The following is a 1,153,433-nucleotide window of genomic DNA, read 5'->3' as shown; positions in this document are numbered from 1 at the left end:
GACCACCCTGTGCAAGCAGGCACCATCAAGCGCTCAACGGTTTGCTTTATCGTTGCTCCCGCCGGAGCTCGAACGACAGAGCCTGACAAGACCCGGACTTCCAGACATCCAACAGCCCGATCCACAGCCACAGCAAAGCTGAGACCCGTGGAGGCGACGAGAGACGTGGGACCGGCCATCTTGGAAAACCAGCGAATTGCTTTCCGTGCATTGGGGATTGAGAAGCCCCAGCCCGAGCATCCATTGCACCGAAGATCACCTCTCCACACTCACCGAGTGCTGCGTGGGGCCCTTTTGTATTTTCCTGCTCGACGCGTCTGTCCGGTCACTTGCCCGTTGGCTAGTGGCCTTTGTGACGACGAACCTTTGAATTTTCAATGCTGGTCTCGTTGCTCCAGACTGGCCATTGCTCCTCTGAAAAGGAGCAGCCCATCAGACCTTGCTGGTCTGATCCAGAAGCCCCTTGCTCCTCTGAAAAGGAGCAGCCCATCAGACCTTGCTGGTCTGATCCAGAAGCCATCTTCGATTCCTGCGTGGGTTGCATTTGCCAAGGCCTGTTGATTCCGAATCGAGAACCGACACCACCATCAGCGAGAGCCTTCGTGGGACAGTCCGTGCCCAGCTCCTGGTCGTCATCGACACCTCCTGGTCCACGTGGCAGTGGAGCCAAGCTTCACGACATCACCTGATCGCAACCCAACATCGCCTGCTTCCTTCCTGGTCACTGGCTGGTGACCCAGACTCTGTTCCCTCTGCTTTCAGGTACTCTACATCTTCGATCCACCCTTGGATCCAACCGGACTCTTCTCTCCTGGTCACCTGCAGCATCTTTTCTCCAAGGCTCCATAGAACTCCACGACGAAACCCGACACTTTGACACCTATGCACCCGCTTCCTGTGGGTGAAGTAACGCGAGTACTGCGGTGCCCCTGTAGAGGTTTACACTCCTAGTGTCCTAGTTTTAAGTGGTTAAGTTCTAGTCCAGTCGGAAGACTTCCAAATCTGCAACTTTCTAACTTTACGCACCAATTGACTTCTATGGGTGCATGCGTTTGCATTTAGACACTGCACCTGCATCCTGTGGGCCTCCAGCTCCCTAACTACTGTTAGTCCAGTGTAGCCCCAGCGATTCCCATGGCCCTAGGCCTTACCATTGTTTGTGACGTGGTTCTTATACCACTATTTTAGTATATGGTTTAGCGGGCCACCAGGGCCTATCCATATTTGTGCAACTTTCGTATGTTCTATTCAGTTACTCGTTATACGCTTGTGCTCCTGTGCTCATAAAGAGTTAAGGGGATTAATTTAGAAATAAATACATATATATTTTGAATATATAACCTGTGTGGTGTCCTTTCATGTGGTATTAAAAGGTTTGCATATGGTAAAACAGCTGGCTACACAGGCCCTCTTGAGTTTAGCCTGAGACTGCTTTTGTCCATGCTACCACTAGGATAGCTGGTCTATAAGGTTGACTTTACAAACATCACCATAAGGATTGTTTGGACTGGTGCAAGGTGCTCACTAGAATAGTGAACATCATATACCAGGCCAACTTCTCACATGGGTTAACAGGCGTTATTGGAGAAGCAAGCTATTATACCAGTTCCACCACAAAAGAAAACTCAAGGGTTTTACTCTGCACTTTTTCTGGAGCCAAAACCAGATGGTGCTTTTCGAACAAGGCCAAAACTAAAACCACTGAACAAGTATGTGCTGTAAAAGACTTTTCAGATGGTCCACCTCCACCTTCCCCCCTCCCGTTGAAAGTCACAAATCCCACTGATAGCGGTAGGTGACTTCTTGGGGACAACGGACTTGCAAGATGCTTACTTCCATTTCCCTACTCATCAAGACAGTCAAACATTTTGGAGTGGGGGCTTGTCATTTCCATTTCTGACATTTGGTCTAGCAATGTTTCTGAAAGTTTTCACAAAAGGTACTGGAGCCAGTGTAAGCATATCTTCAATTGAAAGGGAGTTCAATTTATGCATATCTTAATGATTGGTTATTTGCTGCCTCTTCTCTTCCTTTTCTAAGCAAACACAAGGAGATGATGGACAGAGTGCTGAAGCTTTTCAGACACGCACTTCGCCACCCCAGTTCAGACCCAGCTATATGCAACTCAGTCTTGACACTGTGTCTCATGGCAATGGTCCAGTCCCGAACTGCCAGGTCTTCCCTGAACCGGAAAAAAGCATCCTGGGAAAGGTTCGGAGTAACACCCCTCATCAGCCAGGCTAGCTTGAATCCAGTGACAAAATGAGCAAGGGATCTACGTCTGGGAATACCCTACAAATTTAGGGCGAACAAAGCAAACACAAGGAGATGATGGACAGAGTGTTGAAACTTTTCAGACACTCACCCCCAGTTCAGACCCAGCTAAATTCAACCCAGATCTCTTGACTGGGGGTGAATGTTTTCATTTGTTCTGCATTCTGTCCATCAATTGTGTGTCTTTTGCTTTCTTGCCCTAAGTGCGCAAGGTATGCCCACACGCCGGTCCCGGGCTCACTGTGCCACTAGATTCAAGCTTTCCTAGCTGATGAGGGGTGAAACTACGAAACCATTCCTAGGATTCTTGTTTCTTGTCCAGGGAATACATGGCGTGGCAGTTCGGGCTGGACTATTTCCATGGGGCACAGGGTCATACGGATTTGCATATCCATGTCTGAACTGGGGTGGCGGAGTGAGCTAAAGAATGATGATGGATTAAACCCAGATCAGTTGCCTGGGGGTGAGTGCTTGCAATGTTCAACACTCAGTCCATCATCCCCTTTGGTTCTGCTCAGTAATTTTGGTGGCACCATTTTGGCCCCAACATCCATGGTTCTCGCTTCTGATGTCCCTCTCCAAAGGAGAATTCCTTCATCTCTCCCATCAACCTTCCCCTCTTCAGTTCCCGTGCCTCCTGATGTCACAGCTGAAACATCTGTTTGAAAACGTAGAACTTGAAGGGGTAAGCGTGTTACATTTAGGGTGTTCAGCAGACGTGCTAAAGATATTCAGGAGTCACAGAAATGAAGGAAAGGGGGCAAGGTAGACCCCTCCTGACACCCTAGGATTGATGAGGGGGATATTAAAGTGCCCCGCGGGGCAAAAAATAAAAAAAATAAAAAATTTTTGCGATTTTACGCCGTAGAAGCGCGTCCCGGTACGCGAACCGGGCAGCTAACCGGGCAGCTAACCGGCAGCGTAGCTGTCAACATTGTAAACAGTCCGGAGCGGCCACCATCTTGTCTCTCGGTAGGTTCGAGAGACAAGATGTGGTGAAAAAAGAAGGGGGAAATGAAGGAAAGGGGGCAAGGTAAACCCCTCCTGACCCCCTAGGATTGATGAGGGGGATATTAAAGTCCCCCGCGATTTTTCGCGGTAGAGGCGCTTCCCGGTACGCGAACCGGGCAGCTAACCGGCAGCGTAACGGGAGTCCGCCATCTTGTGTTTTTGGAGCGTCCGGTTCGCGTACCGGGTAGCGTCCCGGTAAGCGTAACAAGGGGAAGAAAACCTAGAGAAACAGTAAAAAAAAAAAATGAAGGGAATAGATTTCCAGCAAACTTGGCAAAATTGTAGGGACTGTTTGTTTGATGTGCCTTTGCAAGGCCTCAAGATATGTGCACGTGTGGATTTTGTCTAATTAAGGTTAAAAAAAATATATATATCTGTAAGCTAGCTCCGGCACGCTTACGTTACGGGTTTTGTTTGCGCTGCAGAGCCGATACGTCACGGTTATGCGACGCGTCATGAGGCGTCTCACGTGGCTACGTGATACGTCACGTAATAAAGAATATATTTTACAGCTATAGATATTAGCTTTTAAAAAACCAATGAAATTCACTGAAAAAACCATAGGTTATAGACCATATATAGTTAGGAATTTGCATTTACAAAACCTTGAAAATTCACTGAAAAAACCATAGGTTAGAGACCATATATAGTTAGCTGGACATTTTATTGACATAAAACCAATGAAATTCCATATATAGTTAGTTGCACTAACTATATATCGCGCACCCGCAATCCACTGCTGATGATGTCACATATTACATCATTCATGACATGGTCACTGATGACATCACTGATGACATCTCAAATGACATCACTGATGACATCACTGATGACATCTCAAATGACATCACTGATGACATCATGACACACCAATACCAGTTACTACATACGCACTCACTGATTCCTACGTCTACACACACATTCACTCATTCACCCATACAATCACTCATACATACAGTCACTCATTATTACAACACTATCATATGCACTCATACACCTAGTCAGTCCTGTGAAGAATCAATCACACTTCGATTTCCTCATCTATACAGTTAAACACAGAACACCATACTTTTTCACACATATACTAACACATACTTACTCTCTTATACAATCACTGATACAAGTACACATTGATATGCACAGAGTCACACACCTCCCAGCCAGCCACACACACACTCAGTCTTCCATACATCCACTCATTCTTCAATATGTAAAACATATTTAAACTTTACAAAAACACACACACTAGATGATGTCATCAGTGATGTCATTTGAGATGTCATCAGTGATGTCATTTGAGATGTCATCAGTGATGTCATCAGTGATGTCACTGACCATGTCATGAATGATGTAATATGTGACATCATCAGCAGTGGATTGCGGGTGCGCGATATATAGTTAGTGCAACTAACTATATATGGAATTTCATTGGTTTTATGTCAATAAAATGTCCAGCTAACTATATATGGTCTCTAACCTATGGTTTTTTCAGTGAATTTTCAAGGTTTTGTAAATGCAAATTCCTAACTATATATGGTCTATAACCTATGGTTTTTTCAGTGAATATATATATATATGACTACGATCTCAGCATTCTCTCACCAGAGCCCAGTCACGGATTCCATCGGCGCAGAAGAAGAGAGGAAGACCCAAGTGCAGGTGAGCAGTATTTTATTCAATAGTTTGGAGAGCCCACCTCGACATAACGTTTCGGCCTAAATATATATATACATACACACACACACACACACACACGTTGCCTTGTGTTTCTACATCTGAACACTTTGGGAAGAGATTCATTCTGAATCTTCTCCTACCCCCGAACCACCCCCGTCCCCCCCTTCCACCACAAATTGTACATAACTGCCAAGTTTCCTGGGTCAAGGACTAGTGACAAGTCACGCATGGACCTGGAAAACTTGGAAGCTGTACACATACCTCTACTCCTCTGCAGCATCTCGAATGGGAAGCCCGACCCCACCCCACTCCCTGTTCTTTGGAGATTGGTGTTTACATTTTTTCTTCTGCCTACAAAGTGAGAGGCTTTTGTAAAATCAGCTGTCTGATGAGCTTGCCGTGGTTCAAGGGGGTGTGAAAGGAAAGTCTGAAGAAGGGTCAATTGCTTTTCTAACACATAAGACAATATTAACACATATAAATTAACTGTACAAATATTTCAAAGTACATCAGCAGTTCTTAAATCACGAATCAAGCACATTCTTTAAATTCTGAAGTGATGGAAACAGATTGTAATAGGATCAAATCAAAACACTTTACTTGGTGATGAGGAAATAATAAAAATTCACTGAAACGCGATTTCCGCAAATTATCATTTGTGCGCCATATAGTTTTATCAGTAACACTGCATGTTTGTGCAAATGTAATGACTATTTCAATGGAAAATTAGCTGTCTAGTAACAACAGTGCAATACCACAACATGCTTTTGTAAGATATTACCCACAATGTGCTTCTAAGTGCACCAGCAGCTACCTCACCAGGCCCCTAATTAATGGGTGAGGTTCATTTGCTGCACTCGTTAGGTCTCGCTGAGTCTGCGCAAGCGCTGCTCTACGAGACATTTTGTAAGCAGGTTTTAAAAGTGCTGCTAGCACAGGCTTGGCCACCAGCTTGCGATTACACGCACAAGTTCGCGCGCCGCGCTCCGTCTCTCCAATGCAGATTGCTGTGACTCATGCTGGTTTGCTCGCACTCCCCCTCCCTTCTTCCCCTCTGTTTTCGTCACTTTCATCACTCCCCCCCCCGCCCTTCTCGTAACCCCTGCTTGCATTACCTCCTCCTTTGGCCCCCTGCCGTTCTCGTCAGCTCTTTTTTTAAATTGCTGTGACTCACAGTTCCTGCCACGCAACCGGTATACCCATGAACCTACCTCCTCTCCTCCCCTGGAATGCATTAGATTTTCCCACTTAGTAACGAATGTTGTTCGCCCCAAGTCACTCTGGCTGAATTAATATAAGCCAGTCCCCACTCCACGGCAGCATTTGTTGCTTTATCCATACATTTTGTTTCTTTACACCATAATACACCATCCATTAACATCACTTCAGAAGCACAGCGCCTGCCCCCGACCGGTGTACCCACATAGCTCGACCCACTCCTCCCATGTAATACCATATGTTTCAAACTTTGTTAGCGAATGTTGTGTGCCTGAAGTAACTCCGGCTGAATTAACATGAGCAAATTTCCGCCCCATGAAGTATTACCATGGGAACGAACAATAACGCGCACGCTGCTTGCGTGCCTTTATCTTGTTGTTTTTATTATTTCCACATTGCCTATCTTAGACCTTCTAGAAATGCTCATGTTTTGGTCTCTGGGCCTTTCTCATTAAATACTCTTCTTGGACAGCATTGTTACATGCCCAGCAGATAATATGCCATAAAAATAATTTGCACACTGTCCCACCAAACAGGGAAAAAATGTCGAACAAAGATTAAACATGTTGTGTGCTTTGAAACTCTGCGTTTACGCCGTGCTTGTTTAAAACACCAGCCCTCCCAGGCTCTTCCTCCTTCTCCTCCTCCCCCACTCATAAGGACCTGCTACAGCTGTCTCAGGCTCGAACTCAATCTCTCTCACGCAGAAAAAAAATTAGCTGACTCCTACTCCCCACCTAGCCCTTCAATAAATTCCTCCTCCCACCACAGTCCCTAAACTTGCAACAGCCAATCCCCCACCTCAGGGTCTGTTTTTTCAACCCCAGCCCTCCCGGGATCTTGAAGTCCCACTCCCCGTCCCACTCCAAAGATCTTGCTGCGTTCTTCCTCTGCTCAAACCAGGGCTTTAAGTGGGATGAAAAAACTGGGGGGTCTATCAAAGGGGCGTGGCCAATGTAGTTAAGGGCGTGGCTCAGAAAGACCTGCGCTAAAAAATCTGTGCTTAGCATAGTGTGCCGCCCGAACTGTATTTTGCTGTTTCTGTCATTGCATCCAGATATATGATACAAGTAAAATCATACCTACAAGACTATTGGCTTTGTCAATGGTTGTTAGTTGCACAAGATAAATTAAGCAGCAGCTTTGTCTTGTACATAATATTGAACAAGCATTGGCATATCCAATAGGTCTCGCCTTTGGGACCTTATAATTGTTTAGTTATCCAGCACAATATCCTTGGTGCAACAACATTAACTGTTGCATGGCTAAACACTTATAAGGTCCCCAAGGCGACACCTATTGGCTATGCCAATGCTTGTTTTTTTATTTGCCACATGGATTTTTCAAACTTCCCATGACTTTAGTGATGTAACATTGTTAGGAGCTCCCCGTAATGCCCCCTCCCCCCGCTCTGAAAACTGTTCCAGCTCCACTGAAGGGGAGTCTGGTCTACACCTTCCCCAGACCTATTGTATACACATTGTGCGCTCCTGGGCAGCCTCTCGAATGGAGTACCGTGTAGCCTAGTTCCACCCAGTTTTGTAGCACACATACCTTGTGCTCCTGGGCAGCTTCTCGGATGGGGAGCACCGTGTGAGGCTTGTGATCACGTGACACGCTGCAGACCATACAGATAGGCTCCTGGTCGTCTTCACAGAACAGTTTCAGTTTCTCTTCGTGTTCTCGGCACAGATTCCCCTCCTCGGGGGTCGGACTCGGTATCTGAAGCTGTTTGGTAATTTCCACCATGTTCGACATCTGCCTATTGGGGCGGAGGGTTTTACTTTGAGATATTTCCCTGCACTGAGGACAGGGGAAGTCTGTCTGCAGCCCCTCCCGGCACCTAGTGATACAGGACAGACAGAAGGTGTGTCCACACTCCAAAGACACGGGGTCTGTGAAATATTCCAGACAGATGGAGCAGGTGGCCTCCTCCTTCAGGCTCCGGAGCTGGTTTGCTGCAGCCATGTTCCTTACTGCCCGACCCGGGAGGAAGTGGTGAAGTTAAGTTTTGTTTCTCTCAGTTTGTGAAGTGGGAATGTCTGTCTCTCTCTCCTTACGCCCCTCCCACCTTCACTGGCTGCTGCACCCGCACAGAACTGCCCTGAGAGTGCCTGCAGCAGAGAAGGGACTGTCTGTGGATAAGCTGTGGTCTCATGCAGCAGAGCTGAAGCGTCTGCCTCTAACCTGAGCATATGTGCAGCAGAGCAAGGAGTGTCTGTGGGTGAGCTGCGATCGTGTTCGGCAGATCCGAAGCGTCTTCAACTTTATCTAACCTGGAAGTGACTCTGTGACTGTGTGCACCAGAGCAAGGCGTGTCCGCAGGAGAGCTGGGAGTATCAATATATGACCTCTGAGTGTCTGCATCTGAGCTGGGAGCGCCAGTAGTTTACCCGGGCCAGGATCATTAGGATCTGTACTGGAGGTGCCTGCAGGTGTGTAAGCCTGGACCTTACCGCTCCTGCGGTGCAGGGCCAGCCTTTCAGGGGCCTCACAAACTCTCAGGGGGTGGCTATATCTGTCAAAACAGTCAGAATACGCGGTCACAGCATATTGCGGAACACGTGGAGTCACCCAATCCTTTATTGGTTTAATCGGCAACACGGACGTGTGGATTGTGGCTGGAGATCTTTTAAAACTGTCCGGACTCGCGGCCACAGTGCACAGCGAAACATACGGAGTCACACAATCCTTTCTTGGTTTAATCGGCAGCGCGAAGGTTGAATTGCGGCTGGAACAAACTCATTAACCTGATACTTCGGGTCAAGTGATGACCGGAGTTCCCCCTGGCGAAGGGATTCCCGAAATGCACTGGAAACACACATTGTACACTTCACGTTGAATTCACGAGAAGCAGAATGTTATGATCAAAGTATATTGTATGCCCAATATATTAGACACAAGAAATGAGTCAAGAAGAACCGTTTTCAGTTCGTTATTATTATGAATAATTTAGTTGATGCATTGGCCAACTAATGAAATTGAGAAAAAAAATATGAAACATTATTGGAAATTGTTTACTTAAATCACTGCACCACATGGGCATGAGTAGTGCACCGTGACGTATGTGACAACCACTGGTGACAACCTCACGCACCTCCAAGTTCAGGGTGCCACAGCCGTCGCAATTTGTTTGCCATACGATGCACTTGATGCAAGGGATTGGTAGTAGGTAATACCTCTATGTTCTATACATTGCAACTACTTCTGCCAGGATTTGATAGGATTTATGGGCTGACGGACCAGGAGAAGGATAGGCTCACGTCCTGTGGCCATGTTACTTGGCCACTCCCTAAGAAGGTCATAGATAAGACCACTTTGTATTACTTTGGGTATAAGGCACTTCAAAATAGCGCACCTAATTTTCCGGACTGTGGGAAGCTTGCTCTCTATACTGTGCACTAAAACTAAGTACAGCCAAACCTTATTGGTTTACTGAGGCCAAAATGATAACACTAAATGCTCTCTTTTGTAGTAGTGTGGGCAAGCAGTTTAGGCTTCTTAAAGAGTAGTGCTAAGCATTTGTTGTTCTCGCAGAGGCAATCAATGAGAAACACACAAAAATAAATTTGAGACCAATTTAGGAAAAATAAATATTTTTATATAAATTTTGATACCAAGAATTTTATCAAGTACTTTTGTAAAAATCAATTTTAATAGGTAAGTAAAATAGTCACTTATATGCATCTTTACGCAGCAACGCTTTCTAATGGGGAAAAAAGCATATGTTGCATACAGTTATTTACGGTTGGTTTCCGGGGGTCTCCTTCAGGACTAAAGGTTGTAGGGCGCCAAGGTCCAAAGTACCACCTGCAGTCACTCCTTATCTGGCCTGAGGCATCCAGGTGCAGTGGTGCTGGTCGGGTTGGTAGCTTTGAGTGCTACGTCCCTGGACAAAACGGAGGGCCAGCTAGAAACAGGCAGCAGAGGGGGACTTGAGGACAAGTCCAGGAACTCCCAACAGGGGGCTCAGGTCATAAGGGTTCTGGGAGCAAGAAAGCATAGTTGATTCTTTATAACCCAGGCTGGGCCACCCAGGTTCAGAGTAGATAGGTCGTCTGGGCTCGGTGTGTCAAAGACCCTCGCAGTTGTAGGTCTCGCCGGTTGAAGGTTCAGAAATCAGGATAGTTGGGCCACTCTGGAAGTGAGTCTCAGCTGTACTAACGTCCCACGATGGCTACTCAGTTTCGATGCAGTGGGAATCTGGACTGGACTCAAATGAGTTTCGTTTGTTGAAAGGGGTCTGGTATACCATGTATTGGAGCTGTGAGGTTCCGGTCGATCCTGGTGTCCTCTCACTTCTGGAGTACAGGTGCCTCTTCCTGGATAGCTGCTGCCTCTAGTGGGCCAGTAAGCTGCAACACGGTGAACCCGACTCCGCTTCTTCTGAGCCTGCGGATTGAAGGGGAGTAGTACCTCTACTCCAAGGGAGATTGCTGCAGTTTGTGAAGGGCTGGCAGTCTACCAGGGTTCTTGGCAGATGCTCAGCTGCAGGATGAGTCACGCGGACTCGATTATTGAGACTAGTGCAGGCAGACAGAGTTTAGCGCCAAAAGTCCACAACAAGTGTTAAGTTCTCATTCTCTCATGGATCTCCTTTATCTTCAATAACACTACAAAGGGCTACCGGTCAACACAAAGTAGGACAAGAGAAATGAAGGTACAAAGTCGTGGAGCAATACAAACACAGTCTTACTGACTTAAAGAGAATCCCATCAGCCCACCACTCTAGCGGAGCATCGTCATTTGGGAATGTTCGCATGAACTCTGTGCAGTCCACCTCTCATTCGAGGGAACATAGCTGCACTTGGTTCAACCGATGGAGGCCCATCCTATAGCAATGTAAACAAGGGTCGACATGTTTCAGTCGTCTAGGTAGTAGTAACCCGGCTTTCTTCAGGACCAGAATAAATATTGACCAAGCCTTCCCCTTTGGCTTGGTCAATACCCTCCAAGCCCAGAACCTATTATGCAAAACCTATGGCCATCCACGTGCGCTCTAAAAATCATTTTTATCATATCATATCATCTGAATCCAGATAAGGCAAACATCCAGCCCGAGCTAGGGGAAAACCCGGCATTTACAGCACTGGAGGGGTACAAGTTGATTCAGTCAAAAACAGAGCTCCTTTTGTTTAACTGGGCAGAGGATGACCTTCCGAAGGGCTAAAATTTCTGCCATTACGCACCATTAGATATTTGGGCTTATATGTTACACCTGATTTTTCTCAATTGTTTCAACTAAAGTACGTAAATACACTTACTAAAATAAAAAAAACCTTTTAGAAGGATGGTCACTTTTACCTCTGACTATAGTAGGCCGAGATTCCCTAGTACAAATGTCTATACTTCCTTTGCTGGTATTTCTGTTTCTAAATGTTCCTTTAAAAATACCAATCTCATACTTTAATGAAGTGAATAACATTATCCGTGAGTTTTTATGGGCGTCCCCCTGGTCAAATTATCCATTTTACAATTAGATGTAGAGCAGGGGGGGCTTGCACTACCTCACTTTTCCACTTATTATCAAGCTGCGTTAGTATACTAACTCAGCTAGCAGCCCCTTCCTCGAAAATTGATATTTTTTTGTCAAGTCTTATGCTAACAGAAAGCGCAATTAAGCTACCAGCATTTTTGAACACTACAAAATTACCTAAGAAAACAAGATTTAAGGTTGTGAATATAATTGCAAATCGTACACAGCGGTTCGATAAAAATTACAATGTTCCAACATGCCACGCATACACCTCTCTTCAAGACTGTGAGTTATGGGGTCTTCAGCTTTCGTGAAAGGGAATGCAGTCATAGAATAATCTAGGCTTTCGTAAGCTAGGTGATTTCTATAACGGTACCAATTTGATAGCATGGGAATCATTTGTATTGCAATTCGAACCTCAAAGTCAAGATCTGTGGTTAAGCTTTAGGCAAATAACATGCTTTCGTATAAATAATTATGCAATAACTAATGAGCATGAAAGAATATTCCTAAAAGCATCCTTTGAGTTGAATCTGAGTGGTGTTGGAAATTGGTATCGGCTACTGCGCCAGGGTCCGAATAAGAGAATCATTGAGGCAATGCTTCCTAAAATTGCCCAGGTAAATATTTGTAGATTTAACATTCAGGAATGGCAGCGAGTGTGCCAGTTTGGGAGTAAAGCACTGAGGGCGGCCAACTTCAAAAGAATGCCTTTTCTTTATAGATGGTTTGTCTATTATACTCCCCTTAGGTTACATAAATGGTTTCCCTCAATCCCGAATTAATGTTTTAGATGCAATTTGGCTGGGGCAGGAGACTGGATACATATATTTTTAACATGTCATAGACTGTAACACTTTTGGGAGGAGGTGTTTAAATGTATTAGCTGTTGTATGTCTTTGGTGATCCTACCCTCAACGTCGCTGGCCTTATTTGGCTTTTCTTGCACAGGTAGCCAGCTACCAAAACATAGGCAATAGTTTGTTTTCATAGCAATAGTGGTAGCCAGATCCCTGGTGATGCAAAACTGGAGATCACCGAAGGTACCTACAATGGGCCAGTGGTTTCCTAAGTTGGACCGGACCTACCAATTTGAAGAGGCTTACTCAAAAAGGGTAGGGGGCGCATAGTAGATTTAGGGTGACTTGGGAAGGCTATTTTCTGGTCACATATGCAAATGAGAACGAGCAAAGTAGGCTATGCTCAATGTCAGTAGTTCCCAACTGTGCGCCGCAGCTCCCCGGTGTGCCACCAAAACCAGCCAGGGGCGCCGGGGCCGCAATTACTGAACCGAGTCCCTTATGAATTATTCTGGCCTTTTGGGTGCAGGCCGGGTATGCTGAGTCTGGCGTCCACTATGTGGTGCATTTGTTGCAACGTGAGAATATTTCATACCTAATCATGAACATCATTTATTTGTCCTGGGGGCTCTCGGAAAGCAGTTCTGCCCATCCAGAACAAAGTACATTACCCACCTGTATTTATAACAGCATCAAATAAGTTTGTTTTTAGGTGTTTGAAGTCACTCAAAGGTGTTTTCAACATAAAATATCTGTGCGAGTTAGGCAGTGCGTCATATAATTTTATTATAGCCTTATAGCCTGCCTTAGCGGGCAATACCGTCTATTAAAGGCCTGCTCCGAACGTTAAAATCCCGAGCCGAAGGCGAGGGACTTTAACAAGGGACTGGTATTTTAATAGCCGGTATAGCCCTGCTACGAAGGGCTATAAGGCTATTAGGACATTCTGCCACTAGAGGACAGAATGGTCTAACAAATAAAACGAAGGCCTCTCGGAGCTCGAGGGGATTTCAATCCCCTCGAGCTCCGAGAGGCCTTTGTAAAACATTGGAGTATTGCTCTGCGGGCCTTTACCGGACTGTAGAAGCATGGAGCACTCCATTGTCTACAATGGAGCTCCCAACATTAACATTCCAATGTTCTAATATATATTATAGTGCTGGCGCACCAGTGAGCCTCTTGCTATAAAAACAAGACAACATTGTGAAACATGACTTAATCCACTTGTCATGTAAGTCTCAGCTGACGTATTGCTTGGCTGTAGGGGCAGGGAAGACTGTACTGCAGTATGCACTGTTTGACATTGATAAAGAGCCTTCTGTTAACATGCAGCACTTTGTATTCCAGTAGGGTCAAGTAACAACTTGTTTGAAATAGGATTATCTTTGTGAGACCTTCAGCGCAATGAAGGAAGTTTTACTTGTGACTGCACTCTACAATCAATGCATACTTGTTTAAGCAAACTGCAACTTAACTCTGACTAAAATACTTTTTAAATGAAAAATAAGCAGACTGTAGCAGTGCTTTTCAGCTGTCCATTGAGCCCAAAGGAAACAATTATCACGGAAATAAATTAATATTGATGTGTATGCCTAACTAAAGAATAACCGGCAGAATACCTTTTATGTGTGAAACCTTTTCATACATGTTTAAGTCATGTCCCCAAGGTTCATAAGATATGTCAATTATGCAATTATGTATTTCAATCTGATGTTTTGAAATATAAACTAACTTGCACAGGGTTGTCATTTATATAACTTGACACTGGAGTTTTTGAGTACTTCACAGTCTCTTATAAATGGGGAGATATGTTTGTTGACTCCTCGTGTACTTAGTCCAAACCATCCAAAATGGATCCATCAAGTTTATATAAGGTTTCTCTAGTCTCGGTAATGCAGGCGTAACCTTTTTTTTTTCCATTCCGAAAAAAGGAGCAATAACTGGGGACACTGAGGACAGAGCTAAGAAAAAATATATACCAGAAGCAAACAAGCATTGGAAAAGTAAATAGGCCTTGCTTAAATGTGCTAACAAAGTCAAACAACATTTATACCATCATTTGTTTGCATGCTGCACATGCTGTATTTGCATGCATTAGCACAGTGTTTTTTAAGCTTTTGACATGTGTGGACTCCCAGTGAATCATTATTGGAAGCTGAGGACCACCCACTGAGTCGTTATTGGAAGCCAGGGTCAGCCGGCCTAAGCAATTTTTGTGAAAAAATACAAAAACACCAAACAGATACTCAAATATTCAAATATTTTATTTAATTCAAAAGCAAATATAGAAAAAGTTTACAATTTAGCATTTTTATTTATATGTACGTTGTTAATTTTCTATTGATTCTATTTTAATAATATTTAACTTTGTAAAGCATTTATGGACACCTTGAGTAGGCCTCACGCACCCCTAGCTCTGACCACAGGTTAAGAACCACTCCATTAGTAAATTAAAGCCAAACCTGTTAGCTTTGCCAATGCCTGCCATCCAAAGCAATCCGTTACTAATGGCCACTCTTGAGTCAAAAAGATACAGTATAGCAAGCCTTTATTAGAAGTTACCAAAAAAAAGTAATGTAATGGGGAGCCGCGGCCACTGGCCTATTGGTCATGGGAGCCGCTGGTCAAAAAAGTTTGGGAACCACTGCTCTATGTAATGAAATACGAGGTGTTCTATTCTACAAAGTTTTTTTTAACCATTAGATCATTGTCAGTTTTTAGCAATTTTCTTTGTATTCTTTTATCTATTTTCTGGGTAATTCATGTTTTGTTATAAAGAATGCTAGTTATATATTATGTAAAATAGAATATGAATTTATGCTATTTATTGTCTAATGAATTGTGAGATAGTTTTTTTTTTTTTAATGTTACTCTTTTATGTACCATGATTATTATGCCTGCTCTTTTCCGCTAAGAAAAAAGAATAAAAAAAAAATCCCCCGAAAAAGTTTGAATTAATTTCATTCAGATGTTTTTGGTGTAGTAGACAGCAAAAGTTCCAACTGTACGTGGAATAGAAAAATATGCTTTTAACCTCTCTTTTACCATTACTCCCCCCAGTTGCGTCCACTTGGTAATAGTTATACACTCTAATTTTCTACAGATTCATCAAAGTTATTAGTAAATCAAAAAGTCTTTTTCAAGGGAAAGCAGACATTACCATAACCACAGAGTGATATACGTATGCATGAGAATTAAAGCAACCAAAATTTGATGTAGACTCTGAAGTGCACCTCATTGCTCAGAATTGATTTCTTTAATCAATTATTAAAATTGCAATCACTTCTTAAACAAAACAAAGAACTGTAGTCTTCAACATATATTCTCTCCTCGGGCTGATTCTTTTACAGATGCCAGATTTTGTGAACTGAAACTTTCAATACACTTCAGTTCTGATAGATGCCATTTTCTCTTCTGCAAAAATATGAAAAACAATATTTACTGAGGTTAGGTTTTCAAAGCATTTGAAGAAAGAGAGCTTACATCTTATTTTGTTTTACTTTCCAATATTTACACAATACGGTGCATAAACTCTCTCAATTTCCAAACAGAATAAAGGGGTTTTTGGTTCTATCATAATGTACTGACATTTATCAGACCTTGAACGTTGGGAGTTTCATTCGGGAAGACAGAAAAAATTTGGATAAGGATCTGAACTGGTTGTTATAGTTTTATTGAGCTGTATTCAAATTACTATACTAATAAGGCCCTTATTATGAGTTTGTTGGGTTTTTTGTGGGGATACTGGAGGGTTAAAATTTCCAATGCTAGATGGTATTCACACACTTTAATTCCATAGTTTATAGTTTTCTCCCCGGAATAGTAATTAATCGTATGGTCCCAGAGATACTAGGTCCATTTCAATTCTCCATCATGGGAATCTTCAAGAAAGTAAAAAATAACTATACAACTCCCAATACTCCCGGGTGCAAACAACAAAGACGGACTGTGTTGTGTCCTGTAAAGGTAGACACCAGCAGCCAGGTAGAGTTTTCAAGTCTTCTTTATTATGTATCAGTCGAGGTTACACAAATCTTAAGACCAGCCAGCTCTAGGGTGGTACCAGCCGCACCAGGAGCAGCCTGCCTAGCTGCTCAGCCCATATCCCACACTGGCACCTACGCATTCCACGCATCACAGTCACACCAACATTCCATTACCATCTCTCACTCTGGCTGAGCACCTAGGAGGACCTAGGCTGATTACATGTAAATGTAATACTTAGGATCTAACATTATCCCTTTCCTTTTAAAAGTGAAAACAAAAATTACAATTCTAAAGAACTATACACAAGAACACGTAATGTTCGGAACTCAGGGATGCAACTAGTAGGGTAAATTCGACATATAAAATGTGCATCATTATCCTCCATCCTTCCTCATGAAAATGATTAAAACATTTCAAAACGTGAAATAAATGTTTTAATCACAAACAATTTTACAACGGAGAGAAGCCAAACAAATAGCAACTTCGCAAGAGTGGAAAGACTGCGTATCTTTTGGAAGGAATAAAATTGTCAAGCAATAATAAATACCAAGCAATAATAAAATTGCAAGCAATAACTCCATCCTTCCCCCAAAAAATTGGAAAAATAAAGTAGTGAAAGGTGGACACACCCACGACTAACACCCAAGGCCAGAAAGTGACAACAAGGGTGAAGCAACAACAAAAATACACGTGTAGCACAATATGGACCACACAGAGGGTACACACAGTGAGGCGCAGGGCGACTTACACCCGACAACATCTGAAGCGTGGGCGATTTACACAGGACAACACATGATGCGCAGGGCGACTTACACACAACACTGCAACATGTGATGCGCGGGGCGACTTACACACATACAAACAGACAAGACGTGCAGCGCAAAATGACTTACCACACATCAGACCACAGAAAAGAGAAGACGTACAGCGCGAGAAGACAAACACAACAAAGAGAAAAATGGGACTACGACCCGTGGACAGACGCCCAATAAAGGGATGTACCCTACCCAACCCTGTAAGGGCTAACACCATAATCAGGTACAAGGGAGCTCATCCATATACCTACCCCCATGTAGGGATCACTAGCTGGGGAAAAAAAACGGTGATAGAACTGTTGCCTTTGTCCCAAACACATCCCTCACTTAAGGGAACAACTGTGATGACCACCCTCTAGAACACATAGACGACCAACTTAAAACTGTGGCATCACGTAATTCAAATGAAACTGTACCATAGATAATAAAAATACAATACGATTAACTATACAACTGTGACCTCCCTCCCGACCAGTACTTGACAAGAACATCCCTTGCATAAGGATACCTATGCTTACTAAATAAATGAGCAGCTAAACCTATGACCTAATCCTACATGTAAGGGATGTAACAACAAATGTAGAAATGTAACTACAAAATGTCATATTATACACTGCCATGACGTCCATGCAATGAGCAACAAGTCCACGAAAGAAATGACCCAACATAGAATGTAACTGATCTTAGCAAAAACATAAAATTGACTATCAGATACAGTGGCGTAACTCATTTAAGACTACACAAAGTATTATCCATCAGTCTTAGATGCAACCCACAAAAGCCAGGTGCATCTCAAGCTCGATGTAGTCACACGCATCAGGGTCATCACCCTGCGCTTGACTCTAGCAGCATTTAACAGACCACTGCTAAATTATTCCACACACCAAGGCAATAGCAGACTCCCAGCTACTCCATGTATTCTCTCAAGCTGACACCTCGCCCCGCGGACTGTCCTTGCCCAAGTCGACTCTCCACCAATCTGCAGACAGTCTTGATCAATATCAAAATTCCCTCACTTGTGGCAACACAAACCGCTTTGTTGAACTTTTAACCACTTCGTTGCACTATTCACATGAAAGACTCTCGCATTCCAATCTTCATACTCCCAAAGATGGCGGCACGTAGTTACGGCCATGCTGGGTGGCTCACGGCACGTAAGTGCACTAAAACGTCCAAAGGCATAGCTGAACCTGCCAGGAACGTCACAACTGAAGATTCCACAATCGTGATGGAAGGATGTCACTGAAGAAACAGCACACAAACACCAAGTTGAAGGTAAGCTTGATCGCGCATTCCATTTTAAAATACGCTGTTGCAGTTGAACTGCCATTGCTGCCACAAACGTAAGAAAACCCATTGAAAATCCACAAAACATGTATGTTCAAGTATTGTAGAAATGTGAGCAAGAACCGGCTCCAGCCACAATTTTAATTCCAAACGAAGCAAGAGTTCCATATGTAGTGTAGTTCCTATATTCCCAATAGGTTCTGCGCATTGGAATAACATAAACGATAGTTTAGACGTAGGACTTAGGTCGACTAGGTCTCTATTGAATATGTTAGACTTAATTATGAATGCCAGGTAGCTCAGAGTTCACTAGAAACTTTCTCGAATTCACAAGAAGGGATTAGTTTCTGACAACCGCATAAACATGACAACTTTGCTCCCCCAAGAATGAATATGCTACTTACCAGTATGCATCTGTTCTTGGCATGTAGGGCTGCTAACATTCATATCTATTGCATAGATCGCCGCCTAGTGTTGGGTCCGGATGATTGCACATTGTTTTTTTTGGTTTTTTTTTTAAAACCTTTATTTGCATCAATAGGATAGACAAGCGTGGGCCCACAACCAATCCGGCCGGCCACAAGTCAAAAAATGATCAAAGGCAAAACAAGCGATACAAGGCCAGCTGGCAGGCAGGCAAACATATTTAAAACAGTGCTAAGGATAGGACAAGCGACATTAACGGCCCAACATCAGGATCAGTAAGGTCCATTTTATAATAAGGGGACAAGGCTCATGGCAGACTCATAAAAATACAGGAAAAACCAATAAACAAAAATACACCCTCACCAAAATGGGAAGAGGAGGGGGGGGGTAGGAGGACGTGAAGACACGAGTCTATCGTAGCCCAAAACAAACGCAAAATATAGTAAATAAGCATACAAGTACTACCAGCATCTCATGCCCCCCATCCGATAACACGCTAACCAAGGCAAGGGGAGCGGATAAACTGCACGATCGAAACCTACTCGCCATACGAGCCTGGGGAAAAAAAGGGGGAGGGAAGGGGGAGGGAAAGGGGGAGGGAAAGGGGGAAAAAATAGGGGAGAAACAAAGGGGAGGAAACCAATAAGGGCAAGAACAGGGAAAGGGGAAGAAGAAGGAACATAAAAGGAGAAACACAATCGTGCAAGATCGGCGCCACCCCGGGCCAGGCATCCCGCGGCTAATAATACAGAAGAAAGTAGAGAGCTAGCGAGAAAAAGGGTGTGGCAGTCGCGACGGAGCATCGAAACTGATAAAAGTGGCATAGCAACAGACCCCAACCCACTCATGCCAGAGAAGCGAGGACAGAAGCGGCACCGCTATAAAGGGACAGAAAAGGGCCATAGAACCAAAAAAGAAACATATGAAAGACCCCGCCCACCCGTCCAACCCCCACCCCTGTAGAAGGCTACGGCCTACCCTCCAAACAGCGTGCCTGTCGCCCTAATCCGAAACCCGAAATATAGTAAAGAAAGAAAGTAGAAATTGCACATTGTTGTCCTGGAAGAGTCTTCGAAGTATCACGAGATAGGTGGCTCCTCCCCTGGACTACAGTGCGCATGGGCATCGGCTCCATCCCCAGATTGTTTTTAGCCATTGTGGCAGAGATGGAGTGAAATAGTGTAAAGGATGTCCATGCTAATGATGAATGCAAGAGAGTGTCTGCAGCCGCTACGGGCACCGGGGAGGAGGGCGGGCGATATGAATGTTAGCAGCCCTACATGCCAAGAACAGATGCATACTGGTAAGTAGCATATTCAGTTCGAGGCATGTGGGCTGCTAAATTCATATCTATTGCATAGAATACATAGCAGTCCCTCCATTAAGGGCGGTTGCCCGTGCCAGCTGCAGAAGCTTGAAAAAGTGTTTTGAGAACAGCCTGTCCTACAGCTGCTTGCTGTTTGGAATGCACATCTACACAGTAATGTTTGGTAAACGTGTGTGGTGTAGCCCAAGTGGCTGCTCTACAAATGTCTTCCAAGGGAATGTTCCCCAGGAACGCCATGGAGGCCCCCAATTTGCGTGTGGAGTGCGCCCTTGGGGGTATTGTTAAAGTGCGTTTAGCTTTTTGATAACAGATTTGAATGCACTTAACGATCCATCTGGCTATTCCTGCTTTGGAAATGGGGTTGCCTTTGTGCTGTGGTGAGAAGGCAACAAAAAGTTGTTGTGTCTTTCTAAAGTGTTGAGTTCTGTCAATGTAGTACATTAGCGCCCTCCTAACGTCTAATGTATGAAGCATTCTTTCTGCTACCGTTTGTGGGTTTTGGAAGAATGCAGGCAGGTCAATAGTTTGGTTGATATGAAACTGTGACACCACCTTTGGAAGGAATTTAGGGTTAGTGCGGAGCACTACCCTGTTGGAATGTATTTGGATGAATGGCTCTTGGATTGTGAGCGCTTGCAGCTCGCTAACACGTCTGAGCGATGTGATAGCAATGAGAAAAGCCACTTTCCACGTCAGAAATTGAATTTCGCAGGAGTGCAGTGGCTCGAAAGGTGGGCCCATCAGCCTAATGAGGACTACATTGAGGTTCCACACTGGAGCTGGTGGTGTTCTTGGAGGAATGACTCGCTTCAGTCCCTCTAGGAAGGCTTTAATGGCAGGCACCCTGAAAACAGAGAGGTGCTGCCTATTCTGGAGATAAGCCGCTATGGCGGATAAATGTATCCGAATGGAGGCGTACGCTAGATTGCATTTGTAAAGATGTAACAAATAGCAGATGATGTTAGGAATGGATGCATCCAGCGGGTTGATATTGTTGTCAGTACAGTAAATGACAAACCGCTTCCATTTCGCTGCATAGCAAGCTCTGGTCGTTGGCTTCCTTGCCTCGCGGATGATGTCCATGCATTCTGGAGGCAGGTTGTGTGATGTATTCCTATAGGTTCTGAATCGATCCCCCTATTCCTGACCCTATTCTGGTTAGTAAACTAACAAGTTAACTAGTAATCAGCCCATGAGGCAGAAAATCCCCATGATGCAGATACCGTTATCTGACGCAGTCACACTATGGCACAGGAACGTGTTATCTGATTAGGTCATAACGCTTGCGATCTAATTAGACAAGCGATATTCCTCCAGCCCCTGATAAGGCATACGGAGTTCTCATAACAAATCAAACCTATGACAACCTGGGCAAAACCCTGCGGCCATTGTTTTGATTTCACCGAGAACTTCAGTAAAAGAATGTGCTAACGAGCAAGTCATATGACATCCTTATTGACGTATCTATGTCCATCCTTACGTCAATCTCGGCACCTTAAAGGTATAAATATTACCGATCTTGCCCTATGCAAACACACGCGTGGTGACGAGACGGAGCAGCCATACTTGCCGAAGCCAAGAGCAGAGCAGACCCCGCTGGCAGCAGCCCCGCCTTCCTGACGCGCTGAGAGACGCGCTGACTTCTCCTGCCGAGAAATCCAGCCCCGGCGTTTCTGGGTAGCCCTCGCAGGCAGCCTGGAATATCGAGACCAGAGAGAGAGATACCATTCCTCATTCATCCTAACTTCCAGGTACAGAACTGAATAACCCCTCACAGAGAATTCTTAAGTTATTCACTTGGCAAAAACAAACTTAACTTAAACTGTAACTTTCTATTCCCGCCCACGTATTAGGCTTAGGTCAGGTACACGGGGTAGGCGTATCTAGAAACACCAGTTGAGTACGTTTAGTCAAATGTATATGTGTATGTAATATATTTTATTCATTTTAAAACATCTTATGGCTTAGAAACCATATCAATGTTTTTACAGTATTATTTTATACTATTGCTTTTAATGTATGCACTTTACTTAACTATAAGTATTGCAATAATATCGATCCATTTCTCTTGTACGAGAAAAGAGACTGATCAATAAATAACACCTTTTTATTGAACACGCCCGTCTCTTCCTTTTCTCTACATTCTGATGAGACTAAGAATGCACGTACTGACTGAGTAAAATAAATTGCCTTTTGTTCACACGACTCTCGAGATATACTCTTGATTAGGGGAGAGCAAAGTTGTCATGTTCTATGGTTGTCAGAAACTAAATCCCTTCTTGTCTAATCAGGGGAGTTAACTCTTTCCTGAACATTCGAGAAAGTTTCTAGTGAACTCTGAGCTAAGCTGGCAAACCCAAAACTTTAAGTCTAATATCGACAGTAGTAGACCTAGTTAACATCTGGTCTAGGCCTTTACTGCTGTAGGTATTATTCCAATGCGCAGAGCCTATTGGGATGATAGGAACTACACTACATGGCGCCCAACGTGTTTGGAAAGGGCGATAAAACTAACGTAAGACATTTAGAGTAACTCAGTCATGCTTTCTCACTCAGACCCCTTTTTCCACGATACTCCAAAGACGTCTGGAGTGGGTGAAAGGTTATATCCGCCAGACCTCGCAGGAGGGAACTCCTATGTATGGTTCTTGGTATAATCAACGTTGAAGGATAAACAGTTCCAAAATATTGTGCATCTAAACTTTGTTTCCATAAGAAACCTGATCTGCAAACAAACAAAATAACCATCCTGTCAGTAAAATGTCAGACAATGAGGATGAAAGAGAGGCAGTTAGATTAGCAACTGAACTCGCAGCAGCTGATGCTACCATGCAAGACGCAGACCCGGATATAATACTCATCCCGGTCATCAAAAGGAAATCTATAACCATAAAACTTATAGAAAATGGACTGACACCTAGAGGTGGCACAGTCATATTCGTAATTGAGGCACACGAATATCGGCAGACAGAGGTATACTATTCATGGATAAATTTTCCAGCAGCAAATCCTGTAACAAAGTACTTCCACTATTACAAAATAGAGGAACCTCCTGAAACGTACACTCCTTTCGAGGAGGTGGAAGTACCACTCAAATTTCAAGAGCATTTGCTCTTATTTGATGGCGCCCTAAAACATAATAATCACATCACCAGGCTCGGTCCTTTAGGTAGACCAGGAGCAACGTGGCCGGTCCTAGCCGGATACACACCACATCCAGACATCAATGAGATGCCAGCAGCAGAGCTGTTAACACAGCTAAAACAACTAATAAAAATACACAGACAATTAGTCCAATATGTGATGCGGACTTCAACAATTCAGCCAGCGATTAAACTCCCACAGCTGACCCCTCACCAGGGGAACACAAATAAAATTACACCACAGAACATCCAGTCCTGCCTAGGTAAAGTACCGGCTAAACGGGAACAAATACCATTCTGGTTGGCACAGAAAATTACCCAAATAGAGGCGGTGTTTCCTGACACCACCCCATTAGAAAAACACAGGATTCTGACTATCTGTCTTCCAATGGGAATCGCACCACACATTGAGGACTGTGACACTTGGGGTACAGTCTTTGCTTCCATCTACACAAAAACGCACGGTGTTCCATCCATTTCGGTAATACCAGATGTGCTAAAACAAATTCAAGATGAATATGGTCCTGAACCCGCTTTAACTCTTGGTATGAAATTACTGAAAGACTTCAAGCAGGTCTCGGCTATATTACTAGCCAACATAAAAGGTGAAGCAGCAAACGTGGCGATCCGCCAGAGGTTGAAAGAGACAGATATAGCAGACCAACCAGCGGAAATTGCCAGAATCATAGAAAAATCCTATGAGGAACTAGGTAGAGATAGTTTAGGTGGAATACCAGTAAAACCGCAACTGATTGAAAGTCCAGAAAAAATATTTTTTAATAATAAATCTACATCACCAAAAAAGAACTGGGATGGAAACAAACAATCCAATCCTAAAGAAAAGAAATTCCAGTCCCGAGGAAGGTCTCCTAGGCGAAGAGAAAAATCTCCGAACCAAAGACACAGGTCACCCCAGAGTGACCCCTCTGGGAATAGATATAACCTTAGAAATAGGGATAATATTAAAAAGCCTGATAGATATCAAGACATTGATACACGTCCCTCTCAATCTTTTCAGACTTCCTCGCAGAAATCGGAAAGAAGAGGACGATCAGAACAAAGGAAAGAGCACGCCAAGTCCAAAGACAAGGAACCTGCTCAACTACAAAAAAAAATTACAATTTCCAAAAAAGAAGGTAGCCAGTATCAAGGTAGTTAACAATGCCGAGAATACTGAGGACACAACTGAAAAACGGAGAATGGGCTCAGACAATGCTAGACAGCGCAGCAGAAGTGAGCATAGCTCGCAAAGTCCTTATGAATCATCTGGAGACAGTGGACACGAATGAATATCTTCAAGTGGAAACTGCGGACACCAGAGTTAGCAAACCTCACAAGATATACGAAATAACATTGCGTATAGAGGGAGATAAGACTAGGAAAATAAGGGGACTATTTTGGGATAATCTCTCCAAGGGCTATGATATCCTTCTAGCTGAAAAAGACTGGCCACCAGAGTTTGTCAGGGAGTGCCCTCATGGCGAAGAAGTAATTATGCCTGCCTTCTCAAATCATATCCCAATTCATAAAAAATACACACTTGCTAGAAAGTGGGCAGTGGCTTTAGCTCCTGCTTTATATAAAAATCACGTGGGATGGGATGAGGATTCTCCTCCTCACAAAATCCAGTTAAAATCACAACCTACTGCACAAAGGCAGTACCCAATTAAGCAAGAAGCTAAAAAACAGGTAAATGAAATACTAGATCAGCTAGAATACCAGGGGGTGATTGAAACTTGCACCTCACAAATAAATAACCCTTTGTTTCCGGTCTCCAAACCAGACAATTCATATCGTCTAGTTTTGGATTAACGACACCTTAACACATGTTGCAAAACTTTTGCAGTGCAAAATTCGCATAGTGCTGCACTAATGAATAACATAGTGCGCAAAAAATACAAAACAACCTTAGACATTTCTAATGGATTCTTTTGTCAAAACATAGCACCAGAGAGCAGATATTTAACTGCGTTCTCAATATATGGCACTCAAAAACAATTCTGTCGGTTAGCCCAGGGGTACAAGAACAGCCCGGGGGTATTCTCAGCGAGAGTAACCGAATTACTACAACTATATGATGATGAAGCATTATCTTATGTCGATGACATTTACTTAACAGATGATGACTTGGAAACTCACTTGAAAAGAGTGAACACCATAATACTTGGGTTCGCTGCAGAGGGTTACAAATTCAACTTTAAAAAATCCAGAATTGCCCATCTGACAGTCCTGTTCTTAGGATATGAATTATCAAGTGAAGGCAAAAGCCTGGCTGACAATTTCCTAGAGAAATGTGCCGTAATCCAAGCACCTAGAACACTAAAAAACCTACAGTCGATTCTAGGCTTCCTAAACTTCGGAAGAACATACATTGCAAATTACGCAGAAAGGGTCAAACCCCTTTATGATCTGATAAAACCAGATTTTAAAAGATCCAATTGGACTCAAATACACACAGAAATTTTGAGATCCCTACAAACAGACATGCTAATTAAAACAAAATTAGAAACACGTGATAACACACGCAATCTTGTGATTCGAGTCATCCCAGGGAGATGCGGATTCACATACCTGACCTCTAATGAGGGAGAAAAGGTACCAATTGCATTCAAATCACACTTGTACACTAAGGCTGAAATGAAATTTAGCCCTACGGAAAAAATTCTAACTGCAACACAGACAGCTATAGCAAAAGAACGAGCCCTGGCACAAGGTAAACGAATAATAATCGTGACACCGATACCAGCCCTAGAGGCGGTAACAAAGGCAAGCATTCCAAATGCTAAAGCGCTCCATCCAAGATGGATACAATGGGCTAATTCTCTTGCTGCAACGGACGTGGCATACGAATTTGATCCTAACTTAAAAACACAAGAATTTCTCCAATATGAATTTGAATGTCCTCCGCCGACCGAAATTCTGCCTCTAGATCATTACGGCTGTATAATATATACAGACGGATCAGCACAACCCGCAGTCAGGGGTAAACAAGCTTATAGTGCTGCGTGCGCGATTGTTAAAGGTCGCTGGCACGAAGGGAAATTTAAACCAACCCTCACTAAAACGCAATCTCTAGGAGATTGCACAGCTCAGCGAGCTGAACTACTGGCATTCAAGATGGCGCTTGAAAATACCGATCGAGAATTCCCCACGCTCATAGTGTGCGATTCGTATTATTGCGTTCAGTCTTATAATGAATACTTGCAGATCTGGCTTCAAAATGGTTTTAAGGATGCAAAAGGAGGCACAATCAAGCATAAAATGCTCTGGGAACAAGTAGTTCTTTTACAGAAAGAACTACCAAAGACTCACGTGATACACACACTGAGTCATCAACGTGATGGCGTTCACGTTGCAGGGAATTCATTGACTGATAAGGCCACGAAGGCAGCTGTGCAAACGGCTTCCGTAGCTGCCATCACCCGGTCAAAAACAAAAATAGACAGCGAAATATTACAAGCTGTCAGCGCTTCAGAAAAGGATTCGATAGAAACACTCCCGAAAGGCTTTCCAGTAAAATACTCATACATAACTGATGCAAACAATGTTCCTTTTGCTCGAATCCCTGGAGTGGGGGATAGGGCAATTCCAAACATGGAACATAGGTTAGGACTAATAATAGCGGCACACGAAGGGCTTGCTTCCATCCATGCTGGCGTCTCAGCCACAGTATCATTATTAAAACAGAGATACTGGTGGCCACAAATGAGAAGACAAACAAGGAACTATGTTCTAGAATGTGAAATATGTCAAAAAATGAAAGTATCAACGGTGAGACGTCCAGCTCAGACGCCCCTTCTAATCTCGGATAAACCATTAGCCTGTGTTTATCTAGATCACTGCGGTCCCTTACAAAGGGACGGTAACTATAAATATATCTTGGTCGCAGTGGATTCATGCACGAGATTCATATGGATGTGGCCCCAGCGAACGGCTGACGCCAGAACTGTTATAAAAGATTTGCGAGTCTTTATCGGCACATACGCAATTGGCATGCTGCATTCGGACCATGGTCCTGCTTTTAGCTCTAGAGCTTATAAGGAGGCCATGGTCAGCATGGGCGTGGCATTGCGGTACTCTTGTCCATTTCACCCTGAGGGGAACGGAATTGTTGAAAGAAAAAACCGTGACATAAAGCAATCTATAACGGCAAAGGTATTAGGTTCGGGAGCTGGGTGGGTCAAACATCTAATAAGTGTCCAACGTAGTCTCAATAACTTGCCAAGAAATTCTCTGAAGGGATTCAGTGCGTACAAATTATTATTTGGAACTAGGATGTTGATCTCTGACATTGATAGTCAGATTTCAGTGGTAGAAGAAAAATGCTTTGATATCAAAGACCGTTTGGCTATTTTGCAGGACTTAAACAAAACAAGAAAAGACCTGAGCAACATAAAGTTGAAACAACAGCCAACAACCACTGAAGAACCACCACCTGTCCCAGCAAGACCTGTCTGGATTCCAAAAGTCGGGGATCTAGTCAGGGAGAAGATCGCGGTAAAGAAGGAATTTGGGCCTTCTTACAGAAAAGCAGTTCCTGTCTTGTCTGTCAACGGGACAAGATCAGTTGTACTACCGCCACTTGCTGGTAAAAAGGAGAACCGAGTTGTATCCATCGACCTGGTAAAACCACAATCATGTGGCCGATAACAAACAGTAGGCCAAGTGGACTCCCAATAAGTAGCAGAACACCAAGGTTTGCTACCAGTACAGAGGTCCTAACAAAGAGGCTCATCACATTCGAAACGCCTACAGAAGAACAACATGGACTATGCAACAATGCAATAGAACTAAGACCTCTGAAATCCCAAATAAAAACATTTAGCAGAGACACACCAATCTATAATGAAGTACCAAGTGCAAATGCAAGAAACAGTAATCCTGAACCAATTGGAACGATTGACAGAACAGCATCCGGCTACTTCATAAACTTCGATGATTCCTCTGAAGGCTTCAGTGAATCAAAGACACAGCCATCATCAAAAACCTTTAAAGATAAAGCTAAAGAACTTTTGAAACAACTGAAAGAAACATATCTGATTTCCCCATGGATTGAATTTTGGGTGGGTTTTGGTGCATTTATCCTCATACTTTGGCTCATCATGGTACTAACTTTGGGACGCTTCATTGAGGGAAAATATGCTAAAATGGACACAGCAAGTCAGAAAATCAACTTGATCCTCAAAACCACACACATCTTCACACGTCGAGAAAAGAGAACTTTCTTCAGCCAACTTCACAGCCAATCCGATACCTGGTGGGGTAGCTTGGGACAACACTGACTATGAAATTTATGGTCCGGTCGAGATCCTGAAATATCCACACCAAATTAAGATCTCCTTGAGTGACTTTGTAAAACCAAACTCATTTGCTGATGATTGGGACTTCGAAAGCATTAATAACATGATGTCTGACTTAGTAATGTCTGCTAAATTTACCAAACATGATTATTTGCAGGGTTCTACAAATTATGATAGTATGTATTGTTATAACCACTATGGTAACCATTTTTTACATAGATCTGCACAACCTAGAAATGTTTTAAATTATAATCAATGGGAACATTGTGCAACACCTCCAAAAGGGAGCTCAAGAACCGTTTACGACAAATACTCATATTTTTCAGGTTTTAACACAAGTAATGCTGAAACATTTTATTTTAAATTGTCAAACAAAACAGGGACCAAGACCATGATAACCAACACAAAATTGTTATATTCAGACTCATTCTTTGAAAAAATGAATACTTTCGGGTTTGATTATTGGGACAAAAATGTTGAATTGAAAAGTGTTTGGGGTACAAAAGAATGGCAAGTACAGGGTATAGAAGCTTTGTTTAGAGCCTGCATGATCCCAGAACAAATGATATTTTTAAATGACACTGTTCAACAAACCACCTGTCTTGGCCTAGCCAAAATCAAAGATTTAAATAAACCGTCTATTCCGAAGCCAACAATGTTTAGCAACACTTCTACAGATGAAGAGATAGACGTAAACCATATATTAAACCAAAACAGAACACATCCTGATTGGAAACAGTGGTTGATCTGGCCCACAGATACTAATAACTGTCAAAACAGATTCCTGAACAAAACACAGGGGTTCAAAATGACCAGGCCAGACCCTAGATATCCTCAAAGACATCACCCAGGGATAATAACAACCTACAGTGTGGGCAAATTATGCCTTCAATGGCTACAAACTTCCACACTGGCAGAAATTAAGCAACACCTAACTTTACTTACTGATGGTACTGACTTGCGTGATTTCACTTTGGGACCACGCAAACAGCGTCAAAAGCGTTTCATAGCAGCCTCTGTATATGCAGCATACAATGAGGCCTGGAAGGTTACTCAAATTGAAACAGCAGAGAGAATACGGGAAATTGACCGTATTAATTTGGAAAAATCACTTTCTGTAGTGGACAATGGGTTAATGACTCTGTCCTCCAGAATTTTTTCTTTGGACAGCATTGTGTCTTCAGCAATCGACATATTATCGCAGGACTTACTGTTATTACAACAAGGTCAGTCACAATTGCGTTCTATTGTACAGCTTGGCTGGACGTTACAAAATCTGCGTTCAGGCTATGTGCCTTGGCGTTTAATCAACACAACGTCACTATTCCAAATCTTTAACCTTACTGATAGACAAGTCAGTATGGCACAAAAGGGTGCTGATTATACAATCCTGAGCATTGAGAAACTCGAAAGATTACCAGTGACAATGTCAGAACGACCTGTCAGTGAATGGATAATACATGGGATAATAAATATTCCAATCTCAACCTTCAGGTTTCAATACTGCCAAAAATATATACAAGCTGGCATGTACGAGAAATTGGGAAAAGGATACCTTAAAACAACATGGAACCTGCCCTATTCACATGCATGTGTCAGTAATAAAGGACAGAAAGTGTTTCTTAGTGGCAACAATTGTGCGATGTCACTAAGTGGCACACTTCTGTGTAACGGAATTAGTTTGCATGGAGCCTGTGCAGGGAATTCATACAACCTTTCATGTCACAAGCAAGGCGCACCTGCAACAGAAATAGAACCATTCTTTCTAAGACTCTATAATGGGAGTTACATTCTAATTGTAGACCGCAAATGTTGTAGTCTTATGCCCGGGACTCCTTATCTAGTAACTACGACTGCGAAGGTCAAGTGCTGTGGACGCTCATTGTTCCCCAGCTCCTTTCCAGACAGGGAGGCAAGGGCATGGCCCAATTTGAAAATTACTTCTATTCGAATAGATACTTTAAGCAGAATGAAAACAGTGCTTCTTCAGACGCCTACAAGGCTCACGTCATCAAAAGAAACGTATGATCTACAAGTCGCAAGGACGACTGCAGAGATACATACATTATTATCAACTAATTCCCCCGTACATTTCGCGGAAATCCTGAATGAAATCTTAAATATTTCTGATACCAATGGGGTCTCAAAGGTATTTAAGACAGTATTTTCGATGGCATTAACACCATTCAAAGCCATACTGGGTATTTTTCCAGATTTCGTCCATTCGATTTTTGGTGGACTTCCCCTGATCCTGGGACTAATTGCAGGAATCCTATTTTTAGTCCTTATTTTTCGTTATGGCAACCCATGTCACAGACAAAACTCTTGCGACAAGGGAAGAAACAATCCTAGCCATTGGATACCGGGACCGGATATCAAAAATCCTGGGACTCTCCCGGCTTAGAGACCTAAACATGACTTGGTTTCTATCATTTCGACCAATGTGGCAAAGATGTGTTTTACCTGTATTGAGGTGTCTGCTATGCGGAGAAGAATGCGTGTTAGACACCTGTCTGACGCTACAATCGGATGCGCCGATGGATGCAGAAACATTGTTGAGCCCGATCAAGGTTCATGCTTTGTGCTGCCCTCAAAGGCTACCAATCCTGATGACGGCATTCGTGGAAGCTTCACCACTACGATTGATGGGTAGTGAAGTTCAAGATGAAAGCAGCATCGAACAGGTACGACCTTCTGTCAGTAATGCAAATCAGAATGTCAATGTAGACAATCATGCGCAAGAATGCATGATTACACCTATTTCCGAGTTAGTGGAACTTTCCCAGGAAGCTGTTGACAGTTTTTTCGAAAGCCTGAATGATATGATGTTCTCTCCAGAACAGAAATAGAGACATTTGAGCAGGCTAGCACACGGCGTTCCCTGAATTCGGCCTTCAACATTAAAAATAAAGTCACATGAACAATTTTCCCTCCAGTTCACGGACAGCAATTTTTCAGCAGCCCCAAATATTTTTGCATATTTTTCGGGACACTATCTTCTGCTTAAAGTAAGAACTATTCTTAAAGAACTAAGGTTATAGACATTAGCTGCCCGCTGATACGTTCATAAATATTTTATTCTGTGATGGAATGGTCTCGAACTTTTTTTCTGTATTAAGAAGCCATTTCATGTGTAATTCTCATATACCAGATAAGCAATAATGTATACAAATGCGATTACTTTGGCATTTTTCTACAGCTTGAGTGCATACAATATATATGTCTGCAATTTTTCCGTATATTTGAAAAATTTCAAAATGCATTTATGTATTTTGGGGTGGTAAGGTATACACTATACTCTATAGTATGTTGTACTATGTTATACTATGCATAGATTAGTAAATATGTACATAGTTAGCGTGGAGTGGGTGTGATGTATTCCTATAGGTTCTGAATCGATCCCCCTATTCCTGACCCTATTCTGGTTAGTAAAGTAACAAGTGAACTAGTAATCAGCCCATGAGGCAGAAAATCCCCATGATGCAGATACCGTTATCTGACGCAGTCACACTACGGCACAGGAACGTGTTATCTGATTAGGTCATAACGCTTGCGATCTAATTAGACAAGCGATATTCCTCCAGCCCCTGATAAGGCATACGGAGTTCTCATAACAAATCAAACCTATGACAACCTGGGCAAAACCCTGCGGCCATTGTTTTGATTTCACCGAGAACTTCAGTAAAAGAATGTGCTAACGAGCAAGTCGTATGACATCCTTATTGACGTATCTATGTCCATCCTTACATCAATCTCGGCACCTTAAAGGTATAAATATTACCGATCTTGCCCTATGCAAACACACGCGTGGTGACGAGACGGAGCAGCCATACTTGCCGAAGCCAAGAGCAGAGCAGACCCCGCTGGCAGCAGCCCCGCCTTCCTGACGCGCTGAGAGACGCGCTGACTTCTCCTGCCGAGAAATCCAGCCCCGGCGTTTCTGGGTAGCCCTCGCAGGCAGCCTGGAATATCGAGACCAGAGAGAGATACCATTCCTCATTCATCCTAACTTCCAGGTACAGAACTGAATAACCCCTCACAGAGAATTCTTAAGTTATTCACTTGGCAAAAACAAACTTAACTTAAACTGTAACTTTCTATTCCCGCCCACGTATTAGGCTTAGGTCAGGTACACGGGGTAGGCGTATCTAGAAACACCAGTTGAGTACGTTTAGTCAAATGTATATGTGTATGTAATATATTTTATTCATTTTAAAACATCTTATGGCTTAGAAACCATATCAATGTTTTTACAGTATTATTTTATACTATTGCTTTTAATGTATGCACTTTACTTAACTATAAGTATTGCAATAATATCGATCCATTTCTCTTGTACGAGAAAAGAGACTGATCAATAAATAACACCTTTTTATTGAACACGCCCGTCTCTTCCTTTTCTCTACATTCTGATGAGACTAAGAATGCACGTACTGACTGAGTAAAATAAATTGCCTTTTGTTCACACGACTCTCGAGATATACTCTTGATTAGGGGAGAGCAAAGTTGTCATGTTCTATGGTTGTCAGAAACTAAATCCCTTCTTGTCTAATCAGGGGAGTTAACTCTTTCCTGAACATTCGAGAAAGTTTCTAGTGAACTCTGAGCTAAGCTGGCAAACCCAAAACTTTAAGTCTAGTATCGACAGTAGTAGACCTAGTTAACGTCTGGTCTAGGCCTTTACTGCTGTAGGTATTATTCCAATGCGCAGAGCCTATTGGGATGATAGGAACTACACTACAGTTGAGGTAGCCAAATTCTAAGACCTCAGGAGCCAGATCACCAGATTGAGCTGTTGCGGATCTGGATGCTGAATGTCGCCATGGTTCTACGTCAAGAGCCTGGATGTGAGATGCAGCCTTTGATGCGGTACCACGGAAAGTTCTAGAAACGTGGTGTACCATGGTTGGCGTGCCCATGTTGGAGCAACCAGGATGAGAGTCATCGAGTGTTGCTTTAGCTTTCTTGCCACCAGCGGAATGAGAGGCGCTGGGGGAAAAGCATACGCAAATTTGCCTGACCAGTTCATCCATATCGCATTCCCTTGCGATTCCGGGTGAGGGAACCTGGCGGCAAAGCTTTGGCATTTTGCGTTTTCCCTTGTGGCAAACAGGTCTATCTCTGGATGACCCCACTGCTGGAAGTACGGGTGGAGTACTGATGGATGTATCTCCCACTCGTGCATTTGATGGCTGTATCTGCTGAGCAGATCCGCCATCTGATTGTCCTTGCCCGGGAGGTGTTCTGCCATGAGGAAGATGTTCCTCTGAATGGCCCACTTCCACATGCTCTGAGCCAGATGAGACAGATGTGGCGAGTGAGTACCTCCCTGCTTCTGATGTAGTACATGGCTGTCATGTTGTCCGTCCGGATCAACACGACCTTGTTGCACAGATGTACTTTGAAGGACTTGAGCGCCATGAAGATTGCCATCAATTCCAGGTAGTTGATGTGCAATCGTTGTTGCTGGGTTGACCACAGTCCCTGCACCGTGTAGTGGAGCACATGCGCTCCCCACCCTTGGAGAGATGCGTCCGTTGTTAGGACAATCTGTGGCACAGGCTCTTGGAACGGTCGTCCCTTGCAAAGGTTGTGTGGATTCCACCAATGCAGAGAGTTGTATGCCCGACCGGTCACCAACACTAGGTCTGTCAGTTGTCCCTGAGCCTGTGTCCATTGATTTGCTAAGCATTCTTGGAGGGGACGCATGTGCAACCTTGCGTGCGGGACTATGAAGATGCATGAGGCCATCATGCCTATCAACTGCATGAACACTCTCGCTGGCAGGGAGTGTTGCGGTCTGAACCTCTGGATCAGCGACTGAATGCTGTTGATTCTGACTGTGTTTGGTTGAGCCATAGCAGTCAGGGTGTTTATTGTCGCGCCCAGATACTGCCGCACATGGGCTGGCTGAAGGTGCGACTTTGGGTAGTTTAGGGAGAACCCCAGGCTGTGAAGGAGTTGAATAGTGTGGGACATGTGTGAGGCGCACTGTCTTTCCGACTTTGCTTGAACGAGCCAGTCGTCGAGGTACGGGTAGACATGTATGTTTTGTCTCCTGAGGTGCGCTGCCACTGTCGCCAGACACTTTGTAAACACTCTGGGGGCAGTAGTCACCCCGAAGGGTAGGACTTTGAACTGATAGTGCTTGTTGAGAATGGTGAACCTGAGGTATTTTCTGTGGGACGGGTGGAGTGGGATGTGGAAGTAAGCATCCTTGAGGTCCAAGGTTGCTAGGAAATCCCCTTGGTTCAGAAGGGGAAGGATTTGTTGCAGTGTCAGCATGTGAAAATGTTCTGACCGTATATACATGTTGAGAGGGCGTAGATCCAGAATGGGTCTGAGGGATCCGTCCTTCTTTGGGATGAGGAAGTACAGGGAATAGACCCCTGTTCCTTCCTCCTCCACTGGCACGAGTTCGATTGCTCCTTTTTGCAGCATTACTAGTACCTCCTGCTGCAATAAGTGCAAGTGCTCTGCCGACATAGGACGGTGTTTTGGGGGAATATTGGGAGGAGTGGATATTAACTCCAAACAATAACCGTACTGAATTAGTTTTCTCACCCACCTGTCTGTGGTGATGGATGACCAGACTGGCAGGAACTGCTGGAGTCTTCCCCCGACAGGTGTTGGATGGTCGGGGGGCAGTGACAGGGAGTCACTGTTTGTTTGTGGCAGAGGAACGTGAGTTGTTGTTTCCTCTGCCTCTGCCTTTGGCACTGTTACCTCTGTAACCCCCTCTACCTTGCTTGGGGTACGAGGATTGCGCACCACCTCTTGCGAATTGTGTTTGTTGTCCCAAGTGTCCTCTGGTAACACTACGCGCACCTGAGCGACAAAGTGTTGCCCCATAACTGTTGTGATTGGAGAGCCCCCATGGACTTAGCAGTCTCGTTGTCCTTCTTAATCTTTTCAAGTGTGGTGTCTACATCAGGGCCAAACAGTCTGTCAGGATTGACGGGCTGGTTGAGGATTGTAGTTTGGATGTCAGGCTTAAAACCAGATATACGAAGCCAGGCTTGGCGCCTTAGCATGACGCTAGTGTTAATCCCCCTAGCCGCTGTGTCCGCGACATCAAGTGCACACTTAATTGCAGCATTTGATATAAGCTTTCCCTCCTGAATGAGCATTTCGCCTGCTTCTTTATACTCATCAGGTAGATGTTGAAGGAGCTGTTCTAGGGTGTTGTAATGCGCCCTATCGTAACGCGCCAGTAGTGCTTGTGTGTTTGCTATACGCCATACATTGGCAGCCTGCGCAGCCACCCGCTTGCCAGAAGCCTCAAGCACTTTCGACTCCTTGTCTGGGGGAGGAGCTTCACCCATTGTTTGGGAGTTGGCCCTTTTGTGGGCATTTGCGACCACCAATGAGTCCAAAGGCAACTGTCCCCGAATATATGCAGGGTCTCCAGGTGCTGGCCTGTACTTTTTCTCAATACGTGGGTTTACCACCCTTGCTCTTGTCGGTTCCTTAAAGATCTCTGGTGCATGTTTAAGGACACCTTTCAGCATGGGGAGTGTTTTGACTGTTCTTTCTGAGACAGAGAAAGTGTCAAACAGGAAATCTTCCTCCACCGGGTCAGAGTGCATGTCCACATTATGATTTGCAGCTGCCCGTTCTATTAAAGCAGTGAATGCTGCTGAGTCCTCAGTAGGTGATGTACGTGATCCAAAAACCTGAGGGTCCTGTACCACCTGATGGCTGTCCTGGTCCCCAGCGTCGTCATATGGGTCCTGGTGTACATCAGGGTCATTTCCAGTAGGGAAGTTATATTGGTCATCTTGTTCATCATCCTCACCCCCTGATTGGTGGGGGGAAGGTGTTGGACTCCTCCTTGGTGGAGGCTGAAGAGGTTCAACAAGTGGAGTTATGTCCTGTGCTGGCATTTTCTTTTTTAGTGGAATAACAAATGATTCCAATGGTTGGGAAGTGATCTTTCTTTTATAAAGTGTCAATTTCCCCGTGTGGGCATCGATGTAGTGCTCCGAATTGTCCTCCGACGCAGTTGGCCGAGGCAAATTGGGACTGGGCGTCGAATAATCCGGCGTTTCGGTGTTCTTTGAGACCGTTTTGGCCACAAACGCCTTCGGCGCCACCTTTGGTGGTAGAACGTAGAGAAGCTTGGAGGACGACTTTGCAGGTATGTCCACCGGTCTCGGATCCGACGGTGCGGTAGACGCCGACGTCAGGGCTTTCTCCCGAATTCTCTTGAGGGAGTCGGTGACCTGTTTCGTAAAGGAAGCCGAGGGTTTGGCAACCGATGCTTCATGTTCGTCCGCTTCGGAGGACTTCGGCGTAGCAGAAGTGGCCACCGATGATTCCTGGCCTCCCACGGGACGCTGCCCTGTGGTAGTTTTAGGCGCCGACGCCGTTGATGCCGTTCCGGCATCCTTGTGCCGATGAGTAGTGGCTCCGGCCGTCGGATCCTGGGCCTTAGTGGACTTGGCTTCGACCGTGCGTTTGGTGTTAGACGCTGCAGACGTCGAGGTAGGATGGACGACCTTCTTGGAGGACGTGTCCTTGGCCACCGTTTGAGGCGCCGGTGAGTCGACAGTCTTCTTTGACTTCGTGGGGCCCGAAGGCGACGGAGTTGAAGACGGAGCAGGCTTCGATGGCTTGGACGGGACGTCGGCCATTTTAGATGTTGTCGAAGCCGTAGGTTTCGGTTTCGGTTTTGCCGAGTCGGCGGCCATTTTGGGAGCCGTGGAGACCGATGGTTTCGGTTTCGTTTTTGGCGTGATGTCGGCCATTTTAGGTGTTGTCGACAGCAATGGTTGCGGTTTCGGTTTCGATACGCGCAACGGTGGCTCCTCCGGTGTATCCGTGGCCGGGCCCGAAGGCGGGGCTGGGGATACCGGTGCAGGGTCGTGGGTAAGGCCGAGTGGCGATCCCGTGACCGGAGCCTGAGTCGAGTAACTTTTGGGGCATAGCTCGTCCTCTGAGCTATCTTCCGCGGCCCCATAGACTTCTTCGTCGTCCCCTACCTCCTCGACGTATTCAAGGTCTTGGCTCCGTCCTTCGATGTATTCTTCTGGATCTGCCTTGACCTCCGTCGATGGTGGTGAGATTTGAAGATGATGGCTGTGGCCTTCTTCTGCGGGGTCGTCGAATATGTCGTCGGGTGCCGGGGCTGCGTGTAGGGCTTCAAGTCGCGCCGCGCGCCGATGCTTGAGCGTCTTCTTTGACCTGAATTTGGAGCAGGCCATGCAGTTGTCCTCGTCGTGTTCCGGCGATAGACATTTATTACAGACTGGATGCACGTCGATGTGTGGGTATTTAGACCCACACATGGGGCAGCGCTTGAACGGACTCCGTTCCATGATGAAGTCGCCGGGGTCTTGCTGCGAGTACAGGGCCTCGATGCGCGAAGAGTAAACCACTCCGCAGAAGTCCGACCCGAAGAGTCAGACGATGCTCGGGACCGATCGCAAACAATACCGACGCGAATACCGAAGGCCTTTTGGCCTTAAGAAGTAAGTTTCTTTCGATTCCGACAAGGAGCCGTCGAAATCACATCCGAACCCAATGGCGGAAAAAAACAATCTGGGGATGGAGCCGATGCCCATGCGCACTGTAGTCCAGGGGAGGAGCCACCTATCTCGTGATACTTCGAACTCTTCCAGGACAACAATGTGCAATCATCCGGACCCAACACTAGGCGGCGATCTATGCAATAGATATGAATTTAGCAGCCCACATGCCTCGAACTAAGGAGTACATCTCCAGAGTCGCGGAAACAATAGATAGCTATTTTACTCAGTCAATCGTGCATGCTTAGTTTCACCAGAAGTGCAGAGAAACAGAGACACGGGCGCTTTCAATAAAAGAGGTTATTTATTGAACAGTCTTCTTTCTCATGCAAGAGAAGTGAATTGCTACAACGCAATACTTGTCATAAAGTAAATTGCGTACAGTAAAAGGAGTATTATAAAATAATACTGTAAAAGCATGGTATGGTTTCTAAGCCATACGGTGTTTAAAATAGATAAAATACATACAATGATAAAATAATGACTAAACGTACTCAACTGGTGCTTCTAAGATACGCCAACCCCGGTGTAGCTAACCTAAGCCTAGTACATGGGAAGGAGTAAGTGAGATGTAGTTTGAGTTAAGATAGTTTCTGCCAAGAATCTAAATCAAGAATTCTCTAAGGGTCTAATCAGCTCCGTACCTTGGTTATAGAATGAAGGAGGTCTTGCATCTCTCTCTCAGGACTCGATCTCCCAACAACCCGCAAGGGTGACAGGGAAACACTGGAGCTGGATTTCTCGGCAGGAGAAAAGACAGCGTCTCTCTCAGTGCGTCAGCGGGAGGGTCGGCTTCCTTCGGCACTTGCTACAGCAGGGTGTTGTGCAAGTAGATAGTCGATCTGCTCCAAACCACCGTGTCTTTTGCTAGGGCAGATGCTGGTATATTTATACCTGGAAGGTGCTGAGTTTGACGTAAGGTTGGACATAAGACGTCACTAAGAACTCGCAGTTCTTTCAGGACCCCGGGAGTTCTAGGAAAAATCAATACAGAAGCAGGGGGAATTCCCGGCCTGCTGGAGGCTTGGTTTATCTAAGAACACGTTGTGCTTTCTAGGATTCTATGGGAGTAGCCTTGCCATATTTGGACTGCATTGGCTGTGTCTTAATATGGGTATGATTATTATGCCTATATCGGGATATGTTTTGATTTAACCAAATAAGGGCATACATTGGGAATAATTAAATAGAGTCCCAGATTCGTCTACAACACATGTGCCTCAGAGTAAGCGAGTCATTTCTGGTGAAAGTATATCATAAATCAGCATTTGACTCACCTAGATGGACCCAGCTTTCAGCAGGCAGCGAGACTAAGCAAGGGAAAGTGTCCTCAGTTGCATGACGAGTAAAACTTGCAGAGACACGACATGTTTTGGAGTTTCAAACCATAAGCCCACGTTGTGCAGCCATTCTAACAGAGTAGAAGCATCTAATTTACTTGTAACCCCTTACTAAAGTGGTACTACATGTAGCCAAACCTGTAATGATACTTGTCGGCCTGCAGCACTTATTGTGCCACTCACGTAAGTACCCTTCAAAACATGACTCAAGCCTGCAGTTACAGCCTGTGTGAAGTTTTAAAGTGCCAATTTGACATGTCAAAATGTATTTTTAATACTCATAAGCCACCCCTAAAGTAGGCTCTAAAGAGCCCACAGGGTATGGTGAATTGCATTTAGAAAGTGTGACACATGCTTTTAAGCCTTGCATGTCCTGGTAGTGAAAAACTCTCAAATATTTTTTTCACTACTGCAACGTCTACATCTCCCATAGGATAACATTGGGGTACCTTATTACATTTAATAGGTGGTATCCTTTGATTAAGAACAGGTAGAAGTGTCATAATTCCATCAAATTAATTGTAATTTGAAACACTTCAATAGTAAAGTCAAATTTTAGGTCACAATGCAGAATATGCCTCATTTAGAACGTTCAAAAACATCACACTTGCCACTGCTGATGTGCTTTCACAATCTCACTCAAATTCTTGATCTCATACCCAAATTGTTATGATCACCATTTATTTGTTACATTTTTGGGAATTTGTTTGAAAAAATGTCTTTAGTTACACATTAATTTCTTGAATTTTCCACATATACTTGACAAACATATACATACATATTCAAATAGTCAAAAATTCGAAAGTGTGCATGATTAATACAAAACAAACATATATGAACAAAAACCGATCATTTGGCAGACTTATACAAACAAACCAACCTGACATTGCTCATGTTCTGTACATGCCCCAAAGCAGATTTTTTGATTTTTTTAAACTACTCCTATACTACTACTACTACTATAGAGATTACAAGCTCCAGTAGTATTCTGTTTTAAATGCCCTTGTTTGGTATTACATGTACATTTAGATAGTTGGCATATTCTTGTCCTAATCATTTGGTGCTTGCTGCCTGTGTCCTGTGTCACGTGACTGGGTGTAGTTGGCCTTTTTGTATTCCTCCCAGAAAGTGAGACAAAGGGGGACTAGGTGCTGGCAGGATGGGAGTGTTCCCTGCCCCACTTATATTTTAAAGAGGCTGCCTCCAGCACACTCACAAAGAACTTAACACCAGTCTTTTGCCACCCTTGACCCATAGCTGCCAAGTTTTCAGTTTGCTTATGAGTGACACTCCATGTTTTCAGTGTGCTTATGTGTGACATATCAATGTATTGTGTGTGACACTTTGAGTGAGATTATATCATGAAGGGATCAAGGCAGTTATTCATTTCAGAAACTGATCTTTTACTAAAATGCACTGGACTAAATGGTGCCTGAAAATTGCAGGTTAAAGGTGTAAAATTGATAGTTCTCAGATGAAGCACATAGCCTTTCATGGAAGCTCACTCTCAGTATTCTCAGCCTGCAACAGCTTGACTCGGGTGATCACTGTATTGGTATATAAGATACAACGTGCAAAAATCTAAATGTTATGGCTACAGGCAGGCACAGTATGCAGAAGAAGAAACTGGGAGCCTTTCTGATGAATCACAGTCTGTCAAGAGTCAGAAACAGATGAAGAGTTGAAGGTAGAGCAAGGAGACAGAGCCATAGTGCAGGCAAAGAAAATAGGCATCCTTGATTAGTTATATACAACAATAATCATGGTTCAGTTGCGCACTCAGGCCCCGCCCAGTGCACCATGACAGTTGAACCATTAATAACTGCACCCAAGAGAAGAGCCCAGGGCAGCTCCTGACCTTGAGTACAGCAAGGGTTTTGCCAAACTGTCCCTGTTGTGAAGGAAATGTTCCAGGTTGAGTTCACAAAATCATAAATGAAGTTCCTGGACAACTGGGCCACAAAGGGACTCAGATAATATGTATGTGGCACTATCTATCCTTCCCATCTTTTTACAGATAAGAAAACTCAATGCTGCCACACCCCTCTCCATATGTTGATTTACTGTTCACCTCTTTCTTCTGTTGCTTTCTTTCTCTTCACTTTAATTTCTTACCTTCCTCTTTTTAGTTCTCTCTGTCCACATATACTCCATTCACTTTCCCAAATAGGTCATTTTTCTCCTTTCACCCAAAATACCCTTCCCTTTTCCTCCATTTTCTCTCTCTGGTTATTTTCCATTCTCCATCCTTTTTTCTCCTTTGTAACTTTTACACTCTCCTTCAACTCTACTTCTCTAGTGCTGATCTTCTCCCTCCTACCATTCTCCTCGTACCAACCTCAGACTGTCTTCACCCTCTCAAGTCACATCCCTCTTTCTTTCCTTTCCTCTCTGTCTCCAATTTCCTTTTGCCATTCTCAGTTCTTCAACATCACCTTCCGCCCATTGTTTCATTCGACTTTACTCTCATGCTGTCCATCTCCTGCTCTGTCTCCCCCTTTTTCGGTCACATCTCTCTTTTCCCACCTCTAATTCTTGTACCTCATGTCTCCCTTTTCTTGCAGTCCCCACTCTCTCTTTTCTCTGTCTTTTACTTCCCTACTCATCTTTTACTTTCTTCTTTATATTTATCTCTCTCCCAGCTTAATTGACTCCAGTGCAAATGTGGTCCCACATGTACACATGTTTGTGTGAGGAGAAAAACACTGTTTATGTGAGGTGATGGTCAGATAACCTTCTGCGCGTGTGTGCACATGGTTTAAAATGTATGTGTAGTACCAATAGCATGAAGCCACTGGAGGTGTTGCTATGGTACAAACTCTGTGAAGTTAAATTTAAACTATTGTCAAAGGCTGGTGATTTGTGTTCTTACTTCGGTGCTTGCCTGTCTGACCTGGGAATATTGGCAGCCAGGTTGTATTTCATTCTTCCGCCATCCCTAATGTCACCCATGACTCGTTGCTGTAGAGTGTAGAGGAATACCATTTGAATGGATGCAGCAAGTTCAACCAATGGCAGCGATGGGCATGGCATGAGAAGTGTGGTAATACTTTTGCCAATGGGAGCACAAGCAGAACCATCCAGTGAGGCTGAGCACTGACCCTCTATCCTCACTTAGCGCAGCATATCAGCCACATGTGTGCTTGCACTGCCTGCAATCAGAGTGGAACAAATTAATAAATTGGCTAAGCACACCCACAACAAGGTCAAACAGTCAGCTTATGGGCTCAGCATATTGCATGACAATGTCATATACTAGCGGCAATGCGGGGGATCGTTCAAAAATGCGTTATTCCGTCTGATGCGTGGGACTTGGCAGGGCTGCTACATGTCCTGTAGCCTGGGAATGGGAAGGGGTAACATTTCCAGAACTAGATGTTGGCACCAGGTATAATTATTGTACACTCAGGCCAACTCTTCAGTTAACTCCTGGACCTGCGGAGGACCCCCAGAGGACTACCCTACTCCTGAAGCCTGCCTTGTACCCTCAGAGGAATACTCCAAGGGTCAATTGGCTGACCTCCTGTTCTGAAATTCAGAGACTTCCCTGCAGGTGATCAGCTGGCCTGCTGCAACTGACCATGGCAGAACCCCACAACTGGACCTGCAGTTGAACCTCCCTAAACCCTGCTGGCCTCCGCTGAAGTGAGCTCCGGAACCCCAAGAGGTGCCTCCCTGAGTCCTGGACCGTTGGTTGGCATCACTTGAGCTCCTCCTGTGAAATCCTGAAGTTTTGAACTCTGCACGCCGGACATTGAGAAGGTAACCTTTTCAGAGGGACTTGCTTGGTCCTTGTATCCAGCCCACACTCTGGTGCAGTTGTCCTGAACATGTGACTTTGTCATCTTGTAGCATAACTAGATATTCTCAAGTTACCCCTTTCTGCTTCTTGGCGCTCTTTTTACTTAAACGGAATACTGATTGGAGTTATATGGTTTTACTTTCATTGTGTTTAGAAAAATTAATACTATTTTTCTAAATTGGTTTGGGATTATGTTTTGTTATGCTTTCACTGCTATTAGTGTTTGTCTGCACAAAAAATACGTTACACATTGCTTCTAATTTAAGCCTGACTTCTTTTGTCGCAACCTACCAGAGGGTTATGTACAGGTTGATTTAGTGACTTTTGTGGTGCACAATGACAAGGATTGTGTTTGTTGCGCGATTGAGATTTCCACCTTCTTAATCAATAACCTAATTCTTAACACACTCTAAAGGTTTTTAGTCAAAATCCATTCTATTTTGAGTATTTTGGATTTATTTTAACCAATTGATATGTTTCTTTGCAAACCCAAGATATGCTGAGTTGCTATAATCTATGTTATTGGATTAAGGCGCTGATAGAAAGAAAAGGGAGGATTCGTCCAAGAGTCCTAACCTGGTGATGTTGCTGTTGATTTGTTTTCCTATATTTAGCTCTGAATCCAGAATTAGGCCAAGGTTTCTCACTGAGAGGATAGGAGAGGACATCCAACAAGGAAGGCCGTAGGGATCCTTCCCAAAATGGATGTATGTCGTTACAACGCATGCTTTTTCCACGCATGCCTTTACAACGCAGGTTTTACAACGCAAGTCGTTACAACGACTTACGTTGGGGGGCGCTGGATAGTGGAATAGTTTAATTTACTATTCCAACTCCAGTCCCCGTGGATAGTAGGGAAGGTTTTGGATAGTAAATTAAACTATTCCCTATCCTACAGCGCCCTCCAGCGCAAGTCGTTGTAACGACTTGCGTTGTAATACCTGCGTTATAAAGGTACTGCGTGGAAAAAGTTTAGTTGTAAAGGATGTTTCCCTCCCAAAATTCCAGTTTGTTATCGGCCAGAAGAATCTCCAATTTGGAAAGATTTAATTTGAGATAGTTTTAATTCATCCAAGCACATACTGCTTCTAAGTTCAGGAGAAGCCTAGTAATGGTGCAGATGAGAAAGTTCCTAGTTGGACTTCCTGAGTCCTATTAAATATAACAGGCTTTATCCACTGAAATGCTAAATAGTCGTTGAAACCTTTACCTTGTCCTACATTAATGTCTAAGCTCCATACAGTCACTTCGGGTGCAGCTATGTCGACTATCTGCATTATAAACAACAGGATTAGCACACGCCTAACCTTCCTGCACACAGCGTTAATGGCATAAGAAGTTTAACTTTTGAACATTTGCCAACAGTTGAACATCCTGTCACGTCCTACCAAAACATACCTGTGTAAGGGGACAAACCAGGGTCTTCTTTATGCTTGAAGAGAGGAGCTAATGTCAACATCTCTTTTTAAATGTGTTTCTCAGCCTTATTTCAAGTGAGGAATTGCCTCTTTGAATAGGCCTTAAACTTTAAGGTGGCAATAAGTCTCTTGACTCAAGATATTTTCACCATACCTTGATTCTAGAGGAGCCATCTTATGTCTCAAAGCATGACATTTTCCATGTTGCTTCCTCAGAAAATTAGAAAGACCCATCACTGCTATCTATCACCGGTGCTCCAAACTACCCAGTGTTGTCAGAGAATTTAATGTTTCTTTCTCACATTATTTGGAATTCTTTATAAACCACATATTGGTGATAGAGTGCATACAGCACTCTAAATGGTATGGGTGCATTATATTCATGGTTCAAACACACTCACATGCATTTTTATCATTTGCAGTGTTTTATGTTAATCAAATGCATTTACTCGACATAAGCATTAAAATGTAATGTGCACCTTTAAGTAGAATTTTATATGTATTAGAGACACTATCATTCTTGTATGTATGGGGTGCAGGATGGCATTATATTCATATAATTGTAACCGTGTGTCGTTTAAGTTGCCGGCACTTTACGCCAAATATTGTAGGTTGTTGTTGAGTTTCTCCTGGGTTGCTCAAGAATTAATTAAATTAATAATTTTCTAGAATGAAACAGTATGTCTCATCCTACTGCAGGTGCAAGAATTCGACCTTGTTATCCTTAGATTTAAGGAGATACCTGGAATGTCTTTGAAGAAGACTGGAAGGCGAAAAGTGAGGATGCTTTTCCTGTCTGCCTGTTCTGAAGCATCAAGGTCACAGAACAGGAGCTGGATAAGATGGTTTTGTGGCAAACAACAAGGAGCGAATGGAAAGTTTTAGATGATATAGTGTAGGCTGAAGATTGTCTTTTTTTATGATGCACAGGGACCGAAAGATCAGACTTCTACATTTTTTCAGAGGAGAAGGAGCATCTTAGAGCGAGCTCCATAGCCTTAAGCTATCTGACCCACTTAACGCGAGTACTTCTTAGGAATTCTACACATGCTGACATCTTTGGGAGTTGATGTAAGGGAAATAGACAGGACCCTCAATAAGCGTAGTGGAAGGAAAGATAGCTTATGTTTTCCTTCCTAATGAAAAAAGATTTGGACTACGCTTCATTTCTTTGTTGCATTTTGATTTTGGAGTTTATCACATTATGCCTTCAATGCCGAATTAATTATATTCGTAGGTTCGGTTCTGTATTGATTTTCATCTATATTCTTTTGATTCTCAGATGAGTTTATATCCAATTATTCTTGGCCTTATAATAAAATCCATAAAATGGAATTCGAAGTCTGTGGTCTATTATGCATAACTAAATTGTAAGTATAATCCCAATTTGTTTTGCTCCCCTCAACCACTTTCAGCAGGCAAATAAAAGACCATCTGTGCTGAATTTAGTAGGGAAGGCAAGGACTAAATTTAGCGTAATCAAATGGTAGCAGAGGATGGTTTACCTCTAAAAGTGAGGGGAGAATGAGTAATTAGAGTAGACGTGGAAGAGAATTTGGGCTCTGGACTTGGAGTAGACGGCGAAAAACGAAGATTGAAGGAGGTCGGCAGATGCTGATGGTGCAGCGGAAACAGTGGTAGCGCGAGTATGAAATTGTGTGGTGTGTTAGATTGCAGGGATGAATTAATTGTGTGATGTCTTGCGTAGTTGGGATGAAAGTGGAGTGATTGTGGGTTAATCGGTTTACTGTTCCGGACAAGTGCGAATGAGGAAGTTTGGTGAGCGGACTCAAGAGAAGTCCAAGATCCCAGGATAGTTTTGTTTATGTTATTGTCCGATCAAAACTGTGGGTGTCGTGAAGCGCTATCGGCGATCCACTTGTGATAGAGAACTTTGTGTGAATGAAGGAGTAAAGTCGCGGTAGAAAGCCCCAGGGTGGACTACAGCGATTGGGTGACCGACGCAGGTTGGCGGTCACAACGGATGTTCTTGTGAGAGTGTTCTTTCGATCTTTTAGCGGACGGACAATTACTTGTTTTATGTGACTAAGTTATTGTGGCTGTAGTAGGAAGCAGTTACTTGGTTAATAACTTTAGGTTATACAGTTACTCGTAGTACGAATGTGTGAGCGAATGTTTGAGGTGAGCTTGTAAAGGAGGGTAAACCGCTGCAAGGAGGGAGTTGTGAAGTCTGTGCGAGCCGCGCTGGGATAGGTCGATTGGTCTAACGCCGCCCTGGGAACCGGTGGAAGATTTCTTACGAAGTTGAACATTGAATTCTAGATTGCAAATAATTGACTTCACAATGACCTGTTTTAAGGTGTTGCGTGATTTATGTAGAGGTGACGCAGGAGTAGTTACTCGGTGGGAGAAGAAGCTCCACCCGAGGACACTCTGGCACATTACATGGCAACTAACGCAGGACTCTATACTATACTGTGGTTGCAAAATTGGCATAACATCACAGACAAAGAGAATTGGCTTTCCCTCGTCATGGGTCCTGTAGGATGGAGGTGCTGTATCAGCTGAGAGGTGTGATGGCTTCTTTATAACCTCGGCCCAGACAAACACAATTTGAGGCATTAGATGCATAAATGAGAGCAGCAATTGCAAAAAGAAGAGAAGCTTCACAAGTAAGAATGAAGAAGGCAATGAAAGCATATAAGGATGCTAAGTGGGATACACAGCTGAAAAGATGGAGAGTAGATACCATAGAGGGAGAACGATTATATCCGTTTAGGTTACTAGAAGAAGGGTCTGCAAGAAAGAGAAAGACAGTGATACAGATGATAGCTTTCTGGAAAGATTGCTAGCAGAATGTCCTCCGCCTTATGACTTCAGATCGGAGCCGGAGAGAATGCAGCATACTGGGGAAGCTTTAGGAGTGGGACGACTGGGTCCAGAAGAGCAGATAATAGGAGTAAAAGGGAGAATGGCAGTGGGAATAAGAATTCCAGAAGGATCTGGAGGGCCAGGATATGCAGACACTGAGCAAGATGGAAGAGCAAGTACCATGCAGCTACCGGACTCACTAACGGTACCAGTTACAATTGGACCTGTGGTTTCAATCTATAGTCCTAAAGAGAGAGCAGGTGAAAGCCAACAGCAAACACGAGGAGGGGAAGAGACAATATCTGGAGGGAGTCTTATAATAAGTTGAACAGGCATGGCGCAGAACCCAGTGGAAGCTAGTACTCCGTTGCCAGACACTGCTGATCCATCAAGCATGGACACTGGGTCAGTACGAAGACGAACAGGTTTTTTGGCCAATTCTAGGTCAGATATCAGAATGTGGGTTCCACCAGTGAGAGAGTCAATGCTACCGAGAGAGGAGCGGGATATGATGCATGAAGCTCCTAGAGTACTATTCCAACCGCAGGGTTTGTGTGAAGGTAACCATTGGAGAAGTCGAAGTTGTGAGAGAGAAGTTGAGTGTTGAGAGCGGAGGAGAGTGTAGGTCCAAGGAGAGCGCAAAGTTGTGGCAGGGGAGAATTAGGAAGTGAGAGAGAGCAGAGAATTATACAGGTGGCAATGAAGGCACCGCTGATAGATGTGGTCAGGCTAAAAGCAGAAATAGATGAGGTAATAGAAGGGAATTTGCCATTGGATAGAATCTACACAAAAGACCCAAGCAAATTTTTATTTGTGGCTAAGGATGTGACTAAAAAGGGAAAGCGAGCTAATGAAGCATTGGTACAGTTGGCACGCAGGTATGATGTAGAATTGACTAAGACAAAATTGACGCAAGGAAGCTGCAGATTGAATTAAACTGATCAAGATTTAGAGAAAAAGTGAACGACAGGATTAAAAGCACAAATTAGAGATTTGATTATAGCGATGCGACCATGGAGAGAATGAGATAAATTGGAAGAAAGATGATCTAAAAAGATAAGTGCCAAGAAGGTGATAGGAGATACTCCACCTCCAGGTGGAGGGATGGGAGCATCAGGAAACTACCCTCTGAGAGAAGTACAGAACGGGGGTTAGGTACATGTGCCATGGAGCAGGGGTGATTTAGCAGCTTTCACAAATGATTTTCTTCGGCTGAGGAAGAAACCGGCCGACTGGTATAAACAAATTGATTGTTTGTTAACATTTCTAAGTTATTATGGATTGATTTGGATACCTTGTTTGATGTTGTGGTTCCAGGTGATTTATGGACAGCATGCAAGGTCGCCGTTGATTGGCCCACTGCAGAACCAGCTAGAGATGCAGTGACGCATGGTCCTTCGGCTGAGGTAATGAAAAAATATGAACAAGTAATTACGTGGTTGCAGTCTAAAGCAGCTCCTCAGACTGTTGATTGGCTTAAAATCGATCGTACTACTCAAGATCCTAAAGAATCAGTACATGACTATTATGAGAGACTCTTGGTGGCTTTTAAACAACATAGTGGATTAGATACCGTTGAGCCAAAAGATATGGGACAGTTTGTTTCAAAGTTTGTGTCGACGAAATTTAGCGTTAGGCTAAATAATGCAGTGAACAGGTAGAGGCAGCACAAAAGAAAACAAAGGAGAAATTGATGATGGTACAGTTGAGGAATGCCGAAAGGCCTGATTGGGTGCAAGGGGTTGGAGGAGCGATGGGTCGAGGACGAGGAAGTGGTAGAGGAATGAATCAACAGACAGTATCGCAACCTGGACAGGGTAGAGGAAGGGGTGTAGATGTCCGTGCGGGAGCAAAGTGGGTGAAAAATCAAAAACATGTAGCAGCGTGCCACTATTGTCATAGAATCGGGCATTGGAAGCACGAGTGTCGATTGAATCCCGCAAATCAAATGCAACATGAAGAGGGACAGATGTCCGACAGTGTGAACACTGTGACCTGATCCAGATCCATGTATGGGGGAGTTTGCGAATCTCAAATGCAGATCCCTCAGCCTCCGAGAATATCCATGAGTAATCAGGTATATCATCAGATGCCTTACTTTGAGATACAAGACGGATTAGATTAATTACAAGGTTCTCATGAGTGTCAGAGGGGGGTGCAGGGAGAGTGCACTTTGGGTGCTGCCCTGGAAGTGGATGAAAGTGGACCATTTGTAGATGCAGAGGTGAATGGACATCCTGTTACCTTTTTGTTAGATACAGGAGCTGCGCGCTCCACAGTAAGGAGAGAAGTGGTCCCAAATTTGTCCCTTTCAGGAAGATTGATTCAAATAGTGGGAGTAACCAATTTGAAAATGATTAACCCGTTAACAAATGAGTTACCTGTGAGAATACGACCATTCAGAGACAAACACCAATTTGTGGTGTGTGATTCCAGCCCAATCTGTTTATTGGGACGAGAACTTTTGTGCAAACTTAATTGCACCGAAAGGATCCTGGCAAGATGGCGGCCAGCTCCCTGGCCGAGTGAGCTGGTACTCGCGTCGCTCCCCTCCCAGGAGCTACTGCCTGCAAGTATCCTGTAAACGCGAGGCTCTAAACGGTGTCGAACCTTACCTTTGCTGCGTGATTCGGAAGGATGCTGCGGCAGCTTTCAGGCTTGCGCCGTAATTCTTTAAGGCGGATTTTGGCACATTGGTTCTCAGGCGGAGCTCTCTCAGCCCATTACTGGGATCAATACATTTTTCCGGCTCGTGTTTCCTGGTCCTCCAGCAACAGGATGCCTCCAAAGAACCAGTCAAAGTCCCTTCCACGGGCCGCGGTGAATACCCCTATCTCAGCAGCGGCAGCAGGAACACTGATACCGGCGCCTGCACCCACGTTAGCCGTAGCGATACCCCGCACTACTCTGCAATCGGACACTTCAAAGAAGGCACAAACAGGGGCTAGCAGAATTGGAAAGACGGCAACTCCAGCGGCAACCCCAGCGATATTTAAGCCTCGTGGGAATCCGGCAGGAAAAAGCGCTTTCAACGCAGCAGTTTCCCTCACTGCTCTGGCAGCGCCTGCAGCTGTGGCTGAGACCGGTAAGACGGACGCTGGTACTTTGTTCCCCTCCCCTGTAGCAGCATGTGAAAAGGAACTTGGGGGCAGTGCAGGAGCTTTAATCGTACAAAGTGGTAGTGCGCAGGCAGCGGATAACTTTCCTGAGGGACCTTCAAGCACTGACTCTGTTTTGGGTTTGGAAGCATTGCCAAAGGGGGTTCTGGGAGATGTAGTCCCACAGAGCCCAACGCTAAATCCACAGATTATAGTTTCCCAATGCCCCTTATTAGGGACTCTGGCACCCTCCGCAAGCGCGGATGGGGACATAGATGGTGACTTTTTTTCCTTGTCGGATCACACGGGGTCATCAGTTGATGGATTGGACAAAGAATGGACAGATGATGAGGAGGGCAGCGATCTAGGTGATTGGCGCACTAATGCAGTATTGAATGGACTATCTACAGTACGCAAGGCGCCTCAGGATTCTGCTATGGCGGTGGGCTCTCTTGCTTGGGACTATTAATTTCCTAATCAGCCAGTGCTACAAGGCATACCTCATGAACAAACGTCTTATGCTATGGATTCTAATATTGGTTCACCCTCTGCTGAGATATCGCTGGCCGTTATCTATCAAACTATAATGGCCCATCGAGAAGAAACACGCCAAGAGAGCGCCCAAGTACAAGGGGCTTGTCAGAGAGTCCACAACTCTTTGCGCAGGGTCATGAAGACGTGCACGGATATAGCCTCCAGGGTCACGGAGGCAGAAACAAGGATCTCTACATTAGAGGACGACTTGGCGGCACAAAAAAGCACTTTGGATGAAATTCAGCAGCAGAGGGTGGACATTCAGGCAAAACTCATTGACATTCAGAATCGGGCACAGAGGAACAACTTACGAATTTTGGGGGTTCCTGAGGGGCTGGAGGGGTCAGATGCTCGCCAGTTTGTTGTTGATTTATTTTCAGAGGCCTTTCCCGAAGTAAAGGATTGGGACTGGCGATTGGAGATTCAACGCGCTCATCGCTTCCCCTTCAAATTGAAGCAGCGTTCGGGTCAAACAGAGAATAGACCTCGCGCAATCATGATTTGCATGCAAAAATTTCTAGCAAGAGAAAGAATCTATGATTTAGCCAGACCTGATAGGCAAAGGTCAGGAAAAGGTTGTCAGTTTTTTGTGAGGCCGGACTTCTGTCCAGCCACGGTAGAACGGAGGTGGCAGCCCCATCAGCTGATCACCCCCTTTCAATCTAAGGGGGCACAGGTCTATCTGCTCTTTCCATCTAAGCTTAAAATCATCTACCAAGGTCTGACAAAATACTTTAAATCCGAGATCCAGGCCAAAGCATTTTTGGATGCAATGAAATAGATGAGTTTGCCTGGTTTCGGGACATGAATTAACCTCCTTTTTTTTAAACTATCAGCAGGGCTATAGTTTCTATTAGGTTGAATAGTAATATTTTGGTTGTTTAATTTAGGGATTCCTGTCAGAGAGCAGTTCTCTCGTAGGTATGATTTTGTGTGTACATAGAAAGCAGTATTACTTGTGGGGGGGACTCCGCTTAAACCAGTCTCGCCATCACTAGCACTTCGGTTCTTGCCTAGTGTGGGGGGTGGTAGGGGTAGTGGTAAGGGTGGGTGGCTGTCAGAGGGGGGGTTCAGTGGGAGGGTAGGGTTTGGGGTGTGGGCGCATTCAAAAATAAATTTTCATTATAGTAGTCATGGCAATGAAAGATTAAATCATGGAAGAATTCTAGTATTATTGTTTTCTTTAAAGTTCCACAATGGCGTCACCTAAGGTAAATATAGCCTCGTGGAATGTGTGCGGTCTAAACAACAGAAAAAAGCACGCTTTGTTCGCACGCGTAATCCAAGCACTGCACTTAGAAGTACTCTGTCTGCAGGAGACTCATGTCCCCTAGAATAAGAGGGACTGCCTTTAAAATCCCTGGGTTTGATTTAATAGTATGTTTGCAGCAGTCCTCTATGATACGGGGCGTTGCAATCTTGATGAAACGTGGGTTGGGCTCTTGTGTAAGATCTAGCCAAGACCCCGGGGGGAGATGGGCAATGGCGGAGCTGCGTGTTAACTACTCATCTCTGACGCTCTGCACAGTGTATGGTGCTAACTTGGATGATCCTGCGGTACTAGAGCACCTAAATGTTTAACTGACCTTATGGCCTCAGCCCGTATGCCTGTGTGGGGATCTCAATATCAATCTACCTGCAAATTTCGATGTGGCGGGAGGTCAGAGCTATGTCGGACAGAAACCAAGAGTATATAGAGCTTTACAAGGTTTAGTTCTAGAACATCGTATGACTGATCTTTGGTTTCACCACTGTAAGAACATAGATGGCACCACATATTTCTCTGCCCCTCATAAAAAAATGATCCGGTTAGATTATTTTTTTATTTCAAATCAATTAGCAGATGCCACATTAATTTCTATGTCCCTTAGAGTTATTTCGGACCATAAATTATTGACCATCAATTGGTGCTTGACAGGGTCTGCTAGAATTCCTAGACCATGGACATTCGAGAGGAAGTTGTTGCTAGAAGCACCGTATTTAGATCATATGAGGCCCTCGGTTATTGAATTTTTGAATATTAATAGAGGCTCAGCCCCTAGCAACATTGTATGGGACTCGTTGAAGGCAGCTGTTCGCGGCGAAACTAAAAGTTTCTCTTTTTTTGCCAGAAGCAAATTAAGGAAATAATTAAGCTCCGTATGGACGAACTACGTCATGCAGAGGTTCAGCTCACGGCTGCTATCTCAGGGGGGTTCGATATATCTCAGGCGCAGACACAGGTTGCATGCATTAAAGCCTCTCTGCTTGAGTTTCTGGGCCAGGACCTTGCTGCCAAATATCTACAGTATAGATCAATGATGTATGAGCATGGCGAAAGATCTGGCAGGGTACTGGCCAAGCGGCTTTATCAGCGAGGCATGTCTAATCACATCGATAAGATCCAGAATGTTCAGGGAGTTATTCAAGATACCCCAGCGGGGGTTTTGTTAGTCTTTTCGGAATTCTATCAATCCCTATATACCGAAGAAGTCAGTGCGCAAGTGATAGAATCAGAGTTTGGCTCTTTCACTGAGGAACTTAGTACCATAAGACTCTTGGATCATCAAAATGTGATACTCGCAGCACCCATTAAGTGGGAAGAAGTAGAGGCAGCTCTAAATTCATTAGCTAGTGGCAAGGCAGCTGGCCCACCTCTAATCCGTTGGAGTTCTATAGTATATTTCGGATGGAGCTCAGGGAGGACCTTCAAATAACTTTAAGAGATGCACAGCAGGGCAGGATTCCAGACTCCTGGCGGTTTACAACAATCATCTTGCTGAAAAAAAAGGATAAGCCGGAGTTGGAACCTGCTTCATTCCATCCAATCTCACTTATTAATGCGGACAGCAAGCTTTTTTCCAAGATACTAGCGGCTAGATTCGCGAAAGTGATATCCCCTATAGTCTCTATCCGGCAACATGGTTTTATCCCCGGAAGAGACACGGCGGATCATGTCCGCCGTGTCATAGCTCTTCTGGACTGGGCTCAAGCTACGCGATCTCCCCTTGGCGCAATCCTGTTGGACGCCGAGAAGGCGTTTGACAGGGTTGCATGGGCATTTCTATGGAGAGTTATGCGTTGGAAGGGATTCTCTCATAGCTTTATCTTTGCGCTGCAATCGCTGTATATCGCGCCACAAGCAATTCTGTCTATCTCTGGCTTGCAATCGAGGCCGTTTGACATCAATAGGGGCACCCGTCAGGGTTGTCCCTGTTCGCCTCCTTTATTTGCCCTTTACATTGACTTGTTTATCAATAAATTGGAGCTTTCCGATGAAATTATTCCGGTAAAGGTAAACTTGGTTGAATTTAAAGTTCTGGCATACGCAGATGCTTTAAATGTTTTAACTAGCAATGTTTCATCAGCATTTCCAGATATTAAGAAACAGGCTGAATCCTTCGGTTGTATATCAGGGTACAAACTTAATGTCCAGAAAACACAGGTGATTCAGTCATCCACCATGGGTCCTTCTGACGCACCAATTGTCCAAGCTACAACCTATTTAGGTGTTAAAATCACGGCTGCAGTAGAGCAGATACCGGAGATGAACATCTTACCGATAATAGGGACTGTTAACTCTACTCTCCGTAGGCTGGACAATTTGCACCTATCATTATTTGGCAGGAGGAATGTGCTAAAAATGTTGATTTTGCCGAAAGTTCGGTACATTTTTAGGACTATTCCGCAGGAATTTGCTCAGACTAGTCTTAACAGTGCAGAAAGATGCTGCAATAGGTTCTTATGGGGCTACCCCCACCCTCGAAGGGCTGCCAAATCGATGTGTCTGCCATTAGAAAGGGGTGGGTGGGCAGTTCCTAGTCTTTTGTTGTACAATTGGGCGGCGTTCTTTCAACATCTTGCCCAGCCTCTCTTTGGCATACACTCCCCACTCCCACCAGCACTTAGTCCCTCTATGTTTGAGATCGGGTTAGTGGAGGAGGCTAAGGGGATTCTTTCTTCAGTCCTACAGCCCAGTTACAACAAAAAGACTAAGTTCAAGGTAGTTAAAGCACTGTATTCAGTTTGGAAGAAGGTACGACGGAAATGGTCGATCCCTAAAATTAATTTTTTACACCCCTCGCTGCTGCCAGGCTGTTGCCCTCTATTTTTCAGGACTCAGTTGTAATAAGGTGGAGGTTCCATGGTATTCTTACGCTGGTGGACTTAGCTTATGATGGTAATATGGCTTCCTATACCTTTTTGAAAGAGAAGTTTGGTTTGGGCACACATGAATTTTAATATTTACAACTGCGCAGCTAAATAGGTACTCTCCTGCAAAATTCTCCAACCGCACTAGGTAAACAGCCACTTATGAATTTGATCTTGAGGAAGGCTCGAATTGGGGCCCTGTATCAAAATCTTCTGTTGGGTCTCCCTGATGGCCTTCACTCCCAGAATTCGAAGTTGGATTTGAAATTCGGAACAGTTGGTACGGACGCTGGCCAGGCCCTGGAGCTCGCAAACTCAGCCCTAATTTCAGGGAGCCTTCGCTCCCAAAGCTATATGGCACTATTCGATTTATATTATACCCCAAATAAAATATCTAAATGGGAAGGTGGTGGGGCTCAGTGCTGTCCAAGGTGCGCATTGCCCGCTGTTAATGACGTACATATGTTCTTTTCATGTGTTAATTTGGATACATTTATACAAGATGTCGTTTATTAATAACTCTCTAAAAATTCCGGTTGTACTCATGGCGGAGCTGGTAATAATGGGTTCTAAAATGCAAAGGGCTAGATCAGCCTATGAATCTGCCTTCCTCTCCATTGCAATGGCATTATTGCGGTTGTGCATAACTTCTGAGTGGATAAATCCAGTCTCCCCCACCTTTCCGAATTGGAGAGCAAGGATACTGGCTACCCACAACTTGGAATCAGCCGTGTTCTTGAGAAGCAGCAGGAGGAGAAGTGAGAGGGGCTTGAAAATATGGGCACCATTAAGGCAATGGTTGAATAATTAGTTTTTTCCTTTTTTTTACTGAATTTCCCTACTTTAAGTCTCATTATACTTTGATATTATGTTGTCTAAAGAATAGGATTGGATTTGTGATCATTGTATTAGATTGCCATGAGGTAGTTGCTTGCTTTTGTTTTTCTTTTAATGTGTTTTGTTCTGTGTTCAGTTTTTGCATGTCTTCAAGCTTTTTAATAAAAAAATAAAAGCAAACTTAATTGCACCATATCTTGCACTCCGAGGGGTGTGGTGTTGCAAACCTATGATGACGATGCTGATTTTAAAATGGCCAATATGAGCTTATGTGCAGAGCTGCTCGTGCTTCTCACAATAGAAGTTCTACCATATGATTTGAGAGATTCAGTTTCTTCAAAAGTGTGGGATTTCTCGGGAGAAGAGATAGGATTGATTCGAGGAGTTGAACTAGTTAAGATACAGGTTAAACCGAATGTTGAATTCCCACGAACTCCGCAGTGGGGAGAGTCTGGAGGGAGAATTATTTTAAGAATTTGTCACAGTCTGTTCTTGTTCTAGTGCTGACATGTATACTGGGCGGTGTAGTAGGAGGCAAAGGTATTTGCTATGTCAGCATTTGCAGTTTGTATGCCCCAGACTCATCTCTAACCCCAATCACCCATGCTCTGTCCCTCTATCTTCTTTCCAGCCAAGCCAGTAGTTTAGAGGCCTTATCTCCTACATCATAGAGACGGCGTTGGGTCGATGGAGCCTAGGACCTCACTGCATTGTCAGCCAAGGACCTCAGGTTTTGTTGGTGTAATTGTGGTTTATGACTTATTTCTTGGCCTCCACCCCTCGTTACCTTACTCTCCAAGGCCATGATGCCACTCTCAATGGTCTTGCATTCCAGTGCAGCCAACATCTTCTCCCCTCCTCCACCAAGGCCTGGGCTTGTCCTCGTATCACGGTCTTAAAGGCTTCCCAAAGTGTGATTGGGGACAACACCGACCCCTGCTTCTCTACGAAGTATTGTTCTGGAGACATACATCATTTTTAACCTTAGCTCTTCATCTCGGAGATGTAGGGGCCTACAAGGGTAACTCCTATCAGTGAATGGTCTGATATCCCTCTAGCATAGTGTCTCGCGTCTGTGAAGGAGCCCACCTGATTATGAGGCGTTCATAGGTAGTCAAGATGTGCCGTAGAGCCATAAGGGACAGAAAAAAAAATTATACTGTGATTGGTGGGGGCTGTGGAGTCTCCAAAGATCCACCTTCCCCATTGCCAACACAAATGTCCGGAGGGTCCCTTCATCTGGCGGATATGAGCCACCCCTATCTATCTTGGGTGGGGAATATCACCACATTCATATAGCCCCCATCAACAACGTGCTTTTCAGGTGTTCTAGAAGAGCCCCTAATTTTGGAAGGACCTCAGAATGCAATCTGAGCGGGACATACACAGAGCAGAGTAGTGCCCTCCCATGTGCCCAATATGCCGCATAGCAGCCCTGCATGTCGCACCATATCTTGAAGACTACAAATGGTATAGAGGCTTTGATTAGAATACCCACCCCGTGCATCTGTGGAATATCCTGCGTGTATTAGGAATTTGTACCCAAAGCAGTCTAATGCCTTGTATTGATTGCCCCTAAGGTGTATCTCCTAAAGCAGAACAAAATCTGGGGAGTGGCGTTCAATGTGCTGGAGGACCAAGGTTCGCTTAATCTTATTTCCTAGCCCATTCCATTCCATGACCAAATGTGCATCTGGCTAGGTCTTTTTGTCAACATCGGTATTTTTCGGTTCTTGAGCATCAGTTGGGCAACTCAGTATCAGTGACCTCTCCATCCATGCCATTCTCAACCTCTGTTTTAGATGAGCATAACCTTTTAATTGTGTAACAACTTCAAACTTCCCCAAACAATACCCCCCTCCCTGCCTCCCTACGTAGTGAGCTATCTGAATTCCACTTCACCAAACTGCAGAGTGTCTGTTGCCCAAACTTGTGCATGAAACTGTGGGGGCACGCTACCTTCACCACCAATATACACACATTAACATTTGTATCAATAGTCACCCCTATGCATTAAAACTTCATCATTGCCCTTACTTGTACGTAAGCCTCTTGCTTCTCTCTTTTAAACGGCGAGGCTGAGTCACAAGTAACTCCTGGCCACGCTTGTCTAGGCACAGACCACCCGACCCCCAGTAGGTTTGAATGTAAATGTAAATGTCAAGGTACTTATAGAGCGCACTGTCACCAGACGGTCACCTTGCGGTGTCGCCTATGCGGCTTCCTGGCGCTGATACTCATAACCGCTGTGGAACCCCTCCTGGCTTTCCCTGTAAAGTGTCCACTCCTGGGCACCCCCAGGGTGAAGCCAGGCATCCTTAGCGCTGTTGGGGCCGGTGTGGAGGTTAAGCAAGCTATTGCCCAGAGTTGCAGTGTGGGGCCCGTGATTAGAATAGGCACCGAGGCGAGAATTAACAGGTCTGAGGAAATTGAGCCCGAGACCCCGCCGAGGCGGGAATTGAACCCTGGTCCCTGGCCAGAACTCTGCATCAGGGTCTGCCGCTCTAACCATTGAGCCACACTCCTCCACACAGGTTTCCCTCCCATCCCGAATTAGGCCCTATCTTACAACTGGTATTATGCATGTTCACTTTAAAGCTGAACCAGTCCGGTGATCCAAAGGGTTGGATGGATGTTCTAGATTCTGCGGATCTGAGGTCTCGCCTGGCCCGGTCTCTTTCTTCTTGTTTCGCTTGAGTTCCACTTTACTCCAGCCTTCTAGCCAGACCCATGTATCTTCTGGAGACACGAAGAAATGCGACTTACCCTCCATGATTATTCGTAACTTGGCTGGGTACAACATCATGTATTTAATGTTTTTCTCTTGGAGGGCCTTCTTAATAGAGTCAAAAGTTTGGCGTTGGTGCTGTACCTGGAAAGTAAAATCAAGGAAGAATCTTGACAGTTGCGTTTCATATTTTACGTCTCCTTGCACCCTGACCACCTGCAGAATATCATCTTGATCCCTAAAATTAAGGATTTGAGCTATGATCGTACGTGGGGGTGCCCCGGAGCGTGGTGGTGGCCCCTGCAACCGATGTGCTCTTTCCACTGAGAAAATGGATAGCCTTTTCGGGCAGAGAGTGTTGAGATCAACAGACTGTCCCTCCGCCCCTTTGGAGACCCCCCACCAATCGGATATTGTTCCAGTGCGCTCTCCCTTCTTGGTCTTCTAGCTCGCCAGATCTTCTCCTTGTTGCTTGGTCAGTCTGGTGACTTCATCCTTGAGTCGTTTCGTTTTAGATTGTAGACTCCCTATATTTTTTTCTGCCATGGCCACTCTCTCTGCCATTCGACGGAAATCCTCACAAAGTAGGTTTACCTCCTCAGTTACCGCATCCAATTTGTGTTCAAGGTCTCTAATTGCTTTAATTATTTCTCTGAGAGTGGGGTCTAATGCTCGAGTCATTTCTCTGGGGGGCCTTGACTGCCTGGCGGTATCTGTGGCCTCTTCCGCTGCTCCCAGAGAGATGGTATACCAGTCTATTTCGTTGGATTGGCCAGGGTGGGGCCTTTTCTGCACACCATGGTTAATGAGGGCTAAAGATCAAGCGCGTGGTCTGTAGTGTGAGGCCCCCAGATCACCTATGACTTTTCTTATGGCTGGATTCGGCTCTCTTGGTCAATACTTCCAGCTCTCTGAGCTGTATTGGGTCCACTTTTCTCACATTCAATTATAATGGAATATTGGAGGCCTCGGGGCTTTGAGCAGACCTTTATGTTTCCCCAATTTATTCCAGCAGCTTCAGATCAGGTTATTAAAATCAGTATGAATTGACCCCCCCCCCCCACAATGGCTATGGTAGCCGCCTGTGTCTCAGAGAAGAGAGGGGGAATAACCCCCCTCTCCGGGGAACTATAAAGTCCTTCCATGGGGCATCCTTACCGTCCCAAGAGCTTGGCTTTGTTCCTGCTGTATAGTTATGGGTGAGCCCTTTCTGTTTCAGCGTGCTGTCCCTCAAAAATCTTGCTAATGACTCTGGGAGGCCCAATGGTGCAGTCGGCTGCCTCACCTTTTCACGGTCCACCAGGGGGCCGGGATGAGCATCCGGTGCTTTGTCCTTTCTCCGGTGGGCAAGTGCCCCTCCAGAGTCTCTGAGCCAACAGCCCTCAGCTCAATTCCCCGAGCCGGCGCCGCACTGACGCAGACTCAGGAGGCGCGTCAGTCACATCCGTTTCAGCCACTTCCTCCTCAGGATCGGTGCTGTCAGGGATCATCCACGGCGGAGCCCACCAGACCTCCCAACGGCCAAAGTCCTCCAGATACCTTTATCTATGAGGTGTCAGTGCCGCATCAGGGCCTGGAAGCCGGAGGTGAGTACCGCCATTTTGATGATCGTCGCAGCCTGCTTTAATCACTCCGATCATCCCAGCTGTCACAATCCGAGTGGTGGGTCCGCTTCTGTGGTCTAGGTTGCTCCCCCTGCAATCTTGAAGGGGGAAGTGCAGATGCAGACAGATTGTGATGGATGGTGCGGGGTTACAGCTCAGCAATTAGAGGAGCTGACTCAATGTGCAGCCATTCCTCTGGGCAGCAAGCCACACCCCTTATAATAGATGATCACACCGTTACCCATTCCACAAACCACAAAAACACTTTTGTGTTTTTGTCTTTCACTTGAAAAATGTAAAAATTATTTGTTGTGAAAAATAAGGGAGAGAAAAAAAAGCAGTTCGCCTCAACCAAAATGTTAGCCAGCTAATGGTGCTCCAAAGACCCTGAAAGGTTTACTTCCAAACCATCCGGTTATAGGGCACATACACTAACATGGCTACGTGGAATCATTTCAGAACAGTTAAGAAGGTTCACAGTGCTGGCCCTGACTAGATCAACAACCTCTTCTACTGCAATGACAACATAGACGTTTATGTGTCCACACTCCCATGCTTCTCTTGTCCCAAAGATATTCTGCTACCTCTCTGTTCTTATTTGCTGTCTGATGATACCCCTTCTTCACCTAAACCAAAATAAAGTTATAAGTTGCATACATTGTATGCTGGTCAATATAGGTGATGCAAATGTATATGATTATGTATAAAAGTAAAAATAATAACCATAATTAGAGACCCTCAAATATGGTACAGCTATTTATACATTTTTCAACTATGGGTATTTTGTTACCACTACTGGTAAATGGTGATGGAACATTTTATTGTCATTGTTCATAAAGAATTGCCATCATAACGTTATTAAAAAGAGCAGTAAGTAATTTGTTGCAAATATATATTTGAGTTTAATATAAGTCAAATAAAAAGAATGCTGTAGCTCAGAACTGTAAGAAAGATTGTGGGTCCGATTCACAAAGGTAAATGTAAATGTTGATCTAAACTAAGACCAAACATGTAAGTTTTTGACTTTGGGAATTAACAAATGGCATTTACGAGAACTATCTTTATGTCCACACTCGGGACGTGGAGCCAGCCAGAGTGAAGACATAAAGATAGTACTTGTAAATGCCCTTTGTGACTTCCAAAAGTCGTAAAAATAGACGTTGGGTCTACGTTTCGACCAAACGTCTTTGTCTAAGTTTACCTTTCTGAATCAGGCCCTGTATATTTCCAGTAAAAACTCAGCATGCAAAAAATAAACATGCTACCATATAGATCTTCTTACTAATGATCATTTTTCATTTTATAAAAACAGATCAGAGGAATGAAAGGCCAAGTTTTGTTTTCATTATTCTTTCACCTTAGCTGGTGGCTCTAGCAGCAGGCACTATATTGTCATGACTCAAATGTAATAACTTATTACAGTCACGGGTACTAGCCTACACCTCCTCCCCTGAGGAGGCCTTGAATAGCTCTGTCTCGCTAGCAAGAGAGAGTCAGGTGCTACAAACAGTTTCTTAGTTTCCAGTACAAGAAAGGTTGTTGATTTATTACTTGAGTGGATCAAGTGTGCACTAGATCAAATTGCATCGGTAGCTGATCATACCATCAGAAAACTGAAGCCTTTGGTGGAATGGCTCAATGAAGATCAAGCTGTTCAGAAAAAGATCTGCAACCATCTAGAACGCATCTGGTGCAAAAGCTTTGATCTCATTGACCAGGCCAATTATTGCGCTGCCCTGAAGGACAATCAATGACCTATCACGATATTGCAACACAACTTCTATGCAGGCCAAAATGAAATGCCACAGTACTCCTCCCAGGACCCTTCCCCAATAATAAAATCTCTCTCTGCTCTTGTTTGTGACTCAACAGAGGCCCTGCTGTCTGAGGACCACTGCAATGTCATGCCTCAATATTTTTATGACATATGTCACGTCCATCTATTCAACATTTCCCGAGAATGTCAGAAATGCTCCCTGCCTGAAGGTCTGGTTTGAAACTTCACCGAATAGTGATGCACTCTTTTTAAAAAAAAACATTTTTATTTTCATTTTATCATATGGCAACACAACAGTCATGTCATCACAGGTCAACTTATCACCCCTTCCGACCCTCCACTCCCCCAGCCGAACCAATACAGGCATTATTACAATGATCATCTCCCTCCAATCACCCAGCCTCAATTGTGTCCATGTCCGCCATACCTCATCATAGTATCCCCCGCACCTCTAGAATTGTGTGTGTGCCTGCATCTCGCCTTGCTCCTCAGACCCCCATCGAGGACCCGGTATTTCCTCCATTTACCCCACACTCTCCCAAATTTTTTAGGGCAGCCCGCGCCTTGTATGTCACCCTTTCAGCAGCCATATAAAGGTCCAGGCCTCTCCTCCATTCCTTTAGCTTTGGTGTCGTAGTTGCCCCCCACTACTTTGCTATATCTCTTTTCACTCCCACTAAGGCCAGGACCAAAAAGATCCGTGTTGGGCAGGCAAGGTCTACATCGTTAGTCATATCCAGTAGAACCAGTTTTGGATCTGTTGGCAAGGGGGTCTCCAATACCTCCCCCCAATTCTCTCAGAATCCCCCCCAGTATACCTGGATCAGTGGACATGCCCATAGTGTGTGGAAGAAGTCCCCCACCTCTCGGCCGCGTCTCAGACAGTTCGTATCACCTATCTTTCTCATTCTATACAGGCGTTCCCTATCAAAGTAGATCCTCTGGAGGACATTAAATTGTATAAGCCTCAGCCTTGATTTAATTGCTACCTCTCGTGGATGTATGGGTACAGTGTTCCAATCTACTTCGTCCATGTCACCCACATCCGTCTCCCATTTACTTCTAAGGGTCCCTAGGTCATCTGGCATGTTGTTCATAAGAGTCCTATATGTGAGTGACACTGCTCTCTCAGGTATGCATTCCTGCAGTAGACGGCCCTCCAGAGGGGCATATTCCGGAAGCGAGTCCACTGGGATCCCCTCTGCCCTCCACGCATGTCTTAGCTGCATATATTTAAAATATTGTGTGGGGAGCAGACCAAACTCCTCCTTTAGGACTGAGAACGGCTTCAGTTCCCCTTTCGCAAGCATGTCCCCTACCGACGAGATCCCAATGTCGTCCCACCTCTGGAATCCTTTCAGTTTATTCAATTGCGGCAGCCAGGAACAGTGCCATAGGGGTGTTTGTCTGGTGGGCCTCTTCTCCCAGCCTAGGGTTCTGTTCGCTCTGTGCCATAGCACCAATGTGAGCCTAGTGGTGGGGATCAATTTCCCCCTCCCCCTGCCTCCGTAGAGGTAGTAGTTGTAGGAGCGGGTACCCATAGCGTGTCTCTCCAGGGCGTACGTGGGATGCATCGCCGGGGCATGGAACCAATCATTAACAACTATCAAGTGTTCAGCCCAGTAGTATGCTTCGACGCTGGGAAGAGAGATCCCCCCTCAATACTGGTGTCTCTGTAGGGTCGACAGTGCTACCCGAGGCTGCTTACCAAGCCAAAGAAAAGTGCGAAGTTCTGAATTTATGTCCCAGAACACCCTGCGGGGAAGAGTGTAATACTCGTTCTGGAACGCGTATAGGAGCTTAGGCAGCGTCACCATCTTGAACATGGCCGCTCCACCTAAAAGTGTTTCTGGACGCGTTATATAAAGGAGCACTTTGGACGAGATTGATCCCTCATTTTCTGCTATGGAAACCTTTACATCCGCCCTAAGGCCCTTCAACACAGTCGGGTTCTGCAGGTCCCCTGCCTCCGAATCCCTCTCCCCACCCTGACCATGAGCGGAGAGTGGTCTGATATTCCCCTCGCTTTGTACTCGGCTAAGTCATCTCTTGCTACGGCATGTCGGGCCAACCGCCATATATCTAGTAGTCCAATAGTAGTTATCATGTTAAAGAGGGCGGTCGGGGTCTGGTCCCTGGGCCTGTCACCTGTTCTATCAAGGGTCGGGGACATCACATCATTGAAGTCCCCCCCAACACCTGTATAGTATCTGATGTGTGAAGTAAAACCTCTGTAAGCCCTTTCAGTGTGGCTGCCTGGAGCTTAGGCGGTGCATACGCCGACACTATCGTGTAGTCTTTCCTCTTCCAAGTGCCCCGCACCTCTACATAGGTCCCCTGTGGGTCCGTCCATGTCCGTACTACCCGGAACAGTTGGTCCGTATCAGTATAGCCACCCCTCGAGAGCCTTTTGTAAACCCCGCATGAGCTAGTACTTTGTAGTGCCCTCTCGCTAGGAAACCACAGTTGCTCCCCATGAGATGTGTTTCCTGTAGCAACACAATATCTGGACCAGCCCTTTTGATATATGCATTCACCAGGCCTCGCTTGATCCTACTGCCTAGCCCATTTACATTCCATGTCAGAATCGAGAGCCCCTCCAGGTCTTGTCCCTTCTCCATGTGACTACCCTGCATCCCTCCACGATCTGCTGTGAGTGCTGTACCAGCCGGTTGCCAGTGGAGTGTCCTGTAACTCGGTGTGTGTGACCTGTCTGACATGTTCCTGACCCTCCCCCTCATCCCCTACTCCCCCCACCCTCCTCCCCATTCATTTCCTCCACTCCCCAAAACTGTAAACTCACAAAACTCTCCCCCCTCCCCACCGCCCCCCCTTCAGTCCCATCATCCACAGAAATAGGACCGCCGGTGGAGAAGGTCTGTCGCCCTCCCGCGAAACCCCCCCTCTTTAACCTACCACTGCGATCTATGGAGTGGGTGTGTAACACAATCCCGCCCAATAAACCTGAAAGATCAAGAGAACATTATATACCCATACAGAACAAAACAATATGTAAAGGGGTGTAACAACTTGCGTGCCCCTTCAATGATGAGCTGCATCCCCAACCCCGCCTGCTCAGTGCCCGTTCAAGAATGGGAGTCCTGCGTTTCAGTTCTCGGATCATCTGTCCGGCCAGACACATTGTGCTCCATTTCACAGATCGCCTCCACCAGAGGATGCACAGAGCGGATTTCCTTCCCTTCCCCTCCGGAGGAGCGGCCCCCATTGTCCTCTTCTCCCTCCGAGCGAGCATTCCTTTCCAGGCAGCTGAACCTACTGCCCGTCGCGTCTCCCCTCCAGGCCAAGCTGAGTTTCAAGCTCTGTCTCTCTGACGAGCTGTGTCTTGGATAGGGCATTGTCTGTATCCGTCTCCTGCTCCTTGCTTTCTTCGGTCTCTGAGACTTCGGCAATTCCCACCGGAGTCCACTGTCCACCAGCCTGCCCGACACCCTGGTACCTTCGGCCGCTGCTCTGCGGAATTGAGGGCGCTCCTCCAGCCACTGTCATGCATCAATCGGGTGGGTGAAAAAATGTGTTTTGTCTTCATATATCACCTTCAATTTTGCCGGGAAGAGGAGCATGTACGTGATATTCCGGTCCCTCAGTTTCGCTTTAACCACATCAAAGGAGCGCCGCTGTTTTTGGACCTCTTGGCTATAATCTGGGAATATCATGATGTTCGTATGTTCTAGTCGTATCTCCCCCAGCTTTCTGGCCTCTCGCAGTATCAGGTCACAGTCCGCAAAATTGATGAAGTGCACAATGACTGGTCTTGGCCTCGCGCCCTCTGGTGGCTTTACCAACAGAGCCCTGTGCGCTCGTTCAATTATAAAGCAATTTGAAAACTGTGTATTCGGGAAAGTTTTCTTCAACCATGTCCGACCCCTCGATGCCTTCTCTAAAACCTACAAAGCGCAGGTTTCTCTGTTTTCTGTACCGTCCGCTTTCCACAGGAGTTGGCGATGGGAGGCCCGGAGTTCCGCCATGTCCTTCCGGAGGATGGTAATCGAGTCTGCCGCTTCGCCAAGCCGCGTCTCCACCGTCGTCACCCTCTCCGTGAGATTTCGGAAGTCCTGTCTCTATAATGTCACTTCTGAGCCCACCTCACCGATCTTCACCTCGAGGGCTGCCCGGGACTCTTGGATGTCAGTCCTCCACATCATTAACTCAGTGTCCAAGCGCGCACCTGAGGCAGGGGGTGCGGCCTCTGTCTACGGCCTGGATGTGGCGTAGTTGTCCATAGAACCCTGCCTAGAGGTCTTGGCGGCCGTTTCCCTTTTCCCCATGTCCGGCACCTCAGTGGGGTCCCCGTCTCCTAGGACTTCGTCTCGCACCCATCGCCACCTCCACCCCTGCTGGCCATGAGGGGGGGGCGGTCTTCCTATGTCACTTCCTTGGAAGCGCCACACGGCCCTTGCGCTTCTCTGCCACCGGAGTCCTCTCTTATTTCACAGGCCGCCACCTCCTGCTGTACCTCGCCTGCCTTGGTCCACAGGGATCTCCTGGCTCTTCCCCTACTTCTCTAAGGCCAGCGGCCTGCACATCCGCAGCCACGGGCAGCTGGGCTGCGCAGCCCCACCCGCTCCTTAACGCGCAGGCCTTCCGACTGTAGTGCTTCGGCCTCCCCCAGACTCAATCAGCGCCGAATCTCCGGGTGTTTCAGTGCCCTGGGCGTCTCCCGCTCTGTCTCGGGGTCCAGCGCCTATCCACAGTGCAGGCTTTGTTGTTGCCTCGCCCCCTATGTGCCAGCGGGTGTGCAGGGTCCGTCTCCCGGTCCCGCCTGTGGGTGAGGGACCGCCTTCACATAGTTATTTCTGGGAGGCAGGGGCGGATCATCAATGCAGTCCCTGGGCGGCCTCCCTGTAGTGCAGCCCCTCGGTCCTCGGGGCCCACCCACCTCCTGGTTCGAGAGCCCCCGTCTCCGGGCCCACTTACATCGGCCGTGGGACCCCCCTCCGGTGTTTCAAGGCAGCTGGGCCTGTTCGAGGTACTTTCTGCATGGGGGTATGAGACCTGATGTCAAGGCTCCGTGCCTGCGGTCTCCGGCCCCTGACCTCGCTCCCCGGCGTCCCCCAGGGGCACCTCCCGCACTGTGCCGGGTCTGGAGTTCCGCGCCACCGGGTGCGGCTGGCCCGTATGACTGCTGGCGGGCTCGGCTCTGCTGCCGCTCCTCCCTTCAGTCCCGGGGGATCGGTGTGAGCTTCGTATTTCCCCTGGGCCGGGTCTTCGACCGCACCGCTCGTCCCTAGGCCGAGGTGGTGAGCAGTTCCACCCGGTCAGGGGCCGGGCCTTGCGGGACCTCTGCTCGTGGCTCGTCTCCGCACCTGGTCCGCCGCTCGCAATGTCCGGCCGTCATCTTGGGACTCGTTTCCTCTCATCAGAGTCCGAGAGCTCCGTGTTCCGACGGCTCCCATATTCCGCTGTTTGCCCCCCGGGCCGTCTGGACCGTTCCGTTCTCTCCCGTTTCAAAACTGGGCCTCAGGGCGGTGTATTAATGTCGGATTTCGAGCAGCTCATCCAGAGCCGTGGCAGAGCACGTCCTAACCGGCCATGCTGTTGGCCACGCCCCGATAGTGATGCACTCTTGAGTAAAAAATCGGTCACAATGGAGGATCTTCTCCCGAAACCGACGTGTGAAATTAGGGGCCCCCTGCCACCACGCTTCTCCCACCATCTTCGAGTGGGGCTTGACCATCATAGCTCCAGTACTATGCAATCTACTTAACAGCTCCTTCAAAGAGGTCCAGGTCCCTCAATCGTGGAAACACGTCACTATGGTCCCTCTGCTAAAGAAGCCACTTTCTGACCCCACCAAGCCGGAGAACTTTAGGCTCATGTCATTACCCCATTTTTTTATCCTAAGATGGCGGAAAAATATATGAATCAACAGCTCTCCTCCTTTATTGAAGCAAGGGATCTTCTTCACGAGACCCTATCTGGCTTCTGTCCCTAATAAAGTACAGAATCTGCACATCTTCTTGCCTCCGAATCCATCAGTCAGGTTGTTGACAGAGGAGACACTACAGCACTGCTCTTGCTGGACCTCAGCGCAGCCTCGGACACCTTGTCCCACAGCCTTCTTGAACGACTGTGTACGGCAGAACTGGTAACAAGGCGCCACTGAGACTGGCCTCCTTTTTACAGAGCCCTACTTTTCAGGTTGCACAAAAACTGTTCTCTTCAAAGGTTCTCTCTCTGCAGCAGAGGGCGCCCCATGGCTCCTCTCTGAGCACTACATTACTCAATCTGTATATACCCCCCTGGCTGATATTATACTGCTGTTGTACTTAGATCTTCGCTGATGGAGGTGGCTGAGTGGATGAGCCTCAGCTGTCTCAAGCTTAATGCTGGGAAGACTGAAGTTCTCCTCATTGGCAAGCAGTCTTCGATATGGTCATTAGCCTGGTGGCCTGATTCTCTTGGCCCTCTACCCGTGCCCAAACCCAAAGTTAAAAATCTAGGTATCTGGTTTGGCTCCACTATCATTTGACAGCCAAATCAGAAGCCTAGTGGGACAATGCTTAGGGATCCTAAAAACCTTGAAAAAAACCTTGGTTTTCTGCCAGAGGCAGCCAAGAAGACAGAGGTCCAGTCCCTGGTCATGTCCAGACTGACTACTCCAATGTTCTATATCTGGGGGTCACAGAGTCATGAGCAGAAGCCGCAGGGTGGCTCCTGCTAAACCTGCCTAGATGCTACCCTACAGTCCCCACTATTGCAAAGTGCTTCCCTTGAAAGAAAGGGTGCCCTTCAAAGCCATGTGCCACTGTCATCGAATCCTCAATAGTTGAGACCCTAGGTATCTGCAGCCTTTAGGTACATCCTATACCCCAAGAAGAGAATTTAGATCTGTCTGGCTCTATGGCCTGTATTTCCAGCATTAAAAGAGCTCGCATTGGAGGACGTGGCTCTGGTGGCCAAGATGTAGAACTCACTTCCTTTTTCGCACGGGAAGGAAAAATCAGAGCTAGCTTTTCAAAAGAAGCTAAAAACATGGCTTTTTAGACTGGCATAGTACCTTAGGGCTCACCTAATCTGGACTTTGGGAGTGAAACCGTAGCTGGGGGACTTTAGTTGAAGTAACTATGCGCTTTATAAATCCTTTTATTATTGTTACTTGAGAAGGTCCCTCATTTTGATCAACTAATAACTGAATTCCTTACATTGGTGGGTTTTGAGCGCAGCACCTAGTTTCAGCTGTGCGCAGCGTGGGGTTGGACGACTGTGGAGTTTGGGTGCAGCCATGTGCAAAAAGGAGGTTGGCTGCAAATTGCCCAAGAGGGTTGGGCGTATGCCCACTTTGAATAAGATAAAAACATTCATTAGGTAGAAAGAAATTCACTGACAAAAACATAGATTAAAGTGACGTTATAGGTAGGTGCTTAAATGACATAAAAACCAACATTTAACAACTGAAACACTATTGAAATTCACTAGTTATAGTTTAGTGAACTAACTGTAACTTGCACTACCATCATGCACTACTTATGTCCTCATATATTACTTCACTCATGACGTTAAAAGACATCATTGATAACATCTTAAATGACATCATTGATGAGATCACTGAAGACATCTCAAAAGACATCATACTTGATACTGCTATTCATAATACTCCATAAGCCCTTACATCACTACAGAGTTGTTAGTAAAAGGCCTGTTGTCACGTACAGCACAAAGTGACAGAGTAGGAACATGTGGATGTTCTGAATGTACAGAGTGTAAGCTGAGGAGGCAAGTGTGTTTCTGCCTGTTGACAGGTATAAACTGAAGTATACAAAAAAGTGAGGGATGGAATGCTTAAAATAATCCCAGCCACCGGTAATTACTCAGGCTACATCCTAGTCAATCATTATTTTGTTCACCATGTCACCTAATGCTTGAAATGTAGTCTTTCCAACAACAGGCGAGCAACCATGCTACTGGAGTCAAGCTATCATAGCTGATGAGGGCTGAAAGCCCAAAACCGATCCTAGGATGCTTGTTTCCAGTCCAGGGAAGACCTGGCCTGGCAGCCCAGGCTGGACTGTTCCTATTGGGCGCAGGGTCAAGACTGATTCACATATGGCTGGTTCCAAACTGGAATCGCATGGTGAGCAAAAAAAACATGGATTTAGGCCCAGATCTCTGTACTGGGGTGAATGTATGACATTGTTCTGCATTTTGTCCATCAAATGTTCTTTTTGCATTTGGAACGGGTATGCCCAGACGTGGGTCCCGGGCTCTCCATGCCACTGGAGTCAAGCTATCCTGGCTGATGAGAGCTGAAAGCCCGAAACCGGTCCTAGGATGCTTGTTTCCACTCCAGGGAGGACCTGGCCTGGCAGCTTGGGCTGGACTGTTCCTATTGGGCGCAGGTTCAAGACTGATTTGCCTATGGCTGGGTCCAAACTTGAATGGCATTGTGAGCAAAAAAAACGATGGACGCCCTCGCCCCGCTCAAGAAACCATCAAACAGACGCAGCGACAGAAAAGCCAGCTGGTTCACCACCGACCTCCAGGTATCCAAGCAGGGCTGCCGGAGGCTTGAGAAGAAGTGGCACCACAAACAGACATCAGACAGCAACACAGCCAACAAGAGCGCCATCCGCAGACACCACCAACTCATCCGAACCGCCAAACGGACCTACTTTAAAGAGTGCATTGACAACAACGCACACAACAGCAAAGAGCCCTTCAACATCATGCAGGAACTCTCCAACCCCAGCGCCAACTCTAATGGCATCCCGCCATCACAAGACCTCTGCGACTCCCTAGCCAACATCTTCCACCACAAGATTGCAGACATACACAACAGCTTCAGCAACCGGGCCCCCCAACAGACACAGACACCTCTGACTCACTGCCCCCCAGCCACATCGACCCCCCTGCTGTCCTGGACCCACGTCAACAATGAAGACGCCATCAAAATCATGAACACCATCCACTCCGGTTCACCATCAGACCCCTGCCCGCACCACATCTTCAACAAAGCCAGCTCCACCATCGCACCCCATCTCCACAGGATCATCAACAGCTTCTTCGAGACTGCCACCTTCCCGGAGAGCTGGAAGCACGCCGATATTAACACCCTACTCAAGAAACCCAAAGCTGACCCCAAGGACCTCAAGAACGTCCGGCCCATCTCTCTCCACCCGTTCCCGGCAAAAGGCATCAAGAAAATCGTCAACTAGAAACTGACCTCCTTCCTAGAAAAGTACAACATCCTGGACCCATCCCAATCCAGATTCCGCAGCAAGCCCAGCACCAAAACAGTGCTCATTGCTGCCACCGACGACATCAGGGTCATGATGGACAACGAAGAAACCGCAGCCCTCATCTTCCTGGACCTCTCGATGGCCTTCGACACCATCTGCCATCACACCATACGCACAGGCCTCCACAACGCAGGGATACGCGACAAAGCACTGGACTGGACCACCTCCTTCCTCCCCGGCAGAACTCAGAGTGTCCGCCTCCCCCCATTCCGCTCCAAAGACACCAAGATCTCCTGCGGCGTACCTCAAGGATCGTCCCTCAGCCAGAAACTCTTCAACATCTACATGGCACAGCTCGCCAACATTGCCAGATCGCACAACCTCAAAATCGTCTTATACGCTGACGACACTCAAATGATCCTCTCCCTCACCAAGGACACCACCACCGCCAAATCCAACCTCCACAAAGGAATGAAGGCCATCGCCAAATGGATGAAAAACAGCCGCCTGAAACTGAACTCGGACAAGACGGAGGACCTCATCATCGGATCCACCCCCTCCGCCTGGGACTACTCTTGGTGGCCGACCGCACTGGGAGACGCACCTACACCCACTAACCACGCACGAAATCTGGGAGTCTTCCTGGACTCTGCGTTGTCAATGACCCAGCAAGTGAACGCCGTCTCCTCCTCCTGCTTCAACACCCTCTGCATGCTCTGCAAGATCTACAGATGGATCCCCACCGGCACCAGAAGGACAGTCACCCGGGCCCTTGTCAGCAGCAGACTGGACTACTGCAACACCCATCTCCACAGGATCATCAACAGCTTCTTCGAGACTGCCACCTTCCCGGAGAGCTGGAAGCACGCCGATATTAACACCCTACTCAAGAAACCCAAAGCTGACCCCAAGGACCTCAAGAACGTCCGGCCCATCTCTCTCCACCCGTTCCCGGCAAAAGGCATCAAGAAAATCGTCAACTAGAAACTGACCTCCTTCCTAGAAAAGTACAACATCCTGGACCCATCCCAATCCAGATTCCGCAGCAAGCCCAGCACCAAAACAGTGCTCATTGCTGCCACCGACGACATCAGGGTCATGATGGACAACGAAGAAACCGCAGCCCTCATCTTCCTGGACCTCTCGATGGCCTTCGACACCATCTGCCATCACACCATACGCACAGGCCTCCACAACGCAGGGATACGCGACAAAGCACTGGACTGGACCACCTCCTTCCTCCCCGGCAGAACTCCGAGTGTCCGCCTCCCCCCATTCCGCTCCAAAGACACCAAGATCTCCTGCGGCGTACCTCAAGGATCGTCCCTCAGCCAGAAACTCTTCAACATCTACATGGCACAGCTCGCCAACATTGCCAGATCGCACAACCTCAAAATCGTCTTATACGCTGACGACACTCAAATGATCCTCTCCCTCACCAAGGACACCACCACCGCCAAATCCAACCTCCACAAAGGAATGAAGGCCATCGCCAAATGGATGAAAAACAGCCGCCTGAAACTGAACTCGGACAAGACGGAGGACCTCATCATCGGATCCACCCCCTCCGCCTGGGACTACTCTTGGTGGCCGACCGCACTGGGAGACGCACCTACACCCACTAACCACGCACGAAATCTGGGAGTCTTCCTGGACTCTGCGTTGTCAATGACCCAGCAAGTGAACGCCGTCTCCTCCTCCTGCTTCAACACCCTCTGCATGCTCTGCAAGATCTACAGATGGATCCCCACCGGCACCAGAAGGACAGTCACCCGGGCCCTTGTCAGCAGCAGACTGGACTACTGCAACACCCTCTACGCAGGAACCTTAGCCAAACTGCAGAAGCGACTACAACGCCTACAGAACGCCTCTGCATGCCTCATACTCGACATCCCCGACCACAGCCACAGCCACATGACAGCCCACCTGAAGGATCTGCACTGGCACCCCGTCAACAAGAGGATCATCTTCAAGCTCCTCACCCACGCTCACAAAGCACTCCACAACACCGGACCAGCGTACCTCAATGAACGACTTAACTTCTACACCCTGAACCGCCAGTTCCGCTCCGCTGATCTCACCCTCGCCACCGTCCACCGCATCCGCAGCAGATCGTTCTCCCACCTCATCACTAAGACCTTGAACACCCACCCCATCCGCCTACGACAGACCCAGGAGCTGCTGGCCTTCAGGAGACTCCTCAAGACCTGGTTGTTCGAGCAGTGGCAGCACCTCCTCCGCCTCAGCGCCTTGAGACTCTTACGGGTAAGTAGTGTGCTCTACAAATAAACTGACTGATTGATTGATTGATTGATTGGATTTAGGCCCAGATCTCTGTACTGGGGTGAATGTAAGACATTGTTCTGCATTCTGTCCATCAATTGTTCTTTTTGCAGCAGTCAGCATGGTCACAGGGCGTGGAAAAAGGGGCACTGGTGCAGAGGAAGACACAGAGAGGAGAGAACTGCATTTACAATCCGGTTACTGTAAATAGTGGCATCCTTGAGGGACACAGATGCGGAAAGAATAAAAAAGAGGTGAAAAGAAAACTATTTTGTTGCTGTGGGGGACATGCTATTGAGGGATTCAGAGGGTAAGAAGGTTCACAAGTCCGTTGGAATGGTTGATGGGGGGGTACTTCACAGGGAATTAACTAAGGGAGATAAGGCTCAGCAAACTGGGGAAAGGACGGCAGAACAGGGACAGCAGGCAAAGATGAAATGGGGCAGGTTTAAGAGAAGGATGATAAATCTGTCAAAAAAACAGGTGAAGAAAAGAATGAGGGTGGCTGAATAAAAGAGGAAATTGCCACACATGGGTATATTAATGCGACTATGAGCTCATTTATCAAACACCACAAATTAAACAATTTGGAAAGGATATTTCATCAATAGGTTTTCACCTGAGTTATCAAAGCACTTAAGTGCGAAGTTTCACTGACAACCTCAAATCTGCCACACATATGCCACACAATGTAACAACCAGGTTTTCAAAGAAGTGATGGTGGGCAGAATGGCAGGGTCATTTAACAATTGACCTACGGCGAATGTAATGGTCTCTCCATTACATGTGGTCTATAAGAAGATGGCAGGTTAATTACGTATGATTTCTCATCTGTCGAGGCCCAGAGGGCAGTCAGTGAACGATTTTGTTAGGGAAAACCTGGCTGGAAAATTAACTTCAAGGGATGTGGCTGTTGGCTTGATTAGGAGTTGTGCTAAGGGTACACTCTTAGCTACGTTTGACATTAAATCAGCCTTCAGGCCTGGGAACTCATTAGATTTTGAGCTTCGAGGAGTATTTATTTTTGAAGGCCATATTTTGGTAGATATGGTGTTACCCATGAGGTGTGCCATATCATGTAAAGAGAATTTCAGTTGCTTCTTACAGTGGTGATTTTCTTTGAACGGGACACTGTGGAGTTATGTGGACGAATATCAGTTTCTGGGGTATACCCATTGTGATGACTGTGGTAGAGAACTTGGAATTTTGAGTTGTTTACAGACGTCCCCCTAGTCCCGGAAAAGACAGACACTAATGTTTTTTGGGCACTGAATTTGGCTCAGTCGCCATGGTGGCTCATCTTCCAAAGGCAAACTTTCAAGAATAAACAAGGTTGTGCAAAAAAAAATGGAACCAAGAAAGATGCAAAAGCTGCAAGGTCATCTAAACTTCTAAGCATGCAGAGTAGTGAGAGCAGAGAGAACTTGCTGCAGATGGCTATGTTTTGCACTGTCTTATGCTTCATTGCCACATCACAGAATTCACATTTCATCAACAGTTACAGGAGATTTAGAAACAAAGCTAACTGTTCTAAAACATTTCAATGGTATACCCTCATGGCTCCTGGAATATACATTTCTGTGGCCAATCCAAGTTTTTTTTAAGACGTGGCAGGTGCAGATGGCTTTGGGTTGTTCTGGGACAGCAGGTGGTGTTCTGAATGATGGCCTCAGACTTGGCTACAACAGGGACAAAGCACAGTTTCTCTTGAAATATTTACCCTGTTGTTGGCCATACTACTATGGGGCCAGGAATTAGTTAGCAAGAAAGTGGCTCTTAACATAGATAACCAGACTTTAACTTGTTAATGAACACAATGTTTGAGCCCTTAGATTGCTGTATATGTTACAGAGGTTCATGGCATTTTGTTTAATGTTAAACATTGAATTTAGAGCAGGACGTGCCAGGTGTAGCGTCCTCCCCAGCCTGGTACCCGGCAATTACTACACCTCACACGGAGCTTGGTATTACATGTCTTTGTCTGTGTGTTACTGCAAAGTCAACATTCTAAACTTGCATTCACTTGACTACGCTCTAACACTTGGGTCACAATCCTATGGAGTCCATCATCGGCCAAAAGGGTTCAGTCATTGCTAACTCATACAACACTATATCTGCCCCTCTGTCAAATATTTTTTGCTAATATATACACAATCATAGCTCTTCAATGAGCCTTTGGGGTTCTCTGATTACTCATCAGGTATTCGGAAACTGGCAGTAGAAGTGTCTATAATCTGCTTTGGTGATACAGGAGCAACAGCAGTTAGGGAGTTATCAATTGTCCTTTCAGAAAGAGTCTCTACGTTGATATCAGTACCTGACGAGCATTGAGCCACATGTAGGAAATGTGAGGGTCTTGCCTAATGGACTTCCCAGGATGTTAGGCAGTCACCATCTGTCCTTTATTGGTCATGATGTAGAATTGCTCAGCATCGAAGGGAGCATCACACTTCGTTTTCCCAACTGAAGAACAAGCACTCGATCTCCTCTAGTGAAAATGGTATATTTTGCACGTCGTCCCTTGTCTACATAGGCCTTCATTTTCCTTTTACGAACTAAGTTTTTTGTACAAGTTTTTTCCTCAGTATGTGATCTTCTGTTGGTCTACTGAGGTAACTTAGTTGTCACAGCTCTCCCGAACATCAAGGTTGCAGAGAATTCACCTGTGGTCGAGTGAGGGGTCAAAGGGAAAGCTTGCAAGGTAGAATTCAACACAGTTTTAAGGTCAAGCTTTTCCAACATAGCATGCTGAACAGCTTTCTTTAATGTACTCATAACCCATTCAACAAAGGCATTGGCTTGTGTCCATAGAGGTGTCCTTTTCTGATGCTTCACATTAAGATGATTGAGAAAGTCTCTGAATTCTAGACTTTTAAAAGGTGGGTCATTGTCAGATTTTAAAATTGCAGGAACACCCCATGTCGCAAAGATGCTGCCTAATCTCGCAATTACTTTCTTGAATGATAGGGGAGGGATCGTCTATCAACAGAAAATGGGAGTATCCGTCAACAATCACCAAAATGTGATCTCCATTTTCAAGGGGACCGAAGAAGTCAATGGCAATTGTTTCCATGCATGCTTTGTTATCCTTGACAGGTTCAAGATGTGTTGAGTAGTTTTCAATGATAGCTAGTTGCATAGGTGACAGGCCTTCAGCTCTCTTTCAACTCTCCCATTGAGATGAGGAAACCAGACTCGGTCTCGGAGAACTTGTTTTGTGGCAACTAGTCCACGATGGCCTTCATGAGCCACTACCATTATCTGTTGTTGGAAGCTTTCAAGAATGACAGTTCTCAAACCTCTCAGGATAATGCCTTCTTCAGTAACAGACACTTCAGCATAATCGACCTTTTGCCAGTAACAGTGAATACCAGAAGTTATGTTAAAGATGATCCCAAGACTGATGTGTGATAGTGGCATGTTAAAGTTACAGGGCATTATCTTTGATCAAATGAAATGGCAGCTGGTGTGTTTAATTTCACAATGAAATTCATGTAGGCTTCAGCCATCTTGGAAGGGGTAATACGACCATGTATAGGCACTTTTAAGAAGTAGTCGCCAGGGTTTTGATCTTGTGTAACTGTATTCTCATAATCGTAGACCCCAAAGTTCAATGTGAGGAGGCATCTTGGCCTTTGGATTGCCAAAGATGGTCAATAATGATTGATGATCAGTCACACATGTGGAAGGCTTTCCATATAAATATGTGGAAATGTTCCCAAGCCCACATGACTGCTAAATATTCTTTCTCAGGTTGTGAATAATAAGGTTCTGTTTGGCACAAACTTCTGCTTGCATATGGCACAATATGCTTTCCAGCACTTGAGTGTCCACAGTGCTGTGCAAGGATTGCGCCTAACCAGATTAGGCTAGCATTAACAACAAACTCTGTATGAAGCTTTGGATCAAAGTATGCCATTTCATTAGCATTCTCGATAGCTTGTTTGAATTTCTAAAAAGCTTTGCTCACATTCATGTGACCAATGAAATGAAACATTTGTTTTTGTCAAGTCTTTCAATAGAGCACTTTTGGTAGCAAAGTATCATATGCATCTAGAAGAGTAACTGGCCATACCAAGGATTGAACGTAACATGGAAACATCTTGTGGGGGACTAGCAGTTGACACCTCTTACATTTTAGCTAGATCTGGTGGCATGCCCCCATCAGAAAAGATGTGGTCAAAGAATGTTAGCTTGTTCTAATGTAATTTACATTTCTCAGCATTCAAGGTTAAACTTGCTTCAGCAAGTAAACAACACACTTTGGTAAAAGCTTTATCGTACTCCTTCTGTGTAGCTTGGAAAATCAGAATGCCAAACTATAAATGAAGCAAAAGACACACAACTGAAAGCATTCATGACAGGTCTTGGAAAAAGCTCTGCGGCTGATGACACACCAAAATGTAGTCTTTAATATCAGGAAAGACCAATGTGTAGAAAAGGTTGTAATGTGCCTGCAATTCTCCTTAAGTTCTAACTGATGATATCCTTTATTTAAATCAAGGCGCGAGAAGATCTTTGAACAATTCAAATGTGTTATATTAGCAATGTGTGGACCTGATATTGTTCTCTTTCAATTGCCATGTTCACTTGATGCATATCAACACAGATGCATATAGCTTCTTCACTGTCCTTTTCCTGTACTACCACTTTGGAAGAAACCTATGGCACTGGAGCAGTAGAATGCTCAATGATACCATGTTTGAGTAACAATTCAAGTTCTTTTTCAACAGCTTCTTGTAAATGAAAGGAAATTTGTTGATGTCTTTGAGCAACAGGACTTCACTTGACTACGCTCAAACACTTCTGTCACAATCCTACGGAGTCCATCGGAAGCCAAAAGGGTTCAGTCATTGCTAACTCACACCACAATACACCAGGTGTGAACAATAACATAGCTGGTGCTTTATCTCGTTCACAGTAGCAAAGATTTCATTGACCTTCACTGGCAGTGGCTGATCAGAATTCTGAAGTACAATTAGAGGTCTGCGCTCTAGGAGACAAATAATTCTTCAGTAGACGGATCAGTCTTTAGCACCTTGTCAGGGGTACGCAAAGTACGGCCCGCGGGCCAGTAGCAGCCCGGCAGGCCTTCAGTGGCGGCCCGCGGAGCTTGAGACATCGCACCTGTGTGGTTTTTTTTTAACTTCAGCAAACACCTCGGGGAGCAACAGTGCGAGTCAGAGACACTGCTCTGTGGGAGCCCGGGCCATTCCAGCCACAGTCAAGAGTGGAGCTGCAGGGGCGCTAAGAGGTGAACAAAGCCTCATTAACAAACAAATGGTCGTTTAAAGACCTGTTAAGTACTGGGGTGCCCTGGAGGCTGTGTCAGCCAGGCTGACTGCACAGGGGAGAGGGGAGGGGAGAGGGGATGGGAGGGGGGAGGACAGCAGGAACTGAGAGCTGGGTGAGGTGGGATGGCAGAGCAGGGAGTGAGAGCCCGGGTGAGGGAGGTGGAGGGCAGAGCAGGGAGTGAGAGCCCGGGTGAGGGAGGTGGAGGGCAGAGCAGGGAGTGAGAGCCCGGGTGAGGGAGGTGGAGGGCAGAGCAGGGAGTGAGAGCCCGGGTGAGGGAGGTGGAGGGCAGAGCAGGGAGTGAGAGCCCGGGTGAGGGAGGTGGAGGGCAGAGCAGGGATTGAGAGCCGGGTGAGGGAGGTGGAGGGCAGAGCAGGGATTGAGAGCCGGGTGAGGGAGGTGGAGGGCAGAGCAGGGAGTGAGAGCCTGGGTGAGGGAGGTGGAGGGCAGCAGGGAGTGAGAGCCCGGGTGAGGGAGGTGGAGGGCAGAGCAGGGAGTGAGAGCCCGGGTGAGGGAGGTGGAGGGCAGAGCAGGGAGTGAGAGCCCGGGTGAGGGAGGTGGAGGGCAGAGCAGGGAGTGAGAGCCTGGGTGAGGGAGGTGGAGGGCAGCAGGGAGTGAGAGCCCGGGTGAGGGAGGTGGAGGGCAGAGCAGGGAGTGAGAGCCCGGGTGAGGGAGGTGGAGGGCAGCAGGGAGTGAGAGCCAGGAGAGGTGGGACGGCAGAGCAGAGAGTGAGAGCCCGGGTGAGGGAGGTGAGAGGGCAGAGCAGGGAGTGAGAGCCGGGTGAGGTGGGAGGGCAGAGCAGGGAGTGAGAGCCCTGTGAGGTGGGAGGGCAGAGCAGGGAGTGAGAGCCCGGGTGAGGGAGGTGGAGGGCAGAGCAGGGAGTGAGAGCCCGGGTGAGGGAGGTGGAGGGCAGAGCAGGGAGTGAGAGCTGGGTGAGGGAGGTGGAGGGCAGAGCAGGGAGTGAGAGCCGGGTGAGGGAGGTGGAGGGCAGCAGGGAGTGAGAGCCTGGGTGAGGGAGGTGGAGGGCAGCAGGGAGTGAGAGCCCGGGTGAGGGAGGTGGAGGGCAGAGCAGGGAGTGAGAGCCCGGGTGAGGGAGGTGGAGGGCAGAGCAGGGAGTGAGAGCCCGGGTGAGGGAGGTGGAGGGCAGAGCAGGGAGTGAGAGCCTGGGTGAGGGAGGTGGAGGGCAGCAGGGAGTGAGAGCCCGGGTGAGGGAGGTGGAGGGCAGAGCAGGGAGTGAGAGCCCGGGTGAGGGAGGTGGAGGGCAGCAGGGAGTGAGAGCCAGGAGAGGTGGGACGGCAGAGCAGAGAGTGAGAGCCCGGGTGAGGGAGGTGAGAGGGCAGAGCAGGGAGTGAGAGCCGGGTGAGGTGGGAGGGCAGAGCAGGGAGTGAGAGCCCTGTGAGGTGGGAGGGCAGTGCAGGGAGTGAGAGTCCGGGTGAGGGAGGTGGAGGGCAGCAGGGAGTGAGAGCCGGGTGAGGGAGGTGGGAGGGCAGAGCATGGAGTGAGAGCCCTGTGAGGTGGGAGGGCAGTGCAGGGAGTGAGAGCCCGGGTGAGGGGGAGGGCAGCAGGGAGTTAGAGCCGGGTGAGGTGGGAGGGCAGCAGGGAGTGAGAGCCCGGGTGAGGTGGAGGGCAGCAGGGAGTTAGAGCCTGGGTGAGGGAGGTGGGAGGGCAGCAGGGAGTGAGAGCCGGGTGAGGTGACAGAGGGCAGCAGGGAGTGAGAGCTGGGTGAGGTGAGACAGATAGAGACAGATAAGGACAGATAGAGGCAGAGACAGATGGAGACACGGACAGACGGAGCTAGATAGGGTCAGAGTCAGGGACAGACAGAGACAGACAGCGATAGAGACAGACAGCGATAGAGACAGACAGCGATAGAGACAGACAGCGATAGAGACAGACAGAGATAGAGACAGACAGAGAGAGAGAGAGACAGAGGGAGAGAGGGAGACAGACAAAGGGAGGGAGACAGACAGACAAAGGGAGGGAGACAGACAGAGGGAGGGAGGGACAGACGGAGCTAGATAGGGTCAGAGTCAGGGACAGACAGAGACAGACAGCGATAGAGACAGACAGCGATAGAGACAGACAGAGATAGAGACAGACAGCGATAGAGACAGACAGCGATAGAGACAGACAGAGAGAGACAGACAGAGAGAGAGAGAGAGACAGAGGGAGAGAGGGAGACAGACAAAGGGAGGGAGACAGACAGACAAAGGGAGGGAGACAGACAGAGGGAGGGAGGGAGACAGACAGAGGGAGGGAGGGAGACAGACGGAGGGAGGGAGACAGACGGAGGGAGGGAGACAGACAGAGGGAGGAAGGGAGACAGACAGAGGGAGGGAGGGAAACGGAGGGAGGGAGACAGAGGGAGGGAGGGAGACAGGAGGAGGGAGATAGAGGGAGGGAGGGAGACAGACAGAGGGAGGGAAACGGAGGGAGGGAGGGAGACAGAGGGAGGGATGGCGACAGACAGAGGGAGGGAGGGAGACAGACAGACGGAGGGAGTCAGAAAGACTGAGGGAGACAGACAGAGGGAGACAGACAGAGGGAGAGAGACAGAGGGAGAGAGACAGACAGACAGAGGGAGGTAGACAGAAAGACAGAGTGAGACAGACAGAGGGAGGGAGGGAGACAGACAGAGGGAGGAAGGGAGACAGAGGGAGGGAGGGAGGGAAACGGAGGGAGGGAGGGAGACATGGAGACAGACATAGGGAGGGAGGGAGACAGACAGAGGGCAGACGGAGGGAGGGAGACAGAGGGAGATGGACAGTGGGACACAAATAGAGGGAGACAGATGGAGGGAGACGGAGAGAGGGAAGGAAAGAGAGGGAGGGAGACAGAGAGAGAGACAGAGGGAAACAGAGAGAGAGGGAAGGAGGGAGCGAGAGAGATAGAAGGAGGGAGACAGAGGGAGGGAGAGATAGGGAGAGAGAGAGAGAGAAAGAGAGATGTGGGTGTATGCTGGTCTGTTGGCTCAGTGGATGAACGCGTCAGCTGCAGGGGCCTGTGTTCAACTTCATGGTCACAGTTTTTTTCTTTCTAGCCCCTTCCCCCTCCCCCACTGACCCCGCCTCTACCAGTGCGGCCCTCGGCCACAAACCACACTGTAAATTTGGCCCCCGAGAGAAAGTTTGTGAGTACCCATGCTCTACAACAAGCGCTTACAGTCAGGTTTGAAAGGCATATATTGCAGGAGGGGCGCAGTGGAGAGATTATGATGAATAAAGTTTGGTGGCAACGCACAAGTATGTGGTTTCTTTTATATTGCAGTTTACTGATAAGTGTTTGTCTGCTGTCACTATAGGAGGGAAAAGAGCATGTATTGCATTTTATAGCAAGATGTCCTGCGGTTATTAACCATCGGCGGACGAACACCGCAGTCTATTTTGAAAGGATTGGGGAAAAGAGCAGGACAGGTCATTGGTAGGGAAGCGATATCAGCGAACCGGCTGGTTTCTAGCTTAGTTTAGTTAGAGCATATATGATTTTCATTTTTATTTAAAATGTTCTTCTTCAAATTCTGCACGGTATAGATGTTCTTTTGGTATTTACAGTTTCCAAACTGTTGTTGTCAACTTCTTTGGCATGACATTTACACAAGGACCCTCAGTGTTTCACTACTCCCTCCTTTAGGATAGGAACAAGCTTTGAAGTGTACTGGGTGGGCATATGGGTGGAAGATATCAGGAGGATTGAGAAATGGAAGTCAGACTGTTGTTGGGGCTATATTCGGAATGCCGATAATGCTTGATGGCAGGTTAATGTATCTAATTTGTCTCATCTCATTTCAGGCTACTTTGCGTGCCTTGTATGGTGTTGTTTACCATTGAATCTTTGATCATTCTTTTATTTGGTGGTTGGAGAAGCAGATAAAGAAGATGCATTTTGGTGTTGGTCTGCGCTTTCACTTTGCTTCGAAGTTAAATGGTGTGGTAAGAGCTTGGGCCAGTTGTTACAGTGGGACTTTCAGAATTAACAGTGCCTCATGCCTGGACATGTTGTTAATCCATCTGGGAGAGAATGGTTAGTTGCAGGTTATGGGTTTAGTTTTGTTGAAAAGTATGAAGGAGTATTTGATGTTGTGGGGATTGTGGTGTGTTATATGGTTGGTTGTGTGACCTCATCATGTAAAACACTTATGAAAACTACTTGGATCCAGTCAGGCTCATTTGTAAAACCTCAAGCACCACGAGTCAAGTTTTAGACAAAGTAACAAGTGTGGAGCTTTTAAATGCAGCGACTCAAAAAAAGTAAAGTAATGCAACATGAAAGAAATATGCTACCAAATTATAAAAATAGGATGTATTTTTCTAAATTTGTAGCCCCCTAAATAAACAAAATCCACCAGAGGATGCCGGAGTTTTAGATTTTCAAAAAACAAGAAATCAGTGCTGTTCACTCAAATGTGCAACAAGCATTGGTAACTGCAAAGTTGGATCAGGGTACTCGGGCTCCCATTGGGTGACCAATCCCAACAAGTAGATTGTCAGGGGGGTTGTCGAGGAGAGAAATAGTGAGTTTTAGGACAATTACCTCGCCTGTCGTCCTGAAGCTACTCCTCGGTCTAGGTGGGGTGACGTTGGCCACAGGAGTCGACGCCACTTGAAGTCCTCTCTTTTCCAGAATAAGTCCAGTTGCCACTGGACTGCTGGTCTCTGGTTTACAGCGGGACCAACAGATTCCTTTAGGATTGGCTAGTGTCCATCATGAGCAAACAAACTGCACACTGACAACTCTCCCGGGTCTAGCGTACTCGGGTGCAACTTTTGAGTATCAGGGGTGGTTGACCTGGGCTCTCCATCGGGGTTCAGAATATTTGGGCTACCGACCAGCCACAAAGGGTCACATCAGCTTTTATGACCCTGGACTGCAACAGGAAGTCATACGACTGACTCTTGAAGTTCACCTTTTTGGTCTGGAGCTCAGAAGTGACTTTTCCTCGAGCAGGTACCACAGATGCAGTCCTCTCTTTGCTAGTCCAAGGAGCAGCAGGTGCAGTTCAGTGGTTGGTGCAGCCTCTTTTTATAGGTCCCGGGCAGTCCTTTTACGGTACTTCTTCTCCAGTCCAGATGTGATGGGAGGTCATGGTGCTAGGGGTGCCATATTTATGCCCAGAAATGGCCCTTGGAGGGTAATGCAGCCACTAGCCAGTGGGCTACAAGATCCCTTCCTGCCTAGTGACTGTATGCATCTAGCTATCCCAGAGTGCAAGCACACCCGCCCATTGGAAGAAAGTTTTGGCAACTGATTTCCCCTCTCTGTCCCTGATGCCAATCTGTCTGCATGAACACAGCCCCTCTCAAGTATGTCCACCATTTGCTCTTCAAAGGCAGCTTCACTTTGAAGTTTGCCTTTTGAGCTCACATCTTTTGTGGCTTCCTGCTTGGTTGGGGCGATACCTCTTTCAGCAGCAGGCCTCGATTGTTTCTCTACCTGGAAGTCACTTACACTAATCCCTGGGGGGGCAGCAATGGTACAGCCCACCATAAAGATGCCTTGGCATAAAAATTACATTACATTCAACTTTGGCAACAAGTCAGGTTTACTGCAATGATTATTTGGATGCCAGGAATCATTGTTCCTCTTTGCCCATTCAGAAGTGAGCACGGCTGAGTGATCAGTGTAACCCCATACTTGCCAATGGCTTTCCAACAGTAAAATAAAAATATAGAGGGTTTACTGTTCGAGCATATGTTACATGTTCCACTTGTTAAAATACAGCACCGACCTTAGAGCTTGACAGGCAGACCTTAGGGATGACGTACATATATTTTAGGGAGATATGGTGACTTTCCCATGGGTTGAATCGCAAAGTTGAGTATGTCAGTCAAATGTCTGCAGTGGCCACATGGTCATGTTTTATTTACATTGTCACTCGCATCACTGGAGGGACAGTGTCATTTGAAGATCCATGACTTTGTCATGAGTGACATGGCGAGTTAGCAGTCTTAAGCCGTTTTTAGGTTTCGCCTCGTTGAAAGCTGCGCCGCGAAGCTTTTCGGCGCAGGCGAAAACCTTTTGTTTACCAGTATGTGGCTTATTCCCGCCTCTCTGTTCCATTGGCTAGCTCCATAAATGGAGGCTAGCCATTGGAAGAGAGAGGCGTCCGTCATTCTGCGAGGCGACTCGGGGGCGTTCCTGAGATTTTTTCTCATGCAGCCCCTTTTAGGACGTCAGTGCGGCGGTGGGCAGGGTTTATTTTTTTGCTCGTCCATGTTTCTTTTGGTCATTCCGCGGCCGACTGCCGCCGGAGGAAGTCCAGGTCCAGGTGAGTGCTTTTGATTGTGGCCGTTCCCGCCGCCCCCCCTCCTGCTGTCCGTGTTCCCGTTCCTTCCCCCCCTCCCGCTGTTTGTGTTCCCGCCCCCCTCCCGCTGTCCTTTCCCGCCCCCTCCCGCTGTCTGTGCCTTTCCTGCCCCCCCCTGCCCCCCCTCCCGCTGTCCATGTGTGCCCGTTCCCCCCCTCCCGCTGTCCATGTGTGCCCGTTCCCGTCCTCCCCCCCCCTCTCGCTGTCCGTTCCCACCCAAAATTGGCCTCAAACCATCTTCAATGTTTGCTATCTTTAAAATACGTGATTTAAAGTAGTGACTGCAAAATCTGTGCATTTTTAGAAAAACATATCATGGGGAGCAGGAAACTTAGAATCCTAGCTTCCCCACTTTGTTAGGAATTAACATTGGCAAGTGTGCTTCATTCTGGTTCGTGCATTTTCAGTTGAACCCTTAGCGTCAAAATCCGTACTTTCCTGATGCTCCCTAAGTGGGATAAGGAGGAGCTGGGCCCTCCCATCATTGCTTGGCTTACTTGCTGTGACCACGCCCCCTTCCCACTTCCTGGTTCCTGTTCGAGTTGCTTTGCTGCCGTCTAGAGCTCTGCTGGGCTCTGTCTTCTAGTCGCCTGATACCTGATTCTCCTGACCCTCTGCTACTCGCCTTTCTGCCCTGTGAGTGTGCGTGTGGTGTCTGGTTGTGAAAGCGGTATTCTTTGCCGCTTCGTTTTCCGTGAACGCGACGCCCTGCTATTCCTCACGCATTTTGCGGGCGTAATCGGTTCACTCTCTGCTTTATACTGGTTTTGCTACCACTGTTACCTCTTTGGTTTGCCCCTTTGCTTTAGTGGTTTTTTCCTCTTGAGAGTGAGCGCTCCGCCCTATCCTCCTAGGGGCCGGGTGTCTCACCTCCTGAGTGGGTGCTGCTCCGCTGTATTCGCCCCCTGTGCAGCCGGTCGGTGCCCCTCACTCCTTTTCTGTTTTGTGTGTGTTTTGTCTGGTGTTTTGGTGTTACTGCTCCGCTGGCCTGGTCCTCTTTAGTCAGCCGGCCAGTTCACCTCACCTACCCTTACCATTTGCTTTGCGTCAGAGGTGTGTTGAGTCCTTCGTGAGTCCTGTTTGGACCCCTCCCTGATTGCCTGGACTCATCGTTGACGCCGGCCCGATCTACACTTGGGGTAAGATCCATGAGTGATCACACTTGTCAATGTTTTATGGTGTTTCATGTAAGCATAGGGATTGTGTCTATTCCTAACTTGATCTTTGTTTCCTAGCCTGGACCACCCCCCCCCGGAGACGCCTTTTCTACTATTCTGTTACCCCACGTATGAGGAGAGTGGTGGACACTCCTTGGGTAAATTCCCTCATACTTTTAGGATACAGCAGATTGGAGTGTGGTCTACCTTGTTAGCGCATTCCTGCTGCTGTGTCTTGGAGGTGTGGGGATTTGTCTTCGCTCCCGTGGAAGTTGGCCCTTCTCCTAACAGAAAGCCAAGCCCACGAATTTTCCTTCCCCTGAGCGAGGATGAATTCCGACACATCTATGGAGGCGTCAGGCCCTGTCCCACAGACCCTTTCCATGGAAGACTTAATGGCAGCTTTTGTGGCCCTACAGACAGAAGTAGGAAGATTAGGTACAGAAAATAAGAGGCTAGTTGCGGAAGTCCATCAATTGAGAACAGGCACCATCCCTAAAGTCCGCAAAAGTTATATCCAGCCTGCCAAATTTACACTTTCCCCAACAGAACAAGACCCACAAGCTAGCCCTGATCCTCAGGCCTCCCCTGTGCAAGTCACGGTAAACACCCCTAACCCTGTGCCCCTAGCCATGCCCGAAAGATTTACAGGGGATAGCTCTAAATACGAAGTTTTCATGAACCAGTGCCAACTCCAGTTCTTGTGCAAAGCTGCATCCTTTCCGGACGATTCTGCTAAGGTAGCGTTTATCATATCCTATCTAGTCGGGAATGCAGCAGAATGGGCGGTGCCGCTGGTACGGAATAACAATCCCTTGTTATATGACCTTGACCTGTTCAAAGAAAAAATGAGAAGTCTTTTTGCTAAGCACGCCTACATGCAAGCCAGTGACACTGAGTTACTAAACCTTCGACAAGGGTCGAAGGATTTGCTCTCGTACATAACCCAATTTAATCGCCTAGTAGCCGAAACCCACTGGCCTGAAGACAAGAGAACTTCTTTGTTTTACAGGGGGTTGAGTGAAGAACTTAAAGACCTACTCTCCCAGATAGTAGATCCACCAGAGGATTGTGCTTCCTTTATTGACCTGGTTGTTAAATTAGACCATAGATTGCATGAGAGAAAAGGAGAAAGGCCTCGCTCTGTTGGGCCCAAAATGGTTTTCCACAGAACTGAGAAACCCATAACCAGAGACGCCCCTGAGCCCATGCAAATAGGGGGAATACGCGGGCCTCTATCCTCGGAGGAAAAAGAGAAAAGAAGGAAGCTCAATCTGTGTCTATACTGTGGCAAGGGAGGGCATTTTGCTCGAGAATGTCCTGTGCGTCCAAAAAATCCAAGGCAATCAGTAAGCAGCCTTACTAGTTCGGAAAACTCGAAAGCTTGAGGAACAGAGAGATCGATTCCTTAAGCTCAAAACCTCCACAGATCTCCTCTAAACCCGTCCTAGTGGTTAAACATTTTATTGTACCCATTACTCTCACGTATTTAGAGAACAAACCCTACACCATGTCAGTTCTCTTAGATTCCGGTGCTACAGGTAATTTTTTTGACATCCATCTAGCCAAACAATTGGGGCTTGCCTTTGTAGCTAAACCTCAGCCTGAAGCCATTTGGGCCGTAGACGGTTCGGAATTATCCTCTGGAATGATTAGTTACCAAACATCTCCACTGACCATTGTGTTCAATAACGGACATTCCGAGTCCCTGGTATTTGACCTAATTGATGCTCCCAATTTCGGTGTCATCTTGGGTGTCCCTTGGTTGCAGATCCACAACCCTGCGATAGATTGGGAAAAACGAACGGTTACGTTGGGTTCTTCTTTCTGTAGGCAACACTGCTACCAAGAAGCCCAGGAACCAGATTTGCCACTATGTTGTGCAGTACAAGCAGGGGTGGATGCATGCTTACCTGACCAGTATGCCGAATACTCAAACGTATTCAGTGAGCAGGAAGCCACCAAATTGCCTCCACACAGGAGCTATGATTGTAGGATTGACCTGATACCCGGTGCTGACTTACCCTGCAGTCGCATTTATGCCTTGACTCCCTCAGAAAATGACTATCTAAAAAACTATCTGGAGGAAATGCTTGCTAAAGGCTTCATCCGTCCTTCCTCGTCGCCTGTTTCTTCCCCTTTGTTTTTTATTGATAAGAAGGAAGGAGGGCTCAGGGCATGCCTGGATTATAGAGCCCTGAACAAAATCACCATAAAGAACAAGTATCCCCTTCCTCTTATTCCTGTCCTTCTAGACCAGATAAAAGGGGCGAAAATCTTCACTAAAATCGATCTCAGGGGTGCCTACCATTTGATCAGGATAAAACCGGGCGACGAGTGGAAAACTGCCTTTCGCACAAAATATGGTCTCTATGAATATTGTGTAATGCCGTTCGGGTTATGCAATGCCCCGGCGGCATTCCAATATTTTATTAACGACATTCTGAGGGAGTACATCGATGTTTTCGTTATAGTTTATATCGATGATATTCTTATATTCTCTCAAAACGAAGCAGAACACATAGAGCATGTCCGGAAAATCTTACAGAAGTTGCAGGAGAATCAGTTATATGCCAAACTGGACAAAAGCACCTTTCATATCTCAGAAGTTGATTTCTTGGGTTTCACCATCAAACCTGGTGGCCTTCAAATGGACCCTAAAAAGGTAGAGGCATTGACACTATGGAAAAGCCCCACTTCAGTTCGAGAAATACAATCCTTTCTAGGATTCGCCAATTTTTATCGGCGCTTTATTGATCGGTTTTCTGACACGGTTTCCCCCATCACAAGACTGTTGAAAAAAGGGGTACCGTTTGTTTGGACATTGGAGGCAGAACAAGCATTTTGTGCCTTAAAAGAGAAGTTCACTTCAGCTCCTATTCTCCGTCACGCAGACAACTCTCAACCTTTTTATGTGGAGGCTGACGCATCACAATATGCTGTAGGAGGGATTCTATCCCAGCGAGACACAGATACAGGTCAAATGCATCCCATAGCTTATTTTTCCAAGACCTTGCTGCCTGCGGAAAGAAACTACACCATAGGGGAGCGTGAACTGTTGGCCATCAAATTGTCCTTTCAAGGATGGCGACATCATTTGTTAGGGTCTCCTCATGTGGTCACCATTTATTCCGATCATAAAAATCTGCAATTTTTCTAATCCGCCAGAGCGCTCACGCCCAGACAGATGAGGTGGTTATTGTTTTTTAGTGAATATGATTTTGTGATCACTTACAGGCCCGGCACACAACAGGGGAAAGCAGATGCGTTATCCCGGCTAGGACTAGCTGACCATTCCAACAGAGAACAACCGCTTCCCATCATCCCAGAAAATAAGATCCTTGGGGTGGGAGAGAAAGATCACACACTTCTAGAAGACCTCAAAAGCCTACTACCCACCATCCCATCGGATGAATGGTTACAAAATCCTCTTCACACCATCAAGGAAGGGATTTATTACCATGATAACAAGATGTTTGTGCCTGCTTCACCCTTGAGACAAAAGATCATTGTATGGTGTCATAGTAGCCCTTTGGCCGGCCATACGGGTGGGCGGAAGACTCTTGAGTTATGCCGCCGATGGTTTTGGTGGGAGTCATTGTCTCAAGACGTCTTGGAATATGTACACGCTTGCGCCATATGCGCCCGCCAAAAGGCTTCTCATTGTGCTCCTACAGGGCTGTTAAAGCATATAGCCATACCCCCTGCACCATGGCATACTATCAGTATGGACTTTATGACTGATTTACCACCATGTCAGGGCTATACCACCATTTACGTAGTAGTAGATCTCTTGTCTAAAATGAGTCATTTCATCCCTCTAAAGAAAGTGCCTTCCTCTAAAGAACTGGTGGCTGTTTTCTTGGACTCTGTGGTGAAACTACATGGGTTGCCCACAGTTATCATTTCCGACCGCGGTCCCCAATTTGTCTCTAAGTTCTGGAGAGGAATGTGTGAGGTGTTGGGAATCGATCACAGGCTTTCTACCGCATATCACCCTCAAACAGATGGGCAAACCGAAAGAACCAACCAAACTTTAGAACAGTTTCTGAGGTGTTTGTTAACTACTATTCCATCTACCTGGGTTCAAGCACTCCCTTTAGCTGAATTTGCTTATAATAATTCCAGTCATGCAGCCACCAAGGTCTCTCCCTTTTACTTTGTTCAAGCCCAACACCCTAGAATGCTCCCCATCGTGTTACCCCCTGATGACACAGTACCCGCTTTAGAGGAACAACATGCCCGCATACAGAGCACATGGGAAGCGGCCAAGACAGAGCTAGAAAAGGCTAAAGAAGCAATGAAGAGACAAGCAGATAAACATCGTAGAACGGAACCAGTATACGTGATAGGAGAGAAGGTGTGGCTGTCCACAAAAAACCTTAGAATGGAAGGGTCCAAAAAGTTCCAACCCCGCTTCATAGGACCCTACCCAATAGAGAAAATTCTCTCTCCTGTCACACTTAAACTCCAGCTCCCCCCATGTATGAAGATCCATCCTGTGTTCCACAGTTCCTTGATCAAAAAATACATACCTTCCCTTGTCCCTGAAATCCCTCCCCCTCCAGTACAGATAGACGGAGAAACAGAATATGAAGTCAGCAAAATATTGAATTCCAGACGAATCCGAGGCAAACTCCAGTACTTCATTGATTGGGTGGGATATCCCCCGGAAGAAAGGTCTTGGGAACCTGCTGAAAACATACATGCAGTGCGGTTGATCCGACAGTTCCACAGATTGCACCCCACAAAGCCAGGTCCTGTGAATAGATCTTTAAGGAGGGGTACTGTTACGAATTAACATTGGCAAGTGTGCTTCATTCTGGTTCGTGCATTTTCAGTTGAACCCTTAGCGTCAAAATCCGTACTTTCCTGACGCTCCCTAAGTGGGATAAGGAGGAGCTGGGCCCTCCCATCATTGCTTGGCTTACTTGCTGTGACCACGCCCCCTTCCCACTTCCTGGTTCCTGTTCGAGTTGCTTTGCTGCCGTCTAGAGCTCTGCTGGGCTCTGTCTTCTAGTCGCCTGATACCTGATTCTCCTGCCCCCCTGCTACTCGCCTTTCTGCCCTGTGAGTGTGCGTGTGGTGTCTGGTTGTGAAAGCGGTATTCTTTGCCGCTTCGTTTTCCGTGAACGCGACGCCCTGCTATTCCTCACACATTTTGCGGGCGTAATCGGTTCACTCTCTGCTTTATACTGGTTTTGCTACCACTGTTACCTCTTTGGTTTGCCCCTTTGCTTTAGTGGTTTTTTCCTCTTGAGAGTGAGCGCTCCGCCCTATCCTCCTAGGGGCCGGGTGTCTCACCTCCTGAGTGGGTGCTGCTCTGCTGTATTCGCCCCCTGTGCAGCCGGTCGGTGCCCCTCACTCCTTTTCTGTTTTGTGTGTGTTTTGTCTGGTGTTTTGGTGTTACTGCTCCGCTGGCCTGGTCCTCTTTAGTCAGCCGGCCAGTTCACCTCACCTACCCTTACCATTTGCTTTGCGTCAGAGGTGTGTTGAGTCCTTCGTGAGTCCTGTTTGGACCCCTCCCTGATTGCCTGGACTCATCGTTGACGCCGGCCCGATCTACACTTGGGGTAAGATCCATGAGTGATCACACTTGTCAATGTTTTATGGTGTTTCATGTAAGCATAGGGATTGTGTCTATTCCTAACTTGATCTTTGTTTCCTAGCCTGGACCACCCCCCCCGGAGACGCCTTTTCTACTATTCTGTTACCCCACGTATGAGGAGAGTGGTGGACACTCCTTGGGTAAATTCCCTCATACTTTTAGGATACAGCAGATAGGAGTGTGGTCTACCTTGTTAGCGCATTCCTGCTGCTGTGTCTTGGAGGTGTGGGGATTTGTCTTCGCTCCCGTGGAAGTTGGCCCTTCTCCTAACACACTTGTTCAGCTTCTGCGATGTTGGGAAAAGGACACCCTCTCTGCGCCTTGATTCAGTGTAGCAAACTAGCGACATCGCAGCCTCCTAGCGATTTCAAGGATGGGAAAATGAGAGCTGCTCACCCCGGGCCCGTGCGTCAGTGACCTCTGGTGACTCGTCGCTGGTACAGGTGATACGCATGCGCAGTTATTCTATAAAAAACAATCTCTGATTGAAGCTGCCCTGTGTGGATAATACTAATGATAAAATAATATGCTGGGGCCCTGTCCTGAGTAATAATCACGAATATAAAAAAAAAAATAAAAAAAAAAAAATGACATTTTCGCTGAGGAAGGAGTCTTTAACATGTCGGTCAGTGATTGAAATATATGTGTCGATGCTGAACAGTAACCATATTGGTGGTGGCATGTATCTTCATTTGTGTAAACATTACTTGATAGTACAAGCTCCCATGCCTCTGTAAATATCGCTACTAACATGCTTTTTGCAAAGAAAAGTTTTCCGTTACCACAATTAGTACATGGTTGACTTTCTGCCGCTTGTTTTATATATCCACTATACAGCGCTATGAAACCCACTTGTGTGGAGTCTGCGCATAAAAATAAGTTCTTGAAGCACTGTACTCGGAGTTGGCACATGAAGGACGCATCACTGTAGCATTAAGGAGCCCCGGGATCAGCCTCACATCCGCTTATGCAGCTGCTCTGCGTGCACCTGCTTCAGAGGAGTGCACTTGAGCTTCTCTTATAGAGAATATGGGAGCATTTTCTGATGCGCCTCAGAGTGAAATGCGTAGCTTTCACAAAAAAAGGCAGGTGCGGCTTCCATTCTCAGTCGCTTTGTAGAGTTTCCACAGAGAATCTGCCTGCAAATTGTTCGTTGGCTGCCCTAAACTCACTGCGAGCAGCAAGCCCTCCCATCACTGAAAACTATTCTCCATGACTATGGAAGTGCCTTCCCAGTGTGTTCTGGTAGCTTGAGTGTTTACCATTTATTGCAGTATTATCCTTGTACCTGTGTATGGTACCCTTTTGTAACTTGCACACGTCACTTTTCTCTTGTAACACACTGTTTGCTACCTCTCACATTTTGTTTGCATTTGAGTGATCACCGGGGCAGTTATGGTGCGCTCATGCAACCCGGGGTGCACTAGAGCAGCAATGTTTGTGCATCTCGGGAGAGGCAGGTGCATTTTAGGGAATCGCTTGTGCAGCCCTTGGAGGAGACTGGTGCAGGCAGTGGGGTTGCTGATGCGAATAGTGGAAAAGAAAGATTTGAAGATGTATTGATGTAGTGCTTTGGGGTCACTGGTGCAACGCTGGTTGCACCAGAGCAGCAGTGTGTGAGCGCGTGCAGCTCGGGAGAGGCAGCCATTGTCGGCTCGAGTGCAGAGGTGCAGCCCTTGGAGGAGACTGGCGCCTGTTGCTTATTAATACTGGTGCAGCTGTGGAGAGCTGGTGCACTCCGCGTGAACAGTGGTGCACAGATGGGGTGTAGTGCAGTTAAAGAACACTGGTGCAGCTGTTGGGGGTGCTGGGGCTCCTGCAGGGTGCGAAGGCTGGTGCACTAGTGCACAGATGGGGTGTCGTGCATATAAAGAACACTGGTGCAGCTGGTGGGGGTGCTGCCTGGGGCTCCTGCAGGGTGCGATGGCTGGTGCACTAGTGCACAGATGGGGTGTCGTGCAGTGGAAGAACACTGGTGCATAGCTGGGGGGTGCTGACTGGGGCTCCTTCAGGGTGCGATGGCTGGTGCAGTTGTCTATGGTGCTTTGTAACACTTTAATGGTGACACAGCTGCACGTGTGTTGTAGTGCTGGATAGATGTGTAGTGGGGTCTGATGCAGCTGCAATAGGTCTCACATTTGTGAGATTAACTATTGGCATTGTAAATGACAATGCCATTTATTTATCTGCTTTCAAAACCAACACATAAATACAAAATTTGTCATTTACAATGCCAATAGCTCAAACTTTTACAAAGGCGAAACCGTTGCATTGTAAATGCTCGTTTCAGCTTGCAGTGGCAGGCTAGGGGTCACGTTTTACATTGTCACTCGGAGGGTGGCAGGCTTGGCAGTCAAAGGGAGGCACTAGAGGATAGGAAAAGTGAAGGCAATGTTTGAGGTTGGTTGAAAGAACAGTGATTGAAAGGATGCGTGAAGATTTCTTCACTTTAAACATTCCCTCATTAAGAATATAAGTTTGTTTGTTGTTTGAGAGAAAAAACTGAGTCTGATGTTAAAATAGCCGACTCAAGTGCACAGAATTTCTGGCTGTCCATAAGCTTAATTGTTCAAAACAAAATCTATTTACTGAGATTTTTAAATGTTTTGTTTCAATTCACATATTACATTTTACATTAATATGACAGGAGTACGTATTCATAGAGTGCAATATACATTTGCTATTTAACAGAAAAATCCTTAGGGGTACAGCTGGCGCTTTCTAGGACCAGTCTTGGCACCTGGATACCCTCACGGGTGACAAGCAGCGCTCTACAAATCCACCTTACATTACATGACATTGGGCTGAAGGGCTGTTGGCAGTTTGAATCCCCTTCCAATGCTATACCATCTGTTGGCAAGAAAATCAGTAACTGAATCAACCAATATGTGATCACAATAAACAGGTCCAGAAGCTTCAAACCGCCCCTAATACCATCAAAGGAAGTCACTGAGTCGCTAAGCTAGCCTTTTTTTATAGAATGTCTTAGATTACACGTGAGGTCACTTGACACATCTAAGTGACATTTGTGGAAATCTTAATCCCCTGATAAGATTTGTCCTACAATAAGAATTCACATTACTGCACGAAAAATGTGTGTGATTGAAAGGCTGGTCTCTATCAGACCCAAATCTCAGTGTTCTATTTGTCTCTCTTTTGATCTGACATACAATGGCACGAGGGTTACTGCTACTGGGTCTATAGGAGTTTTTTTTTAAATTTTAGTCTCAACAGGTTCTCCGTTGTGCCTAAAAAAGGCTTCTCAACAACAGCTACTTTTCCTTCTTGCAGCTCTGTACTGTGCTTGCAGCACCTACTCCACTGTTCATAAATATTTTGATAGTCGACTAATGTCTTTGTCTATATCAGTCTCACACAGTAGCTGCCTTTTGAGCTGGGCATTGCTATGGCATTGTGTGCATTTTGAGACCAAAAAATATTAAAATTTTAGCCAATGTTTTGTTAATGACCAAGGAACAGCAGGTCCCCCAAGAATATCATTTTTACAATAAGCATTACAAAACAAACATTCACAAAGCCAAAAGGCTGGCAGGCAACATTGTATGGACTGGCTTTCTCAATGGTTGTTCTCTATTGTTTCTGTAGTCACCTCTTAACTGGCCTTCATCCATCATTTTAAGTCTGGGACAGAGATAGCCTTAGCAGTCTTGCCAGCCTCCTGTAATCAAGCAATATACAAGTAAATACCCTACCAAGGGCTATTTCTTTAAATTCCGTATTCTTTATTTCTAAATCATTTTTGTGTATTTAAACAATGTATTCCTCTCAAAGTGAATAAAAGTCAATAGCACCTTTTCCTTGCACCTAAAGAATAATTGTTTCCAGTGATATTCACTGAAATTACACTAGGTATACTTGTACAACTGCCTGAAATGAAGCATTCACACTATGCAATTGTGGTTATTTGTTTCTTGTAGATTTAAACTTTTATTGCTATCATTAGGGTGTCGGGTTTAGGCAGCTGCATGTTTTCTTTTTTTCTTCTTCTTTATGTTGCATATGCTTGTAAAAAAAAATAACAAAAAAAATAAAAACGCACCAGTTCATCAATGCAGGACCTATTGGCTTTGCCTATGCTTGTTTTATCATAGCTGCTAAGTGATACGTGTGATAGGTGACACCTTCAGCCAATGCCACTTCCCATAGCCTTCTCTTTGAGCCTGTAGAAGAAAAGGACAATGCTACTTACCAGTATGCATCTGTTCTTGGCATGTAGAGCTGCAGAGTAGTACACTTTGCATAGATCGCCATCTGGTGTTGGGCTCGGATGCTTGCACCTTGTTGTTGTCTTGGAAGAAGTCGTTTGTGGTCAGGAGATAGGTGACTCCTCCCTTGGACGATAGTGCGCTTGGCCATCGACTCCATCTTCAGATTGTTTTTCGCCATGAAGGGAAAGATGGAGTTTGCAAGAAATAGAATAGATGTCCATGTAAGTGTATCTAAGTAGGATAACAACTGAAACAAATACAGGTCCGGGGAGGCGGGTGGGCGTGTACTATTCTGCCGCTCTACATGCCAAGAACAGATGCAAACTGGTAAGTAGCATTTTCCGTTCGAGGCATATGAGCTGCAGATAGTACACTTTGCATACACTGTACAGCAGTATCTCCCCTAGCGGTGGTTACCTGTATTTGTTGCAGTAGTTTGAAAAAGTGGTTTAAGAACAGCTTGGCACACAGAAGCTTGTTGCTTGGCCTGCACGTCAACACAATAGTGTTTAGCAAAGGTGTGTGTAGTAGACCAAGTTGTTGCCTTACAAATGTCTTCTAGGGGAATGTTCCCTAAGAATGCCATGGAAGCCCCTAGTTTGCGTGTTGAATGTGCTCTAGGGGGAATGGTTAAAGTGTGTTTTGCTTTTTAGTAGAACATTTGCCTATCCACCTCGCAATTCCTGTTATGGAGATGGGGTTGGCTTTATGAGGTGGAGAAAAAGATACAAACAGTTGTTTTGTTTCCTAAAGGGTTTAGTTCTGTCTATGTAATAAAGTAAAGCTCTTTTGACATCGAGCGTGTGAAGAGCTCTTTCTGCTACGGAATCAGAGTTTTGGAAAAACACTGGTAACTCTATTTATTGATTGATTGAGATGGAAAGCAGAAATTACATTTTGAAGAAATTTTGGAATTGTTCTAAGAACCACTTTGTTTGGATGTATTTGTAAAAATGGTTCTTGTATCGTTAAAGCCTGGATCTCACTTACTCTCCTAAGAGATGTGATTGCGACAAGGAATGCTACCTTCCATGTAAGGAACTGTAATTCCTGCATTTATGTAAAGGCTCAAATGGGGGGACCCATGAGTCTAGTAAGAACAATGTTCAGGTTCCACATCGGAGATTGTGGCAGTCTGGGTGGAACTATCCTTTTAAGGCCTTCCATGAAGGCTTTGATAGCAGGTACTCGAAACAATGACAAATGTTGTCTGTTTTGTAAGTAGGCGGCAAGGGCAGCCAGATATAATGTAATTGATGAGTATGCAAGATTGCGTCTTTGTAGATGGAGCACATAGCAAATAATGTTTTGTATTGAAGCCTCTAATGGGTCCATTTTGTTGTTTTTGCAGTAAATAACTAATCTTTTCCATTTGGCTGCAAGCTCTAGTAGTGGGGCATCTGGCTTCTTTAATAATATTCTTACAGTCCGGTGGGACGTTCAGGTAACCAAACTCTAAGACTTCAGGAGCCAGATTGCTAGATTCAGTTGTGCTGGATCTGGGTGCCTTAGTTCTCCATGGTTCTGCGTCAGCAGCTTTGGGGAGAGCCGTAATTTTTGATGAGGGACTAGTGATAGTTCAAGTAGTGTTGTGAATCATGGTTGCCGTGCCCATGTGGGAGCAACTAGGATTATTTTGAGAGACTTTTGTTTGAGATTGCGTACTACTAATGGAATGAGTGGGAGTGGCGGAAAAGCATACACAAATCTGCCTGACCAGCTCATCCATATCGCATTGCCCTTCAAAAGCGGGTGTGGGAACCTTGCGGCGAAGGTTGGGCATTTTGCGTTTTTTGTGTGTGGCGAACAGATCTATGCCTGGTTGGCCCCACATTTGGCAGAAAGGTTGAGGAACTTGTAGATGAAGTTCTTATTCGTGTATTTGTTGAGTCTGTCGACTTAACAGATCCACTATCTGATTTCTTACTCCTGGGAGATGTTCCGCCAGAAGATATATGTTTTGTGGAATGGCCCATTTCCATATGCTTAGTGCTAGGCGAGAGAGCGGCAGAGAATGTGTTCCGTCTTGCTTCTGTATGTAATACATTGCTGTCATACTGTCCGTCCGGACTAAGACAGTCTTGTTGAGAAGATGTACCTGGAATGCCTTTAAGGCTAGAAATATTGCTAGTAGTTCTAGGTGATATGTGGAGCAGTTTTTGTTGGGTGATCTACCTGCCCTGAGTTATATGGTTTAGGAGATGGGCTCCCCAGCCGGTGAGTGATGCGTCTGTTAGCACTATCTGTGGAACCGGCTCTAGGAACTCCAGCCCTTTGGACAGGTTTTGTGTGTTCCACCACTGCAGAGAACGATGTGTGCGGCTGTCCACCAACACTAGATCTGTAAGTTGTCCTTGAGCGTGGTTCCACTGATGTGCCAAACATTCTTGTAAAGGGCGCATCTGAAGTTTTGCGTGAGGTACGATGAAAATGCAAGAGGCCACGATTCCTATGAGCTACATAAACACTTGTGCTGGGAGAGAGTATTGGGGCTGAAACCTGTTGATGAGGGTTTGCATGCTGGCTATCCTGGCTGGATCCCTGTCCTTGGTGGTTGTTTAAGCTGTCTCCTTATAATAAACCTGTTACTACCATCTTCCTGTTTCATCGTGATTTGCAACACTAGAGCTTTGCATGAGTCTATTGTGGCTCCTAGATACTGATGTATGTGGGAGGGTTGAAGGTGTGACTTGGTGTAGTTCAGTGTGAACCCCAAGTTGTGTAACAGTTGAATTGTTTGATAAGTGTGGTGAACACACTGGTTGTATGAGTTGGCTTTTATGAGCCAATCGTCCAGGTATAGAAATACATGAATTTGTTGTCTTCTCAAGTGTGCTGCTACTACTGCAAGGTGCTTTGTGAACACCCTGGGTGCTGTGGTCACCCCAAATGAAAGGACCTTGAAACTGATTGTGCTGGTCATCCACTGTGAACCTGAGGTATTTTATGTGAGCAGGGTGTATGGGAATGTGGAAGTAGGCGTCCTTGAGATCTAGTGTGGCAAGGAAGTCACCTTGTTGAAGCAGGGGAAGAACCTGCTGAAGAGTGATCATATGAAAATTATCTGATTGTATGTATAAATTGAGAGGTCTGAGGTGCAATACTGGCCTTAGGGTCTCGTCTTCTTTTGGGATTAGGACGTACAGGGAGTGAACCTGTTCACTGATGTTGTATGGGAACTGGTTCTTTTGCATGTTTTTGTAGCAGTGAAAGAACTTCTTGTTTGAGGAGTGTTAGATGTTCCTCGGACATTGAGCGATGTTTGGGTGGTATGTTGGGTGGAGTAGCAGTAAGTTCCAGGCAGTAACCATACTGGATAATTTGTCCACCTGTCTGTAGTGATGGAATTTCAGACAGGTAGGAACTGTGACAGTCTCCCCCCGACCGGAGTGGAATTGTCTGGAGGGAGTGGAGGGAAGTCACTGCCTATTACTGGAGGAGGTGCGAGTGTTGTTATTACCTCTGCCTCTTCCCTTGTTGCTGTTTCCCCTGTGTCCACCTCTGAAATATCACCTATTGGGGGGATGTTTGTGTGGTGTTTTTGCATGAAGCAGTGTCTGTATTGATATTTTTGGATGCTCCCCTATAGAAGGAGCGTTGAAAGGAACCACATGGGGATGGAGACTGCAATGCTCCCATGGATTTAGCAGTCTCTGTGTCCTTTTTCATTTTCTCAAGAGCGGTGTCTACAGCCGGCCAAAAAAGATGTTGCTGATTTTACGGCTGATTGAGGATAGTTGTTTGTACCTCCTGCTTGAAGCCAGAGATGCGCAACTAGGCATGTCTTCTGAGTAACACGCTAGTAGTAATGGCCCTAGAGGCGGTATCTGCTGCATCAAGGGAGCATTTGATTGATGCATTAGTTATTAACTTCCCCTCCTGAATTAAATCAGCCTTGGTCTTATATTGAACAGGTAAATGTTGCAATAGGGTTTCTAGTTGGTCATAGTGAACCCTATCATACCTAGCAAGTATTGCTTGGGTGTTGGCTATTCACCAGTTATTAGCAGCTTGGGCAGCTATTCGTTTGCCAGAAGCATCTAATAATTTAGACTCCTTGTCTGGAGGTGGCAAGCCACCGGAGGTTTGAGAGTTGGCACGTTTTCTAGCGTTAGTTACCACTAGGGAATCTAAAGGGAGCTGACCTTTGATGTAGGCGGGATCACTGGGAGCGGGCTTATATTTTTTGTCAATCCTGGAATTTAGGATTCTAGTCCTAACAGGGTGCTTGAATATGTCAGGGGCATGTTTAATGGCACCTTTTAACATTGGCAGTGTTTGTACAGTCTTTAGTGACTGTTCAAATGTATCTTGTAGAAAATCCTCCTCTGCAGGTTCTGAATGCATTGGAACACCATGGTATTGAGATGCCCTATTTACAAGCTGGTTAAAACCAATATTGGTCATCTGGAGGAGACAGCTTTGTTGGATATGCATGAGGATTAGGGAGTTCTGGAGGATCTACTGGGTCATCATAATCGTCCCAATCATCCTGTGGTACGTCTGTGTCATTATCAGGGTCATCAAAAGGGTCAGTGTTGTGTCCCCCCTCCCCTAAATCATCATCACCAGGTGGAAGTGGCGAGTTTAGTGGAAGTATAGGAGAGTGTAGAGGAGAGACAGGCTTAGAAGGAAGAACAGGAGAAGAGGGTTGCAAAGGTGAAGTAGCACAGTCCTTCTTCTTTACAGGCACTTCAGGAATGCCTGGGGTGTCCAATTTCCTTTTGTTGTGTGGAACAGTAGACATGTCCTGTTTTAGGGTCTATGTGGAGTATTTTTATGTTTTGGATCGATAGGATCCGGTTGAAAAAGTTCTTCCTCTTCTGTAGGTACTTTCGGCACCGATTTTTCCGGGTCCGATCGAGGTTTGGATTTCTGCTCCAGAGCCTTGGAGGGTGTTTTCGGGTCCTTTGGCTTCGATGTGGAGGCGGAAATCTTTTTCAGTTCCGAATGTTCCTGTTTCGGATCCGATGCCTTTTCCTTCTGCACGGGGGTTGTCGGTGCCGAGGTCTTTTTGGGAGTAGGTTGCACTCCGTGCTTCAGTGCCGAAGGCACCTGTGGGACAGTGAAATGCGGTTTGCTCGGTCCCGAGCTACCAGAAGGCTTGTCTTTTGTCTTCAGAGCCGAGCCCGAGGGTAGGCTCTGAAGCTTGTTTTTGGTTGTGACTGGGGCCAGCAGGCGAAGTTTTGACCAGGGCCTTCTTTTTTGGTGGTGGGATTGGGGCTGGGCAGTTGTACTCACTTGTTGACCTGGAGTGATGGGGTGGTCTGAGTCATCTGCTTCGGACACAATGTGCAGATCCTCAGAGTCCTCTTCCGGAACATCGGGCCTTCATCGAAATGTCCACCGGTGCCGGAGATGCTCGTTGCGTCATGATGTGTCGTCGGGCCCGGCGATCACGAATGGTCTTTTTAGATATAAAGGAGGCGCAGGCCTGGCAATTCTTCTCACCGTGCTCAGGTGAGAGACACAGGTTACAGACCTTGTGGTGGTCACAGTGTGGGAATTTTTCTCCACACTGGTGGCATTTTTTAAATGGTGTCCTTTCCATGATCCGTAGGCCCGAACGATGTTGATAGGCCCAGCGGCCTGCGTCGCAGACCGCGTCGAAGATCACGCGATCTAAAACAATACTGTTGAGTCTAAGATGGTTTTGCGCGTCGAAAAGGTTTGGAGAAGATGTGCCGAACCGGAGCTCAGAAGTTACATTCAAATCCGATGGTAGAAAAAAAACTAGATGTAGTCGATGCCCACGCGCACTATCGTCCAAGGGAGGAGTCACCTATCTCGTGACCACAAAAGACTTCTTCCAAGACAACAACAAGGTGCAAGCATCCGAGCCCAACACCAGATGGCAATCTATGCAAAGTGTACTATGTGCAGCTCATATGCCTCGAATTTCCCATAGTGCCTCCCATTTCCCATAGTGCAGTTTTCTGTTAGGTTCTAATGAAAACCCAAGACTTCCCAGAAATGTTACACAAGACATTTAGAAGCTACGTTCGTGTTTCTGTCATTCACGCGCTTGCTTGCTCTTCACCCCTTCTTCCTAAATAAGTAACATTAAGTCACAGTGCCAGTCGCTTTGCATCAGTCCCGCGAGGCAGATTTCAAGACTGACTCAATCCTTCCCTCAGAGTTTATGAGGGAAGAAGACCTATGGGCACCAGAACTCAGTCTCTGTGCTCCAGAAGCAGGAGTGTTTTTCCCCTTCTCATCTGCTCCTTGCAGTGTACACAAACTGAGATTGTATTTGCAGTTTTATATCCCACAAACTTGGCCCAAAGGCACTGGAGCGCTTTACATGTCACTGGTTACGTTACACAAGATCAGATTTTAGTTAAACACTGGGAGATGAAGTGATTTTTACAGAATCACAGGATCTTGAGCCGACGCCAGAACTTGAACCTGGTTTCCAACAGTAGCGGCTGGCAGTGGAGGAGCGGGTGAAAGGTGGGGTAGCAGGGGGGCATAAAAAAACACCATTTACTTCTTCCGCCGACCGTCTCGCCTGAGTCCGGGAACCAGGAAGCACCCAAACTCCCCATTGCCAATCACAAACCTGCAATGTAGCGTTGTGAATGGCTCCCCTAAGGCTCAGATGGGGACTGAGGCCCTGGGCATGTTCCTCACCAGTGCTGTGTAATGCAACCTAGTGAGGAACATGCTAAGTGGGCATGACTGTTTGGCCGGTCCCAGACTAGTGTGTACAAAACACTCCTCCCACTGTGCCTCCAGCCCCGCCTCACCCTAATACAGCCTGAACCTACAAAAAATAAAATGATTATAACTGTGTTATCACCTGTGTTTTTTCAATGCCAAGTTGACCTCCGGGACAGAGCCCTGAGCGGGAGCGCCGGTGCTTCAGGATCAACTGTGTCGAGAATCCCACCCTGGCCTGTTCCCATCGATGCCGTCCTGGGTCCTGAAACCCTGCTTACCTCTGCGGTGCATCAAATTGCGCCCTGGTGTAACGGCAGACCCCCTCCTTGGTCGGCTGAACATTGGGCCCTCTCCTCGGTGGAGCCTCTTCCGGCTGCTTCCCGGGGCAACGACGGGGGCGGAGGCTGAACTGCCCGGACCCTGTTGTGAGTGGATTGGGCGGCTCTCAGGGCCGGAGTTCCGACTCCGTGAAGGCCCGTGAGAGGAGATGCCTAAGCAAATGGCTCACACTAGTTGCGGCGGAGTTTCGAGTTGAACATTTGACCATGTTGGAACCATGGCAGCGGCTCCAAAATGGCCGACGCTCCCGATCGCAGCATATGGAGGTTCATCTGCTTTCTACGCCGAGCGGCCGATTCCTGTGGATGGAGACCGTTGTGCCCCTCAGCTCAAGGTACCCTCAGGTCGTAGCTGTATCAGCAGTGTATTCGCCCTTCACAGTGATAGCTCGCGTGATACCGCCTGTACCTGCCTGACTTTGCATTGGTGGCCTCAGTGTCCCACGATGCCCGTCCTCACAAAACTCACCGCAATTGTTTGTTACCCTGAGCGACGGCTCCCCTTAAGGATGGCCCCTCAAAGATGCTCAGGCCATTTTCCATTCCAGGTACCCATTTATTTCCTAACTTAATAGCCCAATATGATCTGTGGTGCGATCAATCCCTCAAGCGCTGCCTGACCCTAAAATGGCGACCGCACTAGCAGCGCTCGCACAATACCAGTTCTCTTTTAATTGTGCACACATCTAGGTGAGGTAACGCTGTGCCTCTCTTGTGCCAAATTCATAACTCATTGCTTGCCAGCAGCCCATTTGTTGTTTGGGTTCTATATTGATCGCAACTGACCTCATCATCACTGACTCTCTTCTCCCTACAAATAAGATGGCGCTCGCATAGTGGAAGCCTGACATTGCACATCATTTGTGATTTTACACACAGCAGCAACGCACTTCATACCAGATAATGCAAAAGTCTGCCAAACATCTCTCCACCACTTTGATGCATCCCTCTAGAGTACAGGAACTATTGGTGACTCCAGCCACGGATCTGGGAGTGAAGTGCACAGACCCTGACGATCGGTGGGCAGCTTTACCCTGAGGAGAGCGAAGAGTCATCTCAGCTATTCAGGCACTGGACTACTGCATGCTGTCTGCTGTCAAGACTATGATTACAGCAGCGGTGAGGCCTAAGTACGAGGTGGGGGGCAGTACCTACCTATGTGAATCCTGTCTACACTGGGGGTTGTTGATTTTCCGGAACCCTTCAGGTATTTTCTTATTTCTTATGATTCATTAGTTTTACTAGTTAACAGGTTGACTTAAAAATGTCCACCAAAAAGACGCCCAATGCCTTAATCCACTATTTCTGACTTGCATGACCTTAAGATGGCGACTATCCACGGACTCCTCATTTCACATTCACTTCTGCCAAGAGGGCTGATGGCAGGAACGAGGGGTTGCCCCACAACTCTGCATACTTTAGAACTGTCCCCTCCATTCTAAAACTGTTTCACCATCCAATGCACCATTATCCCTACAGTTACCACCATGGTGTGTGCCCTTTACCATAGCACTCCTTTCTCCCCTTGTTGGGGAGGGATCCAGCATTTATTCCCTGGAGTCTCAGAGATCCACTTGAGAGAGTCCACAGCGTAAAGGGGGGCACACACAGCGGAATTGTGGGAATTACACCATTTCCACTGGGATCACAGCACTTTGGAGGTTGGACACTGTTTTTTCTTGTCTCCCGGTTGCATTTCCTTCACCCCCCACCTCTTTCCCTCTTTGTCTACCTCCCCTGCTCCTATCCTCTCTCCCCTTGCCTGCTTTTTCCATTACGTAAATATTTTTAACACATGTAACTACGCTCCAGCAACTTGTAAATGGTAACTATGCTCTGAAACAATGCTCGTCCTCATGTAAAGTGCTCTGATACCTCCGGGTCTAGCCAGTGCTATATAAAACTTTTTCAAACAACTTTTTATTTTTCTTGCTCAAAGAGCAGTGAGGCGAAACTCCTCCGCATTAGCGGAGGAGCCCCTCCTGGTTTTCCAGTCGATATTTGTGGGTGTAGCACCACATCCTCTGTGATATTACTACTCACCTGTATGATAAATCACACAGTAACTTTCCCTGGAGTTAGAGACAATAAGTTACATTACACACAGCTCCTTTCCCTGGTTACAGCGCTCTCTCACCTCCACTGCAGACAATCTCTTCACTCTCGTCCTGTCACCTGCCGGATCCGCAGCGCCCCCGGATTCCTCCCTCCCTTGTTGAGTCCTGGATAGAAAAAGGGCCGCAGGGTGACTGGGAAGGAGGCCCCGGAGAAGGTGAAGAGCAGAGACCGATCATCCACATTGTACACTGAGAGCCTGCCCGCCCCATAGTCCAGGAAGAGACCCACAGCCCTGGGGGGTACACGGGGGGTCAGGAGGGTGGGAGGGGAGGTGAGAGCTCTGTATTCTCCATCTCTGAGCCACACTGTCCAATATCCATTCTCAGGTGTTAGTGTGATCTTCCCCTTCCTGCTCACAGCCTCGTCACACACCCCCAGGGTCCAGTCCGTCTTGTCCCCCACCTCCACCTCCCAGTAATGCCTCTCGGAGCTCAGCCTCTCCCTCCCCAGGACATTGAAGACAGGATTGTATCTCTGGGGCGTGTCAGGCAGATCCTGCTCTTCGTCTCCCAGCCTCACGCTCCTTCCGTCCTCGGACAGGAGGAGGCTCCGATGAGCAGTGTCCGGATCCAGGGTCACCGCAGCTGCAAAACAGAGAAGCAGAGGTTAGATTTCATCAACCAATCACAGTAGTAATGTCTCTCTGTGGCTCTGCACTGCCGGGGTTTTTAATAATCGGTTCTGGGTGTCTGGTTCTAGATTCTAACATTGCGGGGAAAACTTTGGATCAGAATGTGAAATGCAAGTAATGTCAGTAAACATGTTCCGACTATTATCAACGTTAGACATCTGTGTAAGAATGTCGTCATTCCTATGGAGTGCTTTTTATGCCAGAAAGAATGATGCATCTATTCATAACCCCTGTTTTTTTTTACTTGTAATATTAATTAATCGTTATTAGATTAGGTGAGCGGAAACAGGATTGTATGGCGGACCCAGATCGGAGGTATTTACCCTTCTGTATTTATAGCTATGATTATATGTTTAGAATTTTAAGTGGGCAAAGGCCAATGTAACTTATAGATGATTTTTAGACTTGGTATGGAAGGAATTGTTTTTAAGATTGATGTATGATTTGTTAGGAATTGGTATTTTGTATTATATATATGAAGTGCTGAGTGTGGAGGTTTGTGCATTGAAGAAGTGTGAAGAGGTTTGAGAGCTTTGTATTTATTCTACATTTTTATATAGTGCTAACAAGCCCTAAAATTGTACCCGAGTGGTTGACATATTAACAGTTACTACTGCATTCAAGCAGTTTACTAAAAAACAGTTACTGGGATATACAAAGAACAGAAACAAATTACACAATTACATCAGTTTAAACAGACGTTGCACATTAACAGTCACTGAATTATCTAGATATGCGGTGTCTGTTAAAAAGAAGCCCAAACATTAAAGAAGACAAGACTGCATAAAGTGGAAGGCTGTGCAGAGCGAGGAGGATGTGCACTGAAGGAAGTGTGCAGAGGTGTCAGGACTTTGCAGAGTGTTGAGGGCTGGGTAGAGAGGAAGGTTCTGTGCACTGAAGGAAGTGTGCAGAGGTGTCAAGACTTTGCAGAATGTTGAGGGCTGTGTAGAGTCGAAGGTTCTGTGCACTGAAGGAAGTGTGCTGAGGTGTCAGGACTTTGCAGAGTGTTGAGGGCTGTGTAGAGTGGAAGGTTCTGTGCACTGAAGGAAGTGTGCTGAGGTGTCAGGACTTTGCAGAGTGTTGAGGGCTGTGTAGAGTGGAAGGTTCTGTGCACTGAAGGAAGTGTGCAGAGGTGTCAGGACTTTGCAGAATGTTGAGGGCTGTGTAGAGTGGAAGGTTCTGTGCACTGAAGGAAGTGTGCAGAGGTGTCCGGACCTTGCAGAGTGTTGAGGGCTGTGTAGAGTGGAAGGTTCTGTGCACTGAAGGAAGTGTACAGAGGTGTCCGGACCTTGCAGAGTGTTGAGGGCTGGGTAGAGAGGAAGGTTCTGTGCACTGAAGGAAGTGTGCAGAGGTGTCAAGACTTTGCAGAATGTTGAGGGCTGTGTAGAGTGGAAGGTTCTGTGCACTGAATGAAGTGTGCAGAGGTGTCAGGACTTTGCAGAGTGTTGAGGGCTGTGTAGAGTGGAAGGTTATGTGCACTGAAGGAAGTGTGCAGAGGTGTCCGGACCTTGCAGAGTGTTGAGGGCTGTGTAGAGTGGAAGGTTCTGTGCACTGAAGGAAGTGTGCTGAGGTGTCAGGACTTTGCAGAGTGTTGAGGGCTGTGTAGAGTGGAAGGTTCTGTTCACTGAAGGAAGTGTGCAGAGGTGTCAGGACTTTGCAGAATGTTGAGGGCTGTGTAGAGTGGAAGGTTCTGTGCACTGAAGGAAGTGTGCAGAGGTGTCCGGACCTTGCAGAGTGTTGAGGGCTGTGTAGAGTGGAAGGTTCTGTGCACTGAAGGAAGTGTGCAGAGGTGTCCGGGCCTTGCAGAGTGTTGAGGGCTGTGTAGAGTGGAAGGTTCTGTGCACTGAAGGAAGTGTGCAGAGGTGTCCGGACCTTGCAGAGTGTTGAGGGCTGTGTAGAGTGGAAGGTTCTGTGCACTGAAGGAAGTGTGCAGAGGTGTCCGGGCATTGCAGAGTGTTGAGGGCTGTGTAGAGTGGAAGGTTCTGTGCACTGAAGGAAGTGTGCAGAGGTGTCCGGACCTTGCAGAGTGTTAAGGGCTGTGTAGAGTGGAAGGTTCTGTGCACTGAAGGAAGTGTGCAGAGGTGTCCGGACTTTGCAGAGTGTTGAGGGCTGGGTAGAGAGGAAGGAGTTGTGCACTGAAGGAGAAGTGTTCAGAGGTTTGATTATTGGATTACTGTGCAGAGTACGGAGGGCTGTGTAGAGAGGAGGTTCGTGTTCTGAAGGAAATGTGCACAGGTTTTAGGACTGGGCAGAGTGTAGGTTTTACAGAGAATGCAGGAAGGTGCAGTGAGGATGTGTTCAGAGTGGTGGATTGCCGAGAGTGCAGATGGCAGAGCTGCACAGAGAGTGGAGGTGTGTGTGAGTGGAGGATGCCTGTGAGAGACTGAGGGCTGCACTAGTACTGGTGAGTGGCAAGAGTATGATACGCAACATAAGTCCTACTCTTTGGACCACAATCGTCCTTTTGGAGTCTATCAGCCTGGCCAGCTATCATGGGCCCTACCCCACCCCCCTCCAGTGGAAAAGGCTCGCAGCTTGGGAGTGATCATGGACAATAAACTCGTCTCTACACATCATGTAAATAAACTTACTTCATCCACGTTTAACACCCTTAGAATAATTATAAAAGTTATGCCTTTTATACCTGCTAATTTGCAAAAGACATTAGTTACCTCCTTAATACTGTCTAAAATAGACTATTGCAACAGTCTGCTTCTAGCTACCCACAAGTACAATACAAATAAACTTCAGGTCCTGCAAAACGCTGTAGCTAGACTTTTGTTGAAAATTCCTACATTATGCTCAGTGCCCAAAGAATTTAAAAATCGGCATTTCTATTAAACAAAGAATCACTATTTAGGTGTTATGTCTAGCCTACTAGGCATGTCATGATCTTGATTCTGATTTTTTGAACCAGAGTTTCAAACAGTATCTCCCTACTAGAAATCTTTGCTCAGAAAATGCTAAATTATTATCACTGCCAAGATTTGAACAAGTGCGATGAGGTAGAAAGAGGATTGTGCTTGAAGCATCCAAAGCATGGCACATATTTCCTCTCTGCATAAATACAGCATCTAGTTTTCTTTCTTTCAGGAAAGCTGCGAAGACCTGATTATTCAGGTATTGGTACATTTTTGCAGACCTTTGACACTTGCAGCCGGAACTGAATAGCTCTTAGATGCCTCTGGGAGGTAATGCACTTTAAAAAATATCCAGCTTATAATAACATAGCATAGCACACAGCACTGCACAGGGCTAGGAGATGGTGCAAATAGAGCAAAGCTGCGCTGAAGGCGGTGTCTGGTGAAGTGCAGGACTGAGTATATGCCCTGGAGTAACAGGACATAAAAAAGCATAAAGTTTATATGATTTGCATGTATTTTTGTGTAGTTCTGTCCGTGGGTCAAAATAATCAGAGTGGAGGTACAGACTAAGGCTGTGAAGGGGTGTGCAGAAAGTGTAGAAAGAATAGGATGGTTACATGTGATTGGAGTGGAGTTCTCAACTAGGTGGAGGCCGGTCCAGTGTTGAACGTTGTGCAGTGTAATGGGTGGCTGCGCAGAGTGTGGGTGTCTGTCTACCGAACGGGAGGTTAAGGGCTGTGGAGAGTGTGGCTGTTCAGTGATTGGGGGTTGTTTTCTTCATGGCTAGAGGCTGACCAAGAGCCGGGGGGCCTGGAACAATTTTCAATGTGGAGGTGTCAGCCACTATCGTCACCCCAATAGAGGCACAGGGTATGTGAAAAATCGAACTGGTGCCTACAAAGGGAGCGTAGAAAATGGCACCACTACATGGCAGAGAGCTTCCATGCTGCAGGATCCAGTGGAGTATTCAGATAGTATTTCCTGATGCATATATGTCACTAAATGTGGCGTGGTAGAGTAATGCGATAAACCAATGTCATCAGATTCCTTAGAAATTACACTTTTGTGCAATTAAATCACCCAAAGCAACCAGTGGACTAGAAACTCAGTTGTGACTCAGGAGAAGCAAGTTCCTGATCACTTTCAGTGGTTTTGACTGGTTTAAAGCCAAGGCTGGAGATCCTGGTGTCTGACATGAACAGGCCCTGTGGTATGAGGCCGGCCACCTACAAGCGTACGAATGATTGTGACTTACGAAGTTATCTGCATAATTCTGTAGCTCGAGTTGTAATATTTCTCATTCCCCACTAAAAGACCCCTCTTTATTAGGAACCAAACCCCCCCATAAATGGGGAAAACATAAGTATGACCTCACAAAATCATCCAATAATTGACGATTTCTAACAAAGCACCTGGTGCATTACTTCTTGGTTCCTCCAAAACATCCTTATTTCAAACAGAAATACTTTCTGCCCATTGTGTTCTTTCAGAACTAGTTTAATTCAGAAATACTGAACCAGAGCATGAATAGTGGGTCAGGTCAGGAGAACCAGTGGCCTCAAAACTCACCATCCAATCCCCTCCCACCCCCAATAAGGCTGACAAAGTGATCATTTAAAGCAGGGCCCCATGTTTCCAGTTCTTCCCTTTTGTGGAACCTAATTGTTGGGTGCTTTAGTCACGCGGTTTCACTAAAAACAAATGAACATACAATGCCATACCTAGTTTGTAAAGGTAAATCCAGGACTCCAAACAGGGCGCCCTACTGACATGGGACTTGGAGGGAGATCTGACAACCCCAACACTGCAAACCATGGACAGAGCTGTTTCCAAGCCCGGCCTGTGCTGAACAGCACCACTGCTCAATGACCGTCAATGCACAGGAGCCCGGGCTGGGAGCAGGGGCAGGGCTGACGCAGAGCCTGGTGTATGCTGACCAGCACCACTGCTCAATGACCGTCAATGCACAGGAGCCCGGGCTGGGAGCAGGGGCAGGGCTGACGCAGAGCCTGGTGTATGCTGACCAGCACCACTGCTCAATGACCGTCAATGCACAGGAGCCAGGGCTGGGAGCAGGGGCAGAGCCGATGCCGACCCTGGTGTATGCTGAACAGCACCCCTGCTCAATGACCGTCAATGCACAGAAGCCAGGGCTGGGAGCAGGGGCAGAGCGGATGCCGACCCTGGTGTATGCTGAACAGCACCACTGCTCAATGACCGTCAATGCACATGAGCCAGGGCTGGGAGCAGGGGAAGAGCGGATGCCGACCCTGGTGTATGCTGAACAGCACCCCTGCTCAATGACCGTCAATGCACAGAAGCCAGGGCTGGGAGCAGGGGCAGAGCGGATGCCGACCCTGGTGTATGCTGAACAGCACCACTGCTCAATGACCGTCAATGCACAGGAGCCCGGGCTGGGAGCAGGGGCAGAGCCGATGCCGACCCTGGTGTATGCTGAACAGCACCCCTGCTCAATGACCGTCAATGCACAGAAGCCAGGGCTGGGAGCAGGGGCAGAGCGGATGCCGACCCTGGTGTATGCTGAACAGCACCACTGCTCAATGACCGTCAATGCACATGAGCCAGGGCTGGGAGCAGGGGAAGAGCCGATGCCGACCCTGGTGTATGCTGAACAGCACCCCTGCTCAATGACCGTCAATGCACAGGAGCCCGGGCTGGGAGCAGGGGCAGAGCCGATGCCGACCCTGGTGTATGCTGAACAGCACCCCTGCTCAATGACCGTCAATGCACAGAAGCCAGGGCTGGGAGCAGGGGCAGAGCGGATGCCGACCCTGGTGTATGCTGAACAGCACCACTGCTCAATGACCGTCAATGCACATGAGCCAGGGCTGGGAGCAGGGGCAGAGCCGATGCCGACCCTGGTGTATGCTGAACAGCACCCCTGCTCAATGACCGTCAATGCACAGAAGCCAGGGCTGGGAGCAGGGGCAGAGCGGATGCCGACCCTGGTGTATGCTGAACAGCACCACTGCTCAATGACCGTCAATGCACATGAGCCAGGGCTGGGAGCAGGGGCAGAGCGGATGCCGACCCTGGTGTATGCTGAACAGCACCCCTGCTCAATGACCGTCAATGCACAGAAGCCAGGGCTGGGAGCAGGGGCAGAGCGGATGCCGACCCTGGTGTATGCTGAACAGCACCCCTGCTCAATGACCGTCAATGCACATGAGCCAGGGCTGGGAGCAGGGGAAGAGCCGATGCCGACCCTGGTGTATGCTGAACAGCACCCCTGCTCAATGACAGTCAATGCACATGAGCCAGGGCTGGGAGCAGGGGAAGAGCCGATGCCGACCCTGGTGTATGCTGAACAGCACCCCTGCTCAATGACGTCAATGCACAGGAGCCCGGGCTGAGAGCAGGGGCAGAGCTGATGCCGAGCCCGGCCTGTGCTGAACAGCACCACTGCTCAATGACTGTCAATGCACAGGAGCCCGGGCTGGGAGCAGGGGCAGAGCTGATGCCGAGCCCGGCCTGTGCTGAACAGCACCACTGCTTCCTGACCGTCAATGCACAGGAGCCAGGGCTGGGAGCAGGGGCAGAGCGGATGCCGACCCTGGTGTATGCTGAACAGCACCACTGCTCAATGACCGTCAATGCACATGAGCCAGGGCTGGGAGCAGGGGAAGAGCCGATGCCGACCCTGGTGTATGCTGAACAGCACCACTGCTCAATGACCGTCAATGCACATGAGCCAGGGCTGGGAGCAGGGGAAGAGCCGATGCCGACCCTGGTGTATGCTGAACAGCACCCCTGCTCAATGACCGTCAATGCACATGAGCCAGGGCTGGGAGCAGGGGAAGAGCCGATGCCGACCCTGGTGTATGCTGAACAGCACCCCTGCTCAATGACGTCAATGCACAGGAGCCCGGGCTGAGAGCAGGGGCAGAGCTGATGCCGAGCCCGGCCTGTGCTGAACAGCACCACTGCTCAATGACTGTCAATGCACAGGAGCCCGGGCTGGGAGCAGGGGCAGAGCTGATGCCGAGCCCGGCCTGTGCTGAACAGCACCACTGCTTCCTGACCGTCAATGCACAGGAGCCAGGGCTGGGAGCAGGGGCAGAGCCGATGCCGACCCTGGTGTATGCTGAACAGCACCACTGCTTCATGACCGTCAATGCACAGGAGCCCGGGCTGGGAGCAGGGGAAGAGCCGATGCCGACCCTGGTGTATGCTGAACAGCACCCCTGCTCAATGACCGTCAATGCACATGAGCCAGGGCTGAGAGCAGGGGAAGAGCCGATGCCGACCCTGGTGTATGCTGAACAGCACCCTGCTCAATGACCGTCAATGCACAGGAGCCAGGGCTGGGAGCAGGGGCAGAGCTGATGCCGAGCCCGGCCTGTGCTGAACAGCACCACTGCTCAATGACTATCAATGCACAGGAGCCCGGGCTGGGAGCAGGGGCAGGGCTGACGCAGAGCCTGGTGTATGCTAACCAGCACCACTACTCAATGACCGTCAATGCGCAGGAGCCCGGGCTGGGAGCAGGGGCAGGGCTGACGCAGAGCCTTGTGTATGCTGACCAGCACCACTGCTCAATGACCGTCAATGCACAGGAGCCCGGGCTGGGAGCAGGGGCAGAGCGGATGCCGAGCCCTGCCTGTGCTTAACAGCACCACTGCTCAATGACGGTCAATGCACAGGAGCCAGGGCTGGGAGCAGGGGCAGGGCTGGGAGCAGGGGCAGAGCTGATGCCGAGCCCGGCCTGTGCTGAACAGCACCACTGCTCAATGACTATCAATGCACAGGAGCCCGGGCTGGGAGCAGGGGCAGAGCTGACGCAGAGCCTGGTGTATGCTGACCAGCACCACTGCTCAATGACCGTCAATGCACAGGAGCCAGGGCTGGGAGCAGGGGAAGAGCCGATGCCGAGCCCGGTCTATGCTGAACAGCACCACTGCTTCATGACCATCAATGCACAGGAGCCTGGGCTGGGAGCAGGGGCAGAGCCGATGCCCAGCCCGGCCTATGCTGAACAGCACCACTGCTCAATGACTATAAATGGGGGGGAACTCCTGTTTGCTGCTTAATTTTGGAGAAACTCTTGCCTTGCCATCAGGACATAGTGCAGCTTCGCCCTTTAAACCATCTGTGAGACACCGGAGCTGCCCCCGCCTGCCTCCCGCCGCCTCTCTAGTGCTTGTCATCTGCCTAGTGTGGCCGCCGAGCGGAGTGCGGGCTGGGACCACATTTCTCATCACCCCATGCGCTCCGCGCTTCAACAAACCGCGCCAGGAGGCACATAAAAAGAGCGTAAGCCCCTGGCGAGTGGGGAACTCCTGTTTGCTGCTTAATTTTGGAGAAACTCTTGCCTTGCCTTGCCTTCAGGACATAGTGCAGCTTCGCCCTTTAAACCATCTGTGAGACACCGGAGCTGCTCGCCTGCCTCCCGCCGCCTCTCTAGTGCTTGTCATCTGCCTAGTGTGGCCGCCGAGCGGAGTGCAGGCTGGGACCACATTTCCCATCACCCCATGCGCTCCGCGCTTCAACAAACCGCGCCAGGAGGCGCAAACAAAGAGCGCAAGCCCCGCCTCGCGGGACACCGGGCAAAGCCCGGGCCAAGGGCGGGCCCGTCAAAGCCCGGGTAAGACTGGACTGGGCCACCTTTCTAACATTTCGACTTATATCTATTGACTGCGACTTCATTTTTGCTTGTTTGCACTACCGCATTGCTTTCTGGAGCAAAAACTGTTTGTTCGCTCTTTTAATAACTGGTCTACTGTGTATTGTGAAATATGTCAACTAGAGGTAGCAGGAGCAAAACGATAAAAAGTTTGGCTCAGATTATTGGCCCGATCGACCAATTCATTATCAGGGCTAATGAAGCAATAGACCAGGGTATAATACTCCTGGACCGACGAGTATCGCAAGACCTAGCTCAAGCAAAACGGTCCTCGTTAGGTCCCTTGGCGCTAGCGCAAACTCCTATTCATCAGCGGGAGAAGGTTGCTGTACTGGAAACACGCGTAGACATCCATGGTATGCCCAACTTGGTGGATTTGTCGGCGTCCATATCGCTGCTGGACTCGTAATTGAGTCGGGCTCTTGAAACAACGCCCGACATCTTTGCTAGCCCAGTTCGGGTGGATCCTATACAGGTTCAACCAAGGGGGATAAGGGAAGGTGCAATCCCGAAGCGGAGGAGACCAAGTAAAAAAACAAGTAAAAAACACATAAAAATGCAGCTAAGACACTGTCTCACACTCATGGGGTGGGAAGAATTACATCAGATTTAAGGGAGCAGAGTAACCCTCCGAATGAACGGAACATTGAAAATGATACAACTAATCCCCTCTTAAGTATTGTGGACCCCAATGCTACTGATAACAACACCGAGGCTGATAACACGGGTGGTGACACGGGTGGCGGATGCAAAGTATGTGAGGTCAACAATCAATTATTGGCCAGGATAGAAGAAATAATTAAGATCCAACTACAGCCAATCCAAGTGAGCCTCACCACTATCGAGAAACAACTAGCAGCAATGACCCTAACCGTGAAGAACCCGAACAACCAGAAGGGTTTAGGGTTGGCTATTGCAGGGGGCACAAAAAATAAGACTGCTAATACCACGTCAGGGCAATGTACCAAAAGTATTCCTGTCGGACTTACAGCTTCAAAAGTAAAGCCTCCTCAAGACTCGACTAAAAAGGTTCCTGAATCACAAAAAAATCCAGCCCCAATAAACAACCCTACCAAAGATCTTCCAAAAAAATGCTGTCTTAAGTAACCATCCTTCGAGACATAACCACATGGGAGAACGGGCTAAGGGAGGGGGTAGCCAGCCCACAAACCCTCCAATAAATCTTCCGCCCGAAGCGAGTCCATTCGTAGTTATTATGATGGGGGTTCCTGAGCTAAGTTATAACACCGAGGAACCCAGTTGGTCCCTAAAAAATAAGGTTCACCATTGGCTGAATATCAATAGACCACTGCCACAAAATTGTGTCAGCAGGATTATCACAGTGCGTAGGGTTCCCTGGAGTGGCCACGAACTGAAAAGAACCTCGGGTGACTGTACTATAGTCAATTTCGAGGATCCCCGTGTGGTGGATCATATCTGCTCATGGGGCTCCTTGGAAAAAAAGGATGGAATAAGTACCAAACGCCTATCTTTCTTCTACCCACCAGTAGCCCGCTACATCGAAGGACCGGATTGGTCCTGGAATCAAGCGGGTAACTGGGATAAGGGTTGGAACCAAGTAGGCAATAGGTATGGGAAAAGTGAACGGGCAGACTGGTCAGGCAATGACAGGAGAGATTTAGTGTTATGGGAAGGTTGGTGTGGTATACCAACTTCTAATAGATACAACTGTTTAGAGATGGTTGATTGACCATCATTATATTCTGAGCAGGTTTGTGCAGGTCCAAGGAATCACGATGACAAAGCTGCTCAAACATCTGAAAGCTCTATAAACGACCGATCTCCTGAGACAACTTTTATACCAAATGACACACCAATTCTATCCAATAAGTCTTTTATTAAACTAAACACATTAGCTGCACAAGAAGAAGAGCTAGTAGCATTAGAGAATACTCACAGAATTTTTAGTATTGAAAAAGATAGCCTATACATAGGCATGGGCAATCAGGTGAGTAGAACCATCTCCACCTGCTGGGGCCTAATTCACACCTTACGAAGGATCAGGAAATACGTCTCCTTGCAGTCCAGAAAGCAAATAGCTGTCGCACTCATTGGCTCACGTCTGGACTACTGTAATGCGCTATATGCGGGGCTTAATAGGAGCCTCCTGCAGCGCTTACAGGTAGTTCAGAACGCCACAGCCAGATTTGCTCTGGATGCTCCTAGACGCTCTTCGGCCACGCTGGCCAGGAAAGCGTTGCATTGGCTACCGGTAGAACATCGAGTTCGGTTTAAGGTTTTATGCATGACCTACAGAGCCATTGCAAAAAATAGTGACACAGGAGTTGGGTCCATCATTTCCCACTATATTCCTGGAAGGAACTTGCGTTCTTCCGGGAAATTGCTCCTGACAGTCCCCCGGATTCGAAGAGCCAAGTGGGGTGGCAGGGCCTTCTCCACCCTTGCCCCCAAATGGTGGAATGATCTTCCTCTGGATCTCAGATCCCTACCTTCCCTTCAGAAATTTCGAAGGGCTCTCAAAACTCGCCTCTTCCTGCAAGCCTATGTGTAAGGATGTATGTTTCAAATTTTGATGTGTTTGTTAGGCGCCTTGATACCTGCGGGTTATTGTTTTTGCACATTATAAATTTTTATCAAATCAAATCATACAGTTTGGGATCCCCCTCCAAAGCAGTAAATAAAGCAATAACAAGAGACCCCACCAAGAGAGTGACACAAGATAACTTGCAGACTCAACACATGCCTTCTTTTTCCAAAACACCTGACTCGCAATTAAGGATAATGTTTTGGAATATAGCGGGTCTAGCCCCAAAACACACTGATAATAGTTTTTTGAATCTGGTAAATTTGAGCAATATAATCTGCTTTCAAGAAACGTGGCTTAACGATCCGATCCACCTATTGGGCTATAAGACATATTTTTCTGCAGCAAAAAGATCGACCGCTGACAGAAGTAAGGGTGGTCTAATCACATATGTCTCAAATATCCTGACCTGCGAGGAAATTACCCCTCTAAAGCTAGAGCAAAACTAACAACTAATAATTCTACGAAGAAATAGACAAGCTGTTTATATTCTCGTAAACTTTTATAATAACTTGAACTCAGGCGAAGTAACATTGTTGATAAATGAGATTTCTCTCTTGCTGCAGGATCTACGAATAAAGTATATAAACGATTCCCCTACACTAGTTTGGGGTGGTGATTTTAATTTACATCTATGCAAAAAGAGTAACACCCTTAATTGTGGGATCTTTGACGATGAGGAAAATGGTTTAACACATTTTACACATACGGTAGAGGGCAATAAAATGAATGAGATAATGGTTGAAACAGATATGGGGTTTGCTAATGAGCTAAAGACCCCCCCAGTTAAATTTTTTCCAACATTTAATGGAAGGGGTCTGAAAAGCCTAATAGTCTATGTTGTAGTTTCGTCTAGTAAGGCTTTATACATCGATAACTTTGAAACTGTCAACAATGTGCTCAGTGATCATTTCCCCATAAGTGTTGCCTTACAGGAAGTCCAAAGTAGAGAAGAAATTTCTCAGTTAAACCTGTTAGATCAGCAGGAGCTAACATTAGACCGGTTAAATGGATTTACGTTAAAATGGGGGAAACTTGACCAGGAATCTGTAACTACTAAAATAGTTAGACAAAGCAAGCAAGCCATAGAAAAGTGCCTCGACCCTTTGGCCACCCCGAAACAAGTTTTGGCTAGCTACAATGGGATTGTCAAAAATATAAAGAAAGAACTAACCCGAAACTGTAAACAAAATAAGAAAGTTAAAAAGGGTTGGTTTAGTTCAACATGTACAAAAGCGTACACGAAGCAAAAAAAGACCCTAGCCAGAGAAAAAAGAGATAGGGAGGAGGTCAAAAGATTAAGAAAGGCTTATGCATTAGCCTTAAAAATTAGAAAAAAGGAGGTACAAGATAATCTATGGAGTCAACTCCTGAAAAGTAGTACACTAAAGGATAGTGCAGCCTTCTGGCAAATAGCGAGGTCCCCTTTTTTACACGAGAAAGTAGACTCACCATCTTTAGATGTTGCAATTGATGCTAAAGAATGGGTGAAGTATTTTGCCCAAGTATTTAGCCAAGAGAAAGGGCATGGAATAGACCCCTCAGAACCTTTGATCCAAGTCCAATACCCACTAGGCCTCCAGTTTTTGCATAAAGAAGTAGTAAACGCAATAAAAACCTCTAAATCCGGAAAGGCTCCTGGACCGGACGGGGTCCCAGTGGACCTCTTCAAATATAATTCAGACTTATGGTCCCCGATACTTACCAATGTGTTAAATGCTGCTAAAGAGGTTGGCTTAATCGAATCTTGGTCAACCTCAACACTGGTTCCTATTTTTAAAAAAGGAGATAGAAATAGCCCATCTTGTTACCGACCCATTTCCCTCCTGGATTCACTCGGGAAGATGGCTGGACGCATTCTTCTCGACCGTCTCCAGGAGTGGACTAACAATCAGAACGTAATCTCAGACTTACAACATGGGTTTAGGGAAGGATTAAGCACGGTGGACCAGGCCTTGCACCTGACTTTGTTGGCAGGAAAGTACGTCCAGGCCAAGGGAAGCTCCCTACACATGGTATATGTTGATTTGTCCGCGGCATTTGACTGTGTTATACATTCAAGGCTGTGGACAATCATCTTACAAATGGGAATAGACCCTTCAGTTGTCAACTTCCTGCGAGAATTATATACAGGAGCTACAGGAAGAGTAAGATTTGGGACCAAAGGCCAACTAACGGATAGTTTTGTGGTGGAGAAGGGGGTCAGACAAGGGTGTGTGCTGGCCCCCTTCCTATTTACCATGTATACCAACGGACTTGAGGTTGCCATGCTTGAGGGCAGTGAAGATCTTCCCGCAATTGGTCGTCGGCAGATACCAGCTTTATTATACGCCGACGACGCGGTCATTCTTGCCAGAACCCCAGTCCAGCTCCAACGGGTTCTCGATGAGTATTGTTTGTTTATGGCAAGTCTGAATCTTAAAGTAAATATAAGAAAAACCTATGTGATGCATACTGGCCTAAAACGTAGAAAAGTTAAGAATATTATGTGAATAATGTGGCCCTTGACCGAACAACAACATACCCCTATTTAGGGATTTTAATTGACGACACATTTAAGTGGAGGGAAGCTATTAATTCAAGAAAACTAGTATTCCTAAGGGCCACAACTGCATTGAAAGCATTTGCGCAGAAACTGGGAAAGAGACCACCAGCAGAAATGCTCAAGATATATAGCGCAAAATGTGTCAGTGCTGCAACCTATGGAGCAGGGGTTTGGGGATGTGTAAATGCTGACCAGCTCCAGAAAATTGAAAACTCATTCCTAAGATACTTGCTGGCAGTGCCGAACAGTACCACAACATACGGGTGTCATCTTGAATTGGGGTTGGATTACATATCAGACACCATAAAAATCCAACCAGTTATGCTGTGGCGCCGTATTTGGGTTACGGAACAATGTCATTTGACAAGATCGATTGTGCAGGACTGTATGAAGCTTGAAAACCTGGGGAAGATTAAATGGTTTGCATATGTTAAGGCATTTCTAAAAGATATAGGTCTTACAAGATTTTTTACCGACCCAACAACAATATTGGACCTTTCAAGGAAAGAATTAAAGACAGCCTGTTTGACACATCTGGGACAACTGCGTTTATTAAATGAGATAGGGAAATCCTCTGTCCAACAAATTTGTTAGCGCAAACTGTTTTTACTATCCAGCCATACTTACAGTATAATATAAATCAGTATGGAAAATTTTTGTTGACCCGTTTTAGGTTTAATATGTTCCATCACATGATTTCTTTTCCCTCCCAAAATGATTGGTCCTCAAATTTGTCGTCTTGTCCCTGTGATTTTATTTCCCCACAATCTACTATACATGTACTCTTTTTTTGCAAGTTTTATATAACACCACGCAGGCAATGGATAATTCCGCTTCTGAAAGAACTGGGGATGCGTCAGTGTCGCCCAGCCCCTTTGGCTCTCCAGTACTTAGAAAATGAACTTATAGCGAAATCTATAGTCCACTTTCTCAAATTCTGTATTAGACATCGTACCAATCTTTGACAAATGTACAGCTCTATAAACTGTGATGACTCTGATCAGGTTGGAGTAGTTGTAATACAACTAACAAGCGTAAGCGTAATTGACACTGTACTTCATACGATGTTTTATAACCTACCCATGAAACTGTAAATATATGTACAACTAGATTTTAACAGACAATAATGTCAAATTGGTTTTATCTGTTTTTAAACAAACTATGTAAATAACGTACTTTATGAACTTTTATGGTATTTCGATAACTATGAAAAACCGAATAAAGATAATTTGATTTGATTTGATTTGACTATCAATGCACAGGAGCCCGGGCTAGGAGCAGGGGCAGAGCTGATGCCGAGCCCGGCCTATGCTGACCAGCACCACTGCTCAATGACTATCAATGCACAGGAGCAGGGGCAGACTCCTGTGTGCTGACATTAGCAGCCACTTACCAACGTATTCAGCCTTCACTGATCATAAACAAGCTGTGATAAATATACAATTTTAGGTTAATGTGCTTTTCTATCGACTGTATCTGATACTGAGGGTTTGCTATTATCATGTATAGTAAAAGTGTAAACTCTACTCCCTGATTCTTGCCAGAGAGTATGGTATGAAATGTGTTTTCATTTTTCCATAGCACCTACCAGTGTGAGTTTGGTAAGGACAAGACGCCCAACATCCTACTAACATGTCATTTAAAAATAGTTCTGTGGGTTAATGCACCTGCTTAGTGTCTCAAACAGAGGGAAACACTAACAAAAAGAAAAAACATAACATAGGATAAATAGGCACGGTAAGAAACTCAAAGGTTCCATATTACTGGCCAGTGCTAAATCAGGAGGTAAACGCCGCTAACAGACATCAGAAACATACAAAACAATTGCACAGCACACAATTCTACATATTTGTTACTCCACGTCACCTCCTGCCTTTGCAGATGCTAATGCAAATTCTTGTGTGCTGTGTTGCATCTTTACTTTGTACTCTGTGTGGGACAAATGTGACTGTTACACAAATATTCTAGTAGCAGACCCCTTGCCAAATCATGAAGTCTGGGTGACAACCCATATTGCTATGTTATAGACAGTGTTAGTAAAAACAAAATGTATTGGCTAGCTCTAAAGCTAAACAAACTTTTGGTCAGAAGTTGGCTGCCAGACTCCTTACTTTGCCTGTTCTTTTTTTGGGATGTTTATGTAAATCTTCATTACAATTTTATAAAGAGGGATGTTATGAAATGTTATATACGTTTGTAGAGCGTAACGGTTACCCGAGAGTATCCTGGTACTTATCTCAACAGTCAGTATAGCAGGATAGCACAAAGACCTCGGTCAGCACCTAATTACTGAATAGCCATGTGTTCAGTGACAACAAGTCAGGTGAGGCTCGGATATGCAATAGAAGTTCATTCCATGCCCTAGAGGTGCAGGTAACAAAGTTTCTGCCTCCCTAGTTGGCTTTTTTAAAAGAAGGCACTATTACCATCTTTGCTCCTAAGGAGCGAAGGGTTCCATTTGGGGTGTACCAGCTAAAACATTGCCAGAGAAGATCTGGTCCAGCTCCATGCAGAGCCTTGAAGGCAGTGCAAAGAGATTGAAATCTGACCCGTTGCCTTATCGGCAGCCAATGGAGCTTTTCGATTTCATTTTTTACTGATGAAAATGTAGGGGTCCCTGTAAGCAGCCTGGCTGCTGCATTCTGTAACAAATGCAGTTTATTCATCAGTTGCTTTTGGATGTTCGGGTATAAACCGTTGCAGTAATCCAGTTTTGATAAAATAAGGGAGGTGATCACTATACGTTGGCTGTCCTGGGGTATTAGATGCAATATTTTCCTTATTTTGAGGCACTGGAAAGTAGCAGTAACAGCGTTCACCTGATCCCTATAGGTGAGCCTCTCGTCAATTATTACTCCTAGATTTCTTGCTTTCTTGACAGGCTTTGGGAGAATACCTAATTCTTCCGCCCACCACCTAGGTGACCAGACGTTAGAATTGTTTCCAAAAAGGATAACCTTGGTTTTGCTTGAGTTGAGTTTCAAACAATGAGACATAAGGCAATGTGAGCCCCATATGTAAACTTGCTATGCAATCCAGTGCCCTCGTGAGCCGTAGTGCCAGATACATGAAGAGGAGCTGACATTGGCTCCAATTTTTAAAAGGGCAACAAGCAAGACCCTGCTAACTACAGGCCGAACCGTTTAATTGCTACCTTTCAAAAAACATTAAGCAAAACAAGTTTAATTAAACTCAGCAATTGGATAGATGAGAATAACATCCTCGCACCATACCAAGACGGGTTTACATCAAGAGTCTGTACGAATTGTCACGTCTTTTTAGACTTTTATGCATAACATGGAAATACCTTAAACTGAAAGGAGGACACTTGTAATAGCTTTCATTGACTTGAAAGCAGCTTTTGACCTGGTCACGAGAGGCTCTTTATGGGACTCAGAGACCCCAAGGTGTTCCCAGCGACCTTTTGGTATAGATAGTTTGACTCCACCAGCTAAATATGCCAGAGCTCGCTGGGGTCATGGAGGAGAACTCACTGATGCTAATCCCATTAACAGGGGTGTGAGGCAGGGATGCGTGTTAGCACCTACTCTTTTTTCACTATAAATCAATGACATTGTGCAATATTTACAGAAGTGCAATCACGATTCCCCGAAATTTGGGGCGGTTCCAGTATCTGCATTATTGTTTGCTGAAAATACAATTTTATTATCTCAGACACCACAAGAGCTGCAAAGGCTATTAGATTTCTTTAACGATTACTGTTACTTAAAGGGTCTAGAAATCAACTCCCATAAGACAAATATATGGCCATCAGGCCACAAGGGAGCTTTAGAAAAAATATTGCTGTCCACCAGCAACAACAGGGGTACAGGACCAATTTTAGTTATCTGGGTATTACAATAAACACACCAATAAACAAATCCAAAACAGTTCTGCTCGACAATTCCATGATGATTGTACAAGTACACCGAGCCAACAAATCAAAGGCAGTGTCACCAGCCTTGATGGTATACAAATTTAGGGTCCAAAAAGCGGCCCTTAATGGGACAGAACTGTGGAGTGGGAATAATTTGGATACACTCACCGTGGGCGGAAATAATTGTGTAAGGATGCAACTATCCCTCCCCAAGGGCACACCAATGATACCAGTGTTTTACGATATCAGGTAAAAGGAGATTAGAACATCTAGCCCCTTTTAGACCCCTATTATTTTGTGTAAGGCTCTCGGTCACACATGAGCTCACTTGTTATAAGGAGTGACTGAGGGAACTCTTGGAGCTTGATGCACACGTCACCTATCCATGGTTTTGCCATGTACAGGCCTGGTTTAACAAGCTAGTTTTAGCTGATTCTCGAATTACCCTAATTCACTAACAGTTCATTCCAAGAAGGTCTTGAAACAAATCCATTGGGAATTCATATTAAACAGCGTCCACTGTAATCCCAGTTTAGAAAGGCTTTCAGCACAATTTTAACCCCTTCCGCGCTCATGACGAGCTCAGCTCGTCATTAGTGACGACGCTCGTACGCTCATGACGAGCTGAGCTCATCATGTAATGCGTTTTTTTAAAAAACGCAGCGCACGGCGTGAAAACCGCTAGCGCGCATGCAGTTAAAGTTTTAATCTGCTTCCAAGTTTGGAACTTTATATGGAGCAATCTCACTGACCTGGTCAGTGAACTGCTTCCCTTCCCACACGGCTTTGCCTGGTAGCTGCTGACCCTTGCTGGTCAGTGTTTGAGGCTCTACTCCACCTGTAGGCACCCGGCTGCGCCTAATCCATGGTGGTCCAGTGGGGAGCTTCCCTGCTCTGCTGAAGGAACTCAAGACCTGGCTCTTCGACTGAACCACAGCACATTCGACAGACCAGCAGCTCACCACATCATTGCCTTGAGACTCTTACATGTTAGTAGTCACGCTCTACAATCCATTGATTGATTAATTGACAATGTACAACCGCAACTAGCAAAGATGCTTTTTATGAAGTTTCATTTTGATATTTTTCATATCAATTCAAACATGGGCAGATGGTCCTCTAGTTCCAGTTTTTGGGGGTAAGCGAATTGCACACTATACACTTTAAACACTGAAAAGAATCTTGCATGTCTTGTTCTTTTGTCCGACATACACTAACCCGAGAAGGAAGTGGATCAAACCACTATGCTGTAACATGGGGGCCAGGAAATCTTTAGAGGCACTGAGAATCTTAACATCTGACAAGTCCCAGCTCACAATTTTTGGTCTTAGTAGATATCTTTTGACTGAGTTTAGCACGGAAGAAGAAGGGCTTTAAATGTTAAATGTGTTGATTTAATATGATTTTTATGGTGCTTTTAACATGTTTCATTCCAAGTAGCACTTAATTTTAATGTAAGTATTTTGTAGTGATACGAAAATTTGCTCTCTATTGTACTGTATTACATGATGTATGTGCTTTTTTACAGCGAAATAAATGCTATTTTTATTATATTGATAGCTATGGTTGCAAAGTTAGAGATAAATACATAGTTAGTGTTGCAAAGATATAGATAGACTGGGTTGCAGATAGGTAAAAAGTATGGATTAGGATGCGACCAGAGCAATTGCAAGTGGCTGAGATTAATCTAAGCATTTCATCCATTACCTGGTTTTTGATGCCCTAAGTGATTTTGGAATACCCAGACGTGAGTCCTGTTCTCACTGTGCCACTGGAACGAAGCTATATTTGGCTGATGAGCCCTAATAAGGGAGAAACCAATGTGGGTTGCTTGTGCTCCAGTTAAGGGAGGGTGGAGGGGGTGATGGTATTTCTGGCTGGACTGCTCCCATTGGAGGAGGGTCAAGCCTGATTTGCAAATGACTGGTTCCAAATCAAGGTGACATTTGGGCAAAAAGTAAAAGATGGTGATGCAGCCATGAGAGATTACCAGTGGCTGACATTAATTCAAGAATTCCATCACCTTGTAGTTGACGCCCTAAAAAAAATAGCAGCAGTATGATAAACAAAGGCCACTCCTAAAGTAATTTACAGAATCATTAGTAGGATACAGAAACTGAAAGCTGAAATGTACCCTGAGCTCACATCAAAAGTGTCCTGCTATCACTACAGCCTCTAAACACAAAGGCATGACTAAAGTAATAATTAAGTAAAAACCAAAAACACTGAATGGAACTATCTTGTTTGTGGGTGCGCTCATGGTGAAAGAGCAAAATGCAGCCTTTCAATGTGAAGCCTTTAACTAAAGTAGGCTGACCCATTGCCCAGTGCTGTACGATATAGTGGGCAGAAACAAAATGAGAATGACAACAAACAAATGAAGAGAGATGGCTGAAAGGCCCTTTCAGTAAGTATGTTATACATATAATTTTAGTAAAACCAAAAGGTCTAGGCTAACGCAGACCTAAACAAGCATTTGCAATGCAAAAGGTCTTGCATTTACACAAGTTTGAGCTAGTGGCATTGTAAATGACAATACCTTTTATTTATGTTTTGTTATTTAAATCCTAAATTGAAGGCATTGTCATTTACAATGCCAAGAGCTCAAGCTTGCGTAAATGCGAGAACTCTTGCATTGCAAATTCTTGTTCTCTGTGCTCTCAATTCACACTGTCACAGACTCACACTCGAGGACACAGCAGTGGAGGAAGACCTTACCTTGTTATAACCCCAATGACAGCATCAGCTTTGTATCAACGAAGGGCCCAGAGTAGCGCCTGTCTACCCTCCATTAAGCGTTCTTGGATGTATTCGGAGTGGGCTTAAAGTGAAAATTGGGCCTTGGTGAAATGTTAATTATGCCAGCAAAATCCCCAGAATTGAACATCATACAGCTTACGCAAAATTCCCAGAACGATGCTGTTAAGCCATGTTGCATAATTACGCTACTGTTCCTGGCAACCATTTTGTTTTTCATGGTTTTTTGGGTAAAAATGTGTCTTTCTGTCAAAAATATAGTGAGAAATGACAGATTTGTATTTCTCTTAATTGTGAGTAATATTGCATAATGTTTCTGAAATTTCCCATAATTCTATAAATTTCGCTCACCCCTTGTAAGAATGACAAATTTGTTTTGACTCCTATTGAAAAATACTGGCAGGAAACAAACACATTCACATCAAGCTGTTATATACTATTGATATAAAAAATACACCTATTAGAATTAATTTACGCTGAAGAAACGGATATATTTTGTTCAACTGCTTATTTAGATGTAACTACTAATTACAATCCTTTTGCATAAAAATGGTGCTCTGAGTAATTGCTAAGCTCAATTATACCATCGTGTTTTGAAAGCACACGCATGAGTTGCAAAAAGTAATACAAATAAAATATAAAATGTTCTTGGATTTCTACAGGGTTCATGCAGTCAGAACACCACATCAGTACAGTGGTGAAAATTTAACATGATCACAGACCTTATGAGCCATGTCACGAATTTCAAAATGTCTGTCTGGGAGAACGGACTGAAGAGAGGTTTGTGGAAACACACACACAAAAAATCAGACACCCAAATGAACACGGCCAAACAAAAGCACACACACACACACACACACACACAGACTCACACGCACACTTGAACAAATGTACTTCAACGTGTAGTCACAGACGACAGAACTGAGGCACACATGTATACAGAGTGCATCTTTTCACGCAGGCATAGAAACCCAGATTCAAACAAATGGGAGGGGTAGGGGGAGTGCGGCCGAGAGCAGGGACATTTAATGGAAATGGAGCCGTGAGTGAGAATTTATTATGGTTGAATAAAACCATTACTTTAAACAAACAAAGCAAATATGAAGATCTCTTTTATATACAAATACTAATCCATACGCAACATCCAAAAGGCTAAAATAAAAACCTTATAAACATTTTAAAGCAGAGCAGACTTGGACAGTCAGCATTAAAAATGCGTTAAAAAATGCACGTGATTAGCATGGGTTAAAAACTGCACACATTTTTAATTAATCAGAGTGCTAAGGTGATGCACAAATAGCAGTTGAGTTACTAGAATGTTTTACTGCAACAACTCATCCTAATAAAGTGACCTTGTACATAAACAGATCCTTTATTTCAGAAAATAAAACAAGCAATTACCAAGTTGGTTAAAGGAAATTAGTCAGGTTGCATGAAGACTGTGGAAATAAGCCGCAAATTAGTAAAGAATACATTACAAAATAATCGCTGCTCAGTTTGCATACGTTTTCTGAGCGGATTATGCGTGTAAAGTGCCAAAGTGCCAAGGTGTCCGAATGCCGCCCAGCCCCGTAGGAAACATGAAATGTTGTTGAAGGTAATAACTAGTTTAACTTTTTCAAACGCCCACAACCAAACAAAAGCACACACACACAGACTCATGCGCACACTTGGACAAATACACTTCAACGTGTAGTCACAGACGACAGATCTTTTCACGCAGGCACAGATACCCAGATTCAAACGTGGGAGGGGTGGGGGAGTGCGGCCGAGACCAGGGACATTTAATGGAAATGGAACCCGTGAGTGGAGCGCGAAGTGGGAGGGGTGGGGGGAGTGCGGCCGAGAGCAGGGACATTTAATGGAAATTGAGCCCGCGAGTGGTGCGCACGTTAATAGAAATGGAGCCCGTGAGTGGTGCGCGCGCTTGGGAGAGCAGTTTGCTCATTTTCAAGCACTGCACTCGTGCTTGTGGCGCGCCGCTGCTCGCTCCCGCAAGGTGGATGCCGCCACAAGCACGAGTGTGTACTTGAAAATGAGCAAAGCGGCGGCTAAAGGCGCTCCTATAATGGAAATTGAGCCCGCGAGTGGTGCGCACGTTAAAGCCGCCACAAGCACGAGTGTGTACTTGAAAATGAGCAAAGCGGTGGCTAAAGGCGCTCCTATGCAGCGCATGCGCGCTGCGAAGGCGAGACCTAAAACGGAGCATTGAAATGGAGAAATACATTTAAATGATTAAAAAATGTTATGTATTGCAGAAAGTAAACTTAATTTCTTTTGACCATACAAAAACCATAATATGGGTGATAATTAATATGCCAGAAACCTTGGACCACCTTACAGACCGATTGGACGCACAGATAGGTCTAATGAAAGAGGATGACTGGTGCGATGCCTTGATGTCACCAAGAATTACCATGATCTGAGCGATCTGAGCGAAACATAGCACGGAAACAGCTATGACACACATAATTGATGACGCCCTCCAAATCCTTGACCGTAATGATTCCTGTCTCCTCATCCTTCTTGACCTATCGTCAGCTTTTGACACGGTCAAACATGAGAACTTATTGGAGCTGCTAAGCACTAGAATGGGTCTTTCGGGAACTGTTCTCAAATGGTTTTCTTCTTTCCTTCATAACCGGTCGCAGAAGTTCAAGATCGACAATGTGCTATCTAAACCAGTGCCTGCAGATCTAGGTGTCCCACAAGGATCCTCCCTCTCCAAACACAGCACTGAGACCGCCCTCATCGCAGCAACAGACGACATTCGAACTCTACTGGACAATGGAGACACAGTCGCCCTCATCCTCCTCGACCTCTCTGCAGCATTCGACACAGTCTGCCACAGCACCCTTCTACAACGCCTCAATAACATCGGAATCCAAGGAAAAGCACTTGAATGGATCACCTCGTTCCTCACCGGAAGAACCCAGAGAGTCCGCCTCCCACCATTCAAGTCCGAGGCCTCAGAAATCATCTGCGGCGTTCCACAAGGATCCTCACTCAGTCCCACCCTCTTCAACGTATACATGAGCCCCCTCGCGGCCATCGCCCGCCAACACAACCTCAACATCATCTCTTACGCGGATGATACTCAACTGATCCTATCTCTCACCAAGGACCCCAGCACCGCCAAAACTAACCTACACGAGGGAATGAAAGAAGTCGCCGAATGGATGAAACAAAGCCGTCTGAAACTGAACTCAGACAAAACAGAAGTCCTCATCCTAGGTAAATCCCCCTCTGCATGGGACGACTCTTGGTGGCCGGAAGCCCTCGGGAAAGCACCCATCCCGACAGACCACGCACGGAACCTAGGCGTCATCCTGGATTCTTCACTCTCTATGAACAGACAAGTCAGCGCCGTATCCTCCTCCTGCTTTAACATTCTTCGCATGCTCAGAAAAACATTTCGCTGGATCCCCTCCGAAACAAGGAAAACAGTCACCCACGCTCTGGTCACGAGCCGACTGGACTACGGAAACACCCTCTACGCAGGTACTACCGCAAAACTCCAGAAGAAACTACAACGAATCCAAAACGCCTCAGCCAGGCTCATATTAGACATCCCACGCAACGAACACATCTCTGGTCACCTTAAAGACCTCCATTGGCTACCCGTCAATAAGAGGATTACTTTCCGACTGCTTACCCACGCACACAAATCACTCTACGACATCGGACCAGAGTGCCTCAACTCTCGACTGTCCTTCTACACCCCCTCCCGCCAACTTCGCTCTTCCAGCCAAGCCTTCGCCACTGTACCTCGCATCAACAAGACCACCATGGGAGGCAGATCCTTCTCTTACCTGGCTGCCAAAACATGGAACTCACTCCCCGCTTACCTTCGCCTCACCCAGAATCACCTAGCGTTCAGAAAGCAGCTTAAAACGTGGATATTTGACAAATAATCCTACTCCCCTTCCTAAGCGCCTTGAAACCCTCTGGGTATGTAGTGCGCTATATAAATGTTATGACTTGACTTGACTTGACTTGACTCCCCCACACTGTTCAACCTCGTCATGGAACCACTCGCCACCTTGCTCCAAGCATCCAATGTTCAATTCCATATGTACGCCGATGACACACAACTTTACCTAAAGCTACAATCCCCGGAAGATATCAAACTACTGAATTCCACACTTAGCAACACTCAATCCTGGTTGGCCGTTAATCACCTCAAACTAAATGCGATGAAAACTGAGTTCCTACTCATCTCACCCCCGGCGAAAACTTCCACCACCCAAACGTGGCTCAATAACCTAACAGCACTCAATGTCCAACCTACTATCGTTGACTCAGCGAAATCCCTAGGCATCACAGTTGACGCCAAGCTCAACATGCAACAGCACGTTAGCATAGCCACAAAAGGGGCTAATTTCCAAATCAACACACTGAGGAAACTCAAACCCTTCCTCCCTGCCAAAGACTTCCAAACTGCTGTACAAGCTTTAGTCATCCCTCGCATAGACTACGGAATTGTGGCCCTCAGCGGACTCCCGCTATCCACAACAGCACCCCTATGAGCCTCCCTGAACTCTGCCGCGAGACTCATTACTGGCTCAAGAAAACATTCGCATATTTCCCCAGACCTAAAATCTCTAAAATGGCTGCCTTTTGAAGCCAGAATACAGCTAAAAAATGCAATAATGACACACTCGGCCGTGCACCACAAAGCACCCAACTACCTCGCGCAAAAGTTGTCTATATCAGGAGGGTCGAGATCCAATCGTAGTACAAAAAATCTACTTCTGAAACCTAGTAGATTCCGGAAAGAAAAAACATACAAGCGCTCCTTCTCAGGAATGGCACCCAGGATCTGGAATGCGCTCCCTCCGGAAACGAGGCTTATCTCCTCCACTGCACTCTTCAAGAAAGAGGTGAAGAGAATCCTTCTGGCCAAGATCTCCTGAACCTTACAGAGACTGGAACTGAGTCTCTGCATCGCGCTGTATCACTGATCACCCTGCCCTTTGGCACTATCCTCCTACCTAGGGGGTCACTACTACGCTACTCTCTTTCTAACGACCAATATATGCTACTCTTTGCTGTATTTATATTACTTGTTTACCTGACTGTATTTTGATAGGTTTTGATATGTTTCTGTACATTATTGTTATCTTCTATGTTTAGTGACTAATATATTGCTCCCATTATCTTGTTCATTCCTGTTGCCCTTGCCCCTGTCTCTGTGAAGCGCTCTGATATCTGTAAGGATCTTGTTCGCGCTATATAAAACTTTGAATAAATATAAATCTTTTCCAAGTTACACTTGGTCTAAACATACTACTTATACGGAGCCAATCTCTCCCCGGGTTCAGATGTATCAGATGAGACTTCTCCCCGAGCCCTCTTGACTTCGTTTCTGCCAACTTCTATCATTAGGTCTGCCAGTGACCTATAATTCAAAGATACTGGTCTGCAGTGGTGGGAGAATTAACTGAAGTGCTATAATGCTCCTGCTGGGTTTCCTTGAAGGTGTTGGGGGTATGAAGGCAGACCGCTCATTTTTTGGGATGGCTCTTATGGATGCCAAACGGGGCATCGCTGTCAAGGAGGTCCCATTCTTCGGCCACCCTTTCACAATGGTGCCGAGGGTGGATTGGTGTGCCCTGCTGGAGCAATCACTGTACATAGCCAGGGGTGGCCCCATTTAAGCATAGCAGAGTACGTGGAAGTGGTTGGGTCAATAAATTGATGGTACTGTTCAAGGGTGAGAATGCCAATGTTATTGTTTCTTTGTAGTGGGGTACTATGCCAATTGTGTGCCTACTCTTTGGAATTACAGGATGTGACTTTCCTTGCTGAGACCCTACGACATGCTGCACATTGTTAATAATTGAACTATATCAAATGAATGCACAGAGAGACTCTTAGGTGCAGCACCTTGAAAACACTCATAACAAGAAGAACTAAGAAGTGAGGAAACCAAAAGGAAGGACTATCTTTAGTTACCTGCAAAGCGGCGGGCCAACCTCCACTCTAGAAGAAAAAATATAGGACATTAAAACAGTATAAATACATATGAAAAATGCATACATTTGGATCTACAATCAGGGTTTACAATTAAAAAGATATTATATGTGGAAATTTTCTGAAATCAAATTCACTAAAAAAGGCAATTACCCCTACCCCTAACCAATGCTTTAATCTCAAACTCCGACTGCTCCCCATCCCTTAGTCTATTCCTAATCTTAACTAATTCATAAACGTAAACTAGTCTAACTCCATTCCCGTTAGGCTTTTGCCCGATGTGAATAAGCCTCTGCCAACTATGGAGGTAAGATTCTGATCAGCAAGAGGCTTGTTTAACTTTAACAAGGCTCTTCAGTGTCTTGGGCCACGGCGCGGTTTCAGTTCTGTAACCGCAAATCCTTGAATTCACAGTTTTTTTGCTTGCACGTTTCTGCAGCGCCACATGGACTTTTCTATGACCTAATTTTCGTAGTAATGTTGAAGTGAAGGCGCTCCTTTGATGCAAACATATCAATCAAGCCCAGAATTTCATTCAAGATCCTGTGCATCATAAACAAGTGCCTGGAAGGCTGAACACCTCTTCCCTAAGGATAAGTTACATCACTTCCGCCCTCCATCACTTACCATTCAGTCCAATTAAACCTCCAAGTGGTTTTTGGAAGAAGGTGCTAGTCTCTAGAATAGTCTCCCATGGATGTCTGCACCCAAAGTCTTATGAGCCACAGAGAAAAATAACTTGTTCTTATTTTACTCCCTGCATTGATCCAGTACATCGGTGTTCTCCGACTAAAATGCTTAAGATATCTATTCTACTGATCAGTATAAGTGATATCAAATGCCATTAGTTCTTGGAATACGAGCCTCTTACATACGGTAAGAATATTGTAACCTCAAGTACCATGGCTAGGAGGCAAATGTCTTTGAAAATATGTTGTCACATTGAGAGCTACATGCAACGATTTTAGTATTAAATTATTGTGAGTTTTCTATAGTGCTGTGTGCTGCTTTTCTGTACTACACAGCGGACCACATGCAGATAAGTAAAATGACATTGGAGAGTTGTAACTGAAGACTGGAACCCGTGTCCGAAGTTCTACAATTGCAGTACACAAAATAATAAACATGCACAAAGGTATCTTTTCATGAAGTTCTGGGATTGTACATTCTTTTGATGTCCTGAGGTACATAACCTACCACGTATTAGAAAGGATTATGTTACTTACCTGTTAGCATCTGCTCTTGGCATATAGTGCTGTAGATTCACATGCTTGTCATAAGTCCGCCATCTAGAGTTGGGCTCAGATGATTGCAAGTTGTTTTTATTCAAAGAAGTCTTTTTAAGTCACAAGGCTGTGTGACTTCTCCTCTTGGTGATATGGAGCAAGCACATCAACTCTATTGTTAGATTGTTTTGCCACAGGTGGGTGAGAATGGAGTGTCAGTAGTTAGAGTGTCAGTAATGTGAAGCCCATGCAAGTAATGTGAATGAATGGAAGTACAAAAGTAAACTGAGAACTACACAGGCACCCGGGGAGGAGGGTGGACGCATGTGAATCCACAGCACTACATGCCAAGAACAGATGCTTATAGGGTAAGTAACATAATCAGTTTGAGGCATGTCGCTATAGATGCACATGGTTAGCATAGACTGTAAAACAGTCCCTCTTCCAAAGTGGTGACTAGCCTGTGAGGGTAGCAGTTGTTTGCAAAATAGTACGTAGCACTACTTGTCCACCATTTGACTGTTGGGGTGCTAATACATCCACACAGTAATGTTTTGTGAAAGTATGTGAGTGGACCACGTTGCTTCTTTGCAAATGTCAATAATGGGTATGTTCCCCAGGAATGTCGTAGAGGCTTCTATTTTGCGAGTTCAGTGAGCCCTAGGGGGAACATGTAAATATCTTTAGCTTTAGCATCACTAGTTTGAATGCATTTGACTATCCATCTAGAAAGTCCAAGTTTGATATTGGGTTTCCAGTGAGGGGAGGTGAAATAGCAACAAATAATTGCTTGGTTTTTCTAAATGTTTTGGTTCTGTCGATATAATACATTAAAGCTCTTTTTATGTCTAGAGTATGAAGAGCTTTCTCCACAACAATTTTAGGTTGCGGTAAGAAGACAGGTAATTCAATTGATTGGTTCAAATGGAAAGCTGAGACTGCTTTGGGAAGAAACTTTAGGGTTGTTCTGAGTACTACTTGTGGAGTTGGAAGAATGGTTTTTGGTTGTCAGTGAGCCTGGAGCTCACTGACACGTCTGAGGGAAGTGATAGCTATTAAAAATACTACCTTCCAAGATAAATATTGGAGTTGACAGGAATGTAGTGGCTAAAATGGTGGCCCCATGAGCCTTGTTAGTATAATGTTGAGATTCCAAGCTGGTGCAAGTTTAGGTGGATTTACTCTTTTAAGTTCTTTCATAAATGCTTTAATGACTCATCTTAAAAAACATATATTTTGTAGAAAGGCTGCAATGGCTGCAAGGTGTAAGCGTATTGAAGTGTAGGCTAGATCTAAGTTTTGGAGATGCAGGAGATAACAAATGATGGTTTGTACTGGTGCATCTAATAGGTTTACTTTTTGACACCGACGGTAGAGGACAAATAGTTTCCATTTGGCAGCGTAGCACATTCTAGTTGTAGACTTTCAAGCTTCTTTAAGAATATCCATGCACTACCCAGTTTCACAGACTTCAGGAACCATATGGCAAGGTTCATTTCCCTGGGATTGGGATTTCTGGTTTCACAATGATTGTGTGTGAGACGGTCCGGGTTGAGAGAAAGTTTCTTGTGTGGAACTTGTGAGAGTTCCAGTAGTGTGGTGAACTATGGTTGATGAGCCCAAGTTGGAGCTATTAGTACTTAGGTGAAGGAGGAATGACTAAGCATTGTGACCACAAATGGAAGTAGTGGAAGAGGTAGAAAAGCATAGGCAAATAATCCTGACAAGTTCATCCATAGAGCATTGACATAGGATTGTGGGTGTGGGAACTTGGACGGAGAGTTTGGGCATTTTGCGATTTGTGTGGTTGCACAGAGGTCTTTGTGTGGAAACCCCCACTTGTGAAAGTATGGTAGGAGGACTTTGGATGGGAGTCGCTATTTGTGGACTTGTTGCTGCATCCTGCTGAGGAGGTCTGCAACTTGATTGCTTGTCCCCGCCACGTGTTCTGCTAGGAGATTAATGTTGCGATGTAAAGCTAAGCGCCAGATGGCCTGGGTTAGGCAGGATAATTGTAGAGAGTGGGTTCCTACCTGTTTCTGTATATAGTACAAGATTACATTGGAGGTTAATAGTGCCTAAAAGGGTATCCAAAAAGTTAATTTTAATAAGTGATCCCTAAGGCACACAACAGGGAGTATTATGTGTCTGAATTTAGCTGCCAAGGTATAAGGGTTGGTTAAATTCAGAAATACTAATATTAATGATTCTTAGTCAACATGTTTCTGCCATATGGGTGGTTTGATTTTACCAAGGCATTCGTCAGGACTAAACCCCGGCGGTATGGACTCTCTAACCGCCCACCCTAACCTGGGGACGTGAAAGTGAAAATTAAAAAAGTGAAAAAGTGCTTAAAAAAGAAGAGCGAGTTGCTCATTCCAAAAATACTCCAGGTTTTGGAGTGTTACAGCACCTGAAACGTGAAAAGACATAGACAAACAGAAGACAAACATACATATTATTAATATCAGCCTAACTGTTTAGTCATAGTGCTCCATAATATGTGGCATATGTGGTGTTCCCAAAGTAAACACTGATTTTTAACACCATCCGAATAGCCCCTAGAGGATGATAATGGGTAACTCTGGGAAGTGAAGTGCTAAAGGTGTCTATTTACAAGAATTATTCTAAAAGGGGTTAAAAACACAATCTGTTTACTCCTTATGAAGGGATCAATGGATCAAAAGGTCCGTGCCCCTCAAGATGGTATCTCAAACTAATATCTCACTTTAAAACAGGGCGCTACTTGCACCATGGGTCTCGGGAGGGGGGTTGGAGCGAACCTGGCACATCCTGGAAGGAAAAGAGGTATGGTTGAAAATACCATGTACACGAGTAAACACTTAGCTTGTTTTGCAGGAATTCGGCGATCTCGACAGCGGTGTCTACTCACGCCCTCAGCGCTCACAACCCGCTGTCGAACCTAGCTGTGGCCTCAAAACCGGACCCCGAAGATGACAACACGGGGCCGGTAGCACAATGTTTAAAGGTTTCCATTGCCGTGCGTACTGCTCTTCCGGGTGGGCAGGTCGAGGCTTGGAACACGCCCGCCCTCCCAGGGAGGCGCGGTTAGGATCCAGAAGGAGGCTTGACTGCCATATCCAATCGGATCCCCGCGTGTGCCACTAGCGCGATGTTAAGTATTGTATTGGGCATAGGTTCATTGGTTGTGCATCTCGGGAAAACGAAAATATAGTAGACAGAGAAACTATCTAGATATGCCTTGATCCACTCAAAGTTTTGAATGTCAAAGCACATGTTTTTTTATACATCATTGGAGAATATAAAGAACCTATATGAACTGATGGCAAAATTAGAGTTGTTTGAAAGGAATTCTACAATTGTAGAGAACATTGTAGAGAAAATATGAACAGGTGAACAGAGTCACAGGTGTTGAAAAGAGCACTGCTTCAGTTGGGTTAGCCACTGTGGATAACATATGCACAAAGGAACAGGGTCATATAGATTAATGGGCAGATCCCAGTGAGGATGCCAATGGATTCATTAGGAAGTTCTCAGATGGTAATACTATGGGTATGAGAAGCAAGAGATAGAGCTCAAGATAGTACTGTATTCCATGGGATGTCATCGTTCAGGCCATTTGAATTCGTGCCCAAGCGATACACCCAGCGTTGCTCCTTTTCAAAGAGTCTACTGGTTACGTTAGTTGTGCCACTCACGACTTCAATTACCGTCCACCTCATGTCATTTGGAGTATGGTTACAGTCCAGAAAGTGACGGCTCGGTTTGGTAGTTGCTTTTTTACATCTAACATTGCTCCGATGTTCGCAGATGCGTTGTTTTATCTTGCGTGTGGTCATGCCAACATAGCGTAGCTGGCAGGGGCAAGTGATCAAGTAAACAACATTCATAGTGTTGCAATTAGTATGTTCTCTTTGTGTCCATACTTTTCCCGCTTCAAGCGACAGTGTTTTGGTTGCTTCAGTAAGGTGGCAAACATTGCAGTCAGAGCACGGGTAATGCCCGATGACTCTAGGCATACCCCATGCAGCGGTGACTGTGGGTGTGGAATGGGGTGGCTTTTCCCTGGGGCGAGTGTGCACCAAGGCATCTCTCAGGCTCCGTCCTTTCTTGAAAGAGAAGAGGGGTTTCTCCCAGTTTTCTTTATAGGAAGTCAATATGTTCCAATGTTTGTTAATTGATTTTTTTGTCAGATTAGAGAGACTACTGTATGTGGTAACACACGTGAGTGGTATCGAGTCAGAGTTGGTGATCTTTTCTTCTAACAGCACCTCTCTAGGTTGGTTCCTTGCTCTCTTAAAACCCTTGGTTAGGATAGGCGCTGGATAGCCTCTATCTTTCAGTTTTTCCGTGAGACTCAAGGACTGTTCTTTGAAATCCGAAAGAGAACTGCAGTTTCTCCTCAGTCTAAGGTATTGCCCATAGGGGAGATTCTCCTTCAGAGGGCGAGGATGGAAACTGCTAAACTCCAGAAGGTTGTTTTTAGCTGTGGGCTTATGGTGGGTCTTGGTTGTAAGTCCAGCTCCATTCACAGAGATTACAACGTCAAGGAAGACTATCTCTGATCTGCTTTTGGTATTTGTGAACCGCAAGCTGTGATCTAGAGTGTTAATCCATAACAAGAAGGATTCCAGGTCGGTGTCGCTCCCTATCCATAGGAGTAGAATGTCATCTATGTAGCGCTTCCATAAGAGCATTGATGACGAAAAAGCTAGTGTAGGTGGCAGGATGTATTTTGCCTCAAAATCAGCTACATACAACCCGGCCACACTAGGAGCAAAAATACTGCCCATAGATGTCCCTGAGCACTGAAGAAATAGCTTGTCTTTAAAAGAAAAGAAGTTTTCTTTTAGTGCTATGGTGGAACACTCGATGATGAAGGCCTTGGGTGTCTGATAATCCCATTCGATCGAGTCTAGTGATTCTGTCAAGACCCTAATAGTGTCGTCCTGTGGGATACTTGTGTAGAGGCTTTCTACGTCCAGAGTCACTAAGGTGACTGAGTTTTCTGGAAAGGTCACATCTGATAGTAGTCGTAGGAGGCTCTTAGTGTCTTTGAGGTAGGTAGGGGTGGATTGTACTAAGGGTTTGAGGAAATAGTCACAGAATTGTGATAAGGGCTCCAGGAGAGATCCGATGCCTGAGACGATAGGACGCCCAGGAGGTGGCAATCTGTTTTTGTGCATTTTCGGTAAAGTATAAAAGTATGGTATGACACGATTAGTGTTCTTCAAAAATGCTGCTTCGTTTTTGGACAGGTGTCGCGCGATAACCATAAAGCCGGCCGATAAAAGTGGAGGCATTGTCATCCAAGACACTATTGACTATGAGAGGACTTGCAATCAACTACTTGGGGATACCCACAATTATACCCCACTGACAACAGACCCTACTGCAGCTCTCACCAGTAGAATCACGACCCTTGTCCAACAGGCTGAGGAACAAGGACAAGCTATTTCTTCAGTGCTCAGGGACATCTATGGGCAGTATTTTTGCTCCTAGTGTGGCCGGGTTGTATGTAGCTGATTTTGAGGCAAAATACATCCTGCCACCTACACTAGCTTTTTCGTCATCAATGCTCTTATGGAAGCGCTACATAGATGACATTCTACTCCTATGGATAGGGAGCGACACCGACCTGGAATCCTTCTTGTTATGGATTAACACTCTAGATCACAACTTGCGGTTCACAAATACCAAAAGCAGATCAGAGATAGTCTTCCTTGACGTTGTAATCTCTGTGAATGCAGCTGGACTTACAACCAAGACCCACCATAAGCCCACAGCTAAAAACAACCTTCTGGAGTTTAGCAGTTTCCATCCTCGCCGTCTGAAGGAGAATCTCCCCTATGGGCAATACCTTAGACTGAGGAGAAACTGCAGTTCTCTTTCGGATTTCAAAGAACAGTCCTTGAGTCTCACGGAAAAACTGAAAGATAGAGGCTATCCAGCGCCTATCCTAACCAAGGGTTTTAAGAGAGCAAGTAACCAACCTAGAGAGGTGCTGTTAGAAGAAAAGATCACCAACTCTGACTCGATACCACTCACGTGTGTTACCACATACAGTAGTCTCTCTAATCTGACAAAAAAATCAATTAACAAACATTGGAACATATTCACTTCCTATAAAGAAAACTGGGAGAAACCCCTCTTCTCTTTCAAGAAAGGACGGAGCCTGAGAGATGCCTTGGTGCACACTCGCCCCAGGGAAAAGCCACCCCATTCCACACCCACAGTCACCGCTGCATGGGGTATGCCTAGAGTCATCGGGCATTACCCGTGCTCTGACTGCAGTGTTTGCCACCTTACTGAAGCAACCAAAACACTGTCGCTTGAAGCGGGAAAAGTATGGACACAAAGAGAACATACTAATTGCAACACTATGAATGTTGTTTACTTGATCACTTGCCCCTGCCAGCTACGCTATGTTGGCATGACCACACGCAAGATAAAACAACGCATCTGCGAACATCGGAGCAATGTTAGATGTAAAAAAGCAACTACCAAACTGAGCCGTCACTTTCTGGACTGTAACCATACTCCAAATGACATGAGGTGGACGGTAATTGAAGTCGTGAGTGGCACAACTAACGTAACCAGTAGACTCTTTGAAAAGGAGCAACGCTGGGTGTATCGCTTGGGCACGAATTCAAATGGCCTGAACGATGACATCCCATGGAATACAGTACTATCTTGAGCTCTATCTCTTGCTTCTCATACCCATAGTATTACCATCTGAGAACTTCCTAATGAATCCATTGGCATCCACACTGGGATCTGCCCATTAATCTATATGACCCTGTTCCTTTGTGCATATGTTATCCACAGTGGCTAACCCAACTGAAGCAGTGCTCTTTTCTACACCTGTGACTCTGTTCACCTGTTCATATTTTCTCTACAATGTTCTCTACAATTGTAGAATTCCTTTCAAACAACTCTAATTTTGCCATCAGTTCATATAGGTTTTTTATATTCTCCAATGATATATAAAAAAACATGTGCTTTGACATTCAAAACTTTGAGTGGATCAAGGCATATCTAGATAGTTTCTCTGTCTACTATATTTTCGTTTTCCCGAGATGCACAACCAATGAACCTATGCCCAATACAATACTTAACATCGCGCTAGTGGCACACACGGGGATCCGATTGGATATGGCAGTCAAGCCTCCTTCTGGATCCTAACCGCGCCTCCCTGGGAGGGCGGGCGTGTTCCAAGCCTCGACCTGGCGGGACACGCCCACCCGGAAGAGCAGTAAGTACGCACGGCAATGGAAACCTTTAAACATTGTGCTACCGGCCCCGTGTTGTCATCTTCGGGGTCCGGTTTTGAGGCCACAGCTAGGTTCAACGGCAGGTTGTGAGCGCTGAGGGCGTGAGTAGACACCGCTGTCGAGATCGCCGAATTCCTGCAAAACAAGCTAAGTGTTTACTCGTGTACATGGTATTTTCATACCTCTTTTCCTTCCAGGATGTGCCAGGTTCGCTCCAACCCCCCTCCCGAGACCCATGGTGCAAGTAGCGCTCTGTTTTAAAGTGAGATATTAGTTTGAGATACCATCTTGAGGGGCACTGACCTTTTGATCCATTGATCCCTTCATAAGGAGTACACAGATTGTGTTTTTAACCCCTTTTAGAATAATTCTTGTAAATAGACACCTTTAGCACTTCACTTCCCAGAGTTACCCATTATCATCCTCTAGGGGCTATTCGGATGGTGTTAAAAATCAGTGTTTACTTTGGGAACACCACATATGCCACATATTATGGAGCACTATGACTAAACAGTTAGGCTGATATTAATAATATGTATGTTTGTCTTCTGTTTGTCTATGTCTTTTCACGTTTCAGGTGCTGTAACACTCCAAAACCTGGAGTATTTTTGGAATGAGCAACTTGCTCTTCTTTTTTAAGCACTTTTTCACTTTTTTAATTTTCACTTTCACGTCCCCAGGTTAGGGTGGGCGGTTAGAGAGTCCATACCGCCGGGGTTTAGTCCTGACGAATGCCTTGGTAAAATCAAACCACCCATATGGCAGAAACATGTTGACTAAGAATCATTAATATTAGTATTTCTGAATTTAACCAACCCTTATACCTTGGCAGCTAAATTCAGACACATAATACTCCCTGTTGTGTGCCTTAGGGATCACTTATTAAAATTTACTTTTTGGATACCCTTTTAGGCACTATTAACCTTCACTTTATTTCATAGCACGCCCTCCCCACACAACCAGCTCCGCAGTCTTTCTGGCGTCTCAGCACACCAAAGAGGCACTCGGCCTCTTTGGTGGGGCCCGATGATGAAGCATGACACTGACTAGGTCGGTGTGTGAGGGCTTTCTTCACCACCCAAAGTGGGTGTGTGTACCTTGTTTTGACTCCATCTCTTGTGGTTTTCAGAGATTGATTTGACCTCTTTTTTCTTGTTTATTTGCATTTAACTGGGGATTGAGAGAGTGTCCTTGATTTTCCCTACCTCTCCCATTGTTGTTGTGTATAGTACAAGATTGTCACATTGTTTGTCCGGATAAGTACAACCTTCTCTGTTGGGTGAGTTAGAAATGCTTTAATGCTAGGTGAACAGCTTGAAGCTCTACGTAATTGATATGGAGACCCTGGTGTTTGGCATCCCATACTCTCTTAACATTAGAGTTTGACGGTGAACCCCCCCAAACCTGTCAGAGAAGCATCCGCTATAAGAATGGCTTGGGGAACTGGTCTAGAAACAGCCGCCCCTTGGACAGGTTTTGGGAGTTCCACCACTGCAGAGTGATGTGTGCGGCTGTATCTCAATACTAGATTGGGTAGTTGAACCTGTGACTGATTCCAATGATGTTAGAGGTATTCTTGCAGCCATCTCATATGTAGGCGGGCATGCCGAACTATTACAATGAAGGATGCCATCATGGGGAAAAGACGCATGACTGCCCGGACTGTGATTTAGACCCAGTTTGAAACTGTTGGGCCAGTGTTTGAATGTTTGGTATTCTGCCTGTATTTGCGTATGCTAACCCACAAGTGTGTATACTAAATATGGTTGAATCTGTAATGGTTGGTAGTGCGATTTTTGCACGTTGATGGTAAACCCTAGACGATGTAGTAGGATGATTGTTTTTTGTGTATGTTGGTTGCAAACGTGGGAGACGTTTGCTTTTATAAGCCAATCGTCCAAGTAAGGAAATATGTGAATGATATTTTTGCGCAGATGTGCTGCTACCACTGCAGGGCATTTTGTGAATGCCCTTGGGGGGGTGGTGACTCCGAAAGGAAGCACTTTGAATTGATTGTCTTGTCCCTGGAAGACAAACTGTAGGTATTTGTAATGAGTGGGGCAGATGGGTATATGAATATGAAAGAAGGCGTCCTTCAGGTCTAATGCAGGCATGAAGACACCTTTTTGTAGCAGTGGTTTAACTTCCTTAAGGAGGACCATGTGGAAGTGTTCTGACAGAATGTAGTGATTTAGGGGTCTGAATGTGTTTCAGTGAGCCGTCCTATTTGGGAATGAGAAAGTATAGTTTCTATCCTCCTGTTCCATTATGTTGAGGTTGGAGTGGCTCCTGTGAGTAAGAAAGCAGTTTACTCTTGTTTGAGCAGAGCTTGGTGTTGCATGGAAAGTTTGTGTTGGAATATTTAGAGAAATTGTAACGAGCTTCAGACACTAACCATGTTGAATACCATCCAACTCCCAACTATCTGTTGTAATGGACGGCCATTCTGGGAAGAACTGTTGTTGTCATCTCCCGACAGGTGTTAGATGGTCGGGGATAATGCTGAGGGAGTCACTGCTGGGAGGTTGTGTTTGCGGTAGGAATAGCATTTCCTCGTCTACAGCCTTTGACATTATTTTCTCTATAAGTACCTCTGTTGAAGCCTCTGAAGGTTGATTTTGGACCTAGGATTTGATATGAGGACCCTTAGGTTTCTGTTGATGTAGATCTGATGCCCTGTTTGAAGTTGGGGCGAAGAAAGGACCCACAAAAGGAGGGAGACCGGAGAGCACCCATAGATTTTGCGACATCGGTGTCCTTTTTCATTTTTTCCAGTAATGACCAGAAGCAATGGTCCAGTAGATAATAAGCAGATGGAGTCAGCAAGCCAATAACAAAGCAAAAGTTACCCAAAGGGAAGGAAAGCAGAACCCTTCTGCATCAGAAGGAGTCAATGGCAAACACAATCACTACTTCTAGGTATGACATATCACTAGCAACGACACTTGTCATGCTAACGAAATGCAGCAACCAACAAAATTAATCTGAATCATCGACCAATCAAAGGTTCAAACATGAAGTATACCAGCAGAAAGGAAAGCCACAAAGCACCTAGGAAAACAATACATAAGCTGCTAGATCCTCAAATATTCAACAGAGCCCGAAAAGTCAAGGATGGTTGCAAAATGCAGGCAAAGTCCGTAATCCTTCACACAACAAAAAACACCCTGGTAACAGAGTCAAGATAACTGCTACCTCAAAGGTGCATGCAAATGGGATTCATTGGCCTGTATAAATGTGTAAAGGAAGTTGCACCATAGCCAAAACGATGTCAAAACTCATAGCATCAACTCCAGAAAATGGTAACAAATACCTAGTGAATACAAGACTATATAACCTGGGGACAGCTGGGCCACCAACAACAGTGATGGACCACCATCAGCTCGATAGAAAATAGAAACAAGGGCATCCAATCTGAAATAATTCACTTGCTCACTCGAATGCAAAAGAGCCAAGCATAGGCTGAACTCATACCCCGCATCCCCAGTCTCTGATCCAAGGACATTAGCAAAAAGAGTCAAACAACTAGGAAAGAAGAAGAACCAGCTACCATGGCTGGTCCTACAATGTGTGAGCATCATCATCCACCAAACTAAAAAATAAGCAATTTCAACTTTGAATGTCCAAATCACCATACTTCTACAAGGTGAATCCCATGACATGTAGGAGAGTGAACCATTTGATGTTACCTGCCTCCAGGTTAGAAGGCATCAATCTGGAAGGAACCAAACTAAAGCTGCCCGCAGTCAGTAAGCAAGACTCCGTACTGCAGTGCCTAATTTTCCTGTTACAAACTATAGCAGTCATCAATTCGAACTGTCCAGTTTTCCACAGAAGAAAGCCAAGAAGGCTTCAAGTGACCAGATGGCAAAAGTAAGTTAGGAGGCAGTGAGGAAGTCCGATAATGGGCAAGCAGCCCACCGCATATTACACCAGTTTTGACATGCCACATCCTACCACTATAGCCAGGCTGAATATGCGGGAGAATAAAACAAGTAGTTCCACTGAGGCAATTGAAGAACAGCACTAAACTCAGAACAGGAATCATCTGTCCAGTCCTTTACCTCAAAAGGGCAGGCAAAAAGAAGCCCCAAACCCTGGAACAGGACCCCAGAGCGGTCACCCCTAAACAACATCTGCCCACAAATACAAGCATACCATTAAGGCGGTGGGACTGCATGACCAGGGAGGCAAACAAACAAAAGGAACAATCGAACTAAGACCCCTTATTCCAGCCCAAGAAGATGTGACCCATTACAGAAACCTCTACCAGAATTAGGACACGATCTCCAAGAACATAAGGAACAAGATTGAGGCATACTTTTTCCAGGCACAACACATGAGTGCAGGTGCACTAGACTGGTGCAAATTAGAGGGCAAATCTAGAAAAAGGGCCCCAGAAGATATTTTAGGGATTCCGCAAGACATGACACATCCTATCAGCACCACATAATGGGTGACGGTTTTCTCAATGTTCAACAGTAATGCATATTCTATACAGCTCTTGAACAACAGTCAGCCTCTCTGTACATCCTCTAGGACTTCTGTATAGATATTAGCAACCAGGATGGAATAGGTCAGTCTGAGCCCCTCTAGAACTTATCCAGCTCCTGCTGTGAGGCATTGAAGGGTCAATCGTGCAAGTCACTGTGCAACCATTGGAACACCAAACCTGACCCTAAGGCCAGAGATATGGTGCACTGTAGGCTTTGTGAGTGCAAACTTATTTCCTGCATCAGGCTAGAAGTGGATCATTTAAGGATAAGAGGGCCCCAAAGAAGTTTCCACTTTAAGGGGGAAAAACAATTAATAATATCCAGCATACGCCGGGAGCTTTGTCCTCAGTTTGGGTGGATATCGGTGGATGTCTTCTCCTCAAGACCAACGAGGTGAGCTGCTGAAAGGAGGGTGATGGGACAGCCTTTCTTAAATCTGGCTTCAAGACTTTTTTGAGAAACGTAGTTCAACGTCTTTATTATTCATGGGAACTGAAGTCACGCATCACGTCATAGCAGTGGCGGCTTGTACACTTTGGAAAGGGCATAAACAGACATGCAATACATTGCAATACATGATCATAGGGCTGCCTATATTTATATACTTTGTAATCCTGCCATAACATAGAGGGTTTGGGTGTGATAGAACAACGTTGCTGTCTGTGCAAAGCCAATGGCAATTGCTGCAAAATGTGTTACTTCTTCCCAATATAAAATCGGTCAACTGTGGATTTCATTTTCCATACCTTAGCATGGGTTAGCAGCTGCAGATGTCTCAAGCTGACCGTGATACAACTGTGTCCCGGTCCTCCCCACAGGCAAGAACCATTACAGCCAGCGGAGGGGGCAAGACTTTTGGAACCCCGTCGCAGCATTTGTGTTTTTCATTTAATTCACTTCACACACGCTAGTCATCGGGGTCGATTCACCAAAATTCCAAGAGTACCAGAAGTGACATCATCCAAACATTCTGCTGCTGATGGCATTACAGGAAGTGAGAGCACATTTATTTTTGACCCTGGTGATGTTAGAGAAGGGGCTGCTGGATGACTTTTGACATAATGGCATCAGAGTACTGACATATCTGCTTTAGAAAGCTTTTGCATTATTTTATTGGTCTATAAATTAATATATTTATAAAATACACATTCGTACAATCCTCATGATTACAGGTTATAGGAAGCCCCTTTCGTATTATTTGTGGCCTCCTTGTGTGCCCCTAAAACTCCCTTCTAGAGACACTGAGGATATAAACAAATTAATTAAATGCCCCAATTTAGGATCAAAAGTAAATAGGGCACATAAAACCATGTTTTCCTTCAATTCCTGCTACTGCCTTTGCTTTGGAATCTCTCACACCAGGGGGCAAAAAGATAGTGCCAGGCATTCCAGTGAGCAAGCCAGGGGTCGCACGGGGGCAAGATATGACAGATATGACATGACGTCCACGGCACTAGTATGCTTCTCCTCTCCTCGGAGGCGGAGCCTTGCAGTACAAAATGTGAGGAGACGGGACCACTCTCTGAAGTCTGCCATCCTCATATCATGACAGTGTGGGGTGGGGTCAGTGAAGCTTGTTCGTGTCATTCCACTTTATGCTGAGAGGGAAACGTTGTTAAGAGTCTGAGCTGATTGACGTGAAGCCACACACTGGACTTCTGTCTGCAAAGGCGAAGCAATCATCTAGATGCAGCATTGCTTGCCTGCACCACCCACTGATACAAAACAATGTAATAGTATTTGTGAAGCACGCGGCTGCTTCAGAAGAAGGTCCCGGAGCTAGCGGCAGGAGTGCGGAACAAACAAGAACTAACAGACCCCAGTAAAGAAAGCCTATGCATCAGAAATAAGTCTTCAATAGTTTACGAAAAACGGATTCAGAAGGAGTAAAACCCATAGCAGTCGGCAGGAAATTCCAGAGTTTGGCAGTTAGAAATGAAAAGGAAATGACACCTCTTCTTGTCTTGCGAACCCTGGGAAGGCGCAGAAGCTTTAGAGTGTTGGATCGCAACGATCTGCCCTGGCGTTAGTTAGGCAATCTTCTTAAATATAAAGGGCCTTTTTGCTCCAAGGCTCTATAAGCGGAGATGAAGGCCTTTTATTTAATGCGCTGACAATGGGCAGCCAATGTAGACTGCGCAAGGAGGCAGCTACAGATGAGCGAGCCGGGAATCAATCTTCAAAATCAGACGTGCTGACATATTTTGAACCATCTGCAGACGATGCAGCAAGTAAGCCGGTACAGCCAGATACTAACTGTTTGCATTGTCAATCTTGGAAGTAACCAAGGCATGGATGATGGTCTTGCGATTGTCCTCAGATACCAGATGGAGCCTCTTCCTGAGAGATTCCAACATATGGAAACAATTAGAGGAAACAGCTCTAACCTGCGGTTCGAAAGACAGATTAAAATAAGATTTGTAGCCTAGATTTCTTACTGATGTGAATGGGAAGGGCTGCACAATATAAGCCTGATGTCATTGCATCACTCCTATACCTAAAGGGTGTGCATTGATGCCCAGCCCTTACTACGAGCGAGACTCAGAAAGGCAGTCATCATTACCTTCATATGCTTACTGTCAGAGTTACATTCACGAAAACACGATAACCGGGTAGCAAATTAGGGGGCCGATTATGATGGCGGACGGACCTGAGTCCGTCCGCCACCATAGAGCAGGAGGGAACCTCCGCATTGCCTGCGGAGTTCCCTCCTGTGCAATTAGGATGTGACCGCCACCCTGGCGGTCACATCCTCTATTTTTACCATTGCGGCGGGTGCGGCTTCAAGCTGCATCCGCCGCAATGGTAAAAATGCATACATTGCATTTGTATGCAGAAAGCGGCAGGCACCGTGCGGTGCCTGCTGATTTCTGCATACAAATGCAGGGGGGTACCATAGGTACCCCCCATGTGCACCCCCCCACCCCCCTTCACCTAGGGGGCCCGCAACGGGCCCCCGCAGTGAAGTTACACATGCTTTTCCACGGCGGAAAACCCGCCGCGGAAAAGCATTATTTAAAGCCCTTCCTAATATGGCGGACGGTGTCTGAGAGACACCGCCACCATATTAGAGCTTTTCCGCCGCGGTTGTAAGCCAACTGCGGCGGAAAAGCTGCGGACGGAAACCAGGACCCACCAGCCATCCTAATGTGGCGGTGGGTCTTTGGTGGGTCCGCTACGGTTTTTCCGCATCCTCCGGGCCGGCGGTGGCTTCGCCGGCCCGGAGGATGCGGAAAACCCGCAATCATAATAGGCCCCTAGGTGCGGAGGTGTAGCCTCATCCACCTACTCAAGAAGCCCCTACTGTAGTATAGGGTGACTTATGCACCCTTTGTATGACTAATATTACGTTCTATATTAGATTCCTGTCAATTAAATATGATTTGCCTTAAGATGACAACAGAGACACTTACTTCAGTCACTGAATTGTCTATATTGAAAAGGACACTATTCAAATCACGGCAGGTCCACTCTGCCTCTTTTCCTTATGATGCTGCTGCTCCAAAGTACATAACATTGGGTAAATAAATATATAGGTATTTTACAAATATTCAAAGATGCATGCCTGTTTTATAAAGTTGTCTTTAATTACTGCATTAGTTTTATTACCAGCATTAAAGCTCCTTTATAAGTTGGGATTTAAGCCCCTTAGTAACAACACATTTCCCAACTAAATATATTTGCGAGATGATAAATATTGGCATTTACAGTTTAAAACTCAGGTTGATGGGGAAGGAAATATCCAATGCACAGGACCAAAACTACCTTGCAAATAAAATATCGATTTGTTTTATGGCTGCTGCATGGAAAAATGACCAATGCTTCCCTTATATTGATAAGCTACCGGATTGTCAATTACGAAAGGAGGTTTTGAGGGTAAGAATTGGGGTAAATCCTTGTTATATGAACAATCTGGTAAAGCACGCTATGATAAACAAGACGGGAGGCTGCACTTGCTCCTTGGGCACCCAATGTGATCTGCCGCATATTCTAGTTGATTGCCTGAAGTTCCTGGACTTACGTATTATGTTTTTAAAACCAATATTCATGAAATATGAGATTAAAACAAGGACCCAGGCTGTGACATTGATGACCGAAATGGCCTATTTAGATATTGCCGTGACCATGGGGAAATGTATGCAAAAAGTGAAGGCAGTTGTATATCTTTTTAATGATTTTTAGCTAGTTTCCCGTAATTTAGGTAATAGTGGGTTTTTAGATTGAATCTGTTTTTAGGATGTATTTATGCATGTCAATGGATGTTTTTTTTAGATTTTTATTGATGAGATGTATTGTTTGTGGACCAATGGTCCGAATAAACGTGAAATAAACTGAACTACAATTTATTGGGCATTCTTTATAGGTAACACTATTGAAAGGTTTGTGGTTTCTCACCCAATGATTCAATTATCTTCTTCTGTAGGTCCTCCCCTTCCTCTTCCGCCTCCTCCTCCATATCTTCCTCTTCCTCCTCGTCCATCTCCTCTTTGTTCTCTATTAAGGTATAGACATCAGTTTGCTGAGCTTTCATATTTTCATACCTTGGAAAGAGACAAGTGGAGATGCTATGAAATTCCCCTCTGCTGAAAGGGTACGGGTAGAAGAACTATGCATTGAGTCAGATAAATATGAAGAAATTTTTAAAAAGGTAGGGATAGGATAGGGAGCATTTATTAAGGGAAATTAAGAATGGAATACCAAGACACACGAAAAGAGATGTATCTATACTAATAAAATAAAGAGAGAGCCCAAACCTTAGAGGCGGGTAATCTCAGGAACCACAGCACCAATCACAACACCCAATACAGCGTTGGAAAGGGCAGTTGCAGCAGAAGGACATAGGCTATGCAGACGCCTACCATATACATTTAAAAGGTAAAAGAACCGTGCCAGCAAAGTAGTCCCTTGTGGGCGTGTCTGCGTTGTGCTGTGGGCTTGTGCTGGGGGCGTGACAAACGCTGGGGGCGTGTGGTACGTTCCGCCCTTCATGCCATGTCTCATATCCTGTGCTAATCCCACCCTGCTCCCTTTAAATACCCCTGCACCCCATAATCATAACCCACCCTTACTCCTTAAAATACCCTAACACCCTTAAACACTAACCCATCTTAACCCTATAAATATACCCTGTACCCAAAACACAAACCTATCCCTAAACCCTAAAAATTCCCCTGTACCCAAAACCCAAACCTAGCCCTGAACCCTATAAATACCACTGTACCTCAAAACCCAAACCCACCCCTGAACCCTAAAAATACCCCTGTACCCCAAAACCCAAACCTAGCCCTGAACCCTAAAAATACCACTGAACCGCAAAACCACCCCTGAACCCTAAAATACCCCTGTACCCCAAAACCCAAACCTAGCCCTGAACCCTTAATACCCCTGTACCCCAAACCTAGCCCTGAACCCTAAAGATAACCCTGTACCCCAAAACCCAAATTTACCCCTGAACCCTAAAATACCCCTGTACCCCAAAACCCAAACCTAGCCCTGAACCCTAAAAATACCCCTGTACCCCAAAACCCAAACCTAGCTCTGAACCCTAAAAATACCCCTGTACCTCAAAACCCAAACTTAGCCCTGAACCCTTAAAATACCCCTGTACCCCAAAACCCAAACCTACCCCTGAACCCTAAAACTACCCCTGTACCCATAACCCAAAACTATATCTGAACCCTTAAAATACCCAAACACCCCAAAACATATACCTCAGTACCCCAAAACATATACCCCTATACCCATACTTACCTTATCCAAACATTTTAAAAAAACATGCTTTTACCATTCATGCATTTACAACGAATTTCGTTGTAAATGTATGCGTGGTAAAAGCATATAAAATGTAATGCCATGCGTTATAATGGCATATGCGGAGTGATGGTATGCGGAAAGAAAGTTGCGGAATAATGGGTGTTTACCCTCCCCCAGGTAAGTACATTGGTGGCACGGCGGCCCACATCTCCAGCAACATACTCATATTTTTTCACCACTCATTTGAATAATGCACAGGTCTCTCTCATTGATGGCCAGCACCGACATACACTTTTAGACACACCTCCCGCCACAACTTCTAGAATTGCGAACTTTAGAGCTGGGGAGCTATGTTCGAATATCGGCATCAGCTCAACATTCTGTTATTCCAGGCACATCGCTTTGTCTCCCCGTGCCTACCACAAATGAATGTGTTCTTCTGTAATGCAAATTGTGCTCATGCCATGTTGTCATTCGCGCTATATAATATTGCAAGGAAAAATAAAGTAAGGAAACTCGAGTTCACACACTACTGAACGTGGACTCTTAAGTGCATCAGCAGTGCACTGTGAATCGGAGCGTTTCACAGGCCGGTCACATATAAGAAATGCTATCAAAAGAAAATCCTACAAAACAATATACTACTGGCCGGCAGCAATTCATACCCGGACAACGTCGGGACGGGCTGCTAGTGTATGTATATTTGGTAGATCTATAGCACAATCCTATCCAAGAAGCAGCTTAACACTATACTTGGTCAAAGACTAGAATAAAGTCCATGAGGCATAGGCGCACAGAGATGTTGTTCCAGATCCTGGGTGCATTTATGGAATATGCTCTCTCCTAAAGATACCTGTGCGTACCCCCACAATCCCGATGATGTTAGACCTCAAGATGAGGCGCACTGATCACCACGCAATACTTAGACCACTAATGTTCTGGGTACGGTTATGGACCACACCGGCACTCCTTCATTATAGAGCAGAGTTAGAGGAGTTAAAAGATCTGGATATCTCTAACTGTATCACATGGTTCACACACATAAGAGTATGGTTTGAGAGGGTAGGACTGTCACATTTTTTAAATAGCCCAAATGCATTAACCCCTAACTCGAGAAGGACATTAAAAGCTATCTTTTGGGTCTATATGAACGAACACAGAACTAATGATATATCAAATGGCTCCCTAACCAGAGAATTTCTGTTGTTCACTATGAATCCTTCCAGAATGAAGTGAACCCTCCACTAGCTAAAACCCTATACCTTAAATTTAGGTATAGAATACTCTTGTTAAAAAGTTGTGTTGCAAGGTGGAACAAAAACAGTGATGATAAATGCACCATGTGTAATGGAGGTGGGAGGGAGGACATTACGCATGTTCTGTTCTTCTGTCCTGCCTACAAGGCTCAAAGGATAAAGTGGATTAAACCTCTTTGTATAAATCTAGGAGTGTGGAGGTGCAGCGATGCAGAAAGAATCCTATTAACAGATACGCGTCAGGTTCTTGTATTTGGCATTAGTAGGTATCTGCTTGCAGTGTATTTCATGAGGAAAAAAGCGGGAGAAAATATATGAACTGTAACAAGATTACTGATCACACCTGGTACCGATTATGTCTATAGGAAATGTTTACATAGTGCTTTTTTAAAACTTTAAAGTTTTTAAAATTTTAACAAAAAACTCATTTTTTATATTCTATATTGTGATTAATTCGATTAACCAAGACATATGTAATACCTGTATCTAGTGTAGTACTTATGTATATAATGGTTTTATAAATATTTTTATGACTGTATTTTATTGTACTTCCTATGAACTTTTATGATACCTTTTATCGAAATAAAGTTAATTGAATTGAATTGAATATGCTTGCTGCCTTGTCTTTAATCTGTAGTCTGATGGTGTCCTGCTGCAGGTGTGCAGAGAACACCCAGAGACGAGGAGTTTCTCTGCAAGATAAGTGTGGATGTTGGTTGTGATGCGAGATGAATAAGGATTATATGACTTCTGATTGTAAAGGAACGGTCAAGGAATTCAGCTAGGTCAATGGAATAAACAGAGGGATCTCACAAAGGGAAGTATCCGACTGGGAATCTATACTGTCAAACAAAAGAAATGAGATGCAGCCATAGGACTAGGCCTTGACCCCATGCACTCCGACCACACCAGAAACATGGGTATCATCTTGGACATCAGACTTACCATGAGACATCAGATCCAGCCCGTCACCTCCGCCTGCTTTCACATTCTTCTCATGCTCAAAAGAAATAAACATCAAATAGCTTCCTCCTGACAACAGAAAGATTGACACCCAGGCCCTTACCACACGCATACTGCACTACAGCAACACCCTCTACTATGGCATCTCCACACACCGGTGGCACAAGCTACAAACCATCCAAAACGCCGCCGCCAGACTAGTACACAACCTTCCACGCTGCGCACTCTTCACGCCGCTCCTCCAACAACTTAACTGGCTCTCCATCCAGATGCAGCGTCAATCTTTCAGCTGGGGACAGGTCAATTCCTTCAATATGGGAAGATAAATCAAGTCGCAAGAGAGATCTGGACTTCCGCCCCAGAAAAACCTGCGGAAATCAGAAGTTGCAGGTTATACTATATATGGCACAGGGGAGACACTTCATTACGCACTTAAATAGGGCGTTGCGAGAGGATTTGACAGTTACACCCCTACCAGTTCAGGCTAGATGGGAGAAGACACTTGGGGAGCCCCTGTCTAAAAAAGACTGGATTAAAGTACACTAAGGGGTCAAAGCTATACATTTTATTGTTAGGTTTAAGCTAGTCCAGTATAACTTTGTACACCAGGCATATCTCTCCCCAAGAATACGTAGTAGGATCTTTCTGACAAGATCAGATAGACGCCCCAGATGTGGAGTTGCTGACTCCGATTTTATACATATGGTATGGACATGCCCGAGGCTGTCTCAGTGTTGGACTTCGATATTAGAAAAAATAAAGGAAGTGGTGGGATGGTCCGTGCCCAAAGGTATACGGGAGGTGTTACTGGGTCACCTTTTTACTCCAAAGAAAAAGAAATTGAGTAGAAAAGTTGTAATCCTTGGGTTGGCATTAGCCGAACGACAAATTGCTATATCATGGATGGGTACTACTCCCCTGAATATTGAGTCATGGTTGAAAGATATGGGCTAATGGGCAGCGCCGGAGGCGGTAAGAATGAAGAGAGTAAGATGTGATGAGAAACTGGAGGACGATTTACTGGCAGATGTAAAGGACCTACAAACACCAGCAATAACATGCCCTATACCAATCCCTCACAAGACGGACAATGACGCACTGTAACTAATTAGACATTAAGGAGTCAAAATAGAGAACACCAAGAACTAAATGGGTATAGGACATAACAAGCATTGGCATAGCCAATAGGTCTCGCTTTTCGGACCTTATAAGTAGTTAGGTATGCAGCACAATATCCTTGGTGCAACAACATTAACTGTTGCATGGTTAACCACTTATAAGGTCCCAAAGGCGAGACCTGTTGGCTGTGCCAATGCTTGTTAAGAAAGGTGATAGCGGTTTACCCAAATGCTATAGGCCCATATCTTTGGTGGATAGTTCTAAAAAAAGATATTGGGGAGGGTCACTTTTAAGCGCTGGCAGGCATGAGCCATAGACAACAACATTTTATCCGTACATAAATATGGTTTTTGACCTGTGCGGAGTACAGTGGATCAGTGTCTGAACCTATATATGATAGTAAGTAAATACACTGTCGCCAGGCGCTGCCCACTGCACCTAGCCTTTATCGATCTTTCTACCGCTTTTGAGAACGTCAAAAAAACTAAACTATTGTTGATGTTAATCAAAATGGGGGTAGACAGTGCATTGGTTAATTTTCTGAATCATTTACTCAGAAATCTGACTGCTAAGGTACAATACGGCAAATCAGGAGAACTGTCTGATTCTTTCCCTCTAGCCAGTGGCGTGAGCCAAGGGTGCGTGTTAGCACCATTGCTTTTTATCCTGTATATTAATGATTTGGGTATGTTATTATCAGCCTCCACTAAGGATGCATCAAAAAGTGCGAACCTAGCTGTTCGGTCTCTGTTATATGTCCACGAGAAGCTGCAACTATGCGCTTGTAAGGGCATGGCGGAACAGTCCGCTACATTTTATGTTTTTCTGTGGCTTTTACTGGCGTTTTTTTCAGTCATTCCTTAAACCGATACTGGTTAAATTAGCCTTTTGGAAATGTAGGGCTGCACTAACCTATCTTCAAATGTTGGATAGTCCAGAAATGTGTCTTATTGTTTGTTACTTTCTTAAGCCAACCATTCACAGTAGAAAAACAATGGAGGGGACGTAATGGGGCATTTAATTGCTTAAGCAGGTTTTACATGATCTATGTTTGATTAATTATTATGGTTTTAATATTCTTATTTATTGTATTGCACTGAGACAATACATTGTGATAATGACCTAATGTATCTTTTATTGTAATATTTTATCTTGTGCTTTTTTTTTTAATAAACATTTTATTGGGATTTTACAGGTGGTACAAAACAATCATATAAAACACTTGCCGAGGTCCGGTATACTCTTAGGCGAGTGATAGAAGGGAGAAAGGACCGGACCCTTATTCCTTTTAAGGGAGAAGATGGCTCTCTCAATTTAGGGGTCAGTGATGTTCTGCCCTAGCGTTGCTGCCTCTGAGGGGACGAGTTTGGGGAGATTTAAGCTTGCAAGGTATCTGGTGCATTCTACCTGGTTAAAGCTTTGGTCTGAGTTGTAGTCAGCGTAGAACTCTAGGAAAGTGTTGAGTATGTCTTTGTGACTCGTGTGAGTTTTGTTCCTAGTGTCTGTTATTGATGCAATCGTCCCCTGATTGCGTTTGTGCTTCAGGTACGATGCGAGTAGTTTCCCTGCTTTGTTAGCCTCACACAGACTGCGTGCTTTGAATTTGTTGAACCAGAACCCCGCCCTTTCACTCAGGATTTTATTGTACTCATATTTATGTTTTGTGAGAGCGTTAAGGAGAGTTCCGTTCTTTGGGTCTTGTGATTGTTCTAGTTCTAGTTTTTTTTAATCTCCGCTTCTAGTTGGTCTATACGTATATTCGTCTTCTTATTTATTCTCGCCTTGATACCTATTAGTTTGCCCCTGATTGTCACCTTCAAGGCCTCCCATAGGGCCTCTGTGCTGGTGTCCGGGATATCGTTGTGGCTTATGTATTCTTTTATGGACAACTCTATTTACTTTCTGTGCTCTGGGTTAAGGGTGGTTTCCTTGTTAAAGCGCCACCTTCTAGGGGGTCGTCATTGTGGTGCCCGCTTAGTTTTAGACTAATGGCCAAGTTGTCTGATACTAGTCTATGGGCTATGTCTGAGTGTTCTATTAGGTGTGAGTAGGTCCATGAAATCAATATGTAGTCAATTCTGGTGTAGGAGTTGTGAGGGAAGGAATAGAAGGTATAGTCTCTTGTGTTGGGGTGTTGCAATCTCCATGAGTCTTTGAGGTTGAACCTTATGCAGATGTTTTGGAGTGTTGTGTGTGAGCGCGTGCTATGATATGGGGTCGTTGACTGTCTGTCCAGGGTGTGGTCTAAGGGGATGTTCAGGTCTCCCACTACGATTCTGAGCTTGGGGTTACTCACTTAATCTGATTTTAATACATTTCTATAATAATGTGGCCTTAGAAAATTTATCATGAATTATAGATGAATTGAGCCACACAATTATCACCCTAAAAGAATCTGAAGGCGTGTCCTTGCTTGGCTGGGTGATTTTAATTGCAATATTTGCCAGCATGGCCCGAAGGGAATTTGTGGCCTTGGCTCCCTTTTGGATGATACTCCGAATCATTTTACTCATTCTAAAACAGGGGACATTTTAAATAACTTTTTCTTTTATTTCAATTTGTCATATATTAACGATCTATGCTCACCTTCCGTACCTTTTCAGCCAACGTTTCATGGGAGGGGTTCTAACACTGTGTTAGATTTTACACTCTTTGCCAAATCACATGCTCATTTACTGTCATCATGGAAAACTTTAGATGATATTTACGGCGACCATTATGCAATTGCATTTACTATTAATAAGCCCTTACATAAGCAGGTATCTAGGGATAACTGCCCCACCTATCAACAACCCATTTCCGTTGGGCGCACCAACGGTTACACCCTTAAATGGGATAAGGTTGATCCCGAGGGGCTTCCTGATAAATTATTTATGGCAAGAAAGGAAGAGATTGACATTTGTTTATCTCCATCAGAAGACCGTTTAAAAATCTTGGATTCTTTTTCAAGGATACAAGCATCGTTAAAACACCTACTCTTCCGTCAGTTCAAGCCAGGCCCACACAAACCCAAAGGGTGGTTTGATAAGAACTGCACATCTGCATTAAAATCCCTAAAAAAGGCCTTACATGCCAAGCCTAGATCCCCACGCGAAGTCGGTCAGGCCAGACATCAGTATCGCTGTGCAATTAAGATTAGGGAGAAAACCCTGAAACATGAGGCTTGGCAAGCATAAATTTCTTCCTCCAAAAATAGGGATCCAGCTGCCTTTTGGAAGGCTGTAAACGCCCCTTTTGTCCGGGATAAAAATTCTGAGCCGATAGATATAGCTATTAATGGGGATATCTGGGTGGCCCATTTCCAAAGTTTGTATGGTAATTCACTCTCCACCCATTTATCTCACTCGGCTCTTACTACATCTTGCGACAACACCGGATCCTGCCTGGGAACCCTCCCATTGGATATTGTTTTTACTTGTGAGGTGGTCTTTTTGGCCATAAGGGAGAGTCCTTCAGGCAAGGCACCGGGCCCGGATGCGATACCTATTGATGTTTTTAAAGCAGAACTTAATTTCTGGGCCCCATTATTAACCATTGTGATGAATTGTGCTAACACCCATGGACTTATCGCAACGGGGTCAGAAGCGATAGTTGCTCCTATATTTAAAAAGGGGGACAGGCATGATCCATCTTGCTATCGTCCGATTTCCCTGCTTCACGCCTTAATGAAGGTAGCTGGCCGTATTATTTTAAAAACGTGTGCAACAATGGACTGAGGATGCCAACATTTTATCGATTTTTCAGTATGGCTTTCGCGCTGGTATGGGAACGGTTGAGCAGAGCCTACATTTGTACTTTTTAATCTCTAAGTATACCCAAGCTAAGAAAGGGAACCTTTTTATTACTTTTATTGATTTGAGTTCAGCCTTCGATTGTGTTGACCATGACCAGTTATGGTCCACACTTGTGGACCTGGGTATGGAACCTTCAATCCTTAATTTTATCAAGGAATTATACAGGGATGCTGGGGCGAGGGTGTTTGGACAACGAGGGGAGTGCTCCTCTAGATTCTCCATCAAGAGGGGGGTGAGACAGGGGTGCATCTTAGCGCCCCTACTCTTCTCCCTCTATATTAATTCTATTGGCGATCACCTTAAAACTTTTCAATATGGATTACCCTTCAGTCCAGGGCCACCCCGTCCCCATCCTTTTGTATGCGGACGACGCTGCTATTATTTAGCAAACCAGGCTGGGCCTACAGAGGGCTGTCTCAAACTTTACTTTTTTATGAGGGAAAAGGGACTTAAGGTTAATATATCAAAAACCTTTTCCACGTCCTGTCGACATGGAACAAAGAAAGTACCTAGTCCCATTTTTATCGAGGGTAAAAGGATAGAGACTACAGATCAATTCTCCTACCTTGGGATTTCTTTTTACAGGAAGTGCTCTTGGCACACAGCAATTACAGCTAAAAAATTTGCATTTTCTAGGGCGATTGGAGCTTTGCAGAATTTTGCGGCTAAAATTGGGGGTAGACCCGTCAAGGAGTTGATTGTAATATACAAGGCTAAATGTGTATCCACGGCCACTTATAGCTCCGGTATCTGGGGGATTGATACCTCAATTTTAATTCAACAATCCGAAAACTGTTTCCTCAGATACCTCTTGGGTGTCCCCAAATCTACAGCTAGTTATTTTGTACATATAGAACTGGGTCTCCCCTATATCTCCGATATTATAATGACTGAGCCTATCTTGCTATGGCACAAGCTGTGGCTACCTCCAGAGACAGCCTTTAATCGTAATATAATATCTGATTGCCTAAACCTTGATGGTATAAAGCAAGTTAAATGGCTGTCATTTGTGGAAGCAATGCTGACCGAGATTGGCCACCCCGATTTTTTTAAGAATCCACTTAGTATGGAAACGATGCCGAGGAAAGTCCTGCGTAATCTGGTAATGGACCATCTAGCGCATAAAAGATGGTCCGCGGAAAAACTGAAAAAATCTGTGTTAGCTTATCAGCAAATTACTATAGAACAGGGACTGCAATTATACCTTGCAAGTGACCTTTACTGTTATGCTAGAATGCTTCTCACAAGGTTTAGATTGGGATCTTTTTATTGTCTAACTACTTTCCCAGCATGTAATGACTGGTCGAGAGATTTACTGCCTTGCCCCTGTGATGATCTCGCCCCTCAAACTAATATGCATTGTATTTTATTCTGTAAATTTTACGAGGTTCCAAGAAAGATCCTACTTAAACCAATTCTTAAGGAGTGGGTCCTCCGGTCTTGTAGAAATGCTTTTCTTAGACTACAACGGCTAGAAAATATGGAAGTGGCCCACACTCTAGCTAAATTTCTGAAACTTTTGGTTAAGTTTAGGAACTCGATGTAACATATCATATGTTTTTATGTATCTTAGAGTTTTTTAAACCCATTATATTTTAATGACTGTTTTATTTTTATCTTTTGTTTTTTAAATGCACTTGTCACTTCCTGATAATACCCCTGTTTTTAAAATGTATGGTGTACCCATAATGGAATTATACTTGCACTTTGCGACTTATATTTGTTCTTAATAATGTATGCTTTTATGATATTACTCTGTATATCGAAATAAAGCTTTTTTGAATTTGAATTTGAATTTGAGCTTGTCTTGAGGTAGCTTGTCTAGCGCCTCCAATACCTCCTCCCAGAAGATTGAGTTGTCTGTGTTGGGGTCGTATATGTTCACTATGTGGTACCTTTCTTCCCCCCTTGACATGTTGGTAATTAAGAGTCTGCCCTCTTTGTCCAGGGAGTGTGATTCTATCCTGATCTTAGATTTTTTGGTGACTAGCGTTGCCACCCCGCGTTTCTTTTTGACTGCCGGTGAGCAGACTGTGTCGGCTATCCAGTTGGATCTGATGAGCTTTATATCCTCTGCGTCAAGTTTAGTTTCCTGTAAAAGGACTATGTCACGTTTTGTTCTTTCCAAGTATCTTATTATCTTCCTACGCTTGATGGGGTGGTTCAGACCTTGGTAAGCTTAGCGATTTCCCTCTGGGTGGACCTCACTTGCTCTCGGGCTTGTATGTGCCTCCATGTACGGGGTGTCCTACTGGTGGGTCTTGGTCAGCATTGTGCTCTAAGGAGTGTGTGCATACTCTGGAGTGTGGTCACAGTTGTGCTTGGGGTGAGACAGAGAAGTCTTGAAATATAGTAAAGGTAGGAAAAGAGCAAGATAGAAAGAACATTCTAGAGAGCCCCCTACTCCCTCCTCTCCTACCCTCCCTCTCCCCCCCCACTTGCTTGTAGGAGGTGCGACGAGAGGATCGCCGTTCCGCCTCCCGGAGACCTGGTCATCTATGTTACTATTCTCTAGAAGTTCTGAGGTTAAAAAAAAAAAAGGTCAAAAGTTCCTTCAGTCCGAAGATTGTACTCTTGTGGCCTGCGATCGATATTCCAATTGTAAAAAATCTCTGTTACCCAGGCTTGCTGGGCATCGTGAGGTAGGTGTGTTGGCTCTCTGAGGTAGATGGTACCTGTGAGGTAGTGTATCTAGGTCATGCAAGGTTTACTGGCCACTGTCACCATTGTCCTCCCCGCTTGGAGGGTCTGAAGAAGGGCTTCTCTTTGCCGAGGCTTGTTGATAGACGTCCATGCCCTGGGCCTTTGTGCCATTCAGAAATCGCGTCAGCTCCTTCGGTTCCGTAAAGAAGTGGTTTTGTCCCCTGTCCATTATTTTGAATTTTGCGGGGCCTACAAAGGAGAACTGCATGTTTGAGCCTTTGATGGATGGCCAGGAAGCCTTTCCTGTCCTCCACCGTGGGTTTAAAATAGTCCTGGGTGAGGATGATTATGTGGCCTTTCCAGGTTATCTAATGGTTTTTCCTAGCATAGTTGAAAATGTCCTCTGCATGCTGAGACCTCAGTGGTTTGCATATGATGGGACAGGCAAAGTTGGATGCTGGGTTCTTGAAGGCCGGGACTCTGAAAGCCTTGTCTATTTCAAATTGGCGGTGGAATTTTAGGTTGATGATCTTAGGGATTAGGTCCTCTAGGAAGGCAGCGCATGATTCTGCAGTTTCCTCGGCACCCTCTGGGATCCCTAAGATGCTGATATTCCCCCTGCGGCTTCGGTCCTCCAACTCAGCTGACTGCCTTAGTAGGTCACCAGTAGCTTATTTTATCATCATCACCTCTCTGCTCACTTTGTTTGAGTTATCTTCCACTTCACTGATCCTCTGCTCTGCCTTAGTCAACCTAATATTTACTGCGTTTAGGTCCGCTCTTACCGCCGCAATTTTGATTTGTATTGTGTCCGTGGTGAGTTTTGTGGTCTTTGCCAGATCATGTACTTCTGCCAGTTTCTTTAGTATCATTTCAAGCATGCTGCTTATGTCTTGCTTTTCTTTGATCGGCGAATCCGGGGCTCCTCTCCACCGCGTTTGTTTTCGGTGTTCCTTGCTACCCACTCATGGCGCCTCGCCTCTTGCCTCAGGGCTCATTGGGTGGAGCAAGGCTTCCGATGCTTGAAACTTCTCTCCTTTTCTCAGTTCAGCTGGTTACAGGTTTAGTTATACGTCTCGCGGGTCTCCGTTTCGGAGCATCGGCAGGAACAGACAGCCATCAGGCCTGCCGTCCAAGCCATGCTTTTAAGATGGAATAAAGATGAATTGACAGACTGACTTGACTTACAATACACCTCGCGTGGGAAAGCCGCGTGTGGCAAAGGGATATACGTGGTAAAGGCACTGCCTGGTAAAGGCAGGACATGGTAAATGATACATGGTGAAGACGTGCGATGTAAAATCATGCAACCCTTCAGGACACGCTGCTGCTGCTTCAGAAGCCCCCTCTAAGCCATCTTTGTACTGCAGACTGCCTTCGCACTGAAGGGTAAGTCATGATAACAAGGTGGAGGCCTCTACCAACAGCTAAGAAATGCTTTTCATTCTAAACCGCCACTAAAGGAAGAATCCGTCGGTAAGAGCAAACCCAGTCACTCCCTCAACTCCCAGCACACTCCAGAGCACGCCTTGCTCGTCTTCACCGAATGAATGCACACAGCGAGCTAAAAGGCGGGACCTGCAGGAGGGAGCAGATAGAGTGACAGAGAAGAGGGAGCGAGGGAAGAAGCAAGACTGATAGAGGGACGAGAGTCTGAGAAAGAGCCAGAGAGAACGGGAGAGCTAGGGGAGCAAGGCAGAGAGAGTCAGCGAGAGAACAGAAGGAGAAAGAGAGACACAGAAAGAGAGAGCACGAGGATTTGAAAGGACCAAGAGAAAGAGTTATCGAGAGCGAAAGAGGGCAGCTGATAGAGAGAACAAGCGGCTAAAAGTAAAACAAGCAAATGGTGCGAAAGTGACGAGAGAACAGAAGGAGAAAGAGAGACACAGAAAGAGAGAACGAGGATTGGAAAGGACCAAGAGAAAGAGTTATCGAGAGGGATAGAGGGCAGCCGATAGAGAAAACAAGCGGCTAAAAGTAAAACAAGCAAATGGTGTGAAAGTGAGGCGGCCGCGCGGCGGCAAAAGTGATCGCAGACGAGATGGCGCCTGTGCTCGGTAGTGCGCGCCTGGCGCGTAACCACAAGCTCTAGGCCGCCACAAGCAAAAGCGTGTGGTAGCATTTTCTGGAGCCACACATTAAAAGTCTCGCATCGCAGCGCATGTGCTGGCTCAGCGAGACCTAAAAAGGGAAGTGACGCTGAAGAGTTGCAGTTAATATGAGGAAGGGAAGAGGAAGGGTAGGGGCAATTGGGGAATTGTATAGTTATCCTTTGAGCCAGGAAACAAGCTGGCATATCGGAACAAGTATAAACCTGACGTATCAGTGTTTAAAAATGTAAGTATACTGTATTGATGGAGCAAGGATTCGCATATTACGCGCCTTGCTTGAATTCATGACCCTCGATTAATATTAATCAAGTAACCTCATATGTTTGTCTTACTAATTTTCCTTTATTTTTGACATTGGGGTGTCCTAGTGACGCTTGCCTATGTGTTTACTAACTCTATAACGCTCGTAACTAAAAATGGCCGCTGCTTGGCGGGGTTTCCTTCTGCGCATGCGTTAGTCACACTTACGTGACGTACTTGCAGTTCTGGTGGGAATCTTTGCGCTTGCGCATTGGCTTTAAAATGGCTGCTGTATGTCCTCACATGGTGAAGCTTGCGCTGATGTTTTCATGTCATTGTCTGTTGCACTAAACTCTAACGCCATAGTATATTTTTAAGTAAAGGGGTATAGAGTAGCTATTCATGGTATACAGTGTATTCATTTATTTTCTGTGTTTTAATTTGTTTTCGCTTACTTTTCATGTACCGCGTTCTTGAGGGTCTGCGAGACACGCGTGAATCCATATTGAATTACCGTACTGCGCATGACTGTCTCCTGCCGGTGGCATTGAATGACTGCCAACCAGAGGTCGCGGCCAAAATGTGCCTGGGAAGATGCACCTTCACCCAGCCGAAGAAGCTAAAATGTCCTGCAATAGTTACATTTGTATTATTTTCCATTGTGTTCTGTAGAGCATGCCATAGGAACCCCAAATTCAATAGGCGGTCCCAGAAATGTAAATACCGGCTTGTAGAAGTCAAACGTGATTGGTGTGTTTACCTATCCTACTTGGGGACCAATCGAAATTGGGGATTCTGACACTTGCAACATTTGGGGGGGTGGTACACTGACCCCTAAAACAGTATAACTAGCCTAGGTTTAGCTAGAGAAATTGTCCGACTTGTCCGAATAGCTGACCTGTCACTGACCCAACGCACTCAATAGGTGACTGATACCTGCGGAGCACTCTGTCCATAATTTCCATAGACTCAAGGGGTTCTTGCTAAGAAACCCTAAGTGCTGGCGGAGCACTTTGCTGGGGAATTCGCTAACCCAATCGGGGTTCTGACTGTTAGCTGCAGAGAGGGAGGAACGCAGGCATTTCGTCCAAACTGCGGGTGCTGGTCGTGCCTTGGTGGTCCTGTCCTGATCCTAATCTGGGTTTCCTGTCCTGTCCTGGGGTGTCCATTCTGCACCTGCTGTCCCATTGATGACTGTCCTTCTTTGGGGTTTTTCCTGTCTTTAACTGATCCGTGGCCAGGGTTGGTCTTCACACCATTCTAGGTAAATATAGTGCTGAAAACTCTATACTGCACCTTCTATTTTTCCTGTCTTTTGCTTTAATAAAGACATACCTTTGCATATGTTGATTTTCCATGCTTTACGCAAACTACTGAATGAAGAGCTCATATGATATTGATGTTATCTAGCATGTTCCTATTTTTTCCCCTTCCTTGAAGTACCTTTGCTCGATATCACTTATAAAATATAGATGCGTTTCATTCTTTACCGTTAAACTGACTCGATGATGGTTCTAATATTCTAGTATTTGTTCCACTTCTTCCCCTCCTATAGGTATATGTTATTTTAAAATTCTCGTGATTCAAAGTTCAAAGTCTTTTTACATCTTCATTTGATCCAAAGTATAGGTTCTCACTTGTGATATTATAGTATGTTCTAAAATACTTTCCTGAGTCTAGTTATTCCCAGTCATAGGCTAACTCCGGGTTTTCTGAATTTAGCTGTTTTTCCCTGTTCATAGATTCATAAATGATTAGTTTAATTTACTTCTTTCATGGATATGTGCTCTTCATTATTTTGATTATTGATTGCCTTTTGGTTGTAAGCTTGATGCTTTCCGAATCTGAAATTTAGATAAAATCTTTAAAACTTCCCAGTAGTCTGTGGTCATTTAATGAAAATATAAAAGAAATATATTTTGGTATTTTGTTAGCATTTTTCTTCACAGCTAGCTCCCTGATCCATTGAGGTCATTAGGTACCCGTAACGGTGGATTGGTAAGTCGGGTACAGTAGGAATAAATAGGAAGGAACTAGGGTTACTGGTAGTAGAGTGTAAGGTCACCTGATTAATGTATAAGATAAATTGAAGTTTATGGGCCCGATACACATATGGTGAAATTGTTGGTTGGGTGACCTGCGCGCTCGATCAGTAATTTTCTGGTAGCAGAGCTATGGTTAGGGACTAGTTAAAGTAAGATAGGACTAGTTAAGGTAGCTAGGTAGGTCGGATGCTGCTATAAAGTTTTTTTTTGCTGCTAAAATTGTGAACATATTGTTGATAATAATTGATCGATCACGTGAAATGTTTTTGCTTTGAAAATTATGAAATGTTTTAAATTGTTTTTCTTACTATTATATTGATAAATGTATTAACCCATTCGTTAGTGATTGTTTAATGTTTGTCTGGAATCCCCGGGGAATTGAATAGCGAGTGGTGAAGAGAATCCACTTCGCTTTGAGGTCACTGGCTAGAGGAAAATTGGTGCAGGTTAGGCAGAACTGGAAGCACTAATTAGGGTTTTCTGAACGTATGCTTGAATAAATGATAGCAAAGAGTTCGCTGGCAAAACTTCTATTGTGGCATAACCTAGTAAGGGTCACACGGGAGGAGTAGCAGGTTCATCTGAGCTTGGGTGACAGCAAAGGGGTTCGCTAGTGAAACTTTAGACTTAGTATATATCCCGAAAAGAAGTGGATGAGTCAAAGAAGTAGCAGGTTCCCTAATGCTTGAGTGAAGGGTAGGCGGAAAAGATCTATCCGTAGTGTGTGAAAAGTAGACAGAAGAGGTTTACTTGCAGTAAAACGTATCTTTTCTTTCTAGACACTCTAGTACAGTGGCGAATGTGTTTTCGTTGTTAAATAACTAAAAGCACTTGCACTTTAAGAGAGAAATTAAGTTTCCGTTACCTTGTGAGGGAGGGAGTCAGTTGCGGAGCTGCTCTGACGTCACTCTGTGCCGCGCTGGTATTGGTCGAAACAGCGGGTGTGTAGCGGAGCTGACATTGTAAAGGAGGGGTGAGTGCCGAAGCGTGAGAACCTGTCTCGCGAAAAGGCCGCGCACCCATTGGTCGAATTATTTGCAACCGTGCACTTGATTGGTTGCACGAAAATAAAAGACGCATTTGGATTGGGAGTGATTTGTAAACAAAGTCGCTCGCAGAAATCGTATGTGGCACACGTATAGACCAGTGACTAGACCTGATCCACGACATTTAGGGTTTGAAAACGATCAGTGGAAAGGGCATAACACCAGCATGATGTACGGAAATAAGAGAAAATTGTCCCTTGTAAACAAAGTGAAGAATTTTTTCAAAAAGGACAAACCTATTAAAACTAGAGAAGGTGTTGTCATTCCGCCACCTAATACTCCCGCATCTTTTATGATGTTTGATAAAGGGTACCACTCATGTGTATGGTTGGAAAATTGGGTGGAATACACGAAAGATGACGGAATTTTGGCCTTTCCGTTAGAGGGTACATTTAATGGCAGGATTCTATTTAATATGAGAACCCGAATGAATGATTTACATCCCAGACCTAGATTAACGCAGTATGAAGCATTAGAGGAATGGGAAATCGAGGCTTTTGAGAGAGACAAGCCCGGATTAGACAAAGGGTTAACAAAATTTTATCTGAAACTGAAACAAGAAACCCGAGATAAAAAGATGAAGCAATGGAGACAGAATATGATAGTCGAAGGACTATATCCAATGATGGCAATGGGTGGTTCAGTGGGAGAGAAAAAGACAGAAAAGACCAAACACTGGGTAACTAGTGGGGAATCAGATGACGATTATTTGGAGGACTTATTCATGAAAAATCCGCCTCCTTATAATGAAGGACCCAGATCGTCTAGTGTAGGGGATACTTCCCAACGACCCCCGTGTCAGGAAGGGAATAGATCTGTAAACGCAAGAGACAGCTGTCAGATACCTTCCTATAACGAGGGCCTAGGACCCATAGGTCCAGAGACACCTGTCTAAGACCACCATTTAGTGGAGAATCAAGATATTCAGGTGAAAGGGACTTTTGTCCAAAAACCCCTTATGAAGAAGAACCGAGATCCTTAAACACAGGAAGCCTGTTCCCGAAACCTAATTATGGTGAAGGACCAAGTATCACACATCCAACTGCCCCAACATTAACTCCGCAAATAGTACCTGAAATAAGCCTGGAAAGAATAATGCAGGAAAGAGAGCGAGAGGCTCTAGCCCAACAAAGAACCGAAATAATTCAGAAAATTTCCCAGTTAAATACAAGTCCTGAAGCATTGACGATCCCAGTGACTATTGGACCAGTGGCTCCTTTGTATGGGAATAACCAGGGAAGTCCAAAGACTCCGATCATTACCCCAACTGTAGTACAGACAAGAAAAGAGCCCTTAATCGTAGATGATCAGACGAGTGAATGTGAATCTGAGGTCTCTTTAATGGATTTGCCAATAAGGGACACAGGAAAGAGTTTGCAGAAGAGACATAATCCTTTCAATACGAGAGAGATTCAAATGGAATCGACTTCAGGTACCAAGAGTGTATCCTTAGTGACTCCTGAAGAAATTGAGAGATGGAGTCGAGAATTAGAGACAAACTCCTCAGTCAAAACCCTTAGACATCTACAAGCTGGGAATAGAAATAGAAGAATTAATGGCAGGAAATGTGGGGTTAGACAGATTAAATAACTATTCTGAGGAAGAGCTTCTATTTATCTGTAAGAGACTTACTCGTGATACCAGAGTGTTCCATGAAAAATTGACAGATACTGCAGCTAGTATGGGAATAGATATTGGAAAATCAAAGCCCTTGCAAAAACCCTACAGAGCAGAATTCTCAGACAAGGATCTAGAGAATATGAATGTGTCAGGAAAGAAGGCACAGATCAAGGAATTGCTGTACGTGTTGCAAAAATGGGGAGACTTAGAAAAGTGGAAAGCCAGGTGGGCAAAGAAAAAAGAAGAGGTTAGATCCAAACAGACAACTTCTGAGTTTAATTTAAAGGAAGCAGACAAGCCAGAACAGTTATACCCTATGCGAGAGGTGCCAGGTGGGAAGTATGTGCACGTTCCATGGTCCAGACAGGATATTGTGTCCTTTACCAATGACTTTCAAAAATTGCGAGAAAAGCCCGTGGAGTGGTACAGACAGGTTGAAAGGTTTGTAAAAGTGCAAAAATGCCTATGGAAAGACCTGGATGGGTTTTTGGACATAGTGGTTCCCGTAGATTTATGGACTGAGTGTAAGATTGCCGTAGATTGGCCTAATAAGGAATACACGAGGGACCCTGCTACAGGAGCTCCTTCTGATGAGGTAATGAGAAAATACGATCAGGTAATGTTACACCTGAAGAAAAAGGTGCCTGCAAAGGAAACTGATTGGACCAAAATAGATAGAACTATGCAGGAAAGGGATGAGACTGTGCATTCCTTTTATGAAAGATTGCTACAGGTGTTTAAAACATATAGCGGAATAGATAACATCGAGATGAAGGATATGACCCACTTCATTTACAGGTTTGTAAACGGGTTGAGACCTGAAATTTGCCAGTGGATCAAAGACAATAAAATCTGTTGGTAGTCAAAGAAGATTGATGAGGTCTTACGGTACGCAAAGTACTGTGAAGACGAGATGGCTGATAAGCGAAAGGCTCTGAAAGAAAAGGTCATGTGGGCACAAGTAAAACTAGCGGAACAGCAGGAAAAGCAATTGGATAAAATGAATAAGAATTCCCAAAATCAAGGTTCTGGGGGAGGAGGGAAGCCCAAAATGAAAATGAGTCGAGAGGAAGCCAAAAAGAAGTTCCCCTGTCACCTGTGCGGAGAAATAGGGCACTGGAAAGACGAGTGTCCATATGCTCAAAACAATAACCCCCAAAACACTGATTTAAATCCACAGACGCAGAATGAAAGACCAAGAAAGACCCAGCAACAGGTAAAAGCGAGTCAGTTACCTCGTGCTCCTAAACCGAATTATAAAGGGAAGACACTGCAAAGTGAAGACATAGAAATCTGGGGAGGACAGGAGGATAGAAATGCAGCAACTTCGCAATTTTTATTGAATGATACTTTCGTCTGTGACGACCAATACTGACGGGGCCTGAGAGGGGAGGACGAGGAGTGCGTACTTGGCGCCTCCTTGCGGGTAGACCAGTCAGGGCCATACATTGAAGGAAAGGTTGAAGGCAGTGATGTCACCTTTCTGTTGGACACTGGTGCTACCCGTTCTACTGTGAGAACAGCAGACGTTCCAAACCTACCCCTCTCGGGAGAAGCAATCCAAGTCGTGGGTGTATCTAATCAATTGATTAGTACCTCAGTTACTGAGCCCATGGAGATTACAATAGGGAACTTCAAAGAAATGCATAGATTTGTAGTTTGTGATACCAGTCCAGTAAACTTACTGGGACGTGATTTGTTGTGTAAAATGAACTGTACCATCTTTTGCACACCAAAGGGCATCGAAATTCAAACCCCAGACGAAGATTGAATATACAAATTAATGTTAATCAGACCTGACTCAGAAATTAAACCCTTGACTATACAAGACTTACCTGAAGAACTCCAACAGACAGTGAAACCAGAAGTATGGGACTTTACTGGAAAGGATGTAGGCTTGATGGCAAACGTTGACCCAATCAAAATAGCCATGAAAGAAAATGCAGTTTACCCCAATACAAAACCGTACAAAATGAGTGCAGAAGTGAGAGCAGGAGTTGCCATTGAAATAAAAAGATTGCTAGAAGCCAACATAATACAAGAAGTGATGAGTAGCCCATGTAATTCACCCATAATTGGAATCAAGAAACCTAGTGGCAAGTACAGGGTAGTACAGGACCTGAGAAAGGTAAGCAAAATCGTTGTTCCTTGCTGTCCTATTGTTCCAAACCCAGCAGTGATCCTGTATCAAATTCCCTGGGATGCTGAATGGTTCACTGTGATTGACCTATGTCACGCATTCTTTTCGATCCCATTGCATCCAGATAGCAAATTTCTTTTCTCATTTGCATTCGACAGTCACGTGTTCATTTGGAATCGCGTCCCTCAGGGGTACACAGAAAGCCCCTCAATTTTTAATCAGATTCTGAAAAAGTGCCTTGAATCTTTAGTTTTACCTGGAAACTCAGTTTTGGTGCAATATATAGACGACCTCTTGGTGGCGTCTAAGAGTCAGAAAGACTGTGTTGTTGACACCATTGCCCTACTAAATCACTTAGGTGAAGGAGGACACAAAGTATCACCTGACAAACTGCAGTTCTGTACCAAGTCAGTAAAATATCTGGGGCACCAGATAGAGAAAGGTATCAGAAAAGTTACTTCAGAAAGAATCAGAATAATTCGAAACATGCAGTTACCCAATACTCAGAAAGAAGTCAGAATGTTCCTTGGAGTGGTAGGTTACTGCAGGCAATGGATTGTGGGATTTGCAGTCCTAGCCAAACCGTTGATAAAAATGACAAAAAAGGGAGCAAAGGACCCAGTAGAATGGGATGAGGAAAGCTTGACAGCATTAACTAAATTACGAGAATGTCTGTGTACAGCCCCTGCTTTAGGAATGCCTGATTATTCTAAAGAATTTGCACTATTCTGTGACGCACAAGATAATTGTGCACTGTCAGTCCTAACTCAAGAGCATGGTTTGACTAGACGTCCAGTAGCATACTTCTCTGCTACCTTGGATCCAGTGGCTGCTGGATTACCCGGATGTCTAAAAGCAGTAGCTGCAACTTGCACGAGTCTTGAGCAAAGCGAGTCCATTGTTATGGGACATCCTGTAACTGTGTATGTTCCACATGCAGTTGTAATCCTACTGACCAGAATGAAGACCCAGTATCTCACACCTAGTCGGCTGACTAAGTATGAAAGGATCCTAGTAGGTGCTGCAAATGTAGTCATTACTCGGTGTAACATATTGAATCCAGCAACATTGTTACCTGAGTCACTGATTGCAGAGCAAAGGGAGAGGTCGAGCATGACTGCATTGACCTGACTGAGTTCAGTACTAAACCACGCCCAGATATCAAGGAGATGCCCCTGCCTGTAGAAGATTACGAGCTGTTTGCAGATGGCTCATGTCTGAGACATGAACTTGTAGGCCTAAGTGCTGCTTATGCTGTAGTCACGGTATCACGCACTATAGAAGCATCCTGTCTATTTGGAGTATAGTCTGCACAAGTAGCTGAATTGGTTGCATTGGCAAGAGCCTGTAAAATTGGGAAAAATAAAAGAGTAACCGTATATACTGACAGTCAGTACGGTTATGGGGTTGTGCATGACTTCGGCCAGTTGTGGCTGCAGAGGGAGTTTCTGACTTCTTCAGGTACTCCTATCAGAAATGGAAAAGTTGTACAAGAATTACTGGACGCAATCCAGTTACCAAAAGAATTGGCAGTGGTCAAGTGTGCTGCTCACAAATCTGGCACTGATCATGTGACAGTAGGGAATAACTATGCTGACCGAGTAGCCCAACATTGTGCCAGACATCGAATGTCTGTTAATATCAAACTGGGGGGATATGGAAACAGCTGCCAACTTATGGTGTTTGAGGATGTGCCTACAACACCAAAAGAAAAGGAAAAATGGAGAAAGCTAGGTTGTCGACAGAGAAGCGAGGATGGTATCATTGTGGGCCCTGACAGTATGCCTGTGTTGCCTAGACGCCTACTTGCTTCTATGGCGACTGATACATGGAGAAACACACATTGGTAGGGATGCCATGATACGTATTTTCCAACAGACATGGTACAGCACGAAGTTCAGGAAGGTAGCAGAGTCACTCTGCCAGAGGTGCTTGACATGTCAGCAGTTCAATGCTGGAAAGAGAACAGTAGTTGAAATGGGTAAAATTATGAAGACAGGAGGTCCCTTTGTAAGATTGCAGATTGACTTCATTCAGTTGCCCCTTTGTAAAGGAATGAGATATGTCCTTGTCATTGTCTGCCTGTTTTCAAAATGGGTGGAAGCTTACCCAGCCAAAAAGAATGACGCCATCACTGTAGCCAAGTTGTTACTGCGAGAACTAATACCTAGGTACGGGGTTCCAGTCACAATTGAATCAGATAGAGGTGGGCATTTCCAGAATGAAGTAATTGACCAGCTCTGTAAAGCATTCAAGATTACCCAAAAGCTGCACTGTGCATACCGTCCAGAGGCTTCTGGAGTGGTGGAACAAGTAAATGGCACTATCAAATCAAGATTAGGGAAGATGTGTGAATCTACTGGCATGAACTGGATAGAGGCTTTACCTCTTGTTCTGATGGGAATCCGAAGTATTCCAGACCGAAATAAAGGCCTGAGTCCCCATGAGATCCTAATGGGAAGAGTGATGAGACAAGCATGGGTACCAGGATACAAACTGATAAGCATTTCTGATGATTTGGTACTTGAGTACTGCAAGCAACTGGGTGACCAAGTGCGTTCTATCTCTCACCAGATTGGGGAAGACGCCGTGGCCAGTCCAACAACTCCAGTCCATAAATTGGTTCCAGGCAATTGGGTTGTACTCAAGAAGCATACTCTGTCAAATTGCCTTGCACCGAAGTGGGGAAAACCACGTCAAGTGATACTGGTGACCACGACAGCGGTGAAGTGTGCTGGCGTTCCAAAGTGGATATATGCCAGCCATACCAAGAAGGTGACTGAAGACGAGAAGACTGACGCTGAAGGTTGTCCAGCTGAGGGGTCTCCAGACGTTGGTCCTGAAGTAGCTGATGACGAACAACCGAGCACCAGTCGAGATGAGTGGATACCCATAATCGACCTGACCGATGACCCAATCAGAACCAGAAGCCAGAATTACTCAGACAGAGAGTGGAATAGTGAGGAAGAGACAGGAATAGGAGAAGACCATCAGATTATCGAAATCCATGTCAAATCTGAAGGAGAAGAAGATCAGATAGGGACAGAACAGGTGATCGGCACACCTCCAAGAACTCCTGAGATTGAAAAGGGACAGACAGAAACTAGTGTGAAAGTTCAAGCGGAAAAAAATCAAGGGTTCGAAGTGCTTGAACAGGATCAGATAGAAATAGACGAACGTGTTCAGGACACAGAAATTGAAACGCCCAAAAGTCAAATTCAGTCTACACCTGAACAAGGCCAGCTTAGTGACGAGGCAGAAGAAACAGATATAAGACCTGGGACTAGTCAGGCAGGAAGGGAAAGAGAAGAAACAGAAGTGCCACAAACAAAACGAGAATAAAAGAGCATTAGAAGAAAGACAAACCACAGTGCCAGCCAAAAGACTCAGGAAGAAAAAAAAAAGAACCAAGGTTCATTAAAAGACTGAGACTGAGACTAAAAACAGTAGAAGAAAAACTTGAGCAAAGAAGGCAAAGTACCCGTGTAGCAGAACAAACTGGAGGAAAACTCAAAACGAAGAAGTGATCGAATAAAAAGACTGAACGAAAAATATCAAGATCCTGAATGGACTTATTTGGTGTTGGAGGAAATTGAGGATCTTGATATAACTGACGAAAGTGACAAAGAACAGACAGCTGACCAGTCTGCTGAAGAAGACGAACCAACCTGAAGTTGCTCAGTGTAAGCTACCTGTGCAAAGTTACAAAGAGGGGTTGAGAACTTCTTCTAAGCGAAAATGTCTGATTCAAATGTGAATGGAAGGCCTAGACGTAATTGTTGTAAAACATGCTGCAAAGTATGTATATGTAGTGTAGCCTTAGTGTTAATATTATGGATAGGACTAACCATTACTATTCCTTATATGATGAGCAAAAGTACTAATATTGACCCTACAGAGACTGTGACAAAAGACACTGAAGAACTGACAACACGAAGTGTAGAAAGACGTGAGAAAGCACTTAGCATTAGACAAACAAAATCAGACTTAGAAGCACCAGATGAGGAAGGATTACATTATCACGGAATTAAGAACCAGACTCATTTAAATGTATTTGCTAACCTTTTAGTGCATTACGTAGAAACTATGGAGATAGAGGATTGTTATGTGTGCATGAAGCTACCTACTTCTGTAGCTGAGGGAGTGACATACCATCATTTGCCACTAACATATGGAATTTCCTGTAGCATTTTAGCTAGCTTATTTTACAAAAGAGGACCGTTACAGTACTACTACTCTAACTCAGACGTGATATTTTCTGAACTTCCTATACGTGGAAATCTGAACCCTGTACATACAAAAAGTGACGTGACACGTTATATGGGAGAATACTTCCTGACTATAGGTACCATAGATTTAGGTGAAGCACACAGAGATAACTTGACCTGTTCATTACATGAACAAGAGAAAATGTTTTTAAACATGGCAGAGAAAAGAAGGGAAGTTTCCAAAGAAAGGCAAATGATAAAAGACAGAAAACTCCTAAGTGGGCTGAAAACATGGAAAGCACCTCAAATGGTGGGGCTAGTCCTGCTTTGTTGCTGGATTTCGAGAGAAAAGGGAAGCTTTGTCTTCACCGAGAAAAGACTAGTTATTATAATAACATTTTCATTGGTTCCAGTCAATGTGAACACAATTACAAGGTAATTGGAGGTTGGGGTTTCAAAAATGGGTCAGAACCTGTGTTTCCCGGAATTTATTATATATGTGGAAACAAGGCTTATTTCAAATTGCCGGATCACTGGTATGGAAGCTGCTATTTTGGAATTGTCTTCCCGAAAATATACCATGTGAATGAAATTGCTGGAAGCAGTGAAAACCCTAACAGTTTAGTGCGTAGTAAAAGAGAAAGTGTAGGTTAAATAATGGGAAGTATTTTTAGTGCATTGATACCTGCAGTGGGAGTGGTTCTAAACACACACAGAATCTGCAAATTGTCAACAATAGTGGATCGGTTGTCTACTGACACTGCTAGCGGATTTCTGTTGGTCAATACCGAAATGGTTGCGATCAGATCTATGGTTTTGCAGAACAAACTTGCTCTTGACACCTTATTAGCGAAAGAGGGCGGAAAGAGGGCGGAGTCTACCGGATGTTGAAAGCGCAACATTGTTGCACTTACATACCGGATAAAAGTGTGCAAATCAAAAGGTATGTAAGGAACATTACACATTTGGAAAAAGAACTCAAACCACTGGAGGTTGATAGCGCCTGGAAGAGACTCACTGATGGTCTCTCCGTTCTAGGTCATTGGTTTTCTAATTTAGGTAAAGGTTTTTTGTTAAAGGTACTGATGCCAATTGCAGTAATAGGGTTCATCATATTCCTCATATTTGTCTGTTGCAAAAAGAAGTACACTGTGAATAAGAGAGGTGTGAAACGGAATGTGAATGAACTTGAATTAGAAGAACTGAATAATCGGATTTATAAAAGGGTGAAAAATTCTCACCCTAATAAAGAGATGAAAGAAAAGCTGAATAGAGTGTTGGAAGAAATTGAAATGAACAAAGTGTGAGAAAAGTTGGCATCTGATTCCACTAGTTTTGTGATGATAGTAAATATCATCAAAGAGGGGATTGATGGAGCAAGGATTCGCATATTACGCGCCTTGCTTGAATTCATGACCCTCGATTAATATTAATCAAGTAACCTCATATGTTTGTCTTACTAATTTTCCTTTATTTTTGACACTGGTGTGTCCTAGTGACGCTTGCCTATGTGTTTACTAACTCAATAACGCTTGTAACTAAAAATGGGCGCTGCTTGGCGGGGTTTCCTTCTGAGCATGCGTTAGTCACACTCACGTGACGTGACGTACTTGCAGTTCTGGTGGGAATCTTCGCGCTTGCGCATTTGGCTTTAAAATGGCTGCTGTATGTCCTCACATGGTGAAGCTTGCGCTGATGTTTTCATGTCATTGTCTGTTGCACTAAACTCTAACGCCATAGTATATTTTTAAGTAAAGGGGTATAGAGTAGCTATTCATGGTATACAGTGTATTCATTTATTTTCTGTGTTTTAATTTGTTTTCGCTTACTTTTCATGTACCGCGTTCGTGAGGGTCTGCGAGACACGCGTGAATCCATATTGAATTACCGTACTGCGCATGACTGTCTTCTGCCAGTGGCATTGAATGGCTGCCAACCAGAGGTTGCGGCCAAAATGTGCCTGGGAAGATGCACCTTCACCCAGCCGAAGAAGCTAAAATGTCCTGCAATAGTTACATTTGTATTATTTTCCATTGTGTTCTGTAGAGCATGCCATGGGAACCCCAAATTCAATAGGCGGTCCCAGAAATGTAAAAACCGGCTTGTAGAAGTCAAACGTGATTGGTGTGTTGACCTATCCTACTTGGGGACCAATCGAAATTGGGGATTCTGACACTTGCAACATTTGGGGGTGGTACACTGACCCGAAAACAGTATAACTAGCCTAGGTTTAGCTAGAGAAATTGTCCGACTTGTCCGAATAGCTGACCTGCACTGACCCAACGCACTTAATAGGTGACTGATACAGAGGGCTGCGGAGCACTCTGTCCATAATTTCCATAGACTCAAGGGGTTCTTGCTAAGAAACCCTAAGTGCTGGCGGAGCACTTTGCTGGGGAATTCGCTAACCCAATCGGGGTTCTGACTGTTAGCTGCAGAGAGGGTGGAGCGCAGGCGTTTCGTCCAAACTGCGGGTGCTGGTCGTGCCTTGGTGGTACTGTCCTGATCCTAATCTGGGTTTCCTGTCCTGTCCTGGGGTGTCCATTCTTCACCTGCTGTCCCATTGATGACTGTCCTTCCTTGGGGTTTTTCCTGTCTTTGACTGATCCGTGGCCAGGGTTGGTCTTCACACCATTCTAGGTAAATATAGTGCTGAAAACTCTATACTGCACCTTCTATTTTTCCTGTCTTTGGGTTTTCTGAATTTAGCTGTTTTTCCCTGTTCATAGATTCATAAATGATTAGTTTAATTTACTTCTTTTATGGACATGTGCTCTTCATTATTTTGATTATTGATTGCCTTTTGGTTGTAAACTTGATGTTTTCCGAATCTGAAATTTAGATAAAATCTTTAAAACTTCCCAGTAGTCTGTGGTCATTTAATGAAAATATAAAAGAAATATATGTTGGTATTTTGTTAGCATTTTTCTTCACAGCTAGCTCCCTGATCCATTGAGGTCATTAGATACCCGTAACGGTGGATTGGTAAGTCGGGTACAGTAGGAATAAATAGGAAGGAACTAGGGTTACTGGTAGTAGAGTGTAAGGTCACCTGATTAATGTATAAGATAAATTGAAGTTTATGGGCCCGATACACATATGGTGAAATTGTTGGTTGGGTGACCTGCGCGCTCGATCAGTAATTTTCTGGTAGCAGAGCTATGGTTAGGGACTAGTTAAAGTAAGATAGGACTAGTTAAGGTAGCTAGGTAGGTCGGATGCTGCTATAAAGTTTTTTTTTGCTGCTAAAATTGTGAACATATTGTTGATAATAATTGATCGATCACGTGAAATGTTTTTGCTTTGAAAATTATGAAATGTTTTAAATTGTTTTTCTTACTATTATATTGATAAATGTATTAACCCATTCGTTAGTGATTGTTTAATGTTTGTCTGGAATCCCCGGGGAATTGAATAGCGAGTGGTGAAGAGAATCCACTTCGCTTTGAGGTCACTGGCTAGAGGAAAATTGGTGCAGGTTAGGCAGAACTGGAAGCACTAATTAGGGTTTTCTGAACGTATGCTTGAATAAATGATAGCAAAGAGTTCGCTGGCAAAACTTCTATTGTGGCATAACCTAGTAAGGGTCACACGGGAGGAGTAGCAGGTTCATCTGAGCTTGGGTGACAGCAAAGGGGTTCGCTAGTGAAACTTTAGACCAGTATAAGATGTTGAAATGAATATATGCAGATGTCTGATGTATGTAAAATGAACAGTGTAAGTTCCTAAAAAGGCAATAAAGAAATATATATTTTTTTAAATATATTTTAAAACTGGCTCTCCATCCAGAAGCATTGCCAGTAGAAAGACTCCCCCATGCCTACACAGCACTACACAACCTGGGTCCCACCTACCTCAACCACCGGCTACACTTCCACCAACCAACCAAGAACCGCCACTCAACATCACTGACGCTCGCACACACCCCCAGTATCCATAGAAGCAAGAGAAGAGGCAGGGCATTCACTTACTTCGCAGCCACATCTTTTATAGAGCTCTGTAAAACACTGAAAACCTGGCTCTTCAACTGGACCATCTTGCATACCCCGCACCTAACCACCGCCTGCATACCCGCACGGGTGATAAGTTTGCGCTCTTCAAATCCACATTGCATTACATTACAAAGGTAAAAAAGGGACTAAGAATGTATGCAGTGGGGAAAATAAAACTGTCAATTGTTCTGAACAACACTAAATATGTTAATGATTTATTTGATATTTAGCAAATGTGCGTAAATAATATATCAATGCTCTGAAAGTTAAACAGTAATAAAAAAAGTACATGTTAGAAAATTGACTAATACTACCGTTAGTAGCTTGTCATTATGTAGCACATCACATCACACTTCTACTGTTTCTAGGAGCTGTAAAAATTAGGGTTATAAACCATTGTCATGTTATTTAATTTCCCGATGCCGTAGGGAGGGAAGCCTGAGTCTGCGGGTCTTTAGAATAGTGCATGGTTCAGCAGCAACTATTTAAACCAATAAGCTATACAATGAATACTAAAATACTGCCTCATAATATGAAATAAGAAAATTGAGATGAAAGACAATCCAAGAAGGGGATAAATAATGTAGAAAAGGAAGAAACTAAAGAAAGAGTTAAAGAAAAAAAATGTAAAAGATAGACTAGAAACAAAGAAAAAGAGTAGTGTATAAATGAAGGTTGAAAAGGACAGAAGTAAAAAAGCAACAAACAATAAGCAGAAAGTATGATTATAGGCCACATTAAGAGAGTGGAAATTAGTGCATGAAATAACAGGAAATAAAAAACAACAAAACAACCAGGGGCACATAAAGGAAACTCTAAAATTGAATATAAACTAGTAGAGGAAACTATGAAAAAATAAAGACTATTATAAAATAAATAATAAACATACAAAGGGGAAATAAAAGGAAAAAAGAAAACGAAGAAACTATGGAGGACTGCAAACTAATAAAAGAAGAAAATATGAAGAAAAAATATCATCCTTCATCTCCGCAGTTGAATACAATGTTTCCAAGATAGCATGGTCCGTACGATCTTCGCACCTAACTAAAATATAGGGAGCTATTGAAAGATTATCTCACAGTAGGGGCAAAAATATATAAAGAAGACTGCAGTGTGACATACTTAATTTTAATGACAACTCTTTAATTTTTTGATATGGTGAGCTAATCAAAGAAGATAATCATACCTGTTCAAAACGGTCTTCGCATCCTGGAGAGTAAAACATAAACAGAACAAGTGACAATAGAGTTTACGTTCACAGTAAAATTAACATTATAACACAGGTATTCACAAGTTTACTAATTACAAGTAACTATACAAAAATACAAATATGTTCCTAATTAGCACATATTTCTATTATTGACCTTCGCAGATAAATTATAAAGCGCAGATTTACTTGAATAATCCATAAACACATTCAATCCAATAGAGCTCTACAATAATAGTAAAGTGCACAACAAAAGTGATAAATGGTACTTCCTGAATATAAGATTAGACCACATACATAAAGAACAGATGAGTATATGGAGGCGAAGTAAGTTCCAAAGGATGTGTAATCAGTTTCTCAGGGCCAGATGTAGGTAGAACTTATTTGCCGATTCTTAATTACCGAATTTCACCGATTCGGTAATTAAGAATCGGTAAATAAGAAGGGGGGGTATGTGGAACATCCAGATGTTCCATTTACCGAATCGGTAAATATCTGTATTTACCGATTCGGTAAATACTGACCGGTAATGCTCCATTCATTCCTATGGGCTTTGAAGCCCATAGGAATGAATGGGGCATTACCGGTCGGTATTTACCGAATCGGTAAATACCGATTTTGACAAGGGTGCAGGGGGTGTCACTTTGACACCCTCTAGCACCCCCAAAAAAGGTTCGGGGGTCATGTGGCAGGCATACCTGCCCTAAGGGCAGGTCTGCCTGTCATATGGCACAGGTGTGCATGCACACATATGCATGCACACCTGAATCGGTATTTTACCATCAAATTGAATTTGATGGTAAAATACCGAATTTGTAGGGCTTGTGGGACTCAGAAGAGTCCCACCTACATCTCAATTTTACCGATTCTGTAAAAATACCGGTCGGTAAATTTACCGACCGGTATATTTACCGAATCGGTAAAATTACCGAAATGGCCTGTTGCAATCCCCCTACATCTCAAAAGCCAAATACCGGTCGGTAACGGCCGAAATCGTCCGTTACAGACCGGTATTTGGCTACCTACATCTGGCCCCTAGTCTCTCCAGGATCCTTGGACTCTATATGGAGGAGGGCACTTCTTTTCCTGGGCACAGGAACGGGTACGGATTGCAGACATAAATGCATGAGGTATCTAAACCCTCCAATGCTGTTCAATGTGGCCCCACTCACGATCCTGCAGTAGGAGTGGTCAGTACCTTTGCAGCAATTAACTGTGGACATGTTAAGACTGTGCCACATTGATCAGTGGGGTAAACCACCACACTATGCCATTAAATATCATGGGCTATGGTCCCATGAATAATATTCACAGTGGGGAAAAATGGGTAAACAAACCTTTGACAGTACCGCAACACAGGTCAATTGAGATACTCTATATGTAAATAAAGCCAATGGCACCTCTGTAATTTAGCACGAAAGATCACAATAGAATATAACACGTCACTTTACACTAAGAACTCTTAGGTATACATATAAAGGGTTTGCATTCTCAATGACAGATACTTGTGGGGCAAAGATGAAATCTCTAGAATCTCAGGGAGAGAAAAATATATACTTCCTCAGTTAGAAAAATATGTGATCATTACTTCATGTGCAATTAAACACCCTTACTGGCAGCCTGTCCCAGGAGGGAGTTAACTTTTAAGGCTAATTGACACAAGGGACAAGACAGGATTGAATGTCTTGTCTCTCAGTTCTAGGCAGCTGGATGCTCTCCGTGATGTACGTGATTCTGTTTGTCCCACAACTTCTCTGCTTCAATTTACTCTCAAAACAAAATGTGCTGAGAAGTCCCCTCCTTATCTGTGCTCCTCTACCGGTATGGTGTTGCTGTAGAGGGCCTATGATCTTCCAGTTACTACTGGGTCTAGGCTCTCAACAGCTGTGAATGCCTACTCTGCTCCAGGACAGATACATCTCTTCTTCTCTCTTCAATCAGAAACCTCACAGGGCTCTCTGTTGGCTAAACGTCTGACCCAGGCACTCCCTCACACCTTGAAGAAACTCGGACCACTCTAGAATGTTCTATTTTCTCCAGATCTATTGCACTGGGAATACTGGAAATACATGTTTCCCGTTCCAATGCTTAACAGAGTTCTTTTAGGGTGCATTGTATCTACTTGCATTTCCAAATATGAAAAACAGTTTCAAATTTTCGATCCTGTGAGGAAACAAAGAAACATCAGACCTATTCTAATCTCCACGTCTTAGGTCCCTCAGACCACCTCAGTGGTGCCAGCTGAATGGCAAGACGATATACAAAAGTGTATGTGCAGGTTCTGCAGGTTCAAACAAATATCGGTCAATAAGGGCTAGTAAACTCAAAATTAATCAGAGTCCTGAAAGCAGCTAAAACACAAATCCACCCCAGGATTTGCGAAGGGGTAGCACAATCTTTGGATCAGAAGAATTGATGAGATCCATTACAAAATCCTGAACCCTGGTGCTGTGGAATCAGTGAGCGCTCGGTTAATCATTAAACAAGTTTTGCTACTCTTTTGTTCCTTAAATGTTTCCTCGTCACTGCACGATCTTGCATAGCCTGGGTCATGAAAGTCAACAGGACTGGATCCTATTACCCTGGTCAATGCTTCAATGAGAAAAGGCATTGAAGTAGAAACAATGGAACGAGCAAGGGTGACATAAGTTCTTAGACAAACCCCATCCAACATCAACTAATGTCAATGTTGCCTGTGTATGATGAGGCGTTGGAGGAAGTGACCAATGGACAGTGAACTTTCATGAAAATTGAAAGTCAGATTAGAGTAGGAGACAACCAAACCATGAATCTGATGTTACGATATATCTGCCTGCTATCTCTTTGTTGCTGGGTTAAACCTTGGTTGATAGGCTATGATCAGGATGATTGCAGTGCATTGTAAGCAGGATGGTAATGTTGACGCCTGAATCTTTATTCGGATTCCCCAGCTTTAGCTAGATGTTATGCTAGAGGCAGACCACAGACTCGGTCTTCATCTTCCAATACCAGTCTACACAATCCGATCTCACTGGATCTGGGAAAGAACAGGAATCCCTCAAGAGCCTCAGACCTCATTTGGACTACTGCCCTCTGTTCTCAGACCCATTCTGGAAGGTCACAAGGCAGATAGGGGCTACTGGGTCTCACTGTAGGGGTTGAGGATGTCTGCCACTGGTGTCAGAGACATACGTCCAGTACTTTTCTTTTAAGAAAATAGAATATCTTTTAATTACATAGTAGTATTAAATACTACAAAATGTAACTTGATATACAAGCCAGTGATCTGATTGCAAATCTCCTGTGTGGCTTTACATCTGTTGAGCACCTTCATTCTAATCCCATCCCCGATGACTCCTTGATGGCTGGTTTCCCCAGTAGTTACAGCAGAAGCATGAATGAAGCTCAGGTGCAGTCCTAATGACCCCCACAAATCAAAGAGAACAACGTTCACATTCTTCAGCGAAATACAGTGCCAGGAGCCACGGAGGTGGTCAGGCAAGGTCCACGTGTGGATACATGTGGCTGCCTGGCTTTACTCTGCAGAGCAGAAGCCCTGGCACTAGAGCTGCCAGATTTAGAAGTGAACAGATCATTGGTGTAACCACAGAGGAGACTACTCTTTCACTACTATGTTTGGTGACCTCTATGTCCACCCACCTAATTTAGATGGCCGGATGCTCAAGTCAGTTTTTACTGCCCGTCACCACCAGGAAAACCCTGGCTTTAAGAGGCAGTGAACACTGATCTATGTTTCTCTCACTATAGGGGAGAACTCCAATGGGAAGGGGAGCATTTTGTTTTCCCAAAAAAGAAAATCTCATATCAGGGAAAATAAAAACAAAACTGTAAGTCTGGTGGATGACTGTCATGTTGACGGAGCCATGCATCAAGCTTAAATCAAAAAAAGCATTGACAGGAACCCCATGTGACAGACACCCCTGCCAATGTTTTCAAAATGACCACCAGCTTGGAGGTAATGTCTAAATTTGGGGGGTGAAGTATGCTTTGCCTGTTGGTCAATAAATCCTCCGCCAGGCCAAAAATTTTAATCGGACCAAGAGTTTCATTATCTGGCGATATGGGTTGTTTAAAGGTTTACCATGTAACATATTAGGTGCTGTAGCATTAATCATAAAATTATTAAAGACTTTCTCCCTTCTTTAGACTGCAATGCTCCTCCAGTTGAAGGCAGTGCCCAGCTGTGTTACCAGTCAAGAGTATCGATATCCTGTGTCTCTGTTTTTTCTCTTATCCTAGACCCCTTTCCCTGGGTTTACTTCTAGCCAATATATTACTTTGTGTACTTTTTGTAGCGGGTTCAGAGAGTTGTAGAAGAATACATCGCTCCCACTCGATCTGGCTTACAATATTGGTGCTCTGACACTAATGAAGGCTTGCTGATCTTCTTGTGCTCTAGATTTATAACCTTTTCTTACCTTCAATATCTCCACATCCTGCTGCTGACATGTCAATTCAATCTCGGTAATCCAGCTTCCTAGGACAAATTGCTGTTCTTCTAATTTTGATACAATCTCCTTGATGCTCTGCAGACTTTTCTTCTCTTCCTCCTCCAGGATGCTGAGGTGACGAGATTTTTCCTTCTCCAAAAACATCTGGAGCTGCTCAAACTCCTTAGTGATTTGTTCTCTCTGGCTCTTGAAATTGGCCTGCAACAGAAAACAAATCATATATTCACATTGCTGCCACCTCAGAAATATGTATTACATTTATCAAGGGACGCTGGGGCTGACATATGATGTCTTGTCATTCACTTGGTGATTGAGGGCCATCATATATGTCATACCAAAGACAGGGGTGTCTAGCAAGACAGCAGAAGATAAAGAAATAGTTATTTCCCTGCACGAAGCTCAGCTGTTCTGCTCTTGACACACACTTTACAATACATGATAAATACAATACTTGATCAAAACTGACTTGAGACAGCAATCTGTTTCCAAAAAACCTCACAACCTATGGATCTGCACTCATCCTTGCCTGGCAAAACATCAGAGATCTCACAGTTAATAAATTATTTCTAACCACATGGGCTACAATATGAATCCCTTAAATGTCCATCTACAAATCCATGTCATAGACAAACCTAAGCACCTGCTACATGAGGCAAACATTACCAAAGCTAATAGGTCCTGTGAGTGAGAGAGTATGAGTGTGTGTGTGTGTGCACGATTCTTTCCATGCTCAACTCACAATAAAGACCTTCAGGTTCTATATCAAGGAGCTCAACTCACAGCAGGGAGAAGTCTCTTTATTATTGAAGGTTAAACATCCCACTCCTTCTCCTGTCCCATCTTCAATCCTGCTCCTGCACAGAGCAGCCCAGGCAGGCCCATGCCTACTCCGACCTCGAACCCTCCCTGCTTCATTCCAAAGTCAGTAGAAGACACAAGAGAATTGTTGTGTTTTAAGCAGCTTCTGCTTTCCACAGTTCTATTCCTGTACTGCTGGAATACAAAGTCTTCATATATACAATTCTACTCTGCCAGTCTAGTTTTTGCAAAGTCGCGGTGGACTACACTATGTCTGCTAGGGCTGGGGCAGCCGAAATCCCCCAATACCAGTAATGATGTGTCATTCAAGGTCTTACAGTTTGGTGAATTTAATATGGGCGAGGCCCTGATGAATCAACTATAATATTCACCCACAGAACATCAGGTCAAGGTGCTGTGCCTAGACGTATAAATGTATCTAGACTGTGAATAATTTCTCAGAAGCCTGAAGATGTAAGGCTTCAAGCGGTCTCTGGGCAAATGCCACTTACAAATCTCTACTCTGATACCAGCTCTGGAGAATGGAATAGAGGTGAATCCAGCTATGGTGGACTCTCTGGGAGTCTCCCCTCGGTGGTGCACCCTGAAGAAATGATGGCTGCCAGAATTTAGCAACAATAACATTTCAATAAGTAATATTTTACAAATCAGCAATATTCATTCACCCAGCAATTAGAGTGGACTGGTTAATATATTTTAGAATAAACTAGACTGCCATCCCTTGTTTCATGCACACCCTTTTTGTATTGTCGGTGTGGTTTCTTGAGTTGAAAGAGTTGTTTCTACTTGGTTCTTGCAACAAGGACAAACACACTGTAGTCAAGATACAAATCGTAACACAGCACAACCCTCCGTGCAGTGTCACCCCATACCCAGCAAAGTACAAAGTAGTTTTTATTAGGGTTGACCAATTTGGTTTTGAGCTTGTTTGGGTCTTTATTTTGTAGCAATACTACTCCTATGTTGATTGGTTAATGAGTTTTCAATAATCTTCATTTTATTGTGGAAGTTTAGGGGGAAAATCTAAATATTGAAAGAAAAAATGGTAACAATTCGGATTTTTCATTCAAATATTGTCTTTACGCATTTCTGGCGCCTCTTGGTTTTTGTCAGGAAGACACTTAAGGCATTAAGTTTAAACCTACAGGCAAACGATAAAAAATAATAAATGCCTCAAAACCCTTCATGTATTTGCATGAAAAAAACAATTTCCACACTTAGTATATATGAAGGGAAAATGAAATTTATTTTTACTTGATACTGAGAGCCATTTCCAATGAGTGAAGAAATATAATATTTTTCTCAATGAATTCAATGACACTATTGGTATCATTTGGAGAATGAGTGCATACACATACTACAGTGTTTATAAATTCTCTAATGCTGGAGCATTCAGTGCACTGTGCGGTACCACTGCCTATCGAGGCTTAATTAAGTCTTCTTATGAGTTCTATTTTCATACTCCTTTCCAAAATCGCTGCTGTTGGATCTGACGGCAATGATGATCGCGCTGCATGGTGCTCTGGAGGCTGTGTCCAGACTCTATAGCACGCGCCACTACCCATATGTATGATCCATGGTATGACACCGCGATTGGTGCATGAGTGCAGACTGGAGCTCTACTGCAGGACTTGGGGCATACGAATTGAGGGGCCACCTGCATACTTTTGTATGATGCCCGATGGAGCTACCTCGTTAGCTATGGGGGAGATTGACTTTGGGCTCCCTCCTTTGACTATCACCTACCCAGCCGGACTTCGGACTAATGCACCCGAGTCTCTCCTGACCTTACCTTCCCGCTCCCACTTCCCCCAACCCCCTCCTCCGCTCCTACTCTTTCCAGCTTCTATCCTCTGCCCTCGCATGCCCCTGCCCTTTGTCCCCACCCTGTTTTTCTGTGAACCTCTTCCCTCGCCACTTGAGACTGAACTATTTTGTATGATGCCCGATGGAGCTACCTGGTTTTAGCTATAGGGGAGATGGGCCGTGGATTCCCTCTTTGGTCGTCACCTACCCAGTCGGTTTTTAGACAGACTTCCTCTCGTCTCTACGGTTGTCTCTTCCCTTATCCTCACTTTCCCTCCTCCTCTACCCCCCACTACTTTCTCTCTCCTTTCTCTCCTCCCCTAATTGTATTGCTGATTGTTTGATATAATGTTTACTTGTTGATCTTTTCTGGTATATTGTTGAACCACATTGTTACACTTCCTTTCGTCTCTCCTGTCGTCTCCTACGGCATCCTCCCTCTATTTATGTCTCTCCTTCTCTCCTCTCTCAATGTATTGAGACTGAACTATTTTGTCTGACGCCCGATGGAGCTACTTGGTTTAGCTATAGGGGAGATGGGCCGTGGATTCCCTCCTTGGTCGTCACCTACCCAGTCAGTCTTTAGGCAGACTTCTTTTCGTCTCTCCTTATTGTGTCTTCCCTAGCTCCTATCCTCTCTCCCCTGAATCTCTCCCCTTGTCTGCCCTGGGATCACAGCTTACTGGACTTTGGACGTTGCCTTGACTCGTCTACCGGTTTGTGTCCCCATCACCCTTCCCCTCCTCTTCCCATGCTGTGTCTCTCACCCTCCCCTCCCCTTTCCCGCCCTCATTATCTGTCTACTTCCCGTGCTCCAACCCCCCTCCCCTGAATCTCTCACCTTGCCTGCTTTTCCCCTTTCGTATTTGTGCTTATTTTTTATCTTGACCTTACATGTAACTATGTTGCCATGCTCTAAGAACTGTGTAACCTTTGTAATGATGTAACCTGTAACTATGATCTGATGCTCATGTAAAGTGCTCTGATAGCTCCGGGTCTAGCCAGCGCTATATAAAACTTAAAAAAAAAAATAAAAAAAATAAATAAAAATAAAAAAAAATAAGTCTTGCTGATCTCTCGAAATCTTGAGTGACAGGTCCAGCAAAGGAAACAGGTAGAACCAGCAATTCTAGGTTTTGGATCTGCAGGAGAGAATGATGTACACTTCCTGCACAGGCATTTATGTAGCCCTAAAAAGAACCAGCCCTTCAACCGCGGAAAGCTACTTGATAGCTAGGAGTCTATAAAAAACACAAGGAGTCGGTTTTTGTAGAAACAATGTTACACTATCGGCATTCACGTGTGTTAGACAGTATCCACAACTCAAATGATTTAGCCAGTAGTTCAGATTTTTTACTTTTCTTTTAGAATGCTGCTTACACAGTACCTTTGCCAGCAACCAGGCCTAGACCTGTGAGCAGCAGCATAAAAGGAGCAAGTGCATGCTGGTCAAATGGTTTGCCTAGGACGGTCCTCTGAGACCTGATTGTACTGCACAGTGAGGGTGACAACCTCCGAGGAGCAGACAGGCTAGTGGGTGGGGAGGATCAACAAATCAACTTCGAGGAGGGTGTAGGGTTAAAGATAAGGCTCCACCACCTTGAATAGCAAGCGGCTAAGAACAGAGATTGAACCACATTGCACCTGATAGAAATTACCACCTTTGGTATGGTATTCGCTCAGATTCTATTACAAGACCAAAGTTCTAATAAGCTTTCTTTTCTTGCAATTAGTTAAATAGCAGCCAAGATAAACTACCGTCCCATCATGCTTGGAGAAAATAAACTACAGTATGCAATCAAAAAGATAACAACCAATCATCTAAGAGCAACCCTAAAATCCATTGACTTGAGGCAACAAGTCCTCTTTTCTTGATGCTCGCAGTCAAGATAAGTACTTTATCATCCTTTATTTCCTAATGAAACTTAATTGTGTTCTTATCTCCGTTTAAATTCATATTTCTGCTGTTTGGTTAATATATATTTTTACCTGATTTTACTTCCTGATTGGTGCAGTCCAACTGTCACTTGTGCCTCAGTGAGATACTAATACTCAGGAGCCTCACTGATCCACACACTTTCTGCTGCTTTTCACCCTCTTCTCAGTGCACTGCGGCCACTCAAACTCTCTCTTCCTCGGCAATATGTCAGAAGGAAGCTGGCCTTCGAAGTGTGTCTCCCTCACTTTATCCGTCCAAGAAGCTCCCTTTCAGAAATGTGTCTCCTTCGTCCTTGGCCTGCCTCCCTCCCTGCACCACACACAGGGACCCACCCTTTGTTGGAGCCTGCCACTCCACTCCCCCTTTGATTTTCCACAGGGAGGTCTCAACTGCACGAGTTCGAGAGTGCTCCACTAATTTAAAAAAAAAATGCTTGGGTATTTAAATTCCCCAAATTTAGAATAACTGCCCTCAATTCCAACTTCAGTTGCAGTTATTTATAATGGAGTCATGTTCTGAAGAAGAGGAGCTCAAATCCTCAGAGGCAATATACAATCTTTTATTATTAGACTCTGTACAGCAAGCTGTCTCTGGTTCCCTGCCAAACGTTTCTTAAACAGTCGAAGCTTCTGTGCAAACAATGTTGGCAAGAGATGCTAACTCAAAAGCGATTTGTTCAAAAAGGGTTAAAAAAAAAACGAATTCAGAACAAATGAATAAACTCAAAGACTCTTAGAACTCAGTACCGCTCTCTGAGGTTGGTAATCTAGCTAACAAATTAAATAACCTATTCATATTGTACAATTACATGCAATGGATAACGTTGTCTGTCATACAGATAATGAAATGGATAAAGATGATCTAGACCGAACGATCTGACCTGGGACTCAGGAGAAGGGTGAAAAACTTCTCTTAATGAATTGAGAGTCTACTTCTTCCTCTAATTTTCATTCTATATGCACCTTGAATTCAACCTCTGTTTTACCTCATTTTAATACCCTACCCAAATTTTAATTGAGTATCTATCACACTATATGCTACCTAAATTGAGACAACCTTTGGACAAGAAAACTCTTAACAGACTCTGGTCTGAATGCCCACTGCCCTTGTTACCTAATAACTTAACTGCTACTCAAAAATAGATCCAAATATGCTGCTTTTTTAAAAACAAATTTCATAACGATCCCAAAAAAAGGAATAGATAAAGCATGGACTAATTGCTAAGATAGGATTTTGGTTTCCACTGGTCTTCTTACCAAAATCCTGAATCTAGCAGAGGATGCAAGAATTGAGGGCAGACAAGTGGATCCTTAACCAATTGTATTGTGTGCAGAGAGAGTGATCTGTATCTTAGGCAATGCCAATCCGGCTGAGGCTCAAGAACGGCGCAAGAGCTTACTCTTAAAGATTGATAGCAAATTGGAAAAGTTGGCAACTAAAGAAGTGGGTCAGGAAGATAAAGGATTACTGTTTGGTGTTGTCTTTATCAAAGACCTGAGCAAATATCTGGTTACTTTTGCATCAATAGAAAATGCACAGGCTTCCTTATAAAAATATTTTGGGCATTAGGTTTTTGGCAGGTCCGGCAGAGGCAGGAGCTGCGTTGCTGGCCGCTATGCCTCAAGAGGTGGATTCACCCAAACTAGAGGCTCCTTCGCAAGGCAACAAGACCTTAAACAGCAATTTTACCCTTAGAGAAATAGAGGTTTCAGACAATGTAGTTTCCTGAATAGAGGATCCCCAAACTCAGGTGAGTACTTTACTTCCTGGCCATCCTCCAGTGGAAGGAAGCTTAAGTCTGTTTTTTCTGCATGGCAAATGATACCTGCAGACCTCTTGGTACTTTGTACATTAAAGGGTTACTGTATAAAGCTTTATGCTACACCAGTTAAAAATTTAACATCTCATTCTCTTTCTTTTCCCAAAGAACAAGAGCTTTTAATGACTCAAGAGGTTCAGTCTCTCCTTCACAAACAGGCAATAGAGATATCTCCTTTTGACCCATCAGGGTTTGTAAGTACAATATTTCTGGCTCAAAAGAAAAAACAAAAAAATCCGGCCTGACATTAGTTTGAAAACTTTCAACAATCATGTAGTTTATCATTATCTTAAAAAGGAAACGATAATCCACATCAGGGATTTACTACAGAAAGACCGGACGGTATGCTTAGATCTTCAGGATGCTTTTCTACTGGTTCTGAATCACCAATCATTCAGGAAATATCTACAACTTGAATAAGGAGATATTTTTTCAGTTCAAAAGCCTACCCTTCGGTCTTTCTTCGTCACCTTGGTGTTTCACCAATGGTCATGAACAGTCATAAAGCACATCAGAGCACACCTAGACTGCTTTCATCTTTTAGCCCTGGACAAAGACTTGTTATCTAAACTAAAAGCTTGTGACTCTTCTCTAGAATCTGGGATTCTTTATCAACACCCCCCCCCCCAAACACACACACAGCGCCTTGAGACCCTCACGGGTGCGTAGTACGCTTTATGAACCCCCTGATTGATAAATCCCCCGAGTGATCAACAAAGACAAACCTGCAGTACAACCTGCCCAATAAATGGAGTTTCTGGGTTTCATAATAGACTCAGACAAATCGATTCTTCAACCTCTAAAAGAAAAAGTTTCTCATAAAAAGGAGATAACTCAAGTTTTAACTCAATCAACTTTTTTCCCCAGGCCTTTAGTATGAATTATGGGTCTGCGATCATCCTCGATCCAAGCTAAATTGTTCAAGTCCCCTGTGATTAGGCCGGGATCCGCTAACAAAATTTAATGAGGAACCCTAGGTCGATATTTATCTTTATTACCTGCTGAGAAGTGTAAAGGGGAGACTCATTTTAGGTAATTCAACAGTCTGTAATAACTATGACTCAAAAGAATCACAGACTTCGAACTCCAATTTAGTGGGTTTATTACAAAGCCAAAAACAACTGGATGTACAAACACCTCAAGACGAGGTTGTAAAAATAAATGGGAAATAATACAAAACCATATCTACCAGTGAGCTTAATCCAGTGAATCATGTAAAGAATGAAAAGTTCAAAGAAAAAAACACACACAAGGACTGCTCCAATATTTAAGTCATTACATCGAAGGGTAAACCCAAAAGTACTGGGACCTGGGTATTCAATGTTACAGGGATAGTGGTCCCAGTATGCACTTATTAAAGAACAAAAACAATACTTTATACTTAATCTAAAGTGAAAACAATGACACAATTAATTAACGAGAGATGTTATTTAATCACATCCTCATCAAAGCATATGTATGACAAAGAGTCTTCACGAAGTATATAGAATGTGCCCAGAAGGAAAAAGGAAGTGGGGTACTGAGGGGTCTTCCTCAGGACTGAGATTCATTCCAGCGACAGGGATGTCTCCCGCGATTGAGGCACGGGCAGTCCGACTTTGCAATTGAGTTTCTAGGCCACCGAGGATCGATCCACATGTTCAAAATAGTCAATACGCATACTTACCAGAGGGGATGCTATGCTCTCTTGTTTACTAGGAGCCTACCGGTCCACCTTGTCTCGTTGAATCTGCGCCACAAATGAGGCGGATTTTTGGTGCCCTCACTCACCCACACCACCAGGCCCAGTCCTGAGGAAGACCCCGTAGTAAGGTGGAACTTAACCTACGTCTATCAGGGGTCGAAACGTCGACTTCCACATCCTTACCTATCCATGAACAACAGATTATTATTACTGTGTTTCAATATATGGCCTAGGTGTATCATTGATCTCTTATGTGGCTTAGTAAACATGCTTGTGTGATGTCAACGATATATTCGGTGACCTCACTGGATCTCTTAAACTTTCCACTAAACCCCAATCCTCACAAAATACCACTCACCTACCCCACTTCCTTTTTCCTTCTGGGCACATTGTATATACTCAGTGAAGACTCTTTGTCATACATATGCTTTGATGAGGATGTGATTAAATAACATCTCTCGTTAATTAATTGTGCCAATATTTAAGTCAGCCTTCATCTGTGGCTGAAAAGTGAAAAGCATTAGACTATCCCTACTCTATCGCTAAGATGATATCCCTACTTAGCGTTTCCCAGGCAAGATCAATTAAAGGTGTCCGCTTGTGAAGAATTCGTAAGAAGTACACTCACATGTATGGGTCAAGTAGTCAATGCTATAGAGCTTGTTTTAAAAGCTCTTTCTAGATCGATCTCCTCATCCCCTCTCCTGGCTCATCCTGTCTCCTTCTACCTCTCCTCCATTGGGACACTGTCCCTAATACAAAATGCAAAGACGTAAAACACGCCCACAGATCACCTCATCTCAACGGACACCTCTTCTAGGTAATATTCTGTCGTCTTCCACGCTCCTTCCAATGTTCAGCACCATGACCTGGATTCCCAGGCCTTTTTCAGCAAGAAAGAACACCGGATCACCGGCTCCCAATTATCGGCCTTCCTTTTACTTTGTTTCTCCTCCATGCCTAACTCCTAAAACAAAGAGCGTTAGTTCTAACAGAGGCAGCTTCTTCTACCTGCAACCGAAACGTGAGAACAGAACAACCTTGCATACACAAGAAATTCACTGACTACCTCCAAATGTGAGAGCTTACCAGGGAAATTAAATTTTCAGGCCTACACAACCCGGCTAACATAAGAATAAACAAATAAGCCTTTCATATACACAACATGAACATTTCATTTAGGCCTCTACACGTCAATTATACATACATGTTAATGCTGCTTTGCGAACACCTACAATAACTACACATTAAGCACAACTTGTCATCTCCACGTGCAATCTTCATCATGGTGCACGTTTAAATAGAAATGCACTACATTCACATGAGCTTTTGTTTAGGCAAATGCCATTTACTAAAAGTTAATCTTTCCATGGATGTGATTTCATTTCTCTTTGCATGGCACAAATACTTTTTCTATTGATTTAACATCACATCATTATTACAACACATCTTCTAATAACCACATGTTAATCCAACACAGGAATATATGCTGGTACGGACTATCCATGATTATGATGCACCCCTACAATTTTAGAGCACCATCGTGCTCCATCACCTGCAATACTGGTCCTTGCTAAGATTCAAAATTTGACATCTCTGACAGAGTCTCCTATTGTGATATCATTCAGTTATATCAAGAATCATGTCTGAGCTCCAATGATGGTTAGACCACTTAGGAGCGGCGAACAGCCACTCAAATTTCTCTACCGTACCAGATCTTGTTTTAGAATCCAATGCAAGTCGGACTGGTTGGGGCTCAAAATATGATCAGTTCTCGACTGGTGGCACGTGGTTGCAAGAGGATCATGTTGCACATCAACTGTTGATGCTTGCAGGTTCCTGTGTGAAAAACAAAATATGTGGCCCTATTGTTTTTCTTTCAATGGACAATCTCTCAGCAGTTCGGTACATAAACTGTCTGGGAGGTACAACTAAATGTTAATAGCTCCAAGAATCTGTGAGAACCTTCCAGCCCAGTGCCTAATGGCCAAACCCTGAAGAAATAACAGTTATATGTGTTTTTCCACTAATGCAATGTCAGTGCTTTGTCAGGGGTAGTAAGAACTATATAAATGCAAATGTCTAATGAATAAAAACCGTTATTACTTTTATCCTTCCCACCCACAGTAATCAAGCTGCACGGTAAGCAGAAACCACCGCAATGGAGCGCACACCGCTAGCCCCTCCTCCGGATCGCCCCTCGGGATTCTGGTACTTGTAGTTCAATAGTGGATCACCCAGGTGGGTGCAAGTCGGTACTTGTTGGACTGATGAATCTCTAGACCCGATACATGTCCCGGGTTTTTGGGTATCGCCCGAGACATGGCTCGGGTTTCGGGATAACTTCCCTCATCAGTAGAGAAATGGTTAGGGGTGGAGGAGAAGGCCGCCAAACAACCGTCAATGGCCTCGATGCCCGAACCGGCACGCAGGGCAGCATCTGGAGACGCCCTGCGAGCCAGAGAGGCATCGAGGCCTGTGACGGTTACTTGGCGGCCTTCTCATCCACCCCATACTTGTTCTCTACTGATGAGGGAAACTATCCCGAAACCCGAGCCATGTCTTGGGTCTAGAGATTTTGGGAACAACGAGTACCTACTCGCACCAACTTTGGTGAACCACTTATGAACTTGACTTCTATTCTTCGAACTACACGCACTTCAAACACCAGAGTGCTTAGGGGCGACCCGGAAGAGGGGCTATCGGAGTGCGATCCATTGCAGAATTCTACTTATCGCTCCCTTGAGCGCCAAGCTGACGAGCTTCTGGAGACGCCCTGCGAGCCAGAGAGGCATCGAGGCCTGTGACGGTTACTTGGCGGCCTTCTCATCCACCCCATACTTGTTCTCTACTGATGAGGGAAACTATCCCGAAACCCGAGCCATGTCTTGGGTCTAGAGATTTTGGGAACAACGAGTACCTACTCGCACCAACTTTGGTGAACCACTTATGAACTTGACTTCTATTCTTCGAACTACACGCACTTCAAACACCAGAGTGCTTAGGGGCGACCCGGAAGAGGGGCTAGCGGAGTGCGATCCAACTGCAGAATTCTACTTATCGCTCCCTTGAGCGCCAAGCTGACGAGCTTCTGGAGACGCCCTGCGAGCCAGAGAGGCATCGAGGCCTGTGATGGTTACTTGGCGGCCTTCTCATCCACCCCATACTTGTTCTCTACTGATGAGGGAAACTATCCCGAAACCCGAGCCATGTCTTGGGTCTAGAGATTTTGGGAACAACGAGTACCTACTCGCACCAACTTTGGTGAACCACTTATGAACTTGACTTCTATTCTTCGAACTACACGCACTTCAAACACCAGAGTGCTTAGGGGCGACCCGGAAGAGGGGCTAGCGGAGTGCGATCCATTGCAGAATTCTACTTATCGCTCCCTTGAGCGCCAAGCTGACGAGCTTCTGGAGACGCCCTGCGAGCCAGAGAGGCATCGAGGCCTGTGACCGTTACTTGGCGGCCTTCTCATCCACCCCATACTTGTTCTCTACTGATGAGGGAAACTATCCCGAAACCCGAGCCATGTCTTGGGTCTAGAGATTTTGGGAACAACGAGTACCTACTCGCACCAACTTTGGTGAACCACTTATGAACTTGACTTCTATTCTTCGAACTACACGCACTTCAAACACCAGAGTGCTTAGGGGCGACCCGGAAGAGGGGCTAGCGGAGTGCGATCCATTGCAGAATTCTACTTATCGCTCCCTTGAGCGCCAAGCTGACGAGCTTCTGGAGACGCCCAGCGAGCCAGAGAGGCATCGAGGCCTGTGACGGTTACTTGGCGGCCTTCTCATCCACCCCATACTTGTTCTCTACTGATGAGGGAAACTATCCCGAAACCCGAGCCATGTCTTGGGTCTAGAGATTTTGGGAACAACGAGTACCTACTCGCACCAACTTTGGTGAACCACTTATGAACTTGACTTCTATTCTTCGAACTACACGCACTTCAAACACCAGAGTGCTTAGGGGCGACCCGGAAGAGGGGCTAGCGGAGTGCGATCCATTGCAGAATTCTACTTATCGCTCCCTTGAGCGCCAAGCTGACGAGCTTCTGGAGACGCCCTGCGAGCCAGAGAGGCATCGAGGCCTGTGACGGTTACTTGGCGAACCTTCTCATCCACCCCATACTTGTTCTCTACTGATGAGGGAAACTATCCCGAAACCCGAGCCATGTCTTGGGTCTAGAGATTTTGGGAACAACGAGTACCCACTCGCACCAACTTTGGTGAACCACTTATGAACTTGACTTCTATTCTTCGAACTACACGCACTTCAAACACCAGAGTGCTTAGGGGCGACCCGGAAGAGGGGCTAGCGGAATGCGATCCATTGCAGAATTCTACTTATCGCTCCCTTGAGCGCCAAGCTGACGAGCTTCTTGAGACGCCCTGCGAGCCAGAGAGGCATCGAGGCCTGTGACGGTTACTTGGCGGCCTTCTCATCCACCCCATACTTGTTCTCTACTGATGACGGAAACTATCCCGAAACCCGAGCCATGTCTTGGGTCTAGAGATTTTGGGACCAACGAGTACCTACTCGCACCAACTTTGGTGAACCACTTATGAACTTGACTTCTATTCTTCGAACTACACGCACTTCAAACACCAGAGTGCTTAGGGGCGACCCGGAAGAGGGGCTAGCGGAGTGCGATCCATTGCAGAATTCTACTTATCGCTCCCTTGAGCGCCAAGCTGACGAGCTTCTGGAGACGCCCTGCGAGCCAGAGAGGCATCGAGGCCTGTGACGGTTACTTGGCGGCCTTCTCATCCACCCCATACTTGTTCTCTACTGATGAGGGAAACTATCCCGAAACCCGAGCCATGTCTTGGGTCTAGAGATTTTGGGAACAACGAGTACCTACTCGCACCAACTTTGGTGAACCACTTATGAACTTGACTTCTATTCTTCGAACTACACGCACTTCAAACACCAGAGTGCTTAGGGGCGACCCGGAAGAGGGGCTAGCGGAGTGCGATCCATTGCAGAATTCTACTTATCGCTCCCTTGAGCGCCAAGCTGACGAGCTTCTGGAGACGCCCTGCGAGCCAGAGAGGCATCGAGGCCTGTGACGGTTACTTGGCGGCCTTCTCATCCACCCCATACTTGTTCTCTACTGATGAGGGAAACTATCCCGAAACCCGAGCCATGTCTTGGGTCTAGAGATTTTGGGAACAACGAGTACCTACTCGCACCAACTTTGGTGAACCACTTATGAACTTGACTTCTATTCTTCGAACTACACGCACTTCAAACACCAGAGTGCTTAGGGGCGACCCGGAAGAGGGGCTAGCGGAGTGCGATCCATTGCAGAATTCTACTTATCGCTCCCTTGAGCGCCAAGCTGACGAGCTTCTGGAGACGCCCTGCGAGCCAGAGAGGCATCGAGGCCTGTGACGGTTACTTGGCGGCCTTCTCATCCACCCCATACTTGTTCTCTACTGATGAGGGAAACTATCCCGAAACCCGAGCCATGTCTTGGGTCTAGAGATTTTGGGAACAACGAGTACCTACTCGCACCAACTTTGGTGAACCACTTATGAACTTGACTTCTATTCTTCGAACTACACGCACTTCAAACACCAGAGTGCTTAGGGGCGACCCGGAAGAGGGGCTAGCGGAGTGCGATCCATTGCAGAATTCTACTTATCGCTCCCTTGAGCGCCAAGCTGACGAGCTTCTGGAGACGCCCTGCGAGCCAGAGAGGCATCGAGGCCTGTGACGGTTACTTGGCGGCCTTCTCATCCACCCCATACTTGTTCTCTACTGATGAGGGAAACTATCCCGAAACCCGAGCCATGTCTTGGGTCTAGAGATTTTGGGAACAACGAGTACCTACTCGCACCAACTTTGGTGAACCACTTATGAACTTGACTTCTATTCTTCGAACTACACGCACTTCAAACACCAGAGTGCTTAGGGGCGACCCGGAAGAGGGGCTAGCGGAGTGCGATCCATTGCAGAATTCTACTTATCGCTCCCTTGAGCGCCAAGCTGACGAGCTTCTGGAGACGCCCTGCGAGCCAGAGAGGCATCGAGGCCTGTGACGGTTACTTGGCGGCCTTCTCATCCACCCCATACTTGTTCTCTACTGATGAGGGAAACTATCCCGAAACCCGAGCCATGTCTTGGGTCTAGAGATTTTGGGAACAACGAGTACCTACTCGCACCAACTTTGGTGAACCACTTATGAACTTGACTTCTATTCTTCGAACTACACGCACTTCAAACACCAGAGTGCTTAGGGGCGACCCGGAAGAGGGGCTAGCGGAGTGCGATCCATTGCAGAATTCTGTACGGTAAGCACTTGCCGCCTTCTCTGATAAATAGGATCTTGAGCCCCTTTAATGGACTGGATATTCTAAACGGCTAAATATTATTAAACACATTCCCACTTGCATCAACCTAAATGTCAGCCACTAGAGTAAAGTAAGTCCAGAAATCAACCATTACTGGCATAAACACATTGTTATGAAATAAAGATTTAAAAAAGGATAACAGAGTTTGAGTTCATTTTAAACAATTGCTTAATTACTTAAAACCCCTGCAATGTACAGGATATATATTTACATAGTGAGCTAAAATCATTGGTAAAATCTTGCGATTCAGTTTTTCAAATATAACAGATTTAAAAAGGGAAATATGGTAGTTTCAAATTAAAAAATTGAAGATGCTGTTACACAGAAGCATTTCAATTCATATATATGCCAATAGATGACAATAATAATAATAATAATAAATCCACATTTGTAAAGCGCACAATCACCCGTAAGGGTCTCTAGGCGCTGGGGGCCGTCGGGAAGATTAAGCAAGCTATTGCCCAGAGTCACATGGTGCTGGGCTAATCTGCCGCCGGTGCCGGGGATCGAACCGTGATCCCCAGATTCCGGAGTCAGTGGCCCTGGCCGCGGCGCCACACCTCTTCCACAATCCGCCCCTAACAGCCTACCAATTAATGTAATCATTTGATAGTAACATATATATACACACATACTAAAACCTAAAATTCACGGGGAGGCAAAATTCGAATATAAAATCTTTAGTATCAAAATATTTCCAATGGTAGGAGGCAAGCGTAGTCGTGATTTAGGCAAAAGGAACATTCAAGGAAAGTATTCTAGTTCATTGGTTGTCTTTATGGGGATTCAGTAAGAGTTGATGGTTCAGCCCCTAATAATATTATGTGGACTCTAGTTTGCTTCTAAAGTATGACAGCTAAATTGCTTCTTATGTCAAAAACACTGGATCATTTTTGAGTTCTTTAAGCCTTTGCTCCACTTTTAATAGAAATTTGACAAAACGTCAATTTAGTTGAGTGTCCCCTGGGTCGAAGGAAGCTAAGATAGCCTGTCTTCTTGTTCTTATTCCTCTTTGGTTAAAGGGTTTCGTTAACAGTGGTTTCCTTTATTTCCTCAACGGGATTACAGGAGCAAACCAAATGCAAAATATCCTCCTTGCCGCTCCCACAAAGGCGACAAGTAATGGGTTTTTTACCTCGTTGCCAAGGTGCCATGTGTTCTTTGGCTGGTAGTAATTTTCCTAGTTTATGCATAGCCATTTAGAGCTTACATTCCTGCACTGCACTCTGAAATCTTCCCTTTTGCCTCAAGCACCAATGTAGCGCTTTCGTATAAAGCAATAGAGAAGCAAAAAAAACTCTTATACTGAGTATAAGCTGTTGTTCACAACCCATTCTTGTCGAAGGTTTCGCCTTTAATAACTCAGTTAAGCCAACATATATGTCAGCTACTCTGTACAGAAGCTTTGTACAAGGCAGTCGGAGCAAGATTGTATCTACTACTTGGATTAAAGACTGAATAGGCTGACTGACACATGATGACAGTTCGGTACATATGTAACTTCTGTTAGTACAGTTCTATCCTTCTTCCAGTCACATGGTTGTAAGCACCTATATGACTGACAACGGTCGACTGCTCCAACCATACTCACACTGAGCATTAGGCACTGTTGGCATAGAATGAATAATTGTTCAAAGACGAGTACTGAAATAAGTAAAATTGTATACATGCTAACTAATATGAACAGATAGCTGATGATTCTGGAATTAATATTAAAAGTACACCAAATAATTTGAAAAACATTTTAACTGAAAGAACAGGTGACGTGGACATATGTCCTGATTGCTTACGTTTTGAAGATGAAAAAAGGTACCAACCGAATTGGGGGTTATGATTGGCCACTATGCTCGCCTCTAGGGGGTTATCAGTTGAGAGAAGTATTATTGCTCTTCATTCATTTATTAAAAAATTGGGGGCGAAGCCGATCGACATAGTAGTAAAGGTTTATGCAGCTAAATCAGTGTCGGTAGCAACTTGCGGGTCAGGCTTATGGGGTTATGCTAACCCCTCTCCCCTCCAAACTATAGAGGACCCTTTTTGGAAAAAACTAGTGGACCTCCCCATAAGCTGCTCCAACTTTATTGCCCATACAGAGTTTGATGTCCCATATGTTACTGATACAATTAATTTGGCTCCAATCACCTTGTGGCATTCCATCTGGAGAAGGGAATGTATTTATGTCACCCAAAATTTAATTGAAGACTGCCTATCTCTGGAAAATGCCCACAGGATCCCGGGGACCACCTACATTAAATCCGCACCTTTCTTCTCCAGACCTAGAGCTTCTATTTGATGCCCCTAGTAACTGTTTGAACATCTCAAAACAGGAGATAACATCCTATTTCCTTAAACAAAGGACTGCTGCAAGATTGAATACAAACTGCACAAAAGTATCGGTCAAATCATACTTAGAGGGGCCAATGACACAGAAAGGGTCAGCATCATACTTATTTACAGTGACAAACTCACGTCATAGATTCTTTTTAATCAGATTCCGACAGAATGTTATCCCTTGTATGTTGGCCTATCCAGCTGGAATATATTCCCTATATGAAGCACCATTTTGTCCTTGTGATGGCGTTTCTGTAAATTCAAATTTACACATTTTTTTCATTTGCAAATTTTACATGGAACCTCACAAAAGTTTTATTTTGCCACTGATGTGTAAATAGCATTTTAAAGAATGTCATTTAGCAATGTATTTTTTACAATCTTTGCTTAATCCTATGGTTGGTTTCTCTTAGGTGTTTTTTTTAATTCAATCACAAAAGATCAGGCAATTATATAATATTTGAGAATACATTTCAAACCGTTGTTTTTTATCAGCTGGGTTTTATCAACTGTCTCCTAAATGTGAATGTTACGCACTTTTTTTAACCATTTTAACTTGTTTTGTAGATAATTTTCTCTTTTGTATATATGTTTATAATTGTACTTATCTGTACTTTTACGATCTTATTTTAAAAGCATTGAATAAAGTAAATTGACTGACTTGACTGATTGGCCACCTGCCTTTACTAGCATCCATGGGCGGATTTACGACACAGGAGGATAGAACAAACGTTTGAAATTCCAGCTCTGCTGGACATCAAATACACACTTTGGACTTGAGGGGAAATGTAAGAAGATATGATAGTGCAGGCTGGGAAGCAGGGCAGCTGTGTCATCCAATGCTTGCACCCAGTAGGCTGTGATCCTGGGACACTCCCATAGCAAGTGTGTCAGGGTACCTAGGGAACCACAGTCATGCCAACATATGGGGCTGGGAGTGGGGTTCCCCTTGCGCAGTCAGGCGGGGGTGAGATACCAGTGAGTAGTGATTTTGGTCGATGTTTCTATATTTGCCACATTACGAGCGGTGTAACGTGCGCGATGATAAATGTCTCCCCATTCCCCCTGTGTGAAGGAGTGGCCCAGTTCAGACTCTAATTTTCTCTGGCCTGGAGATATAAGAACAGTTAGCGGGAGGCCGTATAGTTTGGATAGAAGGTGAGCATCTGAAGTGTTGGAAAAGCAGCCACCTCTCGAAAGAGGTGAGATGGCGTTGAGCGTAGGGTCGGATTGTGGAGTGCGTCACCCAGTGTCTAATCTGGTGGTACCGGTAGCGTTAAATTCAGAAACACCCTGTTGTGAGTAGAAGACCTCGAACGACCGGGGGAATGGTCTCATCACAAAGATGTCCAATGGACCTAAGAGTATTTTCTACAGCATGGCCATCTTTACCGCCGCTATTCGGCCTAGCCAAGAAAGGGTGTGAGGTCTCCAGCGGCGCAAGTCCAATTGTATTTGTCAAAGCAGGGTGGCATAGTTAAGGGACACCATGCCTTGAGTATTCGTTGTGAGCTGTAACCTGATGTAGGGGGATTGAGGCTGAGCCTTCTGGATATGGTAAGAGCATTGTAACTCGGTAAGCGTGGGGGCCCGGAGCAATAGATTGAGAGCTTGGGACTTAAAAGGATGACCTTAAATCCCACCGCCTGTGCGAATAGCTCGAGTTCAGCCTTGAATGCCGGGTGGTAGGTCAAGGGATCTTCCAACGTAGCCATGACGTCATACGTATATAAACTAATTGCATGTCTGTGTCCCTCTAGAGCGAACCCCAGATATAAGGGGGCTGTCACGTATCCTTTGAGCCATAGCCTCCATATAAAGGGCGAGTAAGAGGGGAGACAGCGGACAACCCTGCCTCGTACCTTTACAGATTGGAAAGGGGACGGAGGAGTCACCATTAACTCGCACAGATGCCGTGGGAGTGAGTTTTATTTTATAAACATTCTTCACTCCACATCTATTTATTTTGCAGCTTTATGTAGTTGTGGAGTTGAGAGTAGTAAATCTATACTTACTTATAACTACTTAATTTCATGTTATTCTATTAATCAATTTTCTGGAAATTATATTTTGATATGACAGTTTATAACTACTAGTAATCCTACAAGATGTTGCCACTACAATATTGTATTTGATGTGGTCACTATTGCAACAGTGGTCAAAGTCATAAGTAGCTCTGGATTATTGTCACTGATCAGAAGTAGCTCTTGTTATAGCAAAGGATGAAGACCTCTGCCTTAACATGTAGTGATGTACTTCGATAATATCCTTGTAACCATCGTCACCACCCCGAAGAAGACCGCTAAGCATAAATCGGAGATACAATTGATCACCTTTACACAACATCCGAATAAAAACGCTGGAAAACCCTGTGGTCTTAAAGTGACTTAATGCCTTTATATTCATGGACGCTGCAGGTGATAGTTTCAAAGCACAGTCAGAAAAGAAAACTAATCTAGGTTTTGTGGCCAACCCCTGATAAGAATTCTGTAGTCATGCTGGAAATTTGTAAAGCAAATCAATGTTTGGAATGCTTTCTCAACCCTACTGGTATATCTGTTACTGTTCTCTTACCTCCAGTTGTGTCATTTTCATCTCTTTTTTGTGATGCAGTTCTAGTGAATCCTCCAGCTCTTTCTTCAAACAGTCTAGATAACTTTGAAACTTCTCCTAAAAGAAAAGAGTATATATTTTCAAAACCATAAACATATTGTGTATGTCATTAGAGCAAAAGATGTAAGGGCTTGCTAAAAAGACACACTACCTAGGCAGTAACTTCTAAGGAATGTTATCTTGGCGGTACATATTACGTTTTGTCTGGGTAGTAATTCTGTAAGCCATACTTTCTGGGCAAACACCTCTCAGAACATGTTGTTCTCTGAGATTCATCAGAACAGATTTTTTCTAATTTCTGGCATAATCTTAGGTGCCATACTGTGACGATTTCATATTCTTGGCATACAAATGCTGATAATAAACATGTTATTAAGCACATGATTTATCATGGCGTGTAGCCATTGGGAAAGGAATTTTGAGGCTTTCTTCTCTGATTGATGTGTTACCAAAGATATTATGAAGCATGGGTTGGATAACATAGAATCTATGATTATCAAAAAGGCGATTAACCGATAGTTTGCTAGACCTGGCTTGTAAATATTGAATGTAGGATTGCCCCCCTACAGGAGTCCGGCATTGGCTAATTTTTCAAAATGTGATTATATATCGGCATCAGTTTTGTTGACCAGTAGGTTTGTTTTCAAAAGAACTTGAGGTAGACCATTGGGTCCTGGAGCTTACATTGCAAGGATTTTTAGCAGTAATTTTTCAAGTTGTCTTTCTTTATAACCGGTCAAGATGTTGTCATTCTGCTCTGTGCAGATGACTTAAAATTTTCAAGAGAGAGACACAATTGTTCTTCTCTCCCAGCAATAATATTGGTATCTTGATACTTTCCAATATATTTCGAGCTAAGATAATTAACCCTAATGTTGGCTCGGAGATGTTAGCATTGTTTGCAGTTTAACAACCTTTATCCGTATGGTTGATAGTTTTTCAGAATTCCTGCAGACACATACTATGGCTGCCGTATAGCAGTTTAACCCTGAACTGATCATAATATTGCTTTTTTTCTGCCCAAATCTCTTTTTTATAATCTTTTCTTATCTTCCTAAATTTTGCAACTTGTGTTAAATCACATGGATATTTCTTTATTAGTCAGAATTCTCAGTTGACCTTTTTCAGCTCTGTTTAAGGGCCTGAGTGAACCATTTAATTTAATTATTTATTGGAAGTGGTGTTATGATACAGCAGAGGATGTTTCTTGGTGAATTTCTCCAAATCTTGCATAGGATAGACTCAGCGCCTTCTTCCACCACAAAATCAAGACCATCTACGACAACTTCAACCAAGACAACCAATGCACTGAACCCTCACCAGCCACCCCCGACACCCTGAAACCAACGATTGGCAGTTGGACAGCCCTCACCACCGAAGACACACTGAAGTTTATAAAGTCAATCCACTCCAGGGCCCCCACGAACTCCTGTCCCCACCATATCTTCAACAGACACCATCGCACCCATGCTTACCACACCATCAACAGCTCACTAGCGACCGCGTCCTTCCACGATGACTGGAAACACGCAGAGGTCAACCCCTCCTGAACAAGCCCTCGGCAGACCCCACCAACCTCAAAAACTACAGACCCATTTACCTGCTCCCGATGACTAACCCAGCGAAAGTCATCGAAAAAGCCATCAACAGCCAACTTGCCACCTTCATCGAAGAGCACAACATCCTCGACTCCTCCCAATCCGGCTTCAGAAAAAAACCACAGTGTAGAAACCGTCCTCCTCGCCGCTACAACATACGCTCCCTACTGGACAAAGGAGAAACAGTAGCCCTCATCCTCCTCGACCGCTCAGCGGCCTTCAACACAGTCTCCCACCGCATCCTAACATGCAGACCCAACAATGCAGGAATCAGGGAAAAGGCCCTCGACTGGATCCACTCTTTCCTCTGCGGCAGAACGCAGCAGGTCAGACTCCCTCCCTTCCTCTTGGACCCTACACCAACCACGTGCGGAGTCCCCCGGGGGTCCTCCCTCAGCCCCACACTCTTCAACGTCTACATGACTCCGCTCGCCCCCATCGTCAGACCCCACGGACTCAACATTGTTTCATACGCAGACGACACCCAACTCATCCTCTCCCTATCCAACGATTCCAATGCAGCCTAACACAACTTTCAAGAAGGCATGGAAGCTGTTGCCAAATGGATGAAACGAAGCTGCCTACAACTCAAAACAGAAGTACTCATCATGCACCTACACCCCGATGCCTGGAACGACACTTGGTGCCCCCCCCCCCCCCTCAGAAGCCCACCCACCCCCACAGACCACGCATGCAACCTTGGAATCGTCCTGTACTCCGAGCTCAAAAAGAACTGCCAGATCAACTCCGTCGCATCCTCCTGCTTCCATACCCTCCGCCTCCTACGCAAGACCTTCAAATGGATCATACTCGAGCACAGAAAGACCGTCACTCATGCCCTAGTCACCAGCAGACTGGACTAAGGCAACACACTCTACGCTGGAACAAACAAAAACCTCACCCGCAATCTACAAAACATCCAGAACACCACCTTGAGACTGGTCCTCAACCTGCCAAGACACTGCCACATCTCCCAGCACCTGCGCACACTCCACTGGCTCCCCATCAGGACTAGAATCACCTTCAAGATCCTCACCCACGCACACAAAGCCCTCCACAAAACCGGACCAGCATACCTGTACAGCCGACTCAGATTCCACGCACTCCAAAGGACCCTACGATCAGCCCAGCTCTCCTACGCAGTGGTCCCCCGCGCCGGAAAGACCAGATCAGGAGGCTGCTCCTTCTCCTTCCTCACGCCAAAGCCTGGAATGCCCTACCACTCCACCTTAGACAGACATCACTCTCCATCTTCATGAGAAACATCAAAACTTGGCTCTTCGACAGACCCCCTCCTTGATGGACTGGAACCTGCACCTCCCCTCCTCCACAGCACCTTCAGACACTTACGGGTGAGTAGGTGCGCTTAACAAACACATGATTGATATAGAATTACTTTCAGAGCTGCTCTCGAAGGAGTGCGCATTGCCCCTCGATGTCCTCGGTCAGCAGACCATTCTATTTCAATCTCTTAGGATTTGCTGTGTATATGGGAGTAGGTAGGTTTGTTGCTTGAGGATGGAGAATAGACCTAGTGGATACCAGTCACCTGGGGAAAATGGTCAATATCCAAGCAGCAATCCGTTTTGAAAAATTAAATGTGTTTACTCAAGGAAAGTGTTACTAACATATACTGAGGCGGAAGATTGATCCTCAAGGATTGTTCCATTTATAACATGTATGCTGGTCGAGATATATGCAGTCAAAATATTTTCTCAGATTTCATCTGGTCTCTTGCGTGGCAGTGCAAACCCGTTGGGTCAATTCCACATAAAATATTGGGCTGCCATTTTGTTCCTCTTTATGTGGTAGATAGAGCAGGTTTCCGTAAAGGCTCCCAACAAAAATATTGCAAAAAAGAACAAGTGATGGACTGAATGTGGATCAATGTCACACACTCCCCCAGTCAAAAGATCTGGGCCCAAATCCATCGTTTTTTTGCACTCCACACCACCCTGGGTCAGATAATGGCTTTATGCAAATCAGCTCTGACCCTGTTGCCCCATGGGAACAGTCCAGTCCGAACTACAACAGCCATATCTTTCCCAGACCGGAATCAAGCATCCGAGGACCGGACCGGTTTCGAGGTAACACCTCTCTTCAGCCCGGCTAGCTTGACTCCAAGTGGTGTGGAGTGCCTGGGACCCACGTCTGGGCATCCCCAGCGCACTTAGGGCGGCAATTGCAAAAAAGAACAAGTGATGGACTGAATGTGGATCAATGTCACACACTCCCCCGGATGCTTGATTCCGGTCTGGGAAAGATATGGCTGTTGTAGTTTGGACTGGACTGTTCCCATGGGGCAACAGGGTCAGAGCTGATTTGCATAAAGCCATTATCTGACCCAGGGTGGTGTGGAGTGCAAAAAAACGATGGATTTGGGCCCAGATCTTTTGACTGGGGGAGTGTGTGACATTGATCCACATTCAGTCCATCACTTGTTCTTTTTTGCAATTGCCGCCCTAAGTGCGCTGGGGATGCCCAGACGTGGGTCCCAGGCACTCCACACCACTTGGAGTCAAGCTAGCCGGGCTGAAGAGAGGTGTTACCTCGAAACCGGTCCGGTCCTCGGATGCTTGATTCCGGTCTGGGAAAGATATGGCTGTTGTAGTTCGGACTGGACTGTTCCCATGGGGCAACAGGGTCAGAGCTGATTTGCATAAAGCCATTATCTGACCCAGGGTGGTGTGGAGTGCAAAAAAACGATGGATTTAGGCCCAGATCTTTTGACTGGGGGAGTGTGTGACATTGATCCACATTCAGTCCATCACTTGTTCTTTTTTGCAATTGCGCCCTAAGTGCGCTGGGGATGCCCAGACGTGGGTCCCAGGCACTCCACACCACTTGGAGTCAAGCTAGCCGGGCTGAAGAGAGGTGTTACCTCGAAACCGGTCCGGTCCTCGGATGCTTGATTCCGGTCTGGGAAAGATATGGCTGTTGTAGTTCGGACTGGACTGTTCCCATGGGGCAACAGGGTCAGAGCTGATTTGCATAAAGCCATTATCTGACCCAGGGTGGTGTGGAGTGCAAAAAAAACGATGGATTTGGGCCCAGATCTTTTGACTGGGGGAGTGTGTGACATTGATCCACATTCAGTCCATCACTTGTTCTTTTTTGCAATTGCCGCCCTAAGTGCGCTGGGGATGCCCAGACGTGGGTCCCAGGCACTCCACACCACTTGGAGTCAAGCTAGCCGGGCTGAAGAGAGGTGTTACCTCGAAACCGGTCCGGTCCTCGGATGCTTGATTCCGGTCTGGGAAAGATATGGCTGTTGTAGTTCGGACTGGACTGTTCCCATGGGGCAACAGGGTCAGAGCTGATTTGCATAAAGCCATTATCTGACCCAGGGTGGTGTGGAGTGCAAAAAAACGATGGATTTGGGCCCAGATCTTTTGACTGGGGGAGTGTGTGACATTGATCCACATTCAGTCCATCACTTGTTCTTTTTTGCAATTGCCGCCCTAAGTGCGCTGGGGATGCCCAGACGTGGGTCCCAGGCACTCCACACCACTTGGAGTCAAGCTAGCCGGGCTGAAGAGAGGTGTTACCTCGAAACCGGTCCGGTCCTCGGATGCTTGATTCCGGTCTGGGAAAGATATGGCTGTTGTAGTTCGGACTGGACTGTTCCCATGGGGCAACAGGGTCAGAGCTGATTTGCATAAAGCCATTATCTGACCCAGGGTGGTGTGGAGTGCAAAAAAACGATGGATTTGGGCCCAGATCTTTTGACTGGGGGAGTGTGTGACATTGATCCACATTCAGTCCATCACTTGTTCTTTTTTGCAATTGCCGCCCTAAGTGCGCTGGGGATGCCCAGACGTGGGTCCCAGGCACTCCACACCACTTGGAGTCAAGCTAGCCGGGCTGAAGAGAGGTGTTACCTCGAAACCGGTCCGGTCCTCGGATGCTTGATTCCGGTCTGGGAAAGATATGGCTGTTGTAGTTCGGACTGGACTGTTCCCATGGGGCAACAGGGTCAGAGCTGATTTGCATAAAGCCATTATCTGACCCAGGGTGGTGTGGAGTGCAAAAAAACGATGGATTTGGGCCCAAATCTTTTGACTGGGGGAGTGTGTGACATTGATCCACATTCAGTCCATCACTTGTTCTTTTTTGCAATTGCCGCCCTAAGTGCGCTGGGGATGCCCAGACGTGGGTCCCAGGCACTCCACACCACTTGGAGTCAAGCTAGCCGGGCTGAAGAGAGGTGTTACCTCGAAACCGGTCCGGTCCTCGGATGCTTGATTCCGGTCTGGGAAAGATATGGCTGTTGTAGTTCGGACTGGACTGTTCCCATGGGGCAACAGGGTCAGAGCTGATTTGCATAAAGCCATTATCTGACCCAGGGTGGTGTGGAGTGCAAAAAAACGATGGATTTGGGCCCAGATCTTTTGACTGGGGGAGTGTGTGACATTGATCCACATTCAGTCCATCACTTGTTCTTTTTTGCAATTGCCGCCCTAAGTGCGCTGGGGATGCCCAGACGTGGGTCCCAGGCACTCCACACCACTTGGAGTCAAGCTAGCCGGGCTGAAGAGAGGTGTTACCTCGAAACCGGTCCGGTCCTCGGATGCTTGATTCCGGTCTGGGAAAGATATGGCTGTTGTAGTTCGGACTGGACTGTTCCCATGGGGCAACAGGGTCAGAGCTGATTTGCATAAAGCCATTATCTGACCCAGGGTGGTGTGGAGTGCAAAAAAACGATGGATTTGGGCCCAGATCTTTTGACTGGGGGAGTGTGTGACATTGATCCACATTCAGTCCATCACTTGTTCTTTTTTTCCCAACAAAAATATAGCAGCATTATTTTGTCTACTTTTAGGTGTATCATTACCCAATGTAGTTTGCTCATAATTTCCCGGTTTTCGTTTTGTGATAAATAAATATAGATATAAGCTAAAACTGGAGGGAAATGCTGCTCTAATGACCACCTCTAATTTTCACTACTAAGATCCAATATGCATTTGTTTTTATCAGAGTCCCATTCACATTAACATCCGTCAAGACATACATTGGTAGTCCACCCTTTGGTCGTCCTAATTTGTCTCTAAAGGTAAAGTTATTAAAATCAATGTTTCAGACTAAAGGGACTGGCTGTTAAGTCCACGTCTCTAGCAGTAAGAAGATTTGAAATTGTTTCTAGTATATTATCTTCTTGTGGTCTTCTATCATCTTTATGAACCTTCCCACATTTCAGGAGCATAGTTGAATTAGCGCAATACTTTGATTCAAAGCAGCTGATCTCAGCGTCTGATCCATGTTTCAGCTCGTTGTTCGATGATATGCTTCTGGCAGCTAGTTCGAATCATTTTTAGGGTTTGTGCAGCTCGCCTGCTCGGTACCTTGATTTTCATAGTGCAGTATTGGAGATCTGTACAAACCGAGACCTTTCTTTAATGGTGATCACAGTGCTTCCTACTGCATTCCTCAGGATCGATTGTGGGGCCTCCCTGATTGATGACCGAATGAACTATCAAATGTGAATGATTTTGAATCAGAAGCGCTAGCTAACGTGGGCAGGCATTCTCCGTATATTTAGCAATTTTTATTCACCAATTTCTGAATACATCTTTCTTGGAATAAACCTGTAAAGTTACGTCTGAGGAGACCCAATAAACTAAAGGTGGCTTGTTTGTTTCTGTCCCTTGTGGTGTTAGGAATTATGTGGAGACTGTCTATAGGGTTTATATGGGAGACTTGGAGACTCTTTGATATTTTGACAATAATGTCCGATTAGGAATACTGTAGCACCTCTTGGAGACATATTCACATATACAGGCATTATTAATAACATGGTGTTTATGTTGGGGGGCGTGGCTACGGCGCAACGCGGAACGGCTGCCTCGTAAGGGAGCTCCGCGCGCCGGAATACAATACCGGTCTGATACCATCCTTTTAGCCCCTATCTGTGACTCGGAATTACCCCTGGGGAGCCAGGGAGAGACTTGGCACCGGTTGTGGAGCAGTGGGGAGCTCGGGCGCCACGCTCTCAACCCAAAATCCTGGTGAGCGATCGCCGGACGCGGTGGGACAAGATGGCGGCTTCGCGCCTGGGACAGTGAATGGGGCCGGAGGCTGCTGTGACCTTGCCTTGGTTGAAGTAGGCATCGGAGTGTGGGGACAGTGAGTCGGGTCTGCCCTGCGTTGATTGCGGGCCCGCCGCTGCGGAGAAGGCGACCTCCGACGGACTGGCCCGGCTGCGAGGAGCCCTCCGGCGATTTCTGCCTTTGAGAGCCGACGAGTGCCGTGGTGGTCTGCCGACAAGGTGGGTGGTCGGGAACCTCCAGGCGGGCAGGTGCAGGTGTGGAGCGGGTCCGCGAGGTGCTTGCCGGTAAGTGGGGGTGCTGAGCGGGGCCGGGCTCGCTGGGGATGGCTGCGCGGGCCAAGCGGGGCGCACGGGGCAACGACTGCGCTCAGTGGGGCCTGTGTGGCGTGTCCTGGGGGGGCTGAGCAGGAGCAGTGCCAGGCGCGGTGTCTCAACGGTCTCCGCGCTTTCTGGGGTCACTGGGGAGTGCTGCTGATTGGCTGCCTCGTGGTGCCCCAAGTGGCTGCGATTGCCCGGGAGCGAGCGGGTAGCTTTGGTGAGTGCTCCGTAGGGCCTAGGGCGGCGGGGGTGCTCGGGGAGGCACGGCGCATGCCACAGGTTGGAGAGCGCTGAGGGAGCTGCACGATACCCTGCGGTCTGCAGATTCAGGAACTGAGGATGCGCTGAGGGGGTCGAGCGGAGCAGTGCCAGCTTGGGTAGCCCCGCGGTCGTGACGCAGGAAACGACAGGGCCCCGGATCACTTGGCTGCTGTAGAAGGCGCACTGCCCGATCACTTGGGGCGCTGTGTTGCTCGAGGCCCCAGGGAGGTGAAAACTCCTGACCTAGATTGACCCACATGGGCAAGACGGAGCCCAGGCAGGCCAAGCTGGCCTTCGAGACCAGGCGGCAGACACGGCTGCCGGGAGAAACGCCGGGGTGGATTGACTCGGGGGGTGGGTGCCTCCTCTGTACCGGAGGGTTCTGAGGACGACACCCGCACGATCCTTCTGGAATTGCGGGCAGGGATGAAGACCATCGATGGCAAAATAGATGCCCTTGCGACCGGGCTGGATGTCATGAAACGGAAGGTGGGAAAGCATGAGAAGCGGCTCGACGTCTTGGAAAACAGAGTGTCAGACTAACAGGACTCCCAGGCTGAGGCACGTACACAACTTTTACAAATGGAAAAGGTCCTAGAAGTGATCAGTGCGAAGAATGAAGATTTAGAAGCACGCTCTACGCGCAATAATGTGCGAATTCTTGGCCTTTCGGAGACCACACCGATATCTAAGATGGAGACCTTCATTGACGGCATGCTACGTGAGCTGTTTGGGCCGGCCCTGTCCAGTGTGATGATAGTTGAGAGGGCTCACAAGTCGTTGGGACCCAGGCCGAAGCCTGGCGCACCACCGCGACCGATCATTGCCAGGATCCTGAACTACGCATACCGCGACTCGATCCTGCGGGAGGCCAGGGCGAAGGCGCCAGTGCAGTATAAAGGTGACACGTTGTCCTTCTTTCCCGATTATACCCCAGCAGTCCAGTCTGCACAGCGTGAATTTGTCCCTGTGAAAAAACTGCTCCGAGAGGCGGAGGTGCCTTACGCCATGCTGTATGCCGCGAAATTGAAGGTGACCCATGAGGAGCAGGCTAATTTCTTCATGGTTGCCAAATCGGTACTGAAGTTCACGAAACATATATGTAAGGGCAGACCACGTGGGCAACAGACAGCGCCAGAGAGACAGGAGTCGGGTCTGGAGGACGCTGATTGAATGACTGAAGTTTATGATACTGGACCTTTATCTCCCATTAGTGAACTGGATGTCTTCTTAGTCGCTGCTCATTATGGAAGCTGTTGTACTGGTCAGTGCTGGGGGGGAGGCGTGGCGCTGATCTACACTTGTTCTCTCCCTGGGTTCCGAGTGGGGGCTGCATGGCTTTTTTTTTCCCTATGTGACTGATTGCTGGAGCCTAAGGGGCGCTGACAATGGACCTCTTCCGGCAACCTCACTTCGGTGCGAGTATGCGCAGCTGTGCTTCTTCCCCCAATGGGTATTACCCACAAAGTTGTTGCTCAGGGGGGGGGGGTCTGGACCTGTTTGGGAGGTTGCAGTGGGTGGAGGGTGGTGGCGGGGTGGGCTGCTGAAGTTCTTGTTTATTTTTTGTTGTTTTTCTTGTATAATGATCAATCCACGGTGCTTGCGAGGTTGTCTGTGGCAAGTGTTGCTTATTTTCCTCCAACTACGATTGAGTGTGCTTATATGGTCCTACTATAACTATCTGATACTACTGTTACTTCTCACTAATGATGTCTGCTGACGGTGCTCTGTTGACCTGGAACGTGCGTGGGCTTAACTCCCCTAAAAAGGGTCGTCAGGTGGCGGCTTATTTGAATAGACATGACATACAAGTGGCTTTTTTGCAGGAGACGCATCTGGCCTCAAGTACGATCTGTGGGGCACTCAGCCGATAGGCGGGCTTTCAGTTTGCTGCCCCTTATTCTTCCTACGCACGGGGAATGCTAATTCTGTTCAAGAGGGGAACCGATTTCCAAATGTTACACATGTACGCTGATAGTGAGGGGCGTTGCGTGATGGTGTATGGGAATCTCTGTGGCACGCTTCTGGTGTTTGTAAACATGTACGGACCGATAGTGGATGATCCGACATGTGTGACCCGTATGTGTGATCAGCTGCGAAAGTGGCCTGAAGTGCCCATAGTCTGGGGTGGAGACTTAAACACTTATCTGAACGTGCAGTTAGACAAGTCTAATCCAGATACGCATCGCACTCCCAAGGTAGCAGCAAGTGTATTACGGGTTATGGAAGAGTACGGATTGCACGATGTGTGCAGGGTGCGGAACCCAGAAAGACAGGAGGGCACGCCTGCAACGCCTGTGCATGGTAGCTGGTCTCGATTGGACTATTTGTTGGTGGGAGAGGAGCTGCTTGAGTGGGTGAGGGATGTAGTGCCAGTGGCCCGCACGCTGTCAGACCATAATCCGGTGCGGCTGAGCTTAAGAAATCCGTCTGGAGTGCGTCGCCCTTTCACTTGGCGGCTGTGGGCCGAAGCGCTTCTAGATCCCATTTATGATAAAACCGTGCACGATGCCAAAGAACAGTACTTTACGCTAAATAAGGGAACGGTGGACCATGCGGCCACGCTGTGGGAGGCTTTCAAGGTCACTATCAGGGGGACCTGTATCGGAACGACGGCAGGTATCCTTCGCGACATAAGATCGCGGCTGCAGTCCTTGGAGTCTGAAATACGTGCCTTGGACTGCGAGCATGCTCATCGGCCAGACCTGGCCATTTTGGCCAAGATTACGGGACTAATTGCGGAGTATAATGAGCAGGCAGAAGCGGAGATTAAGTATGTCTCTCGGAGACAGGTGGCTCATTGCTATGGCGAGGCAGGCAGGCCGGACACTGGCGTTCAAGATCAAGGCGAGATCGGAGCAGCATTGGATCGATAGGATAGTGGACGAGAAGGGTAGAGTGCATCATACCCCGGAGGCTATAACTGACCAATTTCGTGGCTATCATACGGATCTCTATAACACGCGTGGCGAGCCATCTACTGAGGACTTAGATGAGTATCTCGATGGCATTGCATGTGCTTGGCTGTCTGATGCGCAACGTAAGTATTTGTGCCTTCCTGTTGATGAGCAGGATGTTAAACAGGCGATAGCAGCGCTTGCTAATGGAAAGGCGCCGGGCCCCGACGGGCTGCCGGTCGAGTTTTATAAGAAGTACGCAGATCTGATTGCGCCGCATCTCCTGGAGGTCTATGCAGAGGCACAGGATGTCGGGATGCTCCCTCCGTCCCTTCAGGAAGCACTCATCGTCACGTTGCTCAAAAAAGACAAGCCCCCGGAGCGCTGTGACTCTTATCGCCCGCTGTCACTAATCAATATTGATGCAAAGATCCTGGCGAAAATTATCGCTACTAAACTGCAACCCCTGATGCATGGCCTGGTCTTGCCGGATCAGTCGGGTTTTGTTCCCGAGCGATCCACTTCGCACAATTTGTCCACGCTCTTTTCCAGGTTTCATGTGCTAGAACCTTCATTGGAAGCCGCGGCAGTGTTGCTCGACGCTGCCAAGGCATTCGACTCTGTGGAGTGGCGATATATGCACTATGTTCTTGGCCGGTTGGGATTCCCCCCTCTATTCCTGCAGTGGATCAGTGTGCTATACACGGCGCCCTCGGCAAGAGTGAGGGTCGGTGGCTTGACGTCTGAACCATTATGTATAAGGCGGGGCACTCGGCAGGGTTGCCCGCTCTCGCCTATGCTTTTTGCGATAGTTCTGGAACCGCTAGCGTGTGTGATTCGACAGCGTCATAGAGAGACGGCACTAAATTTCTATCATCGCCCGGTTTCAATCTCCCTTTATGCAGACGACATGGTGCTGTTTGTGCGTGACCCGTCTCGCTATTTGATGCAATTACTGTGCGAGCTGGTGCGATTTGGACGTCTTTCGGGGCTCCAGATCAATTGGGATAAGTCGCTCATGATTCCGCTCACAGCGGGGACCAGATGTCCTGAGCTGGAGTACCCACTGGTGTGGTCGGAGGAACCTGTCAAATATCTCGGGGTGTGGGTGCATCGTGATCCAGCAATTGTTGTCCGGGACCACTACAGCAGGGCCTGCGCGAACGTAGAGCAAACGGTTGAGCGTTGGCTGTTGTTGCCGCTGTCGGATCGTATAGCCCTCATAAAAATGGTGGTACTGCCCCGGTTTTTGTATTTATTTGTAAATGTGCCTATAGTGCTAAATCTGTTCTCTTTTCAGACTCTCAGGGGACACCTGCTCCGACTGGTGTGGGGAGGTAAGAGTGCGAGGGTTCAGTGGTCAATACTCACCCGGGGGTACGAAGACGGGGGTTTCGCGGCCCCAGATTTTTATGTATATTATTTGAGCGCACAGGCCCAGTATCTGTACTACTGGTACAGACCACATGCTTTTACGCCCCATGTCGCGGTGGAGGAGGGGGATGCAGCTCCAGTCCCACTGCACAGCATTGTTCCGCATACCTCGCGGGGTACTCCTAAATCGGAGATCAATTCAATCGATGCCACGATAACAGCATGGCAGCGCATAGGGCGGCTGGCGCGGAAGTTACCACTGTATGCGCCGGATCTGCGCTTGGAATGGCATGGGTGGTTGTCGGTAACTGGTGAGGGCCCGTCCATGAGGGTGCTCAAAGAGGCGGGATTCACTCACCTTAGAGATGTCTACCCGGGTGGCGTCTTCTTGGACCAAGGGGACCTCGGTCATGTGTCGAATCAGTCATTCTTGTTTCGCTTTGCGATCCATCGACTACGAGGGAGCATTATGTCACCTTCCCAGAAGAGCCCCCGGTTCTGAAGTCGCTGCAGGCTGTTCTTACAGTGCCTAATAATAAACGATTATTATCAAAATTGTATAGGATAATTAAAGATGAAGCTGTGGAAGGAAACAATAAAAGCTGGGCCAGGTGGAATGTGTGTCTGGACGTTGCCATCTCGGAAGACAACTGGCGGCACGTCTGTGGGCTGACCGGGTCGTTGAGTATGAATGGTAACCTCAGAATTATTCACTTCAAGTTTTTACATCAGACGTATCATACACCGGCACGCTTGTATAAATACGGCCTGCGGGACTCGGCGAGGTGTGATAGATGTGGTCAGGATGATGCGGATTTTCTGCACCTGGCGTGGAGCTGCCGGCCGGTGGCTGACTTCTGGGAGGCAGTTGTGAGTAGTCTGAGTGAGATGGTTGCTGTGGACATCCCCTGTACGCCGCTGGTGTGCCTTCTTTGCTGTGTCCCACACATCAAGGGTATGAATGGCAGGCTGGTATGACTGGCGCTGCTCATGGCTGAGAGGAGGGTGGCGATGGCATGGGGGAGAGGGAGGCGCTCGGGTTTGAAAGACTGGCTAGCTGATTTGGTGTATTGCCGAGATAACCTGACTGTGTATGCTGAGGAGCTGCCCCAGCGGTCCAGGCCGAGTGACATCTGGGAGCCACTGCGCCTATATTTGCTTGTACATTCTGAGGGGAGTGCGGAGTGAGATGTTGGAGGGGGAAACAACCTTTACAACGCAATACTTACCAATACTTACGTTGTAATGGCATGCGTTGTAAAAGTACTTGTGTTGTAAAAACATGCGTTGTAATGGTATGCGTTGTAAAAGTTTTTGCGTTGTAAAAAATTTGTTGTAACGGTATGCGTTGTAAAAGTATGCGTTGTAACATCATACATCCGTTGGAGGTGGGACCCACTCAGTGACATTGGAGCACTTCTAGATTTGGATTCAGGTACTTGGATAGTATTGGGATTGAACTGTTTAACGTTATTGTACTAGGATTGCAATGGGGTTTGTTTTATGTTTTTCTTTTTCTGTTCAATGTTTAAAGGGGGGGCTTGCTTTAGCGTTACCTCAGATCTTAGTCCACATATGCAATGTTTAGTACGGTAGTTGTGGTGTACCTTGCTTACGTTATCAAGTCTTGGACCATCTCTTGGTTTGATAGATTGCAAGTGGTTGTCTTCATGTGAGACTTGTAACCTGCTCTATAATGTGCTGCAAATGTGGATGTATAACGCCTTTGTTCCTATGTATGGCAATTTGTATTTTTTTTTTTAAACTTGGTGTTTATGTTATCGAGTAACTATCTCATGGTTGTTTATCTGGGTTTGAGTTGATTTGTTGCAACTGCTCTAAAATATTCTTGGTATATATGTTGTTGCGAATTTTCTTTAAAAGGCCCGTGTTTTGGTTCTTTGTGGGCTGAATTGTGGGAAATGGATCCTTCTCCTGATCAAAGGCTTGATTCTCATCACTAGTTGATGGGTGTGACTTGCCTTCTTGAGTGATCCTGGTTGTTACCTCCCCGTCTGTTTGTGTTTATCTTTACATTGGATATTTGAGCGGTATTTATGTTTTGGAACACATGTATTTGGGGCGCTTTAAGGTTTAAAGGGTATGTGGTCTGTTTTTCTACCAGGCTATGGTGGAGTTATGTATGATACTTGTATTAGGTATTTCTGCCTATGGTCCTCCATTTATAATTCCATTTAACGGCTGTAGATGTTTAAGTGACTTGAATAACATTTCTTGATTTACAACATCTTTTATGAAATATTGGAAACAATGTCATGAATTTTGATTAGTTGGAGTGGCTTATGTGGTAACTGTAGTCAGGTGGTAATATCTTGTGATTCACGATCTTTTCTCACTCACGCTTGGTTGTGGCTTAGTATTACTATTTCATTTAATTGTATTTCACCATCTGGATTTCTGCTTGATTTGCACATTTCCTGTCTTGCTACTGCAAGTGCTGTTTTTGAAATGCCTTGGTTAGCCAGTGAATACTATATTGTTTTGTACTAGATGACTGATAGCGAGGTTCTCAGTGAAGAAGATGTGCCATGATGAGAAAATGAATCGTGGAATAGCTGGTTGTACCCGACAGCCTGTCCAGTGATACAACCAAGGACATAGTAATGCATGGACCGTTCTGTTGTCCTGACAAGGAGGAAAATTCACCTGCTCCTAGCCAGTGCTCATATTTGATTGGCCCACAAGTGTGAGAATGGGCATTAATACTGCAATGAGAACATAGTTTAATCTTATTATGTGTTCCTTAGACTACCGATGCAGATGCTTTCCTGACTTCGAGCTGAGAGGACCTATCCGGCCTCCACTGAATTCCCCTGTCTGAGTGTAAGGGCTTTATGCTTAAACACTTTTATTCTCTAGCCAGAGATCTTAATTTGGTTTCTGAAGCTGACACCTTATCTATTTTCCCCACGTTAAAGCCCCTTTGGACACATTCCTGCTTAACTTTAGATTAGACAACTTTCCTTTATGGAACACATATTTCAGATATTATTCATGCTTCATGTGGTTTTGGTAAATGTCTTATTGTTTGTTATGCTAAAATATAGATTTCTCGATAATGTGAACCTATACCGAAAATGCTGACTTTAATCTAACTCATTTTGTTTACCAGTCTTTTCATCTGATTTGTAACTACTCTTATCACTTACTGTGAAGCCTCATTTGTTTCACGTTATAAGGAAATGTATACATTTCTCTCCATGTCGACGAACCAAGGTCCATACAACCAGTGGCAGGGTTTGTATGAGGATTACATAGTGCCTGAGGTTCAAGAATCCCGGCTCCATCAAGTGGTAGCAGAGCAGATGGTTCTGTACCTAGAGAGTAAGGAGTTAGAAATGTGCAGAAATATCTAGACTTTACCAGACATTGCGCAAGCCTAAATTTGCCCATGTCCTAAAAGTCCATGGCTCTACTTTGAAGACTGATGGTGGTCTGGCGGTTCTGAAGGCACACACAGTGGTGGAGAAGTGAGTATTCATAGGGTTGTAGGGTGCAATTATTTATGTCAAGCTTGCAGTGTTGTGTTGAAGTTGTGTGTAGTGCACTGTAGAGATGCTTGTGGCATAATGGTGTGAATATGTGTGCGTTTAGTGCTGAGCAGTTGAATTTGTTATCTGACTCGTTGCAGTCCAAGATCCCAGGATGAATAAGAGTATATTGTTTTTTACTTGTCTGGTAAGGTTTGTGGAGCTGGGCTGTGAGGTCACATCAACCAGACTGTAACACAGGTACTTCTAACTGATTGTTGAGAGTGCACTCTAATAGTGATTGATGCTGGTAGACGCTACTGCATTATTCAGGGTAATTTCTCTGCTGAGAGGTGTCACGGGGTAAGGAGGGCATGGGGTCCTTGAAACTTCCACAGTATGGCACATTTAATTTGAGAGTCATTGAGAACTTGAGGGGAGTACTGTAGGACATGAAGGCTCCCCTAGACCAGCACAGTATGAATGCTTTGGAGCCTGCTGCCCATGTGAAGGAGAAGTATCAGAATAAAACTAAAAAAAACAGTTAGTAACTTATGCAGATGCTCAGTAAAAATAAATTCTAAATCCGGTATTTGTAAAGCGCAAACTACTCATCGCTAAGGGTCTCAAGGCGCTGGAAGCTGTAGAGGAGATTTAGGGCCATATGTATCAACACATTTCCCCATAGACACAGAATGGGCAAAACCCTTTGATACATCTGGCCCTAAGTGAGCTATTGCCAAGAGTCACATGGTGCTGAACTGAGCTGCCACTGGTGATTGAACCGTGAGCCATGCGCTCCGTAGTCAGCCACCCTAACTGCTGCGCCACACCTCTCCCTTAGTGGCATGCGGAGCAGCACATGTGAACCAGAAAATCATTCAGTCAATGAAACCTACAAAACATTTAGAAAATACCATTCCCTCCCACCTACAGAAAGGGATCCACCAATCTGTCACCCCCTCAGGGACGAAAATCGTGAACACATCTCTTCAGCAAGAATCCCTTTCAGAGCGCCTGAAGAAGGCCAAGTACCTCTTCCATTAAAAATAAGCGGGCACTGACCAGAGTGACTTAAAAATCCTCCGACCAGTTTCCAGTCTGCCTTTCCTGGGTAATTGGTTGAAAATTGAGCCCATGATCAGCTTTGCGAACACATTAAGAATTGTGTACCTAGTGACCTATTAGTCAATCACCAATCCAGCATCAGGCCTGGACACAATATTGAGGTGGTCATTCTAAACATCCTAGATGACATACAAACTTCACTAGACCAAACCGATCCTATCTGCTAATACTTCTAGATTTATCTGCTGCATTTGACACAGTAAACTACAAATGACTCAAAGAAACTCTTAAACTCAAAATGGGCCTATCAGGAGCTGTCCTTAAATAGTTCATCTCCTTCTTGCACAGCTACCAAAGAGTCAAAATGGGCACCACCCTACCGGAGGTAGCAGATATTGACTGAGTGGTGTTCCTAATGGAGCTACAATTTCAATGTTCTTCAATCTATACATGGAACCTTTCACTGAACTCCTTAAACAATCAAACATCCCACATGTATACTAATGATACTCAGCTCTACATCAAACACTCAACTCAAGAAGAAATATCAGGAGACTGGATGAGACAGAACCAGTTAAAACGGAATCCAGTGAAAACCAAGTTCATTCTTTTCTCCCCACCCCTTAAGATACCCACAACTGCAACCTTGGTCTTTTCAACTCAAATCACTAAACTGCATCCCAACCATCTCAGACTCCGTAAAATCACTAGGCATTAAACGTGACTCAAATCTAAACATGCAAGTGCACATACAAGCAGCAACCAGAAGCACCAACGTACATGTGCACCTTCTAAATGAATCGAAAACCATTCATACTACTTAATGACCTCAAATAGGCGATTTAATCTCTAGAGCTCTCAAGACTGGACTATGGAAATTCTACTCTCAGTGCTTAATTTGAGCCGGAACTTTCCGGTGCTGAGCACGGCACTTAATTAGTTTCCGGTGCTGGGCACCGGCACCTAATTGTCAACACCACACTTGGGGCAGTCTGCCACAAGGTGATGCTGCTCTTGAAATTTAGAGAGGAGCAGTATAACAGCTGTTTAGGGAAACAACATACATAAAAAAAATACTAATACCTGCCTCCCCAGCCATTCCTTTAGCTTTGGGAACCTGAAATAATTTTTACTGTTGCATTTATGTGCGAGAGAGTGGGTTAGTAGTTGTTTTGGCAGCGATGACAGGGGCGATGGGTGGTGCAAGCTGCAGTGGCCTCCTGGTCAGAGCCCTGGCACTTAATATTTTATAAATTAAGCACGGTCTACTCTCATAGGTCTACCTAAATCCAGTATAGCTCCAATGAAAGCGACAATAAATGCAGCAATACTTGTAACAGGCACACGTCGTTATGATCGCATTTCCCCTTCACTCAGGACTTAAAACTGGCTTCCAGTTGAAGCTAGGATCCAACTGAAGCTTGCATGCATAACACAGAAAGCTCTACAAAATTCTGGTTCCAAATACTAGGCAAATAGGATCAAAATATCAGGAGGTGGAAGGGATTCCAGCAATGTTAAATCTCTCATCTTAGAACCAGCCAGGTTAAAAAAAAACAGAAAACTCATGGCCGAGTTTTCGCAGGAGCTGCTACAAAAATACACCCTACCACCATCAATGAGAGCAAATACCTCACTCAGGCTTTTCAAGAAGGAAGTTAAAGATGTACTACTTGAAAAAAGTTTACATAATAGAACTATTATGAAACAGTTGGTCACCTAATTGTATCCTATTATATTTATATCAAGCTCCTTAAATTCTATGTACAGCGGATATTAAGTAATAGTTATTTTTACTATTCAGCAACCCTCATCTGCTCGCTCTTTGTACAGCTCTCTAATACTATGATAGTCATGTTCGCGGTTTATAAAAAACAATAAACAAATAATTAAATAAATCAATAGGATGTGTAGGAAAGTAGGATCTGCTTCTTATGGTTACCCCCACTTTTTGTTTGATGTCTCACGGTTTTGAATAGTCTGGATAGGATCCTGCTAATCAGGACCCCAGCCTATCTGCTTTCTCCCTTAAATACACATAGATGTACTTTGGTACACTCCAGATTGGATACTGGGGTACCCTTATCATTCCCTAGTATCTGGTACACATGTACCGAGGGCATAGGTACCCCAGAGGCCTCCCATGGGCTGAAGCATGTATTATACCGCCCATGAGAGGCCATGCAAAATGGAACTCCAAGTCTGCTACTGCAGCCTGTGTCAGGTGGTACTTGCACCACTTACTTGAGATATAGGTTCACTATATCTAATGGTCACTACACTTAAAACTCATAGGTCACCCCTATAGCAGGCCTTATCAATCCTAAAGGCAGGGTGCTGGGTTTTATGTGAGAGGGTGCCCCTGCATGAGCAGACCCCTCTGCAGCTTTCAGAGACCATTCTCCAGGGTTGTCTGTGACTCAGCCGGACATATAGGTAGAGGTGCATTCTAACATCGCGGTGAATGCTATCTTGAAAACGTCTGCATAGAAACATATTGAGTTTGGTGTCAAACACCTCAAAATCATACCTCCACACCAGTAACTGGTGTGGGAGGTATGATTCCACCCTTCTGAAGTGAGCTTTGTGGGGTCACCGGTCTACCCGGTACCAGCCTTCTCGGCCCGGACAGCACAAAATGAATGCTGCCAGTCAGAGACACATTTCTGCCCTCCTGCTGCTGAGCCAAGCTTGAGCAGAGGAAGGCAGCACAATAGGCATCCTGTCACAGGGAGGTGTGACCATCTCCCAGACAGGATTTAGTGTAATGGGGCTGGGTGGGTGCACTCTGAGAGTGCCTTAAAGTCTGCACTTGGGCCCCATTTGGTGTCCCTGTGCATAGTCCAGCTCAAACCAGTTCTGTGAGCCATTGTCTCCTGCTCTGGTGCAAAACTGGACAAAGGACATGGGTGTAGCCTAGGAGGGTCCCCTGAATCTGTCCAACTCTCTCCTGTGGGTATAACATTGGTTACCTGGCTACAGGACATTGGATCTTGCATGGACAAGATTCTACAAAGAAGAAACCACTGACCTTCAACCGTCTGGACAACTGGACTTCGCTGGACCTCAACTAGGCTTGACTTCGTCCCCCTTTCCGTCCAAAGCTTAGTTTGTGCTGTGACTCCATACAGGCTATGTGCAGGACCAGTGGGGCACTTAAGACAACAGAAGAATATCCCTTGGAGTGAAGGAGTCACTCATCTGTTTCGCAGGCACCTAAAGCGAAACTGACCGGTAGCTGCTCCTGAGGACTCCGAAGATTTCAGCAACACAGGAGGTGGGTTCCTGAAGGTCCCCGAGGTCGATCTGCCCTCTTACTGAGTTTGAGGCCAGTATTCCTCATAGGGGCTGTGCACCGCATCCATTTGCAAGTGCATATGCTTGTTGGCGATTCCTGAGCTTGTGCATTGGACCCCGTGTGGTCCTGACCCTGAGCAGTATTTGCACCAAAGAACTCCGGCTCCTCACACCGTGTGCTCTGTGGGATGGTACTTTGCAAACTGACTTGAGGTCCCCTCGCGACTCCTGGTCCTTTGGCCTGTGGGTTCCCCTGAGGGTCATCTTGATTGTTCTTGGGGTTTCCTGATTGCTCCAGATGTGCCCTGACTCTCCATTGCTTGGGGAGTCCCCGGGACCTTGCTGGTCCACACCGTAACCGGTTTGTCCTTACTGCGTGGGTTGCTGTTGCCAAGGCTTGTTGGTGCTCCTGCCAGACAACCAACCCCTCAGCACTCGACATCCTTCGTGGGACAGCTCACCTTCGGCTCCTGGTCATCCTCGACATCTCCTGGTCCTCATGGCTGCAGAGTCAAGCATCCCTTCTTCGCACCTGAAATCAGTGGGTATTCGTGTCCCGAGCCCTTGGTCACTCTGAAGTGACCCAGAATCTGTCCCCTCTGCTTTCAGGTACCTTCCATCCAGAATCCAGGCTTGGATTCCACCGGACACTTTTTACCTTCACGGCAGCAGCACTTCTTCACTTCCTTCCATAGAGAAAGATGAGAGTTTCTGTCGCCACTAATGACTTATGCACCTGGCTTCTCTGGGTTAGGTAACTCAAATACTACAGTATCCACGGGTGGGGTGGCTCTTTAAACTCTTAAGTTCCGAAGGGTTTGCTCGAAGTCCTCCTAGAAGGGTCCTTAAACTTTTTTTTTTTTTATTAGCATTTTCAAAGACATAGAATATCCAAACCTGCGAACAACATACTGACCGTTGTACAACAACATCCATCATCCAGTTGCTGCGACTTTACAATGTTACCTATAAATACACTTGCTACAGTACCGTTATGCACAATGAATCAACTTGGTGCGTTTGCAAATATTCAGTCAAATACTTCCAGTAGTCTCTGGGCTTGGAACCACTAGGCAGCTCCTCCTCGTAAGTTTTCAGAGTATCTGTACAATATGTCATATCCTGAATCCACTGTCTAATCTTTGGGATCTCTCTACTGCCGGAGCACATCGAAATTGTATGCTTAGACAGAAATAAAGCAATTATGCAAAATTTGCGCTTAGTAGCGCACACATCACGTACAAGGCCTAGCAAGCAGGTACGGATAGTGCATACAACCTTAATACCAACCATGGCACCCAGCATCTGTATTACTTTTACCCAATAATCATTTACTGCTGTGCAGGACCATGCAAGGTGTATAAAATCTGCTATTTTGGCTTTGCAGCATTGACATTTCGAATCTGTGCGTAGACCATATTTGCAAAGCCTAGCTGGGGTATAGTAGGTTTGGTGAAGATACTTATAGTGCAACATACATAAATTTCCATTGGGCGTTAGCATACCAGTTAGGGAACACGATGTAGCCTATTCCTCCTCTGTTAGTGGGTCATCCAGGACAGCATTCCATTTTCTTACGGCATTGTGCGTGGTGTCTGCTATGTCCTCCTGTAGTTTGATGTACAGTTTGGATACCATGTGCGTGTAGTAAGCATCCATTGTAATGCTGACAGCTGTGCTGGCTGCGTGGGATACGAGGGGTATAATTTCTCGACCGCTCCCTGTAATCTATGATATGTGAATCTAAACAATAAAGTCTGATTAATAATGTATGTAAGATTAGGTGCTTTAAATGTGCTATTATCGTATAATTCCTCCATGGTATCGATGCCCACTTGTTTCAGTAGACCCATGCCTATTTCCTCCTGAGTAACCGATAATTCTGGGTGATGATGTAGTGGCAGTGCAGGGCCATATAATGGTAGTTTATGCGCTAGTCTACCCATTTTACGGCAAGCAGTGTTTGTCGTATCTATAGTATTTATATCTCGATCATGAAGAGGGGGCCGGCGAGGAGTTATGATAGCGTTTAACGTGATTGGGAACGCATCTCCCTCTTCAATTGCCACACGAGTGAGGTACGGGAATGGATGATACAAAAAATGTGTGTATTGTGCTTGTGCACATAAAAAATAAAGCAGAAAATCCGGTACTTGAAACCCTCCACGTGAGTAGGGTAGTGTAAGAGCGAACGCGCGTTGCCATGAGGTGGTTGCGTGCCAGATGCTTGATTAGTGCGCTATTTTAACAAATGATTTTAAGTTTGCATCATTATTGTGTTTGGCACTTGTATTCTCTTTAAAATCTATTTTCGCTTTACCTGTTGCTCCTTCTCTCTTCCCCCTACCCCAATCTACCGCAGGCTTTGCCCGACTGATGTGGAGGGTAGTGTGGGTGTTCTCACTGTGTTTTTCCCCACTTCCGGGTACGAGGGTGGAGTCAGGGGTTAGCGGGCTAGTGTACTTAAGCCCAAGGAATTCGCAACGCGCAGCGGACGCGCGTTGCCATGAGGGTGGTTGCGTGCCAGATGCTTGATTAGGGCGCTATTTTAACAAATGATTTTAAGTTTGCATCATTTTTGTGTTTGGCACTTGTATTCTCTTTTTTAAAATCTATTTTCGCTTTACCTGTTGCTCCTTCTCTCTTCCCCCTACCCCGGTCCCCCGCAGGCTTTGCCTGATTGACGTGGAGGGTAGTGTGGGTGTTCTCACTGTGTTTTTCCCCACTTCCGGGTACGAGGGTGGAGTCAGGGGTTAGCGGGCTAGTCTACTTAAGCCCATGGAATTCGCAACGCACAGCAGGCGCGCCGCTGTCGCGCCCGTCCGCGCCTAGTGCCAGTTGTGCTGCCGGTTGTCTTTCCATCTCTAGGCGCCACTGGTCTAGGTCTCAGCTTCTGAAGTTGAGCAACGGGGCCTGCACCCCTAGGGTACATTGTAATCTTGCGGAGCCATTATTACCCCTTTTTAAATGTAAATGCTCTGCTTTTACTCTGTCCACCACAAGAAAACGTGCCTGTGCACAGGTTAACTGCCCTACGCCTCCTAGCCATGCTGGAACCTTTACGGCAGGCTTGCTTAATTGTCGCTCTCTCCCTCGCCACTCAAGTGATATTTGGTTATTGCTCTCCACCAATGCCTGGGATATGCTCTTTCTCACAGAGACGTGGATTAAGGATTTCTCTAATCCTGATATCAATCTGGCTATCCCTCCCGGCTATCGTCTAGTGGGTATAAATCGTGAGGGGACAAAGACTAGTGGAGGAATTGCTGTTATTCTATTATCGCACCTAAAAATCATCACTAGGAAAATCACTAATATAGGTCTCATTGAAGCGATGTACTTCTCTATTCTGGATGCCTCTATGGCCATCTTTTCGGGAGTCCTGGTCTACAATCCCCCAGGAGCTCTGCCATCTTCATTGGCCGCCCTTTTGGCCACGATTGCAGATTTATCGCTAAAACATCCTCACTTCACAGTGTTAGATGATTTTAATCTTCATGTAGATGTAGGCACATGTACACGAGCCAACAATTTGTTGGAGACCATGCTTGGCCTTAATTTGACTCAGTGGGTACGGGATCCACACATCTAGCGGGCCACACTCTTGATCAAACCATGCTGGCCTTACTACGCTATCTTCCCTACCCCTTACCTGGTCTGATCATTACCTGATCCCTTATGAGTTGACTATGCCACGGCCCCCTGCTGTTCCATCTAAAATCAGGGAGTTTGGCAGAAAATGGCACAAGGTTACTTGTAATGCTCTTGACCCGATTCTCTCCAACTTGATAGGTCAGCCTTCCAGTGATCTAAATGCTGATGTATCCAAATGTAACTCCGGTCTCTCTTCCTCGATTGATCTAATTGCCCCTATGCTACCACTTACCTCTTTAAGATCTAAACCATCGGCTCCATGGTTTTCATTGGAATTACGGGAGGAAAGAAGCAAAAAATTAGAACGCATTTGGCGTCGGTCATATGATCCGGTCGCCAAAGCGCTCTATAGAACGGCCCTTAAGAACTTCCATAAACTCAAACGCAGCACTATGAAGGATCATTTTGTAGAGAAAATTAAGACTGCTGCAAATTCAACAAAGCCTCTATTTAACATCATTAAAGAATTCTCTAACCCCCCCAGCCTTGGCATGCCCGATTGTCCCTAGTAAGTCCCTGTGCGATGGTCTCTCGGATTTCTTTCACAAGAAAATTATGAATATCTCGGCCACATTTAACCAGAATAGGATCTTGTCAATGCCTGATCTTAAAATCACTCATGACGATACTTTTGTTTCGTTTAAACCCTTAACTGCGGAATACGCATTGACTTTGTTTCACCGGTGCAAATCAGGGTCTCCTCTTGATCCGGCCCCTGCACAGGTATTGAGTAACCTTGCCCTATTGTTGATCAATCCGCTACTTGAGATTTGGAATTCCTCCTTACTCTCGGGTCGGTTTCCCTCTTAATGCAAACAGGCCATGCTGATTCCAATTCTTAAGAAGGCGGATGCTGACCCGTTGCTCTTTAGCAACTATCGGCCTATTTCACTTCTCCCTAAGCCAGCGAAAATCCTAGAGAAAGTGGTGCAGGAGCAACTGTCGGAATATCTAGAATCGCAACAACTTCTACATGATGCACAGTCGGGGTTTAGGCCGGGCTTCAGCACCGAGTCTGCTCTATTGGAGGTATCAGAGGCAATTCGTGAGTGCGTGGATGTGGGTGAGGAGGCCATGTTGGTCCTCCTCGACCTATCCGCGGCTTTCGATACCGTCTCGCATGACATCCTTCTAGAATGTCTGCGCGATATTGGTATTGGGGTGACTCCATTGGCGTGGGTGAAATCTTTTTTGAGGGACAGATCGCAGCAGGTCTTTCTCAGGCCTTTTGTTTCCGCTGAGAAACCTTTGGTGTGCGGGGTCCCATAGGGCTCTGCATTTAGCCCTTTATTTGTTAATGTCTATCTTGCCCCGTTTGCAGAAGTGGTGGAATGCTAGGGGGTTAGAGTGATCTCTTATGCTGATGATACGCAGCTTGTATTTTCATTTAGCGATCACTCTGACGGCAACATGTCTAACTTCCGACGTTGCCTTGTTAATATCTCCTCTTGGATGACTACCAATAATCTGAAACTCAATACGGATAAGACGGAGGTCTTATTTTTCAATCAGAAATCCCCTCTTCCAGCTAATGTGTGGTGGTCTATGGAATTAAATCCTCCCCCAGTTCCAGTTCAAACCGCCCGTAATCTGGGTTTTCAATTTGATACTGCGTTGTCTTGTAAAACCCACATCAACAAAGTTTCTGCAGTCTGTTTCGGTAAACTTCGGATGATTAAGAAAATTGTTCCTTTCCTTCCGCTGGACTCATGGAGGACGGTGGTTCATGCCTTAATCACTTCCCACTTGGACTACGCGAACAGCTTGTATGTGGGAGCCCCTGCTTACCTGATTAAACGACTGCAGATTGTGCAGAATGCCGCTGCTAGGTTGATCTGTAACATCCCATATCGCCATTCTATCACTCCGTATCTAGCTAAGCTGCATTGGCTGCCGGTGAGCTACCGCATACAATTTAAGGCTCTGGTCACTGCCTTCAGGGTCCTCAATGGTCTAGGCCCTGCCTATCTGAGACATAGACTTAAACCGGTCCGCTCGGTTCGAGACCTTAGATCGAATCATCTCCGCCTTTTGCACGCCCCTCGTTTTCGCCGTGCGAGAACGGAAGGCCGTGCCTTTGCGGTGGCCACTGCAAAGTTTTGGAGTCCCCTCCCTCTTGATCTTAGACTCATTACATCAGAATCATTGTTTCGGAATAGACTCAAGACCTGGCTGTGCTCTAATATCTAGTTCACGTTGTACCCCTATGGTGACGATTGTCTGAAGCGCCGGGACACCCCGGTCGGGGGTAGCCGTGCGCTTTATAAGCTTCAAAATATTAATAATAAGAGCACGCAGCTCAATGCGGGCCTGTTTGCCCGCCCATATCAGGCGAATCACCATTGCTGATAATCTTCGAAAAACTGCAGTTGGGGGAGTAATAGGGATATTATTAAAAAGATATAAAAAATTTGGCAAAATGACCATCTTGACAATGGCCAGGCGATCAGCCAATGATAACGGTAATTGAATTCAACGCTCTATTTTTTCTTCCATTACAGTAATCGCCCTGCCATAATTTGTGCGGATCACTACTTCTGGGTTCTGGTGATACCAGACGCCGAGATATTTTACTGGATCTGATTGCCACTCTAGTAGGAACTCCGTTGGGTGTGGGTGTGTGGTGTCCGTCAATGGTATTATGAGCGATTTGGACCAGTTAATTTGAAGTCCAGATTGTCGTCAAAATGTAATATATTCCCTTAATAGGGGGGCCAAATGTTTCTCTGGGTCTTGCACATATAACATCAGCTCATATGCATATAGAGATATATGCAATGGTCTCTGTGGGAATTGGAGTGCTGAATAGTGATGTCCCTGTCGGATCTTACAAGCCAGCGGCTCAAGCGCTATTGCAAATAATAAAGGGGACAGTGGGCAACTTTGCCTAGTCCCTCTAGCAATTGGTATGGCATTGGAGATGTATTTGTTAACTCTGATACGTGCTGTTGGCGCAGTGTACAGTATTTGCACCCATTGCAAGAAGATGGGTGGAAATCCCATTTTCCGTAATACAGTATGCAAATATGGCCGCTCGATAAAATCAAACGCTTCCGCCGCGTCTAACAAAACCGCAGCGGCTTTAGTGTTTGGGATTAAATAATGCGAAAGCACGAAAAGTGTTCTGGTGTTGTAGGCTGTTGATCTAGAGGGTATGAACCCTGATTGATCGGGCAATATTAGATTAGTCAGCAGTGGCTGCAAGCGGGTGACAAGAATTTTGGCTAATATCTTTGTATCTACGTTAATTAGGGACAAGGGTCATTTGAGTTGCAATATTCTGGGTCTTTGTTTGGTTTTATGAGGGCAATTAACATGGCTTCTCCCAATGTGGGTGGTAACAGCTGCTTATCATGAGCATCACCGTACATCTCCACCAAATGGGGCGCTAGCTGATCAACAAAAGATTTATAGAATTCACAGGTAAACCCATCTGGGCCTGGCGCTTTACCATTTGGAAGTGATTTAATGATTTCTGTTACCTTCTCTACTGTTATCGGTAAAGACAGATATTCTCTTTGCGTGTCTGACAGCCACGCTATTGCTACATATTCTAAGTATTCCATGATTTCAGAGGGTGGGGCAGTGGGTTGCGATGCATATAATTCACCATACGTCCTCATACATTCACGCAAAATTCCCTGTGCATCATGGTGCAGTTCCCCATTGGCATCTCTGACAGCCAGGACTGTTTGTGGTGTACGACCCGCACAGATTTTAGATGCCAATACTCTACAAGGTCTACCCCCTTCGCCGTAGGCTCTCGCCGTCTGACGTTTTGTTACATACTTGAGTTCATCTTCTTCATAGGATTGGTATTCCTACATTACAACTCTTATGTCACCTAATATCTTTGCATTGCGTGTGCGCTCATGCTCACGCTCCAGAGTGTTTAGTTTAGTTTCCCGCAGACTAATTTGCCTATGTATGCCTGCGTTGGTGCTTATACAGACACCTCTAATCATATCTTTAAAAGCTTCCCAAAGCAAGCCAGGGTTTCAGTGGTGGGTTTGTTTAGCTCAAAGTACTCTGTGATAGCCTGACTAATGGTGTCGGTATATACTGAGTCTAGCAACGCCTTCGCATTAAACCTCCAGCTACATGGTGGCAGCATATAATGTGGTATATTCACGGAAATCAACACTGGATTATGATCCGATAGTGTTCTAGGTGAGTGACTTATATTCCGCGTCCACAACACTACGTCATCAGTGCCCAGCCAGTAGTCTATACGAGACCAACTATTATGCGCTGCTGACGAGTGCGTGGCCTCCATACGCCCTGGATTTCGGGGTCTCCATATGTCGTTAAGGTGTATGTCAGTCATAATGTCTTTTAGCTTACCCATCGCCCTTCGGTGTGACTCTGTTGACGTGCCTGATCTGTCAAGATTTTCGTTCAGAGCGAGATTAAAATCACCTCCCCAAAACAAGGTCGTGTCCGGCAGATCATTGATTTTACGCCAGATCGTGTGATAGAAGTTTGGGTCATCAATATTTGGGCGGTATGTATTAATTAACGATAATCTCTGCCCTCTGATTCTCCCTGTGATAATATATCGCCCTAGGTCATCAGTGATAGTGGTGTCTATGCTAAACTGTGACCCCTCTAGAATAGGAGGAGTACGACAAACTGTGTATTGTCTCCGCCCATTTACGCCCAATGTGACTGTTAGAGTTAGGTGCAATGTGTGTTTCCTGGAGGAGGGCGATATCAATATGGAGTCTGTCGAAATACGCTAATATTTGTCAGATTTTTTTCAGGTTGTTAAGCCCCCTAACATTCCAAGTGACCAAATTTAAATGCGCTGGTTGTAGTCTATTAGCGGTCATCTTTTAGTTATTAAAACATAGTGCAATACAGTGTAACCTTGGTAGCGTTCGCATCTCCTGTTTCTTAGTAAAAACTCAGCAACAACATACATAGTGACGATAGTACGGATATCCGCGAAGTTTCTCAAGTACCACAGTCTGCATAACATTTCCCAACTTCATCCCTCCCACCCCCCACCCACTTCAGCATCCAAACCATGCCAAAGACAGCCCCCTATGTTAAAGAACAACATAACAATACAACAATACAATATTTGTAAAGCGCGCTACATACCCGTGAGGGTCTCAAGGCGCTGGAGGGGCGGGGGGCCTGCTACTGATCGAAGAGCCAGCTCTTGAGAAGTCTTCTGAAGGTCAGTAGGTCCTGGGTCTGTCCTAGGTGGGTGGGGAGAGTGTTCCATGTCTTGGCGGCGAGGTAGGAGAAGGATCCGCCACCGGCGGTGGACTTCCAGATGCGAGGGGTTGTGGCGAGGGCGTGGCTGGTCGAGCGGAGGCTGCGGGTGGGGGTGTAGAAGCTGTCGGTCGTTGAGGTATGTAGGTCCGTTGTCGTGGAGGGCCTTGTGTGCGTGGATGAGGAGCTTGAAGGTGATCCTCTTGTCGATGGGGAGCCAGTGCAGGTCTCTCAGATGGGGTGTGATGTGGCTGCGTCGTGGGGCGTCGAGGATCAGTCGGGCCGCGGCGTTCTGGATGCGTTGGAGCCATCCCAGGAGCTTGGTTGTTGTTACTGCGTAGAGGGCGTTCCCGTAGTCCAGTCTGCTGGTGACAAGGGCGTGGGTGACGGTCTTTCTCGTGTCGAAGGGGATCCATTTGAATATTCTGCGGAGCATTCAGAGGGTGTTGAAGCAGGACGCGGAGACGGCGTTGACTTGCTGGGTCATGGAGAGGGTGGAGTCGAGGACGATCCCCAGGTTGCGTGCATGTTCAGTGGGTTCTGGCGGTGTTCCTAGCGAAGTGGGCCACCAGGAGTCGTCCCAGGTTGAGGAGGTGAAGCCGAGGATGAGGACCTCCATCTTGTCTGAATTCAGCTTCAACCTGCTGTCCTTCATCCATTCGGCGATGGCCTTTATTCCTCTGTGGAAGTTGTCCTTGGCGGTGAGGGGCTCTTCGGTGAGGGATATGATCAGCTGGGTGTCGTCGGCGTAAGAGATGATGTTGAGGTTGTGTCGTCGTGCGACCTGGGCGAGCGGTGCCATATAGATATTGAACAGCGTCGGGCTGAGGGAGGATCCCTGTGGGACGCCGCAGATGATCTCGGTGGTCTTTGAGCGAAAGGGTGGGAGGCGGACGCTCTGGGTTCTGCCGGAGACGAAGGACGTGGTCCATGCCAGGGCCTTCTCTTGGATTCCGGCGTCGTGGAGGCGTGCTGTCGGGATGCGGTGGCAGAACAAAACACTTTGTGGGGAACACCCGCCTGGGGGGTCCGCCAAGTGCACACAACTCCATCCAACATAGTGGATGTGATCAGGTATACAGTATTGATGCAGATTGAATATTTCTTACAACATATGAGTTACCACAAAAACCGCCAAATTTCTATGCATAACTAAGTTTTGTACGATGTAAAGGCACACTTTTCTCTTCCCCGCATATTCAGTACAATTCACAGGGACGCTCGACTTGGGGGATCAGTCACATTCTTATTAAATTGCACCTCACTCCCCCAGTTCCCTGTTACGGACATTTTACTATACACTTGGGGCAGCTTAGTTTTTAGTTCATCTTGACGCAGAAGTCAAGTGTTCAGTGTCCCAGAAAATATTAAGTACAGCAAGCTTGTCTATGTGATCAGGACTGCAGCGTTCATTTTCTCCGCTTAGTTCAGAACATTATATGTGTAGTGCATACATTACCGCCTGGTGCTTTCATCATCGCCATTTGCTACCATAAATAGGTTGTCTAGCCGCAGAATGTCCAATCCTCCCCTTTTTTGACCCTATGTAGGCTTGGTAGCTTATATGTCTGGCAGTAATCTCATGGAGTGATCTCAATACACTTCCAGTTCCATGGACAGAATAAACAGCATGAATGGTCCTCCAGTTTTGTCCATTGTCTCAGTCCCAACATTCCATAGCAATAGGTGTCCAGGGGTACACTCCCCTTCAGTCTTTGTTTATTCCTAATCTTGGCTTTGTTCAGCACGTTTTTGCTCTTTACGCTTGCTGGCAATTTTCTTAATGAAATCTTGCGCTGCCTTTGGTGTTTGGAGAATCGTAGAACGACCATCACATGTTACTTTTAGCCAAGCTGGGTAAAGCATAGCATACTCTATACCCAATACGAGTAATTTCTTTTTTTGCCGGGTTGAAGTCTTTTCGCCGCTAATTGTACTGTCATCGTAAAGTCCGGGTAAAATGCTAGTGTGTTGCCCTGGTAATTTATTTGCTGCTTTTCTCGTGCCATCCGCAAAATTGCAACTCAATCCCTATAATTAAGTATACGGGCGGCGATGGGCCATGGAGTGGCGCCCGGTTGTGGCCTTGGGGCCAGGGACCTGTGTGCCCGCTCTACAATAAGGACGGTCGAGAAATTGTCAGCACCAAACACTGCACGAAGCATATCCTCTACATAGGTCTCCATCCGTCCTGTATTTGTGGACTCTGGAAGTCCTGCAATTCTGATGTTATTGCGACGGGATCTTGCTTCTAAATCCTCTGCTTTGTTTTTTATAACCCCAACAATTGCTCCATGTCTGTGCACTTACTAGTCGTGGCATGTGAATCATCCTCCACTGCAGTGATACGATTCTCGGCCTCATCAAGGCGTTCTCCTTGCTTGTCCAATTTCGCTGACATTTTGTCAACCCGTTGGGTAAGAGAGTCCAGCTTTCCATTTATGTCTTGTAGACTTTATTGTATCGCATCAAGAACATTTTCCATGACGTTGCCCAACGCGTTCTCTGTTTCTAGTTCGGTGTCTGAATGCGCAGTTGCGCCCTTGGCATGTCTTTTCGTTTCAAATGTCAGTTTGGACTGCTGCCTGTCTGGCTTGCCCATTATGTCGCTAGCCAGTACCCCAGCTAATGATGTACGGTGATATAGAATACTTCGGCCTGAGTGCAGCGCTGCACGACTACTCCACCTCCCAGAATATTGCATCCCTAGGCTGTTGAACCTTTCACTGTCCAATAACAAGGGCTTCACTGGACCGATCACAAGTAATCGTTATCAGGAGTGATATCTGGCAAACAGTATCGTTTTGTACTAAGGCTAACCCTCCGCACCGTACATGTAGATTATCCGATGGGGTCTCCGTGTGCGCAACACCTCATTTCACGTCTGCGCTGTGTGTCAGCCACTCGTCACAAACATCGCTATCCAGCAACTCTGTTTAGCTTTGGGCATCGGGCTACAGTCTGTGTGGTGGAGATCATCAGTGGAGGATATCGTGTATCATAGCCTTTACCCTTCCACCTTGCCAGTTCACAACAGCGGCAGCACCCTCCTTTCACGTGGTTCAGATCCTGCACACATGGAACCTCCCAGCACTTTGACATTACCCGCCACACCTCAGCGCTAATGCGATCTTTTCCAGTAATCTCACTCATCTGGGCCTCAGTACTCGGTGGGGAGCAGTGGACATGAGGTTTACAGCATACTCACAACTCCCAACAGCACAAATAGCGCAATTACAGATATCGCGCAGCACTGCACAGGGCACGTTCAGGAGGCAGGTTGTCCAGTATTGCAAATCATATATGCCTTATATGCGCATCGATTTGTGGAATCATACTGCTTCTGACGATTAAGAGGCATCGGTCGTGTTTCTGCCGTTACTGCGGTCTGCCATTTTGTAGAGGCATTCCGACCTCCTCAGCGTTCGTGTCTCTTGTTTTGGTTTAAGCTCCCCTAGTGTGCTCCGAAAGAAGAAACTGACATTCTTCTCCCTGGGGATGTGTAATCTATCAAATGCTCCCGTCTCCGGCGCCCCACACAGCATCACCTTGCTCCTCACCCGTTCCGTCACAGCCGCATCTCAGGGCGCCGCCATTTTGCTTGCTTCAGTCTCCGCCGCACGGCCAGCTCGAATAGACGATTTTCCAGCTTCCACGACGTGCCACAAGTCTCCCGTTATGCACAACTTGGGGACGCTTCATTACGATTTACATTTTTGCAATCAGCGATCAATTTGGAATCTGCATAGCAGCCTTTATCTCCAGAGGTTGAGCCTGACCGACGGAGCCGTCTCAGAAGGCAGCCATTCCGCAGTGTGCCCTCTAGCACCCCCCATTTTTGGTCCTTAAACTTTAACTTTGCAACCTCGACTTTCCCATAGAGTTGTATGGAGCACGTGGTCGTGTTTCCTCACTGCACCCATCCTCCGTGGGTCTACTGTGTCATCACCATGGGTGGTTCCTTGGGGTCCCAGCGATTCTACGTGCGCTAGGCACTGTATCTAGTCAAGTCGTGATTGTTGTACCACTATTTCTATTAAGATCCTCAATACCATCTTCAGGACGGAGTTGTTTTTTTCAAACAAGTCCCCGTTTGTTTTGGTCGTACGGTGGATATATTCAGAATTTATTGAAAGATTGTGTGTGCAACAACTCTGTCCTGAAGATGTACTCGAGGATCTTCTAGACCATTAAGAGACCGAAACATCGACGCTTTTGCACTTTTTTGCTTATATTTATGTGTTTGATAGGCAGAATGAAAATAATATGAAAGGTTCTGTTTAATTCTGATATATTGTGTTTTGTTATCCATATGTATATAAAAGCAAAAGGTGTTGGATTACTACTGTAGAACAAACGGATATTATCAGTAGTATGTAAGTTGCCGTACTTGATGTGATAGAGAGAAACTGGATTAAAGCAGTTCTTTATATAACTTGGTGTTTTTGAAGAAATTCCCTGTATTTAAGAAATGATGTTCACTTTTGTGACACTATTGGAAATAAGAAATAATATTGAAAGATTCCATGTATATCTTGTGCTAGCGGTCCAACATGGCTGATGTGCTTTAGGCGAGGTCCTGTAGCCCCATACAAAATCCGCCTGAATCCTGCCACCTCTGCACACATTATCCTTCTGGTCCTACCCACCGACACCCAAGACCGACCATCGCTAGCCGAGAAGAAGCAGCACTCCCATTTTGCTGCAGAGAAAAGTCCCTATCTCTGTCTGCGGAGATGGCCAGCGACCTCATGGGAGTGAGGCCTGAGTGCGCCTGAAGAGGGACTGGCCCTCTGCGCTGAGCCTGCTGCAGATCCACACCGGACCTCTGGTGACGCCCCGAAATCCACGGCCAACCGGGTGAGTGGGTGCCCCGAAGCTCGAGGTCCCCATCCACGCAGAAACACAGCAGAGGCAATACAGCGGTGCTCGCGGCGTGTCGGCGGCAGCCTGCCAGACACCTGAATGCTCGTACTAGGCTGTGTCGAGCCGCAGCGTGGTGGCCCGTTGTTACTGGTGGGGGCCAGACACACCTATTTGCCGCCATAGGTGGCTAGAGCTGCTCACTGCAGAGACGACCGGCGGTCTGGGTAAGCGAGGCCCAAGCATGACACCAAAAACAGTGAAGCACCTCCGCCTGGGGATGGCCAAGTAGCCGTGTTGGAACCCATGTGGTGTCTTGAGCACTAGGGGCACTCGGGCGGTAGGAGCCTGGAGCAGAGTCTCTTGGCCAAGTGCCTCAGCCGCACAGTGGATTGCCCATGGCAGCTGCGCCGACCGGGCGGTGCCGGATGCCGCTCTCTGGAGGTGAGTCAATGGGTGGCGCCTGTTTGAGGCCGGGAGTGGTGACTTTGGCAGCTGTGCAGGGCCGCGGTGCGATCCTCACTGAGGAGGGTCTGGGGAGGGAGAGTCCGCCCCAGGAGACCTGAACGGCCTTTGGAGGTACCAGCGGAGGTTGGCAGTCAGTAGCTGTGGCCTAGACTCCAAAACACCTGCCTTGGTCCTTGCTGTGCCACACGCACCGTAGTAGTCGCTGCAGTGGCCCGCAGCTGGAGGCGATGCAATCAGCCCGTGAGGTGTGAACAACAGCAGAAAAGAGCCAGAAACAGAGGTGTGCAAGCCTGGAGTAATGCAGGCCCCAAGGGAGGTTTACTGGGCTTGGGTAAAGCCTGAAGCACCGGCAAAACGTGGCAGAGCCCTAGAGACAGATTGGGCCTGAGAGAGACCATAATAGAGACGGTTTGCCTGGGTCTGGAGTGACCCACATGTGGAGAGACCCATTCCACGACCATCTGTCGGCAGATACCGGGCCCCCCCGGCGGAGATTAGTCCCCCCCCAGGGCGATTTCCTTATTTGGCCCGGCTTGCCGAATACCTCTGGGGCCGTTTGGGTGCCCTCCATCCTGGAGCGCCCTGAGCCTGCCTTGCCCAGCTCCCCCACATAACAAGCATTTGCAATGCAATATGTCTCACATTCACACAAGTTTGAACTATTGGCATTGTAAATGACAATGCCTTTTATTTATGCTTTGGGTTTTAAAATCTAAATAAAAGGCATTGTCATTTACAATACTAATAGATTAAACTCTTGCAAATGTGAGACCTACTGCATTGCAATAAAGGGCCTTTTTGACCGCTTGTTAGATTGTAAATATTAGAGGAAGAGACCGGCCTGCGACGTCTTCAAAGTAGTGATAAATAGTGCAGTGAAGAAGATGTGTAAGTGTTGTAAATTACAAAGACACAAAGTGTGAAGTGAGAGTTACATATGATCCGAGCTATAAAACACTAAGAAAGCACTCCAACACCTTTCGCTATCTGATTACACATTTGCGGCTCAGGAGGAAGAGCGAGGGGGGGTATTTCCTGCCCTCTGCTTGATTTGAGTGTGCAATGTGGCACTGCATAATGTCATTGCTATCTTTGGCCTAATTAAAATTACTCCAGCTGTAGTAGGGCCCTGGCTTCATCTCCTGGTGCAGGGTGGGCTGTGCTTTATGGCAGGCATCGAGGGAGTGAGGGATGGTCTCGGCTGCAGCTTCGGCCTCGTACAGTGCCCATGCTATTACTAGTGAGCGAGTGGCGCTGAGGTGGTGGTATTGGTGGTGCTGGTGGTGGTACTGGTGGTGGTAGTGGTATTGGTGGTGGTGGAATTGGTGGTGGCGGTATTGGTGGTGGTACTGTTATTGGTGGTGGTACTGGTATTGGTGGTTGTGGTGGTATTGGTGGTAGTATTCGTATTGGTGGTGGTGATATTGGTGGTGGTATTGGTGGGGGTGGTATTGGTGTGGGTGATATTGGTAGTGGTGGAGGTATTGGTGGTGGTATTGGTGGTGATATTGGTGGTGGTGAAATTGGTAGTAGTGGTATTGGTGGTGGCGATATTAGTGGTGGTGGTATTGGTGGTATTGTTGGTGGGGGTATTGGTTATTGGCAGTGGTGGTATTGGTTGTTGGCGGTGGCATTGATGGTGGTATTGGTGGTGGTGGTATTGATGGTGGTGGTATTGCTGGTGGTGGTATTGCTGGTGGTGGTATTGCTGGTATTGGTGGTGGTGGTGGTAATGTTGGTGGTGGTATTGATGGTGGTAGTGGTGGTATTGGCGGTAGTGGTGGTAGTATTGGCGGTGGTGGTGGTGTTATTTGTGGTGCTATTGGTGGTGGTGGTATTTGTGGAGGTGGTGGTATTGGTGGTGTTGTTGTTAATAAAACAGGCGTTTGAAAACAACCCGTCAGGTGGCTTTAGTACAGATGACATGTGTGAGAAGTTGGCCTGATATGTGATGTCCACTATTCTAGTGGGCACCCTGTATCAGTCCAAACAACCCTTATGGTGATGGTTGTAAAGTCAACCTTATAGACCAGCTATCCTAGTGGTAGCATGGACAAAGCAGTCTTAGGCTAAAACTTCAGAGGGCATGTAAAGCCAGCTGTTTTACCATATGTAACCCCTTGAATACCAAATGAAAGGACACCACACAGGTTATATATAAAATATATATGTATTTATTACTAACACAACCCCCTGAACTCTTTATGAGGTCAGAGGCACAAGCACATAACAAGTTACTTAATTATCATACGTTAAGTTGCACAAAATACAGTAGGGCCCTAGGGTACGCAAAACCATATATTAAGAAAGTGGTATAAGAACCACGTCACGGACAAAGAGTAGGCCTAGGGCATCGCTGGGGCTACACTGAACTACCAGTTGCTAGGAAGTAGGAGGCCCACGGGATGCGTGTGCAGTGTCTAAACACACACGCGGGTGACCATAGGGAATCAATGGGAACGAAAGAATTAGAAACTAGTTCTTTTAGGACACTTCCGGATAGACTAGGAGAAAGCTACTGAAAACTAGGACACTAGGATAGTCAATACCCACAGGAGCACCGAAGTACTCGCGTTACCTCACCCACGGGAGCCGGGTGCATAGGTGTCAAAGTGTGTCGCGTTTCGTCGCTGAATCCTATGGAGACATGTAAAAAGATGCTGCAGGCGACCAGGAGAGAAGTGTCCAGGTGGATCCAAGGCGGATTGAGGATGAAGAGTACCTGAAAGCAGAGGGGACAGAGTCTGGGTCACTAGCCAGTGACCAGGAAGGAACCAGGCGATGTTGCGAAGCAATCAGGTGATGTCTTGAAGCTTGTCTCTGCAGCCACGTGGACCAGGAGGTGTCGACGCCGACCAGGAGCTGCATACTGACTGTCCTACGAAGGCTCTCACTGTCGGCGGTGTCGGCTTCCGGATTGGAGTCAACAAGCCTTGGCAAATGCAACCCATGCAGGAATCGAAGAGGGCTTCTGTTGCAGACCAGCAAGGTCTGGGGTGCTTCTCCTTTTCAGGGAAGCAAGGGCCAGCCTGGAGCAACCAGTCCAGCAGTGGAAATTTAAAGTTTCGTTGTCACAGAGGCCACTAGCCAACGGGCAAGTGACCGGACAACGCGTCGAGCGAGAAAATGCAGAAGGGCCCCACGCGGCACTCGTGGAGTGTGGAGGGCTGATCTTCGGTGCAGATGGTGCTCTGGACTGGGGCTTCTCAGTCCCCAATGACAACTTCGAGGGTGCCTCAGAAGTTGCACGGGAAGCAATGTGCAGGTTTTCCAAGATGGCCGGTCCCACGTCTCGCGTCGCCTCCTCGGGTCTCAGCTTTGCTGTGGCTGTGGATCGGGCTGAAGGAAGTCTGGAAGTCCGGGTCTTGTCAGGCTCTGTGCTCGGGCTCCGGCGGGAGCGTCGACAAAGCAAACCGCTGATCGCTTGATGGTGCCGGTTTGCACAGGGTGGTCACTCCATGACCACAAGGGAGATTTTTCAGTCTTCAAGTTGCAGTAGAATGTCGAAAGTCCAGAGTTTCGTTTCAAGTTTCAGTTCAGGATAATCTAAAGTCTCTAGACTCAGCTCCTACCTATATACTAATCTAAGGGGCTGGATTACCTGCTAGGTCCCTCCTATGGGTGGGACCAGGGATGGGGGTGGTTACACCCCTTTCCCTTTGTCCAGTTTCGCGTCAGAGCTGGGGCTGGAGTGCCCCAGCAACTGGTTTGAACCGGGCTATGCATGGGACACCATGTGTGCCCCAGGCAGAGTCTCATTTCATTCAGCCCTCCCTGCCCCAATACACTATGGCCTGTCTGGGGTGGTGCTAGCACCTCCCAAGACAGGAAACCTATTGTCCAAGCCTCCCTCGCTGGAAGGACTCTCAGCAGCAGGAGGTCAGACTTGTGTCTGTGGCAGCAGAATCCATTTTGTGATGCTGAGGCTCTGGTTAACTTTAACCGGGATTAATAGTAGCAACATGTCTTCTCCTTCTAGAAGGGTGGAATGCTACCCCCGTCGCCAGAACTGGTGAGGGGGTAGTATTCCAAAGTGTTTGACACCTCACACGACATGGTTCGATACAGCCAAACCAAAGTTAGCACTAACCGCGAGGATTATAATGCACTTAAGAGTATATGGTATGGCTATATCATAGAACAGCTATAAGGACATGGTTCCGAAAGCTGCAGACAGGCTCAGCTCATGCTAGATCCTCATCTCACATAATTTCAAGCACTCTGCCTTCAGGATTGTTAAGGCCTGCCATAGGAGTGACTTATAGGAGTATATGTGTCTATATAGGGTTAGATATAGATATACTATATCTAAAGCAAAGGATGATTACACCACCTTGCCCCAGCTGAGTGATCAGCCAGTGGTGTCATTTTGGATGGCCAGCCAGGGGTGGCATAATACATGCTGCAGTACCTAAGGTACACTATACAGGGGCTCACAAATTTTATTTATTTAAGAAGCTTATAAAGCGCGCAGCTACCCCCGGAGGGGGTGTCCCGGCACTACAGAATACATGCCAGCAGAGAGGGAAAACTGCTTTAAGAGGTAGTGAACAGCCAGGTTTTGAGTTTGCGGCGGAACACTAGCTCCGACTCAGCGAACCTAAGATCCAGTGGGAGGCTGTTCCAAAACTTGGCAGCAGCCACTCCAAACGTTCTGCCCCCGCTCCTGGCAAGGCGAAATCTGGGTACCACCAGGAGACGTAGGCTGTTTGATCTCAACGCTCTGACAGATACGGATAATTTGAGTCTTTTACTCAAATAGACCGGGCCTGATCCGTTAAGAGCACGGAAGGCAAGGATCAAAACTTTAAACTGGATGAGGCGGGAGATGGGAAGCCAGTGCAATTCTTTCAGATAAGCTGCTCAAGAGTGGCGGAAAGGGATATTTCCAATTAGTCTTGCGGCAGCGTTTTGTACAACTTGTAACCTTTCAATGAGGTAGAGGGGGGCGCCAGCATAAAGACTGTTGGCATAATCTAGATGCGACGTGATCAGGGCATGGACAATAGTCTTACGGGAGTCCAAAGAGAGGTAAGGAAAAATCTTCCTGATCATGCGTAGTTTGCCGAAGCAGGCAGATGTAACCTTGTTGATCTGGGCCTTACAAGACATGGTATTATCTATCAAATTGGAAGCCCAGGTTACGAGCTGACTGGACTGGGATCGGGGGGGGGGATTCAGAACAATAGGCCACCACAGAGTAGCGGGCGGAGCAGTTTTTTGGTTAAAAAATAAAACCTCAGTTTTGTCAGTGTTCAAAACCAGATGGTTAGAGGCCATCCAAGAGCAGATGTTGGCAAGGCAGTTGCGAAAGTTGGAAAAATGGGTGTCAGAGTGATCACTAAAAGAAAACACAAGCTGTGTATCATCAGCGTAAGAGATCACCCTGACACCCCACGACTCAACCACCCTGGCAAGCGGTCCTAGGTAGACCTTGAACAAAAGAGGGCTCAAGGCCGAACCCTGAGGCACTCCACACAAGAGAGGTGTAACCTCTGATTCAAAGGGCCGAAGAAATACCCTCTGCATCCGCCCAGTAAGAAATGATCTGATCCAGGTCAGTACAGTGCCTCCAATTCCCAACTGCTGCAAGCGGTCCAGTAGTATATCGTGGGACACCGTATCGAAAGCGGCGGACAGGTCGAGGAGGACCAACATGGCCTCCTCGCCCCTGTCCACACAAAGGTGACCCAATATCCAATTAGAGATGTACCTAAAGTACATGGAGTCCATTTTACAGTGAGAGCAGATAGCCTGGGGCCCTGATTAGCAGGATCCCAGGCCAACTAAGTGGAAAGCCAGCTAAACACTAGGCAAAGAATCTGGGGTAACCATAGTCAGGTGTCCACCTTCCAACAACATGTAACACAGATCTGCTGTTGTCAGCTTCAGCCCATTAGCACAGGATTATGTGCTACCTGGAATTCACATGGCTTAATTTGCTCATCATTTCTATCCATTTTACTGGGGGGTTTGAAACAGACACAAGTTAATGCTGGGTTAAACTGGTTGAAAGCAAGCACCCGTGTTACGGGGTGGCCGTGCTGCTCAAAGAAACACACTGTTTCCGCTGAAGCAGCGTATGTACGGCCTGCATAAGAGAAACTCAATAAAGTAAATAGTGCTTACAGGCTAAATAATAGGTCTTGTGTAACAACTGAAGTAAAAGGGCCAGTCGCCATGGGAGGGTACAATTGAAGACAAGGCCGTACTAAGGAGGGACTAACAAGTCTACTAACAAATCCGAAGGCAGTATTAACGAAAGACAATGACACAAGCCAATTTCAAATATGGGAGGAGAGTGGGCGAGCTTCTCTCCCATACTCTACGACAGCAGTCTCGTAGAATGAGCAGCGCATGCGGCAGCCTCTAGGCTCGACCGAAAAAGCCATGATGCTGGATAAACCCATAGGCAATGCCGCCAAACAGAGCACAATCAACAGATTCACAGGAGCAAGCCTCCCATGCCGCAGCACAGGGGGATTCCGCTGGTGCCATGCCTGACTATGCTGCCCTCATGGCAGCCATCACACAATCAAGAGACATGCTAGAGGCCAAGATAGGAGCTGTTGTCTCAGATGTGACGCTCATAAAACAAGACCTGCGCAACGCAGTGGCTAGAATCACCGAAGCCGAAAGCAGGATATCCAAGGCTGAAGACACGGTCACCTCCGTACAAAAAAAGGTATCCTCCTTGGAATCAATCACAAAGGGTCTGGTGGTGCACGTGGAGGATGCAGAGGGTAGAGCCAGTAGACACATCCTCCGATTTGAGGGCTGCAAAGGGAATGATATGTAACAGTTACTCGCTGACTGGCTTCGAAGATGGCTCCCATCCACCTCCATGTTGCAATACTTTATTATTGAGCGCGCCTATCAGGCCCTGCTTCAACCCCCCCTGCCCCCGACCATCGTCAGGCGATGTAGTTGTCAATCGAAACTTAGGGACAAGAAGAAACACAGATCACGATCAGCACGCAGATCCAGGACCCACAGCAAATCACATCTTTGTTCGACAGATACAAAAGGAGAATAAAATACGTCAGTACAAAACACTAGAGCGTAGATATTTCTTTGGCTCTGATAAACACACAGGGCTACTCCTTTTATAGGAGCATTTCTTCATCTCAGTGACAATTACAAGATCATGGGTAGTTCATTGGGGATCCATTAGCAGAGGAGGACACCTGGCTCCCGTTGGGGCTGGGGTCCCTTCCCGGCCGCAACAGATACTTCAATGCGTTTGAGGTATAGTGGAGGGGCGAAGGGTGGGTTCAAGGGGCAAGTTACTTCTGTTCGATGTGCCATGTCTTCCTATCCCCCATATCTACTGTACACCCCACATACAGCCATGCCTAGATCCACCCATACACGCTCGACCCAACAATCAACAAGCCATCCACCATGACAAATGCTTCAGGGACGGGGCTCAGAATAGTCAGCTGGAATGTCTGGGGTATACTGGATAAGATCAAAAGGGGCGCCGTATTGAGACAGGCCAAGCGATATTATGTGGACATCCTAATACTCCAGGAAACACACCTCATGGGCACAAAACCAGCCTGCCTCTCCCGATTCAGGTTCATCCAAACCTTCCACTCAGGATTTATCAGAGGATCTCGAGGCATGGCGCTATGGATCCACCGCAGAGTCCCATTCGTACATATCAGGTTGTAGCTCGACCACCAAGGGAAATACACATAGTGGCAGGAATACTATATGGGGAACAGATTATCCTGGGCGGTGTATATGCCCCCCCCCCAGACCTTCATTGAATACCTGATGAAGGTGCGAGCGTAAATCCCAGACGGGCTGACTGTGGTCGGGGGAGACTGGAATGATGTAATGTGCCCCATGCGCGACCGGTGGCGGGCCACGTGGAACTTGACATTGACGCAAGACTCATGACTCCAATCCTTAGTGGATGGCTTGACATTTGGAGGAGACTCCAGCCGACCCTTCGGTTGTATGCATACCACTCACAAGTACACAAATCTTTCTCTGGCCTAGACTATATGTTCATAATCTTAGCTGGGGCTGACGGGGCGACAGCAGTGGAGATACTGCCTAGTGGTATGTCTGATCACTCCCCAGTGGAATTGAGGCTCCTGATCGGTCCAGACCTCCTCCTATTTAGATGGCAACTCTCAACATGGCAACTACACGACCAACAATATAGAACACACATACACCAAGCGTTCACAGATTATTTTACATGTAATGTGGGAATAGTTGACTCAGACGCGATACTATGGGAGGCTATGAAGCCAACCCTACGGGGAATAGATATTTCCTTTTGCACGGTGCAACGTAAGCAGCAGCGGAGTAAAGTGATCCAGCTAGAGGCACAACTCCTAGATCTAGAGCGACGGAGCCAGGGGGAAAATGAGACAGGACACGCCGTCAATTAATATATACACAGCAAATATACGCTGGGGAACTACTAGATGAGGCCAAAGCGGCATGGCTGGCATCTTGAAGCCCAATATATATCAGTGGGGCAACAAATCAAGCACTTTACTACATCGCCTTTGCCAGCGCGAGATGTACCCTATAGCTCTCCCTGACATCAGCAGCCCAGATGGCATAGTACTATCTGACCCGTCCCAAACTGCGACACGTTTTGCAGAGGACTACTCTACCTTATATGCCCCATGCGAAATCCTGCTGGAAGAGACAAGACTGCCCAAGATATACCCAGGTTCTGAGGGACACAGGGTTACCCCATTACTACTAATGGAAGAGACAAGACAGCACTTTTTGGATGATCTACCCCCAAAAGCGCTCCCCGACGCAGCCAGAGCAGAATTGGACGTTCCACTAACAGTGGAGGAGCTGAGCGCAGCCTTGATGGACCTGCGCTCCGGCAAAGCCCCTGGACCAAACGGATTTCCATGTGAATTTTTCAAAAAATTCGAACCCCGGATGGGGGCCAAATATCTTGCAGCGCTTAATGCCGCTCTGGAAATGGGACGCCTCCCAATAGATTGAACGCATGCTGAGGTGGTGTGTTCCTCAAGCCTGGCAGACCCCCGAACATCATGAATCCTACAGTCCAATCTCCCTCCTAAATGTAGAGGCGAAATTGTTAGCTAAAGTCCTAGTATCCTACCATATATTACGGAATGGATACACCCGGACCAGGTTGGGTTCATGCCGGACCGCGCCACTCGACACAATATTCGCCGAGTTCACAATGCCATACCAGCAGTGGACAACCTTGACAGCCCGGCTGGCCTAATGTTGGCAGACATAAACAAAGCTTTTGACTCACTGAGCTGGACATACCTGTTTGCGCTTCTCCAATGGTTGAATGTCGGTCCCAGATTCCTCGCATATGTGCAACTGCTATATACAGACCCTACTGCATCCATATGAGTGGCTGGCTCGGATTCGTATGTGTTCCCGGTCAGGCAAGGTACTCACCAGGGCTGCCCACTGTCCCCATACTTATTTACGCTCTCATTTGAGCCGCTGGCGGCACGGATCAGGATAGATGCCAAGGTTCAGGGCTTCGAGTGGCCGGGAGGGATATCGGATCGAATAGCACTCTACGCGGATGCGGTCTTATTTTTCATGCTGATCCAAACAGAACGGGTCCGAGATTGCTCCAAATAATGCAAATCTTTGGAGAGGCCTCGTGTCTGCACATGAATGCTTTCAAATCGGTTCTGTGGCCATTGCACGGTGAGAGTGACGTGGTTCATGGTCTAGAGATCAGACAATGTTTCCTGGAGACATCTGGATACCTCGACAACACGCAACACGGTTTTAGAAAACATCACAGTACCGAGTCCGCTCTCCTCTATGTAGTCGATAATATCCGACGCAAAGTGGACTCTGGTCTCACCACGGTACTGGTTTTGTTGGACCTCACGGCCGCGTTCGACACCCTATCCCCGGCCATTCTTACATCTCGGCTCAGGGAAGTTGGTGTCGCGGGGTCGGCCCTGAGTCTCCTCAATTCCTTCCTGTTGGACAGAGAGCAGAGAGTGATGCTTGGGAACCACCTCTCCCCTGCCAAGTCTTTGCAGTGTGGGGTGCCACAGGGGTCGGCCTTAAGTCCGACCCTGTTTAATATCTACGTGGCCCCCCTTGCAAGACTAGTAAGGTCTCAGGGGATGGAGGTGGTGTCCTATGCAGACGACACCCAGATAATGGTGTCACTGGCTCACTCCTCCGTCAGTTCATCTGCTGCCAGTTTCAGGGTATGCATGCAGTATGTGGCAGACTGGATGACTATAAACTCCCTGAGACTGAATGGCGAAAAGACGGAGGTGTTGATTTTTGGGAAGGACCAAGATGCCTGGTCCGATGAGTGGTGGCCATCGTCTCTTGGCATCTGCCCCACTCCCGTCCAATCTGCCAGAAATCTGGGTGTAATATTCAACACCTCTCTCTCTATGAACCTTCAAGTCAACAGGACCGTGGCTACCTGCTGGGGTGTGATTAGGATACTCAATAAAATCCGTGGGTATCTGTCCCCCCAAGCTCGGAAACAAGTTGCTGTTGCCTTGGTGGGATCAAGACTAGACTATTGTAACTCTCTCTACAATGAAGCCAATAAAAGTTTGGTTCACCGACTGCAGATGGTGCAGAATGCTGCAGCTCGGTTTGTCCTGGCTCTTCCTAAATCCTCCTCTGCCACTGCAGCCAGGAAAGAACTTCATTGGCTTCCTGTTCATCAAAGAATCTCTTTTAAGATTCTATGTCTGGTCTACAGAGCCCTTATGGAAGGCCCTTCGAGCGCCATCGGCTCCTTGATCACGCGATATGTCCCCACACGAGATCTTCGTTCCTCTGGACTATGTCAATTGGTTGTTCCTCGTGTCAAATCAGTTAGATGGGGAGCCAGAGCTTTTTCTGTTGCTGCTCCAAAGCTCTGGAATTCTATCCCCATCCTAATCAAAACCCTTCCTACATTGGATACATTCAAAAAAGCCCTTAAAACTTGCCTCTTTAAGAGGGCTTATCATTGAGAGAAGGTTGCAGAATGGGGGATTTTTTTGCTGTTATATTTGATTTAGGCGCCTTGACGCCCATTGGGCTAAGTATGCGCATAACAAGATTCGGTTCATTCATTCATTCATTCATTCAAGTGCCTGGAAGTACACCTGGCAGCCTCCCAATCTATCTCATGTGACAGGAATCTAGCTCCTTTGTGGCAACACGGTAAAGAGGAGACATGATCCTGGTCCCATTTACCTTTGCCCCTAACGGTTAGGTCTGCTATTTTCAAGATGTCTCCCTCCCCCGCCTTCTCTAACCATTTGCAGAATCACCCCTTCAACATTCAGACCACATACTTCTGACATATAAATGTGACACTCTGTCAATTCTTTGGTGAGTGGGTACCGCCAGAGTGGCCTTGAGAACCTACTTTCAGTCTACGTACTGTGTGGGAATGACTAAACCTGATATCCAGTCATACCATGCTGCGTCCCACTTACTAGTACTCAACGAGTGGTGGTACGGGGATAGAGGGGACCCGGATTATGCTGTGGAGTGCTGGCTCATGGGCGATACGTCCCTTCACATGTATCTATACACAAAACCGGGACTACAAACGTTGTCACCAGTGACAAGGGTGCTGTTCGAGGTCTGGAAGTAATCCCTACCCCGTATGGGGTGGTGGGGTAGGTTGACTGGAGAGACTCCCTTATGGCACAATGGCCTGCTTCCCCAACCATCCACATTAACTGGCTTTAGGCGGTGGGACGATATTGGTGTTTCCACACTGGGAGTTATTCTCCGAGATCAGACATTAAAGTCCTTTCAAGAGCTCCAGAAAGAATTAAGCATGCTCCACACCCAGTTTTATAAATATTTAAAACTTTGCCAAGCACTATCCCCATATATATAAATAACCTGGAGGAACTGCCGGATTTTAACCCAATAGTGGCAAACGTTTTTATGGGCAATCTGGAGGAACATAAGATTACAAAGATTTACCAGTCACTCATCACCAACAGAGAGGCGTGGCAGGTAGATATTGGCTCAATAACAATGACGACTGGACCGAGGAGCTGGCATCCCCGCGAGATGCGTCCATAGCATTGTATCTAAGGCTTATACAATTTAAATACCTTCACCAAATATACTTTACATGTCATAAACTGTGGCAGGCGGGTTTAGTAGCGTCCCCACTTTGTCTGTGGTGCAGCAATAGTGAAGGAACTTTCATACACAATACCTGGAACTGTACTGCACTCATCAAATTCTGGACACAGGTCACAACATGCTTGTCCGAGGTACCAGAGTGGAATGTTCCCCTGTCCCCGAGGTTAGCCCTACTTCATATCATGGAGGGAATTGGGGTAAGTAGATGCAAGTGCCACTTGTTGCTCCTAAGCTTAACATTGGCAAAGTGAGACATAGCCAGGGCCTGGAAGGAGGAATCCCCCATCCCTTCCTGCGGGGTGGGAAATAGGGTCTAGACTTCTGCATTGGACTGGAGATTCCCATATTTAAAGCAAGGGGCTGCCCACAAAAACACCTTAATATATGGAAGAGATGGGCAGATTACCAGGGTCTTTATCTGGAGCCCCCTTGCTCCTTCACTACAGGATGCAGAAATATAAGGGTGGAAGTGTGGTGGGTTACTTTACCAAGCTACAATTTCACGATCGATCCAGCAAGATGGCTTGGGGACGACCTCATAAGTGACTGTAATGTTAACATGGCACAACAGTTTAAAGTTATGTTTTTGCATAAACGGGATAGAATTGATGCTGATATGCTATGTGCCGCACTGTACAATGTCGCTCCAATGTTGAATATCTCAACAACACATATAGTTAAGGGGGACCCAAGGGCAGTTTAACGACCAGCTCTGAATACAAGCCCCAATTACATTTATCACAAAAGAGTATCAGAGGGTCAGAATCCTACAGGTGATTACTGTGAACAGGGGTGGTTACCAAAAAGCCAAACAGTGAAAGTTATAACAGCCAGGTCAGGTTTGCGTCCGATCTCTGGCACCCATCAGTCACCACTCGGAACCGCCCTTCATCATTTGGGGCTCCGAGGACAAACAACACACCTGTTATTTTCTCCAACAGAGAAGGACTAGCCCTCCTGTTGGGCAGGGATGGTTGATGAAAGTTAGAAAAGTATATACTCACAACGTGGCTGACGGGGTAAAAAAAGAGTGCAGTGCTAGGAAAAAGTAATACCAAGAGTAATAAGGAAAGTGAGTAAAATTGGTTTGAGGAGCAAACGTATTTTATTAAAGTGTAGCTCCCGATACCAAGGTTAAAAAATAGCCAAGACAGGGGAATTAATAAACTGTCTAGCGGTGGAACGTGGTCGACATGTTTCAGCAATTACTGGCCCTTTGGCCTTGCTTTCTTCAGGACCTAGAAATGACGCTACTGCAAACAAAAAAAAACCCTATAGTGAGAAAATTTGTGTTCTATAAAAAAGAAGAAGAATACTGGAACGATTTTGTTATTGGTTTAAATGTCACCTGAAACTTCTAGGTGTACTCGTTCCGATACTTCTTACGAATTCAGTGTTCGACTGAAAAAGAAATGCATGGCATAAGTACAGCACCCACCACCTGTCCAAACAGTAAACTACCTTGTTCACCATCGATCATTCTTAACGTTGGTGAGATCTATATCCAGGACATTCAATCAATACACACTGTATTCTACTAGTGTCATCCCATTTTGTTAGAATTTGAAAAAGTTTTTTACAAATTTCACGAACAACTTCTTACCTGATTTGTAAGAAGTAAAGACCTCACCCCACCTGGCTGCGGCTCAGGACATAGGTGAAGCACCGCTCTGAAAAAGGTGAATAAATCCAACAACTGAATCACTCACCAAAATGTCAACACAAAATTCATTCATTCGTCACCGAGACATACTGTCATAATATCAGGCTGGGGCACACAAGAGTATGGTAATGTGCTTGTGTGACCCCGCAGAACGGTATAATTGTTGTCATTCCCGTTCTCAGCCTGTTCAACCAAGTGTCCATCTAGATTTCCACTTGTGAACATGGGATTATACCATAGTTTAAAGCCAGCTCTCAGCATACTTTGTATTATTAGGGTATATCGTATTACTGCTAAACGTGTGCCCTAAGGCAGTGATACCACTTGCATGTGTGCATGCAGTAGCGGTAATCCCTTTGTTGATATTAAGAAAGCCAGTATTTTAGCGATGCAGCATAAAATGGAACCATTTCGCCCAAGAACTAGCTCTGTGTAAGTAGTCAAACAGGGATGCTGCGACCTGTAGTAATGTGGAGGCCAGCAAACAAACCGAGGAAAAGTGCTCAATGCACTCGCGGAAACCTTACCTCTCCGTCGGTACTCCAACGCGGCATCTGTGCCGTCTGGGGAGGTGCCGGCAGTGTGTTTACACGCTCTTTTTGTTTAGTTGTGTCTAATTGGCCCAATATGACCACGTGATGCGCGAAGGAGCCGCGTCACGCGTTGGTTATGCCAGACGCGCTGTGATTGGATGAGCGCTAGAAGGATTCAAACTATAGCGTGCAAGGATTGGGTCAACGCTAAAGGAAAACGACCAATAGAGGGCAGACCCCGCGTTGTTATAGAAATAATAGGTAAATAAACACCGGACTACAGTATTTGCCTGTACGATGTTAGTGATAGAACAAACCTTATAGCGTGCAGGGATTGGGTCAACGCTAAAGGAATCCGTCCAGTGGCAAGCAGCCCCCGCGTTGATATAAAGATTATGGGTAAATAAACGCCGAACTACAGTGTTTGCCAGGGTGCAAGTCTGTATGATGTTAGTAATAGAGCAAACCCTAGCCCCTCTGCGACTTTCAATGGTAGTAAGTGTACCCCAGAAGTTAGAAGGTCACCAGAAAAGTAGCATTTTGCTCTGTGATCCAGGATTGACCACTGAAAAGAAAATTTAATAGAAAATTTTGAAAAGATTTTTATTTTGCACATTTAGATATTTGTTTGAATCTTGGTCACACAGCAGAATATTAATCAGGTAGTAGTATCAGAACGAAGACCAGGGTATGTCATCGTTCAAACCTGTACAGTCAGTGCCAAGGGTCAAAACCCATTTTTGCTCTTTCTTAAGCAGGAAATTGCTCACATTAGTGACATGGGACGGGATGAACGGTTTCTCTAGGACCGTCCATTTAAATGACGTCGGTGGATGATTCAAGGTGATGAAATGAGTGGTAAGTTTTGTTGCCTGCCTCTTGCAGTTGATGGTACTTCTGTGTTCAGACAGCCTCACCTTGATCTTGCGAGTAGTCATCCCTACGTATCTAAGGCCGCAGGGGCAGGTGATCAAGTAGATTAATTTATCGCTATTGCAATTGGTAAATCTCACTTGCCTCCAGGGTCTAGATGTACCAATGTCAATTTCTGTAGTTTTTGACGTTTGGGCACAAGATTGGCATGTGCCACATGGATGATGGCCGGATACCGGAGGGAGGTCCCATAAAGTACCCACTGCTCTAGGGGTCTCGTCACGTGGTCTAGTATGGACCATTCGGTCTCTCAAATTAGGACCTCTCTTGAAGGAGAATAACGGCTGTGGGGTCGAGTGGGGTCCTGAGTTCAAGATCGACCAACGTTTCTTTACTGCTTTTTTGATGTTGTTTGATAATGTGCCAAAAGTGTGTACAAAAGTAAGTCTTTCCAGTGGTGGTTTCGGGGGAGTTGGTTCCAGTATTGCTGCTCGGCTGTTGTTACTAGCCCGTTTCATGGCTCGATGTACCAGGCGAGGAGGGTGTTTCCTATTGATGAGTTGAGTCTTAAGTGCCGTAGAGTGCATCTTAAAGGCTGTGCCAGTGGAGCAATTTCTCTGAACTCGCAGGAATTGCCCAAAAGGCAAATTATCCCGTAATGACTTAGGGTGATGACTGTCATAAGCCAAGAGGGAGTTCCTGGACATGGGCTTCTTGTATAGTTCTGATTGTAGACCGGTTGGAGTGGCATTGATCATGAGGTCGAGAAAGGCCAGATTGCTACCACCAATCTCTATGGTGAAACGTAGGAAAGCATTCCTGCTGTTTAACCAGCCTAGGAAATCCTGACAGCTGTCCTTTGTGCCCCGCCAGACCACCAATATATCGTCGATATATCGTTTCCATGTTTTTATGTGGTCAAAGTATGGATTGGACTCAGTCAGGATATGTCGTTGTTCGAAGTAGTGTACGTAAAGATTCGCCAGGCTGGGGGCATAAACGCTCCCCACACTGGTCTCAGACACTTGCAAGTATATATTCTCTTCGAACTTGAAAAAGTTTTTCTTCATCGCCAGGGTTGCACAGGCCATAATGAAGTGCACCGGAGTGATGGTGTCTAACTCCTTAGATTCAAGTAAAGAATGGATCACTTCAAGGGTTTCGTCCTGAGGTATGGAGGTATATAGAGCCTCTACATCGAACGACACCAGCAGATCAGTGGTAACATCAAAGTCCAACCCCGGTAGAAGACGTAAGACGTCCGTGGTATCCTTCAGGTATGAGGGCATTGTTTGGACCATTGGGCGTAGAAAATGGTCAACAAACGTCGACAAGGGTTCCAAAATGGACCCAATGCCTGAAATGATCGGTCTCCCTGGCGGCGGGCGTTGCTCCTTGTGCACCTTTGGTAAGATGTAGAAATATGGAGTGACTGGATGTTCTGTATTGAGGAATTTGGCCTCGGATTCGGTCACCCAACCTTCAACAAGTGCTTCCTCTGTCATGTTACGGATCGTTCTTTGTAGGTCCACTGTTGGATCCTGATCCAGGAGGCGGTAGGATCTGACGTCACTCAGCTGACGGAGACATTCAGCTCGATATGTCTCAGTATCCAGGATAACAATAGCCCCGCCTTTGTCAGCTGGTTTGACAATTATTGATTTGTCAGCTGACAAAGTTTTAAGGGCTTGATGCTCCGCTTTAGGGAGATTGTGAAAAGGCCTTTCATCTCGTTTAAACAATTCTTCAAAATCTCTTTCAAGGGCCTGTTCAAAAGCCAACACATTGGCTGGCATAAGATGAGTCGGTGGGTTGAAAGTCGATTTTGGTTTAAGCCCTGTATTCGTGATTACCTCCCCTTGTGGTGATCCATCCCTGTCCATGAAAAAGAAGTGTAGTCTCACCTTTCTGATGAACCTGGCCAGTTCCAATCGAGTTTCAAAGTGTTCATTTCGAAAGGTGGGAACAAAACCCAAACCTCTGTTAAGGGCAGTCTGTTCAATCTCAGTCAAAGGTGGTGGGTTACTTTACCAAGCTACAATTTCACGATCGATCCAGCAAGATGGCTTGGGGACGACCTCATAAGTGACTGTAATGTTAACATGGCACAACAGTTTAAAGTTATGTTTTTGCATAAACGGGATAGAATTGATGCTGATATGCTATGTGCCGCACTGTACAATGTCGCTCCAATGTTGAAGCCTTGTCTTACCTATTTTTGCACAACAATTGACACAATAAAATCTGTTTTAAAAAAAAATAAGCACACGCCTAAGTTCTTAAACTAATCTGTAGCATGCAAAATACCGTAAGCAAGCTAAATATTTTATCAGATTTAAAGGCACACCCTGTAATAAACACAACTTATCTGCAGTAGTGTTTTAAATTCAATACACTATGGGGCAGATTCCGATTCGGTAAAATCCCTTACAAATAGCCGTACGGAGCATTTTTCCCATACAAATCGTACCCTTCAATGTCCCCGTACGTACGATTAAGTACGATTTGTACCCAAAGCAGATCTCTGTACGAAAGACCATACGACTGAAAAGTACGTACGAACCGTACTCAGAACATGCAGTACGCGAGATCCGTACGGCTCGAAGCAGCTTTTTCCGACCCAGCAAGTACGATTAGTCTCGTCAACACTCCGTATGACTCTTTTTCTACGGGAGCTCAAAACGTCTGGATAAGCATATTTTGACTCGAACCGTGTACGCGACGTACCCCCCATGACTGCAGGGGTACGGTGCATAGGGGTACGGTGCGTAGGGGTACGGTACGTAGGGGTACGGTGCGTACACACCCCATGATTGCAGGTGTACGGTGCGTATGTGATTGTGTGGCTCTCCGTACGAATTGCTCATGCACGATGTTTTTCGTATAAATCGCATTCTGATTCCCCGGTCTGGATCGTTCTTGTCGGGTCGTACAGCATGTTTACGATTTGTACGGTTCACTTTCAGGGTCCGTATCGTACGGATTTTCCCTTGCTTTTCGTACGGTGCGCATAGATTCTGACGTATTTATTTCCTACAGATCGTACTACGCGATTCGGACGGATTTTTACGATTCGTACGGAAAGGGCTACGAATTCGAATCGTCATATGGATTTGTTTCCCGAATCAGGAATCGGACCCTATATGTCTGCAGTGAAAAATGTATCAAGACAGACTCACATTTCTATTAATAGGAGCATATTTAAAGAATTATCCAAGAAAATATTCTTGTTTTTATTCTTAAAATAAATCTCATATTTGAAACTGACAATATATTTTAACCAAAGAATCCAAAACATGTGATAGTCTTCAGAGGGTGTCAAATGAATGTTTACCAAAAAATGGTTTGTTTTTATCTTGCCATATTATCCCATGTAGCTGCCAATTGGCCTTATGGCATGAGTAAAAGTTTCAGACAGTCCTGGGATTTTAACCAAAATTAGCTAGGATTATGAAATTTATGATCCAATGCTCACAAATTTAAAAGCAAAACTACAAGTCCCAAAACGCAATGTATTGCTGGGTAAAATACCTGGATTGGCTGAAGGTGTTGCACATGCCATGGGCCCGCTTGACAACTCTGAAATAGAAGTAAGGGGGTATTGCAACACGCCCAAAATAATTATGCTGGAGCTCAGAAGGTAAAAGAGCAATGAAGTTGCCTTTAAATGTTGATTTTATCTTGTCACATTGGTGTGCATTCAAATACAGAGGGCAAGTGTCAGTTAATTTCTTAGGACATAATGCTGTTTATTTTATTTTTTCAACATGGACATAACGATTTTGTATAGTTCACTATGTAACAATCTTGCTGTTGTACAGGAAGTGTGAAGGAAATGTTTTAGGATGTCAATTTCAATTTATTTTGTGACACATAACATTTAAATACATGCAAATTAACTGTAAAATATTTCAAAATATAATCAGCCGTTCGTGAAGCACAAACTTGTGCTCTACATACTTTTATCAGTAAAACTGCATATTAGTGCAATTATAGTGGCCATTTCAAATGAAAATGTGCAGTCTTCGAATGACAGCGCACTACCACACCATGCTTTAGTAATATATTTGTGACAATGTGCTCCACAGTGCACAACCAGCTACACACACACTCTCCTGCTGAATGGGTGTGGCTCATTTGCTACACTTGTTGTTTGTGTGATGCTTGGATTTTTCACAATTCCTGCAACTTTAGTGATGTAACATTGATGGGAGCACCCCCACTCTGGAAACTGTTCAAGCACCACTGAAGGGGAGTACTGTGGGAGGCGGGTCTACACCTTCTCCAGATGTATTGTATACACAAGGTGTGCTCCGTGGCAGCTTATTGAATGGGAGTACCGTGTACCCTGGCTACACCCGTGACCCAACTCTGTGGCACACCTACCTTGTGCTCCTTGGCAGCAGCCTCTGGAATGGGGAGATTGGGGTATCCTGTCCCAGGCTCTGACCCAGACTAGAAGCACACACAAACACATACATTGTGCTCCTGGGCAGCCTCTGGAATGGGGAGATTGGGGTATCCTGTCCCAGGCTCTGACCCAGACTAGAAGCACACACAAACACATACATTGTGCTCCTGGGCAGCCTCTGGAATGGGGAGATTGGGGTATCCTGTCCCAGGCTCTGACCCAGACTAGAAGCACACACAAACACATACATTGTGCTCCTGGGCAGCCTCTGGAATGGGGAGATTGGGGTATCCTGTCCCAGGCTCTGACCCAGACTAGAAGCACACACAAACACATACATTGTGCTCCTGGGCAGCCTCTGGAATGGGAGTACCGTGTACCCTACCCCTGCCTAGAAGCACACACTCACTCACATTCCTTGTACTCTTGTGCAGCCTCTCAGAGACAATACAGGCCATTTGTTCACTTTTTAATGTTCTGCAAGGCCCGCACATACAACTTTATATCAAATAGTCTGTGTTCATGGACTTCCTGTCTTTGTTTACTTTAATCATCAGTCGGGGATCATTACAGCAGTTGTGGAACATAATATAAAGTGATTTCTTCTTATATTTAATAGTTAACGTTTGCACTGATACGGGGTAAAAAAAACACATAGAAGTTATTTTCTCAATGTTTGTACCGGCTGGAATATTGAATATTGGTCATGCCAGCTGGCAACCGTAAACACAGTACGAGGCTGGACTTCCCCATCTCTAGATCTACTGTATACACATCGTGTGCTCCTGGGCAGCCTCTTGAATGGAGAGTAGCATGTAGCCTTTCACAGCCTCTGTCTGACCCACCTCTATAGCACACCTACCTCGTACCCTTTGGCAGGCAGCCTCTTGGAGTGCTGTACTCTGGTTCCACCCCAGACCCACCTCTGTAACACACATACCTTGTACTCCTGAGCAGCCTCACGAATGGGGAGCACCGTGTGCTGCTTGTGATCACGTGACATGCTGCAGACCACACAGATGGGCTCCTGGTCATCTTCACAGAACAGTTTCAGTTTCTCTTCGTGTTCTCGGCACAGATTCGCCTCCTGGGGGGTCGGACTCTGTACCTGAAGCTGTTTAACGATTTCCACCATGTTCGCCAACTGCCTGTTGGGTCGGAGGGTTTTATTTTGAGATATTTCCCTGCACTGAGGACAGGGGAAGTCTGTCTGAAGCCCCTCCCGGCACCGAGTGATACAGGACAGACAGAAGGTGTGTCCACACTCCACGGACACCGGGTCTGTGAAATATTCCAGACAGATGGAGCACGTGGCCTCCTCCTTCAGGCTCCGGTGATGGTTTGCTGCAGCCATGTTCCAGCCCGTCCCAAGGGAAAGTGGTGAAGTTTAGTTTCGTTTCTCTCCGCTTTTGAAGTGGGAGTGTCTGCCTCTCCTTCCTTACACGCCCACCCTCTGTACAGAGCAGCTGGGAGTGTCTGCAGCAGAAAAGGGAGTGTATGTGGTTACACTGTGTTGTGTGCAGCAGAGTTGAATTTATTTATTTATTTATTTATTTATTTATTTATGCGTTTTTATATAGCGCGGACTTTACCCGAAGGTGTCAGAGCGCTTCACAATAGAAACACAACTGATACATGAGAACATTACAAGTGAACAAGATATAAAAGCAAACGTTACATTAAATGAAGCAAAAATGACAGTCGTGTGCCAGCAAAATACAAGAGGTAGCAAACGGTGGGTGCAATACAAAAGTGACAATCGTGAGCCAACAAAATACAAGAGGTAGCAAACGGTGCATTACAGGAGGAAAAAGTGACGTGTGCGGGTTACAAAAGCGTACGTACAAAATAAACAGAGGTATAATACTGCAATATATAGAGGACACTCAAGCACAAGCACAAACGTAACGTAGGCACTGGTGGCACTTGTGCAGGTATCGAAAACAAACAAATGTAAGAGGTAGAAACAGTGTGTTTCAAGAGAAAGTGACTGGTGCATGTTACACACGAGCTGTCTGCCTTTAACCTAGGAGAGCAAGGAGTGTCTGCAGCGGAGCTGAGATTATCAGTTTACGACCTCGGACTGTTTGTATCTCAGCTGGGAGTGTCAACAGTTTATCTGGGAACAAAGGAAGCTGTATTGGGGGTCCCTGCAGGGGTGTATCCCCGGCCCCTGAGGCAAGGGGGGCATATTTTAGGAGCCTCCCAAACTTTCATGGGGGGCGGTTCTGTCCAATGCCGCTGAATATCCGTCAGGTATGGGAAGCTCGGGGGTCTTCTGTACATTCTGCAGGGGAGGAAGGCATCCATTATGTGTAATGCCACGGGATGTCGCCAGATGACCCTATCATTGTTTGAGCTTGTACTTGGGGTGTCTGCAGGTGACCCAAGAATATCTGAGCCTGTAGGGTGGGGGTCTGTATCTTGGGGTGCCGGAGTGTGTGCTGTGACTGGACAGGACTGGAACACAGTTGTAAAAATGTAACGTTCACCCAAGAGGGCATCTCGCTCAAGAACCACACTCCACGCTGTTACTTGAAGTGTAAAAGGCCATTTTATTAGGACACGGTTGCAATCTTTTCGACTTTATTACATAGTACATAAATGCAATAAATATACTCTCCCCATCTCCTTCCGACTCACTCTCCATTCCTCTTTCTCAAACCATCTCACCTGTTTGACTCTTCCCCATTCACTCGGTGACCTCCTACCTCTACCCATTCTCACCTTCACTTGCCCTCCGCGCATCCTCTGTTGAATTTCCTTCATTGCCTCCCGCGCCCCGCTATCAGTCACCCGTGTACCGTTCTCCCCCCCGAGGGGTGGATCCGCCCGTATGTGACTCACCACCCCTCCAAAGAACCGCCAACCAGGGAACCCCCGGAGGGCGGTTCCCTGCCCCACCCCCCGTGTGCATCAAATGCATCCGCCACCCTGTGGTGTCCGGTGGCTGACCAGCCACCACCCTACCGTTCGTCTCGGGCACACAAATAACCTAATGCGAAGCAATCCCCGAACAGGAAGAGGCCCCCCATTCGCGGTAAAGGACCAAGCCCACTCTTGTTTGCAATCCGTGTAATCCGACCTTCGTCGTGCCAAACCATGTCCGTGACAAGAGTCCCTCTTCGCCGGTGAACGACCATCCACCACCTGTATCCGTGCCCCAGATTCTCAATCACATCCCCAATCAGTTGTCGGGCAGCTGCCTGCCTTTCCCAAGGTGAACGACCATTCACCAACCATCACTGCGTCCTGCAACAAAGCACATTTTCCGGGCCATTAGTTGCTAAAGGTGCCCCCCCATGGTGACTGACCATCCACCACCATGCCTGCCCTCAAGGAAGTAACTAGGAAGTCTGTCCAACACTGAGCGCGACTAAAGTACCCCTCCAGATGAAAAAACGGGCATCCACCCTCTGCTCGCCGCCAGTGCAGCAGAGAAAAATTCACAGGCCAAACATCCACCCCCTGCTTGCCGCCAGGGCAACCGATAAAATTCACAGGCCAAACATCCACCCCTTGCTTGCCGCCAGTGCAACAGGGAAAATTCACAGGCCAAACATCCACCCCGTGCTTGCCGCCAGTGCAACATAGAAAAGATTCACAGGCCAACCATCCACCCCCTGCTTGCCGCCAGTGCAACAGAGAAAAATGCACAGGCCAAACATCCACCCCCTGCTTGCCGCCAGTGCAACCGATAAAACTCACAGGCCAAACATCCACCCCCCTGCTTGCCGCCAGTGCAACAGGGAAAAATTCACAGGCCAAATATCCACCCCCTGCTTGCCGCCAATGCAACAGGGAAAATTAACAGGCCAAACACAGTCTCCAAAAAGGCGCCCCTCGCCTTAGTGAACGACCATCCACCGTTTTTGCTTGCCCCCCATTCGAACCACCAGGATTCTCGGGCCAGAACCTTGCTCATGTCAAGCTCCCCCTTTTCAGTGAACAACCATCTCCATATTGCGCGCCTCCATTGGAAAACAAATTTAAATTAACCGGAACTGTGTGCGTCACAAGTGCACCCCCCCCCCGCGGTGAGTGACCACCCACCCATTTGCTCATTCAAATAAAACATATGGGATCCTTGGACCAAAACCCCGCTCATAGAAAAAACGAGCCCCATTTGCGGTGAACGATCATCCACCCTCTGCTTGCCTCCAATCGAAAAAAACGCCAGGACTCTCACGGCCGAGACTTGCTCCTGTCAAGCGCCCCATCAACGGTGAGCGACCATCCACCCGATCGCTGGCCAGCACTAAAACAAATTTGACTGGGACCGCAACTTTATGCGTTATCAGTGCACCCCCCAGGGCGGATGACCATCCCCCATGTACTCATCCCAATTGAAACAGATAGGATTCACTGGCCATACCTAGTTAGTGCCAAGTCCCCCCTCCGTGGTGGACGACCATCCACCCCCTGCCTGAATGCAGCGTATCCAAAATCCATGCGGGACCAAAGCCGCATGTGACAAGCAACCCCTCCAAGGTGAACGACCATCCACCTCACAAGGCTGCCTCCCGTATACACAAACAGCATTCTTGTTCTCCATTTCAAACTGTGCCAAGCTCTCCCATTGCGGTGAACGACCATCCACCTTCTTGCCTGCAACCAGTAACGGAAAAATCCGTGCCCAACTGGGATGTTGAAAAGATCCCCCTCCTCGGTGAGTACCCATCCTTCCTCTAGCTTGCTTCCAATGTAGATAGATAGGATACTGGGACCCCAAAACCTCACTGACGCCAAGGGTCCCCTTCAGGATGGACGACCATCCACCCTCCTGCTCGCCACCATTGTAGACAGAGAAAATTAAATCAGGCTGAAACTTGGTTCGTGTCACTTGCCCATCCAGCACCATGGCCCGCTCCCAATTGCTCCAGTAACACGTATGGACGGGCCGCACTGCCCTTGCAGGTGACCCCCTCCAGCGCAACTCACTACCCCAACCTGTACCTCCATCATGCAATGGCTCCCCTTGACGACTTATTCCGCTGCGAGGCCCAATGCCAGCACAGCGACCTGCTTGTCACCATCATCCGCTTCCTCGCACCATACCCCACTCTGTGCATCATCTCGTGAAGCCATACCAAAATTCTCCCTGCAGACATCCGCCTCCCATTCGAAACGTTGGAATGGGCGACTCCTCATTTCACACGCACACTGTCAGCATCCAAGCCCAAGCCCAAAAATACGTCCCCCACAGTCCTAAATCATCGTACAGCCCTTTGGCAACTGGCAAAATCGCCTCGTCTGACGTTCCATGCCCAGGAGAAAAAAGGGGGGGGGGGGACCACACCCGCCAGGCGACCGCCCGGGGTCCTGCTCCACTCCCAACTCCTGTAGTAGAAAAGAACAATTAGTCCTGCATGAAGTGCTGCCTCCGTCCCTTAGCCCCCCCGTCCGACAAATGTCCAGTCATTACGCCGACCAAGAAACACCGTGGCGAACACCCGCAACCCTGAATCCTGCAGGCACTCCCCCCCCCCCTGCCTGTCAACCCTGAAACGGCCCCCAGAAACACCCATAACACGCAGTCCACTGAAGCAGCCCCCTAGCGTACGAAACCTAAAACGATCTACGGCAACGACTCCCACCACCGTTCTTCGAAAAACCAACACTCCCAGTCCTATGCCCCCAATCACAAGAATATAATCTCAGTGCCCGTGGAGATCGCCCTCCCCCCCGCCGTAACCCTGAAAACCACCCAGATTCCAGGCACCCAGCCAACCATCCTCACAAAGCGCCCAAAGCACCAAATTCGCCCTGCTTGAGAATCAGGTGCCCCCAGCATGTACCTCCAGCACACCGGCCACAACGCCGAACACCCATCCATCCGCTGCCCGGCGCTGATCACTGCAAAAACCACCTCCAAGGGAGAAACTAATGCACCTCCAAGGCTCCTGTAACTCATGATAAGAGCACCGTGCCAGAGTCTCCCCTCCACAGCCCTGCGCGCAGGTTCCATATAAAATGTACTTCAACAAACAGGGGCAGCATATCCGGCAAACCCATCTCCTCGTAGCGCGTCCCCGGGTCCAAACCTGCCTCCCGGCCTCCTCCCCATGACAGTGAAACGCCATGGACCCCCACGGCCTCGACCCCATCGCCAGACTTCCCAGCCCCCCCCAATCCCCCACCCGTCAGGCCGCGTATTCCACCTATTACCGTGTTGCAGCAATCGGCCCCTCCGGCCCCCAAGCGCTTCCCCCACTCCGATAAATGCACCGGGACCCTTGGCAATGAATGTCAACCCCGCCGAACAAACAAAAACCCTTTTCTTCAACAATCGAACTAGCACCCGGGGTGCCCAGTCAGTCCCCAGTCCAGTCCCATGCCTACCCATCACCCGACCGTGAACCGTGCACCAGCCTCCCTCGTCCCCCCCCCCCACCCCCCAATGCGCCCCGGCCAACCAGCCGTAGAACCTCGCCCCATCTATAGAGCCGTACCTGAGAGTCCATCCAGGACCTCCGTCGCCTTTCCAGTCGCTGGCGTTCCCGCATTTTCCGTCCCCGCGTACGCTTGTTACCGTACTTGCCTCCTTTAGTAACATAAACAAACAAATTACCTGTAAACCCCCCCCCCCGCCCCTTGGGCAAACCTCCTGTACTGCATCCTGCACTCCCCTAACCCACTCCCTGTTCACACAGCATACCCCGCACACATGTCCGCACCCTTCACCTCCTCAGCAGACCACCATGCCACACGTCAACTGTCACACACTGGTCATTGTGTCAAATCAATACAGAACACTGCAATGCTTGAGCTGCGCGATCCCACGATGGAGGGCAGGCCGCCGCGGACCCCCCTACTGCTTCGGGCCAGCGTCCGGAGGCCGTTGTGCGCCCCACTGGCATCCTCTTCTGCCGGAACAATCCGGTCCTGGATTCCCCCACCCCCCCGCCCGCCCCCCCCCACCAGGTCGCTCCAACCAGGTGGGGGCCGAGCACCACCGGGCCTCACGTCGTACTGGCGGTCCCTCAACACTACCCCAGCGCCCCAAACCTCACCTGCGCACCCCGACTACCCCCCCTGGCCCTCCCACGCAGCACTCCAACGAAGCCCCCGGCAAGCACAAACGTCGCCACACTCCAGGGTGTCATGCGCCAAAACTGGCCTAAATCAACCACTAGCAATGCCCCGCTGTATGAGGGGGGGGGGGGGGGCGCAGCTGCAATAAAAACTCCATAGGACGCGTAACCCCCCCCCCCCCGGGTGCAGGACCGCGAAAGCCAGAAAGCAAGCCCCAGCCGAGCCCTGCCCCCCCCCCCCCGCTCACGTGCATTCTGCCTGGCCATGCAATTAGGTAGTTATTCATGTATTTATACTTGTGCGTTGTTACATAGCGCGGCTTACAAAAGGTGTCAGAGAGCTTCACAGAAGTATCATACCGATACATGTGAACATTGCAAGGGGGCAAAATACAAAATATACACGGGCGGGGCCCTGCCCCGCTATCCCCACCACAGGACAGCCAACTCCCATCAACACCGGCCGGCAACGCCCCCCCCCCCACTTCCAGCGGCCAACTTGCCCAAAACGCGGCAGAACCCGGCCCCCCCCTGGGCCACCTCCAGCCCGGCGCCGGCCCGCACTCGCCATAAAGTCACCCCCCCTAGGAATCAAGCAACGTGCAGGCAGCCCATGACAAAACCGGGCCTGCCGCCCCCCGCCCAAACTCCCGCCGGACGCCAGCACGGGGGCCCACCCAGCTGTCACAGCCCCTGTCGCAGCATGCGCACAGCCACAGCAAGACCCACGCCGACCCCCCGTCGGTGCCTCCGCCCATCCCTTCACCCGCCCGATCAACACGCCGGCAGCAGCCCCCTCCACCGCCCGCACCGCAGGTCGCAAACCGGAACCGGGTGCCAGCCCAACAATTTCTTAGAGCGTCACAGCACTATGCCCTACAAACCGGAGCCAGTAAAACGAAAAACCTCTCCCCGCCGAACGAGGATTCGGCCCCAGCCCCAAACTCCCCGCCTACCGACCACAAAGTTTTCATGACCCCATCCCGGTGGTGCTCAGGAGTATGAAGAGGCTCTTTCCGCCTCTTCCGCCTCCTTATGGCCTCCTAATCCCACCCCTTCCCCTTAACCCCACTAATCCCACCCTCCACCTTGTCCTTCCGGTCCCGCGCGAATTCCCCAGGGGAAGACTGGTCTGCGACCTTTACTTCCCCTGGGGGCCGCATTGGCGCCAGGAATGAAACTAACTTAAAAGAGAAGACAGAGGGGCATGGCTTAGGCGGCGATGAGCTAAGACGTGCCCTCTGAGAGCTGCGGCGCCCTGCTGCCTGTTTTAGCAATTATTAGCGGATTTTGGGGGCTGTGCTGGGGGGACCCCCGGAGGGAGTAATCACTGGCGACGTGACGGCGCGGCGGAGCGCCTTGCTGGGAGCGCTGAAACGGCTCGGTGCAGTCCCCACGGGCGACCCGGACCCGCCATTTTGGCTCCCTGATCGGCAGCAGGCCCCTGCATTCTGGACTCGGCCGTGGGCTGTCTGTGGGTCCCGGCTGGGGCCTGGACGGGCGGAGGAGAGCGCCGGGGTGTGACCCTGCTGGCGGAGGCATCGGTGTAGCCCTGCAGAGGCAGGGGCCTGGGCAGCGGCCCCGAGACCCGACAGAGACTGCGAAAGCCTCGGCCTGCCGCAACCAGAGGTGGGCTGTGAAACGAGCCTGCGGCTTGGTCCACTCGGGGCGATTGGGGAGCCCCTGGAGTGTGGAGAGGCCTGATCGGACGGCCTACGACTGCTGACAAGGCGAGAGAGACCCCACCCTGTGCGCCGGCGCCCCGGTGCAGAGCTGTGCCCGCCATTTTGATGCCCCGGAGCTGGAGGGGTTGCCTGTGTCTGCGAGGAGCCCGGGAGGCGCGACAGTGGAGAGCGCAGTAGCGCCGGTGGACTGCCTTTGTGGGGGGCCCTGACCTGGTGTGACCGACGGCGCTCCTGGACGGGGTGAGCCACGCGCTCCGGAGCTGAGAAGGGCGCCGGGTCTGGAGGCGGGCGCCCCCTGGAAGTGGCGGAGCGGCCTGAGGCGGTGAGGAGTCCTGGTGCTGACCTGCCGGGGGGCCGCGGTGTGGCTGTGTACCGAGACCGGCGCCGGACGCTTCTGGTGGCGAGCGGAGAGGCCTGTGAGCGCGGAGACCCTGCGAGCTGGACTGTCTGGGGGACGCAGCAGCGCTACAGCGATGAGACGGGCCCGGGGTGACGCTGCAGCTGCCATCTTTGTCCCTGAACCTCGTGTGAGCCACGACTGGCGGTGGCATCATCGCGTGGCTGTGGAGCCCTGGGACACTGGAGAACGAACTGAGGTGAGGCGTATCCATTGGGGGTTACGGGGGGAGCGGCTGCATGCGAGGGGTGCCCCTCACTCCTGGTGCCCCTGGAGGACCTCGACCTGGACTGCTACCCTGCCCCCCCCTCCCCCCACGAACAGGGGCCTACTTTGGCAGCTGTGCCCGGCGAGGGAGAACTGAACACAGCGAGCCTCTGCGGCGGGGGACGCTGAGCACCACTGAGCCCTTGCCACCTGCTGCCCTCCTACCTGCGAGTCCCTAGGGAAGCGAACCCTCCCTGTGTGGGATACACCTTGGCCCAGGGCCTCTGGAACTTGTGCTGGTCTCGCTTGTCTGGGGCCTGTCCTCCCCGTCTGGTGGCATGCATTTAGCAGGGGGTACGAGGGGCTACAGCCGCCTGGAACTGTTGCTGGGTGCGATCTGGTAGTGGGGTGAGGTGCTGCCCGCCGCTGGGCATTGCCCTGCCCCTCGACACTTGCAGGCTTTGCTCTGGGTGCGGTGGGGTGCTCTTGGACTGCTTGGGTGGAGGAGCCGGTTAGAGGGTTTGTTGGAGCCGCGGGCTTTGGGACCTAGGGGGTGAGGGGGACCTTGCCCCGGTCTCCTTGAGTGGACTGCTTCTTCCCACTGCGGTGCTGGGGGCGTTGCGTCGCCTGGGGCCTTGACTTCTTGGACTGTGTGTGCACTGGCTTCTGGTCCCCTGACGGCCTGCTGCTTTACCCCGGGTGCGACGCACTGACCTCCGCCCTGAGCTGTTGGACCCTGTCTTCTGACTGCACTGACTGGGGGCGCCCTCTCCTCTGGGCCTGTGGCAGACAGGGGCACTGGTCGCTGGTCGCTCGATTGCTGCCGCCTGGAGACACGGACACTTAGCTCTTCGCTGCAGGCCCGACGATGACGAGATCCAAAGGGGGCAAGCAGGAACCGGCGGCGTCGGCCAAGGACACGTCGGTGATGGCTATGTGGGGCAAGACTGGAGCGGTGGCACCAACTGAAGTCCCCTCGTCGATGACTGCGGACTCACCGCCGGTGAATCAAGCTTTCATGGCCTCCTTCATGTCTGATCTCAAGACGGAGATAGGCTCCTTGCGCACGGAAGTCCAAACTTGCGTTAAGGAGCTGCGCAAGGAGGTCACTGAACTGGGTGATAGAGTGGACGGCTTGGAGAAGATAGTTGATGCGCGCACGGAGGACCAGGAACAGCTGTGGCAGAGGGTGGCGGCCCTGGAAGAGCAAAACATTGAATTGCAGGTCAAGCAGGAGGATCTTGAGAACAGGAGCCGCCGGAACAACCTCCGAATCCGTGGCGTACCGCTCGATGAAGAAGGGACGGACATTCTGACCTACGTGGCACAACTCCTGCACGAGGTGTGGGGGGACGAGGATGCCTCCCCCCTGACTCTGGATCGTGCCCATCGGGTGTATGGACCGGCGGGTAGAGCGGGTAGAGCGGGCCCCCTCCCGGACATCCTGACACGGGTGCACTACTTGCGGAGAAGGAGGCCATCCTGAAAGCGGCCCGGGACAAACCCAACCTCACCTACGGAGGCCAGAAAATACGGATTTTCCAAGACTTGGCTCCTAACACCTTGCGACGGCGAAGAGCTTTTCGTCCAGTGACAGAGTAGTTGAGGGCCCTCAACATAGCCTACCAATGGGGCCACCCCCTTGCCCTCATCTTTCACTGGGAGGACAAACGCAGGGTCCTTCGATCCTACAGGGAGGCGGCGCAGCTTCTTAAGATGCCGGAATCGCCGGCCCACAGCCCCTCAAGATCCCGGCACAAGGAGAGGGCCCCTGCCCGCCCGGACTGGACCCAGGTTCGGCGACGCCGTCGCTCACCCCCCAGTGGATGAGAAGACCGCGTCACAGGCCAAGCAGGACATCATAGTGCACATCCGCTCCCTAGAGGGTGACCGAGATGGCCGGACCTCTCTTCCGCCCACCCCATAATCTGGGTCGTGTTGCAACGTCCTTTCTGGTGGTCCCCTCCGTCGCTCTGGGAAGCTCCACTGATCTTCATTTCAAGATCCTGTTCTGGCAAGCTGCCTCCACCGACGCCCTAGTAGATACCTGGACTCTTGCACCTTGCTGAGGTAGCCAGTGCCCTTGAGTCACAGGCAGCATACGCTTCCAGGGCGCCTCGTCCTGACCTGCACCTGGCGACTTCACTGCTCCTGACTCCAACGTGTGGGCCCCCCCGGAGCTGCTTGCGGGATGGACCTGGTCCCAGTGGGGCTCTATTTGACTTACACAGCCTGGTCTGCCACCAGGGGCTGAGCGATGACAATTGATATGCCCGACTGCTCCACTTAGCTAGGCGATGCCCCTGATCCTGGTTCGAGCAGCGGGGATGCCGGGGCCGAGGTCTTTTCTTCTGCCTGTGGGTACCCCCTCTACTACCCCATAGGGAGTGACATTCCTGAGTGCGTCCAAACCCTCGGTTAGAAGATGCCCGGTGACTGGGGTAGTCCGATATGGCCCTGTTGGCCTCTTCTGTTCTTGGTATGTCTGGGGTGTTTTTGGCCTCCGGCTGTTTCCTCTCTCTTTCTCTTCCGTTTCCTCTTCTCTTCTTTGCTTTCCCTCCTCTGGCCTTCCCCTCTGTCCCTCTCCTCTGGTCTGGCGGGTGGTGGGGTAGGGTTGGGGTGGCGGCCGTTGTCTGGGTGGTGGGAGCGGGCTCTTTGGCACCTTCCTCTGGTCTCCTTCTCCTGCGCTGGTGGGAACGGGGTATATAGGCGGCCCCTGTCCGACGTTTGCTATGGCTGCGACTATACCCAGTACCCTGAACATTATATCACTTAATGTCAAAGGCCTGAACTCCCCTAATAAGCGTAAGCAGGTTTGGCGCTATCTCCTTCAACAAAACCCTGACATCATTTATCTCCAGGAAACCCACTTACTGCAGGGGGATACGCACCGCATGGCCTACCCCAAATACCCTCTTCAGTTCTGGGCAACAGCGGACACCAAAACTGCGGGGGTGGCCATACTATGCAGGACTGGCTTCAGGCGGGGGGACTCCCGACCCTTTAAGAGTGGGGATGGGCGCTTCCTCAGGGCTACGGTGTGTGCGGGACGACGCAGGTTCACCTTATGCAATGTGTACGCTCCTAACCAGCTACAAGACCGCTATCTCCAGACACTCTTGAGGGAGCAGGTACCCTGTGGAGATCCGCACACGATACTGGGTGGGGACTTCAACCTGGTGTGGGAATCGGACCTGGATCGATGCGGTGCTACCTCCAACGCTTCCGGGGTGATGTCCTCTGCCCTGCGCAAACAGATTGCGGACCTGGGACTATTCGATGTGTGGCGCTACCACAACCCGGACCTTATAGACTACTCATTCTATTCGCACTCCCACAGGTCTTACTCCCGTATAGATTTCCTCTTTGTGTCATTGGGGCTGCTCCGCGACACGCTGGGTGCCTCCATCTCAGATATTTCTCTGTCGGACCACGCTCATGTTGAAATGTGTCTTCAGGATCCGGCGGCTTCTCCCACATGAGTCGCACGCTGGTCCTTCCCACCGAGTGTCCTTCGAGACGCGGACGATGTGGATAGCATCCGGGAAGCCATAGAAGCCTACTTTGCTTCTAATGATACCCTGGACATGCCCTTCCCGGTGGTTTGGGATGCTTTCAAGGCCACAATCCGGGGGCACATCACCTCCCTGGCGATTGCACGCAGGCGAGCCGCCTGCAAACTGGAGGCTGAGTTGGCAGCGGATATCAGGAAAGCTGAGATGCAGGATCGGGAGCGGTCGTCTCCAGACACTAGGAGGAGACTGGCCACACTTAGAGGGCAGCTACGACTGCTGCGCACCAACAAGGCGGAAGGTGCCCTGTTGGCCTTGAAGCAAAAGTACTTTGAGGGAGGCGACAAGGTAGGCCGACTGTTGGCGGGACGGCTGAGAGCACGCGCTGCCAAGGCCCACATCACTAGTGTCCAACTGCCGGACGGATCGAAGGTAGTCTCGGAGGCCTCCAAGCAGACTGCATTTCTGGACTATTATACATCCTTGTACAGGAGCGATCCTGTGTCGGTGGATGCGATTGCAGCCGTCCTGGATGACTATGAGGGGCCGACGATATCGGCTAGGGACGTGATGGAGCTCGAAAACCTCATTTCGGAGGATGAGATCGCGATGGCGATTAAGAACCTGCCTCTGGGAAAAACGCCGGGCCCGGACGGCTTGCCGCTATCTTTCTATCGCACATTTCAGGCCCAGCTTCGGCCTCACCTCCTCAGGCTGTTCAACTCTTTCTCGGAGGAGATGGGTCCATCTCGTGACATGGGCATGGCAGAGATTGCGCTAATACCGAAGCCGGAAAAGATCCTGCGTTGTGTGCGTCCTACCGCCCCATCGCCCTGCTTAATACGGATCTCAAAATATACACTAAGCTCCTCGCCCAACGCCTAGATCCTAGCTTGTGGACCCCGACCAGGTTGGATTTATCCACGATCGCCAGGGGGCAGACAACGTACGCAAGCTTGCGCACCTTGTAGGGAAGGTGCGACATTGAAAAATCCCGGCCTGCCTCCTCTCCCTGGACGCAGAGAAGGCGTTCGATCGGGTGGATTGGGCCTTCCTCAGGGCGGTGCTTTGCAAACTCGGACTAGGCCCGAAGATGATTGCTAGGACTATGGCTCCATACATAGGGCCCCACGCTCGACTTCGAGTTAATGGGGACCTAACACCGGCCCTAGCGATTCACAGGGGCACTAGACAGGGGTGCCCCCTCTCACCCCTCCTATTTGCTCTTGCAGTGGAGCCCCTCGCGGAGCTCATATGGCGAGACTCGGACATTCACGGGATAGCACACGGGGGACGGGACAACAAGGTGGAACTGTTCGCGGACGACCTAATCCTTACTCTCATGCGCCCGCGGGACTCTCTGCCGGCAGTCCATAGAGCGCTCTGCCTCTTCGAAAGGGCCTCCGGCCTCAAGATTAATCACGACAAGTCCTGGACCCTGAACCTTACCATTCCGACGGACGAGCTCCCCACCCTGAGAGAGGTTGTGCCCTATCAGTGGGCCGAGCGTCACATCAAGTACCTGGGTCTCACCTTGACCCCCTCCCTTGAAGACTGGAGCTCTGTTAATTGGCGGGTCTGCCGGAGGGAGGTCTTAGAAGAGTTGCGGCGGTGGAAACCCCTAATGCTGTCCTGGTTAGGCCGCCTTCATGCAGTCAAAATGTTGATCCTCCCCAAAATTCTATACGTGTTCCAAAGCCTCCCCACTCCCATTCCGCTACACTGCATACGGAGCTTACAGCGCGACCTCACATCCTTTATCTGGGGTGGCAAGCGCCCCCGTTTCTCCCAGAAAATCCTCATGGCCCCACGCGATAGGGGGGGGCTGGCCTGTCCTAACTTGGTCCACTACTACTGGGCTGCGCACCTCCGATTTGTGATAGAGTGGGGGGTACGTGAGAGTGAAAAAGGATGGCTGCACATGGACAGGGCGGTGACGGGACACACCATTTGGGACCTGCCATGGCTTCATCGAGCGGCCCGATCCAGAAGTGCGTACCTTGCAGTGCCTACGAAAACGGTACTGGGCATTTGGGATGCCGTCGCTGTTTCCAGGGGTCTAACAACGTTCCCGTCCCCGCATACCCCCATTGCGGCAAACCCTCACTTCCCGCCGGCCCATCGAACCCGGGCTTTTGAGAACTGGGTGCAGGGGGATTGTAGGGTGCTTTGCGACCTGTTCGACGGGGGTTCCTTCAAGTCGTTCGACCAATGTTGTGAGGAGTTTCACCTGCAGCCTGCTGCGCGGCTACAATACGTCCAACTGCGACACTGGGCCTCTGGAGATAATGTGTACAGGGCTGTTACGCGCGCCTTCACCCCCTTCGAACGCTTGGCACGCACCTTAGGGGGCTTGAAACGGTTGGTCTCCCAGATCTACCACATTCTACAGCACCCACCACTCCTTCACGCTCACCCGTATCAGCGTCAATGGCAGACGGCGGTAGATACGGATATTACGCCTTCACAGTGGGAGGCGGTGTGGAGAGATATCCCCAAGGTGTATCGGAGCATTCCGCAACGGGAAAATGCCTATAAACTTTTAACTCAATGGTATTACACTCCCCTGCGACTCCACAAGATGCTCCCCAATGCTTCGCCGCTGTGCTGGAGGTGTCGGGCTGCGACGGGGAATTTCGTGCACATATGGTTGGCGTGTCCGCTCCTCACTGTCTTCTGGAAGGAGGTCCTTAGCCACATCAGGGGGGTGCTGGGATTCCCTTTGCCTGAAGCCATAGGTACGATTCTGTTGGGTATCAGACCATCAAACCTTAAGGCCCTAACCCATAGCGACTGGATTGTAACACTACAGATGCTAGGTGCGGCCAAGCAACTCATAGCCTTGTATTGGAAGAAGACTGACGCGCCTCCAATAGCTTCCTGGTTTGTGCGGCTGTGGCACGTCCTGGCAATGGAACTCCTAACGGCGCGACTCCAGATGCGCCCCACACGCTTCGATACAGTTTGGAAGCCCCTGGTGCGCTATTTGTGCTCCACAGAGCATGCACGACACATGCCCACTAGACTCAGGACCCTACATCTCTTTGAGGATGCCATCGCCCCTACAGATCCTACTAGGTTGCTCCCGTAGGCGATTCCTGTACCAGCTGAGCTCCGGAGGCAGACCCCTGCTACCTAGTGCTGCTCCCCATCCGCTGGCCTGCCCGCCACACCTGCTAGCGTGATCACCCTTCTATTTTCTGTCTCTGGCTTACTTCCCCTTCGCTTTCCTCTTCTCTCTCTCCTCTGTAGCTCTTTTATGTTCTCATGGACCCCTGTTGGGTCGTTAGTAATTACTGGGCTTGTTGCTCTCTCATTTACTCCCCCTGTACTGTAATTGGGGTTCTCTCAGCGCTGAACAACTTCAACAGCTTCTTCTCAGCCACTCGGCCGGCCCCTCGGGGTTGTAGGCAAGGCGCTGTGTTAATTACTCTGACTTAACGAATTCTGTTGCGCACTCTTCGCGGCCGGCCTCAGATAGAGGTTGTGGGCTTAACGCTGTATTTTTGTGCCCTCCCGGGGGTTTTGTTCCAAAATAAAACAGACTTGTAACAAAAGAGAAGACAGAGGCTTCGTGAGGTGAGAGCGAGTGCAGCAGGGCAAGGAGTGTCTGCCTGTGCGCCGGGAGTGTCTGAATGTTTGCTATGAGCGCCACCATCATGAGGTCTCTGCATTTACTCTGACTGGCTGCCCCGGGACACCAAAGGTGGCCACCTACGAGGGCGGCCACCCTTAGTGCCAGAGGATGGCACATACCTCGGTACGGTCTAGTGTTGGGGGGACCGGATGGTCCCCCAGTGATGTCACTTCCGGTTGGGGAGGGGTCCGAGGAGGCTATATAACCTAGGGGGCGATGGTCAAGCGCCCTCTTTGTTCCTGGCCGCTGCTCGCGCTGACCCTCGCTCTCCCCTGCCCGGACCCCGAGCTGGTGACTGCCCGTTGCTGTTTTTTGTAGGGAGCCCCTTTGGGTGCGGCATGTGGGGTCGCTGCTGCTCGGGTTTTGTGCATCTTGCTGGTGGGGAGTACGGGGGGTCCGTTCCGGGGGGGGGGTGCTCGCGACGTGGTTGTCTCCGGGGGTCTCTGCTGGTGTCACGCTGTGTTACTGCCTCTGCGGGGGGGCGTGGGTGAAGGAGGTGGGGGGTTTATCGGTGCTGGTGGCGCATGGCACCTAGCGCTCTGGTCCTTCGGTGTGCTGGTCTGGGTGAGGGGTGGCAGGGGGGGAGGGTTGGCGTTGCCGGGTGTGTGCACGGGAGGAGGGGGTCCAGCAATCGTTTGTGCGGCCTCGCTTGCATGGGCGGGTTGCGTGGTGCTGGTATTGCTCCTGGCTCGCTGTCTCCGGGGATGACGTTGTTGGGGTGGAGGCGGGATGCCGCGTGAGGGTGGCGCTGCAGGCAGGGGGGGCACCTTGCTTCTGCGCTGTGCCGGCGAGGGTCCAGGGCCTCCGGGTGGCAGGGATCTCCTAGGGGGTGGGGAGGGACGCTGGGGTGGCCGGTGCTGGTTCCTCAGTCTTCTCCTCTCATAGCCGGCGGGAGAGGGGGCACGGCTTCCTCGTGGCGCTTCTTCAAGGGCAGCGTGCACCTCTCCTGTGCGAGCGCTCTCTGTGGGGGCCGTCCAGCGGCGAGGCATGCCCTCGTGGTGTCGGGCATTCCCAGGACAGGTTTTGGCGCTTCTGGCTCTAATTGAGTGGGGGTGATACAGCTTTTGGGCAGATCTCTTAGGCGAGTCGAGGATCGGGCGTTTTTCCCTTGCCCTGGTTCGGTCTTCGTGGTTGGGGCCCTTGTGGGACTTGTATTTAGCGCAATATGGCCGCTGTCTCGTCGCGGACTCGCGCATGCGCGGTCCTCGACCCTTGTCCGATCCCCCCCCCCCCGCAGCTTCCTTCGTCACGCGCGTCGTTGCAGCGGGGATGGGCTGCCCCCCCTTGCACATCGCAGTACAGGGGGTGGGCTGGCTTGTCTAGGTTTGGGCATTTGGTCATTCTTGGTTTTTTCTGTGCTTCACACGCGGGTTTCAAGTAGATGGGGGAGAACAGTGTCACCTCATGGGTCCCAGGCCACATCGTTGTGATCTGCAGCTGAGCCTTATCATGTTTAACGTCGTTGGGGGGGAAGGGGGTGGTGGGCTTGGGGAATTTTACGTGTTGTTTTGTCTTTCAGCAGACGGGCGGCAAAGAGAAGGTCGACAAACACGCAGGGAACGGGGCAGTGTGGGGTAGTGGGGGGGCGGGCATAAGGTATTGATCACTTTCAATTTTATCACTGCACGACTTCAGCGAGATGAATTTGTAGGATCCCACATCGTGGCTGGAATCGCATGGGTAATTTGGTTTGTCCCACTGTTTCAGTGGGCCGGCTATACTGGACACAGTTGCAGCTTGATTGTTTGCCAGGAAGTGCGTTTGCCACTGGAAATGTTGTCATATTTATTCTTAATTTTGCTTGTACAGTCTGTGCTTGCTGTGCTTGAGATTGTGTGCCTTCTGCCTGTGTTGCTTCAACTCTAGGGCCTGCTAATTTTGTTGTTCTATTCCTGTAACAGTTCTGCTTGTGTTGCTTCAACTTTATGGCCTGCTAATTTTGTTTGTTTATTCCTGTAACAGTTCTCTCATGAAACGTAACTGTTTATATTGTTCAGTGCCCTGACACTTTTGGGTCTAGCTATGATGATGAAAGTACTCTTAACATTAAACTACAAATAAGTTAAATACTGGCAATAGTATTGATACAACTGTAAGTAGTAGTACATATTTAAGGGCAATTTTATGGATAGTTATTGTGGTACAACCACTGTATATATAGGTCAGGTAGCTTATGTGTGCTACCCAGGGACGAGTTAGTTGATGGGTGAGTTTAACATACGTTATTCCTCATTCGGCGACGTGGTTCTGCAGGGGTCAGGTAGTCGTATTAGGTCAGGATTAATTTAGGTAGCTCATCAAAAAAGGTGGAGTTGGCGTAAACATATATGCTCCTGTGGAGTTGATACTATACATACCATATTTACACATGCAAGCTATTTCTACAGTGGCCAGTGCGGCCTACCACACTCAGCAACTTGTATCTCCCTTTTGCTTCCCCAGCCTTTCTTTGTGTTTTCAGCCAAACCAAGGTCAACACATACCCAGGGAGCTCCGAATCTAGCGGCTGGTATGTGAGCAAGTGTAACTTTTAGCTGCAGTTATCAACCAAATCGAGCAGGTTGGCATGGAACCTCCCCCACCTCATCCGCATGTAATTTTATCCGCAATAGATATATGGCTGTACTATGCATAGAGAAACCACTTTGTGGACTGACAATGTACAATTTAAAAGCATTCTTTATTGGTGACATGAGAGGGCAATAGTACTCTTTTCTACATGCGTCTGCCACTACACCTGTAAGACGGCAGGAGCCTCTTTAAGTGTAGTGTTATTTCATGACATAGCGTTTATTGTTACTAGGGAGAGCTCTTAACACCGGGCAACACACTGCTGCTGTACCCAATGTTAATATTATTCCAGTGGTCATTGTTGCTCATTGGGATTAGTATTGCTTTTAAGGAGAACATAGAATGCTTCACCGTGTTTTAGTTGGTGATATTACATGAATAGGCATTAGGCATGCCTTAGAATTCTATGCATATGGGGAAGTGTTGTGTCAATTATACGATTACATGCCGAAGGTAACTCAACACCATGGGGGTTCTCGAGCCCCGCCAAGGGCTTGGATGTCTTTGTTTATATCCATGCAGGTATCGTTCAGAGGAGGACGTCGTGGATCACTTCATGGCAGCCATCGAGTGACCTGTGTTGTGGTTTGGCATGTGTACAAAGTAGTAAATTGATGGTGGTACATGCCTTGTTGCAATTTACTTAACGTCAATGTTCTTCATGGCGTGTAAGGTCCACACAAACACTGTCTAGGTGGTGTGTATATAGCATATCTTATGAATTACATCGTTAATAACTGATGCCTATCAGCATCATTGATCAGTATGAGCGTATTCTTGGTGTTTCGGAAATAGTGTCTTCATCCATCATTCCTGGCATGATATGCTGGTGCGAGGGTAACCATGCTATCAATGAATCAAAAGTGTAACAAGAACATTGCGGGGCCTACCAGGGGAGATTGGGCCTTGCATGAGGATATTAGTGCATGAACGCTTAACAACTTGAAGCCGAGCTATTGGGGAGCGAGAATAGATTTAATCGTGGATTGACTGACCCAGCTTCAATCTAGAGACCCACCGCCGAGTAGACGGTGTAGTTTTTAGAGGTGAAAGGAACCTCGTTGCAGGTCTCTGCAGTTCTATGCGCCTGGCGTTGGAGCACGGACTTTGCCCGATGGGGGTCAGAACGCTTCTCAAGGGGGACAGAACGGATACTCCCATAGGTGTTCTCAGTACATAGCTACGCGAAGCTATAAGAAGCAAGTTTCAACAAGAGCTGATAGTAGAAGATGTTTGTACTGGGCATTACAGGAGGAGAATGGGTCTTGGGTGCCAATTACATTAGCGTATATAGTACAAGTGAGGTACATTCAAGGCGGTCAGTCTAACGTAATAATCAAACGTTATTTAAGCATTGGGGCAACTCGTGCAAACCCCGGATCTAAACAGACTGTTAGAGGTAGCAAGCTGTGTGTTACCAGAGGTTGGTGACGGGCGCATGCGACAACAGAGGATCTACTCAGTTAGAGGGATAATACTGCAAGAATGGGCAGCCTCTCTAGGCATCAGAACACTTGGGTAGACACCTTCAGAGACAAGGAGAGGAGTGTTTCGTTTATGAATGGACTTCCTTCAATTAATAAGAGAGGACAACTTTAATTGTGGAAGGGTGCAGGTAATGCTGACTAATTAGTGCTCGTAACCCCAACTGGCCTGGGTAGCGTGTGGGGTATTGAGGGCCATGTCTCATTGCAGAGAATGCAGATCGTGGATCGGGGGGGGGGAGACATTTTAATGAATGTTTTCTGTCTCTAATGCAGGAACCGCGCACGAGAACCGCCCCACCCACATGGGGGGCCACCTGAATTATCAACAGGTATAAGGATCATAGCACACTGGAGGCAGTGTGTTAGGGTCTGGGATTTCCATGTTCTCCCCAGTTGTCATTACTATGCGGGGTGTGGGGCGCGTGCTGGTTTCACTCATGGAAGTAATACATGGATAGTAACGGGGAGCTGGGACATATTAGGCAGCCCTGTGCAGAATTGGATGTTCTTTCTTACCTGAGTCTGGACAATGTGTTTTACGGTGCAATAATTGGGGTGTTCGCGCTGGATGCAGTGGCAAAACAGGGGCTAATCATGCATTTCATGCGAAAGATAATGGGAAATGTGTTTTCAACTCAACAACTGGTTGATTTGGGCATATCATGCATCTCATGTGCATTAATGGATTGCTGTGCCGTTTGTTCTCTAATAATTTTATTAGCAGTTTGAACAACTGAGGCCCCATCCACTGAGGGACGGGTGGGTGCTCCGACACCCGTAGCACATTGGAAAACCCATGTTGGGACTACTCCCTTGGCACAGGCTGATCAGTTCAGAATGGTGGAATTTTGTTTTCTTCCACGATACCCACAGTTATTGCTTAACAACATTAGGCAATGACCAAACAGCAACAATGTCTTATTTTCCTGTCGGGCCACAGCTCCTAGGTGACTGGACAAGTAACCTGATGGGTAGAATGGTAGAAGACTGGTCGGGTCCTCATTGTGGGGTACATGGAGGACTTCTCTTAAAATCTCCGGTCTCACGGGGCCAGGCAGTTCTGACTGACTGTGTAATTTTGTGATACTCTGTTCCATCTGAGCTACGCAGTCTCATTCAAGACCAGGCACTTTTACTCCCAAGGTTTCGTGCATAGGTCACTGTCTCACACATGCACACTCCAAGCTATGGAATATCTGACAAAAGCAGCCTTAAATCCTTGGTCTGCCTAGAATGCTTGTGGGTCAGATGGACGTAATTCTGACATTGGGTCCCCCTCATCTTCAATGTTGTGTGCTAGGTAATATTACAGGGAGGCAATTGGCATTGCGGCTATATACCAGGCAATATTCAGCACATTACCTGAACAAGCTGGATAGCCCTGCAGATTAGTTGGGCCTGCATAAGCCACACATTGACTGCTGCATCCTGGCCCACGCTGAGACAATCACATAGTTGTACCACAGCATTGCCAGTTTCCTTTACTCTGGCCCATTGGCACTATGGGGATGCATTATCAGGTTGCACAGAATTTTGGGCCTGCATTAGCCACACTCATACCTCCTCCAGTCTGATCCCACTAAGACCTCTCAGCTCTGCCTCCACTTTGGATCAGGCTGATACAGTAAGCCTCTAACTTGTTAATTCATGGGACAAATGTTGGCACATATTTGGCCATGTAAGCGATTGGTTTGGCTGGTTTTATGTGAAGGGCCGCAAGTGGGCAGGCAATTTTAACAGCTAAAATTCAACAACAAGGGTTGACACGCAGTGGAAAGCCCGGGCTAGGTGCTCGGGTAAGCTTTCACCTAGACAGTATTTATTTAGTTGTTTTCAGGTACTAAAGTAGGGATTCCTTTGGCAGTGTTCACATGCCAGAAAGTAAGAGTGAGGAAGGATTAGTTCCTCTAGTTGCACAACTTGTATATACAGTTGTATAGGCTACTTGTTACAAGCTTCATAGGGTCCATCGAAGGTCAGGCACAGGGGGATGACTTGTAAAAGTGTCCAACATGAGGAGATCCTCTACACAGTGTTTTAAGCCAACACCAGAACGCAGTTGGCAGGCATACTTGAGAGGTCATGGACTTACAATTAGGTTCCCATGGGTTGAAGGTTACGTGTCGCCCCAGTGAGGCTAAGCATTGCGAGGAGTTTGTTAGCCTACAGTAGGGTCGGCTTTATGGGAGTGAGCCGTCTGGCGGGATCTTGATGCTGAGTATGTCCCTAGTATGTCTAGTAAGGGTGTGAGGCCATATGCTAGAAAGGGAACGCCATGCCACTGGCAGTGGAGTTGTTGACCTGATAGGGGCTTGTTGGTTGCTGGTCAGCCAGCTGTACAGAATAGGAATAGAGTGGGGGATGGAGCACTAGATGGACACCTGCAAAGCACAGTTTGCAGTTAGTTGTGAAGTTCAGGGACAACACTGTTTCAGTTCCTTGTCCGGTGGGTGGCAGATGTGAGAAGGAAGTTTGGTGGCGTGCCAGCTTGGCGGTGCTGAGGAAGAGAGCAGACTTGTCCTTGCCTGAGCCGAGGGAGGCCGGCGATTGCAATTGTAGTGCAATAGGTCCATGGCGCCAAGGATAGGTGGATAGTGTCGCCCGATGAACTTGGGAGTAGCTTGAAGCATAGGAGAACTTGTTTCATCAGGCTTGGGTTGCTACTTACCAAATGCACTGTGTGCTTTGATGTAGACGGGGTTCTTTTACCCGAAGTTGATATGGCATCTTTTGCTTGATATAGCAGAAGCACTGGGAGCAGCAAGTTGTACTAATAAGAAGCTAGTGTGTGGGGGGACTCTGGGGTGGCGGCGGCCACACCCAGAGCCATGGCGGAGTTACAGTGTGATCCAATGCAGGAAGGTACAGAGGGGTACCCTCTACAGGAGCACCGGAAGGGTGCGAGAGCAGAATTATCCCCAGGGAGATCCACGCTGTGATGGATCTTGGAGGACTGACGGCACCCCGTTAGTCGTTCGGGCAGTTGTAGACCTGAGCAACCTGGGATTGCAACAACGCTCCGCCCCCCGAGGGGTAGGGGCATGAGCAAGGGGCGGAATAGAGGTCCACCGAGGGGAGGGGCTAGACCTTCCCCCGAAACTGACAACGCCCCTGCGGTTAACACCCCGGGGGGTTATGGCTCATCAGGTGGGCGGGTCGCGAGAGGCGGCCTGCTCTTGGATCGCCCGTAAGATAATCCAACATGTTGGCATAATGTATGTGCTAATAAAGCTGCAACAACTTTCTCCAACAAATCATAGTGTGGTGTCTGTTATTTGGGAAAGTTGGAGGAGGAGCGGTCCGGGGTATGGGCCGATATTGGCACTATGATTAGTGACACCATGACACGCGTGACACCTTTTTACAGTCTTGACCTTTTACTGAACTGTATGTACCTTGCACGCTGGGATTGAATGGTAAAGCAAAACCACAAGTCCCAGGATGCAAAGCAATCTTATCGGCTCTGGGTCCGACCGTCCGAGTACCTGCCCCTGTAGTGTGAGGGTGTGAGTGTCTCTGCGCTGTGATTGGAGTGTCATCGACTGAGATGGGAGTTGTAACTGGAAGTATCAGCAACTTACTGAAAAGTCTTCAACTTCAAAATGTGAAATCAATGAAGCACTTTCAAAGCTAGTAGGTTTGGCTTGTAAGCGATGCTTCCATCCACGAAGACACTTATCCCTCTGTACACACCCTGAGTCACTCATGCCTGCACTCATGCTTGTACTCGTCCACCGGTTGACTCAGTCTTGCAGTCACCCACTCGCCCATCCAGAATGACACACACAACTCACACATGAATCAAGAGGCCTAGTTTGCTGTGCTGCCAGTTTGTGAGGAGTGTGAGAGTGCTATCGGCAGAGTCTGACTGCTATGCAGTGAGGGGTGTGAGAGCTGTCCGCAGTGTGTAAGTTTGACACGGTTATTATAAGTGCTGGGTAGGGGACATGGGGTTCCGCTGGCATCCTCTACTCCTGTGCTTCGCAGCGTGTGTCTACTCAAAACCACATCTCCTTCAGAAAAGAACTTAAAACCTGGCTATTCGACAAATAATTAACCCCTTCCCAAGCGCCTTGAGACCCTCTGGGTGAGTAGTGCGCTATATAAATGCCCGAACTTGAACTTGAACTTGTCTACTCTAGTCTCGGTGAAAGTAACCAGCCCCCACCCATCCATCAGGAGAGGACCACATGTGCCCCTAAGTAAACAGCACACAACTCTCACTGCAGATAGAAAATGACTGCCCCCTCTAGAGTAGAGGACCCTAATCCCTAAGAGCAGCTCCTGCTCCTGGGGTTCCTCAGCATCCTTCCACAGCAGCGTTGAGTCCCACTGGACCTCCCACAAGACTCCCAAATCTCAGGCGCCACCTTGTGGCCACCAGTATCAATGCCACGGCCACCAGCCTAGCACCGTACGTCTAAACAGCGCAATCCAAAGAAGACGCACAGACCGGACCGACAAACCTGTCAACCTCTAGACTCAGACATCTAAGAGGGGGATTGAAGTGACGGTGGGAAATAAGACAGCCATGGAGGGCGAGACGGCAGAACCTCCTGAGGATGCTTCTCGTGAGGCATTTAGGCCTCGTAAAAAACAAACGAGCTGTGAGGAGACCGCTGTGGGGTCTGGAATCGATGCAGAGTGCTTGGAGTGTGCAGAGTGCAGTGGCAGACAAACCTTGGTAAACTCGCGAACCACCTGTGTGTGAACACAACGACCCCCCGTCCAATCACACTACTCTGTTTTCACCACTCACAGGATGTCTCCGCCTTTCTTATTGGTTGTGGATATTAAAGGGCTTCTCCCAGCGTTGCTGACAAATGGGCTTCACTCGCAGGAGAGTCATGGATATCACATTCTAATGTGATATAACAACTGTCTAGGGCCATTCTGGACACGTGGCCACCCGCACTCTTAAAATGGCCGTCACTTTTGGAGGTGGAGGCCAGGGACTTTATCTGAGGTGTAAGTTGTGAATCGGGACACTTCTGAGGCCTGTGGTGATGATCAGTCAGGATTCGTGGCTGTGAGCTGAGAGGAGAGATTAGTGAGGGATCCTGAAGAGGTGTCGAGGGTCAGTGGGCGGATCGGAATCCAGTGACGAGGGTGGGGTCAGAGAAGGGTCTGGGTTATAAGGGAACGGTCTTAGGTGTCATTATAATCACGTATGCAGGATGAGTGTAAAGATATCAACTATAAGTACATTACAATGACTGGGAGAGGTTAGAGTTTGTTTGTGATTAAACTTGTTGCATTTGGCGTCGCTTTAGCCTCTTGTTTTCAAATCTAGACCTTTGTGTTATTAAGCCCCTAGAAAACCTAAGTGCATCCTAGCTGCAAACCTTCCGAACACAGGAGTAAATGGAATGGTAAAATGCTTCAAAGACTCGCGCCTGCACATTGGGCTACAACGCCAGTGCTGCATCCTGCTGCGCTGTAAACAAGGTCGCCATCTTAGAATCCTTGACAGAGACAGGACTCTGGTGGGTGATTTGTTTGAATTAATCTCAGCTGCTGATGACTACTCTGGGCCACAATCCAACCCACCATGGCACCTCAGAGAGGAACCAGCCATGAAGACCCAGGTCACGCGCCAGAGGGAAGCCTCAGTGTGGCTGCCTGGGTTATATGGTGCAGGAACAAGGAGCTAGCCAGAGGCTTTAGAGTTTTATATTTCATACTTGAACCTCTTTCCAAGCAAGAACCTTCTGAAGGGTGGGACGATATGACATTCAAGCTTTACTTCCAAGTGATCAGTATGTTATAAGTGCCTCCAGACTGGTTGTTTTGTGCATTTAATGAACTGGTACTGGTGAGGTATACCGTGCCAGGCTGAGGAGCATCACTTAGTGCTGGCTGCATTTCTCCTACTGCACTCCAAAATAAAAGTCTCAAAAGATGACACACAAATGCTATTGGTCTCAAGTCATCCAATCCCTTCAGCCACAATGTACACATACATTCAAACACTTGATGCGAGCACCAGCCCAGAGCAAAAGCCTGCGTTCGCTCCAAATCCAGGGCTGAAACACTCAAACACAGGCACGGCTTTGGGACAAAACCCCAGCCTGAGCATCAACCTGCAACCAGAAAAACAGCTTCCAGTCAGATAACAGCCGTGAGCCTCAAAACTGAAATACAGTCTTAAGCTTTCAACATGCCTCGAGATGACACCTCCGCCACCTTGATGATCGACATCAAGTAAATCTGAAACAAAACACCCCACAAGGGATCACATTATTACCTTCCAGATGGAGATGTCCTAGTGGCCACAGAGGCCTCTCACCTGTCTCCTGCTCCTCATGTAAATACCACCTCAGCAGCAGGGGTTGGGGAGCCGGCCAGTGTCCACATCATTGAACCCCGGGTGGAACCATCTCTGTGGGTCATGCAGGCAATACATGCTTTTTATGTAAACACCATATCAATACTGAGCTGCAGTGCAGCGGGATACACTCTAAACTAGGGGATAGTGAGTGGGGACATTTCATTGGTGGGCGTGAAATCTGCATTTTCAGGAAGCGTGGGCTGGGGAACATGCTTTGAGATGTGGATTTAAGAGCTTTGATATCCCTCCAGGAAAATAGATGATTTCCTCCTTGACGATAGGATTTAGAGCGCAATGAAAGACTTGAAGGACTTAAGAGCGATCATGAGCCACTTCTAGGGAGTAGCCAGAATATTAAAACTCTCCCCACTTCGATCCATACCTCGAATGCCATTGGTAAGACCTACCCACCCTAGAACAGTTCCACTATTTCTCCTTCATGCATCTATCTTTCCATCCTTTAAGCCTTCCATGCATCCATCTTCCCACACTTCCGTCCTTCCTTTACCATTCTATCCATCCACCCTTTCATCATTAATCTTCCATCCATCCTTCCACTCATACCTCCAACTATTCCTCCATTGTTTTACCCATTCATCCATGTGCTCTTTTCATCCCGTCATCACTTCCTCCTCCTCTTAGTAATTCACCCATCCATTCATCCCACCTTTCATCAATCCTTCCGTTCCTTCCTTCGCCCAGCCATGCAAATGTTCTTTTATCCTTCCATCCGTCAAACTTTTCACCCTTGTACTTATCCTCTCTACTTTTGGGCCCTTCCTTCTTGTAACAGTTTCTTTCTGCTTTTCATTTGTCATTCATTTCTTTCTTCCTTTCCTCTCTCTTTTCCCACTGTATTTTTCTATTCCTTTTTCCACATAGGCCTCCTTTATTGCATTCCACATCTCTGTTATCGGTTAAGCAGACTTGATTTGCTGAAGCGCTTTTGTCTGCTGAGCTGCGGACCGAACAGGCTCATAAATAATCAGGCTTCTGGTGTAGACACGACCCCCACTTAAGCTGCTAAAGTGGGGGGATCCACTGACTCATCATCCAGGACTTGTTATTCCTCATCCGGTCCCCACCACCCTCCGCTTGCAATGATGTTCTGGTTATAAGCAATAATGGAAGAAATGTCAAGTGGAATGCCATCTGCACTTCTGATTTAATCCCAAAAATGTATGACATGTTGCTGCCCACTTGGGACGACGATTGAAGTCTGGGAACACCCCAATGCAATGCTTGAGGCAGATAAAGCATTTTTATTTAATTGAAAGATTATTACCAAACTGATTTTAAAAAGCAAACAGGTCGCCTAAAACACAGGAGTGGTTTATTCCAGCTTGTAGGGCAGCCAGGGAAGCTCTCTTGGCTGCTATAAAACAAGGAGACAGACTTAATATCAGGGAAGCTTGAGCTCTGCAGAGGGAAGCTTTATGAGATCACAAATTCGATTGGGAAGAAGCAATTTGGGAAGATTTTCTTGAGACTGCTAAAAACGAAGATTCTAAATCCTTTTGGAAGATCATCAGCCAGGGTGGAAAACATCTAGCCAAGACTCCTGAGGTACATCTCCAGTTGAGCGAGCACCACTCTATACCTCTTCATGTATGTTTGTACCAGCCCTGTATTGCACGGCACCTGGAACTGGCCAGCTGCCAAGACCTGTTTCTTTCTCCGTTATTATGATTTCACCTGTTGATACGAATGCAGATGTATTGTTTCAAAGCCAGGATAAGCCTTCCGGGTTGTACAAGGTCCCTGCCGATATGTTCAGCTCTGACCCTACTATCTGGGGTTCCCTATATGAACTTAGTTTCTGATGCAATCGTTGCTGGAGCCCTGATCCCGACCTGAAAGGAAGCCAAGATTGTTCTGGTCTTTAAAAAATAAAAGGGGGTCATAATCTCCCCAGCAACTATCGCCCTATTAGTCTTTTGCCAACCGCTAAAATTTGATCTGCAAACAGGTGCTCGTGGAGCTATCAGAGCGGATTGTGGACAAGATGTCTTAACTTATTTGCAAGCAGGCTTTAGATGAAAGACTTGAACCCTGGACCAAGTCTTTCACTTCTTGTTGACCAAGTGGATGACCATCAATATCAGTGGAGGAGACCTTCTTGTCACCTTTATTGATCTTTATGCAAATATAAGGCGCCTTCTCGAGGGAAATTGTGCCCAGACACGGTGGGGACCTAGTGGAGAACCCACAGATATTGACAAATTAGCGTCCAAAATGGAGTTCACCATGGTAGTGACTTGGCTCTGAATCTCTTCCTCCTGTTCATTAGCAGCTGTACAGGCTTTCTGATAGACTGTGTTGATGATTCCCCAGTTCTAGCTGGTCAAATGGTGCCTGCGTTACTTTTTGCAGATGTCACTCTCCTAATCCCCAAGACTGCTGTGGGCTTGCAAACCCTTATCAATTAATTTTCATTCTTTTGCAAACAACATTGGCTGGAGATGAATGCCCTATAAACTAAATGCATGGCCTAATATAAGCAAAATAACTTCGAGGGGAATATATGGCTGGGTACTAACACTCTATTTTTTTTATAACAAACCTTATTGCATTTTCATTATTGAGGAAAACACGTGCAGACAACTTACCCAATGAAAAGAAACATAAAGAATTATCATGGCATCGTGTCAGTAATCGCTGTATAAATTGTACAAAAAGTATAAGGCATTATTAATGTATAAGACAAAACATAAATTTGCATATGGCGTCTGTAAAATACGTGTTATTGAAGCTGCAAACTCAGAACAGCCCCTCCCCCCAACAACTAGATATCTTCTCCGAATGTGTACATCGTGTTGTGGAAGGAAAGTGTCGTATTTCTACGTGATGTATGCAAATTGCCCCGGACGGGTCCTGGTGTACTGGTAATTGTGTTAGCAGGTGCTGTGGCCAACTTCCTGTTTCAGGGAACTCCAATCCCGGTGCGTTATAAAGTGTGGAGGCAATGAAAAATTCGTCCAGTTGTTTTTAAATGAACTGTCTTTCATGATTTTATTTATAAAATCGATTAAAGATTTATGAATTATTATGTGTGGAGGAAATATAATTTCTAATGGGAAATGGCTATCTTGTGTTCTGTGGGTCTCTAGAGTAGGGGATCGGGTGTCGTTGGCATCTTGGGATTTAAAGGACTCTAAAAGTGCATCCCATGCCATGGCTAGAGGGTTTTTCCTTAGTCCCTAAAACCTACTAGTTGTAGGGCTGCCCTCTAGGCCAGTCCCCACCTTTCTACTTCCTTCCTCCCTGGGGATATCTGAGGCACTGTGGAGGATTCCAATGCCCTCTTAAGAGACGATTGGCTATTAATAGTGCTAAGTCAGCGAATCGCGATATTACTTTAGCGTACTTGGGTCACGGATGCAGCCCCAAGATACAGTGTCACGCAATAAATAGACCACGCAGTGTTAAGCGTAAAAGGCCATTTATTAGACCAGGCTGCGTGAACTTACATCATAACCAAACATCAACATTAAATAACATTAAACCCCAACAACCCTTCACTCTTCACACGCATCACCCTTTCTGCATCATCTCGAACCACTCCATGCCCCATACTGTACTTCATTCATATCCACCAATCACCTGTCAACCTACCCGATCCTTGTGACATTCCAGTCATGCCTCTATCTCCCATTCAAAACTACCCCCCACGCCCCCCAAAAGGGATGGGTGTGCCCGCTCTTGGCCCCCCTCCTTTCAAAGTACCGCCTAGATGCAGCTCTGGCCTAAACTGGCAAGCCTGACCAACCCAATACCAAACCCAATGTCTGCAGGGTGGGTGGGTGGCCTTTTGCTACGACCCTCCCGATGGTGCTAGGCGCAGGAAGAGGAAGTTCCCTTCCTCCCCTGCGCCTTATACCCACACGGCAACCACTAAACTTCACAAAGGCCCACTGCAGGAAAGTACTAAAGAGTTCGAACAAGGCACAGGAGAAGGCACACCCCATGGGCAAAACCTTGTCCACATAGATGGCCCCCCCGAATTGCATTCCCAGGAGTGAAAAATCCGCAGGATGTATGGGCAGCAGCTGGAAGGCAGACTTGATGTCGCATTTTGCCAATTCCGCCCCCGGCCCACATGCCAGCACCAAGCGAATCGCATCGTCCACGGACGCGTAAAGCACCCTCGAGTCCTCCTCAGCAAAGAAGTCGTTCACTGAATGGCCCTCCGGCCACGAGCGATGGTGTATTATTCGAAACTCCCCCTCCTCTTTCTTAGGCACCACCCCCAGTGGAGAAATGATCAGATCTTCCGACGGCCAATCAGTAAACGGCCGGCTACCCTTCCTTCCTCTACCTCCTTCAGCAACTTAGCGGCCACCACCCCTGGCAATTCCTTAACGGACCTCAAATTGATAGCCCACCTCCGTTCTCTGGGACCCTGATAGCCCACCCTAAAGCCCTCTGTGAAACCCCAGAAAAGCCGCTACGCCGCCTCCTGGTCCGGGTAACACGAGAGCCACGGGGCCATCGCCTCCACCTTAACCAGTGTAGGCGCCCTTCGGTCCATGTTGGCCCCTGCCTTTGGCGTTCCGCCACTGTTCTGAGGGGGTGACCAGCGTAAGGCACTGAGTGAGGGCGTGTTTCCCGCCGCACTTGGAGCACTCGTGTTTAAACTTGCAAGGGTAGCGCGCGCAATAACTCCAACAAGCCCCAGTTGTGTATCCCCCGGTTTACTGGGCTGACCAGTGGTAAGGGTACTAGGCACAGCACCTCCCTCCGCCCCGCCGTGGGCGGGACGCGGCAGAAAGGACCGATACGCCACCGGCAAACCGCTGGCCGTATGTGTTGATGCAGCAGAATGCGTGGACGCCATCCACTGCATCCAGAGTTCCTGATCTACCTCACCCCAATTCTTCTCCGGGTTCGCACTAACTCTTACCCTGAATTCCTCATCATAACTCAACCAGGCAAACCCGCCAAACTGCATTTGAGCCTTCCAAATGATGTCCATGTACTTCAGCAACGCAATTGCCCTGTCCAAGTACTTTTCACAATAAATGCTATCATAGATTAAGAAAGCAGAAGTCCAGTTCTCCATCGTCACCGGTACCCTGGGCCACCTAGTAAGCTCCCACTCCTCCTCCTTCGAGCCCTCCTTGGCTTGGACCTCCCTATGTAAGAGTTTAAAAACATCCACATATTCGTGCTTCCAAATCCTGGCCCTGATCTTTTCCGACAAATGCGACCCCAAGGGCATCGCCAACCCCATATAGGGTAGTTTCTTTGGCAGTTTTGTGTCCCCTTTGTCCCCCTTGTCGTCCTTTCCGTCCCCTTTGTCCGTCTGTACCCCGGCCGTAGCCACCGACTTACCATTCACCTTCTTACCATCCACCTGTGGACTGCCCGCTGGCTTCCCAGGCTCCCGGATCGACCCATCCCCAACCCCCACAGACCTACAAGCCTTCTTCCTACCCCCTTTTGGACCGTCCTCCGACGCCGTCCACCAAGACCCCTCACCTGCGACAGCGGAAAGCAGCTCCCGGGGCCGTCCTCTGGGAGTCGACGCCTTAACCGCCTCCGCCTTGTCCTTGGTTTTCGTTGTCCACGGGGCCTGCAAAACACCAAGGTCGCTGTTGTCCACCGCGCCCCTTGGGTCGTCTCTGTCATCCGGCACCTCCCCATCCTCAAGCTCTTCACTCTCATCACCGTAGTCCAACTCCAACTCCAACACCGATTTCATCTCCACAGGCACACTCAACACATCCTTTACTGCCCTCTTCACACCTTTCTGCACGCCAACTGACGCACTTGGCGCCCCAGACACACGCGCCGCCGGTGCCCCGGCCCGCGTCGGAGGGACGGCTGCCGCTGCTTCCGGCCGGCGTCTCAGGGCCATCTTGCGCCCCGCCAGGCCCCCCGAGCTCTGCCGACAGCCGCCGGCTTGGATCCCCACCCGCCCCTCAGGTCCCTCCAGCCTGAGTGGGCCCCAGCACCATCGGGCCTCAAAGCCGCCATGGCCGTGCCTGCACCTGCCTTTCTACCTCTGGGTCACCCAACACTCGCCTTCTTGCCTATTCCCCGCCTGCTCGCCTCCTCCAATTCTGCCACCCGCTCCTCCTCAAAGGTCGGGGTGGGTGGCCCTACTATGTCTGTCCCCCACACTGCTCTGCTCAGCCCACCTGGCCTCCTGAATTTGCACCAAGAGCCTCTGCTCCCGGGCCCTATCTTTCCACGTCATGGCCCCCCAGCTCGGGAGGGGCGGGGGCAGGCAGTAGCCCTGGAATCCCCCACCTGGTAGCAGAAACCCCCCCTGTAAGTCACCCGGGGCCACCCCCAGGGTCCCCTGCAAGCCTGTCTCCCCTGACCCGCCTGGCCTCATGGCCCCGTCCCGCCCAGCGGGGGCAGGAGTGTGAGCCCTCGAACTCACTGACAAATCAATGGGGGCATCGTCCCATTTCCCCCCTTCTGCCTCCTCAGAGCCTCTCCCTAGAACCTGCCCTGCAGCTTGCTCCTCTGACTCCCCCACTCCCCCAGTCCCCAGGATCGGCTGCCTGGCCCCTCCATCCCCCACAGCTCCACCGGCCGACAGATCACAGGGCCCCGCCCCCTCTGGCTTGCTCTCACTCCCCGGGCCTTCTACCGGCAGTGCCAAAGAGAGTCCGCCGCCCCCAGGAATAACCCCAGGGGCCCCTTGCACAAATTGCAGCTGTGGGAAGACTCGCGGGGGCAGGCTCTTGCGCTTCCCGTCCCTCGCCAAGTCTTTTGCTGCTCCGCCCCCCCTCCGCTCGGACTCCTGCACCGGCAGCGTCTGAGCATCTTCCTGGCATGCCAGGACCGCCGCAGCAACCCCGGCCGAGGCCGCACGCAGGGCCCTTGTGCACCCCACCCACGCCTGGCTCAGGAACCCAGGCTGAAGCAAGTCTTCCCTACCTGCTCTCGCGAGCAGCAACAAGGCCGCCCGCACCTCCTCGGCCGGAACACCTCTGACATCCTGCAAAATGGCTTGCTTCGCTCGTGAACTGCCCTAGCTGCCGTTTGGCAACTCGCGACGCCAGAAAAACTCACCCAACCTGCCCTAAGCTACCTGCAAAACTCCAATCTACTCCTCACTATCCCTTATGCTACGGCCCTCCCGATGGTGCTAGACGCAGGAAGAGGAAGTTCCCTTCTTCCCCTGCGCCTTATACCTACCCCCTAACTCCTCCCCTTCCCCTGCCTGTCCTATCTCGCGCGAATGACCCCGGGGGAAGACTAGTCTGCGACTGTGCTTCCCCCGGGGCCAGGCATCCCAGTGTGTGTCAAGAGTCTCTTTCAGCTAACTCTAACAGTGCGGTCCGGATCTGCCCGGGAACATGAGGAAACCGTGTACTGTGCATTCCGCAAAGGTTTGAAGGGGTGTTTGGGGGGCAGCCGAACCCGCGAGGTCTGCCGCCCGGGCAGTTTGGGAGGGGGAGGGGCGGACAGCAGCAGCCATTTTTTGTAATTTTGGGATCCGTGGATATAGCCCAAACGCAGCCCAAAGGATTTTATAGCCCAAAGGCTATAAGGGGTTAGCCCTCCTTCTCCCAGCCACCATTTTAGGTTTGGTGACCTGGTGGCTGGGAGGGTAGCTGTAATTATATTTAGTAGGGTTTTCTGCAGATTTCGCTGCTTGCTGGCATCGTGCGATTATGGCTGACGAGGACTGGAGAGTGTTGGAGGCCGGCCGGCTCGATATTGTCGGGACTGAGGCAGCGGGACCCGCGCGCCCGGCGAGGCGTATGTTCGCAGGGTAGCGGCCGCCGTTGCCGCCTGCTCGACCCCCAAGAGGGCAAAACGTGTGAAGGTGAGTGATCCGGGCTGCAAGAGTGGCATGCAGGTGGCCCGGGACATTGACACACAGCCGCAGCCTCTAGTAAGTGTTGAGGCTGTGGTGAGAGGGTCAGAGGGCAGTGTCACGCGTCTCCCCGGTCGGCCAGTTGAAGGCGCGGGGCCGCTCCTATACCAGGAGAGCGGCCTGCGGGGGAGAGATGCACCGGAGCCTCCCGCTTCATTGTTGGCTCCAGCGAGTTTGGAGGAGGGCCGGGCCCGCCGGAGGAGTGGGCCGCGTGGGCCCCGGAGTGACACTGAGAAGGGGGGAGGGGTACCAGGGGGCTCCGAACTCCGGTGCAGCTGGGGAGTTCAGTGAGGGGGGAGGACTCGGGGGCACTCCGGCAGGGCTTCCCTTATTATTGAGAGCCTGTTGAGGGGAGGGGATCAAAGGGGCATTTTAGGGCTGCATTCAGGGGGGGTCGAAGGGGGTTGGCAGCTGGGCACCATGCAAGCTCCGGCTAAGCTGGGGCAGGACGTGCGGGAAGGGGGGCAGGTTGGGGAAGGACGGGGGTTTCGTGGGTACAGTGGGGGGGACAATGGAGGAGGAAGGCTGGGTACTGGAAGAGGAGGATATCCCAGAGGAAGGGGGATTAGAAGGGGGCCGGGATTGGGAGGGACTGGATAAAATTACCTCTTGGCATGAGGAGGTACAGGGTTTGTCTAGGAGGGAACAGATTGATGCCTACATGGCGCATGGGGGGGAGAGAGGGTTTGGTGGGGGTAGGGGCCTCGGCGCGATGGGGCTGGCGTGTGGGGAGGTTGGGGAGGTTGGAATGGAGTGACGATGAGGAAGGGGATGGGTCCGGGGGGGTTGCGATAGATCTCAGCAGGGTAGGGCGTCATTAGGTGACTAGTACTATGGGGGTAGGCGGGACAAGGAATTGGGTGGGAGGGCTAAGGACTTTAGGCCAGGCACACCAGACCAGACCAGACTTTTCTGTTGCAGGCGGTGGAACAGCGGCGGGAGCCAGACTTGGCAGAGCTGGGAGCGGCTCATAGGCGCCGAGGTGAACGGAGGGTGGAGCCTCGCTCGGCATACCCAGTACCAGCGAGGCAGCCCGTCACAGCCAGCATAAGTAGGCCCGAACGGTCTTGCTGGCCCCAACACCTGGTGGCCCTCATCAGGGCATGGGACATCAAGGACGCACAACCATGCATGATGTTTTTATCAGGGATCTGAGGAGAAGGCCGTCAGCGCCCCTTGTAGTCAGAAGGTGGGGGCAGTTGGAGCCTGAGGAGTTAGACTATGAGGGGGATAGTCTTGAGCAGGGTGAATTGAGGGAAAGCGACAAGGGTGTGGGGTGGTCGAATAATGCTGTTTGTAGTACCTTGCAGATGTCACGACGCCAGGCGGGGCCCACGGGTCGCACAGCTGGGTTAGCGGCAGCAACGGCTCCTGTGGAGAGGCGGGCTACAGCGAGAAGGGCGCCCTCAGTAGAGCCAGGTAAAACAAACGAAGGAGGGGTGAAACCGGTGATGGTTTCGGTGCGGATCGGAGAAGGGGAGGGGTGGGAGAGGGGGGAGGTTAAGCAAGGGAAAATATGTCTTGGATGTGGGAGTGGATACGGAGGACGCAGACAAGACAGCGGGAGGAGTAGGGGATGGCGCTAACACAAAGACGGCAGGTGACGCTGGGGCAACAGTGACAGGAGAGTCCGGGGTAAAGTTGGGGAGCAAGGAGTTAAAAATCAAGAAGCTACCCTATATGGGAGTAACAAAGCCATTGGGCGCGCACCTGATGTTAGCCACTAAAGAGCGAATATGGAAGGGAGAGTATGTGGAAATGCTCAAGCTGCGGCACAGGGAGGTTCGAGCATCAAAGAAGGAAGAATACGGATTGGCGAAGAGGCCAAGGGTGCCACTCACCATTGAAAACTGGACGGCAGCGTTTTTAATATACGCCAGCGTATATTGTGAGAAATACCCGGAGAGGTGCGTGGCGCTCTTTCAGTATATGGACGTCATTAGAAAGGCTCAGATCACGGGGAAAGGTTACGCTTGGGCCCAGTATGAAGAAGAGTTTAGAGCTTGTATGGCATGGGATGCAGAAGCTAAATGGGGAGGAGTTGGATACGGACCTGTGGCAGCATAGGATGGGGTTGGCCAGGCCTGGAAAGACTGTATTCACGGCCAGCAGGCTCCCGCTCGTCTATCGGCCTTCTCAGGGGCAGCCCACCTGGGGAGGGGCAGGCGGTACAGGCAAGGGGCAGAGAAGCTCAATGGGAGCCTGCTGGGTGTTTAATAAGGGAATGTGCACAAGAGATTTTTGTAAGTTCCGGCATGACTGCTCGAAATGCGGAGGCAGACACACCTTAGTGAATTGCTTTGGGGGGGACCGCAGGCAGGGGGCCAGCAGTGGCAACAAGGGCGTTCACAGGTGGGGGGCAGCAGCCTGTTGGGGGCGGGTAGCTAGAGGTGTGGGGCCCAAAGGCTCCTACGCAAATTAGGGTTGTCAAATTCTGGCAGTCTTACACGGTTAGTACAAAGCAGAAGGCTGCGTAGGCGCTACAGGCGGATGTACAGACGGTTTTCTTTGGGGCTGATAGTCACGGAGGGGGGCAATGAACAGACAATTTCAGACAGCAGGGGAATACTCAGAAGGGTGCACGATAAAATAGGACGAAGAAGGGCGAGAGGCTTGCATGGCGGGCCCCGCGGCAGAAACATTTTGTTGGGCCTTTAGTTTGGTGCTGGTGCCTAGGGTGGAGCGTGGGCAATGCCAGTTTCGCTGCAATTGTTATGGCCGGAAAGAGATGCAGTGACCGATTTTGGCGACAGCACTGTGGTTGTGGTGTCTGATTAGCCGGTGGTTGACGTGGCCATGTCACTGGTAAGTGACCACGGGCGCAACATAAACCGGATAGGATGCGGTATACAGTCAGCTTTCCGAAGGTTTTCAGCCCACCCGGAGTATGGGGACCTCCTGAGCAGCCATTTTTGCAGGGAATGGTACGTGGGCAAAGCGTTATTGATGGGCGGCTTATGTCTGGCGCATCCCTCGAATTTCTTCTGATTCATTCTTCCACTAGTTATTTTCCAGGCACACGAGTCACCGGTGGTATTGTATTACCTGGATGACTTCCTCTATGATGGCACCACAGGTTCCACGGAATGCCAGGCTGCACTGGACAGTTCAAAGAGATCATGAGGGGTATTGAGGGCCTTTAGCATGTGTTAAGCGATGGGGCCCGGCACGGCTCTGGATTTCTGGGTGTTGAATTGACAGTCCTCTTGAGGAAGACTCGTTTGCTGATGGGTGTGCAGTAGCGGAGGCAGGACGGACTTGGGTAGACGTCGGGGGGGCGATGACAGGTCGGAGACCTCAGCTTCATTGGGTGACTGTGGGGGGGAAACAAGATGGTAACATGCGGAAGGGGCAATAAGGATGATATCAAATGGTGACGAGAGTTATGCTTGCGGCGCTGTAGGAGGTATATAGCGTGGTTATGTTTTTTCATTTACTCACACAGTTTTCTATTTCAGGTTCGGGCGTGGGCCCCCTCGCCACGGACGGGATCATATAGATAGTGGGCATTCATTCGGTGGGCCCAGGTCAGGGAGTGGTCCTGCGATTTTGGAGCTATTTTGGTTTAATAAAGTTGTCTTCAACATTTTGTGGAAAGGAAGGGGGAGCATGCTGTGGAAGGAACCTATGCGTTTATTGTATGTATGTTGATGGCTGGTAGGTGCCACGACATGTTGTTGATTCACCTGGTGTGGAGAAAGAGGAACACTGAAAGGGTACGTTATTGCAGAGTTTTGAGGTGTTTGCACATGGGGAGATTCAGTTGACTTAGGGGACTTTTTTAGAGGGGATGTTGTAATTTGGCATCGATTGAGTTAGCGTTGACTGAAGCCATCTTGTATTTAGAGGCTATCTTGTCCATTTTGTGGAATCCATTTTGTATTTCCGGCAGCCATTTTGTTTGCCATGTGCTACCATGTGCTCACCATGTGCTCTGTCCTACGTTGCTGTTCTCTGCTCTTGAAATCTGCCTGAGAGACGAGATATATTTAGCCTTTTCTGCTCCGCACATGCTCAGTTGAGCTTGCAGCTGTCCTTGCAGCTGTTAGTAGTATGTAACTGTCAGGATGTGTTTACTAGACTTGGTAAAGTGCTGACTCCTCCTACTTGTCGACTGTGCATTTCTATATGACCTTATATATACATAAAACCTTCTTCTGTACTTGTACCGCCTTCTTTTGAGCCCCTGTGTGGGTATAAAAGGCCCATGCTCCTTCCATTCAGTGTGTTACTTCATACATTACCGAAGGTTGCTGTGTGAATGTAGTTCCACCTCATGAGGTTTAATAAATACTTTGTTTTCTATTCCAGTTTCTGTGCCAACTTCTTCCTATTGGTCTGAGGACTCTGTGCAGAGAAGGGCGAACCCCTTGCACTGGTAGGCCTTGCTGAGTCCCACTTCTACTAATTGGCGCTCCAACGCGTGGCTCATCGGCGACTCGGATGCCCGAAGGATTTGTCGCAACGAAGGATTGGAATCTTGCTTTGGACGCGATCGCTGCTCAAGGAGACCAGAGTCTTGGCAACCACGGCGTTTTTCCTTTCTTTCTGATCTGACCATCCAGGTGGTGCTGGTCCTCGACTGAGATCTCTTCTGTTGATTCGCCGTTCAGTGACCATTTGGTCGATTTTGGAACTTGGCAGTTGGAACCTGGACACCAAGTGATTGGTAAGAGCCGTTCTGCAGGACTTGCTGTGGGTTTTGATACCTTGGATTGGTAAGGTAGCTTTAGTAACACTTACTGTGGCTTGGATTTGCGTTGGCCAACTTTTGCTAAGAATGTATATATATATACATATATATTTAAATTGTAATTCACATAGGCAGGTAATGAGGAGAATTTTCTCCATCTGAATTGATTAGAACGGCACATCGTACTAAAGGTACCTTAAGTGCTACTTTGATTATAAATACTGCATATTCTGCACAATTTTTTGGCATGCCTGTTTCTAGCACACTTTGTAGGATGTGTTGCTTTTGTAGTGGTACCAGTTTGAGACTCGATGAAGCACAACCAGCCCCCCCCGGAGGGGACGCCTAATAGGGATATGTATATTAAGTATGGTCTTTCTTCTATAATGTACAACACATTATGGAATAAATACACTTATAAGGATCCTGAGTTACGTTGGCCTATGCATGGGCCATTTGATTTGCGAAAGATTCAGTATGTGGAACAATGTATGTTTAAGCGAAAGACTAGGCAAGATATGTTTGATTGTGTGCGAATGTGGGAGAAAGAAGTGCGTGAACGAATGAAGCGTGAGCAAGCCTTGCTTGAAAAAGAACAGCAAAAGAACATTTATGCGAAAGCATTAGAGTTAAAAAACAAAGGAAACGAAAGAACTAAGAGAGAGAGAGGATAGGGAGCGCCATTTACAGGTAACTGGCCACTACGCTGTTAGGCAGCTCCTTTATCCTATCCTTAATAAACCGCAAGATGATTTCTTGTTATTAGATCGTTCTCCACCTCCGTATACTTTTCCTTCCACTCTTCATAAATCTGATGAGGTATCTTCTACAGTTCAGGACAAAGCTCAAGAAATTCATTCTATGTTGACCACTGTGCGTTCTGCTGAGCTTAGATCTGCTGCTCGCAAAGCCGTCCGTAATACTGCCTCTGCCTCTGAACTTTTAGATGACATGAAGAATTGGCAGGAAAGGGAGCAAGTATATTTTACAGCGGTGTTTGCCGCAGAAGTAGTTGAACGGTTTAGGAAACATTCTGAGGAATTGGAGCCTGTTGATATAGCAAATGATTGTAAGCAAATGCGTGATGGTCTTTTTCTCTTTTCTCAGGTGGCTGACTCTATCAGGCGTTTGGTTAAATTATGTGTTGAGGCAGTCCGTTTGCGAGAGGAGAAAATGGCAGCAGACGCAGCTGCACAAACATCTCAGACCAGCGTGACACAAGCTTCTATCTTCGGAACAGATAAGACTATGATAGTTCATGCGAAACCCATGCGGGAAGCCGCATCTTTGTATGTTCCTCCTAGAGGCGAGGGAACAGATGATGATAAGAGTTCTGTAGATTCCAAGGGTTATTTTATTTATAATTGGGTTTACACTCCTTGAAATAGAGCGAATGTTATGGCCCTTAAAACTGCATTGCCTGATCCGCGTAAAAATCCAGCAGCTTTTTATGAGGAAGTTTAGGGTGTTATTAGCTCTTGTACCATGACTTTGCCTGATATTGATTTGTTTTTCGGATTGATATTGCCGCCTGACATGTGGAGAACTGTGCGTAAAGTTGATGATCGTGCAACTTTTGGGGCATTATGGAAAGAGTTAGAACAAATGGATGTAGAGCGACTATGTGCCGTCTGATTTTCAAGATTCTGCTTATGCATAGGATTGCCTAGGATGGGGTAAGGAATCAGTTGAAGTTCCAGTAGATCAGAGGGGTCCCTATGTTACAGCACATGTTTGGGGTTCTACTGATCAGTTTCTGGTTGATACAGGAGCTACTTGTAGCGCTTTGTCTAAACAATTGGTTCCAAGGGCTCCCCTATCTGGCTTAACCATTACATCGATAGGTTTCGATGGAACACCTTCCCTTAGCCCACTGTCACAACCACTTGCATTCCATGTTGATAAATTTACTGCTCCATGTCCGTTTTTGCTTTCCCCAAATACACCAGACAATATTGTGGGTCTTGATATGCTGAAGTAGGATGTATGTCGTTACAACGCATGCTTTTTCCACGCATGCCTTTACAGCGCATGTTTGACAACGCAAGTCGTTACAACGACTTGTGTTGGGGGGCGCTGGATAGTGAATAGTTTAATTTACTATTCCAACTCCAGTCCCCGTGGATAGTAGGGAAGGTGTTGGATAGTAAATTAAACTATTACCTATCCTACAGCGCCCCCCAGCGCAATTCGTTGTAATGAATTGCATTGTAAAAGTTGCGTGATAAAGGTAGTGCGTGGTAAAAGTTGCGTTGTAAATGCTGTTTACCGCTCAAGTATTTCAGGGCTACGATCCGATGTTCTCCAGAAGGTGTACGTGTTATCTTGAATGACAACCATCCCGTGGTGGAGAGAGCTTGTCTTGTTAAAGAGGATATTGCATTAGCTTCAATCCCTAGTACTTTGTGGGCTACTTCAGATACTGATGTAGGGCAAATGGTTATTCCACCAGCACATATTAGTGTCAAGGAGGGCGCTGTGCTGCCACGTTTGCCTCAATACAAAATTTCACAGGAAGGCGAAGAAGCACTCATACGTATTGTCCATGATCTCATTGAAGTGGGGGTTGTGGAGGAAGTCCCTTACAATGTTTGTAACCGTCCTATTCTTCCCATTTTGAAAAAGGATACTGACACTAGGATTTACAGATTCATTATTGATTTGCGAGAAGTTAACAAGATTGTGGTACCACAATATCCGGTGGTTTCTGACATAACAACACTTCTTGCTTGGTTCCTCTGACAGCAACTACATTCTCTGTGATAGACTTGAAGAACGCTTTCTTTTCGATCCCTATTCATCCTGATAGACGATTCTTGTTCGGTTTCACTTTGAATAATCGATCGTATAGATTTTTTAGAGTTCCTCAAGGCTATACTGAGAGTCCTAGTATTTATACTCAAGCATTAAAAAGATAACTTGATTCTTTCGTTTTGCCTGAAGGTGTGGCTCTCATACAATATGTCGATGACATCTTGTTGGCAGCCGATACCCCTGAACAGTGTGAAAAATGTACTTTGTCCTTGCTTTCTTTTCTTGCTTCACATCATCACAAAGTGTCACGAAAGAAATTGCAATATTGTAGACCGAAGGTAACCTACTTAGGTCACCTTATGTCTAAGGAGGGCCGTCCACTTACATCAGATTGCATTCAAGCAATTTTAGACACACCAGTACCCTCTACTCAGAAAGATGTCCGTGCATTCATTGGTCTTACTTCTTTTTGTAGGCAATGGATATTAGGGTTTTCGCACATTGTCAAACCCCTGTTAGCGCTTTTGACCAAAGACACTCCAGTGCCCCTTCCATGGACAACTGAATGTCAGAATGCTTTTCATCAGTTATGTCAAGCTCTTTGTTCTGCATCAGTGTTAGGCACACCAGATTACACGAAGGGGTTTACACTCTATGTACATGAGAAAGATGGATGCGCATTGTCAGTTTTAGTGCAGACACATGGTGATAAGCAGCGTCCCTGTGCATACTTTTCAGTGGTTCTGGATCCTGTTGCTCGTGCATTACCTGGGTGCTTTCGTTCAGTTGCAGCAACAGCTCTGTCCATACGTCAGAGTGAAGGGATAGTTTTGTCACATAAACTGTTGGTGCTAGTACCCCATTGCATGAGATGCCCTTTTGAATCAGACTAAGACACAACACTTAACTAGTGCCCGTTTGACAGGATATGAATTGACACTGTTAGCACCTCATATTACCTTGAAGAGATGTGCAACACTAAACCCAGCCACTTTGTTGCCATATCCTGTGACTCAGTCTCAGCCAAAGGAGCCTCACGATTGTATATTCCTTACTGAGGAACAGACAAAGGGTTGCATCGATTTGCAAGATACGCCCCTTTCAGATGTAGATGGGGAACTGTGGGTTGATGGGTCCTGTTTGAAGTTACCAGATGGCACGACCTCAGCTGCATATGCAATTACCACACTTCAGACAGTAGTGGAAACAGCTCGCATCCCACAGAAGTCAGCCCAAGCAGCTGAACTAATAGCTCTGACACGAGTGTGTGAACTTAGCACTGACTTGCGTGTGAACATCTATACAGACAGCCGCTATGCTTTTGGAGTGGCCCATGATTTTGGCCTGCTTTGGAAGGAAAGAGGCTTTTGTACATCCCACGGGATGCAGATAATGCATGGAGTATTAGTGCATAACCTTTTGACTGCACTGACATATCCGAAGAAGATAGCGATTGTGAAGTGTAGCGCAAACAAGAAAGTGACTGATAAGATAGGACAAGGTAATGCCTTTGCAGATTGCGTAGTTCGAGAGACTGCGATGCAACGCAGCACTACTTCCATGTACATAGTGAAGTCACAAGCTGAGCGATGGCATGATGCTAGAGAGGAAGTACTAGATGTACAGAGATCAGCTTCTGTAGCAGAACTTGAGCAATGGGCCAAAGAAGCAATATTGGATGATGAGGGTTGTTGGCACAACAAAGACATGGATAGATGGAAACTGCCTGCAGCTTATTTACATCCTATGGTTCAAATGGCACATGGGCTGGCACATGTTGGAGCTCTAGCGCTAACGAAATTGCTTACACGAGTTTGGGAGCATCCTGAGATTGCCAGCACAGCTAAGAGAGTAGTACAGTCCTGTTTGATTTGTTGGCAGTATAATCCTGGTAAAGGGACACAAACTCCTACAGGAGGGATTGCTACACCGACTGCACCTGTTGAAGTTTTGTGGATGGATTACATCCAACTTGAACGTTGCAACAATCTAAAGTATGTTTTAGTGGTGGTATGTGCCTGCAGTAAATGGATAGAGGCATACCCTACAAAGGATAATACAGCTCTCACTAAAGCTAAGGTGCTTCTTAAGGAGTTTTTCCCTAGATACGGTGTTTGTAAACTTTTGTGGAGTGACAAGGGACCTCATTTTATTGGGCACGTTGTTGAGCATGTCCTGAAAGGATTAGGGATCAAGCAGAAATGTCATGCAGTCTTCCACCCACAATCAGCAGGATTTTTGGAGAGGTACAACGCTACTTTGAAACTAAAGTTGGCGAAAATACTGGCTTCCATGTCTTTGAAGTGGCCGGATGCACTACCCTTGGCATTGTTGTCCATAAGATCAGTGCCACATTCACGATCCGGCCTTACACCTATGAGGTGGTATTTGGGAGACCGATGAACATTTGGGGAGTTCCTAAGCCACGCCCCATGCATGATGTCCTTGTGTTCTGATGAAAGATTATTTGGCACAGTTAATCTCTATTCATCAACCGGTTCGAGAAGCTCTTCCTGACAGATCTACAGGTGAGGCCCACGATCTTCGACCCGGGACCACGTTATGGTCAAAGTCTTCGAGAGGTCGAACAGCTTGGAGCCGGGGTGGCGAGGACCCGAGCAAGTGCTTCTGGCCACGAGGACAGCAGTTTGAGTGACAAACCGGAAGAACTGGGTCCATGGCACACACTGCAAACGTGTGTCACCTACCATGGTGGAACCTGCTGTGTTGACTGATCATCGAGAGATCCTGGATACGGAGAAAATCCAAGCCATCCCACCTGACGAATCTGCGGAAGTCTTCCCAGACCACACGATCGCTGGAGTGTCCCGATACCAACTGAGACCACGGAAAGAGCCTGCATCTTCGAAAAAGACTGGTTGAGCCACCGCCCTGGGTTAATGAAACGGAACGCCGATATGGCAAGGGGGGGGGGATCAGTTCTGCGTAGTGTAGTGACACCCGTCTTGACCCTCGGTGAAGAAATTAGCGGCTGCCCAGGGATAAGAGATCCAACGATTGTTTCAACGTATTTGCAGAAAGATCAATTGTTGCTGTTGCTAAAATGAATAGCAAAATGATCATTTGTGCTGTAGGGTTTGTTGTTGCTATGGTGGTTATGGCATCAATAACGTGGTATATTGAGAAGGTGGCCCCTGCTCGACAGCTTTTTGTTGCCACTACTCCAGTACCAATGGAACATCACTACTTCACGCTTCCATATCACGAGCAGGAGCATCGACAGTCCTACCTAAACAATACATTCATCCAGATGTTGCATCATACTCATAATGCCACGAATACTAACAACTGTTGGGTGTGTGGGATGATACCTGCTCACCAGAAAAAGGGAGGAACACCTTTTATTCCTCTTCCTTTCTCTCACAATGGTTCTTGTCAAGCTTGGAATGCACTTTTGTTTGCATCTGGAAAGCCTTCAGTAGGTGGGATTAACTTTCACCTCAATAAAGTATGCTACCAAGATAAATATGGTTATCCTCAAGCTAAAGGAACTAAATGGGAATGGGAAGAGTATCAACCTGACAATGTTTCAATGCCATATGTCTTAACGAATATGAGAACTCTCAAGAACAATGGACTATTTGTGATTTCTGTAACTAGAGCTAAATCAGATTTATGTATTAGTAGTGTTGGGAGAATTCCAGTGGGGAGAAGTGAAAGTACTGTGATTTTGACAATTGAAGGTGGCAATAACAGCAGTTTTATAGCCTCACATAGGGCCTGATGTAGGTAAAATAGATTTACTGATTTTTAATTACCGAATCATACCGATTCGGTAATTAAAAATCGGTAAATCAAAGGGGTGGAGATGTAGGAACATCCAGATGTTCCTTTTACCGAATCGGTAAATATCTGTATTTACCGATTCAGTAAATACCGACCGTTAATGCCCCATTCATTCCTATGGGCTTTCAAGCCCATAGGAATGAATGGGGCATTACCGGTCGGTATTTACCGAATCGGTAAATACAGATTTTGCCATGGGTGCAGGGGGTGTCACTTTGACACCCTCTAGCACCCCCAAAAAAGATTCGGGGGCCATGTGGCAGGCATACCTGCCCTAAGGGCAGGTCTGCCTGTCATATGGCACAGGTGTGCATGCACACATGTGCATGCACACCTGAATCGGTATTTTACCATCAAATATATTTGATGGTAAAATACAGAATCGGTAAGGGTTGTGGGACTCAGAAGAGTCCCACCTACATATCAAAAATACAGAATAGGTATGAATACCGATTCGGTATTTTACAGATTCGGTAAATTTACCGATCAGTAAATTTACCGAATCTGTAAAATTATGGGCCCTACATACCAATTCTCATTTACCGGTCGGTAACGGCCGAAAATATCGATTTCCGGCCGTTACCGACCGACCTACATCTAGCCCATAATACTTACTTTGTATGTGGCAATAAGGGATATTATCAACTACCTGCTGGTTGGTCTGGCGTATGCTATGTGTCCTTTTTGTTGCCCCCTGTGTTTCTGGCACCAGCGACATATCACCTCAATTTCAAGCTGTACAATGACATTTCCAAAAATAGATTCAAGAGGACAATAAGTACTGATGAAGTTGATCAGACTGACACTGCTTTGCAACAATATGTTGATTTTAACTTAGGATTGTTTTTCTTCGTGGGTGCTGCATTGAACAGCAGAAAGATCAGGCGATTGACTCGTGCTGTGGAAGCTGTTACCAATCAGACAACAATGGCACTTGGGAACATTACAGAGGAGCTGCAAGTTGCAAGGATCGTAGCTCTCCAGAACCGAATGGTTCTAGATGTGGTTCTGGCTGATAGAGGTGGTGCATGCCACATCATTGGCAGCAGCTGTTGTGTCTTCATTCCGGATCACTCACCTTCAGTATATGACGCAATCTCTAACCAGCATAAGCTTGCTGCAGAAATTCATTCAGAGACTGGTACTTGGACTTTTGCTGGGTGGTTTTGGACTCTAGTTTCTGCTTGGGGCTGGAAGCTACTGACTATCCTGTGTGTAATGATTACGATACTTTTTACTTGCTGAGTATGTATTCAATGTGGTTCAATGCTTTGCTCCATTTGCATTTCTGCTTGTACACCTGCCAAAAGAAATGTTGCAGAAATAAAAACCCAACAAATGTTGAATAAAGAGATCACCGAAATAATGCTAATAGATGTACAGGATGCATATCTAGATTAACCCAGATGAACGAATGTCATCAGCTAACGCTAAAAGGGCCGTCTGTTGTAATTTGGCATCGATTGCGTTAGCGTTGGCTGAAGCCATCATGTATTTAGAGGCTATCTTGTCCGTTTTGTGTAATCCATTTTGTATTTCTGGCAGCCATTTTGTTTGCCATGTGCTACCATGTGCTCTGTCCTACCTTGCTGTTCTCTGCTCTTGAAATCTGCCTAGAGACGAGATATATTTTAGCCTTTTCTGCTCGGCACATGCTCAGTTGAGCTTGCAGCTGTCCTTGCAGCTGTTAGTGGTATGTAACTGTCAGTAGGTGTTTACTAGACTTGGTAAAGTGCTGACTCCTCCTACTTGTTGACTGTGCATTTCTATATGACCTTATATGTACATAAAACCTTCTTCTGTACTTGTACTGTACTTGTACCGCCTTCTTTTGAACCCCTGTGTGGGTATAAAAGGACCATGCTCCTTCCATTCAGTGTGCTACTTCATACATTACTGAAGGGTGCTGTGTGAATGTAGTTCCACCTCATGAGGTTCTATTCCAGTTTCTGTGCCAACTTCTTCCTATTGATCTGAGGACTCTGTGCAGAGAAGGGCGAACCCCTTGCACTGGTAGACCTTGCTGAGGCCCACTTCTACAGGGAGGGGGTACCCTTGTCACGTGTGGGTATGGGCCTGGGCTTACTAGAGATCATGAATGTTTTGGATAGGGTGCTGAAGGTATAGAACCGCTACAATAACACTCCTAGTATGGCAAGGGAGGGGGGGCTGAAAAAAGGGGAGACGGCTTCACACCTATGCTCCCTCGTTTTCCTGGGTGGCGGGGTTGTTCAAAAGTTGGCCAGATTGGCAGAAGTTTGGAGTTATATTTTGGGAAGTTTTGGGGGCAGGGCCAGGGAAAAGTTAGGCAGGTAGGATAAGTTTAGAATACAGGTTAGGTAGTTACAGTTGCAGAAGGACAGATAGGGTTGTAGATTTTATTAGATGGCAGGAGTTTGGAACTGCAATAATGTGGAATAGGATTGTTATGGAATGTTATGTTAGCGGCAGGGTGGGGGATTTTATGTGGGGATCGTAGGGGTGGGGGTGGGAGAAATGGATGGGCAGTTTATTGATCTATAGTGAGGTTTTAGTTTGTAAGGCAATGGCCTAGGTTGGACGTTGTGATATGCACTTGTTTTCAATAAAGCAGCCTTTTCACGCACAAAAAATGGGTCTTGGTGTTGGCTGCCCCCCTCAACACTTGGTTTTTCAACCTCTAATGCCTTTTCTCTTATTCTTTATCTTTTCTTTCCTACCGGGATGGTGCCGCGAAACGCTTTGGTGTAGCTGTGCAGCCTACAAATTCAATTTAATAATAATAATAATAATCTGCATCCAGTAAGAGATCACAGGGCAAGTCCGCAGCCTACGTACCAGTGTAGAGTCTTGAGTATGACTATGGGCGCATGTAGGGGGCAAGGCAGGGAACATCGCATAGAGCCGATGTGGTGTTAGATTCACACAGAATAATATGGTGAATTAAATACATTCGACTTGTGAATTTCGTGAGATCTTCTTGGGGTGTTCCAGCAAGGAGGTCCATTCTTTTATCTCGCAGGTCGAAACCTAGGTGCTCCTCCAATTTAGTAGGTAAAGGGGCCAGGGAAGTTGAGAGATGTGCCCGTAGTCCCCGGTACAGCCATCAGAATAGGTGATGTCCATGGCCTGCTTTATGTATTGCTTGAACAAATTTGTTTGCAGGGGTTCAGTATCATCCGGTGCCCAGTGTTGACGTATGTATTGTGTGAGGTGGATGTGGGTTAAAGATTGTTTGTGTGGCAGGACCTGTGCATGTATGACGTCCGTGTGGTTCAGGAGGGTGTTATCCCCAAATAATGTTCTAACCGTTGCGGCTCCACCCTCTATCTAGGGGCTCAGTCTTTTCTCCGTAAGGAAGACACCGGCTGTCATGGAGAGTCACATCAGGGGTATGTTGGGAGCATATGTATCGCTGGTTTGGTGTATCGCAATGCCAATTTCCAGTATGAAAGGGCGAGGCGCAACTACAACAGGGCTGAAGCGGGCAGGCAGATCCCGGGTACAGTAAGTTATGTAGTCTGCCTTGGGTTATCATATCTGTGGTATAGTCAGTTTCCCAGAGTTTCCGGCCAGCCAACCGGAAGAAGTTCCATTGCAGCTGGCCTGCTAGACAGTAGGATTTAAAGTCAGAGGTACTCATCCCTCCTCTATCAAAGGGTAGCTGTAGCTTGGGCAGACCAACCCTCCATCTGCCAGTGCCTCACACTAGATCTATGAGTAAATTGTTCAAAGACTTAAAGTAACGGGTCAGCAGCAATACAGGTAAATTCACAAATTAAGAATACGCTGCAGCATGACCATTTTGTCTAGTGCCAGCCGGCCAGCTACTGAGAATGGTAATCCAAAAACGAATCGGTGACTGTAGAGATGCAATTGCTTTCTGGAGATTTCCTTCTATGAGGTCGATCGACTCACGGTAGCTCTAAATCCTCAAATATCTAAATGTATGAGGTGCGACCTGGACATTTTAATCTCTGAAGGGCGGTGATGTCCCAGAATATGTGTCCTCAAATGAGACAACATATGATTTATCAATATTAACGGAGAGACCAGAAAGATTTGCAAGGTTGGAGAATGTCTCAGCATGGTTCATCTGGAGGTCTTTTGAGTACAAAACCATGTCCTCAGCATATAGTGATATTGCATGGATTGTGGGTCCTATAGGTATCGCCCAGTCCATACCTTTTGTCTGATCTGCTGCACCAATGGCTCAGACGTTAATATAAATAGTAATGGGACAGCGGGCATCTCTACCTAGTACCACAGAGGATTGAGTAGGGGTCTATGATATAGGAATTGTTTTGGCCTCTCGCTGTGGGAGAGGGATTTAGCAATCTTACCCATGCAGGGAGGACCCCAAAGCATTTTAGGGTAGCAAACATGAAGTCCCAACCTAACGTGTTTAATGCTTGCTGGAGATCTAAGGAGAAACAGCCAACCCAAGGGTATTGGCCTCGCATGGCGTCCATGACATGATACAATCGACGTATTTTAAGGGAGGTATTACGGTTAGGGACAAATCTGCAATGATCAATATGTATGAGCCTGGGAAGTAGAGGAAGAAGCCGTTTTGTCAGGACCTTGCTAAGAATTTTATACTCAGTGTTGAGGAGCAATAGTGGTCTGTACGAGGCCATATATGAGGGTGGTTTGTCAGGCTTCAGTAGAGATTTTAAAAATGCTTGTCTAGTGGGGGGAGGCAGCATACATTCTTCCAGTGAGGCCTTGTACATTCGCTCCAGCTGTGGAACTATGAGACTAGCATATATGGAGTAAACCTCCACAGGAAGTCCATCCGTTTCTGGGGTTTTATTATGGGCTAATTCCTTAATGGCCCCATGGATTTCGCGAGTGGTCACTGGCGCTCCCAGGGATTCCCAATTGGGTACTTAAATTTCAAGTAGTTTCAGCCGTTGCAAGAAAGACTGGATTACCAGGGGGTCAATCGGGGAGGATGGGGGGAGCAGAATATAGTTCTTCATACAAATCGTGAAATGCTTTATTTATCTCAAATCGCATGGTGACTTGGACCTGCTATGGAGTAACCATGGTGAGGATAGGAGTGGGCGGTATCGGTCTGATCATAGGGGCTAGTAATGTACCAGACTTGTCTGTCTCAGTATGGTACATTTGCACATATGCTCTATAGTCTATGACACACAGGTGCTCAAGTAGTTCAGCATATTTGATCCTGGCAGCCTGTAGGGCTAGAGGTGTGTGAGTCGTCTGCTATGGCATCTTTCTGTAAGGGCCATAAGCTAATCTCTACATGGGTGAGCTTATTAAGGAGCATTCTGCAGGCTCCAGCTATGGAGCTCAAGCACGTCCCTCGGACCACTACTTTAAATGATCCCCTTTCTACCAAGTCAGAGGAGGCCGTGTTGGAGTCTTCAGTGAAATACTTGTCTATCGCATTGGGAATGGTGCTGTAGAACACCTCGTCTTCCAAGTTCTTCGGTTGTAAGCGCCAGGTGAGTGTAAGAGCTGGCACTTGACCCTATGATGCTGTCAGCTCTAAGGGATTATGGGCCATATGTATCATAGTTCCGTTTTGCGAATTCCAAATAGCGAATTTTAAGGAATCGCTATTTGGAAATCGCAAAACGGTATGTATGTACAAAATCGCTTTTTAATAGCGATTCCTTACCATTCCTAATTTGCGATTAGCAAATTGCTTGGAGGCCCATAGGAATGAAGGGGCAATTTGCAATTAGCAATTTGCTAATCGCAAATTAGGAATTGTTTCAAGGGTGCAGGGGTGTCTCAAGAACACCCTGCTGCACCCCTGAAAAAGACATTTGGGGGCATATGGCGCACATACATGCCCTAAGGGCATGTATGGGCGTCATATGGCACCTTTGGTTTTTTGGAAAAAAGTTTTTGAAAAGAATTCCCAACTTACCACCAACTATAAGTTGGTGGTAATTTGCGACTCCTTAATGGCATTTTTTGAATAATTTTTGTTTGATACATTGCATTTAAGGAATCGCAAAATTAGCGATTCCTTAAGTGCAATCGCAAAAAAAGGAATAGCAAATCTTGCTATTCCTTATTTTGCATCAAACATGTTTGATACATACCATTTATCTAATTAGCATTTGCAAAGGCCGAAATTTGCAGAATTTCGGCCTTTGCGAATGCTAATTAGCTTGATACATATGGCCCTATGTTCTGAGGCTGTTTTACTAAGATAAGTTGTATGAGTGACGCCTGCTTGGAGTGAGGTGCTGCACAAGATGCGGTCAAGTCACGCATGAAGCATGTGTGGGGGTGAATACAATGAGTATTCGCCCATTCTTTCATTGAAACTGCACCATGCTTCTCTTAGGAACCACTCCTCTACCCAGCATCGAAGAGCCTTAGCTTGTCTGACCAAGTTTGTGCCCGGAAAGGGGAGGTGAGATCTGTCCAGGTCTACGTCAAGCAAGGTGTTAAAATCCCTGCCAACTACCAAGGAGTATTGTGCCCAGTCCACGAGGACCATGGACAAATGGGTTAGGAATGTCTTGTTCTGTGTTAGGGGTGTGTATGCTTCCCAGTACCAACGGTTGTCTATATCAATCCTAATGTCTAGGGCTGTGAATGAGACACCTGCACAAATCCACACCGCAGCTCCCCACACAAAAGCTGAATATATGTAATACAAAATAATTGACTCCTCCATTTTTGGCGTAATTTGAGTGCTTCAGAAGGAGTGAGATGAGTCCCCTGAAAACTGACAATAGGTGCCTGTTGGTAGTGTATTTGGGCCAACATCCGTTGACGTTTCTGCATGAAACCCATACCCGGCTATTCCAGGTGTTAAAGTTATATTGGCATGCAACAGACATTTATGCATGAGATTAGGGGCCAGATGTAGGTCGGTCGGTAACGGCCGAAAATCGGTATTTTCGGCCGTTACCGACCGGTATTTCAGAAATGGTATGTAGGGGCATTATTTTACAGAATCGGTAAATTTACCGATTCGGTAAATTTACCGATTCTGTAAAATACCGAATCGGTATTTTTACCGATTCGGTAAATACCGAATTGTTCAGATTCGGTATTCCAGCACATCTGGAATACCTACATCTCCACCCCTCTGATTTACCGATTCTTAATTACCGAATCGGTAAAATTCGGTAATTAAGAATCGGTAAATCAATTCTACCTACATCTGGCCCATAGTGTCTCAAGCCAACATGCATGCACATACAATTATTAACAGTATACTTATCATCTATTTGGGTCGATGTTTTAGTATCATAAACAACATTAACTCCCAATATAAAGTCCAGCGATTGAAAGTTGCGCAACCAAACTTGTAAGAACAAAAGAAAACATGTGAAAACATAAAGATTGGTGCAGTCGCCTTCAGTTGCGTGGCGTAAAGGCAGTGAGCATTGCTAGGGTGGAATGGCCGTCCACTTTAGGAGTCAATGCTTACCCAGGCCCAGAACCTGTCATCTCACAATGAAAAAATTAAGTTATCACTCAAAGGGGTGGGGTACTCAAGGATCAGTGGCCAGTAGCGGCAGCTTCAGCATCTGAGTTCTTATGGGCATGGCACAAGTTGCCAGTGGTATCAATTAACTCATCTAGGGCACCCGCGGGACCCTCCCACCATGCATCAGCATACCAGTGTGTCTCTCTTCTCAGGTATTGTAATACCTAACCTCTTGTGACAACCTCATATAGGACAGATGAGCCCCTTCATGGTGGTGGTACTTACAAAGTCTCTATCCCAGGAGAGCATTGGCTGTCTGTCGAGTGATCAATGGAAAATACTCCTCTGATCGTGTAGGACTTTGAGCTTAGCAGGGAACAGCAGGGCACAGGTAAGATGTACTGTACGCAGCTGTCTCTTTACCACCTGAAAGGAGGTCCTCCCACACTGGACGTCAAGCATATAGTCTGGGTATACCAATATTTTGGCATTTTCCATCAGGATAGGTGCCATTTCTCTTGCTCCACAGAGAGGAGCATTACGTTATAGTTCAGGATACGAGCCATGATGGGGAACACCGATGCTCCCACTGGGTGCCCGGCGTGCCCTTTCCACTGTAATGTTATTGAAAAGAAGGGCCAGCAAGGGATTTCGTTTCAAATTCACAGTGTCAGCATACAAGGACTCAAATTAAGTAGAGTACCCAACTACCATTGGTTGGTGGCTGCGTGTAATTACTCAAATACAAATCAACAATGTTACCACACTGAGAGGAGGAGCCAAGACGTCGACCAAGATGGCCGCATAGGCGCCCGGCTCCGTCGCTCGCCCTCTCCCTCCCTAACATCCTGGCATCTATCCTGCGCTAAACCCCCATTCCCTTGCTGCTGAGACGAAGCGGTGCCCAGCCGCGCAATTCCGAGCTCGCGCTCGCCCCGGATGACTGAGAAAGGTCGGTGCAAGGGCTGTGGCCTGAATCGATTGTACTCCGGGGCCTCCAGTGGCTGCGCTGCCGGTGGTGAGACGTACTGCGGCGGTAGTGGCTGGGCAACAAAGACCGGTGAACTCCGGCGTGCGTTGCGGCTCGCTTGATTTTGCTGGCGGCCGCAGGCGTGGGACAGTTGGGCTGCCCCGAGGAGACCTGGTTCTCGATGTGATTGGCAGTCTCCAGTGTCGTGGTTCTGACTCCCTCCCTCTACACGGTTGCTTGGCTGTTTGGGGCGCTGAAGTGCGTACTGTCCTGCATGGCTCCAGTATAACTTGCAACGTCTACTGCTGAGGGGTAATGCGACCCGGAGCGCACAACAGGATGTGTACCCTCCGGTCTGGGGGGCCCTCGGGGGTGAGGAGTGTGACAACCACTGAAGGCGGAGAGAGGGACTGTACCCCGAGGGACGTTCTCCTGGCTATTGAGGACTGTTGTACCTCCCTGTGCCATGGACTGCTGGCCGTCCCTGACTCCCGGGTGATTGTTGCCTCGGATATGGTGCCGGACGCCGTGGAGGAGACAGGGATGGGCTGTTTGGACGGCTGTGTTCCATTGGTAGTGGTTGAAGACTATCGGAGGTGCTGTGGACTGCACCCTGAGGACAGTGCGTACATCGGCCATGTTTGCACGGAGGACAGCTCCTTTGTTTCCCTGATTAAACTGATCGCTGCTGACCATCAGAGCCAGATACTTCCTGTGTCTGATTGCGAACGCTGGAATATGGTAGTCGTTACAGTGGGGCTGTCCGTTCAGACTACTGGCGTGGCTTATGGGGGGCAGTTATGGCCACCTGACTTGTTTGCCTGTGGAACCGGGGAGCTGGGGACGTTTTTTATTCGTGCTCGAACTGGCCAAGGATGAGCGGGGCAGGATGACTCTACTATGTTGGTGATTCCGGTGTTGAAGCGGGACCTGATCTGATATTGCAACTGTGGGGGGACGTGTTGAATAATGTTGAAATGGCTGCTTTCTTCTGGGAGGGTTTACATTCTCTTTTGTGATTAATGGGTCGGAGAGGGGCGGGCACAAGGGGCGGACGCGAGGGCTCCTCCTCCACTCTCTCTCTATAGTCTGGGGTTTTTCTTTGTTAGGGCGACAGGCATGCCTATGGGGGGGGGGGGGGGTGGCCGTAGCCTTCTGCTGGTATGCGGGGTGGGGGGATGGGGTTTTGTTTTCTTCTTTATTTCTATGGCCTTCTTCTTTTTGTCTTTCCTTTTTCTCCTTTTCTTCTTTATTGTGTACCTCTGCTCAGTTGGGGGGTTTGAGTTTAGTCCGATCTGGGAGGTTTTTGCAATGCGCGCTGCTTGTTTTTACATTGATTGTCGTCCTATCGAGGGGAGCACTGGGTTGACGCGCGTTTCATATATGCTTACATTTCTTGCTTTTAGTGTCTTTGAATTACCTCCCTATCGTTTCCTGTTGAATGCTTTCATCCTGTTACATAATTTGCTTCAATTTAGATCTTGCTAGATTGTATGTTCTTAAGATCCTCATTCCCTTATTATAAAATGGAATCCTCTCACATCCGGTTGTTTCACAGACGCACTTTGATGTAAATCCTAATTTTACGATGTGCTAAACCCTAGGACTGATAGATAATGTGCTGTGCTCATTTGGTTTGTATGATTTGCTCTTTATTGCCGGCCCTAAGGGTTGTAATCATTTGTCTGTGCTTTCCAACGTGATATGTCTGTGGTTTTCCAAATAAAATATATACAAAAAAAAAAAACAATGTTACCACACTAACATGATGATATAAAAAAAATACAAAAACCAGGTGATATATTCAAAGGATTATTATTTTCTTTGAAAAGAACAAATTCGATCAGTAAAAAAAGGGTACAATAAAATGCATTTGAGATATAGAAGGAGAAACTAAAATGCTCCAAAATGAATTCATAAGACCATCATCAGGACGAGAACTTTGTGCATCACTGTCCGTCAGTGGAGATCTAAGTTGTATTATCTTCATCAATCTTTGCCCAGGGACATCAACCACAATGCACAAAGTTCTCGTCCTGATGATGGTCTTATGAATTCATTTTCCGAAAGACCGAAACGTCGACCACTAAGTCTAATTCTGCTTACCATTCACCTGCCATCATTGATTTCCTTGTATTGATTTGAAATCAGTGTATTATCATCTATCAGCAGTTTAGACTTGTTTTGTGATTTTAGTTTGGAGTATTTTAGTTTCTCCTTCTATATCTCAAATGCATTTTATTGTACCCTTTTTTTACTGATCGAATTTGTTCTTTTCAAAGAAAATAATAATCCTTTGAATATATCACCTGGTTTTTGTATTTCTTTATATCATCATGTTAGTGTGGTAACATTGTTGATTTGTATTTGAGTAATTACACGCAGCCACCAACCAATGGTAGTTGGGTACTCTACTTAATTTGAGTCCTTGTGTGCTGACACTGAATTTGAAACGAAATCCCTTGCTGGCCCTTCTTTTCAATAACATTATTTGCCCAAGCCCGCAAGGGTATATTGGGTTGCTCACCTTTTTATAAAACTTTCCACTGTAAACCAGTCAGATAGCTCGAGGCCGGCAGGTGCCGCCGAAGTATGGAACCAGTCTTCTACATATTGTATGGCGTTGGAGCCTTCCATTCCTTGCAGCATTACAATGATCCTTAAAGTGTTTAAGACGAGCTCAGACCTCAGTATCGTCTGCGCGTTCTTATAGCACATCTACTTATCGTTTTAGTTGAGCAGCGGTAGAGGTTTGTTCTAACTGCCAGTGTGGATACCTTATTTATTCTTAACCTTGTCTCGCAGTTTCCTATGGTCATCTTTACGGAGACTGAGATCGGTGGGGAGTGTTTCCAGGTGCTGCTCTATGACGGCTCTCCATTCTCGTATTTCCCTTAGGATGATGTTGAGTTGTCCTGCTGTTGGACCACATTAGTGGGAGGTATCTTCCATTATTTGCATGGAGGAACTTTTGGATAGAGTGGACTGGGATTGGGACAGCCCTTGGGTTCTGCAGTTTTACCTCTGGTGTAGCCCATTGTGCATAGTGATTGGACCCTACTGGTCCAGGATCTGGGGAAATCATCCGGCCGGTCATCTACACAGAAGGGTTGTCTGGGCGAATGGCAGATTTTGATGCTGCACAGCCTGGCACCCCTGGGGAGCTGGGGTCAGTTTTAGGAGCCCTTAAGGAGGAACAGATGGGAGGATGTGGCGCCACAGGAAGGGCTGATAATGCAGGTGTCCGGTGGGATATCCCCTTGGGGGTTAATACGGAAGAGCTGGTCTGACTGGCTGAGTATTGAAGCAGGTGGTTACCACTGCAGGGTGCTTCAAGTACATATCTACTTAGCGTCGGAAAGCAGCATCACACCCCCGGTGCCAGGAGGTGACAACGGCGGGCAGACAGAGAGAGTGAGTCCACAACTGCACAATCCAGTTGAATCTACCAGTATCATAGGGCTGGGCTGGCTCACAGTCAATGGTACAGGGAAAAGGGGCAGGTTTAAAGCGATGCGTGTGTCCACAAGGATGATCACGCCTTTTCTGTGATGCAAGTAAATCAGCAGAGTCAGTATACAGAGTCTTTCTTGAGCTTAGAGTTAATGTACATTTGGGCTCCAATGGCTGAATTAGGTTGGGTTAGCCGGCTAGACACTGCACATGAAAAGTACTTGTAGCAGTTCATGGCTTTATTCAGTGTATTGAAGCGGAGGCTCCCGCCACGCCCAGCCCGCTCACACATTTAGGGGTCAGGTGTCCCACTGGCCTGTTATGCCCCAGGGAGTGCGCGACCGCGCCAGGCCCTGTGTTGCCTCAGCATCCCCAGTCATTCACACCGCTGCACTGGAGCCTCCTCTTACCTGTTTTCACTGCAGCGTGGAGAACCTCAATTCCAATGCAGCTCCGCAGACCGCAACTCTGCCGTCCGTGTTCGGGGGACAGTTCCCGTCAAGCAACGTGGTCAGGGCACATCCATGCTCATAGCATTGGACTGTTCCGATCAGAGTCCGGTCCGCCACCACCAACCCTCATCTCAGTTTTAGTCAGCAGGGGCGCTCGGTACAACGATATGGCAGGGAGCGGCCCCCGCCTTTGTGTCAATCAATGAATCAATCAGGACATTTGTTAAGCGCGCTACATACCCGCGATGATCTAAAGGCGCTGGAGGGTGGGGGGGGCTGCTGCTACTGCTCGAAGAGCCAGGTCTTGAGAAGTCTTCTGAAGGCCAGTAGATTTTAGGTCTGCCGTAGGTTGGTGGGGAGGGTGTTCCAGGTCTTGGCGGCGAGGTGGGAGAAGGATCTGCCGCCGGCGGTCGTTATTCAGATGCAGGGGACTGTGGCGAGGGCGAGGCCGGCGGAGCGGAGCTTGGGGGTAGGGGTGTAGAAGCTGAGGTGTCTGTTGAGGTACGCTGGGCCGGCATTGTGGAGGGCCTTTTGTGCGTGGATGAGGAGCTTGAAGGTTATCCTCTTGTTGACGGGGAGCCAGTGTAGTTCTCTCAGGCGGGGTGTGATGTGGTTGCGGCGGGGGATGTCGAGGATCAGTCGTGCCGAAGCGTTCTGGATGCGTTGCAGCCGTCTCAGGAGCTTGGTTGACGTTCCTGTGTAGAGGGCGTTTCCGTAGTCCAGCCTGCTGATGACGAGGGCCTGGGTGACTGTTCTTCTCGCTTCGGTGGGGATCCACTTGAAGATCCTGCGGAGCATTCGGAGGGTATTGAAGCAGGATGAGGAGATGGCGTTGACCTGCTTGGACATGGAGAGGGTGGAGTCGAGGATGATCCCAAGGTTGCGTGCGTGGTCGGTGGGTGTCGGGGCTGTTCCCAGTGATGTCGGCCACCAGAAGTCGTCCCAGGCTGAAGGGGTGGAGCCGAGGATGAGGACCTCCGTCTTGTCCGAGTTCAGCTTCAGACGGCTGTTCTTCATCCATTCGGCGACGGCCTTCATTTCTTCGTGGAGGTTGGTTTTTGGCGGTGTGAGGGTCTTTGGTGAGGGAGCTGATCAGTTGGGTGTCGTCGGCGCAGGAGATGATGTTGAGGTTGTGCTGTCGGGCGACGTGGGCGAGGGGTGCCATGTAGATGTTGAACAGCATTGGGCTAAGGGAAGAGCCCTGGGGTACGCCGCAGATGATCTCATGGCAGTGGAGCGGAAGGGTGGGAGGCGGTCACATTGAGTTCTGCCGGAGAGGAAGGATGTGGTCTAACCAGGGCCTTCTCTGGGATCCCGGCGCCGTTTGGGCGTGTTCGCAGTGTACGATGGAAGACCGTGTCGAAGGCAGCTGATAGGTCCAGGAGGATGAGGGCTGCTGTTTCTCTGTTGTCGAGCAGGGTCCTGATGTCAGTGGCGGCGGTTTCGGTGCTGTGGTTGCTGAGGAAACCGGACTGGGATGGGTCCAGGATGTTCTTGTCATCGAGGTAGCGGGTCAGTTGTTTGTTGACGATTTTCTCGGTGACCTTCGCCGGGAAAGGGAGCAGGGAGATGGGATGGAAGTTCTTGAGGTCTTTGGGTTCCGCCTTGGGCTTCTTGAGTAAGCCGTTGATCTCGGCGTGCTTCCAACTCTCCGGGAAGGTTACTGTCTCGAAGGAGATGTTGATAGCTTTCCGTAGATGGGGAGCGATGATTGTGCTGGATTTGTTGAAGACGTGGTGTGAGCATGGGTCAGACGGGGATCCGGAGTGGACGTGGACGGAGTTCATGATCTTGATAGTGTCCTCGTCGTTGATCTTGGACCAGGCGATCAAGCGGCTGGTGGTTGCGGGGGTGGAGGTCTCGGTGGTTGTCGGGGTAGTCGTGGTGTTGAAGCTGTCATGGATGTGTGCGGTCTTGCGGTGGAAGAAGGTGGCCAGTGAGTCGCATAGGTGCTGCAAAGGGGGGATGTCATTGGTGTTGGAGCTGGGGTTGGAGAGTACCTTCACGATGCTGAAGAGCTCTTTGCTGTTGTGTGCATTGTAATCCAGGTGGTCCTTGAAAGCGGTCCTCTTGACGGTTCTGATGAGTTGATGGTGTCTGCGGGTGGCGTTCTTGAGGGCTGTGTACTTGTCTGGTGATCGTTTGCAGAGCCAGTTCTTCTCCAATTTCCGGCATGTACGCTTGGAGGCCTGGAGGTCTTCAGTGAACCAGGTGGCTTTCTTGCTGGTGTGGCTGTTGGAGGATGTCTTGAGTGGAGCGACTGTGTTGGCGCAGTTGTCGATCCACTGTCAGAGGTTGAGCGCGGCGGTGTTGAGTTCGGCTAGTGGGCTCTGGGCGAGAGTGCTGGCTAGCTGCTCTTCGGTGACTTTGCCCCAGCCAGCGACGAGGCATCTGTTGGGTGCGGTGGTGTGTGGTGGGCTTCCTGAAGGTGAAATGGATGCAGCGGTGGTCGGTCCAGTGGGGTTCGGTGGTGTGGTTGAAGGAGACGTGGGCGCTTGCGGAGATGGGGTCAAGCGTGTGACCGGCGGCGTGGGTGGGTGTAGTCATAAGCTGTCTGAGTCCGAGGTTGGCGATCAGGGTGGCGGAGTTGACGTTGTTGTTGTTCTCGAGGTGGAAGTTCAGATCCCCGAGAAGGATGTAGTCTGTGGAGGCAAGGGCATGGATGCTGATGAGGTCGGCGATGGAGTCGCTGAACTGTGGTCTGGGTCCAGGGGGTCTGTAGGTGAGGGTTCCTCGGTGTGGATTTGGAAGTGCAGGTGTTTGGCGGTGCTGAGGGTGTCGTCGGTGTTGGTCGAGAATCTGAGGGTGTTCTTGTGGACTATGGCAATTCCACCTCCTACGCCGTTGGTGCGGTCTCTGCAGGAGATCTTGTAGCCTTCTGGGATGGCTATGGCAAAGTCGGGTGTTGTGGCGGGGTTCAGCCAGGTCTCCGTCAGGAAGGCGACGTCTGTGGCGGTAGAGTCGAAGAGGTCCCAGAGTTTTGACGGCGTGTTTGCGGGTGGAGCGAGTGTTGAGGAGGATGCATATCAGGTAGTTGGGTTCGTTGGTTGGCGGTTTTGCGGGTCGGATGCTGGTGAGGCTGCAGTTCCGGTAGGTGACGGGCCCTTAGGTGTGCTTTGGGGTTGCCCGGTAGCAGGTGTGTTCTCGTCCGGGGTTGAGTTCGTGGAGGGTGCGGGCATCATAGTGCAGTCGGATGTTGTGGTGTCTTTGGGGTCCAGGGGTTTTGACGCTGGGCACAGTCCAGGCGCGGACGGGCTTGCCTTTGGCGCGCCTTCGTCGCTCCAGTGGCGCGGCCGCATAGCGCCGCCATAAAAAGGGGAGGTGGGAGGGAGGAGCAGCTGAGTGGGGGAGATGGGCGAATGGGAGTGGGGGCGTGGCCACAGGGGACGCAGCGGCACGAAGAGGGACTGGCGAGGGGGCAGGGGGCGAGCGGGCATGGGAGAAGGCAGGCACAGGCCAGGGCACAAGGCACAGAAACCGTAATTAAGGAGAGAAATAAACAATATTAACGGGCACAGGCTACAAAACACCTCAGTTGCCGTCATCATGTGCGCTGACCGTCAGTTCCACATCGGATACTCCCTTATTCACAGGCTCCGGGCCTCAGCAGCACACAGCATTCTGCACCACAGGGGGTGATCAGCAAGAGATACCATCAACACTGGGGTGCAGCGGGTCCGGTCGCCCCGTCTCTCCTGGGGCAGACCGCTGATCGCAGGCTGGGCCACGTGCCGACAGCCTCCGCTGCCCTATCGTTCCTCTCCTATGCCATCAGATGCTCTTTGGCAGTGTGTATCTCAATCCGGCTTGGGCATCGGCTGTAGTGCCACTCAGGTGTGGGCAAATTGCCCCTCAATTTGTTGATATTTGTGGATTGTCGGGCCCGGGAGCCCCCACATTATGTGGCTGCCATCTTTGACTGGGCTGTTGGCTATGCCCCCACCAGGGTACTAACACTCTAGAGAGAAAAATAGTTTGCTTACCTAGGGATTAGAGTGTCTGACACTGACTTATGGGCATCCCAAATTTCTAAGAGCTGTTTGTTGATTAAAAATAGGGTTTCTACGTCAGCCAGGTGTCTGAAAATGGCACATTTTATCCTATTTTGCTAGCACTGGAACTCTAAAACACCCACTCCTAACGTAGACACATCTGCAAAGAATAATCCCTGTAGTGGTGGAAGTCACACAATTTCATGTAGGGCAGATGTTATGTAAACCACAGTTGCAGATGACCATTACTACTGAAGCATCCCAGACAGGATGACGAACACATGTTGGAGTAGGGGATATCTTTATTAATGGTTGGTAGACCTCAGACAAAGGTGCCCAAAAACATCAACATCATTTCATGGCCCTGGAGTTTGCTCTCAAAGCATTCCAGGTTCACTTGGACATCAGAGTCCCCTAGAACTGTGCAGAAAACATGATTTTGGTGAACAACCTGCATAATCAAGGCGACACACAAATAACAATTACTAGGGTTAGTGCAGGAGACAAAGCAGATGTCAGTGAAAAAGCGCATTCGCCTGCTAACAGAATGATTAGTAAGCATGGCCAATGATCTGTCAGACATCATGAGATGGCACATGTGGCAGCGGAGTGTAACAGTCCTTCAGACACACAAAACCCAAACATAGATCTCTTTACCCCAATGAACAAGTCCAGTTCAAAGAGAATGGTCTGTGGATAGATGGTCTGGAATATCTGTGGAGGATTTCCTCAGCTGTTGTATGTAGCGCAGAAGATGTTTCGGGTACCATTGATAATACTCCTCGTTTCTGCTACTTGGGTCAGACGGCCACTGTACACACACTCAGGAAACACATCAAAGAAGTTGCTGCTTTAATGCCGTTTTTACATCCAGCAGCATTCCATCTAGATACAGTCATTGGCCTCAGTGATATGGCCCTTGGAATGATAAGGATTCAATACCTAAATCTGCCCCCAGAATGCACAAGTATTTTGAAGGAGAAATGACATTCAATCACATGTTTTGGTTATACAACAAAGTGCATAGCCCGAGATCTTAACCCAACTCGTTAGATAAGGTTACCGTTATTGTAGAATATTGACTAATTCTTAACTAATGTGGGCTTCACTACACATCAATACATGTAGTTCTATCAGCCGTCTCAAGCATTCGTACAAACCACCATTCCAGCTTTTTACACCTCTTTGGATACATCTATAAATTTTCTCTCAACTTTAGTTTCTGCACTGGGTGCACAAGGGGTTGGAACTGGCACCAGCAATATTTATGAAACATTGCCTGTTGCTGCTGTCATCCCCTGTACTGAATATCCAGTGTATGATCAGTCCTCGAAGCATATTCTTCCAGTACCAAACCCTGTGCAAATGCACACATTCTTTTTTTAAGTTTGATTTATTGAGAAATAGAAAGAAAAGGGGGAGGGAAGGGGAGGGGGGAGAAGAGTTACAATAAGCAGATGGGCGAAATAAGCAATACAAAAGTAGATTCATAAAAAGTAAGCAATATAAGCATGAAGAAATATGAGGTCAGCAGAGAGCCGCCGCTGCGAGCAGCCGTCACTGTGCAGGAAAACACCTACGAGGAGGAGGGGAAGGTCCTGTGCTCCGCCTGAGCCGTTTTTGAGGCGCTTGTGGCGTGTGAAGCCGGGGGGAGCCTGAGAGCCCTGCGAACCTTCTGCTCCTGACCTGCTTCGTGTTCGCTGCTCCGAGCCACCCCCTCCCCCCCCATCTAAGTGCCTCGGTACAGATTCTCGCTTGACCGTGGCCAAACACGGGAAGCGACTGGGGGACGACCCAGCGGAGGCGGGACCCTTTGAGAGGCTCTCGGTGGGGGCCGCGGACCCACGGAGGGAGCGACTGTGAGCGCAGAATTCCACGACCACGCCCAGGACTGTGATCGCTGTGCAGAGCACAGGGCTTGGAGCTTTGAGCCTGCCTGCCTTTAGCCAAGCGGAGCCTAGCTGATAGTGCACATCGAGCGGGGGACCACTCACCGCCCACTGAGCAGTATCAGGAGCACGGAGCACCTTGAGCACCTGGGGGACCGGAGCATCAAGAGCAGCTGCCAGTGTGGGAGGTGAGAGGTAAGAGGTGGTGTTGAGCGCGGCAGCCGTTAGAGGCCGCTGCGAAGTAAGAGCCCGGGGTGCGGTCTGAGGGTCTGCCGGACCAAGTCTCCCAGCTTGCGGCCCCCCCGTGCGCTCCGCTTGCCTGCCCCTCCCTCCCCCCCCTCTTCCTCAAGAAACACAGCCCAACACAGGGGCCTCATAAGTACCCCCTCCCCGGCACGAACTTGCCCAGGGACAGAGAGACACAGTGACACAGAGACTTAGAGCTACTAAGCGGCATTTCAACCTTTTAGCTCTGCAACATTGCAGCTTCGTAGCTCACGGGCAGGTGGGGTCAAAAGCCTTAACACCCCACCAGCATCCACACCTTTCAGGTCTCTCTTGCTGGGCTGGGCAGGGCCTCTTGTGGCCACTAATTTCAGAGTCCTCGGCCAAGCAAGCAACAATATCAGCAGGGGGAATGAGCCTCCCTCGGAAAACTTGCTTCCTGTTAGAGAGTCTCAGGCACGACGACGGTTGGTTGTAAGCCCTCGAAGAACTTTAGGCGTCGCAGTCCCCCCAGCCTTCCGTCTGCAGCGTGCGTGCAGAGTCGGACACTCAGACAATACACTAAATAGGGACATAAGGCGCGCACCTACAGGTGTCTCCTTCTACACTTTTAACGCTTCTAACTAGACGGCCTACAAGCAGCGAACATCACCGCTCATTGGGGCCCCAGCCCCAGCCAACGGCGTATAAAAGATGACGCTGAGGAAGACTAAATCCTGCACGGAGGATGAGGCGGAAGTGAACCCTGAGAGTTTAGCACAAAGAAGGGTAACCAGAAGTATAAGTACTCAAAAACCCCAGGACCAACTCACTGGCACTGGCACTGGCAATTCCTTCCCTCGAGGCCTCATTACCCAATTTTTTCAGGCCTCAATCTGCCCATCACCCTTGGAAGAAACACCACAAGGACCTGTGAGCAATGCCACACCGGGGCCCCCAAAGTTCCACCAGGCTCATAGGGATTCTCAATGCTGCGAGTCTGTCAACCGCGAGACAACTGGGAGCCCTGAAGCACGTCTTCAGCCCGTCACCAGGGTGAAGAGCCCGATTAGGATCACTGCCGACATTCATGACAGACCCATATTGAGGGTGAACACGGACACAGACATTGAGAGGCCTAATGAGGCTGTCGCATCCTCCTCTCCAAAGAGCACAGGCAAGGGACCGAATGTAAGTGTGACATCCCGGGAAATACAGAGGCCAAATTCCCAGGGAACGGAGTTACCAACAATCCCGTTTCTATTAAAATTGGAACAGTCAATCGAACGCACACTTGAAACAACACCTATAAATCCAGGAAGAGCTAATGTCCCGCGAATCGCACAAACGGAGGGATGGGGCCCGTTGGGCTTAACTCATCACCAAGACCTAACTGACCCGATAGAAGAAGCCACTTTTAAAGATCTTAACTTGTCCGTAATAAGAGAAGTTCAGGACACAATGGCTAGGGCACTGCTCTGGCAGTCCACTAAGATGGAAGTCCAAATCGATCTTTTGCAGTCGATAGCCCAGCACCTGGCACGTCAAGACGATAAGCTGGCAAAGCTGGAAGTCTTATTCGACGCACAACACGCCCACACTGCCAGTATTAACTCCTGCGCTGCCATAATTGATAAATGGGCAAACCTACCAGAAGTTCTAAAAGAGATGCTTGCTCTAGCCAAGGGTCTGGGCGAGTCGACCACGCAAGAACAAGCCGCACAAAAGCTACCAGTATTGACGACAGAGCACGCTGAAACGACATCCTACAACATGGCGGCCAACAGTGCCCCAAAGGAACCTTTAGTAGGGCCCTGTAATAATTTCACTTTGGCTGTACAAGGGATTGGTGACCCCGAGGTCTCGGATCTTGATACCGTAAGTGACGACCTGTCTTCTATTACCCCCCTGGCGGAGAAGGCCGAAGGAGCATCGGCAAGTGCTAAAGCTCCGTTGTCAAGGAGAGCTAAAAAAAGACTTCAAAAACAACTAAAGAAATCCAAAGCCAGAAGCAGAAACAAATCACCGACGTCATTAACCTTGGGTGCCACCGAAACTAAAAGCATCAAACCACTCTTTCCCATTTTGATACCTAAACAGGCATCTAAGCCCGGCAAGTCTTGTGACGCATCCATCGTTTTTGGCAAAGCCCAAAGACAACAAATCCTTTTTACGGAGGGTCAAACAAACGATGATTCTCAACAAAGGCCTTCACAGGTGGCAGCCGCCACACCATCAAGTGACCCCAGCCCTTTCGGTCGAGTTCCTCAACATGAGAATGAAACAAATCCTAAACTGAACCAGGGCATTCAGCCAGAACTGCCAAGAGTGGTAGGTCTACCGATTGAGGGGCCAGGAAATCAGCAGCCAGGCGACACATTCAAAAATCACCTAAATCCGACACCAGACCAGGGGGAGTGGCAAGGATACCTGCATGCGGTTGGCCGATCTAGCATGGTGCCTAATGGGCAGCTGTCATGCTTTGGGATTCCCCTACGCTGTCCCTTTAAGAAACCCGGTATGTAAGGAACCAGGAAACAGGGAACGACGCTTCACGTTCCTGCGTCAAGCTTCCCTTGTTTCCGGTTCCGTCCTATTCCTGTTTCCTGACTTGTTGTTCCTGGTTGAGTTTTGCTGTTGTCCGCTGTTAAGCGTTTTGCGCCCCCCCTGCACCAACTATTTTGTGGGCTCGCTTACGCTTTAGTTTATGCAGCCTCTTGCTGCCTCAGGCGTACTTTGCTGTGTGCCTTATCACTTCTCCCTTTCTCCTGTGCCTCGCCCGGCGGCCGGGCTTTGCTCCGCCATCCGGCCGGGCACAGCTCCGTGGAGAACGTGTTCTCAGCTCACCTCTCCCCTTCTCCTTGTGCTTCGCCCGGCGGCCGGGCTTTGCTCCGCCATCCGGCCGGGCACAGCTCCGTGGAGAACGTGTTCACAGATTCATTGTGAACTCCTTCGAATTACTCTGACACTTAGTTCCACCCGGCGGCCGGGCTTTGCTCCGCCATCCGGTGGGACTAGTTTTTCCTTTATTTTCCCAGTATTTCTTTTTCTACACCTGACGGCCGGGTTTGAGCTCCGCTGTCCGGTGTAGTGTATTCCCCAATTCTTCTTTACATAGTTAGCCAGTTAGGTTTCTCCCTACTTTTTCCTGTCCCCGTTCTGTCCCCTCCTTACCTGCAAGGTCCCTGTTTCCAGGATCTTCCACAATACTTTCAGTTATTCTGGAAACCCCGTCCTTGGTATTTCGTGGCACTCTTGCGTGGATCAGGGTGGGTGCCTCTATTCCTCACTACAGGGAATCACGGTAAGAGCGCTCATGCGCTACCAATCTTTTGTGCCTTATTATTGATACATGTGAATAGACTGTATAGATTTCGTTTGGTTCTCATAGATGGTGGTAATTCATAAAGACATCTGCAGAAGAGATGAATGGAAGGTTCTTTGTGTACCAGACAGTATTGAAGGGGTCTTCAAAGGCAGTTCCAAGATAGTCGAAGTAAGAAGGATTGATTAGAGCACTATCAAACATACAACATCTAGCCTATAGTACTCATTCCAATAACTGTGTCATCCTTATCATAGCTCCAGACGCTGTACCTTATTTCCACCTTCATCTGCTAAATCAGCGACATATTAAGAACCTGGGGTACGTGATATGTTTATGTACATGCATACTTAATATTTCATTTATTGGAGTAGAGCTAGAGTGTTTTGTTTACTCTTGTCATTTCAGCCTACCTGTTTTCCTGTTATCTTCATTGAAGCACCCCATATTCACTACTGGAGATTGCCATCAGCCAACATTGTCTTCCCCCTTCTTTCCTTGTTTTGTTTCCCTGTTTTCCCCTGGCGTGTCTCTCGTACTCTAGTGCTTGATAGAGTCGGAAGACCGCAGGGGAAGGCTGCGGACTTCTCTTCGGATTCCTGACGCTCCTGTGGAACCAGCCTGCAATCCTTACAGCAGCACCCCGAAACCACTCATAAAAACCCTCCAAATTTAAGCAACCAAAGGCCAAAGCTCCCGGGAGAAGGGGCGAGCTGGTGCTCCACCGCACATAAAAATAAACTAATTACCTACGAGCTGCTGTTAACCCCAAGGTACATAGCTAAAGGCTCATTTGACACCTTGAACAGGTCTAACATTCTCCGCCTCTTTGGCCACATTGATTCGCTGGCACAAATTACATCAGAAGATATCGAATGGGTGATATTCAAGAGACTGGAGACAGACACCCACGACGACTCTACCATAATCGGATTGGTGACCCAACAAGCTCAACAGGCTGTCCTTAAGGAAGCAACACTATTCACTGAATGGGGTATCGAAGTCGCCGCCCCAAGGGCACCGAAATACCCACACGTCCTGATGCCTCTTTATGACATACATGAACCTACATCTGTTCCCAAAGGCACAAGGCCCACCCGCTCAGACGGGGGGACGAAATCAGGGCAGGCAAGAACCCCGCTAAAAATCAAAATCCAGCAAAATGACTGGCAACGGAGAGTGCAGCGGCCTCAGCAGGTATCAGATCTTCCGGAGGTCACATGGAGACAGGGTCCCTAACCCAACTAACTGCAATGTAAACAACGCCCGTGCAAACCCATTCAGGGGTCTAGCTCGCAAGCCAACCATTATTTCATGGAATATCGCCGGGCTGAGCAACATTTTTAGGGACACTGCTACACTTGATTACCTTGCACAGGGGGATATATTGTGCTTTCAGGAAACCTGGGCACGGTCAACGACTGCCATTGGTGGCTTTTATGAACATTTTAAACCAGCAACTAAAAGGACAATCTTTGGACGCCCGTCAGGGGGCCTTTCCATCTACGCAAGTCATGCGTGTAAAAGTTATACAACTGAACTAAAACTGGGGTCTCCTGACCTTCAAGCCATCACAATAGAGGGGTTGTTATCGGGTCAAGAATCCCGTCCCCTTCTACTAATTAATTGTTATCTCAACCCAATTAAATATCAAACCTCCCAGGCCATGGAATCACTTATTACAACATTGGAAGACCTGTTAATAACCCGGGAGGACCAAGATGTAATAATCGCGGGCGACTTCAACTTCAGAGGCCTGGATCTATTCTCGGAGGCACCACCAAGCAAGAAGTCAGGCCCATTGACTGAATTTCTCGCAAATTTCAATCTGCACTCCACCCACAGAACACAAAAAAAGAGCCACCCAGAATGGACCGCCAATCCAACCTTTAGAAACATTTCCACCATAGATTACATTTTCACCAACGAAGGGCTGGCCCACAAACTTTGCAATTTCATAGTGGATGACAGAGATGAAAGCGACCACAGGCCCCTCCGGGCCACATTCAATCTGGCGCGGGAACAAGTGGAATTACAAGAAGTCATTGGAACCACCACGGGCGAAGAACATCATAAAGTCCTTAAAAGAATAAAATGGTCAACCAATCTCAGCCATAGACTGTCAGATTATGTAGCCAGAAGGGAGGAAGAACCAAACCCAGCTCACACTGTGAACATCACACATCTCTGGGAAACACTGACCTCCGACATATTGAAATCTCTGGGCAACAATCACCCTCCAAGAAGTGGCCAATTCCATACTGGGTCTCGCCGTTCAATATCACGGTGCCTGATACAGAGTAAGCGTGCTCTCAACAAGGCAATTAGGGCACTAAAGAAAGGCACTCATTTGCCAGGGAGGCACTCCATTGCCACTTTGCGAACTGACTACAAAAAGAAAGTCTGAGAGCATAAAAGACTGCAGACCGAACAAAATTGGCTGACCGTGTTTTCCTTAATTAAGGGAAACGACAACAGCAAGCTCTGGCGCTTTATCAATAGTCTGACCCCCAGAGGCGTGTACAAGGAAAACAGTGTTGCCGGGAAAGTGTGGGAACTGTATGCCAAGGGGCTGTACACCTGTGAGCCAAACCAGTCCATCCCCGGAAGCCTGGCGTGGTCCAAGGTGGCGGCTGCAACAATTGAACCCGAAAGCTCCCCGACAGAAGGCCAAAGCTCGACCCGGCCCGGAAAGTTCACAGAGGCGGAAGTCCTAAAGTGCATCAAGGCCGTTAGAACCGATGGCGCTCCAGGCCCAAATGGGATTCCGGCCCAGGTCTTCAAATCAGCCCCAGCCTTTTTTGTATCCAGACGTACTCCTTTATTCAACCACTCTTTTGCCACCGCAATTCTGCCAACCTCCTGCTTTATTCAGAGACTCTGTCCCTCACCACCCCTTGTTGTAAATAATTTTGTCCACCCTAAGCGTGGAAGGGTATACTCAGACATGAGTCCCTTGCTCATTGCACCATCAGGATTCAAGCAAGCCGAGCCGAAGATGGCTGTAATGCCAGAAACCGGTCCCCGGAAGCTTGTTTCCTTCCCAGTGTAAGAATTGGCTTTTGTAGTTTGGCTTGCCCTGTTCCCATCATGCACTGGGACAGGAACAGACTAATTTGCATACAGCCAGGTTCTGAAACTGGGATGGTGCAGTGAGCTAAAAAACGGTGTTGGATCTAGCCCTGATCTCTTGACTGGGTGAGAGTATTCTGCTCAATTCAGAGACTCTGTCCCTCACCACCCCTTGTTGTAAATAATTTTGTCCACCCTAAGCGTGGAAGGGTATACTCAGACATGAGTCCCTTGCTCATTGCACCATCAGGATTCAAGCAAGCCGGGCCAAAGATGGCTGTAATGCCAGAAACCGGTGCCCGGAAGCTTGTTTCCTTCCCAGTGTAAGAATTGGCTTTTGTAGTTTGGTTTGCCCTGTTCCCATCATGCACTGGGACAGGAACAGACTAATTTGCATACAGCCAGGTTCTGAAACTGGGATGGTGCAGTGAGCTACAAAACGGTGTTGGATCTAGCCCTGATCTCTTGACTGGGTGAGAGTATTCTGCTTAATTTAGAGACTCTGTCCCTCACCACCCCTTGTTGTAAATAATTTTGTCCACCCTAAGCGTGGAAGGGTATACTCAGACATGAGTCCCTTGCTCATTGCACCATCAGGATTCAAGCAAGCCGGGCCGAAGACGGCTGTAATGCCAGAAACCGGTCCCCGGAAGCTTGTTTCCTTCCCAGTGTAAGAATTGGCTTTTGTAGTTTGGTTTGCCCTGTTCCCATCATGCACTGGGACAGGAACAGACTAATTTGCATACAGCCAGGTTCTGAAACTGGGATGGTGCAGTGAGCTAAAAAACGGTGTTGGATCTAGCCCTGATCTCTTGACTGGGTGAGAGTATTCTGCTTAATTCAGAGACTCTGTCCCTCACCACCCCTTGTTGTAAATAATTTTGTCCACCCTAAGCGTGGAAGGGTATACTCAGACATGAGTCCCTTGCTCATTGCACCATCAGGATTCAAGCAAGCCGGGCCGAAGACGGCTGTAATGCCAGAAAACGGTCCCCGGAAGCTTGTTTCCTTCCCAGTGTAAGAATTGGCTTGTGTAGTTTGGTTTGCCCTGTTCCCATCATGCACTGGGACAGGAACAGACTAATTTGCATACAGCCAGGTTCTGAAACTGGGATGGTGCAGTGAGCTAAAAAACGGTGTTGGATCTAGCCCTGATCTCTTGACTGGGTGAGAGTATTCTGCTTAATTCAGAGACTCTGTCCCTCACCACCCCTTGTTGTAAATAATTTTGTCCACCCTAAGCGTGGAAGGGTATACTCAGACATGAGTCCCTTGCTCATTGTACCATCAGGATTCAAGCAAGCCGGGCCGAAGACGGCTGTAATGCCAGAAACCGGTCCCCGGAAGCTTGTTTCCTTCCCAGTGTAAGAATTGGCTTGTGTAGTTTGGTTTGCCCTGTTCCCATCATGCACTGGGACAGGAACAGACTAATTTGCATACAGCCAGGTTCTGAAACTGGGATGGTGCAGTGAGCTAAAAAACGGTGTTGGATCTAGCCCTGATCTCTTGACTGGGTGAGAGTATTCTGCTTAATTCAGAGACTCTGTCCCTCACCACCCCTTGTTGTAAATAATTTTGTCCACCCTAAGCGTGGAAGGGTATACTCAGACATGAGTCCCTTGCTCATTGCACCATCAGGATTCAAGCAAGCCGGGCCGAAGACGGCTGTAATGCCAGAAACCGGTCCCCGGAAGCTTGTTTCCTTCCCAGTGTAAGAATTGGCTTTTGTAGTTTGGTTTGCCCTGTTCCCATCATGCACTGGGACAGGAACAGACTAATTTGCATACAGCCAGGTTCTGAAACTGGGATGGTGCAGTGAGCTAAAAAACGGTGTTGGATCTAGCCCTGATCTCTTGACTGGGTGAGAGTATTCTGCTTAATTCAGAGACTCTGTCCCTCACCACCCCTTGTTGTAAATAATTTTGTCCACCCTAAGCGTGGAAGGGTATACTCAGATATGAGTCCCTTGCTCATTGCACCATCAGGATTCAAGCAAGCCGGGCCGAAGACGGCTGTAATGCCAGAAACCGGTCCCCGGAAGCTTGTTTCCTTCCCAGTGTAAGAATTGGCTTTTGTAGTTTGGTTTGCCCTGTTCTGAAGATGGTGCAGTGAGCTAAAAAACGGTGTTGGATCTAGCCCTGATCTCTTGACTGGGTGAGAGTATTCTGCTTAATTCAGAGACTCTGTCCCTCACCACCCCTTGTTGTAAATAACCTCCTGGAAAGGCTCAATCCTATTCCCTATTCACAAAAAGGGGGATCACACGAACCCGGCCAATTACAGGCTTATAGCTCTCCTCGACATAGAAGCAAAGATATACGCTCGCCTTCTTCTAAGGGATCTGGAGGATTGGGTGGACAAGAACGGCATTCTCCCGCCCACACAGACCGGCTTTAGGGCCAATAGCTCCACCCTCGACAACATCATAGCCCTTTCCTACCTCGCGAAGAAGGCCAACACGAGGAATAAGCCGCCTCTGTTTTGCTGTTTCATAGACTACTCCACAGCCTTTGATCGAGTGAACAGAGGTCGGCTCTGGGCAAAACTTGATTCCTGGGGGCTACCCCAAGTCCTACTAAAAGCAATAAAAGCGCTCTATGAGGGGACCTGGGTCAAGGTGAAACTAAGTCCCACAATAACAACTGCAAGAATCGACACCAACGCCGGCCTTAAGCAGGGGTGCATCTTGGCCCCCATGCTTTTCAACTTGTATACTGCGGACATGGGGACAGCCCTGAAAGATGCCAACTTAGCACCCCCAAGATTGGGGTAGCTCGTCTTGGGTACGCTCCAGTATGCAGACGACACGGTGGTCATGGATCACACGAGGGTGGGGCTCCAAAGAGCCTTAAGCAGCCTTGCCACATACAATAAGGCAAATGACCTACGGATCAACGTGGGCAAGACTAAGATCATCATCTTTGGCAAATACCCCCATAAAAAAGAAGCTTCATGGTCCATGGGGGAGCACCGCATCGTCACCGCCTCATCCTACAACTACCTGGGCACCTGGGTTTCCGAGAATGCCACTGCAGTCAAACACCTGAAGGAGCTTAAATCAAAAACAGACAAAACCATACTGTCGTTAAGACGCTTAAGTCTTCGCTTGGCCAGTCCCTCAGTCGAACCAATGCTGACAGTGCTCAGGGCAAAATTGATCCCCGCCATCTCGTATGGGCATATAGCCTACCCAGGTGCATTTGACAAAGTGGTCAATGCGGCCCAGGCGAAAGCCTACAAGATGGTGCTACAGGCCCCCAGATATGCTAGGAACAATAGGCTAAGGCTAGAAATAGGCCTTAAGCGACCAGAGCTGGCACTATTGGGGGACCTGTTAAAATTCTATATCAGAGTATCGAAAGCGCCAGAACACACCTTAAAGTACTCCCTAAAAACAATCTTTGGTGAAGTGGGCTCCCCATGGCACTCCAAGGTGGAACTAGCCATTGATGCACTGAAAATCGAGAGGAGGAGCCTGCCCCTGCAAGAAATTCCATTTTCAGCCTGGGCCCAAGCCATTAAGCGCCAAGTCCAGACGATCTCTTTTGGGCTCGACCTTGCATCCCTTCGGCAAAACCTACTAACTCAGGCCCGGGATAAATCCTATATTTCTGGTAAACCCCAAACATACCTGCAAGACCCAGTATCCGCCCACGTGAGAAAGAAAATTCTGTATTTTCGCCTCTTGGCCCTCAGGATCGCGGACTTTAACCCTAACTGGGCACGAAAGGATGGCGCCTTAGCCTGCCGTCTATGCAACTATCGCAGAGAATCCTGGCTACACTTGCTGTGTTGCTGCACAAAGTTGGTCAACGACCGTCATCGCATGCTGCGTCCGACCTTACGGAACTTAGGCTACAGAACTTGTAGAGAGGCCTCGGACTGGTGCCTTTCTGTTTCCGCGACCTGTCTGATAGCCAGGGTCGGTAAATTCATACATCAGGTAAAAATGGCACTCGACTCCCACTTAATGGCCACTAATCCCTAGGGTTCTAAGTATTGGGCCGGCGCTCTACCGGTGGCCCCGGTGATGCTAGCCCCAGTGATGCTAGCCCACAGTTACTTTAGGGTGCCAGCAAAGCAACTGGAATTCATCGCCCCCAGTCATCTAATCTGGGTTGGTTTAAGGGCCCAACGAGGTATCCATCTATCGTCAACCGGCTTTGGCGCATGAACTGATTCTATCGAACTTTCACGTGCCTCTCTTCTTCTGTTGTGGAACAATGGAGTAACCAATACTCTCCTCCTTTTAAAAGAACTCTGTTCTGGACAACTATGCAGTTTTAACTGTCAGCATTTTAACCCAAAGTGGTATTTACTCTTTATGTGTGGATGGGGCACGTCGGGGGGGGGGGGGGGGGGGGGGGAATGTTCATCAAGTTTTTATACTGTAAAGATTTTAAGTAATCGTGCAGTTCATCAATAAAAATACAAAAAAAATACATCCTATAAATATAAATACAGCAAATGAAATATGCTACATTGAGACTTAATAAGTACAGAGTGAAAATATGCAGTAATAAGAGAATCACGGGGGTTTACGTACTTCAACTGTTGCAGAATCAGGAGAGGGATGTGTAGGGGCATATGAAGAAAGGTACGTTACCAAAGGGAGCCAAATCAGGTCACGTTTGACAGCTAGGGAAATGGGAGATACATAATTGGTATCTAAACGATGATTAAAGCAGACTGCATTCCACCAGGACTGATATGAAATATTTGCAGCCTGTTTCCAGCTAGAGGTGATAACATGAAAAGCTACAGCAATAAAAAGGTCAAGTAAAGGGTAAAATGCACACATTCTTAAATATTCCACATATGTTCTGAAAACATGTCTCCCTTTTAAAACCTGCTTCAAGGAGGCGATGCTTTTAACACATCATCCAGTCTGTGTACCTAGTACATCAGGCTTTGCATGAAACACTGTTGGTTTTTGCATTTATCTACCCAAGTTATATACAGGTAACATCCCCTTGACACAAGGTAAATCAAAGCAGTGCAAAAGACTACCTGCGCAAAGAAAAATGGCACCTTTCCAGAGCAAAATACCTTTTACGCTGGAACTAACCTACCCTTGCAACACTTTGCTTACCCTTTTATATCCACAAAGATATGGTGCTGCTGCTGTGCTGCTCTCTTCCCCAGCTCTGATGCTCTTTGAGTCTACCAAACGGAATACACACACAACTTTACACCATAGGGCAATTGTTTGTGGGGGATGAGTAGCATAGATTGTGTAAAGGAAGAGCAGTCTTCCAGTACCAAATGCTATGCATCTTCATACTTTAATACTTTCCGACCATGGGTGTGTGCTGCACAGTGCAGCACACATTGGGGGAAAAGTTTGTAGAAAATCAAATAGTCCTTCGTGTAAGCACCTACTTCAAAGTAGTATATCTTGGTGCAAAGCCCAATCTACCATTGTTAGCAGACAGGGATTTGCGTCAAAAACCTTGGGTGTCCGAGTGGGTACACCTATGTATCAGCCATGGGATGTCCCCTTGAAACCAAGTAATGCAACAAAGCACTATTTGTGTTACTTTAGAGGCAACTTCAAAGCAAATCATTTATGAACACTTTGAGCGACTTTGGGTCCTGTTTTGGAACTTTTGCACAGGCGCAAGTGTTGATAAATCTTCCCTAAAATATATCTGGACGTGGAGCCTTATCCAGACTATACCCTCCTCACATAAGGCCCTTTGCATTAAGAAATCCTTGCCTGGGTGGGTTTATTTTTTGTCTCTGTAACAGTGACGGCATTGTAACAATGCTATTGTTTTCTCATTTGCCCCCTTCTTTCTTCCTATTGGTTACTACCCGAATCCAGGAAATGTGAATCAGCGCCTCAGAGGAGGAGATACAGCCATGTGAGCAGACAGATTCCCATTTGCTTACTCCAGATTTCAGGGCTGAGCACAACTGAACTGTGAAATATTAGCATTTCCTGGTGCTTCCCCTGCAGTGTCGTAATGTGATCACACATTCAACCAATAGGTTGTCTTTATGCAACATTGTTGATAGCACCCACAGATATCTTTCTTAAGCCTCAGGCAATGCAATGTTTGAACTATGAGAAAACTGAAATCCTGCTTTTGGTGATTGTCAAGCAAGCTGCTTGCCTTTCCAATGGTCTGAGACTCTGTGATCCCCCACAATACTGTACATCTTAATTTGTTGTGAGACAGTGAGCTCTCCTTCAATCAAACCTGAAATTAACACGGTCTCAAAATCAGCTTCCCACCATTTAAATCTGGGCATGTGTTACCATTTCTTCCCCTCTGTGCTTCACCTCTGTCAGAAAATGCACTTAATCTTTGCTGTGGTCATTTCACACCTTGATTATTGCAACAGACGCGCCAGCAAATCAAACCACAACTCAGTTGTGTGGATCCACAACACTCAGTTTCTTTTAAGGGTGCAAACTGTACAATCACATAATACATTCTAAATTGTTTTCCCTATCTGGATATCAATGACAACCCAGACATGCCCATCTCCATCATTTGGGATGCACTGAAGGTCGTCGTTAGGGGGGAGCTGATATCTCTCTCAGCGGCCGAAAACTGGCAGCGTCAGATCAAAAGCGCAGAGCTCCAGAAACAGGTCAGAGAACTGGAGCTTATCCATCATCATACCGGAGCCCCCAGGATATGGCGCCAGCTGGAGACCACACTGGTAAGCCTAGAACCTGACAATGCGGAATACACACTTCTGTGCCTAAAACACTCCTTCTACCTGAATGGGAGAAAAGTGGCAGGCTCCTGGCCACTAAGCTTAGAGGTCAGCGACAGGCCAACAGAGTAAACTTCCTCCTATCAGAAAGTGGGGATGTGCTGGAAGGGGACGCTCCGATAGGTGCCCGCTTTAGGGAATTCTATGTGGCTCTGTACTCGGATCAACCTGTACCCTCTGAGACCATAATACAATGGCGTTTTTTTTAATGGAAAAAATTAATAAAGAATATTTGAACTGAGATAGTGTTGTCAGAAGCAGTGATTTACATTGTATATCGTATGCTTGGATATGCTCTCAGTATAAAGCATTGATGGATATATGCCGGACTCCCAATAACTGGACATATTGCTAATAAGAGTGTGGGTGCTGGTCCACCAGTGAAAAATGTTGTTTTGAAAATTGTTTTCAAATTGGAGTAGAGAGGGGTTGTACTCCTTGTCCAATGCACCACATATAAATTAATAACTTGTGCAACTCATTTGGTTGTTTGGTGCGGTAGTGCATTGCCTCGATCCCTCTGTATATAGATGTTTATGCTACCTTCACAACTCCTCCACGACCCGACTGACTGACTGACTCCCAGGCTACCTCCCTCGATTTGAAAAAAATAAAAATATCTTTATTGCATTTTATCTTTTCTGATACATACAAAACAAATATTGATACATATATCACTTATAGCAAAAATAATGCTGCTATGTTGCCGTGTACATAAAGCCGGGTATTTCCATCATACAGTCAGAGCGAGTTCTGCATCTACAGCACAGGATTTGGTGTATATGTGTAAATTAACATTGGCATCGACTGCCTACGTACACTGCCATTTCTAATTGTAGAACAAGATGTCTTCCATATGCACATCTCCCTAACAGTGGTCGTCAACGTGCAGATACATCGATTTTCGTAGAGATACTCGGTGCATACTCATCTCATCTTTGAAATTCAACTCACAATGTTTCATAGGCAAAATATGTATACATCATTATGAGTTGCTAGATATCCTCATTTTTAACATTTGAACCACAGCTGGAAAAAACAAAGAAAAATCAAAAGAAAGAGATATCAAATATTAGAGAGAATATGAAGTAGTCTTATAAAGTGCAGTTCGAGTTTTGTTGTGACTAAGTTGGTGTGTTTGTAGTGAATGTGATCCGCTTTTCCTATTCTATATACGGTTATATGGATGCTAGGGCAACTTGTGACTAAGGTTGTGTCCAGGAAATGTCACTTATGTGGGGTCGTTACCCAAGCCGATAGTTGTGTCCGGGGCCTCCTCTTTTTGCAGCGTACCGGTTGCGCTGAGCGACATTTTAGGCATTATTCCCTGTCTGTTGCGCAGAGGGTGCATGCAGTGTAGCATTTAGATGCGCAAGAGCTTTGAGGATATCATCCCAGGATTGTGCTGTGGGGTACTTTTGCAACCCTGCCGTTTCTTTCCTGTGAAGGATAGTGCTTTCCGCCTGTGCCCACACCTCTAGGGATTTTATCCAGTTGAACGCCTCCGGGGGATCCTTATGCTGCCATCTCTTAGTGATCAGTCTTTTTGCAGTTATTAGGCCTAGATCGCGAAATCTAGAGCTTACTTTATTGGCTTTAGTTTGTTTATAAAACCCCAGGATAAAGACCTCCCATGTGTTAGATACCTCAGTGTTAGTGCAATTCGTGAGGGTCTCTGTTATCGTGCGTGAGTAGGGCAGGAGTAGGGGGGCAAGACCACAGCATGTGTAGGAAGTCAGCGCCTAGAAGCTGGCATCTCGGGCCATCAGAGGTGTTGATGTTAAAATATTTGTTTATCTTATCCGGCGAGAGGTACGCTCTAAGTAATATGTACATTTGTATACGTTTAAATCGTGAATTGTGTGGTATGTGTGTGGCACTAGCTTAGACACGTTCCCATTCCTTGTCGGTCCAGGGTCGGCCTCTATCCTCAGCTCAACGTGCACGGAGTACCTGTGGTGGTTTTGATACATGGATAAGCAGGGCCTGTACTATCCAGTGGATCACATACGACCCCTCCCCCATGACATGCAATTACTGCAATAACTGATGTGTTGGTGGCTTATTTGTCAAATCCTCCCATGCCAGCGTCAGCGTCCATATGATGGCTGCATGAAGAAGGAACTGACCCACCGGTATACCATTGTCTGCCATCAGGGTCGCAAAAGGTAGAAGAGCACCGCCCCATATAGGTCTCCTAGTGTCTCCACTTCTGCCTCTGTCCAGGATGTCAGCGCTACGTCCATCACAGTGTCTCGGTCTCTAGGCGTCCCGACAAGTGGCAGTATTAGGGCATAAGGGACCGTATCTTTTGTAAGTTTTAGGCTCCTCCGGTAACATCGGGCGGGGAAGTTTCGCCAGCAGGCGAAACAAACTATAAATTTGAGTCTGCGTCCATGATGATGACTCGGTCGCGGTGTCTGTCAGGCTCTTGCCACTAAACCATGTTGTGACCCATTATAGATGTGCAGCTATGTAATAGAGTTCCAAATGAGGAACTGCCAAGCCTCCACATTCAGGTGGCGTATAATTTCTGCAATGATATTCGGGCCGTACCGCATCAGGCTACCTCCCTCGATGATCCTATTTGGATCAAAGAGGTCATATCTGCCATCTCTTGGCAGAAACTGTTGAAATCCCCGGGCCTGGATGGGTTCTCTTCCGGCTTCTACAAAGCCTTCTGCTCGGAGTTAGCTCCAGTTCTTACCCGCCTCTTCAACACGATAACAGATTCAGCCACCCTCCCGGCCTCGATGCTCAAGGCAACCATAGTCGTCATCGCTAAACCTGGGAAAGATAAGCGATCATGTGCCAATTACCACCCTATATCATTGTTGAACGTGGATGTGAAGATATTCACAGGTATTTTGGCATACCGCCTTAACTTACCACCCTCATTGAGAGTCTTATACATTCCAATCAAGAGGGATGTGTCCTGCAAATTCAATTCGCGGCCAACACCAAAAGGCTCCTGCAAATCATAGACAAAGAGCCTCGAAGGCAAGGTTCCAGCATGCTGTTATCAGTGGACGTGGAGAAAGCTTTCTACTGGGTCCATTGGCCCTTCAATAGTGAGACACTAACGCACTTTGGATTCAGGAAGAGATTACGATCCTGGGTTCTCAGTGGTTACGGGTCTCCGATGGCCTTAGTGCGAGTGAATGGACAAGGCTCAGAGGGCTTCCCAATACGCAGGAGCACATAAGAGGGCTGCCGACTTTTCCCCTTCGATTTGTTCTTTACATGGAGTCCTTTGTGCAGCGGGTGAGAGACCACCCTAAGATCCACGGGATCCCCTTAGGTGGGGAGAAGCACCAAATTAGCCTCTATGCAGATGACGTTATAGACATGCTCGACAATCCCGTTGAGAGTTTGCCCCACTTTTTAAACGAGCTGCGGCTGAGAGACCACACCAAGATCCACGGGATCCCCTTAGGTGGGGAGGAGCACCAAATAAGCCTCTATGCAGATGTCTGTGATGCATCCACCAAACTCTTAGAAACTCTTAGTCCCTTAGTTTCCAATGCGAGACCCTGTAACACTGGTATACTATAACACCATCGCTGCTGGTCTTATTCCTCTCCTGTGCTGGGCCATAATAAAAACGGGTGTGGTCATGACAAGCTCAGCTCGTCATGAGCACCGAAGGGGATAAAGGAGATGTGTAAATGGACCAAAGTCTTCATCCTGGAATGAGCACCAGCTGGTGAATAGGTCTTATAATAAAGTTTTCCTGTACTTTTCATGCTCTGCTTTCTCTAATTTCTCTCTTGAGGCCTGCAAATGCCTGCTGTGCCGAAGGCTGGGTAACGCATGTGTGAAATGTCTATAACAAAACATATATGTGGTGGCAGAGGATGGTTTGCTTTTTCTTCTGATCAATGTATTGGTCAAGGTCTAACTGTGCTTTCGACAGTTGGTTAAATAAATAGATTTTAAAAACCTTAAGACAGATGTGTTCAGAAGCGCAACCATACAGGCAGATGCACTTAAGGCTCTGACAAATCCTGGAGCTCTCTCTATATGGCAGGCAGTGCTGGTGTGGAGGGATGGAGAAGGGATGGCTTTAACAGACCCAACAATAAAATGGGTCCTTCTCAGGTCCTGAATGATTTCCTTTGTAGATAACAAACAAGTTACTTACCTTTGGTAACAGTCTCTTCAGTGCACAAATTATTTACCTGGTGATTCTGTGGTGTAGTTCCTATACTCCCAATAGGCTCTCCGCATTGGAATAATATATGCTATAGATTTGACGTAGGACTGAGGTCAGTGGGTCTCTATCGAATATACTAAACTTAATTGTGAGTGCCAGCTAGCTCAGAGGTCACTAGAAACTTTCTCGAATTCACAAGAAGGGATTAGTTTCTGACAACCGCATAAACATGACAACTTTTGTAGTGTGTTTATCTAGGTACCTATATTGATACTCCTATTTCTGACCCTTGTCCGGTTATTAATTCAATAATGTCCATACAACGGCACAGAAACCCGTTTTCAGATTAGGTCATAGCGCATGCTGTCACATTAAGCAAGCACTATCCCTCCAGCCCCCTAGAAAGCACACCGAGTTCTCAAAACAAACCAAACCTCCAGCAGACCTGGGAAATCCCCGCAGCTATTGTTTTGATTTCGCTCGAGAACTCCTGAAAAGAATGTACGAACGACCAGTCCTTATGACATTCTTACTGACGTCTTATGTCCATCCTTACGTCAAACTCAGCACTTTTCAGGTATAAATATACCAACGCTGCCCTAGGCAAAGACACGGTGGTGACGAGCTTGGAGCAGCGCTACTTGCCGGAGAGCCCAGCTGATGCAGACAAGCCCACGGACGCTGCCCCTCCCTTTTGACGCGCTGAGAGAGACGCTGCCTTTTCTCCTGCCGAGAAATCCAGCCTTCGGCGTTTCCAGCCGCCCTCGCGGGTAACTGGGATATCGAGTCCTGAGACAGAGATACCAACCCTCCAGCCTTCTAAATCCCAGGTACTGAACTGACTAACCCCTTACAGAGAATTCTTGAGTCAGATCCTTGGCAAAACAAACTTAACTTAAACTGCTACTTATCTACTCCCGCCCAAGTATTAGGCTTAGGTCAGGTACACCGGGGTAGGCGTAGATAGAAGCACCAGTTGAGAACAATTAGTCAATGTATATATGTATGTATATCTTTTATCCATTTTAAGTATCATATGGCTAAGAAACCATATCAATGCTTTTACAGTATTATTTTATAATCCTGCTTTTACTGTATGCACTTTACTTAACTATAAGTATTGCAATAATAGCGATTCATTTCTCTTGTATGAGAAAAGAGACTGATCAATAAATAACACCTTTTTATTTAAAACGCCCGTCTCTTCCTTTTCTCTACAATCTGGTGAAACTAAGTATGCACGTACTGACTGAGTAAAATAATTGTCTTTTGTTTTCACACGACTCTAGAGATATACTCTTGATTAGGGGGGAGCAAAGTTGTCATGTTCTATGGTTGTCAGAAACTAAATCCCTTCTTGTCTATCCAGGGAGGTTAAACTCCTCCTTGCCTATTCGAGAAAGTTTCTAGTGAACTCTGAGCTAGCTGGCACACATAACTTTAAGTCTAATATCGTCAGTAGAAGACCTAGTTAACCACAGTCCTACGTCTATACTATTGAAGATATTATTCCAATACGCAGAGCCTATTGGGATAATAGGAACTACACTACATGGCGCCCAGCGATTTGGTAAGGCGATAAATCTAACGCAAGACATTAGAGTAACTCAGTCGTGCTTTTTCACACAGACCCTTTTTTCCCATAAAACTCCAAAGACGTCTGGAGTGGGTGAAAGGTTAAATCCGCCAAACTTAGTAGGAGGAGACTCCTATGTACGGTTTTTGGTTTATTCAACGTTGAAGGATACAGTGTTCCAAAATATTGTGCATCTAATCTTTGTTTCCGTGGAAACCTGATCTGCAACAAAAACCCTTCTTGACAGTAAAATGTCAGAAACTGAAGAAGAAAGGGAGACAGCTAGAATAGCAGCTCAACTCCTAGCGGATGACAGAAGTCTCCTAGAGCAGGACCCGGATGCAATACTCATCCCGGTCAGCATAAGAAAAAGTATAACACTTAAACTTATAGAAAATGGACTAACACCAAGAGGTGGTACAGTCATATTCGTAATTGAGGCACACGAATATCGGCAGACAGAGGTATTCTATTCATGGATAAATTTTCCAGCAGCAAACGCTGTAACAAAGGAGTTCCACTATTACAAGATAGAGGAACCTCCGGATGAGTACACCCCTTTCGAGGAGGTGGAAATACCACTCAAATACCAAGAGCACCTGCTCTGGTTTAAAGGCGCCCTAAAACATAATGATCACATCACCAGGCTCGGTCCACTAGGTAGACCAGGAGCAACGTGGCCGGTTCTAGCCGGTTACACACCACACCCAGACATTGGAAAAATGTCGAAACCAGAACTTTTAGCACAGCTAGAACAACTGGTTAAAATACACAGACAATTAGTCCAATATGTAATGCGGACTTCAACAGTCCAACCAACTATTAAAATTCCACAGCTGACCCCTCATCAGGGGAACACAAATAAAATCACACCACAGAACATACAGTCCTGTCTAGGTAAAGTACCCATTAAAAGGGAACAAATTCCATTCTGGTTAGAACAGAAAATCACTCAAATAGAGGCGGTATTTCTAGATACCACCCCTGTTGAGAAAAACAGAATTCTGACTATCTGTCTTCCAATGGGGATCGCACCACATGTGGAAGACTGTGACACTTGGGGCACAGTCTTTGCTTCCATTTACACAAAAACACATGGTGTTCCGTCCATGTCGGTAATACCAGAGGTGCTAAAACAGATTCAAAATGAATACGGTCCAGAACCTGCTTTAACTCTGGGTATGAAATTACTGAAAGACTTTAAGCAGGTCTCGGCAATATTACTAGCAAACAAAGGGGGAAGCAGCAAATGTGACAATCCGCCAAAGATTGAAGGAAACAGATATAGCAGACCAACCATTTGAACTTGCCAGAATCATAGAAAAATCCTATGAAGAACTAGGAAGAGATAGTTTGGGTGGGAAACCAGTGAAACCCCAACTAATAGAAAATCCTGAAAAGGTATTTATTAAAAATAATCTAAACACTTCAAAAAAGAACTGGGATGGAAATAAACAATCCACTCCCAAAGAAAAAAGATTCCAGTCCAGAGGAAGGTCTCCTCGGCGGAGAGAAAGATCTCCGGACCAAGGACACAAGTCTCCCCAGAGGGAGCCCTCTGAGAAAAAATACAACCTTAGAAATAGGGATAATTTGAAGAAACCTGATAGATATCAAGATATTGATACACGTCCCTCTCGATCTTTTCAGACTTCCTCGCAGAAATCGGAAAGAAGAGGACGGTCAGAACACAGGGAAGAGCACGTCAAGTGCAAAGACAAAGAACCTGCTCATCAAAGTAAAAATTACAATTTCCAAAGAAGAAGGTAGCCAGCATTAAAATAATCAAACATGCCGAGGATCCTGAGGACTCAGCTGAAAAACGGAGAGTGGGCTCAGACAATGCTAGACAGCGCAGCAGAAGTGAGCATAGCTCGCAAGATCCTGATGAATCATCTGGAGACAGTGGACACGAATGAGTACATTCAGGTGGAAACTGCAGATACCAGAGTTAGCAAACCTCATAAAATATATGAAATACCCTTACGTATAGAGGGAAATAAGACTAGGAAAATAAGGGGTCTATTTTGGGATAATCTCTCCAAGGGCTATGACATCCTTCTAGCAGAAAAAGACTGGCCACCAGAGTTTGTCAGGGAGTGCCCTCATGGCGAAGAAAGGATTATGCCTGCCTTCTCAAATCATATTCCAATTCATAAAAAATATACACTTGCAAGAAAATGGGCAGTAGCCCAAGCTCCTGCACTATATAAAAATCATGTGGGATGGGATGAGGACTCTCCTCCTCACAAGATCCAGTTAAAATCTCAACCGACTGCACAGAGGCAGTACCCAATTAAGCAAGAAGCTAAAAAACAGGTCAGGGAGATCTTAGATCAACTTGAATACCAGGGGGTGATTGAAACATGCACCTCACAAATGAACAATCCTTTGTTTCCTGTCTCCAAACCAGATGATTCATATCGTCTAGTTTTGGACTACAGACACCTTAACTCATGCTGCAAAACGTTTGCAGTACAAAACTCACACAGTGCCGCACTAATGAATAGCATAGTGCGCAAAAAATACAAAACAACATTAGACATCTCTAATGGATTCTTTTGTCAAAATATAGCACCAGAAAGCAGATATTTGACCGCTTTCTCAATAAATGACTCTCAGAAAATTTCTGTCGTTTGCCCCAAGGGTTCAAGAACAGCCCAGGATTATTCTCAGCGAGAGTAACAGAGTTACTACAAATATATGATGACGAGGCATTATCTTATGTCGATGACATCTATCTAACAGATAATGACTTGGATACTCACTTGAAAAGAGTGAACACCATAATACTTGGGTTCGCAGCAGAGGGTTACAAATTTAACTTCAAAAAGTCAAGAATTGCCCATCTAACGGTCCTGTTTTTAGGATATGAATTATCAAGTGAAGGCAAAAGCCTGGCTGACAATTTCCTAGAGAAATGTACTGTAATCCAAGCACCTAGAACACTGAAAAACTTGCAATCAATCAATTCTAGGTTTCCTGAATTTCGGAAGAACTTACATTATAAACTACGCAGAGAGGGTTAAACCTCTCTATGATCTAATAAAACCAGATTTTAAAAGAATCAATTGGACTCAAAAACACACAGAAATTTTGAGATCTTTACAAACAGACATGTTAGTTAAAACAAAACTACAAACACGCGATAACACACGCAACCTTGTGATTCGAGTCATCCCAGGAAGATGCGGATTCACATACCTAACCTCTAATGAGGGAGAAACGGTACCAATAGCTTACAAATCACACTTGTACACAGAAGCTGAAAAAACATTCAGCATTAAGGAAAACATTGTTCATGCGGTTCAAACAGCTGTAGCAAGAGAAAGATACCAAGCTGACGGCAGACGGATTACAGTCAGAACAGCAGAATCAGCCTTTGAGGCATTAACAAGCCCATGTAATTTACCTACAATGGCACTAAATCCAAAATGGATACAATGGGAAGATTCTCTTGCTACAGACAGAGTGAAATACTATTTTGATCCAGAAATGACAAAATTAAAAAATCTAGAATATGAAAGAGAATATCCTCTGCCTAGCGACATTCTGCCCATACGACAGTACGCCTGTGTAATATATACAGACGGACATGCTCAGCCCTCAGTTTGGGGAGAGCAAGCTTATAACGCCACATGCGAGATTACAAAAGACATGTGGCGCGGAGGTAAATTGAGACCTCTGTTTTCAAAAACACACTCAGTGGAAAATAATTCAGAAAAACAAACTAAAATAATAGCGTTAAAAATGGCACTAGATAATGCTGATCGCGAATTCCCGACACTAATAGTGTGCGATTCGTATTACTGCGTCAAATCATACAATAACGATTTACAGAAATGGATTCATAACGGTTACAAAGATGACACAGGTGCAACAATAAAGCAAAAATCGCTTTGGGAACAAATAGTTCTTTTAAAGAAAGAACTACCAAACACTCACGTGATACACTCACTGAGTCATCAGCGTGATGGCGTTCACGTTGCAGGGAATTCATTGGCTGAGACAACCACAGCGGAAACAACTAAATCGGCTTCCGTAGCTACAAAAAAGTGTTCAGTAAAGTAAATTGACGGGGAAACAATGCTGGCGGTAAAAACGTCATCAAAAGGCGACTGCTCAGCGCTACCCATCATGTATCCACTCAGTTATACATACATAATCGATGCAAACGCCGTTCCTTTTGCTCGAATCCCTGGAGTGGGGGATAGAGTGATTCCAAACATGAACAGGAGAGTCTTGTTAATAGCAGACGCACATATGGGTGAGGGACTTAGACACCTTACACTTAAGGATTCTCTAGAAGAACTACAATCAACATACTGGTGGCCAGGAATGAGCCTGGAACATCACCTATTGGCAAGAAACTGTCTAAACTGCAACAGAGATCGCAGTGGTGACCGAGATGGTGTACTGCCATGGCGTTTCACCCAATAAGGATTAGGCTATCGACATAAAATACCCAGTATGAATAATGCGTCATATTAACATGTAGAGACTATTTTCACTTAAAATGTAGGCCCCAGCGATCGGCTGACGCCAGAACTGTTATAAAAGATTTGCGAGTCTTTATCGGCACATACGCAATTGGCATGCTACATTCTGATCAGGGTCCTGCTTTTAGCTCTCGAGCTTATAAGGAGGCCATGACCAGCATGGGCATTGCATTGCGGTACTCTTGTCCCTTTCATCCTGAGGGAAACGGAATTGTGGAAAGAAAAAACCGTGACATAAAGCAATCTATAACAGCAAAGGTATTAGGTTCGGGAGCTGGGTGGGTCAAACATTTAATAAGTGTCCAACGTAGTCTTAATAATCTGCCAAGAAATTCTCTGAGAGGTCTCAGTCCGTACGAACTATTGTTTGGGACTAGAATGTTAATCCAGGACCTTGATAGTCAAACTTCAGTGGTTAAAGAAAAATGCTTTGATATCAAAGATCGTTTGGCTATTTTACAGGACTTAAACGAAACAAGAAAAGACCTGAGCAACATTGAAACAGCAGCCAATAACCACTGAGGAGAAACCACCTGTCCCAGCAAGGCCTGTCTGGATTCCAAAAATCGGGGATCTGGTCAGAGAGAAGATCGCGGTGAAGAAGGAATTTGGGCCTTCTTACAGAAAAGCAGTTCCTGTCTTGTCTGTCAACGGGACAAGATCAGTAGTACTACCGCCCCTTGCTGGTAAAAAGGAGAACCGAGTTGTATCCATCGACCTGGTTAAACCACAATCATGTGGCCGATAACAAGTAGTAGGCCAAGTGGACTCCCAAGAAGTAGTAGAACACCAAAGTTTGCTACAAGCACAGAGGTTCAAACTGAGAGACTAATCACATTTGATAAACCTACAGTGAAACAACAAGGACTATGCAACAAAGCCATGGAACTTAAACCTCTTGAAACCCAAATCCAAATCGTACATCAAGACACACCAGTCTACAATGATGTAACCACAGACTATGCTAATGAAACAAAGAAAATTCCAAAAACAAAAAGGAATCCAGAAGCAATTGAAACAATTGACAGAACAGCATCAGGCTACTTCATCAACTTCGATGATTTTTCTGAGGATCCGAGTGAACCTGAGGAACAGCCGACAACAAAAACTTTTAAAGACAAAGCAAAGGAACTCTTTCATCAACTAAAAGAAACCTATCTGATTTCTCCATGGATTGAACTTTGGGTGGCACAAGGTGTATTTATCCTCATACTTTGGCTCATCATGGTACTATGCTTGGGACATTTCATTGAGGGAAAATATGTTACAATGGACACAGCAAGTCAGAACATCAACTTGGTCCTGAAACCACACAAATCTTCACACATCGAGAAAAGAGAACTTTCTTCAGTGAACTTCACAGCCAATCCTATACCCGGTGGGGTAGCATGGGACAAAACTGATTACGAAATCTATGGTCCGGATGAGCTCCTGAAGTATCCTCATCAATTCAAGATTTCATTGAGTGACTTTGTAAAACCAAGCACATTCGCTGATGATTGGGACTTTGAAAGTATTAATGATATGATGTCTGATCTAGTAATGTCAGCTAAATTTACAGAACATGATTATTTGCAAGGTTCATCAATTACGATCAAATGTTTTGTTACAACCATTATGGTAACCATTATCTGCATAAATCTACTCAAACTAGAAATGTTTTAAATTTTAACCAATGGGAACATTGTGCAACTCCACCAAAAGGCAGTTCAAAGACATTTTTTGATAAATATTCATACTTTTCAGGGTTCAACACAAGTAATGCAGAAACATTTTATTTCAAATTGTTAAATAAGACAGGAGTGAAAACCATGCTTACAAACACAAAATTGATATATTCGGACTTGCTTTTTGAAAAAATGAATAGATTCGGTTTTGATTTCTGGAACAATAACATTGAAACTAAAACGATCTGGGGCACAAAAGATTGGCAAGTGCAAGGTATAGAATCATTATTTAGAGCCTGCATGATCCCAGAACAAATTATATTTTTGAATGACACAATTCAACAGACTACCTGTCTTGGCCTAGCAAAAATCAAAGACTTAAACAAACCGTCTATTCCAAAACCAACACCTAACAGTAATAGCACTACGGATGTTGAGATAGACGTATCCCATATTTTAAACCAAAACTGAACACATCCTGATTGGAAACAATGGTTGATCTGGCCCACAGACACAAATAACTGTCAAGACAGATTCCTGAACAAAATACAGGGATTCACATTGACCAGGCCAGACCCAAGATACTCCCAGAGACAACATCCAGGGATTGTAACTACTTACAGTGTAGGGAAACTCTGCCTTCAATGGCTACATACATCCACACTGTCAGAAATTAAGCAACACTTAACTTTACTTAAAGAAGGTGCTGACTTGCGTGATTTCATCATGGGACCACGCAAACAGCGTCAAAAACGTTTCATAGCGGCCTCTATATTTGCAGCTTACAACGAAGCTTGGAAAGAAACGCAAATTGAGACAGCAGAGAAAATACGGGAAATAGACCGTGTTAATTTGGAAAAATCACTTTCTGTTGTTGACAATGGGTTAATGACTGTCTTCCAGAATATATTCACTGGACAGTATTGTATCTTCTGCAATCGATATAATAGAACAAGACTTACTGATGTTGCAACACGGTCAGTCTCAATTACGTTCTATTGTACAGCTTGGTTGGCTGTACAAAATCTGCGTTCAGGCTATGTGCCTTGGCGTTTAATCAACACAACGTCACTATTTAATATCTTTAACCTTACTGATAAACAAATAAGTTTGGCACAAAAGGGTGCTGACTATACAATTCTGAGCATTGAAAAACTTGAGAGATTACCATTGACAATGTCAGAACGACCTGTCATTGAATGGATAATACATGGGATAATAAATATTCCGATAACAACTTTCCAGTTTCAATACTGCCAAAAATATATACAGGCAGGCCAGTATGAAAGGTTGGGTAAAGGATGCGTTAAGTCCACATGGAACTTGCCCTATACACACACATGTGTCAGTAATAAAGGACAGAGTGTATTTCTTAGTGGTAATAATTGTGAAAAATCACTAAGTGGCATACTTCTGTGTCAGGGTTTAAGTTTACATGGGGCCTGTGAAGGGACTGCAAATAACCTTTCATGTCACCAGTTAGGCACACCTGCAACACAAATAGAACCATTCTTTAGAAGACTTTCGAACGGGAGTTACATTCTAATTGTAGATCACAGATGTTGTGGCTTGCTGCCAGGAAAACCTTATCTTGTAAGCGTGACTTCCAGGGTCATGTGCTGTGAAAGAGTATTGTTCCCGAATGATGCTCCAGACAGGGAGGGAAGGTTATGGCCCAGTTTAAAAATCTCTTCTATTCGAATTGATACTTTAAGCAGAATGAAGACTGTGCTCCTACAGACGCCAACCCAGTTAACGTCATCAAAAAAAACGTATGATCTCCAAGTTGCAAGGACAATGGCAGAGATTCATTCAATGTTATCAACAAATTGCCCCCTACACTTAGCAGAAATGCTGAACGAAATCTTAAATATTTCTGATACAAGTGGCATCGCGAGTGTATTTAAGACAGTTTTTTCAGGAGCTTTATCCCCATTCAAAGCGATCCTGGGTATTTTTCCAAATTTCGTCCATTCCATCTTTGGCTGACTTCCACTCCTGTTGGGACTCGTAGCAGGCATTTTATTCTTGCTACTTTTACTTCGTTATGGCAAGCCATGTCACAGACAAAACTCCAGCAACAATGGAAGAAACGATCCTAGCTATCCGCTACCGGGACCGCATAACTAAAGTCCTTGGCTTAGCCCGGCTACGAGATCTAAATATGACCTGGTTTCTTTCATTCAGACCCATCTGGCAGAATTGTGTTATGCCTGTATTAAGGTGCATGCTATGCGGCGAAGAATGCGTGTTGGACACCTGTCTTACACTACAATCAGAAGTACCATTGGATGCAGATACTTTGTTGGGTCCAGTAAAGGCTCATGCATTGTGCTGTCCCCAGCGGCTACCTATCCTGATGACGGCATTCGTGGAGACTTCAATACTACGATTGAAGGGTAGTGAAGTACATGATGAAAGCAGCATCGATCAGGTACGACCTTCTGTAAGCAGTTCTGATCAAACCATCCTTGAAAGCGAACATGCGCATGACTGCATGGTAGCGACATTTTCCAACCTAGTCGAACTTTCAGCAGAAGCTGTAGACTGTTTTTTCGAGAGTCTGTCTGAAATGATGTTTTCACCGGAACAGAGAGAATGACTTTAAACAAACTTGTACACAGCGTTCCCTGAACTCTGAATTTGGCCTTCAGTTTTTGAAAACAAAGTGACTGTGAACTTTTTTTTTTCTTCTCCCCTGAAAAGCGAAAACTTTTTTTCCAAATCCAAAATATTTACCTTTTTGGCACTTATCTTCTGCTTAAAGTAAAAACTATTCTTAGAGAACAGAGCTTCTATTCTTAGGAACTCTAGAGACATTACATTACCTCAACCTCTAGCTTATATGCAAGTAATTGTATTTATATGTGATGAGATGGTCTCGCAATTTTTCTTCTGTATCAAGAGCCATTTCATGTGTAATTTCGCAAATCATTCATGCTGATATAAAATGTGGATCTCCTTTTTGAATGATTACACTGCTTGAATGCATACAGTACCTATACTCATTTCGTGTATTTCGCATACGCCATTTTTTAAATGCAAAAATGTATTTTGGGGTGGTTCGGTATACACATGCACTGTTAGTTATGTTTACTATTGCTTAGGTTAGTAAATATGTACATAAAATCGTGGAGTGGGTGTAGTGTGTTTATCTAGGTACCTATATTGATACTCCTATTTCTGACCCTTGTCCGGTTATTAATTCAATAATGTCCATACAACGGCACAGAAACCCGTTTTCAGATTAGGTCATAGCGCATGCTGTCACATTAAGCAAGCACTATCCCTCCAGCCCCCTAGAAAGCACACCGAGTTCTCAAAACAAACCAAACCTCCAGCAGACCTGGGAAATCCCCGCAGCTATTGTTTTGATTTCGCTCAAGAACTCCTGAAAAGAATGTACGAACGACCAGTCCTTATGACATTCTTACTGACGTCTTATGGCCATCCTTACGTCAAACTCAGCACTTTTCAGGTATAAATATACCAACCCTGCCCTAGGCAAAGACACGGTGGTGACGAGCTTGGAGCAGCGCTACTTGCCGGAGAGCCCAGCTGATGCAGACAAGCCCACGGACGCTACCCCTCCCTTTTGACGCGCTGAGAGAGACGCTGCCTTTTCTCCTGCCGAGAAATCCAGCCTCCGGCGTTTCCAGCCGCCCTCGCGGGTAACTGGGATATCGAGTCCTGAGACAGAGATACCAACCCTCCAGCCTTCTAAATCCCAGGTACTGAACTGACTAACCCCTTACAGAGAATTCTTGAGTCAGATCCTTGGCAAAACAAACTTAACTTAAACTGCTACTTATCTACTCCCGCCCAAGTATTAGGCTTAGGTCAGGTACACCGGGGTAGGCGTAGATAGAAGCACCAGTTGAGAACAATTAGTCAATGTATATATGTATGTATATCTTTTATCCATTTTAAGTATCATATGGCTAAGAAACCATATCAATGCTTTTACAGTATTATTTTATAATCCTGCTTTTACTGTATGCACTTTACTTAACTATAAGTGTTGCAATAATAGCGATTCATTTCTCTTGTATGAGAAAAGAGACTGATCAATAAATAACACCTTTTTATTTAAAACGCCCGTCTCTTCCTTTTCTCTACAATCTGGTGAAACTAAGTATGCACGTACTGACTGAGTAAAATAATTGTCTTTTGTTTTCACACGACTCTAGAGATATACTCTTGATTAGGGGGGAGCAAAGTTGTCATGTTCTATGGTTGTCAGAAACTAAATCCCTTCTTGTCTATCCAGGGAGGTTAAACTCCTCCTTGCCTATTCGAGAAAGTTTCTAGTGAACTCTGAGCTAGCTGGCACACATAACTTTAAGTCTAATATCGTCAGTAGAAGACCTAGTTAACCACAGTCCTACGTCTATACTATTGAAGATATTATTCCAATGCGCAGAGCCTATTGGGATAATAGGAACTACACTACACTTTCTTTCCCTAGGACTGGAAATTATCTTCAGAGTCGTAGAAACAATAGAAAACTATTTTAGTCAGTCGTGCATGCTTGGTTTCTTCAGAGTTGCAGAGAAAATAGAGAGACGGGCGTTTCAATAAAAGGGTTTATTGGACAGTCTTATTTCTCATACAAGAGATATGACCTGCTACAATCGTTAGACAGAATGCGAAGTATAATGCGTACAGCGAGAATAGTATTATGAAATATTACTGTAATCGCATGGTATGGTTTCTAAGCCATAAAATACATACATAAATAACACAGGATAAAATACTCAACTGGTGCTTCTAAAATACGCCTACTGCAATGTACCTAACCTAGGTCTAGTACAAGGGAAGAAGTAAGAGTTTGTTGAGCATAGGTTTTAGTTCTTGCCAAGAATCTACCAAAGGTTTCTCTAGGTTCTAATCAGCTCCATACCTTAGAATGAAGGAGGTCTGGTATCTCTTTCTCGGGACTCGATTTCCCAACACCCGGCAAGGGGAGTCATAAACACTGGAGCTGGATTTCTCAGCAGAGGAGGGCAGCTTCCTGATCAGTGCGTAAACTGGAGAGTCGGCTTCCTTCGGCACTTGCTGTAGCGAGCTGCGTCGGGCAAGTAGGTTGTCGATTTGCTCTGAACCACAGTGCTTTGCCATAGCAAGTGAAGGTATATTTATACCTTGAAGGTGTTTAGGAATGCCATGTTTGACGTTAAGTCGGGCATATGAACGTCATGAATGAACCCCCAAGGAGTGGATGTTCATGTAAAACTAACGGAGTTCTTGGAGAAATCAATATTCAAGCAAGGGGAAGTCCCTGACGGCTTAAGCTGGTTTTCCAAGAAATCGTTGTGACGTTTGGTGAACGAATAGAAGTAGCCATGCCTGTAGTTGGGTTGCATGGGTTATGCCTAAATAAGGGCTAGATTTCTATGCCTATATAAGGGCAATGTGAATTGTACCTATATAAGGGCATGAATCGGAAAAATTCAAACAGAACCTAAAACGCCACACAACACCCACTCCACTTTCTTGTGTACGACTTCTACTAAATACTAAGTTCTAGTCATGTATAAACGAGTCTATAAACTATCTACACAACAAGTGTTTAAAACCCACCCAAAAACATAAATATGCATTGATACTGGTTGTACATGAAAAGAGCATTTGTGCTGTACGCTTTAAAAGCAACGTTTCATTCAAAGCATATAGTTGACATTTGAAAATGCTATCCGAATGAATCATGAAAATACATTTATGAAATGTCTCGTAAATACAGAAGAAAAAGGCCGAAACCATTTCATGTCAGATTACATAAAATCCTCACCTATTGAATTTCCTCCAGGTGCCAGACTTGATCCTGAAATGTTGAAATAGCTCTACTGGGCCAGTGGGTGGCAATAACAGCTTAAAAACAGATCCAGGCTTTGATATCACTTGCCCATCTTTTTTCCAAACAGTCAGAGGCAGAGTTAAAACTGATGAACAATGACAGTAATTGCAGTGTACCAAAACTAACTGGGACCTTATTAAAAGTCACATAACCACTCCACAGTACATGCACGCGGGAAAGCAGGAGGATGAATCTACATGTAGATGGACATCACCAGAAAGATCCTTACCAAAGGTTAGTTATTTGTCTGATGCATAGTTCTACTTACTGATTCCTCACCCTCTTGAATCAGTACCAAAGCAGTACCCTCTAGGTCTGAGACTATGGTAAAACCAAGTGAAAGAGGTCCTGTTGAGAGGTCGGGTTGAGACAGTGACAGCTGGCGAAAAGGTGGACCAAAGTCTATGTGGCAGCTCTGCAAATATCCCACACAAAAACACCCTGAGACAACACTGAAGAATTGACCCTTTACTGGTGGAATAGGCACCAATGACCTTGTAGGGCTCCTTCTTGGAGAGGGTAAAGAAGATCTTTATACAAAGAATGATCCAGCGGAAAAATGTCAACTCTGGATTTCGTGACAGAGTTTTCTTAACATTTGTCTTTAATTTTTGGCAATTTTAAAGTGTAAAAAATTAAATCAAATTCTGTCAATATAGCCTTTTAATAACCTACAAAAACAGACTTTTGGTTTCAAATTGTGTTTTCTAAAGAAAAATACCTATTTAAAAACTATTGATAACAGTGCTCCGGATCCAAGACATGAGCGGGATTATTAAATGCTTTTATAATTATTAATTGAGACCCTGTGGAGGAAAACTATGTCTCAACTGAAGCTATTTGGGGGGAAAATGTCAAAATGTCTTTCATAATGAACAGTATTTTCCCTTTACCATTATGTTGTTGGTAATTGGTTTTCTATTGATATACTTCTGTGTCCAGTCTATGTACTACCACGGCTTGCATGCAGTTTTTGGGCATGTGCACTCGGCAAGACCTGCAGCCACGCCATGCACCCACTGCCCTTGGCCATAGTACGTATATTGGGTAATATTTTGCTGTCTTGGTCACATGCCTTGGCTTGTGCCCATCACTCACAAACATGCCCTCCAACCCCAGGGCCTACGATGCCCACCTATGGCCATACAGCTGGCTGCAATGTGATTCACTCCACTCTGTTGCACCCACCCCTACAGGCTGCAGAATCTTCAACATTTTCTGGACACAAATACCAACTACAGGAACTTTAAATACAATCATATTCTGGCCTTTTGCAAATTCCTCCTTTTTTGCTGTTCCTGATGGTGTCTCACTTTCCATCTGTTTATTTCAAATAAAGTAAACAAAAAAGCTTAGGGTGGAATGCTAGAATTAGTCTTAGCTATTCATAATTTTTTTTGCTCGCTATGCTAAATATGCAAATCAGCCATTGTCCTACTCCAATAGGAACAGTCCAGCCTGAACTGTCAAGCCAGGTCCTCTTTGAAACAGAATACAAGCAACCCAAGGCCGATCCTCCAACCAAAAAGTATTTAAACCCTTCCATAAAGTGCCTTAGTCCTAAACGGGGCTCAAATGGGCCTCCCTCACCTCCTGATGATGCACGTTAGAGAAGTGTTTAGAAAATTTAGATTTTTCACAGCCTGCTGGGCAGAAAATCTGGATTTTATTAAGGACACGGAGGCTAATATTATGCAAATCTCCTTTATTACCAAAGCTCAGTAGCAACAATTGAAGAACATGGAACTTCAATAAACATTCTAAAGAAGTATAAAGTTCCTAGGAGACCATCTCTCATCCTTCTTTGTCCAAACTGCGAAGAAAGATCATCATGAAGAACATAAACTTGAGAATCAAAATAACTTGAGAACCAAGAATTTCCAAATACGAACTTCCAGAAGAGAAAAAACTTTTTAACTCTGAAAGAGAAAGTAAAATATCATAAAATCACAAAGAAAGGGTGGTATTAAAAAACAAGAGGCGGGATAATATTAGCCTCCATGTCCTTAACCCCTTCCACGCTCATGACGAGCTGGGCTCGTCATGAGGTAGCCTCCTCGCACGCTCATGACGAGCCCAGCTCGTCACGTAACATGCGGTTCCGCAAATCTCAGCGTGCGAGCGGAATTCCGCCCGCACGCATGCGGTTAATAAAATCCAGATTTTCTGCCCAGCAGGCTGTGAAAAATCTAAATTTTATGGCACGACACGGAGGCCATATTATGCAAGTTTAAAGTGCATTAAGAACATTATCAATCACATTAGTGATTGGTCTGAAATAACATGCTTTAAAAATACTATCATTCGACCAATCTGCAGCTCTAAGGATATCTTGTAATCCTCCTCCAAGGCAGCAAGCTTTTGAGGCTGAAGCACCTCTAATAGAATGAGCACCAAAAAGTGAAACATCCACACCACTTTCATACATTCTTTACCCATCTGGCTAAAGTTGGAGAGGGAACTTTATGGGGAGATCTATAAGAGATTAATAATTGGGATTCATTCAATCTTAAATGTCTGGTTCTTTTTTCATATTCTTTCAAACACTTAACTACACATAGTCTACTTTTTCCATTAAAATAAGGATAGAAAATAGAGGAAGATAACGTTTTAGTTCTCTTTTTGAGGAAGAAACAGACTCCTTCCGGTTGAAAGGCTCTTGTTGAAATATCTAAAGCTCTAACGTCCGAAGTTCTTCTAAAAGAAACTAAGCATAATAGAATGCTAAGTTTAAAAGAAATACGTTTGAGGGAAAGAGAAGAATTATCTCCCCAGGGGGACAAGGTTCGAAGAACAAGGCTAACGTCCCACAAAGTAGTATATTTGGGACCAGGTAGGTATAAAACCCTCATACTTCTCATTATTTTCTTAGTTGAAAGGTTCTGACCCACGGAAATTCCGTTAATTAAAGAATGGCCGGCTGAAATTGCAGATCTGTAAACGTTTACGGTTCTGTAAGATAGACCCGAGGTGAAAAGGTCCGATAGGTAATTAATAACGTTAACTAAATCAGTTGAAATGGGATCGAAACATCGTTGAACGCACCAGCAAACCCATTTATTCCAAGCCAATCTATAGGCCTTCCTAGTTCCTGATGCCCAGGATTCAGAAATGAGTCGGAAAGCATTAGACGAAAGGCCAGGGATTCGCCATTGTCTCCGGAAATCCTCCATGCCGTCAGAGTTAGAAGTCCCTGATCTACTAGTGGATGGGCGTGACCCTCTGGATCCAGAAGGATTTCTTTGAAAGAGGGAATCAGAATTGGAAAATCTACGCTCATTTCTAGGATGATGGGAAACCAAGCTTGGGATCTCCAAAGGGAGTTATTATTACCATGCTCCGTTTGTAACGTCGAGCATGAAGGAGAACTCGAGGAAGCATTGCAAAAGGAGGGAAAGCATAAGGTGCTAGTCCTCTCCAGTCCTGAAGGAAGGCATCTACACTCAGAGCTTGAGGATCCGGCCTCCGACTGAAGAAATTCTTTAGATGAGTATTCAAACGGTCCGCAAAGAGGTCTGTTTTGAAGGGACCCCATATAGACTGGATTGCAAGGAATATTTCCCTGTTCAGTCTCTAATTGCTCGAGTCTCTGAAGTTTCTCGAGTACCAGTCCATTACTTCGTTGTTCAGTCCGGGAATGTGTTCTGCCACAACAGAAATACCTTTGTTCAAGCAAAAGCTCCACAGGCTCTTCGCTAGTTCTGTTAAGTCTTTCGAATGAGGACCCCCCAATTTCGAGACGTATCGAACTGCGGACATATTGTCCATGCGAAGGGTTACACAACATTTCATTGAGTTCTGAGTAAAAGAACGAATTGCAAAGGAACCTGCTGGTAGTTCCAAGCAGTTGATGTGTAACATCTTCTCTTGAGGAGTCCATCGACCCCCCGTAGTCAAATTTCCACATCTGTCTCCCCATCCTTCCAAACTCGTATCCGACTCTATTATAAGATCTGGTCCTTCCCCAAAAATGGCCTTGCCATTCCATGCCTCCAGATTCTTTAACCACCAGATGAGTTCTGTTTTCGATTCTTGATCTAGAAAGATTAGTTGGGAATAGGATTGGCTCAATCTCAAGTAATGCGTCTTGAGTCTTTGGAGTGCCCGGTAATGAAGCGGGCCTGGGAAGATCGCTTGAATTGTAGAAGAAAGAAGGCCTAACAATTTTGTCTAGAAATCTGAGGGGAATCTCCTTTAGCTTTAGGATTTTCCTGATTTCTTTCCTTACTTTTCGCTCGGTAGGCGAAGTTCTGCCTTTACAGTGTCTACCAGAAAACCCAGAAATTGAGTTTGTTGGGACGGAACTGTGCAAGACTTTTTTTAATTTATCACGAAGCCTAAATGTTGTGATAGATTGATTGTAAGGTTCGTATGAAGAACAACAGTCTTCTTGGACTGACCCATTATGAATATATCGTCGAGATATATGATCAGTCTTATTCCTTTTTCTCTTAGCCACGAGGCAACGGGACGAAGAACCTTGGTGAAACACCATGGGGCGGAAGACAGACCGAAGGGAAGGCTGCAAAATTGATATAAATGGCCCTGCCATGTGAATTGGAGAAACTTTTGGTGGTGTATCCAAATCGGTATTGTTAGATAAGCGTCTTTCTGGTCTAGTCTTGTTAACTAGTCCCCTTTTCTAAAGATGTCTCGTAGGAGGTGATTTCACTCCATTTTGAAATGTTGATAGACTACCCATTGATTTAATTCTTTGAGATTTATGACTGGCCTTTGTTCCTGGTTTTTCTTTTCCACAAGGAATATATTGCTCAAGAAACCCATCTGAGTAGTCTCTATAATTGCACCTTTTTTTAAAAGTTCGTGGACCTCTTGAGACACAAGTACCCTGTCTTTGCCAGAAAAATTGATTTCTCGAGGTGTTTTTGATTGATGGGGAGTAGTTATAAAATCTATTTTGTAACCCCTCACCGTACTGAGAACCCAAGGGTCTTTTGTTATTAGATTCCAGTTCCCAGCGAATTGGCGTAGTCTCCCCCCTACTTTTGGAGGGGTATCTAAAGGGTCTGGTAAGGTTCTTACCTGAAGAAAATGAACGTTGTCTTCGTTCTCCTCTAAAGTTGCGTCCGCGGCTTCTTTGTCTCTGCGAGTAGAATTGGCTGAAGTTTGGGTTATTAGTGTATCTTCCTCCTCCGCGGGAGATAAAGGGTCTTGTGTTTGAATTTCCACAGCCGGGGAAACAACCCCGCATTCGCCCGGCCCGTGTAAAAACACATTCTTGAAAAACTTTTTTGATGTCTTTTTGCGATTTTTGAATTGAGCTGAATGCTCCAACATATCTGGCCATGTCTTTAATGAATTCGTCTCCAAAAAGGAAACCTTGTGTATTTTGCCCTCCATCACTTTTTGCCAATTCAATTAGTTTTGGATCTATTTTAAAGAGGAACCCTTTCTTTCTATAGACAATGCAGTGTTGGCGTTACCAATTAAACAAATGGCCCTCTGAACCCATTCCCTGAGCTCCTTGGGGTCTACTTGGTGATCCTCTAAGTAAGCTGATTCCGCCATTTCAAAAATGTTTTTAATATGGCCCCCCGTATCAAGGAGGCGATCCTGACAAGATCTCAAGCCCTTGTCAATGCCTTTTCTTGGATCTCTAGAGGTCTTTGAAATAAAGGCTACTACTTTTGGGTCGAGTTCAGGGGTTGCCACAATTTTGTTTGGCAATGAGGGTCTAGGGCATTCAGAGCGTAATCTAGCTCTGACTTCTTGTGGAATCTCCTTTTTAAGCCAGAATGAAAGATAGTCTCCCACGTGTTGGGAGGGAGTCCAATCTGGTGACAAAGGATGTTTGATTAGGAGGGGGTCAAACATGGGATTAACCAAAGGGTCCAAAAGACCCATGTTATTATCTTGGGCCCTTGATGCCCCTTGTGAGCTCCCCGTTCCCCTTCCTTGCGCCTCTTCCTCATCTGTATTAAACTCAGAAGAATAAGAAAGGTCTATTTCTGGTTCTGAGTTGTCACTACTATCAATATCAATATTAATACGGGGCTCTGGGCCTTCTGTTTGCCCAATTGGGGTACCTGAGGTACCATTCATGTCACCACCCCGAGGGTGTGAAGGGAGGGAGGATGATTTCGATCTCTTAGGGTCTTTCCCTTTATTTCCTCCAATTCTCTGCTTTTTTGAAGCTTTTTTTGCTCCTTCTTGGTAACTAGTGGAAGGGTCTGGGGATGTTAGAGACTAGTTTTTTATTGATGGTTTCATCAATAATCCAATTACCTTTTCAAAAGCCTTATTTACGAGTCTTTCTAGATGTCCCTCGATGTTTGGTAGAGGTTCAGACATCTTTAAATCTATTTTATTTAAATTAATGAATTAATCGTTTTAAGAGTTAATTTAGGCGGTATTCAAGGAATCTGATCAAAACGCTGTATATCCGAGGATGTGCGCTGGTGAAGAAACGGTGTAACTGTCAAAATCGCGAGGGATAAACACAGTATCCCAATCATGTAAAATGGCCGCTTAATAATTCCAAATAGAGCGTTTCCCAAGTATCTAAAATGGTCGTCACACACGTTACGACGTGCGTCGACCGATGCTTAGTCCATTCCTCTAATCCGTCCCCCTCCAAGCCTCGATGTCGGAGGGGACGGATAAGCCAAAATGATTCCCGGAGTTCGGGACGAGATGTGGGAAGCACCAGGGGTAGTCAAAGGTTACTACGCTACGAGAGAATGACCGCGTTGAAGGTAGGGGACAGTGTGAAAGACTATAAGATGATCGCGCGCCGCGCTATATTTAAAAAATAACTCGTTATCTAATCCGGCCCGAAATTGGACCGGAGGCAGTTGTTCTAATCACCGTGTACCGTATGTATTATTTCTTAAATACAGACATGTATATAATGAAGTAATAGGCATTTTAGTCAGAATTACGTTTAAAAAGATTACTAGAAATTGTTTAAAAGAGGAGACATGAAAGGAAAGTCGACTCCTACAAAGAGATACAGATAACATCCATGATATATAACATGTCATTCATATAAACACATCAGATAATGAGAAATCAGTTTAAGGATGTTGGAGAGATACTTATCTTTCTGAGCAGCAGCAACAAAGAAGGATGAGAGATGGTCTCCTAGGAACTTTATACTTCTTTAGAATGTTTATTGAAGTTCCATGTTCTTCAATTGTTGCTACTGAGCTGTGGTAATAAAGGAAAATTGCATAATATGGCCTCCGTGTCGTGCCATAAAATTGAGAATTTTCAGTGCTTCAGTGCTTCAGTTAATCATATTTGTACTTGCCATTCAGACACAGTTCTTGAACCAGCATTCTTGAATTTTCTCGAACTCTCACTTATGTTTTTTAATGTATTTATATCAAATCAAATCAAAATTATCTTTATTCGACTGTCAACAAGTGCAGTCATAAAAGCACATAAAATAAGTTTACAAACAATTCATTAAAAAATTGCAACAGACATATAGAAAAGGGCAATCACAAAAAGATTAAAGGATGCTGTAGTCCAATATGAGTATACTTATTTAGGACATAGTTGCTTGTATAATACAGTTCATCTTGGGCTCAACCTTCCATGCTTAGTCTGAACTTCAGGGCTGTTTTTAAAAACTTACAAGTAAAAAAAGTGCACTCGCTGTATTTATATCGAAAAAAACTAATTAGCGAGTTTACACTCTGAGTAAGTAGTATCTTTATGCTAAATTGGAATTAATGCTATTCTCATGCTTTTGGAGTAGCAGACCACAATTGTTTCTTGTTGCAGTACTCCCCACACTGTAAGCTTTGACTGAGGTGTACTGGGTCACTGCTAACCAGGTTCCAAGTACCAGTGCTCTCTCCCTAAAACTGTACAACAATTGGCAAAACCTCAGCCACCATATAAATGCCTAGTAAACGGTACCCCTGGGCATTGGAACTGAAGAGGGTCCTCTAGAGCTGCAGCATGAATTGTGCCACCCTAGGTCACCAAGCAAACTGCAATTGCAGGCTGCGTGTCTTGGTGAAGACAAAACTGAAGAGTCGACATGGCACACATCTCTGTGCACCATGCCCAGACACTGTGTGAGGTATAGGTACGTCATCCCTACTGCAGGCCTTACAGCCCTAAGACAGGGTGCATTATAACCCACCTTAGGACATATCTGCCTGAACATGTATGACCAGAAAATCCCCAAGTCTATTCTTGGAGATTGAAAGTGTGCAGGGAAGTCATAGAGTATATGGGCTGGACAATCATCATTATGAGTTCCCCAGCTCAATGATGGCTTCACTGTACCAAACATCTCATCTTAATAAATCCTCAATGATGCCAGTATTGTCTTTTATTCCAGGGTGGGAAGCTTCAATCTTGATGTCGCCTTTGAAATGGAACTCCCCTTTCCTGACCCCACTTTCGGTTGGAGGACAGACGTCAAAATTAGTTTGATTAGGAGGTGGGCCCATATTCAGCCAGCACCACCCCTACGGTGAGGCAGGTGATGTGGACCCCACTTTTCAGATTCATCCATCTTGTGTTGGAGATAATTAGCCAAATAACGTCAGGGTTATGCCCACACCCCAAAGGAAGTAGTCACATAGAGGGTGTACACACCCTAAAAGTAGGTAGACCATCGGCTACTACCTGTCACTCCCTGTAACACCCCAAAATTTAGTATTTAGGTGGCACCCTGTGGTAATAAAGACAGCCAGCAAGACAGGGAAATGTGAGTCTTTATTTACAGGCTACACGGAAGACAAGCACCTCCACAGCTAACGTCCAGCAATTGTCTGAGGTCCGCTTCACATTTCAAAAGTCAACATTCCACAGCTTGACATAACATCAGAATCTTTGGGAGAGAGTGGTGTCAGGAAAGGTTATTGACAACCACTACTTCCAATGCTATATATCCTTCCTCCTTCTCAAACAAAAACAAAAAAACACAACAAAATGCAAACAAAATAAAACCAAACTAAGAACAATGCAAAAGCAGAGTAAATATAAAAGTGGTTAAAGACTATTCACTAAATCTTCTCGGAGTAACTCTGGTTCTCAAACTCCTCCTGGGAAAATTTCCATTGGACACACTGCCCTTCTCAAAATTGACATGTTGACTAGATACTGAATCCTTCTCGACAAAATCATGCATCCCCTCTCTCTTCTCCTTCACTTTGACAATCTTATAGAGATTCCACCAATGTCCACCAACCACTTGAACAGCATTACTCCCCAGTTTCATAACAGTGGTGGGAGCCCCAAACTCGTTTGTCCCCTTTTTTCACATGGACAATTTGATGGGTACTGTGTACCCCACGGCCAAAGGAACCAGCTTAGGTTCCCCGTTTTTGATCTTACCAATTTTTCTGTTTTACTTGAGTCTTCAATACATTCTCCTTCACCATCTCCCTAAGACTTACAACATCAGAATCCGCATTTAGCCACTTGCTCATTCACCCTGGTTTAAAACTGGTGTCCGCTTTCCTCCCTCTCAGTAATTCGAAAGGTGTAACCTTGGTAGTGGAGTGCGGCGTGGTCCTATAGACCACAACATGCTTTCTAGGGCCTTGCTAACATCGTAGTTACCTGCATTTACCCACCTCAAACACTCACTAATGACCCTATCCATCCTTTCCACAAGACCATTTGCTTGAGGATGATAAAGGGAGCTTCGTACATGCTTTATTCCACACACTTCCAAAAAAGTCTGTAATTCTTTACTCACAAACTGAGTCCCATTATCGGAAACAAAAACTTCAGGCATTCCTTCCCTGGAGCACACTTCTTTCAAAAACAACACTACACTCAACACATTGGGTTCCTTTACTAACTTGATCTCTGGCCACTTGCATGCATAGTCTAATAAAACCAAAATAAACCTTGACCGACCAGGTAAGACATCGATGGTTCCCATAATATCGATGCCAAGTTTGACCCAGGTCCACAGGAAGAAGAGGAGGGGTCACAACCTTAAAGCGTTTGTCTGCAGATCTGCCCACCAGACAATTCTTACCTGCATCATTGACCTCACTGTCCACCCCGGGCAACTAAAATGCCTCACGGATGCGTTGTTTGGTAAGTTTCACACCAATGTGACCTTCATGAGCTTTCGATATAATGATCTGCCTTAAATCATGAGGAGTCATATGTTTGTCAGAATGCAACAACATTCCATCTTCCAAAGAAATTTCAGTCTCGACTTTGGATTAAGGCTGTAAAAGAGGGGACAGCACTTTCTCTCCTCTGTAGCTGCATAGGACAGCGCCACCGGGCATCGGCCAAGGTTGCTCGGTCCCCGCGGAAGGTACAAACGTTTTTTGTTATCCACCCAAGGGGCGTCGTCATCGTTCCATCGAAGGGGAAGAGAAGGAGACACAAATGGGGAGACGAGGAAAAACAATGTCAGATGACTGGCTGGGTAGGTGACGGCCAAGGGGCCAGACTCCTCTATAGCTGCATAGGACAGCTCCACCAGGCATTGGCCAAGGTTGCTCGGTCTCCACGGAGATATAGCATATGGAGTAGTCCACTAATGCTGTGCAAGTTTGTCAAGGATGAGGCGAATATGCAGGGTTCTGACAGGGTGCGTCACAAAACAGTGCTTCAGAGTGCACCTCACTGCAACAAGGATCGGCACTGTTAGGATAGCGGTGGCCTTCCCTCATGTACTCACTAGTTCTATCGTTCAGTGCTCCAGTAGGGCCGGCACCGCCACGTGGGAGCGGGACCCTCAGGTGAAAATTAATGCCCCTAGAGGTGAACAGAGCCGTGGTGTAGCACCCTCCTAACCTAGCGGATCCAGTCAGGGAACAATTTCAAGGAGGGTAATAGAGCTTCAATCTGTGGCATCCAGACTCTAATATTGTCTTCAGGCGCAGGGGACACAAGTGATGAATAGCGGTGTACCAGTGTTCTCTGTGGCGGTGGAGGAAATGTGACAATGTGCACTGCAGGCAGGGTTATGCTGGCTGATTTCGTAGGACCCCAGGCCAATCACGGGAGGGCTTCAGTTTCGTGGAGTCTGCCTATATAGTGCTGTTATTTGTGTCGCCATAATATTCAGTTGGTGAGAAAGGTGCAGGAGACACCAGGTCCGAAGTCGCACAAGATAGCGGCGGCTGCCATTTAGTTAGGCGCGGCCGCCATATTGAAATCAGGCAAGCGTGGGAGGGGAAACATCGATCCGTGGCGAACGGTACATCTCGCCTGTGCTGTGGCGCCATGTTAGAAACATCGACGAGCTGGTAAACACAGGAGTCGAGTGAGCAGAGGGTTGACCCAGGCACATGAGGGAGATGGGCGCCCCTTACAGACGTTGTGGTGGTGAAGGCATATGTCATTTATTTATTTTATTTAAAACATTTATAAAGCGCAACTGTCACCTTGCAGGTATCCTGGCGCTAAGACAACTCTTTAAGATGAATGCAGTAGGAGATGAACAGATGAGTAAATTGGCGTTTAGCATTTTGAATACAGCCAGGTTTTAATCCGTTTCCTAAAAGGGAGAAGTTCTGTTATTTGGCAGGCATCCAAAGGCAGGCTGTTCCAGAGTTTTGATGCAGTAACTCTGAATGATCTTCCTCCTATCCTAACTTTTTTAAATCTTGGAACTTTAACCAGACAGGCTGTTGTGGATCTAAGGGCTCTGGTTGGAATGTACCATTCGAACAGAGATTGCAGAGGAGCGGGGCCAACTCCGTGCAGAGCTTTAAAAACAAGGCAGAGAGATTTAAAAGCAACTCGCTGTCTCATAGGGAGCCAGTGAAGCTCATTGTCTAAGTGTTGGGACCTTCCCACGTGTGGCTGTTTCATCGCGGGGCAGCTCTGTAGAAAATGTCCATAACAGCCACCATTTTAAGGTCAGGCGGAGCAGAGGTTTTCGAGGGACGATTTGGCAGCAATCAAAGGCACTCACCATTCCATGGTCCTGTCTCACAACTCCAGCATATCCAGTAAGCCTTTGTATGTTAATTTTAGTTCCTGTGAAGGAGCTCTAAGGGAGACCACACCAACAGGAAGTGGGGATCCGAGGACCTGTAGTATAGGCTAGCAGAAAGCAAGGTATCCTGCATTTCTTTTTGTGGCCACCAGATGGAGATCTAGGCTTACTCAAGAGGTCAGGGTCTCATGGCTAGGGTGCGGGAGACAACAAAACGACAGTGGTAGTATTGAGTAGAGCTGGTGGTCCTATGTCTTTGTTCATGGCTTAGTGGAGGTGGAGGGAGAGCAAACTATATCAAGTAATTAAGCCTGCCATTTTGTGGGGAGGAATTGCAGCTATTTGCATCTTGATTGCAAAATGGTGGATTTGTTCTGTTTAGCGGGCCCTTGATTCTGGTATGGACAGGGGACGTTGTAAAAAAAAAAAAAAAAACCAACAATATATGGGAAAAGGCCCAAATTAATGTTAAAAGGCAGTAAAGAGTCAGTGGGGCCTGTACCTGGAACACGTACCAAATTGTACTCGTCATGCGGTCTAGATCTCCATGCCCTGTTAGTTCCGAATGGGCTCAGAGATTCAATTTTAAAGTGTGCTGCTGCTTCCTCGAATTATATCAGAAGCGGATTGGGCCTAATTAGCAGCGGAGTAAGCAGCTGCGTAGCTCGAATCATGGTGAATGCGGCTGGAGGGAGGGGAAAAAGTTCCTGTGGTTCGTTGGCCGTGTTCCTATTGTGGAGCTCCTCCAGGGGTTAGGAGCTAACCCCTCGCTTTCGTCATGTTATGTCGACACATTCTGACCCAGTTCCTGAGGCGGAAAGCCGGGAGCTGGAGGTACTACTGTATTTTGCAGACACTTGCTGAAATTTTTAAAAACGAAGCTTATTTTAGAAATTGCGTGGTGTCACTTACTCTGTGTTTTTAACCCTGCACCACCGCCAGGAACTGCTATCTCGTGAGCGCACAGCCGATCTCAACGCTGTCACGCTTCTCACCATCCCCAGCGGCCGCCATCAGACCAGGCGTGCACGCTGACCACGCCCACTTAGGCCACGCCCCCCGATTGATCTACAAAAGCGCTGACCACTAGCGCTTCTGTACACATTCTGACCCAGTTCCTGAGGCGGAAAGCCGGGAGCTGGAGGTACTACTGTATTTTGCAGACACTTGCTGAAATTTAAAAAACGAAGCTTATTTTAGAAATTGTGTGGTGTCACTTACTCTGTGTTTTTAACCCTGCACCACCGCCAGGAACTGCTATCTCGTGAGCGCACAGCCGATCTCAACGCTGTCACGCTTCTCACCATCCCCAGCGGCCGCCATCAGACCAGGCGTGCACGCTGACCACGCCCACTTAGGCCACGCCCCCCGATTGATCTACAAAAGCGCTGACCACTAGCGCTTCTGTACACATTCTGACCCAGTTCCTGAGGCGGAAAGCCGGGAGCTGGAGGTACTACTGTATTTTGCAGACACTTGCTGAAATTTTAAAAAACGAAGCTTATTTTAGAAATTGCGTGGTGTCACTTACTCTGTGTTTTTAACCCTGCACCACCGCCAGGAACTGCTATCTCGTGAGCGCACAGCCGATCTCAACGCTGTCACGCTTCTCACCATCCCCAGCGGCCGCCATCAGACCAGGCGTGCACGCTGACCACGCCCACTTAGGCCACGCCCCCGATTGATCTACAAAAGCGCTGACCACTAGCGCTTCTGTACACATTCTGACCCAGTTCCTGAGGCGGAAAGCCGGGAGCTGGAGGTACTACTGTATTTTGCAGACACTTGCTGAAATTTAAAAAACGAAGCTTATTTTAGAAATTGCGTGGTGTCACTTACTCTGTGTTTTTAACCCTGCACCACCGCCAGGAACTGCTATCTCGTGAGCGCACAGCCGATCTCAACGCTGTCACGCTTCTCACCATCCCCAGCGGCCGCCATCAGACCAGGCGTGCACGCTGACCACGCCCACTTAGGCCACACCCCCCTCTAGGTTAAATATGTGCATTTACAGGAAGCGCAGCGGGAGCGCCGTTTGCGCGCCGAAGGCGCGCCTAAGGCAAGCCCGTCTGCGCCCGTCCGCGACCAGCCGGGACCCGGGGCCACAATCCTTGGCTCCCACCCCACCCAGAGCATGACCTACAGCTCGGCGGTCTTATACAGCATAGGTTGGACTGCCACTCCCCAGTGCTCCCATATCTTTGCTCCCACAGAGCTACCCGCCCAATGCTCGGGGTGCAAACACTTCTTTCGCAAATCCCCGTCGGCCGAGGCACAAACGTACCATATGTACGCGTTAAACTGCCGCTCCTTACCTAAACACAGCTTACAGATTGCCATGCTGCTCGAGGAGAAAAAGCCAGACGCGGTTTTCCTGACAGAAACGTGGCTCACTGCTCACTCTGAACCAGATGTGGTTAAAGCCTTACCCGTAGGCTACCATATCACTAGAGTAGATAGACCTGCAGGGAGAGGCGGAGGTCTGGCGATCATTCTGAAGAACCAGTACCGATGCCGTACTACAGCAGAAACTATCCCTGAGTGTGAGAGTGTTGCATTCTGCATAGAGTTCAATGCAAATAGCTCTTTCTCCGGCACCCTGATCTACCGTCCCCCCGAGCCTGCTAAACTGTTCCATAGGGCTCTTCCAGAAATTATAGCGGAAAGAATTCTTTCTTCCGCCAACCACACGATCCTAGGGGACCTCAATCTCCACTTTAACTCCCCCTCAGACCACATTGACAAGGAATTACTCGATGACCTGGAAGCCCTCCAACTGTCCCAACTGGTTACAGCCCCGACCCATGAAAAGGGCAATTTACTTGACCCTATATTTAGCAACTGTCGGGATCTAACTGCTGACCAACCCACCCCCCTTCCATGGTCGGACCATTTTTTGGTCCCATTTACCTGGGTCAAACATAAAACTCCCCAGCTACAGCCCCAAGTTACCACCAGGAGGAACTGGTCAAAACTCCCATTGGAGTCCTGGCTGCATAACCTGGACTCCACTTGCCCGCTACCCTGCCTAGACCCCAATGTGGCAAACGCCAACTATGAAAGCTGGATCACCCACTCGCTAGACTCGATCCTCCCGCTTCGCAGATCCTCCTCGAAGAGACTACAGAAATCAGCCCCCTGGTTCTCTGACTCTCTAAGACAGCTAAAACGCATTTGCAGGCAACGAGAGAGAGCTTGGCGTCTAGACTTCCTCCCAGATAAAAAGGCTTCTTACAAAGAGGCGATTAAAGCCTACAAAGAAGGGATCAGAACGGCCCAGGCAACCCACTACTCTGAGAAAATACTAGAAGCGAAATCCAAGCCCAAAGAAATTTTTCAAATTATAAAGCAATGTTCCAGTGCCAACACGGCACCCCCTCCTAACAAAACCCAGGACCAATGCAATGAGCTCGCGGATTTCTTCCACAACAAAGTTCTAAAAATTTACTCTACCTTCTCAACTGCAGCCACCACCCCGGATGCAATTAATCCATTTCCCCCCAGACCACTTCTTCACCCAGACCAGCCTTCCCTCGAGCACTTCCCCCCCTCTGGACCTCGACACTTTAAGCAAGGTGGCACGACAAGTCAAGTCGGGCTCTCCTTGTGACCCTGCTCCCCCAGAAATCCAGATGCAGGCAAGCGAAGCCACCCTGCCTGTAATCCTGGATCTTCTAAACACATCCATCTCCACTTGCTCAGTCCCCACAGCTTGGAAGCAGGCCATGGTACGGGCACTGTTGAAGAAACCCAGCCTGGACCCAAATGACCACTCCAGCTACCGCCCCATCTCACTTCTCCCTTGGGCGAGCAAGGTGTTAGAGAAGTATATAAACGCGCAGCTGGTCCAGTTCCTGGAGGACCACTCTACTGCACACATCCCAGACAGGCTTCAGACCGAAGCATGGTACGGAAACCGCCCTGTTAGCGGTCACCGAAGAAACTAGAAGGATACTGGACCAGGGAGGATCAGTGGCAGTGATCCTCCTTGATCTAAGTGCCGCCTTCGATACGGTCAGCTATACCATCTTGCTGGACCGTCTCTGCAACATCGGAGTTTCTGGTGACGCTCTAAGGTGGTTCGACTCCTTTCTGTCTGGGAGGTCGTTTCAGATCTTCGACGGAGAGACGATGTCCTCGAGCAAACCTCTGAGCTGCGGAGTACCACAGGGCTCCTCCCTGAGCCCTGTATTGTTCAACGTGTACATGGGGCCGCTGGCGGGTGTTGTAGAACCATATGGCATTAAAATCGTGTCATATGCCGACGACACCCAGCTTGTGGTCTCGCTGGCCACGGGGAACAACGGGCATTCCCCATCCGACCTGCTAAAATGCCTAGAGGACGTTAAGGGATGGATGACCAACTCCTCCCTAAAACTAAACGGAGAAAAGACGGAGCTCATGCTCCTAGGCCCAACCTCTCCTGTGCCTTTCACCTCCTTGTGGCCCAGTACACTAGCCCCCCGCCCCACCCCTAAGGAAAGTGTTAAGAGCCTGGGAGTGTGGCTGGACAACAAACTCTCCTTCTCCAACCAGGCCACAAAACTGTCCGCCATCTGTTTTGGCCTACTTAAAATCTTGAGGAAGGTTCTCCCGTTACTTCCCCTAGAGGCCAAAAAGGTGGCGATACAGGGTCTCATCCAGTCTCGCCTGGACTCGAACAATGCCCTATACGTGGGGGCACCTGAGATGACCCTCCGAAAATTGCAGGTTGTTCAAAACTGTGCAGCACGCACCCTGCTGAAGATTCCACGCACTCAGTCAGGCAGACCTGCTTTAAAAGGTCTTCACTGGCTGCCAGTGAGGCAGAGAGTGGCCTTCAAGGCGCTATGCCTGGCGCACCGCGCCTTCTGGAAAACCGGTCCAGCCATTAACACCGACCTTGTCACCCCCTACCACCCTAACAGGAACCTTCGGTCAATGGAGGCGTTCCTCGCCGTTGTCCCCAGAGTGAAGCGAGCCAGGTCTGGGGGCAGGCTGTTTTCTTTGAACACCGCCAGGCTCTGGAACGCTCTCCCCATCTCACTCCGGTCTAACCCAGACCTCCTCTCATTCCGAAAAAACTTAAAGACACTGCTGTTTGCCAAATCCTATGTACCTTAGCCTCCCGTCTCTTCCATGCTTCTACTCAGCGCTTGGACGCCTACGGGCAGCAACCGCGCTTAACAAATATTTTTACAATTACAATTACAATGTACAAGGGGAAAATGGGAAAGATAATCAGCTCTACCGTTCTTTCCTCCAGAAATGTGCGATGCATCAAAGTGGTTTTGCATCAACCTAGTAACCATCCTCACAATCCTAGGAGTACAGCATTTCCTAGCCCAGCACCCAGTATGTGGACTAGTGGTTTGTGATCTGTCAGAAGACAGAAAATTCTGCCTCATACACATGGGACCACTAAAACGTCACCCCTTTTTGAGTAAATTACAGATGGGCCATACTATGGTGGCAAAATGTGGTATATAACATGAGTAATACTCAAAGTCCCAACAATTATTTGACACTTGTTTTGTAACAGGGTGTGGGAGCACCAACAATGGCCTCCATGAGTCTCGTCCTAGGCTTGATTCCTTCGTGTGAGATCAGATACTCTACCTTTTCACACAGGAATTTACACTTCTCTGATTTAAGCACCACACCATGTTTCTCAAAAATCTCGAACACCTTGCGCAATGTGGCATTGAGATTGAACATCTTTAGTAAAAATCAAGTCATCCTCTTGAAAAAACAATACCTCATGCACACTCCTCAACAGATTCTGCATTACTCCTATTCACGCAAGCCTACTCTGTCCAACCTCCTCCTACTGCTGCCGCCCACTGCAACACAAATAGCGCCATGAAACCGCTGGGTAAAAGTGCGCTGTACAAATGTTTTTAAATTCAAATTCAAATTCAAACACGGACGCAGCAGATGCCAGCCCAAATGGCACATGTCTATACTGAAAAGTCCCCAGGTGTGAAACAAATGCCGTCAAAGGATGTGAATATGGATGCAGATCAATTTTTATGATAGGCACTAGCCAAATCCAGCGTAGTGAAAAATCGAGCATCTTTAACACATGCAAACAGGTCACAGATTTTTGGTAGTGGATGTGAGTCAACCCAGGTTTCTTTATTCAGTGACCTCAAGTCAACCTACACTCGTAAACGCCCACACCATTTCCGTGTGAAGACCAAGGAAGACAACCATGGGGAAGGCTCCGTAAACTCAATAATCCCCTTATCACAGAGACAAACGTTATTTGTTAAGATCTTCTCTCAGGCTGAAAGGAACACCTGTTAACTTGTGCTTTACAGGAACATCACCCTCCTTCACTATGATTTTATGTTTGAAGCCACAAACCTTTCCAAGATCATCACTAAACACAGAAGGAAACTCACTTTTCTATTCACCTCCTGTTTCATTGCAATCAACCACCAAAACCTGCTCTTTGGCACCGGGTTGAAGTATCATCCCAAGCAACCCTTGATGGAACAGCCCAAGATGTTCAAACCCTTGACCGCTCATAAACCTTGCCCTTGATCTTTCTCCCCTTGAACATGTGTCTTCTATTTACTCCAGTAGATCAATTTTACAACCTTCATAGGAGACTGGAGAACGGTCCGGTGGATTCAACTCTCTATCACATGACTACAGGAATGACCTCAGAATCAGACTCTTCATCGGACTTCTTGACACATGCCACGGTTTTCTTTTGCCCCTTTTCTTCAAACACAGGAAAGTGACCGGTTTTTTGCAAAAGCTACACACCATATTTGCAGCGGGACATCTGCCACCTTTAAGATGTGGTGCATTCCCACACTAAAAACACATGCTGTTGGGAAAAATCGTTGTATTGCTACCCTTGGTTTTGTTGTCAAAACCATTGCTATGGCGAATATTCTTTAGTCTCAATTTGTTGCTCACAAGCGCATTGATGGCTTCAGTAGGTTTGTCCTCCAACTCCTTTAAGGAGACCTGTGAAACTTCAATGCTTTTTTCCACCTTCATGGTTTCCTCCAATGAGGGATTTCCCATCGCTAGTAGCTTCTGTCTTATTTGTTTTTCTTTGCACAGGCATACAAACGGATTCTGATATTTAGTATTTTGGTAGGACCCTGTGGTAATAAAGACAGCCATCAAGACAGGTAGGTGCGAGTTCTTTATTTACAGGGTGCACGGAAGATAAGCACCTCCTGAGCTAACGCCCAGCAATTGCCATACAGTCCGGCTTACAAACTTGCTGCTCCCCGGCGATGCAGCAACTGAACCAGAAGCTATACACCAGCTTCAGAGGGCTAGATATGTATCCCCACCAAGTGTAAAGACACCAGGACTTACTGGAGCTGTACCATAACAATACCCAGGGTACTGGACCTCCTGTAACCGACACAGGGTCAAAGAGACCAATCCTGACCCCAGCTGCCCAGGAAGCACCCATCAAGGAATGCCAAGACTCCTCAGACCTGCTCCAGGACTGGCCCAGCTGTCCCCAAATCATCCCTGCCACCTGCCTGCCCTTGACCATGAAGATCTCTTGATGCACAGAGCCTGGCTGACCTATCTGCTCTACACCCAGCCCACCCGGCCTGGTTACTGATGAACCAGCTGTGCTCTCATGCTCTTGAGGCCCTTATGACCTGATCCCTCTTTTGGGGTCCCTCTGACTTGACTACAAGTCCCTCTGCGCAGCCTATTTTGAGGTGGCTCACATCTTTGTAGCACGCCTTCTACCAACAACTCCAGCACCCTACTCCCAGCCAAATCCGAAACACTCCAGACTATCTACTGGTAGAACATTGGACCTGGCCTCGCTACTATCCTAAAACACGAAGGTGAACCCCAAGAACCAACTGTACAATTTTAAATACATTTTGCTATTTTTCTCCATAGAGATTCATTGTGCCTAATAGCCCACAACTGGGAGTTATTTTCCGAACTTTGAAAATTAATTATTTATATTGCAAATTGGTTTTGATCTTTTCTTTGAGTGCGTGTCTCATTTATTGCCTCTGTGATGTATAACAAATGCTTAGCACTATCCTCTGATAGGCCTAACTGCTCGCCCACACTACCACAAACAGAGCGTTACTATTATCTACTTTTGCCTCTGTCAACCAATCTGGGTCTCCCTGGACACTCTACACAGTGTATTTTGTTTTATTGAACTATATAAAGAGCTAGCTTCCTACCTTGGTGGATCAGCGATGGGGTCTACAACTTTGCGTTTGCTGATACCACTCTGTCAGTAAGTGACCACATGAATGAATGCAAAAATTGCCTCAGCCAATTGTATTTTTCAATTGATCTATATTTCCATATTTCTAAAATGAACTGCTAGGGCCTTGGTTGAGTCCCTGAAATTAGTGCTTAGAATTTAAAAAGACTATATTTTTGTTAGGAAAAAAACATTTTGTTAAGGTTTTTTTACCTCTTCAAAAAGGTCCCAACTTTAGTGCTACAGTGAGTAACACAGAGGACCAGTCACAGGAGCTCAACCTGACCCTAGATGGAATTTTCCTACTCCCAGCTAAAGGCTCTCTGTAAAGGTTACAATATAAAAAATGGCTCTCATGCTACCATTAACAAGCTTAGAAGGCTTTTTGCAGAATATGGGAGAGATCATCCAGTGGATTCATTCAGTGCCTGGATACCCTCACTTGTGATTAGCCGTGCTCTACAAAGCTAATTGGATTGGATTAAGATGTGTCCCATGAGGACCAGACTGAAGATAACCCTTCTCAGGAGGTTGCAGAATTACTGTTCGCAGAAGAGGGGCCCTCAAAGGAGGAGTCTGTGCTAGAAAGATTGGCAAGGAAATTAGCTTTAGAAGCTCACCTCGTAGATATAGAGAAACTGAGAAAAGAGATGGACCTATGACCCATCTCTGGTGGCAGCAATATCATAAATCGTGAGAGAGCGGAATAGTTTGACCCTAAAATCCGCAAAGATATTGTCCCCAAATATACAGATGGCGATTACATCACCAAGTGGTTTACTGCTTTCAAGAGAGCCTGTATCAGTAGAAGGGTAAACAAGAAGCATTAGGGTTATCTGTTGTTGTAATGTTTCTCTGGTAAATGCAGGCTTAGACTCCTGACATTGAACGAGTAAGATGCTGAGCACTATCACTTCATGAACCCTGACTGAGGGCTTTGGATTCACCACTTAAGATTAGAGAATCAAATTCAGGGAGATTGAAAAGACCCCCAGTCAGTCCTGGGTTAATTGTGGGGAGTTTTCAGTAAAAACACTAGGTGGGTGGTTAAAAGTAGCAATGTACATGATTATGATGGGTTTTATAATTTCATTATAAAAGAACATCGGTTAAGGAATTGTGGGCAGAAAAAGTTGCATCAATACCTGGGGACAGTCTCTCCTCAAGAGATGGGGGGGAAGAAGTCTGGTCGTTGGGTAGGAACTGGTGTGTCTAAAACTAGACATGGAGGGAGTGCCCAAAAGAAAATGGCCAAAAAGACCCCCTCCTCAAGAGAAGGCAGTGGAACAGTCTGAAAAACATAAAATGTATGAGTCCTCCGTAGGCCTGCAAACACCTATCCAGGAGGGTAGGCCCTGAGACACCGCTGAAAAAAAAAGTGGGTACCAGGATATGAACTGGGACTTTCGTAAACAGAGAAGTGGAAGAGTAATAAACACTGACCAGTCCTGAAGTGTGGAGAGAACTTTTCTACCCTAGGAAAGGAGAGGGAGGGATACGTCCTCACAAATTAAATGTACAACACTCAAAGGTATCCCACCTAGTCTCATGACACTTTACGTGATGATAGGAAGTGCTTGCCCCAACTAGACTCCACGCTACTAGGCATGGGGGAAAAAGATTCCTTGGAGAAGTGTGGCTCACCGGTTAGAGGCGGCAGACTCAGAAGCAGAGGTCGGCCCGGGACCAGGGTTCAATTCCCGACGCGGCAGGGTACGGAACCAATGTCAGCAGGCTCGATAAATCTCGCCTCGGTGCCTCTCTAACCATGGGTCCCACGCTGCAACTCTGGGCAATAGCTTGCTTAATCTCCACAACGGCCCCCTCGCTGCTGGGGATGCCTGGCTTCACCTTGGGGATGCCCAACAGGGACCATCTCACAGGGAAAGACAGGACGGGTTCCCCAGCGGCACACACCGCCAAGAAACCATGCGGTGATCGTGCGCTCTACAAATTCAGACTAACATAACATAACATAACATAAATAACCTTTCCACACTCTAGTAGTGTCATGCTTCATCATCAGGTTCACCCTGACTCATAAAGGTAATGGTGGGCTCGACCATGTTCCAGGGAGCTCTTTTTAGAAAATAAATTAGGGGGAATAACTAAAGATTAAAAATCCCTCAACCGGAGGAGCAGCCTAGCAGGCGACCAAGATGGCCGCGTAGGAGTTCGGCTCCGCCGACCTCCCTTCCCAGCCATAACATCCTGCAATTATTCTAGGGCCTGAGCCCCACTCCCGGACTCGGGAGACAGAGCGACGCTCCTCGCTGTTGTTCCGGGCCGTCTACTTTGCCTGGCGGCAGAGATACATCGTCCGGCGATTTGCGGCCCATTCGTCTGCTCACCTAAAAGTGGTGGCCGCCGCTGAGATGCCAAACATCGGAGGCCGTAGACCGGAAGTCACAGGTCCGGCCCCATAATCGGCCCAGTGCTCCCGTAATTCTTGACAGGCCCCACGGCGAGTGGGAGGTGGGTCGGGACCGGAGAGACTTGGGCACTAGATGTTTCACCTGCCCGGCCCCGTGGATTAAGGAGTGGTGCGGCCTGGGGAGATGCGAAGGGCTGTGTTGTACTGAGGTGGCGGGAAAAAGGACTGAGCAGACTGCGGCCCCAGCGATCAGTGGATTGGCAGGGCCAGTCGTGGTGAGACTCTGCCCGTCTTGCACCGCCGTTTATCAAGGGAGCCAGAACCGGGTGCAAGTGGTCCAAGAGGGAGTGCACATCATCCACGCTGCCTGGGAGACGGCGCTGGAAACATATAGGCTTGGCGCACTTTGCCTTACTGTGGTGCGCCTCATGGATGCTTAAGGGGGCACAGTGGAGAATATATCTATGTGGAGCCGCGGCGCGGGTGCAGCTTTTGGAGGTCGCACTCATCCTACTTACCGACTCTGGGGCCTGGGTGGTTTGCCTGGTGGAAGTGGAGGCAGTGGACCTGTGCCGCGGCGTGGACGGCTCCCATCTGGGTTGGCTGTGTCTTGCGGCTGGAAGTGTGCTTCGGGCCACCTGCCTTGCGGGCAGTGGCATGGACACTAGCGATTGGTGATCTGCTCCATGTGTGCGTGAGCCATTGGTGGCTGTGGAGACCGTCCCGCCTACCTACTGACCGGGTGACCAGGTATGGGCTAGCGGTGGCTCCTGGGAGAGCGGGATTGAGGCGGCCAAAGTTGGTGTGTGCCAGGGGCATGTAGACGCCTTTTGGCCCTGGCCTTAAGTGTGATTCCCTGCTTGGTATCCGGCATTGACAAATAAGGAGGCAAGATGGCGACTAAGACAGACACTGATAGATCCCAGCCAAGGTCCTCCAAGGGGTCCAGAAATATCCAAACCAATAAGTTGGATCGATATACCATGCCAGAAGGGTCCCCAGTGGAATTGAAGAAGACCCAGTCGGGAAGGGGGGGGGGGATGCAACACTCACTCCCACTGAGCCAACGTTGACGGACCTCATGGCAGCCATAAACGGGGTTCAGGCATCCCTGGGCCAAAAGATGGAGGCCCTGGATAACAAACTCGACACGGTCACGATCGAGGTGGGGCTCAAACGGGCGAGTGAGAAAGTGAAAACACTGGAAATGAAGACGGCCAGCCTGATCGACGATGTGACATTGCTACAACAAGAGGTGCGGGACCTCAAGGCCTCAAGAGTTCTTACGGATCTCAAACTGGATGACTATGAGGGGAGGGTCAGGCGGAACAACATCGGCATTCTTGGGGTGCCCGAGAAATCAGAGGGCCAAACACCGGATCTGTTAGTCGAAGACATTGTCCTGAACCACCTCAAGCCTAAAGGGCTAAGTAACTTCTTCACGATTGAGCGTGCGTACAGGTTGCGGGGGGGGGGAGGGGGGGGGGGGGGAGGCCCCGGCCTCGCCGCCCTATTATTGCGAGGGTTCTGAATTTCCGTGACAGGGATAAGATCTTACAGGTGGAATGGGCGGGGACCCAACTGAGGTATGAAAACGCAACCCTCTCCTTTTTTCCGGACTTCACTCAAATGGTACAGAAACAGCGGCAAAACTTCTTGTCGGTGAAAAAGAAATTGAGAGACAAGGGACTAAAATACGCCATGATGTTTCCGACCCGCCTCCGGGTGGAACTTAACGGGAAGGCCTGGTTTTTTGATAACCGTGAGGTGGCGTCGAAATGGTTGGAAGGTGTGCACTTGAACGAGGCGGAGAGTCGGGAATGAGGTGACGTGGATGAACAATAGGACTACGCACAATGAAGACAGCAGGACTTAAGTTGTTGTATGGTATGCTCGGGGAATGGGGTGGGTCTCCAGTGGTTCTCCTGATTTGACTTGGTAGATTAGAAATTACTGTGGGCCGGCCCGGATTGAAGAAGTAGTAGAGAGGCGGGGGGTGGATGGGTTTGTGGGCCCTCCTTCAATTTTCTACCTTTAGTTAGTTTGTAGACTAGTGCTGGGGCGACAGGCACACTGCTAGTTTGGGATGATGTAAGCTATATGCAGTGGTGCAGGGAGGGCGGTGGGGGTGGGGGGCTGAGAGTTTTTTTTTTTTTTTTAATCGAGATAGTATTGTGTGCAGCTATATTTGCAATTCGCTTTTATTTTTTTATTACATCAGGTAACTTTGCTATGACTTACCACTACAATTTCTTCTGGTAGACAGGTACTGGGGATAACAGCGCTCAGTTGGAATGTGAATGGACTCGGGATCAAATTAAGAGGGGGATGGTTAATCAGTTGGTTAGGAGGCATTCCCCGGATGTGGTGTTGCTGCAGGAGACGCATCTGGGTGGTAATCGTTGCATGGCCTTACATAAGGGGGGATACAAGCTGGTGGCACATGCCGGATTCACTACGGGGTCCAGGGGGACGGGCATCCTGGTGAAGAACTCCTTTCCACTGATGATCCAGGCCACATGGGCTGATAATCGAGGCAGGTTCTTTGGCGTTTCGGGGCTGTGGGAGCGGAGGACTGTTACCTTTATGTCTGTGTATGTTCCGCCGGGCCTACAGACTGACACCTTCCGAGACTTGTGTGTGATTTTCCAGACTTTGCCCGTGGGGTTATTTAAAAAAAATAAGAATAAAAAATCCCTCAACCACTACAAGTTATCCCTTCATGCGCGGAGTGGGTGGGGCCAGAAAAACAAATGTAACAAATGGGGAATGTGGGATTGAATGGTCCTATGACCCTTCCTCAAGAGAACTGGGACCCCAAGAAGACTTGGTGCCTCAACTGTAAAAAGACAGGGCACCTAGCCAAGGACCCTTGCTGACCTAAAAACCAACACACCAGTACACCTCCAGGGGTTGCTTGTGAAGCTTTGAGGATAACTCCTTGGATTAGGAGGTCCTCCTAGCATTTAACTCGGAAGTGGCCCAAAAGGTGAGCTGAAGATTCCAGAGGGAAGTAGACATTTCCAGCAGCTACTGGTAAATGGAATCCCGGCCACTGCCCTGAGATACCTCTGCCAGTCAAACCAGTATATCCCACATGACACTAAAGGGTAATGGTTATCCCAGGGGAGGTCACTGTTAGAGCTGCGGCTGTAGAGCACCTAGAAATAGCTGGGTCCCTTCGTTGGAGAAGGGTGGTAGTAAGTAAAGACTGGTGCCTTGGAAATGACTACCCAGAAGAGGTACTGGTCAAGTGCCAGTCCTCACTCAAGGCAAATTAGCCCCAAAAGAAAAAGAGCAAGAGAAAGTGTAGGAAAGGTGGACAACGTTTAGCCAAGGTTCCAGTGAGCCAAGGAGATTCTACACCAGTAGTGGAGAAATCCAAAGATGGCACTGGTGTAGTCCCACCTGTCCCATAAGTCCGGACTAGAAAGGCAGCTGTTAAGCTTGAGATGGAGGCTCCTCAGATGAGAGGGTGGAAGAAGGTTGGTTACTACAGGAGGTAGTACCCCCCCACACTCTAAAGCAGCAGACAGGCAACCTGAGCCCCAAGAAACCTGTAAGTTAGATCCTTCACCTGTCAGTATATAAATGGAAACTACCATTACATAGCAGGCATTTCAACGCAACGTTTACATTGCAGAAGCCATTACAACACATGCCATTACAACACAGATGCCACTACAACGCATTTTCAGGTAAATATAATAGGTAAATTTTTATATTAAAATTATATTAAAATTGATGTTAATTTTTTTTAAAAAGTTGTGATTTTTAAAATTAATTAAAAAAATTATAATATTGAAGGCTGTGAGGGAAATAGGGGTTTTGGGTGTTAAGGGGTATTAATTTATTTGAATTTATAATATTAATATTATTAAAAAAAATGTAAACTTAAAAAAATATTCTTGGGGTGTGACACCCACCCTATGGCACGGGATGTGAGGGAAACAGGAGTTTGGGAGGATATCAATTCTGAGGTATTCATTTTAATACTTGGGTTTTAATTTATTTGAATTTTTACTGTTAATATTAATTAAAAATATATATATATATATATATATATATATATATATATTCTTGGGGGGTGAAATCCCACCTTGTGTCATGGGATGTGAGGGAAATAAAGATATGGGGGTGTATTAATACACAGGAATGAATTGTAATACCTAGGTAATACTTTATTTTATTTTTTATATTATTGCTTTTTAAAAAGGTGAAAAAAATACCCTTGGGTGTGTAACACCCACCCTCAGGCACGGGATGTGAGGGAAAAGGGGGGTTTTGTGTAGGGGGAGAGCATTAATACTCAGGTATTCATTTTAATACCTTGGTATTGATATATTTTGATTTTAATATCGCCGATTTAAAAAATATATATATATATTCTTGGGGTGTACCACCCAGCCTCTCGCACGGGATGTGGGGTAAACGGGGGTTTTGGCTGAGGGAGTGTTTTCATACTCTGGGATTAATTTTAATAGCTGGGTATGAATTTGTTTTATTTTTAAAAAGCTAAATATTGTTAAATAAAATACTTTTTTGTGGTTAACACCCACCCTCTGGCCTACTCGGGTATTCATTTTAATACCTAGGTATTCATTTTAAAACAATTTATAATTAATTGTAAAAGAAAAAAAAGATGTTTAGCATGGAGGGATGTACTCATTTAGAAGTGAAAAAAATAAATGTATTAAAATAATTTTTAAGAGCAGTCAACAAATACATATCCAACTGTATTAAAAAATATATTTAATAGTGCTTTAAAAATCTGAACAAAACATATTTCATATGCAAATAGTAAAAAAAAAAAAATCTTTAAAAAAGAAAGTGTTTTCCCACGCTTTTCAATTGAAATCAATGGGAGACATTGTCCTTTTTAGCTCTCGCTGGCGAGATTTTATGTTTTTAAGTAGCTTCAGTTATGGGCTTTAAGCCCCGCCCCTCTTTCCCATTGGCCAGCATCACCGTTTATGCTAAACGGTGGCCAGCCATTGGGAAAGAGGTGTTGATGATGTACACTTTTCTCTTTTTGAGACGGCCAACTTGGACAGGCTCGTCTGACTTCCTTTTGGCGTAAAAGGTTTCTTATCTCCATGGGGCCATGTTGGCCCCTTAAAGATAGGAAACCTTTTACGCCAAAAGGAAGTCAGACTCCAAGTGGGCTGTCTCAAAAAGAAAAAAGTCTGTCATAACCGCGGCTGCCTGGCCAGCGTTGTTTGCCAGTGAAAGCGAGCATTTCTTTAAGCCTTAATTAAGTCCCGTGTACATGATTATTTCTCTCCTTTTTCTCTAATAACAGTGTGTAATATTTACAGAAGGGCCGATTCACAGAACTAACTTAAGACAAAATCCTAAACTTACTACTTATGGTATTCATAGAAGTTAGGATTTTGTCTTAAGTTTGTCTTAAGACAAACTTAAGACAGACTTACGACAGACTTAAGACAAACTTAAGACAGACTTAAGACAAAATCCTAACTTCTGTGAATACCAAAAGTAGTAAGTTTAGGATTTGGTCTCAAGTTAGTTCTATGAATCGGGCCCAGATATTATAGATTTCTCTCAGTTGACAAATGCATCGCGCTGCTCCCAGTCCCACCTGATGTGCCGAAGTCAGTCCTTTCACGGCATGAGCCCTCGTCGCGTGAAGCTGTATTTTCAAAGAAGGGTCATACCCGGTCCTGGCTGAACCTCCATCCATTTGACCACTTCTTTGCATGAGTTGATCCCGGGCTCCTAGGTGGCGGGAGAGGTTGCCCCACAGTGGCCGTTACTAGCAGAAATCTCCTATTAACCGCCACACTGAGGAGCGCTCTGAGGTAGTCAGCACGCCTTTCCCTGAGTTGATCGCTAGTTTTCATAGTGCGTGCAGCCGCTTCTAAGCGGCGTCCTGTGACAGACATTATAATAACGTTCGTTTCTCACGTACCTATGAGGAAGCAGAGAAGGTGCTGGCCAGCTCCAGAGCCATGTCCAGGGAGGGACAGTCGTGCCGTTGAGCGGGTGCAGGAGCTGCTATTCCAGGCAGGGGATGCATGAGAAACCCATGAAGAGGAGCCGGAGACGCAGCAGTCTCCGACCTGGGACTCAGCAGATCAACAGGAAACTCCGGCTGCGCGAGGGAGTTCGGGTATGTGGAGGCGGCGGGTGCAGCACAGCCGTGCCGGAGCCAAACCGGGGGGTCAGGCAGTGCAGGGGTGATGCTCTTTATTAGGGTTCTCCTTCATGCACATGAGGGTTCAACTCTGCACAGGGGTCCAAGAGTTGCACACTCGTCTCAGCGCTGCACAGGTGTCTCAGCTCTGCATAGGGGTCTCAGAGTTGCATAGAAGCCTCCGCACTGCACAGGAGCCTCAGCGCTGCACACTAGAACGAGCGCTGCACAGGGGTTTCAGCTCTGTATAGGGGTCTCAGAGCTTCACACTAGTCTCAGCGCTGCACAGGGGTTACAGCTCTGCACAGGGGTCCGAGAGCTGCACAGTAGTCTCAGCGCTGCACAGGTGTCCCAGCTCTGAATAGGGGTCTCAGAGCTGCACAGTTGTCCAGGCGCTGCACAGGGTTCTCGAGGTGCACAGTAGTCCGAGGGCTTCACAGGGGTCTGAACTCTGCATAGGGGTCTAAGAGCTGCATAGAAGCCTCCGCTCCGCACAGGGGTTTCAGCTCTGCATAGGGGTCTCAGAGCTGCACTGTGGCCTCAGGCAGGTCAACACAGAGGTCTCTGGTCTCCACAGGGGGTTTCTGCCCAGAAATGGCGCTCAGCTCGGCACAAGTGTCTCCGCGCTCAAAGGGGTCGCCTTTTCTGCACAGTGGTCTCAAATCGGCAAGGAGTGGGTTTCCCTACAAGTGTCTCCTGGTTCTTCACATGGAGTGGGGAGAGTAGTTCTGACCTGTGCCTCCTGCAGCTCCAGAAGATCCGGGGTCCGGGCCTTGCTAGGTCTGCAGTCCCCAGAGTGCGCCGTCCCCAAAAAGAGGAAATCGTCCAGATAGTGAGTGACGTCCCGATGCCTGTTGAACTGTGTGAAGGCCCATTGCAAATAAGTGCTAAAGAGTTCGAAAAGCATGCAGGAAATCGCACACCCCATCGGCAAAACCTTGTCCACGTAGATGGCTCCCCCGATCCCAAGGAGCGAGAAATCCACGGGGTGTATAGGCAGAAGGCGGAACGCTGACTTGATATCACATTTTGCCACTTCCGCCCCCGGCCAAACACACCTGCACTAGGCGGATCGCATCGTCCACTGATGCATAAAGCACCCGCGAGTCCTCCTCAGCGATGAAATCGTTCACTGATTGTCCTTCGGGCCATGAGAGATGGTGTATCATCCGAAACGTCCCCTCCTCTTTTTTGGGCACTACCCCCAGCGGAGAAATGAATAGGTCATCCGCCGGCCAGTCGCTAAACGGGCCAGCTATTCTCCCTTCCTCAACCTCCTTCTCCAATTTGGCAGCCACCACTCCTGGTAACTCCTTCGCTGACTTCAAATTCTCCTCCCATCTCCTCACCCAGGGACCCTGATAGCCCATCTGAAAGCCCTCCGTGAAACCCCACCGAATTCGCAATGCCGCCTCCTGATCCAGGTAAAACGAGAGCCACGGGGCCATCGCCTCCACCTTTATCGGTGTAGGCACCCTCCTGCCCAACCTGTCCCCTTCCCTTTGCGTTCTGCCACTGCTCCGAGGGGGTGACCAGGGTAAGACACTGTGTAAGGGCATGTTTCCCCCCGTACTTGAAGCACTCATGCTTGCACTTACAAGGGTAGCGCGACCAATAGCCCCGGTTGTAGCTCCAACAGGCCCCTGTGTTATAACCGCCCCGCTTGGTGGTTTCACCTGTGGTAATGGCACCTGCAGCAATCCCCTGCCCCGCTGTGGGCGGGACGTGGCGGAAAGGACCGACAAGGCACCGGCAAACCGCTGGCAGTATGGGTAGACGCAGACGAGTGCGTGGATGCCATCCATTGCATCCACAATTCCTGATCCACCTCACCCCAATGCTTGTCTGGATTCGCGCTAACCCTGGCCCTGAACTCCTCGTCGTAGCTCAGGCAAGCAAACCCACCGAACTGCATTTGGGCCTTCCTGATTATGTCCATATATTTCATTAAAGCTATGGCCCTGTCCAGGTGCTTCTCACAGTAAATACTGGTGTAAATGAGAAACGCGGAAGTCCAATTCTCCATAGTCACGGGAACCCTGGGCCGCCTAGTCAACTCCCACTCCTCCTCCTTGGAACCCTCCTTCGCCTGCACCTCCCTGTGCAACAACTTAAACACGTCCACATACTCATGTTTTCCAGATTCTACCCTTAATATTGTCAGACAGGTGAGACCCCAGGGGCATAGCCAGCCCCATGTAGGGGAGCTTTTTCTGATGTTTGTCATCCGACCTGTCCCCCTTGTCATCCTTCCTTTCCACCTTGTCAGTCTGTACCCCAGCGGTAGAGACAGACTTACCATCCACTCGCTTGTCAACCAGTGAAGCCCATCCTTAGGTAGCCCTTAGACCTCCCGCACAGACCCGTCCCCCACGCCCACGCCCACTGACCTACACGTCTTCTTCCTACCCCCTTTAGGCCCACCGTCCCAAGCGGCCCACCAAGTCCCCTCACCTGTTAGCGATGAGTGCAGCTCCCCGGGCCGTCCTCTGGGGGTAGAAACCTTGGTCGTCTCCGCCTACTCCTTGCCTTTCCATGCCCTAGGAACCTGTAAAACACCAAGGCCACGGTTGTCCTTCACTCCCCCGTCCCGTCAGTGTCATCCCTCACCTCCCCATCCTCAAGCTCCTCATCATAGTCCAACTCCACTGCAGGCTCTATATCCACAGTCGTCCACAACATCTCTTTTCACAGCCCTCTTCACACCCTTACTCTTCACAGCACTCGCTCCCCGTCCCCCAGACACACCCGACGCTGTTGCCCGCTCCTGCGCCAGAGGGATGGCTGCTGCGGACCACCCTGCTGCTTCAAGCTGGCGTCCCGGGGCCGTTTTGCGCCGGCTTGGATCCCCACCCACCCCCCACGTCGCTCCAACCTGAGTGTGCCCCGGCACCATCGGGCCTCAAAGTCGTCCTGGCAGTCCCTGACTGCGCCTGCTGTCCCTTGCCGCACGCTGCGCCACCGTCTTGCCCTTTTCTGCCCTGGCACCCTCCTCCTGCTCGCCCCACCATTCCACCTCAGAAGTTGGAGTAGGGGGCCCCTCGACCTCATCCTCCCAGACAGCGCCTACCTAGCCCGCATTCGGTTCTGCCCACCATGCCTCATTGAGCTGCACAAGCAAGCGCTGCCCCCGAATCCTGTCCTCCCACACCAACGCCTCCCAATTCGGGAGGGGAGGGGGTGGGCAGTAGCCCTGGAACCCCCCTCCAGGCGGCAATAACCACTCATATGCCCCCCAAATGCGGAGGTACCCCCCTTCTCAACCCTCACCTGAGCAGGAGCCTGAATCGCCCCCCCCTAGGGGCCGGAGTGCCCATCCTGGACCCTCTGGAGAGATCAATGGGACTGTCCTCCCATTGCCCCAAGTCAGCCTCCCCACCCTCAGGGGTGGAATCAGGCACAATTACAGGGAAGGAAGGGACCCCACCCCCCCCGCTCACCACCTCGCCCTCCGATACTGAAAGCGCCTCTCGGCGCTGCAAGCCAGGTAGGCCCGCCCTCATCCTTCACCCACCCGGACTTCACTCTCCGTTAGCCGCTCCCCAGTGGGAACCTGCACAATAGCTGGTCCGCCCGTCCCCTGGACCACAAAGTCCAGCTGGGGAAAGACAACATGCGGAGGAAAGCTCTTCAGCCTGACACCGTGGACAGGCTCCCTTCGGGCTTGCCCCTCCCTCCCTCGCACCAGCACCTGCACTCCTGGCGGCGGCGGCGTGTCCTCCTGACACGCAAGGACCACCGCTGCCACCCCGGCCGAGACCACACGCGGGGCCCGCAAAAAGCCTTCCCAAGGACGCCGGGCCAGAGGAGATCCTCCCGCGCGCCCCAAAAATTGAAGGGCCGCCCTTACCTCGTCCGGGGACACTCCCGCCATAACTGGAAACCGCCGCCCTACCAGGGAAAGCTCCCCCGAACCACTGACCAGTGGCTCCCGGAAACACCGCACACAGGATCAACGCCGGATCCTTCTGCCGCAATAACGGTAAACACACCAAAGCCAAATAGAACCTGTCTAAAACACCTACTGCACTAACTAACCCCACACTTTCAAAAACTCCCCTCCCGATGATGCCGAGCGCAGGAAGAGGAAGTTGCCTTTCTCCTCCGCGCTCTTATACCCACCGCCTAACTCCACCCCTTCCCCTGCCTGATCCTACCCTCGCGCGAATGACCCCAGGAGAAGACTAGTCTGCGACTTTGCTTCCCCCGGGGCCCGGCACTCTGCTGCAGTTGTGTTCCTAAACATCCCCCTGCATGTTTTAAAGCTTCCTTTGTGTGCTTTGTTTTTACTAAGACACGCTAAGCGCTTTAAAGCCCAGTGGCGCCGAGCCATTATCAGCCTTGGAAGGATGAAAAAAATGAACATCATGTTAGAGGATCTGCCAAATAAAATCTAGACTGATTTCTCTCGGCACTAAAACCTGTGTGTGCTACTTCAGAAGCTCTGTGTGGCCACACTTTCCCAAATACCTGTTCATCCCATGGGACATATAATGTTTATTACAGATCCGAGTTTTTCAGGAATACTGATGTCAGCGCTTCCGGATTATTTAGTTGTATAGGACTTGCGTTTCATTCACTAACATGCGTGATTTAAGTCTGTGGCTGTAAACGTGTGCACAGTTTTGAGTTATACGTGTTTTAGGCTGTTATAGGGCTAAGGAAATTTGTATTGAAAACATAAAAGGAAACTGAAATACATACATCATACATGCATCCCCGTTGTACAGGCCCTGCAGTGTCATCTAGCATTACCTTCAAATGCATGTCCGGCTTCTCTGTGTTTGCTGAGAATGTAGGCCACTCGATGTCAAGAGAGGAGTGAATGTTCCAATTTAAAGTTTCTGTCCAACAAGCAACCTTAAGTGGCAGTCCTCCATGTTCAAACCATTGAGGTTCCAGTCCCAAGAGTGTGAAGCAAAGCAAGTCCTGTTTTTCCATCATCTTTCTGGTACTTTTAGTGCTTTTATCAATGATAAATTCAATGCTAAAAATCACTTGAGTTAAAACCTGGCTTCAATTATTTAATCATGTTCAAAATAGGGAAATGTTTGCGTCCTGTGTGCAGTGGCACAGCCAGTGTGTCATGGGACCTGGTGCAGGGAAAAACATGCCCATCACCCAAACGTATCCTGTTTGTATTGTCAAACACCGCAGTAATCAAGGTACAATTGGCAACCCCAGTGTTCTAGGCCCTAGTGCCACTGTGATGTATTCCTATAGGTTCTGTATCGATCCCCCTATTCCTGACCCTGTTCTGGTTAACAAATTAACTAGCAGCCATCCCATGATGCAGAAACCGTTATCTGATTAAGCCACACCACGGCACAGGAACGCGTTATCTGATTAGGTCATAACGCTTGCCATCTAATTAGGCAAGCAATATTCCTCCAGCCCCTGATAAGGCATACGGAGTTCTCAAAACAAATCAAACCTATGACAACCTGGGAAAATCCCTGCGGCCATTGTTTTGATTTCACCGAGAACTTCAGTAAAAGAATGTGCTAACGACCAGTTCGTATGACATCCTTATTGACGTATCTATGTCCATCCTTACGTCAATCTCGGCACCTTACAGGTATAAATATTACCGATATTGCCTTAAGCAAACACACGCGGTGGTGACGAGATCGGAGCAGCGAGACTTGCCGAAGGAGCCCAGCACAGAGCGGACCCCGCTGGCGCAGCCCCGCCTTCCTGACGCGCTGAGAACGAGACGCTGCTTTCTCCTGCCGAGAAATCCAGCTCCGGCGCTTCCAAGCGGCCCTTGCAGGCAGCCTGGAATATCGAGACCAAAGACGAGAGATACCATCCCTCTACCATCCTAGATCTCAGGTACAGAACTGAATAACCCCTTGCAGAGAATTCTTGAGTCAGTCACTTGGCAAAACAAACTTAACTTAAACGGCTACTTTCTATTCCCGCCCACGTATTAGGCTTAGGTCAGGTACACTGGGGTAGGCGTAGTTAGAAGCACCAGTTGAGTACGATTAGTCAAATGTATATATGTATGTATCTATTTTATCCATTTTAACTAGCATATGGCTTAGAAACCATATCAATGCTTTTCCAGTATTATTTCATAATTCTGCTTTTATTGTATGCACTTTACTTAACCACAAGTATTGCGATAATATCGATCCATTTCTCTTGTACGAGAAAAGAGACTGATCAATAAAATAACATCTTTTATTGAACACGCCCGTCTCTTCCTTTTCTCTACAATCTGGTGAGACTAAGAATGCACGTACTGACTGAGTAAAATAAGTTGTCTTTTGTTTTCACACGACTCTAGAGATACACTCTTGATTAGGGGAGAGCAAAGTTGTCATGTTCTATGGTTGTCAGAAACTAAATCCCTTCTTGTCTATCCAGGGAGGTTCAACTCCTCCTTGCCTATTCGAGAAAGTTTCTAGTGAACTCTGAGCTAGCTGGCAAACCCAAAACTTTAAGTCTAATATCGACAATAGAAGACCTAGTTAACGTCTGGTCTAGGCCTATACTATTGAAGGTATTATTCCAATGCGCAGAGCCTATTGGGATAATAGGAACTACACTACACCACTGCAACTGCTGCACAAATAGAAAATAAGCTGCTGTCTGTGTGAGAGATTATTCTTATTTTAAACAGTGTTCCATTTCTTTCCTTCACCTCCTTATTTATTCAATTTGCTAACAAAACTTTGAAACCCTGCTTCTCTGTTTCAATTACACTCATAAATAATGCTAGGTATTTGTTTCATCTTATGTTTGGCAAATGCAGTATTTATAAAATCTGTGGCAAATACACTGCATAGATTATTTCAGTGTCCATCTTCCTAGGCTTTATATACTTCACTTTCATCCTCCAAAAATTAAATAAAACGGTGACTTTTAATAAATACTGTGACCCACTCTACTGTACACTAATACACTCTACTATACACAAACGCACTCTTTGCCACTGCATTCTATACAAATCCAGGATAGGCCACACCACTATGGTTTGCACCACTCCACTTTATGCCGCTCCATTCTACCCTACTCTGCAAAACCGCGCTCAACGGCAATCAACTCTACTCTTTACCACTCCATTCTATACCACTTCACTCTACTATAAAGCAATTTACTCTACGCCACTACATTCTATGCAACACCACTCAAAGCAACTGTTTTACAATCTGTGCCACTCCACTCCACTCTGTGCCACTCTATGCCACTATACACAACTGTACTCTACGCCACTGCACTCTACATCACATAATTACTATACACATAATTCCACAGCAACCATACCAAATAAATCCACTCCACATTAAGCAATTCCAAGCCACACAATTATACTACTAACAAGTCCAATCCAACACACATAATTCCACTTAAACCAAATACATCCAGTCCATAACACAAAGGTAAAACACATTGCCATTTACAACGCTAATAGATGTAACTAAAGAAAGAGAGACCTATTGCATTTCTAATGCTTGTTTAAAACATAGGGCCTGATTCGAATGTTGGTGGGACCACCACCGACATCCAGCTGAGTGGTCGGACTGCCGCATTATGATGCGGTCAGTCGGACTGCATAGGTTGGTTCGTAGTCCTTACAATAGGGACGGTGCCTACTCAGGGATTATGATATCCCTTTCCGAGAGTCTTTCCATGGCGGTTCGACAGTCATAGAAAGGCTATTGGAAAGGGACTTTGGGGCCCCGTACCAGAGGCCCCATCCATTGGGCCTCTGCTATGAGGCACGGGGGCACCTGTGATGCCACTCCAAAGATCCATGCCCTGTGTGCCAGTCACCATGTGGTGCCTGGTACATGGTGCAGAGATATTTGTAAACATTCCTTTTTCCATTGAAGCATGTGCTGCATCCCTGTTCCGGGCCGCAGCACATGCCTCAATGGCAAAAGGCATTTTACAGACTGCCTACACGGCGGATAGGTTGTAATTTGGCGGGTGAGACCGCCGACTACCTGTCAGTAGTTCCTGCAATGAAGGCGGTCGGACGTTCGTCTGACCACCATCATAATCAGCCCTTTAGTATACTGTATTCACAGAACTCGTAACATGTGGGAGTAAGACCAAAATGGATGCCCAGGATTGGCTATTGGATTTTGTCGACATTTTGGAATTTTTTAATGGATGTTTGGTTTTTGCAGGATAATTTAACTATGTGTACCATAGAATTTTTGGACAACGCCTCGAAGGTTTGTGGATGGATTAATATCATCTGGACAGTGGATTGGATAAATGGATTTGTTGTTGCATTTTTTCCCCCAAAAATACATATTTTTCGTGAATTGTTTTGGGGGGGTTTGTGTTTTTTTTAATACTACACTAATTTTTCGAAAAGTTGTTTTCTGGGATAATATGGCTATGCCAATTTGTGTTTTTTTGATAGTTTACAACAGACGTTGGATCCCTTCATAGAATATGGATTTGATACTTTGGATTAATGGAGTGCTCAAAACTCTAGGTTTAGGGTGGTTGTTTATAAATCATCATCAAAGGGTTAAAGAAAGTAAACAACTTCAGGTAAAAAAAAATTCCTTTAATTCATTTTTTTTTTTAAATACCAATTTAATTTCTAAAAGAAAAGCAAAACAGGCAAGCAAGATAGAATAGGCCTTAGTGTTTGTTGGAGATGTATGCATGCAATATTGTCTAGCTAGTCTGAAGCCACCATCAACGAAAACTGTTGAATTTGACCCAATAGTCGCTCTGACATTTCTTTCATTTTGTTTTTAAACTCACGAGTTCAGACTACCTGCCAATGATTGCGCTATTCTCATTTCTTGGAAACATTGTTCCTTCCTCAAAATTTCCAAGAAATGATAAAAGTTTAGGTGAGGTTTTCCGATTGATCTGTTGTGCTATCCCTCTGGCCAATCCATGTCCTCAACATAATTTAGAAGGGTGTCAATTTGTCGTCATTAGAAGATACAAAGCATACAGCAGTTACTTTGTTTAATGCATACTGCAGTTTACTATCTGAAATATAATCCTCAACTAAGGATGTTTTTAGAATTTTTCTCCAATAGGCCTGTGAAAAGTGAGAATAAAATCCTTGAATTTGGGTATCAGGATATCATTTTGTAATGGTGTCAGTCATGGGTAATTCAGAATCAATAATCACTTTTCTAGGACTTTTATTTAGTGTTTTAGATTTTACCACTGTCAAATATTCAGTGTATATGGAGGTTTGCTTATCAGGAAGTAAACTGTGCACTAAAGGAAATGTAGTGTTATTGATATTCACGTGAATAATGTATATTTGGGTGAATGGATGGGATTCAAATGTCCTACTCATCATCCAAATATCACTATTCTCCAAAGTTATAAGGTTATAGGTGTGCTAAAGATTAGTATGCTTTTCTGAGGGTTTTTGTTGTCATGCAAAAGAAAAGTAAAGAAAGTAAAGGTTATAGTAAGTTCAGGGTTAATGTACGAGATGATCTTGGGTGTTACACATTGTGGGCTACTTTCCTGTTCTTTTCTTTGAATTATGCTGCTGAGATTAGGAATTGAGGGCATAGAACTTGCTACATGCATAGGAATGTTTTGGGATACTTCCCTCAAAACTGGGCTACAGGGTTCATTAGAGGTGGATGCCAAAGTTTTGTTTTGCTGGAAGTTCTCTATAACCTTAATCTATATTGCAGAGCAAAAGCGGTTATGCTCAGTGGTTTTTTCAACAGTGTCACCAAAAGTAACCGTTCTACCTGTTCAATGGGATGCACAATACTGCACACATCTCCAATGACTCCTGGGTTCAGTTAATCTATCCTTACAATAACGGTAGACACCGTACTTTATGGTTTAAATTTCTTTATTGAAGTACTTTAGCAGTCGATTGCCTCTGTTAGATTTGATGTAGATTGCCTCTCTTCCTGTTGTCATTTTGTATTTGTCAACAAGGGAGAAAAAGTAATTCTGTGTTAGAGTTTTTAGAAATAGACATTTTTACTACTTGTGACGTGTAAAGAAAATGTGTTTTTTATTTCTGGACTGCCTATTGACTTTTCTAAACACATATTCTTTATTCTATTGCTGGACTCTGATTTTGCCACCAATGATTTTGTACTGTGATATGAAGTTGTGGCTGCTGCCAATATCCAGGGTGTTGGGCGGGGGGGCAGGTCAGAGGCAACGGTTGGGGATAGGAGTATTGAATAAAAAAAAACACTTACCTGATCCTGCCCTTGCCTCGCGCTTTGGTGCTCCTTCTTGCCTGCAGCTCCCGACAGTCGCTACAACAGACTTCACAACCAATCCAGATGCGGTTCTCATACTATGAGAACAGTGCTGGGATTGGCCTGAGCTGGCTACTAAGATGCTTCGCTCAGGCACAGGGAGTCTGGCACATTTCTCAACAGCCGGGTTGTAGAAATCTAACTGCACCTGTCTGTTTGGCCAGCCAAACAGACATGGGCACTTAGAAGTGCACTCCACTCCTCCCTGGGACCCCTGCCCACCCTCCTACAAACTCTGGCACAGCCATCAACTGAAAATAAAACAATGGTAAAATATATTTTTCAGTTGCTGGCTCTGACCCAGTAGGAGGACACATCCTCCGCCACTGCGGATGAGCCGCCGCTAGTGATTTGTAGTGGACGCCTATGAAAAGAAAACCAGTTTTAAAAAATAGTTAATGTCTGTGTTTTTACCTTTGTCAGTTTCTTTGTTTGACAGGTTGTCCTTTTAGTGGTTCAGGACTTTTTCCAGTTGATATTGTTGAGTTGAATTACTCCCTTCTGGGAGTTGTTGAGTTGGCCTGTAAGGAAAGGCTTACTAAAACCGAGATATTCAAATTAATTGTTATCTAAAATAGACCACTTTTTACATTTGTTAACTTTCTTTTTTAAATTAATGGTTGTTTGTGTTCCATTTTCGGTACATAAGAGGAATTGTGGTTAGTTTGGGTAGAAAACATTTTGTCTCTCAAGCTCCTTCACTTTTTGAAAAAGTGCTGGTATAGATGGATTTGAGTTCTGATGTTTCTATTTTGTCCTTTTTGATGGGTAAATTGCAAGTCCTGTGAAAAAAGCATAATGTCTGTATTTTTCACTGTAAATGCATTAGATTTCATGACCAACAACAGACAATCACCTTCCCTAAGGAAAAACCCGGTGGTGTTGGAATAGTATTTTTGCCCCATCACTGACCATAACTTTCCAGAGGCAAGCTCCCAGTGGAGTTGGAATATTAATTTTGCCCCCTATCACTGGCTAACACTTTCCCTGAGGCAAGCACCCAGTGGAGGTGGAATAGTAATTTTGTCCCCCACCACTGACCAGCACCTTCCCGGAGGCAAGCACCAGGTGGAGTATGTCACCTTTATAAAAAAAAGTGTTTTAGTAAAAATTAAATTAAATAAAAAAAAAAATCAAACTTACAGTGGGTTGCCTCTTGGTAACGTAATTTAATTTTAAGGCTGTTGGTTTATGACCAAAATTTGTGAATTTGTTAGAAAATTAATATTAGGTTTGGAAATTATTAGTGTTTTTTTTAAGGGCCTGATTGCAAGTTTGGCAGTGCGGCACCAGGTGTGCCATGACTGAAAAATCCATGCTGTGCAGGAATTGGGTCCATGCATACAGGCGGGCACATGGAGTGCCCCCCTGCATGCACCCCATTGCCGCAGAGGCACAAGTGGGCCCTATAGGGCCCCCTTCATTTTTTTTCTCCCCGCCAGGGTTTTCATGGAGGAGGAACTGCCAAGAAAGCCAATTGCGGAGAGGAAACTCCTAATATGCTTGGAGGGACTGCGGCAGTCTAGCCAAGAATATTGATGCCTCCCAACTGCCGCAACACCACCTGGGAATGGCGGTTCCCTGGCGGGTGCAGTGGGCCAATGGCAGTCCAAGTGCCATCGTAATAGGGCGATCGGGAGACCGTCCCACCGACCACAAGTCTGGCGTACCGTGGACCGCCAGACTCGTAATAAGACTCCAATGTGTTTTATCTTAACGTTTCACTTACTTGAGCCAACCAATACTTTATTTTGCATTTAGAAAACAAATGCATGAAAAGTTCAGATAAAAATATACAGACATCTCAATACGTTATACATTATCTTTAAAAGCTAAAAAGAAACCACATATACAGATCATCATGCTAATTCATCTGTCTCTTGGTACATTTAAAATTGTCCATGCTGTACATTTTGTGAGCAAATTAAACATTTTGTCAGATGATGCTATTCTGCGAGTTTTAAAAGCTGCACAGAGAAACGAAGCCACCGCCAAGCAAACATACAGGGTCTCTAGTTGAAGCAAAACACACAGTACAGAGATATGATTACTCAGGCAAAATTTCTTCAGAAGTGGCACAATGTATCTTTTCCTCTGTTTCATATAAATGGCAAAAAAACAATAAGAGTTCAATTCAGTTCTCGGTCGGTAAGCCCTACGGCTGATGCGGTCCCATAGAGCTTTCCAAGCGACTCATGCTCCTGGGCTCCAAACGCCAGAGTACAATGCAAGTACGCGCTGACAGACTCGGGTCGCTCGGAGCCCCATTGATGTCAATGGGAGCCTATTGTACGATGCATACATAGGCTTCCTTTGAGAAAAAAGTATGTCGCCAAAGAGGGCGCCCCTTGTCGTGGGGACGCATCGGTGCCCCCGCACCATACATGCATGTGTAGGGGGACCCTTGGGTTCCCTCTGTGACCGAGTCGTAGGGCTACGGGTGAAGGGGGGCCGCTACGGCCCCTTGAAGTCCCCTTACAGAAGATTTTTCGAGTCGAAGGGTCCGAGTTGATCCGGTTGCTCGACACACGCATCGTACTTGGTCGCTCTGGAATCGAACCCATTGCGCTGCATGAGTCGGCCATGTTGTAGTTGTCCCGAGGGCTTCGCCGACAGGTACAAGTCACTCGGAGCGCGAGGCGATATTTACATCGTACTCGCTCACTCGTATGGTGGGACTAGTCAGTCGGAAATCGCACTCGCGACTCAGACTCACTCCTGATGGATGCAGTCAGGAGCCCTTCCGAGCGAGATCGAAATCGGGCCATAAGTGTTTGATTGACTGTTTGAATCAGGAGTCACATGGACATTGTCCTAATTGAGTCTCAGAAAACACATTCGCTGGGTATCCCAGCATTAAAGTTACGTTCCCAACCTAAACCTTATTAAGAGAAAACTATGGCGATTATAAGTCATGCGACCCAGGTACAAAGATGGGCCATGTACTAGAGAAGGTCTCTTGTTCTAGGAAATTGCAGTGGATTTATCTTTGTTTCTGTGCTCGCTTTCTTTTGTGCATTTCTCTGTGAAAAGATTTATTTATGTTGCCTTTGAAAAAGATTTGCATTGCGTTGGGTGGTCATACAGGGTCCTCAACCCCAAAGATTCCAGAGTGCACCTTATGTAATTTAGCCACATTACTTTGTGCCCATAAGCCAGTTTCATCACATCATTTAAAATGCATTGCTTTATCTGTACCATCTCCCTTTTCCAGATAGACAGCCAGAGTAACAGGGGAGCCGGGGAGCCATTTTAATTGTATCAGATATATAGGGTAAGCCTAGTTCTTTGTACGTAATTACATTATTGAATGCTTAGGAACTGACAGTAACCTTTTTGTAAACCCGTGGAGTGTATCCACATTGGATATACTTCATATTGCTGCCCCATATGTGGCCACTGATACAGTTTTTGCCAAATAAATTTTGACCATCTCTGGTATTGGTTTATTGCCCAGCATCGATGCAAAACCTAAAGATTGCAGCTATACTTTTATTCATCTGTAACGCCCTCGAGGACACCATCATTTTCCAGTCTAAGTTATTATCAAAGATGATGCCTGAGTATGAGAAGTTAGCTACTATGTCAACCTTTCTCTCTGCGATATCATAATTTCCGTTCTTTTTCCTTTTTCCAATACACATAATGAATGGCTTTGCTTTGTTCTCAAGTAGCCTTTCCGCATTCACGGCTTCTTCGGCTGAGAGTGTGGACGGCGTCAAGCAGACGGCTTTCGCTCAATTAATGTGAACGGACGACTTTTGGTGTACACTAAGCCACATCATTTTAAAATCTACTACCGGAGTAATGCAAGTGACTTTAATCATGGTGCGGATGGAGCACATCTGAACTACTTAAGGCTTGCCAAGCTGTGTGGTGTTGACTGATTACGCACCAAGGGGCACACCATTGTGGGGTGCCCACCTTTGGGGTCACTTTGTTTTCGTGCATATTGAGTTCCCACCCTTTCCCCCGTCCTGATGAAGACCCACTCTTGAGGAAGTCAGCAACCCTGTTTGTCTTAGGGTCGAAACGTCGACATATCCTCCTGGAGCCTGTACCTGTATTGTCCTTTTTTTCCCACGTCCCCCTCTCCAATACATTGATTTGAATACGGAGGATATTTCAATCAATTACCAGCAAGAAAGAATTGCATTTTTTGCTAAAATTAACATCGAGGGCAGGCTCATGTCCACCACTCTAAGGACTTAAACCTTAAGCGTGGTGTAAAGTACTCTACTATATTTTATATTTTTTCACGGACCTCTTCGGTCGCTTTCTCACACACGAGCACGTACTTTTCTTTCTCATCTGTGCACGTCCTTTGTGACAAATGAACCCCGTCTTGTAAATAATTGTGTTTTCTTACATTGTACAAAATTCAATGTTTTTTGTAAATGTATAGTAGATAAGAGAATCTCCCAGTTTTTGGAGAAAATTTCTAAAATTTCTTTTGTTTCAGGTGTGTTTTCTTGCTTCAACAAAGTATCTCCGGCGAACATAGTGTTTTCTTATTATGAACCATATTGGATTTAATCAGATGGTGATAAAAAGTGAAGTGAATATTTAACTTATGCTGACATTGTACATGTTGAATGAACGTCTAGGACCATTTTTGTCTATAACATTGTTCTCGTGTAGGTCAAGGATTTCCATGAACATTACATAGTTAGATATACAGTTTTGTAGGGCTAGAGGGGTCCGTGCTAGCAGTACCGCTTGGTCTGAATACAGCAGGGTGCGTTGTCACGTGGGGCATGCGCTAAGGGAGTCTATTACCTTTTCTACTAGACAGTTATTTAGTTTATTGGTGTACAAGGAAAACAGGAAGGGTGCAAGTACACAGCCCTGCCTTACGCCATTTGTAATGTTAAAGGATATGGCACACTCACCCGCCACCCATAGCAGACTTTCGCTGTAGCGCCTGCATACAGTTGAGCAAATTATTGCCTCCTCTACCCCCATTTGCTCCATGACTTGCCACAACTCATTATGGTTAACACAGTTGAATGCAGCAGAGAGATCCATAGATTTTTTTGCTTGGCTTGTGTATACTTGAGGCAATATTTCGCAGTGCCTGTATAGGAATCTGTCATTTTTCTCCTTGCCCCTCAGCAGCATGTGGTCACCAGGGAATTCCGTGTACCACTGAGCACAAAATGGTGGTCGGCTGAATTTATATGTTTTGAGGGGTTTTCGAAAATGTTAATGAAAATATGATTTGGAATGTATTTTTCACGTGAATCAGAATCTGAAGAATGTCTATTTATTATGTATTGTCAAAAAAAGAGGGTTCATTTCGTTGCTTTTTAGAACGACAGCCATTTTGAATAGACCTTGGCTTACTGGTAGAGTGAAAATAGAGGAAGGACACCAGTTTTTACTTTGGAGTACGATAACCACTCATTTTATACTTCGATTACACCGTTTCCTTGCTAGTCTTTACATCACAAGAATTTACCACGCATTTTGAACACTAGGTAGCAGTGTTCCACTATACAACAAGAGGAGTTTGTCGAAATAAGCTGAGCATTAATTTGATACCAATTAAATTGTTCTGCGTATTAAATAAAAAAAATAGTGTTTAGGGGCTATGGGTGGGTAAACACTTTAATATTCAGGTTTTATATACAAAACCTGTGTATTTGTTTCATACCAAAAAAATTGTTCTGCATGATGCCTTTTAAATAAAAAATACTGGGACAGGGTGCAGTAGGTATAGGGGAAGTGGATGGTTAAGTGTGTTAATACACAGGTATGTTTTTTTGGGAAAAATACTTGAGTATTTACTTAATAAAAATAAAATTAACAGATTAAACATGATGTTTTCAGGATGGGGTGCAGGAAGTTTAGGGGCTATGGGTGGGCAAGTGTGTTAATTAAAAAAAAACAAAAAACTAAGTATTAGTTGTGGCATGATGCCTGTTAATTTTTTTTTATGGGGCAGGATACACGAGGTATACATTTAAACTATAATATTAAGAAAAAAGATTGCACACAGTTTATGGGTAGTATGTTGGAAAGTTTGTGACAATCTTTTGCACACCAAAAAAATGCAAATTACATTTATTTTGCATCTGATATAATGTTATTAATCCATTTAAAGAAAAGAATAACATTATTTTAACAAACATCTCTTTCAATAAATAAAAATAATGGGAATCTTACTAGGTTCCAAAAGTAAAGCTACATTTAAAGTGAGAGACTTTCTAAAGGACCGACATGGTGAACCAAAGAAATGCAGACTAAGAATGTAATTGTTTCTTTAAAAACATAGGGAAGTAATCCAATGAAAAAGTAAAGTAAAATATTAAAAATGTAAAATGTAGGCAATATTTTCAAGATAGTCTGCAAGAACAAGAAATCTAAACTGTTCAATTTTTGCAGCTAATCGCTACTTTTCTTGGTAATACGAGGCTGCATGCTACCTGTTGAAGATTGTGCCTGCCTCATTCCTTGAAAACTCTGCTCTTTTTTTAAACTTTTCAAGAAAGTATAAATATTAGGAAGACTTTTGCCAATAGCCTGATTAAAGGAGTTATGCTAACCCTCTATGGCATTATTTGTTTTTGCCTCAGCAGCTAAACAGGTAGAGTAATAGTTCCAACTTTCAATAGGGAAATGTGGTTTACGCCTACGTCCACACCGGTTTAGATACCCCAATCCATGTCTCTTTGAAATAAAGGAAGGGCCAATTTCTGCTCATTTTGAGAAAAATAATCAGATTCATCAATTACAGTGTAGAACTCATCCACATATTCTGATGGGACAAAACATAAAGCAGTAAGTTTTTTTAGTTCAAATTGCATTTTACTGCTCGAAAAATAGTCTTCTAATAAGGCTGATGTTTGGACCTTATGCCAATATGCTTGTGTGAAATGGAAAAAAACAACCTTGAATTTGAGTTTGCAGATACAAAGAATTTATTGTTTTAATCATTTGAATTTCGAAATCAATAATTATTTTGGACAGGCTTTTGTTCAGTGTTTTTCGTTTTACAATTGAAAGAAATTCATTGTATGTTGAAGCCTGTTTATCGGGTAGGAATGCATAAATAAGTGGTATAGTGGTATTGTTAATACTAGCTTGAATTGTGCACATTTGTGCAAATAGATGACGGGTACTTTTAAAAGTCCCATCCATTGCCCAGATTTTACAGTTCTCAAGGGTAACCAACTTGTGAGGAGTAGAGAATATTAGTAATCTTTTTTCGCCATTTTCATTATCATACAACAGAAATTGTTCATTTTTTTGTTAATTCTAAAGGAATATTTAGGTCAGAAAAGGTTCAACAAGTTCGTAGATGTGAATTACTTGCCCGCTTTTTTCACAGCATCATTCTTCGCAAATTTGGAATGGCAGGCATGCTGCATGCAACATAGGGTGGGATATTTTGAGAGACCTCCCTCAAAACTGAGCTACGAGGTTCACTGGAGGTAGTGCCCAAGTCTTTTATTTCTTGAATTTTTGGCCTCACTTCAATTTCTGTTGCAGAGGCAGAGTGGTTATGCTTCCTTGTTTTTAACACAAGGTCACCTAGTGTAACTGCTCTGCCCCTGCAACGTGCTGCAAAGTATTAAACACACTTAAAGTGTCTCCGTTTCTCTTTCTTTGCAATAAAGGTACCCTTGAAATTTAAGCAATCTATTGCCACGAATAGATAGAATATAGGCTGCCTCTCGTGATCGATCCATAATGAGAAAACCTGGGGGAAAAAACCAAGGTGAGTAAGGGTAACATTAGAAGATCTACCATAAAGCATACTCTCAAACAACTGTCTAGGGGTTTGCACTAACTTAGGGTTGGAATAGTAAATCTGCCCCAGAGCCCACTGCCCTGGGGTTGGAATAGTAAATCTGCCCCAGGGAGCACTGACCTGCGCCTGCCCAGGGGTTTGCACTGACTTGGGATTGGAATAGTAAATCTGCCCCAGAGCCCACTGTACGGCGCCTGCCCAGGGGTTTGCACTGACTTGGGATTGGAATAGTAAATCTGCCCCAGAGCCCACTGTCCTGCGCCTCCCCAGGGGTTTGCATTGACCTGGTGTTCTAATAGTAAATCTGCCCCAGAGCCCACTGTCCTGCACCTGCCCAGGGGTGTGCACTGACCTGGGGTTGGAATAGTAAATCCGCCCCAGAGTCCACTGTCCTGCGCCTGCTGAGGGGTTTGCACTGACTTGGCTCTGGGGCAGATTTACAATTCCAACCCCCAAGTCAGCGCAAACCCCTGGGCAGGTCCAGGACAGGGGGCCCTGGGGCAGATTTACAATACCAACCCCAGGACAGCGGGCTCTGGGACAGATTTACTTTTCCACTGTCCTGGGGTTGGAATAGTAAATCTGCAGTAGAGCCAACTGTGCTGCGCCTTCCCAGGGGTTTGTACCGACCTGAGATTGGAATAGTAAATCTGCCCCAGAGCCCTCTGTCCTGCGCCTACCCAGGAGAATGCACCGACATGGGTTTGGAAAAGTAAATCTACCCCAGAGCCCACTGTCCTGCGCCTGCCCACGGATTTGCACTGACCTGGGGTTGGAATGGTAAATCTGCCCCAGAGCCCACTGTCCTGCCCCTGCCCAGGGGTTTGCACAGACTTTAGGTTGTAATAGTAAATCTGCCCCAGAGCCCACTGTCCTGCGCCTGCCCAGGGGTTTGCACTGACCTGGGGTTGGAATAGTAAATCTGACCCAGAGCCCACTGTCCGGCGCCTGCCCAGGAGTTTGCACTGACTTGGGGTTGGAATAATAAATCTGCCCCAGAGCCCACTGTCCTGTGGTTGGAATAGTAAATCTTCCCCAGAGCCCACTGTCCTGCGCCTGCCCTGGGGTTTGCGCTGACTTGGGTTGGAATAGTAAATCTGCCCCAGACCCCACTGTCCTGCTCCTGCCTAGGGGTTTAAGCTGACCTGGGGTTGGAAGAGTAAATTTGCCCCAGAGCCCACTGTCCTGGGGTTGGAATTGTAAATCTGCCCCAGAGCCCACTGTCCTGCGCCTGTCCAGGAGTTTGCACTGACTTGGGGTTTATTTTATTTTTTTTATTTTAAAAGTTTTATATAGCGCTGGCTAGACCCGGAGGTATCAGAACGCTTTACATGAGCATCAGATCATAGTTACATTAAACAGTTCTAAGAGCATGGCAACATAGTTACTTGTAAGGTCGAGAAAAACAATAAGCACAAAATACGTAAGGGGAAAAGAAGGCAAGGTGAGAGATTCAGGGGGGGGTTGGAGTAGGGGAAGTAGGCAGATAAAGAAGGTGGGAAAGAGGAGGGGAGGGTGAGAGACATAGCCTGGGAAGAAGAGGGGAAGGGTAACGGGGACACAAACCGGTAGACGAGTCAAGGCAACGTCCAAAGTCCAGTAAGCTGTGATCCCAAGGGAAGTGGCATCCCTTCCCTATCTCTATTGCGAGAGGCTCCCTTTACGCAGTGGACTCTCTCAGAGAGGTCTCTGAGACTCCAAGGCCTACAAACTGGATCCTTCCCCAACAAGGGGAGAGGGAGTGCTTTGGCAAGGGGTGCCAAACCAGACCTCAAGTGTGAGTGGCTCCCTTTGCACAGTGGACTCACTCAGCGGGTTCGCTGAGACTTCAGAGTATAAATATTGGATCTTTCCCCAACAAGGGGAGAAGGAGTGCTTAGTCAAAGGGCACAACGGACAGGGAATAGGCAGAGTAGCAGGCAAGGGGAGAGATTCAGGGGAGAGAGGATAGGTGCTAGGGAAGAGACAAATAAGGAGAGACGAAAAGAAGTCTGCCTAAAGACCGACTGGGTAGGTGACGACCAAGGAGGAAATCCAAAGCCCATCTCCCCTATAGCTAAACCAAGTAGCTCCATCGGGCATCAGACAAAATAGTTCAGTCTCAAAACATTGAGAGAGGAGGGAGGGAGAGACATAAATAGAGTGAGGATGCGGTAGAGACGAAAGGCGAGACGACAGGAAGTGCAACAATGTGGTTCAACAATATACTAGAAGAAGATCAACAAGTAAACATTAAATCAAACAATCAGCAATACAATTAGGGGAGGAGTGAAAGGCGAGGGAAAGTAGTGGGGGTAGGGGAGGAGAGGGAGTGTGGATAAGGGAAGAGACAACCATAGAGACGAAAGGGAGTCTGTCTAAGGTTCACAGAAAAAAGGGTGGGGACAAAGGGCAAGGGCATGGGAGGGCAGAGGACAGAAGCTTGAAAGAGTCGGAGCGGAGAGGGGGGAAGGTTGCATAAGGTTTGAACAGACACAGGCACGTATCTCCTGCCTGGGGGCTGTATTGTCTTGTTGGAGAATGCGGGCAGTGAGACTCTGTTCATCCACCTGCCCTGGGGTTTACACGGACCTGGGGTTGGTATAGTAAATCTGCCCCAGAGCTCACTGCCCTGCGCCTGCCCAAGGGTTTGCACTGACGTGTGGATGGAATAGTAAATCTGCCCCAGAGAACTCAATTAGAACATTACTTACATAACGTGGAGTAACACGTAAACGTTAAAAAAGTTCTTCCGTTTCTTCAGTTCTCACAATTACTTTGCCCAACAATAAAAACTTAACCTGGAAATGAAAGATTTAATTTTTATAAAACCAAAATATACATTTTCTAATTCACTAAAATAGGATTCACGCTTAAGGAATCATTTCTTTAAAAATACTTACTTTAGAAACAAGGTGGCACTGAAAGTCTATACTAAAATGTTAGTCCTTCACAGCACGACCGATCACCTCAGTGTGTTGCTTTGGAATGCACACAAAATGGTGGAGAGAACTTTATACATGTACTCGCCATACAACCAATTATTAACTAAAATATGTTCTGAATATGAATAATTTATGTTTTTTAATAAATGACAACTTTATTTTTATAAAATCATATTATGCATTTCAATTTAACTGGACTGTGCCTCTCATATATCGGTGGCTGCCATCTTGGACGTAGATGTTTTAAACGAATACTAAAACACAACTTCTTAAATACAAATTCCAATTCTATTTGCTGCGTAGTTAAATGTTTTGCATACTACAATTGAACAATATTTAACTTTAAAAAAATACGAAGTACTGGTATGTGTATGGTAGTTGTTTCCGTTTTAGTTGTTTGCGTGGGGAAGGCATTTTGCATTGCAGAGAATACAATTCCGGACAAAGTATGCAAGGTAAAAATTGCGAAGTAAAGCCAAGCATGGTAAAACCATGCGATGTAATGACATACAACCGAATGCACACGCTGCATTGCTTATTGCCAATATGGTATTTTTACATAGGAAATGTTATTGTTTTTTAAGAGTACTTTGCATCAGGAAAGGTTTTGCAATTTTGATGTTTGCATTCTGTACATTTTTTTTATTTTTTTCCAGTATTTTTTGGGGGTATTCAAAACCATATTTGATAGGTTTAGTAACAAACGTTGTAATGATATGCGTGCTAATGTTATGCGCAGTAATGGCACTTTTAATGTACCTCAATGGAGATTCATTGTAAAATAACTGCATTGTAATGGTATGTGTGTTGTAAAATCTTGCATTGTAATGGTATGTGTGGTAACATCATATCTGTCAGTGAAGAGCTAAAGACGTGGTTCTGGGCACTGACAGCTGCCAGTGGCCTCTGCTGAGTGTTATCCTTTTAAGACTGCACTGTTCTTGGCATGGTGGTCTGACCCCATGTAAAATAATAAGCTAGGCCCTTGAACCCTGTTGGTCATGGTGGGGTTACTCAAACTATGGGTAACCTCTTTGTGTAAGCTGGGGGTTGCCCGGGCTAAATTAGAATTAGCAGAGGTGGGCACCTCTGATCCCAAACCAAAATGATTTGGTGGGATGACTAAGGAAATAGGCAAAGGGCATTTTAAATTGGAGCCTGAAATTGTTGAGGTATGTCAGCTCCCCAGAGGGCATGACCTAAGCAGGAGGATGTAAGGCAGAGTAGGCCCTGCAACAATCCAGCCTGTTTCCCTACTCTTCCTCGCCTAACACACTAGGAAGACTCTCCAAGGTTTGGCTGAGTCTTCTGGCTTGTGGGCTGCAGGGGGAGGCTTGAGTGGGAAATTGGGTTTTTGTTGCAGTACCCCCCCACCCCACTTTTTGCCTGGTTTTTGATGCAACTTTGACTGGGCTGTACTGGGTCCCTGCTAACCAGGTTCCCATTACCAGTGTTCTTTCCCTAAAACGGTACCACAATTGGAACAACTTCAGCCAACATACACGTCCCTAGTAAATGGTACCACTGGTACCTAGGGCATTGGAGCTGAAGGGGGTCACCCTAGGGACCCCTCACCAAGATACGGCAATCTGCCATTGCAGGCTGCATGTCTTGGTGCAGACAAAACTCAGGTCAACATGGAACACACCCCTGTGTGCCAAGCCGGCAGACCCCTACTGCAGGCCATTACAGCCCTAAGGCAGGGTGTATTATACCCCACATGTGGACATATCTACTTGAGCAGATATGACCCTACAATTCCAGTCCATTCTTGGAGATTATAAGTGCGCAGGGAAGCTACAGAGAGTACATGGGCTGGGCACTCGTCATTATGAGTTTCCCAGCTCCTTGATAGCTTCACTGTACCTTAAGATGTTTGGTACCAAACATCTTATCTAAATAAATCCTCACTGATGCCAGTACGGATTTATTAATAAATGCACAGAGGTGTTCCCTGACACATGCCAGATACTAGTGTGGCTACCAACTGGTCTGAGCCAGCCTGCTACCACTAAACAGGTGTCTGGCCTCCTAGCATTGAGAGCCTTCGCTCTTTGAGGCAGGGAGCAATGCCTGCTCTGGGCTGAGGTACTTCACACCTCCTCCAGGCAGAAATTGAACTCAATGGCAGGAAGCTTCAAAGGCGATTTTGCCTTTGAAATACAACCCAGGCTCCTCCAGTTAGTGGAGAATGCCAACCCCGTGCCCTGAACCCACATTTGGTGGTTCTAGATTAGGAAGGGGGCCTACATTCAGTCAGCACCACCCCTAAGGTGGGGCAGGTGATATGGACCCCACTTTTCTGATTCCTCCATCTTGTGTTGGATAGAAGTAGCCAATTAGGGCCAGGGTTGTGCCCACTCCACAAAGGAGGTGGTCACAGGCAGTGTAGACACCCTAAAGGTAGGGAGTCCATTGGTTACTACTTGTCACTCCCTGATATGCACCTAAATTTAGTATTTAGGTCGCACCCCTTGACCCTGAACTCCAGATTTGACAGATCTAAAGAAGAACTGGACAAAGAAGAGTTGCGGAACCTAAGACCTGAGGACTGAGTAGCTGCTTCATAATGTTTGCATGAACCTCTGACTGCTGCTTCAAGGACTTGACCATCATGGTGTGCTGTTTCCTCCTGTTGCTGTGAGGCCACCAAGGACCTTGGAGAACCACCAGCCCTTTGACAATCACCAGAGAACTCGGAGTAGAGGAGCTACTCTCCTGCAGTGCACAGGCACTGAACCCATAGAGTCCGGCTTACTGACATGCCGCTCCCTTTAACGCAGTAACCAAACCACAAGTGGTACACCAGCTCCGGAGGGTCAGATCTGCCTCCCCACCAAGACACCAGGACCTACCGGAGCTGGCCGCAGCAATACCCAGGGTTCCCACCCCCTGCAACTGACACCTAGACGTGGAGTCCAATCCGGACTTCAACTGCCAAAGAGTCCAAACCGGACTTAAACTGCTCAAGAGGGAAGCACCTATCGAGGGACATCGAGACCCTGAGACCTGCACCGTCAGTGGCCCAGTAGTCTCGAAACCGACCCTGCAATCCACCTACCTCTGACCACAAAGACCATCTTGACGCACAGAGCCTGGCAGACCTATCTGCTCTGCACCTAGAACGCCTGTCCTGGGTACCGTTATCCAGCTGCGCTTCCGTACTCCCTCCTGAGGCCCTTGCGACTTGGTGCCTCGTTTGGGGTCCCTCCGACTTCCTTACAAGTCTCTCTGTGCAGTCTGTTTTGAGGTGGCTCCCTGCTTCGTAGCGCGCCTGCTACCAACGACTACAGCACCCTGCTCCCGGCCGAATCAGGGACGCTCCTGATGATTTGCTGGTGGAAAATTGGACCTGACCTTGCTACTATGGTAAAACCTGAAGGTGAACGCCAAGAACCAACTGTACGAATTTATATACATTTTGCTATTTTTCTCCATAGAGAGTCATGTGTAATGCGCACAATTGTGAGTTATTTTCCAAACTTTGAAAATTCATAATAAAATAAATACTTACCTGTGAACTATGTTATTGGTCTTAAAATGTATATGAAAATAAGGATTGTTTTTGCAAATTGTTTTTGATTTATTCTCGGAGTGTGCGACTCATTTATTGCATGTGCGAGTACAACAAATGCTTAGCACTTCCCTCTGATAAGCCTAACTGCTCGCCAACACTACCACAAAAAGAGCGTTAGTATTATCTACTTTTGCCTCTGTATACCAATCAGGGTCTCACTGGACACTCTACACAATGTACTTCATTTTAGTGCACTATATTGAGCGCCTGCTTCCTACAGTTTCTATTGGGCATGTAACAGAAAATGCTTCTTTTTTTTACTTCCACTTTACCATTAATTCCCCAGCAGCGTCTGCTTGAAACTTGTTCAAGCAAAACTAAGCTAGACACTTTAGTTTTCTTCCAAACTTTCTACAGATTTTTCAAAGTTATTAGGAAATCAAAAAGTCATTTTTCAGTAGAATGTGCACATAACCATAACTGCAGCGTGGTACGCTTAGGCATATGAATTTATGAAAGCAACCACATCAGATGTGGCTTCTGAAGTGCATCTCATTGCTATTGCTCAGTATTGATTACTTTAATTAATAGTGAAATTGCAATCATATCTTAAACAAAAGGAAAAGCTGAAGTCTTTAGCAGGTGTACTTTCTTTGGATGGGTCCATTTACAGATGCCCGATTAGTGAACAGAAACTTGTCAATCCCCTCCTGTCCACATGAATGCCATTTACTCTGCTGCAAACATATTAAAGACTAAATATACTGGCAAAGCACTTGAAGGGACATTGCTTTCTTTTTTATTTCTTTACCTTCCAATATCGACAACGTGAGGTGCATTTAACCTTACCTTCTGCGAACAGAACATAGGGACTTTTTGCTTCTATCATAATGTACTGACATTTATTAGACCATTAGAACGTTGCTAGTATCAATAAGGAAGAGGAGAGATATTTAGAGAAGGATCTGAAATTGCTGTTCTAGCTTTATTTAGCTGTTTTCAAGTTAATATCCTTCTGAGGCATTCATTACGGATTTGTTTTGTGGGAGATAATGGAGAGTTGAAATTCCCAATGCTGGGATTCACACACTAAGGGCCACATGTACAACGGTATTTTGAGGTTACAAATGCCCCAGTTCGTACAATCGTAAAAATTACATTTTAAATGTACATATGTCAAATTGACATTTGTTAACTGGTTACCAAATTTGCATTTGCAATTCGGTATTTATATAATACATTAACACCAATTGGAAAACCGGTGGTAACCCATTCGCAAATGGGAAAGGGGTACCTGTGGGGCTTCTTCCCTATTGAGAATGTATTTAAAATATTTTCTAAGAGCAGGCACTGGTCCAAAGGACCACTGACTTCTCTATAAAAAGAAACAAGTGTTTAATTTTATTTTTTGAAACAAATTCCATTTTACTTTAAGGAAAACGGGCTGCATTAGAGAAAAAAAAAAAGATTGCCTTATCTAAAAGGAATCACAGACATGGTGGTCTGCTGAACCCAGCAGGCCCCTATTCCTGTGATGGCTATCACTCCTAATGGGTCGCAATATGAGGCCTACCTCATCAATATTAAGGAGGTTAGCGGTTTTGTGACCCACTAGGAATGGCTATTTTAAAAATAAAACTTTAATACATTAGGAATTGTAAATTCCTAATTCCAAATTGCATTTGTCAGAATTGCAATTTGGAAATCGCAACTCCTAATGTTAGTACGTCTGGCCCTAAATTCTGTTGTTTATTGGTTTCTCCATGGAAGTGGAAATAACCACACAGTGACCGAGATAATGGGCCCTTTACCATAATCCATACTAATATAATAAAGAGAGAGCCCAAACCTTTGAGGCGGGTAATCTCAGGAAACACAGCACCAATCACAACCCCCAATACAGCGTTGGAAAGGGCAGTTGCAGCAGAAGGACATAGGCTATGCAGACGCCCATCATATACATTTAAAACGTAAAAGAACCGTGCCAGCAAAGTAGTCCCTTGTGGGCGTGTCTGCGTTGTGCTGTGGGCGTGTGCTGGGGGCTTGTGGTACGTTCCGCCCTTCATGCCATGTCTCATATTGTGTGCTAATCCCACCCTGCTCCCTTAAAATACCCCAACACCCTTAAACCCTAACCCATCTTAACCCTATATATATACCCTGTACCCCAAAACCCAAACCTATCCCTGAACCTTTAAAATGCCCCTGTACCCCAAAACCCAAACCTACCCCTGAACCCTAAAAATACCCCTGTACCACCAAACCCAAACCTACCCCTGAACCCTAAAATACCCCTGTACCCAAAAACTAGCCCTGAACCCTAATACCCCTGTACCCCAAAACCCAAACCTAGCCCTGAACCCTTAAAATACCCCTGTACCCCCAAAAAACCCATATACTCCAAAAGCCAAACCTAGCCCTGAACCCTAAAAATACCCCTGTACCCCAAAACCCATACCTATCCCAAAACCCTAAAACTACCCCTGTACCCCATAACCCAAAACTATATCTGAACCCTTAAAATACCCAAACACCCCAAAACATATACCTCAGTACCCCAAAACATATACCCCTATACCCATATTTACCTTATCCAAACATTTAAAAAAAACATGCTTTTACCATTCATGCATTTACAACGAATTTCGTTGTAAATGTATGCGTGGTAAAAGCATATAAAATGTAATGCAATGCGTTATAATGGCATTGCGGAGTCATGGTACTTTCGTAATGAAAGTATGCGGAGTGATGACATGCGGAATAATGGGTGTTTACCTTCCCCCGGTAAGTACATTGGTGGCACGGCGCCCCACATCTCCAGCAACATACTCATATTTTTTCACCACCCATTTGAAAAATGCACAGGTCTCTCTCATTGATGGCCAGCACCGACATACACTTTTAGACACACCTCCCGCCACAAGTTCTAGAATTGCGAACTTTAGAGCTGGGGAGCTACGTTCGAATCTCTGCATCAGCTCGACATCCTGTGATTCCAGGCAAATCGCTTTGTCTCCCCGTGCCTACCACAAATGAATGTGTTCTTCTGTAATGTAAATTGTGCTCATGCCTTGTTGTCGAGTTCGCGCAATATAATATTGCAAGGAAAAATAAAGTAGGGAAACTAGAGTTCACACACTACTGAACGCGCACTCTTAAGTGTATCAGCAGTGCACTGTGAATCGGAGCGTTTCACAGGCCGGTCACACATAAGAAATGCCTTCAAAACGAAATCCTACAAAACAATATACTACTGGCCGGCAGCAATTCATACCCGGACAACGTTGGGACGGGCTGCTAGTACTGTCAATAAAACTGAGCCACCTAATACCACATCACTGAGATAACTGACAATAATAACCCTGTACCATTGATAAGACTGACGGGACAGTTAATTACTTGTTAACCCACTTCTCCTTCATGGGAATAGCAAAGAAGTCAAAAACAACTGTCCAACTCATCATACTTCCGGGTGAGAAAAACACAATGGTGCTGTCAATAAGGTAACACTCCTGAGAGCGTACAGCAGCAACTGCTGGCTCCTATAAAGAGTCATTTTTCAGCCTCATTAGGCTGCTGCCTGCGTAACTCAATTATCCTCGCCCTAATTAACGTTTTATCTAGAAAAGGTGTTGCACCTTGGTTTTCACAGATAGCATTTTTTAAGTTTAGTCAGCTCTTTTTTAATCAATCAGTGACATTTATAGAGCGCGCTACTCACCCGTGAGGGTCTCAAGGCGCTGAAGGGAGGGGGGGGAGAGGGGAGGGTGCTGCTACTGCTCGAATAGCCAGGTCTTGAGGTGTTTCCTGAAGGTGAGATGGTCCTGGGTCAGTCGTAGGTGTGCGGGGAGGGAGTTCCATGTCTTGGCTGCCAGGTAGGAGAACGATCTTCCTGCGGTGGTGGTTCTGCGAATCCGTGGGACGGTGGCGAGGGCGAGGCTGGTGGAGCGGAGCTGGCGGGTGGGGGTGTAGAACGAGAGGCGGTGGTTGAGGTATTCTGGCCCATGTTGTGGAGCGCTTTGTGTGCGTGGGTGAGCAGCCTGAACGTGATCCTCTTGTTGACGGGGAGCCAGTGTAGGTTTCTCAGGTGGGCGGATATGTGGCTGCGGCGAGGGATGTCGAGGATGAGTCGTGCGGTGGTATTCTGTATGCGCTGAAGACGTTTCTGAAGTTTGGCTGTGGTTCCTGTTTATAGGGCGTTCCCGTAGTCCAGTCGGCTGGTGAGGAGGGCCTGGGTGACCATCTTTCTGGTTTTGGTGGGGATCCACCGGAAGACCTTTCGGAGCATGCGCAGGGTGTTGAAGCATGAGGACGAGACTGCGTTGACTTGCTTGGTCATCGTTAGGGAGGAGTCCAGGATGAATCCCAGGTTGCGTGCGTGGTCCGTGGGTGTCGGTGCGGTGCCCAACGCCGTGGGCCACCAGGAGTCGTCACAAGGGGGATGGGGATTGTACGAGGATGAGGACCTCCGTCTTGTCCGAGTTGAGCTTCGGACGGCTGTGCTTCATCCATTCTGCGACATCTTTCATTCCGTCCTGGAGGTTGGTTTTGGCGGTGGATGGGTCTTTGGTGAGGGAGAGTATCAGTTGGGTGTCGTCGGCGTAGGAGATGATGTTGATGTTGTGTTTGCGTGCGATGGTGGCGAGGGGGCTCATGTAGATATTGAAGAGGGTTGGGCTGAGTGAGGAGCCTAGGGGTACTCCACAGATCTTGGTGGCCGCGGAGCGGAAGGGAGGGAGGCGGACTCTCTGGGTTCTGTCGGAGAGGAACGATGTGATCCAGGCCAGGGCCTTTCCTTGGATCCCAGTGTTGTAGAGGCGGGTTATTAGGGTGTGGTGGCAGACGGTATCAATGGCTGCCGAGAGGTCCAGGAGGATGAGAGCGGCTGTATCTCCCTTGTCCATCAGGGTCCTGATGTCTTCGGTGGCTGCGATGAGGGCGGTCTCGGTGATGTGGCTGGCTCGAAATCCGGACTGGGATGGGTCGAGCAAGTTGTTTGCTTCGAGGAATGCAGTCAGCTGTTTATTGACGGTCTTCTCGATGACTTTAGCCGGGAAGGAGAGAAGAGGGATAGGCCGGATGTTTTTGAGGTCTTTGGGGTCCGCTGTGGGTTTCTTCAGAAGGGCATTGATTTCTGCGTGTTTCCAGCTTTCAGGGAAGGTGGCTGACGTGAAGGAGCTGTTTATGACGTTCCGGAGGTGGGGTGCCATGATGGTGTCGGCTTTGTTGAAGATATGATGAGGGCATGGGTCGGAGGGGGAGCCAGAGTGGATGGTGTTCATGACGTGGGTGGTGTCTTCAGTGCTGATGGGGGTCCATGCGCCGAGGGTGGTGGTGGGGGTCGTTGGTTTGGTGGCTGGAGGCGGAGTCTGAGGTCCGAAACTGTCATGTATATCTGCTATCTAGCGGTGGAAGAATGTGGCGAGGGAGTTGCAGAGGTCTTGTGACGGTGTGAGGTCGTTGTTGCTGCCGCTGTGGTTGGAGAGCTCTTTGACGATGCTGAAAAATTCCTTGCTGTTGTGGGTGTTGTTGTCTGGCCGTTCTTTGATCGATGTCCTTTTGGTGGTGCGGATCATCTGGTGGTATTCGCGGGTGGCGCTCTTGTGGGCTGTCATGTTTTCTGATGTCCGTTTGTGGCGCCACGCTTTTTCGAGGGTTCGGCATGATTTCTTTGCGACTTTGAGGGCGTCTGTGAACCATGAGTTTTCTGTTGCCAGTCTTGCCTGGGGGTTTCTTCAATGGAGTAAGGTCATCGGCGCAGTTGATAATAAAAGTAATTTGTCCAACACTGTCTCTGCAGATTAGTTATAAAATTGTAGTATATAGATTCAAGTACATGACGGTACTATTTCTTTATTTAAGGCATTTGTTATAGGCAGCATTCACACAGGAGGTCTCTCGGTGCTGAGTAAGTGCCAGCTATTGAATGAGAAGTATTGCATTGCAAAAGAGCCAGGCTCCTGAACTTCCTGCAGTGTGTGGCATCTAGCTAACCTAGAGTCCAATAATCCGCCCACTCTCCTGATGCTGGGACCCCTCTCCCTGTAAGGAGATTGATAGCCCATCCTAGAGGTGTGGCTTCCTGAGGGCTACATGCCCATGTGAAAACCAATTTGGCAACTGATTTCCACTCTCTGCCCCTGATGCCAATCTGTCTGAATGAACAAAGGAGCAGACCCTCTCAAGTCTGTCCACCATCTGCTCTTCAAAGGCAGCTTTGCATTGAAGCTCACCTTTAGGGCGCGCAACATGTGTGGCTAATAGCCCAGAAAAGGCAACACCTTTTTCAACTGTAGGCCTTATTTGAGCCTTGTAGTCATTTACACTACTCATTAGGGCAAAAAGTTGTCTGGTGGCCAGCAACTGTGCAGGCCACTGGAAAGCAAGGGTAACAGAGTGGTAACTTTCTACTAGTTGCCTTGGCATAATATGTACATTAAATTAAACCTGGGAAACATGTCATGTTTAATGCAATCAATATTTTGATATCAGGAATCATTATTCTCTGTAGCCCCATTCAGAAGTTAGCACAGCTGAGTGGTCAGTATGTAACCCTGAACTCGCCAATGGAGCTACCATCTCTTACAAGAATTTAGTGGGTTTGCTGCTAGAACATATAATGGTACATGTTCCACTTTCTAATATACAGCACCATGCTTGAGGGCCTGACAGGCAGAACTTGGGGCGACTTACATATATTTGAAGAGGATATGTTGACTTTGTCATGGGTGAAATGATAAAGTTGAGTTCTCAGTCAAAAGCCTGCTCGTCCAGTCAAAAGTGGCAGGAAGGGGGGGGGGGTCACGTTTTACACTGTCACTCGCAGGGTGGCACAATAAGTGCTGCAGCCCTGGAGGGACAGTTTAACTTACAGGTCCTGGGTACCCTGGGCACCACATACAAAGGGCCTTCAAGTAAGATAACCTATGCTAATTGATAAAAGCCAATCAACCATATCTTTTCATGGAGCTTAGGGCACTGACAAGGAGGTCTGGTTGGCAGGACTTAGTGCACTCTCGGAGTCGAACAACCAGCAGCAACATTGAAAAATGTTAGGGTGCTCATGAAAAAAGGGGAATTGCCTTCCAGAGGCTGAATGCAAGTTCTTGGTCAGGGACATGTACAGGTTGGACAGAAATGATAATGAGAGGGGTATGGAGAAGGGTACGGAAACACAACATAATAGAGATGGCTCTTATCAAAGAAATTGGTGGTGACGGTATGGAGTTACTAATTAGCAGGTTGCATGGGTATTAGGGCGACAGTCACATTTAGTAGTTGAGGTTATTGTTTGTGGCTATTGGGCGCCAGCCAGATAAACAGAACTGTCTGGAGGGTAACCAGTCGCCGCAGCTACTTGGCGGGCGGAGTGGCGGGGTCAAGGAGGGAGGATGAGACAACAGACGAAAACAGAAAAAAAGAAACTAAAACAAAACTTACCTGATGCAAGCCCGCCACTCTTCTGCTTCTTCCACGCTATAGCACAGGCTCCCAGGCTCTGCTGTGGACAATCCTGAAAACAACGGCTCCTGTGGTGTAGTACTATATACTGGGTCAATCAATTTAGCATAATAGCAATTTATAGAAACACAGAAGGACTATATTTACCCCTACTTCGTCCTTTTTAAATCGTAGATGTCCCTCAATGTCCTGTCCTGAGGAGACCCACATTTTTGAGGGTCGAAACGCCGTCGACGCCATAAGGAATCGAACCAATATTTAGTGCCTAGGATTATGTATAGACACTAAAACAATTCATTATTAATATCTTTGGTCATTTTCCTTTCGAGTTGTTATCCTATGAGAAACCACGTTGCGCATATATGTATATATTGTTTGTATATTTATGTTTTGGTTTCACTTGTACACTTGGGACACTGTGCACCTTTTTGTGTTTACATTAGTATGTGATAAACTGAGTATTTCTTGCCTAACTCTGCAATTAATGGTTTGCAGTATATAAACAATATTGATAATTCTCTCGAATTGTTGGTGTATTTCTTTTTGACATCCCCTTTTAGTCCTTCTGTGTTTCTATAAATTGCTATTATGCTAAATTGATTGACCCAGTATATAGTACTACCCCACAGGAGCCGTTGTTTTTTGTTATAAATTAATGCCCTGGCTCCGAAGTGAGTAGGGTTCTCCTTGTTCTTGCTTGAGAGTGGACAATCCGGAGGCTGCTCTCATGTTTGAAAGCAGCATCAGGATTGACCTGAGCGCTGTGAATTTGTCTTTTAGGCTGGCAGGGATGGCAATGCTCCTCCGCGATATCGGAAGAATCGCCACGGGGGGTAACTGGATAACGTCTTACATGGCTCTTCTGGGTGGGCAAAGGATAGGATGTTTGGAGGTCACCTGGGGGGTTAGAGGAAAGGACACAAAAAGGCAACGTTTGGGGTAGGTTGGATGGACGGTGGTTGAAACGATGTTTTAAGGGAGTAGATGGTTTGGTCATGTGGGGAAATCTGTCAAGGATGTTGGGCGCTAAGTGTGCAGGGGGATAGGTTATAATATGTATTAGTGAAGTGGGGTTCTTACTATGTTTGTAATGTTTTGAGACTAGGTAAAAACGTTAATTTGCTCTTATTTTTTGGTCTTACTTGCGTGCCAGCTTGCACGAAGATAGCAATGTTTTGGTAAATAAATCAGTATTAAAAAACAGGATGTATTGTCACCTTTCTCTCCAATAAACAGAGACCACCAAGAACAACTGTTAATGACAGGTGGCTCTTTGGAATGCAGCCCTGTGCCTTGCTCTTCAATCTGCATGCATATTTCTTCACTTTGTACACATCCTAATTAGAAATAGATTTTTTCTTTTTGATCGAGGTAAATACTGAATCTGATGTTGAAATAACTGATTCAAGTACTTATAAATATTGGCTGTCCACAATTTTATTCTGTTTATTGTGATTGTCAAGAGTTTTTTGCTTTTCAATCCACATGTACATATTACTGTTCACATTAATTTGATAGGAATACATATTCATGGAGTGTAATATACACTTGCTATTTAATCGAATAATCCTTAGGCCTACAGCTGGCGCTGTCTAGGACGTGTCTTCGTGCCTTGATACCCTCACAGGTGATAAGCAGCGCTCTGCAAATCCACCTTACAGTACATGACTTTGGGATGAAGAGCCGTCTGCGACCTGAATCGCCTTCCACTGCCGTCCCATCTGTTGGCTTGAAATCAGTAACTGAACCAACCAATATGTGATGAGGATAAACAGGTCCAGGAGCTTCATCCCGCCCGTAATACCATTAAAGTAAGCCACTGAGTCGCTAAGCTAGCCTTTAATTAAATACAAAGTCTAAGATTATACGTGAGGTTGTGTGAAACATCTATGTGACACTTGTGGAAATCTTAATCACCTGAGATTTGTCCAACAATAACAATTCACATTACTGCACGAGAAGAGTGTGTGCTTGAAGTGCCGGAAGGTTTGGTGTCTATCAGACCCACATCTCTATTTTCTATTTGTCTCTCTTTTGAGCCGACATACAATGGCAAGAGCGTTACTGCTACTGGGTCTATAGAAGTTTTTTAATGATTGCCTCAACAAGTTTTCCACTGTGCCTAGAATGGCTTCTCAACAACAGCTACTTTGCCTACATGCAGCTCTGTACTGTGCTTGCAGCATCTTCTCCACTGCGTGTAAAAGTTTCCATCGCCGCCTTATATCGGTGTCTATATCGGTATCACACAGTAGTTGCCTTTAGAGCCGGGCACTGCTATGATATTTCGATACCAAAAAGTATTTTTACTTTTAGCTAATGTTTGTATTAATGACCAAGAAAAAGCAGCTCCCCAACAAAGATTTTAGAATAAACATGACAAAACAAACATACACAAATCCAAAATGCTAGCAGCCAGCATTGTACCTATTGGCTTTCTCAATGCTTGTTTTCTATTGCTTCTGTAGTCATCTCTTAACTGTCCTTCATCAGTCATTTTAAGTCTGGCACAGAGGTAGCTTCAGCTGTCTTGTCAGCCTCCTTTAATCAAGCAATATACAAGTAAAAAATACATTCAAACATACATATACATGTTGAAGCTCTTCATCAATTAGTCTGTTTCTTTGTCATACATATTTTGCTTCTGCCCACCGCAACATACAATATAGGGGAAGGGGTCACCCCCTTCAGCCATTGGCTCTCTTAAAATGTGAGTAGCAGCCTTTTCCTGATAACATCTGCACATCAGCTTAAATAGATGTGAACTTCTGTGCCAAAGTGTGTGGGCAGATGGTGTATGTTGCCAATTACTATTTCTTTCCACATCTTGTCTTTTTTCAAAATTACTTGTATTCCTCTTGGTCTATTTAAACTAGGTGGCCTATTCACTAGAATGTCACGCTCGGCTGAGCAGCAAGTTGTCCTGTTGCACTGCACTGCGTGACCGGGAAAGGGCAGGAATGCGCTGTATTTTAGGCGATATGGCGCATTCCTGCCTTCTCCCCTGCGCAGGCTCCATTTGGTGGCCTAGCGCCATTGCAGGCACTGCATGGTTCAAGGGTGTCTGAGGAGCATGCAGGATTGTTTTTGTGCAGGAAGGGTTTGCTTCCTGCACAAAAACAATCCATTGAAGCATATTTTTCTTTCTATGTGTGCTACAGAATACAGGACATAACGAAGGAGAAATAAAGATATTTATCCTTGGTACGTCCCACCTGAGAAGGCGCATCTTTTTGGCGCATTCCCAGGTCTGCCAGTTGGAGGTAAATCTGGGAATGGGTCAAAAACCCTGGAAGTTGCATGGGAACACCTACGCTACGCCCATGGAACGTCTTCCCAGGGTACAGTAATTCAACGCAGGGATTTGCGCGGCATTATCTTACTCCGGAGTTATGGAGCCACTCAGGGACACGCAAAGTGGCCCTGTGTGGGTTCATAAATCACATGTAAGGTTTGCGTCGCTCTTGCACCATGTTGCGTACTGCAAGAGCGATGCAAACCATCTCATAAACAGGCCGCAAAGTCTTCCAGTCACAGTAATTTAAAGACAATGGAACCTTTTCTTGCAAAAAAAACCCCATATTTTCCTGCGATAGTCACTGAAACTACAATAGGTATATCTGTACACACGACATTTCACAGCCACGTTCTTGTTTCAATCATTCGCGTTTGCTCTATTCATATCTCCTTCCTAACTAATGAACATTAAGTAACGGGGCCAAATCGTTTTGCATCAGTACCGCGAGTAGATTTCCAAGACTGACTCAATCCTTCCCTCAGAGTTTATGAGAAGAGAAAACCCCTTTGCTCCAGAACTCCGTCTCTGTGCTCCAGGAGCAGGAGTGTTTGTGTTTTCTTCTGCTGCCCGCAGTACACGGAGTTTGTGTTTGCAATTTTAGATCGCGCCAACTCTGCACAAAAGCAGTGGGCGCTTTACATGAGCACAGGTTACACTAGAAAAGGTCATCTTTTTTTCTGTTACACATGGAGATTTAGTGATTTCCCAGAATCACAGGATGTTGAGCCAAAGCTGGGGTTTGAACCTGCTTACCTAGTCGGCAGATGTGGCTGTAGCACCCAACCCTCCATTACTACTCGCTTGTAAATAATGATACTACACACAGTAACCTCCCCTGGTGTTAGATACAGCAAGTTACATTACACACAGCTCCTTTTCCTGGTGACAGCGCTCTCTCTCTCACCTGCAGAGAGTCTCACTCCCGTCCTGTCACCGGCAGGATCCGCAGAGCCCCCGCATTCCTCCCTTCATCTTTGGGTCCAGGACAGAGGAAGGGCCGCAGCGTGGGGGGGAAGGAGGCCCCGGAGAAGGTGAAGAGCAGAGACCGGTCATCCACATTGTACACCGAGAGCCTGCCCGCCTCATAGTCCAGGAAGAAACCCACAGCCCGGGGGGGCACACGGGGGGTCAGGAAGATGGGAGAGTCAGTGAGAGCTACATATTCATCATCACTGAGCCCCACTGTCCAGTATCGATCCTCAGGTGTTAGTGTGATCGGCCACTTCCTGCTCGCAGCCTCGTCACACACCCCCAGGATCCACGCCATCTTCTCTCCCACCTCCACCTCCCAGTAATGCCTCCCTGAGCTCAGCCTCTCTCTCCCCAGGACAAAGATGTGTTTAGTGAATCTCTGGGGCGTGTCGGGCAGATCCTGGTCTCTGTCTCCACGACTCACGCTCCTTCCGTCCTCGGACAGGATGAGCCAGGGATTCGCAGTGTCCGGATCCAGGGTCACCGCAGCTGCAGGAGAGAGAAGCAGAAACCAGAGCTCAGCAATCACAGCAATTACTCACCCAACCACGGAGCACCCACAGGCAGGTACTCACAACACCTCTCAGCTTTCTTTCCATACTCAATCATACAGTCCTCGCACTTTTCGGCAGACTTCTTTAGTAGAAATAAAATGCTCTGGCATTGGAAAAACAAGTCACAATCCAGCTCTGGAGAGGAGGCCTGTGCTGCGCGCCAGACTCTAGACTGCCGGTTCTAACATTGTGGGAAAAGGTTTCATACCACAAGAGTAATAGAATATGAAATGTAAGTAAACATGTTCCCAACATAATCAGCATAAGTAACTTATTTAAAGCAATGGCACTAATATGGTTTAATGAAAGTAAATTATAAATAGAGTTCGGAAACAGCAGGAACCCCTCAGCGTCCCCGACCCCCCACCTCTTCATCCCGCCATAGTGACATTCCACCCAAGTTCCCCTCTTTAGCAGTGAAATAGTAAATCCCCTCTCCACGGTCTTGGCCATAAGCACCATAAGGTCACATTTCTGCTAAACTCTCTGCCAACAATGAAACAGCTTTGCACAAAAACCAGGCTGTTTAAAAATCGAAAACCAAAATATGGGAGAAATATGGAGAAGCAACATTTGTGTGAGAAATGTTACTAACAAAGGCGTCAACGTGCACATGGCTGCCTCCTGTTTAACAAGTTTTATTCAATTGTATTACATAAACGACTGAAAGGCCATGTTTTTCGTCATTTACTTCTAAACTGATCTTCATTGGTGGAATTTTTATATAAATTCAATCGCAACACTACAAACATGACTTTAAGGTTTCTGCATAGAAGGGCCAATCGATGCAGGCCTATTTCTGATACTTTGATTCACGCAGCCCTGGTTGATTAGAACAATATTTTAAAACTTACCAGATATTAATCACATATAATCCGATTATTTAAATGCGATAATGCAATTAATACAAGCAGGCACATCTGATATAGCCGAGGAGCAGTGGGGCGCTAGATTCTCAAATATGAACCCCTGGAACAATCTGGGTAGTGGGGTCCGCCTGAGACTTGACAAAGGAAACCAGAATAGGGTTTCTTGCCCACAACATAATAAACCTGAACAGAGGGAGGTCACTGCACAGAGTGGAGCACTGGTGAGGCGGTGCAAGGAAACATCTGGGAGCGCGGGGAGGAGGCAGCGGCCATTGCATGGCGAGGATAGAGTGCAGAGCCATAGGCTGTGTAGGGACTGGACTATGCTGTGTAGGGACGGCCGTTGTGCAGAGATTGGACCATGCTGTGGAGTGACTGAGGTTGTGCAGAGATTAGACTATGTTGTGCAGGGATTGAGGCTGTGCAGATTACATAAAGCTGTGCAGGGACCGATGCATGCAGAACTTGGACTATGCTGCATAGGGACTGAGGCAGTGCAGAGTTTGGACCATGCTGTGTAGGGATTGAAAGTGCAGAGATTTGACTATGCAGTGTGGGGATTGGGGCTGTGCAGATTTAACTGTGCTGTGTAGTATTTGAGGCTGTGCAGTGATGTGACGAGGCTGTGCAGAGACTTGATAATGCTGTGTTGGTATTGAGGCTGTGCAGAAATTGGACTAGGGCGTGCATAGATTGCTGCTGTGCAGAGACTTGATTATTAGGTCTCGTGGCGTTACAGCGCATAAGCGCTGTCTCGCCAGAGATCTTTTGTCACTGGGTCTGCTTCCCAGGAGACAGTACCTGGCCGCGCGCATCTCGCAAAAGGCGATCGGCACATGCCACGCGCACGCGAACGCGCTCGCTGTGTGTCTCCTGGAAAGCTCCAGCGCATGCGCATACACAGCGACCCAGTCCCCACTGTCTGCTCTCCCCTGTTGCACCCATCGCTCTTTAAACATCAACCACGATTCAGTGCTCCCCCTAGCCACACGCTTTCCCGGGCAAAGCAGACTCGCTTGCGCCGCTGTTTCTTACCTTCCAGTGAGAGCCTGACCCCCGGCGCAGTCCTCGGTGTCGAGTTCCTGAGCTCGCGGGATCACGGGCTGAAATCCTTCTCCACCGGACAAAAAGAACAGCGGGGCATTTGTAGGGTCCCCGCCGGATGCTGTGAACCCACAGGGCGCACTCCTGTCCGCGGCCGGCATTTTTTCGGCCAAGGTTTACGTGCACTCTACTGGACCCGTCACGGAGCCGCGGGAGGGGGCGTGGTCAAAGGAGGCGGCCCCGCCGTGATGCGCCACACGAGCCGTGGAACGACACCAGAAGGAGGCTGGTACAACTTTTTTTACTATAGCGAACACAGACCCGCCCATTTACAGCAGGCTCATGGCTCTGAATAAACACCCATTAGGTGGCCGTGTATTATGAAACTACCACAACATTTATGCAGATGAACTGGTGAGTCCGCTTGTATCAGCCGCTTTTTTTTTTGTTGTTGCCACAAATCCGTATATTTCAGCGCTGTGCATAAATATGCAAAGCGTCAGCGGCTGGGGCACGTGCGACAGCGCTTCTGAAACCGTGGCAAGCCTGGTACCATCCTCTGTGCTGCAAGCGGCCCAGTGCAGCACACCTCGCACTTCCTATTCAGCATGCGCATCTAAGATAGACCTGGCGGTAATGCACCAGTTGCAAGGACCTGTGTGTAATTTGAGGTTACAGATTCGAATGCATCCACTGTCAAGTCAACCTCTCATCATTCAGTAGCTGATAAAAAGACGCTACTTTTAATTGAGTGATAACATCTAGTTACAGCGTTGTGTCGGTACTCGCAGCGCTGTATGTGTGTCTAAACATGCCAGCCTCGGTGTGCTGGACGCCCGAGTGTACCTGCATCTGTGGTCCGTGCTCCGTGCTCCAATGCGCAGTGTGCCTGCACAGTGCTGCAACGAGACGTCTTCTGGTACAGGCACATCCATGTACCTGCTTGCTTTATGACTGTAAATTACACGCAAGTCACTTGCGACACGCACCCGCAGGAGCAGAGGAGCCCCACATGGCATCATCTCAGCCCCTCGAGTGCATGCAGGCAGTCTACGCAGCAGAGACACTATTACACGATACACAGACTTCAGGCACCCTCACAGACACAGCAGAATTCACAACATACCTCAAAGCGGGGGTTCCAGTCTCGGCAAGGACGCTCCACATCCGGTGACTCTCGGGAAATCACTTAATCATCCTCTGCCTAACAAAATAAATGTGTCCATCTGTAAAGCAACTGGTGTCGACCTTGGGCCGAGTTTGCGCAATATATAAAACTAACAAGAAAAAAAACAGAACTCAACAAAGTGGGGGATGCCAAATCTAAACGGAAAACAGGGCATTTGGTAGCAAATTTTAAATTAACACAGCACCAATCACTGCTTCTCCTATGCACTAAAGGAAGCAGACCATTTACCTTCCAGGCTGAGCTCGGCTTCTTAAGGGGAGATACTGGCACCTCACCTCAGGGTTACTGTAGTTGTGTTAGCGCGTCTCAGTATCTCTACAATCATTTCAAAAGGAGGGCTGCCTGCCACTCCCGACGGATAGGAAAGTCTCTGCACTTTCCGACAAGGCAGCTATAACTTTTACTGAGACAATGAGTGAGTGATGTAATTGGGTGCCAACCAACAACATTCTGGTTATAGTAGATGTTTCTTGAGCCGAAAGCGGGTCCCAGGCTGGTCCCAGTGCCGGGCTTTAAGTGGGCTGGGTCCCTCTGGATGTCATACTCTGTAGTAATTAAAAAGGGACGGTGAAACGATTCCAATCGGGCCCTATATTCATGCCCCAAACCTTTCTAGCAAAAGCACTGATCAATTTATTACGAAAATCCATGGCAGCGATTTAGTTTGTTACATTTCACACTGTTAACACTCAGGGAATGCAAGGTTAAATAAGCTATTTCCAGGGTGTTGTCTTTCTGTATTTCTTTTTGTGTGGCATGTTACTCTTCTATAGTGTATACTTTGAACTGAGTCGCCTCCAAGGCCCTATTACACATAGGGCACACTTACCATGTTAGTGCCACAGCGCATCTTAAACAAGCATTTACAATGCAATAAGTCTCGCATTATTAAAGTTTGACCTTTTGGCATTGTAAATGACAATGCCTTTTATTAATTTGCATCAGTGCATAAACAAGCACTTTGTACTTATAGTCCATGCTTATGAGAAGCAAGGCTGGCAGTCTCTTTTACTGCCAGCCTTGCTCATTGTAAGCAAGGACTGTACGTTTAAAGTGCGTGTTTATACACCAATTGCAGGTTTTAAAAACATATGAATAAAAGGCATTGTCATTTACAATGCCAATAGCTCAAACTTTAATAATACGAGACCTATTGCATTGTAAATGCTTGTACTGTTTAGGGATAGAGGCAGTGCAGAGACTTGATAATGCTGTGTTGGGATTGAGGCAGTGGTGCAGAGATTGGACTATGCTCTGCAGAGACTTGATTATGCTGCGAAGAAATGTGGACAGTGTTACGTTGTGCAATGAGTATGCCGGAGTATAGAGGTATACACATAGGGTAGAGCCCTTCTGGGATTGTGGGGATGTGCGGAAAGTGGGTTGCTTGGAGTTCTGTGGGTTTGCAGAGACTGGAGCTCTGTGCAGAGACTGGAGCTCCGTGCAGATGGCCTCTAGTCTGTGCTGGTTGTGCTAGGAGCGCAGAACTGCTTAGAGGGTTGTGTAAATAATGTGTTGGGCTTTTCTGGAGGTGGTGCGCTGCATAGAGGTGAGAGATCTGCAGAGTCTAAGGAACTGTTGTGAACATTGTGACTGCTACCATTTTAGTCTCTTTTCATACCGTGACTGCTTTTAGCCTTTCTTTATCTTTAATGGTAAGTGTGAAGTTCTTAGACACACGAAACATGCTAATATCATGGCTGCCTGCTATCTAGGCTGACGTTTTACTGTTTTAGTAGTGAACGCTGACATCACGTTATGCCCCCTTGTTGTACAGGTTGCTTTTTTTTTTCTACAACCAGTTTTATTGAACACATTTTTTATAATACAATACAGTGGTAATGCCGGGGGCGATACAAGTGTAATATAAGCGCCTTCGTGGTTACAGTAGGCGTCTCCGCAGGGTAGGCTGGTCTTGGTTCTTGATGGATGACGTATCTGTAAGGCCCCAAGAGAAGGATAGAAAGAGTGGAGAGAAAGTGGGAAGAGGATAATCAAGAGGGGGCGGGGGGACAGACCCCTCTGCTGGTGGTTTACTGCTGATCTCCCCTCTGTTGGGTTGGGTGGCTGCCTGTCTATGGAAGTTTGTGTGACCCCAGGTGTGCGTCTAGGACAGCCCACATCTCATTTCTCGCCGTGTGACTGGGTAGACACCTTGCTGTGATGTTGTCCGCCCCCCTGAGGAAGGTGATCCAGTTGACCCAGCTTTTGAAACTCGCCTTCCCTGTGTTCTTCCAGTTCGCCAGTATTGTTTTGACTGCTGCTGTGAGTAAGAGGTCAATCAGTTCCCTATCCTCCTTGGATTCTAGATCTGGGGTCATGAATGCGGTGGCTAGCCCTCCGAATTCCAGCCGTATGTTCCTACCTACAATTGTGTTGATTAGGTCGCTCACTTCCCTCCAAAATGTCTTAACTTTCGAGCAGTCGAAGACGAGGTGGGCCAGATCGCCTTTTGCTTTGTGGCAGTTCCAACATGTGTCACTCTCTAACCGACTTCCGCTAGGCGGGCCGGCGTCCAGAACGCTTTGTGCAATAGCCAATATTTTGTTTGCGCTAGTTGGGGGAAGACCTTATTCTTGGAGGCTGAGGTCCAGAGGCGGGTTTTTTCCTCTTCGCTAAAGTGCCTGTTGTGTAGTTTTTCCCAGAACCCTATTGTTTTCGTGTTAAGTGTCAACGTGTTTGGGCTTAGGAGTTTATACAGGTGGGCAGTCTGATGGCCGGTCTTGTTAAGGTTACTCATGTACTGTAAGATGGAGGGGATTTCCTTCCTTAAGCTCGCTTTTGTGATTGCTGCTCTGACTCTGAGGAAACTGTAGAATTCTATGTTGGGTAGGTTATGAGCCAGTTTAAGGTTGTCAAATGTTAATGGTGTGCCCTCCTTTTCTAGTTGTGCCGGTGTGGTAATCCCCCTCCCATACCAAGCCTTGTTGTCAATTGTTCTCCCTCTGTGTTGTATTTTAGAGTTGAACCAGATTGATTCCCATTTCGTCATCTTGATGCTTTGTTCCATCTTCTTGTCTACCTTCAGAAGGGTGGCTATGGTGTTTTTGAGGACAGTGTTATTGGCTTCTGGGTGCTTGTTGGCTGTGAGCATGGCTTATGGGGTCTAGGACGTCTAGAGTGTGCCTCTCTAGTTCTAGCCATACTGGTGTGTATTCCTCGTTTGGGATGAGCCAGAAGATTCCCTGTTTGGCCAAGCATGCCGTTTGGAATAGTTTGAAGTTCGTGACGTTTAGCCCCCCTAAGCTTTTGTGCAGTCTCAGCTTTTGCAGGCTGATCCTAGGTTTCTTCTCCTTGCATATGAACTTGTTGATCATTTTGTCCAGCTTCTTGTGAAATTCATCTGTCAGCGTTAGTGGAAGCATGCCTAGTATGTAGTTGATCATAGGTGTTACCATCATCTTTATTGTTTCTACCGTCCCCACCAGCTGATGTGCTTGGGGGACCAAGAGGCTAGTTTCTCTTTAACTTTTTTTAAGGTGGCTTCCTCGTTGTGTGTTAGTGTCGACCACAGATCTCTACCAAAGAGGAGACCCAAATATTTTAGGGGTTTCTTTTGCCAGGCCAGTCCTGAGGTGCCCAGGACTGCCTTTGTTGTGTGGACGTTCATGGGTTAACATTCTGATTTCTCCCTGTTTAGTTTGTAGCCTGAAACCATCCCGTACTCCTCTATGGTGCTCATTAGCGCCGCTATTGAGGTAGTTGGGTCTTTTGTTGTGATCAGTACGTCATCTGCATACGCTGCCAGTTTGACCGTAGTATCCTTGACTCAGACACCTGTTATGTCCGGATTGTTCCTTATCATAATAAGCAGCGGCTCAAGTGCTAGTAGGAATAAGGCTGGGGAGAGCGGGCACCCCTGTCTCGTCCCTCTCTCTAGGGTGATTGGTTCTGACGTCCCCCCATTCACTACTACTCGGTCTTTTGGCTTGTTGTATAGCGGCATCACCATATTCCTATAATTGGTCCCTAGGCCGAACTTTCCCATGCATTGGTCTAAAAACAGCCAGGAGACCCTGTCAAAGGCCTTTTCTGCATCCAGCGCGATCATGACTGCCTGGTCGTCGCAGTTGGCAGTGTGGTGGATGAGGTGGCATAGGAATTTGGTGTTGTCCTGTGACAGCCTGTTTTTAAGGTATCCTACTTGTGAGTTGTGGATTAGAAGGGGTAGTAGCGCGTTGAGTCTTGCTGCCAGGATCTTGGCATATATCTTGCAGTCCACATTGATTAGGGAGATTGGGGGGTAGTTTTGGGGGTACTGTGGATCTTTGCCTTCTTTCGGTATCACTATAATGTTGGCTTCGGCAATCGAGTCGGTCATCCGGCCTTCGCGGACGCAGTGAGTGAAGACCTCGACCATAGTCTGTTTCAGCAGCTGTAGGAATTGTTTATAGAAAGCCGCCGTGTAGCCATCGGGTCCCGGTGCTTTATTTACTTTGAGGGTTGATATCGCCCTCTCTACCTCCGTTCCAGTTATGTCCTCCTCTAGGGATGCTCTTTGCTGTTCGGAGATCTTGGGTAGGTAGAGTTTGTCCAAGAGTCCCGTCACTCCGTCTGCCGCTAGGCCTTTGTCCGCAGTATACAGTTCCTTGTAGAATTCTTTGAATACTTCCAAGATTCCTTTGTTGGCCATTTGTGTCTTCTTTGCTTTGTCCGTTATCGCAGCGATTGATTGTTGTCTTTGCTTTGCTTTTAGATAAGACACTAGTGATTTTCCTGCCTTAATGGCTGAGCATAGATTTATGGATTTGTATTCATTGATCCATGTATCTGCTCTTTCGCTCAGTAGTTTGTTAAGCTCATACTTCCTCTTTGTTAGGTCTGTCAGAGTGTTTTTATCTGCTGGGTCTGTGCAGTGGCCCTTTTCTAGGTCTATGACCTGCTTCCCCAGCTCGGCTATCTTTTTGTTCCTGCTTCTGTTCATTCTGGCCTTGATGTTCAAGAGTTTACCCCTTATCATTGCCTTTAGGGCCTCCCATACGGTGCCTTTATCTACCTCTGCATTGTCGTTGAAGGTGAGATAATCTTTGATGGTGTTCTCAATTTCCGCTACGTTTGTTGGGAGTTCTAGGATGTCGCTGTTCAGTCTCCAGCTACGGCCTGGCTTCTCGTTGGGTCTTCCACTAATCGAGAGGGTGATGTGTGCGTGGTCCGAAATTGTTATTGGTGCTATTTCTGTTTGGTCTATAAGGTGGGTGTATGCGGCTGACATTAAGATATGATCTATTCTGCTGTATGAGTTTTGTGGGTGCGAGTAGAACGTGTATTCTCTTGCGTCCAGGTGCTGCAGGCTCCAAGGGTCCCTGAGTTGGAGCTTGGCACATAGGTTTTTTAGGGTGTTCTGTTCCTGCGACCTATGGCTTGGTCTATACGGGTGTCTATCTGTGGACTGATCCATTGCCTGGTTCATGTCTCCTGCTAGCATCAGTAGCTCATCTTGGGGAAGACTGCCTAACTTGGACTCTACCTTCCCCCAAAATTCTTTGTCCTCCGAGTTGGGTCCGTAAATATTGGCTACGTGTATCGTTTCTTCCCCTCTCTTAAGGCTTGTCACTAGTATTCTCCCATCGGTATCAGCGTAGCGGTCATGTAGGGCGAGTTTGGCTTTTTTGCTAATTATTGCAATGACCCCTCTTTTCTTGTGTATGGCCTATCCATTTCGCCTTAAGGCGCTGCGCATCCTCCTCCGAGATTTTGGTCTCCTGGAGGACGTACACGTCACCTTTAAGTTTCGTCAAGTAGTCTAGCGTCTTCCTGCGTTTGACTGGGTGGTTGAGGCCTTTTACGTTGAGGGATACCACCTTAATATCAGAGGTTATTTGATTTTGTGTTGGTGTTGTCATGGCTGTGATCCTCCCTCGCTATATAGTGTGGTGTGTTCCTTCAGTTTCTTTCGTGCCTGCACTACCAGTATCGCCCCCACATGTGTTCGTTCTTGTTTCCCTGGCCTAGAGTTTGTGACTGGCTTGGTGTTGCAGTGGTTCCGTCCCCTCGGTGGATAGTAGGTGTGGAAATGAAAATAGAGACAGAAAAGACACAGAAATAGAGAGTTGCACATCACTGTACAAGAAAGCACTCCCCCCTCCCCTTCCCCCCCTCCCCCCACCCCCATTTTTGTACTGAAAGCGTGCGACAGCAAGGACCTGCTCCCCTCGCCCCCCCTCCACCCCCCCCCCCCCCGAGTTCAGTCTTGGCCTAGTCTATGTATATTCAGTCTGAGGCGTGTTCCTCACTACCTCGTGCATTACTTGAGCATGCGGGCAAGAACATTGCGAAAAGAGAAAAAATAAAGGATATAAGAGCTTCTGCTTATGTCCATGTAGCTGGCATGAGCTGGTCTGGATCTTCAGTCCTGTTGCATGAGGTAGAATGGTTGTTCATGAGGTAGTTGTCTTGAGGTAGTTGATCATGAGGTAGATGTCTTGGTAGTTTGGTTCCGCTCTTGGCACTAGGCTGTTAGTCTTCGTCAGCCCCACCTTCAGCACTGTCTGATGGAGCTCTCCTTTTACTTGCGCCTGGGCTTCGTGCTTCCATGTCTTCTGGGTCCGGGCCGTGTAGATACCTCCTTAGTTCGTTGGGTTCCTCGAAGACCCTTGTCCCTCAATGAGGGAAGGTGTCCGTCTCTCCCAAGAGTATATTTTGCTTCTACCGCAGAGTTCGATAACATTTTACCATTACAAGTCCCTGTTTCTCAGTGCTATCTTTGCTTGTGTTATTCATAAACATAAGATTGTTTGGATTGCCAGTGTGTCCCTGAACTCACCCCACGTGACCAACAGTGACCAGAAAACGCTGCGTGCACAGGGTTGCTCAGTGGGCGAAGGCTCAGGCTGAAGTCCAACTGGCTTTCTAATTCAATGTTGATGAATTGAACCAAGTCCTTGCATCGCAGGGTTAGAAACCGGACACCTTGGATCGGAGGACACCCCATAAAAGAACTGCGAGGGGAAAAGGCGTGTACAGAATGGCGGAGTGTGCAGATTCAGGGCTGCCTGTACGGGGATGACTCTGTTGAGAACGGAAGCCTGTGCAGAGAGGGACTTTGTCTGAAGCGAAGGAAGGGGCAGATAGTAAAAGCCTGGCCTGGAATGGGCAGTGACGGTCATTGATTGGATCGATAGAGAATGAAGTGCTGTGGTGGGAGGCATGACTGTGTAAACAGTGAAAAACTGGGATTGTAAAGAGGAGAGAGCTGTGCAGAGAGAGGAGCTCCAGAGGGAGTGGAGAGGATGGAGGTCTGTGCAGGTGTAGGAGGAGCTCTAGAGGGAGTGGAGAGCTGTGGAGAATGAGGAGCGCTGGAAGGAGTGTAGAGAGTGAAGCGCTGTGAAGAGCGAAAGATCTAGGAGGGGAGAGCTGTGTAGGGAGAGGAGGAGCTCTAGAGGTAGTGGAGAGGATGGAGGTCTGTGCGGGTGAAGGAGGAGCTCTAGAGGGAGTGTGAAGGATGGAGGTCTGTGCAGAGAGAAGAGCTCTAGAGGGAGTGGAGGGCTGTGCAGAGAGAGGAGCTCTAGAGGGAGTGGAGGGAGTGGAGGGCTGTGCAGAGATAGGAGCTGTGGAGAGAGTTGGCTTCTGTGCAGTGAGGAGAGCTCCAGAGAGAGTGTAGGAATGGCAGGCTGTTCAAATCAGAGAGCGCTCGAGGGAGTGTAAAGAGTGAAGAGCTGCGAAAAAGAGAGAAAGATCTAGAAGGAATGGAGAGCTGTTCAGAAGGTGTAGAAAGGGAAGAGCTATGCAGAGAGAGGTGCAGTAGAAAGAACTCTAGAAGGAGAGTAGAGCACGGCAGAGCGAGGGCACCATATTCCATAAAGGGAACCTTGCAAGTGCTTAGTTACGACACAATCTCTGCCACAGTTTTGACCTGGATAATGTTGTGAATAGTTGGAGATCTGGACCAGTGCTATTTTACTACCTCAGGCAGCCGTGGGTGGTTGATTAGTAAGGGACAGTTCAAAGCGTGTGTTGTTTTTGTCTGGAAATGTAATCGCATTTAACAATCTTATATAACACAATAGCACACACAAGGCAACATAAAACAAAACATAACGGTACAACACAACAACCAGTCAAAGCAGAATGCAACGCAACAACCACAATACAACACAATAACATCACATTGCAGTAATGCAGCACAAAAACAAGGCAGCACAAAAACAAGGCACCACAAAGAACAGATTCATCACCGCCACAACAAAATGCCACAAAACAAATATGCATAAACATTAATGTCACACATTCGGACATCCAGAAACGTGGATTCGTAATATGGTGGTAGAAGATGTGTTTACCAAGCACTGCCTTAACTTACCACCAGGGACATGAAATAACATCAGCCAAAAATGTCTGGGGCTCTAATGGCTGCAATGAAAGTTTTATACCAGGAGCTCGATGGACCAGTCACCAGTCTAGCAGTGCTACAGACCCCAGCATCAGTGCAGACCCCAGCAGCATTGTAATGCCCAACAATGCTACAGACCCCAGATGTGCTACAGACCCCAGCAGCAGATCAGGCATCCGCAGTTCTACAGACCCCAGCAGCCATGCAGATCCCTGAAGTGCTCCAGGACCCTGCAGTGCTCCAAACTCCACAAACGCTGCAGACCAGAGCCGTGCTAAAGATCCCAGCATCAGTTAAGGTTTCAGCAGAACTACAGATCCCAGCAGAACTACATAACCCAAAAGTGCTACAGACTTTGTGTATAGTTTATAAAGCCCTACATAATCAAGGTCCGCAGTTTCTCAGGGATCAGTTAACTCTATATACTCCCTCTAGAAATCTTCGTTCCGCCGCCGTGAATCAGTTAGCGGTGCCACGGACAAAAATTGTTACCTGGGGTGAACGTCGATTTGTGGTGTCGGCCCCTAAGCTATGGAACACTCTTCCACAATCCATCAGGATCTGCCCCTCACTTCTGCTTTTCCGTAAGCGTTTAAAGACCTGGCTTTTTAATCAATAAAACTGTAGCGAAACACTCTTTGAAGATCGTAGTTGGTTTAGCGCCGAGACGCCTACGGGTATTTGTTCGCGCTTAATAAATATCAATAATAAATAAATAAATAAAAATCGTGCAAACCTCAGCAGCCCTACAGAACCCAGAAGCCCTACAGAACCCAGCAGCACTACAAGTACCAGCAGCACTACAGATCCAAGCAGCACTATAGATCCCAGAAGCGCAACAGACCCCAACAGCGGTAAACAGCTCAGCAACAATGTAGGGATCAGCAGCAGCACTACAGATTCCAGAGCACCTAAGATTCCAGCAGCGCTACAGACCCAGAAGTACTATAGACTGCAGCAAATATGCAATTCCAGCAATGGTGCAGACCTCAGCAGCAGTACAGACGGCAGCAGCACTACAGCTACCAGCAGTGGTAAAGAGCTCAGCAGCGATGTAAATCCCATCAGGCAAGGTCGGCCTCAGGGCATTGCAACCGGTACCGCAGCACCACAAACCAAGCTCAAGTGAACACTCTTTGTATGACTGGCAGCGAGGTAAGGGCAGTCTGCAGAGATGTTTCTGTGCATGGCATTTTTAGGTCTCGGCTGGGCGTGGGAGCGCAAAGTGCTCCTCGCTCTGCGAGAGATATCGGTATAAAAAAAAATCTAAAGGGGACTCTAAGCCCCTCACCTCTTTTCCATTGGTTAGCGTCAGCGTTTATAGTAAACGCTGGCTTCCCAATGGAAAGGAGTGTTTTTGGGTGCCACCCTGTCCGTTTTTCGAACTGCCCCTCCAGACACCATTGCTTGGTTTGCGGCTGTCATAAAGACTGTTCTTATCTGCTTGTTTATTTTAACAAGCAGTTAAGAAAATTCTTCAGGACAGCACTGAAGCAGGCACGGAGCACAGAGGGGCATGGGGTCATGGGGAGGACAGGGGGATCCCGGCAGACTCTGTGTTTTCCTTTCGAGGCAGCAGTCTGTTAATTTTTGCATCCCGCTTTCACTTTAAAGCGCAAAGCAAAAATAAACACGCTGCTGTTTGCGCCTCGTTGAAGTTAGCCTGTACTTTCCTGCAGACTGTGTCTTTGTTGCTTTGCTGTTTCACAGTCATGCGGCTTCTCTTATTATTATTATTATTATTATTAAAACTTATATAGCGTGCAACTACCCTAGGGCATCCCGGCGCTATGAACAGTGCATCAACCGTGGGACCATGAGAAAGTAGCAACGACTCACAAGGGGAACAGATGTGTTTTCAGACCCCTGCGAAAACGCAGGGTGCAGGTCTCAGCCCGAAGTTTTAAGGGGAGGGAGTTCCAGAGCGTTGTTGTGTGCACAGAGAATCGTCTCCCGCCCGTACGTGATCTTTTTACTCTCGGGACATGGAGCAGACACCTCTGGTCAGACCTCAGCGCTCTGTTGGCTTTGTAAGGCACCACCAAACTCCCCAGGATAGGAGGTCCACTGCCCTGAAGAATTTTATGTGCGATGGATAGTGCCTTAAACTTCACTCTCTCCCGCACTGGTAACCAGTGCAGGGCCTTGAGAGCGGGTCTGGCAGATTCTGTTCGGGGAATTCCCATAAGGAGTCTGGCCGCCGCGTTTTGCACCTGCTGAAGTTTGTTAAAAGTAGATTCAGGGGCGCCCAGAAACAGACCATTGCTGTAGTCTAGGCGAGATGTTATCAAACCCTGAATCAACAATTTCCTCGATGGAAAGGGAAGGAGCAGAAGAATTTTACGCGCAGCCCGCAGCAGGGCAAAACAGACTCCCGCAGTTCTTTTGGCGTGAGTTCTAAGGGAAAGATCTTGCTCCAGCCAGACTCCCAGGCTCTTAATCTCCTCTTTCATGGTTGGGAAGTCACCCATACAGCTTGGCCAGCATGATAGTGGCAATGGCGGCGCTTTGTTTCCAAGCAGCATAATCTCTGTTTTGGAGCCGTTCAGCTTCAAGGCTGAGCTGCTCATCCAGGTGTGGACGTCCGCCAGACACGAGTGCAACAAGTCAGGATTCTCCACCAGTTGAGGAAGGGCGACCACCAGCTGAGTATCATCAGCATAGCTGATGATTTTGATGTTATAAGGGGTCACCACATCCTCCAGGGGGGCCATGTAGACATTAAATAATGTCGGGCTCAAGGACGAGCCCTGCGGCACCCCCCACTGGAGAGAAATAGATGGACTTGTTGCTTCCTTCCCAGACCTGGTAGGACCGGTCTTCCAGAAATGAGCGAAGCCATTTCAGCGCGGCTCCCGCCACACCCACCTCTGACAGCCGTTGGATCAACACCTGATGGTTGACGGTGTCGAATGCAGCACTTAGATCCAGGAGGATCACTGCCACTGGTCCTCCCGAGTCTAAGATGCGTCTCGATTCTTCAACGACTGCCAGGAGGGCCGTGTCGGTGCCCTGGCCGGGACGGAAACCGGTCTGCGAGTCACGGAGCAGACCGTTCGACTCTAGAAAGTTGGACAGTCGATGGTTTGCAAGCTTCTCGGCCATTTTGCTGAGACCTGGCAGCAGAGAGATAGGCCTAAAATTGGCTAACTCCGCCGTGTCAAGGTTCTCTTGGGCTTTGAGCTGCAGTGTCGGTTTGATTAATCAAAGCTTGACGCTTCCCTTCATTTTCCGCTGCATACTGTTACCGAGTCATGTGTCGCACATGATATGTCTATTTTAGTATTTGTGCAAACGAGGCGTTCACTGCTGTGTACTGTTCGACTTGAAGTGCACACCTGTCAGCAAATTCAAAGCGTCTGCACGGTAGCAGATTTATTTCACATATCGAGTGTCTTGAAGCAGCGTTTACATGATTGTAAATGTGGGAGAGGGGTCATAGTCTGAATAGCATTTATTTATTTTTTTTAAACATTTTTATTTGCATTTTATCAAATAACAACAGTACAGTCAGGTCATCATCGATCACCTTATCCACCTCCCCCACACCCCACCCACCATGCAATCCCATCAGTATCAGTGTTTTCTCGTCCAATTCAGACTATCTCCCCTGTGCCCCTCCCAGGCCCCAGTTTGTGATGCCGAGATAGTCTGTCGACCGGAGTGCCCGCATCCATGAGGACTCCTACTCCCTGTGTCTCAAATCAGAGTCACCCATCAAGGCCATAATATCATCTCCATCTGCCCCAAACTCTTCCAAATTTCATAGGGCATCCACGTGCCTTATATGTGACTCTTTCAGCCGCCATATATAGATCTAATCCTCTTCGCCACTCGTCCAACTGAAGGACTGGACTATTTAAGGCCCAGCGGTGCCAGGGAACAACACCTGAAACCTTCGTTTTTCGCAAATTTGCGACCCTCGCCCCGATCTTTTGGAACTCACTACCTCCGCAGCTCAGAGCTTCTACCTCCTACCCACTGTTTCGGAAACAGCTCAAGGCATATCTCTTTGCTAAATCTTTCTAACCAATAATCTGAGCTTTCCCCTCATGTTTAGCTCGTTGTCAGTCTAGCGCCATGAAACCGCTGGTGTACGTGCGCTGTATAAATAATTTTAAATAGAAATAGAAATAGAAATTCGTGGGATACCTGTTCTGGCGCACAAATGACAGAGACACGGGACACTTCCTTCGGCGTCAAAGATCAGCGTTTATTACTGCAGGGAAGCAAAAGTCACAAGAAGTACAACAGAGTGTAGGTTCTGAGTGTCTGCTTCGAATTGCAAATGTGGATCGCTCCTTTTATACACATTTTCGTCATTGTACAACATACGAACAAAAGGTTACAACTCAGTTCCCACAATAAACTTCAAAAGGGCTTCTTGAAACCTGGAACATAATTACAGTAACATTGCCGGTTCCAAACTGTAAAAGCACATCTTCTCACCGTTAGGCACATTCCACTCTAGTTGTAAACGAGCAAAAGAAAGAGACAAGAACAGCTGCAAGGAAGACAGACAACAGTAGAGAAAAGAGTGTGAGGGTAATATCGGAAGCATGATCACAGGATCAAAGGATTCGATCCTAGCACATGCACGGCTGAAACAATAGACCGGCACGGCAAGATTACCCTCGAGCGGAGCCATCTGCCTTTGCAGTGTCATTCCCCTGGTCATAAAAGACGCATGAAAGGAATATGCGTCTTCCGTAAGGCTTGGGAACTAAGGGTCATGAAGCGGACAGTTGCCTGCCAGCTAACTACGTGAGGGCAAGAAACAAAATGGATGCCGTATCTAAAATGGAACCCGAGGGTTCAGATGAAGAAACCCGTAAATAAGGCGAACCCTTCCAAGTAGTGTAGCGAAAACGCGTACACTTACTAAACTCGTCATTTACGGTTCATAGATACCAAACTTGCCCATATTCGATCATGCCCAAAACATCATAACGATTCTCACGGAACCTCAGACACTCCTTTTGCCCTCATGTAGGCAAGCACTAGTCGAAATCAGAATCGATTTCAATATTCATCAGATCATTCAGGTGATGCTGCAACATTATCCTATCCATCAATGCCTCTTTGGTAACAGATGCTAGAGTAAAAGGAGTTAGGTCCTGGGTCATGTGAGGGGCTGGACCATATATATCAACATGAACATACAAATTGACCCCCACACCTTTAGTTTCAAATTATTATTAGAACAACAATAATCAGGACTATTTCTGATTATGTGGGCTTAATTAATTTGGCCCTTTACTTTATTATTCATTCAAGTCAAAAGGTTGTTATGTATGAGAAAACACACGAAATATATAATAATCAAAAATATAAAAATTCACAAATGACAACACATTATTTTCAAGCACATAGAGTCATACAAAACATACATGAAGAAAACATTAAAGAAAAAACTTTGCACATTATTTACAGTAATAGCATGTATCAATTAGTGAAGAAGATGATGATTCTTGTGAAAGAATCTACAAGAAGGCTAGTGGATACAAATCAATAAATGTTATATCACAATAATTTCTATGTGTTTTGTAGCCTTCTTGTTGCCGACGCGTTTCGACCCGTTAAATCAATAAACGAGGTCTCATCAGGGATTTTCACTTTGTTCTTTTCTCTAAAAATTTTGTGCAAAAGAAGAGAAGAACGTCTTAATTTTATTATTCAGACCCGTTTATCCATCTTAAGCCTGAGTCTATGACAGTAGTGTACCTTTAGCGTGAGTGTAGCCGGATCCAAGGGGTTCAACAGCTTCCTTTTCTTTTTTATATTGCTGGGAACTCTGTAAGAGAGTGGGGTTCTATTAAGGTGATGATCTTTGAAAAGTGCCTGCACTATTGTCTAAAATGTGTCTTTCGTACCTGTTAGCAGCGCCGTTGTTCTTGGCGTCAGTCTCTGTTTGTTCTTTTTCTTTTTAATCTTTTTGGTCTGTGGCTGACTGGATTTTTGTTTTCAGTACATCGGTGTCCCTGTGTGGAGTGAGAAAGTAGTTTGTGCGTCTAATTGTCATACTTCAGTGTTCTTGTTTGAAACGCTTTCATTCAAAATACCTTGTGAGGGAAACGTCCCTCGGTGGACGAATATCTTGTCTCTTCAGAACACGGCACGGTTCCACATCATTCTATGGAGTGAGAACAGTGTGCGTTATTAGGTGTCCTGCACTCGCATTTATTTTTGTATGAGGAGCTGTTTGAAGCAGGTGGTTCTTACCTTTGGAAAAACGGGGATTTGTTTGAATTCAGAAGTCCTCAGTGCGCTCTGTCAGGCTCGTTGCAACTGGCGTTTTTTGGCAACAGCAGCCATATTGCTATGGGCATTGGTTATAGTTTTGGTCACATGACCTTGGAATTCTGGGATAGGTAGTTCTATGAGGTCCGGATTTCGTCTGTTATATTTATGAGGGTGGCATCTTAGAGTTCCAGCCAATTAAGAGGGACTTTCTTCAATTTTGACTCGCACAGGGCACCACGCCATCGTAAGCCACTACTTCTCGCAAAACAGATTGTTCAGTAACGGTGGTTTTAGTTTTTTGAAAATTACAGTCTGGAGACCTCAGATAGTGTATTTAGCCCACTCTGGGTGCTGTTGAATTTTAGTATTAGATACGCTTCTTTTGTTAGTAGCACTTTCTCAGTGTCAGGCGGACTCCTACTTTGGTTGATGCTGTATAGTACTGTCCATTTGAACTCTGTCTCTCGGTGGTCAGTCTCTATGAAATGCTGCACCATGGGCGCATTAGCCACCTTATTTTTTAGTCTTGATCTGTGTTGTGTAATGCGAGTGTTTACTTGTTGGCTGGTTTTACCTATATAGATTTTGTCGCAAGGACATCTAATCGCATACACAACATTTCGTGTCCGACAGTTCGAAAAACCCGCATTTTTCCATTTGATATTGTTATGGGTAAATTCACTCCCTTCTATCGCTGTGTCACATGATGCACAGTTGCCACATCTGTGGTGACCAATGATCGGTTTGAGGCCCCACTTGGTCAGTAGATCACTTTTTGGTTTTTGTATTCGCACATCCGCGCGAACCAATTGTTGGCCTATACTCTGATTCTTTTTGTAGGCGAATATAGGCTTCGGCAAAGGACATTCCAGTTCCTCCAACAGATGCCAGTTTTTCAGGATCATTTGTCTGACTTTGTGCGTGTCTGGACTAAAGGTCGTGACGCAAACCATCTGGTCTGATTCTGGTTTTTGCTTGTCTTGTGTTAGCAAACACTCCCGTGGTGTATATCTAGCCCTTTTGTAGGAGTGTTTTAGTAGCTTTTTGGGGTAGCCTCTGTTGGTCATTTCCCCACAGAATGTGTGGGCATGTCGGTCATAATCAGTTACCTCGGAGCAATTCCTCCTAATTCTTAGGAGCTGACCGTAAGGGAGGTTAGCCCTAAGGTTTCTGGGGTGCGCACTTCCGTGGTGTAGGATCGTATTTTTATCTGTCTTTTTCTTGAATAGAGACGCTTTTAAGTGACCACCCTCATTAGAGATTTCAACATCAAGGAAAGTCAACTAAAGCTAAAGGTACACTACTGTCATAGACTCAGGCTTAAGATGGATAAACGGGTCTGAATAATAAAATTAAGACGTTCTTCTCTTCTTTTGCACGAAATTTTTTGAGAAAAGAACAAAGTGAAAAGGCCCTGATGAGACCTCGTTTATTGATTTAACGGGTCGAAACGCGTCGGCAACAAGAAGGCTACAAAACACATAGAAATTATTGTGATATAACATTTATTGATTTGTATCCACTAGCCTTCTTGTAGATTCTTTCACAAGAATCATCATCTTCTTCACTAATTGATACATGCTATTACTGTAAATAATGTGCAAAGTTTTTTCTTTAATGTTTTCTTCTTGTATGTTTTGTATGACTATGTGCTTGAAAATAATGTGTTGTCATTTGTGAATTTTTATATTTTTGATTGATTATTATATATTTCGTGTGTTTTCTCATACATAACCTTTTGACTTGAATGAATAATAAAGTAAAGGGCCAAATTAATTAAGCCCACATAATCAGAAATAGCCCTGATTATTGTTGTTCTAATAATAATTTGAAACTAAAGGTGTGGGGGTCAATTTGTATGTTCATGTTGATATATATGGTCCAGCCCCTCACATGACCCAGGACCTAACTCCTTTTACTCTAGCAGTATAGGGCGGGTTGTAACCCGCGAGAGTTGCAAGGGCAATAAATTCATTGCTTTTTCCAACTACATACCTTTTTGGAAAGAAGGACCACCTGTCCTTCTCAATATTATGTCTGAGAAAGACACGTTATCATTTTCAGAGACCCATATCCAAAATCTCATAGCCTCATCTCCATTCGCTAATGTTACCTTAAGCACATCTGCTCAGCAACAAAACGAATCAGACAAACTCATCCGATTAAGCAAAAAACATATCAGAACTGAGCTCCACGGACATTTCCTCCTGAAGCACCTGAGGGGTGGCACCATCCCGTGGGGACTTCAGGTGAAAAATGTCCCCGTGATTTTCACGGAGGATGCAGAATACAAATTAGGTTTCAGTCAGATAAACACGAAGTGTAGCCGGGACCTCATGGTTCATACCATTGAGACTGCCCAACGACTCTGCCGACAAGAACTCGCTGAGATTGAAACAATAACTAAAAGCATCATAGAAAGTGATGTTATCCCTGACGCAAAGACTTTAATAGAAAAAATAGAGAAAGAAATTCTGCTGTTCAAAGACACCACTATTAATAGCAAAACTGCCCAGTACGAAAGAGACTCAAAGTCATTCACTTTGGAGAAGGCCTATCCATTCTTGAGGGACGATTATTATTCACAGGTGGACTCGCGTGGAGCACTATATAGCTATCAGGGTCGCTCTCGCAACAGATTTAAAACTTTCTCGGAGACAACCTCATCTGACTCTTCGGGTTCTGATACTAGAAGTAACACCAATAAAAAACAGGTAAATTTTTTAGAGAAGGGCCAACAGCCAAAACCAAGGCAAAAAATACCATGGGAAATGCGGACACGCAAACAATTCTACAAGTCATAGAAGCACCCTCTTCCATTGTCAACCTGTCTCAAAAAGTACTCACAAAGGACGAAGAATCCGTATTAAACCTTGGACTTAAATTTGTCCCTAGAAAACACACGGATTTTGCCCAAATAAAAATGGAGATAATTGCTTTTTGTCGTAAAATACGATTAAAAGCATTTTTTGCAAACCAACCCCCCAGCATTGAAAAAGAAACAACAGGGCTTAGGAATAAATCTACTTTTTGCCCTAATCATAATATCCCTAAACAGGTCATTGCTTTCGAACAAGTCCTTTTATCATCTTTAAACAAACTCGAAAGGAACAAAAAATATGTTAAACAAAACATCAGCAAAGGACAAAAAGTGGCACTAAAAAACCTGAGAGAAGATTCATCAGTTGTAATCAAACCCGCCGACAAAGGCGGAGCTGTAGTAATTTGGCCACGGGAAAAATATCTAGCTGAGGGAGCCACCCAGGTAAATAACCAAGTGTGGTATAGAAAACTCCAGGAAGACCCACTGAGGCAAATACAAGGGACCATAATGGAACTTGTTCAAGTAGGGGTTGACAATGGCTTTGTGGGACCCAAGGAGGCAGAATTTTTGGTAAAGAAATGCCCTAGAACACCCATTTTATACTTCTTGCTGAAGATTCATAAGAAGTTAGATGATCCACCAGGACGACCAATCGTCTCTGGGTGTGATTCATGCCTAGAGCCGATCTCAAAATATGTGGATTACTTCCTAAAGCCATTTGTGAGCAAAGTCAACTCGTATCTCAAGGACACTACCGACTTTCTAGTCAAAGTCGAAGGGACAGAATTCAACGCTGAAACTGAGATCATGGTGACAATGGACGTCACGTCCCTCTATACACAGATCCCACAGGACGAGGCGCTGGAGGTCATGGAAATGTACCTAGAAACCAGAGAAAGGCCCCACCGGGTCCCTACAGCGTACATTCTTCAACTAGCAGAACTGACGTTGAAGAAAAATTATTTTCGCTTCAACGATCAGTTCTTTATCCAAATCAAAGGTACGGCCATGGGTTGTCCCTATGCGCCGGAGATGGCAGTACTGTATATGGCAGAATACGAGCACAAATTTGTTGAAAATAACAATCCTTTCAAGAAACATATCAAACAATGGTTGCGATACATTGATGACGTGTGGGTCCTGTGGCAGGGGAGCCGCACGGAATTAATGGAATTTCACCATTGGTTGAACAACAAACACCATGATATCAAATTTTCAATCGAATCAAACAACAACAGGATGACTTTCCTTGATGTTGAAATCTCTAATGAGGGTGGTCACTTAAAAGCGTCTCTATTCAAGAAAAAGACAGATAAAAATACGATCCTACACCACGGAAGTGCGCACCCCAGAAACCTTAGGGCTAACCTCCCTTACAGTCAGCTCCTAAGAATTAGGAGGAATTGCTCCGAGGTAACTGATTATGACCGACATGCCCACACATTCTGTGGGGAAATGACCAACAGAGGCTACCCCAAAAAGCTACTAAAACACTCCTACAAAAGGGCTAGATATACACCACGGGAGTGTTTGCTAACACAAGACAAGCAAAAACCAGAATCAGACAAGATGGTTTGCGTCACGACCTTTAGTCCAGACACGCACAAAGTCAGACAAATGATCCTGAAAAACTGGCATCTGTTGGAGGAACTGGAATGTCCTTTTCCGAAGCCTATATTCGCCTACAAAAAGAATCAGAGTAGAGGCCAACAATTGGTTCGCGCGGATGTGCGAATACAAAAACCAAAAAGTGATCTACTGACCAAGTGGGGCCTCAAACCGATCATTGGTCACCACAGATGTGGCATGAGTGAATTTAGCCATAACAATATCAAATGGAAAAATGCGGGTTTTTCGAACTGTCGGACACGAAATGTTGTGTATGCGATTAGATGTCCTTGCGACAAAATCTATATAGGTAAAACCAGCCAACAAGTAAACACTCGCATTACACAACACAGATCAAGACTAAAAAATAAGGTGGCTAATGCGCCCATGGTGCAGCATTTCATAGAGACTGACCACCGAGAGACAGAGTTCAAATGGACAGTACTATACAGCATCAACCAAAGTAGGAGTCCGCCTGACACTGAGAAAGTGCTACTAACAAAAGAAGCGTATCTAATACTAAAATTCAACAGCACCCAGAGTGGGCTAAATACACTATCTGAGGTCTCCAGACTGTAATTTTAAAAAAACTAAAACCACCGTTACTGAACAATCTGTTTTGCGAGAAGTAGTGGCTTACGATGGCGTGGTGCCCTGTGCGAGTCAAAATTGAAGAAAGTCCCTCTTAAATGGCTGGAACTCTAAGATGCCACCCTCATAAATATAACAGACGAAATCCGGACCTGATAGAACTACGTATCCCAGAATTCCAAGGTCATGTGACCAAAACTATAACCAATGCCCATAGCAATATGGCTGCTGTTGCCAAAAAACGCCAGTTGCAACGAGCCTGACAGAGCGCACTGAGGACTTCTGAATTCAAACAAATCCCCGTTTTTCCAAAGGTAAGAACCACCTGCTTCAAACAGCTCCTCATACAAAAATAAATGTGAGTGCAGGACACCTAATAACGCACACTGTTCTCACTCAATAGAATGATGTGGAACCGTGCCGTGTTCTGAAGAGACAAGATATTCGTCCACCGAGGGACGTTTCCCTCACAAGGTATTTTGAATGAAAGCGTTTCAAACAATAACACTGAAGTATGACAATTAGACGCACAAACTACTTTCTCACTCCACACAGAGACACCGATGTACTGAAAACAAAAATCCAGTCAGCCACAGACCAAAAAGATTAAAAAGAAAAAGAACAAACAGAGACTGACGCCAAGAACAACGGCGCTGCTAACAGGTACGAAAGACACATTTTAGACAATAGTGCAGGCACTTTTCAAAGATCATCACCTTAATAGAACCCCACTCTCTTACAGAGTTCCCAGCAATATAAAAAAGAAAAGGAAGCTGTTGAACCCCTTGGATCCGGCTACACTCACGCTAAAGGTACACTACTGTCATAGACTCAGGCTTAAGATGGATAAACGGGTCTGAATAATAAAATTAAGACGTTCTTCTCTTCTTTTGCACGAAATTTTTAGAGAAAAGAACAAAGTGAAAAGGCCCTGATGAGACCTCGTTTATTGATTTAACGGGTCGAAAGGCGTCGGCAACAAGAAGGCTACAAAACACATAGAAATTATTGTGATATAACATTTATTGATTTGTATCCACTAGCCTTCTTGTAGATTCTTTCACAAGAATCATCATCTTCTTCACTAATTGATACATGCTATTACTGTAAATAATGTGCAAAGTTTTTTCTTTAATGTTTTCTTCATGTATGTTTTGTATGACTATGTGCTTGAAAATAATGTGTTGTCATTTGTGAATTTTTATATTTTTGATTGATTATTATATATTTCGTGTGTTTTCTCATACATAACAACCTTTTGACTTGAATGAATAATAAAGTAAAGGGCCAAATTAATTAAGCCCACATAATCAGAAATAGTCCTGATTATTGTTGTTCTAATAATAATTTGAAACTAAAGGTGTGGGGGTCAATTTGTATGTTCATGCTTTGGTAACAGATGGCCTTCTTATACACGTAGTAGCACAAAGGCCACATAAGGCAGGACCACACTGCACGCAAAGACAACACGTGAACAGAAACGTCACAACAATCCCTATAATCATCAGAATCTTCCAACCCCAGGTCGACATCAGGCCCCAAAACCAACCTAGAAGCGTCCAATCTCCCTCGTCCACGTGTATGGACTCCGAGATTTTATGCAACTTTTAGATGGCTTGATAGACAGTTGGCGCATTATCAGGTATAAAAATGCAGCAACTCGAATGGATGACCTTACACACACCACCTCTATCTGCTAGTACAACGTCTAGAACCATACGGTTCTGTAGCGTCATAAGTCTATCCGCTTGAAGCTCTGCTGTTAGGTTACCAAGGGCGCTTGCAGTGATATTAGCAGTCGATTCAACCACACGAGTCAGCTGTCTCAAGTTCCTACTATTAACCATAGGACCCCAAAACGGTAGAAAACCCTTAAAGAAGTCTCCTGCCTCTTCACCAGCAGTATCCTCTCTACTAATAACGCCTCTCACAACTCTAGTCTTGTGATAGTCTGAGGCAACAGTGAAAGTCGGTGGTAGAAGATTCGCGATATAACAGGTGCCTGAGAAATCATGAGGCAACCATGTGTAAGCACGATCGTAACACACAAAATAAGTACCCTTGGCAGTCAGAAAGACAGGGGAAGAGAGCATCGGTAAGACATACGTCTCAGTACAAGCACTCTTCCCAAACTGAGCTCTCGGATTTTGACCAAGACCTTGCAGACAGAAGTGACCAAGGTGAGGTACGATCCAAATCGGAGACGAGCTCTTAAGCTGTCTATCACCCACTGATATACTATACTCAATCTCACTCAGATCCTTATATGCTCGCACCTCCTCTTCTGGGATAAGCGATGCATCAAAAATGTCTCTATCTAAATCAGCAATAGCTATCGCCAAAGACTTGTGGTACGGGCCAGGACCAAAGTTTACTGAGCGTGGTTCTCGATGGGGGTAGGAATCTAGTGCACTACGGAACATAGTTTGGAATGCCCGAGCCGACCCTTGGGAGCTATAAGGAAGAACCAAATACGGAATACCCTTATCCATGGTATGTGGCATTAACCCACACACCCAACAGTTGGTAGTATTCACCACCAACTGATGCTGATGCAGGAGTTGAACAAAGGAATTATTCATAAATTCCGCACGTCTGACTTGTTCATGTTGAGGCAGAAGATGAAAGGAATATGGAGAAATAGTGGAGGCAAAATTCAAATCATGTGAAGGAGGAGTAGGCGAAATAGAAGGCAATAATAATTGAATCCCAAAATATACTCCACCCACTAGCAACATGGAAACAGTTAGGAATAACAAAAATCTGCAACAAAAAACATTTTGTGCGAAACACCTTATGCAATTTAGATCATTGTGCCGACATTTTCTCTCTTTTCGACAGCATAGTAAATTCCATCCTCTAAAAAACCGTCCGTGACGTTCTTGACGCACTTCGTTTTGAGTAGCAATTATCAATTCCCAGGAGTTCCCAGAAATCGACAAAAGAAATCGACCTAGTGTCAATAACCTGCTAAACAGAAGGAAGTACCCGCACGGCCCTACGGCCAACCGAGATGATAGGTTTTAAATGAATTGAGCATTCAATTTAATAGAAGTCTCTTAGCTGCACGAAAAGAAAAGGGTACACACAATATAAAATGTCCACAATATTCAAGGCAAATGTGAGGGGGTAATGTAAAATCAAAAATAATAAAAGGAATTTATTTGTCCTTATTGCGTGGTCGAAGAAAATATCGACATCTCCCGGGTCGAGTCTGTTCTTCAAACAACGGTTCAGATGGCAAAGCAGTGTTCGATTGCTCAGGTAATAATCCAGGACTTGAACTCTCCACTAGTGATGACGTAGGTAAAGTTTTGGTTGATTCAACAGGGATGTCTGATTGCACTAAATTGGTCTCTACAAGCTGAGCATCACTGAATGGTATAAAACCCGGGACCGTACTGGTCTCTGTCGAGGCGACTCCTTTCTTGATCCATGCATCTGCTGGCAAAGGAAACGGAACTTTCTTGGTGTGGGTGGCATGCACCCAATGCTTTCTGCCTTCCAGTCGAACCGCCGTCCTTGTTGCCAGTAACACCTGGTGGGGACCCACGAACCATGGCTCAGACCCACGAACCATGGCTCAAGATTTCGTTTTCGTCCAAAATTTCGGGTAAGCACCCAGTCACCTGGTTGGAGCCGATGACCAGGTCCCTCAGTTTGTGCCGGTAAAGCTTCGAAGACCTGTTGATGAATCAAACTCAATTTAGCAGTCAGATCATAAAGATAGTCAATCAACATTGGATATTCAATTCTGTTAAACTCCTTAGGCCTCGGAACTCCCCAAATATTCGCAGGACGGCCGAACACAATCTCATATGGGCTAAGCCCTACTCGAGAGTGCACGGTAGCCCTGGTCGATAAGAGAGCTAAAGGCAAAGCATCCGGCCACGATAAACCAGTCGTTGCCTGGATTTTGGCAAGTTTCAGTTTCAGGGTGCCATTATATCCTTCCACCAAACCTGCCGACTGAGGATGATTAGCGCTATGAAATTTTTGGACTATGCCTAGGCCACGACACACACTCTTCATCACACTTCCCACAAACTCACTTCCGTTATCTGACCATACAATCCGTGGCATTCCATACCTAGGGAAATATTCCTTGAGCAGGATTTTTGCTGTTGACAGGGCAGTATTATCCTTAAGAGGGTAGGCCTCAATCCATCTGGAGAACGCACAAACCACAACTAGAACATATTTCAGATTATTGCATCTCTCCATGTGGATGAAGTCCAATTGGATAACTTCGAAGGGACATGTAGGGGGAGCAAAGTGACCAGGTGGAGTGGGGGTGCCCTTACCAGGATTATACATCAAACATACCATACAGTTCTTAACCACTCTCTCCGCACACTTAGTAATCCCATCATTCTTCCATACAGGAGACAACAACTTGCATATGCCTTTCGCGCTAACATGTGCCGTGCCGTGGGCCATAGTAACAAAGGCAAGCACATATGCATCCGGTAACATCCATCTCTGTTTTTCTGACAAGTCAACCCAACATCCATTCCCGTCTAACTTCCCCGTGCTTTCTTTCCACTTAGTCTTTAACATCTCAGTGGCCTCGTTCTGTATTTCCTTCACACTTTCAATTGTGTCTTCACACATGCTAGTCTTCGTTGGCCATCTTACTGAGCTCGTAACATACATGCGATTTGTCAGATTTCTGGCTGTTTCTTTAGCAGTCTCATCCGCAAACGCATTACCACGACCAACATCATCTGTCACTTTCCGATGCGCACTGCATTTAATTATGGCCACCTGCTTAGGCAATATGAGTGCATCTAAAAGGTCATTCACAAGCTGTCCATGCTGAATCTTCGTGCCATGCGACGTAAAGAATCCTCTTTCTCTCCACAATCGACCAAAACTATGTGCTACGCCAAATGCATACTGACTATCGGTAAACACATTCACCCGCTTGCCTCTAGACAACACGCACGCTCTTGTTAATGCTATCAATTCAGCCGCCTGGGCCGAATTCTGACTCAATCTCGCAGTTTCCACAACCATACTCAACGTCACTACAGCATACGCAGTCGTTACATCACCATTCGGCAACTTAAAGCATGAACCATCAACATACAAAGTACCATCGGGATCTACCAATGGAGTGTTTTTCAGGTCAATACGACCTTTCGTCTCTTCTTCAGTTCTTAAGTAGCAATCATGTGGTGCTACATCACCTGATTCCATGCTGATCGGCAACAATGTTGCTGGGTTCAACACATTACAACGTTTTATTCGTATATGACTTGCCAAAAGTGTCAACTCATAGCCAGACAACCTTGCACTCGTCAGGTGCTGAGTTTTTGTTCGATTCAAGAGAGTGTCAACTGCATGCGGGACCATCACCGTGAGCATATTATCCATGACCAGACCTGCGGACTGTCGAATAGACACCGCAGCTGCCGCTGTTGCTCTTAAACAACTTGGCAATGCTCTAGCCACTGGGTCTAAGGTCGAGGAAAAATAAGCACATGGACGCTGTTTGTCACCAAATTGTTGCGTCAAGACACTCAACGCACAACCATCCCTCTCGTGAACGTATAGTGTAAACGGCTTACTGTAATCAGGAGTGCCTAACACAGGAGCCGAACACAACGCATCACGTAATTCAGAAAAACTTTTCTGACACTCTTCAGTCCAAGGCAAAGGAGTCGGAACATCCTTACACGTAAGAGCTAACAATGGTTTCGCCAACAATGAAAAATTCGGAATCCATTGTCTGCAGTATGATGTAATACCTAAAAAGGCACGTACATGTCTCTGGGTTTTTGGCACAGTCATTCGAGCAATCGCTGCAATTCTTTCTGGGGTCAACCTTCTCCCTTCTTTTGACAATAAGTGACCCAAATAGGTTACTTCTTGACAACAATATTGCAGCTTAGAAGGTGACACCTTGTGATGTAGGTCACATAGATGTTGCAACAATGATACTGTAGCAGATCTGCAAATAGCTTCGGTATCTGCAGCCACCAATAGATCGTCAACGTATTGGATCAAAGCCGCACCCGTCGGTAACACAAATGCATCAAGTTGACTTTTAAGGGCTTGGCTGTAGATCGATGGACTCTCACAGTAGCCCTGTGGTGCACGTTTAAACCTAAAACTGCGACCATCTAATGAGAATCCGAATAGGTCTCTGCTTTCCTCAGCGATCGGAATACTAAAGAAAGCATTCTTTAGGTCGATCACCGTGAACCAGGAGGCAGAAGCTGGAATCAGGGTCAGCAAGGCCGTGATATCAGGCACCACAGGAAACTGTGGGATCACGATTTTATTTACCTCTCTTAAATCAATTATAAAACGGTACACAGGAGGCTTAGATGGATCAGTTCGTTTCAAAATGGGTAACACAGGACTATTACACACATTTCCCCGAGTTTCTTCAATGACATCCTTTTTAATCAGGTCATAAACGATCGCTAATAGCGCTCGCTCACCATCAAGAGAGATACGATACTGAGGTATACGCGGTAATCGAACATTCGTTTTCAACTGGACCACATAGGGTGGAATGTTTAACAGGCCCACATCATTGGGACCTGTTGCCCATAAAGACGCAGGAAGAGAACTCAATTCCGGTGGGAACTTATCCATTGATAGGTACATGGGAGAGATAACCCTCTGACCTAACGTAAGCTCCACTCCTTCAGGAGAGCAATACAAAGTCGCATATAACCGTTTTAACAAATCCAGACCCAAAAGATTCTCACCACAACCAGTGGATAGAATCAATGGAGCCTCTAGCTCACGAGGACCAATCGTAAGGGACAAAGGGCTAGAGACAGGATTGCTAACAGGGGCGCTAGAGAATCCAATGGAAACATTCGTTAAGCCAGACAAAGGTGCGCCAGGGAGTTTGGAATGCATGATGGAACTTTTTGCTGCACCAGTGTCCAACAGAAAAGGCTCAACTACGCCAGATGTGGCAACCGCGACGTAAGGCCCTCTCTGATCAACCGGAACTGACACCACTCCCTCTCTTTGTCGATGGCTGTCCTAGTAACGGTCGTCTGCAACAATCTCATGCTCAACATAATAATCGTCCACATGGTACTGTGCAGATTTATCGGACCCCGCATTTCGCTGGTCGAAACAATTATTTGCGTCCGATGAAACAGTAGAGCGCTCATGATTTTGAACGAAACCTCGACCTCTACCTCGAGAGGCCTGTTGAGGACCACCACGACCTCCCCGAACCGAAACATTATTATAACGATCACGTAAAGCGGGACAATCGAATTTTATATGGCCCTCTCTCCTACAATATGCACACCGATTATACCCAAGCGTAGATCTAAAGTCAGAGGAGTCAGAGCGCGACTGCATCCTAGTGGACTGGGCTCATGGTCGATACTGCTGTTGTAAATCATTTTGATTTGAACGTGGATGATTTTCCTGCTGCAACAAAACCTTTGTTTTGAGCTCCTTCGTTTTCTTGTCTGAACGATCACTTTCTTCCTTTTCCCTATTCTCATAATATTGAGCCGTCGCTAATATCTGTGCAGTGGTTGAAACAGCCCATGCACTTTCCGAATTTTTCAATTTGTTGCATAGCTCTGGCAACAAATTTAACACAAACTTATCAACAAATAACCGTTGGCCTCCTTCGGTGCTCATGTCCTGACCACTATGATCGACAAATGCCTCCTCAAATCTAGTAAAGAAATCGGAGACACTCTCGTCTTTCTTTTGCTTGCAAGCCGATAATTTATCCCAATTCACCCTCATCGCTGGCATGAGTGTTTTCATAAGTGTAATGATTTTCTAGGGTAGATCCAAAATTAACTGCTCGGGCTTAGCCCCACCAATTTGTCGTCCATCAGCCGCTACTAGTGTAGCCCAGTCACCACCTAACTCAACTAAATGATTCTCTTGGCGAATTTTTGCCCAAATCGGTTGTGGTACGACATTTCCAAACAGCATGTCGATGTCAGCAAGGTTCATAATAGAAGCATCCACCAGTTGGGATAACTCCTTATAATAACCTGCCGGATTCTTGCATGGATCAGGCAAGGATTGTTTCACCTGCAAAACTTCTGATCGCTTCCATGGGAGGTGTATCCAAACTCTTTGGAAGTATGGAAGAATCACAGGATTAGCATTAGCATCACCTGGCATCCATACTGGCGGAACCTCTCTCATAGGATACTGACCAGAGTTCGTTTTCGTATTATCGGTGTCATCATCAAATGACACACGAGAAGGCACTGTGGATCTAAAGGCTAACAATCGCTCTAGTGCACGTCGTACATCTCCACCTACAATCATACCGTTCGAAAATTGACTCTGAAGTTCAGTCATATCGGGCGGTACATTATCTAAATCATCATTATACCATTCTTCTCTCAAAAAGTTACACATTTCTTCAAACACGAATCTCTGAGTGGGCTCATTAAACTGAGAGAATGTATCAAAAACCATGCGCGGAGGGTAGTTAGCAGGGTGTCTTATCCATCTACGCGCCATAGTGACCAACGTGGCACTCTCCCTTCCACCAGGGATTTGACTTCGTCTCTGAGGAGTTTCAGAGACATCGGATCGAAATAACGATCCAGAAAGTGGGGAGTAAAAGGTAGCAACAGTATTAGGGATACGATTACGAACAGAAGGAGAAAGAAGAACAGGAGCAACAACATTAGAAGTGAACGTAGGGACAGCAGAGGTAGCCAGGACACTTGAGGTAACAGGAACAAGAGGCTGAGGAGGTACGGGCAAAGGGACAGTTGAAGGGACAATTACAGGACCAACAACAGGCTGACCAGCAGCCGCTGGAACGACAGGAGGAACTACAGGAGGAACTACAGGGGCTGTAGCACCCTGTGCATAAGGAGGTGGCGATTTCATCAAATACGCTAACAGAGGATCCTCTTCTTTCTTATCAAGACTGGTTGATAAAACCGGGTAACATTTGTCTATCCTCATTTGATGCAGTCTAGTAGAAACTTCTATTTCTTTTTCTGCTTTATCTCGCTGGTACTGTTCTGCACCTTGCATCATCGTAATGATACCTTCCTTTTTATTTTTCTTAAGCTGTTTGATTTCTTTCTGCTTGGCCTCTTTACGCCATAACCGAAAGGAATCAAACATAGCAGGCCTAGCTTTCTTTTTAAACAATTTAGCTTCAAGATTATCTAAAATCGTAATTTCAAAACTTCCATGTGGTGGCCAACTAAGGACACCATCCTTTTTCGTATAACGGATCCAATGTTCATTATATATAATAGGGCCTACACCATGTCGACTATAGAGCTCATAAATTGGAGTTCCAACTGGAGGTATCGGACACGAGTCCTCCAACCGGGAATCAGTGTTATAACATTTAAAGAAACCAAAGAAACCACTACGGCTAGGCATCTTGCTCACTAACCAAGTATCAAACTTCAAGGGTTATCGAAGCGCTAAATCTTTGTGAAAGACAAAACCCTCGGTTTTTGGCAATTGCAACTGTTAAATAACAACTAAGAACCAACAACTAAGCACCACAAATGCAATGGAACCATGCAAACAACTAAGTTTCAACAACAACCAAGGACACTGGGAGCGACCCACAAATACTTAACTGAGAGTACAATGGCGTCACCAGGAAGGCCCGTCTATCGTCTCGCCGTACGAAAGGACTACGCCAGGCGCAAAAACAGGTCGACAGTCAGGGCATCGGTCCGTCGCAGCCGTCAGGAGGCGGGAAGCTTCGCAGGAAAAAAATCTTCGGGCCACTTATTTCGACAACAAGATCGATGAAGCGGGGTGCACCTTCCCTCGGAGATTTCACACGAAGTTCCTCACAATCGTCAGGCTTTGGACCGGTACCGCTGATGTCGCCCCACCTTGGGCGCCAACTGAAGGACTGGACTATTTAAGGCCCAGCGGTGCCAGGGAACAACACCTGAAACCTTCGTGGGATACCTGTTCTGGCGCACAAATGACAGAGACACGGGACACTTCCTTCGGCGTCAAAGATCAGCGTTTATTACTGCAGGGAGGAAAAAGTCACAAGAAGTACAACAGAGTGTAGGTTCTGAGAGTCTGCTTCGAATTGCAAATGTGGATCGCTCCTTTTATACACATTTTCGTCATTGTACAACATACGAACAAAAGGTTACAACTCAGTTCCCACAATACACTTCAAAAGGGCTTCTTGAAACCTGGAACATAATTACAGTAACATTGCCGGTTCCCAACTGTAAAAGCACATCTTCTCACCGTTAGGCACATTCCACTCTAGTTGTAAACGAGCAAAAGAAAGAGACAAGAACAGCTGCAAGGAAGACAGACAACAGTAGAGAAAAGAGTGTGAGGGTAATATCGGAAGCATGATCACAGGATCAAAGGATTCGATCCTAGCACATGCACGGCTGAAACAATAGACCGGCACGGCAAGATTACCCTCGAGCGGAGCCATCTGCCTTTGCAGTGGCATTCCCCTGGTCATAAAAGACGCATGAAAGGAATATGCGTCTTCCGTAAGGCTTGGGAACTAAGGGTCATGACGCGGACAGTTGCCTGCCAGCTAACTACGTGAGGGCAAGAAACAAAATGGATGCCGTATCTAAAATGGAACCCGAGGGTTCAGATGAAGAAACACGTAAATAAGGCGAACCCTTCCAAGTAGTGTAGCAAAAACGCGTACACTTACTAAACTCGTCATTTACGGTTCATAGATACCAAACTTGCCCATATTCGATCATGCCCAAAACATCATAACGATTCTCACGGAACCTCACAACTGCGGAGGGTCCTTCGGCCCCCATTTCCTTGCCACATCCCTCTTAGCCACCACCAAGGCCAGAACCAAGAAAATCAATTGTGGGCGTGCCAGATTCACATCATTGGTCATACCCAGAAGGACTAATTTAGGGTCTAGCGGTAGCAAGGTCTTCAGCACCTCACCTAACTCATGCATGATCTCTGACCAGTAGGTATGAATCGTCGGGTAGGACCAGATGACGTGGAAAAAATCATCTCCCTCCCGGCCACATGTCAGGCAGTTCGCATCACCAGCTCGTCCCATCTTATGCAGGCGTACCCTATCGAAATAGGTCCTATGAAGGATGTTATATTGAATAAGCCTCAATCTGGATTTAATGGCTACCTCTCTTGGATGCATTAACACAACGTCCCAGTCTATTGTGTCCATTTCCCCCACCTCCCCCTCCCACTTCCCTCTAAGGGTAGCTAGGTCGCCAGATAAGTTGTTCATCGTTAGCGATACCGCCCTATCCGGAATGTGTTCCTGGAGTAGGCGACCCTCCAGGGGAGCATACTCGGGTAGTGTTCCCCCCGTGATCTTCTCCGCCTGTCAAGCATGTCTCAATTGTGCATATTTAAGAAATTCCGACAGCAGAGCCGGGAAGGACTTCAGTTCCCCCCTTGCGATGACGTCTCCTAATGTCGAGATCCCTATGTCGTCCCACCTCTGGAATCCCTTCAGTTTGTTCCATTCTTTCAGCCACGCACAGTGCCAGAGCGGCGTCTGCCTAGTTGGTTTCTGGTCCCAACCTATACTCTTGCTCGCACGGTTCCAGACCGCAAAGGTGATTCTGGTCGCCGGCAACAAGCTCCCCGCTGGGGCGGAGCTAGCTAGCAAGCGCAATGGACGCCTAGCGCCGGAGCTCCGACCAGCACAGACACTTAATTCTACATAATCCTGTAAAGGGCGGCTAACTTGACTCCCCGTCGACCTCCCCAGTTACCTGAACCGGTCCCCGACTGGCGACGCCGAGAACTCGGGCGGAGGGCCATCCGGTGTGGCGCCGCGACCTTGCAGTGTTGTGACCCTGGGAGGCTGCGAAGCAGCGACCTTGCGTGCGCTCACAAGCCGAGCGATGTGAAACAACGTGCGGCTGCCGGGGGTGACGCGGCCCGGAGTTCTGACACCCGAAGGGCCTGGGAGGCGCGGACGAGGCGTGGAGGCAGGTACCGGCTGTTGGCGCACTGCGGGGTGTCGGCGCTGTGCGGTGTGCTCCTCAGCTTGCTGGGGTGCCGGTGGTCTCTCGGCGGGACGCAACGGCGGCGGGAGGCCTGAAATCCACATTTACGATCCTAACTGTGCAGTAGCGGACCCTATGGTGATCGGGTGGATGGCCCTGCGCTACATGTGAGAATCGGAAGGCCCACTGGGAGGCTTACAAGGTGAGCGGAGCTCCCTGGAACTCAACGAGCAGCGCGTCCGTGGCCATCACGCACATAGCCTGTGCCCTAACCCCTTGGGCGGGCCCCGCTGCACTTAGAGGTCTGCTAAGCCCGCTGGGGGCCTGTGGAGCACTACGGGACAGCGACGCCCGGAGATTGAACGTCTCCCCACACCGGCTGCCCGCGGACAGTGCGGCGGTCAGCCTGGTCATTGATAACCCAGTACGGAGGGGGACCCAGGGCCCTACGCCATTGATCCGGCCACACGAGAAACGGTGGGGGTTTTGTGTCAGAGCTTCATACTATGTGGCATGGAACATTCCGCTATTCCCGTGGGAGAGGCTGCTCCATGGTAACTTGTAGTGGTGTGCTTGGCGACCCCTACGACAGCGAACTGACTCTGCGCTTCCACGGTCGGAGGGTGGGATCCCTGCCACGAGATGGGCAAAGGCGACAAAACCCAGAGTAAATTGCCCTTTTCGCAGAGACGACTGCAGCAGCACAGCACAGCGCCGGAGACTGTGATGGCTACCAGTGCGGAGGAGGTCCCGGGAGCGAACCTGGTCATCAAAACAATGCTCTTAGCAATGGAGCAGAGCCTCCAGTCGAGTATATCTGCGCTGGGCTCCAAAATGGACGCTATGTCGTATCGCATGGACCGCATGGCTGAGCGGTTGGATAAACACGCGGAGAGGCATGATATGGCTGAGAGGAGGATGATGGAGGTCGAAGAGGCGCAGACGAACCTGGATACGCGCAAAAGAGGGTGGAACGTATGATGCAAACCTTACAAGACAAGACGGAGGATTTGGAGGCTCGCTCCCGGCGCTGTAACCTCCGCATCACGGGCCTTCCGGAGAGCACCCACACGGGCCCCATGGAGCTATTCGTGGAAAAGCTTCTCATGACGGTCCTGGGAGAGGGAGTGTTTCCAAGTATGTTCACAGTGGAGCGAGCGCACAGGTCCTTGGCCCCGGTCCCCAAACCGGGCGCGCCGCCCGACCTATGATTGCGAAGCTACTTAACTACCGGGACAGGGACACAGCTCTTAGACTGGCGAGATCCAAACAACAGCTGCAATATGAAGGGTCGGCCATTTCGCTGTATCCAGATTTTACGGCAAGAGTCCAAGAAGAGCGAAAACAGTTCATACTACACAAGAAACGTCTCAGAGAGATGGGGTTGGACTATGCACTGTTGTACCCTGCTAAGTTGCGTGGTAATCGACGTGGACATTCTCACATATTTACAGACCCTAAGGAGCTGCAGAAAGCCATGAAGCGTTGGTCGAAGGAACAACCTCCAGACAATGCTGGACAACAGGAGGAGGGCGAGAACGGAAGCCACTTGGACGATCAGGACTGAGTCCCACTTGTACACGAGCAATGACTACTCATCGGACTGACGTGGGGGGACTGTATTTCTATCTGGAACGTCAGTCCGGAGGCAAGATGAGCGACTTTGGCATCGAGAATGACGGAAGCTTGCAGACGAGTGGTACTGATTTGGCCCTCATGGCGCTGCGGAGCACTGCGCGACTCCCACTTGTGGTGCAGGTATTGGGGGGGGGGGGGGGGAGGGGGGGGGAAACTGGCTGAGATAGCCGCCTAAAGGTATGACATACAGGGAAATGCTGCTCTGAACTCACAACTGTGCATGGCGGAGGCAGGCGAGTGGCTAACGAGAGTTCTGAGACTTAGGAGGAGACTATGACTCTTGGCTACCCTGGCCCCTGCGCGGTAAGCCTGGATGCTCTGTTAGCATTTAGAGTTGGGGAATCGACGGGTGGGTGGAGGGTGGGGGTAAGTCTTCTGTTGGACCAGGTTGGGGAGGGTCTGCTGTGGGCGGGTTGGGTGGGAGTTGGGCAGGGTGTGGGAATGTTCAAAGTACTATTGTTGGTTCCAAATGCTGGTAAGGTAAAAATGTGTCACATTTTGATGTCCTGTTGTTGTAGCCCGCTCGAATGGCGCAGATGACTGATGTACCGGCAATGCCCGATTGTGGTGCCTCGGACACCCTTAGAGCTTTAACCTGGAATGTCAGAGGGTTGAACGATTTCCGGAAATTAAGAAAGGTGTTGAATTACCTGCAGAGACATCACATAGATCTAGCACTCCTGCAGGAAACTCACCTCCCACTGACCAGTAAGATGCTGCACTATAGGGGCCTGTCAGGGAATACCACTGCAGCCGGGTTCACCACGCATTCCAGAGGGGTCCTTACGTGGATAAACCCCAGAGCTAAGTTAGATCTGAGATTAGTATTGGCTGACCCAGAGGGCAGGTACTTAATATCCAGATGTAAGGGGAAAGGCCACGACTTAATAGTGGTCTACGTGTATGGCCCGAACTACGATTCTCCAGACTTTTACGAGCAGTTCGCGAGGATCTGCCGTGACCATTCCACAGCGCACATGCTCTGGGGAGGGGACTTCAACCTGGTGCTAGACCCTGAATTAGATCCATCTGCGGGCCCCCAGCGTAGGCCCTCAGTGGCTGCGAATTCGCTCCAGGCTGCGCAACTAGCGTTGGACTTGGTTGATGTGTGGAGGGGGAGGAACCATGATAGGGGGGGCTACACGCATTATTCAGCGTATCACGACATTCACACCAGGATTGACTACTGGCTGGCCTCCTTCTCCGTTACTAGGCACATATTATCATGTACAGTTTTATCACGCACACTCTCAGATCACTCGCCACTCCTTCTTGTACTGGGGACACCGATAGCCCGCATCCCTCCTTTCACGTGGCGCTTCCCCCCCATACTCACTGCTTGATGAAACCTTCAGAGGGGAATTAGCTGAGGAGATTGACACCTTTTTTGACAATATAGGCTCGGTTGAGAGCTTCCAAACGGTTTGGGAGGCGTTTAAGGTATTTATACGAGGTGTTGCAAAGGCCAAGCACTCGAGTGTCCTGAAGGCCATACGGCAGTGCCTGACCTACCTAGAGTCTCAACTGACCGATCTTGAGGAGCGACTAGTGAACGACCCTGACCCCGAAATAACAGATAGGATCAAAGCCCATATAGCGGAATTCAATGAAGAGGCAGACAGGGAAGTGCGCCACATGGGGAAATATGCGACGGCCAGGACATATGGGGAAAGTGAGCGCCCAAGCTCTATGTTGGCGAAACTTCTGCGGAATAGTAAAAGGGCCCCACAATTGACAGCTCTGACGACCGCGGCAGGGGAGACTGTCACGTCGGATAGGGAGATCCTGAATGTTTTCAGGGACTTCTACTCTGATTTATACACGTCTAAATCCGCCAACCTGGATTCAGACATAGACGACTATTTAGAGCATATACAATTGCCCTTCTTGCCACCGTCACACCGCGAATTTCTAATGTCAACTAACAGAAAGAAGAGATCTCGGACGCATTGGCTAGCATGAGAGTGAATAGCGCTCCTGGGGTGGATGGCTTATCAGTGGGGTTCTATAAGGCATTTAAAGACAGGCTCATTCCCCACCTGGCAGCTCTGTTCAATGACATTTGTGTGGAAGGCTGTATGCCACAGTCTATGAGAGAGGCACTAATAGTTACCATCCCAAAACCTGGCAAGCCCCCCAGCGAGTGCGGCTCATATAGACTACTATCGCTATTGAACGTAGATGCGAAATTATATGCAAAGGTGCTCGCCATGCGTCTGGCCTTGATAGTTCCTGACCTGGTAGCCCCCGAGCAGGCAGGCTTTGTCCCGGGAAGGAACCTCACTTACAATATTCGCACTGTCCTCGGGACCATACAACATGTTAGACAGGACACGAAGGCGGTTGCCATCTTCCTCGACATGGAGAAGGCCTTTGACTCTGTGGAGTGGCCGTTTATGCTGCGGGTCTTGCGAAGACTGGGGCTGGGGGAACCCTTCTTGCAAATGATCGGTGCCTTGTACTGGAGGCCGACGGCCAGACTGCGCATAGGCGATCGGGTATCTGACCCCTTTGCAATCAGTAGGGGCACCAGGCAGGGCTGCCCGCTTTCACCTTTGTTATACGCACTGGTAGCTGAACCGTTGGCCAGTGCGTTGCGGGAATATCATTGGCACCGGGGAGATTGCTTCCCGACTTACAAAATCAAAATCTCTACATACGCAGATACGTTACTATATGTGCGAAACCCCGAGGTGAACCTTACCTCGGTACTACGAGAAGTGGTCCGATTTGGGGCGCTATCCGGACTCCAGATCAATTGGGAAAAATCTGTGGTTTTTCCACTGACCCCGGCAACGAGCCCATTTGAAATGGAATACCCTCTGCACTGGTCAGAGGAGCCAGTGCGCTATCTTGGCATCATGATCCACACCGACCCGGAGGTGTTGTTCCGGGAGAATTATGGGGTGGCGTTTAGCAAATGTGAGGAGGACGTGGAGAGATGGTGTAAACTTCCTCTAACACTGATGGGACGCATAGCCGTCATGAAAATGGTCGTACTGCCTCGGTTTTTGTTTTTATTCAACAATTTGCCAATTGTTCTGTCGAGGGCCTTCTTCAGGAACCTGACCTCACTCTTAGTCCGCTTGGCCTGGGGAGGTAAGCAACCGAGGATACAATGGTCCAGGCTCACGCTCCCGTACGAGCTGGGAGGGCTTGGAGCCCCGGATATGGAGCGGTATTACAGTGTGGCACAAGCTACCCACCTGCATATGTGGATACATGGCTCCGGTAACATTCCCCATGTGCGTATGGAACAGCTTTTCGCGGACCCAGTTCCACTTCCTGCTACGATATGTTCCCCTATGGACCGCAGGACTGGAGTTTTGGATTCGATCACGTCCACGAACCATGCGTGGAACTCGCTACTGAGAGCCGGTGAAGGTACAGTGATATACTCCCCCTTTATGGCAGTGGAATGGGCTCTCTGGCTGTCTCCGGTCGTGGAAAGGGGCGTAGTGCGAGCGCTGCATGAGCTGGGAATAAAGAAGGCTGGCGAGCTCTTCGAGGATGGCAGGGTGAGAACCTGGGAAAATGTCTGCCAGGCGGCGGAGGGAGCGACGTTATTGCAACGGTTCCAATTTCACAGGGTCCGCAGTGCATTGAAGGAGGTGCTGGGCTTAGGGTTAGAGGAGCCCAAGGAGCTCCCGGAACTCTCCCATGTCATTAAAACAACGCAATCGCGAAAACTGGTATCGCATCTGTACAGCGCCAACACAATGCACAGAGCGCAGGAGCCCTCGAAGGCCAGACTCGCTTGGCAACAGGACTTACAGATCACTATAGACAATCAAATGTGGCGGTACTGCTGCTCTAGTACCAGGAGGCTGTCCCTGAATGGAAGACACCGGTTGATCCACTTTAAGTTTTTACAACGGGTGTACTACACTCCGGAACCCCTGCACCGCTACGGGCTCAGGCAGTCCCCCGAGTGTGAGAGATGCCGCGCCCAACGCTGATTTTCTGCACTTGGCATGGGGTTGCAGCAGAATACGCCCGTTCTGGGAGACAGTGATAGCGGAACTGGGAGAGATATTAGGTATTGAAATACCCTCGGACCCAGCACTAGCGCTACTTGGCCACTCCAGAGGATTGCCAGTAGCGGTGCGACGATTGGCGGACATGGGTTTGCTAATGGCGCGGCGTGTAGTGGCACAATGCTGGATGAGGGGGCCGCTCCCCACGAAGAGGAGATGGGCTAGAGACATGATATTTTGCTGCACACAGTCGGAACACTATAGTGAGCTGCTCCCTCCCACTAGCCGCCCCAAGGACTTCTGGAGTCTTTATCGCGCTTTTAGAAGCGCACAGAAGGACATAGCAGCCACACAAACCACTGCACGACAGAGGAACGCGAGCAGTATACTATCTAGTAGTCCACTAACGCACCACCCTGCAGGTGGCAGCACAGACGAGCGAGGAGGCAGGCTGGCCAGTGACTTTGCGAGTTCAGCGAGCGAATAGGGGCTGGGAGGTGACCTCACTGGGTGTATGGGACAGATCCAGATTAGGCGGGCCAGGCCCGGGTGCCATATTCTTGACTTCTGTAGCAGGGCACACACACAGTGACCTAACATAAGGACGGGAGGTACACGTAGTAAGATACATGGCAGACACATGCGCTAGGGAACCTGTTATCTAGTTGGGGGGGGGTAGTTCAGGGGAGGTATGTCACGGGGGAGGGGGGGTAGTTCACTAGAGGGTGTTTCTTAGTGGGGGACTTATTCAAAAACAACCACACCTCTGACAGCTACATACTGCGGAAGTACCATCACTGTACTGTTTCCCAAGTCAACGGGATGCCTGGCAGCCGATATTGCCTATTACATGCCAAGTAAATTATGACCTTGTTTTGGTGTTAGGTACGCCGCCGGACCCCAGGGTTGTCGGCAATTTGGCTGTGTATTGCTGTATTCATCAACCATAAGTCCATTTGACTAGGTTCGCTGCCGGCCCTGGAGGTTGTAGGCTGCACGCTGTGTATATCCCCCAGTACATGAATAAAGGTTTAAAAAAAAAAAAAAAAAAAAAAGCTTCCAGCTCCTTTGCCCCCATACAAATAATAGGTGCAGGGGCGGGTGGCCATACTATGTCTCTCAAGCGGATACGTGTGGTGTGCAACCGTGGCATGTAGCCAGCCGTTAACGGGCACTAAATGTTCTGCCCAATAATAAGCTTCGAAGTTGGGGAGCGATATCCCGCCACTATATTGATGCCTCTAAAGGGTTGCCAGTGCCACCCTCGGGTGCCTACCCAGCCACAGAAAGGTTCTCAATTCCGCATTTATCCTCCTAAACACACTACAGGGGAGGGGATAGTATTCATTTTGGAATGCGTACAAGAGTCTCGGCAGTGTTATCATTTTAAACATGGCCGCACGGCCCAGGATTGTAAGGGGCAGGAGCCTCCACCTCCTTGCATCCTCTATAAAGTTAAGGACAATGCGTTCAATGTTCCGGTCATAGGAACAGCCTCTGTCCGTCGTCACAAACACCCCACGGTAGGTAAAGCCCTCGCTAGTCGTCTGTAGCCGCTCCGAGAGGACCGTCCATTGTCCCTGGCCCCGAGGGTCATAAAGGACTGACTTGTGCCAGTTTATTCGATATCCTGCATACTCGCCGTATGTTTCCAGCACCGAGAACAGCGTCGGTAGCGTAGTGTCGGGGTGTGCTATATATAGAAGGACATCATCCGCATAAAGGGATATTTTTTTCTCCATGGTATCTGACGGAGTCAGCTGGAAACCCCTGATGTCCGTATTCTGCCGTATCGCCCCGCCAGCACCTCAATGGTGAGCGCAAAGAGCAGGGGGGACAAAGGGCATCCCTGCCGGGTTCCTTGCCTCACCGGGAAGTCCCAGGATAGAACCCCGTTCACTTTCACTTTGGCCCTAGGATCCGTGTTGAGTAGTTGTACACACTATCGGAATTTTGGACCGAAGCCAAACCTTACCAGGACTGCCTCCAGGCTGAATAGCATTCTTGATTGGCGGGTCGGAGTAGGCGGGAATTATTCACGGTCAGATCCAGATTAAACATTGGTTGAAAAAGCCCGGGAGCCTCATTATGAGTTTTCTGTTTTACATATTTAATGCCGCACCTGGTAAATATCACAATAACCTGGAGAGTTTTTTACTTCCACCTCTGAGTTTCAGGCCTCCAAATGAAGAATAACCTAAGACGTTTTGAGACGTGGGCATTTGCCAAGGACCCCCATTTTCTAGGGCCCCATTGGGAAGGAAAAATCACCTCCCCTATATTCATTGATCTCAAACTCTGTTCCTCTCTCTGCTTACTTCTCTCACAGACCAGACTGTCTCTTTCGACCCAGTCTCATTGTAAGGATTTTGTGGCCCCTGTCTAGAAACCTTTAAGGTGTGTATTTAGGATACCTTTTAAGAATATTTAGGGTATGATTCAATATTTTTTGACATCTTGAGTGCTTGAATTGTAGGAAATAGGTTGTAATGTTAAAGTACTGTAGTTGCGAACAGGAAACCCCAAAAAAGGTATTGCCCAGAGCCCCAAAAATTCTAAAAAAAAACAGTGGGAATAACATGGAAATACCACACATTTTCTCTCGTTCTGCGCTTCAAAACAGGGATTTTGCAGTATTTTACTGTCAGATTCTACCAGGATTTATATACATTGTGAAATCTGTACAGGGGCAAATGTGTGTTATTGTTCCACACATTGTCATCCTGATGAAATCAGGGTCTCTGCGGGTATGCCATCATCTGAATTATTTCCTCCAAAATATGAAATTGTGAAAAGATCTTCAAAGGGGCGGCTCTAGAAGACCAGAGTTGTTTTTTTATGCATCTGTCACTTTGTGTCATCGTTACTTGTGCCAGTTGAATCATTACTGCACCATATTGCAGCGATGACTGTGAAAAAATATGATAATAATCCCTAGTATAAGGTTTATATAGCATACAAAGCCCATATTGCATTGTCTTGAAGCACTTTACAAATTACATGCTATTGCAATCTGCAGAGAACATTAACCACTGCTAATTGTCGACAAATAGTTAGGTCTGCATAATAAGAACAATTATCAGCAGTGAATGCCCAGTAATAAGTGCTTCATAAAGCAGATAGCTCTTACTCATCTTAATCTGCCACAACACAGCAAAAAAAATGGACCTAGGATGCAATCAGTGCAATCAATGCCAGCATTCCCATTGGCTGAAGTAATATCATCGTTCTCAGTGGTTCTCCTGTTATAAGCCTCCAAAGGATGAAAAGGGATTAGTCGGCCAGCAGGTCTTTGGGTGGGCACAACGTTGTCACCTAATGTTCATATTGAGCTTATTTATATTATTCACTCCTCTTTCCTATGATATTTGAAACACTCCTTGTTCCTGCTGGTATGTCCTCACTCCTGTTGGCTCCTTAACTCTTATTTTGGTGATCCCTTCCTTCCGTTGGCATTCCTGGTTACCTTGCCACTTCTGCTCCAGCTTGACTTCCAGTTTTCTCCTGGTTCCATTTGGGCTCCTGGTCTTCCAGTGTTTTCTGGCTCTCTTGTCTTCTCCTTCATTCTTAGCGTCTTATCATCATCAGAGGTTTTTTTCCCTCTAGGGTTTTCCTCTTGGGACTCCTTCTGCAGGGCACTGGCTGCTTAGGCTTTCATTGTTGAAGTAAGGAAGGGAACACCATTTGCGTCCCTGGCTGTTGCACTGCTGGGATGAGAAGAAACTCTTCGTGAATTCTCCAGGCTTTTAAACTTTAACCCAAGGACTCCATATTTATTCCAATTTTATGCCAACCACTGCGCCCTCACCGGCCTGGTCGCCCCACGATCCTCGCTCCTGCTCCTGTGCCCTCCTGCTGCCTGTGCCGCCGATCTCCATCGTCGCCTGCTCCCGGCGCCCCAGCCGCCGCAGGGCCGCCAGAGAAGCCCGCACCCGGTTTTCCCGCCGCCACTGCCTGCAGACCCGCCCCCCCGCCAGCCGATTGGCTAAGACGCTCCCGCCTCCCAGCTGACCCGCCCTCACTGCTCCCTTCTTAAGGGGACCCTCTACTCCCGTTCAGGAGCAACCACTGCGCCCTCACCGGCCTGGTCGCCCCACGATCCTCGCTCCTGCTCCCTCCTCCTGCCTGTGCCGCCGATCTCCATCGTCGCCTGCTCCCGGCGCCCCAGCCGCCGCAGGGCCGCCAGAGAAGCCCCCACCCGGTTTTCCCGCCGCCGCTGCCTGCAGACCCGCCCCCCCGCCAGCCGATTGGCTAAGACGCTCCCGCCTCCCAGCTGACCCGCCCTCACTGCTCCCTTCTTATGACGCCCCCGGAGCGACAGCGCAGCGGGAGCACCGATTGAGCGCCGAAGGTGCGCCAAAGGTAAGCCCGTCTGCGCCCGTCCGCGCCTGGACCGCGCCCAGTGCCAGGACCCCTGGCCCCCGCAGACACCAGCCCTCCCGCCGGACCTATGACGCCGCCATCCTCAACGCGCTCAACACCGGCCGAGTCCCGGGATGCTACCGAGCCACCCCGAGACGCACCCACGGACCCTTCAGCTGCCACGCCTGCAAGTTCACCTGCAACCGGACCTGCCTCGCACCAGCACCCGTCAAGCCGACCACCAGCAGCATCCACCTCAAGTGCATCCTGCTCAACACCCGCTCCGTCCACAGACACGCCATCGAACTCTGGAACCTCCTCGACACCACAGCTCCTGACGTTGCCTTCCTCACGGAAACCTGGATGAACGACTCCTCAGCGCCCGACATCGCCATCGCCATCTCAGAGGGATACAAGATCACCCGGAGAGATCGCGTCAACCAGACTGGAGGAGGCATCGCCATCATCCACAGGGACACCATCCACATCACGACCAACACCGACGACACCCTGACTACCGCCGAACACCTACACTTCCAGATCCGCACCGACCCGAAGACCACCCTCAGAGGCACCCTGATCTACCGACCCCCAGGACCACGCACACAATTCAGCGAGGACATCGCCGACTTCGTCAGCCCGCATGCCCTCTCCTCCGCTGACTACATCCTCCTGGGGGACATCAACTTCCACCTGGAGAACAACAACGACCGCAACACCATCACCCTGCTCGACAACCTCGCCAACCTCGGACTCAAGCAGCTGGTGTCCACCCCCACCCACCTCGCCGGACACACGCTCGACGCCATCTTCTCATCCAGCAAAGACATCGCCTTCAGCCACGCCACGGGACTCCACTGGACAGACCACAGCTGCGTCCACTTCACCTTCAGAAGAACGACGATCCACCACCACCAGCAACAGGTTGCTCGAAGAAGCTGGAACAAGATCACAGCCGACCAGCTCGCCGCTTCCCTGAGCCAGCACCCTCCTGCCAGCTCAGCGAACCCAAGCCAAGCCGCCGACAACCTCACGAAGTGGATCAGCAACTGCGCGGACGAACTCGCCCCACTGAGGACCCCGCCCAGCAGACCCGGCAGCAAGAAGGCCCCATGGTTCACCGACGAACTCAAGAGCTCCAAGAAGAACTGCCGAGCCCTCGAGAAAGCCTGGAGAAGGGGACCAACACCGGACAACATGATCACCCTCAAGCTTGCCACCCGGAAGCACCACCAACTAATCCGCGCCACCAAGAAAACTGCATTCAAGGACCGGCTGGACAACAACGCGCACAACTGCAAGGAACTCTTCAACATCGTGAAAGAGCTCTCCAACCCCAACGCCGGAAACAACGACATCACCCCATCGCAAGACCTCTGCAACTCCCTCGCCTCCTACTTCAACAACAAGATCGCGGACATACACAACAGCTTCAGCACTCAACCGACGCACGCCACGACCGAACCACCGCCCCCCACCACCACCCTCCGCGCCTGGACCCCTATCAGCACCGAAAACACCGTCCGCATGATGAACTCCATCCACTCCGGATCTCCGACCGACCCCTGCCCTCACCACGTCTTCAACAAGGCCGACGCTGTCATCGCACCCCACCTACGGGACATCATCAACACCTCCTTCAACACCGCCACATTCCCGGAGAGCTGGAAGCACGCCGAACTCAGCGCCCTTCTAAAGAAACCTACAGCGGACCCCACCGAACTCAAGAATTACCGCCCCATCTCGCTCCTCCCGTTTCCAGCCAAAGTCATCGAGAAGACCGTCAACAAACAGCTGGCCGCCTTCCTCGAGACGAATGGATCCCTCGACCCCTCTCAGTCTGGCTTCCGAGCCAACCACAGCACCGAGACCGCCCTCATCGCTGCCACCGATGACATCCGAGCCCTGATGGACAACGGAGAAACAGCGGCCCTCATCCTCCTAGACCTCTCCGCGGCATTCGACACTGTCTGCCACCGCACCCTAGTGCAGCGCCTCAGCAACGTCGGAATCCAGGAGAAGGCACTGGAATGGATCATCTCCTTCCTAGACGGAAGAACACAGAGAGTCCGTCTACCACCGTACAAGTCAGAGGCCACCGAAGTCATCTGCGGCGTCCCTCAAGGACCCTCGCTGAGCCCCACCCTCTTCAACGTCTACATGAGCCCCCTCGCGGCCATCGCACGCCAACACAACCTCAACATCATCTCCTACGCTGACGACACCCAGCTGATCCTCTCCCTGACCAACGACCCCGCCGCCGCCAGAGCCAACCTTCACGAAGGGATGAAAGAAGTAGCCGAGTGGATGACGACCAGCCGCCTGAAACTGAACTCAGACAAGACAGAAGTCCTCATCCTGGGCTCCTCGCCCTCCGCCTGGGACGACTCCTGGTGGCCCCCCGCCCTGGGCACCGCACCCAAACCGACAGACCACGCACGCAACCTGGGCTTCATACTGGACTCCTCCCTCTCCATGACCAGACAAGTCAACGCCGTCTCCTCGTCATGCTTCAACATCCTACGCATGCTACGGAAGATCTTCCGGTGGATCCCCACCGAGACCAGGAAGATGGTCACCCAGGCCCTCGTCACCAGCCGACTGGACTACGGCAACGCCCTCTACGCCGGAACCACCGCCAAGCTCCAGAAGAGACTCCAGCGGATCCAGAACACCTCAGCCAGACTCATCCTCGACATCCCACGACACAGCCACATCTCCGGACATCTGAGAGACCTGCATTGGCTCCCCGTCAACAAAAGAATCACCTTCCGTCTCCTCACCCACGCACACAAAGCCCTACACGATCAAGGCCCGAGCTACCGCTACAACCGCATCAACTTCTACGCTCCCAAACGCCATCTCCGATCAGCCAGACACGCCCTCGCCGCCGTCCCCCGCATCCGAAGAACGACAACAGGAGGAAGGTCCTTCTCCTACCTGGCCGCCAAGACCTGGAACTCCCTCCCGACCGACCTGCGCCTGACCCAAGACCACCTCTCCTTCAGGAAGAAGCTCAAGACCTGGCTGTTCGAGCAGTAGCAGCACCCCCCCCCCCCCCCCAAGCGCCTTGAGACCCTCCGGGTAAGTAGTGCGTTCTATAAATGTCTTTGATTGATTGATTGATTGATTGATGCTTGTAATCCAATTCTTCCATTTTCATGTAATTCACTCCAGAGACAGCAGAGATGTAAGAATGTTTTAATTAGCATTTTCAGATGTCTTATGTTGCATTGAAGCTTAAACATAAACACGTGCGTTCAACATTCCTTCGACCACGCCAGAATAAAACCCAATGCATTTCGAACTTTTTTTTTTTTTTTTTTTTTTTGAAAACCTTTATTGTACAGAAAGAGCTCACAAATACGGGCCCACAACCCACCGGGCTGGCCACCACATAGCAAAACATCAAAAACAAAGCACTGAGCGTCACAGGATACAAAGGCAATGAAACAGGAGAAACAACAAACATCTTAGAGCAGTCACAGGAGCAAGCAATTAGAAAGGTAGTTTTCTCTTTTTTAAAGAGACGGGGCAGGGAGTTCCGGAGCAGTATGGGCCGCGAAACAAGGTCACAGGGGTGGGGCCGCGGCGGGCAGCAACACAGCGATCATAAAAATACAGGAGAGACAAATACAAGAGAAATATACCAATAAGCACCGGTCAAAACAACGGACATGAGGAAAGGTCATTGCGCGCACTGTCCAATGCCCGCTCACCGCAGCCACCACCCGTCCCATCGATAGCAAATAAAAGGACCCAAGTACAAAACAATACGAAACGCACCCCCAATAAAGGAAAAAAAAACCACAAAAAGGGGGGGGGAGGGGAAAGAGGAAGAGGGAAAAGGAAAAGGAAGGGACTCTGATCCAAACACTCGCCCCCGGGCGACAAAACAGGAAAACAAAAATCCGGCAGAAAACAGACAATAAAAAGAAGAAAGACATACCAAGCAAATCTCAATCATCGTAATACCGGAAAATACCCCAGAAAGACACCAGGGGGACAGACGACGAGACAGAGCCCCGAAAAAGGGGATACACAAGGGCCATAGAACCAAAAAGGGAGAAAAAGTGGAGGAAAAAGACCCCCCCGAAAACAACAACAGACCCCCCCACCCACCCCACAAGCCCACCCTGCACCCCTGCAGAAGGCTACGGCCTACCCCCCAGCAGCGTGCCTGTCGCCCTAAATAGAACCCGAAATATAGAAGAAAGGGAACAAGGTAGAAACAAAGACAAAGAGGAAAAGGGCAAGGGGAGGGGAAGAACATCACACACGGGAGAGGGCCAAAGAACAATATTATCTGCATCCATCCCACCACCTGTGAAGAGGGAGGGGTAGAGCCCACGGGAAGTTAACGATATCAGGATAAGTTTCAGGAGCCCCATGAAGTTACTCAACATCATACCAGCACATGTCGGTCACAGATCAAAAACAAGACTACCGCATATAACAAGTCATTTCAGCCCTGTCCGCTTTTGTCCAAGGTTGTAATCGTCCGAACAAACAAAGACCAAACGGCGATGGACACAGGGCACAGGAGAAGGTCCAGCGGCAGTCCAGAGAAGAAGCGTGGAAGAAAATACGGAGGATCCAGGAAAGTTATGGTAGAACGTTCGCACCGCAGGCACAATTCCAAGGACAGTTCCAACGAGGCAAGCTCAGCCGGGACGACATAGGCGCCCCGGCCGGGGAGCCAACGCGATGATAAACAGGAAGGATCAGCGAGGCCAGGCCAGGATGCAAGCAGACCGCAGACCAGCGGCCGAGGCAACAAAGCAGGACGATGAAGGGCGTCGGAGAGTCTCCGGCCCATGGATGAGGTCGCCGCCGGGGGCACAGAGTCCAGGATCACTCCAGCCGCACCCTGCGACAGGGAGGCCAAATCCGACGTCGGGGGCCCGTACAGTTCGTGAAGAGGGTCCGCCTTCACAGCGGAGACAGGCACAGCCACGGAAGCCCGCCAGGAGTATAGTGCATCCAGGACAACTTGAAGTGCAGGAAGCCCTTTACAAGATCCAGCATCCGGGCCATGTGGCGGGCCCCCAGTGCTCGCCCAGGCCCGGCAGAGACATCCAGGGTCGGCCGCCATCTTAGGAGCCCAGCAAGCCCTTGGCCGTCGGAAGCCCCGGTCGGGGCGACACCAAGGCAAAAGGAGGTCAGCCGATCTGCGGCAGGGCGTCCCAATGCAGGAAGGAGACCCACCAGAAGAAGGAGTTTTGTCGGCCCCCTTGTGCCGCCGGCCCCGTTCTCCGAGCCCGGGCGGAAATTTCAAAATGGCCGGGCCGGGGAACAAAGGGGGGGACCAAGCCGGATAAATGAGTGGGCTCTCCAGCGAGAGGCAGCGCTCGCACCCCAAGGCCCAAGCCCATCGGGTCCGCCAGCGGGCACAGCCGGCCTATACGCACATCAGCCTCCGCAACAAGATCCACCGCGCCAGCAAGGGCCGACCATCGTGCTCCGTCTCGTCCCGGCGTTGCAGGGAGGTCCAGGCCAGCCCGCCCCGGAGGCTCCGAAGCAGCGGGATCGCCGCACAGGATCGACAGCACCCAGGATCACCGGAGCAACGGGTAAGTGTCTGCAAAGTGTCCTCAATACCGAAACACAGCAAGGAGGGCTTCCCGGGGCAGGAGAAATACAGGATAAATGAAGAAAACAGGCGATTGAACGGAGCCGAGCTAAAACGCGGCCATCTCGGTCGCGAGCTAGGCTCCTCCCCCCTCGAACTTTTCATTAGTTCTTCGTCAGGGGTACTGCAATAAATTTAGAAAGGGCCACGTAAATACATACTCAAGAACAAAATCCTGCATTTTTGTGCTTAAACAAAAAAAACAAAGTGTGTGATTGCAAATTAAATTACCCTCGTCATTCCCTCCCATGCAGGATTTTGTTCTTGAGTATGTATTTACGTGGCCCTTTCTAAATGTATTACATCTCTGCTGTCTCTGGAGTGAGTTACATAAAAATGGAAGAATTGGATTACAAACATGGCATAAAATTGGAATAAATATGGAGTCCTTGGGTTAAAGTTTAAAGTTTCTTCTCATCCCAGCAGTGCAACAGCCAGGGACGCAAATGGTGTTCCCTTCATTACTTCAGTTTGAAAAGCTGTGTGGGGACAAGCACAGCGCTGATTGCACGCTTTTACTTGCATTCACAGCAAAAATATATAACATACGAAAGGGAAGGTGTGCACACGCAACCCTAACCAGTTTAGGCTTTCATTGTTGGCAGCACTATGGCGACTGGAAGGGGCTGCCCCTATCTCTGACAAACCAGGACTTACTAGAACCGAAGCTGGGAACCGTCCCAACACCTCAAGACTGATGCCAGCTAAGTTTGTGGGGTCCCTGATTTCGAATGCTGTGGTGCTGCTGGGCGGACAACGGACTACGACTTCCAAGATTCCCTATCGGCCGGGCTCGGCCGCAACGTCACCTGATAGCGCCAGGGGTGCTTTAAAGCTGCCTGCATACACCCGCAGCGCGGGTTCCTAATTTCGAGTGCTGTGGTGCTGCTGGGCGGACAACGGACTACGGCTTCCAAGATTCCCTATCGGCCGTGCTCGGCTGCAACGTCACCTGATAGCGCCAGGGGCGCTTTAAAGCTGCCTGCATACCCCCGGCACCCTGGACGCACGCGCGGACCATGTCCGGATGAAGCCCGGACCAAGGGCAGGTCCTGTCTGAGCCCGTCCGAGTCTTGTAGAGGCTAAGAACTGGGACTTGAGGTACTCAAACCTATATACGGCTCTTATTTGATCTGTATCCCTCATTTTGTTTGTTCTTCTTTGACTGCGTCGTAACTTGATTATGAATAAACGTAAACACACTACAGGGCAGGGGGTGGTGGGGACTTTAGACGCATTCATTTTAAGAGCTGAGAACCCCAGCCGTCCCTAACTACGTTAACACAGAATGTCCCCCTTGTAAATCCTATACAGCTTGATAATGGAATTGTTTCTCAAGAAACCTCAGAGTTAGGTATTGTTACAGAATGCACTTCACCCTCAGAACATCAAAACGCAGGCAACAACCCTTCTTTTAGGGCTATAGGGCAGTAAATTGATATCACTCAAAACTATAGCCAGAAACCCCCTATTAAGAAGAGGAAGGGTAGGGGCGCACATAGAACATCTCATAAGGCAGATAGCCAGAGGATAACTATTGGCATCAGTATTCTACCTACAATACTTTTTCCTACGTTAGAAAACCAACTACCTACAAAGGAGAGACCATTAATTAGTCTCTTCCATGCACTATCAACCCCAGTGGTTTCAATTCTTCTTTCAGATGTGTAATGTTTCTTGCATACTTCCAGATTTCAACACTTTCGTCAGGAATGTACGTGCAACAATGTTGCGTTTTCAGCATTCTACAGACTCCGCCCTCTTTTGCTAATAATATATCAACTTGATTTTGTAAAACCATTGATCTTACCGCAACTAATTCGGTATTGATCATCAGAAATCCTCCAGCAGTGTCAGTCGATAAGCGATCCACCACTGTCAACAATTTGCAAATTCTTGGAGTATTCAGAACCACTCCCACTGAGGGTATCAATGCACTAAATATGTCACCTATAATTTCAGCAAAACTAGCTAGCTCTTCTATTTCGTGTTAGTCCATTTTCTTCATTGCTTCCAGTGATTTTCTTTACATGATATACCTTTGGGAATACTATTCCGAAATAGCAACTCCCATACCAATGATCAGGCAGTTTAAAATATGCTTTGTTCCCACAAGTATAATAAATTCCAGGAAATACTGGTTCAGTTCCATCTTTGAAACCCCAACCCCCAATTACTTTGAAATTGTGTTCATATTCACTGGAACCAATGAATATATTATTAAAATAATCTGTTTTCTCTCTATGGAGACAGACTTTCCCTTTCTTTTCTAAATCCAGCAACATAGTAGTTCGAGTCTTGCCATTTGTGGTGAACTCATTACTTTCGGCCCACTTTTACGTTTTGATCCAGCAGCCTTTCTATGGATATCCTGTCTCCTTGATTCTACTAAATTCAAAAATACGTTCTCTTTTTCGTGTAGCTTACATGTTAAATTATCTTTGTGTGCTTCAGCTATATCTATTGCTCCTACTGTTAGAAAATATTCACCCATAAAATGTGTTGAGTCTCTAGTGCCAAGGACAGGGTTTAGATTTCTAAAGGAACTTCAGAAAAAATTACATCAAAATTAGAATAGTAATACTGCAACTTTCCAGTTCTGTAAAACAGACTAGCTAAAATGCTACATGAGATACCATATGTCAGAGGCAAATGGTGATAAGTAACCCCTTCAGCTACTGATGTGGGCAATGTCATGTACACATAATCACTAATTTCCATTGCTTCTACATAGTGTACTAACAGGTTAGCGAATATGTTTAAATCTGTTCTATTCTTAGCTCTACTATAGTGTAGTTCTACTTCACCTGGTGCTTCCAAGTCTATTTTATTCTGTTTGATACTATCTATTTTCCCATGTGTATCTAACTTTTCAGGTGTATCTACCTTTTCATGTATACTAGTGTCATTCTGCATATTATTGCTCATTATTTAAGGTATAGCCAATGTCAGTCCTAACCATGCTATGAGTACTATCAATATACTACATGTGCATATTTTACAGCAGGGTTTTATACAATTTTTTTTCGGTCTTACGACAACATTATAATCAGCCATTTTGACTAAGGAGACTTAACCCCACTTTGTAACTTTTCCACAGTCTATAACCTGTGCACTTTCTTTCAGGTTGGTCTCACTTCTTCGTCAATCTGATCAACAATTAATTTGTCGTCACTTTCTTTCTTTTTTTTTTTTTTTTTGAAGACCTTTATTGGCATCATTAGGATAAACATGCATGGGCCTACAACCAATCCGGCCGGCCACAATTCAAACGATCAGAAATCAAAATAAGCGAACAAGGCCAGGTGGCAAGCAGACAGACATAATTAAACAGTACTGTAAATTGGAGAAGCGACAATAACAGCCCAATATCAGGATCAATGAGGTCAATTTTATAATAATGGGGCAAGGCTCATGGCTAAGTCACAAATACGGGAAAATCAATAAACAGGGATAAACCCATGCCAAAACAAAAGGAGGGGGGGGGTGGGGGGGGAGGAGGATGTAAGGACGCGAATCACTCGTAGCACAAAACAAACGCAGAACATATTTGAGAAGCATACAAGTGCTACCAGAATCACATGGCCCCCACCCAATGACACGCTAATAAAGGCAAGGGGAGCGGACAAACTGTACGGACAAAACCACTTCTCTCAATACGAGCCTGGGAAAAAGGGGGGGGGGAAGGGGGGGAAAAGGGAAGGGGGAAGGGAAAGAGGGAAAAAGAGGGGAGAAAACAGAAGGGAGGAAACCAAGAAGGGACAAGAGAGGGGGAAGAAAGAGGAAGAACAAATGAAGAAAAAGAAAAGGAAAAACACAATTGTGCAAGATGGGCGCCACCCCGGGCCAGGCAACCCGCGGTCAATAATACAGAAGAAAGTGAAAGCTAGCGAGAGGAGGGGTATGGCAGTCGCGACGAAGGACCGAAACCAAAAGAAGTGACATAGCAACAGACCACGACCCACTCATGCCTGAGAAGCGAGGACAGAAGCGGCACCGCTATAAAGGGATAGAAAAGGGCCATAGAACCAAAAGAAAACATCTAAAAGACCCCGCCCACCCGTCCCACCCCGCACCCCTGCAGAAGGCTACGGCCTACCCTCCAAACAGCGTGCCTGTCGCCCTAATCCGAAACCCGAAATACAGTTAAGAAAGAAAGTAGAAGAGGGAGACAAAAAGAGGAGGAGCGGAAATATGAAACACAAATAAAATAAAATATAAAATATGAAGGAGGAGCCAGAGGATATGAACAAACACATTCGGCTACGACCCTCCCCCAACCAACAAATGAATAAGTATCAAATCAGTACTACACCTTCACATACAGCAAAAACCCACAGGGAGGGGGAGGAGGAAGAAATTGCAACATTTCCCCGTGGCGGGAGTACAAGCATCAGTGTAACGGGCGGGTAAACCAGCAAACAATCATTTCGTGCAACTCACCCCCAACCCTTCCTAACCACAAAACCAACCCAATAAAGGATAATGTGAAGCAGACCACCCAGCAGAAAAGAATCGTAATGTTGTCCAGAATCACAGCAGTGAAATAAATCAGGGAGAGTTTTCGTACGGAGGGAATACAGAAAATCCATAATGCAAAGCAATTGTGACAGCAACGACAGGGCAGGCAAAGGCAAGCCGGAGTCCAGGTGCGCAAGTCGACAACACAAAGAGTCACCTCCAGGACAAAAGTTCGAATCCAACGAAGCGGGAGCAGACGGCGGCCCACCATAAGTCCCAGGTGCCCGGGAAGGCTCAGATCTCCGCGTCGTGTGGAAGCCCTCGAAATCCAGGCGGTGAGAAAGCAGAGGGTCAAGAGTCACCGGCCCATCAAGCGGCCGAAGAACAACAGCAGCAACTCCTGGTGCAGCCGAAGGGGGCGAAGCAATGGAGGCATCAGGACGACAGGGATGCATGAAGGAGCGGCGGCCCAAAATGGCGGCGAGCCGCGTGGGGTCGATAGAGGCACCGGGGGTCAAAACATCCTACACCGACACCAATGCGTCCAGGACATCACCGGGCGTAGGTGCCAGAGTACACACCCAGGCCTCCACACAGTCCGGCCGGTAAGGAGCGTCAGCGCAGAGCGGAGCACCCCCAGCGTTATCGGTAGCCATCTTGTGAGTTTCGCCGCCCCACACTCCACCGTGGGCCCCCAAACAGTCCCCAAATGTAGGACTTTACAGACCTCCGGAGGCCTCCGACAACGGCCTCACCGGCACAGGATGGGCAAGCGCCAGATGGGGGAGGGGGTCCCCTCCGAGCAGAGGCAGGCCCCACAAGCAAGAGCCAGGCGCGGGGTTCAGGGCCGCCGGACAGGACAAAGGCGAAGGGACCCCTTCTCACAGTCAGCCCCCAACACGTCTCGTCTCCCTCCAGCCGCGCGGTCCAGTCATCGGGCCGGTTCAGGATCTCCGGGGCATACGCACAACGGTTCTCACCAGTGGCTCACTCTCGCGGCCGGGCCGGCATTCTCTTCTCCGCCGGCCGGGCCAGCAGGCGAGGTCCCGGTCTCGAGTTCCCAGAGGCCCAAATCTCACCGAGGGCACAGCTGCAGACCCACAGCACACAGGAGCCTCCGGACCAGACGGTGAGTAAGAGTGGGTCTTTAAATTTCGAAATCTGTATTGAAGTTTCGTCACAGAGCAGGATATAGTACAGGATAGTCGAGGTTAGCTGGAGGGCCGACGGAGCCGAGCTAAAAGGCGGCCATTGCGGTCTCGAGCTAGGCTCCTCCCCCCTTGTCGTCACTTTCATCACTTATTTCTAAGTTTTCAAAGTCTTCAAGGATGACATGGGCCCATTCAGGGCCTTTGAACTTATTATTCAGTCTTTTCAATCGTGGACTTCTTCTTCTTGGTTTCTCTGTGGCGGGTCCAGCTTGACTCGTTATTTCATTTACTTGCTCTGGTTCTTCATTTATTGTTTTAAGGTGAAATGAATAAACCCAGGCCACTTGTCTCCTTTCCGGAGTCTTTTGGCTGGCACTGTGCTTTGATTTTCTTCAAATGCTCTTTTATTTTCATTCAATTGTGGCACAATTTGTTCATTGTCATCCTCTGAATTCCTCTCTATCTGACTTTGTCCAGGGCTTATTTTTGATAGCTCTACCTGGATGCGTTCTTCAAGACTAATCTGACCTGGTACAGGAGTTTGCCGAATTTGACTTGGACTTGATTCGCCTTCTTCCTGAACACATTTTTCCAACCATATCTGGTCCTGTTTAGGTCTTTGGACCTCTTGATTGTCTTCCGCCTGAACTTTCGTTCTAATACCTATCTGTCCCTCCTCAGACTCAGGAGTTCAGGTGGGTCTTTCGGATGTCTGAATACATTGATCTCTCCTTATCTGATCCTCCTCAGAATTACTATTGGCTATGATTTCTGTAATCTGAGTGTGTTCTATTCCTGTCTCACCCTCACTATCACTCTGTCTATCTAGATAAGTTTGACTTCTGGTTCTCACAATCTCTGCAGGTATGTCAACTACTGGAATCCATTCATCCTGACTGATGCTCGGTTGTTCCTCATCAGCTACCTCAGGATCGATTTCTTGGGACCCTTCAGCTGCACAAGCTTCAGCTTCTATTTCATTAGGTTTTGTCACTCTGAGCACTGTGGTGAGGGTAATACTTTTCAGAGAATGGAACTCAGGTATAGCAAGGAGTGAAAGTGTGTTTAGGAGACGGGGGAAGCGCAGGGCATGGAGTGATGAACAGAGAGAGGGACTGGACAAAAAGCTGAGGTTGGTGTAAAGGGTGAGACATGTGTTCAGAGATTAGAAGGATGTGTAGAGTTGAGGTTTCTTTAGCAAATGTGCCCTGTGCACATGGAGGAGAACTACACTAAGAGGAAGGCTGAGTGGTAGGTGGAGGGCTGTGATAAGAGTGGGGGCTGTGAAGAGACAAGTGATGCACTATGAGACAGGGCTGGGCAGTGTGCATCTCTTGAAGGAATGTGCATAGTGTTACCGGAGCGCTGTGCAGAGACCGGAGCACTGTGCCGGGACCGGAGCGCAGGGCTGGGACCGGAGCGCAGGGCTGGGACCGGAGCGCAGGGCTGGGACCGGAGCGCAGGGCTGGGACCGGAGCGCAGGGCTGGGACCGGAGCGCAGGGCTGGGACCGGAGCGCAGGGCTGGGACCGGAGCGCAGGGCTGGGACCGGAGCGCAGGGCTGGGACCGGAGCGCAGGGCTGGGACCGGAGCGCAGGGCTGGGACCGGAGCGCAGGGCAGAGACCAGAGCGCAGGGCAGAGACCAGAGCGCAGGGCAGAGACCAGAGCGCAGGGCAGAGACCAGAGCGCAGGGCAGAGACCAGAGCGCAGGGCAGAGACCAGAGCGCAGGGCAGAGACCAGAGCGCAGTGCAGAGACCAGAGCGCAGTGCAGAGACCAGAGCGCAGTGCAGAGACCAGAGCGCAGTGCAGAGACCAGAGCGCAGTGCAGAGACCAGAGCGCAGTGCAGAGACCAGAGCGCAGTGCAGAGACCAGAGCGCAGTGCAGAGACCAGAGCGCAGTGCAGAGACCAGAGCGCAGTGCAGAGACCAGAGCGCAGTGCAGAGACCAGAGCGCAGTGCAGAGACCAGAGCGCAGTGCAGAGACCAGAGCGCAGTGCAGAGACCAGAGCGCAGTGCAGAGACCAGAGCGCAGTGCAGAGACCGGAGCCCCGTGGAGAGACCGGAGCCCCGTGGAGAGACCGGAGCCCCGTGGAGAGACCGGAGCCCCGTGGAGAGACCGGAGCCCCGTGGAGAGACCGGAGCCCCGTGGAGAGACCGGAGCCCCGTGGAGAGACCGGAGCCCCGTGGAGAGACCGGAGCCCCGTGGAGAGACCGGAGCCCCGTGGAGAGACCGGAGCCCCGTGGAGAGACCGGAGCCCCGTGGAGAGACCGGAGCCCCGTGGAGAGACCGGAGCCCCGTGGAGAGACCGGAGCCCCGTGGAGAGACCGGAGCCCCGTGGAGAGACCGGAGCCCCGTGGAGAGACCGGAGCCCCGTGGAGAGACCGGAGCCCCGTGGAGAGACCGGAGCCCCGTGGAGAGACCGGAGCCCCGTGGAGAGACCGGAGCCCCGTGGAGAGACCGGAGCCCCGTGGAGAGACCGGAGCCCCGTGCAGAGACTGGAGCCCTGTGCAGAGACTGGAGCCCGGTGCAGAGACTGGAGCCCGGTGCAGAGACTGGAGCCCGGTGCAGAGACTGGAGCCCGGTGCAGAGACTGGAGCCCGGTGCAGAGACTGGAGCCCGGTGCAGAGACTGGAGCCCGGTGCAGAGACTGGAGCCCTGTGCAGATGGCCTTCAGAGAGTGGCGATTGTGCTGGGAGTGTAGAACTGTTTAGAGGTTTGTGTAAATAATGTGCTGGGCTATTCTGTAGGTGGTGAGCTGCATAGAGGTGAGAGATACGCAGAGTCTAGGGAAATGTCATGGACACCGTGACTGCTCCCATTCTAGTCAGTCTCTTTTCATAGCTTGCCTGCTTTCAGATTTTCTTTATCTTTAATAGTAAGTGTGAAGTTCTTCGACATACACATAAAATGCTGATATCAGGGCCGCCTGCTATCTAGGCTGATGTTTTACTGTTTTTAGTAATGAATGCTGACATTACGTTATGCCCCCTTGCTGTACAGGTTGCCAGACTTTTTATTGTTTATAATAATGGCTGCTTAAGACCAATATATTTGTGAAACAATACAACATTATTGCCCTTCAGGAGACATGGGATGTATCAATTTTTTTTTGCATGGATGGGTCTTCAAGTTTTGTCGTTCCAGCTTCTCCTGGGATAGCCAGTAGACCTAAAGGAGTTTTAATCCTCCTTATTACATTAAACTTGAAAGGTGTTTTTAAAAGGCTGGAGTTAGATTTCAGTAATATCTTGATTCTGGAGTGGATTACCCCAAACTCGTCTAATTTTTTATTAATTAATTTTTATAATGCTAAAGATGGCGAGCAGACTAATCAACATTTGGGCGCTCTTGATTATTTTTTGTCAGACTATATAATAAATCATAACACTGTTTTCGATGTCATTCTCATGGGAGATTTTAATATTCACCCTTGTAGATGGGACTGTCACACTGATGATCTGCTTGGGCCGCCCAGCTCTGTCGTTCCACATTTTGAACACAGTAGACAGGGAGAGGCCCTAGAGGACCTCCTAGCCAATATGAATTTATTTGAGTCAGGTCTTGGTGAGGGGGTGGAGAGGGTCCCTACGTTCACAGGAAAAGGGTCAAGTACAGTCATTGATTACATTTTTACATTGTCTGCTGTTTTATCTAGGGTCACAAACTATAAAGTGGTACCTTCTGTGTTTAGTGACCATAACACTGTCATTTTAGAGGTGGACTTAGGTCAAGTGAGCAGTTTTAAGGATAGTGGGATGGGGAAATTGGCAACTTGTCCACAAAGGATTAGGGGAGAAGGTTCAAATGGCCCATGATGGTCCCTGAAGTCCTTTTTGAGGAACTCTCCACTAAGTCTGATGTAAACTTGGCAATTTGTTTAGACAGTTCTGCTCCCAGTGCGGAGATTATTGGTGCCTACGTTGCTGTATGTAGTCAGATAGCTAAGGATCTAGAGGCTGAAAATAAAGACAGACCTAATAAGGCACAAAGAGGGTTTGACAGTAGTTGTTCCAAAGCCCATAGGGCCTTTCTACAACTGCTGAAGATAAGACCTAGAGATAGGGCTCTTGTTGCTAATTATAGGAAGCTATATAAACTGGCTATTGCCAAATGCAAGAAGGAAATCAAAGAGGAGGCTTGGAACAATCTTCTTTCAATTGAAGTTCTACGTGATAGTAGTAAGTTCTGGGCGACTATAAACCATCTGTTTTTCTCAGAACAGGAGAACTCCAATATGGATTGTGTTATTCCTGACGAACGATGGCTCTCATACTTTAGGGAGATTTATGATTATGAGGGTCTTGTCTCGCTGGAAGCAGATAACATCCCTATCCAGGGTATGTCTCCCTTAATCTTCGATGTAGAAAAAGCAATCGAAGAAATGTAAATAAATAAAGCCCCAGGCCCGGATGGGGTACCAGCGGACCTATATGGATGTTTCCCTAAATTTTGGGCTAAAATTCTGACTAATGTCTTTAATGCCTAGAGTTCAGCCAGGTTTCCAATGTCATGGGCTACATCTGTCATAGTCTCGATTTTTAAAAAGGGGGCTAGAGGGGATCCCTCGTGCTATAGACCAATCTCTTTGATAGACTCAGCAGTAAAGATCTTGGGTAGAGTAATTTTGCACCAAAAACGTAGGGATTGGTTAGATGCCAGGGGGGTCCTTTCTAACCTCCAATATGGATTTAGAGAGCATAGGAGCACTTTAGACCAATGTCTGAATTTACAGCTCCTTATAAGCAAATACACAGTGGCCAAAGAAGGGTTTTTGTATATGGGTTTTATGGATCTCTCCTTAGCGTTTGACCTGGTAAATCGGTCTAAACTTTGGTCAATCCTGCGAGAATTAGGTATAGACCCACCACTGGTTAACTTTTTAGCTGTTTTACACCAGGATCTTTTAGCGTCAGTCAGGGATACTCGGGAGGGAAGATGCACTAGCCACTTTAGCTCAAAGAGGGGCGTCAGGCAAGGATGTATCCTGGCCCACCTCCTTTTTACTACATACATTAATGCTCTAGAGAAGTCTCTGGGAGTGGCCACCTTGGGTGTACCGCATATAGGAGAGTCTGTTATCCAGGTCCTCCTATATGCGGATGATGCAGTTCTATTGGCACGCACTGGCCTTGGTCTTCAGAGGTTGCTGGACCACTTTGGGGACTTCATGGAGTCCTTGGATCTGAAAGTTAATATTAAGAAGTCGCATGTCATGGTGGCAGGGATCCGCAGTAGGAACCCGAAGCTAAAATCCTTTTTTTGTAATGGCGCTGAGATGACCAAGGTCCCAGTTTTTACATATCTCAGGGTTCTCTTTGATGAAAAGGGAACCTGGGGACCACAACAGAAGCTTAAAAGCATCACTGTAGCTAGGCCTACCTCAGCACTCATGGGTTTTGCTAAGCAGCTGGGGGCAAGACCAATGGAGGGATTACTAAAAATTGATAAATACAAATATTTGGCCATAGCTACTTACGGTGCATCTCTATGGGATTATATACCTCAGGACAAGATTCAAGTGGCAGAAAATACGTTTTTAAGATCACTCCTAGCAGTCCCCCAGTCATCCCCAACCTATTCCTTACACACAGAATTAGGCTTAGGTTACATTACAGATCATTTAAAAGTTGCCCCACTGACCTGTTGGTTAAAGACTTGGCTGAACGAAGAAATCACACTGAACCATCTGATCCTAAGTGATTGTGTATCCATGGATAAGCCAAATAGGGTCCCATCGCTGGTGTACGTTAGAGCGATGTTCACCAAGCTAGGGCGCCCTGAGATTTACACATCACCAGAATGCGTTAAAAGAGAGGATGTAAGCTTGACAAAGAACAATTTCCGGAATATGTTAGAAATGGAACGGGAGGTGCAGGAGTTAAAGAAACCGTGTGTTAAAGTTAATTATGTATTATTAACTACCCCCTCACTGGAACCACATCTAAAAATTGTAACTAGACCATTCCATCACCAACTTTTGAGTAGATTTCGTTTTAACCTAATTCACCTAACCCTAGGCGCTTTTTCCAACAATAGGTAAACCAGAAAATGATATCCCATGCCACAGTGATAACTTTTCTACACAAGACACGATGCACTTTGTTATGTTTTGTGAGTATTATTTTGAGATCGGGATTTTTTTTTTTTAGTTCCAATCCTTAGAGATGCGGGTTTTTTACAAGTTAGGCACGCTTTGATTAATTTGCAGACGTTAAGTAGCACTCGCGATATTTACTGTGTTGCTAGTTTTTTGGCGGCTGCTGCTAGGATCAATAACAAAAGATTAGTCGCCGTTAATTTCCCTGCCTGACCTTTTTAAATTCATGATGTATATCTTGACCCTAATGTACATTTTATAATTGATTGAAAGATTGAAAGCACTGATTTTATATATATATATATATATATATATATATATATATATATATATATATATATATATATATATATGAGATGGAATGTTTTTATAAATGTTTTTATTCTGTCTTTTATGATTTTAAGTAATCGAATAAAGTGTTTTGACTGACTGACTGACAATATATGGCTCAAGCTGATGTATTTGACCCCATATTCGTTTAGACTTAGTGTCTCCAAGTCCTGTTTATTTTGTAAATGGAATATAAAGCGCTAGAATTATCGCCAGAGGTCACACCAGATTCTCGAGCCAACTCCTCTCAGTCAGAGAGTTGATTCCAAAAGCCGTGCAGAAGGTGTCCTTCACCCTCAAGTGAATATATTTAGCTTCGATGGCAGAGTTCAGATAACATTTTACTATTACAAGTCCCTATTTCTTTGTGCTATCTTTGAGTGTGTTATTCATAAACAAAAGATTGTTTGGACTGCCAGTGTGTCCCTGAACTTACCTAGGGTGACAAGAAGCGCTCTACAAATCTAATGATTGATTGATTGATTAGTGTGACCGATAGCAACCAGACAACTCTGCGTGCACGGGGTTGATCAGTGGGCGAAGGTTCAGGCTGCAGTCCCACTGGCTTTATAATTCAGTTGATGAATTGAACTAAGTCCTTGCATCGGAGGGTTAGAAATCCGACACCTTGGATCTGTTGACACCCCAGACCGTATCAGAAGTGTGTGGGCGAAGGGGTGTGTACAGAATGGCGGATTGTGCAGATTCTGGGCTGCCTGTACGGGGATGGCTCTGCTGAGTACAGAAGTCTGTGAAGAGGAGGAAGGGTCAGATAGTAAAGTGAAGGACTGTGATTGTAAAGAGGAGAGGGCTGTGCAGAGAGAGGAGCTCCAGAGGGAGTGGAAAAGATGGAGGTCTGGCAGGTAAAGAAGGACCTCTAAAGGGAGTTGAGAGAGTTGAAGGCTCTGTAGAAAGAGGATAATCAAAGGGAGTGTAGAAGGTGGAGGGCTGTGAAGAAATAGGACCTCTCGAGGGTGTGGAGAGAGTGGAGGGCTGTGAAGAGAGAAACATCTAGGAGTGGAGAGCTGTGCAAAGAGAGGAGCTCTCCAGGAGGTGTAGATGGGGAGGGCAAAGAGAGGAGCAGTAGAAAGAGCTCTAGAAGGAGCGTAGAACACCGCAAAGAGAGAGAGGGGACCATATTACATAAAGTGAAACTTGAAAGTGCTAAGTTAGGACACAGTGTCCGCCACATTTTTGGCCTGACTGGTGTTGTGAATAGTTGAAGAGCTGGAGCAGCACTATCTTACTCCCAACAGACAGTCATAGGTGGTGGTTTATAATTAAGGCTCCCAGTTTTATGGTATTTATTTCTTTGACATTTTTCGTCTGTATTTATCCATATGTATTTTTTGCTAATTTTTCATTTTCATTTTGTATTTATTTATATTTAGTTTGGGTTTTGTGAAAAATTGAAATTAAAATTAGTATATTTCCAAATTTATTTAACTGATAACTATGCACTCATGCTTGAATGCCTGCCAGATTTCAATGATATGAACATGCGCTGAAGATAAATCAATGCACTAACATGAAAATATGCACATTTCAGTATTAACCTTGTATATATTTATCTACTGCTTTTAAAGATCATTTACTAAAACCCCTTTCTTTTTTAGCCCCCTTCTCTATCAATCCACACAGCTATTGTCTTGGCAGTCATGGTAGATTGTATTTAGAACTACTAAAAGAGCAACCCCATTTCCGTTTTTATCCACATTTTAAAAAATGCAGACACGGAAATAAATGTTTTCTGTCTTTATTTATTTGTAAAAATCAGTAAAAATGGAAAACAGGAAGCCTTATTTATAAATGGAAATTTAAAGGCTTGTATTGCTTTTGGCTAGAAATAGAACAGCATTTACTAATATAATATAAAACAATGGCACACAAAAGGCAACATAAAACAAAACATAACAGCACAACACAACAACCAGTCAAAGCAGAATGCAACGCAGAAACCACAGTACAACACCATAACATCACATTTCAGTAATGCAGCCCTAAACAAGGCAGCACAAAGAAGACAATACATCACCAAATATGCATAAACAGTAATGTCACACATTCGGACATCCAGAAATGTTCATTCATAACACGGTGGTAGATGAAGATTGTACCAAGCACTGCCTTAACTCACCACCAAGAACATGAACTAACATCAGCCAAAAATGTTTTCTGATTCGGTCAAGGTATTGTGTTTTTATCTAGGAACCTAAATCGATATTTCTATTTTATGCCCTTGTACGGTTATAATCAATAATATCCCTATAAAGGCATAAGAATCATATCCATATTTAGTCGTAGCCCATGCAGTCACATTAAGCAAGGCTACTTCCCCGGACACCTAAAAAGCACAACGAGTTCTCTAAACAAACCAAACCTCCAGCAACCTGGGAAATTCCCCTTGCTTTTGTTTTGATTTCGTCCTAGAACTCCGGTGAAACACTGTAAGAACGGCCAGTTCTTAGTGACATCTTTATTGACGTCTTATGTCCAACTTTAAGTCAAACCCGGCACCTTTCAGGTATAAATATACCAACGTTGCCTTAAGCAAACAGACGGTGGTGGTTTTGGAGCAGAGCAGCTATCTACTTGCCCGAGAGCCCAGCTGATGCGAGAGCCCACGGACGCTGCCCCTCCCTTTTGACGCACTGAGAGAGACGCTGTCTTTTCTCCTGCCGAGAAATCCAGCTCCGGCGTTTCCAGATACCTTCGCGGGTTACTGGGATATCGAGTCCTGAGAGAGAGAGATACAAGACCTCCTGCTTTCTATTACCCAGGTACGGAGCTGACTAAACCCTTAAAGAGAATTCTTGAGTCAGATTCTTGGCAAAACAAACTTAACTTAAACTGCTACTTACTTACTCCTTCCCACGTATTAGGCTTAGGTCAGGTACACCGGGGTAGGCGTATTTAGAAGCACCAGTTGAGTACGTTAGTCAATGTATACATGTATGTATATATTTTATCTATTTTAAAGTATCATATGGCTAAGAAACCATATCAATGCTTTTACAGTATTATTTTATAATCCTCCTTTTACTGTACGCACTTTACTTTACTATGAGTATTGCAATTGTGGCAATTCATTTCTCTTGCATGAGAAAGAAGACTGCTCAATAAATTACACCTTTTATTGAAAACGCCCGTCTCTCTTTTCTCTGCAATCTGGTGAAACTAAGTATGCACACTTGACTGAGTGAAATCGCTGTCTATTGTTTTCACACGACTCTAGAGATACACGCTTATTCTGAGGGAGCAAAGTTGTCATGTTTTATGGTTGTCAAAAGCTAATCCCTTCTTGTCTATCCAGGGAGGTTAAACTCATCCTCGTTTATTTGAGAAAGTTTCTAGTGATCTCTGAGCTAGCTGGCAAACCTTAAGTCTAATATAGTCAGTAGAGACCTAGATGACCCCAGTCCTACGTCTACACTGCTGAATATATTATTCCAATGCGCAGAGCCTATTGGGAATATAGGAACTACACTACATGGCGCCCAACGTTTGGTAAGGCAATAAATGTAACGCAAGACGTTAGAGCAACTCAGTGGTGCTTTTTCACACAGACCCTTTTTCCCGTAAATACTCCAAAAGATGTCTGGAGTGGGTAAAAGGTTAAAATCCGCCGGAACTTAGTAGGAAGAGATTCCTATGTATAGTTTTTGGTTTAGTCAATGTTGAAGGATACAGTGTTCCAAAATATTGTGCACCTAATCTTTGTTTCCCTTGAAACTTGATCTGCAACAAAACTTCTTTCAGTAAAATGGGGGAAAGTGAAGACGAAAGGGAGGCAACTAGAATAGCAGCTCAACTCCTAGCAGATGACACAAGTCTCCAACAGAATGACCCGGATGCTATACTCATTCCGGTCAACATAAGAAAAACTATAACTCTTAAACTTCTAGAAAATGGACTAACACCAAGAGGTGGTACAGTCGTATTCGTAATTGAGGCCCATGAATATCGTCAGACAGAGGTATTCTATTCATGGATAAACTTTCCAGCAGCAAACGCTGTCACACACGACTTCCACCATTACAAAATACAGGAACCTCCGGAAGAATACACCCCTTTCGAGGAGGTGGAAATCCCATTAAATTACCAAGAGCACCTGCTCTGGTTTTAAGGCGCCCTAAAACATAATAATCACATAACCAGGCTCGGTCCACTAGGTAGACCAGGAGCAACGTGGCCGGTTCTAGCCAGCTACACATCACATCCAGACATAGAATAAATGTCAGACCGGGAACTATTAGCACAGCTAAAACAACTGATTAAAATACATAGACAATTAGTCCAATATGTAATGCGGACTTCAACAGTCCAACCAGCTATTAACATTCCACAGCTGACCCCTCATCAGGGGAATACAAACAAAATAACACCACAGAACATACAATCATGTCTGGGTAAAGTACCCGCAAAACGGGAACAAATTCCATTCTGGTTAGCACAAAAAATAACTCAAATAGAGGCAGTATTTCCGGATACTACCCCTACCGAGAAACACAGAATTCTGACTATCTGTCTTCCAATGGGGATCGCACCACATGTGGAGGACTTTGACACTTGGGGCACAGTCTTTGCTTCCATTTACACAAAAGCACATGGTGTTCCATCCATGGCGATAATACCAGATGTGCTAAGACAGATTCAAAATGAATACGGTCCAGAACCTGCTTTAACTCTGGGTATGAAATTACTGAAAGACTTCAAGCAGGTCTCGGCTATAGTATTAGCCAACATAAAAGGAGAAGCAGCATCTGTGGCGATCCGCCAGAAATTGAAAGAAACAGATACAGCAGTACAGCCATTTGAACTTGCCCGAATCATAGAAAAATCCTATGAAGAACTAGGAAGAGATAGTTTGGGTGGGAAACCAGTAAAACCCCAACTAACTGAAAATCCTGAAAAGATATTTAGTAAAAATAATCTAAACACTCCAAAAAAGAGCTGGGATGGAAATAAACAATCCACTCCCAAAGAAAAAACATTCCAGTCCAGAGGAAGGTCTCCTCGGCGGAGAGAAAGATCTCCGGACCAAGGACACAAGTCTCCCCAGATGGAGCCCTCTGAGAAAAGATAGAACCTTAGAAATAGGGATAATCTAAAGAAACCTGATAGATATCAAGATATTGATACACGTCCCTCTCGATCTTTTCAGACTTCCTCGCAGAAATCGGAAAGAAGAGGACGGTCAGAACACAGGGAAGAGCACGTCAAGTCCAAAGACAAGGAACCTGCTCATCAAAGTAAAAAATTACAATTTCCAAAAAAGAAGGTAGCCAGCATTAAAATAATCAAACATGCCGAGGATACTAAGGACACAACTGAAAAACGGAGAGTGGGCCCAGACAATGCTAGACAGCGCAGCAGAAGTGACAATACCTCGCAAGATCCTGATGAATCATCTGGAGACAGTGGACACGAATGAATACATTCAGGTGGAAACTGCAGATACCAGAGTTAGCAAACCTCATAAAATATACGAAATAACATTACGTATAGAGGGAGATAAGACTAGGAAAGTAAGAGTTCTATTTTGGGATAAACTTTCCAAAGGCTATGACATCCTTTTAGCTGAAAAAGACTAGCCACCAGAGTTTGTCAGGGAGTGCCCTCATGGCGAAGAAATGATTATGCCTGCCTTCTCAAATCATATTCCAATTCATAGAATATATACATATGCAAGAAAATGGACAGGAGCCCAAGCTCCTGCATTATATAAAAATCATGTAGGATGGGATGAGGACTCTCCCCCTCACAAAATCCAGTTAAAATGTCAACCAACTGCACAAAGGCAGTACCCAATTAAGCAAGAAGCTAAAAAACAAGTCAGGGAGATCTTAGATCAACTTGAATACCAGGGGGTGATTGAAACATGCACCTCACAAATAAACAATCATTTGTTTCCTGTCTCCAAGCCAGACGATTCATATCGTCTAGTTTTGGACTACAGACATCTAAACTCATGTTGCAAAACATTTGCAGTACAAAACTCACATAGTGCAGCACTAATGAACAACATCGTGCGCAAAAAATATAAAACGACATTAGACATCTCTAATGGATTCTTTTGTCAAAACATTGCACCTGAAAGCAGGTATTTGACCGCTTTTTCAATAATGGGGTCGCAGTAAATTTCTGTCGACTCCCACAGGGATTCAAGAAAAGCCCAGGATTATTCTCAGCAAGAGTAACAGACTTACTACAAATATATGATGATGAGGCATTATCTTATGCCGATGACATCTATCTCACAGATGATGACCTGGATACTCACTTGAAAAGAGTGAACACCATAATACTTGGGTTCGCAGCAGAGGGTTATAAATTCAACTTTAAAAAGTCACGAATTGCCCATCTAACAGTCCTGTTTTTAGGATATGAATTATCAAGTGAAGGCAAAAGCCTAGCGGACAATTTCTTAGAGAAATGCGCTGTACTCCAAGCACCAAAAACGCTGAAGAACTTACAATCAATACTAGGTTTCCTGAATTTCGGCAGAACTTGCATCCTAAATTATGCAGAGAGGGTTAAACCTCTCTATGAACTAATAAAACCTGATTTTAAACCAATCAATTGGACTCAAAAACACACAGAAATTTTGAGATCATTGCAAAAAGACATGTTAGCTAAAACAAAATTGCAAACTCGCGAAAACACACGCAACCTTGTAATCCGAGTTATCCCAGGAAGATGCGGATTCACGTACCTGACCTCTAATGAGGGAGAAACTGTACCAATAGCATACAAATCACATTTGTACACAAAAGCTGAAATGAAATTTAGTTCAACGGAAAAAATTCTAACTGCAGTTCAGAATGCTGTAGCAAAAGAAAGAGCCCTAGCACAAGGTAAACGAATAATAATCGTTACAGCAGTACCAGCCCTAGAAGCGGTAACGAAAGCAAGCATTCCAAATGCTAAAGCACTACATCCGAGATGGATCCAATGGGTTAATTCTCTTGCTGCAACAGACGTAGTATACGAATTTGATCCTAATTTAAAAACACAAGAATTTCTACAATATGAATATGAATGTCCTCTGCCGACCGAAATCCTACCTCTTGAACACTACAGCTGTATAATATATACAGACGGATCAGCACAACCTGCAGTTGGGGGTAAACAAGCTTACAGTGCTGCGTGCGCGATTGTTAAAGGTCGTTGGCACGAAGGAAAATTTAGACCACTAGTCACTAAAACGCAATCTCTAGGAGATTGTACAGCTCAGCGAGCTGAACTATTAGCATTTAAGATGGCGCTTGAAAATACCGATCGCGAATTCCCCACACTAATAGTGTGTGATTCATATTACTGCGTTCAGTCTTATAATAAATACTTGCACAACTGGGTTCAAAACGGTTTCAAAAATGCAAAAGGTGGCACAATCAAGCATAAAACGCTATGGGAACAAGTAGTTCTTTTACAGAAAGAACTACAAAAGACTCACATGATACATACACTGAGTCATCAACGTGATGGCGTTCACGTTGCAGGGAATTAATTGGCTGATGAAGCCGCAAAGGCGGCTATGCAAACGGCTTCCGTAGCTGCTATCACCTGGTCAAAAACAAAAATAGACAGCGATATAATGCAAGCTGTCAGTGCTACAGTAAAAAACGATAAAACAACACTCTCAAAAGGCTTTCCAGTAAAGTACTCATACATAACTGATACAAATAATGTTCAATTTGCTCGAATCCCTGGAGTGGGGGATAGGGCAATTCCAAACATGGAACACAGGTTAGGACTAATTACAGCGGCACACGAAGGATTGGCTTCTGCACATGCTGGTGTTTCCGCCACAATATCGTTATTAAAACAGAGATATTGGTGGCCACGCATGAGAATAGAAACTAAGAACTATGTTCTAGAGTGCGAAATATGCCAAACAATGAAAGTATCAACGGTGAAACGACCAGCACAGACGCCCCTTCTAATCTCAGATAAACCATTAGCTTGCGTTTACCTGGACCACTGTGGTCCCTTACAAAGGGATGGCAACTATAAATATATCATGGCCGCAGTGGATTCCTGTACGAGATTCATTTGGATATGGCCCCAGCGCTCGGCTGACGCCAGAACTGTTATAAAAGATTTGCGAGTCTATATCGGCACATACGCAATTGGCATGCTACATTCTGACCAGGGTCCTGCTTTTAGCTCTCGAGCTTATAAGGAGGCCATGACCAGCATGTGCATTGCATTGCGGTGCTCTTGTCCCTTCCATCCTGAGGGAAATGGGATTGTGGAAAGAAAAAACCGGGACATAAAGCAATCTATAACGGCAAGGGTATTAGGTTCGGGTGATGGGTGGGTCCAACATTTAACAAGTGTCCAACGTAGTCTTAACAATCTGCCAAGAAATTCTCTGAAAGGTTTCAGTCCGTACGAACTATTGTTCGGTACTAGAATGCATATTCAGGACTTAGATAGTCAGACTTCAGTGGTAGAAGAAAAATGCTTTGATATCAAAGATCGTTTGGCTATTTTACAGGACTTAAATGAAACAATAAAAGACCTGAGCAACGTAAAGTTAAAACAGCAGCCAACAGCCACTGAAGATAAACCACCTGTCCCAGCAAGGCCTGTCTGGATTCCAAAGATTGGGGATCTGGTCAGAGAGAAGATCGCGGTGAAGAAGGAATTTGGGCCTTCTTACAGAAAAGCAGTACCTGTCTTAGCTGTCAGCGGAACAAGATCAGTTGTACTACCGCCCCTTGCTGGTAAAAAGGAGAACCGAGTTGTATCCATCGACCTGGTAAAACCACAATCATGTGGCCAATAAAAGTAGTAGGCCCAGTGGACTCCCAAGAAATAGCAGAGTACCAAAACTTGCTACAATACAAGAGGTTCAAACTGAGAGACTAATCACATTTGATAAATCTGCAGTGCATAATAAAGGACTATGCAACAAAGCCATGGAACTTATGCCTCTTAAAACCCAAATTGCAACAGTTCGTCAAGAAACACCTGTCTACAACGATGTAGCCTCAGACTATGCTAATGAAACAAAGAAAATTCCAAAAGCAAATGAAAATTCGGAAGCAATTCCAACCATTGACAGAACTGCATCTGGCTACTTCATCAATTTCGATGACTTTTCTGAGGATCCAAGCGAACCTGAAGAAACGCCAACAACAAAAACTTTTAAAGACAAATTGACTGAACTTTTTCATCATATCAAAGAAACCTATCTGATTTCTCCATGGATTGAATTTTGGATTGTGTTAGGTGTACTTTTCCTCCTGCTTTGGCTCATTATGGTTCTTTGTTTGGGAAAATTCATTGAGTGAAAATACAGTACAATGGACACAGCAAGTCAGAACATCAACTTGGTCCTAAAGCCACACAAGTCATCTCACATCGAGAAAAGAAAACTATCATCAGTGAATGTCACAGTCAATCGAATACCCGGTGGGGTAGCTTGGGACAAAACTGATTACGAAATCTATGGCCCGGTCGAGCTCTTGAAATATCCACACCAATTTAAGGTTTCATTAAGTAACTTTGTAAAACCAAGCACATTCTCTGATGATTGGGACTTTGAAAGTATTAATGATATGATGTCAGATTTAGTTCTGTCAGCAAAATTTACAGAACATGATTACTTACAGGGTTCATCTAACTATGAAGAAATGTACTGCTACAATCACTATGCACACCATTATTTGCATAAATCTGCTCAACCTAGAAATGTTTTTAATTATAATCAATGGGAACATTGTGCAACTCCACCAAAAGGTAAAACATTTTACGAGAAATTCCCATACTTCTCAGGGTTTAACACAAGTGAAGCAGAAACATTTTATTTCAAACTGTTAAATAAGACAGGGGTGAAAACAATGCTGACAAACACTAAATTAATCTATTCGGAAGCATTTTATGAAAAAATGACTACATTTGGTTTGGATTTTTGGAAAAAGAACATTGAAACAAAAACCATCTGGGGTACCAAAGATTGGCAGGTCCAAGGTTTAGAATCATTATTTAGAGCCTGCATGATCCCAGAACAAATTATTTTCTTGAATGACACAATTCAACAGACAACCTGTCTTGGCATAGCCAAAATTAAAGACTTAAACAAACCGTCTATTCCAAAGCCAACACCTGACAGTAATAACACTACAGATGTTGAGATAGACGTATCCCATATTTTTAACCAAAACAGAACACATCCTGATTGGAAAAAATGGCTGATCTGGCCCGCAGACACAAATAACTCAAGATAGATTCCTGAACAAAATACAGGGGTTCAAATTGACCAGGCCAGACCCTAGATACTCCCAGCGACAACATCCAGGGATAGTTACAACATACAGTGTAGGAAAACTCTGCCTCGAATGGCTACAGAAATCCACACTGGCAGAAATGAAGCAACACTTTGCTTTACTTAAAGACGGTGCTGACTTGCGTGATTTCATTATGGGACCACGCAAACAGCATTAAAAACGTTTCACAGCGGCCGGTATATACGCTGCGTACAACGAAGCTTGGAAAGAAACGCAAATTGAAACTGCGGAAAAAATACGAGAAATTGATCGTATTCATTTGGAAAAATCACTTTCTGTTGTGGACAATGGGTCAATGACTCTGTCCTCCAGAATATATTCACTGAACAGTATTGCATCATCTGCTGTTGCAATAATAGAGCAGGAGTTACTTATGTTACAACACGGTCAGTCCCAATTACGTTCTATTATACAGCTTGGCTGGACGTTGCAAAATCTGCGTTTATTTATTTATTTATGGGTTTATATCGCGCCGGCATCACACCCGAAGGTGTATCTCCGCGCGGTGCTGTGATGTGAACAGATCGGGGCATGCGCTCATCCTAGAACAGAGTTGTCTTTAGGCATTTCCTGAAAGCTAGATGGCTCGGGCACTCTCTAAGGGAAAGGGGAAGATTGTTCCACAGACGAGGGCGTTCAGGCTACGTACCATGGTGTTTAATCAACACAACGTCATTATTCTCAATCTTTAACTTTACTGATAAACAAATCAGTTTGGCACAAAAAGGAGCAGACTATACGATTCTGAGCATTGAAAAACTTGAGAGATTACCATTGACAATGTCAGAAAGACCTGTCATTGAATGGAATATACACCGGATAATTACAATTCCGATAACAACTTTCCAATTTAAATACTGTCAAGAGTATATACCAGCGGGCCAGTATGAAAGGTTGGGTAAAGGGTACATTAAGTCATCATGGAAATTGCCTTACACACACACATGTTACAGTGAAAAGAAACAGAATGTATTTCTTACAATTGTAAACGATCACTAAGCGGTATACTTCTGTGTCAAGGTATTAACCTGCATGGGGCCCGCGAGGGGACTTCACATAACCTTTCATGTCACCAGCACGGCACACCTGCAACACAAATAGTGCCATTCTTTAGACGGCTTTCTAACGGGAGTTATATTCTAATAGTGGACCACAGCTGTTGTGGCATGGTGCCAGGGAAAGCCTATCTCGTGAGCGTGAGTTCCATGGTCACTTGCTGTATGCAAGTATTGTATCCAAACAGCACTCCAGATACGGAGGCAAACATTTGGCCTTCTTTGAATATCTCTTCTATTCGAATTGATACTTTAAGCAGAATGAAGTCTGTTCTTTTACAGACAACTGTGCCCATAACGTCATCAAAAGAAACGTATGATCTGCAAGTTGCAAGGACAACGGCAGAGATACATAGCCTTTTATCAACAAATTGCCCCGTGCATTTCGCAGAAATGCTAAGCCAAATCCTAAATATGTCAGATACCAGTGGTATCCCACATGTATTTAAGACACTTTTTTCGGGACTGTTAACACCCTTCAAAACAGTTCTGGGCTTTTTTCCTAATTTTGTCCATTCTGTCTTTGGCGGCCTACCACTTCTATTGGGTCTCGTAGCAGGAATTTTATTTTTGATACTTCTGCTCCGATATGGCAAGCCAAGTCGCAGACAAGACTCCAGCAACAATGGAAGAAACGATCCTGGCTATACGCTATCGGGACCGCATAACTAAAGTCCTTGGATTAGCCCGGCTAAGAGATCTGAATATGACCTGGTTTCTTTCATTCAAACCCATCTGGCAGAATTGCATCTTACCTGTGTTTCGATGTATGCTATGCGGAGAAGAATGCGTGTTGGACATCTGTCTTACACTACCATCAGCAGTACCATTGGATACAGATACTTTGCTAAGCCCTGTAACGACTCATGCATCGTGTTGTCCCCAGCGGCTACCCATTCTGATGACGGCATTCGTTGAGACTTCGCCACTACGATTAGGTGTTAGTGAAGTACGAGATGAGAGCAGCATCACCCAGGTACAACCTTCTGTGAGCATTGCTGATCCTGACATCGACGATAGCAATCATGCTCAAGACTGCACTGTTGCGGTATTTTCAAACTTGGTCGAATTTTCACCTGAAGCGGTAGACCACTTTTTTTAAAGTCTATCTGAAATGATGTTCTCCCCTGAACAAAAAGAATAACTTGTAAGCAACGAGCACACAGCGTTCCCTGAACTCTGAATTCGGCCTTCAGCTTTGATAAACAAAAGCTACTGAAAATATTTGGAACTATTTATTTTTTTTCTCCCCTGAAAGCAAAATTATTTTTTTCCTAATTCCAAAATATTTACCTTTTTTTGGCACTTGTACTCTGCTTAAAGTAGAACTATTCTTAAAGAACAGAGCTTCTATTTTTAGGAACTCTAGAGACAATATATTACCTCAGCCTCTAGCTTATTTACAACGACTGTATTTATATGTAATGGAATGGTCTCGACCTTCTTTTCTGTATTAAGAGCCATTTCATGTGTAAATTTCGCAAATCATTCAGCTGATATATATATGCATCATTTTAACTGAATGATTACACTGCTTGAATAGCGTACAGTACCATTAATCATTTTCGTGTATTTCGCATACACCATTTCAAATGCAAAAAATTTATTTTGGGGTGGGTTGGGATACACATGCACCTTTAAATGTTTACTATTGCTTAGTGTTAGTAATGATGGACATTAGATTGTGGAGTGGGTATTGTGTTTTTATCTAGGAACCTAAATCGATATTTCTATTTTATGCCCTTGTACGGTTATAATCAATAATATCCCTATAAAGGCATAAGAATCATATCCATATTTAGTCGTAGCCCATGCAGTCACATTAAGCAAGGCTACTTCCCCGGACACCTAGAAAGCACAACGAGTTCTCTAAACAAACCAAACCTCCAGCAACCTGGGAAATTCCCCTTGCTTTTGTTTTGATTTCGTCCTAGAACTCCGGTGAAACACTGTACACTGTAAGAACGGCCAGTTCTTAGTGACATTTTTTTTGACGTCTTATGTCCAACCTTACGTCAAACCCGGCGCCTTTCAGGTATAAATATACCAACGTTGCCTTAAGCAAACACACGGTGGTGGTTTTGGAGCAGAGCAGCTATCTACTTGCCCGAGAGCCCAGCTGATGCGAGAGCCCACGGACACTGCCCCTCCCTTTTGACGCACTGAGAGAGACGCTGTCTTTTCTCCTGCCGAGAAATCCAGCTCCGGTGTTTCCAGATACCTTCGCGGGTTACTGGGATATCGAGTCCTGAGAGAGAGATACAAGACCTCCTGCTTGCTATTACCCAGGTACGGAGCTGACTAAACCCTTAAAGAGAATTCTTGAGTCAGATTCTTGGCAAAACAAACTTATCCTGCTACTTACTTACTCCTTCCCACGTATTAGGCTTAGGTGGGGTAGGCGTATTTAGAAGCACCAGTTGAGTACGTTAGTCAATGTATATATGTATTTATATATTTTATCTATTTTAAAGTATCATATGGCTAAGAAACCATATCCATGCTTTTACAGTATTACTTTATAATCCTCCTTTTACTGTACGCACTTTACTATGAGTATTGCAATTGTGGCAATTCATTTCTCTTGCATGAGAAAGAAGACTGCTCAATAAATTACACCTTTTATTGAAAACGCCCGTCTCTCTTTTCTCTGCAATCTGGTGAAATTAAGTATGCACACTTGACTGAGTGAAATAGCTGTCTATTGTTTTCACACGACTCTAGAGATACACTCTTATTCTGAGGGAGAAAATTTGTCATGTTTTATGGTTGTCAGAAGCTAATCCCTTCTTGTCTATCCAGGGAGGTTAAACTCCTCCTCGTTTATTCGAGAAAGTTTCTAGTGACCTCTGAGCTAGCTGGCAAACCTTAAGTCTAAAATAGTCAGTAGAGACCTAGATGACCTCAGTCCTACGTCTACACTGCTGAATATATTATTCCAATGCGCAGAGCCTATTGGGAATATAGGAACTACACTACAAAGGGGCTCTAATGGCTGCAATGAAAGTTTTAGGAGCTCCATGGACCAGTCACCACAGGTCTAGCAGTGCTGTACACCAGCATCAGTGCAGACCCCAGCACCTGGTTCACCAAAGACCTCCAGACCTCCAAGTACACCTTTTGGAAGCTGGAGAAGAAATGGCTCCACGACCGAACACCAGACAACCACACAGCCCTTAAGAGCGCCTCCCCGCAGACACCACCAACTCATCAGGACCGCCAAGAGAAGCGCCTTTAAGGACCGCCTAGACAACAACGCACACAACACCAAAGAACTCTTCAACATCGTGAAAGAATTCTCCAGCCCCAGCTTCAACACCAACAACATCCCAACATCACAAGACCTGGGCGACACCCTGACCACCATCTTTCACAGCAAGATCACAGACATCCACGACGGCCTCAACTCCGACCCCCCCCCCCGCACCCACCACTGAGTCCACCACCCCTGCGACTACCACCCGCCTGACCACTTGGTCCAGCATCAGCAATGAAGACACCGTCAAAGCCATGAACTCCATCCACTCCGGATCCCTATCGAACCCCTGCCCTCACCACGTCTTCAACAAGGCCGGCACTACCATCGCACCCCACCTCCGGAAAACCATCAACTGCTCCTTCGAGACAGCCACCTTCCTGGAAATCTGGAAGGAAGCCGAGATCAACGCCCTTCTGAAGAAGCCCAAAGCGGACCCCAAGGACCTCAAGAACTTCCGGCCCATCTCCCTGCTCCCATTCCCGGCAAAAGTAATAGAGAAGATCGTCAACAAACAGCTAACCCGCTACCTTGAAGACAACAATATCCTGGACCCCTCCCAATCCGGTTTTCGCAGCAACCACAGCACCGAGACCGCCCTCATCGCCGACACTGACGACATCAGGACCTTGTTGGACAAAGGAGAAACAGCCGCCCTCATCCTCCTAGACCTATCAGCATCCTTTGACACAGTCTGCCACCGCAACTTATTAACACGCCTCCAGGACGCCGGCATTCAAGAGAAGGCCTTGGCCTGGACCACATCCTTCCTCACTGGCAGAACCCAGAACGTCCGCCTCCCACCCTTTCGCTCAAAATCCACCAAGATCATCTGCGCCGTCCCACAGGGATCCTCCCTCAGCCCAATGCTGTTCAATATCTACATGGCTCCTCTCGCTACGTCGCACAACCTCAACATCATCTCCTACGCCGACGACACCCAGCTAATCATATCCCTCACCGAAGACCCCCACACCGCCAAAGCCAACCTACACAAAGGAATGAGGGCCGTAGCCGACTGGATGAAGGAAAGCAGACTGAAGCTGAACTCAGACAAGACGGAGGTCCTCATCCTCGGAACCGCCCCTTCAGCTTGGGACGACTCCTGGTGGCCCACATCACTAGGCACAGCCCCGGAACCCACGCACGCAACCTGGGGGTCATCCTCGACTCCACCCACTCCATGACCAGGCAAGTCAACGCCGTCTCCGCGTCCTGCTTCAACACCCTCCGAATGCTCCGCAGAATCTTCAAATGGATCCCTATCGACACGAGAAAGACCGTCACCCAGGCCCTCGTCACCAGCCGACTCGACTAAGGGAACGCCCTCTACTCAGGAACAACAAACAAGCTCCTGAGACGACTACAATGAGTCCAGAACGCCTCAGCTCGACTAATTCTCGACGTTCCCCGCCGCAGCCACATCACACCCCACCTGAGAGGCCTGCACTGGCTCCCCGTCAACAAGAGGATCACTTTCAAGCTCCTCATCCACGCACACAAAGCCCTTCACAACACCGGACCTGCCTACCTCAACAACCGACTCATCTTCCACACCCCCACCTGAAGCCTCCGCTCAGCCAACCTCGCCCTCGCCTCAGTCCCTCGTATCCGGAAAAACACAGCCGGCGGAAGATCCTTCTCCTACCTCGTCGCCAAGACATGGAACACTCTCCCAACCAACCTACAACAGACTCAGGACTTACCGGCCTTCAGAAGACTCCTCAAGACCTTGCTCGTCAAACAGTAGCGCAGACTGCAGCAGCAGCACAGATCCCAGCAGCACTGCAGAGCCCAGCAGTGTTGCAGATCCCAGAGCAGTGAAGACCCCAGCAGTGGCACAGACCCAAGCAGCACTACAGCTCCCAATACCAGCCGTGCTGCAGATTCCAGAAGCACTGAAGATCATAGCACTGGCACAGACGACAGCAGCACTACTGATCCCAGCAGTGGGTTAGATCCCAGCAGCAGTGTAGACCCCAGAAGCTGTGCACACGCCAGGAGTGGCACAGACCACGGCACAATCCAGACCACAACAGAGGAGCAATCCAAGCAGAGGTGCACTCCTAAGAGGTGTGCAGATCCTAGAAGCAATGGTACAGACCACAGCAGAGTTACAGACCCCTGCAGCAGTGCTCATTGTCTGTTCTCTCCCAAAGAGCTGCTGTGCACTCTGATGTGCTCTATTACCAAAGCATGAATTTTACCAAAGCAAGAAAAAAAAGAGTCCATCTGACGAATAGCAGAGACCCTACTACAAACAACACACTGTTAATAATTGAATGATATCAAATGAATGCAAAGAGAGACTCTTAGATTAAACTCCTTGAAAATACTCACATAAGAAAAAACAAATGAGAAATAAGTGAGGAAAGCAAAAGAAGGACAATCTGTAGTTACCTGCAAAGCGGCGGGCCCATCTCCACTCTGGAAGACAAATATAATAGATTAAAACAGTAATTAATTCATATGGAGAATGCATAAATGTGGATCTACAAATCAGGGATTGCAATACAAAAATATATTTTATGTAGAAATATTCTGAAATCTAATTCCCTAAAAAAAGGAAATTACCCTTACTAATGTTTCAATTCCAAACCCCAACTCCTCCCCATCCCTTAGTCAAATCCTAATCCCAACTAATCAATAAACATACACCAGTCTAACTCTATTCCTGTTGGACTTTTGCCCCATGTGAATAAATCTCCGCCTTCTCTATAAGAAAGATTCTGATCAGCCAGAAGCTAGTTTAACTTTAGCAGGGCTCTTCAGCGTCCTGGGCAGCAGAGCTGCTTCAATTCGGTGCGTGCCGATGCACGAATGATCCTTGGCAATATGGCTGGCAGCCGTGCCGTATGGAGCAGTCCTTGAATTCCCGGTTTACATCCTCTTGCATTTCTGTAGCACCGCATAGGCTTATCTTGGTCCTAATTTATGTAAAGTCTTGAGGCCAACATATAAATCAATTGAATGTCATATTATACTGTCATATTATGCTGTGCATCATATACAAGTGTCTGGCAGGCAGAACACCTACATCCCTTAAGGATAAGGTACACTGTTACCAGCCCTTCATCACTTACCACTCAGTTGAACGAAGGAGCAGATTTATTTTAAAAAGTCATGCGGCGTCGCAAGTCACCTTGCTGGGCTCGGTGATCGGGAAAGGGCAGGAATGCACCGCATGCATCATTAGACGGCGCATTCCATATTGTAAGCAGGATTCTTTTTGTGCAGGAAGGGAAACTTCCTGCACAAAAACAATACTCTGAGGCATTTTCCTTTTTCTATGTGCGCTGCATAATGCAGCACACATAGAGGAAGTAATGAGGAGAAATTAAGATATTTCTCCTCATTACCCCTCACCTGGAGAGGTGTAGAATTTAGATACATTACCAGGTCTATCAGTAATGAAAAATATGGGAATGTGCCAAAATATGGTTGAATGCATGAGAACACCTTTGCTCCGCCCATAGAATGCCTCCCTGGTGCAGAGCAATGCTACGCAGCAATTTTTGCATGTGTTACTCTAGATTTGTCAAGCAATGCAAGGCCTCGCAGTGAGCAAACCAGGGGTCGCAGCTGCCCCTCTATGACTTCCATGGCACTACTATCCCTCTTCTCCCAAGAAGACTGAGCCTGGCAATACAAAATGTGATGGAGACTTTTCTGAAGTCTGCCATCCCCCTATCCTCACAGTGTGCGGTGAGGTCAGTGAATCCTGCTGATTCCATCCCACTTTGTGCTGAGATGGAAACGTTACTAGAATCGGAGCTGAGTGATATAAAGCCACAACAGGGCATCTCTCTGCAATGGCCGAGGATACATCTAGTTGCTGCATTGCTGCTTGTTTCCCTGCACCACCCACTGATGTGAAGGACTGTACAATACAAGACCAACGTCACTGCATCACGCCTGTACCCCGAAGGTGTGCCTAGCTGCCCAACCTTTACTGCAAGCGAGGCTCAGGCAGAAAGGCATTCATCTTTACATTTCATATGCTGACTGTCCGAGTCACATTCACAAAACAAGCATTGGTAAATGTATCCGGTTTTGTTTATATGATTAATAATAAGCTGTTTTATGTTGTAACTTTTTGAGTAGTTGTAGAGTATAAGTTACAGAAAGTCTGTTAAAGTGTTATGACTGGTTTATGTACAAAAAGGCAATATATCGCGCTGTAACTAGTGGTATAGTGCAGGTAAGTAATATCAACATTTTATAAATGAAATGAAAGAAGGAAATAATAGAATGAATTGATGTAATTGCAGTATTATGTGTTTAGAGGAGTTCTCATAACTTTTAGGCTCTGTGCCACTGCACTTGCTGCACCATTCAAATCATGCCCGTAGTGCCTGCAAGACTGCATTTGTCACTGCCTGTTTAGTAGTAAAATATAGCAATATGCGTTGTCTAGCGGAGGTATGACACCCTTTGGCCCTGGTGCCAATGCACCTGCTGAACCATTCAAATCTTGACTGTATTACCTGTAAGGTAACTGCACCTGTGACTGCCTATTTTGTAGTTAATTATTGCAATGTTTGGTGTTCAGAGGTGTTCTTAGTTGGGCATCAGTGTCACTGCACCTGTTGCACCATTCAAATCATGACCCTAGTGCCTTCAAGGGAACTACACATGTGACTGCCTGTTTAGTGTAAAAATATAGCAATATTTGGTGTTTAGAGGAGTTTTCACATCTTTTGGCCTCTGTGCCACTGCACCTGCAGTACCATTGAAATGATGAACCTAGTATCTGCTAGGAAAATGCACTTGTGGCTGTAGTTTAGTAGTAAAATGTCGCAATATTCTGCGTATAGTGGGGTCCCTAGAGCTTTTGGCCAGGTGCCGCTGCACCTGCTGCATCATTCAAATCAAGTTCCTTTTAACTGCAAGGTAACTGCAATTGTGACTGCCTGTATGGTAGTAAAATATAGCAATATTAGGTGATTAGAGGTGTTTTGACAACTTTTGGATCCGGTGCCACTGCACCTACTGTGCCATTCAAATAATGACCCTGTTGCCTGCAAGATAACTGCATTTGTGGCTGCCTGTTTAGTGGTGAAATATAGCAATAATCAGTGTTTAGTGGCCTGCCTGGAGTGTTGTCCCGGTGCCTCTGCACCTGCTGCACTATTGAAATGATGACCCTAGTGCTTACTAGAAAACTGCACTCATGACTGCATCTTTAGTTGCAAACTATAGCAATATTAGGTGTTTAGAGGAGTTCTGACAACTTTTGGAGCCGGTGGTACTGCACCTGCTGCACCATTCTAATAATGACCCTGTTGCCTGCAAGATACCTGCACTTGTGACTACCTGTTTAATTGTCAAATGTAGCAATAATCTGTGTTTCGTAGGTTCCCTAGACCTTCTGGGCTAGTGCCAAAGCACTTGTTGCATTATTGAAAGTGCAATTGTGACTGTCTGTATAGTAGTAAAACCGATCCGATAATGCCTACTAAGTGCAAAGAAAGGTACTGATGCATGAATAGGAAATACTCACAAATGTTCTAAGGCTTAAGCATCTGCTTTACACAACAAAGTAATGAAAAAGCAAGCATCCTCACACACTGTTAGAAGCTGTCTGCCATTTCCCTAGGAAGAGATCTTATAGTTTAACAGTCCCTGAAGTCTGGACAGTGAATGGGGCTTAAACAGTGTGAATAGCTTTAGTATAAGATAAGTATCGTAAATGAGTGCAGCCAGCGAAAGACAAGTATCTGTAAATAGTACATGCTGTGCAGCCTTAATGTAAGAAAAAAATGTTTCACACACTAAGGCGCATTTGGATGAGTACTTTGGCCTTGGGAACTGATAGGAGAAGCCCCTTTAAGATATATCAAATACAATAGATGTCACGCGAATCCTAAACATGATAATGAGATTGCAAATTAGGTGAGGAGGCGCAGCCCCAAAGTCCTACTCAAGAAACCCCTACTGTGGTATAGGGTGAATTGTGCATCCTTTGTATGATTAATATTCATTTTTATTATATATTCCGGTCAATTAACTATGTTTTGCTGTAAGAGGACAGCAGAGAGAGTGAAGTCAGTCACTGAACTATCTGGTGCTCTAAAGTCCACTAGTCAAATCATAGCAGGCTGACTGCTGCTTTTCCTTATAATGCTGGTACTCCATAGTCCTTAACATTAGGTAAATTAATATATAGGTACTTTACAAATATTCAAAGATGCCTGCCTGTTTTATAAAGTCATCTTTAATTACTGCATTATGTTTATCATCAGCATTTAAGCTCTTTGATAGGTTGGGATTTAAGTGCCTTAGTAACAACACATTTGCTAACTAAATATATTGGTGAGATGATAAATATAAACATTCACAGTTTACTGGACATTTTTATAGTTCACTCGAATGACAAGTTTGTGGTTTCTCACCCAATGATTCAATTATCTTTATCTGCAGGTCGACCTCTTTCTCCTCCTCCTCTTCTTCCTCCTCCTCCTCCTCCTCCTCCTCTCCATCCTCTTCCTCCCCCTCCTCCTCCGCCTCCTCTTCCGCTTCCTCTTCCTCCTCCTCCGCCACGCCCTCCACCTCCTCGTCTGTCTCTTCTTTGTTCTCCGTTAAGGTATCACCATCAGTTTGCTGAGGTTTCATATTTTCATACCTTGGAAACAACCAAATAGAGATCCTATGACATTCCCATCTGCTTAGAAGGTGAGGGTAGGGCAGAATGTATGCACTGAGCCAGTACAAATATGAAAAAAATAATAAAATGATAGGCAGGCAGCAAGTAGGGAGTATTCACTCAGAAAAATGAAGAAAGGAACACCAAGCCACAAACATAAAGAAGAATGTAGTAGAAAATGTTTATTCGGCTGAAGGCCGCAAAAGCACAAATAAATAGCATAATACATGAGAAGGTTGAGCATATAAAGTGCAATGAATAGGCAGAGGCAGGCAACAGTCAAATTAAGTGCAAGTGATAATACATCGAAATCTCAAAGGGAATTCATTGCTCAAAGTAGACTTCTATTATGAACGCACATCACACCGTAGACGGAGCGAGCACAAGTGGTGCAACCTGACATCCTAAGCAGGTTATTCAGCCCGCTGGTCCCCCAAGAAAGCCGAACCTGGGATATAGGAGTTGTAGGTACATATGACCGGTAACTATTAAGAAGAAGGGTAGGTTACTTACCTGACCCTACGGGTTGCTTAATCAGCAATCCCCCTCCCCCTCCGTTTTGCACAGGTCCTGAAGAAAGCCCCCTCGACCCAGCTGGGCGAAAGAAGGGCTGAAACATGTCGACCACTCACATGGACTAGCAGGTGCAATAGAATAGTAGCATTTATGTATACGCAACGCCTTGATTTTAACCTTGCCCCATTTAATTTAAAATAATTTATAAAGCGCACGTATGCCATGCGGCTTCATGGCGCTGGTAAACACTAAAAAACCAGGGACAGGGGAGCAGGAAGATTTTTAAGCAGGGAAAGCTTTCAAGAAGAGATGGGTTTTAAGTGATTTTCGGAACTCCATATAAGAGGCAGCTGAGCGTAAGGCAAGCGGAAGGGCATTCCAGAAGGAAGGGGCCAGGACCGAGAATTTCAGGCTCCCCATCCGACTCTTCTTAAATCGGGGGACAGTCAGAAGGCACATAGAAGAAGAGCGTAGCTCTCTAGTGGGATGGTAGGCTTGAATGGCCGAGGAAATGTAGACGGGCGCCGTTGCTGCTCAGGCTTGAAAGGTAGTGCAACCTAATTTAAATAAGGCCCGCTCCTTGATTGGCAACCAATGGAGGGACTTCAGCAAAGGAGAAGAGTGGTGGAATTTGGGCAGCCCAAAAATCAGCCGGGCTGCCTGATTCTGAACTGACTGGAGGCGCTGAAGGGCATAGGCGGGAACACCGTTATACACGATGTTACATAGTCTAGCCGAGAAAGAACCATCGCCATCAGGATCAGTTTGAAGGCGGGGACAGAAAAAAACCGGGAGATTTTCCGAATAGTTCGGAGCATAAAAAAACAGGAAGACACAACAGAACTAATCTGGGAATGAAGGGTGAGTTGATGATTAATGATGATGCCAAGAGTCTGGACAGAGGAGGAGGGTGAAGGAGGGGAACCTAGAGACGGGGGCCAAAAGGTAGGGGACCAGGGACTGCCAGTGCCGCCGGTCAAAACTAACTCAGTTTTATCCGGGTTGAGTTTCAGATGGTTATAGTTCATCCAATCCCGGATAAACAGCATGACCGACTGAAAAGAATGAACACCAGATTGGGAGGGGGAAAGGTTAAAGATCAGCTGGAGGTCATCGGCGTAGTTGTACACCGTGACCTCCATCTGTTGCAAAGCAAACAGCAGGGGGAGGATGTACAAATTAAATAGTAAGGGAGAGAGGGAGGACCCCTGAGGGACACCACACTGAACTTCTCAAGGGGGAGCTGAAAATTCGGCTAGGTGGACAGCCTGAGTGCGGCCATTGAGGAAAGAACTGATCCAGGCCAGAATCGGGCCCCCCATACCCGCCGCCCTGACACGGAATAATAAGATGGAGTGATCAACCGTGTCAAAGGCGGCGGATAGGTCAAGGAGGACGAGGGCCTGGGGAATGTTGGTATCCAGTCCTTCCCTAAGCTGGTCCAGGACCGAAATGACCACATTCTCGGTCGAATGTCGAGGACGGAAGCCAGACTGGCAAGGAGCAAGATAGCCGCTGTCCTCCACGAAGGAGCTCAGTGTCTGGGTGACGTGAGTCTCAAGGACCTTGCCCAAAAAAGGGAGGAGCGAGATCGGGCGGTAATTAGCAGGGGAGGAAGGGTCAGCCCCTGGTTTTTTTAGAATGGGAGCAATAACGGCTGCCTTATGAAGGGCACGCACAGTGCCTTGATATAGGGACTCATTCAAAAAAGTAAGAGGTGGCAAATAAGAGTCAGAATTTTTTTTCCGCAAGACATAGGCTGGGCAGACATCGGCTGGGGACCCTGATTTAACACGGGCCAAGAGAGGTAGGAAAGACTCCTTAGTTAAGGGGGGTATAATGTTAATAGCCGACCTATTGAGGGGGCTGAGGATCAGAAAAGGAGGGAGTTGTTGAGCGAGTCGCACAACAACTGGGAAGGTGGAATTTTGAGAGATGTCCTGTCAGAGGAGGCCAGCTCGCGCACTGTAGTAAAAATTTCCCTAGGCGGACTCTCAGCGGCAAGAATTTTCTCTGAGAAGTAGTCAGTCTTAGCCTGGCAGTTTTATATTCCTTACATACGGTTTTATAGCGGTCTTTACGGGAAGGACAGTAATCCAGCCTCCAGGCGCGCTCTGCTTGGAGCACCTCTAGCTTTTTTGTCTTAAGGAGGGGGGGAAAACCACTTATTTGCCTCATGAATGCGCCTAACAGTGACACGTTGTAGAGGAGCGACTTGATCGCAAGCTCTCGAAAGCCAACCATTAAGCATGACAGCTTGGGACAGTGGAGGGGCGCCCGTTAGGTCAGGGCAAGAAGATGACGACGCACAGAGAGCAGAAATGTCTACCTTGCTCCAATTCCTAGCCCAGGAATTTCTCGGGGAGAAGGGTGACTTTACCAAGGTAAGATCTAAATCAAAAGAAATCAAAAAATTATCCGACCACACACAGGGAGTAACAATAGGACCCATTCTCCAACTGAATAAAGTTTCTTTGGTGTAGAGATGTAGGTAATTTTAAACTCACCTTACTCACATTCACTTTATTACTGGTCACTACTGTTATCACCCAGCATTTTTTCTAAAAAAACAACCAGATGATGATGCTTTTCCGTGATGTAAGAAGCAGATAATCAAGCTATACCGATCCATCATTCCTGTACGTGATTGACGGTGAACATACCAGACACTGGTTGTAATACAGGTACAAGTGATCCATTCCCCTATGATTATCTATCTCCCCACCGACTTCTATAATAAGTGGCAGAAAAGTGATAGAAATAAAACGACAACTATCTTACCTAAATCAACCAAAGTACACTTAGTGTACATATAAAGTGCAATAAATGAGAAGAAAAATTAACAATTTAATTAAGTGCATTATAAAAAGTGATTATGCTGCATCAAGATTCCCAAAAGGGAATCTAGATCGGAGTTAGAGAAAGTCTAGAGAGTATACATCAAGCGCAAACAAATATCTACTAATAATAAACACCATCATCCTAGAGGAATCAGAGGTAAGGATCCTGTGGGCAGTCCGGAATCTGTCTAGACCCAGACTGAGACACCAAGGATGTATCCATTTGTGTCCAGGGCAAGTATAGTAAGGACAGAAAAAGAGAAAATGGACAATGACTTCACAAGTATACTCGCATAGGTTGCACTCAGCTGAGGAAGGAGAGTCTAGAGACCATTAGAGGTAGCATGCCCAAACAGCATTTATTATATAGGCTTTTAGCTAGAAGAGGGGCAATCTCATCAAGGAAAACCTAAAATTTTGGAATTGATTTATGGATCAGGAATTGAGAAGAAATATCTAAGATGTGTAGGGTAATGCTACTGGGACACTGTAAAATCCCAGCAAGTTTTAACTAAAAGTGTTTTTGAATTTGAATAGACTCAGGGGAGGTGTAAATTGAATGGGGTCTAACTTCGCAAACCATTTATTAAGGTGCAAGAACCCCTTCATCTTATTCCCTGTTTCAAGATTCATGACTTCTAGAAGATCCTATATAGATTCAATTTGCAATGGGACCAGAGCCTGGCCCACTGTAGAAGCAGATTAAGGGCAGCAAGATGTTCAATACTTTTAAGGGCAGTATGCAATATGTTCAATACTGTAATGGGCATTATCAAAACATATGGGTATGGACAGTGCAGACAAGGATAATTTGAGCAGTGATTTAATAAACTTCATCTCCTAGACGTTTAACTAGTTAAGGTCAGAAGTTCCCCAATAATTCAGCTTCATAGAGAACTGCTGATTGAGCTTTGGCCCTATCAACTTTCAAGGCAGGAGAAACTGTCTGAAATTGGGAGGATTTATGCATTTTCAAGATGCCAACAGGAGTATGAGGGATGATCAAACTACTTTTGAGGATCTGGGGGGACCACAAGAGGGAGTTAGTGATCCCAACCCCAAGATAGTCAAAAGATTGTACCGACTGTACTGCACTAGTGCCTAAAGTGAATTTATATTTGAGATTATTATGGGATCTGAAAACCATTCATTTAGTCTTTTGCAAGTTGATTTCGAGCCCCAGGACAGGTAGAAAACCTCAAAAAGGAGATTTTGTAAGCTGGACATGGTCCTAGAATGATAACAGTGTCATCTGGTAAGAGGAGCACATGGATCTTGGGCCCACTCAACTTTGGGGTGTCAATTTTCAAGGTGTTAATATGTTCAACAACCCCGTAAATGAAGAGAGAAAATAAGGTAGGCACTAGCACGCACAACTGGCAAACGCTCCTACATACAGGATGGGCTATATTCATGTATGTAAATAAGTATGTATATTGTATTTCTATAGCACAATCCTAGCCAAAAGGTAGAGGAGCGCTCTACTTGGTAAAAGACCAGAATAAAATCAATGAGGAATAGGAGCATAGATATGTTGTCGCAGATTCTGGATGCATACATGGCAAAGGCTTCCTGTGGTTGTGCAGAGAGCCACCAATTAGAATGAGCTACTCTGCAAGATAAGTGGGGGTGTTGATTGCGATGGCAAGATAAATGAGGATTACAAGACCTCTCATTGCAAAGGAATGGACAAGGAGTTCAGCTAGGCCAATGGAATAAAGAGATGGATTCCCAAAGAAAGTGTTTGACAGGGAATCTATACTGTCAAATAAAGAAATGAGATGTAGCCATACAGCAAGACCCCACACACACTCCCTATGACCACAACAGAAACCCAGGCATCACCTTGGACACCAGATCCCTCACCTCTGCCGGCTTTCACATGCTCCGCATAGTAAGAAAAAGCAACACATGGCTCCCTTCTGACAGCAGAAAGATCGTCACCCAGGCCCTCCTCACAAGCAGACTGGACTACAGCAATGCCCTCTTCAATGGAATCTCAGCAAACCAGTTGCACAAGATTCATACCATACAAAACACTGCCACCAGACTAATACTTAACCCTACTCGCCTCACGCACATCACACCTCAATTCTAACCAATTCATTGGCTTCCAACCCAGAAATGCACGCAGCACTACACAACCGGGGTCTCACCCACCTAAACCACGGACTACACTTCCACCAACCAACCAGTAACCTCCATTCTGAAGATGCACAGACTCGGGCTTTCCTCCTTCTGGCACTTGGAAATTAAATAACATTCAAATGGGTTATAATCCTAATTTTTGCAGCACGTAGAAACATTAGAAGTGTGATATGATGTACTAGATAATGACAATTTATTAATAGTATGACAGTTTTCTAACATACTTTTTCTTAACTGTTTAACTTTTCAGAGCATTGGCATATTATTTAGTCACATTTACTTGATAATATATAACTCAGTAACCTGGTTAGTGTTGTACAGTGTAAGTGACAGTTTGATTTTCCTCACTGTCTATATTCTATGTCCTATTCTTATCTTTCTTATGTAGAGTAATGTAACATGGATTCATAGAGCGTGAAGATGTCACCTGTGTGGGTATCCAGGCACTGCGTAAGTGCAGGCAGTGAAAGATGGTTCAGTTCAAGAACCAGGTTTCCAGTTTCTTGCGAAACTCTGTAAGAGACGTGGCTTTCCGAATGTGCTGGGGGAGGACATTCCAGGAATTGGCTGCCAAGCAAGAGAACGCCCTGCCATCTGTCTTACTTCTATGGATACCAGGGTTGTATATGATGGCAAGTGGAGGTTGTCATATAGTTACTGCTTATCTATATACTGTGTTAAGTTAGCATGGGCTTATTAAATGTTTAAACGACATTTTTTCCTTTTGCTGCTTCTGCACACGACACATAATTGTTGATTCAGCTTTCAACCAAGAAGAGCGTTGTGATTTACATGAGAATAATATGTTATTGCTCTGATATCAGCTTTGCTTAATAAACTATGTCTGTACAGAGAGTGCTGAAGCTTCAAGGATAACGACACAGAATTGTTGTGAGGTCTGATTTCCGCACCTTCATAGACATAACATAAGTTCAGCTCCTGACAAATTCTGGCTTTAGGCGCGTTTTATATTGCTTTGCTTAGAGCACACATACACACTTGATGCGGTTCGCATGCAGAGAGCTGGTGGAAGCTGATGTGATCTCTTCACACTAGGATCTTGAGGTATGGGCCCGCCCTGCTAAAACCCAAAGAGACCTTCTTAGATATTAATATAATATGCGAGTTAGGGAGGGTGAGAATTCGGTGTTGTTAACGCTTATTCATTACAGTATCTTAGCATGCTGTCACCTTTTGCTTTCTATGGACTAGTAACTATGCTGATAACTTTGCTTCTGAATATATGTTTCCTTGTATTAGCTAAGATACTGTGTTTGAGAAAACGGCATTAGTAAATAAATATTTCAAATGTACACGTGTCCTCATTTACTCCACGTTCTGGTTTGAAATGATTGTATAACGAAAGAGTGCTCATGTGTTCCACGTGACCTGAGGTATCGTAAGTTCATGTTCTGGTTTGTCTTATCATTGGAAGTTTGCTATGACCAATGAGACACTGTAGCTAGCCTGGTAAGGGGATTTTGGGTACTGAGGTGAGTTTTGGGCCACCCTAATTCGCCGAGGTTCCAAATCTCTATGCACAGTTCTGTAGGAGAACGGAAATTCCGCTACATGGCGCCCAACGGTTGGTGGTCTTATATCATGACACTCGAGTAGTAGATCATTCAAACCTTAACCCCTTCACTGTCGTTTCCGGAAAACGGTGGTGTCGGACAAAACCTACCTATTTTTGAAATAGGTCTTTTCAAGCTTGAATCTTTCTGAAACTGTTTCCTTGAATTACTACCCAGTTGTGCTACAAAGTTTACTTTGTTTTTCTAAGTTCCTGTGCAGTCATGGCCCAGCCTGTGGACATTCCGCAGCATAGTCGCATTGCGGTGCGCAATCATATGCAGACTTACCAAGTCCCATTGGAAGGCTTGGCTGTGATTTTGGTGGTGAGTGTGGATGCAGCTTACCCTTACGAACTGTTTTATTCGTGGGTGACGTTTCCGGCGGTGGACGCTAATTCTGGTGTGTTCCACAACTACACTACCTCTCCTGTGCCGAATGAATATACTCCGTACAGGACACTGGAAATACCTATTGATCATTGGCAGCATCGCGTTTGGTTTGGTGGCACCCTACCCCATTCTTTAACCGCTCCGAGGTTAGGTCCTTTGTCCGTTCCAGACGCAAATTGGCCTGTTTTGGCTGGATTTACCCCTCATCCTCAACACGGCAATTGTACCCTAGCGGAGGTTCGTAGACTACATGTAGTTTCAATTGCCGCGATTCGTGCATTAGTGCAATACATAGGTCGTCATCTCCCGGGTGGGCCCCCGGGGGGTCCGGCTCTTCCAGCGGGGACAGGGCGGTTTGAAGCTCAGTCCGGTTATGGTCAATGCAGCGTCCCCAGGAAAAGGATGATTTTCCTTTCTGGCTTGCCGAGAAATTTGACCAGCTGGAAGCAGTATTTCCTAATACAACTCCTGGAGATAAACATAGAATCTTAACGATTAGTTTACTGAAGGATTTAGCACCCGAACTCGTTGACTGAGACCTGGGGAAAAACTTTTGCGGCTGTCTATGCGAGGTGTTATGGCACTCCATCTATGGCTGTACTGCCTACGATCATTAAACGTGTTCAAGATGATCACGGACCGGAGGCGGCGGTTGAATTGGGTATGCGCCTGTGTGGCTCCTTTGAAATAGTTTGCGATCTCATTCTTGCTAATGTCAAGGGGGATGCAGTGAATTTTCAGGTGGCTAATGCTTTGGCGGCAATCCCCGATGCCGAAAAACCCCGTCAGTTAGCGAGGATTGTTGTGGCTGCTTATAAAACAGTGGGTCGCACTAGTAAGGGTCTAAAGCCTTTTTCAGTCAAGGAGAAAAAACAACCTCCGGGGCAGTCTTCGGAGACAGAAGTTCAGCCCAAGTCCAAGAAAAAAAATTGGCCTAAAAAGCAGAAACAGGGTAAGCAACAACAGCAGACTCAAGAATCTTATCCTGCGACTCCGATGCCTGCGCAGACAGAGCGAGTTTATGACTTGCGCGATCGCGCTACGATGAAATCACCTGATTGATTTCAGGTTTCTGATCAACACTCTCCTCGTTCCTTTCAGGACTCATCGGCCCCGAAGACCGGTGGTGGAGGAGGCGGAAGGGGTCGGGGTGGTCAGCAAGGACGTGACCAGCCCCGCCAGACAGACGGTGCAGGGAAGCAGGACGGCTCAACGCCGAAGAGACCGCAGTTTGCCAAAAAGAAAGTCGCGGCTTTGACAGCGCATCGATATGCCACAGATAGTGAGAACGTGGCTTCGGAATCTGACGTGGGCTCTGACCTTGCTGGACAGCGCGGCGGAGATTACCATAGTGAGAGAGGCCCTGCGTTCACTACTGAAGGTGACAGCGACTGATGTTTATGTTGTGATAGAAACAGCCGATACGAGAGTTGCTCCCCCTGATAGACATTTTGAAATTGTCCTGTTAATCGAAGGAGACATACAACGTACTGTAAAAGGGGTATTTTGGGAAAATCTTTCGTCTACGTATGACATTTTGCTTTCTGAGGCTGACTGGCCCCCACCTTTTGTCCTCGCGGCGCCGCAAGGGGAGGAGGTAATCCTCCCCAGTTTCGCGAACACTGTCTCGAAAGAGCATGCGCAGCATTTTGCAGAAGAGTAGGCTAAGGCTCTAGCGCCGGCTCTGCACCGCAACCAGTGTGGTTGGGATAAATTGTCCCCAAGCCACGAGATTCCTTTACGGTCTCAGCCACAGCCTCAACCTCAATATCCCATTCGGCTAGAAGCCAAGGCTTCCGTCGCGGCTATCCTTGAACAATTGGAATATCAGGGAGTGATTGAAACGTGTGTGTGTCTCCAATGAATAACCCCCTTTTTACTGTGAACAAGCCGGACGGTACGTATCATTTGGTTTTGGATTACAGGCATTTAAACTCGCACTGCCGTAACTGTGCAGTACAGAATACTCACGGCTCTGCCCTAGTGGATAGTCTTGTGCGTAAGCGTTTTAAAACCACGCTTGACATTTCCAACGGTTTTTATGCCCATAGTTTGGATGGTCTTAGTTCCCAATGGACCAGCTTTACTTCCGCCGGGGTCCAAAAACACTTTCGGCGTCTCCCGATGGGCTATAAGAATAGTACTGGGATTTTCACTGCCCGCATTGTCTCTCTTTTGGAGAGAATCGATCCGGATGCTTGTTCGTATGTGGATGACATTTATCTCACAGACGACGAAATTTGGGAGCATCTGTGTCGAGTCAATAGCATAATTTGTAACTTTGCAGACATGGGTTACAAATTTAACTTTGCGAAATCGCACATTGCAGAGTACACAGTGTTGTTCCTGGGCTATGAGCTCAACAATGAAGGTAGAGGTTTGGCTCCTCACTTCCTGGAGAAATGCGCACAGTTGCGCGCTCCGACAACACTGAAAAAATTACAGTCTTTGCTGGGTATTTTAAATTTCGGGAGAACATACATTCCGGAATATGCCCAGCGTATCAAGCCTTTGTATGCTTTGATACAACCAACTTTTTCCAAATCATACTGGCTGCCTGAGCATTCAGCCATCTTGCAATCCTTGCAGGCTGATCTGCTCGCTTCTAATTTCTTACTGACTCGTGATAACCACACTAACCTGGTGATAAGAATCATTCCTGGGACGGTGGGTTTCACGTACCTAACTTTTAATGAAGGTGACACAGTACCTATTGCCTACAAGTCACACTTGTACACTTCGGCTGAAATGCGTTTTTCCACTGTGGAGAAAGTTTTAACGGCTGAGCAGATGGCGATTCTTAAGGAACGTGCTCTGTCACAGGGAAAATGCATGTTGGTTGTTACACCCTGTCCTCATTTAGAGGCAGTTAGGAAAGCCAGTGTACCAAATTCTAAAGCTTTGCACCCTCGGTGGATTCAATGGGCTGCTTCCTTGACGTCCACGGATGTCACGTTTATTTTTGACGCCTCATTACGGTCGCAGGAGTACTTGCAGTATGAATTCGTTCATCCTGCTCCTCTAGCAATGCGACCTTTGGAGGACTTCCATTGCATCATTTACACTGATGGTTCGGCGCAGGTTACGCATGGCTCTAAACACGCCTACGTTTCCGCATGCGCCATTGTGGTCGGTGCCATGGTGAACGATGAGTTCAAGTCCAGAGTAGTGCACACGCAGACTCTAGGGGACTGCACCGCACAATTAGCAGAGCTTCGTGCTCTTTTACTAGAGTTGGAGTACGCTGATCCGAATGCGACTACTCTTATTGTGAGTGATTCTTACTACTGTGTCCAGTCTTACAATGAAAACTTGTTCTTTTGGATTCAGAATGAGTTTCGTGATTCCAAGGGTAGCACGATAAAACACAAGATGATCTGGGTTCGAGTGGCTGAGCTTAAGGCTAATCTGCCGCTTGTTTTTGTGATTCATACTCTCGGCCATCAGCGTGTGGGAGTTCATGCTGTTCAGCGGTGTCTAGGTATTTAGTTGCAGCTTTTACACGGTCCAAAAGTAAGATTGATGATAACATCTTGGCGGCTGTTGCTGCCACTGAGAAGGGAAGTAAACATCCTACGGGGTTCCCTTCGAAGTACACATACCACTTAAGTCCCGAAAAGGTTCCTTTTGTGAAAATTCCTAAAGTTGGTGAACGTTTAATTCCCAACTCGGATCGCAGAGCTAGCTTGATTACAGCGGCGCATGAAGGTGTGGCGTATGCGCATGCGGGCGTCTCGGCCACTGTAACTCAATTACAACGCCGTTTCTGGTGGCGGGGACTGTACAAACAGACGCGAGACTATGTCCTTCAATGTGACATTTGCCAGCAGATTAAACCTTCGACTGCTACGCATCCGCCACAGACACAGTTGTACACATCTAATAAACCACTAGGTTGTGTTTATTTAGATCACTGTGGTCCTTTTTCCTCTGATACTGCGTATAAGTACATCTTAGTAGCAGTCGATTCATGCACACGCTTTGTGTGGGTTTGGCCCCATCGCAGCGCTGATTCACGGACTGTCATTAGAGATTCACATGTCTTTGTAGGGATTTTTGCCTGTGGTACCTTCCATTCGGATCATGGTCCGGCTTTCGCCTCTAAGGCGTATAAGGATGCCATGACTTCGATGGGGGTCCAAGTCAAGTTTTCGTCTCCCTACAGACCTGAGGGTAATAGTGTAGTGGAGCAAATGAACCGTGACTTAAAGCAATCTTTGACAGCTCGAGTTATAGGCACTGGCAGAAACTGGCTGGCCCACCTCAATGGCGTGCAGCGTGCTCTTAATAATCTCCCTAGAAGGTCTCTGGGTGGGCGGACCCCATACGAAATGCTCTTTAGCATCAAGATGCACGTCCCTGACCTTGATGGTCTAGACGGTGTGGTTCGCGCCACAATCTTTGACGTAGATGAACATTGCAATGTTTTACAGGATCTACAAAAGACCAGAGACAGTCTTGCAAAGGAACATTTGCCCTCCACATCGGATGTTGCGTTGCAGATCCCGGTAGTTGGCAGGCTACCCCAAGTTGGAGAACTGGTTAGAGAGATCGATAACAAGAAAGAATTTGGACCTTCCTATCGAGCTCCGGTTCCAGTCCTTGGAGTGAAGGGCACAAGAACAGTCATTTTACCCCCACTTCCAGGTCGTAAGGAAAACAGATTTATCTCCATTGACAATGTCAAGATACACAGAGTGGCCGATTCTTCTTAGTATGACACCGGCAGTCTCCTGTCCTTCCATTGTGAGAAATTCTGTTTTGGCCACTGCTTCTAATCCTTAAACGGAAGTAGCCATCGAATTACCTGCACTTTCCAGCTCTTTATTAAGTACTTTGCCTGGTACAAACCATGATGACATTGATTACACTTATCCCATTGACTTATCTATGCCTGACCTGCAAACACGTTTGGCCACAGAATCAAGATTTTCATTTGACACTGTTTCCAATGCTTCGAAGAAACCCTCAAAGTTTGCAGTTTATGCCACTTTATTTAAAAAACTTTTTTTGATTCCCCCTTGGACATATATTTGGCTGGTACTTTTTTCAATTTACCTTTTTATGTCAATTGGTTTTGTGTTTTATTTTTTTCGATTCATCAATTGACACTATGTCGAGGAAAGAACATGCATTCGACATCTCAATGGAACTTTGGCCCCCCTTTCCTCGTCACATTCAGCACACAGATTGAAAAGAGACTTGGCATTTGTTAACATCACTGCTTGGCCAGTCCTTGATGGAATTGTGTGGGATGCAGTTAGATTTCAAATTCATGGCCCTACAGAGGTTGTTAATGTCCCTAATGTCCTTAGAGTTAACATGGGGGATGTAGTGAAACAAAACATACGTTCTGATGATTGGGATGTTCAGGCCGTGGAGAGTCTGTTTTCTGATTTGAAATACTATGCTGCCTTTGATGCTGAGGATTTGTATTTAGAATCTGCTAATTAGGGTGATTTGTTTTGCTTCCAACATTTTGGCAATCACTTCTTACATAAGACCTCGTCCAGAAGAAATGCTGTTAATTTTACGCAATGGGAGCATTGCCCGGCTCCTAAACAAGGCAGTTCAAATACTTTTTTAAAAAAGTACACTTATTTTACTGACTTCAATCAGTCCAATCCCGAGTCTTTTTATTTTAAAATGTCACAGAAGCCGATGTCCAAGGTTAGACTTACCGATACTAAATTGTTGTACTCGAAGTCCTTCCTTGATCAGTTAGCTGTTGGAGGCTACGAGTTATGGAAGGAATCTATTGACCTTAAATCTGTTTGGGGTTCAAAAGCCTGGCAGGTACAAGGCACTGAGGCTTTGCACCGTGCATGTCTCATCCCTAATCATATGTTGTTTTTGAATGCATCAATTTCGCAAACAACATGCTTTGGATTGGCTACTTCTAAAAAATTAAATACTCCCACCATCCCTGATTTGGAGGAATATGCTGGCTGGAGTAATTTTACTCAGTTTTCCATTAGGGACTTGCAGACCCTTTTGCTTAATTCTACCTTTAACATATCCAGTATAGATCCAAAAGGTTGGCTGATGTGGCACAGAAGTGCCGACTCATGCCAGCACCGTTTTCTGGGTTTATCTGATGGTTTTAGACAGGTCAGACCTGATCCCCGTTTTGAAACTGACCATTCTGTCCTGACTTATTCAGTAGGCAAGTTGTGTCAAAATTGGCTGAAACATTCTACCTTGGCTGCGGTTAAACTGCATCTATCCAAGCTGAATGAAGATGTAGATTTAAATGATTTCATTAATCTTCAGAATCCTGCATGGTTCAGCAGCAACCATTCAACCCAGTAAGTAATCCAATGAATAATAAAATACTGCTTTATACAATAAAATATGCAAATTGAGATGAAAAACCTTATTCAAGAAGGGGATATTAATGTAGATAAGAGAATATTCAAAGAAAGAAGTATAGAACAACAAAGGCTAGAAACAAAGAAGAAGAAGAGAGTATAAATAAATGAAGGGCAAAAAAGGCAGAAAAAAAACCAATATACAAAATAAGCAAAAAGTAAAATCTGGGCCACATTAAGAGAAGGGAAATTAGTGCATGAAATTAAAGGGAAAAAAAGACTATGAAAAAATAAAGGAACATTATAAAAAGAAAAGTAAACAAACTAAGCGGAAATAAATGGAAAAAAGGCAATGAATAAGAAGGAGAGGACCATAAAAGCTATACAGGAGGGCAAAATTATAAAAAAAAGAAAATACAAAAATATGATCCTACATCTCCCTGCTGAATAGAGTGCTTCTAAGTTAGCATGGTCGCTTTGCTCTTTCCAACTAATTAGGCAATAGTTAGCTATTGAAAAATGGGCTCACATGAGGGGCAAAAATACATAAAGAAGACTGCAGTGTGATACAAGTAATTTGAATGACTCCTTTTTAATTAAATTTTTTATATGGTGAGCTGTCAAAGAAGATAATCGTACCTGCTCAAAACGGTCTTCGCATCCTGAGGAGTGAAACACAAACAGATCAACACAAAGTATACATTCAAGTTTTTCACAAGTTTACTAATTACAAATAACTATATACAAATATGTTAACCTTCGCAGACAAAGCATCAAGCATAGATTTACTTGATTAACTTATGAATGCATTCAATCAAAAGGAGCTCTAACAAAAGTGATAAATGGCACTTTCCTGAAGAAAAGATTAGACCACATACATAAAGAGCAGATGATTGTACGGGGACAGAGTCATTTCTAAATGATGCGTAATCAGTTTCTCAGCTTCTGCAGGACCCTTGGATTTCATATGAAGCAGGACACCTCATTCTCAGGGCACGGATTGTGGACATAAATGCATGAGGTATCTAAACCCTCCAATGCCGCTCCATGTGGCGCCACTCGCGAACCAGCAGTAGGAGTGGTCAGCACCTTTGTGGTAATCAACTGTGGAAACATTAAGAGTGGCCTGCAACCAAGCTACTCAATGTTTGTGCCACATTGGTCAGTAGGGTAAACTACTAGACTATACCATTAAATGTCATGGGCTGTGATCCCATGAAGAAGATTCCCAGTGGGAATAAAAGGTTAAACAAACCTTTGATGGTAATGCAAGACAGGTCAACTGAGATACTCTCCATGTACACAAAGTCAATCTCAGTAATTTAGCATGCTTTGATCTTTATAAAGCACAAACTAATAATCAAAGACATCTAGACGCTACCAACTGAACATTTAGAAGGAGGAATGAATAAAAAGAAACCTGAATCCGTAATCAGATAGTGTTTACAGAGTGAAGAGCCACGCTGTAAGGGCTTAACGAAAAGAGCAGATTGAGTGAATTCTTCAGATGAGAAGGATGGGTGTTCCTAAGGTTGGAAGTGGAGGAGACAAAGCTCCTGCTGTCCCACCTAGACAACCGAAAACTTGGGATCCTAACTAGGTTGGCACTGGAAGAGCGAAGGTTTATTTGTGGGGTGTGCCAGCAAAACCAGTGCTTTAAATAGTCAGGGCCAGCATTATGTTAGGCCCTAAAGACAATGCATAAGGCTTTAAAATCAATTCTCTTCTGCACGGGGAGCCAGTGAAGAGAGGATAGAGCATGTTTAACTGACTGCTGTCTGGAAATTTTTAGCAAGAGACAGGCAGCAGCGTTCTGCTAAACTTGAAGTCTAGCAAGGAGACATCTTTGTACACCTACAAAGAGGGCTGTACAATAATCCAGCCTAGAGAGGAGGAGAGCTGCGATTGCTGTTTTATGAAGATCCTGAGTTAAGAAAGGAAAACATTTTCTAAGCATTTTCAATGCAAAAAAGAACCTGAAGTGATGGCATTAACTTGGTGTTTGAAGGATAGGGATGTATCGAAGAGTACTGCTTTTTACTGGACAAGGAGGAAACATTGAATCGAAAAAACAAGACCTCAATCTTCCCGGAGTGCAGTTCTCCAACATCCACTTACTAACCTGTTGCATACAGTTGTGAAATCTAGTAGCTGTGTTGGGAATGTTACTAGTAACTTGGATAATAATTTGGGTGTCATTCGTGTACAACACCGTAGCAAATCTAAAGGATTTATTTAGTTTTGCCAAGGAGTGACATTCAAGTTGAAAAGTGAAGGGCTAAGAGAAGAGCTTTGTAGCACACCACATAGTAGCCGAAAAGAGGGAGATAGAGAGCAAACTGTAGAAATAGGTGATCTGCTATCTGTCAGAAACTATTTAAGAAGGGATAGAACTGAGCCACTAATGCCCAGGTTTTGAAGACTGTCTATCAGCAAGCTGTGGTTGACTGTGTTGAACACTGCAGGGAGGTCTAAAATAAAAAGTAACTTACCTTCAGTAACGATATATCTGTAGGAGTTGTTGTAAATGAATCTAGGACCCTAGTATAATTTTCGCGATTCATGCCCTTATATAGGTATAAATTACCCAATCCTTATATAGGCATAGAAATCATTACCATATTTAGACTGAGCCAATGCAGCACAAATACGGCATGGCTACTTCCACCAAGTTCCAAGAATCAACAATAATTTCTTAGAAAAACCCGCCTTCAGCAGCTAGGGACTTCCCCTTGCCTGAATACTAATTTATCTAGGAAATCATGGAGTTTTCGAAAGAACATAGTCTTTGATGATGTTATTAAGTCCAATCATACACCAAACTCGCCACCTTCAAAGTATAAATATGCCTACATTTGCCCAGACAAACACACGGTGGTTTGGAGCAGATCGACTAACTACGTGCCCGACGCCCCGCAGCAGCACGTGCCAAAGAAAGTCGACCCTCCAGCTGACGCACTGAAAGACTGTCTTTTCTCCTGCCGAGAAATCCAGCTCCAGTGTTTCCAGTCTACCCATGCGGGTTGCTGGGAAATCGAGTCCTGAGAGAGAGATACAAGACTTCCTTCATTCTAAACCAAGGAACGGAGCTGATTAGACTCTTGGAGAATTCTTGGATAGACTCTTGGCAAAGAAATACCAAACTTAAGCTAATCCTCACTTACTTCTTCCCTTGTAGTATACTGAGATAAGGCACATCTGGGTAGTCGTATTTTAGAAGCACCAGTTGCGTACTTTTAGTCATTATTTTTAATCGCTGTATGTATTTTATGTTTTTGGCAATTTATGGCTTAGAAACCATATCATGCTTTTACAGTACTACTTTATAATACTTTTCCTACTATATGCCTTGTACTTTCTAACCAGTATTACGATTGTAGCAGTACATTTCTTATGCTTGAGAAGGAAGACTGTTCAATAAATACTTTTTACTGAAAACGCCAGTCTCTCTATTTTCTCAGCACCTCTGGTGAAACGAAGCATGCACGATTGACTGAGTAAAATAGCCATCTATTGTTTCTGTGACTCTAGATATTGATTTCCTATTCTTGGGAAACAAAGTTGTCATGTTTATGCGATTGTCAGAAACTAATCCCTTCTTGTGAATTTGAGAAAGTTTCTAGTGACCTCTGAGCTAGCTATTTTACAACAAGGGGTGGTGATGGACAGAGTCTCTGAATTAAGCAGAGTACTCTCACCCAGTCAAGAGATCAGGGCTAGATCCAACACCGTTTTTTAGCTCATTGCACCATCCCAGTTTCAGAACCTGGCTGTATGCAAATTAGTCTGTCCCTGGCCCAGTGCATCATGGGAACAGGGCAGACCAGACTACAAAAGCCAATTCTTACACTGGGAAGGAAACAAGCTTCCGGGGACCGGTTTCTGCCATTTCAGGCGTTTCGGCCCGGCTTGCTTGAATCCTGATGGTGCAAAAATAGACAGCGAGATAATGCAAGCGGTCACTGCTACAGTAAAAGACAGTGGTAAGACACTCCCGAAAGGCTTTCCAGTAAAGTACTCATATATAACTGATGTGAATAATGTTCCTTTTGCTCGAATCCCTGGAGTGGGGGATAGGGCAGTTCGAAACATGGAACATAGGTTAGGACTAATTTTAGCAGCACATGAAGGACTCGCCTCTGCACACGCAGGAGTTTTCGCCAAAGTATCATTATTAAAACAGAGTTATTGGTGTCCGCGCATGAGGAAACAGACTAGAAACTATGTTCTAGAATGTGAAATCTGCCAACGAATGAAAGTTTCGACCGTGAAAAGTCCTGCGCAGACGCCCCTTCTAAAATCAGATAAACCACTAGCATGCGTTTACCTGGACCAATGCGGTCCCATAACGAGGGATGGCAACTATAAATATATCATGGTCGCAGTGGATTCCTGCACAAGATTAATTTGGATGTGGCCACAGCGCTCGGCTGACACCAGAACGGTTATAAAAGATTTGCGAGTCTTTATCGGCACATACGCAATCGTCACGCTACATTCTGACCAGGGTCCTGCGTTTAGCTCTCGGGCTTACAAGGAGGCCATGGTCAGCTTGGGCGTTGCATTGTGGTATTCTAGACCCTTCCATCCTGAGGGTAATGCGGTAGTGGAAAGAAAAAAACGTGACATAAAGCAATCTATAACAGCTAAGGTATTAGGTTCCGGCGATGGGTGGGTCAAACATCTAATAAGTGTCCAACATAGTCTTAACAATCTGCCAAGAAATTCTCTGGGTGGAATCACTCCATGTGAATTACTGTTTGGTACTAGAATGATAATCGAAGACCTCGATTGTCAAACTTCAGTGGTGGAACAAAAACCCTTTGATGTCAAAGATCGTTTGGCTGTCTTACAGGGCTTCAATGAAACATGAAAAAGTCTGAGTAACAAAACACAAAAGCCAACAGCCACTGAAGAAATACCACCTGTCCCAGCAAGACCTGTCTGGATTGCAAAGATTGGGGATCTAGTCAGGGAAAAGATTGCGGTAAAGAAGGAATTTGGGCCTTCTTACAGAAAAGCAGTACCTGTCTTAGCAATACACGGAACAAGATCAGTGTTACTACCGCCGCTTGCTGGAAAAAGGGAGAACAGAGTTGTATCAATCGACCTGGTCAAACCACAACATGTGGCCGATAAGTAGTAGGCCCAGTGGACTCCCAAGATGTAGCAGACGACCAAATCTTGCTACAATCTAAGAGAGGTTCAAACTGAAAGACTTATCACCTTTGATAAACCTGCAGTAAGAAAGGAAGGACTACGCAACAAAGCCATGGAACTTGTGCCTCTTGAGACCCAAATAACAGTTTGTCAAGAAACTCCTGTCTACAATGATGTAGCCTCTGACTATACAAATATGACAAAGGAAGAAGCTGCTCCAAAGATTAATAACAATCCTGATGCTATTCCAACAATTGACAGAACTGCCTCTGGCTATTTCATCAACTTTGATACATTTTCAGAGGGTCTCAGTGAACCTGAAGATAAGCCAACTAATAAAACTTTCAAAGAAAACATAACAGAACTCTTTCATCAACTTGAGAAAACATATCTCGTTTCACCATGGGTTGAATTTTGGATTGTGTTAGGCGTACTTTTCCTCCTGCTCTGGCTCATACTTGTGTTAAGTTTGGGAAGGATGATAGATGGAAAATACAGTACAATGGACACAGCAAGTAAGAAAATCAACTTGCTCCTGAAACCTCACAAATCATCTCATCGTGAACAAAGAGACCCGTCATCAGTAAACATCACAGTCGTTCCTATACGTGGTGGTATAGCATGGGACAGAACTTATTATGACATCCATGGCCCGGTGGAACTGCTGAAGATTCCACACCGATTCAAGGTTTCTTTGGGTGACTTTGTATCACCCAGGACATTTTCTGATCATTGGGACTTTGAAACTGTTAATAACATGAAGACAGACTTAGAAATGTCATCTAAATTCACAGAACATGTCTATTTAGAAGGTTCATCTGATTATGAACAAATGTATTGATTTAATCATTATGGTCACCATTATTTGCATAAATCTGCAAGCCCTAGAAATGTTTTACTTACAATCAATGGGAACATTGTCCAACGCCGCCAAAGGGCAGCTCAAAAACATTTTATGAAAAGTTTCCGTACTTCTCAGGGTTTATTGTTACAAATCCAGAGAAGTTTTATTTTAAAAATATAAATAAAACCGGAACAAAAACAATGTTGACCAATACTAAACAAATTTATTCTGCAAACTTTTATGCTCAGCGGTCTACATTAGGCTTTGACTTTTGGAAAGACAACATTGAGACAAAAACTGTCTGGGGCACAAAAGAATGGCAGGTGCAAGGTTTAGAAGCCTTATTCGGAGCCTGCATTATACCAGAACAAATAATGTTTTTAAATGACACTGTTCAACAAACTTCTTCGCTTGGCTAAGATAAAAGATTTAAATTAACCGTCAATACCTAAACCCACATCTGACAGTAATGATACTACAGAAAAGGAGGTAGACGTACCCTATAATTTTAAACAAAACAGAACTAATCCCGACTGGAAAAAATGGTTAATCTGGCCCATAGACAATAATTACTGTCAAAATAGATTCCTGAACAAAACAAAAGGGTTCACAGTGAATAGGCCAGATCCAAGATACTCCCAGAGACAAGATCCAGGGATAGTAACTACTTACAGTGTAGGAAAGCTATGCCTTGAGTGGCTACACAAATCTACACTTCCAGAAATCAAACAACACTTACCTTTACTTAAAGAAGGCAATGATTTGCGAGATTTCTTAATGGGGCCTCGCAAACCACGTCAAAAACCTTTTATACGCCGGTATATACGCGGCTTACAATGAAGCATGGAAAGTGACGCAAATGGAAACTGCAGAAAGAATACGAGAAATTGATCGTATTCATTTAGAGAAAACTCCCTCTGTAGTGGACAACGGGTTAACAACTCTGTCCTCCAGAATATATTCTTTGGACAGCATTGTGTCCTCTGCCATTGACATAATAGAGCAGGACTTGCTAATGTTACAATATGGCCAGTCCCAATTACGTTCTATATTGCAGCTAGGCTGGACGTTACAAAATCTGGGTTCAGGCTACATGCCATGGCGTCTAATCAACACAACGTCATTGTTTGCTGTATTTAACCTTACAGATAAAAAAAATTCTTTGGCACAAAGAGGAGCAGACTATCCAGTGCTGAGCATTGAAAAACTGGAAAGATTACTATTGACAGTTTCTGAGAAGCCTGTCATTGAATGGATAATACATGGCACCATAACGATACCAGTGACGATTTTCCAATGTCAGTATTGTCTACAGCATATACCAGCGGGCCTGTATGAAAGGTTGGGTAAAAAATACATTAAGTCAACCTGGACTTTACCATACACACACAAATGTTGGAATGGGGGAAAGGAGGTATTCCTTAGTGGTAAAAACTGTAAGAACTCACCAAGTGGTACACTTTTGTGCCAAGGTATTAATTTACACGGAGCCTGCGAGGGTTCTGCAAATAACCTCTCTTGCCACCTGCACGGTTCACCCTCAACATAGAGAGAACCAATTTTCAGGCAGCTATCCAATGGCAGCTACGTTATGCTCAATGACCACAGCTGTTGTGGCATGTTGCCAGGAAAAGCTTATCTCGTTAGTGTGTCATCCAGGGTCACTTGTTGTATGCAAGTATTTTATCCAAAGAGCAAGACAGACAGGGGGACAGCATTATGGCCTTCACTGAATATCTCTCCTATACGTATTGATACTTTAAGCAGAATGAAAGTCATTCTTTTGCAAAAAACTGTGCCACTGACCTAGTCTAGAGAAACGTATGATCTGCAAGTTGCAAGGACTTCTGCAGAGATACATGCATTATTATCAACAAACTGCCCAGTACACTTCGCAGTAATGTTAAGTCAAATCTTAAATATGTCTGATACCAGTGGCATTGCACATGTATTTAAGACAATTTTTTCGGGACTGTTAGCACCATTTGAAGCAGTCCTCTGCATTTTTCCAAATTTCGTGCACTCGGTGTTCGGTGGCCTGCCTCCCATCTTGGGACTCGTAGCAGGAATTCTATTTTTATTCCTTCTGCTCCGATATGGCAAGTCCAGTCAACAGCGATACCCAGACTACCATGGAACAAGCCCTCCTTGCCATGCGGTATCGTGAACGCATTACACAGATTCTTGGCTTGACTCATTTAAGAGATCTGAACACAACTTGGTTTCTATCGTTCAGCTCAATCTGGCAAGATTGCATCTTAACTGTTCTACAATGCCTGCTTTGCGGAGAGGAATGCGTGTTGGACATCTGTCTTACACTTCCATCAGTCCTGCCATCGGATGTTGACGCTTTGCTAGGTCCGGTAACGACTCATGCATCGTGTTGCCCCCACCGGCTGCCAATTCTGATAACAGCATTCATTGAGGTCTCACCGGCAAGTCTAACTAAGGGTGAGATACTTGACACTACAGGCACACAGGTACCTTCTACTGCGGACATTGCTAATGCATCAAACGCTGACAGCGATGATCCTCATCTATGCACATTTGACCTGCTAACTGAAGTGGTTCCACTTTCGCCTACTATGGTAGACGGTTTCTTTGCCAGCCTAGACGATCTGATGTTTTCTCCTGACACCGAGAATAACTTTTGATTCATGCACAGAGCGTTCCATGAACTCTGAAATTCAGCCTTCATATTTTCAAAACAAACCGTCTAACTTAGGAACTTTTTCTACGATACAATTTGAACTTTTTCTAAAATAGAACTTTTGGCACAGGGTAATCTGCTTAAAGTAGAACAATTCTTAGAGAACAAGATTTCCTTTGAAAACCTCCTGATGACAATATGTGGCCTTATCCTCAAAACGAAACAGTTTAAATATTAGGCTATGGGACGGTCTCGACCTTTTTCTGTAATTTAGGAGACATTTCATGAATGTAATTTTATATTTCATAAAGTTAGAATGTATACTTTCATGCCATGCTTCATATATGTTGAGACCTGTTTTTTGTTACATACAGTTTATACTCATTTCATGTGAACAAGCCTTTTCAAATGCAATTTGTATTTTGGGTGGGATTGTAAACACTAGCCTTAGATATGTTCAGTGCTTATATGTTTAGTTTTATTGAACTTAAGATTGTGGAGTGGGTGTTGTAAATGAATCTAGGACCCTAGTATAATTTTCGCGATTCATGCCCTTATATAGGTATAAATTACCCAATCCTTAGATATAGGCATAGAAATCATTACCATACTTAGACTGAGCCAATGCAGCCCAAATACGGCATGGCTACTTCCACTAAGTTCCAAGAATCAACAACGATTTCTTAGAAAAACCCACCTTCAGCAGCTAAGGATTTCCCCTTGCCTGAATACTAATTTATCTAGAAAATCATGGAGTTTTCGAAGAACTGAGTCTTTGATGACGTTATTAAGTCCAATCATACGTCAAACTCGGCACCTTCAAAGTATAAATATGCCTACATTTGCCCAGACAAACACACGGTGGTTTGGAGCAGATCGACTAACTACTTGCCCGACGCCCTGCAGCAGCACGTGCCAAAGGAAGCCGACCCTCCAGCTGACGCACTGAGAGACTCCGTCTTTTCTCCTGCCGAGAAATCCAGTTCCAGTGTTTCCTTGCGGGTTGCTGGGAAATAGAGACCTGAGAGAAATATACAAGACCTCCTTCATTCTAAACCAAGGTACGGAGCTGATTAGACCCTTGGAGAATTCTTGGATAGACTCTTGCCAGAGAAATACTAAACTTAAGCTACTCCTCACTTACTTCTTCCCTTGTACTATACTTAGGTTAGGTACATCAGGGTAGGCGTATTTTAGAAGCACCAGTTGAGTACATTTAGTCATTATTTTATCACTGTATGTATTTTATATGTTTTAGGCAATTTATGGCTTAGAAACCGTATCAAGCTTTTCTAGTACTACTTTATAATACTTTTCGTATGATATGCCTTGTACTTTCTAACCAGTATTAAGATTGTAGCAGTACATTTCTTGTGATTGAGAAGGAAGACTGTTCAATAAATACTTTTTATTGAAAACGCCCGTCTCTCGATTTTCTCAGCACCTCTGGTGAAACGAAGCATGCACGATTGACTGAGTAAAATAGCTATCTATTGTTTCCGCGACTCTAGAGATTGATTTCTTATTCTTGGGAAAGAAAGTTGTCATGTTTATGCGGTTGTCAGAAACTAATCCCTTCTTGTGAATTCAAGAAAGTTTCTAGTGACCTCTGAGCTAGCTGGCACTCACAATTAAGTCTAATACATGCTACAGAGACCTAGTCGACCTCAGTCCTACGTCTAAACTGCAGTATATATTATTCCAATACACAGGGCCTATTGGTGATATAGGAACTACACTACAACATATATTAGTTATGGATTCCTCACCTTAGAATTACCCCCATGCGTCAGACTGGATCCGGAGAATTTTTCTCTCCAGCAGTACCCTTGCACGTCAGTAGGTGGCGTTGGTCAACTCCACGATCATCGCTAGCGTCGTTATCGCTGGAATGACGTAGTGGAATTTACTTAGACACCGCCTGTGCGCGCTGACTTCAGTTCTTTACATGACATTCCATGGCAGAAGCTCAGAGCCATGCAAGACCCTGACCACTGGTGCACTAAACTAGGGCCCTGAAAGGAAGTCCCTTACCGCAGAAGTCCGTTCACTGAATGGGGAGGAGGGGTGGGATGGTTAGGTATCTATAACTAACATAGGTCTCTTACAGATATATCGTAACCGAAGGCAAGTAACTTGTTCATCTGAAAGAGACTATTAGTTATGGATTCCTTACCTTGGAATAGATACCCCAGCAATACCAACACCGGAGGTGGGTCTGTGAACTAAGTTCACACCAGAAAGCCCTGGAGAACTGAACAGCCAAAGAAGCCATCTCTCTGGACTTGACTGTCCAGGCAGTAATGTTTGGTGAACGTGTGTAATGAAGCCCACATGGCTGCCTGGCAGATGTCATGAAGGGGTACTCCACATCCCCAAGCAGTAGTGGCTGCCATCACAAGTGGTGGAATGGGTGCGCAACCCTACTGGAGGTTCCTTTTTTGATAAGGAATAACACATTTTAATGCTAAGAACGACCCATCGATAGATGGTCTGCTTTTTCCTCTCCAGACCTTTCTTGGCGCCCACATAGCCAACAAAGAGCTGATCATCCACCCGGAATGGTTTTGTGCAATCCAGATAGAATAAAAGAGCACATTTTGGATCCAGATGGTGGAACCTCTCCTCCTCTTTAGAAGGATGTGGGGGCGGGAAGAAGGTAGGCAAAGTGATGGGTTTTCCTATATGGAAAGAGGTAACCACTTTCGGAAGAAAGGAAGGCCTAGTGCGAAGGACAACCTTGTCCGGATGAACAGCCAGGAAAAGAGGTTTCAGAGAAAGAGCCCGAAGCTCACTCACCCTGCGAGCAGAGATGACGACAACCAAAAAGGCAGTTTTGAGTGTCAAAGGTTCAAGAGGACAGTTATGTAGCAGCTCGAAAAGGATAAGTCAGACAAGTCAGAACAAGATTCAAGTCGCAATGGGGCATTACGAAAGGAATAGGAGGAAACAGGTGAGTGATGCCCTTAAGAAAACGATTTACAATAGGGGACTTGAAAAGAGAAGGTTGATCTGGAAGGCGAAGAAAGGCTGAAATGGCCGAAAGATAGCCCTTGAGAGTGCCCAGAGCAGAGCCCTGCTGGACCAAGGAATGAATGAAAAGGAGAACCTCTGAAAGAGGGGCAGAAGGCGGACCCACAGCCTTTGCTGTGCACCATGCCACAAATGTGTTCCATCTACAGGCATATACTGTCTTGATGGAGGGACACCTGGCTGCCAAGATAACATCACCGACTTCAGGAGGATGGTCGAAAGAGGTCAACTGTCACCCCTCAATCTCCACGCAAGGAGGTGGAGGCTGGACATGTTCAGGTGGAGGACTGTCCCCTCCCTGCTGCGACAGAAGATCCTCCCGAAGGGGCAGTCTGATCGGAGGATCGATGGCCATGCTCAAGAGCTCAGGATACCAGACTCTTTGTGCCCAGTCCGGAGCCACAAGAATGACTTGGGCCTGGTCACGCTTGATCTTCTTCAGCACTCTGGGCAGAAGTGGTATAGGCAGAAAAGCGTATAGAACACAAGTCAACTCGCAATGAAATGCGTCACCTAGCAAGAGCGCCATCTTGGAAATTCCAACCCGTAGAACTGATGACATTGCGTTTTCTCTTCGGTGGCAAATAGATCTAACCAAGGCTCTCCCCACTGCTGAAAGAGACCTTGTGCCACCTCTGAGTGAAGACGCCATTCATGATCCATCATGCACCGGCGGCTGAGTACATCCGCCCTGGCGTTAAGAGAACCTGCCAGATGTCGAACAACAAGGGACATGCCCTGATGTTCCAGTTACGTCCAATGGAGAAGAGCCTCTTGACATCACCATCGACCCCACCCCACCCAGTTTGTTGCAGTACCACATGGCGGTGGGCTGTGCTGAGAAGTTTGAATACCTGCTCAGACGAAGTGGGAGAGAAGGAATTTAGAGAGGCGGAATTCTTACGAGGCAAGTCCAGAGGTGATGTCTGATTATTCTCAGTAATGCTAATGGCAGAAAGAGGGCTACTGATTTTGTCTGGCAGTCCTCCATTATTTAGATTTAAGGAGATGGCATTTTATATGTGGCTCACTTTGTGTTGAAAAAAGGATGCTAAGGAGTTACACAACGTTTGATGGATGGATACATTCTTTGTCTCTGGAAGTACAGTTAGCTTTTGGACTGTGGAAAAGAATTCTTTTGGGCTATTGACTGCTGAATTAATTTTGTCTATATGGTAGTTGGTTTTTGTACTAAAAATCAGTTCCTTGTATTTTGTGATAATTTTTCTTTATATTTCTTTCTTTCTCAGTGATGGCATAATTCTGTCCCCACCAGCGTTCCTGGAGGCAACACTATGGTTTTCAATCCTGAGATCCTCGCAGAACCAAGGCTCAGAAGCCTCTCTCTATGAATCGTTCCTGATTTAAGAGGCGCAAAGGTACTAACTAGAGAATCAATACCGGCATAATATTATGTGATTACAGTCCCTAAATCCATCGTGATCTGGGGCCAATTTTTTATATGATGGGTCCTGAATTCAGTGGCATCAAGAATATGCCATAAACGTTGCAGATACTTCTTTCCTGAAGAGTTCACCGTAGAGCAAACCTTCAGAGGGGAAAGATCAAACAGAATAGCTGAGTGATCAGATCAAGAGAGTCGAAGTGACCCGTAAAATTAAGAAACGATTGTCCGTAAAAATACCATTGAGCCAGTGCCCTACCTTGTAGGAAGTGCCTCTGACTATTTGCTCAAGGCCCAGGATGGTTATTAAGTCTTGTGTCTTTCTCCGACATGTTGTCCATCTGAAAAATATAATCACCAAGTACAGAGAAATCCTGAGAGTTGATGTTGGATTCTAATAGTTGGCCAAGAGCTTGGGTGAAGCTTGCTCTTGGGCTGGGAGGGCGATATACAAGGAGGTTTATAGGTGTATGTAAGTTCAATTTTAAAAGCTAAAGCTTCACATTCAAATCTTTATTTAATCTATGTACAATTTTCTCTCAAATTGTAGCGATAAACTATTGCTAAACCCCCTCCCAATACTTTTTTCCAAGGGAAAAAATTGCCAGAATTGCGGCTACCAGGTCTGGGCCGGATGAAGCATAGGCTCAGGTCTCCATAAAAAACACTAGAGCATTGGTAAGAGTGCAATGCCTCTGCCAATGCAAGTCTGCAAGTCTTCTGGGACCTATCAATGGAGATTGTGGGAGCTTCAAAGCAGCTCACTTTGTCATTAGCCAGGGTGAGTTTACAGTCAGGGCAGCTCTGTGGGGGATCATCACAGGCACAACTAAGCAAGTGGCCAATTACTCAGAGTTTATTTTATGAAGATCATACCTTAAGTAGTTTATAGTTGGCCTGAAATGGGAGGTGCACTCGGCAGGGGGGCTGGCGCTGCGCAGATGGGCTTGCCTTAAGCGGCACACCAGCTGCATGTGTCCGCTTGGACATGCCATCGGCGTCAATAAATAGCCCCCACAATTAAGAGGGTGGGTATGAGCTCCAACCAGTGAGGCGTGATTAAAAATAGACCGGACAAACAAATAGTGATTTTTAACTGGGGTCCAGCAACCCCTTTAGCCCTCGCAGGCTCCCCTGCGAGTGCTAAATACTGATAAATCAGTCAAAGCTAAAATAAAATTGCACAACAAGAAACACATAAAATTAATACAATTTATAGGGAAACTCTTCCTTTAGCAATGGTGCACAACGGCCAGCGAATCCAGGAGCCAGGCAACTCCTAAAATGAATACAAGGAAATGAGATAATAAAATGGCAAGGTAATGTGTTGGTGGACAGGAGGAAATGTGCAGACGCGCCATCACGTCAATAAGTAGCCCTCCCAACTAAGGGAGCTTGTCTGAGCTCCGGTGCCGAGGCGTTGTTAAAAAGTAGTCCTGGCGGGGCGTGGCTTGAGGCGTCAAGATGGCGGTCGCACTCTGAGAGTGCTCCCGACCCCCTCTGTCATCCGCCTCGCATCCACCGCTCTCAGCTACCATCTGACTTCCACACTTACCTGCTGTGACTCCCCGTGCAACCTGCTGTCCCCCGTTGTCCTTGGGGAGCTGTTTCGAGCCTCTGCTGCCTCCGCGGAGACCCTCTCTGGCTCCGACTTGGGCTGATCAAAATGGCGGCCTCCATGATGTCCCGTCCTGGGCCCTGAGGTGTCGGCCCTGACGATCCGGCGCTCCCCTCGCCCGCTGCCCGAGACTCTGCCTGGCGGTGGCGGATTACACAGGCAACCGCCCTTCCCGCCCTGGAGCCGGGCTGCTGCGGTGGCCTGTTCGACCGGTGGTGCCGGAGGTCTGCGGGGCCGGTCCCTGGAAGCAGCGGAGGCGCCCTGTGAAGGTGAGAGGTGCGCCCTTCCCCGGAGTCGAGGTGGCAGCGCGAGGCTGTCGGGCCGGCCCGCGGTTGTGGGAGCTCGGGCGCGATCCCCCAGCTGTGCCGCAGCGGCCTGAGGGGCGGAGGGAGACGGCAGGGATGACCTGACTCGGCGGGCTGGCCGGCGCCAGGGGAGCCCGGTGATACGCGGCTGGTCTGTGCTGGCGCGGGAGTGCCTGGAGCCAACGGGACGAGTGGACCTGCCTAGTCACAGAGAGACTGATGTGTGGAGCCCCCAGTCGAGTTGAGGCTAGGGATCCGCGACAGGCCTCCTGTCCTGGGCCTACCCCGGACATGTGCGCTCCCGCAATGTAGCCTACAATCCTTCTACCACCTGCGGTGCCCTGGTGAGCGGGTTGCCCTCTGGGGGTCGGGGGGCCCGCCGTGCAGGTGGCAGCTCGACAAACGTGACCCGCATTGATTGAGGGAAGCTGCACCCCGAAGACCACATCCCTCCTTGGGCGGTTGATGTTGTACGGGCCCTTCGCCATTTTGGGTGTGCGGAGCAGGGGTGCCCGAGCTGCAGGTCCCGGGGGGAGTGATCTGTGTGGACTCTGGCTGTTTGGAACTCCCCGGGGCTGGGACGGAGTGGTGCTGACCTCGGCCCGGACACATAGGCTGCAACGTACTCATTCTCTGGGGCTCGAGAGTCTGGCAGGCGGCCCCGGGTGAGCTGCGGTGGGGGCCCAACTCTCCCCCCCCCCCCCCGACTTCGAAGCGGAACAATGCGCCGCGGTTCGGTGCGGCGGTAAGTCGGCCATCTTATCGGGAGGCGCCCCCCTTCGCTCCCCTCCTCCCCCGGCGGATGCCAGGGGTTTCGCTGTTGGCTGCAGTTGGATGCGCCCTGGGGCTTGGAGTGTCTTCGGTGCAGTGGGGCGAGGAGTGAGGGAGCAGGGTTTGACCACTATATCGGGTGGTGGGGATGCTGGCTAGCCCCCCTCCCTCTTCTTGAACACACTTGTCTGCCTTCTGGGGACCATGGGCAGGCATTGCGCCACTCAGGCCCCCGCTCCCACAACGCAAACTACAATGGAGCAGTTTACTACGTCGGACCGGGGCCCAGTGGGCGAACCCCCGACTGTACCTGGTATAGCCGGTGGAGACCTCTCAACCATCCTACAGGCGATTAACACGTCGCAGGCCTCCGTAGAAAGTAAGATAGGAGAGGTGCGGGTGGATGTGGCCTTAATTCACCAAGACCTCCGTAAGGCCACGGCGCGCATCACGGAGGCGGAGTCCCGTATCTCCACGGTCGAGGACGATGTAGGTACCCTCATAAGCCAGGTGGCCAGTCTTCTGACGCAGACCTCGGAGCTACACCGCAGATCTGAAGATGCCGAAAATAGGGCGCGACGAAACAACCTGCGCCTTCTGGGTTATCCGAAGGGAGTGAAGAAGGACCGTGCCACCACCTTTATAGAGTCCTGGATCAGCTCCTGGATGCCCAAAGAGAAACTTTCCCCCTGGTACGCGGTGGAGCAGGCCCCCCGCTCTCTTGCTCCCAAACCTCCGCCTGGAGCTCCTGCTCGCTCCATCATCCTTAGAATCTTCAATTTCCGAGACAGAGACGCTATACTGGGGACTGCCAGGAAGCTGGGTCCACTGCACTTTCAGAACTCCAAAATGATGGACTTTCCGGAATACGCCAGGGAAGTGCAAACACAACGTCGATCCTAATGACGAAGTGAAACAAAAACTCAGAGTGAAGGGCCTTTGCTGCGGGCTCCTCTTCCCGGCCCAGCTCAAAGTGATCTTCCAGGGTAAGACATTCTTCTTTGACTCCCCTCAGGCGGCCTGGCTCACGGAGGAGCGCCCCTCCTGCCGGGGGCGGCCCATTCTCCTGCCCGGAGGGCCCCGACGCAGCCAAACCAGGTCGCACCTAAGTCTCAGATATGCCGGACCGGGTCCCAGAGGCGAGGCGGCCGCCGCGGAGGGGGTTCCCAGTCGCCAGAGGCGCAGTCCCATCGCTCGCCGGTCCAGGCCCTGGATCGGGGATCCACCTCTCCCCGCCTGGCATCCTCCCTGATCGACCTGGGTAACGTCCCCGGGCCCAGCGAAACTCTGCGACAGGCCTTGTCTGACTCTGACCTATGTGGGAGCCCTGTGATCCGTGGATTGGGTGTGGAGGAAGGAGTATGATCGACACCACTCGCAGCACCCGAGGCTCTGCCTTCGGGCTTCTTAACAATGTGACTGCTCCGAACCTCGCGAGCATGCTCCTACCGGGCTCTACAGTCGGGTCTGGGTGGGACTTGATCTTTAGTATAGTCTTGGATTTGATGCACTTCATTTGTTACACGATTGTCATTCTATGCCTTTGGCTGATAGCACTTCATCCGCATACATGGAGGGGGTCTGACTCGGCCATGTGCTTACCTCGTTGTTGCTAACCGTTTTAGATTAGCAGTTTGCCTCTTTGTGGGTTGTTGGTGGTTTTGGAATATTCAGGGCGACAAATGCTTCCCTTTTCGAAGTGTAGGGTGGGGGAGTTGGGGGCGAGGGAAGGGGGGGAGATGGTTGTCTCCCAACAGGTTGTTCTTTTTAGCCGCCTACGGGCCGCTGCGTTTCGTTCCCATTGGTAGCCGCACGTTCCTACACGCTCCAGCAGTCGTTATGCACATCACTACTTTTTCTTGCTTCGTCTTTAAGCCCCGGGTCTTGGTGGGTGTTTATCTTGGACCACACACGGTCTCCCGTGCCATTCACATCTCACTTCACTAAATGTCTTACACCTATAACGGGCCTCTCCACATCCTCTCCTTGAATGTAAATGGTCTCCGCGACCGAATCAAATGTACAGCTGTCCTTCGTGCTGCCCACCGCCACATGCCGGACATTCTGTTTCTCCAGGAGACGCACCTTCTGGGCTCGTAATGCAACTTCCTAGTCCATTACGGGTTTGACCGGGTCTGGCACTCCGGTTTTACCCGGGGTGTGGCCATTCTACTCAGAAAGGGGCTTCCATTTACCTTGGCTCAAGCAGAGTCTGATGCGCAGGGAATGTACGTGGCCATGTCTGGGATGATCGAGGGACACTATGAACCTCCTTGTGCACTTACGTTCCCTCAGCGCTCCTGGCATCTACCCTTAGGCACCTCACACTGGTGATTTCCTCCTTTCCTCTGGGCCTTACTGGTGTCGGGGGTGACTTCAACGCCGTCTGGCAGCCCTCTCGTGATGCGACGGGTGTCCCGTCGGCGCATCGGCTAGCCTCTGCGAGGAGCCTCTTCGGCTGGGCATCGGCTGTGGGTCTCTGCGACGTCTGGAGAGTGTGGAACCCCAGTAGGGAGCAATACACCCACACCTCGGCTGCTCACCATACCACTCTCATATAGACCTTATTTTTATGCCCGCCACGGACTGCCAACTGGTGTCGGGGGCGATGTACTGCCCAGAGGGATCTCAGACCACTCCCCCCCATCTCTCTCCGCATTGGGGCCTCTGCTGCGGGCACAAGGGCGACCTAGCAGTTGAACGCCTGGTTCCTGCAGGACTCTGCACTGGTGGAGTCCCTAGGGCAGGAATTACGCCACTACTTCTCCACTAATAGGGGCTCAGTCCCTTCACAGGGGACGTTATGGGAGGCCGGTAAGGCCAGAGGACTGGTCCACGCGAAACGCATGGGAGAGGCCGTTCAGCTTTTGCAGTTGGAGACTCAGGCCGTGCAGCTGGAACGTGTCCTCTTTGAAGTCCGCTAAAATGCTCTGGCGCTCCTCGGTGGCGCGTATTTATGGATGGTGGGACAAGAATGGCAAACTTCTCCCTAACCTAGTGTCCTACCCCAGACCTAACCGTATCATCCCTGAGATACGGACGACCTCGGGGTCTCGCCAAGTAGTCACCGGCCATTGTCCAAACCTTTGCGAGCTATTACGCTGCTTTATACGCCGCTCGCCGTTCTTGCGCCTCCCTGGCTGAGACCGGTACCCAGCTGCTGCGTCTCCCCAAAGAGACCGCTGACACCTTGGATCACCCTTTCACCCCGGAAGAAATTCACGGGGCAATATCCCTGTTGAATCAAGGCAGGACGCCCGGACCTGACAGGTTTCCCCAAGAGTATTACGCCGCCTTCTGAGATGATCTGGTCCTCCACTTGGTTGAGCTCTTCCACCATGTGGTGGAGGAGGGGTCCTTCCCGCCTGAATCCGACGTGGCCACTATTATGGTCATTCCGAAGACGCAGCCGCCCTCCCTGGAGTGTGCGGATTACCGCCAAATTTCATTGATCAATACGGAGATCAAGATTCTTGCCACTGCGATAGCTCAGCGACTCCGCCCCTTCCTGCAGGATTTGGTCCACCCTGACCAATGTGGGATTATGCCCGCTAGGGGCACCCGTCACTGTATACGCCACCTCCAACAGGCTATGGCCCACCGTCACCTGCTGACCCCGTATCTGGCGTTGCTTTTCGTCGACTTCAAGAAAGCCTTTGACACAGTGGACTGGAGGTACCTTGAGGATGTCCTGGAGAGGATGGGTTTTGGTCTTCCCTTCTGCCGCCTGATCAAGGTCCTCATTAATGGTGAGCTTTCCGGGGCTTTCCCGATCCGGAGAGGCACCCGTCAGGGTTGACCGCTCTTATTTGCGCTGGTGATGGAGCCCCTGGCGGCGCTTATCCGTCAGGACCCTCTCATCCGGGGTTGGGCCTAGGACCTGAGCCAGGTCGACAAAATAGCTCTTTATGCGGACGACGTTCTGCTCTACCTGGCGGGCCCAGACCGTTCTGACCCTAGAAGTCTGGAGGTTCTCTCTGCATTTGAATGGGTCTCGGGGCTCCGACTTAACCGGGCGAAATCAATCTTGGTCCCTCTACACCCCTCTCAGGTGTGTTTTGATTGGCAGGCGGTGATTCCCCTCCGGAGGCAATCATTCAAATACCTGGGCGTGTGGGTTACCCTCCTGCCTGAGCTTGAATGGGCCTTGAATGTCGCACCCCTGGTCGCTTGGATGAAGGCAGACCTCAAGAACTGGCAGACCCTTTCACTCAACCCACTGGGCACGAGTGCGCTTTTTAAAATGATGATCCTACCCCGCTTCCTTTACACTTTGCAGAATATCACTATCCACCTCCCGGGTAGCTGGGTCCGGGAAATAGACGGCGCTCTCACCCTGTGTCTGTGAGGGGAGGGGGGTCGCAAATGTCCCTCCCCTCTCCCGCCCCCCCCACTCACTCCCCCCCGGCCAAGAAAATCATGGTCCAATCCCTCGTATTCTCAAGGCTGGACACCAGAAATGTGCTCTATCTAGGGGCCCTGATCTCAGTAATTAACAAATTGCAGACAGTTCAAAACTGCGCAGCAAGACTACTGTCGGGAACACCTAGGTCCCTCTCCGCAAAACCGGCTCTCCGCTCCCTTAACTGGCTGCCAGTGAAAGAACGAATCAGTTTCAAAACCCTCTGCATCGTCCACAGACATGATTCGCCCCTACAAAGCGAGGAGGGAGCTTCGCTCTGACGAACTCCACCTAATTGACACCCCTAGAATTAAGAGGTCAAGAAGCGGCAGCAGACGTTTCTCTCTCAATGCCAGAAAACTCTGGAACACACTGCCTCTCCACCTCCGTAAAGAGCCCAGACATCTTGCTTTCCGTAAACAACTGAAAACCCTTCTGTTCCCCTAAGTCTCCACTCCCCCAATTACTGGTCATGCCTAGCGCTGGGAGGCCTCCAGGTAGCCACGCACTTTACAAATGTCATTTTCATTTCATTTCATAGTATCTGTTCTAGGGAGCTGAATGCTCTCTGTGATGTACGAGATTGTACTTGTCCCACAATCTGTTTGCTTTAATTTACTCTCAAAACAAAATAGGCAGAGAAGTCCCTTCCTGATCTGTCCCAATATACCTGTATGGTGTTGCTGTACAGGGCATATGATCTCACAGTTACTGCTGGGTCCAGGCTCTCAACAGCTTCAAGTGCCTACTCTGCTCCAGGCCAGATACATCTCTTCTCTCTTCAATCTGAACCCTCACGGGGCTCTCTGTATACAATGTATTCTTATTTGGCATTCAAGTGTATTGTTTTGCGAGATGTCATCTCTCTATGTGCTCTTACCTCTACTGACATAACTTTTATTGCTTTTTGTTGGATTTGAAATGAAACATTTTCTTTTACAGGATTGGTTGATATATTAGGCTTTTCCTATGTACCCGTGTGGACCATTTGTTGTATGTATCAATTTGTACCCAGGTTCTATGGCTTTTTGGGGGACCCCATTATTATATGATGGTGGAAATGCATGTGCAGGCAGGATCTGCAGGTCCAAACAAATATATGTCTATAAAAGCTGGTAAACTCAAAATTAATCACAGTCCTGAAAGCAGCTAAAAGGCAAATCCATCCCAGGATCTTTGAGGGGCTAGCAGAACCTTTGGATCAGGGAATTGATGAGTACCGTTAAAAGAATTCCCTGAACCCTGGTGCTCTGGAATCAATGAGTGCTGTGTTAATCATTAAACAACATTTGCTACTTCTTTGGTCTGTAAAGGTTTCCTTGCCAGTCATGATCTTGTCTAGAATGGTTCCTAATAATCAACAGGTCCGTATAATAATATCGTAGTCAATGACTATGAGAAAAGGCATTGTGCTACAAACAAAGGAAGGAGGAAGGGTGACATAACTTCTTAGATGAACTAAACTAGATGCCCCATCCATTATAAACTAATGTCAATGTTGACTATGTGTGTTGAGGTGTTGGAGGAGGTGACCCATCAGCAGTAAAGCATCTTAAAAATTGGAAGGTAGATTAGAGCAGTAGGCAACCAAACCATTCATCTGATGTTAATATATCTGCCATCTATCCCTTTGGAGATTGATTCAACTTTGGTTGATAGGCTATGGTCAGGATGATTGTATCCTTTTTTAACAGAATGGTAATGTTGACGTCTGAAACTTTAGTCGGATAACACAGCTTTAGCTAGATGATATGCTAGAAATAGACCACAGTCTCAGTCTTCGTCTCCCAATATCAGTCTACAGAATCTGATATCGCTGTCCCTAGGAAAGAACAGGAATCCCTCAAGCGGCATCAGACCTCTCATTTACACTATTAAATTGTTTACCTAGAACCTTTTTAAAGGCCTCTGTTACTGGTTCTCAGACCCACTCAGGAAGGCCACAGAAACAGGGGCTATTGGGTCTCACTGTAGGGTTGAGGTGGTCTGCCACTGTTGTCCTGGAGTCCATCTTACTATGGCTCTTTTGGGCCAAGTCAACCCTTTCTGCACAGGAGTCTTAGGGTAGAGAGTTCGACCAGTCATTGGCTTCTCAGGGAAACAGTTTGGAGCCCCCAATCTCAGAACTTAACAATCAACCGACAGACACAATAACCTCAAAGTGCAATTCAAGGGCTTGCCTTTCAACAAAAGAGAATACCTTTTAATCATAAAGTAGTATTAAATACTACAAAATGAAACTTTATATCCAAGCCAGTGATCCTGAATAAAATTCTCTCTTGTGTCATTGCATCTGTCAAGTCCCCTCCTTCTAATCCCACCCCGGATGACTCCTTGATGGCTGGTTCCCCCAGTAGTTTGAGCAGATGCATAAATCAAGCTCTGGTGCAGTCCTAATTATTCCCACAAGTCAAAAATAACTCAGTACACATTCTTTAGAGAAGACAGTCCCAGAAGCACAGTGGTGGTCAGACAAGGTCCACGTTATGATACATGCGACTGCCTACCTTCACTCTGAAGTGAACGGACGATTTAGAAGCAGGTGGACCGCTGGCTTAACCACAGCAGTTACTCGGTCTCCTCCATAGTTTAACAATGGAGGTTCAGGCTAATAAACTGTCCGGGACTTGTTTTGGGATGTTACGTCTGATTAGGAAAATCATATCCTTGCTCCCAGAGGATGCAAGGAGAACCATAGTCTAGGCCCTGGTTATATCGAGACTGGACTACGGCAACTCCCTCTTTCTGGGATCGCCCAAATATGTCATAAAAAGATTACAAGTTGTTCAGAATGCAGCCGCTCGAATGTTGCTGAGCATACCCAGACGTCAATCAGCCAAGCAAGGACTGCGGAAATTGCATTGGCTCCAGATCCAAGCAAGAATTAAATTCAAGTCTTTGAGTCTTGATCATAGGGCCATGCATGGGAGAGGCCCTGTTCTCATCCAAAAATCACCTCACCGGCACCTCAGATTTAGCTCAAAATTTCTAATGAAAGCGGTCACAATTAAAAAAGCCAGATGGGGCGGAAGATCCTTCACACATCTGGTTCCGACGCTCTGGAACAGCCTAGTTCCGGAGATTCGACTAATTGAAAATGAATTGTCTTTTAAAAAAAGGCACAAGACCTGGCTTTTCCCGTTGGATTAAGTGCTGACTGTCTTCACCTCTGTCTTCCAGCGCTGAGATGCCCAAGGCTGGTCACACGCCTTATAAATCCCACAAACATAAACATAGTTATGCACCTCCGATGGTTCAACAGAGTAAGGCCCATCTGAGGCTGAACTCTATACCCACCCACCTAATTTAGATGGGCCGATGTACAGGTCAGTTTTCACTGCCAGTCACCACTACGAAAACCCTGCCAGTAAGGGGTAGTGGAAGCTGCTTTATGCTTCCCTCCCCATGGGAGAGAATTCTTATAGCCTGGGAACAATCCCCCACAAAAGAAACTCCCATCTTCGAGGAAATAAAAAGTCTGACAGATGGCTCCATCATGTAGACGCAGCCGTGTGTCAAACTTAAATTAAAAAAAGCTGTGACAGCGGGTCCCGCCAATGCTTTTAAAATGACTGCCACCTTGGCAGTCGTGTCTAAATTTAGTGGGTGGAGTACCCTCGCTCTGGCAGGCATTAAGTCCGTCGCCAGGCTGAAGGAGAATATTCCCACAGCCGAAAAGTATATCAGACCAAGAGTTTCATTATCTGGAGATATAGGCTGTTTAGAGGTATACCATATAACATTAGGTGCTGCAGCATTATTAATAAAATTGCTAAAGATTTCCTCTCATCTTCAATCTTCAAAATGCAACGCTCCTCCAGTTGAAGACAGTGTCCAGCTGTGTTACAAGTCAGTGTTGCATATCCTGTATCGTGGTTTTCTCTCTTATGCCAGTCCCTTTTCACTAGGTTTACTTCAGCCTGATACAATGACAATGGTTCCCTTACAAAATCTTGGCAGGTTAAGCACTGGGGTGAGACAGGGATGCATCTTTGCCCCTGTCTTATTTACCTTATGCATTAACAATCTGGGGGGTGCCCTGTCAAATGCTGGCAAAGACATTCCTAGAGCAGGCTCTAAACTCATCCATGCTCTCTTCTATGCAGATGATGCAGTTTTACTTGCTAGGACACCAATGGGGCTGCAACGACTTGTAATTACTTTTATTTATGTTATGGTTTGACTTGACCTCTCCATTAACTTTTCTAAGTCCCATATAATGTCAACAGGTAACACAAAGCATGACAAGAGTACGCCCATATGTAAAGGGGGAGAACTGACAAATATCTCTACGTTTCCTTATTTGGGTATTTTGTTTTATGAAAAGGGGGTCATGGGTGGCTCAGCAAATACTCAAGAAAAACACCCCGGGTAGAGCAGCAGGAGCGACTGTGGACTTTGCCTGGAGACTGGGGAGTAAACAATTACGACCACTAATGAAGGTCTAGAACGAGAAATGTGTCCCAATGACAACCAATGGCAGCGTGTTTGGTTTGTCTATTGGGCTTGTCAATAATAATTTGCGGCTGTTCAATTAATTGCATGTGCCTATTTTATATATGCTTTTGTCTATGTGGTGTCTTTTAATTTTATACAGGTATGTGGAGAATCCTGCTGGACTAAATGAAGAATGGTAGATACAAATGCTGCTTTATTTGTTTGCTTCTGCTAGGTAATATAGATTAATGGGTTAATTAATTAGCAAAGGTGGGTGGGTAACAGAACAAATGTCAATTCCTTAATTAATTCATGATTGTTTATATAATAGTTTTACAAATGAAGCTTAGAGTTGGCGGCAGAGAAAAATATAACACTTTTAAAAAGTAACGCAAGAAAAAGGTGGCCCAGAAAATTGACGCTTTCTGAAAAGAGGCTTATTGATGAAAATGCCACAAGAGAAAATGTATTCTGAAAAAGACGAGAAGCCTATGAACTCTTATTTTGAAAGGTTTTGAAAAGAACTGTCAAAAGTGACTCTGTGGAGAGGTTTGCTAATGTGCCACGGGAAGCTCAGAACGTGACAAGCTCAAGGTTAAAAGGAAGAGACGTGACAAAATTTGTATTGCTTCAACATCTTTGCTACAAAATGTAACAGCCTGAAGAAGTGTCGCCAAGATTTTGTGCATGAACAATGAGCTAGTGAATAAGCCCGGACATGAAGCAGAAGATGTCACAATTTACTGTGGCATGAGGTGGCTCAGCCAATGGAGAGCTAGAATTCAACTGTTGGAATGTGAAAAATAGTTAGCTCAGCTTAGTTTAGGGTATAAAAATTAGCTCAAAAAGCAGACATTTGGCTTGCGCTTCTTGATTCCAGAGGGGCGTGTTCTGCTGATGGAGGATTACACGTAAGGAAAGGGAATTTTAAAGACTTTATTTTTAGGTGATGAGGGTAGAGACAGAGAGATAGTTAGGGTTTGGAAATGCTTATTTTCACTTATTTCTGCTAATGAATAATATTTCTTGAATTAAACTCTTTTTATTAATACTGAATAAACCTCTCTTTATGACAATTTCTAATGCTTGTTTAATAAAATTCCAAAACCTAAGTTTTTCTGATTATGTTTAAATAAACTTTCTAAATGACAAGCTGGTCTTGTTTATTGTAGATAGTTTAAACAACATATATAGATCTTATCGCCTCATGATTCAGTCGCTCTATTGTTGATATGGGCCTAGTATTGTATGCTAAGTTTGGTGGTAGTAGGTAGAGTCATTTATGCAAAATTTTGGTAAGAGCGCTGGATCAATTCCCTCGTAGCATTCAGACGGTTTATATGTTGTTTTTGACATACATGTTACATGCATGACACATATATGTTGGTATATTCATAGGATCAATGTTTAACATATGTTGAGTTAGTGATGTTGTTAGATTGTTTAATGTAGTTGAAAGGGTTTTTTCCTGCAGTGTGAAAAATCCCAGATTAGCCATGGCAAATAGTAGTGTAATGCTGTGATCAGGACGCTGTTATCAGGTTACACGGGTTCATTTGTTCTGCTTCAAAAGGTGATATCCCCGCATATCATCGTGTTGTGGATGTACAACACAAGTTTAGGGTTCTAGGTGTGTTAAGTAAAATTGTATGTATGATAGTGAGGATTGTCTATGAAATTGAAGCCTTGAGTATAGGGACTGAGAGCCTGTTTTAAAACTCTCTGTGAAAAGAGTAATAGGGTATATCTGAACTTGTGTGAAGGGTAAGCGTTGTTTTATCTTCCAAGGTTAAAGTCCTAAGGAGCAAAAATAAGCGTTGTTTTCTTACTGGCAAAAGAGATTTTCTTCTAAAGGTTATAATCCTAAAGAAGAAAATAAGTATGCATGAATAGGGTTTTCCTTTGTATGAAAATATGTGTAAATGTGGTAGAAAATATTCTAGAAAAGTAGCGTTGTCTATTTCAAGTGAATGAGTGAAAATCTGCGTGTCTGAGAAGCTACTATCCTTTTTAGGGAAGCAGGCAAATGGTTTTGTTTTGTGTAGTCACTAAAATGTCCCAAAAGTAATTGGAAAGCGCTTTGGAGCCTTCGAGTAAAATCTACGCTATTTAGATGTATTTATAAGTGTTCTGCGCTATTTTATAAGCATTGAAAGTGTCCCGATTGAAAAATTGTAAGGGAGGGGCTGTTTTGCGAGTGAGAGCGTGGAGTGAGAGCGTGGAGCTGCAGCGGCTGTGTGCATCAGAGCCGCCGCGCTCTGATTGGCTAAGGCGTCCGGAGCGTCAGGGCAAAGCCACGGTCTGATTGGCTGAGACGTCCGGATCGTCAGAGCAAAGCCGTGCTCTGATTAGCTGAGGCGTCTAGCACATCACAGCAAGGCCGCGCTGTAATTGACTGAAGCATCGCCAACAGTACTGTGATTGGCTGAGGCGCGTTGTCACTTCGAAATAGTTATTTTCATCTTGCGAGTGTCCCCGTTCTTGTTTTAGTCGCGCTGTTGTTGTTTAAAAGGAAGTCTGTGGCGAGCGTTGCGTGCATTTTGAAAAGGAGGGGCTGAGCGCGAGAGAAAGAGAGACTGCAGCAGCAATAGTATACTTCACAGCAACAGCCGTGCTGTGATTGGCTGAGTATCGTGAAAGCCGCGTTGTGATTGGCTGGAGCGTGCCTGATGAGTTGTGTACACTTACAAGTCTTCCTCGCCGTACTATTGTTTTAAAAGAAGAAGCATGTTAATGCTGATGCGTGTGGTGAGCGTTGCGCGTTATATCGAGAGTAAATTTTTTTTTAAAGGAGGGGCTGCTTGGACCGCGAAGGGAGAGAGACTGAAGCAGCAGCAATAAACGTCACAGCAACAGCCACCTGTGATTGGCTGAGCGTCGCGAAAGCTGCGTTGTTATTGGCCAAGGCATTTGTTGCGCGGTGATTGGTTGATGCACGTTCCTAATGCCTGCCAACTTTATTTACATTTGTCCCCGGTTACTTTCCTTGCTACAGCCGCGCTCTGTATCACAGCTGATGCATGTGAAAGCTGTTGGCGAGCGTTGCGCGCTGTGATTTCTGGAGTGACTTTTGAATTCTGTGGTCTTTCTCGTTCCTGTCTCCCCTCGGTTGAGAAGGGAGCATTGTGTTTGAATTGTTTTAAGAAGGGCCCGGGTGCCCAGAGTCATCAAAGCATTTCCCCATTTCCTGAGGAGTGATTAAACATTTTTTTTTTCGTTTCTATAGCACTCTTGTCTTTCATCTAGGTGCATCTTCTTCTCCATAAAGCAATGGGACAGTAGTTGCAGGCTGTTGATGTTTGAGTAGCTCAGAAAGGAATCCCTCCCACAAACAGAACAATGAAACGCCCGCTCCCCGGTGTGTGTCTTTTGGTGTGTGGTTAGGTGTGTTGTCGTTGGATGAATATCTTGAACTGCATATAATTTATTGACAGCAGCGTAGGAGCTATCCATTACTAAAATAGACAGTGTATTAGGAAGGTTGCCTGTGTTTAAGGTGGTCGCGCACGCAGAAGTATTTTAAAAATACCCAGTTCTGTCCTTATTTTTGATTTATTAATTAGATTACTTCCATTGGTGCTTTTAGTTGGTTTATTTTGCTACTGCCTAATTTAAAATAAGAACACAGTAAAGAGAGAAAGTCTGTTGATTCATTTTAATAAGGTAAATATTAAAAAAACATGGAAAATGATTATCTAAAGAAAGATAAGATGTTTTTCTGCTATCAGAAAATGAAAAATGTATTTAAACATGTTGAAAAGATTGTTACTATATGTGAGAGTAAATTAATAAATACACTATCTCTCCCAAAAGAAATAGTTTTTAATGAAAATTCAATTGCCAAATCAGCAAATTTAAATAATAAAATTGTCAGAGTAGAATGTATTGATCATTGTAAAAATGATGTTGTAAATCTAGATCAGGACAATAATTTAAGCAGACCCCCAGAACAGATTAATGTAACGCCAAGAGTCCCAGTTCAGATTGATGGAGTCCCAGCCCAGACCTCTTCTCAACATGTCACAACAGAAAGGTATGATGAAATGCCTAATACTTTTGAAATTAATATTCCTGATCATGTGAATTCTACAAATGATTTAGAAGAGTTAACCAGATACATGGAAGCAGTGACAGTCCCTGTGCTTAGAAAAGATGAAATTAGTTCCACAGTTTTAACGGTCCCATTAAATTATAGAATTCAACATTTTGCTGAAAGATGTTATTCTAATGTACCTGAAAATGAGCCAGTAATGATTCCAACTCAGCAAGAAAGAGTGATGACTCCAGATCCATGGAAAACTAAAACTAAGCATGATGCTATTAATGAAATGGCTTTTAATTTAAAATTTGATTTGAATAAACAAAAACTGTTTCAGAAAAGTTACAATATGGATTTCACTGAAAAGGACATTGAAAGCTTGAACAATTCAGATAGAATTACCCATATACATGATTTAATTTGGACTTTGAGAAAATGGGGTAATCTGAATAATTGGAAAACAAAACGGATGAATAAAAGGGAGAGGGAAAAAGCAAAATTAGCAAAATCATGGTCTGATACGATTACTCTATTGAATCAATTGACAGATGAGGGACATAAAATGTCATCTGCAAAATTGCAGTTTTGTAAACAAGAAATAAATTACCTTGGTCACAGAATTACAAAAAGAATCAGACAAGTGACAATTGAGAGAATCAAAATGATTCAGGGAATGCAACCTCCTAAAATACAGAGACAAGTCAGAATGTTTCTAGGAATGGTTGGTTATTGTTGTCAATGGATTAGTGGATTTTCAGTAATTGCAAAACTACTCCAGAGGCTAATTAATTTAGATATAAAAGATCCAATTGTCATTACAGAAATTGAGATGGAAACGTTTGAAAAGCTGAAAAGGAGCTTGTGTGAGGCACTGGCCTTAGACAAGTCAGACTATGAGAAGAATCTTGAGCTGTACTACAGTGAAGAAGAAGGATGTACATTGTCTGTGTTAATACAGAGACATGGAAAAGTGAGAAAACTAATTGCATATTTCTCAACAGTGCTTGACCCAGTTGCAAAGGCATTACCAGGCTGTTTAAAAGCAGTGGCTGCAACAAGTGTGAGCCTTGAGCAAAGTGAGGGAATAATCATAGGATTTCCTGTGAAAGTCTATGTACACTTTTTAGTTAAAATTCTTCTCACTAGAAGCAAAACGCAGCACTTAACAAGTAACAAACTCACCAAGTATGAAAGAGTTATTCTGGGATCAGATAATGTCTCAATAGCAAAATGTGTGAATTTAAATTATTCCACATTGTTGCCTGATGGTGCTGTAACAAAAATCAGAAATGAAAACGATGTTGATCATGAGTGCTTGGATATTTTGGAATATTGCACCAAGCCAAGGCAGGACATTAAAGATGTACCTCTGCCAGAGTCAGATTATGATTACTTCATTAATGATTCTTGTCTAAGAATAGAGGAAGGCTTTAGTGCTGATGTGGTTGAAGCATCATGTCTTGAAGGAATTCATTCAGCTCAAGTAGCAGATTTGATTGCTTTAATTCATGCATGTGAAAAAGCAATAAAATTGAAGAACACTATAATAAATGACAGCGAATACGATTATGGAGTTGTACAGAACGATGAACAGGTCTGGTCCCAAAGAAGTTATTTGACCTCTGCAGGTTCACCTAACAAAAATGCAAAATTAAATAAAAGACTGATCGATAGCATTCAAATATCAGAAAAGATTGATGTCGTGAAATATTCAGCTTACAAAAGAGATGAGAATTTCATTACCAAAGGAAATGCATATGCAGATGAAACTGTAAATTATTGTGCTAGAAATAATCTTGTAATTAATTGGGAAAAGAATGATGAACATGCTTTGAGTTCATTAATACTAACATCTGTAGTTGAAATATGGCAGGGAGTCAAAGATTTACAAGATGAAGCAACTCATGAGGAGAAAAATACATGGTTGAGAGTAGAATGTAGACAGCGAGATGAGGATGGAATTTGGACACACAAAGATGGCAGAGTAGTTTTACCAAATAGCATGATTGCTGACATGGTCAGAATGTACCATAGTTTGGAACATATTGGAAGAGATTCAATGGTCAAGCTTTTCAGAGGAATTTGGTTCAATACAAAATTCAAAATAATTGTAGAATTTCTTTGCCAAGGGTGTCTGACTTGCCAGAAAGTGAACCCAATTAAGAAAACAGTTGTGAGAATGGGAACAGAAGGACAGGAGAGTGGTTCATTCACCAGATTACAAATGGATTTCATTGAGATGGCACTGCATAACAAACTGTGCTATGTTCTTGTGATTGTCTGTTTGTTTTCAAGATGGGTTGAAACATTTCTTATGTGACTTAATGATGCAATATCTGTTGCAAAGTTACCAGTTGGTAGAAGACATATTGAAGACCGACTGTTACAAATGATTTGTAAAGTTTTAAACATTGAACAAAAGCTGCATTGTACATATAGACCAGAAACTTCAGGTGTTTTAGAGCAAGAGAATGGTACTATAAAGAACAGAATTACAAAAATGTGCCTAGCTACAGGTATAAAGTGGACAGATGCTTTTCCACTTGTTTTGATGACTTTAAGAAGTACACCTGATAAAAAGACAGGTTTAAGACCACGAGATATTCTGATGGATAGAGTCATGAGACAGGCATTCATACCAGTGGGAAGATTGATAACTATTAATGATAGCATCATTTTGGAGTACTACAGAAATGTATCAGATGACGTGACTTCTGTGTCTAATCAGATGGGAACTGAAATAGTCAAGAGACAAAGAGCAAGCACATGATCTGTCACCTGGTGATTGGGTGAGAACAAAAGTTCACCGAAGAAGAAACTGTTTGGTACCCAAGTGGCAGAAAATAAGACAGGATATTCTTGTCACAACAAATGCAGTGAAGTATAAAGACCTGAAGAGGTGGATTGAAGCTAGCCACGTCATTTGTGTAGCTACACCTGAAAATTCTGATGAAGAAAGTGTCACCACTGCTGATTCAGATTCTGAAGAAGAGCCTGAAAGAAATCCAGATCTTGAAGATTGACAGGTTGGTCGACATCTGGAGAATTTGAATGGAAAACAAGCCTTGAATAAAAAAGACTTGAAAGTTGTGACATTAGACTCAGAAAATAATGGAGATCTGCTAGAAAAGGAAGCAGAAGAAGAATCTGATCAGATAGTGATTGAAGACCAGGAGAGTATTGAAAGGCAGAACAGAAGCTCTGAATGCAGGAACAAGAAATGTGAAACTGGGAAGTTGAAGGTAATCGAAGAAGAAGAAGAAGATTAATTGCCAAGTACCAGCTATAAGGATGATGTTCCTAACGGAGTGAAGCTGCAGAGTAAAGAAGTACCTGAGTCCGGAATTGAAATTTCTAACACTGATACTGATGAGAGTGATGAAGATTCTCAAATAAGAAAATTCAGAAAAAGAGCTTGGAGAACAGAATATAATGTGACTAAGTCAAAGAAGAAATTACCAGGAAAAAGTAATAAACTGGCCAGAAGAAAATGAAGGTTTATATTCAAAATGATACACAGATCAAAGGAACAGATTGATGAAATATTCAGTCAAAAAGATCCTGAAAAGAAAAGTGAGGTTGGAAAGAAAATAGAAGTGATACCTATAGTGGAGGTAAATAGTAGCAGTCAGGAAGAAATTGAAGAAAATAGTGACAATGATTGAGGCATTTTTCTGTTAAAAATTTAGGTTTATTGTTTTTGGCATAAGGCTGAAGAAAATGTGTTCGGTGACACAAGGTCGAAGAAATTGTGTTAGCTGGAAAACAACTTGTGACACAAGGTCGAAGAAAAGCTGTTAGAGGATTAAAGTTGTAAAAAAAAAAAAAATTGAAAAAGGGGGTGTTCACATTTTTTAGAAAATTTAGACATTTTTTTAGAAATTTTTAAAATGTTTGTTTTTTTCTTTGCAAACTTAGTGAAAATGCCTTACGTTTTTTGTAAATAACAGCTCAAGATACTCCATCTTAAAGAGATGTTGTAGGATGTCTTTGATATGTGTACTCCTAATAATTCTGTTTTAGTTAGTTTTAGTTGTCATTTTCCCTTTTGGAATTGACAAGAAGAAGAAGTTTAAGGTAAATATGACAAACAAAGCTTCAGCTAGTCAAGACAAACATAGTGTAATCACTGGACTACAATAAGAAATTGTTCCCTTAGAAGAGGATGAATTTTTTCTGAACGTCTGTCTAAAAGATTTCAGGCAATCAAAACCTGTTTTCAAGAAGATTGGTGGTTCAATTCTTGGCAAGATACTGACACCTTTATTAGTTGTAGTTTTTGCGACATTTTTGTTGAAGATCAGTTGCATGTTACACAAAAGAAAGAAATACTTGAGGAAAAGAAGAGAATTTATAAAATCAGAAAGGCACATGAGAGAGAGATAGAACTGGAGGGGTTTCTTAAAACTCAATATGAGAGTTGTAGACAAACTGATGAGACAAGTCTTTAGAAATACTAACACAGGTGAAATCGAATCATGTTCATTTTAGATAAAAAGTTTGCCAAATTTTTGGGTATGGTGTGGTGATTTTAAAATCACCAGATGAGGGAGTTGATGGAGCAGGTTAATGAACAATATTTTGTTCAGGCTTGTGAAGTCAGACTTCCATAATGTTTAATAAAACTAATATGTTTGCTGCATGTTATTAAACCAACCTAGAGTAAAATTGCATTCACAAACATGTGGGTTTAACATTATGTGCTCTATGTTGCAGCAAGTACGTTTTAAAAATAATTAACAAACCTTGTTTTGTTTGTCTATTGTCTTGTCAATATTAATTTGCGGCTGTTCAATTAATTGCATGTGCCTATTTTATATATGCTTTTGTCTATGTGGTGTCTTTTTATTTTATACAGGTATGTGGAGAATCCTGCTGGACTAAATGAAGAATGGTAGATACAAATGCTGCTTTATTTGTTTGCTTCTGCTAGGTAATATAGATTAATGGGTTAATTAATTAGCAAAGGTGGGTGGGTAATACAACAAATGTCAATTCCTTAATTAATTCATGTTTTATGTTTGTTTATATAATAGTTTTACAAATGAAGCTTAGAGTTGGCTGCAGAGAAAAATATAACACTTTTAAAAAGTAACGCAAGAAAAAGGTAGCGCAGAAAATTGACGCTTTCTCAAAAGAGGCTTATTGATGAAAATGCCACAAGAGAAAATGTATTCTGAAAAAGACGAGAAGCCTATGAACTCTTATTTTGAAAGGTTTTGAAAAGAACTGTCAAAAGTGACTCTGTGGAGAGGTTTGCTAATGTGCCACGGGAAGCTCAGAACGTGACAAGCTCAAGGTTAAAAGGAAGAGACGTGACAACATTTGTATTGCTTGAACATCTTTGCTACAAAATGTAACAGCCTAAGGAAGTGTCGCCAAGATTTTGTGCATGAACAATAAGCTAGTGAATAAGCCCGGACATGAAGCAGAAGATGTCACAATTTACTGTGGCATGAGGTGGCTCAGCCAATGGAGAGCTAGAATTCAACTGTTGGAATGTGAAAAATAGTTAGCTCAGCTTAGTTTAGGGTATAAAAATTAGCTCAAAAAGCAGACATTTGGCTTGCGCTTCTTGATTCCAGAGGGACGTGTTCTGCTGATGGAGGATTACACGTAAGGAAAGGGAATTTTAAAGACTTTATTTTTAGGTGATGAGGGTAGAGACAGAGAGATAGTTAGGGTTTGGAAATGCTTATTTTCACTTATTTCTGCTAATGAATAATATTTCTTGAATTAAACTCTTTTTATTAATACTGAATAAACCTCTCTTTATGACGATTTCTAATGCTTGTTTAATAAAATTCCAAAACCTACGTTTTTCTGATTATGTTTAAATAAACTTTCTAAATGACTAGCTGGTCTTGTTTATTGTAGATAGTTTAAACAACATATATAGATCTTACCGCCTCATGATTCAGTCGCTCTATTGTTGATATGGGCCTAGTATTGTATGGTAAGTTTGGTGGTAGTAGGTAGAGTCATTTATGCAAAATTTTGGTAAGAGCGCTGGATCACCAGCACCCCTTCTTTTATGGTGCACGATAACTAGGGCAGGGTTACATTTCTGATCATATAGCAGTGGCCCCCTTAATATGGTGGTTAAAAATATGGTCTAGCCCCACTCCTTCTTTGAACCAATTCATTTTAGACAATTGTATGAGGCTAGATAGGGCTGGTGGCGTTCCCTGGCTAGGTTACATCTCTCAGCAGCTAGCAAAAATGGGGCGCCCTGAGCTCTTTACACATACCAGACAGATGCCACTTGGAGAGCCGATAGATATTAAAAGACAATTTCTAACCAGGAGGATGGTGGAAAGGGAAAATAGCAAACTTAATAAACCCATGATAAGACAATATATAATATTAAGTCTGGGACCCTAGAACAACCCTTTTGGTCTTATATCAAAAACTTACACCATGGTTTTCTTTTAATGAGATTTAGGTTTAATTGCATTCACTGGTGTCTCAAGGTCCCCAAGGATTTTTCTAAGCCACGGACCCCAAAACCCTGATCTTGTGATGACTTCTCGAACCAAGATCTTTTACATCTTAAGTTTTTTTGTAGTTTTTATAACGATAGCTGGATAAAATATATCCTACCACTTTTAGAACATTGTCATTTTGCACAAGTGAGACCAGCTCTGATAGATCTGCATTAAATGCTGCCCTCACCTTTGATATGTTTTGGGGTGTGCAAGTTTTTAGCAGGAGCTTTATGGCGAAGGCAACAGTTTAATCATGCACTAAACCGGGATTAGAAAGGTCATGTTTTGGCGGGCATTGTTTTTAAATATGTGTTAGGACTGTATAAACTGTACTTTATCTAGATCTATGATGGTGCAGCAGTCCTATCTTCATAAGTCAAACATATATTAGGGATTAGAAACCTATACATGGTAATTGTATATGAAATATTGGACCTGCTCTTTTATTATGTATTGCATAATTTTTATCCTTTTACTCTTGGTGTGTGTAAGTGTGCTTTTATAGTCAAAACTGTCCCAATAACGTTTTACTTGACTTGACACTGGGTTTATTTCTAACCAACATATTACTTTTTGTATGTTTTGTAGTGGGTTCAGAGAGTTGTGGAAGCATGCATCACTCCAACTAGATCTGGCTTACAGTATTGATACTTTCTTGCACTAATTATGGTTTGCTGATCTTCTAGTTCTCTGGATTTATAACTTTTTCTTACCTTCAATAAATCCACATCCTGCTGCTGACACTTCAATTCGATCTCGGTAATCCAGCTTCTTAGGACAAATTGCTGTTCTTCTAATTTTGTTACTGTCTCCTTGATGCTCTGCAGACTTTTCTTCTGTTCCTCCTCCAAGTTGCTGAGGTGACGACATTTTTCCTGCTCCAAAAACTGCTGGAGCTTCACATACTCATTAGTGATTTGCTCTCTCTGGCTCTTAAACTTGGCCTGCAACATAAGAAAAATCATATGTTCACAATGCTACCACCTCAGAAATATGCAATAGGCTTATCAAGTGACTCTGGGGCTGACATAGTCATTCATCATTAACGCTTTATTCGACATTTGTCATAAAAGCATCCATCCTAACCCTGTACAATAAATACTAAAGTTAAAAATACTTTTTAAAATACATATTAAACATGTCAAACAAGTGACAGTCGAATACTTTACACAAATAAAATTTGTGCTTAATTCATTTAAATTGTTTAAAAAAGTTTCAATGGGCGAGCATTTAAAACATAGCAACCATACTTCATTTTGTTACACTTAACAATAATGTACGGGTAGGGATTACCCAGGCACAAGCAAGAAATTTTGCTACAGCAATCACAAATGGTGTAGAGCAGTCAGATTCTAATATTCTAAGTGCTATCGATTGACTGCGAGTGCCGATGTTTAAGCAGACTGGTTTTAGCCATTTACGCCGTGGGCTTACATATAAAGCGCAACAAAACAATAGATGGGAGATGTGCTCTATTTGGTCTTTACAATGATAACAATGTTCATCCCACGATGGGGACCAATGTTTCTTGAAAGCATTCACTGGGAGTGTTCCGACGCGAAATTGGAAATATAAGTTCCTGTCATGCGGGCGTTCAATTATGTCCCAGTATGCTTCGCACGATGGGAACATTTTGATGTCCAAAAAGCAAGATGACAAATTTGGTACAGATCTTTTACAATACATTGTTGAATACACCATCTCCCAATACATTTCTTTCAATTTTGTTTTCGAAGGAAAGCAAGCCATGTCCCTGTTACCCCATAAATGTTCCAGTTTTAACTTTGCAAGTAGGCCCCGCAGTTCTTTTAGCCATACAATGCAATGGAAACGATCACACTTGACGACGTCTGACAAAGCTGTGGCAAAGTGACTTAGCTCTGGGGTCACCATCAAACGCCTCCAATACAACAGTGGCCGTAGCCGGCATATATCCTCAACATTATTCCTGCCGAGGTCCAACTTTAATGGGATTGTGGGTGTGCTTTGTGGGGCCATTACAAGTCGTCGCAAAAATCTATTTTCTGCCCGCCCCAAATCTCCTAGATTTGAAAAACCCCAAAGTTCGGAACCATATAAACAGGCGCTCAATACTTTCATATTATAAATTTCAAGGGCACAGTTTATTGGTTTTGTCAGCGAGGCTCTATGTTTGCGGGCGACTACGCCTGCAAGCTGACTAAACTTTAGTACTACCGTGTTGATATGCGATTTCCATTTCATATCTCCCTGCAAAATAATTCCTAAATAGGATAAAAGCATCAACTTTCTCAAGTGGGGTGCCCTTGTACGTTTTCACACCTTTAAACGTGGACTGATGGTTAAGGCACATGAATTTAGTCTTGGTGGTATTCAATTCAAGGCCCCGACTATCGCAAAATTCACCAAAGGCATCAACCACTTTTTGGAGACCACTCGGAGTACAGGAAAGTAAAAGCGTATCGTCCGCAAACATTAGGACGGGGACATGTAAACCTGCTATGGTTGGGGCATCACTTGGGGATTTCTTCAAATAATCAACAATACCATTTATATAAATTGAAAATAGTGTTGGGGCCAGGACACACCCTTGCCTCACCCCTCGCTCCACCGGAAAGGGCTCAGTCACTTCTCCCTGCTTGCCCCACCTAATTTTAGCGAAGTTATTTTCATGGAGGCGCACAAGCAGGGTGAGGAGTTCTTGGCTTATGCCTACATCAGCCAAGGTCTGCCACAGTTTTTCTCTTGGGACCAGGTCAAAGGCTGCTTTTAAATCCACAAAGACAGCGTACAATGTGCCCTTTTTTAGTGTGACATTTCTCCAATAGATGGCTATAAAGTGGAAAACTTGGTCAACACTGCTGGTCAAGGGGCGAAACCCTGCTTGACGTGGTGACAGTATGTTTTTTTCATCAATCCATTGTTGCAATTTATTCTGGACTAAGCGCCCCATAAGCTTTTGCGCTGTGTCAATGAGACTGATGGGTCTATAGTTTTTAGCCTGAGTTTTGTCACCTTTTTTAAATATAGGCATGATTTCCGCTCCCTTCCATGAGGCGGGCACATCCCCTCCCATGGCCACTGCGTTAGCCAACCATGTAAAGTAAGTGCACCATGAATTCCGGTCAGATAGGAACACATCTGCCGGGATTCCATCCATGCCCGGTGCTTTTCCCCCCGCTACACAGTCCAAGGCCATACTAACATCTTTTTCATTAAATATTTGGTGTTTAAAAAAGACAGTTAGAGGGGGGTGGGGGGGTCAGAACTATGCATTGGGTTGCGGGTATACTGTGGTTGGAAAAACTCAGTCCATTTATTTTTAGCAACATGGTTTTGTGGTTGTGCAGCTATCCCTCCCATATCCCATTTTACTGTGGCCCAAAATAACTTGGAATCCTTGGCTGCGCAAGCCTGTTTCAGCTCGCACCAGCGTTCTTCATCCCAACGTTTCCTGGCTTGTTTTTGGGTCAATCTATAACTGTCTCTCGCCTTCCTAACAGCTGTGGCGTTACCCGTTCTCAATTCAGTGCTTAAATTATATTGTGCCAGTCTACAGCTCTTATCATACCATCCCTGCCTTGGTTGTTCTTTTTTAACTCTGCTTGGATCTACAGTTTTAATGAAGAAGCTTTGAAGTTTACAGAAGAGGTTTTTGTGAACCTCCATCATGTAGTCCTGGAAGTTTGGATTCCCACAATGGGACTTGATGTTATTTACTTCCTCTGTCACTACTTTTTTGAGGTCCTCTAATTTCACTACATCCTCTATCAACATTCTCCATTTCAAGTGGCGCTGGTTGTTTGAACACACAACACCTTGCATCACCCGCTCATTTTTGTTGACATGTTTTGTGGTCTCATGGTAAGAGTGAAAGGTCATGCACAGGGGATTATGATCACTTTCCAATCTTACTTCTACAGCCATGTCTATCAATTTGCTCCAGGTCCTTACATCTATTAAAAAATAATCAATTCTACTAGATGCACGGCCATTGTCAAATGTATTATTCCCTTTTAGATCAGAGGGCGAGCGCCCATTTACCGCTCTCAATCCACTTGCTAAGCAGAGACTCTTTAGCTGAATTGCCACAGCACTCCATCTTTTAATGGCAGGCACCTCCAACTGAGGTATTCCCCACTTAATGTCCTCCTCCTCGGACAGAATCCTATCCTCTTCACCCAAGAGTTCAAAGGTGGAATTGAAATCCTCACCCACAATAATGTGCAGTTGAAGTGTTAACAATTCAACATCCTGTTCTAAAATATAGTTACTACATCTGAGGATTTACCGCCACCAACCCCCCTGGCATAAACATTAAACAGAGCGAGTTCTTGGCCGCTGTCCCATCTAATGTTAAGTGCTAAGATATCATTAGATGGTAAAGATCTTTGCGTTATTATGCAATTCAGTGACTGGCGGATCCAAATTAGTAGGCCTCCGGAGGGGCGTCCTAAGCTATTTCTAATTGCTGGTATATAGAAGTTTAAGTACCCCTGGCGAAAAACTGGGTTTAGTGACCAAGATTCTTGTAGCATGATAATGTCATATTGGTCAATAAAATCAACCCATTCTGTTGTAGCTATCTTGTTCGCTATGCCTGCTATATTCCATGAAATGAGGGTCAAGGAAGGTTCTCCTAGGTGTGGCCCTGGCTGGCCCATCTCCACGTCAATTTCAACGTGGTCAACACTTATTATTTTTCCGCCTTCCCATACCATTTCCCTATTTTTACCATATGGGTCTTTAGTTGCCTCTCCAGAATGTGAGACTCGGGGTTCCCAATATCCCATTGTCTGGTTATTGGATTGTGTGCATGCCATAATATCTGCCATTCCATTGGTTTGCATTCTCTGTGGTTTGGCTGGCAAATGTTTACACCCTGCGAGTCAATCGCATTCGTTTAGGTTAGATAAGGCAGAGAATCTGTTTTCCAGGTTCAACCCCCAGTCACAAATTGGACCATCCCTAGCCCTTCTACTACCCACAACTGACCACTTGGTCCTTAATACACTTGGCTTTGCCACTAGTCCTCTTCTACTATAGAAGAAGTCCAGCGTGAGTGGTATTAGTTCTGCCGTTCTTCGTTGGGGAGGGAATAGATTGAGCAGGATTTCCGGTGGTACTTCTGGGCCCTTAAAGTTCAGTACCACACAGTCCCCTGCAAATTTCTTAGGTTTATTCCCTATCCACTTCACTCGTCTTGCTGTTACCAAGTCCTCTGACAGCTTTTGTTTGCCCCAGGGAGAAATGTGCATGTTATTGCTCAACCATTGCAATGCTTTATTTAGCAAGGATTCAGGTGGCTCAATCTGGCCTGTATTCAGGGGTGGCACGTTGGCAAGAACAAGAATCATAGGTGAGGCTTCAACGATTAGTTCCACAGGACCTATTTCTAGATTTGGGCCTGAATCTGTAATATTCCCATGGATTACTGAGGGGCCAACGGCTACAGAGTTATTTGGTTGCATGCCAAGATTTAATCCAGTTGACTGAATGGGAGCTAGTACGTCCACTGTTCCCCCTGGTAGATTTTCCATAGATTGCTTTTCGTCGATTTTACCCAATACCAAATTCGGTATTTCCCCCACATTGTCATTAGTAGTTTTTAAAAGGGTCTCCAATTTACTAACTTTATCAGTGAGGTGGTCAATTTTAGACAACAGCGGTTTAATTATCCGATTTAGTTTAGTGTCCAACATACCCATGAATTTCTTTATAATGGCGTCGTCCCAACCTAAACTGCCATTTTCTTCTCCCACTTTTCCTACTATGACACTCTTACTAGTGGAGGTTGCTGGTCTTTTCCTACTAGACCGCAGCCCTTGTCTTTTGGGGGGAATCTTAGTGTCCCCTCTGGCTGCTCTTGGCGCGGGGACAGGAGCCGGTGGAGACATACAATCCTCGACTAACTCTAGATCATGTTGGAATACATCTATATCATCCCCCGCTGTTATGTCAACAATAGTGTCTAGATTTGAAACCGTGGAAACATTTCGCGATGATCTATCGGTAATTTGCTGGATAGATGATTCTATAACATTTGTGGTGTCCAAATCCATGCCTAAGTTCTCCCTTTGCGATGATGTTAGTGAGGTGCTAAGTCCCAAGGAAGACCTCCGTTCCTTATTTATTTTTGCCACCACCTGCACTAAATAGTTGTCCATGGTGTTGGCAGGAGCAATGGGGGTCTTTTGTTTAGACATATACAAGGCTGATGACAACCAGATGATCTATATATTAAGCTGAAGCCCCTTACCAATAACGATGTGCTCGCACTTTACCCAGGGACACTCAGTATTAGAGCCACGGATATCTGTTATCTAAATAACTCACAATGCGCTTTTTTGCAGAAATTCGGGTCCAGTCCAGTTGTGGCCAGTCTTGGACTGTCTTAGACTGTCCCGCCCTTGTCCCGGGCTTATCCTCGGGTGTCCCGCGTGCATCCCGCGACGCGAAGGGCACAGTTCTTTTAACGCCCCTCCTGTCACTACAAGCGCGTCAGGGTAGGCGCCGCAGCAAGGGAAGACGGGATCTTTAGTTCCGAGGCGGCTGGTGTAGGCGGCGTGCACGGTCGTTTGCGCTCCTGCGCTTCTCTGGTCCCGGCAAGGCAAGGTCTCTCCCAGGTCAGTGTCAGTATTATTTAGAAATCATTCACTTTGTGATTGAGGGACATCATATGTGTCATACCGGAGACAGGGGTGTCCAGAAGGACAGCAGAGGGCATAGTATTTCCTCCCTGACATGGAAATTTCCTGTACTACTATTTGATGTCTTTGTGGAGCAGAGGCAGAGTTTTGTAGTCTGAGAGAGAATGGAATGACTATTTCAAGCTTTAATAGAAATCTTTATGGGTTAGTTGTAATTGTCTCACCGCACTGACCATTTGTATGGAGTTGCACTGTGGCAACACAGGGATCAGATGCCGATCTTAGGGTGCAATACGTTGTCTATTTGGTGAAAAGGTTCAGATCATGCGACACGCTGTAGCTTTGTAGCCAGTAAAAGCACTTTAACTTCACGCTCTGCTGATTGGAATACGGAAGACAGATGTGGTGCCAGGAGACCGCAGGTGTCTTTGCAGAGAAGTGTACCTTGATGACCTATGATGACATGTTGTGGGTGCATGAAGTACAATGGAGGAGAGACTGTAGGTTACAATTAACAAGACACTGCTTGGAAGCGGAGAGGGGTAAATATTTTTAGTGACTGCAGATTGTGAAGAAAAGATTTTGCTCAATTGAAATCCCATGATTTAGCATCAATCTAGAGCTGGGTCTGAAAGTCTGGCGAGAGATTTCCTTTCCATAGCATGTCTGAAGCAAAGGCAGCTGGTTCATCCAACCAGAGTATGAATACTAGAAAAGGAAAGAGTACTTTTTGGGAGACGTACATTTGGCTTTCATCAACATACATGATGCTCAGCAGTACTGCTCTGGATACACACTTTACAATTCATGTTAAATACAATACAAACTGATTCGAGAACGCACTCTGTTTCCTAAAAACCTTACAACCTATGTATTTGCACAACTCTATGCCTGGCAAAAACTCAGATCTCATAGTAAAGAGAATATTTCTAACCAAATGGGCTACAATATGATACCGGGGCTAAATAAGAAAGGAATGCGTGAGGGGCTCTGCCCCCCCCCCCCCAACACACCCAGCCCCGTGGGCCAGACATTAACTCATTTTTTTTTTTTTTTAATAATGCAAGGGAGGCTGTATGGCCCGACCTCCAACTCCCCGGGGCACAAATACAATACCACCTGCCCGGGGCTTACTAATTAAGTGGGGCCCTCATGGCTGCCAATCCCCCTCCCCCCCCTCCGCCCCCCCCCCAAGTCTGGGTCCAGCAATGTGCTGGGGTGCCCCGATATGCCTTAGCAAACTCGTGCTGCAAGTGGAGCATGTGTGTTTCTCTACCCACTGTGAAGCGAGCAGGGCAACCGAAACATTGCTTTGGGATCCAGGAAGCTGCCTATTCAGCAGCTCTCTGGATCCCAAAGCAATGCGGACTCCTCTAGGAGGCGGGGAGCCAGCAGGGACTAGTGTTTTAAATGTAGGTGCCCTAGGTGAGACCAGGAAACCCACACTACAGGCCGGGCCACGCAGGATGGGGACCCCGGATCCAAAATTGGTCCGGGAGGGCGGCTGCGCAGTCCTGCCCTTTTTTTTCTCAATAGTTAAGTGTTTTAAAGAGGGGCAGGCCCAGGAGATTGGGTCCTTGGAGCAGTAAATGGCCTGGGAGGGCAGCACACGGCCCCCCAACCTTTAAATAAAAAAATAAATGTAAAAAAGAAAGGCCGACCTCTGGGGAAGTGGTTCCTGGGGAGGAAAAAGGCCCAGGAGGGGTTCCTCGCACCCCCCCTTTTTTAATATAAAAAAATAAACAAAGGGGTTGGCTTTTGTATGAACAGGTTTTCCTTGGTCTTTGTGAAGGACAACTTGTTATTGCCCAATGCTTCCGCTCAGGAGCGCAAATGTATTCTTGTGCTCCCGCTCAGGTGCACAAATCTATTCTTTTGAAATGTGGCTCAGGTTCCGCGGCCTGGGTGTTCTGCTAAACAGTTTGAGTTGGAACAGTGACACTGGGGACGTCGGAGGAGCAGTCGTGGGCTCATTACGCTCACACTTACTTAATGAAATAAACAACTAACTTCCTACTCACTTGTGGCTGGAGATCTTTATTCTATCACAACATTTGGCGATGAGGATTGGATGTAATTGAGCCCACCGACTAGCGCAGACTTATCAAGGATGTTGTGTCTAAATTTTGAGAATTTCTACATTCCTTCATCCCGGGTTTGCTTCTCCTCCGTGAGGAAGACAAAGCAACCCTGAGGAGTCTTCCGGCATCTCCAGAAGGCATCTCCGAAATTTTCCCTCAAGCACAATCACGCACTCATCCAGTGAGGCCTGTACCTCTCATGTGCCTTTGTTGCAAAACACCCAAACACAGCGTCAGCAGGTCGCACGCCCACTATATTTTAGACTTTTTAGCCATTTTTCTTCAGTTTTTTTCATTATGGTTTCTAGCAATCAGTTGCTTCAAATATCACAATTTCTCACTGCTCTTGGTAAACCAGTGATGCAATGGAAACACTGGTTCAAATCTTTTGAAAATTACTTGGTCGCCAATGATGCCATGAAATTTGATGCAAAAAGGAAACCTGTTCTTTATGGTCACCTTGGTTAGGAGGGACAGCATATTTTTAATAACCTGCCACAGGTAGATGCACCAGCCGAAGTGCAAGAAGGATGGCATGTCTACAAGGAGAACCACCAAAAGAGGCTCAAAAAGCGATCTTGGTGGTATGGTTCGCTAGTGGAAAAAGAAGAAAGTCCTTCTTTGGTTTAATAAACCCCTCACTCACCGACCTGGTCGGTGACATGCTTCATCATCGGGGTCCACCTTGACAGCCGAGTGCCATCAAGGTGTGCTGCGACACCTGTAATACAGTGGAGCTGGTATGTGAATGATGAGTGCAAGAAAAGAGTAAGTGTGTTAAAAATTGTCCTGGTATGACTTGTAGGAAAAAAATAAATTATTCTTAAGGCTACTGGACAATATTAAAAACGTGTGTGTAGATACAATATTAGGCTAATTATGACCGTGTGTATCAGTAAATAGGTGAAAGGTCTACATGCTTCAACCTTTATTGGAACATACCGGGTTTTCGTCAGGACCAAAAAGACAAAAAAAGGAAAGTGGGTGGTCAGGGCACACTAACGTCCTGCCATACCTACCATCCTTTGTTGCCCTGTCAACCAAAATCTGTTACTGGGTGAAAAATGCTGGGGGTTACGCACAAAGTAAAAAAGACCTGTAGGGGGAAGAAAGAGAAAGGTCATAAGAAAACTTGTTACGTGCCTGCAACGTAGTGAAGTGACGGAATATGCTGTCTCTGAACATCCCACACAGAATTAATGCAGACTATTTTTAGTGCAGTGTGCTGTTCAATTACAAGGAATAACGTATAGGCGCAATACAGCCATTATGGCAACCTGGCACACCTATCAATGGTTGTGTGCTATGTGAAAAAGGTTCAACATTTTTGTCACTCGCAACCGAAAATTATAGGTGCGTGGCTAGGCAACAGTCATATCCTTACAAGTGAAAAGAAGAACGACGTGCTATTGATTCTTCTTTATCCAACAAAGACAATACAACACAAACACAACATACAACACACAGTGTGCCGGAATGGTGCTTACTCTTAAATCAGGATCTTTAGGCTGCACGGGATTAGAGGGAAGGGTGGCCACTGTTGGAAAACATATTCTGCAATGAAAGGGAGGGGTTGTTTAGTTCAGAGTTGACCTAAAGAAGGTGCTGGTAAAACTCAGACGAGGAAACGGAAGCAATCAAGTTTCATCCAGGGAATTCAAAGTTCTACTTACAGTTTTCAAGTGGTACGGTCAAGCGGTATACCTAGTTAGCCCCTCCATGCGCCCGTGGTGAGATCGCATAGTGAAGCGGGTTAAAACTGCCGCCATCGGGGGTCGGAGTAGGCGTGGTCTCCTGAACGTGATGACGTCAGGCGCTCCCAGAACTAGCGGTACGGTAGCCTGTAGCGTTCATAAAGGGGCGTTGCTATAGTAACGGAAACGCTACCGCGTTCACAAAAACAAAAAGACGCGTGGGTGTTTAGAAAGTGCCAGGAATCGCACTACGATTAAGCTGACGCTCCATAAGGTGAAGCGATCGCATTGGCATTGTATACTCAGAAAAAACTGCTAATTAGCAGGATAAAAAGAATAGCGTTCCCTAGAAAAAATATAAAAGTCACCCTTGCTGAACCAATACGGAAGTATTAATCAGGGCTCTATGAACTGCAAAGGCAGTGAGTATGGAAGCTCAAATGGAATAGAACCCTCTTAGTAGGCATAGAGGATTCTTCCTGGACAGCCTCAAATAAGACTATACTGTACTAGGGCAGTGAGAGTAGAGGAGCATAGTTGACAGTAAAGTGAAGGGGCAAGTTAGGTTACACTAATGTCAAAAGATCAATAAACCGAAGGGGCGGTTTATTGTATGTTCTATTGACCAGACAGATGCGGGAGGGAAAACAACAATGTTTCAGAGATGGAAGTTATAGGACATTGGCCCATGGGATATTGTCATTCAATCCAGTGATATGTGTTCATAGTCTGTAGACCCATCTCTGTTCTTTTTCATACAGACGTTTCTGTAGGTTGGGTCCATGTGTTATCTGTTCGATAATTGTCCATATCATGTCATTTGGTGTATGATTGTTCTCTAGAAAATGGTCTGTTAACCTGGTCGCACTTTGTCTGCAGCGGATCGTGCTGTGGTGTTCACATATCCGTTGCTTCACCTTACGGGTAGTCATTCCTACGTACTGCTTCCTGCATGTACACTCAATCAAATAGATCACGTTACTGCTATTGCAGTTTGTATGGGCAAGTTGTCTCCATACTTTTCCGGCTTCAAGGTCCAATGTTTTTGTATTTCTCGTCAGATGGCATACGCTGCAGTTTCCTCAGCGGTAATGTCCAGTGACATCAGGGAGGCCCCAAGTTCTGGTAATAGAAGGATTTACAGGGGCAGTCCTTGTTTTGGGCCTGGTGTTGACCAGAGTGTCCTTTAGACTGTGAGATTTCTTAAATGAGAAAAGTGGTTTTTCCCAATGTAAGTTGCCAGTATTTATGATCACCCAGTGTTTGTTTATACTCCTGGTTACTTGATTGGATACTGCATTAAACGTGGTTACACATGTCAGTGGTATAGAGTCTTCATTAGTCGTTCTCTCTTCAAGGAGCGCCTCTCTGGGTTGGTTTCTGGCCCTCTTCTGACATTTTTTTACAATTTTAATTGGGTATCCACGCTTTGAGAGTTTTGTGGATAAATCAGTGGCTTGTTCTTTGTATTCAGAGAGCTTACTACAATTTCTACGCAATCTGAGAAATTGTCCATACGGCAGATTCTCACTGAGTGGGCGAGGATGGAAACTCTCAAATCTTTGCAAGTTGTTCTTTGCGGTGGGTTTATAATGAGTTTTTGTTTCTAGCCGGTTACTCTCTTTGGTGATGACCACATCAAGGAAAACAATCCTTTCTTTGTCACAGCAGTTCGTGAATCTAAGGTTTTCATCGCAGGTGTTTATCCAGATGATGAATTGGTCCAATTGTTCGACTGATCCCTGCCAAATTGCTAGGACGTCGTCGATGTAACGTTTCCAGAATGTCAGATTTTCACGAAAGGGATTTTCATCATTCAGGATGAACTTTTGTTGGAAGTCGTACCGTTTTGTTATATAGATACCTAGCCAAGGGGACCAGGAGTACTTTCCGTCCACTCAAGTGGATTAATTCCCTTTACTCTCTCCATTTGTTTATTATATGTCTACAAGGAGGCCAAGTATTTTGCTTGAACAATTTAATTTCTTTAGAAAGCAACAGAGTCGGTTTTGAAGTATATTTCATCTCTTAGATTGTTGGCCTCTACCTGTAATTTTGGAAATGATCAGGACATATGTATAGGTTGTGGAAAAGTAAATTTTGTCATGTTCTGTGTCACTACGTGTCATCCATCATATGTTATGTGTGCATGACCAATATGCATATGTTATTCCCCATGTCCGATTAATGACGCAATTATAGTTGTGTCCTCCTCTAGTATGCCAGTTTCCAGTCCTCGTGAATACTACGAATACCAGGCCTATGTAAAGCTATGTTGCCACGTTTCTCAGTGTGCACGTTATTTCATTATAAAGTCCCCGTTTCCAGGCCTCAACAGGGCCCGGACATCAGATTTAGCTCCTGTCTCCTGAGCCTCGCTGAGGAGCGATCCAGCCCCCACCTGTATCCTCGACCTTTCACTTACTTCCTGCCTCGCAGTGCCCGGTGCAGCCTGGCTCTGCCTCTGAGTCTGCCAAGACTATGTTATGATTCCAGCTATCAGTTTAGTCCTCCTTCTCTGCATTCCTAAGCTACTGAACTGCATCAATAGTTTCCGTCATTGTCTAGCCTATGCGGCTCCATGTTAAGAGAAATACTGTATTTAATGGTCATTTAATATTCTTCATCACGCACTACATGTAGAATAAATGCATGCTCTAGTCTTAGAGTCAGTTAGCTTTTCCCCTCATGACTTCTAGTTTATATCAACGTGTTCCCTAAACATCAGATACTAGATAGGGTTTAGGTACATGTCACTCCGACCCTCCAGACTTTAGTCTCTGCTCCTAGCACAGAGTTCATAGTCCCCAGCTTCTCCTAGTAACACGTCATTGCCAGTTTGCGCGCACCACCAGGTTAGAGGTCCCGGCTCCTTAGGTAGCCCCCTCCTATGTTTCCGCCCATTCATGACATATCCTGTTACGTCTGCACCACATGTCTATGTATACGCCCAGTTACACCTCTTTTTACTCTTATCTTTCGCGACTGCTACGCGTCACCGCTATTGCTCCACCCACTGCTACGCCTACTGCAATGTAATGTTATGTGTTCGCGCTATGTATATATGCTCGTGTATTGTTATTAAAAGTCAGCGCGCTCATCCCAGATCGAGCCCCAGCAGCTGCTGGGCCCTGTCATCCTATTCCTATGCAGGTTGTCCTGTTCCTGTCCTTATGCTGTATTAAACCTGCAAAACTCCTACTACCTCGAATCTTGACTCTTATTTATTGAGCTATCTGTTATGATATATGTCTAGTCAAAAATAGGGTATTATTTATTTATTTACCACATAATGGCGCCCGAACAGGGACTTGCCCTTTCCCCACGCGTCGGTGAAGCCACGCCGACCCCCTGACCCTCTGCAGTCGTGACGGAACTCTTCTGCGCAGTGGCAGATATTTCTGCTCAAGTATCCCTCAGGCCCACGGAGGAGACGGAGGAGGCGGTCCAGCATCCAGACGAGACGGTGGAGGAACGCGGCGAGTCCCGACCAGAGCCCAAGCCAAGAGTCCAAGGTCCGAGGTATCCGGAGGTCCACCCGTAACTGAAGTCCGAAGTCCGAAGTTCGTCGTCGTAGCAGTCCAGTCCAGTCCGAGGCTTTCCGTTCTTGCTGCCCGGTGAGTACCGTTACTGGGGTGGTATCTAGACAGGGTCAATTTGATTGACTCTGGTCTGTGGGTTGGTGGTACACAGTCCCACAAACGAAGTGTTCACTTCGGTGGATGCGGGTCCTGACGTGTCTCTTTAAGAGACCGGTAAGTTTCGTACTGTTTCAGCAGTGCATCTAGTTTCTGTTCTAGTCAGGTTCTGTTCTCGAGAAAATTCATGTGTTCTGTTCTCAGTATTTCCAGGTAGTATTCTGTTCGAACTGTTATTTTAAATGTTTTTCATGTATTCTAATGTCGTGGTATGAATGGGAAATAAGTATCGTGTTTATTGTGTATTGTATTGTGTCTAGATTACAGTTCAGTCATGCCTATATTTTCCAAGTTACGTCAGTTAAAAACTAGAAAGGGTCTGCTGGAAGCAGCAGTTCCCGTCCCGCCCAGGGACAGTCCAGGTCACTTTATGTATCAGAAACATGGCATAAGCGCCATATTGTATCTAGATTTATGGGTAGAGTATACCAAACAGTTAGAAGAAAAGTATAGATGGCCCGTATCGGGTACATGGGATGCCGAATGCATCATGCGAGTAGAAGAGGCATTATGGAAAAAGAAAGCCAGACAATCACAGAAAGACGCCATCGAGCTATGGCGCAAAGAAGCTCATAAGAGAACCGAAAAAGAAATCAGAAAGTCAGAACTAAGTAGAGAATCCCAAGAACGAGCCCAAGAAAGAGAATTAATCGAGATAGGTGAACGAGTTAGAACTGAACAATCAGACAGACAGAGGAATGCCCTCATTAAGGGTATGTATCCTCTTCTTGCCGAGGGCTTGCCAAAAGCGACCCCGGAGGCATCCAGTAATTTCCCGCCACCATTAGTTCCGACCAAGCTACGTCACAAACCGACCGCAGCTGATATTTTTATTTCGTCCTATCTGGACGACACAGTCCCCGAATATGCAAATCCTGTTCGCGCTCCGCCAGTCCCTGTAAACCAGGTAATTCCTGCTCCTCCAGACACCGGGGTGCCCTTAACAGCCCCCCCGGGTCAGCCCGCCATACAAGTCCAGCCCACGTTACAATTACCGACCCTGCCAGGACGAAAAGCATCAGTTGATGATTCTAGTTTAGGGGCCGCAGGAGGAGGTCTTCCTCAAACCCCGCCGCCATACAAGCGTTTATCAGCACTCGAATTACATGCTCAAGCATCACAGCGTACTCCCAAGAGTAATAAGTCTGTTGCAGAAATCAGGCAAACCCTTGGCGAATGTGTCTATGACCCAGTTCCAGGCGAGTTTAATATGGTTTTATATTCCGTACGCGTAAGGAGAGTGACCGAGTATCTAGTCACCCTGCCGAATATGAAAGAAGATCTAGACAGGATATATCGTTTCATCCGTACAGGGGATGACCCACAAAGTATTAGTGATGCCATGTCTCAAAGGAAAGCCGAGATTCAGCGCATGATATTAAAGTTCTTAATTAACTGTCTAATAAGAGAACAGGATTACCCGTCTAAAGACCCGGAAGAAATGAAAACTCTAACAAAGTGGAGTGATAATATAGCCGAAGGAAAGCACAATACCATTGGTGCCATGGAAAGTATGTACAAGAAAATCCGTAGAGAGATAATAAAGATACACGAACAGCGTAAAGCAGCACAAGTAAGCGAGAAAGAAAGTACCTCTGATCCTGAAGAGGAAGACGACGAGAATACTGCCAGAATAGCGTATGTAGGAAAACCTAGATTTCCAGATCACCATTTACGTCTAGAACCCAAGTCTACTTTCCATCATTCAGCACCAGAACAAGGTTCCCTAGAACAAGTATTTCAAGCTACCGATCACATTCTGAAATCACGAATCGGTTATAGTGAGTTAAGTACTATGCATGAACAGGAACTAGTCCGATCAGCAGTCAGATGGATTACTGATTCTACCACTTTTCCGGACGAAATAGTGGCACAAATGTTTCTGAAAATGCCCCCAGCCGAGCAGCGACTGGTGGGTATGTATATGATTCAGCACCTCATTACTCTGTATGAGGGTCAGCACTCTGATCCAGGCCCGTTACATGATATCCTGAACGAGTTACTCCAGTATAGATGGAGAGGTCTAGGTACCGATTTAATTAGTGTCATTCTAGAACAGCGTCATAAATATAGAACATTCTTGAACCCGCATTTTGTTCATGTCTCACCCCCAGAAAGTAAATCATTCTACATAGACAGACAGAATCCGTTACGAGAAGTCCACCCAGTCAGAGGAACGGGTGGCGAAATGCAGCGAGTGTTTGTATACACTCCGATCACAAAGATGGAACTCCTCGAAATGAAGAAATTAATTCCCTGTCATGACAAAGATCCAGCAGGGTTCCATAGAGAATTAAAAGACATGCTCCGTATGGGAGAATACACTTACCCAGATATCATTAAAATGTTAAAGGTTCTGCTACCCGCAGGGGTGTATGAAAAGCTAAAGGAAAAAGAATGGGAGGTGGGAGAGAAAAAGATAGATTGGGCAGTCCTAGAAGCAGAAGATAAGATACGTGTACCAGGTACTGGTCTAGGAGAGAAATGTAAAGAATTACCAGAATTATTGATTCAAGTTTTACCCAGATTATTAACAACTAGAAAAGAAGACTGGGATGCAATCTCAGCCTGTAAACAGAAACAAGATGAAGATATTAGTGATTTTTATTCGAGGTTTGAAAAGTGCTTTAGTATCAACAGTGGCCTCAAGACAAGTAGTGAGTCATACCCTCACCTTTTCGTTACCAAATTAGTCGAGAATTCAAGCCCACAAGTTAAAAACCGAGTTCTGAAAGTCGAAAGCACCTGGCAAGCAAATACTCCGTCCCAGATGCTCCAGATGCTTCAGTACCACCAGAATAGAATCAGGGAAGAGCAAGAACATGAGAGAAAACGTATGAAAGACACGAAAATGAAAGTACTAGTTGCACAATCTGTTCCTCAAGACAGTCAGAAGAGGGGTCCGAATCAAGCCAGTCATCCTGCAGCTCCCGTTAAAGGGAACTGCAATTATTGTAAACAGCCAGGTCATTTTATAAATGAGTGTGCAGTTCTGAAACATAACATAGCTACTGGTAAGACTAAAGAAAGACCACGTCCGCCTAGACAGGAACAAGTTCCACAGATTCCTCAGCCACAGAATGCACCACAGACAGTTACAGTACCGCAGCCTATTGCTGCAACACAGCATGTTACACAGCAGATGTACCAATATGCACAGTCTGAGTATCCAGAGTACCAGCCATATTCATGAAACAGCCTAGAGAGGGAGGTAGGCTTGCCTCTCATCGAGATACCTGTAGATCAAGAAGGTCCCTATGTTCACAGTCAAGTATTAGGGAAAGACAGAAAGTTTTTGATTGATACAGGGGCAAGTAGGACCACAATTAGTCATGCCGAAGTTCCAGGGGCTCCGCTCTCAGGCTCAAGAAATGTTTCCCTTGGATTTTCAGGAAAGCCTATCGTTAATGAGATTTCAAAGCCAGTCACTCTAGAAGTAGGTCCATTGTCCCGCACTACTGATCTGTTACTTACTAAGTCATGTCCAGAAAATCTATTAGGCATTAAAACACTGAAAGAGTTGGGTGCAGTTATATGCTGTTCCCCAGAGGGAATACGATTGTTCCTACGTGACTTTAAGGGTCACTATGTATTACGAGATTTTGATTCCAGACTGTCTAAAGTTCCGCAGCATTTATGGGCGCAAGGTCCAACTGATGTAGGTTACATGCAAATCACACCCCATCGTGTGACTCTCAAACCAGGTGTAGTGTTACCACGAATCAGGCAGTATAGATTGCCACCTGAGGCTGTAGCAGCCTTATCCAAAATTATTGACGAGCTCATGGCTCAAGGAGTAGTTGTAGAAACTGACTCCAATGTATGTAACTCTCCGATCATTCCAGTCATGAAACGTACTGATCCAAATGCACCCCCAGTATATCGATTAGTGATTGATTTACGAGAACTTAACAAATGTATTATTCCACAGTACCCAGTTGTCCCAGATATCTCTTCCCTATTGACAGCCATTGATTCCGAAGCCACGTTCTTCACTGTCATAGACCTCAAGAACGCATTTTTCAGTGTTCCTATTCATCCAGACAGCCAGTTTCTTTTCGGATTTTGTTTAAATGGAAGGAGCTATATGTTCACACGCGCTCCTCAAGGTTTCACAGAAAGTCCTAGTATTTACAGTCAAGCACTCAAGAGACAACTAGACAACATTCACATGCCAACTGACACTGCCCTGCTCCAGTATGTCGATGACCTACTGATCACAGCCCGTTCTGAACGTGACTGCGAGCGAGCGTCACTGACGGTTCTGTATTTCCTAGCCGAGATGGGGCACAAGGTGTCCCCTTCGAAGCTTCAATTCTGTGTCCAGCAAGTGGTCTACTTAGGACACTTACTGTCCAAGAGGGGTAGGCAGTTGACACCAGACCGTATCCAGTTAATAGCGAATCTTCCTCAGCCCAAGACCCAGAAGGAGGTACGTGCCTTTATCGGCCTTACTTCTTACTGCAGACAATGGATTCCCCAGTATGCATTTCTAGCCAAGCCACTGATACAGTTAACGACACAGGAGGCAGCCGTATCGACTGTCCTCCCTTGGACATCTGAACATACACTTAGTTTCAATGAGTTAAAGAAAGCCCTATGCCAAGCTCCAGTTCTAGCTACACCGAACTACAGTAAGCCTTTTACACTTTTCGTTACTGAACGTGAAGGTACAGCATTATCTGTTCTCACACAAGATCAAGCAGGACAATACAAGCCCTGTGCTTATTTTTCTAGCACACTAGATCCAGTCGCCCAGGCGTTGCCTGCGTGCCTCAAGTCAGTTGCAGCCACAGCACTAGCTATCAGACAAAGTGATTCCATAGTTTTAGGACATACCTTGACAGTACACGTTCCACACTCCGTGGAAGTTCTTTTAAATCGAACACAAACGCAGCACTTGACAATTGCACGCTTAACAGGTTATGAATTGACACTGTTCCAACCACACATAGAAATCAGACGCTGCAACGTCCTGAATCCTGCTACACTGTTACCATCAGTTAGTTCAAATTCTGCCACACACGATTGCGTGGAAGTAGTTAACATTACGACAAAGCCAAGACAAGACCTGACAGATATTCCGTTACCAGATCCCGACCTGACACTTTATGTGGATGGGTCATGTATGAGAACTAGTACAGGAGAACTAGTAGCCGCGTATGCAGTGACTACTGACACTGAGGTTATTGAAACACACCGTATTGATACCCTGTCCGCTCAAGCAGCAGAGCTAGTTGCTCTGACACAAGCCTGTATACACGCCAAGAACCTGAAAGTTAATGTTTACACAGATTCACGTTACGCATTTGGAGTTGTACACGACTTTGGAGTGCTCTGGCAGGAGAGAGGTTTCATGACTTCTCATGGAACCAAGATTCAGCATGGTATCCTTATCCAAGCTCTGTTAGATGCCATACATTTACCGACATCTATCGCTATCATGAAATGCAAAGCACATACGAAAGTCACTGACATTATTTCTCAAGGTAATGATCTAGCAGATCGCACAGCCAAGCTTACAGCACAGACTCCAGACATTCAAGTTAATCCGACACAGACACATACTCCAGATCCGATTACATGCATGACAGTTAAGGACCCTACACAAGATGTCATAGATATCCAGTTACATGCTACTCCTGAAGAAATCAAGAAATGGTCCGAACAAGGAGGGGTCCAGACAGATCAAGGATGGTTAACAAAGGGTAGAGCCACATGGTTTCTCCCCGACTCTATGGTTCAAGTCATCATTAATACCGCACATAGTCCAGCACATTTAGGAGAAAAAGCAATGTTAGACAGTATCCAGAACATTTGGTTTAACAAGCATTTACGAGCTGCAGCCAAGCAGAAAGTCCGTACCTGTATGATATGTTGTCAGTTTAATCCAGGTAAAAGTGTCCCGGTGGAACAAGGTGGTTTCCAGCCTCCTGACCACCCTTTTGAGGTCCTCCAGATGGATTATATTCAGATGGAGCGATGTCGAGGTTTCAAGTATGTCCTTGTAGTTGTATGCGCTTTGTCCAGATGGACAGAAGCATATCCAGTCCCAGATTACACAGCCGCGACCACTGCCAAACAGTTGGTTCGTGAATTCTTCCCTCGATATGGACTCCCTAGAGTCGTATATTCTGATAACGGTCAGCCATTCTCATCTGAGTTGATGAAGCACGTTTCCCTGTTGTTAGGGTACCAGTGGAAGTTTCATTGTGTACGCCATCCTGAAGCAGCCGGTCTAGTCGAGAGACACAATCAGACTCTGAAAATCCGAATTGCTAAAATATGTAAAGATAAAGGTGTGGACTGGCTAGTAGCTCTGCCAGTTGCTTTGTTTTATATGCGCATGGTCGCACATTCCAGATCAGGTCTGTCCCCGTATGAGGTCGTTTTCGGCCGCCCCCCTAACATGTGGGGTACTCCTAGACCCCGAAGTATTACTGATGTTTCATGTAATATGCTGACAGATTACCTAGCTTCCTTGATGTCTGCCCTCAACTCATGTCGTTCACAGGTTGCCGCCGCATTTCCAGACAATACCGAGGTGGCACCGCATGAGATTGTTCCAGGTTCGATGGTGCTCGTCCGGAACTTCGACAGATCAAGTCCGCTGGAGCCTCGTTGGAAAGAGCCCCGACAGGTCCTCCTCACCACCCGTACAGCCGTGAAATTGGAAGGACGCCGCGGCTGGGTGCACCTTTCTCATGTTAAACTTTTTAAAGGACTGAAACCCGTCTTTAAGAACATTTCCCAGGATTCGAAGGATTGCCAGAATATTGCTCTCAAGGACTGTCCCGCAAATGACATTGATACAACCCCTCCCTTGGTAGAGAAAACTCCGCAGCAGGAGTATAAGCAAAAACTGCGGTCTAGTAAAATAAGTCAGTCAGTTTGATTGTATAAGTCCTCCCCTAGGTGAAACGGTTAGACTGTTTCTGACATGTATAAAATAGACCCCCATAGTGAGAGAGTTAGTCAAAACTCAATTCGATGTATCATTTTTCTGAGTTTCATATTATTTCTCAGCCTTTTGATTTCCTGCACTAGTTACGCATTTTTCCTGTGTTTCCCAGTTCCTCATGTAAATAAGCATTCTAATGTTACAGTAGAACACACGTTTAGTGATCTGCCTCCTCACGAATATTCATACCGCCTCGCTATGCGTAATAACTCATTTATCCGCATGTTACATTATTCACACCAGACCAGCAATGCCACTAATTGTTGGGTGTGTGGTCGACTCCCCCCTTTCCAGACGTCGAAGGGAGTTCTGCCACTTTTTCCTTATCCTTTTTCCCATAATGGTTCGTGTGGAGCATGGTCCACGTTAACGTCATCCTCAACAGATATGTCTTTTCTTAACAGCACATGTTTCCCAGACAAGCAAGGTTTCCCCCACAGAACAGGTTTAGATCTAGAAAATGAAGTGTATAATTTAGGTAACTATTCGTCGAATTTCATGGTCCTGAATGTTCAGTCTGATACTACTCCAGACTCACCTGCTATTTCAGTATTACCAGTCAAAGGCGAATTATGTGTCCGAAATTATGGTTCTGTACACGTAGGACATAGTGATTGTACCACTATTATCAAGTATAGTGACAGTGGGAAATCTATTTTTAAAGCTTCACGTCATTCTTATTTTGTTTGTGGTCAAACTGCATATGTTCGTCTGCCCCTCGATTGGGAGGGAACCTGTTACATTGCCTTCCTACTGCCACCTGTTTTTCTAGCCCCACCTGACTACCATAGGAATTCCTACCTAGTACATACCAGACACAAGAGAAACCTCCCGATTGTCGATTATACTGAAACTGCTGCAGAGCAATTCATTGATATTGATAAAGGTGTGTTCCCTTATTTAGGTACAGTCGTAAATAGTAAGCTAATCCGTAGGTTAACAAGAACCCTTGAAGCTGTAGTAGATGAGACTGCCTCCGCTCTAGGTAACTTAACCGAAGAGCAATCCTTTATGAGAATCGTTGTGCTCCAGAATCGTCTCGTCCTTGACGTCATACTGGCCGATAGGGGCGGGGCCTGTAGAGTCCTCGGATCTAGTTGCTGCATTTTCATTCCAAATAACGCGCCGTCGGTTTATTCAGCTATAACCAGACTTCATAAAATAGCCCATCTATTACACCAAGATCCAGGCACCTGGACATGGTCCGGTTGGTTCTGGAATATAATTTCCGCCTGGGGATGGAAAGTCCTGTCCCTTCTAGGTATAGCAGTAGCGATCATATTCAGCTGCTGCCTCTGTATACAATGTGGCCCTGCGATTTGCGGCATGTGTGCTACCTCTTGTATTCCTAGTCCCAAGCCCCGTTCTAAATCTCGTTCCAAGACAATTCGAGATGAACAAATGGTACTGTATGAAATGATAGATGGTATCATGAATATTGATGTTTCCTGATGGAAACGTAGTGACAAGGAGGGAATGTGGAAAAGTAAATTTTGTCATGTTCTGTGTCACTACGTGTCATCCATCATATGTTATGTGTGCATGACCAATATGCATATGTTATTCCCCATGTCCGATTAATGACGCAATTATAGTTGTGTCCTCCTCTAGTATGCCAGTTTCCAGTCCTCGTGAATACTACGAATACCAGGCCTATGTAAAGCTATGTTGCCACGTTTCTCAGTGTGCACGTTATTTCATTATAAAGTCCCCGTTTCCAGGCCTCAACAGGGCCCGGACATCAGATTTAGCTCCTGTCTCCTGAGCCTCGCTGAGGAGCGATCCAGCCCCCACCTGTATCCTCGACCTTTCACTTACTTCCTGCCTCGCAGTGCCCGGTGCAGCCTGGCTCTGCCTCTGAGTCTGCCAAGACTATGTTATGATTCCAGCTATCAGTTTAGTCCTCCTTCTCTGCATTCCTAAGCTACTGAACTGCATCAATAGTTTCCGTCATTGTCTAGCCTATGCGGCTCCATGTTAAGAGAAATACTGTATTTAATGGTCATTTAATATTCTTCATCACGCACTACATGTAGAATAAATGCATGCTCTAGTCTTAGAGTCAGTTAGCTTTTCCCCTCATGACTTCTAGTTTATATCAACGTGTTCCCTAAACATCAGATACTAGATAGGGTTTAGGTACATGTCACTCCGACCCTCCAGACTTTAGTCTCTGCTCCTAGCACAGAGTTCATAGTCCCCAGCTTCTCCTAGTAACACGTCATTGCCAGTTTGCGCGCACCACCAGGTTAGAGGTCCCGGCTCCTTAGGTAGCCCCCTCCTATGTTTCCGCCCATTCATGACATATCCTGTTACGTCTGCACCACATGTCTATGTATACGCCCAGTTACACCTCTTTTTACTCTTATCTTTCGCGACTGCTACGCGTCACCGCTATTGCTCCACCCACTGCTACGCCTACTGCAATGTAATGTTATGTGTTCGCGCTATGTATATATGCTCGTGTATTGTTATTAAAAGTCAGCGCGCTCATGCCAGATCGAGCCCCAGCAGCTGCTGGGCCCTGTCATCCTATTCCTATGCAGGTTGTCCTGTTCCTGTCCTTATGCTGTATTAAACCTGCAAAACTCCTACTACCTCGAATCTTGACTCTTATTTATTGAGCTATCTGTTATGATATATGTCTAGTCAAAAATAGGGTATTATTTATTTATTTACCACAAGGTGACTAATTTGTGTATAGTTGATATCAACACTGATTCATGTCCACAAGAGTTTTCAAAAGCTGTGTTAACTGTTTCCTCTGTTAACGCTTCTCAGTCTGAAGTTAAAGGATCATGGTGGAAGGACATGGTGACAAACACAGCCAAATTTATGGAAAAAAAGTATTCCGGCAATTTTTTGATTTTCAACAACATTAGGCTCAAAACCTATCCCGGAGATGCTTAAGATTTACTCGGCTAAAGCAAAGGCTATTGCCAAGTACGGGCTGCTATTTGGGGCATGGTGGAAGTTGGAGAGCTGCAGCGCATGGAGGACACTTTTTGTAAAAGACTATTATCTGCCCACCCACGCTTGCTCGAATTTCATCTGCCACAGTGAAGTAAGTTTACCATTCATCAGTGATGTGATTAAACTGCCCCCTATACTATTGTTGTACTCAATATGGAAAAGGTAGTGTCAAACTGAACCAATCCGTGGTAACAGATGTTTAAAAAATTGACCATGCACATTTTGATAGTATTCTGTTTAAACCTTATTCCACTTATGATTGATTTCCCTGAAAATACACATTAATTAAATCAGCTGTCGCCCTGTCCCTGTGATGGAAAATCTACACAAACTTATGCAATTTTTATCCTTTTGCTTTTTATATACCTTAGAGAGAAAAATATATTGTGCCCTTTCTATGTAAATATGATTTTAGACAGTGCATACCAGCTCTATCCTTTATTCAGCAACTAGAGGATGTTTACGTATGTTACGCCATAGCTCATTTTCTCTGGGCAGTTATTAAACGGCAGAGATGGTATAGTCATGATTATTCGCACTAGGATAAGTCGTTTTTAGCCCTGTCAGTCTTGCAAACAGCCTACTATAATGGGATGGCTTACAATTTTAACTGACTAGAAAAAACATTGGGCTTAGACTGTTATACTATTTTATGATCTGAATCCGTATGAGATAGGATAAAGATGATTTATACTTTGGACTCTAATAGGCTGCTTGTTTGGGCCATTGTTTATTCAACTGTGGTATATAAATAAATAATACCTGATCTAGGTTTGTCTGGATATAGCAATAACAGATAGCTCAATAAATAAGAGTCAAGATTCGAGGTAGTAGGAGTTTTGCAGGTTTTAATACAGCATAAAGGACAGGAACAGGACAACCTGCACGGGAACAGGATGGCAAGCGCTGCCGGGGGCAGAATCGGGACAAGGACAAGGATAACTTTTTAATAACAGTACATGAGCATATATACATAACGCAAACACATAGCATTACATTGCAATAGGCGTAGCAGTGGGTGGAGCAATAGGCGTGACGCGTAGCAGTCGCGAAAGATAAGGGTGAAAGTGGGTGTAACAGGGCGTATACATAGACATGTGATGCAAACGTAACAGAATATGTCATGAATGGGGCGGAAACCATGGAGGGGGCTACCTAAGGAGCCGGGACCTCTAACCTGATGGTGCGCGCAAACTGGCAATGACTTATTACTAGGAGAAGCTGGGGGCTATGAACTCTGTGCTAGGAGCAGAGACTGAAGTCTGGAGAGTCAGGGCGACATGTACCCAAACCCTATCTAGTATCTGATGTTTAGAGAACATGTTGATAGAATCCAAAAGTTATCGGGGTAAAGGCTAACAGACTCTAAGACTGGAGCATGCATTATTCTACATGTAGTGCGTGATGAGGAATATTAAATGACCATTAATACAGTATTTCTCTTACATGGAGACGTAAAGGCTAGACAATGACGGAAACTATTGATGCAATTCAGTAGCTTTAGGAATGCAGAGAAGGAGGGCTGGACTGATAACTGGAACCATAACATACTCTTGGCAGACTCAGAGGCAGAGCCAGGCTGAACCGGGCACTGTGAGGCAGGAAGTAAGTGACGGGTCGAGGATACAGGTGGGGGCTGTATCGCTCCTCAGCGAGGGCTTCAGGAGACAGGAGCTGAATCTGGTGTCCGGGCCCTTTTGAGGCCTAGAAACGGGGACTTTTCAATGCAATAACGTGCACACTGAGAAACGTGGCAACGTAACTTTACATAGGCCTAACATTCGTAGTATTCACGAGAACGGGAGACTGACATACTAGAGGTGGACACAACTATAATTGCGTCTTTAATCGAACATGGGGAATACATATGCATATTAATCATGCACACATAACATATGATGGAGGACGCGTAGGGACACAGAACATGGCAAAATTTACTTTTCCACATTCCCTCCTTGTCACTACGTTTCCATCAGGAAACATCAATATTCATGATACCATCTATCATTTCATACAGTATCATTTGCTCGTCTCGAATTCTTTTTGAACGGGATTTAGAACGGGACCTAGGACTAGGAATACATGATGTAGCACAAATGCCGCAAATCGCAGGGCCACATTGTATACAGAGACAGCAACTGAATATGATCGCTACTGCAATACCTAGAAAGGACAAGACTTTCCATCCCCAGGCGGAAATTATACTCCAGAGCCAACCGGACCATGTCCAGGTGCCTGGATTTTGGTGTAACAGATGGGCAATTTTATGAAGTCTGGTTATAGCTGAATAAACAGACGGCGCGTTATTTGGAATGAAAATGCAGCAACTAGATCCGATGACTCTACATGCCCCGCCCCTATCGGCCAGTATGACGTCAAGGACGAGACGATTTTGCAAAACTACAAATCTCATAGCAGATTGCTCTTCGGTTAAGTTACCTAGGGCAGAGGCAGTCTCATTTACTACAGCTTCAAGGGTTCTGGTTAATCTACGGATTAGCTTACTATTCTGGATAGGTCCTATAAAGAAGAAGAAACCTCTATTGAAATCTGTATACTGTTCTAGAGCAGTTTCAGTATAATCGACAATTGGGGACTCGATCTCCCTTCTATGTCTAATGTGTACTAGATGTGTGTTTCTATGATAATCAGATGGGGCTAGGAAAACTGGTGGCAGTAGGAAGGCAATGTAACAGGTTCCCTCCCAATCGAGGGGCAGACGAACATATGCGGTTTGACCACAAATAAAATATGAATGACGCGAAGCTTTGAAAATAGATTTCCCACTGTCACTATACTTGATGATAGTAATACAATCGCTATGTCCTACATGTGCAGAACCATTCTTTCGGACACATAATTCGCCTTTGACTGGTAGTACTGAAATTGCAGGTAAGTCTGGAGTAGTATCAGACTGAACATTCAGGACCATGAAATTTGAAGAATAATTTCCTAAATTGTAAACTTCATTCTCTAGATCTAATCCGGTTCTGTGGGGAAGACCTTGCTTGTCTGGAAAACATGTACTGTTAAGAAAAGACATATCTGTTGAGGATGACGTTAACGTGGACCATGCTCCACACGAACCATTATGTGAAAAAGGATAAGGAAAGAGTGGCAGAACTCCCTTCGGTGTCTGAAAAGGGGGGAGTCGACCACATACCCAACAATTAGTGGCATTGCTGGTCTGGTGTGAATAATGTAACATGCGGATAAAAGAATTGTTGCGCATAGCGAGGCGGTAAGAGAGTTCATGAGGGGGCAGATCACTAAACGTGTGCTCTACCGTAACATTAGTAGACTTATTTTCATGAGAAACTGGAAAATACAGATAAAATGCATAACTGGTGCAGGAAATCATAATGCTGAGAAACAAAACGAAACTTAGAAAAACGATACATCGGATTGAGTTTTGACTAACTCTCTCACTATGGGGGTCTATTTTACACATGTCAGAAACAGTCTAACCGTTTCACCTAGGGGAGGACTTAGACAATCAAACTGGCTGACTTATTTTACTAGACCGGAGTTTCAATTTATACTCCTGCTGCGGAGTTTTCTCTAACGGGGAGGGTGCAGTATCAGTGTCTTTTGCGGGACAGTCCTTGAGAATAGTACTTTGGCAGTCCTTTAAATCCTCGGAAATGTTCTTTGAAACTGGTTTCAATCCATAAAACTTCTTGATGTGCGAAAGATGCACCCAGCCTTTGCGTCCCTCCAACTTCACGGCTGTGCGGGTGGCGAGGAGGACCTGTCGGGGCTCCTTCCAGCGAGGCTCCAGCGGACTTGAGCGATCGAAATTTCGCACTAGGACCATGGATCCGGGAACGATTTCATGCGGTGCCACCTCGGTATTGTCTGGAAATGCGGCGGCAACCTGTGAACGACAAGAGTTGAGGGCAGACATCAAGGAAGCTAGGTAATCTGTCAGCATATTACTTGAAACATCGGTAATACTTCGAGGTCTAGGTGTACCCCACATGTTAGGGGGGCGGCCGAATACGACCTCGTACGGGGACAGACCTGATCTGGAATGTGCGACCATGCGCATGTAAAATAGAGCGACCGGCAGAGCTACTAGCCAGTCCACACCTTTCTCTTTACATACTTTGGCGATGCGAATTTTCAGGGTCTGGTTATGTCTCTCTACGAGACCTGCTGCTTCAGGGTGGCGTACACAATGGAACTTCCACTGGTACCCTAACAAAAGGGAAACGTGCTTCATTAACTCAGATGAGAATGGCTGGCCGTTATCAGAATATACGACTCTAGGGAGTCCATAGCGGGGGAAGAACTCACGAACCAACTGCTTGGCAGTGGTCGCGGCTGTGTAATCTGGGACTGGATATGCTTCTGTCCACCTGGACAAAGCACATACAACTACAAGGACATACTTGAAACCTCGACATCGCTCCATCTGAATATAATCCATCTGGAGGACTTCAAAAGGGTGGTCAGGAGGCTGGAATCCACCTTGTTCCACCGGGACACTTTTACCTGGATTAAACTGACAACATATCATACAGGTACGGACTTTCTGCTTGGCTGCAGCTCGTAAATGCTTGTTGAACCAAATGTTCTGGATACTATCTAACATAGCTTTTTCTCCTAAATGTGCTGGACTATGTGCGGTATTGATAATGACTTGAACCATAGAGTCGGGGAGAAACCATGTGGCTTTTCCCTTCGTCACCCATCCTTGATCTGTCTGGACCCCTCCTTGTTCGGACCATTTCTTGATTTCTTCGGGAGTAGCATGTAACTGGATATCTATGACATCTTGAGTAGGGTCCTTAACTGTCATACATGTAGTCGGATCTGGAGTGTGTGTCATGTTAACTGGAATGTCTGGAGTCTGTGCTGTAAGCTTGGCTGTGCGATCTGCTAGATCGTTACCCTGGGAAATAATGTCAGTAACTTTCGTATGTGCTTTGCACTTCATGATAGCAATGGATGTCGGTAAATGTATTGCATCTAACAGAGCTTGAATGAGGAGACCATGCTGAATCTTGGTTCCATGAGAAGTCATGAAACCTCTCTCCTGCCAGAGCACTCCAAAGTCGTGTACGACTCCAAATGCGTAGCGTGAATCTGTATAAACATTAACTTTCAGGTTCTTGGCGTGTATGCAGGCTTGAGTCAGAGCAACTAGCTCTGCTGCTTGAGCGGACAGGGTGTCAATACGGTGTGTCTCAATAACTTCAGTATCAGTAGTCACTGCATACGCGGCGACTAGTTCTCCTGTACTAGTTCTCATGCATGAACCATCCACATAAAGTGTCAGGTCAGGGTCTGGTAACGGAATATCTGTCAGATCTTGTCTTGGTTTCGTCATGATGTTAACAACTTCCACACAATCGTGTGTGGCCGGATTTGGATTAGCTGATGGTAACAGTGTAGCAGGATTTAGGACGTTGCAGCGTCTGATTTCTATGTGTGGCTGAAACAGTGTCAATTCATAACCTGTTAAACGTGCAATTGTCAAGTGCTGAGTCTGTGTTCGGTTTAAAAGAACTTCCACGGAGTGTGGAACTTGTACTGTCAGGGAGTGTCCTAATACTATGGAATCACTTTGTCTGATAGCTAGTGCTGTGGCTGCAACTGACTTGAGGCACGCAGGCAGAGCCTGGGCTACTGGATCTAATGTGCTCGAAAAATAAGCACATGGCTTGTATTGTCCTGCTTGATCTTGTGTGAGAACAGACAATGCTGTACCTTCACGTTCTGTGACGAAAAGTGTAAAAGGCTTACTGTAGTTCGGTGTAGCTAGAACTGGAGCTTGGCATAAAGCTTTCTTTAACTCATTGAAACTAAGTGTATGTTCAGATGTCCAAGGGAGAACAGTCGGTGCGGCTGCCTCCTGTGTCGTTAACTGTATTAGTGGCTTGGCTAGAAATGCATACTGAGGAATCCATTGTCTACAATAAGAAGTGAGGCCGATAAAAGCACGTACCTCCTTCTGGGTCTTGGGCTGAGGAAGACTCGCTATTAACTGGATACGGTCAGGTGTCAACTGCCTACCCCTCTTGGACAGTAAGTGTCCTAAGTAGACCACTTGCTGGACACAGAATTGAAGCTTCGAAGGGGACACCTTGTGCCCCATCTCGGCTAGGAAATACAGAACCGTCAGTGACGCTCGCTCGCAGTCACGTTCAGAACGGGCTGTGATCAATAGGTCATCGACATACTGGAGCAGGGCAGTGTCAGTTGGCATGTGAACATTATCAAGTTGTCTCTTAAGTGCTTGACTGTAAATACTAGGACTTTCTGTGAAACCTTGAGGAGCGCGTGTGAACATATAGCTCCTTCCATTTAAACAGAATCCGAAAAGAAACTGGCTGTCTGGATGAATGGGAACACTGAAAAACGCGTTCTTGAGGTCTATTACAGTAAAGAACGTGGCTTCGGAATCAATGGCCGTCAAAAGGGAAGAGATATCTGGAACAACTGGGTACTGAGGAATAATACATTTATTAAGTTCTCGTAGGTCAATCACTAATCGATATACTGGGGGTGCATTGGGATCAGTACGTTTCATGACTGGAATGATCGGAGAATTGCATACATTGGAGTCAGTTTCTACAACTACTCCTTGAGCGATGAGCTCGTCAATAATTTTGGATAAGGCTGCTACAGCCTCAGGTGGCAATCTGTACTGTCTGATTCGTGGTAACACTACACCTGGCTTGAGAGTCACACGATGGGGTGTGATTTGCATATAGCCAACATCAGTTGGACCTTGCGCCCATAGATGCTGCGGAACATTAGACAATCTGGGATCAAAATCTCGTAATACATAGTGACCCTTGAAGTCACGTAGGAACAATCGTATTCCCTCTGGGGAACAGCATATAACTGCACCTAACTCTTTCAGTGTTTTAATGCCTAATAGATTTTCTGGACATGACTTAGTAAGTAACAGGTCAGTAGTACGGGACAATGGACCTACTTCTAGGGTAACTGGCTTTGAAATTTCATTTACAATATGTTTTCCTGAAAATCCAAGGGAAACATTTCTAGAGCCTGAGAGCGGAGCCCCTGGAACTTCGGCGTGACTAATTGTGGTCCTACTTGCCCCTGTATCAATCAAAAACTTTCTGTCTTTCCCTAATACTTGACTGTGAACATAGGGACCTTCTTGATCTACAGGTATCTCGATGAGAGGCAAGCCTACCTCCCTCTCTAGGCTGTTTCATGAATATGGCTGGTACTCTGGATACTCGGACTGTGCATACTGGTACATCTGCTGTGTAACATGCTGTGTTGCAGCAATAGGCTGCGGTACTGTAACTGTCTGTGGTGCATTCTGTGGCTGAGGAGTCTGTGAAACTTGTTCTTGTCGAGGCGGACGTGGTCTTTCTTTAGTCTTACCGGTAGCTATGTTGTGTTTCAGAACTGCACACTCGTTTATAAAATGACCTGGTTGTTTACAATAATTGCAGTTCCCTTTAACGGGAGCTGCAGGATGACTGGCTTGATTCGAACCCCTCTTCTGACTGTCTTGAGGAACAGATTGTGCAACTAATACTTTCATTTTCGTGTCTTTCATACGTTTTCTTTCGTGATCTTGTTCTTCTCTGATTCTATTCTGGTGGTATTGGAGCATCTGTAACATCTGGGACGGGGTATTAGCTTGCCAGGTACTTTCGACTTTCAAAACTCGATTTTTAACTTGAGGACTTGAATTCTCGACTAATTTAGTAACAAAGAGATGAGGGTATGACTCACTACTCGTCTTGAGGCCACTGTTGATGCTAAAGCATTTCTCAAATCTAGAATAAAAATCACTAATGTCTTCATCTTGTTTCTGTTTACAGGCTGAGATTGCATCCCAGTCTTCCTTTTTAGTTGTTAGTAATCTGGGTAAAACTTGAATCAATAATTCAGGTAATTCTTTACATTTCGCTCCAAGACCGGTACCTGGTACTCGTGCCTTGTCTTCAGCTTCTAGAACTGCCCAATCTATCTTTTTCTCTCCCACCTCCCATTCTTTTTCCTTGAGTTTTTCATATACCCCTGCGGGCAACAGAACCTTTAACATTTTAATGATATCTGGATACGTGTATTCTCCCATACGGAGCATGTCTTTTAATTCTCGGTGGAACCCTGCTGGATCTTTATCATGACAGGGAATTAATTTTTTCATCTCTAAGAGTTCCATCTTTGTGATCGGAGTGTAAACAAACACTCGTTCTAGTTCGCCACCCGTTCCTCTAACTGGGTGGACTTCTCGTAACGGATTCTGTCTCTCTATGTAAAATGGTTTACTTTCTGGGGGTGAGACATGAACAAAATGCGGGTTCAAAAACGTTCTATATTTGTGGCGCTGTTCTAGAATGACACTAATTAAATCGGTACCTAGACCTTTCCATCTATACTGGAGTAACTCGTTCAGGATATCATGTAACGGGCCTGGATCAGAGTGCTGACCCTCATACAGAGTAATGAGGTGCTGGATCATATACATACCCACCAGTCGTTGTTCGGCTGGGGGCAGTTTCAGAAACATTTGTGCCACTATTTCGTCTGGAAAAGTGGTAGAATCAGTAATCCATCGGACTGCTGATCGGGCTAGTTCCTGTTCATGCATAGTACTTAACTCACTGTAACCGATTCGTGATTTCAGAATGTGATCGGTAGCTTGAAATACTTGTTCTAGGGAACCTTGTTCTGGTGCTGGATGATGGAAAGTTGACTTGTGTTCTAGGCGTAAATGGCGATCTGGAAATCTAGATTTTCCTACATACGCTATTCTGGCGGGATTCTCGTCGTCTACTTCTTCAGTATCAGAGTTACTTTCTTTCTCGCTTACTTGTGCTGCTTTACGTTGTTCGTGTAACCTTATTATTTCTTTACGGATTTTCTTGTACATACTCTCCATACCACTGATGGTCTTGTGCTTACCCTCGGCTATATTATCACTCCATTTTGTCAGGGTTCTCATTTCAGCCGGATCTTTGGACGGGTAATCTTGTTCTCTTATTAGACAATTGATCAGAAACTTCAATAACATAAGCTGGATCTCAGCTTTCCTTTGAGACATGGCTTCGCCAATGCTTTCTGGATCATCCCCTGTACGGATGAAACGATATATTCTGTCTAGATCTTCTTTCATATTCGGTAGGGTGACTAGATACTCGGTCACCTTTCTTACGCGTAATGAATATAAAACCATATTATCCTCGCCTGGGACTGGATCATAGCCGCATTCGGTAAGGGCTTTCCTTATTTCTGCAACAGACTGATATCTGGGCGTACGCTGTGACGCTTGAGCACGTAATTCGACTAACGTTAAACGCTTGTGTGGCGGCGGGGTTCCTGGAGGACCTCCCACCGCGGCTCCTAAACTAGAATCGTCGGCTGATACTCTTCGTACTAGTGTGGCAGGAAATTGAAATGCGGGCTGAATTTGTATGGCGGGCTGGACCTGGGGGACCGTAGCAGGTACTCCGGTGTCTGGAGGAGCGGGAAGTGCCTGATTTACAGGGACTGGCGGAGCGGGAACAGGATTTGCATATTCTGGGACTGTGTCGTCCAAATAGGACGAAATGAAAATATCAGCTGCGGTCGGTTTGTGACGTAGCTTGGTCGGAACTAGTGGTGGCGGAAAATTACTGGATGCCTCCGGGGTCGCTTTTGGCAAGCCCTCGGCAAGAAGAGGGTACATACCCTTAATAAGGGCATTCCTCTGTCTGTCTGACTGTTCGGTTTTAACTCGTTCACCTATTTCGATTAATTCTTTTTCTTGGGCTCGCTCTAAGGATTCTCTACTTAATTCTGACTTTCTGATTTCCTTTTCGGTTCTTTTATGGGATTCTTTGCGCCATAACTCGATGGCATCTTTCTGTGACTGTCTGGCTTTCCTTTTCCATAATGCCTCTTCTACTCTCATGATGCACTCGGCATCCCACGTACCTGATACGGGCCATCTATACTTTTCTTCCAACTCTTTGGTATACTCTACCCATAAATCTAGATATAATATGGCACTTATGCCATGCTTCTGATACATAAAATGACCTGGACTGTCCCTGGGCGGGACGGGAACTGCTGCTTCCAGCAGACCCTTTCTAGTTTTTAACTGACGTAATTTAGATAATAACGGCATGACTGAACTGTAACTTAGACACAATACGTAATTACAATATAAACACGATAATTACTTCACACTCATACCACGACATTAAAATACATGAAGAACATTTAGAATAACAGTTCGAACAGAATACTACCTGGAATACAGAAAACAGAATACATGAATTTTCTCGAGAACAGAACTGACTAGAACAGAAACTAGATGCACTGCTGGAACAGTACGAAACTCACCGGTCTCATAAAGAGACACGTCAGGACCCGCATCCACCGAAGTGGACACTTGGTTTGTGGGTCTGTGTACCACCAACCCACGGACCAGAGTCAATTAAATTGACCCTGTCTAGATACTACCCCAGTAACGGTACTCACCGGGCAGCAAGAACGGAAGGCCTCTGACTGGACTGGACTGCTATGACGACGGACGACGAACTTCGGACTTCAGTTACGGGTGGGCCTCCGGATACCTCGGACCTTGGACTCTCGGCTTGGGCTCTGGTCGGGACTCGCCGCGTTCCTCCACCGTCTCGTCTGGATGCTGGACCGCCTCCTCCGTCTCCTCCGTGGGCCTGAGGGATACTTGAAGCAGAAATATCTGCCGGTGCGCAGAAGAGTTCCGTCACGACTGCAGAGGGTCAGGGGGTCGGCGTGGCTTCACCGACGCGTGGGGAAAGGGCAAGTCCCTATTCGGGCGCCATTATGTGGTATATAAATAAATAATACCTGATCTAGGTTTGTCTGGATATAGCAATAACAGATAGCTCAATAAATAAGAGTCAAGATTCGAGGTAGTAGGAGTTTTGCAGGTTTTAATACAGCATTAAGGACAGGAACAGGACAACCTGCACGGGAACAGGATGGCAAGCGCTGCCGGGGGCAGAATCGGGACAAGGACAAGGATAACTTTTTAATAACAGTACATGAGCATATATACATAACGCAAACACATAGCATTACATTGCAATAGGCGTAGCAGTGGGTGGAGCAATAGGCGTGACGCGTAGCAGTCGCGAAAGATAAGGGTGAAAGTGGGTGTAACAGGGCGTATACATAGACATGTGATGCAAACGTAACAGAATATGTCATGAATGGGGCGGAAACCATGGAGGGGGCTACCTAAGGAGCCGGGACCTCTAACCTGATGGTGCGCGCAAACTGGCAATGACGTATTACTAGGAGAAGCTGGGGGCTATGAACTCTGTGCTAGGAGCAGAGACTGAAGATTGGAGAGTCAGGGCGACATGTACCCAAACCCTATCTAGTATCTGATGTTTAGAGAACATGTTGATAGAATCCAAAAGTTATCGGGGTAAAGGCTAACAGACTCTAAGACTGGAGCATGCATTATTCTACATGTAGTGCGTGATGAGGAATATTAAATGACCATTAATACAGTATTTCTCTTACATGGAGACGTAAAGGCTAGACAATGACGGAAACTATTGATGCGATTCAGTAGCTTTAGGAATGCAGAGAAGGAGGGCTGGACTGATAACTGGAACCATAACATACTCTTGGCAGACTCAGAGGCAGAGCCAGGCTGAACCGGGCACTGTGAGGCAGGAAGTAAGTGAAGGGTCGAGGATACAGGTGGGGGCTGTATCGCTCCTCAGCGAGGGCTTCAGGAGACAGGAGCTGAATCTGGTGTCCGGGCCCTTTCGAGGCCTAGAAACGGGGACTTTTCAATGCAATAACGTGCACACTGAGAAACGTGGCAACGTAACTTTACATAGGCCTAACATTCGTAGTATTCACGAGAACGGGAGACTGACATACTAGAGGTGGACACAACTATATTTGCGTCTTTAATCGAACATGGGGAATACATATGCATATTAATCATGCACACATAACATATGATGGAGGACGCGTAGGGACACAGAACATGGCAAAATTTACTTTTCCACACAACTTACATTCTTGGAAGCCCAGTGAATTTTGTTAACCATATTTTTAATGAAATATGCTCTGTTTACTTTTAAAAATGGTGTCTGAGTACCAAATTGTTTTATTTATTCATTGTACTTTTATGAATTTTAATTGATGCAAAATAAAGTTTCTTGACTGACTGACAATGAGAATAAATACTGTTGAGTTCAACACAGATTCATGTTCACAAGAGTTTTCAAAAGTTGTGTTAACGGTTTCCTCTGTTAACGCATCTCGGTCTGACGTGAAAGGACCATGGTGTAAGACCATGGTGGCACAAGTGTCCATAGACATGATGGCACTCCAAATACCATCATTTTCAGATGTCATGTTCATGGAAAAATGGGCTACAAGATCCCTGGATAAAATAATATTCACCCCAAGGCCTTTGGTGAACAAGACATTGACATGCTGGTTTACTTTATTGACAAACTGTCTTGTTTAAGAAGGCAAATCACTACTAAAATATATGTTGCAATTAAATCCAGGAACATCACTGGGTGGCACGATTGGGCCAGACTTGCGATTATGTGAATACATGGTGTGGAAAATCCCATTGTGTTAGTTTCGAAAAAAGAGATGGAATGGTCAGCTGATAGTGATGTAAATGTGGATACTGTGCTTAACAAATGTAAAAATATTTTCAGTGATTAGACAGGAAACAATTAAATGTTTGAGCATTTAATCAAGCTCAAGGAAGGTGCCGTTCCTGTGGTCCACAAGGTCAGGTGGGTACCTTTAAGCATTAGGCCGGATCTTAAAATACTACTTGACAAGCTATGTAGTGAAGGAGTCATTCAACCAACTGATTCATCTGAATAGGTCAGTCTGATTGTTATTGTGAAGAAAAAGACTGGCAAGATTCCTCTGTGTGGACTTACGCTCTCTCAATAAAAACATTCTCATTGACTGTCACCCATTACCCAAAGTACAGGATCTTTTTGCCAATTTGGGGAGGGGACATGTTTTTTCATTCCTCGACCTCAGATCAGTCTATCATCAAATACCACTTACTGTGGTGAGCCAGGACCTTGCTTCATTTATACCTCCTTTTGGAGCTTTCAGGGTTTTGCGCATGCCTTTTGGTCTGGTGTCCGTAACAAGTGTATTCCAAACGTTTATGGATACCATGTTGGGAGGCATTCAGGGCGTGCAGGCATTACAAGATGATGTGCTTGTTTTTGCGGAGAGTGCTCTTCTTTTGAAAGGGAGACAATGCTGAAGCAGGAGGAGTCAAGTAAAAGTTACTCAGGATCAAGATAAAAAAATTACAGCTGCCAAAAACAAACGTGTTTGTGTTGAGAATTATGTGGAACGTTTCTGGTGGGATGTTTCTCAGAAGAATGGTGCTCATCACTTTGGCTGTGGTTCTTGTTTTGTCACCGATGATGCTAGTTCATCCAGTGAGGTACCTCATGTGTTTCATCATACCTATTCTTATAGGTCTTTCAATGATGAGTCTTCATCCTAGTTCGAGTTCCGGACATTTGTGTACATCTAATAGAGAGTCAAGGCCTTCAATTGAAAGAGCTGTTTACAGAGATTCTCGTAATGTTTCATGTCCTCCAAAATTCAAGGATTATTATTTGAGGTGATATTGTATTTATCTCTAGAGCAATTTACAGAGTTTCTCAAAATGTTTCATTTCCTCCAAAACTCAAGATTTATTTTTTATGTGATACTGTATTTATTTATTTTATTGTGTATGCTTTTTTTACATTTTCCTTCCATAGTATGTGTTTAATGTGCAGTTGTCTAAAAAGGGAAGGATGATGCTGAGCCTGTATGTTTGGATTTTTGTGTGTTGGGACTAGAAGGGCTAGGTCAGGAGCTACACTGCAAAATCATGCTCCTTTAAGCTGGATAATATGCGGATGGAAGTAGGTGGAAACAATGGCTCCTCCGTAGTATTGTCTCCCATAACATGCTCTACAGGACACATGTCTACATCCAAGTCCACATATAGGGCCTGTTTAGTCATTTGTAGATCCCTCCCCAGACATGTGGACGACATCTGGCTCACCCTCGAGTCGAATCATTGGGATTTGATGTTCCTTACCGAAACATGGTTAAGAGATAGCATTAACCCGGATATATTGGCTACCCCATAGGGCTACAGGATATCCACGGTTAACTGGGCTGGCAATAGATTGGGGAGTGGGTTTGCTGTGATTTTGAGAGATGATTGGTAGATCACGTACAAGAGAATCGAGAATAGGGGGTTGATCGAGGCTTTGTCATTTTGCATTAAAATTTCCTCTGTCTCCTCCGTTGCCAGATTGTTGGTCTACAGACCCCCAGACTCCCCAGCCGCTCACCTGCTGGAGTTATATGACACTACTGCAGCTCTCTCGTTGAGGCATGCTAATTTTACAGTCCTAGGTGATTTTAAAGTCCATATGGACAATGACAATTGCCCCCTGACCTCCCAACTGGCTGACACTCTCATGGGGTTAAACTTAATCTAAAAGGCTGGCCACATGCTTGACCTAATCTTTACCAATGGCCAAACTTTAAAAGTAGAGGACCTTCTACAGCAAACCTGGTCAGATCACCGACTAATCCCCTTTAACATGACCAGGACCTCCGGTAATAATCAGGTCAGGTCAGTGTATGAAGACAGAAGAAACTTGAGGAAGGTTTCACCTGAGTTCCTGGGCCTTTAGCTGCAGTACACCCTTCTTTGGCGCACAGGGGAACCACGTTATGATGCGTCTGTCTTTAACTGCTGGGTCACCTCTGCCCTCGACAAAATTACCCCTATTAAGACCGTGAAACTGGCTAGGAATAAACCCTCGCCCCCTTGGTTCACGACTGAACTCCGTTTGGAGAAGAGCTTATGGAAGAAGCTTAAGCGTGCGTGGTGGAAAAATTATGAAGCAGAAGCCAAATGCGCATATAGAGCAGCACTAAAAAAATGTCAGGGGCTAAAATGTATTACCATTAGGGATTACGTTGCCAAACATATCAAGTCCTCCGACAACAATGCAAAATACATTTTATGATGGCCCAGGGCTTCATTAAACCGCTGGCCTTGAAGAGTACTATAGTCCCTTCAGCTACCCTTTGAAAATGTAGGCTATTTACTCCTCTTTTCCCTTGACAGGGTCGCCAGAGATGCCAGTACATATCCCCCCAATTTCCCACCCTCCCCCTCCCTACTCTGGCATGTTGTCTGAATTTCATCTTTTTGCCCTTGAAGCGTCCCTGTCAGAATTTATTTATTTGTAAATCGGGCTCTCCGGCCGATCCTTGCCCAGCCAGATTTTTCAAGCTGCTGGCCCCTTTGTTCAATCTTTTATTGAACTCCATCTGGAACTCTTCCTTGAGATCAAGCTCCTATCCAACTATTTGGAAAACAGCTTTTGTCCGGCCAATCCCCAAGAAAGAGGATGCGGACCCGCAGTAGTAAAGTTCGCGGGAAGATAGATATTAGACGCGGTAACATCCGTAGCGGTTGTGGCACTCTCGAAGAGGAAAGCCGGTTATTAGGAGACGGAGTGAATATTGTGGAGATTAGGTAAGATCGGACCGTGGGAACATTATTATAGTTGTTGTTTTGGCTCAGGGATTCAAAGCTAGTCTTGGTACTTATAGAGGATCTGTTTGTTTACTCCCTACAGTGAATAGAGAACAGTCGGGTATAACAGGTATGTGGGAGCAGAGAAAACGAGATGAAGAGCCATGATTTCTAGTTTAGAAGATCTTAGTTTTAACAATGGAAATGCGGCTTGTTATTATGTTTTGCAGAACGTCACGGTGCTGGATTAAAATAACAGGTATGCCCATTAACATTCAGAAATAGTTTGAAAGACACGTTGTTGCTTTCTAGCAGTGAGAAGGTCACTGAACATGTTTTTTTGTCTGCTGTTTAGGGAGCTTTGAACACACAAGATTAGTGGTAAGCTAATGTTTAACTTGATCTATTGAATAAATATATGGATTAAGTGAATGGAGATTTCTTGGCATATGGATTTACCAGGAACATTTTTTCCACACAGGATTTAAGAATAGAGCACAAAGCGAGCAGGTATGATCATATAAAACGCAATACACAGAACATCACCCATGGGCAACTAAAAATTTGAAATTACATGGTCATTATGTTTATTTTTTACAGATTCGCCCCTGATGAAGGCACCCTGGCAGTGCCGAAATGCATTGGGCATTTTCTATAAATGGCATAGTACATGGCATTGTAAAGCATAACATGAAATGTAATGTTATTGTGAATGTGAATGAAAAATAATTCATTGAAAAGCAATATAATGTGGTAAAACACACAAGAGAAAAAGATATATAAGAATCTGAATAAATTGAAGTAACTGAGAGTACATGAAGTTTATTGTTTGTTGAAGAAACGTAAAATAAGTTTAAGTGCTTAGCACCAAGTGGACAGTGCACGGTTCGTTGGGCCAGCATACCCAACATAACAAGCTTTAGGAGTAAGACACAGCAAGAGAATCTCCGTTGTTTGCAAGCTGGCTTGAAAAGGAAGTGTTGAAGTTTCGACCCCAGGGACTCATAGGTAATTAGCCATCTTACATAGGGGTCTTCCTCAGAAATGTGAAAGGGAAGGGCACCTAGAACGCAAGAGAAATTATATGTATTAAAGTGTCTATGTGGGGGGGACATGAAAAAGATAATAAAGGCCGGTGGTCCTAAAAAATAACATAAAAAGTCTTGCACGAAGGGCTTGAGTAAGGGAGAACGGGCGTGCAGGCTCCGGATTTCTAGAGAGTGGAAAAACTGCACCTGTAACATAAAGGTGTAGTTTACAGAAGAGCCCGTCAACCTCGTGGCTCTGGGTGGTGGTACACAAAAAAATCATACAGTGTCTAAAGAGTTTGAAGGCACTAGCGCTATTCGGATTAAATCTGGTGTGTCACCTTCCACGTGGGGCGTGGCCAAGATTGCGGGCTGACAAGACGCTCTTGCCGTGAGCTCCTGAGACCCCGGAGCCCTTGAGCCGTTCTACACCGCTGATCTCCCCCGGATCAGGCGGAGAGGAGGCCCAGCGCGGCTGTGAGCTCGGTGGTAGCTTCCCAGAGCCCTCGGTAGCCCCGCAAGCACAGCGCGGCGCCTCGACAACCCAGCCCCTGGAGCAGGCGGAGACCGCAGTTCGGACGCGGGCGCGCGAAGCAGAGGCCACGGTCGGCCCGCGGAGCCCTGGTGCCGTGGGGCTTCTGAGTGCCCCAACGGAGAACGGGGGACAAAGGATATTCACTCCCGGACCGCCGGCGACCTTTTAGCAGCGGAAGAGGCGAGCGCGGTGACGACGCGCCGCCCGGAGTAGACCGGGGGAGGAGCCGGCGTGGAGCCACTACGCGACCCCGGGGATTGGGAAGGCCGGGAGGCCTAGCTTACTGGAGCGACCAGCGGACCCCCTCCCGAGACCGCGGCTGAGAGGTGAGCCGAGTGACGTCTCGGGGGCCGCACGAGAGTGCCCAACTGGTCCCACATACAGTGGGAGGGGGCCCATGTGACTGGATTAGGTGGCGACTGCACTGGGCCTGGGTGGCGGAGCTGCCACACAGGCCGGTCTGAGGCCGAGCCCTTGTCCCCCAGCTTACCTCCCAACGGCGCCTGGCCTGCGCGGAAGATCCGCATTTGCGAAGGGTCAGTCGGGCCCGGGGGACACCCAGAGACCCAGCGGGCGTTGCCTCAGCTGGCTGCCGAGACACGATCCGGCCGGGAGAGGCCAGAAGAGGGCCCAGCCTGTACTGCTTCCCCCAGTGGAGAGACGGTGCCCACTCTGGGCCTTGCGGGGGAGCTGCGTCCCCGGCACCAGCCCAGAATCAACGTGATGGACCAATCCTGAAGGAGGGGTGAGCAATCGTCGATTGTGGCAGCTTCCTGGGCTGTCGCCTTGGGGTCCTGGAGCCTGGCTGATCTGACCTGCAGTGAAGACTCGTTCAGAGGGTGACGCTGTTCCACCTCCGTACCGGCAGCCCTCCCTCCCCCTGCGAGACACCCCCACCTCAGTGATGTCGGGCAACAGAGGGGGCAAGAAAGGTGAGCGCACCCTGCCCGAAATGCTGGGCAGAAACGCCAGGACCCAGCCAGCCCCAAGCCCCCCAACTAGCTCTCGTGGAGCGGAGGGGGGTGAGCCTCCGGTTACCAGGTCTTTGTTGGAGTCGTTGTTTGGCACCCTCAGGGAGGACTTTCAGACGCTGAAGCAGGAGGTGGCCGGGGAGGTCCGAGAGGTGAAGAGAGAAGTCGACTCGCTTGGTGAGCGTGTGTCTACCATGGAAGAAGCCACACAGTCCCGGGACGAAGAGATTGCGCACCTACAACAGGAGGTATTGCGGCTCAGGGACCAGCAGATTAACCTCCAGGCCCACGCCGAGGACCTCGAGAATAGGTCCAGGCGCAACAACATCAGGGTCCGAGGTGTTCCATCTAAGGAAGAGGGGGAGGACGCAGCAGCCTACCTGAGGGACCTGTTTCGTGACATATTGGGCGAACCTGGAGACTTCCCGGTGAGAATCGACAGGGCACACAGAGTGGGACTTCCGCGCCGGGCCTCGGCGCCTCCCCCGGACATCTTGGCCTTCCTACCGGATTTTCCTCTGAAGGAACGGATCTTGCGAGAGGCACGACAAAAGCAACCGGTGAGCTTCCGAGGTCATCAAATAGCCTTGTTTCAGGATCTCTCCACGATCACTTTGCAGAAACGCAAATCCTTCAGGATTGCCACAGACTTTCTACGGGAGCACGGCACGCAGTACTCATGGGGTCATCCCTTCAGACTTATTTTCCGTTGGAATGGGACGCTACATCAGTTGCGGTCTCTCCAGGACACGTGCGGGGTGTTGGGTATCACTGCGGCAGATGACGATGTTCCAACGCCTCCAGAGAGGGATGGCAGACGGTTCGACGGCGAAGATCCACGCTTCCACCTCCGCGACCGGACTCTCCCACGATTAGAGCTGAAATGGACAGCGCCATTCGGGAGGTGTCCAGAGACACGTCGTCGTCTGACACGGCCTTGACGGCCTGAGCAACCTCCGGGGGGAGATCGTATTGGCATCTTCAACACTGCAGGTTCGAGGGTTCTGGGGGGAAGGGGGGCTCCGGGGGGGCAGAGGTGGTGGCTGGACGTCCACTCGAATACTTCTCCACGGACTTGTCCATTAGGGACCAGACTGGGACAATGGAGTTATCTGAACGGTTGGGGTTGGGGTTGAGGGGGGCGGGGGGGGGGTGAGGGTAGGGCACTGGGATGGGGGTGGGGATGCGGGGAGTTGGGGAGTTCAGGGACTGTTCGGGGAGTGTGGGAGGGAGGGACTCGGGGTTTCTGCTGTGCTGCATCTGCTCGCTGCCGCGCCTTCTTCATTCACATGTCAATGTTTTGGGGCTGGTTGAGGATTGCTCAGGGGGGGATCCGGAATTCACGTAGAGTGGTTATCACTGTTCTATGCTGCTACTATTGGCTTGTTCTTACTCCGCAGGAACGGAGTGCAGAGTGTTGTGCCAGCTGTCTATTGCAATTGTTCCGACCCGCATTACCGACTTGTGCTGTGCTCCCTGTACCTCCAGGTCCAATTAACGCTGCTTTCCCAATGATTGTCCATGGCCCTTAGGATTGTTACCCTTAATGTGAAGGGGTTGAATAACCCAGTCAAGCGCAGGGCGATACTGTCCCTCCTCGAGAGCACCCAGGCAGACATCTGCCTCTTGCAAGAAACTCATCTCCTGGCCCGAGACTGTCCCAGGATGCGATCCCCGAAATTCCCGGTTCAGCTCTTTTCCTCCGGGACTACTAAAACGGCAGGGGTTGCTATCTTGGTGTCTGGGAGGTTCAGAGGGGAGGTACTGCACAAAGTGGCGGAGCAAAAAGGGAGGGTCCTGGCCTACAGGGTTAAGATAGGGGGATTTCTGTTCACGGTGGGTTCCATATATAGCACTAATGATCACCAGGATTTGTTTTTGCAATCTGCTCTAGCGGACATCGCGACTACCCCAGACAGACACAATCATTGGTGGCGACCTGATTATGGTCTTTAACTCATCCTTAGATAGATCTGCGCAGCGCCATCCACACACTGGGGAATTTTCACAGCTTAGTACCTCCCACTTGGGGGACCTGGACATGCTCGATCTCTAGAGACGCCTACACCCCACTACACGGGCATATTCCTATTACTCCCACGCACATAGGACTTACGCGAGATTGGACTATCTCCTGGTAACGGGACCGGTGGCCGCATTGGCGACTGCTTCCGATATAGGGGTCCTCACGTTGTCTGATCATGCTCCGGTATCGGGATGCTTCCAACTACCGCCAGTATCTCCGTCGCGCGGAGTCTGGCGCCTCCGGGATACCCTGTTACATAGACAAGCGGTACTGAAAGAGATACGCGCTGCGATCGCTGAGTTTCGGGAACACAACGAGAACGATGATACCACCCAGGCGACGCAGTGGGCAGCCCTGAAAGCGGTGCTCCGGGGTGAGTTTATCTCCATCTCCTCAGCGGAGAATAGGGACAGACAGCGGAAAAGGGACGAACTTACTAGTGTGGTACGGGAGCTGGAACAGGTGCATCAGAGGACAGGGGCCCCCAGAGTCTGGAGGCAACTCAAAGCGGCCCGGAAGCTCCTTTCCGCGCTGGACATGGATAGGGCGGAATACGCAGCGCTACGCCTGAAGCATGCATATTACACTGGCGGTGACCGATGCGGCCGATTACTTGCAAATAAACTACGGGTGCGACACCAGCGCCAACGGGTTAAAGAATTGTCCACACCCGGGGGAACATTGGCCACGGAGGACCACCAGATAGCGGACAGCTTCCGTCGCTACTACGCTGACCTTTACGCGGGTGAGCCTCCCTCGGCCTCGGCTGAGACCGATTACCTCGCGTCGGTCGACCTTCCTGTTCTCACACCAGAACAAGCGGAACACCTGGACCGGGATATCCGCCCGGAAGAGGTGATTGGGGCTATCTCCCGACTCAAACACGGGAAAGCCCCGGGGCCCGACGGTTATACTCCACTTTTCTACAAAACATTCTGCCCGGAGCTGGCGCCGCTGTTGACACGGCTCTTTAACTCCTTTGCCGAGCCTGGGGCTATCCCTCCGGATCTATTGAGGGCAACGATATCGGTTATTCCTAAACCAGGGAAGGCCCGGACCGAATGTGCATCCTATCGGCCGATCTCGCTACTCAATGTGGACCTAAAGCTCTACACTGGAATTCTGGCGGCACGATTGGCACCACATTTGCCGGGACTGGTGGACCCGGATCAGGCCGGGTTTGTCCCGGGCCGGCAAACGGTGGACAACACTAAGAGGGTGGTCCACATTTTGGAGAAGACCTCTCGTGTCCCCGGAGAGCGCATGCTGCTCTCGGTTGACGCGGAGAAAGCGTTCGATCGGGTGCATTGGCCCTACCTCGAGAAGGTACTTTGCAAACTAGGTATATGTGAGAAGTTCCGCACCCTCATATTTACCTGTTACAAATCTCCTACTGCGACTGTGAGGGTAAATGGATGCAACTCCGACCGATTCGTGATAGAACGGGGGACCAGACAGGGGTGCCCCCTGTCCCCACTGCTCTTCGCTCTTTACATGGAGCCTTTTGCTCAGAGGATTCGACGAAACCCGGAGGTGACTGGCGTCAGGATGGGGGGTTACATTCACACCATCAGCTTATATGCGGATGACGTGATCTTTATGCTTGACAACCCGAGAGAGGCGCTCCCCGCTTGTCTTGCCGAGATGGACGCTTTCGCCGCGGTGGCGGGTTTTAAAATGAACATGAGAAAGTCTGCGGCCCTTGACATCTCGCTCGCCTCTGCTACAAGGCTTGAGCTAAAAGGACGATTCCCCATGAGATGGTCTGGAGATCTGATCCCATACCTGGGGGTACTGCTGGCACCATCCCTGCCTGCCATGGTTACTGCTAACTATGCAGCCTTAGGCAAAAAAATGAAGGAGGAACTACTCCGTTGGAGCAAAGGTACGTTATCATTGTTAGGACAAATCGCTGCAGTGAAAATGACCCTCTTGCCGCAGGTGTTGTACCTGTTCCGAGCTCTGCCGCTTCAGCCGCCGAAAGGGTGGATACGACAGGCCCAGACCGATATCGCACGATTTGTTTGGCAAGGTCGTAAACCCAGACTCAGGAGAGCCCTCTCCACATTGGCACCCGAGTCCGGTGGCCTCGGCATTCCGGACTTACACAAGTATTACCAGGCGGCGCAGCTGCGGTACTTGGTGGAATGGAGCAGGTGGGAATCTGACAGGCACTGGCTGTTTCAGGACCAGGCGGTGGCGGGCAGGACTCTACAAGAGATACCCTTCCTGCGCAAAAATCACCGGCCCCCCAATCTCTATGCGTCCTCTGTCACACAGGTCACGCTCTGTGTTTGGGATGCCGTGAATATTAAACATGACCTTACCACCTTCCCGTCGCCACTTACACCATTGGTGGGGAATCCCGACTTTCGACCCGGGACGGAACCTGGAGCGTTCTCGCTCTGGCAGGCAGCCAGATGCTGCGCATTGTTCCATATTTATGGCCCGGAGGGCGCTGTGTCGTTCGTTGACCTGCGCCGGGAATACCACTTACCCGAGACTGAGCGTATGCGGTACATGCAAGTCCGCCATTGGGCGCTACAGCTGCAGATACGGGACCTGGCCGATCGGAAACTCACTCCATACGAGATGTGGCTGGCAACGCGTTCTTCGGACGCCAAGCTCATCTCGGACATTTACCGACTCCTGCAACCTCCCCCTCACCACTTCCATAACCCCGGGAGGGCCCGCTGGGAGCGAGAGCTGGGGAGGGATCTGAGTCACAAGGAATGGGACGACATCTCCTACCGAGCGCGGCACTCCGCATACCACACTGGGCTCACGGAGAGCTTTACTAAGGTATCCACATACTGGTACTACACGCCTCAGAGGCTGCATGAAATGAACCATAATATCCAGGACACTTGCTGGCGCGAATGTGGACAGACAGGCACACTCACGCACATTTTATGGGATTGTCCGTTGCTGGGTCCGTACTGGAAGGAGGTCTTAGATGAGATAGACCAGTGCTTTAACATCGAATTGCCACGCCTCCCTGCCTATGTTCTACTAGGGTTACCCAATGGCTTGATGTACCCACTACGATCCAGAAAGGGCAGACTAATAGCGATCGCTCTAGGCTCGGCGATCCAGAACATACTCATATTGGCGTACCACCACCCTTCCTACCACCATAGGCTGGTTGCATAGGTTATGGCACGTTCTGGGAATGGAAAAGATGTCCCTCACAGTGGCGGGGGAGGTGGACAGATTTGATGACCTGTGGCAGTCTTTCAATATCTTGCTGCAATCGGAGTTCAAAGAGATCACCTGTCCATGATACCTTAGGCTGCTGCGGCTGACCACCCCGATTACCTAGTCGATATAGCGGGAGGGTGGAATGGAAGATGTGGATCCATTAAGGAAACGCAGGTGGCGTGGGACATTTGCACATGCACAAGGGGAAAAGGGGGGGGGAGGGTGGGAAGTTCGGGGGGGCAAGGGTAGGGGAGTTGGGGGGGTTCTTGGTTTTGGAATTGGTCGTCATGACACTCACGCTCATGTTGAGGCTCTGCAAATGCTTCGATTGTCATATCTGACTGCAGATGGTGTCTCAGGAGGAGAGTCTTTGCAGTACATTATCACGACGACTGTATTCCTTGTATGTACTGTTTTTTCCTTGTTTGTGAAACTGTAATAAAATACTTTAAACCTAAATCTGGTGTGTCCCATCAAGTTTAATCTTAAACACCCAGCCGTAACCATCAGCTTGGACCGTTATATACACATCTAAAAAAAGGGAAATATTGCCAAAAGTTGAAGGACCCCGCAATGGACCGAGCTGTTACAATTAAACTTAAAATCAAGTGACAAAATCAGGAAAAGAAATAGGCAGACCTGCTAACGCTCCCAGATGGACGTCCCACGAGGGTACGGAGTCTGGGGAGAGATACGTAGCGGTATGGTGGTATTTCCTCTCACCAAAGGCCACCAAGAACCGCTCATGCTTTCTCAGTGTGACACTGGATGTTAGGGCCACTTCCACACGAAGGTGGGACCTTAAAACTTTAAAGTGACATCTGATTCCTTGACATGTTCCTCGTACAGCTTTGCAAGGGTTTGCAACGAGACAAGGTTTTGACTGCCCTTGGACACGGACTACAAGTGAGCTGCTGTGAGGGCAAGCCTGACCTAGGCCGGAGACAATGGCTCTACAGCGAGCAACTCTGGCTTCAATAATCTCCCAAGAACAAAAAGCCAACAGCAAGTTGTGGGGAATCAGGTCAGCAAGCTGGACAAGGGACGCAGTGTGCATGAAAGTGAAAGTGTCTAGTCATTTAGAAGTCTTCCGTAGTGCCTTTTTACGGGACTTTGGATACTGAGGCAGGCATTTTGAAGGTAGGCAGGTCAGCGGGCTAGTGCTCATGCCCCTGACTCTACTTAAACAAACGCTGGCAGGAGCGCGCAGTGGACGCACGCATTGCGTGCGCCGCTCAGCGTGCCAAAGGCAAGCCCGTCTGCGCCCTTCCGAGCTCGTAACGTGCTCAGCACCAGCCCCCCTGCAAAACATAAGTCAGGCATGAACAAAATCATTCGATACTCCACTAACGAATTGGTTGAACTCAACCGAATCACCCCATACCATAACTGCTACAAACTCTGCCCTGATGTTGTACGACCTCATGTTCTCTACATTGGCCCCTGGTGTGAACTCCAAAATTCCTGAGCTTTGTGTACAGCCCATAACTGATATTAGACTTAAACAAGCCCCCGATAGAAAAGACGTCTCTCTTCACATGTAAATTTGTACTTCTTAATGCCAGGTCTCTTGTCAAACATTCTTCAGAAATCGCCTCCTTCATAGATGATAATAAACTGCACGCAGCATTTATTACAGAGTCTTGGACTGATCAGGCATCTGGTCCCGATATCATAAAGGCCACACCCCCTGATTACTTCTGTTACACACTCAACAGACAACAGAGGCGAGGGGGGTTTAGTTATCATTTACCATAAATCTATTATGGCCTCATTCCATCCTTTAGCCATTGAAGAATGTGAATCACTTGAGTTTGGGCTTGGCCTCTCAAATCATTACACCTTTAAAGGCACTCTCATATACAGAGCACCAGGCCCTAGAGGTCGTTTTTTAGAACAAGTAGGCACAATAATGGAGAGGGGGATTAGCACAAATTCCTACACCATACTTGGCGATTTTAATTATCACCTTGAACTTCCCTCTGACCAAGACACCCTCAATCCGATAGACCTGATGAAAGGTGGAAACCTTGAACAAAAGGTAAATGCCACAACCCATCAAGCTGGGCATACTTTAGATGGCATTTTTCCTAACAATTTGCAGCTCTCATCTACGAAGGCCTTGCCGTTAATCTGGTCCGACCATTCAACAGTATTATTTGACCTCAGGGTGCATGACCGCACAACGCCGAAATTAACTGCAAATTATTCCGAGAATAGAACCTGGAATAAGATAAAGGCAGAGGATTTACACTACTTTCTTACCTCTTCTTCCACACCAATTCCCACTAATCTAGATGAGGCTACCAGCTCATACACTAAGCGGCTAGAAGCAGCAGGGGACAAGCTAGATCCCATCAAACGCCTCAGTCACATGAGACAGCAGCCCTCCTCTCCGTGGTATTCGAGGGAGTTGAGGGATCAAAAGCAGGCTTGCAAATATTTGGAAAGAAATTGGCGGAAGGGCTAAAAGGAAAAAGATAAAAAGAATACAAAGCAGGATTGGCATTGTATAAACAGTCACTGAAAAATACAAAACAAGAATATTTTAGTAACAAAATTAAACTGGCCAAAAATTCTCCTAAAGAGCTTTTTAGAATTGTTAACGCACTAGCCCATCCGCGCGCACCGCCTTTCTCAGCTAGTCAAGAGCTCTGTGATATTATTGCCAAATTTTTCTTTGACAAAACTAAAAGCATTTTTTTTTAACCTTCTCAGACCTGGTCCCCAACATCAACTCCAACTTGGAATCTGATTAGGTGAACTATATCTGGATGCGCCTATCCTGAATAGCTTTTCCTCCCAGAACATTTCCGACATTCAAAAACTATTGGAGAAAGCAAAATCAGGCTTTCCGTATGACCCCTGTCCTATCTCAACACAAAACTGGCGGCTGATCCAGTTTCACACCAACTGACTTTTATCATCACTAATATGTATCGGGAAGGTTACTTTCCTAAAGATTGGAAACATGCGTCCATCTTGCCTCTTCTAAAAAAAAATTTAAAACCTGGACGCTAGTGATCCCAACAATTTCAGACAGATCTCCAGGCTACCTCTCCCAGCAAAAATTATCGAAACCAATTTGAATACCCAACTTAACAAATTGTTGCAAGACTCCCATGCCCTAGATCCAACACAATACAGGTTCAGAAAGGGCCATAGTACCAAAACGGCACTCTTGAAGTCCACAGAAGAAATCAGAACTATCCTGGACCAAGGTGGAAACGCAGTACTGATCAAGTCGGATCTTTCCGCGGCCTTTGACATGGTCCATCACACATTGTTGATGGACCGTTTATACGAGAAAAGAGTTGGGGGCAAGGCGTGGAAGCTCATTACATCATTCCTCACTGACAGAATTCAAACAGTGACATTGGATGAATTTGAAGCGCCATCCTTCTCTCTACCCTGTGGGGTGCCGCAGGGCTCCTCGCTTCGCCCAACCTTATTCAATGTCTATGTATCGTCATTAGCACCCCTAATTCAGAACATTGGGTTCACTTTAACATCCTACGCAGACGATACCCAAATAGTGGCAACATTTTTCCCAGGGGCCATTCAAACCGCTTCAAGGCTGCAGGACTGCATGAGAGCAGTAGGGGGGTGGATGGCCCAAAACTGTCTGAAACTGAACTCTGCTAAAATGGAGGTGGTATTGTTTGGAAACAACCCTACTTTCTGGACTCCTAAGTGCTGCCCGGAAGATATGGGTCCCCCACCTATGCCGATCAAGAAAGTGGAGAACCTAGGAGTTTTGATTGATGAATTTCAGGGACCAGGTGAATCAGGTTGCATCTGTCACATCGTTTATCCTCAAATCTTGCAAAAAAAATAAAAAGCCTTTTTTGCCGATAAACTCACAACAAATTTTAGTTACTGCACTTATTAGGTCTAAATTAGATTACTGCAACAGTTTGTACCTTTCCATCCATAAAGGGTCGTTAAATAAACTACAGATGTTGCAGAACGCTGCGGCTAGACTCATTACCGCCACACCAAAGTATGAGTCAATTTCAGCTAAAATAAAAATGCTTCACTGGCTAACAATCAGGAAAATAACTCAATGTAAGTCTCTTTGCCTGGTTTTTAAAGTCCTGCATGGAATTGGCCCAAAATTCCTCAAACACTGGTTTAAATGGCACTTACCGAAGAGTACACTGCGATCTTCCGACGCAAAACTTGTAAATGTCTCACGGGTAAAAAAAAGTCAACTGGGGTGGCGGAAGTTTTACTGTCAATGCGGCTAAATCTTGGAATGCTCTTCCTCTGGATCTTAGAATTATGACCAATTTGCTGCCATTTAGGAAAGCACTAAAAACATGACTTTGCACCAATTGATCCGTTGTACCACTCTCTCCCGTCCTTGCCCCAGCAGTTTCTTCACATAGCGCCAGGACACCTCCAGGTATCAGTGCGCACACTATAAATACTCATAACATTAACATTAACATATTTGTGAGCCATCACCGAGAGGGTCGCAGCCACGATTGTGAATAAATACAGCACAGATCTGAAATCATGTTGGTTAGCAAGCATCAGACAGTCATACAAAACAATCATTAACTTTTTAAAGTCCTAAGGAGTGCTCAAAAGCAGAACCAAATTGTGATGGGTTACTACTAGCCTCAATTTAGGAAGGTGTAATAACATCCATTCAGACCAACACATAGCCCCTGCATATAGGACTCTGGTCATATTTTTGGTTAAATATACTGGAGGTTGCAAACAAGTCAAACTTGGTACCTCTGTACTTATATATTATTATTGCAAAAGGAACAGTTGATGGACAGAATGCAGAACAATGTCATACATTCACCTCAGTACAGAGATCTGGGCCTAAAGCCTTCGTTTTTTTGCTCCCTATGCCATTCCAGGCTGAACCCAGCCAAATGTAAATCAGTCTTGATTTACATATGAGCTTCTAAACTGGGGTTGCATTGTGAGCAAAAGAATGATGGATTTAACCCTGATCTCATGACTGGCGGTTAATGTTTTGATTTGTTCTGCATCCGGTCCATCAATATCATGTCTCTGTACTGCCGGGTATTCAACTGTGTAGCCTTGGCCCGTGTCATGAATGTGCATGGGACTTGCATGATCGAGTTAACTATTAGCAGCGAAACCACATGTCTCTAGGACCTCTTTCAAGTGCTCGCCGTTCTTTTTACCCAGCACCCCCCCCAACCCCTGCTACCTGCCATGGGCAGCAATCTGAGGGATAGCCCTGGGCTCCAGAAGCTCTAGCTACGCCACTGCGGACCCGGCTGAACTCAAGATTTTTAGGCCAATTTCTCTCCTTCCAGCGCCGGCCAAAATTCTAGAGAAAGAAGTTCAGAAACAACTATCGGATTTCCTGGAGTCTAATAACTATCTGCATGACTCCCAGTCGGGATTTAGGTCAGGCTATAGCACAGAGACAGCTCTTCTCGAAGTGGCAGAGACTATACGTGCTACTTTAGATCAGGGAAGCTGTGCAATGCTAGTGCTGTTGAATTTATCCGCAACCTTTGATACAGTATCGTACCAGATCCTTTTAGAAAGACTCTAGCTCCTGGGAGTGTCGTGAACTACCCTAGCCTGGTTCCGCTCATTTCTTGAGGGCCGGTCTCAGCATGTGTCTCTCCATCCCCATGTCTCTTCTTCCAGCATTCTGTTGTGCAGAGTCCCCAGTGTTCAGCTTTGAGCCCGACCCTTTTTAATATCTACCACACCCTCCTCGCCACGCTAGTCGAGCAATGTGGTGTGAAAGTTGTCTCATATGCTGACGATACTTAGCTGGCGTCCTCCTTTAGGGAACACATGGAGGCAGCTTTCACCAATTTTAAGCAGTGTCTTCTTAATATTTCTTCATGGATGATGGACAGTTGTTTTAAACTGAACACTGATAAAACAGAGGTGCTGTTTTTTTATCAATCTTCCCCTCCACGGTCAGAACTCTGGTGGCTGTCAGAGTTAAATCCTCCCCCACTTCCAGTTGCTTCTGCTAGGAACCTGGGGTTCAAGTTTGATTCTAAACTCACACGCAGAGCGCAGCTTTGTCAAGTCTCCTCATTGTGCTTCTGGACACTGAAAGCCTTGCGGAGATTCCTACATTTCCTCCCAATGGATTGTAGGAAAGCTGTAGTCCATGCATTGGTCACATCTCAGCTCGACTATGCTAATAGCCTGTACCTGGGTTTCCCAGCTTATCTGATCAGGAGGCTAAAGATTATTCAGAATGTGGCAGCCAGGCTCATTAGAACCGTGCCACTCCGCCATCTTATTTCCCCCCACTTCTGTAGTCTTCATTGGTTGCCTGTAAAAAGAAGGATAGAATTTAAGGCGCTGACCCTGGCCTATAGAGCAGCTGGAGATACCGGCCCACAATATCTGAATCTGAGACTCCAGAAATACCGCCAGACTAGGGCTCTAAGATCGAATCAACAGAAATTGCTTGCGATTCCTCGCTTCACAAAGGCCAGGATTGGCGGTCAAGCTTTTTCAGTGAAGACTGCCTCTTTATGGAACTCCATGCCTGTACACATAAGGAAGGCAAAGTCTGAACTCATGTTTAGGAAGGCACTGAAAACTTGGCTTTTTTGGCCCCCTACCAGTCCGTGAGTCCTCATTTGCTGTTTCCGCTGGGACACTTCCGTTGGAGGTAGCCGTGCACTCTATAAACTGCAATATTAATAATAACAATTATGTTATGTGAACAAGTTGTCCTTTGTATTTGTAAAGGACAACTTGTTATTGCCCCGTACATCCGCTTGGGAGCACAAATGGATTCTTGTGCTCCGGCTCGGGAGCACAAATGTATTCTTTTAGAAGTGTGTCTCAAGTTCCGTGTCCACAGACTGGGTGTTCTGCTCAAACAGTTTCTGTTGGAGCAGTGACATCGGGGACGTTGGAGAAGCGGTCGTGGTCTCATTAATCTCATGTTTACTTAATGAAATAAACAAGTAACTTTCTACTCACTTGTGGCTAGAGATCTTGTTTATTCTACTGCAAAATAGGCCCCGAAGGATAGGGTCCCTCGGGTTCAAAAGGGGCCAGCATGGCCCCCCCATCATAAAAAATAGAAAGAAAAAAAACCTGGCATCTCACCAGAGGCCCGGCCCCCTTTCTCCACCGCTCTGCAAACACGTCTCCTGGCACGCTCCTGGTTGGGGGAATGAAGTCCCATTGGCTGCAGAGGGTCCTTGGAGACCAAACGGAGTTCCTGTTACCTCCAGTAAGCCCCAAAAAGTGGGACTGCGGAGAGGGGATTGGAGGCCATACCCCCTTTCTCCACAACACTGCAAACGTGCCTCTTGGAGGAGGAACAAATGATCAGTTTCTTAAACAAATTTGATCTTAACATGTAAGCTCTGAAGAGACCTTCCCAAAGCCCTTAGGTTCAATATCCAGGTTTTTGAAAGGTGACCACACTTCCTTAACCGCGTGCGCGTTAGCGGTTTTCCCGCTGTGCGCTGCTTTTTTTTAAAAGCCGCGTTACATGACGAGCTCAGCTCGTCATCAGCGTACGAGCGTCGTAACTCATGACGAGCTCAGCTCGTCATGAGCGCAGAAGGGGTTAATGAATGTCAACACTTTGCACAACACCACATTACAGGAAGTTCCAATACTCCATTTTTCCTCAGTGATATATTATTTATATTCAGGAATTGCATCAGTCACAGCGACCATACATTCAAACGAATCCTGATCAGTCAAAGGTAAGCGAGAAAGGTAATCTGCCCTACAGTTTTTTCCACCTTCAATATACTTAACTCGCATATCATATTCCTGTAGAAAATGTAGCAAACTTGCAGAAGCCTTGCCCAAGCCATTTCCACTCAAAAGATAATCCAAAGGCTTATGATTCACAAACACAGCAAATGTCCTGCCCCAAATGTACTTTTTAAATATCTACTCTGCCCACACACAAGCCAAAGCTTCACGTTTGGAAAGGGGCGACCGCTCGGTCCCCCCGAACGTATGGATGGGTGCCCGAACCTCCCGGGAAGCCATTTTGGGCGGGGTGGGCGTAGCCCGGCTGGTATGCCCAAAGCGGCGTAGCCGGGGCGCGCCTTCCCCCGCCCGAGAGGGGTTGTCCTAGACACCTCGATGGAAGACAACGCCCAGTAGGCGTATCGGGGACGGGTACACGCCCTCCCGCAGAAGGATAAAGGAGCGGGAATCCAGAAGATCGTCCTCTTGTTCCTCGGATCGGAAGGCTGCACCCACTCGTTGCTCGTGAGCCCTCGACGGAACAAGCAGCAATTTTGAACGTGGTAATCTTGTTTTTTCTCTTTCAGTTTGGAGGGCCCACAGATTTCAGGACCTCGTGGATCGACCAAGAGCGGAAGACTCGAAACCATGCCTAGCAAGCAAGCAGGAAAGGGTTCCGAGACAGAGAGGATGTTACGCTTGTTGTCGAATCAGATGGCTTGTATGGACCGAAAGCTCGGACAAGTCCAATCGCTCGGGAGAGGTTTAGCGGAGGTAAAGAAGCAATTGGCCGCATTGAACGACCCAGGTCAGCCAAAAAAGGTGATAGGCCCGGCTTTGCAGGGAATAGTCCCCGGGGGAAGAGGGAAGCGGGTCAAGGAAAGGGCGGTTTCGGGGGGGGGGGTACCTCTCATCGCCCCCCTCGTACCGGTCGATAACCCGGTTCAGAACCCAGATGTAGGCCAGCCTATCCCGGTGGTGATCACCTCTGTCGAGGACGATGAAATACCCCCAGAATTGGCCGCACAGTTGACGGCATGGCTCAGAACAAAGGTGGGGGGCACAGCGACCCCGGGAGATCCGGCCGAAGAAGCCAGAGTGTTAATAAAGCAGTTGCGGCAATCGAGAGATGTCGCGAAGGCGAGTGTTCCTCTTGTTCCCCCACAGGTGGCGCCGGGAGTACCAGCAGCTGGTCAAGAAAAGACGGCGGCAACAACAGCCGATCCGGGTAAGCTCGCATTGCCGATGGTGGGGGAGGGCTCGATACCCTCAAGGCGGGAAAAAGTTGCACAGCACATTCCCTTGGCCACGAAAGAGTTAATATGGGGAGACAAATATGTCAACATGTTTTCATTGTTAACGGACCATCGTGAGATGGAGTATGCTAAAACGCAGAAAGATTTGTGGCACCCTAGTGTCTGGCGCGCCAAGATGGCCGAGTTCAGGGTGGAAGAGACAGTGACGAACTGGGTTAAGGCCTTCTCTATATTTACCGCAGTTATGGGGGAACGTAAACCTGAGGTTATGACGGAGTTGGTTTGCTATCAGAATCGCATTATGGATTTTTATTCAATGTATGAGGGGGAAGAATGGAAAGGCTAGGACATGAAGTTCCGTAAAGCAAAAGAATATGATGCTTCTTTGTCTTGGGATTGTTTGGACTCGGTGTCATGGCACAAGCAACTCCTGCCAGGGGCGACAGGTCCGTCCTCGCCAGGCGGGAGCGGGTCCGGAGTAGTCCGCCAAAAGCCCGGGGTGCCCTTTCGAGCAGGCACAGGTGGGGGCTATCAGCCTAGAGTTGGCGGGAATGGCGGAAAAGGAGGGGTCTGTTGGGGCTTCAATCGAGGCAATTGTAACAGACCACAGGGGACATGCATGTTTAAGCATGTGTGTGCCGGCTGTGGGAATTCCTCACACCGGAAAGTGCATGTAGATCAAAGAATGGCGGGACGGGAGGAAAAGGAGGACCTAAGCAGGAGTGAGGTAGACCTTTGTAACCGATTGCCTACACCCGTTGATCTCATGGTTATGATTCCGTGGTTAAACAAATACCCTGATCATGTATCCGCTGGGGTGTTGAGGAAGGGATTCTTACATGGCTTCCACATCCCGGTGGGGGAAGTTCGGGGGAACTCCTTTTGTAGAAACCAGTTATCGGTACGGCACAACCCAGGCGTGGCAGAAAAGAGAATAGCAAAAGAGGTCAGTTTAGGACGAGTGGCTGGGCCCTTTTCCTGCCCGCCGGTGGCCGATTTCATCTGTTCCCCGTTAGGGGTTGTCCCGAAAAAAGATCCGGGGGAGTTTAGACTCATACATAACCTTTCTGCTCCTAGGGGTTCCTCGGTGAATGATGCCATTGACCCAGAAGTTTGTTCGGTACGATACGCATCGTTCGACGATGCCGTGGCCATATTGAACCACCTAGGCCCTGGGGCGCTGATGGCGAAATGTGATATCGAATCAGCGTTTCGGTTGCTTCCGGTGCACCCGCAGGATCAGCGCCTGCTAGGTTTTGCATTTCAGGGAAGTTATTACATGGATAAATGCATGCCCATGGGTTGCTCCATTTCATGTGCATATTTTGAGATGTTTAGCTGTTTTTTGGAATGGGCATTTATCGAAGCTACAGGGCATAGACATGTTATGCATTATCTGGATGACTTTCTGTTTTTGGGGGCAGCCGGGGATACGAATTGCGCACAGGCGCTGTATGATTTCTGCATCCTCGTGAATGAATTCGGTGTCCCATTGGCACCAGGTAAGACGGTCGGACCATCTACTTCACTGGAGTTTCTGGGAATTGAGCTCGATTCGGTGGAGGGGTGTTTCCGACTACCAGTGGACAAAGTGCTCAAATTCCAGGCTTCCTTGATGCAATGCCTGGGTGGGGAGAAAGTGACCCTGCACTAGTTACAACAAACAGTGGGTCAGCTTAATTTTGCCTTGAGGGTGATTCCTATGGCCCGCCCGTTTTCGCGCTCTATCGCGCAGGCTATGGGTGGTCTCAAAGAGGCTCACCACCGTACGAGACTGTCTGGGGAGGTTCGCCAGGATATGCGTATTTGGTTGGCATTTCTGGCGGACTTCAACGGTCGAGTCGTCTGGAGCTCCCCGCCAGAGTCTTCGGAGGAATTAGGTCTATGGACCGACTCGGCAGGGAGCGTGGGTTTTGGCGCCATCTTAGGTGATCGATGGTCGGCACAAACATGGCCAACATGGTGGCACTCCAACGGTCTCACAGGTAACATTGGGTTCCTGGAGTTATTCCCCATCTGGGTTGCTCTGATGACATGGGCTGACGACTTCAGGGGCCGCTCAGTGGTGTTTTGGTCCGACAATATGACTGTCGTTGATTGCATTAACCAACAGGCAGCACGCTGCAAAATGATCTTGAGATTGTTGAAAGAGATTGTGCTGCTTTGCATGAGATTGAATGTACTGTTCAGGGCGAAACATGTGCCAGGTGTACTGAATCATGCGGCTGATGCACTCTCTCGTTCACATATACAGGCATTCAGGGGTTATCTGCCCACAGCAGACCTAGAGGCAGCACCATTCCCAGAAGCAATATGGCTAATCGGTGCCTCAGATTACAAGACCTCGTGGCAGCGAGTCTAGCCCCCAGGACGAGGAAAGCATACGAAGGAGCGTTTCGTTCCTATTGCACATATTTGGGTCCTGCAGGGAGTCAGAATTGGGGTCAGGAGGAATACTTCCTGGGGTACCTGGTTGCACTACACAGAGAGGGCCGATCAGCAGCAACGGCCGGTAGGCATAGGGCGGCCATTTCCTTCATGGCCCAGGTACACGGCATAGAAGACCCTACAGGTTCTTTTTTGGTGAAGAAAGCCCTTCGCAGCTGGCAGCGCCTTGAAGGTCGCAAGAGAGATACGAGGCACCCGATTGGCTTAGACAGACTGTCTCTGCTTTTAGCAAAGCTGGATGAGACGTGTTCCTCCCATTACGAAGCAGTTCTGTTCCGGGCAGCGTTCACATTGGCATTCCATGGGGCCATGAGGGTGAGCGAGCTTGTCTCAAGGAACAAGAGAGATATGGAGGGAGGTTTGTGCAGGGATCACATCCAGATAAGGGGTGATTCGATGGTAATCATGATAGCCATGTCCAAGACTGACCAGGGGGCTATGGGAGATAGTGTGGTCCTACAGCGCAAGCGTGGGTCCCCCGTCTGTCCTTTGAAGTGTGTGGAAGACTATTTGGCGCTTAGAGCGGCCGCTTGGGGGGGAGCTTGCTCCGACACAAGGATGGCACCCCACTGACGAGATTTCAGTTTCAGAGGGTGCTGGCACTGGCAATCGCTGACGCGGGCATGGACCCGTGCGATTTTGCGACCCACTCTTTCAGGATAGGGGCTGCTACTGAGGCTACAGCCAGGGGTCAGAGTGCCGAGGAAGTGAAACAATTGGGCCGTTGGTCCTCGAATTGCTTCAAGAGGTATGTGCGCTTGCACATGTTGTAAGTGATCAATTGACATGCACTCACGTTTTCTGTCTTTTGTTTACTTTGCAGTTTCGCGAGCCTGCCATGCAGGGCGGAATTGGAGGTCGACCCTGCATCAAGAGACCAGCGGTCAGAGATCACCGACTGGAGTGAGGATGGTATGGGTCGTGGGCCACTCATACGTGAGGCGTGCCGGTGACTTATTCAAAGAAGGTGACGCGATTCACGCACCTGGGGAATACGGGTTCAGAGTGGCTTTCCATGGGAAAGGTGGGCTCGTTTTTGACAAATTTGAGTCATTTTTCGAGGGACTTTTAGGGCGGCATAGGTCACCGCCATCTATAGTCATAGTACACCTGGGAGGCAACGATTTGGTGACACTGGGTAGACGAGTGTTACTTGAACGAATCTTGTCGGCTGTTAGCTGGTTGGCTAAAAGAGTCCCGGGGTGCACGATTGCCTGGTCCCACATGATTCCTAGAAGGAGGTGGCAGGGGCTCCTTTCGGTGTCAGCTCTGAACCATTCAGTTAAACGGGTCAATAATAAGATTGGTAGACTGTTCCGTTCTGCACAGTTGCATGTCATTCCTCATGGGTGTATCCGGGGTGACCAAATGTATCTGAACGATGGGGTTCACCTATCCAGGGAGGGGAATGATTTACTCATAGGAGACTTTGTTGCATGGCTAAGAGGTTTGAGGAAGCATGACCTATAGGAGGAGTTGGGGGGAACCGGATCGTCGGTCAACTATCCGGTCTGTGGCGGTAAGGTCATGATCGGTGAGCAGTAATTTAAAGGTCCCTAGAGTGGGGCGCCACCCACAATGGATGGGAGCGCCCGGGGGAAGACGGCCATTGGCCCCTTCCACGGGGAGGCGGCACCCACTAAGGATGGGGCGCCTAGGGGGAGATGGCCATGGGCCCCTCCCAGGGGGGGAGGCGGTTATATGCCCCTCCTTACTAATTTCCCGGGGGCCGGATATCCGCGACGGCGGATAGAGAGTGTGGGGTTGGGGGGGAGAGTCCACGCTGTCCTTCCTACAGAGACCTCATACGGGAACTCGGACGACCCTTAAGATGGCGTCGAGTAGAAAGGGGGCCCCCACCACGACAAGGGAAGTTACAGTTGGCAATGAGGGTAGAGCCCTCTGCGCATGCGCCGCTCACACAGTGAGGGCGGGAGTTTGGTAGTAGGGATCTGACACCGGTTAAGACCTTGCCGTTGGCCCTTAATGCTAGGATGTACAATTTGAATTAGAGTGTATGCATTTTCAGGATGTTAGCCAAAAGTACATGACTGCATCGAAATGTAATAAATGACAAATTGTACATAATGCATAATGATGAAACTTTTATTTAATGTTTTAAATTTTGTTTCATATTTTAATAAATACGGCCGGGAGGGTGACTCCCTCCCGTCTTCCAAAAGTTCAACTATTGTCCGACTTCCCATCCTTGGGGATATGTGTTGGGAGGGGGTGGCGGGCATCCCGGCCATATGAAAGTACTGTAGTTGACTTCTGCGTCTTTGAGTGTTCTCTACACAAAGGCAACTACAATTTCTCTGCCATTAACAGTTTGCCCAAAAACTGCTCCTATTCCCTTCAAACTTGCATCAACTGTAATAAAGGATCTTCCCATGTGTACACACGGACTCAGCGTAGGAGCATTCACCACCAATTGCTTAATATTTTCAAAAGCTTTGTTAGCTTGGCCCGATCAGATTTTGCACCTTTCTGCAGAAGTGACCGCAATGGTTGTACAGTGTAAGCATACCCTGGGACAAATCTAGCATAGTATTCACATTATCCCAGATATTAGTGTAAAGAATCTTTAGCTTCTAGATTGAAAAACTTTGATTTAATACAATTTCAAAAGAAGGTATTTCCCAAATAATCAACCTGTGGAACCAGTTATTTACATTTTTCAGCTTTGACAGTCATTCCTCTTTCCTCCAAGTTACCCAACACTTTTTCAAGCATTACCATGTGCTCCTCCAGAGTTTCTGTGAAAACAAGAATGTAATAGCGACCCGGCAGCGTGGACACACGAGCACCCGGTGACGGCCACGCCTTCTTTCCAAGCAGGAAGTGGAGTGAGCGGTCCAGCAGTCGGGGCATACATCACAAGGACGCCCAACCCCGGACCAATAAGAGACAAGGCCCCAGGAGCGAGCGCGGCCAGCCAGAAAGAAGACTACGCAGAGAAGAACACAGACGAGCTGAGAGACGCGCTGAGGAGACCCGATTTTGAGGACCAGCACCTACGCGAAGGAGGAGAAGACAGACTGGTTCATAGGGGCCCGGGAGAGGCAGAGAAGGCCAAGACGACCCCGGAGGGCCGTGGCTTCTGGAAAGTGTCATTTTTCCAATACCTCTTTCGGCAGTGGTGGAAGGAAAGACCTCAGGACACCCAGGACCCTCTTTACCCCAAGGGTAATGACAAGGGATACACGGTAGAAACCTAGGCAGTCCCCAAACTACCTAAGCACTTGGGTGTGTTGACGGAACCACCTGAGGGACACAACCACTGACATTGTGTATTTCTTTATAGAGGGCAACCAAAGCAAGCAAACGGAGCTGAGCAACTCCCGGAGGGAGAAGAGCACCAATAAAAAAATGAGGAACATACACAAGCAAGTGTTACCTTGACTAAAAGGGGCTGCCTCAAATAGAATATACAGTGGTGTCAGAAGTGGGATTGGGGTCTCTGACACTATGACCCAACCTATAACCATGGAAGCCATGGTCACCCAACTGGCTGAGGGCCAGAGACACCTACAACTAGTACTCGAGCAGCAGAAACAACAAGCCTAAAAAGAAAGAGGCATTTCAGAGAGCCCTAAAGGAACAAGCTGCTATTCTCACAGCGAACCAACAGGTACAAGATACCGCGATTCTTAGGCTAACGGACGCTGTAGCTAGTGCCCACATTCATCAAACTGTTCCAGGAAACGTACTCCAAAAGTTCCAGGACGGCGAAGACCCAGACTACTTCTTAACTAATTTTGAAAGGATGGCTTCCACTGCTTCCTGGCCTTCTGAACAAAGGGCCCAAAACATAGAGCCACTTCTGTCTGGAGAACTCCAAGCGGCCTACCAGGCAGCAAAACCGCTGGGATAACCCCCTACCTAGGCATTAAGAAGGCCATCTTAGAAAGGTTCGGGTGTGATCCCAAATACTATCGAACACGCTTTCGGAAGGAGAAGTGGACCCTTTGGGATAATCCACCTGCCTTGTATTTTTGTATCAAGGACCTCAGAAACCGTTGGTTGTGATCAGCCACTAGCAGCATGGAAGGAGCCACTGACCTGGTCTGCTTAGACCAATATCTAGAGGCCCTAACACCCACACCTGGGTAAAACAACAACCTAACCTCACGGCACCCATGGCCATCAAGTTGGCATGGCATATCATCGCTCCCCAGATTTTAGGCTTCACTCCCAAAAGCCTACCACCCAACCAGGAAAAATAGGCCAAAGGTTCTCAAACCGCGCAAGCGAAGCCCGTCCGACAGCAATACAGCATCCCAAATAAAAAAAAAAGCTCTTCTCTTGTGGAAAAGTAAATTTTGCCATGTTCTGTGTCCCTACGTGTCCCCCATCTTATGTTATGTGTGCATGATTAATATGCATATGTATTCCCCATGTTCGATTAAAGACGCACTTACAGTTGTGTCCATCTCTAGTATGCCAGTTTCCAGTTCTCGTGAAAGCTACGAGTATTAGGCCTATGTAAAGTTACGTTGCCACGTTTCTCAGTGTGCACGTTATTTCATTGTAAAGTCCCCGTTTCTAGGCCTCAAAAGGGCCCGGACACCAGATTCAGCTCCTGTCTCCTGAGCCCTCGCTGAGGAGCGATACAGCCCCCACCTGTATTCCTGACCCTTCACTTACTTCCTGCCTCACAGTGCCCGGCTTGGCCTGGCTCTGCCTGCTAGTCTGCCAAGAGAATGTTATGATTCTAGTTATCAGTCCAGCCCTCCTTCTCTGCATTCCTAAGCTACTGAATCGCATCAATAGTTTCAGTCATCGTCTAGCCTTTACGTCTCCATGTAAGAGAAATACTGTATTAATGGTCATTTAATATTCTTCAACACGCACTACATGTAGAATAATGCATGCACCAGTCTTAGAGTCTGTTAGCCTTTACCCCGATAACTTCTGGATTCTATCAACATGTTCTCTAAACATCAGATACTAGATAGTGTTTAGGTACATGTCGCCCTGACTCTCCAGACTTCAGTCTCTGCTCCTAGCGCAGAAGTCATAGCCCCCAGCTTCTCCTAGTAACACGTCATTGTCAGTTTGCGCGCACCACTAGGTTAGAGGTCCCGGCTCCTCAGGTAGCCCCCTCCATGTTTCCGCCCCATTTATGACATATTCTGTTACGTTTACATCACATGTCTATGTATACACCTCCTGTTACACCCACTTTCACCCTTATCTTTCGCGACTGCTATTGACCACACCCACTGCTCCGCCTATTGTATGTATTGTAATGCAATTGTTTTAGTATATATACTTGTGCACTGTTATTAAATGTTACGCCAACGCCGATCCTGCCCCCGGCAGCGCTGCCATCCTATTCCTGTGCAGGTTGTCCTGTTCCTGTCCTTTATGCTGTATTAAACCTGCAAACTCCTACTACCTCGAATCTTGACTCTTATTTATTGAGCTATCTGTTATTACTATGTCCAGTCAAAAATAGATCCGGTATTATTTATATATATACCACATAATGGCGCCCGAATAGGGACTTGCCCTTTCCCCACGCGCCGGTGAAGCCACGTATGCCCCCTGATCCTCTGCAGCCGTGACGGAACCATACCGTGCACGTGCAGATATTTCTGCTTCAAGTATCCCTCAGGCCCACGGAGGAGACGAAGGTTGCGGTCCAGCATCCAGACGAGGCGGTGGAGGAACGCGGCGAGTCCCGACCAGAGCCCAAGCCGAGAGTCCAAGGTCCGAGGTATCCGGAGGCCCACCCGTAACAGAAGTCCGAAGTGTGTCCGTCCGGCGTCGAAGCAGTCCAGTCCAGTCCGAGGCCTTCCGTTCTTGCTGCCCGGTGAGTACCGTTGCTGGGAAAGTATCTAGACAGGGTCAATCTAATTGACTCTGGTCCGTGGGTTTGGTGGTACACAGACCCAACACGAAGCGTCCACTCCGGTGGATGCGGGTCCTGACGTGTCTCTTTATGAGACCGGTAAGTTTCGTACTGTTTCAGCAGTGCATCTAGTCTCTGTTCTAGTCAGTTCTGTTCTCGAGAAAATTCATGTATTCTGTTTCCAGTATTCCAGGTAGTATTTTGTCAGAACTGCTATTTTAAATGTCATTCATGTATTTTAATGTCGTGGTATGAAAGTGGTGTAATTATCGTGTTCATTGTGTATTGTATTGTGTCTAGATTACAGTTCAGTCATGCCTTTGTTTTCCAAACTACGTCAGTTAAAAACCAGAAAAGGTCTGTTAGAAGCAGCGGTTCCTGTCCCGCCTAGGGACAGTCCAGGTCACTTTATGTATCAGAAGCATGGCATAAGTGCCATATTGTATCTAGATTTATGGGTAGAGTACACCAAAGAGTTAGAAGAAAAGTATAGATGGCCCGTATCAGGTACGTGGGATGCCGAGTGCATCATGCGAGTAGAAGAAGCATTATGGAAAAAGAAAGCCAGACAGTCACAGAAAGACGCCATCGAGTTATGGCGCAAAGAATCTCATAAAAGAACCGAAAAAGAAATCAGAAAGTCAGAATTAAGTAGAGAATCCTTAGAACGAGCCCAAGAAAGGGAACTAATCGAGATAGGTGAACGAGTTAAAACCGAACAGTCAGACAGACAGAGGAATGCCCTCATTAAGGGTATGTATCCTCTTCTTGCCGAGGGTTTGCCAAAAGCAACCCCGGAGGCATCCAGTAATTTTCCGCCACCATTAGTTCCGACCAAGCTACGTCACAAACCGACCGCAGCTGATATTTTTATCTCGTCCTATTTGGACGACACAGTCCCAGAATATGCAAATCCTGTTCCGCCAGTTCCTGTAAATCATGTAAATCCTCCTCCAGACACCGGGGCACCTTTTGCAGTACCTGCTACGGTACCCCCGGTCCAGCCCATAGTACAACTTCCCGCCACATCAGCCACTCTGCCAGCACGAAGAGTATCAGTCGACGATTCTAGTCTAGGGGCCGCAGGAGGAGGTCCTCCTGGTACCCCGCCACCACACCAGCGTGTAACGTTAGTCGAGTTACATGAACGTGCGTTACAGCGTACGCCCAAATATAAGTCCGTTGCAGACATCCGACGAGCTCTTACTGAATGCCGCTATGATCCAGTCACAGGCGATGATAGTACGGTTATATACTCCATACGTGTAAGACGGGTGACCGGGTATTTGGACACCCTACCGGATATGAAAGAAGATCTAGACAGAATATATCGTTTCATCCGTACAGGGGATGATCCAGAAAGTATTGGCGAAGCCATGTCTCAAAGGAAAGCTGAGATCCAGCTCATGATATTAAAGTTTCTGATTAATTGTTTAATAAGGGAACAAGATTATCCGACCAAAGATCCGGCCGAAATGAGAACCCTGACAAGGTGGAGTGATAATATAGCCGAGGGTAAGCACAGAACCATCAGTAGTATAGAGAGTATGTACAAGAAAATTCTTAAGGAGATAATAAGGTTACACGAACAACGTAAAACAGCACAAGTAAGCGAGAAAGAGAATGACTCTCCTACAGAAGAGGTAGAGGACGAGAATACCGCCAGAATAGCGTATGTAGGAAAATCCAGATTTCCAGACCGCCATTTATGCCTAGAACACAAGAAAATCTTTCATCATCCAGCACCAGAACAAGGTTCTCTAGAACAAGTATTTCAAGCTACCGATCACATTTTGAAATCACGAATCGGTTATAGTGAATTAAGTACTATGCATGAACAAGAACTAGTCCGATCAGCAGTCCGATGGACTACTGATTCTACCACTTTTCCAGACGAAATAGTGGCACAAATGTTTCTGAAATTGCCCCCAGCCGAGCAACGACTGGTGGGTATGTATATGATTCAGCACCTCATCACTCTGTATGAGGGTCAACATTCTGATCCAGGTCCGTTACATGATGTCCTGAACGAGTTACTCCAGTATAGATGGAAAGGTTTAGGTACCGATTTAATTAGTGTCATTCTAGAACAGCGCCATAAATATAGTATGTTTTTGAACCCGCATTTTGTTCATGTCTCACCTCCAGAAAGTAAACCGTTTTACATAGATAGACAGAATCCGTTACGAGAAGTACACCCAGTCAGGACAGCAGATGGTGAAATGCAACGAGTATTTGTTTACACCCCGATTACAAAGATGGAACTCTGAGAGATGAAGAAATTAATTCCCTGTCATGACAAAGATCCAGCAGGGTTCCACCGAGAATTGAAGGACATGCTCCGTATGGGAGAATATACGTATCCAGATATTATTAAAATGTTAAAAGTCCTGTTGCCTGCGGGCATATATGAGAAACTCAAGGAAAAAGAATGGGAGGTGGGAGACAAAAAGATCGATTGGGCAGTTCTAGAAGCTGAAGATAAGATACGAGTACCAGGTACCGGTCTTGGAGAGAAATGCAAAGAATTACCAGAACTGTTAATACAAGTTTTGCCCAGATTGTTAGCCACTAAAAAGGAAGACTGGGATGCAATCTCAGCCTGTAAACAGAAACAAGATGAAGATACTAGTGATTTTTATTCTAGGTTTGAAAAATGTTTTATTATAAACAGTGGATTGAAGACGAGTAGCGAGTCATACCCTCATCTTTTTGTTACTAAATTAGTCGAGAATTCAAGTCCACAAGTTAAGAATCGAGTTTTGAAAGTCGAAAGTACATGGCAAGCTAGTACCCCGTCCCAGATGTTACAGATGTTACAGATGCTCCAGTATCATCAGAATAGAATCAGAGAAGAGCAAGAACACGAGAGAAAACGTATGAAAGACACGAAAATGAAAGTACTAGTTGCACAATCTGTTCCACAAGACAGTCAGAAGAGGGGTCCGAATCAAGCCAGTCATCCTGCAGCTCCCGTTAAAGGGACATGCAATTATTGTAAACAGCCAGGTCATTTCATAAACGAGTGTGCAGTTCTGAAACATAATATAGCCACTGGTAAAACTAAAGAAAGACCACGTCCGCCTAGACAAGAACAAGTTTCACAGACTTCTCAGTCACCACAAAATGCACCACAGACAGTTCCAGCACCGCAGCCTATTGCTGCAACACAACATGTTACACAGCAGATGTATCAGTATGCTCAGACAGAGTATCCAGAGTATCAACAGTATTCATGAAACAGCCTAGAGAGGGAGGTAGGCTTGCCTCTCATCGAGATTCCTGTAGATCAAGAAGGTCCCTATGTTCATAGTCAAGTATTAGGGAAAGACAGAAAGTTTCTGATTGATACAGGGGCAAGTAGGACCACTATAAGTCACGCCGAAGTTCCAGGGGCTCCGCTCTCAGGCTCTAGAAATGTTTCCCTTGGATTTTCAGGAAAGCCTATTGTAAACGAGATATCTAAGCCAGTTACTTTAGAAGTAGGTCCATTGTCCCGCACTACTGATCTATTACTTACTAGTCATGTCCAGAAAATTTGTTAGGCATTAGGACACTGAAAGAATTAGGTGCAGTCATATGTTGTTCCCCCGAGGGAATACGTTTGTTTTTACGTGACTTCAAGGGTCACTATGTATTACGAGATTTTGATCCAAGATTGTCTAATGTTCCGCAGCATCTATGGGCGCAAGGTCCAACTGATGTTGGTTTTATGCAAATCACACCCCATCGTGTGACTCTCAAACCAGGTATAGTCCTGCCACGAATCAGACAGTATAGATTGCCACCTGAGGCTGTAGCAGCCTTATCCAAAATTATTGACGAGCTCATGGCTCAAGGAGTGGTTGTAGAAACTGACTCCAATGTATGTAATTCTCCGATCATTCCAGTCATGAAACGTACTGATCCAAATGCACCCCCAGTATATCGATTAGTGATTGACCTTCGAGAACTCAATAAATGTATTATTCCCCAGTATCCAGTAGTCCCAGATATCTCTTCCCTATTGACAGCCATTGATTCCGAAGCCTCATTTTTTACAGTCATAGACCTCAAGAACGCGTTTTTCAGTGTCCCCATTCATCCAGACAGCCAGTTTCTTTTCGTTTTTTGTTTAAATGGAAGGAGCTATAAATTCACACGAGCTCCTCAAGGTTTCACAGAAAGCCCTAGTATTTACAGTCAAGCACTTAAGAGACAACTAGACAACATTCACATGCCAACAGACACTGCCCTGCTCCAGTATGTCGATGATCTATTGATCACAGCCCGTTCTGAACGTGCTTGCGAGCAAGCGTCACTTACAGTTCTGTATTTCCTTGCCGAGATGGGGCACAAGGTGTCCCCTTCAAAGCTTCAATTCTGTGTCCAGCAAGTGATCTACTTAGGCCACTTACTGTCCAAGTGGGGTAGGCAGTTGACACCAGACCGTATCCAGTTAATAGCGAGTCTTCCTCAGCCCAAGACCCAGAAGGAGGTACGTGCTTTTATCGGCCTTACTTCTTATTGCAGACAATGGATTCCTCAGTATGCATTTCTAGCCAAACCACTGATACAGTTAACGACACAGGAGGCAGCCGTATCGACTGTCCTCCCTTGGACATCTGAACATACGCTTAGTTTCAATGAGTTAAAGATAGCTTTATGTCAAGCTCCTGTTCTAGCTACACCGAACTACAGTAAGCCTTTTACACTTTTTGTCACAGAACGTGATGGTACAGCATTATCTGTTCTTACACAAGATCAAGCAGGTCAATACAAGCCCTGTGCTTATTTTTCGAGCACATTAGATCCAGTAGCCCAGGCTCTGCCTGCGTGCCTCAAGTCAGTTGCAGCCACAGCACTAGCTATCAGACAAAGTGATTCCATAGTATTAGGACATTCCTTGACAGTACAAGTTCCACACTCCGTGGAAGTTCTTTTAAACCGAACACAGACTCAGCACTTGACAATTGCACGTTTAACAGGTTATGAACTGACACTGTTCCAGCCACACATAGAAATCAGACGCTGCAACGTTCTAAATCCTGCTACACTGTTACCGTCAGCTAATTCGAATCCTGCCACACACGACTGTGTGGAAGCAGTTAACACTATGACTAAGCCAAGACAAGATCTGACAGATATTCCATTACCAGATCCCGACCTGACACTTTATGTGGATGGTTCATATATGAGAACAAGTACAGGAGAACTAGTAGCCGCGTATGCAGTGACTACTGACACTGAAGTTATAGAAACACACCGTATTGACACGCTGTCTGCTCAAGCAGCAGAGCTAGTTGCTCTGACACAAGCCTGCATTCACGCCAAGAACCTGAAAGTTAATGTTTACACAGATTCACGCTACGCATTCGGAGTTGTACACGACTTTGGAGTGCTCTGGCAGGAGAGAGGTTTCATGACTTCTCATGGAACCAAGATTCAGCATGGTCTCCTTATTCAAGCTCTGTTAGATGCCATACATTTACCGACATCTATTGCTATCATGAAATGCAAAGCACATACGAAAGTTACTGACATTATTTCTCAAGGTAATGATCTAGCAGATCGCACAGCCAAGCTTACAGCACAGACTCCAGACATGTCAGTTAACCCGACACAGACACATACTCCAGATCCGACTACTAGTATGACAGTTAAGGACCCTACTCAAGATGTCATAGATATCCAGTTACATGCTACTCCCGATGAAATCAAGAAATGGTCCGAACAAGGAGGGGTCCAGACAGATCAGGGATGGGTAACGAAGGGAAAAGCCACATGGTTTCTCCCCGACTCTATGGTTCAAGTCATTATCAATACCGCACATAGTCCAGCACACTTAGGAGAAAAAGCTATGTTAGACAGTATCCAGAACATTTGGTTTAACAAGCATTTACGAGCTGCAGCCAAGCAGAAAGTCCGTACCTGTATGATATGTTGCCAGTTTAATCCAGGTAAAAGTGTCCCGGTGGAACAAGGTGGATTCCAGCCCCCTGACCACCCTTTTGAAGTCCTCCAGATGGATTATATTCAGATGGAGCGATGTCGAGGTTTCAAGTATGTCCTTGTAGTTGTATGCGCTTTGTCCAGGTGGACAGAAGCATATCCAGTTCCAGATTACACAGCCGCGACCACTGCCAAGCAGTTGGTTCGTGAATTCTTCCCCCGTTATGGACTCCCTAGGGTCGTATATTCTGATAACGGCCAGCCATTCTCATCTGAACTGATGAAACACGTTTCCCTTTTGTTAGGGTACCAGTGGAAGTTCCATTGTGTACGCCATCCTGAAGCAGCCGGTCTAGTAGAGAGACATAATCAGACCCTGAAAATCCGCATTGCTAAAGTCTGTCAAGAAAAAGGTGTAGATTGGTTAGTTGCTCTGCCAGTCGCTCTGTTTTATATGCGCATGGTCGCACATTCCAGATCAGGTCTGTCCCCGTACGAGGTCGTATTCGGCCGCCCCCCCTAATATGTGGGGTACACCTAGACCTCGAAGTATTACAGATGTTTCAAGTAATATGCTGACAGATTACCTAGCTTCCTTGATGTCTGCCCTACACTCTTGTCGTTCACAGGTTGCCGCCGCATTTCCAGACAATACCGAGGTGGCACCGCATGAAATCGTTCCCGGAAATCTGGTTCTTGTAAGGAACTTTGATCGTTCAAGTCCGCTGGAGCCCCGCTGGAAGGAGCCCAAACAAGTTCTCCTGGCCACCCGTACTGCCGTCAAGCTGGAAGGCAGGAAGGGCTGGGTGCATTTGTCGCATGTAAAGAAGTTTTATGGACTAAAGACTGTTTCCAAGAACATTTCCGAGGATTTTAAAGACTGCCAAAGTACTATTCTCAAGGACTGTCCCGCAAATGACATTGATACGAAACCCTCCCTGTTAGAGAAAACTCCGCAGCAGGAGTATAAGTTAAAATTAAGGTCTAGTAAAATAAGTCAGCCAGTTTGATTGTCTAAGTCCTCCCCTAGGTGAAACGGTTAGACCGGTTTCTGACATGTATAAAATAGACCCCCATAGAGAGAGAGTTAGTGAGAACTCTAAAAGTTGCATTATTATTTTATGTTTTCTGCTATATCTCAGCCTTATGATTACCTGCATAAGTTATGCATTGTATTTATATTTTCCAGTCTCTCATGTAAATAAGTCTTCTAATACTACAGTAGAGCATACGTTTAGTGATCTGCCTCCTCATGAACTATCTTATCGTCTTGCTATGCGAAATAATTCCTTTATCCGCATGTTACATTATTCACACCAGACCAGCAATGCCACTAATTGTTGGGTGTGTGGTCGACTCCCCCCTTTCCAGACACCGAAGGGAGTTCTGCCACTCTTTCCTTATCCATTTTCACATAACGGTTCATGTGGAGCATGGTCCACGTTAACGTCATCCTCAAATTATATGTTCTTTCTGAACAGTACATGTTTTCCAGACAAGCAAGGTCTTCCCCACAGAACAGGGTTAGATCTAGAAAATGAAGTTTATAATTTGGGTAATTATTCTTCGAATTTCATGGTCCTGAATGTTCAGTCTGATACTACTCCAGACTTACCTGCTATGTCAGTACTACCAGTCAAAGGTGAATTATGTGTCAGAAAGAATGGTTCCGTACATGTAGGACATAGTGATTGTACTACTATTGTCAAGTATAGTGACAGTGGGAAATCTATTTTCAAAGCTTCACGTCATTCTTATTTTGTTTGTGGTCAGACCGCATATGTTCGTCTGCCCCTCGATTGGGAGGGAACCTGTTACATTGCCTTCCTACTGCCACCAGTTTTTCTAGCCCCACCTGACTATCATAGGAACCCCCACCTAGTACATACTAGACACAAGAGAGACCTCCCGATTGTCGATTATACTGAAACTGCTCTAGAACAATACATAGATATCAATAAAGGTGTCTTTCCCTACTTAGGTACTGTCGTGAATAGTAAACTGATACGTAGATTAACCAGAACACTTGAAGCAGTAGTGATTGAGACTACCTCTGCTCTAGGTAACTTAACCGAAGAGCAATCCTTTATGAGAATTGTCGTGCTCCAGAATCGTCTCGTCCTTGACGTCATACTGGCCGATAGGGGCGGGGCATGTAGAGTCATCGGATCTAGTTGCTGCATTTTCATTCCTAATAACGCGCCGTCTGTTTATTCAGCTATAACCAGACTCCATAAAATTGCCCATCTGTTACACCAAAATCCAGGCACCTGGACATGGTCCGGTTGGTTCTGGAATATAATTTCCGCCTGGGGATGGAAAGTGTTGTCCTTTCTAGGTATTGCAGTAGCGATCATATTTAGTTGCTGCCTCTGTATACAATGTGGCCCTGCGATTTGCGGCATTTGTGCTACCTCTTGTATTCCTAGTCCCAAGTCCCGTTCTAAATCCAGTTCCAAGAAAATTCGAGACGAGCAAATGATACTGTATGAAATAATAGATGGTATCATGAATATTGATGTTTCCTGATGGAAACGTAGTGACAAGGAGGGAATGTGGAAAAGTAAATTTTGCCATGTTCTGTGTCCCTACGTGTCCCCCATCTTATGTTATGTGTGCATGATTAATATGCATATGTATTCCCCATGTTCGATTAAAGACGCACTTACAGTTGTGTCCATCTCTAGTATGCCAGTTTCCAGTTCTCGTGAAAGCTACGAGTATTAGGCCTATGTAAAGTTACGTTGCCACGTTTCTCAGTGTGCACGTTATTTCATTGTAAAGTCCCCGTTTCTAGGCCTCAAAAGGGCCCGGACACCAGATTCAGCTCCTGTCTCCTGAGCCCTCGCTGAGGAGCGATACAGCCCCCACCTGTATTCCTGACCCTTCACTTACTTCCTGCCTCACAGTGCCCGGCTTGGCCTGGCTCTGCCTGCTAGTCTGCCAAGAGAATGTTATGATTCTAGTTATCAGTCCAGCCCTCCTTCTCTGCATTCCTAAGCTACTGAATCGCATCAATAGTTTCAGTCATCGTCTAGCCTTTAGGTCTCCATGTAAGAGAAATACTGTATTAATGGTCATTTAATATTCTTCAACACGCACTACATGTAGAATAATGCATGCACCAGTCTTAGAGTCTGTTAGCCTTTACCCCGATAACTTCTGGATTCTATCAACATGTTCTCTAAACATCAGATACTAGATAGTGTTTAGGTACATGTCGCCCTGGCTCTCCAGACTTCAGTCTCTGCTCCTAGCGCAGAAGTCATAGCCCCCAGCTTCTCCTAGTAACACGTCATTGTCAGTTTGCGCGCACCACTAGGTTAGAGGTCCCGGCTCCTCAGGTAGCCCCCTCCATGTTTCCGCCCCATTTATGACATATTCTGTTACGTTTACATCACATGTCTATGTATACGCCTCCTGTTACACCCACTTTCACCCTTATCTTTCGCGACTGCTATTGACCACACCCACTGCTCCGCCTATTGTATGTATTGTAATGCAATTGTTTTAGTATATATACTTGTGCACTGTTATTAAATGTTACGCCAACGCCGATCCTGCCCCCGGCAGCGCTGCCATCCTATTCCTGTGCAGGTTGTCCTGTTCCTGTCCTTTATGCTGTATTAAACCTGCAAACTCCTACTACCTCGAATCTTGACTCTTATTTATTGAGCTATCTGTTATTACTATGTCCAGTCAAAAATAGATCCGGTATTATTTATTTATATACCACACTCTTCTATTCCCTCACAAGCACCAGTGTTTTGGGTGCACTGAGTGGGGACAGTGCCCTAAGAGAAATGAAGCAGCAGAACCCATGGAAATAGGCCTGTCCAAGAGCAGGGTTCTAGTCACAGGAACAAACCGGGCACGATATCGGAAAATAATCTATCTTAATGGCCGACCACTGGACGCCTTCCTTGATAGCGGGTGCCACCATACTGTGGTTAGTAGGGAGCTAATACCTCAAGCCCAGATAAAAGAAAAGGAAACAGTAAGGGTGTCCTGTGTACACAGGGACATACAGGACTATTCCCTGGCCGAAGTACTCCTCGATTTTAACGGGGAGCCACAAATTCATAAGGTAGGAGTGGTCCCTTTTCTAGACGAAAAGGTTTTTATTAGGAACAGATCTCCCCCACTTGTATGAATACCTAGCAGATGTAACCAAAGAAAACAGCATCACAGGCTGGTTAACGGAAGCCCCTTTTTCTCAGACCTCTATTTTCACCCCTCCAGAAAACCAACATAAAATAAAGGCAGAAAAGCGTAAAGAGAAGGAAGCATATCAGAGTAGCTTGAAAGAATCTACCCCCTGTCTTTTCTTATCAGAGGACAGCCCTGCTCCAAGAAGTTTCTAGATGTCACAAAGGGAAGACAGTACCCTACGTTATGCATGGGAACAGCCTTAACAAGAAGACCCCACTAAGGTAGGCCCTTTTTTGTATTAAGCTTCTCTTTAGAGCATTAGGAACCCCACCCCATCAACGGAAACAAATCCTGGTTCACTAGGCTTTTAGTCCCCAGGTCCTGCTCCTAGCTCACAGCCAGGTAGGGCGGAGAGGGGGCACTATGGACAAGAACCCACCCTTATTTCAATCAATCAAGAAATTTGTATAGCGCGCTACTCACCCGGAGGGTCTCAAGGCGCTTGGGGGTTAGGGGTCCGCTACTGTTCGAACAGCCAGGTCTTGAGTTGCTTCCTGAAGGAGAGGTGGTCTTGGGTAAGACGGAGGTGGATGGGGAGGGAGTTCCAGGTCTTGGCTGCCAGGTAGGAGAAGGATCTTCCTCCCATGGTGGCTCTTCAGATGCGTGGGACGGTGGCGAGGGCGTGGCTGGTCGATCATAGCTGGCGGGTGGGTGGGAGTGTAGAAGGTCAGGCGGTTGTTGAGGTACCTGGGGTCCAGGTCGTGGAGGGCCTTGTGTGCGTGGATGAGGAGACGGAACGTGATTCTCTTGCTGACGGGGAGCCAGTGCAGGTCTCTCAGGTGTCCGGAGATGTGGCTGTGTCGGGGGATGTCCAGGATGAGTCATGCGGAGGCATTCTGGATGTGTTGGAGTTTTTTCTGCAGTTTGGCTGTGGTTCCGGTGTAGAGGGTGTTTCCATAGTCCAGTCGGCTGGTGAAGAGTGCCTGGGTGACAGTCTTCCTGGTTTCGGTGGGGATCCAACGGAAGATCTTTCGGAGCATGCGTAGGATGTTGAAACACGATGATGAGACGGCGTTGACTTGCCTGGTCATCGAGAGGGAGGAGTCCAGGATGAAGTCCAGGTTGCGTGCGTGGTCCGTTGGTTTGGGTGCGCTGCCCAGGGCAGGGGGCCACCAGGAGTCGTCCCATGCAGAGGGTGATGATCCCAGGATGAGGACTCCCATTTTGTCTGAGTTCAGTTTCAGGCGGCTGTTCTTCATCCACTCTGCTACGTCTTTCATCCCTTCGTGTAGGTTGGTTCTGGCGGTGGCGGGGTCATTGGTGAGGGAGAGGATCAGCTGGGTGTCCTTGGGGTTACCTCCTCAAACAGTTCTACTGGCCCGGCGTCTACAGTGAAGTCACCTGGTATTGCGCTACTATTCCGCATTGCCAACTCAATAACCCCTCCGATGTAAGAAAAGCCCCCTTGTACGCCCTATTATTAAGACCCCTTTCCAAAGAGTCGGAATAGATCTGGTGGGCCCTTTACCCCCGTCCGCCAGAGGTCATCAATACATATTAGTGCTTGTTGACTATACCACCCGTTACCCAGAGGCTAAACCCCTTTCCAGTACAACCACGTCTTCAGTGACTCAAGCCATGGTCTCTTTTTTTCATGGGTTGGGTTTCCTCAGGAAATCCTAACCGACCAGGGCACCCCATTCATGTCCCAGCTTATGAGGGAAGTATGCAAGATTTTAGGAATACGCCACATTCGAACTGCTGTTTACCACCTGCAAACAGACGGACTCGTGGAACACTACAATAAGACCATTAAGACGATGTTAAAAAAGCTAGTCACAGACAGCAGGAGGGATTGGGACCGGACGTTACCCCTTTTGTAATTTGCAATCTGAACACACAAACAAAAATCAACCAGCTTCACCCCCTTCGAACTGCTGTTCGGCAGAAAGCCCAGGACCTTTTTGCAGATCTCCCCAGAATCGGATACCGGCCAATTTAAGTGGTTGACAAAGTTGGTCTTGTAGGCATTCCGGGGTCCCCGGGAGAGTTCCAGATTGGAGCCTGCGCTGCATAATACGGAATTTTCATTCTTCTCCTGATACATGTCCAATTCTTTAATTAAGCTACCAGAATCTTTAGTCTAACTTTTTTAAAGAACTTTGGCTCTCCGAACTTATAGAGAAAGTATTCCTGCCCCTGCTCCACATCTTGTAACATTGCCTCAAACAATAAACCTAATGATGAGGAATCAGTATTGTTGGCCAAAATCCTAATTTTTTTTCAATGAAAGGCATACCACTAAGGGAGTAGGTCTGGTAATGCTAACCCTACCACAGCAAGACCTCTTCTTAGCTTTTTCCACACTATCCTGGGACTTCTTGTAGCCCATATGAAGGTGCCTATTTTACCCTGAAGTTTAGGGATATCCTTAGCGTTAAAATGTAATGGAACGGAGTTATATAGGAAGGTTATTTTAGGCAAGGCAAAATTATAATTTTAACAAGGTTAACCCTCCCGTAGATGTTTAGGGGGAGGTTTGCCCATCGTGTTAAAAGACTAACAACCTCTTTGGAGACCCTCTTTCAATTCATTTTGGAAATGTATTCTAGGTTCTGAGCCAGGTGAACACCAAGGTACCTCATTTGGCTCTTTGCCCCCTGACTTCCATTAACTTGATTCCATTCCATTATTTCGGTCTTTTCCTCATTAATTTTGTATCCTGAAACTACAAAAATGTTTCCGCCCTCTCAAATAACCTGGGTATAGCTTCTACTGGATTTGATGTAAACAGAAGCAGGTCATCCGCATAAAGAGAACGTTTTAACTCTAGCTCTGCGATTTTAAAAGGGTGGATGGTTGGGTCTGCCCTGAGCCGACAAACAAACGGTTCGATATACAGGTTGAATAATAGTGGTGACAAGGGGCACCCCTGCCTGGTGCCTCTTGAAATACTAAACCAATCTGTCAAAGCTCCATTAACTAAAATTTTTGCTTTCCGGTTGAGGTAAAAACACTTCACAGCCTGTACAAAATTAATTGGAAAACCAAAGCTATGTAAAGTCTCCCAAAGATATATCCAGTTGGTCAAATGCCTTTGCGGCGTCTATTGCAACTATCGTAAGAGGGGCCTTCTTTACCACAGCTACATCAATTGCCCCCATTACCCGAAATGTCAGCTCATTTAACTATCTTCCGGGTATGAACCCTCTCTGATCCGGCTGCACTATGGCCTTAATGACTTTAGCCACCCTAGCCACCAATATTCCTGCAAAGACCTTATGGTCAGAATTGAATAGTATTATTGGTCTGTAAGACTCAATCTTCTGAGGATCTTTGTTTGGTTTTAAGATCAGGGTCACTGTTGCTTCTGCCCATGAACTTGGAGTGCCTTCTCCCTCCATATATATTTTATTAAACACATTTTTTAAGACTGGCACTACCGGGGGGAGGAGCTACGCTAGCAACCAAGATGGCCGCGTAAGCTCCCGGCTCCGCCGACCTCCGCCAGAAGCTCATGAATCCTGATACCTATCCTAAATTCTTTTTTTTCAGAACAAAATTTTATTGTGCTGCTGAAGAGTTACATAAGACATACAGCGTCCCGAGCCCGGGGAGGCTGCGAGCATGAAGGCAAAAATCACATTGTGAGACAATTCAAACAGCCATTTAAACGCAACAACTAACCCTAAAACCCTCCCCCCAGCACCCCCCAGTCTCCCACCCGAATCCCCCCTACCCCACCCCCTGCACAGCGTCGAATCAGTCTATACGTAGAACATAGCAAAGTAGATGAAGCGTGTAGCCCTCCTCACTCGGGTTCAATGTCCAAGTGTCTTTCACCCTGTTCATCACGTGCTGGCGGCTCCAGCCATAGCCCCCTGTACTCAGCCCACCTCTTCCAAATTTTGTAATGTTTCCTGGGGCAACCCCTGGCCTCAAATATCGGGCGTTCCAGGCCCATAGAATAGTTCAGCCCCTTCTTCCACACACCCAACAGGGGGGCTTTGGGGTCTTTCCAGGCACGGGCCACGTCCCTCTTGGCCACCACAAGACCCAACAACAACAAGTGGCGTTTGTAAACATTGCCTCCCACCTGTTCCAGGACATGAAGGAGGCCTAATTTTGGTGTGCGAGGAAGGTCCCAGCCCAGCACCTCTGATAAACAATTCCACACACCCGTCCAGAACTTTCGCAGACCATCACACGCCCAGACAGTATGTAGGAACGTACCTGTCTCTTTGCCACACCTCAAACAGACGGGAGACGCAATCAAGCCCGCATTCCATAGCCTTTCCCTAGTGTAGTATGCTCTGTGCAAGTATTTGAACTGTATAAATCGTAGCCGTACTGCAATGGCCGCTCCTCTGGGAGCCTCAAGTGCCTTCCTCCAGTCTTCCTCCTCAAATGCCCCCAGATTACATTCCCACTTGGCCCGCAGAGAGTCTAGGGGGGTCGAGCAGTGTGTAACTAACGTTTGATATATAGACGAGATTTTTTTGCACTCCAGTTCTCCCATGAAGACCTTCGCCTCCAGGGGGCTGAACTCGGGCAGCGAGTCCAGACCTCTTATGGTAGGGGCAAAAGCGTGATGGAACTGCAAATATTTAAAAAATTGGGTCTGAGGCATGTCATATTCCTCGCGTAGTTCCTGGAATGACTTAAGCGTCGTGCCCCTGACCACATGACCCACGGCCGAGATGCCGATCGCATCAGAGCCACGGAAACCCTGCAGGGACAGCAACTCCGGCAACTGCCCATTCCGCCACAACGGGGTCTCCCTCGTCAACTTGTTCCACCACCCCATTCTACGGAGCGCGCCACGCCATATGCGGAATACGGTTTGCGTGACTTCAGGGAGCCCCCTCCTTTTAACCGCCGAATACAGTATCATATGTAGCGTGTCGGGATCCATCAGGAATCGCTCCAGGGCGTATGTAGGGTCACTCCGCTCCCCATACCACCATTCATTCAGCACCAAGAGGTGGGAAGCCTGATAGTAGGACAGAACATCCGACGTTGCTAGCCCGCCGCAATATGTGGACAAAAAGCATGTGCGGAGCGCCACTCTCGGCGCTCCCCCCGCCCAGAGGAAAGTACTAAGTGCTGAGTTCACCAGCCTGAACCACCGCAGTGGTATAGGGTACGGGTGGTTTTGTAACTGATATATAAGGCGCGGAAGGGCCACCATCTTAAAAATGGCCGAGCGGCCATAGATGTTCAGGGGCATGCGGGACCACGTAGTCATATCAGATCGGATACGCTCCCATACCGGCACGACATTGCGCGCCCAGGAGACTCCCGGAATGTCCGTCAGAAATATCCCCAGGTACTTTAAGTCCGCCTATCTCTTCCTGTAGCGCCCCGGCCCAGGGCCCTAAGTCTCGGCGCTCCCCAAGCACCCACAGCTGTGATTTGCGCAAGATCAGGTGAAGGCCCGACACCTCTCCGAAGATACGCATGATGTCAAGGACTCGTGGTCCAGATCTGTTCAGGTCTGTGAGAAAAAAGAGAACGTCATCGGCATATAGTGCAAGTCTGTCGGAGGGTCCCCCAGTCCACTCAATGCCCCGCATCTGTGCGTCTATTCGGACCCACGCCGCCATGGGCTCCATGGCCAGGGCAAATAGATAAGGTGAGAGGGGGCAACCCTGTCTGGTGCCTCTACCGATGGGGAATGGAGCCGACACTGCCCCAGCCACTCTCACCGACGCCGTGAGATCTGTGTACAACAGTTGAATATAGGACAGGAAGCGGGCCCCAGGTTTAACCGGGACAGAAGTGCACGGAGGTAGACCCAGCTCACTGAGTCGAAGGCCCTGTCTATGTCGGCCAGTAAGAGGGCCGCTGGTATCCCCGCTGTTCGAACTGCCTCTAGCACTACCTGCGCACGCCGAATATTGTGGCGTGTCGCCCTGTGAGGCATAAATCCGGCCTGATCCGGGTGCACGAGCGCCGTGATGTACGGGAGGAGGCGATTGGCTAAAGCCTTTGCTAGAATTTTTGCTTCAGTGTTTAGTAGCGATATCGGTCGATAGGATTCAGGTCGGTCCGGAGGCATTCCCGGTTTGCAAAAGACCGCTATTTCAGCGTGCCGCCAGTCCCTCGTAAGTCGGCCACAATCTCTGGCTTCTTCCAACGCTCTACCATAGTAGGAACCCAGTTGGAGGTGAAATTTCTTAAAAAATTCGCAGGGGAATCTGTTGGGCCCAGGGGCCTTGCCCGTGTTCAGTTCTCCGAGGGCCGTACCCAGCTCCTCCGCCGATAAGGGAAGGTCAAGTACATCTCGCTCTTCGTCCGAGAGCGATCGTGGCGGGAGATCAGCCAGGAACTTATCCACGTCACTCGGCGAAAGGAGTTCCCGAGGGGCGTACTGGGTCTCATAATGCCGCGCAAACGTGGCCGCCAGGGCCGACGGGGCTGTCATGGGCTCACCCGTCTCGTCTCGCAGACAAGGCAGAGACTGCGCGTGAAAAGTGCTTTGACATAGTCTATAGAGCATCGAGCTGGACTTATCGCCCCACTGATATATCCGACTCTGAGTCGCCAACCACAACTGTCGAGCCTCGTCTAACTGCAAAGAGGCATAAGACTGTTGCATCAGTAGAAGGCGTCTCACTTCCTCTTCACTCCCGCCAGCACTGCATCTATGTTCTTGGTCCCTAACATGCTCAGCCGCCAGAGCCAAGTCTTTCCTACGCTTCCTGCGGTCAGCCGCACACCAAGCAATATCCACACCGCGCAGCGTGGGCTTCAGGGCCTCCCAAAGGGTCATGGCATCCATATCAGGGTGGTCATTATCGCTCCAATAATGAGCAATTGCCTCTCGCATATGAGACTGATAGGGCTCTTGCTGTAAGTGCCATGTGGAAAGACGCCACCTGAATGGCTGCCTTCTCCTGTCTAGGTGGAGGTCCAGCATAACAGGGGAATGATCCGACAGACCCCGTGGTAAGATCCGTTTGGTATCGACCCTCCCGACCCAGGCCTGGGGAACAAACAGATAATCGATCCTATAAAAGGACTTGTGCACCGGTGAGACGTAGGTGTATTCGCGATGGTGAGCGTGTTGATGGCGCCACGTGTCTACCCACCCCATGCCTCTCACCATTCCATCTAGTTTAGTAGGTGTGTCCGATACCACCTCCCCCCCAGCCTGTGGCAGTCCACTTGAACATTCATCACATCATTCCAGTCCCCGCCAATGACTGCTATAACATTCGGGATCTCAGCCCATACTCCAAACAACTTTTCTATCAGGGCACATTGCAGCGGGGGTGGAGCATACACACTCCCAAAGACGATCTGTTCCGTTCCTATCTTGCCCTGGATGAACACATACCTGCCCTGTGGGTCAGCTCACTGAGTTTCATGGGTGTAGGACAGCCTGCGATGCACTAGTATAGCCACCCCCCGGGAACCTCACACAAATCCCGCATGAAACACTTGGTGATAGCCATATCTCTGAAGGCTAAGGGTCTTGGAGCCCAAGAGGTGGGTCTCCTGTAAGAGCAACACATCGGCCTTGTCCCTCTTCCCTTGGCGTAGGACTGCCCCTCTTTTAATTCTATCTAGCATCCCCCGCACATTCCAGCTCACAACACGCAGCAAAGCCCTCTGCAGGCTCAATTCGGGAGTTTCAGCCGCCATCTAGTGATAAAAAGTCAGGTAATCCATGCGGTAGAGGCCACACACATCCATCTCGTATTGACAGGATCCAGGGAAGCACTGTGCAGTAAAACGCGTCCCCCCTCCCCACCCCCCCTCGGAGCACCCACCCAACTGCCCCGCATTCCCACAATCCCCCAACGACATTCCCCCCTCTCCCCCAACTACTATGCTGCCCACAACTTTCCCCCCACCCCCCACCCATACCTCAGTAACATTGAAGTACCTGTTGCGGTATAGATAGTCACTAGGCCCCAACGGGAGGCCAATGACCCACTATGCCAATGGATCCCAACCAACTGTCCACCCAATCCCAACTAACCCTTAACCCAACTAGCTACTCTACTGTTCAGGGTGATGTCCGCCCACTCACGGGCATCCCCTAACCTGCGTTTTGTTCTCATATTGCTGACGTGAGTCATGTAGTGTGTCGTCAGGCCACTCGGTCAAGTGGCGCGATCGTCAGGAGCCAGAGAGCGCTGCAGCCGTCCAGGGAGACACATAGTGGAGCTAGGGAATACGTATCTTCATGGCCCCGGCGCCGGAGCCTCATCTGCAGTGTTGCCCCCCGACGCCCCATCTTTGGGCGGGCGGTTCCTCTGCGAGCGTGCCCTCCAGTTACTCCTGCTGCGCGACCTCCTGGGGGTCCTCGGGGGCCCGGTCGCGGAGGAGGAGTCAGAGTCTCTGCTCGGGGGGTATGAACCTTGACCCTCACCGTCTCATCCGTCCATTCAAAGACCTCCTCCGGGGTGTTCAAGAACTGTGTCTTAGACTGGAACACCACTCGCAGGCGGGCCGGGTAAAGCAAAGCATATTGAATTTTTAGTTCTCTCAACCGTGCCTTCGCCGCAGTAAAGGATTGGCGCTGTTGCTGCACCAATTTAGTATAATCGGGGAAAATCAATATTTTGTGGTTGTCGTACATTACTGGTTCCTTATCCCTCGCTTGCTTCAGTATGGTGTCACGGTCATGATAATTAAGGAGTTTGGCAATCACCGGACGGGGGCGAGCTCCAGCCGGAGGCTTCGGGAGAAGAGCGCGATGAGCCCGCTCAATAACGAAACACCGCGACAAAGAGTCCGGAGGGAGCCACCCCTCTAGCCACTGTGCGAGGAATGCCTCCATATTGCCCTTCTCACAGTCCTCCGGAAAGCCCACGAATCGCAGATTGTTCCTTCGCGCCCGTCCTTCAGCGTCGTCGACCCGGCGCGCCAGTCCCTTCTGTATCCCCTCCATAGCCGCCACTTTCCTCTTTAGGACTACTACATCGTCCTCCACATCTGTGATTCTGGCTTCAGTTTCCGTTATGCGGGCCACTGCGTTGCGTAAATTCTGACGGAGCAGCGTGACATCGGCCCCAACTGCCCCAATTTTTGCGTCTAGTGTATCTCTTGACAGCGTTATAGCCGCCAAGAGGGCCGCGTTGTCCGGAGTAGCCACCGGTCCCGGTGGGCCTCCAGACGCTCCGGCCCCTCCACCCGGTCCTGTAAATTTATCTATGGGGCCTTGTTTCGTAGTGCCTCCGCTATTGCCGCCCCGCGTCATCGTGGATAAGAGTCCGTGGCACAATGTCCCAACAACCGTATGCGCCTGCCCACCTACGGTATAGGGCCTCCGGAAGGCGGTGTAGCCCCAATGTGTGTAGCACCTCCCCAGGTCACCAAACACAGCGGCGGGGCAGTGCGCAGCAGTGGCAAGACGCTCCGGGCGAAATGTGTCCCAACGAGGGGCCCCCACAACGGGGTCAACAAGGCCCACTCACACACACACCCCCTGGCGTAGACGGACAACCGTCCTCGTCCAATACAGCAAAGGACAGATCTGGGCGCTGGGGGTATATCACACGAGCCCCCACGGGCTCGCCTTCAAGTGTCCCTTGCAGTAGTCAGGCACGTAGTAGCCGGCAATGGAAGGGGGGAGGGGGTCTCTCAAGCTGAGCGGCGCCACCAATAGAGGGGGGGGTTGATCCGAGCCCTTCAGGCCCCCAAGGCTCCAGGCCCCCCCGCGGTCAGAGCTGACCGCCGAGCGGGAGCCCCTCGTCGTCAAAGGAGACCCCCCCTCTGCAAGCCGCCCAGCTCCCAACAGCCGCTTACCCCCGATAATCCGGCGATCCAACAGGCGGGCCCTATGTGCCACCGGGGGCCGAGCCAGGATCAGTAGCACCTCCAGTCGGGCCCCCACTGGACTCGGGGACTCGGCTCCGGCGCGCGGCGCAGGCCACACTGCGACAGGGCCCGCTCCGCTGCAGCGCCCACTCCGTGGACCCGCCGATCCGCCACCGGAGGACTCCCTCCACTGCCGGGGATGAAATGTAGGGCCGGGGGAATCCGCGCCCCAGGGAGCACCCGCCTCAGGCTCGGTCGGGCAACTGCCCGGTCGCGGTAGCCGGTCCAGGTCCCGAAGTCACCCCCAGCGCCGCCGCACTTCCGGCCGGACCTCTCAGAACTCGAGGTCCCGGCTCCAGCGCGCGAAGAAGGCCTCACCGCTCCGGGCCGTGTGTCACCGGTATAGTAGCTCGGTGCTCGCTCAAATTGCGACAGAAGCTCACTCCCATTTAGTGGCCAAGGAGGGTTTGAGCTGGGAGTCCGCAGGTCAGGGCGATGCAGGAGAAAATTGAAGGATTTTGAGACGGCGGGACGGAGCTCACTCAAGCTACGTCCGCCATGCTAGCCGCCTCGGCCACGCCCCCCACCTATCCTGAATTCTAACCAGACTCCCGTATGGCTGATTGGTTGCTGAGACTAAATATGCAATCCTGAGATTTCCATCTTCTCGATTGCCGAAGTTATGCCGTGTTTTTATTCTCGACCCAAGAGATAAAACTCAGCTTGAACTATTCCAAGACAAAAATGCCTTTCCTAGATGTCGAAATCTATCCCTCACAGGATGGAGGATTAATTACCACCCTCTATAAAAAAGACACGGATCGGAACAAATCATTGCATTTCAAAAGCAATCATCCGCGGAGCCTCAAGGAAAACCTTCCCTACGGACAATTTTTACGAATTCGTAGAAATTGTCACCAAAAAGAAGAATTCATGAAACATTCGGATAAATTGATAATAAACCTGATTGAGCGTGGTTACCCAAAAAAACTACTGAAAAGAAGCAGAAAAAGAGCATGGTGGACTCCAAGGGAATGTCTCCTGGAAAAGAAAAATAAGCAAAAAATGAACCGGATGGTTCTAGTGAGCACGTATTGCCCCAATTCAAACAATTTAAAAAAAGTGATTAAAAGCAATTGGCACTTAATCAAAAATTTAAATGAGGAATTCACGAATGCCCCCTTATTCGCGTTTCGAAAAGAGGCCAGCATAGCGAACAAACTGATAAGAGCGGCAATCCCCACTAAAGAACAAGCCACTCTAAGAAACATGTTGGGATTTCCGCCAATCCAGGGACACCACAAATGTGGCAGCTGCAATTGTTGCGCAACTACAGATGAAGGAATTGTCTTTAAATATAGAACAATTTCATGGAGACACGAAAAATTCACCAACTGTAAGTCACGGTATGTTATTTATGGAATAACATGTCCATGCGACCTACTATACGTAGGTAAAACCAATCAGGAAATTAAAATACGAATTCAACAACATCGATCAAGAATCAAAAGGAAGGTACCCAATGCTCCCTTAGTTCAACATTGGCAGCTGAAAAATCACACTGAAACTGATCTACGTTGGACTGTCATCGCTAAGGTGGAGAATGACAAGAGAGGCGGAGATTTGGATGCAAAATTATCCCGCTATGAAGCAATGATGATTGTTAGATTCAATTCTGCAATGGAAGGATTGAACGAAATTTCTGAAATGTACAAGTTGTAATCATGACGACAATAAATAAAAAATCTAAAGAATCCATTAAAGGACAACATTTCCACAACAAGCCTGTGCACAGCAGGAAACATCCAATGTTACAATGTTTCATGACGTAGCAAAGACAACACCCAAAAAGAAATAGTCAAGACCACTGATTAACATGAGCGCCACCACCTTCCAACATGGCGCGGGTGTTTTGAATCACAATAACATTGGCTTCCAGAGGAACGCTTTCCGGAACCAAAATATATGGCCCGAGCGCATGCGCACCTGATCGGATGACGGACAGTGTATGCACAGATCCCAAGGAGCCGGCGTGCAAATCCTAAACCAGAAGAATAAGGTAAACTTTGAGCCAACAAGCCCGGCCGTACGATTACTAAACGAGCAAACAGACGCGCAATAGATTACAGCGCGGACAAAACAAACACGCAATGTTTTGCCGTTACAGGTCTTCAAGTCGGCTCCCAGTCATGGCGTCTCCTTGAAAATGTAAACATACGCCGATCTCTCAAGTTGCCCTGCACAAAAGTGTTTCGAGTAAACATTATAATAAACACGCAATAATTTTGGTTGCCCCCACAGTGACCCCGCCAAGACATCTATTATAATAAAGAATTGGGAAGCCCCAAAAGAATTCAAATAGGTAAGAGAACACACTTAAACCTGGCAATAGAAAATAGAGCCTTGAGGAAAGATAAATAAACTGACAATACATATCATTTACTTACAGGGTGGTACATTGAAATCAAGTGACAGCGGTGAGTGATTCTAAATAAGTCAGGTTGAATAATTTGTGACATGATGCACGGGTGGTAGTGGAACTAAAGTAGTGTCTTTTGATGTCATTCAGGTTGTCCAGCGTCGTCTCATATATATCTTACAATTAATGGTGACACACAAATGAGGTAAGCTGCTTACGGTGGCTGTTGAGCTACATAGTGGTTTCTGATATGGTAGCAAACCCAGTCCTAATTAAGGTTTTCCCCTTCTTTATCTTACAGTTTGGTCCTGATGAGAACTCGAGAATAAATAGAGTTCGAAACGCGTAGACCGGATGTTCATTATGCCATAAGATTAGGATTTAATAAGACTGTACAAACTAACTAAAAAACATATGAATTACATATCTATGGCAGCATTGTAATCACAGTGCATGATTTTTTCAGAGATTTTTTTCATTGTAAATATTGTGGTGTTTATTGGAGTGTATGAAATTGTATGCAAGTGGTTCACACACAAGTTGTTGTATGAATGAGAGAAAGGGAGTGTTTTAAGATACGAAAATGTTTTCAAAAAATTTTTTTTTGTATGTTATGTATTGTATTTGAACTGAACAAATGTTTTTCGCAAAAAGATGAACAAATAATCCTATGAAGTAAAAAGGAAATAAAAAACCTAGATTGATTCAAGGAAACGAGACCCCCTCGCTTTATGTTTTAATCGAAAGTGAGGAAACCAAGTTGATGGTGAAATAGTGTTGGCAGCATTGGCATGTTGGTGATTATATTACTTGTGTTTTTATTCTCGGCCTAATCCAGTGTGGAAGCCGTGGCCTTGCTTTCCAGCCCATCCGGGTTGGAGTTGAACAACATCGGCTGCGAGACCAGGACGGTGTCCGGTCGCTTGGAGTGGAAGAATTTCCTGACCGGATTGGATGGTCGTGCGGTGACCGGGTTGATTGCACGCACACGGCGGCGAGACACACCGGTAGCTGTGGGTGGGGTCCGTGACGCGGTGGCCCTGTTGGGGCCCCCAAGGCTGGCGGGCTCGGATCCTCGCTAGAGGCGATGGTGTTGGTAACGCGACATTAACGAGTGCCCACTGTGAACATTGGCCCTGCCTGTGCCTGTCACACCGGATTGGTTGACCTCCGGGGTTGAAAAGAGCTGCTTTGTCGCTTTGTGTGAGGAGATGGAGCGAGAGAATGGTACGCCGTCACTGCAGACGGTAATGGCCGCCATTGGGGCGCTTCACTCGCAGGTCACCGCCGCCATCCATAAAATGGTAGTAACAGTTGATACTATGTATTTGAGACCGGACGCCGATCCCTCGATGGACTTGAAACTTGTTGTTTTAACCGCGAAGCAAGACATGCCTGACACAAAGGGTCCCGAGCGGCAACCGGACCTGGTGTGTTTTGATGGCCCGCGGACAACAGACTGCGAGCCCGGAACTACCGTACATTCACCATACTTTATCCCGATGCCGTCCAAGAGGGACACAGCTAACCTCACACTCCAGGATGATCTCCACAGCAATTTCCGGAGTAATTTCTTACTCTTTTCTTTCCAGTTGGCTCGAATAAGTTTTTGTAACTTATTGTGGGTGGACGGATATCCCAGTTTGATTCATGGTTTTCGACCATTATTGCTTTGGACTCGATCCTACTACACTGACTTTGACTCTTTTGAACACTTTGACTTTCCTTTTGAGATGGCGGCACGAGCGGCGAGGACTCGCACGAAAAATCGCCATGGTTGAGTGTAATCGCGTGGGTCTGAAAAAAAGGCTTTTTTTGACACGGGACTTGCAGCCAAAATAATGCGGGAGTCGGACGGATCTCTTAAACCCCCCCGTTCGCTTTTTAATCACGGCTTCAATTTGTCGGACTATATCCTGGGGGGTGTCTGCTTCTGGCGGGGAGTACAGTGGACCGGGAGCCTGTATGATATCTCCTCCTCCACTCTTTTCCTTCCTTTAAGTTTTAGTTGTTGGGCGACAGGCACGCTGCTAGAGGGGTTAGGCCGTAGTCATTGCAGGGGTGCAGGGTGGGGGGGACGTTTTTTATTTTTTATTTTTCCTTATTTAGTTCTATGGCCTTTATTTTTTTCTTTCCCTTCCCCTTTTACGAGAGGCGATTTTACCATTCTGAATCTATATTTCACATGTCTGGGTGTCTACTCTGGTTCTGTTTATCCTGTAGGCATGGGTGGACGGTGCCTTGCTAGTACAAGCTCAACGGGGTTGCTGATTATATGGATTTCTGTCCTATGTATACCTATTCATGTTGACGCCCCACGCTCCTTGTATTGACTATGTCGCATTGGCCTCTCCTCCTGCGCGCCGTTGTAACGTATCATATTGTATGACACCTGGTATGTGTACCATTTCCTCTTGTTTTTCTTCTTTAAATAAAAAAAGATACATAAAAAAAAAAAGACTGGCACTACCTTGTCCAACATACCCAGGTATACCTCAATTTCAAGCCCATCTGGGCCGGCTGATTTGCCCCTGGCCATTTTTTTGCATTGTGCTCTGACCTCTTCCTCCGTTATACTTGCTTGCAAAAATAGCCTATGCTCTTCCGTCAATAGAATCTGAGGGAGCCAAGGAATGGCTAAAGTTAATAACTCTCCCTCTGATACAATATCTTCCTCATATAGGTCGTTCATGAAAGATCTGGCTTCCTCTCGAATATGGTCATCCTCATATAGCAACACTCCTGTCCCTCTTTGGATTAGATTCTTTATCAGATTCCTTACCCTATCCGTCTTTGCCTTCCAAGCTAAAAGAGAGCTACATTTCTCTCCATAAGCAAAATGCTGGAGCTTGCTAGCATTCCACCTATTCTTTAGTTTCTTATCTAGATTGGCCTGAAATTCTGCCTGTAGGCCCTCCAGCTCTTTTTCCAACCGCGGCACTGAGCTCTGGGACACCAAAAATGCCTTCTGTAGATGTATCCCTTTTTCCTTTATCTTATTTATCTTATCCGCTTCATATTTTTTCATAAAATTTCCTCTTACTAATCATTATGGATCTTAGTAACCCTCTTAAGTTGGCGTAAAAGGCCTCCCAGACTGTCTGGTCTTTAGCTGTACCTATATTAAACTTAAAATACTCATCTGTTTTTTCTTCTAGCTCCAACCTCACTCCTTCATCCAATAACATAGTCCTATCAAGAGTCCACCTTCTTTGACACTCTTTTTGTTTAAGCCTGAGTGTCAACTCTACGGCTGAATGATCTGATAGAATCGCAGGAATAAGCATTATGACTCAACTTCGGGGAACATCATATGATCCACCAAAAAGTAGTCAATCCTGGAATGATGTTTATATTTCTTGCTCTAAAAGGTAAAATCCCTTATGCTCCCATTCTTAGATCTCCAAATATCGAGCAAGTTAAATTCTTTGATCATACTTTTAAGCGCCGCAGACATTCTTGATGGGGTATTATATTTTGCTTTTGAGGTGCGATCTAACTCCTTATTCATCACCAAATTGAAATCACCCCCAATTATAATCGGTACAGTAGTGTTTAGCAAACTGGCCTCTAATTTTAAGAGATCTCCTGAGTTGTCATCATTCGACCCTTAATAAGCTGCACACACTAGAGGCATCTCCCTACCTATCAAGGTGACCACCAGCCATCTACCCGACTGATCGGTATCAAATGTTTCTACATTTATGCCTGCATTGCCCCTGATGATTAGAGCAACTCCCTTTGTGCTACCGTTTTGTTCTGAGCAGAGCACCTCCTGAACCCATTTGACGTTTCCAAAACTCTGCTTGCACTCATGAGCCTCTAGGTGAGTTTCTTCTAAAAAACAGATGTGAGCCTCACTGTTATTAAAAAATTCAATGACCCAGGACATCTTCATCCTACTCCTCAGGCAGTTAACATTCCAAGTTATTAACTTGATTTTATTTTACCTATTCATTTTCATGGCTCCCTGAACTTTTCCTGCGTAACTCTAGCGCTTTTAGGCTCGTATGAGGACTACATTTTAAACATTTTTGCTGCCTACACCTAGTGCCCCCCCACCCACCCACGAGGAACCCTCCTACCATTCCCTTGGTGATAAAAGACCACCTCATCAGGACCCTCCCTTAACGGCTGAGGCACCCATCCTAAAAAAGAAACATACAAGAAAAAAGAAGCAGCAAAAGCTCACCCATTCTAGTGGAGTAATAGTAAGCCATATCAAAATGTGCTGAATATACTGGATTTTGATTTTATATATATATATATATATATATATATATATATATATATATATATATATATATATACACATATATTTATTTATTTTTTTACTCTATTACTTCTTTTTATATTTTCCCATTTCCCCCTCCTTTTTTTACTATAACCCATGACATATCTCCCCGATAGTTTGTGTTTCAGCATCAGTATAGGTGCCTATCTAGATACCTATCCAAGTCTAAGTTACCCCTTCATTTGTGCCATAAAAATATCAACTTCTTTAGGGGAGCTAACGTTATGCATCTTGTTTCTCCACATCACCTTTAGTAATGCTGGAAATTTCATATAGACCTGTGCCCCTTGACTCCTCAACTCAGGCAATCTGTATCCAAGCTCCCATTGCCTTTGCGCTGTTCTTTTGCCCAGGTCTGATCAAATTTGGTAAATCACTGAATCAAATTGAAGTGCCGCTTCTTTTAAGGCTCCCCCCAGGACCAGTTCCTTAGCTGCATAAGTGTGAAAGTTAATCAAAATCTCTCTAGGGGCTTTCCTATCAGGATGTAGCTTAAAGGGATCGCTGTGGACCCTCTGACTTTCCTTCTCCAGGTCTATGTCCAATTATCCTTTAAAATTCCCTCTCTAAGAAGTTAACAAACAAATGCCTTGAGGTATCCTCCCTCCGATCCTTCCGGTATTTTGAGGACTCTCAGGTTGTTCCTTCTTTCCTGCATCTCGAGCCTTTCCAGGTCCTCCTGCATTGTCTTATTTGGGGCCTTTAATGTCTCTAAATCTTTAGTGTTCCCTTGTACAACTTCCAAGGGCCTTAACTTCAAATTCAAGAATCCCAGTTCGTAAACCGATATTGTTCATTTTAATCTCCACTGACTCACACTTCTCATGTATCCCTCTCTGGTTTGCCTCAGAGATCTCAAATTTTGAGAGTAGATCACCCCTTAAAATTAGAAGCATCGACTCTAGTTGTGACTGACCTGCTTCTGCCCGTTGTGACTGACCTGCTTCTGCCCCAATCGCCCCATCTGCCCCCATTAAAGTATCTCTATTTGATCGATTCAAAACACTGTTACTAACAGCTATAGGCATTGGCATGGGCATTTATGGTACTGATGGAGTACTAGAAGGCTGATCTATAGTTAGGGGGGTGTTTCCAACTCTAGATCGTTCAACAGAGGTGACATGGCAAGCCCCTTTCTCAGCTCCAGTGTCGAGCATTAGAGGAGAATAGCGATTCTCCACAGAAAGCGGGGGAGGGCTCTGCTGAAGACCTAATGCCTGCCTGCTCCATTATTTTGAAGTAAGATTTCAGTGAGGGGGTAGTTTGGACTGGTAGACGTACTGCCTTGGCATACTTTTGTTATTTAATATCCCCGGAATTGGTGGTTTTCGTTTCTCTTGGGGTAATTGGAAGTATTCCCCCCCCACATTTTTCTCCACCACAACTTGTTTATCCTTATTTGTTACCTTAGTGTGTGAGCGTGACTAGTATCTATTTCTTGAGAGGAGTACCAATCCACCCTTGCGATATGGAACCTTCAGAGATTCACCAAACTCAGCCGTGCCCTCTCGCAGAGGCTGTTCTAGAGGAGAAAAACTCGCTATTTACTCCCCGTCTGCTACCGTTTTACCCTCGGGGGAACCATGAGCGAGAGAAAGACTCAGAGGGGAGGAGGAGGGTTTTTTATTTATGGACCGGGCCTTGCCCCCGCTGAACGCCTGTCTTACCGCATCATTTGAGGAGCCAGACAGGTCCCACGTTGTGGAGTCCTCCAGCAAAGAAACTGCCGCCAGCGTACTGTGCTGACTCTACCTTCCTTAGCCCTGAAGTCGATCCTGGCGGCCGCGGCTTGGATTCTCAGCCACAGCTTGGTTCGGCGTCCTCCGAACCAAACATACGCCTCCGTCTCCAGCCCCATACGGCATTACATCTATGCCGGGGCGCGAAGAAAGGAATATCGGCAACTCCAAACCACGATGATCAATCAATCAAAGACATTTATAAAGCGCACTACTCACCCGGAGGGTCTCAAGGCGCTTGGGGGGAGGGGGTCCGCTACTGCTCGAACAGCCAGGTCTTGAGCTTCTTCCTGAAGGAGAGGTGGTCCTGGGTCAGGCGCAGGTCGGTCGGGAGGGAGTTCCAGGTCTTGGCGGCCAGGTAGGAGAAGGACCTTCCTCCTGTTGTCGCTCTTCGGATGCGGGGGACGGCGGCGAGGGCGTGACTGGTTGATCAGAGATGGCGTTTGGGAGCGTAGAAGTTGAGGCGGTTGTTGAGGTAACTCGGGTCTTGGTCGTGTAGGGCTTTGTGCGCGTGGGTGAGGAGACGGAAGGTGATTCTCTTGTTGATGGGGAGCCAGTGCAGGTCTCTCAGATGTCCGGAGATGTGGCTGCGTCGGGGGATGTCGAGGACGAGTCTGGCTGAGGCGTTCTGGATCCGCTGGAGTCTCTTCTGGAGCTTGGCGGTGGTTCCGGCGTAGAGGGCGTTGCCGTAGTCCAGTCGGCTGGTGACGAGGGCCTGGGTGACCGTCTTCCTGGTCTCGATGGGGGTCCACCGGAAGATCTTCCGTAGCATGCGCAGGATGTTGAAGCAGGACGAGGAGACGGCATTGACTTGTCTGGTCATGGAGAGGGAGGAGTCCAGGATGAAGCCCAGGTTGCGTGCGTGGTCTGTAGGTTTGGGTGCAGTGCCCAAGGCGGGGGGCCACCAGGAGTCGTCCCAGGCGGAGAGCGAGGAGCCCAGGATGAGGACTTCCGTCTTGTCTGAGTTCAGTTTCAGGCGGCTGGTCGTCATCCACTCGGCTACGTCTTGCATCCCTTCGTGTAGGTTGGCTCTGGCGGCGTCGGGGTCGTTGGTCAGGGAGAGGATCAGCTGGGTGTCGTCGGCGTAGGAGATGATGTTGAGGTTGTGTTGGCGTGCAATGGCCGCGAGGGGGCTCATGTAGACGTTGAAGAGGGTGGGGCTGAGCAAAGACCCTTGAGGGACGCCGCAGATGACTTTGGTGGCCTCTGACTTGTACGGTGGTAGGCGGACTCTCTGTGTCCTTCCGTCGAGGAAGGAGATGATCCATTCCAGTGCCTTCTCCTGGATTCCGACGTTGCTGAGACGCTGTACTAGTGTACGGTGGCAGACAGTGTCGAATGCTGCGGAGAGGTCTAGGAGGATGAGGGCCGCTGTTTCTCCGTTGTCCAGCAGGGCTCGGATGTCATCGGTGGCAGCGATGAGGGCGGTCTCGGTGCTGTGGTTGGCTCGGAAGCCAGACTGAGAGGGGTCGAGGGATCCATTCGTCTCGAGGAAGGCGGCCAGCTGCTTGTTGACGGTCTTCTCGATGACTTTGGCTGGAAACGGGAGGAGCGAGATGGGGCGGTAGTTCTTGAGTTCGGTGGGGTCCGCTATTGGTTTCTTTAGTAGAGCGCTGAGTTCGGCGTGCTTCCAGCTCTCCGGGAAGGTGGCGGTGTCGAAGGAGGTGTTGATGATGTCCCGCAGGTGGGGAGCGATGACGGCGTCGGCCTTGTTGAAGACGTGGTGAGGGCAGGGGTCGGTCGGAGATCCGGAGTGGATAGAGTTCATCGTGCGGATGATGTCTTCTGTGTTGATCGGGGTCCAGGCGCTGAGGGTGGTGGTGGGGGGCGTTGGTGCGGTTGTGGGGAGCGTAGGTTGTGTGCTGAAGCTGTTGTGTATGTCGGCGATCTTGTTGTGGAAGTAGGAGGCGAGGCAGTTGCAGAGGTCTTGCGATGGGGTGATGTCGTTGGATCCGGCGTTGGGGTTGGAGCGCTCTTTCACGATGTTGAAGAGTTCCTTGCAGTTGTGTGCGTTGTTGTCCAGCCGGTCCTTGAATGCTGTGTTCTTGGTGGCGTGGATCAGTTGATGGTGCTTTCGGGTGGCGATCTTGAGGGTGGTCATGTTGTCCGGTGTTGGCTCCCTTCTCCAGGCTTTCTCGAGGGCTCGGCAGTTCTTCTTGGAGCTCTTGAGTTCGTCTGTGAACCATGGGGCCTTCTTGCTGCCAGGTCTGCTAGGCGGGGTCTTCAGTGGGGCGAGTTCGTCCGCGCAGTTGCTGAGCCACTTTGTGAGGTTGTCGGCAGCCTGGCTTGGGTTCGCTGAGCTGGCGGGAGGGTGCTGGCTCAGGGAAGCGGCGAGCTGGTCGGCTGTGATCTTGTTCCAGCTTCTTCGTGCAGCCTGTTGCTGGTGGTGGTGGTGGATCGTGGTTCTTCTGAAGGTGAAGTGGATGCAGCTGTGGTCCGTCCAGTGGAGTCCGGTGGCATGGCTGAAGGCGATGTCTTTGCTGGATGAGAAGACGGCGTAGAGTGTGTGTCCGGCAAGGTGGGTGGGGGTGGTCACCAGCTGCTTGAGTCCGAGGTTGGCGAGGTTGTCAAGCAGGGTGGTGGTGTTGCGGTCGTTGTCGTTCTCCAGGTGGAAGTTGATGTCCCCCAGGAGGATGTAGTCGGCAGAGGGGAGGGCGATGTGAAGGTAAAGGGATAGAAAGAGTTGGAGAAAGGAAATGGTTAAAATCTGGAGATTTTTTCTTTTTTTTTTAAGCAAAACGCATACTTTTTACCAAACAAAGACTTAAGTGCGCGTTGCTAAGGGTGATTTTCATCACCGCACTTTTCAAAATTCTGCCTCTCCGCATCAGGAGCTCCCGCAACCGGCGTTAGCCTGCCGCCATGTTCCTCTGATCCACTTAAATTGTCCGGTATCAGATTCTGGGGAGATCTGCAAAAGGACTCGAAGTTAATAAGCTGGGAGTAGCTGAGAAGTCTAACTCGAGGGACACTGACAAGGTTTAAGTTTTATCAGTTATTCGCTTGGTGGGCAACACAGACCTGGGGCAAAGACGAAGCTAACAAAGTTTGATTTAGTTTCAAGAACAACCATTTGGAAAAGGGAAGTTCCCTTTTGGTACTGGGCTCTTTTGGAAACTGGCGAGGATGTGGAACTGGAAGTCACAAGACTCTGGGGCTATGAATTTGGAGGCAGAGAACAGGAAATGCCTAAATTATGCTTGGATTCTTTTTCTATGTTGCAGGCAGTAGTTAAACCAGCTGCACTTAGGAGGAACCATTTATATACAGCCTATAGAGTCTATTGGTCTCGATAAAAACTATCTAAAGCGACTCGGAAGGAATATAATTGCCCCAGGTGTAAGTACCCTGCAACAAATGACATTCATATGTTGCGGAATGTCCGCGAATTAAGCAGTATTGGATTGAGGTATGTGCTTTTTTGGAAGATGTGCTGCATCAGCAGGTGGAAATGAGTCCCAATATGATTCTTTTTGGTCTTCCGAACGATTACCGTATGAATGAACCTGCTTCCAAATTTTTGTTTTATGTGATAATTCTTGCAAGGAGGGAAATTTGTAGGGCATGGAAATCGAAATTAACCCGACCTTTGCTGAATGTTTGAAGAATATTATCTACACCAGTGAATCGGATAGGCATGCGACAACACAAGCAAAGGCAAGATTTGGCAGCTCTAGTGGTCTGGAGGGAGAAGTAAAGTTGGTCCTATGATTATGCCACGGTACCGTCGGTCCTGTCCTCCTTAGTAGCATAGGGTGCCTCATGAAATGCGAACAGGAGTGGGAGAAGGAAACAGTAACATCTTGGAGGGGAAAGCTCCTTTTCTCTCCATATGCCTCACCCACGGCTGGAACCGGATGGCATGGATTGATTCTCCCCACCGAGACCAGGAAGACTGTCACCCAGGCCCTCGTCACCAGCCGACTGGACTACGGCAACGCCCTCTACGCCGGAACCACCGCCAAGCTCCAGAAGAGACTCCAGCGGATCCAGAACGCCTCAGCCAGACTCATCCTCGACATCCCACGAAACAGCCACATCTCCGGACATCTGAGAGACCTGCACTGGCTCCCCGTCAACAAAAGAATCACCTTCCGTCTCCTCACCCACGCACACAAAGCCCTACACGACCAAGGCCCGAGCTACCTCAACAACCGAATCAACTTCTACGCTCCCAAGCGCCACCTCAGATCAACCAGCCACGCCCTCGCCGCCGTCCCCCGCATCCGAAGAGCGACAACAGGAGGAAGGTCCTTCTCCTACCTGGCCGCCAAGACCTGGAACTCCCTCCCGACCGACCTGCGCCTGACCCAAGACCACCTCTCCTTCAGGAAGAAGCTCAAGACCTGGCTGTTCGAGCAGTAACGGCACCCCCCCCCTCCCAGCGCCTTGAGACCCTACGGGTGAGTAGTGCGCTCTATAAATGTCTTGATTGATTGATTGATTGATTGGAGGAATCCCATCAAGAGCTTTTTTCTATGGCATGTATGAAGACAAAAAAAAAAAAGAAAGCCCAGGACCCTTTTAGACATGGCAGCGAACAGTGGACCGAAAAAGAAGACGAGGGAAAACCCTTGTTGGCTTACAGTGAGTCCTTGAGTAATTCCTTAGCCACACTCTGCGAAGAGGTACATAACAATCTTGAGAAAGCCCAAAAGAAGCAAAAGCTCTGTTATGATAAAGGGAATAAGCTGAGGGAACTAGGTCCAATAACAACCCCTGAACAGAAGCAAAGAATAGTACAACTACTAGACAAGTTCCCTGGTTTAGTATCCCTGCATCCAGAACAAAACTCCTCGATAGAGCATGATATTGTGACTGACGCAGAACAAAATATTAAGCTTAAACCATATAGGATCCCTGCCACACAACGGCGGGCTGTCGAACAGGAAATAGAGTCTATGTTACAAGCTCACATCATAGAACCTTCCAAGAGTACTTGGTGCTCATCCGTAGTACTCGTCCCAAAACCAGACGGAAGCATTCGTTTCTGTATCGATTTTTGACAGCTAAATGCCCACTCTCAATTTGATACATACCTGATGCCCCGGGTGGACGAACTGATTGAACGCCTGGGCAGAACTACGATAATGTCCACCATTGATTTGACTAAGGGGTATTGGTAGATACCCCTATCACAATCAGCGAGAGAAAAGAAAGCTTTCTCCACTACATCTGGGCTGTATCAGTTTAAGGTATTGCAATTCAGACTACACGGGGCCCCAGCCACATTTCAAAGACTTAAGGATATAATACTCCGGGCCCATCAAAGATACGCTGTCACCTAACTAGACAACATAGTCATCTATAGCCCGGATTGGGAAACTCACCTGCACCATCTCCACCAGGTCTTTACTGCCTTACATCAAGCAGAACGAACACTAAATCCAAAAAATACAACCCTCGCAACCGGCCACATCGAATATCTGGGGTACACAATCAAGGAAAACACCATTAGCCCTCAACTGAATAAACTAGAAGCTATAGAATACATCCCTCGTCCCATGACCACAAAAGAAATATGGTCCTTCCCGGGGCTGGTGGGGTACTACCGACGTTTCATCCGCATTTTTCAGTCATAGCTAGCCCCCAAACAGACCCCATGTCCCAACAAAAACCCAATAAAGGCATTCCATGGACAACCTCCTAATAAAACAGTTTCCGTCAATTGAAGGAGTGTATTACCCATGCCCCTTTATTATTGTGTCCCGATTTTTCCAAAGTGTTTGTTCTTCAAACTGATATCTCTGGTCGAGGCCTGGGTGCCGATCTCTCACAGCCAAACCAACAGGGAATTTACGACCCAACCTGTTAGATAGCCGGGAGCTGTTTCCACGAGAGACATTATGCCACCATGGAAAAAGAGTGTTTGCCGATAAATTGGGCGATGGAAGCCCTTTCGACCACGTGGGGTGGTCTTTTATTCTACTGATCACGCACCCCTTACCTGGCTCGCTACCCATAAAGATACGAACCCCAAGATCCTTAGATGGTTTTTGGCTATGCAACCATTCTCGTTTCAGACATACCATGTTACAGGGAAGCTACAGGTAAATGTGGACTTCCTGTCTCGGTATCTGATTTCTACATGGCCCGACCGGCCATGCCTGGAAGAGGAGCAGTGTGACCCAGCAGCGCGGACACATGAGGACCCGGTGGCTCTCCACGCCTTCTTTCCCAGCAGGAAGTGGAGTGAGCGGTCCATCAGTCAGGGCATACGTCACGAGGACGCCCAACCCCAGACCAATCAGAGACAAGGCCCCAAGAGCGAGCGCGGCTCCTGGATAGAAGAAGACACGGAGAAGAACACTGACAAGGGGGGAGATGCGCTGAGGGGACCCGGTTTTGAGGACCAGCACCTAGACGACCCCCGCCACGACCCTGGAGGGCCTTGGCTTCAGTCAAGTGCCATTTTTCCAATACCTCTTTCAGGATTGGTGGGAGGGAAGACCTCGGGATGTCCAGGACCCTCTTCACCCCAAGGGTAATGGCAAGAGCTACATGCTAGAAACCTAGGCACAGTCCCCAAAGTCACTAAGAACTTGGATGTGGTGACGGAACCAGCCGAGGGACACAGCACTGACAGTGTGTATTTCTTTACCGAGGGCAACCAAAGCAAGGAAACGGAGCTGAGCAACTCTCGGAGGGAGAAGAAGCACCAATTTAAAAAAACAAGCATTGGCATAGCCAATAGGTCTTGCCTTTGGGACCTTATAAGTGTTTAGCCATGCAACTGTTAATGTTGTTGCACCAACGATATTGTGCTGTATAACTAAACACTTATCAGGTCCCAACGGCGAGACCTATTGGCTATGCCAATGCTTGTTTTAAAAGAGCAACCAGCAAGATCACTTCAGACAAGAGGGCACAATTTTCCAACTAGTCAACGAATCTCCACAAAACTAAACACACATCTAAACTACACAAAAATATGGAAATGCACACAGCTGTTAAACAGGACAATCCGATTAGCCTGGAAACTACATTGTAACTTCTTGTTTTAATGAAACCACAAGAAGGCACTGAAAACAAATGTTTTAAGCTTCACTGAGAGCATGCCTTCTTTCTGCAGTCGAGACCTCTTTAACGCAGTGCTTTTGAGCCTATACACATTGTGCTCTCCTTAGGCAAAGCTAAAGTATTCAGATAGTAGTGAGACAAGCAGCCTTCATGGGAATTGAAAGCTCTGTAAAACCAAACCAGTGTGACAGTGACTCAGACACAGGGACGAAAGCTATGGTTCACGTACAAAGTTATTATCGTTAGAGAATTCAACAAAAACGTAGAGAAAACAGGGTTTAAAGCTGATAAGCAACAGGTGGCATAAACAGATTGCTATCGTGAGTGTATATGTTCTACGTAAAGCATTACGACTAGAGGTCTCGCTGAAACACAACCAAATTTAAAGCTGTTGGCACCGCCGTGAATGGCAAAATGTTTCCAGTGTTGGATGTGTGACGCTGCCTGTGTCTATACTGGGGGCACCTCACAGGGCAGCAAACAGCACTGCCGGGATGCACACTCTATGAACGCAGAGGTGGGGGCGGCTCACAGGGGCTGCTGGGGTCCCGTAGAAGTCGGGTGTCCTTACCGGTAGCTGTGGAAGGCAGCAGCGCCCAACTCCTGTCCTTAAGTGCAGGGCGCAGAGCAACAGCAGCTGGCAGAGCCCCAGGCTGCAGCTCATTCGAGTGCTGAAGGATGCCTCCCAAGTAAGCCCGGTTGTGGAAAGGTTTCACCTGGTTCATGCTTCTCGGCAGCAAGTGCTCAGCCCAGGATGGTAAAAATAAGAAAAAAAGACAACCCCCTCGACCAGTTACGCGCGCCCCTCTCCCTTTAACCGTCATCCTGCTAGTTTTTGCTGGATTTAATGTTTGATCCCTATACGAAATCTTCGACGGAGGCCCCACCGGAGGGGTCAGTGGAGTTATTTACGTAACTGACCATTTCTATCATGGCGGCCAAGGTGGGAAGGAGCCACGGGCTCTGGTTAATCACCAAGTGGGTAAAAGGGAAAGGCGATGTTCACGCGTCGTAGACGGGTAAATGTGTTGGTCGGAGAGAACTAAACCCAAGCATTTAAAGTGCTCGTTCTACATATAACAAGCGCGCGCGCCTCGCGCTGAAAGGAGGCAGCGGGGGGGGGGGGGGGGGGGGAAGAGAGGAGGGGGCCTGCGCATTCCTTGCGGGAGTGACCAAACATATGTTGCCAAACCTTACTCCCGCAAAGGAATCGCCAAACGTGCACACATTGCCATTGAAAGCAATGCAATGCGGCACGTTTTTGGCTGAAAAGCCAAAGCGATTTCTATAGATCTTTTTCCAATGCAGCGCATGCGCGCTGCATAGGCGAGACTTAATGAGGGACAGACACTAGCAAGAAGACCGTACGAACTGCTTCACATTTCAGTTGTTTTTCTTTGTGTTTTCTCATCCTACATTACTTCCTTGCATATTGGAGTGTCACCTGGACTAAAAGGGGCTGCCTCAAATAAAATATACCTTTCGCCCATAAGTGTTTGGTTGGGTGCATTTCACTGCGTGACCACAGTCATCTTCGAAAGTTTGCACCCCTTCCAGATTACCAAACAAGACATCCATCATACATTGGAATATGCTGGATGCAAATACTAAGCAAAAAGATCAACGCAAATGCTTATAAGCACCATGCTGTGTCACAAAAATAGAAGGTTCTTGTGATTTCGTGCTCAAGGGAATCTGATAGTAGGCTGAATGCAGGTCTATATTCACAATTGTGCCGCATGATTTTTAAACTGCACTGTACTAATTTTTAACCTTTTCCAGAATTTTGCTTCTCTTACCGTTCTTAGCCGATTAGGTGCTGGGGGTGTAGAGACATCACGCTCTCAAGTCTACCGCTGGAGCGGGCAGACATCTGGGGGGGGGGGGGGGTATTGCAGGGTAGCGTGCTAGTGTTCGCTACTCTCTGGCCTTTAACACTGCCCTAGGAATAGCCTTTGACGCCGTAATACCAAAAAAAGAAAATACAGTACTTCTCAACGGCGGCCTTCTACTCTCTGGTTTTCAGTGGAGCTAAAGATGGAAAAATCTAAATGTAGGCGTTTGGAAAGAATCTGGCGAGCTAGTAAATGTAAATGTAAATGTGGGATACTTGTAAAGCGCACTGTTACTCTACCCGAGTGTCCTGGCGCTGAAGACCGCTGGGGAACCCGTCCTGGTTTTCCCTGTGAGATGGTCCCTTTTTCTGGGTATCTCCAGGGTGAAAACAGGCATCCCCGGCGTCTGTGGAGGGCCGTTGTAGAGATGAGGCAAGCTTAATGCCCAGAGTTACCGAGTGTGTTCCCTGGTTAGAGTAGGCACTGAGGCGAGAATTATCGAGTCCGTTGACCCTGGTCCAAGACCCTGCCGCGTCGGGAATTGAACCCTGGTCCCGGGCCGTTCTCTGCTTACAGGTCTGCCGCCTCTAACCAGTGAGCCACACTTCTCCAGGATCCTCAAAATAGACTACTTTACAGACAGGCCTTGTCCAGATACCATTTGAATCTAAAAGTAGGCAGACGTCTGTTCATCATTAATCAAATAGAACACGCCAGCAATTCCCCAAAAGCCCTTTTTGGTATAGTAAGGGACTTTGTATCCCCAAAAGTATGTAGACAGTTGCTAATGGAATCCCAGGAGTTTTGCAACTCTCTTGTGATTTACTTCCAAGAGAAGATATCTAAAATCTATGAGAATTTCTCATAGACAACCCACCTTACCTACGAACCTCCCACCAAATTGGAGGAGTTAGGCAAGATAGAAAGTAGCACTCTAGATAGTTTTGAACTGCCCTCGATCGAGGAGGCCGCTAAAGGCCTTGCTACTGCCACATCCAGATCGCCGTCAGATCCCTGCCCGCCAAAGGCAATGGCTCTCCTATCCACGAGTTGAGCCCCTGCAATTTGAGACATCTTCAACCACTCAATACAAACTGACACCATTCCTAGCACATGGAAGGATGCGTTTGTCCGTCCTTTACTAAAAAAAAACCAACAGCGGACCCTTTAATTTCCAACAACTTTCGTCCCATTTCTTGATTACCGCTTCTGGGCAAACAGCTGGAAAGCATTATCAACAGACAACTATGTTTGGAATCCAATCAAATCCTGGATCCATCACAGTCCGGCTTCCGACCAGGTTTCAGCACTGAGACGGCCATTTGGCGGTGACTGACTCCCTCAGGCAGACAGTAGACGTAGGAGGATCAGCAGTACTGATTCTCCTAGATCTCTCCGCAGCGTTTGATACCATCTCGCACTCAAAGCTGGCGGAGAGACTATTCTCCTGTGGTATCCAGGGGACAGCCTTGAAATGGCTGCAACACTTCTTGTCTGAAAGAACTCAAACCATCATGTTAGGACCTTACACTTCAGCCAAAATGCATCTTGATAAGGGTGTCCCTCAGGGTTCCTGCTTGAGCCTGACTTTATTCAATATATACATGGCTCCCCTGGCAAGGCTAGTCGAGCAGCTGGGATTTGAGATCATCTCATATGCTGATGATACGCAGCTTATGTTTACAATCGGTCCAAACCCAGATACAGAGAAAGTCCGCTTCGCCATCGACATGCTCGCTATCTCCAATTGGATGACAGAAAACGGTCTTCAATTGAACCCAGGAAAAACTGAGGTTATGCTAATAGGAAAGGCTTCGGACATCTGGTCGGACGACTGGTGGCCCCCTCAATTGGGTACAGCTCCTGTGCCCAAACAATCTGTTAAAAATCTAGGTTTAAAGTTGGACCAGGCACTGACAATGAAGGACCACATTGCTGCCACCACTAGCTTCTGTTATTACAGTCTACGTCTGCTTAGAAGAATTCTTCCCTATATGCCTACCTCCCACCGCAGGACCTTAGTTCAGGCAATGGTAATCAGCTGTCTGGACTATGGAAATGCTTTGCTGGCTGAAGTGGGAGAGACCCTACTGGCTAAATTGCAAGTAGTACAGAACACCGCAGCTAGAATGATTCTTAATCATCCTGCAGGCTCCACCCCCGACTCAGCTGCTTTGGGAACTGCACTGGTTACCAGTAAAAAAAAAAAGATCATTTTTTAAAATGTGTTGTCTAACCTATAATGCTCTGAAAGATAGAGGTCCTCTCTACTTGCAAAAAAAACTTGTAAATATTCTCCCTTCAGGAATCTCAGATCCAGCACATTAGGCCTCCTTCAGGTTCCCCGAATTCGCCTGACTCGCACAGGGGGCAGAGCCTTTTCATATCTCGCTTCAAGATATTGGAATGAGCTCCCTATGGCCCTGCGTACAATTTCCAGCTATTGTATCTTTAGGAAACAGTTGAAAGCCTTTCTGTTCTAATTGCTTCCTCTGATTCGCTCTGGTCCTTCCAATCCTCAGGTTACTATTTTCTAGGCAGCGCCGAGATGCCCCAGGGTGAGTCGAGCGCTATAGAAAACAAATTAACATAATATAACATACAGTGGAGAAAAACTTATCACTAACATTAACAAACATCTCCTGAATACTTGGCAAAGGGTGACATTCCACCATGCTTTTCCCAATTTAAATATCTCAGATCTGCATATACACGTAGTTCTCCTGTCCACTTACATGTCAAGACTACTGGGGATACCCATTCTGAGGAGTCAGTAGGTTTGATCACTCCTTCAGCACATATTCTATCCAAAAGAATTTCTAAATCCTTTTTCACACTTAACAGAACTGGTCTAACCTTATGTATAATTAGCACAGCTTTCTCTTTCAATGTAAGCGTGTGCTCCAAGCCTTTGACTGTACTAATTTTGTTCGTAAAAACACCAGGATACTTAGCCATCTCAGTTTGCAAAAACATCCTCATCAGTCCTCACCGCCAAATGGAGAATGTCTCCGAATACAATGGCATTCTCATGACCTGGTATTGAAATGATACTTGCTAAATCTTTCCATCCCACAATATAAAGACCTCTCACAGCCACATAAATTTTTGCCCAAATTGATGTGCACAAACATTCCAAAGTTGCTTTAAAAAAAAAACAGCATATCAATATCCTAATCTTCAGACATCAGGGTTAACATCAGTAGATTTAAAGCTCGACTTAGACCAAACTTGTAATATGTAGTTTCAGACAAAATGTTAATTGGTGCCCCAGCCTCTGCCATAAATAACATTAAACTTCCAGCAACATTTGCTTGACATAATGGTCCCTTAATTTTCTTACTTCTGCTAGAATCTTTCACAGTATCCAATGTCAAAAGTCAAAAGAACACTGTCAAATTTTCCTACAGACTCCTGCGAACAAGCACCCACATTCTTTTCGCAAGTTCACATTACCGTTTTTCACTTTGTTAGGTACATTTAAAGTGGTTCTACACACTGATTGGAAATATCCAACCTTCCTCCAATGCTTGCATTTCTTACCAACAGCAGGACAAAGCATACGGTTACCAATATGACTCCTAAAACCTCACCTATAGAAATTGTTTTTGAATTTCCTATTTTTCCCAGTCTTAACATTCATTGCACAAACAGACTTTTCTGTAGAAATGCAAGTGATGGGCGATACACCACCTTGATTAGGCAAAGCTTACAATCAAACAATAGACCTTTCTATGCTTCTGCTATGTCAATAACTTCTAACAGAGTAGGATATCTTCATGTTAGACATTCTTGTGTTTTCCTATAATAACAGTTAAAGACCAAGGGGCAGATGTACGGCCTAGCATTTTGTGACTCGCACATTGCAACAAATTATAAGTCGCAATTTGCGAGTCGCAAAATGCTATGTACATACAGTGTCTGAGACACGGTTTGCGATTCCCAATGGGGTAGCAAATTGCATGCTCATGAATATTAATGAGGCAGTCGCAATTTGCGACCCCATTGGGAATGGCTAGTACTCCCAGAGATGGTGGCCTGCTGGGGTCAGCAGACCGCCATGCCTGGGGACTGCTTATAGATAAAGCATTTATTTTTTTAATGCATCCCGTTTTCGTTAAAGAAAAACGGAATGCATTTCAAAAATAAAAATAAAACTTTTAAGTTTCATTTTGTAAGGGCAGGCAGTATCCCCATGGACCACTGCCTGCCCTTAAAAATAATTGTGCATGCATTCCTAAAGGGGAAGGCGTCCCCTGGGGACTCCTTCCCGTTTGTGGGTGTCTTAACACCCTGGGATGCCCTTGGAATGCCCCTTCCTAATAGCGAGTCGCTAACCCTATTTTGTGAGTCGCTAATTGATTAGGGACTCGTAAAATAGGGTTGGTACACGGGCTACACATTTTTGGCAGACGCAAATGGGGGTAACACCCCTTTGCGACAGCGAAAAAAGGCCGTACATCTGGCCCCAACTGTTCTTTATATCTATATAGGTTTCAAATTTACAGGTAGAGGCTTAGGGGCATATGTAGGTAATTCACATTTTGCGATTCTTAAATAGCGATTTTTAACCGCATGCGTGCGGTAGGATTTCCGCCCGTACGCTGGGTTTTACGGATTCGCATGTTACGTGACGAGCTGGGCTCGTCATGAGCGTGCGAGGAGGCTACCTCATGACGAGCCCAGCTCGTCATCAGCGTCGAAGGGGTTAAGGAATCGCTATTTGAGAATTGCAAAATGGAATGTAGGTAAAAATTCGCAATTTTTTTGCGAATCTCAAAAATTCCTTAATTGCGATTAACAAATTGCGAATCGCAATTAAGGAATGAGTGTCCCATTCATTCCTATGGGCCAAGAGGCCCATAGGAATGAATGGGGATACATTCTCAAATTGCGATTTTCAATGAGAAAATAATAATTTGAGAATCTCAATTCCAAGGGTACCAGGGTGTCCAAAGGACACACCTATTGCACCCCTGGAATGTGCCTGTAAGTACATGTGGCGCACAAACATGCCCTTAGGGCATGTCTGTGCGCCACATGGCACTTTGAATTTTAAGAAAAAATTCATTTTGAAAGGAAATCGCAAAATACCATCTACTTGGAGTAGGTGGTATTTTGCGATTCCTTAAGCCCAAATCGCTATTTCTAAGGCACCCCTACATAGCATTTAAGGAATAGCAAAATTGCGATTCCTTAAATGCTTGAGCAAAATAAGGAATCGCAATTTTTGCGATTCCTTATTTTGCAAATTGACACCTACATACCAAATCGCCGTTTATGATCCGCAAACGCCTACCTACATATACCCCTAAGACTTGTAAAGCAGCAAAAAACTCCTCCACCGATTCTTCACTAGACTATTTCCTTTTAATGAAATTATGCCTCTCCAAGAGTAGACTGGACACCTCTGAATACTGTTCAGGCCTCGAAAAATCCACTCACAATTGCGAGTGAAATTTTATCAGGTCGAACTATTTTTAGCACTTACTCTACCTTGCTGGCATTAAGACGCCTTTAAATCTTGTTTTTAGCTTGACACATTTGCTGACTGTTTAAGGACAGAGGTCGAATGTCAGTTTGACTTTTAACTAATTGTTGCCTTTCTATTCCTGGAAAATGGATGTAACTATTCTTTCACTTATTTATCATAATTAATGGTTATTGTCAAGTGAGCTGACAGAAATTGTGAAACAAAAGGATGTAAAATGTCAGGTTTTTTTTCCTCGAACCACATTTAAACTGCTTGTAAATGAATAGTACAAGTATTTCACAATATAACTGGAAATATGAAATACCTTTTTTATAATTCAGACGTGTGATGCAAACAAAGATTTAAAATGGAGCAAAGTAAAACTGAATACTTTACTTGGTGATGTGCAAATGACAAATATTTGCAGACACTTTATTTCCAAACATTGTACACTATATAGTTTTAAAACCACATGTCAGTGACAAATTCTGTGGCCATTTCATTGTAAAATCTGCTGAATGCAAATTACAGTGTGCTGCTACTTTATGCTTTAGTTATGTATTTATTAAAATTGATAGTTCAAAGGACATTCTGTGTGTCCTTCTGCATTTCTCCCCCAAGATCTCCACTGCCCTTTTAAATGTGTCCTCAAGACTAGTTAGCCAAGGTCAGGAGTCAAAAACTCTAAAGGAACTAACTTCATTTCTAGCCTACCCGGCAGATAACCACATGGTGGTCATAGGAGGGGATTTTAATTGTCAGTTCGAGCCACTAGATGGCTTGCAAAAGGTTGGTCTCTGTGACGGAGATAAACACTGTGCCATCCCGAAGTCTACATGCCTCCAGTCAAAATGTGGTCTCCTTTGGAGATCCAGATGAATTGCTTTGTGTTAAAATATTCCCTAAGAGCATGTAACGGAAGAACACAATCTGACTCATTCAGTAATTATACATTCACTAGAAATTGGGAAAGGTTCCTTACTGGACTATATTTTAATCTACTCCAAATCCTGGTATAGGGTTATTGATTTTAAAGTAATGGTTCGACTAGATCGCGACCATAACGCCCTGGTGTTAGAACTACACGAGCCTAACCCTGGGATTATATCAAGTGTTTATTCCCCTATTGATGATAGGCTGTCCCTTACAAATTGCAGGAGGAAAGTACGCTGGGCAGATATAAACCAGTCCCAGTTCAAATTGGGCTCCCTGTATGAGGCCCTTATCCTGGTGCTCTGGACCGCTATTAATTCTGTACCCATCAATGGTGTCGGAATTGATCTCCAGATGGTTACCCAGAATCATATTAGGCTACCGGCTACTACAGTAGACTTCTTCTTTCCTATAAAAAACGCTAGGCCTAATAGGAAATCGCCCCACCCCTGGTATTATGATGAATGTCGCAAGGCCAAAAAAGCCCCGATTGCCTCTATTCAGGCCAGTGATCGTCCTCTAATCAAAACATCTAGAGTGGCCTAGAAGGCCAGTGTTAGTGAGGCAAAAAAGGGTGGGGAAGCAACAAGTGGGATATCTTGAGAATCTCTCTGGGTGCCCGGGATATGAGGACTTTCTGGAAAGTGGTTAACACAGGCAGCTGCGAGGCCAAATCCCCGATAGAGCCAAACCTGGAAGCAGACGTGTTGCGGGTCCACTTTGCGTCCTTATATTCAAGGGTGGAGACAGGATGAACCAGCTGTCAATGTTTATTCTGTGGGGAAGGACCCCCCGAATACATTTATGTCTACCTCCATAACATTGGATGACACCCCTGTGATATCCCTCAATGAGATAACTGGCGCTCTGTCCAAAATAGCATCGGGCAAAGCCCCCGGATTAGATAAAATCCCTGGGGACTTTTTCCAAATTGAACCTATTGTCTAGACGCCATACCTCTGGGTGTTATTTAATGCTATACTCCAAGGTATGGGAGATTCCTGCTAGCTGGCCAGGAGCAGAAACAATCCCTATATACAAAAACGGCTCACCACTGTTGCCAATTAATTACAGACCAATAAGCCTTATAGACATCACACAAAAAATCTTTACACGTGTGTTGCTGCTTCAGCTGCAGAGCTGGATGGAGGAGCATAAGATGCAGGCAGGGTTCAGGGAAAAATTGGCCACATTGGACCAAATCCTCAGGCTACAAATATTACACTGGAAGATCGTGTGTTTGGAGGGTGGCAGCCTCTACTTAATATTTGTAGACTTGAGGTCCGCATTTGATCTGGTCCCAAGAGAGAAGCTGTGGGCAGTTCTCCACGAGATGGGGGTGCCACCTTACTTGTGCCAAGCCATCAAGCGGCTGCACTATGGAAACTACGCCCAAATCACATATGGGAAGGAGGGAAACCTCATGGCCCCCATTCCTGTAAACAGAGGTGTCCGCCAGGGATGCGTACTCGCCCCGACCCTATTTAGCCTTTATATAAATGGGTTAGTAGATTATCGGCTCAGCAAAAAAGACTTGGACATCCCTAAGCTGGCAACACGTAAAATACCAGCTATGATGTTTGCCGACAATACTCTACTAGTATCTAAATCACCCTTGAGGATACAGAGGGTATTAAACAGGTTCGATGCGTTCTGTAGGGAAAGAGGGCTTGAAATCAACCTCCAAAATACCAAATTTATGGTGTTTAATTGCCCCAAAAGCACTCGACCAAACCCATCGCTGTATGGCAAACCCTTTGAAAGAGTAACCTTATTTGATTACCTAAGCATCACCATCACAGATTCCATGGATTTGGGGGCCGCGGGGGGGGGGAAGGGGGGGGGGGGGGGGCGGGCAAACTAAAAAATTATCCCTTAAATCATCACAATCATCTGGTGGATTTATGAAGGTATTTCGAAAATCAAGCTACAAACCTGTGAGTCCTGCCATAGAAATATACAAGGTCCTGGCTAGGGTAGGGGCGTTGTACGGGGCAGAACTATGGGGACACTGCAGATCTGAGAATTTTACACAGACAGAAAACATCTTTCTCAGGCAACTGTTTAGTCTCACGCCGCTACGTCTGGACTTGGGGGTAAGGCCCATTGCGGATGAATCTAACCTTAGACCCCTCCTATTTTGGCAGCGTCTGTGGGCTACCCCAGAGCTTGCAGCATATAGTGATGAACTAAGAGAGGTGATGAGCCTACCAGGGGCGGGTAAATTACCTTGGCTCTTCTATGTTCGTCACATGCTAACGAGCTTGGGACGGGGCAGCCTTTGGGATGACCCGGAGGTTGCTTGTGCCTCAATTTCTAGAACAATGCTAAGGGATTGCTATGGGGACTTCAAATTGACCCAACTCCAATGCAACCCTTTAGCAGGCAAGCTCACTGCAATTTATTTTTAGAGTCCAAGGATAGGTATAGTTTAGAGCCGCCTCTGAATGACATCAAGCCGGCAACTGAAAGAAAGCTCTTTTTACAGTTTAGATACGGGGTCTAGCCCCTCCACTCCTTCACCAACAACTGGGGTGGCTCACAAATATTGGGGTGCCCAGCATATGATTGCCCTATAGAATCCGATCTCCATGTATTTTTCAGCTGTCCTGGTAACCACGAAGTGAAAAAACGGTGGCTGGCCCAGGTTTGCAGAAACCTAGGGACCAGACGTTGTTGCGAGGCCTTCAGGATACTTAAACATGATACCAGCCTCCCGATTTCTTATTCGGTAGCAGGTTTCTTATTCTCCATGTGGTGTACTCGTAGAGCCTTTTTAAAAACAAAAACCTTCGTAATAAACGAGGGTTCCAGCTATGCACAAAAGAAACAAAGAATTTTAATGGGCTTATTATTACTATTCTTTAACTGTGATCACCTGCATTGATAATAGTTAATCAGCAAGGAGGGATGAGGAATTAAAACGTCCGTTTCTTTCCCCAAAGTAAGTATTGAATTAATCAAAATGAAAACGGACACTTGTGACACTTATCGACCATTGGCTAAGAAGTATATTAGAATTCCCTCAAAAACTCAATGTTGAATGGAATGCGGTATATATGTTTCTTCCGCCACACATTGTAGTTATGGCAGTTATCATTTGGTATTCCAATAAGTAGTGATTAACAGCCTCATCCAGAGGCACCTCTGGTCTAAAGTGCAGTGTCCAGAGATGAAGGGAAGGCCCTCAGAAAAGTGTGAAATCAAATTATTGGAAAAAAGGAAAAACATTTTAAAAGGGAAAAGACACCCAAAGTTTTTTAATGGGGGGTGAATTTCCACTGTTCTAAAATATGCTCATACTTCAAAAAGATCAAGTTACTGGATCTAGGAGTATAGTGGTACAGATTGTCGACATGTTTCAGCTCCTTCGGCCCGAGGGGTCTATGGAGCTTTCGTCAGGACTAACAAACAGGAAGTGTTACTCACACAATTTGTGTAGTATCTTTCTGATGTGATCGTTTTCTGATTCTTGATTAAGAAAACCGTTCCTCCAAACTCTGGATCAGTAGAACCAGTTTCTCCATCGGGGATTCCGCTAGTTGTAGCTCAGAGCCGCGTGTCGAACTGTTCTCGAACTTGTGCTGACTCTGCCCCCGGATCTTTCCTCAGGACCAGAATCCCCGATGGAGAAACTGGTTCTACTGATCCAGAATTTGGAGGAAAGGTTTTCTAAATCAAGTATCAGAAAACGACCACATCAAAAAGATACTACACAAATTGTGTGAGTAACACTTCCTGTTTGTTAGTCCTGACGAAAGCTCCATAGACCCCTCGGGCTGAAGGAGCTGAAACATGTCGACAATCTTTACCACTATACTCCTAGATCCAGTAACTTGATCTTTTTGAAGTATGAGCATATTTTAGAACAGTGGAAATTCACCCCCCATTAAAAAACTTTGGGTGTCTTCTCCCTTTTAAACATTTTTTCCTTTTTTCCAATAATTTGATTTCACACTTTTCTGAGGGCCTTCCCTTCATCTCTGGACATTGCACTTTAGACCAGAGGTGCCTCTGGATGAGGCTGGCAATCACTACTTATTGGAATACCCAATGATAACTGCCATAACTACAATGTGGGGCGGAAGAAACATATATACCGCATTCCATACAACATTGAGTTTTTGAGGGTATTCTAATATACTTCTTAGCCAATGGTCGAGAAGTGTCACAAGTATCCGTTTTCATTTTGATTAATTCAACACCTGCATTGATACACTTAATCCATATTTGGTCTCTTTTGATACATAGATTTCCTGTCCCCGAACCTGTATCTTGTGGTAAAGACCAAATTCTGAGTCCGATACCTGGTCATGTTTCCTGTTTTTTATCACGCATTGCCGTACATGCAATATGCATTGCCAGGATTGTTTATAGCTACATGATCAAAATATATCAAACGAGGAACGAGTCGAATAGATTATACCACATAACCATGACAAGCCATACTTGTGCATATTTCACCGAACTCCGTTTACTGTATGTATCCAGCCCTGCTCCATTCTTTTTATTCTTTAACTGCAATTGATTTTTTTTTTAATTCTCTTTATTAACAGATCAGGAAACAGTGGAGATTGCCACAATCAGAAATTCAGTACATACAGTTGCACCTTTGGAAGAATCAGAGCATAGAAATCATTTACAGTGTAGAATATTCATTGCAGTTTGTCACTACTCAATTAACAGTGCAAGTGGCTCGTCAACCGAGGCAATCTGGGGGGTTCGCATATGTGACCCTGTATTTGTTCCACTTAGACCATACCTCAACCCATTTCCGGGGGCACCCCGAGCCACATATACTGTTTTTTTCCTGGAGCATGCACCAATCTATGTCTGTTTTCCATGAGCCAAGTTTCGGAGGCGTCGCTGCCCCCCATAGCCTTGCAATGTTACTTTTTGCAATTGCAAATCCCAACGTAGCCCAGAGCCTCCCCCGAGGTGACAGGTCCGTGGGCTCCCAAATATTTAATAGGCACCTCTTTGCCTCCACTCGAAGGTCCACCTCCCACACCTCTTGCATGCAGCCATGTATCCGGTGCCAATAAACCTGGAGCACTGGGCACTCCCATAGTATGTGGAAGTATGTTCCTACCTCTCCACACCCCCTCCTGCAGAGCCCATCCTCACTGCGGCCAACTGCAATTGATTTTAATGCAAACAAACTGTGTGTAATTTTAGATGTACTTTTAAGGTCATATTGACCGAAATAAAGTTATTACTGACTGACTGATAGTTTTTACACATGATTTGAGAAACCTTCCTGCCTCTGCCCTGATGACAATGCAGTCCATGAACTAAGAGGCAAGTCAGTGGTCATGTGTATTCTTTGTGGCTAGATTTGTATTCTATATGGAGTTTATGTTTAGTTTATTAAATCAAACAAAATAGTTTTCTGTACAGCAGTATTCTTGCCTCGATACCTTTCCTCAGAAAATGATTCTGGCAAACCCTGCAGTGTATGCTCAGCTCGACAAAGGTCACAACAAGCAGAATATTTCCACTGTTTTCCTACCTCCTGGGTAGGTGGTACTCCACAGTTCAACGAGGTGAACCACAGTCCATTCACAGATGAACCAGACGCAGAGCTGAACGAAGCATTGAGCTGAGCTGAGGGAGCCCATGCCATCCTGTCCTCTGTGTCCGCACCCTCCGTGCCATTCTTCGCATTTCACCCACCCTATTTGTTATACCATTAAACGCCCTAGTAGGTGAGTATGTGAGAGTGTGGGTTCTGGTCACGCCCTCATCGGGCTCACAGTTATTGATCAGCATTTCACCCACCCTATTTGTTATACCGTTAAACGCCCTAGTAGGCATGCAGGTGCAATAGCGCTATTGGTAAATGATACCGGTCATTTGAACAAGTTTGGCTATGTGTTTAGAAGTGCATGCTATCACTCAGGCTACTGAATCGCCCTGAGCACGAGTGCACTTTGCCTGAACACAGTAGCACTAAGCTTATTGTTATGATGGAGCAGATTTCATCTGCAGTCATGCATTGTTTTATTTTTTGTGCTTCAGACAGGCTGCATTTAAATTGCCACGCACATTTTGGTGCAGGTTAAAAACATGGCACATGAAAAACATGAAAGTGAGGCCTGAAAATGCTTTTGCTGAATTAACATGTGGTTTTTTTTTTTGCGATGTAGAGAAAGTGGCCTTTTTACCTTTGAAGATTAATAGAATGTGTTTCTCTCTTCCCAGCTCATCCATGTAATCTAGATTTATTATTCCTGTCTTAATAGACTTTGACTTGTTGCATATTTTGATAAACATTTTCAGTTATTAACACCTCTTTTTATAATGTGTGTGAATTAATAATGCACGTGGGAAACATAATGGGCTGATTTACATGAAATTAATATTATCTTTGTGTTTGTTTTATTTTTGGGGCCTACACAAAACATGGCTGCCTGTGAATCCATCAAGGCTATGGCTTGCAATTTAATGAGAAGGGAGCATGCGCAGACTGTGGCAGCTTTGCTAAAGGAGTCAAGGACAGCTTGAACTATACATTCTTGTGATTCTGCCAATGTACCAGTGTTAGTTAAAAGTGTCCATCTGACTACGCTGTGGAAGGAAGGATGAATTAGAATGAAACATTGTTCCTAGTAAATGTTGCAAACATATCAAATGTATTAAGTCATTTGCGCTTCTTTTGTTAAAACTGGTGAAGTCAGGTTTTTAGAATGAGTCAGGGGGAGTGAGAACTCATGCCATCATGACTGACCAATCACGTAAGGTTCTCCTGAAAGATGCTACATCTTTGTGTAATCTGCCAATAATTAGGGTATAAATACTGTCCTCTCTGGATGGGGGCTGGCTATCTCAGCTCAGCTGGCTTCTAGGCTCATTAGGGGTGTGTGAGCCCTTGAGAGAAGGAACAGATTAGGCCAGACATCCTATGGGTTAGGTACGAGAAACGTCCCGGGAGATTGCTGAAGGGGCAGAGGTGCGTCCGAGGAGATTCAGGGGGAGGTTTCATGCTTCCACGTCATATCTTGGCACTTCAGGCCACATTCCTTTGAGGCCTGTGAAAGGAGGGGCTGCTTTCCTCTTTAGACACAGACAGACAGAGAGTGCAGTGGATCAGGATAGAATTAGATGCTAAACTTTAAGTTTATGCTTTGACTAATAATTAGGTCTGAAAAGAATTATTTGACTTATGCATTTATTCCTCTTAATGGGAGATTTTTTTGCAAACTATTTAATTATTGATTAGCTTTGCAAGACTATTTTTCTTAGAAACTCTTTAAGAATTGTGACTAAAATTTTGCGCCACATTTTCACAACTACATGTAATGCTTATATGCAGACTGTAATGTGTTCTGTATTAGTGATATTTTTCCTGTTCTCAAAATTCTGTAACCTGATTGATATTTTACTAATGAATAAAGGGTCAGAGAAAAACTTAACTATTGACTAGAAAATAAAACCCTTTAAAATACTCAACAACTCTCTTTATTGGCTTGAATAATGATTGCAGTTTTTACTGTTCATGATTAATTAAAGTCTCCTGAAGGTAATACATGGTGTGAAGGGCCCAACACCTTTTGAGCGGTAAATTAGAGGTAGCATGAGGGTTTTGCATTGAGAAACTACCAGAAGAAATTACCGCTCCATCAGTTTTTGGTAAGCAGAGGATGGTCATTATTGATTAGTTTGGTGATTAGTAATTATTGATTTCACCATCAACTACTCAACTAATGGATCATTGACCTTAAGAGGGAAATAAAATAATTGCCCAAGTTAGATAATTGTCCAAGTCCTGACTCCAATGCTCAGAACCTGAAGACTGGCAAAGCAGTACTGGCAGGTGATGCAAGAAGTGGTGTGAGTATCAATAGGGTTGTGAAATGTTGTTAATATGCTAGCATGTATTTTTGAAGTGTTGAAAATATTAAGTTTTTTTATTGGTGAAATTTTGCTCATTTTGAATTGATGGTGTTACTGATGATATTGGTAATTTCATAGGACATACTTTTTTGGTTATTGATTACATGTTTTAACTCTTCATGTTAAGTTAGTGTCTTGTTCTGTGTTGTCTGGAACACGCAGGTATGCACACCTGTGGAATCCCGGGAAGGAATAGCGGGTGGTAAATGGAAGCCACACTGCACTGAGGTTACTCGTCTGTTGGAATAACACTGAGAAGCTAAGGAGGGCTGGCAGTGTTAAATTAGGGACTATTTTCTGTGTGAATGATTGATAGCAAAGAGTTCGCTGGTGAAACTTTGGTCTGATATCACCTAGAAAGGGTCACACTAAAGGAGTAGCAGGTTCTTCTGAGCTTGATTGACAGCAAAAGGGTTCGCTGGTGAAACTTTGGCCTAAGATATATCCTGAAGGATAAGTCCAAAGGAGTAGCAGGTTCTTCTGAGCTTGACTGAAAGGTAAGCGGAAGGGATTTACCTGTAGTGTTTGAAGAGTAAACGGAAGGTCTTACTTTGTGAAGGGTAAGCGGAACGTGTTACTCGCAGTGAATATAAATCTATCCTTTATTTAGCACAACAGAGTAGCGAATGTATTTATGTTGTTACTAACAGAGTTATTGATAAAGAGAAATATTGCAGTAAGATTTTGTGGAGGGTCAGTGGAGTAAAACTGACTGAAATTTAGATTGACAGCTTTGGAAAAAAGAAATTGCATTGAACTATTGCAAAAATGAAAATGTTTGAAGGTTTAAAGAAGCTGTTAGGAGGTAAAGTGAAAAATTCGTTTTTTATTGGTGATGCTCCTGAAGGAACACCTGTGCATTTTAGGTCTACCAATTTGGGACAAAACACATGTATGTGGGTTCACCAATGGTGCAAGATTACTGAAAAAGAGGGTGCTTTGAGGTTTCCAAAAGATGGTACTTTTGAATTGCAAATTATTGACAAATTAAGGGAAGTGTTATGTGAAATAAAGACACCATCTAAAGCTGCACAATTTGAGGCCTTAAGCATGTGGGAAAAAGCAGCAAGAGAGAAAGCAAGTGAGGATGAAATGGTAAAGCACCAGATGCAGGAGAAGGGAATTAGTGATGATAAAGAGCTTCAAATAAATAATGATTCAGGGGATGAAATATTGGATGCATTGTTAACTGAGTGTCCACCACTTTATGTGGTTCCCATTAAAAATACTGAAACTAGTGTACTAGTAAATACTACAGGGGTTACTGCTTCTGTTGAACAGAGAGAAATACAGACTGAGAGAACTGTGCAGACATTGTATATTGACCCATTACCTGTTGATTCAGTACCGACAGTGATACCTCCAGGTGTTACTGCTTCAAATATGACTGATTCAGTCCAAGAATTACAAACTGCAGATGCACAGATAATGCCTAGAAAAATTATGCCTGTCCCAATTAATATGGTCCCTACTGAAAAGGTCCAAGGAGCTGCAGAATCAATGATTTTGCCAGTGTTTATTTCAGAAACCAAGAATACACAGATTATTGAACAGAAATTACCCCAAGCACTAAAAGGTGAGGGAAAAATGGTATTTACAACATCTGCAGCCCAGGATAAAATGAATGTAATTGAAAATGGGATTTTTCAAACCTGCTTTGAGGAAGCAGCAGTGATTAAAAATATAGAAAACATGGGAGAACATATTAAAACAGGCCCTGAAAAAGAAACAGCTTAGTGCTTTAAATGGAACATGTGAACATGAAGAAATTAACAGTCTCTGCTGTTTAAATAATGAAAATGTGAACCAGTGTCAGGAAAAAGAATTAATTTCCCTGAGTATGGAAACAGTTGCATGTGCATTAACTACACATAATGGACTGACAGATTTGGCACAAAAATATGAAACTGATGTTTCAGGAAGTTTTCCATTTCAGAAAAGTTTTAGGGTACACATGGATGAGGAAGCAAATGAGAAAATGTGTTCTTCAGGAATGCATTTGCACATTGCAGAAATAAAATATGGCTTTAAATGCAATGAGCTTGAGAAATTAGGAGACAAGTGGGCAAGAAAACATGAGAAGAAAAAGAGACCACCAGACCTAGCAAGGAAAATGGATAAGGAAAAGAAGCCACCAGATTTAGTTGAGAAAAATAATAAGCAGAATGAGGGAGAAGCTTTTGCTTACTCATTGAGAGAAATAGTGGGAGAAGTGCATGTTCATATGCCACAGAATAAAAGTGAACTTGCAGCATTTCTGAACACAATCCCACAATTGAGAGACACGATTGTGCTGTGGTACCCACAAGTTGATGGATTTGATGAAATTTTAAAAGAATTGTACATTAATTTGAAAATGTTCTTTTACATTGACTTGCAGACAAAATTGTGGTTTGAACCTAAAGTTGTGGAAAGGCCAAGTGAAGAGACAATGAAAAGGGTTTGCATGAATGCACTATCATTTTCTGTTATGGAGAAAAACACAGTAGTGATTATTTTCCTGAAGGGCAGAGTGCCAGCAAAGGATGTTGATTGGGTACAGATTAAAAGAGCACAGGGTGGAAGTAAAGGTGTTTTGGTTAGTGCAAAGTCAGGTATGGATGTTGTACTGCTGGAAAATGTGTCCTTTTGCCATCTTTATAACAGATTTGAGCATTGGAAGAAGAAATATAAATTTAAACATGATGCACAAAAACATGGAGAATTGCAGATGCAAAATATGCCAGTTAAGCAAATGCAAATGTCAGTTCAGAAACAGGTACCTATGGCAGGAATTCTTCAAGCACAGATGGTCCCACAAAATATGGAAAATGCTAACATTAGTTTAAATAGGTTGTCCAGAGCAAATGGGAATTATTTCCTGAGAAAAAATCAGAATTCAGTCCAACAGGTTGCTGTGTTTGCAAATGAGAGTTTTAACACTCACAATTCAGAATTTACCAAGTCCATTGTGAAGGCAGTGGAAAGTCCAGATTAAGTTGCAGAAGGTTTAAAGAAAGAAATTACAAACCCAGTTTTAGAAAAATGTGCACCATAAATAGGCCCATTTGAGGAAAACTGCAAAACTGTTGTCTGTGACTCAGGCCTAGCAGGAAAACAATTATTTTGCAAATTAAGCAGCACAGATTACTGTACACCAGATAATGCCATTTTTCTGATTCCTGATGAGGATGTACATTTTAAAATGGCCCAACAAGAGACAGCTGTAGCATTAGTTTCAGAAAAGACAGTTGGAAAATTAACTTCTGCTTTGGAAAAAATAATAAACACAGAAATAAGAGAGTTCACAGAGAAGGATGCCAGATTAATAAAATGTGCAGAACATGTCTTATTAAAATTTGAACAAGATGACATGTATTCAGGAATACCATCATTTGCAGGAATTTTATCAATAAAAGGATTTTTGATGGAACTGATTGGAAGTTTGTGTAACTTTCTGATCATAGGTTCACAGAAAATAAATGAAAAGAACAGAGTAGTGCAGCAGATTAAAAGCATATTTTTTCCATGTTGTCCTGTGGTACCGAATCCAGCCAATATATTTTTTCACATTCCATGTGCTGAAGAATGGCTTCTTTTTATTGATTTTTGCAAAGCTCATGTCACAGTGCCATTGCATGAGAATAGTCAGGAGTACTGTCAAAAAGAAGATGAATGTCTGGGACACAAAATTGGAAAGGGAGGTAGAAAGGTGTCACCAGAGAAGGTGGAAATAATTTCCAAGATGAATACACCTCAAATTCAGAAAGAAGTCAGGACATTTTTGGGAATGGTTAGCTACCGTAGAGAGTGGTTACTAAACCTTTCCCTAGTGGCTAAGCCTTTACTGAGGCTGACACACTCAGGTGTGTCTGATCCGCTTCCATTGGACAACAACTGCACAAAAGCATTCCTAGAGTTGAAAGAGAAAAAATGGCGCACCCCAGTACTAGGAATGAAAGTTTATTTGAAAGAAAATACACTAATTTGCAGTGAGAGGGAGGGCTGCGCTCTGTCATTGCCTATTGAAAAAGATGACTGTGTTCAAAGGTCTGTGATGTATTGCCCAATGACCTTTGACCCTAACTTCACAGAAATGTCAGCAAATGAATTGGATTATGATGAAATGAATATGAGTGTCTAAATATCATGAAAATATGCATAAAGCCAAATTCAGACTTTAAGGATGAACGCCTGAATCAGCCCAACAATGTCCATTTTGTAGATGGCCCATGTTTAAAAGGTGACACATTAAAAGCAGCATGCTGTGCTCCTTATACATTATGTTGTCAAAGCTTCATGGCTTTTAGTTATTACCCCAGCCCAAAATTCGAAATCGATTGCCCTTACCATAACATGCAGTATTTCTGCTCAATTGGGAGTCACTGTTGAGAGAAATGCTAATTCAGTTGCACAAATTTGTGTTCTGTTAGCATGTACATTCAATGGAATCTTCACAGTTAAATTTAAAGAGGCTCAAGAAAATGTTTTTGAAGCAGCACAACAGGGTTGTATCAGAACTGTTTTTGAGAAAAATGACAACTGCATAGTGGCAAATGTGTTATTGCAAAGACTGATGCCCAGGTATAGATTGCCAGTTTCTCTGAAATCAGATCAGAATGTGGTCTCAAAGATAATGAGTGCAGAGCAACAGATTGGACAAGGAATGGATTGTAGCTATCTGCCTGAAGTGTCAAGCATAATAAAGCAACACAATGGCAGCACTGAATTACCTTTTGTAAAAGACTGTTTTTCAGCATCACCAAAGTGGCTTGAAAATACATATGCAAATGCACTTGTGGAAAACACTGAGGAGAACACTAGCCATTGCTGTGTAGGTCTGGTTGATGTACAGTGTGCAGTTTCTCACCAGATTGCAGCTGCTACACAAGATCTGCATAATGGATGGTGCAACGGTTTTGATCTGAGAGATGCTGTGGTGAAACATCTGAATCTGATCAAAGTGAAAATAAGAGTGAAAGGCCTTGGTTGAAAAAGTGCAAAGGATTGATGGTGCTCTGTCAGAGTTTCTCAGCACCCAAGTAGTCCAATTTGCATGGAAAGTATGAGCCATTCTGATGGCAAGCTGATGACACAGAGCAAAGCAATGCTGAAACTGTCATGTTGAATTCCTTTTTTATTATTTTAGTTACTTATTTTAAAGAAGACTAACTGTTCCAAGAAGCTACTTACAGATCTCTGCACTAAAACATTTGAGCTTGGCTATATATGATCTGATTACAGACCAAACTTGTGTTTGCCTTAGAAATAGAAGTAACATTCTTATATGCTCCGCTTTTGCAATTTAAAAAAAAAAATAATAATTGTCACTAGTGAAATGAAATATGTGTGATGAATTATAAATCATTTTATTATGATTTGAATCATCAGAAGGTTGGATTTGATGGAGCAGATTTCATCTGCAGTCATGCATTGTTTTATTTTTTGTGCTTCAGACAGGCTGCATTTAAATTACCACGCACATGTTGGTGCAGGTTAAAAACATGGCACATGAAAAACATGAAAGTGAGGCCTGAAAATGCTTTTGCTGAATTAACATGTTTTTTTTTTTTTTGCGATGTAGAGAAAAAGTGGCCTTTTTACCTTTGAAGATTAATAGAATGTGTTTCTCTCTTCCCAGCTCATCCATGTAATCTAGATGTATTATTCCTGTCTTAATAGACTTTGACTTGTTGCATATTTTGATAAACATTTTCAGTTATTAACACCTCTTTTTATAATGTTTGTGAATTAATAATGCACGTGGGAAACATAATGGGCTGATTTACATGAAATTAATATTATCTTTGTGTTTGTTTTATTTTTGGGGCCTACACAAAACATGGCTGCCTGTGAATCCATCAAGGCTATGGCTTGCAATTTAATGAGAAGGGAGCATACGCAGACTGTGGCAGCTTTCCTAAAGGAGTCAAGGACAGCTTGAACTATACATTCTTGTGATTCTGCCAATGTACCAGTGTTAGTTAAAAGTGTCCATCTGACTACGCTGTGGAAGGAAGGATGAATTAGAATGAAACATTGTTCCTAGTAAATGTTGCAAACATATAAAATGTATTAAGTCATTTGCGCTTCTTTTGTTAAAACTGGTGAAGTCAGGTTTTTAGAATGAGTCAGGGGGAGTGAGAACTCATGCCATCATGACTGACCAATCACGTAAGGTTCTCCTGAAAGATGCTACATCTTTGTGTAATCTGCCAATAATTAGGGTATAAATACTGTCCTCTCTGGATGGGGGCTGGCTATCTCAGCTCAGCTGGCTTCTAGGCTCATTAGGGGTGTGTGAGCCCTTGAGAGAAGGAACAGATTAGGCAAGACATCCTATGGGTTAGGTACGAGAAACGTCCCGGGAGATTGCTGAAGGGGCAGAGGTGCGTCCGAGGAGATTCAGGGGGAGGTTTCATGCTTCCACGTCATATCTTGGCACTTCAGGCCACATTCCTTTGAGGCCTGTGAAAGGAGGGGCTGCTTTCCTCTTTAGACACAGACAGACAGAGTGCAGTGGATCAGGATAGAATTAGATGCTAAACTTTAAGTTTATGCTTTGACTAATAATTAGGTCTGAAAAGAATTATTTGACTTATGCATTTATTTCTCTTAATGGGGTTTTTTTTTGCAAACTATTTAATTATTGATTAGCTTTGCAAGACTATTTTTCTTAGAAACTCTTTAAGAATTGTGACTAAAATTTTGCGCCACATTTTCACAACTACATGTAATGCTTATATGCAGACTGTAATGTGTTCTGTATTAGTGATATTTTTCCTGTTCTCAAAATTCTGTAACCTGATTGATATTTTACTAATGAATAAAGGGTCAGAGAAAAACTTAACTATTGACTAGAAAATAAAACCCTTTAAAATACTCAACAACTCTCTTTATTGGCTTGAATAATGATTGCAGTTTTTACTGTTCATGATCAATTAAAGTCTCCTGAAGGTAATACATGGTGTGAAGGGCCCAACACCTTTTGAGCGGTAAATAGAGGTAGCATGAGGGTTTTGCATTGAGAAACTACCAGAAGAAATTACCGCTCCATCAGTTACAACCAAGTGTGCACTTTTGCAAGCACAAGAGCATAAAGTCGCTGTAACAAACAAACTACTCGAGAAGGCTATTAACTGTATGTCTTGTTTCTCTTTATATGTTTGTTACTGTCTATTTTTCATTTAGAAGTGCAATCGGTTTCTCTGCAACAAGAGCGACCACATTTTTAATTGCACTATTTCACGATTGTTTCACTTTCATGTCCTCAGGTTAGGGTGGGCCTTAGCGCGTCCATACCGCCAAGGTTTTGTCTCTCTGGTCCTGATGAATGCCCGGTAATTTACACCACTTGGGCAGAAAGATGTCGACCCCACCCCATGGGAACCAGCTGAACAATTAATTCAGCCACTGTTTCCCACACTCTGTTTTTAGTGTGTCTGATTGGCCATTTAATAAATCTTTTTTTGGACACAATCCAGACATTTTTAAAACACTTAATTACACCATCACCTATCACCACAAAACCAGCTCCGATGTAACTCTGGCGTGCAGCACACCGGGGAGGCACTCGGCCTCTCCCGGTGGGGCCCAATGATGAAGCATATCACCAACTAGGATGGTGAGCGAGGGCTTTCTTAAAGAATCTAGTGAGATTCTTCATGCTCGCTCCTTTTACTTGAAACTACACTCATTCGTTGTTTATACAATTTAGACTGGGGCACCAAGAGTGTTCAGTCTGTATTATCCCTCACTCTCCTGTTGATATCAGATTCATCCATTACTCTGCAGCATTTGATAGCATTGACAGGAACAATCAATGGACCAAATTTGAGAAGATGAAAATCCCAGCCGCTCCACTAAAGCAGATAATCCTTTTACATACCAACAGGTGGGTCCAAGTAGAGTTAGGAACCGGCGAATTCCTGTCTAGGAAAATACCAACAACGAGGGGGCTGAAACAGGGGTGTGTGTTGTGTCCGACACTTCTTAATCTGTTCATGGCAGACCTTACATCGGAATTAAACATCAGCAACTTACACGCTCCCAGGTTGCTCTCCAACTTATTGTACGCAGACAAAGTTGTGCTGATTAGCCAAACTCCAATTGGCCTTCAGCACCTGCTAGACGCAGCCATCAGTCATGCAGCATCTAACGGCATAACAATTAACTTAGATAAGTCATAGGTAATGCCTCTTAACCAGAAAAAGAACACATCCGGCTAGCACTGGTATCTGGCAGGCGCACCCATGGAAGTTGTGGACGAATACAAGAATCTAGGGGAGACGATCGACAACAAGGGCACTTTCAAATCACAAAAAGAAGCCATAAAGCGGAGAGGTAACTTAATAGCCGTAGCTTTAAAATCCCTCAAACTTAAAACTGCCGACCCAAGCATCAGCCCATTACTACAGGTCTTACAAGCAAAGCTAATTCCAGCCATCACCTACGGGAGCGAGTGCCTCAAGGGAAGAGATGCGGATATTCTGGACTGTACCCTGTCAAGATAAGCAAGAATAATTTTTAGCGTCCCAAAGTATGTCTCACCCGCACAAATTAGGAATAGGATGAGAAGGTCCGAGCAAAGTTCTCTGAACTTCGACCTATGGAATGAGATAAATACAAGCAAGGTTTGTGCAGCGAGAGACTGACAGCATCAAATAACAGCTTCAAGTTACTGGTAAATAAGACAGTGAAAAGGCTGTCACTAGTAGAGGACAAAGCAGCGCTCAATGAAAGGGCCCATGGATGGTTTGTGCTGCAGAGTTATACAAGACCCCTCCCGCAAATCTATCTAGACGTAGGCTTCAATAGGGAAACAAAGGAAATATATTTAAGGTCATGAATGGGTATCCTTCCAGTCCTGCCGCACCTCCCACCATGGAAGCGATTATCGGAATCAACCACATGCTGTCTATGCGGGAAAGTAGGAGAGCATCATTCATCCACAATGCATCTGTTGAGAATTGGATCCTGAACGAGGACTGCTTCTGAAATCTATCTTTAACAACAGGAGGATAAGATCCTGCAGACAAGCAGTGAAGGCATGCCTTGGAAGAGGAGATGTACAGCTAGCGTGCCGGTTCGTACAATTCATGGGGATGGCAGAGGAAAAAATTAAGAGATCTGGTGCATAATAAGCAGCTTTTTGAATTAAGGCTCACCATTTCCCGGAACCGGCATTCTCTAACAGGAAACGCACAATGCAAAAAAGTTGCATTTAAGGCATGGTAGCCTTCCATATTAATAGATCCCAAAAAAAATTCTCACCAAGTACTGGGCATCAGGCACTTTATGGAACTTCGGTACTTATTCCGCCATAACTCCAATGCAAGGCAGACACATCAGGTCAATACTTTTTAATAAAAATAAAATTTAAAAAAACAACAACTTTTTAGTTATTTTATTATACATGCAATCCAATGGTACCTTTTTCTTCATGCACAATGCACCAGGCACGTTACAAGACTGTTAAAACCGGGAAATTAATGACTGCTTAATGCATATTGAATGAACAGTTATTCTGTTACAGTACTGCATAAATTAGTTAGAATGGAATACGTTGTGCAGCTTACATAAATTGTACCATAGCCTTTTACTGTTCAAAACTACTCATGATGAAACTGGTTTTATTTTTTTATGAATTATGCCATCAAGTGAACATTGTAAAGATTTTAATTAACTTGTATAATAAATTACTTATTTACTGTACAGCAGACATGCTGAACTTGTGCATTTAAAGGTGTTTTCATATGTGATAAAGAAGAAAGTAGCGTCTCAGTGAATTAAAATACTTGACCCATAAACTGGTTTCAAATTATGTGATCCTGGGCAAGAGCATTATAATTAGGTTGAGTAGATTATTTAAGTCACTAGACCTGCAGGTCTAGTAAACATTTTAGGAATTTGAGGCCTGTTTCTTCATTTTCTCCTTTGCCTCAATATAAACATTCCAAACAGAATTTTCCTCCCTGGAAGAAGCTACTATCAGAAAGTTTTCAGAGGCTTTTGTCCCACAATGACCAAATGATTAAACACCAAGGCTAATTTCCTTGGAAGCTCATAACCACTTGCATCATTTGTAGTGAAGTAATTTTCCAAAATACATAGCCACTCCTTTCATATGATTTCTCGCCTGCCGGCCCCCTGAAGAAATGGTGGTGGGTGTATCACCCCTTGGTTGGATGCCATGGCCATAAATCTCAGAAAAGATTAATTCACAATTTAGACACAAGAAATAAATCCCATCTGAATGTTCCAACCAAAATCAGTTTGCTGTAATATAAAAATTCAAAATCCTTATAAAAGAAATTTCACGAGCGCGATGATCACTGCTCTTTTTGCCACCAGTACGATGATCACTACTTCCTCACCCTCGATAAAGTAGTTTGCCAGCAGGCGCGCTTGTTCCAAAATGCATTGGACAAATCAAAATGGCCATCATGTTCAACTTCGGATGCCCTGACTGCACCCTGATCGAAAATGGGTGATGCATCTAACGTACGGCCCGCGTTGGCTTCAACTAACAATGCTTGCTGGGGTCTCTCACTCCGTCACACCACCATTCCCTTGTGACGCACTTGGAATGTAAGCCTCCAAGTCATTCGCGAGTAGAATTCACATGCAGTGCTCTCACATAGGAGTGGAAGACCGTTACCACAAGGCACTCACCTGACCAGTGTACCTTCTAAAAAACACTGTCCAATGGTAACAGTTTCCAAAAACTTTCTTCACTCCTTTTACCTCGGTGGGCCCTTGAAGATTCTCACTCCTCCACAAATACCCACATTTAAAATCACCCCTCTCCTGATACCAAACTATGTATCAGGTTTTTCCATCTAGTAATTCAAGGTAAATAAAGTCCAGATAAAACTCCTACTTCGAAAAGTAGGATGGTTTAATCTTCAAGCACAGACATAAACAGACAACGGGATCCGCTGCAACTGACATTCCCAGGACAAACACTATGGTACCTCACCACATTCTGAAAATATAACCCCTCTTACATCCAAGACATAAGGTAGCATTGGTAAAATGAACAAATCAGAACAGAGTATATTACAATCATAAATCTCAAAGCACAATACATTTGTCATATTTGACAATTCTATAGCCTCTACCGTCAGTTCGAACTTCAGTTGCTTTTATCTATCATGGAGTAATATACCGAAGAAGAGGAGGCTCAAATCCTTAGAGACATATAAATTATTTTATTAAAAGACCGTGTACAGCAACCTGTCTTTCGTTTCCTTCCAAATATTTTGAGGCAACGGACGCTTCTGAAAAAAACTTTTTGCCACAAGATGCTAACTCAAAAGCTATTAGTTCAAGAATAGATTAAAAACAATTTAAAATAAATGGATAAACTCAAAGACTCTCTGTGAGACAGTGCCCTCTTTCTACATGGTTGCCCCCACTTTTTGCTGAACTGCTGATGTACTTTGAGTGTGCCCTGGGCTCCTGACAATCAGGTACCCAGGGCCTATGCTCTTTGCCTAAACATGCATTGAAGACCAAACCCAGATGCCACTCTCTGGTCACAGGCCAGTCCCTGGTAAAGGGTACTACAAGTACCCAGGGCACTGTGACTAGGGAAGGCCTCTAAGGGCTGCAGCACTTATTGTGCCACCCTTAGATGCCCTGTACCTTTACACTCACACATTGCCTTTGCAGGCTGCGTGTTTCGGTGCAGAACAAAGTGAAGAGTCGACACACACATCCCTGTGTGCTATACCTACAACCCACTGCCCTGCAATAGATCAGCCACCCCTCTAGCTGGTTGCACTATACGAGTGGTGAGGGTACAAGTGCATGGGCCCTGTACCCCTACAGTGTCTTAGCCAATTCTTAGACATTGTAACTGCACTAATGCTATTAAGAGTATATGGTGCTGGGAGATTGCCATTACAAACTCCACAGTACCATGACGATTGGTATCAAACTTCTCAGCACACTAAACCCATACTGATGCCAGTGTGGGATTTAATGAAAAATGCACTAAGAGGGCATCTTAGAGATGCCCCTGAAAAACGACCTACCACTAGTGTCCAGGCTGAGTGGCTGCTCACCAGCTGCGACCACCAGACATGTTTCTGGACCCCTCGGTCGAGAGTCTGCTGCTCTTGGAGGTCTGAAACAATGCACCTCCAGGGACGAGGTGCCACGCCTCCTCCCCAGGATGGGCAGGGTCCACGAAGGAGAATCTTCAAAGGCTTGCTGCCTTTGTGAGCTTCCCCCAACCTGTTGCTGCTTTCAGGAACTGGCCCCCACCGGTTCTGACGCCAACATTGGGCGGGAGAGTTGGCGGGAAAAACAAGTGAGGAAGAGAGGTGTGCCCACCTTTCCCAACCCCACCCCTCAGGTGGGGGAGGCAAGGTGAAACACAACTCTCAGTCCCTGCCATCTTGCAGATTGGGGGACCTAGCCAACCAGAGTGAGGCATATACCCCCCCTACCACTGGAGGGTGGCATAATAGGGGGTGTAAGCACCCCAAGGAAAGGAACCTTTTACTTGGCTGTAACACCCCTAAATGTAGTATTTAGGGGCACCCCCAAACCTTGCCTCCTCAGACAAGAAACTACAAGAAGAAATGAAGGACTGAACAGCCGCGCTGAAGCTAAGAAGAGGAGAACGCCCACCGACTTTGCCCCACCCTTACCGGCCTGCCCCCACCTCCAACCGGCAGAAGCAAAACTCCTGTGTGTACTGCAGCCAGCAACCTCAAGACCCCGAGGACCTGCCCTGTCTTCCAAAGAAAGGACTTTGTATCTCGTGAACACTAGATTTGTTCACCAACAGACACCAGCTCCGGTGAAATCCGCGAGCCTGCACCATTCGGCCACGGCCTGAGTTCGAATGACCCAAAACCACGAGGAGGTCTGTCCTGCGATCCAGACCCGAGATCCAGTGATCTCTGACCTGCCTCAAGCCGACACCTGCAGTCTCAATCAGGAAGGTCCTCCTAACCGAGACGAGGAGCTGGTGAGAAGATCCAACCCTAAAGAGACCCATGCACCCGACACCCCACGGCCTTGGGTTGCCCAACCGATGGTGTCTAACCAACCCCCAGCATCCCAACTTACCTCTCCGAGTGGTGGTCGCACCTAGAAGACCTTCATCCCCGAGTCTGCAGTGTGTATGCAAACTTAAGACTATCCATTGAAAGTAACAGGGCACCCGACGACAAACCTGCACCCGGCCGCCCTAGTGCCGCTGAGGGTGTACCTTTGGTGCCATCTTGAACCCCCATTTGCCCTGAGTGAAAGTCCAGGAGCTTTGCTCCCACAATCTTGGGCCTGCTCGTAAGCAACCACCAACCGGAGGCGCCCTATCCCACATTGGATAACATTGGGCCTCAGCCCTATGCACCCGGCCGCCGTAGTGCAGCTGAGGGTGCTTTGAGAGTGCACCCTCGACCCTGGAGGACCCCTGAGTCTAAACAGAATCCCAAATCCCTACAACAAAGTACTTACCTCTGAACCGATAACCCTATTTTCTCCCCTAGGATAACATTGACTGTTTGCCATGAAAACATTTCTAAGTGTGGAGTTGGAAAATCTATAAAAGTCTAAAACTGTAACAAATAACCAAAACGCTTTTACATACCTGTTCACAGGAAATGTCCCAGTGCAGAAACCAGGTATACTACACTGTGTAAAAAAAATAATCTGCAAGGTAATATACTTGACATCGTATTGAAAAGCCAATACAAAGTATATGTACAGTATTCCACAGTATTGCATTACCAGTAATTCAAACTAACCAAACCAAAGTATATATACAACTACAATTCAAAACTGTTATATTACTGCAAAGTATTGATCACTTACTTGTGCCAGGCGTGCTTGGTTCTAGGAAATAAAATTACTAAAAGAATATTTTTAAACAAAACCAATTGGTCTGAAATTCAATCTTTGAGTGTGTGCAATCATTTGCTAATTGAGTGTGTACAACAAATGCTTAACACTACCCTCTGATAAAGCCTTACTGTTGCCCACAGAACCAAAAATAGAGAGCAAAGTGCTATCTACTTTTACCTCTGCCTACCTTTGGGGTTCCGCTGGACTTTGTGCACACTATACCTCACTTTGGTATGGTATATACAGCAGCTTCCTACACTTTCCAAACTCAGAATCTCTCTCTAAGGTTGGTTATCGGTCTAACAACATTGAATTATCTACTCACGGTGTACAATATATTGATATGGTTAACAATGTGGGTGACATAGTTAATGATATGGATAAGGATGATACAGAAATAATGATCTGGTCTGGTCCTCCGGAGAAGAGGCAAAAAATATCTCTTAATGAATTGGGAGAGTCTACTTCTCCTTCTAATACTAATTCTATAGGAAGTACACTCCTTAATCTCTCATGTCCACCTTTGTTTTACCCCACTCAACCAAATTCAAGAGAATGGTCTCCAAATGACCATGTATTACAATATGTGCCACCTAAAATAAGACAATCTTTGGATAAGATATCTCGTAACAGATTCCACTGAATGTGAATGTCCACTGCACTGGTTACCTAATAACATAACTGCTACTCCCCTAATTGATGCACATATGCTGCTTTTTTCACCAAATGTGGGTAGGATACCAAAAAAGAAGTAGATAGGGCATGGACTAATTGGTAAGATAGGGTTTTGATTTTACTAGTACTCCTACCAAAATCCGGGATTTAACGGAGGAATCAGTCAGTCAAAAATTTACTTTATTTGGTTTATCATAACCGTAAAGCATACATGTATAAAAATTCTGTTAAAATAACAACAAGTTTAAAACTCATGTAGTTAAAAAAATACTTCCTCCCAGGCTATATCTGTTGTCTGTTTCTTTTTTTAAGAGCAAATTCTCTACAGAGTTCATGAATTTTACCCCGCGGCATATTAGAATGTTTGAACCTGCTCCCAACCAGCTGGTCACAGCTTGCCTGCAGGTGCGGATCTGTAGCATATTAAAAATAGGTTTCAATAAATTCTTCCTTTTTTCTGTGGAGGATTCACATGTACACAGGAGATGACACAAGGTCTCACTGTGGTAGTTACATAGCCTGCATCTTTGTCCCTGGTGCGTGACTCTCCATGATGGAATCAAGTCTTTGGAGCAGTGGTCTCCCATTCTAAGGGCCAAAAATTTTGTCTTTAAAGATAGCCGGAAGTGCGCTATGAGGTAGGCTTGAGGTTTTAATTGTTTGTAGGAATTTAAAATGGTCCATGCATGGCGCCGTTTGGCCAAAGTCTTTTTATCTTCTACCAAACTTAAGGCTTTTGCATTTAAATTGCAGATCTTTTTGAGAGAAGATTCTTCCGGTGGATTTTTCCAGATCTCCTCTATTTTGAGGGTTTCTAGTGATACTCGTAGGTCATAGCCCCATGAGTTTGCTTCATATCGGTCATATTGTTTTTTGATTTCTTGCCAGCATAAGTTGTTTAAAGAGCCAATTTCTGCCGATCTTAATTTCCAGCACCATTTTACTAGGGCAGCTTTCCGTTGATATATTTGATTTTGTAGCCCAAATTCCAGTCTTATTTGTGCCGGGGCTGATCCTTTGTATAGTTTGAATACAGATTTGTATATTTTTGTCTGGAGAGTATTTAAAATGGCTGCTTCTTTTCCATGCCATATTTCCAGGCCATATGAGAGTGATGGTAACACTTGGGCTGCCATTACCTTTAGCAGGTGATCATAAGAAGGGCATTGCAGTTTATCCTGAAGAACTTTGTACGCAAAGCTCAGGGATTGTGTTTTTGCAGTAATGATTCTTTTTTGGTCTGAAAATGACATATTTTTGCTTATTGTGACTCCCAGATATTTATAAGCAGTTGTTTCCTCGATTTGTCTGCCTTTTGTGTACCATTTGAAGGGTCTTCTACTGTTCCCCGCTAGTCTCACCACTTTTGTTTTTTTGATGTTTAGTTCTAGGCCTTCTCTTTCAAAATAGTCTGTTAGTTCTGATATTGTTCTTTGTAAGCCTATTGATGTTTGACTTAAGACTACTATGTCGTCGGCATATTGGAGAAACTGAATGCTTTCGTTTGCTAATTTTGGTGGATGTCCGTTAGCATTCTGAAGGTGGTCATTTAGATCGGCCAAATATATATTAAAAAGGCTTGGGGAGAGCACGCAGCCCTGTTTAAGGCCATTTGTTATTTTTATTTCTGCGGATATTCTTCTTCCGTCTCCCAGTTTTATTTTTGCCCACGTTTCGCTATATAGTGCCATTATTGTTTCCATTAATGCCGGTGGTAGATTCCAGAGGTCCAGTTTTTCCCATAGGCGTTTTCTGGGGACTCGGTCGAATGCGGCTTTCAGGTCTATGTAACAGGCTATTAATCCCGTCTTTCTTTTCCCTGCTCCTTCTATTAATAGCGACAGTGCTGACAGGTTGGTTAAGCAGCCCATACCTTCCCTGAAACCGGTTTGAAATTTAGGTATTATATTGTTGTCTTTTATCCATTGTTGAAGTAGGGACAATATACAGGATGAGAAGAGCTTTGCCTCCACATCGATTAAAGCTATTAGTCTGTAATTTCCGGGTTCCGTTCTACATCCACTCTTATGAATCGGGTGGAAGATGTTTCCTTGCCAGGCTGGTGGAGTCTTTTTTTCTTTGTAAATGTAGTTAAAGAGTGGGGTCAAATATTTTGCCCAGAACTCGGAATCATATTTGAACAAGGCGTTTGGAATTCCATTTGGGCCAGCTGCTCCTTCCGCTTTCATTTTCCTTATTAATGCGGTTAGGTGTTTGATCGTTGTCAGCGGTACCTGTTCCTCTTGGGCAATGATTTCCTGTTGGACGTTCTTCACTTGTCCGGGAACTGAATCTTTTTGGTTTTTGGTTGTTTCTATGTTGATTGGATGGCTTTGGGTATTGTACAGATTGTTAATGTAAACGGCCCATGTTGTTTCACTTATTCCTATATTGGTTTGTTCACCGGCTGCTTTTGAAAGTTTATTTATTATGTTCCAAAATTCTCCGCTATTTGGAAGTTTGCTTGTTCTTAGAAGGTCCACCCAGATTTCTTCTGTGTGAGATTTTTTTGCTTTTCTACAGTCCTCTTTATATTCTTTCCTCATTTTTTGTATGTCGTTATTTTCTACTTCATTTCCTGACCTTTTTCCTGCTGCCCTTGTTCTTAATATTTTCGCAATTTCCCGTTTCTTGTCTCTTAGTTTGGGGTTATACCACGACTCTTTGTTTGCTTTGTGGCCGTCATTTGCCGGTGTATTTATTGCAAATTTTCCCAGCAAAAATTTATGTAGATTTTCCCAATTTTCTATTGGTGATTGGTTTACCGTGTCCAAGGAGCAGTTTTCATATTCTAATACTGAGTCCATTATCTCCTTTTTTATTGGGCCCTTGCTTTTGAGTTTTTGCAATTTATATATTTCTGGAATTGCGGACAGGAATTCTAATAGTGTTTTTTCTTCAGTGTGTAACCTCATTATTATCTCTTGTGGGAAGTGGTCGCTCTCAGGTCTAGTTTGGATTCCAAAGTATTCTATTTTCTTTTTTAGTTCATTACTTGTTAGGGTGAAGTCAATTATGGAGCTCTTTTTCCCGCTGGAGAAGGTGATTTTGGGGGGTATGTCTCCCTCCATTTTTCCATTTAGGATTGTTAGACCTAGTGGTTCCAAATCGCTCCAAATATTATGGATTTTGTCCTTTTTCTTGTTTGTTTTGATTAGATTACAATTGAAGTCACCGGAAATGAATATCTCATGTGATTGGTATGTTCTGTGTAAAGATTTTATCAGATTTATCAAAGTTAGAGCTTTTTCAATTTTGGTCGTCTTATCTGGATGAATGTATAGATTTATGATAAGTAAACTCCATCTAGAGTTCTTATTATTTGCTTTTGGCTCTACTTTGATCACTTGTATCCAATTTTCGCCTGAATCGAGCAGTTCAGTTTTCCAGTCAAAATTATTAGTAATGAAGATTGACAGACCTCCCCTTGGGTGTCCATACTTTGAAAATTTTTCTGCCATTATGTGATGTTCCTCATATCCCATGATTTGCCTCGCGGTTACATTCCAGGTTTCCTGGAGTAGAATTATTTCAAAATTACTCAGGTAATCTGTTGTTTCTCGGTCTTGGGACATTTCTTTGAAACCATGTACGTTCCACGAGCAAATCCTTATTTTTGTTTCTGGTTTTGGGGTTAAGTTGGCCTTTGGTCTTTGATTGTTTTGTATCAGATTGCATACGTCAGGATCGATGGCCGTTTAGCGCCTGTGCCAACCAAGACCAGTCATTGTCTTCCTTCAGACCCTGATATAGTTGCTTTGTTTTAGTGCTACTCGGGTCTTGTTCCACAAACGATTTATTCCTTGCTCCTTTCAGGATTGTTTGGGGTTTTCCCTTTACGTTGTTTGGTTGGGTAAACTTATTGTTTAGTAAGGGGAATGGGTATTTTATTGGGGTCAGACGCTCTAAGGTTATTCCCCATTCTGTAAAATGAGTCCTAGTTGAAAATATGAGTTCTGCTATTTCTTTAGATACCCAGGTGGTACTACTTATTTCAGGGCCCATGTCTTTATTTCCCTGGATAAATTCAACTGCTTTCAAATCACTTGTTGATATCCCCCTCAATATTGGTATCTCTTTGATTAATCGGAGAATGTTTCCCCTGTTCAGCGTGTCTGAATTTCCTTTTGTTTTGAATTCCGGCTTGAACAAGAGTTTGCATTCTATTTCCGTTCTTGCGGTTTCGAGGAGTCCGGTTTGGTAAATTCTCCTTTTTCCCTCTATTGGATCAAATCGAATGTAGGTTATGTTGTCGTTTTGGCCGGCCCTAGTTGTTAAGTCTGGACGAATGGGATCTACTGTGCACGCTTGTTGTAAGGGGTAAGTTTTGTCTTGTTCTGTTTGGAAGTTTCCCTCATTTTGACTTGTTTTATTGTATAACTCAGCTTCCTGGTCTCTGCATGTTCTTCCTTTGTCTCCCGCCGTGATGATCAGGCCAATATTTGATTTCCTCGCTTGAATGTCTTCTATTTTATGGCTTTGTTCTTTTTCCTCTTTTTCCTTAGTGTGTGGTGAATTTCCTTCAGTATGCTGAATTGATCCTTTGTTAGCCCATATTTCCCTTTTAGGATTGTTTTCCTTTATTTTTTGTTGTTTTAAGACCTCTCTATAGTTTGGTTTTGACCTTCTGCTATTGTCATTGGCATCGTTCGGGATTAACTGTTCCTCTTCATTTGGTTTTCCTTGTATGTTTTCTGTTATTTTGGTTCTGACTGGGAGTTTTGTGTGTTCCTCTTCTTCGTCTCTGTTTATTTCCTTGTTTCCATCTTCTTTGATAGGAGTGTCTATAATTGGAGTGTCTGTGTTTGGGTTTGTTCTGGCCTCTTTTGTCTTCTGTTCGAAGATGGCAAAGAATTGTTTTGCCTGCTTGTTTTTCATAGCATTTTTTCTTGCCTTCCTTGCCCGTTTCCGCTGTCTTTTTGTTAGAGGTTCTGATGTGTCTGATGAACCCATTGTTTTGTTTTCTCCCAGACCTCTCTTTATTTGTTCGTTTTCATCTGTGTCGTTTTCTTCTTCCATGATGTGGCTTATTCTATTTTGACTTCCGTTTTTATTTACCTCTGTGTTGGGATTTTCGCCTTTGCTGGTTTTCCCACTTGTTACGTCTAATATTTCTTTCAAGATGTCTGGTAAGGTTGCTAATTTATCTATTATGTCCTTACAAACACAGTTTTGGTCTATTAGTTTCTTTTTCCATTTTTTGTCTTCCTCCTTTTCTTTTGCGATGTATAACGAAATTTTTTCCAGTTTCGAATTTATTCCCGCTATGTGTGATGCGATTAGGTTCATCAAGTCTACCTGCACGTCGAGTTTGTTAGATTGAAAGTTTAGCACGTTGATTGCTTGTTGTAAACTTTTTAGGAGCACGTCCCCCCAAAGTATGGAATTTCCTTCCTTTTGTTGTGGGTGTGCCCCTATTGATCTGTTTAAACTTTCTAAAGAAGAGATAGTTATAGGGTGTTCTTCTTTTGTTGTGCTCTTAATTAAGATAGAGTTTTGGCTCTTATCCGCCGGTTGTCTTATTGGACTTGATGTAAGGATTATTGGAGCAGTTGTTAGCTTCCTTTCTTTGCCGTCGGCTTTTCTTTCACCGATGTTATCCGGTTGTTCCTGCTGTCTCAAATTTTCTGGGCTCTGTTTCGTAGGGTCGACTTCCTTGTGGATGTTTTCTTCGAGCATTCTGCGTAGTTCCGTTTCGTCAAAGATCGAAAATGATTTGGACCACTCGATCTTTTGTGCGCTATTCTGCAGGTTTGATTGGAATCCTAATATGCTCTGATTTGTTGGAGCTGGGCTGCTTTCGTTAACCTCAACTGATTTTTTGTTGGATGTTAACTTTGATTGATTTTGAGGTGCATGAACTTGTGCCGAGGTTTTTATCAGCCACTTTTTTATTATCGATTTTTCTTTGAGGTTAGTACTTATTTCCGAATTATTTCTTGTCTTACGTTTTTTGCATGATGGAATCGAGCTTATTGGGTATTTTGTATTTTTTTGAGTTTTTACACCATTGCTTGGGGTTGTTGGAGTTGTTACCCCTTGCTCTTCTAAAAATTGAAAATTATATTTCAACATTTCGCCTCCAAACTTAAATGGTTCCGCCATGTAAGTAGGTGCCTGGTCAGATTTTTCATTCCCGATTGACTCTTCAGTATTTCTTATATTCCCTTCATCTTTTTTCTCTTTTACTGTCAACCTTCTTTTTGCTTTCTGAATTCGAGATTGTCGAATTTTTCCTGACCGCATGTTGGGCGGATTTTGACTTTTCCTATTCCACTCCTGCTTTGTTTTTCCCTGGAATCCCCAAGCCCGTCAGCCGCTTGCGCGACTGCTGCCGTCGGGGGGAAACACTTGGGAATGTAAACGGGGATTGGATTGTTAGGTAAGTAACTTTTTGGCAAAGGACGTAGAAATTTAATTCTTTGTTACAGCAAAAAAGGCTCAGTATAAACAATTAGTTCCGCTATCTCGGCTCGCCTCTATGACTTTTTGTGTTTTATTAGTCCATAAAAATGTACTTTTCTCCTATGTATCACTCTCCGGCCCCTTTGCTCTGAAACCTAAGACTGGGTTGACTGGACTAGTACCATACAGGTGCCAGAAACTTCTACCATCCCTCGCAGTTTTTAACCGTCCCCTTTGGGCCCTTGAACCCCTGTTCTTTACCCCTCCTTACTTGTTTCTTGATTGGGTGCTTGATTGGGTTCAGGGGGTTTTGCTCGATTTCTGGCGCTTTGCCTCTGCCTCTTGTGCTGGTTCTATCTTTGTCTTTGTTTGTCTTTGTTGAACCGCTGCTCCGGCTATTGCAAACCCCCTCTAGTCTCCAAAGGGGCTTCCAAAAGGGCTTCCCAGTGTCCTGGTATCCTGTATATCCTAATGTTAAAAGCTTTTTTATTTCAGCCGCGCCTACGAAAACCCCCTCTTAAGCTCAAGGGCTTCAGGTGCTTTTCTGCTGTCAATGACCCTCTGTTGTCATAAACGTCACAAACGACTCCTTTGGCCAGCCGCTGGCTCCGTGCCCAGCATTGGTCTCTGCTGTACCGGCGGCTCCAACTCTGACTCCACTCTGACTGCTGCACAGCCCTGGAGCCTTGCCTCGGCTCTCTCCTCTCCTCCTCCACAGCTGGTGCCCCAGCTCAGTATTCCATGAACATTTAGGGGCTGAGTAAAGTAGTGTGCCAGAGACTTTTGTTTTTGCAGCAAGCGGCAGGGCTTCTGTGCCTCTCACAGGTCTATGGCGCTTCGAGGCTGTGGTGCTTCGGTGTACCGATTGCACCGCGGTTCGTACGTCCCGCTCCCCAGCTTAAAAGACTGATAATTGTCTGAGCGGGTTTGGCGGCTCGTGGGCTCTCGCACTCATCCACGGCCACCGTTCTAAGTCGGAGCGCTGCCTCTCGCCCCCCTGCTGCCGCTCACCAGCGCTCACCGGCGCTCGCCTCCTCTCACCTGCTCCTCCGTAGGAAATCTTCTAGCACTCTTGTGCTGCTCTCGCACTCGGCCGCGGCTGCCGTTCTAAAACAGAAACGCCGCCTCTCGCCGCTGCCGCCGCCGTTCACCTGATCACCGGTTCACCTGGTCACCGGCGATCGCCTCCTCTCGCCTCCTCTCGCTTACTCCTCCGTAGGGAGTGCTCTCTCGCTCTCGTGCTGCTCTCGTGCTGCTCTCTCTAGCGCCAACTACCGTCCCAATCTCTCCGGAGGAATCAAGAATTGAGGGCACGCCAGTGGATCCTTTACATAGCAGTCATTACATCGCAACATCCTTACATCGCATGACATTACAACGCAGCCGTTACTTTGCATGTCACTACAACGTATGTCATTACAATGCATGTCACTACAACGCAGGCATTACATCGCAAGTCATTACAACTCATACCATTACAACGCACAGTACCCTTACACTATCCGACACTTAACCTACATTTGCACTCACTGGAGTTAGAATAGTAATTGTTAGCCCTACACTACCCAACACTTACCTTAAATGCAATGAAATGGTAAGCGTTGTAAAGGTATAATGCGATGTAATGGAATGCATTGTAAAGGTAGTTTCTGAAATGTGATGTAATGGCATGCTATGTAAAAGAATGATGTTGTGATGTAAAAACTGTGTAGTAAAGGCATGCATTGAAAATGTTTGTGTTGTAACGTCATACATTTGTATCTTAGGTAAGGCCAATTTAGATATGGCTCAAGAAGGGCGCAGGAGCTTGCTCTTAACACCTTCAGCGCGGCGCGAATTTTCGCGCTGTGCTGAAGGTTCTAAAAAACAGGTGTGGTCATGACGGAACGGTTCCGTCATCAGCACAGCTCAACCGACGCTGATGACAGAACCAGTCCTGTCAAGTATCACGCAATAGCTGTGACACTCACGCATTTCCGTGCGGTGATCCGCATCACCGCACTGAAATGCATTGTCACGCATTTGTCACCTGCCAGCGTGCGCCACCAGCGGTGCCTGTGCACCGGCTCTTTGCAGCTCCCGCGAGAGCCTGCCATTGCTGAGCTGAGCTCCGAAATAGTTAAACCATCACAGCTCCTCTCAGCTCTGGTGGCTGAGTCAGAGCGGCGCTACAATGTATGTATCAACAATGCCGCGGCGACATTGGCTGCGGCGCCAGCGTGGCGCTCAGCGCCGCTAACAGTCCACACTACAGCCAATTAGGGGGGGAGGAGCTGCCCTATTCTCAGCAGTGTCGATGGATGCTACTGCTGTCAGTCACGCCACACTATGGGGGCCGGGATTAATCCGGATGTGCGTGAGACAGGCGTCTATTTTAATTTAATTAGCCGATCCAGCAATGGGAACCGTCACCCGGCTGCTGAGCTAATGCGGACTCCGGCGTTCGCTTTCGTGTTTCAGCAGCGCAGGGCACACCAGCGAATGGAAAGGGGCGACCATTCGGTCCCCCCGAACGTATGGTGGAGTACCACGATCCCCCCGGGAAGCCATCTTGGGCGGGAGGCGAGTCTCGGCTGGTATGCCCGAAGCGGCGTGGCCTGGGCGCGCCTTTTCCCGCCCTGGAGTGGGTTGTCCTAGACACTGACACACTCAGCCACGCCCTCGGGGGCGGGTTGACGCCCGCTCCGAAGACGGATAAAAGAAGCAACACGCCAAGAAAACATCCTCTTGTTCCTGTGCTCTGAAGCTGCACCTCCCCACTGCACGTGAGCTCAAGACGGAACGAAGAGCCAATTTTGACCCACCGCCAGCCCCTGTGGACAGCTAGTCGTTTTTAAATAAAGTTTTGATGTGGTAACTCGATTGTCTTACAGGTTGTGACGGTTGTTGTGATAAATTTTGAGTATGCAATAAAGATGGTCACTTTCAGTATGTGGTGCAAATAAAGGTTTTGCAGTGGTGTTGATCAGTAATCATGCTTTCAATAGGCTACAATTGTTTCGTGATTTAGTAATTTAGGTAGATTTGTCGTATTTATTGTCGGGCGGTAAGGTCATGATCGGTGAGCAGTAATTGGAAGATCCCTATGGGGGGGCGTCACCCATTACGGATGGGAGCGCTCGGGGGAGGTGGCCATTGGCCCCTCAACGGGGAGGCGGTCCCGTCTAAGGATAGGCCGCCGGAAGGAAAGGAAAGGTGGTCAAGGCCCCTTCCTGGATAGGAGGGGCTACGGGCCCTCCTGGGGAATTTCCCGGGGCCAGGACATCTGCGACGGCAGATGGGTAAGTTGGTTGTGTGGGGTTCGGGAGGGGGTTTACGCTACCTCTTAGACACCTCACACGAGTCCTCGGACGACCTTTAAATGGCGTCGAGTTCATTGGGGCCCCCGTCAAGTCAAAGGGAAATTGGTAGATGCACTTGAGGTACGCCTCTGTGCGGTTGGTCCTCTCACAAGTGAGGGTTGTATTTCTGGTTTAGGGATCTGACACCGGTTACGACCTTGCCGTTGGCCCTTAACGTTAGGATGTACAATTTCAAGTCAAATGTTTTGTAGGATGTTGGATCGGCTAGGAGAATCTTTGTATTAGAGATCTGTTAAGGTTAGCCAAACATCGTAATGTGGAAATGAAATTGTACATAATATGAAACTGTTAATTTTAATGTTTTGATTTTGTTTCATATTTTAATAAATACGGCCGGGAGGGTCACTCCCTCCCGCCTTCCAAAAGTTCAGAACCGTTTCGGTTTCCCATCCTTGGGGATTGTGTTGAGAGGGGGTGGCGGGTATCTCAGCCATATGTCTTTCTGCACCTGTGCTGTTGCTGAGCCTTGTATTCCTAGCCGGCATTTACCGCGGCCTCGAGACAGACCTTATGAATTGCCGCATGTCTCCTCAAAGTAAGTTAGTGCCTCTGCTTAATTAATTATTAGCTTGATAGCACTACCGCCTGTGTCACCTCCAAGGGTCACGTGGATAATTTATCAGGGGTGTTGAGGGACGAGCGGTGACTAACGTAAAAAAAAATACACGTAAAAGCTCGTATTCGGCAATCAGGTCACCCGATGGTTAACCTGACTTCTACTACCCTGAGCTTCTCACTGCTGTCGGGGCCGAAGTGATATTTGTAAAACTTCTCCGCAGCCTTGTTTACAGGAGAAAAGAAGCAGATCACTTTATATACACTTCTTCTTGCACTGCACTTAAGAGATGTGAGCCCTCGCAACCGAAGCAAATAGCATCTGGGCCCCTACCTCGAGTCGGCCACGCCAGGTGGTAGTACCTTCGCATGCATGTCAATGGACCCTGACACTGAACAAGGATCCCTTTCCTTGTGTGTGTCTGTCAGGTGCGCACGGGGAGCCTCAGGAGCTGGAATTAAGCTGGAGTAAAGCCCTTTTTTTTTTTAAAGCTTCTCAGGCTTCACCTTGTTTAACATTTCGGTGGGTGTAGCAGCACACGGGAGCAGTCCAGTAATACATTGAAAGGGTCAAGGCTGAGCCTGTTTATAACGTTGTTGCCCCCCTCCCCCCGTCTTTTATTATCCTAATTTTGCTAAAAGGGGTTAGTTTAGGTAGGCATGCAGTTTATTAGCAAAGCTAACCGCAAACACTGTTACGTTTTAAATACTAAGTTTGTCCTTCTCCAGACCAGACACTGTTGAAATATACTGCCTACTCATTCCTACACCTTGTAATCCTGATTGTTAAAATAAATATACAATTTCTTAGAATGAATTACCCATGAATGGGTCATTATCTCTGTATAATGTGTAAATGATGTAAAGTACTCTGACACTCTCCGCTAATATAGCAGCCCTATAAAACAAATGAAATGCTCATGAGAGAGGGCCGGTAGGGATGAGGCGAATTAATGGAGGGTGGTAGTAAGGGATTCTGTAAAAAAGGAGGTCCTGGGGATGTTGCATCGAGCATCACCTGCGCTAATGTCCGCTTTGAAGAGTGAGTCAGTGATGTATGTCACTGTGCTGTTTGACATTGATAGTTTTGTCCAGTTCTGAAGGTGTTCTACTAGGTCTTGACAGTATGTACAAATGAACTTCAATAGTACCCTGCTTACCTTACAATGGAAGTGACAATTTCTTACATCCAGTAATTATTTTTTTGTATTTAACTGTGTGTGTCTTTGCATATGTACAAAGAGCTATGATAAGTTTTTATTGTTTGTCGTTACTCAAATGGGTCTAATTTCTGATATTTAATTGTTCCTTGATTTCATTGCTTGATTTTGCTCGCGACAAAGTGTCACTCATAGTCCTAGAATGTCACTCATAATTACACGGAAAAAATGTAAATGTCACACATAAGCAATCTGAAACCTTGGCAGCTATGCAGAACCGTTCCGTCATAAGCATCGAAGGGGTTAAAGAGTGAAATTAAATGTAAAACTTTGGCAATTAAAGAAGTGGATCAGGAAGTTAATGGGTTACTCTTTGGGATGCCTTTATCAAAGTCCTGAGCAAATATGGGACTACTTTTGCAACAATAGACAAGGTACAATCTTCCTTACAAAAAATATTTGAGCATCGTGTTTTTTGCAGGGACGGCAGAGGGAGGAGTCGCTTTGCCGGACGTTTTAATTCAAGAGCTGGATTCAACTAAGCCAGAGGCTGCTTTGGATGGCAACAAAACCTCAAATGACAATTCTACTCCGGGAGAAATAGAGGTTTCAGACAACTTGATTTCAGGAATAGGGAATTCCCAAAACCAAGGGGAGTACCTTACTTTCTGGTCATATTCCAGTGGGAGGTTGCTTAAGTCTGTTTTTTCTGCATGGCATGGCAAACGATAATAGCAGACCCTTGGGTCTTTTGTACAGTGCAGGGTTACTGTATAGAGATTTGTGCCATGTCAGTTCAAATATTAACACCTTAAGAGCTTTTAATGACTCAAGAGGTTCAGCCTCTCCTTCACAAATCGGAAATAGAGATATCTCCTTTCAACCCATCAGGGTTTGCAAGTACACTATTTCTGATTCAAAAGAAAAATAATCTGGCTTATCATCAGTTTGAATACTTTCAACAATTATTTGGTTTAACACCATTTAAAAAAGGAAACGATAATCCACCTCGGGGATAAACTAGAGACTACAGATTGGATGGTATGCTTAGATGTTCAGGATGCTTAGCCACAGATTCAGATTGATCAATAATTTTGGAAAGATCTAAAATTTGAGTGGGAAGACACAGTTTTTCAGTTTAAAAGCCAACTCTCCTGTCTTTCTGCTGTACCTTGGTGTTTAACCACGGTCATGAAACATGTAATAATGCACGAGTGCACACCTAGACTATTTTCTTCTAACTCAGTTGAAAAACGTTTTGTTAAATAAACTAACAATTCTTGAGACTCTTCTCGAATCTGGGATTCTTTATCGAAAAAGAAAAATCTGCATTAAAACTTGCCCAACAGATGGCGTTTTAGGGTTTCATAATAGACTTGGACAAATCAATTGTTCAACTTCCAATAGAGAACGGTTCTCTCATAAAAAAAGGAGGCTTTTAACACAAATTGTGGTTCTAATAACATACTCAATCCAGACTCAATTTATCATATCCTCTGCATTACCGGCCCTTTCATAGGTTAACAAGCATTTACAATGCAATGGTTTGGCCTTTGTTAAAGTTAGAGCTATTGGCATTGCTCTTGACATTATTTTTATTTATGTTTTTTTAACATAAATAAATGGCATTGTCATTTACAATGCCACTAGCTTTATCTCTCGCAAATGACACACGCAGAGCCCCCCCCACACACACCCACGTACTTCTTGCTTGCTTTAGGGCTGTTACTGCCTGCTGCCGCCGGGACACGACAAGAGGCAGGGAGAGGACAGGCTGGGAGAGGGCAGGGAGGGGACAGGCTGGAAGAGGGCAGGCTGGGAGAGGGCAGGGAGAGGACAGGCTGGGAGAGGACAGGCTGGGAGAGGGCAGGCTGGAAGTGGACAGGCTGGGAGAGGACAGGCTGGAAGTGGACAGGCTGGGAGAGGACAGGCTGGAAGTGGACAGGCTGGGAGAGGACAGGCTGGAAGTGAACAGGCAGGGAGAGGGCAGGCTGGGAGAGGACAGGCTGGGAGAGGACAGGCTGGGAGAGAACAGACTGGGAGTGGACAGGCCGCGAGAGGGCAGGCCGCGAGAGGGCAGGCCGCGAGAGGGCAGGCCGCGAGAGGGCAGGCCGCGAGAGGGCAGGCCGCGAGAGGGCAGGCCGCGAGAGGGCAGGCCGCGAGAGGGCAGGCCGAGAGAGGACAGGCCGAGAGAGGACAGGCCGAGAGAGGACAGGCCGAGAGAGGACAGGCCGAGAGAGGACAGGCCGAGAGAGGACAGGCCGAGAGAGGACAGGCTGAGAGAGGACAGGCTGAGAGAGGACAGGCTGAGAGAGGACAGGCTGCGAGAGGACAGGCTGCGAGAGGACAGGCTGCGAGAGGGCCTGCATGGTGAGTATCTTTGTTAGTATTTTACCAGGAAAGTAAAGTCGTTTTAATACTGTCCTTGGCTTCCCTCGTACCTATCGTTGAGCTTGTTGTGGTAGAACTAGCGCATGTTTGGGCGTCTTTCCAATGTGAATCGTGCTTGTCTTGGATTTCAGGCCTGGCTACTCTGCCCGCCTTCCGTCAGTGGGCGGGCTCCAGCGACAGGAATGCAGAGATGCTGAGTGACTGACTATTCTATGTAGAAACCTGCGGCCCGGGGCCCAGCCTGCCCGTACAAGTGCCAGCGCCCAGGCCTGAAGACACCGGCGTCTCCCTTGAATGGGACTAGTGCTGGTGAGTAAGTACTCATCGCAAGGCAGGGTACGGCTGACTGGTGTCCGACTTAGCCACGCAGCTGCCTTTGTGGCGCATGACTTCTCCTGCTCCCCAAAATCATTAGAACGGCCGACCTGCACAGCTCTCCCTTAGGTCAGCTTGCTGGCACAGAAGTAGTGTGAGCGCAGTTTCTTTCTAGAACACATCCGACACTCTGCAGTCATCTTAAACTCTGTGCACATACACCTTACCTGAGGGGCAGGTCAGAGGAGAGGCCTTCTGTGTCCCAGAGTGTAAAATGTATGGGATCAACAAAACCCGGAGAGGAGCACTTGCAGTTTCCGGCAGTCTATCCTGTGCTGCTGCCGTGCACCGTGTACCTACGGAGCAGAGAGCTGCTGCTGGCGTTTTGTGGAGGTAGGTGAGGGAACCTGATCTATTTCCTGACCATGCTGGGCAGCAGGGTGGCTTTCCTAACATCGGCTGTTCACCCGGTCGATGCCACCGGGTGTTGCCGCGTGGACCATGCAAGTCTAGGGGCCAGGGCAACTTGCTGGTGCTGCGGGTGTGGAGTAAGCCATGCTCCGAAGATGCGATTGGTCGGCTGGGCAAGTGCATCTTCCAGACATGTGGCTAGGATTCCTTTCTTGGAAAGGCTTACTGACAGGGTGTGTGTGCAACGCTTTAATGTTCTCCGATGTGCGCTGCTTGGATGACGTCAGAGCCATTGCTGGGCTCTCTCCCTACTGGCAGGGCTTCCCTCGTGGCTGGAGCAGCTGGCAGTGGGCAAGGGTCTTCCTCGCACCTGAGCAGGTTGGGGGCATGGGCCTTTTGCTCTGTTCTGCTGCGCCTTCAGGCCCACCCACGTTGGCAGCGTTGCTCGGGACCTCCCGCTGACCTAGTTAACGCTGTTCCTTCCTGAGGGTACTTCCAGGGCTTATGGGGCGATTCCTTGTGCAGGCGTTGTTCCCACGGTCAGCGGACTCGGTCCTTCGCTCCCTGGGGCGACGAGCAGTCGTGCAGGGTAGCGAGTGTCGCGAGTGTCGCAGGGTAGCGAGTGTAGGCATGGGCAGCCTGCTCATTCAGTCCGGGAGGTGGCGTACGCTGGCGTGGGGGGGCAGCTAGGCAGGGTCGCTCACGGAGAGCGGGAGGGTGGGTGCGGGGGCGGGAACGGACACACGGGTAGCGGGAGGGAGCCTCCCCTAGCCCCAGCACGGAGGGTAAACAAACAAAGCACTCACCTGGACTTCGTTCCGGGGCCGAGGCGGGACTTGCTCTTTCCCCGGGGCTCCTCCTTCGCTCGGGAGCCTCGGGACAGAAGACGCAGGCTGCTCCCTGCTCTCCACTCCTCCTCCTCCCGATGACACAGCGGAGGCTCGGCCGGCTGGGCCAATCCCAGCGCGGCCCTGGCTGTAGACGGACGGCTGCTTCCTTCGGCAGGAAGGCGGGTGTCGGCCCAATGCAGACCCAGATTCGGGGGCGTTCCCGAGAACAGGCTTTCGGCTGACGTAGCCAAAAGCGAAAAATTCTCGGGAACGCCCCCGAATCTGGTCCGGGATTGACGGACAGAGCCCTCTCCCAATGGCTAGCCTCCATTTATGGAGCTAGCCAATGGGAGGAGGGGGCGGATACCCGACCCCACAGAGAAAAACATAAGGTTTTCCTAGCGCATGCGCACTTTGTACGCATTTGCTAGGCAAAACCTAAAAATGTCGCTCTTATTGCAACATCACAAAATTAGATCAAGAGTCCAGTTCCTAACTCCAGTGGTGGTTGGACCACTTAGAAACGTGGTAAAGGCAAAGCAATTTTCTATACAACACCACATCTGGTTTAGTCGCTACATCACGATTCATACCTTCCATCCAATCCTGCACTGAGGCCCAGCTCAATCTACCCCGCTTCCGTTCTCTGCTCCCTTTTTACTCAAGAGTTTTTTCTCCATATTGTACATACCCAAGAAACGTGATCTCCACTCCATAAAAGTTAGAGGGCCAGCTTCATCCTTCCGGATGCCAGACACATTCGTACTACTGCCAATGTGACAAAGATTAGATAGACCCCCCCCCCTCTGGGAAGTTCCTCATCGTTACTGACCCCCAAAGAGGATTACTTGGGGCGTCATATTCACACGCTGTTTTAAGATCTGGCCGACAAAGAGTGCGGTCTCTTGTATAAAATTTGCCAGCCGAGGACCAGTACTAAAGGCCTTAATTATCGCTAATTTATGCACAATATCTCCACTATACATCCCCAGCCTAATTAGCTAAGCCAAATCAAGCTCATATTTGGAAAGTATATCATACATTGCCTGCATTGGTTTCCTAATTTGCTGTGGTTTAGGCAGACTACAACTCAATGTCTCTCCTTACTATAGGTTTTAGGGAATCCCAGACCATCCCCTGGGCAGCTGTGCCCTGATTTACTAAACAAAACCCCTTCAACCATTTGTCCATATGAACCAAATAGTGCTCAAGGTTTATTAGCTTCCTGTCAAACATCCAGGGTCTGAGTTGTCTTTCAAGGCCGACTATTGCACATTTTAGTACAGGAAGATTGTGATCCGACATCTCCCTAGGGAAAAATGAATCCCAATCTGCCCCCCTAGGGAGGCCGAAATAAAGAAGTAATCCAGACGGGTCAGCTTATTGTGAGGGTGAGAGAAAAGGTTTTAGCTAGGTTCCAGATATTTAAAATTCCCCCATGCATCAATCAAACCACGATCCTTAACCAGTTGCTGCACAGCCTTATAAACGAACGGGTTTCTGCCCGAATATGGGTAACCTCTCCCCAGTTTCTTCCTCACTCCTAGATGTAGGTTGAAATCCCCACAAAGTATAAGAGGGGATCGGCCAGGTTGATATTTCCAAATTAAATAAATTCTACATCTCTGGATCATCCAGATTGGTGCCAAATAGAGAGCATATCGTTACCTCCCTGTACAGATACGCATGTCTGCAATAGCCCACCTTCCTGCCTTATCCTCTTTAGTTTTGATTATCGACCCCACAAACTGATTGGTCATTATTGCAACCCCTCTCGTAGTAGCCCCCTGCATCATGCAGCTTAGTAATATATAGCTATCATTCAGACCGCAAACATTTATTGTGCAAATGTGAATTTTACCCCCCATCATAGTCTTCTCTGATCGTATTTCAGATTACACATACCTACTTTAACACATAAGGATTATTCAACTTCTTCTCTACTTTCTTAACCCTACCACACTCCTGTTGGTTGTCTAGAAATACGTGACCGATACCTTCGTGACACTCCCCTTGCCCCCCCACACCACCCAGCCTCCTAACTCCTGCCCCCTCCCCTTCTGACAAGCCCCCTTCTCCGCCCTCGCCCTCTCCCCCTCTTCGCTAGGGCAGTTGGACCACGCCTGGTCCATAGATGGAAATGGACCCCTCCCCTTCGTACTACCCCAATATACTTAAGTCAGACAAAAAACATACAAAAACAAATTTTGTGAATATTCAGTCATAATATTTCTAATCATCTCCTGCCACGCCCGTCAGTTAATAACAAAGGTGAAATATCCATAACCACAAAGGTTAAATATCTGCATTAGTTACAGTTATTAGGGCCACATATATCTTTCTTTTTCCTCTTATTTTTTTTCCCTTCCCTTCTCCTTTTCTTCCTTTAACCCGCTATCATTTCTTCCTTCTTCCTCCCTAGCACAAAGCATTATGTGGTGATGGGCAAAAATGCAGTATAATCATGATACCCTACTATAAAGGTCCTGATACCACACAAAAGCTTGCTATGTACACACATAACATTTGTCTAGGATAATTAGCCCTATATAAAATAATAAAGTTCCTCCTTTGGGTGCCCCCTGCCTTGACCTCCTGTGAAATCCAAGATCAGCCTAATCCTTCAAGAAACTCTTTTGTTTTAATTTCTGATGTGAAGTAATATGTTTTTTCTCTTCAATTGACTTGGAGTTTGGCTGGGATGAGTAAATATGCCTGTACCACCTTAGACTGCATGGGTAGTATTAGCTGCTGGAGCCGCCAACATTTCTCCACTGTAGCGTTGAAAAAGTCTGGTCTCACAAAAAAAATAACAGTTGTCCACCACTCTTTGCATCTGGTTGTGCTTTGTCGAAATAGCCTGGTGCAGAAGATAGTTACCATAGTATACCAAGATAGCCCAGGGTCTGCTCCCTTCTGAGTCCTGGCACCGATGCTGCTCAAAAGGGAATCAATAAAACGAACAGACAATATCCCAAAAGGTATCAATATATAGACAATTAAACATGTATGCCAAAGGAAAAAGGAGACTCAATTAGTTTTAGAACGTGCTATTTGCATCATGTATTTAAGCACAGATAGGGAATACAGTTATAGCAGCACTGTACAAAGGTGAATTGATAAACAACCCGAATTGCACTTGGTGCTCGGTATGTGCATGTGAATAGGTGGCGACGCAAGTGACAATTGTGGAAAGCGCGAACGGCGCAAGTAGTGAAAGTAAAATAATATGTACAGTGTGGAAGCTGAAAGCAATGGCTCCAGAATATATAACAATCCAATTTAGTACAATTTACAGGTAACAATTCAGGTGAGCCACTGAGAGGGCTGCGCCATTTATTGCGCTGTGTTGTTGATGACGTTTTGATCCGCGTGATTCGGGATCATCTTCAGGACAGGGTTGAGATGAACTAATGGTGCTGTAATCGGGTTCAAAATTGCCTCAATGGGAGTGCGGGCTTCACGGGATGCTTACGAGTCAATGATTGCCACAAGGTCTGCATCGGTCAGAGCTGGGACGGACTTTTCAAATGCGGCAAACTTGATGGTCCAGGCAGGCCAACTTGATGGCTGATAAACTAGCGGCGTGAAAGTCTGAGTAAATCAGCGGGTGCTTATACGGGAGCAGATCCACGAGCTGTGTGTTCTACGATGAATCATCGTACAACACACAGCTCGTGGATCCGCTCCAATCGAGGTGATTTTGAACCCGATTACAGCACCATTCATTCATCTCAACCCGGTCCTGAAGACTATCCCAAATCACGCGGAAACGTCGTCGACAACAAAGCGCAATAAATGGCGCAGCTCCCCTCAGTGGCTCACGTAAATTGTTACCTGTAAATTGTACTAAATTGGATTGTAATATATTTTGGAGCCATTGCTTTCAGCTTCCACACTGTACATATTATTTCACTTTCACTACTTGGCCGTTCACGCTGTCCACAATTGTCTCTTGCGTCACCACCTATGTCACATGCACATACCGAGCACCAAGTGCAATTCGGGTTGTTTATCAATTCACCTTTATACAGTGCTGCTATAACTGTATTCCCTACCTGTGCTTAAATACATGATGCGAATAGCATGTTCTAAAACTAATTGAGTCTCCTTTTTCCTTGCAAGTAATGCCTTTGGCATACATGTTTAATTGTCTATATATTGATACTTTTTGGGATATTGCCTGTTCGTTTTATCCTTCTACCCAGATCCCAACCTGGTTTATGGGTCATACTCCTGTAGCATATTACTCAAAGGGAATCAATGCGCCCTCTGGATCTCTGTTTCCCAGTTCCTGTTCTGTAGTTCCAGGAAGCCCCTTTTAAACACACTGACAAAGCTTCAGGCATATTCTTTTTCTATCCCTTCCACAACCCCAGAACCCCAAGGTTATTTTCGTCTTACCCTGTTCTCAAATTCTTCAAGCTTCCACTGTGTGTCCACTAGGCATGCATGATAATCATAACCCTTCTATTTGTTGCCTATGATATGTTTTTAAGGCGACCATCCGGCCTTCAATTTCAGACATTTTGGTTGCAAACTCGGTGCAGGTTTTTGCCACCTTACGAACAGACCCTGTAGCTTCCTATTGGCCACCTGTATCCTCTAAGAATCTAATCTGGTCTCATCGCAATGGGCCATAACTTCTTGATATATAGTCTCCAGCGTAATAACAGCAGGTTGAACGTCTGCGCTAATGCTACCAATAGGGGTGGCTCCTTCTGGTCTCGGCATTGGTGAGTAGTCCGACATGGCAGCAGGGTGGTTTGCTTCTCCGCTATGTGTATTGATAGGTTTTTGAGTCTCTTGTCTTCCACCCCCATCAACACTGTCACTTGACCTACTGAAGCAGCTCGTCGGGCTGTCCTTCAGGTCATCTTTCAATTCATAGTCTTCCACAGATCACTCTGATTGATCCGACACCGAAAAGAAGTGCTCCACCACCACTGTGTGGCCAGCTGATTTAGACCCGACACCTCTTGGGGTTCTTATTTTAGGCACTTTCCCTTTCTTTACCATAACACTCCCCAGTGCCAGGCTGACTGCTTTTGGCCAGGTAACACTCTGGACTCCTTTTCCATCAGTTCCTGCCACATCATCTATGGCTTCTGATTCCAATATATCCATACATAGTCGTATCAGGGTATATCAAGGAGCATACTGGAGTCTAATACCCATCCAATTTTACCATATCTGTTACAGTGGGGGTAAGAGCTAGCTTAAGCATACTGACATTAGTTGACTTCATTGATCCTTTGCTATTTGACGGTGTGCTCCCTTCCTTTTCACCATGCACTATCTCTGTTGAACGAGGTACCTATCCCGACCCAAGACGATTTCTGCAGCTTTCATGACTGCACCCCAGTCTGTTATTTTGAAAAAAATCAGATTTTTGTGATTACTTTTGGTCCTGCTAGCACCAGGATCATCCTTTTCACATCCTTTTCTCATGCCTCGCATGCTTTTCCAGCTCTCCCCTTCTTCCCAGGGAGTTTGCTTTTCCCTGGTACCATTCCAGTTCCGATCACCACCCGCAGTTTCAGGGCTGATTTAGGGTCCATACTGATGCCCAAGAGTTTGTGTTGCTTGTTGCATTGCCAATCAGTAACTACCTCCCACCTCTACACTGCCCGCAGAAATCTCCCAACGTAAAGCTCCCACCATTGAAGCGCCATATGACCGGGCAGCATCGGCTGTTTAGGGAGGAGCTCCTACTCCCACGTTCCTGTGATGAAGCAAAGCTTCGCATATTTTGCGGCTTGCCGAAGTCAAGAACCTCGTTTATGTGTAATAAGGTAACAAATGTATGTTTTACTAACGTTTATATTTTGATTGGGCAAAGTTTACGAAGCTTGCCTATGTGCATTTCTAATGCATTTAATCCGTGTCCTTTAATATGGCCGCCGCTTGTATTTTAGTTTCTGCGCATGCGTCAGCCACACTCACGTGTCCTGACGCATCTGCAGAAGTGGAGGGAAATTTATGCGCATGCGTAATTCATAGCTGTGCTCATCATGTGGTACTGCTCGTGCCACTGCTCTTGTGCCTGTATCCATGTAGCTAACATTTAAACTGCATAAGTATATTTTATGATGATAAGTAGAAAGTACAAACCCTGTGATGTGTTTTCATGATGACCTTATTATGTATTAATTTGTTTTCGCTTACTTTTCATGTACCGCGGGGAATGGGGGTCTGAGCGAAAGGAGAGCCATATTGGAGGTCCCTTCTGCGCCTGCGCAACTCTTTGCAGCACAGTGGACCTTGACTGATGGAACACAGCCAGTTGGCAGTGATGGGCGAGATGCTCCTGAGAAAGTCACCTCTGCCCTGCGAGAACAGCGAATGTGGCTCCTTATATGTTACAATGTAATATTGTGCTACTGCTTGCCGTGTAGCTTCTCATGGGAACCCCAATCTTCCTAGGCGGTGCCCAAACATGCAAATACAGGCTTGAAATATTGCATTGTGATTGGTGTGTTACCCAAATCCTACCTTAGGACCAATCGAAATTGAGGGATTCTGACACTTTGCAACATTGGGGGGTGGTACACTGTCCCCAAACTGTATATCTACCCTGGGTTCACCTAGGGAACCGTCCGACTTGTCTGGTTTAGCTGACCTATCACTGACCCATCGCACTCAATAGGTGACTGAAGATACAGAGAGCTGCGGAGCACTCTGTCAGAATTTGACCATAGACTAAGGTTCTACTGAACCTTAAAGTGCTGGCGAAGCACTTTGCGGGGAGTTCGCTGACCCAATCGGGGTCTTGATCGATAGCTGCAGAGCGGGTGGAGCGCAGGCGTTGCTTCCGAACTGTGGGTTCCGGTCCTGTCCTGAGCGGTCCTGTCTGAGGGTTTGCTGTCCTGTCCTGAGGTCCTGTCCTGATTCCCAATCCGAGGGTATCCGGTCCTGTCCGGGGTGTCCATTCTGCACCTGCTGTCCTTTGAGGGGTATCCTTCCTTGAGGGTTTCCTGTCCTTAACTGACCCGTGGCCAGGGTTTGGTTTCCACACCATTCTAGGTAAATACTGTCCTGAAACTCTTAAATCTTGCACCTTCTGAATTTCTAACTTTTGCTTCAATAAAGTTTACCATTGCATATGTTATTTTTCCATGTCTTTCCGCAACTATTGAAAGTCATTTGCATTTTTCCATAAGTTTGTTCCTATGTCTTCTCACTTGTTAGAAATTATATTTTGCATTGCAGTTTGTCATTTTCTGATATGGTCTAGAACTTCATTGCCTAGACTGTTTAAAGGCCCGTTCACCTTAAGTGAAGCGTGTTACTCTTTATAGGCCCTCCTGTAGTTATACATACATAGTCTGCCCATGCTTAAATATTACTGAATAGCATAGTATCTTCTCGTTACTTTTTATATCAGCATTTCAATGATTACTCTGTCGTTATTTCTCTATAGTTACATCATTTACATTATCTTGGTTATCGATTGCCTTATTCTGATGTACCTTATGCATGAAGAAAATGAACTTTAGATAAACATTTTAAAACTTCCCGTTGTCTGTGGTCATTTCAACAGTATTTTGAATGTTATTGGTTGGGTTTGTATTTTGCTGCCTTTCCTTTTACAGCTAGCTCCCTGATTCATTGTGGTCATTAGGTACCCGCATCGGTGGATGGTAAGTCGGGTGCACTGAGTAATAATAGCAGGGAACACACACACAAATTGGTAGAGCTCGTGAAGTCACCTGGTCAATGTATATGGTGATTTGAAAGTATATGGGCCCTGAAGCCGGAAACGGCGAAAACTATTGGTCGGGTGGCCTCGCGCGCTCTATCAGTTTTTCTGGTAGCAGAGGGATGGTTAGGGACTAGTTAAAGGTTAGGCAGGATTAGTTAGACTAGTTAAGTCGGAAGCTGCTAGTATATTGATGCTGCTAGAAGAGCGGCTGTTCTAAGAGACCTGATCAATCTCTTGTGAATACGCACGAATAATATCTTGTAAAAATAATTCATGAATTGCTGTATTGTTATTATTCTTGTTCTTATATTGTTATATGTATTAATCCATGCATTTATCAACCGTTTAGTTTTGTGTTGTCCGAACTCCCCGGGGAATTGAAAGGGCAAGTGGTGAATAGAATCCATTGTCCTGAGGTCACAGGCTTGAGGAAAGTTAGGTGCAGGTTAGGATAACCGGGAAGCACTAACTAGGGTTTTTCTGAATACATGTGTGAATAAATGTTAGTAACAAGGTTCATTGGCAAAATTCCCATAGTGACGTAACCTAGTAAGGGTCACATCGGAAGAGTAGCAGGTTCATCGGAGCTTGGGTGAAAGCAAAGGGGTCCGCTGAGAAACCTTAAACTCGGAACATATCCCGGAAAGAAGTGGATGAGTTTAGGGGAATAACAGGTTCACCGATGCTAGAGTGAAGGGTAGGCGGAAGAGATCTACCCGCAGCGCGTGAAAAGTAAATGGAAGTAGTTTACTTGCAGTAAAATAATTCTTTCTCTGTCTAGACACTTGAGCACTGTGGCGAATGTGTATTTGTTGTAAAATAACCAAGCACTGAGCACTTTAAAAGAAAGAAAGTTTCCGTTACCTTGTGAAGGGAGGGAGTCAGTCGCGAAGCGCCTCCGACGTCACTCTGTGCCGCGCTGGGATTGGTAGAAGCAGCGGGCGGGTAGCGGAGCTGAGATTGTAAAGGAGGGGTGAGCGCCAGAGCGTGGGAATTGTCTCACGAAGGGGCCGCGCACCCATTGGCGGAGATTATTCAGAGTCGCGCACCCATTGGTTGCACGGATTTCTGAAGCGCGTTCTGATTGGAGGTAGTTTGTAAACAAAGTTTAGCGTAGAAGTCGTATGTGGCACTCGCAGACTACAGGAACTCGACCTGATCCAAGGCACCTAGGGTTTGAAAGGGATCAGTGGAAGACTAATAGATACGACATTATGTACGGAACCAAGAGAAAAATGTCCCTTGTAAGTAAGGTGAAAAATTATTTCAAAACGGACAAACCGATTAAATCTAGAGAGGGTGTTCTTGTCCCACCACCCAATACTCCTGCCTCATTCATGATGTTTGACCGAGGGTACAATACCTGTGTGTGGTTGGAGAATTGGGTGAAGTACACAAAAGATGACGGAGTATTGGCTTTTCCGTTAGATGGTACTTTCAATGGTAGGATCTTATTTAATTTAAGAACTCGGATGAATGAACTGCATCCCAGACCGAGACTAACGCAGTATGAGGCATTAGAGGAATGGGAGATTGAGGCTTTTGAAAGAGAAAGACCCCGAATGGACAAGGGTTTGACCAAGTGGTACCCCAGGCTGAAACAGGAGTCCAGGGATAAAAGGATGAAACAGTGGAGGCAGAGCATGATTGTTGAGGGTCTGTTTCCCATGATGCCGGCATGTCATAACCCTGCAGCGGGTGAGAAAAGTACCGAAAAGTGTAAGCATTGGGGGGCCCCGGGGGAGTCAGATGATGAATTGATAGATGACATCTGTACCAGAAGTCCGCCACCCTATAATGAGGGAACCCGACCTTCCAGTGTAGGAGATGCTCCCCGACGCCACTTCCTCAAGGAAGAAGACAGATCCCTAGGACTGGGAGGGGGTGGTCAAGTATTGCCCTATTTTGAGAAACCCGAACCGGCGGAAACAAGGGATATATATCCCAAAGTGCCCGCAAGCCAGGAAGAAAAATATTCACGTACGAAAGTTTTCTTTCCCAGACCCCTGTATGAAAACGAAGAAAAACCATCGAACTCAGGACTGCCTTTTGTTCAACCTCCATATGAGGAAGAGCGCAGGTCCTTTAACACTGGAACTTTATTCCCGAAACCAAATTATGGTGGGGGACCAAGTGAAACGCATCCTACTGCCCCGAGCTTTACTCCTCCATTGACCCCACAGATATTACATGATACGACTTTAAGAAGGATACTAGTGGAAAAGGAGCAAGAGGCTCTAGCTAGACAAAGGACAGAAATAATTCAGAAAATCTCCCAGTTAAATACCAGTCCTGAGGCATTGACTATTCCAGTAACTATTGGACCAGTGGTTCCGTTATACGGAAATGGTCAGGGAAATCCGATTACTCCAGTCATGACCCCAGTCATGGCAACCCCGAGACAGGAACCGATAATCATAGACGATCAGTCCAGTGAGTGTGAGTCTGAAGTTGCGTTCTTGGACTTACCAAACAAACAGACCGGGAGGGGAATGCAGCAGAGGCATAACCCTTTTAATGCGAAAGAAATTAAATTAGAGTCAGCAACAGGTACTAGGAGTGTCTCTCTGGTAACTCCGGATGAAATTGAGAGTTGGAGTCGCGAATTAGAGAAACCGACTCCGCAAACGAAACCTTTAGACCTCTACAAGCTGAGGGTAGAAATAGAAGAATTAATGGCAGGAAATGTGGGGTTGGATCGATTGAATACCTACTCTGAAGAAGAATTGTCGTTTATGTGTAAAAGTTTTACAAGGAACACCAGAGTGCTCCACGAAAAACTGACAGACACCGCAGCTAGTATGGGGGTAGATATCTCAAAATCCAAGCCCTTGCAGAAACCGTACAGAGCAGACTTCTCAGACAAAGATATAGAGCACCTGAATGTGGCAGGGAAAAAGTTACAGATTAAAGAATTATTGGGGGTACTGCATAAATGGGGAGACGTGGAAAGATGGAGAAGCAGGTGGGCGAAAAAGAGGGAAGAGGCTCGCTCCCGACAAGTGACTCCTGAGTTTGCTTTAAGGGAGGTAGAAAAACCTGAGCAGTTATGCCCCATGCGCGAAGTACCTGGAGGGAAATATGTGCATGTCCCCTGGTCCAGACAGGATATTGTGTCCTTTACGAACGATTTTCCAAAATTACGAGAGAAACCAGTAGACTGGTACAGGCAGGTGGAAAGGTTCGTGAAGGTACAGAAGTGTCTGTGGAAAGACCTGGATGGGTTTTTCGACATTGTGGTTCCGGTAGATTTATGGACCCAGTGTAAAATAGCCATAGACTGGCCAAGTGAAGAGTACCCAAGAAATAAGGAAACAGGGGAGCCATCAAAGGATGTCATGCGAAAATATGAGCAGGTAATTCAGCATTTGAAAGAAAAGGTGCCCGCAAAGGGAAACTGATTGGACAAAAATAGATAGAACAACACAGGAAAGGGACGAGACAGTGCACTCCTTCTATGAGAGGTTATTGCAGGTATTCAAAACATACAGTGGGATTGATAACATCGATTTGAAAGACATGACGCACTTTATTTACAGGTTTGTAAATGGTTTAAGACCTGAAATTTGTCAGTGGATAAAAGATAATAAAATCTGTTGGCATACAAAAAAGATGGACGAGGTCCTGCGGTACGCAAAGTACTGCGAGGACGAGATGGCAGAAAAGAAAAAGGCCCTTAAGGAGAAAGTGATGTGGGCTCAAGTGAAGCTCGCAGAACAGCAGGAAAAACAGTTGAGTAACATGGTTAAAAATGCTGAGAACAAAAGTCCTGGGGGAGGGGGTGGAGGAAAGCCCCGGCCCAAATTTAGCAGGGAAGAGGCTATGAAGAAATTTCCCTGCCATCAGTGCGGCGAAATTGGACACTGGCGAAACGAGTGTCCCTATTTGACAGATGATAACCCCAAAACACCTGATTTAACTCCACAGACGCAGAAAGAAAGACCAAGAAAAACGCAACCACAGGTAAAAACAGTTCAGGTGCCTCGTGCGCCAAAGCAGGTATACAGGGGAAAACAGGCAGAGGGTGAGGAGATAGAAGTTTGGGAAAGCGGTGAGAACAGAAATACAGCAACTTCGCAGTATCTGCTGAATGATACCTTCCTTTGTAATGATCAGTACTGACGGGGCCTGAGAGGGGAGGACGAGGAGTGCGTACTTGGCGCTTCCTTGCCGGTAGACCAGTCTGGACCATACATTGAAGGAAAGGTTGACGGAAATGATGTCACCTTTCTGTTGGACACTGGCGCTACCCGTTCTACTGTAAGAACAGTGGACGTTCCAAACCTACCCCTCTCGGGAGAAAATATCCAAGTAGTGGGTGTATCTAATCAATTGATTAGTACTCCTGTTACCGAACCAATGGAGATTTCAATTGGAAATTTTAAACAAATGCATAGGTTTGTCGTCTGTGACACCAGTCCAGTGAATCTACTGGGTCGTGATTTGCTGTGCAAAATGAACTGTACCATCTTTTGCACACCAAAGGGTGTTGAAATTCAGACCCCGGATGAAGATGGCATTTATAAACTATTGTTACTCAGACCTGATTCAGAAATTAAAAGATTGACCCTGCAGGACTTGCCCCAAGAACTCCAGGAAGCAGTAAAGCCAGAGGTGTGGGATTTCACTGGAAAAGATGTGGGGTTAATGAAAGATGTGGACCCCATACAGATAGCCATCAAGGACAATGCAGTATACCCTAACACCAAGCCCTACCGAATGAATGCTGAAGTGAAAGTCGGTGTCACACTGGAAATAAAAAAGTTACTAGAAGGAAACATCATACAGGAAGTGATGAGTAGCCCATGCAACTCACCGATTATGGGTATCAAGAAGCCTAGTGGCAAGTATAGGGTAGTGCAAGACCTGAGAAAGGTAAACAAGATTGTAGTTCCTTGCTGCCCTATTGTCCCGAACCCAGCAGTGATATTGTACCAGATTCCTTGGGATGCTGAGTGGTTCACTGTGATTGATTTGTGTCATGCATTCTTTTCGATACCCTTGCACCCCGACAGCAAATTTCTTTTCTCATTTGCCTTCGAGGGTCACGTGTATTGCTGGAACCGGGTCCCTCAAGGGTATACAGAAAGCCCCTCTATCTTTAATCAGATCTTGAAAAAATGTCTAGAGACTTTGATCTTACCTGGGAACTCTGTCCTAGTGCAGTACATAGACGACCTCCTATTGGCATCTAAAAGTCATAGGGACTGTGTAGTTGACACCATTGCCCTACTAAATCATCTGTGTGAGAAAGGGCATAAAGTGGCCCCTGACAAACTACAGTTCTGTGCCAAATCAGTGAAATATCTAGGACACCAGATAGAAAAGGGTGTCAGAAAAGTCACATCAGAAAGAGTGAGAATAATTCAAAAGATGCAGCTGCCCCGTACTCAAAAAGAGATCAGAATGTTCCTGGGTGTACTAGGGTACTGCAGGCAATGGATTCTGGGATTTGCAGTCTTAGCCAGGCCTTTGATAAAAATGACCACGAGAGGAATGCCAGACATTGTAGAATGGGACGATGAAAGCCTAATGGCCTTCACAAGACTGAAAAACTGTCTGTGTACAGCCCCTGCGTTGGGAATGCCAGATTATTCTAAAGAGTTTGCCCTATTCTGTGACACTCGCGATAATTGCGCATTGTCAGTCCTGACTCAAGAACATGGCACGACCAGAAGGCCTGTGGCCTATTTTTCTGCCACCTTGGACCCAGTAGCTGCTGGGTTACCAGGCTGTCTGAAAGCAGTAGCTGCTACCTGCGCAAGTTTAGAACAAAGTGAGTCCATTGTCATGGGACATCCTGTGACTGTGTATGTTTCACATGGAGTAGTAATTCTCTTGACCAGAACTAAAACACAGTATCTCACCCCTAGTCGGCTGACTAAATACGAGAGGATCCTTGTGGGTGCAGCAAAAGTAAGCATTGTTAGGTGCGGTATTCTGAACCCTGCCACTTTACTCCCCGACCCCCTGGAAGTGGAAGGTGGGGATGATGATGAACATGACTGCATTGATCTGACAGAGTTCAGCACCAAACCACGCCCAGACATAAAAGAAACGCCATTGCCTGAGCATGATAAAGAACTGTTTGTAGATGGTTCCTGTCTAAGACATGAACTAGGAGGTCTGAGTGCTGCTTATGCAGTAGTCTCTTTAACAAAAATTGAAGAAGCAGGTTACCTATATAACATCAAGTCTGCACAAGTAGCCGAATTGATTGCTATGATAAAAGCTTGCCAAATTGGGAAGAACCTACGCATAACAGTGTATACTGACAGTCAGTACTGTTATGGAGTTGTGCATGACTTTGGCCAATTGTGGCTACAGAGGGAATTCCTGACTTCCTCAGGTACTCCCATTCGAAATGGAAAAGTGGTTCATGACCTTTTAGAGGCCATCCAGTTACCCAAGGAACTGGCAGTGGTAAAATGCGTTGCTCATAAGAAGAGCATGGACAAAATATCACTGGGAAACGATTATGCTGATCGAGTGGCCCAATGGTGCGCCAGAGATCACTATATCGTTAATCCTAAACGAGGGGGGATCGGAGCCAGCTGCCAACTTCAAGTGTTTGAAGAAGTGCCTACTTGGGATGAAGTGAGAGAGTGGCAAGAGTCGGCCCCTTGGCAAGAAAGAGAGAAATGGAAGGAGGATGGGTGTAGACCGAGACGTGTGGATGGTGTCATTTTGGGCCCAACTGGTATGCCTGTGTTACCCCGACACTTGCTTGGCACAATGGCAAGATTAATACACGAAGGATCACACATTGGTAGGGATGCCATGATTCTGGTATTTCAACAGACTTGGTATAGTAAGAAGTTCAGGAAAGTAGCAGAGTCCCTCTGCCAGAGGTGCCTGTCATGTCAACAGATGAACCCAGGCAAGAGGACAATGGTTGAACTGAGCAAAATTGGGAGATCAGGGGGTCCATTTGTAAGGATACAGATTGATTTCATCACCATGCCCCGTTGTGAAGGGAAGCGATATGTCCTTGTCATTGTTTGCGTATTTTCAAAATGGGTAGAAGCTTACCCTACTCCCCAAAGTGACGCACTGACAGTAGCGAAGTGTTTACTAAAAGAACTCATACCTAGATTCGGGGTGCCATTCATTATTGAATCAGATAAGGGTGGACATTTTCAAAATGAAATACTGGCTGAACTCTGTAAGGCCTTTGGAATAAGGCAGAAACTTCACTGTGCATACCACCCAGAGGCTTCTGGAATAGTGGAACAAGTAAATGGAACTATCAAAAACAGACTAGCAAAGCTGACTGATGCAACTGGCATGACCTGGGTGAAGGCCTTGCCCCTGGTCCTGATGGGACTGAGAAGTGTTCCTGACCGCAAGACAGGCCTAAGTCCCCATGAAATCATTATGGGAAGAGTGATGAGACAAGCATGGGTGCCAGGAAGCAAACTGTTGAGTATTACGGATGATTTGGTGCTTGAATACTGCAGAAGATTGGGTGACCAAGTGCGTTCTATCTCTCGCCAGATTGGAGACGACGGCATCCTCAATCCAACGACTCCTCTCCACAACTTGGTTCCAGGAGACAAGTCAAAATAAAGAAGCACACTCGATCAAGCTGTCTGGCACCAAGGTGGGGAAAGAAACGCCAAGTAATCCTGGTAACAACCACTGCAGTGAAGGTCGCAGGTGTTCCCCAGTGGATCCACGCTGGCCACACCCAGAAGGTATTGCCAGACAAGGAATTTGAAGAAGAAGGGCATCCAGCAGAGGACTCTGCAGGAGCCAGACCAGAAGCAGCTGACAACGAACAGCCCAGCACCAGTCAGGCTGCAGGAACAGCAGACGTTGGCCCAGGAGTAGTTGACTACGAACTGCCGAGAATCCAGCCTGCTGAAGAGGTCCAGGAAGCTGAGCCAGGAGTAGCTGATGACGAGCTGCCAAGCATATGGCCAGAAGAATGGATACCGATGATTGATCTGACCGAAGATCCCATCCGAACAAGAGAGCGACTTTGTGAAGGTAGAGAGTGGACTAGTCAGGAAAAGCAAGGCACAGGCGAAGAACCTCAGCCTCTTGAGATTCACATCAAAACTGAGGAAGGAGAAGGTCAGACAGGGACAGAACAGGTGTTCGATACACCTCCACTAACTCCTGATGTGGATAAGGGACAGCTTAGACATAGAGTGATAGTTCGAGCAGAAGAAAATCAAGAGATCGAAGTGCTTGAACAGGATCAGATAGAGTTAGAAGAACGGGTTCAGGAAACAGAAACAGAAACAGAGACAATCGAAAGCCAAAAACAAAATATTCCTGAACAAGGCCAGATTAGTAACCAGGCAGAAGAACTAGATGCTAGCCCTGGAACTAGCCAGATAGGGGAAGGAGAAGAAGAAAGTGAAGCAGAATTGCCACAAGCGAAAGAGAACAAGAGGATAAGAGAAGAAGGTGAAGTCCAAGTGCCAACTAAAAGACTTAAGAAAAGAAAACACCTTGAGCCTAGGTTCATAAAGAAATTGAGGCTAAGGATAAAGACAGTGGAAGAAAAACGTGCAGAAGCAAGGAGAAGTGCGCGGATAGCAGAGCAAGAAGAAAACTCTTCCAAAAGAAGGAGTGAACGAATAAAAAGACAAAACAAAAAGTACAAGTCTCCTGAATGGACACTCGTTTTGGAAGAACTTGAAGATCTTGATATCACTGACGTGAGTGACGGAGAGCCCGTCCCTGAGTACTCTGCTGAAGAAGAAGACGAACCACCGTGAATTTGCACAAAGTAAGCTAGTTGTGTAAAGACACAAAGAGGGGTCGAGAAACTTCTTCTGAGCCGAAATGTCTGATTCAACTGTGAATGGTAGACCTAGTTGCAGTCGTTGCAAGACGTGCTGCAAGGTGTGTATATGTAGTATAGTAGTACTGATAGTAATCTGGATAGGACTAACAATCTTTATACCTTTTACTGTAAGTAAAGATACTAATATTGTCCCTACTGAAATTGTAAATACTGACAGTGAGGAACTGACAACACAGAGTGTAGCAAGACATGAGAGAGCACTGAGACAAACAAAACAAGACTTAGAAGCATCAGATGAGGGAGGACTACATTATCATGGAATTAAGAACAGGACACACTTAAATGTTTTTGCAAACTTATTAATACACTATGTAGAGACTATGGAAATTGAAGATTGCTATGTCTGCATGAAGCTACCTACCTCTGTAGCTGAAGGCGTGACATACCATCACTTGCCATTGACATATGGAATCTCCTGTAGTATTTTAGCTAGTTTATTCTACAAAAGAGGACCGTTACAGTACTATTACTCTAACAATGACGTGATCTTTTCTGAACTTCCTATACGTGGGAACTTGAATCCTGTACATACCAGAAGTGACACCATAAGATATATGGGAGACTACTTTCTGACTATAGGTAACATTGACATAGCAGACGCACACAGAGATAACTTGACTTGTTCTTTGCGTGAGCAGGAAAAGATGTTCCTGAACATGGCAGAGAAAAGGAGAATTAAAATTCAAAAGAAGGCTAATGACGAAAGTCAGAAAAGGCCAAGATGGGCAGAAAACATGGAAGGCACCTCTTCTGGTGGAGCGGGACCTGCTCTGTTGCTGGATTTTGAAAAGAAAGGCAAGCTATGTCTTCACCGCGAGAAGACTAGCTATTATAATAAAATTTTCATTGGTTCCAGTGAATGCGAACATAATTACAAGGTAATTGGAGGTTGGGGTTTCAAAAATGGGTCAGAGCCTGTGTTTCCTGGAATTTATTATATTTGTGGGGACAAGGCTTATTTCAAATTGCCGGATCACTGGTATGGAAGCTGCTATTTTGGCATTGTCTTCCCGAAAATATACCATGTGAATGGAAAAGCTGGAAGCAATGAAAATACTAATGGCTTAGTGCGTAGTAAAAGAGAAAGTATAGGTGAAATTATGGGTAGTATTTTCAGTGCACTGATACCTGGAGTGGGAGTGGTTCTGAACACTCACAGAATTTGTAAATTGTCTACTATAGTGGATGTCTTGTCTACTGAGACAGCTCATGGATTTCTGCTGGTCAATACCGAAATGGTTGCGATCAGATCAATGGTTTTGCAGAATCGACTTGCTCTTGACACCTTATTAGCGAAAGAGGGCGGAGTCTGCCGGATGTTGAAGGCGCAACATTGTTGCACTTATATTCCGGATAAAAGTGTACAGATCAAAAGATATGTGAAAAACATTACTAATTTGACAAAGGAACTCAAACCACTCGAGGTTGATAGTGCCTGGAAGAGACTGGTAGATGGTCTCTCAAATGTAGGTCATTGGCTTGCTAGCGTAGGTAAAAGCTTATTGTTCAAGATACTGATGCCAATTGGTATTATAGGTCTTATCATATTTCTTATTTTTATCTGTTGTAAATGCCGCAAGCGCACCAAGAAGCACGAGGTAAATGTAAGAGGGTTGAAACGGAGTGTGGATGAGATTGAATTGGAGGAAGTGAATGATCAGATATACAAAAAGGTGAAGACTTCTCACCATACTAGAACTGAGAGAGAAAAGCTAGAACGATTGCTGGAAGAGATAGAGCTATATAAAGTGTGAAAGAAAGTTGGCATCTGGTTCCATTTTTGTGATGATAGTAAATATCATCAAAGAGGGGATTGATGAAGCAAAGCTTCGCATATTTTGCGGCTTGCCGAAGTCAAGAACCTCGTTTATGTGTAATAAGGTAACAAATGTATGTTTTACTAACGTTTATATTTTGATTGGGCAAAGTTTACGAAGCTTGCCTATGTGTATTTCTAATGCATTTAATCCGTGTCCTTTAATATGGCCGCCGCTTGTATTTTAGTTTCTGCGCATGCGTCAGCCACACTCACGTGTCCTGACGCGTCTGCAGAAGTGGAGGGAAATTTATGCGCATGCGTAATTCATAGCTGTGCTCATCATGTGGTACTGCTCGTGCCACTGCTCTTGTGCCTGTATCCATGTAGCTAACATTTAAACTGCATAAGTATATTTTATGATGATAAGTAGAAAGTACAAACCCTGTGATGTGTTTTCATGATGACCTTATTATGTATTAATTTGTTTTCGCTTACTTTTCATGTACCGCGGGGAATGGGGGTCTGAGCGAAAGGAGAGCCATATTGGAGGTCCCTTCTGCGCCTGCGCAACTCTTTGCAGCACAGTGGACCTTGACTGATGGAACACAGCCAGTTGGCAGTGATGGGCGAGATGCTCCTGAGAAAGTCACCTCTGCCCTGCGAGAACAGCGAATGTGGCTCCTTATATGTTACAATGTAATATTGTGCTACTGCTTGCCGTGTAGCTTCTCATGGGAACCCCAATCTTCCTAGGCGGTGCCCAAACATGCAAATACAGGCTTGAAATATTGCATTGTGATTGGTGTGTTACCCAAATCCTACCTTAGGACCAATCGAAATTGAGGGATTCTGACACTTTGCAACATTGGGGGGTGGTACACTGTCCCCAAACTGTATATCTACCCTGGGTTCACCTAGGGAACCATCCGACTTGTCTGGTTTAGCTGACCTGTCACTGACCCACCGCACTCAATAGGTGACTGAAGATACAGAGAGCTGCGGAGCACTCTGTCAGAATTTGACCATAGACTAAGGTTCTACTGAACCTTAAAGTGCTGGCGAAGCACTTTGCGGGGAGTTCGCTGACCCAATCGGGGTCTTGATCGATAGCTGCAGAGCGGGTGGAGCGCAGGCGTTGCTTCCGAACTGTGGGTTCCGGTCCTGTCCTGAGCGGTCCTGTCTGAGGGTTTGCTGTCCTGTCCTGAGGTCCTGTCCTGATTCCCAATCCGAGGGTATCCGGTCCTGTCCGGGGTGTCCATTCTGCACCTGCTGTCCTTTGAGGGGTATCCTTCCTTGAGGGTTTCCTGTCCTTAACTGACCCGTGGCCAGGGTTTGGTTTCCACACCATTCTAGGTAAATACTGTCCTGAAACTCTTAAATCTTGCACCTTCTGAATTTCTAACTTTTGCTTCAATAATGTTTACCATTGCATATGTTATTTTTCCATGTCTTTCCGCAACTATTGAAAGTCATTTGCATTTTTCCATAAGTTTGTTCCTATGTCTTCTCACTTGTTAGAAATTATATTTTGCATTGCAGTTTGTCATTTTCTGATATGGTCTAGAACTTCATTGCCTAGACTGTTTAAAGGCCCGTTCACCTTAAGTGAAGCGTGTTACTCTTTATAGGCCCTCCTGTAGTTATACATACATAGTCTGCCCATGCTTAAATATTACTGAATAGCATAGTATCTTCTCGTTACTTTTTATATCAGCATTTCAATGATTACTCTGTCGTTATTTCTCTATAGTTACATCATTTACATTATCTTGGTTATCGATTGCCTTATTCTGATGTACCTTATGCATGAAGAAAATGAACTTTAGATAAACATTTTAAAACTTCCCGTTGTCTGTGGTCATTTCAACAGTATTTTGAATGTTATTGGTTGGGTTTGTATTTTGCTGCCTTTCCTTTTACAGCTAGCTCCCTGATTCATTGTGGTCATTAGGTACCCGCATCGGTGGATGGTAAGTCGGGTGCACTGAGTAATAATAGCAGGGAACACACACACAAATTGGTAGAGCTCGTGAAGTCACCTGGTCAATGTATATGGTGATTTGAAAGTATATGGGCCCTGAAGCCGGAAACGGCGAAAACTATTGGTCGGGTGGCCTCGCGCGCTCTATCACCTGCACATCCTCGGAAGGGGGTGGAATCTGTACGGCCATGACTACGCGGTCTCTATTCCAGTGTCGAGCCTGCTGGCATGGTGAGGCGAGGAACCACTCTCAAAGTCCATGCTTATAAGGCAACCATTGGTGAGCACACAATGGCTTAATGTTTGCATTTGCCAATGCTTACTGGTTTAGGGATGTTTGCAGTCTGCCAATGCTTATTGATGCATAGCAGGGTGTGGCAGTCTTGTGGGTTATCGTGGGTGTGGTTCTGAGATGAGGGTATTTAAACCACGCCAGTTCCAGAATCACTGCTTGCGGTCAGACTACTTTATGTAGCCCAAGCCAGTTGCATCTTCAAGCGCTCCTGATCCGGAGGTTCTGGTTCTTGCATCAAAGTCCGGATTCGAAACCTGCTCCCCTCTGAGGCCCAATTGGTCTACTCAGCATCCATCGGAATAAAAACAAGCATTGGAAATGCAATAGGTCTTGCCTTTGATTAAGTTAAAGCCATTTGCTTTGCTAATGGTATTGTATAGCAAAGCAAATGGCTTCGTAGGATCATCTTGTGAGCTGCCGGACTCTTGATCAATAGAAAAAAAGGTTGCTTTTCAAGCTACTGATGTAGCCTACCTTTTGTTTAATCCAGGTACTGCATTGCATTTAATAAACCAAGATTTTAATTTAGTGAAATATTTTTCTTAATCCACTGCTCCTGATAAAGTGTCACTAAAGGTGTCATACGTGACGCATGCATGTCAATGCACCAGATTCGGGCGGGAGACTCCCGATTTGTAATGCACCAATTAGCGTTACTTTTGCTGAAATTGCTTCTCCTTCCAATTTCCTCCCTAAAATGATGGCATGTCGCTCAAAGGTGCGTGCTGAAAACTGGACAGGACAAGTATGCAATGTACGCCTTTAACGTGTATTCAATATTATGTGTCACCAGCCTCATCAAATGAAATGTTTAGGTGCATGCGCACGTTACTCCATGATGCAGTCACGATACTGTTTTAACAAGGCATTACAATATCCTCTAATCTAACCATAACCTCAGACCCTGCTTTCAAGTGCAGTGCCTAGTAAAAACTGTAACAATAAAATAAAATTTGGAAACTAAAAAAATAAATATAATAAATTAATATCTCTTCTTTGGTAGGATTCTTGATTTGAATGCTAGCATGTTCTACTCAATCTTACATGACTCAGCTCTACAAAAAAAGCTTGCATAATACCATTATGGAAAGATACATTTTTCAGTTCTGGCGACGCTGGCCGAGTTACTTTACCACTGTCACTGCATATATATGCCTGGCATTAACCGCACATAAATATTCTCCACAAATGTAAGCTATCCATGTTGACAAATATATGTTGGCCTAAGGAGTAGAAAACTCTGCATGGGCAGCAAGTTCTCTTCTTTTAGTGACTGGCAAAAGTGTATAATACAATTTAAAGTATCCTTAAGGGTTACATATGGGCTATCCTCTCCTCCTCTCACACCCCCCACCCATAAGCGTTTTAGAACATGAGTACTTTATGAGGGTGTCCATGAGCGGAGAGTGAGGGGGGATAGCCGATGTGAGTGGAAAGAGATGGGATACTAATACATAAGCAATTTCAAAAGGATGGGAATGTAATATTCAATAACATTTTGCGGATTGATCATTAAGAGTAATACAGCGGCTTCCAACTTGAAACATCTATGAAGGGTAGGTATTACATTGTTTTATCCTTACGTTTTACAAGCAAAGGCAGATACGTGCATGCAGCCACTTCAGAGTTGTAAAGCAGAGTTGTAAAAATGAACTCTTCCATTGGCACACGCATGCTGACGTTTTTAAAGGGCCGAGTAGGCTATACACCAATTAAGGATGCTTCGAGGGCGCGGGTGTAGCTCCGAGAGGAAACGGGAATACATGGGGGTGGGGGTAATGGGTGATTAAAACCGGAACCAAGTTAAAGTCGTAAAGTTTTTAAACGGATTGAAAAATCAACTATACTAGAAAAACAAAGCGAGTGATGCAGAAATAAACATAGGAAAACCATGTAGGTGCAGAAGTGAAAGTATAGAAACAAAAAGGCGAGACTAGGATAATCTTTCTACCCAGTTCTTGAGCACTTAACCCAGCTGCTACTTGGGCGCATGGGTCCTCTCGGATGAAACCAGGCATAAAACATGCTAGATTTGGAAGTGTATTTCTCAGTGGCTGCAGACAACGCCATTTCCATCATCTCTTCCCTTCATGATCTGCACTTAGACCCTCATTTCGTTTCAGGATTCAACCTCGGTACACCATCTTGTTATGGGCCAAATTCCTTAATCCGGTTTCCACGCAATGCCCAGTGCTATCGTTCCATCACAACCTGTACTAATAATGTTGAATCCTCCTCACCAGCTTACATTTGTCTCAGCTGAACTTTCCTTTCACAGATAGTTTTCAGGTGCCAATCCAGACGATTCTACCCACTGAACTAAGACTACAACTCCCAGAATGCATCGAGTTCAATAAGGAAAACCCAGTACCTGGAATTAGGAGTCCTTGTGACAAGTGCAGCAATCTGGTAAACATAAATTATGCTGCATATGGAACACAATCTGAGAAATACCACGCACGTAAAGGAGACAGCGGGGCCATGAGCGCCTACAACAGAAGCAATCAGAGGTAGCGGTAGGGTCGGTGCACCAGGAAAGCCAGTCGTTCTTGGGCAAGGCATTGCCCCAAGTCCTAACGGCATTCCTGAGGAATCGACCAGTTGGGAATTTTACCCCTGGGGACAGAGTAGTCTAAAACAACTGAGCAACAAAAGACGAATGTAACATGATAGTACAGCAACATGCGATACAATGCGGTCGGCGTACGTCAGAATTCATCAATAAAGAACAGGCTGCGGCTGATAAGAGTAACGTGTTGCTGTTTCAGATAAAGAACAGCTTTAAAAATATGAGATACATCAGCTTCCCAGGTACAGCCCATTTATATTATACCTCAAACCCGGACTGGGCGTATTTTTAATTCAGACGTTGACACACATCAAGAGACCTACAGGCAGAATTGTTATTATTATTATTATGTTATGTTATTAGTTTATTGAAGCGCAACAGCTGCCCCAGCAAAGAGGCGTCCCGGCGCTAGTGAGCGGTGAGGTGGAGTGGATGGAGCAGGCCAGAAGGGCAAAGCCTTAGGGGTAGGAGAACAGAAAGGTCTTTACAGCTTTACGAAAAGCAAGCAGGCTCTCGATGCCACGAATGGCAACCGGAAGGGAGTTCCAGAGTCTGGCTCCCAGCACCCGAAAAGAGCGTCCCCCCATAGGGACAGAACGACAGGAGGACAGTCTACAGTTCAACCAGGAAGAGAACAAGCTGTCGCCGTGAGAGTGAAAGTGTGCCATGCGAGTGTCCTGCTCAAACGCTTTAAGTACGGACAGGAGATGTGCGTACGCGTGCACAACTCCTGTCCTCTGCACGCGTGCACATGTCCTGTCCTCCTCGGCCAAGAAACCGACAACAATAGATCTCACCAAGGCGGGCAGCACATGCGCTGCTTCGCTAGGCGAGACCTAATGAGGCGCATCCAGTATTTACCTTATGTCAATAACATGTGAACTCATTTTGGTCAACTAACCAGTCAGAAATCCCAGTTGGACCTAGAAGGCACCTCCCATACTTACATATAGGTAGGTAAAAAGAGACTGAGAAACTCTTTAGGAAAATCTATGTCAATTGGTTAGGTAACGTTTTCACCTTATTGAAGGAAGCGCCAATATCAATCTTGGAAGAGAGGGAGCATCTTAAACGGTAGAGAGGATTATTCCAGGTATAGTAGAAACCAAATCTCAGCTCAGCAATCTATTCTATGTTCACATAATTGGGGAAGGCGACTAATCTGTCCTTCTACTTTCAGGACATGCTCAGTTTCAACAGAAAGTGCCTAGTTTCCACCAGATCAACAGAAGGTGGAGATCATGGTACTTCAGTCTTTGTGGACTTTACATCTCTCACGCTCTCATCCGATCCCCTTTCCCCTGACGTGTCTCCGTGCTCATCACATACTCTTCGTGGATAGCGCTTTGATGCTCATGTGATTTGGGAACTAGCAGCTTGAGTCATCATTGTGTCTCCGTGGGACCAACTGGTTAGTGTTTAAAACCCAGACCTCCCGGTCTGTCCTATTGTGTCTGTCTCAACCACAAAACCAGACGTAAAAAAGACCTTCAAACAACAGGCGATGCCCTAGGAAGACACCATTGTTTTACTCTTGATCAGTTCTTCTCCAATCAGGAGGACTTTAGCACTACTGGCGGCTCTTGTGTGCAATCCCTGCGTAATCATCTTCTTGTGGATTTCACAAGAGACGTTTTTGCTTTACTAATAACTTTAGCAATTGTTATGGTTATTGTCCTATATTTGAAAGGTCGTGATCTGTTCCTGCAAGGAAAGAGGACTTGTTGCTCCCAGACAACATATTTATAGGATTGCTCTAAAAATTATTAGTGGTTACCTTTGTGACTGTACAGTAGTTTGTTTCTCTACATATGATGGAACTGTAGCTTATCTTGGCTGTTATTTAAATTAATGCATGAAAATGAAATATAAGAGGGGCCTCTGCCTCTTATTAAAATCTTCATTTTGGTCTTCTTTTGCTGAACTCATTTTGTTTGTTTGCTGTACGATATGTACTTTACTCCTGTTAACCAGTAGTAAAGTGCTTGTGCTCTCCCCTCGAAACATGGTACAATTGGACTACCCCCGATTGGTACTTTTAATTTATTTGCAAGTCCTTAGCATATTATACTACATGTAGCAGATACTATAAATTAAATGGTACAAGTGGGATTTGTGATCTTTGGCGCTATTTCGCCTTAATACTTTAAAAATGTAGAAATATATTACAATTTATTGGACTTTTGTCATTATGGTATAATTTTGTTTATCACATTTTACTCGATTTTCTAATTTATTTTGGAGTTTTTATTATTTTGCATTTCGACTATATTACTCTTTTGATGCTACATAAATACTTTACACTCTAAAGTTAAGCTTGTCTGCACTGTGCCATTGCTACTAGGGGTTAAGCTCAAGTTTATTTAGTGGCTTTCATTCTTCAGCCCGAAATTCTTATTTGAAATGGGTTCTCTCTCCTTCAATAAATAATCCAATTTTCACAGCCACTAGAGAGGCTTCAGACAAGGCAGTCAGAGCACGATTAGATTGATTTTTCGGGGAAAGACTGAATCAGTTGGCTACTACATACATATGATCACAGCCTGGCAGATATTTCACCACTATTCTGGATCCTGCTAATGCTGCTGCCCCGCACACAATGCAGCTTCTCGCAATGGTACAGTCAAAAGGATGGATTCAAAGACATTAAAGGAGATGGTGCCTCCTTTGACATGAGGCAGAGGAGAAAGAAGCAAAATACTCAGGATTTACTCCATCAGCATTTTACAAGATGTGAAAATAATTCTGAATTGGTTTGGCTAGTACTTTTCTAATCCAGTGCCCAATGGCCAAACTCTGAAAGACGAATAGTTATATGTGTTTTTTCAGTAATATTATGCCAATGCCTTGTCAGGGGTCAGTGAGCACTATATATATGCAAATGTCTCATGAAAAATGACCTTTGAAATCATTCCCGCCCACAGTAATGAAGCTGTACGGTAAGCACTTGCCGTATTCTCTGCTAAATAGGATCTTGAGTATCGTTAATGAACCGGATATTCAAAACAGCTTAACATTATTAAACAAATTCCCACTTGCATCACCCCAAAATATCAGCCACTAGGGTAACGGAATGCCAGCAAACAATCATTAAATACTACTAAAAGATTTAAAAACATTATTATGAAAAAAAAAACATTTTTTAAAGGATAAAACATCACAAATGTTCATAGTCCTGGCTTTATGCATGGACATTTAGAGGTTAAATTCCTACACTGTGAACACTGCACTCTGAAACCTTCTCTTATGTCTTCAACACCAACATAGCTCTTTCCTTTACAGGAACACAGCAGCAAAACAAACAAGCATTTGCAATGCAATAGGTCTCGCATTTGCGAAAGTTTAAGCTATTGGCATTGTTAATGGCAATGCCTTTTTTATCTGTTTTGAAAACTAACACATAAATAAATGGCGTTATTTACAATGCCAATAGCTCAAACTCTCGCAAATGCAAGACCTATTGCATTGCAAATGCTTATTTATGGTTGTGTATCATTACACATGGAACACCCTGTATGTCGGAGCTTTGATTTGCATTGTTTTATCAGCTTGACCATTATCATAATTGTGCACACGCCTTCCAGAGTGAGAATACTTTTGGGTGTGTTACAGAGAAATGAATGTTTTCATCACTGACAGAGCGTGACACCAGGAAATTGAAAAGGGCCAAAGCTGGGGAGGGGGTCATAAATATGTCCAGCCACTTGTTTGTGAAAGACTTTTAAACCGTGCATGTGTGCCAAGTAAAGGATTCATTCACACATCAAATTGGCAGGCTGGCACCAGGGCATGGGAATAGCTTGCCTTCAAGGGCATGCGTCTTGAATCCTAAACATGTATTTTTTTTATACGTTTCGCTTGATTATATGCCAGTTTTTAAGCACTAGAAGGTGAGGGGAGGGCAGGGATCAGTGGGTGAGGGGAGGGCAGGGGTCAGTGGGTGAGGGGAGGGCAGGGGTCAGTGGGTGAGGGGAGGGCAGGGGTCGGTGGGTGAGGGGAGGGCAGGGGTCGGTGGGTGGGTGGGGGGAGGGCAGGGATCAGTGGGTGAGGGGAGGGCAGGGATCAGTTGGTGAGGGGAGGGCAGGGGCCGGTGGGTGAGGGCAGGACAGGGGTCGGTGAACCTCTACGAGAGAGCTGAGGCACGTTCACGGTTAACAGAAAACCGGAATAGCCACATTATTTAAACTGGTTTCAACCAATCACTGTTGCACTTCCTGTTACACGTCTAAAACGTGAGGTCGTATATGTGTATCCTAATCAGGAAGTATAGGTTGCTAGGAGATTCAGACGTAAGAGTGTAAACAACCATGCGTTCAGTCAAACCTTCCCCTTTTACTGTGCCGCTATCATCCAATAATCGAGATGCTTACGATTACGTGCGCCCTATTTAAATTCCTGGTGACTAAGGAAATAATGCCTGATGTACACAACTATGATTAACGTGATAACCTAACCCTTCTCCAATTACGCTGACCAGCATGGTCTCAAGCTGCACAACAAAGGCTTGAATGTGTATTAGACGTGGGAGGACAGAGTGCACGAAGATACGTTACCGGAGTTAAATGGGGGAAGTCGCCACAATATTGGTCGCATATATTAGAAATCAGCATAGTCTTTAAGGCAAAATTATAAAAAGGCAGGCAACGTGGTACCTACCGTCCGTGCCTCTGTGGGGTGACCCCTAGTGTTGGAATTGGGAGGCTCGAGTCTTAAATGCAGTAATACATGTGAATAACGTCCATTAAGCCAAATGTAGGATACACATACAACCACATGGGTATATTAAAAGAAAACCAGCCTTTCCAAATGTAACAAGACACAGATAGTCGGGTAAAACAGGAATCATCGTTGGTCCCAAACACAGCTGAATGGCACATTAAAAAAAAAATGGCGTCTAGCCGTTTTCGGACCGGGGACCTTTGGGACGCCAGTCTTCGCACGTAACGGTTGAGCCAAGCTTTTGTGTGGTAACTAATGCTCGTCAAATTCTTATTCAGTCAATTGATTGACTCCACAAGTTCAGAGTCCCACAATGTATTTTTCATTTGAAGCTTGCTGCGCTGACATTATTGCAGTGGCGAGCTTCAATGCTTTAATATATACAGCCGCTTGTTGTAAGTAGAGCTCTTGAGGCGGAAAGCCGAGAGCAGGATTTTAAAGATTACTTTTAAAATTGTTTGTGATACTGTGTTTTTAAAATAGAATTCAGTCTACCTCTTGGCTCCCCACGTGACTCCCTCCCCGCGCAGCCGAGTCAGGCGAATCGCCGGGACACCAGGGCCACGCCCATTGAATAGGCCACGCCCCCTTAAACCATCATATAAGGATGTGCTGGTTTCGGAGGCGCAGCGGACGGGCGCGCCGGCGGTGCGCCGAAGGCGCGCCAAAGGCAAGCCCGTCTGCGCCCGTCCGCGACCAGACGGGACCAGGGGCCACAAACCCTGGTTCCCCCACTCTTCAGGGCAGGTCATACAGTTCGACAGCCTTATACAGCATAGGAAGAACAGCCGCTGCCCAGTGTATACATACATTTGCTCCTACAGAGCTACCCTCCCGCTGCCCGGACTGCAAACACTCCTTTCGGAATACCCCGTTGGCCACAGCTCAGAAATACAACATGTACGCATTAAACTGCCGATCACTGCCAAAGCATTGCACACAAATTGCCATGCTGCTCGAGGAGCACAAGCCAGATGTGCTTTTCTTGACAGAAACCTGGCTCACGGCTCATTCGGAGCCTGATATAGTTGCAGCCTTACCCGCTGGCTACCACATCTTCAGACTCGACAGACCGGAAGGGAGAGGGGGTGGTCTGGCCATCATAACAAAGGACCAGTACCACTGCCGCACTACAGCAGAAACTATCCCTGGCTGCGAGAGTGTGGAATTCTGCATAGAGTTCCACGCAAACAATTCTTTCTCCGGCACTTTGATCTACCGCCCCCCCGAGTCTGCACAACTATTCCATAGATCTCTCCCAGAGATTATAGCGAAAATAATTCTATCGTCTGCCAATCATACGGTTTTGGGAGACCTCAACCTCCATTTCAATTCGCCGTCAGACCACACTGCTAAGGAGCTAACAGATGATCTTGGAGCTCTTCAACTGGCCCAATTGGTCACAGCCCCGACCCATGGAAAAGGCAACCTTCTAGACCCTATCTTTAGCAACTGCTCAGATCTAATTGTTGACCAACCCACCCCCCTCCCATGGTCGGACCATTTTTTGGTCCCATTTACCTGGGTCACCCATAAAGCCCCCCAACTACCCCCTCAAACTACAACTAGGAGAAACTGGTCAAAACTCCCCGTGGAATCCTGGATGCGTGATCTTGACTCCACCCGTCCGCCACCCTGCCCAGACCCCAATGAGGCAAACGGAAACTATGTAGGCTGGATCACGAAATCCTTGGATCCGCTCCTCCCTCTTCGCAGATCGTCCTCAAAGAGAATGCAGAAATCAGCTCCTTGGTTCTCTGACTCGCTAAGAGAGCTAAAACGCCTTTGCAGGCAACGAGAGAGAGCCTGGCGTTTAGACTTTCTCCCGGATAAAAAGGCATCCTATAAAGAGGCAATCAAAGCTTACAGAGAAGGGGTTAGGTCAGCCCAGTCAACCTACTACTCCGACAAAATCTTGGAAGCCAAATCAAAGCCCAAGGAAATCTTTCGCATAATAAAACAATGCTCCAGTGTCATCACTGCCCCCCACCTGATCAAAACTCAAGACCAATGCAATGAGCTGGCGGAATTCTTTCACAATAAGGTGTTAAACATTTACTCCACCTTTCCAACTGTGGAAAAGTAAATTTTGCCATGTTCTGTGTCCCTACGCGTGTTCCATCATATGTTATGTGTGCATGATTAATATGCATATGTTATTCCCCATGTTCGATTAAAGACGCAATTACAGTTGTGTCCATCTCTAGTATGCCAGTTTCCAGTTCTCATGAATAATACGAGTATTGGGCCTATGTAAAGTTATGTTGCCCCGTTTCTCAGTGTGCACGTTAATGCATTGAAAGGCCCCGTTTCTAGGCCTCAAAAGGGCCCGGACACCAGATTCAGCTCCTGTCTCCTGAAGCCCTCGCTAAGGAGCGATGCAGCCCCCACCTGTATCCTCGACCCTTCACTTACTTCCTGCCTCTCAGTGCCCGGTTAAGCCTGGCTCTGCTTCTGAGCCTGCCAAGAGTATGTTATGATTCTAGCTATCAGTCCAGCCCTCCTTCTCTGCATTCCTAAGGCTACTGAATCGCATCAATAGTTTCCGTCATTGTCTAGCCTTCAGGGCTCCATGTTAGAGAAATACTGTATTTAATGGTCATTTAATATTCTTCATCACGCACTACATGTAGAATAATGCATGCTCCAGTCTTAGAGTCTGTTAGCCTTTCCCCTCTTGACTTCTAGTTTATATCAACATGTTCCCTAAACATCAGATACTAGATAGGGTTTAGGTACATGTCGCTCCGACCCTCCAGACTTCAGTCTCTGCTCCTAGCACAGAGTTCATAGCCCCCAGCTTCTCCTAGTAATACGTCATTGCCAGTTTGCGCGCACCATTAGGTTAGAGGTCCCGGCTCCTCAGGTAGCCCCCTCCATGGTTTCCGCCCCATTCATGACATATTCTGTTACGTTTGCATCACATGTCTATGTATACGCCCTGTTACACCCTCTTTTTACCCTTATCTTTCGCGACTGCTACGCGTCACACCCTTTGCTCCACCCACTGCTACGCCTATTGCAATGTAATGCTATGTGTTTGCGTTATGTATATATGCTCATGTATTGTTATTAAAAAGTAGTCCAGTCCTGATCCTGTTAGAGAGCCATTCCAGATCCTGCCCCCGGCAGCGCTTGCCATTCTGTCCCCGCAGGTTGTCCTGTTCCTGTCCTTTATGCTGTAATAAACCTGCAAGACTCCCACTACCTCGAATCTTGACTCTTATTTATTGAGCTATCTGTTATTCATTCATGCATTCAAAAATAGGGTATTATTTATTTATTTACCACATAATGGCGCCCGAACAGGTACTTGCCCTTTCCCCACGCGTCGGTGAAGCCACGCCGACCCCCTGACCCTCTGCAGTCGTGACGGAACTCTTCTGCGCAACGGCAGATATTTCTGCTCAAGTATCCCTCAGGCCCACGGAGGAGACGGAGGAGGCGGTCCAGCATCCAGACGAGACGGTGGAGGAACGCGGCGAGTCCCGACCAGAGCCCAAGCCGAGAGTCCAAGGTCCGAGGTATCCGGAGGTCCACCCGTAACTGAAGTCCGAAGTTCGTCGTCCGTCGTCGTAGCAGTCCAGTCCAGTCCGAGGCCTTCCGTTCTTGCTGCCCGGTGAGTACCGTTACTGGGGTGGTATCTAGACAGGGTCAATCTAATTGTCTCTGGTCTGTGGGTTGGTGGTACACAGACTCACAAACGAAGTGTCCACTTCGGTGGATGCGGGTCCTGACGTGTCTCTTTATGAGACCGGTAAGTTTCGTACTGTTTCAGCAGTGCATCTAGTTTCTGCTCTAGTCAGTTCTGTTCTCGAGAAAATTCATGTGTTCTGTTCTCAGCATTCCAGGTAGTATTCTGTTCGAACTGTTATTTTAAATGTTCTTCATGTATTCTAAATGTCGTGGTATGAATGAAAAGTAGGTATCGTGTTCATTGTGTATTGTATTGTGTCTAGATTACAGTTCAGCCATGCCCTTATTTTCGAAGTTACGTCAGTTAAAAACTAGAAAGGGTCTGCTGGAAGCAGCAGTTCCCGTCCCGCCCAGGGACAGTCCAGGTCACTTTATGTATCAGAAACATGGCATAAGTGCCATATTATATCTAGATTTATGGGTAGAGTATACCAAGGAGTTGGAAGAAAAGTATAGATGGCCCGTATCAGGTACGTGGGATGCCGAGTGCATCATGAGAGTAGAAGAGGCATTATGGAAAAAGAAAGCCAGACAATCACAGAAAGATGCCATTGAGTTATGGCGCAAAGAATCTCATAAAAGAACCGAAAAAGAAATCAGAAAATCAGAACTAAGTAGAGAATCCTTAGAGCGAGCCCAAGAAAAAGAATTAATCGAGATAGGTGAACAAGTCAAAACTGAACAGAGAGACAGACAGAGGAATGCCCTTATTAAGGGTATGTACCCTCTTCTTGCCGAGGGCTTGCCAAAAGCGACCCCGGAGGCATCCAGTAATTTTCCGCCACCATTAGTTCCGACTAAGCTACGTCACAAACCGACCGCAGCTGATATTTTTATTTCATCCTATCTGGACGACACAGTCCCTGAATATGCAAATCCTGTTCGCGCTCCGCCAGTCCCTGTAAATCAGGCACTTCCCGCTCCTCCAGACACCGGGGCACCCCATGCAGTACCTGCTACGGTACCCCCGGTCCAGCCAACATTTCAATTTCCCACTCTGCCACGAAGAGCATCAGTCGACGATTCTAGTCTGGGGGCCGCAGGAGGAGGTCCTCCTCAAACCCCGCCGCCACACAAACGTTTATCAGCAGTCGAATTACATGCTCAAGCATCACAGCGTACGCCCAAGTGTAATAAGTGTGTTGCAGAAATCAGGCGAGCCCTTGGCGAATGTGGCTATGACCCAGTTCCAGGCGAGGATAATATGGTTTTATATTCAGTACGCGTAAGAAGGGTGGCCGAGTATCTAGTCACCCTACCGAATATGAAACAAGATCTAGACAGAATATATCGTTTCATCCGTACAGGGGATGATCCAGAAAGTATTAGCGAGGCTATGTCTCAAAGGAAAGCTGAGATCCAGCGCATGCTATTAAAGTTTTTAATTAACTGTCTAATAAGAGAACAAGATTACCCGTCTAAAGATCCGGCCGAAATGAGAACTCTGACAAAATGGAGTGATAACATAGCCGAGGGTAAGCACAATACCATCAGTGCTATGGAGAGTATGTACAAGAAAATCCGTAGAGAAATAATAAAGATACACGAACAACGTAAAGCAGCACAAGTAAGCGAGAAAGAAAGTAACTCTGATACTGAAGAGGTAAATGACGAGAATCCCGCCAGAATAGCGTATGTAGGAAAATCTAGATTCCCAGATCACCATTTACGTCTAGAACACAAGTCTACTTTCCATCATCCAGCACCAGAACAAGGTTCCCTAGAACAAGTATTTCAAGCTACCGATCACATTCTAAAATCACGAATCGGTTACAGTGAGTTAAGTACCATGCATGAACAGGAACTAGCCCGATCAGCAGTCCGATGGATTACTGATTCTACCACTTTTCCAGACGAAATAGTGGCACAAATGTTTCTGAAATTGCCCCCAGCCGAGCAGCGACTGGTGGGTATGTATATGATCCAGCACCTCATTACTCTGTATGAGGGTCAGCACTCTGATCCAGGTCCGTTACATGATATCCTGAACGAGTTACTCCAGTATAGATGGAGAGGTCTAGGTACCGATTTAATTAGTGTCATTCTAGAACAGCGCCACAAATATAGAACGTTTTTAAACCCGCATTTTGTTCATGTCTCACCCCCAGAAAGTAAACCATTTTACATAGAAAGACAGAACCCGTTACGAGAAGTGCATCCAGTTAAGACAGAGGATGGTGAAATGCAACGAGTGTTTGTTTACACCCCGATTACAAAGATGGAACTCCTTGAGATGAAAAAATTAATTCCCTGTCATGACAAAGATCCAGCAGGGTTCCATAGAGAATTAAAAGACATGCTCCGTATGGGAGAATACACTTATCCAGATATAATTAAAATGTTAAAAGTTCTGTTGCCCGCAGGGGTGTATGAAAAGCTCAAGGAAAAAGAATGGGAGGTGGGAGAGAAAAAGATAGATTGGGCAGTTCTAGAAGCTGAAGATAAGTCACGTGTACCAGGTACCGGTCTAGGAGATAAATGTAAAGAATTACCAGAATTATTGATTCAAGTTTTACCCAGATTGTTAACAACGAAAAAGGAAGACTGGGATGCAATCTCAGCCTGTAAACAGAAACAAGAAGAAGATATTAGTGATTTCTATTCTAGATTTGAAAAATGTTTTAGCATCAACAGTGGCCTCAAGACAAGTAGCGAGTCATACCCTCATCTCTTTGTCACTAAATTAGTCGAGAATTCAAGTCCACAAGTTAAAAATCGAGTTTTGAAAGTCGAAAGTACCTGGCAAGCTAATACTCCGTCCCAGATGCTCCAGATGCTCCAATATCACCAGAATAGAATCAGAGAAGAACAAGAACATGAGAGAAAACGTATGAAAGACACGAAAATGAAAGTACTAGTTGCACAATCTGTTCCTCAAGACAGTCAGAAGAGGGGTCCGAATCAAGCCAGTCATCCTGCAGCTCCCGTTAAAGGGAACTGCAATTATTGTAAACAGCCAGGTCATTTTATAAACGAGTGTGCAGTTCTGAAACACAACATAGCTACCGGTAAAACAAAAGAAAGACCACGTCCGCCTAGACAAGAACAAGTTCCACAGACTCCTCAGCCACAGAATGCACAACAGACAGTTACAGCACCCCAGCCTATTGCTGCAACACAGCATGTTACACAGCAGATGTACCAGTATGCACAGTCTGAATATCCAGAGTATCAACCATATTCATGAAACAGCCTAGAGAGGGAGGTAGGCTTGCCTCTCATCGAGATACCTGTAGATCAAGATGGTCCCTATGTTCACAGTCAAGTATTAGGGAAAGACAGAAAGTTTTTGATTGATACAGGGGCAAGTAGGACCACAATTAGTCACGCCGAAGTTCCAGGGGCTCCGCTCTCAGGCTCTAGAAATGTTTCCCTTGGATTTTCAGGAAAACCCATTGTAAATGAAATATCAAAGCCAGTAACTCTAGAAGTAGGTCCATTGTCCCGTACTACTGATCTGTTACTTACTAAGTCATGTCCAGAAAATCTATTAGGCATTAAAACACTGAAAGTGTTAGGTGCAGTTATATGCTGTTCCCCAGAGGGAATACGTCTGTTCCTACGTGACTTTAAGGGTCACTATGTTTTACGTGATTTTGATCCAAGATTGTCTAATGTTCCGCAACATTTATGGGCGCAAGGTCCAACTGATGTAGGGTACATGCAAATCACACCCCATCGTGTGACTCTCAAACCAGGTGTAGTGTTACCACGAATCAGACAGTACAGATTGCCACCTGAGGCTGTAGCAGCCTTATCCAAAATTATTGACGAGCTCATCGCTCAAGGAGTAGTTGTAGAAACTGACTCCAATGTATGCAATTCTCCGATCATTCCAGTCATGAAACGTACTGATCCAAATGCACCCCCAGTATATCGATTAGTGATCGACCTACGAGAACTTAATAAATGTATTATTCCTCAGTACCCAGTTGTTCCAGATATCTCTTCCCTATTGACAGCCATTGATTCCGAAGCCACGTTCTTTACAGTAATCGACCTCAAGAACGCATTTTTTAGTGTTCCAATTCATCCAGACAGCCAGTTTCTTTTCGGATTCTGTTTAAATGGAAGGAGCTATATGTTCACACGAGCTCCTCAAGGTTTCACAGAAAGTCCTAGTATTTACAGTCAAGCACTCAAGAGACAACTTGATAACGTGCACATGCCAACTGACACTGCCCTGCTCCAGTATGTCGATGATCTACTGATCACAGCCCGTTCTGAACGTGACTGCGAGCGAGCGTCACTGACGGTTCTGTATTTCTTGGCCGAGATGGGGCACAAGGTGTCCCCTTCGAAGCTTCAATTCTGTGTCCAGCAAGTGGTATACTTAGGACACTTACTGTCCAAGAGGGGTAGGCAGTTGACACCAGACCGTATCCAGTTAATAGCGAGTCTTCCTCAGCCCAAGACCCAGAAGGAGGTACGTGCTTTTATCGGCCTTACTTCTTATTGTAGACAATGGATTCCTCAGTATGCATTTCTAGCCAAGCCACTGATACAGTTAACGACACAGGAGGCAGCCGCACCGACTGTCCTCCCTTGGACATCTGAACATACACTTAGTTTCAATGAGTTAAAGAAAGCTTTATGCCAAGCCCCAGTTCTAGCCACACCGAACTACAGTAAGCCTTTTACACTTTTCGTCACAGAACGTGAAGGTACAGCATTATCTGTTCTCACACAAGATCAAGCAGGACAATACAAGCCATGTGCTTATTTTTCGAGCACATTAGATCCCGTAGCCCAGGCTCTACCTGTGTGCCTCAAGTCAGTTGCAGCCACAGCACTAGCTATCAGACAAAGTGATTCCATAGTATTAGGACACTCCCTGATAGTACAAGTTCCACACTCCGTGGAAGTTCTTTTAAATCGAACACAGACTCAGCACTTGACAATTGCACGTTTAACAGGTTATGAATTGACACTGTTTCAGCCACACATAGAAATCAGACGCTGCAACATCCTGAACCCTGCTACACTGTTACCATCAGTTAATTCAAATCCTGACACACACGACTGTGTGGAAGTAGTTAACATTACGACAAAGCCAAGACAAGATCTGACAGATATTCCGTTACCAGACCCCGACCTGACACTTTATGTGGATGGTTCATGCATGAGAACAAGTACAGGAGAACTAGTCGCCGCATATGCAGTGACTACTGACACCGAAGTTATTGAGACACACCGTATTGACACCCTGTCCGCTCAAGCAGCAGAACTAGTTGCTCTGACTCAAGCCTGCATACACGCCAAGAACCTGAAAGTTAATGTTTACACGGATTCACGCTACGCATTTGGAGTCGTACACGACTTTGGAGTGCTCTGGCAGGAGAGAGGTTTCATGACTTCTCATGGAACCAAGATTCAGCATGGTCTCCTTATTCAAGCTCTGTTAGATGCAATACACTTACCGACATCCATTGCTATCATGAAATGCAAAGCACATACGAAAGTCACTGACATTATTTCTCAGGGTAACGATCTAGCAGATCGCACAGCCAAGCTTACAGCTCAAACTCCCGACATTCCAGTTAACATGACACATACTCCAGATCCGACTACATGTATGACAGTTAAGGACCCTACTCAAGATATCATAGATATCCAGTTACATGCTACTCCCGATGAAATCAAGAAATGGTCCGAACAAGGAGGGGTCCAGACAGATCAGGGATGGGTAACGAAGGGAAAAGCCACATGGTTTCTCCCCGACTCTATGGTTCAAGTCATTATCAATACCGCACATAGTCCAGCACATTTAGGAGAAAAAGCAATGTTAGACAGTATCCAGAACATTTGGTTCAACAAGCATTTACGAGCTGCAGCCAAGCAGAAAGTCCGTACCTGTATGATATGTTGTCAGTTTAATCCAGGTAAAAGTGTCCCGGTGGAACAAGGTGGATTCCAGCCTCCTGACCACCCTTTTGAAGTCCTCCAAATGGATTATATTCAGATGGAGCGATGTCGAGGTTTCAAGTATGTCCTTGTAGTTGTATGCGCCTTGTCCAGGTGGACAGAAGCATATCCAGTCCCAGATTACACAGCCGCGACCACTGCCAAGCAGCTGGTTCGTGAATTCTTCCCTCGTTATGGACTCCCTAGGGTCGTATATTCTGATAACGGCCAGCCATTCTCCTCAGAGTTAATGAAGCACGTTTCCCTTTTGTTAGGGTACCAGTGGAAGTTCCATTGTGTACGCCATCCTGAAGCAGCCGGTCTCGTAGAGAGACATAATCAGACCCTGAAAATCCGCATCGCCAAAGTTTGTCAAGAGAAAGGTGTGGACTGGCTAGTAGCTCTGCCAGTCGCCTTGTTCTATATGCGCATGGTCGCACATTCCAGATCAGGTCTGTCCCCGTACGAGGTTGTTTTCGGCCGCCCCCCTAACATGTGGGGTACACCTAGACCCCGAAGTATTACCGATGTTTCAAGTAATATGCTGACAGATTACCTAGCTTCCTTGATGTCTGCCCTCAACTCTTGTCGTTCACAGGTTGCCGCCGCATTTCCAGACAATACCGAGGTGGCACCGCATGAAATCGTTCCGGGATCCATGGTTCTTGTCCGCAATTTCGACCGTTCAAGTCCGCTGGAGCCACGTTGGAAGGAGCCCCGACAGGTCCTCCTCACCACCCGTACAGCCGTGAAGTTGGAAGGTCGCAAAGGCTGGGTGCACCTTTCGCACGTGAAAAAGTTTTATGGATTGAAGCCCATCTCAAAGAACATTTCCCAGGATTTGAAGGACTGCCAAAGTACTATTCTTAAGGACTGTCCCGCAAATGACATTGATTCAAACCCCCCCCCTTAGAGAAAACTCCGCAGCAGGAGTATAAACAGAAATTAAGGTCTAGTAAAATAAGTCAGCCAGTTTGATTGTCTAAGTCCTCCCCTAGGTGAAACGGTTAGACTGTTTCTGACATGTATAAAATAGACCCCCATAGTGAGAGAGTCAGTCAAAACTCAATCCGATGTATCGTTTTTCTAAGTTTCATATTACTTCTCAGCATTCTGATTTCCTGCACCAGTTATGCATTTTATCTGTGTTTTCCAGTTTCTCATGTAAATAAGTCCTCTAATGATACAGCAGAGCACACGTTTAGTGATCTGCCTCCTCATGAACTCTCCTACCGCCTCGCTATGCGTAATAACTCTTTTATCCGTATGTTACATTACTCACACCAGACCAGCAATGCCACTAATTGTTGGGTATGTGGTCGACTCCCCCCTTTCCAGACACCGAAGGGAGTTCTGCCACTCTTTCCTTATCCTTTTTCACATAATGGTTCGTGTGGAGCATGGTCCACGTTAACGTCATCCTCAACAGATATGTCTTTTCTTAACAGTACATGTTTCCCAGACAAGCAAGGTCTTCCCCACAGAACCGGGTTAGATCTAGAAAATGAAGTTTACAATTTAGGTAATTATTCTTCGAATTTCATGGTCCTGAATGTCCAGTCTGATACTACTCCAGACTTACCCGCTATTTCAGTACTACCAGTCAAAGGCGAATTATGTGTCCGAAATAATGGTTCCGTACATGTAGGACATAGTGATTGTACTACTATTGTCAAGTATAGTGACAGTGGGAAATCTATTTTCAAAGCTTCACGTCATTCATATTTTATTTGTGGTCAGACCGCATATGTTCGTCTGCCCCTCAATTGGGAGGGAACCTGTTACATTGCCTTCCTACTGCCACCAGTTTTTCTAGCCCCATCTGATTATCATAGAAACACACATCTAGTACACATTAGACATAGAAGGGAGATCGAGTCCCCAATTGTCGATTATACTGAAACTACTCTAGAACAGTATACAGATTTCATTAAAGGTTTCTTCTTCTTTATAGGACCTGTCCAGAATAGTAAGTTAATCCGTAGATTAACCAGAACCCTTGAAGCTGTAGTAAATGAGACTGCCTCTGCTCTAGGTAACCTAACCGAAGAGCAATCTGCTATGAGATTTGTAGTTTTGCAAAATCGTCTCGTCCTTGACGTCATACTGGCCGATAGGGGCGGGGCATGTAGAGTCATCGGATCTAGTTGCTGCATTTTCATTCCAAATAACGCGCCGTCTGTCTATTCAGCTATAACCAGACTTCATAAGATTGCCCATCTGATACACCAAAATCCAGGCACCTGGACATGGTCCGGTTGGCTCTGGGGTATAATTTCCGCCTGGGGATGGAAAGTCTTGTCCTTTCTAGGTATAGCAGTAGCGATCATATTCAGTTGCTGCCTCTGTATACAATGTGGCCCTGCGATTTGCGGCATGTGTGCTACATCCTGTATTCCTAGTATAACTCCTAGTCCCAAGTCCCGTTCTAAAACCCGTTCCAAGAGAATTCGAGATGAGCAAATGATACTGTATGAAATGATAGATGGTATCATGAATATTGATGTTTCCTGATGGAAACGTAGTGACAAGGAGGGAATGTGGAAAAGTAAATTTTGCCATGTTCTGTGTCCCTACGCGTGTTCCATCATATGTTATGTGTGCATGATTAATATGCATATGTTATTCCCCATGTTCGATTAAAGACGCAATTACAGTTGTGTCCATCTCTAGTATGCCAGTTTCCAGTTCTCATGAATAATACGAGTATTGGGCCTATGTAAAGTTATGTTGCCCCGTTTCTCAGTGTGCACGTTAATGCATTGAAAGGCCCCGTTTCTAGGCCTCAAAAGGGCCCGGACACCAGATTCAGCTCCTGTCTCCTGAAGCCCTCGCTAAGGAGCGATGCAGCCCCCACCTGTATCCTCGACCCTTCACTTACTTCCTGCCTCTCAGTGCCCGGTTCAGCCTGGCTCTGCTTCTGAGCCTGCCAAGAGTATGTTATGATTCTAGCTATCAGTCCAGCCCTCCTTCTCTGCATTCCTAAGGCTACTGAATCGCATCAATAGTTTCCGTCATTGTCTAGCCTTCAGGGCTCCATGTTAGAGAAATACTGTATTTAATGGTCATTTAATATTCTTCATCACGCACTACATGTAGAATAATGCATGCTCCAGTCTTAGAGTCTGTTAGCCTTTCCCCTCTTGACTTCTAGTTTATATCAACATGTTCCCTAAACATCAGATACTAGATAGGGTTTAGGTACATGTCGCTCCGACCCTCCAGACTTCAGTCTCTGCTCCTAGCACAGAGTTCATAGCCCCCAGCTTCTCCTAGTAATACGTCATTGCCAGTTTGCGCGCACCATTAGGTTAGAGGTCCCGGCTCCTCAGGTAGCCCCCTCCATGGTTTCCGCCCCATTCATGACATATTCTGTTACGTTTGCATCACATGTCTATGTATACGCCCTGTTACACCCTCTTTTTACCCTTATCTTTCGCGACTGCTACGCGTCACACCCTTTGCTCCACCCACTGCTACGCCTATTGCAATGTAATGCTATGTGTTTGCGTTATGTATATATGCTCATGTATTGTTATTAAAAAGTAGTCCAGTCCTGATCCTGTTAGAGAGCCATTCCAGATCCTGCCCCCGGCAGCGCTTGCCATTCTGTCCCCGCAGGTTGTCCTGTTCCTGTCCTTTATGCTGTAATAAACCTGCAAGACTCCCACTACCTCGAATCTTGACTCTTATTTATTGAGCTATCTGTTATTCATTCATGCATTCAAAAATAGGGTATTATTTATTTATTTACCACACAACTACGGCCTCAAACCATGAGGCGACTGATCCACTTCACCCGAAAAATTCCCCCCCCCCCAGACCAGCCTATTCTTGATAATTTTCCTCCCCTGGACCTTGACACCTTAGAGAAAGTGGCACGCCAAGTCAAGTCGGGCTCCCCACGTGACCCAGCTCCTCCGGAAATCTTGATGCAGGCAGGCGAAGCCTCCCTGCCTGTAATCCTGGAACTGCTAAACTCGTCCATATCTACATGCGCAGTCCCCATCGCCTGGAAGCAAGCCATGGTACGGGCGCGGCTAAAAAAAAACAACCTAGACCCTGATGATCACTCCAACTACCGCCCCATCTCACTCCTTCCGTGGGCTAGCAAGGTGCTGGAGAAATACATAAATGCCCAGTTGGTCCAGTTTCTGGAGAACCACTCCCTACTACACACGTCCCAGACAGGCTTCAGACCAAAGCATGGGACTGAAACCGCCTTATTAGCAGTCACCGAAGAATCTCGAAGGATACTGGATCAGGGAGGATCAGTGGCAGTGATCCTCCTTGATCTAAGTGCTGCCTTCCATACGGTCAGCTATGCCACCCTGCTGAACCGTCTCCAGAACATCGGAGTCTCGGGTGACGCATTAAGGTGGTTCGACTCCTTCCTAACTGATAGATCTTTTCAGATCTTTGACGGCGACACAACATCATCCAGCAGGTCTCTCAGCTGCGGAGTACCGCAGGGCTCTTCTCTGAGCCCTGTATTATTCAATGTATACATGAAACCACTGGCTGGGGTAGTCGAACCGTACGGCATTAAAATCGTGTCGTACGCCGACGACACCCAGCTAGTGGTTTCATTGGCCCAAGAGAACAACAGGCAATCCTCGGCTGGTCTGTTGAATTGTTTGGAGAACGTGAGGGAGTGGATGACCAACTCCTCCCTCAAACTGAACGGAGGAAAAACAGAGCTCATGCTCCTAGGCCCTGCTTCGCCAGTACCTTTCACCTCCTTGTGGCCCGGCGGTCTAGGTGCTCCCCCCACCCCCAAGGACAGTGTTAAGAGCCTGGGAGTATGGTTAGACAAAAAGCTCTCCTTCTCCACCCAGGCCACCAAGCTGTCCGCCACTTGTTTTGGCCTACTCAGAACCTTGAGGAAGGTCCTTCCACTTTTGCCTCTAGATGCCAAAAAGGTGACAGTACAAGGCCTCATCCAGTCTCGCTTGGACTCAAACAATGCCCTTTACCTAGGGGCACCTGAGATGACCCTCCGGAAGCTGCAGGTGGTACAAAACTGCGCTGCACGCACCCTACTCCAGATTCCACGAACCCAGTCAGCTAGACCTGGACTGAAAAGCCTGCACTGGTTGCCAGTGAGGCAAAGAGTGGCATTCAAGGCGCTGTGCATTGCGCATCGGGCCTTTTGGAGGACCGGATCAGCAATCAACAACAACCTTGTCATCCCCTACCACCCTAACAGGAACCTCCGTTCTACGGATGCTTTTCTGGCAGTTGTTCCCAGAGTGAAGAGAGCCAGGTCCGGGGGTAGGCTGTTCTCGCTGAATGCCGCCAAGCTTTGGAATGCCCTCCCCCTCTCTCTTCGGTCCACACCCGACCTGCTCTCATTCCGTAAATAGTTGAAAACAGCACTGTCGCCAAACCCCTCGAGTTCCCTATCTCCCTGCTCCGTCACTTCTCTGCTTAAACTTAGCGCTTGGACGCCCCTGGGCAGCAACCGCGCTTAACAAATCCATAAATAAATAAATAAATAAAATAATATATATATATATATTTTTTTTATCTATCTATACTACTATAATAAAGGAAGCACTTTCAGCCTTTGAGGCGGGTAAACTCGGTAACCACAGCGCCAATCCACACACCCGATACACCGTTGGAATCGTCAGGGTGTGTAGATGGTTATAGGCTATATAAATAAAAATAAAAAAAGTTCTCAAAATTTACAGTAAAAAAAAAATAGTCCCTCCGAAGTAGCGCCGGGCGCGGGGAGGAGCGGCGTCCAGGAGTCAGACGAGGAGCGGCGGACATGGCGCGGGGGAGGAGCGGTGACGTGAGGAGCAGCGGACAGGCTAGCGGCGGTGAGGTGACGAGCAGCGGCGAGGTAAGCGGTAAACTGAGGAGCGGACAGGCCAGCGGCGGTGAGGTGACGAGCAGCGGTAAACTGAGGAGCGCGGGGGAGGAGCGGCGGCTGAGGTAAGGGGTCGGGCGGGGTATGGGGCAGGTGGGGGATAGGCCGGGTGGGGCCGGGCTGCTGGAGGGGCAAGCGGGGATCGGGCAGGCAGGGGACGGGCCGTAGCTTACTTTACTTAACGCGCTCCACTAATAGTGTGAACAGTCAAGATTGTGTAACTTCTAGCGACAAAGGGTACACACTAGGGAGCCACTCAATACACCACGCAACAGTTTGTGGGCCATCCAGCGCGGAGATACCCTTACGGGATTGATTCCAGCGCTATAGAAGAAATTAAAATAAAAAATAAATACATAAGGAATGGTGAGGTGATCCTATGGAAGCCATGTGTTTGAGCTCCGCTTCCGTGTCGTTACTAAGGGGACCCATGTCGGGGCAGGCGGGGGCCAGGTTGAAGCCTGAATGCTCCCGGACAAGGTCGGGACGGGATAGGGAGATTGATATTGATATATATATATATATATATATATATATATATATATATATCTATATATATATATATATAAAAGTAATCCCGACCGCCGATGGCTGCGGTCATAGACGGGTACGGACCTCATTCTCTTCGTCAACTTCCTCTCACTTTCTCTCACTTCTAAATCAAGTAAGAAACGCCGAAACACCATAGAGTGTAGCAGTGCAGAAAATGTATTGCAAAATAACAGAGCAAGTGCTCTCCCGGACGCGTTTCGCTCCGCGAACGGAGCTTGGTCACATGACGCGATAGGAGCAAGTGGACATAATATGTACAAAATAAAAGCCAATGCGCCTAAAGAAACAGGTCGCAAAGGTACACAACAATGTAGACCTGACATATACAAAAAGGAAATGTTACTGTAGTAAAATACCACAGTGGGGAAAAAAGAAAATTACAGCATAGTGCTCTAAGTAAACGGTAAACTCAAAATATAAGTTTATCATAATTACATGCTATTTACAAAAAAATCCTTATAATCAAACAAATAGTATTTCTTCATACCTAATGGAACTTAACAGCTGAGGAGAGCATAGTGCTCCACCATCGTAACAATAGTGTTGCCAAGTTGCAAAAAATATGTAATAGTTTTGATATCACGATTGTATAAATGCAAGTGCATTACAAAAATTGAAGTAAAGGATTGCCAATAAATTGCACATTTCATAATCCCATATTTCCAAATGATTAATTCAATATAATGGTCAAAGGTTGTGATTCATGTAAGTGCTAACTAAAGTGCAACATAAAATAATATTGACAAAAAAAATCTTTTTAAATAAATTAATGTGTTCCAATTAAAAAAAACAACAACAATCAACGGCAAGATAGCCCAAATAGAGAACCTACATCGAAAATAGTTCATTATAGATAACTAATCCTACATATAATTTCATCGTTAATATGTAACGTCCATTTGTCAGTAGTATTTACAAGTAGAATCAAAAGCTATTTTTTGAAGCTTGAACAAGTACATTCAAACACATCAAAGAAATTCAGATATCGTGTTACAAAAAGTGATGTAATTCATCAAAAGCATTTAACCCATTTGGGGACCTCGTGTCAAGTAACATGATAAAGTAGGCTTCTTTTTGTCTAAGTAACCTTTCACGATCCCCACCCCTGCCGGGGTTCGGTACAGAGCATAGCAAAGTATATTTCAGATCTTTAAGTTTTTTATCGTGAACCGCTTTAAAGTGGCGGTCCACAGGATAGTTCATGTCTGAATTGACTATGGCTCTTATATGTTGAAGGATGCGCTGGTTGGCAGGCAACTTTGTGCTCCCTATGTAGGAGAGTGAACAAGTGCAGGTGAGTTTGTAAACAACGAAATCACTGCGACAAGTAAGATGCTCAGTTATTTGTATGGGTGACTCACTAAAAGCTGATTTGTAGTGAGTACTATTTTCAGCAAAATTACAGGCCCGGCAAGATGCACACCTGAAGAAACCTGTTTTAGTAAGCCAGGGGTTTTTGATGGAAAGTTCTGGTTGACTTTTGTCCAGAGCATCTTTCATAGAAGGAGCCCTCCTAAATGTAATAGCTGGTGTTGTAGGTAACAGAGGGCTCAAGATGACATCTGTTAGTACAATAGGCCACTCTGTTTTGATGATTTGTCTTAGCCTCTGTACTTGGGAACAATAGGTGGTGATAAACCTTACTGAACTTCCCAAAGTGGGTTCCGGGGAGAGTCTAGTACTCGGGGACAATAATTGCTCCCTTGGACGAACTGAGACTCCAAGGGATAGGGATGGGATTTGTTCGTTGATAATATCCTCCTTATTTCGTGTGATATTTGTTGACCACTGGTTTGAAATGTATATATATTATGAATTGGTTTTATTAGATTGTCCAGTATATTGCATGTGACGTCACATATTGAATAATAATGATTTTGTAGAGAAAATTAATTTAGCCCATTAAGGGCGGGATTGGGGCTTCAACTGGGACGGGGTGCAGAGCCATAGCCCATTCAGGGCGTGATTATTTAAGATACGTATTCATTGGTATATGTTATCTTTGGTTGCCATTTAGGCACGTATGATATATTTGCATAGGCTGTTGTATTGACTTATAATGTCGTCCTTCAGCTAGATTGCATGTTCCAATATGGCGCGATATTTTGCTGGGAATGCACTATAGTCCTATGTTGTTGTTTATGAACTGACCCACATGCATAAAACATTAATGGCCGCTGCGCGCTTCTGTAGATCAACTGACGAAAGCCCATGCTGAAACGCGTCTTGATGTGCTGAGTGTTTCCCAATAAAATCGATGTGGAAACCACCCCTGTGAGTGCCACGTTCCTTGTCAGGTAGAGTGCCTGAGGATGTTGGGAGCAGTATATATTTAACGGGTACACCCCCGTTACGTGTGCACCCGCTCTGGAGTGCGGCAGGCTGGTGTTTTGGAGCGAAGATATTGTTTTCCAGCCGCACCGTGCAAGTGAATTAAGGAGTCAAGAGACTGAGAGCATCGGATCTACGTGGTCGTAAGAAAAGGAGGCTACACTGAATAGAAGCTTTTGATCCGGTAAGCTGCCAGGCTGGCACCATAAACTTTATACTTTCACGATTTGCACTGAGCGAGGGGGGAATAGCACGTGATTATAGCTGCGGACGCAGCTATTGATGAAAACACGATGTTTTGTGAATCAGAACGGCGTGAGGCGGAACAAGGCATGTTTAGACATAAGAAGAAACAAAACGATGCACAGCATGCTGGAACTAGTAATACCAGTGGTAGTTCTCCGAACTTGAATTCTAAACTTACAACATTGGAGCGTTTATATGAACGCGAGATCAGAAAGTGGTGGGAGGCAACCTCACTACAGAACTACATTGAGGTTGACCGGGTCCCAAGGGGCTTACGTATTTACACGATACCGGCTTATGAAAATCCGGATCCCTTATTACTAGATGCTTGGGCGGAACACACGGCCAAATCGTGTAAGGAAAGCCTGGCAATACTAGTTCGCTTCGCGTGGAGCGATCGAGATAAGGCTCTAGCACTGATCAAAGATTTAGAAGAAGATCTCTCAAAGGAGGAAGACCAGAGCAAATTGGAGGAAAAACGGGAGCAAATGAAAAAACGATTAAAGAAATATGAACAAAAAATTAAACAAAGAAAGGAAGAGAAATTTGAGAGGGATGAACGAGACTACAATATGGGCAGGGTATTGACTTTTTCTAAGAAATATGATCATCCAAGAAAAGAACTAAGAAAGAAAGCAAACTACCCTGCACCCACGGTACCAGAAACCTCAGAGTCAGAGGTGACGGGGGATGAACTGTCAAGCGAAGATGGGTCAACAAATCCTTCACCTTTTTACGAGGAGTTCAAAGTAATAAGGAAGCAACAACTAGAGGGAGGCAGAGGCAAGCCCCCGGAAACAAGATCAGCAAGAGGAAAACGAGGCGGGGCCCCAAAACATCGTAGGCTCACCACCGGTAACCCGCAGCAGGAACTTCTACAACAAAAAGAAGAATTGAATAAGGATGATAATCTAACCATCATTAACTTGACACCGAAGACATTAACCGTGGCAGAAGAGTCAATTTTAAAACTTGGCCTTTCATTTTGCCCTCAAAAAAAACATGGAGTTTGTTCAAACTAGAATAGACCTCTATAAGTTCACCAGCAAACTCAAATTACATAAATTTTTCAAATTGAAACCACCCCCTTTGAGATCTACGGCTGTGGATACGTTGGAGGAGGGAGGACTGAGTTGCAGTGACCTAGAGGCTATTAGAGTGATAGAAGGATTGAGATTGGAAGTGGAGGAAGGCACTGATGGTGACGTAAGTAATACCCAATTACTGAGAGACATGACTATACAACAAAAGGGAGGAGCGAGTACTTTTAAACCTGCCTCCAGTTTCATGCCATTGATGGGCGTGGACGCTATAGACATGTTTTCGGATGCTGTAATGAGGGATTTGTCACGTCTTAGAAATGTGAATAAGTACACTAAAACAAAGCATAATTTCACGATAAAACAAAAAGAAGCATTACAGAAATTGTGTGATCATTCCTCTCTGGTGTGCAAACCGGCAGATAAAGGGGGGAACATTGTGTTGCTTACACATGTACAATACGAAACAGAAGCATTGCGCCAATTGGGGGACACTAATACGTACCTAAAGATCACAGATACCGTATATAATCAGAGTATTGATAACTATCAAGTCATGATTTTGAAATGGTACAATGCAGATATGTTAAACTCGGATGAGTTTTTGTTTCTAAGGTGTTTATGTCCCATCACACCAACCTTCTACTACCTCCCGAAGGTACACAAAGATAGGATTAATCCCCCAGGGAGGCCAATTGTTGCATCGCAAGGGAGTCTTACTGAGCATTTGTCCATGTATATTGATTTTTTCTTGTTCCCTCATGTTGCTACGTTGAAATCTTATCTCAGAGATACAAAACATTTTTTGAACTGTATCAATGATATTGAATGGCAGGAAGGCTATTGCATGATGGTCTTAGATATCACGAGCCTATACACGTGCATTGCACATAGTGACGGTCTGAAGGCAGTACAGAGTTTTTTGAATAAGCGACCTGCCAAGTATTACGAACATAATAAGATGCTGTCTGAGTTCATCATGTTCTGTTGGAATAATAATATGTTCTTATTTGGTAAACAGTTATTTAAACAGATGTCAGGGGTGGCCATGGGCAACTGCTCCGCCCCCAGCCTAGCGAATCTTTTCGTGGGATGGTGGGAGGAGCAGGTGGCCTGGAGTGAGAACAACCAGGAGTGGAATGATAAGATCATAGGGTGGTATCGTTACATAGACGATCTTTTTATCATCTTGGATAGCCCTATTGATTTGGCCGCCAAATATATAGATATGTTGAACAAAAATGACGTCAATCTTAGATTTTCTGGGGAGATCAGTCAGACTGAAGTGAACTACTTGGATCTCACAGTATATATTGAAGGAGGCAAAATACATACGAAACTCTTTCGTAAATCTACAGCAGGCAACTCCACTCTGTACGCGACTAGTAGCCATCCCAAAAAACTAGTTGACAGTATCCCGTATGGGGAATTGTTACGACTAAAAAGGAATAATTCCAATGAGAGGGAGTTTCAAAAGGCAGCCACTCTGTGCATGCAACGGTTCAAGAGAAGAGGTTACAGGGAGGGCATTCTCATGAAAGCGTTGACCAAAGTGAATAACATCAAAAGAGAGGATGTCCTCATTACGAAAAGTAAAGAAGCAAAAAAGTCGAATGAAACTTTTCGTATGATTAGACATTTTCTGAGAATGCAGGTCAGCTGAAGAGGATATTGCGTAAGAACTGGAATATCCTCTTAACCGACACAGTAATTAAGCAGGATCTACCCAAGAATCCCTTAGTGACTTTTAGAAAGGCGAGGGCACTGAAGGACCAACTTGTCAGAAGCCATTATGAGGGACATTTAAAGAAACTTTCTCTGCCTCAAACGAATGGATTTTATCCTTGTGGCAGGTGCAAAGCTTGCAAATTCAGCAAACGTACACTTGCGTATAAAGTACCAGGTCTGGGGACACCTAGGCGTATACGTACATTTTTGACATGCTCGACTCCATATGTGATATATTGCTTGACTTGTCCTTGTGGGCTCATATACATTGGGAGCACCACACATCAGGCAAAGATACGCATATTGGAACATATGAGAGCTATAAACAATCTGGATGAGGCCTACCCTATTGCGAGACACTTTGCTAAGGCACATAACCGTAACAGGGATCTGTTATCATATTTTTGTCTAGACAGTGTCCCAGCTAGCATAAGAGGTGGCGATCGGTTGCAGAAATTGAGGCGACTGGAATCGCGGTACATCATAGATTTGCAGAGCAAGACTCCAAAGGGTCTGAATATGCATGAAGAACTTGCTGTGCATGTGGGATAGGATTTGTTCATTGATAATATCCTCCTTATTTCGTGTGATATTTGTTGACCACTGGTTTGAAATGTATATATATTATGAATTGGTTTTATTAGATTGTCCAGTATATTGCATGTGACGTCACATATTGAATAATAATGTTTTGTAGAGAAAATTAATATAGCTCATTAAGGGCGGGATTGGGGCTTCAACTGGGACGGGGTGCAGAGCCATAGCCCATTCAGGGCGTGATTATTTAAGATACGTATTCATTGGTATATGTTATCTTTGGTTGCCATTTAGGCACGTATGATATATTTGCATAGGCTGTTGTATTGACTTATAATGTCGTCCTTCAGCTAGATTGCATGTTCCAATATGGCGCGATATTTTGCTGGGAATGCACTATAATCCTATGTTGTTGTTTATGAACTGACCCATATGCATAAAACATTAATGGCCGCCGTGCGCTTCTGTAGATCAACTGACGAAAGCCCATGCTGAAACGCGTCTTGATGTGCTGAGTGTTTCCCAATAAAATCGATGTGGAAACCACCCCTGTGAGTGCCACGTTCCTTGTCAGGTAGAGTGCCTGAGGATGTTGGGAGCAGTATATATTTAACGGGTACACGCCAGTTACGTGTGCACCCGCTCTGGAGTGCGGCAGGCTGGTGTTTTGGAGCAAAGATAGATATATATATATATATATTATATATATATATATATATATATATATATGAGATGAATTAAATTATCAGCTGCCAGTGGCGAAAGAGACTGTAATATGTAGACCTTTGAAGAATGAACAGCTGCGAAGTGCGACCCGGGTTCAAGGCGCGTGCAGGGATGCCTCGTGTAAAGAAAAAGGCGCGTGCAGGAAAGCCTCATGTAAACAAACTGGCGTAACCTCATAGCTGAGTTGATTTACGCAAACAAAAGTAAACGGCAAACGCTAAAGGGAACGGTCTGCGCATGCGCCGCTGCCATGTTTAGGTCAGGCAGCGATGCACAAGACAAACAAAAGGTCTGAACAGTGCGGTCTAAAACTGTAGTTTTTAGCGGCTGCTTCCGGACTACACCAAAGTCAGAACTGCCAATGAAAAGAACGGTAAGAAATGCAATTACAACACTAAGCCAATGGCAAGCAGCAGGAGAAACTACTGGATGCTTGCCAACATATACAGATTACTTAAGGTCTCGCTGAGACAGTGCATGCAGCACATGCGCTGCCAAACACGAGACCTAAAAACACTAACACTGCGCTTATGCTGTTATTCACCACCCAGTCCTGTAGAAGGTTTCCCTTTGATAATTCAAAAAGGCTGAAATATATGTCTGCTACATCTTTAAGGAAGCTATATGCATGGCAGTCCAAGCAGGATTGTATCTAATACTGAATAGGTTGACCGACACATGATGACAGTTCGGTACATATGAAACCTATGCTCAGTGCAGTTCTACACTTCTTCTATTCACGTGGTTGTAAGCACCTATATGACTTACAAAGGCTGACAGCTTTAACTATATTAATAGTGATAATACAGCAAGGTTGACATAGAATGATCAATTATTTAAATCAGATTACTGAAAAAAATCCAGTCCTTGTAGGTAACTTTTCATAATTGTATACATGATAAGTAATATGAGCGGATGGCTGATGAATCTGCAATTCCAAATAATAGTACACAAAATAATTCGAAATAAATTTCCCGGAAATAACGTGTGACGTGGAGACATGCCGTGATTGTTTACCTTCTGAAAAAGAAAAAAGTTAACTACGGCATCTGGGTTTTCCGATCGGTCATCTGCCCTACCTAGCACCAATGGGTGGATTTACACCACAGGAGGATGGAACCATCGTTTAAAATCCCAGCTTTGCTGGACATCAAAGATAAACTTTGGATGTCCTTAAGATTAAGAAAAGTAATGAAGGGAGGCTGCAGTGGAAGCTAGAGGAATGCAGACTGCCCCAGTGACCACGGTCAAATTACACACACAGGAAAATACACCAGATACCTGGGGGGCACCTGGATAATACACAAGACACCACGTTAAGGTTCCTTAAAACAGGGGTCTCAAACTCGTAGCTCTGGAGATAAGTAGCTCCATGTAGTGCAGCCCACCACAGTAAGTAACTCAGAGGATTTAGCCACTTTAAGAATGATTATTATTTAGGGGAGTCTAACTTTATTTACATTCTTAACTCCACATCTACCCATTTTGCTAGATATATGTAGACATGAAGTTAGGGATAGTAAATCTATACTTACTTAGCTTATCCCTACATATTTTCATGCTATTGTATTAATCAATATTATAGATATGATATGTTGGTATGACAGGCGATCACTACTAATAATCGTACAAGGTGCGGCAACTATAATGATCGTCTTTGATGTGGTCACTACTGTAACAATGGCCAAAACCATTAGCAGCTCAGGACTATTTTCACTCATCAGAAGTAGCTCTTGTTTTAGCAAAGGATGTAAACCTCTGCCTTAACATGTATTAGAACATCGGAATGTTGGGAGCTCCATTGCGGACAATGCAGTGCTCCCTGCTTCTACGGGCCGGTAAAGGCCCGCAGAGCAACATTCCAATGTCTTATATAGGCCTCTCGGAGCTCGAGGGGATTTAAATCCCCTCAGGCTCCGACACACCTTTGTTTTATTTGTTAGAACATTCTGCCCTCTAGTGGCAGAATGTTCTAATTGCCTTATAGCCCTTCGTAGCAGGGCTATAGAGGCTAATAAAGTCCCGCTACCTTTTGAAAGTCCCTCACCTCAGGCCTTTAACGCAGTAGCGTGCCTTTAATAGCCGGTATAGCCTGCTACGGCGGGCTATAAGGCTATAGTAATGCACTTTAATAATATCCTTGTTACCATCACCCCTTGGACTGTGGTCACCTCTCCAGAGAAGACATCTAAGCACAAATCTTGATAACAGTTCCTCACCTTTACGCAACATCCGAACAAACTCTCTCTAAAACTCTGAGGTCTTAAAATGACTTTATGCCTTTATATTTGTGGACGCTGCAGGTGATTGTTTCAAAGCACAGTCAAGAAAACTCAAATCTAGGTATGACAGACCCTGACACAAATTCTTTGGTCTTGCTGGTAACTTGTATAGCAAGACAATGTTTGGAGTGCTTGCTTCACACTACTGGTATATCAATTACTTTTCTCTTACCTCCTGTTGTGTCACTTTTGTCTCTTCTTTGCAATGCAGTTCTAGCGTATCCTCCAGCTCTTTCTTCAAACAGTCTAGAAAACTTTTAAACTTCTCCTAAAAGAAAAAAGTCTATATTTTCACAACCATATACATATTGTGCAACTATCCTTCAGAGGTTAAGATACACACTTTATATTTTTCTTTTAATAAAAGTGTATGTTACTGCCAAAAGTACATAAAGATGCCTTTTGTAGGTTATCGGAGCTATATATCTAAAGGCTTGCCAGAAGGGCACACTACCCGAATGGTAACTTCTATGGCATGTTATTTTGTCAGTACAGCTGACATTTTATCTGGGTCGTAATTCTGTAAGCCATACTCTCTAGACAAACACCTCTCATGACATGCTCTCCTGGGCATGTAACTAATGATATTCATCAGAAAAGGATTTTTTTTCTTTTTTAAATTACTGCCATGTTCTTAGGTGGCATATTGTGATAAATTCATATTTCTGGCATACAAATCCAAAAGGTTGTTCTTGCAAATGCACAGAATAAATACAACAGTCATAGCAGTATCCACCCTTTTAAAAACCTTGAAGACTAGAAGAAGAAAAAAAAAAAACCACTGCCCCTTGGTTTTCTGAAAACCTCAGGCGGAACAAAACAAAAAAGCAGAAAACAAGACAAACTCTGGAGAAAGGACAACAATCCCACTGAAAAAGATAAATATAAGGCCTGCCTTAACATGTATAAAAACCTTGTGCTTAAAGCAAAGTCGACATAGTTTCCCCAAAAAAATAAGTGATGCCAATAATTCTCCAAAAGAGCTTTTTAAGGTTGTGGTTAGTATGGCATCACCTCAGGGAAGCAGGGATCTAATCTGGACGTCCCCCCCATCCCCCCAAATATGCCTATTCTGGAAAATCCTAATGTATCTAATGTCACCCCTATTGCTCCACAGCAAGTAAATTCACGTATTAAAACAACTAATTCAGGCTCCCCCTTGGACCCATGTCCTCCCTCTACCCTTAACATGGCTGCAGAAACGGTGTCAGAATACTTGACCACGATCTTTAACACTATGTTGTCTTTTGGACACTTTCCTTCGGTCTGGAAAAAGCCCTCCATCCTTCCTATGCTAAAAAAGTAATTCTCTACTCTGGGATCCAAACAATGATAGACCTAACTCCGGTCTACCCCTAGCTGCCAAGATTATTGAAAAAGCATTGAATCAGCAACTGGGTCAATTCTTATACGACCATTAGTTGCTAAATACCACTCAATTTCCGCTTCAGAAGTGGTCAGAGTACCGAAACAGCCCTGATACAGACTACCGACAAAAACGGAACTTTAGTGGGTCGCGGTGGTAGTGCAGCTTAGGTGCTCCTTGACTTATTGGCAGCCTTTGATACGTCGACTTCAAGATCTTGATCGACTGTCTCAAGGCTGTCGGTATCAAACGGTCCACTCTCAATCTTCTAAGATCCTTTCATTCAGAAAGGAAACAGATTGATCCCTTTAGCCTGAAATGTGGGGTTCTGCAGGAGTCTGCCCTTAGCCCCACCTTTGTTAACATATATGTTAAACCTCTGGCGGCACTGATGAGATCCTTTGGTCTTGACCTGACCTATGCCAATGACACTCAAATTGTGGTTGCCATGTTATCAGAAAATATTCACACCGGTGTAAATTTCAATAATTGCATGGTAGCAATTGGTCACTGGATGAGCCAAAATTGTCTAAAACTTATCTCAGGGAAAGCTGAAGTCATCTTGTTTGAGAATAGCCCAAATCTAAGGGCACCAGCTAGGTGGACTCAAGGAATGGGTTCCTTCCCACTTCAGTAAAGAAGGTCAGAAATGTGGGTGTGCTTTTGGACACTAACCTGACTCTTGGACCACAGATCAAGGCAGTCACTACATCCACTTTCTTTGCTTAAAAATATCTTCCCCTTCATTCCAGTCTGTGCCCAGAGAACAGTTATCTCTGCTCTTATACTGGCCAAAGTAGACTACTGCAATGCTTTATACCATAACGTGCAGGAACAACAACTCAACAAACTTCAGGTATTACAAAATATGGCAGCCAGAGCCCTTACAGGATACCCAGACACAATTCTGATACCCTTGCTATCAAACAGCTTCACTGGCTTCCTGTCAGGCAAAGGATCAAATTCAAAGCCCTCTAAATGGCCCATAAGGCTCTCCATGGGATTGGCCCAGATGTTGAGCAAAAACCTTTCAAGTGGTACCTTCCAGGCAGGAATATCATGTCCTGTGGCTCCGGGCAACTGGTAGTCCAGAGGTACAAACAGACAAAGTGGGGAGGCAGACGTTTTGTCAACACCACAGCCAAGGAATGGAATAAGCTTCCGCTCACATTAGATCAATTCCTAACCTACTAAATTTCAGAAAAGCCTTAAAAACGTGGCTCTCCCTAAATAATCGCCATCCTGTTTCCTTAGTTTCCTCTTCCACAGTGCCAGCACCTTGACACCTTTGGGTAATTGTTTGCGCTTTTTAAATTCAGGTAACACAACGCAATGGTTATTTTATTTGGCACGATTGATCATGACATGTTGGAAAAGGAATTTTGAGTATTTGTTCTCTACAGAAGTTATGATGATTGATGTGTTATGTTATATGCGGTTTTGTAGCGCGCTCAATTACTACATGAGTATCCTGGCGCGGGGAACTATAGATTACTATAGGTTACTATAGATAGTTTGCTGGACTTAAATATTGAGTGTAGGATTGCCCTTCCTCCAGGAGTCTGGCACTTGCTCATTTTCCAAGACACGATTATACAATCTGCATCAATTTTGTTGACCAGAAGGTAGGGTTTGTTTTAAAAAGAACTTGAGGTAGACTATTGGGTCCTGGAGCTCCCTTTGCACAGCTTTTTAGTATTATTTTTTTCAATTCTCTTTCTTTATAAGCCATCAAGACATTGTTATTCTGCTCTGCACAGAAACTATTTCTTGACGTTGACCTCTCTCCTAGAGAAGGACTAACTTTTCTGGAGTGTGACACCGTTTTTTGTCTCTCCCAGCAAGAACATGGGGAACAGCCATTACAACGCGGGTTTTACCACGCGTTTCTTTTACATCGCATGCGTTACTACGCATGTGATGTTACAACGTGTGGTAAAACCATGCATACCAAGTTCAAGTTCCAAAATTTGTATAGCGCACTACTCACCCAGAGGGTCTCAAGGCGCTTGAGGGAGGGGGGTAATTTACTTGTCGTATAACCACGTTTTTTTTTTTTTTTAGTTGCTTTTTGAAGGAGAGGTGATTCTATGTAAGGGGTAATTTACTTGTCGAATAACCAAGTTGTTAGTTGCTTTTTGAAGGAGAGGTGGTTCTGTGTAAGGCGGAGGTGGGTGGGGAGAGAATTCCATGTCTTGGCCGCTAAGTAGGAGAAGGATCTTCCCCCCATGGTGGATCTGTGGATGCGCGGGACTGCAGCGAGGGCTTGGTTGGACGATCGAAGTTGGCGGGTGGGGGTGTAAAAGGACAGGCATGTTTTGAGGCATTCGGGTCCTAGGTCGTAGAGGGCTTTGTGTGCGTGGGTGAGGAGACGGAACGTTATTCTCTTGTTGACGGGGAGCCAGTGGAGGTCTTTCAGGTGACCGGAAATGTGAGCTTGGCGGAGAATGTCTAGTAGGAGTCTGGCTGAGGTATTTTGGATGCGTTGGAGTTTCTTCTGTAGTTTGGCTGTGGTTCCGGCGTAGAGGGTGTTTCCGTAATCCAGTCGGCTTGTGCCCAGTGCGTGGGTGACCGTTTTTCTTGTTTCGGTGGGGATCCAGCGGAAGATTTTTTTGAGCATGCGTAGGATGTTGAAGCAGGATGATGAGACGGTGTTGACTTGTCTGGTCATCGAGAGGGAGGAGTTCAGGATGAAGCCCAGGTTACGTGCGTGGTCCGTAGGTATGGGTGCGGTACCCAGGGCAGGTGGCCACCATGAGTCGTCCCACGCAGAGGGGGATGAACCTAAGATGAGGACTTCCGTTTTGTCCGAGTTCAGTTTTAAACGGCTGTTCTTCATCCACTCGGCAACTTCTTTCATTCGTTCGTGTAAGTTGGTTTTGGCGGTTTTTGGATCTTTGGTGAGGGAGAGGATCAGCTGGGTGTCGTCTGCGTAGGAGATGAGGTTGTGTTGGCGTGTGATGGATGCGAGGGGACTCATGTATACGTTGAAGAGGGTGGGACTGAGTGATGATCCTTGTGGTACGCCGCAGAGGACTTCGGTGGCCTCTGATCTAAAAGGGGGGAGGCGGACTCTCTGGGTTCTTCCGTCGAGGAACGAGATGATCCAGTCCAATGCTTTTCCTTGTATTCTGACGTTGCTGAGGCGTTGTGTAAGGGTGCTATGACAAACTGTGTCGAAGGCTGCGGAGAGGTCAAGTAGGATGAGGGCAACTGTTTCTCCGTTGTCCAGTAGTGTTCGAATGTCGTCTGTTGCTGCGATGAGGGCGGTTTCGGTGCTATGTTTGGCTCGGAAGCTGGACTGTGAGGGGTCGAGGGATTTGTTGGATTCGAGGAAGCCGGCGAGCTGATTGTTGACGGCTTTCTCAATGACTTTGGCAGGGAATGGGAGGAGCGAGATGGGGCGGTAGTTAAGTTCAGTGGGATCTGCTGTGGGTTTCTTCAGAAGGGCGCTGAGTTCGGCATGTTTCCAGCTTTCCGGGAAGGTAGCGGAGTTGAGGGAGGAGTTGATGACGTCTCGGAGAGGGGGGGCGATAATGGAGTCTGCTTTGTTGAAAATGTGGTGGGGACATGGGTCGGTTGGCGATCCTGAGTGGATGGAGTTCATCAGGCGGATGGTGTCTTCAGTGGTGATTGGGTTCCAGGCGCAAACGTTGTTGGAGGGGGGGTTTTGGTTCGGAGGTGGTTGGAGAGGACTGGTCTCCAGATTGGTTTTCAAAGCTGTTATGTATGTCGGCGATTTTGTTATGGAAGAATGAGGCTAGGTAGTCGCAGAGGTCTTGGGAGGGAGTGATGTCGTTGGTGCCGGCGGTGGGGTTGGTAAATTCTTTGACGCTGTTGAATAGTTCCTTGCTGTTGTGGGCGTTGTTGTCAAGTCGATCCTTGAATGCTGATTTCTTGGTGGATCGGATCAGTTGGTGGTGTTTGCGGGTGGCGTTCTTGAAGGTGGTCAGGTTGTCAGTGGTAGGGTTTTTTCTCCAGGCTTTCTCGAGGGTGCGACAGAACTTCTTGGATTTCTTGAAGTCGTCGTTGAACCAGGGGGCTTTTTTGCTACCTTGCTTGATTTGATGGTCTTTCAAGGGTGCTAGTTCGTCGGCGCTGTGGGTGATCCATTGTGTGAGGTTGGTGGCTGCTTGGTTTGGGTCCGATGATTTGGCAGGAGTGTTTTGTTGAAGCGATGTGAGGAGTTGGTCGGTGGTAATTTTGTTCCAGTTTCTTCGGGGAATTGGTTGAGGGAGGTTGTGGATCGTGGTCTTTTTGTAGTTGAAGTGAACGCAGCTGTGGTCCGTCCAATGGAGAGCTGTGGTGTGATTGAAGGAGATGTGCTTGCTGGAGGTGAAGATTGGGTAGAGCGTGTGCCCGGCATAGTGAGTGGGGGTATCAACAAGTTGTTAGAGTCCGAGGTTGGCCAGGTTGTCCAGAAGGGTGGTGGTGTTGCTGTAGTTTTTCTTTTCCAGGTGGAAGTTGAGGTCTCCCAGTAGAATGTAGTCCTCGGAAGGGAGGGCGTGTGGGCTGATTAAGTCAGCGATCTCTTCGCTGAATTGTGTGCGGGGTCCTGGTGGCCTGTAGATGAGGGTGCCTCTGAGTGTGGTCTTGGGGTCGGTGTGGATCTGGAAGTGAAGGTGTTCGGCGGTAGCGAGGTTATCGTCTGAACTGGTCATGATGCGGATAGTGTTCTTATGGACGATGGCGATGCCTCCTCCTGTTTGGTTGGTGCGGTCCTTTCGGATGATCTTGTAGCCGTCCGGGATGGCTATGGCGATGTCGGGAGCTGATGAGGCGTTCATACAGGTTTCAGTAAGGAAGGCGACGGCGGCGATGTGGTGTCGAGTAGGTTCCAAGGGTCGATGGCGTGTCTGTGGATCGAGCGGGTGTTGAGTAGGATGCACTTAAGGTGGTTAACGTCGCAGCTCTGTTTGGAGTCTGTGGGTTTGGTGTGGGTCCTGATGCAGTCGAATTTGCAGGAGTGGCAGGTGAAGGGTCCATGGGTGTGTCTTGGTGCGGCTTGATAGCAGTCTGGGAGACGGCCGGGGTTGAGTGCTGCTGAGGGTAGCGGGATCATACGTTATGCGGGAGGAGTGGATTTTGCAGGGACCAGGGGGTCTGGCGCTTGGTGCGGTCCAGGCACGGACGGGCGTAGACGGGCTTACCTTTGGCGCACCTTTTGCGCCCTATGCGCGCCATCGCTGCGCGTGTACGCTGCGCGCACAAACATATGTCATAAGTGGATAGTGGAGGGGGGTGGGGCGAGGGAGGAGCAGCTGGGAGGCGGGAGCGGGGCGGAGGGACGGGCTACGAGGCACAACAACAACAAAATGGCTGGGAGCAATGTAAGATGAATGCAGCGCTACGATCTATCAGACAAGCACAGACAATATTACAACAACAAAATGGCTGGGAGCAATGTAAAATGAATGCAGCGCTACGATCTAACAGACAAGCACAGACAATATTACAACAACAAAATGGCTGGGAGCAATGTAAGATGAATGCAGCGCTACGATCTATCAGACAAGCACAGTCAATATTACACGGCAATTTCTGCAAAGTGAGCGATGTGCAAATCAGCTGACAGCAGCAATTAGCAGGGAGCGTGATAGCGCTACGATACCAAGAGTCAGGAGCCAGGGAGCGACCGCCTCTGAGCTAGTAGAGGACCACGAACTACGACTATCTGTGGGAGGGAGGAGCAGCTGGGAGGCGGGGCGGAGGGACGGGCTACGAGGCACAACAACAACAAAATGGCTGGGAGCAATGTAAGATGAATGCAGCGCTACGATCTAACAGACAAGCACAGACAATATTACAACAACAAAATGGCTGGGAGCAATGTAAGATGAATGCAGCGCTACGATCCATCAGACAAGCACAGTCAATATTACACGGCAATTTCTGCAAAGCGAGCGATGTGCAAATCAGCTGACAGCAGCAATTAGCAGGGAGTGTGATAGCGCTACGATACCACGAGTCAGGAGCCAGGGAGCGTGGGGAGCGACCGCCTCTGAGCGAGTCAGGAGGGTCACCTCCATTACATCGCATGCGCTTTTACAACGAATGCGATGTAATGTGTAATGGCGGCGGCGGCTATTCACGTCGTTGTGACGAAACTTAGGCGGTTTCCTCACAACGACGTGAAGCAAGCAGGAAGGAGGAAGCTGGATCCGACGGCGACGCTGGATAGGAGAGAGGTAAGGGGGTTTGTGCATGGGGTGGGGGTTACTTTTGTAGGGTTTAGGGTAGTTTAAAAGTAGTGTGGTAATGTTTGTGTTGTGTATGTGTTTTTTAAAAACGTTTTAGTGTGTGTTGTGGTGTTGTCATGTTTGTGTAGTGTATTGGGGAGGGTAGTGTAGTGTTTATGTAGTGTAGTGATTTAGGTTTTAGGGAAGTGTAGTGTTGTAGTGTTTGTTTATTGTAGCGTATTAAGGTTTAGGGTAGTGTAGGGGTGGGAGTAGGGTGGGTAGCGTATTAGTGTTTTAGGGTTTAGGGTAGTGTAGGGGTGGGAGTAGTGTGGGTAGAGTAGTAGTGTTTTAGGGTTTAGTGTAGGGGTGGGAGTTGGGTGGGTAGCGTAGTAGTGGTTTAGGGTTTAGTGTAGGGGTGGGAGTAGTGTGGGTAGCGTAGTAGTGTTTTAGGGTTTCGGGTAGTGTAGGGGTGGGAGTAGTGTGGGTAGAGTAGTAGTGTTTTAGGGTTTAGTGTAGGGGTGGGAGTTGGGTGGGTAGCGTAGTAGTGGTTTAGGGTAGTGTAGGGGTGGGAGTAGGTGGGTAGCGTAGTAGTGTTTTAGGGTTTAGGTTAGTGTAAGGGTGGGAGTAGTGCGAGTAGCGTAGTAGTATTTTAGGGTTTAGGGTAGTGTAGGGGTGTGGGTAGCGTAGCAGTGTTTTAGGGTTTAGGGTAGTGTAGGGGTGGGAGTAGTGTGGGTAGCATAGTAGTGTTTTAGGGTAGTGTAGGGGTGGGAGTAGTGTAGGGGTGGGAGTAGTGTGGGTAGTGTTGTAGTGTTTTAGGATTTAGGGTAGTGTAAGGGTAGGAGAAGTGTGGGTAGCGTAGTAGTGTTTTAGGGTTTAGGGTAGTGTAGGGATGGGAGTAGCGTAGTAGTGTTTTAGGGTTTAGGGTAGTGTTAGGGTGGGAGTAGTGTGGGTAGCATAGTAGTGTTTTACGGTTTGGGGTAGTGTAGGGGTGAGAGTAGTGTGGGTAGCGTAGTAGTGTTTTAGGGTTTAGGGTAGTGTAGGGGTGGGAGTAGTGTGGGTAGCGTAGTAGTGTTTTAGGGTTTAGGGTAGTGTAAGGGTGGGAGTAGTGTGAGTAGTGTAGTAGTGGTTTAGGGTAGTGTAAGGGTGGGAGTAGTGTGGGTAGTGTGGCAGTGTTTTTGGGTTAGGGCAGTGTAGGGGTGGGAGTAGTATGTTGTGTAGGTGTATGGATAGGGATGTTACTTACCTTGCATACTTTTACCACAAGTATAGCTTTACCACGCATGCCTTTGCGTTGTAATGGCATGCGTGGTAAAAGCATACTCGTGGTAAAAGTATGCTATGTTATGGCATGCGATGTCATTGCGTACTAATACCCGCGTTGTAATGGCATGCGTGGTATTAGTATGCGATGTAATGACATACATCCAAGAACATTAGTATCTTGCTACTTTGCAATGTTTTTCGAGCTGAGGTAATTTACCCATGTTGGCTCCGAGATGTCAGAGTTGTTGGCATGAAACAAGCGCTTTCTATATGGTGGATAGTTTCCAAAATTCCTTCAAACATTTACTGTGGCTTGCATACACAGATTAAGCCTGAATTAATCATAATATTCCTTCTTTTTGCTCCGAAACCTCTTTTTAATCTTCTTGTCTTATATTCTTACGTTTCACCACTTGTCTTAAATCATATGGACTTTTTTTATCACTCGTAATTCTCGGATCTTTTTATTTTCTCTATTTGGGGGCAAGAGTGATTCATTGGATTTCATTGTTTGTCGAACTAGTATATGGCGCTTTGTTGGAAGTGGTGTTAGGATGCAGCAGAAGATGTTTCTTTTTTTTATATTTCTTTTTACTTGTATACAAAAACAAAATGAAACAAAGACGTATCATGGACATCACATTCGGGTACAATAGTAAGCAAACAATTTCAGATATTAGGAGTTCTGTAAGATGATGTGGGAGGTTGCTGAGACACCGATGCCATGATCGCTCGACAGTAGTTGACTACATACAATTTAGAATGCATTTGATGCGCTACGGCTCTCAGACCCCGCCACCCAATAAAACGGGATAAGGAGTAGTTTCTGTCCTGTAACTCCAGTTCTGTAGTAGGGGTATCTCTGTTATAGTCATAATCTAGTGAATAGTCCCGCCCATGTGCGTGGACCCCGGAGCAATCAAAAATAATCTCTTAGAGTGTCGAAAAATGCAGAATTGCACAGACACTTAAGAGAGAATTTAAAGACAGATAATGCAGCCTATAAAAGGCTACACTGTCCAGTACTTCAACTAGAAATTCCACCAAAAAAATCCACAAAACAGCAAAGCCTGTACAGATTTCCCTTGCTTAACAGCAAAAACCCTCTGGAATGATAGAGAGGAGGACCTGGACAGACAAGCCCCATAGGCTGCCATTATGTGGCTCAGAACAGGATACTGTGCCTTTAAGAGAACCTTCCAGAATCTTCACATTATCCCAGAATGCACTGCAGGTCCCATTTACTTTCAGTTCTTTTTGAAGGCGTAACACGCCAGACCTGTAGCATTCCGTACATGAATATCTCTCTCCACCGGGGAGGCGGGCGGGCGTTTATGACTAGAACAGATAACCCTACTACAGAACTGGAGTTACAGGACAGAAACTACTCCTTCTGTAGTAGGGGATCTCTGTGTATAGTCATAATCTAGTGAATAGAATGGCAAGCCCATCCCCACACCAAAGCGGCGGTGGAGAAACGAGAAATAACACCACTATTGTGCGAACAGATTTCGCAGCGAAGCCTGCCCAACCTGAGCGTCCGCCCTGGCATCAGTGTCCAGGCAGTAATGCTTAGCAAAGGTATGGACCGACTTCCAAGTGGCCTCCTTGCAGATTTCTGCAATTGGCACGTTACGAAGCAAAGCCGTCGTGGCGGCTTTGTCCCTGGTGGAATGAGCCTTAGGTTTACCCCCTAAGGTCTTATTAGCTTTTTGGTAACACAATTGTATGCAGGACACAATCCACCTCGAGATGGACTGTTTAGAGGTAGCAAGACCCGTCCTGACTGAACCATAATTGATGAACAATTGGTCTGACCTACGAATATCTTTGGTTTTATCCAAATAAAATTTCAACACCCTCCTAACATCCAGGGAATGTAAAGGCCTTTCCGCTGGAGACGAAGGATTCTGAAAAAACGTAGGCAAAGTTATAGTCTGGTTGACATGAAAATCAGAAATAACCTTGGGAAGAAATTTAGGGTGAGTACGCATAACAACCTTAGCAGCATGAAATACAGTATAAGGTTCTTGGCAACACAACGCCTGAATTTCACTCACCCTGCGGGCCGATGTAATGGCCACGAGGAACGCCGCCTTCCAGGACAGGTGCTGCAACGAAGCCTTATGAATAGGTTCAAAAGACTCCTTCATCAGTCTGGACAGCACCACATTCAATTCCCATGAAGGCGAAGGAAGCCTGACAGGAGGAAACACTTCCTTCAAGCTTTCCAAAAAGTCTTTGATCACAGGGATCTGGAAGAAGGAAGTCTGTGAAGGGCATTTCCTGTAGGCAGTCAAAGCAGCCAGATGAACCTTAATGGAATGGACATTAAGGCCAGACTGCGCCAGATGTAGAAGGTACGGAAGGATGACATCTTCCTTACACGTCGTCGGGTCATAGTTCTTAGACTTGCACCAGATGCAAAACCTCTTCCACTTGTAAGCATAAGAAGTCCTAGTGGAAGGTCGCTTAGCCTCCTTCAGTATGTCCATGCAATCTTCTGGGAGATTAAGATGGCCATATTGCACTATTTCAGGAGCCATGCCGCCAAACTCAAAGACGAGAGGTTGGGGTGCAACATCCGCCCCCCGAACTTCGTGAGAAGGTCCGGCCTGCACGGCAGCTTCATGTGAGGAAGGAGAGACCGGTGAAGTAGATCCATGAACCACCATTGTCTGGGCCATTCCAGGGCAATCAGTATCATCCGAGCCCTGGACTGGGACAACTTGATGAGAACCATCGGAATCAGGGGAATGGGTGGAAAAGCGTACAGAAAGCTGTTCGACCAGTTGATCCATAACGCATTCCCCAGCGTCCCCGGCTGGTAGTAACTGGAGGCAAAGTCTCGGCATTTGCTGTTTTCTGCGGTGGCGAACAGATCCACGTCTGGAGTTCCCCACCTTGCGAAGACTTCTCCTAGTACTTCGCTGTTTATGACCCATTCGTGGTTTTCCTGAATCAGTCTGCTCAGTGCGTCTGCCTGGACATTCTGCACACCTGGCAGATGGGTGGCCGTTATCGTCAGTCCACGGGCCAAAAGCCAGTGCCAGATCGCCTGCGCCTCCTGCGACAGGGTGCGTGACATCGAACCCCCCTGCTTGTTGAGGTAATACATCGTGGTCGTATTGTCCGTCTGTACAAGCAGAGAGTTGGTCTGGAAGGACGGGTGAAAGGCCTTCAGTGCCAAGTGAACAGCTCTGAGTTCCAGGAAATTGATGTGGTACGTGGACTCCGTCGGGGACCACGTCCCTTGAATCTGTAAGTCTCCGGAGTGCGCTCCCCATCCCTGGAGAGAAGCATCCGTCACGATAGTCTGAGTGGGAATGTCCTTGTGGAAGGGAACCCCTCTGAGGAGATTCTCCACTGAACACCACCACTTCAGAGACTGAAGAGCATGCAGAGACATATCTTGTCGTCCCAAGATCCTCTCCTCTGGTCCGACTGATCCTCCAAGCACTCCTGCAGCGGTCTCATGTGCAGCCGCGCATGTGGCGTCAGGAAGATGCAAGAGGCCATCGAACCCAGCAGCGAAGACACCGTCCTCACTGTCGTAGATGGAGTGTTCACGAGAGCCTGAGCCTTCCGAAGGAGTGATAATCGTCGCTCCTCCGAAGGAGACACGCTTGCTGACAGCGTATTGATGGAGGCTCCCAAGTACTGAATACACTGGACCGGAGTCGGGACAGACTTGGACATGTTGATGTGCAACCCCAGCTTGATCAAGAGAACGCACGTCTTCTGGAAGTGTGCTTGAGCTTCCGAGAAGGAGGAGGCCTTGATCAACCAATCGTCCAGGTACGGGTAGACAAACACCTTGTTCTTCCTCAGGTGTGCCGCTACCACTGCCATGCACTTCGAGAAAATCCTGGGCTTAGACTTCAGCCCGAAGGGAAGTACCGTGTACTGATAGTGATTGGTGTAGACTTGAAATCGCAGGAACTTCCTGTGTTTGTGTGCAATGGGCACATGGAAGTACGCATCCTGTAGGTCTATTGCACATAGCCAGTCTCCCTGTTGCAACTGAGGATAAATCTGATGCAACGACAGCATGCAAAACTTTTCTCTGCGAATCCACTTGTTTGCCTGTCGCAAGTCCAGAAGGGGCCTGAACTCGTTCTTGTCCTTCTTGCGGACCAGAAAGTACCGGGAGTACAGACCTCTTCCTCTTTGAGACAGAGATACTTCTTCTATCGCCCTTTTCCTTAACAGGATATCGGCCTCCGCCTGGAGCTTGCGCATTTGATACTGCGAGCTGACCGGAGGAATCGATGGAGGAAGGCTGGTGAACCGAAGACTGTATCCATTGCAAACAATATTCAGCACCCACTTTTCCCGACTAATTTTTCTCCACTCTGCCAGAAAAAATTGAACGCTTCCCCCCACTGGAGCGGGTAACGGACGAAGGGGAAGTAACCGCTCAGGGTCGAGACCCGGCCGGGCCTTTGTTCACAGTAGAGGACTGCTGTCCACCTCTACCCCTCTGGCGTTTTTGGAATGGTCTTCGGAACTGCTGCTGTTGTTGTTGCTGCTGTTGTTGTCCCGAAGACTGTCCTCGTCCTTTTCCCTGCGAACCGAACCGTCTCTGGAACAGGCGGTAGGGCTTCTTGTCTTTGGGCTTTTCCAAGCCCACTGCTGTCAGGGTCTCCGCCTCAGCCTTCATGCGGGCCATCTCATCATCGGCGTGTTTTCCGAACAGTGTCTCTCCGGAAAAAAGCAGATTGGCCACCCGCTGCTGGGCCTCCGTCTTGAGTGACGTGAGCCGAAGCCAAGCATGGCGGCGCTGGTTGAACCCGTGACAATAACCATGGGCAGCCAACAGCGAGATATCCGCAGCCGCGCTGATGACCTGGTTTGAAACCAGCATCCCTTCTTTAACTATTTCCTGGAAGTCCTCCCTCTTGTCATTTGGCAGAAGGTCCATGAACTGTTCCAGGGAATCCAAGAGTGCACGGCCGTACCGCCCCAGCAATGCCGAATCGCGGGAGGCCTTCATGGTTGTGGAAGAAGTCCCACAAGCCTTCCTTCCAGCTGAATCAATCCAACGGCTTTCTTCATCAGGCGGCACAGTGGAGGACGAGGAGGTAGAATGCAACTTCCTGGCCGCCGTCACTATAACAGAATCGGGTACTGGGTCCATCCGCAGGAAGGCCGGGTCCGAATCTGGCGCCCTGTACTTCTTCAGAAGTCGGGATGGAGCGGCATTCACCACCGCAGGCGTAAGGAACAGCTCCTCCGCAGGTTCAACCAATCCTGGCACCAAGGGTAGCAGAGGGCGAGACAGGTGCTTCTTGTGAAGAGTCTCAAAAATCACGAACGTCGTAGGTGTAGGAGCCGTCACCGTGATGCCCAATTTTGTAGCCCCCCTCAGGAGAACCTCCTGGAATGTGCTTATGTCGTCCACCGGAGACACCCTCGTCTCCGGGGAATCCGATAGGGTAGGTGAATATGAGCGAGTCCTGGAAGAGCCCGTCCGGGACCTGGATCCTCACCGCCTATGGCGATGCCTCGATCTGGTGGAGGACCTGTGTCAACTCCTCGATCTTCCTCTCCGGCCGGAGCGTGACCGCGATTTCCTAGGTCTGGGCCGCTCTGCCGGTTTCCCCGGTGCGGGGGTCCTGGGCTTGGAAGGAGCCTGAGGCTTGGGAGTCCCCTTGGGGGGGGTTGGAAGCCTGGGCAACGAGACCGACCTCGGAGGTACTGGGGGAGGTCTATCAGGCCCCTGAGGCCGAGGAAGTGGAGGCAGAGGAAGCAACGGAGGAGGGGTTGGAGCCCTCGGAGGAAGACCCCTTGGCAACGGAGGCGGAGTTGTAACATGCTTCTGCGATGGAGTATACACCTCGGAGTACACCGAGCCCGGTGAACCGCCCTCCTTTCCAGACCTGGGTGTAGGCAAGCCTCCCACGGCATCAGGCCTCTCACCATGCTTCTTCGACGTCGAAGAATGGGGACCAGAAGGAGATCGTACGTCCCTCGACATCGAACGGCCTTCTCTCGACGTCGAACGTCCTTTCCTCGGCGTCGACCGTCTACCATGCCTTGACGTCGACCTCTTCCGTCTCGACGACGTCTTGTGTCTCGACGACGATCTCTCGCGCCTCGACGGCGACCTCTTGCGCCTCGACGGCGACCTCTTGCGCCTCGACGGCGACCTCTTGCGCCTCGACGGCGAACTCGATGACGAGGATCCCCTCGACGACGACGAACTCCTTCTCTTCGCCAACAGCGAACGGCGGAGTCGCCTCGATGGCGAGCGCCGACGTCGGGCCCTTAGACGTCGATCACTCGACGTCGACGCCGACGAAATCGTTACAGGAGACTTCGACGGCGGTCTGTGTAATTCCCTTGACGCCGACCGACGACGTCGCTTCGCCCCAGAGCCCTGGGGGGACGGGGAACAGACCGTGGTCATCCCTCTCGACGTCGTGGTCAGTGCAACCGACCCAGATGGAGAATGGGAGCGTTTGCTGGACTTCCTGCCCCTGGGTAGCCCCCCAGACGCCTCAGCATGGGCTGAAGAAGCCCCTCCAGACCCACCTTGCGCCTTCATTCTTCTCTCTTCGAGGTCCTGAAGCCTGATCTTCTGTCTTTCCTTCAGGGTCCTGCCAGAGAAGCCTTGACAAATTTCACACTCCTCTGGGATGTGGGAAGAGGGAAGGCAGAGGATACACACCTCATGGGAGTCTGATTTTGCCTTCTTCCTGGAGCACTCCGGGCACTTGTCAAATAAGGCAGGCATATTTGACTTCCAAAGGAGCAAAACACCAAGAAGAATAGCACCAAAGTGCTAAAAAGCACGTAACTTGAATAATAAAGTGAAAAATCACCAATAAACCCTTAAAAGGAGAGCTCAATGCTCCAGGGTCCTGCTTGCAGGAGCCGGAAAAAAGAACTGAAAGTAAATGGGACCTACAGTGCATTCTGGGATACTGTGAAGATTCTAGAAGGTTCTCTTAAAGGCACATTATCCTGCTCTGAGCCACATAATGGCAGCCTATGGGGCTTGTCTGTCCAGGTCCTCCTCTCTATCATTCCAGAGGGTTTTTGCTGTTAAGCAAGGGAAATCTGTACAGGCTTTGCTGTTTTGTGGATTTTTTTGGGTGGAATTTCTAGTTGAAGTACTGGACAGTGTAGCCTTTTATAGGCTGCATTATCTGTCTTTAAATTCTCTCTTAAGTGTCTGTGCAATTCTGCATTTTTCGACACTCTAAGAGATTATTTTTGATTGCTCCGGGGTCCACGCACATGGGCGGGACTATTCACTAGATTAGGACTATACACAGAGATCCCCTACTACAGAAGAAAACTGTATTGCCCCTGGATATGAAAACATAATCAGGATTAACGATAAGAAATTATACACACCATAAAAATAAAATAAACTAAGCCAACGCAAACCCCATCCCCCCACCCTGCACCCCTGCATGTAGCTTTCGCTTGTCCCCAACTAGCAGTGTGCCTGTCGCCCCAAAACGAAACTAAGATATCTAAAAAATAGAAAATGGAGGAGGACCTTGCAACAGGCCCCCGGCCCCCCTGGCCCCCCCCCCCACAGTTCAGCTTCCCCTGTGCTAACGGATCTAATTATCAAATATACAAATTAAGGGGGATCATTATTCGCCTGCCTCACCTCCCGCATACTAATCATATAAGCATGAAGTCCCGCACCACCACAGAGTCACTAATGTCATACAATAATCGTACATTGCTCAACCTTGGCCTGTCCGATCAGGAGCATAAAGACTCCCCAGCCCATCTACTGCAACTTCAGGAGAGTCAGAATACAATACTTGTTTGTTAAGTTCCGCCCGGAGGCCAGTTGGAAACAGCAAAGCATATTGGACCCCTTTTACTCTGCAGTCCCATTTCCCCGACAAGAATTCCTGACGTTGCTGTTGAATGAATGGCGCAGAGTCCGGGAGAGAAGAAAAAGCCACATTTGTACACCTCAAGCCAGATAACTCGCTGTCAACTTTCTCCCGCACCTCTTGTTCCACGGAATTCCCGACATCTGTTAATAAAGCTAAATTCAATTCCAGGACTTTAGTTTCTCCTTTCGATTCAACGGGGTCCGCACTTTTTAGCCCAATCCCAGGCGCAATCAATACCCTCCAATTTAGAATCCAGAGCTAGCATTCTCAGGCGCATGGAGAAGTGAAATCCAACAACAGCCGCCATTACATCTTCCAGCGTCGGTCCCGTCTCGTCTCTCACAGTATTGACCGTTCTCGTCTCTACCGGAGACCCTTCGGGCAGGATATTTAGTTCCGGAGTGTTCATTTGGGCCTCTTCAGTCCCTTTGGTGGAACGGGTCTGGGTGTCACTCGAGTCGCTTACAGGCGCCATGTCGTGCGCTGCGTCTGTTTATAGTAATCCGCGTCCAGAGGCAAGATCTTCGGATCAACGCTATTTAACAGCCAACGACCGACTCGCTGAGGTTCGGGATACCTCAGGATGCGCTCGCTCCGGCCGGGCAAAGTTGCAGTCAGTCTCCGTACCATCCACTATCGGGATCGTTAGGAAAAGCACTTCGGGACAGTCGGAGTGATATTGCCTTACTCCGCTGTTGCTACTGTTCGGATTAGAGGTCCACCATTGAAATTGGAAAATCTCGGTTTACTTCCGGGCTGACCGGTTCTTCTCGATCTCTCATGGCCGATGTTGTTCAACTCGTCTCCGGCCTCTCCATTACTCAAGGCCCCGGTTCCGAATCTGGTACAGGCCGCAATCTTTACATCAACATTTCTCCGTCCAAAAAGCTGTTAGATCACTCGGGATCACACGGTCGGGCATCGTTTCGTCTCATCTATGCGGGGGCATGGCATAGGCGCAGGATAAGTAGCAGGATCTTGTGGGAGGAGAAGGAGGTCGATGGAGCCGGTCGCCAGCTTCGCTCCTCCTCAGAAGAGGTTTCTTGATGAATTTCTCCCAATCATGTATAGGATTACCAGTTGGTGTCTCCTTTCTCTAGGAGTGTGCACTGTACCTGCGGGCGGTCCCGTTTTACGTCGGATTGTCCGCCTGCCTTCCTAATGGAACCCCTAGTGTGCAACAGGGAGGAGAGAGGGGGGTGAAAGAGGAGCAGAATCACTGAGACAAATTAGAGTCTGGGAAGGTTGAAGTGAAGTGTAGAGCATGGAAGAGGGAGATGAATGTAGGAGATTCAGAAACAGTGAGACAAGGTGAGAGGCTGGAGGTGAAAGAGGGGAGGTGGATTTAAAGGGGAGAGGTGGATTAAAAGAGGACAAATGCGCAAAAAAAAGGTACAAGGTTGGAGTGAGAGATGATATGTGAAGGGTAGCACATGGATGTGAGCTGCTCAGGGAGGCAGAACCAGCAGAGAATGTAAGTGAAGGGGGGAGAGAGAGGGACTAGTGAGAGGTGTATGTAAAAAGGGCAGAATCAACGGGTACTCTAAGAGTCAGGCAGAGATGAAGTGAAGTGTGAAGCATTGAGGAGTAGAGAATACTTTATTGTTTAAAGTTTACATAAAGCTATATACAATAAATATGCTACACAAAAGACATCACTAAATACGGATTACCATTAAAAATCAATTCATAAAAAAAAAAACACTAAGTCAAGTCTTTTTCTCCCAGAGCTTAACCGTCTGCCTCACGAACCTCACAAGGGGCCCGATGTATGTAAATCTCATTTACCGACTCTAGAATACCGAATTTTACCAATTCCGTATTCTAGATTCGGTAAATGAGATGTAGGTAATTATTCGGTAACTTTTACCGAATCGGTATGATTCGGTAATTACCGAATCGGTATTTACCAATTCGGTAATTGCCATTGATTCCTATGGGCCTTGAGGCCCATAGGAATCAATGTCAATTACAGAATCGGTAAATACCGATTCAGTAAAATTACTGAATTGTCAAGGGGGACAGTGTGTCACTTTGACAGCTGTTGCACCCCTGATTCTGGCTTGTGTGCCATGTGGCACACATACATGCCCTAAGGGCCTGTATGTGTGCCACATGGCACAGGTGTATATGTACACTGGAATTCGTTATTTACCACGAAATATTATTTCACCACTTTTACAGAACTACCTTTGAAGCACAATAATGCACCCACTGTTATTGTTCTTATGCCCTTGGCATTAAATATTGGCTTTAAATATTTTTGGACATGTCTAGTACGGCTGGGCATAGACACATTCTATGTTGAGTGAACTCTTTGGCTAACTTGAATTTCCTACATGACCTGTCCGTGCAACCTTTTAGTTTCCATGAACCATCAAAAGCCTTAAAAGGGAGATTTAAAAAAAACTGAATCTCAAAAACATGACCTTGTTCTGAGGCCACAAATTAAAATCAAGGTAAGGTTGCTTATATCTGGAGGCTGCATCAATGTACCGACTCAAGGTTAGGCTTTTCTATCCCTTTACCACTAATTTGTACACTGATCTAGGCATGGATGCCAGTGTCGCTATCGAGGGGAGCTTATATTCTTCCAGTATCTCTTCTGTGGATATAAGAGACGGAAAAAAACAGGAAAAGGTCCCTCTTGTATCTAATGTATGTGTTATTACCTTCAATTTTTCACACAGCATATGTTCAACAATACTCTTTCATCCAATCAATCAAACAATGAGACCTGTTAATTGAAAAAATATCGGTTTTAAACTACTATTTTTGTTCACTGCTAAAATCACATAAAAACCAATATCAACAATTCATGGCTAAAAACAATCATGACAATATCTACAAGAGAAACACAAAAAGAGTTTATCAATCCTTATTGCATATGGACAAATCACTAACATGTTCTTACTATATTTAATCGACCTTGTCCTTTGTGACAATTTCACTGCATTGTTTCAGTAGAAGCCACTATTGTACCCCCATGGAATGTTGTGCTACACAGTCAATGAAACCAAATCTTCTCTTAAGAATTTACATATTCAGTATCACAAGAATATCAGAAACAGTTTATAAATATCAAGTTATCTCCAAAAAATAACAAACAATTATAAAAATATCAAGTTGTCAGCGCGGCGTTTCGGTGGATCACCTTTGGTCTACTCCACCTTCAGGACAAAACTTAAAAACATTGATGATATTTTTGATGTCTTTTCCAAATTATATGGCGTCAAAAAGGGACATTAATAGAATACCTATTTAATCTTTATCATGCCCAGTTAACCTTACTCATACAGTCCTTTGGTTTCTTGCCGATATCGTGCGCATATTGATACCCAAACATGTTTTCCCTCAATGACAATCAGGTCTCTGACGAATAATATGTTTGTACCTGCATGCTAGCAGTTGATTTCTGAATGAAGACAAATTCATTAAAACCTTATAGTGACAAATCAAGGGTTCTCATTTTTAAAGGATCTCATACCATATGGTGTTCTCGTTGGTGGCTAGTGGAAGTACCTCAATCGCGCAAATTGGCAAAGTCAGCAAAAAATCTTGGATTCATTTTCCAGCATCTTCTCTTTCTTTCAGAATAGCCATGTTTCATCCACTTGCCTTTACTACATCCATAAGCAACAGAAAATCGGTCCTTTTCTGCCCTCTCACTACCCCAAGGCTGTTGTACAGTTAATTATCTTCTCACTAGATTAAGCAAATGCCCTTTTTCTTGGGCTTTATACCTTTTGCATTCAGTACCCTTCAAATCATTAAGAACCGTGCTAGGCTGCTCATCTGCGATGGCGGATTCGCTATGCCATTTCTTCTCATTTCTATGCGGTCTGCCTCTAACATCAACGCACTATCCATTTGTTGTTGTGCACTGCACTAAAAAGGATCTATCTTTCAATATCACTCCTTACGTTCAGTCCAGAGCCCCATACTCTATACCAACCAAACTCCTGTGCCATCCTAAATTTTAGATGGCCCTGATTGGAGGCATATCCTTCTCCTTTCTAGTTGTGCATGACTGGAACTATCTCCCTCTTGAACTATGGTGTAACTCCAGTCTTTTGGAAAAACACTCAAAACGTTTTTTCTCCACATTAGTAAAGTCTGCACCTCTCTTCTGGGAGTCTCTTAGTGCCAGAATAAGAATGACCAGTTAGCATATCATTTTTATTCATCCCATTCAATAGAACAATAACCAAGTTTAATTCATTTAAACTACATTTAAACTTCAATCAATCTACTTAATAGCGATTTAATATCTATGTACGTATTTTATTAGGATTATTAATGCTATTTTAACCATTTTACTGATATCCAAACTTGGTAAGTAGCTTCTTGCAAAGCAGCTTCATCAATGCCATATAAATAATGGCCAATTGATATTGCTTCCTATGAGGTCACTTCCTGTGAGGTTAAATCTTATGCAAATTATAGGGGCCTTGCATGTTCCTATTCCGCCCAGGGCCCCACATATCCTAGGACTGTGGAGATGTGTGAGGTATTCTGACTAACTACCTCGGTGAGAATTTGTTGAGGGAATTAAGGCCACGTGTAAAAAAACGCGTCAGGATTTTCAGAAACTTTCAAGCTTGTGTGGCTTTACAGACCCAGTGTTAAGTGGCAAACTAAATGATTCTGGAGGGTGTGACTATGTAGTTTCCTTGCATGCTGCTATAAAAACCCTCAGTGTGTGACTAAGTAGACGTCACTGTAGCACCTAGAGGGCCACCTCTTTCAGGGCTGCCGGGTTTGCATTTCGCATTTGTGTGACACTTCTGCCTTAGAAATGGGATTATGTGAAATGCTCCTGTCCTATGTGTGACATGCTGAGTGACAGTCAATCGCTGGCATTAATACTGCTTGCATTGTTCTTGGCTACCTCCCACAAGTATGGGAATACAAGACCACACTCCAACCTCCATAAACCCATAAATGCTCCTCTTCAATATGGTTCAAGTTCCCCTCTAGGACCGCTCCATTTGATTCAGTGCAGGGCCTTTGCTTCCGGCCTACTACAACACGGACAACCTAGAGGCCTCTTTAAACACAGTACAGACTGGCATCCAGTATCTTGCTTCCCCTCATAAACACTCCACCCAACCAGGGTCGGCCATTAGCAAGTGCATACCAAAGTTGGGTTTACCCAGGACGCTCAGTGCCCACAGGTCAGGCCTTCAGACGCCTTATTTAGACCCAGCACTTCTCAAACTTATTAGAGGCAGAGTTCCAACACCACCAGGTGAAGTCCTCCTGAGGCTTGAGCCCACAGTACGAAGTCCCCCGCAGGTCTAGCGCAGGACTGCCGACATTGTGGAGTGAAAGCCGGTCAGCGGGCTAGTTGTTGATTCCCCTGCCGGTATTTAAACAGACGCTGGCGCGAGCGCGCCAGGTAAAGTCCACCTGAGGCTTGAGCCGGGAGAGACCAACTTTATTGAGGTATTAGACTTGCGCTGTTTTTAAAAGTAAACCTGCATTTGCTGCATTTTTAAACATTGTTTTTTTTAAAATGGTTTCTATTTGCACACTGTGGACTGTAGCGCGAGCGTGCAGCGGACGTGTGCAGCGGGCACGCTGCCTACGCTCCAAAAGCAAGCCCGTCTGCGCCTGTCCGCGCTCGTCCCGTGCTCAGCGCCAGCCCCCCTGGCCAAACAACTTTAGGGATTACAAAAAGGATTTGTTATTCTAGCAATTTTTTAAAAATCCCTTAACCCCAATAAAGCAGACCAAAAATGCCATATTCTGCACCCAGAGTACAGGAATACTCAAAACTTGGCAATCTGTCCGGGCTGCCATAACGAACTATCTGAAATAACATCTTTTCCAGTGTCTGCTCTTAATGTGGGACAGGAAAGGACAGGGATTGCTTGGAGCTGCGTCCTCATCAATGCGAGGTCACTGGTCAAGTACAGTACTGAATGTGCCTCCTTCCTGGTGGATGAGGGAATTATGATTGCCTTCGTCACAGAAACCTGGACTGACGATGCATCAGGTCCTGACTTAGTAAAAGCTACGCCACCAGACTATCTCGATTACTCACTAAATAGAGAGCAGAGGAAAAGAGGTGGACTAGCTGTTATTCACCACAATACAATTACGTCATCCTTCAACCCATTAGTTAATAAGGAATGCAAAGCCTTAGAGTTTTGTTTCTACCTTACACACCATGATTCCTTTAGAGGCACCCTTATCTTTAGGCACCCCGGCCACAGAAGACGGTTTACATCTCAAGTAGGCAATATTCTAGAAATAGGCTTAAACACTACATCGGACAGTATTTTGGGCAACTTTACTTTTCATCTGGAACTACTCGCGGACCCCGACACCGCCAATTTGATTGACTTAATGAAGGGCGGAAATTTAGAACAACTTGGAATCGGACGCACCCACCAAGCAGGTCACACTCTTGATGGCATCTTCTCAAACAACCCTCAGATATCCATGACTATTTGTCTCCCCCTAACGTGGTCAGATCACTCGCCTATTCTGTTTAAGCTCACTACACACAACCACTCGGGAAACAAACGCCACAAAAAAATTCTAGAAACAAGAGCCTGAAAAAATATAGAGGAGGAGGGGCTACTCAGATTGCTCTCGGCAACGATTAACCAGCTCCCAACAGATCTGGACCAAGCAACCAAATCCGATTCAAATTGGTTAGAGGAGGCAGGGAATAAGCTAGCCCCCTTAACTCGGATCCGCATCCGAAGGCAACAGCCTTCAGCACCCTGGTATTCACAGAAGCTTAGGGACCAAAAACGAGTTTGCAAACACAGGGAAAGAAGCTGGAGGAAATACTATAAAGAGGAAGAAGAAAGGAATACAAGCTGAGCTTGGCTCAATACAAACAAAAGCAACAAAGCACTAAACAAAAGTACTTCACGGAATAAATTCATAAACTAAAAACTTGTCCCAAGTGCTGTTTAAAACAGTTAATACCCTAGCCCAACCCAGTTCCCCTCTCATCCCAGCGAGTCAAGACCTATGCAACAAGACAGCCAAATTCTTCTTTGACAAAGTTAATGCTATCTTTCTTACCTTTTCAAACACAAAGCCTCCTGACACACCGACGTGCCGGAAGGAATTAAATGATAACATTGAACTTAACAAATTCAGCCCCCTTTTAGAAGGGGATACCCTTAATCTACTTGCAAAGGTGAAGTCAGGCTCCACGTAGGACTCATGCCAGACAGAGATAGTTTTTTTAAATTAAACTTTTTATTAGATTTTCGACAGTACCAAAAGACATCTTACTTACTTTGCTACCACATGCATCAATCACAGCGTAAATACGTATAAACCAGTAATTACAATTACAGTGGGAAAGCATCTCTGTACATATTGAAGAAAAAACGTAAACCCCCCCAAGAACTTCACCCCCACCCTCCCACCTCACCCCAAACTTCAACCAGGTGACAAGTATACTTCTTAGCACCTCTCTGAGGCGACTCAATAGGAACATGCACTGCTTAGTGGTCCTTTGCAAGCAGAAAGCATCATCACAAAAATAGGGTGTCCCTACTTTTAAGTCCAATAATAGAGTATTCCCTGATCATTTATAGTGTATTAAGAATTTACACAGTAGTGCAACTTATGGAACATAACCCTTCAGAATAAATCAGGATGAGCCATCAGATACGCTGTTATGGGTCTCCAAAAATCTTAAGGGCGGGAGGATTCCGGCAACTCTTCCTCATACACTTGTAACTGGTCCCTACAATAGGCCAGCTCCTTGAGCCACAGTTTTATAGTAGGTGAAGACCTCGATCCCCATCTCTGGGCCACCGCCCGTTTTGCAAACAAAGTGGAGATCGCCATAAGGCGTCTATAGCGGACTTCAGTTGTTTCACATACCCCAGATGGCATAGCTCAGGCGTACAGGCCACAGGCTCCAGCACCACCTCCGACAGTATACGAGTCACTTCAGTCCAGAATGCAAACACCCTCCCACACAACCATGCAACATGATAAAAATCTGCATCTCCAGCGCTACACCGTACACACCTCGCTGGGTCTCAGGCCATACTGATGGAGCTGTAAAGGCGAGTAATATACTCGGTGCAGAAATTTGAAGTGAATGATCCTAAGGTTGCAGTTGGCTGTAAGTCGACCGGTGAGATGACAGCATGCCGCCCATACCAACATCGAGATTGGACTGCCTATTGTGGCCTGTCAGCGCGACAGGTGATCTTCAAACTCTTGCTCTCGCTGAGAAGCATAATAAAGCCTAGTTATAAACCCCTTCCGGCTCTCCCCTGCCAGCAGCTCCTGCAGTGCCCGAAGAGCTGTAGGTCCTCAGGGAAGTCCGGATATGCATCCCGCACGGCCTGCCGGACCCTAACGTACGTGAAGTGGAACATAAAATTGCGATTCACTCCACTCTGGGCCTCTCCAAGGGTTCTGAAATGGCCTTCCCTGTACAGATCCCCCATCCTGACAATATCCCCAGTCGCAAGCTCCCTTTTTTATTTTTTAAACATACTTTATTATCGACTGCGAATGGGACAATGGTATTAACAGGTTCATGCCATATAGACAGTCTTTTTTCTTTTTGGTTTACATCCCCCCTTCATCATACAGCAATCATAGCAATATCCCATGTGCGATACAAGAAAAATTGTCAAAACGTAAACAGAGCATCATAGACATGGCGCAACATCTCGCTTGAAGGGTGTTTCAATAGAACTTGGATAAGGATGTATTAAGTTCCATTTTCATAGACGTAACCAAAACAAAACTATGGAAACCCTTCAACCCAAACCCTCCCTAACCCACCCTCTCCCACTCCTGGTCATTCCGTTATCAATAGTCCTAGCACTCCTGGGGGGGGGTTCCGAAAGCTGTCAGACTATAGGGTATGTACAGCAAATACGATTCCTCCACTTTTCGCAGAATGGGCCCTACACTAAGAAGGACCTGCAGGGTCGTGCATGTTATTGAGACATTGTCCCTCGAGGGAACAAGTCCAGCGCCTCTAGGGCAATCAGCATGGCTTCCCACTCTAACGCTATGGGATGTTTCTGCAGTCCCCTCTCCTCCTCCCTTCAGAGGGCCACTCCTTCCGCCCGACCCCACTGCTCTAAGTCAGTCTGCCATGTAGCCACTTCGGGGGATCTGGGGGATTTCCATTTCATCGTTATGACCCTGATCGCCAAAATGAGTGCAAGGTCCAGGAATTTCAGCCGGACTTTCTGTTTCCCTGACCGTCCACGCAGTCCCACAAGGCAAGCCAGGGCCTCGTCAGGGACCGGCAGCTGTGTCACAGTAGTGAGCGATCGGCGAACCTCGGCCCAATATCCCTGTAGTCGTGGGCAAGACCACAGCATGTGTATAAAGTCCGCTTCATCCCCTCTACAGCGAGGGCAACTATGGGGGGCGTCCGGAAACATACAGTGTCGTTTCTTGGGGGTGAGATATGATCTGCGGAGCACCATTGTCTGGATAAATTTGAGCCTAGCATTTCGGGACACCTCTTTTTTGATGTTCTAGTATGGCCTTCTACGCCTTATCGGTCAGATCAGTTTCGGAGTCCTCTACCCAGCGTGTTCTAAGGGTCGTGAGCGGAATCGCAGCGTGTGTCCTTATCCCTGTGTACAACCACCGTACAAGGTGTCCCCCAGGTCCCATGTAATATAATAGGTGTACAAGTTCGTGTTGTGTAGGTGAGTCTTTGTGGTGCCCATGTGGTCCTAATATAATGTGCCACCGTAGCGTGTAACAGATACAAGCATGGGGGAGCACCAGTAATCTGCATAAAAGAGTCGTGGTCCAGCAAGGCATCATCACCAAAAAAGGCTCCCACATCCTCAATCCCACTATCCGCCCAGTTCTGCAGTCTATGCCGTGTGAGTCTACCTGGTGTTGTAGGGATGCCTAGTAATGGAATGTTCTCTGCGTAGGGTGGCACCGTAGACGTGTAAGAAAGGGCTTTCCTCCAGCAAATTAAGGCGGTTCTTAATTATGATTTTTTTTAAAATATATTTTTATTGCAGATATTCTTTTACACATGTATGCCGGTCAACATTACATAAACGGAGGAGCCAAGCTCGCGAGCGTAATGGTCGCCTTTTAGCTCGGCTCCGTCAGCCCTCCGTCCTGCCTCGTATATCCTGCTGCATATCCTGTTCAGAGACGACACATTTTCGAGGAAATAAGAGCGCAACGTTTCGCTATTGCTCACCGTTTGACCTGGAAGCTCAGACGTGCTGCGGATCCGAAGTTGTGCCCCCCCGAAGGGACCGGGGCCTCTGTGGGGCTGGGACCGGGGCCTCGCCTACAAGATTCGGCCTGGCGTTGCTGTGATCGTCGGGCCCGGCCGAGAGAGTGAACCACTGGTGAGAGCCGATGTGCGAATATCCCGGTGATCCTGATCCGGGCCCGACTTGGTGGCCGTGAGGCTGGTGCCGGGCGCGGTACTCCGGGGACTGATCGTGTGAAGGGGTCCCCCCGCCGCTGCTCCGTCCGGTGGCCCTGGACCCTCGCGCTCGGCATCTACCCGTGAGAGCGCCAACGAAGCCACGGGCGGGCCCCCGCCTTGGGCGGATCTCCTTTCTGCACGGAGGCTGCCATTGCTGGGACCCCCGGGACATCTCTAAAGGCCCACATTTGTGCACTGTCCCGAGAGTCGCGGAGGGTGGTGCGGAGGCGAACTTACAAAATGGCTGCCTACGATCTGGGCTGTGGATCTCCTCGAGATGGCGGTCTTCGGTTCTTGGACTGCACGGGGGCCTGGACAAGTATGCGTGAACCTGAGATTGGAGATGTTCTAGCTGCTTTGCGATCCTGGCACGCTTCCTTGGCCCCCGATACCCCTGGAAATTCGTCGCGCTCCGCCGCCATCTTGACTGGACGCTTCTTCATGGTCCCTTCTTGCTACAGTGTTGCCGTTCCATCGCCCCCCTCGGTTGCTATGAGGGCCGATGCCGCTGTTCATAGACGGGGTTGTAGGCCAGCGGCTTTGGAACATTCTCCTCTTCGATGTTTGGAGTTTTGGGACTTGGATGTCGTGCCGGGGCTCGGCTCTCCCCGGATGCCTGAGAAAGGTGGTGGACTGCTGCCTGTTTCTGCCTTGTCGAGGTCGCATTTCTATTTTCCAGGGACACCCCCGCTTTTACAAATGGCGAGATTGGACTCCTGTCTTTTACTTCTCATGCTACTATTACTGAGACAATTGAACTGCCTATTTGAACTTTTGCTCACTTGCAGACTCATTGACCTCCCTGGTCTACGTCTATATAGAAATTTCATTCCATTGTGTGCTTGCCTTGTATCGTGTTGCTCACTTTACATAGTCGTGTGGTGGGTGGAGATTGTGGCTAGGAAAGGATTGGGGTGAGATGCGCGACTCCCAGTGGATTATTGGTGCACGGATTTATGGAGCAGTTTCCTCTATTTCATAGCACCGTGGGAAACCTCCCCTGTACGCTTTATGGCGCTTGAGATTGTGTCGTTCTGGCTCATATGTAATATGATTGTATGGTTGGGCGGAGGGCTGTAGCCGACCGTACTTGTCTCTGCCCTATGGCTCCTCCCTCCCATTTATTCTTTTTTGTTTTCATGTTCTTCGTTTTGTCTCTTTATTCCTCCTTTCTCATCTCTCTACTACATTTCGGGTTCTGGTTTAGGGCGACGGGCACGCTGTTTGGAGGGTAGGCCGTAGCCTTCTTCAGGGGTGCAGGGTGGGATGGGCGGGCTGGGTTTCTTTCATGTTTTATTTTCTTTAGTTCTATGGCCCTTTTGTGTCTCTTTTATCGGAGAGCCGCGTCTGTCCTTGCCTTCCATGGTATGGCTGGGGTGGGGTCTGTAGCGTCGCTGTTTTTCTGCTTATAGTTTTGCTGCTTCCTGTCGCGACTCCAGTACCCTCCTCGTTGCTAATATTCCTGCTCTCTCCTGTGTTTCTCGCCATGGGGCGCTTGTTTCGGCGCGGCATTCTTCTCTTTTAGTCTGTCTTTCCCTCTCCCTTTCCTCTTTATCCCCCCCCCTTCTTTTCTTACCCAAGGTAGTATGACGGGTTAGTTTTGGTGACATTGCTACTCCGGCCCCCTTGTCCTGGCTCCAAAGTGCTATTGGGTGGTGGGTGTGCAAAGTTGATTGAACTCACATGTTGATTGGTCTTTATCGCTCCTGTTTTTTTATATTGATGTATGCAGCGCCGACGCTCCTGCATTGCGACCCATTACCCTTCTTGTTGCCATTGGTGTGTTTGAGGACTTCGGATTTTTATGTTATTCCTGAGCCTGTCATGCTCCTTATTCCTATATTGTAAAATTAACCTTCTTTGCTCCTGTTTGCTGGCCGTATCGATCCTTCTTATTCCTCCCCTCCCTTTTTTCAGACTGTACTGCGTATGCTCCTTTATGATTGCTTCTGTATTGTCTGCTCTGGATTTTTCGATTGCTTTCCGCATTGTGGCCGGCCAGTTTGGTTGTAGGCCTGGATCTGTATATCCTTTTTGTACAAATAAAGGTTTTAAAAAAAAAACAAAAAAAACATTACATAAACATCGTGTGTTATCGATGAGACAGTAAAAGTCATATTACACAGCCATTTAGCCCACAACCCGGGGGTCGGGCGGCAAGAATCCGAAATGCGATATGCGTGTGTACGTCCTGTAGCTATAACCATATCCGGCTGACAAAGAATTCTTGTATCCGCTTTTCTTTTACTCCCACTGCCTCAACACACAAACCATAACTACCCCTGGGAGCTAATACTGAATGATACACCCTAGTATTCCCTGAGTTCACTGCTCCCGTATCCTGTGTCCAATCCTTCGTCCTCAGAAAACGTAGCACAACAATTACGACATTCAACTCAACAGCAAGTGTAATCGCTATCCTAGCCAACCCCTGACAGCGGGAATTCCTTTTCTCCGTATTCAGCTCCCCCCTCCCTCTCAATTCCTTCCCCCTTAACATGAATGGTGGTGTGGGCGCTCACAGATGTGCTCAACATTCTCAACGGCGTTACCAATGGGCTAGCAAAACTACACGTTATGTGTAGTAATCACATGGACGGGAAACTCACTCCTTTTCGTCCGTCATCTGTTGGTCCTTCAAGGATTGGACCAGTGCATCCCATGCACGAGCTACCTCCAACGCTTTAACATTACCTGAGTGGGTAGCCTGCCGGAGTCTCACTACACTCTCGCAGCTTGCCCACTTGCAGAGTTCCCTCCTCCACCGCCCAAACGATGGACCCTCTGTCGCCTTCCAATGCCAGGTAATTTCACGTTTAGCCAGCAAAAGCCCTAAATCGATAAATTTGCTGGTTACCTTAGTCTTGGCCGTATGCGGAAATCAGTGTAGCAAGCAGGTGGCCATGTCATAATCTAATTGTCTGTCTGTGACCGCGCTCAAGAGTTTCCCCACTTCTTCCCAATAGCCGTCCATGCAGGGACAAAACCATAGCATGTGTTCTAGCTCAACATCCTCCTCCTTACATCTCGGGCACGCCGCGTTCTGGACCTGGAAGTATTTTTGGATCTTCCCCGGTGTTAAATAAGCCCTATGCAGCACAAAGTATTGAATTAGCTGGAGACGAGCGTTCCTAGTGAATTTGAATTTGAATTTGAATTTGAAGGGTTTTGTATAGCGCTCGTACACCTGGCGGTTTCTTGGCGCTCACTGGTAACAGCTACTCAGTTGGTCGGAAGAGGGGGGGACGGTAAAGAGAATCAGGATGAAAAGGCTTGGGTAAAGAGAAAAGTCTTGAGATCTCTGCGGAAAAGGGGGTATTGAGTGCAGGATCTGAGGGACAGTGGGAGAGAGTTCCAAAAAGCTGGGCCCGTGGTAGCGAACCTGGAACCACCCCATTTCTTCCGTTTGAAACGGGGAACCACGAGAAGGTGGTGAGAGGAGGATCGAAGGTCTCGTGATGGAGTATAGGATTGAATAGCTGAGTTGATGAAGGAGGGGGCGGATCCTGTCCTGGCTTTAAAGATAGTGCAGCCGAGCTTGAATAAGACGCGCTGCCGGACAGGGAGCCAATGGAGGGAGATAAGAAGAGGGGTAACATGGTGTGATTTAGAAAGGTTAAAAACCAGCCGAGCGGCCTGGTTTTGAACCAGCTGGAGGCGCCTCATGAGGTAGTCAGGCATGCCATGGTAGAGGACATTGCCATAATCTAGGCGAGATGTCACCATGGCCAGAAGAATTAGTTTGAGCGCGTCTGGGGCGAAAAATCGTGAGACTCTGCGGATAGTTCTGAGTGAGAGAAAGGCTGATGACACCACGACAGAGACTTGGGAGTGTAAGGAGAGTTGGTTATTGATTTTGAAACCAAGGGTTTTGACAGAGGATACAGGAGTGGGTGGGGGACCTAGTGATGGGGGCCAGAAGGAGGAGGACCAGGGACTGGAGCAACCACCTGTCAACACCAACTCCGTCTTATCGGGGTTGAGTTTCAGGTGGTTGAAATTCATCCAGTCCTGGATAAAGGTCATGATGGACTGAACCTTGGACATGGACTCTGGGGCAGAGGAAAGGTGGAAGATGAGCTGGAGATCATCTGCATAATTGTACGCAGAGACCTCCAGCTGCTGCAAAGCAAAAATGAGGGGGGCGATGTAGAGATTAAATAAAAGGGGGGATAGTGAGGAACCCTGGGGTACACCACACTGGATGGGTAACGATTCCGCAGAGAACTCTCCCAGACGAACCGCCTGAGTCCGACCGCTCAAGAAGGACAGCCATAGTAGGGCTGTTCCTCGGATTCCCGCCGCCTCGACCCGTGAAAGTAAGGTGGTATGGTCCACGGTGTCGAATGCGGCGGAAAGGTCTAAGAGGATCAGGGCCTGATGTTGATCGGTGTCCATTCCTTGTCGGAGGTTATCCAGGACTGATGTTATGACGGACTCAGTTGAGTGAGCTGGGCGGAAGCCAGCCTGTCTTGGGGCCAAGGCCCCATGACTTTCCACGAAGTCACTCAGTGTTTTGACCACGTGTCGTTCCAATACCTTTACGAGGAAAGGCAAGAGGGAGATTGGACGAAAGTTAGCAGGGTCGGAAGGGTCTGCTCCAGGTTTTTTGAGGATCGGTACGATCACTGCCGATTTAAGTGCTGGGGTAACGACGCCCTGAGCCAGTGAGCTATTGAGGAGCGCTAAAGGTGGTGAGGGGCAGAAGGTGTAGATCTGCTTTAAGATGTAAGCAGTGCCCTTCCATGCCCGTTTACGGATTTGTTCCCAAGTGGTCTCCGGTATCTCCTTACCTATGCTTTCTTCCCATTTCGCCTTAAGAGCATCTAAGGGTCGCATGCCTTCCTGGAGCAGCCTGGATTGGAGGCAAGTCACAGCCTTGACCGTACCCGCCGCCATCACAGTATACTGGCAAGCAAGGGTCACCACCGGTTCCATTTTCCCCGTTTTCCACTGCTTTTGGATTGCAGTCGTGACCGCAGCATGAATCAAAAAGTCCCCCTCTGGGAGCACATACAGTTCTTGCAGCACCGGGAAGGGCACCAGCTCCTGGTTCACATACAGGTCTTCTACCATCTGGACGCCCAATTGTTCCCAATTCGCCAGTGGGGTCCAATCCCCACCGTGTGGCAGCGCCGTCAACATGCCCAGTGGGATCTCCGGTGCATACGGGTGAGGAGTCCCTGCCTTTCGCTGCATTCTGTTCCAACACAGTCTCAGGGTCCTTTCTTCCCCGGTCAGATCCCTCAGGTCGATCTTTTGCTGCAGAACTATATAGGCCTGTACATGAAGTTGGACCCCTTTCCCGCAGCCAGTCTCCGGGCCCCGATATTCCCGCGCTATATTTCGTGTCAAAACTTGTAATTGGGCCGCCAAATAATAGAGTTCAAAATCCGGCACTGCCAGGCCACCTTCCGATCTGGGCCTCATCAGCGTCGCCAGAGCTACACGTCGCCTACCGCTGCCCCAGATGAAACCCACCATCAGCGATCTCAGTTCCTGAAAGATTCTCGGCGGGAGCCAGATCGGGAGTGTACGGAAATAATATAATAGCCTGGGGAGTGCCACCATCTTAAGTAATGCCACTCTGCCCATTACCGACAGAGGAAGCGTCACCCAGAACTCCATACAGCCCCTTAAAGCTCTAATACACCTGCATATGTTACCCTCCAGCAAATCCTGTTCCGTGTGATAAATCCGGACCCCCAGATAGGTGATGCACGCCGGTTCCCATTTAATGGTTCCCAGCTCGGCAGGCGGAGGTAGATTCTGTCGTGCCGGGAAGAGGCACGTCTTAGTCCAGTTCACCTGAAGACCAGAAACCTTCTCAAAGCTGGACAGCATAGCAATCGCCCCCTGTACATCCACATCGACCTCCCGGAGAAAGAGTAGCAGATCATCCGCATACAGAGAAATGTAGTGTGTACTGCCCCGATACATCAGTCCCCTATATAACCGCCCCAACCTTGCCTGTGCCGCCAAAGGTTCAATCGCCAATGCAAACAGCAGTGGTGACAACGAGCACCCCTGTCTCGTGCCCCTCATGATTGGATATTGGCCAGATATCACCTCACCCAGTTTCACTCTAGCCGCGGCCGAAGAGTACAACACCGTTGTCCACTACACGAATCTGTCACCCAGTCCGAAGCGGTCCAGAACTCTGCAGAGGAAGGCCCATTCCAGACTGTCAAATGCCTTCTCTATGTCCACAGAGAGCACCACCGCTGCGCTCTCGTCGTTCTGATGTTCTGCCATAACCCGAAGAAAGCGGCGAATATTCGTAGCCGTGCATCTCTTGGGAATAAAGCCCGCCTGGTCCATATGAACCAGCGATGTCATGTGCGGCAGTAACCGGGTCGCCAATATGCGACTCAGGATTTTGTAATCCACCGATAGCATGGATAAAGGCCGATATGAGACCACGTCCAGCTCTGAGCGACCCGGTTTCAGAAGAGGGATTATCAAGGCTTCACGCATCGAGCCTGGCAGGTGACCCTCCGTCTCTGCCTCCTGATATACCTCCAATAAGGCGGGTGCCAGTTTATCAATGTATTGAGCGTAGAATTCGATAGGTAGCCTATCAGGTCCCGGCGTCTTGTTCCGGGCCATGTGTTTAATCACCCCACGTATTTCAGCTAATGTGATATCCTGTCCCAACAGTTCAGCGTCTTCTTCCTCTAGCCGCGGTAAGGGGGTTCCCTCTAGATACTCCTCTATGTCCTCCTTGGTCTCCTCTCTTCTACTGCGATACAGATCTTCGTAATAAGTAGCAAAGCGAGATAACACCATATCCTGTGAGTGGGTCAGAGCGCCACTATCCAGTGCTATCTGCATAACTGGACCACTCCGCTGCACCGGGTCAGCCAACCTGGCTAACAGCGTGCCGACCTTATCCCCCTCCGCATGAACCTTCGCCAGGTAATCTTTGTGGTCGAAGCATCGCAGCCATTCAATTTTGGCCGCCACCTTCTCCTTTGCCTCCAGCAATTGCTCCTGCAGGGACGGCAACTCTGGCCTCCGCCGCTCCAGATATCTCAGGACCCTGTCTGCTCTTGCTATATCATCTGCCACTGATTTCCTAGCTCCCGAGTACTTGGCGATACATAGCCCTCTTATAACCACCTTAAAAGCATCCCACTCCAATGCTCTTGAGCTTGCCGTACCCCAGTTCTCCTGGAAGTAATCGTCAATACCTTCTCCCACCTCTGTCCTAAACACCTGGTCTTCTAGAGTCTCAGGGCGCAGGCGCCATGTTGGGATCGCCATCCTCACCCTCTGCCAATTAAGTTACATCAATAGCGGGTTGTGGTCGGAGATAGTTCTGGTAAGGTATCCAGTATGCGTCGCATTAGAGGCCATCAGGGGGGAACACAGGATAGCGTCAATGCGTACGTGTAAGTCATGCACATATGAAAAGAACGAGTAATCCCTATCATGTGGATGTTGAGCAAACCACACATCAATGAATCCCCAGTGTTCTTGCCAGTCGACCCCTAGATTTAGCCAATTTCCTGACCGGTGCTGCCGCCAGAGGAGGGTGCGACCTATCCATGTCCACATCTGAGATAGCATTGAAATCCCCGCCTATAATGGCCGGGCCAGCCAATAGGGGCGCCAGCGCACCCGACAGACTAGCTAGGAAGCGAGCCTGCTCAGTATTCGGGTCATAGATACTGCACAACACAACGTCCCTGCCATACAGTCTACCCTCCTCAGCTACATACCGGCCTTCTTGATCTAGTACCTGCCTATTAACCTGAAATGGGAGTCCTGCCCGTACCCACACGAGTACCCCCCTAGCGAACGCAGAGTAAGCTGTACTGAAGACCTGGCCCCTCCACCTCCGTTGCAATGCCTGGCCTTCCGCCTTGGTAAGATGCGTCTCCTGCAATAGAGCTATGTGCACCCCCATCCGCAATAAATAAGAATGCACTTTATGTCGTCTAGTCATAGTATGCAAGCCTCTCACATTCCAAGTTATACATTTCACATCACGTAATGTCTCCATCACTGTAGCCTTGCTTTCCCGCCCCCATCACAATATCAGCACCCACACCATTGCCAACCCCCAAAAACTTAACACCCCAAGAAAACCCCTCACTCCACCCCCCCAATACAGGACCCACCCTCCCCCCAAGAACAGGACCCAATAACAGCGTATCAGTCCCCGTCCAAACTGCCATAACAAAACACACAATACTATCCTGCAGTAGTCACCACAGGTTGCCTTAAGGGCAATAGGAGTGCAGGTCAGCCCGACAGGCGGCAGAATCGCCCCAGCCTCCAGCCCTCAACCCCACACCGCAGCATTCCCAGCCACATAGACATAAATATTACCAGGGGCTCCATCCCCTATCAGTGTAGTCCATTGGCGGAGGTCCGCAGGCAAAGATGATCACTCTACAGGTCGTCCGCTGATCTAGGCGTCACCTCCGGCCCCTGGGTGCTGTCCACATCCGAAAGTTCAGTGCCCGATTGCCTCTTGTCCTCATCAAGGTCCGACCCTCTGTTCGAGTCCCCCTTCTGCGACCCTGTTATTTCCACTGTCGCCGCCAGAGCGCCCCGCTTGTCAGCCGCTAATTGTGTGAGCAGGAGGGCCTGCTGGTTCGTGGTTTTCTTCCGGAGACGCTGCGATTGGCGAATCCTTGGTGGTTTCAGTTGTCCCCGGCCTCCCCGTCTCGGTGGTCCGTGCCTGCCCTGTAAGATTCCAGCCACGCCCAGGCATCCTCAGGTGTCAAGAAGTGGGTCGTACCGTCCATAATGACTCTCTGTTTAGCAGGGTATAACAGTGAATACTGGATCCCTTCGTCTCCAAGTTCTTTTTTTATTGGTTAAATAGGAGGCCCTGTGTCACTGGATGTCCTGTGTGTAGTCCGGGAAAATCGTAACAGTATAGTTTTCCACTTTAAAGGGCCCATTTGCATGCGCATTCTGGATTAACAGGTCCCTATGTCCATAGTGGAGGACTCTAGCAACCACAGGACGGGGCGGACGGCCCGGCAATGGCGGCTTGGCCGGGACCCTATGCGCCCGTTCGAGCGTGAAAAAGGCGGAGAGGCCCTCCGGAGCAACCTGCGTCCTGAACCAATTCTCCATGTACGCTACCATGTCCGATCCCTCCACTTTCTCGGGCAGGCCCACCACTCTGACATTGTTGCGCCGATTTCGACTTTCAGCATCCTCGGCCTTCTTTTCAAGAGTTGCGAGGCGCTGCAGCGCATCCTCCACTGTCACCACCACTGGTTTTAGTTCTTTCACCACCAACTCAGTGTCCTTCAATCTATCCACCAATTTCGAGTGGTCCGCTTTCAGGAGGCCCAGCCCTGTCGCGACCTGCGAGATGTCGTGGTGCAAGGACTCTTTCGTCGACGTGATGGCCTCCAAGATTGTGTCCAGGCGCCTGTGCAGCCGTTTCTCCGATTCCGTGCCCTCAGCATCCTCCTTGTCGCTGCGGACGGTGCTTTGTTCCGCAGCCTCTTCCGTCCTATTTATGGGCTTCATCATGGAATAAGTGACACACCCTGTCTCACAGAGCTAGGTCTGCATGCGCCAGAGAATGCGCCCTCAATGGTCGGCCAGGTTATTGCACACGAAGGTCGGCTCCAGCCAGCACCAGAGCTCTGTGTCCCCTTTGTCCCAACGGGTCACCTCCCCATATCAGCCGCACTCACACCACCGCGGCCGCCTGGTTTGTCCGGCACAGCCCACCTCCAGGGGCCAGGGACCTCCGGCCACTTGAGTGCACCTCTATGCACTGCAGCCAAAGGCCAACAATAAGGTCCTGCGTTCAGTCTCTGCGCCACTGTTCAGACCCCCGTCAATGCGGTCTGCTGATGACCATGCTGTATCAGTGCCCAGGCCGTGCCATCAGTATGCGCTCAGTGGGTGATAAGACTGCGACGCTATTCAGGCCCCTTGCACTGCTATCCCCGATGGTCTCACTGTGTCCGTGTCCAGGGTCGTGCAGTCAGGGGGGGCATAACGTGTTGTGAGGCTGAAGTGAACCTCCGGAGCCCAGTCCTTCCACCAGTATTTATGCCTCTGGTACTGCTATCCCCAAAGATCTCACTGCGTCCGTACCTACGTTTGTGCAGTCCATGGGGTCCGAACTTGTTGTCAGGTTGAGGATAGAAGCACCTCTACAGCTCATATGCCTGCTTTCTTTGCTCAAGACAGCTCAGGTGCTCAGATCGAATAATCGTGCGCTTCCTAGATGGGCTGCTGTACTCTCCTGTCGGCCGCCGTGAAGCTGCACCCGCTGTTCCTGCGGCGCCGCAGGCCTGCCCCGGACCCCTCCTCCTCCTCTCCAGGCGCAGACCCACAGCCCCATATACCCCAGGACCGCCGGGGGGACACGCCCACCAACCGAGTGCTGTCCCCGGTACACCTTTCTGTATTTTCCGATCTCACCCACTGGCCGCAGGATGTCGGGGTCGTCCAATCAATCGGCCTGCAGCAGTGTCCAGCCCAGGTCCCGTTTCCCACACAAATACTCCAGCAGCCCCGGGCGTCTCAAGCCGACTGCCCTATAGGCACTGCTCTCCGCACCTCAATGTCCGACAACACCTTCAGCAGGGCGAAGATCCCCCGACAGCAGGACCACGGAACAGTATATCCCAGGCAACCCGCCCGGCGGCCGCCATCTTAGGGCATCTCGCTAGTCTCTTCTTCCCAGGCTAAGTCCGAACACGCCCGCTCGACAGCGTCAGTTCTCCGGCCCCGGTAATAAAGTCGCCAGCCGCTCACCGCCCCTGGCGCTTGTTGTTCCTTAGATTCCGGTCGACGCGTTTCCAGCAGCGGGCCTCATATCATCATCTTAGTTCGGGTCTCCAACTGCTGCCGCCATTTTGTGGGTCAGCTCGCCGCGCCCCGGGCACTTAATTTAGCTCCTACAGCACATCGGAGCCCTGTCAAGCCAAGATATTGCACCCTGGACGTGCCCCCGGTATTCCGATATGCGCTCCACTGCTGCGATCTGCAATCAGGAGTAGTAAGCAGGATTAAATTGGGGTTCGGGCGCGGAGCTATCGGCTCACGCCGCCGTCCCCATCAGCGTTCAAGCAACGCCCCATTAAGGCGGTTCTTAATAAGGGGGGACAGTCCGGGGGGATCCGGGTCTTGGGCAGTAATAGAGAATGGAGTTCCCCGCGGTCAAATCGTTCCACAGTGAAGCCGATCTCATGTAAATTCCTACCCGCCGTCCAGTAAGAAAGCCACTGGAGTTGGCTAGCGTAGTAGTACCCTCGGAAGTCAGGGACCCTCAGACCGCCGAACGATGTCCCAAGTTGAAGTTTTCGGAGACTAATCCGTCTTCGGCCTGTTCCTCATATAAGATTGATCAATATAGTGTTCAGTGTGTTAAAGATAGTTTGAGGGAGGATCACTGGTAAATTCACAAAGTAGTACAGAAGATGAGGGAGCATAACCATCTTTGAGATGGCAATTCTGCCCATGACAGACCGGGGCAGAGAGGTCCAGAACCCTACACTACTGCGGAGTCGTGCTATGGTTATGGCCCGTTGGATATTGCCATCTATGTGGTCTTCCGGTGTCCTATACACCTGTATACCGAAGTATTTAAACGTGGTAGGGGCAACTGGAATTGGGTATGTGCCAAATCGTATGTGGGTAAGATGTGGCGTCTCCCGAAAGAAGAAACCAATCGACTTTTCGGGGTTTATCGCTAGACCCGATTAAAGCTTGAACTTATCAAATATGAGGCGAGCGACTTGGTATCCACTGTCAAATTGCGCAGATATAACAAGATGTCATCCGCGTAGACCGATATCAGGTGTTGCGCAGGGGCGGCTCCAGGCTCAGGGCGGCCCTGGGCAGGGAGCGTAGGTAGGGGGCCCCGGAAGAGGGGATCCGGGGGGTCAGGGTGTTTTGAAGTGGAACAGAGCAGGAGGCTGCCAAATCCCTGCCAGGGGCCGCCTCGCAAATATGTATCCATCCTCAGAGGATTATTATATTAAGGATATATATTGGCGTGGTGGCCCTGTGCAGGTGCACAGCTGGCGCATGCCTAAGGCCGCCCCTGTGTTGTGTCCCGTCTATAGGGATGCCCATGCGGTCTGCGGTTCTCCGGAGGGCAAGGGCCAGGGGCTCGAGAGCCAGCACGAACAACAAAGGGGACAAGGGGCAACCTTGCCTCGTGCCTCTATGCACCATGTATTGTTCCGATATATATCGGCCAGTGCGAGCCCTAGATGTGGGAGATGTGTTTAGTAAGCGGATCTACTTAAGAAAGTTATCCGGGAAGCCAAATCGTTTCAGGGACTCAAACAGAAATACCCAGGATAAGGAGTCAAATGCTTGTTTAAGGTCGAGTGCTATACACCCCGCTAGGGGAAGCTCACGTGAGGTAGCCGTCATTATAGAGTGCAGTCTACGAGAATTCAGCGCGACTGCGATTAGGGAGGAATCCACATTGATCCTGATGTATGAGTGTGGGAAGATGGGATTGTATACGATTGGCAAGTGCTTTACTAAGAATCTTATATTCGGTTGAGAGTAAGGAGAGAGGCCTGTAGTTGGTCATTTCTAGCGCGTCTCGGCCCGGCTTAGGTATAGATGTCACCAGCGCTTGCATGGTGGAGTCCGGTAGGTGGCCAGTGTTGAATGCTACATTTTAGACTGACTCTAGTACTGGCACTAGGAGTTCCGAGTAGGTTAGGTAGAACTCCCCCGGAAGACCATCCATACCAGGTGTCTTTTTACGGTTCAGGCTTTTGATCGCTGCCCGTATCTCATGCTGGGTAATGGGGCCGCCAATGTCCTTCCTAGTAGCATCTGGCAGCACCGGGAAGGGGCGTCCCTGTAAGAACTCGTCTAGCAGTACAGTATCTACTGGTACGGAGGGCGCGTAAATTGTCTGAAGGTGATCATGGAATGCCGTATTTATTTCTGCTTGTGTATTGACTAAGGCACCCGTCTGGGCACGAATGCTGGTTATGTCCGGCGGGTCCGGTTGATCCCTCACCAGTCGAGCGAGCAGTGTGCCGGATCTATCCGCGTCCGTGTGTTTCCAGTGTAAATATTCCCTATAATCTATCGCCCGTAGTGTCTCTAGCGTTTTGGCATAATCGATATGAGCGGTCTGTAGCTCCCCACTCCTCCCATGATCAAGGGCTACCTCCCTCTCCAGGACTTTGTCGGTTTTCCACATCGCAAAGTTTCCGGTGCACCTCCTGTCTGGCCCCCACTGATTGCCCTATAGTCACCCCCCGAACCACTACTTTCAGGACGTACCATTCTATCCGGTTCAAGGAGGCAGTGTTCCAGTTTTCTCTAAAGTAATCAGCGATAGTGTTGGATAGGGATGTGCGAAAGGGAGCGTCTTCAAGCAGATGTGGGTTAAATCTCCAGGTGGGCACCAGGGACGGCACCCTACCCTAGAGAAGTGTGAGCTTCAGGGGTCTATGATCAGAAAACGTCTTGGCTAGATATTCCGATCTGTCCACTCTAGTGACTATTGGTCTGGAGCATAAGAATCGATTAATCCTAGTATGCAGGTTGTGAATTGGGAAGTAGAAGGAATATTCCTTATGGGTAGGATAGAGACCTTGGCAGGCATCTGCCAACGTCCAGCCGTCCACCCAAGAAGAGAATTGGTCAGTCAATTTAGTCGCCACAGAGGCCTGAAGTGGAGGATGTGATCTATCTAGGCCGAAGTCCAAAACTGCGTTCCAGTCCTCCTCCCCCACCCTCCCCCAAGGCCAAGGACCCAAGCAATTCCGACCCACTACGTCAACACCCTGCCCAGTCTGCACAGAAACCGGTCTTGTTCAAAGTTAGGAGCACATATGCTCCCAAGGACTACCAGAGACCCATCCAGAGTACCTTTCAATAAAATATATCTGCCCTGGTCATCTACTCGGCGCTCAAGTTCAACAAATTTGGTCCCATGCTGTACCCATATAATAGCCCCCCTAGCGAACGGCGAGTAAGTTGCAGAATAAATGTGGCCCCTCCATTTCTTCCGCATCTTTTGCGATACCGAATCTGCAAGAAGGGATTCCTGGAGGAACGCAATATGCGTGTGGTGTCTAAGGAGAAACTAATGAATTCGGTGACGTTTTTTAATTGCTCCCAATCCCTGCACATTCCTCGTAAGGACATTATAGGACCCCTTTGTCTCAGCTAGTCTAGCTATCATCCCAGATGTAGTGTGCCATCCCTCCCTGTGTTAGGTGCTCAGGTAGATCTGACCAGGAGTCGCTGTACCCCAGAACTGTAACTAAACTCGGCACAGCTGCGGAACTACGCTGGGCCCAACTATGGTAAATCAAACATAAGAACCAAATAACGGAGCGTACGCTAAAAGGGAGGTGGCTAGTTGTTTGGAATGTCATTGTGTAGCTAAACATCAGTACCTGATGGCTCAACGGTACCTCATCCCGGGGGGAAACAGAAGACATAAGTGTGAAGGGAGTGCTACTGCGGACACTGAACATTGCTAAAGGGAAGCTCCTTCCTCTTTTCTGTATATATATATATATACTGTATTTTCTTTGATTAAAGTAGAGACCATTCCCGAGCCTCCTTAGGTGACGGAGCTCTCCCTTAACTCGAGTTACTGAATAAAGACCCTGAATTTTAAACCACCACGGACTCTGCTCTTCATGCTGGACCTTATTGATATTATAGAAATTCCGATCAAGGTAAATTACTAAAATATTTACCACAGCAAATTGGCGCCCGAACAGGTACTTCCCATTCTCCCCACACACCAGTGATGCGGACCCGAACCTGTCTCTCCAGACACCGACGGACTTCCACGTGCACACTGCAGGGTGTTCCTGCATGAACTCCTTCGTGTCGAAGAGGGACTGTGCCGCGGCCTAGCCATCCACGCGAGGCGGTGAGGACGACAGCGGAAGTCTCGACCCAGAGCCCGAACATCGTGAAGTTGCCGAGTCCGAGGTCTTCAGAGCCCCGACAAATCCCTGATCAAGAGCGCAACGTAACTAGTCGAGTGACCAGATCTTCAAGGTCTTCAGGTTCTCTGCACCTCGGTGAGTACTGCTGGGGGTGTATCAAGACGGGTTCTGATCTTTTCAGGAAACGGTCATGACAGGTTCTGATTTTTCAGAGCACGGTCAAGACGGGTTCTAGGTTTCTAGAAAACGGTATGTTTGTACTATGATACTCCGGGTATATCAAGTTATGAAGTGTAAATTGTTTATTTATGACGAAATGCCTTTGTTTTCTAAATTGTGTAAACTGGGTACCCGGAAGGGGTTACTGGAACAACCTATACCAGTCCCCCCGAAGGATACTCCTGGTTACTTCATGTATACGAAATATGGAATTGGTGCCATCTTGTATTTGGATCTTTGGGAAGGCTACACTAAAGATTAAGAAATTGCAATCAGATGGCCAAAGAGTGGCACTTGGGATTTAAATTGTATCATGACAGTTGAAAAAAATGTTGGGAAAAGAAAGCAAGACCCTCGATGTTCTCGATGTTAGAGAGTGTCGAAATATGGCGAAAAGAAAGTGAAAGTGGAGAAAGCAAAGAGAATGTCAGAAGAAAGTAAGATTAGAAAGTTACAGGATCAGAATGTTGATATTGGTTTCGAACAAAAGAAAAGGGAGGTCTCGGCCTCCGTGACTGGTATATATCCCGTCCTCTCGCAAAAGACAGGGTCCGATGGTAGTTCAGACCCTAACATCCCCACAGCACCTCCACGTCCTAAGGTTCCTTCCGTGCCCGAAGACTTCATTACCACCTATTTAATGGAACCACCTCCTGCTTATACAAATCAAATAGCAGCCAGACAAGTAGTCACCCAGACGGAAACCTTCCCTGACACTTCGGGTGGTGTTCTGCCTATGTTAGAATGGGAGTATGACCCTACTCCAGGGGAAGGCCCACAAGCAGATGTCTATCACTTACGGGTTAGCTCTAGAAAGCATACGGGAGGTACCAAATATCACAAATTGTCTGAATAAAATTTACGAGGCTCTCCGAACAGGAGAAAATTTAGAAGACCTACAAAAGGCTATTAAAAATAGACCTATCGCTCATAGAAAATGCCTCTCACAATTTATGATTACCTGTTTCATCCGCATGATCTCAAGTGCTGGAAAAAAGTTCCTGACGACCTACTTAAGCTAGATCAAGCAGTGGTAGGGGGAAATTATAATAAAATAAAATAAATAGATCTCTTCATTCCTCTCTTTACTAGTAAGGTTTCCGACTCACACCAGAAAAATGCCCCTACCCAGGAGACCGAGAATGAGGGTACAGACGAGGACAGGGAAGAGGGAACTGCTTTTCAAGGAGCAGTACGTTCCCGTATCCCTCGTTCCCTAGGTAGCGGACAACTCAGGAATAAGGCTAAAAAATTGTCAGCTTCTTCTGCTAGATTGTTCCAACAAACACAAGAAGCCCTGGATGATTGGATGGACGACGAGCCTCCCCTCACCACACAAGAAAAAGAACTCGCTCGATCAAGCACCCATAGGGTGTCCCAATACTCTATATACGGCCCTGACATAGTTGCTCAAATGTTTTTATCACTCCCTATGACATCTCAAAGACTAGCCAGCATATATATGGTTCAACACCTCATTACATTGTATGAAGACACTGGCTACCCGCCCAAAATGTTACATCCTCTCTTACGGGATTGTCTAGAAGGGAGGTGGGTGGCAAGGGGACAAGAATTCCTCAATATTTTCCTGGATCAGCGACAACGCTATGTCCAATGCTTTTCTGATGTATATGGCTCAAATCCCCCTCAGTACGGCCAAGGTCAATTTCCCCTCTAAGAAGTACACCCAGTCATAGATTCTGAAGGAAAACTACAACAGACATGTGTCTATACTCCCTTGACAAAATTTGAAATATTAGAGATGAAGAAAATGGTCCCCTCTCATGAAAAAGATCCTACAGGATTCCATAGGGAACTCAAGGAAATTCTTCAAATGGGCTCCTTTTCTTATAAGGATCTCAATATTCTCCTCAAAGTCCTGCTACCTCAAGGAACAAATGACAAACTAAAAGGAAAGGATTGGGAGGTTGAAGGGAAAAAGGTAGCATGGGCAGATTTGGAGAAAGAAGACACTACTCGTGATCCTGGACAAGGCTTGGGACCTCTAGTTCTGAAACTCCGTCGCCTTCTCCCAAAGATACTCTCCCTGTTGTTGGCCACTAAGAAAGAAGATTGGGATGCTATCTCTGCATGCAAACAAAAACCAGATGAGGATATAGGGGACTATTATACAAGATTAGAAAAATGTTTTCTTATCAATAGCGGCCTCTCCTCAGGTGGAGACGCCTATAGTCGATTATTTGTCTCAAAATTCGTAGAAAATGCTTTACCTATGATCAAAAATAGAGTATTAAAAGTTGAAAGCACTTGGCAAACTAGTTCCCCTTCACAAGCACTCCAGATGCTCCAGTACCATCAAAATAGAATTAGGGACGAACAGGAACAGGAGAAAAGAAGGACAAAATATACTAAAATTAAAGTATTGGTTGCACAGGCCAATACAATTCCTCAGACCCATAAGCAACCTCCAGTATCACAAGAAAGGGTTACCTGTAATTATTGCAAAAAGCCAGGTCCCTTTGTACGTGACTGTCCAGTCTTACAACACAATATTGCTACTGGAAATACACAACCTCGCACCTATACCAATCGTCCCTCTGCTCCAACATCAGCTACCTCAGCTGATACTAAATTAGCCACACAACTCTCAGTATCCAGTGTCATCCTATCCTGAATTCCCCACAATTTCATGAGACAGCTGGGAGGAACACGATAGTCGTCCACTGATCCCAGTCCCGGTCGACCAAAAGGGTCCCTATGTACATGCTAAGCTCCTATGTAAAGAAACAAAAAATGTTATTGACACTGGGGCCAGTAGGACGACAGTGCAACACAACGAAGTTCCCAAGGTACCCCTCTCTGGCTCAAATAGTATTTCCTTGGGTTTTTCAGGTACACCAGTCATCAACAAAGTTTCTGAACCAGTATCACTTCAGGTTGGCCCTCTTACAATTTCCACCGATTTGGTACTTACTAAGTCCTGTCCCGAAAATCTACTTGGCATCCAGACGTTAAAGGAACTGGGTGCTGTGATATGCTGTTCCCCGGAAGGGATCCGACTATTCCTCAGAGATTTCAAAGGTCATTTCACCACACGAGAATTAGATGTCAGATTAAGGGACATTCCTGCTACATTATGGGTAGGCTGTGGGGTTTTAGGTCCAAACCTATAATAACTGATAAAACCACACTGAAAGAAAAATAGCCCTCACCGGTGAAAACATATAAACACTGAAAAAGCACCTGCACAACCACAAACTAAATGCCATTCAAAGAAAGGAAAAAGAAAGTGAAAAAGTAATTTTGTTCTTACTGAAGTGGTCAATAAAATGTAACTGTTATAGAATCTAGCAGTAAGAAAGACTGGCTAACATTATTCTGCTTGAGTTTTGTTCTTTAGGGATGCCACTAAAATATTGTTTCTTCCTTTTACTTTTTTCAGTTTTATGGCCATTTGTCTAAAGATGCAGGGTTTAGTTTCATGTTTTAGGTCTAGTTTAATTATTTTATAAACTGTAGAGAATCAGGACATAGCAAACTCATATTTGATATTTTGTCTGCATTTGATTCTTTCACTGATAGGTACAATGGCTAGTTTCATAAAAATCTTTCCTAATATGCGTCATCACATTTACCCACAGAGAATGGGTAAAAACCCTTAATACATCAGACCATAGTTTCTAGTGGGTCAGTATTGATAGTAGGTGAATTGCCAACACCTCAGGCTTTAAACATTAAATGCAAGGTATAGTGACAAGTATATATATCACCAAGCATCTGGGATAGTGGTGAAAACAGGACACCAGACTTTTGGAAAACATGGAATGCAGTGTCACTTGTTATGCTCTGCAAAAAAGGTTCTTTTCAAGTTCAACAAAGATTGGAGTTATATTGTTTGTATTTGAGGTGATTCAGCTATGTATATAAAACATTTGTGAGACGACCTGTCAAAATTGATACCCGAGCTGAAGCGATTCCCTGTAGGAGATCCTTGCCACTTGTTAGATGGTATGCTGAAAGCATATTTACAATCTTCAGAGTTAATGAGGGATGCTATTGACTTTTTAGTCCATTCTGGTGCGCTGTTTTCTTATGCCCAGGAACTAAAACGCGAATATTTATCACTTCGTGCTTTATGTGGCATCAAAGAAAGAGTCATCCAAACTGTGTCCCTTAGCTGACGGTTCTCAGCCCAAGGGGCTATGAATGCTGAGAGGGCCCTTTCACAAAAGTTTACATGGGAAGGAAAGCACGAGCGCACATGACCAAAGACTCACTGAAGAAGTATTGTATGGTGTACTACAATAAGATTAATTTGCAAAAATCTCTTTGGACCTCATATACACTATACGTATGCTGTCTATATACCATGTTCTTTCAGTGCAGAAAGTGAGCAATGATAAAAGCAAAACGTTCCATAAACACCAGAAAAACACTTTTTCTGTGGTTTTTAGTGGCGTGAAAATGTGTAACCACTGATAACAACTGTTTTTTAAGATATTGAAAACACTGAAAAAACCCCACCAGAATTTACCAAAAATAGAAACTGAAAACAGGACAGCCTAATTATGGGCTACTGATCCAACTGACGTAGGGTTTATGGATATTACACCACACATAGTCATGTTAAAGGAAGGTGTTGTCCTACCTCGTGTCCGCCAATACAAGTTACCCCCAGATGCGGAACAAGCCCTTATTCAGATTATCGATGACTTGATACAACAAGCATTAGAAATGCAATCGGGCTCGGATTTATTTGAGTTCGAGCTAATGGCATTGTAAATGCCAATGTATTGTTGCTATGCGTTATGGAGTGTGTACATGTGGTGTGTACTGCCAGTGATGTCCTTCTTGTGAGTGTAAGAAGCTTGCACCTCTGCTGCCTGTGGTCTCCTTGTGAGTGTAAGAAGCTTGCACTGCTGCTGCCTGTGATGTCGTTCTTGTGAGTGGGAGAAGATTGCACCTCAGCTGCCTGTGGTCTCCTTGTGAGTGTAAGAAGCTTGCACAGCTGCTACCTGTGATGTCCTACTCACTACTCTACTCACTACTCTACTCACTACTCACTACTCTACTCACTACTCTACTACTCTACTCTACTACTCTACTCTACTCTACTCTACTCTACTCTACTCTACTCTACTCTACTCTACTCTACTACTACTCTACTCTACTCTACTCACTACTCTACTCTACTCACTACTCTACTCTACTCACTACTCTACTTCTCTACTCTACTTCTCTACTCACTTCTCACTACTCACTACTCACTTCTCTACTCACTTCTCTACTCACTTCTCTACTCACTTCTCTACTCACTACTCACCACTCACTACTTTACTCACTTCTCTACTCACTTCTCTACTCACTTCTCTACTCACTTCTCTACTCACTTCTCTACTCACTTCTCTACTCACTTCTCTACTCACTTCTCTACTCACTTCTCTACTCACTTCTCTACTCACTTCTCTACTCACTTCTCTACTCACTTCTCTACTCACTTCTCTACTCACTTCTCTACTCACTTCTCTACTCACTTCTCTACTCACTTCTCTACTCACTTCTCTACTCACTTCTCTACTCACTTCTCTACTCACTTCTCTACTCACTTCTCTACTCACTTCTCTACTCACTTCTCTACTCACTTCTCTACTCACTTCTCTACTCACTTCTCTACTCACTTCTCTACTCACTTCTCTACTCACTTCTCTACTCACTTCTCTACTCACTTCTCTACTCACTTCTCTACTCACTTCTCTACTCACTTCTCTACTCACTTCTCTACTCACTTCTCTACTCACTTCTCTACTCACTTCTCTACTCACTTCTCTACTCACTTCTCTACTCACTTCTCTACTCACTTCTCTACTCACTTCTCTACTCACTACTCTGCACTCACTACTCTGCACTCACTACTCTGCACTCACTACTCTGCACTCACTACTCTGCACTCACTACTCTGCACTCACTACTCTGCACTCACTACTCTGCACTCACTACTCTGCACTCACTACTCTGCACTCACTACTCTGCACTCACTACTCTGCACTCACTACTCTGCACTCACTACTCTGCACTCACTACTCTGCACTCACTACTCTGCACTCACTACTCTGCACTCACTACTCTGCACTCACTACTCTGCACTCACTACTCTGCACTCACTACTCTGCACTCACTACTCTGCACTCACTACTCTGCACTCACTACTTTACTCACTACTCTGCACTCACTAGATGTGCGGTGGCAAGACAACAGAAGTGTGTGATGAAGGTGGAACTACTAGTGTGAAGGAAAGGATGCTATGTCAAGAAGACACAAACTCACAAAAAGGAAACACACACACACACACACACACACACACATACATAAAGTGATTTCATATATTGGAATAAACGTGCAGTACACATGTAGAATGAGACTGTCACAAAAAGGGTAGTACATCATGATTGAATTAGATCAAGTAAATAAAACTATCTTCAAGTAAAGGAAGAATTAGTACTGCCTTCCTGGGGCAGACAAAGGAATAATCTATTGTAAGTAGATAAATGGCTTGTGGCACTAGAAGGCGCATACGCCTATTTAGCCAAATAGCAACATAAACAGTTGCTTATTTCCAGGTTTAAATCACATTTTTTATTATTTCATAGCAAAAACATAAAGGGGCAACAAAACCCGATACAAATACATGCGATCGCTTAAAACAAAATATACACTTTACATTGGACACTCATGTTTGCACTGAACGAAAAATGCTGCCATTTTGTGTCGACATTTACTGATGGTCTTCGGCACTGGAATGGAAAGTGCACCAAGCTCACAGAAAAGAAAAGCCCCTTTCATCCTTCAGGTCAATGAGATGAGCACCACTGAACTGGTTAACAATAAACGTATTATTCAGCACCCAGGAGTGATGGTGAGCTTTGCAAATGCATATTATGTTACACTTCGAGAATGCACACAAGCACCAGTTAACAACTACAATGCACGCCTGTCCTCCCTTCGGTTGAAAATTCACTACTTTGAAAAAATTCTTCCCACGGACATATCCCATAACTATCTGGGTCAAACCAAGGTTCAAACTATGTGATTGAATCCGATATCCCTGCGGTTGAATCCGAACTTGCACTACCGTGACACTGTGTGTGTTCTAAGACAATGGCATGGGCCTTCGCTGCAACCAAAATCTGTACTTGTATGTTGTGTGACTTACGTCAATTGATGTAACCCAACCCTTCACTAGAGGATGATGCCAATACACCTCCTGTATCATAGTGTAACCCAGCTCTCTCTGCCACAGCACCCCCAACCACATCTCTGCAATCACGGTGTGACCAGAGGCGCCTCTTGAAACCTCACTACAATAGTCATTAATAGGCAGAAAGTCGATTCGGTCTACATCTAGGGCCTAGTGGAATTAAATTGTACCTACATCACAGGACTATAATGGAGGTGTTATAATGCGTCATCTATAACAAAGTAATAACCTTTGTGTTAGTACCCCATGACATCAGCAGAAAATGCCACCTAAAATATTACAAGCATCAGCCAATTCAGAACTCGCCCATGGCTAAAGTTTTTCAAAAGTTGTACAAAAACTGGCCTCTTAAGAGAGGGGTAAATTTTCAGTATTCGTCACTTTAGGATGTAAAATCAGAGAGTCAGGCAGTTACCGGCACCGTGGATGAAAGACAAACATACCAGCGCCATTAATTCAACAGAAATAAACAGCGCTTTCACATTTTTTTCACACACGAGAGAAAGGAATACCTAGAGCCCAGGGAAGGGATTTGAAGCAAAAACAGAAAAGTGCGAAATTTATTTTTGCCACACCTGGGCTCAAAGGAGTTATGACAGTGGGATTATCCAAATACAGACTAACCCGCACTTGTGCCTACTCACCGAGTCCGCCTCGGGCTTCAGCTGCTGCAGGGTGCACAGGCTGCGTGCGCCGCTCATCATATAAGGATCCGCACAGACTGATCCTTTATCAGGATCGGGGCCGGGGTGGGGGCTCTGCGGGTTATTTGGAGCCTCCACTCTACTCTCAGCCAGGACAGGAGCCACAAATCATGTTATAATGTCCATTCCAGAGTGGCCCCCGGCACCTCTGTGTGTTTTCACTGAAAGCCGACACTGTTTTCAGCTTCATGGTCCCCCTGGCCAGTGCCTGACCCCTCCCCCAGCCCCCTCGTTCTGGCCTCCCTTGTGGCGCGCGGCCCCTCTGCTCCCCCCCCCCTTCCCCCCCTCCCCCCTCCCCCCCCTGTGGAACGGGTCCAGAGGGCAGACATTGCTTCATGCAGGGACGGGGTTGGCACGCGCGTGGCCGGTCACAGCCCCTCCCGGCACAATTCCAGCGGTGCTGGCCTCTGAAACATACATTTGCAGCTGGACTGAGGAGAGGAGGGGGGCGTCTGACTGTACATTCTTGCAAACTCTCTCTGTCCTGCGCCCTCCTTTGCCCCAGCCCAATTAATTCAATTCAGCGCCGAGAAGCGGGATGACTCCAAGCGCTTGACATGGGCTTCCGCCTCCCACACACCCACCTCTGCTTATCCTTTGTGACTCACCAGCCCCATTCCACTTTACAGAAAATCACACATTGCTTGACGCGCGCCCGACAAACGCACTGCTAGATGGTGAACGCGCGCACACCATCTGGATTGCATTACACGGGCACTCTGACAGCTCCTAATTAAGATTAATCACTCTGCCGTGCTCGTTCTCGCACAGAATATGCCACATCGGGCACGCGTACATTACTTACAGCCTATCACATCTACGCTTCTAAATACACATCACAGCGAAGACGAATCACTAGGCAGATGCCATTAAAAACTACGGAATGTGCCAGCCGGAGCCCTTTCTGCATTGAACACATTAGAGCTCGCAAGCTCCGCCTCCACTTCGTGGAGTCTTAGGCCCGAGCCCTAAAAAGGAGTAGTCAGAGAAGTACCTTCCAACATAAGTAATTCGCCAGTTATGCCAGTGAGAAAGAAAACAGATGACGGTGCACCACCAGTTTACAGACTTGTGGTTGACTTGCGTGAACTAAATAAATGTGTGGTACCACAATACCCTGTGGTCTCAGACATCAGTACTCTGCTAACAGCTATAGATCCTGATGCCACACATTTTACGGTCATTGACCTTAAAAACGCCTTCTTCAGTATACCCATTCATCCAGACAGTCAGTACCTATTCGGATTCTCCCTACAAGGTTGTAGTTTCTGTTTCACAAGAGCTCCTCAAGGGTATACAGAAAGTCCCAGTATCTACAGTCAGGCACTTAAAAGACAGTTGGACGACATCGTTCTGCCCTCCAATACGACACTGTTACAATATGTCGATGACTTACTGATCACCGCACGTTCCGAACCAGAATGTGAACAGGCCTCACAAATTGTCCTAATGTTTCTTGCACAACATGGCCACAAAGTATCACCCTCTAAATTGCAATTGGGTTTACAGTAGGTGGCATACTTAGGACACCTGCTGTCAAAGGAGGGTAGGGCACGGGGGGCATGGCTTGAGCGCCGATGGCGGAGGTCGCCTAGAAGCTCGGCTCCTCGATCAAGCCCACATTAATCCTGACACTGAGGGCCCATCTGGGAATCCCGGACCCAGAACTGACGTCCCCTGTGCCCCGGACGCCTTCCCGACCCCGATGCGGGACTGAGGAGGTTTCTGCGGCGGAGGAAAGACGAAGCGAGAAGGCCGAGCGGCAGGGACAGAGATGGCGCCCGCTTCGACCTGACTTCATAGGAGGCGGCCGGGTGACCCGGAGACCCGGACAACCCAGAGGGGCGAGCGGACCTTCGCCGCTGGAGGGACGCCCTGTGGCCTGATCCCTGACGTCCCATGGGGCGACTGCAAATGCCCGGCGGCCGGCGAGGTGAGCCCGGAACAGCGGACGAGGGGCACTGCTGAGGCGCCGAGCAGGGAGGAGGGGCGGATCAACCTCTCCCCGCGCCCGCACGAAGAACAGCAGTGGTGGCCTGCGAGACGGGTTCTGATACCCGACCCGACAGTGGAAGGGAACCACTCTAGAGTGGCGAGAGGAACCTGGGGACCGATCTCGACACTCCCTGTGTAAAGAGCGCTGCGTGAGGCGACATGGCGCTGCCTTGAAGAACAGCAGCTGAGAGGCCTAGAGCCGCCGAGGCAGACAACCCCCACTCCGCTGTTGCAGGGCACTGAGGAGGAGCTGAGAGAGGAGGTAGGCAGGGGGTTGACTCCGCACTTTCCAGCGAGGGCTGAGGTGGCCCTCGGACTTCATAATGGGCCCGCATTGCCGGACTATACACCACTGTGGGGCAGCTAGTACGATTATAGGAGTGCCCTATTTACCACACAAAACAAGGCCACACTGCGTGGTTCAATGGAAGGATAACGGGCTAGAGGCCGGGAACACCTGAATGGTGGACGGCTTCCCGAGCTTCCGCGGCGCCTATGCGAGGCCTCCCCCTGCCCCCGTTGTCTTGAAGGCTGAAGACGAGCGCCCATTCGGCACACTGACGCTGGGGGGATAGCTTGGCCCCCGGATGCACCCTGCCCTTCCGCCCAAGACGACACCACCGGAGGTTTTTCGCCCTGACCACAAACTAGGAGCCCGCACACCCGGAGACCAGCTGATAGCTGCGAGGCGGCGGACTGCGGCTTCTGGTGACCGCGCCACGCCGACGACGGCACCTGGATTACCACCTTATCGTGGGCCCAGTGCAACATGGGTAAGCCGAGGGGAACAAAAGGGGGCGCCCAGACAGCCTCAGATGTGGAGCCACCTGATAATGAAGAGCGCCTGCACCTGGAAGGGCCTGGGAATCCGCCGATTCAGGAGCAACTGGACAAAATCCTGCAGGCAATCACTGAGACCAGATCGGCCCTCCGAGAGGACATCGCTCAAGTGGCGACAGGATTGGGCCTGCTTAGAGCTGACCACGGCAAGCTCTCAGACAGAGTAAAGGAAATAGAGGGCTCGGTGCGACACCTAGAACCGGCGCAGAAAACATTGGACGCCACGGTGAAAGATGCTCTGACCCGAATAGAAACCCTGGAGAGACGCGCGGAAGGACGCAACAGGCGAAATAACATTCGGATAGTGGGCCTTCCGGAGAAAATTGAAGGAGGGGACATGGTAGCGTTTCTGGAAGACTGGCTGCGGACGGTGGTGGCGCCAGAGGGACTGTCCCCCTTCTACACGTTGGAGCGAGCACACAGAGTACCGGCCAAACCGCCGATGCTGGGTCGACCCCCCCGCCCAGTGGTGGCCCGGCTGCTCCATTTCCGTGACAGAGACTTCCTGCTGCAGGCGGCTAGGCAGAAGGGACCCTATCAGGTGGACAATAGCCGTGTGAACATTTTCCCGGACTATACCTACGAGACGCAGAGACGTCGGTCCTCCTTCCTAGCGATAAAACGAGAACTATGAGATGAGGGCATCCAATACTCCCTACTCTTTCCAGCACGACTCAGCATCGTCATAGACGAGTCTACCAAGTTCTTTGACACCCCGGACGAAGCGTGCAGTTGGCTTGAATTATACAGGGCTGGTAAGGACGGTTTTGGAACCTCTTCCCAAGCCGCAATGGGGGACATTCCACAGAAGAAGCCTAAGAGGTTCAGACATCGCAGGGGCGGAGCTGCTCGCCCCTCTACGATAGAGACAGCGGCGGAGCGGAGGGGTGCATTGGAGATGGTCTCTTCCATTTCTGGCCCTCGGGAAGACCACGAGACAGCACATTCGGAACCTGGAGAAAGTGGGGGTCGATCGGACACGGAGGGTTCTGAAACTGACAGCGTGAAGCTCCCGGCGGTCACCCCAGAAACTGCAGAAGGCCTGCTTGATGAACAATGAAACTTTCGGGTGAGCCAGTTCTGATTGGGGGGGTTGTGAGGGGCGGGCAACTGCATGAAAGGAGGAGAAGCGACTCGTCCGGGGCAGTGTTGTTTCATTGTCTGTGTGGAGGGTTGCGGGATTCCCTACATTGACCTCCATGATGTAGGGCTCGATCGCAAGGTAGCTTGCAGCGGGGCGGCCCCACATTGTCGCTTGACCCCCCACTTTGCCCTTAAGGCACACCTGCGGTGACTACCGCCAGGTTAGCGGAAAGAGGGTTTTGGGGATACAGTTTGGATGGGAACTAGATGGTACTATTTGGAACCTGTTCTGGGGGGTGGCGGGGGGACTCAAGTTTGAAAGTTGGTTTATTGTTGTTGAAAAGGGGACTCGTCATCGGTATGGATTTATCTGGGTGCTTGACCATGCATGCAGTGTGGTTAGAGGGACTGGAAATCACGACATGGGACAATGGCTGATCTCTCGACTCTGAAATGCATCACCTGGAATGTGCGGGGTCTGCACACCATGTCCAGGCGACATAAGGTCCACGCTTACCTAGTGCGCAGAGGTATACAGATTGCGCTGCTGCAGGAGACACATCTCACCAAATCAGAGGGGATAGCGCTACAGCGTAGATGGAGGGGACAGGTATATAACACCACGTACTCGGCTTATGCAAGAGGCGCCCTGATATGGATTAAAGCTGGGGTACCCTTACAGGTACATAGTCACACTGTAGATCCTGAGGGGAGGTACGTAGCAATTGCGGGGAGACTAGGGGGAAGAGAAGTTAACATCTGCTGCATTTATGCGCCTAACACGGACCAGCTCGCCTTTCTGACTGAGCTGACGGGCTCTCTAGCCCGCTACCTATCAGGACCCATCCTACTAGGGGGCGACTTTAATTCGGTGCTCGACGTTCGACTGGACAGGTCCCATCCTCTCCTTCCGGACTCCCCGACACATCGGGTGGCCAGGGGCAGGACGGACTGGCAAACAAAGTGGGGAGTGACGGATATCTGGCGGGTACAACACCCACATGCCCGGGACTACTCCCATTTCTCCGGCATGCACGAGTTGCACGTGAGACTGGACGGCATACTAGGATCCAGAGAGGTGGCCTCTTTGGCTTTGAGGTCTGAGTACCTAACGAGAACTATCTCCGACCATAACCCGCTACTGGTGGAGCTCCGGTGGCTCCAGGGTACCCCCTGTGCACCAACCTGGAAGTTGCGACCAGAGCTACTGGAAGACCAGGTGTTTCGTAGGGGCCTAGAGGACAAGATCGCGGAATACTTTGAGACGAACGAGGGCACGACTGCTGGGAGAGCCACGGAGTGGGACGCCTTTAAGGTGGTTGTCAGGGGTTATTGTATAACGCAGAAAGTTGGGGTGCGCCGAGTACTCCTAGAAGACCTGACGAAGGCTGATCGAGTCCTTCGGGAGCTGGAGGTTGCCCGCCCTGGCCACCCAGAGCTCCAACGGCAGATACTAGCGGCGAAAGAGGCGGTGGCCGTAGAAGTTGAGCGCTTACGCAGCTATGATTATACAACGTACCTGACTAGGTCTTTGGCTGAGAGCGACAAGTCGAGTACGCTACTGGCTTCGCTTGCCAGCCCGACGAGGCGCACTGCGCCAATTGTGGCTATGAGGACTGCGGAGCACAGGGAGGTCTATACTCAACCCGAGATCCTCAACTGCTTCTGGAATTTATTATGAGCAGCTCTATCGTAGTCGCGTATCGCCGGATACTGCCCCGACGGACACCTTCTTATGCGATCTACAGATACCTAATCTGGACCCGGAACAGGCAAAAGCCCTGGGACGGGAGTTAGAGATAGGAGAGATCAGAAGCGCCATTAAAAAAATGGCGCGGAATAAAACGCCAGGCCTTGATGGACTCCCAGTGGAGTTTTATGCTGTATACATGGAACTCCTGGCCCCCAAACTCCTACAGATTTACAAGGAAGCGAAGACTCTGGGTCGACTGCCGGGCTCGTTGCGAGAGGCCCTGGTGATACCTCTACTAAAACCCGACCGAGAGGGCGTTGAGCCACCATCTTACAGACCGCTCTCTATGCTCACGGTCGATTATAAGATCCTGAGCAGCATATTAGCCGCACGACTGCTGGAACATATGAGCTCGCTAGTACACACAGATCAGGCGGGCTTCATCCCCAGGCGTAACACGACGATGAACATTCGACGATTGTTCAGACTGTTGGAGGGGGATCACACTTATGCTCCTGATCCCATGGTTCTCTCGATAGACCTAGAGAAAGCCTTCGACAGCCTAGAATGGGTTTATCTCCGCAGGGTGCTCGAGCGGTTTGGCCTGGGTGAGGGTTTCCTGAGATGGACCACAGTGTTATATGCCTCGGCGGTGGCCAGAGTGAAGTCGGGTCCGCTGATCTCTCAACGCTATCCAGTGGAGCGAGGCACGAGGCAAGGCTGCTCGCTATCCCCATTGCTGTTTGCCCTGGCAGTGGAACCGCTGGCTATATCGATCCGCACTGGGGCCCACTACAGGGGGCTGCAGTCTCCGTTGGGCCACCAGTACATTTCCCTATATGCTGATGACCTGCTGCTTTTCCTATAAGACGCTGGGTCAGCCCTAGCCGGAGCTGATTCAGTGCTCACGGCTTTTGGTGCGGTGTCGGGGCTCAGGGTGAACTGGGCTAAGACCTGCCTATTCCCGATCCACAACGATAGTCCCGAACCGGACATTCATAGAGAGATCCGATGGGCGCCGGTTTGCTTTAAATACCTGGGGGTGCACGTTTACCATAGCCCTGCTGATACGCTCGAGGGTAACATCTCAAGAGGCATCCGAGCGCTTAAAGGTAGCATGACCTTTTGGTCCACCCTGCCCCTATCAGTAGCGGGAAGAATTGCACTACTGAAGATGGTGGCACTACCCCGCCTGCTATACTACTTCAGAACGTTACCGATCTGGATCCCTAGATCTAGCTTTCAGGGCCTGGAATCCATGGTAGTGGCGTTCCTGTGGGGCTCGGGCCGCCGAAGAGTGGCGCTCACAACCTTGCAAAGACCTAGGACGGAGGGGGGGTTGACGGCGCCCGACTTTGAGATGTACTATTGGGCCGCTCAGTTACAGACCTATACCCAGGAGGTAGCACGTGAGTTTCGGGGTCCGGAAGAGACACAGGGCACTGGCATACCCAGACATGTCCTATCGTATATTGCGCTGCAACAGAAGCTTGATTTGCGGGACCTCACTCAGGAGGAACGCACCATACGCTTGTGTTGGAACAGAATACATCGTAAAACGGGGAGACAGAGACCTTATGCCCCGGAGATCCCGCTGGGAATGCTCACTGCACTACCTCATGGTGGCGACTGGTCACGATTAGGGGAATGGGAGGAGATGGGTATACAAACCGTGGGTCACCTCTACGAAGACGAGACGTTGTTGCCCTTCCAGGCGCTACTACACCGTTACGATGTCCATAGTGGCGATTTTTTGCTCCACGCGGTGGTCACAAGGGCACTACACGCTCATTGGAAGATGGGCCAGGAGGAACCGCAGGTCTCGGCGGCGTGCCAGTACGTCATGATGGCCGCGGGAACGGTTAAAGCAGTTTCATGCTTATATACCAGAATGGTGAATGACAGGCTGACACCCCTGACGATTCTTAAGACCAGATGGGAAGTGGACATAGGGAAGGAAATTCCGGAGGCCACATGGGCCCAGCTGTTACGGCGGGCCTGGAAGGGCACACGTAATGCCCGGTTCCAACTCGTCCACTTTTACATAATACATCGTGCCTATTTGACACCGGAGAAGTTACAGAAATACTTCGACCTAGAGACGGCGGCCTGCCCTAGATGCAGAACGGACGGAGCAGACCTTTTGCACATGCTGTGGTCCTGTTCTATGCTGACTTCCTACTGGTTGTTTGTGGGAGAAACACTGGCTGAAGTGACTGGTAGATCGTTGCAGATAGATGCAGCTGTAGGGATCCTACACTGGTTTCCGCATACCTCCAAACATAAGATTACTAATAAGTTTATAGATCTAGGGTTGCTTCTAGCCAAACGAGAAATCACCAGACACTGGAAGGCGCGAGTTGGTCCTACAGGTGACAAATGGCGTAATGAACTTCTCAAATGGGCGGGAAGTGAGAGCACGTTGAGATACCAACAAGCGAGGCAGCGACGAGATGAGAAAGCTCTGGAAGCTGCGCAGGTGTGGGAGACATTGGTGCAGACCCTGCGCGACCATAACACACATACTGACTCTGATAGCACAGACGGAGAGCGGCCTAGATCCAGATAACAGATTACTGATGGGTTAGACCCCCGATGGCGACCTAAGTCTCTTATCACAAACTGATCGACCATACGATACTCTGCCGATGACGAGGGGGGTGGAGGGAGGGGGGAAAGAGGAAAGGGAGCGCTCTCAGCTTCTGAGAGCACTAGAATGTGGTACCATTGAGACTGACAATTTACTCCTCTGGGGGGATGAAACTGTTTGGATAAGGGGTGGGGGGCGGGGGGGTTCTTTGGGTTGTTTAGAAAAGCAGAAGAGTCTTATTCTTTTCACCTGTTGGACTTTACCGGATCGGAGAGATGCTACCTGTGAACTAATGACACACGCCGCCCGACCCCCGGGTTGTGGGCTGAATGGCCGTGTATAGAGTTGATACGATTAACGTCCCCATGGCTCTCCCTTTCTATCAGGTGCCAATAACATGTCTACATTTGATTCCTGCAATAAACATATTTTTCAACAAAAAAAATTAAAAAAAAATAAAATAAATTAAAAAAAAAGGAGGGTAGGGCACTCACACCTGAAAGAATCCAACTCATTTTTAACATTCCTGTCCCTAAGACACAGAAAGAAGTCCGTGCCTTTATTGGCCTCACTTCCTATTGTAGGCAGTGGATTCCCCAATTCGCCTATTTGGCTAAACCCATGATACAATTAACGACCTCCGATTTTGCCACCTCTTCTCCATTGCCATGGCACCTGACCATACATTTGCTTTTGACTCCCTTAAACAAGCAATATGCTCTGCACCTGTCCTAGCTACACCAGATTATGCCAAACCTTTTGTCCTCTTTGTCACAGAACGGGAAGGTACAGCCTTGTCAGTGCTCGCACAAACACAGGCCAATAAACATCGTCCATGTGCTTATTTCTCCAGTACTCTCGACCCTGTTGCATAAGGCTTGCCTGCCTGTTTCAAATCCGTTGCAGCTACGGCTCTGGCAATTCGACAAAGTGATTCCATTGTGCTAGGACATCCTCTTGAAGTGTGTTAGACGGCGACCTGGAGGGTCGGCCGAGCACAGTGATCGCACAGACAGGTAACTTCCCCCCCACAGATGGACACCACACAAAGATCAGGGTAACACCTTTTATAGGCAATTCTTGTAGTAGAGGGGTACGATACAAGGCGAACGGGACACGATGGTCCTCTCAATTCTAGTCTCTAGTAAGGGAAGGGGGTAGCGGGACAGTCTTGGTACCCACGGGTACGGAGGTGTAACGGTGGTAGCTCACAATCCTCGAGCTCGGTGTTCGGATGGGTCAGACCGCGGCAGCGCCGGCAGGTCCCGAAGAGGTCGTAGGTGGCAACGGGCCGCGGCAGCGCCAGCAGGACCCAACGAGGAGGAAGGTTACAACGGGCCGCGGCAGCGCCAGCAGGTCCCACGAGAATGCAGGTTGCAACGGGCCGCGGCAGCGCCAGCAGGTCCCACGAAGAGCTCGTCTCACAGGTTATGAAGTTACATTATTCAAACCCCACATTATCATCAAACGATGCAATATCCTCAACCCAGCTACGCCATTACCCACTGTTCCAGTAGACCACCAAACCCACGACTGCCTAGAGATAGTCGAACTAGTCACAAAGCCCCGGTCTGATCTTGTAGATGTACCTTTAAATGCACCAGAGCACACACTGTTTGTAGATGGTTCCTGTATGCGCCTCCAAACAGGCGCACTTTCTGCAGCTTATGCTGTCACTACAGAAAATACAGTCCTTCTAGCAGCTAGAATACCCGTGCATTCAGCCCAAGCAGCAGAACTCATTGCTCTTACACGAGCATGTGAATGGTCAAAAGGAAAACGAGTCAATATCTACACCGATTCGCAGTACGCGTTCGGGGTAGTCCATAACTTCGGAACTTTATAGAAGGAAAGAGGTTTCCTAACCTCTCATGGAACTAAGATACAGCAAGGAGATCTTATTCTCCAGCTACTAGAATCAATACACAGGCCCACAGAAGTAGCTATACTGAAATGCAAAGCACACACAAAAGTCATGGACTCTGTCACTAGAGGTAATGCTCTGGCGGATGCCACAGCTAAACACGCTGCTCAGACAGGAACACTAAACACTGAAATTTCCATCAAGACTGTTTACTACATCTTTGGTAGGACCGATAACTGGATAGACATCCAAAACCAAGCTACAGAGACCGAAAAGAGAAAATGGGAAGAAGAGGGAGGTTCTCACACAGATCAGGGTTGGGTAACAAAGGATAGGTCCAAATGGTTTCTCCCTGACATAATGGTTCCTGTAATCATAGAAACTACCCACGGTCCCGCACATCTAGGAGAAAAAGGGATGTTGGACAGCCTAAATTTGGTATGGCATAACAAACACCTACGTTCAGCGGCCAAACAAAGTACAAACCTGTATGATTTGCTGTCAGTTCAATCCAGGGAAGAGTGTCTCAGTTGAACAAGGAGGGTTCCATCCTCCAAATTACCCCTTCGAAGTCCTCCAAATGGACTACATACAACTGGAAATATGTCGGGGACATAAGTATGTCCTCGTAGTAGTCTGTACCTTAACCCGATGGACTGAAGCATACCCCGTCCCAGACTATGGTGCCCAGATGACAGCTAAACAATTGGTGAGGGAATTTTTCCCTCGATATGGGTTGCCAAGAGTCATATACTCTGACAACGGACAACCATTCTCCTCCAAACTGATGGAGGCTGTTGCCTTACTATTAGGATACACCTGGAAATTCCACTGTGTTCGACACCCCCAAGCCGCAGGCCTAGTCAAACGAAATAATCAGACTCTAAAAACCAAACTAGCTAAAATATGTGCCGACAAGCATATAGACTGGGTTACAGCCCTTCCGGTTGCTCTCTTCTACATGCGAATGGTGGCACATTCCCGGACGGGTCTGTCCCCCTATGAGATTACATTTGGGAGACCTCCGAATATCTGGGGTGTCCCATCCCCTAAAAAGTTAACTGACATTGATTCTAATGTACTGACCGATTACCTAGCTTCCTTGATGTCTGCACTACGTTCTTGTCGTTCACAGGTGGCTGCAGCCTTTCCAGACAAAACAACGCCCGAGGAACACGCCATCCAACCTGGCACCTGGGTGTTAATTCGGAACTTTGATCGCGCCAGTCCCCTGGAAAGAAGGTGGACGTCTCCCAAGCTGGTGCTACTCACGACGAGAACTGCAGTCAAGGTGGAAGGACGAAAAGGATGGCTTCACGCCAGCCACTGTAAGAAATTCTTCGGACCAACTCCTAATGACATTGTTGCTAACCCCGAGAACATCGACATTGAGACAATAGACTTTATTTCACCCCTTCCTGAACTATCCCCCCAAGAAGAGTACAGATCGCAGCTGCGATCCCATCAGAAACAAGCTAGAGACAATGCATCTGACCTCGACCTACCGGTGGCTATTTAAGTCCAAGACGTAGTTTTGGTGAAGCGGTTGCTGGGAAGTGTCTTCCCCCACGCTTTTGAACAACACAGCAATGCATTCACACGTAGATCTCCCTCCACATCTCGAAAATAGAAGAAAATAATTTTTCAATAACACTTTCATCTCCACGCTCCACCAACATCAAATGGTTATTAACAAAACCAACTGTTGGGTCTGTGGTTTAATGCCACATTCCGTACACGGAGGAATGCCTTTTATCCCTCTCCCTTTTGGCTATGTTGGATCTACCTATGCACTCTCTGATATTCTCCGCTTCTGTTAAAAACATTCCTGAGACCAAGGCCAGGAACACTAGTACCTGGAACGAGATAAAAACAAAGACAGTACGGGGGGGGGGCGGAGCTTGCTAGCGTCGATGGCGGACGCTTGAGAGCAGAGCTCCGCCAATTCACCCGACAATATCCTGAATTAATCCTGAAATAACGGCAACTACTGGCTGCTGAGGGCGGCACACAGCTCCAGGGCACCACTCGCACCCTCGACACCCGCAACGAGAGACGCCCGACACCGCGGAGGAGGGGAACAGTACTCCGACCCGGCGGGAGAGCAGGCCCTGAAGCCGCGGCCTCGCGTGGTGCTGCCCCCGGGGTGCGTCACGCGACGTGCGGCGCGCGCTGAGCCGCGCGGCCAGGGTCTGCTGAGGCGGGGAAATTGGACTCCGTGTCGGCGAGCGGGACTGCGGACGGAGGCAGCGGTGAGTACCGGACCCTGCCGTGGGCCCCGGGCGGAGGGAGTAAACACCCGCAACGAGCTCTGTGGTCCCAGGCTACGTCGGGGAGCGAGCGGCCCGTGCGACTCCTGTGCTCGTTCAGGTGCACTACGGACCATGCAACTAGGAGTGGGAGTCATGCCTGGGTAGTCCAGGTGTTGTGGAGACTCCCTACGGTGCAGAGTGTTGGAGCTGCGCGGACCTGTGCTGCGACCTGCCGGGGCCTTCCCCTCTCCTGCCTGAGAGCTTGATCCCGCCCGGTGCGGCCTATCCCACCCCAGGACTGCAGACCCGCTTGGTGCCATTACAGTTGGGAGCCCACATGGGCGGTGGGACCCGAGGGGGGCACATTGTAGTGGCAGCAGTTGATCGGAAATACATCAAGGCCAGCTGTGCCTCACTGCAGCAGACCGTGCAGACCCATCAAAGCCCCCTCCTTCACCAATAACAAGGGGACACCCAGCTGGGGGCCGCACTATACTGGGCCATAAGTGACTCTTCGCGACGGGTTGGTTTATCCCCGCTGGATCCTGCCTTGCGGCTCCCTCCCAATAGCGGCCTGGTCGCGCACCTGCCTCGCCTGCTAGACGTTGGCTGCCGCTCAGCGGGGAGGCGTCCTGGGGACCCGGAGTGTCTTGGAAGCTGCAGCGACACGACGACCGTCGAGATGTCCCCTCCCCCGGAGCTGATATATGCGGAGCGGACTTGCGGAGAAGCGGCGCAGCACGATGGGGAAAGGTGATAAAACGCAGTCCAAACTGCCTTTCGAGCAGCGGCGCAATAAGGATACGGACACCAGAGAGCCAGAAACTGGTCAGCCTCCCACAACACAAGACAACTCGTTTTACGCCGACATTAAGGAGCTGCTAGTTCGCATGGAAAAAGGCCTACAAGACAGCATGGCATCAATAGGGTCGAAGATTGATGCTCTTACATACCGTATGGACAGGATGTCTGAAAGGGTCGACAAACATGCGGAACGCCTCGACATGTCTGAACGACGGATCACCGAAGTGGAGGAGGGTCAGATGGAGCTCGATAAAGATCGCAAACACATGGCTAAGATTTTACAGGTGATTCAGGACAAATCGGAGGATTTATAAGCCCGCTCCAGGAGATCAAACATACGACTCACGGGAGTTCCGGAAACGACCCAAACGGGTAAGATGGAGCTTTTTGTCGAGAGGCTTCTGACTACTTTGCTGGGTGAGGACGTTTTTTCGCCCATGTTTATAGTGGAGAGGGTGCACCGCACGCTGGGCCCGAGACCGCGCCCGGGAGCCTCCCCAAGACCCATAATAGCCAAACTCCTAAACTACAGAGACAGAGACTCGGCGTTACGAGTGGCCAGGGAGAAGGGTCAACTGCAGTTTGAGCACTCCAACATCTCCATATATCCATACTTCACTGCTAAGGTGCAAGAAGAGCAGCGTCGCTTCGCTCCGTACAAACAACAACTCAGGGACCTTGGCCTGGACTATGCCATGTTGTATCCAGCAAAGCTGAGGATAAATCGACAAGGTAATTCCCATTTTTTACTGACCCGAAAGACCTACAAAAGGCACTCAAGACTTGGTCCAAAGAACAACGGAACAGCCCTAGAGGTCACTCGGATGACCAGGTCCTTACCAGTGGCTTGGAAGAGCAGGTATGATGGCGTTGTGCCCCCGGAACCACTTGGGGCGACTAGGACCTGCACCACACCGCTGGCACAAAATCAGAGAAGAGCGTTGAACATTGGTCTCCCTGATCTTGCAAACAGCACCGAAGGCATACCCCGAGTGTCTTTTACCCGAGGCCTGAGAGTTCGCAGCATGGTGAGACTGTTCCATGATAAAGTCATAAAGGTTGTTTTTTTTTTTTACTCTGTTTCCTTTCCCACTGCTGACCTGAGGGCTTCGGGCAGGCGCCCTTGATTTAGACTGGCAGTTTTAGGGGTGGCCGACCATTGTGGGGTATACGATTATGCCCTGGTAGAGGAAGCCCGCCTACATATACAAACTATCGGATATGGTTAGCCGTTAATTGACATGTATTGGGTAAAGAGGCGGGGTGCCGGATAGCAGAAACTGTTTTATTTCAAATGTTACCTGTTCCAACTCTGGCAACCTCTGCCCCAGCGCTGTTAGCACCATGGATTCCAGTTGGGATCTATGTGGGTCAATTGGGGAACCTGGGAGGGAGGAGTAAACTCAAGCTGGGCCAAGTTGGGGTAGGTCTGCTGTGGGAGGGGGTATTAGGCCAGTTATAGACAGAGCCAGCCTGGACACTTCAGCTTATGCGCTACTTAGTACTCACAGCACAGCACAAGACGTAGCACTTCCAGAGCGCGAAGACGACAGGCAACTTGAAGATACTGATGACACACATGCAAACCTTTGACGCATCTGACACAATGGCGAATGAAATGACTAACGCACGTACTGACACAATAAGGGCACTCACTTGGAATGTGCGCCGCCTCAATGATCACAGAAAAGTGCGTAAGGTACTTAGCTACTTGCAGCGACACAATATAGACGTGACCCTGATACAGGAGACACCTCCCTATGGACAGCAGAATATTACATCTAAGGGGACTGGAGGGTAATATAGCGACCTCAGGCTTCACTACACATGCCAGGGGGGTAATGACATGGGTGAATCCTAGATCCCGGCTCACGCAACAGACACTAGAATCTGACCCAGAGGGCCGCTACGTAATATCTAGGTGCACGGGTCGGGGAACGTCACTTGTAGCTGTCAATACATATGGCCCTAACTTCGACTCTCCCGATTTTTACAAGACACTAGCAAACAAACTCAGATGATACCACCCTGACGACCTCTGGTGGGGGGGGGGGACATGACCTGACTCTAGACCCTACACTGGACAGATCTGCTGGCCCGTGCCGCAAACCGGCTGCAGCGGCGGTGGAAATGCAGGGGGTTATGACGCGTTTTGGACTTAGCGATGTCTGGCGCTCCTTGAACCCGACGCAGGGGGGGTATACCCATTACTGAGCCTACCACAACATCCACACAAGAATTGACTACTGGCTGCTCCCCGAGGCTAGAGTTGGAATGATCAAGAGTTGCGAAGTCCTTCCCAGAACCCTTTCAGATCACTCTCCAGTACTTCTGGAGTTGGTTAACCAGCATGCATCAATCCCACCTTTCACGTGGAGGTTCTCGCCGTATTCATTGTTGGACCCGATTTTCAAGGGGGAGATGGCAGAAGCCATTGACTTGTTCTTTGAGACCAATGTTGGATCGGTTGACAGCTTCCAGACTGTCTGGGAGGCATTTAAAGTTTACATTCGGGGGGTTGCGATCTCCAAACACTCGGGAGTCCTTAAAGCGATCCGCACACGGCTAGCAACCCTAGAGAGACAGCTGGGTGACTTGGAAGAACGGCAGAGGAACAGTGCAGACTGTGAATTGAGCACCGAAATTAGACAGTTGCTTGAAGAATATCACGAAGAAGCAGACAGGGAAGTGAAACACTTGGGAAAATACGCTACCGCCAGGACGTACGGTGAACGAGACAGACCAGGCACGCTTTTAGCCAGGCTAATTGGAGGAGGGAGGAAACGCCAGGTCATAACTGCTGTTCAATCCCCTACCGGGGACTCCCTGACTGTTCCTAGACATAGCTCACGCTTTTAAACCTTACTACACTACTCTATACACAGCTCAGGGAGGGGACCTGGATGAGGAAATGGAATATTACCTGGGACACATAGACCTCCCCTGTTTGCCCGACTCAGCTAGGGAGTTCCTAATGCAACCGATTGACAAAGATGAAATCACAGACGCCCTACAGACCATGAGATCTGGCAGTGCACCTGGCTCGGATGGTCTCAGGGCAGGTTTTTATAAAGCCTTCACAGAGCAATTAATCCCACACTTGTCGACTCTGTTTGGCAAAATTTGTGCGGAGGGCAAGATGCCTGACTCACTTAGAGAGGCGCAAATAGTCACTATTCTGAAACCCGGGAAGCCGAGTGATAATTGTAGCTCGTATCGTCCTCTGTCCCTCCTCAATGTTGACGCAAAACTTTATGCTAAGGTCCTGGCGACTAGACTAGCCTTACTGGCCCCTCAGCTGGTTGTCCCGGAGCAAGCAGGTTTTATCCCCAGCAGGAACCTTACGTACAATATCCGTACTGTCTTAGGCACTATTCAACATACACGACAGGACAGGTCTGCGCTGGCGGAATTCCTCGACATGGAGAAGGCCTTTGATTCTGTAGAGTGGCCTTTCATGAGACGGGTACTGCAGCACCTGGGCCTTGGTCAACCATTTTTACAAATGATAGGAGCGTTGTACCATGGACCACGAGCCCGGCTACGGATCAATGACCTAGTGACAGACCCATTCCCTATCACCAGAGGCACGAGACAGGGGTTCCCTCTCTCTCCCCTGCTATACACGCTAGTGGCGAAACCATTGGCTTGTGCCCTCCGGGAATACCACGCCAATGAAGGTATCTGCTTCCCCAACTATAAGATAATAGTCTCGATGTATGCAGATGACACCCTGCTCTATGTTAGAGACCCAGAAAACAACTTATCGTCTGTACTATGAGAGGTAGTGCGCTTTGGTGCACTCTCAGGCCTCAGAATCAACTGGTCGAAGTCGTTAGCCTTCCCATTGACTCCAGTGACACGACCGACGACAATGGAATTCCCGCTCACCTGGACCACTGACACGGTCAGATATCTCAGGATTCACCTCCACACAGACTCTGAGACCCTATTTCGAGCTTAACAGGGTATACTACACACCGTCCAGACTCCACAGGTATGGTCTCAGACCCACGGCAGAGTGTGACAGATGCCATTTCCTGGACGCAGACTTTCTCCATTTAGCGTGTGATTGCCCAAATGTTAATGGTTTCTGGGTAAAAATCTTTGCAGAACTCCGCTCCATTACCAAGGTGGATGTCCCTCCGGACCCTGCGATGGCCTTGATAGGGTACACCAAAAACTTGCCTAAAGCAATCCGCAAGTTAGCGGACATGGGACTTTTACTAGCGCGCAGGGTTGTCGCATGCTGCTGGATGAGGGGCCCGACTCCAACCGTTAAGCGATGGACTAAAGATATGCTTTATGCATGTAAACAATCTGAGCTATATAGCGAACTGCTGCCCCCTACCAGTAGACCAAAGAACTTTTGGGGTCTGTACCAAACATACCTAACAACCTGCGAAGCCTCAGACCTGGACGAGGTGACGCAGGAATCCCAAAGGGAGGCTAGATAGCACAAGCGTTGCAGCAACAGCTGGATCATGGATCTGTTTCTGGAATTTGGGAGATGGGTAATCAGGTTACTGTCGCTCTACAATCTGAGCTGTGTGTGTATTAATGCTACAGTGCCCTTATAACGCCGCCTGCCCCAATCTCGGGGTTGTTGGCTGAATGGCTGTGTACCGTCGGGTGAAAACTGTGGAAGAGTGTTTTATATGGCGCTGCACTTCTGGCCTACGGGGGGGGGGGGGGAGGTGGGAGGGGGTGAGAGGGTTTGAAAAATTGCTGTACTGGTTGTAACTTGTATCACAAAACTTCTACAAATAAAATTTTAAAAAAACAAAGACAGTACGAGCTGTCGAAAAGATGGTAACTTTCACAGCGACATGGGGACGAGCAGACAATAATGAAAACACCAGTTATTCCCTTTCTAACGGCACTACCTCTTTTAGGGAAACGTTTTCAGTCCAAAAGAGACAGACAGAACAGGGAGGATGGGCTGTGCCCCATAAGGGCCTATTCTGTGTGAGAGGAAAGGGCAGGGGTCAGAAAATGGGAGACAGTGAGTGTAATAAGACATGCACCCTACCTGACCTAAATTTCCCAACGATGGCCACTGCCCCCAACACCTATTTTATCTGTGGACCTCACGCACATACTTGGCTACCCCAAGGCTGGTCCGGGAAGTGCTACATTGCATTGCATTTCTCCTCCCCCCTACCTACACCGCCTCAGCAGATTACCATCTAAGTGACCCTCCGACCGTAATTAATAGACGGCGAAGGGGGGGCCATAGATGCTGAAGATACAGCTGACTAAGAGGCTGGCGATTTCTTTAAAGGACTCATCCCATTCTGGGGGCCCATGATCAACAGCCGCCACATAAGACAAATGACTCGTGTAGTCCAGGGAGCCATAAACGAAACAGCTGGCGCATTAAGTAACATCACCGCTGAGATGGCTGCCGACAGACTCATGACGTTACAGAACCATATGGTTCTAGATATCATATTGGCCGACCGTGGTGGCGTATGTGAACTGATCAGGTCCAGCTGCTGTATATTTATTCCAGATAATGCACCCTTGGTGTATTCCGCTATTTCCCGCCTTCATATACTTTCCAGAAAACTAGATGCAGACACTGATGCCTGGCCCCTGACGAGTTGGCTCTGGGGCCTCCTGTCCTCATGGGGATGGAAGGCGCTTACAGTTATAGTTCTTGCTCTAGCCATTCTCTTCACCTATTGCCTCTGTATTCAGTGCGGTCCAGCACTTTGTAGTTTCTGTATCACTACCTGCATTCCCAGACCCCAAACTAGAAAGAAAAACAAGGAAAAGATTATGTTACAGGAACAAGTGGACAACCTAATGAACATAGAGGTAGACTAAGAAAGACAATGGTAAAAGGGTATATTATGGGACAAGGAGGGAATGTGGAAAATAGAATATGGTCGTTATGTATGTCCCATTATACACCCTCTCTTTCACGTCCCGAGCTCATCATGACGGTAACTAGAAAACCCGGGCACATAAACGTAAGGTTGCACGCAAACACATCTCTTCCTCAAACTGCAACTGCACATTCTTATGGTCAAGACGATTCCGAGAAACGAGCCCCCGTTGTAACCCCCCCCGCTTATGGTCAGGCCGATTCCGAGAAATAAGCCCCCGTTTGCCAGGACACGACGACCAATTCCGAGAAACCAGCTCCTGTTTGCTAAACACATGACACCAGACATCTTGTCACGACCATTTCTCTATTTCTTATCTAAGGAACCAGTCTAGGGTTATTTTTCAACACTCTGCTTCTGCTGTTACTTCCTCACCATTATGACACAGTTACGTCGCTACTGCCATGATTCCTAAATGTTTGCCACATTTTGCAACTGAACATTGCTAAAGGGAAGCTCCTTCCTCTTTTGTGTATATATATATATATATATATATATATATATATATATATATATATATATATATATATATATATACTGTATTTTCTTTGATTAAAGTAGAGACCATTCCCGAGCCTCCTTAGGTGACGGTGCTCTCCCTTAACTCGAGTTACTGAATAAAGACCCTGAATTCTAAACCACCACGGACTCTGCTCTTCATGCTTGACCTTATTGATATTATAGACATTCCGATCAAGGTAAATTACTAAAATATTTACCACAGGGCTGCACCAATAGGTCCCAGCGGCATCTAGGTTTTTTGCCCCCCCCCCAGATGAAGGTGAGCAGTGCCGTCTGCAATGTTTGGAATAGTACTACATTCAGTTTAATGGGTATATTAATAAAGAAGTACAACATCTTGGGCAGAAACACAGTTTTTACTACAGCGATCCTATCCGCCAATGACAAAGGAAGACGTGCCCATCGCTCCGCCTGCTCTGTTATGCGCATAATGGCGCGTCCATAATTCTCGGTGACCACCACAGCTGGATCCCTGTGGATCCACACCCCTAGGTACTTCACGAGCTCAGAGGACCAGGACAGCGGAAAGTCTAGTTCAACTTCCCTCGTATGCGCAGTTATTGGAAAAACCACAGATTTGGACCAATTAATGCTCAGTCCAGAGAACCTCGTAAATTTGACATATTCCCTCAATAATGGCGATAGATATACTAACGGTTCCCGGACATAGAGCAGCAAATCGTCCGCGTATAGCGAGACAATCAACAAGCGCTGTTGGAACGTAAAGCCGTGGCAGAATGTTTGTGGCGGAGCTTGCAAGCAAGAGGTTCCAACATCAGGGGGAAGAGCATGGGTGACAGGGGGCATCCCTGCCGTGTGCCACTTTCTATAGGGAATAAGGACGAGACCCTGCCATTGACTCGCACCCTGGCGACCGGCACGCTATATAGAACCCGAAGCCTCTGCACAAAGAAGGGAGGAAACCCCATCCTACTCAGGATCGTGAACATATATGACCAATGCACTGAATCAAACGCCTTTGCTGCGTCGAGTAGCACAGCAACGGCCTGAAAGTCTGGTTCGAAATAATGCAGCATGGAGAATAACGTGCGCAGGTTATGCGTAGTGGATCTTTCCATAACAAAGCCGGACTGATCTGGTAACACCAGTAAGGGTATCAGAGGTTGGAGTCTAGTTGCAATCATTTTTGCTAATATTTTGGTGTCAGTGTTAATGATAGAGAGTGGCCTATATGATCCACACTGGTTAGGGGGTTTGTCTGGTTCCAGCAAAGTGACCAGCAGGGCCTCCTGGAGCGACAGTGGCAGAGTCCCGCTATCATACGCTTCCGCGTAAACCTCCAGCAACCGCTGAGCTAATACTGACGCAAACGCCTTATAAAATTCACTTGGTAGACCATCCGTCCAGTAGCTTTACAAGTCGGTAAGGCCATTATGGCGTCCCGCACATCTTCCTCACCAAAAGGCTGCACCAGGTATTTGCAATGGGCCTTGGACAGCCACCCCAGTGCCACATCATCCAGATAGTCATGTGTTTCCTCAGATGGAGAGGACTTCCTAGCAGCATATAGGTACTTATAAAATTTCAACACTCTATCACAGAGCTCCTCCGTCGAGAACCAGTGTCATCGATAAGCTCAGTTATGGGCTCCTGACTACGGGGCTCCGCCAATTTCTGGGCGAGAGAGCGGCCAGGCCGCCCACCCTCCCCATAATACCGAGCTACACGACGCAGAAAACAATGCCGCAGCTCCTGATCTACTGTGTCATTATGTTCAGTGACAAGGTCACATATTTGTGCCAGCGTATCTGCAGTGGGAGCAGTATCAAATGATCACTCCAGGAAATTGCTGCCAACTTTCGTATCCGGCGCCTGTTATCTTGCAAAACTCCGGCTTGCGCCCCTATACATTCCCCCCTAATGGTGACCTTAAAGGCCTCCCATAGGACCCTCGCGCTATCTACTGTGCTCCCATTTTCATTAAAATAGTTCCCAATCGCCTCCTCTATAGTGTGCTTAAACACCGGGTCTTTAAGCTCCAATGGTTGGAGCCTCCATGCGAACAGTGGCGCCCGATATTCCGGCAATATCAACTCTATGAGCACCGGGGAATGATCAGACAGAGTGCAGGCTGCATGAGAGACACTCTTAACCCAGTGACCCACCTCCCCCGAGATCAACCAATAATCGATACATGACCATGAGCCATGCACCGAAGACACATACGTACTCTTGCAGACATCCGGGTGACGTAGGCACCAAATATCATGCACATGCCCAGCATCAATGAGACCCCACAACACATCTCACGCTCTTTTTTGCCTAACCTCACCAGATCCATGCCCATCCTTAAAAGCATCCAAATAAAAGTGGATATCTCCTCCCCAAATGATTTCAGCAGAAGGGTAGAACCGTATCCTGTGCCACACGTCTGAAAAAAATGCTGGGTCATCCACGTGAGGCCCATATATGTTCACCAAAAGCACACTCTCCACCCAATCTACCATGCAGAATCACAATCCTTCCGCTACCATCTGTTTCAGTTTTAATTTCCGTGAAAGGGACTCCCTTCTTCACTAACGTTAGCACCCCTCTCGCATACGATGAATATGAGGAAGACGCGCGCACGCTGGCCCAACGCACACCCACATTCCGCGCCGAAGCAGCAGTCAAATGTGTTTCCTGAAGGAAAGAGACATTCACCCCCATGCGATCCAAGCCTGCAAACACCATCCTGATTTTCCGCGGCGTATTCAGGCCACAGACGTTCCATGTGAGAAACTTAATAGAGCTACCCATTACCTGGTTGCAAGAAAATCAAACTACGATTGATGAATTCAAAGCAATGTAACCACAAGCAGCAGTAAATATAGTACATCACCCTTTTACACCTGGGAAGAAACACCCCCCCTCCAATCCCAAACTCACCCACCACCCACTTCAGCACCACAACCATGCCAAAGCCATCCCAAAACCCAACCCAACCCTCCCCCCAATAACTGAAATCAGTTTTTGGGTACACCCATAAGGGGAGGGCACAGATGCGCAGTCCTCCCACAAAGCAGGTGTTGACCGAGCAGACAATAACTGAGCATCCCAGCCCAACCCAACAAACTATACGGATACAAGTGGAGTGAGACAACCCGCTAAAGCAAGAACATAGGGGAGCTCGGAGGCCCCAATTATGATGAAGTAGATGTGTATGAGCAGGACTGAAGAAAGCAGAAAACCCACACAAATAACAGTCACCCCATTAACCAGAAGGGACAGAATAATCAAGCCACCCATTTCATTGCAGACTATTGGACAATCAGACCTTCACCCACACGTACCCAAAAGCAAAACCCTTCAGACAGATAAAAAGGCAGGAAAGTTTCGACCAATAAGGTAACAGGACATCATGAAGGTACATACAGGCTCCAGTATAAGCAAGGAGTCCCAGAGAGAAAGCCACAGTGCATCCCAAAGTGGACCCTCCAGCACTCAGTGTCTCCCAACCCCTCCTCATCAGGCGCCGCAGTGGAGTCACGCATCCTGCATTTCAACTTTTTTGCATATTCCATTGCAGCTTTTGGGGAAGAGAAGAGCTTATTATTGGCCGCAGCGCCGATGCAGAGGCTGGCCGGATACAGCATGGCGTATGGGACCCCTTCATTGCGCAGAAACTGCTTCACAGCTCCAAACTCCCTCCGTGCAGCCTGGACGGCGACCGTGAAATCTGGGAAGAAGGCAAGCATATTTCCCTGGTGTTCGATAGTTCCCTTCTCCCTTGCCAGGCGCAAGATTGTATCCCGGTCCCTATAGTTTAGAACCCTAGCTATTATGGGGTGGGGTGGAGCCGGGACAGGACGAGCAGCCAAGGAGCGGTGAGCACGTTCCACAATAAAAATATTAGATAACTGTTCCGTGCCATAAATATCAGTGATGAGGCGCTCCATGTAGGTCTGCATCCTGCCCACATTTGTGGACTCCGGCAGCCCCGTAACGCGGATGTTTTTGCGCCGGAACCGCGCCTCTAAATACTCATTCTTCGCCTGGATGAGGGATAAGACTTTTTCTATGTTCAATGTCTTGTCCGTAACCGTGGATAGACCATCCTCCGCAGCCGAGACCCTCTGCTCCACTTCCCCCATGCGTGCGCTCTGCTTTTCAAGTTGAGAGGACATAATATCCAGCCTATGATTGACAGCTGCCATTGCCCCTTCAATCGACTGTAAAGTCTGCTGCATGGCCACCAAAGTAGCCTCCAACGTGGAGGGCCCATCTGATGCGGCATCCGCTTCCGAGTCCGAGGCAGCCTTCTGTGGGGTCTTGGGTGCCCGTTGTGACTCAAAAGTGAGTTTAGATAGATTTTGGTCTGTCCGCCCCATGTTCGAAGGTTGCACCGCAAGTGCCAATGCAGGAAACAGCAAGGGACAGTGCACTTAGGCCTCAGGGCCCTCCAACTCCCTACCACACGCCGCCAGGTAAGGGTGGGGCAACGCAGTTCCACAAGTGGCTCCGGTTATTGCACAGCACCTGCAGCAAGCTCCAAACTTTAAACGCAGCCAAAGCAGTCTCCCATCCACCAAGACACTCCCCCAGCCAGCCCGCCAAACTATCCAACCGGGGCACCAGGCCGCCCGAGGGCGTAGGTGAAAAATTAGGGAAGTCCACTAACTGCTAATTCTGAAGGCAGACAAGAGCTTATCAAAGGCGGCAAAGACAGGAGCTCACAATCACTGTATGTCCATATCCAACCAGGCTCCGCAGGGCAATGTGCGGCAGAGTGAGAACAGAAGCTCCAGCACCAGTAGTTGTCAGCCCTATATATTAATATCCTGCCGCCAACGGTACCGCAGTTAAATCCAGTGCCTTCCAATCTCGAGCTCACGAGGTCCAATATCACCAGGAGTCAATGAGGCCCGATAATTGCTGCTCTGCCCCTGGCAGGCACTCCCACAGTCACCGATGTCAGCGTAGCTGTCCCACGCCGTCTCCCCACACACAATGTCCACACAGGCTCTCCCCGAGACACAGCAAGCCGGGCACAGCCATGGTCCCAGGCCCGATCCCACCTCCACGGCCTGGGCCGACCCACACACCGCATCCGGCGCCGACGGGCACTGTTGTCAAAGTTGCAGGGCTCACACCTCCGCAGCCGCAGATCTCTGACGTCAGTTTCGGACCCCACCGGCAATGCCGCCCGCGCGGCTCACAGCGAGTCTTCATCCAAGCCGTCGAACTCCGATCTCACCGCCCTGCACCAGCTGCCGACAAGGGAGGCACACAGTAGTCCCCGCAGCGGCGTCACCCTCCAACATCCAGAGGGGGGGCCGCGCAGGAAGCTCGCGAGGCCCAAACAGTCCCTCAGTCTACCGGCCTACCGGGAGCCAGCGGCTGCCATTTCCAGGCTGAACAGCGAGGCTAGGGGAGACGTCCCGGCTCTCAGCCAAAGGTAGGGATATGCAAGTCGCAAGTTACACCAGGCAGTGAAGCTGTCGATTTAAAGCCCCCACAAGACTTTTTGTGTCGTCAGGAGTGCGTGATGCATCGGATAATAGTCGGATGAGTTCTCGGTCAAGCAGAGCTTCACAGCAGTGTGGCCATCTTGCTGTGCGCCCTTTAGCGCCCCCCCAGAGATAGTTAAACAAGCGTCAAAGATAGTAGCGGGTAAGCTGACATCTATCTTCAACTTATAATGTACAATGCAAACATCGACGCCATTCTGGGGAAGCACCCCTGGTCAGGCCACGCCCCCTCTACGCTAGGCTCCGCCCCTTCTTTTTCCGATTTAAATCATGTGTATTTCCCGTCCGCGCAGCGGACAGGCGCAGCAGGCGCACCAGCGGCGCGCCAGAGGCGCGCCAAAGGCAAGCCCGTCTGCGCCCATCCGCGCCAGCCCGGGCCCAGGGGCCAGTCATAATGCCCCCCACATTACTTACACCTTGCCTGAGCTTTTCAATCTACAACATGATGGTCCCATCTGTCCCTCTGGACAGGCAGGCTGCACTTATTTCGGACATTTATGTTCCTAAACCCATCTGGTCCAGCCGTCAGATAAGATTAGCTGTGGCTGGGTCTTCCGGGATCTCTCACGGTCCTTGTACTTCTACCACCCCGGCCCTTGGCCCTCTAACTGTCACCTATCTTAATACACGCTCGATGGTGAAACACCAATTGGAGATCTTTCAACTACTCGACGCTGGTACTACCGATATTCTCCTTTTGACAGAAACTTGGCTGACAGACGATTCCGCACCCGAAATTCTTGCTACAATTCCCAATGGTTATTATTTGCTTCACTCTAATCGCCCTCAAGGCAAAACAGGTGGCGGAGTCGCAGCCATCATACATCATAAGCACAAATTTACCACCTTAGAACGGGTCAGACTTCCTGGTGTCGATAGTCTTGTACTGCAATTTACCTCCTCCAAGTTTGCCTTTATATGCGCCCTCTTTTAACGACCCCCCCAGTTACATGCCCTCATTTCCTCAACTCTTTGGAGAACAGATATCTCAACTTACTGTTAACCATGCCAGAATTATTATTATTGGGGATTTTAACTACTGGCCTCTAGATCCTGGCGAAAGCAACCTATCGGTTGAATTCTCCGATCTATTGACAAGCTTAAATTTCACCCAGAATATGGGGCACACTCTAGATCAAGCTTGGACTTCTAATATCACAATCACTCCCCCTATTATTTCTCCATGTCCCTGGTCTGATCACTCCTCTATCTCTTTCGTCATCACTCAGACCCCTTATGTCCCTCCCGTTAATAACTTCTTAGCTCGAAACTGGACCAGAGTTAACCAGAGTGAATTTCATAGCCTTTTGATCTCCTCTGCCCCTCAGGAACTGTCTTCCTTCTCCGCTCACGCCTCTAGCATTATTAATTGGTTGGAAACAGCGTGCGATAAAGTCGCTCCTATGAAATGAATCAAAACTAAGTGTCCCCATGACGCTCAGCGCTGGTTTTCCGAGGACTTAAAAAAGGAGAAACTGGCCTTGCGGCAGGCTGAACGCCGCTGGCGGCGCCATTACACTCCTGAGGAGAAAACTATCTACATCACTTTATTAAAACAATATAAAAATTCTATCTTACAATCTAAATGCACATACTTCTCTCAAAAAATCATTCACTCCTCGTCCAAAGTCAAAGATATTTTTTCTATTGTTAACGAGCTCACTCTACCGGACCGGGTACTATCTAAGCCGGTCCCCTCTCAGGTATTGTGTGACTCACTAAACGTCTTCTTTATTGAAAAAATCGCCCTTATTATAAACAATATTCCGCCCTCTATCCCTTCTTTGGTTCCTGCTAGCACCTGTGGGAATCCACCGGTGCTAGACCATATTCCCCTAATCTCCATGCCAGAATTTTTAGCCCTCTTAAGTAGAGTAAACTCCGGCTCCCCAAATGACTGCTGCCCCCCCGAGGTCCTAAAAGAAGCCTTTCGAGCCTGCCCTGCCCCCCCCCCCCTCCACTGCTCAACAGCTCTCCGACTACAGGCATTGTTCCTGATTTCTTTAAATGTGCCGCTGTGGTGCCTATCCTTAAAAAGCCCAATGCTGATCTTAGTACTGAGTAACTTCCGTCCCATTTCCCTGCTCCCTTTCCTTAGTAAAATCCTAGAGGCTCATGTGACCAACTGTCTCAGCTCTTTTATTGAGTCTTCCCGATTTCTGGATCCCCAGCAGGCGGGTTTTCGGCCGGGACATTCCACCGAGGCGGTCATTGTGGCTGTGATGGATGAGCTTAGGAAGGGGGCTGATAACAACATCCATCAGGCTCTGGTGCTCCTGGATCTGTTGGCTGCCTTCGACACGGTCGACCATTCTCTTTTGGTCGACCGTGTCGGCAGCGCCGGCATCCGGGGCACAGCGCTAGAGTGGATCAGATCCTTCTTACTCCATCGCTCTCAGGCTGTCCATCTATCATCCTTCTCAGCCACCCCTGAGAAACTAACCTGCGGGGTCCCACAAGGGTCGGCCTTATCACCACTACTATTCAATTTATATATGCAACCCCTGAGTCAATCTTTACACAATTACCCTGTTACCATCTTTAATTATGCTGACGACATCCAAATGGTCTTCAACCTTAACTCCACATCCATCGCCAATTTTCAGTCTACTATGACCTTTATCGGCGAATGGATGTGTCAAAGCCAACTGAAGCTGAACCCCAATAAAACGGAGTTGGTCTTAACAGGAGGTCCTCTTAACCCCTGGAATTCCAACTTTTGGCCATCGTCCTGGGGCTCTACTCCTCCCCCCTCTGATTCCGTAAAGAGTTTAGGGGTTATTATTAGCAAAGACCTCTCCCTCATACCCCAGATTAAGGCAGTCACTTCGTCATGTTTCTTCCACCTACGGCGAATTCGGAAAATTTTCAGGTATCTGACTGCTGAGGCCATTGTACTAGTCATTATGGCATTGGTCATCTCCCGCCTAGATTATGCCAACGTCCTCTACGTTGGCATTCCAGCCTATCAACTTCGCCAATTACAACTGGTGCAGAATCAAGAGGCGAGACTGGTCTTTCACCAACCTAGATATCAACATGTCTCCCCCTACTGAAAAAGCTCCACTGGCTGCCAGTGTCGAAACGTGGCATTTTTAAACTTGGCTGCACTGTTTTCAAATCACTGACTGGCAATGATCCTGCCTTTGTAACATCCAGAATCCATCGCTATGTCCCATCCCGCAACCTGCGCTCCTTGCATCATAATTTTCTCTCTGTCCCTCCCTTTAAGCGGAAGAAACACGGCGGCCTTGGGTTTTCTTTCCTTGCACCTAAGACTTGGAATTCTTTCCCCTACGAACTCCGGTTAACCTCCTGCTACCTATCCTTCTGGAAACTACTAAAACCCATCTGTTTCGACAAGCATACGATGCCTAACACCTGCTCCTTGTCTCCACCCAGGTTCATTTGTTCTATAGCGCCATGAAACCAGTGGTGTCCGAGCGCTCTATAAATAATTGTTACATTACATTACATTACACAGAAGGATACTTCCCGAAAGACTGGAAACAGGCGTCAATATTAACCCTACTGAAGAAACCCAATTTGGATGTTAAAGATCGAACAATTTTAGACAGATCTCCAGATTACCCCTTCCAGCAAAGATAATAGAAAGGAATATGAATGCCCAACTCAATCAGTTTCTAAAATCATCCCTGGCGCTGAACCCGACCCAATATGGATGCAGAGAGGGCCGCAGCACGGAAACGGCACTCATAAAATCCACGGAGGAAATATGGACCACTCTTGATCAGGGAGGAAAGGCCGCCCTGATCATGCTGGACCTTTCAGCGGCATTTGACACGGTCCATCATACCCAACTGGTGGACCGATTAGAAGAAATAGGAGTGAAGGGCACGGCCCAAATACTCCTCAAATCCTCTCTCTCAGAAACCCAACGGGGCAATCTAGACAAATTTGAGGCTGAGGCATTCTCCTTTCCCTGTGGAGTTCCTCAGGGCTCCTCATCGAGTCCGACGCTCTTTAACATTTATGTGTCCTCCCTGGCCCCCTCATCGAATCCTTTGGGTTTAGCTTAATATCATACGCAGACGACACCCAAATGGTGGTGGCAATAAAACCCAAGAAGCTACAGGACATTACATCCAGACTACAAGACTGCATGAACGCAGTAGGAACCTGGATGGCACAAAACTGTTTAAAGCTGAACTCCAGCAAAACGGAGGGTGTGCTTTTCGGCAACAATCCAACATTCTGGACCCCAGACTGTTGGCCGAAATCCCTGGGACCATTGCCCTCGCCAACTAGAAAGGTTAAAAACCTAGGAGTATGGATTGATGATACTCTTAGTTTCAAGGACCAGGTGAACTTTGTGGCATCTACCACTTTGTACATTATCAGATCTTGCAAGAAAATAATGCTGCTTCTACCTAAGGACGTACAACAGACGGTAGTTACAGCATTGGTAATGTCGAGGTTAGACTATTGCAATAGTCTCTACCTCAAGTTACAAGAAGGAGCAATAAATAAACTACAAATGCTGCAAAATGCAGTGTCCAGACTCCTTACGGGCACCCCAAAATATGCATCGGTTAAAACAGAGATCAAAAAACTTCATTGGCTACCGATTAGGTAGTGCACTAAATTTAAGGCGCTGTGTCTGGTCTTCAAGGCCCTTCAGGGAACAGGCCCAGACTTTTTAAAACGATACTTCCGTGGGTACTCACCTAAAAGAGCACTCCGATCCTCAGATGCTAAATTCGTGATGTTACCCCGAACGAATAAAGCAAGCTGGGGCGGCAGAAGTTTTATTGCCAATGCTGCTAAGACATGGAATACCCTTCCAATACATCTAAGGTGCATGACAAATCTGATGGCATTCAGGAAGGCACTAAAAACATGGTTGTTCACAGACTAGACAAAATGTAACAGAAGGGGGGAGAGAGAGGGTCAGTGGATTCGATCTCCCTGTACGTATACATAAACAAAGTGGAATCCACTCAAGGTAGTGATCCCAAAAGTGATGGGGAGACACACAGTGTTGTTTAAATGCCCCTCACACACCAACAGGCCCCTTGGTGTCATGCTTCATCATCGGGGCCTTCGCACCCCTCTACGGGATGCGGCGTGCTACGACTAGCGAGTACGCAGGAGCACTTGGAAGTGAACTATGTGTGGGGGTGTGTGTGTATATATAACCAAAGTGTGAGTGAGGTGAGGTGAAAAAAGTGAAAAAGTTAAAAAATACCTGGCACGTGGGAGAAAAACAGAATTTTATTAGTCCCCGGCTGGTATTGTTAAAAAAGTGCAGAGCGTGGTTGGGTAGATACGAGTTAAGGTATCTGGAACCACTGTGAAAGTGTCAACATGTTTCGGAGGGCACAGCCTCCTTCTTCAGGACGAGGGTTATGCACTTTCCCTCACCTTACTCACATGTAAAATGTAAAAGTGTTTAATTAAAAATTACCACAATGTGTAATGTTCCTAACAATGTTATTTGGTGTTAGTGAATGTCGTTGCGCCCAGTTGGCGAGAGAACCTGTAAAGAGAAATGCATACTTGAATACATACCAACAGATTCATTGAAAAAGAAGGAACAAGCCTTCTCAAAAATTCACGTGGTCGAACCTAAAAATACTGGGACCTTTGTGATGAAAAAAACACACTAAAGTACATCACTGTACTGACACACACAAATACATACAAAACACACAAATATACTCTCAACTCTGATGGAAAAAGAGAGCAGCTGGTCAATAAGAGAAAGTCTTACTTAGAGTCCTAATATGTGAGACCTCATGAGCCTAAGCGTGTATTGGGGATCCCTCCTTCCTGCTCAGAAAGACCTAAAAACAACATTGGTAATCCGGGTTCAGTTGGAAAAAGGGAAAGTGTGGAGTTTACCATAACTATGGAGAAAGAAACATCTGTCTACTATCACCCATTAACTCACGGTTACTGCATGTGCCATTCGCCTGCCTTCCCTCAACGCGGCTCCGATGAAGTGAGCCTCTCTAGGGAAACCGCCCTTTAAATATACCATCCCTCGTGATAATTAGTATTGGCTAATTGATTAATGAGAGTCGGTATATGCCCAAATATAGCGGACGCCATCGCCGATGATCCGGTACTGCGCTCCCGCGGTACACTATCTGCACGCATGCGCAGAAAGCCTGTCTTCTGCGCATGCGCGGTCAGGGAAGCGATCGCGCATGCCTCGAGAAGGAAACGCCACGCTTGCTGGGAGGCGATGTCTCCGCTGCAATAGAATGCCTGTCTTCTGCGCATGCGCGGTCAGAGAAGCGATCGCGCATGCCTCAAAATGGAAACACCACGCTCGCTGGGAGGCGCTGTCTCCACTGTTGTTAACTAGCTCCAACATGGAAAAAACGGGGCCAAGAGTCTTAATATTAAATGTATATTATGCAATAAGATGGGACAGGCTTATGTTTATCCTTTAGTTTTAGAAAAACGGAGTGAGTTGGCTATACAGCACTGATGGATCAGGAGTGCTATGCTGGGTGGTCACAATACAGAACACATAGCTGGTGACAATAGGAAGGCTAAGGAACCAACGAGATGTTATTAGGAACAGTTCATAGGCCTAAAAAACGCCTAGGAGGTTATGTTCAAACACAGTTTATCTCAAGAGGTTCCACGGGATTGAATCATTCAGCCCCGTGACGTCAGTACCCAACCTGAACACCCACCGCTGTTCCTTTTCCAAAAGGCCCACCTCTGAAGGTAATTGTTCAATGACTGTCCACTGCAGTTCATTCACGCAGTGTTGATGTTCAATAAAATGGGTAGACATTTTGGTGGTGAGTCTCTTACACCTAATGTTACTTTTGTGTTCGTTGATTCTTGTTTTGACAGGTCTTGTTGTCATACCAACGTATTCTTTTCCACAGGGGCACGAGATTAAATATACAACATTCTTGCTGTTGCAATTTGTAAACTTACGTTGCTCCCACTGTGTCCCATTTGAGAAAGTTAAGTTTAGGCTTTTTTTAGTGAGGTGGCAGTTGTTACAGTTACCACATGGGTAGTGACCATGTAGGCCCTGGAGTCTCGTTTGATCATTCTTCGTGGGGGGCGGTCTTGTATGGACAAGCATGTCCCTCAAGTTCCTACCCCTCCTGTGTGCAAACAAAGGTTTCTGCAATGATAGTCCACTACTTGTTAGAGTGCGCCAGTGTTTGTTTACCAACTTGGTCACCTGGTTGGTTACCGGGCTGTATGTGGTAACACATACTGTTCTTTTTTCTGCCTCCTCCCTACGGGGATTATCCTCAAGGAGTGCTTCACGATTGTTGTTCCTGGCCCTTTTTGAAGCTTTTCTGATCACAGGTTCTGGATACTTCCTCTGTTTTAGTTTCACACTCAGGTCCTTGGCCTGAGATTTATATTTTTCAATATCACTGCAGTTCCGTCGCAGGCGCAGGAACTGTCCATAAGGTAGATTCTCCCTCAGATGACGTGGATGAAAACTGTCAAATCTGAGGAGGCAGTTCCTGGCTGTTGACTTAAAATGTGTTTCAGTTTTTAGGGTCCCTGCTTCATGATAAATGTTTAAATCCAGGAATACCATGCTCTGGTTGGATGCCTGGTGGGTAAATTTCAAAAAAGCATTCTGGTTGTTGAGCCACATGGTAAAGTCTGTTACCGTGGCCATGTCTCCCTCCCAGATGACCAAGATGTCATCTATATATCTCCTCCAGGTACGTATCCTCGTCCTGTGTGGGTTATCTGGGTGTAGAATTCTGGTAGACTCAAGATGATGGACATATAGTCCCGCCAGGCTCGGGGCAAAAGTACTGCCCATACTGGTCCCATGTTTTTGCCAGAAGAGGGTACCCTCGTACTCAAAGAAATTCTTAGTCAGGGCCAATGAAATACATTCCAGCACCACATTCCGTGGGGTATGGTATTCCCAGTTCTTTGAATGTAGGACCTCCTCGATGATTTGTAAGGTCTCCTCGTGTGGGAGGCTAGTATAAAGGCTCTCCACATCGAGACTGAGGAGCATCTGGGAGCTGGGGTCAAATGTCTGGTCTTTCAGCAATTGGAGTACTGCCTTAGTATCTTTCAGATATGTGTCAGTGGCCTGCACAATTGGTCTAAGAAAAGCATCCGCAAATTTGGACAGAGGTTCCAGAATGGACGAGATGCCTGAGACAATGGGGCGACCGGGAGGGTTATCAAGGTTTTTGTGCACCTTGGGTATAGTGTAAAAATAAGGAGTTCGTGGGTTCTTTTGTATCAGGAACTCCGACTCCCTTCTGGTGATCCAGTCATGGGCAAGGGCCTCTTCCACCATTCCTCCTATCTGAACTCTCAATGATTCAGTAGGATCTTCAGTGAGGATCTGATAATTTCTATTGTCAGACAAGAGCCTCCTGCATTCCTTATCATAGGCTATGGTGGTTTGGATAACTATTGCCCCACCCTTGTCCGCGGGTTTTATGATCAAGTCTTTTTTCATCCTCAACTCCTTGATGGCCTCATTTTCCATCCTTGACATGTTCTGAAAGGTCTGTTTACTTTCTAGACTCTTTAAGTCTTGCATTATGGCCTTTTCAAAAGCCAACACCTCTACCGGAAGTTGATTATCTAAAGGGGTGAAAGTTGATCTTGGCCTTAAACCGGTGTCTGAGGTCTCTGTTGGTGGCTCCTTGTCTTTGAAAAAAGCCCGCAGTTTTATAGTTCTGATGAACTCCTGCATTTCTTTATGCAATAAGAAAATATCTGGTTTGTTCGTCGGGACATATCCTAGACCTTTATTTAGTACCTCCCTCTGTAAATCTGTGAGGGGCCAGGGAGTTATGTTAATAACTAGGTCCCCCTGCTGCTCGATGACGCCTGGTTCGCTGCCATGCTTCTCGTCACTACCCGTGGGTCTGCCTCCTCTGTGGGTTGCCAATTGACGTTGTTGCCCTTCCTGTTCCGCCCTCTGCGTGATCCTTGGCCCCAGGATAAAAAAGGCTGTTGATTCTGGGGAGCATTGGTTTGATCCGGAACCCATTGTGGGTACATTTGTCCCATCTGTGGTGGTACAAATTGATATTGTGGGAATTGGAACGGTGGTTGGTAAGGATTAAATTGAGGACCTTGAAAACCTCGCCAACCACGTTGGCGTGGAAATTGAGCCCTTTGTTGACGGAATCCTCCCCTTTGTTTTCTTTGTTGAAAACCACCTGATTTGTTGCTTGAATTACTGCTATTCGAGTTGACGCTGTCAGTGTCACTTGAGTTGTCTTTCATGACATAGTCAGCTCGGGTGTAGGGGTAGGCTCTCTCGGGAGTAAAGCGATCTTTATCTTTTTTGAATTTGTTAAACTTGCTTTGTTTCAAGGTCGCCTCAAAATCCTTCATTTGTTGATTTAGCTCTTCCAGGCCTTTCTTTAGGTCTGCGGGGGAAATGAAAGATTTGAGCTGTACTTCTAGTCTTTGAATCTCCACTTTTAATTCTACTGACTTTCTTGCGGCCGTTTGAACTATGAGTACCAGCCAATCCCTGGTACAATGCCACGAGATAAGTGACCACGCTTTTTTGAAAACGAGATCATCCTGGAAAATAAAAGGTTCAGTTTTGACTAGTAGGCCTTGAGGAGCCATCTTGCTTCGTAAATACTCTCTCATTAGTAAGCCATGGAGGGCTGTCCTGATTTGGGTTTTGCGGACGTTCATTAGTTCATCCCAGTCTGCTACAGCTGGGCCGGGGTCACTATTACTAAGGCCTTCGAAGGGTCTGTCATCAGCCAGGATACGGTCGATATCGTCCTCGCTAAAGGTCAATCCATGTTCATCCTCCATGATATTAGATGAGGAGAGCAGGAGGGTTATAAGACTAGAGTGTTTTGTATGTGTATATGTGTATGTCTAGGTGTAGAAAAATATGTAAATGGGAAAGGGGCTCCCACAGCTGTGCGCTGTCAATACACAAAATGTAACAGAAGGGGGGAGAGAGAGGGTCAGTGGATTCGATCTCCCTGTACGTATACATAAACAAAGTGGAATCCACTCAAGGTAGTGATCCCAAAAGTGATGGGGAGACACACAGTGTTGTTTAAATGCCCCTCACACACCAACAGGCCCCTTGGTGTCATGCTTCATCATCGGGGCCTTCGCACCCCTCTACGGGATGCGGCGTGCTACGACTAGCGAGTACGCAGGAGCACTTGGAAGTGAACTATGTGTGGGGGTGTGTGTGTATATATAACCAAAGTGTGAGTGAGGTGAGGTGAAAAAAGTGAAAAAGTTAAAAAATACCTGGCACGTGGGAGAAAAACAGAATTTTATTAGTCCCCGGCTGGTATTGTTAAAAAAGTGCAGAGCGTGGTTGGGTAGATACGAGTTAAGGTATCTGGAACCACTGTGAAAGTGTCAACATGTTTCGGAGGGCACAGCCTCCTTCTTCAGGACGAGGGTTATGCACTTTCCCTCACCTTACTCACATGTAAAATGTAAAAGTGTTTAATTAAAAATTACCACAATGTGTAATGTTCCTAACAATGTTATTTGGTGTTAGTGAATGTCGTTGCGCCCAGTTGGCGAGAGAACCTGTAAAGAGAAATGCATACTTGAATACATACCAACAGATTCATTGAAAAAGAAGGAACAAGCCTTCTCAAAAATTCACGTGGTCGAACCTAAAAATACTGGGACCTTTGTGATGAAAAAAACACACTAAAGTACATCACTGTACTGACACACACAAATACATACAAAACACACAAATATACTCTCAACTCTGATGGAAAAAGAGAGCAGCTGGTCAATAAGAGAAAGTCTTACTTAGAGTCCTAATATGTGAGACCTCATGAGCCTAAGCGTGTATTGGGGATCCCTCCTTCCTGCTCAGAAAGACCTAAAAACAACATTGGTAATCCGGGTTCAGTTGGAAAAAGGGAAAGTGTGGAGTTTACCATAACTATGGAGAAAGAAACATCTGTCTACTATCACCCATTAACTCACGGTTACTGCATGTGCCATTCGCCTGCCTTCCCTCAACGCGGCTCCGATGAAGTGAGCCTCTCTAGGGAAACCGCCCTTTAAATATACCATCCCTCGTGATAATTAGTATTGGCTAATTGATTAATGAGAGTCGGTATATGCCCAAATATAGCGGACGCCATCGCCGATGATCCGGTACTGCGCTCCCGCGGTACACTATCTGCACGCATGCGCAGAAAGCCTGTCTTCTGCGCATGCGCGGTCAGGGAAGCGATCGCGCATGCCTCGAGAAGGAAACGCCACGCTTGCTGGGAGGCGATGTCTCCGCTGCAATAGAATGCCTGTCTTCTGCGCATGCGCGGTCAGAGAAGCGATCGCGCATGCCTCAAAATGGAAACACCACGCTCGCTGGGAGGCGCTGTCTCCACTGTTGTTAACTAGCTCCAACATGGAAAAAACGGGGCCAAGAGTCTTAATATTAAATGTATATTATGCAATAAGATGGGACAGGCTTATGTTTATCCTTTAGTTTTAGAAAAACGGAGTGAGTTGGCTATACAGCACTGATGGATCAGGAGTGCTATGCTGGGTGGTCACAATACAGAACACATAGCTGGTGACAATAGGAAGGCTAAGGAACCAACGAGATGTTATTAGGAACAGTTCATAGGCCTAAAAAACGCCTAGGAGGTTATGTTCAAACACAGTTTATCTCAAGAGGTTCCACGGGATTGAATCATTCAGCCCCGTGACGTCAGTACCCAACCTGAACACCCACCGCTGTTCCTTTTCCAAAAGGCCCACCTCTGAAGGTAATTGTTCAATGACTGTCCACTGCAGTTCATTCACGCAGTGTTGATGTTCAATAAAATGGGTAGACATTTTGGTGGTGAGTCTCTTACACCTAATGTTACTTTTGTGTTCGTTGATTCTTGTTTTGACAGGTCTTGTTGTCATACCAACGTATTCTTTTCCACAGGGGCACGAGATTAAATATACAACATTCTTGCTGTTGCAATTTGTAAACTTACGTTGCTCCCACTGTGTCCCATTTGAGAAAGTTAAGTTTAGGCTTTTTTTAGTGAGGTGGCAGTTGTTACAGTTACCACATGGGTAGTGACCATGTAGGCCCTGGAGTCTCGTTTGATCATTCTTCGTGGGGGGCGGTCTTGTATGGACAAGCATGTCCCTCAAGTTCCTACCCCTCCTGTGTGCAAACAAAGGTTTCTGCAATGATAGTCCACTACTTGTTAGAGTGCGCCAGTGTTTGTTTACCAACTTGGTCACCTGGTTGGTTACCGGGCTGTATGTGGTAACACATACTGTTCTTTTTTCTGCCTCCTCCCTACGGGGATTATCCTCAAGGAGTGCTTCACGATTGTTGTTCCTGGCCCTTTTTGAAGCTTTTCTGATCACAGGTTCTGGATACTTCCTCTGTTTTAGTTTCACACTCAGGTCCTTGGCCTGAGATTTATATTTTTCAATATCACTGCAGTTCCGTCGCAGGCGCAGGAACTGTCCATAAGGTAGATTCTCCCTCAGATGACGTGGATGAAAACTGTCAAATCTGAGGAGGCAGTTCCTGGCTGTTGACTTAAAATGTGTTTCAGTTTTTAGGGTCCCTGCTTCATGATAAATGTTTAAATCCAGGAATACCATGCTCTGGTTGGATGCCTGGTGGGTAAATTTCAAAAAAGCATTCTGGTTGTTGACCAGTATGGGCAGTACTTTTGCCCCGAGCATGGCGGGACTATATGTCCATCATCTTGAGTCTACCAGAATTCTACACCCAGATAACCCACACAGGACGAGGATACGTACCTGGAGGAGATATATAGATGACATCTTGGTCATCTGGGAGGGAGACATGGCCACGGTAACAGACTTTACCATGTGGCTCAACAACCAGAATGCTTTTTTGAAATTTACCCACCAGGCATCCAACCAGAGCATGGTATTCCTGGATTTAAACATTTATCATGAAGCAGGGACCCTAAAAACTGAAACACATTTTAAGTCAACAGCCAGGAACTGCCTCCTCAGATTTGACAGTTTTCATCCACGTCATCTGAGGGAGAATCTACCTTATGGACAGTTCCTGCGCCTGCGACGGAACTGCAGTGATATTGAAAAATATAAATCTCAGGCCAAGGACCTGAGTGTGAAACTAAAACAGAGGAAGTATCCAGAACCTGTGATCAGAAAAGCTTCAAAAAGGGCCAGGAACAACAATCGTGAAGCACTCCTTGAGGATAATCCCCGTAGGGAGGAGGCAGAAAAAAGAACAGTATGTGTTACCACATACAGCCCGGTAACCAACCAGGTGACCAAGTTGGTAAACAAACACTGGCGCACTCTAACAAGTAGTGGACTATCATTGCAGAAACCTTTGTTTGCACACAGGAGGGGTAGGAACTTGAGGGACATGCTTGTCCATACAAGACCGCCCCCCACGAAGAATGATCAAACGAGACTCCAGGGCCTACATGGTCACTACCCATGTGGTAACTGTAACAACTGCCACCTCACTAAAAAAAGCCTAAACTTAACTTTCTCAAATGGGACACAGTGGGAGCAACGTAAGTTTACAAATTGCAACAGCAAGAATGTTGTATATTTAATCTCGTGCCCCTGTGGAAAAGAATACGTTGGTATGACAACAAGACCTGTCAAAACAAGAATCAACGAACACAAAAGTAACATTAGGTGTAAGAGACTCACCACCAAAATGTCTACCCATTTTATTGAACATCAACACTGCGTGAATGAACTGCAGTGGACAGTCATTGAACAATTACCTTCAGAGGTGGGCCTTTTGGAAAAGGAACAGCGGTGGGTGTTCAGGTTGGGTACTGACGTCACGGGGCTGAATGATTCAATCCCGTGGAACCTCTTGAGATAAACTGTGTTTGAACATAACCTCCTAGGCGTTTTTTAGGCCTATGAACTGTTCCTAATAACATCTCGTTGGTTCCTTAGCCTTCCTATTGTCACCAGCTATGTGTTCTGTATTGTGACCACCCAGCATAGCACTCCTGATCCATCAGTGCTGTATAGCCAACTCACTCCGTTTTTCTAAAACTAAAGGATAAACATAAGCCTGTCCCATCTTATTGCATAATATACATTTAATATTAAGACTCTTGGCCCCGTTTTTTCCATGTTGGAGCTAGTTAACAACAGTGGAGACAGCGCCTCCCAGCGAGCGTGGTGTTTCCATTTTGAGGCATGCGCGATCGCTTCTCTGACCGCGCATGCGCAGAAGACAGGCATTCTATTGCAGCGGAGACATCGCCTCCCAGCAAGCGTGGCGTTTCCTTCTCGAGGCATGCGCGATCGCTTCCCTGACCGCGCATGCGCAGAAGACAGGCTTTCTGCGCATGCGTGCAGATAGTGTACCGCGGGAGCGCAGTACCGGATCATCGGCGATGGCGTCCGCTATATTTGGGCATATACCGACTCTCATTAATCAATTAGCCAATACTAATTATCACGAGGGATGGTATATTTAAAGGGCGGTTTCCCTAGAGAGGCTCACTTCATCGGAGCCGCGTTGAGGGAAGGCAGGCGAATGGCACATGCAGTAACCGTGAGTTAATGGGTGATAGTAGACAGATGTTTCTTTCTCCATAGTTATGGTAAACTCCACACTTTCCCTTTTTCCAACTGAACCCGGATTACCAATGTTGTTTTTAGGTCTTTCTGAGCAGGAAGGAGGGATCCCCAATACACGCTTAGGCTCATGAGGTCTCACATATTAGGACTCTAAGTAAGACTTTCTCTTATTGACCAGCTGCTCTCTTTTTCCATCAGAGTTGAGAGTATATTTGTGTGTTTTGTATGTATTTGTGTGTGTCAGTACAGTGATGTACTTTAGTGTGTTTTTTTCATCACAAAGGTCCCAGTATTTTTAGGTTCGACCACGTGAATTTTTGAGAAGGCTTGTTCCTTCTTTTTCAATGAATCTGTTGGTATGTATTCAAGTATGCATTTCTCTTTACAGGTTCTCTCGCCAACTGGGCGCAACGACATTCACTAACACCAAATAACATTGTTAGGAACATTACACATTGTGGTAATTTTTAATTAAACACTTTTACATTTTACATGTGAGTAAGGTGAGGGAAAGTGCATAACCCTCGTCCTGAAGAAGGAGGCTGTGCCCTCCGAAACATGTTGACACTTTCACAGTGGTTCCAGATACCTTAACTCGTATCTACCCAACCACGCTCTGCACTTTTTTAACAATACCAGCCGGGGACTAATAAAATTCTGTTTTTCTCCCACGTGCCAGGTATTTTTTAACTTTTTCACTTTTTTCACCTCACCTCACTCACACTTTGGTTATATATACACACACACCCCCACACATAGTTCACTTCCAAGTGCTCCTGCGTACTCGCTAGTCGTAGCACGCCGCATCCCGTAGAGGGGTGCGAAGGCCCCGATGATGAAGCATGACACCAAGGGGCCTGTTGGTGTGTGAGGGGCATTTAAACAACACTGTGTGTCTCCCCATCACTTTTGGGATGTTCACAGACTAGCCCACGCAACATACTATTCCTATGATCCTCGCGTTCTTCACCCCAGCTCCAGGACACCTGTGGGTAGCAGCTGCGCTCTACAAATGTAATTAACATAAACACCACAGGCCATACATGAAAGGTTCAGCCAGACCTGCCATTTTTCTAACTCGGTTAGCCGACAGGAATTAAATACGTGTGTGTGTGTGTGTGTGTGTGTGTATGTGTATGTGTATGTGTATACATACACACATTTACATACACACTATATATATATATATATATATATATATATATATATATATATATATATATATATATATATATATACATATACACACACACAACGAGAAATCCGAAATTGCAAGCTGAAAATTGCGAAATGATGTTGGGATAAAAGCCAGGGATGGCTGAATGTCTCGCATTACAAGGGTCATTTGGTTTCTGTGCCCCTGTGACAGCCCCTTTTTCCAGCTCCCCAAACTAACCTTTCCAATCCCCCAACACTGTACTGGTAAAACTTGCCACTAAACTGCACAGCACACGTATCAGGCATAATCCGGAAAACGGTGCCATAAAGGTAATAAAAAATGAGCAGTGGGGCGTGGCCAAGATGGCGTCGGAGTAGGACGCTTTTCCTTGTCTCTCCGGCGCCGATCCAGCAAAGCTGCTAACAGCGCGGCACCTGGTGCCCAGCTCGGCCCCTACTCGGTGGCGGAGGTCGCCGGTACGCTGCGGTGGAGCGCGGTGCCGTCGGCGGGGTGAAGGATCGCCCAGGGAGGCTGCGAGACAGGCGGAGCTCTGCGGCCTGCGGATCCCCGGTCTTGATTAGCGGAGGCCGGCCCGGCGTGACGCGGGGCCCACCGCGACGGAGGGGGTCCTTTCTGCGCCCCGCCCCGACCTGGGTCATCTGGCATCGGACCGCCTGGGCTGCGGGCTGTCGGCGGAGGCAGCGTGGGGCGGCTGCGAGCTCCGGTGGAGCCTGAAGGTGCCGGCGAGTGGCGGCCTGGAGAGCAGAGAGGTCCCGGAGGCCTCGGCGGGGGGCGGTACCACTGAGCCCGCCGGGATCCAGAGGTGCATCTGTGGAGCGGCAGGGACCGGGCTCCGCGAGGGCCCCAGGAGGCCTAATCCTGGTGAGTGACCCCCCGCTCTGGACAGGGGAGGCAGAAAGATTTCGTATTCCGGCAGTCCTAGTGGGCCTGGATGCCGAGAAGGCCTTCGATAGGGTGGACTGGGGATTTCTGTTCAATACCATGACTGCCTTTGGTTTCTCGGAGGCTTTCATCACTATGGTGAAGGCTAATTTCTGCTGCCCCCGGTCCCGGGTGACGGTGAATGGTCATATGTCAGCGTTCTTTACTCACGCTCGGGGCACTAGACAGGGTTGTCCTCTGTCCCCCCTGCTGTTCGCGCTGAGCATCGAGCCGCTGGCGGTAGCGGTGCGGGAGCACGTCGGGATCCGAGGTCTGCCGTTCGCGGGGGAACAGCACAAGATTTCGCTCTTTGCGGACGACGTCTTGTTCTCTATTACTGATCCGGAAATCTCGCTGCAGTGCATCCGGGAGGTCTTATTGGAGTTTGAGGCCGTGGCCGGTTTTAAGGTCAACTATGGCAAGTCCTACATCCTGAATCTTACCCTTTCGGAGGTCGAGAGGAATCGGGTACGGCCGCTGACTCCGCTGGCCTGGGCCACAGGTTCAATCGTCTACCTAGGGGTCCATCTGACTCCGACAGTGGGCGGGCTGTTCCAGGCCAATTTCCCATCTTTGTTGGCGAAGACCCGGACGGAACTGGACAGGTGGAAACCAAAATTTCTGTCGTGGCTGGGCAGAGTTCATGCCGTGAAAATGGTTCTCCTCCCTAAATTTTTATATTTGTTCCAGGCATTGCCTATCCCCATAGACAGCGATTTCTTTCGACGGCTCAAGACCCGTGTATTGCGCTTCATTTGGCAAGGGGGTCAGGCACGGGTCTCCTATGCGGTTCTCCGTCGGCCGAGATCTGATGGTGGAGTCGGGCTCCCTGACCTGCAGTTATATTACAAGGCGGCGCAACTGCGAGTGTTGGTGGAGTGGTCGCAACAAACCTCCGAGAAACATTGGCTCCATATGGACCGATGCGTTGCCGGCAGGTCGATCTGGGACTTAGCCTGGAAACCGAAGAAGGACCGCCCTCTCAACGCATATATAAGCACTCCTACGAGCACAGTGTTGAAGGTGTGGGACTCGCTAGCGGCGGATGACCGTTGGACCACGTTCCCTTCGCCATTTACGCCCTTGCATTACAACCCGGCTTTCCCTCCGGCGCTTCATGAAGGGCCGTTTGCGGTGTGGAGGGAGGGGGGGTGTCGGGCGTTGACCCATCTGTTCCACGGCCTGGACACCCTCACTTTCACTAATTGTATGAGAGATTATGGGGTCCCCCAGTCTGAACAATTCCGGCATGTTCAGCTGCTTCACTGGGCTACGTCACCTGGGGTGGTGGAAGCGGCTACGAGACCGCCGACACCGTTTGAAGCCTTTATATTACGCACGTCCGCCATGAAGGGGGCCATTTCCTTCATATACCAGTTGTTGCTCAAATCGACGGTAGCTCCTCGACCTCGTTATATGGGGCAATGGGAAGAAATGCTTTCAGGTTTCTCAACATAACAGCAGATGGACCGTTCAGTAGCCGCCTGGACTTGCATCCTCGGAGTTAGGGGCACATACTTATGATTAAAATGAAACTTCAAATACCACGATGCAGAGAGGCGTTGAATAACAAGAAATTGCAATATAATAGGTCTCACATTCACGCAAGTTTAAACTATTGGCATTGTAAATGACAATGTCTTTTATTTATGTTTTAAAAACAAAAATAAAAAGCATTGTTATTTGCAATGTTAATATCTCAAACTTGCGTAAATGCGAGACCTATTGCATTGCAAATGCTTGTTTTTCCTATTGCATTCCTCACTATTGATTGTGGGGCCTCCCTGATTGATGATAGAGACTGAACTGTCAAATGTGATTGATTTTGCATCTGAAGCGCTGGCTGAAATGGCTAGGCATTCTCCATTTATTTAGTAATTTTTATTCACCAATTTCTGAATACTTTTTCTTGGAATAAACCTGTGAATTACATAGGAGGAGACCCAAAAAACTAAAGTTGGCTTGTTTGTTTCGGTCCCTTGTAGTGTTAAATATTCTATGGAGACTATGTCTATGGGATTCATATGGGGTTTATATGGGACAAGGCTCTGACATTCTCTCTGATTAACAATATTGTAGCACCACTTTGAGACAAATTCACATATTTGGGCATTTTTAATAACTTGGGGGCATATTCTCAAGAACGTTTGATAACCATCGCAAAAGTTACTTAACGCAACTTCTAACATCTCAGTCTATCGCGGGAAAATTACGCTGTGTTAACCAAGCATTCTCAACACGGCGGTACCATGTGATAGTCCCCAGATAACGCATCAAAGGACCGCGTTAAAATCAGTGCGACGCCGCAAAAATGCGAAACGCTAATGCAAAAATATCTGAGATGAGGCCAATCGTGATATTGAAATCAGCGAAAACCAGCAACAGGCCTGCAAACCACACACGTCCGGTGGGACAAAACACCATAAAAGCAGAAAAAAACTGACAAACAAATGCCAAACAACAGCGAAGCACAATGGATGTTGCCGGAGAAAGTACGGCAGAGAACCAGAACCCCACAAGCCCCCCGGAGGAAAAGCAGGAGACCTGGGGGTCAGGGAAGGCTAAGGAGAAGAAGAGTAGGATGAAGTGCTTCAGTCCGCAGGAAAACAGCATCCTGATAACAGAGGTGGTAGAACACCATCAACAACTGTGTGTCACCTCCACTGTGTCATTGGCAACGAAAAATGGACTATGGCATTCCATAGTGGACAAGGGGAATGCAGTGGAAGTGCTGAAGAGGACAATGGAAGAGGTCAAGAGGCCCTGGAATGACGTCTAGCGCAAAACCAAGCTGAAATTCGCAAACAACCGGAAGGCAGCAATGCAGACTGGAGGTGGGCGTCCTGCACCATAGGAGGAGCTGGACGACATGGTGTCCACAGTCACCAGTGGGGAGACGGTGACTGGAGTCGGGGGACCGGACACTGCTCACGATGACCGGACACAACAGCAACAGGGTGAGTAACGACCAAGGACTGAGGGGACGGGGGGAGATGGGCACAATGGCACACATGTACAATTGTGCCTAGCACATCTGCGGACAAACCATGCTCCAGACCACAACTTCCACCACAAGACCAATGTACACAAGTATGCAACATCTCAGCACTGTATAAGCACAGTAGTCAAAGGCACATCGCAGAAAAGGAATAAGGGGCAGCAAAACAGAGCAGCAGGGGCCACACCCCCGAAATGCAGCACACACACTTCATGCAGAACACAGCAACACTGACAACAATGTGGCACAAAGCGCAACACGTCCACAACAGAACACAGGACACAACTGGTGCCGACTGGATGTAGACAGTGGTCAATCACAAGTGGCATTGGAGGAAAATGTGAGAGGACTATGTACAAGTACAAACACACACACGTCTTGTCAAAATGTTCACTGTCTCCCATCAAATAGGCAGCTCCTCCTAAACTGCCACGATGTACACAGTCTGTATGTAAACATGTACAATGAGACAACACACAAGAGAACACATTGTTAAACTGCATCTCCCCTTCACAATGCAGAGGGACAATCAACACCTCCCGCAGAGCAGCCAGACCCTCTCTTCTCTGATGACTGAGAGGACCACCACAGCTTCGCCCTCCAAGAGTCTGACAGCATCAGCAGCCCACCTACAGGGGCAGGGCAGCCCAGCTGCAACGAGGACACACCACGCCCTGCACATGACACACAGCAGGCAGCACCCATCACCACCACTCCTCCCAGTACCCCCATGAAGCTCACATAACCTTCCAACGACATGTCTTGGGATGTCAGGAGCAGCTGGCTGAACAGGTGCGGGTGGGCTTTGAACTGCATTGCAGCCAAACTAGATGCCATTCGTGGGTGTCTAAGTCCCATCAGGGACCACTCACAGTCCCTAACAGACTCCCACAGTCTGCTCCATGCTCTCCAACAACCCATGGCTGACATCGCCTGAGTCCTGACTCAGAGACACGAACGACTGACTAGTCAGAGTGGCTCTATCGAACTTGTCCGGGAGGTGGGAAACATGCGGAGGGTCATGAAGACCATGGAGCGGGCCAATGCGGAAACAGTGGCTGCCACGGCGGCACACCAGCGGGTGGTAGCAGGGTTCCTCAATGACCTCAAATCCATCCTCATGGCATTGCTGCCACAAGGCCCGGCACTGATGCATGCTGCTGCTACCAACACATCCACATCTCTTCACCCTGAAGTGACAGTGCAACACAGTGCGGCAGACATTCCACCTCCAGCCCCTGAGGTGTCACTGCCACACAGTGCTGGAGAGAGGCCATCACCACCCACATGTGAGGCACATGACCCAGCAGAGGATGAAGTGGCTGATGAAAGCGCCATCTTGGTAAGAAGGACGCACTAGCACGCATCTCCGCCATATGTCCAGTTTCAGCTTGGTTATGCCCTCTGCACCATCACCTTCCACTGTCCCCTGATACACTCTGCGGCACTCACCTTGGACGGCCATATTCTGTTTGATCGCCAATGACACAGAATATAGACTGCGGACTGAACTCCTCCTCTTCCTTTGGACTTGTCATTCCCTGAAGGACTCTGGCTGGCCCTCCACGGGCCAACAATGTAAAGTAGGGTTTGTACGGTCCTGTACTGCTCCAGAAGCAACACTCCACTGAATATGCATTAAACATTCATAATCACACGTGTCGTGTCAATGGTCTTTCATGTGTGGTAATATTGACGCCCTTGGGTATAAGCTGCGCTTTATAAATGCCAAACATAAACATAAACATTGATGAATGTAGGGTCAGTGAATTCCCCCTACTTCCATGTGGCTCATGTTGTTGGACTTGGTTCATAGGGTGACACATTGATGAATGTTGTTCGGGTGGCGCCGACGCAACAACAGCGACGCACGCATTAAGAACTTCCTTAACCAGCCCCGTACGGAACCACACCCAGAGCCCCGGGGTCATCATTCAAAGCCTCAGGCTGGACTGGCATACACCAGGTCAGCCCACTACACTTGCGCTCCAGGGAGGACATCAACGCTACACGTGCCAGGACTTCACTGTGGTGAACTGCTACTCGAAGGTCTAGTTGTCAGCATGCCCCAGCCACTCCCTCACAGCTTGTATACACCCACACCCATCCAGCACACGCGTCACAGGACAATAAAATGGGCTGGGCGCACGTGCATGGCGCCATTTCCAACCTCTCTCGGGTTGTATCCGTGTGGTGTGCTTGTAGGTATGGGGGACCGGGGGCCCAGGGGCCTGCAACATTACATCCCGCAGGACCGGAGGTGACATGATGGCGTCTGCACCACGATACCCAATCCTAGAGGGTCCATGACTAGTGGGGCATAGACTTGGTGGCACCGAAAGCACTGCGGCCAGCACAGGCACAACGCCACAGGACGGTGCCTTTCAGTGCACGGAGGTAGGGGCACCTTAAGTGCTGAGCGGGTGTGCAGCCTGCGATGATGCCCCGTCCCGGAGGTCCGGACGGCTCAGGTTTTGTGTGCCATGCTGAACCGCAGTGTAGACCGGAGTCAGCGGGCAGCGTAGGCCTACTGCCACGTCGCCTCCAGATTCACAGAGTTAGTGGCACTCTGTGAGGCTGAGCGAATGTGCAGCCTGCGATAATGCCAGGTGCACTAGTATGTCCTCTTCCATGGAGAAATCAAGACCCAGCACCAAATGTGAGACTTGGTGACCTGCGGAGCGGGGCTGCATGATGTTGAGGGTACCATGTCAGCGGGCCCCGGGCCCCGGGCTAGTGGCTTGCAGCGACACGTGCTGGGCCCTCTTTTCTACACGCCGGTGGCGGAAGGTGAGCAGTGAGGCCTGGGTGCGCAAGGACGGGTATGCACCGCTGGGAGGCGGGGGGGTGCTTGGGTGCATTTGCCTGGGTGCGCAGGGGCAGGCATGCACTGCTGGGTGGCGGGAGGGGCTGGGGTGTATCTGCTTGGGTGTGCAGGGGCGGACAGGCGATGATGTTGTGTGCAATTGTATGTACTGTGCCATTCATGTATCTGGACTCTGTTTCAGATGATGGATCGGTTTCAGATGTGGGACCTGGTGAACTGCACTGCATACCGGCACATGGTGGGAGACACACCTGTGACAGCAGGTGTGCAGTGTGGCCTGGGTGCGCATTGTCAGCACTTCTGTAATCTGTCTCACTCTCTCGCTCTCTGTCCGTCTATCTCGCTCTCCCCCACACTGTCCGTCTATCCCTCTCTCTCCCACTCTGTCCGTCTATCTCTCTCTTTCCCACTCGGTCCATCTGTCTCTCCCCCTCTCTGTCCGACTATCTGTTTCTCCCCCTCTCTGTCCGACTATCTGTCTCTCCCCCTCTCTGTCCGTCTATCTCCCTCTCCCTCTCCTTCTCTCTCTAACTGTCCCTTGATGTGTGCAGGACACACCTTCTCATCATGATTTTTGGCTTGCAGGCATGTAACCAAGGGAGTGTCCCGAGGGGTGCCGCCATGTGTCTTCATTTCTGTTCTAGGTTTGTTTTAATACATTTTCATTTGTTGCTTTGAAGGTGAAGGTGTGATACTCATTTTTGTGTCTACACATGCATGTAACCAGATGTGATTGTGCAACATCAGGTGGAATCTTTGGTTCATGATTCCGTGTAGTTGATGTGGCATGTCTTTGTCTGGGAGGCGGATGTCTTGGGGGTGGTTGCGGTGGGTGTTGTGGCCCTCTTGTGTGTCCGGCCCGCATGTTTGGTGCTCCATGGCATCTGTTGTTCTTCAGGTGTGGCTCTGGCTTGGCTCCCGTTTGTGGTGCAGGCTGTGGTCCGACTTTGCACCAGGTCAGAGTAGGTGTTAATTTCCTTCTGCTAACGCGCCTTATCACATGTTTTGGGTTCTTATCGCCAATCATGCTGGTCGTTGAGAATGTTGTGGAATGGTGTTGTCGCGGCTTTTTGCTCAGGAACGCCTACTCTGCATCTCATTAGTGATAGTTGCGGGGTCATCTGTGGCAATGTTTTTTGCAGCTGCTTTTGCGGGTAATTTGGCGCTATGGGCTGTTAGCACCAGCTTGTGAATGGGGCAATAAATGTATTGCGACATCGGATGCGATAAAGTGCCGTTAACTCGGTGAGAGTTACTTGCGAATATGCCCCTTGGTGTTCATGTCATCACATAACTCTTTTTCAAGGTTGTTTATCTGGGTTTGAGTTCATTTGTTGCGACTGCTCTCAAATATTCTTGGGATATATGTTGTTGCGAATTTGCCTTAAAAAGGCCCGTGTTTTGATTCTTTGTGAGCTGGATTGTGGCAAGTGGATCTTTCTCCTTATCACAGGCTTGATTTTCATCACGAGTTGATGGACGTCGCTTCCCTTCTTGAGTGATCATGGTTTTTACCTGCTCGTCTGTGTGTGTTTAACTTTACATTGGATATTTCAGTGATATTTTGGTTTGGGAACACATGGATTTGGAGTGCTTCAAGGCTTAAAGGGTTATGGGCTGTTTTTCTACCTGTGCTATGGTGGTGTCACCACTGCCGAGCACATGCACTTCCACACCGACCCCAACACCACCCTCAGAGGAACACTCGTCTACAGGCCACCCAGACCCCGACCACAGTTCAGCGACACCATCGCCGATCTCGTCAGCACCCACGCCCTCGCCTCCACAGACTACATCCTCCTGGGGGACCTGAACTTCCACCTCGAGAACAACAACGACGCCAACTCCACCGCCCTGATCGACAACCTCGGACTCAAACCGCTCGTGACGACACCCACCCACGCCGCCGGACACACACTGGACCCAATCTTCTCCGCAAGTCCCCACATCTCCTTCAACCACACCACCGAACCCCACTGGACAGACCACAGATGCGTCCACTTCACCTTCAAGAAACCCACCACACACCACCGCACCCAACAGATGCCACACAGCTGCGGGGGCAAGGTCACCCTCGCCCAGGGACCACCCGCCGACCCCTCTGACCCAGACACCGCCGCCACCAACCTCAAAAAGTGGATCAACGGCTCCGCCGACACCCTCGCCCCACTCAAGACCACCGCCACCACCCTCACCAACAAGAAAGCCGCATGGTTCACCGAAGACCTCGGGACCTCCAAGCGCACCTGTCGGAAGCTGGAGAAGAGCTGGCTCCGCGACCAAACACCAGACAGCCACACAGCCCACAAGAACGCCATCCGCAGACACCACCAACTCATCAGGACCGCAAAGAGGACCGCCTTCAAGGACTGCCTAGACAGCAACGCACACAACAGCAAAGAACTCTTCAACATCGTGAAAGAACTCTCTAACCCCAGCTCCAACACCAATGACATTCCACCATCACAAGACCTGTGCAACTCACTGGCCACCTTCTTTCACCGCAAGATCATCCACATCCACGACAGCTTCAACACCACCACCCCCACATCCACCACCGAGACCGCCACCCTGCAACCACCACCCGCACCAGTCGCCTGATCGCCTAGTCCAACGTCAGCGATGAAGACACCATCAAGACCATGAACTTCATCCACTCGGATCCCCATCCGACCCATGCCCTCACTATGTTTTCAACAAAGCCAGCACCGCCATCGCACACCATCTCTGGAAAAGAATCAACATCTCCTTCGAGAGAGCTGGAAGCACGCCGAGATCATCGCCCTACTGAAGAAACCCAAGGCGGACCCCAACGACCTCAAGAACTTCCGGCCCATCTCCCTGCTCCCTTACCCGGCGAAAGTAACGGAGAAGATAGTCAACAGACAGCTGACCCGCTACCTCGAAGACAACAACATCCTGGACCCATCCCAGTCCGGCTTTCGCAGCAACCACAGCACCGAGAACCCCCTCATCGCCGCCACCGACGACGACATCAGGATCCTGATGGACAAAGGAGAAACAGCCGCCCTCATCCTTCTGGACCTAATCGGCAGCCTTCGACATGGTCTGCCACCGCACTCTAACAACACCCTCCATGACGCTGGAATCCAAGAGAAAGCCCTGGCCTGGACCACATCCTTCCTCTCCAACAGAACCCAGAGCGTCCGCCTCCCACCCTTCCGCTCCAAGACCACCAAGATCAACTGCGGCGTTCCACAGGGATCTTCCCTCAGCCCGACGCTGTTCAATATCTACATGGCACCACCCGCCCACGTCGCACAACAACACAGCCTCAACATCATCTCCTACGCCGACGACACCCAGCTGATCATATCCCTCACCGAAGACCCCCACACCACCAAAGCCAACCTCCACAGAGGAATGAAGGCAGTCACCGAATGGATGAAAGACAGCAGGCTGAAGCTGAACTCAGACAATACAGAGGTCCTCATCCTCGGCCCCACCCCCTCAGCCTGGGACGACTCCTGGTGGCCAACATCGCTGGGGACAGCCCCAGAACCCACCGACCACGCACGGAACCTGGGGGTCATCCTCGACTCCGCCCTCTCCATGACCAAGCAGGTCAACGCCGTCTCCGCTTCCTGCTTCCACACCCTCCGAATGCTCGAGGAAAACCGTCACCCAGTCCCTAGTCACCAGCAGACTGGACTACGGGAACGCCCTCTACGCAGGAACTACAACCAAGCTCCGGAGACTGCTGCAACGCATCCAGAACGCCTCGGCGTGACTGATCCTCGACGTTCCCCGACACAGCTACATCACACCCCACCTGAGAGTTCTGCATTGGCTCCCCGTCAACAACAGGATCACCTTCAAACTCCTCCTCCACGCACACAAGGCCCTACACAACGCCGGACCAGCATACCTTAACGACCGACTCAGCTTCTACACCCCCACCCGCAGCCTCCGCTCAGCCAACCTCGCCCTCGCCACAGTTCCACGCTTCCGGAAAACCACCGCCGGCGGCAGATCCTTTTCCTACCTCGCCGCCAAGACCTGGAACACTCTCCCTACCGGCCTACGACAGACCCAGGACCTACTGGCCTTCAGAAGACTTCCCAAGACCTGGCTTTTTGATCAGTAGCAATCCCCCCCTTCTCCCCCCCACGAACCCCAGCGCCTTGAGACCCTCACGGGTATGTAGCGCGCTCTACAAATGGATTGATTGATTGGTGTTATGTACGTTATTTGTAATAGGTATTTCTGCCTATCGTCCTATTTATAGTTTCATTTAACAGGGCTGCAAGTGACTTGAATGACATTTCCTGATGGACTACATCTTTATGAAATATTGGAAATCAGGTCATGAAATTTGATTTATTAGTTGGAATGGCTTCTGTTTCACTGTTGTCAGGGGTTTATTTCTTCTCTTACGCGATCTTTTTTCGTTCACGCTTGGTTAGGGGCTTAGTATTACTATTTCATATAAATGATATTTCATCTTAGCCAGTGTCTGTTATACGGTTGGTTTTCTGAGTTGAAATAGCCTTTGAATATGTATCTTGATGTGGAAAAACTGTGTGACCCCCCGCCTCTGGTCTCTGATGCTTATATTTGCATAATTTTGACTGACTGATTAATGTCTAGTGTTCTTGGGGTTTTCAAAGCTGGTCTGTCCTAAAAATGTATGTCGTGTAATGATGACAGGAACAGGATAAATTAAGTATACTCTTTTATTAGAGAGCAAGCAGGTAGTACAACGCACAACTGAACAGCTCTCCTCCTACTGTCGCTGTCCCACCATTCTAGAATCCTACTCCGTGGTATCACTCAGTAACTATGGTACTGGGCGCATGCACCCTAGCCAGGTTAACACATCTTCTCTCTTTACATTGAATAAAAACAATAGTAAGACTAATAATAATTACAGTTGATAGTCCTAATAAAAGGGAAACGAGACCGTTACTAATTACAATTAGAACAATGAAAAACAAGAACCAATGCACTACCTCCTTCTTAACAAACTATACCAGTTAGAGCCAATAAGATAAAATGAATTACATTGCATAACTCTTATATTTTGTAGGTAACTTCACCGATCTGCCAGCAAGTGTTACTCTGGAACTACTGCAAGAAGGTTATTCTGTACACAATGCTGCCCTCGCATCTATGTTTCTGATGCGTGGTTGAGAAGAAGATTCTTTGCCTAAATCCATAACTTCATCCCACATCCAATCGATAGATGAAGCCTCCCTAACTTTATTGCTTGTAATATCATAATTTCCTTTGCATTTAGCAATTCTGTTATGATGCCAAACTTTGTTGTCACTTAACTTTGCAGACTTAGCATATGTCTCTAAAACTTGTAATGGTGCAGAGAATTTACTCTCGCCTTTTTTTACCTTAGTGCTTAACTTTATTTTGACCCAATCACACATCCGAAGATCAGCTTCCTTAGTAACATGTTCTTTCTCAAAATTATCAATGTAAGACTCATGTATTCTGCGTACTTTTGAACGCACTATAGCAGGAGACCATTTTCCACACACTTTTTTGCTATTCCACGCTACATTATCCTTAGTGAAAGGTTCTCTTCCCCTTAAGATTCTAAATGGACTATACCAGTTAGCACGAATAAGAAAAAATGAATTAAATTGCATAACTCTTATATTTTGTAGGTAACTTCACCGATCTGCCAGCACATGTTACTCTGGAACTGCTGCAAGAAGATTTTTCTGTACACAATGCTGCCCTCGCATCTATGTTTCTGAAGCATGATTGAGAAGATTCTTTCCCTAAATCCATAACTTCATCCCACATCCAATCCATAGGTGAAGTCTCCCTAACTTTATTGCTTGTAATATCATAATTTCCTTTGCATTTAGCAATTCTGTTAGGATGTCAAACTTTGTTGTCACTTAACTTTGCTGACTTGGCAGGAGACCATTTTCCACACACGTTTTTGCTTTTCCAAGCTACATTATCCTTAGTGAAAGGTTCTCTTCCCCTTAAGATTCGAAATGGACTATAACTTGTACAAGCGGGAGTAATTCTGTACGCCCAAATGGGGCTAAACAATTCTTTATCCCATTTTTTTTCTGCACTGATAGATGCTTCTATACTTCCCATGATAACTCTGTTGAATCGCTCAACTATTCCATTCCCCTCTGGGTGGTAAACTGGGGTCTTCTTTTCACTAATGCCATTTCTTTTTAAGAACTGTTAAAAGGTATCAGAAACGAACTGTGGTCCATTATCACTAAGAATGTGTCTAGGAATTCCTTCACGTAGGAATAATTGTTCTAAAAATGTTACAACCTCCTTTGAATCACACCAATTTCTCGCCATTTAGAGTAATTGTCTATGACAACTAAGATATACTTCTTATAGTCCTGATCATCTTCAATGGGACCGAGCCAGTCTATGCTCAAGTCCTCTCATGGATGCTCTGGAATAGGTCTATTACCAAGGGAAGGTTTAAACACACGTTGAGCCTTGTCAGCACTTGCACATGTGGAACATTGCTGAACAATCTCTCGATATCTCTATCCAACCCTGGCCACCAGTAAGACATTTTCATCCTACACTTTAATTTAATAATTCCTTGATGTCCCTCATGATTGATGTCTAAGATTCTAGAGCGTAAATTAGTGGGTACAATCACTCTTTCATCCCTACATAAGTGGTTACAGTCATCAATGCTTAACTCTTCTTTGATCTCCCAAAAGGTTCTTAAATCTCCCTGTAAACTCGACTTAATGGGCCAACCCTTGACAACATGTCTGGCAACTTCACGTAAAGTTTTGTCATTCACATTCTTTGTCCCATTCATCTTTTGAAATGGCATGTGCAATGCTTTTACTAAGTTCTTGAACACTAGCAACATTAAAATCATCACAATCAGTATAAAAATTGTCCTGTATTGGTAAAGGGGATCTACTGAGATAGTCCGCAACCTGTTTTTTTTTTCCCCCAGTAAGTATTCAACAACATATGTAAATTCTAAAAGTTTGAGACTCATCCTAGCTAACCTAGGAGTGGCTTTGAGTATGCCCTCAGGTATTAATATTTTAAGTAGGGGTTTGTGATCAGTGCATAGAGTAAATCTAGTACCCCAAATAAACTGCCTAAATGTTTCCATGGCCCAGATAGTGGCCAACATCTCCCTCTCTATTACAGAGAACTTCTCTTCAGAAGGAGTTAGAGAAGCCAATTGTCCTTTCAGTGCCATCACTACTAACTTGCGAAAGAACTGCACCAAGTCCTTTCCCACTTGCATCAGTGGTGATGATACTGTGGGCCAAACTGTCAAATGCTTGTAAGGGAAAGGCAGACACCAAATCATGTTTTATTTCATCAAAGTCGCTTTAAAGTTCTGCATTCCAATGAAAATCTTGTTTAACTTTAAGCAGCTGCCTCATATTGTAAGTTTTGCTTGCAAAGTTTTGTATATATTTGGAGTAAAACTCCGCTAGGCCGAGGAAAGACCTTAAATCATCTTTTGATTAGGGAATGAGGGCATTCTCAATTGCACTGATCAGTTTCTTTTTGGGAGAAATTCCATCGCTCCCACTTCATGCCCTAAATATGTAACAGATTTCATAACAAATGTATATTTCTTAAGCTCAGCTGTGAGACCTTTCTTAGCAAGAACATCTAATACTTTACTGAGTCTATCATTGTGCTCTTCCTTGTTCCTACCCATGATCAAGATGTCGTCCTGAAAATGTGCAACTCCTTTTTGGTCCTTAAATATGCATTCACCTTTGGAAAACTGCGGCCGCTGAAGCTAAACCGAAAGGCATTCCAACAAAGCGATAGCAGCCAAAGGGTGTAATGAAAGCAGTTAAATTCTTGCTAGACTCATGTAATGGTATCTGATGGTACGCAGACGTCAAGTCTATGGTCGAAAACCACTTATCTTTTGTTTTAGCTAAAAGCTTGTCTATTCTTGGTAAGGGAAATTTATCTATTAAAATATTTATGTTTAGACCCCTCAAATCCACACATAGATGCAAATGGCTGTCCGATTTCCTTGCGACGACCAATGGGGCCAACCGCTTGGTACTCTCTATAGGTTCAATCACACCTTTCTTCTCTAATGCGTCCAAATCAGCCATGACCCCATCTCTTACACTAATAAGTATATTCCTCGCCTTATGACTAAACGGACAAGCGTTGTCTTTTAACACAATCTTGTGTGAAAAACCAACTAACTTCCCTATTTCTCCTGAAAAAACTGTGGGAAACTGTTCTACAATGTGATCCATAAACTGCTTGTCTCCTTCATCTAAGATCATTACCTGGTCGTTTTGGATTAAGTACAATACCAAGTGCTCTCTGGTCTACCCAACCTAGGACAGAGGGTCCTACTTCTGCTACATAAAGTTTCCCCAATGCCTTCTTTCCTTTAAATTAAAATATCTCCCCCACAAATCCAACCATGGGAATCCTTTCACCAGTTAACGTCACTGGTTGAATATCCGGGGGCTGCAATTCTTTATTTAGAGTGTTGGCAAACAACTCGTTCCATATTACTTGCTGAATAATAGTGTATTGGGAGCTTGAATCTGGAACTATATGTACTTGTACACCACCAATTTTTATATCACAAGTAGGTTTCTTCTTTGACTTTCCGCTAACATTTGATACACAATCATCTGATTGGTGTTCATCAATAATGCACAACATTTCTTAATCACTGGAAGAATTAGAATTATTATTCCTTTCCGTGTTGTTATCATCAATACATCCAACTACTTTTTTATTTTTGTTTAACCTTATCTTGCATTCTTTGGTGAAATGTCCCATTTTACCACAGTATGTGCATTTTGATTTTAATGCTGGACATTTAGTGTCATTAGCCTAATGCCCATTATATCCACATCTGTAACATGGAATTTTATCCCCTTTTAATTTGCTGACAATATTACATTTTTTACTAGTATCAGAGGAAGAATGTTTTTCATTTCTTTTTGAATGGCTATAAGGGACTTTACTGACATTTAATCCCTCCTCATTGCCTTTCAGTGCTACTTTCGCGCACCTCTTAGACATCTCAGCTTTTCTTACTATTGCAAAGATTTCATTTAGAGGAGCATCACCACATGTCCACAATTTAGATGAATTGTTACAATGCATAACTAATTGATCTCTGATGAAACTATCCTGAAGAGTACTGAATTCGCAATTAAATCGCTAACTTTTTCAAAGAAGCAACATAGTCCTCTGCAGACTCCGATTTGCCCTGCTTCCTCTGGAAAAATTCAAACCTGCTGATACCTACACACACAGGTGGGTTACTTACCGGTAATCTTCATTACTCCGAGTATAGTCTTCCTCGCCACATGACTTACAAAGTGAGCTTCAGCTCCACACCGGAACCCTCCAAAGCAAAAAGTCAGCCTCCCATGCCTCCCATCCCTTCCCAAGATGGCCGACCCATTACCACCTGACCTCTATAAGAGGAGGGCCCGCCAAACCCCATCATCCTGAAACTACCAAGCACATCATGAAGCCGATAGCGAGACAGGGAGGGAGGGATGGGAACTCATGTGGCGAGGAAGACTATACTCGGAGTAATGAAGATTACCGTAAGTAACCGGGGCATTACCTCCTCGTTAGTCTTCCTCGCCACATGACTTACAAAGTGAGTACATACCAAAGCCAAGCGGCTTCATGGAAACTCTCAAGAAACCAACGGACCAGGACGGGACCCCCACGGAAGAGGGCAAAATCCCACTGGTCAGCGAGTGGAAGAACCACCCCAGAGAGAGGCAATCACGAGCAGGAAGACCAGCCCAGGACAGAAAAAACAGACACCAAAAACACGAAGTGCCCACAGAAAACTTGCCCCAACCAAAGAACAAAGGAGGACAGAGAAGGCACGGCACCAGACCACACGGAGCCAAAAGCAACCGCAAACAGGCCCATGAACAGAAAGCAGCCAGCAAGACCAAACATGCCACGACCGCCCAAAGGACAGCTGAAAGCGAGAGGGGAGCAAAAACCCAAACAGACCATGAGCCACCGGGACACCACAGGAACCGAAGAACAAAGGGCAACCCCACCACAGCGACCCAACAAAAAGGCCACAGCAGCAAGAGATAGAGGGCGACCGAAGCCCACATCCACACCCACGGTGGACCACCAACAGCGAGAGAGCCGAACCACCCCAAACCAAAAACCGGAGGGGAGGAGAAAACAAAACCACCAGATCCGGCGGCAAACAGGGGTAGAAGCAAAAGGAACCAGAGGGAGCCCAGACTGGCAGGAGCCGCAAGAACGGACTGAAGTGGAGAAACCAGCACCATACCCGAACAACAAAAAAAGAAGAAGGGCACCCAAGCCCCACCAGCAGGGAGAGGCAGGGGGGACACGGAACACAGCCGCCCAAAGGATCCCAGGATGGGAGCCAGACCGCAATGAGAGAGCTTAGGCAGGTGCAAAGTAAAACAGACCCCGGAGGTCGCAGGAAACCACAACAAAGCGAACCTGCCAGCAAGGGCACCGAAGAGGACCAGGACCAAGGCCAAGCCCTAAACAGGAAACCGAACACCCACCAGGGGACCCATGCACAAGAAAGCATATCGAACCGAGAAGGAAGGGGAATGCAGAACGAACGAGCGAGACAGCCCAGAGCAGGGGACAAGGAACACAGCCCCTACAACATTCCACATGCAACAAAGGAGCCGCCAAGGCAAGCACCCAGGAGGGAAAAACCAACAAACCACGGGACACGAACCCATGACTGTAGGCGGAAGAGCCTGCCAACAGAAACACCAGGTCACAGTGACACAAACCAACACCCAGGACAGACCCAGCTGAAAAAAGGAGATCCGACAGGAACAGGAGGGGACACAGGGGCAAGGCCACAGGCAGCAACCCACCAAAGGTGAGAAAGACAGAACAGCCGGGCGGAACGAGCCCAAGAAAGACAACACCCCCTGGGAAAAAAAAAACAAGCCGGAAGGACCCTGTACCCCCACCAGGGAAAAAGAAGAACAGGACCCAAACCGCACAAGGAGCGCCGGGCCCGACCGGGGAAGAGACCTGGGAAAACCAGCAGCCCTGGACAAACACAAGCACAGCGTGAACCAAACGCCCCAAGGGGTAATAAAAAACCATGGCAAGACACGAAAGCCCAGAACCTAGGGAGCCAGAGCCCAACACGGACCACGGAGCAAACCCGGAGCCAAGATCCGCAGGAGCAGAAACGGGAAGAACCCAGGCGAGCCCCACCAACAGGACAAACATCTCGGCCAGGCCCACAAGCCCAGGCGCGAAGCAGGGAGCCCGGACAATAAGACCAGAAAAAAACAGCACCGGGGACACAAATTGGAAGAGAGTGACCGAGGCAAGCCCCCAAACCCACAGGGAACGAGGCAGAGCACAAACCGCCCAGGAGAGCTACAAGAAGCCCCTGCGAGGCAGGGGCAAAAACAAGCCAGGAAGCGGTCAACAGAAGGCAGACGAGAAACTGCCAACAAACACACTAACCGAACCAGCACAGACCCAAGCATGCCCCACAGGCGGAGAGGTCGCCAACACCCGGGAAGGGGAGCCACAGAGCAACGGGCCCATCAGACGGGAAGGACCCCCAACAGGCAGACCGCCAGTCACCCAGGCCCAAGGAGCCCAAAACCCACCCTACGGAAGGACACCACCAGGATGGACAACCCAGACAAGAATAGCCAGGGGGCCACACAAAACCAGATGAAGGGGGACAGCCACCCAAGGCAGGAGATCAACCTCAAGAAGGGAGGAGACCGAAGGAAGGACCCCAGCACGCCCATGAGGCTAGCCGAGACCATGGCGACCAAGAAAACCACCTTGAAGGCGAGGAACCATGGATCCACCCACCGAAGAGGTCCAAAAGGGAGGACCCTGCAAAGCCCGTAGGACCAAAGGAAGATCCCAAGGAGGAGCCAGGCACACAGCCCGAGGCTGCCGCAGAGAAAAGCTCGGCAGCAAGGAACCAGACCCAAACAGTCAGGAACGCCGGAAACCAGAGTCAAGGAGAGCATAGAAGACGGACAGAAAGCAGAACAACGTCATGCATTCACTCCAGTACAAGAGAACTGGGTATAAATCCATCGTACACATATGCAAACAATAGAATACCAGCGAGGAACTGCAAAAACACCACCAGGGAACACCAGTCACAATACGCGCACGGGAGCGTGTGGGGAATACCACAACGCACACCACTGGCAAACTGGCAACCCCAGAGCCCTCAGATGGCAGCAGAAGCGAACACGCACCATTTGCACCCGCTGAGAACGTGAACCACACACGAGGAAGAGGGTGCAAGGGATACATGTCGAGCAAAGGAGCAGGAGGGGGAGAGGAAACCACCGCCATGGCCCATGGAAGAACAAGCATTTACAATGCAATGGTCTCGGCATTATTAAATGTAGAGCTATTGGCATAGCTCATGACTTTTTTTTTTTAAATCATAAATAAATGGCATTGTCATTTACATTGCCAATAGCTTAATCGCTTGCAAATGCATGACCTATTGCATTTGCACCCACAGAGCCAAACACACAAAGCCACCCACACACACAGAGCCACCCACAGAGTCATTCACATAGAGCCACCCACACACACAGAGCCACCTACACAAAGTCACCCTCACACAGACAGAGCCACCCACAAAAAAAGCTATCCACATAGAGCCACACACACAGAGCCACCCACACAGAGCCACCCCCACACAAACACACACACACACACAGCCACCCACACACACAGAGCCACCCCCACACACACAGAGCCACCCCCACACACACAGAGCCACCCCCACACACACAGAGCCACCCCCACACACACAGAGCCACCCCCACACACACAGAGCCACACACACACACACACACACACACACACACAGAGAGCCACCCACACAGAGCCTCACCTATAACTGAGTCTGCTTCTTGGAAAGCGGGGAAGAGGCAACCCTTTGATACCGACTCCAGCAGTTGGTGTCCGTAAGGGGCAGATCCCACAATCCTTTCCATGCACTCACACTTCTAACTGCTCCTAAATGTCTGTGGAGGGCATGCCTGGTGGAGGGTTGTAGAGGGAAAATGTTGCCTTCCTGGTGGCATTGGCCCCTTTCTGAAATGGATTCCTAGTGGTTCCCAGACACTTAACAGCTGCTGACCTATTCACATGTCTACAGTCTGCAAATATGCGCTCCCTCCTTGCTGAGACAGAAACTGCAAAATTTGGGGACAAACACTGTTGCTGAGGGACTGGTGCCAGCGTAGGGAGACAATGAATCTAGACTAGTGACGCACGGCACTAGACCCTTCCCGCACTACCTAGGGCAGAACTCAATCTGCCTGTATAAACTGAAAAGTACTCTTGTTTACTTGTTAAGACAATTTTAATTCTAATTCTTAATTTAAAAAAATCATTCCTTCAAACAATTTGTGTATACATATTTCATAAAACAGTCAATATGTCATTGTCCTGAGCTAGACATATAAATAACTGTCTAAACATAAATCATTAGTTCAAGCTGAACATAAACGTATCATCCAGTCCCAATGCATTTGGGGAATTTTCCCTTCGTCAGGGGCACTGCAAAAAATAATAATGATAAACATCCATAAATTTACAAGAAGCCGACATTCAGCACATTGAAAAGAGACTATGTATACTGTCTTAGACTCATGTTGTAAAAAGTTCAGTCATAAGCTGTGCAGATAAAATAATGGGACTATACTTGAAATAAATCCAGAGAGAGCATACAAAACAAACAAAAAACAAAACAAGCGTAGGGAGACAGGCAGACTCTTACTGGTGTAAGGACGGACATGGTGTTGGGGCAGACCTCAGTGGTGAGGATGGGTACTGGTGCTGCGAGGCATACACAAGTGTAGGTGGCGACGGATGTATGGGAGGTACATGTATGGGGATAGACACTAGTATGAGGGACAGATACTGGGGGAGGGGTGGACACTAAGCGACAGACACTGGTGAAGTGGAACAGATACTGGCAACAGGAGCCAGACACAAGTGTAGGTGGCGACGGATGTATGGGGCGGGACGTGTATGGGGATAGTACTGGTATGAGGGACAGATACTGGTGTTAGGGCAGATATTGGGGGAGCGGTAGACTAAGCAGCAGACACTGGTGAAGGGGAACAGACACAAACAGACACTTGTGTAGGTGACGACAGATGTACAGGGAGGGATATGTATGGGGATAGAGACTGGTATGAGGGAAAGAGAACTGGTGTTAGGGCAGATATTGGGGAGGGGTGGACACTAAGCGACAGACACTGGTGAAGGGGAGCAGACAGTGGTGAAAGGGAGCAGACAGTGGTGAAAGGGAGCAGACAGTGGTGAAAGGGAGCAGACAGTGGTGAAAGGGAGCAGACAGTGGTGAAAGGGAGCAGACAGTGGTGAAAGGGAGCAGACAGTGGTGAAAGGGAGCAGACAGTGGTGAAAGGGAGCAGACAGTGGTGAAAGGGAGCAGACAGTGGTGAAAGGGAGCAGACAGTGGTGAAAGGGAGCAGACAGTGGTGAAAGGGAGCAGACAGTGGTGAAAGGGAGCAGACAGTGGTGAAAGGGAGCAGACAGTGGTGAAAGGGAGCAGACAGTGGTGAAAGGGAGCAGACGCTGGTGAAGGGGAACAGACGCTGGTGAAGGGGAACAGACGCTGGTGAAGGGGAACAGACGCTGGTGAAGGGGAACAGACGCTGGTGAAGGGGAACAGACGCTGGTGAAGGGGAACAGACGCTGGTGAAGGGGAACAGACGCTGGTGAAGGGGAACAGACGCTGGTGAAGGGGAACAGTCAGTGCTGCTGAGGGACTGGTACTAGTGTATGGGAACAGGCAGACACCTGTGTGAGGACAGACACTAGTGTTGGGACAGACATCAGCGGTGAGGGTAGACACTGGTGGCGGGAGACAGAAATGAGTGTAGTGGCAACAGATGTCCGGGGAGGGACATGCATAGGGATAGACACTGGTATGAGGGACAGATATTGGGGGAGGAGTGGACACTAAGCAACAAACGCTGGTGAGGGGGAATGGACTGCTGAATGGGGTCCTGTACTGTTTAAGAGAGAGAGAAAGAGATGAGCTGTGGGACAGGTGTGGGAGCGAGTGAGATAAGGGAGATGAGACAGGCGACAGGGCTCCCCGGCATACTGAGGAGGCGACAGAGTGAGACATGAAGAGGGGAGGGTGCGCGGGAGAGAGAAGGGAAAGGAGATTGAAGAGAAAAGAGGGAAGGCCAGGAAAGAGTGGAAAGACCGAGGAGGGAGAAAGAGCGAGAGAGACAGACAGAAAAAGAAATAGAGCGTCAGCCATACGGATTCAACATGACTTAATGTTTTGTCAGCACCTCGCCCACTGGAAAGCAGCCTCACTTCAGCCTTCTTTAAAACTGCAAAAAGCTGGAAGTGGTTTTCAGAGGCTGGAATGTGGGGGACTCTATTTTTCAATGGAGTGACACACACTGGATGAAGTCTCACCCCGGGCTCGATCCAGCCCATGTGAGGGCCAGGGTACAACGTGCAGGCTTTCATGAAACTACTTTTACTACAAGTTGGAAAGGTGGCAGTTAAAGTTTGTATAAACTCAACAGGGACACTGGACACCTCGATCTATTCGCTCAAGGCACAGGATCCATTACAATGTGACCTCAAGCCCCCTGACCAGGAAGGCGACTGGTAAGATAGCTCAGTGGGATAATGCATGTACAGCGGATAGCTGTCTGTAACCTTAATGTCAGGTTTTTTAATTCTGGTGGGGCCACGCAGACTCATGCATACAAGGTTGAATAAATGACTATGTCCAATACAGCCATCTTAACCAAGTGCCTACATACAATTCGGTTTATATAATGTGCTATGTATTGCCGGGGGCGGGGGCCTCCCTGGCTCCTTCCCTTGCACGGGGCTCTGAGCCGCTGTGGTGGGGTGACTCTTTGCTAGTCTGGGGGGCACGTCGTCCTCAGTTGGTCCCTTGGGCGGGGGGCCAGGTGCCCCTCGGTGACGGATGCCCAGATAGCAGTACAGTGCGTGGGCTGGGCGGTCTCTCGACCTCCGAGCGGTAGACTGTCTTTGGTGGAGCTGAAGGCCTCAGCGGCGTGTGAGGACCGAGAGACCCCGAGGGAGATGTGCCCTCTGCTGCAGGCCCTTGTTGGCCGATGCGCTTCCTGCTTCCCCGAGGACTACAGCACAAGCCCCTGACTGACGCAGGACCCTAGAGAGATGCCAAGGTTCTGCCAGACACCCTCGCACTTTAGTAGGTGATTTTCGCAACGGGGCTGCCTGCTGTGCGCTACAGGTTCTCTCCAGGGGTCTGTGCGAAGTTCTCCGGAGGTGGTGTTCTGTGTTGCGGTTTTCCGGGGAGTGTCTCCTCTCTGTGCTTTAAGTTCCCTTGGTGCGTTCGCTTTCTATGCCTCCTGCTCCCTAGAGGTACCTGTTCCAGGCAGTGCAAGGTCTCTCCACGTCCAGCAAGACCTCCGGACGGATGCTTTCCACTTGCCTGCTCGCTCTGTGCTACTCTGTGGGTGGAGTGTTTGTGCGGCTGGCTGCTTCAGCGTGCCTGCTCCCCATGCGGCAGAGCCCCACTGTGCCTGCTCCTTGTGCGGCAGCGTTTTCTAGACGTGCCTCTCCTCATGAGGCAGGTTCCCCCAGACGTGCCTCCTCGCTCTGTGCTGCCCTCTGTGGAGTGATGCTTTGTGCTGCTGGCTCCTCGTGCAGCACTCAGACGTAATTCCTCCTAGTGCGGCAGGGTCCCCACACGAGCCTGCTCGCTCTGTGCTACCCTCTCTGTGGAGTGGCGTGTTCTGCTGCTGACTCCTTCGGTGTGCCTGCTCCTCGTGTGGCAGGGTTCCTTCACGTTCCCGCTCCTCGTGTGGCAGGGTCCCCAGGCGTGCCTACTTCTCTGTGCAGAGGTGCGTTGTTCTCCTGGCTCCTTCAGTGTGCCTGCTCCTCTTGTGTCAGGGTCCCTCGACGTACCTGCTCCTCTTGTGGCAGGGTCCCTCGACGTGCCTGCTCCTCGTGTGGCAGGCATGCCTGCTTCTCTGTGCAGAGGTGCGTTGTTCTCCTGGCTCCTTCAGCGTAGCGTGCCTGCCCCTCGTGTCAAACTATTCCGTTCGGTGCCTTTCGTCAGTGTGCCTGCTTCAGGTCCACCCGGAGGGTTTTCCCTGATATGGGGTTCAGTAAGTGCCTTCATCCGTACTCCCTCAAGTGTTACCCCTGAGCTCCAGCGCACAGAGATGCCGAGTCCTGCCGGAGATCCTGCTTTTGCACTCCTACCCGCAGGACTGCCCTTCTCTGCTAAACCACTCCTGCCCCCCACGCAGTCCTCCTCCCCCGGGGGCGGCCGCCTGCACAGAGACGAGTCTGTGAGGGAGTGAAACCTGTGTGTCACTCACTGCAAGGGTCGGAGCAATCAAAGGTTCACCAGTGTCATAGAAAAAATATATATCCAGCTCAGGGAGGGAGGCGAATTGTGCTGCTGGACTCCAGAACACCTAGCTGGGGTGGGGGAGAGGGCACAGAGCCCCGGGACCGCTAGACGTGGTGTAACCCCTCCGTGTGTTAGTGGTGGCTATCCACCCCGGCTCTGGTGGCCTGCACACGGGGAAGTGGGAGCCAGGGCGGCAAATCACGGTCAGCGGGCGGGAAGGCGAACAGATTGCATGTGCCATGACTTTCCCGTGCCAGCTTGTGCCGGTAGGGGTGTGATTCGGAAACTGTCAGTACGAGTCACTTGAGCCCGGGAACCCATTAGGGTAAATGGACCTGTGACGCAGCCATAAATTCCCCTCCTCTGCTCAGTGCCTGCGAGGTGCGCGTGCGAGCACGGCAGAGGGCTGCGATGGGAAGGCTACAGGGTACAGATGGGACGGAGGGTGCAGACTTATTTTGGGGAAAGAGGCAGTCAGGAACTCTCCTTTTGCTTCAGAGTGGCACCGGAAATGGAGATGTTTCAAGTACATTCTCATGAATGACGAGATTACATCACAGGAAGGATGCCACAGGGGTTTAGACATCAATGACTAGGCTGGGCATGGCATCACTGACATTATATAAAGAAGCAAGCAAGATATTTAAAACAAGACCGAACCTCGGAGCTGTTCCTCACAAAAAAAAAAAAAAACGGCCGAACGCTTCTGAAATTTTCGGATTCGGGGGCGTCTTTAGGCGTTCTGAGTGACGGGTGACGTCACAGGGCGAAAGGACGCCAAAAAAACGCCCCCGAATCCGAAAGAGACGGGGCTTGTTTGGAGTGACTCCCTTCTCCTCCAATGGCTGGCCTCCGTTTAGGAAGCCAGCCAATGGAGGAGAGGTGGAGGAGAGAGGCGGGTTAAACCACACTACTAAGAAACATAAGATCTCCTACCGGAAGCTGGCAAGCCAGCCTTCCGGTCCAAGACCTAAAAACCAGACTAACAACAGGAACCGAAGCCAAAAGCCAACCTGGAGACCACAGTAGCAGCCCCAGAAGGAAGAACTGGAGCAAACAGAGGACTGCCCACATCAGACATGCAGGCGCCCACAGCCCCCGGAAACCCCTAAGGCCACACCCACCAACAGCGCCCCCCAAATAGGAAACCAAATCACCATGCGAAACCATGAAAGCACACGTGGGAGACGAGAGCAGTCTCAAAGCAGAACACCGATCCCCAGCCCAGGGAGAGCCTGTGCCAAAGGAGGCACAAGACAAACCCGAGTCCGAAAAAACAGGCACCTGGACCACAGAAGGATGCGTGGCAGAAGAGAGGAGCGTACTGCGCACCATAGCCCGCCGGAAGACAGAATACCCCGCCACTCGGAAAAATCAGGGCGCCGGGAAGGACCACAGTGACCCACCGGCAGGCAACCTGGACGGAGGAACAGGCTCAGGGTGCAGCATGCACCGTTGGAGAGACGCTAGCAAAAAGGGAGGGGGGGGGGGGGGGAAGAGCAGTGCGACCGCAACAACACCGCAGCAGAGAGGCAGCAGGGACCCAGCCCCAGTGATGGAGCGAGGTGGCAATGCAAAATTTTGTGTACCCCTCTTGAAGTCAATGTTCCATAACGCTAATATTTACTGATTGCATGTTTTGTGAAAATAACCAACCATAGAGTAAGATGCATACATTATTTTTATTACTATACACGGGGAATACTAATTTTGCTTGCATGTTGCAATAATACTAGCTAATATGTAATGTTATTGTATTGTGAACTAATGTGCCGCGTAGATATTAGCAAAATGCTATTTAAATGTGCTTTTTGTACACGTTTTGTGCAAAGAGAGGGTCGATTATCTATACTAATATAATAAAGAGAGAGCCCAAACCTTTGAGGCGGGTAATCTCAGGAACCACAGCACCAATCACAACAGCCAATACAGCGTTGGAAAGGGCAGTTGCAGCAGAAGGACATAGGCTATGCAGATGCCCACCATATACATTTAAAAGGTAAAACAACCGTGCCAGCAAAGTAGTCCCTTGTGGGCGTGTCTGCGTTGTGCTGTGGGTGTGTGCTGGGGGCGTGACAAACACTGGGGGCGTGTGGTACGTTCCGCCCTTCATGCCATGTCTCATATCGTGGGCGTGTGCTGGGGGCTAGGGCGTGTGCGGGGCGCGGGATTACGGAAAAAAAAAGCGAGCGTTGTGCCCAATATTTCATTGTTTTTTCTTCCCAGATTCTGTACATTCCAGCTCCGGGTGTCCACCCTGCTCCCTTTAAATACCCCTGCACCCCATAATCATAACCCACCATTACTCCTTAAAATACCCCAACACCCTTAAACACTAACCCATCTTAACCCTATAAATATACCCTGTACCCCAAAAGCCAAACCTAACCCTAAAAATACCCCTATACCCCAAAACCCAAACCTAGCCCTGACCCTTATAAACACCCCTGTACCTTAAAACACAAACCTAGCCCTGAACCCTAAAATACCCCGTACTCCAAAACCCAAACCTAGCCCTGAACCCTTAAAATACCCCTGTACCCCGAAACCCAAACCTACCCCTGAACCCTAAAAATACCCCTGAACCCCAAAACCCAAACTACCCCTGAACCCTAAAATACCCCTGTACCCCAAAACCCAAACCTACCCCTGAACCCTAAAATACCCCTATACCCCAAAACCCAAACCTAGCCCTGAACCCTAAAAATACCCCTGTACCCCAAAACCCATACCTATCCCTAAACCCTTAAATTACCCCTGTACCCCATAACCCAAAACTATATCTGAACCCTTAAAATACCCAAACACCCCAAAACATATACCCCTATACCCATACTTACCTTATCCAAGCATTACAAAAAAACATGCTTTTACCATTCATGCATTTACAACGAATTTTGTTGTAAATGTATGCGTGGTAAAAGCATATACATTGTAATGCCATGCGTTATAATGGCATTGCGGAGTCATGGTACTTTCGTAATGAAAGTATGCAGAGTGATGGTATGCGGAAAGAAAGTTGCGGGATAATGGGTGTTTACCCTCCCCCGGTGAGTACATTGGTGGCACGGCGGCCCACATCTCCAGCAACATAGTCATATTTTTTCACCACCGATTTGATAAATGCACAGGTCTCTCTCATTGATGGCCAGCACCGACATACACTTTTAGACACACCTCCCACCACAAGTTCTAGAATTGCGAACTTTAGAGCTGGGGAGCTACGTTCGAATCTCGGCATCAGCTCAACATCCTGTGATTCCAGGCAAATCGCTTTGTCTACCCGTGCCTACCACAAATGAATGTGTTCTTCTGTAATGTAAATTGTGCTCATGCCATGTTGTCGATTTCGCGCTATATAATATTGCAAGGAAAAATAAAGTAGGGAAACTCGAGTTCACACACTACTGAACGCGCACTCTTAAGTGTATCAGCAGTGCACTGTGAATCTGAGTGTTTCACAGGCCTGTCACAGATAAGAAATGCTATCAAAACAAAATCCTACAAAACAATATACTACTGGCCGGCAGCAATTCATACCCGGACAACGTCGGGACATGCTGCTAGTCTACGTATAAAACGCTTATATGTGGCTCATTTGCTAGGTAACAACTAATATGGAAATATTAAAATAGTGGGAGGTAAACAGAAGGGTTTCATTACCACAATTAACATGAATTTGTGTTTGTTTCTAAGATAGTTCCAAAATGTGGCCTGTGAGGCCTAGTCTGAAAATGGCCGCTTTGAATCACTGCGAGCGAGTATTGGTCTGCGCATGTACATCTTCTGCCAGCGCGAGTGAGCTGACTGCGCTTGGATGGGAGGTTCAAGGACACCTTGCCCCGGAACCTAGGATGAGTGCCAAGCATGGACGATGTAATGCTCAAACCCTGGAAACATTCTCCTATGTGTCGAGTAAAAGAAGCGCCTAGGCCACAAACTGTCCTAAACAAAGCCCCTTTATTTTTCCCGCTGAATCATCGTGAAGTATATTGTAATAATATCCACATTTGTAAAGCGCACAATCACCCGTTAGGGTCTCTAGGCGCTGGGGGCCGTTGGGAAGATTAAGCAAGCTATTGCCCAGAGTCACATGGTGCTGGGCTAATCTGCCGCCGGTGCCGGGGATCGAACCGTGATCCCCAGATTCCGGAGTCAGTCGCCCTGGCCGCGGCGCCACACCTCTTCCCGTAATGATGAGGAAGTGCTCATCTACCCCAAAATTGTCCAATCAAAACTCAAGTTGGTGATGTTAGTTACTTTTTAGAAAGATTAAGTTAGAAAATAGTGTATAAAAACCCCTGATTTTGCTTAGAAGGGGTCGCCTTTCCAATTTCTATCGGAGATGATGCCCATTTGCTGACCGATTCCTGGATGTAAGAACTTTAACAAATGTTCTTATTTGTTTGCTTTGCAGGACTGTTAGGATAAGATGAGGGTGATAGTTCCAATTCAATCTCTCCTAACATCCCTTACTATCTGTTCTTTACTAAACTTTACTGAATTCTATAACAGGTGATTTTTCTGAGCTCTTATTAAAATGATCAATTTGAAATAAAGTTTAAGATTTACTGAATAAAGAATTAATAAATGCTTAAATGTTGGACATAATAAAGGTTTTGCTTTTGAATAAAAATTAGAGAAATGGAGAATTAAAAGCTGGTCTTGGTTTCTTCCTACGCCTAATTTTCTTTCTAGCAGATGCATTGCCATTATGGTGGTGTGTCTGAATAAAATGTTTTAAAGAAAACCATGGTAAATATTTACAAACATTGCAAATGTAAATAATCAATAGTTAAATAGGTTTAGACGCTCCACCAAATGTTACAGCATTTCTCCATTGTGATTCACCAGAAGCCATGAAGCCAAGTGTAAGTGAACAGAGTAAATGGGCAGTGTTCACCAGAAGCCATGAAGCCAAGTGTAAGTGAACAGAGTAAATGCGCAGTGTTTTGGGCCCCACTGGTGCACGTTTTGTGTGTTTAAAGGTTTCAGGGAAATGGTGAGTAATGATTAGAAATAATTTTTGGAGCCGCGCTCTAGCACCAGCACCGAGACTAGAAGACAAGATCCACAGGAGCATAAACACCATAAATAGAGAAAATGTGAATGAAAAACACAGCCTTACCAGGTGCGGCCCGAACACACAACCCCTGCAAGGCACAGTGCAAGCACCGCAGGAAAGTACAGTGAGCCCGTAACATAAGTACACAAATGCCACAGACACAACGTGAATATACCAGAAACAGAGGATTGTGGAGCAGACACAGAGACCTGAACCAGGAATCCCAGCTTCAAAGCCAGCCCATTAACCAATGAGCTCGAAAAAGACATAGAAAACCACGCAATGTTGTGCCAAGACAGTGTTAAAAAAAGAAAAAACACAGCTCACAGGGAGACAGACCTCAAGAATCGCAGGAGCAAGAGGGAGACAGACGGACACTGACAGCGGGACCGACTGCAGTTTAAAACTGAAAAAGTCACCAGTCCCTACCCCCTAGACAGTTCAGAGAACCCACAGAGCTGTGTAGCTGGTCAATCCTCAGACACGTAACCATGGTGGATCAGTCAGTCCTCCAGGTCCACTGTGGCCACGCCCCACGGAGGTGGAGACAGAGAAAACAAGCATTTACAATGCAATGGTTTCGCCTTTGGAAAAGTTAGAGCTATTGGCATTGCTCATGAAATTCCTTTTTTTTTTACTTATAAATAAATGGCATTGTTATTTACATTGCCAACAGCTCTGAGAGAGAAACATTGAACATAGGGGGGGGTGGAAATTTTATGGGGATCACACTGGGGACAGAAGAAAAGAGCTGATAAACCTATGCACTCTCACGGAGTACAATCCGAGCCAAAAAAAAGTCATCGAATAAAAAGCAAATAAATGAGATTGACAAAAAACACAACCAATGGTAAGCAATGGACAGGTTGTAGGCACACAGTAGGCCTTTTGCAATCAGACAAGTTAAACTACGTGGGCTGGACCACAAAAAGTAATGTGTTCACACTGCGGCAAACGTTACGTTACGTTACATGAGGCAATAGAGACAATTGTGCGTGTATCAAGAGCAAACAAAATACAAGAGGTGACAAACGATACGTTACACGTGGAAAAAAAGTGACCTGTGTGCATGTTACAAAAGCGTATAAAGTACAAGTAGAGGTATAAAACTGCAATAAAAGGTAGATACTCAAAAAAAAGACGTTACATGAGGCAACGGTGGCAATTGTGCATGTATCAGAGGCAAACACAATACAAGAGGTAGCAAAGGATACATTACACGAGGAAAAGTGACGTGTGCATGTCACAAAAAGTGCACAATGCAAGTAGAAGTATAACACTGCACTAAATGGCAGGCACTCAGACTACAAGAACACACTGGGAAGACACTCCTATAGTCATGGAGAACAGAATTTCCTATAATGGGAGGACTTCCTTCAGATAATACAGAGGGCGTGAATTAAATTAGGATACTGGCCTTTGCATCGTCCCTCGTGCACGGAAACAATCGTCGCCCAGGAGCACGCGTGCACTCGCATCATGAGGCAGAAAAGCGCTGTACAAGTGATGTAAAAGTTATTAATCATAGGCGTACCTGTGTGCGGGAGATGCGGGCTCCCCTTGCTGTCCCAGCCGAGAGGCCTCCTCCTGTCCCATACCGTGCGCCATGCTCGTGCCCATCAGTGCAATCCTCAGAGAGGGGCGGCTTCAGGGCGCTTTGGACCCTCGGTGCACACTGGCAGCTCTGGGCATCTCTCGCTGCTCCCAGCGCTGCCCTCTCTGCCCGCATCTCTGCCCCTCCCCCTCCCACCGGCGGGAACGGACAGCGGGAGTGGTGGGGTCGGGGAGGCTTCCTCCTTTGGGGGGGGGGGCGGGAACGGACAGCGGGAGTGGTGGGGTCGGGAAGGCTTCCTCCGTGGGGGGGGGGGGGCGCGGCGGGAACGGACACGGAGGGCGGGAGAGGACACGAACGGCGGGAGGGGGGCTGGAGACAGACCCCCCAGGATATAACGGCATGGATTGGCAAATTTAGCGGCACAAAAACGAAAATTTAGCGGCACAAAAATGGAAATTTAGCGGCATTTAGCGGCATTTTATTTTGGGTTTTTTGCAACACCAAACACAGATATCTTACTGTTTGAGTTATTTGACAACATGGAGCTATGTACATTTTGTTTATTTACAATTTAGCCCAATTGTTTTAGTTAAAAGGCATGTTAATCTTGGCCATGTACGTTCAGTTCGGCCGATTTTCGTGATTTTTTTGCAAATCGCGAAATCGCGATAAGCTGGAGGGTCTGATTTTCTTAGGTGGATGGGTCATTATGCTCTCAGCATCTTTTAAACCTCAGAGAATTGCCTTGTGCAACGAATATCATTGATCCTTATTTCACAAAGGTGCCCTATTTATTTGAACCCAAACTGGTGTTGTGTCTGGAAAAGGTCATCTTTGACGTACTTTTATCCCTAAGTTGTCAGATTAGTGAGTGCAGAGTAGTGAGTGCAGAGTAGTGAGTGCAGAGTAGTGAGTGCAGAGTAGTGAGTGCAGAGTAGTGAGTGCAGAGTAGTGAGTGCAGAGTAGTGAGTGCAGAGTGCAGAGTAGTGAGTGCAGAGTGAGTGTGCAGAGTGAGTGTGCAGAGCAGTGAGTGCAGGTGCAGAGTGGTGTGTGCTGTTGAGTGCAGAGTGCTGTGTATTGGCAATGTAAATGACAATGCCATTTATTTATGATTTAAAGAAAAAAAAAGAAATGTCATGAGCAAAGCCAATAGCTCTACCTTTAAGGATGCCGAGACCATTGCATTGTAAATGCTTGTTCTAAAGTGGATGGCCGCTGAACACAGAAGGTGAGCATCACAGAGCTACATGCTGTAAATAACACACCCCATAGATGTCGGAATGACTGAAAAGACATTGAATAAAAACGATTACTATTAACAGACAGCCCCCTAGCCATGGATTTCGGTTCCTCTTCGCATTGGAATTCGCTTCTGCTCGAGCACATTGAAAATGAAAACTTAAGGATACGTCATACCAATTGTCTGGTATATGGCCTTTCAAACTCTACATATTTTACGGTCTAGTCTCAATATAGACACCAATCCGTTCTTAAATGCGACAGAAAATAAATTGATAATTTGCACAGTTTTACTGCTAATGTGCAAAATGTGCACATGGCATTTCACAAGGACGACAAGTCAGAACACAGTCAAACCAACGCTCGTGCGCTTGCAAATTACTTATTAAACATGCAAGACGGACTTATTTAATACTATTTTTCCACGTAAAATGTTACAGTATACAAGTTGTGCTCTTACCAAATGTGCTGTGGTCTTCCTCTTATAAAAAATCCCAAATCCCGAAAGCAGAGACCCCGGGCCCGCGCTAAGTGTCTGTATATGGCCCAGAAATGGACGCGGAGCGCGCAGCCGAGCTTCGCCCGATTGGAAATTGAATTTGTCAATCTTTCATGATTAGATTGTCAGCCCCCGGGCACGCTCCAGGCCCCTCCCAGACATCTGCGGCCCCCGTGACCCGGCACACGCCGGCCCCACAACAGAGGCCGCTCCAAGGCCACACACCGCCGAGCACGGATATATGCTGCTAGGGTCTGGGGTCCGAGACATATTTCAATAACTGGGACAGTCGCACAATGATGCTTATGCCAAGTGGACCTCCAGGGGGAGCTTGTGAGCTGGGCCGGCCCATTCATGGTCTCGGCACAAAGGGTGGCAAGTTCTGGGACGGGAAGAAGCTTTTACCCGAGACCAAACCCGGCGCTCACAATGCATTTCTCAGTTTAAAAGTCACAATTTTGGGGCAGGGGGTGAAAGTGCAAGGGGGGAAGGCTGAAATAATGGCGCCCGCAAGCCCAATATGCGCCCCCCGTGTCGTGATGAAAAGGAAACACTGATTGATGTCCCTCGGAGATGGTCAAGTATACATGTTTGAGTGACGAATTTGGGAACATTTAAGCAGAAGTCTATTTAAAAAGAACATAGCAACCTTGAACGCGCCAAAAGCACGTCTCGATGCTTGCTTTATAAATGTAAGAATTAGTGCGAGCATCGGGGCCTCTAGAAACATGACTTCGATTTGTGAAAGCGCCCTGTCACCAGAAGATTTCCTCAGCTGTTTTATTTATTTATTTATTAGCACTTCACGGCGGAAACGGCAAATTTCGCGGGCTTTTGCCCAAATATCGCGGCATTTCAACAGATCGGCCGATTTCGCGATTTTTTTGCAAATCGCGAAATCGCGATAAGCTGGAGGGTCTGTGGAGAGGACACGAACGGCGGGAGGGGGGCGGGAGAGGACACGAACGGCGGGAGGGGGGCGGGAGAGGACACGAACGGCGGGAGGGGGGCGGGAGAGGACACGAACGGCGGGAGGGGGGCTGGAGAGGACACGGACGGCGGGAGGGGGGCTGGAGAGGACACGGACGGCGGGAGGGGGCGGGAGAGGACACGGACGGCGGGAGGGGGCGGGAGAGGACACGGACGGCGGGAAACGTGCACAGGACAGCGAGGGGGGCGGAAAGGCACACGGAGGGGGCGGGAATGGACAGCGCATCTGAAATCACTTTCAGTGAAAGGGGAGGGAACGGAAAAAACGTAACTCCGCCCAGGGAAAAAATCTCGGGAACGCCCCCGAATCTGGTCCGGCCTTGACGGACAGATCCGGCACTCAATGGCTAGCCTCCATTTATGGAGCTAGCCAATGAGAGCCGGGGGACGTTCCCGAAGTCCTTATGGTCAACATAGGATTTCACCTGCGCCGAAAAGCTGCGCAGAGCGCAGCCTTCGGCAGGCGAAACCCAAAAATGCGATGACAAGCGGCACCCCACCCCCTAGAAGCACGGACAGCCGAGCGTGAGGAAAATCCGCAGGAGACAAGCAGCATCGGGAATGCACCCGCCCAGGCAAGCAGGTAAGCCCTTAGAGCCTCGGAGGCGAGGCAGCACAGTGAGGCCCCTGCGAACCCTGCCATGCAAAGCCCGGGACCGGCAGGGAAACCAACAAAAGAAAAAGGGGCGCGGCCACGGAACTGAGAACAGATCGTCGGGCCCCCATGCCAAACAGCAACGCAAAAAAACGCCAATGAATGTCATAACGCATTACGTGCTATGAAAATCACCTCCACCCAGAGTACAGTAAAGCAGAGCGAACAAAGCACAAACCTTGAAGAAATGCGGTACACTCGCCGAGGGGGCAAGAGGCAGAGGCGTGCACGGGGATGCCTAAGGGATCGCCGGGCACCCCCCACCCTTAGCACACACACAAGCCCCAAGCCGCCCCAGCAGAGGAAGACCGGGGACTGCAGAGCGCCACCAACAGAAGGAGCGCCCCCTGGGGGAGGGGTGTGGGGGGCCAGGCACGAGATCAAAACACCGCGCCCACACGGACAAGGGGAGAGAACAACAAGGCTGCTAGGAAGAGCACCAGAACTCCCCGTCCGGCCTCCTGTACACCCTGGGCTTGCTAAAGCAGAGCCTAACCGGCCCAGACCAGACACCGGGGGAAGGAAGGAGGAAGGTCCCAGAGTCCTAGGGCCCGCTAGAGCAGGGCCAACAACCAGGGACACCAGTTCCAGCTCAGCAGGAACAGACTTACCTCAAAGAAGCCCAGGAGAGAACTGCAGCGCAGAACCAAAAAAACAGGATGATGGGTTAGGCCGGCCCTCCTCTTATAGAGGTCAGGTGGCAATGGGTCGGCCATCTTGGGAAGGGATGGGAGGCTGACTTTTTGCTTTGGAGGGTTCTGGTGTGGCGCTGAAGCTCACTTTATAAGTCATGTGGCGAGGAAGACTAACGAGGAGGTAATGGACTGTTGTGTTGTCCTGAAAAGGAGGGAAGTTAACCTGCTCACAGCTAGTGCTCACAAGTGTGGGAATGGACATTGATGTTGCAAAGAGAACTTTTTCAAATTGTAGTTTGCGTTCCTTGATCTACAGAGGGGAGATGCTTTCCTGACTTTGCTCGGAGATGACCTATCCAGCCTGTAATAAAATGCCTTCTCTAGTGTAAGGGCGTTATGCTTAAACACTCGTATTCCCTTGCCAGAGACATTAATTTGGTTTCTGAAGCTGACACCTTACCAGTTTTCCCCCACTTTAATGTCACTATGGGTTTATACCTGCTTAACGTAGATTAGGGAACTTTCCTTTATGGAACACATATTATCGATATTCTGTATTCTTTATGTAGTTTTAGGAAATGTCTTATTTTTGGTATGCTAAATATAGGATTTCTCGATAATCTGAGCCAATAACGAAAATGATTCAGATTTGAAGAGATTGTTAACTACTGACTTTAACCTAACTAATTTTGTTCATAAGTCTTTTCAACTAATTTGTAACTCCCCTTGTCATTTACTGTGGAGTCCCATTTGTTTCACGTTATAAGGAAATGTATTCAAATGTTAGCTTATACATTTCTCTCCATGTCAATGAACAAAGGTCCATACAAACAGTGGCAGAGTGATGATTACACCTAGTGTCTGTGGTTCAAGAATCCCGAATACATCACGTCGTAGCAGAGCAGATGCTGTCTCTGGAGAGAAAGGAGCTAGAAATGTCCAGAAATATCTAGACTTTACCGGACCTTATCGGAGCCAAAATGTACCCAGGCCCTCAAAGTCCACGGCTCTACTTTGAAGACCGATGGTGGCCTGTTGGTCCTGAAGTAGATTACAGTGGTGGAGCAGTGAGCATTCATGGTGCTGTGGGGTGCAATTGCTTATGTCAAGCTTGCAGTGTTGTGTTTAAGTTATTTGTCGTGCATTGTGGGAATGCCAGTGGCTTAATGATGTAAATGTGTATGCGCTTAGTTCTGAGCATTTGAATTTGTTATCAGACTCGTCGCAGTCCAAGATCCCAGTAATAGATAAGAATATATTGTTGTTTGACTTGTCTGCTAAGGTTTGTGGCATTGGGTTGTGAGCTCCTATTCACCAGACAATTGGTGCAGGGACTTGTAACGGATTGTTATGAGTGCACTTTAACAGTGATTGATGCAGATAGACCCTACTGCATTAGTCTGGGTAATTTCCCCGCTGGGGGTAGGGGGAAGGCCGAGGAGGTCCTTGCAATTTCCACAGTATGGCAGATTTAATTTGGGAGTCATTGAGAACTTGCGGGGAGTACTGTATGACATGAAGCCTCCCCCTAGATCAGCACAGTAGGAGGTTTCGAATGCTTTGGAGCCTGCTGCTCATGTGAAGAAGTATCATAAAAAAAACCTAAAAAACTGTTTGTAACTATGCAGATGCGAAGTGGCATGCAGAACAGCACGCGTGTACTAGGTTATCATCCAGTCAATGAAACCTACCAAACATTTAAACAATCCCATTCCCAATCACCTACTGAAATCCACCAATCCGCCACTCCCTCAAGGACGAAAATCGTGAACTCATCTCTCCAGCAAGGGTCCGTCCCAGAGTGTCTGAAGATGGGCCAAGTACCTCCTCTACTAAAAGAAGTGGCCACTGACCAGCAGGACTTAAAAAAACTTCCGACCAGTTTCGAGTCTGCCTTTCCAAGCTAATTGGTAGCAAAATGTGTCTATGATCAGCTTTGCAAACACATCAAGAATTTTGACCTACTAGAAAAATGCCAATCTGGCTTCAAGCTGGACACAATACGGATGTCACCAGTCTAAACATCCTAGATAATATACAAACATCACTATACCAAAACGAATCCTGCCTACTGATACTTCTAGATGGATCAGTGGAATTTGACACATTAAACCACAAATGACTCAGAGAAACGCTTGAACTTGGAATGGGCCTATCAGGAGCTGTCCTTAAATGGTTCACCTCCTTCTTGCAGAAGTGACAAAGAGTCAAAATCGGCAGATAATCCGCAGATAGTGACAGGGGTGTTCCACAAGGATCTAAGATTTCACCAATTCTCTTCAATCTATACACAGGACCTTTCACGGAACCCCTTAAACAATCAAAACATGTATGCTGATGATACTCAGCTCGTAGCTGTTTCTTCCAGTGTGAGCGTTCGTGGAGGCTTCTTCCCTGCCAGCTTGGACCCAGTTTTTGCTTCTGAGGCGGACCTACTGCTGTTTGCACACAGGGGCCGGGACTGCAAGACCCAGGGTTCACAGCGCTAGACCAACGCAGCGCACCTGGAGTCTCTTCCCGCCCCCTACTCCTCCTATTTAGCCACACCCTCATCTAACGAGCGGGACGCGAGCGGGACGCCGGACTAAGCCCGGACAAAGGGCGGACAGTCTTAGACAGTCCGAGACTGGACTGGGCCGACCACTTTGCTGCCATCAAGATTGAGATATCCTCCCCTGTAAGTAAGACTATTTTGACATTTATTTTACTCTAAAAATTAATCTAGAGGTTTGTCAAGTGTTGATTTGTCCGCCCCTCTCCCCTCCCTTCCCACTTAAGTCCCTTTTGCTTTTATCTTTGTTGTCTGAGGATATAATACCCCTTTCTTTTTTTTTTTTTTCTTTGTGTGTGGCGCGAACTATTAACTGTTTAACATGCCAAAAAAACTGGCTCCAATTGCGTCGAATACGATGGACAATCATATGGTCCAAGTTGTAACTAAAATAAATAGTGAAAGAGGTCAGTCATTAGCACTAAGCCAATCACCAGTTCTCCTTCCTATAAGTCCGTCCCAGCAATTCACTGTGGTCGATACATCTCTAGAGGCCGCTGGTAGTGATGTTCCAGACACTGATCTCCACGTCAGTGGAATGCATGATCAAAGCACACCCCCAGTGGTCGCTCTAGAAATTGACCCTGAGGTTAATCTGGAAAGTGATGATGATCTCGATCCAGAGGTACATATCCAGGTCACAGAGGGTGATGTTTCCGGTCTAGAGCAGGATACTAGGGCAGACAGAAAATGCAAAAAGTCACTACCAAAGCGGGGTGGGTTACGTTCAGGAATAAGGAAGAATGGGTTTCACCTCCCCGGAAAATTAAGGAAAAGAACATGGACTCAGCTAAGTATAGTATGGATGATGAACTTTTACTTAGGATAGCAGACATGATAGAGATTAAAATTAAAGCCATTATAAAACCAATGGTGGCAAAAATTGACAAGCTTACAGCAGAGGTGAAAAAACTTGGTGGGATTCAGAACAAGGTAAATGGGGAGGTTGGAAATATAGTGACCTTGGTCTCAAATTTAACAGGTACATCAGGGGCGAATGGTTCGACTGTGGCTGAGGTAGAGAGAAGTTCGACAGTAACCATTCCACCCGGCCAGTTTCCAGCAAATGCAGACACTTACACAATAGCTAGAGAAGAGGCGTTGCCAACACCCATCACTCAACCAGCTTCTAGCCATGAAACCGATTGTCCTCAATTCATGGTGGAAGCTTCAACCTTGGTACTGGTCCTGGCAAACGTTCCACCGCTAGCGCCTGGGCAATCTGAATCTCCAACATCCCTCTCTAGTAAAGCATTGCACTGGCTGTCAGGTAATATGCAGTTGGCCCCTGGAGGGAAACAGCAATTAGCAGGGGAGATTACGTCGGCTAGAAGAACAGCCTGGATAGGGAGTAGACCAAAAAAGTTCAAAGGGGATTGTGTGGTGGTGAACTTTTCCCATTCGGCCGTTCTCCCCAATGTCCTGTCAAACATTCTTCCCCCCCAGCGTAGGAATGGCACTATTGTTCCCCTCACCTTAAAATTTTTCTACGGTGAGCGGCAAAATGTAACGTACCCCAAGACCCCAGGGCTAAGGTGGGATACCCCGTGGAACAGGTGGGGAGTAGGTGCCCAAACCAACGAATGGGGGATTTGTCTAGGAAATAGGTTTGGTATTTTGTCAGGCCTAAATGACTGCGACTGACTCAAAGGGGACCCTGACACTGCATGTAATAAACCATCTCAGGCCAGTGCAAGGGAAGTTATCCTAGCGCTTAGTTCCATCCACACTAGTGACACTTGCTTGTCCCGGACCACCATGGAGGGCATATGTAACACCTCAGAGGACTCTGAAGGGATTGAGGGTCTAAATCAACCAAATGACTGTATGGTAACAAATATCGGCCAAAAAAATAATGTTTCTGTACAGGAGGTATTGGTCGCCAGTTTAGATGGAGGCCTAGTATTACATCAAGGTAGGGGTAGCAATGTCCCTGATTCCAGAGCTGATGGCACGGGTTTACCTGCTTTATCCACTCTGGTGTCATGGAATGTGGCCGGGTTGAGGAGTAGGGTAACATCTTTGGATTGGCAAGCCTTTCTGGATAATAAAGATATAATACTCCTCCAAGATACATGGCAGGTAAATCCAGAATACAAGCAAGGATACCTACATTTTTATACCTCTGCCATCCCCAGTCTAAAGGGAAGACCGAAGGGTGGCCTGCTGACATGGATTAAGCAGGACAGTAGATATTCTGTCACTCAGCTGGTCACAAACAGCCCAGACATCTTGTTAGTTAAACTTAAATGTCTAAACTATAAGGACCTACTTGTTTTTAATGTTTATTCAAGGAGAATCTCTGGCGGCAAACCAACTGAAGCAGTTGATCAGTTAGATAGTCTCCTTGAGCAATATTGTTCAATAGATAATAATATTATTGTGTCAGGTGATTTAAATTGCTGCTTCGAACCGCTAGATAACTATGATGTGGATCTCACAGTGGAAGAGGATTTCATATGGAAGATCCCTCAGCTGACAATATCACCTATTAAGAAATGGTCAGAGGCAGCATTACAGCTTAAAGTCCTCAGTGTGGAGCATGGGCTACGTGCCACGAATGGAAGAATGGGTTCTGACAAGCAGGGCGCCTCTACCTTTAACAATGGCATATCCCATAGTCGTATCGATTATATCCTGATGAACAAGGAAAATTGGTCTACTATGGATGATATGCGGGTAGAAGAGCGGGTAGAGAGCGATCATAACCCATTAGTCCTTACATTCAGGTTGTTTGATTTACCAAAATGTGAGGGCCCTGGTGATTGTGTGGAAATAGTCCTCTCAAACAACCTGAGACGGATTAGATGGGCAAACTGTGTTACGAACGAAGAGGGTTTGGCTGCCATGAGGGACCTAACAGCTTAGGCCATAGTAGATTTAAGGAATAACTCCACTGAAGAGACGATGGTGCTAAATACTAGTCGGATCCATGATACTCTCTTTACCCAATTAGGATCTTTCTTTGATAAAAAGGTGTCGAAAAAACAGAGCAGGCCAGCTAGGAAGGAGGATCAATGGTATGGAAAAACCTGTAGGGTTGCATATAGGGCCCTATCAGATGCAGTAATGACCAAAGAGATAGCTAAGATTAAGACTGCCTGAGTTATGTATAAAAAAGTACAACTGAAGGCAAAAAGTGATTGGGACAATGAATATTGGAAGGAGCTCCTGAGTGCCAGTAAAGAAAGATCTATGTGCTCCTTTTGGGATATGGTAAAATGGGGTAGGGGGGTTAAAAGGGGTGACCCTACTAACTATGTCTCACCAAATGCTTGGGTCGCTTATTTTGCATCCCAGTTCACTGCTTTAGACGCAGTGGGAGTAGTGAGTGGGGCTCTTTTAAAAGCAAAAGAGGGCACTAACCACCTCTCCTTTACCAAAGCTGATACTATCAAAATTCTGGATAAAATCCCCAAAGCTAGGGCACCAGGCATGCACTCCGTCCCAGCTGATCTCTTTATGCATGACAAGGACCTTTGGGCTACCTATATTTATTTGATCGCTAATGGTATTGCGATGGGCTCGCCAATACCAGACTCCTGGAAGGGAGCCGAGATCATTCCCATCTTCAACAAGCATTTACAATGCAACGGTTTCGCCTTTGCAAAAGTTAGAGCTATTGGCATTGTAAATGACAAAATTTTTATTTATGTGTTGGATTTGAAAACAGATAAATAAGTGGCATTGTCATTTACATTGCCAACAGCGTAATCTCTCGCAAATGTAAGACCTATTGTACCCTACTGGACGAGCTCAGCAGACAGCAATTACTACCACACACACACACCCCCAGAGCCAGCCACACACACACACACACACACACCCAGAGCCAGCCACACACCCAGAGCCAGCCACACATCCACACCCAGAGCCAGCCACTTGCATACAATGAATGATGTTTCACAATTTTGAAGAACACATAGAAAGCAAACATTCAAATGCAATTAAAATGTGCTGCAAGTCTGGTTCACTAATCACAGTGCTGGGCAATAATTGGCAAGTATTTTAGCAGCATGGCCACTATATTTATATGTAAACCTTGCATATGGTGAGACCTCACCTGTAGCAGACCGAACAACAAATGATGGCCTGAATGGGCACTACAAAATGATCAGGGGCTAAAATGAATTCAAGCATTCTACTATTCACCGTGATTGTCCTCTCGGTGAAACTTCCTAAGTGCAATGGGGATATCTAGATGTGGGCCTGTTAGTTCACTGGACCATAGGACTCAATATGCACCTCTCTTAAGAGGCCTGGCAAGTCGGAGGCCAGTCTGGGGTTATTTGTGTTTAGATGGGACATGACATGGCTTGACTGGTACTACTCCCATGGCACAACCTTATGCAAATCAGTGTTGGCCCAGATCTCTGTACTGGGTTGAATGTATGATATTGTTCTGCATCTGTCCATGAATTGTTCTTTTTGCATTTGTCACCCCGAGTGGGGCGGGTATGTCCAGACGTGGGTCCTGTGCTCTCCATGCCACTGGAGTCATGCTATCCTAGCTGATGAGGGCTGAAAGCCTGATACCGGTCTTAGAATGCTTGTATCCAGCCCAGGGAGGACCTGGCCTGGCAGTTCGGGCTGGACTGTTCCCATTAGGCGCAAGGTCAAGACTAATTTGCATATGGCTGGTGCAAACTGGAATGGCATGGCTAGCAAAAACCGAAGGATGTAGGCCCAGATCTCTGTACTGGGGTGAATGTATGATATTGTTCTGCATTCTGTCCATTAATTGTTCTTTTTGCATCTGCTCAGAAAGTAACATAGTGAAAAAAAGACATGAACTGGAAATGCTCTCAAATAATGACCAGTGTCTAAAATGAATGCAAGGTTTCCTCCCATCAAGTTTTGCTTTGAACAAAACAAATAAGTAAACATCTTAACAGAACGTCTTGATATATTACTATATGAAATAAAAAATAATGGGTCTCAGAAAAATTAAAATTTCTCAAGTTGGATGTGGCACAGTTTACCAAAAATTATGTAAAGACTATGCTATAAATAAAAGAACAGAATATAACAGAGCTGCCACCTAGAAATTGGAGTAGCCAAGAAAAGCTACTTCTTTGATACTATCTTCCAAGCTCCAACTATGTTGAAATATTTATTCCATATTTTATCAGAACTACAATCTCCTTTAACTTCCTTAGCTACCAAACACCACTCCGAACAACTATGGGATAATTGTCCTCAATTCTTCTTCAACAAGATTAAACTAATACATGGCAACATCCAAGCAGAAACAATTCTACATCAGGTAATCTGCCTAGGACCAGACATAACATCCAAACTGTGACTACTTTAAATTATTTCACACCAATTAATTGGAGCCGGTCTTGATGCAGCTATTATAACCTGCCGCCTGACCAGCTTATTATCAGCTAAATTCAGGAAACTTCTTTTCCCTTTGATTAAAACTCAACTGCTGGACAACATTTTTCTTAACTGTCATTTAGGACAAAGTATTTCCCCCATTGTGTGGAAAAGTGCCATTGTAAAATCCCTTTCATTTTATTTTTTTTAAAAAAAACACTATTGGCCCACAAGATCAAGACATTTTGGGCATTTTCTCTTCTACTAAATATTGGCTGATGTTTTGAAAAACTGGCTGTTAAACTGCTCCAGCTATTTGTGAAAGATATTAATCTTTTTGAAGCCTTCCAAGCTAAATTATTGCTAATACACAGTATGGAACTGTTCTCCTTTTTGATAATCAGAACCTGCTTCATTGGGAACAGATTAAGTTTAATTAAACAGAACTAGTGGTCCTACACGTTTTGGATATAGCCTTTGACACCGGACAATGGGAGAGTCGGAACAATGATACATTAAGATCTGCAGCAGCCTTCAATACCATAGCATTTAATCCCACCCCAAAGCAATTGAACTGTGGTGCCCACAAGGGTCAATCTTGCCCCCGCCCACACTTTTCAAACCACTCTCCTACAAAGTCTAAGCTTCAGTTTCGATTTGGAAGACACTCAAATCATTTTTAATCTGTCTAATCTAACAGGAAATGTAAATCTTGCACAAGAGGAAAATACTTTGACCAACTGCCTTACTGCAACACACTAGTGGATGTCTTCCAACTTCATGTAGATAAATTCTACCAGAACGAAGGTGCTGCCAATCTGTAAAATATCTTCATGTCTCATGGCCTTGCTGGCATGAATTTATGCAATATTCTCCATCCTCACGAATGGTTATCTGCACTCTACGCATCAATCTTTACACCAATATATAACTTGAGACACAAGTCACAAAAGTGTACAGTATGTGTTTTGACCAGATTAACATCTTAAAGAAACTTTTACCTTACGTTGACAGCAACTGGCACATACCAGTTGTCAAAGTCTTAATTCAGTCCAGGTTGGATTGGACTACGGTAATTTATTTAGCTCTCCCTGACAAACTCCTCTATCAACATCCACTTGCAAAAAGGCCACAGCCTGCCTTGATATTTGGCATATCAAGACATGAAAAGATGTCCCCATTATTAAGTACTCTGCACTAGCTAGCTATTCAATCTAGACAGCCCTTTTGACCATACATAAAATCTTATAACATCACTGTCGTACCTTTTTATCCTTCAAATTTTTACTTTATCAGCCAAACAAATTCTCATCTTCCAATCAACTGTTGCTAACCCTATCACAAACTAGAACAGATGCATAAGGGAAAAGATTCTTCGCTAATGCTGCAAATTGTAGAACTCTTCCCCCAGCTGCCATTCACTCCGAAACAATTTTATCAAAATTCAGGAAAGCCATCAAAACCTGGCTCTTTAATCAATAACGTCTATTTCTCTTTCTTTAAGCTAGTAGTGTTACCTGCTGCTGCACCAAAAAGCTTAGTCTAAGTGCGCTCTGCATATAATCGTAGAATACCATCTTATTTGTTTTATCTCCTGACCTGAGCTTGAGAAAGCTTAAGTAAAACTGAAGGTCATGTAGACTAAGCATATCACGAAAGTGGGAAAGTGGAAGACTGATTATATTACTATCCAATATATGCCATTAACGCAACCCTCGTCACATGCTTGGTACAATAAGTTATACATTGTACAATTTCAATCAGTCATTCCTAGCAAAAGTATGTGGATTGTCTTTTAGCATAACACAACGATTAGATTCTTCACACGAAAAAGATCTTTGTTGAATGGACATAGCCGTGCAACAATCGGTTGAGGGGATTTTGCACACAGATTGGTTGGGATCTGGAAACATCAGTGCTAGTTTGTTTACAGGAAAGTAAATTAAAGCATATATTCTTTGAAGTTCAAAAGGAATCTAAAACAAACCTAACTCCACACCCCCTACCCGGAGACTTTCAGTGCTTGACCAGGCTGTGAGGTCTAAGGGAGAGAGGGCTCTACCTTGGGCTTCGCACTCAGAGTGAGGCTCTCCCTCCCTTGCAGCTCTTGACCATGTCTCTGAGGCTCAAGGGAGGTGAGGTAGGGGGCCATCCCTGGGCTTCACATCCACGATCCAGCACTGGGAGGTCCAGGGAAGCGCCTCCATCCCTTAGGCCGCATGGCATACGCAAGGGGGTCCGTGGTGTAGCAATGATGCCAGGGGTCCTGGTGCAAACAAGGTAAATAGCCCAGTCTACTGGCTGAACACTAAAAATCAGACATAATTTGGGAGCACTGGGTCCATAACTCAAAAGTGCTTCTGCATTTGCTGCACTATTGAAAGATATGACCCTCAGAGACTTTTCTCTTCAGCCTTGCAGACATGATCTACTACTGTTGGGTCCAGGGAAAGATGGGCCTCTCCTGGGTCTTGTGGCTCTGAATAATGGATGCAATGCCCCTGGGAGAGGGGCCAGTGGTACTGAAATAATACTACAGGCCCTGATGCAAGAAAAATAAATTGCTCCCCCATTCATTTGGTGGTCAGTAAAACAAAGCTATAATTTGGTGAAATTAGGTCCCCAACATCACTGAACCCTAGTGCCACTGCACTTGCTGCACTACTGATATCTACACCTCTAAGCATGACCGCACCCCATGGATCTCGCAGACATTATCCAGCACTGTGACCTCTATGGCAGTATGCCACCGCCACAGGCCATGCAGCACTCAACCACAACTGTGAGTCACCGGGCAGGGAGTGCATCTCCTGAAATTGTAACCCTGGAACATGGCTTTGGGCCACATGGAGGAGAGGCAAGTAGCGTAGCAATGGTAACATGGTGCAAAGTGAAAGCTTTTCCACCCTCCTCCAATGGCTGCAAAATAAATTAAAGCCAAAATTTGGAAGCATCAGGCACTTAATACACCTGGGGCCCGATGTTATTGCACCTTCTGCACTATTTATGGCTCTGCCCCCGACATGGGTCCATGAACACAGCAATGGTGCAGTGTTGTGAGGCACTCTTGCATAGGCCGCACAACCATGGTCTAGAGCTGAACAGGCCAAGGGATAATAAGACCCATTCCCTGGGCCTTTTAGCTGTGGACTAGCACTGCGAAATCCCGGGGGCAGAGGTCTCCTTCCCTGTACCTCAACACCATAATGCAGAGCTGCAAAGGCAATAGCAAGGGATCCTATCCCCTGGGACTCACAGCCATGTTCTAGTGCTGCAAGGACCCGTAGAGGGGGTGCCACTTCCTGTACCTCAAAGCTATGGTGTAACGCGTACTCTTCTACGGACCTGCAGCTATGACCCAGCACTGTTAGGGGTTGGGGCTCAAGCCATGGCTTAGTACTTCAAAGCCCAGGGGATGATCTAGTGACGGGAAGGGCGGAGGCTTTTTCTCTCCCTCTGCTGGGCCTCACAATACTGGAACATGACTGCGACACCCAGGGGTTGGGGGCCCTCCTCTGGGCAGAGCAGCTATGAATAAGCTCTTTGAGGCTTAGGAGAGTGCCCCCTCCTCCATGGGGCCTTGGAGCGCTCCACAGCGCTGGGCAGCTGTCCACGCTGCCCATGCCTAATGGGGGCCAAGAAAGTGGGACACTCACGTACCTGGGCCCCGTGCCACTGCACCTGCTGCAGTATTGATAGCTGGGGCCTTTATTTTCTCTTTCTCTCCGGCACGCGTAACCCATGTGGACAGAGACAAATTTACACAGTGCAAACTGCATCGGCTATAAAAGCGCTTAGTTACAGATACACGGTAGTGGAATGGCACTAGCAGGCTCACGTGTACGTTAAGCATAACTGCAGTGCATTGGGAGTTGCTTCTAGGCGCTGTCCGGACTCCGAAGTGGAAGCTTAGAGTTCTCCACAGCAGTGGCAGCTCACGTCTGCTTCAGATGGGTGAGGAGGTTCCGCAAGGAGAGCACGAACCTCACCACTCCTCCTGGACTGAATTACCCGCAGGGTGCAATTTAAAGCTCTCTCCTGGGCGGGAGCCAGGAAGCTCTGCTCTTAGGAGGTGCTGATTTGGTAAAACAGCAATTCCGCTCAGGCCCAGGAGGCAGGAGGGTTGTTTCCCCAAGTCGGGGTACGTAGATCCTGCCCACAGAGTGCTCTCGGGGCCCCCTATGAGAAGGACACTATGGGAGGTAAAGAGGCGAAACTGGCACTGGTCCAGCCTCCAGTGTCTGCAAACAAGTCACCAGGGGACAAAAGCAGTATAAAAATAAACCAAACAGCAAGGCAGTGAGAACCCCCGAGGAGAAGCGCCATCATGTGACAGTGCACTAAACAGAGCAGAGTGGGAGTGGGGAGTGGCGGGGGTGAGAAGGGCATGGAAGAACACAAAAAGGAGGGGGAGGGGCAAAGGTGAAGACAGCGGAGGCGGAGGCAATAAAGGAAGAGACAGACACTTCAAGGAGAAGAGAATGAGAGATTAAGAAGAAGACTAAATAAGAGACAAGCACCTACGAGGACACGGGGGGGGGGGGCGGGAGAGGACACGGACGGCGGGAGGGGGCGGGAGAGGACACGGACGGCGGGAGGGGGCGGGAGAGGACACGAACGGCGGGAGGGGGGCGGGAGAGGACACGGGGGCCGGAGAGGACACACAGAGACGAATTTACACAGTGCAAACTGCTTCGGCTATAAAGGCGCTTAGTTACAGATACACGGTAGTGGAATGGCACTAGCAGGCTCACGTGTACGTTAAGCATAACTGCAGTGCATTGGGAGTTGCTTCTAGGCGCTGTCCGGACTCCGAAGTGGAAGCTTAGAGTTCTCCACAGCAGTGGCAGCTCACGTCTGCTTCAGATGGGTGAGGAGGTTCCGCAAGGAGAGCACGAACCTCACCACTCCTCCTGGACTGAATTAACCGCAGGGTGCAGTGAGAACCCCCGAGGAGAAGCGCCATCATGTGACAGTGCACTAAACAGAGCGGAGTGGGGAGTGGCGGGGGTGAGAAGGGCATGGAAGAACACAAAAAGGAGGGGGAGGGGCAAAGGTGAAGACAGCGGAGGCGGAGGCAATAAAGGAAGAGACAGACACTTCAAGGAGAAGAGAATGAGAGATTAAGAAGAAGACTAAATAAGAGACAAGCACCTACGAGGACACGGGGGGGGCGGGAGAGGACACGGACGGCGGGAGGGGGCGGGAGAGGACACGAACGGCGGGAGGGGGGCGGGAGAGGACACGAACGGCGGGAGGGGGGCGGGAACGTGCACAGGACAGCGAGGGGGGGCGGGAAGGATGACGGCGCACGCATATTTCTAAACAAAATGCTCCTTACCTGATCGCCTCGTGGGAACTCGAATCTTGCAGCCAACTCCAACAACACACACTTAGCAAAAGAAGAAAACAGGCGGACTCCAAAAAAAAAAATAACACACACCCACCACCGTGATGACGAACAGAAGTGGGTGGAGAGGGAAAAAATGTCAGGAACGCCCCCGAATCTGGTCCGTGAATGACGGACAGATCTCTGTTCCAATGGCTAGCCTCCATTTATGGAGCTAGCCAATGGGACAGGGGGGCGTATTCCAGAGTCCTTACTGAAATCAAGAGATTTCTCCTGGAGGCGGAGCTTACGCTCCGTTCTCCAGGCGAAACCTAAAAAGGGGGACTGTACGGACCCAGGAAATTACAGGCCAATTAGTCCGATTGCCTGTATACAAAAGGTAGTCGCAAGGCTCCTACTGCAGCGTATTCAGGGCTGGATAGAGGAAAAGGACATTCTGTCGCCTCTACAGGCAGGGTTCCGTAGCCATACCAGTACTATTGATCAAGTTTTTAGATTTGTTTTAATATATTGGCGTGTAGTGTTATTGGGAGGGGGCATGCTTTTTGCAGTCTTCGTTGATCTTAAATCAGCGTTTGACCTGGTGCCTCGCACCAAGTTGTGGGCAGCCCTTCAAGAGCAGGGCATACCATCCGACATTCTGTCACTCTTAATTAGACTGCATGAAAACAATTACGCCCGGGTACGCTGGAACCAGCAGGGAAGTGTAACAGATAAATTCCCTATTGATAGGGGGGTACGCCAAGGGTGTGTACTTGCCCCTACCCTCTTCTCACTATACATCAACAGGGTGATCGGTTACTTTGAGCGGCAACCAACCGATTCTCCCAAACTGGATGGCAAGCCGATCCCCCTGTTGATGTTTGCTGACGATACGCTACTAATTTCAAGAACACAGCAGGGACTTCAAAAAGCTGTTGGTGTCTTCGAGGTTTTTTGCAAGGATCATGGTCTTGTCATCAATACATCAAAGACAAAGTTCATGATCCTACACAAAAATAAAATCGTCAGAGGGAAGATGGCTATGGATGGGGTCCAACTGGAGCAGACCCAGGTATTCAATTACCTGGGCATAACCCTATCATCCAAACTAGACTGGAAACAGCATACCAATCAGCTTCTCACAAAACATGCACAACTGACAGGAGCTCTCACTAAGGAATTTTATTTATCCAATACTAGGCCAATTACCCCGGTTCTAAAGATATATGATGCCAAAGTAGGTGCATCAGTCCTTTATGGGGCAGAACTTTGGGGATTTAGTAATTTGAAAAGATTGACGGGGGCGAAAAATAAATTTATTCGTAATATCACAGGCCTACCAGCCTCCACTCCACTAATCCCTCTCCATTACGACATAGGGTCTCATAGCCTCGAGGACATAGCCAGATATAGATCGGTTGCCTCGTGGAGGAGACTATGGGTTACACCAAAACTCTCCCAGTATGCGCGGGCTTTCATCGAAGTAAGAGACCTTGACAAAGCCCATAAAATTACATGGTTGAGGGAGGTAAAGGCTACCTACGGGGCTATGGGGTTATCTCCACTGTGGGAGGACCCAGTAGACAATCTCTTCCCACCAAAAAAAACTTTTCAAGATTTGTACTGGAGTATGCTTGAAACAAGGAGATTTGGCCACTGTACCGAACCGTCTCTTACGGCAGATTTTCTAGTACTCAAGCATTTTCCGGCTTTTGAGGCTTATTGGGATTGGATTACCATCCCAGGGGATAGAAAGAAGTACCATCAGTTTAGGGTGGGGACATTGCCTTTAAATGCCTTTACCGCCAAATGGCGAGGGGGTCAGGGCTCTGCCTGTCCCTTTTGTCCTGACCAACGGGAAGGTATTGGGCATGTCCTCTTTGCCTGTCCTGAGTACAAGTTTCCGAGGAGATCCTGGCTAAAACCTATCTGTCTACAGCTAGGACTAAAAACGGGTACTGAGGCAGTCAGGATTCTATGTTCTGACAATTCCCAAGCCGTAGTGATAGCCATAGCAAAATTTCTCCATTGGATGTGGATAATTCGGGCCCGCAAAATGAGCCTATAGTAACTTTGTTTAAAACAAGATTTGAAACTGTGAAACGCACTTAGCGATTAATGTTCCTGGTGAAGAATTCCTTTCATTTTTGAAAAACTTTATAATTATTGATGTTTCATCTTTTTTATTATAACTTATTTATTGAGTGTACTGCATGGATTTTATGAACCTTAGCTGGCCAATATTAACTGTAAAGGGATGGATTGTGGATTCTACTAGTGATAAATGATATATTTTCCCTTCTTTTTAGAACTGTTACATTTTTTAAAATGTTTTATGTACTGTCTTTTATGATTGAAAAATATCGAAATAAAGACTTTGAATTGAATTGATACTCAGCTCTACATCAAACTCTCAACTCGAGAAGATATCAGGAGGCTGGATGACACCCTGAGGAAAACACCTGGCTGGCTGGCACACAACCAGCTAAAACTGAATCCAATGAAAACCAAGTTCATTCTTTTCTCACCAACCCTCAGATCCCCACAACTGCAAACTTGGTCTTTTCAACTCAAATCGCTAAACCGCATCCCAACCATCTCAGACTCCGTAAACTCACAAGGCATCACACTTGACTCAAATCTAAACAAGCAAGCTCAAATACAAGCAGCAACCAGAAGCGCCAACCTACACCTGCACCTTCTAAAAAAACTAAAACCATTCATACTGTTTGATGACCTCAAAACAGCAGTTCAATTTCTAGTGCTCTCAAGACTGGACTCTAAAAATGCTTCTCTCATAGGTCTACCTAAATCCAGCGTAGCTCTAATGAAAGCAACAATAAATGCAGCAAAACTTGTGACAGGCACACATCATTAAGATCGCATTTCCCCTTCCCTTAGGACCCTCAACTTGCTTCCAGTTGAAGCTAGGATCCAACTGAAAGTTAAGTGCATAACACACAAAGCTCTACACAATTCTGGTTCCAAATACTTGGCAAAAAGGATGTAAAATATTAGGGAGGTGGAAGAGATTCCAGAAGTATTAAATTCTTCATATTAGAAACAGTCAGATAAAAAGAAAAAAACCTCACAGCCGCAGTTTGCTCCAAAAATATGGAACACCCTACGACTGTCAAGAGCAATTACCTCGCTCAGGCTTTAAAAGGAAGTTAAAGACGTACTACTTAAAAAAAAAAATCATAATAGAACTGTTATGAAACTGTCATTCACCTTATTGTATCCTATTGTATTCATACCGAGCTCCTCGAATTCTATGTATAGCGGATTTTAACTAGTATTTATTTTTACTATTCAGCAACTCTCGCCTGCTCGCTTTGTCCAGCTCTCTGATACGATGATGTTCATGTTCGCGCTTTATAAATCACAATTAATAAATAATTAAATAAATAGGATATACCTGCATTAATGACTGACAGATCCAGAAAGAAAAGAACACGAGATGCAGATGCAGCAGAGAAGTCTAGTACCAATGGAGACTCTAGCTATGACCACCTACTGTACTCTCAACCACCACCGTATAGTGCTGCCGAGACCACTAATAATGATGGTGCTACCAGTGGTAGTACTGTTGAGACCGCCCCGGTCGACCCAAACGAAACTCACACTGGAGGAACACCTCCAATCTTTCCAGTTGTAACTGCACGTCTTGCAACAGCTATTACTGTGCTGCCGCTGTTACTACTGTCCCTGTCGCATCTGGTTGTGGGCCAGTGCCTCCTGTCATTACAACTCAGACTTTGAATGTTTCTGCTATGCATGGTCCAATTACAATTGCTCAAATGGCCAAAGTTTCAATACACATGCCTCAAAACCCATTGTATTTCTTTAAGTGACATAATGCTTTTCGTGAACGGCTTCAAATGCACACAACCTACATTTAAGTTTTCATGAGTTTTCTAGCCCTAAGTATAACTGACTACATGAAAGTGCCAAAGTCGCCTCAGTATCACACTGTATGGTTTCATCTAACGACCCCCTTCCTCCAGCAGCATGTCCACCTCAAGTAAAATTTCCTTGGGGCCCTTAAAGCAAAAGTAAATGTTCTCAAAATAATCTGTAACATGCAAAATACTGTAAGCAAGCTAAATATGGTTTGCAGCAGTGTTTTAAATTCAATACACTATTTGTCTGCAGTGTAAAATGTATCAAAACAGACACACATTTCTATTAAGAGGAGCATCTTAAAAGAATTGTCCAAGAAAATTTTCTTGTTTTTATTATTAAAATAAATCTCATATTTGAAATTGAAAATATATTGGAACCAAAGAAGCCAAAATATGTGATGAACTCCACAGGGTGTCAAGGGAATGTTAACAAAAAAGTATTTTCTTTTATCTTGCCTTATTATCCCATGTAGCTGGCAATTGGCCTGATGGCATGTGTGAACGTTTCAGACAGTCCTGCCATTTTATCCAAAATGAGCTAGCATTACAAAATTTATGATCTAATCCTCACAAATGTATTTTTTATATCTTTGTATTCGTATTTTAGATAGAACAGCAACCAACTACATCCATAGGCCTGTGGGGTAAGTTACTGTATAACAACAATTCCATACAACAAAAACAAAGGAATAAGAAAGGAAAGAAAGGAGTAAAGCCCGACTGCCTAAGCGGAAGTCTCCAATGCTGGCCCATATTTAGAGGTATATTGCAACGCTCCGCATGGATAGCCTGTGTGAGGCGTAGCACCCGCAGGAACACCAGGCAGGTCAATTCTATAAATTCGGTGGACAAGAATTTGATCGTAGAGCCCCACGTTTTGTTAAAGTGCCGTAGCGTTCCCTTAGCAACTACGGTCAACTTTTCCATGCACACACTATCCCTCGTTTTGTGCAGCCAATCTAAGTGGGTCGGGACTGCCGTAGTGGCCCATCTAGCTAAAAGTTTAGCTGCCAAGAGGGCTATCGCAATCGTTCTACCCAGGTTTGACCGCAGGGGGGAAGTCAAGGCATTGGGAAGGCCCAGGAGGGTATAGCTTGGGAATCTAGGAAGGTCGGTCTCATAAATATCATCTATATCCTCCAGGACCGCGGACCAGAATTGTCGGATCTTTGGGCAATCCCACAGTAGATGTGTGAGGGTACCCTCCCGCCCACACTGTCTCCAGCACTGTGTGTCCCCCACCAGCTTGCCACTTTGCAGTCCTCAACGGGGTATAATACCAATAATGGTCGTTTTTGAGGAACATCTCCTTGCCTGCTGTACTGCACGAAGACGCCTGTGCCCTATGTATTATATCCTGCCACTCCTTAACCGAAAATTCCCCATCACATTCATTCTCTCACCTAAGCTGCGCTGGTGTTTTGGTGGGGTGTTGAGGTGTGATAAGGAAGGAATATATGTCCGAGAACAACTTCTTATCCGAATGGCGGGTAATTAATCATTTCTCAAATGTTGTTAAATGGCTAATAGCGTGTGGGCACATATGGGGTTGCGCAAGCCAGTTTCTCAGCGCGATGTATTGCCAGTATGAGTCTCGTGAAAGGTCATAGTTGGCGTAAACTTCTCAATCTCCATCACACCCTCCTCATCAAATAGGTCCCCTATCCGCTTGCAATTGGCTTCTTGACACTTAATGTATGCATCACCCGTAGCTGGTGCTGGAAATTCCGGATGTCCTATATACGGGGCGGAGGGACGTGTGGGTGGATAGCAGTTATTTCCTTTGTACCTTGTCGCACGCTCCCATTATTGCCCTAGTTACTGCTTAGATGTACATTCCCTTAGGCCGGAATTTCTTGGGGGAGCCACGGCACCTTCTACACGTGAATTCCAGCGACTGCACGGTCCATAAAGCACCAGTGCTTCTCCGATGCAGGCCTATATCATCCTATCATGTATGGGAGTTGGGCCGCCTGATAATATCTTTCCAAGTGTGGTATACCCAAACCTCCATCTTTCAGCTTCAGGTTGGTCTGATTGCGGGCCAATCACGCTTTCTCCCCCCCCCCCCATTTAAAATTGCACATTAGGTGCTGTAGTTGGGATAACACCTTGGCAGCAGGTTGTAAGGGAGAGAGTTTGTGTGACATATAAAATTTGGGTAAGTAATATCATTTTGATCGCTGCTAACCTACCCAGCCAGGACAACGCGTGTTCAATGGCTCCGATCTAGTCATATTGAGTAAGGCTGCATAGTTTTCTTTTGCTGTGTGCTCAGGTGTAGGGAGGATCCTCAGACCCAGATAAGTCAGTCCCCCAGGGGCCCACTTAAACGGAAACTCCTTCAACAGCCGCAATCGGTCTACACTGGTGATAGTCAAGCTGAGGGCCTGTGTTTTTTGCAAGTTAACTCTGAACCCGGACACCTTGCCAAAATTTGTGAATTACTGGGCAATGAGGGCAGAGAGGTAAACGGCTTCGTCAGTATCAGCAGCACGTCGTCGGCATACAGCATGATTTTATGGTCCCTGTCTCCCAATTAGAGCCCTATGATGCCCTTTTGCTGGCCAATACACTCCGCAAACGTCTCCATGTACAATGCAAATTACAAAGGGGACAGGAGGCAACCCAGTCTTGTCCCCCCACCAGAATACAGGAATAATGGTAGACGCTTTGGGTCTAATTACTCTAGTTCTGGTTCAGATGGTAGTGATTCAGACAACACGAATACCAGTGCTCCATCCTTCCCCCCACGAGGGAGAGGAAATAGACCTTATTTATATGCAAACCAACATATGAACCAATATCAACAGTGGTGGCCACCGACACCTTGGGGGTTTTCCACCAAACCAGCACCAGGGGTACCCTCCACCACCTCCTGCTAACCTCCAAGGTTTTCCTAATGCTTTTAATTCGCAACATTTTTTAGGGTTTGGCCCACGCCGACCCAGAGGCAAAAGACGACCGGCACAACAGACAGGGGTCCAATGGGAGGATCAGACAGGTCCCCATGCAGGAACGAGGAGTCAAACAGCCAAGAACCAGAAGGCAGGAACATCGGGGAATCATCCCTCGTAGTGAACTGGTCTACTAAAACACTGAGCCCCCTGGAAGTACAGGTATTAAACAAGGGTTTGGGATTTGTCATGACCAACTGTGGAGATCCGTTCACATTCCAATGTGAATTAAGCCAGTTTTTTAGGAAGCTTAGACTTCACTATTTTTTCAAAGATAATACCAACGAGGAGTCTCAGAACATCAATACGAACACGGGCCTCAAGGTCAAATCCAAATTCCAACCTCCCGCACACACTGTTCCACCACAGGTATTGCATTTGAGAAAGCTGTTGCAGATGAGGTTGCCACACTGTGGGACACGAATTTGAGGTCATTTAACAACCTCACCAAAGCTGAGCAGACAACACTTGCATCACTCTCTGAGGATCTGTCCCTAACTATAAAACCGGCGGACCAGGGAAGTTCAATAGTCATTCTCAACACTGTTGATTATCAGGAAGAGTGTTTAAGACAATTGAACAACATACAGGCATTTTTGCTTCAACAAAAAGATCCCACAGAGGATGTCATGAAACAGATAAAAGATCTAGTAGAAGAAGCATCCTCGGAGGGCTGGATCACCCGAAATGAGGCAATATTTCTAGTTGCAAAACACCCTGTAATCCCCTACTTTTACCTTTTACCAAAGGTGCATAAGCCACAGAGGCCTCCACCTGGAAGGCCTATCATTTCAGGAATAGGGTCTGCATTAGAGCCACTATCCACCTTTGTAGATGTCTTTCTACGGCCTATTGTACAGACAATGCCCACCTATTTACAGGACACGAAAGATGTGTTACGAGTCCTTCCTGAAATTGATTTTTACCCGGAAAGAGACCTTTTGGTCTCTTTCGACGTATAATCCTTGTACACCTCTATCCCTCAGGATGAGACTCTAGAAGTTGTAACATCCATCCTGAGGGATAATATCTGTGAGACCATTACACCGGCACCATTCATAATGGCTCTAGCTACGCTGGCCATGAAAATGAATTATTTCAAATATGAAGACAAGATCTATCTCCAGATATCTGGTACAAGTATGGGCAGCGTTTTTGCGCCGAGCCTGGCGAACTTGTACGTTCACCAGTTCGAACAACAGCATGTTCTCAACCCCACCAACCCCTTCCACACCTCAATCAGGTGGTGGAAGCGTTACATCGACGATGTGTTGGTGGTGTGGAGAGGCACCATAGACTCAGTCAAGGAATTTCATCTGTGGCTTAATAGCAGAAATCAGTACCTGAAATTTACGATAGAGGCCCACAAAGAAAGGATTGCCTACTTGGATTGGTCTATTTATGCTACACCTGCAGTCCTGCAGAGTGAGCTATATAGGAAACCAATGGCATGCAATTCTTTACTTCTCTATGAAAGCTATCACCCAAAGTCCCTGCGTCAGAATCTGCCTTATGGGCAGTTCTTACGAGTACATAGGAACTGCTCTACAAAAACGGACTTTGATGTGCATGCCAGTAATCTGGCAACACAATTGAAGGAGAGACACTACCCGAGTTCCTTGATCAAGAAATCAAGGAAAAGAGCAATTAACAATAACAGGGAAGCTCTCCTTGAACCTCCAGTTCCAAAACCCCCCGCTAGAAAGACTCATGTTTGTGAGTACTTTCAATACAAAAAGTACCAACATCCAGAAAATTGTCAGACGACACTGGCGCATTCTCAACCACGGTAAAGAGAAGATTGCACAGCCCTTATTCGCATTCAAACGGGCGAGTAACATTCGAGATCGGCTAGTGCATACCCGCCCTAGAGAAACTTCTAGAAGAATTGGAGAAACCCTTTGGAACCTCCCTCCTGTGGTGGGGCATCACCCATGTGGGACCTGTTCTGTATGTCCCCAGACGAAACATTCTAGGGAAATAGACATAGGTACGACTAGACCATGGGTACAGTGCAACTTTACCAACCTTAATAGCAACAACCTCATTTACATGTTGATATGCACGTGCTCCATTCGATATGTGGGAATGACTACTCGTAAGGTCCGCACAAGAATGTTAGAGCATAAGAGCTCATTTCGCTGCAAAAGGGCTATGACTAAACTCACAAGACACTTCTTGGAGAAACAACACCATGAAACTGACTTCCAATGGACTGTTTTGGAAAAGCCTTTCATACCTGGCCATATTAGTGACATAACCAGGTATCTCTTTCTGAAAGAACCGAAATGGATCTACAAGCTTCGGTCTGACACAGAGGGATTAAATGACGACATTCCCTGGACCCGGTTATAGGAAGCAGAGTTGAGGGATAGTGTATTGGAAGGGAGGATCTAGTAAGGAATCATATTGAGCTATTAACCATCTTTCATAACAGGTGACCCTCCGGTTGTCTGTTTGAAGAGGTATGGCGCCGCAGCCAGGGCGACTGACGCTGGAATCTGGGGACCACGGTTCCATCCCCGGCTCCGGCGGCAGGTCAGCCCAGCACCATGTGACTCTGGGCAATAGCTCGCTTAATCTTCCCGACGGCCCCCCAGCGCCTAGAGACCCTTACGGGTGATTGTGCGCTTTACAAATGTGGACTTTTTATATGGGTGATTTAATAACTATCACATAGACAGTTTAATACAATACACCAGATGTGAGAGCAAACCTACTCGTTTACAGCCTTACATAACAGAGAGTGATGTAACTGTTGAAAACTGGTCGACAACCTCATAGACCAGGTACTTAAATAATATAGGGTCTTAGCGAAATAGACATTTCTAAAAAATGAGTCACCAATTAGTAATTGAGGAGGGCTGTTATATTTCATCCTGCAGCGGTCATTCCAGAATTGATAGGTATGATAATGATGTCCTTCATTCCAAGCCCGGAAATGAATCGACTTAGACATACTGGGGAGGTTTATGCATTTATAGTTGTGACCCCTAAAGTAGTCTGGACTTTATGAAAGCACTTATATTTCACAATTAGGCAAAGCATTTGTTAAAACTTATAGTTAAAACCAACAATCATACTATTTTGTTTGATAAAACTACCAATATGGACGATATGACATCATCCTGTAGTTTATCATTTCCATTTTTGCCGAAAAAACTAGTTAAACAAAAAAAAACAAATAACTTTCAATAATACCTAATCTGTATGCAGGGTCTAATAAGCACGTGATTGAGCCCTTATATTGTAGCTCAATATAAATACGACAATGTTCCTTTTCACATTAGGAACTACAAGTAGGGGCGCGATAATGTCAACCTGTAGTCCCTCTCGCGGGAGTTTCCGCGGGATTTCGAAGGCAAAGTAGTGCGGTTAGAAACGAGTGAAACAACAAGCAGTGGCATTCGATTCTGGCATTAGAGAGTCGAAATGAGGTATGGAGTCATAGAGGTGAGTTACAAAACTCACCTCTGCCATTAAATGAAAACTCATTAAAACAAAAGATGCGGAGGGGTACGATATCAGTGCTCACCCGAGATTGTGCTAAATGCTACGCTCCTCTCTCGTTCGGTACCTCCCCCAAGACTCAGATGGAAGCTTGAGGTACCGACGGAGAGGTAAGCCTGAGGAAACTGTATCTCTCTCCTCTACTTGCTGCATAGACGAGGGCCATTTTTCCAACAGAGGTAGTTTGTGTAGCTAGGTATATGGGAGATTATGTTTGTGTGTTGCTGATACTATCCACTTGAAGTGTAATCAACAGATAATCATGTGGAGTAGTTATTCACTAAGAAAGAATTGTTGGAGAAATATGATATATCTGAGGTTTTTTTAGACTGGACTCATGGAGTCTGTGCGTAAGGGTCTTTACACAAGTGTTGATCGATAGATATAGCAGAGTTGCGAAACAGGTACACTTTGGGGCATGTTAGAAGGCTGTGAATTAAGCTTCATGATGTTTCCCTTGTCTGTTTCACCTCTTATATTTATATAGTGCGGGGCCTCGTAGAACCTGAGCAAGGTCCAGGTGAGGTGAGGTCAAGTCCCCTACCATGAAGGGTGAGCATGAGTAAACTATTATATATTTTTGATATAAAACGGTTTGTTGGAATACATGTTTGAGGTTTGGGACACAGTTATCTAATAACTAACTATTGCATATTTCCCCCCATAGAAATTTTTTTCTTCTTAATTGACATGAAGGGATAGAGGTTCCGGTTGATACAGGTTGTATCTTATTCGACTGATTTTCTTAATACACTTTCTCACTTTGGTGTTGGTGGTGTTTCTTTAATTTACAATCACCAAGTGCAACTACTGGAAGAACAGAGGCACTGACGAAAGCCAAGGGACGATAAGCCCATTAGGCAGAAAGATGTTGGCCCATTACTAGACAGATATTTTTTGACTGTCTCTTTTTGCACTGTTCTAGGTGTTGTTCGTCCGCAGAATAAAACTTGTAATAGGAGTACACAGCATCCTATTTTAAAATTCACTATTTTGTCTTTTGTTCCACTGTTATTTACTTGACCATCAAAGATCAGCCATCATTGACGGCACATTTGTGTTGGTGGACCAAATCCTTAACCAGCAACAAATGGTGTGGCTCATAGGGTCCCAATGATCAGGGGACTAGCCTTACTCACACCTGGGTTGGCCAGACGATAGGATTGATCATTAAGTCAATTTGATGGAAACCCATTGCAATATTGTTTTGGATTTTGAAAACCATCCTTGTATGATCTCTTGAATAACTGTGTCCTCTATTAACATAGTTTCCACCTTAGTTTATAATAGGCTGTTCTCAATGTGATTTAAAACACTCGGAGATTCTGGTAAGTCGGATTGACAGCTCAGCTAATGAAATAGGCGGTTAGACCCCCTGTGTTTCTGTGTTATATATATATAGAAGGAGCTAGGGATAATAACCAGGTGTGGGTCTCTAAACTTTATATCCCTTGGACCCCCTTGTAATGGTTTGGTGTTGATATGGTGGGGGATGATAGTTTTTTTTTTTTAAATAATATTTCTATACATTTTCTGCGTGCATTGTAAATCAAACCATAAACAATCAAGGTATTCAATAAATTCAGTCAGTTGAGCTAGATACATTACATCGCCACCGGACCGCTCTTGTACATAGATAGTTATATAGTACATATGCCTAGCGAGGCCTGATCCCGCCTCCCTCCGTGTGTCGGTTATGTGTCGGCCCCTCTGGTCCGCTTGTTCCTTGGTGGAAACGGCCCCTCTACACTGGCTCACCCCCGTAGTGCCTGTCCGTCTGATTGGGATTGCTGACTTATCCCTCCATGCATACCATAATACTTCCTCCATTTTCCCCATACTTTTTTAAATTTTTGAGGGCATCCTCTAGCTCTATATGTGACCCTCTTCGCTGCCATGTATAGGTCCATCCCCGACTTCCACTCCCCCAACTGTGGTTCCTGTGCTGATCCCCATTTCCTAGCGACGTCTCGCTTAGCGACCACCAGAGCCAAGAATATAAAGTGGGGACGACTCAGTTCCACATCTCCTGGTATACCCAAGAGGATGAATTTTGGGTCTAGTGGTAGGGTCTCATTCAATACCTTCCCCAGTTCCATCGTCACCATTCTCCAGTATTTCTGAATAATAGGACAATCCCATACCGTGTGATAAAAGTCCCCTTGTTCCTGGCCACACCGTAAGCAACACGGGTCGCTCGCTCTACCCATTCTGTGCAGCCGGGTTCTATCGTAATATATCCTGTGCAGCAGTTTATATTGTATAAGTCGTAATCTGGATTTGATTGCCACTTCCCGGGGATGCATAAGAGCCGATTCCCAGTCTGTGGTGTCAAAGGGCCCCAGATTACTTTCCCAAGTCTCTCTCAGTTTTGCCAGGTGATCTGGGGCGTTATTAATCAGGGTTCTGTAGGTGTTAGACACTGCTTTTTCCTGTAGGTGCTGTTGCAGTAGTCGCCCCTCCAGTGGCGCGTACTCTTGCAGTGGGGAGGGGAAGGGACAGTCCGTCTGCCATGTGTGTTCCAGTTGTAAATATCTATAGTATTGTGTGGTGCTAAGTTCAAAGTCTGCTTGGAGTTTCTGGAAAGGTTTAAAGGAGGTATCTGCCATTACATCCCCCAAAGTGGATATGCCCAGATTGTCCCAGGCTTGAAATCCTCGTAGCTTGTGGATTTCAGGTAACCATGCGCAGTGCCAGAGTGTAGTTTGTCTCGTGGGTTTGCGGTGCCAACCTATCGTTTTGTTTGCACTGTGCCACAGTGTGATTGTTGTCTGGGTGGCCTGAGGCAATTCCGCGTGTTTGTTCCCACCATATAAATAATAAAGAGGGGAGTGTTTACCCATTTTATGACGTTCTAATCTGTAAGTGGGGTGGGTTGCTTCCGCGTGAAGCCAGTCCGATATAGGGGTGAGATGTGCCGCCCTTTAGTACGCCTCTATGTCTGGGAGTGATATTCCTCCATTGTATTGATTACGGCATAGCGTGGGAAGGGCAATTCTGGGTTGTTTCCCCAGCCACAGCAGAGACCGTAGTTTCGCGTTGATCATTTGAAACACCTGATGCGAAAGGGAGAAATACTCATTTTGGAGGGCATATAAAAACTTAGGGACCGTGATTATTTTAAACATGGCTGCTTGGCCTAATATAGTAAGGGGAAGTGCCTTCCATCTTTGGGCATCTTCTTTGAAAGCAAGGAGGATGCGGTGTACATTTTCTTTATAGGATCGCTGTTTGTCCAGTGTGAGATAAATCCCCAAGTACGTGAAGCCATGAGTTGCTACTTGTAGCGTGTGCGGTAGGGATGGCCATTCGTATTCCATCTTGGGACTGAATATGACCGATTTATGCCAGTTGATGGTGTACCCTGAGTACATACCATATGTATTCAGCGTCTCAAAAAGAATGGGGAGGTGGCGTGGCTAGCAGCCAGCAAGATGGCTGCTCACTAGAGAAACTCAGAGGGTAGTGTAACCCTCCACACCTATCCGGGCATTAATCCGCAAAATCTCCGAGCCCCAAGGACCTGCGCCGACAGCTGGGACAGGGCGACGACCACCGGCACCACTCCAGTGAAAATCCGATACCGGTTGGGTGCGCTACGCGAGGACGTCCTACTGTGGCCTACCACTGAGCCGGGGCCGGGGCCTCAATTAAAAGGGCCTCTCGGCCGCCTGACCCCGGCGGGGAAAAGAAGGAACGTGATCTGTCCGGCCAGCGGCGGGACCAGAGACACTGCGCGGACCCCCTAAAGCGCACCTTGAGACAGACTGGGCACACATCCTGAATCCTGGCCAGAGGGCGAGCTGAAAGCGAGGGGAGGCCCAAAATCAGGAACACAGCCGGGGCCTAAAGTAGATAGAGGGCCCAACCACCTGCCACGCCGGGGTGTGGACCTGCATACCACCAGGGACCCTGGATCATCTACAAGCACCACAGGGTATCGGAACCCCCGTCCCCTTGGCGCTGGATAGTGCCACACAAGGCCCTGAGACGCCACGACACGTGGACATAAAAAATGAACGCAGGATTTCTACGGAGCAAGCGCTGATCAGATCCTCGATGGAACCCTTCACCGACCTACCCCTCCGAAACCACCTTATCGAGAGGGCCACTCAGGACCCGGTCGGGTCCGGGGGGGGGGGAAACAGTGGTTTCCTGCCGGGGAAACTTGGGGGGGCGCAGCCCGCGCAATCAATCCACACAGCCCACGCTGGACAAATACGCTTATGGAAAGGAGTTCCCACCACTCCCGGAGGGGCGCAACCCCTCCGGTAAGACCAAAGAGGGCGATGGCCCCCGCAAAGTGACATTAGATGACATAATGGCAGCCCTCACAAACGTACAAACAACGGTGGGATCTATATCAACAGATGTGTCCCTGCTGCGGGTGGTCTTTCAAAAAATGGCAACTAGAGTGACTGAAGTCGAACAAACCCCCAAAACCCTAGTGGCAGACACTAACACAATGCAACGCACGTTGTCGCGACTCGAGATGGAAAATAAATTAATGGCAGAGAAGCTGGATGACCAAGAAGGACGCGCTCGAAGAAACAACGTCCGCATCATTGGAATTCCGGAGAGCGAAGGCAAGCAGGCTATGGACCTCTATGTTGAGGAGCTCATACAAACCAGACTACAGCCTAAAGGTCTATCCACTTTCTTCTCAGTGGAAAGAGCCCACAGAGTCCCGGGCGGCAAGCCAAAAATAGGAGCACCCCCCAGACCGGTGCTCGCACGCCTATTCAACTTTCACGACAGGGACGCCATCTTACAACCGGCGAGAATATCACCACCGGTACGGATCCATAACTCAACAATCTCATTCTTCCCGGACTACACGGTGGCGGTATCACGACGAAGGAGAAGTTTCCTGGAAGTAAAAAAAGAATTAAGGGCTCAGGAAATACCCTACTTCATGTTGTTCCCTGCAAAGCTCAGAGTGGTGGCAGAGGGCAAGACGTGGTTTTTCGAACAGCCGGAGGAGGCCCACGACTGGCTAGAAGGATGGCGCAGAGCGGACGGATCATGCCGAGGTAACAAAGCGCATCACCGCAAGAATGCTGAAGAAGCTTCTGACAGCCAAGATGCACTACAACGGGACCTGGTGGACTCACAACGAACAGATGCAGACGCACCAAACCACGGCTGACACTTGGCCCGATCAGGCAGCCACAGGAGACCTACCCACGAATAGTCAGTGGTGGTCATGCCGGCCTTGGACACTGGTCGGCAGCAGGACTTGGAAGAATGGGAGGGTCTATAACCCCTCCCTTGGACTTCTCACCCCTCACATGCAAGTACAATGATTCTGGGGGGGACAAAGCACTCTGCTGAGTTGGGGTGGCGGGCAGTTTTGAGTTCGTCAGGCAGGGAGGCAGGGTGGGTGGGTGGGCTACGGGGAAGGGAAGTTTAGATTTAGTTTTTTATTGTTCTACTTTGTTATGGCACACATGACAGGGCACATCTTCAGTTGACTAACGCTTCCCCAGAGGCAACAATTGGGAAGTGGACCATGCTCACGAACCACTACATATATGGCGACACGCTCCACAGCTGACCTAGCACAGGGCACAACCCCAGAAGCACAAGTGGCCCCCCTCACGTTGTTAACCTGGAATGTCCACGGGCTAGGGGACAAAATTGAGAGGGTTAGTGTTACGGGCCCTAAAGCGTCAGGCCCCGACACTGGCTTTACTGCAAGAAACTCACCTCACGGGCACGGCATGTAAAGCACTAGATAGGTGGGGATACAAGATGGCAATACACTCAGACTTCTCCTCGGGCTCCAGGGGTACGGGTATCTTGGTTCGGAAAAACTCTTCCTTTGTAGTGCTTCAGACCAAGAGAGATGACCAAGGTAGATTTGCCGCACTACAGGGACAGTGGGAGGGCAGACTGATCAATGTTGTCTCAGTTTATGTCCCACCGGCGCTACATGCGGTGCCTCTCCCTGCCGGAGGGAGAGCTAGTTATCGGTGGAGACTTTAACGCCACAATGGACGCTGACTTAGATACCCGAATAGGACACCGTCAACTGGTCTCGCGCCTCAAGAGCTATGCGGGGGCGTTGGTACTGGTCGACATTTGGAGACACACCCATCGCACAACATGTCAATACATGTTCCACTCAAACCCACATAACAGTCTATCACGGATAGACTACTTTCTGACAGTGGAATCCAATCTACACAATGTTAAAGACATTACAATTAAGCCCAGAGGCATATCGGACCACTCCCCGGTGGTAATGACTATTTCCTATAACCATGAAACGCCGCGCAGACTCTACCCCATCTACCCTGGGTACACACAAATCCCCAAAATTCGGAGGCAGCTCCGGACGGACACTAAACATTACTTTGCTGAGAATGCGGGATCGGTTGATTCCCCTTCGGTGGTATGGGAAGCATACAAGACAGTCATTAGGGGGCAGGCGATGGCGATCATTACGGGATATAGACGAGACAAACAAGCAGAGTTGAGGGAACTGGAACTAGAATTACATAAAGTTGAGGCAGATCACGCAAACAACCCCACACCCGAGAATACGCACACGCTACAGCTTAAGCAACATCACTATAGGGAATACTTGAAAGAGGCGACGATGTCTGCCCACACAGCGACCAAGCACCGGATATATGATGTAGGTGACAAGGCCGGGAAACTCCTGGCATGGCTAGATAGGCGATAGAGAGACAGTAAAGGTATACTACAAATACAGACGGATGAGGGGCGATTGACGGCAGGCCCCAGGGACATAGTAACTGAGTTCTGAGTAAAGCCGTAAAAACTTTATTGTATAGTTAGTAAAAACCATTACAAAATTTTAAAAAACATTAATAGCATCGGTTTAGAACGAGTCAATATGCATTCATAGTTTAGACTTAGCAACATTAATAAACAAAATTTTATCAAAGAACGCCCAGAGCCTAGTCAATTTGATTTTATGATGTCCATTAACTAGTTGTGGAACGGTGAGTTTGACTCATCTTCCTCCACTGTATCCATTGACTGGCAAGGAAGAATGGCGGGTGCAACTTCTTGCATGACAGTGAAAAGTAGGAGTTATGTACTTTCAGATTAGCGGCATGATCTTAATTTTCAGCTTTATTCAGTGACACCCCTTTTGCTCTCAAACTTCATGACAAATTTAACTGACCTGCAGATAAATTGTGGATCTGCTGCACACAGGACTTGCATAACGGCGGAACGACAGGTACTTATTATATGTTCAATAACCTTTGCTTTAAGCTAGTGGTGTCGTTTCTGATCCAGTGCGGGACAGATGCAAAGTAGATGGATGAAGTCTTGTTTTGCATTGCCACATAGATCACACTCCTGGGTGTCAGGTTTCCTCCAGTCCGGTTTATCTGCGTTTGTTGGCAGATTACCCATCCTTAAGCTGAGGTATTTAGATTTGACATATGAAGAAAAGGAAAACCCAAGATATGCTGTGGGTTTAAGCACGCTGTATGATTGAATTAGCATCCAGGCATGTGCTCGGTGACTGAAGATCGACTTATCGCTGACCAGCGAGTGCCTATTTGCAGCTTATTTAACAACTAGCTTAAATTATGGTACCGGTAGCTTAGTTTGCCACAAACATACAAGTTCAGTAGTCTTGAGGGACAGTTTTAGATACTTGGCATACTGAGAGTTGGGATTATTTAGCATTGCTTCCCACGTGGCAAGGTTGATTTTGGTTTCCCTGTTCATCCATATGTCATACCAGAATTTGATGGACTCATACTTTTTTTGCAGTTCTTGAGATTGTAGGCCAAACTCCAGTCGGACCTGCGCAGGTGAGGCATTGGACGGTAAACTGAATACCCGCCTATAGACTCTAATTTGAATCTTGTCAAGAAGCTGTGCACTTCTGCCATAATGTAGCACACTGCCATAGCCTATTGTAGGGAGTAACTTAGCCTTAATGGCTGTCAGAAGGGGAATATAAAAAAAGGGCCTTTTAGCTGCTTGGAAATACTGTTGAATGCATGTAACAGGGCTATTCCCTTTTTTTCGATGACATCGAAGTGCAAAGAAAAATTAAGGCGTCTGTCCAGTTGTATTCCCAAATACTTATAATTGTCCACAACTTCCAGTTTCTTATTGTCTATGACAAAGACTGGCAGCGTATTACGCCGACTAGTTAGTATCATGATCTTTGTTTTCTGGCTATTTATTTCAAGAAGATTGCATTTTGTGTATTCTGCCAGTTCATGCAGGAGACGGTGCAGACCTATTTTTGTCTGACTTAGGAGCACCACATCATCGGCATAGGAGAGGTGTGTCAGCCTTAATATTCCTAGCCGCGGCGGGTGGGCGTTAATCCCATCCAACCTTGTGGTTAGGTCTGCCATGAACAGATTAAAAAGGTGGGGGGCCAGGACGCAACCCTGCTTTAATCCGTCATATGTATTGATCTTCTGTGTTAGACGATGCCCATTAGCGATTTTTACCTGCATCCAGGTGTCTGTGTATAATTCCATTATGGGATTTAAAATTGTATCCGGCAGGCAATGCTGTTTTAACTTGCTCCAGAGTAACTGACGGCTAACGTGGTCAAAAGCCGCCTTGAAGTCGACAAAACAGGAGTACAATGCTTGATGGCTTTGCATACTTTTTTCAGCGATTAAACTCAATGCCATGGCATTGGCCATGGTGCCTGTACCCCTACGAAAACCAGTCTGGTTTACCGGAATTTTCCTATTATCCTCAGACTATTTTAGAAGGTCAATTAGCACCAAAGATGCATAGTATTTTGCTTCTGCATCGATGAGTGCTATCAGACGGTAATTAGATTGGTTTTTGCGGTCTCCTCCTTTGTAGATCGGATTTATAATCGCCCCTCTCCAGCTTTCTGGGAGCCGACTCATATTGTTTATTGACCTGAATAGGATGTTTAACTTGCGTGCCCAAAATTGAGGGTACTCCTTGTAAATAGCCTGGGGGACACCATTTGGTCCCGGTGCACAGTCTTGTCTGCTTTTCTTAATTATTTGCAATCTATCAAATTCTGCATGTGAAGTGGATGTCTGATCTCCACGTAGCTGATTGATACTCCAGTTGTTAAATTTTACAGGGACAGAGGTCTTCAGTTCCACTGTTATTAATGTGTTGTGAGCTGCGGTTGTGGATGGCACCGATGAGTTTACTGAAAAAGTATCAAGTAGACGTTGAGACCATTCCTTTTCCGTAACACAAGTCATGTTTATTGCTCGAACTGATCTGCTTAGTGAGTTTGTGACCAAAATGCTCTGGAGTCGGGTTTTTTTTATGTTATATAATAACTTAGTCCAAAAGTCAGTCACTTGGGTTTTTTTTTCAATCCAGATTTGTTTTTTATTATGGTTTCCTGATTAATCTGACTGTTTGCCAAACGGGTGAGTGTGAACTGCGACCCTTTGCTTGCCTCATGGACTTCCGCAGACGTCTTCTTAAGGATATTATGGTCTTGCTGGACTGACCATATTTCTTTTGGTTGGATTTCTTGCTCAAGTTGGCTCCAGTTTTTGGTAGTTTCTTCAAAAAGGCAGTCCATGTTTCTGCACACAGGTCACTTTCGTTAGTTATGGTTTGAAGCAAGTTTTTAGCATCTTTGGCTATTTGTGGTAATGAATTAGTCGCCCATCTTAAACGCTTCAGATCGATTGTTGTCGTTTCCCCAGCGGTTACTCAGACTTTTGGATGTTTAATCGGTGCCAAATTAATCTCAATATGCTGCATTGAGTGGTCACTATCCATTGAACATTGGATTTGGAAGTTTTTGATTAATCCCAACAGAGGAAGCGAGACGATGGTATAGTCCAGAATTGTACTTGTGCTTGGGCCTATGTGGGTGATTGAGGGGGGTTTATCCTGTTTGACTCTTCCGTTTAGTACACGCAACCCCTGATTTTCCAGGGCCCACAATAACTGTTTTCCGACGTGGTCGGTCTTCTTGGCTGGTGGGATCTCCTGTGTTTCTACCTCCCAGAATTCGTTGGCAGCCATAATATGGTCTTCCTCTTCTGGGAGCTGTATAAGATTAACGTTGAAATCGCCCATCAGGATTATCTCCCATTCTGGGTGTTCAAGACGGAAACAAAACAGGTGATGGACCGAATGTGGATCAATGTCACACATTCACCCCAGTCCAAAGATCTGGGCCCAAATCCATCGTTTTTTTGCACTCCACACCACCCTGGGTTAGACAATGGCGATATGCAAATCAGCTCTGACCCTGTGCCCCATGGGAACAGTCCAGTCCGAACTACAAAAGCCATGTCCTTCCCAGAACGGAATCAAGCATCCGAGGACCGGACCGGTTTCGAGGTAACACCTCTCATCAGCCCGGCTAGCTTGACTCCAAGTGGTGTGGAGTGCCTGGGACCCACGTCTGAGCATCCCCAGCGCACTTATGGCGAATTTGCAAACAAAACAGGTGATGGACCGAATGTGGATCAATGTCACACATTCACCCAAGGCGGAGTGAGCTAAAGAACGGTGATGGATTAAACCCAGATCAGTTGACTGGGGGTGAGTGTTTGTATTGTCAACGCTCCGTCCATCACCTCCTTTGGTTTTTCTTTGTTCGCCCTTAGTTGGCAGGGTATGCTCAGACGTGAGTCCCTTGCTCACTTTGCCACTGGAGTCAAGCAAGCCCGGCTGAAGACGGCTGTAATGCCAGAAACCGGTCCTGGGAAGCTTGATTCCGGTCCAGGGAAGACATGGCTTGGCAGTTCGGGCTGGACTGTTCCGATGAGGCACAGGGTCAGTCTGATTTGCATATGGCCTTGTCTGAACTGGGGTGGCGGAGTGAGCTAAAGAACGGTGATGGATTAAACCCAGATCAGTTGACTGGGGGTGAGTGTTTGTATTGTCAACGCTCCGTCCATCACCTCCTTTGGGTTTTCTTTGTTCGCCCTAAGTTGGCAGGGTATGCTCAGACGTGAGTCCCTTGCTCACTTTGCCACTGGAGTCAAGCAAGCCCGGCTGAAGACGGCTGTAATGCCAGAAACCGGTCCTGGGAAGCTTGATTCCGGTCCAGGGAAGACATGGCTTGGCAGTTCGGGCTGGACTGTTCCGATGAGGCACAGGGTCAGTCTGATTTGCATATGGCCTTGTCTGAACTGGGGTGGCGGAGTGAGCTAAAGACCCCAGAGGCATCCAGTAATTTCCCGCCACCATTAGTTCCGACCAAGCTACGTCACAAACAGACCGCAGCTGATATTTTTATTTCGTCCTATTTGGACGACACAGTCCCCGAATATGCAAATCCTGTTCGCGCTCCGCCAGTCCCTGTAAATCAGGCACTTCCCGCTCCTCCAGACACCGGAGTACCTGTTACGGTACCCCCGGTCCAGCCCGCCATACAAGTCCAGCCTACATTTCCATTTCCCACTCTGCCAGGACGAAGAGCCTCAGTAGACCTAGACTCTAGTTTAGGGGCCGCAGGGGGAGGTCCTCCTCAAACCCCGCCGCCACACAAGCGTTTAACGTTAGCCGAATTACATGCACAAGCGTCACAGCGTACGCCTAGACATCAGACTGTAGCAGAAATAAGAAAATCCCTTGCCGAATGCTGCTATGATCCAGTCCCAGGCGAGGATAATATGGTTTTATATTCATTTCGCGTAAGAAAGGTGGCCGAGTATCTAGTCACCTTACCGAATATGAAAGAAGATCTAGACAGAATATATCGTTTCATCCGTACAGGGGATGATCCAGAAAGTATTTGCGAGGCCATGTCTCAAAGGAAAGCCGAGATCCAGCTCATGATATTAAAGTTTCTGATAAATTGTCTAATAAGAGAACAAGATTACCCGTCTAAAGATCCTGCCGAAATGAAAATCCTGACAAGGTGGAGTGATAATATAGCCGAGGGTAAGCACAAGACCGTCGGTGCTATGGAGAGTATGTACAAGAAAATCCGTAGGGAAATAATAAAGATACACGAACAACGTAAAGCAGCCCAAGTAAGCGAGAAAGAAAGTATCTCTGATACTGAAGAGGTAGAGGACGAGAATCCCGCCAGAATAGCGTATGTAGGAAAATCTAGATTTCCAGACCGCCATTTACGCCTAGAACACAAGTCTATTTTTCATCATCCAGCACCAGAACAAGGTTCTCTAGAACAAGTATTCCAAGCTACCGATCACATTCTGAAATCACGAATCGGTTATAGTGAGTTAAGTACCATGCATGAACAAGAACTAGCCCGATCAGCAGTCAGATGGATTACTGATTCTACCACTTTTCCAGACGAAATAGTGGCACAAATGTTTCTGAAAATGCCCCCAGCCGAGCAACGACTGGTGGGTATGTATATGATTCAGCACCTCATTACTCTGTATGAGGGTCAGCACTCTGATCCAGGTCCGTTACATGATATCCTGAACGAGTTACTTCAGTATAAATGGAGAGGTCTAGGTACCGATTTAATTAGTGTCATTCTAGAACAGCGTCATAAATATAGAACATTCTTGAACCCGCATTTTGTTCATGTCTCACCCCCAGAAAGTAAATCATTCTACATAGACAGACAGAATCCGTTACGAGAAGTCCACCCAGTTAAAGGAACGGGTGGCGAAATGCAGCGAGTGTTTGTATACACTCCAATAACAAAGATGGAACTCCTCGAGATGAAGAAATTAATTCCCTGTCATGACAAAGATCCAGCAGGGTTCCATAGAGAATTAAAAGACATGCTCCGTATGGGAGAATATACTTACCCAGATATCATTAAAATGTTAAAGGTTCTGCTGCCCGCAGGGGTGTATGAAAAGCTAAAGGAAAAAGAATGGGAGGTGGGAGAGAAAAAGATCGATTGGGCAGTTCTAGAAGCTGAAGACAAGGCACGAGTACCAGGTACTGGTCTCGGAGATAAATGTAAAGAATTACCGGAATTATTAATTCAAGTGTTACCCAGATTATTAACAACTAGAAAAGAAGACTGGGATGCAATCTCAGCCTGTAAACAGAAACAAGATGAAGATATTAGTGATTTTTATTCTAGGTTTGAAAAGTGCTTCAGTATCAACAGTGGCCTCAAGACAAGTAGTGAGTCATACCCTCACCTTTTCGTTACTAAATTAGTCGAGAATTCAAGCCCACAAGTTAAAAACCGAGTTTTGAAAGTCGAAAGCACCTGGCAAGCAAATACTCCGTCCCAGATGCTCCAGATGCTCCAGTATCACCAGAATAGAATCAGGGAAGAGCAAGAACACGAGAGAAAACGTATGAAAGACACGAAAATGAAAGTACTAGTTGCACAATCTGTTCCTCAAGACAGTCAGAAGAGGGGTCCGAATCAAGCCAGTCATCCTGCAGCTCCCGTTAAAGGGAACTGCAATTATTGTAAACAGCCAGGTCATTTTATAAATGAGTGTGCAGTTCTGAAACACAACATAGCTACTGGTAAGACTAAAGAAAGACCACGTCCGCCTAGACAAGAACAAGTTTCACAGTCTCCTCAGCCACAGAATGCACCACAGACAGTTACAGCACCGCAGCCTATTGCTGCAACACAGCATGTTACATCGCAGATGTACCAGTATGCACAGTCTGAGTATCCAGAGTACCAGCCATATTCATGAAACAGCCTAGAGAGGGAGGTAGGCTTGCCTCTCATCGAGATACCTGTAGATCAAGAAGGTCCCTATGTTCACAGTCAAGTATTAGGGAAAGACAGAAAGTTTTTGATTGATACAGGGGCAAGTAGGACCACAATTAGTCATGCCGAAGTTCCAGGGGCTCCGCTCTCAGGCTCAAGAAATGTTTCCCTTGGATTTTCAGGAAAGCCGATCGTTAATGAGATTTCAAAGCCAGTCACTCTAGAAGTAGGTCCATTGTCCCGTACTACTGATCTATTACTTACTAAGTCATGTCCAGAAAACCTATTAGGCATTAGGACACTGAAAGAGTTAGGTGCAGTTATTTGCTGTTCCCCAGAGGGAATACGTCTGTTCCTACGTGACTTTAAGGGTCACTATGTATTACGAGATTTTGATTCCAGACTGTCTAAAGTTCCGCAGTATTTATGGGCGCAAGGTCCAACTGATGTAGGTTATATGCAAATCACACCCCATCGTGTGACTCTCAAACCAGGTGTAGTGTTACCCCGAATCAGACAGTATAGATTGCCACCTGAGGCTGTAGCAGCCTTATCCAAAATTATAGACGAGCTCATGGCTCAAGGAGTAGTTGTAGAAACTGACTCCAATGTATGTAACTCTCCGATCATTCCAGTCATGAAACGTACTGATCCAAATGCACCCCCGGTATATCGATTAGTGATTGATTTACGAGAACTTAATAAATGTATTATTCCTCAGTACCCAGTTGTCCCAGATATCTCTTCCCTATTGACAGCCATTGATTCCGAAGCCACGTTCTTCACTGTCATAGACCTCAAGAACACATTTTTTAGTGTTCCGATTCATCCAGACAGCCAGTTTCTTTTCGGATTTTGTTTAAATGGAAGGAGCTATATGTTTACACGAGCTCCTCAAGGTTTCACAGAAAGTCCTAGTATTTACAGTCAAGCACTCAAGAGACAACTAGACAACATTCACATGCCAACTGACACTGCCCTGCTCCAGTATGTCGATGATCTACTGATCACAGCCCGTTCTGAACGTGACTGCGAGCGTGCGTCACTCACGGTATTGTATTTCCTAGCCGAGATGGGGCACAAGGTGTCCCCTTCGAAGCTTCAATTCTGTGTCCAGCAAGTGGTCTACTTAGGACACTTACTGTCCAAGAGGGGTAGGCAGTTGACACCAGACCGTGTCCAGTTGATAGCGAGTCTTCCCCAGCCCAGAACCCAGAAGGAGGTACGTGCCTTTATCGGCCTTACTTCTTATTGCCGACAATGGATTCCTCAGTATGCATTTTTAGCCAAGCCACTGATACAGTTAACGACACAGGAGGCAGCCGCATCGACTGTTCTCCCTTGGACATCTGAACATACACTTAGTTTCAACGAGTTAAAGAAAGCTTTATGCCAAGCTCCAGTTCTAGCTACACCGAACTACAGTAAGCCTTTTACACTTTTCGTTACTGAACGTGAAGGTACAGCATTATCTGTTCTTACACAAGATCAAGCAGGACAATACAAGCCCTGTGCTTATTTTTCGAGCACATTAGATCCAGTCGCCCAGGCGTTGCCTGCGTGCCTCAAGTCAGTTGCAGCCACAGCACTAGCTATCAGACAAAGTGATTCCATAGTTTTAGGACATACCTTGACAGTACAAGTCCCACACTCCGTGGAAGTTCTTTTAAATCGAACACAAACTCAGCACTTGACAATTGCACGTTTAACAGGTTATGAATTGACACTGTTTCAGCCACACATAGATATTAGACGCTGCAACATCCTGAATCCTGCTACACTGTTACCATCAGTTAATTCAAATCTAGCCACACATGACTGTGTGGAAGTAGTCAACATTACGACAAAGCCAAGACAAGACCTGACAGATATTACGTTATTAGATCCCGACCTGACACTTTATGTGGATGGTTCATGTATGAGGACTAGTATAGGAGAACTAGTCGCCGCGTATGCAGTGACTACTGACACTGAAGTTATTGAAACACACCGTATTGATACCCTGTCCGCTCAAGCAGCAGAGCTAGTTGCTCTGACACAAGCCTGTATACACGCCAAGAACCTGAAAGTTAATGTTTACACAGATTCACGTTACGCATTTGGAGTCGTACACGACTTTGGAGTGCTCTGGCAGGAGAGAGGTTTCATGACTTCTCATGGAACCAAGATTCAGCATGGTCTCCTTATTCAAGCTCTGTTAGATGCAATACATTTACCGACATCCATTGCTATCATGAAATGCAAAGCACATACGAAAGTTACTGACATTATTTCTCAAGGTAATGATCTAGCAGATCGCACAGCCAAGCTTACAGCCCAGACTCCAGACATTCAAGTTAATCCGACACAGACACACACTCCAGATCCGATTACATGTATGACAGTTAAGGACCCTACTCAAGATGTCATAGATATCCAGTTACACGCTACTCCCGATGAAATCAAGAAATGGTCTGAACAAGGAGGGGTCCAGACAGATCAAGGATGGTTAACAAAGGGTAGGACCGCATGGTTTCTCCCCGACTCTATGGTTCAAGTCATCATTAATACCGCACATAGTCCAGCACATTTAGGAGAAAAAGCAATGTTAGACAGTATCCAGAACATTTGGTTCAACAAGCATTTACGAGCTGCAGCCAAGCAGAAAGTCCGTACCTGTATGATATGTTGTCAGTTTAATCCAGGTAAAAGTGTCCCGGTGGAACAAGGTGGATTCCAGCCTCCTGACCACCCTTTTGAGGTCCTCCAGATGGATTATATTCAGATGGAGCGATGTCGAGGTTTCAAGTATGTCCTTGTAGTTGTATGCGCTTTGTCCAGATGGACAGAAGCATATCCAGTCCCAGATTACACAGCCGCGACCACTGCCAAGCAGTTGGTTCGTGAGTTCTTCCCTCGATATGGACTCCCTAGAGTCGTATATTCTGATAACGGTCAGCCATTCTCATCTGAACTCATGAAGCACGTTTCCCTGTTGTTAGGGTACCAGTGGAAGTTTCATTGTGTACGCCATCCCGAAGCAGCCGGTCTAGTCGAGAGACATAATCAGACTCTGAAAATCCGAATTGCTAAAGTATGCAAAGACAAGGGTGTGGACTGGCTAGTAGCTCTGCCAGTTGCTTTGTTTTATATGCGCATGGTCGCACATTCCAGATCAGGTCTGTCCCCGTATGAGGTCGTTTTCGGCCGCCCCCCTAACATGTGGGGTACTCCTAGACCCCGAAGTATTACTGATGTTTCATGTAATATGCTGACAGATTACCTAGCTTCCTTGATGTCTGCCCTCAACTCATGTCGTTCACAGGTTGCCGCCGCATTTCCAGACAATACCGAGGTGGCACCGCATGAAATCGTTCCAGGATCCATGGTGATGGTCCGGAACTTTGACAGATCAAGTCCGCTGGAGCCTCGTTGGAAAGAGCCCCGACAGGTCCTCCTCACCACCCGTACAGCCGTGAAGTTGGAAGGACGCAAGGGCTGGGTGCACCTTTCTCATGTTAAACTTTTTAATGGACTGAAACCCGCCTTAAAGAACATTTCCCAGGATATCAAGACTTGCCAAAATATTGTTCCTAAGGACTGTCCCGCAAAAGACATTGCCACAACCCCTCCCCTGTTAGAGAAAACTCCGCAGCAGGAGTATAAGCAAAAACTCCGGTCTAGTAAAATAAGTCAGTCAGTTTGATTGTATAAGTCCTCCCCTAGGTGAAACGGTTAGACTGTTTCTGACATGTATAAAATAGACCCCCATAGTGAGAGAGTCAGTCAAAACTCTATTCGATGTATCGTTTTTCTAAGTTTCATATTATTTCTCAGCCTTATGATTTCCTGCACTAGTTACGCATTTTTCCTGTGTTTCCCAGTTCCTCATGTAAATATGTCTGCTAATGTTACTATAGAGCACACGTTTAGTGATCTGCCTCCTCACGAATATTCATACCGCCTCGCTATGCGTAATAACTCATTTATCCGTATGTTACATTACTCACACCAGACCAGCAATGCCACTAATTGTTGGGTGTGTGGTCGACTCCCCCCTTTCCAGACGCCGAAGGGAGTTCTGCCACTCTTTCCTTATCCATTTTCACATAATGGTTCGTGTGGAGCATGGTCCACCTTAACGTCATCCTCAACAGATATGTTTTTTCTTAACAGTACATGTTTCCCAGACAAGCAAGGTTTCCCCCACAGAACAGGTTTAGATCTAGAAAATGAAGTGTATAATTTAGGTAATTATTCGTCGAATTTCATGGTCCTGAATGTTCAGTCTGATACTACTCCAGACTCACCTGCTATTTCAGTGCTACCAGTCAAAGGCGAATTATGTGTCCGTAGTTATGGTTCTGTACACGTAGGACATAGTGATTGTACTACTATTATCAAGTATAGTGACAGTGGGAAATCTATTTTTAAAACTTCACGTCATTCCTATTTTGTTTGTGGTCAGACTGCATATGTTCGTCTGCCCCTCGATTGGGAGGGAACCTGTTACATTGCCTTCCTACTACCACCTGTTTTCCTAGCCCCACCTGACTACCATAGGAATTCCTTCCTAGTACATACTAGACACAAGAGAAACCTCCCGATTGTCGATTATACTGAAACTGCTGCAGAACAATTCATTGATATTGATAAAGGTGTGTTCCCTTATTTAGGTACAGTTGTAAATAGTAAGCTAATCCGTAGGTTAACAAGAACCCTTGAAGCAGTAGTAGATGAGACTGCCTCCGCTCTAGGTAACTTAACCGAAGAGCAATCCTTTATGAGAATTGTCGTGCTCCAGAATAGTCTCGTCCTTGACGTCATATTGGCCGATAGGGGCGGGGCCTGTAGAGTCCTCGGATCTAGTTGTTGCATTTTCATTCCAAATAACACGCCGTCTGTTTATTCAGCTATAACCAGACTCCATAAAATTGCCCATCTGTTACACCAAGATCCAGGCACCTGGACATGGTCCGGTTGGTTCTGGAATATAATTTCCGCCTGGGGATGGAAAGTCCTGTCCTTTCTAGGTATTGCAGTAGCGATCATATTCAGCTGCTGCCTCTGTATACAATGTGGCCCTGCGATTTGCGGCATGTGTGCTACCTCTTGTATTCCTAGTCCCAAGCCCCGTTCTAAATCTCGTTCCAAGATAATTCGAGATGAACAAATGGTACTGTATGAAATGATAGATGGTATCATGAATATTGATGTTTCCTGATGGAAACGTAGTGACAAGGAGGGAATGTGGAAAAGTAAATTTTGCCATGTTCTGTGTCCCTACGTGTCATCCCTCATATGTTATGTGTGCATGACTAATATGCATATGTTATTCCCCATGTCCGATTAATGACGCAATTATAGTTGTGTCCACCTCTAGTATGCCAGTTTCCCAGTCCTCGTGAATACTACGAATATCAGGTCTATGTAAAGTAATGTTGCCACGTTTCTCAGTGTGCACGTTATTTCATTATAAAGTCCCCGTTTCCAGGCCTCAACAGGGCCCGGACATCAGATTCAGCTCCTGTCTCCTGAAGCCTTGCTGAGGAGCGATCCAGCCCCCACCTGTATCCTCGACCCTTCACTTACTTCCTGCCTCGCAGTGCCCGGTGCAGCTTGGCTCTGCCTCGGAGTCTGCCAAGACTATGTTATGATTCCAGCTATCAGTTCAGTCCTCCTTCTCTGCATTCCTAAGCTACTGAACTGCATCAATAGTTTCCGTCATTGTCTAGCCTATGCGGCTCCATGTAAGAGAAATACTGTATTTAATGGTCATTTCATATTCTTCATCACGCACTACATGTAGAATAAATGCATGCTCTAGTCTTAGAGTCAGTTAGCTTTTCCCCTCATGACTTCCAGTTTATATCAACATGTTCCCTAAACATCAGATACTAGATAGGGTTTAGGTACATGTCGCTCCGACCCTCCAGACTTTAGTCTCTGCTCCTAGCACAGAGTTCATAGCCCCCAGCTTCTCCTCGTAACACGTCATTGCCAGTTTGCGCGCACCACCAGGTTAGAGGTCCCGGCTCCTTAGGTAGCCCCCTCCTATGTTTCCGCCCCATTCATGACATATTCTGTCACGTCTGCACCACATGTCTATGTACACGCCCAGTTACACCTTCTTTTTACTCTTATCTTTCGCGACTGCTACGCCTACTGCAATGTAATGCTATGTGTTCGCGCTATGTATATATGCTCGTGTAATGTTATTAAAAGTTAGCGCGCTCATCCCAGACCCAGCCCCTGTCACCCTGCTGGGCCCCTGTCACCCTGCTGGGCCCTGTCATCCTATTCCCATGCAGGTTGTCCTGTTTCTGTCCTTATGCTGTATTAAACCTGCAAAACTCCTACTACCTCGAATCTTGACTCTTATTTATTGAGCTATCTGTTATGATATATGTCTAGTCAAAAATAGGGTATTATTTATTTATTTACCACAAGCTGTTGCTATGACTTGTCTTGCTTTGGTTTTGTCTCTTTTGGAGGGGACGTTGTTACTCATAGTTGTTTCAGGGTTTAAAGTGACTTTGTGTAGATTATCTGGACCTTTGTATATATTGTCTGAAGCTTTGATCACTACCCTTTGGCCTCTGTGCTTGATAGACTTGTGTCTTCTGTGTCCTTGTTTCCTTATATCGTGGTTGGTACTTTGTTGCTTAGCCCAAGTTTTTGTCGTAGATTGTTCCCATTGTTGTTTGATTCGTTCTTAGGACTTCCTAGTGTTTTATTCAATTGTGGGTGATCATTATCAATACTTTCCAGACTCCAGTCCGCCCCACTTAAGGATGTGACTAGGATTTCCTGTTCATCCTTATTTGAGTCATCTGTGTCGGAGTTTGTTGCATGGATGATCTCCTCAAATATTGTTGATGCTCTTGTTCTTTTTATTTGTGCCAAGTCGTTGCAACGTTTATCCTTGGCCATTAATTGCTGCCCTTTTACAGTAGCACTGTTTTTCGAAGGCTGCGTTGGGGTTTTGGTGTTATTAGCAACTGATGTGATCCCTCCACGTTTCCCTCTTTGGCTTTAGATGATGGTTTTCGACAGTCAAAGATCTGGAAATTAATTAAGGCCTGATTAGTAGCAGGCATGCGGTTTAATAGTTAGTTTCTATTTTTCCTCGTGCGTTTTTTCTGCCTTTTGGTTAGCAGTTGTTTGGTGTGCGGATTGTTTTCGCTGTCCTGTTCGTACTGATCTTTTTCTAAAGCTTCATGGTTTGTACTATTCCAGGGTCCTGAACTGTTTCCCGTAATATTTTACTATTCCTGTTTATCGTCAGTTTTTTTTTTTAGATGGTTCTTTATCCATTATCTGTTGCGTTGCTAATGTTGTCGGGTCTACAATTCTTTTCCCGACTTGGTGTAGCTTCTTTGTGTGCATCTTTTTGCCAAGCGATGAGGTCTCTTTCATTTAATATACTATTGGCACCCAGATTTGCATACTTGCATTCATGTAGGATGTCTCTGAGTATTGACGGCAAATCTTTTAACTTTTCCAGAATTAGGCTGCAAGTGCAGTTTGGAGCCTGGATCCAGGGGCGGGACTGCTCCCGAAAAACATCAAACAGATTACCGAAGGTATCCATTTTTTTGTTTATACTAGATAGGTGTTCTGCTATTGTACTCATTAGATGGATTTGAATGTCAAGTTTGTCTGACTGCATATTCAACGTTTTAATTGAGGTTTCCAAGATATCACCCAGTGCACTATGTAGTGCTATTATGGATTCCAGATTTTAGCTGAGACCGCTCATTCCTGCTTGCTTGCATGCATTTGCTTCATCAGTGTTTGACGTAGGTCTACTATATGCGTGTTCATCATGAGTCACTGACTTTCGATGTTCCTCATGTTGTGTGTACAAGGGACCTTTGTGTAGCGACCCTTTTGCAAGTGGTGGGTCGCATGGCACTGACATACTTGAAATTTCTATTATTGTTTTTTCCGGACGGCGCTCAGTGTCCGGGCAATTGGGAGAAGCTAAATGTCCTTTATTTTCTACGTCCTGATTTGACCCACTGGATATCTCAATTAGGTTATTATTTGCTAGTTCCTGGGTTGATAGATTACTTTGGAGCTGTTTATTTGAAATTTTTCCTTGTACCTCCGTTGTTACAGCTAATGGCTTTGTAAGCTTAGGGCCAATTTCACTTGTTTGCTTGTCTTGCTTTACATTGCAAGATGTTATGCTTTGATGCTTATCCAGAAAGATTTGGGAGTTCGACCAAAGATCGCACCCCTCACTCTCTTAGCTGACTTTTCGCTTTAAACATGAGTCCAATCTTGGAGTTGAGTCGTTATTTGGTTGTACCTTATACGCACCCTCTGTGGTGGTAGCGTTATAACTTCCTTCATCATCACCAATGACCAGTGAAACACTTGACCTTGGTGCGTTTGTTTGTTCCTTTTGCTATTTGGGTTGACAATTTTGGTATCATTGTGGTCTTTTGGAGCCGTGTATTTGATGAACTCTTCCAAGAGTTTTTCACTGGGACTATCCGTTATCCACTCTATAATACTTGAGGAAGTCTGAAGATTCATTTAATCCTGGGCCGAGTCTTGGGCCGAGCCATGACTTCTATTTTCAGTGTGCCCTGTGTGTACTTGGGCTAGTATTTGAAACTTATGCTTGTTGTTTCCCTGAGGTATTTGTGTACACCCGCCTGATTCATCTATTCCAATGCCCCTTGCTGAAGTGATGTTTACGCTAGGTGGTGGTGATTGTTGATCAGCTGACTGCGTAATTGCCTTGCTAGGGGTCATTGGTTTTTGTACTCCGTTTGGGGTTGATGGCATTGTAAAAATTGCTGTTACAGGATCTTTCAAGAATGTAAATTTTCCATTTGACTTTATTGAGCCGAAGATGGAGCAAATTGGAGGTATTAGTGTGGTGGTGGGGGCATTGGCTACAGTGTCTCCAGAGGGGCTTGGGAGTCCTTTTGTTTTGGATTTCCGTTTTGTGGTCTGCGGGGGGTTCCTCCGTGTCCTCCCCGACCTCATTATGCCAGCAGACTTAATTCCAAGCTGACCCGGGCTTCTTGCTTCCCTTTGGAACCTTTACACTGGGTACTCGGGAGGTGACTTTTTTTGTGTGGTGGGGTAGTCAGTGGTAAACGTGTGGCGATTGGTAGTAAAGTAACGGACCTTGTCAAAACCCCCCTCTCCACACTCCGCTACACTCCTCTACGCTCCTCTCCAAAATTCCTTTCCAGTGACTTCTTTTACTGCTGCTCACCACCTCTGTTGCACTGCCACTCAGACCCCTCCACCACTCCTCACCGTGTTCTGCTAATCACTCGCAGGATGATACTACTGCTTTGCTCCTTCGCTGGTCAGCTGGACAAATGCTACCGGTGTTGCTGTCCGTATTATTGCCCAGCCTCTGCTCTCAGCTCCTAGCTCTGATTCATGTGCCAGTTCCAAGCGCATTTAAAGCTTCAAGCGCTTCGATTGCGACTTCTGGCACTTTTCAACGGCCGGAGGGGTGTAGCACGGTGCCTCAGGGCTCTTCGGGGCACCTTTCAGCCCTTCGACTATTTTACTTGCACAGCCCACTCCCGGCCCGCACCTGACCCGCTTCTGCTTTTTAGGGCGATGTGGTGCAGTATGCCTCGAAGCCTTGTGGTGCTTCAGGGCTTCAGGGGGCTTTCGGGGAGCTTCAGGGCTCGCGGCGCTTCTGGCGCTTCTGGGGGCTTCAGGGCTCTCGACCCCCACCTCGGCCTACTCCCGTACCCGACCCGCACCCAGCTCTCGCTTCTCACCACTTCTCTCCTGATGCAGTGCGGTGCGGTGCGGTGCGCGGAACCTCAGGATGCGGGGAGCCTCAGGATACCAGAATGCTTTGATGTTTAGATGCCACCAGCTCGCAACCGCTCTGGCACCGCGCCTGCTTGCGCTGTTTCCGTTCCGCTGCCTTTGTTTGAGACACCCGGCACCCGCTTCAACGCCGCTTAAACGCCGGTTCAGCCGTTGCTCAGCTCTCAGCTCGACTGCCTCGCACTGCTCGTGCTCTACTCACAGCGGCCATAGTAACTGAGTTAGCCAAATACTTCCGGGGGGTGTATACGTCCTCCTCGGGGCATCGGAGGTAGAGGCGGCAGCATTTCTAACTAGTAAGGAAATGCCCAAATTATCCCAAGAGGCTACGCTGGAACTAGAGGCTGACCCCACAGAAGATGAGATACAGGTGGCAATCGGCTCACTGCAATCCGGAAAAGCGCTAGACCCTAATGGGATCCCGATAGAATTATACAAACAACTAGCACAAACTATCAGCCTACATCTGCTTAAAGTGTACACCGAGAGTCTGGAAAAGGGCGAACTCCCACTCGATCAACGCATCGCCACAATAGTAGCTATCCCTATACCGGGAAAACCCCCGTTCGAACGTACCTCCTATCACCCAATTTCACTCCTAAATGCAGAAGTTAAAATTCTGGGCAAACTGTTGGCAACTAGACTCTTGGCTCATCTCCCACACTCAATAAACCCAGACCAGTCCGGCTTCATGCCCAATAGAAACACCGCACTTAACCTTAGGCGCCTTCATGGAGTACTGGCTAAAGCACCATCACTGTTAGACTCAGCGGTCCTCGGGTCACTGGATGCAAAAATGGCATTTGATATGGTGGAGTGGAACTACCTTTTTGCGGTCCTCGCACACCTGGGGCTTGGCCCTAGGTTCTGCGCATGGGACGCCTTCTATACACAAAACCAATGGCATGCGTAACAGCTAACGGGCACATATCAGAGGCTGTGCCGTTGTCGAGGGGAACACGTCAGGGCTGCCCCTTGTCGCCACTCCTTTTTGCATTAGCACTAGAGCCCCTAGCGATATGGATCAGAGGTACGCCGTTGCTGAAGGGCATACACTGGGAGGAGGGCTGGGAAGAACGCATCTCTCTATATGCAGAGGATGCCCTGGTGTATCTTACTGACAAAGAAAACTCCCTTTCAGTGCTGCTAGAGGCATGTGATGGATTTGGGAAGATATCTGGATATCACATTAATTGGTCAAAGTCCGTCTTATACGTTCTAAAAGGGCCGGCTCCAAGACTCCCGGATAACTGCCCCTTACTGGTCACACGCGACTCATTTAAATATTTAGGTATACATGTTACGGCGGACGCAGCTGACTTTTTCGCCAAAAACTTAGCACCCCCACTGGAACGTCTGAAGCGAGATGTGAAGCACTGGGAAACCCTTCCCCTGACACTATTAGGGAAGGCCGCATTGTTTAAAATGATGGCACTGCCTAGATTTTTATATGTCCTTGAAAATACACCATATCTGATAGCACCAGCATATTTTAAGCAAATAGCAGCACAGGTGTCCACACTACTATGGGATAACAGACCAGCGCGAATTGCGCAAACAAAGCTGCACCGGGCTGGTACGATGGGGCAATAGCACTCCCTAACATCCAGATGTACTACTGGGCAGAACACCTCAAAATAATAAATCAATGGATACATGCAGACCCGGCATATAGGGCAGACAGGGCCCAATTAGGCGCAGGAAATATGCTAGCAATATTATATAACAAAGGGCAGTTCGCAGCCCTGCTGGGCCCCACGAAGCACACGGCAACGCTTTGGCACACAGCACAGACTCGGATGGGATGGAAGGGGAGTATTACAAAACTGACACCTCTTTGGGACACTAAAAGGCTGGGTCACTTGAGAAAGAGCAAAGGATTGGACCAGTGGGACGGTATTGGTATCTCAACAGTAGGAGACCTTTGGGACAAGGGGAGGGTGCTGCCATTTGATCAACTCCGGCAGCAATATGACTTAGGCCTGACGGAAACTTTCCGCTACGCTCAAATACGCCACGCATTAATGGCGGTGCTGCCACTAGACACTGAGGTCCCTGAGGTGTCCCCTTTAGAAGATAGCTGACTTACAGATCACATGCCCAGGAAGGCCACATCGCTTACGTATCATAAAATAATCAATAATCTACCAGATCCCATGACCCAGTTAAAACTGAGATGGGATGACAATGTGGGGGCGACACGGATGATACTAAATGGCAGGAGGCCCTTGCATCCCCTAGAGAAGTGGGAATACCAGCCAGGCTTCGCTTGGTACAACTCAAGATCCTACACCGCACATACCACACTAGGACAACACTACACAAAATGGGGAGAGCACAACATCCGTTTTGCCTCAGAGGGTGCGGGGAAGAGGGATCCTTTTTCCACACACTATGGGACTGCCCATTGATAGCAGAATACTGGCGAACAGTTCTACGAACGATAACACAAGCAATGGTGGTGTCACTTTTGCCAGAGCCGCGCAAATACCTTTTAAATGTGTGGGAACCAAATGACTTAACACGCCATGGGCTGGTATGGGTCACACTAGGACTCATGGTAGCTAAACGTAATATAGCACAGAAATGGGGAGCGAGGGAGGTGCCTTTGCTGGGCTCCTGGTGCAAAGATATGGACTTAAATATGCAAGAGGAAAGAACGGTGTACATAATTCTTAAGTGCCCACAGAAATGGACATAAATATGGGCTGCGTGGAATGCATACTGGGGAGATATATGTGCTCCAATACCGGACTCTGATGAAGGCAGTTCAGACGATGACTCTGGGGAAGAATAGTGTGACAGCTGTACACAATTGGCCAGAGAATAGGAGTGCTGTGAACCAACTATATGGGGAGATGGACGCGGATAAATGTGAGGAGTTTCATAACCTAATTGTGTATTATAAATGTAAACAACCTGTGATTGATGCAGATGAGTTGTACAAGAACAATAAAAACAGTTTTAAAAAAAAAAAAAGAAGAAGAATGGGGAGGGTAGTCTCAGGGTTGGTGACATACAGCAGTATGTCGTCTACGTGCAGGGAGATTTTTTTCCTCTGCCGCATCTGTCACAGACAATCTGAACCCTCTTATACCTGGGTGTTGTCTCACCACACATGCTACCACTTCTATTGTTAGAGCAAAGAGGAGCGGGGAGAGGAGACATCCCTGTCGGGTGCCCCTCTGGATTGGGAATTCTCGGGACAGCCGTCAGTTGACCCTCACCCTTGCCAGCGGCGCTGTGTACAGCAGTCGTATCCAGTTCCGATATCGTGGTCCAGAGCCAAATCTAGCTAGGGTCGCTTCAAGAAATGGCCAGTGGACCGAAACGAACGCCTTCTCGGCGTCTAGGGAGAGGAGGAGATGGGGCGGTGTGCGGGATAATGCCTCCATCATCCAGTTGTGAGTTCTTCACAGGTTCATCCGAGTCGCCCATCCGGGCATGAAGCCCGTTTGATCTTTGTCCACCAGGTCGGTAATGACTGACCTCATACGCAGGGCCAGTATGGTTGCCAGAATCTTAGCCTCCGTATTCAGAAGTGAGATGGGACGGTACGAGGCACAGTCCACCGTCGACTTCCCTGCTTTGTGTATAGGGACAATGACTGCTTTGCGCAAATCCGGTGGGAGGGTCCCCTCCTCTATCGCGCTTTTAAACAGACACAGGAGGTGGGGGGCAAGTAGATCCGATCCCTTTTTAAAAAATTCCGCCGGTAGTCCATTTGGTCCCGGCGTGTTGCCGGGTCGGAGCCTGGCAATTGCCTGACGGATTTCTTCTAGTGTGAGGTCCGTGTCCAAGCTATCCCTGTCCCCCTCCGACAGAGGAGGCCGGTCAATCGCTTCTAGGTAATCCACTATGGCCGGGGTATCCCGCAGGTCCCGGGCCTCATAGAATTAGCCATAGAAAGTGGCGAACGCCTCCGCTATCCCTTCATCCTGGTGTATCCGCACACCCACCTCGTCTAGGATTTCCTCGATCCAGCGCGCTTCCAGTTCCCTACGGCTCAGCCATGCCAGTAGCTTTCCCGATTTATCACCGACATCATAGAGCCTGTGGAGCGTAGCTAGCTTTTGTGTCTTCGCTTCCTGAGTCGCCAGGGCCCTATAGTTAAGTTGTGCGTTTTTCAGGCGACGCCTGTGTTGGTCATCATTGTGGGTTAGGCACATCCTTTCCAGGAGCAGAATCTGAGCTTCGCATTCTTCCATTTCCTCCCTCTCCTTCTGTGCCCACGCTACCCTGTTCTGCGCCCGGTCTCTAAGAACCGTCTTGTACGCCTCCCATACCATTACCCCTGACTGGACCGTGCCTACATTCTCCGCAAAATAGACTTTCGTGTCTGCCCGAAGGCCATGCAGTAGTACTTTATTCTGTAACTCCCACGCTGAGAGGCGCCACTCCCCACTGGGTCTAAATGTGCCTGTACCGATGGTGGCCTCCAGCGGCGAGTGGTCTGATAGACCACGAGCTCGATACTCAGCCTCCCTGATCGGTCCCTTCATGCCTTGCGTTACGAGGATGTAATCCAATCTAGAGTATACTCTATGTGCCCCTGAGTAGTATGAGAAGCATGAGTCTCGTGGGTGCATTGTTCTCCAGACATCTATAAGACCCAAGGATTTGGTGAAGTGCACTAAACGCGTCTCTGTCCCGGACCCTGTGGGGTTCCTGGTCCTGTCTACGGCAGGGTGCATTACATCGTTAAAATCTCCTCCGATCACCAGTAGGGCGTTCGGTGTATCAAGCAGTATGTCCGGGATTCCCGCTAGGGTTCTGGCCTGCAGTTTGGGGGGGGGGGGGGGGGGGGAATACACAGATATAATCGTGAATTCAGTCCTGCCCCATCGCCCATTGACACCCACATATGTGCCCTGTTCGTCTACCCATGTGCGTTGGATCTTAAAGGGGGGTTCTTTTTATTAGAATAGCACCCCTCGGGACCCTGTTGTGTACCCCGCATGCGCTAAGACAGTGTAGGGTTTCCTTCCCAAAAAACTGCATTTGCTCCCTCGGAGGCGAGTCTCCTGCAGGAGTACTATGTCGGGGTGAGCGCGTTTGATATGAGCCTGCACTAAACTTCTTTTAATCCAGTCACGTAGGTCATTTACATTCCATGTGTAGACCAAGAATGGGGGTTTCCGAGTGTTGCTCATTAAGTGACATCGGCGGGGCCATTCACGTTCTGGCAATCTATCATGAACCTATCCACGGCAATCCATGTATCATCAGCTGCTAGTGTGACATTACCTTGTGTAAACCCATAAAACATATAAACTTGTAGAAACAAACTGACCATAGCCCACCCCGGATCCCTCCCTGCCCCATCCCCCTCCCGCTGAGACTGTCGCCATTCGCTGTCAGTCCCTTGCAGTGGCGGGTGCGGCCTGTCGCCCACCCATGGTCGTAACCCTTTGCACTACAGTTTCAACAGAACACCCTGCAGTGCGTCCCCCAACTTTTGTCTAAATCCCGCAAGGCGGGGAACAGTTCAGTACCAGTCGGAGAGCCGACCGCAGAGTTTAGAAGAAGAGAAGGGTAGGAAAGAGAAAGAGAAAGGGAAAGTAAAAAGGGATGTGTGAACCGTGAGTGGAAAGAAAGAAAGAAAAGAGGGGTGTGTAGCCATCCTTTGTTGGCCCCGACGGGCAAGGCGATACCAGTGTCATCCGGGCATGGTTACTGAGTCACGAGTGAGAGTCAGGCGGTTCTTCCTGGGAGTGTTCCGTGATAGTTTCCTGCTCCATTGCTACGATCTCCGCTACCAAAGATGTGTTGATGTCGTGCTCGGCCGTCGTCGCCTGCAATTCTTTAGTCCTCTGATGTGCCTCCCCGAGGGTCCGGGTGAGCATCATTTTCTGTTCCTGGTGAGAGTGGCTGAGTGTGGGAGCACATTCGGGGTTGTAAGTTCAGAGGTTGGTCCTTGATCGGTGCTGGGCAGCCAGCAGGCTGTGACGGATAAAGGGTGGGTGGGTTCCTCCACTGTCCCGTGGAGTCTCTGGGTTGCAGCGTCCTGCTCTGTTCCGCCTCCGGTTGTCTTGAGAGCGTACCCGGGGGGGGGGTCTTCCGCCGTCTTCGTTCCTCCGTCCGTTTGAGGAGCGGCCTTTCCTCCAGCCATTCCCTTGCCGCCTCGGGGGTTTGGAAGAAGTGAGTTTTCTCTCTGTATACCACCTTTAGCTTCGCTGGGAAGAGTAGCATGTGTTGTATGCCCTTTTCACAGAGTTTGGCTTTGAGGGATATGAATGATCTCCTACTGGCTTGCACTTCAGGGCTATAGTCCGGAAAGATCATAATACGCGCATTGTCTATTTTGATATCTCCCAGTTTCCTAGCTTCTTGGAGGATCATGTCTCTGTCGAGGAAGTTTAGGAAACGGGCTATGATCGTACGGGGTGCCGCACCTGCGATGGGGGGGGGGGGGGGGTTCGCCTGTAGGGCCCTGTGCGCCCGTTCAATCACGAAACAGGTAGAGAACTTGTCCGTGGGGAAGGTGTCCCGCAGCCACTTGTATAGGAATGCCACAACGTTCGTCCCTTCAATTCCCTCTCTAAATCCCACGAAGCGGAGGTTGTTCTGTCGTGCCCCGTTTTCAGCATCATCCACCCTCCAGTGTAAGTGTTTGGTGGTGGCCTGGAGTGTCGAGAAGCCTCCTCGTAAGTCCCGCAGTCCATCCTCCGCCTCCCCTATTCGAGTCTCCGCTTCCATCACTCTAGCGGCCATGTTTCTCATGTCCTGCCGCAGGAACGAGACCTCCGTAGTTACCTCACCGATTTTGCCCTCGAGGGCCGGTCTCGAGTCCCTTTTAGCGTGCAGGAGGGTCTGGGTATCTCCACTCCGCTGCGATACATCCTGGGCCGGTGGTTGGTGTTGTGTGGTAAATTTATCCATTTTGCTCTGTCTGGGTGGCCTGGACTCTCTATCTCTAGTCATATTTAGCCCCACGGGTCTTCAGAGGCAGTCTCGTCCACCCACAGTTCATCCCGATGTCCCTGAGGCAGAGCCTGTTTTACCTCTAGCGGGTGTCCGGGATCAGGCAGGTCCGTCCACAACGTCCGGGGCTTTGTGGCCTAGCGCCAGGCGGAGCGCAGCGTTCACGAGGGGTCCACCGGAATCCCCTGGGGTCCTCCGTTGAGCAGTGAGGCTCAGCGCTCAGTGGCAAGATGGGTGTTGAGTACGGGACCACGTAGCCGCCTGAGCCCACTCGAGGCAGCAGTCAGTCGGCGTCAGGTGCACTCCTCCCCACGCAGGCGTTCAGACGTACCTGAGAACTGAATGGGCAAACCGGGGGGCGAGCGGACGACACCCCGTGCGCTGGCTGGTGGACAGGGCGTAGCCCTCCGTGTCCCAGCCGGGGCCTCCACCCCCTCCAGGATCAGTGCTCAGTCCCAGTCCTGTCGGAGTGGGATGCCGGCCACCGCGGCTGACAATCGGGCACAGTATGCGGCCAAAACCTTGAGTCTCGTTTCCCCTGCCGCGTCCCCGGTGGGGGTCGAATCAGGCGTTCCGGCCCTGCGTGGCGGGCCCCGGTAGCCGATAGTTGGTCTGCTGCCTTCCTCTCTTAACTATGGGCCCTCGTCAAAGCGGGGCCCGCGCGCGGCCATCGTCGCCATCTGGGTCTCCCGCTATCATTCCGGGCTCCCCACTCACCGCCAAGGAGAGAGGCCCGGGCCCTCGGCTGCCAATTTCTCCGTGACTCCCAAGGAGGCGTGTCTCAGGGTCTTCTCCCTTGTCTCGGTCCAATCTGTTTTAGTTCCTCGGCTTCCGCATACGGCTATCTCCTCCCGTAACTCCGGTCCAGATCTTCCCCTGAATGCCCCGCCCGGAGCAGCCCAGTCAGCTCGCCGATGCCGTCGGGGGTCTTTGTTCACCCGGTCTATTCCGAGGCTCTACACTGTGCCGGTTTCGTGTGTTTCGTGTGTGGCGGTATGCCTCCTCCGCCTCTACAGCTCTGCCGCTTCCCCGAGACCTCGGCGAAACACTCCGCTCCGGACCTCATCAGAAGACGGCAGCCGCCATTTTGGAAAGCTCTACGGCCTCTCGCACTGCCACCGCTTTCCGTTCCAGGATATGTCGCGGCACCTTCCTCTCAGGTCCAGCGTGGCCAGGAAGGGGGGGGGGGGGGGGGGGGGTCTCGGACCTCTCGTGCGGCATTGTGATTCAATTACAGCCCGTTTAGACCCAGGATAGCGACAGGATCGTTGGTGCTCGCCGGAGCCGATGCCAGGCACGTCTTACCCGGTCATGCTCTTGGCCACGCCCTCCTGGATGTAAACACAGTTTACCTTGACCTTTGCACCAGAAGGGAATAGTTACACAGGACCCATCGCTGGAACCTTTCCCCGAGCCCGAATCTAAAGAGGACAGTCTGCAGATATAGCCAATGAACTCTGTCACAGGCTCTCTGCATCCACTGACAGGACCATAGTCGGAATCTGTGTATGTTGTGCTTTCTTAAGGATATGGCATAGCCTCTTAGTCCCATCGCTACAGCCTCTTTCCAGGATAAACCCAGACTGATCTGGGTCCACCAGACCCTGCATATACGGAGCCAACCGCGCCGCCAGCATGCCAGTGAATATCTTCAAATCTACGTCCAGTAGGGAGATAGACCTGTACGACGTGCATTTCTTGGGATCTTTGCCAGGTTTTGGGAGGACAATAATTGAGGCCACATGCATAGTGGGAGAAAGGCTACCTGTATCTCTAAACGAATTGTAGAGGCGAGTGAGAAGGGGAAGAGCTTGGCCGCAAACATTTTATAAAATTCATGAGTAAAGCCGTCATCTCCGGGGGCCTTGTCGGACGGTAGTCCCCGTATGGTCCGGGAAACCTCATCCAAGGTGATGTCAACGTCCAGTTCAAACAACTCCTGCATTGAAAGCTGCGTCACTGTGCCTCCAGCCATGTAGCTCACTGTTCAAGTTAGTAACAAACAGGTGAGTTGATATTCCAAGAATATAAGCTTTATTGAAGTTCAATTCAAGATCGTAAGGTCTTCCACTCCGGCCTCAGCAACCACCACTCCAGAATCACCAGGGAACCTGGAACGAACAGGAGTTCAAAGTGTGACCTAGTAATTCCATGCGGTTGGTCACAGAAACAGGAGAAAGACATCATAACATATCTTCTCTTACAGAAACAAAAACAAAAAGAGAAACAAAGCACAGCATTGCAATAAAAAAAATTACAAACACAAACAGAGCATGAGAATGGTAATAATAATAGATAAATCTTGAATAATCTTCACTAAAGGATGATAAACAATTCAATACAGAGGTAAAACAAGAAAAGAGCAGTTATCATTTTGAGAACCATCTTCTTCCTAAAGGAAAAAAGCAAATTAATACTTAACAAGATCATCAAATTTCCTCAGAAAACGAATTTCCCTTATTGGTCTAGTACAAACAACCTCATGGAAATTTTTACAAAAAGAAGATTGTTGAGCAACATTAGATCTATCACAGGGAATAGATTGTGGTCCTTGATTACTAGAATTTTTCTTAGAGTACAGGGCAATCCTCATAAAATTCCAACATTCGCCATTTCCTAAAACCATATGCCATCTGTGAACTTCTTTGACCTTAAGAAGATCAGAACAATTATTCAAACCAAATTCCTTTCTGCCTAATTTGACCTTGAACAAAATCACCCACTTCAACACTTCCAGTTTTAATCAAATGACTTCTGTTAGGAGAAGAAATATTATCTTCATGCAACCAATGAGGAATTAACATTTTCTCAAAAGGAACAACACTGGTCACGCTATGTACAGTCTTATTATATGACCATAACATATCTTCCACAGCTGTTACGGCCACCCTGAACCGCTAAATTGAATAGTACCTTTCACCATCCTATTCATGCGTTCCACTATGCCGTTACCTTGTGGATTGTATAAAGAAGTACACATATGCCTGATTCCATGATTAGTAAGAAAATTACGCATGGCCGATGAAGTCAATTGGGTGCCATTATCTGTAACTAGTACACCAGGAAAACTCTCTTTTAAAAATATGGACCAAAGATGATTAATCACATTGTCAGTAGTGATATTTCCCAAAAATTCAACAACCATCCAACATGAAGATACATCCACAAGAACCATAGCAAATCGATACTCTGCAGAAAGAAAATCCATCGGACCAATGAAGTCCAAACAAATCTTGTCCCAGGGCGAATTGGCTAGAAAAGAGTTAGAACCAGGAGATTGAGAACTAAATCTTCAATCGCTTTTCACTTTCCTAACATAAAGAACAATTCTCAACCCAACCACGATCATCATCATCAATCCCTAGCCACTAAAAGTTTGCCTTGAGACGTTTGATAGTCATAGTTTGTCCAAGATGACCCCCAGGAGCTAAAAGAAATTGTTTCTTGAGAGACTTTGGTGGAACAAATTTTTCACCTCTCATCACCACATCCTCAGACCTTCCAACACAACTAGTATTGTAATTTAACAAAACTACGCATAGAAGGCTTTACTTCACCCTCCCTTTTCCAACCAAGGCGTATAGCATTCACTAATTCAACAAAATCTGAATCTTCACTGACCGCTTGATGCCACTCTTCTCTAGAAATGGACTTAAATTCATTTGAACATACATCCTCTATGCTTGCTACCAGACACACATTCTCTTCCTCGAATTCACTAGAATGTTCAGACTAAATGGGTAGACGAGATAAACAATCTGCTTGAATGTTCTTCCAACCAGAAATATGTTCAAGCTTATATGTAAACTCTTGTAATTTGGCAGCAAATGGCATTAACCTTGGAGAACCATTTTTAGCGCCACCTGGAGACAAAATTCTTATGAGTGGCTTGTGATCCATCCTCAAGGAAAAATCTGACCCCCACACATGTGTGAAAGTGCAACACACCCCATGCAGCAGCTAAAGCTTCCCGCTCAATGACAGCATAGTTTCGCTATGAACTGCTAAGTGTGCAAGAAGCAAAAGCCACTGTTTTCTCAATACCATTTTTCTTTTGCGAAAGAATGGCACCAATCCCATGAGCACTTCCACCAACTGTAATGTAAGTGTTTCTACCAGGTTCAAAAGTAGTGAGAATTCCAGCATTAACAATTTCATTTTTTTATTTTTATACTATCAAAAACTTCATTTCGTTGACCATTCCAAACAAATTGTACACCTTTTCTAAGTAACAAACGTAAAGCTTCAGTCTTATTAGCAAAACTATGAACAAACTTAGAGTAGTATTCGACTAACTCCAAAAACGATTTCAGTTGTCCCTTGTTAGAAGGAGTAGGTATAAGTCTAATGGCTTTTAATAAATCTTCCTTCGGTTTTCCTCCAGATTGGGAAATGGTATAACCAAGATAATCTATCTCAGTATTCAGAAACTTGTACTAAGCCTTCCTCAAAGTAAGACCAGCATTAAGAAAAATTTGTAAAACTTTAGCTAAATTGGAATTATGTTCCAATTCATCATCACCAGCAATGAGTATGTCATCTTAAAAATAATGAACATGTTTCACACCCTTCAACAGGGAATGCATCATACGTTTAAAAATGCTAGCTGCTTAAGCTAGACCGAAAGGAAGCCTTTTAAATTTAAGAACTCCTTCAATTGTTAAAAATGCAGTTAACTTCCTTGAAATCGGGGTGTAGCACCACCTGATGATAGGATGACCTAAGATCAAGTTTACTGAAAAATGTAGCCTTATCCATCAGAAGTACCATCTCTGAAATATTAGGAAGCGGGAATTTGTCAACAATAATATTTTGATTTAGAGACCTGAGGTCCACGCAAAAACTGAGCTTTCCATCTTTCTTTTGGGTAATGACCACCGGAGAAAGCCACTCTGAGGCCTCAACCTGTTCTATGATGTCCTGCTTCTGCATATCCTCAAGCATATCCCTAACCTCCTTTCGTATAACAATAGGAATTCTTCTAAGATTAGGTTTGACTGGTCGTGCATTTTCCTTGAGCCTAATTTCATGGGCGTACCCCAACAGCTTACCAAAATCAGGTCTGAAAACAGAACTATACTCTGTTAAAATGTGAAGGTCATGTTGTTGTACCCAATCTAAAATTGCTGGACCATCATCAGAAATGTAAACCTTTCCCAAAGCTGACCTTCCCTTAAATTCAAAAGTAGTTTCCATGACACCCTTGATATTGATTACTTTACCCCCTTAGCCTTTAGGTGAGATATCACTAACAGAGAGTGAAAAATCAGGCCATAGCTCATTAAAAATGTGAAATGGAATAAAAGTTGATCCTGGCTCAATGTTCACTAACAGTGTGACCAGAACTCCATTTAAGATAAAAGGTAACTTTTGGTCTTTGTAACACCCGAGGACAATCATCTTCAACACAAAGTGAAATGTCAGGGGAAATTAAATCATCATCAACAAAGGCAACTCTATTCATAGATGGATTTCTGCACACTTTGCTGATATGGCAGCTCTTCCCACATTTTATCTTGAGCACAGCATCCATAATATATATATGATAATGTTTTGCAGCAAATTAATTGGACTTGGTATCAGAAGACTTAGCATCCATGGACTTTGCATCAATGTCTGAAGAATTCTCTTTATCGTTTTTGATCACCACATTTACTGTGTCTTCTTTCTTCGCTTCAAGAGCGTGCATTTCTTGCATGCATTTATCCGATTCCTCAACGACTTTAGCGATAGAAATCGCTTCCATTAGTGAAGGATTCTTAGCTGCCAAAAGCTTTTCTTGCAACCTTTTATTTTTACATTGTACATTAATTGATCTCTGATGAGTTGATCAGTCATTGGGCCAAAATCACATTTGACAGACAGTTCACGTAGACGGGTTACCATGTGATCAACAGTCTCTTTAACCTTTTGAGGAACTGTGTAAAATGTGTGTCTTTGCATCACAATATTGACTTGTTTGCCAAAGTACTTTGAAAGTCTTTGTTTGGCCTCATTATAGAGATTATCAATGGGTTCACCATCTGCACCTATAATTTCAGGCAAAAACTTGCAGACATATTGATCAGCTTTCCCCAAAGAATTCAAAAGGAGGGCTCTTTTCCTTGAAGCTTGAAATCTGAGACCATCAATAGCTTCTAAATAATTTTTGAAGATACCAATCCATTTTTCCCACTCAATTGGCGGAGTGTCACCCTCAATAAGTAACGGCGGAGCTGGAGTGATCGTTTGATTGACAGCCATGGAAGTACAAATGCACAACTGGTGAAAATATAAACAAGTATTGCTGTTGGAGATTTATGCGGATTTAAGCCAAGGCAGGAGTAATAATAAATTGTTATTTAGCAACAATGAGTAAGTAAAAGACCAAAAGAATAAATCAGATATAATTCCTGGTTGAGAGAAAGTGGCAAAGAAAGTTGATAAAGAAAAGTAGTGCAGAAAACACCACAATAAATTATTAGCACAAATGCACATAAATAGTCACTCGTGGTTGGCAAAATGCGGTTGGCATAACAAAACTGCATTCAAAATGGCCGCTCATCACGTGCTAGACGCAGAAATCACTCATGGTTGGCAAAGATTGGTTGGCATAAAGACAGCTGCATTCAAGATGATTACATGCAACGTTGTACGTACTGCGCGGCTTGTAAGAGATCACTGAGTCTGTGTAGCTTCTACGCGCAATCACTCATGGTTGGCAAAAACTGATTGGCAGCGATACAACTGTATTCAAAATGGTGGCGTGTGCTTGCTGCGTGCCTTGTAATCACAGAGTTGTTTAGCAATGCACGTTGAAGTGAAGGCTTGCGCAGCCGTCTTTATTCCAAGACAAAGCAGGAAGAACAGCGGAAATAAAAAAAAATTAAAAAATGAAGTACCTCAGAGGAAGAGGAAGAAAACGTTCGTCAACTTGCCAACTCTGCTTGAAGATGTTGGATGTTTTAAACGAAGCGCTGGATCCGTGTAGAAAAACGGGACAAGAAACTCGGAGTCGGCGTTGAAGTCACCATGAAATCGTCACCAAAATGTTCAAGTTAGTAACATTCAGGTGAGTTGATATTCCAAGAATATAAGCTTTATTGAAGTTCAATTCAAGAGCGTAAGGTCTTCCGCTCTAGTCTCAGCCACCGCCACTCCAGAAACACCAGGGAACCTGGAACGAACAGGAGTTCCAAGTATGACCTAGTAATTCCACGCGGCTGGTCACAGAAACAGGAGAAAGACATCATAACACTCACCACCGCCTCTCCATCTAATGGCTCCACCGTACAGAGGCTGGAGTAAAAGTTCTCAAACGCCCCTGCTATGCTGTCATCTGTTCGCAGCCCCTCCCCTCCTGAACCCTCAATCTCCACAACCCGACGCTGTTCCACCTGAGCGTGCAGTTTATGTGCCAAGAGTCTGCATGCCTTATTCCCCTGTCATATTATGTCTGTTTTGTACGCACCAGGGCATATTCAGCTTGGTCCATATCCCGTGCCTTTAGTGGTTTCCGCGCCAGCGTCAGTTGGCGCCTCGTTCTGATCGGTCCAGTCCTTTGGTGTACTACCTCTAACTCTTTAACATTGCCCTCCGGGGCCTCACTTTTGGCCCTCCTGTCACTGTTCAAGCTGGCAGAGATGTCCAGAAACTACCCCCGGAGAACCGTCTTGAGCGTGTCCCATAATAGTGTAGGTGATGTCGAGCCGTCATTTATTTCTAGGAAATCTTGAATGGCTTTCCGGATCTCATCTACATTATGTTCATGCTTAAGAATCCTAGCATTCAGGCACCATCGCCTCTGGGGGCCAAGGATCCCGGGTAACTGCACTGTGGGTGAAATGGGGAGTGGTCAGACACTGCTGCCTTTCTGATTGCCACCGCATCCATCGCTTGGGATATGTCAGGGGAAATTAGGAAAAAAATCTAGTTGCGCATAGGTCTGGTGTGCCGCCAAAAATAAAGTGAACTCACTTGCGCCTGGGTTACACAGGCACCACTCATCCACCAAACCCACCTCTGCCAGCCAGCTCCTAGTTGCTTTTGAGAGAGCCCCTGTTCTGCCTTACCTCGAGACTGATCTATCCTTCTGGGATTCCTGCACGCTTTGTCTGGGAACGTCAGATCCTCCCCCTGGGCCTGCCTTATAAAGGGTTCCTGCAAATCATTGGGGGCGTAAATGGAGGCCACGGTGTAGGTGCAGCCCGAGCTCTATCCGCAGGGACAGCAACCTACCTGGTATATTTGCATGTACCGCTAGGACCCTCCCCAGAAAATGCGAGGCAAATAAGATGGCCACCCCTGCCCGTTTTCCTTGTGTAGAAGAGAAGTGTTGCCTGTCAAACCATCTTCATCTAAGGCATCTCCAATCTACACGGGATAAATGTGTTTCTTGTAGGAGGCAAACATCATATTTCGACTCTTTGAGGAAGTTGAGTAGCACTATCTGCTTCGTGGGGGCATTAAGGCCTCTAACATTGAGGCTCAATATCATTTTATGAAGCTTTATTCGGTTCAAATAGATGACCATAAAAGCACAAACAGAATACAGCAAATTTTAAAAAGATAATAAAACTGTTATTACATATTCCATCTCATCATATCGCATCAAAAATAATTATTAACATTTAAAATAGACATATCTAACCAATCACTCAATGTTACAGTTAAAAAATCATGCTTTTCCTAGCGTAGATGCACTGATTTAGGAACGTCGCAGTATAAAAACAGATGTCTGCCGACTCCAAGCTAAAAATTACATTCATAGCATGTGTAACTGTACGTACACCGTATTTAACAAATAAGGGTTTCAGAAAAGCAATACGAAAGCGTCTGTACAGTTTGCATAACAACAGAAAGTGCACAGGCTCAATATCTTATAAGGATAACCATGCATAGCTGTGATTAGGAATAATAACGGAAGCGGAGCAAAGGGCATGTACAGACCTGATCCAGGCAGATAGGGTTTCTTGTATAGTCAAACAAATGGGGGCTATCGGACCAAAGGGCGGGAACCACCTCCCCAGGGAACGCTTCGCACTACCATCCCCAATGGACGTACTGGCCGGGGAAGAAGGGAACCCCCCCACCCGACACCCCCGGGGTTACCATCTCTGGAGTACTGACCGAATGTGTCGTCCCAACCTCCCTTCCCAATATCAGACCCCACAGGAGCCACTTGATTCAGGGGGGCCAGGGTCCCAGTGCCCAGGTGGTCGTCAGCTTGGGCCACATCATTCCCTGAAGGGCCAACCCTGCCTTCCAGTACCCCAAATGCCCTGGGCGACGCTAAAACTTCCCCCCTAGAGAAAGCAAAGAAGAAAAAAAACATATAGAAAAGAACAAGAATGAAAGAACCAATCAACAAACTGAGGTCCCATACTCGGGAAGGATATCACCAATCAAGGTGGGTCTATGAGCCTGGCGACTGGCCATCCCCATATTTCAGGCACTTTTTCAAGGTGGCGAGGGGTCTCCGCCGGGCGATGCCATCACCTCCGGAACAATCTAGACTCTTGTCCATATCAGCTACATGGGGGTCACACGATCTAATTTCTCTGACTTAGACTCCACGGGCTCATTCGCTCCTTCACGTTGCTGTAGTTGCCGCTGTAGTGACTCCCTTTCTTTCGTGCTTTCCGCCTCCGTCGGTTTCATCACTAGTTTTTTCCCTTTACGTTGACGACCGCTTGATCTGTTCCCAGAGCGTTCCTTCTGCAACTTTTAAAATTCTCCAGATCCCCCTCTTGGGCCACCTCAGGACCCAAAACCGACTTCGCCTCCTCTAGTGTTCGGATTGTACATGTTTCTCATTGCCAAACGAAGGACAGCCTAAAGGGGCGGCCCCATCTATAACAGATTACATTTTCCCTCAGGAATGCAGTGGTCGGCCACTTATAAGTCCTGAAAGATGCCCACCTGAAACCCCTCAAAGGTGATCACTGCGGTGTCACGTGTCCCCACCATGATATTCTCCTTTTGCGCATAGGAGTGTAAACATGTGAGGATATCCTGCGGTTGCCCTGGCCCAGAAGCAGGGCGCCCTGTCCTATGGGTGCGGTTCAAGAGGATATCTTTATCTCTCAATTTGGGTCTTACATGCTTGGAGAGTCGAACTACAGACTCCTCAATCAATCAATCAGGGGTTTGTAAAGCGCACTACTCACCTGTGAGGGTCTCAATACGGCGGGGGTGGGGGTTGGCGGGAGAGAGGAGCAGCTCTGGATCAGTTGAAAAGCTGGGTCTTGAGGTCCTTCCTGAATGTGTGCACAGTCGGGGAGCGTCTAATTTTGACAGGGAGCTCGTTCCAAGTCTTCGCTGCGATGTAGGAGAATGCTCTCCCACCAGCTCCGTTTCTGCGGATGCGGGGGACCTCTGCCAGGGCGAGGTCGGCGGAGCGGAGGTTCCTCTTGGGTACGTAGGACACTCTCTCGTAGAGGTATTTAGGTCCTATGTTGTTGAGGGATTTGTAGGCGTGGGTGAGGAGTTTGAAGGTGACCCTCTTCTTGATGAAGAGCCAGTGGAGGGCTCGTAGGTGTTGGTTCATGGGTTTGTGACACAGTGTCCCGAGGACAAGCCTGGCAGCAGCACTCTGGGAGGTTTGAAGTTTGTGTAGAAGAGTTCTGTTGATTCCGGCGTAGAGGGCGTTGCCGTAGTACAGCTGATCCATGAAATGGTGTGTGACCTGCTCCGTGCTGTTGTCCATGTCCATCAACTTGAATGAGGCCATGTCACCCATGGCCCCGGAGGGGGAGGCCGCCCAGGCCTCGGTTCTTTTAGAGGTAGGCTTTCCCAGTATTTCTTTGATGGAGCCATCTTTTTTGGTCTGGCCTGAGGCCATTCTATGAGTTTGGGTGTTCCCTTGCTGCCCAGAACGAGGGGCTCCACCTGGTGGGGGCACCAACCGGAGCTCTGTGACGTATCTATGAGGTCCCCCACCGCTCTCCGGCTGCGGTCGGCATCGCGCTGGCTGGCAGCGAGCCGCTCCGAACTCCTGTGGATACCTGGCCCCCTCACCTCCAGATCCAGTTTAGTGCGACTCCTCCCTCTCGTCGTGCTCGGGCTACGCTAGCTTGGGCTCTGCTGCTCCAGGGTCAACCCCCCTTCCTTATGAGCCGATCTCTATAGTGGGGCCGGGCTGCACTCATTCCCACCCTGGGGACCCAGTACATGCACCGACCTCCTTATTATTGCTAGGGGACGCTTATGGTGTCCGAGTAGACCCGCTCTGTGCGATCCACCCCTAACCTCTTGGGCCCGATCCCCCGGCGCCATCTAGAACCTACTGGTAGGACCGCCACTGCGATCATCTCTCTTCCTATCTCTCCCTCCTTGCGCCAGCTCCGCTTGCACCGTTAACCGCTCTGGGGGATGCTTTTGGCGGACACCACCTTCTGCCATTTCTGGCCTTCGTGATCACTCTGCTCCGTGGTGGGCCCCTCTTGCCTCCATTGCATGTATCCCGCAACTGGGGCCACACAGCACACTCCCAGGGCCCGCTGACTCCACCTGCGACAAGACACCTGCTCTTAGCCTCCGGTCCCCTCTGGTAGCCGACTGCGCCGATGACTCTTCCTTCGGCACACATACGCAGAGCAACAGGCTTTCTCCGCAGTGCCCAGCCGGGTCCGTGACCATCGCTCCTAGGCGAAATTAGTCTCCAGAAGACCGCCTCAATCCACTAGCAGGTCTTCCCGGGTCTGAGGTGGGGAAATTACTGCCCTGGAGGGACTGATTCCCACAGATTTGGGCCTTGCCCGAAGGAGCTCCTGCGCCGAGCTGTTACTCCGCTGTCATCTAGGCCACGCCCCATCCTCACAAATTTAAAGGCAATCCTGCTCCTCTTTTACTGTCAGCTTTGCTTCTCATAAGCAAGATCTATTATGCACCTCTTGCAGGTTTTAAAAATACATAAATAAGCATTGTTATTTACAATGCAAATAGCTCAAACTCCCGCAAATGTGCGACATATTGCATTGCAAATGCTTGTTTCTCTTTCGATTACAAAGTCAGACAATTTTGTATAGTTCACTAGGTGACAATCTTGCTGGTATACAGGAAGTGTGAAAGGAAATGCTGTAGGATGACAATTTATTTTGTAAAACACAACAAAATCCAAATACATGTAAATTAACTGCAAATATTTCAAAATATAATCAGCCGTTCAGAAAGCACAAACTTAGGCTCTACATACTTTTATCAGTAAAACTGCAAGCCTGTGCCATTGTAGTGGCCATTTCAATTGAAAACATGCAGTCTTCAAATGACAACACACTACAACACCATGCTTTAATAATAGATTTGTGACAATGTGCTCCAAAATGCCCCACAGTCGGGGCGTGGCCAACAGCCAACCGTGATGGCCGCTTCTTGAAGGAGCTACGGCCACTCTCCAGGTGGTCCCCCTGTATTATCTATTCAAATGTCCGATTTCGCATGAATACCCCACTGACCGCTCCGTATTAAGTGCTCAAGCAGCCCGGTGGGGAGATACAAGCCTCATGGTGCAAGGAAACTGCCAAAGGCGACAGCGACGAGGTGAGGTGAGGCCTGCGGGCAGGAATGTCTCCCCGACATAGCAGTTGGGAGTGGCTAGATGAGACGTTCGGGAGCTGCAGCTGTGGTTCCGGCAGGGGTCCAGTGGGGACAGCGCGGACTAAAGTGCCGGACTCTGAGGCATGAAAGCAGGCTGCGTTGACACAAGACTAGCCGCTGCATGCCTGAAACGAGAGCACCGGGGCAATGGAGACAGACAACGCCAAAAGGAGGAGAGCAGCGGTAACCTGCTGGCACACCTTGGAGGTACTGGGGGGGGGGGGGCAAAATCTAAGCAGTCCGTAACTTTTCGGGACATTCAGGCCGATCTGAATTACCGCCTAGTGATCAGGCTTGGACCTCTTCCACGCCTCCCCCGAGCTCAGTCTTTTACCCGATTGTAGGAGGGAGCGGGAGGCTGGCCCTGACTTGTGCACCGGGGCATATTTGGGACGGATGATGGTGATGCCTCACCCTTTCATGCTCTTTGTGTCTAGAGAACCGGCTTGACCCACACAGCATAAACACCATCGCAGCGTTTCTTCCTGCTGGGGCTGGGGCCCGGACCTGGACTTTTTCCCTACCCCTGCCTGTCCTATCTTCTCCCTTGAGTGACTGACTTGTCTACAGGGAATCCCCACTTGAGGCATTGAGGTGGGGGCTGGCCCACACCTACACCTCAGAGTGTGCCTGGGACATTTGAGGGTCCGCTTGCTTTGTGTCTCAAGGCTCGGCCCTAATCCACAGGGCCTACACACCAGCATAGTTTCCCTCTTAGGCAGAGAGCCGGACCCTTCCCTAGGGTTGAAGAGTGGCCAGCACGGTGGAGAGATGTCGGGAAGCAAAGTTGTGCGTGCTACCCACCAAACAAAACTAGACAGGTTTGCTTATACTAAGCCGGACCCCCGGGTCTCATCATCCAAGGAACAGATGACGCCTTCTCCGGACCCTGATGATAACCCTACGTTGCAGAATATAATGACGGCTGTCCAAGGGGTCCGCAGGGTGCTGGAGGGTAAAATAGAAAAAGTAGCATCAGAAGTCACCCTGATGCACACGGACCTTCGAAACCTTGGCTCACGCGTTAAGTCTGCTGAAGATTCCATAGTCATCTTGCAGACCTCTACCAAAACATTGGAAGGGCAAGTTCGTACCCTGCTGGCAACTACGGCCGCACTAGAGGCAAGAGTGGAGGATTTTAAAGGGAGCTGCCGGAGGAACAATGTCAGAATTTTGGGGGTGCAGGAGCGAAAGGAGGGACAGGCAGTTGATCTCTTTGTGGAGTACCTTATCTGTAAGCAACCGAAGATCAGTCGTCTTTCTGCACTCTTCTCGGTGGAGAGGGCACATCAGGTCCCGGGGGGTCCGCCAAAGCCTGGCCTCCTGCCCAATTCTGGTGCAAATTTTCAATTATAGGGATAGAGACAAACTACAGACAGCTCGCACTGGCCCACCTCTCAAGTACGGAAATTGCAATGCTCCTTTATAGAAGTCAAGAAGGCCCAGAGGGAAAGAGAATTGAAATATGCACGATATTTCCTGCCGGGCTCCGAGTGGCGGCAGAGGTCAAGATCTGATTTTTTGAGACTCCTGATGATGATGGGCCTGGTTGGAGGGGGGCGCAAGTATGGAAACAGGAAAACGCAAACAGACTACCGGAGAAATGATGAAAACCCTGCAAATACTGAACTACATCGAAATACGGCTTAACAAATTAGCTCCAAGACTGCAGCTTCCTAGTCACTGTCACACTGATGCCACTAAAGCTTGACTCATCTTGGCCCAATTATAGGAGTCCATGGACGCGAGACTTATCCGGGCCTCGAAGATTAGGTTTCATGCGATATACAGAACCGATTTATCTGAAGTGGGGAGGTGAGTGGCCACCCCAGGTTGGGTCACGTCTTTTTCCCCATAATGGGTTGCTGGGAACGGGGTACAAAGGCGTTCTACACAGTTGAGAGGGTGGGCAGTTGACACTGCAGGGAGACAGGGAGGGGGCATGGGCGAAAATGAGTATTTCAATGTTTTGTTGTTCTGAAAATTTTTAACATTGTAGTTTGTGGAAAGGGCAGCGAGTATGGTACAGCACATAGGTTGCAACACTTTACACTGACAGGTGGCATTGTGGTACCCGACACCGAACGGTGGGGCCGGGGAGGAGTTCCTGGGAGACGTGACCACATACCCCTTGCGCCACACGGGGGGACCCTACCCAGTTATGTCACAATTGGAATTAGAACAGATACTTAATATCTTCATATTAGAACACTCACAACTTCAAAATGTTGTCCTGGAATGTGAACGGACTCGGTGATAAGATAAAGAAAGGGGTGGTACTACACTACTTGAAACAACATCTACCGGACGTAATCCTATTACAGGAGACGCATTTGTCGGGGACATAATATGGTGCGCTGAGTAGATGGGGATACAAACTAGTCGCACACTCGGGCAATACATTCCATTTTACTGTTCAACACATCTCACATGACCCACAGGGACGCTTTGTGGTGATCTCTGGATACTGGAAGGGTAGTCTATTTAACTTTATTTCAATATGCATCCCCCTAGACTACATGCAGCGGCACGGACAGATTTGGGCTCACTCCTTGTTAAACTGCCATAGGGGGATTGATCATTGGAGGTGACTGTAATGCGGCAATAAATGGGGAACACGATAGATGGCCGGCACGGGCCGTGAACCCTTGGGGAAATTATTAGCAGACTTTTCAGTGGCACTTGGCCATGGGGATGTTTGGCGAACACAAAACTCATGCCCTAACCAATTTACTTTACACTCTGGGGCAGGTAGTCTCTCACACATAGACTATATATTTGGACAGGCGCAGTTCTCTCAATCGTTTGGGGGTGCGAGTCTCCTCCCCAGGGGTCTCTTGGATCACTCTCCTATTTGGGCGGCCTATGGTGCGAGGCTAGACCAGACGGGCTGCATTGTCCAGCTTGATCCCTGGTTCCTGAAGATACCGCACATTTGCACAGACTTACAAAAGACCTCAGAGCAGTACTTTCGGGAAAACAAGGGCATTGTGGACTTGACCCGGGGCCTCTGGGAAGCATTCAAGACAGTGCTACGAGGTCAGGGCATTGCCTCAATTGCAGGTCACAAAAAAGAAAAGGTGGCACGGTTAGATGAACTTGAGAGGGAACTCCGGGGCCTTGAATCCGACCTGACAGCTACAGATTTGCAGACAGTCAGATATAAATGAAGGATCAAAAAGAATGAATAGAAAGACACTTGAGGAGGAAGTGAAACGTAGATATAAAGCAACCCTCCATTACCTATACAACGTGGGAGATAAAGCAGGAATGCTGCTAACCTGGTTAGACAATCGCGAGGCAGCGTCTAGGTGGATACCTGAAATTACCATGAAAGAGTGAGCTCCTACTCAGAACAGGCAGGGCATGACGAACGCCTTTGCAGCATACTATGCAGAATTATACACACCATCACCAAGTGTAATGACAGATTTAGCTGGCGAACTATTGTCCACCTCAATATGCCAACCGTGACGCGGGACGACAGGGCCCTCCTTGAGTCAGACCTTACAGAGGACGAAGTGACGAAGGCCATCAGATCCTTGAACTCAGCCCCAATGGCCTACCCAATGAATTATATAAGTCGTTAGCATCTAAGATTGCCCCCCCGTTTGGTCAAAATGTTTCATGAAAGCCTAGAGGCAGGGATATTACCAGACGATCAAAGATTAGCTAATATCGTGATACACAAGGCCGGGAAACCACTGAACCACCGTTCATCTTAAAGGCCAATCTCCCTGCTAAATGCCGAAGTAAAGATCTTAGCGAAATTGCTGGCAAATATGTTACCTCCGATCTTGAGCTCATTAATACAGCCTGATCTGTCCGGCTTCATGCCTGGTAGAAATACTGCATTAAACTTGAGACACCTTCATGTAATACTGGGGATGGCACATACTATCCAGGAGAGTGCCCTGGTGAATTCACTGGACGCCAAGATGGTGTTTGGTATGCTGGAATGGCCCTTGTTATTTGTGGTCTTACGGAAACAAGGTTCCCCCCAAATTCTAGGCTTGGATTTGCCTCCTCTATACAGATGCTATGGCGTAGGGGTTGGTAAATGGAGGTAGATCAGTAGTATTCACCTTACCAGGAGGCAAGGCTGCCCTCTTTCCCCGCTTATATTCGCATCAGCCTTGGAGACCTTGGCGGTGTGGATCAGGGGCGACCGTCTGATTTGAGGGCTCAAGTGGTCGGAAACCTGGGAGGACCGAATCTCCCTATATGCCGGCGATAACCTTTTACATATGGCCAACCCTTATGCCTCAACATAAAATCCTCCATATTTTGGCCCTATTCCAAAAATACTCAAGCTATACTATTAAATGGGACAAATCAGTAATATTCGTCCTGAGCGGTGATACTCCCCATGTTCCAAGGTCCTGCGTGGCAAAGGTGGTGATGGAGGGGTTTCGGGACCTAGGCCTATACATTCCTAATGACCTGGCGATCTTTTATGACCACAATCTAGAACACCCCCCCCCGTGATAGCTCTGGGCTGATGTGCAACATTCTAGAACCCTACCCCTCGCATTGTTGAGACAAGCTACTCTTTAAAAAAAGGATGGGACTACACAGATTCTTATACATACCGCAAAATATGCCACACCCAGTCCCCCCAACATATTTTCAAGCTATAGAAGAAACTGTTAGAACACTGTTGTGGGATGGGAAAGCTACAAGAATAGCATTACCCAAACTTACAAAGAGCTGGAATGATGGCGGTATTTCTCTTCCAGCCTTGCAATATTATTACTGGTCCGCACAACTAGCGGTAGTCAATCATTGGGTGCATTGGCCACCGGAGGACCCAGCTTCCAGAATGGACCAATATAATATGGCAACAGGAAGGTATCAAAGGACGATATATGGGGGAAGACGCAACATGCCACCTCATACCCCCACTCAGTAACAATCAAAGTCTGGAACACGACATTGATGGTATTAGGGAGGCGTGCCAGAATTACAGGGGCCACTCTATGGGACTCAATACATCTAGGCCTACTGGCGAGATACCGGGGTTTAGATAAATGCGACCTCATAGGTCTCTTGTAGGTGGGCAACCTGTGGACTAGTGAAGGGGTAAAACCTTTTATTGTATGTTTTACAGCACGAGTTAGCACCCACCAAATAAATCATGCACTGAAACAAGCAATCCTGCAAACAGAGGACCTGCCTGAATCATCCCCATTAGAAGACAAACTACTCGATGATTACATGCCAAAGAAGGCAATCTCCCTAACATACTGGAAAATATTCAATAATTCCCCATAGAATTTAATGAAACTCCGAGAGAGATGGGGGGGGACCTGAGACATTTAGATGACGAGGATTGGTTGGAGACTGTGTCCCCAAAAGAAGTTGCTATACATTCCCGTTTCCGATTGTTCCAACAGAAAATCCTATACAGAACGTACTATACCTGCACCACTCTTGTAAAAATGGGAAAAAAGAACCTCATCGCACTGTTTCAGGGGCTGTGGTCGCGAGGGCACCTTCTTCCATATTTTGTGGGACTGTCCCATAATCCAAAATCATTGGAGAGAAATGAAATCAGAGTGGATTCGGTTCTGACAGAAAATATTAACCTCACCCCCCAATTAGGCCTGTTGAATATATGGGGAACGACAGATCTTACAAGAGGAGGAAGATAATGGGTCACAATTGGCCTCATGGTCACAAAACGCAAAATAGCAAGAAAGTGAGGCTCAGATTCTAAACTAACCCAGAGGGATTGGGAGAAGGATATGGTTTGGTGTATACAAGCAGAGTGGGTAGTCTATGAGATCAGGGGGTGCCCAATAAGTGGTCCAAAAGCTGGAGAAACTGGAATACTGACAGAGGGATGATATGTCCCCAAAGGACCCTACGATCAGCCCAACTCTCCTACGCCGTGGTCCCCCGCACCAGAAAGACCAGATCGGGAGGCCGCTCCTTCTCCTTCCTCGCTGCCAAAGCATGGAACGCCCTTCCGCTCCACCTCAGACAGACAACATTGCTCCCTATCTTTGCAAGAAACCTCAAAACCTGGCTCTTCGACAGACCCCCTCCTTGATGGAATGAAACCTGCACCACCCCACCCCTAGAGACCCTTACGGGTGAGTAGTCGTGCTTTAACAAACCCTGATTGATTGATTGCCCACCCACCCAGGCAACCACTGAGCTGGAAGAGGAGTCACTCCGTGTGGAGATGGCAGAGCACACGTCCTACCAATTGTTATTCTGTATATTTGGAGATGTGTGTAGATGATTATTGCTCATGTATGTATTGCCACGGGTGTTTATCTGTAAGAATTAATTTGCTGTCGTTCTGCTATATGCCTATAGTAAAAAGAGTTATTAAAAAAACTAAATGCACCACAGTCTACACACCACACCCTTAATACTCCTCTGCTGAATGTGCGTGGCTCATTTGCTACACCAGTTCTTTGTGGGAAGCTTGGATTTTTCACAATCCCTGTGACTTTGGTGTTGTAACATTGATGGGAGCACCCCCACTAAGGAAACTGTTCCAGCAATGAAGGGGTGTACTGTGGGAGGCAGGTCTACACCTTCCCTCGACGTATTGCATACACACTGTATGCTCCTCTGCAGCCTCTGGAATGGGGAGCACTGTGTATCGTGCCCAGCCTCTGACCCAGACTAGAAGTACACACTCGCACACCGTGTACTCTTGTGCAGCCTCTCCAATGGGGGCACAGTTAGGGTTGACACCTTTCTCAGAGAAAAACTCGGGCCATTTGTTCACGTTTTAATATTCTACAAAGGCCCGCACAAACAACTTTATAGAAAATCGTCTGTGTTCAGGGCCTTTCTGCCTTGTTAACGTTTATCATCAGTCAGGGATCATTACACCGGCTGTGTAATATCTTAAAAGTGCTTTCTTCTATTATTTACTGGTTAAAGTGTGTACTGATATGGTGTAAAAAAACATACACAAGTTCTTTTCTCAATGCTTGTACCGGCTGGGATATTAAATCATTGGCCATGCCAGTTGGCAACTCTAAGTACAATATGAGGCTGGACTACCCCATCTCTAGAACTAATGTATACACACCTTGTGCTCCTGGGCAGACTCTCGAATGGGAAGTAGCACGTAGCCTGTCCCAGCCTCTGAACAACCTCCAAAGCACACGTACCTCGTACCCTTTGGCAGCCTCTTGAAGCGTTGTGTACTCTGGTTACACCCCTGACCCAGCTCTTTAGCACACATACCTTGTACTCCTGAGCAGCTTCTAGAATGGGGAGCACCGTGTGGGGCTTGTGATCACGTGACATGCTGCAGACCACACAGATGGGCTCCTGGTCATCTTCACAGAACAGTTTCAGTTTCTCTTCGTGCTTTCGGCACATATTCGCCTCCTCTGGGGTCGCACTCTGTACTTGAAGCGGTTTGAGGATTTCCACTATGTTCGCTAGGTGCCTGTTGGGTCGGAGGGTTTTATTTTGCGATATTTCCCTGCATTGAGGACAGGGGAAGTCTGTCTGCAGCCCCTCCCAGCACCGAGTGATACAGGACAGACAGAAGGTGTGTCCACACTCCACGGACACGGGGTCTGTGAAATATTCCAGACATATAGAACACGTGGCCTCCTCCTTCAGGCTCCGGAGCTGGTTTGCCGCAGCCATGTCCCTTCTTTCCGACACGAAAGGAAGTGTTGAAGTTAAGTTTCGTTTCTCCCAGTTTATGAAGTGGGAGTGTCTGTCCCTCCTTCCTTACGCCCCTCCCACCTTCACTGGCCGCTGCACCTGCACAGGACGCCCTGAGAGTGTCTGCAGCAGAGAAGGGGCTTTCGGCCCTTAAATTAGGAAAGCAAGCGGTGTCTGCAGCGGAGCTGAGATTAGCAGTTCACGACCTCAGATTGTTTGTATCTCAGCTGGGAGAGTCAACAGTTTTCCTGGGAACATACGAGGCTATACTGGTGGTGCCTGCAGCTGTGTAGCCCAGGCCCCTGAGGCCCGGAGGCATCTTTTAGGAGCCCCCCAAACGTTCAATGCTGCTGAATACCCGTCAGGTATGGGAGACTCGGGGGCCCTCTTTACATTCTACAGGGGGGCGGTCATCATTATGTGTAATTCGGGGGAGGGGGGGGGGGGCATCATTATGTGTAATTCCACTGTATGTCGGCAGGTGACCCTACATTGTTTGGGCCTGTACTTGGGGTGTCTGCAGGAGACCCAAGAATGTCTGAGCCTGTAGTGGGGGCGTCTGCATCTTGGGGTGCCGGGGTGTGCGCTGTGACTTGACAGGACTGGAACACTTTTGTGAAAATGTAACGTTCACCCAAGAGGGCATCTTGGCGCTAGGAATGAAACTAACTTAACAGAGAAGACAGAGGCTTCGTGAGGTGAGAGCGAGTGCAGCAGAGCAAGGAGTGTCTGATTGTTTGTTGTGAGCGCCACCATCACGAGGTCTGCAACCCCTCTGATTAGTGACACTATGTCATGTGTGACACCTTTTACAGTCTTGACCTTTTACTGAACGGTATGTACCTTGCACGCTGGAATTGAATGGTAAAGCAAAACTACAAGTCCCAGAATGCAAAGCACTGTTAGCTTAAAGGTCAGGACAGGCTGACAGTGTCACTCATTCCTGGCATGAGATCGTAGGGTGACCAACTGGCATGGTTGTAAATTCAGGACAGTGAGTGTAAAAATTCAGGACAAAGGGTCAAAATTCAGGACAAAAATTCAGGACGGGAGGTCAAAATTCAGGACAAAAATTCGGGACAAATGGTACTTTTAATTTGCAAAGAGAAACACAAATAGATCAATGTTTCAAAATTCTAAATTGCAACCATGAATACAATCAAAATTCTTCTTTTTCTTGTTTTTCTGCAGCCGACGCGTTTCGTCCTAGAAGCAGGACGTCATCAGGGCTGCAATAGCAAACACACAATACAAACACATCAGTATATATGTTCAATATCACTCAGTAATCACCTGTGAAATGAAACAACACATCTTCAGGTAACTTTTTAAATCCAATACAGCTCATTGTGCCGAGTGGTACTGACCGAGAATTAAATGACTTAACAGTACTCCAAATGAGCGGGAAAACATTTCTCAAATCATCATATCTGTTCCAGCAAGTACATATTCCACAACACATTTGTTGTGCCTACTTTGAGCACTTACATATTTAGTCTACATCCTGTGATGAAGTACTGGCAAACTGTTGTGCAAGTGTTAAAAAACAATGTTCATTGATAGTGGACCGCTCACCTAATTTTGTTGAAGTGAGGCTCTTCTGTTATTTTGACTTCTAATATTGAACCTGTGGTCTAGGCAAATATTGCTTCAAGAGGCCGGTTCTTCATATGTATAATAGTAACATTGACAAACTGGGGTGAGGCAGAAAAAAGGAGAGACCAATGGATTATCAAGTCAATTTCTATATATCTACCTAAATGTAGCCTTCACTATTCTGGTTCTCTTTTATCTTATACTGCCTCCATATGCCAAACCATATTAACATCCATACCTTTCCAAACTGAACGTCTAGGCTTCTCTCAAAATCGATTTATCCCTTCTTTAAACCGAGAGTCTCTTAAAAACGATCCGCCCGTGGCTTCTCGCACCTACGAGAGGTCCAAACACAATGATATAATTTAGAACGCTCTATTCGCCCTCTTGAGTATAAAAACAGTGTGTCTCCCTATTAACTCACCGCTTTCCAATATATTGTAGCCAAGCGGGAAAATAACTTCTATGTCTGCAGTAGTGCTGTCCATTCGTTCATACACTGCTCAATCTAAAAAAGATATTTAACAAAAAAAGGACAGATGCTATAAACTGGGCGTATCTTCAGTTATAATTTAACTCTCGCACTCAAACTCTACCTAATCTTCTTCGCTTACCTTCGTATTATGGCCTCCTGTACCTCTCACCACGCCAACCGGGTGCGATAAATCCCGGAGGTGGGGTTACTCCATACTCCATGTGTTTAAAAAGAGCTCAATGGCCAATCAGAGCTTTCAAAAATTCCGCGCGCATTGTCATGCCGTTCACCTGTGAGTGAGTGTAAGTTTCCATTCAGGTCCGCTGCCTCTTTGTTGCCGCTTATCGTTTCCGATCATGCGCATTAGACTATTAGCTACCTCTGTTCATTGTTAATAGTTTCCGGTCATGCGCATTAGACTTTTATGCAAGTTGATTAGTTTACCCTAGTATTTCCGGTCCTGCGCATTTCGTGTGCGTGGGTTTCCAGTCTGGTCCGCCATGTATAAGAATCTTTGTGTTATAGAAACGGAGAGATTCCTGAATGTTCCTTATCCTCTCTGCGTAATGAATCCTTCCATTAATGCGCACTTGCGCATTCATCCAAAATCACGAAAACAATTTACAAACACTCGTCTGCAGAGAAAGCTACCCATCCGACACCACCGTACACCGTTATCCTCTCTGCGTGATGATTTCATCTATTAATGCGCACTCGCGCATTCGTCTAAAATCACGAAAACAATTTACAAACACTCGTTTGCAGAGAAAGTTATCCATCCGACACCCCCGTACACCGGCACACGGGGTGTTTGTAAATTGTTTTCGTGATTTTGGATGAATGCGCAAGTGCGCATTAATGGAAGGTAGCTAATAGTCTAATGCGCATGATCGGAAACGATAAGCGGCAACAAAGAGGCAGCGGACCTGAATGGAAACTTACACTCACTCACAGGTGAACGGCATGACAATGCGCGCGGAATTTTTGAAAGCTCTGATTGGCCATTGAGCTCTTTTTTTAAACACATGGAGTATGGAGTAACCCCACCTCCGGGATTTATCGCACCCGGTTGGCGTGGTGAGAGGTACAGGAGGCCATAATACGAAGGTAAGCGAAGAAGATTAGGTAGAGTTTGAGTGCGAGAGTTCAATTATAACTGAAGATACGCCCAGTTTATAGCATCTGTCCTTTTTTTGTTAAATATCTTTTTTAGATTGAGCAGTGTATGAACGAATGGACAGCACTACTGCAGACATAGAAGTTATTTTCCCGCTTGGCTACAATATATTGGAAAGCGGTGAGTTAATAGGGAGACACACTGTTTTTATACTCAAGAGGGCGAATAGAGCGTTCTAAATTATATCATTGTGTTTGGACCTCTCGTAGGTGCGAGAAGCCACGGGCGGATCATTTTTAAGAGACTCTCGGTTTAAAGAAGGGATAAATCGATTTTGAGAGAAGCCTAGACGTTCAGTTTGGAAAGGTATGGATGTTAATATGGTTTGGCATATGGAGGCAGTATAAGATAAAAGAGAACCAGAATAGTGAAGGCTACATTTAGGTAGATATATAGAAATTGACTTGATAATCCATTGGTCTCTCCTTTTTTCTGCCTCACCCCAGTTTGTCAATGTTACTATTATACATATGAAGAACCGGCCTCTTGAAGCAATATTTGCCTAGACCACAGGTTCAATATTAGAAGTCAAAATAACAGAAGAGCCTCACTTCAACAAAATTAGGTGAGCGGTCCACTATCAATGAACATTGTTTTTTAACACTTGCACAACAGTTTGCCAGTACTTCATCACAGGATGTAGACTAAATATGTAAGTGCTCAAAGTAGGCACAACAAATGTGTTGTGGAATATGTACTTGCTGGAACAGATATGATGATTTGAGAAATGTTTTCCCGCTCATTTGGAGTACTGTTAAGTCATTTAATTCTCGGTCAGTACCACTCGGCACAATGAGCTGTATTGGATTTAAAAAGTTACCTGAAGATGTGTTGTTTCATTTCACAGGTGATTACTGAGTGATATTGAACATATATACTGATGTGTTTGTATTGTGTGTTTGCTATTGCAGCCCTGATGACGTCCTGCTTCTAGGACGAAACGCGTCGGCTGCAGAAAAACAAGAAAAAGAAGAATTTTGATTGTATTCATGGTTGCAATTTAGAATTTTGAACCATTGATCTATTTGTGTTTCTCTTTGCAAATTAAAATATCCAATTGTTTCAGATATAAATATTGCACTCCCAGCTCTTTTTTTGTACTAGTTTAGTTTAACCTGGGGTGGGACGGTGCCCCAGTAGTTGGTGGAGTGTTAAATAGTGTGATTTCTAGTGTACTATCCCTAGTGCACCGTAATAAACCCAACGTCGTCCAAAAATCTTTGTTGTCAAATGGTACTTTTATAGACCCTACGAAGGAGGTCGGGCAATGGTATATTACAGTTAGGGCCCAAAAGGACATGAATACCGACCACACAGCCCTGAAGTGTCTCGTTTGTGCAAGCTCAAAAGACTTTAAGAACTGTTGTCTGGCTCTACTGTACTCTGGTCTCCACATATCTGCACTTGATGAGATCAGATAGTGGAGAACGGAGAATAAGTATTCATCAGAAGTTCTGTGGGACTGTCATTTTTCTGTGGGTGGCCACCCCCCAGAGAGTTCTGACGGTCTTTGCCCACAGTTTTCAACCAGAAACACAACCTTATTTCACTTGCATTCAGCCTGAATGATAAAACAGTGATGTTGTTAAAGCAAATAGCCATGAGCTCAGTACTCCCACCCACAGTACTTGGAAACTTGGAGCGCAAATCCCTTGACATAGAATTTCCCACAGAAGTGTTCTTGAACTTTCAAGATGTTGTCATGGGCATCATTTATGGGTGCAACAGTGGCCCCCTGGTCTCAGCAGAGTAAGGGTGGGGTCAGAAACAGGAATGATGCAAAGCTCTAATGGGCCTTATTTACTTTCTGTACCTCTCACCTACATCATTTGAAAGTAAAGTTATGAAAGCTCTAACCAGTAGCCGGTTGTTAGCTAAGCTACCCACTTGCAAAGCAATGATTTATTTCTGAAAGTGGAACCAACCCTACTAAAAGGTAGTCTCTGTCACTCCTTCACCCCCAGAGCGTGTGAAGGGAGCAAGAAATAAGAAGTACAGCAGAGGGGTAGAAATGGGTAAAAGAGAAAAACTATAAGGGGAAAATTACAGACAGAAGAGCATGAAGAGGATACTAAAGAGAGACAGTTGAGATACTGATAGGGGTGTGATAGAGAGAGGGATTAAATACATAAGAGAAGGGTGACAGTGTCAGTGAAATATAGACTTGAAAAAGAATGAGGCAGGTGACAGAGATAGGTGATATGAACATAGACAGGTGACAGAGACAGTCAAGAATCAGAGAGAGGGGAAGAGTGGCGATACGGGATGACAGTATGAGAGTTTTCGCTCTACATAGAGGAGATGCTGAAGAGGGACAGGAAGAGGAGAGACAGATGTGAGAGAGGTGCGATAAAGAGAGGTTATAAAGACCGCTGAGAGGGTGGGGTGGTAGACAGGTGAGAAAGACCTGATTAAAGAAGGAGACAATTGAGAGTGTGGTAATAAAGTGTCAGACGGGTTATGTCGTTTATAGTGTGAGAGAAAGAAAAAGAGAAACTAGTGATAAGAAGACACAGGTTAGATAAAACAGCTGGGGGAGAGGCAGGAAGGAGGAAAGGTGAGAGGTATGGACCTGAAATAAGACTGGTTCGAAAGAGACAGACAAGGGTTTATAAGAGAGGTGGAAGCCAGGTGAAATGGTAAAAAAGTGATAGAACAGGTAAGAAAGTCAGTTGAGACTCCTTCAGTTACAGATCTGCAAAACTGCATCAAATATTTTCGCCCAACACATCCAAGTGGCAGGGAATTTTACTAGAGCTGAGTGGTGCCCACCAAAACAGGTTTTTTCAAATATTGTTTTTAAAACCAGAGACACTATCATCTTCTCAATAGCTGATAAAGGACAAACTGAGGCAGGATGAGCAAGCAACATTTATTCACAGCTAGGCTGAACATCTTCACCTTTAGATGCGAAAAAAACAATTGAGATTTCTTGAATCATAAACAACATGTACTGAATATCATGCTGTGATCTTGAAAATATGTTTTGCTCCAGCTCTCAGGAAGACTAAGGGGCCCATTTCATGTTAGATGAGATATTGTTCTCCAGATATTCCAGCTTTACTGGGTGCAGAAATGCAAATGGTAACAACAAATGTCTTTCTGTTGAAGGTGTAGGCACAAGGCCTCTAATCGGGACACACATGTAAAATTGAACTTGGTAATTCCATATCAAACATGATTTCCCCGATTTTGGACCCAATAACTCGTGACTCCTTGTAATTGGGGAAGTCAGTGACTGGACTCATTAACTTCAGCCCAGTATCGCCTCACCTCGTTAACAAGCATTCCTCTTATCTAAAGAGTGAGGGGTAGTTTGAAGGGGGAAGGGCACCAGAAAGCTAGAGAGAGCCTAGGAACGAGTACACTAGTGGAAACGACGAAAACAGCAGACAAACTTCGATGAACTGGAAATAAACGCACAATCATGTAAAAGAACGATAAAAAGCACATTTATTAAATTTACAGACCATTTGAGAAGTTCTTTGCATAGGGCAACAAAGCCCATGACCATAGTTGCCAAGGTTTCAGATTGCTATATGTGCCATTTTCATAGCTTCAGTGTAATTAGGAGTGACATTTCAACAACTATGAGTGACCCTTTCTCGCGAGCAAAATTAAGCAATGAACAAGAGGGAAAAATACAAATATTTGAAACTACTCCCCACTGAGCAACGAAAAACTATAAGAACATCTTAAAACTGCTGCAAAGCACTAGAAATGGAAGGACACTAACATGACACAAATTGTGTGACTGCAGTGCTCATCAGCAGAGGGCAGGCAGGCTTCCCAGCTGCTCAGAAGATTTCAGCCACACTATGAGTATTGTGCAATATTGATATTGAGTACCCAGGTTGACTGGTGATGGCAGTTGGTCGGGGCAATCGCCACTGGAGGAAGCAACAGGATGTTGTTTAATGCCATCTGAGAGAGCCCTGTGATTACTCTGCTGTGTGTCTCTCCCTGCCCGAGAAACAACATCTCACCAGCCAGTTAACTCATTTGCTGTAGTTTCAGTAAGTTGTTTTAGGTACGTGGTGGGTGCTCTGGTTTCTTACTGACATGTTCATAGCTGCCAGGTTTTCAGTTTGCTCATGTGTAGCATTTATAGGCTTTCAGGGTATTTATGAATAACTTTTCACTGTTTGACACTTGTAATGAATTAAAGCCAGCTCTCAATATCTTTTTTCTTTCAAGTTTCTTTTTTCATAATGTATTCCTGTTACCAGGATTTCTAATAACCCATAGATTGCTGTGCGAAGTGAGGACGCCTTTGACTATAGCTTTCACCAATATTCCTTCTCCTTTACAGACCTAAAATCTGCTAACATTCTTGTTGGCTGCAGAAGTGGTTACCAATTTACACCACTCCCACTCATTAGGTGCAAGATATAACTCAATGCCGGTAATAATTTCATTAGAGGTAAATATTTGGTCAAAGGGCGACAAATATACCTCTAAACAAATGCACAGTACTGCTTTTTGTGACGATTATTTTTTACTGACTTTTCCATTATTGCGGTTCCCAGAGCTGCAGAAGGGCTTTGTTTTGCCTATGACGGCGTGGTACAGAGGTCAGGCGAAGTGTAACTTAAAGGAAATCTGTAAGCAATAGCAGTACAAGGGGCCTCTAGACTCCAAGGGTGTGAACAACATAATAGAAAGGCGGCCAGCAGCGTCAGAAACAGACAATTAATATGTTGGGGGGGGGGGAGGGAGGGCGAACGGGGAGGGGACAGGACTGAGGAGCACGAGAGCAATGTTAAAGTTATGCTCTCACCTAACTTCCCTACGGTGCCCGCCACAATGGAAAAAAAAATCTAGATGATGGCTGACTCTGTGGTCTGGAAACTAGGGGCTGAGAGAGTCTGCAGGCCTGGCAAACGATGTCAATCTTCAAAAAATGCAGGAGTCGGACCCTAAAAGCAAAACCGAAAGCTTGCTTCTGCTCCTACTGAAGTAATGTAAGGCTGGTGCCCTAAAGCTGTTCTTATTGGCCCTGTAGCATCGGTGCCAATGAAAACAGTCATGCAGTGGAGCCTGGAGCACTAGGACTAGCTGAAGGCTTTCAAGCCAATCCTACGTTCTTCACAAAATGTCTTGGGCAATTATTGAAGGGTGAAAGCCACTAAATTATCGTCTGTCATCAAAAATCAGCAAAATTACGGAGAAATGGCGTCCGTTAAAGATATTGTCACGGACAACGGACAGAAGGTGAAAATTTACGGACTGTTCATGAAATTTACGGACGGTTGGTCACCCTAAAATGAGATGTCTTCTCAGCTCTGGATCCGAGTACCTGTCCAGTAGTGTGAGGGTGTCAAAGTCTCTGCGCTGTGATCGGAGAGTCTGCCACTGAGATGGGAGTTGTGGCTGGAAGTATCAGCAGCTCACTGGAAAGAGTCTTCAACTGGAGAATGTGAAACCAGTGAAGCACTTTCAAAGCCAACAGGTTTGGCCATTAAGCGATGCTCCCATCCATGAAGACACGTATCCATCTGTACACACCCTGAGTCACTCATGCCTGCACTCATGCTTGTATTCATCCACCAGTTGACTCAGTCTTGCAGTCACCCACTCGCCCATCCAGAATAGCACACACAGAACTTACACATGAATCAAGGGGCCTAGTTTGCTGTGCTGCTAGTTTGTGAGGAGTGTGAGAGTGCTATGGGTAGAGTCTGACTGCTTATCAGTGAGGGGTGTGAGAGTGTGTGCCTGCTAGTCTTTGGGGTTTGTGAGAGTGCTCCCGCTACAGTGTGACCCCTAGTCTGAGAAGTGAGACCGCTAATCTGTGAGGTTTGTGAGAGCTGTCAGTTGTGTGAAATGTTGACAGTTATTTGGGCTAGGTAGGAAATTAGGAGCTTGTGCCTATTCTGGTCTCGGTGATGGTAACCAGCCATCACCCACCGACCAGGAGTGGATCACATGTGCCCCAAACAAACCGCACACAACTCTCACTGCAGAGAGAAAACGACGCTGATCACTCCAGAGGAGAGGCCCCCTAATCCCTAAGAGCAGCACCTCCTGTTGTGGTTCCTCAGCATCCTTCCACAGCAGCGTTGGGTTCAGCGTTGAATCCAGCTGGACCTCCCACAAGACTCCCAAATCTCGGGCGACACCTTGTGCCACCAATATCAATGCCACAGCCACCAGCCTAGCACCACGCTTCTAAACAGCGCAAACCAAAGAAGACGCACAGACCAACAAACCTGTCTCATGACTCAGACATCTAAGAGGGGGATTGAAGTGACGGTGGCAAATAAGACAGTCATGAATGGCGAGACGCTGGTGCCTCCTGAGGAAGCTGCTTGTAAGGCATGGGCGGTGTAGAGAGCCACCAGGGCCCTCTACTACATTGTAGCAAGTTTTCACGCATCCATCCACCCCTCGGGGTGGGTTCGTCCCGAGGGGATAAATAAACGGTCGGAGACCGCTCGGGGTCTTCCGGCCACGAGAGCAAAAGTATTAGCCTTGTGTAATTATTTAGCACGGCTGCTGCCTAATTGCATCCAGGCCCCGCCGCGCTACATTGGCAATGAGGCTAGTCGCACCTCACGCGTGCCCGCCTACTTGCGTGGTTCATCTGGGAGCGTGCAGAGCCCACCCGCGCTGCCCTGCTCCTTCTGCTGCCACTCGGTGTCTGGCCAGGAGCTCGCGGAGCCCACCCGCACCGCTCCGCCCCGACCGGAGCCTGCTGCCTCCTGAAGATCGACGCCTGTGGTCTCTGCGACTGCCCTGCTGCCTGCGCCCGTAAGCCTGTGCCCGCCCACTCGTCTCTCTGCCTGGCGGGAGCGTGTTCAGCCAGCAGCGCTCGCGGAGGCAGGGTCCATCGTGTGGTAAGTGCCTGCTGCCCCGCCTGCACGGCGCTCATCGTGCAGACGTCCATGCTCCCACCCCCTGCTGCTCCAGGACCGCGTCAAGGCCCACAGGCCTGTGTCAGGCCCCTGCACCCGCTCTTCGACGGCGAGGCCCGGGGCGGACTGCCCCATCCGCTGCCTGCACTGGCCCAGCACGTGTCCTAGAGGACTTTGCTTCATTCTCACTGAGGGTACCCGAGGTCGCTACAGCGTCTGGTGGTGACTGTGGAGGACTGGGCTGCTCTCGTCTGGGGTGCCAGGAGTAGGCCTACTCCCCCAGGAGTCGGCCAGTGGGGGAGAAGACAGCGAGGCAACAGGCTAAAAGAAAAAAAAATAAGGAAAACAGGAAGAGGCCTACCAAAGTCTCAAAACAGGAAAAGAACAGAGCAGGACACACATCTTCCCAACACACCCACATCTTCCTGCCTCCCATGGGGCAGGGCCAGTGAGTGAATCCCCTCCTGCATACATAGAGAGCCACGAGGCACTCAGTGGCATGTGGCCTCACGCTGACGCTCCCGTCCAGCCACCGATCTTCGACACCCAGGGCACACCCTCGCACCCATGCCCCAGCACACGGCCACCATGAGCAGCCCACCGGCAGCTGGCGCTGCTGCCCAGCAGGATGGAACAAATAATCCACGTGGGGGTGCCAATGCTCCGCCCCCAGGGTACAGCCACACAGCGGTCGAGCCTCTGCCCCCCTTCAGTGAAGCCTCAGACGCTGCCACAGCTGCGCCAAGATGGTAAGCGTGGGTTGGACGGCTCAACCACTACTTCAAGGGGACAAGGGAGACCGATGGCACCGAGAAATGGTCACTCCTCATCTACTATGGAGGTGCGGAAATCTATGACCTCTTTGAGACGCTCCCCAACACGGGAAATGATGACGACTACGAAGTGGCAGTCGCCTTGCTCAATAGGCACTTTGACCCCCCAACTCAACCACGATTTTGAGAAATTCAAGTTTAAGAGGGCGTGGCAGATGGACTCAGAATCCGTCTATATGTTCTACACACGGCTACTCCGGCTGGCCAGCACGTGCCCTTTTACCGACCAACGGGAGGAGATACAAGGCCAGATCATCCTGGGTTGCCGCTAAAAACTCCTGCATAAACGAATCCTTCGGCAACCAGGAATCTCGCTGGAGGAGATCCTGGTCCTGGCCCACTCTCACGAGCTGTGGGACGTCAGAGCAGAGGAAATGGAAGCCGCCCTACAGACACCGGTTGCCGCCTCACCTGCGCCCAGACACCCGCCGATCAAGGAAGAAAGAGTGGAAGCAATCCAGAGACGCCTCACCGAGACTTGCCAAGCGCCCAGAATGCCACCAGGTGAACTGTGGATACTGTGGGGAGGATCACCCCGCGATGGCCGTCTGCGGGCCGAAGAGGAAGACATGCTCCCGCTGCGGCAAGCTGAATCACGATGCAAAGTATGCCGAGGTGGGCGGTTTAGACAAACATCGTCAAGACCCCGAAGCATGCCCCAACGTATTCGCCAGGTCTCTCTTGAAGACCCGCTGTCTGCAGCGGAGGACCAAGCACAGGAACGACGTCTGATGTATGAGGGTGAGGATGAGGAAGTGTTTGTGATGTCGTACGTCAGCAGAACAGGCACTCGTCGAAGGCCACCTCCCATGTGCTCCGTCTCAGTCGAAGCCACCGATGTACAAGCCCTCATTGACACCGGTGCATCTGTCAATGTGATGAACTCAGAGCAGTATGACCGCCTGTCACCTCGACCCCCACTTGCACCTTCCACGGCCCGAACCTACACGTATGACTGACCTGCATTCTCTCCGTGGCGTCATCCAGACCACCGTCACCATCGGAAACTACTCCACCGAGGCGAGGTCATCCCCGAGGGGAAAAATGGGACCCTGCTCAGCTGCCACATGGCTGAGGAACTAGGACTTGTCTTCTTCTCCAACCAGATCCATGACTCCCATGCTGAAGCGATGCTGAAGGAGTTCCCGGCTCTCTTCAAAGGACTGGGAAAGCTCAAGGGCAAGAAGTTTAAGCTCCACATTGACCCGTCGGTACGACACGTGGCCCTCTGGCACCGGCGGGTGCCATTCAACCTGCGCCCGCAAGTGGAGGAAGAGCCGAGAAGGCTTGAAGATCTAGATGTGATCGAAAAGGTCTCTGGCCCCACCCTGTGGGTGTCCCCGCTGGTCGTGGTACCCAAACCCAAGCAACCGGGAGCCATTCGGCTCTATGTCGACATGAGGCTGCCAAATACGGCTGTAAAAATAGAACGTCACATCACCCCCACAATGGACGACATCGTGGCGGACCTAAATGGGGCCAAATGATTCTCCAAGCCAGACCTGAATGCCGGCTACCATCAGCTGGAACTGGAGCCTGAGAGCCGGTATATCACCACCTTCTCAATGCACGTTGGCCTCCGAAGATACAAGAGGCTCAGCTTTGGAGTGTCATCAGCCGCTGAAGTCATCCAAAATGCCATCAGGGAAGCACTGTCGGGCCTGCAAGGGGTGATCAACCTTATTGATGATATACTGCTGTTCTCAAACACGCTCGAGGAGCACCACACCCACCTCCGAGCCACTCTGAAGAGGCTAGTAGACTGTGGATTGACTCTGCACAAGTCCAAATGCTCGTTTTATCAGGAGACCGTCGGACTTCTTTGGATATACAGTTCAACCGAGAAGGGCTCCTGGTGGATCCGAAGAAGGCCAAGGCCATCCGAGCAGCCAGCCCGCCACGAAACCCCACCGAAGTGAGGAGCTTCCTCGGCATGGCCACGTATTGTGGGTGTTTCATCCCCGACCTCACTGCCATGTCAGAGCCACTGTGGGTCCTTACACGCCATGATCACAAATGGGAGTGGACACCGGCGGCCAACAAGGCATTCCAAAACATCAAAGCGGTGCTGCTAGACAAGACAGTGATGGCCTACTTCCATCCAAGACGACGCACGGAGCTGGTCGTCGACGCCAGCACTGTAGGCCTAGGAGCAGTCCTCCTTCAAGAACACGGCCCGGAGGTCTGGAAGCCAGTCGCTTATGCCATCAAAGCTCTCACTGACACTGAGACCAGGTACGCTCAAATTGAGAGAGAGGCGTTGGCTATCAAGTGGGCATTCCAACATTTCCACCTGTAAATGTGCGGCCAGGAGCTCCACGTTGTGACTGACCACAAACCGCTACTCCCACTGTTTGCAGGCTCATCCCGGCTATCGCCCAGAGGATTGAACGGTGGGCAGTGCAGTTGCAGGCATACAACTTCAAAGTAATCTATCGTCCAGGGGCCCACAACCCCGCCAACTATCTGTCTCGTCACCCGGAGTCCACAATGCCATCGGACGCGTCGGCGGATACCTGTAACACTGAAGCCTTCGTCAACATGGTGTCGCAAGGGGCGTGTCCCACGGCCATGACGCTCGAAGAGATTGGCCGGGCCACTCAGGAAGACCACACTCTCTCCCGAATGAGGCGAGCGCTGGAGAGCAATGGATGGGCCCACTTCATGAACGGAGCCCGCATCCTCCGGCCGGAAGTCAGCCACGCCTGACAACAACTATGGCGGGTCCGAAACAAACTCTGTGTGGGGGTACAAGGAGTTGTCTTGAGAGGACACCTGATAGTGGTCCCGGAGAGTTTGCAGAAACGGATCCTCGCGCTGGCACATGTCGCCCATCAATGAATGGCGAAGACCAAGGCCAGGTTGCGGGACAAGATCTGGTTCCCGGCGATGGACTCCATGGTGGAGGAAATGGTGAGACAGTGCCACGCCTGCACGCTCACCGGAGGAGACCCAGCGCCTGCACCCGTGATCACTGAAGAACCGAGCGAGACCACCTGGACACATTTCAGCCTAGACTTTGGGAGCTTCCCAGATGGACGTCACATGCTGGTCATGTTTTTGTTTTGTTTTTTGTTTTGGTTTCACAAGTCTTTTTATTCCTTGATACTGATGATAAAAAGCCCTTTTGCCAACACATGTTTTGTCTCAAGCTGTTGGTGTCACTGCAGACTTCCTCAGGGCATCATTCTACAACAAATCATAATCTCGGATTTAAAAACGAATAATAGATTTATATATTTTTTATTTTACAGAATAAAACCAGAAAAAAACAAGGTACAGTGGAAGCCACACACAAGGCACATTTTCAGTATTTGACATACATAGATGTAGTTCACAGGAAGCAAAGACAAAAGGAATAGGCAAAGCATATTAAATCGTGGGTGTAAGTCTTTTTCTTGACAAGGATTGTCACTCAAGTGGCTCGTCAATGGGGGCAAAAATGGGGGGCTCACATAATCCTCCCCTATAGTCATTCCAGTTGGACCACACCGCTATCCACTTCCTCGGGCATCCCCTGGCAACATAAACCGTTTTTTCCCGAACCATGTTCCAGTCCATGTCTTTCTTCCATGCGTTGAGCGTTGGTGGTGTAGCGGCTCCCCATACCCTTGCAATGTTCCTTTTTGCTACCACAAGAGTCAGCGTCACCCATAGTTTGCCTTTCGCTGAGAGGTCCGAGGGCTCCCAGATGTTAAGGAGGCACCTCTTTGCCTCAGAGCGTAGTGTCACTCCCCACACCTCCCTCATACCGTTGAGCACAGAGTCCAATAGATCTGTATCTCCCGGCATTCCCATAGTATATGCAAAAAGGTGCCTGACTCCCCACATCCCCTACGGCATAAGCCATCTTCACTTCGCCCCATCAGAACTAGCCTAGTGCCGGAGATGTATACTCTATGCAGGACCTTCAGCTGGATCAACCGCAGTTTGGCTGATGTTGCTATTTCCTTGGGGACGCTAACGCCTTTTGCCATTCTTCATCGTTAATCACGAGTCCGTCTGCCTCCCATTTCCCCCTATGAGCTAGCAGTGGGTCCGGGGCATGATTAATGAGTTTTTTATATGTGAGCGATATGGCCCTCTCTTGTAGGTGACTATCAAGTAGTCTGTCTTCGAGCGGTGATGATTCCGGGAGGTGCGTCCCCGGGGGAATATTATCCTGAAGTGCATGCCGAACCTGCATGTATCGAAAGTGTTCCGTCCGGGCTAACTCATATGTCTGCTGAAGGGTGTTGAATGATAGTCCCCCTCTGGGCCCCACAAGTCTTTGATATGAGATATGCCTATGAGGTCCCAATTACGAAACCCATTGGTGCGGCTGAGCCTTCCTAACTTCTCTGAAGCCCACAGCGGTGTCGCTAGGGTGAGCTTGTCAGCCCAGCCCAGTTTCTTTTGAACGATATGCCATAGCTGAACTGAGTGTTTAGTGGGTCCCGTGAGGCGGTACCGTCCCGGTCTAGAATAGAGAGCGCTTCGAAGTTTCCACCTGGAAGAAGCCATTTGTCAATTTCGTAACCTTGGTCATTCCCTGCGCAGTATGTACCCTGGTTAATTGCCGAGAGGTGTGCCGCCCAATAATATTTCCGGATGTCCGGGAGCGCTACCCCCGTCGAACCAGCCCAATGTAAGTTTTTGAAGGGAGATGCACGGCGCCCCGGTCCAAAGAAGGTCCCGCTGGGTGGCCTCGACAGTGGTGAAATATTTTTGAGGGACTAAGTCCAGGTGATTTTGGAGGGCGTACAGGAACTGCGGCAGCGCCATCATTTTAAATAGCGCTACCTGGCCCAAAAGCGATAACGGGAGGTTCTTCCAGGTTGCAGCATCCCTTTGTAACCGCTGTAGGGGTGGCAGGAGATTCCGCTCGTTAATGCTGTAGCCGGAGTACTCTCCGAAACTCTTAAAGATACCCAGTGCATTAGTATGGGACTCATACGGCGCTGTAAGATACAGGAGGGTATCATCCGCGTAAAGCGAAATCCTGTCCTCCCATCCATTGGTCCATTGTATCCCTTTCAGAGAGTGGGTCTGCCTAATCCAGGCCGCTAGCGGTTCTAGGGAGCGAGCAAAGAGGAGAGGTGAGAGCGGACATCCCTGTCGTGTCCCTCTCTCCAATGTAAAAACCTCTGAAATTTTATTGTTAACGACAACTTGAGCTAGGGGTTTTGTATACAGGAGTTGTACCCAACTAAGAAAGTTCGGGGCGAACCCCAGTTTGAGGACTGACATCATATATGGCCACTCAAGAGTGTCAAATGCCATTGCCGCGTCTAAGGACACTACCACTGCCTCCTCGCACAACCTTTGGCAACATCCCAACACCCCATGAAGACGGCGCAGATTAAGTGCCGTGTTACGATGGGGCGTAAAGCCCGATTGGTCCGGATGTACAAGGGTGTGTAGGACCTGCTTGAGCCTGTTGGCCAGCACCTTGGCAAGGAGTTTTGGCTCTACGGTGAGCAATGATATCGGTCTATAAGAGGCACAGGACTACCTGGGTTTCCCTGCCTTGGGAATAGCAACAATAGTAGCTATACGCTGGTCGTTGGGCAGTTTACCCTGCTCCCTTCTTTCTTCGAACATTCGTTTCAGGTGCGTACCAAGGCTGTCAGGTTTGAGCTTGTCAAGCTCTACCGGCAAACCATTGGGCCCCAGAGCTTTCCCGGGACGAAGGTCATGAATGGCTTTTACTATCTCGTCTACAGCCAGGGGTGTTTCCATAGTTTCTTGTTCCTCCGCGGAGAGAGTGGGAAGGATGAGGTTGCCTAAGAAGGCCGTCAAATCCTCTTCCGATCTCCCTGATCGCCTAGTATATACCTTTTTAAAGTGTGTTGCAAACTCTTTGACTATTTCATGAGGTTCCGTAACAACTGTCCCGGGGGCCACCTGGAGTTCAGCCACTACCTTCTGGGCTTGTTGTTTCCTGTCCAGCCACGCTATTAACTTGCCTGCCTTATCACCTTGGTCGTATAGTCTACCCTCCCTGTCTCTCGCCAATGTCTTAGCTGCGTCCGTAGCCAGGTCCCTGTATTCCGCAGCCTTCAGTTGGTGGATCACTTCGGGGTTCTTATCACTCTGCGCACTACCCTCAAGTGTCCGCAGGTCAGTTTCTAAAGTCACCAACTGTGCCTCTCGTTCCTTGCGGCGTCCCGCAATCAGCGAGAGGGCCTCCCCCCTGATCACCGTCTTGAAGGCCTCCCACAAGACCACCCCCGAATCCACAGTCCCCATGTTCTCCTCTATCGACTGAGTCAGTTTCTTTTTGGTGTCTTTGCCCCTTATATGCCAGGCAGCAACCGGAGCCACACAGCCAACACTTCGGTCTCCAATTGTTATGTGTGCCCATAGAGGGGAATGGTCTGATATACCCCGCGCTAAGTGGGTGACCTCACGGATTGTTGCGTCTTGGTACATTGGTGCAAGGAGGTAGTCCAAGCGTGAGAAGGTGCGGTGCGGACCGGACCGGACAGTAAAGTGTATTGTTGTTGTGTCGGAGGCACCAGAGATCAATGAGTCCGAACGCCTCCATAAGATTGGGAAGCCACCTTTGCCCCGCCCCTATGTCTCTGTCCAGATGCCTGTCCACTTGTCCGGAAACAACTGAATTGAAGCCCCCCCCCCCCACTAGGAGCAGCCCCTCTGGGAGGGACAGGAACATCTCCCCTTGGTCATGGAAGGATTGCTTTTGGAGGCCCGGCGGAATGTAGACTGTTACCAAATTGAGTCTGCGACCTTCCCATTTCCCTGAAATTGCCACAAAGCGCCCCAGGGGATCTATGTCTGTTCGATCAATAACAATTGGGAAGCTGAGTCGCAGAAGGATTCCCACACCACGGAACCCCGATGTGAAGCCGGCATGCACCGCCAACGTTTAACCCCATCTGTTTAGTGCCTGACACACGTTCCCCCTAGGGTGGGTCTCTTGCAGCAAAACAGCATCAGGGAGGTATCTCTTAATAAACTGCAGCACAATACTTCGTTTGAGTTTGTCCCCCAACCCATTGGCGTTCCAACTCATCAACTTAAGACTTTTATCCCATTTCATAGCCATGCAGACTGTGTTGTGCCAAATAGTGCCTGTGCTCCTCGACTTCCCGGTCCAGAATTGGTGCCTGGCCTTGGTGTGGACTTACCAAACTACCCCCCAACCCATACCCTCCCACCACTTCTCCCCCCTCCCCACCTACCCCCCAACATTGGTGTCCCCCCCAACAACAACAGTAAACCCCCCTCCCTGCTTCCCTGCTCCGTAGGCTTTGAACTACTCACATCCCCAATTAGCAGAGCGCCTTTCGCCCCAAAACCCAAACCTGGAATGGGGAACACACCTCTCCCTCTTGAAAAACCTGTCCTAAGAGGAGCGTGCACCGGTCCCAGCTCCAGCCGCCACTCACGCCCACCTCACATAGTATAACAGTGTACCACCAAAGCTGACACTCCCCCAGGATGAGTGCCATTAGTTTCAGGTCGGAGCCTGACCTTGATTAGCCAGTGTGTCCACCCGCCTTAAGGCAGTATATACCACTAATTCACATTGAGGAGGGGAAGACCACTAATAGTCACTGTCCTCCTGATTCATACCACATTTCCCTTCAGGATAAGAGAACTTCCCCCCACCCGGGTCCATCCAGAATACGTTACAGTTCGTAGAGGTCCATCGCAGCAGGTCCATCACAGCTAATGCTCCTCCGCCTCCCGAAGAGTCTCCCAGCAAGGACTGGCAGATCTTGACCTCCAGGAACGTTGACTCTGTCCATCCACGTCCGACCTTCCAGCCGTCGATCCCGGCGATGTAGCCTGATTGTCCCTCCAGCTCCCTCCACCCGCTCGGTTCGGAGCTCGCGACGACTGTCTGTCCAGCCACCCCTGCACATCCGATGGACTCGGTGAAGAACAAAGATTTGCCCCCGGCAAGGACCTTGAGCTTGGCAGAGAAAAACATCATATATTTAAAACCTCCATAGTGCTGCCTTCACGCCTGCAAATGAGCGCCTCTCTCGCTGTACCTGGAGCGTGAAATCCGAGAAAAAGTGAATTGTGGCGTTTTCGTTTTGCAAGTCCCCCGCCTGCCTGGCTGCCTGTAGGATGGCGTCTCTATCCCGGTAGTTCAGGATTTTTGCAATTATTGTCCTGGGCTGTGCCCCCGGCTTGGGTCTAGGGATAGGTGCACGATGGGCACGTTCTATGGTGAAGATTTTAGACAGACGCTTAAGCTTCAAACGGTTGAGGATCAGGTCTTCCAGAAAAAGTTCCATGCTAGGCCCCTCTGAATCCTCCGGAACGCTTTCCACGCGGATGTTACTCGTGCGGACCCTTCCTTCCTGGTCCTCAAACTGCAGGGTCACCTGGCGATGCTGGTGCACCAAATCGTTGACGCGTTGTTCCAGTGTCTTAGTCGACGTTCGGAGCTCCCGGATCTCAGCTTTGTTTGCCTTGGCCTTCTCTGAGGTTTTACTGAGATCAGCGTGGAGAAGATTGACCTCGATGGAGACCTTATCAATTTTTGTCTCCAGGTTAGCGCCCAGTGTCTGTATGGCCGCCATGATGGAGGCCAGCAATGGTTCCTTAGGGACGGGTTGTTCCCCCGGTGCGCCCTCTGCCTGGGGGGGTCCCCAACTGGACCGCATATTTATCTAGTTTGTTAGATTGTGTGGGCGCATTATTCTTGGGCCTCATGGTGGCACTCTATCGTAATCCGCAATGGTTCTGCAGCGCGCCCCGGCCCGTCTGAGCGATCCCCCTATTACCACCGGTAGGTTCGTGGCACACTCCAGGGGTCCAGCACTCCCACCAGACGCAGTAGTCCTCTGCACACCTGTCAGCTCTTCAGTCCGCTTGGTCACTGAGTGCGATCCGGCGCCACCAGTGTGGGCCCCAAGCAGCTGCCTTCCACACAGGACTCCCCTCCCTGTGCTACAGTAGAGAGTTCGCTCTGTGTATGTTTATTGCGCCAAATCTTATGCAGGTGCCCATGAATAGTAGCGTAGTCCACTGGTCGCAGCACTCCCTGACCAGCCTCATAACAGAGTTTGGCTCCCCTTATATCGCTACCACAGGTGCCGTCCGTTGCCAGTGATCCCAAAGTCGTGTCGCAACACAGTCCACACACACCATTGTGTACTACCAGCACTATGCCCGCTTTCACGCCGGAGGCATCCTCCTGTACGTCCAGGGGAGGGAGAGGAGGGGGGGCAGAGTATGGTCAGATGGCCCCTGTGTTGCAGTGGGCCACCTCTAGGCCCGCAGGGCGCCCCTTCTGGCCTGGCTCCTTCACTCCGTACCAGCCCTGCATGGGACCCGTTGGCGCCGTCAGATTTCCAGTCCCTCTGCTGTGCTTCCTCGTGCTGGTGCGCCCCCTTCTCATATATCAGGCTGGAGCACTCACCAGCCCCCGTTGCTGGCGTTGAAAGCCAGGTCCGATCTCCGTTTTGTTTATGGGCCTCAGCGCCCCTCCGCCGACGACGCCTCACCTCAGATCGGGGGCGTGCGCCCCAATACAGGCCTCAGCTTGCGCCGCCTTTTTCGGCCTAGGCCCTCAAGCCGGGGCCTGTCGTGATTGTCCGGCACGGCGTACCACCCCCAGCATGCTCAGCCGGATCCAGGGCCCAGACGGCGGGAACGTAACTCGGCGATAAAGGCAAGTCGGGTCACCACCGGAGTTGGATCTACCGGCACCGCTTCTTAGCGCTTGGCAACAGCCACTTGGGGAGTGCAGTGGAACACGGATTTTGTCCGGATGTGTTGCGGTAAGGGCTCGGCTCCGCGGAGCTCCTGAGTTAGGTGGCTATCTTCACCGGCGCTTCATGCTGGTCATGGTTGACTCATTCTCGAAGTTCCCCATTGTCGAACAGCATTTCCCCAGGTGAAGAAGGTCCTGGACAAACCCTTAGTAATGATTGGACTACTGGATGAGGTAAAGCCTGACAACAGACTCCCATTCCTAGGTCGAGAGTTGAGGGAGTATCTCAAGAATCAGGCGATTCGCCACCGGAAGATCACCCCGCTATGGCCACAAGCAAATAGGGAAGTAGAACGTCTGATGCGGACACTCAACTGCGCATTGCCATGGATGGGGGAGAAGACGCTGAAACAGCTCTCGACCAATTTCTTGGTGCGTATCAACAGACCCCTCATAGCACCACCAAGTGTGCTCTGGCTCATCTACTGTTCAAGCAGGCCCCACGAGACAGTATCCCGTCAGACCCGACGTGGGTGCCTGTGTAGCGGTATGATGTAGTGGTCCAAGCAAGGAGGGAGACAATGAATCGGAAGACCAGCAAAGCCCGAGGAGCACAAGAACCTCAGCTAAGAGTGGGAGACCGGGTAGTGATCAAAGACCGACTCCCTGGGTGGAAGTTCCTGGATGCCCTACGAGCCAGAAGTATGGATCGTTGTAAGTGTTCAAGGCACCATGGTTACTGCTCAAAAAGGACAGCACTCGGTACCGAGGAACGTGTCCAGCTTTAAAAAGGTGGCTGGGAGTGAGCCGGGACAAGAAGTATCCGACTATCAAGATACACTTCCGAGCTTCTCCCCTCCTGTGTCATCCATAATGGGGAGTCCGTCGCTGGAGACACACCTGCGGATAAGCCAAGGGGTTACTGGTGTTGCTGGGTTGACTGCTCCAGACACAGCACTTGAGATGTCGAAGAGCATTCCGTCCAGTGCACTGGGTGGTTCGAGCTCCCGGGGCAAGAAGTATGGTCTCCGGCCCAACCCTGCACCGAGTCAGAGACTGAAGGACTTTGTATATACGTCTCAATGAGCAAGGAGGACTTGGTGGTCTGGAACCGAAATAAAGGAGGAATGTAGAGAGCCACCCGGGCCCTCTACTACATTGTAGCGAGTTTACACGCATCCATCCACCCCTCGGGGCGGGCTCGTCCTGTTGAAAATGGCAATGTGTATGTACATAAGCGGCGTTCATTTTGTGTTCACTGTACCCCTTGTTGTAAGCAGAACGGATATCGCTAAAACACTGACTGTGTCATCCCGCTAGCATAGACCCATGCACACACGTACACGACAGCCATTTTAGGTATCATGGTCTCCTGGTTCACGATCGATCATCGGCACAATTCCCTGACCCTGCAAGTTTCCCCATGCACCCTGACCGCCCCCGCTCTCACATGCACGAGTCATGAGCCCTCCCCTCCCGCATGACTCTGTCTCTGAGAATCGCACCCCGCGCCTGACCAACACCTCCTGTCCCTCCATGAATACCCCTCCTGTGATGACCTCTTCCTCTGAACCTAATTGTTTGCATGGACCGCTGGTCATCCCTTAGCCTGAGGATGCAGTTTATTGCCCACTACTGTATGCACTCGTCTCTCTTGAAAGAAGCCACTATTGATCATGACCACCCCGCCCCCTGAGATTCGATCAGGCACACACATTCCAATGGAATCAGCAGAACTCTCAGCTGCGTGACAGCCCCCTCCCATTGCATGAAGGATAAGGGCCCCTACTGTAGCCACGTGTTGGAATACCTTCATACTACACAATGTATTGATTGTAATAAAAGGATGCCTGTGTGCCACGAACCTGTGTATAAAAGGCGAAGCCTCAGAGAAACTTGTTAGAGCACCTCGAGACGATACCTTGTTGTCTGATCTGATGTGTTCTACTCCGACGGAATAAACTTGTTTCCTGTCTTCCTGTCTCCAGCGCCTGCCTCTTTATTGAATAACTTCGTATGGTATTAGAGGCGTTTTACGCCGGGCAAATTTAACTTAGGAAACATCTACTAAAATCGCCTGACCATTTTGAATTGATCTTTAACAGTCCCGAGGGGATAAATAAAAGGCCGGAGACCGCTCTGGGTCTTCCGGCCACGAGAGCGAAAGTATTAGCCTTGTGTAATTATTTAGCGCTGCTGTGGCCTAATTGCATCCAGGCCCCGCCGCGCTACATGTGGGAGGGGCTTTTAGGCCTCGTTAAAACCAAACGAGCTTTGAAGAAACCACTACAGCCATGGAGAGTGGTTGGAGGGTGGTTGGAGAGTGCGATGGCAGGCAAACCATTGTAAACTCACGAACCACTGCAACCCCCCATCCAATTCCACAGCACTGTTTTCACCACTCACAGTCAGGATGTCTCCTCCTTTCTTATTGGTTTTGAATATTAAAGGGCTTTCCCAGCACTGCTGACAAATGGGCTTCACTCGCAGGAGAGTCAAATTTCAATGTGATATAACAACTGTTCAGGGTCATTCTGACACGTGGCCACCGCACTCTTAAAATGTTCATCACTTTAGGAGGTGGAGGGCAAGGACTTTTTCGAAGGTGTAGGCTGTGAATCTGGACACTTCTGAGGCCTGTGGTGATGATCAGTCAGGATTCGTGGTTATGAGCTGAGAGGAGAGATTAGTGAGGGATCCTAAAGAGGTGTCTAGGGTCAGTGGGAAAATCCGAATCCAATGATGAGGGTGGGGTCAGTGAAGGGTCTGGGTTATAAGGAAACACTCTCGGGTGTCAGTATCATCACTTATGCAGGATGACTGTGAAGGTATCAACTATAAGTAAATTACAATGACTGGGAGAGGTTAGAGTCTGTGTGTGATTAAACTTGTTGCATTGCGCGTCGTTTAGCCTCTTGGTTTGCTAATCGTAGCCAGGCTCTCTGCTTCTATTGTTTTCTCCTCAGCCCGTATTTGTTTTAAAATCTAGACCTTTGTGTTAATAAGCCCCTAGAAAACCTAAATGCATCCTAGCTGCACACCCCTCCAACACAGGAGTAAATGAAATGGTAAAATGCTTCAAAGACTCATGCCTGGACATTGGGCTCAGAGAGGAACCAGCCATGAAGGCCCAGGTCATGCACCAGAGGGAAGCATCGGCGTGGATGCATGGCAGGGCTTTAAGTGGGCCCGGTCTGTCTCACCCGTGCTGAGCACCAGCAGTTTTTTAAAGGGGCCTCGAAACGGGTCTCTATCTGGCACAAACGATCCCGAACTGCTGTGACTGCAGGCGCATCGATGTGCGCTGCTCACACTGCTCACTTCTCACTAGTGGAGAAGTTACAGCATGACGCCATGCCAGGAGAGCATTGTAGGGGAAGGGAAATCCTATACAGATTGCAGTGCTGCCCCGGGCCCACGCAGGGGGCCCTCCTAAGAGGGCGGCCCCACTTAGTGCCATAGGATGGCACACGATGGGTCAGCCTCCCAGTGTTCAGGATCCTCGAGGGTCCCCTAGGCCGACGTCACTGCCGGACAGGAGAGGGCGGGGGAGGGGTACCCATACCTCCCCCGGAGCATCCTCATTTCTTTGCTGCACTTACGCTGTTTGGCCTCGTCTGGTCTTGCGTTGCGTTTTCTTCCACGGGTTTTACAGTGAGTGCTGGGTTATTTCCTGTCCCCGAGCCCGTCTGCGTGCTTTTTTGCAGTGTATGCAGCCTTGTTGGGCACGGTCCCCTGACAAGGCTCGGGAGGTGGAGGAGAGCAAGAGTTTTTGTGATTGTTTACTGTCCCCGATGAGAGCAGGAGTTTTGTGGAGCCGCGGGGTATGTGGCAATGGGCGCTGAGTGGTGTGCGTGCCCGGGAGGGCCCTGTGTGGTCAAGTCAAGTGCGTGGCTTCAGCGCTACCAGGCAGTGTTCGGTTCCGGGCGCTGCATGTTTAAAAATGCCTAATTCGTGCGGGTGAATTTCCGAGTTGCTTAGGCATGCGCAGTGCTCAGGGCACACTGCCATTGTCTTTTAAATATGTCTGACTCCTGCCACGCTGGCCGACACGGTCACACATAGTTGGAGGAGCGACTGCGCTCCTCTTCCTACCATCCAGCACGCCCCTACCCCTTCCCACATCTCGCTTGTGGGGTCCTGGGGGCGAAGCTGATTGGGTTAGAAGCCTCGCTGGCTAGCACGTTGGCCGTCCGAGGGGGCAGGTTAAGAAATGTATCCAGGCCCAGCAGCCCTTAGCCCAAGTTGGCGCTGACCCCCGCAACTGTTTGGCCGGCTTGCCCTCCTGCTCCATGCTTTTGTAAGCGGTCCGTGAGTAGGACATCCAGATCCCCTCTGCCCTTAATGGTGAAGCGCAGTTGGTCCAGGTCTCCGGTTTGTTTGAGCCGGAGGTTCACGGAGGCTGGGGCGTTTATGAGCTGTGGTGCGTACCTGCCATGTGGACAGTCATGGAGCTGCGGAGCCGGTGTTATTGCCGTGGTACTCTGTCCTTGTGCATTGGATGCAGATAGGATGCCCGTATCCTCACTGACAGAGTGGTTTCGTGTGCTGCGGGTGCCGTGCGCAGAGTCACTTGGTCTTCTGCAAAGCGGTGTAGTTCAGGGTGTGGACTGAGGCACCTTTATTCGCGTGGTCGTCGGTCTGATCGCTGAGGGGCATGGGGAGGACGACGGGATTGGGAAGTGTCCCACACAGCTATGTAGGGGTTTAGGTGGTGTGCAGGACGACTTTTTGCTGGGCTGCCGCAGCGCTTGATTTTGTGGTGCTTTCAGTGATGCCCCAGAGGAGCAACGAAACGAGTGGTGCGAACTGCAGCCGACGGTTGTGTCTTGGCGGTGGCTGTTTGGGTACTGACCCTTGAATGAGTGTCCTCGTAGTGCTCGGTCCACACGCTGGAGGGCGTCCAGTTTGTTTGTACGATTGTGCATGGCATGGACTTGGCCCGGGGGGCATCGAAGGGCTATGCAGCAACTACTGGATGGAGGGGGTCTGTTAGTTGCCGTTCTCCTTCACGGCTGTGGGGGGTTTCGGTGCTGCGTGGGACATGTTCCTGGTTTCAGTGGAGAATGTGTTTTAATCATTGTGGATGGCACTTTTGCCCTTGTAATGGGAGCATTAGTTGCTGTCCGGGCATCTGGGCTGGTCAGTAAAACTGTTCCGCCCAGGGTTAGGAAAGGTACCGGCGTAGAACGCATAACCATGCTTTGTGCAGCTGTTTATTCACCCACTCACCCCCACGCGCTTGGTGGAGTTCATGCGGCTTCAGTCGCCACCTTCTCGCGGCGACCTGCCAGGGCTAATAGCATGTGTACATAGAATTGCCTTCGTCGCTGGTATAGGAAAGAGTTTTGCCGCACAGTTGGCATTCGCAGCAGGACATTTGTGTGAGCTTAGACGCAGCGCGTGGTCGAATGCCATGTTTTCTAATGAGGTTTCGATTGAAATATGTTACACTGTTTTGCTTTATACACGAGTTCGTCAGAGCGCACTGTTTAGCGATAAATTAGGACTGCTAAAGGAATATTGTACGTTGATTTTAGGTTTGCGGGCTACTTATCCCTGATCAGGGCAATGCAGGGGGCACTGTGGTGGTGGTGTCACACGGAGGCAGCACACCCACACAGTTCAGGGCAGTCCAAGGTGGTCACTTTGGCCGTTCTCCCGGGGCAGTACCCACGCAGGGGGTAAGCGTGGTGCCCTCACGGTTGGGGGGCGGTGTGGGCTCTCCTGGGTCCGGAGTGACCGCGGTAACAAGGGCCCGAGGCCTGGGCATTCGGCAAGTGATTAGTGCATCCCTGCTGCAATTTCCATTGCAGGATGCAGTGTGTCGGCAGGTCGTGGCGGCGATGATTCTTTATCACAGCAGGAGTGCTGTTTGTTCTACGGCGTGATGCTTGTGGCCCATGCTCCAGCATGTACCTGGTTTCGCTCATCCTGCGAAGTTCTTTACACTGCCCCCGATGCTGTGGGTGCAGGAAAAAAGGTTTAAGTTTGTTCTCTTATGCCGATTCATAAAGGAGAATGCCACTTTTGCGAGTACGCAGATTACATCATTTACTGTTCAAGGTCCACACTAGCGCGCTATCCGCGACCGCGTATGAAGTACAAGTAGAGTTAAAGTACTGCAATACAGGGCAGACACTCAAACACAAGAACAAACGTTACGTAGGCAATGGTGGCACATGTGCAAGTATCAAAAGCAAACACAATGTACGAGGTAGCAAACAGTGTGTTACAAGAGAAAAGTGACGAGTGCATGTTACTAAAGAGTGCCAAACACAGGTAAAAGGGTAATACTGCAGTAAGTGGCAGACTCTCAAACCACAAGGGCACACTGGGATGACACTGCCATAGTCAAGGATAATAGAATTTTCTATACTAAAAGGTCTTCCTTCAGATAATAGTGAGGGCATGAATTAAATTTGGAAGTGTCTTTGAAGGAGGAGAACTTTGAGGTAAGTTGTGAAGGCCTGGGAAGAATAGTAAGGGGACGAGTTAAGTGATTCGAAATCACACACACCAAAGTGCAAGGGTCATTATCTGACTTAGCATTTGAGTATTTGACTTAGTTTCAAGACACTACACTACTGCATCAGGCGCGGGAGATACGCAAGTATTTGCCCCACCCAACTCCTTACGAAAATGTAATGTGGACAAACTAGTCCTCGTAACTGACAAACAGGCTTGGCCTTGGTAGCGTGGGGGTCATTGATGGCCCCTGTCTCATTGCTGAGAATCCATATTGGAATATGAGGGGGGGGGCAGGGCTTCTAATGGATGTTTTATGTTTCAAATGCAGGAACCGCCCTGGAGAACCGCCCTACTCACAATTGGGTGCCACCTGAACTATCAACAGGTATAAGGGTCATAGCACACTGGGGGCAGTGTGCTAGGGTCTGGGACACCCAGGTTCTCCCCAGGTGTCATTACTGTCCCTGTTGTGGGGGCACGCAGGTTACACCCCATGGAAGTTATACATTGGTAGTTAACTGGTGAGCGGAGCATAGTAGGTAGCTCCTGTGCAATAATTGGATGTTCTCTCTTGTAAAACAACTGATGAGTCTGGGCAATCTGTTGATTTACTGGACAATAAGTGGAGTGTTCTCTCTGTAAGCAGTGGCAGAGTGTGGGCAAATCATGCATCCCCTGTGACAAAATTGAAACACGTTTTCTTTTAAACAACTAGTGTATCTGTGCATATCATGCATCCCATGTGCAATAAGGGAATGTGTTCTTTTGTACAGCAACTGGTGCGCAAGTAAGGGGCTCTGATCCTGGCGATCGAGTTAGCAATAGCCTTACCTGTCAATGCTGGTTATGAGCTGTTGTCATGGATTTGTTCTCTCTTCCAGAAACGCACGGGCTTTGTTCTTTAATGGTCAGACTACGCCTAGCAGGCTGGCCTGCCAGGGCTCGGATCAGGTACAGGGGAAGAACACACTGGGGCCAGTGTTTGGGGTTCTGGGTCAGCACGTCCAGGAATGGAGTGTAACCTGTTTTCTAATTTCAGGACAATCGGATCAAGTACACAGGCACCACTCTGAGAAGGATTGGTGGGAACGGAAGCAGGAATGGCCAGGGGTGCTCTGGGCTCGGAGCCTGAATGCTGTGCCTGGTTAAGTGCTCTTGGGGGGCAAGGTGACAACCCGGTTCTGACTTCTTGTAGGGGAGAGTAGAAGCAGTGTTAAGTGTAGCGGTTGTGTAATTACCATAACATCCTTACACATCAGCCCCAGTTGTGCTCAAGTACTTTATGCAACTACTGGCCTCAGCTCATAGGTGACAGGAGGGGTAACCACAAGGGTAGATGGGCAGAAGAATGGTATGGTAATCATTAGGGGGGTGCCCAGGGGTCTTTTCCAGAAGTTATCGGAAGGTCAGTACTTGCGACACACTATAGGGTTTACACACAGCAGGGGAGAGGTCCTGTCCAGGTGGTCAGGGGCAGCGGTATTGTCAAGTCTGGACTTCCATAAGTGCGGCTAGGGCCCGCACAGAACAATTTTATGCAGGAGTCTCCTGTGATATAGTTAGCTAGGTGGTTGAAACCATGTTGTTCACTCAGTAAGTCAAGATCATGGTGGACAACTGCCTTCGGCCCAGGGCATCCTTTTAGCCTTAAGGGGGCCTGGTTCGCTTCTTCTGACACACTGCGAATTAGATACAGATGGGTCAGTCCTGTTGGGTTCAATGCTCCGTATTTAAGAGAGCTCTTTAGGGTAAGGCGTGTGCAGCAGGGACCTGGGGTAGCCAGCTCAGGCTTGCTCCTGGGCTTGTCAAGTTGATGTAATGGGCCAATTAGTGCTGCACCATGAGTGAATGATATAGTACAGCATCTAGTTTACCGGTTCTGTATGGGACCATCATTATCAACAGCAGCTGCGCACATGTATAACAGTATAGCTTCTTTTAGTTCTCCCAGGGTTGGGGCTGGCAAGGTCATCAGCTTGGCGGCCGGAAACGGAGTAGGAAAATTCATATCTGCGTAGGTGCAATGCGCACTCGGCAGTCAAGCAAGCTAAGTTTCAGCAGAACCCTGATATACTGTCGGGAATAAATGCAAGGTTATGGGCTACACATAAATAGGCCTTTCTGTGAGCAGGGGACGCGAGTGAGCTATTCCCAGGAGGGTGCAACTGGCCTTGATAGTGCTTAAATGGAGGGGAGGGAGTACTAAAACGGACAACCCCAGAGCACAGTTTGCAGTCATATAAGAGAGGATCAGGGACAGTACTGATACAGTTCACAAGCTGGCAAGGTCATCAACTTGGCGTCCGGAATGGAGTAGGAAAATTCATATCCGCGAAGGTGCAATGGGCACTCGGCAGTCAAGCAAGCTAGGTTTTAGCAGAACCCTGCTATAATGTCGGGAATAAATGCAAGGTTATGGGCTACACATTAATTGGTCTTTCTGTGAGCAGGGGGCGCAAGTGAGCCATTCCCAGGTGGGTGCGACTGGTCTTGATAGTGCTGAAATGGAGGGGATGGAGTACTAATACAGACAACTCCAGAGCACAGTTTGCAGTCATAGAAGAGAGGATCAGGGACAGTACTGATACAGTTCACAGGCCTGTAGTGTGGCAAAACTGATAGGGGCTTGTGGTTGCTGGTCAGCACGCTGTCCAGAGGAGGATTAGACATGTCCTTGCTTGATCTGAGGGAGGCCTTTGAATGAACATGCTGTAGGTAACTAGGTCTGTAGTGGTGGGGGGCCCTGGGGTGATGGTGGCCACACCCAGTGCTGTGGCGGAGTTACAGGGTGATCCAGAGGCTGTAAGGTACAGTAAGGGTACCCTCTGCAGGAGCACAGGAAGGGTGCAAAAGACAAAATCCCCAGGGAGGTCCTCACGCTGGACCCTGGAGGAGCGACGGCGCCCCGTTAGGCCTTCGGGCGGTTGTGGACCTGAGCAACCAGGGGTTGTCTGCAACTCTCCGCCCCCCTTAGCTGGGAGGGGCTTGAGTAAGGGGCGGACTGGTGGTCCGCCGGTGGGAGAGGCTAGACCCTCCCCCAAAATCGACAAACACCGCTTGGCGAGGGACACGGGGTAGATTGGCTCATCAGGTGGGCAGGTGGCGAGGGGCTGCCTGCCCTGGGATCACCCGTAAGATAACCCACCATGTTGGCATATTTGTTATGCAAATAAACCTGCAGCAACTTTCTCCACTAAAAATGTGTTGTGTCTGATTATTTGGCTTAAGTATTGCTGTGGGAAGGATGGGGAGTGTTGCCGATATTAGCACTAAGTAATTTCCGCTCTGGATTTCCCCTTCACTTTTTGAAACTCTGGAGCAGCAACATTGCCGTGGTGTCACTAGGGCTTTAAGTGGAAGCTTTTTCAATATTAAATACAAGCCATAGTTGATGCTAATTTATCTTATGCAACTAACAACAATTGACAAAGCCAATAGTCCTAACTTGTTGAAGGTATGATGTTACTTGTATCATATATCTGGATGCAATGACAGAAACAGCAAAATACCAGTCGGGAGGCACACTATGCTAAGCACAGATTTTTAGCTTATGTGTTTTTAAGCCACGCCCTTAATTACATTGACCACGCCCCTTTGAGAGACACCCCAGTTTTTTCATCCCACTTAAAACCCTGCTGCATAGGTTATATGGTGCAGGAAAAAAGAGCTAGCTAGAGGCTTTAGAGTTATACATTTCATACTTTAACCTCTTTCCAAACAAGAACCTTTGGAAGGGTGGGACAGTATAGCACTCAAGCTATACTTCCAAGTGATCAGTATGTTATAGGTGCCTCCAGACAGGTTGTTTTGTGCATTTAATGAACTGGCACCGGTGAGCTATACAGTGCCAGGCTGAGGAGCATCATTTGGCGCTGGCTGCATTTCTCCTACTGAACTCTACAAAAAGTCTCAAAAGATGACACACAAATGCTTTTGGCCTCAAGGCATCCAATCACTTCAGCCACAATGTACACCTAATACTGAAACTCTTGACTCGAGCACCAGCCCAGAGCCAAAGCCTGTCCTGGCTCCATATACAGGAATAAAACACTAACGCAGTTACAGATTTGGGGCAAAACTCTGCCTGAGCATCAACCCCCAACCAGGAAAACTGCCTCGAGTCAGAGAACAGCGGTGAGCCTCAAACCGAAATACAATCTTAAGCTTTCAACATGCCTCGAGATGACACCTCAATCAATCAATCAGGAGTTTGTTAAAGCGCGACTACTCGCCCGTAAGGGTCTCAAGGCGCTAGGGGTGGGGGGTCGTTTGGGGGGGGTGCAGGTTCCATTCCATCAAGGAGGGGGTCTGTCGAAGAGCCAGGTTTTGAGGTTTCTTGTGAAGATGGGGAGCGATGTTGTCTGTCTCAGGTGGAGCGGAAGGGCGTTCCATGCTTTGGCCGCGAGGAAGGAGAAGGAGCGGCCTCCCGATCTGGTCTTTCTGGTGCGGGGGACCACAGCGTAGGAAAGCTGGGCTGATCGTAGGGTCCTTTGGGGTGCGTGGAATTTGAGTCGGCTGTTCAGGTATGCTGGTCCGGTGCCGTGGAGGGCCTTGTGTGCGTGGGTGAGCATCTTAAAGGTGATTCTCGCCTCGACGGGGAGCCAGTGGAGTGTGCGCAGGTGCTGGGAGATTTGGCAGTGTTTTGGCAGGTTGAGGACCAGTCTTGCGGCGGCGTTCTGGATGTTCTGTAGCTTGCAGATGAGGTTTTTGTTTATTCCGGCGTAGAGTGCGTTGCCGTAGTCGAGTCTGCTGGTGACCAGGGCGTGAGTGACTGTCTTTCGGTGTTCGAGGGGGATCCATTTGAAGGTCTTACGAAGGAGGCGGAGGGTGTGGAAGCAGGAAGATGAGACAGAGTTGATCTGGCGGTCCATTTTGAGCTCGGAGTCCAGGATGATTCCCAGGTTGCGTGCGTGGTCTGTGGGGGTTGGCGGGTTTCCGAGGGCGGTGGGCCACCAGGTGTCACTCCAGGCGTCGGGGTTTGGGCCCATGAGGAGTACTTCTGTTTTGTTGGTGTTTAGTTGTAGGCAGCTGTTTTTCATCCATTTGGCGACGGCTTCCATGCCTTCTCGAAAGTTGCGTCTGGCGGTGTTGGGCTCGTTGGATAGGGAGAGGATGAGCTGGGTGTCGTCTGCATATGACACGATGTTGAGTCCGTAGGTTCTGACGATGGGGGCAAGTGGAGCCATGTAGACGTTGAAGAGCGTCGGGCTGAGGGAGGAGCCCTGGGGGACTCCGCAGGTGATAGGTGTGGGGTCCGAGAGGAAAGGGGGGAGTCTGACCCGCTGCGTCCTGCTGGAGAGGAAGGAGCAGATCCAGTCAAGGGCCTTGTCCTGGATTCCTGCATCGTAGAGTCTGCGTATTAGGGTGCGGTGGGAGACTGTGTCGAACACCGCTGATAGGTCAAGGAGGATGAGGGCTACTGTTTCTCCTTTGTCCAGTAAGGTGCGGATGTCGTCTGTTGCGGCGAGGAGGGCGGTTTCCGTACTGTGGTTTTTTCTGAAGCCGGATTGGGAGGAGTCAAGGATGTTGTGTTCTTCAATGAATGTGGCGAGTTGGCTGTTGATGGCTTTCTCGATGACTTTCGCTGGGAACGGGAGCAGGGAGATGGGTCTGTAGTTTTTTAGGTCGGTGGGGTCCGCTGAGGGTTTCTTTAGGAGGGGGTTGACCTCGGCGTGTTTCCAGTCGTCGGGGAATGAGGCGGTCGCCAGGGAGCGGTTGATGGTTTGGCGGAGGATGGGTGCGATGGTGTTGGCGGCTCTGTTGAAGATGTGGTGGGGGCAGGGGTCCGTGGGGGCCCCTGAGTGGATTGACTTCATTATCTTCAGTGTGTCTTCGGTGGTGAGGGCTGTCCAGTCATCAATCGCTGGTTTCCGGGTGTCGGGGGTGGTTGGTGAGGGTTCAGTGTGTTGGTTGTCTTCGTCGAAGTTGTCGTAGATGCTCTTGATTTTGTGGTGGAAAAAGATGCTGAGTTTGTCGCAGAGGTCTTGTGAGGGAGGGATGTCGGTAGACTCGCTGGTGGGTTGGGCGAACTCCTTGATGATGCTGAAGAGTTCCTTGCTGTTGTGTGCGTGGGTGGAGATTCTGTCTTCAATCGCTTTTTTCCTCGTTTCTCTGATGAGTTGATGGTGGGCGTTGGTGGCGGCTCTGAAGTTGTTGTGGGCTTCTGTTGATTTGGTGTTTCTCCAGGCCTTTTCGAGGCGGCGGCATGTGCGCCTGGACTCTCGAAGTTCGGTGGTAAACCATCTGGCTTTCTTGGCACGGGTATTGTTGTTTTTATTGAGGGGGGCTATGGTGTTGGTGCTGTCCGAGATCCATCTATGCAGGGTTCGGGCTGCGGTGTTGGGGTCGTCTTTTTCCGCGATGGTTGGGGTGGAGTTGTTGAGTGAGGAGGTGAGCTGGTCATTGGTGATTTTGGTCCAGTTTCTTTGTGGAAGCAGGTGCTGGTGTCTGTGGATGGTGGGTGTTCTGAAGGTGAAGTGGACGCAACGATGGTCGGTCCATGGGAGTTCGGTGGTGTGGCTGAAGGTGATGAAGTTTCCTGTAGTAAAGAGGGGGTCGAGGGTGTGTCCTGCTGAGTGCGTGGGCTCGGTCACGATCTGGCGGAGTCCAATGTTGTGGAGGTTGTCCAGGAGGGATGTGGTGTTGGGGTCCAGTTGATTGTCGAGGTGGAAGTTGAGGTCTCCCAGCAGGGTGTAGTTGGTGGATGCGATGGCCTGCGGGGAGATAATGTCCGTGATGGAGTTGGCGAAGGGTCCGCGGGGTCCAGGGGGTCGGTAGATGAGGGTTCCTCGGAGGGCGGCGGTGGGGCTGGCCAGTATCTTGAAGTGAAGGTGTTCCATCAGTTCTGTGGACTCGTCAGGGAGTGTGCTCAGGCGGAGGCTGGATTTGTGGACGATGGCGATTCCTCCTCCTGGGTGGATGGGGCGGTCCTTCCTGGAGATCTTGTATCCTTGGGGGATGGCGATGGCGATGTTTGGTCCCGAGGTGGTGTTGGTCCAGGTTTCGGTGAAGAATGCTACGTCTGGGGTTGTGCTGTCGAGGAGGTCCCAGATTTCTGTGGCGTGTTTGTGGAGGGATCGGACGTTGAGGAGGATGCATTGCAGGGTCTTTAGTTCGGTTGTGTTCTTGTGGGCGGGTTGTGCTGGATCCGTGTTCTTGGCGGTGCTGCAGGTGTGCCGGCAGCGGTGACAGCTGAAGGGTCCATGGGTGTCGGCTGGTGATGCTAGCTTGCAGTTGTTGTTGCAGCCTGGGTTGAGTGCGTGGAGTGCTGCTGGGTCGTAGCGTTGGCGGGGCGGAGGTCCAGGGTTCCTGGTGCTGGTCGCGGACGTGTCGCAGACGGGCGCAGACGTGCTTGCCTTTGATGCGCCTTCGGTGCACCAGCGGCGCGCCCGCAGCCCCGTAGTGGCCGCCATTAAGTAGGGGTCGGGGAGGGCTGGACAGCTGGGAGGCGGGAGTGGGGAGGGGAGCTGGATTGGGCCGGTCGTGCTGGGGGGGAGGGGCCGCGGGGGCAGCAGCGGCGGGGAAAGGTAAAGGGAGGAAAGAAGGGATAAAGAAAAAAGGGAGAATAGGCAGAAATAAGGCACAAAAGAGCAGAGATGCAGAAAAGAGCAGAAAGGTGAAAGATAGAAAGGGTAAAAAAACGAGTGAAAACGAGAGAAGGAGCAGAGGGAGAGAAAGGGAAAATGGGCAAAAATAAGGCACAAAAGAGCAGAGGTGCAGAAAGGTGAAAGATAGAAAGGGGAAAAAACCGAGTGAAAACGAGTGAAGGAGCAGAGGGAGAGAAAGGGAAATGGGCAGAAATAAGGCGCAAAAGAACAGAGGTGCAGAAAGGTGAAAGATAGAAAGGGGAGAAAAACGAGTGAAGGAGCAGAAAGAAAGAAAGGAGACAGAGGTCCACTGGACCACCAGGGATGATGCGCAGGGAAACCTGCGGGTGGAGGAGGGCCTCGATCACCAACACTCAAGAGTGCAGGGGCAGGGGCACCTCACTTAATGGTGGAGCTGCGAGGGTGGGAGAGCAATTTCACTGACAATGAGTCAGTGGTCTTGCTCGCCTGTCCCCGCAGTGGCCGCCATTAAGTAGGGGTCGGGGAGGGCTGGACAGCTGGGAGGCGGGAGTGGGGAGGGGAGCTGGATTGGGCCGGTCGTGCTGGGGGGGAGGGGCCGCGGGGGCAGCAGCGGCGGGGAAAGGTAAAGGGAGGAAAGAAGGGATAAAGAAAAAAGGGAGAATAGGCAGAAATAAGGCACAAAAGAGCAGAGATGCAGAAAAAAGCAGAAAGGTGAAAGATAGAAAGGGTAAAAAAACGAGTGAAAATGAGAGAAGGAGCAGAGGGAGAGAAAGGGAAAATGGGCAAAAATAAGGCACAAAAGAGCAGAGGTGCAGAAAGGTGAAAGATAGAAAGGGGAAAAAACCGAGTGAAAACGAGTGAAGGAGCAGAGGGAGAGAAAGGGAAATGGGCAGAAATAAGGCGCAAAAGAACAGAGGTGCATAAAGGTGAAAGATAGAAAGGGGAGAAAAACGAGTGAAGGAGCAGAAAGAAAGAAAGGAGACAGAGGTCCACTGGACCACCAGGGATGAGGCGCAGGGAAACCTGCGGGTGGAGGAGGGCCTCGATCACCAACACTCAAGAGTGCAGGGGCAGGGGCACCTCACTTAATGGTGGAGCTGCGAGGGTGGGAGAGCAATTTCACTGACAATGAGTCAGTGGTCTTGCTCGCCTGTCCCCGCAGTGGCCGCCATTAAGTAGGGGTCGGGGAGGGCTGGACAGCTGGGAGGCGGGAGTGGGAAGGGGAGCTGGATTGGGCCGGTCGTGCTGGGGGGGGAGGGGCCGCGGGGGCAGCAGCAGCGGGGAAAGGTAAAGGGAGGAAAGAAGGGATAAAGAAAAAAGGGAGAATAGGCAGAAATAAGGCACAAAAGAGCAGAGATGCAGAAAAGAGCAGAAAGGTGAAAGATAGAAAGGGTAAAAAAACGAGTGAAAACGAGAGAAGGAGCAGAGGGAGAGAAAGGGAAAATGGGCAAAAATAAGGCACAAAAGAGCAGAGGTGCAGAAAGGTGAAAGATAGAAAGGGGAAAAAACCGAGTGAAAACGAGTGAAGGAGCAGAGGGAGAGAAAGGGAAATGGGCAGAAATAAGGCGCAAAAGAACAGAGGTGCAGAAAGGTGAAAGATAGAAAGGGGAGAAAAACGAGTGAAGGAGCAGAAAGAAAGAAAGGAGACAGAGGTCCACTGCACCACTAGGGATGAGGCGCAGGGAAACCTGCGGGTGGAGGAGGGCCTCGATCACCAACACTCAAGAGTGCAGGGGCAGGGGCACCTCACTTAATGGTGGAGCTGCGAGGGTGGGAGAGCAATTTCACTGACAATGAGTCAGTGGTCCGCGACCTTGATGACAAACATCAAGCAAATAAAAAACAAAACACCCCACAAGAGCCCACATTATTCCCTTCCAGATGGAGCCGTCACTAGTGGCCACAGAGGCCTCTCCTCATCTGTCTCCAAGAGCCCACATCATTGGGCCCGGCTGAACCATCTTTGTTGGTCATACTGGCAATACATGCTTTTCATGTAAATACCATATCAATTCTGAGCTGGAGTTTAGCCGGATACACTCTGAACTAGGGAATAATGAGAGGGGACATTTCATTGGTGGGCATGAAATCTGTATTTTCAGGATGCGTGGGCTAGGGAACATGCTTCGAGATGTGGTTTTAAGAGCTTCCACATCCTTCCCGGAACATAGATGATATCCTCCTTGACATTAGGATTTAGAGAGCAATGAAGGACTTGAAGGTTACATCCGGAGTAGAGAGCGATCATGATCCACTGCTAGGGAGTAGCCAGAAAATGAAAACTCTCCCCTCTTCGATCCATATCTTGAGCGCCATTGGTTTAACAAAGAGAGCTGGACCTACCCACCCCAAAGATGTCCTTTCATTTCTCCTTCATGCATCTATCTTTCCTTCCTTTAAGCCTTTCATGCATCCATTCATCCATCTTCCCACACTTCCATCCTTCCTTTACCATTCTATCCATCCTCCCTTTCATCATTAATCTTCCATCCATCCTTCCACTCATATCTCCAACTATTCCTCCATTGATTTACTCATTCATTTGTTCTTTTCATCCCGTCATTTCACCCTCCAGTTAGCAATTCACCCATCCATCTTTTCAACCTGTAGTCTAGATTTCCATCCATCCACCCATTCATCCCACCTTTCTTCAATCCTTCCATTACTTCCTTCGCCCAGCCAAGCAAATGTTCTTTTACCATCCTTCCATCCATCAAACCTTTCACCCTTGTACTTATCCTTTCTACTTATAGGCCCTTCCTCCTTATAATAGTTTCTTTCTGCTTTTCGTTTGTCCTTCATTTCTTTCTTCCTTTCCGCTCTCTCTTATTTTTCCCTGTCTTTTTCTCTTCCTTTTTCCATATGGGCCTCCTTTACTGTGATTGTTTGCATTCCCCATCCCTGTTATAGGTTAAGCAGACTTGATTTTTTATGTGCTTTTGCTGCTGAGCTGCGGACAGAACAGGCTCATAAATAATCAGGCTTCTGATGTAGACACGGCCCCTGCTTAAGCTGCTAAAGCGTGCTTTCACGACGCCACTGATCCACGGACTCATCCTCCAGGACTTGTTATCCCTCATCCGGTCCCCACCACCCTCCGCTTGCAATGATGCTCTGGTTCTAAGCTATTTTGGTATTCACAGAATGCACTTACTACTTTTGGCATTCACAGAATGAACTTACTGCTTTTGGTATTCACAGAAGTTAGGATTTTGTCTTAAGTTTGACAAATTTAAGACAGACTTAAGACAGACTTAAGACAAAATCCTAACTTAAGTCGGTCTTAAGTTTGTCTTAAGTCTGTCTTAAGTTTGTCTTAAGACAAACTTAAGTCAAAATCCTAACTTCTGTGAATACCAAAAGTAGTAAGTTCATTCTGTGAATACCAAAAGTAGTAAGTGCATTCTGTGAATGCCAAAAGTAGTAAGTGCATTCTGTGAATACCAAAATAGTAGGAAGTTTAGGATTGAGTCTTAAGTTCATTCTGTGAATCGGGCCCTAAATCCTTTTGGCAGATCACCAGCCAGGGTGGAAAACATCTAGCCAAGACTTCTGAGGTACATTTCCAGTTAAGTGAGAGCACAGCCTATTTTGCACAACTCTTTTCCTCTTCATGTATGTTTTTTGGATTTTTTTTATCACAAATTGTTAGACGGGGACCCAGAGGGTCGGCCGAATACTGGGGGAGAGGCCTCCGATGAGGGCCGTCTCCGGCGATCGTACAGACAAGTCACTTCCCTCCCCACAGATAGACACCACACAAGGATGAGATCAACACTCTTTATATAGGGTTCTTGCGGCAAGGTTGTCAGCGGTACAGGAGATGCAGGACTCGAGGGTCCTCTCAATTCTAGTCTCTGTAGGGAAAGGGGGTAGCGGGACAGTCTCGGTACCGGATCGGTACAGGGGGTGGCAGGGGGGAAGCTCACAATCCTCGAGCTTAGGAGTCTGCGGGGTCGGGCCGCCGCAGCGCCAGCAGGCCAAGGCGTTGGTTCAAATGGCGGAGGGCCGCGGCAGCGCCAGCAGGCCAAGATGACGGGTCAAGTTGCAGAGGGCCGCGGCAGCGCCAGCAGGCCAAGATGATGGTTCAAGTTGCAGAGGGCCGCGGCAGCGCCAGCAGGCCAAGATGATGGTTCAAGTTGCAGAGGGCCGCGGCAGCGCCAGCAGGCCAAGATGATGGTTCAAGTTGCAGAGGGCCGCGGCAGCGCCAGCAGGCCAAGATGATGGTTCAAGTTGCAGAGGGCTGCGGCAGCGCCAGCAGGCCAAGACGAAGGATTCACAGAGCAGGGCTGCGGCAGCGCCAGCAGTCCGCCAAGGATGAATTCTTCTCGGTGTCTCTCGACTCCAGGATACAACTGCCCTCCTGGTCTGGGGCTGCCCCAGTTATAGGTCTGGTTCCCTTTGATGTCCGGACCCTCGCACCTTGAGGTCGGGAGGTCCGGGATGAGGGAGTCCCGACACCCAGCAGGGGGTTGGAGCCAGCGCCCAGGGAGGCCGGGGGTGATCGACACCCGGCGGAGGAGAGCCGTTGACGCCTTCTTCTTTCATTGACCTGCCAAGTGGTCTCTTTACCTCCTGGGTGGAGGTTGGTGCCTCGATGTCGGGGCCGGGCCAGGCCCAGGGTTGGGGTCGAGTCGAGGCCACTTGGCCTCGTGTTGTAGTGTCCAAAGATGGCTGCCGGGCTGGGGCCATGGTACTGACGGGGACCCGGCCAGCCGGTACGGGAGGGTTCAGGAGCTGGAGTCCCGGTGTGGACGGGTTGTGGATTACCTCGGGGGGTTGCCGGGGTGGCTCTTGCTAGGGATTCAGGAGAGCCGGGGTCCGGGCCCTGTTGTGCGTAGGGGGGGACGGCCCGGCTACGAGGCCTGTCCAACATGCGTCCCCCCCAGCTGAAGGCAGGGAGAGTCAGCCATCCTCTTGGGGACTCTCCTCGCCGAGGCGGAAAAAGCGTGACAGGCCGTCTGCGTTGGCGTGGTCCTGGCCTGGACGATGCTCCACAGTGAAGTCCATCCCCTGTAAGGAGATGGACCAGCGCAACAGTTTCGGGTTCTCCCCCCGCATCTGCATCAGCCATTGCAGGGGTCGGTGGTCTGTCTGCACCCGGAAGGGGGTGCCGAAGAGGTAGGGCCGCAGCTTCTTGAGGGCCCATACTACGGCAAAGGCCTCCCTCTCGATGGTGCTCCAGCGCTGTTCCCGGGCCAGCAGGCGTCGGCTGATGAATGCCACTGGCTGATCGACTCCCTCGGTGTTGAGTTGGGAGAGGACGGCCCCCACGCCATGATCGGAGGCGTCCGTCTGTACGATGAATTCCCGACCGTAGTCGGGAGCCTGGAGCACGGGGGCAGTGCACATGGCGGCCTTCAGCTTCTCGAAGGCCGATTGGCAGTCCGGAGTCCAGTTGATCCTTTTTGGGTTCTTCTTGGATGTGAGCTCCGTGAGGGGCCCTACGATGCTGCCATAGTCCTTCACAAACCGCCGGTAGTACCCGGTGAGCCCCAGGAAGGCCCGGACCTCGGTTTGGGTCGTAGGGGGTTGCCAGGCCTGGATGGCAGCGATCTTGAGCTGGAGGGGGGCCACCAGACCGCTTCCCACTTGGTGTCCTAGGTAGGTCACGGACCCTTGGCCCACCTGACATTTGCTGGCCTTGAGGGTGAGCCCGGCCTGCTGGAAGGCGTGTAGAACTTCCCGCAGGTGGCGGAGGTGGTCGGTCCAGTGGTGACTGTACACAGCGATGTCGTCCAGGTAGGCGGCGCTAAATCCTTCGAGGCCCGCCAGTACCTGGTTCATGAGTCGTTGAAATGTTGCCGGAGCGTTTTTCATGCCGAATGGCATCACCCTGAAGTGGTAGTGACCGTCCGGGGTAGAGAAGGCGGATCGTTCTTGGGCCCTGGGGGTGAGGCCGATTTGCCAGTAGCCCGCTGTTAAATCGAAGATGCTCAGGTAGCGGGCGGCCCCCATACGGTCAATTAGCTCATCTGCCCGGGGGATAGGGTGAGCGTCGGTCCTGGTAACCGCATTCAGTCCCCGGTAGTCCACACAGAACCGGAGCTCAGGTGCAACGCCCGGGGCGGCGGCCTTGGGGACCAGGACGACGGGGCTGGCCCAGGGGCTGTCCGAGGGTTCGATTACTCCCAGTGTCAGCATCTTGGACACCTCGGTCTGGATGCAGGCGCGCACCCGATATGGTACGCGGTACGCCCTGTGGCGAATAGGGGGGCTGTCCCCGGTGTCCACATCGTGAAGGCACCAGGGGGTGACCCCAGGGGTGAGAGAGAACAAGGATGCGAATCGTGTCAGGAGAGTTTGACAGTCTTGGCGTTGCTCCGGGGACAAGGCCTCGGAGAGTCTGACCCCTTCCACGGAGCCATCCTGCTCGAGGGTCCTCAGCAGGTCCGGAAGGGGCTCGGAGTCTTCTTCCGTCCCATTATCGGTAGCCATCAGGAGACTGAGTTCTGAGCGTACACAATGGGGCTTGAGTCTGTTGGCGTGGAGGACACGTAGGGGGTTCCGGGAAGTTTCCATGTCGATTAAGTAGGTGACGGGCCCCTTGCGTTCGATCACCTTGAAGGGTCCTTCTTCGGTTTGGGCCGGGGGGCTTGCTTCTGGTGTGGCCTCCTCTGGGACAATCGCGGGAGGGGGCTCCGGCCACTCGGGTTCTTCTGGACTGGGGACGGCACGGGCGGTCATGGACCGGGTCGTGGCACAGACCCATTCGGGGAGGCCCAGCATCCCCAGGTGCTCTCTCCGTTCGACTGCTGCCCAGGGAGAACTTTCGAGATCGTTCCCCAGGAGGCAATCCACGGGGGCATCATCGCGGACAGTCACTTTCAGCATCCCCGATACTCCTCCCCATTCGAAGGGGACGTAGGCCATTTGACATAGACTTTCTGAGTTGTCGGCCGACCGGACTGGGCAAAGAATGTTCGGCAAGATCTGGTCCGGGGCCACCAGATGACAGCGGACCGCGGTCACACTGGCCCGGTGTCGCGGAGGGCTTCAGCCCGGCGGCCATTAATGTTGACCCACTGGCTGTACTTCTGCGTGTTGGCGGGAAGGGGGGCCCGAGGGATCAGGTCTCGTTCCCCTAAGCAAACCAGGGACATGGCGGCCGGTTCCCACTCAGGCTGGTCGGTTTCGTACTCTTCTTGGTCTTCTGGGGTTTGCTCTTCCCCCAGGGCTGCAGCAGCGACCTGGCGGGGTAAAGGGTTCGGGTTCTTTGGGCAATTGGGATCATTTGCGTAGTGGCCGGGTCGCTGGCATCGGTGGCAAGTGATGTTCGCTCGGAAGCCGGGTCGCATCGGGGGGTTTCCCCTGCCGGCCGGGGGCGGGGGGTTGCTGGCGGGAGTCACCGGGCCGGTGTCCCTACCCCGACCCTGGCCTCCTCCTCCACGGGGGCGATGGGGCCCTTGGGCAGTTCTGTGCGCTTCGCTGGGTCCGTTTCGGCCAACTCGAGTGCTTTCCCATCGGTCAGCTTCGGCGGCGAGTTGCCGAGGTTCCGTTAGTTTACTGTCCAGGAGGTGCTGCCTGAGTTCGATGAAGCAATTGTTAGAAAGGTGCTCCCACACAACAAGGTCAAAGAGCTGCTCGTAGGTGGTCACGTTGCTGCCCTTGATCCACCCCTCGAAGGCCCGGCTAAAGAAGGTACTCCACCCAAGTTGTACCCGGGATCCGTTTGCAGTCGCGGAACCGCTGGCGGTACATCTCGGGTGTGAGTCCGTATCGAGTGAGGAGGGCGGCCTTCATGTGGTCGTAGGATGTCATCAGATGGTCCGGGAGTTGCAGCAGGGCGTCTCGCCCTTCGTTGACAGCAGGCCAAGATGACGGCTCGCCCCATGTGAAAGGACGCATTGCTGGAGTTGCGTCACTTTTGTGACACACTCCAGCAATGCGTCACTTTTGCGCTTACAGGTACGTCAGAAATACTGACGTATCTGTAACTCCTTGCGACATGATGCGTCATACATTAAATATGACGCATCAGGAATGTCGCAAGGAGTGCGCAGTGAGAAGTGACGCATCGCTGTTTTCACGCAGCGATGCGTAATTTCTCATAAATGAGGCCCCTAGTTTCTGATGCGATAGTTGCTGGAGCCCTGATCCCGACCTGAAAAGAAGCCAAGATTGTTCTGGTCTACAAAAAATAAAAGTGGGTCATAATCCCCCAGCAACTATCACCATATTAGTCATTTGGCAACCTCTACAATATGTTCTGCAAACAGGTGCTCGTGGAGCTATCAGAGCGGATTGTGGACAAGATATCTTAACTTATTTACACTTTATTCCACTGACAGTCCATGCTAAGTGAAGAGAGAGACCCTGTCTGGTTGACTGATTCCAACCCACATCGGGAGATTTAATACCCCGCATGAAAGTTTCTTCGCTGAACAATTAGGAGCCATTGAGTGCCCCACCAGGATTGGCCATTTTTTGTCCTCCCTCTTTCAAGTGCTCCCTCCACAGCCTTGTCCTGATGAAGACCCCACAGTGAGGAGCAAACCACCCTCTTTCCAACAGGGGTCGAAACGTAGACCATCTACTGTTCAATTACAAGCTCATAGAACCCAAACAAACAGTGAATATGTACCTATGAGCTATGTATATATGGGAACGATAGACCTATATAAGGCTGGAAAGGTTTTATTGTATATAACAGTGATTATACCTATGTCACCATACCTTTACCCTGTCCCTCACTCACCAATCCACCCCATTACCTCAAAACACCTTTCTTCTATCACACTGTGAGCACTGTAAATACTACATACACTATGTATATACTTGAGCCGATACATGTGGTAACATTAATGCTTTGAGTTACAATTGCATCTAATGAATGTATCACTCTTGGAAATTAAAATTCCTCTTTTATCTGTGAAATATAATCAGGTGTGGTGAATTGTTTGTCTCTATATGTTTAAAGTTGAAGAACTACCACAACCATTTTTGAACTACTTAACTTATTTACAAGCAGGCTTTAGATGAAAGACTTGAACCCTGGACCAAGTCTTTCACTTCTTGTTGTCCTGGTGTACGGGTAATAGTGTTAGCAGGTGCTGTGGTCCATCTCCTGTTTCAGGGAACTCCAATCCCGGTGCCTTATAATGTGTGGAGGTAATAAAAAAATTGTCCAGTTGTTTTTAAACGAACTTTCTTTCATGGTTTTATTCATAAAATCGAATAAAGATTTATGAATTATTATGTGTCACAGCATTATAATTTCTAATGTGCAATGGGTATCTTGTTTTGTGTGGGTCGCTAGAGTAGGGGATCGGGTGTCGTTGGCATCTTGGGATTTAAAGGACTCTAAAGTGTATCTCATGCCATGGCAAGAGGGGTTTCCCATAAGCCGCTAAACTCTACTCGCCGTAGGGCTGCGCTCTCCGCCAGTCCCCACCTTTCTACTTCCTTCCTCCCTGGGAATGTCTGAGGCACTGTGGAGGATTCCAATGCCCTCTTAAGAGACGCTTGGCTATTAATAGTGCTAAGTCCGCGAATTGCGATATTACTTTAGCGTCCTTGGGTCGCGGATGCAGTCCCGAGATACAGTGTTCCAGTGTGTGCCAAGAGTCTCTTGCAGCTATCTCTAACAGTGTGGTCCGGATCTGCCCGGAACCAGGGCCGGACTGGGAGCTGAAAGCAGCCCTGGCAAATTTTGCCAGACCAGCCCCCATCCGACGCGTAGTGAGCGTGCGCAGTGAGCGAGCCCGACCGCTAATAGGGGTGTTTGGAGGTGGGGGGGGGTTCTCCCCCCAAGAAAAGTTTGGAAAACAACAGACCAAAATGGTGAATATTTCAGCACATTTTTCATTACATATTCAATTGTATCAACTTTCAAAGCCCAGTAAATAGTAGATGATGACCTTAAAGAGCACCAGGTTACCAAGTGGGGGGGGGGGGGGGAAGTAGAGGAACTGTAGGCGGAGAATCAGAGGGCGGGAAACACGCCAAAATTGGATCAGTGGGCAGAGCCAGAGGTGTGGCAAGAATGCGTAAACATCCCAATTTTTAATATTTGTTTGGCATTTCACTGCCCAGTTAAATCAACCAATGGATACACATGATTTTTTAAGGTTATTTTGAGTTATTGACATTAAAATACATTCACAAAGTGGATATGCTTCTAATCACAGAATGTCCCAAATACACAAGCCATTTGTCGCCGACTCATGGAGTTTCTGTCATCAGCACTTCTCCCTTTTGCCACAACAGCAGTTCCAACTCGGAAGGCAAAATATCCTAGTTTGCAAATGTTTTCTATATAATTATGGCTCTGCCTATTTGCCTCATAATGCAAGATCTGCTGCATGATCTAACCATTTAAACTAATAAATTGTTTAAAGCTCAAACGTATCAAAAGTTAATAAAAAATGTGACTTGTGTTGCTGGGGAGTGGAGGGCTTGTGCCAAAGGTTGACTCTGGCCATAGTGCCACATCCTCTCCCCCACTGAACACCATATTGCCCCACTGAGAAAAACTCACACTGCCTTCAATTACAACCCAATTGTTGCCGGCTATAAACACCTGGATGCGGCTCAATTTAAATGACCCACTAGACAACAAGAGCAATATGTGGCCTACAAAAACAAAGTAACAACATCCTAAAAAAGCAAACACTCATAGGGAATGCAAAATTAGCAAGCCATGTGAAATGTAAGCAGGAACAACATGGTTAGCTTAGCGCTTTTACACTCACTATTCAGAAATCAGTTAGTGCTTTTGCCTGACAAGTTGAGGACATGACTACAGGGCCCTGAATGGACCCATTTTAATGTCCATGCTTATATCCTTACAAAAGGTAAGCAGTATGGTAAAAAAAGACCACATCCCTGGACGCAGAGCCGCGGTACACATTTTGTTTTCCAATCCACACATTGCAGTACCTCCAGGATTGGTGCAATAGTTGCAAGCCCAGGGAAAACAAGGCCAAGAAAACAAAAATAGCGCTTCACTAGCAAACTCTGTAAAAGTGACGCTAATATGTTTGGGTGTAAATAAAATCAATCTGTCCAGTTTGCTACCACTCTGCCTTACTTTATTTAGTTATTTTATCATATTTTTTACTTTTTATTCCTGATACTGCACCTTGGAATAAAAATAACAGAAAAATACGACATTGCAAGCGAAAGTGTTTTTCTTTTTTGGATCCTTTTCACAGGGGAGCAAATAAAGGAGAGGAAAGAGACAGGGGACGCAAATCGCACCGTGAACTAAACTGTCAATCAGCGCTGCACAGTCACTCAGTCCTGCGGCTTTCAGTGTCAGGCAGTAGGCGATAATCTTAAACCCATGCTGGCTGCAGTGCCAGGCCTGAGGCTAGCCACCACCTCGCTCCCTGCTGCTCACATTCAAATTAAGCAAGCAATAACAAACAAAAGCCAGTGCAGTGCCACTGTGCTGCGGAACCGGGCCGGGGCCTAGAAGCCCCCTTGCCCCTTCCTTCCTTAGGCCCCTTTTGGTTTTAAAATTTCTGGCCAGCCCCAGCCCGTTCGAGAGTCGTGCCCCCAGGCCCAGGGCAGGCCCACTCCCCAGACACTACAGTGCCAGCACGCCACCCATAAATCAATAGATTCCCAGTTCCCAGTCCGACCCTGGGCTTAGCCATATGTCCCACCCAGCTAATTTTGTTTTTGAATGATTTTTATTAAAACAAATAACAACAAGCACTAGTCAATAAAGAAAAATAGGAATTAAATAAAGGCCTGCAACCTACAAATATCCTCATGATGGATTATATAATACCAGCTATATAACAAAATTGTACATAGCAGCACACACCAGAGTGGGTGGGAGGGCAAAGATATAGACCGTGAAAGAGAATAAAGAAAGATTTGGGAACTCAGACATGAGGGGCCTGCTTGCCCCAATCACAAATTACTTTGAATGGATCGTTGCTCCATCAAACCATTAGTGACTACTAAATATTATCTAAAAAAATACTTATTTTCGCTTTTCTGGAAGAGTGTTCCAAATGAAAACAACCATGTCTGAACTGGGGTGGTGTGGAGTGCAAAAAAACGATGGATTTAGGCCCTGATCTCTTTACTGGGGTGAATGTATGACATTGTTCTGCATTCTGTCCATCAATTGTTGTTTTTGCACTTGGCCATAGTACTGGCAGAGTCTTTGGCCACATGTAGCTGCCTTTAATGCGGGCCTTTTGGCCGTCACTCACACAGGTCCAGAGGCTAGTATGCGCAATCTATGGCCATACAGTCAACTAAAGGTGACCCACTCCAGTCCGCTTCACCCACACTTACTGGCTACAGAGGCTTCAACATCTCTGGACACAAATATTCACAACAGGCATTTTAAATACATTCATATTTTACCTTTTTATTAAATCCCTCCTTTTTTACTGTTCCAGATTTTTTTTTACAAACAAAGTAAACATAAAAGTGTTGGATCGAATGCTTGAATTAACCTCAGGCAAATTTTAACCTTCTGAACTTGTGCACCGTCCTACCACCTGTAATTTGCTTTGAAAAGTCTGCCAACATGCACAAGGTTTTAAAAATTGTAATGGTTTTGATTAACCGAACAATAAAGATATCTTTTCCTACCTCAGCCACTGGCATCCCTGTTCATCATTTAGTTTTGCCCACTATTCTACCTCAGATCAGACCCAGCCATAGGCACATCAGCCTTGGTCCTACTTCAGTTGGAATAGTCCAGCTTGAACTGCCAAACAAGGTCCTTTCCGAACTGGAACACAAGTAACCCACGACTGGTCTTGTAAAGAAAGGGATTTATAATGTACTGGGAAGTGCCCTAGTTCTAAATGGGGTTCACATGTGCCACCCCACTTCTTGGTCCCCAAGATTCTTTTCACAATTCACATTAGGGAACTGTTTAGAAAACCTGAGAATTTTTAATGCTTCAGTTAATCATATTTTTATTTAGCGTTCGGACGTGGTTGTTGAACCAGCACTCTTGAACTTTTCTCAAACACTCACTTAACGCATTTATAGCTCAAAAACTCAAGAGTGGCTTTGCACTACACCAGAGTCAAGTTAGATCTTTACGCCAAGTTTGAATTTATTCCAGTGAGATGTTTTTGGTTGTAGCAGACGGCAAAAGTGCTTCTTTCTGGCCTCCCAGCGGTGTCCGTTTGAAACTTGTTATAGTAAATCTAAGTTAGACATCCTAATTTTCTGTCAAATTGTTGACAGATACATCAGTTATTAGCAAAATAGCAAATCAAAAAGGCCTTTTCAATGTAAAGCGCACATAGGAATAACGACAGTGTGGTACACGTATGCATTTATTAATGCACTGACTTCAGATGTAGCTTCTGAAGTGCACCTCAGTGTTCAGTATTATTTCTGCAATCAATCATCAACATTATAATCATTTCTTAAACAAAAGTAAAATCTTGAGTCTTTGGCAGAGGCACCACCTTTAAATCTCTCCTCTCTCAGATTTCTAATTTTGTGAACAAAAACACTCGAGTCCTGATAGCTGCCATTTTCTCTTCTGCAAAAATATGAAAGACAAAATACACAGAGGTTAAAATAAGCAAAGCACATAAAGGATCAAAGCTTTGGATCGATCATAATATAGTGACATTTATTGGATCATTATAATGTTGGGAGTTCCATTAAGGCAGAGAGGAGGCATTTGGAGAAGAAGCTGAACTTATTTTATAGGTTTATTTAGCTGTATTCAAGTTAACATCTTAATAAAGCCCTCATTACGAGTTAATTGGATTATTTCGTGGGGGGTGCTAGAGAGTAGAAATTCCCAATGCTAACCTACTTGTTATCTTACTTCTCCTTCATAGGAATCTTCAAAGAAGACACAAACAACTCTCCAACCCACTATACTCCCAGGTAAACAACTCGATGGTACTGTCGATAAGGTGACGTTCCTGAGGACCCTGCTAGCTCCCATAAAAAAGCAGTATCATTTTTCAACTTAATGAGGTTGCAGCCTGTCTAACTCAATTATCCTCCCTTTCTTTCATTTAGAAAAGGTTTGTTAAAAAGAACAGTTGGTGCTTGGTTTTCACTAAAAGCATTTCTTAAATTTAGTCGGCTCTCTTTTTGAATGAAGGGAATTTAACCAATACAGCCCACAGATGAGTTATAAAATAAAGTTTTAATCTGAAGTTGTCTTTTTATAAAAATAAATATATAGATGCAAGTGCAAGAATAGGACTACTTCTTTATTTATTGGCATTTGTTATAAGCAGCATACACTTCGGAGGAGTCTTAGTGTTGAGTAAGGGCCTGCTATTGATAGAGGAGTATTACATTGCACAAAGCTACATTTTCAATGCTTTTCCTTAACTTTAACAGAGAAGGTGAATGACAATATCCAAGGGGATGTTATTCCATAATTGGATCTCTGAACTCAAGAAGCTCTCACACCCCATCTAGTACTACTTGTCGGAAGAATTTCAAATGTTCAGGGGTGTGGAATTTAATAAAATATCTACTTGTCCATGGGCAGGTTACTTCATACATCTTCTTGTCCTGTAACAAAATCCACTTGTCCCTTTGGTGCCATGTACAGAAGCGACAAATAATGGCAGCAATCTCATTATGTAAGAGCTCTGATAGAGCCTCTCTGATCATGCCAGGGCTCATACCACAATAGTGTTTGAATACTTGCAATCCCCTTATGTTGCTACGTTTCTGCAGATCTACATACTGGGGCTGAAGGTAGTGGTAAGCAATTGTTCCAGGGTTAGAATGGCCCCTTGAGTCTGTGCAAACCTACTAACTTGCATGTTTTAAGGTTGTTCACCAACTCTTCTCTAATCTTTTACCATACTGAGAAATTTTGGAAATTTACTTCTGACAATGGCAGACATAAACCTTCTTCCAGAGTTGGGGGAAAAATGGCTGGAGGCAAAGTGAACTTGCAAACACTCAGATTTTCGCATGGGCAAATCTTGACAGGCACATTTGCTTATGCTAAAATGCAGTTCACAAATATTTTCTAGGAGTACTATTTCTTGTCCTACTTCTGTAAATTCTTGGAAATTCACGAAAGCAAGGATATATACCATGGGTGCACTTTTGAGACTTTCTTTAACTATTGGGCGCCTAATTTGGTCTGGCGTTGACCATGACCTTTTGCGTTTATTAAAAATGGGTCTTTCTCTCCCTGTGTCGGCTGGCTTCACTGCGAGTGACAGCCTTCTGCTCTTTCACAAGGAGCATATCGGTACACAAAGTAGTTTTGTTCAGTGCCAGTAACTACTGTGGCAGTGTGTGCTTTTTGAAACAAAAACCAATTTTCGCTTTTGCCAATGTTTGTTATAATGGTGAGGGCCCGGCAGTTCCCACATCAATAAGGTTTTACGAAAACTATGCCAAAACAAGTCACACATTTACAAAACTGAAAAGTTGACCACCAATTTCAGACATACTGGCTTTGCTAGAGCTTATTTATTTTTGTTTCCCATAATAAAATTGAAACTGTTCACACTGATTTTCCATTATGGATATTTTTGGGAAATACTAGTATGCATCAACACATGTTACTAAATGATACTGCAAAGAAATGGTACCTAACATTTTACAGTAGTTAAGCAAAAACATTTTTTCTGCTTTCATTTTTTTAATGAACATTTTATTCTGAAAGCAAAGAATCATCAATCTTCCTTTCAAGCTTCTGCAATTATTTGCATCACTTCGGAGAGCATTCTGGGAGCATTATACATAGCCTCATCATGTTAAACTTTGAAAATGTGTGTACACATTTTTATACTGGAACCACTGTCAGAACTGCAGTCCGAGCTTACAACATTGACTTAGAGCACTCACCCTAATAATAAAGGCTTTCAATTAATGAACCATAAATACAAGTTTGAACAGCATTAACCTATGGAAAATATATTACCTTAATTGCAGATGGTTCCCTTTCCTGATCCATAATGTGGTACTGTAAAGTGGCAGCCAGAGGGTTTGCACTGCAGGGGGTTGGGCCTACTTGTCCCAAGGACAAAATACACATGAAAACTTGTTGCCCTTGACCCCAAACAATATGTCCTGGGCGTCGGGCTATAGGAATTCCACATCCCTGAATGTTGCCCGATCGGAGGTTCTCAAAACGGATGTATTCCTTTAATGTGTTAATTAGAAACTTAGGAGTCTTGTCATGATAGATTTTGTACATCAAACAAGGCCTTAAAAGCGGAGCGCTTCTCTTCTGGTAGCCAGTTCAGTTGGCATAGTTGGTTAGATACAGATTCAAACTTTTTTAGATTGAAGACCATTCTAACTTGTGCATTTTGGATTTTTTACTACCAATTGATATCTTCCTTTGGCAGCCCAAGGTTGAGTTGCCATAATCTCCATGTGATTGATAAAAGCCTTGGTTACCATATAGCTGAAGGAAAGATGAAGAGTGCAAATCTGATAAAAGCATGTCCTGGCAATGATGGCAATTTGTTTTTCCATATTTAGCTCTAAATCCAGAATTAGGCCATGGTCTCTGACTGAGGAGACAGAGAGGACATTTGCCCATCATAGAGATACTACCCAACATTTTAGTTTGTTATAAACCAAAAGAATCACCAGCCTGGAGGGATTTAATTTGAGAGTTTTTATTCATCCAAGCACATAGAGCTTCTAAGTTGTGGGAGTGGCCTGACCTTGGGTTTCCAGGGTCATCATTTAGATTGATTATAATGTGTGTGTCATCATCACAGGGTACGAATCACACTGAATTGTGTTATTTATGATCGCCAAGGGTTGAACATCGATATGAAACAGTAGCGGTAACAAACCTAACCCTAGCAGTATGCCTTAGCAGTGTTGATGCAGATGTTCCTTGTTGGACTTCTTAGGTCCTATTTGAAATAAAGGGCTTTATCCACTGAAATGCAGTGTTTTTACTGTCAAGTCTATGTAGTCGTTGGAGCAAGGTCCTATAATTCATGGTATAGAATGCAGCGGACAGGAGTATCACCACTCCTGAGCCTAATCAGTGTTGTGACTGGGATGAAATTTCCCATGATGGAGAAATATGTTCATGAATAACTTTGTTATCTTTAAGAAAAATGTGGTAATATGGTGTTCATATTTTGTTGGGCTCTATAAGTCATAAACTCATTTTAATAATAATAATAATATTGATGTGATGATATGACAATCAGGGATGATCCGTGCAAGAAGCACTTAGGAACACACACAGTATCTAGGCGCAATTTGTTATTAAAATTTTAGATCAATGTGTAGATCATGTCTATTACTCCATGCAGGTTTATTGCTAAAATAATAACAGGAGAGTCACTTCCATCCCAGCTTTCACCTTCTCCTACATTACTGCCTAAGCTGTATACAATTACTTCAGTAGCCAGAACTACTATCAGACATCAGTGAACAGCCACAGCTATGTTGATGATCTGCATTTTAATGTACAGGTCTACCGCAGGCCTAACTTTCCTGAGCACTGCCTTAATGGCATAATAAGTTTTATCTTTGGCACATTCCATCAACAGTCGTACGTCGTGTCAAATCCTACCAAAAAATACCAGTGTAAGGAGGACCGACCAGGTTCTTCCTTATGCTTTAAGAGAAGGGCTAATGTTAACATCTATTTAAAATGGTGCTTGTCAGCCTGATATAATGGGAGTAGTTGCCTCTTCTTATGGGTAGTTCGCTCTAATTTGGCAACAAGGCTCTTGATGTTCAAGATAGGCATTAAATACATTCTCCCTAGAGCAACCATCCTATGTCTCAAAGCATGGCACTGTCCTTCTGGTGACCAGTGACTCTGCATTAACCAGTGTTGCCAGAAAATGTAATCTTTCTTCATCAGATTCAGTGAAAAGCTTTAAGAACCACTTTCTGGTTGGAAATCTTCACTCGATGCCAGCGAGTGAAGTGATTCTTAATTATGGCCAACTTCAAATGTCTGCAACTTAGCTAATATTATGGGAGCAGTAAGAGGTATCGCTCACAAATCCAGGCCAAGGAAGTCTACTGTTAGACACAGCACAGTCAATGCTATAGAACATTTGTGCAAGACTTCAGTTTTAAAAGCGGATTGTGGTCTGAAACACAATCCACAAGTAAATGATCACCAAATACAGACTGAACGATCAGAGACTGGCGGTGCAGGTCTAATCCGAAACAAAGAGATTCAAGGATCTGACAGCAGTGTGAGCTGGGAAAAGTAGAAACAGACAGTTTTGTCTGCCTGAAGTGCACTGGAAGAAGCATGCCACATTACAAAAAAGCTAATGTGTTGAAAATGTGTATACCCCCTACACCAGATTCTTTGTATCTTGTCACAGACTATGTCATTAATATGTGTCTGTAATACCCGATGGTAGCTTTTCATCATAAAGCCTGCCGATAAGGACAGAGGCATCGTATTATGGACCCAGTCAAGTACGAAGCACTGATATTATGAAACCTACAGAATGAGGAACACTACAAGGTCATCCAGGAGAATCCAAGCAGGACAATTTCCGGTATGATCTGTGAACTGATTAATGAAGGAAAACAAGGGGGTTGGATATCACAAATAGAAGAAAATACTTATACAACTCCAAGGATACCTCTCAACTATATCCTCCAAAAAAGTCCATAAAGACCCACAGAATTCTCCAGGAAGACCCATCATCTCTGGTGTTAACTCAATACTGGAACGCTTAGCCAAGTATGTGGCTATATTACTTAAGCCTCTGATCTTGGATATTCCCAGTTATCTCAGCGACACAATGCATGCGATCAATACCTTGGAAGGCATGCTGTTTGATGAGTCAACTGATACATTTTGTTACATTAGATATATTTCCTCTATACTAATATCCCCCAAGAGGGTGGATTGGAATCCATGGAATTGGTTTCAGTAAAAAACAGCAACCATGTGAAGTCCCCACAGAATATTTATTGAAACCTGCAAAAATCTGCCTGAAGTTCAATTTTATTCAAATTCAACAAACAGTTTTACTTACATACAAAGGGGACTACAATGGGATGTCCCTTCACACTGAAGTTGGCCACAAAGTTCATGGCACTTTACGAGGAAAAATAGATCTACAGCAACAACTCCATCAAAGAAAACATTGACTTATGGAAAAGATACATTGATGACTTGTTGATGGTTTGGAGGGTGCCAGATGACCAGATCAATTAATTTACCAATTGGCTCAACGAGAGATGTCCGTATATCCAGTTCTCCATGACAATGCATAAAAAGGAAATACATTTTTAAGCATAACATTGAAACATGAGGTTAACCGGATCTGCACCACTTTGTACACAAAGGAGACTGATAGGAACACATTTCTACACTATTCAAGTTTACACCAACTGAACCTAGGAATTGACTATATGTCAGATTGTCTCTTAAGTACAAGAAGGAATTGCTCCAAGAGAGATAATTACCTTGAAAATGCAGGCGATCCAGTGAACAACCAGAAACAGAGGAATTACCCTAGGAAATTACTCAAAAGAGCTATGAAACTGGCATGGTATACTCCACCTTGGGACTCTTTAGGTACCAGGAAAATAGCCCAATAAATCATTAAATGGTATGTGTAACTATCTTCCCTGGAGCAACCAGTGCGTTCAAAGATTCCATCTGTAAGAACTGGAGAATAGTTTATTTTTTTATTTTTTTATTTTTTTATTAAACCTTTATTTATTACAGTCAATAGAGATACATGACATTTACATCATTACCAATCAAACAGGTCGTTACACTTATGGCACAGCAGCGGAATAACGTACAGTTCTGTGGGCTGGATCACCTCCTTATGGCTAGACAGCAAAACAATGCGCAATATTCAGCAGGATGGGGACATCTGTAGCAGAGCACTGCGTACCTTGCAGTGAGGCATGCATTTATTGGGATAGATCATCTATCCATATAGGCAGATCAACTACAACCTAGCTAGGTACAAGCAATGAGCTTTAGAGGGGACGAGCATTAGACTATCCGAGGTGTGTGGATAAGACAGTCCCTACCAGTTGGCCAACACCACCCCTGTTAGTCCTAGTGACCCCTGCTGGCAGCAAGGAGTGTGTCCCTTTGCCACCTCCAAATGTGCATATAGAATGTGGTACTCCGGATGGTGTTTGTCGCAAGGTGTTGCACGGTATCCAACCTTCTAGGGGCCACCCCTACATGTGCTTAGTCAGTGAGCCCAGTGTGCATGCAAATAAGAAAATCCCAACTTGATCACAGCATTAGTATATCAGGGGGGCCTACGTCGCATGTCCCGCTCGTAGCGGCATATAACCTGCAGGCGTCCCATAGCCCTCTACCCCATGTCGCCGCCGAGCTGCCCGCCTCTCCACGAGCCGATAGTCTCTGTTCCCACCAACTAGGTTTGATGCAGTTGTATCCAAGCGCCCAATTGCATTAAGTCGCTCAGGACTCAGCTATCTGACCCTCATCCGCAGAGGTGTCACTGTGAGCCACCTGGGACATCCAGTAGAGCTGTATCGGGGACCATATATCTTTGGGCCTGCAACGGGCAGGCATTAATTCTGCATAAACGCCATGTTGGTCCTGGCAGTATGTGAGATCATCCATCCATTCTTTGAATTTTGGCGCCCTGCCCCTCCCCCATCTGCAGGCTATTCTCCTTTTAGCTAGGAGCAACGCAATATCAACAAATCGTCGGTGCGACTTGGGTATGTCTTTGGTATACCCCAACACCATCAGCACCGGGTCTAGTGGAAGAGGGCTTGCGATCATGACCTGGATCGCTGCGTGCACCTGCGTCCAATATTCCTGTATCACGCCGCATTCCCAGGCCAGATGAAGGAAGCCCGCGCCTTCCGAGCGGCAGCGCGCGCACCTGTCATCGTCTGAGAGATTAAATCGTAGCTTCCTGACTGGCGTGTAATAAAATCTCTGAATATACTTGTAGTGGATGATTTTCAGACGACAGCTAGACGAGACGTTCGCCGTGACCGAGCAGCAATAATTCCATTGCTCCTCAGTGAGTTCGGCGTTCAATTCAGAGCTCCAATCGTCTCGCGCTTTGGACCTAGAAGGCGGGCGTTGCGCTCGGATGTTATTATATAGTTTAGAAACCATATGCCTCCCATCTGACACCAAGAGCACATGCAAGGGCAATACCACCACTGGTTCATCCGGAAAACTGGGGAGTATGTCCCGCATACCCTGACGAAGTCTAATATAGTAAAACACCTCCATCGGAGTCGGGGGACCCGTCTGAAATATCTGTTCTTTGGTACGAAATTTCCCGTCCTTGAACAGATCACCCCAAGTACGTATGCCAACGCGTTTGCACATGGATCGAAATCCATTTTCTAATAACAATGACAATCTCGGGTGGTACGCTAGGGGCAGCGCAGGTGAGTAGAGCATGGGAGCGTCGAGCATTTTAGCTACTCTTCTCCAGGCGTCGATAGTACATGTGACTGTGGTGGTAGGCGTCTCAATATCACCAATCCCTCCCATCAACATACCGTTAAGCGGAAGAGGGCGCACAATCCATTCTTCAGCCGCAATCTGTGGCATAAAGGGAGTGGGGTTGACCCAGTGGTAGGCGTATTGCGCCTGAGCACTAAGATAATACACTGCAAAATCCGGCACATCGAACCCACCCTTATCATATGGTTGTGTCAAGACCGCCCAGCTAATCCGCGGCTGTTTACCTCCCCAAAATAAGCGAAGAAGTTCAGTTCTCAGTCTCTTAAAGAAATAGGGGCCCGGGTAGTAAGGGATATTCTGAAAAAGGTATAGGAAACGCGGGAGGATGATCATCTTGATCAGTGAGGCTCTGCCTGCCATCGAAAGCGGCAGAGCCATCCAGCGATCCACATTGTCTGTCAGTTGCGAGATAGCCACGCCATAGTTCAGCCGGATAGTGTCCTCTTTATTGAGTGATATCTCAATACCCAGGTATCTGAGTTCCGAGCTGCACCAGTCTAGGGGGTAGTCTAATTGGAAATGGCCAACCGAGGCCGTGAGGGGGAAGAATTGTGATTTCTTCCAGTTAATGTGCACTCCTGACATGCCGCCAAAGACAATACATTCCCTCAGGATTGGGTTAAGGTTCTGCTGAGGGTGCCGCACGTACAAGGTAACGTCGTCCGCGTATAAGGAGATTCCTATCTGCCGTTGGTAGCAGTTAAAGGCGCTGGCCTTATGTAGTTGCCGGATCCTGCATGCCAATGGCTCAATTGCCAAGGCGAAGAGAAGGGGCGACAGGGGGCAGCCCTGCCTGGTCCCCCTCGTGATCGGCATCAGTGGAGAAAGCACACCATTAATGATGACCCTGGCAACTGGGGCAGTGTACAGAAGCTTCACCCATGAGATGAAAATCTGGGGAAATCCCATTCTGATCAGAATAGCCATGAGGTAGCCCCATTCCACAGAATCAAACGCTTTGGAGGCGTCCAGAAACACAGCGGCCACAGGCAGCTCAGGCGCGATGGTGGGGACAAGGGAGAACAGCGTGCGAAAGTTATGCGACGTAGCTCGCCCCGGCACAAAGCCAGACTGATCCGGTAGCACCAGAGTAGTCATGAGTAGGGACAGCCTAGTTGCCAACACTTTGGCAAGTATCTTCGCATCACAGTTCAGAAGTGAGAGGGGTCTATAGGAGTCTGTATCTAACGGATTTTTCCCTGGCTTCAGGAGCGAGGTAATCGCCACCTCCCTCATTGAGCCTGGTAATATCCCCACCTCCAGCGACTCTGTGAAGACTTCTTTCAGCACCGGTGCCATAATGTCAATGTAGCACTTGTAAAATTCAGCTGGGAGGCCATCCAGCCCTGCAGCTTTACCGTTACCGAGGGACATGATAGCATCCCTAATCTCATCTAGTTCAAAAGGACACCCAAGGAAGGCCCTGTGGCTATCGCCAAGCCAACATAGCGCAATATCATCAAGGAAGTCCCCGAACTCCACTTCACCCTCCTGCTGCGTGGTATATAAATGTTTGTAGTGCTGTAGGAAGGTGTCTTGTATCCTTTTTGTGTCCTGATAGGTCCCCCCTTTGCCATCAGCAATTTCCAAGATATGGGTGGCATATCGTTGGTGTTGCGTGAGTGCAGCGAGTACCTTCCCCGGCCGGTCCCCCTCGCAGAATCTCCTAGCCGTCCAGTACTTGCCCCTGAACTTCACCTCCCTGGCAGCTTCCTCCTCAAAGGCTGAAAGCTTCGACCTGAATTCCTGCGCTAGGTCAGGGCTACGGTTGTGGACCATCTCCGCCTCCAGGGCTTTAAGTTCCAATTCAAGTTTAGTCAGCGTACGCACTATGTCCCTCAGTATCCCGCAGCTCTTAGCAATCGTGATACCTCTGATAGTCACCTTGAAGGCTTCCCAAATCGTCTCCACACTCTCGACTGTCCCTTTGTTTCTAGGGAAGAAAGCCTCTATCTCCTCGCCGAGTTCATGCTTGAAGACAGGGTCAAGAAGAGAGGAGGGGAACAGCCGCCACGGTGGTCTCAATTTGTGCAGGCCAGGCATCTGAAGTATAGCCAAGACCGGACAGTGGTCAGAGAAGGTCCGAGGCAAATGGTTTACGTTAATGACACCATTGGCTAGGCCCCGTGATATAAAGCAGTAATCAAGTCTCGCCCATGTACGTGCGTGTGCCGTGAAATGTGTGCCCTCTCTAGTCACTGGGTGCGTGAACCTCCAGCTATCTATTAGCCCTGCCTCAGTTAATATACCCAGCAGGGTGTCACGGGCTTTTGTGTTGTATTGGCCACTTCCATCCGACCTATCCGCTCCAGGCATCAGCGACAAGTTGAAGTCCCCCCCCCCCAGATGATGTGCGCAGCTTCGACCTCTAACACATGACCCCACAATGTCCGGAAAAAACCAGGTGTGTCAACATTGGGCGCATAACAGTTCACAATTATGACCACCTCCGTGCCCAGTCTGCCCCATAGGATCACATACCTTCCCTCAGTGTCCACCCTCGCCCCCAACTTTTGGAATGGCAGAGCTTCGTTAATCAAAATGACCGTACCCCTGGAATACGTGGAATAGGAAGAGAACTCCCTCACAAGTGCCCATCTACATGCAAATTTAGGGTCCCTTCGTGGGTCCAAGTGAGTTTCCTGAAGTAACGCTATCTTCACATGATGTCTATCTAAATACGTAAGTACATTTCTGCATTTCCTGGGATCATTAAGGCCTCGCACATTCCAGGACAATATTGAGATGTTATTCAATGCGTCATCGCCCATGTCCGCCACTTCCCGTAAAGAATCATAGCCAAGATGCCAGCCCTTATTCGCATCATACCTAGTGCAAGTTCCCTCACTGTCCGAAACATCCGCATCTCACATACCGTAACACTATCAGTCACACTCGCTGCAATGCATGTGTGCACGTCATGGATATCTCCCGAAACACTGCTTATGGTCACAACAACCCAAACCCCAACAGGCATACTTCCCCCTCCCCCCCGCATGCAACAACACAACTCCCTCACTCCCATACCTTCCCCCACCCACTGAAGCAACCCAATCTTGCAAGTACCGCAGTCCCTCCCCCCTCCCCGAACCCCATTCTCAACAACCATCAAAGAACTGTGTGGGGAATCCCCTTCCGGGGGCAACAGAGGAACGCACCAATCCACCCCGATAATCTCCTCCCGCCCCGTACACGCCATGCGGGAACAGTCAGAGATGGGGGGGGTGGTGCCTGGTATACATTACCCCTGCAGAGTAGCACCTGTCCAGCATTCCAACTTCTCTCACGCCTTCCTCCCCAGGTGGAGAGGACCCCAGTGCATTCAAGCGAGAATGCCCATTTATCAGCAGCAGGTCATGCCTCCACCAAGTTTGCCAACATCTTGCCCGTCTCAACTACAACCCCAATATCAGGCCACAGTTAGCGAGCCACCATCTCATTCACAGCAAGTTCACGTAGCACTGAATCTGCAACTCGTTGCCACAGCAAGGTAGTCCATCCGGGGCTTGGCCAGGTTCAAGGGGACAAATCGAGCAGCAGTTCAACAACAAAAGGTCTATCAGTCTAAAGCAGAGAGGCACTTTCAATCGCCAGCATTCTCCAAATGTCCCCCGTCGACTCCATCATCCTCCTCGTCTCGCCTTCCTCCTCTAGTAGCCCGGATTTTTTTGATATAGTCCTCCACCTGTTGCGGAGTAGTGAAGAAATGTTGTTTGGCCTGGTGGGTCACTCTGAGTCTTGCAGGGTACAGGAGTGCATAGTCCACCTGCATGTCTCTAAGCTTTTTCTTTACGTCCAGGAACTTCTTCCGCTGTTCCTGCACCATAGGGGTGAAGTCCGGGTATACAGAGAAGGTCACCCCATCACATGTCAGGTTTCGGTGCACCCGTGCCGCCCTTAGTGCCGCGTCGCGGTCGCGGTAGTTGAGCAACCGAGCGATAATAGGCCGCGGCGGCCTCCCCGGCTCGGGCCGTGGACCTAGGGAACGGTGTGCTCTTTCGACAATGAATTGACTGGAGAAGGCCTCCCTGCCCACTGCAGTCGCGAGGATTTTTTCGACATATTCTTCCATACGCCCAGTGTTGGTGGATTCCGGCACCCCTATGACGCGGATGTTATTGCGTCTACTCCTCGCCTCCAACTCCTCATTTTTTGCCGCAATCACGCGCAGAATGTTGTCCATCCTGGAGAGGCGGGTATCGTGGGATGTTGATGTATCCTCCGCGGCCGATATGCGTCGCTCTGCCTCCGTCAGGCGCTCCTCGTGGACCTCCAGTTTCTGTGCGACCCCATCCATCCTCGAGGACAGCCGATCCACCTTGTCCACTATTGTGGCGAAGCCCTGCCTCATCTCCTCCATCATCATTTGCATCTCAGGGGTCATGGAGGTGGATAAGGGTGCAGCACTCGGTGAACCACGTGTACCACCAGCCCCTGCCGTGTCTCGTAGTTGTTTCTTAGTGGCCGTGGGTTCAAAAGAAAGTTTAGGCTGCTTATTGTCATTCTTCCCCATTGTGCGTCGCTTGTTGGGGCTTGAGGTGCTCGGTGAGATACGACTGGAGCGGTTCTCACTGCCTGTCGACAAGTCCTTTTGCATCTGAACCGCCAGCACAATGGTTGCGTACGTGGCAGCACCTTCGACTCGAGGAGCGGTCCAACAGCGTGCAAGTCACAACCGCAACAGAGCGTGTCTTCAGTCCCAGTAACCGAAGTTACCTTCAATCGCTCATGAGATGTCAGTGGTTCCACTAGGCTCCGATGTGCGTGCGGCCGGTGGTGTCGCACCAAGGGTGAGCGGTCTAGGTCAGTGCCGTAGTGGAGTGCCCTCTCCGAGGCCACCCGGTGGGTGTCCTACCCCCGTCAGCTCTCCACCAATGTGCGTCTCACCTCCACTGGGCAGGGAAGGCCTGTGCTCCTCCGTCACCTGCTGTCTGCATCGGTCGCTAGCAGTTCGTGGAAGGGGACACTACAGCAGCTACAAGGATCTCCAGCGCCCAGTTGGGGGTCACTCCGTCTCCCACAGCGCCGAGCTGCCCAGGCGAGTGCACAGGATCCTCCACCAGTATTCGGGTTGTAGGCCGCACGCGGCCTCGCCGTGGTGTGAGTGAGGGACGCGCACCCCTGCGGACCTCCAGACAAGCGACGCCTCCACAACACAGTACTAGCCACACTCCTATGGGTACTGTACGTCGTCAGTAGGTGCAATGGTCCGTAATATGCCCCAGTTGCGCTCATGCAGTCCCCCCTGCCTTACAGGGATGCTCTCAGACCGTGCTGGAGAGGCTCGGGGGGGGGGGGAGGCTCCACCGTGCTGCCGGTGGGCAGCAACCAGTGAAGGGTCCGGTATCCAGCCGTGCCCCACAGCAGGCTCATGGCGCCCCTCTGCCCACCTCCACCAGCAGCGGCGGGTCCACGGAGGGTGGTCTGGCACTATCGGCAAATGTTCGCCCAGCCCGGGGCTCCTCTCACCCACCTTCCGGTCAGGCGGCAGGTCCCGTCTCTACTCCCAGTCCCAGCAAGTCTGTGTATCTCCGCTTAATGTCCCTGCACGTTGATGTGGCCAGCAGAGGGGGAAGACTCACCGCCACAGCCGGTCAGCCGAACCTCGGCAGGAATAGCACTTTCCAGGCGGGCCGCCCCGCGGCTGAGGCCCGCTTTCCTCGTGGCGAGCCTCGGGCTCACGTAGCCGCGCTACCAGGCTGGCGCACCGCCCCTCTGCAGCAGTGTGTCCCGGTCTGACTTCACACTCGACGAAGTCCGGCTCCCGACGTCGGATCGCCTCCAAATTTGGACAGGATCAGCAGGGCACGGTTCCTGACACTCGGTGAAATTTTTAGGCGGACAGCTGCAGGGTAAGAGGATAAATTCAGGATAGTCCTGACCAGGCAGCCAGAGCCTCACTAAAGTGCGGCCATTAGCTCGTGCGCCCTCTAGCGCCCCCCTCAGAACTGGAGAATAGTTAATTTCAAGTCAAGTCAAGTCAAATAATTTATATAGCGCGCTACATACCCAGAGGGTCTCAAGGCGCTTGAGGAAGGGTGGGGAATTACTTGTCGAATATCCAAGTTTTAAATTGCTTTCTGAAGGCTAGGTGGTTTTGAGTGAGGCGGAGGTGAATGGGAATGGAGTTCCAGGTTTTGGCCGCCAGGTAGGAGAAGGATCTTCCTCCCATGGTGGTTTTGTTGATGCGTGGAACAGCAGCAAGGGCTTGGTTGGAAGAACGTAATTGGCGGGAGGGGGTGTAGAAGGAAAGTCGCGTGTTGAGGCAATCGGGTCCAAGTTCGTAAAGTGCTTTGTGTGCTTGGGTGAGGAGGCGGAATGTTATCCTCTTATTGACAGGGAGCCAGTGGAGGTCTTTCAGGTGACCAGAAAGGTGGTCTTTACGCGGGATGTCTAGTATGAGTCTGGCTGAAGCGTTTTGGATGCATTGGAGTTTTTTCTGAAGTTTTGCGGTGGTACCGGCGTATAGGGTGTTTCCGTAGTCCAGGCGACTTGTAATCAGTGCGTGGGTGACAGTTTTTCTGGTTTCGGTGGGGATCCAGCGAAATGTTTTTTTGACCATGCGAAGAATGTTGAAGCAAGATGATGAAACGGCGTTGACTTGTCTGGTCATCGAGAGTGAGGAGTCCAGGATGACGCCCAGGTTCCGTGCGTGGTCCGTTGGGATGGGTGCTTTTCCTAGGGCCGCTGGCCACCAAGAGTCGTCCCAGGCGGAGGGGGAAGTACCTAACATGAGGACTTCTGTTTTGTCTGAATTCAGTTTAAGACGGCTGTGCTTCATCCACTCTGCTACTTCTTTCATTCCTTCATGTAGGTTGGTTTTGGCGGTGTTAGGGTCTTTGGTGAGTGAGAGGATCAGTTGAGTGTCATCGGCGTAGGAGATGATGTTGAGGTTGTGTTGGCGTGCGATGTTCGCTAGGGGGCTCATGTATACGTTGAAGAGGGTGGGGCTAAGAGAGGATCCTTGTGGCACGCCGCAAATGACTTCGGTGGCTTCTGACTTGAACGGTGGGAGGCGGACTCTCTGAGTTCTTCTGGCAAGGAACGAGGTGATCCAGTCCAGTGCAGTTCCTTGGATTCCGATGTTGTTGAGGCGTTGTATAAGGGTGTTGTGGCAGACTGTGTCGAAGGCTGCGGAGAGGTCGAGGAGGATGAGGGCGACTGTGTCTCCGTTGTCCAGTAGTGATCGAATGTCATCTGTTGCTGCGATAAGGGCGGTCTCAGTGCTGTGTTTGGCTCGGAAGCCGGACTGTGAGGAGTCGAGGGATTTGTTGGTTTCGAGGAAGGCGGCGAGCTGGTTATTGACGGCTTTCCGATGACTTTGGCCGGGAATGGTAGGAGCGAGATGGGGCGGTAGTTTTTGAGTTCGGTGGGGTCAGCTGTGGGTTTTTTCAGGAGGGCGCTGAGTTCGGCGTGTTTCCAGCTTTCCGGGAAGGTGGCGGAGTTGAAGGAGGAGTTGATGACGTCTCGGAGGTGTGGTGCTATGATGGAGTCTGCTTTGTTGAAGATGTGGTGAGGACATGGGTCTGTGGGGGATCCTGAGTGGATGGAGTTCATCAGGCGGATGGTGTCCTCAGTGGAGATTGGGTTCCAGTCATAAAGGATGTTCAAGGGGGGTGAAGGTTCGGCAGAAGGTTGGGTGGGTTGGTCTCCGGGTTGGTTGTCGAAGCTGTTGTGGATGTTTGCGAATTTGTCGTGGAAGAACGAAGCTAAGGAGTCGCAAAGGGTTTGAGAGGGAGTGATGTCGTTGGAGTTGGCAGTGGGGTTGGTAAATTCTTTGACGATGTTGAATAATTCCTTGCTATTGTGGGCGTTGTTGTCTAGTCTCTCTTTGAATGCGGCTTTCTTGGCTGTCCGGATCAGTTGGTGGTGTATACGGGTGGCGTTTTTGAAGGCGTCCTTGGTGCTAGTGTTTGGGTCTTTTTTCCAGGCATTCTCATGGGAGCGACAGAGTTTCTTGGATTTCTTAAGCTCATCGTTGAACCAGGGGGCGATTTTGCTGCCTAGTTTGATTTGACGTTTTTTCAAGGGTGCTAGGTTGTCGGCGCTGTTGGTAAGCCATTGTGTGAGGTTAATGGCTGCTTGGTAAGGGTTCGATGAATAGGCAGGGGGATTTTGAAGAAGCGATGTGGAGATCTGGTCGATGGTGATTTTGTTCCAGTTTCTTCGCAGAGTAGGTTGAGGGTGGTTGTGGGTAGTGGTCTTTTTGTAGACAAAGTGAACGCAGCTGTGGTCCGTCCAATGGAGAGCTGTGGTGTGACTGAAGGAGATGTGTTTGCTGGAGGTGAAGATAGAGTTGAGTGTGTGTCCTGCGTGGTGGGTGGGGGTGTTTACTAGTTGTTTGAGTCCGAGGTTGGCGAGATTGTCCAGAAGGGTGGTGGTGTTGCTGTCGTTGTTCTTTTCCAGGTGAAAATTGAGGTCTCCCAGTAGAATGTAGTCCTCGGAGGGGAGGGCGTGTGGGTTGATGAAGTCAGTGATGTCTTCACTGAATTGTGCACGGGGTCCTGGTGGCCTGTAGAGGAGTGTGCCTCTGAGTGTGGTCTTGGGGTCGGTGTGGATCTGGAAGTGAAGGTGTTTTCGGCGGCTGCAAGGTGGTCGTTGGAGCTGGTCGTGATGCGGATGGTGTTCTTATGGACGATGGCGAGGTCTTTTCGGATGATCTTGTAGCCGTCCGGGATGGCTATTGTGATGTCTGGAGCTGAAGAGGCATTCATCCATGTTTCTGTTAGGAAGGCGACGTCTGGAGAGATGGTGTCTAGTAGATTCCAAAGGTCGATGGCGTGTCTGTGGACCGAGCGGGTGTTGAGCAGGATGCATTGTAGGTGGTTAGTGTCGGATCTCTGTTTGGTGTTTGAGGAATTGGTGTGGGTCTTGGTGCAGTCAAACTTGCAGGAGTGGCATGTGAAGGGTCCATGGGTGTGTCCCGGTGAAGCTTGGTCACAGTTAGGGAGTATGCCCGGGTTAAGTGCTAGGAGGGTGGATGAGTCGTATGTAATGCGGGTGGGCTGGGCATTGCGGGGACCAGGGGTCTGGCGCTGGGCGCGGTTCAGGCGCGGACGGGCGTAGACGGGCTTACCTTTGGCACACCTTCGGCGCGGCCGCAGCGCGTGGACGCTGCGCGTTGAGGCATCTGTCATAAATGGATAGTGGAGTGGGCGGAGCGTGGGAGGGGCAGCTGGGAGGCGGTAGCGGGGAGGGTAGGCGGGCCAGGGGAATGCACAACAAACAAAATGGAGAATGGAAAGTGAAACGGGGGCAGAGTTCAATAATCACAAAGCTCAATTAAATACCAGTAATGCACAAAGTCAAGCCAGCACGCTATACAAAATATGCAATCGGCAGCAGCTACAATCATACAAAGTCGCGCTAAAATGCAGAGCAGAAGGCGAGGCTCGGCGCTATAAAATGGTCAAAGCGCTAGGTTTAAAAGCCTACGATACCGGACTCAGCACACCAGTGCGGTTCAGCTGAGGAGCTTCACACGAGGATCACGGCCGAGTCTGAGGCCAGGGAGCGTGGGGGGAGCGACCGCTTTGGATGAGATCCAGACGGCTGGATAAGTTCAAATAAGTACCTTTGTTTGCCTTCAAAAGAAATAAGAATATTTGAGACAGTCTTGTCAGAGCAAATACCATGAGAAAAACTGAAACTCCATCGATGAGTACCATGCTTAACCTACCACAGATAAAAGAACACCACAAATGTGGTAATTGCACCTCATGCAACAGCACGGCATCCGTTTTTCAGCTCTCTTGGATGCCACCAAGTTATCTCTGCTAGTTAACTTACCACCTAGAATACTAAGAATGGTGAGCTCCATGCTCATGCCTGGTAAACTTTCTCAAGACCTCAATGGCTAATGGCATGGTTCTTCTAGCTTGGAAACATGATGGATGTGCCCCTGCTAAAGAAACCCAATATAGAAATAAAAAAATATGTTAATTATCGCTCAATCTCGCTGCTGCCCATCTGTGTGAAGATCCTTAAAAAGCATATCAATCGCCAACTACTGGCATACTTAGAGGTTAACAATTTGCTTCACCCTTCTCAATGAAGTTTCCGTCCTGAATATGGCACGTTAACCAGTAGGTGTAACTGAGCACCTCAGACTGAATCTTGACAGATGGGGAACATGCAGCTCCTAAACTTCTGGGTTTGAGCGCAGCATTTGATCCAGTCTACAATCCTGTGCTCCTTTTTGCAAGATCGCTCTTTTCAAGCCAATTCAAAAACCTATGAATTCTTTGTATGTCAGTTGCCATATGGGATTCCGCAGGGCTCTTTATTGAGCCCCACATTGTTTGACATCTATGTTCGACCCTTGTGCGACATAGTGGAATTTATGGTGTGACATTATTTTCCTATTCGGACAACACACAACTTACTGTGCCACTTTTTGCTATGGATGGTTCTGGAACACCTAGAGCTAGATGTGTGAAGACAAAATGCTTTTGAGATGTACAAAGCCCAAATTGCGATTCAGTATTTGGAAGGGGAGTGCTGAGAGCGCCCCTTTCTAATACCAAATTGAAATGATATGTACAAATGTTTTGCGACCAAAGAGCAATTTACTGCCATTTGAAAAAGGATGGTCACACATTCGGGAATGGGAAGTGGTCCACTTTGAGAACGGTTGGCAAAATGGTTTTTAAGAGCACACATGGATGTCTGAGGAAAATATCCTGGCTCTCACCATCCTCTAATTGTAGGACGATTGTGCAGGCTTTGATTATTTGTGACTTGATTATGGCAACGCTCTCGATCTAGGGGATACCAAGTCATCGGTGAACCGGCTTCAGATTATTCAGAATGCAGTAGCCTGCCTTCTATGTCATATTCCAAAATTGTATTTTGGGTTCTCTTCATCAAAGCAACCTGCACTGGTCCCCTATTGATAAACGCATCCAGTTGAAGTTGTTGTTCTATATACACAAAGCTATGACTCGTTATGGACTTACTTAAGGTTGCTGGTTCATCCATACTCCTCGAGCCGTGCGCTACGATCAGGCAATCAGAATTTTGCTGCAATTCCCCGAGTAAAACTGATTGACAGGGATGGTTTTCCTTTATCTTTTTGGGCCCTAAATTGTGGAACTCCCTCCTTATGAAGCTTTGTGTATGCACCTCATCTGAGAAGTTTAGAAAGCTGTTCTACATTTCTATTCTTGTGTTCAAGTCAATGTCAAAGTATTATTTATTTGATTTAGTTCTCTACTGAGAACAGCAAAGTTTCTACAAAGCAGATGCTATTGCTGTACATATAAAACAATCAATACACATTTTAAAAGGATTTTAAACATGTAAACAAATTATGACATACAAATTCATCAGGGGGAGAGTTAAAAAGCTTGATCAAATTCTGCACGGACGAGCTGTTGTACCTAAATTGTAATGGTTTTAAATAAAGTTTTGTAGCCTCTACCAATAACGGGTTTGGGCATACCGACACTACGTGTTTCAGATCTTGTACTCCGCCATTGCAGAGATCACAAATGCTGGTAACTTGTTCTTTGTGAGTCCATTTAGAGATCAGTGAGATAAAAGGGAGTAGCCCAAACCTCAATAAAATTACACACCGCCGGAGTCCATGCCTCAAGGAAAAACAAATATATCTTTGAGACTGTTTGTATGTAATAGTTTCTGCATACTGTTCATAATGATGTAATTTGGAGCAGTGCAAGATATCCAGATCGTAACTAAGCCTTGGTGTCAGATGTTTCAAGAAGAGCTTCATTTGAGCAGGAGTCCATGATTTCAAAAGTGCCATTGTGCAATTAAATAATTTAAAAGCAATAATCAAGTTCTGGCTTAGAGTGTATTGTGTAAATTCAGTCTCGAATGTCTCTTTTTTAATAAGAATCTTAGAGTACCTTGGTCTGCGTGTAGAAGATTGTAAGCCCATCTTAGAACATTAGTGATTGCTCTAGCAAATGAATGGACTAAGGAGAATTCTAAACGCAGAGCTTGTGCAGGAACAGCTTGTTGGACCTTAGCCAGTTGACGAAAATGTTCCTTTCTTTCTTTTGTATTTGATGCCTCTGGGATATTGGGATATATTCCAGAGCATACAATAAAATTGGGGTAACCTTAGAGCTGTAGACCTGTAGTAAGGATTGGAAGTGTCTTTGCCCGGAAGAAGAGTATAATCGTTGGAGTGCTCCCACATGGATATCTGCTTTATGGTTTAAAAGCTGCAGGTGCGTAGAGTTTCCTAGTGATTGATTAAAGATCCGCCGCAAATAGGTGTATTCTTTTACCACTTCTAATGTTTCTCCTCCCAGTGTCCAGTTGTAATTTGTGTAATGCTTTCTCCCTCTAAATGGGACTATTTTCGTTTTAGCTGTATTCGGAACCAAGAGATTTTCCTTTGTATATCCAGGTTCCTTTGTAATCCGAAAGGGGTAAGATCGAAATGGACAACATCGTCGGCATACATCACAGTGTGTATATTACATGAAGTTATCTGTGGGGGGAAATTTATAACCTGTAGAAAACTGTCCGGAAGATCACTGATGTATAATGAAAAAAGGAGGGGAGCTAGAAGGCAGCCTTGCCTGAGACCATTTGGTGTAATGATTGGGCTGGTAAGTCCCTTTTCTTGTCCCAGTTGTACTTGGCACCATGTTTCGGAGTGAAGTGAAATAATAAGATTAAGAAGGTTTTCTGGGATTCCTAGGTTTCTAAGTTTCTTCCAGAGTGTTGGTCTATCCACTCTATCAAATGCCATTGTAAAATAAACAAAGACTGCGTAGACGACCTGCGATTTCAGGACTACATATTTGTCGATAAGTCTGTAAAACCACAATGTTGTCCGTTACTGAATGTTTCGGTCTGAATCCGGCCTGATTAAGAGGGATCACACCAGAAGAAAAGGCCCAGTCTTTAAGATGGTCCAGGATGCTTGCCGCAAAGATCTTCCCTATTGCGTCCAACAGTGCAATCTGTCGGTAGTTACCTGGATGCAGCCGGGAACCCTTCTTATAAATTGGAATTACTATACTTCCCTTCCATGATTTGGGAATTTTCCCAGTATTATAGCAATGTGAAAATAATCGTACCAGGAATATACTCCATTCCACGGGATTAGATTGTAGTGCCTTCATCAGAATTTGGTCTGGGCCCATTGCAGTTGACAATCTTGCTTTCGTTATGTAAAACTCTATTTGACGGGCCACAGGAAGAGAAAGATTTTGTTTATTTTCCATCTGCAAACATGGGAGGTAATTCAAATTTTCAGGACTCCGATTTAATTTGTAAAGGTTACATCGCAATTTTTCCCATTCCCTCGGGGTAACTGGTGATGCTTGCAAAGATTTCTTTGTTCCTGTTTGTTTAGCTATTAGGCTCCAATACACACGAGTATTATTTTGTTTAGCTGCAGTTTGAATTTCGACCCAGTTTTTATCTTGCTGCGATTTTCGCAATTTTTCTTTTTCTCTCCTCCAGCATTTTATTAGATGTTTAATTTCCAGTTCTCTTATCTTAGAAGGGTTTTGAAATTGCATACGTATTCATTTGTTTAATGCGGCGAGTCTTATGACAGGAAACTTTCTTGTTTGAGATATGGCTCTGTTAGCCTGATGTTTTTGATTTACCTGTAGTGATTGCATTATTTTATTGAGAACTATTTCAAAATTTGCTATTGGATTGGAGGAATGTGGAATGCGGGGAGACCAAGGGTGGCCCTGAAGAAATTGTATGCCCCGACGACCTCGGGGGGACTCGCGGTCCCGAATCAAGAGCACTACTACCTTGCCGCGCAGCTCCAATGGGTGGTGGCCTGGCTTGCGGGTAGGAACTTAAATGACACGGCCTCGACAGTCCCGGCCCTGACCCATGCGGAAGCTCTCGCACTGTTCCACCCCCTCAGAGGCGCGACACGCGAGACGCAACTACACCTAGCAGTGGCACTGAGGTGCTACAGGCGTGCACTGCGATTGACCAAGGAAACTGCCCCCTACGCACCAGCCCTGCCACTAGAAGGACTGCCAAGGCCTGGGGGAGTGGTGACTGCAGCACGCCTACAAGACTGGGCGCAGGTGGGGCTTGAGACACTGGCGGACTTGTATGACGACGGGGCCATGGTACGGTTCGAGGAGCTAGTGGAGAATCCAGGACTGCCGGCGGGACAATTCCTGATGCATGCATCAATGATGCGGGTCCTAACGGAACACTGGGGCGATATGTCCGTGGAACCCGAGACCCACCTCTTAATACAATACCTGCACGTAATGGGGGCAGGGTCGCACGTTGTGCACTGGCTAACGCAGGCGCTGAGGTCCCACACAACGGCCTCCCTTCAGTCGCTCAGGGACAGGTGGACCACAGACAGGGGGAGGGACTGGTCGGATAAAGAGTGGGAGAGGATCCTAGAGGGGCCGCAACACGTTCCCCGCAATTCGAGATTCAGAATCATACAGTTCTATATCATGCATAGGGCATACCTGTCCCCGGACAAGATTAACCGCTACTTTGGTTTGAATACCTCCGAATGCCCGCGATGCGCGCTCCTAGATGCGGATCTCCTGCATATGCTGTGGGCATGTCCCAAGCTCCGGACGTACTGGCATGATGTCACCACGCTGTTGACAAAAGGGACTGCGCTGGGACTACGTCACGACTGGGACACCTGTGTGCTGGGCCTCCTCACCAGGACCAAGCATAACAAAGCACACATGAGGTTCTGGGATCTGGGGCTGATAACCGCCAAAAGACTCATAACCCGCCACTGGAAAGCCGCGGAACCGCCCCTGACGAAACATTGGAGCGCCTCCCTCATCTATTGGGAGACCGCAGAGGGCACGGTGCTACGTAGGGAAGAGACGGCTGGGCGGAGGGCCACACCGATAGCCCAGACATGGGAGGGCTTCCTGAGAGCATTCACCAGGGCCTGCCACGAGAAAGGGATATTGTAAGGAGATGGCTCCTCCCCAGTGGACAGGGGGGGACAGGTCCGAACCACAGACTGAGTAGTGAGAAAGGGGAGTATCGGGAGCCACACATATAAGGACATGAAATACCACCCCAGCAATCCACCGCTCGCCCCCATAACCTTCCCCCCCCCCTTTTTCCCTCTCCATCCCCCCCCCCCAATTCCTCCGCCCATCCCGCCTTGCCCTGCCCCCCCCCCCCACTAGTCAGCGGAGCCCACATACACAGTCGGCCCCACCGATGCGCCCCCACCCGAGACCTAGAGCTACCAAACACCACTAGTACCTCCTCCCCGAACACACTCAAGGCCGGCACCCCGCGAGACTACTACACCCGAAACTGCCTAGGCAGAACCAACACTGCAGCACCCCCCCCCCCCCCTTACTCCGAGATCGGATTCTTCACACCCTCACCTACTCTCCTGTTTTTCCCCAGTTTGAATTGGTGGCGTTTACGGCAAAGGACACCCCCCAGTTGTCCACGCTGGATCTGCCTTTCCCACCCACACCTTTCACTTTCGACACACGGCGACTAAACACAGGAGTGCAGCACACATGCAAGCCACTGCCGCAACCTTCTGCCTCACGGAGGCGTTCCACTGAACCTCCTAGCCGACCACAGCACATATGCAGGTTGCCTGGAACTGGGCCCGGTTGGTTATTCACACCACTGAGGGACAACTTGCTACATCACTAACCAGTGGGTCGCGAATACCGGGGGTGCGGCTGGCCATCAGGCTACCCGCCCTGACGGGTGAGGTCTGGCACCATAGTAAGGCAGGCAGAGCGCATTACACTGTACAGAAGCGGTGAAGTGAATGACTTGGTGAATGCAGGGACCGCCCCAAGATAACGGATGGTACTTTTTAACAGTGAGTGCATTTATTGACTTTCTACCGTCGCCAACATTCGCATTGATGATGTACGAACTACTCCAATTGTTGTTTCCCCTTTGAATTATGCACACAAGAAATGTAATTGTATGCCACGTGTACCAATAAAACAGATTTAAAAAAAAAAAATGGATTGGAGGAATGTGTGAATTGTAATACCTTTGCCTTGTCAATTGCGTAGTTGATTTTATTGAAAGCAGTGGATGCCCATAATATTCTCCTTTGGGCCTGGTTAACGAGAACTGTACTTTCTACCTGCATAAGTCCCGGAGATGTGTGTTGCAATTTTATATCCGTTTCGAGTCTTTAATATGGCGTTATCACTTCCATAATAAAATGTTGTACTTAAGTTTTCGACCCTATTGAGCAGAACTAAACTACAGATCATATAAGTCTAATATAGAAGCGGTGAAGTTGCCTTTTCTAGTGAAGGATGCCGGAATGTCTCCTTCTGTACGTCCATTTAGGATGAATCCATTTATTATGGGAATGAAGATAGTTGAATTTTCCCTCGTTTGTCTGCCTTGTTCCCAGGTGGGAATAGTGGAGTAGGGATTGTAAAGCATCTGATTGTTCTTCGTATTCCCATTTATCTAGGAGGTCATTGGATATTTTCCCGTTGAAGTCTCCTATAAGAAAAACAGGAGGGAAACCTCTCTCTTCCACCACCCTTTCTATTTCTTTGAAAATGTTGACCAAAAGGGCGTCGTTCGAGGGACCTGGTGGAATATAAGCATTAAAAATGATTAGGTCGGTTGGAGAATCCTTGGCTACAAGCCAGCATTTAACCTTTAGGCATTGGATATTTCTGTGGTCCCTGGGGATAACTTCCTGATCCCACAAGAAATCCTTGTGAATCAAGATTGCTAGACCACCTTTAGCGTGACCCCTTGCCACCTGTTCTGCTGCTTTATCATAGAGAAAGTAGTCATTTTGAAGGAATGGCTTTGTTGCCCAGGTTTTCTGAAGAGTGTCCAACGCCGAGGAATTTTCCAAAATTGACACAATTTTCTCTTTTTTTTTCCTGCTATATTGCACGATGCTATGGACAACCTACTGTTAAAAGGGGAGTTTGATTTCCCTTCCCTGCTTGTAGCTGTTTAGGGTCTCTGGTATCCAAGACCAATGGTTTTCCACTGGGGGTCTCTCCTGCTTAACCTTGTTTTTATTCCTGAACACTCTCTCTCCGTTTTCTGACGAGATGGTCAAATTATCATCGGGGATGCTTGTGATATTTGTAATGCTGTTGTTGTCAGAGTACAGTATTTTTATTGTGGTCTTTCCCTCTAGTTTCCCCTTTAGTTGCATTCCCCTTTTGTTTATTACTGCAAAGTCGTATCCATTTTTATGAAGGATCTCACTTTCATTTATAATGATTGATGGAATAACACACAACCTAAATTCCACTATAGCCACCGTGCTATTAGACTTTGTCGGGAAAACTACTAATATTATTTCAGAACTTGTTATTAACAGTAATTGTGGAATCTTGCAAATTAAGTTCACTATTCTTCCTCGGTTTAGTGGGTCGTTTCCTGAGGGAAATAAATCAGAAAATTCCAGAAAGCATGATTGAGTCTGCTGTACTAAGGGACTTGTTGCCTCCGCGGACTGTTCTTTATTTTGGCCACAGGGTAGCACTGGATGCTTTATGTCATAACCAGGCATAGTAAATTTTGCAGTAAAAGGATTTAGTTGTTTTTGAATTACTTTCTCCTTTAGGTCTTGATCACTGTGTCCGGTCTCGTGAAGTCTGCGGTCTAAGCTTGGAGATTGTACCTTTTCTTAAGTTGTGCAACTGAGTTAAATGCGACGAAAACTTTAGCTTTTGTGCTTTCTTTTTCGTGATCCTGCTCCTAGGTCTTTTTTTTGTTTCTTGACGCGGATCTTTTTCAATCCTTTTTTCCTTTTTAGGTAAGACTGAGTCCAGGGTGTCAGTTGCTAATGAGTTTTTTTTATTTATTTCGTTTTTTGAAGAGTGAAGTGTGCCCTTTTGTCCGCATTGTTAAAAAAATGGAAAGAGCAGAATTGCTTTATTACAGTCTTTTTCTTTATTTTGCTCTTTAAATAGCTTTCTGAGGGAAAAGATTGGTCCTTTTTCCGTTTTTTTGGCCTTTCCTTTTTTAGAAATCCAGTTAGTTTGGGTCGCTTTTCCTTTCTTTAATGGGGGGGGGGGTTCTCGTTGAGGGTTGTCTTTTGGAGTATCCTCTATTCCTTTATCCTCTCCATAGGTTTTCGAAGGTAAGACTTGCTGGACTGCTTGCTGGTGTTTCTTTTTCTTGTTAACAAGGTATTGGAGCATTCCGATTTGGGTGTCCAGCATCTGATCGGAATTTTCCATCATATTTTCTAAGAGATGTAGCACTGACTCCAGGATCTTTTGAAGAGTCATTAGTGAATTTGACACTGGGTTTTGACCATTAGGGGAGAGCATATTATTTAGGAAAGGTATTTCAGAGAGATGGGAATAATGCTCATCTGAGATAAAAAGCCTAAGTGGAGTACTGTTTAGTGGTCCCGGGGCCTCTACTGTTTTTGTGGCTTTGTCAGCCCTTTGGAATAATGATTCATTGATTTTTATATCTGGTAAAGTCAAATCTGTCTCAGCGATTTGACGAGACTTTTGATTGTTAAGAGAGAGAGAGAGAAAGGTCAGATAATCCAAGGCAATCTTCATCTTTTGCAGATGTTAGAGTTAAAGATGTTGAAGTGATAGTCTCGTTGGTCAGTTTTCCGTCACAGGCTTTGACGTTCTGAAGTACAAAGTTACTTTTCTCTATGTTCTCTGTTTCTTTGTCCTGGGCTTTGCACTGGTCATTTTGTGCATTATGGGCAGACCCTTGGTCAGATTTAGTAGATTTGGCTAGTTTTGTATAAAAGTTTGAAATATCTGTGTTCCCGCAGAGGAATCCGATATAGGCGGCCTTGCCTGGATGATTACGTGAGGTCTATTGAGTGCCCAATCTTTTCATATGAATTGTCAGTGAACGCAATTTATTATTTGCGATTAAGTGGAAGAAAACAAGATATTCGTAGTAGGAGCTGCTCGTTGGTCTGCTCAGACCGGTTACGCTTTCTATCAACTTCTGGTAGTAGCGCTCAATCTGAGTTCTTGCTTGGATGCTAGCTCTGACTAGTATTGATCTTGCTCTTTCTTTTTCTACTGATCGTAGGATCAAAGGATCTTATAGGAGTGACAAAGGGAGGCAAATTTGCGGGGCTGGCACAGGTTAAGTGGTCGGTTGTGGTCCCCAGTTGCCTCTCTGGTACTGGCTCTCAAGTCTTAGCTTCCCTCTGCTCCTTGATCCGTAGTGCACTCTGTGCACTCAGTGCAGGATGACACTGGACTGCGGCAAGGCTCTGGGGCTCAGGGGTGCTCTAGGGTGCTCAAGGGGCTCGTGGGGGGGGGCTCAGTACGGGTCTAGGTAGTCTTTAGCTCCTCCCCGTCCCTCTGCTCACCTCTCTCAACCTGCTCCGGCTCCCACACCACCTCACTCCACGCCGAAAGTATATGCTTTCCTTATGTCAGCTCTTAGTTGGGCACCTTTTTCTGAAGGCTCTAAGTTCAAGCTTAGTGCTCAGAGCCACAGTACCACAGTGCTTCAGAGTGTTGGTACCTTCGACCCCTTTCTGGCTGCCTCTGGCCCCTTCTGCTCGCTCCTATGGCTCCTATGGCGTCGAGACCAACCGCACCTCACCCTTGGGGCCGCCGGGGGGACCACACTGTGACCAGCGCGGCAAAGAACAAGGCAACGGGCGGTGGCTGGCGGTAGACGGCAGACAGCGGTGGGCTGCGGGTATGTTGCCTTGTCCGTGATTTCTCTGCAATTTTCTCCACCGCAGCTACACTCAAGTCTCGGGTCTCGGCTCACACGCCATTCTCCGCACTCGAAGCACAGGACAGCACATCACAGCACTGCTGCCTCGCAGCTTCGGTCTCCAGACCTTTTTGCGTAGAAAAGAATAGAATAGACTGAGCTTTTTTTTTTTAATTGTCATTTACATTTTGCTTTCACATATCACAGCAATCAGCAAGGGACAATGGGTCAACCCACTTGAGCTTTTGGCTCTCTTCACTCTGAGTGCCGGCATTACTCTTGCACAACATACATCACTGCCTTAAAAGTAGTCAGGGCCAGCCTATTGTTTGCCTTTCAGGCAGTGATGGCATTTTGCAGCATTGCATATAGCTACACTGTATAGTAGATGGGGGCTATAAGACAAAAACAAGGCGAACTCCACCATTTTCTGGTGGAGTTCAGTGTACCCTTATCACATATTAAGAAAAAACGGTCTAAGTGTTTATGGTGCTTGATATCGGATAGGCATCTGAGGCGCATTCGTGACAGAGATATCAATCAATGGTATTTAATTCTGGACATAGCCAGTGCTTAATTTGTCAAAGAATGAGTGGCAGTGTCCAAAGCTGTGCTAAGAAGCCCGCGGACAGTGATGTTAAATGTAACCAACCACTGGCTCAAATTAAGCACTTGCCATAACTGCAACGAAAGATACACTCGCTGTAACATGCATTTATCTCCCAGGAATGATTGCCAGAGTTTAGCAGAGAAAAATTACAACTTACTCCAATTGTTTTTAAATTAACTACCTGATCAAAAAGATATTTCCTTCACATAATGATATTGTTATTTCAATACACAAGATGGCCAGCGCTGCTCTTGAACAAATGCATAGCTATATTATGTTTCAAATATGATCTCTATAATGGCGGATTACGCATATCACGAAAAATGGAGACGTGGGGTCTTCAGGCGTGTTGGGGTGCGCCATGGACTAGTAGGACCCGTGGATGGGTTGGATTTAGTGCACTGAATGTTGGCGTCTGTTGCACGGTCACATTGACTTCACTTGCAGTTGGCTGTGGTTCTGTGAAGACGCCCTGTAGACTTTCTGGCTCTTTTCTCAGGCAAAGTCTTGTTTTGAGGGTCGTTTTTAGGTCTCGCCTACGCAGTGCGCAAGCGCTGCATAGGAGAGAGACCTAATGCCATCGGCACAGCTGTCCCTGCAAAGACGTTCATGCGTTGCATTGCTTGCAACGGCAACACGTGCACGTCTGGCGATTTCCTTGCGGGAGCGCGCGGCGCCATATGGTCGCACGCTCCCGCAATGGAATCATGCAGGCCCCCCTCCCCCACTGCAACGGGCGCTCCCCTGTGCTTGTTTAAATTTCTCACTGGGTATGGTAAAACAAAAACCATACATAACTTGCTGTAAAATGCTGGATTAAGTCATTTCTTTTTTGAGGCGTTGTTACTAGAGACGTCAGTGCCCGTAGTCCAAAATGACAAATATGGCAAAAATGTATACAAGTCCTTCACGAGGTACTGAAAATGAAATGTTTGAAATGCATTTGTTTTTCTCTTAAAGATCAATGGCGTTTACTAATTCAATTGTTCACATGCAAATAAAGATGGGGATAAATCTATCACGCCATAACAGTAAAAATAATGTGACAAGGCAAGAGACACAGCGTCATAGCGCTTCCGCCCCTCCCCTTTTCTGCTGTTGAACTCACCCACTCTCACTAACACACAATCCCTGACCCTCTGTGCTGACACCCATCCTATCAGCAATAAAAAATAGAATTCGCTGAGATGCAATCCGCTATTAGTAAAAGTGCAAAGAGGACACAGTCCTTTCTATTGGACCACTATTACACATTCAACAGTGAACAGGCCTCTCTGTGTGCAAATACGAATAGGGATGGATGGCAATAGATGGCAAGGGGGGAATTCCAGCTGATGCTACTTGGTGGTTAAAATGCAACCATGTAAGAAAGTCTCAAGAGTTATAATCCCGGCTTGGCAACGGCGTGATCCTTGGCAAATATTGTCATCTCCTTGTGGCTGAGATTCCAAATGTGACAACATTAGGTGCATGTAACACAACCTCAGTGCTAAATGCAACATAAATCATGGACCTTTTCAGAGCCTAGGGAGCTTATTTTCCATGATGAATATTTAACAGAGACTCATTCACCATAATATTTCTTGTTTTTATTTATTCATTCATTTAATTTGTTGCTTTTGGAAATCGCCGATGCATCTAGGGCTTTCTCCAGACTGCTACAAAAAACTAAAAAGGGTCACTGGGGTACTGGGTTAAGGGAGAGGAGAGCAGGGAATTACCAGAAAAAACACATTGGAACAGCCAATAGGTCTCACTTTTGGGACCTTATAAGTATTGTTATACAGCAGAATATCCTTTGTGCAACAACACCAACTGTTGCATGGCTAAACACTTATAAGGTCCCAAATGCGAGACCTATTGGCTATGCCAATGCTTGTTTGTCTGGCAGTGGCTTTAGTTGTATTGGTGGCCGGCTTAGAGGTATGTCAGCAGAGGCAGTGAGAGACGTCCTTTGTACTCTCTGCGAGGCTGGGCGGGAGCATCTAATGAAGCTGGCTTTGCATTCTCAGGCTTTGATGGGTATGGAGAGGCGCAGAAGGAAGATGGAGGGTACCGTTAAGGAAATATCCCTTAGCAGGGATGGATGAGATGGGGGGAGCAGGGATGTAGGAACAATTAGTGGTAGTAGTTCATGCTGAAAGCAGTACTGTAGGTGGATCTGGGAGGGGCAGCAAACCTTCAATGTGCTCCTTAAGTGCCAAAGAGATGAGAGGCCCCCAGCACGAGGGTGCGTAGGAAACAGGGTGGGACCCGGATAACTGAGGGCTGGCGCTGTCAGCTGCAATGGGTTGTGATGTGGAGGCAGCATCAGGCCACCAGGGGGCATCGAGAGACACCCTCGCCGGCCATTAGGGAGCAGCCTTATATTACACGGGGAGCCAGAAGGTAATACTTTATTGTATGATTAATTAAAAACTTTACAATTGTATAAAAAAATGAACACTGGTGAGCATTAGACTGATAAAAACCCATTCTACATAAAACCATTAATAAAGACCAAGCACCTAGGCACACAAAAAAGAAAATCAAGTCAATGTAGACACTGGTGTAGATAGAGACAAAGGGTATTCTTCAGATGGAAGGAACAGTCTTGAAATGCTGCAAGTGTAAAGTTCAGTCCTTTAATTCCTTGTCAGATTCAATGAACGGCGAACAAGCCAGCAAACACGTGTTTCGTCGCATTAGGGAGAATTGCTCCGCGACTTCTTCATGGCACGCAGACAGTGATAATCCAACCCGGCCGGGCTAGGTCAATCAAGGCAAAAAAACAGGATTCTTCAGGTTCGTCAGTAGTAGAGTAAAATCAAAAAGCGCTCTGCAAGTGTCAGTCGGGTTCGATAGTACCACTTGCGACAATATTTCAGAGATGCTATAAGTCGAGGGGGAGTACAGGGTATTCCAAAAAACATAGAAAAACCTCCACTAGAAACTTATATAACAATAGGTAATATATCCATCAATTTTTATATACCATCATTGTCCCACACAGAAGCACTTATAAGCAAAACATATATATTTATTTTTTCACATCCATCAGAAAGCACAAATTCATAAAAAAACATTTATATATATATATATATATATATATATATATATATATATATATATATATATATACACTGCAATTAATCACATGAACACAGCATATAACCCCCAATCAAGCTCACACATTCAAACATCCTCTCAGCCATTCACAACGTCATACACTACAAGAAAAAAAGCAATATCATAATCACAGGACCAAAAACAGAAAATAAAAACAAAAACAAAGCGCCGACGCGCGTTTCGGAAAGGACAATTTATCCAAGGTTCCTTCGTCAGGGCACAAGGATAGCCAACATATAGGAGTAGATTCTTCACAGTTCAGGATGACTTGAATATTTTCAAAACTTAATTCCTTTAGAACAATTTTCAGGGGCTATATTATGATGACGATGAGAAGAAATATATAGTACAAAGTCCAAGTTCTATAGGCAGATCACATCAGTTCGAAGGTAGCCAATCGTTATACGGAGTCCAGGGTACATATTTTAAAAGAAACCAATTATTGTATATATACTGTGCAAGAACGGGGGCAGTAGGTCTCAGAAATAAGAGGATCAGCCAAAAATAAGGAGCCAGAAAAAACACCAAGGCTCTACCGATGATCCTAGACCTGGTGGAGATAACGGGCCCCTCGGATTTACATGGTCGGGTCCTCGGCAGTGGGACGCACAATAGGTAGTAGCCGTAAGAAACAAAGGCTGGACAAAATACGTAGGGAACATCTCTCAAACTTCCGCAAAGATGAAGTACAGGGTATTACCAATACTTGCGATCCAGTCAGTCACAAAAGTATTCAATCTTACTTAAGAGAACACCACGCGGCCCCCACGATGGATCACTCGGTTCCAGGTAGCGGGCTCCATCTGGAGAATAACCTTTCTCTCTATCTACACCAGTGTCTACATTGACTTGATTTGCTTGTTTGTGTGCCTAGGTGCTTGGTCTTTGTTTGTTCTGTGTAGATTGTTTGCCTACACTAAATGGAGGGGTTATAGGGCTTATCCCCTTACCTAGCTGCACCATACATACCATTTTGTGAAATTGTACTTTATGTCGTATAGCAGCTGAGCGCCTTGAAAAATCCCAGACCTAAAAACCCTTCTCTCGAGCATAAAACCATTAATAGCATAATTCATTAGAGATTTAAAAATAAGTTGTAGATGCTCTGTAGGGGATAACTGGGTTGACAAGCCAGGGGAGCAGGGGCAGTAGAGATAGCTTTGAATCATGGAACAAAACAAAACAAGCATTGGCATAGCCAACAGGTCTCGCCTTTGGGACCTTATAAGTATTTAGTTATGCAGCACAATATGCTTACTGCAACAACATTAACTGTCGCATGGCTAAACACTTATAAGTTCCCAAAGGCGAGACCTATTGGCTATGCCAATGCTTGTTTAAAGATTGACGTGGATCGATCTGCTTCACCAACAATAATATTTTGCAAAAACCATGACAAAATAAGCTTGAACAGTGCCAAAATGATGGCAGCCAAGCGAGACCTGTTTTTTTGCCTTGATTGACCTAGCCCGGCCGGGTTCCTGAAGAAGTCGCAGAGCAATTCTCCCTAACGCGACGAAACACGTGTCGGCTGGCTTTGCAAGCACTTGTTCAGTATTTGTCAGTAGTGTTTGCTTTATCAGGATTGCACTAATCGTTATCAGTAGCATAGTCCTAATACACGAAGGACCCCTTTCCCAGGTAAGGCATATTGAGTAGTAATCTGCACCTGCTGGTGGCATCAGCACTCGTTTTAAAAGTTGCATTTCTGTGAAAGTAAGAAAACAAAAAAACTGTGATGGGAACAAATCTCTGTGGCACAGAATGTTAGCAGTATCTGCCACTAATACAGCCTGTATGCACATGAAGGTTTGCCCTGTTCTTTATAGCATTAAAAATAGCACATGTTGGTCCCTCCTGCTGCAGGCGAGCTTAAACCCACAGTAAATTATTCTCTTATTAGGTCGGAGGACCACAAAGAGATGCCCTTATTTAAAAGTATAATCTAGTTTTCACACCACCATGTTTGCAAATTGCGATTTACACGGTTCTAGATTTCTGAACTCTGACCTCTAACCTGGACTGACCGCTTTTTCAGATTATGCTCTGAGCGGGGTGCATGAACTTGGTTGGCCTAAGGACACCAGATAACTCAAAGCCACCCCCTCGGGCCTGCTGACCTCTAGCTCCAAACTGTGACCCCCGGCTGATAAGGCATCGCTCGCCACCCCCCACAAAGATGGTAAAAGTGGAACCCACGGGGTGGGGAGTCCAAGGAACTGCACACTACCCACCCAGACTGGAGATTTCACATCCCACTTAATGTACGCTCCGTGAGATGGCTGGAGTGAGAGTGTGAGACCTTATCAAGTATAAATAAAATAAAATCAACCTATGAGTACAGCTAAAGTAAAACTTTATTATGGGGCTAAACAACAGATCTAACAATGTATTTTGTGAAAAGAGGGAAACCGATAAAGTGACACTCAGAAAATAAAAACACTGAGCAAAAATACCCAATTTGAAACGGTGCTACAAATGGGTAATATCGATTAATGCCTAAGAAACACTCTTTAAGTTAATTTTAGTAGGAACATATTTCTTTTATTCAAATGTACACAATTACGTTCCTTGTTGATATGACTGCAGGAGGAGAAGGGATTAAGAAAGTCAGTGTCAAGCAATGTGGTGCAGTGCTGTAGAAAACATCAAATTGTCCATAGTAGCTTTAATCAAAGAGAAACAGTGGTGAGCTTAGCATTACCTGAAATAAGTGGGCAGGAGGAGATTTAAAGAGGGGTGCAGTGGCATGTGGGCCGTCTGTATCCCAATTATGCCTGTCATGTAGTGCTAAACTATGTGTGGGCAGGCCCATTCCCTTGTTTGTTTTAGGGTCAGTGGCACCCTTGCAACGCAGCTGGGTATAAGTACACATTTGGTGCAAGAAATTAGTAAGCTGCATAGCTTCTCAACCGCTTAACTCTGGGACATACAATGGGATAACTGATTACAACACTTCAGACTGTATTCGATGTAAAACGAGAGCGCTTCCTGGCATCATACCTATTTAACATATCAATGACTAATATAGCGTTTTGAGAGCATGGACAGCACGTACTGCAATGGCATTTAGATCAATCTTCTGAAATACTCCAACAATTCGGCACTACTAGCAAGGAACTTCTATCCCAGACTGCAGCCTACAGCAGCCAACTAGGATTTCAATCAATATGTTCAAGCCCAAGACCTTGTCCTGGGCCCCCAATCAAAAGGAGTTGCAGACAAAAATGAATACTTCTTTGGGGAGGGGTTGGCTTAGCTCTAGAAACAAGCATTGGCCGCGAGGCCGTGAGAGTGACACGGCCGCGAAAGTGATCGCGATCAAGCGCGCCAAGCGGCCGCAAGAAGCGATCTGGGGTGGGGGAGGGGGAGAAGCGGGAGTTATGTGACGGAGGAAAAACAGATGGAGGCTACACGCGTGCACACTCATGCACGCTCGTGTGCACGCAAGCTTGAGGCCACCAAAAGCCTGTGGTGGCACTTTCAAAAGCTGCTTACTAAATGTCTCGCAGAGCAGCGCATGAGCTGGCTCAACGAGATCTAAAAAGGGGGGCGGGGCAAACTCATCATTAAAGTGCAGTATCCCAAGCGGGTATGGACTAAAGAGGTCCGGTGGTCACAGGGCTGTGCTACTATAAAAAAAGTTCCTTTGGGCCAGGACTAACACAAGATTCTGAGGGAAGAGTTAGAGGCCTCTGGTTCGGGAAGTTCTGGTGGTGGACTCTGCGGGGTGTTCTACCGTTCTACCAACCACCAGAACAGGTCTTATATTCCCAGCGGTTGCACGGCTTCGGAAGGCTTAGTTGCACAAGACTACTGTTAGAGCAGCCTCTACGTGCACTGCTGAAATCAACCAGGTCCCGGGCAGTTTGACCCCTTGAGTGCCTCTTTGATACATTGTTGCGTGCGGCTGATATATTTGTCAGATTAACCAAGCTCCATCGGCTCAATTAAGCTTAGCACCATGTTTGTGGCCTCATTACATGTTCTTATTCTATACGCCAGAAAAAGTGGTTTCAGTAGTATGCAGCATAGATTCATTAGTGCCAGACAAAAGCATAAATGGTGGCTAAAAGATTTATACTTCTACGCACAAAGTCTGCAGATGGAGATTTTGGCGAGTGACTGACACTTAGGGTTTACTTCTCTGGATTGAAATTCATAAGCCCTGCAAACACTTGTTTCAAGCACACTTTGCGAATGTCACAGCTGAGGTAGAGTTGGGGTCTGAGGCTGACTGACTGGGCGTTAGCGTATGATTGCCCGACTGCTGGTAAAAGTTTGAGTTTACTGAGATTATTCATGTCAGTTGCCTTAAGCAATCTTTGTTTTTTTCAATGTTGCTTTGATGGCGGCACATTAAAGCTGCATACTATCCAATACCATCTGGTCTGTTTGAAGGGTGGGAATGGATCTGTGAAAATATAGCATGGGTTCCCTTATTGAGAGAAAATGTGCTGGAAAATTAATTTAATGGTGCTGGCTAGGGTATTTTGGATCATATAGTAATAATTTACAAAGGACTGCATACTTGCCAAGGATTGTCCCTCTTAGCCAAATTCCAGCCTTATTAGGCAACTCCAAAGATATGAAGGGAGTCTAAAAAACAGTTTGTATGCCTTGAGATGATACTTGTCCATGATGTTGACTAGTTGCCCGGATAGGCTCATGGCCATACCTGATAGTTGGTAAGAGGGTTGTAGCAATTACTCCTCTTATTGGGACGGTAGAAGGGCTTTCTGGGGCATTATTTAATTTGCAAATTCTGATTATAATACTTTCCGCCTAAGTGATTGTGTGTGCGAGATGTTTTTTGGTTCCTCTTTTGGTTGATACCCAAACACCTGAGTTGTTGTAGCTGGCCACTGTTTCAAATTTTAATGAGCCCTGTCTCCAGGTGTAGTTATATTTTTATAGGTCGAGTTACCAGAAACTCATACTTTGGTCTTGGTACCATTTGCCACCATCTTGTTGTACTGATTGTGCTTTTACTGGGTATTTAGGGCCCTCTCTAGGCAAACTCTAGAGTGGCCTAGGAGGATGATGTTATCAGTTCCTTATAGCCTTATGGAATGACTAATTCAACCAGCATTGCACTACAACAACCCAACTATCTTCGGAGACCTAAACCTACCTTTTGACAGCCAAATGTGTGGGGAGGCACAAGTCCTGTGTCAGGACCTCGCCGGCCTCCAGTTAGAACTCAAATCTTCGCATGCAACACACCAACTAAGGCACTTATTAGACCCCTTTTTTCCAACTGCCCAGGGCTGACAGTTGAACTTCCAATGGCGGTCCCTTGGTCCGACCACTACCTCGTGCCTTTTTTCATCTCCCTACAATGAGTTTATCGGCCAACAGGACTCATAGGAAATGGTTTAAATTCACTGGGTGCAGCTTCACACGGGCCCTCCAACCAAATCACCCCTCCATAGGCAATGACAATAATGAGCCAAGTCAAGTAGTCGCTAGATGGATCACAAAGGCACTTAATGTGGCTTCCCCATGGTCTTCTAGTACTCCGCGCAGACGCACCAAGACCACACCATGGTTTAACAAAACTTTACGGGTGGCTAGAAAGGCCGGCTAACGTCTAGAGTGCAAATGGAGGATGGGTTTCCTAGATTCAGATAAAGCAGCCTACAAGCTTAAGCTAAGGCACTATCACTCATTTATAAAGAAGACACAGGCTGCTTACTACACGAAGAGAATTGAGCTAGCAGATAACTTCTTTAGGGAACTCTTTGATATTCTCAAAGAGCTATCTTCACTAAAGAGAAGAGACGCGGCAGCCTCAAGTTCGGAAGAGTCATGCAATCAAATTGTAGACTTTTTTGCTGAAAAAGTATGTACAATCTAGAACACCTTCCCCACTGATGCTCGAAATTGCTCTATATGCCAAAATGAACAAACACTGGAATGGGGGGAACTGTCTCTGGAAGAGTTGAAAAAGTTAGCTCTAAGCATAAAATCAGGCTCATCTACACCGAAAGTGCTTTGCACAGGATTAGAGACTATACTCCCCTATGTCCAACAGCTGCTAGAAATTTCCTTTAGGGAAGGGCGGGTACTGACATATGGAAACAAGCAATTGTTCTCCCCCTGAAAAAAAAAACAACAGTAGATGGGAATCTATTGGAGAACCTATGGCCGGTCTCATTGCTTCCATACAAAAATAGCAGAAAAAGTGGTAAACTCACAGCTGGTGGCACACATCAAACATAATTTACTGCATCCCACACAATCTGGTTTTAGATCAAACTACTCGACTGAGACTGCATTGCTCTAAGCTACTAAGACAGTACGCAGGAGAGTGGATGAAGGTCTGACGACTGCACTGGTCCTTTTTGCCTTAGCGCAGCCTTCGACACGGTGTTCCATGAGCTGTTGTTGTACCGACTCAGAAGGGGGGTTTGGACGGGGCTACCCTTAACTGGATGGACGCCTATCTACATGGACGTCGTTTTCAAGTGTCACAACCTCCACACACCTCCAAACACATCACTTTGGCGAAGTAGGTGCCTCGGGGCTCAAACTTGAGCCCTACTCTTTTCAATCTATACGTCGCCCCCTTAGCTAGGATTGTGAAAAAACACGGTGTCACAATAGTGTCATATGCAGATGACACGCAGCTAGTGGTCACCCTGGCTCCAAATTCGGTACTAGCAGCCAGCAGCATAGCAGACTGCTTAAAAGATCTGGCCTCTTGGATGACGGGCAATTGCCTGAAATTAAATGGTAATAAGACAGAAATACTTATAGTAGGGAACACTCCGTCCATTTGGTCCTCGGCCTGTTGGCAAGCAATCTTAGGCCTGGTCCCCACCCCTAAGAATGAGGTGCAGAACATGGGAGTCTGGATGGATTCCACACTTTCCTCTGTGACATCAAGAGAGTTGAAGGCAGAAACTTCGGAACCCTGAAGACTTTAAGGAAAACTCTAGATATTCTCCCTATGTCTGCTAGAAAAACCCTGATTCATGCTCTCGTTACAGCAAGACTATATTACGGAAATGTGCTGTAACTGGATGCAACCAAAAAGGGACTCCATTAGCTGCAGTGCATCCAGAACGCAGAAGCTCACTTGGTTTTGAATCTGCAGAGAAGGGAATCCTATAAGAAAGCCCTGGACGCACTTCATTGGCTACCCATTCAGAAACAGATCTCATTTAAGGCACTATGCTTCTGCCACCGTACCTTGCAGGGTAAAGGCCCAATATATTCGTAGGATCTGCTGACCCCATACAACCCAGAAAGGCATCTTAGATCCACAGGGGCCCGCCTGGTGAAAGCCCCCAGGAAAAAGAAAGTACGAATGGAAGGGCGTTCTTTTGGCTACCTGGCAGCATAAAGCTGGAACGTCCTACTCCTGTTCCTCCGTGAGGAACCATCAGAGAGCCTCTTTCTCAAAAAGTTAAAAACATGGCTCTTTAACTGTAAGTAGCTTGTAGCTTCCCATGTTCTCAGATGTGCTGATTTCCGGAGATGTTAGATAGAGCAAATAGCACGGGGACACACCAGTTGGTGTAACCAGGTGCTCTATAAATGCATAAATAAATTAGTAGTGCCAAATTTGGGTTGAATTTGGTTCGCGTTTCAAAGCTTATCCCATCACAGCAGTGCAGAGATTGAAGAGCAGAGGCGCTAACATGCAACCTTGCTTAAGGCCGTTGATTTTCTGGATTTTCCTTCTAATTACTTTCGATGTTAGCTTGAACCGTACCAAAGTAGAAGTGTAAAGATAAATGATTGGGTATACCTCAGCCTTACAGCTTTCTCCATAAGATGTTCTTGTCGACCAGGTCAAAGGCAGACGAGTAGTCAATAAAACCGACAAAGAGCGGGAGTTGTTTCTTGCGTGCTGGCCGGTGGATTAGGTAGGGTAGAGTCACTACATTGTATACAGTGGAGGAATTGGCTCTAAATCCTGTTTGATTAAATGTTTGATTTACGTTTGATTCTGCCCAGTGTTCCAGATCTTGCAGTAGGACTGAGGAGTAAGCCTTAGCTTCAATATCCAGGAGAGCGAGGAGGCGATTATTAGATGGATTGCATCTGTGACCCTTCTTGTATATGGGGTTCAGGATAGAGCCCATCCAGCTCTCCGGGACTTGCTTGGTCGCTAGGCATGATTGATATGTTGTGCCTTATGGCGCACTGGCTCGACTACATGACTTACAGGAACAGAGACAAGATTAGCAGGTGTATTAAAGAGTGCCTATGTCAGCCAGGGTATAAAGAGAGTGGCTCAAAGCGATGATGATCGACAAACATTAGGGGACAGAATATAACAAAAGAAAGTTACTGAGACAGATGCCAAGATGCCTCCTCTTACAACCCCAGGCACGGAAGGGTCAGGTTGTCCCTGCTTTTCAGAAGGAGCACAGAGTTGAGGATAGGATCCCCTTTTCTGAAAGCCAGCACTTAGGCTACCAAAGGAAGCACTTTGTTTATGGAGGTGTGAGCTGTGGAGAGTGGGATGGGAAACAAAAAAAAGAGGAGAAGGGGTGGGGATACCAGCAGAAGAGAAGGCGCAGGTCTAAAGGGACACATTTAGGGCCCCCCCTCCTTTGGGACAGTACTAAAGCCCTCCCAAGTTAGTGGGACTGACTACTTGGGAGACTACAGGGGGGAAAAGCCTGACCGTAGATGCCAGGGCAATGCAGCAGCATCTAGTCAGGTCGGAGGCTGCCTTAGAGCACCAGACAAAAGACAGGGAAAGGCAGAATTCTGCCTTCTGGACAACGACGGAGCAGCCATTATGGAAGAAGACGTTAAATGAATTTAGGAATGATTGGAAGGAGTATGATGGAGGAGTGATTGACGGAGAAAGACCAGTTGCAGGTGACTTTTGAACAGTTGGGGAGAGAGCAGAAGTTTCTGGAAGTAGACTATGAAGAGGGACAGCAAGAGGGGGGACTACAGTGGGTGCAAATGAAAAAGTGAACAAGGATCTGGGGACTGGCTGTGAGAAAGAGAGGGTTGGGTTTCTAACAGTGGGGCACAGTCTTTAATGTTACAGGCACACCTGGAGCAGCCCCAGTGTAGATGGAAAAAGGGTTGTAGATTCAGCAGAAGACACATATAGGAGAGAAGTGTGTTTGCGCCCCCTTTTCGCGCCTCTGGGAACTTTGGTATTACAGAAAGTGACGCAGACGCTTGTGCGTCCCCTTCAGTAATACCGATAGCACTGGCGCACTTAAAGCGCCAGAGCTACCATCAGGGAACGTTCCCCCATTTGAATAGGGCCTCTGCCTCATGCCATATTACAGACGTGGGCCCAGAGGCAAAGAAGCTCTCAGGTGCGCACTGCCAGTGTTCCCACTCAGAGCAGCCCTTTGGAGGGGAGAAAGGGGAACCTATGGACCCACAGACACACCCTTGCAGCCGGGTGCAGTCACTGACTGCACCCGCCTGCAAGGGGATCTCTAATACCCTTTGAAAGTGAGGCGGGTTGCCGTCTACACTGTGAAAACATGGAGCAGCAGCTCCGTGTTTTCACGTGAATGCGCTGCCCGCAGGGGCAACGCTTTCACTATAATGGGGCGCATTGTCATTGTTTTCACCCGGTGCACCTTTTAAAAGGTGCGCCGCGCGCAAACAACGACAATGTAACGGCGCAGGTGAGTGTATATGGTGGTACTCTTTTAAAAGGTAAAACTTGTTCTGTTTCTGTGGGGTAAATATGATTGGGGAATTCACAGATTTCCCAAAGAGGTTGAGGAGTCAGTTGGTACGGTTACCACGGGGGTGGGGTGCTTCACACAGAATTAACGAAAGGGGATAAGACCCAGCAAATTGGAGAAGTTGAATAGGAAAGAACAGTGGGACAGGGGCATCGGTCAAAGATGACAAGGGGCAGATTTTGGAAAAGCATAATAAATCTGTCAAAGAAACAGGTGAAGAAAAGAAAGATGGGGTTGAATACAAGAAGAAATTGACATACAAGGGTATATCAATGCCACTTGGAGCTCATTTACACCACAAAAGAAAACATTTGGAAAGGGGTTTTTATTAATGTCAATAGGTTGCTGCATAGGAAGGTACGGGTGAAAGACTCATCGAAAAAAGAGGTGTGATAACTTGCTCACAGTCAACAATTACAAATTACAGTGGACACATGGACCTCAGCATTTTTCATATTTGCGAGTGTCTAATAAGATAAATTCCCTGAGAGGGTGATTGCCATTTTTAAGTATATGGATATTGTGAGTAAAGCTCAGACGCCATTTTTAAGTATATGGATACTGTGAGGAAAGCTCAGATGATCTTTGGAGTTTCATATGGTATAGATAAGACGAGGAGTTCGGGGGTAGGTTGACTATTTTCCTGAGAAGATTTGAGAGTGATAGGATAAGGAACTGTGGCTACCAATAATGGTCCCATCAGCGTAATTACACACATCCAGTAGTTGATGCTCCCTTACAGGCCCTTTCTAGGGTGCCCCATAGAGGGGGGTGGAGGGAGGTGATGGAGTGGTAGGCAGGTGATAAGGAGTTAACTCCAGACCATGCAGAGATTTAACTGGGGTTATTGCAACAAGAATCCATGCAGGTACAAACATAATTACTCTTGTTGTGGAGGATGGGTATCTAATTGTACAGTACTTGAGGGAGCTCACAGCTACAAGGCAGGCACCACAGAGGGGCCTAAGAGGTGGACACCAATCTAGTAACAATTGGTTTTACTCCTGTGGCTTATTTTCCCAACAAAGATGCAACACTGCTATTTTGAGGTTTTAAGAAGAATTTCACCTGGGTTATGAAGGCCTTACAGTGTGATGTTTTACTGAGAACCCCAAATCTGCCAAGCAAATGCCACACATTGTAAGAGTCAAGACTTTCAAGGAAGTGATGGAGGGCAGAATGGTGGGTCCACTTATTACTTGGCCTTGGAGAATGTAATGGTCTCTCCATTAGGTGTGGTTCCGAAGGAGATGGCAGATGACTTTCGTATGATTCATCATCTGTTGTGTCCTAAAGGGCAGTTGGTGAATGATTTTTATTACTAGGGAATACATGGCTTTGCCATTTGCTTCAGTGGATGCGGTTTTTGGCTTGATTAGGAATAGCAGTGAGAATGCACCCTTAGCTAAGTTGGACATAAATTTAGATTACTACCTGTGAAAATTGGACTTTGAGCTTCAAGAAATATTTTTGAAGCCCAATTTGGTGTAGATAAGATGTTCCCCATGCGAATGGCTGTATCATGTAACAAATTTGAGAGTTTCTGTTGATTCTTACAGTGGTGCTGTTCTTTAAGAACAGGACATTGTGGAGCAACTTTTGATCTGGACAATTTTCTGTTCATGGGGCATGGCCATTCTGATGAGTGTGCTAGACCTATTAGTGAGTTTGAGTTGTCGACAGACGCTTTCGGCATCCCTCTAGCGCCGGTAAGAGAGAAAGACTAAATATCACGGTAATGTTTTTGGGCATTGAAATTGACTCTATGGTGGTCTGTCTGCCAGAGGCAAAGGTTGGAAGTGTCTCTGCGCTCCTGAAGCAGGAGTGTGTATTTTTCTTCCTTAACTGCTCCCGCAGTGCACGTAAACTGAGTTAGTGTTCACAGTTTTAAACAGCGTGAACTCGGCCCAAGGGCCCTGGAGCGCTTTACATGAGCACCAGTTACATTACACATACACACATTAATTTTTTTGTCGGCCGGGTCGATTCGATTAAGTGATTTGCCCAGTCACAGGATGTTGAACTGGCATCAGGACTTGAACCTGCTTCCCCACTCGGTAGTTCTGGCCGTAGCCCTACATCCTCTGTGATATTACTTGCAAGAAATGACAATATACACAGTAACCTTAATTGAGGTTGGAGACCATCAATTACATTACACACAGCTCCTTTACCTGGTGACGGGTAGTAACTTTATACACCTCTCGCTCACCTGCCAGCAACGGCAGTCTCTTCACTCCCGTCCGGTCACCGGCAGGATTCGCAGCGCTCCCGCATTCCTCCCTCCCTCCTCGAGTCCTGGCATAAAGTAGGGCCGCAGGGTGCGGGGGAAGGAGGCCCCAGAGAAGGTGAAGAGCAGAGACCGGTCATCCACATTGTACACCGAGAGCCTGCGCGCCTCATAGTCCAGGAAGAGACCCACAGTCCTGGGGGGCACAATAGGGGTCACGAGGATGGGAGAGGAGGTATAGGCTTTGTATTCACCATCTCTAAGCCCCACTGCCCAGAATCCATGCTCAGGAGATGTTGTGATCTTCTCCTTCCTCCTCACAGCCTTGTCACACACCCCAAGGACCCTCCCGGAGCTCAGCATCTCTCTCCCCAGGACAGCGACAACAGGACGGAATCTCTGGGGCGTGCGGGGCAGTCGATCCTGGTCTCTGTCTCCGTGCCTTGCGCTCCTTCGGTCCTTGGACAGGATGAGGCTCCGATGAGCAGTGTCCGGATCCAGGGTCACCGCAGCTGTAAAAAAACAAAAGCAGAGGTTAGTGCTCTGCAACCAATGACAGCAAAGATCAGACACCTCTCAGCCTTGCATCCATACACATTCTACCAGTAAATCATACAATCCTCGCTCTTGGCCTCCTCGGCCGGCTTCTGTAGCCAGAAATGAAAATGGTCTATGTTGGTACCATCTTTGGTTTGTCTTCATTACAACACAGGGTCTGGAGTACCCAGTACACAGTGCCTGGTTCTAGACTGTCTGTACTAGGTTCTAACATTGTGGGAAAACTTTGCATATCACAAGAGGAACGGAATCCGAAAGGCAAGTAATATAATGGACAGATTTATTTATTTATTTAATTTATTTATAGGCTTATATAGCACTAGACTCGACTCCTGAAGGAGTATCTCTGCGCTCAGTTCACCCTACAGACAGAAAAACAATGCTCTCAAGATCTTAAGGAGAAAGAGGCGCTATATTTGAAACAGAAAAGTCTTCAGCAATTTCCTAAAGGCTAGATGATTAGTACAAAGCCTGAGGGTAGCAGGCAGATTGTTCCAAAGACTAGGACCCAGGAATGAGAAAGCCCTTCCGCCTAGTCTCGCCCTTCTGATAGGGGGAATTTGTAGAAGAGATCGGTTGCTGGAGCGGAGGGTACGTACAGGATTGTAGGGGACAAACTTCTCAGCCAGATACAGAGGGCCTAAACCATGAATACCCTTGTGGATGATACAACAGGTTTTGAATTTAACTCGGTGTCGGATCGGTAGCCAATGAAGCTTCTCTAAAAGGGGTTGAGAGGGGGTTCTGGGCGGAGCATTTAAAACTAGCCTTGCGGCGGTATTCTGAGCCACATGGAGTCTACTTAGCCTTGGTCTGTGCAGTTTCTGATCTTTAGAGCGCCGAGACACCTCCGGGTATTTGCGCGCTGAACAAATTGCAAAAATAAATAAATAAATAAATACTTAGCAAGTTGTCATTTGCTGATATAAGTAGCCCATTACAGTAGTCCAGGCGGCTAAGCACTAAAGCCAGAACAAGAGTCTTTCTAGATGAGTCTGGCAGTAATGGAAACACTATTCCAAGTAGTCCAATTGCATGAAAACCAGGATCAGCTGTTTGAGGCGCGCCTGGACCGCGCCCAGCGCCAGACCCCCTGGTCCCCGCAATTCTCAATCCGCCCGCTTTACTTACGACGCCACAACTCTCTCTGCCCTTAACCCCGGCCGCCCACCAAACTGCTATCAAGCCGCCCCTGGACACACCCATGGTCACTTCACCTGCTTCTCCTGCAAGTTCGACTGCATCAGGACCCACTCCAAACCCACTAATTCCAAACAGAAATCCAATGCTAACCACCTAAAATGCATCCTGATCAACACCCGCTCAGTCCACAGACACTCCATCGAACTCTGGAACCTACTCAACACTACATCACCAGACATCGCCTTCCTCACAGAAACATGGATGAACGCCTCATCAGCGTCCGACATTGCCATAGCCATCCCAGAAGCCTACAAGATCATCCGAAAGGACCGCACCAACCAAACTGGAGGAGGCATCGCCATCGTCTATAAGAACACAATCCGCATCACGACTAGTTCCGACGACAACCTCGCTTCCGCCGAACACCTCCACTTCCAGATTCACACCGACCCCAAAACCACCCTCAGAGGCACCCTCATTTACAGACCCCCTGGCCCCCACACGCAATTCAGCGAAGACATCGCCGACTTCATCAGCCCACATGCCCTCTCCTCCGAAAACTATATTCTTCTGGGAGACCTCAACTTCCACCTGGAAAAGAAAAACGACAACACCACCACCACCCTTCTGGATAACATGGCCAATCTAGGACTCACACAATTGGTAGACACCCCCACACACTCTGCCGGACACACGCTTGACCCTATCTTCACCTCCAGCAAGCACATCTTCTTCGACCACACCACAGCTCTCCACTGGACGGACCACAGCTGCGTTCACTTCAATTACAAAAAGCCCACGACACACAACCCCCCCAACCCATTCCCCGAAGAAACTGGAACAAGATCACCACCAATCAACTCTTCACATCGCTTCACCATAACCCCCCTGCCAAATCGTCGGACCCTAACCAAGCAGCCACCAACTTCACACAGTGGATCACCCACAGCGCTAACGAACTAGCACCCCTGAAAAACCATCTAATCAAGCAAGGCAGCAAAAAAGCCCCCTGGTTCAACGATGACCTAAAAGAAATCCCAAAAGTTCTGTCGTTCTCTCGAGAAAACCTGGAGAAAAAACCCAACCAATGACAACTTAGCCACCTTCAAAAATGCCACCCGCAATCACCACCAACTGATCCGATCCACCAAGAAATCTGCTTTCAAGGATCGACTTGACAACAATGCCCAAATCAGCAAGGAACTATTCAACATCGTCAAAGAATTCACCAACCCCACCGCCGGCATAAACGACATTTCTCCCTCCCAAGACCTCTGCGACTCTCTATCCTCATTCTTCCACAATAAAATCGCCGAAATACATAACAGCTTCGACAACCAGCCCGACGACTTGCCCACCCATCCAATTTCCGAACCAACACCGCCCTCTAACATCCTTCACGCCTGGAACACAATCACCACCGAAGACACCATCCGCCTCATGAACTCCATCCATTCAGGATCGCCTACCGACCCATGCCCTCACCACATTTTCAACAAAGCAGACTCCATCATTGCACCCCATCTCCGCGACGTCATCAACAGTTCTTTCAACTCTGCTACCTTCCCGGAATGCTGGAAACATGCCGAACTCAGCGCCCTCTTGAAGAAACCCACAGCAGACCCCACTGAACTTAAGAACTACCGCCCCATCTCGCTCCTCCCATTCCCTGCCAAAGTCATTGAGAAAGCCACCAACAATCAGCTCGCCGCCTTCCTCAAATCCAACAAATCCCTCGACCCTTCACAATCCGGCTATCGTGCCAAACACAGCACCGAAACCGCCCTCATCGCAGCAACAGACGACATCCGAACACTACTGGACAAAGGAGAAACAGTTGCCCTCATCTTACTTGACCTCTCCGCAGCCTTCGAAACAGTCTGTCATAAAACCCTTATACAACGCCTCAGCAACATCGGAATACAAGGAACTGCTTTGGACTGGATCATCTCATTCCTCGCCGGAAGAACCCAGAGAGTTCGCCTTCCTCCCTTCAAATCAGAAGCCAAAGAAGTCATCTGTGGCGTTCCACAAGGATCATCACTCAGTCCAATCCCTCTTCAACGTCTACATGAGTCCCCTCGCTACCATCGCGCGCCAACACAACCTCAACATCATCTCCTACGCAGACGACACCCAACTAATCCTCTCCCTCACCAAAGAACCTAACACAGCCAAAACCAACCATCACGATTGAATGAAAGAGGTAGCCGAGTGGATGAAGAACAGCCGCTTAAAACTGAACTCGGACAAAACGGAAGTCCTCATCTTAGGGTCATCCCCCTCGGCCTGGGATGATTCCTGGTGGCCACCAGCCCTGGGAACTGCCCCCATTCCAACGGATTACGCACGTAATCTGGGCTTCATCCTGGACTCCTCCCTCTCGATGACCAGACAAGCCAATGCCGTCACATCATCCTGCTTCAACATCCTACGCTTGCTTAAAAGAGTCTTCCGCTGGATCCCCACTGAAACAAGAAAGACAGTTACCCACGCACTGGTCACCAGCCGACTGGATTACGGAAACACCCTTTACGCCGGAACCACAGCCAAACTACAGAAAAAACTCCAACGCATCCAAAACGCATCAGCAAGACTCGTATTAGACATCCCTCGGCAAGCTCACATTTCCGGCCACCTGAAAGATCTCCACTGGCTCCCCGTCAACAAGAGAATAACGTTCCGTCTCCTAACCCACGCACACAAAGCCCTCTATAATCTAGGACCCGAATGCCTCAACATGAGACTGTCCTTCTACGCCCCCACCCGCCAACTTCGTTGAGCCAACCAAGCCCTCGCCGTCGTTCCTCGCATCCACAAATCCACCATGGGGGGGAAGATCCTTCTCCTACCTAGCAGCCAAGACCTGGAATTCTCTCCCCACCCACCTCCGCCTAACTCAGAACCACTCCTCCTTCAGAAAGCAATTAAAAACTTGGATATTCGATAAGTAATTTCTCCCGCCTCCTCAAGCGCCTTGAGACCCTCTGGGTGAGTAGCGTGCTATATAAATTTCTGAACTTGAACTTGAACTTGAAGTGACATGCTCCTTTAAGGACAGCCCTTGGTCCAACCGAACACCCAGGTTTTTTACTACCTGCTTAGGACTGGGAACGGGGCCCAGATCTAATAGCCACCAGTCCGGCGACCACCGTAATGGGGCTTCCCCAAACAGCATAACCTCAGTTTTTCCTACATTACACTGCAGGAAATTCGAGGCCATCCATCGAGACACAGCCCACATACCTTCTGAGAAGGAGTGCTTAACTGCCGCAGTCAGGGTCTGGAAAGGGAAGAGCAGCTGAGTATCGTCAGCGTACGACACCGGAATGAATCCGTAACATCTCATAAGGTCAGCCAAGGGGGCCACATACTCGTTAAAAAGCGTGGGACTTAAACACGAGCCCTGTGGCACCCCTTTGGTGAGCTCCACAGGTGCCGAACAGAAGGAACCCAAACTGACACTCTGCAAGCGGCCAGATAAAAAAAACTCTTCAACCAGGACAGGGCCGTACCCCTAACACCTACCTCCTGCAAACGACTGAGCAAGATTCTGTGCGATATCGTGTCGAAGGCTGCGGACAGGTTCAACAGCACCAGAATCACAGAGTTCCCCTTATCCTGTGACATTCTGATGGTATCAGTCACAGAGAGGAGCGCCGATTCCCTGCTTTAGTTGGGCCTGAAACCGGACTAGGAATGATCTAAACCTCCAGTTAGCTCGATGAAATTCGACAGGTGGATATTGATATGCTTTTCCGTGATCTTGCTCAGGTAAGGGAGGAGAGATATGGGGCGGAGGTTGGATAAGTCAGTCCAGGGAAGAGTAGAGTTTTTACGGGTGGGATTTACAAGAGCCTTCTTCTACTCCTGTGGTATCTGACCCTCAGCCAGAGAGAGATTCACCAAAGTCTGGATCATAGAACCAAGAGAATTACCCAAGGAAAAGCGAATTCTGGCAGGAATAAGGTCTAACGGAGATCCTGTCTTAATTTGGCCTATTAGTGTCTCGATGTCACCTTGACTTACTGCTGGGAAGGCCATAAATGTGGTGGAATTGATGGTCCGGGAATAATATGGTGGAATGAGGGGGGGGGGGGGGGGGGGAGTCCAAAGGGTTTATTTTCTTGATGATTTTATCATAAATCATCTCTATTTTACTACTAAAAAAGAGAGAAATGTCATCACATAATGATTGTGAGGATGAGTCAAGACTTTCACAAGCTATGGGTTTAGTAAAGGATTGTAGAATCTGATATAATACCTTAGAGGATTTGCCTGCCTCAGTTAGTTGCGAGGCGATGTAGTTTTTTCGGGCCGGTCTAATGTTTTTATGGTATATAGACAGGGCAGTATAATAACCATTTTTATCTTCCTCAGTTTTTCTCCAGGCTTTTTCTAACTTTCTACAAGCCTGTTTGTCAGACCGTAGTTGATCAGTATACCACGCCTCTTGACGGGACGTAGGGCACTGTCTACATAATTTCATGGGAGCCAGAGAGTCAACCGCAGTTAGAATGGCAGAATTGAACTTAGATAGGGCCAATTCGATGTTGTCGGAGGCTGTAATAAGAGGCTCGACTAGTGCCTTCTGAAAATCATCTGATGTCACTTTATACCATTGTCTATGCCAAAAAGGAGGAGGGGAAGGCCGTTTACTAGGTTTGTCCAAGCCCAGCAGGGAGAATTCAATAAAAAAAATGGTCTGACCAATTCACCTGAGTGGAGGGGCGACATACAATCTTTAAGGAGTTAGAAAAGATCATATCCAATGTGTGGCCTGCTAGGTGAGTTGGACCTTTGTTGTATTGTGTAAGTCCTAGTATGGATAGGTCCGCCAGAAAAGACAAATTCTACGGATTATTAGGGAGGTTAAAATCCCCTAGAAGTAGAAAGTCGTTTCCGGATTTAAAATGCGGGGCCTATATTTCAACTAGGGAGAGGGCAAAATTGGCACTCGGCCCTGGTGGGCGATAGACCACAGCCCCCTTCCAATGGGCTTTAGAGGGAGTATTGATCCCAAAGATCATAATTTCCATCATGGCGGTACTTCTTTGTTCCAAAATGGAAACAGTAATCCCCTCTTTATGAATGATAGCAATGCCGCCACCTGTTTTAACAGGTCTGTCTAGCCTTATCATTTCCCACAGGGATACCCAGGGTAATTGCAGGGACCGTGTGGGGTTTCAGCCAAGTCTCGGTCAGGAAACATAACTCAGGCTGTGCGGTGGAAATGAGATCCCAAATTTCTGTGTGATGTTTAGGTAGGGAACAAGTGTTGCATGATAAACTCTTCCATCCATTCAGCGAGCGTATTTCTCCCCTATGACACCCAACTGTTGTATATATATGAGAGGCCTGAAACCGGCAGTACCTACACGAGATAGGACCTTCTAATCATGGCCAAGTGTCACGTGCGCAGCCTTGCACAGGGGCTATCTGAAGGCTCAATAGTTCCTGGGCAGAGTAGCTAACATGACTTACTACATCGAGGTCTCTACTGACCTGGACAGAGTCCATAGCCCCTGGTCTCGTCCAGTCACGGACGGGCGCAGACGGGCTACTCTTTGGCTCCTCTTTGGCTCCTCTTCGGCGCTTCCCTGGCGCGACCGCTGCGCGCTCGTCAAGCTTGTCAAGATTCTCAGTATTATCAACGTAAGTAACTAATATCAATAAATGCCACTAATTATATACACCCCCTTCACACCACCATCCCAACACTCCCCCCCCCCCCTAATTTCCCCTTTTTACCAGTGATATAGTAATTTCGTTATCCACTTTGTTGGCCATAAGCACCATAAGATCGCGTTTTCGTTGGACTCTCTGCTGACAATGATAAAACTTTTAAGGAAAAAATAGGTTGTTCTTTAAAAATGGAAAACCAAAATATGGAAAGGTAAAATGTTACAAAACAAACGTAAACGTGGAAAGAGCTGCCTCCGGTTAACAATTTTTATTTGATTTAATTACGTAACCGAATGAAACGCAAACTTATTTGTTTTTACTTCTAGATTGCACTTTCTTAATCACTTAATATCCGATTCTTTCAATGTGATACTGCTGCTAGCAGGCACATCTGATATAGCCAGGAGCAGTGGGGCGCTGTACTCTCAAATATGAACCCCTGGAACAATTTGGGTTGTGGGGTCCGCCTGAGACTTGACAAAGGAAACCAGATCGGGGTTTCTCGACCCACAACAGAGGGAGGTCACTGCACAGAGTGGAGCACTGGTGAGGTGGAGTAAAGAAAAATCTGGGAGCGCGGGGAGGAGGCAGCAGCCATTGTATGAGGCTGGGGGCTGTGCAAATCCAAGGGCTGTATAGGGATTGCTGCTGTGCAGAGCCTGGACTATCCTATGTAGGGAATGAGGCGGTGCAGAGATTGGTCTATGCTATGCAGGGAATACCGCTGTGCAGAAACTGGACTACGCTGTATAGGCACTGAGGTGGTGTTGAGATTGGAATGTACTATGCAGAGAATGAGGCAGTGCAGAGCTTGGACTATGCTCTGTAGGGATTGAGGCGGACAGCGATTTGACTATGCTGTGTAGGGATTGAAGGTGTTCAGATATTGAACTATGCTGTGTAGGGACTGATGCTGTGCAGACTGGACTATGCTGTGTAGATATTGAGGCTGAGCAGACATAGGACTTTACTATGTAGGGATTGACGCTGTGCAGAGAGTGGACTATGCTGTGTGGAGACTGAGGCTGTGCAGAGATTTGACTATGCTGTGTAGGAATTGAGGATGTGCAGATTGGACTTTGCTGTGTAGGGATTGAGAGTACAGTCTAGACTATGTTGCACAGGGAATGGGGCTCTGCCAATTGGACTCCGTTGTGTAGAAATTGAGGATGTGCAGAGATTGGACTGTGTTGTATAGGGATTGGAAATGCAGACAGGACTGTACTGTGTAGGGATTTAGGCTGTGCAGAGCCGACTATAATGAGTAGATATTGAGGCTGTGCAGAGATTGGACTATGCTGTGTAGGGATTGAGTTGGTGCAGAGATTGCTGCTGTGCAGAGACTTGATTATGCTGTATAGAGATTGAGGCGTTGCAGAGAAATTTTAAAGAAGACAAGACAGTATAGAGTTGAAGGCAGGGCACAAGTCCCAAAAAAAGAAGTGGGGGGGTGACTAACCTAGTTAATGAGTATGCAAGTGGCATTGCAGCGCGTGGCATCGCAGAGTGTGACATCACGGTGCGTGACATCACGGTGCGTGACATCACGGTGCGTGACATGACAGGAACTGGCATAACAAGAAGTGATATCAGATCTTAAGCTCTCACAAATAGGTTTAGCATGTGTATTATGAGTACATTTAAGCATATTTCGAGTATACTTGCAAACCCTCCTGATTTAGGCAGAAGGTTCACACTTTTGTACGCTACACATAAAACAATGTTACCTTTTGTCAGCGATAAGCTTTCTATAGCCATAGTGCTTTAAAAGAAATAGTGATATTTAAATTATTACAACGCCTCCTCAAGGGTAGTAAGCGTATATAAATGCTATTTATTTTGTGCAAATACTGGGAAAGATCAACACATCTGACGTTCTAACAGTGAATGCATATCTCCTAAACAGAGCATGAACAAAGTGAAAAGCTGCCTTTCTTAAGTATATCAAAAGTGCTAACAAGGTGCGAGCCTTTGTTTCCCCTCGCAGGTGTGAGGCTCCTCACTGCTGCCAGCCAGGAAACTCCAATAAAAGGAGACATGATGACCCACGAGACTCGGCCTTAGTTAAGTGCCAGCAGGAGTCAGAAACAAGCATTGGCATAGCCAGTAGGTCTCACTTTTGGGTCAATGTATGTGTTTAGCCATGCAACACTGGATGTTGTTTAATCAAGTATACTTTGTTGGATAACTAAACACTTATAATGTCCGAAAGGCGAGACCTATTGGCTATACATTGGAGGGCCTTACAGTGTTTAGGTAGAACTATTGACTTTGCCAATGTTTCTAAGTTGGGCTGTAGAGAATGGTGGCTGCTGTGCAGCATGCTGAGAAGTTGTAATTATAAAGTGTAAGAAGCACTGAGTGATGCGGTGGTGTCGTTGAGTGATGCTGTGCAGGCCCTGAATTATGCTCGAGTGATGCTGTGGTAGCGCATAGTGATGCTGTGGTGTTCCTGAGTGATTCTGTGGTGTTCCTGAGTGATGCTGTGGTAGTGCTGAGTGATGCTGTGGTAGTGCTGAGTGATGCAGTGGTGGTGCTGAGTGATGCAGTGGTGGTGCTGAGTGATGCAGTGGTGGTGCTGAGTGATGCTGTGGTAGTGCATAGTGATGCTGTGGTGGTACTGAGTAATGCTGTGGTGTTCCTGAGTGATGTGGTGGTGCTGAGTGATGCTGTGGTGAAGGTGAGTGATGCTCTGGTGGCCCTGAGTGATGCTGTGGTCACGCTGAGTGATGCTGTGGTCACGCTGAGTGATGCTGTGGTGGTGCTGAGTGATGCTGTGGTGGTGCTGAGTGATGCTGTGGTGGTGCTGAGTGATGCTGTGGTGGTCCTGAGTGATGCTGTGGAAGTGCGGAGTGATGCTGTTGTGGCCCTGAGCGATATTGTTGTGGCCTTAAGTGACGCTGTGGTGGTGCTGTTGTTGCGCTGAGTGATACTGTGGTGGTGCTGAGTGATGCTGTGGTGGTGCTGAGTGATGCTGTGGTGGTGCTGAGTGATGCTGTGGTGGTGCTGAGGTGGTGCTGCGTGATGCTGTGGTGGTGCTGAGTGACGCTGTGGTGGGGCCGAGTGATGTTTTGGTGGTGCTGAGTGATGCTGTGATGGCGCTGAGTGATGCTGTTGTGGCGCTGAGTGATGCTGTGGTTGTGCTGAGTAATTCTGACGCATATGTGTAGGTCAGAAATTACTTGCAATTTATGTGACAATAACCACTGCTTTGATTTTTTTTAATGTTTAGATTTCCTTTGTAACGCGCCACTCCCAGAAATACCTAAACTCCGAAACCTGACCTTAAATTTATGTATGTGATAATTCTGACATACTGACAGAATTCACACACTCGTGAGGGTACGTTATAAATGTAAAATTCAGATAAACCTGATTCTCTGAATTCAATTTGGGATTTTAAATCGATACATTGCTTACTTGATGCATGAATGTAACTTTGTTTGGTAAAACAATGCATGGATCAAGCCCTCTTTCTTAAGAAATTGTGTAAATATGTTTGTACAAGTTTTAAAAAGTTATTCAGGGACTAGGTTTTAGTTAAAAATCTGCTTTCCGTATCAAAGGCTTTATAAGCAACAGATGTGTGATGCATTTTTTGCAATGGGTTCACAGTCCGTTTCTTCCATTTATGCCCTCTTGTAACAATCCTTGTGCAAAATGAGCTTATACACAATCTAGCGGGCTGTCGAGCCCCCCCCCGCCCAGCCTGCCAGGAGTTGCCCAGACAGCGAGTGTGCTGGTGGGAGGAGGGCAGAAGAGTAGGAAGCCTCTTATCGCTCACAGACTGTCAGATGGAGAGCCGTCACCCCGCCATAAATCCGTGTACTGTAAATACACCTCGTGAAAGGAGCCGGGACAAGGCCGAGGGGTAAGAGTGAAAGACAGCAGGCAGAGAAGGGAGGCAAGAGGGTGGAATGAAGGAATACAAGAGGGGAAAGATGGAGGGGAGGAGGAAGAGGTGGTGCAAGGGAATATTGAACATAGGAAAGAATGTTGAGAAGAAGGTGGTATACGAGCGGGCGAGGGAAGAAGGTGGGAGGAGAGGGAAAGAGTAAAGGAGACAAGCAGCGACACTGGGGAACAAGACGCGCAGCCACGAGACGTGATCTGTGGATCTTACACGCCACTGCCATGACAGTTTTTGACAGAAGCGCATAGGAGGGGTGCAGAGGAGGGGGAGTATGGGGAGTGGTGGGAGAGTAATGCTTCCTTCTCCTGCCACAGCTGCTTGTTCCAGGCAGCAAGACGCGTGTTGTAAAGGAAAGATAAGAGGAGCGTTGAAGCACACGCTTGGGAGAGCAAGTGAAAGGAAAGCCAGATGGCACCAGATTGCACCCTGTAAGGGTGCCCACGAGCGATGCGAGGAGTGAGCGTTACTGTGCGCGAACCGCACCCTCTAGGCCACCCAAAAAGCTGTGGTCGGCTTTTTAAAGCCCACTCACTAAACGTCTCGCCAGAGTAACGCATGCGCTGGCTCAGGCGAGACCTAAAAAGAGAGCCCCGTCCCCGCCTGCACGTTATTGGGATCGAAAGCAGACAACAACATGCAGGCGCTGCTGAATGTGTCCAAGTGTTTGGAAATTACACCGGGACGAATTCAGCATCTATTTTAGTGGGGCCCAACTTCTTGGCAGGGTGGATGGCATCCACCCTGTGCAAGAAGAGGGGAACGCCGTCCACCTGCGTGGACCCCCGACTCGTGCCCTGGTAGAAGGTTGTGCAGAGTAAGGCAGTTGTGCAGAGGTGTCAGGACTTTGCAGTGTTGAGAGCTGTGTAGAGTGGAAGGTTCGGTGTACTGAAGGAAGTGTGCAGAGGTTTGATTACTGGAGGACTGTACAGAGTATGAATGGCTGTGTAGAGTGGGAGATAGTTCAGAGTGCGGACGTTTGTGGACTGAAGGAAGTGTGAAGAGGTTTGAGAGCTGGGAAGAGATTAGTTTTTACAGAGTGAAAAAAGGTGCAGAGTGAGGCAATTGCAGCTGGTAGGAATGGTGGTGGGAGACAGGGGAATGTGGTGGGCCTGCAATTTGGCTCATATTATGGAAGCCACTAATAGGAGGAGAGGTCTCTCTGGATCCAAGACACAGCAAGTGCAATTCTACAGAACATTTGCACAAGATTCAGTTTGACAGGCTGACAGTGATCTGAAACGCGCAAGCCACAGGACAATTATTACCTAATATAGACTGAGTGATCAGAGACTGGTGGTACAGGTCACATCAGAAATAAAGACAAGCAAGGAACTGGCAGCAGTATGAGCTGGGACAAGTAGACTTCTGTGAGCTTCAGTGAAACTATGATCCCTTTTAAATGTCTCCAAAATATTACATAAGATCAATTCTAAGAGTCCCAGAGTTAACCCCTACGTTTGCGTGGCCGATCTGCAGGAATCACTTAAGAACTTGTTAAGCTTCAATGAAATTAAAAGAAGGTAATGGATGATTATTTTATTTCTTAAACCATTCCAACTGTACAATTATAGCTTCTATATACAGAATATATGGGATAAAGTATCCCCTACCATTCACTATAAAGATACTGCAAATCACAATATAGAGGAACGAGGCCGAGGGTCAAGTGCCTTTAGAAGCCATATTACTTGAAGGTGTCTGCAATATCCTTTTAGCGTACTGCAGATGGTGTTTTATTCCTTATAATACATGATGACACTATTACCCATCCCACAAACCACTTACATCTCGTGTGCCTTGCTCTTTTATTTGAAAAATAAAAATGAAAGACACAAAAAGGCAGACAGTGGGAGGTGCTTGAGTGCATCAACCAAAACGGCTGCCAGTTACCGGTGCTCCAAAGACCCAAAGAGCTACCCTTCCAGCCCATCTGGTTATAGATCACATCCACTAACATGACTATTTTTAAAAACATTTCCGAACATTGGAGAATGTTCACAGGGCTGGCCGCCCTCCTATTTGCAAAGCACGGGGTCCCTATGAGGTGGGTAGTGGTGCTACTCCTAGGAACACTGACTAGAGCCTCTTTTACTGAAGCAACAACATGGACATCTATGTGTTCACACTCCAATGCTCCTCATGTCCCAAGGATATTTGGGTTCCTCTGCATTCTTATTTATGTCTTATGGTACCCGTTCATCACCCAAAACTAAAGTTACTAGTTACATAAATAGTAATCTGGTTGGTATGGGAAATGCAACTGTATATGATTATGTAAAAACTCAATCCATCATTCGAGGCTCTTATACATGGGGCAGCTATTTATGTATTTTTCAACTATGGGTACCTCTACCTGTTACCACTACTGGTAAATGATTATGGGAAATTCCATTGACATTGTTTATAATTAATTGTGAAAATAAATGTATTTAAAAAAGCAGTTAGTCATTTGTTGCAAAAATATATTTGACTCCATTTAATGTAAGTCAGATTTAAAACAAAGCTATAGCTCAGAATTGTAGAAACATGCAGAAAGATTGTTCATTTCCAATAAGCAACCATATCATGCAAAAAACATGATGCCATATATATATATATATATATATATACTTTCTGATGAACACTGTTTATTTTTTTTAAAAAAACAGATCATAAGAATGAAAAGGAAGGTGTGGTTTTCGTTATTCTTTCACCTTGGCTGCTGGCTCTCACAGCAGGCATCATAATGTTACGACTCAACTGTAATAAGTTACTACAGTTGAGGCTCAACGTTGAATAAGATCAAAAATTCATTAGGTAGGAAGAAATTCACCAAAGAAATTCATTAAAAAAACCTAGAGGTTAAATTGGCGTTATAGTTAAGTACTGAAAAGAGATCAGAACCAACACCTCAAAAAAGAAACACCACTTAAATTCACTAGTTATATGTTAGTGAACTAACTATAACTTGTACCCCCATCATGCACTACTTTTGCCCTCACATATTACCTCACTCATGATTTTAAATGACATCATCGATAACATCCTAAATGGCATCATTGATGAGATCACTAAAGACATCACCCTCGATACTGCTATTCACAATACTCCATAAGCCCTTACATCATTACAGAGTTGTTTTTAAAGGACCTGTAGTCACATACAGCACAGAGTCACAGTGTGTGCACTTGGAAATAGTGTAAGCTTAGGAGGCAAGTGTGTTTGTGCCTGTTGAAAGGTATATACTACAGTATTAAAAAAAAGGGGATGGATGAAATACTTAAAATAATCCCAGTCCATCTTTATGTTGTACATCATGTCACCTGTATGGAATGCCGTCTTTCAGACAACTGGGGAGCAACCATCATTAAGGAAGACATGTAAGGAATTTAGGACTGCCACAATGAGGTCATTCATCAAACACCACAAATGTTCACCTGGTTAATAAAGGACCTTGTAACAGGATGATGCCGGGACTCAACCTCAGTGGAGGAATAGGTTTAACAATTTTCATTCAGAATATGCTTTGTAACACTCTAATAAAGCCAAACCACCATACACTGGGACCTTTCTCTTGCTTCGCTGACTGGAATCCTTGGCGTCTGCTCTTATTACAAAGGTGTGGTATCTTCTCAGGGATAAAAGGACATATGTCTAAGTAATGAGTCTCCTAATAGTCCTTATAGGTCCCAACACCCTACCATAATGTGACTGGTTCTAGCCTCAGGATGAGGGGAAAATCCTTCCCACAAAATTACATCTCTAGTGCGCCATGTCAAAACCTCATAATGTTGTCCATAAACTGAAAAACCAAGTGAAATTAGTGCAGAAGCTGGTAACACCCCATGACCCTATTCATACAATCACCACTAGAGCCCAAATACCAACTCCTGTATTGCCGCCCACTGCATTGCACTCCCCGCATCCCTGCTGATTACTTGGCTGAGACCGCAGCACTGATCCAGAGCCGCCGCAGCCACATCCAAAATGCCTCTCCCCAGGAAAATCACCTCTGCTTCCTCATGGGCAGCTGCAGACATCTCCTCATCGTGCCGGCCGCTCTCCCAAAGGGCACCTCCTGTTGCAACTTCTTGAGGGCCCCACGTCCTAGGGAAGTTCCATCCGCTTCTGCAGACTTCCTTTGGGGATTCCTGTCCTCCTCTCCCGCACACCACACTCCTTCTCCTGACAGTCCTCGTCCGTCTCCTTCCTCCGGGTCTATGCCACCAATATTGCCTTCTCCATCCATTTTATGGTACAAATATTTTTATTCAAATACACCAAATGATGAAGTACAAGTGTAACACAGTACACAGTGCCATACAAAGTTCTACAATTCTTGGCATTGGATTATAACCAAGCAAAACAAGACCCACTCCAGTAGCCCTTCCACCTCCCTCCCACACTTGCTCAGTTTTCTCCTGTGAAGGTATGTAAACAGCACAATACATATTGCGAAGAATCAATCTGTGAGGGGGTAGTAGAGACAAACTCAGACAGGCGCAGTATGTGGAGATATTTAGGACACATTAATTCTGCGAGAGGAGAGACAAGTAAGAATGCCAAAGTTCTGCAAAGGATACACCTTGATTGGTGAGGGATAGTTCAATCTTTTTCATACCAAGAATGTACCACAGGTGGTGGAGCCATCCCAAATGTCTAGGCATGCGTGTCGACCCGCAGTGTGTGGGAATGTTCTGAACGCCTGCCCCCAAAGCCATGCCTATCTGTTACCCTCATCTAGACCTCAGGGCAGTGGTCTTCGAACTTTTTAATCCAGATCAACCCTGGGAAGGGGCTCGAGTTAAATACCAAGTTTTCAAGTTTCAAAGCTTTATTCGACAGCATTGTCATAAAAGCATTTTCACCCTACTCTATTCATAATAAATACTATTCTAAATTACAACAATTAAAATACACATTAAACATAGAGTGCTGTTGAAAACATATTTAAAATGTACAACCGCTTAAAAGTAGAAACCTGATGCAACAAGTGAGTAAAAAATCATCTAGAAACGTTCTGCTAATTTTGAGACAATTCATGAGATAAAGTGCGGGTGCGTATAATCCATGCCCAGCCCAAGTATTTGGCTAGTGCAATGGCGAGACAAGGGGAGCAATTTGTTCTTAGAATTCTAAGCGCTTCTTGATGTATTCTAGTCCCTAAATTTCTACATGCAGGTTTTAACCATCTTTGCCTTGGAGCCGCATAAAGGGGGCAGGCGAACAGAAAATGTGGCATGTCCTCAACAAGATCCTTACAGTGAGCACAGATGTTGACGTTACCAGGGGACCATTTTAATGTAAATGCATTAAGCGGTAGACAACCCACCCTGAACTGTAAGTACAGCTTTCTGTCCAATGGTTTTGTGATCAAGTCCCAATAATGTTCACAGGTTGGGACTAGTTTATGTTCCAAATACTGGGAAGTTAACACCGAAGGCTGGTTGGATGACAAAACCGAGCTGAGTATCATGTCCCAGTACATTTTCTTTAACAAATCCTTGGAGGGAAAAGCTGCAGGGTCAGTAATAGTCCATAAGTGGTCAAGATGGAGCTTGTTTAATAGATTCCTGATTTCTTTTAACCACGTGATTTTATGGAACCGATCAGAGTTGACAATGTCCATGAGTGCAGCAGCGTAGTGGGCCAGTTCAGGCGTAGTCTTTATGCGCCTCCAAAATAATAGTGGGCGCAGCCGAACATGGTCCTCGATTTTTTTACTCCCTAGGTCATAGAGGAGAGGAATAGATGGGGTACTCTGCGGGACGCCAATCAGCCTACGTAAAAATGTATTCTCTGCAACTGTCAACCCATTGATGTTAGCGAACCCCCATAGTTCTGCTCCATAAAGACATGCACCAAGAACTTTCATGCTATAAATCTCCATAACAGGTTGAATAGGTTTTCTCAATGAAAATGTATGCTTTAGAGCTATGGCCCTCGACAGCTGATGCAACTTTAAAACCGCTGAATCAATGTGCGATTTCCACTGCATATTCCCCTGCAGATTAATACCCAAGTATGTGAAGGCATCCACCTCTTCTAGAACGGCCCCATTAAAATACATTGCCCCCTTAAACGTCTTAGCAGGGTTCATGTTCATGAACTTGGTTTTTGCAGTATTTAATTCCAAGCCCCGAGACCTACAAAAGTCCCCAAAGGCGTTAATTGACTTTTGTAGCCCACTAGGCGTTCGCGATATCAGCAGGGTATCATCCGCGAACATGAGTACCGGGACCCGCACCCCATCCAGGATGGGTGCATCGGTTGGTGATTTCCTAAGATGGTCCACTACTCCATTGATCTAAAGGGAGAATAAGGTGGGGGCCAGGACACATCCCTGTCTCACCCCACGCTCTACGGGGAAAGAATCAGTGACTTCGCCCTGTGCCCCCCATCTAATTTTGGCGTAGTTGCCCTCATGCATACACACTAGTAATGACAATAGTTCAGGGCTAATTCCAAGTTCTCCTAGCACATTCCATAGTTTTTGCCGCGGGACTAGGTCAACAGCCTGTTTTAAGTCTACAAAAACGGCAAAGAATGGGCCATCTGCTAGGGTGACATTTTTCCAATACAGGGTTAGAAAATGGAATACCTGGTCAATGGAGCTGGTTAGGGGGCGAAATCCAGCTTGATATGGCGAGAGGACTCCATTTTCATCTATCCAGTCTTGTATTTTATTTTGAATCATTCTACCCATCAATTTTTGCGCTGAATCAATAAGGCTGATGGGTCTATAATTAGATGGTAAGGCCTTATCTCCTTTTTTAAAGACTGGAATAATCTCTGCGCCTTTCCACGAGGCAGGTATTGCTGCTCCTTGTGCTATAGAGTTTGCGAGCCAGGCAAAGTACAGTCACCAATTCTCCCAGTCCGATAAAAATACGTCGGCCGGTATGCCATCGATGCCTGGTGCCCTCCCTCTTGTCACCCCGTCTAGTGCTACACTTACATCATTTTTTGTAAATACTTCCTCTTTGTAGAATACTATAGGCGGGGTAGGTTGACACTCAGGGGGCATTGTACAGGAATATTGCGGCTTAAAGTAGTCAACCCAGCATTCTTTTGCCACATGGTTTTTTGGGCATTCAGCTATTCCACCCCTATCCCATTTTATAATTGCCCAAAATTCTTTTTGTTGTTTAGCTGCACAAGCATTCTTTAGTTCCTGCCACTGGCTTTCATCCCACGATCGTTTTGCCCTGATCTGGGCTTTTCTGTACTCGTCCCTAGCCTTCAGGACTTCTCCTCTATTTTTACTTCTCAATACCACGCTTAGATTCTGTCTCGCCCTTCTGCAGGCTTGATCATACCATCCTGCCATTTTCAAAGGATACACGCCCTTTTTCTGCTTGACTTCCTTTAAAAAGAACCCCTGTATCTTTAGAAAGAATTTGGGATGTGCCTCTTCAATTAGTTTATAAAAATCAGTATCATTGTATCGGTCCTGCAAACTACTCACTTCATTTGCCACCACTACTTTTAAATCTTGCAGTTTTTCAGGCCTATCTAACAGTGCGGCCCACTTTATATGGCGTAGATTGTTAGTGGAGATTAAATCCAGGGGCAGGAGCCCCATACCCAAGCCTGGCACTGTCACCCCATGATTTAATTGGAAGAGCAAACACAACGGGTTATGGTCACTCTCCACTCTAGGGGTGACCCTCATGTCCCTAACCCTGTGCCAGACTCTAACATCTACAAGGATGTAATTAATCCTACTACTTGCCCTGAGGTTGTCAAAAGTGGGAGCACCATGTAGGTCTGAGAGGGTGCGTCCATTTGCAGCCCTCAACCCCCTGGCTAAGCACATACTCTTCAATTGAATGGCTGCCTCAGACCACTTCTTTATCGGGGGTAAGTCTAGCTGCGGTATTCCCCATTTGGCATCCTCATCTTGGGAAAGTGCACTATCTTCAGGACCCAAGGGTTCAAATGTGGTATTCACATCACCCCCCACCATGATTGTAATGTACTGTGGCAGGGCTTCCATGTTGTTATCTAGTGCTGTTACCACATCTGAACCTCTACCCTCAGGGACTCCCCTAGCATAAATGTTAAAAAGGGCCAACTCGGAACCATCCCCCCAAGTAATCACAACTGATAGTATGTCGCAATTATTCACGGGCCTTACTCTTGTGGTGCATTGTAGAGATTGCCGTACCCATATAATTAACCCCCCTGATGGACGCCCCTTGGGGTTCTTTTTTGCAGGAATAAAAAAGTTTAGAAACCCTTGCCGATGGACAGGGAGCACTGCCCAGGTTTCCTGTAACATGATTATATCATGGAGCTGAATAAACTTCCCCCATTCTGGGGACTCTAGTTTGCTCGAAATTCCCGCCAAGTTCCATGATAGAAGTTGGAGGCCCTCTTTAACTAAGCCAACCATCTCTTGTGGTAGCAACAAATTTTGGCTACAAAGAGGATATTGTAGATTAAGTGGAGGGCTACACGCCCTACGATCATTGGGACATCTGGCAGCAGAGGCTAAATGCCTAGCTGGACCATGCTCCACCTTACCCCGAGAGTATTTACTCCCTTCTACTGATTTGATGGCAGGTCGAGGGATGGATTTAGGTACTCTCCTCTCTACAATAACAGCCTCTCCAGATGGAATGTCGGCTGTGCGATCCATCAAGTCACTCTCCCTCTCATACAGTCAATCACACTCGTTTAAGCCTGATAGGGCTGAGAATCTATTCTCCAAGGGCATACCCCAGCTACTTTTGGCGTCAGAAGGCTTTCCTCTCCTTACCACCGTGTTCAATTTCGTTCTCAGCACAGAGGGATTAAGCTTATTACCTCTCCTTGCATAAAAGAAGTCCAAAGTTAGGGGGACTATCTCTGTGGATCTACGCTGTTGAGGATATATATTAGCCAGGACATTTGGCAACACCTCAGGATCGGAGAAATGTAATACCACACAGTCCCCTCTGTATTTTTTGTTACTTCCCCCGATCCACTCTACTCTTCTAGTCTTTACCACCTCTTGGGCCAGTTGATCCATACCCCCCGGGGAAAAGGCCATATTTCGCGAGAGCCAGTGCAGTGATTTATTTATCAGAGAGGATGAATTCTCTATGTGCCCAGATTCCAGATGAGGGACATTGGCAAGGACCAATACTAAAGGCGAGGCCTCGACGATCAATTCTACTGGGCCCTTTTCTATATTACACTCTTCGGATCTATCCCCTCTCCCCAACCCTTCAGAAGCCCCGCTTGCACCCAGTCCTCCCGGATCCCCCCCTCCAAGAGCATTACCCAGCGTGGAAATAAGGGGGATGTTAACCAGGGGTTCTAGCCTGTGGGGTGTCTGGGTTTCTTTCGTCTCAACTCTCAGGATCTCCTGTCTAGGGGGATTTTCCTTTTCCTGAGTTGCTTTATCCAGGAGCCCCCCTAGTCTAATCACCTCTTCAGTTAGGTAGTCAATTTTGGTCAGGAGGGGTTTGGTTATGTTCTTAATTTTAATTTCTAGGGCACTTACCAGCCTCTTGAATTGGTCAGCGTCCAGCGTTACCTTCCCTTCAGTAATATCCCTTTCATCTTCTCTACTCTTTTTACCTGGGGAATTGTCAGGACGTTTTTTGCCTGAGCGGAGCCCGTCCCTCTTTGGCAGATTTTTGTCCCCCCCCCCCCTTAATACCTCTAGGGGCTGGAACCGGTGCTGGGGGCTCATCTTCTAGTAGTATGATTTCTTCATCTGGTATTGCATCAGCCTCTACCTCAGCTAGGACCGCTACTAGCTGTGTTAAAGAGTTATTCTCCTGGGATGGCTGATGGAGTACCTCGCTACTAGTGTTAAGATCAGATGTGTCAGGAGTTAAAGTTTCTAATCATGGTATTTGGGGGGATAAACTCAGGCCCAGGGAAGATCTCCTCTCGTTATTTATCTTGGCGACAACTTGGACGAGATAATTGTCAAGTGTATTAACAATTTGGGGTGTTTTGGGTTTTGACATTTTCAATATATATTTCACTAAATTACCACAGTTATCACCCTTAAATGTAGCAGTAGGGGAAACTCTTGTCCAAAGTCGAACCTATATTACGAAATGTGCTTAATAGAGGAGGAGACTCACAGATAAAGAGTTGGGCAGAGTCCCTGGCCCAGTCCAGTACCGGCCAGTCTCGGACTTAGCCCGGGCGCTCCCGCGCGCGACTCGCGGGGCGAGAGGGTGGACTGCCCTTAAATGGCGCCTCTGGGCACTCTCTGCGCGTCACGAGCGCGCCGCCCCAGAGGCTGCTGGGGGATGTGGTCCTGCGGGGCTGGGAATCTCCCGGCGCTCCCGCTCTGCCAAGGGTAGATGCAGCCTGGTGCAGCCTCCGCCGTTTACCTCACGGCTCCGCCGACCCCAGTAGTCAGGTCAATCAGGGCTGGGACCTCCGAGCTGGTTGCAGGCAAGACAAGTAAGTGGTTTCGAGTTAAATACCAATATGTACCATCTTAGTAAAGGTTTCAGTAAGAGCTGTGTTGCAGGCAGTGTGTCAGGCTCTGGAATATATCTTTCTCCATTCCTTGGCAGTCAGCTGCCTCACAGGGTCCGTTTCCCATCGTTTTTGGCTAGCCTTGTACATGTGCCTAGTGGGCTGATTCAGGAAGGTGCATAGTTCAGAAATTAGCCAATTGTTATAAGTCTCTCAGAGGGGAAATGGTGTCTCTGGGTATTGATTCTATTGTCCGGTTTCAAGAACTAATGACAGAGCTGCAGATAATGTAGGCATTATGTCTCTGGAAGTGCAAAATCCAGGCATAACTGTATAAAGGAGATCACTCCATCCTCATCTATGACATGATCTGCTGATTGACATTTGGTCTGATACCATTTAGCAAAGGTTTCAGGACCCTACCTGGAGAGAAATCTGGGATATCAAAAAATGGTGTTAGAGGAGCAGGAAAGGAAGTGAGGTCAAACCTAATACTGCTCTGATCGCAGGCATCCATGGTCACCTTGGTGACAGGGGACAGATGGAGATTTTGGGGCCTATGCACTTTCTTCAAAAATAGAATTTTCCATATAGAAGTGCCAGCCACCGCTATGTCCTGTAATAACCAATGTCTTTCGGATTCATCTCTATTCCATTCAACAAAGTAGCGTAATTTAGCCGCTTGGTCATATAATTGGAGGTTCAGAATACCTAAACCCCCAGCATAAGGTGGAAGGTAGCTAAGCTCTTTCCTCATACGCGGCCTCCTCCCTGACCAGACAAATTGGTGTAATTTTGTTTGTAATTTGGAGGGGGTATCAGAGGGAGACTTTGAAAAAGATAAAGAAGCTTAGGTAAGATGGTCGTTTTAAGGGTAGATATTCTCCTGGGCCAAGAAATCTGATTATGATTCCAGCTAGCTAGATCAAGTTTGATTTGTCTGTGCAGGGACTGGTAATTAATTGTGGAACTCATCTGTGTGGAAGAGGCCAATCAGATGCCCAAGTATGGGTCCACCACCTTCGCCCACTGAGTTGGGGTGCTGTGCCGCATGCTGTGCCTTCAGTGCAGGGACAGTGACAAGTTCAGCGACTGAGAGTTAGACATGTTAAATCGGAATCCTGAGGCCAAGCAAAAGGTTTCCAGTTCGGACAGAAAGGACGGAAGTACCTTGACAGGCTTATCTAGGGTCACCTGCACGTCAATGGCATGTAGCTGTAAACAACAAGATTAGGGAGTGAAGAGGTAGTGCCCTAAATGGGCACTGGAGATGGATACATCCTCCACTTAAAATGAGTAATAAAACAAAAGGATCCACCTCTAAAAGGGGTACTGTCAAGTATGGTTATCACTGTGTAATGGAAAGTGCGTATCCTACAGTGATCCCTCCTGTATACACTATGTTACTCAAAGTTGTGATTTAGAATAATGTGAGAAAAAAAATGCAATGAATCAAGCATTTTACACAATACCCAATGGTATGTCTTAATCAATGTTATGTAAATGAGGAACAATGCCGCGGAAAGGAGCTATAAGGAGTAAGGAACTGTTGAAAGTACCCAGTGGCAACATCCTTTTCCTCCCGTTCTTGAGGCTCATGGGGCATTGCTCCTCATTTCCATAACATTGATTAAGACATAACATTGGGTATTGTATAAAATGCTTGATTCATTGCATTTTTTTCTCACATTGTATACATCACATTATTCTATTTCAAAAAGTTTTTATTTAGAGGATTTTCCAATACAGTACAGTAGTAATGCAGGTGGGGGGAATATTTACAGCGGGGAGTTCTTGTATTTCTTGGATCCATGTTTGCCCCGAGTATACATAGTTAGGCGGCTGGTTTTCCCCTGGAGAAGGTGAAAGAAAAAGAGAGAGGTGGAGAGGGGGGGGGGGTGCGTCTTGGCTGCGTGCTTGTGGTGTGCGTTGGTAGGTTGTGCGTTTACGGGTTTACGGGGGTTTGTGTGACCCCAGGTGTGCATCTAGGGCTGCCCACATCTCATTCTTAGCGTTGTGACCGGGCGAGAAATTCCCAGTGATGTTAACTGCTCCTCTGAGGAAATTTACCCAGTTTATCCAGCTCTTAAATGTTGCTTTGGCTGTGTCTTTCCAATTCGCTAATATGGTTTTAACTGCTGCTGTAAGTAGGATGTCTACTAGGTCTCTCTCTTCCTTACTTTCTAAGTTTGGTGCCATGAATGCGGTGGCTAGCCCTACGAAGCCTGGTTGTATGCTTCTCCCTACGACAGTGTTGATCAGACTGCTCACTTTTGTCCAGTACGTTCTGACCTTGGGGCATTCGAAGATGAGGTGTTCTAGGCTACCCTTTTCCCTTTGGTAGTTCCAGCATGTGTCACTGTCCCTTATGCCCGCTTTTGCAAGTTTGGCAGGAGTCCAGAAGGCTCTGTGTAAGAGCCAGTATTTTGTCTGTGCGAGTTGTGGGGTGACTTTATTTGTTGTGGCTGACTTCCATAGCCTACCCTTTTCTTCTTCACTGAAATGTCTTGTGTACAGGGTCTCCCAGGAGTTTGTTGTTTTTGCATTCAGTGTGGATGTTTGGGGGCTCAGGAGTTTGTAGATCTGCGCTGTCTGGTGTCCAACCTTGTTGAGGTTGCTCATGTACTGTATGATGGTGGGATTCTCCTTGTTTAGGTTCGCCTTGGTGATGGCCGTTCTTATTTTGAGGAACATGTAAAGTTCTATGTCTGGTAGGTTGTGCGTCTCTTTGAGGTTTTGGAATGTTATTGGGGAGTGGTTTTTTCCAGTTGCGCTGGGGTGGTGATCCCCTTTTTGGTCCAGGCCTCGTTGTACATCACCTTCCCTTGGTATTGGACTCTTGTATTAAACCAGATTGATTCCCAGTTGGTTCCTCTGATCCTTTGTCCCATTTGCTTGTCTACTCTTAGCAGGGCTGTTTTGGTGTGCTTGATGATGGGGTCATGTCTTGCGGGGTGTTTGTTCGCTGTGAGCATTGCTATTGGGTTTATCCCCCCCAGGATGTTCCTTTCAAGTGTTAGCCACTCCGGTATGTAGTCCTGCGTGTCGGCAATCCAGAACATTCCTTGTTTAGCTACGCAGGCAGACTGGAAGTTTTTAAAGTTCAAATGTTCAGCCCCCCCGAGTTCTTTGTTGAGCCTCAGTTTTTGTAGGCTGATTCTAGGCTTCTTGTCCTTCCATATGAACCTGTTTATCAGTTTGTGAAGCCTTTTGTGGAAGTCTTCTGTCATTGTTAGGGGCAGCATGCTGAGCGTGTAGTTGATAGCTGGTGTCACCATCATCTTAATTGTCTCTTTCGTCTTGATTAGCACTTCGTCTGCATACGCTGCCAGTTTCACTGTCTTGCTCTTGATTTGGACTCCCGCTATATCTGGGTTCTCCCTTATCATTGTTAGTAGCGGCTCTAGGGCTAGTAGGAAGAGGCCTGGAGATAGAGGGCAGCCCTGCCTTGTACCTCTTTCCAGAGCTAGTGGCTCTGATGTGCCACCGTTCACAACAACTCTTGCTCTCGGTCTGTTATACAGTGCCATTACCATGCCCCGGTACTTGTTGCCTAGCCCAAATTTTTCCATGCATAGGTTAAGGAATGGCCAGGAGACTCTGAGGAAGGCCTTCTCCGCATCCAGCGCTATCATTACTGCCTGGTCTGCGCTTTGTGTTGTTTGGTTAATGAGGTGGCAAAGTAGTCTTGTGTTGTCTTGGGACAGTCTGTTTTTGAGGTATCCTACTTGTGAGTTATGGATGAGGTGGGGCAGGACTGTGTTTAGTCTATTTGCTAGGATTTTAGCGTAGATTTTACAGTCTACATTGATGAGTGATATCGGCCGGTAGTTCTGCGGGTGCTGGGGGTCCTTCCCTTCTTATGGGATCACGATGATGTTGGCTTCCGCCATGGAGTCCGTCATCCGACCTTCGCGGATGCAATGGGTGAACACTTCCGCTAGGGTGGGTTTCAGTTGTTCAAGGAATTTCTTGTAGAACGCTGCTGTGTACCCATCGGGCCCTGGCGCCTTGTTCGCTGTGAGCGTTGTTATTACTGTGTTTATCTCTGCGTCTGTGATGTCTCCTTCTAGAGCTTCCTTCTGGGTCTCTGTCAGTGTTGGTAGTGTAATTCTGCTCAGTAGCTCCGCTCCCCCGTCTGCTGCTAGGTTCCTGTCGGCACTGTATAGCTCCTGATAGAATTGTTTGAAGACTTCTAGGATGCCTTTGTTGGTTGTTTGTGATTTGTTTTTCTTGTCTGTTATCGCTGCAATTGAATGTTGCCTCTGTTTCGCCTTCAGGTATGACGCTAGCTGTTTCCCTGCTTTGTTGGCAGAGCAGAGGTTTATGGCTTTGAATTTGTTGATCCATGTGCCCGCTCTTTCGCTCAGAATCTTGTTTAGCTCGTACTTTTTCTTTGTTAGTGTTGTCAGTGTGTTCTTGTCGGTGATGTTAGCGCAATGTCCTTTCTCTAGGTCCCCGATTTGTTCTTCTAGTTCGGCTATTTTCTTGCTTCTGTTCTTGTTCATTCTGGCTTTGATGCTTAGAATTTTGCCTCGGAGTGTGGCCTTTAGTGCATCCCAAATGGTGCCCTTGTTTACCTCGGTGTTATCATTGAGTTCCAGATATTCCTTTATGGCCTCCTCGGTTTCTGCTATGTCACCTGGGTGCTGTAAGATGTCACTATTGAGCCTCCATCTGCGGCTGGGTGTGTCGTTGTGTCTTCCGTTCATAGATAGTGATATGTGTGCATGGTCCGAGATGGTAATTGGGGCAATGAGCGTTTGATCGATCAGGTGTGTGTGTGTGGCAGACTTTAGGATGTAGTCAATTCTGCTATATGAGTTGTGTGGGTGTGAGTAGAATGTGTATTCTCACGCTTCTGGGTGCTGTAGCCTCCATGGGTCTCTTTTGGAGCTTGGTATTAAGCATGGGCGTAAAATCCGCTCCGCTCGCGGATTTTTCGGATTTTCGGCAAATCCGCAATCCGCGAACGCTCGCGAATTTGTCGAAAATCCGTGAATCCGCTCGCGGCGGATTTTTTGCTTGGTTGCGGCGCGCGGCGTGGTGCACGGCGTTCACTTTCCGTCATTTTAGCGTTTGCCGAGTTGTTTTTCTTTGCGAGTGACGCGCCATTTTAGATCTTGCTGCGTGTTCCCGCGGGAGTTTGTCGCCCGCGAATACGTACTCGCGGCTTGCCACCTTGCACAGCACACCTCGCGAGAGTTCGCAATTGCGAACATGTAGTTGCGGCGGAAAGGAACAATCTCGCACTTGCGAAATAGAGATTTTGCAATTTCGCACAAGAAAATCACCAGCAAACAGGATAAACCTTCAGAAAATTATGATTTTTATCAGAATCACTCCTCAGGTTGACATTTGCATGGCCTTTTTTTTTGCAAGGAGTCCATTTTGGGGGGGGGGGGAGGAAGGAAGTGCCCCACAGTCTCCAACTTCCTGTTCCTGTCCAGCAGGCTCCTCCCAGTGCTTTGTCCATCTCCTGGTCACTTTCATTTGGATCTGGAGCTGGAAGGATTACTTTTTGTGGGTGCTGCTGGATATTTGGATTTGAGGCCTTTTTGACTGTCTTTGGATCACTTTTGGATTAGAAATCAACTTTCACAAGTAAGTTTGTTTGGGGCATTACAGTTGCTGCAAGTACAATTTTGGAACTTTTTCAGAAAATTAAATAAATTATATTGTGGGTAGCCACAGTATCCAGTAGGACCAGGGTTGGTTATGGGTGCATGATACAACTGTTTTGTTGAATTTAAACACCATTGAGGCCATGGATGGGCTGGGATTGTGCAGATTTTATTGTTTTTTGTCGTTTTTTTGGGCCTGCTGGTGTGGCCCTTTGCCCAGGGGTGGTGAGTGTTGCATGGGCCTAGTCTTTCTGTGGGGTGTCTTCTTGAATTTAAACATAATTGAGGCCATGGATGGGCTGGGATTGTGCTTATTTTATTGTTTTTTGTCGTTTTTGGGGGGCTGCTGGTGTGGCCTTTTGCTTGCCCAGGGGTGGTGGTGGTGCATGGACTGAGTGTGCCTGTGGTGTTGTCTCACTCTCTTTGATGTAAACATCATGGATGGCATTGGATTGTGGTGATTTCTGGCTGTTTTTCTGTTTTTTGGGGGTGTACTGTTGATGTGGTCTGGCCATGTGGGTGGTGGTGGTGGCCATCTTGAGTGCTGGCTGGTACAGGCAACATGTGCTTGGGGTGTAAGGGGGCCATTTTGAGGAGAGGCAGTGTCTGAGGCCTGCACTTATTTTGCCTACTTTTCATCCCTTATGCCCAGGGGTAGTGAGTGTTGCATGGGCCTAGTGTTTCTGAGGGGTGTCTTCTTGAATTTAAACACCATTGAGGCCATGGATGGGCTGGGATTGTGCAGATTTTATTGGTTTTTGTCGTTTTTTTGGGCCTGCTGGTGTGGCCCTTTGCCCAGGGGTGGTGAGTGTTGCATGGGCCTAGTCTTTCTGTGGGGTGTCTTCTTGAATTTAAACACCATTGAGGCCATGGATGGGCTGGGATTGTGCAGATTTTATTGTTTTTTGTCGTTTTTTTGGGCCTGCTGGTGTGGCCCTTTGCCCAGGGGTGGTGAGTGTTGCATGGGCCTAGTCTTTCTGTGGGGTGTCTTCTTGAATTTAAACACCATTGAGGCCATGGATGGGCTGGGATTGTGCAGATTTTATTGTTTTTTGTCGTTTTTTTGGGCCTGCTGGTGTGGCCCTTTGCCCAGGGGTGGTGAGTGTTGCATGGGCCTAGTCTTTCTGTGGGGTGTCTTCTTGAATTTAAACACCATTGAGGCCATGGATGGGCTGGGATTGTGCAGATTTTATTGTTTTTTGTCGTTTTTTTGGGCCTGCTGGTGTGGCCCTTTGCCCAGGGGTGGTGAGTGTTGCATGGGCCTAGTCTTTCTGTGGGGTGTCTTCTTGAATTTAAACATAATTGAGGCCATGGATGGGCTGGGATTGTGCTTATTTTATTGTTTTTTGTCGTTTTTGGGGGGCTGCTGGTGTGGCCTTTTGCTTGCCCAGGGGTGGTGGTGGTGCATGGACTGAGTGTGCCTGTGGTGTTGTCTCACTCTTTTTGATGTAAACATCATGGATGGCATTGGATTGTGGTGATTTCTGGCAGTTTTTCTGTTTTTTGGGGGTGTACTGTTGATGTGGACTGGCCATGTGGGTGGTGGTGGTGGCCATCTTGAGTGCTGGCTGGTACAGGCAACATGTGCTTGGGGTGTAAGGGGGCCATTTTGAGGAGAGGCAGTGTCTGAGGCCTGCACTTATTTTGCCTACTTTTCATCCCTTATGCCCAGGGGTAGTGAGTGTTGCATGGGCCTAGTGTTTCTGAGGGGTGTCTTCTTGAATTTAAACACCATTGAGGTCATGGATGGACTGGGAATGTGCAGATTTTATTGGTTTTTGTCGTTTTTTTGGGCCTGCTGGTGTGGCCCTTTGCCCAGGGGTGGTGAGTGTTGCATGGGCCTAGTCTTTCTGTGGGGTGTCTTCTTGAATTTAAACACCATTGAGGCCATGGATGGGCTGGGATTGTGCAGATTTTATTGTTTTTTGTCGTTTTTTTGGGCCTGCTGGTGTGGCCCTTTGCCCAGGGGTGGTGAGTGTTGCATGGGCCTAGTCTTTCTGTGGGGTGTCTTCTTGAATTTAAACACCATTGAGGCCATGGATGGGCTGGGATTGTGCAGATTTTATTGTTTTTTGTCGTTTTTTTGGGCCTGCTGGTGTGGCCCTTTGCCCAGGGGTGGTGAGTGTTGCATGGGCCTAGTCTTTCTGTGGGGTGTCTTCTTGAATTTAAACATAATTGAGGCCATGGATGGGCTGGGATTGTGCTTATTTTATTGTTTTTTGTCGTTTTTGGGGGGCTGCTGGTGTGGCCTTTTGCTTGCCCAGGGGTGGTGGTGGTGCATGGACTGAGTGTGCCTGTGGTGTTGTCTCACTCTCTTTGATGTAAACATCATGGATGGCATTGGATTGTGGTGATTTCTGGCTGTTTTTCTGTTTTTTGGGGGTGTACTGTTGATGTGGACTGGCCATGTGGGTGGTGGTGGTGGCCATCTTGAGTGCTGGCTGGTACAGGCAGCAACATGTGCTTGGGGTGTAAGGGGGCCATTTTGAGGAGAGGCAGTGTCTGAGGCCTGCACTTATTTTGCCTACTTTTCATCCCTTATGCCCAGGGGTAGTGAGTGTTGCATACTTGCATGTCCCTAGTCTTTCTGTGGGGTGTCTTCAATGTAAACATCATGGATGGCATGGGATTGTGCTCATTTTTCTGTGTTTTGTCGATTTTTTGGGGTGTATAACTGAACTGATGTTCCTCTGTCTTCCATTGCTTTTAGGTGCACAAGAAGACTCAATAGAACCACCAGTGCCAGGAAGAAGTCCTGCAGCGGTGTGTGCAGCATAACGTCACGCGACGTCACGTCTGGACACAGAACCCTCTGCAACTCGTGCAACTGCTGCCTGCTGACCTGCTCTGAAGAAGATGGCCCCAAAAAAAGTAACCCGTAGCTCCTCTAGCAAGAAAGGTGCCAGTAAGGAGCAGAAGAAGCAAGTTACCAAGGACACTGGTGTGCCGCCCGCCCCTTTTTTTGTGAGTAAAAAAAAAAGTATGCCTGCAGCAGCTGCAGCGGGATCTGCTGGGGACCAAGCTGGCAGCAGCACCCCCGCTCCATTGGGCTCAGTGCCACCACCACCACCACGCCAACTTAAGTCCAAGCCCTTGAGTGCTGCAGAGGCAGCCAGTATACTTCTTCAATCACCATCAACCAGTGATGTTGGCTCATCGCAAGAAAGCAGCAGCAATGTCCCTCAATCAACACAGGTTGTTGTAGCTCATCTGACGAGTGTTGAACAACCACAGCGGCAACAACAATCACATGTGCAAGTACAAGCCCAAGTACATGTGGAAGGAGAGGCAGCGCAAGGAGATGCGCATGCAGAGGTGCATGGAGGGTCACAACAAGTGCCCACAATAGTTGTTCCTCCCGAAGTAGGGGCACATCAGGAAATCGACAATCAAGGCGAGGTATCATTTGAGGAAGCCACTCCTCCTGATGATCCTTCATTGTCTTCCACAACCCTAGCAAGGAAGAGATCAAGGGTGGTGTCTACATCCTCTTCAAGCACACCTCCTTCTGATGATACGGATCAAACTTGGGAACCAGCACCACAGCCGTCTGAGAGTGAGGCACACCATGATCCAACAAAGGTACTTAAGCGTAAAAGGAAGCTCGTCCAAAGTCTCAGACTTATGGAGTGTGATGAGGCTCAACAAGAAGTGGCGGATACTGCTGCTGATGAAGACTCTGCCAACGACGACCCAGTCATCATAAAGGTCACTGCAGCCCCAGCGGGCATGCAGCAAACAGACATTTTGACCCTAGCCCGAAGAGCTGCTGCGCGTGATGATGATGATGATGATGTTGTCGATGAGGAGGCAGTGGAAACACCACAATCATTGGAGTTAAGTAGTACACCAACTCGTCCCGCTTCCATATTTCTTTCTGGCAAGAAGAGACCTGCGTCAACCTCGACCTTAATTAGTGGCGGTGAAAGTGGAAAACGTACAAAAGTTGGCCAATCCAGATCCTCCACTTCATCTGGCATTAGCTTCATGACCACCACCACCACCAGTATCGCCGCCTCCTCCAGGTCCCACAGACACTTCAAGTCCCCAGTTTGGGACTTCTTTACTGTTTGTCCCAAAAATCCAAGGTTTGCCATTTGTACCCTTTGTAAGCTTGCAGTTAGTCGTGGTAAGCCAGGTAGCAACTATGGTACCGGCGGCCAGAGTGGTCATCTTGACAGAAAGCACGGTGTCCAATGGTTTGCGCACCTAGCTGCGATCAAGAAAGGCCAAAATCAAGGAAACGTTGATGTTTCATCTGATGTTGACGAGCAGGAAGAAGACGTGTCAAACACTTCCCTTACACCCAGTACCCCTCTCAGCAGCACACCCAATGTGAGGCACACTAAGAGTGTTGGAGCGAGTGAGACACCAACGCACAAAAGTTCACCAGCGAGCAAAATTGGGTCAACGAAGTCATTATCAGCCCGTAAATGCTTGGTCCAGGCCAACATTAGAACAATGCTTACTTCAGACGTGCCATATGAACGCAACCACCCACTGACGCGTCTGTATAACACTAAGCTGGCTAAAATGCTAGCTGTGGACCTTCTACCTTTTTCTTTTGTAGAAGCGATAGGTTTTCTTGAATTAGTTGCAACGCTCTGCCCTAAATGGAAGGTTCCGAGCCGGTTCTATTTTGCCAGAGTTGCGGTTCCAGCACTACATGAAGATGTGCTGCAGGCGATTGGGGCAGCTTTGCAGAAGAGTGCTGTTCACACAATACATCTGACAACAGACATGTGGACCAGTGGCCCAGGCGATGATTACATGTGCATCACTGCACACTGGGTCTCTTTTTCAGGTGTTATAGCAAAGCTAAACGCAGGTGTTGACCCGGACCAAGTTTTCAAAGCTGCTCGGAAACATGCAACACTAGCCATGTTTGCCTTGGAGAAAAGTCACACAGCAGAAAACCTTTTGGAAGAGTTTGACAAAAAGGTGTTGTCAATGCTATCCCCCCTAAAACGCAAGATTGGTTATGTTTCCACGGATAATGGCGCCAATGTAGTTAAGGCCATGTCACAGGGTCACCATGTTAGAGTGCCGTGTTTGGCGCACTGTATCAACCTGGTAGTTCAAAAATTCTTGAGTGATAAAGAGAGTCCAGCGTTCGAGGTAATGGCCACCTGCCGCAAAATGTGCAACCATTTCAGCCATTCTTTTAAGGCCCGGAAGCATCTGCGGAGACTGCTACTTCAACGTGGAATGCCAGTGAAAGCACTCATCCAGGAGGTGGCAACACGTTGGAACTCAACCTTCTACATGCTTGAGCGTCTGCATGAGCAGTATACGGTACTCGATCACTATTTCTTGACAGAGGCTACATCTCAGAAGGAGGACCTGCGGATGAGTAAGGCGCAATGGGCCATAGTTAAAAGCCTGACAGACATGCTTCGTCCTTTTGAGTTCTTCACGCGTGCAGTCAGCCAGGAGGACTGTAATTTGGGAAAAGCTATCCCATTGTTGTGCATACTGGAGCACCAACTGATGGCGGTTTCTTCTGAGTTTGAAAAAGATGAAAAAAAAAAAAAACATTTCATTTTGTCTGAGAAATTATTACATCGCCTACGTGGTGATGAACGTCTTAAAAACATCAACTCAGATCAGCATTACATTTGTGCTACTATTCTGGATCCACGCTACAAAAAGGCGCTGGCAGACAACGCATTCTTTCCTTTCGCTGATGCAGATGTTCAAAAGTACAAACATTGGTTAGCCTGGTCAGCCAAGAGGTTTGAAAAAGAACGGCAGGTTATTGAAGGAGAAGCCAGTACATCAGCATCAGCATCAGCAGGCCATCCGCAGTCACAAGAATCCACTTCTGCACCTGTGGCTGGGGCACAAGTGACCTCTCAGCCGTTAAAGACACCGGCAACTGGATCATCTGCACCACACACAATGACAACACTAACAGTGGCTGGGGAGGAGGATTGGCTAAGTTTGATGGGGTATGGTTCTCTAAAAAATGTCACAGGCACAGCAAAAAGTAAGCAAAGTGGAGGAACAGTTGATGACCTTGAGTCGATGGTGCAGGACTATCTGAATGACTCAACAGTGGTCTTTCTTAATGAGGAGCCATTGCAGTATTGGCATGGCAAAAAACAATTGTGGCCACAGCTCTACAACCTGGCTATAAACTATTTGTCTTGCCCACTCGCAAGTGTGTCTTCTGAACGTGTTTTCAGTGCTGCTGGTGGCATTGTAACTGCCAAACGGAGCCGCCTATCGCCCAAAAATGTGGAGCGGCTGACAATGATCAAGATGAATCAGCACCTCATACCACCAGATTACAAAGTGCGAGAAAGCACGCCACATGAAGACGATGAGGACAGCAACGTAGATGAGGGGATTTTTTCTCTGTTCGGTGCCACTGACCTCATCCAGCCTGAATTCGCAGAGTATGATGACGAAATCTTGTTCTTATTCCCTGACACCGAGCCCTGAAAATGAGACAATCAATCAAGAACTTTCTTTTTCGTCCTTATTCACTTTTATTCCTGTGTGCTTTGTGTCTCTCTTTCTTTGTTTTGCACAGTTAATTTAATTCAAACTTTAATCACCTAATCCCAAAAAGAAGACCATCATCAGAACTGTCTTCACTTGTTTGCTTATTGATTTGAAGGTGCCGCAGTCTACATTCCTCAGGTTCACAAGTTCTGAAGAACATGCTCCTCTATCCTCCTCCTCCAGACTGCGATTTCCCTCCAAGCAGAGTGCTGGATTACGCACAATGAAGAAAGACTCAGCACTTGTGGGGGTGTTGTACTTCTTTGCGGGTGAGTTGACGGTTTTGGGCCCATTGCTGTGAAGCTCTAATAATGGACAAAAGTGTTTTGGACCAAATATGAGGTGGAAATTTCTTGCCGTTTTTGCTGACTTGCTTGCCTTTGAGGTGCTCTTTGGCGGGGTTCCGGGGGTTTGTGTGTAATTTTTGGTGTCTGTCGAAGCACTGCTGCGACAGTCTAATCTTGATTGCATTTGCTTTTCAGGAAATCCGTGGTGGAAAACAGGAGTTATGATGATTGATGATGACCTAGCTGCACAGCGCGTTACTTTGGACCGAAGGCCGAGAGATATTGTAAGTATGAGATTTAGCTTTTTCGCTGTTTGGGGGTGTTGTCGGGTGTTTTTTTGCGGGTGGGTTGGCGCCGGCGGGTCTTGCCTGGGGCATTCCTGGGAAGGTCTAATACCGGATACAAGTGTTTTGGACAAAATCCATAAGGAACAGCCTTTTTTTTGCCATTTCTTCAGACATCTTGCTCAATGTAGCGTTTTGGGGGGCTTCCTGCTGTTCGTGGGTGGGTTGCGGCCGGGGTCTCTGTCGAAGCACTGCTGCGACAGTCTAATCTTGATTGCATTTGCTTTTCAGGAAATCCGTGGTGGAAAACAGGAGTTATGATGATTGATGATGATGACGACCTAGCTGCACGGCGCCGCGTTTGGACCGAAGGCCGAGAGACATTGTAAGTATGAGATTTAGCTTTTTCGCTGTTTGGTGGTGTTGTGTCGCGTGTTTTTTTGCGGGTGGGTTGGCGCCGGCGGGTCTTGCCTGGGGCATTCCTGGGAAGGTCTAATACCGGATACAAGTGTTTTGGACAAAATCCATAAGGAACAGCCTTTTTTTTGCCATTTCTTCAGACATCTTGCTCAATGTAGCGTTTTGGGGGGCTTCCTGCTGTTCGTGGGTGGGTTGCGGCCGGGGTCTCTGTCGAAGCACTGCTGCGACAGTCTAATCTTGATTGCATTTGCTTTTCAGGAAATCCGTGGTGGAAAACAGGAGTTATGATGATTGATGATGATGACGACCTAGCTGCACAGCGCCGCGTTTGGACCGAAGGCCGAGAGACATTGTAAGTATGAGATTTAGCTTTTTCGCTGTTTGGTGGTGTTGTGTCGCGTGTTTTTTTGCGGGTGGGTTGGCGCCGGCGGGTCTTGCCTGGGGCATTCCTGGGAAGGTCTAATACCGGATACAAGTGTTTTGGACAAAATCCATAAGGAACAGCCTTTTTTTTGCCATTTCTTCAGACATCTTGCTCAATGTAGCGTTTTGGGGGGCTTCCTGCTGTTCGTGGGTGGGTTGCGGCCGGGGTCTCTGTCGAAGCACTGCTGCGACAGTCTAATCTTGATTGCATTTGCTTTTCAGGAAATCCGTGGTGGAAAACAGGAGTTATGATGATTGATGATGATGATGACGACCTAGCTGCACAGCGCCGCGTTTGGACCGAAGGCCGAGAGACATTGTAAGTATGAGATTTAGCTTTTTCGCTGTTTGGTGGTGTTGTGTCGGGTGTTTTTTTGCGGGTGGGTTGGCGGGTCTTGCCTGGGGCATTCCTGGGAAGGTCTAATACCGGCTAGAAGTTAGTTGGACAAAATCCATAAGGAAACACCAGTTTTGGCACTTTGTAAGTTAGGGTTCGTTAGGGTTAGCCCTAGCAGCAGGATTGCATGTGTTTAGGGGGGTTCTATTGCAACGCGGTTCTGTTGTTGTAGAGCACTGTTGGAGCGATGCTGGCTATGGATACTTTTGCTTGCAGGCAAGTGGTTTGAATACAATCCACGGTCTGTATTTGGGTCTACTGTTACTTTCAAAGTACGTTTTGTAACCATTTTTCTGCTAGGCATCATCAAAGTGTGACTTTTTGAACCACACAGCGTACATACCTTTTATTTATTTATCAGTGGTATTGTAATAGCACTTCCTGTTTTCCGTTCAATAATTACAGGCCGGGTTTCAGTCAACATCCGCCAGGCAGGCAGTGGACAGGGTGTCTCTTCTGTCAGTGGTCACCACCACATTGATGGACGAAGCGTCAGCTGGAATGGAGGAGTGCCGCCAATAAGAGGAATTGTTTGCTGCATGCAACTTACTTACCAATTTCAACAGGACAACTCCAACAACATACGCAATACAGATACAGTATCCATTGTTGTCTTTTATTCTATGAGTGTGACTGCATGTGCTTACCTTTACTTTGTAACCAAAGATTGTCTGTAAACTCTGTATCTTCAATTATTGTTTGTCCATGCTCTGCTTTTTTTTTCTTCTCTCAACAAAACCTACCCAAAAAGAAACCCCCATTCCCATCCATTTTACAAACCCTAACCCTCTTCCCCCGGGCTGTGTTGTTTTGCTTGATGTCTGACTAAAATGACATCAATAATTCCACACACTTGCTGGGGAGGATAAGGTGATAGCAGCAACAGGCTGGTGAAGGAATACGAGGATATCTTCTAGACTTACTCAGCTTCAGTACTATATCTTCTAGTAGTAGTAGCCAATGTCAAATAAATTCAACGCAAGTACTAGTTATACTTGCAATACTTTACCATTTGTTAGGCTACATTATGGCACTGTTCTAGTGTACTGTCACCTGCTATTTTCTCGATCGTACCGTAACCGTTGTAATGCTACAGTAAGGAGTACAAACAAGGTTTCGTTTTCTTTTTTTCCATAGGCATGCAACTGCCACTGTGTCACACCACTAGTAACACCGCAATGAGGAAATGTCACCCGCCCAGGAATGACAACGTTAATCCCCATTTCACCTGGAGCCAGCCCTGGGCCTAGCCCTAATTTCTAACACAAATTACAGGTAAGATAAGCGTTTGGTGGGAGGTAGTATAATGGAGTATTATTTCGGAGTAGACAAGAGTTTGACGGTTGTACTACTAAAGTCCTACGACTGTTCAGGAAAACAAAGTTACTGTTACACCCCCGCCCCCCACCCACCAGACTGAAAAGCAGTAAAAAACAGGTATGGTCAGATAAAGTAGTTGAAAAATATATTTATTTATCCCTAACAAAATAATCTCCCTCACCCACCCTAACCCCAACGATTGTCTCTGAAACGTCCCAAAACGATCCCAACTCCCAAATCCCACCCCCCAAAAGTCTATAAAAAAAGGGCAAGGGACACTCCACTACTGGAGGGTGCTGGTGCTGGTGCATGATGCGGCATGGGCATCATACTCCTTGCGGAGGGTGGCAAGCTCGGAGCGGAGGCCCTTAACCAAGGTCTTATACCTCAGGACCTCCTGCTCCAGGTTGGACATGCGGACTCGTAGGCGGTGTTGGCGTTCCTTGCAGCTCCTGTGGGGGGCAGCTGGTGTTTCGGGTGCTTGGCGGTGGCGGTCGGCTTTCTTAGCCCGGCTCGGTCCCGCTGGTTTAGTCACGGAGGAGGATGCAGTCGAAGATGTTGCCCCGCTCGACTGCGTGTCCTCCTCCTCCTCCAGGGCCACCAGCCGCCGATACTCGGCGACTGTGGCCTCCAGCCTCCGTTGCCGGGCCAATCTAGCCTGCTCCCTCCTTGTTGTTGATTTGGAAGAAGGAGCAACTATATGAAGAAAGAAAGACATAGTCTGTAACCAATGCTCCTTATTAATAACACAAAGTGATTGAGCCGAAAGTTGGGTCACAGAGTACAAGTAGCAAATTGAAAGCACAGTACATAACTATTGAGGACAGTATCTATGTAACCCTCCCACTTCTGCATCCTTGCTCTAACAGTAGTGGTAGTTTAATGAACTAATTCTACGACCACTATGGACTTCCATTACAGTCGACTATGACAGTACACCAGTCTTATTCTTCTTCTTCTCTCTTGTTTAGGGAAATGGGTACGTTATCTTATGCAAGCCGGCAGAATGACATGGACACAGCACAGTGAAGTTGCACCCGAGAAAAAAAGTTGCACACCATGATGATGGAGACAGACTTGCGTTACTGTACCGGTCCAGTACATGCAGGTGGTGAAGCTATTACTTTTCTATTACGGGTGGCACTGAGAATACTCTGTTACAAGGGCTACTGCTTAATTAATTTACCTTTCACCCTACAGTGCAAATGAGTACTAGAAAAGGAAACTGAAGAAGCTAACTAATTTGATTATCTATCACTTCACATGGGACGTATTTAATGACAGATGAGATGACTTTAGGTGCTTTGCTTAATATTGAGTGAACACAGTGATACACCCACACATGAATGACGTACTACAAGTAAACTAAAGTTATTAAGAGAGGTACGGAGTGTCCACCGTAATAACCAGATATATGCTGTGAATGCAAACGCAATACAAAGTACTGCTACTATTCATGGTAGTATTGGACACATTTACAATTTCTTTTCCTTGCCTTCCCTGCACTGGGACGGACGTGCGGGTGCGGTGGTACATGCTCTTCAAGGTAACACTTACTTCACCTGGCGACCATCTACTCTCTCTAGATACACATTTGCTATGTAAGAGTCAGAGAATACCATGCTCCAGGCATCCATTCATTCAAAGTATACGCACACATACAGTTTCTGTTTCACCCACCCAGGCTGCTGTCCTTCCACCCATCCTTGCTTCATCATTGACCCAGCCATGCACCATACCATATTCTTTCCTTCCCAGCCACCTCTGGGTCCAAGCAAACACATATCGTTCTTCTTTGCCAGCCATCATACAAGTTCGCGTCCCACTTACTTACACCCTTCTTTCGCTTTTCGTTCATCCCATCCATCACGTTCGTCTAAGAACTTATTGGGATTCTTCTCACCAAAAACTTCACAGCTAAGTCGAAGTACATTTCGAGGAGGCTACTACCTGGTTGATTTGTAATTGTAATACACCCGTGCAGAAAGCACACTATGCAGTCTTCAATCTCAATAAGTAAGGAATATATAGCTTACCTGTTTCCGCCACCACCGTTTGATCCCCCACAGGAACGGCCACCAGCTCTTCTACCGCCGCATCCTCCCCAGAGGCCTCCGAGTCCAAGTCCAACACATCAGCCACCTCCGCGCTGGCCCCGTCACCAGATGTTACACCTACAAAGTACATTTAAGAAAGTTAGAATACACCACTCACTACTATATAATATTTGGTCTAGGAGAAATGTTAAAAAAACAGAATACAATGTAATAATTTGTGACTGTCTACTCCATAGTAAAAATGTCCCATTTTCCAGGGAAGGCTGTTGTCTTGCTGCACTTTTATGCACAACTGATGAATGCTTGCTTTTGATTTTTAACACGCACCACTTTTTCTCCTAACAGACAGAAGCTTGACTCCTGAGTCCTAAGAACACGACCAGGATCAAGTTCAAAGTAGGTGAGAGTTCGGCTCGACCACAAGAAATGTGTCCAATTAATCGTCAGCACTAACCACTTTTCCGTTTACAGTTAAATAGTTTTATGACAAAGTAGATTTCAATAAATGTGTTTACTTTTAATAAAGCTTTTACACTTAAATAGACTCTGTGGTTTTTGTTCCTCTAGACTAGAGTGGATGAGCTAAAGGTTTTGGAATTTTTGCAAGCATGAGTGCCTCTGACACTTCTTGACTGTGCTGTGACTCCGTACTACTCTCTTGTCCTGCGTACGATAATCTAGAGATCATTGGGGATCTATAATCGGTGACTTCGGGAGCTGAATGACTCTGCCACACTATCTAGTCAGTAAGGAGACAGTGCATAGAGGTATTGCTGAATATAATGGGAGTCCAATGGAATTGCCAAATGTCCAATCTTAGTTAGCTACACAGACAGACTAATAAGAATAGTCTAGTAATACCACAGGGAGTCATCATATTCGAGGCAGGATAAGAATTTATATCCAGTCTACAAGAAGATCAAAGACGATTTAGAAAAAATCGAATGAGGAACGCTAGGAAAAAATAGGTACTGTTTAGTAAAATGTAAACTTACTGGGGCCAGCAAAGGAGCCCTCGCCTGCCCGATCCTGGCCTGCATCCTCAGCACCCTCCTCCTGTGTCCTCTTGCCCTTGGGGGGAGCTGATGTACAACATGAAAGAAAGAAAAACCATAAAACATGGATGAGATTTTTCAACCAAATCAAACATTTCAAAAGAACAATAACAACATATTTTGGAAAAATAGCAAATAGATAGACAACTATTCCACGGGATCTATCTCATGTGGTATACTACGTTATTCGTATTGCCTGATTTGCGGAACGTTGACTTAGAAAGTTCCTATGTAACTCAATAAACAGACTACTAAAGAGGTTTGCCTAGGCCTGGCACTGCAGGCAGTAGTGCACAACACGTGACAGACAAAGTCCATCCTGCTTGCAGATCAGTGAATACTCAAACTATCAATCCACCCGCCACCACCGCCACTATTTCTTCTGATAGCCATGTGACTGTCTAAAGGAAGGACACTGGACTTCAGTCTGTTGGGGCTGATTTATAAGTCCCTTGCGGAAGTTGCGGCTGATTTTCCTCCATTGTTGCGTGCCTTTTCTGACGCAGCGGCAGAACAAAAGACTCGCCATGGTGTTGGTGCGGCGTATATATTAAAAAAAAAAACACATATGGGCATATGGGCGATGCATCACGTTGTAAAGCCCTGCGCCATCAGGGGGCGTTCCGGCGCAAGGGAGGGCGTACCTGCGCAGGAACGAATCCTAAAAGTGGCTGAGGGAAATCTACAAGATGTCAATCAGTCATTTTTATGACAATGATGCATGACTCAAACCCTGCGCGCTTGAAGCCGACGTACGGCTTGATGCAGCATTGGGGAGATAGGGTACCCCAGAGCATTGCTGGAGCTGCGCCATCGTTGGCACGCAACTCCAGCAATGCGCTGCCTTTACGGCACAGATGCGTAAGGCTTCTGTGACGTTTTGGGCCAATGGGTGGTGGTGGCATGGCACACAATTACTGCCGCATCCCTGCTACTTTGCAGGGATGCGCCGGTAATTGAAAATATGACCCTTACTGTCTAGCATTACGCAGTTCTTTTCTTTACAGTACACTGATACATAATTTCTCAGGCCAATGAAATGCTTCTGAACACAACATACAAAACAAAGAAGCATAGTAGCAAGCAAGGCTACTGAGAAGGAGAGCAGTGCACCTGAAAATGAAATGCATAGAAGATTTTGAAATATAATTTACCTCAATGTAATCGGCAGCATTATTGCTCTTGGTAAAGAACAAAGATTTGCAAATAACAGAGCAGGATAAAACAGAGTAGTAAATGTACTACTACTACTACTCACCAAGCCCGGGGACCTCTACGCCGAGCGCGTCCAGCAAGTCCCGCTCCCGGTCCATGACATCGGTCCAGCGGTGGGTGGCCTGGTTATATGTGCGCCGGACCCCAGAGATCTTGTACATGGCCCGGCACACCTTCTCCCACCGCTGGCGGCGCTCCCGGATGCCATAGCCGGTCGCGATCTTGCCGCCTCCCAGGATCGTCTTGGGGAGGCGGCGCTGGACATGGAAGATCAGTGCCGCCACTTCCTCCGCGCTAAAGATCTCCCTCGGGACCACTTGCTCCCCCCTTAAACGCCCGCACGGGAGCCGGGCACGGGGTGCGGGACCCTTCCCCTTCTCAGGGTGCTTCCCGGCTCCCTTTACCATGGTCTGGGCAGAAATAAACTTAAATGATAAAGAAGAAATAGAATAGTGAAGAAGAAAATAAAAGAGTTTAAAAAAGTAGTTTAAAAGTAACTAAAAGCTGCAGAAAACACAAAAATATAGAGCTAGAAAAATAGAGGGTTAGATAATAAGTAAAATTAGATCAAAAAAACTTCAAACAAGCAAAGGATGGCAGAGATTGAGAGAGGATAGAGAAAGCATGCCCAGAACCATAGCAATGAATGAGAAACAAGATGGCCGCGCCCGTTCACGACCGCGTGGGTAAGTTCGCGCGAGTTTTTCCTTGCGAGTACGCGCGAACTTGTACTCGCGAGCAGCACACTTTGCGAGATTACACATAGCGGGCGGAAACGGAATTACGTCACGCCAACAAGATGGCCGCGCCCGTGTACGACCGATAGGGTAACTTGGCAAACGAATAGCTAGAAGCGCCTCGCGAACACGCGCAAGATCACGCGAACATACACGTCGCAACAAAAACAATTTTGTATTCGCACGTATTCGCGGCTTCCGAAATCGATCTCGCACGGATTCGCGCCCCAAATAACGCGCGAAATTGCAAAAAAAACGATTTTAGCTAAAATGAAAGCAATGAGCAGGTGCAAAAGTTCAAACTTAACATTAGTAACATTCAAGGTAGTGCTTCCTGATGGGCCCCTCCAGAGTTTGCAACAATTCTATGACCCTGCTATGACCCAAACAGCAGGCTCATAGAATAGCACCATAAAGGTCCTGTAAAAAAAAAATTTCACTGCAACAAAAAGCAAATTACAGATAAGGAAGGAAGCAGGTGCCAGCCAGACTGGAACTTTCAAAATTACTGACACATTAATGAAACACAAATTAATTGATGGCAGTTGAAGAAGGGCAGGTGTGCTAGCTTTTTTCAACCACCATAATCTACAGTAATAAATAAACCTAATAGGTGCCTGTGAGGATGTACTAGAGGGTGGCATGGGTGTCCCAGAGGGTGGCAGTGGTGAAACAGAGGGTGCTGTGAACCTGTGATGATAAACCAGACGTAGAAACAACATAGTCGCGGCCGTTGCAAGCCGAAAAGTAAGTTCGCAATTGCGAACTTGTCCCAAAATCGGCGCGAACACGCGCCAACACAAAAAACGGAAAAATCCGCAAGTCCGCTAGAGTTCGCGGATCTTCGCGGATTGCGAATCCGTAAATACGCAAGTTCGCGGATTGCCAATCCGCAAAATCCGCCCAGCCTTACTTGGTATACATGTCTTGGAGGATGTGTTGGTTTTGGGAGTCGTGGCTTGGTCTGTATGGATGCCTGTCAGTGGACTGGTCTAGGACCTGGTTCATTTCCCCCGCTAGTAGGAGAAATTCCCCTTGCGGTAGTTCCTCTAGTTTGGTTCCTACGCTGTGCCAAAAATCCTTGTCATCTGCATTGGGCCCATATACGTTTGCATCATGTATGGTTTCCTCCCATTTCTTTAGACTCGTTAGTAGTAGTCTGCCGTCATCGTCTGTGTGGGAGCTCTCTAGGGTCATGTTGGCTTTCTTGCTTACTATGGTGATAACCCCTCGTTTCTTGTGTTTGGATGGTGAGCAGAAGACCTCGCTAATCCATCTAGCTTTGAGGCGACTTGCGTCCTCTTCTGAGAGTCTGGTTTCCTGAAGTACATACACATCTCCTTTCAGTTTCGCTAGGTAGTCTAGAGTTTTCTTACGCTTGATTGGATGATTGAGGCCCTTCACGTTGAGGGATACTATCTTAAGGTTTGTGCTTATGTTGGTCTGTAGTTGTGTAGTCATGGTGGTTCCTTGATTTTGCTTCCCTTTGTGATGTTTGCTAGGTGTGCTTCTGTCTCCTTCAATGGCTGAGTCGGGATGTTGCTAGATCTCGCTGTGCTGTGCTGGCTAAGAGATGCAGTACTTCTGTACTGGAGATTGTGACTGCTCCCTCCCCTCCTCTCTCCCTTCCCCTCCCTCCCCCCTCCCCCCGCATCCAGAATTGTGAGCGTGCGACAGCAAGGGCCCTCCCACCCCTCACCCCCGAGTCTATTAGCCTTTCATTGCCGTGGTGTTGTGTTGCATATTATGTCGGTTTAGTTATTTTCACCACATTAGACGTATATATAAAAAGGATCAGGGTAAAGGATATCGGTGCAGACATCAAGCGTCTTTGTCGCCGTCGCCGGTCTGTCTGAGGTAGATCGTTGATAGGTCACTTCCCAAATAAGTTTTCTATTTCGTCTTTCCACAATAGGCCTGAGGTAGGTATGGTTGTAGTCCCTGCATATTGTCCGCCTATCTTGGCTTGTTTTAACTCGATCGTTGAGGTAGATCTTTGTTCCGAGTGAGTTCTTTATATCCTCTTTCTCTGTGGGGAGGGTTTTATGAGCTTAAGCCTGAGGTTGGTATGGTTATAGTCCGTCTAGTGATGGTTTGGTGCTTGGGTGCTCCTTTGGTTTGTTCAGGGAAAACAAAGGGAGGCTCGGGTCCTGTCACTGTCTGGCCTGGACCTCTATAATCTAATAAACAAAAACAAGTGGCCCGACAGGTTCTATTTGGACTGCTACCCCGCCTAGTTTAAAGAATTGCTAGGTCGGACAACATTAGTTAAACAAATTCATACTTTATATAGAATTTTTTGCAAAGAATTGTTCTTATGTCATCAAAATAAACACAATAAGTGACACATATATATACAATTTTCAAAGTGAAACATAAATGGAACAATTGTGTGACAAACATCACAAAAAAAGTCACATGCACAACTGTAAAATGCCTCTTAGTAAATTGGTTACGAGGCACCAGTCCTTAGTGGAAATAAAAACTGACAAGTGGACATACTAATTATTGTTCAAGCCTACTTGTCTACACCAACCTAAGACGTAAATTTGCATTCATGGAGGGTGCTACTTATTGGGGTTATGAGCGATGGAATATGCACAAGAAATACATTATTTTGTCCCTATATATCCCCTTCTATTTTTTGTCTTAGGTGGCGAGTCACAACTGTAAAATGCCTCTTGGTAAATTGGTTACGAGGCACCAGTCCTTAGTGGAAATAAAAACTGACAAGTGGACATACTAATTATTGTTCAAGCCTACTTGTCTACACCAACCTAAGACGTAAATTTGCATTCATGGAGGGTGCTACTTATAGGGGTTATGAGCGATGGAATATGCACAAGAAATACATTATTTTGTCCCTATATAGCCCCTTCTATGTTTTGTCTTAGGTGGCGAGTCAACGAATTTCGATCCCGCTATGATTTGGAGGGATCTCCTCAGGACATGGACTGGGGGTCGTTGTCGCTGTAAACAAAAATTATAAAGTGTGAGTGTGAGGACTACCTTGTAGGGATCTAACAACTAACAGACTCCAACAGTTTTGTGGTTATTTTACCTTTTGTAGCCCGTAGGGGTCGTGAATTATCAGAATTCGCCCGTACGTCTTCTGTGAATGTAATAAACACAGAGAGATCTATTGCAGATACTTAGTGGCAAGCTGTGCTCTATTGTATGACCCCTTTAAAAAAAAAATTGTACCTTTGTTATTGAGAAAACTGGTACAGACGGACAGGGTAGATGCAGGGTCTGTGCTCAGGTCTTCGATATTCTTTTTATCTAGAAATGACACGGACCTATTACAACATGGCAAACGCTGCGTTAATGTGCCAGTTTCTATGCGTTTAGTTAGAAAAGCCGGCAACAGCTGATGAAAGTGCCTACCTTTGCGAGATGCGAATCTCGCCTGGACTGTAATACAAAGGGCGTAAGGTTAGAGGCCCCTCCCGGGTGAGCTAATTAAAAAAAAACACTCGCAAATGGAGTTTTCTCGGATTCTTAATTGGAAAGGTTGATTCTGCCTCTATTGCCCTGCATCCATTTTCTCACCAAGCGTGACACGTGGTGACTCAGGAGGCGTGTCTAAGCCTATTTAAAGGGGCTCAATTGGCGGTGTATGTTGGGAACTGTAGTTCGAAGTATTTTCGATGTGTTTCAAAAAGGTCAAAACGGGGGCACAAACTGGACAGCTTGCACTGGCAACAATGAAAATGACGTTGTGTATTAGGGTTTGTGATTTCACATATTTACAAATATTTACAAACGGTCAGAAGAGCAGCACGTGGTACAGCAAATAATGGTTGCAAAGTTCGCAAAGACGGACCAGGGATCTCACAGATTGCTCAATTCATTGAGATCATTCAGTCCTGTCATTGCAGTGTCAAATTTGAGGATTAGATAGGCTTCTTTTTGTGAGAGTCGAGTATCAGGATCGCCACCTGCTCCTACTGTATTTTTGATGACCGATAGAATTGTCCATTTTAAATCATTCACTGAGTGCTTTTTTTGCAAAATGTGTGACACCAGCGGTGCTGTGAGTACTTTGTTGTTAATTCTCGATCGATGTTGAATAATGCGTTGACGCACCTCTTGTGTGGTTTTCCCAATATACACCTTATTGCAGGGACAGGCGATGGCATACACTGCGTACCTTGTTTTGCAGTTGGTAAAATCATTATGCCGCCAGTGTTTTTTACCGTCCGTAAAATGTGATCCTTCCATTGTCAGGCTGCACACCGAGCATGTGCCACATTTATGGTGTCCTTGGACTGGGCTCATGTTAAATAAATTACTCTGTGTGTCCTTTTTAACTGTGGGACGTGTTGATGTAATCTGCTGTCCGACGCATCGGTTCTTTTTGAGCGCAAACAGTGGTTGTCCGATGTTGGGAATCACTTCTTCTACTAAGTGCCAACTGTTCCGTATAATTTTTTGCACTGGATGTGTGTGCGATCCGAACGTTGACACGCATACCATGCGTTTCATTGTTGCCAGTGCAAGCTGTCCAGTTTGTGCCCCGTTTTGACCTTTTTGAAACACATCGAAAATACTTCGAACTACAGTTCCCAACATACACCGCCAGTTGAGCCCCTTTAAATAGGCTTAGACACGCCTCCTGAGTCACCACGTGTCACGCTTGGTGAGAAAATGGATGCAGGGCAATAGAGGCAGAATCAACCTTTCCAAGTAAGAATCCGAGAAAACTCCATTTGCGAGTGTTTTTTTTTAATTAGCTCACCCGGGAGGGGCCTCTAACCTTACGCCCTTTGTATTACAGTCCAAACCTGCGTGCGGCGGCTGCCGCCAGACATTGCTTACAGACCAGGCGAAATTCGCATCTCGCAAAGGTAGGCACTTTCATCAGCTGTTGCCGGCTTTTCTAACTAAACGCATAGAAACAGGCACATTAACGCCGCGTTTGCCATGTTGTAATAGGTCCGTGTCATTTCTAGATAAAAAGAATATCGAAGACCTGAGCACAGACCCTGCATCTACCCTGTCCGTCTGTACCAGTTTTCTCAATAACAAAGGTACGATTTATTTTTTTAAAGGGGTCACACAATAGAGCACAGCTTGCCACTAAGTATCTGCAATAGATCTCTCTGTGTTTATTGCATTCACAGAAGACGTACGGGCGAATTCTGATAATTCACGACCCCTACGGGCTACAAAAGGTAAAATAACCACAAAACTGTTGGAGTCTGTTAGTTGTTAGATCCCTACAAGGTAGTCCTCACACTCACACTTTATAATTTTTGTTTACAGCGACAACGACCCCCAGTCCATGTCCTGAGGAGATCCCTCCAAATCATAGCGGGATCGAAACGCGTTGACTCGCCACCTAAGACAAAAAATAGAAGGGGCTATATAGGGACAAAATAATGTATTTCTTGTGCATATTCCATCGCTCATAACCCCTATAAGTAGCACCCTCCATGAATGCAAATTTACGTCTTAGGTTGGTGTAGACAAGTAGGCTTGAACAATAATTAGTATGTCCACCTGTCAGTTTTTATTTCCACTAAGGACTGGTGCCTCGTAACCAATTTACTAAGAGGCATTTTACAGTTGTGACTCGCCACCTAAGACAAAAAAATAGAAGGGGCTATATATGGACAAAATAATGTATTTCTTGTGCATATTCCATCGCTCATAACCCCTATAAGTAGCACCCTCCATGAATGCAAATTTACGTCTTAGGTTGGTGTAGACAAGTAGGCTTGAACAATAATTAGTATGTCCACTTGTCAGTTTTTATTTCCACTAAGGACTGGTGCCTCGTAACCAATTTACTAAGAGGCATTTTACAGTTGTGTATGTGACTTTTTTTGTGATGTTTCCCACACAATTGTTCCATTTATGTTTCACTTTGAAAATTGTATATATGTATCACTTATTGTGTTTTTTTTGATGACATAAGAACAATTCTTTGCAAAAAATTCTATATAAAGTATGAATTTGTTTAACTAATGTTGTCCGACCTAGCAATTCTTTAAACTAGGCGGGGTAGCAGTCCAAATAGAACCTTTGGTTTGTTCAGCATTTCTCCGCTCCCCCTTCAGCCGCATCCGATGAGGCTCTCCTTTTGGCTCCTGGGTTATGTGCTTCCATTGCCTCTGGTTCTGGGCCTCTCAGATATCTCCTTAGTTCGTTGGGTTCATCAAAGATTAGGGTGCCGCGGCTATCCGTTATCTTCATCTTTGCCGGCCCCGCGAAACTGAAGGTGATGTTGTCTTTTCGCAATTTGTCTCTCATGGCTAAGAAGCCTTTCCTGGTTTCAACTGTGTACTTGGAGAAATCCTGTGTGATGATGATCTTACTCCCATTCACTTTAAGGGTTTGTCCTTTTCTGGCAAAGGCAAAGATTGTTTCAGCGTGGTTAGCGCGCAGCGGCTTGCATATTTTTGGTCTTGGGCCTCTGCCGTGTGGCAGTTTTGTTGCTGGGATCCTGTACGCTTTGTCTACTTCGAAAGGTCTTTCGAACGTCAGACCTGTCAGCTTGGGCAGGAGGGTCTCCAGTAGGGCTGCGCATGAGCCTTGTGAGTCTTCTTCTCCCTCTGGCACACCTAGGAGCCTTAAGTTCCCCTTCCTGCTCCTGTCATCTTGTTCTGCTAGCATTTTTTGTAGGTTGTTTGTTTTTCTTATTACTAGGCCCATGTCCTTGTGTGTTATGCTGGTTACGTCCTCTAGGTCGCTGATCCTTTTCTCTGCCACGTCGATTCTACCGTTTGTTTTGCTTTGGTCTGCCCTTATGGCTGTCAGCTCCATCTACATATTGTCTATTGTTTTTTTCGTGGCCTTGGCTAGTTCGTTGCCCTCAGTGATTTTCTTCAGGAGTGTGTCTAGTGTTATTTCGTTATGTTGGGCGTTTTTTTGTTTGTTTGGTGAATCCGGGAAGTCTTTCTTGACTTTTTTTTAATGTCATTGGCGTTTTTTTCCTCGCATCCTGTCATTGTATCAAAGCCCCTTCTGACTAGATACGTGTGGAGTCTACCTTCTCTTTGTTGTTTGGTAGGGTCCTCTTTCGCACCTTTCGTTGTGGTTTTCCTCTGAGCGGGTACGGGTTCTTCGCGGAATCTGCTTGGCCACTTGACCGTCCTGGTTCTTGTCTTCGCTCCCGCCAGCTCAGAAGGTCTGCCTTACTTAGCCTAGATGGCTTGAGGTTCGTTCAGCTTGTTGTGGTGTTCCGTGCCCTGCAGCTTGTGTTTGCCTGGGGTTGCTGCTCGGTTTGTGGTCTTCCACCCCTCGCTGCTTCTTGGCGATTGTATGCCTGGGTTCTCCCTTGTCCGCTCTGTCCTTGTTCTCTGCGCACTGTTGTGCCTAGGCCTCTTCTTTTGTACGTTACGGCCAGCGGTGTGTGGGGTGCACTATTGTGGTTGGCTGGGTGATTCCTCTACTGCCTTCCTTACCTCTCCTTTTTGCTGTTTACTGTTGGGTGTGCAGTATTGCTCGCTCCCCTGCTGGCGTTTTTGCCTCTCCTTTATGCGGTTTACCTTTGGTAAGGCAGATGGTGCACCTCCGTGGGATTGGTTGTGGGTTTCCTGGTGCCTGTGCGGGTTGGGGGGTCTTGGGTCTTCGCTCTGCGCCGCTGCTAGTTGTTGCCCCACCTCAAGATTGCCGCTCCCTTGGTTTCCCGGTTCCGATTCTGCAGGGGTGTGTGTGGGTCGTCAAGTTCTAGTGGTGCTCTTTCCTAGAACTGCTTGGGTCTGGTTGCGGGTGCGCCTGGTCAGTTGGTCCCTATATGGGGTTTGGGGCTTGAGTCCCGCTCTGTGTCTTTCCCGGCGTACACCCGGTAACCCACACCAAGATGGCCGCCACTGCCGGCGCTCTGCTACCGTTTCGTTTTGCAGGGGTGAGTGAGGTTAGGCAAAGATCAGCTGATGTACCTCCCTGGGTATGGCTGCAGGCTTGCCTGGTTACTGTGCGCGGTCTTGGGTCCCCGCTCTGTGTGTCACTCGTTGTTCGCGTACCTGCTCGCTCCACCTGTGTGGTCCTCCACCAAGATGGCCGTGCTCCCGGAGCGTTTTCAGTGCTGTTTGAAGAGTGAGGCTGGGTCTGAGCTCGGAAAAAACACCCAGGGACGCTGGCTTTTGTTGTGTGCTCACCTGGTGATTCGCGCGTTCACGGGCATCTACGCTTTGCCGCTGCTCGGCGTTTGGCGCGTACCTGCTCTCTTCGTCTCTTGTAGGTTCCGTTGTGTGCTTGTTCGCCTGCAGCTCCTATACACCCCAGACCCGTCAGTTGCGGCTGCTCTCCTGTCGATGTTGCTCTGGGCTCGTCTGACTTGTGCCCTTGCCTCTCTGCCTCGTCTTGTTGGCGTTACTTCCTTCGCGGCCGTTGTTCCATTTGCTTAAGATGGCAGCACTTTCGGTTTCACTTGTCTGGTTTTCTGCCCGCCGCGGCGTTGGACCGGCCTCAGTTCTCCCGCTCTCCTCTGCTGCTCCGGGCGTACTGCTTGGCTCGGGTCCCCGGCTCGTACCCTACTGCTCCATACTCGCTGTGCTTCTAGTGGGCTGCTACCTTCGTTCTGCACGCCGCCATCTTGTGCTCTTCCTCGTCTTCCTTCTCAGGTTCAATTCCTTCCGTTTTTTTAGTTTCTTGCTGCTTTCCTTATATAATCGGCTGCTTCTTTATGTGCCTCGCAGCTTCCGACGCCTTCTCCTTTATTTATTTCTTCGCCTTGGGCTGTTTCGCCGCTGCAATCGCCGTTGTTTCACTCGGGGTGGTGGAGGCTCCGGACTTAGGCCCCTGTCCTCCTCGCCATCCAAGCCACGCCCCCTACATCACATTATTCTAAATCACAACTTTGAGTAACATAGTGTATACAGTAGGGATCTTCGTTTTTCCTGACGAAGAAGCCTTGAAGCTTCGAAACATGTTGACTCATTAGGAGTATCCCCACATTACGCAGGACATCTCCAAATCACACTTTTCACAGCACCGCCTCCTTTAACCTATTACATTTTTGATTGTCTACGAGGCCAGGTTCTTTTGAACTCACTTTCCTACATTCACCCCGACCATCCCTCTCACTACTCCTGCACCACACATAGCATTATATTACAACTGATCCGCGTAATCTGAGGTCGTAGCAAGCCCCGTCCCGCAGCGGGGTGGGAAGACCCCTCTGATGAAGCATGACACCAAGGGCCCTTTTGATGTGTTAGGGGTATGTAAGCAAACACAGCGTGCGTCCAACCACTGTAGGATACGCACAACCGTCATTGGCATATAGACTAATTTTATGCTGTTGTCCCCCTCCTCCCGAAAGTGGCCCGGCAATCGTGGGGTACTCGCAAACTCTTTGAGCTACGGGCTCTGCAAAAAAAAAAAAGCAAATAACACTCCTGTCGTGTGCCTTTGCTAATAGGAAAGGGAGCAGACATGTGGCCATTTATCCTAACTGTCTCCGTAGGGAGATGACTACCACTGAGGCAGTCAACATCGTTGTGAGAAGTTGGCCTGATATGTGATGTCCACTATTCTAGTGGGCACCCTGTACAGCCCAAACAACCCTTATGGTGATGGTTGTAAAGTCAACCTTATAGACCAGCTATCCTAATGGTAGCATGGACAAAGCAGTCTTAGGCTAACACTTCAGAGACCATGTGAAGCCAATTGCTTTACCAATAATAACCCCTTGAATATCAAATGAAAGGACACCACACAAGGTATATATACAATATATATGTATTTATTTCTAACACAACCCCTCTGCACTCTTTATGAGATCAGAGTTCGAGATACAGCATAAGTGACTTAATAAGCATACGTTAAGTTGCACAAATACAATTCTGCCCTAGGGACCTCACGAACCATATACTAAAGAAGTGGTATAAGTACCACTGCAGGAATAGTGAATAGGCCTAGGGCCTAGGAAATCGGTGGGGCTACACTGAATAACCACAGGTTAGGAAGCAGGAGTACCACAGGATGCGTGTGCAGTGTCTAAACACACACGCGTGTTCTCATAGACTTAGAATGAGAACGTACAAGTTAGAAAATAGTTGATTTCGGACAGTCCGAGTGGACTTCGAGGAAACCCAGTTAAATTAGGACACTTGGATAGTTATTACCCACGGGAGCACCGGAGTACTCGAGTTACCTCACCCAGGGAAGCCAGGTGCATAGGTGCGAAGTTTTGTCCGGTTTCGTCGTCGATTCCTATGGAGAGCTGCAAGAAGATGCTGCAGGCGACCAGGAGGAAGATGTCCGGATGGATCCAAGGGCGGATCAGAGAAGTGAAGAACCTGAAACCAGAGGGGACAGAGTCTGGGTCACTAGCCAGTGACCAGGATGGAACCAGGACGGAACCAGATGATGTCGAGCTGCGATCAGTGAAGAAGTGAAGCTTGTCTCTGCAGCCATGTGGACCAGGAGGTGTCGACGACGACCAGGAGCTGGATACAGACTGTCCCACAAAGGCTCTCGCTGTTGGCGGTGTCGGCTTCCGGATCGGAGTCAACAAACCTTGGCAAAGGCAACCCACGCAGGATACGAAGATCGGCTTCTGGTAAAGACCAGCATGGTCTGTGGAGCTTCCCTTTTGCAGGAAAGCAGGAGCAAGCCCAGAGCAACCAGGCAAGCAGCGTTGTTTCAAAATTGAGTCTTCAAGATGGCCACTAGCCAACGGACCAGCAACCGCGAAGACGCGTTGGGAGGAAATGCATGAGCTGCCCCACGCAGCACTCGTGGGGTGTGGAGGGTTGAGCTTCGGTGCATTTACGACTCGGTGTCGGGACTTCTTAATCCCCTACACAACTTCGAGGACGCCTCAGAAGCTGCACAGTTTAGCAAAGAGCAGAACGGCCAGGGGTCCGGTCCCACGTCTCTCGTGTCCACCAAAGGTCTCAGCTTTGCTGGAGGTGTGGGTCAGGGTCCGAGAAGTCTGGAAGTCCAGTCCTGTGAAGCAGGGTCATCGGGATCCTTCAGGAGCGGCGACAAAGCAAACCGTCAATTCACTAGTTGGTGCCTGTTTGCACAGGGTGGTCACTCCTTGACCACAATGGAGATTCTTCAGTCTTCTAGTTGCAGTAGAATGTCGAAGGTCCAGAGTTTCATGTCAGAGTTTCAGTTCAGGATAATCTGAAGTCTCTAGACTCAGCTCCTAGCTTTATACGAATTAAAGGAGCTGGATTACCTGCTAGGTCCCTCCTGTGGGTGGGACCAGGGAAGGGGGTGGTTACACTCCTTTCCCTTTGTCCAGTTTCGCACCAGAGCTGGGGCTGGAGTGCCCCAGCAACTGGTTTCAACCGGACTATGTATGGAGCACCTTGTGTGCCCCAGGCAATGTCTCATTCCTTTCAACCCACCCTGCCCCAATACACTATAGTCTGTCTGGGGAGGTGCTAGCACCTCCCAAGGCAGGAAACCTATTGTCCAGGCCTCCCTCGCTGAAAGGGCTCCCAGCTGCAGGAGGTCAGACTTGTGTCTGTGACAGCAGCATCCATTTTGTGATGCTGAGGCTCTGTTTAACTTTAGCCGGGTAAAGCTACAACTACATGTTTTGATAAAGCCAAACCAAAGTTAGCAATAACCGAGAGGATTATAATGCACTTAAGAGTATATGGTATGACTATATCATAGAACAGCTATAAGGACATGGTTCCGAAAGCTGCAGACAGGCTCAGCTCATGCTAGAGCACCATCCCACATAAAACCAAGCACTCTGCCTCCAGGATTGTTAAGGCCTGCCATAGGAGTGACTTATAGGTATATATGTGTCTATATATATTGGTAGGTATAAGGATACTATACCTAAGCAAGGGGTGATTACACGACCTTGCCCCCGCTGAGTGATCAGCCAGTTGTGTCAATTTGGATGGCCAGCCAGGGGTGACATAATTCATGCTGCAGCCCCTGGTAGGCCTTGGATGCACCTATGCCCTGGGTACCTATGGTACACTATACAGGGGCTCACAAAGGTGACCCAATACCCAATTGGATATGTACCTAAAGTACATGGTATGGTTTTGCTCTGATTAGCAGGCCCACAGCCACACTAGAGTCGAAAAACCAGTGGATCAGAGCAAAAAGTGGGGGTGAACATAGGAAGCAGACCCTACTCTCCTACAATCGTAGTGAGAATGGCACCTGGGACGACAATGGAATTAAACAGTCTCATGAGAATAGGGGCAAGAGTGTGGCAAAATATATTATAAAAGCTAGATAGATACCCATCAGGCCCCGGAGATTTCAAGGTCTTCTTTCTCTCTCTCTCGATGGCTGAAATTACTTTCTCTATGCGGATATTATGCTCCAGTGAGTCCGCCTGATCAGGGGATAATGGATATGCGTGTCATGGATATACAAAGTACAGTCCACAGGATCGAAGTGTTGAACTCTGCATACAAATATCTAAATAATTCCGCTAAGGATTTATCGTCTGTGATCTGTGTCCCAGTTGAGTTGTTAAAGATTGCAGGAATCTGTTAGCATGAGCGGAATTCCATTTTGTACTTGGCAGCCATCTTAGTTAGCCATGTGCTTTTTCCCTCTTCCAGAGCCTTGCACATGCTCAGAAAGGCCTAGCTATTAGAATGCACCTGCTCCTAGTATAGAACTGTCAGGCTATTCTTGCTGATGTAAGGAGCAATATCTTTCCTCCCACTTTTTTATAGCCGTATTAGTCAGTAAGCATGCTTGCATGTGCCAGGACCTCCTCTTGGTTTTATGCTGACTAATGCTGACTAATGTAACCTAGCGATACAAAAGGGGATGATGGACGGAGAGTTTGAACAAATCAAACACTCACCCCCAGTCAACTGATCTGGGTTTAATCCATCACCATTCTTTAGTTCACTCAGCCACCCCAGTTCAGACATGGCTATATGCAAATCAGTCTGACCCTGTGCCTCATGGGAACAGTCTAGCCCGAACTGCCAAGCCATGTCTTCCCTGGACCGGAAACAAGCATCCTGGGACCGGTTTCGGATTCATAATCCTCATCAGCCAGGCTATCTTGAATCCAGTGGCCAAGTGAACAAGGCACTCACGTCTGAGCATACCTTGCCACACTTAGGGCGAACAAAGCGATACAAAAGGGGATGATGGACGGAGCGTTTGAACAAATCAAACACTCACCCCCAGTCAACTGATCTGGGTTTAATCCATCACCATTCTTTAGTTCACTCAGCCACCCCAGTTCAGACATGGCTAGATGCAAATCAGTCTGACCCTGTGCCTCATGGGAACAGTCCAGCCCGAACTGCCAAGCCATGTCTTCCCTGGACCGGAAACAAGCATCCTGGGACCGGTTTCGGATTCATAATCCTCATCAGCCAGGCAATCTTGAATCCAGTGGCCAAGTGAACAAGGGACTCACGTCTGAGCATACCCTGCCACACTTAGGGCGAACAAAGCGATACAAAAGGGGATGATGGACGGAGCGTTTGAACAAATCAAACACTCACCCCCAGTCAACTGATCTGGGTTTAATCCATCACCATTCTTTAGTTCACTCAGCCACCCCCGTTCAGACATGGCTATATGCAAATCAGTCTGACCCTGTGCCTCATGGGAACAGTCCAGCCCGAACTGCCAAGCCATGTCTTCCCTGGACCGGAAACAAGCATCCTGGGACCGGGGGTGGCTGAGTGGGCTAAAGAATGGTGATGGATTAAAGCCAGATCAGTTGACTGGGGGTGAGTGTTTGATTTGCTCAAACGCTCCGTCCATCATCCCCTTTTGTATCGCGACTAATGTAACCTATGCATATATAAGGCCCCTGTTCTCTGTACTCCTTGGAATGCTTCCTACAGTGGCCTGAGGGAAGGAAAGAGAGACAGACCCTTCTTCAGATGTCAAGATGCCTATGTTTATGGTGAGGTGTTCCATATAAAAGGAGTGGCAAAGGCGAAGAGCTGCATATTCAGCCCTGTCGAGATCTATGCTTGCCAATTGTGCGCAAATGGCCGACAGTTGACCCAAACTCTCAGCGCACCAGTGCGCTGGTGGATACGTTCCAGTTCTTTTACTTGCTGGTACATATGGTTCCTCTTTTCCTTGCACGGTTTATTATCTGCAGCAGATATAGCAACGAATTCCCCTCGCTTGACTGTTTTGAGGACCCCCTAAAGCGTGGCAATGGAGACTTAAAAGGTGTCGTTCAATGCAAGATAATCACAGATGGCTTGAGGGATCTGTTTCACCACCTCGGGGTGCTGCAGCAATGTGTCCTCCAGTTGCCAAGTCCATGCTGGGCAGTCCATTGGGCGGGAACAGTCAATGTAAGTGATATCGATGCATGATCTGACAACACAGCTGAAAGTATCTCTGACTCAGAAGTTAGTGTGTATATATCTTTTGTACCTAGGAAGTAATCTAACTTAGCATAGGTTTTATGCACAAGAAAAGAAGGAGAATTTGTGTGCATGTTTGTGAAACACTCTCCATAGATCCTGGAGCTCCATGTCCTTAAGCCACCTATGTCCCTCCTTCCCGTCTGGCCATGTTTATGTGTATTCCTGTCCAGATCAATATCCACCAATAAGTTGAGATCCTCCCACGAGGACCCTCCCCTCCTGTGTGGACAGTACCTCAGTCAGTGCAAAACCTATGAAAGCCTCTTGTCCCTCATTTGGGGCATAAATGGTACCCACCACGCAAGACTGGTAGTTGAAGGCGAGTTGAAAGACAAGGAGTCGGCTCTTTACTTCTGCCACCTTGGAACCAACTCTATACTTAAGAGTGCACCACCAGAATGGCTACTCCTGCTGTCTTGGTGTGGAAAGGTACATGAGCGGAGTCTGTAACAATCCTTTGAAAGGAAATGTTTCTCTTGGAGTAGGCTGTAGTAAATCAGCCACTTTAGTGGTCTGATGCTCTGTGATGACCCTCGATCACCACCATTGTGTACTGACTTTAGTGTGTTATGTCATCTTAGCCTTCATGTAGGATGGTCTTGCATATGCCTATTTCTGTTCTGTCCTATACTCTTGCTGTTTTTCAGTAGAATAATCTTGCCAAAGAATAGAAGGTATGGGATGTCGAGGTGCAGTGTTGTTGGTGATGGTACACACATATGCTCCATAGTGGATACTGAAGGATTAAGTGCAGAGTGTTATTTGAGTTAGGTGGATTATGACTTTAGCCTATTGGCTTTGACGTGGTCTAATATCATTCTGTTTTCCAAGTAGTAGAGGCCTATGCTTGAGCAACTCCATATTCTAAACTGCAGCCATCTTCTGAGCCTCTTTAGGTGAGAGGTTATATTTTAGATTCCATGTGTTTTTCACCAGTAGTGAACAAGAGAGGACCGGTTCTTATCAGAAGAATGTGCTCTCTTGATGCCGGAGTCATAGCAAAACGCTTGGCCAGCTGCTTGTTGTGCTCTCTTGGTACGAGGTGGTACAGGAATCCAGTGAGAACTGTAGGCGGAGTTTGCTAGAATCTTCGATGGAGAGCTGCATTCTATATTAGAGAAAGGGGGTCCGAGTGAGGGTGAGATGCTGGTCTGGTGGTTTTGGCGGTCTGATGATACATCACGGTGCAGACGTGCAGTCGTGTTTGTGGAACAGAGAGTCCTGACCCAATCAGAGAGGGAAAGAGAGACGGACCCTTCTTCAGATGAAAAGATGCCTATGATTATGGTGAGGTGTTCCATGTATACTTATTGTATCTATCTATGTTTTTTATTTTCAGGCTCTATGTATATGTATGCGTTGATAATTGCTACTAATGTTTACTGTGATGTTTAGTTATTTTTCTTTTGTCATTCTATTATCATGTAATAAAGAACCCTAGAAGCATATCATTTGTCTTTATTGCTTGTGAAGGAAGGTCAGGCCCCTTTTTAGGTCGAGCCTAGACGAAAGCAAAAGCTAAGCTTTTGCTGTCTACAGCGAGACAACTTATGTTATCACTTTTGGGGGAATGTGGACAACAGACTGACACGCGCTTCTCCTGCCGGAGATTTAACCTCGTGGGCGCGCTTTGGCGCCCTGGCTGCTTGTAACGTGCATGGCTTGAATTAGTTGCAGTTTCATTTATGTGGAACGTGCAGTGCCGGGCGCTTGCTACATAAGTCAGTTTCGAAAGGGGCTGGCGTCAACGCGTCTGGTAGTTAGTCATTCATGTAGAACGTGCAGTGCCGGGCGCGCGCTACATAGTCAGTTTCTTTTTAGGTCGAGCCTAGACGTAAGCAATGTGAAGCATCCCCGCAAACACGCAGGCACGCCCAGAGACACACACACGCAGGCACACGCGCGCACACACACACACACACACACACCCACACAGGCAGGCTGGCACGCGCACACACACACACACACACACGCACGCACCCCCCCACCACCACTCACGGGCTCACGCGCACACACAGACACACATATCCACCCCTCCACTCACCGTGCTCGTTTGTGGCGTGGTGTCGCCTCGCTGCGCTCCTTTTCTCCGGCGCATCTCCACACGCGGGGCACTTCTGTGGATTTTCGCGCTATCACGGGGCTCTCCCTCCATGATGGGAGCCCCGCATCAACGAGCAACACCGGCCTCTTCCGGCTGCGTCACAGGCCCTGCCCATGTCACGGGCAAGGATGCCTGACTTCCTGGTTTGATAAAAGAATTCTTTGTTCACAGGACTCATTTCATATGGGGGCAGGTTTGCGCCAATTTTGTATCAGTGGTAAACAGGCTGAACTGCGGCACATGGCCGTTTCCCGTCTCGTGTATCTTGGGAAGGTCAGTTTTGGGCACTTTTTCATACCAGTCTGATCGATAAAAAACGGTTTATGGAATTTCCAGAAGGGAGCATAATTTTCGCACATGTTAGAAATTAGAGTACAACAGTTTGAACTATCCGTTTAAAATGTATGATTTGTTCATCCGTATAAAATCTATAACGTAGGTTAGAATCGATAACGTAAGTTAAAATCAATAACGTAAGCATAGAAATCCTCGGTAGGCAGGATGTTGCAAATATTTTGTTTGTGTTCCGACTTCAAAAAAGGCCAACTACCCACTGGAAAAGCTGTTTTTATTTACATTTTCGTGAACGAGACAGAACTGTTTGTGGAGTATGTATTCATTTAGAAGACATTTGTGCGTGGCACTCACAGCTGCCCTTACTCAACCCAGCGTGTCTTGACACGCAGACAAAAGTGGTCCCCAACTTTCCTCGGGACCGCCTGTCTGTCCTCACCTGAGTCTGCCGAGAAGTCTGTACATGGGGAGCAGTTCCGCTCTCGAACAACCTGTACCGGGGGAGTGGGGGCGGGGTTGGAGGAGGAAGGGTGAGGTGGCGTAGGGTCCCGTTGGGTGAGGGGAGCTAATGGCCGCAGAGGTGCTGAATGTCACAGAGGGGTGTCGGATTGTAAAATGTACCTAGGGGTGGGAGGGGCGGGAAGGGGACTTCTTCCTGCCAGCAGAGTTTTATGGACTCGCCCTGCCCCCACAGCATGCTTCTAATATTTGACCCTTGAGGCCCGGGTGCAGCGCCCCTCCTCCCAGCAAACACACACACACACCCCGCACGGCCCGGGCAGGGTCAAACCACATCTCTTTATCTGCCAGGTCAGGGCCCCTCGGACTCCATGAACACCTCCGCCCCCAGGGTAACATCGGCTGAACTTTAAACAAACAGACAAGGCCCAGGGAGGAGCCACTACTCCACTGCGCACCCGTCCCCCGCTCTACCATTCTTCATCACTCCCCTCATCATCCTCGCTGGACATTTCTGCTGTCTTTAACTCATTACTCCTGTCCAGTTTCTCTTTAACTCGTTCTGCCTGTCTTTGTCTTCAGTTTTAATTCGGCCTTTTCCTTCTCTCATACAGGACGTATCCTTTACGTCTTCCATCACTCTCTGTGCTACACCTATGCTTTTTTTCTACCCTTCGGGTTCTTGTCATGCACTTTATGCCAATGTTAGGCCGAATTCACCCCCCCACCCCTCCCCAAATTCCTTTAAATTCCGTGTAGCTGCCTCCTCGATGGTTTTTAACCAGCATTTATATCCAGATGCACTGAGACAGCCACGCTCCAAACAGTGGAGCCTGGCGTGCACTGGTACGACCCCACTGGATGCCCTCCTAATACTGGACAGCAAGCCCAGCCAGGTAAAAAAAAAAAGACAAATCTCTGGGCAAGAAATTGACCTTAAAGGCACACGTAAGTGCATGAGCGAAAAGTGCACGTGTCCAAATAACCCGACTCAGGAGAATGAAGCATCTCCTACCTATGACCACTGTCCAATAGTAGTTCAATCTCTAGTCCTCTTGAGACTCACTACGGCACCGCTTTCCTATCCGCATGACGAAGGTTCACGTGGCGCCCTCACAGCTACACTTCTAGGCGCTGCTCCCCTTCTTCGGGGTTCCAGAAGATCGGACATATCTCTGGAATTGAATTCTCTCTGAATTTGCCACCCATAGTCGCCAGAAGTGTGTTCAAGGCTGCTTGCATCACTCTCAAAACTCTCCATGGAGAAGAACGTACCTGCCCAGCGCCATGTCTGGAGCTTCAGGACAAGTTAAGGCTCCTTCTCACCCCTCTTCAAGAAGTCAAAAGCGCTACTCCAATCATTCTCTGGGAAACGCACTGAAACGCTGAACTCCATTGCTCCAACCAATAGGCCTAACACTTTGTATAACCTTTTTTAAATGCGACGTTAAAGCGCTGTGTTTTGATTCATCAACGTTTTTCACACGGACAATGCTACATAAATAAAAGTAAAACGAACACATATCTCTCCCCCGCTACTCCATACAATTCCCTCTTCTCCAACCAGTGAAAAGGCACTTCCCGTACCCCCACCAACCTCCCTGTCCAGAGCTCCCCTTATATGTCAAGTGCCATCTTACCCACTACACTCTGCCATCCCTCTTTATATGCCACCCCGCCACAGCAATGCCAAGAGCTTGTTTCTGGACGAAAGTGAAAGCCCACCGTGCTTGTTTACATTAGCCTTGCTCCTCAAATGCTGTTGCTGTGTTGCCATCTCTCTAGGGACCCTCAGCTTGAAAACACTCGACTTGCTAGCTGCAATGCTACATCTGCTATGCGTTGCCTTTAGACACGTTGATCCCTCGCAGACTGTGCTGACTCTGCCCCTCCTGATTCTTAAACTGACCAACGCAGTCACCACGCAGTCTCTTCTCTCTGTTTTATGATGTCTGCCCTGCCACTATTTACTTTGGACCCTCACCCTCACACCTCCTCACCCTCACACACCCTCACACCCTCACACACCCTCACTTACCCTCACCCCCATCACCCTCACCCCATCACCCTCACCCTCCCTCACCCTCCTACCCCCTCACCCTCACACACCCTCACACCCTCACCCACCCTCACTCACCCTCACAACCCTCTCACCCTTACTAACCCTAACCCCCTCACACCTCCACACACCCTCACCCACACCACTCAGGATCACCACCACATCACTCAGGGACACCACCACATCACTCAGGGGCACCACTCAGGGACACCACCACATCACTCAGGGACACCACCACATCACACAGGGACACCACCACATCACTCAGGGACCCCACCACATCACTCGGGGACACCATCACATCACTCAGGGACACCACCACATCACTCGGGGACACCACCACATCACTCAGGGACACCACCACATCACTTGGGGACACCACCACATCACTCTTGGACACCACCACATCACTCAGGGACACCCCCACATCACTCTGGGACACCCCCACATCACTCTGGGACACCGCCACATCACTCAGGAACACCCCCACATCACTCTGGGACACCACCACATCACTCATCCCAACAACATCATCACTCAGCACCACAACACCACTGTCCTTGCTTGCTACCAACAAGCATTGCCATAGCTAATAGGAGTCGCATTAGGAAAGTGTAAGCTATTGGCTTTGTTAATAACAATGCTATTAATTTATATATTTTCAAAGCCAACACATATTAAAAACATTTGTCATTTACAATACCAATAGCTCATACTTTCCTAATGCGAGACCTATTGCATTGCAAATGCTTGTTTACAAAGTACTTACAGAGGGATGGCCGATTCCCCTCTAATGGGTAATTGTTGATACGGAAGGGAAATTGGCTCCTAGCAGGGATGTCTAAATTCTAATTATTCTATCCAATGCATTTCTAGGAGGAGCATACGCTGTGTACCCTCTCAGATGGGGAGATGTTATGATTTGCTGCATACCCTCTCGGATGGGGAGGTGTTGTGACTTGTTGTTATTAGCGAGCTCCTCGGCAATGGTCTTATATGTTGTCAGTGCTTATTCCTTTCTTGGGTAAGTATTGTGAAATGTGGTGTCTTTCTGGATCCTGAGAAAGGATGTGGTAAGTAATGGCCTGGTGACTGACAGAAGCACCAAAACATACAGAGAAGTAGGTCATTACAATTTGGCGTAGTCGGTTGCAGGATATGAACGTTGATTTAAAAGGGGAAAATATTGGGGTTTTTTTAGAAATTGAAAGCAGCCTCTCAGATATCATTTGATTTATTTGCATGGGGGAAGCCCATATGGTGTTCTGGCTCATGAGTGAGCTAATTGTGTTGGGTTGAATGAGAATTGCTGTGTGTTTAAATGTGTTTTGTATAAAGGGCTGGATCCCTTTAAAGTGTTTGGTAAAAAGAAATGCGTTTAAAATTTGCTCAGCTGCAACATGAATGTAACATCTCAGAATATAACCCTGAAAAGTGGGATGACATTTCAGACAGATATAATGGGGTTATTTTTAATGTGTTGTTTAACATGCATCCACAATTTGAGCATTTGCAAAAAGAGCTGAAGTAAATGTTAATTGATGCCCAGTGTGAAAATATTCCTTTGAAAACAGAAATAAACGTGCATAATTTAAATGTGAAAAATGTAACAGAGAATGCAGTTGGGCGGCAGGTTACACAGGCTGTTTTAATTAATTCTTCCGAAGAGGGTTTTCAGTCAGAAAAGAATGTGCAAGAAGATAAGCAGACCTGTGTTTTAGAATGAACTATCACCAGTGGTGGAAATAAATCAGACCTAACAGTGCATGATAAACTGTGCTTTAAAAGACAAATGCAACCATATGATTTTGAGAGTGAACAACAGCAAACTGTGTACAATAATTATGACTGGTTTACTCAAAGATTTAAAAACATATTTTGGGATTTTACCCAAAAGCAATGTGCCCCTTTTAGCAGGGAAGAAAGAAGTCAAATGCCCATGACTCTGTGCTTTTGCACACTAAAAGATACTGGACAGAACAGCGTGAGAGAAAATGTGATTTGCTTATGGAAGATCGCAGTAGTGGTAAAATGGCCCATACAGACAGGAAGGTAGTCTGCACAGAACTGAACAGAAACAGATTTGGTAACTTTAACCACCAGAATAAAATGTTTTACTAATGCTACCACAGATATTGTTACAGTAGTCCAATGTTTTACAAATGATAGTTTAAATGTGCCTGAATTAGCTAAACAGAAGAGCAGAGCATTTAGAAATAGAATGCAGGGTTTTGATGGAGGTCAAAAGAGGTTGAGTCTGTTTTTTGTCTAAGACCACAGAGAGGGTTTTTAGAATATGAAGCTGCATGCTGTTCCACTTAAGAACGGAAACTTTCATAGCTCTGGGCTGTGAACGGTTGGGAACTGGCATGCTTTGACCTTGACGAGATATAATGCTGCAGTCCACAAGCCTGGCTCTTCCCACGGAGCTCTTTGTAAGGGAGGGGCCATCTCAGCCCCTCGCCACAGCAGAATGAGCCAGCTTCCTTTAATTAGATGTATGGGAGGCTTGCAAATGTACGGGCTTCCTCTTCACCCCCCTTCCCCTATGAGGAGTAAAATTGGCAGGCGCTTCGCCCTTGAATGAGATAACTGGCAGCTCTTTGTAAGGAGGGGTTGAGCTGCCTGTTATCACTGGCAGTGGGCCAGCTCTTGGTTCGCGAAAACTGCTGTAAGGGAGGGGTCAGCTGGCTAGGAGCAAGTGAAGAGTGAAGCCAGCTGCCCCAGCCCTTCTGACTGTGTAACAAAAAGTTAGATTTTGTCCAAATAAATTTAGAGGATATAGTGCAGGTAGTATTCTTAAACTATTCCCCAGATCTAGAGGAGTATTTTGCAGACAGAAATGACTTTTAGAAATATAAAAAAAAGTGTGTGCTTTTGAATTGGAGTTTTTTGTAAGACAAGTGATACTGGTTTATCGTTTCAGATTGTGGCGCCGGGGTGCGAGTGACGCCCTCCCTGTATGAATGGCCCCCTTACCCTCCCCCCCTAAATCCCCCCTCCCAAGCCTGGAGCCAGACTGGACGGTGGATGGTGATGTCCTGTGGCTGATGGCGGACGGGAGCTGATGATCTATGGAGAACCAGATTGGATGGGGTTCTTCCTTGTCGAGGGGATAAGGATGAAGATGGATGTCGGAGAGCTGACATCTACACAGCTGGACTGCTTCTTTCTAAGCGAAGAAGGGATCAGCAGAGTGTGCTAAAATTGGAACTCTCCCCTTCAAGTGAGACTGACTTTGAAAGCATAAGGGCTGTGTGTCTTTCGCACAGGAGAACTGCTTGTGCACCCTGACAAGAGACAGCGGTGTTTTTGTCTTCCTTTTTTCACAGAAAAGAACACTTTTTTTCAATAGAGACACTTTGTTGCAATTAGAGTAGATATTTTCTGAGCTACAGTTGGCTGCCTTGGCAGTAGAATTCTCAGTTTAATCATTAGAGGTGCAAATGAGACAAGCATCCAGATGTTTCTGAATTATTTTTAGATATTTCACCTGAGTTATTGTTTTAGGTAATGCAGTCTTTTGCCTGCTTCATAGTGATCATATGTGATGAAGTTTAAAAAAGAACAAAAAGAGAAAACCAGTTAATTATGATCTGCTTTGAATTCAATGTTTTTGAGTAGTCACTTCAACACGAGAGTTATTGATTCGAAATATGCTTTTTAACCATTGTGTTTTTGATTCTGAAATGCAGTTTTTCACTTGTAGGTACTCTTTCAAATATGGCCTTCAATCAGATCTTCAATTAGATTTTATTTAGATGTTGGTTATTATGCATTAATACCACCTTGTGCCCCAATGATAGTTTTGTTTTTCAGTCATAATATTCAGTTGCTAGTTACTTTGCAATAATGGCAATTTTGCAGTTAAAAGATGCAGTCATAGCTGTGCCTTTAGTTCAGTGATTTTATTTTTGATATATGTGAATGGAGATGTTGAAGGGTCATGGGGTGCAATGTAGTGAATCAGCCACTTTAGTGGTCTGATGCTCTCTGATGACCCTCGATCACCACCATTGTGTACTGACTTTAGTGTGCTATGTTATCTTAGCCTTAATGTAGGATGGTCTTGCATATGCCTATTTCTCTTCTGTTCTATACTCTTGCTGTTTTTCAGTAGAATAATCTTGCCAAAGAATAGAAGGTATGGGATGTCGAGGTGCAGTGTTGTTGGTGATGATGCACACATGTGCTCCAATTGTGGATACTGAAGGATTACGTGCATAGTGTTATTAGAGTTAGGTGAATTATGACTTTAGCCTATTGGCTTTGACGTGGTCTAATACCATTCGGTTTTCCAAGTAGTGGAGGCCTATGCTTGAGCAACTCCATATTCTAAACTGCAGCCATCTTCTGAGCCTCTTCATGTGAGAGGTTATATTTTAGATTCCATGTGTTGTTCACCAGTAGTGAACCAGAGAGGACCGGTTGAATGTGCTCTCTCGATGCCGGAGTCATAGCAAAACGCTTGGCCAGCTGCTTGTTGTGCTCTCTTGGTATGAGGTGGTACAGGAATCCAGTGAGAACTGTAGGTGGAGTTTGCTAGAAACTTCGATGGAGAGCTGCATTCTATATTAGAGAAAGGGGGTCCGAGAGAGGGTGAGATGCTGGTCTGGTGGTTTTGGCTGTCTGATGATACATCACGGTGCAGGCGTGCAGGCGTGTTTGTGGAACAGAGAGTCCTGACCCAATCAGAGAGGGAAAGAGAGACGGACCCTTCTTCAGATGAAAAGATGCCTATGATTATGGTGAGGTGTTCCATGTATACTTATTGTATCTAACTATGTCTTTTATTTTCAGGCTCTATGTATATGCATGTGTTGATGATTGCTACTAATGTTTACTGTGATGTTTAGTTATTTCTTTCTTTTGTCATCCTATTATCATGTAATAAAGAACCCTAGAAGCATATCATTTGTCTTTATTCCTTGTGAAGGAAGGCCAGGGCCCTTTTTTACCAACTACTTACAGAGGGATGGGCGATTCCCCTCTAATGGGTAATTGTTGATACGGAAGGGAAATTGCTTCCTAGCAGGGATGTCTAAATTCTAATTATTCTATCCAATACATAGCTAGGAGGAGCATGCGCTGTGTACCCCCTCAGATGGGGAGATTTTGTGATTTGCTGAGTACCCTCTCGGATGGGGAGGTGTTGTGACTTGTTCTTATTTGCGAGCTCCTCAGCAATGGTCTTATATGTTGTCAGTGTTTATTCCTTTTTTGGGTAAGTATTGTGAAATGTGGTGTCTTTCTGGATCCTGAGAAATGATGTGGTAAGTAATGGCCTGGTGACTGACAGAAGCACCAAAACATACAGAGAAGTAGGTTATTACATAGGCATATATCTGTCCCTGAGTTCTCCAGATAGCATAGCACCACTCTGCGCTTGACTAGATTATTAAGGCCTTTCACATTAAGGGTGAGGACCATAAAGGTAGTGATCGTCACTATGTTTGAACATGAACCTAACAGCTACATCAAACATCATTCTGTGTTCAGTGAAAAGGCTTGTATTGCATCCCTTGCGCCATACTAGTGCCATATCTGTACTGTTGTGACTGCGGTAAACATTGAATATAACCCCAAACTAAGAAGAAAAAAAATAGCAAGAAAACAGATAAAAATGCAAATGGAAACATAAGTATTCAATACAGAGAAAAGTGGTTCAACAGTTCCAAATGTCAGTCTAGAGGGTCCCAAACAGTGGCCACAGTTCTCTGTCCCTCCGACTCACCACCTGCACAGCCAACAATGCAATTGGCAATAGTTACATGCCCAGCCGTGTCATGGAGAGTCAGTCTTAGGCAGCGCCACAGGGACCCACTCTAACACCGCCTGTTGTCCCTTGGCAATCGGTCTGGGTTGGCATCCCTCTTTCTCACTCCGGTCGCTCCTTGTCCTGACCCGACTTCGTGGGGGTAGGTGCAGCAGGCGTATTTCGCTCATCGGGCAGGTACCTACTCCAAGGTGCCAATTCCACGGGAGCAGACTGTTGAGGCACCCTAGGGACTTCATTAGGGTCGAATCATAGAGGGCAGGACCGAGTGGCCTGCACACGTACTAACTTCTTAATTAAGGTTGTATAGCTCTATCCTCTTTGTGTAGTACAGTTTTTTCACCAGCTAGGTCCTGACGAATTGCAACATATGCATGAAACATGTCGACCTCAGGGTAGCTGATACATGGCTGGATCATAACACCAGTATGTATCTCTCCCTCACTTAATTTTTAACAAGGTAGTTAACCACAATATTAAAGGACTCAGTGGATTACCTGACCTTTTTTAAATTTCACATCACTCACGACTACACCTCCACACCTTTTTATTAGAACCCTCATACCCAAATGCAAAATATGGAAGGAACAAAAGATCTCTGATAAAGAGCCCCTTCACAGGTGCCCTTCAGACATTGCAGCGCCAGTCTGATGAGGAGCAAAACCCAGATGATGAAGCATGACACCTAGCTTGCTGGGTGTGTGAGGGTTTTAGTTCTGAAAAGGGGATTCCCCCTTTCTCCTTCCCCTTTATTTTTTCACGCTAGGTCTTCCCCTTCCTCTTACCCTTCTATCCGTTTGGGGAACTTTGTACCTCCTTTTGTGTAATAATCCCTCTTTCTCACCTCACGTCCATGCCAACAAGAGTGGTGGTTCGCTGAACGGGATGGGGAGGTCCCTGATGGCGCGCTATTAGCAGCCAAGTCTATATCTAGAACTCGACATGCTTCCTCTAGAGATCGCGGTTGGAAAGTCTTCTTCCAGACGAAAGATGAGGCGGAATGAGTGACCCCAGGAATAAGACACCTCCATGTTCTGAAGATGAGAAGCGAGAAGTGGCCCGTCTGAAACCTCATCTTTTCTATAAGTTAATCGCTGCCAAGTCGTGATGGAATGTTTCTTCCATGTTTTTTTTTTTTTTTTTTTAAATTAAACTCAAATTGATACAAAATCATTTTCATGCGTAAATAATCTAATTTACGTTTTACAATACTCATAGATGTACTTTATACAGTAATTATCATCAAGAACAGTTTAATTAACACAAATCATACATGTTTTGCAGTACAATACATTGTATCCAGTTGGTTTAATAATTGCTACGTTTGAGCATATAGCTATACATCCTTCCTGGTTCTTAATATCGGATCGAATTTCCCAGCAATTGGCCTAGTTGGTCTGCTGTATGATTCATCTTAGATTTCCTGTCTATCATCAGGGACCATATATTTTTCCCTAATTTTCTAGCGCATCTACTCCAGCTTTCATAAAGAGGCATCTCCTGTTTGTATATTGCCAGCAGTTGAGCTAGCCAGGCCTGAAATGGGGGGACGACCCTTGTCCTTCCACCTAGCTGCAATTAATATTCTTGCCACTGCCACTGAGATGAATAAAAAGTAAGTCTGCGTTAAATGTAGTCCGGGGCAACTGTCGTACCCCAAGACCATAAGTGTCTGGCTAATTCGGATCCTGTTCCAAATATTCCTTCCAAAAATGCTTCGATCCAATTTTTCAAGGACATTAGGTCGGCACATTCATAAAACATATGAATCAAGGTAGCTGGCCCTTCAGAACACCTGGGACACTTGTCATCTATTCTCTTCCCCCATTCAAAAAGTTTTGCTGGTGTAAATTATAAATTAAATACTGTTTTAAAATGTTGTGCTTTCAAGCTTGCTGACAGAAGTACTTTTGAGGCTAATCCCAGTATGTTATCTATAGCTAAATCCGGATCATTGAGCTCCCTAGCCCAGCTTACCTGTGCTTTTTCGAGTTTGTGTGGGAGCTTTTCTGAAATACAGCAATATATATTTTTAATTTTGCAGCAGTCCCCGAGGATTGCTTCAATTAAAGGTATCCTATCCATACTTATAGCTTCCCTGGTGTTACTCAGAAATTCCCTAATTTGTATTTACTTAAAATATTGAGTTCACGGTATATCGAACCTTTGTTGTGAACTACTAAAGGGAAGTAGTTGACCTGCGTGTAGTATATCCCCAACTACTGTCAGCCCTTGCTGTTCCCACTGTCTGCCCATTACATCACAAAATGGTAAGGGAAAAATAGAGGACCGCCACAGGGTACTATATCTGCTATGTTTAGGGAATTTCACATATTTACTTATTTTACTCCAGATCTTCCATGCACAATGTATGACCTTGAAGCAAACCTTTTTATAGTAGTTTTGCTCTAGTTGTCGTAAAAGTAACCCACCGCCATTTTTGCAGAGTGCAAGTTCATATATTGTTAGGAGATTGCTATAGCCCTGTTGCCTTATTGCCTCCTCATTATCTAATGAGAATAAGGTGTGCATCTGTTGCATGAGGGTCGCCTAGTAATACAACAGAATATCCACGGCTACCAGGAGAAAAAAGTTTTGTTCATTATCCCTTGCTGTCCAAATTAAAAACAGTGCAGGTACCACAATCCTTCTTGAGCTCACCTCCGTCTACGTAGACTCGAGGTACCGAGAGATAGAGCTGGTCTCACGTCCTGAGCTGTATCCAGGTGAAGTGAGGCAGCTTTCTCGTGAATTATGTGTGCCACAAGCATTCTGTAATCCACCAAGAACCTAGACATCAGGTTTAAGAGGTTGTATTTGTTTGTGATAATATTCTTTTTCACTAACTCACTATTATGCAGTAGCATCATTACATCTAGGTCGGGCGTGGTTTGGACGCCGATCGGGATGGCGGCGTGAGCCTGCAGCACCGTGCCCGATCCCGCATATCATCCTGAGAATCCTCACACACCCACTGTTTGTAGCGCGGGCACGCTGTGCGGAGCACCGTGGTAGCGGAGGAGCATAGCTACGGGCCAGCGAGGGGCCGAGAGGTGCCCCAGGACCCGATCTCGGAGCTCAGAGGTGCTGCGTAGTGAAAAGTAAGATGGTGGCGACCGCGAACTGCGGAGGCTGAGCTACGAGGGACCGCGGCTGGGGCATAGTGCGGACTGACGCCTGAAGGAGCGAGTGGAGCGAAGCCACTGCAGCGCGTAGCTTATCGGCAGGGGTGGCGGTGAAGAACGCTCTCCGCTGCATTGGAGTTTTGCGGTCGGGGCGCCGCTCCCCCGTCACCGGCAATGGCGGCCGTGTGAGGAAGGCATCGCTCCCTGTCTACGGCCTGCGGCCGCGAAGAACCTGGCGACACCGCACCGTGGAGATCCAGTGAGCGGGGGCATACCGGGGAAGGGTCGTGAAGGAGGATTGGTGGATCCTGCACCCGATCCCGTGCGTGATTGACCGCCCCGAACGGGTGCCCCGGCAAGGCGTCGCTCCCTGGGCAAGGCGACGGCCTACGAAGGCGATCACTGGGCTGCATGAGGAGTGGACCCGGGCGGGCTCCATAGATTGATCGGGGCAGTTGGAGGTTATCAACTGGCAGCAGCGTACTGGCTCCGGATGGTCATACAGGTGGCGGCTGAGAGGGGAGAAGGTGGCGCTGGGAATCGGGGCACCGGAACGATAAGGAGCAGCACCCCCCCGCAGACTGTACACCCGGCTCCGCATAACGTTTCCCTGATTGTCCTGGTGCACGCTGTTGGCATCTCCACGTTCTTGGACTGGGCCTTCCTCGACTCTGACTTGGGGATATGGTGAGCCCACACTGGGGGCAACGAGAGACTGTGTAGGGAGAGGCCACGGGGTGCTTGCTGGAGGTCTGTCAGGTGTGAACGCTGCCTACCCGGAGTGGGGTGTGATGGAGAGTGGGCGGCCATTTTGATCACGGGGGTGGGCCCAAGAGCTGCGGACCACTTGGCACCTGAGATTGGAGGCCTTTCTTGGGAAGAACGTTGAGCCTACTGGGCTGCGAGAGGGATCGGGGGGCCACCCTCGCTCGGCGGATGGTAGTGGGGGCCGGAACATCCCCTGGAGGCGAACCTTAAACGGCGCTCACGGAGCACAAGATGGCCGCTGGTGGTAGTGACCTGAAAATGAGTCAGGCGAATGTACCAGGCACGGATAGCGGGACCCATACTGACCCGGAAAGCTCGGCACAGGAGCGGAGGCTGAATCTGCGGCTGGATGGGATACTGGAGGCGATAACCGCGACCAAGGAGTCCCTGCATCAGGATATAGCGCAGGTCGCCACGGAACTGGGCCTCTTGAGAGCGGATCATGCTAAACTTACTGACAGAGTGAAAGAAAATGAGTTGCTGCTCCAGGAGCTCAAACCGGCGGTGGTGACCGCAGAACACAAACTGTCCGATATCCTCTGTCGCTTGGCGACGCTGGAGAAACGTGCAGAGGACTCCGAAAGCCGCAATAGGAGGAATAACGTGAGGGTGGTCGGCCTGCCGGAAAAAGTTGAGGGGGATGACGCAGTAGCCTACATGGAGAACTTTTTTAAAACGGTTGTGGCCCCGGAGGGTCTGTCCCCCTTCTTCTCCCTGGAACGAGCGCACAGGGTCCCGGCCCGCCATCCCATGCAGGGCCGCCCACCCAGACCAATGGTGGTCAGGCTACTGCATTTCAAGGACCGGGACCTACTGATACAGAGAGCACGCTCGGTGGGCCCCTTTCAGGTAGAGAACAGCTTAGTCACGGTTTTCCCCGATTACACGCAAGAGGTCCAGAAACACAGGGCCTCTTATCTGACCGTGAAAAAAGAACTGAGGGATGAGGGCATACAATGTTCCTTGCTCTTTCCGGCCAAGCTACGAGTGATCATGGATGGAACGACCCAATTCTTTCAGACCCCTGACAAAGTGTGGTCATGGCTTGAGTTGTATCGGGCGAGTACGGACCGCAAAGGTACGGGTGTGAGGGAGAGACAGAAACCGGTCCAGACACGAAAGTCGCAACGCATCCGCAAGCGGAATCAACTCAAGAGAGCGCTGCGGGACGATCAGATGGCGGCGGACAGGAGAGGGGCGTTGGCCGCGACGGCGACCGTTACGGGCTCACAACATGAGACTATCGGTGGACTCGGACTCTGGAGAGGACGGAGGAAAGTCTGGAGTAGACGTATCAGAAGTTGATAGCTCTGGAGGGCCGGCGGTCACCCCACAGACGGCAGATGGACTATTTAACGAATGACACTCAGAGTGAGGACCATGTAAGCTACTCCTGTTGGAGCAGGATGCCCTGGTGCTCTGCACGCTAGCAGGTATTGTGTTGCTATGCCGCATGGGGTCAAGGGCTCGGGCGAGGGCCTTGCCTGCCCCCGGTTGGCTCTGCTTCACCCTCTCGTTGCCCTTGAGGCCTTCTGTAGTGACGACTACAGAGTAGTGGAATGTGTGTTGTGTTACGAGTTTTGATGGGGGCTGATGACAAGTTATTAGGTCCTGTTCTGGGGAGTGGGGTTGGGGGAGTTTTCTGGGATGTTTTGAGTGGGGGGTTTTACTGCAATGATGTGGGTGGCCGATTGGCACTGTGGAGGTGGTTGGGAGATGGCTGCAATGGGGACATTACCTGATTTGAAGTGCCTCACATGGAATGTCCGTGGACTCCGAACAATGTCAAGGAGATACAAGGTGCATGCCCATCTAGTGAGGCGAGGCATCCAAATTGCACTGCTGCAAGAAACCCATTTAACCAAGCAAGAATGCACTGCACTACAGAAGAGGTGGCATGGACAGGTGTTTGGCACCACGTACTCGGCGTTTGCCCGGGGGGTGCTAATATGGGTTAGAGCGGGGATCCCATTCCAGGCCACGAACCAGCTGTTGGACCCTGAAGGTCGGTTGTGGCAGTGGAGGGGAGGCTATATGGCCGTGACGTGGTCTTGTGTAGTGTATATGCCCCCAATACTGACCAGGCCCGATTTTTTGATGGCTTAACGGGCTCGCTGGCACACTTTCTGGCAGGCCCCATCATACTGGGAGGTGACTTTAATTCGATCACTGATGTCTCATTGGATAGGTCGCATCCACCATTGGTCGACTCCCCAGTGCGTAGGTTAGCCACACACAGAAAGGACTGGCAGGAAAGGTGGGGCCTTATTGATGTATGGAGGGAGCAACATCCGGACTTTAGGGACTATTCCTTCTTCTCTGCACTGCATGCTTTACATGTTAGGATAGACTCCATCCTATGTAGTGGCCCCTCGGCTGCCATGATAGCCCACACGGAGTACCTAACCAGAACCATTTCAGACCATAATCCCTTACTGATGACGGTGAAGTGGCAGAGGACGAGGTCAGCGGTCCCGACATGGAGACTGCGGCCTGACACATTAGAGGACCTGGTGTTCAGTGATAAGGTCCTCCAGGGCATCGAGCGCTACTTTGCTGAGAATGAGGGGACAGCTGCCACGAGGTCGATTGAATGGGATGCAATGAAGGTGGTGGTGAGGGGCGTCTGTATGGGCAGATTCTCGAATGAAAGGGCGACGGTTCTGGCCGACCTAGAGAAGGCGGAGTGTGTGTTGTGAGATCTAGAGCAGCGTGGGCCTGAGCGACCTGACTTACAGGAGAGACTGTTAGAGGCGAAGGAAATGGTTGCAACAGAAACAGAGCGTCTGCGGTGTTACGATTACAAGCTCTATATCACCAAGGTGCATGCGGAAAGGGATAAGGTGGGTACACTGCTTGCTAAACTTGCTACTCCAGAGCCTAGGGGTTGCCCGGTTATGAGCATTAAGACGGAGACCGGGGAACTGGTCTATTCGCAGACTGCAGTTTTGCGGCGCTTCCAGTCGTATTATACTAGTCTGTATGCGAGTCGGCTGGGGGTGGCGGGCTCTGCGATAGGCGACTACCTGGAGACTGTTCGTCTCCCAGAGCTGGATGACAGAACCGCAAAGGACTTGGGTGGCCCAATAACGATATCAGAGATTCAAGTGGCCATCAAGCAGATGGCCAGAAATAAGACGCCGGAGGTAGATGGCCTACCGATTGAATTTTATGTGAAATATATCGGTACTCTGGCGCCCAGGCTATTGGCGGTGTACTCTGAAGCCATGACGCTTGGCCATCTGCCCCAGTCGATGAGGGAAGCCCTGGTGGTACCGCTGCTGAAACCTGGTAGGGAGGCCTCCGATGTGACGTCGCATAGACCCCTGTCTATGCTGACGGTGGATTATAAGATTTTGAGTCGTATTCTGGCCACTAGGTTACTGCCGCACATGACCATGTTGATACACGGGGACCAGGCCGGGTTTATTCCTACCAGGAACACCTCCATAAACATTCGTCGCCTGGTCCGCCTATTGGATGGTGCATGGGATTCGGATCAAAAGCCGGTAGTCCTATCGGTAGACATCGAGAAAGCCTTCGATAGCCTTGAATGGCAGTACCTCAACAGGGTGCTGGAGAAGTTCGGCCTGGGAGACGGCTTTGGGCGATGGACGAGGGTTCTCTACTCCTCTGCTACTGCCAGGGTGCGATTGGGGTCTGTCATATCCTCCGATTACCCGGTGCATAGAGGAACGAGGCAGGGTTGCTCGCTCTCTCCCCTGTTGTTCGCTTTAGCAATGGAGCCACTGGCGGTGCAGGCAAGGACAGGGGCATTGTACAATGGGATTGGACATGGTGGGGTTACCCATCATATCTCACTGTACGCAGATTATCTGTTGCTGTACCTAGAAGACACAGAAGGGGCTCTAGAGGGGGCTGTAGAGTTGTTGTCAAGCTTTGGTAGGCTGTCAGGCCTCAACGTAAACTGGAATAAAACTTGCATTTATCCGTTGCGGGCGGACACGCCATATCCCCCTCTTACAGGTCTGGGAGGGTACGTGCTTCACCTATCTAGGAGTCCGCGTTTACCACGATGCCATGAACCTGCTGGAAGAAAATGTAGGGTGCTGCATAAGGGCTCTAAGGGGATGCATGTCTTTCTGGGCATCCCTCCCTCTATCGGTGCAAGGCCTGTTGAAGATGGTGGCTCTACCAAGGTTGCTCTATTTCTTCCGCACCCTCCCGATATGGATACCCCAGCGGATCTTCAAAGAATTGAGGATGATGATTATCGACTTCCTTTGGGGGCATGGAAGGCGTAGGGTAGCATTGGATACTCTGATGGGACCCAAACTTGAAGGATGGATGGCGGTCCCCGATTTTGAATTATATTACCTAGCGGCTCAACTACAAGTATTAACGCAAAGCATTGCTAAAGAATTTAGGGGCCCGGACCAATAACGAGGGACCAGTATCCAGAGACACATCTTATCATACATAGTTATGCAACAGAAACTGGAATTGAGAGGTTTAACCATGGAAGAGAGAACCCTTCGGTTATGCTGGCACAGGAGCTTGAAAAGAGCGAAGGCAGCACGACCGTACGCGCCGGAGATCCCTTTAGGGATGTTGATGGCGCTGCCGTATGGAGGCGACTGGTCCCCATTGTTGGAATGGGAAGAGCTGGGCTTACAGATGGTGGGGGACTTATATCTTGATGGGACGCTGGTCCCTTTTAGGGTATTGCAAGACCAATTTGGTCTCCCGGATGGGAGCTAACTCTTGCATGCGGCAGTGGTCGCGGCGATGCGAAAGCACTGGAAAGGGGGGCTGACAGAACCGGACACGACCATGGCCTGCCAATATGTGGTGATGGCAGCGGGAACAATCAAAGCGGTGACCTGCCTCCACTCCCGAATGCTACATGAGGGACTGGAGCCGCTAACTACACTGAAGGTAAAATGGGAGGAAAGCATAGGCAAACTGTATTATTCTGAGTTTAGTGTTTATGTTACTGCACTTCTCTGCATCTAGCTACTCAGCCAGTGTGAGTGTTCCAGGTTAGAATGTGAGTGTGATTGACATGGATGGAATGCTTGTGTGACTGGTATGAGGGTTGGCAGTTGGAGTATGGGCTGAGTAGCTAAGAGGCTGCTCCTGGTGGGGCTGCTTGTTCCAGCATAATACTTCATGTAACTATCTATGGCTGAATAAACCTACTTCACAACTCTACCTCTTCTGCCTCGGCTACATCTCTTCATGTATGTATGACTAAAATACTACATTATTCATGGCGACGATCTGGAGACTTTCCTGCGCAAAATATGCCTATTTACAAGAGTTGAGAGTATCCTGCAACTGAAGTGGAACAAGCATCTATCTTCACAAAGTAACAAACCTCTACAAGCACGTAAAGTAGCCCCACCAGTGCCGAACATCAGGCAGCCCTAGCAAGTTCGTGCTGTCAAGTCATCTCAAACAAGGTTTCTGCGAAAAAATCAACGAGAAAACTGCCTACGTGATGCAGAAGAAACAACGTCTGACATAGTACCTTGGAGACAACAACCTTAAGCAAGCAGTGCCAAAATTGAACTTAATCTGGAGCCAAGGTAATTGGTGTCTGTCTTTACTAGTGCGTGGAAAATGACTCTCTTTTTAAAAGATGTTGGATGTTTAACCATCTTCGTGTGCGTGTGGTCATCCGTTCTAGCGCTGACTTTGACAGAGTTTCGAACCATGTGCCAGCATTTCCGCTGCTTCAGGTCAAAAACGTTTTTTTTTTAGTGTGGAAAATAATTGACTGCTTTCTTCAGTGGCCGTACTATCTGTTACTCAGCGGCCGGAAAAGGTACAAAAATTTCAAGAAAGACACTTTCAATGTCGAGTAATGTGAATGTACCTGATAATGTCACCAAGCTAACTGTTTACTAGGAAGCCAGTATTTCAGATAGTCAGGAGCTCCTTTCCTCTCCTCTGCCGGTTTCAAATGGTGACGCAATCGGGTTCAGAGGGTTCAGTGAAGAGTATGCGTCATATCAGCTCAGCAGCATATTTCCTCAGTGTTCCACCGTGAGCCACCCGGAGTTACGTTATGAGCGTGGCGCCATCATGGAGTTGTCATCGTTGTACTTTAAGAAGTTTCTCCTTGCCTGCCAGCCTGTCTATTTGCCAACCACCTTTTTTTTTTTCATCGTTCTTTATTGACTTTGGCAGCGCCCGACGATGACCAGATACAGGCTGACAGGATCAAGAGCTCTAACACGGATGTCGTGACTGTAAAGCTAGGTCTATCATTTTGGAAAAGAACTTTCATTCAGCTCGAATACGAATGCTTCACAGGATATGACAAATATAACTCGAACTTTTGACACACATAGGTTTGGTCTCTCTGGTCAGACAGGTACTTATTTTTGAATTTTGAGGTAGCTACCTACACAAGCGTTTTTTTTTAACTACTACTTCAAGACATTTCTTTCCTGTTGTTGGTAAAACATTTTTATAATGTTTATAAGAGCACTTCTCACGAGTACAGAGTGAAATCTTAATTTCACTGTATTGTCCAACGCTGCCATCTAGTGGTTTTCAACACATTTCACTCTTTAGTGTTTCAGTGTAGTAGCATTTATTTATTGTTCAGTATTCTAGAAGCTTTATTGAGTATATTTCAATTTTAGTTATTGAGAAACCATTTTTGTTTATTTCAAACACAGTACAGTCTATTTGCAAGTACAGTATTACAGTTATATAGATACATTTTACGTATTTTGCTTGCCCTACTCTGTTTTGGGTTATAACACCTTTAGGTCTGTGTTTAAGTTTGGAAATTAAGTCCTCTTACTCACGTCTACGCAACAGTTTTGTTAAGGGTTCTCTCACCCTCATCGTTTAGGGTTCTCTCACCCTCATTTCTGTGCTTAAGTTTAGTGCATGAGTTCTCTTACTCATGTCTGCGCTAAGTCTTGGTTAAGGGTTCTCTCACCCTCATTTGCATCTTTGTATCCCTGTTTTTGGGATGGGTTTGGGTTGTAGTCCCATTTCCCCTCATGGTCCTTACCATTAGTTAACCCTCATGTCTGGGTTATAGGGTTTAAGTCTTTGTTTGGGACTTTATACCTTCTCTACCTGTGTTGGACACCTTGTTGTACGTTATTGCGTGCATGTCGCACTGTGCACATTTCTCTTTTGTGTCCAGTGTGTAAGACGCCATGTGCATCACATTTTCGTTTGTGTGTAGTCATTATTTGGCTCACTTTGTCTTGTGTAAGCTGGTTGTGCTTCACTTCTTACCTATGTGTTGGTTTGACACATCGTGCTGCACCTGTCCGTGCCGCGTGTGTGCTTGGGTCCTGTCCCTTGTTACACCTCTTTCTTTTTGGTTATGGGTAACCCCATATTTTCTCAGTTCCTCTCATGAGGAGTGGAAATTTTGCCACATTGTGCTGCACCTTCTTGTGCCGCAAGTGTTCTCAGGTCTGTCCTTTGTAACACCTTCGTCTATGGGTAGCCCCATATTTTCAGTGTTCCTCACATGAGGGGTGGAATTGTTTTGCCACATTGTGCTGCACCTTCCCGTGCTGCGTGTGTTTTCTTGGGTTTGTCCCTAGTTACACCTTCACTTATGGGTTAGTCCCATGTTTTCTTAGTTCCTCTCTTGAGGAGTGGCTTTTGTTTGCCATTGTCTACCTTCGTGAAGACGTTTTCTTCACGTTAGGTCTTGCTCACTTGTTGTTTGTGAGTTCGTCTCTCATATTCCATTTTTCTTTTTCTTCAGTATTGAAGGAGGAGGATGGTGTCAGTGTTAGTATTTACTGTCTCCTTCTTCCTTCTTTCCTGGCTTTTGTCTGTTTACCCTCTCGTGGTGTGAAGTCCTTCTCATCCCTGGGTTCACGGATAAATATTACTACTGTATACTTTGATTGTGGATAGTTTTCAAATATTACTACTGTATACTTTGATTTTGAATAGTTTTTTTCTTCGCTCTCTGGTTCACTTTTGTTTTCCATTTCGAGAGGGAGAGGATGTGTAGTATTCTGAGTTTAGTGTTTATGTTACTGCACTTCTCTGCATCTAGCTACTCAGCCAGTGTGAGTGTTCCAGGTTAGAATGTGAGTGTGATTGACATGGATGGAATGCTTGTGTGACTGGTATGAGGGTTGGCAGTTGGAGTATGGGCTGAGTAGCTAAGAGGCTGCTCCTGGTGGGGCTGCTTGTTCCAGCATAATACTTCCTGTAACTATCTATGGCTGAATAAACCTACTTCACAACTCTACCTCTTCTGCCTCGGCTACATCTCTTCATGTATGTATGACTAAAATACTACACAAACCCATACAAGACACGGTCTGGGGCCATATTTTGGAACGGACGTGGAAGGGCAGCAGAAATGCCCGCTTCCAGCAGGTGCATTTCTTCGTACTACATAGGGCCTATCTGACCCCGGGAAAGATTAGACGGTACTTTCGGGTACAGGATGCAGTGTGCCCGAGGTGCTTAGCGCCTGAGGTTGAGCTAGATCATTTGTTATGGGGTTGCCCGAAGTTAGGGACGTATTGGCCTGCAGTGGGAGAGCTTCTGAATGTGGTTACTGACCGGGAGGTGAAGTTCGACATGGCGTCATGCCTGCTGCTTTGGTTCCCTCACACGGCTAGAACAAAAATCACGAGCAAATTTATTGACCTGGGACTCATTTTGGCCCAGAGGGAGATTACCTGGCACTGGAAATCCAAGGAGGGCCCATCGGTTAGGAGATGGATGAATGAGATGCTGAAATGGTCCAGGTGTGAAAGTGTGATTAGAATGCGACAGGCTGCCAGGACGGGTAACGATAAGAGCTTGGAGATGACGAGGGCTTGGGAGACGATAGTACAGGCTTTGAGAGACTACATGACAGAAGATGAAGAGTAGGGACGATCAGAGAGTGGAGTTCCATGAGGCCTGGAGGCACAAATGCATAAACCCGACTAGTAACGAACTCTTGTGTCGGAACCCACAATTACCACCCACATCAGCAGCAGTTGGGGGGAGGGAGGGGTGGAGGGGAGTTATTAGCAGACCGCCGTAGGGACGGGAGAGGTGCCAGCAGTAGGGTCCTGTGGCTGGGGTACGACAGACAGTGATCTCCGGGCTACATACCTTGAGTACACGTAATGTGATTATTAATAGACCACAGAAACTGCCATCATGGGAGGGCACTAGCGTAGGCCTGATATAGCGGGCACTGGTGGTACTGGCATCGCCCACACAGGAGGGTTGGCTATACTTGGCGGTGACTTGGGGGCGGGAGTTTGGTGGGTATAAAAAGCGGATACCATATTGTGTTGTTGACCAGACATCTCTCTGAGATGGCCACCGTGACATTTTGCTGGAACGTAATGGTACGCCGCCCAGCCTCTGGGATGTGGGCTAAATGGCTGTGTGCAAACTTATTGACGCAGAAGTGCTTTGAAATGTCATGAGCGTAAAGGTTGACCAATTTCGATGCTTTGTTTTTAACTCTGCAATAAAAAAATAAAAAAAATCATTACATCTAGGTCCTGAGGAAGGCTACGATTCTACCAGAATCAGAATGGCCGAAACATGTAGACCTTATTTCTGGACACATGCAGTTATTATTTCACAACTGCACCTGCACCATTTTTAATTTGGACATCAAGAGCTAATGAATAAACTTTTTTCTCCTGGTAGCCAATTTTAACTCTCACATCACAGTATACACATGGGCACTGCACCCATCACTTTAATAAATTCAAACTCTTCACATCTGACGGATTTTGGGAAATCCTACTAACCAATACTATCTCTGAAAACATTCCTGAGCTCCTCCCACACAGTGAGGGGGTTGTAGCCCTTGGTTGTACTAGGTTTTGCAACTAAGTGGAGATCCCAGATGATGAAGCATGTCACTTCGGTGAGTGATGGGATTCCGTCCTTTTTAGAGGATTTCCTTCAGATTTAATTAAAGGTCTTTACTTGCGTGTTATGGTTTCAGATCTTCAATAGGCTTGCTAGACCCGTGGATATTCTGTTTTGTTATAGTTCATATTTGGGCAATATATCCACTCCAGTCTTTAAATATTCCCTCAGACCCCCCATTATCTTTTGTGTATATTTCGCCCAGTAATACAGCCTAATGTTGGGTATTGCCAGGCCCCCTTGCCTCTGTGGGAGAGAAAGATATTTCATTAAGGGTCTTATTTTGCCATATTGCCATACAAAGTTGACAAACATTGCATCCAAAGTCTTTAATATTATTTTGTCGACCATTACTGCTAACAACCTAAATAACTACAGAACCTTAGGCAGCATGGTCATTTTTAATACATTAGCCCTACAAATGATTGATAGATGCAGCCCATTTATACGCCTAAGATCAGTTGACATTTTCTTCATATAGGGTAAAAATTAATTTTGGCTATCGTTGTCACTTTTAGGCTGATACGGACCCGTAGATACCCAGCTGAGTTAACACATCTTGTATCCTAAAACTACAAGTTATCTGTACAAATAATCTGCGTTTTATTTTTATTCAAGGAGTACCCTGTGATTTTAGCGAAGTCCTCAGCCATGTTTTCTATTTCCTTTATGCTATCTGGGGATCTGTAGTGAGCACCGCAATGTCGTCGGCGTACGCGAGAACCGTAGTCTCATATCCCTCAGTGTATATAGGTTTTATCCCCTGGTTGCTTATCCGTTTTTCAATCAACGGATTTATATATATTGCAAATAGGATGGGGGAGCATGGGTACCCCTGCCTCGTCACCCTTGAAACTCTTATAGCTTCTGATTCTTCTCCCATTAGTTGATTCCGTGTATACGGAGAGGAGTACATGGCTTTAATAGCAGTAATTATTTGTGGACCAAACCCCCTTGCTACTAAAATCCACTATAGATACTCCCAGTCCACCTGATCAAAGTCCTTCTCAGCATCGAGTAGGACCATAGCCATTTGTTGCCATGTCCCAGCCATAAACAGTGTAATTGCCCGACGAATATGATCAGTTGTTCCTCTGCCGGGAATAAATCCATGTTGCCAGTGCGACAACAAGTCGGCTATGACCCTACACAATCGAGTTGCCATGATTTTCTAATTGACCTTAGCGTCTGAATTTATTAATGAGATTGGTCTATATGAAGCTGGGTCACTAGGCTCATTATCATTTTTGGGAAATAACACTATGTAAGCGTAAGATCATGGATACTCAGGGTAGGTGGGCGGCAGTCGAGTTGGAGCTAGGGCTGGTGATCTGTGTAGTTTATGGATCTAACTTAGATTTTAATATACATTATACAACTGAACCCTGGCAAGGGAGCCAATAAACATGGAGGAAACCGCATGTGCATAGGGCAATGCCATCTCTTATGGATAGCCACAGTTTGGTAGATTTATGGTACCATCATCAACTTAGTGATCCAGGATATACTTATTACTCATGTCCTCATATGGAACATGTACGACTTGATTACTTCCTGAGCTCAGCAAGCCTAGCAAGCAAAAGTAAGATCAGAAAACTACCTAAGCTACTTTAGGACCATAATTCACTGATTCTGGAGGTAGAAACCCACACAAAGGCAAGCAATGTAGGAAATGGACTTTTGACAAGAAACTGTTACATAAAATGAATTTGTTGAACATATTAAGATCTGGCTACCGGGGGTTATGAAGCTAATAGATACAGTGCTTCACAAATAATATTGTGGGATTCTTTCAAGGCCACTTTGAGGGGGAAATTATTAGTTATGTTGTTCAGTAAAGAAAACTATTTCAGACCGAAAGGGAAAGACTACTTAAGGAGCTAGCAGAAACGGAGCAGGAACATGTGACGTTTATAGCACAGGGACAGGCTGTAGCCCGGACCCAGCTTAAAATTATTACTTTGAAGGCAAAAAGTTACCGTTGGGTAAATCAAAGGGCAGCTGAGGACTATCAAATACATAAGTCAGAGGTGTACGAATATGTAGAATCAGTTGGCAGAGTATTGGCAGTATATACAAGACAGAGAGAAGTCAGAAGCAGTATAACTTTGATGAACAAGTGGTATTTTTCTACTTCTGCCATTGCATTCAGATATAGAATACATCAAGTAACATTACACATACAACAAGCGAGGACTATTGGCTTTGGCAATTGGTGTTCGTTGCATAAGACAAATAAGCAACAATTTGTATAAAATATTGAAAATGTTAATTTCTGACACGCATGTCCGCTGTGTGGATCATATACAGTGCGGTAACCTAGCAGGGATGAGGGTTCCCTTACTGATTTCTAAAAGAGCAAGGTAAAAGAAACTGGGAGCAGAGTGGACCATACATCCGTATGAGACTAGTTAAGCTGGGAAACTATCGTTTTTGAACACCTGCTTATGTAAGGGCACAGAAAGCAAATAGGAGTAGAAAATAAGTATTATCCATAGCTCTTGGCATGGCTCAATGTGTGGCAAGCTGAGATCTCCAGCTGACAGAGAGCGACTAATCAATACAGTTTTGCCACCTAGTTTGGGAAACTTTCCCAGTTGGTTCACAAGTGTCTTTGTGCTTGCCGATGGGATGAGCCTGGAGTGTAAAGGTCATTGGGATTTGCAAGAGAAAATAGTAACTTTTTAGCCCGTAGTAGACTATGGATAGGCAGGAGGAACAATAATTTGCATTTAGATTAATGAGCTAATAATTAGCATATTAATAATCTGCATTCAACAGAAATGTGGTCTAAAAATAGTGTGTCATACCCACGCCTGTCTATGTAGAACTCAGTAGTAAGTAAACTTGCACCCATATTTTGCCATACTTCCACATTTTACACCACCCACAGTCCAGGCTTCTTATCACATCTAACAACAAAAAAAGATCGAAAAGGGGAAGAATACACAAAATCCAATTTTTGCGCCTCATTTTTGCATGATGTCGACCTATGGTTCTGTCCCGAAGTTCTATAGAAAGTGTACCTAAATCCCACACATCCCCCAGCAGTTAATTCGTGGAAAATGCATGCAATTTATACAGAAGCACGTTACTTAAAGCATGTGTGCAAAGTATGCCCAGGGTTGAAAGAAAGAAAACACAGCACTTTAACCCATGCACTCCCTAAAATATTGAAGAATGGAAATATTTACACGTGGGGGGAGGCAAAAACATAGCACAGAATGGAAATGTACCTCTGAAAGCAAGTAGCGAACAGAGGAGCTTGACGGGGGGACTGGGGGTGGGGTGCAAAAACGTAACCAAAAACCTCTTAAAGCAAGTAGCGAACAGAGGAGTTTGAGGAAGGGGGGACGCAAAAAAAACATATTAAACCTCCAAAAGCAAGTAGCGAACAGAGCAGCTTGACGAGGGTGCGGGGTGTGCAAAAACATATCAAACCTCTGTAAGCAAGTATGAACTAGCCTCCCTCCGCCCCACCCAACCAAAAAGAGGTTGACGGTCATCCCGCTCACTCCAGAATGCCACCCACCCCATCTCCTCTGCCATTGGCATCCCGGCACAACAAGATGGAACTGGGAAAGGGCTAGGACCGGACAGCATGGACACAAAGCAAGCAGTTCATGGTTTTAGTGCCTGGAGCGACTTCCGTCAGCGTGGTCACTGAATAAGACAACACATGTGTGCCCCTATTCTGGGGCGTGCTCGCTCAGGATAAGGGGGGGAGAGGTCGGCACAGTGGGCTAGCAGGGCACTCATCGGCTAAGGGGCTCCACGGACCGGGGTCTCCGCTCCAACGATGCTCAGCAGCACAGGCGCATCCCAGGCACTGGACCGCCCGCTCTAGGAATCTTAGTTACGTTTCCTCCCCGCTCAGGTCTGCCCAGGCGGCACAGGTCACCCTCCCAGGCTGCGCGGGAAGAGAGTCTCACCTCAGCCGGCAGCAGAGAGTGCAATCTCATAACAGCTGTGCCCCGTCTCCGTGAGACCGGGAGTCTCTCCTTCCAGGCTCGGAGACGTGTCTGCTCTTACTTTACTGCAAGGGCGTCTCTTGTCCCAGGCACAGGGGGGTCTCTCCGAACACTCCCGTGGAGTGACTTTCTCCACACAAGCTTGGGGAGGCTGCTCCACTCTCACCACAGTTGAAGTTTGCTAATACCTGGCCTAGAGGGGTCCCCTGAGTCTGCCTTCACAGCCTCAGATTCCTCCCCCTCTTGTCTCTCCAGAGCAGAGAGACTTTCTTCCCGTGCACGGCGGGTCTCTCTCCTCACTCCAGGAGCCGCGCGTCTCTCCTCCAGCCCTTGCAGCTCCCGCCTCTCAGCCCCAACAGGTCTCCCCCTCGTCCCGGCAGGTCTCGTTCCTCAGCCCGCAGGCCCGTGGCGGGAGACCGTCTTAGCGCGGCGAGGAGTCCGCCCGGCTCCGCATGAATGGAGCGGGTGTGCGCTCATGCAGGGAGGGGTCCCGGGAACCAACCCAGAGAAACAAGCATTGGCCACGCGGCAGTGAAAGTGGCAGCAGGGGGATGGGGCATGGGCGATTTCCTTTCGGGAGCGTGCGACCATATGGCGCCGCGCGCTCCCGAATGGAAATCACCAAGATGTGCACGTGTTGCATTGCAAGCAATGCAACGCGTGCACTTCTTTGGTGAAAAAGCTCTGCTGATGGCATTAGGTCTCCTCCTATGCAGTGCATGCGCACTGCGTAGGCGAGACCTAAAAAGGATGGAAGGGTATATACAGAAACAGGTTATGTTATAGGGATTCTACAGGTCTACTATCAAGATTTGTATAAAGGGGAGGAGAGGCTACCTGTAGATAACGCGTGAACTTTTCTTGAAGGGGATCGTGGGGTGACTTTAGACCAAACTATAAGAACTGAGCTGGAGGCTGAAATAACACTAGAGGAGGTTATTGTAGCTACACAACACTTGGCTTAAGGGAAAGCAGCAGGGCCCGATAAAATACCTATTGAACTCTATAAAATGTTTTTACCGTGATTTGCTCCCATTCTCTTGGATTTGTTTTTAGGGGTTCAATACACAGGGGTTCCACCAGAGTCATGGAAGAGTGCTGACATGGTTTCTTCCATGTCCTGTGCAAGTTATTTTCCTTTACCTGGAAATAATGGATACACACCAAAATGTCTGCAGGAGGGGTTGATTCAGATCACTGTAGGCCAGCTCTGTGTGTTCTGTACATGTTTGTTTCCAGGTCCGGGGGGCTCCCAGTGTGGTACGAAATAGATTATTGACTTCCGCTTTCATATGTGTTGGACCGGGCCCTTCTGTCAGGTCCACCCCTGGAATTTGGCTTGTTATATGTGACCTGGGAATGGTGATTCCCACTCTGAGTGCGTGTACATGAGAGAAGCCTGCCCTCCCATAGGAATGCATGGGGAATGTGTGTGTCCCCGATAGTTCCTGGTGCGTGGGGAGTACAGGCCCGAGTCTGGTATGTATGGATTCGTGTGATTGAATGCTTCAAGATGATGTATGCGGCCTGTGTGTGTCTAGAAGGGAAGTGCCACTTCTAGACATGAGTGTAGGTGTGCAGTGGGTGTGCTGACGCGTGATTGGCTGAAGCCGGCTGGGGAGCCTGGCTCCAGGAGTCTGTGTGGGTCTGCCCCGGTGGTGAATGGAGAGATTAGCATGCTGATGTGAGGGAGGAGCTGTGCCTGTATCCTGTATGGGGCTGGGCTTTCCCCCACAATGCTGGCTCCCCCCCCCTGGGGTGCGTCTGATGACCGAGCCTGCCTGATGAATGAAAGGGGTGGTTGGGGAAAACAAGATACTCCCAGAACCAGCTGCGACTGGTTTCTCCCCCACCCAGCACCTTTAGACAAAGGATTTGCGTGTATAAAAAGAGGCTGTGACCTCTTCTCCAATGTTCTTGTTCCCACTTGAATCTGCCAGGAGCTGTTGCTGCTTGGGCCCAGGGTTGGCTTGCCTCCCTGGGCCCTGCCCTTCTCCTGGACTTCTGATGGCCCTTCCCCTTCTAGGAGCTGCTGTGCTCCACCTGAGGTCCTGGACTCTGATGGACTTTACTGCTTTCTGTGCCTGTAGCGCTTGGGAGAGCCTTGCCCTGCTTGTGGCGCTAGGATCGCTCTATTTTCACTAATAGCGCTGGGCGCGCTGAATTCCTGCTCTAGCGCTTGGCAGCACTGTCCTGACCGAGCCGGTGCCCACCCGGCATTTTCCCCGTGTTCAGGAGGCTTCCTGAAGCCTCAGCGAGTGCCTACCTCGCTTTATTTTCCTTCCTTCAATGGCCTTACGAGGGAGCCTACTCCTCGTCAATTTCCCCCACCGCCGCTGGCCCAGACCCCTCGTGACGTCTGCCCGGGCCGCGCTGGGATTGGCTGCCGGCCCGGGACTTCCCTGCTGACGTCTCCCCAGGCCGCGCTGTGATTGGACGGCGGCCCGGGGAGCTTGGAAGGCGGACGAGAGAGCCGAGAATGGAGGGGGCGGCGGGAGCCGACTCCGCGCCCCTGCTGCCGAAAAGGAGAGCTGCCGTTTTCCCCCCGGGGCCCCCAGGAGCGAGAGGGAGCCCCGGAGGACAAGGAGAGACCGGCGCGTTAGACCGGTGAGGGCAGTGAAGGGGAGGGACCGTCGGAGCACGTTGTCGGTGCCGCCCCTCCCCTCCGGAGATCCTTCGATTGTGTGCTGAGGCCCGTGGGGCCCCCAGTGATGCCGGGTCCCCCGAGGGGGACCCCGCCTGCCCCAATCTTGCTGCTCGAGCCCCGAGAGGCTCCGCTAAGGGGCCCTTCATTCCAGAGCCCGAGAGGCTCCCCCGATGTCCTTGAGCCGGTGAGGCTCGCCCCCACAGCATTTCCCTCGAGCCCTGCGAGGCCCCCCCCCGGGGTACATTGTCCGAGCCTGCAAGGCTCAGCCCCAACACCTTTACCCTTGAGCCCGAGGAGGCTCCAACGTGGCCCGTGGTTTCCTGAGCCCAGAGAGGCTTCAACGTGGCCCGTGGTTTCCTGAGCCCAGAGAGGCTCCCCCAGTTGGCGCGCATTCCTCCTGAGCCTGCGAGGCTCCACCCCTGTCCCTTTGTTCCGAGCCTGCGAGACTCCAACGTGTTGCCCTCAGTATCAACAGCTGCCCAGCACTTCGTGGGCAGCTGCCACGTGTAGGCTTGTGTTAAACCACCTACAGCCCGTTCTGACATTGAGACTTTTGGGGCGCCTCGCCCAGAACGGCCCCTTGGCCTGTGACAGTATTAGCTGAATGTTAACTGTGCTCCTTGAGAGTTATTCTGTGTTTCCTTCCTACAGGTACGTCTGTGGTGTGAGATTCCATGTCATTCCTTCCCTCCTGACTATCCTTGCCTCATGTATGTTGACACTGGGTAGAGTGAGTTCTATTGCTAGTCCTATGAAACCCCGGGGCATGACGTATTCTAATGCTAAACTCCTGGTGATTATGTGTTCTAGTCCTAGTTCGAGGAAGCTCTCAGTTGTTATATGTTCTAATGCCAGCTCCATCATGTGCATATTCCTGGCAGTGGTCCCCTGGCCCTGTCCTGTATATATTCCCTTGTAAACCCTGCCCGTGCCCCTGGCACCCTGTACAGTATGTGTTCCTATGTGTCCTTTTTTAATACAGAGACTATTTTCATACACTTGGTGTGGAGTTCCTTTTGTGGGGGGCCCGGAAGGTTGTTGCTGGGGGTGCGTGCGCAAATGCTTTACACATGACCTCCGAGATAGGCCTGGCTGCTCGCGCCACGTTACCTAGAGGGCGAGTAGGGGTTGTCTTGGTGGGTGACCCCCTGGCCCTGACGGGGGAGTGGTGGTCTCTGACTGACTCTGGCGCAAGCTCTGGTCGGCCGGGGATCTCATTTCCTACATTGGCGGCTAGCGGTGGGATCCGGACTTGTGTTTGCGCAGTACCTCAGTGATAACCGGCCCCACTACAACACTCTGCTGTTTAGATGGTTGCAAAGAAAATAAACTATTGGTGCACTTTGCTCAAAATGTCTGTTCTGGTGGAAAATGTAGTTCTGGTGCACGTTGCTAAAAATATCTGTTTTTGTGGAGAATGTGGTTCTGGTGCACTGTGAGTTAGGTGTCCCTAGCTCGGGAGGGTAGATCATCTCCCTAGTGCAATACGTTTTCTGGATTCACCAGAAGGGTGGGATCCAGTGGTGGCAGCGAAATTGTGTTCAATGTATGCGGTCCTTGTCCCTTCCCTAGAGTAATGGTACCTGTGCCACATGGGTCAGGTTGAGGAATCAGGGGCGGTGGAAACTGTCTCACCAGTCCAGGGGAGGGTGTGGGGATGAATTTTGAGGTGTGCTGATTAATGGAGTGTAAGTTCTCTGGGATGGGGAGCTTGCTGAATCAACGATAATTGTGTCTTACCTACCCTGCTGAAAGCGTTTGATGCATCATGTGTTCCGTACACCGCTGAATGTGTTTTATGCGTCAGGTGTCCCCCTTGTTGAATGTGTGTGAAGTTGTATCCCGGACAAGGAAGACCTGCTGGCTCGGCCGCGGCTTGCCTTGGGGAGAGCGGAACACTGAGACCTGCTGGCGCTGCCGCGGCTCATCTTGTTTGTATGTATGTTAAGTTGTATCCCGGACAAGGAAGACCTGCTGGCTCGGCCGCGGCTTGCCTTGGGGAGAGCTGAACACTGAGACCTGCTGGCGCTGCCGCGGCTCATTTTTGTTGAATGTATGTTTAGTTGTATCCCGGACAAGGAAGACCTGCTGGCGCTGCCGCGGCTCATTTTTGTTGAATGTATGTTTAGTTGTATCCCGGACAAGGAAGACCTGCTGGCGCTGCCGCGGCTTGCCTTGGGGAGAGCTGAACACTGAGACCTGCTGGCGCTGCCGCGGCTCATCCTAGTACAAGAGGGAACTCCTGCCTGCGGAGGGAGGAGAGGAAGTGTTAGATTCCATTTTTTCTTGTAAAAAGTCCTGGTGCGCCAGGCATCTGGCCGGTAGGGTACTGCCCGCGGTTGGGGAGCCAGTAGTCGGTGTTTCTGGATCTGGACGGCGGGGCGACTGTAGCCAGTGTCCTGGCCGGTTTGTCTTCTAGATGATCCGGTGAATTTAGTTCCCAGGTGGGAGACCAGTGGAGGGAGGAAGTTCTGAAACTGGTAGGAGAGCGTGTTCTGAGGGTGCTTCTCCTGGGAAAGCGCGGAACTTCAGAAGTAGAGGTAGGGTGGGGCATTCTTGCCCGTGACCTCTGGCCAGCCTGAGGGTGCGGACCCTAGGTGGAAGAGAAAGTGGTATTGTGATACTACACGAAGAAAGGGAGTGGAGAATGGCTGTCGTGGGCCAGGGGTTACCACCCCCCCACTCCGGGTTTGCATGGACCAGTGGTATCTGGGTGGCCTAGGGCCTGGTCCTAGCCGTGGTCCACTAAGGAGTACCAGTGGGGTAGCCTAGTGGGGCCTATGTTTTTTATTTTCTGTAATTTTTTATTTATTTATTTTGTAAAGTCTATGTGTATCGATAAGATCAACGTGGCGTAGAACTGGAGAGGGTCCCGGCAGTGCGGGCCCGCGTCCATGTTTTTCGCCCAAAGCATGGAAGTCCATCAGTGTGGTGATTGGCCTACCCTGCGTTTGGGCTGGAAGGGGGCTGTGTTGGACCGGGCCCTTCTGGCAGGTCCACCCCTGGAATTTGGCTTGTTATATGTGACCTGGGAATGGTGATTCCCATTCTGAGTGCGTGTACATGAGAGAAGCCTGCCCTCCCATAGGAATGCATTCCTGGTGCGTGGGGAGTACAGGCTCGAGTCTAGTATGTATGGATTCGTGTGATTGAATGCTTCAAGATGATGTATGCGGCCTGTGTGTGTCTAGAAGGGAAGTGCCACTTCTAGACATGGGTGTGTGTGTGCAGTGGGTGTGCTGACGCGTGATTGGCTGAAGCCGGCTGGGGAGCCTGGCTCCAGGAGTCTGTGTGGGTCTGCCCCGGTGGTGAATGGAGAGATTAGCATGCTGATGTGAGGGAGGAGCTGTGCCTGTATCCTGTATGGGGCTGGGCTTTCCCCCACAATGCTGGCTCCACCCCCCTGGGGTGCGTCTGATGACCGAGCCTGCCTGATGAATGAAAGGGGTGGTTGGGGAAAACAAGATACTCCCAGAACCAGCTGCGACTGGTTTCTCCCCCACCCAGCACCTTTAGACAAAGGATTTGCGTGTATAAAAAGAGGCTGTGACCTCTTCTCAAATGTTCTTGTTCCCACTTGAATCTGCCAGGAGCTGTTGCTGCTTGGGCCCAGGGTTGGCTTGCCTCCCTGGGCCCTGCCCTTCTCCTGGACTTCTGATGGCCTTTCCCCTTCTAGGAGCTGCTGTGCTCCACCTGAGGTCCTGGACTCTGATGGACTTTACTGCTTTCTGTGCCTGTAGCGCTTGGGAGAGCCTTGCCCTGCTTGTGGCGCTAGGATCGCTCTATTTTCACTAATAGCGCTGGGCGCGCTGAATTCCTGCTCTAGCGCTTGGGAGCGCTGTCCTGACCGAGCCGGTGCCCACCCGGCATTTTCCCCGTGTTCAGGAGGCTTCCTGAAGCCTCAGCGAGTGCCTACCTCGCTTTATTTTCCTTCCTTCAATGGCCTTACGAGGGAGCCTACTCCTCGTCAATTTCCCCCACCGCCGCTGGCCCGGACCCCTCGTGACGTCTGCCCGGGCCGCGCTGGGATTGGCTGCCGGCCCGGGACTTCCCTGCTGACGTCTCCCCAGGCCGCGCTGTGATTGGACGGCGGCCCGGGGAGCTTGGAAGGCGGACGAGAGAGCCGAGAATGGAGGGGGCGGCGGGAGCCGACTCCGCGCCCCTGCTGCCGAAAAGGAGAGCTGCCGTTTTCCCCCCGGGGCCCCCAGGAGCGAGAGGGAGCCCCGGAGGACAAGGAGAGACCGGCGCGTTAGACCGGTGAGGGCAGTGAAGGGGAGGGACCGTCGGAGCACGTTGTCGGTGCCGCCCCTCCCCTCCGGAGATCCTTCGATTGTGTGCTGAGGCCCGTGGGGCCCCCAGTGATGCCGGGTCCCCCGAGGGGGACCCCGCCTGCCCCAATCTTGCTGCTCGAGCCCCGAGAGGCTCCGCTAAGGGGCCCTTCATTCCAGAGCCCGAGAGGCTCCCCCGATGTCCTTGAGCCGGCGAGGCTCGCCCCCACAGCATTTCCCTCGAGCCCTGCGAGGCCCCCCCCCCGGGGTACATTGTCCGAGCCTGCAAGGCTCAGCCCCAACACCTTTACCCTTGAGCCCGAGGAGGCTCCAACGTGGCCCGTGGTTTCCTGAGCCCAGAGAGGCTCCAACGTGGCCCGTGGTTTCCTGAGCCCAGAGAGGCTCCCCCAGTTGGCGCGCATTCCTCCTGAGCCTGCGAGGCTCCACCCCTGTCCCTTTGTTCCGAGCCTGCGAGACTCCAACGTGTTGCCCTCAGCATCTACAGCTGCCCAGCACTTCGTGGGCAGCTGCCACGTGTAGGCTTGTGTTAAACCACCTACAGCCCGTTCTGACATTGAGACTTTTGGGGCGCCTCGCCCAGAACGGCCCCTTGGCCTGTGACAGTATTAGCTGAATGTTAACTGTGCTCCTTGAGAGTTATTCTGTGTTTCCTTCCTACAGGTACGTCTGTGGTGTGAGATTCCATGTCATTCCTTCCCTCCTGACTATCCTTGCCTCATATATGTTGACACTGGGTAGAGTGAGTTCTATTGCTAGTCCTATGAAACCCCGGGGCGTGACGTATTCTAATGCTAAACTCCTGGTGATTATGTGTTCTAGTCCTAGTTCGAGGAAGCTCTCAGTTGTTATATGTTCTAATGCCAGCTCCATCATGTGCATATTCCTGGCAGTGGTCCCCTGGCCCTGTCCTGTATATATTCCCTTGTAAACCCTGCCCGTGCCCCTGGCACCCTGTACAGTATGTGTTCCTATGTGTCCTTTTTTAATACAGAGACTATTTTCATATACTTGGTGTGGAGTTCCTTTTGTGGGGGGCCCGGGAGGTTGTTGCTGGGGGGTGCGTGCGCAAATGCTTTACACATGACCTCCGAGATAGGCCTGGCTGCTCGCGCCACGTTACCTAGAGGGCGAGTAGGGGTTGTCTTGGTGGGTGACCCCTTGGCCCTGACGGGGGAGTGGTGGTCTCTGACTGACTCTGGCGCAAGCTCTGGTCGGCCGGGGATCTCATTTCCTACAATATGGTATGCCTCTAATTCGTATATTATTTTGATGGGTTCTATTCTTGAGATCCTCATCATGGGCCTGGAGCTTAATCTGTTGGTCGCGAAGGCGAAGGATTTTCTACGTTAGGGCCTCTACGTCTTTTGCCTGTGTGTTTCTCTGCTCCTCCAAGGTGGCTACATAGCCTCGAGGGAGCTGAGGTCTCCCCAGATCTCACTAATATCAGTGTTTTTTTTTTTTAAAGAATATCTTAATTGGCATTTTCTTTAAGTTCAACACAGGCACATTCAATTTTCTAAGCATCAAGAAACAAATTTGTGTTAACATTTCTTTCAGAGGCAGTGATATGTGCAACAGCAATATATAATCCAGTATACTATACTTTCCAATTCCCCCCCAGGCTATCATGTGTCTTTAAGGACCCCCTGTGAATCTTCTATCACGAGCCCATAATGATTTATCCACGGCTTCCATATTTTCTGGAACTTTTTGGGATAGCCACTAGCCACGTATGTCGTTTTCTTCCTTGTCATGTACATGTCCATTCCCTTCCTTCACTCTTCTGTAGTAGGCCTCAGTGCCGTCCCCCATCTACGTGCCAAGTCTGGCTTAGCCACTACTAGTCCTAAGGTAACTAGTATTAACTTTGTCTTGGGAAGGGCAACCTCTATGTTATGTCTAATAACACAAATTTAGGGTCCATAGGTATTTTGACTCCTATAATGTCTTCTAATTCAGTCAGCAGGGCTCTCCAGTATTCCTGTATTTGCAGACACTCCCATATCATATGAAAATAGGTTCCAAATTCTGTATTACATTCAAGACACTTGGATGTGTCTACCCTTCCAATGTGGTGCAGCCGCGATCTATCGTAGTAGGTCCTATGTAGGTATTTAAATTAGATAAGCCTAATGCACGACTTAATGGCTACCTCCCAGGGGTAGATCAGCGCGATATCCCAATCTAGGTTGTCTAGGATTCCTAGGTCAGCCTCCCATTTAGTCCTTAATTACAAGAGACTGTCTTTTTTGTTATTTATTATGGTCCTACTACCTTTTCATTAATTTCGCTCATGAGGAGCCTTCCTTCTAGCGGTGCTTATTCGGGGAGATCCTCTGTATCAATTTGCTGCGCCCCCATGCATGGGCCAGTTGCAGATATATATAATATTGCTTCTAGTGTAAATCATACTCTTTTTGGAGGAAGGAAAATGTGGCGAGCTCCTTACGGTCTTGTATATCTTTGATCTGAGAGATACCCAACAGGTCCCACCCCCTGAACCCACTTAACTTTGCAAATTCTTTGAGCCTCCCTCCTACCCAGAGGGTGTCTCCCTGGTAATTCGGTTGCGCCATTCTGATTTTTCTTCCCACTTTTTTTCCACGCAGCTATTACCACGTGTGTGGCAGTTAATAATGTTGCCACTCCTTTCCCTCCTTAGAGGTAGTGTGTGTGAGGACGTATTTAAAATTGTGTACGTGGGGTGATCACCCGACATATGCTCCCAGTCATTAACCACTATCAAGCGGGTAGCCCAGTAATATGCTCTGATGTCTGGTAGGGATATGCCTCAGTTGTATAGATTGCGCTGCAGTGTGGTAAAAGCCACTCTAGGGGGTTTTCCATTCCAGAGAAATGTACGTAATGCGTCATCAATCTTGACAAATGCCTCTTCTGGGACCAGATGATACGTGTTCTGGAAGATGTAAGAATCTTTGGAGTGAGATCATTTTGTATAACGCTGCTCTGCCTAATAGAGTCAAGGGCAGCATTTTCCACCTGTCGATATTGGTGCTAAATTCTTTGAGTACTCTATAGAGATTACGGTTTAGGGCTTCTGTTTTGTCAGTGGTGACGTATACGCCCAGATACTTTATCCCGTCATTCTCCACTTGAAGCTGGTCCATAGATTCAAAGGTGATACTCAAACAAATGATGGACGGAATGCTAAATAAATTATACATTCACCCCCAGGCAAGAGATCTGCGTGGAATCCATTGTTCTTTTGATCACATGCCACCCCGGTTTAGACCCAGCCATATGCAAATCAGTGTTGACCCTGTGCCTCATGGGAACAGTCCAGACCGAACCGCCAAGCCAGGTCCCCCCTGGTCCGGAAACAAGCATCCTGGGACCGGTTTCTGAGTATTACCCTTCATCAGCCGGACTAGCTTGAAACCAGTGGCACAGTGAGCAAGGGACCCACGTCTGGGCATACTTGGGATGCTTGCTTCCAGTCCAGGGAGGACTTGGCCTGGCAGTTCGGGGTGGACTGTTGCTATTGGGCGCAGGGTCAAGACGGACCGCTCCGGCGCGCTGCTAGACCCAGTGTGTACACAATCTGATATCACCTAAAGGCTCTGTATGGTCGAACCGGGACGGAAGACCTTACACGAATAACTGACTTCATGCGGGACCTTCCCTTTCCCCTATTAACAGCAGACGTGCAAAAGTCGATTGAGGGACCCATAACCCAACACGAAATACGCGCAGCGATTAAAACTTAAACAGAAACAAGACGCCGGGCATGGATGGACTCCCGGTGGAGTTCTATTCAACTTATGCCGACATATTAGTACCGATCCTGGAAAAGGTTTACAAGGTAGCATTTGGAGAGGGCTACCTGCCACACACAACTATGCAGGCAATAGTGACCTCCATACCTAAACCAGATCGGGACGTTTTGGAGCTGGCAAATTATAGGCCCCTATCCATGCTAGCCACGGAATATAAAATTTTGAGCAAAGCTATCGCCCTGCGTGTCCAGCCTCACCTGACCGCGCTCATACATCGTGACCAGTGTGGGTTTCTCCCAGGGCGTAGTACCTCTCTCAATACGAGACGCCTGCACTCCATAATGACAGCGTCACCGACAGAACTAACACACGCGGGATGTATTGCGTTAGATCTCAAACAAGCATTTGATTCCCTTTCTTGGTCCTTTATGTTTGAGGCCCTACGACGCTTTGGCTTCCCGGCCCCGCTAATAAGATGGATCAGTCTGTTTTACACTGATCCGACAGCCGGGGTGAGACGGGGCACTATGTATCGGCCGAATACCCAGTGTTCGAGGCATGTGGGCTGCTAAATTCATATCTTAGCATTAGATCGCCGCCTAGTGTTGGGCTCGGATGATTGCACATTGTTGTCCTGGAAGAGTCTTCGAAGTATCCTGAGATAGGTGGCTCCTCCCCTGGACTACAGTGCGCATGGGCATCGGCTCCATCCCCAGATTGTTTTTTTCCGCCATTGGGTTCGGATGTGGTCTCGACGTCTTACTGTCGGAACCAAGTAAAACTAACTTTTAGCGGCCAAAAGGCCTCGATTTCATTGCGTCGGTATTGTCTGCGCACGGTCTCGAGTCTTCCGTCTCTTGGAGCCGGAATAAGCGGAGTTTTCTTCGCTCTCTGAACTTTGAGGCCTTCTCATCGCGACACGACTGCAAGCCTTTTTCGGACATGGAGCGGAGCCCGTTTAAGTACTGCCCGCTCTGTGGGTCCAAGTACCCACACATCGATCTACACCCCGTCTGTAACAAGTGCCTTTCGCCTGACCACGACGACGGACAGTGCAAATTGTGTGCGCAGTTCCGCTCCAAGAAAACTCTCAAGCTTCGGCGCGCGGTGCGCTTGGAAGCTAAGCAAGCGGCCCCGGATCCGGAGAACATCTTCGGCGACCAGGACGAAGAGGTCCAGGGTCACCATCTACAAATCTCCCCACCAGAGACGGAGGTCGAGGCGGATCCGGGAGACGACGACGGAGTCGCGGGTCAAGGCCTTGAATACGTCGAAGAGGTAGGAGACGACGATGAGATTTATGGGGCCGCGGCAGACAGCTCGGGGGACGAGCTCTGCCCCGAAGGTTACGAAGATACCGACCGGGACACGGGATCGCCTGTCGGCCTTACCCAGGACCCGTTGCCGCAAGCCACAGCCCCGCCTTCGGGCCCGGCTACGGACTCACTTGCTGAGCAGACTGTTTCGAAAACGAAACTGAAACCATCGGGATCGACGACACCTAAAATGGCCGACCCGAAAACGAAACCGAAACTTAAGGACTCGAGTGTCCCTAAGATGGCTGCCGTGCCGGTGAAAAAGACGGTGCCTGCTACCCCATCGGCTCCGTCGACCTCCGGTCCGCAGAAGCCGAAGAAGTCCGTCGATTCCGATGCTGCAAAATCGAAACCGACGGCTGAGGAGGGGTCCTCCAAGAAAGATGGTCGGCACGGGTCAGCGGCTACGACGCCGTCCAAGCCCGCCAAAGTCGGCTCCAAGGAGGCTACGCACAAGAAGTCTGCGCCCCGGACTCAGGAATCGGAGGCGGTGAAGACGGGTTCCGCGCCCAAAGCGCACAAGGCCCACAAGGACGTCGGATCCGAGGGACCGATCAGACCATCCTCGTCAGCGACGAAACCCACTGTGAGTGAGACGTCCCTCATCGCAGACTCACTGCAAAGAATCAGGGAGAAAGCCTTTGCCCCGTCGGCTCCGATACCATCGCCGCAGCCGCAAAAGGACACTCCAGCAAAGCCTTCTGGGAAACTTCTCTTTCTTTTGCCACCTAAGGAGGCGCCGAAAGCGTTTTCAACCAAACCGGCTCCGAAACAAGTTTCTTCGCCGGCTGGCCCGCTTCCACGTCGGGTACTCGAATCAGAAGACGATTCAGAGCATTTCATCGACGCTGACACAGGCAAGCTGACCCTCTATAAGAGGAAAATCACTTCGGAGCCAGTGGACTCCTATGTCATCCCACTGAAAAAGAAGAGGGTGCCCCTTGACGCCTCAGGCCTCACGGAGCCAATCCAGCCTCCTCCAAGACGGAGCCCTACTCCCTCCCCAGAACACTCTGCGGGTGAGGGGTATGATGAGGACGAGCAGTACAATTTCCCTATCGATGAACCTGATGCACAACCGGATTCATACGATGACACTGGTGACCAGAACACCCAGGGTGTGGGGCAGGACCCGCAGCTCTTTAATGCACGTGCATCCCCGACTGAGGACTCAGCAGGCTTTCATGCACTACTTGAAAGGGCGGCAGCCAATCATGATGTGGACATGCATGCGACCCGGTTGAGGAAGACTTCCTTTTCGACACCTTTTCAGTCTCTGAAAGGACAGTAAAGACACTTCCTATGCTAAAAGGAGTCCTCAAACATGCTGGGGACATTTTTAAGGAGCCTACAAGAGCGAGAGTGGTCAACCCTCGCATTGAAAAGAAGTACAGGCCTGCACCTGCGGACCCCGCCTACATCCGGGGACAATTGCCACTGGACTCTCTTGTGGTCGCCAATGCCAGGAAGCGTGCCAACTCCCAGACAACGGGTGAAGCTCCTCCCCCGGATAAGGAGTCCAAAGTGCTAGAGGCAGGGGGCAAAAGAGTAGCTGCACAGGCATCAAACTTTTGGCGCATCGCCAATACACAGGCGCTCTTGGCGCGTTACGATAGGGCACACTACGACACCCTAGAACAGGTTGTACAACACCTGCCTCCACAGTTCCAAGAAGCTACACAACTGCTCATTAACGAAGGGAAGCTAATCTCAAACGCAGCCATCAAGTGTGCGCTTGACGCTGCAGATACAGCTGCTAGGGCTGTCAACACTAGCGTTATGCTGAGACGACAGGCGTGGCTACGCATCTCAGGCTTTAAACCGGATATTCAGACAACAATTCTTAATCAACCGGTCAATCCTGATAGTCTGTTTGGTCCAGATGTTGACACCACCCTAGAGAAAATAAAAAAGGACACGGAAACTGCTAAATCCATGGGGGCCCTGCAGTCTCAACAGTTTCGTGGCAGCAATTTTCGTCGCTCAGGTGCACGTGGGGTCACCAGAGGACAAATGGGTCAACAATCCCAGTTCTCAAAAGGTGGAGCGCAATCCTCGTTCACGAAACAGAACAAGGGAGGTTACAGGAATAACAGCAACAGAGGTCGCGGCAGAGGAAACAACAACCCCCGCTCCTCTACTCCAAGCAAACAGTGACTCTCTGTCACTGCCCCCCGACCACCTAACACCTGTCGGGGGGAGACTGCAGCAGTTCCTGCCCGTCTGGAAAAACATCACCACAGACAGGTGGGTGAGACAACTAGTCCAGTATGGTTATTGCCTAGAATTGAAGTCCACTCCACCCAACATCCCGCCAAGGCAAAGGCCTATGTCCACAGAGCACTTGCTCTTATTGCAGCAGGAGGTAGTGGTGATGCTGCAAAAGGGAGCAATCGAGCAAGTGCCGGTGGGAGAGGAAGGCACAGGGGTATATTCCCTGTACTTCCTTATTCCAAAGAAGGACGGATCTCTCAGACCCATTCTAGATCTACGCCCCCTCAACCTGTACATACTAGCGGAACATTTCCACATGCTTACACTGCAACAGATTCTTCCCTTGCTAAACCAAGGAGATTTCTTAGCAACCTTAGATCTCAAGGATGCGTATTTCCACATTCCACTACACCCGTCACACAGGAAATACCTCAGGTTCACTATTCAAGGCAGGCACTACCAGTTCAAGGTCCTACCCTTCGGAGTCACAACAGCCCCGAGGGTGTTCACCAAGTGTCTGGCGACAGTAGCGGCGCACCTCAGGAGGCAGAACATCCATGTCTACCCCTACCTAGACGACTGGCTCGTACAAGCCAAGTCAGAGCAGCAGTGCGCCGCGGACATGTCAACTACAATTCACCTTCTTCACGATCTGGGTTTCTCCCTAAACTACCCAAAATCGCATCTTCAGCCGGCACATGTCCGGCAGTTCCTAGGTGCAACGATCAACACCCTGACGGCCATGGCTCAGCCAAACCAAGTCAGGATAGACAGCATGCAGGCCCTGATCCAAAGGTTCAGGCCACAACACTCGCTTCCAGCGAGAGTGTTCATGCAGTTGATAGGCATGATGGCCTCCTGCAACTTCATAGTCCCTCACGCACGGCTACACATGCGCCCGCTCCAGGAGTGCTTAGCGAATCAGTGGACACAGGCTCGTGGACAATTGACAGACCTAGTGTTGGTTACCAGTCGGGCATACGACTCTCTGCATTGGTGGACTCCACACAACCTTTGCAAGGGCCGACTGTTCCAAGAGCCTGTGCCGCAGATTGTTCTGACAACGGACGCATCTCTCCAGGGATGGGGAGCTCATGTGCTCACTTACACAGTGCAGGGACTATGGTCAACGCAGCAACAGAAGATGCACATCAACTATCTGGAACTGATGGCGATCTTCATGGCGCTCAAGTCCTTCATTGTACATCTGTGCAACAAGGTCGTGCTAGTCCGGACGGACAACATGACCGCGATGTACTACATTCAAAAGCAGGGAGGCACCCACTCGCCACAGCTGTCTCATCTGGCTCAGAGCATGTGGAAGTGGGCCATTCAGAGGAACATTTTCCTCATGGCAGAACACCTCCCAGGAAAGGACAATCAGATGGCAGATCTGCTCAGCAGGTACAGCCATCAAATGCACGAGTGGGAGTTACACCCATCTGTCCTCCACCCGTACTTCCAGCAGTGGGGTCATCCGGAGATAGACCTGTTTGCCACAAAAGAGAACGCAAAATGCCAACACTTTGCCGCCAGGTTCCCTCACCCACAGTCGCAGGGGAATGCGATATGGATGAACTGGTCAGGCAAATTTGCGTACGCTTTTCCGCCAGCCCCTCTAATACCGCTGGTCGCAAGAAAGCTAAGGCAGCACGAGATGACTCTCATCCTAGTTGCTCCAAAGTGGGCGCGCCAAGCATGGTACACCACGTTCCTCGAACTCTCAGTGGTGCCGCATCAAAGACTGCGTCTCACGCCCAGTCTTTTGACGCAGAACCATGGAGAAATTCAGCATCCAGATCCGCAACAGCTCAACCTGGCGATCTGGCTCCTGAGGTCCTAGAGTTTGGGTACCTTAACCTGCCTCCAGAATGCATGAGCATCATCAAGGAGGCGAGGAAACCAACTACTAGAGCATGCTATGCTGCGAAGTGGAAGCGTTTTGTCATCTACTGTACAGCCAATGACATCAACCCGCTTGATGCATCTATCCCCAACATCATCTGCTATCTGTTGCATCTTTACAAGTGCAATCTGGCGTACACTTCCATTCGGATACATCTATCCGCCATAGCGGCTTATCTTCAGAACAGGCAGCACCTCTCTGTCTTCAGAGTGCCCGCCATTAAAGCCTTCCTTGAAGGTCTGAAAAGAGTCATTCCCCCAAGGACACCGCCAGCTCCAGTGTGGAACCTCAATGTCGTCCTCACCAGACTGATGGGACCACCATTTGAGCCACTGCACTCGTGTGAACTCCAGTCCCTTACGTGGAAAGTAGCTTTCCTTATAGCTATTACGTCTCTGAGGCGTGTCAGTGAGCTGCAGGCGCTCACAATCCAAGAGCCATTCATTCAAATTCATCCAAATAGGGTAGTGCTACGCACTAACCCCAAATTCCTTCCGAAGGTGGTGTCACAGTTTCATCTAAACCAAACTATTGACTTACCAGCATTCTTTCAAAACCCGCAAACGGTGGCGGAAAGAATGCTCCATACCTTAGATGTACGGAGGGCGTTGATGTACTACATAGACAGAACACAACCCTTTAGAAAGACAAAACAACTCTTTGTTGCCTTCGCACCACAACACAAAGGCAACCCAATTTCCAAAGCAGGGATAGCCAGGTGGATTGTTAAGTGCATCCAGATATGTTATCAAAAAGCCAAGCGCACTTTAACAATACCCCCCAGAGCGCACTCCACACGCAAACTGGGGGCATCCATGGCTTTCCTAGGGAACATTCCTTTAGAGGATATTTGCAGAGCAGCCACGTGGGTCACACCACATACCTTCACAAAACACTACTGTGTTGATGTGCATTCCAAGCAGCAAGCAGCTGTAGGACAGGCTGTTCTCAAGACACTTTTTCAGGTTTCTGCAGCTGGCACGGGCAACCGCCGCTGATGGAGGGACTGCTATGTATTCTATGCTAAGATATGAATTTAGCAGCCCACATGCCTCGAACTGAATATGCTACTTACCAGTATGCATCTGTTCTTGGCATGTAGGGCTGCTAACATTCATATCGCCCACCCTCCTCCCCGGTGCCTGTCGCAGCTGCAGATATACTATTGTATTTATTCATTAGCATGGACATCTTTTACACTTTTCACTCCATCTTCTGCCACAATGGCGAAAAACAATCTGGGGATGGAGCCGATGCCCATGCGCACTGTAGTCCAGGGGAGGAGCCACCTATCTCAGGATACTTCGAAGACTCTTCCAGGACAACAATGTGCAATCATCCGAGCCCAACACTAGGCGGCGATCTAATGCTAAGATATGAATGTTAGCAGCCCTACATGCCAAGAACAGATGCATACTGGTAAGTAGCATATTCATTACCGAGGCACCAGACAGGGGTGCCCTCTGTCCCCAATGCTGTTTGTGTTAGCGCTTGAACCGCTAGCCATTGCTCTTCGCAAAGACGAGGATGCTCTGGGTATACAAATGGCGGGGACGTCCCATATTCTATCCGTATACGCGGACGATATGTTATCATATCTCCGGGACCTAGAGGCCGACCATATGCTATTATATGACACCTTCCGCCAGTTTGAAGTGGTATCGGGATTGACCATAAACCCGGAAAAGTCTGTGGGATTCTATTTCCGGGACGCGCCCCATTTGGCACTTACATGATTCCAGTGGCCCAATCCAGCTTTAAATACCTGGGGATCCGCATATATAGGAAAACGGAGGATCAGTTGGATGGCAATATCTCTAGGGCCATCGCCGGCCTCCGTGGCAGTATTGGCTTTTGGACCTCGCTTCCCTTGTCAGTCATGGGCCGCATTGCAATAGCAAAGATGGTAATGCTACCTCGCTTACTGTACCACTTCGTGAATCTACCTTTATGTATCCCGCACCGCATTTTCGCGACCATTAAGTCCTTGCTGACCACTCTTATATGGGGGTCGGGCAGACGACGGATCAGTCTGTGTAAATTACAACTTAGTACCTCTCTGGGGGGACTAGGCGCCCCCGACTTCCAAGGATATTATTACGCAAGTCAACTCCAATGGTTGTCTTATTGGCTGGCCGGGAAAAAACTCCATGAGATCGGATGGACAACAGAACAGTTGGGTCGGGGCGACTTACATACCCTATTGCTACCCAAAAGTAGAATACCAAGGATGTGCCACCCATTGCTACGTACTGCCCTTCTCTGTTGGAAGAAGGCGCTGGCTTATACATCGTCTGCATAGCCATACGCAGATAATATCCCCTTACTGGGTATCCCAACACCGCAGGGAAGGCTCACCAAAAACACTCTACGGCACTGGACGGAGTGCGGGATTGAGGGGGTGGGTAGTTTCTTTGGGGATAACCTACTGCTGGACCATCGCACTTTTGTGCAGGTGACAGGGACCTCGGACAGACACTACTTATTACACACTACTGTATCTCATTTTATTAGGACGACTTGGGCGCCGCAACGCATTCAACCACAGCAACACGAGCTAGTACATCTGATGCACTACATGGGGGCGGGGGGTCACTTGGTACGCTGGCTGTACACAGGGATTAGAACTCATGCTGCACTGCCCCTCGACACATTACGAGAGACTTGGTCACAGGACACAGGGAGGACATCACAGATGCAACCTGGCGGGTGGCCCTGGAACATCCAAAGAGGGTTTCCCGGAGGGCATACCTCACTCCGGAGAGAATTCACCGGATGTTTCCCGACGCCCCCATCAGTGCCCGCGACGCAGGGCGGATGAGGCGGGCCTCCTACATATGCTTTGGACATGACCACAGCTGTGCGGCTCCTGGAGGGAGGTCTGCCGGACAATAAGAGAGGTTTCACAGATACAGGTGAAGGAGAGCGCATTATATTGTTTAGTGGGCGCTCGCCCTCGCCCCAAGCCGTTAAAAACCAAACTGCGATTTGTGGATCTTGCCCTCCTCTTAGCGATCAGGAAGATTACGATGCAGTGGAAGTCCCCAAGAGCGCCCAGGGTAGAGACATGGCGGGCAGAGGTGGTGAGATGGGGCAGAGCAGAATGTGTTGCCCTTAGAAAAGAGGAGGACGGCGGGAGGCAGAAAGCCCCCATGGCACAGGATTGGGAGGTCATACTACTGGAGTTAGATAGTATGGATCAGCCACTGTCCCAGGACAAATGAGCGCACTGCACCCTGAGGGAAAACAGCCGAGTATACTGGACATTGAGACAGGACGGATATGGTTAGATAGGCTTATTTTGTTTATTCCGGAAGGAAAGTGGCAACACCGGGGAGCTAAGGCTGAACAGTGAGGAGACGATAGACACCTGGGTGAGATGGGTGGGGGTGGGATAGTTCGGGAGGATGAGGGTGGGTATGGGACATGTCCTGGCAATAACAGAGGACCCGGATATTGTGCATAAATCTGTACGGAAACGACCTAGTTACGGAGATTTTGACCTCCATTTGCGGACTGGGAGTAAATTAAAAAGCGTGATGTATTGCATGTTTGCTGCCTAATAATGTATGCTTGCGCGATGAATATACATTCACGAATAAAGTTTTGAAAAAAGAAAAAAAGTCCCTTTTGAGCATCTGTAGGATCTCTCTAAGAGACGTGATAAGGGATTTGAGAAAGGAGTGGGTCACTGGTTCCTTCATCGTGTCATTATCCTGCATCTGTGTTGGATTAAACGCCTGGGGGGCGGTCTTCGGAAGGACCGCCAGCCTTTGAGGTTGTGGTCCTTTTTGGACCAGGCTGCTACCAAAGCACATGGCTCCAACGGGCACCCAGTAGATCCGTGGCACGTGGTGTTTCCCCGTACACTACGGAAGGAAAGAGCCAAGCCTGTAAAACACCCAGTTGGTAGCTAGAATCAAAGACCCTAAGGGGCGGGGTAGCCGCGCCACTACTACACTCCATTTTCTCTGCCCCAGCTGACCGCGCAGACGTACGGTGCGGGTGGAAGGTTGCAAAGTCCAAGGTGATTCGCCAGGCAGTCCGACTTCACTCCAAGTGGCAGTTAGAGGGCTAGAGATTGAGAGCCCAGTAAATGAGGGCAGGGGGACACTGAAGTCGTTGAAGTCTGTGTTCAGATGTAGTGGAGCCGGGTTCCTTCCTCCACAGCGTAGGGTGGTGTGCATATATAGGTAAACATAAGTGGCCTTGTCATTACGCTGAGCAAACCCCAGTGGATGCGAGGTGAAATAGGAAAAAGGGTGCCCAAGGATAGCCACAAGGCTTTCACATGCATGCTGGTCATGAGGGGGGCATCCTCCAGTCCTGTACTCATGATTTTGTAGGAGGCGGGCCGCTCTTGTGTAGTGTGGCCAGTCCCTGTGGTTCCGCTAAGGCAGAGAACTCAGGTCTCAAGGCGTAGCACGAGCAATAGGCCGCAGTGCGTATCCGCCGCAGCTATCCAGACCTTGGCCGACAGGGCCCAGAGATTCCTATGGCCCACCTCAGTCCGCCATCCTATTTGCAGTGATGGTCCACGAGGTTTCTTTGTTTTCCCGAAACCTCAATCCTTAATCGGGTGTTATAACGCACCGGCACCCCCCGATGGCCTGGGCTCCGGTGGATGCCCCGCCCCGGCAGGCAACCCTCTGCACCGACTGGGCATCAGTAGCGCAGGGCGAGGAGATAGCCTGTTGTAATCCAGGCGGAAGCCACACACGGGCCGGCAAGATCCTCGATGGGCATTTCTCAAACCTCTCTGCAGCCTCAATTTGCAGGCCCTGCCTGGGCCAGATCGCTACACCGCTGGCAGGCCTCAAGGCCTCCAGGGTTCACTCAGCTAGGCCGCCCAGGGAGCTGTCAGGACGCGGTTCAGGGAGGTGATAGATAAGAGCACTTACTTGCCTTGGGCCCGCAGCACCTGGTTAGTAGCTGTGCCAGGGCATTCGTGCAGCGTTGGACTGCTGAGCAGGGCACGAATTGTAAAAAATGAAGTGGGGGGTGCTGGCACCGGAAGTCACGTCACGACCGGAAGTGACGTCACGAAAGGTGCCAAGCTTCTCGTCCCGGAGAGGCCAAAAAGTGAAGTCCAGCTGTTTGGCAAGGGGGATGCCGTCCACCCGCGTGGTACCCCGACTCGAGCCCTGCTGCTTAGGCTAAAGAGACGGGGAAAGGTGCCTCACTCGTCCGCTGTCTTTGCCACGCCCCCTCCATCCATTTGAACGGAATTGGCCACAACATCCTTAACCACTAGAATGCTGACCTGACGATCACTATGGCAACTACTGGTATCCTTGCACTTTACTTGGGTGCACAGGAGTCAATTCACAACCCTAGATTGGGACGTTTCGCAGAGAGCCTCAAATCTGCCGAGCAAATGTTTTCAAAGAAGAGAGGGAAGACAGAATGCCAGGTTCATTTAACACTTGACCTATGAAGAATTGAATGGTCCTTTAATTGGGCATGGTCCATAAGGCAGGGTCATTTCATATGATTTATCATTTGTCATGGCCCATAAGGCAGCCAGTGAATTACTTCATTGTTAGGGAAGACGGGGCTGTGCAATTTTCTTAAGTGGATATGGCTTTTGCCTTGAGTAGGAGTTGTGGTGAGAGTGGACGCTTAGGTAGTTTGACATAAAGTCAGCATTTCGATTACTGCCTGGGAACCCATTAGATGTTGAGCTTCCATGAATATTTATTTTTGAAGGCCAGTTTTTGGAGCCAATTTGTTACCCATGGGGTGTGCTGTACTATGTAAACTATGAGAGTTTCAGCTGCCTATTTCAGTGGTATTTGTCTTCGAAAACAGGACATTACAGAGTGAATTGTCTGGACGATTTTCTGTTCCAGGGGCATGCCCAGTCGGACGTGTGTGCTAGAGAACTCGGGGAGTATGAGGAGTTGACAGCTGCTTTGGGCATCCCTACAGCACCGGAAAAGGCAGAAGGATGGAATACGAAAGGGATGTTTTTTAGGGCACTGAAATAGACTCGGTGGCCATGGTGTCTCGTCTTCCAAAGAGGCAAACGTTAAAGAACGTTTAAGGTTGTTGGAAGAGGACACCTGCAAAAAAATTGGAACTAAGATGCAAAAGCTGTGAAGTCATCTGAAATTTTAAGCATAGTGAGAACAGGAAAAACTTACTACAGACGGCTATCCATTGCTTCATATGGTGCTTCGTTGCCACTCGCCTTTCATTAGCAGTTACAGGGGATTTAGAAATGTGGCTAATTTTTCTAGCCACAACCAAAAGAAGCTTCCCTTTGTGCAACCTCATGTCTATATCGACCTCAGTTAATTCTGCCCTAGGGCTCACTTGAGATTCACTAAGAAAAGTAATAAATATGATTGATTTTTTTTATAACAACAAGACAGTGTTGCATAGTTTTATGTGGTAGAAGTGATCACTGTATAATTTCTTAGTGTATCTCAGGCCGATATAGAAGTGAGGTTGCACAAAGGGGAGCTTCTTTTGGTTGTGGCATAACCCATCCTGTCCCTTTTGGCATAAAAGGGTGACTGTCTACTTGGAGCTAATTTTTCTAGAACATTTCAATGGGGTGCCCTTACAGTTCCTGAAATATGGGGGCAATCCAAATATTTTCCAAAGTGGCATGTTCTGGGACAGCAGGTGGTATTCTGAATGACGGCCTTAGGCTCGGCTACAACAGCGACGAAGCATAACTTTTCCTTCCGCTGCTGGTGGCTGCTGTGGGGTCAAGAATTGTCTAACAAGAATGTGACCTTCAACGTAGCTAACCAGACTTCAACTTGTCAATGGACAACAAGTTAGAGACAAAAGATTGCTGCATTTGTTACAGAGTTTCGTGGGGTTAACATTGAATTTAGAGCAAAACATGTGCAAGGTAAAAACAATAATATAGTAGGTACTTTGTCTTGTGCACAGTGGCAGAGATTCCTTGGACTTGCACTGGCAGTGGGTGCACAGAAGATGGAAGTACCATTAGAGATCTGGGCTCTAGGAGACAAAGAATTATTCAGCAGACTGAGCAGTCTTTAGCCCTCTTAACAAGAGTTTAAAGTCAGGCATGGGAGGAATTTATTGCAGGAGGGGCATGGCTGAGAGGTTATGATGAACAAGGTTTGGTGGCAAGGTACAAGGATGTGGTATCTTTTATATTGCAGGTTATGGAAAAGGGTTTGTCTGTGACTATAGAAGGGAAACTAGCAGGCATTGCATTTTATAGCAGGATTTCCTAGGGTTATGAGCCATCGGTAGGCGAATACGGCAGTCAAATTTGAAAGGATGGAGGAAAAGAGAAGAATTGATCACCACGAAGTAGGGCACCAATATCAGCGAACCTGTTGGTTTTTTATTTTAACTAAGTTGAAGCACATATATTTTTGTTTGTTTTTAATTATTTCTGCATGGTATGGCTGTTTTTAAGCTGCTGGGTAATGCCAATTTCTTTGGAATGTTTTTTAGATATAGGGATGCACACCTTGCTTATTCACATGTTTTTTTTCCTCTCATCTTTTTATCATGCTTTCATCTTGTTGCGTGCAGATCGGTATTGGCATGTTCAACAGCCATAAGTTAAGAACTGTATGTCAGAGGGGACTACATAGCCCCAAGAACCTTTCGCACAGCTTCATGCCGTTTATAACGTGCATGTTTTATTTGCAATCATTTTATCAATATTTTCCATGTTTCTTTCTTCAACCATATTTTTAAACTCTTATTTTCACCATCTTTTATCATGTTTTTTCAAAGAACCACAACTAGTTAGAAATGCCATTTTCCAAGTTTCTGCTGTTCAAATTGAGCCTCTGCCGGCCTCTTTCAAAGAATAGGACTGATGCAGAAGTTCATCACAAGCAGTCTTTATTTTGCATCAAAGACCCAATGCATTTTGGGCTTTCAAGGCCCTTCTTCGGGGGTCACTACAATTAAAATAAACACAAGCATTTTAGTACTAGTCATCTTCAATACATATATTATAGCAACATGATGTGAATTTGCATTCCTTATACTTTGTACATATTATTAAGCCCATTTCAACAAATGCACGACGTAATCCTATTTTATCTCCTAATATGGAGTAGTGTGGCTCACTGGTTAGAGGCGGCAGGCCTGAGAGCAGAAGTCAGCCTGGGACCAGGGTTCAATTCCCGACGCGGCAGGGTTGTGGACCTTGGTCAGCGGACTCGATAATTCTCGCTTCAGTGCTTACTCTAATCAGGGGTTCCACTCGGCAACTCTGGGCATTAGCTTGCCTAATCTCCACAACGGCCCCACCAATTCCGGGGATGCCTGGCTCCACCTTGGGGACTCCCAGCAAGGGACCAGCCCACAGGGAAAGCCAGGACGGGTTCCCCAGAGTTATACAGCGCCGGGACGCCCCGTTGCTGGGGCAGCTGTGCGCTTTACAAGTATACTACATTTACATTTACATATTCTAGCCTAATCTCTCATGTTCACACCTTCATGAGCACCCCTCCTCCCCAATCTATCCGCAGCTACTCTCTGTAGATCCCCTTACATCTCGCACCATTCCCATGTTGAAACCCTCCAATCTGTGTTACAAGCACTCCATTTAAACATCGTTCTGATTCTACGTTTATTTGTCCATAAAACCACTTCGCCTACTTCAAAAGCGCATCTGTTGCTTTTGTAAACTCACAATATTATGCTAGCGAATATAACTTCATTTATCTCAGGTTTCCCCGTGCTTAAATGAACCAAATAACAGCGTGCCCCATTCACGTACCTGCTCTGAAGAAAGAAACATGGAAAATATTGATAAAATGATTGCAAATAAAACATGCACGTTATAAACGGCATGAAGCTGTGCGAAAGGTTCTTGGGGCTATGTAGTCCCCTCTGACATACAATTTCTTTGGAATGACATTTGAAGTGCAGATGCAGGGTCAGATACTAAATATTTGTCTGAGGAGGTCAAAAATTGGACGACAGTGGTAGGGGGAAGTTAATATATTTTACCACGAGGATAGAAAATATGTAACTACCTCCAGCTTTTGACAGTTCTGCACAAGGGCTTCAACAACTGCACAAGGACCCTCAGTGTTTCAGTACTTACTCCTTTAGGATGAGAGCAGCCTTTGAAGTGCAATGTGTGGTCATAAGGGTGGAAGATATCAAAAGATTGGGAGATGGAAGTCAGACTGTTGTTAGTGCTATAATCGGAATAGGGATGATGCTTGATAGCAGGTTCATGCATCTAATTTGTCTTATCTCTTTTCAGGTAATGCTGTGTGCCTTGGACAGTGTTATTTACCATCTGAATAGTTGATTAATTTATTTGATGGTTGGAGAAGCGGGCCAAGATGAGGTATTTTGGTGTGGGGCTGGGCTTTCGCTTTGAATATCCTGAAATGGTGAGGTAAGAGCTGGAACCCGTTGTTATTGTGGCTGTAAGAATTGGTGACACCTTGTGTGAGTCTGGACATATTGTTAATACATCTGGAAGAGAATGACTTGTTTGAAAATTAGTTGAAAATGATGAAGGAGTATTTGAGGTTGTGAGGATTGTGCTGTGTTATACGGTGTAGTTGTGCAACCTCACTATGTAATACACTGACAAAAACTACTTGGGTCTAGACAGACTCGTTTGTGAGACCTCTAGCTCAAACCTTGCTAGCTCTGGCTGTGAACAGTCAGGCTTTAGAAAAAGGAACAAGTGCACCAAAGATGAAATTAGAAAATAACGCAACATGAAAGATATAGGACACCAATTTATAAAAATAGATTGTATATTTATGTTTTTTTATCAGCCAAATTGCAAAAAATCCAGCAGAGGGTTCCAGAGATATAGATTTTGGAAGGAAATGATAAATCAGTTCTTTTCACTCATACGTGCAACCAGCAATGATAAACCTAAAGTCTGGAAACTTTTGGAAACTTTTACAAAGCTGGCTTGGGGTATTCTGCCCCGCGTTGGGTAAATAATTCTGACAAAGGGAGGTTGGGGGCAATAAGAGGTTTTAGGACAGTACACCGACTTGTCGTCCTGGGACTACTCCTCGGTCTCGGTGGGGTGAGTATGGCCTCTGGGGTCGATGTCATTCAAAGTCCTCTCTTTTCCAGCAAAAGTACAGTTGCAACTGGACTACTGGTCTCCAGTTTACAACAGGTCCAGCAGATTGCTCTAGGGCAGACTAGCATCCATCATGGGCAACCAAACTACACTTCAACAACTCTCCTTGGTCCAGTGGACTTGGTGAAACTTTTAAGTGTTTGGGGTGGTCATTCCGGGCTCGCCGTCAGTGGTTAGCAGCAGTCAAATGTTGTGGGCTACCAACAAGGCACAACAATCTACTTCAGCTTTTTTGATCCTAGAGCTGCAACATGAAGTCAATCGACTGGCGCTTGGAGTTCACCTTTTTGTGCTGAGGCTAAAGAGCGTCTTTTCCTCGAGAATGGCACCACAGGCACAGTCCTCTCTTCGCGAGCCCAAGGAGCAGCAGGGGTAAATGTGGTAGATGCAGCCTCTCTTGCTAGATCCAGGGGTTAGCAGGGCAGTCCTTCTTCTGTACTTCTTCTCTAGGTCAGATGTGATCTGAGATTGAGGCACAACCATATTCCTTCTCCCCTAGTGATGGCTTATGGCAATGTGTGGCATCTAGCCATCACAGATCTGCACTATGCCGTTCACTCTCAAGATGTTGGTACCCCTCTCTCTGTAAGGAGCTTAGTAGCCCACCCTAGAGGTGTGGCTACCTGCCCATGCAAAGATCTATTTGGCAACTGATCTCCACTCTCTGCCACTGCTGCTAATCAGTCTATATGAACAAAGATGCAGCCCCTCTCGGGTGTGTTCAAAATTTGTTCTTCAAAGGCAGCTTCCCTTTGAAGCTTGCCTTTAGGGCGCACACTCTGTGTGGCTTTCTGCCCAGAAAAGGGGACACCTTTTCCAACTGTAGGCCTTGATTGTGCCTGGAAGTCATTAACACTACTCGCCCTGAGGGTAAAACGTAGTCTAGTGGCCAACAACCTTGCAGGCCACTGGAAAGCAAGGGCTACAGACTGGCAGCTTTCTACATGTTGCCTTGGCATAATATTTACATTAAATTCAACTTGGACAACATGTCGTGCTTAATGTAATGAATATTTTGATACCAGAAATTATTATTCTCTGCAGTCCCATTCATAAGTCAGACCAGATACGAGTGGTCAGGTTGTAACCCTGTACTGGCCAATGGAGCAAACGTCCTTTCCACAGTAAAACAACAATTTAGTGGGTTAACTGTTAGACCATATACCGTTACATGTTCCACTTACTAATATACAGCACCCTGCTTGAGAGCTGTCAGGCATAACTTAGGGGTAACATACATAAATTTGAAGAGGATATGGTGGCTTTGTCATGGGTAAAATGACATAGTCGAGTTCTCAGTCAAAAGCCTGCTCTTCCAGTCAACAGTGGCAGGCCAGGGAGTCACGTTTTACACTGTCACTCGCAGTGTGGCACAATAAGTGCTGCAGCCCTGGAGGGACAGTTTAATTTATCGGCCCATGGTACCTTGGGCACCACTACTAAGGGCTTATAAGTAAGTTAACCTATGCTTATTGGGTATAGCCAATCAACCACATCTTTTCATACAGCTTGGGGCACTGGCACTGTGGTCTGGCTGGCAGTCCTCCGTGCACTCTGAGTCGAAAAATCAGCATAATCAATCCAAAAATCTGTGGGTGATCGTGCAAAAGAGGCATTTCCTTACAAAGGGTGAACGCAAGTTCCTGGTTGGAGACTCCCACCATTTTGAAAGAACAAATAACGAAAGGGGTCTAGAGAGGGGCAGAAATTAGTGGTGAAGCTATGGAGATAGCAATCAGCGGGTTGCATGACTATTAAGGCGACAGTCAAATTTAGGTGTTGAGGTTATGTTTGAGGCTGTTGGGAAACAGCCTGATAGGCAGAATTATCTGGGCGGGAGTGATTGAATAACGCCTTGGCAAAGCTCCTCAGGGTGGGCAAAGGATTGGATGTTTGGAGGTCACCAGGGGACGTAGGAGGATAGGACACATGAACACAAGGATTGTGGCAGGTTAGATGGACGGTGGTTGATAGGATTTTTGAGGGGAATGGGTGGCGCAGTTATTTGATACGGGAAATTTGTCAAGGTTGTGGAGGAGGGTCAAGGGTGGGAGGGGTTATAATATGTATTAGTGAGGTGGGGT

General features: G+C 46.9%; 3 protein-coding genes and 1 long non-coding RNA gene across 4 annotated transcripts in view; 1 reads left to right on the top strand and 3 right to left on the bottom strand.

Annotated features, from left to right (window-relative positions):
- The window catches only part of LOC144756165 (E3 ubiquitin-protein ligase TRIM39-like), a 115,038-nt gene extending 106,864 nt beyond the window's left edge, over window positions 1-8,174 (bottom strand). Inside the window, exon 1 of the mRNA XM_078645745.1 lies at window positions 7,735-8,174. Within this exon, the coding sequence (XP_078501871.1) occupies window positions 7,735-8,148 (414 nt within the window). The 5' untranslated portion in view covers window positions 8,149-8,174. The remainder of the gene's footprint in view (window positions 1-7,734) is intronic.
- Window positions 8,175-14,816: 6,642 nt separating this feature from the next.
- LOC144753943 (E3 ubiquitin-protein ligase TRIM39-like) lies at window positions 14,817-258,879 on the bottom strand. The gene is made up of 8 exons (XM_078641470.1): window positions 258,466-258,879; window positions 203,329-203,424; window positions 183,953-184,183; window positions 179,514-179,536; window positions 149,792-149,937; window positions 132,401-132,427; window positions 105,578-106,142; window positions 14,817-15,870 (listed from the first exon to the last, which is right to left on the bottom strand). The coding sequence occupies exons 1-7, from the start codon at window positions 258,877-258,879 to the stop codon at window positions 105,598-105,600; spliced, it is 1,482 nt and encodes a 493-aa protein (XP_078497596.1). The 3' UTR covers window positions 14,817-15,870; window positions 105,578-105,597.
- A 155,820-nt stretch (window positions 258,880-414,699) lies between these two features.
- LOC144756163 (E3 ubiquitin-protein ligase TRIM39-like) lies at window positions 414,700-949,076 on the bottom strand. Its single transcript, XM_078645742.1, has 7 exons — window positions 948,663-949,076; window positions 749,514-749,609; window positions 551,277-551,507; window positions 516,051-516,073; window positions 501,382-501,611; window positions 497,387-497,413; window positions 414,700-418,023 (listed from the first exon to the last, which is right to left on the bottom strand). Exons 1-7 carry the CDS (start codon window positions 949,074-949,076, stop codon window positions 417,479-417,481), a joined length of 1,566 nt encoding a protein of 521 aa, XP_078501868.1. The 3' UTR covers window positions 414,700-417,478.
- A 255-nt stretch (window positions 949,077-949,331) lies between these two features.
- Window positions 949,332-1,105,109, top strand: LOC144753942 (uncharacterized). Its single transcript, XR_013594605.1, has 3 exons — window positions 949,332-949,462; window positions 997,535-997,583; window positions 1,104,591-1,105,109. It is a non-coding gene; the product is annotated as an uncharacterized LOC144753942 (long non-coding RNA).
- The last annotated feature ends 48,324 nt before the right edge of the window (window positions 1,105,110-1,153,433 follow it).

This window comes from Lissotriton helveticus, chromosome 5_1 (genome assembly GCF_964261635.1).
Source record: "Lissotriton helveticus chromosome 5_1, aLisHel1.1, whole genome shotgun sequence".
In the NCBI taxonomy this organism is placed as follows: Eukaryota; Metazoa; Chordata; class Amphibia; order Caudata; family Salamandridae; genus Lissotriton; species Lissotriton helveticus.
The sequence above is the reverse complement of the archived record's forward strand: the minus strand, read 5'-3'. Positions and strand labels throughout refer to the sequence as shown.

Bases quoted from the DNA above. Each gene is read 5' to 3' on its own strand.
- LOC144753943 (XM_078641470.1), bottom strand. From the start codon at position 258,879: ATGGCTGCAGCAAACCATCACCGGAGCCTGAAGGAGGAGGCCACGTGC. The intron at 184,184-203,328 runs GTAAGAGAACAG...TTTCTGTTGCAG, and splicing joins TGAAAATGACACAACTGGAG to GCCAATTTCAAGAGCCAGAG. The intron at 149,938-179,513 runs GTATGATTATCT...TCTCTTTCCAAG, and splicing joins GCGAAGACCGTTTTGAACAG to GTATGAAAATATGAAAGCTC.
- LOC144756163 (XM_078645742.1), bottom strand. From the start codon at position 949,076: ATGGCTGCGGCAAACCAGCTCCGGAGCCTGAAGGAGGAGGCCACGTGT. The intron at 749,610-948,662 runs GTATGTGTGCTA...TTTTTCTTTTAG, and splicing joins AAGCTGCTCAGGAGTACAAG to GAGAAGTTTAAAAGTTTTCT. The intron at 516,074-551,276 runs GTAAGAAAAAGT...TTCACTCCTCAG, and splicing joins AGGATGTGGATTTATTGAAG to GATGCGAAGACCGTTTTGAG.